At 34.9% G+C, this 1,127,694-nt stretch overlaps 7 protein-coding genes and 1 long non-coding RNA gene across 59 annotated transcripts; 5 read left to right on the top strand and 3 right to left on the bottom strand.

The window, feature by feature from the left end:
* Positions 1-30,693: 30,693 nt before the first annotated feature.
* kto (mediator complex subunit kohtalo) lies at positions 30,694-114,279 on the bottom strand. Of its 2 annotated transcripts, none has more exons than XM_085951464.1 (47): positions 114,172-114,279; positions 110,223-110,436; positions 107,683-107,842; positions 105,090-105,281; positions 104,490-104,603; positions 103,058-103,207; positions 100,567-100,768; positions 99,437-99,669; positions 97,704-97,933; positions 95,236-95,394; positions 93,609-93,696; positions 92,834-93,024; positions 91,787-91,958; positions 91,565-91,675; positions 90,937-91,062; positions 90,404-90,576; positions 87,625-87,761; positions 86,006-86,253; positions 83,506-83,618; positions 83,238-83,420; positions 82,129-82,264; positions 80,660-80,852; positions 76,859-76,953; positions 76,069-76,177; positions 75,723-75,925; positions 74,537-74,692; positions 73,716-73,859; positions 73,156-73,297; positions 71,650-71,691; positions 60,452-60,634; positions 57,960-58,047; positions 55,030-55,229; positions 53,502-53,669; positions 52,126-52,309; positions 50,892-51,076; positions 50,102-50,315; positions 49,371-49,454; positions 48,294-48,409; positions 47,853-47,955; positions 47,664-47,759; positions 46,248-46,680; positions 42,439-42,688; positions 40,819-41,158; positions 39,754-40,032; positions 37,698-37,778; positions 33,714-33,806; positions 30,694-32,702 (listed from the first exon to the last, which is right to left on the bottom strand). In XM_085951464.1, exons 2-47 carry the CDS (start codon positions 110,412-110,414, stop codon positions 32,556-32,558), a joined length of 7,638 nt encoding a protein of 2,545 aa, XP_085807590.1. In that variant the 5' UTR covers positions 110,415-110,436; positions 114,172-114,279; the 3' UTR covers positions 30,694-32,555. The 2 variants fall into 2 exon arrangements, with proteins under 2 accessions (XP_085807590.1, XP_085807591.1); XM_085951465.1 differs by having other exon boundaries at positions 90,404-90,573.
* A 4,642-nt stretch (positions 114,280-118,921) lies between these two features.
* pbl (epithelial cell transforming 2 pebble) lies at positions 118,922-246,037 on the top strand. Of its 2 annotated transcripts, XM_085951091.1 has the most exons (19): positions 118,922-119,314; positions 159,118-159,418; positions 194,506-194,647; positions 196,818-197,030; positions 202,478-202,621; positions 216,738-216,869; positions 218,618-218,915; positions 220,797-220,918; positions 224,079-224,191; positions 225,811-225,981; positions 226,107-226,222; positions 229,559-229,719; positions 231,610-231,750; positions 232,147-232,285; positions 235,473-235,627; positions 235,814-235,924; positions 239,965-240,036; positions 243,943-244,089; positions 244,423-246,037. In XM_085951091.1, the coding sequence occupies exons 1-19, from the start codon at positions 119,233-119,235 to the stop codon at positions 244,543-244,545; spliced, it is 2,883 nt and encodes a 960-aa protein (XP_085807217.1). In that variant the 5' UTR covers positions 118,922-119,232; the 3' UTR covers positions 244,546-246,037. The 2 variants fall into 2 exon arrangements, with proteins under 2 accessions (XP_085807217.1, XP_085807218.1); XM_085951092.1 differs by lacking the exon at positions 239,965-240,036.
* LOC147068879 (uncharacterized) lies at positions 185,348-188,147 on the top strand. Its single transcript, XR_015071227.1, has 3 exons — positions 185,348-185,490; positions 186,077-186,233; positions 186,515-188,147. It is a non-coding gene; the product is annotated as an uncharacterized LOC147068879 (long non-coding RNA).
* A 38,232-nt stretch (positions 246,038-284,269) lies between the features above and the next one.
* On the top strand, positions 284,270-874,351 carry LOC147068877 (cyclic nucleotide-gated channel alpha-3). Its single transcript, XM_085951461.1, has 16 exons — positions 284,270-284,528; positions 479,458-479,814; positions 489,010-489,088; positions 692,813-692,924; positions 696,163-696,270; positions 702,886-703,070; positions 704,801-705,298; positions 742,033-742,176; positions 818,874-819,066; positions 835,250-835,350; positions 836,498-836,647; positions 858,720-858,887; positions 861,426-861,540; positions 862,815-863,020; positions 872,201-872,387; positions 874,232-874,351. The coding sequence occupies exons 2-16, from the start codon at positions 479,731-479,733 to the stop codon at positions 874,317-874,319; spliced, it is 2,418 nt and encodes an 805-aa protein (XP_085807587.1). The 5' UTR covers positions 284,270-284,528; positions 479,458-479,730; the 3' UTR covers positions 874,320-874,351.
* A 44,521-nt stretch (positions 874,352-918,872) lies between these two features.
* Positions 918,873-928,656, bottom strand: LOC147068876 (ankyrin repeat domain-containing protein 13C). The gene is made up of 2 exons (XM_085951463.1): positions 928,521-928,656; positions 918,873-922,704 (listed from the first exon to the last, which is right to left on the bottom strand). Exon 2 carries the CDS (start codon positions 922,612-922,614, stop codon positions 921,283-921,285), a length of 1,332 nt encoding a protein of 443 aa, XP_085807589.1. The 5' UTR covers positions 922,615-922,704; positions 928,521-928,656; the 3' UTR covers positions 918,873-921,282.
* Positions 928,657-930,528: 1,872 nt separating this feature from the next.
* Positions 930,529-950,834, top strand: Tmtc4 (Transmembrane O-mannosyltransferase targeting cadherins 4). Its single transcript, XM_085951462.1, has 10 exons — positions 930,529-930,845; positions 933,365-933,833; positions 935,402-935,752; positions 937,421-937,626; positions 939,138-939,318; positions 940,894-941,210; positions 942,079-942,220; positions 942,904-943,018; positions 945,270-945,458; positions 949,436-950,834. Exons 1-10 carry the CDS (start codon positions 930,616-930,618, stop codon positions 949,558-949,560), a joined length of 2,325 nt encoding a protein of 774 aa, XP_085807588.1. The 5' UTR covers positions 930,529-930,615; the 3' UTR covers positions 949,561-950,834.
* A 23,320-nt stretch (positions 950,835-974,154) lies between these two features.
* Positions 974,155-1,074,190, top strand: LOC147068874 (inter-alpha-trypsin inhibitor heavy chain H4-like). Of its 50 annotated transcripts, XM_085951406.1 has the most exons (26): positions 974,155-974,269; positions 1,000,543-1,000,699; positions 1,006,601-1,006,791; positions 1,008,580-1,008,690; positions 1,010,826-1,011,079; positions 1,014,614-1,014,717; positions 1,017,611-1,017,748; positions 1,020,118-1,020,318; positions 1,021,827-1,022,010; positions 1,023,822-1,023,896; positions 1,024,428-1,024,571; positions 1,025,656-1,025,822; positions 1,027,284-1,027,439; positions 1,029,441-1,029,599; positions 1,030,640-1,030,730; positions 1,031,171-1,031,227; positions 1,032,979-1,033,014; positions 1,044,458-1,044,538; positions 1,048,136-1,048,222; positions 1,049,407-1,049,448; positions 1,051,374-1,051,463; positions 1,052,165-1,052,254; positions 1,061,215-1,061,262; positions 1,070,389-1,070,726; positions 1,072,327-1,072,475; positions 1,073,826-1,074,190. In XM_085951406.1, the coding sequence occupies exons 1-26, from the start codon at positions 974,262-974,264 to the stop codon at positions 1,073,860-1,073,862; spliced, it is 3,195 nt and encodes a 1,064-aa protein (XP_085807532.1). In that variant the 5' UTR covers positions 974,155-974,261; the 3' UTR covers positions 1,073,863-1,074,190. The 50 variants fall into 50 exon arrangements, with proteins under 50 accessions (XP_085807532.1, XP_085807534.1, XP_085807539.1 ...); XM_085951408.1 differs by lacking the exon at positions 1,044,458-1,044,538; XM_085951413.1 differs by lacking the exon at positions 1,051,374-1,051,463 and having other exon boundaries at positions 1,070,458-1,070,726.
* A 5,080-nt stretch (positions 1,074,191-1,079,270) lies between these two features.
* Ccdc39 (Coiled-coil domain containing protein 39) lies at positions 1,079,271-1,121,752 on the bottom strand. Its single transcript, XM_085951118.1, has 22 exons — positions 1,121,411-1,121,752; positions 1,118,589-1,118,697; positions 1,114,638-1,114,785; positions 1,112,458-1,112,615; positions 1,111,902-1,112,021; positions 1,111,159-1,111,260; positions 1,109,383-1,109,574; positions 1,105,451-1,105,576; positions 1,103,145-1,103,234; positions 1,102,177-1,102,303; positions 1,100,761-1,100,849; positions 1,099,661-1,099,888; positions 1,098,573-1,098,767; positions 1,089,141-1,089,356; positions 1,088,364-1,088,523; positions 1,087,357-1,087,522; positions 1,086,789-1,086,936; positions 1,083,598-1,083,731; positions 1,083,360-1,083,424; positions 1,082,395-1,082,513; positions 1,080,113-1,080,161; positions 1,079,271-1,079,535 (listed from the first exon to the last, which is right to left on the bottom strand). Exons 1-22 carry the CDS (start codon positions 1,121,512-1,121,514, stop codon positions 1,079,375-1,079,377), a joined length of 3,006 nt encoding a protein of 1,001 aa, XP_085807244.1. The 5' UTR covers positions 1,121,515-1,121,752; the 3' UTR covers positions 1,079,271-1,079,374.
* Positions 1,121,753-1,127,694: the final 5,942 nt, after the last annotated feature.

Genomic DNA, 1,127,694 nt, shown 5'->3' with positions numbered 1-1,127,694 from the left:
GTATATCTTTCTTTTACCATTTACTACTGCCATATGCTTGGTCGATTGTATAAAAAAGATTTTTTTTAAATACAGCTGAACCACAAAGTTAACTTAAAATATAGATTAATAATTGTAAAATATAATACCCATAAATATTTTAAGGATTTATTTGAGTTAAATTCATAATAAATGAGTTATATTCATTTTAGTAATCGGTGTGCATTTTAAGTGATTATGTAATAACTACCTTGTCTCCAATGAGTTAAGGGAAATTATTGCTATAGTCCATTTTTATAGCATCTCACTTACAGAAACAACTGTTCTATCTCTCGTTTATAATGAGAGGATCTATAAACAATTAAAAACTATAGGTGCTTTCGAATAATATAATATCACATTGTTTACGTCCATAAAATACATAAAACAATCCATGGAGAGAAACGACAAGCCATGTTGTGGGTACTGTAGTACATTAATCAACAATCTTTAGATGTAGACGCACGCTCTCTATCCGTACCTCATCTCATTTCGATTCGACGCCACCGACTGGGCGCCTGGACAACTGGACGTTGCAAAAATTAATGAAATACACAAGTAATAGACCATAATATTTCATATACGCTTATTTTAGAACGTGTCCAGAAGAAATGTCTTCTATGTCTTTATTTTAAGACATATAACTATGTTCCTTTCGATGATTTGTCAAATGATTATTTTCCGACTGCCTTTCTATAATATAATATAGAAAATTCTTATAGAGAAAATGGTTTCCACGACGGTTGGACTGGACACATTCGTGGTATGCACTTGTTGAGTCACCCGGTGCGCGGCACTTGATGTTCAGAAATAGTTTAGGTTGTAAGTGCTTATGCGCGCACGGTTGATGAATGACTAAAGTTTTTATATTAATAATCGGTCGACTACTAACTCGTAACTGCGTTGTGCCTGATCTTGTTACAATATTGAGGATTTGAGGTAGATAGAAGGTAGAAGGGAGGAAAGGAATGAAGGCCACCATAATTGGCCCAACCATTATATTTAAATTAAATAATATTAACTGGGATTATTTCAGCGCTCGAAATGGACAGGAACGCACCGGAGCGCCGTTGTGGTTCGTGGAATTCCAAAATATACCGTTCCGGCTCGTGGATTCATTTAAAATTGCGTTGCGGTTCGTTAAATTGAGATATTTATGTGTGAATGTATCTTTTAAAGTTTTTCTCAAAATTAAAAATTAACGAAGTTATGTCATGCCGGGCGTGCAAGGGTTAAAAATAAAATTTATGACATCCCTAAATTTCTTTCAATTTTTTTTTTTGTGTCGATACATCCGTGTCTAAATGCATTGTCTAAACACTCCAAATAATTGCATACTTACGTAAAAAAGTAACTACAGCTGCAAGCTAGAAAAGAATTGTGCCTTTGCTGACATTGTTTGAAAACCTTTTGTACTTAAATAACTTAAATTCAATAAAAAATAAAGTTGGCACCTACATATTTGTATAATAATTTCTAAAGTATGAAACATCTCAGTACAGTCTCGCTTTTACCTTTGACTGGTATGCATTGCGAATTTACTTACCTACTAATTTATTACTTATATTTTATTGTGAGTGATAAAACTTATTTATTTTCATCGCCATCTAATCGCCGTGTTAATTTTATACCCACGTCTATTTTTGCGGGCAAAATTTTCGGTGGTAAAATTAATATGATAAAGTTTGGTAATTTAAATCGTACAATTCCGCTAAAATCTACTTATTAGTGATAATCGCTTGTTTTTTAAAACATTTTGTATTATTTAAATTTGTTCTCTTAAAATTTGGTTCAAAATCTCAGCAGGCGATACCTTTCTATATATTACATATAAGTATATTTTTTGTCGTTGGTATCCAAACTGATTTAACATATAATGCAGTTGACCAGTGGCCACAAGCAGAATTTTTTCGTTTTGAAAATGATAAATATGAGTGGATATTTATAAATTTTATGAAGGTTTAATTAAGTAGTAGGTACTTCGTGTAAATCTGCTAAAACATTAAGAATTCACTCCGATAAGCATTTAAGATCGACAATACAGTTGAAACAGGGTTTTCTGATTCAATGTCATTTCGACAATTGACTCGACGTTTTAAAAAATATTTATGACGTGTCGTAAACCCTTATTTTTACAATGAATAATAAATAAATGCACCATTATGCCATTTTCCTACAAAAATGTTTTTGGTATGAAACTATTGAATAGCCTACCGTAATTAGTTTATTTTTAAGGGACATTTCTATTGTGTTATAATTACATACGTTGTAACTTGCTACTTTAAAAATAATAGAAATAATAGATACCTACTATGTAGAGAACTTTTAGTTAATTTTTGTTTGTAAATTTGTTTTAAAAAAAAAGGAATATCGTCCAATAAAATTTTATTACTATCATAATAATAAATTATTGTTCTGTATTATCATTATTCATCACCGTGGCAATAATAATGACTTTAATGAGACTAGGTAAGGACAAACATCACAAATTGAATCGTTTAGTTTAAAATACACTCACAAATTAGGTAGGTACGTGTTCAGTGCGGACAACAAATAATTTTAGATGGTAGTCATAGATTAAATAAATACGGTGGTAAGTTCTTTAATCTGAGGTGGTAAGTGTACGTATATTACAATAATGGTAACCAAAGCATCATCATTGTAACATATAGGTCATGTTCTCCACAACGAGGGGCTGAGAGGGCTCTAGCCTGGGAGCCCGTGCTCGGGAGGAGCCCGGCGAGGCGAATCGACCAGATAAGTGAGATAAACACACATCACAAATTTGCTTTAATAGTAAAAAAAAGAATTTTCTTACAATACTATTATTTATAGTTATGTGGTTATACGAAACAATTCTTAATTGTTTATCAATACTCGACATCTCCATAATTCGTATGGATGTTTTAAAATATACAATAAAACACTAAATATACAGATTATTGTTACCCCGTACATACTGCCTTTATTCTTAGCGATAAGAAGGGGGCCCCACCAAAGATCCTAGCCTGGGAGCCAGCTTCACGATGTGGGGCCTATGGTATAGGTATATTCATACACTACAATATTAGTCCTTATAATGTTGAATATAGGTAGGTACCTACTGATTAATGACAATTTTATATTATTCTATAGGAATCGTGTTTAGCAACTCGAGTTGCACATTCCGTCATGTTTTATCTTATATAATTAATGATACTTCTTCTTCTACCCTGTCATGTCCTAATATTGGGGCATAGGGCAAGCATTGGCGCCACTTCCCTCGGTCCATCGCCATGCGCCTCCCGCCATGTCAGACCTGCAGCAAATAGGTCGCTTTTGTAGCACCGCTGCAGGGTGAGGGAGAGGCGGCCACGGCGATGGAACCCTTGAGGCTGTGCCACAAGGGTACGAAGTGCCGCACTCTTTGGCGGCATCCGGAATACGTGTCCCAGCCACGTAAATCGTCTCTTCGTGATAACTAATCACCGAAGGCTGCTGTGCTCACGAACTCGGGTATTTGTAACGCGGTCGTACCAATGTACCCCTAAGATTCGGCGGAGACATCGATTCTCAAAGATCAAAAGCCGATAATTAATGATACACCATTGGTAATTTAAAATGCTATAATTACGTAGTTTTGTGATGATGGCTTGAAGCTTTTCTTAGAAGTAGGTATGGCCTAATGGCCCTTATGGTGGAGAAGGTTCAAAAGAAATCTTTGAGGATCCTTTGTTTGAAGCTGTGTGGATGCCATCCATGGCTTTATCCGATTGATTTATCTTAAGAACGCTTACACACTGTGTTCAACCAAATTGCTTCGGATATTGGTATATTCCTCCTGCGTGAGAACGAGTTTATGTGAACGATTTATAAATTCTTTGTTTTATAACTTCTTAAATAATTAAATGGCGTAGTTAGCTCTATCGGTGTACAGATATGTACTGTATAAATTTTGTATTTACTCGTCTCTGTATAGGTACTTACTATTTTTTCTAATAGTTGCTGCATCTATTTCTTTATTTTTAAACACTATTTGATTTTTTTTTAAATATTCTGTGCTCGTCTTGAATCTATAATCTGTAAAATTTGTTATATGTAAATTAATTTTTAATTTGAGTCTTTATGGTAGGTATGTGGATATGTTGTTTTTTAGGTTTAATTAATTAACAAACTGAACTATCCGAAATGAGACAGTAATATAAGTTATAAGCAGTGTCGAGTGGTGGTAGAAGTAACATGCCTGCTGATTATGGGTGGTAGATAAAGTAAGAGTAAAGAATAATACAATTCTTGACGGTATACTTTGTTGAGACGAGGTTCTTTCCCACTTGCTCAATATACATCCACGTAAGAAGTTCAAAGTTTATTGTTGCATTTATACATCCAACGTACGTACGTATGTAAAGAAAAAAATTAAGCATACCGTTTTTTCGGAAAATTATAGAGCGTTCCTGTTCGTGAAATTTTCCATTTCGAGCACTGGATTATTTAGAAGTATAGATAACCAATAATTACTTACCATTCCTACGATAAATTTCGTTAGTAGGTAGGTATTTACTGAATCTTTTACATGTGTTTTAATAATATTAAGACATTGAAATATTGATAGGTAATGCGTCACTTTTTGCCCAATTGATTTTTTGCTTAAATTTTGTCGAACAAACAATATCGGACTTACGAGGTCTTAATAGTAAGGTGACGATTTATATTTGATACTAGTAGCGCAACGTGGCATGTAAATGTGCATTTTGGGCATAACGCGTAAAGATCACAAAATAAACCAACGGAGAAGGTAACAGACAAGAGTCAGCGATGTGATAGAGATCGCTAAGCATATGAAATGGCAATGAGCTGGACAAATGCCGCCATATAGTGATACCCAAAGGACGCTAAACGCCCACAAAGATGCCTTAAAACCCGCTGGATAAAATGAACTCATAAAGTTCGGTGGATGCACGTGATTACAAAGAACGAGGGACCGAGAAGATTGAAGGGAGTTAGGGAAGGCCTTCATCCAGCTGTAACTATTTTAATATACGTATATATTTATATTTTATATCATTAATATTTGAAACTGCGGACCAGCGGACCTCTTGTCAGTAAGAGATCTTAGCTGGCTCTCACGTCAAAACTCGTCTTGCCTGCAACGTGTCGGATACGTCGATGTGACGTCATCGTTATTCACAAAACACACGTTGCCAAATGGTGCTCCGCAGATTGGTCAAATGCGACTGTTTAGTTTGAAAAAAAAACATCTGCTGTTGCAATCGAGAAGTTGCATGCTACTCGGGCTCCGAGTCGAAGACGCCAGGACACATACAAACACATACGAATTGGTCATTCGCCGTTCTTGGAAGGTTTGATTTATGGCTGTGCGGTGACAAGGCGAGTTTAGATGTGAGAGCTGGCTTGAGATAATAACATATTATGTTGCTGGATCTGTTGAATTTTATTTACCCTCAATACATCACTGGTGAAAAAATAATATTATGGCCCAATGTAATAATATTTTCGATTTATCATTGTTTTTGTTTTTAATTTCACTTTCATAATCAACCGTTTTAGTTGAACCATCGCGTTGCCAATAGTATCTCTGAAAAACTATATTACTTCGACGATTGAAAGTTTTTTATTACTTAACTATTTTTTTATTCAACGAATAATTCACAAGATTTAAGGATGCAACATTCTTTTATTGAACATAGATAAATACAGACGCAATTAATACTTACTTTGATTTAAAATACAATAGCCGATTGCCAATAGTAACTCAATTTGGAAAGCGCTTCGAGAGTATTTTTAGTCAATAGTTAAAATTTGTTGCAATTAGATAAGATACCTATAGCATTATGGTCGATGTACATGGGCGTGAAAACCGAGAGACGCAGGTTCAATTTCAGCTGAGTGTCGTATTTTTCAATGTTTTCAACGAATAATTCACAAGATTTAAGAATGTAACATTCTTTTATTGAACATAAGTAAATAATACTTACTTTGATTTAAAATAAAAAAGCCGATTGTCAATAGTAACTCAATTTAGAAAGCGCTTCAGAGAGTATTGTAAGAGCCATTAGTTAAAATGTATCGCAATAAGATAGGATATATATAATTATTTAGCAATGTGGTCGACATGCGTGGGCGTGAAACCCGAGAGACGCACGTTCGATTCCAGCTGGGTGTCGTATTTTTTTTCAAAAAAGGACTTTTTCTATTGGTTATAATTATATTTTCTCAGAAATGTATGATTATTATTACAATATTCTTCGTATGCAGTGACCAGTGACATCCCGTGGGGGTAGGCAGATTGAGCGTCGCTTGGGGGCGGCAGTTACTCGAAGGGCGGCAGATCGAGGAGAATCATTTGGTATACCTACACTGAAATAGCTACCTAAACTTAATAATAATGGAAATATCTTTCCATTAAAAAAATCAGCTCACTATTTGGAAACAAAATGTATTAGGTAATTATCATACAAGGTTTAACAGGACTGTATTTTTTGTCGGCTTCGCGATGTCTAGTTTATTTCCGATTTCCTTGGAGATCACGTCCTTGATGACCAGCAATGACACGTGTAGATTTTCTAATTATAGGTAGGTACATAGGTACTTACCTTATTTAAAATGTATCCAAGTATTTTTGTCAATCACTCGCGAGTTTTGGAAGTTGTCAGGTGTATTTTGACGCAGATATGGCATTTAAATTAGATTTAGTGATATATATTTTATTAGTAACTCAACAACATATTTCTTAAATATTTTTGTCATGCAAGGATGATAAAAAATATTAAGTATATAAAAAAAATGTGGCGGCATTTTGGCGCTGCCTAGAGGCGGCATTTTGTCTAGGGACGTCACTGGCAGTGACGCCATATTACAAGGCAAAGTGCTACCCTTAAGCTGACAGAATGCCGTTCCCTTACAATTTTAGTTTCAAACTGACTGCAAATTCATTTGTCATCTACCAAAAGCGAAAGATAGAGGTAGGGTGTTAAGATTCGACATTCCAATCTCTTACACACACATAAACAGTACACACTAAACTTTGTCAGTCATACGTATTTGTTTTCATCGAACTAAGACTACAAATTGCAGACAGATAGTATTTGTTAGTTTTTAAAATTCAATTATCAACGGGCCCCGATCTTTCACGTGGTCCAGTGGAAAGTTCTTCTTCTTCCACGGCGCTATATCCCGGGGTGGGATTTGGCCTCCTCCACAATCGCTCTCCACTCACTCCGGTCTCTCGTCACACTTCTCCAGTTACCGGGTCTTCCTATATGAAGCCAGTCCACTTCTACGGCATCAGCCCATCTCCTTCTTGGTCAGCCTCTGGGTCTCTTCCGTTGGGGTAGCCATTTCGTCATGATCCTTGCCGCTCTAACTTCAGGCATTCTCTCCACATGTCCCGCCAATCGTAGTCTTTAGGACTTACAGTATCTTATAATTGTTTACTGTTCAATCAGCTCTTCCAACTCGTGGTTCATTTTTATTCTGTAGTTCCCATTTTCCAACGTGGGTCCAAAGATTTTTCGGAGTATTTTGCGCTCGAAGACAGCTAATTTATTTTCCTCGTTTTGAGTTAAGCACCAAGTCTCACAGCCATAAGTGATCACTGGCCTTATAATTGTTTTATAATATACCTAATAGAAGTTTACTTCTTCGGCCTAAAATTTTCGACCCCATCAGTCGATTGCAGGTATTCCAATGGAAAGTAGATGTCGGTAATAAGATTCGATGGATGTTAATCATCTTCAGTGTTGTTTATTCGTCAATAATTAATCCCAAAGTATAGTAACATGGTATAAATAAGAGGGAAATAACTCATGATAGTTCGATCCGCAGTGAAACAACTCGGTGAGCAGAGCTGAGTTAAGTTTGAATCAGTTCAACGGTATTAGAATCATTTCTTTTTTCTTTCTTTCGACCATGCCCAATCCTAATAGGATCATATAGGCCTCCACAGATTTTATTTTTACGAGAAATGGATGTCAGCCACTTGCTCAACCTATTAGTCCATACTCTGACTCGTACACAATTTGAAAAACAATATGTATACTTGCCACACCCAGGATTCGAACCTGGGATCCTCGACACTATAGACCGGCGCTTAAGCCACGCGGCCATCGTGGGTGTAATTAGAATCATTTACAATGTTATAAATTTGAAATAGTAAGTACCTAAGTAATATTAGTGACTCTTGAGTTCATTTAAAAGGGATTGTATATGTGTAGGGCTCTAGCCTGGGGGCGCGAGCTTAGAGGGGGGCGGCGCGGTGTGTCGACCAGTTGAGTAAGAATAACGCATTGATATACTACTAGATGAGCAGTTCCCATACAAGTGTCATTTTAAAAATGTACCACAAAAGATATAACGAATATCGTCTTATAATATTTCCTTGTAGGTACGAGTATAATGCGTTAAGACCGTTAACATGGATTCCCGAATTTCACCCGTATTGCCCTGGCTGTAAAACTAAATTTGCGTTCTTGGAATAGTGAACCTAAGGGTGGCTGCAACGCAAAACAGACAGAGCAAGTCGTCATGCGCTGACTATTAGTTAGAGTAAGATGCAAGCTAGACCGGGCTTACTCAGTAAGTTTTAACAAAGGCAGACTCGCTGAAAATCGGGCGTCATTTTAAGAAGCATATGATTCATCCAGTAGTATATCAATGGAATAACGCACACTACAAATTTGCTATATTGGTAAAAAAAACTTGACTGCGGCGCTATGTTCCTTAAAGATTATTAACAATAAAATTATCTGACTTTGCGATTTAATTTTATGCGATATGATGTTTGATATAATTACATGATAATTCCCGTGTAGAATTTTATTTTATAATTATTGTAAGTGTGTTTCCTGATTTACAAAATGGCTATTTATCTAATATGGTGGAGGGTTGCATGATATGATACTAAGCTACCACAAAAGGATGTCGTGATCTCATATTATGTCGATAACTCAATAAATCAATTGGATTTATTTAAAAATCGCCAACAATACGCGGAATAGCCTTAACTCTCGAGTTCCGCGAAAAGCATTTGACACTACAGTCGAAAAGCACAATGCGATATGTAGGGGTGCCCGCCATACATCCTGGCCTGGGGGCCAGCTTCAGGATGTCGGGGCCATGGTAGTAACTCAGCTAGATAGGGTGAATACATTGGGGTTGATCAATAGTATACATTGAAATAGACGAAATTATTACACCAATCGATTATTCTTAACAATATGTACTTCAGTGGTTTTAGGGTGTCGGTGAATTAAATAAAAGAAAATTTATTTTCATTGGGGAGATATTATGGAGAGAGGAGTTATGGATACATACCAGTGCTCGAAATGGAAAATTTCACGAACAGGAACGCTGTATAATTTTCCGAAACTAAGTACTTATGCTAATCCTTTCTTTACGTACGTACGTACTTTTGAAACTTTAAACTTCTTACGTGGATCTATATTGGGCAGGTTGGTAAGGATTGTCAGCGCCGCAGGCGAAATAATCTTGTTTTAACAAAGTATACCGTCAAAAATTGTATTATTCTTTATTTTTACTTTATCTACCACTATAACCAGTGCATGATACCTCTACCACCACTCGTCACTGATTATAACTTACTGTCTCATTTGGGATAGATAAGTTTGTAATTAATTAGTCATAACAAACAACATATCCACATAAGTACCTTATAGATTCAAATTAAAAAAATATTTACGTAGTTATAGAAAATTTTACAAATTCCATTTAAATACGAGCACAGAATATCAAACATCAAGAAATAGTATTAAAATAGTGTTTAAAAAATAAAGAAATAGTATTAGAAAAAACAGTAAGTGCCTACCTATACCAAGAATTTATAAAATAGCGTTCACATAAACTCGTTCTCACGCAGGTGGAATATACGATTATCCGAAGCGATTTGGTTGAACATAGTTATTTCCTGCCCAATTATCATTAGCAATTATTGCACCTTGGCAGAACAAACAACTTAGATTATCAAGAAAGTTATAAAATAATATATAATAAAATCAATACTAAGTACCAATAATGGCAGAGTTCTCATTTGTACTGGGTAGATATAAGTTGGAAAAAGTACGTAGCCTAAATACCTAGCTCTCTTTTTAACTTTCAGAATACAGTATGTAAGCATACGTCTTGAGAAATCAATCGGATAAAACCATGGATAGTATCCACTATCCACACAGCTTTAAAGGATTCTCAAAGATTTATTTTGAACCTTTTCCACTATAAGGGGCAGAAGGCCGTACCTACATCTAATAAAAGTTTCAAGTCATCCAAACAACGTAAACATAGCATTATTTGTAATTAAATTACCAATGGTGTGTCATTTTCATTTATATAAGATAAAACATGACGGAAGGTGAAACTCAGGTTGCTAAGCGCGATTCTTATAGAATAATATAAAATTGTCATTAATTAGTACCTACTATATTCAACATTATAAGGACTAATATTGTATTGTATGCATGTTATGTTACAATGGTGATGCTTTGGTTACAATTATTGTAATATACATCTACCACCGTATTTATTTAATAATCTATGACTAACACCACCTAAGATAATTAGATGTCCGCACTGGACACATAGGTACCTAATTTGTTAGTACCTACTTATTCTAAACGATTCAATCTATATTGTTTGTCCTTCCCTACTCACGTTATTATTGCCATGGAAATGATAATAGGTACCTACATACAATACAGATATTATGATAGTCGTACATTTTTATTAAAGGATATTCCTATATTTTTTTTAAACAAATTTACAAACAAAAATTAAGTAAAAGTTCTCTCCACACTACCTATGTATTATTTCTATTATTTTTAAAGTCACAAGCTACAATGCATGTAATAATAATTGTAATACAATAGGAACGTCCCAAATAAATAAACTCTGCAGAAGGCTATTCAATATTTTCTGCCCAAACCATCAATGGCCCAAACACATTTTTGTAGAAAAAATCATTCATTATTCATTGTGAAAATTGGGGTTTACGACTTATCATAAATATTTTTTTAACACAAGTCAAGTTGTTGAGATAATAATAATTATTGAATCACAGAACAGATGTTGCCACTGTATTGTCCACCGGAAAGAATTCCTAATGTTTTAGCAGATTTACACGAAGTACCTACTACGTAATTAAGCCTTCATTATTTTTATAAATATCCACAAAATTATCAAATTGTGCGTGTGGCCAGAATTATCTTAAATCAGTTTGGATACCAGCGACAATAGTATATAGGTATATATGTAATAATATAATTAAGTATGTAAAAATGGCGAATTTGTATCCCACAGGAAAGTACTTATTAAAAACGATAATTGTAAGGGTGATTATCCACTTAGTGTTACGAAGAAAAAGCGAATTTAACATAATAGACTTTTTAAAATATTATATTATAAAGCCTATTATAAGGAAAGTATTCATCCACAGGTAATTAATAAATAAATGTCAAAGGTTAAAAATTCTCCTCCTGTAATAGTATTTTGGTTAATTCGCCATTTTTACAATACACCGACGATATAAAGGTATTCGTATCGCCTGCTGAGAATTTTAACTAACTTTTAAGAGAAAAAATTGTTATTAAAAAATATGTTCAACACAAAGTTAAAATTAAAACACAAAACTTACCAGAAGCAACAAAATTCACTTACAAAAAAGTATACTCATCATGACCTATGGCAAATAAATGAATGAATGTAGTAGTTATATCACAAGATTTATTGTACTATAGTCGCAATTCAACAATAATGTAAATTACAAAACAAATGTAAACATCGTAAAAAGAGGGGTTTACGACACGTCATAAGCTTTTTTTTAACAAAAGTTAATTGTTGAGATGAATACCATCTGTTGCCACTTCAATGGTTATTGGAGTGAATTCCTAATGTAATGTAATGTGGTTTTAGCAGATTTACACGAATTACCTACTACTTTATTATACCTTCATTATTTTTATAAATAACCACTCAATATCATTTTTTAAATGATCAAATTGTGTAGGTATGTGGCCAGCGTTACGTTACCTGCGACAAAATATTTTTCAATAGTTTCGGTTAACACGTTTCGCCTGATGACATTTTTGACCAACTTTTAGAACAATTTTTTATTAAAAAATCAAGTTAAACACACAGTTAAAATTAAAACACAAAACTTACTAGAATGTAGCAAAAAAACACCAAACTAATAATATAAACAATTTTGTTTAGAAACGTATTTATATCTTAAATAATACAAAATATTTTAAAAGGCAACTAATAGGAATATTATAGCGGATTGCACGAGTCAAATTATCAAACTTTTTTGTACTAATTTAACCATCGAAAACACAATTCATTCACCCGAAAATAAATGGCGAAGTAATAATTTTTGTCACTCCGAATAAAATAATATAATAAATTAGTAGGTAAGTAAATTAACAATGCGTAAGTCAAAGGCAAGATTGTATTGAGATTTGAAATGTTTCATCCTTTAGAAATTATTAAACAATGTATACTTTATTTTTCAAGAGTTTTCAAATAGTGTCAGCAAGGCACATTTTTTTGGGTAATAAAGTAATTTACGCTTGCAGCTGGTTGTTTCTTGTTATTTAGACAATGCATTTAGGCATGGACATATCGACACAAAATAAGAAGGTTGAAAGAAATTTAGGGATGTCATAATTTTTATTTTTAACCCTTGCACGCCCGGCATAACATAACTTCGTTAATTTTTAATTTTGAGAAAAACTTTAAAAGATACATTCATATATAATTATCTCAATCTAACGAACCGCAACGCAATTTTAAATGAATCCACGAGCCGGAATGGTATATTTTGGAATTCCACGAACCACAACGGCGCTCCGGTGCGTTCCTGTCCATTCCGAGCGCTGATACATACCAACGTTGATAAACGTAACTAGCTATTGTATGTATTTCTTATGGGACTTTGGATTAAGATTACATGTATTTTTTCATAACTACGTTAGAATATGTTTTGAATAATAAGTAGATATACATTTAGTAGCTAACTTCCTATCGATATTTTCCTTTATCTGTTTGACAGCTCGTGGCCATTGTCGATGAACTCGTCTATTCATAGATAAACATCTTTAACGAGAAGGCCATAATAGATTTATTGTAAAAATATAATATTTTATTTATATTATTGCTTCCATATCATAGACCCTTTGTCTAAGAGAGATACAAGAATTACGATAAGCGCAACGTCGCATGGAAAGGTGCACGTTGGCAATAACGCGGAAATATCACAAAATTACTTATTGCGTCATTCCAAGTCAGGCATCCCATAAATCTGCCGTATACACTCTACAGATAGTATTAAGCGGCGTTCAACGAATTGGCTTGAAGGACAGGCAAGCCAGGTTGAGATTCTCTTCTGGTATCCACAGCAAGTGGCTGAGCCAGGTCGAACTTCACCTCTTCACTCTCAGCATGATGAGAGGCTGCTTGGAGATTGATCAACCCCAATGTATTCACCCTATCTAGCTGTGTTACTACACACATACAAACCCTTGTACACAGTGACATCCCAAGACAAAATTCCGCCTCTAGGCAGCGCCAAAATGCCGCCCCATTTTTTGTACAGTATTTTTTATCATCCCTTCATGACTTCAATATCTTAGAAATGTTTTGCATAGATACATTACTAACAAAATATTTAACACTAAATCTAATTTAAATGCCATCTCTATCTACTTCAATAGACAATATTGCGAGTCCACGGTTTCATATACATTAAAAAATACACCTGACAACTTTCAAAACTCGTGAGTGACTGGCAAAAATATTCGCATAAATTAATTAGATAAGTATTTTCGTACCTTTAATTCAAATATAATTCGCAAATCTGCACGTGTCATTGCTGGTCATCAAGGACGTTACATCCAAGGGCAACTGAAGTAAACTAGACATCGCAAACACGACAAAAAAATACAGTACTACTAAAGCTTTATGTTAATTAATCCATTTTGTTTTCAACCAGTGAGCTGATTTTTTAATGGAAAGATATTTTCGTTATTACTAAGTTCAGGTAGCTATTTCTATATATACCTAATGGTTCACTTCGATTTGCCGCCCTTCGAGTAACTACCGTCCCGAAGCGACGCTGACTTCACTCCAGGTCATCCAGCATACAGTAGCTACGCCATGGCCCCTACATCCTGAAGCAGCCCCCCATACATATCGTTAAGGTTAAGGGAAGCGTGGTGCTCTACCTATACTTTCTTTGTGTGCCATACCGTTATCAGACGTCGGCGATGAATTTGGACATTTGGCCCCTGTCCGTCGCTGCTCTGAATAGGGATGGAGTGCTGAGCTCAAACCAGTCCCTGAGGTTTTTGAGCCAGGACGTTCTTCTTCTACCAGAGCCTCGCTTACCGGAGATCTTCCCTTGAATGATGAGATGTAGAAGGCGATACTTCTCGGGATGCCGCATGATGTGGCCAAAGTATGCCAGTTTCCTGGTTTTCATTAGTTTGACTATTTCTTTGGTCTTTTTCATCCTTGACATCACCTCGACATTTGTAACTTTGTCCTTCCAGCTGATACGAAGCATACGCCTACACACATACTTTAGTGTTCCCTAAATTGTATCCTTAATGGAACCCCAGGGTTTCGCAAGGTAAATTTATGGGCGTTCTGTGTATTTTAAGCGATTTTTTGTACTTTCATATAAACCCAATTGAATTATGGAGTTGTCGCCGCACTCGGCATTCAATAAATTATGATGCATCGCGATTCGCGACCATCTTTTGTGGTAGTCAGGTAACATGAGACCCTTCAATATATTTGATAAATAGCCATTTCAGGAAACACACTAAAAATAATTAAAATAAATTTCTACATTCTACACTCAAATATCAATTAATTATAACAATCATCATATCACATCGAGTTGAATCACATAGCCACATATATGTAAAATCTTTAAGTAAAATAGCGCCGCAGGCTACTTTTTTTACTATCAGAGAAAATTACTGGTGTGTGTTTATCTTACATAACTAGTCATTCTGCCACACCGGGCCACCCTCTATGCCCGGGCCCCCAGGCTAGAGCGCTGATAAGCAGGTATTAAAAGGCCAATTGTTTAAATTTGTCGTAATTAGTATCTCAACCAGTAGCATAGTGGACAATACGCGGACGGGGTGTAAACCCAAAAGATGCAAGTTCGATTCCTGCCGGGTGTCTTACTTTTTTCAAAAAGATTTTTTTCTCTTGGTTATAATATATTTTCTCAGAAGTGTTTTTCAAAATTATGTTTGTTCAATAATTAGAATGGTACATTCTTAAATCTTGTGAATAATTATTCGTTGAATAAAATAAATAGTTAATTAAAAACCATAATAGTTAAATAGCATAGCATATTATATTATTATGGTTATTAAGGCTATACCTCAGTTGCATGGTCTAAAAAGATCGTGGCTAGGCGATGAGCGGATTGCGGGTCGCGGGTGCAAATGACGCATGTCGAACGAAATATAATTTGTCATATAAATCTAACATGCGTCCATTTAATGTTGTTTATTATTCTATTAGTAACAATAATAATATATTCATTGACATGTTTTCTTTTTCAACTAAATGGGTAACGTTTTTAGTCATCTTTACACGATTTAAGAATTAAAACCCCCGTCGCCATCATGAAACAAATTTACGTGTTCCCAGCTCGACGTTTTCTCTTCGAACGCCAGCGAGTCCAAAATTTCGTCGCGCCTATAGTTGAAAATTATTTGCCGTTTCACTCATGTATCGTCTTAATAATTCTAAAAAAAAAAGTGGGCCCAAAGTGTTTCTGTTATAAATAAATCCTATGTAGTTTTACATAAATAAATTGAAAATCATGACTTATCTGTTTCTAAAATTAATATTTCTAATCTAAATCTAAACAATATATTATGTGTTATCAGTTATCACAGAATTGATTCAATGTACCCATTTGGTAACAATTATGACAGTATTGCAGGTAAATACATACTGACATACTTTTTTTTGTTTTACTACCGTGTTTTTAAGATTTTAATAAACAAATAATATAAGATACGATGAAGACAGTTTTGAAAATATCGCTCAATACAGTGGTTTACAAACATTTTACGGTGTCCTTATTAATTATTCACTACACACAAACACGTTATGTGTGAATGAAACGGCCAAAGAAATAATCAGATACGTAAAGTCTAGAAAGATGGCATACTTTGGCTTCATCATGCAATATCCTGAGAGCATGGCCCCCACATCCCCCAGGCTAGGATCTTTGGCGGGCCCCTCTACCTATCTCTAAGGATAAAGGCAGTGTGATACTCTACTGTAGCGTTTTCCAAATGGTGTACGCAGTAAAATTAATGTGTATACTTAGTGTTTTTTTTTTGTATATTTTAATACTTACATCCATTTGAATTATTATGGAGTTGTCGAGTATCCATATCCAATTAAACATTGTGTAAAAATATTACTGAAGGACAATAGCGACTTTTTTACTATTAGAGCAAAATTGTGATATGTGTTTATCTCACTTATCTAGTTAACTCGCTACGCCGGGCCCCCAGGCTAGAGCCCTGTCAGCCCCCCTCCCCCCCCTTGTGGGGGCCATGCCCGAGAGATATAAAAATAAACGTAGGTATTACAAAATGTTTAGTTATACATAATTTACAATTTCAATTGATTTCTTTTTAACATATTGTGGACATTACAAATTATAAGTTTAAGACGTTCACAACTTGACATTTAGAAAAAAAGAAATATAAAACAGTATTACATAAAAAAGAGATAGATCAGTATATAGAGATAGATAGTATGTTATTAAACAGTAGAAATGTGTAAATATAAATTAGATAGGTACAAGGAAGTACGCCGGATGAGTTAAGCAGACCCTATTTTAAGAATTTATAAAACAACGTCCACCTAGACTCATCTTCACGTAGATGGAATATATCAACACACGAAGCAATTTCGTTGAACATAGTTATCGCCCTCCCAATTGGCATTACCAGTGGTAGGTTAGTTCTGCACTTTGGGAGAATAAACAACTGATGCTCTCTATTTCTAAGATAGTTATCAGGGACACACGGGTCAACACTGCCCGTAATTTAGAAACATAACTGTTCAAAAACAAAAATCCTGCATCCATCTGATTCTGACCAATGTGCTTTAGAAATTTAGCCACCTGCACTGGGAGGGGTGGAGGTAGGCTGTTAAGATTCGACACAAATAGTGCGCACCAAACTTTGTCGTCTTCTTCTTATTGTGCCATCCCCTAGCGGAGGTCGGTCACCATCAAGGCGATCTTATCGTTGTCGTCTGCTACCCGGAACAGTTCGGTGGAGCTGCACTCGTACCAATCACGGAGGTTCTTAAGCCACGAAATGCGGCGCCGTCCTCTGCTACGCTTCCCATTGATCTTTCCTTGAATGATAAGTTGGGGAATGCTGTATTTTTGTCCTCTCATAATGTGGCCGAGGTATTGTAGTTTCCTAGTTTTGATACTACGTAGAACTTCTCGGTCCTTCCCCATTCGATTGAGAACTTCAACATTTGTCAGCCGGTCAGTCCAAGGAATTTTGAGGATGCGTCTATATAGCCACATCTCGAAAGCTTCAAGTCTCCGTGACATCTCTTGGTTTAGCGTCCATACTTCCATACCACGGAAAAGAATTGAGAGCACATAACAACGTACCATACGCAGTCTCAGACCTAGGTTAAGATCTCGATTGCTAAGGAGGCGTCCAATGACATTAATATGTCATTGGAGGCGTCTCATTTTGAGAAAGGCGCTCCTTGCGATCTCAATTCTAGTTTTTATTTCAGAAACTTTGTCAGTTGTACTTAATTGTTTTTATTGAACTAAGAATACAATTTGCAGATGGTGTTGGTTAGTTTTTAAAATTAAAAGTAAACCCAGCCTAAACCAAGCCATAATAGTTTATGGGCGATCCGATAAAATTATTGTGAACACTTTTTCAGTCATACTTATTTGTTTTCGTTGAATTAACGGCCCACGTGCTCGTCGTAGGTCGAAATTGAGTTTTTATTGTATTTTCAAACCATGATCCTGGACACTCTCTACTTTAATTATAGTTTGTCAATTTATGGCTACGGCCGTATGTTGTAGCTTAACCACTGGGGAATGACAAAAGAAATGGCGTATTTCAAAAAAACACTACCTTATTCTTAGGTCAATAATTATTATAAAGCAATCATTATTCATAAGATGTTTATCACACTTGAATGGTCAAAGACATAGCTTATAAGTATCTTTAGAATCATCTTCAAATGTATTAATCTTGCCGATTTTTTGAATAATAAAATGCCTAATTCTTGTCAAATTTGGGATCACAGAGATTATCAATATAATTTTTATCGTGAATATTTTACAAAAATTATCTCGTAATAAATTATACTAATGGTTTTATAAATGCGTTTAAAAATTAATAAATGTAAAAAATCTTAACACCACTGCACAGTTATGTACCGAAATATGACTATATTCTAAAACTTTAGAGCGAGAGATTTAAAAGAATACTATTTTATGTAACAAAAATACTTTATGCAGTCATCAAATGTTTAAAATAACTATAAAGGATAATAAGGCTTCAAAATTATATAAATAGATTATCTACAACGTTTAAGGAGTGTCCAGGATCATGGTTTGAAAATACAATAAAAACTCAATTTTGACCTTCGACGAGCATGTAAACCCTTAAGAATACATATTATTACAGATGGTGTAAGTCATGAAGCCCTGCCTAACCAAGCAATAATCGATAAAAAATACTCTTCTGTTTATTGACTATCTAGTATGGCTTGGATTAGGCAGGGTTTAATTGAATTTTAAAAACTAACAAACACTATATACACATAGTAAGCAATGAATTTCAATTAAAACAAATATGTTTGATTAACAAAGTTTAGTGTGGGACTCAGACACCAGGGAACTCAGAAATAATGGGAACTGAAATACCCAACGGGCAAGGCGATAGCAGGTAACCGTCTCGAGTAAGGAAGAACCGGGTTAAACTTACACACGTGTCAACAATACGTTGTACGTCTAATACTGAAAACTGCTCTCGGTTTATGCATTTGCGCTCATTTAATGTTGGTGTATTACACACACTATTGCACGTGCATAATGCTTGTTTCATTTTCGTAAGACACTCACACATTCAAAAATCCTGCTTCAACGTGCTGCATATTGAATATAGCCAATCGGTATTCTATTTATTATCTGTTCTGTGGTGTGCACTATTTATGTCGGATCTTAACAGTCTACCTCCACCCTTCGCCACTGCCTGTACACCACATTACGACGAAATTAGCTGACAGCCGTGCAACTAATCTGAAAATCTGAAAAATCGTTAGATACCTACCTATTTACATATTTATCGTCGGCTATCTAAACATACATAGTACCCCACGATGGCCGCGCAGATTAACCGTCGGCTATATTATAATGTCGTGGGTCCCAGGTTCGAATCCTTTGTCTAACAAGTACACACATTGTTTTTCAATTTGTGTATGAGTCACAATATGGACCTAATAGGTTGAGCAAGTGGCTGACATCCATTTCTCGTAATAACTCGTCTCGGAAAATCGTCACTGTTCTCAAAAGTTGTAATATTGGCATCCGTTTCTTCATTCGCCGCCCCTATGCAACGCCTACCCCCACGGGACGTCAGCGAGGTTACCCCCGTAGCTGGTAACTATTGGCAATGTCTGAGATTATTAAAATGTTGGAATACCTTGTGGCACCCCTGGAATTAATTTGGGATACATGTAAATTGTACGTAAAACATTTTCACCGTGAGCTTTCTCATCGGAAAGAGATGGCCGTATATATATATGTACGGTTTCTAATTGTATTATTTATTTATTTATTTATTTATTTATTTATAAAAACAGTATTACGGCATTACAGCTATTGGCCAATGCGCCATAATACATAATAAATACAAATGTATAAACATATCTTAATTACAAATAACAATAAAAAGACAGCATGTGTAAATATTAATGAAATATGATAATTTATACAATTATAAATTTAGCCTATTTAATACGTCCACAAACATTATATAGTTAATAAAAAACAAATCAACCTTTATGGTGCCATCAAATAAGCTAATTGCACGATACACAGCATCAGTGGCGCACCCAGGGTTTAATATTGGGGGGGGGGCAAGGAGGAGAATGTAAATTAGTCTCATAGGCTCTTTTTCTTCTTCACAGCCTAATTTCTCGTTTATCGGTCTTTTGTCTATTCCACTCGGTGTACCTACACCATGGTCCCCACATCCTGAAACGGGCCATCAGGCGGGCCCACTACCCACCGCTAAGATTAAAGGCAGTGTGAAACACTACATTAACGTTTTTCAAATGGTGTTTTAGTACAAATTAAGGGTACTTATACAGTGAATTATTGGCGATTTTTAATACATCTACTTTAATAATGGAGCTGTCGAGTATCGACACATAATAATCAAAAAATATATTGCACAATTATATAAGTAATTGAAAATGTTCATGGCCGTGATGTATAATAGCGCCGCAGGCGACTTTTTTTACTATTCAAGCTAATTTATGATATGCGACACGCCGGGCCCCCCACAGCCCGGGCCCCCAGGCTAGAGCTCTGTCAGCCCTCCCCAACCATGACATACAGCACTCCGGAATTCGGGTGACACCGAGAATTTTTTGACAGTTCCATTAAGGATTGGGTTTCTAAAAAAACTGACATTAATGTTGTGTTAGTAATCATTCTGATAATTTTCATGTTTGGGGGATGCCAGGGCCCCTTGGCCCACCCCCTGGGTGCGCCACTGCACAGCATCATGAAACATAACATCTGTCCTGCGACGAGGTATCTTGAAGACCGTGGAGTTACGAGTGATATTGGTGGGAACATGAAAATTAATATTTGCCAGTATAAATACGGATTGTAAATGAACGATTGAATATGAATATTAATTCAATTTCAATAGCTGATTTTGACAAAATTCATGAATTCAAGAATGAAAACCTAACCTAACCTAACAAATAATGAATAATAACAGTAAATATCGTATTAATTATACAAATAACCCTTCTGACTGAGATCATAGGATGATAAATATGGTTACATGTAAATTGTACGTATAACATTTCACCGTGAGCTTTCTTATCAGAAAGAGATGACGGTATACTATGCGGTCTCCAATTTTATTAGATTCAATATGAACATTAATTCAATTTTCAAGAATGAAAACCTGACCTAACCTAACAGATAATCCAGTATATCGGCTATTTTTTAAATTCGTTTGCTGCTGGCTTCCTGTAAAGTGTAAAACGACAAGAACCGTGTTTTATTTAGTCATGAATTTTATGTCAGTAAATACTATACGACCCAAAGAGGTCGGACGGTCTTTCTGATACAACATTGTGAAGTGTGATACGGCGATCTGCATAATATGTACTTACTAGTTTCCGGACACGAATTAATCGAGGCACACATTTTGAAAACCTCTAGCGTAATAATATAACAAGTAGCACTTCCATATTAAATTTTAATACTGGTATCATAGTTTATGATATTATAAAATGTCAAAATTTGATATCATTATGCATTTGTAAACAAAGCAATATTTGCTTATAAACGAAATGTATAGTTTCGTCTTTTTTACAGTATGTAGGTGGCAGGCATATCCAACTTCGAATAGGTTATGATCTACTTAATATCCAGTATAAAAACTGGCAGTGATCTATAGTTACATCCCTAGGCAAAGTGCCGCCCTCAAGCAGGCAGAAGTCATGCCCTTTCATGTTTAGTTTCAAATTGAGCGTAGTTATGCAGAAAGCAGACAGTCCATACAAACCACAAACTGAGATAATATAAGCACTTTTATGTTACGTGTGATTTATTAACACTCACGATGGCCGCACGGCTTAAGCGTCGGCCTATAGCGTCGTGGGTCCCAGGTTTGAATCTTGGGTCTGACATGTACATATATTGCTTTTCAATTTGTGTCTGTCAGGGTATGGACCTAAGAGGTTGAGCAAGAGGCCGACACCATTTCTCGTATAAACAAACTCCACTCTGCTGGAGGCCCCTGTGATCTTATTAGGATTGGACATGTTGTAAAAAAAATCACTGCATGTTGGCCATTGGCGTAAAAACCTTAGTTTATTTGCTTGATTTTGATAATCATGCACAACTCCACAGAATTATTAAACTCATTATTTCGTTGTACCTAGTCACCCAAACATTTTGAACATATTAAATTGATTAAAACGAGATATACATAGCTTGCCGGCAACATCGAAATCCCGTTTCATTGAAACTTTTCAGCGATTAGGAATGCAGAAATTATATAAATTGATTTTGTTACGTAGTATTGAAAACCTGTGTTATTAAAAATCTAAACAACATTATTTATAGAGATACGACGATTTCAATAGTAAATGTTATATTTTTCCTGAAAGGCTATAGTTCTATTTATTGCTGTTCGTTTTTGTCACTGTTTTGTTTTGTCCGGTTACCCTCAAAAGTTGTCATATTTATATTCGTTCCTTCGTTCACCGCCGTTTATAATGTGCAGCACATATTCAACGCATGACCTGCCTATCCGCACGGGACGTCTCTGGTGATCTACCACACGCGTTGTCATTCTCTAACTCTAACAGACACCGTATATTTGGCTGAGGACACTGAGAAGTTACAAATCAAATAAAAACACTTACACTTGTCTTCCACCATTAGTCCAGTCCATGGCCCCCACATCCTGAAACGGGCCCCACGTACATATCGCCAGTGACGTCCCGTGGGGGTAGGCAGATTGAGCGTCGCTTGGGGGCGGCAGTTACTCGAAGGGCGGCAAATCGATGAGAATCATTTGGCATACTTAGATATAGCTACCTACCTAAACTTAGTAACAACGAGTCTTTTCATTAAAAATATCAACTCACTGGTTAGAAACAAAAAATGTATTAATTAACATAAAAAGTTTGACAAGGCTGCAATTTTTTTGTCAGGTTTGCGATGTCTAGTATACTTCCATTGGCCTTAGACGTCTGATGTCCTTGGTGACACGTGCGGATTTGTCCGCCGTCGACACTAAATATGCATGCCCCTCCCCCTCTCACAGAGCGTTCCATCTACCGCTCTTGGTCCACGGTTTTAGTATTAGTATAAATAGTAATAACGTCATATTAACGTCAAAAAATCCCCACTTTTGGGAAAAAATATTTATAAATTTAATTTTGTGGTAGGTATGTTTTAGTGATAGGTATATATTTTGTTAATAGGTACCTAATGTATCCATACCAACACATTTCTTAGATGTTGGAGTCATGAAAGGATGATTAAAAAATACTGTATAAAAAAACGGAGCGGCATTTTGGCGCTGCCTAGGGCGGCATTTTGTCTAGGGACGTCACTGCATATCGCTAATGTTAAAAGACAGTGTGACGCTCTACAGTAGTGTTTTCCAAATGGTGTTCTAATTATAAAATATTCAAAAATTACATCGCAGAACCACATTATATTTGTTAAAGATGTTGGGCTTCGTCATGCGTACTTCCCCAGTCTTTTCGGATATTACGGTAGATATTAAAACTTTGTTTAATTCTTTAGTTCGAAGCAGGCTTGAGAGTGGGTCTATTGTTTGGGTACCGCATCAGTTGAAGTATGGCCTTATGGTCGAGAGGGTTCAGAAGAAATTGTTGAGACTCCTTTACTTGAGGTTGTATTTATTACTACCATTGGCTTTATCCAACTGACTTTCTCATAGGTATGCTTACATACTGCAGTCTGTAACTTAGAAGAGATCTTTATTTAGCTACATATTGTTTTCGACATATTATCATCAGGGGCGCGACAACCCGGTGTAGGTCCTGGCCTCCTCCAACAGCTCCCTCCACCTGTCCCTATCCAGTGTGGCCGCTTTCCAATTTGGTACCCCCAGAATACGGCAGTCACTGGCAGCTTCCAACCAGCGAATCTTTGACCTCCCTCTTCTTCTACGTCCTATTGGATTGCTGGACATCACTCTCTTTGCCGGTTCATTGTCATTCATACGGTGCACATGACCTAGCCATCGACATATAGGTACGAGGTATAAATGAGAACTCTGCCATTCTGGGCAGTATTGACATGACGTGTGTCCCTGATAACTATCTTAGAAATAGAGAGCATCAGTTGTTTATTCTCCCAAGGTGCAGAACCAACCTGCCAATTGGGAGGGTGATAACTATGTTCAACCAAATAGTTTCGGGTGTTGATATATTCCACTTACGTGAGGTGAGTTTAGGTGGACACTATTTTATGAATTCTTAAAATAGGGTCTCCTTAGCAAACCCGGTGTACTTCTTTGAACTTATATATGTGTATAATTGTATTTTCACTGCTTTTGTATGTTTATATTATTATGTTCTCTTTTTATATTTTCATTTTTATCGTTTTTATTACCTACTTTTCTTATTTATAATAATGTTTCATGTCATGTTGTGAACGTCTGAAACTTATAATTTTTAATGTCCACAAAATGTTAAAAAAACTATTGAAATTGAATCTGGGCGACCATTGTCTCTTCTTCAAGCTAAATGTTCGAGCCTATATGTCGTTACATGCAAATTGTACGTAAAACATTTCACTGTGGAACAGTTCGCCGTGAGCTTTCTTATTGGAAAGAGATGACCGTATACTATACGGTCTCCAATTTTATTAGATCCAATAAATGAACATAGCTGATTTTGGCAAAATTCATGAATTCAAGAATGAAAAAGTAACCTAACCTAACAAATAATCCAGTGTATCGGCTATTTTCTAAATATTTTACTGCTGACTTCCTGTAAAGTGTAAACCGACAAGAACCGAGTTTTATTTGGGCACGAATTTTATGTCAGTACTGTACGACCCAAATGACGGACTTTAATATACGGCCATATATTTCCGATACAACATTTCACGGTGATATAGGTAATACAGTTACCCCACAGTGGTCGCACGGCTTAAGCGTTGGATTATCACGCCGTGGGTCTCAGTTTCGAATCCTGGGTCTGGCAAGTACACATATTGTTTTTCAATTTGTGTGTGAGTCAGGGTATGGACCTAATAGGTTGAGCAAGTGGCTGACATCCATTTCTCGTAGAAACAAAATCTGTTAAGGTAATACATCAATGAAACGGCAAATAATTTTCAACTATAGGCGCGATGAAATTTTGGACTCGCTGCCATTCGGAGAGAGAACGTCGAGCTGGAAACACGTCAATTTGTTTCGTGATGGCGACGGGCGTATTAATTCTTAAATCGTGTAAAGATGACTAAAAACGATACCCATTTACTTTAAAAAGAAAACATGTCAATGAATATATTATTATTGTTACTGATAGCACAATAAACAGAACATTAAATGGGCACATGTTGGATTTATATGACAAATTATATTTCGTTTGACATGCGTCATTTGCAACCGCGACCCGCAATCCGCGCATCACCTAGCCACGATCTTTTTAGACCGTGCCTCAACTGAGGTATAGCCTTAATACAAACCTCTACTCTGTGGAGGCCCATATGAACCTATTAGGATCGGACATGGTCGAAAAAAAAGAAAAAATATATTTCCAATACAACATTTCACGGTGAAGTGTGATACGGCGAACTGCATACTGTCGTACAAGTTTCCAGACACGATGATACGTATGTATAAAATAAAACAAATCCAGTTATGTTTATTAAAATACTTTAATTATTCATAATTACATTGTTCAACATAATAATAATTAAAAATGATCTCCCTTATTCTAAACATGAGGAATACTTCATTATAATAAATATGAAATAAGGACATTTAATAAATAATTGAGTATAAGAAACATGAAATTTATTCCCGTTTATGCACAAAAGTAATTTAGTACAACAGAAAGTTTATTGGAAAAACTCAATAAAATTTCAATATACTAATGTATTAATTATATTGTCTTCATTTTCATACAAGCAACAGCTTTATTCTGACCTGCCATGAGAGTCAAAGGTTACTTAACCCTTTACTGCATAGTGTCGCAAATTTGCGACATTTCAAACTATTTTGATATGGCCAATGCCATCTGTGTAAATTATCAAATAATATCCTTTTTTGATGCCTAGAAAATTGTTTTACCATAAACATCCTACTTTACCGATTTTATTTGGACATTTCAAGAAATAAAGCATTTCTGCATTATAGTCTCTAAATTTCTGCTTTGACAGTTGACGAATTCGTATGTACGCAAAAATCCGCATTTGTAAATAAATTAAAAAAAATGTACAGAAGATTGAAATTGATTGAATAAAACTATCTACACATCAAATAAGGTGTGTACATTAGTTTTTTATAATTGTTATCATTTGGTTTTGTATTTTGTCGTACTGAAATGTAATATTTCCTAATGTCGTAAATCTGTGACACCACGCAGTAACATACAAAATTTAATGGAATTTTCGAAAAAAAAAAAAAAAAATATTTTTCCTTCATTCACAAGGCATTTTGACACCAAGAAAAAATAAAATATTTCAAAAAAAAAATGCAGTAAAGGGTTAAGAATCCATTAAATTTAATATTAAATAAGATTTTGCCAAGAATTGCATACGTTATTGTAAAATTGACAATGATTTTCATACAATAATAGTAAATATGTTTTAATTATACAAATAACCCTTCAGACTGACATCCTAAGGCAGGGTTGGCGAACCTTTTTATGTACGCGTGCCAAAATTTCCCAAACATTATTTTTCTACTGTCTCGAGTTTTTAATAATTACAAGATAAAAAGAACTTTTTATATACAATGTCTTTAAATTTTCTGTTTAATATAAACTTGACTTGACTAGCTTAAACGATCAAAACAAAATCTGTACTTGACATGTCATATTGATTTCTATAGTAACGCACGTATATATTAATAATTTTGTTGCTAGGACCCCAGACCCCTAGCAACCAATAATGGTGTCGAAATAACTTTTCATACAAAAAAGAATTAACTGAAAATGAATTCAATTCTTCTTAAAGATGGCTAAAAGTATTCAAAAATGCATTGGAATCGTGTTCTGACATATTCTAAAAGTTTCAAATGTCTAGCTAGTCGGGAAGTTAGTTAAAAATCGACTGCAAGATTTGTACCGGACAAATGAGAATACGAGCTAAGAAAAACGTTGTAAAAATTCTATTAAAAAATAGCTACCACTCACAGAACATAGCACACAAAATCGATCAAAATTAGAGGTTCGCGGAGCATTCCTCGCCACCTGATTAGATAAGTGCGATAATATTATATGTGACGTATAAATTCTAAGGACCGACCTACCTATGCAATTTTATTTACATTAAACGTAATGCTTATTCTTGAAGAGTATTTGCCTGCTATTTTTTATTTTTATTTATTTATTTTTATTAGGTATGTTTTCTCTTCAAACGCGTGCTATGCAAAATCATCTCGCGTGCAACTGGTGGCACGCGTGCCATAGGTTCGCCACCACTTTCCCAGGGTGTGAAATATGCAGCAATTATATTACCATATTAAATCATCCGTCAATTGGGATTCGAGTTACCTAGAGTAACCAAAGTTATTAGAATTAGAATTGCAGCACTATGTATTGCACTCAAGGTGGGTATAGGTAAATCATTCTACAGTGGCACCATAGGCGATTCGCGCATGTATTGAATTGCTTGCGACAATGCCTGTTTCAATGCTAGCATACAATACCACTACAACTGCAAGCCGCATTTGCCGTACCCATGGTGCCTCTGTAAAACGATTTACCTATACAAGGAATAAAGCTGCTGGTATGACAAAGATTACCATAAATCATTATCAAAAAATACATATATCTATAATAACACATTTTATTTATTGAATCTTAGTTGGGGAGTGTCAAAAAGCTTTCAATGGTGCTACTTTTAATATATTATAATATATATATATATCGCACCGTGAGTGTAAAACTAAGGCATCTGCAAAAGACATATTTTGGATATAATAGGGTTTGAAGTCTTCGCTTTGTTAGGAGAAATAGAGTTTCAAAAAAAAAACCATAATATCTGGTTTATATCCACATTATATTGCATGTTCTTTCAGTTACTTCACTTTTACATTATCAAGTTCACGACTTTTGCAGTTGTTTTGCATTTAATCTCGAAATCGAAAAATTTTCAAATGCCTTGGTTTTACACTCACGGTGCGATATACTCTTAAAGGATGATTCATGCTACGAGGGGCCTAGCACGAGCCAGGTGTCATCCGGGACATATTAGCAATCGATCATAGCCAAGCTTATACCGAACTCTGTACTGAAGCAGTTTGACCGTCGTTGTATATTGTTACATTGTTACGCAGCCTGTCATAGAATGGATCATCCTTAAGGCGGCCATCATAGGTATGTACTAGAGGTGAGTTGGAAATACTATCACCAGTTTGTGTACTAAAGTTTCGGATGAAACTACCCATACTCAGTATGTGTGGCCCAAAAAACTTGTAATGATATCATCGCGAGTCGATGTTCTGTGCACTCGCCAGTTGGTAGACTTTCAACACTATTGACATCAAATTGCGCGCAAACGATATAGCACTTGAATATAAGTATATTTTAATTTACTAGTCTATTGCGTTCGAATGTATGAATAATAGGTCATAAATTTTGTGTCGCAGCACAGTCGTGAGATGACGCACAGGCTTGTTATATGACCACTCAAAACATGTTTAAAATTACAAAATCACTGTTATTCATTTTTGTTAACAAGAATATTGTAACCTAACAGAAAAAACAACTCATAAATTAAAAATGTGTTTAAAATTTTATAATAAATGGGACTATTCAACAAGCGGAGCTCGGCGTATTTTTAGCGATTCTATTGAAGCCGATACACAGTCTGAGTTCCCTGAGCCGATACGTATTTCAAATACTAATATGGAGTTGGTTTTAGTTTCAGTTGAGTATGAAACTTTTACGCACGCCAAACGCTCTATATAGTATTCCAAATACTAGTAAGTATTTTGGAACAAGTTTCTATACTAAGTATTTTTTTATACTGGTAGTAAGTATACTTAGTCTTCAAAATCAACCAGTTTTCCTATCTCTAGTATATACCAGAGAAAGTTAATTAACAACCCACAACTCAAAATTTTACATAGGTAATATCAAATTTTGTTCTATGCACTTAACAAAATAAAAATATTAGGAAACGATACAAAACTATTTTGAATTGTATCAGTAATTCAAATCAGACAATTTTTTAACTACTTCTATTCTACACATGTTTTTATTTGTCAACTAATTACAAATATAATCTGTCGTCAATTAACGATAAGCTGATAAACATTCATAATTATATTTCAATCTAAAAATACAATACAGTTATTAACAAAATCATTCAATAAACAATGAATTGTTATGAATGATAAAATAGAGACGAACTTTCTGCAGATTTGAGATTGTTAATTATTATTATCAACCGTAAAGTGTCTTCATTTATTGAACATACTTCAGATAGATGACTCATATCTTCGAATATCGTTATTTTAAGGTGATGTCTTTACCTACCAAAGGCACCTAGCGGAAAAATACGAATCTTGCAATTTGAGACATTTTTTTGATAATCTACCATTTCAACTGTGTTAATTAATAAATATGTAATCTGGAAACATTAAATATTTTTGAAGTTATACTTCTTTTGGCGCGTTTGGGAAATGAGATAAGAGATTTTTGGCGTGTGACATGTAACACATAATTTATTTTTTCACAGAAAAAAAAAGCACTCGATTGGATTCGAACCACCGATTCTTCGGTTCAACTGAACGCACTACCTTTACGCCACAGTATGATACTGCAATCGTGACGATTATACAGTATAATATCGTCTCTGTTCTGGCAGAACACACTAACTGGAGAATACTAGTTTTGAGTAATTTGACTTTGAAGTTGTTAAAATGTTTGAAATAATGGTCTATCATGTGAGTTTATTAAGTAATCATAAAAAGGATGACTTTAAAATAAAGACTGTTTATTTATTAAGAAGGTTTCCAGACGGTAAAGTTTGAAATAAGGAACATTTTGGTAACTAACTCAATATGTCATTTTTTCGAATTAGTGTTTTCTGCCAGAACAGTGACGATATTATAGTTTAGAATTGTTTCATTGCCTAGGCAGCAAATTTATTATTGTCGGCCATTTGCAATTCCTTACGTAAACAAACTATTAAACGTCAGTGACAGTTGGTACTTTAAAAATAAAAACAACGAGAAACCATGATATAATTTAGTAATATAAGTTAAAGTGTATAGAAATAAACCAACGGCGTTCCAATAAACGGTCCTTTTTCTTGAATGTGTAATTTAACAAGATAATTATTAAGAGCTAGTCAAAGAATCTAGTTTATCACAAGTTTTGTTTTGTTACGCCAAAGAAGTATAACTTCTAACACGCGTACATAAGTACACACACTGATTTTTTAAATAAATATAAAAATCATTAAAACTATGAATTAGTCAAAAATCTCTTACGCGATGCTTAGAAAACTTAATAAACTAAATTTTAATAATAAATATGACCATTAAATTTACATACAAGCGGTCCGATTCAACAAATTCACATTTTATTACATTCTTTACAATTGTAAGTTTGTCTTTGACTTAAAATAAAAGATATTTTTCTTTTTAATGTTTTCAGATACATATTTATTAATCAATACAGTTGAAATTGTAAATTATCAAAAAAATGTCTGAAACAGCAAGCTTCGTATTTTTCCACTGTGTGCCTATGGTAGATAGAGGTATCGCCTCGAGACACGTTTTTTTACCACTAAATGGAGACAGTAACATTTTTATAAATTTAAACTTTCAACTCGAATGATAAGTAGGAAACTTTTGCACCCTTCGCCACAGACGTATAATAATGTCACAATTTAATAAGTAGAATGTATAAAATCATTGTTGAGGAATTCTAAACTCAGATATGTATAAAAACAACGAAAAAATATCTGTACAAAAAAAAAATGTCACCTGTCACTGTGGCGTGCAACGGTACAAAACTTATCATTATCATTATTATTTAGATACTTGTCATTTACCTGCAGTACATCACCACATTACGAGAGGAAAAAAATCAGCCATAGTAATTGGAGTGCAGCTCCACAAAAATACGTCAGACAGCGGTCAATAAATTGAAGATGTCACAAAAATAAGATGAATCGTTTAACTGTTTACCATCATATCGTCTCTGTTCTGGCAGAACACACTAACTGGAGAATACTTGTTTTGAGTAATTTGACTTTGAAGTTGTAAAAAATGTTTGAAATGGTCTATTATGTGAGTTTATTAAGTAATCGTAAAAAGGATGACTTTAAAATAAAGACTGTTTATTTATGAAGAATGTTTCCAGACGATAAAGTTTGAAATAAGGAACATTTTGGTATAACTAACTCAATATGTAATTTTTTCGAATTAGTGTCTTCTGCCAGAACAGTGACGATATAATACACACTGTTCGCCACAACTCGGTTGTTAAACCACAGGTTCTCCTTGTTGCTTCCAATTTAGATTTTTTTTATCTCAGATTAATTTGGTGTTGGAATTATTGGTGTTGGATTTTGGAGGTTTGTCCGACCTTTACTGCTGTCAGAATTAATTTCATTTTGATACAGATTGTAATTATTATTTACGTGGGGTTACTGCCAAAAGTTGGTAAGTTTCGAAATCATGTTATGGAGTAAATGCAATTTGAAGTTTGACACGCCTTATAAAATCAGGCATAATGCTAATTTCTTTATGCTTTACATGTTCTATACATCGGATGACCTTTCATACATATTTATATTTAGACATATAGGTAATTTGTTGTTAACTCTATGGGGATAAACAACTCAATACGTGTCAGCATATTGATCGGCGATATTAAATACATTACCGCAATTACAAATTCTCTAATAATATCCATTTCCCGTAGTGTCCAATTATTGTAAACTCAGTAAATAGCTTACTGCAGTTATAATTTCCGTAATATCCATTTTTCCACATAGTCAGCTACTGTCAGTCAGTAGTCAGTAGCTGACTCAATTATAATAATTATTTCCTAAATATTCTTTTCAAGATATTATTTCGATTGTAAGTATGTCAATAAATAGCGGATCATAATTAATTGGAGGTGTCACTCGAATATAAGTTACTGGTCTGTTAGTATCTCAGTCTCTGTATCGCTCCGCATGACAACTCATTCTACCGAGACTCGGACCTCGGAACAGTATTGTAAGTATTGTAACATAACTACTGTAACATACTCTTCTACCAACTGTTTACGCTCAAAATAAAACTCGCAATGACCGCACAACCCTAAACAACAAAATTATTGACTTACCAACTTTTGACAGTAACCCGCGATTTATTTTATTAAAAAAAAATTATACGAAGCCGGGTTACTTCAACTAGTTACACGTAATATAAACGGAATACACTCATTTTGTCTCACTCACTTCATACGCGCAGGGAGAGATAGAAATATCTCTATCCCTCGTACTTATCACAATTTTTGTTTTAATATTGGGGCGGTTGGTACTGGCGCGACATCATGAGTCCCGACGGTTGGTTGCCCTGCTGCTGTTGCTGCTGCTGCTGCTGCTGTTGCTGTTGCTGCTGTTGCATGGCGAGCATTTGCTGTCGCAACCGCTGTTGGTTCACTTGCTGTGAAGTCAAAAATTGTTCCAACGTTAGACCGGGACACAGCGTGATACTATTTCGTTAAAAACTTTAAAAAATACAGATTTAATGTAACATTAGTAATGACCACAAAGGCTCTAGGTGTGGATCTTGGCCACCTCACAAAGAGATTTCATAACATTTTTTTATTAGTCACTTGCTTAACCCATTAGGTCCATAATCTGCAACCAAACACAAATTAAAAAACAACATGTGAATTTTGTCACACTCAGGATTCGAACCTGAAACCCTCGACCTACCAAGCGGATATGTTATCACTCGGCCGGCGCATTATATAATTTCATTAGTTTAGGCTGGAAAAAAGAGTGTGATGGTCGCAGTACAAGACAAGGCGATACAACAGGTCTAAACACTGTCATCGATAGCGACCATAGACAATAAACACATTAGCCGTGTCTACTTCCTGCGTATGAGAAGCATCGGATCTGCACACGTATCTGTTATGCGGTACCACTACTTATAGTAATTTTTAGCGCATCAACCGATTCTCAAGCTTATTCAAAAAACTATTACCAACCTACATAGTTTTCTATACCAATCATTTACATCAGAACATGATGCCGGGTCCAGACTATGTGTAATGTAACATGTAATGTAACGCGAATTGTATGGAGGGCACACAATCTCGACGCGAATCCTGTTGTTCGAATTATCGAGCACTGCGAGCGCCTTTGTGTTTGTGTCAAAAACCGGCAGCCGATGGATCAGCGCGATCGTCGCTACGAGCATTACGTGTAAAGATCGTATGGAGGACAAATTCGCGTTACATTACACGTTACATTAAACGCGTCTAGATGCGGCCTGACATAATAACTTTTAGTCGAGCCACAGAATTGTTGCGAGAATCAGTTGTCAGTCATTCGTTCAACTCCAGGCCTAATGTGAATTTAAGCCAGCCGCGGTTTTTTTTCGGAGGTGTTCTGATCACTACTCCACTGAGGGTTTAAAAAAATAGATAAATAGAATATAATTTACCTGCTGGAATTGTTGATTCTGCTGGTTAGGCATGGGCGCCCGAGGATACGGTGGAGCCGGACCTCCCATTCCGCCCATATTTACATTAGCAGCCTATGAGCAGAAAATGAATTCAAAATGTTTATACACATAATTTAACGTGCCAATTTTATATTCCAAGTGTTTTGCATTATAGACTGCATATTGTTGACTAATTCATAGTTGATAATTTTTTATATCTATTTTAAAAAACATTGATTTTCCAAAAATATGAATGTGTATAACTTTAAATCCTTTTTAGGAACATAGAAAACTTAATAAACTAAATTTAAGTAATAAATATGACCATAAAATATATGTAATAATAATTACAAGATAAAAATAACTTTTTATATACAATGTTTTTAAATTTTCTGTTGAATCATATAAACTTGACTTGATTAGCTTAAACGATCAAAAAAATTGGTACTTGATAGAAATACTGAATAAATATAGAATACTGAAATGTCATTTAGACATTGCATATTGATTTCCATAGTAACGCATACGTGTATATTAATAATTTAGTTGCTAGGACCCCAGACCCTAGCAACCAATAATAGTGTTTTACTTTTTACGGATTTCTTCCGAAATAACTTTTCATAAAAAACAGAATTAACTGAAAATAAATTCAATTCTACATAAAGATGGCTAAAAGTATTAAAAGAATGCATTGGCATCGTGTTCTGATATATGAGGCGTCTAATTACAAAAAGTGACAAGTCCACAATTCAATATTTTCGGGAAACAACGTTTTTATGTTTCAAGCTTCAATTCTGTGGCAGAAGCAGATATGTCGATTTTTGGTGTTTTGAGGTTTAAATGCAGATTTGTTCTTCTATGTCTATATTTTTATTTGCCAAAATCAGATATGGCTTATCTCTTCTACTGACTTCATAATCAACGAAACAAGTTTCAGATATGTTTAAAATTAAGCAAGTCATATTTGCCAAAACAAGATATGGCTGCTGTTTTGGTAGTTACTGTTTTTTGTAGGAACAGTTTTTTTATTATAATGTCTTATAATAACTGAAATTGACAACTCTGATATTCTATCCTCAACATGGCGCAGTGAAAATGCAGTACTAGATGAGCAAGCCACAGAACACGCGATTCCAATGTCTGTGTCGCAAGCAGATCATGATATTCAAATTACCGAATCTCAACAAAACTTTGCCTCGTCGGATGACGAACCCCTTGCTCAACAGATTAGAAGAAATTCTGCTAACAGCTCTTATAATCCGTGTACATCTACATCTCGAAGCACGAATTCATCTCAAGAAAAAATCAAGAATAAAAGAAGGTACATGAAGAACTTGAAAGACTGCGGCAAAGAGTATAAAACTCGTGGTGGTGTGGCTAAACCTGAAAAGCTGTTTATTCCATTAGAGTCCTGTTGCCGTTATAAATGTTTTAGCATGCTTAGTGAAAACAATCAGAAGGATATGTTCGCAAAAATTCTGGGAATCAATAGTAAAGACACGGCTGAACAATTCTTCGCAGACAACATTACCATTAATGACAAATTAATAGAGAGGAAAGGAAAAGGCAAAGGTGGTCAAGTAAAAGAACGCATGATTACAGCTATTTATAAAGTAAATTTAGTAAAAGTTCGCAAGAAGATGTTTCAGAATGTTTTTGGCGTATCCCGAAATAAAATTGATGTCGCAATTGTGAAAAAACGCAGCTCGGAAACAGGAATCATAGACGGTGACCAAAGAGGGCGTCACGAACCACACAATAAAAATAGCATTGAAGAAATTGAAGTAACTAATCATATTAACAGGTTTCCGAAATACCAAAGTCACTACTCCCGAAGACATACAAGCAAGCTATATTTATCTCCGCAACTTAATATTGCAAAGGTGTATGATATGTATAAAAATGAACGGACTTCTCAACAGAAAATACGAGTACCTTTTACATATTCTAAATATGCTTCAATTTTTCGTGAACTAGGCTACAAATTTAAAAGTCCTAGTATAGACACTTGTAAAGTATGTGATACATATAACATTCAGATTAAGTGTGCAAATGATTTAGAAAGGAAAGCTGAACTTAATGAAAAAAAAACGAACACTTGGCTAAGGCTGATGAATCATATAAGAAGACAGAACACGACAAATTGTTATCTAAAACTAGTCAGTCCACTCGAATGCTAGTTTTTGATTTGCAACAAGGCCTGCCAAGCCTTCCCTGAATACCAACATAGTGTACTATAAAAGGCAACTGTGGACTTATAATTTTACAATTAGAGATTGTAAAACAGATACCGCAAGCTGTTACATGTGGCATGAAGGGATTGCTGGTCAGGGATCTGATCAAATAGCATCGTGCTTCGTACAGCATTTGCAGAATCTTCAAGAAACAGTAACTAATATAGTAGCCTATTCAGACTCCTGTCCAGGGCAAAACAAAAACATAAACTTTTCTTCAGCATTGTCTTATTTTGTCAGTGAATCTGAACACGTGCATTCTATAGACCACAAATTCTTGGAAGTGGGACACACCAGAATGGAATGCGACACGGATCATGCCCGCATAGAAAAAGCTAAAAAATCTATTGAACTTAACATTAGCATCCCACAAGACTGGTACCAATTTGTACGAACTGTACGAGGCAAACATCCGTTTAATGTGGTGGAAATGTCAGCAGAAACTTTTCTCTCTTATTCAGACTTACTGAAAACCACTTTCATTAAGAAGTTAAAATGTGTTGAAGGGCAACCGATCAATTGGCACAGTATAAAGTGGCTACGGTATGAAAAACAAGTCGGTGATATAAAATTCAAATACTCTCTGAATGATGAGGAGCCCTTCAGAACAATGCAGTTATTAAGGAATACCAGAGGGCGTCCACATATTCCTATAATACCGAGGACTCATATGGCACCTGCCCCAATAAATCCTCAAAAAAAGAAGGACTTACTGAGCATGATGTATTTGATAGATCCCGTGTATCATACTTTCTATAATTTACTTGAAACGCAACCTTCTGTACCCAATTATGGTGATACTGAAACCAGCGAAGACGATTAAAACCTGGATGTTATTTTTAAGCTACCTGTAACTTTAAAATAATAATATGCCTAACCTAGATATGTGTGAGATATGGTACATTATTTTTAAAATTGAATTTGCCAAAACCTGATATGTTCTTTAAAGTGATTTTTAAGAAAAACTGTACTATTTAAATACAAATGCTAATAAGTAATTAAAACTCAGTTCATGTCTTCATAATATTACATTAACTTTCTTTCATAATTAAATGCATAGGATTTATCACAAGACACACAACATTCAAATTGCTCCCCTGAAAAGTAGGTGAAATGGTCATATCTGCTTCTGCCAAATAGCCACAGAATTATTTGTTTGAATGTGAGATTATTTTTTCCGTTGTATTCTATGTCGAAATTAGAACCAAATGGCAATTTGTTTCAGCCGATAAACTCTTAAATGTAATTAATATAGGCAAAATAAAATTGGACGTAGCGCTATTTGTATCTCACTTTTTAATTTACTCCGCATAAGGCACATATTTCTGAGGCACTGTCATGAGTTTACCAGATGCTACAGCATGGGAGACACCCTTTTCAATATTGAACGTTCCCTTATTGGTTGACTTAAACACGTGTGGACTTATCGCTTTTTGGAATTAGACGCCTCATATGTAATAAAATCATAAGATGGGGTCTTTTGACAATTCACATTTTATATTTTTTTACAATTGAAGTTTATCTTTGACTTAAAATAAAAAATATTTTTCTTTTTAATGTTTTCAGATACATCTTTATTAATTATTAATACAGTTGAAAATTGTAAATTATCAAAAAAATGTTTCAAATTGCAAACTTCGTATTTTTCCGCTAGCTGCCTCTGGTAGGTAAAGACACCGCCTAAGTTTGGTCTGTAAGTTTAAAAGGGTAGCCGACGCCTGTGGATAAGATATATAAAAAAAATTCGTACCTGCATGTATTGTGGCCGGGTATTTTGTCGCTGTTGGGCCATATACGCTGCTTCTTGAGCGCCTCGGCCGGCCATTGCATTCTGTCAAAAAAGGATTTGAAAAATAAGAAATCTGTCAGACCTACAAGTTTTCATTTTATTTTTTCTACTACCCTAATAAACACTCTCTAAGTGTAATTAACTAGCCAATGGTGATACCAACAACTGCTCCAACCTAAAGGCCGGTTCGGATTAGTCGAGTAATTTAATCGAGTGGCAAATGATTTATTTACCACTAAATGATTTAGTAACTGAAAAGTGTCCAAACACAGTAAATTAGTGAATGACGTGTCAAAATGAATAGAGCAGTGTTCAGACTTGTCTCGTGGCTTGTTTGGTATTGAGTGAGAGGTGGTGGGAGTGATACTTGACTGAAAAATTAGAATTGTTGTTTTTATTTAATAAAACGCAATTTTTTTGTAGTACTTATTCCACTTTTAATCAATAGATTAGGACCGGTTTCGTCCGCCTCAGAGGGACATTTTCAAGTTTTCAGTTGAAAATGTCCCCCTGAGGCGGACGAAACCGGTCCTAATCTATTGATTAAAAGTGGAATAAGTACTACAAAAAAATTGCATTTTATTAAATAAAAACAATACAATGCAGTTCCACCATGAATTGACAGTTAACAAAATAAAAGAAATTGAAAAACTAGAATAAAATGGATTGACTCGACCAAATCGTCGGTCCCTATTAAAAAAGTCGGATCTGAAATTTTGTCATTTTCGGATTATTATTACGTAAAAGTTATTTAAACACTTTAAACATTTATACCACAATCACAGTTTTTTTTGTTTGTTTGAAAAATTTCGAGATATTCAAGTTAAAAATGACGGATCTACCGAGAGTGTCCGAATAACAATGTCGGTTCTAACCAACCGACATTGTTGGCTGGGCGTGGGTGAGCAAAATGCGTCGGATCTGACAGCTGCTGCTATGTTCACCGGACAGACGGATGTTTTTATAAACGTTTAGAAAAGTTTCTATAACCCGTATTTTTATTCATTATGGCAAGCAATAGGTCACAAAGGATATTTGATGAAACATCTTTGATTGCTCGTACTGAAAAATAGTAAATGATTTTACGAAATTATTTGATTAAATTTGTCTGTTCATACACGTTTAGTTGTTTAGTTACTAAATTACTCGCCACTTGACTAAATTACTCGACTAATCCGAACCGGCCTTAATTGAAATCTGTAATCTGTTCAATTTCTCAGTAGGTATTTTGGCAGCGAATACACCGTGCCCAGTCAACAATTGACTGGTGTGATGGTCAGGAGTCAAACTAACTATTTCCAATCGCCATTGGACATTAGTAAAGATGTCCATGTGGTGGAGAACTACATGATGCAAACTACATCATCTGAGAATGTCCGAGAATATGTTCCGAAAGGGAAGAGATGCTTAAATCGGTCCAGCCGTTGGGCCCATCAGGCCATCCGATTTGATCGCCACAAAGGCCAACTATAACATAGTTTTGTATGTCCGTATTGATTTAGCATACCTACATGTAAATAAATAAGAATCATTTATTTTTGTTATTTATCCGTGCTCCTCTCTTCCATGGGCACTTTGATTGAATTAAGTCTAAGTAAACTCAGTCAAAGCACACTGGACTGCGTGCCGACCTCAGTCTCGGGCATCTGCTCCTGTGACATTCCCAGGCGTAGACAATTGCTAAGCATAGAGTCTCGTGTTACGCTTAATTAGGACCGAGTGTTATCCGGGGCGGGTTGGTTTTGTTGGAACTATTGGGTAGTGGGTATTTTGTACTCACTGTATTTGTTAGTATGTGCATACCTTTGGATTAGTGAACAAATATAATATATCTAGTTTTTACTGAGTTTAAGTTAGACACAAAATCGTCTGCATCTTACCTTTATGGTAGAAAATAATAAATTTAAACTGACTATTCTACGCTGTTGTCAAGATACCCTAATAAAAACAATAGAAGATATTGTTACTTTTACTTTAAAACGTCAAATAAACATGGTTCAATAGTACAGTCAATTACCGGTTGGAAGTTTTGCTGGCTTGGGAATCCCCCCATCCCAGCGGCTTGCCCCTGCGCTCCCATCGGCCCCGCCTGACTCGCCATGGGCCCCATGCCGCCCTGCACCATCTGGCTCACCCCCTGGCCCATCTGCCCCAGGCCTTGCCCCATCTGATTGACGGGCTGACCCATTTGGTTGACGGGCTGGCCTATCTGGTTCACCGACTGCCCCATCTGATTCATCGGCTGTCCCATCTGGTTCACTGACTGCCCCAGCTGGTTCACGTTTTGTCCCATACCCTGGAAAAATGACGACAAATAATAATATAATATATACACACCAGTGGCCAGGGGTGGAGATAGACTGTTAAGATTCGACGTAAGCAGCGCACATTAAACTTTGTTAGTCATACTTATTTGTTTTCATTGAACTAAGAATACAATTTGCAAAAATTTTGTAAAAGTCCATTAAACCCTGCCTAATCCAAACCATAATAGTTCATGCTATGGGTGATTCGACAAAAATAGTGCACACTTTTTCATTGAATTAAGAATACAAATTACAGATGGTGTTGGTTAGTTTTGAAAATTTAAAGCCCTGCCCAACCAAACCATAATCGATAAAAAATATTCTTCTATTCATAAAATATCGAAAATTCTCTATGGTTTAATGGCATTAACTTTAGATATTTTATTGATAAATGAATATTTTTGACTATTACCTACTATGGCTTGGATTGGGCAGGGTTTAATTGAATTTTAAAAATTAACAAACACTAGTATTCTATAGATTGTAGTCTTAGTTCAATGAAAACAACTACGTATGACTGACAAATTTTAGTGTGCACTATTTATGTGGATCCCCTGAGACTAACTCCTACCCCCACCCTTCGCCGCTGTTAAGTGTAGGTATTGTATCTGAAATTATAGTGAAATGTCCATAGTAGAAGTGTAAATTTCATTTCAAATGAACTTGCAATGCGAAGTCACTTGTAGCTGACTTAATCAGTAGACCTAAGGTCCGTGTTTTTGCTTATTGCATATCTTCCTTATTGATGTATAAGGAAGATATGTTTCACAACTAACCTGTCCCATCCCTTGGCTCATCTGTGCCAGTTGTTGCGCCATTGGTCCGCTCTGCTGACCCATCGGAACCTGCTGCGACGTCTGCATCATCTGCTGTCCTGCATAACCAGTGCCACCGTAATTCTGGCCCATCCCGCCGTACTGCTGGTTGCCGAACATCCCCTGGGCACCTTGACCGGTGCCCATTCCGCCCATCTGTCCCATTTGACCGGGGCCCATCTGACCGGGACCCATTTGGCTCGGACCCATTTGACCCATGCCACCCATTTGGCCTGCCATCTGACCCATCTGGCCGCCCATCTGACCACCCATTTGCCCGCCCATCTGTCCCATTTGGCCACTGGAAAATATTAAATATTTAAGATGTTTTATGAAACAAGTAAGTCGACTCTCACATCTAAGCTCGTCTCGTCTGAGACACAGGCATAAATCAAACCTTATAAGAATGTCCCATTCATGTTGCATAGGAGCCTATTGACATTGACGATCGCAACCTCTGGAAACATCAGTCATAAAAAAAACGAAACGTCATTGCACAAAAACTACATCAGACGCCGAAACAGCGATTATCATTTATTGAACGCAGAAATCTTCTGAAGTGGTCTCTCCTTGTATAATCATATATGCACCGATATTTTTCAATCTCTTGGACGAAGTAAATATTGGTGCGGACGTCTTGACATTTTGTAGAAGATACGGCGACTGATGAATTTGACTTGACATTTGAATTAAAATGGCTGACTCGTAACTGCAACACGAATGGCGAAGCAACATGCAGCACGAGTTGCGTGAAATTTATTGATCGTGACACCAGATGTATTTGCACGACGTGTTGCAGTCGAGACGAGTTTAGAAGTGAGAGCCGGCTACCAGTGACAGGGTTGAGTAAATCGGCTTCAAAACTAACTAGGCAATTGTGAATTTTATTGACCTATTTTCAACATTCTATAAAAGAGATCTTCTACAACAGGGGTAGTCAACTTTTTTATACCTACCGCCCACTTTTGTATCTATGTTAGTTGTAAAATTTTCTAACCGCACACCGGTTCCACAGTAATGGTGATTTATAAAGTAGGGAAGTAACTTTACTTCATAAAATTTATAAAGCAGAGTTACAGCAAGTTAAAGCATATAATAATAATTACTTACCAAATACTTTAAGTCAGACTTTCGCTAAGTTTAGCAGAAGAAATCTTTATAAAAACAACTTACTGTAGTTAAATCTATCTTTTTATTTATACTTTGCATGAAGTCTGATGAAATTACATTTAATTAATTAAATTATTAATGAGAACCCTGTGGCTGATGCTGCGAAACTAAATACTGGACGTAACGTGAACTAAACTTATGCGAGGGCGATACAAATGGTAAGTATATTTTCTGAAATTTAAATTGTCAGGGGGAATTTTATGAAAACATAATGAAAATGATTTTAAGAACCCTACCGCTCACCATGAAAGCTGGAACAGCCACTAGTGGGCGGTAGGGACCAGGTTAACTCCCTCTGTTCTACAGGGATTCCACTAATGTTTTTAAAGAGGACAAGTGAAACTAAATCATTCCGGACATATTATCTGTTTCTAGGGTAATAATTATACACAAATAATTTTATTGTTATACCCTTGTTGTCCGGCCATCTGCATATGATGCGGCGGCGGCTGAGTGGGACGCGGTTGTTGTCTGGCGTAGGCGGCCCGATGCTGCGGCCCTCCCCCCAGGCCGGCCAGTCCGGCGCCCCCCTGCCCCACTTGGCCCCCTTGACCGCCCTGCCCGGCCCCCGGGAAAGCACCCCCGAGCGGTTGGCGCTGCCTCAACATATTGGACAGAGCCTGCTTCGACTGGTTGACGGGGGGACGTTCCATACGCCCCACTGGAACAAATTAATTGAATACAAATGTTATTACATTATTTTGTGTTTTAGTGCCTGTCATCATGAGGAGAGTAAAAACCCAGATGAAGAACTGCCACTGAACAATTTCAGTTTTATCAGTGATATAGGTATAGCATCAGTTAACGTTAACTGATAACGCATTTTTTACGAAGGGTGTCTACCTGTTCTCAACGTTATTTCTCCATTTATCATAATGACCCTTCCTTTTCTCTACAGGAACCCGAGAACTTATATGTGATTAGTTGTGTGATTCGTGGGTTTGATTGAATAATTTTTCATAAACTGTTTGGCTTAATATTTTTTTTACTTTGAACACGTAATGTTTGAATAAACTGAAGCGGCGTCGCCAAATACCGTGTTAATGTAATGTCTAAAACATGTACCTATTTCTCTGGCAAAGAGATACCGTCACTCGGTGATTTTCTGCCATCTTCAAGGAGTGCCGTAATGGTGATGTATCCCTATCCAGAGTGCCCACCACTTCTATGCTCCATTGCGTTGCTGAACATTACTCTCTTGGCCAGTTGATGGCCATTTATTCGGTTCACATGACTAACTAGCACAGTCTGCTGATCGTGATTAATCAAACGGCGCTGCAGCAGTCAGAAAGACCATTCTCCAATGTTACCATTTACAACCTGTTCATTTATCAGAGTTATACCCCGTTAACACGTGCATAGATTTACTGTTGACAGTAAGTATTATCGCAACCATAACAAGAAAATGGATGGGTAAACATGTATTATCCTGCAGTTGCAAGCTTGCATGCATGAATCAAAAAAGTTTGGAAGCTTCTGAATTTTCATGCGACAGTAGGGCATTTTTTCGATCTGTGCCTGCGCAGTAGAACGATAGTGGCGATCCTTCCGGCAAAAAAATGCACTATACTCATTTCGAGGTTAACCGATTTTCACTACCTGTCAAATAGTACCATAAAATGACAATATCGCGTCTTGCTTACTCTTGAAGAATGAGATTGGAGAGACGTACGTACGTACTTTTACATGTAAACAGTTATTGTCGCGATAGTTTAAAATACGCACTATTGCTGCCAGTAAATCCATGCACATGTACAGGCGCTATTAACACTAAGGTTTCTGATACATAGGTGAACACTGTCTTGAAAAGCGTGTTTAAGAATATGCAAGATTATAATATTATCTGGGATTACATATTACTCCTCATAACGACATCAGCCAATAAATTAGTAGAAGAATTACACTGGTAAGCAACATTGTTTATAAAGACACTTCACATGAACACTGTATATATAGCACAGTGAACCCCCTGTTGTTTTACGTGTGAAATTAAGAACTTCGTTAGGCAGGCCATGTCTCAAGGATGAAGACGCCGAATCACCCAAGAGGCTCTCTTCAATAGACCAAAAGGAAAGGGAGAGCCAGGAGACTTAGGACTGAGGCAGTGACGTCTCAAGGCATAGTGCCACCTTTCCTGTCCCCTTCATTACCTACCAGTGGCGATGTGGTGGAGGGAGGCTGTTAAAATTCGACATTAATAGTGTACACTAAACTTTGTCAGTCATACTTATTTGTTTTTATTGAATTAAAAATACAAATTGCAGATGGTGCCGGTTAATTTTTAAAATTCAATTAAACAGTCCCTAAACCAAACCATAATAGTTTAGGTATGCAATGAGCGACATGACAAAAAAAGTGCACATCTTTTCAGTCATACTTATTTGTTTTCGTTGAATTAAGAATACATATTATTACAGATGGTGTTTTGTTTGTTTATAAAATTCATAGACCTGCATTACCAAACCATAATCAATAAAAAATATTCTTCTATCTATAAAATATGCATGGTTTTAGATAATATTTTAGATATTTTATAGATAAACGAATATTTTTTGACTATTATAATATACTATGACTTGGATTAGGCAGGGTCTAATTGAATCGTATGGTACGTTGTTATGTTCTCTCAATTCTTTTCTATGGTATGGAAGTATGGACGCTAAACCAAGAGATGTCACGGAGAGTTGAAACTTTCGAGGTGTGGCTGTATAGACGCATCCTCAAAATTCCTTTGACTGACCAGGTGACAAATGTTGAAGTTCTGAGAAGTTCTGCATAGGATCAACGCCATGAAACTACAGTACCTCGGCCACATTATGAGAGGACAAAGGTACAGCATTCCCCAACTTGTCATTCAAGAAAAGATCGATGGTAAGCGTAGCAGAGGATGGCGCCGCATCTTAGTTCATTGACAAAAAATACGTTTAACTGACAAAGTTTAGCGTGTAATATGTAATATTTATGCCGGATCTCCACTGTCTACCTCCATGCTTCGCCACTGATAAATATACAAAGTGCCCGAGAATACCAAAAGGTGAAACCAGGGTCGATAAAACCGATTCATAATTTTATGAAAGTACAAGATTGATATTGCAAAATTACTTATACCGATTTCGACGAGATGTTTATTATTAATTTAACCGCGTTACACATTTACAGATTGTCAAGCGATGTTTTAAAATTAACCACGTTGTGAATGCCATCCGTTGATATAACCTTTAACCTAAATACGAATTGAAACAGGTATAATGTAGTCATGTTTCATTGTGAAAACCGTGAATCAAACGATTGAATCCTGTCGATCAATTAACAACTAAGAAGAAAATCCTTTATATATACAGATGTAGTATTTATATATGAAAATTAAACTAATCATTAACATGTCAACCAGTTAGTGGCAAGACAATATAGACAGATAAAAAAAGTCAGAATTATTGAGATATTCATTTCCACAGAACAGATTAATACGTAAAGGATTATCAAAAATGAAATATGTTGATTATGTCATGAGCGTCATCGCTGAATGAAATAATGGGTCTGTTTCAAGTTGCCCTAAAGCTTAATATGCAAAATTTCGACGGCAAATGGTCATTCGGTTTAAGTTCTCGTGTTAACTGTATTTTATACGGATTCAAATGCAAATCTTTACGAAGACTATTCCATGTGGTGCCAGAAGAAAGTCCAAGTTCTTCAGAACAACATGTAATAATTTTAAATATTTTTTTTATTCAACGAATAATTCACAAGGTTTAAGAATGTAACATTCTTTTTATTGAACTTTATTCAAGGTACGACAAAAAATCTTAGTGAACTGTGATATCGAGGTAATTAATACCTACTTTGATTTAAAATACAAAAGCCAATTGCCAATAGTAACTCAATTTGGAAAATGCTTCAGAGAGTATTGTAAGAGCCATTAGTTAAAATTTATCACAATTGGATGTGGTCGATGTGCATGGAAGCAAATCCCAAGAAACGCAGGTTCGATTCCTGCTGGGTGTCGTATTTTTTTCAAAAAAGAGTTTTTCTATTGGTTATATAAGTGTTATGATTATCAAAATTATGTATGTAATAATTGATTGTTCTGTCCCACGATATAACTCTACCTGTATATAAAAGGTTTTTTTCAACAAAACTTGAAAGCGCACTTATATCAATTTGGCAAAACATCGCTTGGTCCATAAATGAGTAACGCCCTCAAATTAAAAGGCAACACAAACCTTGCTGTCCATAATAACCTTGTTGCGCCTGAGTCTGGGCCTGTTGAGGAAACCACTGCTGCTGCTGGGGCTGCCCTTGCTGGAACTGTCCGCCCATTCCCACTCCGCCGGAATTAACCCCTACTCCACCCGTGTTAACCCCCACGCCGCCCATGGCATTGAAGCCTTGAACACCCATCCCGCCGAGTGGGTTCTGCCGCCCATCTCCTCCCACCATGCCCTGCCCCATCATGTTGGGGTTGCACTGCGGATTGTTGTTCTGACCGCCCGGCACCTGTCCCATCATCGGCATCATCGGGGCGCCGATCGGCGTCGACGATTGGATCCCGCCCGCCATGTTGAGCTGCTGATTCATCGGTCCCATCATTGTGCCCATCGGCGAAATGCTGGGGCCGCCGTACATCTGGTTGGGCATCCCCGGCACGTTGGGTACCTGGAGAAATGCATTCAAATTCAAACAATTTGGACTAATTAAAAAAAATTGTTTATGTATTAAACTATTAGCAAGCGCAAGTATGTTAATATTAAAATTTGGAGAAATCTCACTCAACTGGAAATCAAGGTAAGTACTAATTACTGGTATCTTGATTCAAACCGCAGCCGGCAGTCAATATTAACCGGTTCTATGCATTCAGCGAGTTATCTCGCTCTATGAGGCCGTGATCGACAGTCCGCACATACAAATTTCGTGAGTTATCTCGTCCGACTTTAAGCTCAAATTACCAGCAACTGTCGATTGATTTGCATTATCTAAAAAATTAAATACATAGTGACATCTGTTTTCATTCAACGTTTCAACATTCAACATGTGTCGTTAAAAATATGAAGCCTGTCATATATTGCCATAGTAATATCGTGAGACATAGAAAAAGTTAACAACATTTCGTAAAAGTGCCACAGTTACATGACTATTAGTTCATTTCATCATAATTAGGTGGGTAAAAATTGGTATAGCACATTTTTTCTAGATTTTTTCTATGGTATGTATCTTATTTATTCAGAGAACAGTACATAGTATGGAATTACAGTGATTAAACTTTTTCATTTCACGACGCCATTGGTGCATAAAGATTCTTTCACTGTGTGACCCTTAAAAAATTGTATGTTCTGAATAGTCGATTGAAAATTTTCCCTTCATTACCAGTTTGAGACCTTTTTTCAGCATCTCTGTGCTGCCAATCAAAAGTGTCCCTAACAGAATCACACGCAAGAGATTTTCTCAATGTCAATGGCACAGGACCAATTTGAGTGAAAGCAGCTTGGAGATGCCTTCGTCCAGCAGTGGATTGATTCAGGCTAACGATGATATACAAAATGTTTAACTAAAGGTTGCAACTAATTATTATAGTGACCAACTCGCAACGTCAATTTGTTATTATGCATGTGATCTTACAAAACTATTATTATAAGACTCACTTGTGCGTTGACTTTGTTTTTTCTCGGTCTACGCCCTCGCGCTCTCCCTCTTCCAATGCCACTCGGACTGTGATCCAACGAAGCAGAATCCAAACCCTGGAAATAAATATGTCAGTTTAAAGACAACCAAAAAATATTGGTCCTTACATCACCACGTTCACGAAATAAATTATCGATGATTGTATTTACCGGTTTTTCTGGTGGAGGCTCCAAGTCTTCGGGAGGGAGTGGCAGTGGTTCAAGGTAGTAGCTGGTCGGTTTCACCAGACAATGCGTATGGTATCTTAACAATCTGGAATAATTCGTACAAAATGGTACTTATTCGACATAAATTAATAACCATTACGACTGCTTATTCTGCAAACTGGCTAATTCCATTTGGGCAATTTGGTCAGGAAGGAGAAAAAACTTAATAATTTAACTATAGGGCGGAATTTAACAATTCCAAAAATACACTTGGAAATTATTTTTTTTACAAATAAGCTGCACTATGAATTAATACAATATTTTAGCTTCCTAGTTGTTCCTAGAAGTTGGCTGGTTTGCAGATTAAGTAGTCGATTAGTTGATAATAAGATTTCGGGGATTATAAACTGGGTTTTACTGTAAACATCATTTTACTTTACTCACTTGTGTGTGTGTTCATAGGTGAGAGGTTTCCTGTCCATTTTGGTGGCGCCGAACCATGCCCATGAAAGTGGCGCCGGCACTCGACCACCTTCCACGATCTCCCAAGCTGAAACACGCTGTTTGTCAAACAGGCGTAAGCCCTGTAATCAGTACAAGTAATCAACCTTTCAACAACTCATGCAGGGATTTTTAAGTCCCTGCATCCACACACTATAATACAAAACACGATCAATGAATCAATGAAGCTGATCTTTTCTACTCGGAGTTGTTGATATCAATCAGTCTGGAATCATATGTCGATAATTCACAATTCCTGCCTGGTTAGCACTTTAGCATGTTTCTGTTATTTGCATTGGTCCAAATTAACACGGAAGCCATTCCACACACAAAGTGGTTATCGGGGCGGCTATCAACGATTATCTCAAATAATTTGTAAATTCGTAGTACAGTGGAAATTTAGGTTGGTAGACATGTCCGTCAAATTCGGGTATGGTCGTGCTGGTGTGTCTACCCGAACCTCAAAGTTTTATATTGAAACGTCAAACATATCAACATAACCTACAATTTTATTATGTAGCCATGTCATTACGATTGCAGCATGTAGTAAAACAAATATTATGTTACTACTAGTCACTCGATATTCGACAGCTCGCGGGGATCTATAAATTACGGTGACATAATTATTTTTCAAAACAGTTGCATCTTGCATCTCTACTCTCAATATGTAATTGACATACTCTATCTCGCTCTAAAAGTTAACACAGGCAAGAGAGGAGCTGTTAAAAGATAGCACTTTTTGGCAGTTCAAACAGTTTAACTGTTTGAAACAGTTTGACTGTAAAATTTTGTAGAAAAACCACGACACCATCTAGTGAACAATTATCAAAGTAGTATGCCATTATTGTAAGCGGTGATTCCATGAGAAATCGAATAACAATTTTAAAATATGACATACGTAGCACCATCTATGATCCATAGATGACATAAAAATTCTGTGTTTCCTATCGGATACATTACTTAATCTAATAATAGTAAATGTAAGTGTATATAATAAAAATTAGCATTAGTTTTTATGACCTGTTTTTTGTCTATGCTATCAAATCCGGCGATCTTATTCCCTTTTGTGTCAGTCAAACACCCAATGGAACCGCTAGCAATGACCTGAAAAATTAATTAATCCATTTTCAAAATGACATAAAATACCACCTTTAAATACATTTCAGTACACATAGGGGAGTCACCTAAGCCTTCTCAGTGTTAAGACTTTCATATTACTCATATTTGTTCACAGTGCTCCGTGCCAACCAGTGGCGAAGGGTGGAGGTAGGCTGTCAAGATTCGACATAAATAGTGCACACTAAACTTTGCCAGTCAAGTGTATTTGTTTTCATTGAACTAAGACTACAATGTGTAGATAGTGTTTGTTATTTTTTTAAATTCAATAGGTAACTGAGGACTAGATAAGAGGTATTGTTGTTTTTATTTAATAAAAACAACAATACAATGCAGTTCCACCATGAATTGACAGTTAACAAAATAAAAGAAATTAGATAAGAGGTAACTGAATGTTATCCAATCACAGTCGACTGATGACCCGTGACTGTTGGTCGCCTGGACTTGCGACAATAACTGAGAATTTGAGATAGGAGTGAAATATAGGAATAAAAGCGACCATAATTGGCCCAACTAAATATGCTAATTAATTTTGTAACAAATAGACATGCTTTCCATGTATGGAAACGTACAATGATGTCTCTTCACTTACATTATAAAACAGAAAATTTAGTAAAAAAAAAAGCTCTGCGTACTTCAACAGTAATCTTAGGCAATGGCAGTAGTTGTCGGACACAGTTCATTTCGGGACTCTGTCTCTCTCCGACCTCCTTCTTTAGTTTCTTCATGAGATTCTGATACTGCTTTTTGTTTTCGTCTCCTGATTGGTTGGCTCCCCCGCTGCTGTCGCTCGCCAGGGTCCAGTGCACCAGCGTGCCGAGCATGTCGATCACCGTCGTGAACAGGGACCTAGAAGAACGGACATTTTAAAGATGATGACGGTAAGGGATGAAACTACGAGGGCTTAGGAATACCAGTAGCAAAGCCTCATCGAAAAATTAATCATATTGACAAATATATTAAATTTTCTAAAGAGCCTGCCTTCTCGGAATTGGGTAGCCTCGCTCTAGGCAGGTAATTTTTGTTACAAGTTTTAAGCCAATTTGTACACACAAAAATGAAACTTAATATTAGAGATGTTGCAGCTAACTTCGCTTATTTGGCAGCTGGTTCTAGCTTGTTTTCGGAAGGCGCCCAATATATAGCTTATGACTACTTACATTTGTTTACTGGTCCATTCGTAAACAATGAATTTATATTTTATATATGAATGAAGTAAATACCATACAAATTTTGAGTCGGCAATTATAACTACAATCTGATCAATTATGTAAATGTTAATTGACATCATGAGAAAAGATACTATGTCATAATGACACAAGTATTTTTACCAGCATTTTTTCAGGCTTAGATCCCTAACATACACCGAATTCTTAATTTCCAAACTTCATAGGGCAGGTAGGCCTTTAAATAATGCCAACTTACGCGTTATTGTTGTAATCAATTACGCCGTAGGAGATCAACTGCTCGAGCAGAATGGCCCAGTCGGTAGTTACAGTCATGTTACGCTGCGTGGTGTCGAACATTCCACCCAGAAGAGAGAACCGCAACTGGAGGGCATCCACCATCTGCTCTCTGGTCGGATAGTCTTCGATTGTTCCCATTCTTTCCTGAAACGTTTACACACGTTTTGTTAGTAACAAAGAATCAAAGGAAACATATGAGGCTACTATTTCTAAACCCGGCTCATTCCAATATTGTCGAAAAATGAACCTTGAATGTCATTTTGTAAAGAAAAATACATTTTAAAAGTATTTTTAGGTAGCAATCTCAAACCCGGCTTCATTACATACAAAATATCATTCCAAAATAATGTGAAACTTTCAAATGTGGTTTATTCCACAATCATTTAGTTTCAAAGACGGCCTTAGCACCTTAGCCAATGGGAGCTGAGTTTGGGGTCAGGTGGTTAATAGTGTCCAGTGTCCAGTGTCCGGTACAATTTGTATGACAATTGTGTTGTGACCACTCCTCATAAAGGAGTTTTTTGATTAATTGACGTTACTGTTTTATCTGTTATAGCATTAAAAGCTAGAAAAAGGGAAAGGAAACCAGAAAAATGGCAAAGACATGAAGCCAAAAAACTTCGGAGTATACCTAAATGTCATCAAAATTCAAATTTTATTTTGTTATTTAATTAATTATTTTTCTGATTGACAATCGTTTTGAATAATTGAAACTGGTCATAATTGCTATCCAAACTGCCTGTAACATTTTGGTAGTATGTCATTTGGTTACATACTTTCATAGGCGGATTAATCCAAATTGTTAAGTATCAAAAATGGCTCATTCCAACTGTCACTTTCAAACTCGGCTTGATCCAAACAATAAATGTAAATGATTCTCTATTAATATAGAAATGAACAATTTTCCCATTGTTTTCTATATTAAATATGCTACACTACAAATTAACTCACGGACATGGAAGAAGATGAAGTATAACAGTTTATTGCATTTTGCCGCAAAATATATTTTTGGGAATGAGCCGGGTTTGGAAATAGTAGCCTCATATAGCTGTAATGTTCTCTCAATCCGTTTCTATGGATGCTAAACCAGGAGATATCACGGAGAGTTGAGACTTGTGACTGTATAGTCAAATTCAACCAGACCACCGGGATTCGAGCATATTGATGGAACAGTGTAAAAATTATTAACAAACCTCTTTCGCAGTCTGCAGAAACTGCGACAATTGAGTATGTAAAGAAGTGAGGAGTCCCTCCTTCTGGTCGTCTTGTCCCCGCAGGCAGGTGAGGACAAGGGTCAAGAAGGGCTGGTGGCAAAGACCAGGTCCTGAATTCCCCACCAGCTTCCGAGCACCACCACTCGAATTGTTCGATGAACAACTATAAATATAACAATATTAACCGATGGTTGTAACGAATCATATATAAATTGAATTATTTTTTCTACATAACTGAATACTATAAACCAAAATTGAAGTATTTTTTCATTATTTTGAAAATTTTAAAATAGAACAATTTGAGAAACCTAACAATCATACCCGCACGTGCTAGAAATAATCATACATTCTCTTCATAGAAATTGAAACACATTAGATAGTGTAAAATAACCCAACCTTTTTGTACCCTAGAACACAATATTTAAAAATTTCGGTAGGGCGGCGGGCACCACCTATTTTTTCAAAGCAAATTTATCATACATACAAAGTAAACATTACAGTGAGTCCTTGACTTGATTAATTCGTTCCGAAGATTTTCGTGTAAGTCGTATAAAACTTAAAATCAAGCATTTTTTTAAATAATATATGTTAGTTTCAAAGGATAAGTGAAAATAAAATAGACCTACATACACACATCTTCGACCATGTCCAATCCTAATAGGATCATATGGGCCTCCACAGAGTGGAGGTTTTGTATTAACAGATTTTGTTTTTTACGAGAAATGGATGTCAGCCACTTGCTCAACCTATTAGGTCCATACCCTGACACCCACAAATTGGAAAACAATATGTGTACTTGCCAGACCCAGGATTCGAACCTGGGACCCACGGCGTTATATAGTTCAACGCTTAAGCCGCGCGGCCACCGTGGGCATACATACATTTAAGAATACATTATTGATTGATGACGTGGTTAGATTTTGCAATCCCCAGCAGCATTTCCACCGAGTAAAAGGGTTAGCCTATCTTCAGATACCTTAAAACCTGGCATAGATTTTTCTAGTTGGGATATATAATATGACTGATCTGGCATTTTTCTCTAATAAGCCCAGTTTCGTACACATTAAAAAATTTTTGTGGCAGGTAATCGTCATTTTTATGATTTGTATAATATGTATATTGAAATAAAAGGTATGTAACTACTTCCACCTGCAAAAAACAGGTTTCACAGACATTTGATTTCGCAATGGAAACAGCAATATCAACGGTGGATTCAGCTACAACATGGATATCGAATGTGGTGCACAACATTCTTTCAGTCATATTAATTACCTACCTGATTGATGTCATGTTACATCGACAAACACACGTGGAGATAAACAGAAAACAAAGTCAAAAAATATCAAGACAGTTACCTTTGAGATCCTTTATAACCGGGAGGACTTTGGTTCTTGTCCTGACGGGTTCCCTCCAGCAGCTGACCAGCCACCCTGAGGACACGACCTTGGACCGCGGGAGGAAGACGGGAGACCAACGGTGCGACCAGCCAAATTGAATTACTCCGTTTCTTCTCCAACGCTTGACTGTAATAGGAATGGACAAATAATAGAAACTTTTCTTATATTTGGTTGAGACTGACTTGCAGTACAGTTACATGTAAATTGTACGTAAATTTCACTGTAGCACAGTTCGTCGTAAGCTTTCTTATCGGAAAGAGATGAAAAAAATATGTGTTGTTCGTGGAGCATTGCAGACAATAATGTTCCAAATTTACCTAACCTAACCTAACAAATAATCCAGTATATGGGCTATTTTAAAATTTTGTTTTCTACTGGCTTCCTGTAAAGTGTAAACCGTCAAGAACCGTGTTTTATTTAGGCATGAAATCTATGTCAGTACTATATGACCTAAAGAGGTTGGACGGTCTTTAATATACAACCATATATTGCCGATATAATATTTCACGGTGAAGTATGATACGGCAAACTGCATACGTAAAAATTGCCGGACACGCTTGTAGAACACCTCCCAATCCTGGCCCGGTCGTATCAGATGCCTTGGACGTTGAGCCACTTACGGAGATCACGTAGCTAAAAGAATCTATCACATACGCTTCTGCTGCCCTCCAACTTCCCCTGCATTTTGAGTTGGAGTACATCACACTTCCAATTGCGGAAGATATGGCTAAAGCATGCAACTTCTCTGCATGTGATCAGTCCAGGATATCTTCATGGAACGCCGATACTGCCACATCTCGAAAGCCACCAACTTTTACATAGGTACTGTCAAAAAGACACAACTTTGAGTTTTCCCTTTTTATTGAAATCGGTTCTGTCGGTCAGGCTTTTGTCCTAGAATACCATAGCTTTAGCTCATGCCGCAATATTTCTTCCACAAATCGAAGCTTGACTGATTCATTGGTTTTGGCATTATTCAGATTAAAGACATGCATACACACAGCACTCTTGAATAAGAAGAGTTTTAAACACCACTCGTTGAAGTATTATTGACCTAATTATTGCTTCTTTACAACATTACATTTATTATAATATGATATTTTTTAAATGTCCTATCCTAATAAAATTATAATATGGGCCTCTACAGAGTTGTATTAACAGATTTTTGTTTTTATGAGAAATGAATGTTAGCCACTTGCTCAACCTATTAGGTCCATACTCTGACTCATACACAAATTGAAAAACAATATGTGTACTTGTCAGACCCAAGATTCGAACCTGGGACCCACAACACATTGTGGGACTAATCTATAGTACCAATTTGATAACCTTTTATAAGACTCTTTCTATTTAGAGCCCAAATTCTTTTAGTTTTGCATTTATCATAAAATTTGAAAAGACCACAGATATAACATAGTATTATATTGCTATATACAACATATAGAGCACAAGCGAAGTTAAAATAATGTTTGTGAAAAGGACTCACGTTTCTTTGCTATCGGAAGTCCCCAACCCGCTGCCGTTGGACGAAGGTCCCAGGGGTGTGGTATTGACATGGAACACATCAATGGCGGCCCGGGCCACAGTCTCGAGCCACTGATTCAATTCCGGAGTGCCCGACGTGAACTGTTTAAACATCAACTGCAGATCCAGCCATGACATTCGGAGAGACCACTGCTCTAAATTCTATAAAAAAAACAATGATAAACGATCGGACCACAAATTCAGTGACATATCCGAAAACAGTGAGTCACGGAATGTTACCGTTTGTAAAAACATTCAATTAAATAAAAATGTGAAGACAGAAGTGAAACTACACCCGATCCTCATTCTGCACGGGGGGATACGTTCCAAAGACTACCATGCAAAACAAAACCGTATAAAAAAAGATAAGGTGCCCATACAAAAATGGTAGATAGTTTCCATAACTTAAAATCAACTCAAAATACAAAATTCTTGAACTAAAAAATAATTTATTTATTATTTATACATAAATAATTACAAGATAAAAAGAACTTTTTATATAAGTTTTTAAATTTTCTGTTGAATCATATAAACTTGACTTGACTAGCTTAAACGATCAAAAAAATTGTACTTGATAGAAATACTGAATAATGAAATGTCATTCCATATTGATTTCTAAAGTAACGCACGTATATATTATTAATAATTTAGTTGCTAGGACCCCCTAGCAAACAATAATGGTATCGAAATAACTTTTCATACAAACCAGAATTAACTAAAAATTAATTAAATTCTACTTAAAGATGGCTAAAAGTATTAAAGAAATGCATTGGCATCGTGTTCTGATATATTCTAAAAGTTTCAAATGTCTAGCTAGTCGGGAAGTTAGTTAAACATCGATTGCAAGATTTGTACCGGACAAATAAGAATACAAACTAAGAAAAACGTTGTAAAATACATAGTTTTCGATTTAAATTAAATTTAGCATAGAGAAATATATTCATTCAGTGTCGCTACTTGACAATAAACGTGCCCGTTTACTGTTGTTTTTCGCTGGAAATATTTAATGACGCTGGCGCCGAAGCACGCGGCGCATCTCTCGTATCGCACCTGAAGTGACTTACTAGTGGCGTCATGTATGTACGCATGTATGTCTGGGCGGTATCCGGTGACAACACATGTATGCACCAGTGGCGTGCGGTCCATTGCAATGCAATTTTTTGATAAATATGTACATACATATTATATATTTTTATTCTTTTTAGTTTTTTTTTTTAAACCATGTTAAAGCAAAAAAAATCAGTGTAAATAAAAATTAATCGGTACTTTTTTAAACCGTTATTTCGAAACCGTACAAAAAAAAGCCGTGCAAAAAGAGGATCGGGTGTATTTGTTTTACTCTCAATTTTCATAATATTCAACATCGTCAATGTATGGTACAAAATTCTTGGCATCACTGTAAACCGGGCATGTCCGACGCGTCAATCGCCAGATGGATTTCGGTCGATCACACCACGCTCCATAGGAATGAGGAATTGAGAACTTCCATTCTTATTTTTATTTCCTTAACCCAGAGTACATGAAAGTTATCTTCAAATTAACCACAAGGAAGTCGGCATCACCTCATCGTATCACTTCATTCATATTGCATCACTCACACCCTGCCGTGAGAAAATGAGAAGATGTGAATTTCCGTGCTTTAAACTGAGGAAACTCCTTTTACAGTCGCGCAGTACACTCTTTTCGCAGTAGAGCTACTATTTGCAAAAAGGACTCGTCCCAATATTGTTGAAAAAGTAACTTTGAATGACATTTTGTAAAGAAATAATTACAAGATAAAAAGAACTTTTTATATACAACGTTTTTAAATTTTCTGTTGAATCATATAAACTTGACTTGACTAGCTTAAACGATCAAAAAAAATTGTATTTAATAGAAATAATACTGAAATGTCATTTTGACACTCATATTGATTTCCATAGTAACGCACGTATATATTAATAATTTAGTTGTTAGGACTCTAGCAACTAATAATAGTGGATTGGATTACGGATTTCTTCCGAAATAACTTTTCATACAAAACAGAATTAACTGAAAATGAATTTAATTCTACTTAAAAATGGCTAAAAGTATTAAAAAAATGCATTGGCATCGTGTTCTGATATATTCTAAATGTCTAGCTAGTCGGGAAGTTAGTTAAAAATCGATTGCAAGATTTGTACCGGACAAACAACCACTGGACAAATAAGAATACGACCTAATAAAAATGTTGTAAAATACACTTTAAAGGAATTTTTAGACAGCAGCCACAAAAAAAAATACAAAATAACGCGAAACTTTCAAATGTGGCTTATTACATTTAGTTTCAAAGACGGCTCGTGTCACGTTAGCCAATAGCAGCTCAGCTTTTGAGTATGTGTCTAACATTTTAGAAGTACAGTAGATATAACGGTCTATAATTGAATTTTAAAAGCTAACAAACACTATCTACACCTAGTAGTAGTAGTCTTAGTTCAATGAAAACAAATACATTTGACTGATAAAGTTTAACTGCTGTAAACCATCTCGTCTCCACTTCCACTAACGTTCTCCACAGTCGTAAAGTAACTCAACAGTTAGGTACATAGTCTATGATGTAGGCAGTAGTATCAACTAGAAATTTTCACGAAAGCCGAGTTTACAGCTACGGTTTACACGGTTGGCCGGCTCATTTCGAAATCAAAACAATCCACTTCATCGACCTTCGTCTTCACTTTGTGAAGTGGTTACATGCACTAATAGTTCTTTCAATTTCCCAAGACCTTCATGGTGCATTTGATACCGCTTGGCAATGAAACCAAATGTTTGATCTCAATTTTTTAAATGCTTACATTCGTAATCTGCATTAACGGTGTATTACGAATCATTTTGAGACTAGGACATACTTAAAATTAACAGTTAAAATAAACTAACCTCCAATATTCTCACGATGATTGTTTTCTGGTCCAAGTCCGGTAGAGTATGGCTCGCAGTTTCAGGATAGCATATCATATGAAGTAGCCTGAAAACAAACAAGCATAAAGTCATCCAAAATCAATTTCTCATTAATTTTAATACCCATAATTCGAAATTTCAAGTAATTCATAATTTTCCTTAACTTTTCAAGTTCATTAACCTTCCCTATTTAAGGCTTTCACGGTTGTTTTTTATCATAGTACATTTTTGGGTTTCCACCGTGTGTCCTTCTTCCTTCTTTACTCGACGTTTCGGGCTCGTTTCAGAGGCCATTATCAAGAAAATGTAGTGTAGGTATGTAAATGTAAACATTGCTCTAAGAATGTCAAAAGGAATCCGATTAGCTAAGAGCAAACGTTGCTCAGAGTAATCTGTCAATCGTTACTACCAGGGATACGGCTCGAATATTGGATTTTGCTGATAGTGCTGATAGTGCCGGAAGCCATGACGTTTTTAACCGTAATCCATCATCCCTATAAATATTTTCAGGGTTTCTATGGATTTCAATGGCCTCCTTTACCAATCGTGCGAAATATCATTTATTCCGACCCAATATCTTGGTTTCAAAGTCAAATTTGTGTCCTGTATCCATCGAGTGCTCGGCAATTGCCGACATCGTGTAATGTTTAAGACGGTATGCCCTCTCGTGTTCACTCGATACGCCGCGGGAAATGCCTATTTCGGTAACATAAATATGTCAATAGTGGAACAACTTAATCTTGAAATTGCGCAGATTGCGATTTCTTCTACTTACTGCACACGAATTACAAAGAGTAAATTTAAATATTATTACCGTCATTATTTAGCTCGGCGTCAGGTGAATGAAATCTGAGAGATATTTTATCAATTATATGTATTTATTTACTGGATAATACTATCGATTTTGAAAATAATAACATTTTAATTAGATGTAATATTGATGATTCTAGGAATAGCCGAAATATGAAGATGACAAAGTGCATATTAACTGAAATATTTGTAGTTTAATGGGGTCGGTAACTTCGTGTCCGGAAACTTGTACATCGTCGCCGTAGATGTCAAGGGAGCCAGTCCACACAATCATGTTGCTGAGAAACAGGCACTCAAAGATTTTGTGTGACAAAGAAAAGTAACATTTTTTTATTGAACTTTTTTGAAGATATAACGGTGAAACTTTCAACACAGAATATACTTTGTGGTGTTATCTTTTTATTATTTTGTATAAATAACTAAAAAAAATAGTATCTTAGAAGTTATGTGTGTTTTATCTCTTGACCACTGAATATTGAAATGTACAAAAAATGTAGTCAAAAGAGTTTTGTGGCTTAAATCCATTGACCACTACATCTTTGATGATTTTAAAATGCTTTTGTGTACTTTACTCATTTTCGCCAAATTTGTGGCTTGGCACCCTTGACATATATAGTTCGCCGTATCACACTTCACGGTGAAATATTGTATCGGAAACATATGGCCGTATACATGGGCCCCACATCGTGAAGCGGGCCCTCAGGCTAGGATCTTTGGCGGGCCCTCCTACCTATTGCTAAAGATAAAGGCAGTGTGACGCTCTATAGCAGCGTTTTCCAAATGGTGTACGCGGTAAAATTAATGTGTATATTTTAATAAATCCATTTGAATTATGGAGATATCGAGTATTGATACACAATTAAAAATTGTATCGTACAACCACATAACTTAATACATACATAACATAATATTATTGAAGGAAAATAGCGCCTCGCCGGGCCCCCAGGCTAGTGCCCGGTCAGCCCCCCCCCTCGTGGGGGCTATGGCCGTATATCAAAGACCGTCCAACCTCTTTGGGACATATAGTACTGACATAAAATTCATCTCTAAATAAAACACGGTTCTTGTCGGTTTACACTTTACAGGAAGCCAGCAGCAAACAAATTTAGAAAATAGCGAATATACTGGATTATCTTCAGGTTAGGTTTTCATTCTTGAATTCATGAATTTTGCCAAAATCAGCTACGAAAATTGTATTAATGTCCATATTGAATCTAATAAAATTGGAGACCGTATAGTATACGGTAATCTCTTTCCGATAAGAAAGCTAACAGTGAGCTGTGCCACGTTGAAATGTTTTACGTATAATTTACATGTAACCGGGTAACCTAAGGTGACAATCACAGAACAGATTAATAAATAGAATTCTGATAGGCTATACCCCAATACACTACATTTTGAAGCAGGGCTTTGAATGCATGAGTGTTATGAAAATGAAACAGACATTATAGAAGTGCAATAGTGTGTGTTGCAACCTTCAAATACACCAATATTGAATGAGTGACATTGCGTAAACCGAGAGCAGTTGTCATCTTTTAGAATTGTGATCTTTAGAATATACGACTAGTTAAAGCTGTCGATTTTCTTGATATTCTGTTGGTAATTAAAGAGTAATATGGAACGGTTGAAAATTTTATTAATATAAAAAAAAATCATCAAACCTCTGCGCCTGCTTAGCAGTAAGCATAGAGTCCAACAGCATGTCCGGCTGGCAGAGTTCCTCGGGCGACTGAAGACACTTCTGCATAACCCACTCCTCGCCGCATATCTCCGCCAGGACGTGACGAGCGAACTCACTCAGAGACAACGAGCTGTCCATCGATGCCAGCGAAGATTGGTTTTGCCTGAGGAATTTGCGAAAACCACATCATGGCAGTGATTGAACAGGAAATATATGTTAAAGTTGTCTTGTTACTTTCGCACTCCGAAGGAACGATAATGATATGAGGGTTCAATTTCCAATTACTGATAAGTCCACAAACGGTCAAAATCTAACAAAAAATACGTACATATTCTATGTGCAATTTCACACAATATCTAATGATCTATAACTTTCAAAACCAGCCAAAAGCATACGAAAAAAAATGTAATGACTTATATAAACCAATAAATTGAAAAGATATAAATAAATGCCGATATGTCCAATTTTGTTTGGTTATATTTATAACAATTGGCTAATAAATCTGGAAATACTATTCTAATTTCAAAATACAATATACATAATTCGGCAACACCTCAGAAACAAACCTATTAAAAAACATCTTTCTTTAAAAAACATAGATGTCAGGCGATAAACGACGCAGCATTCATCAGATTCCGGTAAATGTGCTTTACCAATTTATGCACAATACCTAAGTATGACAACTAATAGTTTAGTAGCGTCTGAAGTGATTATCAAATTTTATTTCAGCTTTTGTAGATTGAATCAATGCACCAATAAAAGGTATTAACATAATCAATGTATCAATAAAGGGTAACCTTGACTTCTCGCCTGTGTAATTGTGAGAAAATTTTAATGAAAGTATTTTTTTTATTCAACGAATAATTCACAAGATATAAGAACGGAACATTCTTTATTGAAAAACCATAATTTGAAAACACCTAGATTTGATTTCTCATTTATATTTAAATATAATAAAAGTGAAACAGAGTAATAAAACATATCCTACGTTTTATGCAGTTTCATAAACAATTAACTGATTTGTTGCCTTACTACACTTTCTTCTCCCTTCATTTATGAAGCAATGAAATAGATTTTGGTAGTTTTAGGCCATCCGCTCACGAGAATACTCAAAAAATACGCGACTGAAACTAAAATTCCAGCCAGTATCTAGCTAATGTATTTCAATGGCGGCTCGCTGACAGCAAGACTGGAATCTCTCAGTTTCAAAACGTTCGCGACCGAAACCGAAGTGACGCGACATGCTAGTCTCCCAGTTTCCAGTCACCCATAAAACAGTGGTGCCAATATCAGTAGATTCGATGAAAAATCATATTTTCATACCAAAATTGGTACCTAGCACTGAACAAAAAATAACAAAGCCAAGACGTCAAAAGTAAAAGATGGGCGAACCGATTTTTAGTTTAAAATATGTGGCAGATGTTGAGAAATACTCTTGCCTGTATTACAGGCTGCCAGAATATTCCTGTAAAGATATTACAGAAACAGCTTAGAATGAAGTAGGAAAGACAACGGGTTTGACAGTTTGAAGTTGTGAGATTATTAATGTAAGTGACTTTCAGTAGCGCCGTGTGCGAAATCATTGGCCAGTTTATGAGTCCATCAGCAACCAGTTTGTCGGATTTTAGTTTTTCCATGAGCGAAGGCCCTTAATGATACCATTCTTGAGCAGTTGTTGAACTAATTGGCATTTTAATCTCAAAAATGAAAAAAATGCGATGAACCTGTTTTTGCCCGTATCCGGAAATTTGTACGTAAACAGTTCAACGTAGAACACTTATTCGTGCGCCGCAGTACGTGAAACATGAGTTCGTGCAACATTTAATCAAATGACGAGTTCTTCGTTGAACATTTCACCGTGGAATACATTTCACCATGGAATACGTATTCTACAACATGTGGCGCTAGTTTGCTGTTCCAATTAGATTCAATACGAATTTTATGAGATGTCTTTATTGGTTTTAAATAATTTAATGTTGAAACTACATAAATAATATACCTATACGATGTGATTGTGTTATATTACCTACCTTTTTTTTAATGTGTGTTCCTTGTATTACGATGGTTTTATTACGTATTTTTAAGTGTTTAACGTAATAAAACCATCGTAATACAAGGAACACACATTAAAAAATAGGTAGGTAAGTAGATTATAAATACAATCACATCGTATAGGTATATTATTTATGTAGTTTCAACATTAAATTATTTAAAACCAATAAAGACATCTCATAAAATTCGTATTGAATCTAATTGGAACAGCAAACTAGCGCCACATGTAGTAGAATACGTATTCCACGGTGAAATGTTGAACGAAGAACTCGTCATTTGATTAAATGTTGCACGAACTCATGTTTCACGTACTGCGGCGCACGAATAAGTGTCCCACGAAGAACTGCATACGTACAACTTACATGTAACCGTTTTTGACATGTACCCTTCATATTATGTATATTGAAATCAACTACAAATATGATAAAATGTTTTAAGACGATTCTAATAGATGTCACCTATTTTAAAATTATTTAATTAGACGGAATAATTAGTTACTAATGAGATATATGAGTTATCTTGTCTCTGACGGTGAACACGTTAAAAACAATCATTTACGCATGAAACACAAAAATACAATTGAATTGTGGACTTATCGGTATTTGGAAATAAAAACCTCATATTAATTCTAATATCAAATCTTGAAACGATGTCTAAGTAATGCAATAAAAATACAGGGTCTTGGTGTTAAAGTAACATAGCGAATACGTCATGTGACTTTACCACAGTGGAATAGTAGCAGAGCATCCAACTCTGAAACTTGTGGGTCACGAGTTCAAGCCCAACATCTACCAAAATTTCAATGCATATGTCAGTGGCGAAAAGTGAATCTAGGCTGTTAAGATCCGACATCAATAGTGCACACTAAACTTTGTCCGGCCCACAATGAAGAGCGGCTTAAGCATCGGCTTATAACGTCGTGGGTCCCAGGTTCAAATCCTGGGTCTGGCAAATACACATTGTTTTTCAATTTGTGTTTGAGCCAGAGTATAGACCTAATCAGTTAAGCAAGTGGCTAACATCCATTTCTCATAAAAACAAAAATCTGTTTAAAGAAACCTCCACTCTGTGGAGACCCATATGATTTTATTAGGATTGGACATGATGTCAGTCATACTTATTTGTTTTCATTGAACTAAGAATACAAATTGCAGATGTTGCTGTTTAGTTTTTAAAATTCAATTAAACCCTGCCTGACCAAACCATAATAGTTTAAGTATGCTATGGGCGATACCCATCACACCCACAATGGCCGCACGGCCTAAGTGTCAGCCTATAACGTTGAGGGTCCCAGGTTCAAACCCTTGGTCTGACAAGTACACGTATTGTTTTTTAATTCGTGTATGAATCAGAGTATAGACTTAATAGGTTGTGCAAGTGGCTAACCTCCATTTCTCATAAAAACAAAGTCTGGCAATACAAACCTCCATCTTATGGAGGACATGGTAAAAAAATAAAATGGTCGATCTGACAAAATTAGTGCACACTTTTCAGTCATACTTATTTGTTTGCGTTGAATTAAGAATACATATTACAGATGGCAGTAGCAAAGGTTGCAGGTAGGCTGTTAAGATCCGTAAATATACAGTGCACATAAAACTTTGTCAGTCATACGTATATGTTTTTATTGAACTAATACTACAATTTACAGATGGTATTGGTTAGTTTTTAAAAATCAATTAAACCCTGCCTAAACCAAACCATAATAGTTTTTCTATATTTTGGCGATACGACAAAATTGCGCACACTTTTTCATTCATACTTATTTGTTTTCGTTGGATTGAAAATACATTACACATATTGTCGGTTCATTTTTTTAAATTCATTAAGCCCTGCCTAAGCCAAACTATAAGAGATAAAATTATTATTCTGTCTATAAAATATCCAAAGTTATGTGTGATTTAATCGCATAATTTAAAATATTTTATAGATAGATGAGTATTTTCTGACTATTATGTATTATGGCTTGGTTTCGCAGGTTTATTTGATTGTTAAAAACTAACTAACACCATCTGTAAATTGTAGGCTTATTTCAATGAAAACAAATATGTATGACTGATAAAAGTTTATTGTGCACTATTCATGGCAGATCTTAACAGCCTAACTCCACCCTTCGCCACTGACAAATGGTGTTGGTTAGTTATTTAAAATTCATTAAGCCCTGCCTGTGGTGGTAAAAAACAGGTGCTGTTATTAAATTTGTAACGCATTAACCATCGCCAAATATTATGCATTTGTTCAAGTTGAAGAATCATCAATCAGAAGTTGAAGAATGGAACAGTGTGGTAGATTCACTGCCGGTTTTGATACTGGATGGTAGGTAGATAATAGCCCACTTGGAATTGAACATGCCAAAATAGCGTATAGTGATTCGTGATATTCCATGCATCACAGCCTTAGACTTCTTTTAAGTTTATATTTAGTATTCATTTTTTACTAAGTTTCACTAAACAAAACAAAAATAAACTGATATAAACCGACCACCAAATAACAATAGTCAAATTTTAGTTACATTTTACATTATTTACATTTTGTATCTTGCGTACTATCGGTTCCATGAATAAACAGAACATGAAGAAACAGAACAGTGACAAAACAGAACATGAAAAAACAAAACAGTGACAAAACAGAACAGCGATAAATATAACTACAATAAACTATTTTTTTTTTTCAACGAATAAGACACGAGATTTCAGAATGTAACATTCTATATACTGAATATACATAATTTGAAAACATCTCATGCATATACACACTAGAAAAAATCGTTTTAAAAAAATGGATTCACCCCAGTATGAATCCAGCAGATACAGGTTCAAGTCCCATTGAGTGTCGTATTTTTTTCTACAAAAACGATTTTTTCTGGTGTGTATATGCATGAGACGTTTTCAAATTAAATATAACTATGACCTTTCAGGAAAAATATAACATTTAATATTGAAATTGTCACATCTCTATATTATGTTGTATGTATACATTTTTAATAACACAGGTTTTCAATACGCAGTAAAAAAAAAAATTAAGTTATATAATTTCTACATTCCTAATCACTGGAAAGCCTCAATTAAACGGGACTCAACTCAGAGTTGCCGGCAAACTAGGTGTATCTCGTCTTAATCAATGTAGTATGTTCGAAATTCTTTTTTGACTAGGTATAACGAAATAATGAGTTTAATAATCCTGTGGAGTTGTGCATGATTATCAAAATCAAGCATATAAATTGAGGCTTTTACGCCAATGGCCAACATGAAGTGATTTTTTTTTTACAACATGTCCAATCCTAACAAGATCATATGGGCCTCTATCAGAGTGGAGTTTGTTTATACGAGAAACTGTGTCAGCCTCTTGCACTATTATCAAAATCAAGCAGATAAATTGAGGTTTTTACGACAAATGGCCAACATGCAGTGATTATATCAATGACATTATTAATGGACGACGCACTCAGTACAGTAGCTAGCAAGTAAATTCAAACTTAACATTCGGACGTGCATAGGTAGACGTCACGCAATATCCATTATGCGATATCACGCATCGGGAATTTATAGCAATATCACCTTTATTGTAATGGCGTTAGAACAGTGTTTCTAGTATCAATGTTCGTTTGAGCGAACTCGTTCGAACCGAACCATTCGGCAGACCAGACAAGAAGCATCGAGAATTTATAGCAATATCACCTTTATTGTAATGGCGTTAGAACAGATTATGCCATTCGGCAGACCCGACAAAAAAGTGAGTGTCATTTTTTTTTCCAGATGCTTCGTCCATATTAATGTCATTGGATTATATATATTAAATACAGTATAACGCCTATTTTACGTTTTTTAAGGGACTGAAAAAAAAAAACCTAATTGAAGGGAAAATGTAAAAGGGGGGTATTGAAAAAAGAACATTTAAATTTTATGTTTCTAAACAAATAACGTTTTATTAAAAAACAACATTCAATTAAAATTTTTATTGAAAAATCGTTCGAATGTCACGACCCAATCATTGTCAAGCGCGCGTAACTCGCATATTTTGAATATTTCCGACGTAAATCGCGGGAAAGAAAAACGTAAATGCGGGTATTAAATGTACTGAAATACATCGGGACTGAAAAAAATACACGCAATTGCCGGGAAAACGTGAATTCCGGGCACGTAAAAACGAGGTTATACTGTATTTATATACATTTCGTTTATAAACTTTATAACGTTTAAAAAGTTTTATAAGTATTTAATTGATAAATACATACGACAAAAATGAATGTTCTATTTTTTTCATGTTCTGTTTCTTCATGTTCGGTTTCATCATGTTCTGTTCATGGTGGAAAGTATACATTACATTTTTTTTTTATTTACAAAACAAGTGGTATTTCACAGGCCAAGCATTAAACCACGCCATTACTGTGCCAATGATGTAGTATGTATTTACGAAACCAGCGGTAGTCACCCACCATATAACCATTATTTTTAAGATGAATAATCACGCAAATCACCAATAAATGCGTATGTAAGTTATGCAAACAAAGCGACAGATTTCGAACCAGAACGCAAGTCGCCATTTTGTTTTCGGGGCTAGAAGGAGAAAATGATGAACTTGTTACCAATACAACAAAGTAGAATCGTTTGATTTGAAAATCGAACTGCCTTCAAAATTCATAATACGGAATTCGCGTAAGACTAGAGTAAAAATTCTTTGTAATTTACCAATGATAAACAAAGGTAATTTTGAGAATGTTTTTATCACAGTTTATCTGTGTATTCCATCACTGACAACCTGCCGCCATATATATATATATATATATATATATATAACAGAAAGAATCCAGCTTATAAATTGGCATGTTTTGTAACATAAAAAATAACCTAATTTTGAATATCGTAGATAATTTTCTTCAGCATATTATCTAGTAATAATCGTTTTCGACTTCCAACGGTTTTTATATCTGACAACGGTTGGAAATTCTTTACGACTTATCAATGCACTGCCTTTAGACATTGACACTCAAATATAACGCAAATGCTTTTTACAGAAAAATATTTAAGGTTAAAAACATTGCATTATAAATAATCATTTTTCTATTAATAGATAGATATATAATATAGATGCCTGAAAAAAATACATATTCTTTTTTTAAATATTATAATACAAACTGCCACCATAAAAGACCACGTGCCGTGGGAAATCCAAACACCTTGCGACACTATTTTAATGATTATTAAATAAATGAAAAAATGTACAATAAATAATATTGAAATAGTAAATAATATGCACTCTGATATCAGTCATTCATTTCCAGCATTGTCTCGTGATGGGATGTCTTTGGTGCGCACAGCTGTCAATTGCCGCTCGATAATAAGTATTTACAAGCCGTTGGCGGGTTCGTGATATCGTCAACCAAACTTAAAATCAGAATAATAGGTAGCGATTGTTCAATTACCACAGTTGCCTTGCAAATAATCGATTAGAATTTATTTATTATTTGATATTTAATGTCATATAAAAATTATTTAATACAACACGTATTTCGCTCACATAGTAGGCTTTATCAATGGTTACATGTAAATTGTACGTAAAACATTTCACCGTGGCACAGTTCGCCGTGAGCTTTCTTATTGGAAAAAGATGATCGTATATTATACGGTCTCCAATTTTATTAGATTCAATATGAACGTTAATTCAATTATCATAGCTGATTTTGGCAAAATTCATGAATTCAAGAATGAAAACCTAACCTAACAAATAATTCAGTATATCAGATATTTTCAAAGTTTGTTTGCTGCTGGCTTTCTGTAAAGTGTAAACCGACAAGAACCGTGTTTTATTTAGACATCAATTTTATGTCAGTACTATACGACCGTCTTTAATATACTGTCATATATTTCCGATACAACATTTCACGGTGAAGTGTGATACGGCGAATTGCATACGTACAAGTTTACCAACCACTTGATAATGTTTACTATGTGAACGTAAGTATTTTTATATGATATTACTTGCTGAATTTATTTACGCTAATTATCGTTTTGAATTATTATGGTTAACACAAACAATGACCCGACCCGCACCACACTCGGTCTTAATCGAGTGTGGCCCTACGTTTGGATGAGAAGCATCAGCAGTTTTTTACGCCTGGTAATGTCTGAGGAGCAGATACCCAAGACTGAGGTCGCCACGCTCTCAAGTGAGCTTATAGTCAAGTCAATAGCTATTTTATTTTTTACGCCATTATCAATACTATCTACTGCTAAACTAGTCTTGGCAGTGGCGTTTAAAGTGAAATAACTATCGACCTAGTCTCGACCAATATGTTTGTACACAAACTTTTATAGGAGCACACATGAGAAATTGATTGTCGCATAAAGCTCAATCAAGGCAGCAACCCCATGATATGAACAAATGCTATCGCGGTCTAAAGAAATCATTCATGAGAAACTTCCACGATTCGAAGATGGCTGGAATTTCAGAAGACTCGCGGCAGGATGACATAAAGCTGCTGCAGTTACAAATTATGACTTAAAGCCTTTCGGTTTAGCAATCTCGATAGTACAGTCAAACTTATTAGTGTCATAAAAGGAAGGTTAAGTTAAGAAAGATTTCGAATTACAGGGAATTTCGAATTATGGGTATTTAAATTAATGATACAGTCGAACTCAGTTATTACGATCACGGACATAGCGAGATCTCGGATGTAATGAGGAAACATTCGTTGACATTTTAGTTTATGATTTTCTCCATGCATTTATTCACTTTTATAACGAGCCACTACTCGGGTATACCGAGCAAAACTGTTAATGTGTCGATCGTTTAATAACAACATTTTCGACCCTAAGCATTAAAATCCGACCGGGCAGTTAACTAGATCGATGCCGCCGGGATCGGATTACGTTTATGACACTAGCTAAGTGTCTAAGTACATAATTGGTGTTTTCGCCGTCAACATTGAAAAAGTATTCACGCATATGGATGAAATTGCATGTAAAAAAATCCAAGCTTTGTGAAGTCAGTAGGTACCTATCAGCGCCGGCGGCTCAGCACTTTATTACAGTAAACAACTTCTTTTCAGTTTATGACTGCCATACTTGTTACGGGGATTTTTATGATGGTTTTCAGATTTTTTATGTTCTATACTTAAATAGAACGTGGCGCGAAAAATGTTATATAACGATATAACGAGTAATGCTTATAACGAGCAAATTCAGTCCCATCTTCCTCGTAATAACCAAGATCGACTGTATTACCATATAAAACCTTGACTTTGAATATTCGAGTGACGAATCGGCAACTGACAGACGGCACGCCAATAAAATAATAAACACACACACACCGACGCAATTATCACAGGACAACATAACATTGGCTAACATCGAAAAGTTGCTCAGTTAAGGTAAGAAGGCGCCAAGTCACTAATTAGGTCACTAATTTTAGGGCTAGTGTTGGCAGGGGTAAAAAGATCTTTTAATTTTATTTTTTACAACGATTATCGCAAACACAAAGCGGATGAGGTGGGCTGAAAGCGGTGAACATAGTGTGAAGAAGGTTTAATAATAACATTCGAACTGCGTACTGGACGTAATTCGCAAACATGTATCTTTTGCTTTGCGTATATAAATGAGGGTTACCCGCGCCGGAACAAATCACCGACGAACGTTCAAATTTTACTTTACATATTTTACAAAAATGAATACAAGAATTGATAGATGATGACTCATGAATTCAGCAATTAACTAAAATTTATATGTATATCATTGTCTTCGAATTTATGTGTATTTAAATTTAGTTAAAAGACAAATTCGCTTTGATGTGGAAATTTTGATCTTTCATAGTGTTGGAGCTATCTTAACAGATTCGTGGAAATGACGTCTATAAACATCGTATTTTGTGAGATGTGATATGACAGAACGTCCATTGACGTCCTGTACTGTGGAACGGAATACGACACGACGTTTATAGAAGTCGTATTTTCGATTAAAACAATATGTTCCCTGCTACTCACAGTGCAAACATATTTCCATTAGATAGTGTCATATCTTAGCGCTCACCTCATTTCTATACATCTAAATTGAAAATTTAAAAAATAAAAATTTTAATATCTGTCATATCACCAAAACACGTATTAGCTAACATATTATGTCTGCGAATGTGTTAAGAGATGTTGTTTTATAACGAATGGTTTTCAAGCATACCATCCATTCTCTCTAGATCCTAACACACATTGAAAAAGCAACATGTCAATTTGATATAACTGCGAAAGCGACCAGTCAGTGACCCACTTATTCAGAGACGAGGCACTATGGCCGGATTCAAATTTAATTTAAGGTAAAAAAAAAAATTCTATGCAGAAAAAATTGGAACCATAGACCAATATGTAAGGCACTAGCTTCTGACACCAGGAGTTCCGAGTTAGATTCCAGGTGAACACAAAATACACGTATGTGATATTTTTAAATTTGAATATTTCTGTGATCCGTTTCACTTCTGTAACTGGAGCCCCTGTGATCTGTCGTAATATTAAAAAAATGTAATTTTTCAAATTCACGTGTATTCAAATCCATGTGAATTGAAACTAATTCATAATAATATGCATAACATGTAGACATCATGTGCAGAGTGGTCTTAGCAGATGTTTCTACAAATATTAGTTTTTACGCATTCCCTCCAATGTCCTGGATTCGAATGTACACATTGATTGAAAAGACAATGTGCGATTTTTTATCCAATATTATTTAAATTTAAATCTAATCGAATTTATATGACCACTGAAAGCAATTATTACAAACATGTTTTTATATAATTGTATGAAATTGTTACTGAATTCATTAGTATTCAATATATTTTGTTGTAAATATATTCAGATGACGGCCTCTTTGGTGTATTGCACGGCAACACTCTAAATAATTGGACGAAATATGGACACAGAATATAGTGCCTAATGAATATTGCAATTAAACATTTGAACAATCGGCAACGTGACTTGACATGCAGGTAAATAGGAGATGTTTTTTATGAAATTTCGAGCATAGCCTCGCAGCGGCGATTACGATGAAAGAGAGAGAGAGTAAGATGATATGGAACATTGATTGCATTTGACAGTGATGAAGGATGGGTCCATGTTCTTTTGTTATAAAATAAAATATGACAAACCTAGGCGTTCTACGTTCACTCGACGTTTCCATATCTACCATCCTATAACCAAACCATTTTTCAATTAAAACATCAATAGGATTTTTTCTTCATCTTTTGGACAGCCAATTGAATGTATTTTTGGTTGATCTCTCTTTAATGGTATTAGGGGAGTCGATATGTTTGGCCAATCTTTGCCACCTAAATTTTAGTTGGCCAATAATTGATTCGTCGAAATTGTGGCCAATATTTTCCGAGATTAAAAAATGCTTTTGGCCCACAATTAACATTAACGCCGGTTCAGATTAGTCGAGCAGTTTAGTCGAGTGGCGAGTTATTTAGTTACCACTAAATGATTTAGTAAATGAAGAGTTTCCGAACACAGTACCTTAGTGAGCTACATGTCAAAATGAACAGGGCACAGCAAAAATAAATAATTAATTATTTTTTTTATTCACAAGATTTAAGAATGTATGTTCAAAAAATAAATAAGTTAATAACTTTATTTATAATGGCTATATTAGTAGAATTGGACGAATAAATTCTACGACAACTAATGAACTTAACTAAAGAAAATATGTTAAGACTTGTCTCGTGGTTTGTTTGGTATTTAGTGAGAGGTGGTGGGTGCCGCCTACTCGATTGAAAAAATAGAACAAAATGGATTGACTCGACTAAATGATTTTACTAAATTACTTGACTTAATTTGTCTGTTCATACATACGCGTTTAGTTACTAAATTAATCGCCACTCGACTAAATTACTTGACTAATCCGAACCGGTCTTTACTTTCACTTTAAAAATTGTCTAAATAGGAAAGAAATTAGATAGTTAAAACAATGTTTTCAGTAAAATTACTATGAATTTAAATAAAGATTACAGAATTACGAAAAATACGATGCTATTATTATTGTATTGGCCGATGACTATTTTGCCATTCTCTTGGACTGTCAAAATAATCAATTTTTTCTACAATGTCGTTGTTTTATAATAAGAGTAAATCCTCAGTTTTTGGCCACAGAAAAAATCAATTATTGGCCATTTTACTAAAAAAAAAAAAATGTTTGCCTTAACTGCATGGTAATCGATTAATTTGAAAGGAATCCTTTCGTTGAAATATTGGCCAATAATAATAGATTGTGCTATTTATTGTGATTCAATATCGGTTAAATATCTGAAAAAATGAAGGTTAGCGGTACGCAGTTGTACCACAGTAACAAATTAAAAAAAAAACCAAAACAAAATCTCGGATGTGCGAAGAGGAATGCAACTGAAATAAAAATGACAAATTAAACAGCTTCTTAAAAATTATTCTGAAAAAAAATAACTTACGAATTACGATTTAAAAATTATTCATTTTCAGAATGATTTTAAATATAACATTAATAATTATAACATCAAAACATAATATAATATAGAATAATATATAAATAGAATTTTAATATAATTAAAATATCTTAATTTCTTTTAGATTTATAAAAATATATGAATTATTCAATAAATGGAAAGGTAGAATGTTTAACTTACGACATTAGATCAAGATTAGTGTCGGAGGTGTTGGCATCACTGGTCCCGAGGATGTGCGAGAGTTCGCAGCCGCCCGAGGTAGGCTTCTTGGTGACACTCGATGACGGTTTGCCGCCGTCTCTGGCAGTAGCATCGCCAACAACTGCAAATCAGAATTTAATAAAATATACCACAAACCGATTAAAGGTTCTTTTAGATATCAGTTCTGTTGTCCGTTCAGTCAAGAAAACAAAAATGATCGTTTAAAAGTACCGTAACAGTCATTAATTGAAGTTTGGCAATTCTACGTGGCAGTAAGCAACTAATAACCGAGAAGAGTGGAAGTAGCTTGTGGAGGCCTTTATCTAGCAGTGGATCGACCCTGGCTGATCCGTGCATTTATACCCATAATGTGTAATTGAATGTGTTAAAATGAAATTTAATTGAATATGTATTTCAGACATAAACTGCGAGAAAGATATATGTAAAATTAGGAATTAAATATACTAATATTAAACGGGACTGCAGAAACAGTGCACAAATAGTGGGAAACGTTCCTCTGTATGTATGTCAAAATGTACCTTGTATTGCTTTAAGAGTGGCCAAAAGAGGACCAACGGCAATGTTCTTGTGCGCTGCTGCCAACAGATGGCGGTCACAACTCAGCCGGATCGAGTGCAGTGAGCCAGGGGCGGGGTGAGGGGACGTCGACACCGAATATAGACCTGTAAAAAAACATAATTAAATTTACTATATATTATATAATAAACTATTTCTTTTATTCAACGAATAATTCACAAGATTTGAAAACGAAATATTCTTTGTATTGAATATACATAATTTGAAAACACTTACTAAGCAAAATCATTTATGAAAAAATACAACATCCGACGCGACTTCAACCTGTAACCACTGCTTATCAAAGTATCAATTAAGTGCAGTAGTAAGACACCCACTCGGATCACTTCAAATTTTAGTTATAAAGTCCTTGCACTTGCTAATAATTATTTATTAAACTATTTCTTTTATTCAACGAATAATTCACTAGATTTAAGAATTTAACATTCTTTATATCGATTACACATAATTTGAAAACACCTCAGATATATATGTAGCGGGCAACAACCTCGGCCCTTGTCAACATATTACGACAATGCAAGAATCAGCGAGTCATTCAACTATCACACAATCGCTGCATCTGCGATTAGCATATTCTAGAGGTGTGTCCAACACACAGAGTGAGTATTTTAACCAGATTAGATTAACTATGTTAAAACTGCTCTCCTGCAAAATATTGAATATGTGACTTTCAGCTCTAAGGTACACATGTAATTTTGACTGTCCACATCGAACCATTCACATATTCTAAAGGAAAAAGTAATTATGAAATTTATTTCCATACCAGGTTGTGGTGTTTCGACAGTCTTAAACAGTCTCAGCAGCAAATGACAGGTGAGTCTGGCACCGGCCTCGGCCCTACCATCATTGTTGCAGCCTTTCAGAAGACTTGGGAGTGCAACATTGCAGACAAAGCCTTCTAGTGAGAAGCAGTGGCGAGCTGGAACACAAAAAAACGTCCATCGAAAATGACTCACGCAAAAAACCAATATACATACAAGCGGTCTTCGGCTTCCGTACATAATTGGTTCCTGAAAATCTGTACAAATATTAAATGTACAAAAGTAGAACAATGTAAAAAAAATGTATTTTAACCAGATCTATGGCTTCAGTGAGTTATATTGCTCTATGAGGCCATAATTAATATGCCGCAATACAAATTTTTCCGAGTTATCTCGTAGTTGGTTATATTGTAGTAAGAGCTTTGCTCTACATTCAAGGTGTGTCGTTAAAAATCTCTGGCCTGTCAGATAATGCCATAGTAATATTGTGAGGCATAGAAAAGGTTAAAATATTTTGGGCAATGAGAATATTCAGTTTAAATTTGTCGAACCAACCTTTACTTCGTTGAAATTCCATGTTAGAATCTTCTTTTAATCAAGACTAAGCTCTGAGCGACATCTTTTTCATATTGATCATCAATCCATAATGAAAAAGATGTCTCCGTTTCATTCAAGACTATGCCGTGTCTTTTGGAAACAAACTTTGAATAGGCATACATTTTCATCGTAGATCGGCTTAAGTCATACGAACGACTGATTCAAACAAAAGATTCGGCGCTTTTAGAACGCCTAATTATTTCTATCTTTGTCTCGATCATATGAAGAGAGTCTTTAATTTCTTTTTGTCATTATTAACACTGCAGTTTCTCCCTCATGTTTATAAATTTATATGGGCAAGCGGAGGAAAGGGGAGTGACTGCATAAAAACGTAAAGTTTTTACATATCGACAAAAATAAATTTTAAGAAATGATCGAAATAGCGAATTGTACAAAAGTAAAATATATGAAATAGTGAATTGTACAAAAGTAGAATGTACCAAATAGCGAATTGTACAAAAGTAGAATGTACAAAATAGTGAATTGTACAAAAGTAGAATGTACGAAAGTCGAGGACCGCCTGTATCGATAATCAAAGCAATTTGGTTGAATGCAACTTATTGTTCACTGTGCCGATTCAACTTCACTCACCTATCAATATGCAGGTGAAGACGGCCAAAGAGTTGTGTATGGACAAGTCTTGGATGTCGATTTGCAGAAGGAGGTCGGGGTAGAATGCGGCCTGGTGACAGCTGGAACTGTTGCACAACGCCATGAGCGCACCCAACCACTCCAGCGACAGCCCTCCGCAGCACGCTGTCATCTCTGCGCACGATATCGCTATGTCATTCACCCTGCAATGTTATCAATCGCCTTAGTGAATAAATTTCTAACAATATGGACAACGATGAGCAAAAAAGGAAAAGACATGTAGTTTCTTATTTTTTCCCTCGGCTCTATGACATGTTTTTGATCAAATATTCAGAAAGCTATTCACCTGTCGTTGTCGACTTCTCTGCAAATGGAAAGGATTGCGGAACAGACAAAGCTGTATCGATTGTTCGGTGACTCCGACAATTGGCGCGCCCACGAGACTTCAATTTTACCTAAAACAAAAAAACCATCTTAAGCAGGGCTGGAAATCAGATAAACAGTTCGACCATCAAAAAGGTTAGTGCCTGGACTACATCCCTGCCTCCTCTATACTCCATAAAACTCCAACTTCCTCAAATACAGTCCACTCAAAATTATCGCCAAACTCATTAGAGACAATCAGCGTCAATTTGGTAAAAACGCTCCTAGGTAAAAAAATATTGAAATCAAAACATAATAAAAACACTTTTAGTAAACTCTAGTCAAATTTACTGCAACATTAAATCTGTCTTCAATGGGTTAACAGAGCATACAGAATGCCAAATCAAAAGTGCGTTTGACAATTTTCAACATTACAGGAGAGTCATTTGATATTTGAGTATCGTTTTATTTACACATATATCATTTCTGACTCGACGTCCTAGGGTGAGAAATATGTGGAGATAAAACCGTAGTATATCCGCCATCTGAAAATAGTTAGGTTAAATACTTGCAATACTGCGATTCCCCAATGACATTTCGTATTCTTGATGCACGTTTAAAAAAATTGTAAATAATTTGTTAAACCATAATCAGAGAATCTTCCTGCAATAGATTACGAGAGTACGGATTCGAGTTGTAATAACCACTCACAAATTACAGCACTCGCCGTTGGTACACGAAATAAAGCTATGGTGACACAATAGTCATCTTACCTCCTCTCCTAGGATTTGCGAAGACCTCACTGAGAAATTGAGGGTTGTACACGTAGTTCGAAGGGGCGGGCTGGAGCCCGGCATATAACACTTGCCTGTAAAAGGTAAATAACCAATATTATATTATTATAGTGTGTTTTATCAATATACAATAAAACCTCGTTAATAAGAACATAGATAATTCGAAATTCGCCGTAATTCTAAATTTTCACAAAAAAAGTCCCTTGAACATTATTTTCATATAAAACCATACCTTTAATTCGAATTCCGTAATTCGAAATTATTTCAGAGTCCTGGCATATAAAAATATTCCATCAATCGTAATAAGCTACACTATTTCATGAGCCAGCCATTGAAAATTATGACAGACTTTTCTTAAAACATCATAAATTACTTATTTCAAGAAGGTAATAAAAATAATCCTGACATTTTATGACCCATTAACACACACGGAACCGGAAATCTGGCAAGCACATCTATGATCGTTAACAATATTTATGAAAATCAAAAAAAAAAAAAATTTTTAAATGTAATATTTTTCCCCCACACATTTCATAATTCGTAATTGGAATTCGTATTAACCCTTTCAAAGCGTCAAGAATACCGCTTTAATACAATAGAGCGCGTCATGATTTCAAGTTGTGATAAATCACAATAAATGTCAGTCAAACATGTACAAATACAGTCATCAAAAATATTTTAAGTGTTCAACGGTGATTATGAATAGTCGCAATATTTTTAACGATCTTAAAAATAAACATTTGTGACCTGATTATGATAAAGAATGACGAACAAGCCGCGTTATACAAAAAGCGTGTGACTTACGTTTCAGTCGCCATTTTGTTGACGTGTCGGCTCCGGACAAGTGCGTCGATGACAGAATTATGTTCAAAACTTCAGAGTTAATGCAACCGTAATCCCAGACCACTTAATAAATTATGAGAAATCCTTTTTTACACCCCACTTGATAATATTAATGGTTTATTTTGATAACATGACAATACACTATTCACTAAACAGAACACATAATCCACATAGTTTCAAATGTTATTAATTTATAAATTTCAACATCGTCTGATATGTAGGTAGGTCATTTTAGTATTTTTGAAACACTTAAATATTTTAATAGTTCACCTTTTCATGGTATTCTCTAAAGCACGGATACACGCATAATGGCACGTTACACTCGGAACACATGTATCTGGAATATTTTTTGGTTTTCGGCTTTTTTTTTGTATTCGCACAAAGATGACAAACTCTGCAAGGATTTATCCGTTTATTTGCGGGAGGAATTATGTCCGGCATATGCTTTGCCATCGCTCTAGCTGATAAGCGCAGTGGATGGTCGACGGGTTGCTGTGCGCGGGATGTGGCTGGAACTTGATATTTTTCAAATATTTGCCTGATTACTTTTAACTGAAAATTAGCTAGACCTGTTTTTTTGCCTGTGATAGTACTAAACAGAATATATGAATTTAATAAAAACAGATCTATGATATGGAAAGCCACCTTTTTGTACCATTTTATTGATTTTCGCATACAACTTAGTGTACTTAACATCATATCAGCTTTATCTACAGATCCCATACATTTATTATATTGGATAACACATGTAGGTTTCAGTATAGGCTCTCCGGTCTGCCTATTGAATTTTCCTGTGGGTGTAAATGAATCATTGTGCAATGTAGTCAACATATGGACTTCGCGCCGGTCGTGCCATTTTATAGCCAATAGCGAGCTACTATTTTTTGACTCCACTTCTCCTTTCTTGAGCTTCCTAAATGTTGGCATATTTCTTCGATTTTTTCGGACTGTTCCGCAAGCATTTGTTTTTTTTTCGTGAAGATGTTTAAATAAGTCTGGGCTTGAATACCAGTTGTCAGTCCACATAGTATGACCTTTACCGAAATATTCGTTCATTAATGTCGTTACCACAGCTCCCGAAATGCCAAGTCCCTGCTCATCGACAATATCTGTTCCTTCCCCGCAATATATTATGAAATCTAATATATAACCAGTCATCACATCGCAAAGAACGAACATTTTTATGCCGAAACGGTGGCGTTTTGAAGGAATGTACTGTTTAAACAGCAATCTACCTTTGAAAACAATTATGCTTTCGTCGATACATAAGTTCTCGTGCGGCATCATTGTTTTTTTGAATATTTCTCGGCAATGGTCGATCAGAATTTTAATTTTATGTAATTTATCTCCAGGAATTTGAGTATTGGGATCCGAAAAGTGCAACATCCTCAAAAGCAAAGTATATCTGTCTCTTGGCATTACTTTCCCGAACATTTGGCTGGATAAGAGTGGATCGGTTGACCAATGTTCCTCTATTGTGATGTGACGATTTCTAGTCATCAACATACTTACAGCAAAAAAAATGTACATTTCTGGGACGTCTGTGTTGACCCACTTATGCATTCGTGATTTCGGCGATGGTTCTTGTCTTCTAATGTCTTCTGTATAATAGTTATTTGTTTCGATTACGATTCTGTCCATTATATTTGAATTCAAAAAATGCTCAAAAAATTCTATTTCTTTAGAGCTATCTGATAAATTTGTGTGCGGGCTGACTCCAGAAAAGAAATCATCAAATTCGTGAACAACTGGTATGAAAGGTCCAGTAGTCCACGAAGACAGATCGTCAACATTACGATTTACATTTAAATTAGAGGCGGCGGCAGCAGCACTTTCTGATGGGGCACTGGAAGTATCTGAATCATCGTAGTACTCATTTTCACTCAATTCATAATCTGAATCAGGATCATGAATTGCTTCTCCCATTTCATCGCTCAAATTACCAGGGATATCCATTTTAAAATAATGACAAAATATCGACCACACACAATATGCTATCACAAAATGTTTTTAATTTTTCCGATACAGAAATTTTCAATTGTGTGAAAATGTTTATTTACTTAACATATCTTTTCTTTATAAATGACTGATAACTAAGGTAAATAAACAACTTTTGTCCGTTTTACCTATTAGTATAATCAGAAAATAGTATTTAAAAATGTTAATCAACAATAAACAAAGAGAAATATTGAATCGCGGACTCTTATATTTAAATTACACCTTGTTCAAATTATTTTCCGAAACTATTAACTCGCGGATAATATACTAGCAGGTAGACGAATGAATGCAATCTCAAAAAGCATTCCTTTTGTAAAATGTTTTGTAAATTCACTTTGATCAATGTAACTTTCTCATATTCTATATAACAGTTTATGCACCAAATAGTTTTTCAATCACTAAAAAACAATATAACATATTATATCGCGAATTCGTATCGCTACAAACGCGTCAGTCAAATATCTTCGGCGCACATGCACTAAGAAGCGATAAGACACTAATATACCCGGCAAGTTTGAATTGGCCCGATGACTGATATTTTTTTATCCAAGACACGCTCCCGAAAAATATTTATTTAAATTAGATAGAACAAAAGTTTAGGCTATTCATTGACAGATGTCAAGAGAAGGATGATTTCTGAATAAATTAAATCAATATTAGATTTTTTCGCGCCTGGCCGAAAGCAGTACTAGGCAAACGAAAATCGAAATGACTTTAGTCAGCTGACGCGCGGATGACTTGCGCGTATAGGCTGACTAAAGTCAGTTGCCGCGTTAGAAAGGTTAATGAGGTTTTACTGTAATCAAGATGATAAACCCTCATCATTGTCAAATCATATGGACAAAGCCGTTTTCAATGCTCAATACATATCACACATGCTTGGTTGGTCAATAAATTTCACAATGAAAGCTAATCCAAAGACAACTGTCCGATGCGTACCTTATTTTAGGATAGGCATTGGAGAAGGGCTCGGCCTGGTGATTCTTGGAGCGCAGATGAGAGCAGATGGTGTAGAGGTCGTGTAGATGTGCGAGGATGCAGCGCTCCGCAGAGCTGCAGTCCCCGGGGTTAACCACAGGCTTCACCAGACGACACAGCTGCTCGAAAACGGCTCCAGTTTGTTCAGGCCACACTACAATGGATACGTAATATAGTGAGTTTGAGACCTATATTATTCATACTGGCAATACTTGATTAGCGATTTGTCTACACCAGAGGCGTTACTACCTTTGCAACCTCCAAGACAAGCATTGTCATTCGATACTTTTACTTAATTACTAACGCTAACTACGAACTAGCCTGCCAATGGTGATGCCAATTGGTAAGAAAATAGAAGTGGCGAGAGGTGGAGGTCGACTGTTAAGATCCAACATAAATAGTGCACACTAAACTTTGTCAGTCATACTTATTTGTTTTCGTTGAATTAAGAATACATATAACAGAGGTCAGTGAAACGGCAAATGATTTTCAACTATAGGCACGACGAAATTTTGGACTCGCTGGCATTCGGAGAACGATAGTCGAGGTGTGAATACGTCAATTTGTTTCGTGATGGCGACGGGGGTATTAATTCGTAAATCGTGTAAAGATGACTAAAAACGTTACCCATTTACTTGAAAAAGAAAACAAGTCAATGAATATATTATTATTGTTACTAATAGAACAATAAACAGAACATTAAATGGACGCATGTTGCATTTATATGACAAATTATATTTAAGTCATTTGCACCCGCGACCCGCAATCCGCGCATCGCCTAGCTACGATCTTTTTAGACCATGCCTCAACTGAGGTATAGCCTTAAACCCTGCCTAAACCAAACCATAATAGATAAAAAATATTCTTTAATAATACTTTTATTATACTATATTTTATAGATAAACAAATATTTTTTGACTATTATCTATTATGGCTTCGTTACGCAGGGTTTAATTGAATTTAAAAAATTACCAGACAGTTTTTAGTTCAATGAAAACAAATAAGTAAAACTGACAAAGTTTAGAGTGCAATATTTATGTTAAACCTTAACAACCTAACCCCGTCCACCCTCCGCAACTAGAAGATAGCTGTGTTCAACCAAATTACAGATATTGATATATTCCACTTGTGTGAGAATGAGTTTTGGTGGATGTTGTTTTATATATTTTTTTAAATACAGTGTACTTAGCTCATTCGATATACTTATATGTACTTTTTTATGATGTTTCTGTTTACTCTTCTAATTGCCCCGTTCACTATATTATGTACAGTAAATGAATTTGTATTTGAATTTCATAAAATAGCATCTGTTTAAATCACTCAGTAAACTTCAATCGAAAGAGTTCTCTCAATCGTCATTAAAATTCAAGGCACTAAACAATATCCATTGAATGTGCAGAGCGTACGTTGAAGTTCTCTAGTTTTCTTACATAGTAAGCAGCAGTGGTATCTTCGGAGGACTCCGACGACGTACAATGCCAGAGAGGTGGTGTAACTCCTCAGCAAACCCTGACCTGGACTACGAGACGCCAACACCGATTCCACCTCCAGCAACTCTTTGAGTATCTGTAAATGAAAAGGAAGAAGAGCTTTTAAATAATATTATTATAACAGTGAAGCTTCACACTCAAATCTGACATAGTGCCACTGAGATTAAAACGCCTTACATTAGAGTTACCGTTTAAAAAAAAAAAAAAAAAATTCGGTTACGTACATGTTCAAACACGCGCGGTAACATCATTTTACTCCCTACTTCAATTATAGTTTGTCAATTTATGGCTACGGCCGTATGTTGTAGCTTAACCACTGGGGAATGCCAAAAGAAATGGCGTATTTCAAAAAAACACTACCTTATTCTTACGTCAATAATTATTATAAAGCAATCATTATTCGTAGGATGTTTATCACACTTGAATGGTCAAAGACATAGCTTATAATTAGTATCTTTAGAATTATCTTCAAATGTGTTAATCTTGCCCATTTTTTGAATAATAAAATGCCTAATTCTTGTCAAATTTGGGATCACAGAGATTATCAATATAATTTTGTTATCGTAAATATTTCACTATAATAACATCGATATAAATTATACTGATGGTTTTATAAATGCGTTTAAAAATTAATAAACGTAAAAAATCTTAACATCACTGCACGTTTATGTACTGAAATATGACTATATTCTAAACCATTAGAGCGAGAGGTTTGAAAGAATACTATGTTATGTAACAAAAATACTTTATGCAGTCATCAAATGTTTAAAATAAATATAAAGGATAATAAGGCTTCAAAATTATATAAATAAATTATCTACAACGTTTAAGGTATGTCCAGGATCATGCTTTGAAAATAGAACAAAAGCTCCATTTTGACCTACGCTGAGCATGTCCCCCCTTAAACATCACTGAAAATTAATATCCACAAAGTCTTATTACCAACATACACTTTCCACTAGACGATGTGAAAGAACGAGGCCCGTTCATAAGTATTTCAATACACACCAAATGACTTTCAACTGACAATAGAGAATAAATTAATTTACCTGAATGCAGATGTCTATTAGTCCGTAGACATTGACGGCTAGCTCCATAAGATCAAAGAGAAAGGCGACATGCTCCTGCACGGGAAGGTAACTGGAGGTGCCGAGGGCGAAAGCCTGCAGCATCTCAACCACGGTGCTGCCGCACTGCCACGACACTACGTGCTGGTCAAAATAGTTCATATTCTGGAAACAGAATAGAATTACGGTTTAAAATGACAAGACTATCATAAAAGTTTTAAATGTAAATACATCTTGTGTTATTAATTACCTGAAACTTCTGAGTGACTGCTTCGAAATTGAATTCACTTCTAGAATGCTTTTTTACTTTGCCACCCTCGGCAACGTCTATTGAAAACTTTTTCGAGAACAGCTTACAGATTTCTGAAACAATATACACATAATTAAAACAACTTGTACACGACCGCAGTGCAATCGTTATAAACGTTTCAGAATGAAAGGATTTTAGCTCCTCACTAATGTATGTAAAACATGGTATTCAAAATATTAATTTTTTGAGACTCCTTTATTTGATGTTGTACGGATACTATCCGTGGCTTTATCCAACTGACTTTCTCTTAGGCATGCTTACATACTGCAGTTTGCAATTTAGAAGAAATCTTTATTTGGCTACGTATTTTTTTCGACTTATACGAGGTATAAATGAGAACTCTGCCATTCTGGGCAGTGTCGACCTGTGTGTCCCTGATAACTATCTTAGAAATAGAGAACATCAGTTGTTTATTCTCCCAAGGTGCAGAACTAACCTGCCACTGGTAATGCCAATTGGGAGGGCGATAACTATGTTCAACGAAATTGCTTCGGGTGTTGATATATTCCACCTACGTGAGGATGAGTATAGGTGGACGTTGTTTTATAAATTCTTAAAATAGGGTCTGCTTAAAGGCCATATTCCATTGGCAGACGCACAGACCCAACCCGATCCAACGATCGACGCCAACCGTCGTTGCTAGCTATTTGCAATTACACGCAACGATTCAATCTCGTTGGTCCTTGATTTGATTGGTTAAAATAATACTAGTGTTGCTATTATTAAAAATATAGGTTGAGTGAAAACTAGATATTTCTTAGATTGGTGGCTACACTGAACGCATTCCCGCGCAATTTTACGTCAACAAAACTGAGCTGTCAGCTGTCAAACCTAGCGAGCATCAGATCTGTTAAAATTTATGCGGCCGTTTGACATTTATAGAAAGTTTGTATACTTATTGTTAATTTACATCATGAATAACTGGGCGAGCTTGAATCTCCAAACCAATTGAGTAATTCGAATATCGAAATCGAATAATCCAAAGACTAATATATTGTAGCGAGTATGGCTATATTTCAACTGGCTCAGGCGGTCAGGACTCGCCGTAAACGAAAACACTGGGTCAAAAGTTGGCTAACTGAAGAACAGCGTGATCGCCATTGAATATGGCGGATTTTTTTACGTTCCACACTATATCTTTAGCGTGTATTTATTCGACGAGGACTGTGTCCTCGGTGATACTCCATATATATTTTTTAAGTTTTCGCCATCTTGTAGTTGTTCAGTTGAAATCGACCAGTAGAATGAAATGAACGACCGTTTGCATGACTCAGGCGCATATTCGGCTATTTTCGTACGCTTTCGGCAATCTTCGCTTGATAATGAAAGGATCGCACGACGGATAATAGAAAATTTTCCACTTTCGACCCGATCGCTCACGATCCTTGAAAACCATAGAGAATAGAGTTTGACAGTCGTGGCAGACGATCGGGCCAGACGCAATCTGCCAATGGAATATGGGCTTAACTCATCCGGTGTACTTCCTTGTACCTATCTAATTAAAATTTTTGTATGTACATATTTCTACTGTTTAATAACATACTATCTATCTCTTTTTTTATGTAACACTTACTGTTTTAAGTATACTTCTTTGTTTCTATATGTCATGTTGTGAACGTCTTAAACTTATAATTTGTACACATGTATGTCCACAATATGTTAAAAATAAATTGAAATTGAATAATAAATTTTTATTTAGCATTTTGACTACATATTTCGAAGATACATGCGCATCTTTTCTAATAATAAAATACAGTTTGATTGTTCCGTTATAACTCGAAAACTACCACATCAATGATGAAACATGCATAGCATACGGGGCACCAAAGAGTTGAGGTTACGTTAACAGACTTTTTACAGGAAATATTTGATAGCCATTTGCTAAACCAATTGCAATAGATCAAATACACATTGAAACTTATAGACTATGTACCAGTAGCGAATGGTGGGAGGTATGCTGTTCTAGTTTAGGTATGCTATCGGTGATCTGACATAAATAGTGCGTACTAGTCAGTCAAATGCATTTGTTTTCATTGAACTAGGACTACAATGCGTAGATAGTGTTTGTTAGTTTTTAAATTTCAATTAAACCCTGCCTAATCCAAGCCATAATAGATAATAGTCAAAAATATTTTATAGATAAACGAATATTTTTTATCGATTATGGTTTGGTGGGCAGGGCTTAATGAATTTAAAAAAAAACTAAAAAACACCATCTGTAATATGCATTCTTCATTCAACGAAAACAAATAAGTATGACAGAAAAAGAGAGCAATATTTTTGTCGGATCACCCATAGCATACCTAAACTATTATAATTCAGTTTAGGCAGGGTTCAATTGAATTTTAAAAACTAACCAGCACCATCTGCAAATTGTATTTGAAATCCAATGAAAACAAATAAGTATGACTGACAAAGTTTAGTGTGAAATAAAATATACCTTTGGACATTTTCTTGACCTGGTGTCTAGCCTCGTCTCTGTGCCGTCCGACACCATACAGCAAGACATGTCTCTGATTGGTGTCGTGCGGGGGCGCGCCGCCCTCCCCCTCGTGCCAGGGCAGGGGGAAGTGCGTGGTGTAGAGCAGGTGGCGTGAGGCCGGAAGCCCATTGGGCATGCCCACCCCGCCGACTCCGGGACGACCCAGTACACCAATCATCGGCGTGTCCACACTTCGGTAAATACTCCTAGAAATTCAACAGTATAACATACTCTGTAACTATTGTCATTTGCACTCCTGTCGGTGTTTTCTAGTCTGGCTGTCAAGTTAGTGACCTAGTTTAGAAACTAGGCAGAGAGCTCACAGAAAATGGGGTGACAAACGTGTGGAATTTACTTGACTTGGACGGAAGGTTTAATGCGCACAGAAGTAGATTGCGGACAGCGTTGCCAGATAATTATTTTACCAAATAAGGATTTTTACCATGTGTAATGAAAAAATGGGATTTAGGAGCAAAAAGCGGGACAACCTAAAAAACGAATAAGTAGTTCAATATTTTTAATGTTTATTTCTATAATATCAATCATAAATGACACAACACAAACTACAAAACTCTTTGACTATCAAAATAATAATATTAAACAATATTTTTCCCCAACACTCGCCTATTTGTACTTCGCTGAAGATTTTACTTCCTGAAGAGTTTCTTTCTGCTGCTTAATATATTGGTAAAATTCATCACATGAGTATATCATGTTGAATTGACCAAGTAATTAAATATTATATCAACTCAATAGAACATCTGTTTTTTGCATCATTTTAAATTCGTCTGAGAAAATACCCGTTCGGTATAGCGATTCGATTTGTTGGTAAAAATGAAATTAGTGTGTAAACAAGTGTGCATCACGAACCAATCGCTTTCTTTTATTCAATAATTGTGAATTTAACTGTCCGGCGTGGGACAATCTATTTTATGTCTCGCAAAAATCGGGATATCTGGCAACGCTGAATGCCGACTTCACTATGCAGGTTAGTCGCAATGTCATCATTAGATTAGCTATTTTCTCAAACATTTGCATTTAATCATCTCGGAAAATAGATCAGCGGCATATATTTGAAACCCAACACGAAGAATCAATTAGTGAAGATTTTAGATTGACACCACCAACAGATTTTTGTTGAACACAATTGATAAGCGGCATGAGAGATGCATGCCATTTCATCGAGCCATCAGTCCCTATCTGACTGCACTATAAAGCCCCATTTAGACCAAGCGAGCGAATGTTTGTTCCCCCACTCCAGCGAAATTCTCTTGACGTAAACACTTTTTGTTGAGCGAGCATAAGAATTTCGCTGGAGTGGGGGAAGAACAAACGGTACTGTTCGGTTATCAGGAATACCGCGGAAAACACATTTTGAAAATAGCCGATAAACTGGATTATAGTCTCTGATGATGGCGATAATTGGAGTGATCTCGACTTGGGTACGATGGTGCTGCATACAAAAAACTTTGACGGTATTCTGTTAGGAGAAACACATGCTATACACGCACTGCAAGAGTGACATTAAAAATTGCTCAAGCCTGTGCCGAGGGAAATGACGTAAATTTTGGACATACCCATGTGAGGTGTCACCAGGTTCCTTGGGACTATCGGGGGCATCCATGGAATTCTGCTGGTCCTGTTTGATGTCCTGCAGTAGCTTGTCCAAGTCATCATCTATCTTTGCATCGTCATAGTCCATCCTCACATGATCCTGAGAATAAAATTACAATTATAATTCAATATACAAAAATTCTCCGTTTCTTCCTATGAGAGGTAACCTTTTGATAGACAACAAAGAGCCATGAGACATGATTTTCTTTCAAGAGTGAGGAGTGTTTTTTTTTTTGTTGAAGATTTTTACGTTAAACAGAGATTTTCCTGGCATCCAAACAACAAAATTGGCGTAATTTACATTATTAAAATAAATATACTTTCTAGTTATTATTATAGGTCGCACAGGTAGATATTATGGAACTGTTGTTCGCTGTCGACTGATAAAAAAAGTTTAAGTAGTCAGTTGAGCGTGACTCTGCGATCGGGGAAGCATCTGTTAGTTTTCAGTCGAACCTTACTTGCCCCAAAACCTCACAAAATATAAAATTTAAAATTAGTCAGACTGTTTTGATCAAATACTCCCAAACACAATATCGAGGGTATATTGACAGAAAGCATTAACTCATTAAAACAAGTTCTGAGATAATCGCAAAAAGGACTTTAATTTTTTTTTCAAAGCGTTCTCCCACGTAGATTTTTTTATGATTTAAAAACATTTTTTCTACATTATAAAGACTAACCTTTATGGCAAACACAATATACCAGTGGCGAAGGGTGGAGGTAAGCTGTTAAGATTCGCTATAAATAGTGCACACTAAACTTTGTTAGTCATATGTATTTGTTTTTATTGAACTAAGACTACAATTTACAGATGGTATTAGTTAGTTTTTAAAAATCAATTAAACCCTGCCTAAACGAAACCATAATAGATTTGGTCTAATTTGGGCAATGCGACAAAATTGTGTACAATTTTTCATTCATAGTTATTTGTTTTCGTTGGATTAAAACTACATATTACACATATTTTTGCTTCATTTTTTTGATTCATTAAGCCCTGCGTAAACCAAACTATAATAAATAAAAAATATTATTCTATCTATAAAATACTCAAAGTTATGTATGATTTAATTGCATAATTTTAGATATTTTATAGATAGACATGTATTTTTTGACTAATATCTATTATGGCTTGGTTTCTCAGGGTTTAATTGAATTTTAAAATCTAACCTACACTATCTGTTAATTGTAGTCTTATTTCAATGATAACAAATATGTATGTTTGAAAAAGTTTAATGTGCACTATTTATGGCGGATCTTAACAGCCTACCTCCACCCTTCGCCACTGCAATATACGACATGTTACAAGTCCTGTATTTTGTATACGCAGAACGCATTAGGTCATTATCATGATTTCTATCAGAATAAAAAAATAACAATATGATTTAATAATGTTTCTATTTTCTCACCATTATATCCTATGCCTTTGTGCGTTTTAACAGGACGTATAGCGTAAAATTGGATACATTTTGGCATTTAAAATAGAAAAACAGCAAAAACTGAAATAATGCGTTCTGTCAGTATACCCTCGATATATTGTACATCTTGACGATATTGTACAATTGTGTTAGTAACACTACCTATTCTCATTTATCAGAAAAGGGTTGAAGAATGGCTGATAGGTATTGACAGGATTCGCGTTTGAAGATCGAAAATTAAGAATTTTCAGTGAGTTAGGCGTCTAAGCATGAACAATCCACACATTTTGTAGGAACGATATGTGACATTATGATACCCAATCTTTCCTGCGAATCTATTCTATAAACAAGGCTGCTATCGGCGGCTGTCGAGGGTAGTTGATCATATTTAAGTATTGAGCCAGTTAATTGTTACAATAAGTTGACCGTCTGAACTGTCAAAAGGTGCTATGTTTTAACAGCACATCTCTAGGCTGTGTTAACTTTTAGAACGAGACAGTTTTGACAGCTAACTTATTGTAGCAATTAACCTCTCCATACATAAATATGATAAACTACCTGTGTATAGAATAGATGTGCTGATTATACAATTAATAAAATATATTTAATGATAGCATGTCGTATCGTCGCCGTAGATGTCAAGGGAGCCAAGCCACAAATTTGGCAAAAGAGTAAAGTATACAAAAGCATTTTGCAGTGGTCATAGTTGATGCAGTGATGCAGTGATACATTGATGAAGTGGTCAATGGATTTAAGCCTCAAAACTCTTTTGACTACATTTTTTGTACATTTCAATATTCAGTGGTCAAGAGATATAACACACATAACTTCTAAGATACCATTTTTTTAGTTATTTATACAAAATAATAAAAAGATAACACCACAAAGTATATTCTATGTTGAAAGCTTCACCATTATATCTTTAAAAACAAAAAAATGTTACTTTTATTTGTCACACAAAATCTTTGCACGTCTGTTTCTCGGCATTATGATTTTGTGAACTGGCTCTCTTGACATCTACGGCAACGATATTTTCATCACATTTTATAATATGCGATATAAAAATATTTTCTGTAAAACTTTCAATTAGAGTTTGCAATTGTCTTGTAATTTTGTAAAAATTACAACATTGGCAATTCTATAATATTAATTGTCATGATAAAACATTTATTTTCAAATAAATAATAAACTCATTTAATAAAATTAAAATAATTAAAGGAGATATATTGAAACATTTCAAAGCAAATGTATAAAATTACACATATTCTATAGTAAACCTTATTTTTAGTAATGGTAAGGAAAATGGGTATTAATAAACACAAACCTCTATTTTAGGCTTGAGATCAATCCCAGCGAATATCTCTTCGTCCAGCGTCGGTGTGTGGTGATGGTGCGGCACACTCCTAACTACTCCGTCCATTGAGTTAGAGATGGGAGTGGAGACGCCGCCGACCACCGAGTTAAGATTCATTGGCTCCGTGGTCGGTAGAAGGTCTCCTTAGTTCGGGCAAAAGTACACAATCAAGCAACATATTAAAGACTTTATTCCTAGCAATGGATTATATCCGATAGACATGCTCTATAAAACGTTGTTTCATAACAATGTGTCTAATTTAAAAATTTTGTTCCTCCTTCAAACATTGAAAAACATATCTTGGAATAGTAATGATAGATCATTTCAGAACAAGGCCTCATTTACAGAATGTTAAAAATAGTAGATTATTTAATTCGGTTTCCTCATCACATCCGAGATCTCGCTATATCCGTGATCGTAATAACCGAGTTCGACTGTAGATAGAATTAAATTTGAATCTGAAATATTCCCACGGGCATGCATGCAGAAAAAGATGGTATCACCTCTGGATATGAGAGTGCACATGTAGGCGTCGTGGGAGAAGACATCTCTTCGCACCAGCTCCCCAAAGAGATGCACCAGGTTTGTGAACTGCGCTTTGTTCGCAGGACTGGCTGCCGAGCTTTCTTCTGCAAGCAAAAAAATAATAGTAAACCAATTAGAATTTAAATTCAACATCAAGTACCCTCAGTCGATAGTATTAATTTTCAAAATAACATTGCTATTTATTTACCACATCATTTTTCGTAACACATCCCAACCGGCTTAGGATTCCTGGCTTTCCCTATGACCAAAAGCTTCAGTTTGTGTGTCCCGGTTCTATAATTGTGATGCGGTCCTTGGGCACTTTCCTCTCTAGTACATTACTTTCTTCGCGATGAACGTACGTTTTACGAAGGAGAAGTTTCACAAAATAAACCCGTCTCATCTGCGTTGTATACTTGTACACGGCGGACTACTGAATTTGACAATCAAATACCGGCGAATTATAGAGCTTGATTTTGTGCTTTCAACTACATAGTAAAAATAACGGTGGATTATAGTAGTTGTCGGATAATCGAGCAGTGGATTACTGAGAGTGTACTGTATGTGCATGTCATTGAGGAGTGAATTAAATTAATGAAAATATACCCAATATTGGTGCGTCATTATCCAAGAATCTCATGAGAAGACTTTGGAATATGGGCGGTCCTCCGAAGATGCCGGCTCCAGAGCTGATGGACTCCTTATCATCACATGCTCCTAAAACAGTAATAAAACATTTTGATCTGTTGAAAGCTGGGTTTTTTTAAAATTTAATGAACGCTCCTTGTCACTTGTAACTAAATAATATCAATGCATGTGGTTACTAACCATGGTGATCCTGAGTGGTAGGCGCCGGCTGCGATGAAGGACTGGCCAGCAAATGCTGCTGACGTCTGTCCAGCAAGGCGGCAGCTGCCACCGAACGGTGCTCTCCCCACCGCGCGTTGCACACGGCCCACTCGCAGAGGACCAGTACCACTGAGTAACTGCATGCCCATTCCTGGATAACATAATAGAATCATTGATGATTGGTTATAAAGTGTCCTCCAGGTATCTGTACCGGCCACTCTAACATACTCGTTGACACCGTCCAATCACTGGAGTGTAGGACTGTCCAGTCTGGCATCCAGGGTGCAGGTGTTGGTAGCAGGGCACTATCTATTCTTGCTCGCTCATCGGAGTCTATCAACATTAACAAATAAGGAGATACATTCTTCTGGGTAGAGGTTGTAGAGTCGTAGTCTATATTATGTTGTATATACGATTCTTCTCCTTCAAGTATGCTCCTATATATCTTAATTCAGGATGTTTCTCCCAAATACATCAAGCACACACCCATCATTATTAGTAAATTTAATTTTATTATTACACCGTTTTTATTAGGTCGTATTCTTATTTGTCCAGAGGTTGTTTGTCCGTTGGTTCTTTGTCCGGTACAAATTTTGCAATCGATTTTTAACTAAATTCCCGACTAGCTAGACATTTGAAACTTTTAGAATATATCAGAACACGATGCCAATGCATTTTTTTAATACTTTTAGCCATCTTTAAGTGCAATTGAATTCATTTTCAGTTAATTCTGTTTTGTATGAAAAGTTATTTCGACACCATTATTGGTTGCTAGGGGCTGGGGTCCTAGCAACTAAATTATTAATATATACGTGCGTTACTATGGAAATCAATATGACAATATGTCAAGTACAAATTTTTTTGATCGTTTAAGCTAGTCAAGTCAAGTTTATATGGTTAAACGGTTAACAGAATTTAAAAACGTTGTATATAAAAAGTTTATCTTGTAATTATATTAATTAAAAAGAGATACAATATGACAGACACCTTTAAAATATTGCAACACTAGAATGAAACTCTACTCACAGGATCTCTAGTCTCTGGATTTCCATCCTTGCTGTTTTGGCTGGAAGACGAAGAGGAGGTACTGGTGCCAGAGCTGGCGTTCCCGAAGACCTTATTGTATAGGACGTCCAGGCTATTTCCCGAGTCCACGCGATCAAAAGAATGACGATCGAGGGCCTCCAGAACCGCCAGAACTCGCGTTGTGTTTGTGCCTGAAAAGAGACCAGACCTAAGATGTTGGAGAAAACAGCGAAGATGGAACTGAAAGCAAAATGTCATGATTTATTTTTTTATTTACAATCAATGCCGCCAACGCAAAGAATATATAATTTTTATTGTTAACAAATCAACCATAAATTAAATAAACGGTGTTATATTTGGAATACAAAAAGTTGACAATGACTCCTCTCTAGCTATTAATCCAAACTCTTTTTGTAGGACGTATAGGAATAGTAAAAATAAATATAATTTTGCACTAGAAGCAGTGGAGGTTATATTAACAGATGTCTTTATGAGGAATGGTTGTTGGCCATTTGAACGACCCATTCAAACCTTGCCCCGGATCAAATACATTGAAAAATGAAAGTATTCTTTGCCAGAAACAGGATCCAACTGCATTGGAGAGTGACTACTTTGATAGGGACAGGTGAAAGTGTTTAAAGTAATTCGGATCCACCCGTGGCAACTATCCGCTGACTATAGATTTAGCAGTATAAATTGTCCGCTGAGTAAAGGATTTTCTGTTCTGTCCATTTCGAATTAACGGGGTTTTACTGTAGTATAATTTATTATGTACCTTGTGAACTAGTTTGCCATTTGTCAGCACACCATTTATTTTCAGCTCGCTTACTCCTGACGCTTATCTCCTGCTCAGCCGCGTAAACCTAAGAAAATAATATTACCCGATTAGTACTTTCATGGTAATATGTAAGTATCGCATGCGTGTGTTATGATTGCGTAAGAAATGTTGACACATCAAAAAATTGTTATATTTGATAATATTCACCATGTAGATAAAACACATCTCGAGCGTAATACTACAGGGTGCCAAGTGTTTATTTTTGACAAAACAAACCTAACAATGAAGTAGTATTGTAAGCTGCCTCATTGTTACTTTTATTTCTCCAAAAATAAACATTTAGAACCTTGTAATTCTGCAGTTGTGACATGTCATAATAACAAATTCATGTGTAGTGAAACCAATAAAAAGACTCATCTCAAAGTGCTGATTTTAAGCTGTGTAGAAACCGGGCCAAGAATTCGATGGAAAGAAAAACAACATATTGGCGATATGGTGTCAGCGGAGAATGCTCTACATTCCATGGACGGCCATGTGCATCTTCATATTGAAAAAGCTTAACGTCCAAGAATGTGCCATCTGCCTGCGTGCGTGCAAACAGCCTGGAGAAGTGAGTGTATGCCTTCCACGCAGATGGATCGACATCATTAAGAGAAAAACACGACAATCAATAATTGAAGATACCAGATAAGATGAGGATCAGCGCATCTATTCTACATACAAGACTGTTATCGGCCGCTGAGGTTAGTTTATCATATTTATGTATTGAAGTATTTTATTTGTTACAATAAATTAGTTGTAATTGTTACAATAAGTGATATGTTTCAACAGCACCTCTCTTGGCTGTGTTAATTTTAACAGTGAGATAGACAGTTTTGATAGTTTAGACAGCTAACTTATTGTAACAATTATAATACCATACCTATATATCGTCACTGTTCTGGCAGAAGACACTAATTCGAAAAAATTACATATTGAGTTCTTCTTTCTTTCGACCATGTTCGATCCTAATAGGTTCATATGGGCCTCCAGAGAGTGGAGGTTTGCATTGACAGATTTATTTCTACGAGAAATGGATGTCAGCCACTTGCTCAACCTATTAGGTCCATACTCTGACTCATACACAAATTGAAAAACAATATGTATACTTGCCAGACCCAGGATTCGAACCTGGGACCCTCGACACTATAGACCGGCGCTTAAGCCATGCGGCCATCGTGGGTGTTCATATTGAGTTAGTTATACCAAAATGTTCCTTAATTCAAACTTTACCGTCTGGAAACCTTCTTAATAAATAAACAGTCTTTATTTTAAAGTCATCCTTTTTACGATTACTTAATAAACTCACACGATAGACCATTTCAAACATTTTAAAAACTTCAAAGTCAAATTATTCAAAACTAGTATTCTTCAGTTAGTGTGTTCTGCCAGAACAGAGATGATATATATATATAAATATGATAAACTATCATCGATAGCCGCTGACAGCAGTCTTGTGTATATTTTTACAAGGATATTTTTAGCAAAGCCTTAAATTTCGGTGATCACCATCCTTATTAATGAGGTAAAGAATAAGAAGTGTGGTAAAAGAGCTGAGCAGATAATCGATTAGTATAAAACTAACCTGTTTTCTGTACTTGTCAGTTAAGGGTGAGTCCATGAAGGGCATGGGTAGGGCGCTCGGAGGCATCGGTAAGAGATCCAAGGGGCTGCCGTGGAGGGCTGATCGACCATCCGGTACTCCGGACCACACCAACGCAGTCGGGCACTCCATGCAGATAATCTACAAGATTTCATATGTGATTTATCCATCCAGACAACATTTTAGAAAGGTAAAGTACATTCTGACTGCTACTTTACGGTAGTGAGTCATAGCATCTTACAATGTCTCAAAAAATAGATGCTTGCGTATATGTTACACCGAATGTGCGAAATTGACTATTACATGAAATGGGCAAAATTTAGCCTAAATCATGAAAAATGCAAGCCTGTTGCCTTATTCATGAATTAGGCAAAATATCTGCCAAGTGCGTGAATTCGGTAGTAATTTTTCTGCCTAGTTCATGCATTGGGAAAATTAGATAGTAGCGCTGTGGTGGTGTTTTTTGCAACTATACCAAACGTGTCAAATGCTCATGCATTGGTCAAAATAGATGGTCGCGCGCCGGTGGTGTTTTTTGCAACTAATCAAACTAACCTAATGTGTCAAATGTCATTGATTATATAAAAATATACCAATCAATAACTACAATGACGTTCATATCCATTTACTATGCCCAAAAAAAGAAGATCTAGAAGATCTAGAAAAAAAAGAAAATCTAGAACTATAATATGATAACGGAAGAATTTTATTAAAAGGTATTTTTGCAATATGATTCGTGCAACCGTGCAATGGTCGATTGTTTGTTTGTGATAGTATGATTTGATAGTTTGTTGACACTTGTAAGCTACCTCAAAATGGACATGCAGTTGAATTCAGAATTACAAAACCTAACCTAACCTAACCTAATAATAATAATATTACATTATGTCCAATTATAACTAATATAAACCATCCGTATTAAATTTACTTTTTCTACAGGCATGTTAACAGTTTAAGAATTCCATACCCTGGCGAATTCACGCACTCGACAGATAATTTACCTAATTCATGAATAAGGCAACGGGCTTGACTATTAAATGAATTAGGCAAAATTTTGCCCATTTCATGTAATAGTCAATTTTGCACATTCGGCGTAACATATATAGACACTGAGTACGCACGATTCTAGTGTGCAAGAAGTGGTAAATACCATTCATAAGGTATATACAGTAGAGTTACGATTACATAGTTGATTGTCATGCGCCACAGAGTGTAATTGCTTTAATTTTTGAATTAAGCATGGCGTCTTTATCGAAGAAAGTTTTCAAGCGATTGGACAAAATGACATTAACGAACTAAGTTCATTCGACGCCATCTCAGTTACGATTATTGTTTCATTCCATTGATATTGGAGCATTCCTTTCAATCTCTTTTTCAACATTCAACACAAAGTTGAGCAACAAAAATCGCCTGGAAAAATGCAAATCCATTACTGATGGCAGTACGTATTATCGCGACCATAACAAGAAAACGCACGTATAAACATGCAAGGTGCAAGTTGCGACATTGCATATACATAGATCAAAAAAGTTCAGCGGCTTCTGAATTTTCATGCAGTAAAATGAGTGGCGAATCTGCCAGAAAAATACAAACTACACCGCACAGCGCATTTCCACGTTTACTAACCTTCACAACCTACCAAATAGCACCATACAATGACAACAACGCGTTCCGCTTATGCTTGAAGAATAAGATTGGCGAGACAGTCAGCACTTTTGCATGTACACAGTTATTATCGTGATAGTTTAATTCACACACTATTGGTGCCAGCAAATCTATGCACATGTACAGGTGCTATAAGTCTACTTTTTAGACTGTATAAAATCTCCCCGTAAGGCATTCGTAAGCGTATCCGGTAATTTGTACGTAAACAGTTCACCGCAAGACACTTATTCGTGCTCCTCAGTACTTGAAACATGAGTTTGTGTAACATTTAATCAAATGACGAGTTCTTCGTTAAACATTTCACTGTGGAGTATATTTGTACGTATGCTACAACATGTGGAGATGTCTTTACTAGGTTAGGTTAGGTTAAGGTTAATCTAATTGGAACAGTACTATTTGCAAACTATCGCCGCATTTTGTAAGATACGTACAAATGTATTCCACGGTGAAATGTTCAACGAAGAACTCGTCATTTGATAGAATGTTATACGAACTCATGTTTCACGTACTGCGGCGCACGAATAAGTGTCCCACGACGAACTGCATGCGTACAACTTACATGTAACCATTCGTAAACTGGTACTGAACTTTCACAGTGCCTCTCATTTGCACAGCGGCAGAATGAGACGATGAATCGCCGCTCGCCACCTAACTCTAAGCAAAGTTTTTAGTAATACCACTCTGTGCTTTGTTTTATTCATTCATGAAATCAATCTAATTTAACGTGTTTCAATTTACCAGATACAGGACTCGAAATGGATGAAATAGTGTTTTGTATAATGTACCTGCAATATGGTGCTGAGCTGCAGCAGTACGTCTCTGTGGTGAGGACAAGACAGCAGTTCTCCGAAGGCCAACCGAACGGGACACGTGGTCACGACAGCAGGTGATGGGGTGGCAACAGGTGAAGATTTGCATTGCCGAGTCGTCGTTCCTTCTTCCTTTTTGATGATCGGTTTCACATCTCCATTCACGCCGTCCGATTCCATAGGTGACATGTTTATTGCGTTCGACACTGAAAAATAATGTTATAAGTGGATATTTAACATTCATCTTCATAATGTCTAGAATGTGAAAAGTTTATTTTGGTGTATGACAGATTGGTGTACTAAAATTCCCTCGCACATTTCCCTATTTCTTCTCGAAATCTTCAAAGCATTTGACATATCTTATTTGTGTGTATTGCAAGTCAATACGATGCATTAATAATACAGAAAGTTTTAGAAAATGATTGTAGAATGATTATAATTCGTAATGCGAAGAAGAAAAATGACAAAAAGCGTGTCCAAAAACTTGTACATATGCAGTTCGCCATATCACACTTCACCGTGAAATGTTGTATCGGAAATATATGGCCATAATATATAAAAGATCGTCCCACCTCTTTGGGTCGTATAGTACTGACATAAAATTCATGTCTACAAAAAACATGGTTCTTATTGATTTACAGGAAGCCAGCAGCAAACAAATTTTGAAAATAGCCGATATACTGAATTACTTGTGAGGTTAGGTTTTCATTCTTGAATACGTGAATTTTGCCAAAATCGGCTATGAAAATTGAATTAATTGAATCTAATAAAATTTCCTCTTTCCGATAAGAAAGCTCAAGGCGAACTGTGCCACGGTGAAATGTTTTACGTATAATGTAACCGACAAAAAGAGCATATTCGCCCATAAACAATGTTGCCGAAAGTATCGCGGCAATCACAGGACAAATCATTTGACATTTCAATGTTGCTATATAACTAAAAATATCTCAACCCAATGAGGAAAAAATGCAATAAGTCATTGTATTTTATATTAATTCTGTTTGCATCAAGAAAGTGGGGAATAATATCTTCCAGTACTGGCAATACTCTCACAATACTTCGATAACAACACGATCGCCGCCTTAACCACAAGTTAAACTTGTGGCATTCTACAATGCAATTGCCACGAATAGTATGGACTGATTCATTATTCCAACCGTAAATCATGAAATTACAATTTGAGAATCTAACAGCACGTTTAAATGATACAAATTTTGGGTCTGTAATCATAACTAATATTTGTAAGAAAGATCTGAATATTCGTCGGTTTTTTGTAAAAAGGGCGAATCAACCATTTTGGCGAAATCGAGATTTTAATGAAAAAACAATATGTACCTCACTAGCTTTGTTGTCTAAAAACGGACAGTATTCTTTCAAAGCTTCATTAAAAACCTGTTTACATTTATAATCATCCACAGGTAATTAATAAATAAATGTCAAAAGTTAAAAATCTTCCTCCTGTAAAATAGCATTTTGGATAAATCGCCCTTCTTACAAAACACCGACGATATCCAGTTGAAATTTTCAGGTTAAGCAAAATATGATAAGAAGATACTGCCGAGCGACATCGTTTACCTCTACCCGACAAGCAGTCTTGTAACTGCAAAATGTACAACTAACCTGCCATTGTTGTCTCCGATTACAATCCAATTAATCATTAAGTATCAGTTTTTAAGGTGTAAAAAAGTTCTATAAAATGTAGTACAAACCTTGTTCCTGCATGGAAGGCTCCGCGGTGTCAGTGGCGGGTTTAGGGACGCAAGTATTGGAGGGTGAGCACCTCTCCACCAGACCTGGAGTGTTGAGCTGCTGGATGGAGCTATCATTTAACTGCTGGCAGAGCACAGACATCTTCCTGGCGCACGTGTGGCTCAGCCGCCGCGCCAGCAGTTCGCACTGGGAGAACTCTGACATGTACTGGAGAGTCAGTGGCAGGAATAACCTAGAAATATGACATTTTATGTAAAACTAGTTTAGTACGCAGCGTCTCACGTGGTTGCTTCCTTGATCGATATATGAAAATAACTGTTGCAATACATATTATGTCAAAATGAAAATAATTCTGACCGCAGTAAAAGTTAAACAAAAGAACATCAAAATTAAAATCGAGTCCAAAATGTGTAATATTTAATAAAATCAGAAGATAAGGGAACAGACCATACAGCATCTCAGTGGCGAAGGGTGGAGGTAGGCTATAAGATCTGACATAAATAGTGCACACTAAACTTTGTCAAACGTATTGGTTTTCATTGAACTAAGACTACAATGTGTAGATCTGTAGTGTTTGATAGTTTTTAAAATTCAATTAAACGCTGGCTAATATCGAAGTCATATAAAGTCATAAGTCAAAAAATAATCATTATCTACTTATAAAATAGGAGAATGTACCTAAAATTATGATATTATTTCATTTTGGATATTTTATAGATAGAAGAATATTTTTTATCTATTATGGTTTGGTTAGACAGGACTTAATGAATTTGTGTACGCCATTCCATTTTTGGCTTTAAATATGCTTGTGATGAAGATAGAGTTGGTAGCCCCTGATCTACAGTGTGTATACGGCAGAGCAACAGGATTCTGGCATGACCTAGGAAGGTGCAAGATGACTAGCGAGCAACAGGGACTCTTGGAGGCGCCATGTTGCGTCCATATGCTCTAATTGAATAGTGGATACGGTCAAGGAGAAAGAAAAATATATAATTATCATGAATTGTGAACACTGGACGTCTATAAAAGACTGGAATTAAAACTGATTCAGCATTTAGTAATTATGACATTTAGAATTGGTGAAAATATGTCATTGTAACTATCAATAATTAAGGTAAGGATACAATACCTCAATAGACCATCGTCGGGCGTCCTCTTGTCGAGGAGTTCGATGATCCACGTGAGAAACTCGTGTCTGTCAATGAGCCCCTCTTCGATTAGCCATCGGGCCAACTGAACACAGTACGTCCACTGCTTCAGGGCCTGCTGGCTATCCACTTGTGGATCGTTGGAGCCACATCCGGCACCCGTCGGAGTCACCGATCCAAGAGCTGCCAACGCAAATTGATTCATTACAACTATCGACTTATTTTTAAATTGGCATACAATTGCAAAATTATGAAAACTACACAATATAACATACATTATTTGAAAGCAATTCTGAGAAATACAGTAAAACCTCGTTAATAAGAACACGGATAATTCAAATTTTCCGTAATTTGAAATTTTCGCAAAAAAAAGTCCCTTGAACATTATTTTCATATAAAACCACACCTTTAATTCGAGTGCTGGCCATATAAAAATATTCAACAAATCGTAATAAAGTACACTATTTCATGAGCCAGTCATTGAAAATTGTGACAGATTTTTCATAAAACATAAATTAATTATTTTAAGAAGGTAATATAAATAATCCTGACATTTTATGACCCATTAACACACACGGAATCGGAAATTTCGTAGGCACATCTATGATCGTAAACGAAATTAATAAAAATAAAAAAAAATAAAAAAAAATTTGAAATTTTAATATTTTTCCCACATACATTTGATATTTCGTAATTCGAATTTTTTTTCGATTTTCGATCCCGTGGAATTCGTATTAACGAGGTTTTACTGTATTATAACCACTGGAAAAAATCTCAGGCAACCGAAGTATTTTCCATGTTCCACCCTCTTTACAGGCCTGCCCTCAATGTGCGGTCTGACATCTTCGACTTTTCGGCTGCCTAAAACACAAAGCACATAGAAGGCGACATGGCATGGTGTGTGTAGGCATCAATTTTGTGAGCAGTATAATATGACTCAATCAAAATATGTACAATACTGAAGAGCACACTAGGAGTGGCTCAGCAATTTGAAATCTTCACTAATCAATTTGTCGTGGTTGGTTTCCAGATAGATATAAAAAAAATTGTGACAACGATCTACTTTCTATTATAATTAGAGACAAACACTTCACAATGGCTGCAAAGTGCGGTGGGTGGTCTCTAGCTGTGTGTGTTAAATGTACCATGTAAGGATTCCACTAATTTCACACCCTCACCAAGAGCTGATATACTGCCGATGATACTGTGCTGATTGCTGATAGTTTAAAGAGTTTACATCAACTGGTAGAAAAGGTTAATGAGGTCAGTAATTCTTATGGTTTAAAAATGAACCACAAGAAAACAAAACTATTACTAGTATCAAAAACAGCGACACCAGACACCAACACAAATTTTGTCATTAACAGCGAACCAATCGAACGTGTGACCCATTATAAATATTTAGGTACATGGGTCAATGAGAAATGGGACCAGTCTCAGGAAATAAAAACTAGAATTGAGATCGCAAGGAGCGCCTTTCTCAAAATGAGAGGCCTCCTTAGCAATCAAGATCTTAACCTAGGTCTGAGACTGCGTATGGTACGATGTTATGTGCTCTCAATTCTTTTCTATGGTATGGAAGTATGGACGCTAAACCAAAAGATGTCACGGAGACTTGAAGCTTTCGAGATGTGGCTGTATAGACGCATCCTCAAAATTCCTTGGACTGACCGGGTGACAAATGTTGAAGTTCTCAATGGAATGGGGAAGGACCGAGAAGTTCTACGTAGTATCAAAACCAGGAAACTACAATACCTCGGCCACATTATGAGAGGATAAAAATACAGCATTCCCCAACTTGTCATTCAAGGAAAGATCAATGGGAAGCGTAGCAGAGGACGGCGGCGCATTTCGTGGCTTAAGAACCTCCGTCATTGGTACGAGTCCAGCTCCACCGAACTGTTCCGGGTAGCAGACGACAAAGATAAGATCGCCTTGATGGTGGCCGACCTCCGCTAGGGGATGGCACAATAAGAAGAAGAACCAAGAGCTCTCTGCATAAGGTTTAAATACCTAAAGCCTCAATGACATTGAGCTACTTTACAAGCTGCTTGATGGCGAATTTAAAAGCGGGGCGAGTCAGCTAGTGCCATTGTGATGATGACACACAAAACTTTCCACTTGCTCAGAAGCCAACAAGCTAGCAAGTTGAAACCATCATTTTTGGTACTATTTTGACAGGACGTATTGAGTAGTTCGTTTTTTTACCGGGAGGCCGCTACTATCGCTCTACTGCGCAGACACAGTAAGCCCACACGCCAGCGTGTAGCGTGTAAAGTTGACCGGCTATCAACTTTTCTCGGTAGATTGTTTACAATCTGCTTGTTAGCTCGTTCGATGATGACACTGGGCAAGTTTACAAGCAGATTGTAAATTCGCCAACAAGCAGCTTGTAAAGTAGCTCAATGTCATTGAGGCTTAAGTCTGACTTTGCATCTGGCCCTTAACTGTTTAATACTAAAATATTCTCACCGTTTGGATTACCAGGTGAGTGCATGGAATGTGGGACAGTGTTTCCGGGGGTTCCTCCACCGGCAGATAACGGATTTCCTCCGCTGCCTGTCTGAGATGAGTTTGTACTTCCTTGAGAATTCGTCTGGCTTTGTCCAGGGGTAGTGTTGCCTGAAAATAGTGAAAACTAAAAATCAGTGGGGCATCTTTACAAGAGATTCCACATTTAATTAGCGGTAATTCATGGTCCATATTAGATTTTTGGGTTGTCACCATATGTACTCTTCTTTCCTCAGCGTTTCGGGTTCATTGCAGAGATCATTCTCAAGAGATCCTTAACTGAAGTCTACTGTTAGGTATATGAATGCGAACACTGCTCTAAAGGCCGGTTCGGATTTGTCGAGTAGTTTAGTTGAGTGGCGAGTGATTTAGAAACTGAAAAGTGTCCGAACACAGTAGAATGACGTGTCAAAATGAACAGAGCACAATGTAACAAGGCAAAAATAAATAATTAAGTTTTTTTTTATTCAAAGAATAATTCACAAGATTTAAGAATGTAACATTCTTTTTATTGAACAAACGTAATTTAAAAACACTTCTGAGAAATATTTATAACCAATAGAAGAAGAAAAAATTATAAAATTACGACACCCAGCAGGTTCAAACCTGCGTGATGAACCTAATTCGAAGTGTTTAAAATAATGTATGTTCAAAAAATAAATAAGTTGATAACTTCATTTATAATGAATTAGAATTGGAGGAAGAAATTCTACGACAACTAATGAACTTGACTAAAGATAACGTGTTTAGACTTGTCTTGGGGCTTGTTTAGTATTTAGTGAGAGGTGGTTGGGGTCGCTACTCGACCGAAATAATAGAACAAAATGGATTGACTCGACTAAATGATTTTACTAAATTACTCAACTAAATTTGTATGTTCGTACATGTTTAGTTACTAAATTACAAACCACTCGACTAAATTACTCGACTAATCCGAACCGGACTTCAGTGAGTAAAAAGGGTCTGTTTAGCTAAGACCAAACTAGTCTGAGTAAAAAATGGGGGAAATAAAAGCTTTTGCTGAAAGTGCTGTAAGCCATGATGTTTTTAAACATAGGTCAACGTCCCTATTAATATTGTCAGGGTTCCTATGAATTTCGATAGTCTCCTTTACTAAACGTGAAAAATATTGGTTATTCCGTGCCAATATCTTGTCCTCAAAATCAAATCTGTAGCATGAGCCCATCGAATGTTCGGCAATCGCTGAAATTGTGCAGTATTTTAATCGATATGCCCTCTCGTGTCCAATCACACTTTTTTATCATTCGTGAGGTTTGGCCAATGTATTTCTTCGGACATCCGCAACATCTTATCCGATACACATATGCCGAATCCAAATTTTGCTTTGAGACCAATGAAACACGCCATATGATTTCGTACAAAAATAACATACCTGAAGTGGATGGGGGTGTTTTGTCAGGAACTCCAGTTGTAGGTGGATTTTGATAATGCTCTGCCAATTTGGGTATCTGATCTTTCAAGAATTTAATAAGGGTTGACGTCCATTCTGAAAAGAAATACAAGATTTCATCACACAGAATTTTTAAATCAATCAAAATATGTGTAAAAACAAAATTGGTTCAAAGTCGAAGTCCTGCTCATGGCAACAGGGGATTCGTTTTGGACATAGACACAATAAGTGAAATTTCGTGATCAACAAAACAATTTATAACACCTATATCGGAATTGATATCTGTTAGTCTTGAATGCAACCACCTGACATGATCTAATTCATTGTAGGGCGTGCAGCCACTTAGCATTGTATTTATTAGGAAAACTAGAAAAACCGTTGTTGAATGGGGACTGGGTACTTGCATTAAATACATGAGTTTGTTATAAGTAGTAGTTCGATCTACAATGCTACCTCTAGTGGCCAGTTTTAAAGCTTCATCCTATTTAGTTATTTTGTCCACAGGTGTCGTTATAACATCGTCTTCCGTTGAACGCCGGCGACCAAATTACAGTACATGATAAGAAGAGATAATTAGCTTACCAGTGGTTGGATCAGGCAGTTGCCGCTTCTTGATCTTGGCTTCGGACACCGCAACAGTATACGCAGAGCTTAGTTTTATAAACCAGGCAGCTCTCGCCATGGAAACCTGGTGCTCTGTCAGTGTCATGAATATCTCCTCTTTCTTGTTGAAATTGGGCGCTTTCTTGGCAAGAGAAACCAGAGGCTTGCTTCCTGCAACAACCAATTTAGAAATTTGAAATGGAAAGATGGTACGGATCTAATGCCCTCTCTGAGCCGTTTACTACTGTCCAACAACATGATCTCGTTGATAACCGGAAGTCGCTGTAGTCGCATATGGAAGACTTCTCTAATGGATTCAAGCTCTGTGCTATTCCATTTAAGTCGTTTCTCGCGACCCGGGTTTCGCCTTTCGGCATCTTCAGGCGTCGTGTACACTCACCAAAGGCAAACACACACTGACAACGAACACTCTTAACTCTACCTTATATAGTAAATCAATACAGTGTACACGACGCCTGAAGATGCCGAAAGGCGAAACCCGGGTCGCGAGAAACGACTTAAATGGAATAGTACAGAGCTTGAATCCATTAGAATTAAAATTGAAATTCCATCAAGTACCTTCGGTCGAAAGTATTAATATAGGAAGACTTCTCAGTGACGTACCTGTCATGGCGGCAACGCGTGTTTAAATAAGATGCTTTTTAGATGCGACCCCTTTTCTTCTTAGCAATAAACCAAAAGTTTACTAATAATTATTTTAATATCACTCCTGATCGTTGATGATCCTGATGAAATGATAAACTTAGGGGCGTTCCTCATTTGAAACGGAAGTACAATTAACTGCATAGGAGGGGCTTGTTAGTTCACAGTTTTAACACGTAGACAAGAAATTCTTGTTTGACAATAGTAATGGGAAATGAGTCATTTAAATGTGACCATAAGTCTTTGTGTCAATTAAACGTCATTTATAATTTTGACTTCTTAGGTTATTTGAGTCATGAAGAGCTAAATTTCTCATCGAACGCATCCACAAAGAAAAGACTTCTCTATTCAGAGTGGTCAAAAATTACACTGGTTAAATAGAAACTACGTTTTCAGTCATGTCGTCATGAGTCACTTATGACGTATCCGCATAGAAAATGGTGTACGACTGACTTATAGGCAGCCTTTGATTCATATGTTTCAAGTCAGTCATACATTAACAACGCATGTCAACTGTGCGCATAACTTTTAAGGGAGGGCACATTAGACATTAATTGCTACGCGTAGCTCAATCGAGTTAATATAAGGGTCAATGTGTTGCTTATGAGTATGACTGTCTACATAAAATTGATGAGGAAGTATCTTTCACAGGTATAGCTAAAGTGAAACGTCAAATTGAAATGAAATTTAATTACAATATAATATTCTCCAATCCTACAAATGTAATAATCAAAGTTTATTTTGGCGATATTTGAACATAAAATGTTGTTTGTAATTAGCTAATTGGATGAATCTGAAATTATAGTTGAATGTCATAGTAGAAGCGTGAAGTTCTCTTCAAATGAACCAGCAATAAGAAGTCACCTGTACCTAACTTAGTCATAAGACCAGCGAGGCTATTCTAACATATCACTTTACATCCATTCAGGCAGTTAATTATTACAAAAAGTTAACCATCTGAACAGTCAAAAAATGCTATCTTTTAACAGGCTATTTCCTGATTGTGTTAACTTTTAGAGCGAGATACAGCACCTCAATTACAGATTGAGAATAGAGATGCAAGATGCAACTGTTTTGAAATATAATTACGTCACGGCTGCCGCCTTAATTTATAGGTCAAATATCGAGTGATTAGTAGTAACATAATAGTTGTTTTCATGGCCGCCACATCCTGAAGCGGACCCCTAGGCTAGGATCTTTGGCCTATCCTTTGATCCTATCGTTAATGATAAAGGCAGTGTGACTCTACAGTAGTGTTTTCCAAATGGTGTACGCGGTGTATATTTAGTGTTTTTTTTTTGTATGTTTTAATACATCCGTTTGAATTATGGAGTCGTCGGGTATTGATACACAATTAAAAATTGTATCGTACAATCACATTATTTTAAATAGTAATATTTATATTGGATGGAAAATAGTGCCAACTTTTTACTATTAAAGCAAATTTGTGATATGTGTTTATCTCACTTATCTGGTCGACTCGCCTCGCTGGGCCCCTCCTGAGCCCAGGCCCTCAGGCTAGAGCCCTATCAGCCCCCCTCTTGTGGGGGCCATGGTTGTTTTACTACATGCTGCAATCGCAATGACATGACTAACAACATTGTATTATGTTGATACGTTTTGACGTTGCAATACAAAATTTTGGGGTTCGGATGGATACGCCAACACGAACATACCAGAATTTGACCGACATGTCTACCAACCTAAATTTTCACCGTATTATGTATTTACCAATTATTGTAGATAACCGCCTTATGTATGGAATGCCTTCTGTGTTAATTTGGATCAATGAAAATAACAAAAACGCACAGGTCATTTTTTTGCTTTGATTTCATACATTTAAGCCCCATTTCTATAGACGAAGATTTTTTTAACATCTTTGAGTAAATACTATAAAAATATATATTACCCGCTAAGTCTTTGAACCATGCTTCTATGGCTCCTTTGGTGCGAGCCGTGGCCGGCCAGAAGTTCTCTTTGGGGTTGATCTGCTGCTTCTTTCTACCGCAGTCGGGGAGTGTGCTGAGCTCCTCCTTCCGGGTCAAGATACTTGAAAAGTATGCGCCGACCTAAAAATAAAAAGTATGTTGTACTCTTGCATAAATTCACAGCTCACTTCGACTTCTTCTATAAGCGTCTCAAGACTAGTCCAGACCAAGAACATCTGTAGCAAAGCTTTCGATCTGGGTCGGAAAACAAAAATCCAAGATCACTTGAATCAGAACATATCAAATGCTCCTACTGCAGACCAAGAGTGATAAAAATCAGGTGACACGACGAGGTTATACGAGCTTTCTAGTGGTTACTTTGAAAACAACTTCCGCGTAAGCTAGTTAAAGAAATAAAAATAGGAATGGTTAATGTTAACTAATGTTAAATCAGGCCTCAATTCCTGTGGTGCAATCTAACAAAATCCATCCCACAATCGACATGTCCGGTGCACCCCAGAAAGACTGTAGATGTGGCAGATGATAGAGGGAAAATCTGTGAATATCAGGGATTACATGTAAATTGTACGTAAAACATTTCACCACACCGGCACCGTTCTCCGTGAGGTTTCTTATCAGAAAGAAATAACCGTATACTATACGGTCCCCAATTATATTAGATTCAATATGAACGTTAATTCAATTTTCATAGCTGATTTTGGCAAAATTCATGAATTCAAGAATGAAAATCTAACCTAACCTAACAAATCGAGGGCTTAGTGTCAAACAACACTATCTACAAAAGTGCAACTTTACAGGAGAGCCAAAAATCGTTATTTTAGATTCTTGTAACTCAACAAGGGAAATGTTTATTTAAAACCTAAACTTTACTGACGATTTAATAAGAAATTAGAAAAGATTGACATAACGTTGTTTGACTATCATGTAGCCGTAAATGTAAAATAACGTTATCTCAAAAAAAAAAAAAAAAAAAACACTTTTTTGTAGATAACGTTGTCTGACTTTAAGCACTCGAAATAATCCAGTATATTGGCTATTTTCAAAATTTGTTTGCTGCTGGATTCCTGTAAACCGACAAGAACCGTGATTTATTTAGATATGAATTGTATGTCAGTACTATACGACTCAAAGAGGTTGGACGGTCTTTAACAAAATCGCTGCGTACCTTTTAATTAATTTTTAATTACCGCATTTAAATAACTTGCTAATTAGATCGATCGGCCGTTTAGCGGGGACACGGCAGCCGTGTCATCCGCGTCAAATGAGTTAAGAGCATACATAAGTGAAACGGCAAATAATTTTCAACAATAGGTGGGACGAAATTTCACACTCGTCGCCAATCGGAGAACGGTAGTCGAGGTGTGAGCACGTCAATTTGTTTTGTGATGGCGTCGGAGGAATATATTCGTATATCATGTAAAGATGACTAAAAAACGTTACGCATATACTCGAAAAAGAAAACATGTTAATGAATATATTATTATTATTACTAATATAACCATAATCATAACATTAAATGGACGCATGTTGAATTTTTATGACAAATTATGTTTTCGGTACGCGTCATTTTGTATGCGTTGCATAGTCACAATCTTTTTAGACCATGCCTCAGCTGAAGCCTTAATATACGGCCATATATTTCTGATACAACATTTCACGGTGTAGTGTGACACGGCGAACTGCATACTGCATGGTTCTATGGCAATTCATTGTCGTTCATCATTCATCATAAACCGTACTGGAAGTATCTGTTGACTTTCCCCAGGGCAAACAATACACGGTAACAATTCCACAGCAATATCTCACCTTTAGAGGTGAGTTGGAAATACTATCACCAGTTTGTGCATTCAAGTATCGGATGAAACTACCCATACTCAGTATGTGTGGCCCAATAAACGTGTTCCAAAAAACTTGTGATGATATCATTGCGAGTCGCTGGCTAGTTGGTAGACTTTCAATACTATCGACATTAAATGCGCGCGAGCGAGGTAGAACTTGAATACAATAATTATATTTTAATTTATTAGTCTATGCATGCGACCGACATCATCTTATGTATGAACAAATAGGTCATAAATTTTCTGCAGCAGCATATTATTCCCACGGAAATGTGGTGAGGTGACTGAGGTGACGCAGTTTACAATAAAAAAATCATTGTTATTCATTTTATGTCAACAAGAATATTATAACATAACATAAAAACAACTCATAAATTTAAAATGTGTTTAAAATTTTATAATAAATGGGACATTTCGAAAAGCTGAGCTCAGTGTATTTTTAGCGATTCTATTGAAGCCGATATTTCAAACACTAATATCGAGTTAAGTTTTAGTTCCAGTTTAGTATGAGACTTATGTCACATACGCACGCCAACCGCTCTATATAGTATTCCAAATACTAGTAAGTATTTTGGAACAAGTTTTGATACCAAGTATTTTTTTATACTGGTAGTAAGTATACTTAGTCTTCAAAATCGACCAGTTTTCCCACCTCTACTCACCTTGGATGCAGATATATTACTATTCCTAGCCGAGCCAAACTCATCGCTGAGTTGTGGAGTAGTGGGGAATCCATGCTTGACATTGATCAACGTGAGTTCATCTTCTTTCTGCTTGGGCTCTTGAGGGTATACATCGGGAGGGCCCAATCTAGGCCTCTTGAGAGGCCGCTTCTCGTACATAAGGCCCAGCATTGTGGCGGCTTAGTGCAGCTTACTGAAAATGAAATATACAGTCAATTTTCTTAACTGTTACATACTGTTAATCCAATGAAACAAAAGTTTTGTTATTAACAGCAAACCCTCTGTAAATATTTAGATAAGAAAACATATATATATATATACAGGTATTCCTCGAGTTACGACCTCCTTGACATACGACATTTCGCACTTAGGACTAATGTTCCCCGTAAGGTGTCCGCGTGTGCGCGTGCACACCTACCAAAATCTGTCCGCACACATGTTTTCATCCCGTGCACAGTCCTCACACAAAAATATTGTAAAAGAAAATTTTCTTTGTCAGATTTTAGTTTTGCTCGAATGCACGAAACCATCACAATATGCACAATTCTTCGACTCATTTCTCGGAAAGCGAAGGTCAAGTGCAACTAACGTGTGAATATACAGTCGAACTCGGTTATTACGATCACGGATATAGCGAGATCTTGGATGTAACGAGGAAACATTCGTTGACATTTTAGTTTATGATTTTCTCCATAGATTTATTCAGTTTTATAACGAGCTACTTATCGGGTATACCGAGCTAAAATATTGTCAAAAATTTTCTTAAAACTGTTAATGTGTCGATCGTTTAAAAACATTTTCGACCCTAAGCAATAAAATCTGACCATAGACTGATGCCGCCAGGATCGGATTACATTTATGACTAGGGCCCGGATTTATATGCTAGTGCATGTTTTGTTAGGGTGTATGCACAGCTATGAGAGTTGCACAGAAATCTGTTTTGAAAGACACAGAATCCAAAAATAAAATTTTATTGTGCATATAAATGCATATTTGAGACGTTAGAGCATATTTGAGACATTAGTGCATGTTTCATAAATAAATGCATATTTTAGAGCTTTTGAATTTATAATTTTAGTTTTTTTAATTATTTTTTCGAAATATTACTAAGTTAGGAAGATAGAGAGTTTAGATACACTTGCATTTTTGATGCCATCTCCGAGCTGTGATTTATCAGAAAAAGTTAATTCAACTCGGGCAGTTTTATTTAAAGTTTACCCAATCACCTCTGTGGACGTTGAGAGGTTGTTTTCCGCATATAAACAAAATACTGACAGATATGCGGAAAATTTTAATGCCAGAGCACAATATTGTAACTTTTTATCGGAAAAAAAAAAAACAGTAAATATGTAGTAAGTATTTAGGAATAGTATCTACCTACCTACCTAGTTAAGTGTGTCGTTTTTGTTTTTTAAAGTTGTGTATAGTTTAGGTACATTGCATTTCTTATAAAATTATTTGTACTTGTAAACAAACTATTTTGAAAATTGTAATTGATTAACATTATATTGATTATTTGTGTTTTTTGTTATTGTATTAAATTGATTGAGATTATTAATTTGTTATTCGATTTTTTATCAGAATACTGGATGAAGTGGGTACCTATTTACAATTTTTAACTGCATATTTCTTTGGTTTTTTGTGCATATTTTAATGAATTTAAGTGCATATGTGCATGCATATAATCATGTTTTTTGTTGCATATAAATCCGCTCCCTATTTATGACACTAGTTAAGTGTCTAAGTACCTAATTGGTGTTTTCGCCGACAACATTGAAAAAGTATCCACACATATGGTTGAAACTTCATGTAAAAAATCCAAGCTGAAGTCAGTAGGTACCTACCAGCGTTCATTACAATAAACAGCTTCTTTTGTAATTTATGAATGCCATGCTTGTTTCGGGGAAAAATTCTAATTGTGTATTTTTGTTTGAATTGCGACTTTTTGTGTTATGTGACCGCTCATTTAAAAATACTTATTCTCTGATATAACGAGTAATGCTTATAATGAGCAAATTCATTCGGTCTCATCTTCCTCGTAATAACCAAGTTCGACTGTACAGAAAAGTACCTCGGCCACATTATGAGAGGACAAAAAACACCAATAATATGCGCCCGCCAATTACCTACGTGGTCGCAGCCATGATTTATACTGGATCGGAACCGTTTCCTCGTGTCAAGCCTATCAGGCACCATTAGCGAGGGGTGCAAGATTAGTAAATGCGCTCCGTAAAGACATAGACATTTTCAGTGATGTACTTTGCATTTTGTTTTTGAAACTTTATTTTTCTGTGTAAAATTGTATGGTTTTTGGGTACTGTTCGGTTATCAGGAATACAGCGGAAAACACATTTTGAAAATACCGATATATTGGATTATTTGTTAGTTTGGGTTAGTTTAGGTTAGGTTAAGTTGGGTTAGGTTAGGTTAGGTTTGGTTAGGTTAACCTAACAAATAATCCAGTTTATCGGCTATTTTCAAAATGTGTTTTCCGCTGTATTCGAACAGTACCGTTTTTTGTTTTCAAAATTTTATTTTTCTATATTAAATTGTACTTGTATGTTTCGATTTAATTTGTTTTTCTGTTATTATTATTATTATATTCTATATTGTCTTCTTCTCTCTTGTGAGGATAATATTTGTTATAATGTACGTCTTGAATTTAGATTTGTTATGTCCACAATGTTTTGTATTCTTAAATAAATAAATAAATACCATTCCCCAACTCGTTATCCAAGGAAAGATCAACAGTAAACGTAACAGAGATGACAATGCATTTCGTGGCTTAAGAACCTCCATGACTGATACAAGTGCAACTCTACTGAACAGTGCAGTCGCGGATGCGGCGTCGAAGACCTGGCAGAGAACGTGGAATGAAGGGCCGGCACACATATTTGTTCTTTCCAGATATTAAATGGCGATTGGACATAACCATGTTGACTCCTGACCATCACACCAGTCAATTTTTGACAGTTCACGGTGGGTTTGCTGCCAAGCTCTTTGAGTTTGGACTTGTTACCCGACAGACATTTCCATGTGGCGGAAAAAAACAGGATGCAAACCACATCCTCTGGGAATATCCGAGAATGTGTTCGGAGACGGAAGAGTTACTCGAGTCGGTCCAACCAGCTGTTGGGCCCATGAGGCCGTCCGATATGGTCGCCACAGAGGCCAATTATCTTGCATTTAAAAAATTCGCAGCGTCTCACTGCCGGCGTGAAGATCTCTTCACATAATTTTTGCTGTCCGTATGATTAGCTTCGTTTTTTTGTTATATTTATTAAACTCCTTTCTTTTTTGTTAATTTCCTTGTGCCTTTTCTCTCCCCGGCACTTTGCATTAGAGTAAAATCAGTAAACTCAGCCAAAGCTCACTTGAGAGAGTGGCGACCTCAGTCTCGGGTAACTGCTCCTGAGACATTACCAGGCGTAGACAACTGTATCAATGCTTCACATCAAACGTAGTGCCTCGTGATACACTCGATTAAGACCGAGTGTGGTGTGGGGTGGGTTTGGTTTGGAGGGCGTATTTGTGTTGCTAAATAAATATTGGTGTAATTGTATGGAAATAATATTTTGGAAAGCATCAGAACTCAGTACCGTCAAAACTGTTTTCCCTACTTACACACACTGAAGCTTGTGAACTTTACATAGGTGCCTACCTACGAAATCAAAGAAATAATTAATCTTTTTTATGTAATACGTCACTTACAGATGGTATTATAGATTAAAATACATTGAAATAATCCAAATCATTTACAACATACCCGAACTTTGCATTCCTTTGATTCATATTTTAACAAAACATACAACCTAGAAGAGTGTTACCTACTTATTTTGAGCAATGCCAAATCTTATAAGTAAATCATTTTGAATCATTTAAAGGTCTTTATTTGGAAATAAACATATAAAAATGTAATGGTACTCACATTGTATCAATTAAACATTGTTAAATGTCTTCATTTGTTATTGTTTTAATAAAATCAATAACATTTTGACGTATTTAGAGGGCCGCTGACAGGTCAGTCGAAGTACCATAGACGTTGGCATCGCATATTTTTAGAAGGTGGTTGTTAAAAATTGAAAATTACATTCGATACGGATACTTGGACCAATTTTGTGATGTTTTTATACTAAAATAAATAATAACACGAAATAAATAGTACCTACATAAAAATTACAAGCACAGTAGCTTATTTATGAATGAAAAAAAATAGTTTTCTAGTTTTAAGACTCGAAAATTAATGTTAATTAATTTCCTAGTGTCAGGCTATAACATGACTATAATTATTTTTTTATATATAGGTAACTAAATAATGCCGTTTTCAAAATATAATTATTTGTGAAGCTTTATAGCTGTCATATAAATTCAATAAACTTCTAATAATATTATAGAATTTAAATAAGAAAAGCTGCCACAAGTAGGTGCATACAACATCCATAACCAGGGAACACGAAATTAATGGGAACTGGTTTTCCCTAGTAGCGCTTCCCAAACGAATGGGTCACTGAGGACTGCAGGACTGCAGTCGATTCTGCGGGGGACAGTAAAATCTTTCAGTAGAGCTGCAAGTATTTATTTATGATTTTTTACATTTGTGTATGGGTACCTACATTTATTTTTTTAGCTGTCATAATGCAAACTTTTTATTAAAATATTATTTATATTGACAGAAAATAATACCTACTATCAAAAGAGGAATTGAATGCATGGGAGACAATATTAATAATCTATTAACATTTCAGATTAAATAGATCAAGTTCTTTATATTTTTGCTCTCATGAACCTATTGATATTACAAATCAGATAAAATTTAAAAGTTTTTCTTAGATATCAGTACGTACCTATGACGATTTCTTTTTCAGTCGGAAATGTTTTCGGCAGAGGGGGGCGAGAATTATTTTTTGCAATTAAAATGTTTGTGAATCACTCCTGTAGGATGTGGTAAGAAGCGATAAAGCACACTGCGTGTAACTGTGCGCGCATCGCATGGTTTCTTCCATTGTGCTCCGCCACTAACAGGCTAAGGATCTTAAGTATTGTAACAGATTTTTTATCTTGTCAACAAGTTGGCAAGCGGCTTGATGGTACATAATAATATTACGAAGATCTCATGGAGAAAAAGGAAAATGGTGTAATGGATTGGGATGCCACTGTGGTGGATACATTCGCGGAATTTCACCTGTTTAATCAGTTTAATAGTTAGGAATCATGCTCCGTTGGCTGAGGCGACGAAGACGTAAAAATATGATCGCATGTCATCAAATTATAAATATGTGTACATTGGGTTTTGACATATTTAGACCCTATGAGCCCCATATTTTGAGAAGGTTGAGAACAAGTGAGTGCCGCTCAACTGAGTACCCCAGGCAGCATATGGACATACCTATATTATATTCAATGGTGTACGGTAATGCAATCACTGCTATGCTTAGTATTCACTGGTGGACATTTTGTATATACCTTGTCCACTTCATAGGAAACAACTATAATATTTGGATTTTATAATTAATAAATTTTTATAGATACGTAAGTATTTAAGTAGATAGGTACAGTAGTGCAATGTCGTTGGTACAGTAGGTATATTTTATACAGTATAACCTCGTTTTTACGTGCCCGGTATTCACGTTTTCCCGGCAATTGCGTGTAATTTTTTCGGTTCCGAAGTATTTCAGTACATTTAATTCCCGCATTTACGTTTTTTTCCCGCGATTTACGTCGGAAATATTCAAAATATGCAAGTTACGCGCGCTTCTGAAGAACTGTCTGATGAAGACGAGGTTGATATTACAAAAAAAGAAGAAGCAATGAGGTTCACCGAGGGTTTAAAAACCTACTTTACAAACTTTGCTGATATCCAAGATGACACTTTTACATGTTTATATCTGTACCTCAGAGGCAGACGGATGCAAGTGCCAAATACCCAATTGTTCAGAAAAGCCAAAAAACAAACAAAAACAATTTTTATTTTAAATCAATACTCATAACTTCCAAGAAAATATACATAGAATGATCATTATTTTTGTATTCTAATTCAATTAAAGTACTTCTGGAATATGTAATAAAAGAATAAATATGATACAATTTTATATCTAAAAAAAATAAAATAAAAAACGTAGTATGGATTTGCATCCTTCTGCCTCTAAAGATATTTTGTTATTGTGGACTTGTATCTTATTTACCTAGCCAAAATAAAACAATTTGTAAGTTAAAAAAAACTTATAGGTATAAATATAACAAAGCAAAACACATTTTTTTTTAAATTTTATTATGTCATCATCATCATCAGCCCGAATCCATTCACTGCTGGATGAAGGTCTCGCTAATCTCCAAGCTGATTCTACTTCTCTCGGTCCTGTGCATTGCGTTGCCATGTACTTCCGCAGAACTTTATCATTTCATCAATCCAGCGGCTTCCGGGTCTACCTTGCGGACGTTTTGTACTTCTTGAATACCACTGGATGACTAGATTTGTCCAACGATTGTCCCTTCTTCGAGCTATGTGTCTAGCCCATCTCCATTTAAAGCTTTTAATAAACTCTATTACATCGAAAACCCTTGTCTACTTCCTTATCCACTCATTCCTCTTTTTGTCCTTTCGCGTTATGCCCAGGATTCACCTCTCCATACCACGTTGTGCTACTCTAAGTTTCTGGATCTCTCTTTGATCTCATTTTCTGTGATCACGGGAAGCACACACTGGTTGAAAACTTTGCGCTTTAGGCACAGTGGAAGGTCACTTTTGAAGACATTATTCAGGCGGCCAAAAGCACTCCAGCCTAGCTTGACTCTGCGAACAATTTCATCAAATATACATACATCTATAGACGGTTGTTGTGCCGGATAGATGTAGTTTTTCACTTGTTAGAGCTGAATGGCATTGATGAGGATCTCTTTTTGGCCCGCAAAGTAGTTAAACATGACTTTCTTCTTTGATACATTTATTTTCAAGCCCACTTTGTTGCTTACTTCAGCAAGTTCCTGCATTCTGCTTCGGAGGTTTTCTGAGTCTTGCAAACTACTATGTATTGTCATCGGCAAAGCGCAGATGACTTGCGTATTCTCCATTTATGGGGACCCTTGTCATTCCAGTCAAGTTGCCTGAATAAGTCTTCAAGGGTAGCTGTAAATAGTTTAGGTGAGATCGTATCACCTTGTCGGACTCCTTTGCTGATAGGAAATTCGCGATGGTTTATGGAGATGTTGTTGCGCTACTATATATATTATTGAAAATATTTATAAATCACCCGGGGACTCAATGATTTCTGAGTGCATCGTGTATTGAAAATTTCTTTATGGAATCGAACGCTTTCTCATAATCTATAAAACCCATGGATAGCGCAGCTTGTATTCCTGTTACCGCTCTGATTTCTCTGATGACTTGGATATGGTCCATAGTTCTGTATCTTCTTCTAAAGCCGGCTTCTTCTCCCGGCTGGTTCTCGTTTAGTACATATTGCAGATTATTGGATTTGCATCTTTCTGCTTCTAAGGTGAGTATGGCATTTGCATCTTCATGCTATTCTTTATATCTTTTTTATTATAGCAACGAGGACTTTCATCTCTCTGCCGCTAATAAATAAAGCCTTTAGCATGACGATTCTTAAAAAAGCTCATTTTCCCCAAAAACGGAGTTGCATCCGTCTGCCTCTGAGGTACAGATATAGTCTTGAAAGAGAATTACATAACAAAAAAACAAAAATGCAACAAACTAATATACATATGTACATGATTATTTCAATAAAAATTTCAATTGAATCTTGTTTTTTAATAAAACGTTATTTTTTTAGAAACATAAAATTTTAATGTTCTTTTTTTCAATACCCCCCTTTTACATTTTCCCTCCAATTAGATTTTTTTTCCAGTCCCTTAAAAAACGTAAAATAGGGGTTATACTGTATATATTTTGTGGTACCTACCTATGTATTAAATTAAAAACAAAAAATTATATGCTAAATAAGTGGTTGAATATCGTCAAAAATGTAACCGATAAACTTATTTCAATATTTAAAAAAGTCTATTTAATAGATTCAGTTGATTAGCTCTTTGCGTTCAGTTATTGACCAGGTGTCCAATTACTATAACACTGTACTGTTCCATTACTAAAACAATATTTTTTATTGTGTTTCAGATTCTACAACATGGGTTATTTATAATTTTTGTCATCAAATGTGTTTTATTTTTAAGTGTGAAAAATTTAATTAGGTATGTATTTAGATAATATAGCCTTCAAGATTTATTTTAGGCTAAGACTTTAGGTATCTAAACTAATCTGTAGTTTGATTTAAATGCTGTGTCCCATAACTGTACCACTGGCATCCCATTACTATGTCAAAGGTGTCCCATTACTATGTTTTCGTATTTTTTCCGATTAATATAAATTTCTAATAAATGCTTTTGGTTTTATTATTTTAACATGCATTTTCTTAAAATTCATTCAATTCCGCATCTTTACATATCAGATAAATGTTCCCTAGAGGCTAATATTTTTTGACTTATACACTTTTTGAAAAAGTCATTTCCTTAAATAATGTCCCATTACTATAGCATTCACCCTACACTGAATAAAAATAGACACATCGGGAAATTTTTGAATAGGTAGGAAATTCATTTACCTACCTAGCGATTCAAAAAATATTGTTGAAAAACGTTACAAACTTTTTGTCTATGGCAGAGGCAGATTGTCGATGGTCATTTTAGGCAGACGCTCCGCGATTCCATAGTGCTCAAATTTTTCGAAAGCAAAATTCGGCGAAAACAATTCGTAACTGACTTCCTAGAGCGGGCTGGATTAATTTGTAATTTTGATGGTGATCGTCAAATCAGTGAATTATGTTACCGCTAATGAAGTGTTGTGTCTGTGCAAAAAACCAATGTGTCCGGTTAGTGTTTTGTCCGAGTGTTTCGTGATCTAAATATGGATTTTCGTGAAGTTGAGTATTGGGAAATCCGACATTGATGTGTAACGTAAAGTGTTAATTCGATCAAGATGGACGAAGCGACGGATGGGTCGCCGCAGCCAACGCCGGCGTCTCCCGCTGGGCAATCCGAGGAGTCGCCCAAAACCGACGGTAACGATCAATTTTTTGAGAAATTTCGAGAAAACCTTGAGCTTTTTTTTGCAAAAATACACATGATTTTTTCGCTGGGGTTTCATTGTCAATGTCATTATTGTAATTTGTCGCCTTCGGATTATCCTTTTTATCCAATATCAAGTAAACAAAAGCCCAGCTGGTACTCTTCTGCTTTATTTTGCTGTGGTTTCCGTGGTATTGTGAAAAGAGAATTAATGTTGTCATCTTCAATAACATAACCTTATAAACTTCTCTCGGATTCATTTCAGTTTCATGGATTATCCACTCGGGAATCCGTGGATTAATTTTACTTGTTTCATTTGAAAAGTTTAGAAAGAAAAGTTCGCTTCAACCACTTGTTGATATTATAAAAAGGCTAGTTCATGTCATGCGCGGCGAAGCTCTTTTTTACCAACAAGTAAGAGTACATTGGAGCTGTCAAAAATGTACGCGCTTGTATAAAATGAAAAATAACGTTAAACCAATGATTAATCGCTTATTTTTAAACAAATATTCGATGGAATTTGAATGATAATACTAAATTATTCACATTTTATATTAAAATTGCTTTATTTTACTTGTCAAAGTTACGTTCCAAACTCCAGCTTAGAAATGACATTGAAAAAGTGTCTATTGTATTGAGTATTGACTATGGTCAGTCAATTTATCATCGGCTAATTTGATTATATTTTTGTTTTTCTTTGTATTATCATTCTCGGATTAAAATGGTTTTTATATTTATACTTTTTATACAATGGTACCCTAACACAATACTAATTTGAATGAGTGATGTACATATTAATAAAGAGTTTGTAGACAGGTCCGAATCTGGAAGATTTCACGCAAACGATATTTTCATGTCGTAAAAATATTTAAAAATTCACTTTGAAAGAAGGTTTTTGGCTTGCTAAATTAAATATTTGCCACCATATTATTATCGTACCAACTGAATACGGTTCCAACTGTTACAGTAATGTGCCTAACTGGGTGACCTGAAAATTGCTAATATGTATGACTATATTATCGAAAACATTGAAGAAATCCAATGAAAGATGTGGATGTAGGTATATAACCATTGTTATGTACGCCGTCACAGATTAGGAGGCCATCCATAGACTGAAACCGCGTATGGTTTTGAACCGTGTGCCATATTAAACTTATGATTTCTGTTCATGAAAATAATATGTATTCGCTAACTACATAAGCGTCTGACCATATCCGTTTATATATTATCTTATACACCTACTTAATAAATAAATTTTATTTCCATGAACAGAAATGATAAGTTTTATATGGTACACGATTCAAAACCACATGCAGTTGAATATTTATAATACCTACCTATGTGCAAAAGAACAGTATACCTATCTGAGCTCTAATTATTTTAACAATTTTATTATACCGTTGTACCATATAGGTACCTAACTAAGAATTTTTAGAAACGACACCACCTTTATAGCAGTAATAGTAAAGTTAATCGTTAACTTTGAAATAGTCTGGCGGCTCTTGTGGTGCAGTGGGTAATGCGCTGGTCTTCCGCCCGAGACTTCTGGGTTCCCGATGAGGACACAATGTTTATGTGTTTTTCTCAAAGCCTAGGTGTTTTTGTGATTGTTCAAAATTACTAACAACCACCTTGAACGAAAAAAGCAAGAACATGGTTATTGATAATTATTTTTTTAATAAATTTAGCTATCATTTTTTCTAATACTGAAGTGTATTTCAAAATTTGTCGCCCCCTAAACTTTGGCGCTCTTTGCGGTCGCCCGGCGGCTCGCCCTTACCACGGGTCTTTCTTGTTGGTATACAGAGAGTGTCACCATTGTTGTTTCTGTATAATTCTACCCAATTTAACAAAACCATAAACAAAATATGTTGGACATTTAATAATTGCCTATGAAACGTACATATTGGTACGTCAGCGTACTTTATTTACGTACTTAATTATTTTTAATTTTTATTCGACAGTTCAATATATATTAAATTTCGTTTATGTTTACATGTTATGCATAGTACTTAATACTTGTTAAATAAATATGTTTTACTTACCAATTGCCTATGTAATTTCGTACGCATGTATTGTACAAAATCCATGTACACTTAAAATAAAATAATATTATTCATGTAGATACATATTATTCAGAAAGTCATCAATTGAGTGAGCATATAGGTACTTGGTAGAGTTACATTAGTTCTATAGTTGGTAACAGAGGTGAGGAGTGCCCCGTGGAGGGAAGTAGCCAAAAGGTAACCGAAAAATAGTGCTAGGACAGTCACGCTTGATTTCAAGTTGAGTTTCAGTAGTTTCTTGCTTACAACACAAACACGCCCTCCAAACCAAACCCGCCCCGCACCACACTCGTTCTTAATCGAGCGCATCACGAGGCACTACGTTTGTGTGAAGATCTGTACAGTTGTTTACGCCTGGTAATGTCACAGGAGCAGTTACCCGAGACTGTGGTCGCCACGCTCTCAAGTGACCTTTGTTTCTTGCTTATAATTAATTCTACTTCTTCGGCCATGTCCGCCACTTAGCTGGAGCATGGACACAACACGGCGCCTCCAAGAATCCCTGTCGTTCGCCAGTATTCTTGCGTCATTCCAAGTCATGCTAGCATACACTTGCTAGTATGCATAGCTTGCATACTAGCATGACTCTGTATATAGTATTCAGCGGCCCTCCGGGATGCCGAAATCCGTTAGCTTGAAGAACAGGCAAGTCAGGTTGAAGTTCTCAGGCATCCGCAGCACGTGGCCGTGATGAGAGGCTGCTTGGTTTGCTCTCGTGTCTCATTACTGCTCCGTACACACAGTATCGTCGCAAACATGATATGTTCTTGAAGCTAAGTAAGGTGCCTTGATTCGCTACCGTAAAGCAGCACTGTCAGAATGCTAGCGTCGAATAGGTGACAATTAATTGCTGATATTTTACAAAGAAACAAACGACCAGCCGCGGGATCGAACCTGGACTTACGCCACGGCTCCTTTGGCAGCCTCCTTATTCATTGAGGTACAAAGAGCTTTAAAAACGCACTAAAATACATATGTAGGTATACATAATATAAACTAAATCAAACTAGACTATACAAAAGGCTTGTCCATTAACGCCACGAATTTTGTTGTGACATCATCGCTATATTTGTTTTTGACATGGAACAGTTTTTGTGTTCTCTGTTCAATGCGTCGAAAGGGTTTGATTTCCGTGGATGGGTTAAAGTACACCTTTTCAAAAAAAGAACATACGAGTCATACGACTCTATATCATAGTAAGTTGTAGTGCACACCCTTTGTTACTCCGGTGGAGCGCAGCGATGTCGGGCTTGTCTTATAATTAATGCACTGTAGGTAGTGACACCCCCTTTTTTGACAGGCTTGTATGTACTACTCAAAGGCAACGTCATACTTATTGTAATGCAGGTAAAAATAATTTTAATATAAGTAATAATATCACGATATTTATAATGGTATGTTTTCCATCGCTATGGGTATATTTTTTGCGAAATTCACCGAATCTTCAGTATCGGTGCTTCCGAACCTTTTTGGCTTCACTGTACACTGTTAAAATTATAAAATTTTCGTGGCACACTGAAGAGTATGTGCATATCATAGATGTGTGCATATGCACATATAACTTTTTTCAAATTCTTAAATTAGGATATTAAATTTAATGTATTTCACCAGAATATACCTGCAGATGCAATTTATTATGATACAAAAGGTTATAGAAGTCAAACGTATGTTACATAACAATTAATAAGTTGTGTAAGTAGGGGTTAAATTCAAGTTAATTTTGATTTTTAATTTATTTAAAGAATAATTAAATATAAATGCGGTACTAAGTATAAAGTAGATACACGTAAGTACTCCGAATGAGCTAAGTAGACCCGACCATATTTTAAGAATCAATAAAAACAACGCGCATTTATACTCATCCTCACTTAGGTGGAATATATCAATATCCGAAGCAACCTGGTTGAACAGAGTTATTGCCCTCCCAATTGGCATTACCAACGGAAGGTTGGTTCTCAACCTTGGGAGAGACTGTGGCTCCCGATTTCCAAGATAGTTATCAGGGACACAGGTCAATACTACCAAGAATGGCAGAGTTCTCATTTACACCGCGTATAACTGCTAACTAAAACTAACCAGCACCATCTGTAGTTTGTATTCTTAGTTAAATGAAAACAAATAAGTATGACTAACAAACCTTAGTGTGGACTATTTATGTCGGATCTTAACAGCCTACCTCCACCTTGCGCAACTGCAATTAATAGTGTTATGGTAGAATGTAGATACTTTTAATATAAAGCAATGAATTAATTCAATTTATTTATTTTTTAACATATTGTGGACATTACAAATTATAAGTTTAAGATGTTCACAACATGACATTTAGAAACAAAGAAATATAAAACAGTATTACATAAAAAAAGAGATAGATCAGTATAGAGATAGATAGTATGTTATTAAACAGTAGAAATGTGTAAATACAAAAAATATTAATTAGATAGGTACAAGGAAGTACACCGGATGAGTTAAGCAGACCCTATTTAAAAAAATTATAAAACAACGTCCACCTATACTCATTCTCACGTAGGTGGAATATATCAACACCCGAAACAATTTCGTTGAACATAGTTATCGCCCTCTCAATCGGCATTACCAGTGGCAGGTTGGTTCTGCACCTTGGGAGAATAAACAACTGATGGTCTCTATTTTTAAAAAGTAATTAGACTAGAAACGACGTGAAACATGTATATAGTTTAAATATCGATGTATAATCAAGTCATCATCATCATCAGCCTGAATCTATCCACTGCTGGATGAAGGCCTCTTCAAGTTGCTTCCACTTCTCTCGGTCCTGTGCATTGCGTTGCCACGTACTTCCGCAGAACTTTATCATTTCATCGGTCCAGCGGCCTCTAGGTCTACCTTGTGGACGTTTTGTACTTCTTGGATATCACTGGATGACTAGATTTGTCCAACGATTGTCTCTTCTTCGAGCTATGTGTCCAGTCCATCTCCATTTAAGGCTTTTAATAAACTCTATTACATCGCAAACCCTTGTCTGCTTCCTTATCCACTCATTCCTCTTTTTGTCCTTTCGCGTTATACCCAGCATGCACCTCTCCATACCACGTTGTGCTACTCTTAGTTTCTGGATCTCTCTTTTACTTAGGGTCCATGTTTCACACGCATATGTCATCACGGGAAGCACACACTGGTTGAACACTTTGCGTTTTAGGCACAGTGGAAGGTCACTTTTGAAGATATTATTCAGGCGGCCAAAAGCACTTCAGCCTAGCTTTACTCTGCGAACAATTTCATCAAATATACATCCATCTATAGACACTTGTTGTCCCAGATAGATGTAGCTTTTCACCTGTTCGAGCTGAGTGCCATTGATGAGGATCTCTTTTTGACCTGCAAAGCAGTTGAACATGACTTTCGTCTTTGTCTTCCGTCTTGAACAAGCCGGATTTAGAGGAGGATACAGCACTATGGACCATATCCAAGTCGTCAGAGAAATCATAGAGCGGTACCAGGAATACAAACTGCCACTATGCATGGGTTTTATAGACTATGAGAAGGCGTTTGATTCGATAAAGAAATGTTCAATACTCGACGCACTCAGAAAACAAGGAATCCCTGGGCGCTATATAAATATTTTCAATAATATATACAGTAGCGCAACAGCATCTGTAAATCTCCATAAACCATCGCGCAGATTTCCTATCAGCAAAGGAGTCCGACAAGGTGATACAATCTCACCTAAACTATTTACAGCTACCCTTGAAGACTTATTTGACTGGAATGACAAAGGGATCCCCACAAATGGAGAATACCTGAGTCATCTGCGCTTTGCCGATGACATAGTAATTTTCTCGCAAGACTCAGAAGACCTCCAAAGCAGAATGCAGGAACTCGCTGAAGTAAGCAACAAAGTAGGTTTGAAAATAAATGGATAATCAAGTATTCCAATTAAATACTTTTTACTTTAAAAAACAACACAATTCTTATGGAAATCGATCTTCATAATCGATGGAAACTATTCTTTTACAGTCGTGTTTACGGCACACTTCCCAATCACTCGCGTCGCAACGGTTGAGAAGCTCTGGTCTATATGACTCATTAGGTATTACCTACATCAAGTCATCGCATCATGTTGTTGTTTTTTATGTGTCGTTGTATAATTATTTAATTTTTGCGACTGGTTGGGTCACCTATGACGTCTTATTCACCTTCGACCTCTGATAGTCCTCACTTCTTACCTGTTGTATGACATACATCAAATAATAAGAATTCCAGACTTTACCTACTTTCATGAGTGATGGTTTTTAATCCTGAAGTCCTAAAAAATTGAATCTGGAATACGCCCATCAATTAGGTACCTACGTGGTCGCAGTCGTGACCTCTTCTGGATCAGATATAGTTTTTATCTATTTTACAACGCTTTTCTTAGCTCGTATTCTTATTTGTCCGGTGGTTCTTTGTCCGGTACAAATCTTGGAATCGATTTTTAACTAACTTCCCGACTAGCTAGACATTTGAAACTTTTAGAATATATGAGAACACGATGCCAATGCATTTTTTAATACTTTTAGCCATCTTTAAGTAGAATTGAATTTATTTTCAATTAATTCTGTTTTGTATGAAAAGTTATTTCGACACCATTATTGGTTGTTGGGGTCTGGGGTCCTAGCAACTAAATTATTAATATATACGTGCGTTACTATGGAAATCAATATGACGTGTCAAGTACAATTTTTTTTGATCGTTTAAGCTAGTCAAGTTTATATGGTTCAACAGAAAATTTCAAAACGTTGTATATAAAAAGTTCTTTTTATCTTGTAATTCTTCTTTCGACCATGTCTGATCCTAATAGGATCATATGGGCCTCCACAGAGTGGAGGTTTGTATTGACAGATTTTTGTTTTTACGAGAAATGGATGTCAGCCACTTGCTCAACCTATTAGGTCCATACTCTGACTCATACACAAATTGAAAAACAATATGTGTACTAGCCAGACCCAGGATTCGAACCTGGGACCCTCGACTCTATAGGCCGGCATTTAAGCCACTCGGCCATCGTATTAATTTATTATATAAGTTAGAATTAACTGTATTTGTTGACAGTGTATTTACCTTTTGGTGAGTGCATATAGTGCTTGAAAATGCCGAAAGCCAAAACCCGGGTCGCAAAAAACGACTCAAATGGAATAGTGCAAAACTTAAATCCATAAAAATTTACATATTGATAGTTTAGAGATGAAAATACTCACAGTGAGTAAGTGAAAGTTGTGGGTTCTAGTACCACTCAAGTCATCTTTTTTCCTAGATATTTTAAAGATGTACTATGTTTCTAAAGTTTTAATATGATATTTTTTTCAGTAATTATGTTTTGAAGCCTCTATTTAGCAGTGGCGAAGACTCCATACTAGGCTATTATTTGAAGCCTACCTTCTTAAGAAAAATATTATTTATTTTTCCAACGAGAGATGCCGTATGTCTAGGAATGTATTACACAGATAATAATAAAACAATCTGCAAAGGTTTTAAAAAATATACCACAGCGCGCCATCGTCTTGACGTAAATAAAGGTCGGATTATGTTTCAAATAATTCTCAATTTTTTTCATATGGACTTTACGTCACGTAGCACCGTCCAGTCTATCGAATTGTATGAACTAAGGTAAGCTCCGATCGCAGAGCCTAAAACTGAATAATTAATAATTAGATAATTTAAAAGTTTTAATTTCTATGGTGTTTAATCGAATATTAATAAATATAGACTGTTTTTAAAAATACAAAGAACTTTTATCTAATGATTCTTGATGTGTATAAATGTTTTGAAAAAATACGTAATTTAAACTGATCGCTTAATTTTATGTCGTCGGTGAGTTTTTGAAGTTTCATTAAATTAGTGTGTCGTTGTCGTCATAGTGTGTACCTACCTATTCATTAGTAGTAATATCGTATTATCTTCTTATTTCTCGTAAGTATACCTACCTGACAAGTGTGTTCTTTTTATCAGATCTCCACAGCCTACCTCTTTCCAAAAGTCGCCCTTCGCCACTGCTAGGTAGGGACAAGGCATCAGTAGCCAGCATGGGTAAAATGAAGAGGTACAAGGCTCTGCAGCACTGCATGCTTCTGTCAATAATGTGAAAACTGTTTTCATGTCTTCAAATATATAAATAATATTTTTGCACTCTCTGCATTTACTTAGTACCTGTGTACTTGGCCTAATTGCCATGCCGCACCTTTCGATGTTATCATTTTACCTCCTACTACTCCTGTTTATCACTTTCACAATACGTTAACCTATCTACTTATTTTATTTTGTGTCAATATTTGATAGTCAATATTTCATTTACGATTATTCCCTTCTATTTGTGCAAGGAAGTACTTATTTAGTTCAATGGCGTATAATCATTTTACTAGTAATGTCGATTTAATTCACTCACTTAATATATTAATATTAGGTATCTAATTATCAACTATTTATCTTACTTATCTACCTACTGGTTTTACAAAAAATTCCACAAAATATTCAAAATTTACTTGATCCTTTATTTCGAAGGTAATAAGGTAACCTCATTGTATTAATTTATTACATATACGAGAATTACCTAACTGTATTTAGTGCAGGATCCCATAGACTTTTCGTATACATAATATGCGGAACGCATTCTGACAATTGGAATTAGTTATAGGGGTCACAGAGATAAATAATGTCGATGTTGCCAGATTATATTTGTGATCAATTTTTTTTATTATAACGCACCAAAAACTGTTCTGAGTTCTTCAATAAAACCAAGACCGAATCAGGGATTAATTGAAAATGCAATAATTGTACCATGCCATCGGCATGGTCGTAGAACAGTTTATCCCATTTGAAATAATAAAAATAACTGGTATTGCAATGTGCTCAAAATTATCGATTTTTAGGATCCTCCTTGGCTTAAATTATTTTATTTAGTAGCATGTGTGTGTAGAATCACCCAGATTGCTTTCTTCACCATTTTATATGCATATGACATTAGTTTTAGTATTATGGTTAATTCAGAAACAGTGTAGGTTTGCATCTATAGGTAGGTGAATAAAAGAAATAACGATAACCACACTAAGTACACATTTATTAAAAAAAAGAAACAAGTCAAGTATTCAAACTGCTTTAAGTATCATAATCACAGTTTTTACAAACACTACTTACACATTTGCACATTGATGTACATGTCAAAGCCGATTTCTTATAACTACATGATAATGTACGGCAGTTAGAATTACATTTGCATGGTAACTAAATAATTTGGTAGAGATTCATTCGTCATTTGTCATAGATATAGTAAAGAAACCAATCTGGGTGATTCTAAACAAAAATGCTACTAAATAAGTTAATGTAAGCCAAAGAGGAAAATTGATCATTAATATCGCCCGGCAATATCGACATTATATATCTTTGTGAACCCTAGAACCTATTCCAATTGTCAGAATGCGTTCCGCATATTATGTATACGAAAAGGCGACACTCGGGTCGCAAAAAACACAAATATACTTACCTACTAAGAAAACTTAGTTCAATTAAAATTTGAACTCAAATTACTATTAATATGCTACGTTTTTGTTGTTCGCTGATGACTTGTAACTCTTCTTGGTAGGTGGTCACTTTGGATGATTGTCGACAGCTCCAACTTGATATCATTATTATCAGCCGGAGTTCATCCGCTGCTGGATGAAGGCCTCTCCTTCCACTCTTCTCGGTTCCTAATTCTTCGCTGCTACTTATACCCACTGAACTTTATGAGTTCGTCTGTAGATACCGCGGGTTTTAGGGTGTCATTATGGTAGTTTAGTACCACTTGGGTACTACTGTATCTCAGCACTTGTACTGCGGTTGTCCACTCGCCGAGCGACATGTATCTATCTACAGTCCATTGCCATTTCAACTACTTAGCGACCTCTATCACATCGTACACTCTTGTCTGCCGCCATTAACCATTGTTTTATTTTGTGATCTTTCCGCGCTATTCCCAACATGCACCTTTCCATGCCACGTTGCGCTACTTATAATTTTCGGATTTCTTTTACATATTTTAGAGTCAATGTTTCACCTACATTGGTTGAACGCTTTATGCTTACGACACAATGGGAGATCACCTTTGAAGATACTATTCAGACGCCCAAATACCAAGTTTGGTTCTGTGATCAATCTCGTCATACAAACCACCCTGTCAATTGACATTTCTTGACAATGTTATCAAACTCTTAATTATTATGCGTTTAACCAGCGCCATCTGTAGATTAATAAAGCCTGAGCATATCTTTTTGTACAAGAAACGAGTGGTCCACTGTTCAGCTGCCAAAATCAGATCCCAGATTGCTTGACATATTGATTCGCCCTTTCTCGTTTCAAATTGAATTATCAAATATATTCTCAAATCAGATATATTAACTATCAGTGCTATTTTTTATAAATATTATACATTCCTGTTATTCATTAGTTGTCAAAGTCTAAAGTTGACTAGTCTTTCACACAAAAAACGGTGGTAATACCAATTTCCAAAATATATGTAGCATTGATCTATGCATTACATTATTGTAAAAGGTGTGTTAATGCTAGTGTATTATTTATCATGTAACTTATCTATCCAAATCAAACCTTTACATGCGTGAACACGACAGACGCGTCAGTATGAGCACTCTATAGAACAATGACGGGTTATTCGTAGACAACAACGGGAGGGGAGGAAAAGGTAGGACCACTCGTTGTGAATGTATTGGCTTTCTACTTGAGTCGGCAATGGTTTAACACAATATCAATGGGTCTATTCTATACGCAAGGCTGACATCGAGAGTAGTTTATCATATTTATGTATTGAGGTATTATAACTGTTACGATACGTTAGCCGTCTAAAAAACTGTCAAGCCTTATCAGGCACCATTAGCGACGGGTGCAAGATTAGTAAATGCGCTCCCTAAAGACATAGACATTTTCAATGATGTAGGTACTTTGCATTTTGTTTTTGAAACTTTATTTTTCTGTGTAAAATTGTATGTTTTTTGTTTTCAAAATTTTATTTTTCTGCATTAAACTGTACTTGAAGTATGTTTTGATTTAATCTGTTTTTCTGTTATTATTATTATTATATTCTCTATTGTAATATTTGTTATAATGTAAATCTCATGTTGTGTACGTCTTGAATTTAGATTTGTTATGTCCACAATGTTTTGTATTCTTAAATAAACAAATATATAAACTGTTTATCGCGCTCTAATTTTTTACACAGCCAAGAGAGGGGCTGTTAAAGCCCTCGTTGTCAGTTTAGAGTGTTAACTTATTGTAATAATTAACCGAATCAATATATAAAATATGATAAACTACCGTCGATAGCCGCCTTGTGTAAAGAATGGATCCACAAGTACTTAAAAGTATTTCTGAAGAAAAACTTCACTACTTCACATTGTTATTTTTTCGGCCATGTCCGATCCTAATATGATCATATGGGCCTCCACAGAGTAGAGGTTTGTATTAACAGATTTGTTTTTTACAAGAAATGGATGTCAGCCACTTGTTCAACCTATTAGGTCCATACCAGGGAATTCAGAAATAATGGGAACTGGAATACATAACGGGTAAGGCGATAGCAGGTAACCGACTCGAGTAAGGAAGAATCCGTGTTGAACTTACACACGTATCATGAATACGTTTTACGTCGAATACTGAAAACTGCTCTCGGTTTATGCATTTACGCTCATTTAATGTGGTGTATTACACACACTATTGCACGTGCATAATGCGTGCTTCATTTTCGTAGGACACTCACACATTCAAAACCCTACATCAACATGCGGCGTTTTGATTATAGCCTATCGGTATTCTATTTATTATCTGTTCTGTGGTCCATACCCTGACAGACACAAATTTAAAAACAATATGTGTACTTGCCAGAGCCAGGATTCGAACCTGGGACCCACGGCGTTATAGTCCAACGCTTAAACCGCGCGGCCACCGTGGGTGTTTATAACTATACCTATTTATAACGTATTCGTAACCAAAGTTAAATAATATAGTGCAGTATGGAAACATTCATGGCAGGTTGTCATTGGAAATATTATATTGTGTAAGTATATACTATTATTTCCACCTTTGTTTACCTCCCTCCAACAATGCACACTTCGCCACTGACGTCGGTGCATATTAATTGAGTCAGTAGTAAACAATAATAGACATAGTATCTGAATTCTAAGAGATATCTACCAAGTTTTTATCACATTTATTTTATCATACTTCCTACTTAGTTTTAATCGAATTGATTTAATTTTACGATTTCAATTGATTAGCGTGAGTTTTGCAATAGGTACACTTTTTATCAATCAGTTTCCTGATAATTGTATTACTCACTCATTGATAATACTTAATTGCAATCAATATTTTGTTATTTTATTACAACGTTTTTCTTAGCTCGCATTATTATTTGCCCGGTGGTTCTTTGTCCGGTACAAATCTTGCAATCGATTTTTAACTAACTTCCCGACTAGCTAGACATTTGAAACTTTTAGAATATATCAGAACACGATGTCAATGCATTTTTTAAATACTTTTAGCCGTCTTTAAGTAGAATTGAATTTATTGTCAGTAAGTCATTTCGACACCATTATTGGTTTCTAGGGGTCTGGGGTCCTAGCAACTAAATTATTAATATATACGAGCGTTACTATAGAAATCAATATGACATGTCAAAATGACATTTCAGTATTATTTCTATCAAGCACAATTTTTTTTGATCGCTTAAGCTAGTCAAGTCAAATTTATATGATTCAACAGAAACTTTAAAAACGTTGTATACCTATAAAAAGTTCTTTTTATCTTGTAATTATGTATTGTTTAATTATGTATGTTTCTAGAAGATTTTGAAATGCGTGTAAATACCTACTACTTACATTTTTGTTGATTGTGGACACATGGCCCCCACATCTTGAAGCGGGCCCCTGGCCTATCGCTAAGGTTAAGGGCAGTGTAATGTTCTACAGTAGTTTTTCCCAAATGGTATTCCGCGGAATTCTGGTATTTTTAGATATATCCACTTGAATTATCGGCACTCAGCGTCATGTTATGAAGCACTGATCGTGATTGCTTTTGTGATAGACAGGTAGCATCTTCAATAACTTCACCATATTGTATAAATAGTTATTTTTATTAGTCAGGAAACATACTAAAAGTAATAATAAAATAAAATTCTACTTGTATAAGAGCAAATTTGTGGTCGACTTGCCACGCCGGTCCCCTCCTAAGCCCGGGCCCCAGGGCTAGAGCCCTGTCAGCCCCCCCTTGTGGGGGCCTGACGTACTACTATTCCACGATTTACAAAATCGTTGGGGAAGTGCAGCATCAGATTATAAGAATCCTGTTCATCGCAAATTACTATTGTATAAAAGCCTGTTCATTTTGATATATAGGTAAATCATTCTACAGTGGCACCATAGGCGATTCGCGCGTGTATTGAATTGCTTGCGACAATGCCTGTTTTAATGCTAGTAAACAATACCACTACAACTGCAAGCCGCATTTGCCGTACCCATGGTGCCACTGTAAAACGATTTACCTATACTTACCTATTATAAGTAAGTAGGTGTTTAGAATTCGTACCTGTTTCACTAGGATGGACATCTATATTCTATATACATATTATTACCGTTGTAAAACCTAAATATTTGGAATTTACTTTTTTCACACAATTTTAACTGTACTTACTAAACAACTAACTAACAAGGCGGGCATGCTTACCATTGTTCGCACAATTCGCTAATTACTTATTATTGTAGCTGGCTGACGATGTCTCACACTGATAAATAAATACCTCCACAATTGTATATCAATTACGCGTCACACTTACCTGTTATTAAGTTTGACAAGTGTTTGTTAAATGTAAGTAATACCTGGCGTGTAGCGGTCTCTGTATTTAAAAAACAGGCATTCTTCATCTGTGATAATTTATTTAACAGTGAGAAGGTAACACTATCAGTGGCGAGGGGTGGAGGTAGGCTGTTAAGATAATACATACAATTACAAGATAAAAAGAACTTTTTCTATACCACGTTTTTAAATTTTCTGTTGAATCATATAAACTTAACCATTCTATGTATTAATAAAAACTTTTTATTGTTCTTGATAGAAATACTGAATAAATATTAAAGAATACAGAAATGTCGTTTTGACATTTCATATTGATTTCCATAGTAACGCACGTATATATTAATAATTTAATTGCTAGGACCCACTTAGCAAACAATAATAGTGAGTGGTAAATATTACTTTTAACGATTTTTTCCCGAAACATACAAAACAGAATTAACTGAAAATGAATTCAACAAAAGTATTGAAAGAATGCATTGTCGCCGTGTTCTGATATATACTAAAAATTTCAAATGTCTAGCTAGTCGGGAAGTTAGTTAAAAATCTTGGACAAACAAGAATACGAGCTAATAAAAACGTTGTAAAATAGTGCACATTAAACTTTGTCACTCATACTTATTTGTTTTTATTGTAATACGAGTATTACATCTAGCAGAGTGTGCTGGTTAGTTTTTAAAATAAAATTAAACCTTCCCTATACCAAACCATAATATTCCAATAGTTGCTTGATTTGGAAGAGCGCTGATGAGCAGGTATATATAAAGGCCAATAGTTAAAATTTGTCGTAACCTAGTAGCATAGTGGATAATACGCACGGGGCGTAAACACATGAGATGCAGGCTCGACTCATGCAGGGTGTCTTACTTTTTTCAAAATAGATTTTTTCTATTGGTTATAATATACTTAATATTTTCTCAGAAGTGTTTTTCAAAATGATGTATGTTCAAACTATAATAGTTAACGGCCCACGTGCTCGTCGTAGGTCAAAATTGAGTTTTTATCGTATTTTCAAACCATGATCCTGGACACTCCTTAAACGTTGTAGATAATCTATTTATATAATTTTGAAGACTGCATAAAGACTGCATTTGATGACTGCATAAAGTATTTTTGTTACATAAAATAGTATTCTTTTAAACCTCTCGCTCTAATGTTTTAGAATATAGTCATATTTAGGTACATAACTGTGCAGTGGTGTTAAGATTTTTTACATTTATTAATTTTTAAACGCATTTATAAAACCATTAGTATAATTTATTACGAGATAATTTTTGTAAAATATTCACGATAAAAAATTATATTGATAATCTCTGTGATCCCAAATTTGACAAGAATTAGGCATTTTATTATTCAAAAAATCGGCAAGATTAACACATTTGAAGATGATTCTAAAGATACTCATTATAAGCTATGTCTTTGACCATTCAAGTGTGATAAACATCTTATGAATAATGATTGCTTTATAATAATTATTGACCTAATATTTTTTTGAAATACGCCATTTCTTTTGGCATTCCCCAGTGGTTAAGCTACAACATACGGCCGTAGCCATAAATTGACAAACAATAATTAAAGTAGGGAGTAAAATTATGTTAACGCGCGTGTTTGAACATGTACCTAACCGTATTTTTTTTATTTTTTTTAAACGGTACATGTTCAAACACGCGCGTCAATATCATTTTACTCCCTACTTCAATTATAGTTTGTCAATAAGGCTTCAAAATTATATAAATAGATTATCTACAACGTTTAAGGAGTGTCCAGGATCATGGTTTGAAAATACGATAAAAATTTAATTTTGACCTTCGACGAGCATGTCCCCCCTTAAGGTGATTCATCAGTGAAACGCCAAATAATTTTCTACCATAGGCGCGACGAAATTTTGCACTCGCTCCCATTCTGAGAGAGCATGTAGAGCTGGAAGGACGTCATTTTGCTTCGTGATGGCGACGGCCGTAATAATTCCTAAATCGTGTAAAGATGACTTAAAACGTTACCCATTTACTTTAAAAAGAAAACATGTCAATGAATATATTATTATTGTCACTGATAAAACAATAAACAGAACATTAAATGAACACATGTTGGATTTATAAGACAAATAATATTTGGTTTGACATGCCTCATTTGCACCCGCGACCCGCAAACCGCGCATCGCCTAGCGACGATCTTTTTAGACCGTGTCTCAACTAATGCATGGCCTTAAGGCATGCTATGGGCGATCCGTCAAAAATTAAGTAAAAAGTCATCCTTATTACATTGAATTATTAGTAGGTATATATTATTACAGATGGCCTAAGCCACACCATAGTTGATAAAAAATATTATAAAATAATGTATAATGGTATAATTTTGATATTTTATAGATAAACGAATGTTTTTGATTGTTATCTACTATCTAGTATGGATTGGATTAGGGAGAGTTTTATCAGGGTCAAGATATTTGATTTTCTCAAAGCGCACTACTACACTCATTGGGCCTCGTGACCCGTTGCAGTGTTACAAAGGCCTCCTATATTATATCGAGCGCGACACTTGTGTCCCGTCTGAAACGGGCCTTACTCGCAAGTGCGGGGTGGAATCTTTGAGGGTTCTCCGAACGGATTCCTTCGCTGCAATGGTCTACCGAAAATGTGGAATCCGATAATGGCTTCAACACCCAGTGCTCGATGCACGTGAGCAGCATATTAATCGAGCCGCTTTGGCGGTGGATGGCGGATGGAAACTATACGCGAAGCGTAATAATAAATGCAGAGTGAACTTGAAATGTTACGACATATTGTTATGCAGACGCAATATTGTGATAATTTTATTGCCCGTATCGCCCTGCCAGACCGACGTTTCGGAGGAGCGATCGCTCGGCTATGCGATTTTTTTTTGCGTGTACATAGGGGTCGTCCATAAATGACGTCACATGATTTTCGGTGATCCACCTATCTTCGCATTTGATCGGAAAATCTTTTCCCCCTGTCACGATTAGGTAGTGGTGAAGGGTGGAGGTAGGCTGTTGAGATTCAACATAAATAGTGCGCACTAAACTTTGTCAGTCAAACGTATTTGTTTTCATTGAAATAAGACTACAATTATTTAAAGACATTGTTGGTTAGTTTTTAAAATTCAATGAAATTCTGCGAAACCAAGCCATAATAAATAATAGTCCAAAAATACTAGTATATCTATAAAATATCTGAAATTATGCAATTAAATCATAGTACATAACATAAAATAATATTTTTTATCAATTATAGCTTGGTTTAGGCATGGCTTAAGAGCGTACTTCAGTGTAACGGCAAATAATTTTCAACAGTAGGTGCGACGAAATTTCTCACTAGTCGCCAATCGGAGACAGAAAGTCGAGGTGTCCGCACGTCGATTTGTTTTGTCATGGCGTCGGATGAAAATATTCTTAAATCGTGTAAAGATGACTAAAAAACTTTACTATGTACTTAAAAAAGAAAACATGTCAATGAATATACTATTATTATTAGTAATATAACAATAAATATAACATTAAATGGACGCATGTTGGATTTTTATGACAAATTATATTTCGTTCGGCACGCGTCATTTGCACAATCCGCCCATCTTCTAGCCACGATCTTTTTAGACCATGCCTCAACTGAAGTATAGCCTTAATGAATTAAAAAAAATAACCAACAATAAGTGTAATATAAATTCTTAATCCAACGATTGGTATACATCATGGTGCAGTGCTCAGGGACGATGGTAGATCCGGGATGTTTGACATCCACATCCCTCCAAAACAGTATTTGATTCAAATTGGCATTGCTTTGTTTGAACTTTTGGGGTGACATTGATTATACCCACGAATCTTTAGCACATGAACTCTTCAGCTGCTGGCGACACTTGATGCGATTCGAAAAGCATTTCGATGCTTTGGTCACCACTCCAGTTCTATCTTATCTCTACTATCTTTATTATCTTATCTGCGTGTTTTGCGTTAGTCGAGATTGAAGCCTGAATTGAAAAATATATTTTTTTGCGATGTTCGTTTCGTATTACACGGCAGGTTAGGGGCCATCCATGGACTGAAACCGCATACGGTTTTAAACTGTGTGCCGTACTAAACTTATGATTTCTCTTCGTGGAAATATAAGTGTATAGCAGTGGATCGATCCCGGCTCCCCTAGCTCTCTCCACTCTTCTCAGGGGTAGGGAGTTCTTCGCTGCCAAGTACATCCACCGAACTTTATGAGTTCGTCTATCTAGCGGGCTTTCGGGCGTCCCTTTGGCCATTCAGTGCCCCTTGGGTACCACTGTATGATTGCGTTTATCCAGCGGTTGTCCATTCGCCGAGCGGCATGTTCAGCACATTGCTATTTCACCTCCTTAGCAAACTCCATCACGTCGTGCGCTCTTGTATGCCTCCTTATCCATTGGTTTATTTTGCAGTCTTTTCGCGTATGCCCAACATGCACCCTTCCGTGCCACGTTGCGTTTTATTTATGAATACAAAACTCTGTGGACGTAACAAATCTAAATTCAAGACGTACACAACATGAGATTTACATTACAAGTCAAACATTACCCTCACAAGAGAGAAGAAGAGAATATAGAGAAAAAATATAATGACAATAATAATAATACAAAAAAAATCAAAACATACTACTTAAGTACAATTTAATACAGAAAAATACAGTTTCAAAAACAAAATGCAAATTACATCATTGAAAATGTCTATGTCTTTAGGGAGCGCATTTACTAATCTTGCACCCCTCGCTAATGGTGCCTGATAGGCTTGACACGAGGACACGGTTCTCTTTTATTATTAAGAATCCATGTTTTACAGGCCGCAAATTTTATAAACGCAATAAAATTGGCTTTTGACAGTCCGATGGGTCCAACAGCTGGTTGGACTGATTTGAGCAGCTATTCGTTTTCCGTACACTTTTTAGGATATTCCCAGATGATGTGGTTTGCATCTTGTATTTCTCATGTTGAATGGATAACTAGATCAGGCTCATAGAGCTTGCCAGCGAAGCCGCCACCTCCAGTCGACAATTGACTGGTGGGTCGAGAGTCAACGCGGTTATCTCCATTCGGTATTTGATTCCTAAAAAATACCAATATTGAATGCACGTCTTGTTTACGTGACTAACTTTATTGCATAAAACCTTGTTTTACGATTCTACTGAGTATCGATTATCTACATTCTACAGTAAACACGAACAAAAATGAATGAGGAATCTCTTCTGTGTTTGTATGCATTTGTTGGAATTGTAAACGTTTTAGATTTCGCGGATTAAGTGGGTAAATAATCGATGTAGACTGTAGAGATATGTCAATAATAAACATGAATGAGAATAATGCTAATTATGCAATTGTGGTTTAGTCGTGCTTCATTCGAGTACATAAGTTATTTTGAAATTACTTTATTATTTTCATCTTCGATTAAGTGGTTTTTAAACTCTGAAAAATTGTTACTTTTTAAGAATCTAGCATGTTTATTAATTAACCTTGATATTTAACCCAATGTTGTCCCGGTCATAGTAAAGGTTTATTTTTGTCTTTAGTATTTAAAAGTATTTTCCCTAAGTTATTTAAGCTGTATGTATAATGTTGGTTCTATGATGTAATGTCATTAGGTAAGTATTTTGACACCCACGGTGGCCGCGCGGCTTAAGCGTTGGACTATCACGCCGTGGGTCTCAGGTTCGAATCCTGGGTCTGGCAAGTACACGTATTGTTTTTCAATTTGTGTGTGAGTCAGGGTATGGACCTAATAGGTTGAGCAAGTGGCTGACATCCATTTCTCGTAAAAAACAAAATCTGTCAATACAAACCTCTACTCTGTGGATGCCCATATGATCCTATTAGGATCGGACATGGTCGAAAGAAAAAGAAGAAATTATGCTGTCGATATTATTAACTATTTTCACTGTTAATTCTTGATGGAACGACATGTTATTAGAAATAACAGACATGAGGATATCCGTTAGGGTGAAACCAGTCTTGGGTGTATTACTCTATAGTGGCGAAGAGTGACTTTTCAAAGTACATAGTTCATACTTATGGGACTAGGGATGGTAGGTCAAAATGGAGGTTTTATGGTATTTTCAAAGCATGATCCTGGACATTCATTAAACGTTGTAGATAATCTATTTATATAATCTTAAAGCCTTATTAATCCTTTATAGTTACATTTGATGACTGCATAAAGTATTTTTATTACATAAAATAGTATTCTTTTAAACCTCTCGCTCTAATGTTTTAGAATATAGTCATATTTCAGTACATAAATGTGCAGTGATGTTAAGATTTTTTTTTTGTGCATTTATAAAACCATCAGTATAATTTATGTCGACATTATTATAGTGAAATATTTACGATAAAAAAATATATTAATAATCTCTGTGATCCCAAATTTGACAAGAAATAGGCATTTTATTATTCAAAAAAAGGGCAAGATTTAACACATTTGAAGACAATTCTAAAGATACTCATTATAAGCTATGTCTTTGACCATTCAAGTGTGATAATGATAAACATCCTACGAATAATGATTGCTTTATAATAATTATTGACCTAAGAATAAGGTAGTGTTTTTTTGAAATACGCAATTTCTTTTGGCATTCCCCAGTAGTTAAGCTACAACATACGGCCGTAGCCATAAATTTACAAACTAAAACTGAAGTGGGAGTAAGATCATGTTAACGCGCGAGTTTGAACGTGTACCTAACCGATTTTTTTTTTTGTAAACGGTAAATTTGTAAATGTCATGATTTTCTATACTCTATATCTAAAAAACGTGATGAATTTACGTATGGATTATTACAACCTTTGAACGCAAAACATATTACGTACGACGCAGCGCATCTGTAGGAAATGTATTGCGACAACACTATTGTAATTATGTTACGTATCGATGCCTCTGTTGGTATGTTAGATATTGATAAAATTGGTAGGTATATTAACTATTGCTTTTATTCAACGAATAATTCAAGGGTTTTAAGAATGTATCATTCTAATTATTGAACATACATAATTTCGCAAACACTCATGAGAAAATTTAGCCAATAGATAAAAATCTTTTTTGAAAAAAGTAAGACACCCGGCACGATCGAACCTGCGTCTCTCGCGCCCTGTATGTACCTATGTATGTTCAAATTGGTATATAATTCATATTTTTTTTATTATTAGAGGCTCTATTGTCTATATTCGCCACTGGTGTTTGTAATAAAATAATTGTGGAGTACGTACTAATGATTAGTTATTTTTTAATTGCTGTTTCTGTCGCCGGATGCGCTATCTTCCCAAACGCTCCTCGCTAACTTGAGGTCAATTTTCACAGGTAGGTAAACGCAGGCATTGGTTTGGTTGCATTCGGTTATTGTTTTGTTTTGCAGTCGGTCGTATGCGTCGCTCGCGAGTTTTGCCAGTGCCTTGTGAAGTATAAAATAAAAATCGGTTTTTGTTTTGTTTTGCTTTTGCAAGTGCGTTTTGCGTTGCTTTCGATGTCATGGCTTTGCGAGACGCGTAGCCATAGCCATAGCCATACCGTGACAATTTTTGTGTTTGTTTTGAAGTGACGGTTGTGTATTTTAAATGAATAGTGTGATATTACATGAATACTACATTTTTTTACCTGACTTGTCATAATTTTTCGGTGGGACTTTAAGCTTTTCAGGAATTAAAAAACCGTGTTTTCCAATTTATTACACGCGACAGTTGCCACCATTTACTACCATGTTATATAGTCATCTACTGTATTAATTTGGTTGATAAAAACATAAATATTGTAGGCACCTAAATAGGCCATTTAATTTATTGTACTATATGACATTCTTTTGTGTACAAGAATATTGGGTACAGTTCGATTATGAGGAATACAGCGGAAAACACATTTTTAAAATACCCGATATACTGAATTTTATGTTTGGTTAACCTAACCTAACCTAACCCAACCTAAACTAACAAATAATCCAGTATATTCAAAATATGTTTTCCGCTGTATTCCTCATAACCGAACTGTACCGAATATTGTTTTGTTGAGAATATTTTGCGACACACTAAATATACCAATCGACTCAATTTTGGGTCGCGACCCATAGGTTAAGAAACGCTGAATTTTAGGTTTCCACAGAATATAAGTTGTAACAACAGATTTTTGATTTACGAGAAATGGGTGTTGGTTACTTGCTCAAACTATTACTTATGTTCTCTAAGTCCAAACAAACATAGAAAAAAACGACATGTGAATTTGCCAGACTCAGTAGTCGCACCCGACATATACGACTAAGCATAATATACGTTACTGCTCGGCCATCAGGGGTGTTTGGTTAGGTTAGGTTAGTTAAAACTAATCTGTGATTGAACGTTTATTTTTAAATAATTTAATTCACTAATAATAATCTTGAATATAATGTATACAAACTGGAGAAAAACTGTCTTTTTACTAACGTACAAAACGGAATTACGATTACGTCTTGTCTTGAATTTATTCCTAGGTAAGTACTTAATGAAAAAAATAAATAAAAAAACACAAAAATACGACGTAACGGTTGATGATTTTGGAATCAACCTGATGATTCTGCAGAAAAGAACAGTCTTTGCGCGTGCAATTTATTTTTTTCTGCATTGGATAATACAGACAGAAATGGATGAGATAATACAATTATTTTAAATGAATTCTCTTGATAAAATGGTCTTCAGTCGAAAAAATGTGTTCACCACTGCCGTATGTTTTATACATCGGTGGCGAGGAGTGGAGGTAGGCAACGTTCCCTCTAATTTTTCTATTGTGTGTGCAGATCATCAACGCATCTGAGCAGTGTCACTCGTCACCCAGTGCGGTCAATTTACACCCCCCTCCCCCCACAAACACACACATACAATTTTTTATTTTAACTTATATTTAAGGTGATTCATCAGTGAAACGGCAAATAATTTTCAACCATAGGCGCGACGAAATTTTGCACTCGCTCCCATTCGGAGAGAGAATGTAGAGCTGGAAACACGTCATTTTGCTTTGTGATGGCGACGGCCGTAATAATTCTTAAATCGTATAAAGATGACTTAAAACGTTACCCATTTACTTTAAAAAGAAAACATGTCAATGAATATATTATTATTGTTACTGATAAAACAATAAACAGAACATTAAATGGACACATGTTGGATTTATAAGACAAATTATATTTGGTTTGACATGCCTCATTTGCACCCGCGACCCGCAATCCGCGCATCGCCTAGCGAAGATCTTTTTAGACCGTGTCTCAACTGAGGTATGGCCTTATGGTATTTATTAATTTCGTAATTAACGTACAAAATTAGCATTTTTGCACATATATATCCGTACTTTCATTAACAATATTAATATAATATGAAATCGAGACTTCCGCAATTCGTCAGAAAATTCTTTTTTAATGACTGCATTAATGCATTCGACAAATTCGAACGCATAATTTTTACTTCGCCATCTTTCGGGAATATCTGTGTATTTAGAAAGAAAGCATAGAGGCATTTATTTTTTAGCCAATTATCAATCAACATTATCAATAATTAACACTTCGCAACCAGATTTTATGCGCTCAGCGATCTCCAGTCATATTCTTTCGTTCTTCGGGTGTTTCCGTTATAATTTTCAAAAGTCCACCTCTTCAAATTTTTCAATTTTGATAATAGCATCCCGGTGTACTTTTTGACTTAAATGCATTTTTAAAAGATACAACCTCCATTCAATCCACTTCTTTCCAGACGTAAATTCTCCTTGCATGTTTGCTGCGGAGCATAATATGATGCATTTGACCCAATGACATTATTAATGGACAACGCACTCAGTACAGTAGCTAGCAAGTAAATATAGCGTAGCGCCATTCGCACATGTATAGGTAGACGTCACGAAATTTCCATTATGCGATATCACGCATCGGGAATTTATAGCAATATCACCTTTATTGTAATGGCGTTAGAACAGTATTTCTAGTGTCAGTGTTCATTTGAGCGAACCCGTTCGAACCGAACCATTCGGCAGACCCGACAAAGAGCATCGGGAATTTATAGTAATATCACCTTTATTGTAATGGCGTTAGAACAGATTATACCATTCGGCAGACCCGACATAAAAGTGAGTGTCATTTTTTTGTCTAGATGCTTCGTCCATATTAATGTCATTGATTTGACCCAATCAGCTGTTTCCGAATAAACAAATATATTATCAATTCTTACTTTTTGCGAATGCATTGAAGATGGCATTTCTGTTTCGACGATTTCAGAGAGCCATTCCAATTTAAATTTATCACAGGATTTCTTCTTAATGATCGCATTTGAAATATCACTTCCACTCCTTTTTGACATGTTTAGGGGATAAGTTTTCTAGTTTAGTAATTGTGTCTATATTATTAATAAGTATAATTTGTATCTACTATATATGTAACTGTGCAAGCAATCGTATTCACTTGAATTGTTTGTTACGTTCACTGAACACACCTGTAGTTATTACTAAAATCTGGCGGAGAAAACTTTCTTTTACAATATTTTTGTGTGAGGACTGTGCGGGGGATAAAAACATGTGTGCGGACATATTTTGGTAGGTGTGCGCGCGCACACCTTACAGAGAACGTTGGAGGTAGGCTGTGAAGATTTGACATACACAGTGCACACTAAACTTTGTTTTCATTGAACTAACAACTTGCAGATGTGCTGATTAGTTTTTAAATTTCAGTGAAACCCTGCCTAACCAAATTGTGATAGTTAAGGCATGGGCGATACGACTAAATAGTGCATATTTTTTCTGTCATACTTATTTGTTTTTGTTGAATAAAGAATACATTTAAATTCATTAAGCCCTGCATGTGCCAAATCATAATTATTGATAAAAAAATATTCTTCTATCTATAAAATATCTAAAATGGTGTATGGTTTAATGGTATAATTTTTGAAATTTTATAGATAAACGAATAGTTTTGGATTGTTGTCTACTATGTCTTGGATTAGGTAGGGTTTAATTGAATTTTAAAAACTAAGAAACGTTATCTACACATTGTGAGTCTTAGTTCAATGAAAACAAATACGTTTGACTGACAAAGTATAATGTGCACTAGTTATGTCGGATTTTAGCAGCCCACCTCCACTCTTCGCCACTGTCATACACGGTAAACATCTGTTTTACACAATTTGATGAACACAACTATTGGTTAATCTACTTAATAACAGTGGCGAAGAGTGGAGGTAGGCTGCTAAAATCCGACATAAATAGTGGACACCAAACTTTCTTAGTCAAACGTATTTGTTTTTATTGAACTAAGACTACAATGTATAGATAGTGTTTGTTAGTTTTTAAAATTCAATTAAACCTTGCCCAATCCAAGCCATAGTAAATAATAGTCAAACAATATTCATTCATATATGAAATATCTAAAATTATGCCATTAAACCATACATAATTTTGGATATTTTTTTAGATAAAAGAATCTTTTTATCGACTATGGTTTGGTTTAGGCAAGGCTTAATGAATTTCAGCCAACACTAACACCATAATATGTAATATAATATGTATTCTCAATTCAACGAAAACAGATAAGAATGACTGAAAAAGTATGCACCATTTTTGTCGGATCACCCATAGCATACCTAAACTATTATGGTTTCATTTAGGCAGGGTTTAATTGAATTTTAAAAACTAACTAACACCATCTGCAAATTGTAGTTTCAGTTCAATGGAAACAAATATGTATGACTGACAAAGCTTAGTGTGCACTATTCATGTTGAATCTTAACAGCCTATCTCCACCCCTCGCAACTGTTAAATACAATACTACAAAACAACGCGTTGATCGTCGATGGCACTGTAAGCCGATTAGGAATTGATTCGAGAAAATGTGAAATGCGTGTACCCTACATTCTGTTGTAATGTGATAATGCTATGAACGTGTACCTATGTGTGTATTTTATGACTTTCTGACAAAATCAATGTATGTAATGTTTCCTAATATTGTGAGAACAGCATTTTCATTCTTAGGGTCGTATGCATGAGATTCCCAAATACTTTATAGGCTATATACCGCTCATTTGTATGCATGAGTGCAAATGTAATTCGTTGTTTAGCGACGTCACGATGTGACGTCATAATGTGTCATAGCGTCCAAATAATGGCAAACTTGTAAAATTTCATTCCCCGACCATTAATTTAAAATTTTGAAATTGTAAATGTGTCTGAAAGTGTGCGAACGGTACCATATAAATTTAATAATTAAACATGAATAATTATTATGAACTTTAAATAATTTATCAGTAATTTTATCACATTTATTTTATAATTCTACTGTACGAAAGGATAGAGTATTGGCAGTAAACGTTTCTATTTGGTGGCAATACATACATATTATGACTAACTTCACTTCAATCACTTCTATTAAGAATTGTCAAAACAGAATAAGAATAAATGACAGAAATGCAAATGGATTTAGATAATAATATGTAATGATCTCTGTATAATATTATCATTTATATCAATCTCCGTATGACACTATTGATGTTACCAGTGTAATAATACCTACTGCATTTTGTAAGCGAAATACGAGGCATTGTATCAGTTACCTACTATCTAGATTATAGATTAAAATTATACGTATTTTGTAAACAGCACGACTAGGCACTGTTTTTAAAGTTTGCAAATGTTTTACAGAGTCTACAAAATGAACAAGGGTCTCAAGCAAACGTTTGTTGTAATGAATACATTATTAAAATGACATTTGAAAGTGACAGATGAAGCAGCCATTTTGAATGACGCGTGACGTCAGATTGTTTACGTCACAAACAGTGCTATACGCTATATGGTGGAACATCGGTTAAATAGCTTATAAAGAATTTGGTAATCTCATACATACGGCCCTTAGGCTCTTAGCCCTTTTTTGCTTCATAGATTTTTTTATTATTTGGGGCCCCTTCTAAGCATGGAGTTCTATTTCTGCGCGTATACTGATAACAGTGATAACGTTTTCATTGAGATTGCAGATGATACGTGTTAACCATTCATATTTAGATCGAGTTGAAGATTGACAATCAGCTGATAATGTGATAGGTCACTGCCAATTTTGATACTGGATACTACTTGAAGTTGTATAAGCCTGCTATTAAAGTCATCAATCATCATTATAGATATTTTAAAATTAATTTAATATTATCCTCGGATTCTTTGGGTACTTATTGCTACAAGATTATGTTTCTCTTGACAACATGATCTTGATGCAGGTATCAATTACAGCGCCGTACGGATATATTTATGTTATTTTTCATAATATAATTGCATATTGACATATTAGTAATAGGGGCAGCGTTGCCAACTTGGCGTTTTTCTAAACCTTCTAGACCTAAAATTTTTAAATAGGCATGTAGTGTTAAATGTTAGCCTGATTGATTTTTTTTCAAAGAGCAAAAATTTTAAGTTCTTTAGTAAAATTGCGTCGCACATCTGATTAATCTCACACACGCTTGAACAGTTTATCGGAGTAATGTTTATATTGTAAATTGTCCCGGTATGTGCAATTATTTGTTCTACTGTTTTAGAGTTCGAATTTCAAATTTCGAAGACAAAACTGCTTATTAATAGTTAGCTATTATTACCATATCGACAATGGAAAGATAAAAGGGCGTAATCCACCCAACCAAATTTTACAGGAGGCACAGTAAGGCCCGTTTCAGACGGGACACCGGTGTCGCGCTCGTTATAATATAGGAGGCCTTTATATTCGAATAAAGGGGCCTTTGTATTGTTTATGAACGCCCCAGAGCTGATTAGTCAACGCATAATTTCGCGTTATAAATTAGAACATAAAACTGGCTGCTGTAATAAAAACAAGTGTATCGGCGGCTTGAGAATGTAGCGGCCGACGGAAAAGTGTACCGGACACGCGTTTACTCATTAGCTCTGGGGCGTTCATAAACATACTACAAAGGCCTCCTATATTATATCGAGTGCGACACCGGTGTCCCATCTGAAACGGGCCTAACATTTTTGTTATGGTTTTTGGTCAAAGTTAAAATACAAAATAGACGTGAAATGAATGATAATTAATAATTTGGTTTTTATACCCTTAATCTGATATTAATTATTGCGTTAATTAAAAAAAACACAAAAATTAATGGTTAAGTCGTTTTTCCCATGTCACTTCTTTTTTTTAATTGCCAGATAAATTTCTATAATAAATCGGCATTTGCAGCTTCCATCCTTTGGACTCGATGTGTATTTAGTCGTGTAGAACATCATTATGCAATAAAACCTATTTTGAAAAAAAAACTGAGGGTTACGCCCCTTTTCCTGTCACAGTCGATATCGTCGTTGTTTTGGGAAAAGGGCGAAATGCTAATTTACGGGAAAAGGATTTTAAACTTTTGACATTTCGATGACCCAGTATTAAACAGTAACAACCCAAAAAACGTAGTTTTGAGATAATCATGTTTTAATATTCTACAATATAAATGATTTGACAAGTTTTACAAGGGTATATGTCAGAATTTATCTATTCTAAATTGAATCGTATGGTCAATCGCCAATTTTAAATGGAAACAATTCGAAATGGATCTGTACAAAACTGGTTTTGTTAGAAAGTTTGTAAAATTTCATATGGGTTTTTTGGCTCTCAAGGTATTCAAATTATTTTTTTCGAATTGTTTCTGTACAAAACCGAGAAAAACTCATTTTTACGACTATTTTGATACCAATATCGCGAAATGTTGAATTTTTGACTTGTTACCGTTAAATACTGGGTCATCGATTTATTTATTAATTACCTGTGGATGATTAAAAATGTCTAACTAGTTTATTATAAAGCTTAGAAAGAATACTGTCCGTATTATAATAGGTATTATAATATTTAAAAATGCCTAATATGTCACATTCGATTTTTATTCGTAATACGTACTAAGTGGATATTCGCCCTTACGATTATCGTTTTTAAGTACTTCCCTGTGGAGATACAAATTCGCTGTTTTTACACAACAAAGCTAGTGAGGTACCTACATATTGTTTTTTCATTAATATCTCGATTTCGCCATAATGGTCGATTCGCCCTTTTTATAAAACACCGACGATATGATAGGTATACAAAATAGACGACTTTCGTCAGGAGGGATTTCGATTTCGCGGAAATTACTCCGTTATACATATTTTATTACGCTTAACGTCTGACCAGCGCAACACGACAGAGGTGACCAGGCAACGCGGCAGAGTGTGAGCATCATCACGATTTCGTAGTCTTGACACGAGGAAATTGGACGAAATTAGAATCGGAGCACTATGCCTACGACGACGGACGGTGGGCGTGGATGTTGCATACTTGAATGGGGTACTGGCTCATCTTTCCGGCAGGGGGGGGGGGGGGGGGGGGCGGCGGCGACGCGAGATCCGAAGCGACGGTCGGCTCCTCCGTGAATGAAAACCGGACCGGGCGATCAGCGCCGATTCGAGGTGATCCTTCAGTTGCGGAGGGTTTCTACGAGGGGAAGATATTTAAGCTTTTGTAAATCAGCGGCGTCGTACGGCGCGAGGAGTTTCGTATCCATGATTCAATTTCATTTTTTTTTTAAACATATTGTGGACATTAGAAATTATAAGTTTAAGACGTTCACAACATGACATGAAACATTATTATAACCTGTTGTAGTGTTAAAAACTTTTTTTTTACCATGTCCGATTCTAATAAGATATTAGGTTCATACTCTTGACTGCAAACGCAAATTTACATGACATGAAACATTATTATAAAGAATAAAAGTAATAAAAGCAATAAAAATGAAAATATAAAAAGAGAACCTAATATAAACATACAGAAGCAGTGGAAATACAATTACACATCTACAGAAGTTCAAAGAAGTACACCGAGTTGGCTAATGAGACCGTATTTTAAGAATTTATAAAATAGCGTCCACCTAAACTCACCTCACGCAAGTGGAATATATCAACACCCGAAGCAATTTGGTTGAACATAGTTATCGCCCTCCCAATTGGCATTGCCAGTGGCACGTTGGTTCTGCACCTTGTGAGAATAAACAAACTGATGCTCTATATTTCTAAGATAGTTATCAGGGACACAGGTCAATAGCCGAGCGGTAACGTCTAGGCTTATAATCCGAGTCCGCGTGGGCCCCGTGTTCAAGTCTGTACCCAGAGTATGCACCTATTAGGTTGAGAAAGTGAAGTGGCAAACACAAATTTCGCATAAAAACAAAAATCTGTTAATACAACCCCATTTTGTGGAGACCCATATAATATTAGTAGGGAGCGGATTTATATGCATCAAAAAACATGATTATTTGCATTTAAAATCATTAAAATATGCACTAAAACCAAAGAAATATGCAGTTAAAAATTGACATTTTAAATGGAAAAAAATGTAGATACCCACTTCACCCAATATTACTGATAAAAAATCGATTAACCAATTAATAATCTTAATCAATATACCTATTATAATCACAAAAAATACAAATAATCAATATAATGTTAATCAATTACAATTTTCAAAATGTTTATTTACAAGTACAATTAATAATTGAACAAGAAATGCAATTTAAACTAAACACAACTTTAAAAATAAAAACGACACCTAAGTATTCCTACATACCTACTATTTGCTGTTTTTTTGTCTGAAAAAATAAGTTACAATATTTTTTTCAATAAGTATTGTGTTCTGGCATTATTAAATTATTCCGCATATCTGTCAGTATTTTGTTTAGGTATTTGCGGAAAAAGACCTCTCAACGTCCACAGAGGTGATTGCGCAAAATTTAATAGTGCCCGAGTTGATTTTTTCTGATACTTCCACAGCTCGGGGATGCCGTTAAAAAATGCAAGTGCATCTAAATTCTAAACTATCTAGGTACCTATCTGATTTAGTTATATTTCGATAAAATAATTAAAAAAAAACTAAAATTATAAATGCAAAAGCCCTAAAATATGCATTTATTTATGAAACATGCACTAATGTCTCAAATATGTATTTATATGCACAATAAAATTTTATTTTTGGATTCTGCATTTTTCAAAACATATTTCTGTGCAACTCTCATAGCTGTGCATATACCCTAACAAAATATGCACTAGCATATAAATCCGGGCCCTAAATATTAGGATCCTCTTAGGATCAAATATGGCGATGTAAGATGTATATTGTCACGTTTCAATTAAAGGTTGTTTTTTTAAAGGATTACTTTTTATTGAAGATTTACACAATAATTTTAAGAATGTGACATTGTTTATTTGACATATAGGTAATAGACAATATGAAATGAACGCACTACCATCGCAATCCGGGTGACAAGCTACACCAATTAAGCTATTATCAATGCAGAAACTTCCTAACAATTATTACTATGCATGGAAGTTGTAAACTAGCTGGAAGTTCAAAGTGAAAATGAGGGTATTATGTTTTACTTCAATAATACTGACATAATACATTGTCATCGGTTCGAAAATGCTCGTTTATCGTGTCGTGTCATTGTTGAACTGTATAACTGTTCCTCGGAGTAGGCCTCACGGCGGCCACGCGACGATGAGGCCGTGGCGAGGCAGGCTGCTCGCGCGGCGTTGACGATGCTAAGAGTCGAGGATGTTCTTCGGCGGAGTGTTGGGATACGCGCAGAGGCTGTTCGGCTCCGTCTCCAACCACGACGGGCTGAAATGCAAACTGTGCCAGAATGGTATGCCTACAGGTCCTGTTTATAGTATTTAATTTCTTTAAGATATCGATGGCCTAATGTTAATATCACGAAGTGAATTTTTACAGATTTTTCAAGAAGCTAAAAAAACTAAATATTTAATATCCCGTATCTGACCGTTAATACTTCACACATTTACATAACATGCCAATAACCCGTAACGTAAAAAGTGGTAAAGCAAAGCACATAACGCCTAATATAATGATAACATCCAATAAAGTGTGACATATTTACCTATATACAGATAAACATCCAAATTTGTTATATTACTTACTGTTTTACCTTTTAAATAATTCAAATGTGACATTTTGAAGCTGAATTCAACACACGTCATGCAACACGTTTGACAGCTTAGAGGAAAGATTCGGGGTATTACAGGTTTATTCCTGCTATGTTCAGATACGGGAAATTACTAAAATGGCTGTATCATTTTTCTTAAAATATTACAGATATGGGATTTCGCAGTCGATGGGCAGTATTTTTGTTGTTTTTAGTATATCAAAAAGTCATTTTCGTCATATTATGTCAGATACGGGGTTTTGACATTATACAATCGATGTGTATTTGTGGCTGGTTGGCCAGCCTATACAGTCTTAAATGTCCGAGGAGAAAGGTTTTTTTACTCACTGTGAAAACGTCCATAATTGGGTGGCTGCTGGGCGATAGGCCGTCTCATTGTACGCTGGGTTGAAGACGTGTTCATGTTTGGCGGAATTATTTGGCAACAAAAAACAAGTAACCGCGAAGAGTGGACAAAGCTTTAGGAAGCCTTCATCCACCCGTGGATTGAAATAGACTGACAGCGATGCAGGTGATACAACAAGATTATTTACATTATATTACGAGAAGATGGTTAAACGCTAACATTAGATTCTCACACAGTGATAACACCCGTTAAACTTACTAAAATATCAAGTCGGAATAAGAAAAAAAATCTTGATGTTTCCAGCCCCTCTTGGCGATCAGACTAATTCAAAGCATAGGCACCAAAGCTTTGCTGCCTTTAGCGGCTTCAGCATAATCCGACCGATGGAAATACCACTGGGTTTGATGCTTTCTCTCGTTTGTCTTGTGAATCGAGATGATGAGTTCGGTTAATTTTCCTTCGTACAAGACGATCTGTAACCGTGTGGCAGCGGCGAAGGGTGGAGGTAGGCTGAACGTATCACCACTTAACAACACATGACATTATACTTGTTGAAGAAAAACTGTTTGAATTACATGTTTTTTTATGATTTTTAGAGTTAATAATAAATAATTATATTTATCAGTGGCGAATGTTGGAGGTATGTTGTGGAGTTCGACACTGAACTTTGTCAAAAATACTTGAACTTTATTGAACTAATAATACAAATTGGTGTTGGTTAGTATTTCAATTTCAATTTAACCCCGCCTAAACCAATCTTTGATAGATATTATATTATATAACAAATATTCTTCTGTCTATAAAATATGCCATTAAATCATACATAAATTTAGATATTTTATAGATTGAAGAATATTTTTCATCTAATATCTATGGTTTGGTAGGTAGGGTTTAATTGAATGAACTGTAAGTTTAATGAAAACAAATAAATATTACTGCGCATCTATTCTGTACACAAGACTACTTTCGGCCGCTAAAATAGCTATATAGGGTAGGAAAGTATCAAAATATTAGCACTTATTGTAACAATTACAATACGTTAGTTATAATTGTTACAATAAGTACTATGTTTTAATAACACCTCTCTTGGCTATGATAAATTTCAAAGCGAGATAGTCAGTTTTGACTGTTTAGACAGCTAACTTAGTGTAATTGTTACTACAATAAGTGTTAATATTTCGATACTTTCCTAACCTATTTAGCAGCCGTAGCGGGCTGAAAGCAGTCTTGTGTATAGAATAGATGCGCTGATAAAGTATGCACTATTTTTGTCGAATCTCGTTAGCCTACCTCTACTATTATGGCTTGGTTTAGGCTGGGTGTAATTGAATTTAAAATTTTGTTTTTAAAGTTTAGCGTGCATTGTCTTGTTTTGTCGGATCTTCACAGTCGTGTGATTTAATATTATGTATGGTGTGCGTAGTGTTGGGTTTCGGGTTTTTCCCGACGGGATTTCTCGAGAATTTTTCGAGATTTTCCATCCCGAATCTCGAGAATTGAAATTTTTAATATTTCGGGAAATCCCGGATCTCGAGAATTTTTTCTCGGGATTCGGGATTTCTTTATTATCAAATATTAATTGAAAACAAAACGATTTTCTATATGAAGAAAGTGGACAGAAAACACAAAACTTTGTCAGACGCAGCGATTGACAGTCTGTGTTTTTTGAAATTCTATTTTAATACTTAAGTAATGTTTTGAATTATTTTTGTTTTTCTACTTCTGTTTTGTTTGTCTTACATAAATAAATAAAAATCATATTTTTTTGGAAATGGTCTCTTTTGATTTTAGTATTTTTACAGTTTTTTTTTAAATTTCCCGATTTCTCGGGAATTCTAGAGAATTCTTTTCCGGAAATCCCGAATCTCGAGATTGAGATTTTCTCGGGAAATACCCAACTCTAGGTGTGCGTGAATGGAGTTAAATAGTTTCTGAAAATTAGTTAACTAGGTACCTATACTAATTCTGAGCGTATGGCGAAGTGTTATTGGCGTGTTATGTATTATTGCATTGTTGTAATACACACATCAGATTAGCACCAGTGAGTCGTGATTGGAACCGGTACCTGTCACACTCCGCGAGTCATGGCCGGTGCACCGTGACTGTAAAGTTTGGAGGGACCCTGTTGTTAGTAGGTAGGTATATTGCATCGCGAGGAAGTGGTGTGTTAGTTGCGCATTATGAATATAGTTTAGATTCGAGACTTTTATTTAACCTTTCCTAAGACGTGTCCAAATGCTTATCGAATTGCGCTATTATTGTTAAGCTATATAGTAAGTTCAAGTAGACGTTATAACTAAACTTTTTGGCGAGAGCGGGCGTCCGTTGCTAATTAAGGTAATTAATATTCCTTGATTTGGTATACAAAACCCGATAGTCAATAATAGCGCAATTTGATAAGCATTTAGAGTTGTAGAAGTGATGCCTGAGTGAAAAGATACATTTGAGTCAAACATTATGTCAAGATCTTTCTTCGTTTGGTGCTACAGGTGCTTATATTCTTTTGAAATATGTTTGGCCCAATCTGCGAGGATGATGTCACTATAACCTCGGGGTGTTCTTTGGTGAGCTTGGCGTCATATAAATTAAAAGCCAATGTCTGCAATGGGTCGGGTCCACCCCGGGCTGTAAGTGCCAGAGAAAAGAAGTCTGGGCGAGGCCGTCAGTAAAGCTTTAAGCGTGAAATATATTATGGTGCATGTCACGGACTATCACGTGACGTCACAGTAAAAAAGTGTGTACTGTCGTTTTTCCTGGTGTTTAAAATATACTGATGTTCCCATCCCGTTGCACATGTTGAACCATTAAACGAATATTGTCAGTTCGCAAAATCTGCCGAAATCACCAAAACAACAATGAGGTCACCTCACGTTGAACCGCACTGCATCGACACCTGCATGACGTTTTGGACGGTTTTATCACATTCTAGATGTCCACACTTTTTCGAATTATGTCAAAATCACGTTTTTTGTTTTTAGTGGTTGGCACTATGTATTTTCAATAAGAATGTTGTCTATTATCCTTGGTCTGCAGGTTGGGTTCTGTTAAAAATATTATCTATGGATATAATATTGCAAGTATTTTAACGTACGCGCACGTAGAAACTGTTAAAATTAATTGAACTTAGCATAAATAATTAATAATAATTCAAAATACTAATACATTAGAGTTGGCACTCTCTATAATTGAATTTAGAGAGGTGGTGATCGTTCAAAATGTTCTGCAAAATGACGAAACCATAGACTAAATTTGTCACCGTGACAGCGGGATAGTTTCAATTTGATCACAACTTTATTCGCTGAGGTGTGTATGCTCCGCGGGCCCCGGTTGGTTAGCCCACCTCTCAATGGATGATAATGATATTGTTAGCTAGGTGCGTTAAAAAGAATTCAATTAAGTCTATTTTGCGGCATTACGCGGGCCGACGTCAAAGACAATAGACTAACTACGCTAACTGCCAACGAAGACTTCCTGTTACACAAGTGGGTCAATTGTATGGAGATAGAGATGTGGGGGATACGGTGGAATGAGTAAGCTTTGTGGCTGGTAGTAAAGTACGCTTTTTTATATTTTTTTTCAATACGATGGCGAGAGCTGAGGGGACATGCTTATATGGTCTTTATTCATAATGGTGACATAATTAATTCATTCACCACCTTTGTAGTTCTGTGTCCACTTCAGGTTATCGTTTTACCAGCGTGTTGAACGTGTTTTTTATTACAAGGTTTTTCTTAGCTCGTATTCTTATTTGTCCGGTACAAATCTTGCAATCGATTTTAACTAACTTTCCGACTAGCTAGAGACTTTTAGAATATACCAGAACACGATGCGCATGCATTTTTAAAATACTTTTAGCCATCTTTAAGTAGAATTGAATTCATTTTCAGTTAATTCTGTTTTGTATGAAAAGTTATTTCGACACCATTATTGGTTGCTAAGTGTATGGGGTCCTAGCAACTAAATTATTAATATATACCGACGTGCGTTACTATGGAAATTAATATGACATTTCAGTATTATTTCTATCAAGTACAATTTTATACGATTCAACAGAAAAATTAAAAATGTATATGAAAAGTTCTTTTTATCTTGTAATTATTATATAACTTTATTTCATCATTCGCCGTTCCTAATTATTTACTATTTATACACTAACAAAATTTTCCATTTGCAGTCATAAATGTTTTTTTGTATTTATATAAAAAAATCGCGGTTCATGGAGGCTCAAGCGAAGTCTCCGTACTGGGCGATTATTCAAAGTCTACCTTCTAAGAAAGATAGACTAAATACAACGCAAGAAAATAAGCAGACATATTAAAGTACTGAATTTAGATTTTTTATCAAAAGTAAAGAAATATGGACAGCGTCTTCTGTCTTAAACTATTCTATTTATACGTGATTTTTGTTTATGCATGGAATTCAGATATATTTTGTATGACTGTCAGGTCACGTGAGCACAGCCCCGTGTACCGAAATGTATGGGATACGGTAGGCTTGAAAGACGAAGCCTTAAACCTTTGCGCATAATATTATTCTCTATGACTGCAGCTTTGTCCAAATTAATTAATAATACCACGATTAAAAAAAAAGTATATGGCATTCAATCACTTATAAATATAGATTGTTTTAATAAAATAAAAATAAATGGTAAATAATGATTTTTTATGTATATAAATGTTTAAGGAAATACATAATTTAAAGTTTAAACTCATCGCTCAATTTTATATCGTCAGTGAGCTATTTAAATATCATCGATTTAGTGTGTCGTTGTCATTGGTGTGTTCATCAGTTATAAAATCTTATTATCTTCTTATTTTTCGTAAGTACCTATACCTGACAAATGTGCCCTTTTTCTCTGATCTCCACAGCATAGGTACTTCTTTCCAAAAGTCACTCTTCGCCACTGCATAGAGGTAACCAAATTTGAAACCAATACTCTTAATAAAAATAATATAGCTTTAAACTTTCATCAATATTTTTTATTTCGATGTTACTGTAAAACTCAGTCAAAAGTTTGAATACAAAATACAAATATTATGTATGTACATGTCATTAATCCATGTGTTATTTTTTTTTAAACTAATTATCACCTCAATGTGGTGAAATATTATTTGAGACGTATTCTGGCTATTCACCAAATGCTAAAATATTAATGACTTTCCATCAAAGATTACCAGTAAAACAAAGACAATCGCGTAGGGGCTCATTTCCGGTTTGCAAGAAAAACTCCCCCCTTTGTGATAATATTTATTTTCTTCACTCGCAGCTGTTTACATAATAATGGTAGTGGTAGACGTTTCATTCTATCCTACAATACTCACCTGACCCTCGTGGTTTTACTCATCTCCCCATGTCTTGAAAATGCGTGGAGCCGCCTGTTTACGTATTCCTCACCTGTTCGTTTATTCCGAGGCATGGTAATTTTTACACCTGACGCGGTTATTGTAATATAGTATAGAAGGGTCCCTGCTCTGTCGTGCGGAACGACTCTTGTGTTTAAATGTGCAACGTGAAGGATTTACTTTTACACGTACGCCAGTGATGTTTCCAATAGATTTATTATTCGTAAGTACGGAGATCGAAGAAGTATCGATTTATTTCATTGGAACAGCGTTTCCAAAATTGGTTCCGGTGACCCCTGTGCAGCAGTGGCGAAGGGTGGAGGTAGGCTGTTAAGATCCACCGTAAATGGTGCACACTAAACTTTACCAGTCATAATATGTATTTGTTTTCATTGAACTAAGCTACAATTTACAGATGGTGTTGGTTAGTTTTTAATATTCAATTAAACCCTGCAAAACCAAGCCATAATAATATATAATAGTCAAATAATACTCGTCTATCTATGAAATACCTAAAATTATCCCATTAAATCATCCATAATATCGAATATTTTATAGATAGAATAATATTTTTTATCTATTACAGTTTGGTTAGGCAGGGCTTAATGAATTAAAAAAAATGAACCAACATAATATGTCATTAACCAACATCATCTATAAATTGTAGTTTATTTCAATAAAAACAAATACGCACGACTAACAAAATTTAATGTGCACTATTTCTGGCGGATCTTAATAGCCTACCTCCACCCTTCGCTACTGCTGTGCAATGTTGCTAGCTTTCATTGACAAACATGTCAGAAATGGTAAAACATAAGCTAGTTAATTGGTCGAACACCTGTAAAATTTTCTCAAAATAAAAACATCGGCAGAAACTAGAGTTTCCTAAAAAATACATAAGTATAATCAATTAAGTATGTTGGCTGCAGTGGCGAAGGGTGCTTATTGAGATAGTAGGTAGGCTGTGATAGATGACTGAAAGAAGTATAAAATGAATGTACTTATATATTTTTACAAAAATTACATTGTTGTATGGACCAGATGGCCCATGAGGCTTACGTACCTAATGTCTGTTAGTTAATACGTGTGTAATCGTATGTGTGTGTTGTTTGCGTGAAATGTACCAATTTAGTTGGATGCCTACTTTGGATTGTGTTGGTGACGTTGGTGTAATAGCTGCATATGTATTAGTGCCAATAGCTACAGTCTTGTCCATGCCCTCCCACATCCTGAAGCGGGCCCCCAGGCCAGAATCTTTCGCGGATGCCCCCGTGGTGATATATCGAGGGAAGTGGTGTGACCCTGTGCTTGTTCTATCCTCCGATTCTGGAGCGTAGCAAGGTACACGCAGTAGTTCATTGTACATATACACATTTATTGTAACAAACACTAATGTTAGGCATAATGAGACCACATGCTATGGCTACATCTGTAATTTGTTGACGACAAAAAGTGAAACTCAAATATATTTATTCTACATATTTGTAATGAACATAACATATTATAAATTTAAATCGTTCACGACATGACATAAAATAAGTAATAACAATTTTTCAAATAAAAATACAGAGGAATGTGAGTTAATAATACAAACAATTAATAAAATGAGACATAAAATAAGAAAAGAAATAAAATAACATTAATAAAAGCAGATGGAAGCACACAGAGTGAACTATTGATAGACCCTATCTTAAAAACGTATAAAACAACGTCCACCTAAATTAACCTCACATAAGTGGAATATATCAATATCTGAAGCGATTTCATTAAACATGGTTATTGCCCTCCTAATTGGCATTACTAATGCCAGGTTTGTTCTGCACCTTGGTAGAACAAATAACGGATGCCCTAGATTACTAAGGTAATTATCAGAGACACGCAAGCCAACACCACCAAGAATGGCAGAGTTCACATTTACGCCGCGTATAAATCGGAAGAAATATGTAGCTAAATAAAGATTCATTCTAAATTTTAAGCTACAGTATGTAAGTAGGTAAAGTCAGTCGGATAGAGCCACGGATAATATCCATAAAACCGAAAGTAAAGGAGTCTCAAAAAATTCTTTTGGTCTCCACCATAATGCCGTACTTCAGCTGATAACATAACTTGCTGACAGCAAACGATAGGCCCACTCTCAAGTGCCACAAGGACCACATGCTACGGCTACATAATATTCTGTAATTTGTTGACGACAATTTTTTTTTTTTAATTTTCCACAGACGCGGCGACGCCGGCCGTCTTCGCTTGCGCCCCTCCCCCGCCGCCGCTGCCCGAGGCCCCCGTTCAGCCCCTGCAGTTGCACCTTCCGCGGCTGCTGTGCATGGTGGGCGCTTCGTCGGCGACGGGGGCCGCGGCGGACCTGTGCGAGCGGGCCGTGCAGGCCGCGCCGCTTCTGGGGGCGCGGGTCGTCAACGTGGGCGACGATGGGGAGGGCCCGCAGCCCCAGCCGGCCCTGCCGCACTACGTCCTGCCCGAGTTCGAGGGGAAGGTCTTCAGCGAGCGGTTCGCCAAAGATAGAAGGTAATTATCGTTGATTTTTCAATGCATTTCTTTCTATTATAATTCTTTAATTCGAAGTATAGTTGAGAGTGGGTTGATGGTTTTGGCCATGGATCGTTTCAAGTAAGGCTTTAATAGTGAAGTGGGTGCAAAATAAATTTAGTTATGTGAATACTATCCGTGGCTTTGCCGAGTTACTTCTAATAATATAATGGTTGAGATTTTCACTGCTATGTGTTCTCGTAATGGGTTTTCACCGCGTGTTCTTCCTCCTTCTTTCCTCGATGTTTCTGGCTCGTTGCAGAGGGCATTCCCAAGAGATGATGTGTTGATATGTGTATAGCTGTAGGTGTATGAATACGAACGTCGCCCTAAGAAGGAGGAAGACATGCGATGAAAACCCAAAAATCGGAACGGAATTTGGAAGATCACCCTGTGCTTCAATCAGGGAACAAAGAATTAATGGGAACTGAAATACCTAACGGGTGTGGAAGAATATGGGATAAACTTAAACATGTGTCAAGAATACGTCAATCTATGCTTGTCCTTCGTTCTGACTGAACTGCTCTCGGTCTATGCACTGACTCATTGGTGCATTGTATTTGAAGGTTGCAACACACTATTGTAATAGGTCTATAATGTGTGGTTCATTTTCGTAGGACACTCACACATTCAAAACCCTGCTTCAAAATGTAGTGTATTGGGGTATATCATATCTGAATTCTATTTATTAATCTGTTCTGTGGCTTTAATACATCTTTCAAAGTAATATTTTAATGTGACACATTTATAAATAACCGTGTTTGAGAGATTTGTTAATAATTTCCACCCTATTTGTTAGTCGATTCTAGGGATTGTAATACCGAATGGAAATGTCAATACCGGTTTTTCGGTATTTATTATTGGATACCGGTATTTCTTAAACATTAAAAAACAGAAGTAGATGCTTATCAATAAATATAGCTATTAAAATCTTTTTTAAAAATTACTTCATAGCAAAAACCTACATACCTACATTTATTATGTAAATATGTATTGATAATAATCGTAGAACTAGTGATTTTTTTACAAATAATTTGAATATATTGATAATTTTAACTAAAGCCCTCAAAAGTTCATCAGGTGCAAATAAGTCCGGCTGCAAGCAAAGCTTCTTAAATTCAACGCTTGTACAGTCATCAATAATTATAGAATAATTGAACATTTTTGTCACGAATGTTTTCTATTTCGAAATAATATTATGATAATTCATCGCGACAATTACAATTACTTATATAATATAAAATAAATATATTTGATGAAATTTGTTTTATTATTTTTTCACCTCTGTTGGATTCACTTAATATATTTGCATTTTAGCAGCACATAACTTATAATTCATTTTCAAAAACGTAAACGAGTGTAATACCGAAAATTCCGGTATTGATAAATACTGGAATACCGGTTTTGAAATACCGTTTTTGGAATCCCTAGTCGAGTCTAATAGGGTCAATATCGACACAATTTTTGAATTAATTTTATTACTTTATTTATATCATGCTACGTTATGGGTGTTATAGATTATTTTAGAGGTCCGCAGTATCCATTAATTATTATTGTATTTTTTTTTACGTATTTCCGTCAACTTGTAAAATAAATATTTATATATTTTCAATCGTAAAATAATATTTTACGTAATTATTTTATTATTATATTATGCACACTTCAAAGCCTGCCGACAGTATGAAGGTTAGGATAAAATCAATTATAAAATATAAATGTTATATAATTCGTGTTTTTACCTACGTACTTAAATAAACACATACATAACAGTAAGTAATTTGGTTCAGATAGTTTATTATCTCGCAATGTAGTTAATGTACTGAATCTTATCATTTTTCGCTACTTTGATCGAATAAATATTACGCAGGGTTCTGTCACAGGCTCGTATCTGAAAAAAAAACCATCCTGACACTACAGGTTGTAATTTCTAGATTTTTGAGAATTTATAAAATTTCTGGGAGTTTCTTAGTTTTTCTTCTGACGAAATTCTTTTTTCTTTCTTTTGACCGTGTCCGATCCTACTACGATCACATGGGCTTCCACAGAATGAAGGTTTTTGTATTAACATATTTTCAGCACTTGCTCAACCTATTAGGTCTATACTCTGACTCCAAACACAAATTAAAATAAACAATAAGTATGTGTATTTGCCAGACCCAGGATTCGAACCTGGGACCCACGACATTATAAGCCGCTCGGCCATCGTGGGCGTTTCTGACGAAATACTGTATTATAATCGAGAGTGAACGTTTAGTTACTCGGGTACTTTAAAGATCTTTTTGACTCACGCGGAATATACAAATTAAAAGAATATGATTATTCTATTCGCAACCACTATGGACGAGTGGTAACGTTTTTGTTTATGAAGTCGCGGGTCTCAGGTTCTAATCCCGGCTCTGACAAGTTCACACATTGCTTTTGTTTAATGTTTTGTTTACTTGTTCATTGTTTAATGATACATTTACCTCTGTGTCTCTTAAGGCTATACCTCAGTTGAAGCACGGTCTAAAAAGATCGTGGCTAGGCGACGCGCGGATTGCGGGTCGCGGGTGCTAATGACGCATGCTGACCGAAATATAATTTCTTGTCATATAAATCCAACATGTGTCCATTGAATGTTATTAAGTCTTGGGAATTTTCTCCCAGGACACTCCCAGTCCAATTGTTTCAGATGCTTCACATCACCAATTGAAGGGTCCCGTGATACTCTCGATTAAGGCCGAGGGTGGTACGAGGCGGGTTTGGTGGACGGCTTATAACTTCATTGTTTATTGTTCTATTAGTAACAATAATAGTATATTCATTGACATGTTTTCTTTTTCAAGTAAATGGGTAACGTTTTTTAGTCATCTTTACACGATTTACGAATTAATTCCCCCGACGCCATCACAAAACAAATTGACGTGTTCACAGCTCGACTTTCGCTCTCCGATTGGCAGCGAGTCCGAAATTTCGTCGCACCTATAGTTGAAAATTATTTGCCGTTTCACTGAAGTATGCTCTCAAGTGTACCCAAGTTTTTCAGATACATGCTTGTGTCTGTCGCATCTTGATATTGTCACATCTTTACACTCTCTCGAGGTCTGTTTATTTTCTTTGTTTACTTTGCGTTTTAACGCGTGTACAAAATATATAACATATGCCCAAGCACTTGGACTTCTTACCTAGTTATTTCCTACCTAATATGTATAATTAGATTGGCCACTTTGAAGGGTGATGGCGTAACATATTGTTGTGATACCAGAAACTAAGAACACTCATGTCTAATTCTCTCTAAGTATATTATAATTGTTATCATCGACTACCCGCTTGGGATGTAAAAGTCCGCAGTTGGGTTGTGAACAGAATGCCCGCCTTTGAATCGGGGGATCAAATTAAAATGAGGTTGTTTTTTTAATATGTATTTGCATTCAGAGTGTAGGCTTTCTTTATACTAAAGTTTTCTGTTTTTTTTTGGATCAACACCCCCCTTCACCCTCACCTGCCCTTTGAGCATATTGATTTTGGAAAGGTAAAATGGCGTAATCTACACAATTCAAATTTGACAGGAGGCACAAAAACGTTGTGTTTATGGTTTTAAGCATAGATGTATTTTATGTCAAAGTTAAAATACAAAATAGTGAACCTTGAAGTGCATGATAATTAATAATTTGGTTTTTATATCCCTTATCTGATATTAATTATTGGGTGAATTAAAAAAAAACTCCTATTATACAATAAAACCTATTTTGAAAAAACTGAGACTTACGGCCTTTTTCCATATATCGATATATGTATTGAAAATAAAATTACATTTTTTATTTTCATTAATGTGTATAACCACTTAACCGTTTGAATTTGATGTTTTTTATTTAAGATTTTTAGATGATATACGTAATATATTTTATTTTTAACACTACAACATGCCATGAGGGCCAATGACATTAGTGTAGTTAGTAATTGTAGTGAAACTATCACAAACACCCATACTTTTGAGAAAATCACATAAATATGTTGTGACCTCACTGGGCATCGAACCCGGAATCCATGGATGAAAAGCCATCGTGACTACGAGATTTAGTGAGCTAACGTCGTGACTCCTGATGACTTCGAGACTCATAAAATCATCTATAGTGGTGAAGGTGAGATGTATCGATTAGTAAACACTCATGAGAAAATATAGCTAAAAGAAACAAATCTTTTTTTGAAAAACATTACTTTCGTAACTCAATTTGGAGAGGGCTTATGGGCAGGTATTAACAGGGCCAATAGTTAAAATGTATCGCAATTGAACATGGCAGACGTAGCATAGTGGTAATTCACAGGGCGCGATACCCAAGAGATTCTTGCCGTTTGTCATACTTTTTTCAAATAGGTTTTTTCTATCGGCTACATTTTCTCATGAGTGTTTTCAGAATTATGTATGTTCACATTTAAAGATGTCGAAGGCATCACAAAACGCTAATAAAAACGCCACAAGCTAGATGGGTTATTTTGCAAGTTAAAAAATGTTTGATCTGGCAGGAAAAACTCAAAGTTGGCAACGCTGGTAGCGGCTTGGTGTACTGTAACATAATATGCCAAATTAGGATGTAGTGAGACACATCGTACCAGATCGAGATGATAACTGTTGAAATGCCAAAATACCTATCGTCTCAATCACGGCCAATTTGTAAAATTTTGATTTGAAATATGTATTTGTAACATAATCTCTGTGTACTATCGCCACTTGCGAGGCCGCGAGTGTGTATTTTGAACACGATAAACTTAATGCTGAGCAATTATCTGTCAAGCAAATAAATTTAATTACATAGAAGTCATTTATAATTTATATAATCAACCTCTAAAACGAGAATAAATTTAATAGTAGTGCCTGCATTATTAATATTTTATAAGTAAATGGTTTTGTACTTGGGTATTTTTAGTATTCCGTTGTTACGTATGCCCCACTTTCGATTTTGTTGTGATTAACAGTTTTCTTGAATGTTTTTTTTTAATGCACTCGCAAGGACGCCGGCTCATGCAGGTAACAAAATTGTTGAATATTCATTATTTACTGTTAGAAATAATAATTATATATCTTATCTTTGTGTTGTTTGTTTGATTCTATTTACGGGAGGGTTCTGATTTTAGAACAGCGAGGCTATTCTAACATAATATTTAACACCCAAAAAGAGCTACGTTTGTGATAGATATATCACATTTATCACTTTATGTATTAAGGCAAGTCAGCGGCGAAGGGTGACTTTTGGAAAGAGGTAGGTTGTGGAGTAACCACGCTTGTCAGACATATTTACGGGAAATAAGAAGATAACCGAATATTACTACTGATTAATAGGTACACTAAATCGATGAAATTTGAAAAGCTCAATTAGTTTGAATTATGTGTTTTCCTAAATATTTATAAACGTAACATACGCTCAAAATATATTACCTATCATCTTTGAAAATATCCGTTGTGTATATGTTCCATAACAATTTATAATTTAATCAGTAAAACTAAACATTTTAAAATACTTCTATATTTAAAACACAGACTTAGGTATTGTTGTAGTACTTATTCCACTTTTAATAAATAGATTAGGACCGGTTTCGTCTGCCTCAGAGGGTCATTTTCTAGGGGTTGAAAATGTCCCTCTGAGGCGGACGAAACCGGTCCTAATCTATTTATTAAAAGTGGAATAAGTACTAAAAAAATGCGTTATATTAAATTTAAAAAAACAATACAATGCAGTTCCACCATGAATTGACAATTAACAAAATAAAACAGGCTTAGGTATAAATAACTGATAAAAATCGCGAGATAAATTATTTTATATTTTTAACAACAATCAATATTTATATGTGATTCAATCCCATAGAAAATATTTTTTAAATTATCTTATTAATAATTATTTTTAATGAATGTGCTCTAGCGGATGTAAGCGCTAACTAAACAACCTATGATTTCGGAAATTACATTATTTACTTGAAGATCTATTTTTCTTTAAATAATCGCCTACTATGGAGCCTTCGCCACTGAGACAGTTAATTATTATAAGTTAATCAGTAAGATGACCAATCAAGTAAGACTTGTTAATTGTGCTAAGAATATTTAATTTGACCGCTACGTGTTCCTCTCTCCCACGTGTCATCTTTACTTAGTCGCGTAAATTCTGTTAAAACACATTTGAGTGGATGGCGACCTAAGTCTTGGGTAACTGCTCCTGAGACATTCCCAGTCACAAAAAAATTAACACATACCTATAAGTTAGAATATAATTGTTATATAAGTTAGAATAACTATTTAGAATAATATAAGTTAGATTTAACTGTATTCGTTATCAGTGTGTATTTTGCACACGGTGCCTGAAGATGTCGATAGGCGAAACCCGGGTCGCAAAAAACGACTCAAATGGAAATAGTTCTAAACTTAAATCCATTAGAATTTAAATTCAAATTCCATCAAATATCCTCGAAATATTATATAATTATGTAAGTATGTTGTTGTCGCAAAATTATTAAGCGTCAATTACATTGAGCTACTTTACGAGCTGTTTGTTGGCGAATTTAAAAGCGGGCGATTCAGCTACTTCGATTGTGATGATGACACACAAAACTTTCCATTAGCTGAGAAGCCAGAAGCCAGCGACTATTTTGACAGAACGTAGTTTGTTTTTTTACCGGGAGGTTGCTACTACTCTCTACTGCGCAGACGCAGTAGGCCCACACGCCGGCGTGTAGCGTGTAAAGTTGACCGGCTTTCAACTTTTCTCGGTAGATTGTTTACAATCTGCTTGTTAGCTTGTTCGATGATGACACTGGGCGACTTTACAGGCAGATTGTAAATTCGCCAACAACCAGCTCGTAAAGTAGCTCAATGCAATTGACGCATTACCTGTGGACCAGTGTTGCCATCTTTTTAATGTGTAATTATAGTACAGTGCCTCCAAAATTATAGTATTTGGGGAAAAAATATAGTACGCGTTGTCATCACTGTTGAAAATGTATAGGTCTTTTTGTTTCTGAGAATAAAAAATAACGGAAAATTTGAGAAACTCCGAGACCCCTTTTTATTTAAGTATCTCTTCCGACCAAAAATGCTTATCGAAGAATTCAAGAAATTTCATTTTAAACCAGTCAATGGATTCTTTTACGTTTTTCGAGCATTTCTTTTTCTTCTATTATTGATATTGCGTAATTATAGTACTTTGCATCAATTTATCGAACGTAAATATCGAAATTTTTGTACTTTTTACATATTTTTTCCGATATAAAAATTATAGTATTTTGGGCGTTATACCTGTTTTATATCGTACATAGTACGCGGACCAAAATTATAGTACACATACTATACTTATAGTACGGTTGGCAACACTGCTGTGGACTGTTAGCTCTATTGATTGTGTTGTTACCCCCTTATATCGTAATGTCACATTAAGAGCCGATTGCATGACTACGGTGGATATTGTATAAGTAAATATTTTTTTTATCTTACGTGTACAACTCACTGATAAATTGTACAGAGTGCTTAGGAATAATATATGTATATTTTTATTATTTGATTTGATTCTTGGTGAAATAAAAAAATAATCGTCAAAAATAAACAAATCATTCATCAACTTGAACTCTGCTGGCTTTACAGACCATTCAGGTCCATGGGTGAATGTACAACCGTCTTCCAGGAATCACGTCCCGAGCTCTCTTTCTGCTGTCGTTCACACTCAGCCTCTCTGCGTCCCTCTTGACGTTATCCACCAATACTGGGGACTCTACACAATCCTTGTAAACAGCTATGGAGTCCATCTCTTCCCATGTATTAAAAAAAATCTTGAAAAAAAATTATGCCTTGTGGGACTCTAACCTGAATTAATTCAATTCCGGCCAATGTGGTTTACCAATTTAACCACCTGTACCCTACGTAGCACCGCGACCGAAGCGTTTAAAGTTCGTTAATATTGACTTTTGTGTTATGAATCAAGGTTTCAATAATTGGTAGGTACTTAACTTACCTTGGCTGACGTCCGGATCTCTCCAAATTTTAGTATTAACGTACTCGCACTCGCTAATAATTTAATATATCTGAGTACTATATTTTTATTCAATAAGTCATTCACAAGATTTAAGAATGTAACATTCTTTTAATTAAAATAAGCCGCAATTATTCTTCACTATGTTCAATCCTAAGAGGATCGAACAGGGTGGTGCGCCACGTAAGTCAAAATGGAGCTTTTATGGTATTTTCAGAGCATAAGCCTGGACATTCCTTAAACTTTGTAGATAATCTATTTATATAATTTTGAAGCCTTATTATCCTTTATATTTATTTTAAACATTTGATGACTGAATAAAGTATTTTTATTACATAAATTAGTATTGTTTTAAACCTCTCGATATAATGTTTTAGAATATAGTCATATTTCAGTACATCCATGTGCGGTGGTGTTAAGGTTTTTTAGATTTATTAATTTTTAAACGCATTTATAAAACCATTAGTAAAATTTATGTTGACATTATTACAGTGAAATATTTATCATAAAAAATATATTCATAATCTCTGTTATCCCAAATTTGACAAGAATTAGGCATTTTATTATTCAAAAAATGGGCAAGATTAACACATTTGAAGATAATTCTAAGATACTGATGATAAGGTATGTCTTTGACCATTCAAATGTGATAAAGTACATCCTACGAATAATGATTGTTTTATAATAATTATTGACCTAATAATAAGGTAGTATTTTATTGAAATACGCCATTTCTATTGGCATTTCCCAGTGGTAAAGATACAACATACGGCCGTAGCCATAAATTGACAAACGATAAATGAAGTAGAGAGTAAGATCATGCTAAGAAAAAAAATAAAAAAAACGTTTTTGTTTACTTAGCTATTTTTTTCTATCTTCAAAATAAAACATTCGCGTGCCATGCAAAATCATCTCGCGTGCCATAGGTTCGCCATCATTGTCATAGACATAGAGCCTGCCATCGAAGACACTATGTCCAGTCGAGAATTATTATTGACTGTTGTAATTGTCGTGATAATTAAAAAAATAAAACAATTCACAATATTTCTGATCCACCCTGCACCGAATGTTATCCGAGTGACGTCATATATAAATTCTGTGAATGATAATATGTTATAAATCTATTTTTCGCCGAGTGATCGCATATATATGTAGTTATAATATGCTACGGTAGACAATATATTATTATAATTGTGTATTTTTGGAATGAGATAATTGTATCGAAGCGGGCTGGTGTGCGTGTATAGGAAGCGTGGGCGGCCGGTAGAATCTATTTCGGGCTTGCAAGTAATTTCTCCGAAGAAAGCTATACGGGGTTAATTATTAGGCATTTTATTATGTTTTGATGGGCCGCGCGAAATTGAAATTTATCGTGTTTTCTTTACTACTATTATACTACGGGAGTTGTAAATTTTTGAATGCGATTCTGAAGATCAAACAGGTGTTTTTTTTTTTTTTTTTTTATTAATTTAGGATTTATTATCGTAGTAGATTTTTGGGTTTCCACCGTATGTCCTTCTTCACTCGACGTTTCGGACACAGGCCATTATCAAGACATTTATTTATTATTTATTTTATTTATTAAGGAAACAAACAGTTACATATTAATTTCAAAAATTTAAAATATAATAATGAAAAGTTATTGCAACCAGCAAAGTTTCCATGTATACATTATAATATAGTTAAGCCTAACAAGATAGAGAGTAAGAATAACATAAATATAAATAAATTACATAAGAAAAATGAGGAAGAATAATGAATAATTAAATTATATACAAAAAAGTGATATAAAAAAAATATATATATATCTATTTATACAAAATTTTGGAGATAGCGCGTTTAAATGAAACAGGTGAATTACTAAAAGGATCAACGGTGGAGAAATACATATTATAATTTAAACAAGAGCGCCGAATAAAAGAGTTTTGTGGATAATTAGAACGGCTATGACTGATATGGTACAAAGTTTGGTTTCTCGTAAATCTTGATGGACAATGGAAACTACTTTCGAGTAGGTTTGGCGAGTCAACAAAACCATTGAAAATTTTAAAAAGAAAATATTGATCAGATATGATCAGATAAGACATGATATGTTTTATGATGAACATGTAGTGGAGGTATATGGATGTAAACGTTGCTCTAAGAATGTCAAAAGGAATCCGATTAGCTAAGAGCAAACGTTGCGTCAATCGTTACGACTAGAGATTCCGGCTCGAATATTGAATTTTGCTGATAGTGCCGGAAGCCATGACGTTTTTAACCGTAATCCACCATCCCTATTAACATTTTCAGGGTTTCTATGGATTTCAATGGCCTCCTTTACCAATCGTGCGTAATATCCTTTATTCCGACCCAATATCTTGGTTTCATATACCTCCACTACATTTTCATCATAAAACATAATATCATCTCTTGATAATAGCCTCTGCAACGAGCCCGAAACGTCGAGTGAAGAAGGAAGAAGGACACTGGGTGGAAACCCAAAAATCTACTACGATAAAAAACAACCGTGAAAGCCTCAAACATTATATAGGATTTATTACGTATCGAATATTAAAAATTACATTTAAAATTAAATATCCTCTGGCAAGGATGAGGACTTTCACTTGAGGTATATTCAAATATAATTAAACATGCTCATCAAAAGGCTTCTTTATTTGGAAGTACCTACCTATATTTATGAAAAAATATTTTCTACAATTAGCATTATGTCACTTCCCTCCATTTTCGAAAGTGAATAGCAAGCTGTCACTTTTATTTTTAGTATGGTTTTTCGTCTGGATTTTAGGACTTGAAGGTGGACAATTAACACACCGGAATTATGATGGAAACGACGAGTTTATTTGATGTTAATGTATACTAGATTACTACATTTTATATAATTTATTTTATACGTAGCGCGAGCGAACGGTGTTTTCTGTCTGGTAGCCGACCACGTTCTGACGCGCCAAAAACAAAACAAAAAAGCCGTTCGCGAACCAACACAATGCGGAGTTCCCCTATATGAAATTTCGCCGGGAACCATATACAACGTTGCCGGTTTATTAATATTTATTTTCGTAATCAACCCACTATTTGTTGGTTTGATATCGATTTGGGCCTCTCCAGATTCACAGAAACATCCCCAAATGGGGGACCATTTGGGAATGTAACAATTACTTAATCAAACTTACGATCAAAATTAACAGACAACCATGTCACACCTCTTTTGCGTATTCACATCACAAAAATTTGAGCCTAGATTGGTGGATTTGATTTTGATTAGATATTTCAAACAAACAATTGCATAAATCACGTGGTGAAAAAAAAATATTATTTTGGATAGGTATGTATTTTAATAAGAGCAATAATAATGTATATTTAGTGAAAAATATAAGTTTACACTATGAAATATATTTTTTTCCTTATGTGTTTTAAAAACAAAATATTTACAAAAGAAAAGGCGGCCCGCCAAATAGTTTTGATTTCCAAATTGTCCCTTTGACGAAACAGTTTGTGAACCTCTGGCTTAGTGCAAAGATAATAATAGATTTCTTAGATTATTCTACTTAATGGCATAGTATGGATTCTTTCCTTATGATAATAAAAGAATTTTCCGACCTAATTAAACAAAACGTAATATTTTCTTTCTAGAAAATCTGACGTATTTTCAGTATGGCCACGATACAGAAGATGAAGATTGATTCAATACAATTAAATTGTGTATTTTAAATTAAATACAAAATACCCACATATAATAAAAATGAATATAATGAATTATTCAAGTTACCTACATACTAAAAACTTATGTAACTAAGTACAATATAAATAATATACGATTTAGTTAGATACTAATTAGTAATTTATTACAGTTGGATTTTCGACGAGTGCACATTTTATAACGATTTTTTTTAATAACTAGTTTATTTTTGCTTTTAATATTTTTTTTGAATCCTACGTACGTACCTACATGTTGATTAATAAAAACACTTAATAAAATGTCGTCCAATTAACTTGCAAACTGCTTATCTATATTTTAGCAAAATGTTCAGTAGAGCATAAAAACTGAATAAATTCGGTGTTCAGCAATATTTTTTTTAATGAATTTCACATATTATGTTATGCAAATAACAATATTTATTGATTTCACATTCAAGATTTGACAGCAATTTTGTTTTAACCGTAGGTACATCAAAAAGTTCTAATACGTATTAATCTCATTCTCCTGACAACACGGAGTTTGGAGATACGCAAATCGTCGATGCATTCATTAAGTATACCAGGTCTGGGAAAACTTTTTGGATGAAAGGCCACATTAGGAATATAAAATGGACGGCGGGCCGCAGGTAAAATACTATTTTATTACAACGTTTTTCTTAGCTCGTATTCTTATTTGTCCGTTACAAATCTTGCAATCGATTATTAACTAACTTCCCGACTAGCTAGACATTTGAAACTTTTAGAATATATCAGAACACGATGCCAATGCATTTTTTAATACTTTTAGCCATCTTTAAGTAGAATTGAATTCATTTTCAGTTAATTCTGTTTTGTATGAAAAGTTATTTCGACACTATTATTGGTTGCTAAGCGGATGGTCCTAGCAACTGAATTATTAATATATACGTGCGTTACTATGGAAATCAATATGACATTTCAGTATTATTTCTATTATGTACAATTTTTTTTTGCTAGTCAAGTCAAGTTTATATGATTCAACAGAAAATTTAAAAATGTTGTAAATAAAAAAATCTTGTAATTATTTTAAATACATATTACAATTTTTTTTAAACGGTACCTGTTCAAACACGCGCGTTAATATGATCTTGCTCCCTACTTCAGTAATAGTTTATCAATTTATGGCTACGGCTGTATGTTGTAGCTTAACCACTGGGAAATGCCAAAAGAAATGGCGTATTTAAAAAAAATACTACCTTATTCTTAGTTTAATAATTATTATAAAACAATCATTATTCGTCGAATGTTTATCACACTTGAATGGTGAAAGACATAGCCTATAAGTATCTTTAGAATTACATATCTTCAATTAATGTGTTAATTTTGCCAATTTTTTAAATAATAAAATGCCTAATTCTTGTCAAATTTGGGATTACAGATATTATCAATATAATTTTTATCGTAAATATTTCACTATAATAATGTCAACATAAATTTTACTAATGGTTTTATAAATGCGTTTAAAAATTAATTAATGTAAAAAATCTATCTCCACTGCACATGATGATATTCTAAAACATTAGATCGAGAGGTTTAAAAGAATACTGTTTTCTGTAATAAAAATACTTTAGGGAGTCATCAAATGTTTAAAATAAATATAAAGGATAATAAGGCTTCAAAATTATATAAATATATTATCTAGAACGTTTAAGGAATGTCCAGGATCGTGCTTTGAAAACATCATAAAACCTCCATTTTGACCTACGCGGCGCACTTCCCCCTTAAACGATCAAGAAAAATTGTACATGATAGAAATAATACTGAAATGTCATTTTGACATGTCATATTGATTTCCATAGTAACGCACGTATATATGAATAATTTAGTTGCTAGGACCCCAGACCCTAGCAACCAATAATGGTGTCGAAATAAACAAAAATACAAAACAGAATTAACTGAATAATTACTGAAGAATTATCTTAATGAATTCAAGTCTACTTAAAGACGGCTAAACGTATTAAAAAAGTGCATTGGCATCGTGTTCTGATATATTCTAAAAGTTTCAAATGTCTAGCTAGTCGGGAAGTTAGTTAAAAATCGATTGCTAGATTTGTACCGGACAAAGAACCACCGGACAAATAAGAATACGAGCTAAGAAAAACGTTGTAAAAATGCCGATAGTTTTACTTATTAATCCACGAGTCCACAGTTTCAAATATCAACATTTATTTATTGCATAGCAACTGGGAAATATCACAAACTGACATTTCCTTCAGCTATCTTGTTAATAGAATCAATTATCAAGGCTCTATGTTTTTTTTCGCTACATTTTTGATATCACCCCACTCTGGCAATAATACCCGACTGTGCAGTGGGCCTTGCGTAACACCCAAAGGACATCCCTAATGTCGATTCATTACCTCGTTTAAATTTTAAACACGACTTCTAGAAACGTGTTGCGCGAGGCGGACTTCCGATGGCGGAGTTTTACCTTTTTATCGCCAGTTTGCCGAAATAAATAAACGGAATAAAAAATCGATAAACATGCAAAACCGATAGTTAAATAAACACTCAGCGTATAAATAACGCGGCCACGCCGTGCCGCATGGATTACGCGACGTTACTATCTCGAACCATCAATTATCAGGGACATACGTTCAGATTAGGGAATCCAATCCCGAGCCAAAATTCTGATCCCGGAGTTTCGGGATTACAATTTGACAATCCCGGGATCGGCATTTTTTTCCATTGTTAATATAAAATTTTTATATTTACAAATAACATTGATAAAATCGGTCAAAAATAAATCTAGTATAATTTATACTATTTAAGACATTTATTGTTAATATTGTATACGTTCAATATTGGAAATACATAAGTTTAATGGAGTAAATAATATTGTAATATAAATAATAATGTGAATTTAATATGAGATTGCTGTTTCTGATAGTAAAGACTTAATGAATGGGTTAGCGAGATTTTAAAATAAATAGTAAAGCAAATCATGGTGTACTTATGGCCTTTCCGCTTCATTAATCTAATTAGTCAGCTAAATATGAAACTGCCGTATAACGTATGAGATCATGGTGGAATTACTTTGTTAAAAGTGCGAAGCATTGTTATTTTCCAATCTTTCTCATTTTTATTAATTTATGTGAAAAAATAAAATGAATCGGCAACTTACACATGAGTATAAATCGAACTTCATTCAAACTCAGTTTATTTCTAATGTAGTTATTTGTTATTAAAAGTATTTTTTCTGTTATATTTTCGTTTTTATTTTATTTTCCATAAAACTGGATAAAAAAATCAATCCCGAAAGTTTCGGGATTATGTTTATCAATCCCGAGATTCATAGGTATCGAAAATAGCTCGGGATCCCGGGATTGGAATCCCTAGTCCAGATGTTTAAGTCATACTTAGGCCTCACGAAACCTGACCTATTAAGTTCTGCTCAAATTGAGGTGTATGTCACAGTAAGCTGCCGCTACGGGAAAAGAGTGTGTAATGTCGTTTTTCTTGGTGTTTAAAATGTTATCAGACTGATGCTCCCATCCCGTAGCACATTTTATACCTTTAAGGCTATACCTTAGTTGAGGCATGGTCTAAAAAGATCGTGGCTAGACGATGCGCGGATTGCGGGCGCAAATGACGCATGCCGAACGAAATATAATTTGTCATATAAATCCAACATGCGTCCATTTAATGTTCTGTTTACACCACCGCAGAGATCCGAGGATGTTCCTTACAGGAAGACTGTAAGTGACATTGTGTACAAGACCGCATTTGCGGCAGTGCAGGCTAGGTGGACCGCCTCCCCCAAGGGGCGGCACACTTACCGTGTTTTTCCAGACGTATTCTGCAGGCACCATACTAGAAGACTCCAACCTTCGCACTGGATTAGCCAGCTCCTCACCGGCCATGGCAACTTCGCCGCCAGACTCCACGAGTTTGGCTTGATAGTATATGGGCCGGGTTGTACCTGCGGGCATGACCACCAAGATGTTGAACACATCCTCTGGGATTGCCCACTTATGGAACTCGAACGAGCGGAGCTGTTTGCTAGGGTCCGTCCTCACACGGGTCCAATTGGTCATGGAGATCTGATAGCAACCGAGGCCAACTTTGCGGCATTCGAGAAATTTGCAGCATCGTATGGGGAGCGGGATAATCCCGACTCTTCTGTAGACTCATCCATTTCAATTCGTGACACTCAGTATGCGGGTACACAAAGCGCTTAACGTCAGCGGACCGCAGAGCCAGTCCAAAAAACCAAAAATTTTCTTTCTTAATTTTCTTCTTTAAGCACTACGGTGCATGGTTGCAGCATCAGTCCCGTGCGGCTCCGTCTCGGGACGGAATGAGCACTTAAAATCACTTCTTTCAGACACGTTTAAAGCGTCATAGAAAGCGGCCGTGCATATCCACGGCTGTGCATAATATGACGGGTGGTGGTGGGCACTTTAACGTATGTTCTATTAGTAACAATAATAATATATTCATTGACATGTTTTCTTTTTCAAGTAAATGTGTAACGTTTTTAGTCATCTTTACACGATTTAAGAATTAATACCCCCGTCGCCATCACGAAACAAATTGACGTATTCACACCTCGACGTACGGTCTCCGAGTGCCAGCGAATCCAAAATTTCGTCGCGCCTATAGTTGAAAATTATTTACCGTTTCACTGAAGTATCGCCTTAAACTAACATTGTCAGTTGGCAAAATTTGCCGAAATCACCAAAACAACAATGAGGTCACCTCACGCTGAACTGCACTGCATCGACACCGTCCTGCATGACTCAACGAACGTTTTTATCATCTTCTACATGCCTACACTTTGTCGAATCATGTCAAAATCACGTTTTTTTTTGTTTTTAGCTGTTGGCACTATGTATTTTCTATAAGAATGTTGTCTAATATCTATGGTCTGCAGGATGGGTTCTGTTTAAAATTTTATTTATGGATGTCATGTCGCAAGTAATTTTAACGTACGCAGACGTAGAAACTGATAAAATTAATTGAAATTAGCATGAAATTACTAATACATTATAGTTGGCACTCTTTATCAGTGTCATTCTTCAGTGAATTTACAGAGATGTTGATCGTTCAAAATATTCTGCAAAATGACGAAACCATAGGCTAAATTTGTCGCCGCGAAAGCGTGACAGTGACGTGACATGCACCTTAATTTCAACAGAACTTTAACCCTAATCTGCGAGGCCATTCTAACACAATTACGGTATTCTAAAAATTCTCTATAACTCCTTAGTTAGAAGCAGACTTGAGAGTGGGTCTGTCGTTTGGGCCCCGCATCAGTTGAAGTACGGCCTTATGGTGGAGAGAGTCCAAAAGAAATTTTTACGACTCCTTTACTTTCGGTTGTATGGATATTATCCGTGGCTCTATCCGACTGATTTTCTCTTAGGGATGCTTACATACTGTAGCTTAAAATTTAGAAGGGATCTTTATTTAGCTACATATTTTTTCAGACTTATACGCGGCGTAAATGTGAACTCTGCCATTCTTGGTGGTATTGGCTTGTGTGTCTCTGATAATTACCTTAGGAATCGAGGGCATGCGTTGTTTGTTCTCCCACGGTGCAGAACTAACCTGCCATTAGTAATGCCAATTGGGAGGGCAGTAACCATGCTTAATGAAATCGCTTCGGATATTGATATATTCCACTTACGTGAGGGTGAATTTAGGTGGACGTTGTTTTATAAGTTTTTAAGATAGGGTTTATCAAAGTTCACTCTGTGTGCTTCCATCTACTTTTATTTTGTTACTTATTTAATTTATTTTCTTATTTTATTACTTTTTCTCTGTATTTTTATTTTTTTTTAATTATTAACACTTATTTTATGTCATGTCGTGAACGCTTTGAATTTATAATTTGTTATGTTCATTATATGTAAAATAAATAAATTTGAAAATTTGAAATTTGAAACACTAAATTTGAAACACATCACTTAACACCCAAAAAAGAGCTACATGTGATAAATATAATATCTCTTTACGTATTCAGACAGTTAATTATTACAGTAAGTAACCGTCTGAACTGTCAAAAAGTGCTATATTTTAACAGCCCTCTCTTGGCTGTGCTAACTTTTAGAGCGAGATAGACTACGAAAATTTTACATATTGAGAATTGAGATGCAAGATACGAGTATTTTGAAAAATAATTACGCCACGGCCGCCGCCTTAATATATAGTTCCCTGCGAGCTGTCAAATATCGAGTAGCTAGTGGTAACACAATATTAATTGTTTTACTACATGCTGCAATCGCAATGATAACTAATAACATATGTTGATATGTTTGACGTTTCAATACGATATTTTGGGGTTCGGGTGGATACGCCAGCACGAACATATCCGAAATTGACTGACATATCTACCGACCTAAATTTTCGCCGTATTACGAATTTAACAATTATTCCGAATTGTTAATGGCCAATTAAAATAACGGATACGTGCTAAAGTGCTATCTGTTAGGCATAAAGCCCATTGACGCAGCGAGTGCGGCGCTCGCGCAAAATTTCTACAAGTGGCGCGTAAATCATCAAAAATACAACGTAATCAAATACGCCAGCGCCCACTGGACTTGACGATGCCTTGCGCCCCGCCTGCCGCATGAGTCACCGTTTTTCGCTTCTCGGCGATACGATTTAATGAAAATACAAAGAAGTCCATTCATTGAACACGGCTACCAAAATTACGCTGCTCGAGGCGTCGTCGATCGACGGGCGAAAAGCAATTATTTAATAACAGAGAACCCATTGTTTTATTTTATTCCGTGTCATTATATTTCGCTGGTTGAACAATGTCGTCGTAAATATTAATTACAAGCCCCGAAATAATATAATATTTTTATTGCTTTGTTATGAGAGGCGCTGTAATAATAATTATTTTGTGCTGCTTGGGCCGCTTATTACATAGGTGAAGGGTAATGTGCGGCGAGAGACGTGTGATTATGGTTATGAATAAACACTTCATACGCCGACTTCGCCCGCTCGACGCGTTCTATGGGCACCATCGCTTAGGGTTCAGTATCCCTCGAATAGACATTGCTATAAGGTGTTTGTTGCAGCGACGATTTGGATATGTGACAGGCAAACTAGTTATATTCTGGAGGTCTTTTGGGTCTTTCGCAAGGACCCCAACGTCGTCTGCAAAGTGCATGTGACCGAGGTATCCGCCGTTAATTGGAGTTTAGCTCTCCCGATTGCCATGATCAGTGTTGGCGTTGTGTTTATGTCGCGGTGTCGCCATGGGCGGGCGATGACGCGTGAAAAGCTGCTTAGTATCCCGCAGGGAAAACATGAGAATATAGACAGTTAACAGACAATAGAACCGAGACAAAAGCGAAATAACGCTCGATGTGTCTCCGGACGAGTTGCCAATCATTGCTCGGCGATCGTTGAGGATTTGGAGAAACGGCGCCCGCCCAAATTGGCGCGGCGCCAGGGCGAATTTTCCAGGCCGTCGGCGGAGCTCGCGTCGCGACGCTGGTTTTACAACTCGGGTGCTTGTCCAGAACATCAAATACAATGCTCAATGTGAGTATGTATCAATGGGGAAGGGTGGAGGTGGCCTGTTAAGATCCTCCATAAATAGTGCACGCAAAACTTTGTCAGTCATACGTAGGGAATCCAATCCCGAGCCAAAATTCTGATCCCGGGATTTCGGGATTACAATTTTACAATCCCGGGATCCCGGGACTGGTCCCGGGATTGGCATTTTTTTCCATTATTAATATAAAATTTTTATATTTACAAATAACATTGATAAAATCGGTCAAAAATAAATCTAGTATAATTTGTACTATTTAAGACATTTATTGTTAATATTGTATACGTTCAATCTTGGAAATACACAAGTTTGATGGAGTAAATAATATTGTAATATAAATAATAATGTGAATTTAATATGAGATTGCTGTTTCTGATAGTAAAGAAATAATGAATAGATTAGCGAGATTTAAAATAGTAAAGCAAATAATCATGGCGTACTTATGGCCTTTCCGCTTCATAAATCTAATTAGTCAGCCAAATATGAAACTGCCGTAAAACGTATAATATCATGGTGGAATTACTTTGTTAAAAGTGCGAAGCATTGTTTTTTTTCAATCTTTCTCATATTTAATAATTTATGTGAAAAAATAAAATGAATCGGCAACCTACACATGGGTATAAATCAAACTTCATTCAAACTCAGTTTATTTCTAATGTAGCTATTTTTTATTAAAAGTATTTTTTCTGTTATATTTTCGCTTTTATTTTATTTTCTATAAAACTTGATAAAAAAAATCAATCCCGAAATCCCGGGATTATGTTTATCAATCCCGGGATTCATAGGTATCGAAAATAGTTCGGGATCCCGGGATTGGAATCCCTAGTCATACGTATTTGTTTTCATTGAAAATTGCTGATGGTGTTGGTTAGTTTTTAAAATTCAATTAAACCATGTGAAACCAAGCCATAATAGATAATAGTCAAAAAATACTCGTCTATCTATAAAATATCTAAAATTCATTAAGCCCTGCCTTAACCAAATAATAATAGATAAAATTATATCTATAAAATATCTAAAGTTATGTATGACTATGACGAGCATTTTTTGACTATTAATCTATTATAGCTCGGTTTTCGCAGGGTTTATTTGAATTTTAAAAACTAACGAACACCATCTGTAAATTATAGTCTTATTTCAATGAAAACAAATACGTATGACTTGCAAAGTTTTATGTGCACTATTTATGGCGAATCTTAACAGCCTACCTCCACCCTTCGCCACTGGTAGGTACATATATTATGTCCAATAATAAAAATATTATATGTGCATTTGATATAATCACTATGTGGGGATGTTCCCTACAAACCCCTAAGGTAGAGCCGCCCCCGATTGCATGTGAAGTTACTTTCGCATCTGTACGTCCGAAATCACTCAAAACGCCACGTTTAATAACTACACATTATTATTTAGGTGCATACTGAATCGGAATCGACGAATGTAACATAACACAATGTAATATTGGTTGGCGAGCAGTGCTATAAAAAATATGCATTTTCACCATTTCGGTATTTACTTCATTGGCTTTGTTTCTATATGAATTATATGTGTCTCTCGACCAGTACAGCATCATTCTGGTGAGATGCTGCCAACAAAACTGGCGAACGGCTCCTGTTCTACCCCTCACACCCGTCACCCGCGCTTGTCCGCACATCTAGTTTGCGGACTTGTAGTGAATCTTTGACAGTTGCGTCCGCATTCTGATTTTTATTGGAGGGGTAAAGTAAACATTCTTTACAGACTCCAAAAGCGTTTTACAACATCTTGCCGCAGCTACTCGCTCACATGACAGTAAAAGCATAGATACCACATCCTTGATCAGATCGACGCCAAGAAAAATAGAGGAGGAGATCTATGCCTTCAATGGATCCCATCGCACATGGGTATTGAGGCCAATGAAAGGGCGGATGATCTGGCAAAGGAAGCTGGCCATTCAGGGGTGCCATATCAGTGGATACCAGAAAACCTGGACTGGAATGAGGCTATAAAGAAAATGTGCCAAAGTATGTGAATAGGTTTTCACCATAGGGCATCATTAGAAAAGGGGAAATGGAGTAAGTCTATTCTACCATCACCACGGTTGGTGCCCTGGTTTGTAGAGTCTCCTTTGACGAAGAACGAGCTTAAGTTAATACTGAGGCTAAGAACAGGGCACACAATGAGCAAAAGATTTGATGTCCTCATGGGAAGAAGCGCAACACTGGCCGCCCGTTCTCGGAAGTTTTGATTTATGGCGGTCAGGCACATGAGGCGAGTTGTGATGAGCGAGCCGGCTAACAGTACACTTCAGCCAGAAACGTCGAGGAAAGAAGGAGGAAGTCTCGAAGTCAACAAGCTTGTGGGATCCGCGACGTCATTAGTAATTAAGGAATTAATTGAAACCTGCCTTAATTTATACACAACATTATAACGCAATTCGATAAGAATTTCATGTAACAACTACTAGTTAAAATTGTCGTGATTCAATAAGATTCCCGTAGCTTAATTGGAAAAGCACACTGGCGTGAATCCAGCAGATACAGGTTCAAGTCCCGTCGGGTGTCGCATTTTTTTCTACAAAATGATTTTTTCTATTGTGTATGTGCATGAGATGATTTAAAATTATGTATATTCAGTATATAGAATGTTAAGTACATTCTGAAATCTTGTGTCAAAATCGTTGAATAAAAGAAATAGTTTATTACTATACAGAGTTATTGCAACTAGAGTTGCGTATTTCCCGAGATAATCTAAATCTCGAGATTCGGGATTTCCCGAAATGATGAAATTTTGAATTCTCGAGATATCTGGAAATTTAAAAAAATCCTAAAATCGGTGTAAAAACAGATAGATTCCAAAAAAATATAATATATTTTTTATTTATATAAGAAGACAAACAAAATAGAAGTAGGAAAACAAAAATAATTCAAAACATTACATACTTATTAAAATAGAATTTAAAAAAATACAGACTCAAGCGCTGCTTCTTACAATCGCGTACGCTCTCTAGAATTCCTGAAACCCAACTCTAATTATTGCAACACGAGATCTGCATACAAAGGAAATACACGCAGAGTTGTTACTGTAAAATCAACATTGCAGCATACTTATATTGTTTATTCGCCCCCTTCGGAAAAATCGAAGCACACCACTGCCCGGCAGATACTTTTCGCGGCCGCCGGATTATCAATGAATGAATGGACAGAAAGTTTGCATGCAGTGACGCTAATCGTTGGTCAGCGAGGTAATTTTTGAATTATTAGGCACATGTTATCATTAGAGTGGAAACAGAAATATGAGGCCGTCATCTAGCAGTGGACCATCGCCGGCTGATGGTGATAATGAATGCTGGCCACTGGTTACAATACATTGTCTTGGGATCGTGAGTTTGAGTCTGTCCGATTTTCAGTTAGACCTCGAGTAACAAGTTCTTTATTGAATAGATCTAATGTGGATTGTTGAAAGAAAAGAACACTCTAAAGGATATAGCGCCATAATAAAGGAATGTCCTAAAAATAAAAGACGAATGGTCACAGTAGCGATAAGGGAAGAGCATTTTACAATTTGCACCGAAACATACGAATTTATCATTGTAATGTGTATCAGCGTATTGAATTTAAGATAGTCTGGAATTATTGATTGAATTGGCGTTCACGTGGTACCTATAACTCCACTATAACAGTTTTAAAATCCCCATCTCCAGAACGACAATGTCGAATGTGACAGTGACATTGTCATTCTGAAGTGAGCTTATAGCATGAAAGAGATGTCAACATAAATAATGCAAATATAGTATAATTCCCAAAAAAATGTTTTAAAACCATCAGTCTGGAATTGAATTTGCCAGACACGTTACCGCCCGGCTATTGTGGATGTGTTTATAGCCTAATGGGTTGAGCAAGTGGCTGACATTAATTTTTCGTATAAATAAAGAGGGAAGAGATGCTCAAGTCGGTCCAACCAGCTGCGCTTGGGCCCATCGGGCCGTCCGACTTGGTCGCCACAAAGGCCAATTATCTTGCATATAAAAAATTGCGGTGTCTTACTGCGGGCGTGAAGATCTCTTCACATAATTTTGCTGTCATTATGATTAGTGTCGTTTTTGTATATTTAATAAATTCCTTTCTATTTTGTTAATATCCCTGTGCAGTTTGTCTCCCCGGCACTTTGCATTAGAATCAAATCAGTAAAGTCAGTCAGAGCTCACCAAGACTTGGGTATCTGCTCCTGAGACATTACCGGGCGTAAACAATTGTACAGATGCTTCACATCAAACGTAGTGCCTCGTGATACGCTCGATTAAGACCGAGTGTGGTGCGGGGCGGGTTTGGTTTGGAGGGCGTGTTTTTGTTGTTAATACAACCTCCACCCTGTCTATATGATCCGTTTAGGATAAGTCTGAAAATAGTATATTTTATTAGGGTGTCGCAGCGTACACTTTGAATAAATATCACTTTTTTCAAAAAAGATTGTTTCTATTGGCTATATTTTCTCATGAGTGTTTTCAAAATTATGTATGTTAAATATCACTGCACTTAAGGCTACCTCAGTTGAGGCATGGTCTAACAAAAAGATCGTGGCTGGGCGATGCGCGGATTACGGGTCGGGGGTGCAAATGACGCATGCCCAACGAAATATAATTTGTCATATAAATGCAACACGCGTCCATTTAATGTACTGTTTATTGTTCTATTAGTAACAATAATAATATATTCATTGACATGTTTTCTTTTCAAGTAAATGGGTAACGTTTTTAGTCATCTTTACACGATTTAAGAATTAATACCCCCGTCGCCATCACGAAACAAATTGACGTATGAATACGTCGACGTTCGCTCTCCGAATGCCAGCGAGTCCAAAATTTCGTCGCGCCTATAGTTGAAAATTATTTGCCGTTTCACTGATGTATCGTCTTAACACTTTAAACAATTATGCACCATCTCAGTGTGTCATATATTATGTTGTGATAATATGTGATGGATTTGTTTCCAATCACTGTGCTGACTCATTCCCGAGCCGCGGCGTCTATTTCGGAATGCGAGCGTCGTCGAGCGTCGTTGTCAACCATTATAATGCCGACTTAAATTATTGTACGCGCGAAGGAATCACCGTTTTCCCTGAACACCTTACCACGCCGACAATATAATATAATACATTTACAATTGGGAATTTTCAAGCACCCGCCGCTTGCCTATTGTATGTAGGTGCTGAGTCAGTAGGTGGTTGTGCTGTGAAAAACTTTGCATTTTCTCTTCACGACGAAGTGGATACACGCTGTGTGCTGTGTCCGGTATTAGAGGGAATTTTCATGTGTCACAATTCGGCGCGTAATATACGATCGTGTTTTTGTACTTGGGTTTTATTTTTATTTTCTCCACCGAACTGCATTCCTGTCTTGCTCGGTGGATTCCCGTGTGAAATGTTTCAATTGAGTTTTAAGTGTTTTTTTATTATTAATATTAAATAGTAATAATTGTCATTTAAATATTATATAGACGGTAAACTAATTAATAATAATAATGAAGGAACTGCTAGGCTCTCCACATTTGGTAACTCTGGACTTAGATCCCGTCTTTAAAAAGTGAGTATTACATGCATTGATTTATTGTAAACGGGGAGGTCTTGCTCGGTGTGAAATGTTTCAATTGAGCTTTAAGTGGTTTTCTTATTTATTAAATAATAATTATTTTAGAAGTGTTTGTATTAGTGACGTCCCGTGGGGGTAGGCAGATTGAGCGTCGCTTGGGGCGGCAGATACACCAAGGGCGGCAAATCGAGGAGAATCATTTGGAATATATAGAAATAGCTACCTTAAGGTGATGTCTCTAGGTAAAGTTGTTATCGAAAAATAGCTAGAAAAGTTTATTAATCGGTAAATATATATTCAAAAGTAATGAGAAAAATAAAATAAAAAATTAAGAAGTATCATGGAGTTCTATATATCAAAAATACGTGTCAAATTCGGTACATTTCTATCGGGTGGTAAGAATGAATGACATAAGATTTATTATCAAAATTACGATAAAAATGTACGTAAATCTATTACCCAGGGAAACGCTAAACGAAAATTGGAATTTATTATATCCTTATATCTTGTTTTTCAAATTTAAAAAACATCGATTTAGAGGTTAGAAAGCACGCAATTAAAATCGAAAAACCTCGGCTTAGACGCAATTTATCGCGAAAAACGTTTAGCGTTTCTATTAAAAATATTATTTATTAATTTTTACGGCAGTAATTTGAATTTAATCTTGTATTTTTGTATATTAACGAATCGATAGAAATCGAAACCATAATAATTGCCCAAATTCAACCGATGTTTAGCTGTCCGGTGCTGCCACCGTGGAACTATTTCGAAACAATACACATATACAAAATACACACACATGCAACAACATGACATTGAAAATGAAACTCATACATAGACAAGACAAAATAACATTTTTCTGCTTCATTTTGGCTAGGATCAGTTTGTGGTAAAACTTCGACGCGAAATTGCCATATGAATAAAAATAACTTTATAATTAAAATTACAATATTTACTTAATATACGTAGGAACCTGCCTATATTCAAAATTTGAAACTGCGAATTATTTGCAATTAGTATTTGCTTAAATTACAACTGTTTTTTATCATTATTTATGATAAAAATAATCAACAAAATAAACAAATCTCGCATTTTAACATATGGTAGCATTCGTGCTCTCGATCGAATACATAGATAACAGACATCGAATATCGGGTTTATAACAATTCTTCTTTATTTTTTTGCCATTATTATATTGTTTGAAAACAGGAAGGAATCGACTCATCAGCATAGATAAGATACTTCTCATCAGTAACATTTTTGTCAAGTAAGTAAACTTTTCAGTGTATAATAAATAATATTATTATCGTACATCAAAATGACAAACTATGTCATGCAGTTTTGATTGTCAAACAAACATTCAAAAATTATTTAAAAGAGTTACATATACTGTATTTTCAATCACCATCATGCATTTATCATCAATATATATTATTTTAGGCGTATACTCATCGTTTTCGTAAAATTATAAATACTTTACGTCAGTTTGAGGTTATGTTTATGACAAATGTCATCGAGCCTATCTTGTACGTTTTGTAAATTATCTAATAGATAGTGAATTTCTTTCATTCGCATAATATGATTGTAGAACCGAATTTAATAAAATAAAATTTTAATTTCATTCAAAATTACTGAAACTTGTCTCGAAAATGTATCTCATAATCATCATTATAATTATTCACAATGCTGTACAATGTAACCATATTGATTATAATCAAATATTTTATGTGCTTTCAAACACGTGTCCGTGTTTTTAATACAACATAATCGTAAATTGAAAACGTTATCTACAGTGATAAGTTTAACACGAGTATATGAATATAATGAGGTTATGTTTTTTTGTTTACATATAGATAAATCTTTTAATACTGATGAACTCGACGAAATATTGGACGACAGTGACTGCGAAGTCGGCGACGGTTACGAGTCCGACAACAGCGACGACATTTACATTCGACATTTACAACCTTCGACATCACAATCCAGGGTTCTTCCCTGGCTCACAAAATGGTAGGTTTACAATTTTCTTAATAATATATTTATTGGTTTTATATACCATCCAGTCATACATTAGATTCATTTTCATTACATGCTTTGGCATAAAAACAAGAATTCATTACATCTTGTACACATGATGTAGCGATTGTCTCGAATGAGGAGTTGATGGTTTGAATAGTAAACTTCAATCAAAACATATTATTGCCCATCATTATTTGTATTTTTACTGCTAAATACTTGAATTAATGAGGAAATATGGATTATGTAATAATATTTTTTTCCTATTGTTTCAGTATGCCGAATGCTGGTCCGGAATTGGAGGAAGATTTGTTGGCGAGAGGGCATGTTGCTGACAATGTACTCAGCTCCTTTTTCGAATACTTCAACCTCGCTCTCTTCGAAAAAATAGCTGAGCAGACAAATTTATATTCAGCACAAAAAAGGGACTTGTGGTCGGTGAATACGAATTCGAAATTCGTATTCACCGTCATCCAAATTATGATGGGTACATTAAGGTTTCCGCAGACTCGAATGTACTGGTGTTTATGATCTAAGCATTCCAATCATTAATCAAGCAATGCCCAGAGACGGGTACTTCGAACTGCGGAATCACTTTCATTTTGCAGATAACACTGATAAACTTTGGAAGATTAGTCCCTTTTTAAGTGAGGTTCTAAAAAAATGCCATACTTTGCCCAGACCTGCTCATAACTCCATCGACGAGCAAATGATGCCGTTCACTGGCCGCTGTAGACACAGGCAATTTGTACTTAACAAGCCAAATCCTGTAGGCCTTAAAAATTTTGTTCTCGCGGCCAGAGATGGATTAGTGATAGATTTTCACATATATGTAGGGAAGGGAACGGTATCAGATGGAGATATGAAGCAGTTCGGTCTGGGCGCAAGTGTGGTCAAGTTACTCTGCCGGACTCTCCCCAATCCTCCTGCATTGTCTATACTGATCGTTTTTCACTAGTTTGAATCTCGCCGATTCGTTACTTCAAGACAAAATATTCTTAACTGGAACTGTCAGAAGTAATAGAATCGGCGATGTGATTAAGAAATTAAAAAAACGATAAGGCAATGCAGAGGGGAGATTGGGATGAGAAGGTTCGGTAGGATGACAAAGTCTGTGTAGTCAAGTGGAAAGATAATAAATCCGTGTTATTATTTTACACTGCTGTCGGCAGTACTCCTGTTGGTACTTGCATGCGATGATCGAAGGAAGTAAAGAGGAAGATCAGTGCCACTCAGCCGGCCATTGTAAAGCACTACAATATGTCGATGGGTGGCATTGATCTTTGCGATCGGATAATTGCTTATTACAGGACTGCGATGAAGACATGCAAATGGCCTGTGAGGGTTTTTAACCACTTTGTGGACTTGGCGGTAGTAAACTGTTGGCTAATGTATATGCGGAATTGTAAACTAGAAAATGTACCCCGAAAGGATATTATGGGACTGTTGTCGTACTGAATCAGATTAGCGAAAGCTATGATTCGGTATGAAGATCGGGTAGCCAACATTTTAACACTGCCAGCACGAGGTCGGCCAAGAAACATGTCGACATCGCAGGTAGACACAGAGCCACCAGCTCGCAGGAGAACGGTTTTCCCCCAACCGATCGCTGAGGTACGTTTGGACAGCGTTGGCCACCATTCAGCATCCGTGTGCAGATACCCTGGATGCAAGTCCCGCACCAGTTATATTTGCATAAAATGCAATATATACGTGTGCACAAAATTTTGCTTTGAGCTGTATCACACAGTATAGGATGCAGCTCAAAGCAATTTTAAAGTAGATATTTAGGGTTTTATTTCATAATTTTAACTAATTTTAAGTGTAAATATATTTAATTATCCTATTTATAATGTTTTTGTATTGTTTTTATTGTGTAATGTTCTATTAAAATTGACCATTCCTATGACAAGTTGTTTTCTTTACCTTCCCTAAGTTTATAGAGTAGGTAATATTCATCTGCAGTGTGACCTGGTAGCATATATAGTACATTAGGATCGGACATGGTTGAAACGAAATGAATTGGGATGTCTATATAATATCGACATTGTCATAATTATAACTACAGTCGAACTCGGTTATTACAATCTCGGACATAGCGAGATCTCGGATGTAATGAGGAAACAGTCGTTGACATTTTGTATATGATTTTCTCCATACATTTTTATTCACTGTTATAACGAGATACTTATCGGATATACCGAGCTAAAATACTGGTAATGTGTTGATCGTTTAAAGACATTTCGACCCTAAGCAATAAAATCCGATCGGACAGGATGCCGCCGGGGACAGATTACGTTTATGACACTAGTTAAGTGTCTAATTGTTGTTTTCGCCGACAATAAAAATACCTATTCTCTGATATAACGAGTACCGCTTATAACGAGCAAATTCAGCCGGTCCAACCTTCCTAGTAATAACCAAGTACAACTGTATATTCCTTATTTTGTTTAATAATAATTCGAATGGCATTTGTTTTGCTATTCATTTCATATCATTCTTTTATTCCACCTCTAGTAGAAATTCGATGTAATTGTCAATTGTACAAGATTAAACTCAATCTCATAAACATTACTACTATAAATGAATTTTACTGTAGAAAAATATTTATATTAATTCGTATTGACAACGTAAAAAAATCTGGTTCATTGACTGGACAGGATACCTTGTATTGCCACTGTAAAAAAAACTACGGTAAACAAAATGTAAAAATCATAAACACTTTAAATCAAATCAAATAGACATGTTAGAATTGTAAATATTTTATGGGGGTAATATTAATTGTAAATATTTTTACATAGGTAAGTAAATATATAATAAATTTAAATGCATTTTTAAAAAGCTTATGATTTTTAATATGTGGCGACACACAATATTTTATTTTATATTTTATTGCCATCTGGTTGCGATCGACGAAAGTTTTTAGTAACACATTTTTAGAAATTCATGGTAGATGCCTGTAGATGCCTTTAGATGGCGTTGAAGTCACATTTGATCGTAAATTGAGGCAAAGAATTCGCCTTAACTGAGTACTTAATAACGAACATATCTGTCCTTTAAGTAAATCAGCTTACTGGTTGGAAACAAAATGCATTAATTAACATAAGAGGTTTAACAGGACTGTATTTTTTAGTCGGGTTCACGATGTCTAGTTTACTTCCGTTGCCCTTCGACATCCTTGGTGACCTGAAACGACGCGAACACGGATGATAAAAAATATTATAAACAAAAATGGGGCTGTGTTATGGCACTGCCCAGGGGCGGCATTTTGTCTAGGGACGTCACTGCTTTTAAATATCAGTATATTATATTATATAGAAGGTAAAATAATCAATTATGAAGGAACTGCTAGGCCCTCTCCTCTTTAAAAAGTGAGTGTTACATACATAGATTGATTTATTGTAAACGGTGTTGGTATCTATTATTATTATCGGCTTAATTGAAGTTTGATAACATACCTATATACCAGCGGCGAAGAGTGGAGGAAGGCTGTTAAGATTCGACATAAATAGTGCATACTTACTAAACTTTGTCAGGCAAACGTATTTGTTTTCATTGAACTAAGACTACATACATCTGGAAAAATACAAAATTACATTATAAAAGGTAAATCATTATGTTCACTTTAAGATGTAGCATATTATGATATTGAGTGTATTCGAGGGAAGTTGACGATTGGCAGTGGCGAGGGGTGGAGGTAGGGTGTTAAGATTTGACATAAATAGTGCACACTAAACTTTGTCAGTCATACTTATTTGTTTTAATTAAACTAAGAATACAATTTGCAGATAGTGTTAGTTTGTTTTTAAAATTCAATTAAACGCTGTCTAACCTAAGCCATAATGGATAACAGTCAAAAGATATTCGTTGATCTATAAAATATCTAATATTATGTTATTAAATTATGCATACATTTGGCTATTTTATAGATAATAATATAATATTTTTTATCTATTATGGTTTGGCTTAGGCAGGGCTTAGTGAATTAAAAAAAAGTAACCAACACCATCTGTAATAATTTCTGTATTCTTAAATTCAACGAAAACAAATAACTATGACAGAAAAAGTGTACACTGTTTTTGTCGGATCGCCCATAGCATACCTAAACTATTATGGCTTGGTTTTGGCAGGGTTTAATTGAATTTTAATAATTAACCAGCACCATCTGCAAATTGTATCATTAGTTCAATTAAAACAAATATTTACCTACGCCTGACAAATTTTAGTGTGCACTATTTATGTCGGATATTAACTGCCTACCTCCACCCCTCGCAAGCTGCTATAGATGGATATAAATTGTACAGATATAACCTAGCTTATAACCAACACCATATGTAATATTATATTAAACCTATTCTTAATAATTCAACGAAAACAAATAAGTATGACAGAAAAAGTGTGCACTATTTTTGTCGGATCGTCCATCCATAGCATACCTAAACTATTGCGGTTTGGTTTTGGCAGGGTTTAATTTAAATATAAAAACTGACCAGTACCATCAGCAATTTGTATCATTAGTTCAATTTAAACAAATAAGTATGCCTGACAGAGATTTATGTCGAAGCTCTACAGACTTCATCTCTTCATCTTTCGCCACTGCATAGTATGTATAATACATACTTTCTATATAAATCTCTCTTGATGGGTTGAAATTAATTTGCAGCAAGCACTTATTTTAACAATTTGTAGAAAAGTATTACGTAATGTGTCTTTGTTTTATAAACAGTGTAAATCAGTGGTTTCCAAACTTTATGTTACTACGCCTTCCTTTTAAAAAATCTAATCTTGGCGCCACCCCCCCCATTTATTTCATTAAATAATATAGACACCTTTTTAAATAGACAACAATGTACGAATACAAAAATATTAAAACAAACTCATTATTATATTAATTTTTAAATTAATTTGTTTTTCATGCGACGAACGTGCTTGTTTATTAGCACAATCAATTTCAATAGTAGTCAATCCAAATTCATCATCGTTCATTGACAAATGGATTCTATCATGGGCCCCACATCCTGAAACGGGCCCCCAGGTCAGGATTTTTGGCGGGTCCACCTACCTATAGCAGTGTGGTGCTATTAATAAAATAATGTGAAAAGTGCATTAGCAAACTAACCAAGAACTCAGTAAATAGATATTTGTTTGCTTCAATATGTTATTATATCTGGCGTAGAAATAATTTAAGTGTGGATACATGGCGAACTTATTTTTTTGTAATTTTGATTCCAAAACTCCAAATTTGTCTTTTTAAATCAGTGAATGCATTAGTGGTCCTTGCATTGATTTATTCACTCATTTTTTTTTTAATGTCAACCAATTACAACAAAATTATCGTTCCTGAACAAACTTACATCAAATTTCAACATTATTATTTTTTCACGAGATAGCCAGCGCGCTTCATAATAGTATAGAAGTGAGGTATTATAAAATTAGTCTCCATAGTTTGCAAACAACCTTTTATAGGACTGTTTTTTATGTAGTTTATAACTAGCTGCCGTTTTATAAACTATGCATTTGCAAACTGCAAACCTTTCGTTACATTAATTGTGTTTAACTTTTCGCGCCTCCCTTTGCAACACTTTGCGCCTCCCAGTTTGAAAATCGCTGGTTTAAACCGTTGTGCAGATGGTAAGATTTCTACTTAAAACTTCTCAAATATGTTTTTGTATTGCGGACTGTTATGAAAACGTAAACGCGGCAATCCGTGGAATGATGTTAATAATATTATGTTCTGATGTATGAATGTATTATCTCTAAAGAGAAAACGCTGCTCACATTTTCTCGGAAAATTTCATGGTCGCGAATGCCGAGTACACAATATTATTATCTTGTTGTTTTCGTATTTTTAGATTTTGACCGCGTTCGCGACATCTCCCGATAGTGACGTCCCTAGACAAAATGCCGCCCCTAGGCAGCGCCAAAATGTCACCCCATTTTTTATACAGTATTTTTCATTATCCTTTCATGACTAGAATAGACATTTAAAAATACACAACTTCCGAAACTCGTGAGTGACTGGCAAAAATATTTGGATAAATTTTAAATTAGGCAAGTATGTACCTACCTATAATTCGAAAATCTGCACGTGTCATTGCTGGTCATCAAGGACTGACCTCCAAGGTCAACGGAAGTAAACTAGACATCGCGAACCCGACAAAAAATACAGTCCTGTTAAACCTTGTATGTTAATTAATACATTTTGTTTCCATCCAGTGAAATGCTTTTTTAATGGAAAGATATTTCCATCATTATTAAGTTTAGGTAGCTATTTCTATATATCGTGAGTATACTGCGAATAAGCATTAAGTCAAAAATACTAGTTTTGAGATAATCGAGTTTGAAAGTTTGGACGGTCTTAACTTATTTTATATATATAAAAGGCAAATTCCTTTCTCCGATATTGCTTTGAGTATGACTTAGTGCAGTTTCGCACGCAGAATTTTGTGAATACTTTGCTTACTATTGCCTGAGAATGAGAGAAGCAAATGCACTAAGTCCATTTAGTGCCTTCTCTCTGAATAGATGTATGTCTTTTTGACTTATAACATAAATTATCTTTGGCAGTTTTATAGATATGACTGTGTGTGTTTTTGTAGACTATAGAGCGTACTCTTAATAAGATTACCTCATCATTAAGTCAAAACAGCAAAATTTTGACTTAGTGCTTTTTCGCAGAATACCCACGATACCCTAATGATTCTAATCGATTTGCCGCCCTTCGAGTAGCTGCCGCCCCCAAGTGACGCTCAATCAGCCTACCCCCACGGGACGCCACTGTCTCTCGAAACCGTCATAAAGCAAGCATGCACAAAAGTAAAAAAAAAAAATGATAATATCGACATTGCTTAGCCAAATGGGCGTCAGTGACAAATTGTGACTTTGACAAGAATATTATTGGTTTTGTTATGATTGGGGTGTGTTCAAGATTAAACTAGTACTTGTGACACGTACATGAATTAAATGTGTTACTGCTTAGTTCAGCGTTGGCGAACCTTTTTACATTCGCGTGCCAAATTTTGGCAAATATTATTTTTCGACTATCCGGCGTGCTGAAAACAAAGGTTTTTTATGGAAAATGTTTAAAAATTAAAATTGATTTCTTGAGATTCTATCTCCCACCGTGTTTCTTGCCGAAGGCATATCTTTTGTTCTTTGAATATTTTTTCCTTGTTTTCAAAATTTTCAAAGAGATCGTGGGAGCATTTTTACCACACTTCATTCATAATATTTTTCCCATCACTGAACGGTTTTTAATTTTTAGCGATTGTTTTGCAAAATATCAAGCAATAACAATAATGTCAATGGCAGTGTTGCCAGCTTAAAAATGTATGGGTGTACGGAAAGATGAAATATAAATCAGGAGTCTGGAAATCTTCTTCGGCCATATCCGCCCCTTGATTTGAGAATATGGACACCACGCGTCGCCTCCAAGAGTCCTGTCGCTCCCCAGTCTTCTTGCTTCGTTCCAGGTCAAACCACCATCCCGTAGCTCCACCGTATACACTCTATAAATAGTATTTAGCGGCCTTCCATGACGCCAGAATCCGGTCGGATAGTAGGTTAAATTACCAAATATACATGCAGAACGGTAAACAATGACATATGAGTACGTTGGATTCTTGCCAAAACACACTTGTGACATAAATGAAAGGCGTTTTTATCTCAGTGCGGCCCTAGAAAATAAGGTTACATGTAAGTTGTAAGAGGTTGGACGGTCTGTAGTATACGGCCATATATTTCCGATACAACATTTCACGGTGAAGTGTAATACGGCGAACTATATACGTACAAGTTTCCGGACACGAGAAAATAAATCTATAAACACAGTGTGTCTGATACTTCTTTGATTCTAATTTACTCATTGGATTAAATGTATTAACAGGATAGATCAGTTACGGTGTATGTTGTAAGTGAATCGGGAACCTCCCACGGACAGAGAAGTCGAGCCACGCTCTCCGGTTTACGGGTCTGTACGTCGTTCTAAAAATCGGTGCCATATTATTATCAGATTTGGCTCGTCATTCCAAAACTGCATGAAGAATTTCATTTTCACTTTCGACAAAAAAACATTATTCGCTCGTGTCAACACGGGACGTTTCAGCCAAGAAAATGAATCTACAATATTCGTTACTTTTACTTTTTAACATTATTTTAAATGCACATTTAAAAATTTTGTTATTAAAAGATGTCTTTAGATGGTCGTTTATATGTAAATATTATTGATTGGGTATGTTTGATGACCGTTTTCTCTTTTTATTTGCAGTAGAGTGCTGGGTCCCACGGCCGTCATCCAGCTGTCGATGCAGCCCGAGTGCCAGCTGCCCGACAACCGACGGCCCCTCTACTCCTTATCCATGAGATCCATCGTAGTCTGCTTTACCGGGTTCCGGGTCAAGGAGGAGCTGGTGAGAATATAGTCTTAATCATGATTGATTAAGGTAGAAGAAGAATCAGCTCTGCTGAATTAGTAAATTACACACAGAATCATAGAAATTCACATTAAGTATTTTTTTAGTCTGGTCGTGATGCTATGTTTCTCGCAGTTCTTGGTGTATTTGCATCATACGAGCAGGTAGATTTTTCCAATGCGGTTCATACGTTCCAACATCATCATTTTCTTTCATCCCCAGCTGGTTGTTGAAGGTGGCTCAGCAATTTTATTCCATGTACCCACAGTGAGTGTAATACATCTTGCTGTGATTTGCAGTTATCTCTTTGGTTACTCGAGGCAGCTTGAATCTGTACCGCGGAAATCTAGCTGAGATCCTTTGGATTGAGCTCACTCCATATGTGGCAATTTTGTTTATTAACATTCCCTTTAAGTCGGAAATATGCCTCATCACTGAACGTGATTTTGTGATAAAACAATGTCTATTAGTTTGAGCGAATCGATGACTGATTTTCAAAGTAAATTTTGTAATTTGGTAGCATTGTTCAAGCGTGACTTTGTTAATGACGATTTGCCAGACTATTCTGATCACAAATGTCCAAAAGTAAGCGCAGTATCACAGCTCGGTTTGACAGTTAACCCTTTCGGAAGTTCTACCTAAGCAAAAATATCACCCTATAGAAGTCTATGCATATTAGTCAATCAATTTAGAAAAAAATTGGCTGCCTGAAAGTATTTAGTACAAGTCGAAATTGAAAATTAATCTAATCAAACAGTAATTAGAGAAAATTGAAATTTTGCCGCCATCTTGGTATTTCATAGGTTTTCAATTGCAAAATATCTAAGTTTGACTTTGAATAAGTATTTAGCACCATACAATAGATGTCTAAACCGAATATAAATCAAATCAGATGGTAATTATAGAAAATTTATATTTTCGGTCTTCTGGGTACATTTTGAGGCGGCTCAATATTTAAAAAGTGATCCTTAGGATATTATATTGCATATTCATCATGTCAAAATTCGTGCTTTTATACTAGAGTGCACAATTATTTTATGGTGCTGGACTGAACTATCCTCAAAGGTAATGTATTTGACTTCCCTTTGCACATAAAATTTGACTACACAGAAATATACTTGATTATAAATGACGCTCCCGTAAAAACTTTATTACGGAGATGAAAGTCATGGATTCTTCAGATTGAGTATATATGCGATTTTTTTGAATCACATTTTGACTCAAGAATCGTTGGATCTTTGAGTTTTTCCCGTATGATATTGTTTTTGACAGCGATTGTAAGATGTCGTCAATTATAAGACGCAAAATAGGAAAATCAAAAATTTGTCTTTTAATACATTGGACGCTAAAGACGCGCCCAGCGCGTAACGATTAGGTGGCCATTCGATATAATTAGCATGCTATTTAAATGTGATAGGTAATTAAAAAGTAATTATCTAGTTAGCAGTCAATGTGTTTTAATCGATGCAATATGGTATATAGATATATTTAAAAACAATCACACTTACTTCCGAATAAATTTTAATGACACCACAATGTTAATTTTTAATGCTGGAATCATAATATTTTAGTTGATTGATATAATATCGTCACTGTTCTGGCAGAAGACACTAATTCGAAAAAATGGTAAAACCCAGGTAAAATTCATTAACTTTACTCTTAATATCACTCTATAACTTTTCAGACAGCCTGTATATATCGTCACTGTTCTGGCAGAAGACACTAATTCGAAAAAATGACATATTGAGTTAGTTATACCAAAATGTTCCTTATTTCAAACTTTACCGTCTGGAAACCTTCTTAATAAATAAACAGTCTTTATTTTAAAGTCATCCTTTTTACGATTACTTAATAAACTCACATGATAGACCATTTCAAACATTTTAACAACTTCAAAGTCAAATTACTCAAAACTAGTATTCTCCAGTTAGTGTGTTCTACCAGAACAGAGACGATATATATTGATTGAATTCTTGTTTTTTTTTCAATTATCATTGTTGTATTATCTTTAAAATTATTTAACAAATTAAAAGGCAATCAAGTCAAAATAGCCAAAAACTCTGTTGTGATTCAAGAGTGATTCAAACTACGATGCTTTTGAGTGTCCAATAAGCTTCCTCTCAATAACCGATCACACTTACTTTATAAATATCATTTTATTTTCCAGACTTACCTGATAACGTTGATCCACTATATGGGCGGATCGATACGCAAGGATATGTCGGCGAAAGTGACGCACCTCATCGCCAATGTGGCCAGTGGCGAGAAATATCGGTACGCGGCGGCTTTCCGGGTCCCGGTGGTTGGCCGCAGCTGGGTCGATCACTGTTGGGCGAGACGGCACGATGTGGACTGCAGAGCGAGCGATGACAATATTATTGTAAGCCTTCTTTATTTTATTCATTTGTAAGAAGTGTCGGGTGACTGTACAAGATTGATCAACGATTTCGAGTGAGGGTGAAAAATGGGGTTACATGTAAATTGTACGTAAAACATTTCACCGTGGCACAGTTCGCCGTATGCTTTCTTATCGGAAAGAGATGACCCTTAGACTATAGATACATCTAGACGCCACCCGTTGCATTGCTAAATGAAGCCGCGTGCCTTGCGTTTGGTTTGTGGGCGAGCGAACGCATTCGTCTACAAATGTTCGAGACCATAGACCATTTCGCTAGTGCTCGCCCAAAGTGCTCGCACTAGACGCTCAGAATTAAAATATAATTTTCTATTTTTTTAGGTTATATAGTATTTTTAAGCGGTCAAAATGCAACCATTAGGTAAATATATCCATAATTTAAGTAATTTTAAAGAAACACTAGGTCACTGATATTAAAATATATAATAAAATAAAAATAAATTATCACGAACATGTATCAACTTACCTATGCAACGTAATACCATCTTCTTGCTTATCAGTACGGCTACCACATTTTAAGACAACACACAGAACCATCTTTTCTACTTAATTAACTAAAAATATTTTCCATTGACTTTATGTTTAACACAAAAAATATCTATTTTCTCGAGCTCGCAAGTTATCGACGCTATGTGAAGCGTTCCGCCCCGATTTGAAGGCGATATTTTTGGAAACTAGCTCACAGATATGTAGACCTTTTATCTTACTCTAGCGCGTGTCGCAGAGATTGTAAGGGTGCCAAACACTTTCTCACTCGCACTCATGCATCGTTTTTGTTCAGGCCTTGAGATGACCATATCGTCGGGTTAGTGCCAAAAGTTGGTAAGTCGATAGTTTAGGTATTTTGAGTTAATAACGGATTATATGTCTATATATAAATATGTATGCTAGAAAAAAAAATCAAGGTCATCCGATATATAGAACATAGTTTTTTAGCTATTCATTATTTTAATAAAAATACGTAACTCCCGTTTTTTCGATTATCCAACATCAAAAAAACTGTAAAGATGCTTACAGTATTAATCTAGATACAAATCTAGCCAAATGTCAATGAAACGTGGCAGTCAAATCTTTGTAATGGCACTAACGGATTTATTTTAGTTCAATAGTTGAGCTAAAAGTTAAAACTTCTTCTGAAATAAGTTTGTAATAACATTTACAGTATTCTTTTCAGCCGCAGTCGAGTCAAATTCAATGTACTAGTACTGCCAAATATTTGTAACTTCAGTTACAGCGCGCATTTGCCTATGGTTTCGGCCATTTTGCAGTAACTCTAGCCAGAATTATCATTCTTTCTCCTACAACTGTCAGAGCAGGTTGGTGCGTGTTCGTAATTATTTGTGAAACGTTATTAAGTGTTATTAGAAAATGGATAGTAAACCATTCCCAAAGTGCTTGTCATCTAGAGCTGTGAGGATTTTACAATCAGTTTATAAAAATACAACCGATGGCTGTAAAACAAACTGATGTCCGATGTCATTCTGTTCAGGTACATTTTGTTGATTCATTTGTCTTTACTTTCGTTGTTAATAATTGTTATATTTCTCAATGTTTTGATCATAATGCATATTGATTATGATATTATAATATTACAAAGGTTCACCTGTTTATAAACGTGTAATAAAAATAATAGCTTATAGATTCGTGACGTGTCACAATGCACGGTGCATCAATTTGAAGATCAATAAATAACTTCGTTTTAGTTTTGTTTGTAAGTTGTATTAACTATAATAATAATATAACATATAACTTATCTTATATAACATTAAAAGCCAAGTCCTCTGACCTATTTCTTAACTAATATAGAATCATAATAGCCAAGTTATGGCTTTGTGACGTGTTGCGTTTCAAGAGTACCTAATAATTTAGAATGTCTGCCTAGCTTTAATGTTAGTGGCTCGGTTATCATTCGTTTTTTTTATAATAACAATGATGAATAAGATTTATTAACATAATAATAATTGTTCCAGGATCTAATGCTGTTATCAACTCCTACGGAAGAAATCAAGGATCACCGAAATCATTGCCCATACCGGACATTATACTATTTTTTTATTAGTCATATGAGAGGGCGGTCTGTTACCAATGTGTATAGTGAATTAAAGAATGGATATTATACTAAAATGTTGTGATAACTAAAGAAAAGAAAAGAAAAAATGTGTCGTGCTGGAATAATTCCATAAGAACTAAATTCATGATAAAAAGTACCTACCTACAAGTGCATTATGTAGAAACATTATTCCCGAACCTTCCTTAAGTGATAATGAAATCGAAGAAGACGGTGTAGTGTAGTGTTTATTAAAATAATCGTTGAATTGTGTTAAAAAAGAGCGGAAATAGTGAATAGAATCATGTTAAAACCAATTATTTGTAAATTTAACTCTTTATTCATGCGTCATTTCAATATAAGTTTGTATATTTTTATTATGTCCTCAATTTTTACACTGTAAATTTTTGTAAGTATTATAAATTTCTTTGTACTTACTTATTTTTTTCTAATTAATATCAATATTTTTATATTAAGAGTGTCTTGTATTATGAATGTTTTTAAAATCAACTATTGATTGTCCATTAATAAATTAATTCATTTTATAATTGTATCATAGAAGTTTGTATGCTATTTTGGTGTACCCAGATTAATTAATTCGATTTATTTTAAGTTTTTTCTCTTTATTAGTTCATGAAAGTATTTATTTTATTAAATAAGTTTATGTAATTTTATTATTTTCCTGATTTTTTCACTGTATACTGTTGAAAATAATGTAATTCCTATGACATTTTACTATAATAAATTTCGAAATTTGTATGTTAAGTATTACTTATATTATGTGTATATGTAATATGAACTGCCGTATGTCCATTAAAATATTTATGAATGCATTGAAATTGATCATTGATAATATAAAATTGTTTTCGAATTTATTTCTTTAACCTATAAACCTTCCCTTTCTTCAATCCTAACACAATGCTATGCACAGATAACTGTAAAAAGAGCTGATTCATTTCTGCCAAAGGTTTGTAAGTCCTACCTCACCTTACAAAATGCGATTATTTTGAATGATTAATTTTATTTTACGTTTTTTAATATGCAAGGATAATAGTTCATACTTCAATTCATCTAAATAAATAAAGCACAAAGTAATTATCATTATGCCTGATTTTAGAGGGCATGCCAAACTTTCAAATTGCGATTACTCCATAACATGATTTCGAGACTTACCAACATTTGGCAGTATACCGACGATATACTATAATATGGTCTCCAATTTTATTAGATTCAATATGAACATTAATTCAATATTCATGGCTGAATTTGGCAAAATTCATGAATTCAAGAATGGAAACCTAACCTAACAAATAATCTAGTATATTGGCTATTTTCAAAATTTGTTTGCTGCTGGCTTCCTGTATAGTGTAAACCGACAAGATCCGCGTTTTATTTAGACATGTATTTTATGTCAGTACTATACGAGTCAAAGATGTTGGACGGTCTTCAATATACGGCCATATATTTCCGATACAACATTTCACGGTGAAGTGTGATACGGCGAACTCCCTATTTCCCATTAACCCATTAGAGACATGGTGGATTTTTCAGGATCACTTAAAAAAGACACCGATTACTAAAATTGATATTAGTCATTTGTTATTTATTTATATTTTAAGTTAATTTTGGGTATCAGTGGAATCAAGAAGACATGTCAAATATAGGTATAAACACCCACGGTGGCATCGCGGCTTAAGCGTTGGACTATCACGCCGTGGGTCCCAGGTTCGAATCCTGGGTCTGGCAAGTACACATATTGTTTTTCAATTTGTATCTGAGTCAGGGTATGGACCTAATAGGTTGAGCAAGTGGCTGACATTCATTTCTCGTAAAAAAACAAAATCTGTATGATCCTAATAGGATTGGACATGGTCGGAAAAAAATAGGTTTTTCTGTTTTTTAGCCATTATTCAAAATGACAAAGGTAAAAAGTCTATGATAGAAGTAAATGATAAAATAAATATATACTAAACTGGAGCTAAATATAATACTTTTCAACATATATAGAAGATAGAGGGTCATTAACATTATATGATGTTTTTACTCTCTCAAACACCTCATACCTACCGAACTGATCATTATTTTGACAAATTTAAATAAAAGTATTTTTTATAAATCAAATAAGTAATTCAAAAAAAATATATCGGACTCAATATAACTAACATCATAAAATGATAGCTACATCCAATGACATTAATATGGACGAAGCATCTGGAAAAAAAATGACACTCACTTTTTTGTCGGGTCTGCCGAATGGCATAATCTGTTCTAACGCCATTACAATAAAGGTGATATTGCTATAAATTCCCGATGCTTTTTGTCGGTCTGCCGAATGGCATAATTCATATTTTAATATCAATATCGCTCGCTCAAATGAACATTGACACTAGAAACACTGTTCTAACGCCATTACAATAAAGGTGATATTGCTATAAATTCCCGATGCGTGATATCGCATAATGGAAATTGCGAAATTTTGTCACGTGTCGTCTACCTATCAGTGGCGAAGGGTGGAGGTAGGCTGTTAAGATTCGCTATAAATAGTGCACACTAAAATTTTTTAGTCATATGTATTTGTTTTTATTGAACTAAGACTACAATTTACAGATGGTGTTAGTTAGTTTTTAAAAATCAATTAAACCATGCCTAAACGAAACCATAATAGTTTTGGTCTAATTTGGGGAATACGACAAAATTGTGGATACTTTTTCATTCATAGTTATTTGTTTTCGTTGGATTAAAAATACATATTACACATATTGTTGGTTAATTTTTTTAATTCATTAAGCCCTGACTAAACCAAACTATAATAAATAAAAAATATTATTCTATTTATAAAATATTCAAAGTTATGTATGATTTAATTGTATAATTTTAGATATTTTAAAGATAGACATGTATTTTTTGACTATTATCTATTATGGCTTGGTTTCTCAGGGTTTAATTGAATTTTAAAAATTAACCAACACTATCTGTAAATTGTAGTCTTATTTCAATGAAAACAAATATGTATGTCTGAAAAAGTTGAATGTGCACTATTTATGGCGGATCTTAACAGCCTACCTCCACCCTTCGCCACTGCTACCTATACATGTGCGAATGTCACTATGCGCGAATTTACTTGCTAGATACTGTAGTGAGTGCGTTGTCCATTAATAATGTCATTGGTTATCTATTATTAAGTAATGTCACCTTTAAAAAAATCAAAATATGATTTAAAAAGTTTGTTTTTCACCATGTCCTGCATCCTATCCGGCGCCGATTGTCTCCAATCGGTCTATTGTGCCATCAATTTCTATGTTAAAATTAAATATAAAGCAACTAATACATTGTCTAATGATAATTCATTTTTTTTTAATTCCAGTATGAACACAAACTGAAAATGTTTCTCGGATCGAGGGTCTGCTTCATCGGATTCCCCGAGGATGAGTGCCAGCACATGACAGACATCCTCGTGAAGAACGGCGGAGAGACGGTGGCGCTGGACGACGCTGCCTGCTCCCACGTGGTGAGTTCACACCCTTGTTCTGTCACCGATTATCACATTAGGCTAAGTGTGTCCCGGAGAGAAGCGGTAGAGAAAACTGTTACTCTTAAATACCATGGATGCAACTGCACCATGTTATGCGGTATTAAATCAAGCGATGTAACGTATTTGAAAAAAAAATAGTTCTTTCTTATTAATGAAATAACAACAAATTTATTGAAGTAAGCCTTATAGATGTAGCCTAAATATAGCAAAGTGAAGCTGTTAATAATGAATAGTAATACCCCGTTTACACCGCGCATGGATTTACTGTTGACAGTAAGTATTATCGTGGCCATAAAAGAAAATGCAGTCACCCATTCTATAACCAATTATTCCAAAAAATAGTACTTAAAATGTTATTATAATTCCGTAATGTATAGTTTTAAATTATGATATGCTCCATCTGGTAAAAATTTCTTAAAAAAAATAGCGTAAGACGCCTACTTTTTGAGTGTTGAAATTGAAATAAAATATTCATTATATAATATGTAAGTATTTATATAGTTTTATTTTAAAGAACTGGAATCGAACCCTCGAATTGGGGTTCCGATTTTGGATTTTCGAACCGAACTTCATTCGTTTTTATATTATAGTCCAAACTTTTAGAGTATATCTCAGTTATACGGAAACGTTGCTTGATTTATATGTGCATAACACTGTCCAATTATTATTCTATGTGAGATTGTTTGTTTACGTACTTACGCAAGTTTCTCTGTACGCTTCTTTTTGGTATTTTGCCTCCATTTCGCTCTCTCTCTCTCTGAACTCTTCTATCCTACCCTTGCTGACCTTAACTATTCACGCTTGTTGAATGTTGTTGCGTTGATTTAGTATTAGTGTACATACGTAGCTGCATTTTCACTCACAATGTGTATAGTCCTATTTTCACATGTGTTAAACATTGTAATAGAGAGGTTATTGTCCTACAAACTGTGACATAATATGTCATATTATGAAGTGTCTATTTCCAAAAACCGATGAGTCAAAATGTAACAAACAAAAAAAGTATGTTCGTATTCTATGTATAATTTTCTATATATGTTATAATTTTTATAACTTTCAAAACCTGCCAAAAGCATACAATTTTTTTTAATGAAAAGCTTGATGATTTCGAGGCCATCCATAGACTGAAACTGTATGCGGATTAGAACCGTGTGCCATACTATACTTATGATTTCTGTTCATGGAAATGTATAATTGATTTAACAAAGCCAACCAACACCATCTGTAAATTGTAGTCTTAGTTCAATAAATACCAATACGTATGACTAACAAAAGTTTAACGTGCACTATTTATGGCGGATCTTAACAGCCTACCTCTACTCTGCCCTTCTAAGGAAGAAGGCAGTAACTGATTCTCACACACCTTCGAGATAAATGACATGTGTTTTTTTTCAAACCTTAGTACTGTGAATTAATAAAAAACGGTGATAATTTTTATTAATAGGATGTTAAAATACAAATAAAATAATAGTAAACAAGCAGTAACTGCAATAAATAGGTGCAATTACTGGCTTTTTGCTAAGAAATTTGTATTATTTTAGCAAATGTCTTTGAAATTTTTTCACTAAGGATTATAACGGTATTTTAGTGATAATACTGATTTTAAAATGAACAGAATTATAGCTTTCAAAATTACCTATCGGATGGCATTCATAACTCAATTTCACAATTTTTGTAGGTTACTGTCTTCTTCCTTGGAAGGGCAGTAAACTATTGTAGTTTGGTTCAGGCAAGGTTTAAATGGATTTCAAAAACTAATTGATTCCATTTGCAATTTGTATTCTTAGTTCAATGAAAACAAATAAATATGTCCGACAAAGATTTATGTCGAATCTAAACAGACAACCTCCATCTTTAGCCACTGCTATAGTATGTATAAAAAATACTTTCACTATATATCTCTCTTGATAGGTTGAAATTAATTTGTAGCAAACACTTACATAATTATTAATTAACAATTTGTAGAAAAGTATTACATAATGTGTCTTTCTTATGAAGTGAGGGTTAAGGTTGGCTTAGGGACTTTATCCAAGGAATATTAATTTAAACGTATGTAGTTTTGTTTGAAACCCCAGATCAACAATCTTATAGACACAACAAATTGTGCCTATTACAAGAGTTCGCATTTTTCTCCCTTGCTCTAATGTGTATTATTATTTGACGTCTATACGATTATTGATCTGTGGTTTAACAATATATATATATTATAATTTGCTTAACAGATGTCCATAAATTTCTATTGGGTACATTCTAGTGGCGAAGGGTGGACGTTGCTGTTAAGATCCGACATAAATAATGCACACTAAGCTTTGTCAGTCAAGCGTATTTGTTTTTATTGAACTAAGACTACAATGCTTAGATATTGTTTGGTAATTTTTAAAATTCAATTAAACCCTGCCTAAGCTAAACCATAATAGATTTAGTATATTTTGGGCGAAATGACAAAATTGTGCACACTTTATCATTCATACTTATTTGTTTTTGTTGGATTAAGAATACATTATTACACATTGTTTGTTCATTTTTTTAAAATCTATTAAGCCCTGCCTAAACCAAACTATAATAGATAAATAATAATATTCTATCTATAAAATATCCAAAGTTATGTATGATTTAATTGCATAATTTTAGATATTTTATATATAGATGAATATATTTTGACTATTATCTATTATGGCTTGGTTTCACAGGGTTTTTAATTGAATTTTAAAAACTTACCAACACCATCTGTAAATTGTGGTCTTATTTCAATGAAAACAAATACGTATGACTGACAAAGTTTGGTGTGCACTATTTATGGCAGATCTTAACAGCCTATATCCACCCTTCACCACTGGTTAATACATATTATGTAGATGAGAATTTCATGGTTAAAAATACAGTTGTTACTTGTCCAATGCACGTTTTTCCGTGGGAATAAATTTTGTTAGGGCGAGTGCACATTTAGCAATAACGCTCAAGTAACTTCGAAAGACACGCCTTCTTAAATTTTTTGGCTATCATTAGAGTTAAATTAAATGTACTGTTGTGTTTGATAAAATGGCGGGTTCGAATCCCTTGGCCGTGTCAAATTCACACGATTTTGCAATCAATATGTGTGTTATTATCCGGTGTACCGACTTGATTGTTTGAGTGAATAAAATTACCTCTTTAAAAAGGACAGTCATTGTATATCTATATTGTCTATGGTAAGCCCATATTGTCAGCTATCTTGTAAAACTCATAAATCCCATATTGGTACTAAACGTCTAATTACTTTGATTTAAAATACAAAAGCCGATCGCCAATACTAACTCAATTTGGAAAGCGATTCAAAGACTATTAAGAGCCATTAGTTAAAATTTGTCGCAATTAAGTATGGCGCCTATAACATAGTGGCCCGTGTGCATGGGCGCGAAACCCGAGAGATGTAGGTTCGATTCCTGCTGGGTATTTACTTTTTTCAAAAAGATTTTTCTATTGGTTATATGTAATATATTATTTTCTCAGAAATGTTTTCATTTATTAATTAGAATCGTTTATTTTTGTTAGTTCACCGTGCTCTCTCATGGGCACTTTTATTTAAAAGTCTCTGTAAACTCAGTCAAAGCACATGCTTTAAGTGCATAGCGACCTTAGTCTCGGGTATCTGCCCCTGAGACATTCTCAGATGCTTTACATCCAAACATAGAGTCTCGTGATACATTCAATTAAAGCCAAGTGTGGTGCGGGGCGGGTTGGTTTGGAGGGGTCTATGTTTGTGTTGTCCCTTGATAGAAAAGTTTTCGATTTATGAGGTTTACAAGATAAAACGTTGATATGGTTTGTATTGTAGTAGAATTTGTGATTTGTGGTCTCCAATATCCTGCATATGAAAATCCGTTAAAGGTGTATCGCCTTGAGGTTATCAACTGTACGGACCTCACCTGCTTAGTGTGTACTCGCATTTAGACGTGCTGTTGATTTGACGAAAACGAGATTGCGTAAAAAATTTTGCATGTGCTTGCGTTTTAAACTGCCATGCTGCTTTTCATGATTCATCGCATCGTGGCGCAGATACATGTGAAGCCATCTCCATTCGTTCCCATCGTCGCGAAATTACTCACGTATTCGTACTTACCTTAGGATTTGTTTCAATCATGACAAACCATAATATCGACGGACCGGTGTTGGTCACTTAATAAAGAAATTCTATGCCAAGTATTACATATATTTAAAACGTCAATAAATAATATACTTATTAGAAAAGTTGTCGAAAAAATTTTGGTTTGATAAGATGTGAATACGGATTTTTCATCTGTTGAGTGAGAGTTCTTCAATTAAACTACTGATTCAAATTAATAAAAGAAATTCTGGCGAATAACTTTAAATGAGTATTTATGATGTTCCAAGTGACTATATATATATAAATTTAAGTATTAATGTCATTACTTTGATTTAAATTTCAAACACAGTAGCCATTTCTTGATGGAATTATTTGCATCTTGGATTAGTTACTTAATTTGTTAGAGAACTCACTTGACCAATGAATGATTTGTCATTAAATCCCATTTGGTTCAAGATTATTTTTAGAATAAAGAATGATGTGTCTTTTTAAGTTACATTCTTAAATCTCATGTGTAATCACTCGTAAATAAAAATATATTTAATTATAAAAGCATTCATAAACAAAACACACATAAAAAATTGGTTTCGTTCGATAATATGGTTTGACATGGTCATTGTAAAAGTCCTCATCACTCGCCCTGTAACATCCCCACGTTTAACAGAGCGCCCCCGATCTCCTTGCACCGTGTTTCAGGTGGTCGCCAGCGGAGAGATGTACTCAGACCAATCCTTTTCCACCTCCCACTCCTCGAATCTTGACCACAGATCGCTCACCAATCGGACCCCCTACGCCGTACGCGACGGTGAAGAAACCGTCACCGAAGACTCCATGCCTTCTTTGAGAGGAATGATCAATGCAAACGGCTTGAGGAAGAGGCAGCCGTTGAATATGTCCAAATTTAGCTGCTTCGATATTGATCAGACGCTTTCAAACGATGACGATGACGATTCCGTTGACGATACTCACTACAGTCCGAAACCGAATATTTCCAGTGGGAAATTGAATAAAAGTAGAATTGATAGCGCAGAGGCAAAGTTGAAAAGGCGTCCGATAGATGTTACTGTAGGTAACATAGCGTTTGATGACGTTCTCGGAACCAGTTCGCCGTTTTTCAGTAAACTATTTTCCCCCGACCGACCCGGGACTTCATTCGATCATACGAACGGCAAGAAAAGTAAAAAGGGCAGCAAAAAACGTTCCCGGAATTCTGCTGAATCGAATTTTGAAGTTGAGATTTTGAATAAAGTTACGCTGCAGACGGCTGCAGAAGAAAACAACTGGAAATCGCCTTTCAAAAGGCTGAAGATTAAAGACTCGTTCCGATTCAAAGGCAAAGATCGGCCTTTGATCGTAAACAAAAGAAATAAGGCGAAAAATAGTTATGTGGACGATGATGTATTAAAAGATTTAGACGAGACAGACTATATGACATCGACGCCTTCACCGAAAAAGCATGATGATGATAACATATCGATATGCTCTAATATCAGCAACGTCAAAGATAGATCATTCTTTGCGAGTTCCGGTTTATTTGATATATCGTTTTCTTCATTGAAAGGAGGTAAAGCTTCGAAATCGGTATCTAAATTACGACGGAGTGTCAAATCGTTGACTGCATCGTTTAGGGGCGAACGTAAAAAGAAATACGAAAAGAGAGACAACGATGATTGTGTTGAAGAGATCCACTACGATAATTCGATCCAATTCACTCCTTTATCGACTCCGTTTGACGTATCACCCGTGGCCTACTTGGACACGACCTTCGGCCAAAGCAATCACACCCCGTTGGCCAGGATATCGGAATCGGCCGAGGTGACCGCCGTGTTTAAGACTCCGTCCAATTACGGGAGTAGGGGGTCTCCGGTGATCTTCAAGACTCCCGTCGGCACCGGTAGACGATGCAGGGCGGCGAAGAGGGCTGCCATTTCTCCCACCGCTCCCGTCCCATCCGGGTGCAAACGGCTGGACACCCTATCGGTACTAACACCACATCCATTTTTTGTTCATAGTCATATATTTTAGGCTGTAGATTGTGTTTTATAAAGTGTATGAAAGAGACATATTGTTTTTGAAAGGGACACTTATTCAAAAGGGCCACTCGCCGTAAAATCAAAACTATTAAAATTTCCAACCTGAAATATATTTTTGGCTGTAGTCAGTATTGTATTGTATAAATTGTACAGAGAGGTTCCTTGAGCATGACTTTTGACGTATTTCTGTATATTATATTGTAATATATATTTTTTTATCTATAATTATATTATTTATAATTTATATATACATACTAGTAATATATAATTAAAAATTATGGTAGAACATTGTATATATTCCTGTAAATTTTTCTTTTCTTCATACGTTTATAGTTCTTTGGGCTTTTATCTTAGATTTAAATTTGGTGTCCAGTTTTTTCATTCGTAAGCCTAGTAGTACAGACCTACATACATCTGCCTGGAGACAAATTATACAATAAACTTTTGCTCCATCACAAATGCATATTGCATCGTGCGCTTTAATCATGACAACACTCCAACAGACCATGCATCTCTACTTCCGTTGAACGAATATCAAATTATTTTCCCGCAAACATGTGTTCACTTGCTTTGTATGTCATTACTCATTAGCTTTGCACATGTTTTTCATCTGTTTCCGCTTGTTTATTTGTCTGTGGACAGATGTATGTTGGTCTGTGAGTTATTTTTCTTCTTCTTGCGTTATGTGACTTCGCTCAAAATACTCTCCCCGTTATTACATCTGCATTCCTCCGTCGGTACTGGTGAAAGTATCGATATACCAGTAGTGTATTTGGTAGGACAATCGATTAATTCTTTCAGCGCTGACGGCACAGCTGTTGTGTCCTCATTAGGTTGCCATTAGATATAATAAATGTTCCGCGGTGAAGCAGTTAAGGAATTCTTCACTGTTTCGAGTCGGCCATCGATCTTTCTACTGACAATAAACCTTTCTAAATTTATGCAATAATATAATATACCCGGAGAACTCTCTGATGAGAACCAGCACGATATGTACCGATGGACTAACAATCCTTCACTTTTATTTTATGTATGTATATGCAGACCGCATCTCGAAAAGACGGACACGGCTGGAGATTTGACTAGGTGAATTTAATCGGTTTTAATATGTCGTTGCCTCATATTGATTGAAGACATATATATAATATGCTGACCGCAATTATGTCCGTTTTTCCATATAGTCAGCTAATATCCAATTATCGCAAACTCGATATAAAATAGGTGACTCAATTATAATAGTTATTGTCTAAATATTCTATTCAATATATTATTTTGATTGTGAGTACGTCGATAAATAGCAGATCACAATTGATTGGGAATGCCACTCTAACATAACTTCCCGGTAAAAACACATCTCACCGCATTGTCATTGTATTTTTATTATATTCTACCGATTGCACCCTTGTAATTATTTAGCAGTAAATAAATTCTCTCCTTCATCATCACGAAAAACTACTACCGTCTTTCATCTGCAACACCTCAAACTGGACTATTTTATAGTATATTTTAAGGCGGCCATATTTAAAATGTGCCTTCTGGCTTATTCAGCAAATGTCTGATCCTGCATTTATGGCTGTAACTAACACAGTGACCTTTCGCTCCTTTTTACTCTCGTCATTATTTGGTGTCAGATAAACCGAATACTTTTCGACAGACTTTGAGTAATGTTCTCATTCATACACCCAACAGTACATTTTATCTCTTGAGAATGGTGTCTGTAAAAGGTCTGACATGCTGAGGATAGAAAGAGGAAGAACACACAACAAAGATATTTTCGGCTATGAATCCTTCAGCTTTATTATTATCTTGTATCAAAAATGTCACATCTTGAAGACATCAATATTTTTGCGTTACGTTTCAATATAGAAAACAAGACACCTGATTGAGTGAATTTAGTCCATTTGGCAGAGTGTAGATGACAATGTAAAAATATCCATTAAAAATAAAACCACATTCACCAACGCAAGTATCATTATCAAGAAATAGTTCTCATTAGCGACATGAACGGCATTCGGGTCATGTCAAAAGAGATGTATTTAATCCCTACGTATGTACGTCCGCAGCATAGCATATGACGTTTTGGCCAACGGTTCATTTGCGGGATGGGATTCGTTCACCAGATGGGATTCTTCAACTCCCGTTCACGGCGCCAGACTTTTCCAGGCTAATCATTCGTTTGAAGTAGCTTGCCTCTTGCCATACAGAAAGCCTTTTTCAAGAGATGCTGTTACGGTGATGCTGAAGTTTAGAATCTTAGAAAACCCTTTTATGGTCACTTTAGAGTCGCTGTATCTCTATATTGGTAGGAGTGCTAGGTTCGAAGCGGGCATCCTTTATTCCTCTCCCTATCTATATTTATCATACATAATCATATACTCCATAAATATTAACAATTTCATCTCTTGTATTGCTTTGTTTAACGGTATCATACTTTGAATAGCTGGATAGAATAACGGCTTTATGGCAGAAGTGTTCCAAATCTGAAAACTATGTAGGAAAGATATTTGTGTCATTATGATACACTATCTTTTCTAACCATGTGAATTAACATTAATTGATGATTACATAAAAAAAATAATTTTAAGAATGAATCAATTACGAGTCAATTATAAATGCCAATATCGAATCGATTTTATATTTAATGAATATTAACGGCCCACATGCTCAGCGTACATCAAAATGGAGCTTTTATGCTATTTTCAAAGCATGATCCTGGACATTACTTAAACGTTGTAGATAATCTATTTACATAATTTTGAAGCCTTATTATCCTTTATATTTATTTTAAACATTTGATGACTGCATAAAGTATTTTTATTACATAAAATAGTATTCTTTTAAACCTCTCGCTCCGATGTTTTAGAATATACTCATATTTCAGTACGTCCATGTGAAGTGGTGTTAAGATTTTTTATATTTATTAATTTTTAAAAGCATTTATAAAACCATTAGTATAATTTATGTCGACATTATTATAGTGAAATATTTGCAATAAAAATTTATATTGATAATCTCTGTGATCCCAAATTTGACAAGAATTAGGCATTTTATTATGCAAAAAATGGTCAAGATTTACACATTTAAAGATACTGATTATAAGCTATGTCTTTGACCATTCAAATGTAATAAACATTCTACGAATAATGTTTGCTTTATAATAATTATTGACCTAAGAATAAGGTAGTATTTTTTTCTATTGGCATTTCCCAGTGGTTAAGCTACAACATACGGCCGTAGCCATAAATTGACAAACTATAAATGAAGTAGCGAGTAAGATCATGTTAACGCGCGTGTTTGAACATGTACCTAACCAAAATTTTTTTTTTTTTAAACGGTGATGACTATATTCTAAAACATTAGAGCGAGAAGTTTAAAAGAGTACTAAATTATGTAATAAAAATACTTTATGCAGTCATCGAATGTTTAAAATAAATATGAAGGATAATAAGGCTTCAAAATTATGTAAATAGATTATTTACAACGTTTAAGGAATGTCCAGGATCATGCTTTGAAAATAGCATAAAAGCTCCATTTTTACGTACGCTGACCATGTCCCCCCTTACATTAAATGTATAATGAAGTGTGTTGACGTAATAATAATTTTAAAAAGTACTATAACGTCAGATATGTCAATATATCTCGATGTTAGAATAAATATGTTTGAAATAATACTGCTTTGTGTTATGTGGTTATGCGCCCTCTATGGCCAGGTGGTAACTTATCCGCTTGGTAAGACGAGGGTCTGGCAAAAATTCACATGTTGTTTTACAATGTGTGTTTGGATTCAGACCTAATAGGTTGAGCAAGTGGCCGACATTCATTTCTCGTAAACGAAACCTCTTTGTGAGGCGGCCGAGATCCACACCAGACTGTGGACTCAATTATCATGTGATCATTATTATTATGTATTCATATGATGAGAAAAGACAGGGGATCATAATGTTACAAATAAATTTACCTGAAATTCTTCACTTTTGACCCGTATACGGCGGTAGCGAAGGGTGGAGGTAGGCTATTAAGATCCGCCATAAATAGTGCACATTAAACTTCGTTACTCGTACGTATTTGTTTTTATTGAACCAAATCACAATTTACAGATGGTGTCAGTTAATTTTTGTTAAATCAATTAAACCCTGTCTAAACCAAACCATAATAGTTTTAGTGTACTTTGGGCAATATGACAAAATTGTGCACACTTTTTCATTCATACTTATTTGTTTTCGTTGGATTAAAAATACATATTACACGTTATATTGTTGCTTAATTTTTTTTAAATTCATTAAGCCTGACTAAACCAAACTATAATACATAAATTATTCTATCTATAAAATATTCAAAGTTATGTATGATTTAATTGCATAATTTTAGGTATTTTATAGATAGACGAGTATTTTTTGACTGTTATCTATTATGGCTTAGTATTCGCAGGGTTTAATTGAATTTTAAAAACTAACTAAATTGTAGTCTTATTTCAATGAAGTCAAATACGTATGACTGACAAAGTTTAGTGTGCACTATCTATAGCGGATCTTAACAGCCTACCTCCACCCTTTGCCACTGTCAAATACCTCTCTTTTAAAAACAGTTTAAAAAGTTATATACACCCATGTGTGCATGATTCAATTATATGCTTTTGTTCTATTGAAAATTCCAATTACGCCAAGAGTAGTTTTTATATTATGTATTTTTTTCATGCTTAAATAAATAACTATATATGTATTGACCTACTAACCTAACCTAACTCATTAATTTATATTTATATTTGATTTGTACCCCTTGAGTCTCCAGCCCCACCTGATTATATCGTTGCATATTGCTTACCTACATTATCAGGTTGATATTTTTAACATTGCTATCGTTTCTCGCTTTATTTCTTTATAATATATGTAGTTGTATTTAATTGTTTTCTTAATATTTTATTTATGTCACCAGCATCCCTTGTGTCCCGTCATCGGCCTGTCGATTAAACTTGTTTACGCATTATTAAATTTGTGGTTTTTGGTAAATTTATGATAAGTACATAAGTGATGATACTATTCATTAGAAACTTTTGATTTGGCCATACCATCCTCACAAAAATATGTCTTCACGTCTTTCGATAGTAATCAGTAAATTAAAGGCTTTGCTAACATCCTCCTTCCGTCTGAAGTGTTTTCCGCACCGATCTAGGCGCTTCAGCCAAATGGGATTTGAAATTGCCCATACGGATATAATTTGCTCAGATCCCGCTTTCAGGTTTGAATTAGTTTGCACCTTAGGGCCAAGACACTTGGTGCTGCAAATTGACACTAATCGGATCCAATTCGATCACAGTAATTTATGTGAATTTGCTGCAAATTGTAGCATCGTGTGGCACCCGGTAGCTCCGGGTTCGATTCCCGGAGAGGAATACTTTGTTTCACTACACTATTGCCATTGGGCCTAATGGCCTGTTGTAATGTTAAAATGAATGTATTATATATTAAATACCTTACTAACCAGCGTCAGGATCTCCAAATTTTGGTTATAAGGTACTTGCACTCTAATTTTTTGTAAGATTTTTTCTTGTAGCTATATATCTGAGGTATTTTCAAATTAAGTATGTTCATTAAAGAATGTTAGATTCTTAAATCTCGTGAATTATTCGTTGAATAAAAAAAAACTTTCTTTTTCTTTTGATCATGTCCGATCCTAATAGGATTATATGGGCCTCCACAGAGTGGAGGTTTGTATTAATAGATTTTTGTTTTTACGAGAAATGGGTGTTGGCCACTTGCTCAACCTATTGGGTCCACACTCCGAACACAAATTGAAAGACAATATGTGTATTTGCTGGACCCAGGATTCGAACCTGGGACCCACGACATTATAAGCCGTCGTGTAAAAAAATAATGTATTAAATTATTAGCAAGTGCAAGTATGTTATAACTAAAATTTGAAGAGATCCCGACACCAGTTAGTAATGGAGGCAATTGATATTTTGCTTTTAAACTGCTTCATATCAATGGGCTGACACCTCATAGACTGCATACCGCCTACCGCCAATAAGTTGATTGATGCACAGCTACAATTGAGTCACCAATGGCTATGTATGCATCAAACTTATATGAATTTAGTTAAAATCCTATCCTATATAGTAAATCAATCTTTAGTTCAGTTGCTTTCTTGATAGGATTTTTTTCAACGTCATCAATAATCACCCCCAGGGTCCTTCCCTAGGCTGCTCATGTCTTGAGACTGGTATCATGAAATTACCTGTTTTTAACATTATTATTTAACATTATTATTATTATATTATTATTATTTAACATTAACATATCATAAGTTGACCAAATACCACATTATTATGTTATTAGTTTGACAGTAAATAAATTGAATTTTCTTATTCTAGTTTTAATTAAATTATTGTTTCATGAAATTGTATATAAAATTTTACTTTCATTTATAATATTATTTATACACTTATATTATTAATCCTCAGCATGAAATGTTATTACTTATGTATATTACTAATAAATAATTATGTATTTTCCTTTCAATCTATCCTTCATTGTATTGTAATTACGAATGTTTCTTCTTATTTAATCTGTATATTAAAAGCTTTTTTATTCTTTGTCCTATGTATGTCTTCTTTAAACGCTTTTAGATAAATCTTATTGTCCGTGTCCTGATTGTGGACTTGTGTACATATCGCCGTCATGGAACCAAACTGTAGTATGTCAAAATAGTTTTGAGATAATTGAAACCAATGATTATTGCCTCACTAAATCTAGCCATTAAATAATGAATGGAGTTTTGATAGAGGTAAAAATATTTAGTAAAATAGATACGAATGACGAAGTCTTCGTAGTCCAGTGTGTAACGCGCTGCCCTTTCATCCGAGTTTGATTCTCAGTGACATCACAATATATTTATGTGGTTTTATCAAAGTTTGGCAAAGGGATTGTTTCTCTTCTATTACTAAATACACTAGTCTTTCACTACACTACTGCCATCGGGCCTCATGGCCTGATTTAGTGTTAAAGAGAGAGAATATAAAACACCTGATAATTGTGACAACTAAACGGCTAAACTGTAATAAGTAAATTGCTACAGTCTATTCCAATGCGTACACATACATAATTTTATTAGAAGTAAGATAACTTCAGAATATAATTAATTGTAGATACGACAGTTTTACCGTTGGCAAGAGGGTTGAATAGTGATAAAAATTGTTTATTTAACTCGAAACTACACTTTTTGTTGTGGTTATTGTAGTTTGTTTCCGGGATGGCGATATATATCATTGCATATTACCATTATATAGTCGTGGTCACAGTTGAGTGCCCGTGAACTACCCGCACGTTGATCAAAACTGTGCGAAAGGAAAAATATTAGGATTACAGATCAATAATTTCATACTATTTATAGATCTATAAATTGAATAATAAATCAATTCGCACTATTTGTAGCAATTGTGTTATATCAGTGTATGGTGTGAATATATTGATAAGTCTAAAAACATCAATTCTCAAGGTAGCTATTTGTAAGGTTGGGTTTCTATGGTAAATCAGGAATATATTAAAATTTTAGTTTGTTGAGAGTTAACAAACATTTTACTGAAATTTAAAAACATTCAAAAACATATAATCTGATTTACCACAGAAAGCCAAACGTACAAATAACTGCCTTTAGAATCAATGTTTTTAGACTTATCAACATATTCATGCCATATATAACGGATATTATGTTGAGCAGATTCTCATATTTAAATTAATTTTAACAAGTCAAGATAAACGCTACCAAGTATTAACTGATCTCTGACCGTATCAAATCACTTTGATCTGATTTGGTCAGCACTTGGACGTGTGGGAACAGATTTCCAAACAGGAATTCATGTGCAACAGTTTACGTGTCATGACGAAATCTAAAATCCAATTTTTATTTATTTATTTATTGTAAAAAAACAATTTTCACAATGTTTACTTTATACTGTTTTGTTCTCTGTGATGTATAGGTAGTGGATGAGCACGCCACGCAGTCGTTGCCCGATGCGGGGCCACGTGCGCACGTGGTCAAAGCCGAGTGGTTCTGGGCGTCAGTACAGAATGAGGAGGCGCAGGACGAGAAGGACTTCCTATTCGAAGACGTGAGTTGTTTTCAATTATATTTTCATGTTATAACAGACACAGACTCTGAGAAAAAAGATTATTATATATTTGCTATGGAAGCTTCGTTAAGGAAACGGAGCGGTGAGGGAGAAGAAGACTTTGATGAACTGACTCTCAGCAACTCGGCAAAACCCTCGATAGAGTATGTATATAAATATGTTGTTGGACAAATGAGTGTAGGACAATTGCCATTTAGGGTACTTTACAAGAGGCATTATAATAAAATATATCTTGAATGTTTTGATGTGAAACTACAAAATATCAGCATATTCTGGAATTCAATTACAGTCGAACTCGGTTATTACGAGGAAGATGGGACCGACTGAATTTGCTTGTTATAAGCATTACTCGTTATATAACATTTTTCGCACCACATTCTATTTAAGCATAGGACATAAAAAATCTTAAAACAATCGTAAAAATCCCCGAAACAAGCATGGCGTTCATAAACTACAAAAGAAGTTGTTTATTGTAATGAAATGCTGAGCCGCCGTTGCTGGTAGGTACCTATTGACTTAACAAAGCTTGGATTTTTTACATGCAATTTCAACCATATGCGTGGATACTTTTTCAATGTTGTCAGCGAAAACACCAATTAGGTACATAGACACTTAACTAGTGTCATTAACGTAATCCGATCCCGACGGCATCGATCTAGTTAAATGCCCGGTCGGATTTTATTGCTTAGGGTCGAAAATGTTGTTTTTAAACGATCGACACATTAACAGTTTTGCTCCGTATGCCCGAGAAGTAGCTCGTTATAAAAGTGAATAAATAAATGTATGGAGAAAATCATAAATTAAAACGTCAGCGAATGTTTCCTCATTACATCTGAGATCTCGCTATTGCTGTGATCGTAAGAACCAAGTTCGACTGTATAATTGTTTTGTAATGTTAATAGCGGTTATTAATTTTCTTAAATATCGCTGTGAATAGAAAATATTGCGGTCACCTTATGTTCCGAGTGCCAAACAAAAATATTATGTTGGACATGTTGCTAGATGATCAATGGAAAAATGCCTTCATATGGCTTTACCCAAGAGGCACTAGATTGACTCCTTAAGGGCTCAGACATACAGCTTAACACAGGTCTTTGTACTTGATCCCAAATGCATCCGATTAGAATCTCCAATATGGGATTCAAATAGGATACATTTGGAATCAAGTAAGACCGGCTTCGACGCCGTTCAACTGCAGTGAAGAATTGCATATTCCAATAAAAATCTCCATTTGGATAAAAAATCCAATATGAGATTCAAATAGGATACATTTGGAATCAAGTAAGACCAGCTTCGACACACTGCAGTGCTGTGTTCTGAGCCCTAAAATGTGTGAATTGAAGAATTGCATTTTCTGGTCCAAAAGGACTGGAAGGAGTTATGGGGAGACCAGTGGTATATCGTCCTCGGATATTAGTAAAATCCGAAGTGATTTAAAATTTATCATATTTAATTCAAAATTTTGTCATTTGATAAATATCGTTAGAGTGGACCTAACTACTGCTGGATAAATACCTCTACAAGCTGATTCCATTCTTATTGGCGCTGTACGTTACGCAATCACGTTCTATCGCAGAACTTCACTAATACATCAATCTAGCTGCCTACCTGTTGCACACTTTCTACCTTTTGTGTACTCTTCGAGTTGTATAGTATTTTCATTTACTATTTTATTTCATTTTAGTATGGGGTTTTTGACAGATATAGATTATGTTGTAATTTTCCAGTATTTGGACGCCCAAGTGTGCCAATCTCGGCGATCGTCCCGAGGTTCCTTGTCCAGCGGCGCATCGGGGACCAATCAGGGCATATCGCCGCCCCGCAGCCCCGCCCCGTCAGGCTCCACCCCCTCGTCTACCCTACCTCCAGGTTCAGCACACCGGATAAGGAAGAGAAAGCTGCGTGGGCCCGATGCCGCCCTGCACAAGCGAAGATCGTCGGTGGGAGACGCCGTCCTGCTGAGTTTGAGTGGAAACCTTTTGGATTGTACTCAAAGCCCGGACGGGAAACAGTCTTTACTTGATGGTGAGTGTATTACATTTCTGATATGCCTAGTGCGGTACTTCCAAACTGCTTTTACACACCACCTACGCCATGCTTGTGGATTGAGATAGCCATCTCTTTGTATGATTTCGCAATGAGCAATGTGTCATCTGCATATGTCCGTTGTATTGACACGGATTACAAGATTTATTTGGATTGATTTTTGAAATGATTAGATGTGTTATGGGTGCAAGAATACTACACAAGTGTTCATATTCGATAATACTAATGCTGTATACCAGAGGTAAACTACGGTAAATCCAAAATGACAACTTCACAGGAGAGACGAATTTGTGATTTTTGGAACTTTCAACTTGTGGCATTCGTGAATGGAAATAGATAAAATTTATCTATTTATCAAAACCTTTTTGTTTGTTTAACGCTGTAGTTCGATTATAAGTTTCATCTAAAGAATTGTATGGTTTCTTACTGTTGTTTACCTCTAATAGTTATGGAGTTACAATGACATTTTTAACTTTTATAATAAGAGTAATATGAGTTACAGCTGTTTACCACGTATGCAGGATAAGTAATGAAGTAACAATATAACAATAACTCCATTTCACGATTTTTGGAGTTACAATAGTTTACCTCTGGTATACAGAATGTATTTAATAAAAATAAAATTTTCGATCAGAACGGGATTTACAAGTTTTACAAAAGACAATAAAACTGAACGTAATATCTTGGGGTTACTGCCAAAAGTTGGTAAGTCTCGAAATCATGTTATGGAGTAATTGCAATTTGACGTTAGACTCATGTCCTCTAAAATCAGGCATAATGCTAATTTCTTTGTGTTTTTTGTGCATGTTCTATATCAGTGCTTCTCAAACTTTTTCATACCACGGCCCCCAAAATCAGAAAAAAAATCCAACGCTCCCCAAAAATCTTAGTCGTTTGTGATCAACAGTACTTTATTTACCATTAATTATTATTATAGGTACATTTTTATTAAAAATAATAGAACAATTCATTTAAGTACTTGCTTGTGCTTAAAGCTAAAATTAACTTCAAATTTATTACAGCTACAGCCGACAAAAACAATTTAATGAGAGGGGTGTGATAGCATATTTTTACGCAATAAATCAATCCTGTACAATGTTTGAAATGCCAATTCGCATGGTTTGCTCCAAAGTCTCCGTTGAAAGACGCTTTAAGTCGGCTCGCACATCGGAACTCGTCTCATCTAAAAACATGTCGATGTGACGTCATCGTTGTTTAACGAAACAACATAACACGCGTTGCCAAATGGAGCTTCGCAGATTGATCGAATGCAACTGTTTCGTCTGAAAAAAAACATTGGCTGTTGCATTCGACATATTGCATCCTTCTCGGGCTCCGAGTCGGAGGGTCGAAGTCACAAAGAAACACCTACGAATTGGTCATTCCTATACCGGCTCGCCGATCACCGCATTGAAATATCAATATGTTTCGAAGGCTACGCGCGACATTTGTGCGAGGTTGTGTCATGCAACACTGGCCGCCCGTTCTCGGATGTTTTGATTTATGGCGGTCAGGCACACGAGGAGAGTTGTGATGTGCGAGCTGGCTATGACGCTGAAAGAGATTTTGAGTGATTTGTATCAGGTATCGTCCCGTGATCAAGTTTTTGTGATTTTGCCTCCCAGTTTGAGAAGTACTGTTCTATATAATGGATGACCTTAAATTTTTTTTCTAGCATACATATTTATATATAGACACATCCGTTGTTAACTCTAAATACCTAAATTATCGACATGGCAACCCCATGATATTATGTTATATAAAACCATTTAAACATTTGAAAATTATGTGAAGCTCAATAACTATTGCTCTGCTTTGGAACGATAGTGTAAAATGACTGCTTATATTTCGTATTTTCAGAAGTGGAGTGTGTCTCCGTGAGTGACGCAGCCAGAAAGCTGATGAGCCCGCGGCAGCAGGTGTTTATGGAACTCGTACAAACTGAGTCCAACTATGTCGGCATTCTTCATACCATCGTTATGGTGAGTAACCGTCTATCTATATTAATTGTATAACTATAGCTTCGGGTTAACTGCTGCCAGACAGGAGGGCGATTCACGAATGAAGCAGTATGACTACTTCAACGAAGTATATTAAAAGTCGACCGGTAGTGTCGGGTATAGTATGCAATTGAAGTATACACGCTTTGCCGGTAGAGGCGCTAGCAACTCTCCGTTTGACATATTATTAAACGTCAAAAATTCGTACGTAGTGAACAGGCTGTTATTCTATTTTTTTCTATCCTTTACATAACTATTACCGCTGAAAGTATTAGTTTGTGTTTAAATTCTCACTTAAATATTTATTGTGATTTTGTAATACAGAAACACACATGTTTGTTTGCAAAATACAATGGAAATTCCGTTATATTGGAGACGTAACTAGCTTGTTTAAAGATTAATTGGCTACGTACTTCAACAATGAACGATTCAATCACAATTTAACGGTAAGTACTGATTAAATATGAAGTCATTACCAAAATGGATAAAAATGTTATTTAATTTCCATGAAATTCACAAACGTTCCGTTTTGGCATGTTTACTTTCTATCTTACTCTAACGCATGGACATGAGGTATAAGCATGCTGAATGCTTTCTCACTCGCACGTATCCATTTCGTTCGAAGCTCTATACACACAATATCTCCTGTAAAACTAAAAATTTTACGTGCTTCAGTTAAAGCGGTATTTTTCAGTGCTTCATTCGTGAATTGCCCTTCAGGCAGAAAGCCATGCGGCTGCATTTCAAACAACAAAATAACATTCAGTCAGTGTGTATTTGCCTTTTGGTGAGTGTACACAGTATCTGAAGATGCCGAAAGGCGAAGCCCGGATCGCAAGAACGACTCAAATGGAATAGTACAAAATTTAAATCCATTAGAATTTAAATTCAAATTCCATCAAGTTCGGTCGATAGTACTAATCATAGAGATATTAAATAAAAAGAGGGGCAAGGAATCGGTTTTCTCATACAACCGAATGAAGCAGGACAACAGTAGCTGACAACTTACGAGAAATAGCGATGCGATAAAAAAAAATCAGGGCATCGCGGAGGATTTACTTTGCTCATCATAATGTACCCATATAATATAATGTTAATGTGGAAATTTTGCCGCAACTTGATTACCAGCCCGCCTCACCATACTTTTTCACCATACCAGCCTGCTTCACCATACTTTCATATAACCTGCCGCCCCTAGGTACTAATGTTAAATAATAAGAAAATAATAGTTTAAAACAAAACAAAAACAGGTTTATTTGAGTTTTGGCTGTCTCTAGCTTGCACGATACCCTGTGACTCTTCGACGTTGAAAAGGACTCTTGTGTTGCTTTTCACTCCCTCCTCCCAGCTTGTACATAGTCTCCTAAATGGCTTCCCTGGTTTCAGGGTTTTCCCTTTGTCTCTGGCATGCGCTGGACATGGCCTGCACAATTCGGCCTCAGCGCATCTATTCTGTAAAGACTTCTTTCGGCCGCTACGGCAGCTATCTAGTGTAGGTTTGTATCAAAGTATTAGCACTTATTGTAACAATTACAATAAGTTAGCTGTCTAAACAGTCAAAATTGTTCATCTCGCTTTAAAATTTACCACAGCCAAAAGAGGTGCTGTTAAAACATAGCACTTATTGTAATAATTACAACTAACTTATTGTAATAGTTACAATGAGTGGTACATAATACTTCGATACAAACCAACCCATGATAGTTGCCGTAGCGGCTGAAAGCAGTCATGTGTATAGAATAGATGTGCAAGAGTATTAAGGTGGAGAGTTTTCAATTGTGGTATACATGCAGCGTGACTCATCATTATCCCATGAGTCCGTATATCCACTGTCGAATTTTCATTTGAAAGGTGGCTGCTTTTGCAATTAGTGTTTATACTTTTTTCCATACAGTATCACTGTGCGTATCATTGATGTGTAAATACGAATCATTATTTTTTGTGGATATTTCTGGACTTTATATATTGGCAGTCGATATTTTCTGTTTTACTTCTTCAAGTACCTCGTTTTGTTATGTAATAGGTAGTGTCACCTCCGAAGGTGGGAAGAGAGCTTTAGGCATTCCCTCTCGCTTGGTTTGACCATCTGGTGTATGGCGTCGTCTGTTGTTTGTGTACGTCGGATGATAAAAAAACACGGATGGTGGAGAGAACGACGAGATTTATTTGCAGAATATAGATTACCGCTGTTACATTAATTGATTGTTTACAAAAACGGCCGCGAAACGGAGGTTCATGGAATTAAATCCTTAGGGGGTGACATCTTTTGGCGGTGTTGGTAGGTAAAGCAATCGACAACCTCGAATTTTTCTGGTTTCATTGACTTTTATTTTCACTTATACATATGCCGACCGATCTTTCAGACAACCGATTGGAGATGGTCGAATACCTCATTGACATTGCGTCCATATCACATCTGTCCACATGTATCGGTGACTGCGGTTTTGTTTCATACAAGTGTGGGAGTCATGGTGTTGTGAATGAAAGGGTCGTGATTTGGTGGTTGCTTTGATGGATGGAGGAGCAAGTTTTATTTGCAGCGTAAATAGTCGGTACAAGAGTATGTTACAGTAGTCATGTTCCAATACTTATGATACTGTTCCTACGTCCGAGTCTCGGTAGAATGAGATGTTGTGCGGAGCGATACAGAGACTGAGATACTAACAGACCGGGAACTTATATTCGAGTGACATGTCCAATGAATTATGATCCGCTATTTATTGACGTACTCACAATCGAAATAATATCTTGAAACGAATATTTAGGAAATAAATATTATGATTGAGTCAGCTACTATAATATGGAGTTTGCGTCATCAGATTTTGCTGTCTATGTGGAAAAATGGATATGGGCGGAAATTATCATTGCAGTCAGGTATTTACTGAGTTTGCCATAATTGGACACTACGGGAAATGGATATTTAATATCGCCGATCAATATGCTGATAGGGATTGAGTTGTTTGTCCCCATACAAGTGAATAAATTTATTAATTGAATTATGTTTATGAATCTACATATGAACATTTTCATGAAGTTGTGATATTTGGACGAATATTAAATTTTGGTTTTTTTTTCAATAGGTAGCTGTTTCTGCTTTTATAGCACTGTCAAGATTATAAAACTAGCTATGTTTCTATTTCAGATGTTTAAACAGCCCCTAGAAGAAATGATGATTGATGGAACAAATCCACTCATAAACAATACGGAATTGAAGATCATTTTCGGAAACTTGCCGCCAATCTATGAGATTCACAGGTAAATGTCAACTGAACTAAAACAGCACTAATTACCTCTATGAAATGAAAGAATTATCTCTCTCTTGGTCGAACCTCTCGTTGAAACTCTCTCTTAGTGACCACTAGAGGTGAGAGTTAGAAATACTGTCACCAGTTTGCGTTCTCAAGTCTCGGCATGTACTACCTATACTCAGTATGTGTGGCCCAATAATCTTGTTCCAAGAAACTTGTTCGAAATTCGAACGCATGCGGTGAGATCATCGCCACGACTCGCTAGTTGGTACTGTTAGTAGACTTTCAATACCATTGACATTAAATGCGCGCGAGCGAGATAGCATAATACACGTATGTTTAGCCGTGATATACTCAACTGTCATTGCTCTCCCTCTCTCCCCAGTTGTAAAGTTGGTATAGTGAAGGACAGAAATGGTGTCATGTTCGTTTTTTAGTAATAATATGGAGTTAGTTTTAGTTCCAGTTGAGTATGAGACTTATATCGAATTGACGTCAGTCTCAAGTTCCGGAATAGGTACTAGTGCTCGAGTTGTGTAAGTATTTACGCGTTTATCTGGTTTCGTCACGTCGAGTTTCTCGATTTTTTAGTGTTATAATTGGAACTTATAAACTGAATTCAAATTTTATGCGTGATTGTGTAAATGGATAATAATTATATAAACAATTTGTGTAAAAATGGCTTCTAAAAAGTCAAGTACGCCAAACGTTCTATATAATATCCCAAATACTTGTAAGTTTTTTGGAACAAGTTTCGATACTAAGTATTTTTTTATACTGGTAGTAAGTATAGTTAGAGCCGAGCCAAACCGGGCGACTCTGGTCTCCTCGTGCGATTTACTCGGGCGACTTGCCGGCGACCAGAGAGGCAGCCAATAATATAAATAATAATAAATGTACACGCAAGTATGCAAAAAAATACATTCTCTCCGCAGCGTGGTTGCCGGCTACTTGCAGGCGACCAAGGCAGTCAATAAATAATAATAATGAATGTACGTACCTATGCAAGTATGCAAAAAATAATAAATATAATGACGTGGCTGCCCGCGACTAATCGCCCGTTGTGGCAGCACTCAATACATAGCTATATGTTTTCATACATCGCTACCGGTTGCCCGACCAGAGAGACCGCGAAACCAGACCGAGCGCAAGAACGAGATTTTACTGATCGCCCGACTTTATTGCTTGCGCGACTTCTGGGCGACCAGGTGTGGCATGGTCCATATAACTGCATGCATTGGTTTTGGTCTTGGCGACTGGTCTCGAGACCAGAGTCGCCCGGTGTGGCTCGGCACTTAGTCTTAAAAATCAACCGGTTTTCCCACCTCTAGTGACCACCCTGAAATACAATCATCTGCTGGGCGACCTAAACTAAAGATATTTTAACATCCTGTATTTTGCAGTTTGTAGTTCATGAACTGTGAGACTGGATAGGGTTAAGTATGAATCTTGTTCCAATTGAATCTAGAATGTGATATAACTTGCAGTTAATTTAATCATTAGCCTTTATTCATCATAAATTCATCATTTCCTCTTCTTTCCATTTCATTTTCAAGATCACACATATAGACTTAATATTTGTCAACACTTTGAGTTTGCTGATTGGTAATTTGTCTCTAAAATTAGCCGGATGCTGGAAGAGTTGAAGTGGTCGTCGCACAATTGGAGCGAGGAGACCAGCATCGGACGGATAGTCCTCAAGTACCTGCCCGAACTCATGAAGACGTATCCTCCCTTCGTTAACTTCTTCGAGAATATGAAAGACATGCTGGTGCAATGCGACAGGGAGAACACGAGGTCAGTTGGTTATTTATTTTGGCATATTTTTAGACCTGAAATGACAAAAATCCACTGGCGATAGTCTCTACTGTAACTAGGTTCACTGAAAGAAGTTCTTTTAATTGAGTATTGTTCATTTGCAGATTTCATGCCTTTTTGAAGATTTGTCAGACGAAACCCGAATGCGGCAGACAGAGCCTGCAGGAGTTGCTCATCAGACCTGTTCAGAGATTACCCAGCATCAGTTTACTACTCGACGGTATGTATTAGAAATATAAACTATCGTATACCATTCATTTAGACTCTTTGAGTAAGTAGGTAGGCTGTGGATGTCATCGTGAAGACCATATGTATGGGTATGACGTAAGAATATAATACTAATATATTATTACTACTGATGCTGTACTGAAGTGTGGTCGAAGAGCCAGAAATGCAGATTCCAAGAAGAACACAGCCTCTCATACGGCTCTTTTTGACGAATTTTGCATGAAAATCTTCACCTACACCCATATAATATCCAAATCACAAGAATTAAAGGCAATGGACCACGGGCACCGTCGCAGATTAACTAATTGGGTCTTGGGGAAAAACAGGCAACCAGTGATGAGGCACATTTCACCTCATTGGGTATGCTAATCAATGACATATTAAATGGACAACTCACTTTATACCCGGCGCGCACGAGAAATTGTGCATGAAAGTCATTCACAGATGTATAGGTAGATGTCACGTGACCATATGACGTATCCGTTTCCATTATGCGGTACAAGCTTCGAGAATTTATAGTAATATAACCTTTATTGTAATGGCGTATTAATGTCATGACTCATTGCGTTAGAAACAGATTCTCGGTTACTTACGACTTCTCGGAGATTAGACGCAAGTGAGCCCAGCGAATCACAGGCGACTGACTGTCCAATGGTTCCTGTCATTCAATTGCATTGAATAAACATTCATCAATATCTTAAAATGGCATTTTATAAATAATAAATAATACTAACACATGAAAAGTGATATCCCATCTTTCTTGGAGTGTTTAGAAGATTTTTTTACAATTTTTAAGTAGGCACATTGGCATTTTGTAACACAATAATAACGGTGGAGTCGAAACCTGACAGTCAGAAATTTTGTATGGGCAGACCCAGCGGTGTCGCCAGACCGCTTGCAAGCAGAATGTTCATTTGAGCGTAGGATACCGATATTAAAATATGAATTTCGCCATCCGGCAGACCCGACACAAAGTGAGTGTCATTTTATTTTCTAGATGCTTTGTCCATATTAATGTCATTGATGCTAATAATCAAAACTGCCGTATTTGGAAAATTTTGATTTTGAAAACATGTGGTTTCAACAGGATGGAGCCACATGCAATACAGCTCGTGAAACACTGGCTTTATTGTGTGTAAGAAATGAATTCATACCGGAAGTTAGATAACCCTCGACTATTAACCGGTTCTAAGCCTTCAATGAGTTATTTCGCACTATGAGGCCGTGATCAACCGGTCACACATACAAATTTCGCGTGTTATCTCATCCGACTTTAAATTCAAATTACTAGCCACTGTCGATTGATTTGCGTAATCTAACAAATTAAAACACACAGTGACATCAGTATTACAGCGATTGTAGTAAGAGTGTCGCTCTACATTCAATGTCGTACAGTTGAGAACATTAGTGGTGTTGTTGTTTTTATTTAATAAAACGCAATTTTTTTTTGTAGTACTTATTCCACTTTTAATTAATATATTAGGACCGGTTTCGTCCGCCTCAGTGGGACATTTTCAACTGAATACATTTTTTTAAAACAATATTTATCAAACAAAATTCAAAGTGATAGAAATAATAACAATAGGTACATAAATAATTATCCGTCCAATAATACTTTCCCAATAACAGATTAATTTAAAACTAATGAGGTTATTTAAAATATTAACAAACCACAAAATATGAAACAATCTTCTACACTTACAATAACATTAATATCAACAAATAATTATGATTAGTCAAAATTTACAATAAAATTTTTATAAAAAATAAAATAAACAATATGAATACGTGTATTAATTAAGGCTCTAAGTACCAAAAAGTAGTATTGCCTGTAATTACAAAATACCGAGTCATTGCAGTAAAATTTCATGAAGCAGACCTTTTGAAAAATGTGGTTTTACAGTGTGAGGCAATCACGGCAGCTTCTATAATTTTAGGTATTAAGAACTCGCAAGTGTCAACACACCATCGTCAGCCATTTTATATTGAATGAGGTTGACCACTGTAGTGCTATTTACACCATTATTAATAAAACAGGCCAACGGACTTACAACGTCGACAGGTTTAAATATTTTGCTGTATTGTTTTGACTTGTTTGAGGCACTTAGACCATAGTTGAAGTTATTGGCGTTAGTATGTAGAACACTTTTCTATAAAAATGTCAGCTTTTTTGTTTTTGGTACTTAGCGCCTTAATTAATACACGTATTCATATTATCAATTGAAGTGAGATCGAATAAAAAAAAAAAAAACAAATACAACCAAAATATGAGTCAAAATTAAATAAAAATTAAAATAATAAATAATGTACAATATATAAAGTTATGTTATGACAATCCCAAATATTAAATAGGGTATAATAATGGAGAAGACACAAAATATAATTGATCAGAAGTACTTCAAAAAAAATGCGTTTTATTAAATAAAAACAACAATACAATACAGTTCCACCATGAATTGACAGTTAACAAAATAAAAGAAATTAGTGGTGTTAGTGAATTTTTAAAATTTAATTAAATCATGAACAAAAACCGTAAGAGATAAAATTTCAATTTTATTTTAAAAAATCTTGAAAATTAATTGTGATTTAACAGCTTAGTTAGACAAAACTTTGGTGCAATTTGCCGAAGTCGGGATTCTAGAAAAAACATGATACATTTACGTATGGATTATTTTGAATGCACGAGTATTTATGGTAAGTATACAATGCAACATACTTGTAGGCAGATATCGAGGGTATACTGACAGAACGCATTATTTCAGTTTTTGCTCTTTTTCTGTTTTAAATGCCAAAATGTATACAATTTTACGCTCTACGTCCTGGTAAAACGCACAAAGGCATAGGGTATAATGGTGAGAAAATAGAAACATTATTAAATAATATTGTTATTTTTTTATTCTGATGGAAAGCATGATAATGACCTAATGCGTTCTGCGTATACACAATACAGGACTTGTAACATGTCGTATATTGTGTTTGCCATAAAGGTTAGTCTTTATAATGTAGAAAAAATATTGTTAAATCATAAAAAAATCTACGTGGGAGAACGCTTTGAAAAAAAAATGAAAGTCCTTTTTGCGATTATCTCAGAACTTGTTTTAATGAGTTAATGCTTTCTGTCAGTATACCCTCGATATATTACGATAACTATTCCATTATATTACGTATCAATGTCTCCGTTAGTCTGTTACTGGTAGGCTCTAAATAATCACCTAGTAAGGAGTCTTCGCCACTGGTGAATACAACGATAGCAATGTTCCCGAACATCAAATGTGTCAGTGTTGTCATTCATTTGACTTAGATGATGTTTAAAAATTTGGTATTGCAGATATACTGAAGCACACGAACAAATCGAACCCTGACCACTCGGCGCTGGAGAAGGCGTTGAGCGGGGTGCGGGAGGTGATGGCGCACGTTAACGAAGACAAACGCAAGACGGAGGGCCAGCTGCAGATGTTCGACATCTACAATGACATCGACAACTGCCCCGTACGCATTTTTACAACGTTTTTCTTAGCTCGTATTCTTATTTGTCTGGTGGTTCTTTGTCCGGTTCAAATCTTGCAATCAATTTTTAACTAACTTCCCGACTAGTTAGACATTTGAAACTTTTAGAATATATCAGAATACGATGCCAATGCATTTTTTTTTTATACTTTTAGCCATCTTTAAGTAGAATTGAATTCATTTTCAGTTAATTCTGTTTTGTATGAAAAGTTATTTTGACACCATTATTGGTTGCTAGGGGTCTGGGGCCCTAGCAACAAAATTTTTAATATAAACGTGCGTTGCTATGGAAATCAATGACAGTATTATTTCTATCAAGTACAAAATTTTTTGATCATTTAAGCTAGTCAAGTCAAGTTTATATGGTTCAACGGAATTTAAAAATGTTGTATATAAAAAATTCTTTTTATCTTGTAATTATTATATTTTACTCTTGTTTATATCTGTCGTAACCAAAGGTGTTGAAAAAACCTTAATACAAAGTCTGAAGTTTTATTGATTGAAATTTTAATAAAATTAGCTGCAAGGTATTTGCAGATTAATTTGTGTCAAACTTTACGCTATTATCTTCTTCTTTCACCCTGTCACGACCCATCGTTGGTGCATAGGGCAAGCACAAGTTCGCGGCGAGCCTGTTCACGGTTACCTCCAACCGTTCGATCGTCGAGTCAAACACAACTGCGTCATCTGCATACTCCAAACCGCAGTCTTGGAGTATACACTATTATCTATTCTCCTAAAAACTGCGAGCATTTTAACATCATTTAAAAACCAGTCAAATAGTCAATTCCATAAATATTAATATTGTAAAGCTAATACCGAGATAAGCTCCGAAACTTTTGTATTTGTTACGAATGGTTGCTATTAATTAGTACCATATGTGATGATTTTGTACTTATGATTTGTACTGGACTTGTTTGAACATCGTAGGAACCGAAACATTATTACAACACGCTAAATATTATAATGCGAATGTAGCACGTGGAAAGACAGATCATGTCAATTACTGTGCATAGAAAGGCAGCCAAATACACCGAACTATAATTAAGCCTATTACACCCATGGTCGCCGCGCGGCTTAAGCGTTGGACTATCACGCCGTGGGTCTCAGGTTCGAATTCTGGGTCTGGCAAGTACACATATTGTTTTTCAATTTGTGTGTGAGTCAGGGTATGGACCTAATAGGTTGAGCAAGTGGCTGACATCCATTTCTCGTAAAAACTAAATCTGTCGATACAAACTTCTACTCTGTGAAGGCCCATATGATCCTATTAGGATCGGACATGGTCGGAAATTACAGTAAAACCACGTTAATTCGGAATCAGCGAGACCGAAAATCGAATAAAAATTCGAATTATGAAATACAAAATGTATGGCAAAAAAACTGTTAAAATTGTATATAATTGTTCGAAATCGCTATAAATAGTGATACGTATAGTTTTATGTCGGGACGTCTCACTTTAATTAAAACTACGGGTTCGCGGAAATTAAACATTACGTGTATTTGGCTTTTCACATGAGATATGAGACATAGATATAGATTGAATTAACATAACTTTGGCGTGGAGAAAAAGGGCTGCGAGTTAGGTTAGTTGGACGGTTTCAAGGGATGCTTCTCGACTACCATCTCTCTATCCTTCGGCCTCGCTGCTAATTTTTTTTCACTACTTCATTTCACTTTCTCACTTTGTTTCGTTGTGCGTCTCAGTCTCGTATTCAACGATCGTTTCGTTTAATTTATTTAAAAGTTACAGCACACGAGCTAGATTTAATATTTTTCTTACTAATTCTGTCGATTACAGGACTATTGATGGGGCGGTCTCTCCAAAAATGTTGTGTAATGATGGTATACTGACATATGTTGTTTTGACAGGCTCACTTGGTGTCGTCTCACCGGAGTTTCGTGGCCCGCTGCGAGGTAATGGAGATCACCAAAGACCTGTCGGGGAAGGGAGACCATCTAGTTTTGTTCCTGTTCACTGACACAATGGCGGTCTGCAAGAAACGATCGAAAGTAAGCACTGTTCAACATATTTATACACATTACCATTGTTATCATCATGAGAGTGACAATGTTATGGCATTAAACATGAAAAATGATAAAAATGTGACTTCCGCACTTTCACCTCTAAAGTACAATAATCCGATGTCAAACAATCAATAAGAAACGTAAGGTGTTAAAAAACAGCACCATATTTGCTTTTATCAACAATAATATAGAATTTCTCATTGCGATTTTAAAAAACATAGTAGGCAAAGAGTTAAAGCTAAGAGCACTTATTCGGAAAGTGCATCATGTGAGTTCAAACTCAATCCAACCTTTTCTATTAGGAGTTTCAATGTTATTTTTTTTTACTAAGATTATGCCTTTCGATTGTCTATTTAGTGATTGCCTTTTCTCACTTATCAGGCTTTGAACTCCAAGAGTCCGCCAATCAACGGCCTTCATCATGTCGCGTCGCGGCTGGGCTCCGGCAAGCCATATCGACACATCCAACTGATGCCTCTCAGCACCGTCAAACGAGTCATTGACATTCGGGAGTCAGATGGTGAGCAGCCTTTTCCTATGTTTGTATGTAAGCTAGCCGAAATCAAGACAGCACCTCTTACCTAACAATAATTGAGACAGCAAGGAGTGCCTTTCTCAAAATGAGACATCTCCTTAGTAATCAAGATCTCAAGACTCTCTCTCACAATCTCTGAGACTGCATAATATTGTTCACTGTTATGTCCTTTCAAATCTTTTCTATGGTATGAAGTAGGGATCCCGGGATCCCGACCAATTTTCGATACCTATGAATCCCAGGATTAGTAAACATAATCCAGAAACCTTCGGGATTGATTTTTTTATCAATCACAATCAATTAGTATGTGTACAAAATTATGTTAGTTAAGTGTATGTACCTGCACATGTCACAGGGGGAATCGCCGGATGCTCACGGGTAATAAATAACCATTTTTAGTAGTCATACACAAACCTAAGAACGTCAGAAAAATAATAAATTCGTTGTAATAAATACGACGTCTAATCGCCGGTGTCACGGACGTGCAGGCAGGCATTTATTTCTACGCCAAATTTTATGGATGTTTTCTTTTCTTAAATAAGTAAATAAGAAAAACTGTTTTACTTTCACATTATTATCTATATTACAATATTATTTACTTCATTAAACCCATGTATTTCCAATGTCTTAAATAGTATAAATTATACTAGACATTTTTGACCGATTTTATCAATACTACTTGTTTAAGTACACAAATATTAACTATCGAATAAAACGCCAATCCCGGGACCAGTCCCGGGATCGTCATATTGAAATCCCGGGATCAAAATTTTGGTTCGGGATTGAATTCCCTAGTGTGAAGAAATGGATGCTAAATCAATAATTGAGCCGTTGCCCGGAATAACGTTGTATCCAACAATATTCTTGTTTTGAGAAAAATGGAAAAAACTAAATCAGTTATGTTTTTTTACATTTTATATTTGAAATACAATAAACAAACAATTATTAAGAGTTTTAAAATATAAAATGTGAAGAAAGACAATTAAATTTGAATTTATTACAAAAAAATATAGTGAATTAATGGAATAATGTTGTATATGAAAATTTCACATACAACATTATTCCACAAAATGCTTTTTATTTATTCTACTTCACTCAATAGTGCCTTATAGAAAGCAGCGTGCTCATCTAGCATGAATTCACACATATCATTGAGGTCTTTGAGCTTAGCAGCCTTGATTGGCAGCGGATTGGAGTACATTGGAGTGAGTTCCAAGCTCCCTAACTGCATGAAATTTCTCCGTACGTTAGCCAATCTTCCCCGTCCTCCACGAAGAGGTGGTAGAAGACTGTATGATGTCCATGATTCCAGTTCATTGTGGGAGGTTCGAGCTCTGATTGTCGTGGGATCATCAGCAGAGAGCTGAAGCCAAATGGCACCAGTGATCTTCATTTTTGTTGGTCTCTGCATTGCATTTTCAACATCTGTGAAATTTTTAAAGTCAATGCGATCCATATTCTGTATATGAAATGGGTTGTTTGGACGGCTTTCTTTAATAACCTGATTCCACTGATCCGGCACCATTACCTTCGAAACCCGTTTCCTTTGCTCTATTAAAGCAAATTCACGGTCACAAAGCATAAGTCAATCGGTGAGTGATTATCATAATTAGCACTATCTTCGTCTGCTCTCTGAATACGGCGTCCGACATTCAATTTCTCGATACATGAGACGAGATAATGACTCTGTCCATTATGATTTAGCAACCTGAATGCTGATTGTATTTCTGTCTTAATGTTAAAATCGAGAACACATCCGCGATTCAAACATTTTTCGGCACAAACGCGACCCTGCGAAAAATAGAAAGAAACGATTAAAAAATTTGAAAAGGTATTATATTAAGTAACAATATAAAGAGTAATATAATGCAAGCATTATTATCAAATAACAATATGGATAAATCATTTGAATACAATCGATTAACGTTCGACGAGGAATAATATGTCGAACATAGTAATTTTATTCGTGACATCAATAGAACTGTCAAATCGTATACAACATTATTCCACAAACCTGTTTCGGTGGCTCAATTGCAGGTTTAATAATATTTTTTCTGGATAAATATTCTTTTCCTGCATCCTTCAACTTCTTGGCTTTATTATCTCTCCAGTTTAAAACATTGGATGTCCGTTTTCTTCCTTTATTTACATGAATTAAGCCACGCTCCGTGATATTGACGGACGGCGACGCCATTTTGACAACTGCATAGACAACGTTCTTCCATAAACCAATAACTTTAAAATGCTGCCACAAGCTTAAATATTGTTTCCCGACCATAATACTTACCTTAAAAGATGCATAATAACATACCCAACATTATTCCATCAATAACTCAACATTGACAGTTTTGTTGGATACAACATTATTCCGGGCAACGGCTCAATTATAACGAGTGTTAAGGTCTTTGATAGTGTCTGTATATACTTATCCGGATTGCGGCGTACTGGAAGTCCGCTAAATACTATCCACAGAGAGTATACGGTGGAGCTACAGAATGCTGGGATGTCACAAAAAGACTGGCGAGCAACAGGGATTATTGGTGGCGCCGTGTGGTGTCCGTATGCAACATCTAAAGAGTGGACATGGTAAATGAAGAAGAAAATGGAATGATTCTCAAATTTCCTTGAGACGAATGGGAACAGACTGACCTTCTACATAATATCAAAACCAGAAAACTACTCTTGGCCATATTATGAGAGAACAAAAGCTCATGATCCGAGGAAAGATTAACGGTATATGTAGAGAAGGTCATTTAGTGATTGAAGAACCTCTGTGATTGGTAAGAAGTTCTGGATAGTAGAAAACACAGTGAAGATTGCACTGATTGTTGTCCGACTTCCCATAGGCAATAGTTCAAGAAGAGGAAGTAGACAACGTCAAGAGGTTTTTCTGATATTTAATGGGTGACAGAATTCTATTGCTTGGCAATATATTTACGAGTAAACCGACGTTTGATGGCAATCTAGTAATTGACTGCAGTTGTTGGGGTCTCTCTTGTGTAATTCTAAACTTCCTCCATAATAATTCATAATTTATAATTCATAATATGTCAATTATTTGGACCCTGTGTCAGTGGATTGTTGATTGTGCCACTTCCATTCATATTAGTTTAGCGAAATAGATAATGCCTATTGTATTTTTGAATTTCATATCTAATGTTTTGTGTTTTAGAATGTCACAAGGGCTTCGCTCTGATGTGTCGCAGCAACCAGGAGTTGAAGGAGAAGCTGTACTCGTTCACCATCACCGACGAGATGGTGGACAAAACGCACTTCCTCAAGCAGCTGTGCCGGCAGATGGCCAACACTGTCTGCAAAGCCGATGCTGTATGTCCTGTTTCCTATCTTTATACACTTACCTATTTCAGTTTTAAATTTAATAATATGAATTTTGTAGATTTTTAAAAAGTAGTCAGGCTAGTTGTGTCTAGGCGTTGTAATAGATTTTAGTCTTAGCCGTGATTTGATATGGCAATTTAATGTTTGTATTTTTACATATTTTTTGTGTTACAGGAAAAATTCTTGGCGTGCATGGAGTTTCACCAACTGGACATTGACACCAGCGATCTGGCTCTCGGTACATTATCGAAAGCGATCAAGTTCGCGTCCAAAACCAGAATAAAGGTAGAAGTCAAATCTTAACATTTTTTTTGTCTTGTATATACGTGTATATCTGTTATCAAGTTCGTAAGTGGGTAAAATAAATATTTCCCGCAAAATATCATTCACTTCTTTTAATACAAAATAATGAATGATTTAAATCGTAAATATTATATTTCGTTTGCTTTAATTATAAATTACAAGCAACACCATCTGTTGCTACTAAAGATATTAACAACTAAATAGTGTTCTGGAAATATGACAGATGTCAGTAATAATAAAAGTTTTTCATTTACGGAGTTTGGAATTTCTTCAAACTAGAATGATGTTATAGCAATACTCTCTTTAATTTTAACTCTCCAAGAGTACAGTCCAGTTTATTTAACCTCCTTTAAGAATAAATCGTCTCTGTTCTGGCAGAACACACTAACTGGAGAATACTAGTTTTGAGTAATTTGATTTTGAAGTTGTTAAAAAGTTTGAAATAATGGTCTATCATGTGAGTTTATTAAGTAATCGTAAAAAGGATGACTTTAAAATAAAGACTGTTTATTTATTAAGAAGGTTTCCAGACGGTAAAGTTTGAAATACGGAACATTTTGGTACTAACTCAATATGTCATTTTTTCGAATTAGTATCTTCTGCCAGAACAGTGACGAAATAATGTAGTTTCCAGTTTAATGTCTTGTGTGATTTTGGGACAATTTATTTTACCTTGTTACACTGGATAACACAGATATAGTAGCACCGTTCCTATTGGGCGATACATAGGTGTATGTAGTCCCGTTGAAAGATATTTCATTTGGTCGTCTTTCAGCCGGGATATGTCTGCTTGTTTTGTGGTCAGAATCGTTCTATAGCATTGGAACTTGGCGCCAAGAATGGTGTTTTGTTGATAACAAGTGAATACAATACCGCAGGCAGCTGGGTATTATATAGACACACCATCCCTTTCCTGTTGGCCGATGGACATTTAATTTACTATCAGGGCATGAAAGGGATGGCGCGTTTGCCTTGTAGTGAGTATGTTTAATACAATGTTATGCATTTATAGATTTGCAATAATTTGACATGTTGAGAATTGCAACAAATACAGGTGACCGAGTTAAGTGTCCGGAAAATTGTACGTTTGCAGTTTTACTGATTGTTTTTACCATACATTTTGTATTTCGCAATTTGATTTTTGTTTCTATTTTGTGTCATCGATTTCAAATTAACGAATTTTTAATGTTTTTAGGTTCATCAACTTGGTCTATGAATGCATAACATTTTGAAACAATTTTATGTCAAACACTGTGTGACAATGTTAAAAAAATAAAGACAAATGAATTGTTTGTAATCTTTAAAATCATTGTGCACCCTGTACAAAATTATTAATTTTTATTGTAAAATGCTTTCTATGTAATTCATAATATCTAAATTATATACATATGCACTGGTAAATACAACACTTTCTTAGTACGGAGGCATTAAATATATTGTAGTACAGTAGAACCTCGATATAACGGACAAAATATCCTGTCAAATGTCAAAATTTTTAAAAACATGTTAATGTTGTACATGTTTATATCCAAGTGTCACGGCTTGTTAACAATGTTCTGCGCATGATAATCATATCATACCTCTTGCAAACGAATTCGAGTCATGCTCGTAGACTGAACGTAGCACTGACGTTTGCAACGCTGGCCGATAATTCACACAGCTGCTCAGCAGTTTTAATTTGTTCACTCAATGTGAATGGATGCATTTATTATTCCATTCAATACGTTTACAATGGTTATAAGTGGATGAAGGTGACCCTGGGAACACATCTTGACTGAAAATGAAATAGAAGATGAAGTTATGATCTTGGAAAATGAGGAGGGAAGTCCAAAAACAAAATTATCAGTGACAAGATCACATCTCGATGATCAAATAACATTTATTGACTATTTGTCAGAAATAACGAAATTGTTGATCATAAAAAACAGCAGTCTTTCAAAGTGCAAACAAAACTTGATTTTTTTTTTAAAACAGGATTACCGAAAGCAAGTGAGTCAACATCGAACATTAACGTCACTCCACAATTGGTGTGTCTGGATATATCATCCGAAGACGAATAAACAGGATTTTGTTTGTGTTTTTATATAACGGATTTTCGGCATTAACGGACACCCCCTCACACGCATTTGTCCGTTATATCGAGGTTCTACTGTATTTAAATCACTGCTTTGGTTGTTGTATTTATATTATAGCTTAATACACTTTAATCGATAAAGAAATATGTATTCATGCGTTTAGTTTGGTTATTTGGACAGGTTGGCTGTAATAGTATGACTGAAAAAATGTATTTTGAGCTTTATAGATTAATGTTATGATATAAGTAGAAGAAACAATGAATTTTGGTTGCTTGGCCATGATAATAACATCTATTTCACCTAGAATCCATAGCCAATGACGGCTAATGATACCCTGGTTGCCCAATGATACTCTAAAATGTGAATTTCGAGTCTAAAAAATACTTTTGCATGTCCTATGATTTTTTCAATTGGAATGCATTACTAATTACAGTAAAACCTTGTTAATACACTGATAATTCGAAATTCACCGTAATTCGAAATTTTTGCAAAAAAAGTCCCTTGAACATTATTTTCATAGAAAACAATACCTTTAATTCGAATTTCGTAATTCGAAATTATTTCCTGGCATATAAAAATATTCAATAAATCGTAATAAAGTACACTATTTCATGAGCCAGTTATTGAAAATTGTGACAGATTTTTCTTAAAACATCATAAATTACTTATTTTAAGAAGGTAATATACATAATCCTGACATTTTATGACCCATTAACACACACGGAATAGGAAATTTCGTAGGCACATCTAAATCAAAAATTAATGTAAATCAAAAAATTTTTTTTTTTTTTTTAAATTTTTATATTTTTCCCCCATACATTTCATATTTCGTAATTCGAATTTTTTCGATTTTCGGTCCTGTGGAATTCGTATTAACGAGGTTTACTGTATTGTGTCCAAGGTTACACAGATATTCTTGACAAAATCAGATCTCACCATTCCGTTTATTATATCCAGCTTCAATGATTCATTCACAATCACTTGGAATTCATTACCATTGCTGGCCAAAGTTGTCCAAAGTCACACAATTAATAAAAGTAAAATTCCTACAGTTAATGTTCGTACGGCGTACATTTGTGTTGATATCATAAGTTGCCTTAGTTATTCAAAGATGTTATTGAATTTTGTTCGTTGCGTTGCACGTCACGATTATAGATTTTCTCAGTTAGAATCCATTATCAGTAATGACCAAAATTACAGTAGAGTTGTGATTATATTGAGATGGATGTCGCGTACTATCACGTGACGTCACAGTAAGCTGCCGCTATGGGAAAAAAGTGTCGTGTCATTTTTCTTGGTGTTAAAAATTTTATCAAACTGATGCTCCCATCCCGTAGAACAGTTTGTACCTTTAAATGAACATTGTCAGTTAGCAAAATCTGCCGAAATCACCAGAACAACAATGAGATCATCTCACGTTGTACCGCACTGCATCGTTATCTGCATGACTCAATGAATGATTTTTATCATTTTCTACATGCCTACACATTTTGATTCATGTAAAAATCGCGTGTTTTTTGTTTTTAGCGGTTGGCACTATGTAGTTTCTATAAGAATGTTGTCTATTATCTATGGTCTGCAGGTTAGGTTTTGTTCACAATATTATCTATGGATATAATATCGTAAGTAATTTTAACGTACGCACACGTAGAAACTATTAAAATTAATTGAAATTAACATGAATAATAATTCAAAATACTAATATATTAAAGTCCATCACTGAATTTACAGAGGTGGTGATCATTCAAAATATTCTGCAAAATGACGAAACCATAGACTAAATTTGTCGCCGTGACAACATGATAGTACGCGACGTGCGTCTCAATGTAATCACAACTTAGCCATCCAAAGTCTCCCTAAATGTCCGAAGCTACCTAAAAGAAAGATTTATTTATTTTTGAATGTGTATTGAATGGCCGTTGCCAATGTTTAAAATGATTTTTTCAGCTAGAATCGATTGCCGCAATACCGTGGTTTAGGACGAGCGACCCTGAAAGGCCAAATGTGTTAGAGACATTGGTAGTACAAGCACACTTTATAATCAATGCATCGGCATTTTGTGACCATCTAACAACACTGACATTCGCTTTTATTTATTCGCCTTGGCTTATTTTAGCAGACGCTTTAACCGTATGGCTGAATTTACACATTATATATTATGTACATAACTTTGGCTTTAAGGCCTCTTGCACAGATATTCGAGGTAACCTCAACTTAATCTGAATAAAGTCTACAAAACCGGTTTTCTGATCACAAGATCACAGAGATGTAATTTTATTCATAGTGCTGAATTTGCGAGTGGAGAATTACAAGGTTCTAAGTGTTTGTCCTTGGCGAAACAAAAGTAACAATGAGGCAGCTTAGAATAGTACTTCTTTGTTGGGTTTGTTTTCTCAAGGATGAACACTTAGAACCTTGTAGTATTAGGCTCGCGAATTGTCCAACTCAACTCAGTCTCTTAGTCGCTAAACCTGCTCTGGAGGTTTTTTTTGAGTTTCAAGTAAATGATGAAAAACTGATTTTTGCATTTATGATAATTTTGATGCTATTAGTGGAGTCGTTTGAATAGCGATTAAGAGGCCATCCATGGACTGAAACTGTATGCGGTTTCGATCGGTGTGCCATACTAAACTTATGATTTTTTTCATGAAAATATATTTTCACTAACTTTGTAAAAACGGATGTATAAACGGATACGATCAGATGCTTATAATATACTTAGTGGAAATATATTATTTCCATGACCAGAAAAGATAAGCTTAGTACCTATAGCAGACGGTTCGAAACCGCATACGGTTTCAGTCCATGGATAGTATATTAAACGTATGCTAAATATCATGGTTTGAATCGCGACGTCTGATTGGTCGGCTATTTAGAGCGGATTTGGTAACCTGTTATTTATCCTAGGGCGGGTTTGGCGACTCAAGTCAATATTCACTTAGATTTCTTGACGAAATGGAGAATGCGATATTCAGTACCCTAGCAACACAGCCTCAAGGATTCCGTTGCGGTCTCTGACCCACCTTCATCCTACAAAAGCGAGCTTCGCAGATTGAAATAAGAGGAGATATTCCCTGGAAGCGCAAGTACTCATATTGGGTTTTATTGTCGATTATGACGATGTATGAAAAATACATTATCACAATTGCGACCCAATGGCATTGTCGTTCTGTACCATTTGACAGGTCGTTGGTGGCAAATACAGACGCTGTAGCTGAAAGAGACATACCTAGATATCCAGTCGTTATTCTGACGGAGCTGTTGTCAAAACCTCAAAATCAAAATCATGCTGAGCGTCTTCCAATTTATTGGCATCAGCGGTTTTCATCTACATAGCAATGTCGAGTCAACTGAGTCTGTGTGCGTCAGTACATTAAGTTACATATTGTGTTTTGTGAATTTAAACTAAATGGAATAAGTTTTTCAGTGCAAGGGCGCATAAGTTAACGCAACTGCTGGAATAAGTCATCTACATACTTGCTTCATTCTGTTATTAATTATTACGTGTTGAGTTTCTTTTAACAATTTTAATACTCTGGTGTTGCTATGGCTGTCTTGAAAATATATGAGGCTTTTAAGGTTTTTATTTATGACTATTTTTAATTAATTTAAATTGTCTATGAAGGTCTGGCCACATTTAGTGGAATTGTGGTAGGATTGTATTTATACAGTGTATGTAATACTTGTATTTGTATAGAAAACACCACAATATTGCGTCTTAACATGTGAAGCATTTCTGTCGTTTGCTACATAGTACATAACAGTGGCGAGGGGTGAAGGTAGGCTGTTAAGATCCGACATAAATGGTGTACAATAAACTTTGTTGGTCAAACTAATTTTGTTTTCATTGAACTGCATTTCATTCAATGTGTTGTTGATGGTGTTGGTAAGTTTTTAAAATTCAATTAAACGCTGCCTAATCGAAGCCATGGTAGATAATAGTCCAAAAATATTCGTTTATCTATGAAATATCTAAAATTATTCCATTAAACCATACATGATTTTAAATATTTTATAGATGGAAGAATATTTTTTATTTATTATAGTTTGGTTTAGGCAGGGCTTAAGAACATACATAAGTGAAACGGCAAATAATTTTCAACAGTAGGTGGAACGAAATTTCGCAGTCGTCACCAATCGGAGACTGACTCTGGGTGTGAGCATGTCAATTTGTTTTGTGATGGCATCGGAGGAATATATTCTTAAATCGTGTAAAGATGACTAAAAAACGTTCCGCATGTACTTGAAAAAGAAAACATGTCAATGAATATACTATTATTATTACGAATATAATAATAAACATAACATTAAAAGGACACATGTTGAATTTTTATGACAAATTATATTTCATTCGGCTCACGTCATTTGCACAATCCGCGCATCGCCTAGTTATGATCTTTTTAGACAATGCGTCAGCTGAAGTATAGCCTTAATAAATTTAAAAAAACTAACCAACACCATCTGCAATAATAAGTAAAGTATGGCTGAAAAAGTGTGCCCTATTTTTGTCGGATCGCCCATAGCACACCTGAACTATTATGGTTTGATTTTTAGGTAGGGCTTAATTGAATTTTAAAAACTAACCAGCACCATTTGCAAATTGTATTCTTTGTTCAATGAACACAAATACGTCAACTGAAAATGTTTAGTGTGCACTATTTATGTCGAATCTAAACAGCCTACCTCTACGCCACTGCTACCTAATCATTTTTGAAAGAAACTGAAAAGTATTTAAAACAGGTTCACAAACATTGAGAATTTGAACCGAATCCAAATTCAATGCGCTTGGACTTGTAAATGGTAAATATTACCGGTACAGCTAAGTTTCATCCAATTCTGTTCAGTGTGGCCAGACCTAATAATTTGTGTATTTTCTACTGTTACAATAATATATTTAAAGCATGTATTTATATATCTACTTATTGTTTTTTTTTTTTTTGGTTTTTCCACCGACAGTCACATATACCTTTTTATAATAGAAATTTCATGAAAAAATCGGTGTGTGTACTTATGTACGCGCGTTAGTAGTTATACTTCTTTGGCGTAACAAAACAAAACTTGTGATAAACTAGATTCTTTAACTAGCTCTTAATTATCTTGTTAAATTACACATTCAAGAAAAAGGACCGCTTATTGTAGCGACGTTGGTTTATTTCTATAGACTTTAACTTATATTACTAAATTATATAATGGTTTCCTGTTGTTTTTATTTTTAAAGTACCAATTGTCACTCTGACGTTTAATCGTTTGTTTTTTTTTTACTTGTTGAATTACAAATGACAACAATAAATTCGCTGCCTAGGCAATGGAACAATTCTTAACTATAATGTTATACTGTATAATCGTCACGATTGCAGTATCATACTGTGGCGTAAAGGTAGTGCGTCCGGCTGATAACCGAACAATCGGTGGTTCGAATCCAACCGATGGCGTTTTTTTTTCATGTGAAAAAATAAATTATGTGTTACATGTCACACGCAAAAAATATACTCTGATCTGATTTTCCAAACGCGCCAAAAGAAGTATAACTTCGAAAAAGGACAACAGGCACTAAAATGGATATAACTAAAGTAATGCCCAACCGCGATTCGAACTCAGACTAGAAATAGTGTATGAATTTTTTCACGGTGCCCTAAAGTGAAGTTTAATTATTAAGTTGTGGTATGGTTTGGGAGGGTTTAATTGAATTTTATAAACTGACCAACCCAATCTAAAATTTGTATTCTAATGAAAACAAATAAGTATTACTCACAAAAGGTTAGCGTGCACTGTTTATGTCAGATATCCACAGACTCTCTACCCTATAATTGCGGTAACTTTATTTTATAGAATCGAAAGACTGGTTTCATCTTATTTTATTATCACATTGGTCTATTGGCATTCCATCAAGATATAGCAGTAAATAAAATTAATATGTTTTTACAGGTTGGTCGAGCTTTTTCATTCAACAAAACGCCCTCGAAACTGAAGAGGGCCATGTCTTCGATGATATCGCCGTTCGGCTCAACGTCAAACCTTACCCCTGCGTCGCAGCTCGCTCAGATGCGTCTTGCTAGTTGCAATAACATCAATGTACGTATTGTTTAATTTTTCAATATTCAAATACAGATCACTTTTGTAAAACGCGGCAAAATTTTGATGGATGAAACTGAAGATGTTGGAAAAAAATCTTATATACAGATGGAGCTTTCCATTTAGGTAAACTAGCGAGGATTCACATTTTCTCTTTCTCTCACTCCTGTGGCAAGCCGTGAGTCACGTGGGCTTCGTCATGCGTAATTTCACTTAAACCGGTTATAAAAAAATCTAGAATTGCTGATAAGTCACGTAAAACAAAACTTTTGTGTTACCGAAGTTATGGACAATAGTGAAAACTGACTGTAATCATGTTATATCTCTCCTCAGGAGCTGGGCGTGGGAGGCGGCACCGGAAATCAACCAGACGTCCTCGTGGCTCCTATGTCAGTCCAGCCGACTCGCAAGGCCAAAGCGTCGAGTCTATCAGTGGGGGCGCTGCGCCGCTTGTGACGCCGCCCCCCTCCGTCGCTTCCTGCCATCCGCGACGTTGGCGACGGAGAATCGGGGGACCCCCCTCCCCCGAGCAGCAACAACGGGGCTTCCACCAAGAAGGGGAAGCTGGGGGACGTGGCCAGAATTGCCCGGATGGGGTTCGTCACTCTCCCCCTCACCTGGATCGACAGCTTCGATTGACGTGCCCAAGGGAAACAATTCAATTTGATCTATCACAAAAAGACAATTTGGTACGGTGCTCGTTATTCAGTTTATAGCTGGTGCTGAGAAGTGTGGTGTAGTCGGTATCCCGCTCGCCCGGATGGGACAGTTCCGGGTGATGTGACCAAAGGGACAATTCAATTGACGAGGCCAAAGGGATAATTCGATTTACGTTATCACCGAACGACGGGAGGGATGAAGCTGAGCTGAAGAATTCATTCAGCGAAAGCCGAAAAGTGTGCTGCTGTATTTATAACATAATTAATTATCTGTCAGGCATTATTTTTATTCGGCTTGATTGAATCGACTGTTTCAATCGACGTGGCCGGTTGGACAATTCAATTAAAAATGCTGTTAAATTGTGACTTGTGTGTTTAATATTAATTGTCAATTTCAACACATACAATGTGCTACTTTTAGCATATAGGGATTGTTTTAATATAGTATCACAAGGTTGTAAATATCGATCGGCGATTCCAATATTACTGTGAGGTCTGGCAGTCTAGATATATGTAATAATCGTATCATATATTCAAAGTATATATATCTGATAAATATAAACATGTACAATGGGTTTGTAATTCAATAAAAAACAATTTAATTAATAATTTGCTTGTCTTGTGTTGGGTATTTGATTTTTTTTTTCATGCAACAAGTTTGATATAATATATCCCTGCAGATCTATTCTAAATATATAACTGCGTGACACATATTCATGTATTTCATCCGAAGTTCGAACTTGTGGTTTGTTCGGGTGACGTCGTGCTTGTTCAATGCAATGGCGCTCATGTGTAGTGTGCTATCGCTAACTGAAACGAAAGCTCGAGCAGTTGTCTAATTTACACACCCAGCAGAACTGCCTATATAGATTTATAGAATATTTTGGAGTTGATTGTTATGTTTGAATAGAATATAATATCCTAACCAACTAAAGACAAGTAATATTGAATTGTTTGTATCGAATTACGATCCGATATTGATGTGCGTAAGATGCCGTCAACGATATCTTAGATTTGTAGTGACCAAATTAATATCCTAAGCAGCTTGTTTGTGCAAATTTCAGCATTTACCCAAATGTAACCAAGGTGTAGCGAATTCAATTAACATGACGTGTCGATATATATTTTTCTTTTTCTTTTTGACACATGAAGGGGCAAGATTTGTGCACGAAAAGATGACATTTTAATATACCGATGTGTTTTGTTTATTGAATTTAATTTGCGGTGCTAACTATAGCGCTGTACTATCATATAAACAATAATACGGTACTGAATACACTGTAATATCGAAAAAAAAAACAACGACAATATGTCCCGTAAAACCTTGTTAATTCGAAATTTTAAGAAAATTCGAATTATGAATTACTAAATTTGAATTATTTTTTTTTCTGTGGTTTACTACTTAGGCCATCCACTCATGCAGAAACTAAAATCTGACAAACTGGTTGGTGATGGAACTCATAAACTGGCCAGTGACTGATGATTCGCACACGGCGATACTGAAATCTAATAATCTCATAACCTCAAACTGTCAAACCTATTGTCTTTCCTACTTCATTCTAATGTTTTTCCGTAATATCTTTACGGGAATATTCTGGCAACCTGTAATTATACAGGCAGGAGTATTTCTCAACATTTGCCACATATTTTAAATTTAAAATCGGTTCGTGCATGTTTATCTTTTGACATATTGACTTGTTATTGCTTGTTCAGTTCAGTGCTACCAATTTCGATAAGGAAATATGATGTTTCATCGAATATACTGATATTGGTACCACTGTTTTAGGGGTGACTGGAAACTGAGGGACTGGGAGACTAGCGTCGCGTCTCTTCGGTTTCGGTCGCGAACGTTTTGAAACTGAGAGATTTCAGTCTTGCCGTCAGCGAGCCGCCATTGAAATACATTAGCTAGATAGTGGAGTTTCAGTCTCGTCTTTTTTGAGTATTCACGTGAGCTGATGGCCTTAAATGTACATTGTGTATAATGATGAATATAAATATAATAAAGACAAAATACAAAATTTAAATTGTTTAAAAATTCGAGTTATAGCATAATTCGAATTATGGGTGTTTGAATTAAAAAGGTTTTATTGTAATTTTTCATTATATTACTGTGGAGACACTTGAATACCAGTTTTCGAAAATCATGTCTCGATATTGAAACAGAACATGACGTTAAACCATCGAAGATAAAGTTATGGAAATACGAAATAGCTTATAATAAATAGGTAATTATAAATATTTTATTGTATATTGTAATATTATTTTATCATTGAAATTAAATACATGAACAGCTAATTATAATTTTATTATGTATGTGTCAAGAATTGATTTCGAAACGCATTACGAACAAATATGCCTCTAGTGGTTTTAGAATAAATTAATTAATAGGTAGTTATTGAATATTGTATAAATTTTAAATTTTAATGTTATCATTATTATAAAAAAAAAAACATAAAATGATGTGCTCTTTGGGTCGGAAACAGCTGTGGATAATGTCGTTATGATTTTGTAGTTATTTGGGATATATTCTTTTATAATGTGACATTCAAAATTGAGAGTTGTGAAAAGTTCGTTCTTGTGTTGTTGTAACTATCGTAATAACATTATATTACTTGGTAACATACGAATATATCAGAATGAGTATTCCATCGTCAGGAGTGCGGCAATCAGTGTTGACAAAAACATGCCGGACGGGGTAAGAAAACAAGCTATTTGTAGGGAAAAAACACTAGATTTTGTGAAAATAAAATAAGTAAATTTACTTATTCTACCAAGAATGAAGTCAATACATTTCCTTTCGCATATCGAAAAAAAGTGCAAAAATATCTATACATGTAAAAACCACACATTTTAACAGAAATATATTTTTAAAATGACAACAAATAATACCTATAGTGTCTCAACGGTGTTCAATTTTCGTTTCATGTTTTTCCGATAATTGTCAAACTCACATAAATGACACATACCTAAGTACACATTAAATTATATGATACCATTTCACTATACGGCCATGCTCTTATTGTTTCAACGTGTTAAATTATGTTGTTTTATTTCTCACGCTTCTAAAATAGGTACCGACCTACCTGCATAAGTAGGTATTTAATATTCAGAAATTTGATGCGCATGAAAATAAATAAACTAAATATCTCGCCCATTTTCAGCACATTTAAAGTTGTTGGAAGCATCAAAAAATGGTAGTAAAAACGCTACAAGCCAGATGCGTTTTTTGCAAGCTAGACGCCTAATGAAAAATGCTAGATTTGGGAAGAAAAACGTTAAATTGGCAATGCTGGTGACAATCTGGCTTCCTTCGACTATTTTACCATTTATCCCTGACATTAGTCTTTTTTCTGTTTCATGAGTATTTAATGGAATGCAATTTCTGTTAATATTAATTTAATACTAACCTAACCGTGGAAGTACAGAGTCCTTTCACTTTCTATCTCCCTTTTACGCATTGATAGAAACTGTTTAAAACAGCCAAATTCATACAAATTGCTCTCTTTTCACCGTTTAATACCTACACGAATCTAAATACTGTTCATAGGCATAAGAAATGTCGTATTTTAATGAAGCAATTTCGACTGAACAATTAAACTTCAACCAATATTAGTTCTCAAATATGACGCATTTAATTACAAAAACTGATGTCCACATTTCAATATTATAGTACCCACAACATAGCTTGTCACTTCATGTATTGTTCATTTGTATATGGATTTTCATATAAACATTTGTGAACTTAAAAAATTGGATACTTATTTGAAAGAACTTCATTTTATTATTTATCGATGCTTTTACTGTGAATCAGAAAAAACATTCGTTTCGGCAAGTGACACGCTATAAAATTTTGACTATAGTGGTGAATGACATTTTTGTGCTTTGAAATGTAACCGTTTGGTTTTAAAGTGATTCCTTTTGTATAGTAATATATTTTCAAATTAGAACAACCTATCCATTTCTATTAGCTGATAGACCAGACCCTTTTTTGCAATAAATTATGAAAAATGAAATTGATTTAGTCATGTCAACTTTTTTTTATGTTATCGGTTTCTGGCAGTTATTGTTGAAAATCATCACTACATTTTATGTGAAATTGCATCTAGAAAATGTACTTATTTCTTAGATTTTAACCATTTGTGTGACTTACCAGTTTTTGTTAATAGATGCCTCATATTTTTACATTCACATCTTTGTTAAAAGGAGTTATGTTACAAATAATTCTTCTTAGTATATATTCTGTGGGCGAATGGAAGAGGCTGATAGTCTGAGTCTGAGAAAATGAGTTAAAGATGGCAAATGAACCATAATACACATATACACAAATGAGAAAAAGAATAATCCAAATCAACACCTCTGAATTATTAAATTCCATACAGAAACATTGACGTTCCCATACAAAATGTTCTAAAAATTTATCCTCTTTTGGCTGTCCTGAAAAGTACCAATTTAAGACTTAACGCCTTCTTCCTTTCGCACACAGTATTTTCTCCTAATGGCATATGTGGTCCTCCAGTGGGTCTATTCTATACTTATCGAACACTAAATTGATAAATAGTATCAAACTTAGGGTAGGTTTGTATCAAAATATTAGCACTTATTGTGACAATTACACGAAGCCGGTTTTTATTGTTGCAATAAGTGCGATATTTTAACAGCAGCAAGATAGGTGCTGTTAAAATATAGCACTTATTGCAACAATAAAAACCGGCTTCGTGTAATTGTTACAATAAGTGCTAATATTTTGATACAAACCTACCCTAAGTTTGATAATATTTTTCACTTTATCACTTTAGCGGTCGATAAGCATAGAATAGACCCACAGGAACAACTGTATCTTTCCAATGTTTTCTGCTTTTTCCCTGATTCAGTATTCCTGCAAATTAACGTTAGATAATATTTTCAGTCAGTTTAATAGAATGAAGTTATTAATGATGTCTTATCGTACGCGTTTGTAAAGGTTATTTTCTTTTCTCTTATTTTGCATCTTTCCAAGTGGCACACAGCATCACAATATAACCTGTGAATGGTATTTGATATACCAAAATGCAGACTTTTAATGAGAACGATACAGGGTTTAGATTATTCTGAAGTATATCTTCAAAGAAATGGAATACTCATTCTGAACAACATTTGACGTTTTGAATGTGTGAAGCGTGAAATGTACGAATTAAAATTTAGTTTTTGAAAGTTTTTGTACCTGTTTTGACATTTTTAATTATCAAATGGCAGCGTTTGAAGTATTTTTCTGTTAATATTTTGGGTATATAAGAGATATTCAAAAAAAAAAAAACGTGATCTGCAGTGTACAAAACCGTAATCACACGATACAGACTGCATTGACTGAATGTCGCTCGCTAGAGAGTTCATAAATCTCCCAGCTTTCCATCGGGACTGAAGACAGCTTTCACATGCAATCCCCATGCCTGGGCAGTCCACCTTTTCATTCTAGCAACGAAAATCCGGCATTAAGTTAATTACAATTGTTTACTTTAAATATTCGGTGCATTACGGCAGCAAAAAAGTCATACACGTTTCAAATGAGCAATCTAATTGGCTATTTAGTGCCAAAAGACTCTGTTGTATTGTTTTCATAGATCCCAGTGAGACAGAAAGCGATGAGGTAGTGTCTGAAAGAGACAGCAATATTACATATAGCGGAAGAATTGACCTGTACAATGTATGGTTTAGTTAGTATCTTTTGTATACCCAAAAGTTTAACAGTATTTCTGGTCAATATAATATATCGTAAATATGTAGGTAACTTCACTTTACACTGGTGGTTTTTGTTTTTTCATTATTTTACATACAAACGTAACAATATTATGTAACTGTTCTGAACACGCTGAGATCCACGCTAGTATACAATTTTTAAATGATTCACGCAATGAAATATTATACCGATTGATTGTCAAAGGATTCCAGTGTATTATTTATTTATTGGCTGCTTCCAGTGATAACAAGCAATTAATAAAAGTGATTACAATACTTATCCTGGCGCCTTTGAATTATTTTTGTTGTATTCTATCGATAAGTCGAGCTCAGTTTTGATTCATGAATTCATCCAATTTGTTTAAATTGTCTTTGGTTTAATTGGTTATAATTAATAAATACCTGCTCATCTATTCTATACATAAGACTGCTATCGGCCGCTATCGAGGATAGTTTTTCATATTTTTGTATCGAAGTATTAGCACTTATTGTAACAATTACAATAAATTAGTTGTAATTGTTACAATAAGTGCTATGTTTTAACAGGACCTCTCTTGGCTGCAGTAAATTTTAGAGCGAGATAGACAGTTTTGACTGTTTAGACGGCTAACTTATTGTAACAATTATAATACTTCGATACAAAAATTACTGTCAATAGCTGCCGATAGCAGACTTGTGTATATAACAGATGTGCTGATATCCAATATTAAAATTAATAAATATTGTATAGAAAATCGACACAATCTCAACTTAATCTGACTTCAGAAAAGCCATCAAAATCTCTTTCTTGGTTTTGACACAGGCATATTTTATTTCATGGAGTCAAAATTAAACACTCACGTAGCTGAAAAAGCAGTGATTCTGTCAAATAAGTATGCAGAATTATCATGCGCATTATTCAAGTCAAGATGCAGTTCCATATGACGAGCATCAATAACAATTATTCTTAAATTCCACAAACTGTTCTTTTTCCTTATCGACAATGCTGAATCAAGTCTGTGTGCATCAGTGCATTAGGTTACATCTGTTTTTTGGATATCAACTAAATTATACAAATAAATCCTTTGAAGAGATTCGACGTATACTTTGTGGAAATTTATTATAACTTATAAAGCGAATTTCACCAGGTAAAAAAAAAATATTTATCAAGTACGAGTGCCAAAATTTAATTATGATTGAGTTATAATTGAAGAGTGTTTATGGAAATAGGTATGTGCTAAATTTATTATTCCTAGTAAAAGAAAAAATGGCTTTACTGCCAAAAGTTGGTAAGTCTCGAAATCATGTTATGAAGTACTTGATTGCAATTTAAAAGTTTGATGTCTCCTAAAATTGGTCATAATGCAAATTTCTTTGTGCCTATGTGCACGTTTTATATATCGGATGACCTCATATTTATATATAGACACATAATCCGTTGTTAACTCTAAATACGTAGATTATCGACTTACTTACTTTTGGCAGCATAATATCGTCACTGTTCTGGGAGAAGACACTAATTCGAAAAAATGACATATTGAGTTAGTACCAAAATGTTCCTTATTTCAAACTTTACCGTCTGGAAACCTTCTTAATACATAAACAGTCTTTATTTTAAAGTCATCCTTTTTACGATTACTTAATAAACTCACATGATAGACGATTCTTTCAAACTTTTTAACAACTTCAAAGTCAAATTACTCAAAACTAGTATTCTCCAGTTAGTGTGTTCTGCCAGAACAGAGACGGTACTGTTTAGAAACGAGTGTACTTTTTCAGTGACAACTTATTTTGGTTTTGGCACTTTGACCTATTTTTACAAACGCCCCTCAACAATTATTGTTAATGCTGTGAGGCAGAGAGAGACAATGTAATGAGAGAAAGAGACAGCTTATAAAATTTCCATGTTACATAGTTTTTATGTGGTGAATACATTTTATAAATTATATTCATTAAGCGGACTAGTTGAGGTTGTGTTGAGTTTTTATGTGTGAGGCCACCAACGCACACGTCCATAAAGATGATACATAGGGATTTTATTAAAATTTATATGCTAATTTGTGTCAGGACAGTGATATGTAACTATGTAATATTTTATTGCCTATGTGCCTTTAAAATATGACTTATTCCCTTATTTCGCTCAATATCGAATGAGACCTACTTATGAGAGTATAGTAATTTAATTCTTAATTATAATCGTGTTTTATTTCCTTGTGTCATATTGTTTTTAATTATTTTATCTGTAATTTAACGCTAAAAGAACCTATGTCCAAATTTTGTATTTTATTTAACAACATGCCGATGTTTTGGGGAAATATTGCGCAAACCTGCTGTGTCAAAAATGACTTAAAAGTATCGATCATAAAACGCCAATATCTACCAACTCACAAGTATTAAAAAGCATTGTTTTGGTGTTAAACTACTTCTCGGTTAAAGTTGGTCGTCAACCGTTCTATAATGGTGTCCAAAATAATGTTTTATTCGAATCGCTTATATGTTTTAAAGAAATAAATACAGTGAATCATAAATTGTACCAATGCATAGAAAAAATGAATCTATCAATCTGACCTTCAAGATTACTGAACTGGGTGGGGGAAGACAGGTCTCAATAACTGTGTTCCGGCAGCCATTTTATGCACAACTCTGAGATCTCAACTGATCTGGACTTTTACGTTGTACATTGTAAACCATTCATTCATTCAATGAACAAACAAACTTAAAACATTTTTTCACTAATTTTGCCCAGAACCGCACCGCCCGAATTTTTAATGCCGTGAAATACATAATGTGTTAAAATATAAAAAAAATATTTGTTTTATCTCCCTGTAAATTTTAGTTTTATGTAGTTAGGAGATATTGACAGTTTGGGACGATACTTTAATCTTGTTTTACAAACAGATATGTCCTGAAAACAATGAAATCACTGCAGGCAAAATGCGTTTAACCGATTCTATTACTGATATTAAATAACATCTAGATAAACTCGGCTTACACAAATGGAATATATCGATATCTGAAGCAATCAGCTATTATTACTCTGCAAATATTTTTTTTGTACGATTTTGGCATGTTGTTTAAAATACAATATTAAATATTTGTATGTATTCTTCACTTTGGGATTTAAAAGAAACGTTCTTCTATCTCTCCTCGTACGTTTGTTCATTTGACTGCCATTTTGTTTTTATGTCCACTTCACATTTTCTTTTATTTAAATGTGCTAATCGTTGGACCCCCTCGCTGGAAATCTTTTGATTCTTTGTAAGTGTTAATTGTTGTTTTTTCCCGTATCCACATGTCGGCGGAACTCAAAAATTCCACTTTGCTTCTAACAGGAATATAACACAAATTTTATTTCCTAACCGAAAGCAAAGTGTGTCATTATCATAATGCAATCTGTGATACTGCACAAGTCATCGGTAGCGAGTGCAAACAATAATTTATTGTTTGTATGTCGGACGAGTGAATCCAAATCAGTCATTGTGGATGTATATATTTAATTACTGTCTTTATTAAGAAATGCATGTATACAAAGCTTTTTTAACATCACAGTTGATGTGAAATAATTTTTAATTTTAATTGTTTAGAGCAGTGGTCTTGAAACTTTTATGATCTCGTACCCTTAAGCGATGGTGCCCATAGAACGCGTCGAGCGGGCGAAGTCGGCGTATGAAGTGTTTATTCATAACCATAATCACACGTCTCTCGCCGCGCATTACCCTTCACCTATGTAATAAGCGGCCCAAGCAGCACAAAATAATTATTATTACAGCGCCTCTCATAACAAAGCAATAAAAATATTATATAATTTCGGGGCTTGTAATTAATATTTACGACGACATTATTCAACCAGCGAAATATAGGACACGGAACAAAGAGTTCCCTGTTATTAAATAATTGCTTTTCGCCCGTCGATCGACGACGCCTCGAGCAGCGTAATTTTGGTAGCCGTGTTCAATGAATGGACTTCTTTGTATTTTCATTAAATCGTATCGCCGAGAAGCGAAAAACGGTGACTCATGCGGCAGGCGGGGCGCAAGGCATCGTCAAGTCCAGTGGGCGCTGGCGTATTTGATTACGTTGTATTTTTGATGATTTACGCGCCACTTGTAGAAATTTTGCGCGAGCGCCGCACTCGCTGCGTCAATGGGCTTTATGCCTAAGGCAGATTTTATGCACCTTTTTTTATTGATCGTTTACATACCAACATATTTATTTTTCTCATTATAATTGAAATTGTATGAGATTTGTTTAATAATATCTCAAAATTCTCGTTTGATGCTTTCTGATCCTACTCCGATGCGAATGTCTGGTTCCAAGTTAAATTATTTTCCGTTCTTCGGTTTAATACTCAATTAATATGTGCATATTAGAATACAGTATTTTTAACATAAAAGTTAATATTTGTTATTTTTCAATTAATTTCTTATTTTCTTTCTGTCAATTAAAAACATGTTATTTTGACGGTACCCCAACGGATCTGCCCGTGTACCCCATTTGGCAGTGTCGAAGAGTGGAGGTAGGTCATGAAGATCCGACATAAATAGTGCACACTAAACTTTGTTAGTCAAACTTATTTGTTTTCATTGAAATGATAATACAAATTGCAGATGGTATTGGATAGTTTTGAAAATTTAATTAAACCCTGCGTAAACTAAGCCATAATAGATAATAGTAAAAAAAATATTCGTCTTATCTATTATCGTTTGGTTTAGGCATGGCTTAATGAATTTAAAAAAACTAAAACATCTGTTTTATATATCCTTATTTCAACGAAAGCAAATAAGTATGACTGACAAAGTTTGCACTATTTTTGTCAGGTTGCCCATAGCACATGTAAACTATTATGGTTTGGTTTAGCCAGGGTTTAATTGATTTTTTTAAATTAACTAGCACCATTTGCAATTTGTATTTTTAGTTCAATAAGTACCCTCCACCCTTCGCCATTGCTATTTTGAGACCACATCTGTAGACATCTATATGGAGTATAAATCGTTTTTCACAATCTGGGTTTTACCTATTGGCACCGTCAGGCAAGTGTACAAATGATTAAGAGCACAAGTTACAATCCACTAATAAATCTAATATACATATGCGTTTGACAATTTTAATTCATTGTACAGTTTATAATAAGAGAAATTCACCCAGTAAAAAAAGAAACGCATTAATTTTCACAAACAAAATTTCAAAAGATTTACCAGTTTTGTATTTTTATGTAAAATATTTTAGTTTGTCTTTAAAACAAATTTGTATATTAATTATTATTACTACATACTTATATCTTTACCATACGTTTTTCACTTTTCATAATTGGCAGAAATCATAGGCTTTCAATTTATTTTTTTGCGTTGATGAACGCCTCTCCATTGTTTCTTCTATTCAGTGTTCTCATCTTTAGCTTTTCACGATCCAACTGAGCGGAGCTATTTACCAGGTACTCCTTCTTTAAGCACGGAAGTGCGTGGTTGCTAGAGGTGAGTTGGAAATACTGTCACCAGTTTGTTAACTTAAGTCTCTGATAAAACTACCCATACTTAGTATGTGTGGCCCATTAAACTTGTTCCAAAAAATTTGTAATGATAAATCATACCGAGTCATTCGCCAGTTGGTAGACTTTCAACACTATTGACATTAAATGCGGGCGAGCGAGATAGCACTTGAATATTTGGTATATTTTAAGTCTATTGCATTGGAATGTATGAACAATAGGTCATAAATTTTGTGTCACAGCACAGTGAAAACATGTTTAAAATAAAAAAAATCACTTATTCATTTTTGTTAACAAGAATAATAACCTAACAGAAAAACAACTCGTAAATTTAAAATGTGTTTAAAATTTTATAATAAATGGGACATTTCGTAAAGCAGAGTATTTTTAGAGATTCTATTGAAGCCGATATTTCAAATACTAATATGGAGTTGGTTTTAGTTCCAGTTGAGTATGAGACTTATGTCGCATACGCACGCCAAACGCTCTATATAGTATTCCAAATACTAGTATAAGTATTTTGGAACAAGTTTCGATACTAAGTTTTTTTTTTATACTGATAGTAAGTATACTTAGTCTTCAAAATTGACCAGTTTTCCCACCTCTAGTGGTTGCTATATCAGTCGCGTGCGGCTTAATATTGTCTTATATTTTATTACTTATAATGATGTAATCAAAATAATGTTCGTGCCCAGTAAATTTTGTCACATGTCGTTTGAAAGTAAAAATGATTGGTAAATAATATGTATGTAATAATTCATAATTTTGTAATTTTATTAAATTAATTTTTGTGATATTCTGTGTAAATTTTTATAACGTTGTAATTATTAATGTTACATCTTTTCTATTCTTTCCAAACTGTCTTTAAAATGGTGTTCAAACTTCTTTGTTCTATGAATATAATAAAATATAATACAGTAATATCATTGGAGTGCTTTGTACGATTGAATATAAATAATATTGCTTCAGATCCACGGTTATTAATCATCTTTGTTGGCATTTGGATTAGCGCTATGTGATTTTTTTGTTCCTAACCTAACCGTAACATTTTCCGAATCACATTTCCTCATGGAGTGTTTGCATTCACACTACGTTTACCAGTGGCGAAGGGTCTTCTAAGCTGTTAAGATCGGACATAAATAGAGCACACTAAATTTTGTCAGTCAAACATATTTGTTTTCATTGTTCTCAGACGACAATTTACAGATAGTGTTGGTTAGTTTTTAAAATCCAATTAAACCCTGCCTAAACCGAACCATAATGGTTTTAGTATGCTGTGGGTGATTCGTCAAAAATAGTGCACAGTTTTTCAGTCATACTTATTTGTTTTCATTGATTTAAGAATACGTAGTACAGATGGTGTTAGTTAGTTTTTTAAAATTCATATCTAATGGCCAACTGCTCCAAACGCACCAGTCGCGGTGTTGCCTTATCTAAATCAAACCATAATTTAATGGCATAATTTTAGATATTTTATAGATAGATAAATATTTTTGGCTTGATTACGTATAGTTTAATTGGTTTTCAAAAACTAACTAACACTATCTGCAATTTGTAGTTTCAGTTCAATGGAAACAAATACGTATGAGTGAAAAAGTTTAGTGTCCACTATTTAAGTCAGATCTCAACAGCCTACCTCCACCTTTCGCCACTAATGTATACTTCACCGTATAATCTCTTGAGAGTGTCTTCTGCAATGAACCCGAAATGTTGAAGAAAAAACACATGCCGACAATCCAGATAGCAACAGACAGGATAGTAATAGAATGTGCTTATTACACGGTAGCTAAAAATGAAGTAAATGTCCGTTTATACTTCTCAGTACCAGATCATTATAATCGTAGTCCAATGCGTAAGGTACTGGCCACTCACAATACGTCTATGTGATTTTTTAAAAGTCTATGTTTACACTAATACATATTTTAATTTTCACACATAATAATGCGTTAACGATTCCTAACTCTCAAATTTTCATTCTAAATAAAGAAAAATTTTTTTTTTTTCATTCTTTATTAAAATTGACAAAAACTGAACTGAACAAAAAGACTGATCTGGTATTGAATTGTGTGAAAGGATGTTTATCAAAAAAATTTTATGGTAGCTAAAAATGATATAGAAATTAATTGCATCAAATAAACCCTAAATACCATGTATATCTTTATTAAGAATGTCCGCCTATGCAAAATGAAAAAAAAAATATAACAATTCTGTCCGGTTTTTGGGAAAATACATCCCTAGTGATATTTCTTGGAGTGATAGCAATGTATGTAATGTACGTTTGATTGGACGGCAATTTGAAAAAAAATGCATTGTGAATGACAATTACTGAATCATCAAATTAAATTCTTAACTTGTTGACCGCGGAGCATTTAATTACCACATTTAAATAACATGCTAATTATATCGAATGCCCAATTAATGAGGGCACAGCAGGTGTGCTGTTTGCAGATTAAAATACAGATTGCTTTACACAATCACTGCTGAACTTTTAATTACCACATTTAAATAACACATTAATTATATGAAATGGCCAAATACTCCAAATGCGCTTTAAATGAGTTTTAAAATACTTTGAGAGAGGTTCGAATGAATCGCAATTTCGCCGATTGGACACGTATTTGAGAAAATATTAATTACATAACTATGTTTAATTGATAGCAAGTGCAAATAATAATTTATTAGTAAAAAAAAAAAAATATTGTCATTCATGAATAGTACCACCGTTTAAGATCAGGGTTTTCTGCAATATTTATATTATCCAATATCTCCTTATAGCGATGAAGGATTAAAAGGTCTTCGATTGTAGTGTATACTGCCGTCTTTGGCAAGAAATTAGGGTCTTCAAAAAGATCGTAAACATTTTAACTAAAAGGTGGCAACTACAAGGTATATACCATTTTTATTCATCTATTTAAATAAAAATATTGAAATTTTGCATTATTTATGTTGTTATTTTTTAGCCGGTTCTATGCCTTTAGCGAGTATTCTCACAGGCCGCACAGTTTTCTCATCCGACTTAAAACTCAATTTACTACTCAGTGTCAATTGATTTGCATAATCTAAAAAAATTAAACACACTGACATCTGTTTGAATAATTATGAAATACTAAGCCACAAATTATCGGTATTACAGCGATTGTAGTAAGAGCTTCGCTCTACACTCAATGTGTCCTTAAAAATCTGCGGCCTGTCAGATACTCCCATAGTAATATCGTGAGGCATAGGAAAGGTTAAAAACTACAAGGAAATCTTCATTTTTGGGTCCCTTACTGTTAAGGATTGTGACTCCTTCAAAAGTTCTAGTTATGTCTCTATTGATTCCTGCATTCCATTATTGGCTTAGCTGAAGGTATTAAAACGTCTGTTGCCCATCCTTCACTTGTTTAGACCATCGCATATCTCTCCGTCTTCTTTGTTGTCGAGGAAAGATCACACGTTGATTATTTTTGTTTGTATTATATTAGTATTGTACAATGGGATACATGAAACACAGATAACTCATTTTACGAAGGAATAGAGGTGCCAATTTCTGTATAAGTTCACGACTATTTTATATTTTATTTGTATATGCTCTCCTAATGTATGTGTATTTTCGATATTGACAAAGCAGTGCCTTCTTCCGTATTTATTAAATAATTTTAACGTTACATCACTGTATCTTTAACGAAATTTATTGCTGTAAATACTAGGTATACATAGTTATTTTTAACGTTACAACCAGCTCAATTATTATTGGAAATCAATCGTAAACATTGTAAAAAACCAATTTTTGATAATAAAAAAGTACATTTGCTTTTAAATTACCTGTTTTGTGTTTTATTTATGTTTTATTTTTATTATCAACTTTAGCCAAGTGGCGCCCAACGTGGGGCCAACATTGAGTTAGGTTACTGTATAGCGCCCAGTAGCGAAGGGTGGAGATAAGCTGCTAAGATCCGTCATAAATAGTGCACATTAAACTGTTTGTCATTTGTATTTGTTTTTATTGAACTAATACTACAATTTACAGATTTAATTGGTTAGTTTTTAATAATCAATTAAACCCTGTCTAAACCAAACCATAGTAGTTTTGGTATATTTTGTCCGATACGACAAAATTGTGCACACTTTTCAGTCATACTTATTTGTTTTCGTTGAATTAAAAATACATAATATGTATTACACATATTGTTGGTTCATTTTTTAAATTCATTAAGCCCTGCCTAAACCAAAGGATAATAGATAAAAAATATTATTCCATCTATAAAATATTCAAAGTTATATAATTTAATTGCATAATTTTAGATATTTTATTGATAGATGAGTATTTTTTGACTATTGTCTATTCTGCCGTACTAAGCACAGAGGCCGTATCTGCATTTTAGGCAAGTGGGAGATCTGAGCTTTCATATTATTTTACTTTTCCTGCTAATACTGGGGAACTTTTTATTTATTTTATTTGCCTATAATAGTTAATTTTGGTTTAAGATTTGTTTACATACCTTGAAAATTTGATTTATGTTATTATTATTATTATTATTATGTATTGATATTAGCCATATATATGTCAGATACGGCTAATATGCCTTAGTAAATGATAGTTACAACCAAATCGCTTAGTATTTATCGAGTTTATTTCTCAAACTCCGTAGATACGGCTATTAAAACCCTTGATTTCTCCGTAACTATAGCAGTTACGGCTTGGATTTATTCACCGATCTTATACAAAAACTCTGCAGAATCCAAATATCTAAAAACATGAAAATACCTAAATACGTCAGTTACGGCCTCTGTGCTTAGTACGGCAGTATTATGGCTAATAAGATAATAACTGTTCCACCCAAAAGTGCTGACCGTCTCTCTAATCTCATTCTTCAAGCTTAAGCGAGATGTGATGTCATTGTATGGTGCTATTTGACAGGTTCGGACAGGATCTTAGATTATCGGTAAACGTCAAAATGTTCTGTGCGGTGTAGTTTACATTTCTTCCGGCAGGTTCGCCACGTTTTACTGCATGTGCATTTTCTTGTTATGGCTGCGATAATACGTACTGTCAGCAGTAAATCCACGCACGTGTAAACGGGGTTTTAGTTCCTGGTCAATAAAGCCACGGGTATGTATGTCAAGATTATTAAGCCAAAAGAAGACAAGTGACAAACGGCAGCATTACGGGAGATCAATTTGTAAAAAGTAATTAGTTTTGTCATTTACCCACGATGGCCAAGTGGCTAACGTGCCAGTTTATAATGTAGTAGGTCTCAGGTTCAAATCCTGGGTCTGGCAAATACACATTGATTTTTAATGTGTTTAAAGTCAGAGTGTGGACCACAGAACAGATTAATAAATAGAATTCTGATAGGCTATATTCTAATACACTACATTTTGACACGGGGTTTTGAATGTGTGTCCTACGAAAATCAACCTCGCATTATGGACGTGCAATAGTGTGTGTTGCAATCTTCAATACACCAATGTTAAATGAGCGTCAATGCATAAACTGAGAGCAGTTGTCAGTATTCGACGTATGACGTATTCTTGACACGGGTTTAAATTTATTTCATTCTTTCACAATCGAGATTGGTTGCCTGCTTCCCCACACCCGTAAGCTATTTCAGTTCCCATTATTTATGAATTCCCTGGTATGGATCCCTAATAGGTTAAACAAATGGCTGACATTCATATCTCGTAAAAACAAAAATCTGTTAATACAAAGCTCTACTCTGGAGGCCCATATGATCTTCGGATTGGACATGGTCAAAAAAAAATGTTTGGTAGCCACCCTAAGTGCGGCTCTGGAACCTGCGTTAACGCATTCAGACCCCATGTGCAGAATTATGCACACTTATTTTAAACCTTCATAAAATATTCATTTTTCGTTTATTAAAACTTCACCATCTATGTGATTTTCGATCAATTAATACTCTTTGTTATAAATGGAACAATTAACTCCATCTATGAATGATAAACTGACAATGATCGAATATGAAACCTATTCTGCACTGACATTGAACAGCGTTCGAGGTTAGTACATTTTATTATGATAAACTCAAGTTGAGGCATCGTTAAGCATTAGATATCAATTAATACATGGAATAATATATATAAACGACATGTTGAAAACATAAAATAAACAAAATATCAGTAAAAGAATATTTCACAGACTTTTGAATTTACATGTGCATAATTATGCACAATTGGTCTCAACGTCACTATATAATATGCCGAATGCAGAAGTGTTATATATTTTTATATCGGTATAAAACACCGTATTTCAGCAAAAATGTATGATCCGACCAATGAAGATGATATGGAGAAGCTTTTGGAGATGTTGGACAAAAGTTTTTCTTCTTCGGCCATATCCGCCCCTTAGTTGGAGCAAATGGACACCACGCGGTGCCATATATACACTCTATAGATGGTATTTAGCGGCCTTCCAGGATGCCGGAATCCGGTCGGTTTGGAGAACAGGCAAGTCAGGTTGAGGTTCTCTTCTGGCATCCGCAGCACGTAGCCGAGCCAGGTCCAACGTCGCCTCTTCACTCTCGGTGTGATGAGAGACTGCTTGATTTGTCTGATGATGAACTGGCAGATATCCCAACACCTGTGGTACTGTCGAGAAGTCGTATACAAACCGATAGAGTTTTCAAGGTTTGGCCGATATATAATGCCATTAGAAAACGATGGCGAAGATGAGATGGATTTGTACCGCTTCCGCATGAGGCTATCAGGGTCAATGGTAAAGGCCAATAAAACTATAAATAAAAAAAACCTGGCCGCCCTAGTGATATTAGTTATAGTGAGCCTCGAAAAAAGGCTAGGAAACCAAACGAAGAGGTAAAACCGATTCCTGAAGTCCAGTATGACCGCATTGATCATATGCCACATCTGGACCAGAGTAAAGAAGCGAAAAGATGTAAAAATAATATACCTATGTAATAGAAAAAAAAACACATTTTTACTATGATAAGAGTAATATTCATTTATGCATAAAGAAGGAGAGAAATTGTTTAGAAACATATCACAGAAAAACATAATTAATTGTCAACATTTATGTCTCTAGATCTTAAATTTCAATAAAATATAATATGTTAAGTATTTACTGTACTTTTTATTTCTTGAATATATTAATAAATAGCCTTAAAATTAACAAAACAGGCAAAATTTTAATTGGTGTTGCAATACTTTCGAGTACCAATTTTGCAACGCTTGAGACCAAATGTGCATAATTATGCTCATGCTGGAAAACTAGGAAAATTCAACGAAAAAAATAAAATAAAAATATTTTTGTCTTATTTGGGTCCATATCACACGGAATCAACATAGAGATAATTTTTTTACCTCTCAGAATTAATTCAGGTCTGAACGGGTTAAGTTCGACAAAAAATGGCGAACATTCAAAACAATTATTACACTGTTCAATATGTGGATTCTGAATTATTTCGTGTCCGGAAATTTGTACGGATGCAGTTCGCCGTATCACACTTCACCGTGATAATAATATCATATTACATATTATTATGTTGTATCGGAAATAATATATCGTCTCTGTTCTGGCAGAACACACTAACTGGAGAATACTAGTTTTGAGTAATTTGACTTTGAAGTTGTTAAAATGTTTGAAATGGTCTATCATGTGAGTTTATTAAGTAATCGTAAAAAGGATGACTTTAAAATAAAGATTGTTTATTTATTAAGGTTTCCAGACGGTAAAGTTTGAAATAAGGAACATTTTGGTATAACTAACTCAATATGTCATTTTTTCGAATTAGTGTCTTCTGCCAGAACAGTGACGATATTATGGTCGTATATTAAAGACCGCCCAACCTCTTTGGGTCGTACCTATAGTAAAAATTCATGTCTAAGTAAAACACGGTTCTTTTTGGTAGTTGGTTGGACAAATCGAAGATCGCCTTGATGGTGGCCGACCTCCGCTAGGGGATGGCACAATAAGAAGGTTTTCATTCTTGAATTCATGAATTTTGACAAAATCAGGTATGTAATTAGATTAGAAATACAAAACAACGCGTATTTTTTTCACCTCGGTGCTGTAGAGGTGACCGTATAGTAAGGGTGGAGGTAGGCTGTTAAGATCCGCCATAAATAGTGCACATTAAACTTTGTTAGTCATACATATTAATTTGTTATTGAACGACTACAATTTTACAGATGGTGTTAGTTTTGGTTTACTTTGGGCGATAAAACAAAATTGTGCACACTTTTTTATTCATACTTATTATTGTTTTAGTTGGAATAAGGCTATTAATTAATTATACTTCAGCTGAGGCATGGTCTAAAAAGATCGTGACTAGGCCATGCGCGGATTGTGCAAATGACGCGAGCCGAACAAAATATAATCTGTCATAAAAATTCAACATGCGTCCTTTTAATGTTATGTTTATTATTATATTCGTAATAATAATAGTATATTCATTGACATGTTTTCTTTTTCAAGTACATGTGGAACGTTTTGTAGTCATCTTTACACGATTTAAGAATATATTCCTACGACGCCATCACAAAACAAATTGACGTGCTCTCACCTCGACTGTCAGTCTCCGATTAGCGACGACTGTGAAATTTCGTTCAACCTACTGTTGAAAATTATTTGCCGTTTCACTTATGTATGCTCTTAATAATACATATTACACACATTGTTGGTTAATTTTTTTTTAATTCATGAACCCCTGCCTAACCAAACTATAATAGATAAAAAAAGATGTATGATTTAATTGCATAATTTTAGATATTTTATAGACAGACGAGTATTTTTCGACTATTATAATATAATAGCCATATTATGGGTTAGTTTTCGCAGGGCTTAATTGAATTTTAAAAACTAATCAACACCATCTGTAAATTGTAGTCTTATTTCAATGAAAACAAAAACGTATAGCTGACAAAGTTTAGTGTGCACTATTTATGGTGGATTTAACAGCCTACCTCCAGCCTTCGCCAGTGGTATACGGCAATCTCTTTCCGATAAGAAAGCTCACGGCGAACTGTGCTATGGTGAAATGTTATACGTACAATTTACATGTAACCGATAAGACACCCACGGTGGCCGCGCGGCTTAAGCGTTGGACTATCACGCCGTGGTTCCCAGGTTCGAATCCTGGGTCTGGCAAGTATACATATTGTTTTTCAATTTTGTGTATGAGTCAGAGTATGGACCTAGCAAGTGGCTGACATCCATTTCTCGTAAAAACAAAATCTGTTAATACAAAACCTCCACTCTGCGGAAAAGGCCCATATTATGATCTTATTAGGATCGGACATGGCTTAAAAAAATATGGTGGATCTTAACAGCCTACCTCCACCCTTCGCTACTGGTATACGGTAACAGTGACATCCCGTGGGTAGGCAGATTGAGCATCGCTTGGGAGCGGCAGTCACTCGAAGGGCGGCAAATCGTGGACAATCATTTGGTATAATATACAGAAATAGGCACCTAAACTTAGCAATAACGAAAATATCTTTCCACTAAAAAAATCAGCTAAGTGGTTGGCAACAAAATGTATTAATTAACATACAAGGTTTAACAGTTGTCAGGTGTATCTTTTAAGGACCTCAGACTCTGGTGATTTGTGTAAGTGTCTTACTTAGTTATATTATATTTATGCGCTTTTTATATCTAAATTTAATTTTGTATGTTTTAGTGGTATTATTAATGAAGAGTGACATTCCAAACCGGCCTAAGTCTAAAAATCTGATTTTGAGATAATCATATTTTTGTGATTTGCAATTTACCTCTTAATTTTTCGGTACTATAATGTTTGGCAATTTTATAGAAAATTCAAAGACTCAAAAACATAGTATATAAATAACATTAAAAAGTATAGTAAAACTTCAAAAAAATTCATTCAAAAACTGACTTTTTTTTCAAAATGGCCCTAAGTCTGTACTAAGTACAGTTTGGGACACAATAAAATAAAGTTGAGTGTCTTTTGTGTATACAATTATGATTGTGTAATAGAATGTGGTCATGGACAGTTCTGTTGGGATGATTAAGGTGACGCATCAGTGAAACGCCAAATAATGTTCAACTGTACGCGCGACGAAAATTTGTACTTGCTTCGCATTCATTGAGAGAACGTGGAGTCGGACGCACGTCACTTTGCTGCGTGATGGCGACGGGCCAATTAATTCTAAAATCGTGTAAAGATGACTAAAAACTTTACCCATTTACTTTAAAAAGCAAACATGTCAATGAATATATTATTATTGATACTAATAGAATAATAAACAGAACATAAAATGGACGTATGTTGGATTTATATGAGAAATAATATTTCGTTTGACAGGCGTCATTTTCACCCGCGACCCGCAATCCGCACATCGCCTAGCAACGATCTTTTTAGACCGTGCCTCAACTAATGCATGGCCTTAATGAATAAAAATAATATAAAATTTCTTTCACTTTGATGCATTTTTTGATAAAAAGGTAAACATTGTAACTTTTACAGCATAATAATATATTATATAATAATACTACAATGTAGGATCAGTTTCAATAAAAAAATAGTTTACTGATGTGCACATGAACTTATAAAACACAAATTCTCTAATATTTCGTCTGACATTTCTAATCTGACGTGTTACAATATTATATTATGGCCGCTTGGAGCGTAAATGAAGCAAAAAGAGTTCAACTGCGCATGCGCATATATCCTTAGGCCAGTTTGGAAAGAATCAACCGTTACCTTAGTGCTGTTTTGAGAAAAAAAGGCACATTTCGACATCAAATTTAAGAGACTTAGGATTTTTTGTAAAATATAAGTTTTAGTGAGAATATAGATCTCAGCACACTCTATCGGATTCCATCAAAACATGAAAATTTGTAATTTTGGACTAAGGCCGGTTTGGAATGTCACTCTTCATTTTGTTAGTAATGTATACATACAACACATTTTTTTAAATATTGGAGTCATGAATGTATGGTAAAAAATACTGCATAAAAAATGGGGCGGAATTTTGGCGCTGCCTAGGGGCGGCGTTTTGTCTAGGGACGTCACTGTACGGTAATATCTTTCTGATAAGAAAGCTCACGGCGAATTGTACTACGAGTACCATGAAATTATAATGGAAATGTAGTTGGAAAATAGTAATCTAGCAAATTATCACGGTCCTGGGTTGTGGAAAATTTCGTAATTTTTGATAATATGGTATAAATAGATAATTTGTGACAGTATATTTCCTTATCTGATGATACTGCCAATCTCTCTAAATGGCAATAGAATCTTTGTTCAACTAATGACAAAGTTGACAAAGTAAATAACTAAGTTATGGGCAGAAACTCCAAAGAAGGCGTCGTGGTGAGAATGTTGAATTTGGCGGGTGGCACGAAACGGAAACGTTGGCCGCACTACCTAGTTTAACAGCGAAGCCTTGAAATATTCGACTATAATTATCTCAGAAAGTATATTGAAAGCATTTTTTTTACATTTATTTACGACCACGACGAATCGTTTGTTAAATATTTCAGATCGATTAAGCATGTTACCATTTGTAGTTGTTCAATTACGAAGTGTAATTTTTGGATACAAAACAGTATGAATAATAGACATAACTGTTTTTATCAGTAGCGAAGGGTTGAGCCATGGCCCCCACAAGGGAGGGGGGTGGGGTGACAGGGCTCTAGCCTAGGGGGCCCGACTTGACTGGTCGACCAGATAAATGAGATAAATACACATCTTAAATTTCCTCTAATAGCAAAAAAAAGTCACTTGCGGCGCTAGTTTACTTCGGAGTAATTACCATTTTAAAAAAATATGGTTGTTGGGAGGTGTTGAGTAATGCTCGACAACTCCATAATTCGATGTGTTAACAAATCGCTAAATTACACTGAATTTTATTTGACCTCGAACACCATTTGAAAAACAATACTGGAGAGCGTCAGACTGCCTTTAGGGCTTGCGCAGACAGGGAGCGGTCAGGCGGTCTGCGTTCCGCGTTCGGAGTTCGGCGTTCTTTGTACTGTACGGACTTCATACTATATGGGCACACAGCCAGCGGTCAGACCGCGCCGGTCAATTGGAACGCTAGCGTTCTAGAGTTCTATTACCGCAATTACAAAGAACTCCGTACCTCTCAACCGTTGCAATGTCTGGATCAGAAAAATGAATCGATATAGAGAAGATTGATACTTGATTTAAGTGACGCAAATTATATAAATCGTTTTTAATACTAACATATTATTTTTAAATCAACACTTGATTGATTTACGTGCATAAATACTTGATAATTTGGCGAGATTTATAGTTTTCATAGTTCAATAATAGAATAAATTTGACATGTGAGGTTATGGGTAAAATTAAAAGGTTAGAATCGAAATGTCAAATATTATAGATAGAGGTAGGTACACAAACAAATAAGTTTATATGTCACTTCGTTTAAAATCATCGATATTAAGTTTTTCAATAACCGGTTTGATAAAATGCATTGATTACAGCAGTAATTTTAGTACCTAGATTATATTTAGTTTTCAAGTCAATGTCAAATGTAATCAAATTATATAATTCATCGAAGCTTTGTATGGAAATGCGAAAGTAAATAAAAATTTTGAATGGAATTTGAGGAGCAACAGCGGTGCTTTCTCACTTCCACTCGCAGTCGGAATATAGCGGTCTCGCATTATGCAGCGCCTGTGTCACTAAAACGTTTGTATACAAATGGAACGCATATTGTTGACCGCCACCTGTCTGCTGTCCCTGAACGCTAGCGGTCAACGGTCGGTTGAACGCAGAACTCCGACCGCTCTCTGTCTGCGCAAGCCCTTAACCATAGCGATAGGTAGCCCCCCCCCAAGATCCTGGCCTGGGGGCCCGCTTCAAGATGTGGGGGCCATGGGTTGAGCAGTAGGCTGTTTAGATCCGCGATAAATAGTGCACATTAAACTTTGTTAGTCATGTGTTTGTTGTTATTGAAATAAGTTTACAAATGGTGTAGGTTAGTTTTAAAAAATCAGTTATAACCAAAGAGATTGGACTACTCAGTCTTTCAATCTCTTTGGTTATAACCTGACCATAATAATTTTGGTATACTTTGGGCGATTCGTCAAAATTGTACACACTTTTTCATTAATACTTACTTATTACAGTTTTCGTCGGATTAAGAATACATATTACACATAATGTTGATTTAATTTTTTAAATTCATTAAACCCTGCCTAAACAACCTATAATACGAGATAAAAAATATTTTTTATCTATAAAATATCCAACGTTATGTATGATTTAATTGCATAAAATTAGATATTTTATAGATAGACGAGTATATTTTATGACTATTATTTATTATGGCTTGGTTTCGTAGGGTTTAATAATTGAATTTTAAAAACTAATCATCACCATCTGTAAATTGTAGTCTTATTTCAATGAAAACAAATACGTATGTCTGAAAAAGTTTAGTGTGCACTGTTTATGGCGAATCTTAATAGCCTACCTCCACCCTTGGCCACTGGTGCCTGGCGTCCTAACCTACCCCCCACCATCCACATCCATCATCACAATCATTACGTCAAAAAATTACAGTCTACTATGAAAAACGCAACCAATATATTGCTTTCGCACGCCCTTGGATGGATTTTCCAATTAGTTTTAAAGCATTACAGTGGGAACTGATTTCTGCAGTTAGAGTAGATACGCAATTGGGAAACACTGTTGATATTGTAAACATCTCACATAATTATTGTTCTCAAACATTTCCGAGGGGGGAAGGGGGTAGATGTCGACAACAAACTTTTCCCTTTAAGAAAATGACGTCAGATGGCTAATTATTATTTCACAAACTTGGCTCGAAAAAGTTTCCCCATTATATCAAGCCACTTTGTTTGGTGCCCGGGATTAAGTTACAAGTAATATCTATACAAGCTTTTAACTGTCACACTCGGAAAGTTTGGGCACCTTTTCGCCCTCCCCCCACCCGGGTTATTATTGTATTATCATTGGAAAGTTGTTGTGGTAATTAACATTTTAAATTGAATTACATTAATTGAAAATTGCCAGCAGTGGAGTAGTGCGTAGAACACCCGTCTCTTATATATATTTTTTAAGTAACACTTTTTAAACCTCGGTAGTATCATAGTAACATCTATTGTGAAAACTCTAAACTAAAACTCGCAGTCGATAATACAGTTCACTGCAGAAAAGACTCACTGAGTTAACATAGTAAATTTAGGCCGTTCGCTCATGGAGAAACTAAAATCCGACAAACTGGTTGCTGATGGAACTCATAAACTGGACAATGACTTAGGCCCTCCTCCCACGGAGCAACTGAAATCCGACGGAACTGAAACTAATTCCAACCAGTATCTAGCTAATGTATTTGCTGTCTGGAATCTCTCAGTTTCAAAACGGTCGCGAAGAGACTCGACATCCTAGTCGCGCGGTCTTTCAAGTTTCCAGTCACCGTAAAAAAGTGGTACCAATTTTAGTAGATTCGGTGAAAAATCATATTTTCTTACCAAAATTGGTAGCACTGCGTAATATAAGCGTCATTCTATAAAAACCATAACAACCCAAGACGTCAAAAGTACAAGATAAGCAAAATTGAAATAACCTAATCGTATTCGAGTAAATGCAGCAGCATGCGTGTTGTCAGTTTCTGTACAAAACAGCTGATGGTCCAGTTTGACAATTTCAGGTTATGTGATTATTATTTCAAGCGGGTTTCAGTAGCGCCGTGTGCGAAGCATGACATTGGCCAGTTTATGAGTTCCATCACCAACCCATTCCGTCAGATTTCAGTTGCGCCGTGGGAGGAGGGCCTGATGCTTCGCACACGACGCTACTGAAATCCACTTGCAATACTCATAACCTCAAACTGTCAAACCCATTGTCTTTCCTACTTCATTCTAAGCCTTTTCCGTAATGTCTCTACGGGGATATTCTGACAGCCTGCCATTATACAGGCAGGAGTATTTCTCAACTTCTGCACAAATTTTTAATTAAAAATCAGTTCGCCCATCTTTAACTTTCACGTCATGACTTGTTATTGCTTGTTCGGTTCAGTTCAGTGCTACCAATTTTGGTAAGAAAATATGATTTTTCATCGAATCTACTGATATTGGTACCACTGTTGTTTAATGGGTGACTGGAAACCGGAAAGTCCGGGAGACTAGCATGTCGCGTCTCTTCGATTTCGGTCGCGAACGTTTTGAAACTGAGAGATTCCAGTCTTGCCGTCAGCGAGCCGCCATTGAAATACTAGATACTGTCCTGAATTTTAGTTTCTGTCTCGTCTTCTTTTAGTATTCTCGTGAGCGGAAGGCCTTACTCATATTTTAACAGTAGGTATCCATCAATGAATATCAATAAAAACAGTTATATGTATTAAATCAATCAATTCTGACTGAAGGTCAAAATGGAGTTTTATGGTATTTTCAAACCATTAGCCTGAACTTTCCTTAAACGTTGTAGATAATCTATTTACAAAATTTTGAAGCCTTATTATCTTTTATATTTATTTTAAACATTTGATAACTGCATAAAGTATTTTTATTACATAAACTAGTATTATTTTAAACCTCTCGATCTAATGTTTTAGAATATAGTCATATTTCTGTAAGTAGTTACATCCATGTGCAGTGGTGTTAAGATTTTTTAGATTTATTATTTTTTAAACGCATTTATAAAACCATTCGTAAAATTTATGTTGACATTATTATAGTGAAATATTTACGATAAAAAATATATTTATAATCTCTGTGATCCCAAATTTGACAAGAATTAGGCATTTTATTATTCAAAAATGGGCAAGATTAACACATTTGAAGATAATTCTAAAGATACTAATTATAAGCTATGTCTTTGATCATTCAAGTGTGATAAACATCCTACGAATAATGATTGCTTTATAATAATTATTGTCCTACGAATAAGGTAGTATTTTTGTGAAATACGCAATTTCTATTGACATTTCCCAGTGGTTAAGCTAGAACATACGGCCGTAGCCATAAATTGACAAACTATAACTGAAGTAGGGAGTAAGATCACGTTAACGCGCGTGTTTGAACATGTACAGTTTAAAAAAAATGTTTTTTTTTCGATGAGGATACGTGAACTCTGCCATTCTGGGCAGTATTGACCTGTGTGTCCACGATAACTATCTTAGAAATAGAGTTATATCAGTTGTTTGTTCTCCCAAGGTGCAGAACCAACCTGCCACTCGTAATGCCAATTGGGAGGGCGATAAATATGTTCAACCAAATTGCTTCGGGTGTAGATATATTTCACTTGCGTGAGGTTGAGTTTAGGTGGACACTATTTTATAAATTCTTAAAATTGGGTCACATTAGCACACTCGGTGTTCTTCTTTGAACTTATATATATATTATGTATAATTGTATTTTCACTGCTTTTGTACGTTTATATTATGTTCTCTTTTTTTATTTTCATTTTAATTACTTTTCTCTTTATAGTAGTGTTTCATGTCATGTTGTGAACGTCTTAAACTTATAATTTGAAATGTACACAATGTGTAAAAATAAATATATTGAAATTGAAAATTAATTGCGACAAATTGCAGGTGTCTTACTTTTTTGAAAAAGATTTTTTCTCTTGGTTATAATATATTTGGTTATAATATATAGTGTTTTCAAAATTATGCATGTTCAATAATAATTATAATGTTACATTCTTTAATCTTGTGAATTATTAAATAGTTAATTAAACATTTATTTTGAATGTACCTATTTCTAACTGTATTGGTTACTGTTTAAAAAAATGTCCATCTTGTAATGTGGCGTCTTTATCTCTACCAATTTCCGGTGTAAAATTCATTCTAATGTTTTCAACCTATTAGAGCCTGCGCCAGAAAAGTTCTTTCGGCGGTCTGGCAATTGCTTTGCGGCGAACACGTCGTACATAAGTGAGCTTCTACCGCAAGTTATTGTTGACCGCTCCCTAACGTGTTGACTCTTCCAAATTTAATCTCATTTCTAACACCTTCTAGAAGAGAAATACTGTCTACCGTCTGCTACTGAAAAAGGCATTTTTGAATTTAATGAAAAACTGACTAGGGAAAACACAACATGTAGTACTAATTCCACATAAATTCTAATGTAATTAAATTTTGTACTTTTCCATTTGAGTCGTTTTTTGCGACCTGGGTTTCACCTTTCGGCATCTTCAAGCACTGTATAGACTCATCAAAAGCCAAATAAACACTGACACCGAATACTATTAACTCGAACTTATATAACAATCATCAATACAATACGACAAAGTAGGTAAAAACTTACTTACCAATGTTTACGGGCCGCACAAAATTGTGTTTTTGCTAATTACTTTTCAAATGCAAATTAATACGTTAATTACAAAATTAATTAAAAGGGCCCGTAAGCACTGGGTTAAAATGCTTGTAAAAAACCACTTACCTTATAAATAATAATACACTCGATAAGTGTATAAAAATCGTCAAAACCAAATAATAAATCATTAGTAATTATAAACAATAACAATACTACACTCAAGAGGTGTAAAATCGTCAATTCTGGGAACAATGGTAACTGATAGAGTTAACTAATGAGATATATCTATGATATCAGTCTTTAAAAGTTGTTAGTAAAACAATTAATATTCAATAATATTCTTACATGATACCTTTTTTATAATATTATTTTTAAAATATAACAAATCCACAAATAAACTCACCTAATATATATGTATTTATATACTCACGTATACATACCTACATCTACATCCAAACATCCTCATACATTATGTTACGCCGAATGTGCGAAATTGACTATTACATGAAATGGGCAAAATTTTTCCTAATTCATTTAATAGTCAAGCCCGTTGCCTTATCCATGAATTAAGTAAATTATCTGCGGAGTGCGTGAATTCACCAGGGTATGGAATTCTTAAACTGTCAACATGACAGTAGAAAAAGTAAATTTAATACGGATGGTTTTATTAGTTATAATTGAACATAATATAATATTATTATTGTTAGGTTAGGTTAGGTCAGGTTTTGTAATTCTGAATTCAACTGAATGTCCATTTTGAGGTTAGCTAACAAGTGTCAACAAACTATCAAATCATACTATCACAAACAAACAATCGACCATTGCACGATTGATACCCAAGCACGAATCAAATCGCGAAAATACCTCTTAATAAAATTCTTCCGTTATCATATTATAGTTCTAGATTTTTTCGCGCATAGTAAATGGATATGAACGTCATTGTAATTATTGATTGGTATTTTTTTTATATAATCAATGACATTTGACACATTTGGTTAGTTTGATTAGTTGCAAAAAACACCACCGGAGCGCGACCATCTATTTTGACCAATGCATGATCATTTGACACATTTGATTTAGTTGCAAGCCACCGTAGCGCTACTATCTAATTTGCCCAATGCATGAACTAGGCAGAAAAATTACTGCCGAATTCACGCACTTAGCAGATATTTTGCCTAATTCATGAATAAGGCAACGGGCTTGCATTTTTCACGATTTAGGCAAAATTTTGCCCATTTCATGTAATAGTCAATTTCGCACATTCGGCGTAACATATATAAATCCAATAGAATTGAAATTGAAATTCCATCAAGTACCTTCGCTCAATAGTATTAATAATTTCACATAGTTTAATAATTAATAGAACTGCTTCAAGAAATATCAATTATTAATTTCTTCTTCTTCATGTTGGAAACTTCGACTGCTACAAGACGTCACTTCAGAAGTTGGCAAAATCCCCCGGGTTTCCTCAGCATATTATAACAGTGGCGAAGGGTGGAGGTAGGCTGTAAAAATCCGCAATAAATGGTGCACATTAAACTTTGTCAGACGTATTTGTTTCATTTAAATAAGACTACAATTTACAAAATGGTGTTGTTTAGTTTTTCAAATTAAATTAAACCCTGCGAAAACCATGCAATAATGGATAAGAGTAAAAAAATACGCATATATCTATAAAATATGTATAATTATGCAATTAAATCACATATAACTTTGGATATTTTATAGATAGAATAATATTTTTGTTTATTATAGTTTGATTAGGCAGGGCTTAATGAAAAAAAAACAATATGTGTAATATGTATACTTAATCTAACGAAAAAAATACGTATGAATGAAAAAGTGTGCACAATTTTATCTTATCGCCTAAAATAGTATTCTACAAAACCTAGTATGGATTGGTTTAGGCAGGGTTTCATTGATTTAAAAAAAATAACTAACATCATCTGTAAATTGGAGTCTTAGTTAAATAAAAATAAATACGTATGACTAACAACGTGTAATATGCACTATTCATGACGGATCTCAATAGCCTACCTCCGCCCTTCACTATTGGTGTCTGGCATCCTGTTTAAATCCCCCTCTAGAGTCGTAATCCATAAGCATGTTCAAATTACAGGCCACTGCAAAAACAGCGACCAACGTACTTACGTTTGTTAATAATTAAAAAAAAATTAAAATAATTAATAAAAATTATTTCTTTTTTTATGTTAATTGATCATGTGTAGGAAATCCAGCTAGAGCCAAACGTCGGTTACAATTAACTAAGTAATTCCATTCACCTTAATTGATAACAAAGCCGATCGCCTTTCGATTGGCGAAATTTGAAGTATCTCAGATAAAACAAAGTTATCAGAAATAATTCACATAAATCATAGATGGACTCTAGTTCGAGTTCCACTCGGTCCAATTTTTTTTCTAGAATATTTTTCGCTTATAAATTAGATTAGCGATACCAATTTTAGCGTAAAATTTAATTAATTTCAATTTTAGATATTATCTTATGAGAAATTTATCAAAAATTATGCACTTGCAACTGGAGAATCCAATCCCGAGCCAAAATTCTGATCCCGGGATTTCGGTATTACAATTTGACAATCCCGGGATTGGCATTTTTTTCCATTGTTAATATAAAAATTTTATATTTACAAATAACATTGATAAAATCGGTCAAAAATAAATCTAGTATAATTTATACTATTTAAGACATTTATTGTTAATATTGTATACGTTCAATGTTGGAAATACGTGGAGTAAATAATATTGTAACATAAATAATAATGTGAATTTAATATGAGATTGCTGTTTCTGATAGTAAAGACTTAATGATTGGGTTAGCGAGATTTAAAATAGTAAAGAAAATCATGGCCTTTCCGCTTCATAAATCTAATTAGTCAGCCAAATATGAAACTGCCGTAAAACGTATGAGATCATGGTGGAATTACTTTGTTAATAGTGCGAAGCATTGTTTTTTTCCAATCTTTCTCATTTATGTGAAAAAATAAAATGAATCGGCAACTTACACATGGGTATAAATCAAACTTCATTCAAACTCAGTTTATTTCTAATGTAGTTATTTGTTGTTAAAAGTATTTTTTCTGTTATATTTTTGATTTTATTTTATTTTCCATAAAAAATGATAAAAAAATCAATCCCGGGATTCATAGGTATCGAAAATAGCTCGGGATCCCGGGATTGGAATCCCTAATCATGTGTATTCATTATTTTAATAATGTATCACAGTTAATGTAATAAGATGTATCTATATTAACCCAAATTCACCAGGTTTCTTTCCGTAGATAGTAAGACATTCTACGTTGTCGTAGGCCGTAGAAGCGTAGAGGTTATACGCTACAGTTATAGCTTAGCTGTAGTAAATCTGACAGCTATATCAAGAATCAAACTTTTATTAGTTTAACGTACAGTTTCTATGTTTCTTGTCGAAAACTTTTTGCGGGGGTTTTGAGTTGGAAAAATTGAAACGAAAATTCATCCAGGTGCAAGCGAAAACTTGCAACGTATGCGAAAAAAGACATTTCTTTCTCTCTCGCAGCGTCTATGTCACAGAATAGATTAATATGATATTGATAGGAAAACTAGTCGCCATAATTTTTGTTAACAACTTAATGATTCAATTTCAATTCAATTTTAATTTATTTTTTACATATTGTGGACATTACAAATTATAAGTTTAAGACGTTCACAACATGGCATTTAGAAACAAAGAAATATTATTAAAACAGTATTATGTAATACTGTAATTATGCAATATTAAGTTTTTCTACAGTACAAATGTGTAAATACAAAAAATATGAAGTATATAGGTACAAGGAAGTACACCGGATGAGTTAAGCAGACCCTATTTTAAGAATTTATTAAATAACGTCCACCTATACTCATTCTCACGTAGATGGAATATATCAACATCCGAAGCAATTTGGTTGAACAGAGTTATTGCCCTCCCAATTGGCATCACCAATGGCAGGTTAGTTCTGCTCCTCGGGAGAACAAACAACTGATGCTCCCGATTTCTAAGATAGTTATCAGGGACATACAAGTCATTATTACCAAGAATGGCAGAGATCTCATTCACACCACGTATTAGTCGAAAAAAATACGTGGCCAAATATTGATATCTTCTAGCACTTAAACTACAGTATGTAAGCATACCTAAGAGAAAGTCAGTTGGATAAAGCCACGGATAATAGGTATCCATATAACCTCAAATAAAGGAGTCTCAAAAATTTCTTTTGAACTCGCTCCACCATATGGTCATATTTCAACTGATGCGGGGCCCAAACAATCGACCCACTCTCAAGCCGGCTTCTCACTAAGGAATTATAAAGAATTTTTAATACAGTAACATCCGAAAAGACCCGGGAAGTACGCAAGACGAAGCCCAACATTTGTAGCGCCTTTTTACAAATGATAGCTATATGATGGTTAGGTTAGGTTAGGTTAGGTTAGGTATAATGTCATCCAGTAGCGAAGGGTGGAGGTAGGCTGTTAAGATCCGCCATAATTAGTGCACATTAAACATTGTTAGTCACGTGTATTTGTTTTCATTGAACTAAGACTATAATTTGCAGATGGTGTTGGTTAGTTTTTAAAAATCTATTAAACCCTGCCCAAACCAAACCGTAATAGTTTCGGTTTATTTTTGGGCGATACGACAAAATTGTGCACACGTTTGCAGTCATACTTGTTTGTTTTCGTTGGATTAAGAATACATAATAATATCGTGTATTACACATATTGTTGGTTATTTTTTTAAAATTCATTAAGCCCTGCCTAAACCAAACTATAATAGAAAAAAATATTGTTCTATCTATAAAATATCCAAAGTTATGTATGATTTACTTGCATAATTTTAGATATTACATAGATAGACGAACATTTTTTGACTATTATCTACGAGTATTATGGCTTGGTTTTCGAAGGGTTTAATTCAATTTTCTTATGAAGTCTTATTTAAATGGAAACAAATACGTGTGACTGACAAAGTTTATTGTGCACTATTTATGGCGGATCTTAACAGCTTACCTCTACCCTTCGCCACTGATGTTCTCACATATTACAATATTGAATGCGTACTCCATTTATGTGACAAACCTGAATACGCATATTTAACATACATAATTTTGAAAACACAGAGATTATCAATATACTTTTTTTATCGTAAATATTTCATTATAATACTGTCGACATAAATAATACTGATGGTTTTATAAATGCGTTTAAAAATTAATATATGTAAAAAACACCACTGCACATTTATGTACTGAAATATGACTATATTCTAAAACATTTATTAGAGCGAGAGGTTTAAAAGAATACTATTTTATGTAATAAAAATACTTTATGCGGTCATCAAATGTTTAAAATAAATATAAAGGATAATAAGGCTTCAAAATTATATAAAAAGATGCCCAGGATCATGCTTTGAAAATAGAATAAAAGCTCCATTTTGACCTACGCTGACCATTTCCCTATTAAGCCGCGTGACCATCGTGGCCATCTATTTCATCTGTTATATGGCCTTTACTGAGCCTTTTTCAAAGAGGCAGCTGGCGGAAAAAATACGAATCTTGCAATTTGAGACATTTACAATTTCAAATGTATTAATTAATAAATATGTATCTGAAAACATTAAAATGATTTTTTATTTTAAGCGAAAGATAAACCTACAATTTCAGAAAAATGTTATGAAATATGAAATTTGTTTACGTCCCCATCTTATTATAACATATACTTTATGGTCATATTTATAATTAAAATTTAGTTTATTAAATTATAAAGATAATTAAAAAGAGATTTTTGACTAATTCATAGTATTAATATTTTTACATTAATTTAAAAAAACATCTATTTTTATAAAAATATAAATGTGTATACATAACTTGAAATTCTATGGTTACAATATTGAAGCTTGATTTGATACAAATAAAAAGAATTTCAAGTTATACACATTTATATTTTTATAAAGATCGATGTTTTTTAAAATTAATATAAAAAAATATAAATAATCGATAATATGCATTCATTGAAATAAGTATAATATATGTACTCTATGGATCGGATTAAGTGAACAAAACGTAAGCACGTAGACTTTGATTTACCAGGGTCTACGGTGATATTATAATTTATATATTAAAAAAAGGATTTTATATTATTGAATAGTTTTTATTATCACTCCATGACCGGTGTCATCTTTCGATATATTTGTAATCTAATATCAAAGCTTCTCAATGTTTGAAAATCGTTTTTAACGTTTATGGATTATTTAAATTTAAAGCAATGACATTACTGTTATGTTTTCGGCAACGGCAATTCTTACCAATGGGCCTCGATCCTTCACGTGGTCCAGTGGAAGGTATATGTCAGTAATAAGACTCGATGGATGTTAATCTTCAGTGATGTTTATTCGTCAATTCTCAATTTACAATTACATGGTATATAAATAAAAAGGAGAGAACTCAGCAGAGTTCGATCCGCAGTGAAACAACTCGGTTAGCAGAGCTGAATTAAGTTTGAACAAGTTGAATGGTTCGAGTTGAATGATATCACAATCATTTCTTCTTCTTCCATGTCCGCCCCTTAGTCGGAGCATATGGACACCACGCGGCGTCTCCAAGCATTCCTGTCCCTTATAAGTCTTCTTGCTTCGTTCCAGGTCAAACCAGCATCTCGTAGCTCCGCCGTATATATTCTATTGATAGTATTTAGCGGCATTTACAATATAACAATATTTATAATTTATTTACAATAGATATGAAATAGTAAGTGAGTGATATAAGCATGGCCCTCACATCTTGAAGCGGGCCCCCAGACCAGGATCTTGGGCGGGCCCCCCTACCCATCGCAATGGTTAAAGGCAGTCTGACGCTCTCCAGTATTGTTTTTCAAATGGTGTTCGGGGTTAAATAAAATTCAGTGTAATTTAGCTAGGTATTTTTGAGCACATCGAATTATGGATGGTATTGTCGAGTATCACTCAACACGCTACAACAACCATATATTTTAAAATGGTTATAACTCCGAAGTAAAATAGCGCCGCAGTCGACTTTTTTTGCTATTAGAGCAAATTTAAGATGTGTGTTTGTCTCATTTATCTGGTCGACCCGTCACACCGGGCCCCTACAGCCCGGGCCCCTAGGCTAAAGCCCTGTCAGCCCCCCCCTTGTGGGGGCCATAGATATAAGCGACGCTTAGTTCCTGTACAAGGGTTTATATGTGTGTAGTATCACAGCTAGATGGGGTGGATAAATTATGGAGGTTGATCAATAATATAATATTGAATAAGTACATTGCAATAGTCGAAATCACACCGATCGAATATTCTTAACGATGGTATATATAAAGAGGTCAGCATACAGCGGCTCGCGAGCCGCATGTGGCTCTTTGGGCATTGGCGTGCGGCTCTTTTCCAAATTCCCAATTTCCAATTTTTACAAAAACTTTTGCAAAATTCACAATTTTTATTTTTTGTCGTTGATTTGTGCACTTATTATATTATATAATGACATTAATCGCGAGCCTAATTTTTTCTTCGTGATGGTTGATGCAAAAATGTGTGATTGTTGTTGTTTTAAATCCGCCCATTGCAAAAGTCGACAAATTAAAATTTTTTCCATTTGTTAATGACACGAGCACTATTAAAATACAATTTTATTGGTGGATTTAACAAGCAAAGAGTTATGGAGCTCAAAATTTGTAGGTCTTGCCACCAAAATTGAGGATTTGGAGAGAGAAAAATGCAATTTAATTTCACAACACAAGTGGAGCTCTCTAAAAGATCTACATAAGGTAGATACTACGATTTTTAACATATTCGAGTTTACATAATAATATGTATGTAAACAATCATTTTCAAACATGAACAATATAAATAGCATTTAAAGAAGCCAAATAACCGATTAGAATTTGGAGTCGCGCTTAAAATTAAAAACTACAAGTTACATACCAAACATACAGAAAATCAGCAAAGAGATGCAAGGAAGGTCATTGTTTACATTAGTTTTATGGAATGCATGAAAATTGTGTGTAATTCATATCCTGTAAAAAATATATTTATAATTTCAACAATAAAAACATAAATTTACGTTAGTTTTATTCGGGAAATCTTCAACACTTAATAAATAAACAAATATAAAATGTAATTAATTCATTTAAGTAAATCATATTTATAAAAATATACGTATGGCTCTCGATTTTTTTTTACCCGTTCTGCCACTCATATTTGGCTCCTTTGATCCAAGAGTTTGCCGACGCCTGGTATATAATAAGTAACTTACGGTATCGATGAATCAAACAAAAGACAATTTATTGTCATTGGGAAGATATCATAGAGAGAGGAGTTACAGATCCATAACATTGCGATAGAATCTCATCCAAGAAAATTAAAACATTTAAAAAAAATACTAATAGCTCTATGTTGGAAGTAAGATATCATTTCTGGGAAACTATAGAGAAGTTCTTTATAGTACTAAAACCATAAAATTACAACTGTACAACTTGTCATACAAAGAAAGATTAAGAGAACACTTCAGTGAAACGGTAAATAATTTTCAGCAATAGGTGGGGCGTAATTTCGCAAGCGTTGCCAATCGGAGAGCGATAGTAGACTTGTGGGCACGTCAATTTGTTTTGTGATGGCGTCGGAGAAATTAATTCTTAAATCGTGTAAAGATGACTAAAAAACGTTAGGTATTTACTCGAAAAACAAAACATGTCAATGGATATTTATATTATTCATCATCATCATCAGCCGGGGTCAATCCACTGCTGGATGAAGGCCTCCCCAAGCTTCTTCCAACTGTCCTGTGTCGTTCGCTGCCACGTATTTCCGCCGAACTTTATCAGTTCGTCAATCCAGTGGATTTTAGGGCGACCCTGTGGCCGTTTCGTGCCCCTTGGGTACTATTGGATGACGGCATTTATTATTATTACTATTACTTATTATGTTTTGAACGGCACGCGTCGTTTGCACAATCTGCGCGTCGCGTAGTCACGATCGTTTTAGACCACGCCTCAGCTGAAGAATACTGCCCCCATATGCAAAAAGGAAATTTTTTTGCCAAAGTCACATTTTGAGATAATGAGACATTAACGTTTTTTCAACTTTTCTTAATAAATTTTTAAATAATGTGGATGAATCATTGGATATATGGTATAAGCAAAAACCAGCATATTTTTAATCGACGCTGTGTTTTTGCTTATGAAACTCGTTATAATGTCTTTTTGTTTAGAATATCTACCGTTTTTGTGAAAAACACCGAAAAACAATATGTCGATTATTATATTGAAATAAATTTTATACCGCTTTTGACTTTATGTCAAATGGTTCAGAATGTCACGTACACCAATGATATTAATATGGACGAATCATCTGGAAAAGAAAATGACACTCACTTTATTGTCGGGTCTGCCGAATGGCATAATATGCTCTAACGCAATTACAATAAAGGTGATATTGCTATAAATTCCTGATGCTTTTTGTTGGGTCTGCCGAATGATTTGGTTTGAACGGGTTCGCTCAAATGAACATTGACATTAGAAACACTGCTCTAACGCCATTACAATAACGGTCATATTGCTATAAATTCCCGATGCGTGACATCGCATAATGGAAATTGCGTGACGTCTACCTTATTACCTATACATGCGAATGCGCGAATTTACTTGCTAGCTACTGTATTGAGTGCGTCGTCCATTAATAATGTCATTGCTGTACACTAACTCAATTTATTTTTGTCGAAAAGCCGCCCTTTCCTTATGAGGGTAGTATAGCCTTAATGGTAAGCAAAGCAGAGGACGACGCCGTATATTATGGTTTAATACACTCCGTGATTGGCAAGAGTGCAGCTTCTACCTAACTGCTCTGGGTAGCAAATGATAGAGCAAATATTACCCTGGTGGTAGCTGACCACCGTTAGGGGATGGTATTATAGTAAAGCTTTAAGCGCACTTACGATCATGGAATAACATAACTAGGCATGTCGACCTTTCATTATCTTAAAGCTCGTAGGTCACTTTTGCTCTTAAAGCATTTTCTTTGCTATCACGTGGTATAGTTTCCAATACTGATATTCTGGAAATATTAAATTATCTGCATTCGTCAAGGTCTCGTTTGGATGAAAACTATTTCCTCGTGTCAGGTTTATCAGGCACCAATAGCGAAGGCTGTGCTGCTGGTCAATGCACTCCCTAGAGCCGTAGCTATGTTGAATTGATGAAATTATATAATATCGACCGTGTTTAGGAAAAAGGGCGTAACACTTACAGATCAAATTTTACAGGAGGGGCAAAAAACGTTTTTTGAATGATTTTAGTTTAATATTTAAAAAAAAAATAGGCAGTCATTGGGTGCATGGTGATTGATGATTTGGTGTAATTTATTTTCGATTTAATAATAATTAAAGAAGTTACTACAGAAAAATCAATAAAATTGAGGGTAAATGCTTTTTTGCTTAAATTAAAACTTAATTAAAGCTCAATTGAAACCTGAATTAATAAGATAATAATTCAGAATTTGCGGTTTAATTCCTTTTTATAGAATGTGTATTTTTAGTTGTATACATTATTAATATTAAATAAAAGCACTTTTCGAAAAATCGAGGGTTACTCCCTTTTTCATAAACATAGTTGAATGTTCACAAAACTTGGATTGTAAAAACAAGAAAAAGTATACTGTACAAATTTTATGTGTGTTGTTTTAATGCTGATTGTGGGTGTTGCAAGTTTCTTTGATAATATCTACAATCACAAACGAGTCCATTTGTTTTAAATTACGTATTAACGCTTGTAATCTGATGTTGTATTATAGTATAGAATCACTCTGATATATTCGCAGAGTTATTTATATCTGCGATGTTTGCAGTTATTGTTTTATTGAATCACCCCCCCAGCGGAGCGCACAGGGTGTATCGACCTGCCGGCTGAATCCGCATAAGTAAACCACCCCGCTACGCCACCCCCGGGCGGCGCGTGGGGCCCGCGGGGTTGGGGGTAGCGAAACGCAGACTCCGGCCCTGCATCTGTATCCCGCGCAGACGTACAGCATCTCTCGGGCGAGAAGCCCCCCTCCGAACAGCCCCCCGAAAAGCCCGAAATGCCAGTGCGGTTCCGTATGCCGACCGGCGCGGAGGTCAGTCCCCTCTCGCTGCCCTCGACAACCCGCGGCCATCAGTACCTAAACGCCGTCATTGGCACAATAATTATTTAAGTATACACCACAAACTGAGGTCCTGAATATATTGGATAGATATCTTCTATCGACTGACGTATTAATTATTGACTATTCCCGTTGATGTACTTACCCGCCACGAGAAAACATGGCGTGTACTTAGTAGTGTGTGTTATGCGTTAGATTTGTGTGAGTGATTTCACTGTATGTGCAATTTTCTACAGGTGTGACCGAATGGATTTTTTTTCACTGTTTGGCAAAATCGTCTAGCAGTCTCTCAAACGAGGTAAGTCAGACAATTAACAAAACACCTTTAAACTTGAAACTATGTTCTTGTCTACATTCTATGCAAAAGAAAACACAATTCTAACGGACCTTTACACATACAATATGCACACTATTCAATTCATTTAAACCGATAAAAATCATTGTTAATAATACACACAGAAACACATAATATAATTAAATTCAAACACACTTAAAAAAAAAACAAACAAAACGTATTAATAATATAAAACAAATCTGCATTGTTTTTCGTAAATACCCACAGTTTCATTGTTATCCGTATAGGTTAAGTGCTCATAATTTAAAATGAAGTCTTATCATTTAGGCAAAAGTTAAAACGTGTATATAAAATAACAACAATATTAAATTTTTGATTGTAAGTTTATATAAAATCAACGTACGTACGTACAAAAGTATTTCATCTGTCATATTGCAGTGGTATTTTTAGCGTGCGTGTGTATAAGACATGGGAAAATTCTGAGAGGAAAATTTGGACCGTTTTTCGAACAACTGTTTATGATTTCAAAAAAATACAGTACTTATTTACTAACTTACTTAATAAAATATATTAATTACTTTGAAATATTAGAAATTTTTACGTTATTATAATTTAGCAGTTAATTTTATTTTACCACGTTTTTCTTAGCTGGTATTTTTATTTGTCCGGTGGTTGTTTATCCAGTGCAAATCTTGTAATCAATTTTTAACTGACTTCCCGGCTAGATAGACATTTGAAACTTTTAGAATATATCAGAACACGATGCCAATGCATTCTTTTAATACTTTTAGCCATATTTAATTAGAATTGAATTCATTTTCAGTTAATTCTGTTTTGTATGAAAAGTTATTTCGGAAGAAATCCGTAATCCGATCCACTATTAGTGGTTGCTAAGGGGGTGGTCCTAGAAACTAAATTATTAATATATACGTGCGTTACTATGGAAATCAAAATGACATTTCATTATTCTATATTTGTTTGTTTGTTGCAAAATAGCAAAAAAAAAATGATTTGTTGACAATTGCCTTATTTGTCCTAAATTATTAATACATAGAATTGTCAAGCTTATGTGATTCAACAGAAAATTTAAAAACGTGGTATACAAAAAGTTATTTTTATCTTGTAATTATTTTTCTTTTTAACACTATAACAAGCCACGAGGCCTAATGAAAGCAGTGCAAACACATAAATATAATATTTTTAATAAACAATTTTTTTATTCAACGCATATTTCACATGATATAAGAATGTGACATTCTAATTATTGAACATACATAATTTTGAAAACACTTCTGAGAAAATATATTACTTATAACCATATTAAATATGTATGACGTCTATAGCATAGTGGTCTATGTATATGGGCACGTAAACCGAGATGTATAGGTTCGATTCCTGCTGGATGGTTTACTTTTTCAAATTGATTTTTAGATTTTTTCTATTGGTTACAAAATTATGTATGTACATAAATATATTGTGACCTCACCGGGAATCGAATACTGTCTCTAAGGGCAAATAATGCGTTGTTTAGTTAATCACCAGAAGCATATTTTACTTAATTCATTTATTTACATATTTCATTCATAATATGTAAAACAATAAATTAATATTAATGAATATTAAAAAAAAGAACTACAAATACGCTGAAAGAACTAAATATGTACGATATATGTTCTTTCAGCTATACATTTAATATACCCATCACGTCATAAGCGTGAAGTTCGATAGTTTTGACGGAAAACATGACGTAGTCAGAGCGACGCCGAGTGAGACAAAACGATGCAATAGGCTTTATATAAGAGCAGTCGGAAATAATAATAAAATGTACTCTAAGTAATTCGTGTGCAGTAGACGAAATCGCAATCTGCGCAATTTTAAAGTTTAGTTGTCCCACTATAATTCTAATTAAAAAAATATATAATATAATACTTATTTCACATCCGTTTTTCCAATTGGCTTCCTCTTAAGCATGTGTAGCTGTCAGTATATTAGCGAGCAAATATCTATTTATTAATGTATCAAATTATTCGACCGCAATAATAATTTCTCAGCGACTCATATAACGGTAAACGAGTCTACTGTTTAGCTGGATCAGCAGATTGATTGGCGATGTGAAATACGGTATCGCAATGGAAAATTAGTCGAATAATCCTTTTCCATAGTATCATATTATATTATGACTGTAATAATAAATAAAATTCACAGCTACTCGTATTTAAACCGCTGACTCGTAAAATATAATTATGTACTAGAATATAATGTTTATGTATTACTTTTGACTGTATAAATAACGAATAATGATTTATCAAAATGTCACTCGAATCTAAGTACCTGGCTCGTAACTATCTCAGTAGATAATATGTACTGTCATTGTATTTATACTATTGTACCGACTGTTACATTGCTAATAAAACTCGCTCCTGCACACATCTTCGACTTCTTCATCATCATCCTCAACACCATAACCCACACATCGAACACCACAGTGGTGAGACCAAAACATGCTTACATACTGTAGTTTAAATGCTAGAAGATATCAATATTCGGCCATATATTTTTTTCGACTTATGCGTGGTGTAAATGAGAACTCTGCCATTGTTGTAGTATTGACTTGTGTGTCCCTGATAACTATCTTAGAAATCGGGAGCATCAGTTGTTTGTTTTCCCAAGGAGCAGAACTAACCTGCCATGGGTGATGCCACTTGGGAAGGCAATAACTCTGTTCAACCAAATCGCTTCGGATGTTGATATATTCCACCTACGTGAGAATGAGTATTGGTGGACGTTGTTTTATAAATTCTGAAAATAGTGTCAAATTAACTCATTCGGCGTGCTTCCATGCTTCATAATTTATATTTTTTATAATTTCTGTACCCTTTACTGTACTTTTCATACAGTTTTTGTGATACTGCATATAATATTTATTTCTTCTTTATTCTGTTTAATACTATTTCTTTATTGAACATACATAATTTTGAAAAACACTTTCTGAGAAAATATATTATAACCAATAGAAAAAATCCTTTTTGCAAAAAGTAAGCCACCCCGGCATGGAATCGAACCCTGCATCTCTTGGGTTTACGCACCGTCCGTCTCATTTACCTCTATGCTACAAGGCGACGTACTAATTGCGACAAATTTTAACTATTGGAGTTTTTAATACCTACTCATCAGCGTTCATGTAAATCAAGCTACTTTGGCAATTGGTTTTTGTTTTATTAAATCAAAGTAGATGCATATTACTTCAATTACTTTATAATTAACTATTTCTTTAATTCAACGAATAATTCACAAGATTCAAAAATGTACCATTCTGATTATTGAACATACATAATTTTGAAAAACACTTTCTGAGAAAATATATTATAAACAATAGAAAAAATCCTTTTTGAAAAAAGTAAGCCACCCCGGCGGGGAATTGAACCCTTCATCTCCTGGAACTATTTCTTTGTTTTTTAAATGTCATGTTGTGAACGTCTTAAATTTATATTCTGTAATGTTCACCATATGTAAAAATAAATAAATTTGAATTTGAATAATAATTTAAAAAGATCGGGATTTATTTCGTTCGTTTTAATACAACAAAAATACACTCTTACATATCTTTATATAATAAGTAAGTATATTATATCCTTACAGATAGTAACAAAGATAAAAAAATAATTATTGAAGCCCAAAGTACATAAATTAATTCATTTACAATAAGATGGAGTCAATCCACCGCTGGATGAGAGCCTTCCCTATTTAATTTTACTTTTCTCAGTTGCTTTTCTGCCACATCCATCCACCAGACTTGACCAGACGTGTCCAGCTCATTGTCGTTTCATCTACCAAGCGACCTCTATCACATCGCTTACTCTTGTCTGCTTCCTTATCAATTGGTTTATTTTGTGATCTTTATGTGTGCTATGCCCAAAGTACCCCTTTCCATGCCAAATTGCGTTACTCGTATTTTTTGGATTTCTCTTGCATTGAGAGTTCACGCATTGTGCACGTGCAATAGTGTGTATTACATCAATATTAAATCAATATTAAATGAGCGTACCCATGGTGGCCGCGTGGCTTAAGCGTTGGACTATCACGCCTTGGGTCCCAGGTTCGAATCCTGGGTCTGGCGAGTACTTATACATATTATTTTTCAATTTGTGTGTAAGTCAGGGTATGGACCTAATAGATTGAGCAAGTGGCTGACATCGATTTCTCGTAAAAAACAAAATCTGTCAGTACAAACCTCTACTCTGTGGAGGCCCATATGATCCTATTAGGATCGGACATGGTCAAAAAAAGAAATTAGCGTCATTGCATAAACCGAGAGCAGTTGTCATTATTCGACGTATGACGTATTCGTGACACGTGTTTAAGTTTATCCCGGATTATTCCTTACTCGAGATCGGTTGCCTGCTTCTCCTTACCTATTAGGTATTTCAATTCCCATTATTTCTGACTTCCCTGCTGTCATGTCAATTTTGTCATCTGCACGTTTTTTCCCAGCAATATTAAATGAGCGTCAATGCATAAACCGAGAGCAGTTGTCATTATTCGACGTATGACGTATTCGTGACACGTGTTTAAGTTTATCCCGGATTATTCCTTACTCGAGACCGGTTGCCTGCTTCTCCTTACCTATTAGGTATTTCAATTCCCATTATTTCTGACTTCCCTGCTGTCATGTCAATTTTGTCATCTGCACGTTTTTTCCCAGCAATATTAAATGAGCGTCAATGCATAAACCGAGAGCAGTTGTCATTATTCGACGTATGACGTATTCGTGACACGTGTTTAAGTTTATCCCGGATTATTCCTTACTCGAGACCGGTTGCCTGCTTCTCCTTACCTATTAGGTATTTCAATTCCCATTATTTCTGACTTCCCTGCTGTCATGTCAATTTTGTCATCTGCACGTTTTTTCCCAGCAATATTAAATGAGCGTCAATGCATAAACCGAGAGCAGTTGTCATTATTCGACGTATGACGTATTCTTGACACGTGTTTAAGTTTATCCCGGATTATTCCTTACTCGAGATCGGTTACCTGCTACTCCTTACCCGTAAGGTATTTCAGTTCCCTGATATGGACCTAATAGGTTGAGCAAGTGGCTAACATCCATTTCTCATGAAAAGAAGAAACAACATGTTAAAGCACACCTCTACTCTTCGCTGTGAAGGTATTTCAGTTCTCATTATTTCTGAGTTCCCTGGTCACAGGTTACTGATTTATACGTCTTTTTTGTAATGTGTAACTCCAACTGAAATTTAAAAAAAATGTTTCAAGGGTTCCCCCAATTACAAACGGTTGAAAATCACTGCTCTACCCTTAAATTTTATTTTTATTTTATTTTATTTATTAAGGAAAACAAACAGTTACATATTGATTACAGAAATTTAAAATATAATAATAAAAAAGTTATTGCAACCAGCAAAGTTTCCATATATACATTATAATATAGTTAAGCCTAACAAGATAAAGAGTACGAATAACATAAATATAAAGAAATTACCTTACAAGATTACATGAGAAAAATGAGGTAGAATAATGAATATTTAAATGATATACAAACGAAAAAAAAGGAAAATAAAAAGTAACATACAAAATAAAAGAATATATATATATATATATGTATAAGTAAATACATTATATATCTATTTATACAAAATTTTGGAGATAGCATGTTTAAATTGCAAATACTTTTAAATGTGGTGAAAACCGTTTGAAATAAGAATTTTATCAATTAATTACAATGTTTACCAGTGTTTCATATAATATGTATGTAGATCCTTCTAATTTGGGCACGAACGCGTCAATGAGTATTAGATACAAGCTTTTGATAATATATCTATGTGTTTCTAAATTTAATTAAAACTCCATGTACGAATATCCACGACAGATGAGTAAAGGGAGAGGAGGGGTATGTGGTGAGTTCATTAAATCTCTTGATATTGCGGTCGGTACAGAACATTAAACTCAATTGTGTTACTGTTTGCACACTTCGCGAGCAAATATCAGACAAGCGGGCTTCCTATATATATATAAGTATATTATATACGCATATATATGTATAATACAATGGATATCAAACAATTTAGACTTGGCTAGAAGGAGTTTTAAGCGCGACGCAAATTGAGGTGCATGACGCGTACTGTCACGGGCTACCGCTACGGGAAAAAATGTGTAATATCGTTGGTCTTGGTGTTTAAATGTAATCAGACTAGTGCTCCCATCCCGTAGCACATTTTAAACCTTTAAACGAACATTGTCAGTTGGAAAAATCTGCCGTAATCACTAAAACAATAATGAGGTCACCTCACGTTGAACTGCACTGCATCGACTCCTGCATGACGTTTTGAACGTTTTTATCATATTCCACATGCCTACGCTTTTCGAATGTCATGTCAAAATCACGATTTTTTGTTTTTAGCGGATAGCACTATGTACCTATTTGCGATAAAAATGTTGTCTATTATCTATAGTCTGCAGGTTGGGGTTTGTTCAAAATATTATCTATGGATGTCGTGCCACAAGTATTTTAACGTGCGCAATGCATTAATTGAAATTAGCATGAATAATTAGTAATAATTCAAATTACTAATACATTATAGTAAGGAGTCTTCATCAGTGTCATTCTTTAGAGAATTTACGGATATGGTGCACGTTCAAAATATTCTGCAAAATGATGAAAACATAGATTAAATTTTCGCCGCGACATTGTGACGGTAGGCGACATGCACCTTAGATTGGGTCGTGCTTTAAGTTGTGATTATATTGAGATGCATGTCGCGTACTGTCACGCTGTCACGGCGACAAATTTAGTCTATGGTTTCGCCATTTTGCAGATTAACGATCTCTGTAAATTCAATGATGGAGTAACCTAGTAACGAGTCTATAAATTCAGTACAGACCTACAAACTTATCTAAAACTATCCAATTAAGACTTGCAGCTGGACAGAATCTGACATTCAAATGACGTTTTCAAAATGGTGTCCATATCGTAGTTCGTAGTTCCATTTTTTTGCCGTTATTTAGATAAGTTTGTGGTCAATAATCACGCTCTCTCTTGTAAACAAAGGCTTGGGACAGTCAAAAATTTTTGTATGTAGTTTGTTACTATTTGTCCTTGAGACCTTAGCGCGGTCTGCTTCATTATGTGAAATGACTCATGCTTCCAAATACTGCGTCTACATTTGCGCGTATTGTGTAATGGCTATATTATTTTACGAACAGTGGTTTAAGTCCGAGTGTTCTACTGATAAGAAGGTCAACTAATGAAGCCGTAGACTTTTTTGTGGAAGTTGGTCATCAGTATTTTTGTAAATAGTGAATTTTGTCTTTTTTTCTTCTTCTCATTGTGCCATCCCCTAGCGGAGGTCGGCCACCATCAAAACGATCTTATCTTTGACGTTTGCTACCCGGAACAGTTCAGTGGAGCTGCACTCGTACCAATCACGGAGATTCTTAAGCCACGAACTTCAACATTTTTGTCACTCGGTCAGTCCATACAGCCACATCTCGAAAGTTTCAAGTCTCCGTGACATCTCTTGGTTTTGCGTCCATACTTCCATACCATAGAAAAGAATTGAGAGGACATAACAACGTACCATACGCAGTCTCAGACCTAGGTTAAGATCTCGATGACTAAGAAGGCGTCTCATTTTGAGAAAGGCGCTCCTTGCGATCTCAATTCTAGTTTTTATTTTCTGAGACTGATCCTTTAAGTACTGAAAAAATACTGAAAATAAAAGAAAATTATGATTTAACTTCCGTAAATATGGCTGCTCTAGCATATTTTTTTCAGCTACCTACTACAGTCTACATTCTTTCAACAAGCTCCCTTCGCCGTTGCTATAGAAACTTTTGTTGTTTTATTAGATGGACGTGGTGGCAGACTTGCTATAGTTGTCTTTAGGTTATCCAATTGGTTTATCATGACCTTTGTCTTCGAGACATACAATTTATCTTCAAATATATTTGAAGGAGTTTTTTCTACTAATTCTTGTATCTCATTTTAGGGTCATTCTGATCTCTGTAAAGTCGACAATATTATCCACAAAGTGTAGGTGATTTGGATATTTGCCATTAATGCGAACAGCTACTACAAAATATGTGGCCAGTGACGTCCCTAGATAAAATGCAACCCCATTGTTTATACAGTATTTTTATCATCCTTTCGTGACTGAAATGTGTTTATGTACATTATTAACAAAATATATACCACTAAATCTAATTTAAATGCCTGCTTCAATAGACAACATTGCGAGTCCACGGTTTAAAATACATTTTAAAATACACCTGACAACTTTCAAAACTCGCGAGTGACTGACAGAAATATTTGGATAAATTTTAAATTAGGTGAGTATGTACCTACCTATAATTCGCAAATCTTCACGTGTCATTGCTTATCTTCAAGAACGTGATATCCAAGGACAACGGATGTAAGCTAGACATCGTGAACCCGACAAAAAATACAGTCATGTTAATTACCTAATACAATGTTTCCAACCAGTGAGCTGATTTTTTCAATGGAAGGATATTTCCGTTATTACTAAGTTGAGGTAGCTATTTATAAATATACCTTTCCTCGATTTGCCGCCCTTCGAGTAACTGCCGCCCCCAAGTGACGCTCAATCTGCCTACCCCCACGGGACGTCACTGTATGTGGCGCCGAGCTTTCGAGTATACTTCAGTTTTGCGCCTCTACGAAAAATTGTGACCCATTTCACGTTGATTTTTATTAATCAAACTTTTAAATGCATTCTTTTTAATAGTAAGGATTCACACACTTTCCAATAGTTCAATTGTTAACATGTTCAATACGGCGCACAAGCCGTGCAGTAAATGAACTTTTTTATTCTGTACTGTAGTTGTTTATAATTTATGGCATTACGCTAAGAGGAAGGATTATAAGAAGAGAGTCGCAAATACGGCCTCCTTATTAATAGGAATAAGACCAAGTTAATGGTTGTTGATCGGGCCGACCTTCTACCAACACCAAGTACACTCCAAAACCTCGAAACAGTCGACGAGTTTATATATCTTGGATCGACCATCAGTGGAAAGGGTGGATGCGAAGCGGAAATAAGAAGGCGCACACAGATTGCAAAAAATGCGATGACACGCCTTACCACTATATGGAAGGATCGGGGAATTTCGATTGCCACAAAAAATGATGCTTGTGCAAACATTAGTGTTCTAGATATTTCTATACGGAGTCGAGTTGTGGACCCTGAAGGCAAGAGAACGGAAGGCAATTGATGCCTTTGAGATGTGGTGTTGGCGCCGAATGCTTCGCATTTCTTGGACGGAGCACAGGACGAACCAGTCAATCACCCAGAGACTGAAGATAAAGGAACGGCTCTCGACGATATGTCTGAGAAGAAATCTGTAGTTTTTTGGACATATTGTCAGGCGCGGACCGGACAACTTGGAGAGACTGGTAGTTTTGGGTAGCCTCCAGGGAAGGCGAAGTAGAGGAAGAGCGTCTGCGCAATGGAGCGACCAAGTGAAAGAGCAGACTGGGGACACCATCCATTCTGCCCTGAGAGAAGCGGAAGATCGAGAAGGATGGAAAGTCTTGGTCGCTCAAAGGATGGCGAAATTTAAATGTGGTCACGATCCTCAGCCATGAGTGCACGACCAAGAAGAAGACGATATATTATTTTTAACTGTAATTTTATAAAATACTGAAATGAATTGTGTTAGTTTTATTTCATTGAAGATAGACAAAGTCTGTTTGTATCAACTATTTGATGACGAATGACTTTTATTATCAAAGGAAGCAGTTAGTTTTTATTTTCTCCGATAGATGTTACTATGGTACTATGGTTACTTGTCTTCTATATAAATGTTTTATTCAATACTGAATATAATAGACTTTTACATAACGAAAGGGTTATCAAATAAGAGATATACCTATATACTGAACTATTCTCTCAATAAGTTGACTTACATGTTACATCATCTCAGTGATGTCCCTAGACAAAATGCCGCCCCTAGGCAGCGTCAAAATCCCACCCCATTATACAGTATGTTTTATTATCCTTTCATGACTTCAATATCTAAGAAATACATTATTATACAAAATATATACCACAAAATTTAATTTAAATGTCATCTCTACTTCAATAGACAATATTTCGAGTCCACGGTTTCGGATACATTTAAAAATACACCTGACAACTTTCAAAACTCGCGAATGACTGACAAAAATATTTGGATAAATTAATTAGGTACTTACCTAAGTATGTACTTACCTATAATTCAAATATAATTCTAAAATCCGCACGTGCCATTGCTGGTCATCAAGGAGTGATGTCCAAAGACAACGGAAGTAAACTAGACATCGCGAACCCGATGAAAAAAATACAGTCTTGTTCATCCTTTTATGCTAATTAATACATTTTGTTTCCAAGGAGTGAGCTGAATTTTTTAATGAAAATATATTTCCGTTATTACTAAGTTTAGGTACCTATTCCTATATATATTTAATGATTCTCTAATTTCTTTTATTTTGTTAACTGTCAATTCATGGTGGAACTGCATTGTATTGTTGTTTTTATTTAATAAAACGCAATTTTTTTATAGTACTTATTCCACTTTAATTAATATATTAGGACCGGTTTCGTCCGCCTCAGTGGGACATTTTCAACAGTTCAGTTAAAAATGTCCTACTGAGGCGGACGAAACCGGTCCTAATATATTAATTAAAGTGGAAAAAGTACTATAAAAAATTGCGATTTATTAAATAAAAACAACAATTAATGATTCTCCTCGATTTGCCGCCATTCGAGTAACTGCCGCCCCCAAGCGACGCTCAATCTGCCTATCCCCACGGAACGTCACTGCATTATCTTGTTGGAACTGCATATTATCATCCAGATCAAAATCATCGAATTAATGCCACAAATTTGCCATTTTAATTTTCATAAAAATACGGCCAAAATACACTTACAAACTATAAACCACACCAAACTTAATTTGTGTCGATGTAAATGCGTTTCAAGAATAGTATATAGGTTTTAATTACTCTAAATGTGATAATTCTGCATATTTACGTAGCCATTTAACCAAAAATGAGCCTCATCGCTCTACGATGATTTTCTCATAAAATAATGGGACTGTTTCAAGTTGCTCTAAAGCCCAATAAGCAAAATTTCGACGCACCAAATGGTTATTTTCGGTTTAAGTTCTCGTGTTAACTGTATTTTATACGCATTAAGATGCAAATCGTTATGAAGAATATTCCATGTAGTGACAAAAATGAAAGTTTAAGTTAAGTTTTTGAGAATGGCATGTAATTGACTGTTCTGGATTTTCACCTACACTTTGATTCATTTCATCGACATTTTCAGCAGTACGTTCACGTTTTTGACGGTTTCGATTCTTGACATCACAAAAATTACTATTTAACTAAAATTGTTGGTACTGTTCGGTTATCAGGAAAACAGCGGAAAACACATTTTGACAATACCCGATATACTGGATTATTTATTAGTTTGGGTTAGTTTAGGTTAGGTTTGGTTTGGTTAGGTTAACCTAACAAATAATCCAGTTTATCGGCTATTTTCAAAATGTGTTTTCCGCTGTATTCCTGATAACCGAACAGTACCGAATTTTTCAATTGAATAACGAATTGTAAGCTCTGTATGTCGATTATTTTGAACATAGATTTCACGTAATGCTCGAAATACGTTTCTCGAATATTGTTGTAATAAATTTAAACAATTTTTAAACATTTTACAACTATGTAACTTTCCATGATGATTTTCAAAACTAAGGGCACACGAAAAAAACAAGAAATGTCACATAAAATTGTAAAGTATCTTAATTATGGTAAAACTTAAATATCCACGTGTATTTTCAAATCATAGTCTTCCGAAAATATTGATTTCTCAATAACACGTACTGTTCCAAAAGTGAGAAGGTCCCATGACGTATAATAATATAAAACAAAAGAAATGTCAAACATCAATTTTTATTTCATGTTTTTGGCAGTTGGTATTTTGTATTGTGTATTTTCGAAGTGTGTCGAGTTTTTAATTTGCCGAGATAGATAAAAAAAAAACTGCAATACAAAAATAAATATTGCGAAAGATATAAAATAAGCACATCTTTTTCACAGCAATAAAAAAACTAGTGCCAGTCCAGTGTGTTCAAAAATTAAATTCTTAATTACGAAACTCCTTGTCCTTTGTCCTTAGACTATAGATACATCTAGACGCCACTCGTTGCATTGCTAAATGAAGCCGCGTGCCATGTGTTTGGTTTGTGAACGAGCGAACGCATTCGTCTACAAATGTTCGAGACCATAGACCATTTCGGTAGTGCTCGCCCAAAGTGCTCGCACTAGACGCTCAGAATTAAAATATAATTTTCTATTTTTTTTACGTTATATAGTATTTTTATTTTTTAGAGTAAAGCTAGGCTGGAGTGCTTTTGGCCGCCTGAATAATGTCTTCAAAAGTGACCTTCCACTGTGCCTAAAGCGCAAAGTGTTCAACCAGTGTGTGCTTCCCGTGATGACATATGCGTGTGAAACATGGACCCTAAGTAAAAGAGAGATCCAGAAACTTAGAGTAGCACAACGTGGTATGGAGAGGTGCATGCTGGGCATAACGCGAAAGGACAAAAAGAGGAATGAGTGGATAAGGAAGCAGACAAGGGTTTGCGATGTAATAGAGTTTATTAAAAGCCATAAATGGAGATGGGCTGGACACATAGCTCGAAGAAGAGACAATCGTTGGACAAATCTAGTCATCCAGTGGTATCCAAGAAGTACAAAACGTCCACAAGGTAGACCTAGAGGCCGCTGGATCGATGAAATGATAAAGTTCTGCGGAAGTACGTGGCAACGCAATGCACAGGACCGAGAGAAGTGGAAGCAACTTAAAGAGGCCTTCATCCAGCAGTGGATAGACTCAGGCTGATGATGATGATGATGATGATAGTATTTTTAAGCGGTCAAAATGCAACCATTAGGTAAAGATATCCATAATTTAAGTTATTTTAAAGAAACACTAGGTCACTGATATTAAAATATATAATAAAATACAAATAAATTATCACGAACATGTATCAACTTACATATGAAACGTAATACCATCTTCTTGCTTATCAGTACGGCTACCGCATTTTAAGACAACACACAAAACCATCTTTTCTACTTAATTAACTAAAAATATTTACCATTGACTTAATGTTTAACACAAGAAATAGCAATTTTAGCAACACGAGCTCGCAAGTTATCGACGCTATGTGAAGCGTTTCGCCCCGATTTGATGGCGATACTTTTGGAAACTAGCTCACACATAAATGTAGATCTTTTATCTTACTCTAGCGCGTGTCGCAGAGATTGTAAGGGTGCCGAATACTATCTCACTCGCGCTCATGCATCGTTTTTGTTCAGGCCTTGGTTTTGTCACATTTCTACTTTTGTCCGTGGTACTTCATATAACACTGAACAAAAATGACAATTTTATTGAGAATCAGACAACAATGGCTGCTATGACGTTTTAAAAATCTGTAGAAGTAATTATTAGGGTTTGCAATATTTGAAAACCGGTATTCTAGTATTTTTAAAAATCAGACAATACCGATATATTCGGTATTGAAAATGGAGAACAATGTATTAATTAGCATAACATTTTAAATAGGACTGTACATTTTTTGTCGGATTACACGATGTTTGGTTTACTTCCGTTGCTCTTCGACGTCCTTGGTGACCAGCAATGACACGTGCAGATTTGCGTAATACGTTATTGTAGGTACTTGTCTAAATTTAAATTTATCCTAATGTTTTCGCCAGTCGCTTGCGGGTTTTAGAAGATGTCAGGTACAACGTTCCCTCTAATTTTTTTATTGTTTGTGCACATGATTTTACACCTACGGTGGCCGCGCGGCTTAAGCGTTGGACTATCACGCCGTAGGTCCTTGGTACGATTCCTGTGCCTGGAAAAGTACACATATTGTTTTTCAATTTGTGTGTGAGTCAGAGTATGGACCTAATGGGTTGAGCAAGTGGCTGCCATCCATTTCTCGTAAAAAACAAAATCTGTTAATACAAACCTCTACTCTGTGGAAGCCCATATGATCCTATTAGGATCGGACATGGTCGGAAAAAAGTGTACATCATCAACACATCTGAGCACTGGCGTAACTAGAGTTGGTGTCACTCGGTGCAGTAAATTTACACCCCCCCCCCCTCCTACAAACACTTATATTTTTAAGGTATTTATTAATTTCAGTGATTTTATAAATAATAATAACACTTACAAAGATAATTTTTGAAATAAATAAAAATAATTACAAGATAAAAATAACTTTTTAAATACAACGTTTTTAAATTTTCTGTTCCATATAAACTTGACTTGACTAGTCGATCAAAAAAATTTGTACTTGACATGTCATATTGATTTCCATAGTAACGCACGTATATATTAATAATTTAGTTGCTAGGACCCCAGACCCCTAGCAACCAATTATGGTGTCGAAATAACTTTTCATACAAAACAAAATTAACTGAAAATGAATTTAATTCTACTTAAAGATGGCTAAAAGTATTAAAAAAATGCATTGTCTAGCCAGTCGGGAAGTTAGTTAAAAATCGATTGCAAGATTTGTACCGGAGAAAGAACCACCGGACAAATAAGAATACGAGCTAAGAAAAACGTTGTAAAATAGGAAATAAAGACAATAATGATATGTTTATACAATGAACATGTTTAAATAATTTACTTATTTAGATTTTTTCAATAATTATTTATTCTATCTCCGGTCCATTCTATCGATCGAATATTTATAAACCACATTTAAGTCAACATTTTCCCTAGATAAAATGTGTGACTTTATTCGTAATAACCATTCTAAATGTTTTTTTTTCGACCATGTCCGATCCTAATAGGATCATATGGGCCTCCACAGGGTAGAGTTTTGTATTAACAGATTTTGTTTTTTACGAGAAATGGATGTCAGCCACTTGATCAATTTATTAGGTCCATACCCTGACTCACACGCAAATTGAAAAACAATATGTGTACTTGCCAGACCCAGGATTCAAACCTGAGACCCACGGCGTGATAGTCCAACGCATAAGCCGCGCGGCCACCGTGGGTGTTGTTACTAATTTAATTCTATTTCTTGATTTTGATTTAATCGCCTTCATCAATACCTAAATCTTGTGTAGGTATATTCAGTATTGAGTAAAATAACAATAATTTCATTACATATTCTCAAGTAGAAAAAAAAGGCAACAGTGAAAGATGGCTACAGCCAAACGTCGGTTACAATTAACTAAGTAATTCCATTCATTAATTGATAACAAAGCCGATCGCCTTTCGGTTGGCGAACTTTGAAGTATCTCAGATAAAACAAAGTTATCAGAAATAGTTCACATAAATCATAGATGGACTCTAGTTCGAGTTCCACTCGGTCCATTTTTTTTTCTAGAATATTTTTCACTTATAAATTAGATTAGCGATACCAATTTAGTAAAATTTAATTAATTTCAATCTAAGATATTATCTTATGAGAAATTTATCAAAAATGATGCACTTGCAACTAGAGAATCCAATCCCCAGCCAAAATTCTGATCCCGGGATTTCGGGATTACAATTTGACAATCCCGGGATTGGCATTTTTTCCATTGTTTTTTAACATTGATAAAATCTGTCAAAAATAAATCTAGTATAATTTATACTATTTAAGACATTTATTGTTAATATTGTATACGTTCAATCTTGGAAATACATAAGTTTAATGGAGTAAATAATATTGTAATATAAATAATAGTGTGAATTTAATATGAGATTGCTGTTTCTAATAGTAAAGACTTAATGAAAGGGTTAGCGAGATTTAAAATAGTAAAGCAAATCATAGCCTTTCCGCTTCATAAATCTAATTAGTCAGCCAAATATGAAACTGCCGTAAAACGTATAAGATCATTGTAGAATTACTTTCTTAACGCTTTCGCTGCTGAAGAGATAATGAGATTTTAATTTCCCCCTTTAAAATGCACGTTAATTACATCGATCGGCCGCCTGGTCATTACGCACCGTGTGCGTCTTCCGCGTCCAAAGTATAGTGCGAAGCATTGTTTTTTTCCAATCTTTCTCATTTTGATTAATTTATGTGAAAAAATAAAATGAATCGGCAACTTACACATGGGTATAAATCAAACTTCATTCAAACTCAGTTTATTTCTAATGTAGTTATTTGTTATTAAAAGTATTTTTTCTGTTATATTTTCGATTTTATTTTATTTTCCATAAAAAATGATAAAAAAAATCAATTCCGAAAGTTTTCGGATTATGTTTATCAATCCCGGGATTCATAGGTATCGAAAATAGCTCGGGATCCCGGGATTGGAATCCCTACTTGCAACAATATGAATTGAGGCGCACGTTTGGAAACCAAGTCTGTGTTATGAACATTCATAATTTTGAAATCACTTCTGAGAAAATATAATATTATAACCAATAGAAAAAATCTTTTTGAAAAAAGTAAGACGCCCTGCAGGAATCGAACCTGCATCTATCGGGTTTCGCGCCCACGCACATATACCACTGTGAGAAAGGCGCCATACTTAATTTCGACAAATTTTAACTATTGGCCTTTTAATACTCACTGAAGTGATTCCCAAATTGAGCTACTATTGGCCGTCTGCTTTTGCATTTTAAATCAAAATAGGTATTACTTTAATTACAAACCGACGTCACGGATCACTCCAAGATTTTTTGTTGTAACTTATTTGAACTTGCTTATAATTTTTGATTAACTATTTTTTTGTTTAACGAATAATTCAGAAAATTTAAGAATATAACATTCAAATCATTGAACATACATAATTTTGAAAACACTTCTGATTTCCAAATACGAGTATATTATAACCCATAGAATTTTTTTTACAGTTATATTATATTTTATCCACTAGTAACCCACGCTGGCTGAGTGGCTTAAATGCCGGCCTATAGAGTCGAGGGTCCCAGGTTCGAATCCTGGGTCTGGCAAGTAAACATATTGTTTTTCAATTTGTGTATGAGTCAGAGTATGGACCTAATAGGTTGAGCAAGTGGCTGACATCCATTTCTCGTAAAAACAAAAATCTGTTAATACAAACCTCCACTCTGTGGAGGCCCATATGATCCTATTAGGATCGGACATGGTCGAAAGAAGAAGAAAGAAGTAATAACATATTATTATAATCACACAATAGTTTTATGCAGTAAGAAGTAGGAATTGTATATATATATTGGTACTGTTCGGTTATGAGAAATACAGCGGAAAACACAATTTGAAAATAGCCGATATACTGGATTATTTATTAGGTTAACCTAACCAAACCTAACCTAAACTAACCCAAACTAACAAATAATCCAGTATATCGGGTATTTTAAACATGTGTTTTCCGCTGTATTCCTCATAACCGAACAGTACCTATATATTTTCATTAGATCACATCCAATCCTAATAAGATCAACGTGGGTGCCAAAAGTTGGTAAGTCGATAATTTAGGTATTTAGAGTTAACAAAGGATTATGTGTCTATATATTATTGAAAATAATTTAAATCAAATTTTATTTATTATGCATACAGTGAACATTACAAACTATCACTTCAAGACGTTTACAACATAATATTTAAAAATAAAGAAAAATTATTAAAACAGTATAGGTATAAAAAAAATCAGTATTAAGTTATTAAATAGAAAAAAGTGTAAATACAAAAATTATAAATAAGCTACAAGGAAGTACACGGAATGAGTAAAGTAGACCATATTTTAAGAATTTACAAAACAATGTCCACCTATGTCCTATCCTAATAGGATCATATAGGCCTTCACAGACCTGCTCCTTTTGTTTTACTTGAAATGGAGACACTTATTAGGTCCATACTCGACTCAAAACATAAAAACAATATGTGTATTTGCCAGACCCAGGATTCGAACTTGGGACCGTTCGGCCATCGTGGGCGTACAAGGGAATACAAGTAAGAATAGAATATTCCAAACACAAGTTATTGTTAAAATGTTTAGGACAATAGTGACGCTGCTTTGGTCGGCTTTGCAAGTTTGCTTCATAGTACTATAAAGGTTTTGCGATAGGGTTTAAATAATTCAGTATAATTCTGTCTAGTCAGTCGACAGTGTGATACAGACAATAAAATTTCAATTGTTTTAGATTATTTATGATTGTTTTGAATATACATAACAAATGTCTCAATAATTTACATAATTACAAGATAAAAAGAACTTTTTATATACCACGTTTTTAAATTTTCTGTTGAATCATATAAACTTGACAATTCTATGTATTAATAAAAATTATAGATTACTGAAATGTCATTTTGACATTTCATATTGATTTCCATAGTAACGCACGTATATATTAATAATTTTGTTGCTGGGACCCACTTAGCAACCAATAATAGTGAGTGGTAAATATTACTTTTAACGATTTTTTTCCGAAACATACAAAACAGAATTAACTGAAAATGGATTCAATTCTGCTTAAAGATGGCAACAAGTATTAAAAAAATGCATTTCCGTCGTGTTCTGATATATTCTAAAAGTTTCAAATGTCTAGCTATTCGGGAAGTTAGTTAAAAATCTTGGACAAACAAGAAAAAATCTATACGGGACAAACAAGAATACGAGCTAATAAAAACATGGTAAAAAAGTAAGGGGTAGCACAGCTATTCTTAACAGTTAACACTTGAGCATGTTTCCGTACACGATGATTGGTAAATTAATAATAGGTACGGGAAAAATTTAAGTTGGTAAAAATGTCGTGTGAAATAAATGTTTCTTATTTTTTGCGGACCTCGGTCAAATTTGGATAATATGTTCGTGTTGACGTATCTATGGTTTTTCCATCCGAACCTCGAAATGCTCGAAATTTCGTATTGAAACGTCAAACAAGAATTGAACATAACCTACGATTTTATTAGTCACATCATTGTAGTATTTATTAAAAAAAATGTATAGCTACTCTCCACTTCATATTTGACAGCTCGCTCGGAACTATAAATTGAGACAGCTACCGTCACACTTGACGTTGATTATTTTACAAAATACTCGGATCTCGCATCTCATTTTTCAATATGCAATTTACGTACTCTATCTCGCTCTAAAAGTTAACACAGCCAAGAGAGGTGTTGATAAAAGATAGTACTTTTGGCAGTTATTCTGCAATTAAATTATGATCACATCACGTACTGTCACGTGCTAGTACGGTGACAAATTTAGTATATGGTTTCGTCATTGCGCAGAATATTTTGAATGATCACTATCTCTATAAGTTCAATGATAGAGAGTGCCTACTATAATGACGCTATTAGTTTTTTGAACTATTATTCATTATTCATGCTAATTACAATTAATTTTAACAGTTTCTACGTGTGCGTATGCTAAAATTACTTGCGATTTGCACCCGTAAATAATATTTTGATCAAACTCCAACCAACAGACCATAGATAATAGATGCAAACACCAGACATAGATAATAAGTTAAAAGAAAATTCATAGAGAAAACAAATAAAATCCAAGAGCATGCGTTTTCACATGAATCGAAAATGTAAACTCAAACTGCAGACCATATTCTCATAGAAAATACATAGTTCTAACCACTAAAAATAAAAAAAACACGTGAGCCGAAAATGTGTAGGCAAATATAAAATGATAAAAACGTGTCCATATAGCGCGGTATGCATGAGGTGACCTCATTATTGTTTTGGTAATTTCGGCAGTTTTAACTAACAGAAAATGTTCGTTTAAAGGTTCAATCAGTCTGATTGAACATTTTAAATAGCAATAAAAACGACATTACATGCATTTTTCCCGTAGCGACAGCTTTCTGTGACAGCACGTGACAGCACATAAGTGATCATAATGTATTTGAAGCTTTAATTTCTTGTGACAATAAACTGCCTGAATACATAAAGTGATAAATGTGATGTATTTAACACATTTATCACTTTTTGGGCGTTAAGTGGTATTATGTTATAATAACCTCACAGAATAGTATAAATGCGTTGGTTTAGTGTATTTAGATCGGCATAACTAGGGATTGCAATACCGAATGAAAATGTTAATACCGGTATTTCTTAAACATTAAAAAAAACAGAAGTAGGTGGTTATCAATAAATATAGCTATTAAAATCTTTTTAAAATATTGTTTTATAGCATAAACCTACATAATATGTATTGATCATAATTGCAGAACTATTGATTTTTTACAAATAATTTGAATATATTGATAATTTTAACTAAAGCCCTCAAAAGTTCATCAAGTACAAATAAGTCCGGCTGTAGGAAAAGCTTCTTAAATTCAACGCTTGTACAGTCATCAATAATTATAGAATAATTGAACATTTTTGTCACGAATGTTTTCTATTTCAAAATAATATTAGGATAATTCATCGCGACAATTACTTATATAAATAGATTTGATGAAATTCGTTTTATTATTTTTTCACCTTTGGTGGATTCACTCAATATATTTGCATTTTAGCAGCATGTAACTTATAATTCATTTTCAAAAACGTAAACGAGTGTGCTCTCTTAATACCAAAAATTCCGGTATTTTGGATTTTCAAAACCGGTATTAATAAATACTGGAATACCGGTTTTGAAATACCGGTATTGAAATCCCCATGCACAACGCACCAAATGCGTGGCGTCGAAAATAGGTCTCCGCGGGATCGCAAATATTTATTATAATTATTTGGCAAACATTCAACGATTCCATATATGGATTTGACGGTTCATCGGCAGAATGCTAATAGCCTATTCCGAAGCGATGCAACGCCTCACACATTAAAGCAGTAGTTCTCAACCTATTCCACGTCACGACACAGAGTTCAAATTATTAAATCGTGTCACAAAATGCAATTATAATATAAATACTATCGACTGAGGGTACTTGATGGAATTTGAATTTAAATTCTAATGGATTCAAGCTCTGTACTATTACATTTAAGTTGTTTTTTGCGACCCGGGTTTCTTCAGGCGTCGTGTACACTCACCAAAGGTAAACACACACTGACAACGAACTCTCTTTACTCTAGCTTATATAAGAAATCAATACAATAAAGTAGGTAAAAACTCCATTACTTATCTATCAAGTCAAAAGTTACAAAAAATACAATAAACAAATTATGAATAGGTAGTTGAAGTGTCAGTAAAAAACCTAATTTGTAAAAACCCTATATTATTAATAACAATACACTGGATAGCATATTATATTAAATCGTCAAAACATAAAGAGAGTTCGTTGTCGTTTACCTTTGGTGAGTGTACACAACGCCTGAAGATGCCGAAAGGCAAAACCCGGGTCGCAAAAAACGACTTAAATAGAATAATACAGAGCTTGAATCCTTTAGAATTTAAATGCAATTATTTTTAAATTACGTTTTTCATAATAATCTATAATAACAACGCACATCCTAGGGTGGCTCCTGAACTTTCTCCACCTATTTTCATCCAGTGTGGCTCATATCCGGAAACTTGTACGTATGCAGTTCGCCGTATCACACTTCGCCGTGAAATGTTTTATCGGACATAATATGTCCATATATTATATGACCGTATATTAAAGACCGTATAGTACTGACATAAAATTCATGTCTAAATAAAACACGGTTCTTGTCGATTTACACTTTACAGAAAGCCAGCAGCAAATAAATTTTGAAAATAGCCGATTATACTGGACTATTTATCAGGTTAGGTTAAGTTTTCATTCTTGAATTCATGAATTTTGCCATAATCAGCAATGAAAATTTAATTAATGTTCATATTGAATCTAATAAAATTGGAGACCGTATAGTATGCAACCATCTCTTTCCGTGAGATCACAGACTACTTAAATTTGGAAATGCCTGCACTAGACATTCAATCATATTATAAGGTGTGTATTTTCAAAGTGAACTTATTCTACTTCAACAATTTTTTCGCAAAAATCAAAAAACTGTTTACGGCAGCGATTTCCAAACTGGGAGGCGCGAAAAGTTTAACACTATTAATGTGGCCACGGGTTTGCAGTTTGCAAATGCATAGTTTACAAAACGGCCGATAGTTATAAACTGCATAAAAAAGTCCTATAAAAGGTTGTTTGCAAACCTGTCTGAAAATATGGAGACTAATTTTATAATACATCACTTCAATACTATTGTGAAGCGCGCTGGCTATCTCGTGAAAAAATGAAATAAAAGGGTCAAGCCATAATGTTGAAATTTGATGCAAATTTGTTGCAAACAATAATTTTACTGTTAAACTTGTCTATTTGGTTGAAATTAAAAAAAAAGAGTGAATAAATCAATGCAAGGACCACTAATGCAATCACTGATTTAAAAAAAACAAAGTGAAGGCATTCATAAAAAATTGGAGCTTTAGAAAAAATAATTTCGCCATGTTTCCACTTTTAAATGATTTCTGCGCCAGATATATTGAAGCAAACAAATATCTATTTACTGAGTTCTTGGTTAGTATGCTAATGCAATTTTGACAATATTTCATTAAAAGTCAAAAATGTCGCCTGCGGCGCTGCTTTGTTTCAAAACTATTAGATATTTTAAATATGTGGTTGTGCGTTGCAATTTGGCGTGATATCTATAAATGATGATTGATATAATTAAATGATAGCTCCCGTGTATAAGTTAGGAAACACTGTATTAGAGCACTACACTGCCCTTAACCTCAGTAATAGGTAGGTGGGCCCGCCAAAGATGCCAGCCTGGGGGCTCGCTTCAGGATGTGGGGCCCATGATAGAATTCCATTTGTCAATGAACGATGATGAATTTGGATTAACTACTATTGAAATTGAATGTGCTAATAAACAAGCTGAATAAGTAGAAAAACCTTGTTTACTTTTATATTTTTTTTTTCATTTTTGTATTAGTACATTGTTGACTATTTAAAAATGTGTTTGTATTATTCAATGAAATAAAGGGGGGCCAAGATCAAATTTTTTTTAAAGGGAGGCGTAGTAACATAAAGTTTGGAAACCACTGATTTACGGTGTTGACGTTACATAATATAATATTATGTTTTTTGTATTGGAATAAGTTGCATTTGCAACTAACACCGATTTTGAAGTTGATTTTCTACTAGATTGAATGCTATTAGGTACTTCCATACAATTTTTTTTCCGACCATGTCCGATCCAAATAAGATCAGATTGGCATCCATAGAGTGGAGGTTTGTATTAACAGATTTTGTTTTTACGAGAAATGGATGCCAGCCACTTGATTAATCCTATTAGTTCCATACTCTGACTCATACACAAATTGAAAAACAATATCTGTACTTGTCAGGCCCAGGATTCGAACCTAGGACACACGACGCTATAGGCCGACGTTTAAGCCGCGCGGCCATCGTGGGAGTGATGCAAAAAATACTAATTCACAATTTTATCCTTTAAATTCTGGCATTCATAACCAACGTTCCCTCTAATTTTTATATTGTGTGTGCGTATCATCAACGCATCTGTGCAGGGTTGGTTTCATCAGGTGCGGTAAATATACACATAGGTATAATTTCTTTTTTAATGCCAAAGTTTAAATTTTAAGTCAAAGTTCGACGAATTCGAACGCATACTTGGGAATATCTGTGTATTTAGATACATGATTATGAATATCTTGTCAGAGAGCCATTCCAATTTAAATGTATCGCAGGATTTCTTCTTAATGATCGCATTTGAAATATCAAATCCACTCCTTTTTGACATTTTTAGCGGATAAGTTTTCTATAATAATTAATAAGTATAATAATTTTACTATGTATTATGTAACTGTGGAAGCAATTGTATTGTTCACTTGCACTGTTTGTTACGTACACTGAACACACCTGTAGTTATTTATCACAAAAATTGATTGTTAGTTTTGTATTATAAATTTTTTAAGTAAAAAACACTGCTGTTTGGCACGAACACTTTTACCGTTTAAAAAATATTGCAAGAACTGTGATGTTTTCACAATAAAGACTACTGTGAGACTGTACAGACAATATTTCTTCCAAGTTGAAACATGTCAAAGACAAAGAAATGTAGAGGACCCGGCACATATTATGTGGTAATTGCTTCTTCTTCTTATTGTGCCATCCCCTAGCGGAGGTCGACCACCATCAAGGCGATCTTATCTCTGTCGTCTGCTACCCGGAACAGTTCGGCGGAGCTGCACTCGTACCAATCACGGAGGTTCTTAAGCCACAAAATGCGACGCCGTCCTCTGGTACGCTTCCCATTGATCTTTCCTTGAATGACAAGTTGGGGAATGCTGTATTTTCGTCCTCTCATAATGTGGCCGAGGTATTGTAGTTTCCTGATTTTGATACTACGTAGAACTTCTCGGTCCTTCCCCATTCGGTTGAGAACTTCAACATTTGTCACCCGGTCAGTCCAAGGAATTTTGAGGGTGCGTCTATACAGCCACATCTCGAAAGCTTCAAGTCTCCGTGACATCTCTTGGTTTAGCGTCCATAATTCCATACCATAGAAAAGAATTGAGAGCACATAACATCGTACCATACGCAGTCTCAGACCTAGGTTAAGATCTCGATTGCTAAGGAGGCGTCTCATTTTGAGAAAGGCGCTCCTTGCGATTTCAATTCTAGTTTTTATTTCCTGAGACTGGTCCCATTTCTCATTGACCCATGTACCTAAATATTTATAATGTGTCACACGTTCGATTGTTATTGCTAAACACTAAAATACGTATCTTTTTTCGTATACTTTGGCATGCAATAGAACGGGACGGATATGGTGATCCCTTCTTGAAACTTTCTTTTACAATATTTTTGCGTGAGGACTGAGCGGGGGATGAAAACATTGTGTGCGGACATATTTTGGTAGGTGTGCGCGCGCAAACTCGCACACCTTAGAGCAAGGGGGGGGGGGGGGTATTTTTTTGCGGCCCGCCATCATTAATTGTACTTCTGATTACGAATAACTTTTTTATAATTTTTTAAAAAAATATTGACAATAGATTAAAATTTGTGATCGCGATCCATTTTCAATATATATTGATAGTGTACCGACAGAGCTATAACTTGAGATTATTGATCTGCAGTGTGACACTGATTTAAGAGAATTGCATCGTCGTGAAGAAATTTCCAAATTTTACAATGTCCTTAATTCAGACAAATTCAACCAACTTAAAGATTATGCAAGAAAAATGTTCGTTATTTTTGGATCAACCTATATATGTGTACGAAAAGTGAGCAACAAGTTGCAAATGATCTCGAGTACTCCACGCTGTGCAAAACTCTACGTTAAAACGTACGAGAAGATCTTCGTAAGTTCAATATGAACCTTGTAGAATCAATTGTTGCGTCAGGAAGGAGCTTACATAAGAACAAGCAGCATCTGTCAATAGGGAGACGGCAGATCACGACACTAAAAGCGCAAGATGGAAGTATCGTGCATAACTGGGATCATATACTGGACACTGTTGTAGAGTTTTACAGCGCTCTATACAAAGATGACACTGACATCAATTCAGATCTTCCGGTGAACGGAGAATATGGTGATCCTCTTCCCGAGGTTACTACCACAGAGGTGGAATATGCTATAATGTGCATGAAGAGTGGGAAAGCCCCGGGAGAAGATGGGCTGACTATCGATGTTCTCAAACGGGCCGGGAGGACGGTGAGCGAAGTGCTCGCACGTCTGTTCACGTCTTGTCTGCACGAAGAGAACATCCCAGAGTCATGGAAAAATGCCTCCATTATTATTCTCCATAAGAAAGGAGACACTGAAGATCTGAAAAACTATCGACCTATTGGTCTACTGCCAATTCTGTATAAGGTTTTCACGATAATACTCTCAAACCGTCTCGAAACAATTCTAGACGAGAACCAACCAAGAGAGCAAGCCGGATTCAGAAGAGGCTACAGTACTATGGATCATATACAGGTCGTCAGGGAAATCATAGAGCGCTACCAGGAATTCAAACTGCCATTATATCTTGGTTTTATAGACTATGAAAAGGCGTTTGATTCCATCAAAAAATTCTCAATTATAGACGCCCTTAGCAACCAAGGAATTTCCAGACGCTACATAAACATATTGAACAGTATATACAGTGATGCCATAGCATGCGTGAAACTCCACAAACGGTCGTGTAAATTCCCCATTAACAAAGGTGTCCGGCAAGGTGATACCATTTCACCTAAACTATTCACCGCTACTCTTGAGGACTTATTTAGGAAACTTGATTGGGAGGAAAAAGGTGTTCCAATTAACGGAGAGCACCTCAGTTACCTGCGCTTTGCAGATGATATTGTTATACTTTCACAAGACCCGAAAGACCTCCAAGGTAGAATGCAATAACTCGTGGATGTCAGTCAAACGGTCGGTCTAAAGATAAATGTCTCAAAGACAAAAGTGATGTGGAACTGTTTTTCGGACCCTGCGATTATCTGTATTTCTGGCACCCAACTCGAGAAAGTCAGCAGCTACATCTATCTTGGACAGCAGGTGTCCATAGACGGAAGCATGCACGATGAAATTGCTCGAAGAACAAAGCTGGGATGGAGTGCTTTCGGACGTCTGAATAGTATCTTCAAGAGTGACCTACCATTATGTCTTAAGCGTAGGGTGTTCAACCAATGTGTGCTACTCGTGCTCACGTATGACTGCGAGACGTGGACCCTCAACACGAAAGATGTCCAAAGGCTAAGAGTCACACAGCGAGGCATGGAGAGGTACATGTTGGGCATCACGCGAAAGGACCGTAAGAGAAACGAATGAGTTATGAAGCTGACAAGAGTACGAAATGTAATAGACGTTGCCAAACAGCTGAAATGGAGATGGGCGGGGCACATTGCTCGCCGAAAGGACGGCCGCTGGACAAATGCCGTCATCCAATGGTACCCAAGGGGTACGAAACGGCCACAGGGTCGCCCTAAAAGCCGCTGGATTGACGAACTGGTAAAGTTCGGTGGAAATACGTGGTAGCGAACGACATAGGACCGAGAGAGTTGGAGAAAGCTTGGGGAGGCCTTCATCCAGCAGTGGATTGACCCCGGCTGATGATGATGATATATGTGAACAAACATTTTCGATCGTGAACCTCAATAAAAATTCTTTACGATCAAATATCTCCGATGCCCATTTACAAGTAGTTTTGAGAATATCAATTACAAATTTAGCACCTGAATTTAAAAAAAATGTACAACAGTTTCATTCTTCTCATTAATTATTTTGTAATGTTTATTTTTCGTGATAATAAATAGTGTATATCTAAAACTAGTATTTTACTTGCGGGCCGCCGCTCATTTTGAATTCTTGAATTTGGCCCTCCATCCAAAAAGTTTGCCCCCCCATGCCTTAGAGAGAACATTGTTCATAACTCATTTTCGTCAAGTAGTGGAATAAGTGAAATACTTGGGTGCCACGGTTGCCGGTGATGGTGGTATTTCTAGTGAGCTTGGAATCCGCATGGGTGTGGCGGGCTCTGCATTCAACCAACTTGGAATCGCATGGGGGTCAAGGCTGTATTCCGTGAGGACCAAATGTCGTTTGTTTAACGCGTGCTTGCCACCTGTGCTACTGTATGGCTGTGAGACATGGCATCTTACTAAGCTTCAAGAGTCTCGGCTTTTGAGCTTTGAGAATCGATGTCTCCGGCGAATCTTAGGGGTACATTGGTACGACCGCGTTACAAACACCCGAGTTCGTGAGCAGACACAACAGCCTTTGGTGATTGAAGTTATCACGAAGAGACGATTTACGTGGCTGGGACACGTATTCCGGATGCCGCCAAATAGTGCGGCACTTCGTACCCTTGTGGCACAGCCTCAAGGGTTCCGTCGCCGTGGCCGGCCCTCCCTCACCCTGCAGCGATGCTACAAAAGCGACCTGCGTGCTGCAGGTCTGACATGGCGGTAGGCGCAGGAGTTGGTGATGGACCGAGGGAAGTGGCGCCAACTTGTGCTTGCCCTATGCCCCAATGTTGGGACGTGACAGGGTGTAAGAAGAAGTGGAATAAGTTCACTTTGAAAATACACTCCTCATATTATACAACAATCAAAAGTAACAGTTTGAAAAATACGTCCAAGGGTGTATTCTGACAAATCAAACATTACATTATCAGACCCAGATTAAACAGTTTGCAAGGGATTTGGTTGGTAAATCCACTTCCAAATGATTAGCGATTGCCGATAGCAGTTTTGTGCCTCCCCCCCCCCGCTCCCCGGGCAAACATTTACCTATCGCCCACCACAAACTTTGCCGGGCAAAACTTTCGCTCCTGCTAATCGAATTTGCGCGTCGATTGATTAATTGTTTGGGAAACGAATTCACTTGCTGGCAAGTATGTACATATTGTGTATATGCCGGCTCGTTAATTGTTGTTTGTGTACATACATACGCGCCTAACTTGCCTGGAAGTTGCAATTGCCAATATGTAAGACAATACCCGAGGGGGGTCGTTATAGAAGCTGGGGGATTTGGGAGTTGGTTGATTGTTAATGTAGGGTGGATAATATTTTGTTGGCGCGTGTTGCAAAGTTATATATAATTGAGAGAGGTTATACATAGCGTATGTATGTACATCACAAACTACATCTGAAATACCATGTCGTTAGACCGATGGCGATCTAAACCAGGGACCAGCCACGCCCCGTGGGGGTAGGCAGATTGAGCATCGCTTGGGGGCGGCAGTTACTCGAAGGGCGGCAAATCGAGGAGAATCATTTGTAAAGCGCAGGTGACTGAGGTGCTCCCCATTAATTGGAACACCTTTTTCCTTCCAATCAAGTTTCCTAAATAAGTCCTCAAGAGTAGCGGTGAATAGTTTAGGTGAAATGATATCACCTTGCCGGACACCTTTGTTAATGGGGAATTTACACGACCGTTTGTGGAGTTTCACGCATGCTGTAGCATCACTGTATATACTGTTCACGTGGACCCTCAACACGAGAGATGTCCAAAGGCTAAGAGTCGCACAGCGAGGCATGGAGAGGTGTATGTTGGGCATCACGCGAAAATACAGTAAGAGAAACGAATGGGTTAGGAAGCAGACAGGAGTACGCGATGTAATAGACGTTGCCAATCAGCTGAAATGGAGATGGGCGGGGCACATTACTCGTCGAAAGGACGGCCGCTGGAAAAATGCCGTCATCCAGTGGTATCCAAGCGCCGGTCGCCCTAAGAGCCGCTGGATTGATAAACTGGTAAAGTTCGGCGGAAATACGTGGCAGCGAATGACACAGGACCGAGAGAGCTGGAAAAAGCTTGGGGAGGCCTTCATCCAGCTGTGGATTGACCCCGGCTGATGATGATGATATCTGTTTAGTCCTATTATGTGGCATGGGGTCGAGGGTGAAAAAACAAAGTATAATCAGAGAAATAAAAACTAAAAGTCAAAATACATTGACCACATTATGCAGCCAGTGACGCCTCGTGGGAGCAGGCAGCATTGGCAAGAGGTGGAAGAAAGCTATTAAAAATCGACATACATAGTGCACACCTCACAGTAACACTATAAAGAGTATATGTTAAAAATATCACTAATTAAACCCACAATAATATAATATTAACGTATTCAAATATGTAATGAGTCGTAAAGTGTAGTTGGTTAAGCTGGACAACACTAATATTTAAAAAAAATCGGTGTGTGTACTTATGTACGCGCATTAGAAGTTATACTTCTTTGGCGTAACAAAACAAAAACAAAACTTGTGATAAACTAAAATTCTTTGACTAGCTCTTAATTATCTTGTTCAATTACACACTCAAGAAAAAGGACCGCTTATTGGAACGCCGTTGGTTTATTTCTATACACTTTAACTTATATTATTAAATTATATAATGGTTTCTCGTTGTTTTTATTTTTAAAGTATCAAATGTCTGGCGTTTAATCGTTTGTTTGCGTTAGGAATTGCAAATGGCCGACAATAATACATTCGCTGCCTAGGCAACGGAACGATTCAAAACTATAATATTATATTGTATAATCGTCACGATTGTAGTATCGTACTGTGACGTAAAGGTAGTACGTTCGGCTGATAGCTGAAGAATCGGTGGTTCGAATGCAATCGAGTGCGTATTTTTCGTGTGAAAAAATAAATTATGTGTTACATGTCACACGCCAAAAATATACTCTGATCTGATTTTTCAAACGCGCCAAAAGAAGTATAACTTCAAAAAGGATAAAGCAATCCATTGACCAATCACGTAGTAAAGGGGGTAATAACCGTATAACAACTTCTCAGCGCCATTTGGTCCGAGTATTGGACAGGCTAATTCCAAATGATTGTTTTGTACGGTGATTTCTTGGACATTTATTGAAAAAATATCTCTGTTTCTAATGAAAAATATAATATTTTTTAATGATTTCGATGCGTTTATACAAAAGAAAATGAACTGCATTAAAAAGTAAATTTCGCTAACAATGGAGCATCACCAAACAAATACTAATGCGACGATATATCAATGTCTGCATCTAATAATTCAAAGGGAGATCTCCGAAAAGGGAAACCCTGAAAGAAAAAGAATGGTCTGGTTCAAAAACTCCAGAGATTCAAACTTCACTGTTTACTGAATTACTATCAATTCAAAAGTATATTTTTCACATTCCATCGATTAACCTCTCCCAGTTGTCGCCACTATGAATTTTCGCCGTTTGGAGGTTAAACCGTAAATGTCACTCCGGCTAATTTGTCTGCTGGCAACACCAAATGACGTTTGAATTCGTAATGGCCGCCCTTTGACAGCTGTTGTTGTTTTTTTGACACTTCCCTCGGCGTAATATGGAAACTTGAAAATGTTTTGATTTATTTTGCATACATTTGCATTAAACTCGTATTTGTAATCAGGGAGGTTTTGCGAATGTATTCACTCCTAACTGACAAATTATACTCGAGCTAAATTTATGACGTCAAAGCGTTTAAATTAACATCATTTTTACATAACCTCAAATTAATGAATACCTATTCAACTGTTATTTCAGTTCTAACATTAAATTACATAAATAAACATAATACAATCGTCTTTGCTTACACAACCAACCTTCTCAAGGGTAAACTCCAATCTCGATATCCATTCGTAGCGGTAGCGAAGGGTGGAGGTAGGCTGTTAAGATCCGCCATAAATAGCGCACACTAAACATTGTCAGTCATACGTATTTGCTTTTAATAGACTAAGACTACAATTTACAGATGGTATTGGTTAGTTTTTAAAAATCAATTAAACCCTGCGAAAACAAGCCATAATAAATAATAGTCAAACAATACTCGTATTTTTATAAAATATCTAAAATTATGAAATTAAATCCTACATAACAATGGATATTTTATAGATACAATACTATTTATTATTAATTAATATTTTGGTTTAGGCAGGGCTTAATAATTAAAAAAAAATGAACCAACAATATGTGTAATATGTATTCTTAATCCAACAAAAACAAATAAGTATGAATAAAAAAGTATCCACATGTCTGTCGTATCGCCAAAAGTACACCAAAACTATTATGGTTTTGGTTTGAGCAGGGTTTATTTGATTTTTAAAAACCAACCAACACCATCTGTAAATTGTAGTCATAGTTTAATAACAAAATATGTTTGATTAACAAAGTTTAATGTGCACTAATTATGTGCGGATCTTAACAGTCTACCTCCACCCTTCGCTACTGATATATAGTTAACATAGACACGTAATATTAGTCGCTACAGACAGCAGTTCTGGTTTATAACCCAAGCACCTAATATTATAAGCCTCTCTGGGTATCTACAAGTGTTGCCAGTTTTCTTATTGTCTGTTTAATTTACATCCAGGATTTGACTCCGTTGCCCAGTACGGGAAGTAATGAATTAAAAATATTTAAATCTGTTTTCTTCCACTGTAGAATATTATTCTCTTCTAGAATTTAACATTTTGTATTATAATATTATGTTCACTGCTCGATAATTACAAATAAGAAATCAATTTTCTCGAATTCGACAGTTTCCGTTATTTGAAATGAATATTATATTTTATACTTAAAGTATTCGATTTGTAAGCAACGTCATCTTGGATTTCGCTAAAATTGGCTGAATCCGGAGCTGTTTAAAATGAGTGTTTTGCGATATTTCTTTCGAAAGTGGTCATAAAAACCCGAAATATTTAGCTCGCTAGCGGAAGTACAGCAATTAAGGGATTATAAAAATTGGATTCCATGGTAGGGTAGGGTTTTAATGTTGTATAAGCACCCAAATCGTTATACAAAATGAGAAAAATAAAAGTATTATATTATTTTTTCCGCATCTATTTGGATGCAGAACTGAAACAAAAACCATTAATCAAATAACTATTTACATATACGTACAGAGAAGTTAAAGTCCCTCCACCAAACCCGCCCCGTACCACCCTCGGTCTTAATCGAGAGTATCACGGGACCCATCAATTGGTGATGTGAAGCATCTAAGAATTGGCCTGGGAGTGTACTGGGAGAAGATGCCCAAGACTTAGATTGCTACGCTCAAAGTGAGCTCTGACTGAGTTTACTGAGTTTACTCTAATGCAAAGTGCCAGGGAGAGAAAAAGCACATGGAAATTACTAAAAAGAAAATGAACCTACTTGTTTATTAAATTAAAGAACGAAGCTAATCATACAGGCAGCAAAATTTATGTGAAGAGATCTTCACGCCCGTAGTAAGACGCCGCAAATTTTTTGAAAGCAAGATAATTGGCCTTAGTAGCAACCAGGTCGGACGGGCCGATGGGTCCAACAGCTGGTTGGACCGATCTGAGCATTTCCTCCCGTTCGGAGCACATACTCAGACACTCCCATAGGATGTGGTTGGCATCCTGTATTTCCCCTCCGCATGGACATGTCGGACGGCTTGCCAGCGAATTCACCATGACCAGTCACAAATTGACTGGTGTAATGGTCTGGAGTCAGGTATTTGGTTATCTCCATTCGCCACTGTATGTCTGGAAAAAACGTATATGTGTGCCGGCCCTTGGTCGATTCGTTCCACTTTCGCTGCCAGGTCTTAAAGGCCGCATCGAGCGAAATGAGTCTAATTCTGCGCCTCAATAATGCTACTCCTTCGCCAGCTAGCCGAGGGGGGGGGACGAGGTGAAAATCACCAACGTCGGCCTCCTCGCCCTTGAGGAGCAATATTGAAGCGCCGCTGACCTGAATGTGCAGGTCAAGTGGAAGAATGCCGGCCAGGACCGGGAGCGCGTCAGTTGAGGTAGTACGGTAGGCCTTGGTAATGGACAGGAGCGCGATGCGCTGTCCTCTTAAAAAAGAGATTCTAAGTTTGACACTTTTGGGAATGCGCGGGCACCAAGCACTGGCGGCATAAGCCGCGATTCCCATAAAAATGGCGCCGTAGGCGATCTTGAGCGCCCTTACTTTTAAGCCCCATCCTTCACCAGCCATGCGGCCGATCCTCTGGAAGGCCACCCCAGCCTTGTGGACTTGGGTTTCTGCATGGTGTAGGAAATTTAAAATTGTGTCCATTTTGACGCCTAGATAAGTGACGATCTTCGACACTTTCACTCTCGTGTCACCGAATCGGACTGTGGGTAGTCTCGAACAGCTAAGACGTCTCGGTCCTTTGAGGACAATGGCTTCTGTCTTGGAATGTGCGAATGATAGTCTAGTTAATCTACCCCATGCTTCAATTGATGCTAAGGCTTCGCCAACGGTGCTCTCAATCTTCGCCCTGCTGTCGGCCTGGACCAGCAGCAGCGCATCGTCTGCGTAAGCGATGACAGTACAGTCGGTTGGAAGCGGAATTCTAAGGAGATCGTCGAAGAGTACGTTCCAGAGAAGGGGCCCGAGGACTGAGCCCTGGGGACATCCCATGCTGGTGTTCCTCTCTATTGTGGTTGATCCAACTCGAAACTCGATCGATCTATTTTTGAAATAACTTTGAATTGACGCGAACAAATTTCCTGGTAGTCTCTTCAGCCGGAGCTTTTGAAGTATAAGAGGCCAGGATGCACTATCAAACGCACCTGCAATGTCCAGGAAAACTCCTAGGACGTATTTACGGCGGGAATTTTCAGCAATGGCAATCACATTCCTTATGGCGTCGACTGTTGATTTGCCTCTTCTGAATCCAAATTGTTTATCGGAAAGCGGCGAGTGTGTCTCCAGGTGTCCGTACATTTTAATACGTACAATTAAATTTTATAACAATAGTGTTTTTAATTTTTTTTAATTTTATTGATTTTATTATAAAAACCAGTGACGTACCGTGAGGGTAGGCAGATTGAGCGTCGATTGGGGTGGCTGTTATTTGCAGGGCGGAAAATCGAGGAGAGTTTTTAGGTTTTTTATAGAAATAGGTACCTAAACTTAGTAATAACGGAAATATCTTTCGATTAACAAATTAAGCTCAGTGGTTGGAAACAAAATGTATTAATTAACATAAAAGGTTTAACAGGGCTGTAACTTTTGTCGGGTTTGCGATGTCTAGTTTGCTTCCCAGTTTATTTATTTATTTAAGAAAACCTAACATTGTGGACATAACAAATCTATATTCAAGACGTACACAACATGAGATTTACATTATAACAAATGATACCCTTACAAGAAGAAATAATAATAACAAAAACAAAATCAAAACATACTTAACTACAATTTAATACAGAAAAATAAAAATTTTCTTACACTAAACAAACCTTGTCCTTGGACGAATTATATTTGGTTTATAGTGTTGTGAGTCCCAAGTTCGAATGGTTCTAATCAGAGGGTTGGAGCGGACCCTTTTTTGAGTTGCTCCGCTCCGAGATCTAATACTTGCTCTAGCTCCGCTCCAGGTAAAAAAATTTACTAGCCAGTTATAAAAATGTTAAAAAAAAAAAAAAATAAGTAGTTTTAAAATAAGGTTATTTATTCGTCATTTTCAGTATTAATTCTATAAATAAACAAAACCGACAGCAAATCGTCGTTCTTTATCTTCCTCTTCTCACTTAGAATTATTATTATAAATTCAAATACTTAATTACACTGTTACTAAGTGTCAAATATCATAGTTTCATTGGAGTTTAGGACGAAAATTTAATAATAAAAAAACATCCGGGGCAGTAGAGCACTACACATTTTCAGTGTTCCGGCTCTGCTCTTGCTCCGGATAAAACCCCATTGCTCCACTGCTCCTACTCCGAGCTCCGCTCCACTGCTCGGTTTCGTAGTCTGTTGATTTTTTGATTGTCGATCTGATTACAATACATATATGTAATTATCTCAAAGCCTATTTGTTTCTCTGTGATTATTGCATTACTACACTACTGTGATTACTTATTTACTATTTAAAGCTAGTGCTACAGAGCATCCAGGTTAATAGCCGACTGCATAAGCGTCCTCTAGGAATCTTTACACCAAGCTTGATATCGATCCACTGATTATAAATGTTAAGGATGTACTTTATAAACTATCCATTCTTTCAATAAACATAACAAAACAATTTTTAAAAAACATTTAACAATAAGTAAACACCCACGGTGGACGAACGGCTTACGCGTCGACTTATAATGTCGTGGGTCCTAGGCTCGAATCCTTGGGTCTGGGAAATATGAGTCGCGTAAAGCCATAACTCGCATTTTGCAATTGAATTAATCTGTATAAAGAAAAATAGTTGGCTATCAAAGGTCACTTTAAACCATATGAAAATCGTTGACAAAATTGACTGTTGGTATCATAACTCATATTTTTCAATGAATAATGTGAGTTCTGTCATCAAGGCCTTTCTAATCAATAAAGGAGCTCTATTTCTCATATTGTGCTGTGTGTATGTAGACTTAGAAGTATTATAATATATATTTAAAGGTTAAATAATGTAAATCGACTCAGTCACTCACGACTAATTCCAAAAACAGTGCTCTGGTATTTTTTTGCGATTATTTCGATTTTTAGAATATGTGAGTTATGATTTTAGGCAACTTTCACATTGTTTTTAAATTTGAGTATGTAGTCGGAGTATGAACTAATAGGTTGAGCAAGTGGCTAACATCTATTTCTCGTAAAAATAAAAATAAAATAATATGTTAATACAAACCTTCACCCTGTGAAGTTCCATATTATGAATTTATTAGGATCTGACATGGTCAAAAGAAAAGAAAATAAGAAATATAATTGTCGGTTGTACACCGTTATTCTCAGTTACCCATCGTTTACCTCCCTACAATAGGCAGTCTTCACTGCCACCATGTAAGTACCTACAACAAAATGGAATCCTTTGCAACCCCAAACAGACATCGAGTACTTTTTACACGGGCTGTAGGTAATGCTAACCCTCGACATTTGTAGGTCAACCCTCTCGGAAATGGGGTGGAGTACACCCATGTCATTTCAACACTCCACAGATAACTTAAATAACAAAAGGATGGGGCCGCCTTCACTCCCCGGCCTCGTATGAAAGGGTTTCATGAAATCATAAGTGCACTTACCTGTTTTTTCCCGTATTGTATTATAAATAATTTGTCGAATAAAGCGTAAAATATGGGTATCTACGTAAAATAAATATTATTCAATAGCTGCTTACTACACGCCTTGTTAAATTTTAGTATTAAGATACTCTTGATTATGGATCCCGAGCTATTTTCGATACCTATGAATCCCGGGATTGATAAACATAATTCCGAAACTTTTGGGATTGATTTTTTTATCAATTTTTATGGAAAATAAAATAAACACGAAAATATAACAGATAAAAACTTTTAATAACAAATAACTACATTAGAAATAAACTGAGTTTTATTGAAGTTTGATTTATACCCATGTGTAAGTTGCCGATTCATTTTATTTTTTCACATAAATTAATAAAAATGAGAAAGCCTAGAAAAAAACAATGCTTCGCACTTTTAACAAAGTAATTCCACCATGATCTCACACGTTTTATGGCAGTTTCATATTTGGCTGACTAATTAGATTTATAAAGCGGAAAGGCCATAAGAACAACATGATTTGCTTTACTATTTTAAATCTCGCAAACCGATTTATTAAGTCTTTACTATCAGAAACAGCAATCTCATATTAAGTTTACATTATTATTTATATTACAATATTATTTACTCCATTAAACTTATGTATTTCAAAGATTGAACGTATACAATATTAGCAATAAATGTCTTAAATAGTATAAATTATACTAGATTGATTTTTAACCGATTTTATCAATGTTATTTGTAAATATAAAATTTTATATAAAAAATGGAAAAAAATGCCAATCCCGGGACCAGTCCTGGGATCCCAGGATTGTCAAAATGTAATCCCGAAATCTCGGGATCAGAATTTTGGCTCGGGATTGGATTCCCTACTCTTGATGGCATTTATGGAACGTTTATAACCTTCCCTTCACGATACTAATACATTCCGTCCATTCCAGTAATGTCAACTGAGATTACCGTAAATGATTGATACTATTGCTGTAAGTAAACTGATAATGCCTATTTTGGCAACATAAATAAGTCTTATAAAGTGGTTTGGCCAATTATAGAGGCCCTTCTACAATATAAATGTCTTACCAACCTAACACCATTATCCTTGCCATGGCTACTATTAGCAGGCAGCAGGGTGATGGTAGGCTGTTAAGACATACTAAACTTTGCCAAGTATACGTATTTGTTTTCACTGAACTAAGACTACAATTCACAGATGGTGTAAGTTTTTAAAATTCAATTATACCCTGCGAAAATCAAGCCATAATAGATAATAGTCAAAAAATACTCGTCTATCTATAAAATATCTATAATAATTATGACATTAAATCATACTTAATTTTGGATATTGCGTTGCGTTGCCCATTAGGTGACCATTAGATATAATTAGCATGTTATTTAAATGTGGTAATTAAATATTAATTAAAAGGTCCGCAGCGAATGGGATAATAATATTTTTCTATATGTCTTGTTTTAAGCAGGGTTTTAATGAATTTTAAAAAACTGACCAGCAACATATTGTGTAATATATATTTTTAATTCAACGAAAACATATAAGCATGAATGAAAAAGTGTGCTCGTCGTGTTGAGAGATATTTTGACCCCTAGTGAATACGAGGCTTATTAATAAAAATAGTTACAAGATAAAAAAACTTTTTATATACAACGTTTTTAAATTTTCTGTTGAATCATATAAACTTGACTTGACTAACTTAAACGATCAAAAAAATTTGTACTTGATAGAAATAATACTGAAATGTCATATTGATTTCCATAGTAACGCAAGTATATATTAATATTGTTAATAATTTAGTTGCCAGGACCCACTTAGCAACCAATAATAGTTTTACTTTTTACGGATTTCTTCCGAAATAAATTTTCATACAAAACAGAATTAACTGCAAATGAAATCATTTCTACTTAAAGATGGCTAAAAGTATTAAAAAAATTCATTGGCATCGTGTTCTGATATATTATAAAAGTTTCAAATGTCTAGCTAGTCGGAAAGTTAGTTAAAAATCGATTGCAAGATTTGTACCGGACAAATAAGAATACGAGCTAAGAAAAACTTTCTAATAAAATACTATAGCCTCATGATATTGAGCTACTTTACAAGCTTGTCGGCGAATTTAAAAACGGGCGAGTCTGCTAGTGCGATTGTAATGATGACACACAAAACTTTCCTCTCGCTCAGAAGCCAACAAGCTAGCGAGTTGAAACCGTCATTTTTGGTACTATTTTGACAGGACGTATTTAGTAGTTCGTTTTTTTACCGGGAGGTCGCCACTATCGCTCTACTGCGCAGACGCAGTTCGGCTCATACGCCAGCGTGTGATATATAAAGTAGCCCGGCTTTCAACTTTTATCGGTAGATTGTTTACAATCTGTTTGTTAGCTAGTTCGATGATGACACTGGGCAAGTTTAGAAGCAGATTGTAAATTCGCTGACTTGTAGCTTGTAAAGTAGCTCAATGTCATCGAGCTATAATATGACAGTTTCAGTGAACGTTTTTGTGTACTTATTTTGATCATACAGGAACAACGGGATGTCATCCCCTCATCACAAGCTCTTTCTTAAAACAATGAATTAACGAATTGCCGATAAATATTATTATCAAATAATTTCCGTTTGTGATGGTAATTAACAATTCGTTTGCGAAATGGTGAAAAACGTATCAAACTGTAGCCCCCGTAGTACTAATGTCTACGACGTAGAAGCGTAGAGGCGTAGGCATTATATAAAGCTAAACTGATATTATGTGTAAATTAGTGTAGTTCACTTTATCAAAAATATAGTTTCATTTAAAATAATAATATGAATAAGGCAATTCTTTGTCTATGACTGCTTATTAGGTGAAGAGCTTAGACGAGGGGTCTGCAAACTTTTGAGACAGAACTGCCAACTTTCCGTAATAGAACGAATTATTTTACTACTTTTTTTATTAAACGATTTATTGAAAACATTTAAGAATATAACACTCTTCTATTGAATATACATCATTTGGAAATACTGTACGTATCCTATCTAATTGCATTGAAGTTAACTAATGTTTTTACAATGCTCTCTGACGCGCTTTCTAAATTGTTTATTATTCGTCCTTTTCAGTATTAATTCTAGTAAACAAAATTACCGACAGCAAATCGTCTTTCATTACCTGCCTCTTCTTTTAAAAAAAGTGAGGTTATTTATCACCCTGCAGTGTTGCCATATTTCAAATAATCAAATGCAAAGTGTCAAATATATTATTTTAATTGGGTTTTAGGACGAAAATTTAATAATAAAAAAACATCCGAGCGGTAGAGCACTACAAATTTTCGGTGCTCCGGCTCCGTTTCTGACCCTGGTAAAACACAATTGAGTCGCCTAGAATCATAACTCACATATTCCAAAAATCGAGTTTTGAGATAATCGCAAAAAACCACCAGAGCACTATTTTTAGTAATTAGAAGAAAAATATTGAACACCATTAAATATTAATGAGTGAGTGAGTCGATTGACATAATTTTTTTTATATATATAATACTCCTAAGGTTACGGGAAGTATTTCAAATTTTTATAATGTGAGTTTTGACACCAACTTTGTGAATATGTGAGTTATGATCCCAATGTGTAGGAATAATGTGAGTTTTGATACCAAGCTACATAAATATTAATACTTGTAGATTGTAGATGCATCATGTTTTTATACAAATTTGGTAGGAATGATTGGAATTTTGAAAAAAAACTAATTATTGTAGGACATTCTGTCATATTTTATTTTGTTCTTACGTAATTATTAGCAGTAATTATAAATTGTTTTTTGAATAATATTAGATCATCTTCCTAATGTGACTCCAGACACTGAATTTTATTGATATTACATTTTTTTTATGATCAAATTCTTGCATTCTTATGATTGATAACGATTTGCAAAGATTAGCTCCTTTCTGATGTGTACATAAGGGATATTATAGACATTCCACTTGCCTTGTATCTGAAACCAAAATAAAACAAACCAACTTAATAAACCCTTGGAAGTATTTGCCCTATATTGTGGAACAAAAGGAATACGTAGATACCTAGTAAAATATTATTAGGTCTTGGAAAAAATAAGTCCACTCATTGTAAAGTTTATTTTGATAACTCAATGGAATCTTTTATAGGTATTCATGGCTATATATAATATATCAATAAAGCACTGAGCTGAATTTATTTGATAGTGTCATTGTGCAAAGTAATAAAATAACTAATAATACATACCAAATTATTTTAACATAATATTATAACTTCATTCAATGTGTATACTAGTTGAAAACAACTTTTACAAACTCATGTGAGTAATGTCATGTCAAACAATAGAGCCTATAGATCCAGAGCAAATTGACTGGCAACAGCCAATGACAAATTCTTTAAAAGGCTTAATTAAGTTACTGAGACTGCTAAGAATAATTATTAAACATTATATTTTATACAGAAGGTATAAGTAATGACAATGACAAAATACAAGTTATTATCAATGGAAATTCAATATCACATTTTGGTACTGACCTGTCAGTCTTGGATTTATTTTTCTTCCAGTTTTCATGTACTTTCCTCACTTTCTTACGACTCCACCTGTGACTGTGGATACACTTATATCCATATTGAATAATTCTATATTATTTTTAGTCAATTTTTAACAAACAACGCCGAAATTATCAAACACAATGACTACACAAGTGAACAGCAACTTCTTATTGAGATGCGAAATCCGCCATGACACTTTGAGGAATAGAGCTCTCTGATTGGTTAGAAAGGCCTTGGAGTCAAAACTCACATTATTCTTTGAATTATGTGAGTTTTGACTCCAACAGTGAACTTTGTCAACGATTTTCACATAGATTTAAGTGTTTTTTGATACCCAACTATTTTCTGTATATAGATTACTGCATTTAGAATCACTTGGCATATTTAACTCAAAAACGACAAAATTGCAAAATGTGAGTTATGATTCTAAGCGACTCAATTGCTCCACTACTTTGTGCCCTGCTCCGAGCTCCGCTCCAACGCTCTGCATTATATATTTGAACATACATAATTTTAAAACACTTCTGAGAAATATATAATCACTAGACTGCTCCTCCCGTGCACATGTTCCTGACCACTAAGCTATACGTGTAATGGCGATGTAGTTAACAAATGGTTATCACAAATCACAATACTCGCTGACGCGCTTTCTAAATTGTGCTACTTTTCTACTTTAAATCAAAGTATTATAATAATCTTAATTACTATCCAGTGTCAGAATCACTCTAAATGTTTGTTATAATAATATACTTGCACTTGTTAATAATTATTTAATAAATTATTTTTTTATTCAACGACAGTGTTGCCATCTTTTTCTATGCTGATTATAGTACAAAGGCGTATAAATTATAGTATTTCTGAAACATATATAGTACAGATCATTTTTCGTCTTGAATCCCTTAAAATTATAGTATTTTACATTTTTCGCAGAATTAAAATTACAGTATTGTACTATAATTATAGTACGGTTGGAATCACTGTTCAACGAATAATTCACGTGATTATTGAGAATGTAACATTATTCTATTGAATTGCCAATAAGTAACGCAATTTAGAAAATGCTTTAAAGAGTATTGTAGAAGCTATTAGATCATCACAATTAGATAGGACACGTATGGCTTAGTGGTCAGAGCACATGAGAGCGAATCCCGAGGGGTGCAGATTCGAATCCTGCTGGATATCTTAAATTACATATGATTTAATGGCATCATTTTAGATATTCTGTAGATAGACGAATATTTTTTGACTATTAACTATTATGAAATGGCTTAGGCGGGGTTTTAATTGAATTTTAAAAACCAACCAACACCATCTGCAATTAGTATTATTAGTTCAATGAAAACAAATATGTATGACTGACAAAGTTTAGTGTGCACTATTTATGTCTCTTCAGGTTAACCGGTCCACGTCGAACAATATGTCAAAAAAAAACTGCAGAATACGTCTCAGTCAATGGTCAAAAGCCGTTCCTTTATCTGTAGTTTCTTGATGATTGACTGATTTGTCCTGTGCTCTGTCCACAAAATATAATGCATTCGGTGCCAACACCATATTTCGAAGGCATTAATTGCCTTCCGTTTCCTTACGTGATTTAAGGGGACATAAATACTCAACTTGTACATAAAAAAAATAGGTGTATGACTTATGTACGCGCGTTAGAAGTTGTACTTCTTTGGCGTAAAAAACTTGTGATAAACTATATTCTTTGATTAGCTCTTAATTATCTTGTTAAATTACACACTCAACAAAAAGGACCGCTTATTGGAACGCCGTTGGTTTATTTCAATGCAATTTAAATTACTAACTGACGTTTAATCATTTATTTACGCAAGTAATTGCAAATGGCCGACAATAATAAATTCGCTGCCTAGGCAACGAAAAAATTCTAAACTATAATATTATACTGTATAATCGTCACGATTGTATTATCATACTGTGGCGTAAAGTTAGTGCGTTCGGCTGACAAGCGAACAATCGGTGCGTTTTTTTTCGTGTGAAAAAATAAATTATGTGTTGCTACATGTAAGATGTCAAAAATACACTATGATCTGATTTCCCGAACGCGCCAAAAGAAGTATAACTTCAAAAATGAACTACACTGTTATGTATCATCGCTGTATTCGTCAATAATAATATTTTTAGTTACGAGAAACGATCCTGGGAAAGAGATATTACACGAAATTAATACTTGGCACCTTTATGGGTTTTATTTTATCGTTTAATGTCGGAGACCTCAAAATTAGCCAGTCCCTTGGGCAACCAACCCCCTAAACCTGCCACTGATAAAAACTGCAATTAAAACTGTTTTCATAATTTAAAAAAAAGCATGTTTTTTGGATTTAATACGGGGGTGGGTGCATCCCTTGGGGCAGGTCTGTATATAATGTGTCTATATTTAGAAACACCTTCGTGCGTGGTAAATATAACATATGTATCGTTCCATTAAGTAAGAGCCCAAAGCGATCTTTCCTCTTAGCCGTTATAGATAAATTGTCCCGTCACTGTAAGTTGTATAGTATAGTATAGCAGGATAAAGAAACTACAATATTCCCCTTTTAATAGAATTCCCTTTGCTCTGTATTTTTTAAATCTTCTTTGGGATTCCCCGGACTAGAATGTTGTCAGTTCACTAAATTATTATCGTAACCCAACCATACAAATAAATTAAATACACTTGGGGAAAAATTGGTGAATAGAAAATATTTTTTTTTTGCTTTTGAAGATTGGTATTGAAACTTCGATGACAATTGAGCCTCTGGCGGATTATAATATGTTCCAGTGGGAAAGGCGCTGGATTTTCATCCGGGTGCTTTTTCTTTTCCGCATGTGGTCATTTTCTTAAAGTTTCTCTGACAGAACATGGGCCGGAATGCACATGCGGGCATGACCATCGAGCAGTAGCGAAGGCTGGAGGTAAACTGTTAAGATCTGCCATTTCCTATTTTTCCGACCATTTCCGATCCTAATAAGATCATATGGGCCTCTACAGAGTAGAGGTTTGTATTAACAGATTTTGTTTTTTTTACGAGAAATTGATGTCAGCCACTTGCTCAACCTATTAGGTCCATACCCTGACTCACACACATATTGAAAAACAATATGTGTACTTGCCAGACCCAGGATTCGAACCTGGGACCCACTGCGTGATAGTCCAACGCTTAAGCCGCGCGGCCACCGTGGGTGTAAAGATCTGCAATAGTGCATATTAAACTTGGTCGTTATACGTATTTGTTTTTATTGAATTAAGACTACAATTTATAGATCGTGTTGGTTAGTTTTAAAAATCAATTAAACCCTGCCTAAACCAAACCATAATAGTTTTGGTATATTTTGGGTGATACGACAAAATTATACACACTTTTCTATTTATACTTATTTTTATTCGTTTGATTAAGGCGAAGTCTTCACTGAGCCTTTTTTAAAGAGGCACCTAGCGGAAAAATACGAAGCTTGCAATTTGAGACATTTTTTTGATAATTTACAATTTCAACTGTATTAATGAATAAATATGTATCTGAAAACATTAAAAATAAAAATATTTTTTATTTTAAGTCAAAGACAAACTTACAATTGTAAAAAATGTAATAAAATGTGAATTTGTTCTATCGGACCGCACCCTATTATTACATAAATTTTATGGTCATATTTATTATTTAAATTTAGTTTATTAAGTTTTCTAAGCATCACGTTAGCGATTTTTGACTAATTCATAGTTTTAATATTTTTTATATCTATTTTAAAAAACATCGATTTTTATAAAAAATATAAATGTGTATAACTTGAAATCCTTTTTATTTATATCAAATCAATTATTTTTATAAATATAAATAAAATATTTATATTTAACAAAGTCAAGGTAAATATTATAATAAGTTAAAATAATTATTTGATATTCACTCTTCGCCACTGGCCAGTTTTGACATTTTTGTTTCTCTATTCACGTCCAATGCAAACCAACAGGTAAATAATAAATTTCTCATACAAGTTTGAAGGTGTATTTTACTTTTCCAGTTGTATGATTAAATTCAGAATAGTTTGTGTACGCCCGCTCACCTATGCCACGTTTCAATTTAATGCGGCCATCTTGGAATACCTAACCCTTCCCGCGGTAGGTACTTAGGTACAGTTTCAAAAAAGTTTTCCTTGTTTAGGTACACTTCAAAATAGGAAAGGTTTGAGCATACCATTCAATATTGACACGTACGTATTAAGAATGGAACGTCAATGTATGAACAATACCGGTGTACCAAAAATCAGGGTTGTGCCTAAATCGGATATTGATAATTCAATATAATATTCATAATATAACCCTTGGTTTCTTGAAAGTATTAAATAAATATAAAAGTTTTGTCCGTTTCAGTTGGATGTTTTTTGAAGTTATACTTCTTTTGGGGTGTTTGGTAGAGAGTGAAATTAAGAGCTGCGCGCGCACACCGTTACGAAAGTGCGCGACAGTATGAATTTAACTGTGAATCAGTTAGCTGTATACAAAGCAAGCTTGATAGTAGAATTGAATTTATAATTGTCGGCCATTTGTAATTCCTTACGTAAACAAACGATTAAACGTCAAAGTGACAGTTGTTACTTTAAAAATAAAAACAACGAGAAATAATTATATAATTTAGTAATACAAGTTAAAGTGTATAGAAATAAACCAATGGCGCTCCAATGAGCGGCCCTTTTTCTTGAGTGTGCAATTTAACAAGATAAATCAGACCTAGTCGAAGAATCTAGGTTAGCGCAAGTTTTGTTTTTGTTTTGTTACGCCAAAGAAGTATAACTTCTAACGCGCGTACATAAGTACACGCACCGTTTTTTTTTTTTTGAATTATTAATAACCATGTCCTTGTTTTTTCGTACAAGGTGGTTGTTAGTTGTTTTGAACAATTACAAACACCCAGACTTTGAGAAAAATAAAGTCTTCACGGGGAATTGAACCCAGAACTCTGGGATGGAAGGCACCGGTCTTACGCACTGCACCACGAGAGCCGCTCAATTGGATATTCTCAACTAATATGGCCAATACATTATTATATATTTTGAACATAGATAATTTGAAAAAAATGTCACCCAGCAGGATTCGAACCTGTTTCTCCAGGAATTCTCGCACATGTGCTCTGACCACTTAGCTATACGTGTCCTATCTAATTGCGACGAAGTTACCAAAGATAACCAATTGTTTTTTATAATACTCTCTGCAAAGCTATTCTATTTACACGGCGCCTATCGACGGTATCATATTTATGTATTGAGGCGGTTAACTTTTACAATAAGTTAACCGTCTAAACTGTCAAAAAGATGCTATGTTTGAACAGCACCTTTCTTGGCTGTGTTAACTTTTAGAGCGAGATAGACAGTTTTGACGCTTAACTTTTGTAACAATTAACTTCCTCAATACATAAATATGATAAAGAGATAATATGTATCACGTGTAGAATAGACTCACTGAAAAACTTTCTAAATTGCTTTACTTATTGGCAATCGACTTTTATATTTCTAAATCAAGGTATTATAATTATTTTAATTATTAATCGGTATCAGGATCACTCCAAGATTTTTTGTTGTAACTTACTTGAACTTGCCAATAATGAATTATTGAATTTTTGAAAATACTTCTGAGAAAATATATTTTTGGACCATGTCCGATCCTAATAAGATCATATGAATCTCCACAAAGTGGATGTTTGTTTTAAGAGATTTTGTTTTTTTTACTAGAAATGGATATCAGCCACTTTCTCAACCTATTAGGTCCATACTCTGTCTCATTTTTTCCGACCATGTCCAATCCTAATAGGATCATATGGGCCTCCACAGAGTAGAGGTTTGTATTAACAGATTTTGTTTTTTACGAGAAACGGATGTCAGCCACTTGTTCAACCTATTAGGTCCATACCCCGACTCACACACAAATTGAAAAACAATATGTGTACCTGCCATACCCAGGATTCGAAACTGGGACCCACGGCGTGATAGTGCAAAGTTTAACCTGTGAACCACTACGCTATTATAGCGTAGTGGTTCTATAATAGCGTAGTGGCCTATAATAGGCCGACGCTTAAGCCGCGCTGCCATCGTGAAAATATATAAAAATAGGAAAAATATTTTTTGACACTCAGCAGGAATCGAACCTGCGTTTCTTGGAATTCGCGCCCACGCACATCAACCACAATGCTATAGGCAATGACATTAATATGGACGAAGCATCTGGAAAAAAAAATGACACTCACTTTTTTGTTGGGTCCGCCGAATGGCATAATCTGTTCTAACGCCATTATAATAAAGGTGATATTGCTATAAATTCTCGATCCTTTTTGTCGGGTCTGCCGAATGGTTCGGTTCGAACGGGTTCGCTCAAATGCACATTGACACTAGAAACACTGTTCTAACGCCATTACAATAAAGGTGATATTGCTATAAATTCCCGATACGTGATATCGCATAATGGAAATTGCGTGACGTCTACCTATACATATGCAAATTTCGCTATGCATGAATCTACTTGCTAGCTACTGTATAGAGTGCGTTGTCTATTAATAATGTCATTGGCTATAGGCATCAATTTTTTTTTCAAAAAATGTTCAAGTTATTTGTTTTATGGCCACTAGATGTAATTCCATCAAAAACAGTAATAAAACGCGCCGCTCGGAAAATATAGTACGTTTGGCAACCCTAAAATGAAGAGAATGGATCCACAGTTAAGCTATAGTGCCTACGTACCCTTATTGCACTGACCGAAATATTTTTTTTCCTAGTTATGGGCTCCCTAAAATGATAGGCGTATTTTTTTCATTACATTGAGTGCACGAAGTTTTTTCCTTCATAATGTTATTATTAAATTATAAAGAAATACGAGTATATTATTTTCTTATAGAAGTTTTATATGAGAATGTTTATATGACAGTGACATAGAAATTTGACATTACTTATAATATTGTTAAGTAATTTTGAGTCGTATCAGTGACGAAGGGTGGAGGTAGGCTGTTAAGATCCGCCATAAATAGTGCATATCAGTGGCGAAGGGTGACTTTTGGAAAGAGGTAAGCTGTGGAGATCAGAGAAAAAGAGCACACTTGTCAGGTAACTTACGGGAAATAAGAAGATAATACTTACGATATTACTACTGATGAATATGTGCACACTAATGACAACGACACACTGGTCATAGGTTTCACCGCTGAATTTGTCAAATTATTTAAATCACTTATGGCAGTAGAATTCCACGCATACGTTTCTTTACCAAACAATACGCATCGCCAACAAAAAAGTTTGTTTAATGTATAACTGCCAGTTAAAAACAAATATTTATCAAATAAATTGTTGTGAAAATGTCTAATATAAGTTTTTTTGCTGTATTCAAATCTAAATGAACCCTTGGAAGATCAAGCTTTGATAATTTTTAATTTTTGAAGAAACGTCAATCTCGGGAATGATTTTTTTTAAATGCAATCGTTCGCACATTTTCTATCGGGACATTATACAATTTAATAAATACTTATCTATTTAAAGCACTGGCGAATGATTTCGGTACAATATGAGATAATTTATCCACATTCAAAACACAGTAACACACTGAATTTTGTATTATAAAATAAACCTTTATCACCGCTTTGAAATGTCAAAATGACATGAACTGTGAATAGCATGTTATGTTTGCTTATGACTGAAGTAACCTAAATAATAATCGCGAATTAATACAATATTTATTTTTAATAACAATTTATAAATTATATGTGATCGAACACAATAGTTATTATTTTTTTAAATTATTATTATTATTTATTATTTGCTTTTAAAGATAAGCATAGACAATAAACAAATCAACATAGCGCATAAGCTTGTCCTGTTTACGCTTCCGAGTCGGGAACAAAAACGCAGACATGCATGAAGTTGGCAACTGAATTGCGGTAGAAAATTCGGCTTGGATTATCGTTGAAATAATTCTAAAAATAGCACTCATGTTGTGACGTTCCGTCATTTATTTTTGATTCGAAACTTGACTAAATTAAACGCTCTACTTATAAATAACGACGATAGATGACAATCAATATTTTTATTATAACCTACAATATAGATATTTATTTATTTTAATTAAATACTTGAAAATAGAAGGTAAGCTTTAAATAATCGCTTAGCATGGAGCCTTCGCCACTGGTGCATATTAAACTTTGTTAGTAATACGTATTTGTTTTCATTAAAATCAGACTACAATTTACATGTGGTGTTGGTTAGTTTTTAAAATTCAATTGAACACTGCGAAAACCAAGCCATAATAGATAATAGTCAAAAAATACTCGTCAATCAATAAAATATTTAAAATTATTCAATTACGTCATACATCTTTTCTTCTTTTTTTCGACCATGTCCAATCCTAATAGGATCATATGGGCCCCCACAGAGTGGAGGTTTGTTTTAACAGATTTTATTTTTACGAGAAATGGATGTCAGCCACTTGCTCACCCTATTAGGTCCATACTCTGACTCATACACAAATTGAAAAACAATATGTGTACTTGCCAGCACCTTTGCACCCACGATAGCCGCGTGGATTAAGCGCCGGTCTATAGTGTCGAGGGTCCCAGGTTCGACATCATACATAATCTTGGATATTTTATGGATAGAATAATATTGTTTTATCTAAAATAGTTTGGTTAGAATTTAAGATAAGATAAGTTTAGTTTGACACCCACGGTGGCTGCGCGGCTTAAGCGTTGGACTATGACGCCGTGGGTCCCAGGTTCGAATCCTGGGGCTGGCAAGTACGCATATTGTTTTTCAATTTGTGTGTGTCAGGGTATGGACTTAATAGGTTGAGCAAGTGGCTGACATCCATTTCTCGTAAAAAAAAAAACAAAATCTGTTAACACAATGCTTACGGGCCCTTTTAATTTATTTTGTAATTAACGTGTTAATTTGCATTTGAAAAGTAATTAGCAAAAACACAATTTTGTGCGGCCCGTAAGCTATGGGTTTTAATACAAACCTCTACTCTGTAGAGGCCCATATGATCCTATTAGGATTGGACATGGTCGAAAGGAAGAAGTTTAATTTAAGAATTTAAAAAAAATGAACCGATAATATGTGTAATATGTATTCTTAATTCAACAAAAACAAGTGAGTATGACTGAAAAAGTGTGTACAATTTTGTCGTATCGCCCAAAATAATGGTTTGGTTTAGGCAGGGTTAAATTGATTTTTAAAAACTTACCAAATCCATCTGTAAAATATAGTCTTTGTCTTATTGAACACGCATTGCCAATTCGTTATGGACGTGGTATACCTAACTAAGAACCGAGAGTATTCTTAATATTGATGCAAAGTAGATAATATGTCGTAAAAAGGTTTACGACTGGTTTTCCATCACTTTCTATGGCGATAATAAAACACCGTAGATGAGGTAATAATAATATAAAAGTCAATTGTTGTCAAACTTTTTGAATTGACGATCCGTCATTATAATTATTTATTAAGATGTAAAATTGATGGCTTTGAAGTGTGGTGTTAGAGGCGTACGCTATGGATTCCATGAACGGAACAGATAATGAATATGTAAGATAATAAGACGCCACTGTTGCGGAGTGAAGATCTCTTCACGTTTTTTGTATCTTATATATCATTAAATTCCTAAATTCTCCGTGCCTTTCTCTCCCATGGCACTTTTTATTAAATTGCGTCTATCAGTAAACTCAGTCAAAGCTCACTTGACTCACAAAGACTTGGGCATCTGCTCCTGAGACATTCCCAAGCGTAAATAACTGCTGATGCTTCACATCCAAACGTAGAGCCTCATGATACGCTCGATTAAGACCGAGTGTCGAGGTTTTGAGGGGTCTATGTTTGTGTTGCACAATCAATGAAGTTTAAGAGCGTACTTCAGTAAAACGGCAAATAATTTTCAACAGTAGGTGCGACGATATTTCTCACTAGTCGCCAATCGGAGACAGACAGTCGAGGTGTCCGCACCCCGATTTGTTTTGTCATGGCGTCGGATGAAAATATTCTTAAATCGTGTAAAGATGACTAAAAATGTCTTCACATGTCAATGAATATACTATTATTATTAGTAATATAACAATAAACATAACATTAAATGGACGCATGTTGGATTTTTATGACAAATTATATTTCGTTCGGCACGCGTCATTTGCACAATCCGCGCAACGCCTAGCCACGATCTTTTTAGACCATGTCTCAACTGAAGTATAGCCTTAATTTGTTTTATTTAGAAATTAGTTTTAATGATTGAAACACAAATAACCTATCTATAGAGTGACTGCTTAACTCCTAGTATCTGCTTCAAGATGACAAACTCGTAGAATAGGTGCTTGCCCTTTTTATTAATGTGTCGATATATACCTATATATTGTATAATCATCTCACAGGTAGACTTGACCTTATGTGAGGAACGAGTGAGCAATAATTTTAAATACTTCAGCTCAAGCAAAAATCATTCCGGTAGCTGGGAGAAGGAAATTGGGTGAATAATTGCAGTTTATTATAATTTACTCTAAAGAACAAAATATATTGAGGTGCATGTCGCGTACTATCACGTGACGTCACAGTAAGCTGCCGCTACGGGGAAAAAGTGTGTTATGTCATTTTTATTGGTGTTAGAAATGTTATCAGACTGATGCTCCCTTCCCGTAGCACATTTTGAACCTTTAAACGAACATTGTCAGTCAAATCTCCCGAAATCAGAACAGCAATGAGAACACCTCACGCGTACCACACTGTATCGAAACCTGCATGACTCAATGAACGTTATTTTATTATTTTCTACATGTCTACACATTTTTGATTCCTGTCAAAATAGCGTGTTTTTCATTTTTAGCGGTTGGCACTATGTATTTTCTATAAGAATGTTGTCTATTATCTATAATCGGCAGGTTGGGTTCTGTTCAAAATATTATCTATGGATATAATATCGTAAGTAATTTTAACGTAAACACACGTAAAAACTATTAACATTAATTGAAATTAGCATGAATAATGAAAAATAATGAAAATAATAATTAGAGTTGGTACTCTCCATAATTGAATTTACAGAGGTGGTGATCGTTGAAAATATTCTGCAAAAAGATGAAACCATAGACTTAATGTGTCGCAGTGACAGCGTGACAGCGTGACAGTGACGTGACATGCATCTCAATTTGATCACAACTGTATAGTCTTGCTTAATAAGTAACGCCTTAGTGTGCTCAGCTAAATATAATACTTAGTAGCTTGATTTCGAAGAGCGCTGATGAGCAGGTATTAAAAAGGCCAATAGTTAAAATTTGTCGCAATTCGTAAGTCGCCTTGTAGCATAAAGGATAATGCGCGGACGGGGCGGGGCGTAAACCCAAGAGATGCTGGCTCAATTCCAGCCGGGTGGCTTACTTTTTTCAAAAAGGATTTTTCTATTGGTTATAATATATTTTCTCAGAAGTGTTTTTCAAAATTATCTATGGGTAATATAACACGTTTGTTTAAGTTAGAGGATGACAATGGGAGGCTATAGAACAGAGGTTTAGATACTTGATGGTAGCCACACTCTGAAACGGGACCCCATATTTTACTAAATTTGTCGCCTTGACAGCGTGACAGTACGCGACGTGCATCTCAATATAATCACAGCTTAACCGGTATATTTTTCGTGAAATAATACTTCCGAAAATATTTTCTGTTGCACTCACACTCCACTTATGTTCAGGTCTTGTTCGGACCCCAGTTTGAGAGGCGTTCGTGCGGGTATTATATTAGGAAGTCATAACCATAAAAGCCATCAAAATGACGTCAGACTAAATTGGAATCTTGCTGTCAGATTGCAGATGATTGAGTATCCATAATTTAATGACTATACTGTTCTTATGATATTACCTTCAGAGAGAAGAGAAATACTAACATTATAATCATCAGCAAAACAACATAATGCCACCAGGTCAAATGAATTCATTTCCTTCTGTGTACCACAAGCAGGCTTGAGAGTGGGTCTATTGTTTGGGCACCGCCTTATGGTGGTGAGGGTCCAGAAGAAATTCTTGAGACTTCTTTATAGAGGTGAGTTGGAAACACTGTCATCAGTTTGTGTACTCAAGTTTCGAATGAAACTACCCATACTCAGTATGTGTGGCCAATAAACTTGTGATGATGTCATCGCGAGTCGCTGTTCTGTGCACTCGCTAGTTGGTAGACTTTCAACACTATTGACATTAAATGCGCGCGAACGAAATAGCACTTGAATATAGGTATATTTTAATTTATTAGTCTATTGCGTTCGAATGTTTGAATAATAGGTCATACATTTTGTGTCGCAGTACAGTGGTGAGATGACGCACAGGCTTAGGCTTGTTATGCGACCGCTCAAAACATGTTTAAAATTTAAAAAAAATCACTGTTATTCATTTTTGTTAACAAAAATATTGTAACCTAACAGAAAAACAACTAAATTAAACATATTTTAAATTTACTTTTTTAAATTTTATTTACAAGTTTAAGAGAAGTTCAGAGCTCAGCGTATTTTTAGCGATTCTATTGAAGCCGATACACAGTCTGAGTTTACTGAGCCGATACGTATTTCAAATACTAATATGGAGTTGGTTTTAGTTTCAGTTGAGTATGAAACTTTTGTCGCATACGCACGCCAAACGCTCTATATAGTATTCCAAATACTAGTACGTATTTTGGAACAAGTTTCTATACTGAGTATTTTTTTATACTGGTAGTAAGTTTACTTAGTCTTCAAAATCGACCAGTTTTCCCATCTCTACTCCTTTACATGAAGTTGTATGGATACTATCCGTGGCTTTATCCAACTGACTTTCTCTTAGGTATGCTTACATACTGCAGTCTGCAATTTAGATGAGATTTTTATTTAGCTACGTATTTTTTTCAACTCATACGAGGTATAAATGAGAACTCTGCCTTTCTGGGCAGTGTTAACCTGTGTGTCCCTGATAACTATCTTAGAAATAGGGAGCATCAGTTGTTTATTCTCCCAAGGTGCAGAACTAACCTGCCACTGGTAATGCCAATTGGGAGGGCGATAACTATGTTCAACCAAATTGCTTCGGGTGTTGATATATTCCACTTGTGAGGGTGAGTTTAGGTGGATGCTATTTTATAACTTATTTAAATAGTCTCTTTAGCTAACTCGGTGTACTTCTTTGAAATACTACAAATGTATAATTGTATTTTCACTGCGTTTGTATGTTTATATTATGTTCTCTTTTTGTATTTTCATTTTTATCCCTTTTATTACTTTTCTTTTGTTGTTGATCATGTTGTGAACGTCTTAAACTTATAATTTGTAATGTCTACAATATGTATAATAAATAAATTGAATTGAATTTAATAAGATAGTAAGCGATTCTCTTGAATATTATGCAATCTCCTTAATTGGTTTAATGTCTAAGGTGTTAGGAATATGGTATGACTATGGATAGGGAGGTGTATTGAAAGTTAGTAGCTAACCATTGATAAAAGACGACACCAAAAGAAAGTGGGTCTAAGGCCCGTTTCAGACGGGATACCGGTGTCGCGCTCGATATAACATAGAAGGCCTTTGTATTCGAATAAAGGTTCATTAGTATTAGGTTTATGAGACCCAGAGTTAATGAGTCAACGCATAATTTTGCGTTATAAATTAGAACATAAAACTGACTGCGGTAATAAAAACAAGTGTATCGGCGGCTTCAGAATGTAGCGCCCGACGGAAAAGTGTACCGGATACTCGTTGACTCATAATGCCGGCGCTCCATTGGCACGGAAGTCAGACGATTTACAGACTTCGAACTTTTTTTTCGCGTGGAGTACCCCAGATCTGCGGAATTCTTAATCCGCAGACCAGGCTTGTTGGATTTCAAACATGTTTGATATTTAGCTCTCCGAGTTGCCAGACGTCGTCCGTCGATCACTATGCAAATTCGATTTGACAATAATACGGAATCAGTCGGACCGAAAAAAAATCTGTAATAGTTTTAAACATTTTCATTGATTAATTTGTTAATTTACACATTAGAAAATGAGAAATTTGGCAATTATATTTTTATTTGTATTTATGAAATTCATAAAAGAAAACGTAAAACTTGTGTTGTTTTCACTGCTATATTATTTTTTGCAAGTTTAAATATAAATAACACAAAATTATAGGATTATCGGAAGACATTACGAGAATCGCAACTTTTTAGACTTTTTTATTCGTTCGTTGATCAGTAGCTGAGCATAGACAAATCGGACGATTTATTGTCCTCGGACTTTTGGCTCGCCAATGGAGCGCTGGCATTAGCTCTGAGGCGTTCATAAACATAATACAAAGCCCCCTTTATTCGAATACAAAGGCCTACTTATTATATACGAGCGCGACACTGGTGTCCCGTCTGAAACGGGCCTAAGGAATGATAAAGAATGTTGATCAAAGAATCGTTGTCGACTCGTCTTGATAACATAATGTCTTTTTCCAAAGTAAGTTTGTCAATTAATTAGCGAGAAAACAAAAACCTGACGTAGATACCTACACCAAACAAGATGCAACAACATGATATGTTTACCAGCTAATTAATTGGCGGGGACCAGTAGCGTCCGGATACTTTGTAGAGAAAAGGATAATAATGAAATTATCACACTAATTTGTTAACGAGTGTGTTAAATGATATAACTGCCGTGTAGTGGCGGGGGTGGAGATAGGCTTTTAAGATTCGACATAAATAGTGCACACTAAACTTTGTCAGTAATACGTATTTGCTAACATTTAACTAAAACTATACATTATTGGTTAGTTTTTAAAATTGAATTAAACCCTGCGTGAACCAAACCATAAGATATAATATCGATGGTGTAGATCACAAACCTCCTTAGTCAAAAAATACGATTTTACAGGGGAAGGTTAAAACTGATTTATATGCAGCATAATACGATGAATTTGACATAGGAGTTTTAATTAAAAGATCAATAAACTCGGCTATTTTTCTCTTTGACATAGGAGGTAAAGTTCAATAGATCCGTTAATTTTTTGTTGATTTTTTGATACCATAAAGCCAAACTCATAAAATTTGACATAGAAGGTTTGTGATCTGCAACTTCGATATGTTATATAAAAAATATAAATCATACATAATTTGTTTTCATATTAATACTATCGACCGAGAGTACTTGATGTAATTTGAATATAAATTCTAACGAATTTAATTTTGTACTATTCCATTTGAGTTGTTTTTTGCGACCCGGGTTTCGCCTTTCAGTAACTTTATGGACGATGGATTTGCTGCTAAGCTCTTTGAGTTTGGACCAACATGTCCATGTGGCGGAGAACTACAGGATGCAAACCGCATCCTCTGTGAATGTCCGTGAATGTGCTCTGAAAGGGAATAGATTCTCAAGTCAGTCCAACCTGCTATTGGGCTCATCGGACCGTCCTATCTAGTCGCCACAAAGGCCAACTATAATTCTTTATAAAAAAGAATGCTGCGTCTTATTGTGGACGTGAAGATTTCTTTACATAGTTTATTATGTCCTTATTGTTTTAACTTTATTTTTACATATTATATTATGTTAATTAATTATAATCGGTTATTTTTGTTAATTATACATGCGCTTCTTTCCCATGGGCGCGTTTTTTATTATTAAATTAAGCACACTTGAGTACGTGGCAACTCCAGTACTTAGACATCTGCTCCCGAGACATCCACAGACGTACGATATGCAGGGTGGGTTGGTTTGAAGGGAACTATTAGATAGTATTTCATAGCCTACTTGAAGTTGGACATGCTTTATATATATAATATGTATTTAATATATTTCAGGATTGTCCGCGCATGTAATTATCTATCGTGGTATTCTCAAGATGTTTTTAATGCATATTTTACATATCCTTTCTTTTAAATACCATTATGTACAGCAGCTAGAACATTAAAATAATGTGAACCTAGATGGAGAGTAAAAAAAAACTTTATCATGCACAGCACTGGTTCGACCTGCGTGCTTTGAAACGATGATACAGCGCTAATTAGTTTCGAACATTAGCGCACTGCTAATGCATTGCGAGGGGGGCAATTATGGAGCACAAAAACTCCAAGTTCTCGCCACCCCCGTGCTTAAAATAACAATATAAATAAAATATATTTAACTGTGTGGAATCATGAAAAAGAGAGAAGCAGCAGACAGAAGCGAAGGATGGAGATAGGCTGTTAAGATCCGCAATAAATAGTACACATTAAACTTTGTTAGTCATACGTATCTGTTTTTATTGAATTAAGACTACAATATATATAGACTAAAAGGCGCGAAAATTAACGTCACTGCAATACGATGACACATATAAAATAAGTCTGAAGGCTGGAACTGACTTGATTCTACTTCGGTGATGAATGGGGACTTAGCTTAAAACTAATATTATAGTATGTTATTTTAACACCCACGGTGGCCGCGCGGCTTAAGCGTTGGACTATCACGCCCTGGGTCCCAGGTTCGAATCCTGGGTCTGGCAAGTACACATATTGTTTTTCAATTTGTGTGCGAGTCAGGGTATGTACCTAATAGGTTGAGCAAGTGGCTGACATCCGTTTCTCGTAAAAAACAAAACCTGTTAACACAAACCTCTACTCTGTGGAGGCCCATATGATCCTATTAGGATCGGACATGGTCGGAAAAAATATATATGTACAAATGGTATATATTAGTTTTTGAAAATCAATTGAACCCTGCCTAACCCAAACCATAATAGTTTTGGTATATTTTTGGCTATACGACAAAATTATGCATACTTTTTCATTCGTAGGTACTTATTTGTTTTCGTTGGATAAAAAATACATAATATTAAACATATTGTTGGTTCATTTTTTTAAATTCATTAAGCCTTGCCTAAACCAAACTATAATAGATAAAAAAATATTATTCTATCTATAAAATATTCAAAGTTATATATGATTTAATTGCATGATTTTAGATATTTTATATATAGGCGAGTATTTTTTTTACTATTTTCTATTATGGCTTAGTTTTCGCAGGGTTTAAGTGAATTTCAAAAACTAACCAACACCATCTGTAAATTGTAGTCTTATTTCAATGAAAACAAATACGTATGACTGACAAAGTTTAATGTGCACTATTTATGGCAGATCTTAAGAGCCTACCTCCACCTTTCGCCACTGCCAGCAGACTATGTACCGATTTCATTTTAAAGCTTAGTAAGTACTAATATCACCCGAAGTTGTACTGATGAATTGTCTAAATCAACCATCTAAAGAAAATCACGGGAAACTTCGTAGAGATTGTGTTGAACGGTCCGACGGGCCTAATAGCTGGTTGAATCGACTTGAGCTGTTCTTTCCTTTCCATACACATTTTAGGACATCTTCAGAGAATGTGGTTTGTGTCATGTGTTTCTCCGCTTCATGGGCATATAGAACAGATAATAAAACCAGGCCCATAGAGCCTGCCAGCTTTATCACCATGTCCCAATGACATTAATATGTACGAAGCATCTAGAAAATAACATGACACTCACTTTGTGTCGGGTCTGCCGGATGGCGAAATTCATATTTTAATATCGGTATCCTACGCTCAAATGAACATTCTGCTTGCAAGCGTCTGGCGACACCGCTGGGTCTGCCCATACAAAATTTCTGACTGTCAGGTTTCGACTCCACCGTTATTATTGTGTTACAAAATGCCAATGTGCCTAGTTAAAAATTGTAAAAAAATCTACTAAACACTCCAAGAAAGATGGGATATCACTTTGCATGTATTAGTATTATTTATTATTTATAAAATGCCATTTTAAGATATTGATGAATGTTTATTCAATGCAATTGAATGACAGGAACCATTGGACAGTCAGTCGCCTGTGATTCGCTGGGCTCACTTGCGTCTAATCTCCGAGAAGTCGTAAGTAACCGAGAATCTGTTTCTAACGCAATGAGTCATGACACTAATACACCATTACAATAAAGGTTATATTACTATAAATTCTCGAAGCTTGTATCGCATAATGGAAACGGATACGTCAATGGTCATCTACTTATACATCTGTGAATGACTTTCATGCACAATTTCTCGTGCGCGCCGGGTATGAAGTGAGTCGTCCATTTAATATGTCATTGCCATGTCCAGTCAAGAATTGACTGGTGTAATGTTTCAGAGCCAAAGCGGTTATCTCCATTTGCTATTTGATATTAATTGTCTTAATCTGCAAACCAGCTAACTGCACTTTTGACCAAAAATGAGATTTTTATGTCATTTTGTTATAAAGAATGTTTCCTATGCTCATACAAAATTTCAAACTCCTAAACCTATAGATAAATGCGTTATCGCTCTTTTCACACAAAACAGCTAACTGCAGGTGCCAAATTTCCAATATCATAAATGGAACAACTCCGCTCTTTATATATAAAAGGGAAGCTAAAATAGTGTATTAATTCATAGTGCAGCTTATTAAATTTGTAAAAAAACATTAAATGTATTTTTGGAAAGGTTAAATTCCGCTTGATAGTTAAATTATTAAGTTTTTTCTCCTTCCTGAACAATTTGCCCAAATGGAGTTATTCGGTTTGCGGATTAAGCAGTCGATTCGGAAAAAAAATATTTGTGTGCTTGATTTTGGTGGAGGTATCAGGTCTTTAACGTCGCGCCCAGCATCATTCTCTTTCTCATGAATAGTTTCACAGACTTCTTTCCCAACAAAGAGTTGACGGCCAAATTTATCCGAATATATTGTTTTCTCTCTCTCATTTGTATTTAAATGAAACCTTATGTGATCTGGGAGGCTAACCTCAGTTTCTAAGCTAATTCGTTTTCTAGGGTTGGGTCTTTAAACTACATTATTTCCCATTCCCACATATAATCTAGCAAATATTACTCAGTTTATATTTAACTTTGCTTTATAGTAAAATCTTTTGCAGAGTGAAGAAAAACCCTCAACCAAATAATGCCATGATGGCTGCAACAATTAAACTTGGCAGTAATTTTGAGTGGACTGTATTTGCGGAGAATAGTGAACGCAGTCCAAACACTAATCTTTTGATGGTCGAACTGCTGGCCTTCTGTAGCGCTCCAGCTGGATCCCGTGTCACAAACTTGTACACTTGGTTATTGTTCTATTTATCATTCTCACGACGAGTCACCCTGTACTTGTTTCTGCTAATGATTTTATGATTGAGTTATGGTAGTGTACGTATTAGCTTGTTGTCGATCGAATTGTAACTAAATAATTAGTGATGGACATTTTGGAATACATGATTGGAAGGGTTGGGAATGTTTGGTTGGAGTTTTGTAACAATATTGGCGCAAATCCTATACTGTTCGGAACAAGGCCTGAAAAAAAACGATGCATAAGTGCGAGTGAGAAAGTATTCGGCACCCTTATATAATATTATGTAAGATAAAAGGTTTACAGATGTGTGAGATGATTTGCTGTGGTGTCGCCGCCAAATCTTAGTTTGTTGCATAGCTTAGATAAGCGTCAATAACCTGCGAGTGAGTGTTGCTAAAATTGCTATTTTTGTGTTAACCATAAAGTCAGTGGTAAATATTTTTAGTTAATTAAGTAGAAAAGATGGTTCTGTGTGTTGTATTAAAATGTGGTAGCCGTACTGATAAGCAAGGAGATGGTATTACGTTTCATAGGTAAGTTGGTCATGTTCGTGATAATTTATTTGTATATTATTATATATTTTAATATAAGTGACCTAGTGTTTCTTTAAAATAACTTAAATTATGGATATCTTTACGTAATGGTTGCATTTTGACCGCTTAAAAATACTATATAACATAAAAAAAAAATATATATTTTAATCTTGAGCGTTTAGTGCGAGCACTTTGGACGAGCACTAGCGAAATGGTCTATAGTCTCAAACATTTGTGTACGAATGCGTTCGCTCGCACACAAACCAAACGCACGCCACACAGCTTCATTTAGCAATGCAATGGGTGGCGTCTAGATGTATCTATAGTCTAAGGTTCGGAATGTTTTTGTGATTTTGTTTAGATCAATAAGGTAATAATATCAAAGATTTTTGTCCAGTCCCTGCTACCAAAGCTTTTATCTATCCATATTATTTTCGATTGGGCGCCGGGACAACTGGACACCACGCAGTCGAATAAAATCTGAAAATAAATAGACGTTCGTGAATTATAGGTACTTTTAAAATATATATTTACAATTATTATTTATATTAAAATTATTATATTATTATTATTATTTAATACTTAGCGAGAATTTAAATATGCATAACACGTAAATAATGATTTAATTTTAAATTAGGTTTAAGTTCCAAAGAGAAGAGAGTTCTTTAATTTTCATGTAAAGCCTCAAGCATGATAATTCTCAATCCGTAAGAAAAAACATTAACGCAAAATAAATTAAAACTACTAAGTAGTAGATAGAAACTGATTTAATATTCCTCGTCTACTTTCTGTATATAATCGTAACGAACATATATTTATTTCTTTCGATAGTGCATCGTCCAATTGTCCTGGCGCCCAGTTGTTCCATTCTCATATTTTCTACGAAGAAATCTGCTTTCGAAGTCCAAATCTAATACGAACATTATTATTATTATGGAAAGCTATCTTAATGCTTCTAAATATACTTTTAACTCTTCCATGATGCCCTGAAAGGTGTTTTGTATGATGAGTGTACTGTCGCTAGTATCACTGTGGAGATGATACCTACTGTAAAATGAGAATATAGATTATGAGGAATATATTACAAGGGTATGGAAAAGATGATTATTTAGAGCATACTTTTATAAACATATTAAGTAAAGCAAATATTAATTACTAAGTGTATTTGATATTATTTTATTCATTTATAAAATCGTTTGACTGAATCTAAAACTGTGTGTAGTTATAATAAATAATAACATAAATCTTGCTGTAAGTTAATGTAGAAAAGAAAATGAATTGTAGTTAATTTAATCATTACCCTTTTGCAGGCCACTTTAAAATTATATTATATAGGCTCTAACTATTTATATATCGCTACCTGAAAGCAACAGTGTATTAAGTACAAAATACTAGTTTCGTTATAATTTAAGTTTAATGTTTGTGTCATACATTAATAAAATAGTTATCTAACTATATTATATATGTTACGCCGAATGTGCGAAATTGAATATTACATGTAATGGGCAAAATTTTGCCTAAATTATGAAAAATGCAAGCCCGTTGCCTTATTCATGAATTAGATAAAATATCTGGAGAGTGCATGAATTTGGCAGTAATTTTTCTGCCTAGTTCATGTATTGGAAAAATTAGATAGTAGCGCTACGGTGGTATTTTTTGCAACTAAACTAAATGTATCAAAATGCTCATGCATTGGTCAAAATGTACATATATTATCTATGGTCAAAATAGATGTTCGCGCTCCGGTGGTATTTTTTGCAACTAATCAAACTAAACAAATGTGTCAAATGTCATTGATTATAATATAAAAATATACCAATCAATAACTGCAATGACGTTCATATCCATTTACTATGCGCAAAAAAATCTAGAACTATAATATGATAACGGAAGAATGTAACGTGCAATGGTCGATTGTATGTTTGTGATAGTTTGTTGACACTTGATAGCTAACCTCAAAATGGACATTCAGTTGAATAATTTAATTCAGAATTACAAAAACCTAACCTAACCTAACCTAACCTAATAATAATAATATTATATTATGTCCAATTATAACTAATAAAACCATCCGTATAAAATTTACTTTTTCTTCTGTCAGGTTGACAGTCCAAGAATTCCATACCCTGACGAATTCATGTACTCAGCAGAAAATTTACCTAATTCATGAATAAGGCAACAGGCTTGACTATTACATGTATTAGCCAAAATTTTTCCCATTTCATGTAATAATCAATTTCGCACATTCGGTGTAACATATATATATAGTTTTTTTCTGCGGTTTATAATAGATGATAATAGTAAGTTTTTTTGTATTACACTATTAACAATGAGATAGTTCGGTCTTCCACTGTTGCTATGAAGTTCTTCAGACAGGTCCACCCTTTAGCTGGAGCACATTATGAATACCACGCGCCTCCAAGAATCCCTGTGACTCGTCAGTCTTCTTGTGCCATTCCAAGTCATACTAGGATCCATTAGCTCCGGCGTAAACAGTCTATAGATAGTATTAATCGGCTTTCCAGGACGCCAGAATTTGGTTGTCTTGAAGAACAGGCAAGCCAGGTTGAAGTTATCTTCGGGCATACGTAGCTTGCGACAGAGCTAGGTAGAACGTCACCTCTTTACCCTCAGCGTGATAAGAGGCTCCTTGGACCCTTTAAAAAAAATAAAAAAGTCATACACCTAGTATCCGTCACAAACATCTGTTCTCGAGGTTGCTCTGAGCCTTCGTAAAGTGCTATGCATAGGTGGAATTTGATTTTAAAGTCCCAGACACTTCGAATCAAGTTGAATGTTGAGACAGGTATTAATTCCCATTCGGATAGCGATCTCTCTTTTCAAAATGCCATCTCTCGCGACGTGTACCTACAGTAGAGGTGATCTGGAAGTACTGTAAGCAGTTTGTGTACTCAAGTATCGGATGAAACTACCCATACTCAGTACGTGTGGCCCAATAAACTTGTTCCAAAAAAACTTGTGATGGTATCATCGTGAGTTTCGCTGGCTAGTTGGTTGACTTTCAATACTATTGACATTATATTCGCGCGAGCGAGATAGCACTTGAATACAATTATATTTTAATTTATTAGTCTATGCATGCGAATGACATCATCTTATGTATGAACAATAGGTCATAAATTTTCTATAGCAGCATATTATTCCCTCGGAAATGTGGTGAGGTGACTGAGGTGACGCAGTTTACAATAAAAAAAATCATTGTTATTCATTTTATGTTAACAAGAATAATATAACATAACATAAAAACAACACATAAATTTAAAATTTGTTTAAAATTTTATAATAAATGGGACATTTCGAAAAGCCCAGCTCAGTGTATTTTTAGCGATTCTATTGAAGCCGATATTTCAAATACTAATATGGAGTTAAGTTTTAGTTAAAGTTTAGTAGGTATGAGACTTATCTCGCATACGCACACCAAACGCTCTATTTAGTATTCCAAATACTAGTAAGTATTTTGGACCAATTTTTGATACTAAGTATTTTTTTATACTGGTAGTAAGTATACTTAGTCTTCAAAATTGACCAGTTTTCCCACCTCTAACCTCCAGGTATTTGAAGCTGTCGACACTCTTGATGCTTTCCTCGTCGTTAATCAAAAAAAAAAAAATCATACATAACCTCAATTATTGACTGCCAAAGATAGTGTTCTCCTATTGGAAAATCGTATTTATTTCTCTCTATAAATTTAAACATTAAATTATTTCCACCGTGTTATTTGCTATTACATAATTTAACAGTCCGGATTTAAAATATACATAAAACAATCTATTAATAGAGTTAACATTAATGGATATAAATTTAATAGGCCAAAGTTAATTGAATCCGAGTCACCAGTGTTGTCACATTCGTGCAATTATAAATAATTTAATTGGGTAATTCAGCCTTCACACATGCATCTGTAGGGGCCATAAAACTGTCTATTCGACGATAGCATTACTCAATTAAATGGCAAAGGGTTGCCTCTCTATTCCGTGTCTAATTATATAATATATTTATTATAGTTGTTGATTATTCTTAGTATTTCTTCAAATAAAATAGAGCATATTAAAGTGAGTTGAAAAATATTACTAAAGCTTTCTGGCTGCGCTTTTGTGGACTGTATATAGAGGGGTTGAAGATTTGGATGTTGGTGAGGGACAGCGGAAGCAGAGGTGTGCCAGGCACTAACCTTTGATGTTAACCTGATCCGGACTGCTGGATCTTGGGGCACTCCCGGATTCTGCACGCATACACTTATTATAAAAAAAAAAAGTTTTTTTTAATTTTTTACAAACAAAAGTAAATGACAGCAAAATGACTATATCTAATGAATATATATATAGCCTATGAATATGTCTATTATATATACATATATATATATATATATATATATATATATGGTTGTATTATCTACTTATTTTCTAGTTTATATAATATTAATTATTATTTTTTTTTATATTTTTTGTATAATACATAGGATATATCTCAGTGGCGAAGGGTGGAGGTAGGCTGTTAAGATTTGCTATAAATAGTGCACACTAAACTTTTTTAGTGATATGTATTTGTTTTTATTGAAATAAGACTACAATTTACAGATGGTATTAGTTGGTTTTTAAAAATCAATTAAACCATGCCTAAACGAAACCATAATAGTTTTGGTCTAATTTGGGCAATACGACAAAATTGTGCACACTTTTTCATTCATAGTTATTTGTTTTCATTGGATTAAAAATACATATTGCACATATTGTTGGTTAATTGTTTTTAATTAATTTAGCCCTGACTTAACCAAACTATAGTAAATAAAAAATATTATTCTATTTATAAAATATTCAAAGTTATGTATGATTTAATTGCATAATTTTAGATATTTTATAGATAGACATGTATTTTTGGACTATTATCTATTATGGCTTGGTTTCTCAGGGTTTAATTGAATTTTAACAACTAACCAACACTATCTGTAAATTGTAGTCTTATTTCAACGAAAACAAATATTTATGTCTGAAAAAGTTTAATGTGCATTGTTTATGGCGGATCTTAGCAGCCTACCTCCACCCTTCGCCACTGGGATATATATATATTAAGATTTTTTATTTTTGTATATAATACTATTAGATAATGTTTATAAATTGAACAATGGTATGTAATTTGTTTGGTTTGTAAGAACCCCTCTTCGGGTGAAGGCCTCCTCCAAAGTGTTAATCTCTGACCTCTCTGGTTTCTTTCTCCATACCCGTTTGATTTCGTAGCTAAGTATTCGTCTTGTCTGGGTTGGCCTATTTTTGCATTTAAGTCGCCCATTATTATAACAGTTTTATGTGCTTGGTTAATAGCTTTGTTTACATTTGTATAAAAAGTATCAATTTCTTCTTCTTTCGCTATTTCTGTGGGTGCGTATACTTGTATGAGAGATAATTCGTTTCCTTGTATTTTTAAATTCAATAGTGCTACTCTATCTGTTATACCTATGAAGTTTTATATGTTGTTCTCTTGAGTTTTTATGTATTAAGAATCCGACGCCATATTTTCCGGGTGTAAGTTCTATGTGACATAGAATATGATTGTCATATTCCTCTATCTTTGTTCCTTGACGTCTCACTTCAGATATTCCGATTATGACGATTTTTTAAAATCTTTTATTGCCTCTCTCAATTCTGTTAAGCGTTCGTACTGTTATGTCCCGGATTACGGAAAATACAATAAAGAACAGGTCTTGTTTATTATCTCAACCATAAACTTGACAAAGTCAATCCGTAGCATAATATAAGTGAAATAACTTTATGTATGCTTGGTTGAAAACAATCAAGATCAGTATAATATTATATCAATCTCGAAAGGAGGGTAGTTCCGTCAGGTAAACTACCCGATAAGGATTTTACAGGTGATTTAATTCGAAACACAGCAAGAACTTTTTAGATATAAGATTTATTTAGGTAGAAAAGCAATACAAGTAAGCACTTACTAGCTAGTTACACAAGGTAATGACAAATTATGCATTGATACATTCGTCTTTTATATTAGAAGAAACCGCAATTATTTAATTTGTTAACATAATATATTTTTATTAACATTTCCAAATAGTTCTAGAATTATAATTTTGAATCAATAGGCGGATGTTTTGTTTTGTACCATTTAATATTTCTAGAATTGTGGTTTTGAATTGTTAGGCGGATGTTTTTGTTTTGCACCATTTAATTCATTTAATTATTACTTATTGACATTTTAAGAAGAGAGAGGATATTGTGGTTACCTGTATTGATAAAGTCAACTAGATTGACACGTATAACAGTACGATGACAGTGATCTTATTTTGATCTTATTCTTAGAGCTTGGTTAGTGAGATAGATATAAGGTTTGTTAGCGTCGTTGTATTTTTCTTTGGAGGGTTTTACACACTCATTACTGATTGTTATGTATAGCACTCTCACTTTCACATGAATCAACCGAAACTTTCTTTATATGGATGGTGAAACTTAGTGAGTAATGCATTTATGGTGGGGTGAATTACGGTAATTGACGCAGTGGTCGAACCGTAACTCGTAACTAAATGATTGCTGTGATACTGCGTGGAAGTCTTCATACAACACGGTTGAACGGTCACTTATGAGTCACCCTGTATGCGTTTACGATTAATTACCAAGATTCGGTATCACAGCTTGCTAGGAATTTAATCGATGGAGTTCGCAATGTGACTCGCGAATTGAATTACGGCGTTCACGACAGTCAAATTGTATCAAGTCTTCACTCGTTCGTTGTCTTGATGTAACTAATTATTTATCAATCAACTAGTGACTCCGTAATTGAGTTGAGCGCCTGGATGGCGACAATACTATGGATTATAGGTAGAAGGGAAATAGTGGGATGAGGGCGACCATAATTGGCTCAACCACTTTTAGCACGGTTTAACCAGTTTGTCATACCTTATACAAAATTAGTAATAAGTAACGATATTATCTTATTAAAATACTTTATTGGATTCAATTAATTAACAATTGAAAATCGGGTATTTAACATAACTTAGCGCTATGGAGTCTGGTACAAAAGTCCTGTACGGTTGAATACCCTACCAAATAGCATGATTTAACATACTTAAATACTTAGTTATTAATCACAATGTAAATTGCAACTTGGTATTTGTTTAAGATTTGTCTATGGTTGAATAATCTACCTAGACATTAGCATAATATAAATTGCAACTTAAGGGCCCACATGCTCAGCGTAGGTCAAAATGAAGCTTTTATGGTATTTTCAGAGCATAACCCTGGACATTCCTTAAACGTTGTAGATAATCTATGTATATAATTTTGAAGCCTTATTATCTTTTATATTTATTTTAAACATTTGATGACTGCATAAAGTATTTTTATTACATAAAATAGTATTCTTTTAAACCTCTCGATCTAATGTTTTAGAATATAGTCATATTTCAGTACATCCATGTGCAGTGGCGCATTTCTAAACCATTAGTAAAATTGTTGTTAACATTATTATAGTGAAATATTTACGATAAAAAAATATTTTTATAATCTCTGTGATCCAAGATTTGACAGGAATTAGGCAGTTTATTATTCAAAAAATGGGCAAGATTAACACATTTGAAGATAATTCTAAAGATACTGATTATAAGCTATGTCTTTGACCATTCAAATGTGATGAAACATCCTACAAATATGGAATAGAAATGGCGTATTTCAAAAAAATACTACCTTATTCATATCTTAGGTCAATAATTATTATATTTCGTAATTCATTCATTCATTATTTCAGTCAGTATTCAGTCATTATTCGTAAACATAAAGGATAATAAGGCTTAGATTATCTACAACGTTTAAGGAATGTCCAGGCGTATGCTCTGAAAATACCATAAAATTTCCGTTTTGACCTTCGTTGGGCATGTGGGCCGTTAATATAGATTTAAAAGCGTGAAACAATAAGCAATTATGAAACACAATTGCTTAAATTATACGTGAACTTTACTATGCTTTACTGTTTTGATAGATGCATGATGGTGTCACTTGCTAGTTACGTTAATTGAACCGCGTAATCTATGCATCTGGACTATACTAATAGATGCTCACCATTCTTGTCCAGATTCCCGGGTTTATTTATATTATCGTATCGTATTTATATCATCATAGTAATTATATTTCTTCGTCGTCAAAAATGTTTTAATGAGAAATGTAGATATGGAAATACAATATAAAAGCAACCGTTATAATGGTGATAGAGAAAGGTTCCTTTAATTAAAAAAGAAATGGTCGTTCGCAATGAAAACAGTCTGTTATTTTTTTTAGAATCCTTATCAACTGAGAGCCAAGGGTCATTTAAAAATGCGGGCCCGTTTTTATTTGGCGGCCATTATGTTTAATTTATGAAAACATTCAATACGCAATTATTATTTCTCTTGACAACAGCGGCACTGACAGAACAGCGCCGGCCGAGCAATAAAATTATCATTCCGCCATTTTGTTTTAGCGTGTTCTTAATTTAAAATAAACTCGCTAAATGGTCCCGGCGGCTAAGAAATGACAATTCGACATAAACTGCCGCCAAATTTGGCCGCCGCGGGGCAGTGGCGCTGGCGTCTAACGCGAATCCTTCTTCTGATATTAATTTATTTTATTTTGTGGCAGAAATCTTTACAATAATGAAGCGAAAGTTTGTTGAAGATTTTCATGCTTCTAAAGTTCTGAGCTAAATGTATTTTAGGATGCTAATTTCTATTCAGATACTTGAAATCAAGGCCCCTCTGAAAGAAAACCAAAATAAACAATCTTCACTAAACAAAGCTGTCATTATCTGTCTAAAGCCTCAATTAGATTGAGCTTCTTTACGAGCTGTTTATTGGCGAATTTACAATCTGCCTGTAAAGTCGCCCAGTGTAATCATCGAATAAGCTAATAAGCAGGTTGTAAACACTCTACCGAGAAAAGTTGAAAGCCGGTCAACTTTACACGCTACACGCCGGCGTGTGGGCCTACTGCGTCTGCGCAGTAGAGCGCAGTACCAACCTCCCGGTAAAAAAACGAACTACGTTCCGTCAAAATAGTCGCTGGCTTGTGGCTTCTCTGCGAATGGAAAGTTTTGTGTGTAATCATCAAATCGCAGTAGCTGAATCGCCCGCTTTTAAATTCGCCAATAAACAGCTCGTAAAGAAGCTCAATGTAATTGAGCCTTAAAGCTAAGTCCACATCTATTCACTTCATCTCCTACTTTCCTTGCAACTTTTAAATTCTGGTTTTACATCGACAAGTTTTGTGCATGCGTCAAGGAGAGCATTCATTTTAGCTGTCTAAGCTGTCTACATCTGTTCATCAAACTCTTCACTTCGTCAGGTCTAATCTATGGTTAAATCATAGATATTACACGTAAATGTAGAGTATACGTTTTATAACTTGGCACTTTTTACTACACTTGCCTGATCCATCATCATCATCAGGGGCGCGACAACCCGGTGTGGGTCTTGGCCTCATTAAACAGTTCCCTCCACCTGTCCCTATCCAGTGTGGCCGCTTTCCAATTCGACACTTGCCTGATTACCTCGCATAAAATTAGATAATAATTAAATAAATAGATAATAAGTATATCTAAAAAAAAGTGTTGTATATGTCGGTTATGGGGAAGCCAGCGGTAAACACGTTTTGAAAATAGCCGATATACTGGATTATTTGTTAGGTTGGGTTAGTTTAGGTTAGGGTAAATTAGGTTAGGGTAAATTAGGTTAGGTTAGGTTTTCATTCTTGAAATTAATGAATTTGCCAAAATCGGATATGACAGTTAGCGCGGTTCCCGCCTGGCTTCCCCATAAATGGTTTGCACCAATTTTTAGAATAATATTACATCATTTTCATCCTAGAACCGGAGTGTAAAGTTATAAGTTGAAGTATGGCCTTATGGCGGAGAGGGTACAGAAGAAATTCTTGAGACTCCTTTACTTGAGGTTGTATGGATACTATCCGTGGCTATCCAACTGACTTTCTCTTAGGCATGCTTACATACTGCAGTCTGCAATTTAGAATAAATCTTTATTTAGTTACGTATGTTTTTCGACTTATACGGGGTATAAATGAGAACTCTGCCATTCTGGGCAGTGTTGACTTGTGTGTCCCTGATAACTATCTTAGAAATAGAGACCATCGGTTGTGTATTCTCCCAAGGTGCAGAACCAACCTGTAACTGGTATTGCCAATTGGGAGGGTGATAACTATGTACAACAAAATTGCTTCGGGTATTGATATATTCCACCTACGTGAAAATGAGTTTAGGTGGACGTTGTTTTATAAATTCTAAAAATAGGCTCTGCTTAACTTCATCTGGTGTACTTCCTTGTACCTATCTAATTTATCTACAGATCTATCTCTTTTTTAATGTAATACTGTTTTATATTTCTTTGTTTCTAAATGTCACGTTGTGAACGTCTTAAACTTATAATTTGTAATGTACACAATATTTAAAAAAATAAATAAATTGAAAATTGAAACACTACTTTGCATTACACGAATTATATATATTTGGCGTTCTTATATGAATTAATAAACGTCATCGCTCAAAATATATACTGATTATTTTGGAAAAATATAACAGCAAACTGTTGATTTTGTGTTTAACACCTAGTACTGCAATGTCGTACTTATTGGTCAAAACTGCACATTCATAATTTCTTTTTAATTTATTTGTATAATCCAATCGGTTATTTCAGTTATTTGTATAATCTCGCTACGCAATTCATAAATAATAATCAAACTATCCGATCTCATGACTATTATCATAGACTAAAATAAATATTGTGAATACCAGAGACTAATAACTGCACGAACCACCCGAACCTTCACGAATAAATACGAAGTTGGTGGAGTGTTGAACAGAAATCCAGAGGGGTCGGATCTTCTTGCGATAGTACTTTCTTTCATCACAAATAGCAGCCATTTTGCAACGTAGAAAATGTTAAAATTAATTGATTAGCATGGATAATAATTCGAAATAATAATATATTATAATACGTATTAATGAATAATTATACTAATACAAACTTATGTATGTTCAATAATCAGAATGGTACATTCTTAAATCTTGTGAATTATTCGTTGAATAAAAGAAATAGTTAATTATAAATTATTAGCAAGTTCAAGTAAGTTCCATCATAAAAATATTGGAGAAATCCACGAAGTCGGCTAGTAATTGAAGTAATAGGTATCTACTTTCATTTAATAAAACAAAAACCGATTGTCAAAGTAGCTTGATTTTGAAGAACGCTGATGAGTAGGTATTAAAAAGGTCAATAGTTAAAATTTTTCGCAATTAGTACGTCGCCTTGTACGAGGGTAGTCCCAGAAGTACCCGATCTAACAAAGAAAACAGAAAAAAATTGGGAAAAAATATTTTTATTTCTCTACGTAGTCTCCTTTTAGGTCGATAAACTTTTTCCAGCGATGTTCAATAGCTTTGATACACTGTTTATAGTGAGAATCGTCAAGCTCATCAAAATAGCCATTAACCGCTGACTCCACCTCTTCATTGTTGGCAAATCTTTTACCACCGAGCCATTTTTTCAAGTTTGGAAACAGAAAATAATCCGAGGGGGCTAAATCTGGCGAATAGGGTGCGTGAGAAAGCAATTCGAAATTTAACTCATTGATTTTGGCCATCGCGATAACGGAAGTGTGAACTGATGAATTGTCCTGATGAAACGAAACTATCTTTTTTTTCTCGCCGATTCTCCCCTTTCAGTCGATTGTTTTGACTGTTATTTCGTCTCAGGTGTAAAGTGATGGACCCATGTTTCATCCATGGTTATAAATAAACGCAAAAACTCTGCTTTATTGCTGTGAAACTTCGCCAAACACTCGATTGAAACATTCTCACGATGCCGTTTTTGTTCCATTGTGAGTAATCACGGTACCCACCTTGCGCACAGCATTCTCATGTCCAATTTTTCAGTCAATATGTGATGTACAGCACTTTTTGAAATGCCTATCATGTCTACTAGCTCGCGCAATTTCAGTCGACGTTCATACAATTCCATTTTGTGGATTTTCGTCACCATTTCTGGCATGGTCACCTCATTTGGTCGACCACTGCGATGTTCGTCTTGGCAGCTCGTACAGCCTCGTTTAAACTCAGCCACCCAATATATTACTGTTGTAAACAAAGGAGCAGAGACCCCTAGAGTAGAATCTAGCGCCGCTTTGATATTGGTTGGATTGAAGCCTTTCAATTGAAAGTATTGTATCACATAAATATGACCAATTTTTTCCATGTTTACAAATTCACTGAGAGCGTTCACTGTTGATGACTGACAAATAATTACTGAACAGCGTAGCGTCGTCAAACTTCAACCTTAGGCTTTATAATGTTGATACTTTCTATCATGGTCATTATTTTCAAACAACAACTGCTATCTATACGTCAGATCGGGTACTTCTGGGACTACCGGTAGCATAGAGGTAAATGCAACGGACGGGGCGTAAGCCCAGGAGATGCAGGGTTCGATTTCCTGCCGGGGTGGCTTACTTTTTTCAAAAAGATTTTTTCTATTGGTTATAATATATTTTGGCAGAAAGTGTTTTTCAAAATTATGTATGTTTAATACAATAGAGTTGGCACTCTCCATCATTGAATTTACAGAGATTGTCATCGTTCAAAATATTCTGCAAAATGACGAAATCATAAACTAAATTTGTCGCCGTGACATCGTGACAGTACGCGACGTGCATTTCAATATAATTATAACTTTATTCTCCTCAGAGAAGGTTGAAGAGTTCTAGATTATCTTGTTTGAACCATTCGTCTTCTTATTATATATTGGTTCATGTATCCTCTGCAGTATTTTAAATATACCAAGCGCACGCTTGTCGGTCTTGGCAAAGGTCCAACTCTCTGACACATAAGTCAAAACTAGTCAGATCAGCGTCTAGTAGGCACATCGATAATTTAAAAGTTCAGAAGACAAAAATAATAGGGGTTGGAAAAGCGTTATAAAAATAGACACATCACCTGTTGGAAGAAGTGTAAATACAATAATTTTTTGGCAAACCAAAGATAATGGAGAATTTTCTTGAGTTTGGCAAGATCTGGTGGTATGTAGTTCTGATGAGAAAAAAGTTAACTCAGAACTGTCGAAGAAAGCATGAATATGAAGCTGAAAAAAGGTTGATAAAACTAATAATGATATTAGTCACAAGTCATTTCGCATTTATTACGAGCATACCATACTTGTATATTGTTTGAATACTAGATCTTTTAAGAACATGCCTCAACTGAGGTATAGCCTTAAAGGACCCGTAAAGAATTTGTAATTAGGAGTTTTCCATAAATGACGTTATAGGATTTACAGTTTTCTATTCATAAAAAAATAGGTATGAATTATTTTTAACACTACAACACGATATCAGGCCCAATGACTTTAGTGTAGTGAAACAGTAGAGTGACTGAGAAAATAGCATAAATATATGATTCTGACCTCACCGGGAATCGAATCCGGAGCTAACACATTACGCTCTGGAATACGACCCCCCCCTCGTCGTTATACACCATTATATAACAATTTATTTATTCCCTGCATAAATTGCGTCACATTTTTGAGTGCCTCCCACATCAGTTAACAAAACATTCATTAAAAGTGATTTCAATTTCAATTTATTTTCAATTTATTTATTTATTTTTAACATATTGTGTACATTACAAATTATAAGTTTAAGACGTTCACAACATGACATTTAGAAACAAAGAAATATAAAACAGTTAGTGTTACATAAAAAAAGAGATAGATAGTATGTTATTAAACAGTAGAAATATGTACATATAAAAATATTAATTAGATAGGTACAAGGAAGTACACCGGATGAGTTAAGCAGACCCTATTTTAAGAATTTATAAAACAACGTCCACCTATACTCATCCTCACGTAGGTGGAATATATCAACACCCGTTCACCCGATCAACCACTAAGATTCACCAGAAGAATAGATTGATGTTTTGTTGGTTTTGTAAAGTCTACTGAACAACACAAACACACACCCTTTCAAACCAACTCGCCTCGCACCACACTCGGTATCAGTCGGGCGTATCACGAAGCCCTACGTTTGGATGTGAAGCATCAGCAGTTTTTCGCACTGGTAATGTCACAGGAGCAGATACCCAAGACCGAGGTTGACTGTGACTGATTCTAATGATTTCACTCTAATACAAAGTGCCGTGGTAGAGAAAGGCATGTCGAATTAACAAAAACAGATTTATACTATTATATAGAATATAGATGGTAAAGTCAGTCTCCCAAGGGCCAAGGTTTTGAAGCCCATTTACGGTTTACGATTTAATAACTGCCAGGCCATAAAACGTAATAAACATAAATCCCGCCCGAGAATCCTTTAATATTACCAATATTGAATGCACGTTTCGTTAAAGCAATTAGCATTATGCCTGATTTTAGAGTGTATGTGAAACTTAAAATTGCAATTACTCCATAACATGATGCCTATACTGCCCCCATAAGCAAAAGGGCAGCTTTTTGCCAAAGTCACATTTTGAGATAATGAGACATTAACGTTTTTTCAACTTCTCTTAATAAATTTTTAAATAATGTGGATGAAGCATTTGATATATGGTATAAGCAAAAACTAGCATATTTTCAATCGATGCTGTGTTTTTGCTTATGAAACTCGTTATAAAGTCTTTTTGTTTAGAATAACTACTGTTTTTGTGAAAAAAAAACGAAAGACAAAGTGTCGATTATTATACTGAAATAAATTTTATACCGCTCTTGACTTTATGTCAAATGGTTCAGAATTTCACGTAGAGCATCTGTACTAGAGGTGATTGGAAATACTGTCACCAGTTGAAACTACCCATCATACTCAGTATGTGTGGCCCAATAATCTTGTGATGATATCATCGCAAGTCGCTCGCCAGTTGGTAGACTTTCAACACTAATTGACTTTAAATCCGCAAGAGCGAGATAGCACTTGAATACAAGTATATTTTAATTTATTAGTCTATGGCCTATGCATTCGAATGACATAATTGGTCATAAATTTTATGTCGCAGCACGGTGAGATGACGCTAAAAACATGTTTAAAATAAAAAAAAAACATTGTTATTCATTTTGTGTTAACAAGAATATTAAAAACTAGAAAACAACTCATAAATTTAAAATGTGTTTAAAATTTTATTATAAGTGGGACATTTCGAAAAGTCGAGTATTTTTAGCGATTATATTGAAGCCGATATTTCAAATACTAATATGGAGTTGGTTTTAGTTCCAGTTAAGTATGAGACTTATGTCGCATACGCACGCCATACGCTCTATATACCTAGTAAAAAAATACTAGTAAGTATTTTGGAACAAGTTTCGATACTAAGAATTTTTTTTATAATGGTAGTTAGTATACTAGTCTTCAAAATCGACCAGTTTTCCCATCTCTAATCTGTACACTAACTCAATTTGTGATGTTTGACGAAAAGCTGCCCTTTCCCTTATGAGGGTAGTATACTTTACCAACTTTTGGCAGTAACCCCACGTATAACCTTGAAAGTAGGTATTTAATATATACTTTTTAAATAAAATAATAAAGCTATGGTTTTCCACGATTTTTGCAACGGTACTAAGGTAGGTTTTACTCAATTACGGAACTGGAAATAAAAAAAATTCATGCTTCCATTTCCGCGTGTCTTTTATTTTTTTATTCTTTTTCATTTTTGCGTCCCTCAAGAGCAGCGACGAAACGACGAACCGACGAAAACCCCCACCCCCACTCGAGAAGCGCTTGCGAAAACAAAAAAATGAGTGCAAAGGGGAGAGCGGCACAAATCTGAGCCATTAGTTTGTTTCTAACCTCGCAAATTAGATAATAATGCACAAACAAGATCCAAATGAGTAATGGCAGATATATTTTATGTCCGCAAACCTGGCAACACCTGAGACGCTTTGACACAATGAAAATGGCGCGAAAATTAACGTCACTGCAATACGATGACGCATGTAAAATAAGTCTTAGGCATAAAGCCCACCAAAAAAGCGTTTGGTGCGCTCACTACTGAGTAGGCCCCCTCCCACCCGCGCATAACCCTTCACCTATGTAATAAGGGGCTCAAGGAGCACAAAATAATTATTATTATCAGCGTCTCTCATAACAAAGCAATAAAAATATTATTAAATTTTTCGGGGCTTGTAATTAATATCAGACACGCAATAATTAAACAAAGAGTTCACTGTTCTTAAATAATGGCTTCTCGCCCGTCTTATCGACGACGCTTCGAGGAGCGTGATTTTGCTTGCCGTGTTCAATGAATGGACTACGTTGTATTTTCGTTAATTCGTATCGCCGAGAAGCCAAAAACGGTGACTCATGGGGCAGGCGGGCACAGTGTGTCGTCAAATCCAGTGTGCGCTGGCGTATTTGATTACGTTGTATTTTCGATGATTCACATAGAAAATGCGCGAGCGCCCCGTAAGCCTACTTTAGTGGACTTTATGCCTTAAGCCTGTAGTAAAACATACTGATTCTACTTCGGTGAATAGGCTAAATTGACTTCGGTGATCTTATAATGGGGACTTAGCTTAAAATTAATATTATAGTATGTTATTTATATACAGAAAAGTGTTTGCGATGTAATATAGTTTATTAAAAGCCTTAAATGGAGATGGGCTGGACACATAGCTCGAAGAAGAGACAATCGTTGGACAAATCTAGTCATCTAGTGGTATCCAAGAAGTACAAAACGTCCGCAAGGTCAGGACCTAGAGGCCGCTGGATCGATGGAATGATAAAGTACGTGGCAACGCAATGCACAGGACCTAGAGAAGTGGAAGCAGCTTGAACCCAGCAGTGGATAATTCAGGCTGATGATGATGTTATATTATTTATAAAATTTATTTGTATTTATTCAGAGATTAATCAACAATAACATAGAATACGAGAATACACGAAAACAGATTAACAAGATAAGATAAGATTTTTTATAAATTTAGGCAGTAAGGTACGCAGGGTTTCCTGCACGAAGAACGGATACAATGTTGCTAATAAAATATTCTATAATTCGATGAAGACAGAAAAAAAATTCAACAACTGTACCGCAGTGATGGTAGACACTTTGAAAATATGGCGGAGTTTTTGTAGAAATGGTCTAAATGTCAATTTGAAGAATAAATTGTTTCTTATGTTCTACATTTCTTATGTTTTATTCGCGGGGTTTTGAATATTTCATCTTTATTTCGCTTTAAGCAAGTGGGTTTGTACTTTATCATATCAGATGGCTGAAAAACTTTTTTATTAAACAATACAGCAACCTCGTAACAAAACATACTTAATATAACGGGTTTATACAAGTTATTTTAAAGACATTTTATATTATAATAATTGTACGTACATTCTAACATTTCATGTAATTGAGGAGAGAATAGAAACATATGCATCAAATATATTGAGCAGTGGCGAAGGGTGACTTTTGGAAAGAGGTAGGCTGTGGAGATAAGAGAAAAAGAACACATTTGTCAGGTCATCATCATCGTAATCAGCCTGAATCTATCCACTGCTGAATGAAAGCTGCTTCCACTTCTTTCGATCCCGTGCGTTGCGTTGCCACGTACTTGCGCGGAACTTTATCATTTCATCGATTTAGCGGCCTCTAGCTCTACCTTGGGGACGTTTTGTACCTCTTGGATACCACTGGATGACTAAATTTGCCCAACGATCTCTTCTTCGAGCTACGTGTCCAGCCCATCTTCATTTGAGGCGTTTAATAAACTCTATTACATCGCAAACCCTTGTCTGCTTTCTTATCTACTCATTCCTCTTTTTGTCCTTTCGCGTTGTGCCCAGCATGCACCCCTCCATACTACGTTGTGCTACTCTAAGTTTCTGAACATGTGCTGTATTACAAAGGAACCGCTGATGGACGCCCGAGCGGTGTTGGATTTATTTTTAAGAGCGTACTTCAGTGAAACAGGAAATAATTTTCAACAGTAGGTGCTATCGCCATCACGAAACAAATTAACGTATTCACACCTCGACGTTCGCTCTCCGACTGCCAGCGAGTCCAAAATTTCGTCGCGCCTATAGTTGAAAATTATTTGCCGTTTCACTGAAGTATCGTCTTAAGGCTATAAATACTTCAGTTGAGGCATGGTCTAAAAATATCGTGGCTAGGCGATGCGCGGATTGTGCAAATGACGCATGCTGAACGAAGTATAATTTGTCATATAAATCCAACATGCGTCCATTTAATGTTCTGTTTATGGTTCTATTAGTAACAATAATAATAATATATTCATTGACATGTTTTCTTTTTCAAGTAAATTGGTAACGTTTTTTAGTCATCTTTACACGATTTAAGAATTAATACCACCATCGCCATCGCGAAACAAATTGCTGTGTTCACAGCTCGACTTTCGCTCCCCGATTGCCAGCGAGTCCAAAATTTCGTCGCGCCTACAGTTGAAAATTATTTGCCGTTTCACTGATGTATGTTCTTAAGAGGGTAGGCTTTAAATAATCGCCTAATATGGAGGCTTCGCCACTGATATTGAAGTGCCTTCAGAGTACATGGCGAGTTTTGGCAAACAAAAGAGATTAGGGGTTTTATGGGGGCCATTTTGACTAATTTAATTTTAAATAATATAAAATTAATTATATAAATCATTATCATTCGCAACAGACAGCTGTAGATTCTGGTCTCCTTTGTCCAATCTCGTGCATTATGGGTCTCACAAAACTCTTGGCTCTAAACATGGCTACAATTCACCCATTTGTTGAACATAACCAGTTGATTTTAGTCGAGATATTCTAATGGGTTCCCCAAATTCATTCTTTGTTCCAAAATCTTTCATTCGAAACTCAGAACATCGTTACTAGACTTGTTGCTGGTCTGGTGACCCAACATTCTGTAACACGTTTCCGTTATTTTTATTGCTCTACAATAACACGGATATCACTCGGAACAATTCCATAAATAAGGCGATTATCTATAATAAATGTTAGCACAATTAACACGATTCTAATGGAATGGATTCGGAATCAAGAAAGACGTGTTAACTGTGATATTCAATGACAATTGACAGCTTGCTGTTAATGCAGTCACGTTAAAAAATACACACCTGACATCCCGGGATATAAAATTAACTGCCTGAATATTACTATATATTATTTATTGCTTTTTGGAGTTAAGTGTTATGTTAGAATACTGCTGGAGTGTTTTGTATATATGGATTTCAGATGTTTATTGATTCCAAATTCCATTCTGGGCAGTGTTCACTTGTATGTCCCTGATAACTATCTCAGAAATAGAGAGTATAAGTTGTTTATTCTCCCAAGGTGCAGAACAAAGCTGTTCACTGGTAATGCCAATTGGGAGGGCGATAACTATGTTCGACCAAATTGGTTCGGGTGTCGATATATTCCACTTGCGTGATGGTGAGTTTAGGTGGGCGCTATTTTATAAATTCTTAAAATAGGGTCACCTAAAGAAACTCGGTGTACTTATTTGAACTTCTATATATTTATAATTGTATTATCAGTATTGTCACTGCTTTTGTGTGCTAATATTATGTTCTCTTTTTATATTTTCATTTGTATCGCTTTTATTACCTTTTTTCTTCTTTAAAATAATGTTTCTTGCCATGTTGTGAACGTCTTAAACTTATAATTTGTAATATCAACAATATGCTAAAAATAAATAAATTTAAATTAAAATTGAACTAATCTTTGGCTATATGTATTTGTCGTCTATTTCTGTTTTCATATCATTGCTAGAGGAACCTAGATAATATGTAAATTGGTTAATTTTCTTGATTGAGTAATTTCGAATGGTTATATTTCCATGTGACTGCATCGGGTTTAATATTACATAATACGCATATTAATATGTATTAACAATGCTCGTATCTTGTATTATTCAGATGTGATGGAGAGTTGACGCTTTCCAGATGTGGCAGTACCTATTTATAGACATTTTATTATTTTTTTGACATTTTGAATGACAGGGTAATGTATAAATGTTGACATCCTTTAACGAATGAGAAAAAAGTGATGTTATACATAGACCCAGTACCAGAAAACCATATAACAATATGTTTGTGTAGTATTCAATATCTAATGTAAAATCCTTTCTTTAATTTGTTTAAGTATTTAAATTAGGCATCGCAATACCGGTATTTCAAAACCGGTATTCCAGTATTTATCAATACCGAAATACCGGTTTTTAAAATCCAAAATACCGGAATTTTCGGTATTAAGAAAGCACACTCGAAATGAATTTTATAAGTTATGTGCTGCTAAAATGTAAATATATTGAGTGAATCCAACAGAGGTGAAAAAATAGTAAAACAAATTTCATCAGATATATTTATATAAGTAATTGTCGCGATGAATTATCATAATATTATTTCGAAATAGTAAACATCCGTTACAAAAATGTTCAATTATTCTATAATTATTGATGATTGTACAAGCGTTGAATTTAAGAAGCTTTTCCTGCAGTCGGGCTTAATTTCACATGATGAACTTTTGAGGGCTTTAGTTAAAATTATCAAATCATTTGTAAAAAATCACTAGTTCTACAATGTCAACATAATAATTGTATGTATGTATGTAGGTTTTTGCTATAAAATAATATGTTAAAAAGATTTTAATAGCTATATTTATTGATAAGCAGCTACTGCTGTTTTTTTTAATGTTTAAGAAATACCGGTATTAATACCGGTATTCAATAAGAAATACCAAAAAACCAGTATTGATATTTTTATTCAGTATTGCAATCCCTAATTTAAATACTTCAAACCTCTTTTAAAAAATCACGCTCTATCGCCTTCTTTATCCCGTTTTTATTAGTCATTAGGTTGATAAATTACAATACTTTTAAGTGTAAATTTATAATAGTACATAAATATTTCTATCACTAGATATCAGTGACTAAGGGTGGAGGTAGGCTGTTAAGATCTGATATAAATAGTGCAAAATAAAGTTTGTCAGATATGTGTATTTATTTTGTTTTCATTGAACTAAGATTATACATTGCATATTATACAATTAGTTAGTTTTTAAAATTAAATTAAACCCTACGTAAACCATATAAGCATACATAGGTGAAACGGCAAATAATTTTCAACAGTATGTGGAACGAAATTTCGCAGTCGTCGCCAATCGGAGACTGACAGAGAAATGTGAGCACGTCAATTTGTTTTGTGATGGCGTCTAATGACGAATATATTATTAAATCGTGTAAAGATGACTAAAAAACGTTCTGTACTTGAAAAAGAAAATATTTAATAAATATACTATTATTATTACGAATATAATAATAAACATAACATTAAAAGGACGCATGTTGAATTTTTATGACAAATTAAATTTTGTTCGGCTCGCGTCATTTGCTCAATCCGCGCATCACCTTGTCAAGATCTTTTTAGACCATGCCTTAGATGAAGTATAGCCTTAATAAATAATATTTTATAGAAACATATTCGTCTATTATTTATCTATTATGGTTTGGTTAGGCAGGGCTTAATGAAATAAAAGAGATAAATTATTAAAAAATATTGACAAGTTCTAGACGTAATACATAACGTAATAACGCAATTTGATAAGCATTTCACGTAAGATCTACTAGTTTAAATTATTTTAATGAAGTAGGAAGCCTGTAAATTAATTGGAAAAAGCATATTGCCGCGATAGCATTGGATATACGGGTTCAAACCCCGTCAGGCGTCGTATTTTTTTCAAATGTGATTTTTCTAGTTGCTATATATCTGAGGTGTTTAAGGTTATGTTATTGTATGTTCAATATTATGGTTTAGACAGGGTTTAATTGATATAAAAACTAACCAACGCCATCTGATATTTGTAGTCTTAGTTCAATGATTACCGACTTCTAAAATTTGTAGTCTTAGTTGAAAATTAAATGAAAACAAATAAGTATGAATGAAAAAGTTTAGTGTGCACTATTTATATTGGATTTTAACAGCCTACCTCTACTGCTAGATGTTGTTAGTAATTATAGTAAGACCCCCTTAAGAGAATTTAGGCATCCAGGTATGACAATGTCTACCGATTGAATCAGATAAATTCGTCACTTTTTTCGTTTTTTTTGTACACGACTCAATTTATATTCACTGAACGGAATAAAAAAAATAATCGAAACGTACCCTCTGATACAGTGTATCAACGTAACACGATTTAAAATAACCCGGCTGTACTGCGAAGAAAGACTTATCCAAGAATGCCGTATTAGACGACACGACTCAAATCGACTCAATCGTTGTAATTGGAATTGCATTGCACAATCGTGGTTAAAAATATAGCCATATCCAGCAGCTATGGCCCCCACATCGTGAAGCGGGCCCTAAAGCTAGGGTCTTTGTCGGGCCTACCTACCTATTGCCAAGGTTAAAGGCAGTGTGACGATCTACAGAAGCGTTTCCCAAATGGTGTTCACGGTAAAATTAAGGGTATTTGGTGTTTTTTTAATACATACATCCACTTGAATATTGGGATAATCAAGTAATGGCAAAACTAAAAATTACATTGTACAACCACATATTTAAAAATATATAACCACTTCTTCTTCTTCTTTCACCCTGTCACGTCCCAACATTGGGGCATAGGGCAAGCACAAGTTGGTGCCACTTCCCTCGGTCCATCGCCAACTCCTGCGCCTCCCGCCTTGTCAGACATGCAGCACGTAAGTCGCTTTTGTAGCATCGCTGCAGGGTGAGGGAGGGCCGGCCACGGCGACGGAACCCTTGAGGCTGTGCCACAAGGGTACGAAGTGCCGCACTCTTTGGCGGCATCCGGAATACATGTCCACTAGTCTACTCTATAACGCCTATAGACTATGTCTACGTCTCATAACCACTAATAAAGGAAAATAGCGCCGCAGGCAACTTTTTTACTATTAAAGCAAATTTGTGATGTGTGTTTATCTCACTTATTTGGTCGACTCGCCACGTCGGGCCCCCAGGCTAGAGGTTCCCAAGTCCCCCACTCCCCACCTGCGGGCATGACCACCAAGATGTTGAACACATCCTCTGGGATTACCCGCTTATGAAACTCGAACGAGCGGACCTATTTGCCAGGGTCCGTCCTCACACGGACCCAATTGGACATGGAGATCTGATAGCAACCGAGGCCAACTTTGCGGCATTCGAGAAATTTGCAGCATCGTATGAGGAGCGGGATAGTCCCGACTTCTCTGCAGATTCATCCACTTCAATTCGTGATACTCAGTATCTCAGCAGAGCCAGTCCAAAAACAAAAAAAAAATCTTTCTTAACTTTCTTCTTTAAGCACTACGGTGCATGGTTGCAGCATCAGTCCCGTGCGGCTCCGTCTCGGGACGGAATGCGTACTTAAAATCACTTCTTTCAGACACGTTTAAAACGTCATGGAAAGCGGCCGTGCATATCCACGGCTGTGCATATATGACGGGTGGTGGTGGGAACTAATAAGATCACTATCGGTCAGAATTGCGTCTCTCTATGTAATACGGGCAAGAAACGCAGCCAGAGAGAGAGAGAAACCCGTACCGATTTCCCGGTTCAGAATTCTCTATCGAATTATCCGGCGCGTGTTTGGAATCCGATCAAGACGGACTAATCCAGACACGGCTCTCCCCTCGACCCCCGCCTGGGCAGAGGCCTATCATTAAAAAAACGGGGAATTGAAATTTTAAACCGGAATTTGCATAATCGGGCCGGAGACTTGATGGAAATAATTAATTGTTGACTTCGGGGCAACAGGCTCGCTTGATATCTTAACAGGACACAACGAATAAGTCTATACAGAAGTTACTAGTTAAAATGGATATCTATTTAACATACTTACATAATTTCTCTGAGAAAATATATTACAATCAATAGAAAAAAGTAAGACATCCAGCAGGAATCGAACCTGCATCTCTCGGGTATCGCGCCCGCCGCGCATATACCACTATGCTAAAGCTGGATTGTATATATTATAAGAAATTAAAATATAATTAACATTAAATTCTACAGGTTTTTAAAAGGTTTGTCGATAGCTATTTCGGTTGTAACACCATTATCAAGACCATTCAGATAGGCCGTTTGCCTTTGCTTAAATACTATACGTGTATAGATAGAGACATAATACATTTTCTTATTCGTTCCCACAATATTATGAATTTGTACACTTATTATTAGGTAATTGTAATGTTATTAATACTTTGAAAACCCTAAGTGGGTTTTTTAATGGATAACAAAATTTACAAAATTTATCAAACTTACAGTGTTCCAGTACTTTGGTTATTTATTGACATTATTAATCAATTAAAATATTAATAGTATAATTATTGTCTTAATCGTGTGTTTAAATTATATTTAATAGTGGCGACGAATGCATTACCAAATTTTCATTAATTATGTGATTACTTTTGGATAATTCGCGATTAATTTCCAACTGTTCGAGTAAATGTAATTTTAGTCCTTTATTACATATATGCAAACATTCTGGCGTTATATTATTACTGATGCTATACGAATTTGATATCAAATGTTTAGCAAACTGAGAATCTGTTTTACCATTCCTGATAGACCGGAGGTGTTCTTCGAAACGAGTTTTTATTGGCCTGCCAGATTGACCAATATAGCCACATGTTATTTTATAAACTCCGCTTTTCTCCAGTTTGTTGATTTTATCTTTACTTTTTTTTTTTTTTTAAGTTTAATCCTAGATTATTATTAGCTATCTATACACGTATAAGCAAAGGCAAACGGCCTATCTGAATGGTCTTGATAATGGTGTTACAACCGAAATAACTATCGAAAAACCTTTTAAAAACCTGTAGAATTTAATATTAATTATATTTTCATTTCTTGTAAAATGGAATTCTACCAAGTAAATGCTAACTCAATTAATGTATATATTATGATATTATCTATCAATAATTGTGTATATTATTGATATGCATTCGTAGTATTCCCTATGGTTATCCATTTGGCCACGCTCAATAAATTCTGCGGAGACTGCGGCGCTGATATAATTAGTGTTGTGTCAGGCAGTTAATGGGGTAGTGGCCCTCTGTTAAATCTGTATGCAAAACGGTCCAAGATCCTAATTGATACTGCTGCAACGGAAGTTAGGCTTTGAACGGACCTGCGGGCGTATCAAAGTTTGCAGCCAGTGGTTAACTGTGTTACTATTGAACTCGCGACAGTCGAGTGGTTTCAGTAAATAATTCACTAACATATTATCGTTAGGTATCTCATCTCTGAGAACTAACTGATGAAGAGTTTGTGTTTTATATATAATGGGTTATTTATTTTGTATCTGGCATATATAATATTAAAAAAAACTTGAAAAAGACACATCTTTCGCTCACTTCCAATTAGTGTGACCGGGTCTACATCGGAAAAACAACACAATTTGGTCGTTCCCTTGTGGTTGATGATAGTGACCACTCTGAAATGCAGTCATCTTCCAACTGACCAAGACTCCCGTTTTTCTTATACATAGGCATAGTGAACATTACAAATTATTAATTTAAGACGTTAAAAACATGACATTTGGATACAAAGAAATATTATTAAAACAATATTATAATTATAATGTTATTAAACAGTAGAAAAGTGTAAATACAAAAAAATATATATATTAGATAAATACAATAAAGTACACCAAATGAGCTAAGCAGACCCTATTTTAGGAATTTATAAAACAATACCCACCTATTTTTTTTTATTTTACCACGTTTTTATTAGCTCGTATTCTTGTTTGTCCGGTACAGATTTTTTCTTGTTTGTCCAAGATTTTAAACTAACTTCCCGACTAGCTAGACATTTGAAACTTTTAGAATATATCAGAACACGACGACAATGCATTCTTTTAATACTTTTGGCCATCTTTAAGCAGAATTGAATTAATTTTCAGTTAATTCTGCTTTTTATGTTTCGGAAAAAATTCGTTAAAAGTAATCTTTACTACTCACTATTATTGGTTGCTAAGTGGGTCCTATCAACTAAATTATTAATATATACGTGCGTTACTATGGAAATCAATATGAAATATCAAAATGACATTTCTGTATTCTATAATATCTATTCAGTATTTCTATCAAGTACAATAAAAAGTTTTTATTAATACATAGAATTGTCAAGTTTATATGATTCAACAGAAAATTTAAAAACGTGGTATATAAAAAGCTCTTTTTATCTTGTAATTATTTATTTTATTTATTAAGAAAACAAAAAGTTACATCTGGATTGCAAAAATATGCTTAAAAATAGAATACTGAAAAGTTATTGCAACCAGCAAAGTTTCCATAATATATAAATTAATAATATAGTTAAGCATAACAAGTAAGAAGAACATAAATATAAAGAAATTACATAAGAAAAATGAGGAAGAATAATGAATATAAACAAAAAAGTAGCATTTTTTTAAATGTATACCTAAGTATATTTAAATATACATCCACGATGGCCGCGCGGCTTAAGCGTTGGCCTATGCCCTATTGAGTCGTGGGTCCTAAGTTCGAATCCTGGGTCTGACAACTACACATATTATTTTCAATTTGTGTATGAGTCAGAGTATGGACATAATAGGTTGAGCAAGTGGCTGACATCCATTTCTCGTAAAAACAAAATCTGTCAATACAAACCTCCACTCTGTGGAGGCCCGTATGATCCTATTAGGATTCGACATGGTCAGAATGAAATATAGGGTCTAGGACGATTCGGCACCGGGACAACTGAACGCCACGGAATTCGAAAATAAATAGACGTTAGATACTTATAGGTAAATTAAAAAAAATATTTAATATTATTATTTATATTTAAATGATTATATTATGATTTAATAGTTGGTGAGAATGTAAATATGCAGACGTAAATAATGATTTAATCGTGCATATGTTTAAGTTCCAACGAAAAAAGAGTTTTTTATTTTATAGCCTTAGGCATGATAATTCTCAATCCGCAATAAAGAATACATTATGTTAAGAGTAAAATTAACTAAAACTACTAAGTAGTAGATAGAAACTGATTAAAATACCTCGTCTACGTTCTGTATACGTGTCTAAGACAGTGCGGCGTACAATTGTCCGGAGTCCAGTCGTCCCATTCCCGAAATATATATATATAGTATATGTGTGTTAAGAATTATTGAAAATTATACATAATATGGGTGATCTAAGATATAACAGAAAAAGTGGTCTATGTACGTGGGCGCGATACCCGAGCAGGTTCGATTCCTGCGGAGTGTCTTACTTTTGTCAAAGAGACTTTTTTATTATTATATTTTCTCCGAAGTGTTTTCAAAATTATGTACTTATGTTAATCAATTGAAAGACTTTATAGGTATAACGGAAACTATTTTTATAGCTATACCATTTTTATTACGATGTAGAATAGCTCACTTTTTGTAAATAAAACACTTTGTGAAAGTAAGTTAAGATTAACCGGATGGGGTAGTCCTTATAAAAACACAATTAGTAGCGTTATCCCATTTCAGAGATGGTTAAAGTTGGAGTCACGTATCTTGGAAATTATAACTCTCATTAACACAATTCACTGCTAACTTAAATGGGGTTGTTTTTATAATTATTATCAGAAACAGATTGTTTTTGTTTATTATTCTATGGTTGACTTTTCCTGCAAGATTCTGGCGATCAAGCAACTTTTGTTTGCCGATTTAATTATGTTAACTGTTGGTTGAGCTTGTTAAGTGGACTGTAATGATTTTTAAGGGAAGTCGGATCTAGTGGTGGGGGCGATGGAACAGAGTGCCAGACACTGACCTTTGTGATGATGTATGATGGCTCCGTGATCTGCTTTCAACTTTCGCTCGCGCGGTATTGTTGTTTTGGGTCACCCGGTTTGTACAATCCCAGTGCCATTGATGAGAATTGGTTCAGCAAAGCAGCTGATGATTACTTTTGCCTACGATACATAGGAGTTACATGTAAGTTGTACGTATGCAGTTCATCGTGGGACACTTATTCGTGCGCTACAGTACGTGAAACGTGAGTTCACCGTGGAATACATTTGTACGTATCTTACAAAATGCGGCGACAGTTTGCAAATAGTACTGTTCCAATTAGATTAACCCTAACCTAACCTAACCTAACATAACCTAGTAAAGACATCTCAAAAATATACTCCACAGTGAAATGTTCAACGAAGAACTCGTCATTTGATTAAATGATACACGAACTCATGTTTCACGTACTGCGGCGCACGAATAAGTGTCCTGCGGTAAACTGTTTACGTACAAATTTCCGGATACGAGACATAGGCCAATGTATAGTATGTAGCAGTGGCGAAGTGTGACTTTTGGAAACAGGTAGGCTATAGAGATCTGAGAAAAAGAGCACACTAATAATTCTCAGGTATACTTACGGGAAATAAGAAGATACTCATAGAATACAGCCTTGACCTCCATGCGAGTCCAAGTTGTCTGAATACAGATCCACCACACCCATGTAGATTCCAAATTTACAGATCGCTATCGTCGGTAACTGTGGAAACTGTTTTAATCTGGTCACCAGCCCGACGAGCAGACCGGAAATCCGCAGAGGATTGTCGGTGTCAATGCATGCAGGATTGCACATGGATTTGGTCTCTGCTGCATTCAGATGAAGATCTAAATAAACAATACGTCCTCTGGAACTTCTCGCTGTTGGGATCAGAGCGAGCGGAGCTGTTTGCCAGGGTCCGTCCACATACGGGCCCGATTGGCTACGCCGACTTGATATAAACCAAGGCCAACTTTGAGGCATTTGAAAAATTTGCTGCGTCATAATATGGATGACGGAAAAATTCCGATCCCTCCTTAGATTCATCACTTTCAACTCCTGACTCCTCTGTTTCGGCAGAGTTTCAGTACATGGGTACAGAGGACACTTCATGTCATTAAAGATAAATGACGGCAGAGCAAGTCAAGATTCTTTTTATTTTCTTAAACTCTTTCTCTGTTGACTAGCTAATTTCCACGACTCGGTCACTGCTAAAGATACGCCTGGCGTGTAGCAATTAGCATGATAATTAAATGTGGTAGTTAAGTCGTCAGCAGTGAACACATTAGATCTAATAGCCACTTAGGCTCTTTAGCGGTGAACGACTTACTAAGGTGCATGGTTGCTACATCAGTCCCGTGCAGCATCGCTTCGGGACAAGGAAGTGTGGCACTAAAATCTTTTCATTTTGAAACGTTTATAGCGTCATGGAAGGCGGCCGTGTATAAACCGCGGCTGCATATACATGGCGCGTGGAGATGGGGCAACTCAAATCATTTCCTTCTCGATATTATAAATTGCCAAGTTTATTTTCGAATATCGAATTCATAACGACTATCTATATCATATTTCAAAACATTTTCCCTCTTATCAGGCGGTGTATGAATAAAAAATAAGAAAATGTTGGGAAAAGGGAGCTTCTATTATTTTCCTTTGTCTAGTTTTTAATACGGAAAATCTTTCGAGAAAATTCTCAGCGCTATGAAATGGGAAACACGTTAAATTCGACGACCGGAAAAATTTCTTTATTTTTATGCATGGCTGCTCCGCGAGCTGCTTATTTCGTAGTATTCACAGGGAAGATATTGTTACGTGGTTGTATTGAACATAGAACGTGCGTAATATTCCTAAATATTAATATCTATTGATAGCATTTTTCTTAAGGGGGATGCTATATTATTGTGTTTAATACTGTAATCTGATAATTTACATTTTAAAGTTAGAGAAACGATTGAACGTCACTATAAATATTTAGAAACATATCAGTCTGTCACTGGTCAACTGGTTGTGTACACTATGAGAAGTTAGCGACATCTATAATTGAGTGTTGTTATAAGCAAAGCAGCTATTGCACACCAACCTCAATCAGAGATAGAAGCACTTTTATATAAAGTGTGTTTCTTTAAATGCACAAAGCCTGTGTATACTGTTTATACATTTTGAATGATAAATATTATGTATATATATATATATGATTTAGTGTAACTTTTCAAAAGATAAAAGCATAGAATATATGTAATTATGGTGTTTTAGCAGTCCAGGCAGTTTTGGTGCAAAACCGTTTTTTTAATGAATGTTCATTCTGGAATGCAGCCAACGCTTATTTTTGTAAGAAAAATCTTTATTTTTGCAACTATTTTCTTTAAAAAAACCCTTTAAGTTACTAAGATATTATGGGAATTTCAAAGTTCTGAAAATAGTTCGAAAAACTTGTGAATTATTAATTAATATTTAGCTGCCTGGCACTAATTTTTACATGAAAAATCTATATATTAAATTATATTATATATAATAAAATGAATGTAATTGAGAAGATAATGTTTATTAATTGAATGTAGAAAAACACACCTTACAAAATTAGGATTTTAATAATTAGGTACATAATAATATTATCATATGGTTGCTTTATGCAGGTCGAAAATGGCATATTTTTAAAACGCATTTATATGACATGTTTTGTATGACAGCAGCTTAGTTGCTTTATGTAGATCGAAAAAGTCATATTCTGCGATTTGTAAAATCTTTAAAACGCATTTAAGTATATGAGATTTTTGTATGACAGCAGTTTGGCTGATTTGCACAGAACTTAAAACAAACGTGTGAGATTATGGAAATCACAATAACTATTTTTTTTAAAAGTGTGGCTTGGCTGCTTTGTGTATACTACGCTCAATTAGTATTTAATTATTGTTTTGATAATTCTAACTAAAATGTGCATGGAAATTACTATCGCCACGCTGTGGGGATATACGATGGCATTTTGACAAGACTAACTGAATATATTCTATCCTGACCGAAATAGTGCAGATTACTTGTTGTTACTATCGAATGTAAAATATAATACAGCATATCACTCTTATTGTGTATTCTTTTATTGTGTTAACTGTCAATTCATGGTGGAACTGCTTTGTATTATTGATTAATTTAATAAAACGCAAACTTTTTTAGTACTTAAGGGGGGACATGCTCAGCGTAGGTCAAAATGGAGCTTTTGTTCTATATTCAAAGCATGATCCTGGACATACCTTAAACGATGTAGATAATCTATTTATATAATTTTGAAGCCTTATTATCTTTTATATTTATTTTAAACATTTGATGACTGCATAAAGTATTTTTATTACATAAAATAGTATTCTTTTAAACCTCTCGCTCTAATGTTTTAGAATATAGTCATATTTCGGTACATAACTGTGCAGTGGTGTTAAGATTTTTTACATTTATTAATTTTTAAACGCATTTATAAAACCATCAGTATAATTTATATCGTCATTATTATAGTGAAATATTTACGATAAAAAATTATATTGATAATCTCTGTGATCCCAAATTTGACAAGAATTGGGCATTTTATTATTCAAAAAATGGACAAGATTAACACATTTGAAGATAATTCTAAAGATATTAATTAAAAGGTACGTCTTTGAACATTCAAGTCTGATAAACATCCTACGAATAATGATTGCTTTATAATAATTATAGATCTAAGAATAAGGTAGTGTTTTTTTTAAAATACGCCATTTCTTTTGGCATTTCCCAGTAGTTAAGCTACCACATACGGCCGTAGCCATAAATTGACAAACTATAATTGAAGTAGGGAGTAAAATGATGTTAACGTGCGTGTTTGTATGTTTCAACTGTTCATAATTTGTTTATTGTATTTTTGTGACCTCTGACTAGATAGGTAGGTAATGGAGTTTTTAACTACTTTATTGTATTGATTTACTATATAAGGTAGAGTTAAGAGTGTTCGTTGTCAGCAGTGTTGCCATGTCTACTGAAATTGCAGTAGATCTACTGAAATTTTGGTCAGGAAAAGAAGAAATTATGATATTTGTGATGAATAAAAGTCACTTTTTACATAATTTTTTAAAAGACACTTGTGAGATTATGTCAATATGCACGCTTTCACCATACACAATCGTTGAATTTCATGCATTTTTGTCAATCTATTGATATTTTGAAGAAAAAATCAAAAAATCTACTGAATTTTGAAAATTTTAGTTGGCAACACTGGTCGTCACTGTGTGTTTACATTTGTGAGTGTACACGACGTCTGAAGATGCCAAAAGGCGAAACTCGGGTCGCAAAAAACGGCTTAAATGGAATAAGACAGAGCTTGATTCCATTAGAATTAAAATTAAAATTCCATCAAGTACCTTTGGTCGATAGTATTAATATAATCAATAATTATTGTGTATTTTGTTGTTCTTTTCGTTGACTAATCGTTTGTCTTCTTTCAACAGGTAATTTTCTGCTATAAACTACAAAAAACGCGTCTACTTGCGGCTGTCTTTGATCGACCGCAGTGTTTCCACGTCTCCTAGCTAAAAAATCGCCAGACGGGGTAAGAAAATAAGCTACTTATCGTGTATCAGCGGGAAGGAAATTCCCTGATGGAAAAAAGATGAGACATTTTATTAGAGCTTCCGAATAACCATCGACTGTGCGGTCAAATTATGTTTGATAAAATTTATGTCTAAATAAAACACGGTTCTTGTAAGTTTACACTTTACAGAAAGCCAGCAGCAAACACATTGTGAAAATAGCTGATATTCTGGATTATTTGTTAGGCTAGGTTAGGTTTACATTCTTAAATTCATGAATTTTGCCAAAATCAGCTATGAAAATTGAATTAATATTCATATGGAATCTAATAAAATTGGAGAGCGTATAGTATACGGTCGTCTCTTTTCGATAGAAAACTCATGGTGGACTGTGCTACGGTGATTTTTTTACGTATAATTTACATGTAACCATTGCATACACCTATGTATTTATACATAAAAAATATATAGGGTGAAATTAATAATAACAGTATAAAGTTATTAATGACTTAATGTATGAATACATCACTGATATTATGGTACCTACTAAAACGTATATATCTACCTGTATATCCAGCATGAAAAATCACACTATCTTTTATTTAACTTTTTATTACAACGTTTTTCTTAGCTCGTATTCTTATTTGTCCGGTGGTTGTTTATCCAGTACAAATCTTGCAAACGATTTTTAACTAACTGCCCGACTAGCTACACATTTGAAACTTTTAGAATATATCAGAACACAATGTATTCTTTTAATACTTTTAGCCATTTTTAAGTAGAATTGAATTCATTTTCAGTTAATTCTGTTTTGTATGAAAAGTTATTTCGGAAGAAATCCGTAATCAAATCCACTATTATTGGTTGCTAAGGGGTCTGGGGTCCTAGCAACTAAATTATTAATATACACGTGCGTTACTATGGAAATCAATATGAAATGTCAAAATGACATTTCAGTATTATTTCTATCAAGTACACATTTTGTTGATCGTTTAAGCTAGTCAATTAAAGTTTATATGGTTCAACAGAAAATTTAAAAACGTTGTATATAAAAAGTTCTTTTTATCTTGTAATTATTTCTTATTAGAACGCTGACAAAATCCTAAAATTTACAAAAAAAACTGATAATAAATTGGTGATTTTTTTATTTAAACATTAACGTTTTTATTAAAACTTTAAAGCTAGTTGCGAAAGGAAAAAAAAACGATAAATATGACGTCACATATCAGACGTGATTTTTTAATGGTAGATTTTTATTTATTTAAGAATTGTGGACATAACAAAAAATATCTACATTCGAGATGTACACAATATGAGATTTACATTATAAGTTAACCAATACCCTCACAAGAGAGACGAAGAGAATATAGAAACAAATATAATAACAATAATAATAATAACAAAAAAAATAAACATACTTAACGGCCCACATGCTCAGCGTACGCCAAAATGAAGATTTTATGCTATTTTCAGAGCATAACCCTGGACATTCCTTAAACGTTGTAGATAATCTATTTATATAATTTTGAAGCCTTATTATCCTTTATATTTATTTTAAACATTTGATGACTGCATAAAGTATTTTTATTACATAAAATAGTATTATTTTAAACCTCTCGCTCTAATGTTTTAGAATATAGTCATATTTCAGTACGTCCATGTGAAGTAGTGTTAAGATTTTTCATATTTATTAATTTTTAAAAGCATTTATAAAACCATTAGTAAAATTTATGTCGACATAATTAAAGCGAGACGTTTAAAAGAATACTATTTTATGTAATAAAAGTACTTTATGCAGTCATCAAATGTTTAAAATAAATATAAAAGATAATAAGGCTTCAAAATTATATACATAGATTATCTACAACGTTTAAAGAATGTCCAGGGTTATCCTCTGAAAATAGCATAAAATCTTCATTTTGACGTACTCTGAGCATGTCCCCCTATTCAATTTTATACAGAAACAGTTTCAAAAACAAAATGCAAAGTACATCATTGAAAATGTCTGTCTTTAGGGAGTGCATTTACTAATCTTGCACCCCTCGCCAATGGTGCCTGATAGGCTTGACACGTGGAAACGGTTCCGATCCAGAATAAATCATGGCTGCGACCACGTAGGTAATTGACAGGCGCATGTAAATTCAAATTCATTAGGACACCAGGATTGGAAACCATCCCTCGCGATAACAGGCAAAAGTGTTTCAAGAACAGAAGAGACCGACTAGATTCAAGAGAGTGAAAGGCAAGCGTGCCCTGTAGAAAGGCAGTCGGAAAATAATCATCTGACGAATTATCGAAAGGAAAATAGTTTAAAAATTAAAAAAAGATGGATGACTAGTGAAACATATTACTGTCCGTTAACAAGATCTCGTCGACAACCGGAAGTCGCTGCAGCCGCATATGAAAGACTTCTCAGTGACGTGCCTGTCATGGTGGCAACGCGTGCTTAAAAAATAATGTATTGACTCCCTTTTTAGATGTTACTCCTCTTCTTCTAAAAAAAAACCATTTTTTTTTTTCACGGAAGCGTAAAATGTAATGATAAATTTAGGGATGTTCTCATTTGAAACGGAAGTGAAATTGACTGCAAAGGGGGGCTTATTAGTTCACAGTTTTAACTCGTGGACAAGAAGTCCTTATTCGACAATAGACCGGCGCATCTATTCTATACACAAGACTGCTATTGGCGGCTATCGGCGGCTATCGAGAGTAGTTTATCATATTTATGTATTTAGGTATTATAATTGTTACAAAGCCGTTTAAACTGTTTATCTAGCTCTAAAATTTAGCACAGCCAAGAAAGGTGCTGTTAAAATATAGCTCTTTTCAACAGTTCAGACCATAAACTATAGATACATCTAGACGCCACCCGTTGCATTGCTAAATGAAGCCGCGTGCCGTGCGTTTGGTTTGTAGGCGAGCGAACGCATTCGTCTACAAATGTTCGAGACCATAGACCATTTCGCTAGTGCTCGCCCAAAGTGCTCGCACTAGACGCTCAGAATTAAAATATAATTTTCTATTTTTTATGTTATATAGTATTTTTAAGCGGTCAAAATGCAACCATTAGGTAAAGATATCCATAATTTAAGTTATTTTAAAGAAACACTAGGTCACTGATATTAATATTCGAGACCATAGACCATTTCGCTAGTGCTCGCCCAAAGTGCTCGCACTAGACGCTCAGAATTAAAATATAATTTTCTATTTTTTTACGTTATATAGTATTTTTAAGCGGTCGAAATGCAACCATTAGGTAAAGATATCCATAATTTAAGTTATTTTAAAGAAACACTAGGTCACTGATATAAAATATATAAAAATATACAAATAAATTATCACGAACATGTATCAACTTACCTATGAAACGTAATACCATCTTCTCGCTTATCAGTACGGCTACCATATTTTAATAAAACACACAAAACCATCGTTTCTACTTAATTAACTAAAAATATTCACCACTGACTTTATGTTTAACACAAAAAATAGCAATTTTAGCAACACGGTTATCGACGCTTAGTTATACAATAAGCTAAGATTTGCCGGCTACATCGTAGCAAACAATCTTCCAGATCTGTAAACCTTTTATCTTACTCTAGCGCGTGTCGCAGAGATTATAAGGGTACCGAATACTTTCTCACTCGCACTTATGCATCGTTTTGTTCAGGCCTTGGTTCAGACGGTTAACTTATTGTAACAATTAACCACCTCAATACATACATATGATAAACTATTCTCGATAGCCGCCACCTATATAAGCCTTGTGTATAATAATGGGTCTAGGACGATTTGGCACCGGGACAACTGGACGCCACGGAATTCGTAATTAAATAGACGTTAGGTACCTACTTATAGGTACTTTAAAAACATTTAATATTATTATTTATATTTAAATGATTATATTATGATGTAATAGTTGGTAAGAATATAAATATGCAGACGTAAATAATGATTTAATCGTGCGTATGTTTAATTTCCAACGAAAAAAGAGTTTTTTATTTTATATAAAGCCTTAGGCATGGTAATTCTCAACCCACAATAAAGAATACATTATGTTAAGAGTAAAATGAATTAAAACTACTAAGTAGTAGATAGAAACTGATAAAAATACCTCATCTACGTTCTGTATACGTGTCTACGACAGTGCGGCGTCCAATTGTCCGGAGCCCAGTTGTCCCATTCCCATAATAGATGCGAAGGCAAGAAAAACGATACTCGGTATGTATACTCGACCGCAGATGGCTCTCTTTTTTGTGGTTGTTGACAGTTATGGGTCAACGTTTAATAAGAGAAGTGTATCATTAATATATATGGTGTTTTATAGTATATGCGTTTAGTTACGACATACTTTTACGATCATATTTTATATACTACATGCATATAATATATGGGAGGATTTTCTCACCAACGTCGACCAAAGGAAAAATTATGACGTTGTTGAAGTGTTAAAACCTCGAATGTGATAAAATTGATTTTTACATGAGAGGAAAAAAACTGCTGAAAGTAGACTTTTTTTTTTGTCTCTCAACAACTGAGCTTAGCAATCGAGATCTTAACCTAGGTCTGAGAATGCGTATGGTAGGTTGTTATGTTCTCTCAATTATTTTCTATGGTATGGAAGTATGGTCGCTAAGCCAAGAGATGTCACGGAGAGTTGAAGCTTTCGAAATGTTTCGAGAGTGGGTATATAGACGACCGGGTGACAAATGTTGAAGCTCTCAATCGAATGGGGAAGGACCGAGAAGTTCTACGTAGTATCAAAACCAGGAAACTACAGTACCTCGGCCACATTATGAGAGGACAAAATACAGCATTCCCCAACTCGTCATTCAAGGAAAGATCAATGGGAAGCGTAGCAGAGGACGGCGCCTCATTTCGTGGCTTAAGAACCTCCGTGATTGGTACGAGTTAAGCTCCACTGAATTGTTCCTGGTATTATTGATTTAGATTAATAAAACCTAAAAAATATTGTACTTATACCACTTTTTTATTTAATAAATTTGGACCGGTTTCATCCGCCTCAAAGGGACATTTTCAACTGACAAATAAAACAGGTATTTACCACAACGAAATCATAAAGGCGACACAAATAATGTACTAATACATCGCATTATCCGTCCAATAGTGCTTTGTCACTAACAATTAAATTAACATCAATTCAATTAATCAATAAGTGATCACTGAAAGTTCAGGGTTCGTCAATAATCTCGTTCTACATAGAGCGATTCTGCACTGATCATGATCAGTTATTGTTGATTCAGTCACTTTTTGATGGTGTCACTTTATTTCGAAGGCGCACACTCTCGCAATCGCCTCACTACGACGCCACCAGAGATCACTCTTTTCTCATGAAGTTTCTGAGAGACATTCTTTGATGCCATCCAGCAACACATCTTGAAGACGTTAATCTTATTCAGAAACTTCAAAATCCAACACCGTATAGATTTTTTTTAAATGTTAGCATTTTAATGGGTCTTTTATGGTTTTTCGTGATATTATAATGAAACGACTCATAGCATTATGGTTTCTATAAGTAATTATATTGTAATTTAGCACATTGATGGTTTTACCAAACTAAGTGATCCAGTTGCGAAGAGTGGAAGTAAGCTGTTAAGATCCGACATAAATAGTGCAAACTAAAGTTAGTCAGTCAAACGTATTTCCATTATAATTTGGTATATGAAGAGTTTAATTGAATTTTAAAAACTAACCAGCACCATTTGTAAAATTGTATTGTTAGTTCAATAAAACCAAATATGTATGACTGACAAAGTTTAGTGTGAACTATTTATGTCGAATCTTAACAGCCTACCTTCATCCCTCGCGACTAATATATTATTATACTTGATATGCTACCTATTATTGCACTGGAAGCATCTGTTAAACTATTACAAGAATATTCTATAATTTGTTTTCTGTCACGACCCGAATCAAATAAACGTTTCCTTTATTTGCGTGTCAGTTTATTTTTAAAATTTATAATTCGTGTATATGTGTATGTTTAATACGTCTTCTCTCTGTCGCGCTCTCTCTTTCACATATCTTCATATATTTTCTCTCTTGCGTTACAGATAAATCCTGACAAATATAATATAAGGTAATTCAAAATAATCTTGAATGAACTACCTTTGCGACAATCACATACATAGTTAATATTTAATATAAATGATCAGAAGACTAGTTTAACAAAATTGTCACATCAGTGGTTTTAAAAGACAAGAAATTCTGCTATAGTAAAAGGTATTCACAATTGGGTTCTTATAAACATCTTTCTGGGACATTCCCAGCACGACTTTGATGAGCGCTTCTTGTGTGTTACTTCACAGTATACATTCAAAGCAGCATAAAGACATATTATAGCTTAGAGTATACAATAAAATATCATAGGTACCTAAATAACAGTGGCGAAGACTCCATACTAGGCGATTATTTAAAGCCTACATTCTTAAGAAAAATATTTTTTAATTTTATATTGACATATTAAATAATATAATCACATAATAATATATTCAATATGCCCAACGATATCTGTCGTATAATTGTCATAATAATTTTACGATCTTTTCCACTATTTCAATAAGCACCATTTATGGCATGTCTCGAAGGTTTAAAAAAATAAGCGACATCTCGTTTCGCTTCACATATTGTATGGATTATGTTCGCGTGAATCGAACACTTTTTTTATATGAAGTTTGTTTCTCATAATTTCAAGACGTCTGCGGCGGCCCATATAAATTGGTAAGCTATTTAAGGAGTGCTTACATTTTACGTAAGTACACATTTATTCAAAATAATTTATAAGAAAATTTAAAAAAATAATTTCTATGGGATTCAATCACATATAAATATTGATTGTTGTTAAAAATAATAAATAATTTATCTCGTGATTTTTATTTGTCAGTTAGTTTATTCATAGCTAAGACAATTTATTCAGCCAATTATGTCAGTTGAAATCTGATATTGTATCTAAGTCTGTGTTTTAAATATATAAGTATTTTAAAATGTCTAGTTTACCGGTTAAATTATAAATTGTTATGGAACAGATTCACAACAACGGATATTTTCAATATATTTTGAGCGTATCTTGCGTTTATATTTAAGAAAATACATAATTCAAATTAATTGCTTAATTTTATACCATTAGTGAGCTGTTAAAATTTCATCGGTTTTTGTGTACCTACCTATTCATCAGTAGTTATGTCGGATTATCTTCTTATTTCCCTAAATACATCTACCAAGTGTGCTTTCTCCACAGCCTACCTGTTTCCAAAAGTCACCCTTAGCCACTGCTAAATAACGAATTTAGGTAGAACGGGAGACTATTGCCTAGGGACATCCTTATTTAAGGTGTTGGGTACCGCACAAAGTAAGTAAACATATATAAGTAACGTAGATAGTGCAGTTATTAACTAGATACACACTAAAGATAATCTAGTAACGATTTTGAATATCAATATTTTCTCTCAATAGCAGCATATCTCATAAATGTCTACCGTATTAGACGATGGAAGGCTGAAAAATTCGCCGCCTCAAAAAAATAAGACTATACTTCAGCTGAGGCATGGTCTAAAAAGATCGTGACTACGCGACGCGTAGATTGTGCAAACGACGCGTGCGGAACAAAACATAATTTGTAATAAAAATTCAACATGCGTTCATTTAGTGTTATGTTTATTGTTATAATAGTAATAATACTAATAATATATTCTTTGACATATTTTCTTTTTCGAGTACATGCATGACGTTTTTCGTCATCTTTACACGATATAAGAATATATTCCTCCGACGCCATCACAAAACAAATCTAAAAATTTCTTCTGGACTTGCTCTAAAATAAGCTTGTAGGAAACTTCATATCTTGAACTCCTTTATGATATTACCAGTAGTCATAAAAAAGATTCAAATTATCGATAAACAATTACAAGATAAAAAGAACTTTTTATATACAACGTTTTTAAATTTTCTGTTGAATTATTAGGCACAATATGCTTAAACTTGTACTTGATATGAAATAAATAAAAAACAAACAAACAAATATAGAATACTGAAATGTCATTTTGACATGTCATTTTGATTTTCATAGTAATGCATGTATATATTAATAATTTAGTTGCTAGGACCACCCCACTTAGCAACCAATAATAGTCTTTTACTTTTTACGGATTTTTCTGAAATAACCTTAAAGTATAATACCAAGGCATCTGCAAATTTTTCAATTTTGAGATTAAATGCAAAACAACTGCAAAAGTCGTAAACTTGATAATGTAGAAGTGAAGTAACTGAAAGAACGTGCAATATAATGTAGATATAAACCAAATATTATGGTTTTTTTAGACACTCCACTTGTCCTAACAAAACGAAGACTTAAACCCCTAATATATCCAAAACATGTCTTTTGCACATGCCTTGGTTTTACACTCACGCTGCGAAATATAGAATACTGAAATGTCATTTTGACATTTCATTTTGATTTCCATAGTAACTCACGTATATATTAATAATTTAGTTGCTAGGACCCACTTAGCAACCAATAATAGTGAGTAGTAAATATTACTTTTAACGATTTTTTTCCGAAACATACAACACAGAATTAACTGAAAATGAATTCAATTCTGCTTAAAGATGGCCAAAAGTATTAAAAGAATGCATTGTCGTCGTGTTCTGATATATTATAAGAGTTTCAAATGTCTAGCTAGTCGGGAAGTTAGCTAAAAATCGATTGCAAGGTTTGTACTGGACAAACAACCACCGGACAAACAAGAATACGAGCTAATAAAAACGTTGTAAAATAGTACATTGACACTGGCTAAAAAGTATTTATTTCTTCGAAGCTGAGAACTTTTCAGCCTACCGGTGGAGTTTAGCTTTTGTATATTAACATAAGTATTATGGCTTAGTATTTAGGTTTGGTTATTATCTGGAATCACCTGCAACGTATTTTATGATGTACGTGTATTATGACACTTGTACATAACGGTTCCGTATATTTATATATGGGCGTATTATTTGAGTACAGTGTGTGAATATTAATAAGTCGGTTATTCAATTCAATCAGATTCATCAAGGGCGCGACAACCCGGTGTGGGTCTTGGCTCCCTCCACCTGTCCCTATCCAGTGTGGCCGCTTTCCAATTCGGTACCCCCAGAATACGGCAGTCACTGGCAGCTACATCCAACCAGCGAATCTTAGGCCTGCCAATTCTTCTACGCCCTATTGGATTGCTGGACATCACTCTTTTTGCCGGTTCATTGTCATTCATACGGTGCACATGACCTAGCCATCGCAGTCTCCCAATCTTAATTAATTGAACTGCGCTGCAATCTTCGTACAGCCCGTAGAGACAGCATTATATCTTCTCCTCCATTTGGTGCCGTCGCTGATTGGTCCATATATACGGCGGAGAATTTTCCTTTCAAAAATGTTCAGGGCTCGTTCATTTCGCAGAGTTAATGTCCAGGTTTCTGATGCGTAGGTGAGCATAGGCTTTACAAGTGTCTTGTAAGGAGTGCTTTTAGTTCGGCGAGATAGTATGCAGGACTTAAAATGTCTTAACAGGCCAAAGTAGCATTTATTCGCAGACATGATTCTCTTGTTGATTTCTTCTGTAATATCATTATGTCGAGTTACAAGAGAACCAAGGTATATGAAACTGTCGATTGTACTCAATTCAATAGTGTCACAATTAAAAAAAAATATTAAACTTCATTATTTTTCTTCTATTGTGCCTATGTACGTGAGATGTGCCTGGGACATAGATTGAAAATAAAGACATATACGAAGTTCGATGATAGTGTCGATTTTGTTTACTCACGTCGGGTTCACCATTTTGGGGATCATGAGAAGTGACGTCCTGTGGGGGTAGGCAGATTGAGCGTTGCTTGGGGGTGGTAGTTATTCGAAGGGCGGCAAATCGAGGAAAATTTGGAATTTATAGAAATAGCTACATAAACTTAGTATGTAATAACGAAAATATCTTAACATAGAAAAATTGAACTCACTGGTTTCGTCGGGTTCGCGATATCTAGTTTACTTCCGTTGCCTTTCTACGTCCTTGGTGACCAGAAACGACACGTGCAAATTTGCAAATAATTAGTCTGATATTTTGTTAGTAATGTATCCATAAATTCATGAATTCAAGAATGAAAACCTAACCTAACCTAACAAATAATCCAGTATATCGCCTATTTTCAAAATTTATTTGCTGCTGACTTCCTGTGAAGTGTAAAGTGTAAACCGGAAAGAACCGTGTTCTATTTAGACATAAATTTTATGTCAGTACTATACAACCCAAAGAGGTTGGACGGTCTTTAATATACGGCTATATTATATATCCGATACAGCATTTCTCGGTAAAGTGTGATACGGCGAACTGCATACGTATAAGTTTCCGGACACGGTTTTGATTTTTTTTTTAATATTAAATATGTATATATAAGTATATGTAGTTCGTTTAAAATTTTATTAATAAATAAATTCCACAAAAATTAATGTTTCATTTTTTCCCTGGCTGTTCTGTTTTGTCACTGTTCTGTTTTATCATGTTCTGTTTTGTCATGTTCTGTTTTATCGTGTTCTGTTTTGTCATGGAACCACAATTAACATACAAAATGACAACCATTCCATGAGTAAGTCAATCAGTATGGGAATTGAGCAATGTTGTACATTCATCATGCGTTTACTAAACATTTTATATTTTCATAGTAGAAGTAATGTATAAAGCTCCATCTATTTATTGTCAAAATTTTTGGCTTAAACATATAAGCCAGTGTTGGCGAACCTTTTTACGTACGCGTGCCAAAATTTCCCAAATATTATTTTTCAACTGTCTGACGTGCCGCGCAGTTATGGAGAATTCTATTAAAAACATTCCAGATACCACTCACAGAACATTGTAAACATATAGCTTTCTCATTTTTTTCAATTATGCCATACATTTTGGTCCACCAATTTTGAAACTGCCAGAATTACTACTAATAGCTTCACCAAGTTTTGGTTTCTTATTTGGTGCCGTAATTTTTTGTGGGTGTAGTTTGGTTACTACACCACAATTGCTTCGATAAGATAAGGCATTATCTCGCTATAGTGGTCTCAGGCATTGTGAATCGATCAAAATTAGAGGTTCGCGGCACGGTATTCCCCGCTGCCTAATGAGGTAAGTGTGATAATATTATATGTGACGCACAAGTCTAAAGACCGATCTATGCAATAATATATTTACATTAACACAATCACGGCTAACCTTTTAATTACCACATTTAAATAACATGTTAATTATATCTAATGACCAACGACTCCAAAAGCGCCAGTCGCGGTGTTACCACTAAATGAGCAAGTAATGTTTATTCTTGTAGAATATTTGCCTGCTATTTTATATACAATGAGATCTGTCATTTATTATTATTATGGGTTTTCTCTCTCTTCAATTGCGTGCCATTGGTGGTACGCTTGTCATAAGTTCGCCACCACCTGTATAAGCGAAAGTGATCAAATGAAGATTTACCGATTTTATTATGTGTTTGAATTCTATTTTTATTCTGTTAGCAATAATCTGCCGCCACATGAGTGAATGTGTTTATAGATAACAGTACACGAAGGGTGAAAAAAAATAATTAATCGACTTTTGCTACGTTGCTTAATGTACTTGACGTATACATAAATATTTATAAGTCTGTGCGTCGCCGTCTTGCGCTAGAGTATAGCGAACGTTTCGCTAAAACCGCCGCTCAGTGGGAACAAATTGAATTTAGGCGGATTATTTTTGATGCTGAATTATTATTATATTTCTCGCCGCGAGCCGAGCGAGAAAGACCGCAGTGAAATTTGTAACGCAAACACCGAGGCTGGATTCGTACAACAAACAGTGTGTATACAAAGACGCAGAGTCGTGAATTCATTGTGCTACACGGTGCCCCAGAGATAGTGTCATGTAACGTTAGAGGAAGAAATATTTTCAATTAAATATCTGGTTGTATTTACACATGGACTATGAATTGTAATGTAATGCTCTAATTTCATGGGACTAACAAAACTTGACAATAAAATTCAAACCAATCGTCGTAAGCAATTGTCAACCTTAAATAACTATTAGACACAACGATTCGGATACTAATTCGCTTGTATATTGATTATTATTTAAGTGCTAGAAAATATCAATATTTGGCCACGTATTTTTTTCGTCTTATACGTGGTGTGAATGACAACTCCGCCATTCTTGGTAGTACTGACTTGTGTGTCCCTGATAACTATCTTAGAAATCGGGAGCATCAGTTGTTTGTTCGCCCGAGGAGCAGAACTAACCTGCCATTGGTGATGCCAATTGGGAGGGCAATAACTCTGTTCAACCAACGGATGTTGATATATTACATCTACGTGAGGATGAGTATAGGTGGACGTTGTTTTATAAATTTTTAAAATAGGGTCTGCTTAACTCATCCGGTGTACTTCCTTGTACCTATATACTTTATATATATATTTTTTTGTATTTAAGTACATATTTCTACTGTATAATAAGTTAATACTAACCTATCTCTTTTTTTATGTACCTAATACTGTTATAATAATATTTCTTTGTTTCTAAATGTCATGTTGTGAACGTCTTAAACTTATAATTTGTAATGTCCACAATATGTAAAATAAATAAATTGAAATTGAAATTGAAAAATTGAAAATTATACTTGAGTCGCCTATAATCATAACACTCATAACTCACATTGTTCAATTTTGTCATTTTTGAGTTAAATATACCAAGTGATTCTGAAGGCATTAATCTATTTAAATAACAATAGTTGTATATCAAAAGTCACTTTAAACCATAAAAGCGTACATAAGTGAAACGGCAAATAATTTTCAACTATAGATGCGACGAAATTTCGGACTGGCTGCCAATCGGAGAGCAAAAGTCGAGCTGTGAACACGTTAATTTGTTTTGTGATGGGGTCGGGGCAATTAATTCTTAAATCATGTAAAGATGACTAAAAAAACGTTACCCATGTACTTGAAAAAGAAAATATGTCAATGAATATATTATTATTGTTACTAATATAACAATAAACAGAACATTAAATGGACGCATGTTGGATTTATATGACAAGTTATATTTCGTTCGACACGCGTCATTTGCACAATCCGCGCATCGCGTAGCCACGGTCTTTTTAGACCATGCCTCAACTGAGATGCCTTAATATTTCCATGATGAATAGTTAATAGGAATCTCAAACAAACAATCCTAAATGATAACATACAAAAATAAAACCATGGACATTGTAATGAACGATTTAATCAATATTTAATAACATGATATAATTTAGACAAAAAATAATGAATTTATAAATTTATATTAAAAATATATTATTATCATCAAATAGAGCCTGTAGACTTTCTATGGATTTCAGTGGTGAAGGATACAATAAGTGCTAATATTTCGATAAAAAAAATAAAAAACTATCCTCGATAGCTGCCGATAGGGGCCAATATTGACAATTTTATGATATACATAAAATTTACTGCGGACAGTTGCCAACTGACATGGTTACACAATATAGTTCACAACATCGCAGTAAGTCGCAGTAATTGAATAAAAATTGAATTGAACTTCTGTTGGCATGGGTTTTTATTATATTCTGTACCTTTGAGTCATTTTCTCGAGATATTGCGTTACCTATGTACAATATAATATTTTTAGGATCGAGAACAAAATTTGTCAAGTTAATACATTATTAAAAATACAAACAAATACAAAAATACAAAAAATTTTATGACAAACTATGTCACTCTGATTTGATTGTCAAAAAAACATTCGAAAAATATTTAAATGAGTTAAATATCGTTAAACATACTGTATTTTCAATCAATATCATAAGCATTTATCATCAATAAATGTTATTTTAGGCGAAGACACAACGTTTTCGTAAAATTATATACCTATACTGTTTACAAAAGTTTGAGGTTGTATCTATGAAAAAGCTTTTCGTAACTATCACTAAATTCACCTTAAATAAAACACGTTGTTTGAATGAAATATGTTTAAAGTTAAGTAGGTAAAATAATTTATTGAAGTTATAGGTACTGGGATATAGTGGAAATGAAGTCAGCCGCCGCGTGATCGAGGTATACTAGCATACCAATATAACAGTCATTGTCGGCAATTCGCAATACTTTCCAACCAACATAAATATTGCATACTAAACTTTGTCAGTAGAACATACGTAATTCTGAAAACACTTCTGAGAAAATAATATATTATAATCAATAAAAAAAATCTTTTTGAAGAAAGGAATCGAACATGCATCTCTCAGGTATTGCGCCCACGCACATATACCACTATGCTAAAGGAGTCTTACTTAATTACGACAAATTTTGACTAATTGTTTTTAATACTCACTGAAGCACTTTCCAAATTGAGCTACTATTGGCGGTCGGCTTTTGTATTTTAAATCAAAGTAGGTATTATTTTAATTACTAACCGACGTCACGGATCACTCCAAGATTATTTGTTGTAACTTACTTGAACTTGCTAATAATTTTTAATTAACTAATTTTTTATTCAACGAATAATTCACAAGATTTAAGAATGTAACATTATAATTATTGAACATACATAATTTTGAAAACACAATTTTTAAGTAAGACACGTAAGGAATCGAACCTGCATCTCTCGGTTATCGAGCCCACGCACACAGAGCACTATGCTAAAAAAATATTTTAAAATTGGAATATCCGGCGTGTCAAAAAGAAAACATACATATACAAATAGGTATCTAGATCTACCCCATGATGATCTACCCCTTATGGTTTTAATATATGTATTTAATTGATTCTACAATCATATTAAGTTATATTTCTTAAAACAATGTCTCCTTTGTTATATTTAACCCTTGAGGGTAAGTAAAAATAATACCATTTCTGTACCATTTCATCCCAAAAATAGATGAATAACTAACAAAATATTTCGGGCCGAGCAACGTAATTGAGTTATTCCGAGCAATTAACGTGTTATTTCGAACGTTTTGACTAATTCATTGGAGGGTGGGCACCCTCCAAACTATGAAGGGATGTACCTATTTAAAATACTAACTTCTCTTAGCGGAACGTTCCGGCGCCGAGGCTAAGGTCACAAATTGATATTACAAGTTGCAATTTGTTTTTATTCGATATTGTCTAACGATGACAACAGGGAACTCTGAAATAATGGGAACTGAAATACCTTACGGGTAAGGAGAAGCAGGTAACCGATCTCGAGTAAGGAACAATACGGGATAAGTTTAAACACGTGTCAAGAATACGTCATACGTCGAATACTGACAATTGTTCTCGGTTTAAGCATTGACGCTCATTTAATATTGGTGTATTACAGACACTATTTCACGTCTATAATGCATGGTTAATTTTCATAGAACACTCACACATTCAAAACCCTGCATACAAATTTAATCTCTTGGTATATAGCCTATCTGAATTCTATTTATTATCTGCTGTGTGGATGACAACTTTTGGCAAATCAAAGTTGACAAAATATCCATATCAGTGACGTCCCTAGACAGAATGCCACCCTAGGCAGCGCCAAAATACCGTTTCATTCTTTATACAGTATTTTTTATTATCCTTCCATGACTCAAATATTTAAGAAATGTGTTGGATACATTACTAACAAAATATAGACTGTAATTATTCGGACGCCGAAAGGCAACGGAAGTAAACTAGACATCGCGAACCCAACAGAAAAGTTACAGTCCTGTTAAACCTTTTATGTTAATTAATACATTATGTTTCCAACCAGTAAGCTGAATTTGTAATGGAAAGATATTTTCGTTATTACTTAGTTTAGATAGGTAGCATTTCTCCTCGATTTGGCGCCCTTCGAGTAACTGCCGCCCCCAAGCGACGCTCAATCTGCCTACCCCCATGGGATGTCACTGATGCATATACGTTGATGTCCTGATTTTCTCTTTTCGGTCATACCCTCATGGCCGAAGATTGTGACTAACCTGGAATGCAGTCATCTTTTGTAGGGTCGTCCGAGTGCTAGCCTAAAATGTCGCCCCATCAATATATATAAATTTTGAAAATGAAAAATATCAAAGTTAAAACAATTTTTTATGACATCAAATTTTTCTTACTTTTTTTACCATCTCCGATCCTAATATGATCATATGGGCCTCCATACAGTGGAGGTTTGTATTAACAGATTTTTGTTTTTACGAGAAATGGATGTTAGCCACTTGCTTAATCTATTAGGTCCATACTGTGACTCAAAACACAAATTGAAAAACGATAAAACTGATTATGGTGCGGGGTGGGTTGATTGGAGGGATCTTTGTTTATCGAGAGAATAGGGGTGGAAAGTTTTGGTCGCCAGAAGATTACTGTATTTCAGGAAAGTCACAATCCTCAACCATGTGGACACGACCAAGAAGATGAGAGACTTAATATTATATTGTCAAAAAGCAGTCTGATGAAGATTCAGGTAACAGTGTGGGGGGTGGTGTGTTTTGTATATAGAATATCACAAAATCCAATATGTCAGACTTGAAAATGCTTTTCGTGCTCCCAGTTAGCCACAGGGTGGAAGTCACACGTCAGTTTGTTGCAGTGACGCCATTTTGCGGTCAGCTGTGTTGGTGACATCGGCGACGTCTGACGGTGCTGAACTGAACTAAATATTGTTAATTTGAGAATATTATTACAGTTTGAAATCTATGGCAGCGTTTGTAAAACTGTTTTTATTGTCGTCGGTAAACAAAAGGTCGAGAATTAATGTCTACATGTAAAAAGTGCGCAACATGTGAATTACCTTAGATGCAGTATATAATTATTAATTAAAAAAAACAAAAACATTGTGGACATAACAAATTTAAATTCAAGACGTACACAACATGAGATTTACGTTATAACAAATATTACCCTCACAAGAGAGAAGAAGAGAATATAATAATAATAATGAAATAATATAAAAAAAGTACAATTTTATACAGAAAAATAAAATTTCGAATACAAAATACATAGCACGTCACCGAAAATGTATACGTCTTTGGGGAGCGCATTTACTGGTCTTGCAGCCTTCGCTAATGGTACCTGATGGGCTTGACACGAGGAAACGGTTCCGATCCAGAATAAATCATGGCTGTGATCATGTAGGTAAATTCACCACCATTCACATGTAAATTCAAATTCATTAGGACACCTTTTCTTCTATCTATAAAATATCTAAAATTATGTAAGTATGATTTTTGACTATTATCTACTATAGATTGGATTGTGCTGAGATTAATTGCATTTTTTTCGACCATGTCCGATCTTAATAGGATCATATTTACCTCCACAGAGTAGAGGTTTGTATTAACAGATTTTGTTTTTACGAGAAATGGATGTCAGCCACTTGCTCAACCTATTAGGTCCATACTCTGACTCACACACAAATTGAAAAACAATATGTATACTTGCCAGACCCAGGATTCGAACTTGAGACCCACGGCGTGATAGTCCAACGTTTAAGCCGCGCGACCACCGGCCAACTAACAAACACTATTTACATATTGTAGTCTTATTTAAATGAAAACAAATATATTTGATTGACTAAGTTTAGTGTGCACTATTTATATCGGATCTTAACAGCCTACCTCCACCCTTCGCCACGGTTATAAGGCTAGTAAAAAACACAACAACTAACAAGCGATAAAAACAGCGTGTTTATGATTTATTTTCTCGATCTATCGTGATACGGGTTCATACATAACTTCAGTGTCAAGCGAGAGCATGTATTGAATACCGCCCGAGATGGCCTTTTTATATGAATTTCCAATATCGTGAAAGATTTCCCAGAAAATCCTTTGATATAATGTCGGACACATGTCAATAAAACGAACCCTCGTGATGATTTCAATACTTAAACCCTAACCCATCGTTAAAGACCATTTTCTTCTGCCCATTTGCTCGGGCAAGTAGATTTTTAAAATTTCCATCGAGATTTTTATTATGCCAATTTTTTTATTATTATTATTAACGGCCCACATACCCAACGTAGGTAAAAATGGAGATTTTATGGTATTTTTCGAGCGTAAGCCTGGAAATTCCTTAAACTATGTAGATAATCTATTTATATAATTTTGAAGCCTCATTGTCTTTTATATTTATTTTAAACTTGATGACTGCATAAAGTATTTTTATTACATAAAATAGTATTCTTTTAAACCTCTCGATCTAATGTTTTAGAATATATATTTCAGTACATCCATATGCAGTGGTGTTAAGATTTTTTAGATTTAATAATTTTTAAACGCATTTATAAGACCATTAGTAAAATTTATGTTGACATTAATATAGTGAAATATTTACGATAAAAAAATATATTTATAATCTCTGTGATCCCAAATTTGACAAGAATTATATATTTTATTATTCAAAAATGGGCACGATTAACACATTTGAAGATAATTCTAAACATACCGATTATAAGCTATGTTTTTGACTATTCAAATATGATAAAACACCATACGAATAACGATTGTTTTATAAAAATTATTGACCTAATAATAAGGTAGTATTTTTTTGAAATACGCTATTTGTTTTGCTGGAATGAAAAACCACTGAACTGTTCCGGGTCGCAGATGACAAATCTAAGATCGCCTTGATAGTGGCCGACCTCCATTAGGGGATGGCACAATAAGAAGAAGAACTCCGTGGCGTGGGTAAATTATTTATCACTAAAACATACAGTAGACAACAGTGGAAAAGGGTGACTTTTGGAAAGAGGTAGACTGTGGAGAAAGCACACTTGTTAGATATATTTACGGGAAATAAGAAGATAATCCGACATTACTACATACTGATGAATAGGTACACAAAAATCGATGAAATTTCAAAAGCTCACTGATGGTATAAAATCTTAATTTGAATTATCTATTTTCCTAAACATTTATAAACGCAAGATACCAATTTATAATTTAACCAGTAAAACTAGACACTTTAAAATACTTCTATATTTAAAACACAGACTTATGTACAATATCAGATTTCAACTGACATAGTTGACTGAATAAATTATCTTAGTCTATGAATTAACTAACTGATAAACAAAAATCACGAGATAAATTATTTTATATTTTTAACAATAATCAATATTTATATGTGATTGAATCCCATAGAATTTTTTTAAATATATCTTATTAATTATTTTGAAAAAATGTGCACTTACGTAATATGTAAGCGCTCCATAAATAGCTTACCGATTTGTATGGGCCGCCGCAGATGTCTTGGAATTATAAGAAACAAACTTCATACGATAGATGTCGTTGGGCATATTTAATATATTGTTATGTGATTATATTATTTAATATGTCAATATAAAATAAAAAAAATTATCTTTCTTAGGAAGGTAGGCTTTAAATAATCTCCTAGTATGGAGTCTTCGCCACTCACTGGTAGACAATAGAATTAGTTAAAATACTATTTGTGAAATTATAAAAAAATAGATCAACAGAATGGATGCATATAAACTGTAATGTATTCCACGAAATATCTATCGGCCCTTGCGTATAGTGACTAAACAGTACATTTTTTATGGTTGCCGAAGGGTTTCGGGTCAAACATTTAGTCCCTGAGGGCAAGTGAACAGAGGTTGAAGGGATTGGCTTCCATCTTGTTTATTTCAGTTTTATAATGCCATCATCAGCACTGTCGTACGGCGCGGTCAGTTGGCTAGAGAAGTGACTCACAACCTTTATATTATTATGCCTTAAATTGGAGATAGTTAAAAAAAATTGAGACTACTTTTCTTTTATCTATGGCTTAATCTAACTGATTTTCTCTTAGGTATGATTATGTATCAATGAGTGAAAAGAGGCAATGGACTTTCGGAACTTTGTGTAGGCAACGTAATCATAAAATTCGGGCTGCAAAATCTCATGAAATACTAAACAACAAAACAGCACAATAAAACTACACACCATTTTTAATTCTGGTCATAAAGAAAATATAACAAACTGCATACTTCACCTAAAAAATGTAATCGAGCAAATTGTTCAAAACTGACTTGATTTAACTGAATTTATCTTAGGTATGATTAGGTACCAATGAGCGAAAAGGAGTGATGGATTTTCGGAACTCTATCTGTGTAGACAACATAATCATAAAATTGACACTGAAATACCTCACGAAATAGTAAACAACACAAGAATATTAATACTATCGATCGAAGGTACTTGATGGAATTTGAATTTAAATTCTAATGGATTCAAGCTCTGTACGATTCCATTTAAGTCGTTTTTTGTGACCCGGGTTTCGCCTTTCGGCATCTTCAGGTGTCGTATGTTGAATTTATTGACACAAAATTTATATATGTAGGTATGTATGAGATTGTATGGATGTGGATTTATGTATGTATAGGTACACACATATACATATTATATATTATATTAGGTGAGTTATATATATTATATCAAGCGAGTTTATATGTTTAATTTTTTTTAAAATAATTTTATAAAAGTAGGTACCATCTAAGAGTATTATTAAAGACTAATATCTCATTAGCTAACTCCATTAATTATTTTTCTTAGAATTGACGATTTACACCTCTTGAGTGTAGTATTTTTATTGTTTATAAAAAATAATGATCTATTATTAGGTTTTGACGATTTATTATAATAATATGCTAACGAGGGTATTGTTATTAATAAGATAGGGTTTTTACTAATTAGGTTTTTTACTGACACTTCAACTATTCATAATTTTTTTATTGTATTTTTTGTGACCTCTGACTAGATAGGTTGGTAATGGAGTTTTTACCTATTTTATTGTATTGATTTACTATACAAGGTAGAGTTACGAGTGTTCGTTGTCAGTGTGTGTTTACCTTTGGTGAGTGTACACGACGCCTGAAGATGCCGAAAGGCGAAACACGGGTCGCGAAAAACGACTTAAATGGAATAGTACAGAGCTTGAATCCATTAGAATTTAAACACAAGAATACTTCATAAAATATTTAATTCTGGTTATAAAGAAAATATAATAAACTGCACACTTCAACAGCTTCCCATAACTACGAATAATATATTTTGCACAAAATAACAAGGGCATGGTTATTAAAAAAATAGCTACCGAGGCAATGTGGTGAGTTTATGTACGCAAAGGCCTGAGGAGCTGAATAATTTTTAGGTCCCTACGATAAAAAATATAATAAATAGTATAAATTTCAAGTTATCTAAGTAATCAATATTTCACTCCGCTTTTAACTTGATCGTGTAACTGTCACTCCATATCAGTCACTCAGTATCGCTGAGCCTTGCCCTAACATATTTCACTCATTTTTGTATCTTATATTATTATTGTCTTTATTGTACCTATGTAAACTGTACTTATCAATCCAGTGGCGCACCCAGGATTTAATATTGGGGGAGGGGCAAGGAGGAGAATGTAAATTAGTCCCATAGGATCTTTTTCTTCTTCACAGCCTAATTTGCCTTTTGTCTATTGCACTTGTCTATTATCGGTGTACCTACACCATTGTCCCCACATCTTGAAACGGGCCCTCAGGCTAGGATATTTGGCGGGCCCCCTACCTACCGCTAAGATAAAAAGCAGTGTGAAACACTACATTAACGTTTTTCAAATTGTGTTTTAGTTCAAATTAAGGGTACTCATACAGTGAATTATAGGCGATTTTTAATACATCTACTAATGACATTAATATGGACGAATCATCTGGAAAAGAAAATGACACTCACTTTATTGTCGAGTCTGCCGAATGGCATAATCTGTTCTAACGCCATTACAATAATGGTGATATTGCTATAAATTCCTGATGCTTTTTGTTGGTTCTGCCGAATGGTTCGGTTCGAACGGGTTCGCTCAAATGAACATTGGCATTAGAAACACTGCTCTAACGCCATTACAATAAAGGTCATATTGCTATAAATTCCCGATGCGTGATATCGCATAATGGAAATTGCGTGACGTCCACCTATACATGCGATTTTACTTACTAGCTACTGTATTGAGTGCGTCGTCCATTAATAATGCCATTGCATCTACTTTAATGATGGAGCTGTCGAGTATCGACACATAATAATCAAAAAATATATTGCACAATTATATAATTGAAAATGTTCATGGCCATGAAGTATAATAGCCCCGCAGGCGACTTTTTTTACTATTAAAGCTAATTTATGATGTGTGGTTATCTCACTTATCTGGTCAACCCGACACGCTGGGCCCCCCAGCCCGGGCCCTCAGGTAAGAGCCCTGTCAGCCCTCCCCCCTTATGGGGGCCATGAGGTCACCTCATGTTGAACTACACTGCATCGACACCTGCATGATTTTTTGAACGTTTTTATCATATTCCACATGCCTACACTTTTCGAACTTCATGTAGTTTTTAGCGGTTGGCACAATGTATTTTCCATAAGAATGTTGTATATTACCTATGGTTTGCAGATTGGATTCTGTTCAAAATGTCGCAAGTAATTTTAACGTACACACACGTATAAACTGTTAAAATTAATTGAAATTAGCATGAATCAATAATTCAAATTACTAATACATCATAGTTGACACTCTTCATCAGTGTCATTCTTCAGTGAATTGACAGAGATCGTTCAAAATTTTCTGCAAAATGATGAAACCATAGACTAAATTTGTCGCTGTGACAGCGTGACAGTGCTTTATAGTTGCGGTTGATTCGCTCTTTTTAGCGCATGTACACGTGCATGGAATTACTGTCGGCAATATTGCTTATTTCAAAATATCGTGACAACAACGGTTTACACGTAACAGTGCTGACTGCCTCTCCAATCTCATTCTTCAAGAGTAAGCGAGACGCGATGTTATCATTTTATAGTACTGTTTTGACAGAATGTATTGAAAATAGGTTAACCTCAAATGAGTAGTTCGTTTTTTTACCGGCAGTTTCGCCATTATCGTTCTACTGCGCAGGTCATATTAGAACAATTCAGAAGCTTTCAAACTTGTTTGATTCATGCACGTAATCTTGCCAACTACAGGATAATACATGTTTTCCCATATATTTTCTTACTGTGCACAGTAAATCCTTGCATGTGTAAACGGGGTATTACTCACCAATGTGTGACAATTCAAAAAGAAAATACAATTTGAACGTATGTAATACATATAAAAAAAAAACTCTTGCACAAACTGAGTGCTCGTCCGATGTATAGTTGACAAGTTTGCGTGTTTGTCGGAAAACAATCCTTCTTTATTATTTCCAGAGTCACTTAGCGGGTGGACAGAGGGATAAAGTTGTCGTAGGGGCGTCCGCACCCCTTCCTTGTCGCGCGAGTCGACGCAACTTTTCAGTCGCAAACTTTCCGGTCGCTCTGACTTGTCGCTGGAAGGAAGGGTGAAGTTTTCGCCAACCCTCGCACCCCCGGGCCCCGTGGACAGTTGCTCGTGTGTTCGACGCTCAGTTTTGTTATTATGTGTTTACATTGTTGTTTCGAAATGTTTCCATTTGTGGAGGAAACGAGCAAATCATTTATTCAGAGCGAAATTTCGACATGCATCAGTTAGCGACGGGACAACTCTGGCAACACTGAAATTTAACGTCAGTGACGCGTGCGAACGATTGTATTTATAATTTTAATACCACCGAAGGAAGGAATTTGAATTTAAATTCTAATGGATTTAAGTTTTGTAGTCATTTGAGTCGTTTTTTGCAACCCGATACGTTACCATTGTTCCCAGAATGGACGATTTTACACCTCTTGAGTGTAGTATTTTTATTGTTTATAAAAACTAATGATCTATTATTAGGTTTAGACGATTTATGCTTATCAAGTGCATTATTATTGATAAGGTAGGGGTTTTTTTACAAAAACTATTCATAATTTGTTTGTTATATATTTTTTTATTGTGATCCTTGACTTAATAGGTAGGTGATAAAGTTTTTACCTAATTTATTGTATTGATTTGTTATAAAAGTTAGGATTACGTTTCTTGTATTCGTTGTCAGTATATATTTGCCCTTTGGTGAGTGTACATAGTGCCTGAAGATGCCGAGAGGCGAAACCCGAGTCGCAAAAAAAAAAACGACTCAAATGGAATCGTACAAAACTTAACTCGATTAGGATTGCATTTATTTATTCATTTGACACAGAGATTTCCAAATTTATTTAACCCACTACCATCTGTTTAGAAAAAAAAATACTCAACCCCGCTTTGAAAAGATACCATATTTTAGCGAAAAAACAAAAAGATGCAATGCCAAATTTACGTAATTTTATATATATATATTAATTCTAAATACGGAACTTTTCAGAAAGCGTCGTAGTTAAATTATAAAATTGTTATTTATGTCTTAAAATAAAAACATCGAATAATTTTTTCTGGACACGCTCTAAAATAAGCTTGTAGGAAACTTAATAAAGACTCCAGATAATAGACCTATATTCAAAAATTTTACGCACTTACGAGACGTAGAATGAGACATTTTGATCTATTAGTTATTTCAATTTAACGTAATTCACTATTCTGTGCATCTCGAACTTTTGACAAAACATAATATTATTATAAGGGATAAAGTCATATTATATTTTCAGACGCCACTGTGACGACAAAAGGTTTGAATTATAAATACATTGGTAGGTACTAGTTATTATTACTTTGGTGAAAATGAATTTTAAATTAGTTTTTAGTTAATCAACTAGGCATTTCATTTAATCAGTGTTGCACTTTCATCCCTTGAATAAATAAATAACCTGAATAAACTTTAATTATTTATTCCGGAACGTAATATTATCTTTTATTAATATTAAACATGTTTAATTAAATTAAATAAAAAAATACAAGATAAATAAAACTTTTTATATACTTAAAATGTTTTTAAATTTTCTGTTGAATCATATAAACTTGACTTGACTAGATTAAACGATTAAAAAAAATTTTTCTTGATAGAAATAATACTGAAATGTTATTTTGACAAGTCATATTGATTTCCATAGTGACCCCAGACCCCTAGCAACCAATAATGATGTCGAAATAACTTTTCATACAAAACTGAATTAAGATACAAGAAAACACAGACAAACAGAATTAAAATTAATTTAATTCTAATTAAAGATGGCTAAAAGTATTAAAAAAATGCATGGGCATCGTGTTCTGATATATTCTAAAAGTTTCAAATGTCTAGCTAGTCGGGAAGTTAGTTAAAAATCGATTGCAAGATTTGTAACGGACAAATGAGAATACGAGCTAAGAAAAACGTTGTAATAAAAAGTTAAATAAAAGATAGTGTGATTTTTCATTCTGGATATACAGGTAGATAGTCACGTTTCAGTGGGTACCATAACAGTAATGTATTCATACATCAAGTCATTTTTTATGTGTAATACAAAGGTGTATGCCATGGTTACATGTAAATTGTACGTAAAACATTTCACCGTAGCACAGTCCAGTATTAGATTCAATATGAATATTAATTCAATTTTCACAGCTCATTTTGGCAAAATTCATGAATTTAAGAATGAAAACCTAACCTAACCTAACAAATAATGCAGAATATCGGCTATTTTCACAATGTGTTTGCTGCTGGCTTCCTGTAAAGTGTAAACTTACAAGAACCGTGTTTTATTTAGACATAAATTTTGTCTACGATCCTATCCAAATAGGTTGGACGGTCTTTAATATACGGCCATATATATCCAATACAACATTTCACGGTGAAGAGTAATACGGCGAACTGCATACGTAGAAGTTTACTACTTACGAATATTTCCGATACAACATTTCACAGTGAAGTGTGATACGGTGAACTACATATGTAAAATTTTTCGGAAACGGTATGTCATTACATTGGCGCCCAACGTGGGGGCCGTCATACCAATAAAATAAAGACTCCACATAATCCCTGCTGACCTCTTAATTATTATTTAATTACCACATTTAAATATCATGTTAATCATATCTAATGGCCAAGTAAAGTGTATAATTGAATTTCATAAACTTACCCAAACCACGTAAATTGTAATCTTATTTCAATGAATGAAATACGTATGACTGATAGGGTTGCAGTTTTAAATGTGCACTATTTATGGCGGATATTAACAGCCTACCTTCACCCTTCGCCACGATATGGACATTATTAAGTTTTACATTTGTTGTGCGTAAAGACCACATATTTTATAAAAATATTATATTCGTCACTGAAAATCTATAAAATAACTAAGTATCGAGTTTTTGAATGGCGCGCTATTTCAATGAAAGTGCACAGAGAGCTTTATTTAGCTAGGAAATGGGAATCGGCCATATAATGGGACGTGTGGAGTTTAGCGCACCGTTAAAAAGATTCGTTAAAGTGTCAGTCAGTGAAAATAAAATTAATGTATTCCGTAGCATTTTACGAACACGCCAAATGCCGCTTTAGCCGGTAACTTCAGGGATCGACAATATTTCCAATAGAATATATTATTATAATGTTTGAGGCTTTCACGGTTGTTTTTTATCGTAGTAGATTTTTGGGTTTCCACCGTGTGTCCTTCTTCCTTCTTTACTTGACGTTTTGGGCTCGTTGTAGAGGCCATTATCAAGAAATGATATGTTTTATGATGAAAATGTTGTGTAGGTATATGAATGTAAACGTTGCGCAAAGAATGTCAAAAGGAATCCGATTAGCTAAAAGCAAACGTTGCTCAGAGTAATCTGTCAATCGTTACGACCAGAGATACTGGCTCGAATATTGGATTTTGCTGATAGTGCCGGAAGCCATGATGTTTTTAACCGTAATCCATCATCTTTTTTCAGGGTTTCTATGAATTTCAATGGCCTCCTTTACCAATCGTGCGAAATATTCTTTATTCCGACCCAGTATCTTGGTTTCAAAGTCAAATTTTTGTCCTGTATCCATCGAGTGCTCGGCAATTGCTGACATCGTGTAATGTTTAAGTCGGTATGCCCTATCGTGTTCACTCACACGTTTCTTTATTGCTCTAGAAGTTTGGCCTATATACTTTTTTGGGCATCGGCGACAGCTTAACTGGTATACACCTGCCGAGTCCAAAGGTTGTGAGTCCTTTACTGGTCTTAAAATATTTCGGACCTTTGTTGATGTTGAGAATATTCTTTCGATTTCATGTTTCCGGAAGAAGGACACATGGTGGAAACCCAAAAATCTACTACGATAATATATTATTATTTATGTATACTTAAGAGCATACATTAGTGAAACGGCAAATAATTTTCAACAATAGGTGGGACGAAATTTCGCATTCGTCGCCAGTCGCCGAGCGGCATTCGAGGTGGGAGCATGTCGATTTTTTTTGTGATGGCGTCATAAGAATATATTCTTATATTGTGTAAAGATGACTAAAAACGTTATGCTTGTATTCGAAAAAGAAAACATGTTAATGAATATATTATTATTATTACTAATATAATAATAAAATAACACTGAATGGACGTATCTTGAACTTTTATGACAAATTATGTTCCGTTCGGCACGCGTCATTAGCACAATCTGCGCGTCGCATGGTTACGATCTTTTTAGACCATACCTCAACTGAGGCATAACACTAATGAAGTTTTTGATATTGTGTTATATTCAAAATTTTGAGTAAGTAATTTTTTTTACGACCTAATAGGAACATATGGGCCTCCACAGAGTAGAGGTTTGTATTAACAGATTTTGTCTTTTACGAGAAATTGATGTCAGCCACTTGCTCAACCTATTAGGTTCATACCCTGACTCATACACAAATTGAAAAACAATATGTGTACTTGCCAGATCCAGGAATCGAATCTGAGACCCACGGCGTGATAGTCGAACGCTTAAGCCCCGCGGCCACCGTGGGTGTCGAATAATAAAATTTAATATATTTATGACGGTAAACAACTCATTACCCGTGTCAGCAGATTAATCAGTGATAATAAATACTGTATCGCATTGACAAATTATTTTAATGTCCATTCCCATAGTATCAAATTATATGACCGCAATAATAAATTCCCAGCTACTCGGATGTCCATTGACGCAATAATGCCATTTAGTCGCTGACATGATCAATATAATTATTTACTAAGTTAAAACGAAAAGAATATTATTTTGACTGTATAAATAGTGAATAATATTTCATCGAAAATGTCACTCGAAAATAAGTTCCCTGTCTGTTAGAATCTCATTCTCCGTATAGTCCCGCACAACGGACTTCAGATACGTATCATAAATATTGTAGCAGAACTACTGTAACAATATACTATTGTACCGACCATTACGCTGCAAATATTATCATCATCATCACCATCAGCCTGAATCTATCCACTGCCGGATGAAGGTATCTTAAAGCTTATTCCACTTCTTTCGGTTCTGTGCGTTGTGTTGCCACGTACTTCAGCAGAACTCACTTATATTTCATAAGCGTCGGCGTATAGCGCCGTAGGTCCCAGGTTCAAATTCTGGGTCTGGCAACTGCACATATTGTTTTTTTCAATTAGTGTATGAGACCGAGTATGTACCTAATAGGTTGAGCAAGTGACTGACACCCATTTCTCGTAAAAATAAAATCTGTTAATACAAACCTCCACTCTGTGGAGGCCCATAAAATGAAAAAAATCTCACATTCCTTTATTTTACACGATTTTTTTTACAATTTTTACATAACTGTGGATGCAATTTTACTTAAACAATGAATTGAACAATGCTCCAAAAAAACAGTTTGTCGACACCTGCTGTACACTGTTCGATTATGTCAAAGCGCAAATTCAATTTGCGATTTTCCGCACTGAGTACAATAACGAATGTTCACAGTCTCGCGGGTATTTCCCGCCCTATTTTATCCTATTGCCATTTTGCAAGAAAACAATATTTAGGATTTAAAAAATAATATATAATTTTTATTCTTCTTACAAGGTGAATCGTTGGGTGTTATGGTTAATGGCAAACATATTAACAATATACGATATGCCGATGATACTGTGCTGATTGCTGATAGTTTAAAGAGTTTACATCAACTGGTAGAAAAGGTTAATGAGGTCAGTAATTCTTATGGTTTAAAAATGAACCTCAAGAAAACAAAACTATTACTAGTATCAAAAATAGCGACACCAACACAAATTTTGTCATTAACAGCGAACCAATCGAACCACCCATTATAAATATTTAGGTACATGGGTCAATGAGAAATGGGACCAGTCTCAAGAAATAAAAACTAGAATTGTGATCGCAAGGAGCGCCTTACTCAAAATGAGACGCCTCCTTAGCAATCGACATTTTAACCTAGGTCTGAGACTGAGTATGGTACGTTGTTATATTCGCTCAATTCTTTTCTATGGTATGGAAGTATGGACGCTAAACCAAGAAATGTCACGGAGACTTGAAACTTTCGAGATGTGGCTGTATAGACGCATCCTCAAAATTCCTTGGACTGACCGGGTGACAAATGAAGTTCTCAATCAAATGGGGAAGGACAGAGAAGTTCTACGTAGTATCAAAACCAAGAAACTACAATACCTCAGCCACATTATGAGAGGACAAAAATACAGCATTCCCCAACTTGTTATTCAATGAAAGATCAATGGGAAGCGTAGCAGAGGACGGCGCCGCATTTCGTGGCTTAAGAACCTCCGTGATTGGTACGAGTGCAGCTCCTCTGAACTGTTCCGGGTAGCAGACGACAAAGATAAGATCGCCTTGATAGTTGCCCACCTCCGCTAGGGGATGGCACAATAAGAAGAAGAATTCTTCTTTCGGTGTCGCTAAATGTCAGATTCGGTTCAGTCAGTTCAATACTTTGCAGCCCCTTTCCAGAGATCGATGTTGAGAATGGCCCTTCACGATCTCAGCACATCCATTGACTTCTTCCTTCAAGGTTCTCAACGACGATCATTTTTGATACTTGGTCTCTGGCATACCCTTAGTTCAGCTTTGAGAACTATAAATCATGGTACAAGTCATTATTTCATCCGATTCTCCTAAAAGGGGAGTAGTGATTATTTGATTGGTCAACTACCCCTGTTATTATTAATATATTAAGAGGGTTTCTTTTGTATGTGAGATGTGATATTGTATAGGCAGTATTCAAGGAAAACACGCGTTGGTTTTCATATAGTTTTGTCTTTTATTTATATGTCACAAATACACTTATGGTATTACACGGCAAGATAGCATGAAATTATATTAAACTATGTTTTAAGAGTAAATGTTTATCATGATCCTTTTAACTTGATATTTTGGAAAAGGCTCAGTGCCCTTGTAACCTCTACATATATTGAATGTCTCTGAACAACTGTTATTTCCGACTCGCTATTGTCTATGCTCTAAACATGAGCATATGTGTCAGTTGTAGAGTTGGCTAAAACTTCTACACTCCATCCTCACCGACAGATCTGGATAACTACTTCAGAATATTCTTCTAAAACGGTGACGACCACTTTTGCTGCTTTCTCAATCACCGTCCTTGATTTGCTCCCATTTACTATCACTCTGTTTATAATGTATAATATTATTAATATAGTGATTAACGTAACCAGAGGACTTATTTTAGCAGGTACTTCTAAAAAATAATAATTGTAACTTCTCGAGATAGACAGTTTTGACAGCTTAGATCAGGGGTAGTCAACCTTTTTATACCTAACGCCCACTTCTGTATCTCTGTAAGTAGTAAAATTTTAAAACCGTCCACCGGTTCCACAGTAATGGTGATTTATAAAGTAGGGAAGTAACTTTACTTATATTTTATAAAGCAGAGTTACATAAAGTTAAAGCATTTGAAAATAATTACTTACCAAATACTTTTTGTCAGACTTTCGCTAAGTTTGGCAGAATAAATCTTTATAAAACAACTAACTGTAGTTAAATCTATCTTTTTATTTATACTTTGCATACATATAAGCATGAAATCTGATGAAATAATATTTAATTAATTAAATTATTAATGAGATCCCTGAGAGCTGGTGCTGTTTTTAAAACCCCTACCGCCCACCATGAAAGCTGGAACGCCCACTAGTGGGCGGTATGGACTAGGTTGACTACACCTGGTTTAGACGGTTAAGTTATTGTAACAATAAACACCTTAATACATAAACATGATAAACTACCGTCGATAGCCGCTGAAAGCCGCCTTGTGTATGGGATATACCTATAAATGGTATCTCATTTATACGTTTTGAAATTTTAAGTTTGGTATAAACAACAGAATGCAGCGAATTCCTCTAAGTATATCGTTGATCTTTTCTAGGATAACGAGCCGGGGAATTTCTGTGCAATTGTCTTCTCGTAATGTGGCCATCATAATGTAGAAGTTGTTTCTACAGTTGGTACAATTGATTCAGGAACTACGCCAATCCCATAAAACGGCAGGAAATCCGTCAAAGGAGGTTAGGTTAGTCGGCGCGACATCGCGAACACGCAATTACACGCCTCGCCCATCGCCCAATAGGAGTAAATTCCAATTTCGAAATAGAAACGCCATGTTGTTAGTTTACGCGCGCGAAATTAATACATTATTACAATTATTCACACCGCACTGCACGCCAAGTGAATTTATGAACACGTTATAATTTACTGAGTATGTTAACAACATTACTCATGTTCGTAATTGTCTTTTAAATGCTTTTGTTCATTTGAATATTAATTTTAGAATTGAATAAAATTAAGCTACTAGAAGAAACTCTAATAAATTAAAAAATAATAGCTGTATACTTCTTCTTCTTTTGCCATATCCGCCCTTTAACTGGAGCATATGCACACCACGCGGCGCCTCCAAGAATCCCTGTCGCTTGCCAGTCTTCTTGCTTCGTTCCAGGTCAAACCAGCATCCCGTAACTCCGCCGTATATACTTTGTAGATTGTATTTAGTGGCCTTCCAGGACGCCAGAATCCGGTCGGCTTGAAGAACAGGCAAGCCAGGTTGAAGTTCTCTTCTGGCATCCGCGGCACGTGGCCAAGCCAGGTCCAACGTCGCCTCTTAACTTTCAGCATGATGAGAGGCTGCTTGGTGCGTTCTCTTATCTCCTCGTTGCTCCTAAAGTCACACCACCGCACACCCAGTATTCGTTGCAAACATCTGTTTTCGAAGCTCAGTATACGGTTGCTCTGAGCCTTCGTAAAGTGCCATGATTCGCTACCGTAAAGCAGCACCGTCAGAATGCAAGCCTCGAATAGGTGGCATTTGGTTTGACCGAGTACAATCGTGAGTCCCAGACATTCTGCATCGAGTTGAATGTTGCTCCAGCCATTCCCATTCGAATAGCGAGCTCTTTCTGCAAAATGCCATCTCCCGTGATGTGTACCCTCAGGTACATGAAGCTGTCGACGCTCTCGATGTTTTGTCCGTCGCTAATCAGAGGGAAGTCTGGATCAGAACAGGTGCTTTTGCACAAGACGTTGGTTTTATTCGCGTTGATTTTCAAACCAACGCGAGAGGAGTTGTTATGCAACCAGTCGATTGTCTCTTGAATGCCCTCATTGAGTTGTCGAATCGGACAGCGCCATAGGCGTATTCCAGGTCGCATAGCTTCACCGTGGGGGTAACAGGTATGCCTCGGTCGGGTGGTATTGATTTCCGTAGTATGAAGTCAAAGTGAATGATGAAGAGAAACGCTGCAAGAACACGACCCTGTCTGACTCCGGTCATGACATATGCTATATACTTACCTTCCCTTTACGATGCTAAAATATTTGACGTCACCTTGGGTTATCGTTTGAGATTGATATAATATTATAGTAAGTTAAGCGATATATATATTTCAATAACAATAACGATAACACTATTGATTTTGGAAACAATAACATTTTAATTAGATATAATATTGGTGATTCTAGAAATAGCCGAAATGTGAAGATGCCGAAATGCATTTTAATTGAAATATTTTCAGTTTAATGGGCTGGGTAACCTAAGGTGGCAATACAGTAACAGGAGTGTTAAAAACAGTCAACCATACAAATAATAAAATTAAAACCTTTAAAGCATACAAATTATAAAATTTATAGATAACAGTTGGTTCGGGTACGATTCGAGTTATGACATTAAATTTAGTTTTGAACAAAACATTAAAATAAAATTTTGGTTGCCTTTTATTGGAGAAATTTGAAATACATATTATTATAGAGTAGACTAAAATAATAGTTATTATTAGCAATTTGTATCAATAATAGACAGATGGGTAGTTTAATGGATAAAACACTCCATAAAAGAATTGGATTTGACCCCTGTATATACCATGATCATTCTTTATAATGGGAAACGAAATATTATCATAGCAACTTTTAGGCTCTCCGGGTTTGATCCCGGTGAGGTCACAATAATATATTTTATGTGATTTTTCTCAAAGCCTGATTGTTTCAGTTCTGTTACTAAATAGGTACAATACTGTTTCAGTACACTACTGCCATTGGGCCTCTTAGTCTGTATAATATATACTAAAAGAATATTTATATATACTTATATGTATAACATTAGTATTTATTTATTTTGAAAAAGAGTATTACGGCATTACAGCGATTGGCCAATGCGCCATAATACATAATAAATATAAATTATAAAAATGTCTTAATTACAAATAACATCTAATATAACAAGAAAGTAGAAAAGATAGCATGTGTTTATGTAAATATTAAAGAAACATGGTATCTACAATTATAAATTTAACACGTCAACAAACATTATATAGTTAATAAAAAATAAATCAACCTTTATGGTGCCATAAAATAGTTAATCGCACGATACACAGCATCATGAAACATAACACCTGTTCTGCGACGAAGTATCATGAAGACCGCAGAGTTACGAGTGATATTAGTGGGAACATGAAAATTAATATTTGCCAGTATATACGGATTGTAAATGAACCCACGAAGCAGTAAAAAGAAATGCTTTAAAAATTATACATGTTAAATTTGAGAATGTATGATACCTACGTTGATTTAACATACAAAAATGAAATTTGGTAAGCATTTCATGTAAGAACTACTAATTAAATTCGTTGTAATTAAGTAGGATGTCTGTACCTTAATTGAAAAGTACACTGGCGCAAATCCAGCGATATATATTTTTTTAATCTTTATTATTAAATTGGTACGCCATTCTTTGATTTTAAACATCTGCAATATCATTATAAAATTTAAAAAAAACTAAGAAGAGATAATGGGACAATAAAAAAACAAAATTAAACCAATTAAGACTGTCATTTTTTCCGAAGACAAAAACCCCTAGAGGTGCATTTTAAATTTCGCCCGACGCTAATCAATCAAGCGTCGATCTGTAGTGCGAGGGGGCTGAAAACGGAGGGTGGGGGCGGTTTGAGACTCCTCCAAAACAAAAGGAGGCTCTAGCGACACGAAAACAAAGACGCCGCGATAAAATGTTTGATGGCCTTTGACATTTCCACTTGAGCCGAGACACTATCGTTGCGCGTTGAGTGCCGCTGGCACACTGGTGTATTATAACTTGGATGATACAGAGGATAATAAAAAATGCCGTTTTGGTAATGCAGTAAAGAAAATTTGTGCACTCGTATGGCTGTAGGTTGTTGATGACATACTTAAACGTTTTTATAAAATATTTTTTTATTTAACATACTATTATTATCGCTGGCGAGAAAGTTTAATAATCGAGAATTCAACAGAGAGGTATATTTTTCAAATAACGGTTAAAGCGTAGTACAGATATTATTCTATAAATCATGAAAATTGATGATCGGGAATAAAAATCAAGCGCCCCGCCCCGGAAAGGGTAAGGTTAGACTGCCGAACTTTCGTTGGTTTTTGGGACCATGTAAATTTCATCTGAGAAGGTAGTCGGTTTGGTAGTGATGAAGGGTAGAAATAGGATATTAAGATCCGACATAAATAGTGAACACTAAACTTTGTCAGTCAAACGTATTTATTTTTTATTAAGCTAAGTCAACAATGAGTAGAGACTGTTTGTTGTTTTGAAAATTCAATTAAATCTTGAATAATCCAAGACATAGTAGATAATTGTCAAAAAATATTCATTTATATGGTTTAATGGCATAACTTTAGATACTATTTTATAGATAGATGAATAGTTTTTGACTATTATCTACAACGGCTTGTTTTACACCGGGTTTAATCGAATTTTAAAAAACTAACCAACCTCATCTACAAATTGTATTCTTAGATCAATAAAAACTAATAAGTATGACGGAAAAAGTATAGGGTACACTATTTATGTTGAATCTTAACAGCCTACCACCATCCATCACCACTGTGTGACAGTACCTACTTATTTTACCTACTTATTTATTAAATATTGACTAGTGTTGAATTTCTAAAATTGAATAAAGCTGATACATTATGTTGTGTTACAATAGTTTTATGTTTTTTATTGATTGTGAAATAATTTCACTACGAGGGGGGTACTGTTTCACTTGTGTTATTCTGTATCGATGTCGTTAGCACGTTTACTTGTAAAAGATTATATATTATTAAAACATTCAACCCCTCTGATGTTGTAATTTATACCTACAATTACAGTGTATTCTATATCTCTGTGTTTTTTTTACTTTTACATTAAAATTTTATGATGTTAATCGATCTTGTACTGTGTGAATTAAATTTCACTGCTCACTGCCGTCACTCGAAATACTTATTTAATTTTTCAGATACGAGTTTGTGCTGGAGCAACGGGGATATCTGACGTTTAATCTGTAGAAACGTAAAATTATTTAAATGTATGGACATTAAAAAGGACGTGGGTGTGTTTGGTCTGAAGTGCTCTGTGAGTTTACGTCAATCGTAAAAGAAAATTCCTACGTGAGACGTGTGTTCATGAATGGTAAACAGTTTACAGTGGCGAATACAAAGTTGGACGAAAATAAACGGTTATGACAATTGCAACGGCTGGTGGCGCTTTTGCAGTGGACTGTAATTTGAGGAATGCTGGTGGATTACGAATCTAGGAGGGGGGGAGGAGTAACAGGATGCCAGACACTGACCTTTATGTTGAAGGGGCTGGCGCGCGCTGGAGCCGCTTCGGTGTTCACGCACTCATGCACTGGTAAATGGACAGTACACTTTTGGTGGATGATATATGATGTTGATGAATGATAATGATGTTTGTACGAATGATAAGATACACTATCTATTGGTATCACGGCTTGCCAGGTATTCAAAAGTATCGCTTGGAGTGGCGCACCCAGGAGGGGGGCCAAGGGGCCTTGCCCCCCCCCAAAAACATTGAAATTGAAAGCCAATAGATTAGACAAATAAAAACACGGCAAAAAAATGATTTCAAATTCTCCAGCACCCTCTAGAAAAATTTCTTAGATTTTAATATCTAACACAAAAATTTCGAAACACTAATGTCAGGTTTTTTTAGAAACCCAATCCCTAATGGAACTGTCAAAAAAATCTCGGTGTCCACCCGAATTCCGGAGTGGTGTAGGTCATGGCTGGGGAGTACTGACAGGGCTCTAGCCTGGGGGCCCGGGCTGTGGGGGGTCCGGTGTGTCGGGTTGACCAAATAAGTGAGATAAACACACATCATAAGTTAGCTTTAATAGTAAAAAAAGTCGCCTGCGGCGCTAAATGTAAAATCGCCAATAATTCACAGTATAAGTACCCTTAATTTGAACTAAAACACAATTTGAAAAACGTTAATGTAGTATTTCACACTGCCTTTCATCTTAGCGGTAGGTAGGGGGGCCGCCAAATATCCTAGCCTGAGGGCCCGTTTCAGGATGTGGCGACCATGGTGTAGGTACACCGAGTGCCATAGACAAAAGGGCGATAAACGAGAAATTAGGCTGTGAAGAAGAAAAAGAGCCTATGGGACTAATTTTCATTCTCCTCCTTGGACCCCCCCAATATTAAAATCTGGGTGCGCCACTGGCTTGGACGACGGTCACACTATATCAAGCTGACCTGGCCGTGGCCCACGACCCACTTCTGAATCAGTCTGTATAATTAAATTCAAATCACAAATGACATAAAATAAGTGTTAATAATTTAAAAAAATTAAAATACCGAGAAGTGTGAGTTAATAAAACAATAGAAATAAAATAAAATAACAAAGTAAAAGTAGATTGAAGCACACATAGTGAACTTTGATAGACCCTATCTTTAAAACTTATAAGACAACGTCCACCTAAATTCTCCCTCACTTTAGTGGAATATATCAATATCCGAAGCGATTTCATTAAACATGGTTATTGCCCTCCCAATTGGCATTACTAATGGCAGGTTAGTTCTGCACCGTGGGAGAACAAACAACGGATGGTACAGCAATAAACGGTGGTTTAGCGGTAACAGGCCTATACGAACGCGTTGTCTTGAAGTAACTAAACTTAACTTTGATCACGGTCGATCATGATCCGTGGCTGGCGGTCTTGTGACAATAATTTGGGATTTAAGGTTGGTGGAAAGAAATGATGAATGCGAATATTGGCCGTAGACGTATGAATTTTCATTGATGTGAGTTTTAATCAAAAAAATGTTTAAAAAAACCTTCTTCTATAAAGATTGAATGTTCGAAATTTAAAAAAAAAATGGAAATTGACTCTTGTCTACTGATTAAGTTAGCGACGTGTGATTTGGCATTGCAGGTTTTAACTTTATTTAAAGCGAATTTCACACTTTGTTTATTTATTTATTTAAGAAAACAAAACATTGTTTGCAAAACATTGAATCTAAATTCAAGACGTGTACAACATGAGAATTACATTATAACAAATATTACCTTCACACGAGAGAAGAAGAGAATATATAAAATAATAATAATAAAAAATATTAAAAAAACATACTTACAGACCTACAAACTTATCTGAAGAATGGGACGGGGGAGCCACTGTCGAAAACTGCCCAATCGAGACTCGTAACTGGACAAAATCTAACATTCGAATGATATTTTCAAAATGGCGTCCTATGGTAGTTCGTAGTTCTATTTTCGCCATTCTTTAGATAAGTTTGTAAGTCTGCAAGTACAATTTTATACAGAAGACAAAATACATAGCATGTCACCTATAATGTCCTCGTCTTTGAGGAGAGCATCGACTAGTCTTGAACCATTCAATTTAAATTCATTAGGACTCACAATAACAGGAAAAAGTGTTTTAAGAACAGAAGAGACCTAAGGCAGTCTGAAAATAACCTCTTGACGAATTATCAAAATGAAAATAGTTATATTATGTCTTAAAATAAAGACATCAAAGAAATTTCTTTTGGACGCGTTCTAAAATAAGCTTATAGGAAACCTCATAAGGACACCAGATAATCGACCCATATTCAAGAATGCTACGCACTAATGAGACGTAGAGCATCCGTAAGACATTTGGATTCTTGAATGGTTTGGATTGTCGCATGATGAATTCTAGAAGCTTACTCACCCGTATAGCTGTTTAAGTTATATGTGAGTGAAAAGCTGATAATGCTAAAATTATTCCAAGATCTTTCTCGTCAGATTGACGCTTTAATGTACTTTTTGATGCTTATTGTAGCGAAGGGTGGAGGTAGGCTGTCAATATCCATTATAAATAGTGCACATTAAACTTTGTTGGTCATACGTATTTGTTTTTATTGAATAGATACTACAATTTACAGATGGTGTTGGTTAGTTTTAAAAATCAATTAAAACCTGCTTAAACCGACACATAACAGTATTGGAATATTTTGGGCGATATGACAATTTATTGTGCACACTTTTTCATTCATTCTTATTTGTTTTCGTTGAATTAAGAATACATATAACACATATTATTGGTTGATTTTTTTTAAGTCATTAAGCCCTGCCTAACCAAACTATAATATATAAAAAATATTATTTTATCTATAAAATATACAAAGTTATGTGTGATTTTAACTCAAAGACAAAAGTGATGAGGAACCGTTTTTCGGACCCTGAAATTATCTGTATTTCTGGCACCCAACTCGAGTAAGTCAGCAGCTACGTCTATCTCGGACAGCAGGTGTCCATAGACGGAAGCATGCACGATGAAATTGCTCGAAGAACAAAGCTGGGATGGAGTGCTTTCGGACGTCTGAATATTATCTTCAAGAGTGACCTACCATTATGTCTTAAGCGTAGGGTGTTCAACCAATGTGTGCTACCCATGCTCACGTATGGCTGCGAGACGTGGACCCTCAACACGAGAGATGTCCAAAGGCTAAGAGTCACACAGCGAGGCATGGAGAGGTGCATGTTGGGCATCACGCGAAAGGACCGTAAGAGGAACGAATGGGTTAGGAAGCAGACAAGAGTACGCGATATAATAGACGTTGCCAAACAGCTGAAATGGAGATGGGCGGGGCACTTTGCTCGCCGAAAGGACGGCCGCTGGACAAATGCCGTCATCCAGTGGTACCCAAGGGGTACGAAACGGCCACAGGGTCGCCCTAAAAGCCGCTGGATTGACGAACTGGTAAAGTTCGGCGGAAATACGTGGCAGCAAACGACACAGGACCGAGAGAGTTGGAGAAAGCTTGGGGAGGCCATCATCCAGCAGTGGATTGACCCCGGCTGATGATGATGATGATGTGTGATTTAATTGCATAATTTTGGACATAATATTGATAGATGAGTATTTATTTAATATTATCTATTATGGCTTGGCGTCTCAGGGCTTATATAATTTGAAAAACTAACCAATACCATCTGTAAATTGTAGTCTTATTTCAATGAAAACAAATACGCATACCTGACAAAGTTTAATGTACCCTTCGCCACTAGATGCTAAATACTAAACGTTTGAAATTATTGATATTGTAGGTTTATTTAAATATTATTTCACACTTCTTATATAACGTGCTAGTATAATTTCAGATTCACCCAATAAGTTAATTACACACACGATTAATATATGTGAAGATATATTTATTTACTATTATTTTAAAGTGACGTAAAACACCGAGAAATTCATACATTCTTTGATGTCTTTATTTTAAAATATATAACTATTTACCTTTTGATAATTCGTCATCGATTACTTTCTGACTGCCTTTCTACAAGGAATTCTCACTTTTCACTCTCTTGAATCTCGTATGGCACTTCTGCTCTTAAAACTTTTTTACCTGTCTTCTCGAGAAATGTTTTCCAATCCTGGCGTCCTAAAGAATTTAAATTTATATGCGCCTGTCAATTACCTACGTGATCGCACCCATGACATATTCTGGGTCAGAACTGTTTCCTCGAGTCAAGCCTATCAGGCGCCATTAGCGAGGGCTTCAAGACAAGTAAATGCACTCCCTAAAGACATAGACATTTTCAATGATGCACTTTGCATTTTGTTTTTGAAACTTTATTTTAATGTATATAGTTGTTTATGTTTTCTTTTTTTATATAGAGTAAATCTCATGTTGTGAACGTCCTGAATTTTGATTTGTTATGTCCACAACGTTTCGTTTTCTTAAATAAATACGTAGGCTATGTAAATAACGCAACAGAATTCAAACCAGAACGCGCGCATCGCCATTTTGTTTTCGGTGCTGCCAATGGAAGAATAAAAATAATGATTAACTTACCAATATATGGCGTAAATACAAAGGTTTCACAGAAATATTCAATAAATTACTATCTAACAATGAAGAAGATTCCTTACTAGGTAATTATTTGGGTCCCACTTTAAAAACACCAAAATAAAAATATTTTTTAATTATTTGTATGTAATGGGAATGACTCGATAGGAAACGATTATTTAACATTTATTGTTTACTTTGACTTGTGAAGAAATCATTTATTTGTAGAGTGGTAGAAGAGATAATATTTAAGTGTAATTAGGCCGTAAATTCTTAATTATCGCAGCAATTCCATGCTTTTAACATGGAACACAACACTGCGTCCAAATCAAATAGCTGAATCCAGGTAAATGTAAAATAATCGGTTGGTATAGATTCTACACCACTGACCGTTTGACAATCGCTGCTTATCAAGTAAAATTTTTATGTTTTTGTCAATTCACTGAATTTTGAAAATTCCATCTGGCAACACATACAGTGACGTCCCTAGACAAAGTGCCGCCCCTAGACAGTGCCAAAATGGCCTCACTATTTTTTATACAGTACTTTTTATCATTTTTTCATGACTCCAATATCTAAGAAATGTGTTGATGGATACATTACTAACAAGATATAGATGTATTATAATACCATTAGATCTAATTTAAATGCCATTTCTGCTTCAGTAGACAATATTACAAGTCTACGGTTTCAGATAGGTTTAGATAGTTTCAGATAGTTTAAGATATATTTAAAAATAGACCTGACAACTTCCAAAACTCCCGAGTGACTGGCAAACATATTTGGATAAATTTCAAATTGAGTAAGTACGAGTATGTACCTACCTATAATTCAAATATAATTCGAAAATCTCCACGTGTCATTGCTGTTCACCAAGAATGTGACGTCCAAGAACAACGGAAGTAAACTAGACATCGCGAACCCAACAAAAAATAAAGTCCTGTTGAAACTTTTATACCACCTAATTAATACATTTCGTTTTCAACCAGTGAGCTGATTTTTTTAATGGAAAAATATTTCTCTTGTCACTAAGTTTAGGTAGCTATTACTATATATATATACCTAATGATTCTCCTCGATTTGCCGCCCTTTGGGTAACTGCCGCCTCCAAGCGACGCTCAATCTGCCTACCCCCACGGGATGTTACTGACTCTATAAAATACTGTACCATAACAGGCTTTCGCGGTTGTTTTTTTTATCGTAGTAGATTTTTGGGTTTCCACCGTAAGTCCTTCTTCCTCCTTTACTCGACGTTTCGGGCTCGTTGTAAAAAGTGTATAGGTCAAACTTTTAGAACAGTAAAGAAGCGTGTGAGTGAACACGAGAGGGCATACCGACTTAAACATTACACGATGTCGGCAATTGCCGAGCACTCGATGGATACAGGACACAAATTTTACTTTGAAACCAAGATATTGGGTCGGAATAAAGGATATTTCGCACGATTGGTAAAGGAGGCCATTGAAATCCATAAAAATTTTAATATGGATGATGGATTATAGTTAAAAACGTCATGGCTTCTGGCACTATCAGCAAAATCCAATATTCGAGCCGGTATCCTTGGTCGTAACGATTGACAGATTACTCTGAGCAACGTTTGCTCTTAGCTAATCGGATTCCTTTTGTCATTCTTAGAGCAACGTTTACATTCAAATACCTACACTACATTTTCATCATAAAACATAATACGAGTATCGTATCATCTCTTGATAATAGCCTCTGCAACGAGCCCGAAACGTCGAGTGAAGAAGGAGGAAGGACACACGGTGGAAACCCAAAAATCTACTACGAATGTACCATAGACTTATCGTGAAATGTACCTACTATCGTTTTATTACAATTGTATAAAATATGTTCGTACTACAAGATTTGTGTAACAAATCTTTTATAGTCTAATATTGGCCTTATAGAGCCGCGAAGCAAACAATATTTTTTCAAATCAAATTTATTTATTTTACATATAATGAACATAACAAATTATAAATTCAAAGCGTTCACGACATGACATAAAATAAGTGTTAATAATTTAAAAAAATAAAAATACAGAGAAGTGTGAGTTATTAAAGCCTCAATTACATTGAGCTTCTTTACGAGCTGTGTGTTGGCGAATTTATAATCTGCCTGTAAAGTCGCCAACACACAGATCGTAAAGAAGCTCAATGTAATTGAGGCTTAATACACTAAGTAATAAAATAAGAAAATAAATAACAAAATAAAAATAGATGGAAGCACACAGAGTGAACCCTAGATAGACCCTATCTTAAAAACTTATAAAACAACGTCCACCTAAATTCACCCGCACGTAATTGGAATATATCAATATCCGAAGCGATTTCATTAAACATGGTTACTATCCTCCCAATTGGCATTACTAATGGCAGGTTAGTTCTGCACCGTGGGAGAACAAACAACGGATGTCCTCGATTCTTAAGGTAATTATCAGAGACACACAAGCAAACACCACCAAGAATGACAGAGTTCACATTTACGCCGCGTTATAAGTCTGAAAAAAAATATGTAGCTAAATAAAGATAAATTTAAACTAAAATATTTAAGCATCCCTAAGAGAAAATCAGTCGGATAGAGCCACGGATAATATCCATACAGCCGAAAGTAAAAGAGTCTTAAAATTTTTATTTGGAATCTCTTCACCATAAGGCCGTACTTCAACTGATGCGGGGCCCAAACGATAGACCCACTCTCAAGTCTGCCTCTAACTAAGGAGTAATATAAATGTAAAGGAGTAATATAATATAAATGTAAATATTGAAAACCTCTGAGACGAGTACGTAATACAAACAATAATAACACACTACTGGTAGATGTAGACAACAATTCATTTGATGTACTCACAAGGTGTTAATAATGTGTTATGTATGGTGAGGTGTTACTAACAGTTAGTCAGGTAGTGATGCGAATTCCATATTTCCGCTCCCTGAGGCGTAGATGCTCTATGCCACATACACTCTACGTCGTAGACAGTGTGCTACGGTGCGCTACGCCGGATGGTAAATTTGTTAAATCTTCCCTATAAGTACGTAGCGCTTACAACTATTGGTATGTCATATTGCCTGAAGTTGTTAAAGGAAACACTACATGTATGGAGCTTAACTGTGCAGTATTTTACAATTTTATTACGATAATAACACATGCAAAGGACAATTGAAGTTAAATTCCCTCCACCAAACCCGCCCCGCACCACACTCGGTCTTAATCGAGAGTATCACGGGACCCGTCAATTGGTGATGTGAAGCATATAAGAATTGGCCTGGGAGTGTCCTGGGAGAAGATGCCCAAGACTTAGGTTGCTACGCTCAAAGTGAGCTCTGACTGAGTTTACTCTAATGCAAAGTATATGAAGGGGTGGATAAGTTCACGTATCTCGGATCCAGCCCATAATAAGATAGCAGAGGAGATAAACATCCACCTTATCTCCGGGAATAAATGCTGGCATGCCTGCAAACGACTGGTGGGGTCGAAAATTCTAGGCCGAAGAAGTAAACTTCTAATATATGAAACAATTATAAGGCCAGTGGTCACTTATGGCTAAGAGACTTGGTGCTTAACTCAAAACGAAGAAAACAAATTAGCTGTCTTCGAGCGCAAAATACTCCGAAAAATCTTTGGACCCACGTTGGAAAATGGGAACTACAGAATAAAAATGAACCACGAGTTAGAAGAGCTGATTGAACAGCAAACAATCATAAGATACTGTAAGTCCCAAAGACTACGATGGGCGGGACATGTGGAAAAAATGGCTAAAATTAGAGCGCCAAGGATCATGACAAAGTGGCTACCCCAACGGAAGAGTCCCAGAGGCCGTCCGAGAAGGAGATAGGCTGACGCCGTAGAAGTGGACTGGCTTCATGTAGGAAGACCCGGTAACTGGAGAAGTGTGGCGAGAGACCGGAGTGAGTGGAGAGCGGTTGTGGAGGAGGCCAAATCCCACCCCGGGATGTAGCGCCGTGGAAGAAGAAGAAGAAGAAGAATAACACATACACAGATCCCTCGAAACCAAGCCACCTTGCATCGCATTCGGTTTTAATAACGCGTATGACGAGACCATACTCTTTGATGTGAAGTATCAATAGTTGTTTTCGCCTGGTAATGTCTCAGGGGCAGATACTTAAGACTGAGGTCGCCACGCTTTCAAGTGCAATTTTAGTGCGTTTACATTGACTTAACCTTTTCTATACCTCACGATATTACTATAGCAGTATCTGACAAGCCGTAAATTTTTAACGACACACGTTGAATGTAGAAAGAAGCTTTTGCTACAATCGCTGTAATACCGCTAAGTATTTCATAATTATTCAAACAGATGTCACTGTATATTTAATATTGTAGATTATGCAAATCAATCGGTATGGATCCCGAAGTTAGAATCGGTAAACATTCACAAGTTATTTTTCAATGTGTGCTTGGAAGTCACCTTACAAAGGCTTAAAGTAACCATATACTGTACCACCGTATATCCAGTATCCATAAGTAGCGGAAGGTGGAAGCAGGCTGTTAAGATCTGCAATAATTAGTGCACATTAAACTTTGTTAGCAATTCGTATTTGTTTTTATTTAACTAAAACTGCAATATACAGATGGTATTGGTAAGTTTATAAAAATCAATGAAACCCTGCCTAAACCAAACCATAACAATTTTGGCATACTTTGGGCGATACTAAAAAATTGAGCACACCTTTTCATTCACACTATTTTGTTTCACACATTTTTTTAAATTCATTAAGCCCTGCCTAAACCAATCTAAAATAGATAAAACATATTATTCTAACTATAAAATATTCAAAGTTATATTTGATTTAATTGCATAACTTTAGATATTTTATAGACAGACGAGTATTTTTTTTTACTATTATCTATTATGGCTTTGTTTTCCCAGGGTTTAATTGAAATATAAAAACTACCCAACACGATCTGTAAATTGTGTTATTTCAATAAAAACTAATACATGTTTTGAAGAGGTGATGATAGACCTGGCTTGGTCATCTACTTCGGTTGCCAGAAGAGAACCTCAACCTGGCTTGCATATTCTTCTAGTCAATCAGATTCCGGTGTCATAGAAAGCCGCTATATACGTTGAATAGAGTATTATACGGCGGAGATAAGGGACGGTGGTGGTCAGTGGCGGCCGGTGGTCTTTAGAATAGCATTTTCTGGTAGTGCGCAATGGTTTACCTTATATAAAGAGAAGATCTTCTTCTTTCACCCTGTCACGACCCAGCATTGGAGCATAGGGTAAGCACAAGTTTGCGCCACTTCCCTCGGTCCATCGCCAACTCTTGCGCCTCCCGCCATGTCAGACCTGCAGCACGTAGGTCGCTTTTGTGGCACTGCAGCAGGATGAGGGAGGGCCGGCCATGGCGACGGAACTCTTGAGGCTGTGCCATAAGGGTACGAAGTGTCACACTCTTTGGCGGCATCCGGAACACGTGTCATAACCACGTAAAGTTGTAAAGCGTCTTTTCATGATTACCTCAATCACCGAAGGCTGCCGTGTTCTCTTACTGACTTCTCAGAAGGTAAATTAAATATGTTTTTGTTTATTTATACTATTTCTTAAAAAAGTTTTTGAACATCTAGAATGATTTAATATCAATAAAGAAATATAAATGTCACATTTTATGGCTATACGCTGCGAGAGAACAATGCTTCAGCCAACTAAATAACCGCTGGTATGTTCTTTTATTATTTTGAGTGGTTTAGAAATAAACGCGACAGTTTGTATTTTCGTAAAAAGTTGGCGATTCATTAAATATGTTAACTGTAAAATTTCTTTTATTTTGTTAACTGTCAATTCATGGTGGAACTGCATTGTATTGTTGTTTTTATTTAATAAAAAGCATTTTTTTATAGTACTTATTCCACTTTTAATTAATATATTAGGACCGGTTTCGTCCGCCTCAGTGGGACATTTTCAACTGAAAATGTCCCACTGAGGCGGACAAAACCGGTCCTAATATATTAATTAAAAGTGGAATAAGTACTATAAAAAAATGCGTTTTATTAAATAAAAACAACAATAAACTGTAAAATTGTTAAAAATTAACTCGCCAACTTTGTTATAAACTAGCGTTTTTGTTTTTAGAGTCCTTCGTTTCATGCGCCGATCTAAAAGTGTATAAAAAATATACACAAAACGCCATTACAGGAACATTCTGCCACCGTTTAAGTAGTATACAATGACCCCATTGTAATCCTGTGAAAACTGAAAATCTATTTGGACGCAATCGCTTTGCGCTCATGAACGGAGTATTGTTCATAATACTGCTACATGTTCTACTTCGCGAAGTGAGTGATACACGTATGAATAACAATGAAAATTTGAGCGATGTCTTTAAAAATGTAGGCAGTGCGTAGCAATTGCATGGTATTAGAGGAGCCACCGCTGGTGATGGGTATGACGTCTTGTAAGAACGCAAGAATATTGGTTACTGATAAGGATTCTTGGAAGTACCGTGTGGTGTTCATTTGCTCCGGCTAACAGACGAACATGGCCGAAGAAGTAAATAGCACAAATATTAATTTATTTAAATACCTACGACAGCCAACATAACTGTGACTTTTCTGTTACGTTGTGTATACAATGTTCTTTTTGGTATCGAAACATTGGCCTCTACGAACTGCAGTTTCGCTACTGGTAACTATCTCCAGCTAATAATTGATTGGAAACGTGGAAGCAGTAAGTAATTATGAAATCTATTGGTGCGAATGTGTACGGTCTACGGCGTAGAGACAGACTGCTACGAAGCGCTACGCTGAACTTTTAATATATATTTTATATCATTGTTCCGTTTATAATTGGAATGGAAAAAATGGATATGCATATCGTCGGTGTTTTGTAAAAAGGACGAATCAACCATTTTGGCGAAATCGAGATTTTAATGAAAATAAAATATGTACCCCACTAGCTTTGTTATGGAAAAACGGCGAATTTTTATCTCTACAGGAAAGTACTTAAAAACGATAATCGACTAAAATTAAATTAATTAAAATTACGAAATAAAAAGCAAATGTGACATGGCCTTTTGAAATATTATATAATAATACCTATTATAATGACAGTATTCTTTCTAAGCTTTATTATAAATTTGTAAGATATCTACACGTAAAAAACAAATAAATGTCAAAAGTTAAAAATCCTTCTCCTGTAAAGTAGCATTTTGGTTAATTCGCACTTTTTACAAAATAACGACGATATATTATTGAAATATTTTATTATATAGTTTACATAGTCTTCCAACTTTTAAATACATTGTCTTTAAATGCATTTTATTTAAATAATACGACGTATCGAAATTACTGTGTAGCTATGAAATAAAGCTGGCAAATATGGTGTCTTTTCAGTTCTATAATAGGTACGAGTATATCAAGAAAGCCAAAAGTGATGAGGAATTGTTTTTCGGACCATGCGATTATCTGTATTAATGGCACCCAACTCGAGCAAGCCAGCAGCTACGTCTATCTCGGTCAGCAGGTGTCCATAGACACAAGCATGTACGATGAAATCTCGAAATGTTTAAAAAATCTTTTTTGAAAAAAGTAAGCCACCCCGGCCGGGCATCGAACCCTGCATCTCCCGGGCTTACGCCCCGCTCCGTCCGTCGCATTTACCAATATGCTACGTAGTTAATACGCTACGTTTATTAATAAAACATACATATTATAGTAGATACAAGCTTAGTACAAAAATACTAATTTTATGAAGGTATTAACTATTTCTTTTATTCAACGAATAATTCACAATATTTAAGAATGTATCATTCTAATTATTGAACATACATAATTTAATTTAATTTAAATTATGTAAGTTCAATAATTAGAATGATACATTCTTAAATCTTGTGAATTATTCATTGAATAAAAGAAATAGTTAATTATAAATTATTAGGAAGTTCAAGTAAATTACATCATAAAAAATATTGGAGAAATCCACGACATCGGTTAGTAATCGAAGTAATAGGTACCTACTTTGATTTAAGAAACAAAAATCGATTGCCAAAGTAGCTTGATTTGGAAGAGCGCTGATGAGTGGGTATAAAAGTGACCAATAGTTAAAATTTGTCGCAATTAGTATGTCACTGCGTAGCATAGAGGTTATGCGCGAATGGGGCGTAAACCCGGGAGATGCAGGGTTCGATTCCCTGCCGGGGTGGCTTACTTTTTTTAAAAAAAGATTTTTTATATTGGTTATAATATATTCTCTCAGAAAGTGTTTTTCAAAATTATGTATGTTATGTAGGTATATTAAAAATGTACAACGTGGTATAGATAGGTGCATGCTGGGCATAACGCGAAGGACAAAAAGAGGAATGAGTGGATAAGGAAGCAGACAAGGGTTTGCGATGTAATAGAGTTTATTAAAAGCCTTAAATGGAGATGGGCTGGATACATAGCTCGAAGAAGAGACAATCGCTGGACAAATCTAGTCATCCAGTGGTATCCAAGAAGTACAAAACGTGCACAAGGTAAACCTAGAGGCCGCTAGATCGGTGAAATGATAAAGTTCTGCGGAAGTAAGTGGCAACGCAATGCAATGGAGGACCGAGAGAAGTGGAAGCAGCTTGAAGAGGCCTTCATCCAGCAGTGGATAGATTCAGGCTGTTGATGATGATGATGAATTATTGAACATACATAATTTTGAAAACACTTCTGAGAAAATATATTATAACCGCCAATAGTAGCTCGATTTGGAAAGCACTTCAGTGAGTACTAAAATCCATTAGTTAAAATTTGCTTTTAAATAAGCATAGTGGTTTATGTGCGTGGGTGCGATATCCGAGAAATGCAGGTTCGATTTCTGCAGGGTTCTTACTTTTTCTGAACCTTTCTATTGGTTATAATATATTTTCTCAGAAGTGTTTTCAAAATTATGTATGTTAAATATGTGTATTCAGGTTTGTCACGTAAATGGAATACGCATTCAATATTGTTATATGTGAGGACATCAGTGGCGAAGGGCGGAGGTCGGCTGTTAAGATCCGTCATAAATAGTGCACAATAAACTTTGGATAGATTCAGGCTGATGATGATGATGATATTAAAAATATAAATATATAAAATGGCGGCAGTGACGCTCTCTCGATAGGTACCGCCTTTCGCTTCTGATTTCACGGCGATCGTAAAAAGCGAGTTATTATTTTCCGTGCTGAGGCGTAAAATATAAAACGTTAATGGAAAATCATAATAAAAATAATGCAAAAAGAGAAAATATATATATAGAACGGGATAACAAAAAAAAATGGCGGTGGACGTCGGATTAATTAAGGGGTAGATAGAGTTTTTTTTAAAATCCGGTGGCGCATTACAGGTTATGTTGCGACTCTAACCGGATCCGGAACAATAATTATAATAATATTATGGTGGACAATTTTTGTTCCAAAACACGAAAATGAGTAAAATCCTTTTGAATTTACTTTGGTTATGATTACTAGGTTTAGGATTTTTAGGTGCTAAAAAATGAATAATAGGTACCTAAAATGTCGCTTGTGCATAAATTGAGTTTTGAGAAAAACGCATTTTAAGTGCTTTTGTAGTGAAAAAAAATCGTGGAGAGGTTATAACTTATTATTTTGAAATGAAATTTGGAACACATGTGACCTAATTACTCAAAATTGAAATGCATTTTTTTTTATACTTTGTCAATTTTTGATTTTTAAGAGATTTTAAGTCACATGTTACTTTTTTCCTATATGCATTTATGAATAGCTTTATCTTCATCTTTTGATTTGCGAGCGTCCACTTTACGCTTATTGTGATCTTCCAATATATTTGTTTGGGCCTCTTTGTCCGCTGCCAACATGTTTTTAAAATTTTCACAAATTTCACAAGTACCCTTTTTCTGCAATGAAATTATTTTTTTTTGTACAAAGGCCCTTACTCACTTTTAAATAATTACACTTGTTACCTTTTTCCTATATTATTTTTGTAAACATTTGCACATAGGTAGTTCCTAAAATCGTGTACATGTTACCTTTTTCCTATACATTAAATGAAGATCAGTTTACAAATACACAAGTAACCTTTATTTTCTTTGCTCAATTGTGAATTCATGGGATTTGCTTCACAAATGCCGTTTTGCCATAATGTAGAGAAAAAATTACGAAGAAAACTCCATTCATAACTCAAAACCGTCAAAATTGCAATGTGCCCTTTTGCTTTTGGTGCGACGATATGTAGTTATAATTAGAAAATATGTTTTTAAATTTCATAATTAGGTGCTAAAATACAAAAATAGGTGCTAAATATTTAAGTGAGTATTACAATAAATCATATATATTTCAACAGTTTATTCGCAAACAGAAAATGAGTCGCTTAGAATCATAACTCACATATTCCAAAAATCAAGTTTTGAGATAATTGCTAAAAACCAACAGAGCACTATTTTTTGTAATTAGAAGAACAGTATTGAACTCCCTAGAATATTAATGAGTGAGAGAGTCGAATAACTTTTTTTTTTTTTTTTTTAAATATATATACCTAATACTCCTAACGTTGCAGACATACAGCATACTATGAGAAATAGAGCTCCCCGATTGGTTAGGAAGGCGTTGGTGACAAAACTCTATTCTTTGAAATATACGACATATTACACCAACAATGAACTTTGTCAACGATTTTCACATGGTTTAAATTGACTTTTAATACTCAACTATTTTTCGGTATATAGATTAATTCATTTAGAATCACTTGACATATTTAACTAAAAACCGACAAAATTGCAATATGTGAGTTATGATTCTAAGCGACTCAAATGCTTTATTACAATAAATAATAAAATATGCTTCAATTTTTCGAAAGTGAATCTTTGACGATTTGATCTTAGCAAATTTTTATACATGGATAAACTTCTTTCCATGTTATTGTTGCGTATAAAAATGAAACTATTTCTGAAATAGAAAAAATTGAAACAGATGTTTCAATTTTCTTAATTCTTCTTTCTTCAGCCACATTCAAAAGAAAATTTTGTTTGGAAAGGTTTTCATCCACATCCAAAATACCAATGATAACATTGGTAATGTATCGTCCTTTAATGTCTGTTGTTTCGTCAATTGATATCCATAGATTCCTGTTTTAGACAGATTTTTTTTTATTTCAGAGATTTGCAAATCATACAAACTTCTCGTATATTTTTTCCAAAAACGAAACGAAATGTTTGTTACACAGTTTTGCTATAGGGATATCAGCCACAACGAATGCCAAGCATAAATGTGTCGCTACATTTCAAAATCAGCTAAGTCCACCTTTAGGTATTTTTGATTTTTTTGTGAATTGCTGAAGAACTACTGCTTTCTAATATTTCTGCATTATCAAAATGTTGAATTTATTAATTTTAAATATTCTATACTCGAAATAATATAAACTTTCACCCTTCTGACTGTGTATTTGATAAAACAAAAAGCTGTTTTTCTCTTATTCATCTATTATGGATTTGGCTGATTTTGAAATCTAGCGACACAAATCTTCACAAAATTTGGAAGAATTAGGTTCACATAAACGCGGAGAGGCTGAGTCAAAGATTAAAATTTTTGTGTTTTGAAATAGAAATTTCGTATTTATGTGAAAATAATTATGTGATTAAACCTTGAATATGTAAAAATATGCAATTATCCAAAAATATGTAAAGATAAGTGCTAATAAATAGGGCTTAAATGTTTCAAAATTGTCTGAAACAGATAGATATTTTTGATACCTATCTTACCTATATTTAAATACCTAAGAATCCTAAGCCTAATGATTACTTATCAAATAAGAAAATATTATAATACTTATATTATTTTTAATTTTACGCTCAATAAGTTGATTGTGTCACGAGCTGTACGGAATATTGCACCATCGTGTTGGAACCACATACATTCCAGATTAAAATTAATTGTTATGACGTTTTAAAAATCTATATTACTAATATGATAACCCTTTATATGAGATTTCATTTGCATGAGTCATAGTATGGTTGAAAGCTCAGGCGATAGAACAGTTACTCGAGTAATGAAAAGATGCGACGATTGACTCCCACTTGGCCAAACTTATGAAGTTATTGTAAGGAAATACTAAAAATCAATGAACGGACATAATAAGTATATTGTTTGACAAGAGATATTTCAGACGTTTAATAAAGTTCTGTATTTTTAATGAGTTTTAATCTGTTTTGAATAAAAACAAAACAATTGAATTACTAATAAGGTATTATTTAAAAACAATATTATATATTTACAGCGATAGAATTTGAAACTTCTTTGCTTCAACGGTTTAAATAACGTGTAGGTAAGACAAAGTAGATAAAAACAAAAATATTAATAAGAGGTCAGTGACCGGAAATATTATTTTAACGACGCAATTAATCCATAGAATCTGATAAAAGAACAAACTGTAATATTTTACGGGAACGTGTATACGTAATATTGTGTATTTACTTAAATAGTTTGCAACGTGGCGGTAGCAAAACAGAAAAAAAGCGAACGAACCGAGCGGCCATTTTAAAATTCGAAGCGTCGGCGGCCATTTTGTCGATGCGGCTTTTGGCGGGAGAAGACTATCATTGTTTGAACAATCCGCATCGGCGAACGTGCTATATTTAGAGTTATACGATTTTAATGGAAAATGCACTTAGTTATTGTATTTTGCCGCGCAAAAAGTGCAATTGAAGTTTTTACCCAAGAGTGCCGTTAAAATCGTAGAAAAAGATACAGAAACTATCATCTATCTATATATAATTAAATTTATAGTAACTTATATGTCATCATTATCAGGGGCGCGACAACCCGGTGTGGGTCTTGGCTTCTTCCAACAGCTCCCTCCATTCACCTGTCCCTATCCAGTGTGGCCGCTTTCCAATTCGGATTCCTGGATTCTCCGGATTACTGTCAGCTCCATCCAACCAGCGAATCTTTGGCCTGCCTCTTCTTCTACGCCCTATTGGATTGCTGGACATCACTCTCTTTGCCGGTTCATTATCATTCATACGGTGCACATGACCTAGCCATCGCAGTTTCCCAATTTTAATTGATTGAACTGCGCTGCAATCTTCGTACAGCCCATAGAGCTCAGCATTATATTATCTTCTCCTCCAATTGGTGCCCTGATCGGTCCATATATACGGCGGAGAATTTTTCTTTCAAAAATGTTCAGGGCTCGTTCATTTCGCAAAGTAAATGTCCAGGTTTCCGATACGTAGGTGAGCACTGGCTTTAAAAGTGTCTTGTAAAGAGTGCTTTTAGTTCGGCGAGATAGTATGCGGGACTTAAAATGTCTTAACAGGCCAAAGTAGCATTTATTCGCTAGTATAGTAACTTATATGTAACCATTCCAAATTGAAAACACGTGGTATATGAAAATGCAGTGATTGCGCTGGACCGGCCACGTGCATTTAATGCCGGAGAATATACCAGTAAGGCGGGCTATGTACACAACCTCTAAAGGCAAGAGAATACCTGGACGGCCGAAGTTAAGATGGCTGGACTGTCGTGAAGTTCGTCCAAGATGGAGGAAATGGAAGGAGACCATGACCCGTTTAGGGTTGTAATGCCATGAATGATGATAACTCATTTCTTTTCTTCTTGGTCGTTCACTCATGGCTGAGGATCGTGATCACATTTAAATTTCTCCATCCTTTGAGCGACCAAGACTTTCCATCCTTCTCGATCTTCCGCTTCTCTCAGGGCAGAATGGATGGTGCCCCCAGTCAGCTCATTTACTTGGTCGCTCCATCGCGCAGACGCTCTTCCTCTACTTCGCCTTCCCTGGAGGCTACCCAAAACTACCAGTCTCTCCAGGTTGTCCGGTCCGCGCCTGACAATATGTCAAAAAAACTGCAGAATTCTACTCAGACATATCGTCGAGAGCCGTTCCTTTATCTCCAGTCTCTGGATGATTGACTGATTAGTCCTGTGCTCCGTCCAAGAAATGCGAAGCATTCGGCGCCAAGACCACATCTCAAAGGCATCAATATGTATATAATAATAATATAATATATATAATAATAACTCATTTATGTAAGATTAAAAAAAAATAAAAGAATGTGGCAATTACTGACACTCCAGTCATCTGACAAAAGATTAAAAAAAAAACGAATACCTATTCCATCACTTGCATACAAACTTCGTTTATATAAAAAAATATTCTCTAATGTCAGAAAGTGTCATTTTTTCAGAAAGATTTCTCTACTTAAAGACATACGAATTCTTCCTTATGATAATGATAATACAATGAATTTTCTGACTCGTTTTCTTCTGGGTATGCTATCAATGCAATCCCTGTCGACCCGAAGAGTGATTGCTCTTTTAAAGCACTTATTTGTGGGTTCATTTACAATCCGTGTAGGTATACTGGCAAATATTAATTTTCATGTTCCCACCGATACCACTCATAACTGGTACGGTTTTCATGATACCTCGTCGCAGGACGGATGTAAAGTTTCATGATGCTGTGTATGGTGCGATTATCTAATTTGATGGCACCATAAAAAGGTTGATTTATTTTTTATTAACAATATCATGTTTGTGGGCGTGTGAAATAGATTAAATTTATAATTGTATTTATCATTTTACTTTAATATCTACATAAGCACATACTTTCTTTTCTACTTTCTTGTTATATCGGTTGTTATTTGTAATTAAGTCATTTTTATAATTTGTATTTATTATATATTATATCTGAGACAACAATTAGTGTCTATAGATAGATGTATATTTGATGAAATTGTTCGCAGAGTAAAGCTAGGCTGGCTAGGTCTTCAAAAAAAGCGCAAAGTGTTCAACCAGTGTGTGCTTCCTATGATCACATATGCGTGTGAAACATGGACCCTAAGTAAAAGAGAGATCCAGAAACTTAAAGTAGCACAACGTGGTATGAAGAGGTACATGCTGGGCATAACGTGAAAGGACAAAAAGAGGAATAAGTGGATAAGGAAGCAGACAAGGATTTGCGATGTGATAGAGTTCATTAAAAGCCTTAAATGGAGATGTGCTGGACACATAGCTCGACGGAGAGACAATCGTTGGATAAATTTAGTCATCCAGTGGTATCCTAGAGGTACAAAACGTCCGCAAGACCTAGAAGCGGCTGGATTGATGAAATGATAAAGTTCTGCGGAAGTACGTGGCAATGCAACGCACAGGACGGAGAGAAGTGGAATCAGTTTGGAGAGGCCTTCATCCAGCAGTGGATAGATTCAGGCTAATGATTATGATGATGATGATATATTATGGTGCATTGGCCAATCATTGCAATGCTATTATATTCATTTTCTAAATAAATAAATATTTCAAAATAATGTCGAATGAACGACCATTGCGACAATCGCATACGTATTAAAAAAATCGGTGTGGGTACTTGTGTACTCGCGTTAGAAGTTATACTTCTTTGTCGTAACAAAACTTGTGATAAGCTCTTAATTATCTTGTTAAATTACACACTCAAGAAAAAGGGCCGCTTATTGGAGCGCCGATGGTTTATTTATATACACTTTAACTTATATTACTACATTATATATTTATTTTTCGTTGTTTTTATTTTTAAAGTAGCAACTGTCACTCTGACGTTTAATCGTTTGTTTACGTAAGGAATTGCAAATGGTCGACAATAATAAATTCGTTTCCTAGGCAACGGAACAATTCTACTATCAAACTTGCGTTTATATACAGCTGACTGATTTGCAGCTAACTTCATACTGTCACGCACTTTCGTAACGGTGTGCGCGCAGCTCTCAATTTCTTAGCTCTCAATTCTCTAACAAACGCCCTAAAACAAAATAAATATAACTTCAAAAATAGTTAATTATAATTCTTGTTTACGTGTATATTTAGTACATCTTCTCCCTGTCTCTCTCTCTCTCTTATATTTTTTTCATATATGTTTATCTCATGCGTTACAGATAAATCAAGATAAATATAATATTATAAGGTAATTCAAAATAATGTTGAATGAACGACCATTGCGACAATCGCTTACATATTAAAAAAAACACATTCAATTGAATAGTATATCCCATTATATCAATTCTATACATTGTGTGATCCAATTACTTTATGGATCATGATGCGTGTTCAATTCCGAGTGAATTATTATTACTCAGAAGCGACAAAAATAGGTTTATCTGCAAGGAGACGGCCGTTTCTTTCATTTTTCTTATAACGATCCGTTTCTGAGAAGTTTCCATTTGCATATAAATAGACTTCATAGTATGGTAAACGTCCTTTATTTATGTTTTACTGACTTTCATATTAATTTATTCCCTCAAGCCAAAACGGAAAACCTACAACGTATATAGATGCCCGTCGTGACCATTAGAGTTTCTTTTATAAATTCAAATTATATTTATTTTTACATATAAGGAACTGTCAGTCACGGAACAGTCACTGCGTAGCATAGTGGTAATACACGGATGGGGCGTAAACCCGGGAGATGCAGAGTTCGATTCTCCGCCGGGGTGGCTTACTTTTTTCAAAAAAAAGATTTTTTCTATTGGTTACAATATATTCTCTCAGAAAGTGTTTTTCTCAAAATTATGTATCTTCAATAATTATAATGATACATTCCTTAATATTGTGAATTATTCGTTGAATAAGAGAAATAGTTAATTATAAATTGTTAGCAAGTGCAAGTAAGTTACATCATAAAAAAAATTGGAGAAATCCACGACGTCGGCTAGTAATCAAAGTAATAGGTACCTACTTTGATTTAAGAAACAAAAATAGATTGCCAAAGTAGCTTGATTTGGAAGAGCGCTGATGAGTAGGTATTAAAAGTGACCAATAGTTAAAATTTGTCGAAATTAGTATGTCACTGCGTAGCATAGTGGTAATGCACGGATGGGGCGTAAACCCGGGAGATGCAGGGTTCGATTCCCCACCGGGGTGGGGTGGCTTACTTTAAAAAAAAAAAAAAGATTTTTTATATTGGTTATGATATATTCTCTCAGAAAGTGTTTTTAAAAATTATGTATGTTATATATAAGGAAGATTACAAATTATTAATTTAAGACGTTCATGACATTTCATCATCAGCCGGGGTCAATCCACTGCTGGATGAAGGCCTCCCCAAGTTTCCTCCAACTCTCTCGGTCCTGTGTCGTTCGCTGCACGTATTTTATGATGACCTACCGGAAACTTAGAAGATGCAGACGTTGTTAATTTGATCAAAGTTTTCTAACTTTGTTATATGATTATATTTTTGGGCCTTTTTAGCCAATACGGAATGCCTGAATACCCAAATTTTGAATGCTTCAAGATTTATGAAGACTGATTATTTGAGTGTCCACGCTTTCTTGATATCACCATCATCATCAGCCGGGATCAATTCACTGCTGGATGAAGGCCTCCCCAAGCTTACTCTAACTCTCTCGGTCCGGTGTCGTTCGCTGCCACGTATTTCCGCCAAACTTTATCAGTTCGTCAATCCAGCGGCTTTGAGGACGTAGCCGTTTCGTGTCCTCTGGGTACCACTGGATGACGGCATTTTGTCCAGCGGTAGTCCTTTCGACGGGCAATGCCCCGCTCATCTCCATTTTAGCTATTTGGCAACGTATATTACATCGCGTACTCCTGTCTGCTTCCTAACCCATTCGTTTCTCCTACGGTCTTTTCGCGTGATGCCCAACATACACCTCTCCATGCTTCGCTGTGCGACTCTTAGCCTTTGGTTATCTCTCGTGTTGAGGATCCACGTCTCGCAGCCATACGTGAGCACGGGCAGCACACATTGGTTGAACACCCTACGCTTAAGACATAATGGTAGGTCATTCTTGAAGATACTATTTAGACGTCCGAAAGCACTCCATCCCAGCTTTGTTCTTCGAGCAATTTCATCGTGCATGCTTCCGTCTAGGGCACCTGCTGTCCGAGATAGATGTAGCTGCTGACTTGCTCGAGTTGGGTGCCATTAATACAGATAATCGCAGGGTCCGAAAAGCAGTTCTTCATCACTTTTGTCTTTGAGACATTTATCTTTAGGCCGACCGTTTGACTAACATCCGCGAGTTCTTGCATTCTACCTACATGATATTTAGAAACATAGAAATATTAAAATTCTAATGGATTTAAGTTTTATACTATTCCATTTGTTTTTGCGACCCGGGTTTCGCCTTTCGGCATCTTCAGGCGATGTGTACACTCACCAAAAGGCAAACACACACTGACAACGAACACTATTAACTCTGACTTATATAACAAATCAATACAATACATTAAGTAATTAACCTAGCAAGGATCAATGATCCAATAAAACAAAACTAAAAATATAACAAAAAAATTATGAATAGTTGAAGTGTTTACAAAAAACCGCACACACATCAATAATAATACACTCGATAAGCGTTTAATAAATCATCAAAACCTAATAATAGACCATTACTAATTATACACAATAAATAATTGTTAAAAGATACAAAGAACTTTTTATATACCACGTTTTTAAATTTTCTGTTGAATCATATATACTTGACAATTCTATGTAATAATAATTTATGACAAATAAGGCAATTGTGAACAAATCATTTTATTGCTATTTTGCAACAAACAAACAAACATATATAGAATACTGAAATGTCATTTTGATTTCCATAGTAACGCACGTATTTATTAATAATTTAGTTGCTACGACCACCCCCTTAGCAACAAATAATAGTGGATTGGATGACGGATTTCTTCCGAAATAACTTTTCATACAAAACAGAATAAACTGAAAATTAATTCAATTCTGCTTAAAGATGGCTAAAAGTATTAAAATAATGCATTGGCATCGTGTTCTGATATATTCTAAATGTTAAAAATGTCTAGCTAAACGGGAAGTTAGTTAAAAATCGATTGCAAGATTAGTACCGGACAAAGAACCACCGGAGAAATAAGAATACGAGCTAAGAAAAACGTTGTAAAATTATGAATTAGATATAAGGAAGAACACTGAATGAGCTAAACAGACCGTATTTTAAGAATTTATAAAACAATGGCCACCTATGGCATCTCCCGTGTTGTGCACCACCATGTCTAAATTTAAAACTATTGACACCCTTGATGTTTTGCCTTGGATATCTTTGTATTGATTTTTAAAACAACGTTAGATGAATTATTATGCAGCCTGTCAATTATTGTCTATTGAGTGGTCTTGATTTAGTAGTCAAATAGGACAGCATCATTGACATATTATAGATCACAGCTTTACTGAGTGGAGGTGACAGTTGTCGATCGGGTGATATTAATTTTCGTTGTGTGAAGAGATTTTTTATCCGATTTTTATTACGAGCATATTATATAATTTCTATAATTAAAACATAAAGATATATATGCCTATATAATATCGTCTCTGTTCTGGCAGAACACACTAACTGGAGAATACTAGTTTTGAGTAATTTGACTTTGAAGTTGTTAAAATGTTTGAAATGGTCTATCATGTGAGTTTATTAAGTAATTGTAAAAAGGATGACTTTAAAATAAAGACTGTTTATTTATTAAGAAGGTTTCCAGACGGTAAAGTTTGAAATAAGGAACATTTTGGTATAACTAACTCAATATGTAATTTTTTCGAATTAGTGTCTTCTGCCAGAACAGTGAAATTGACTATTGCATGAAATGGGCAAAATTTTGCCTACACCATGAAAAATGCAAGCCCGTTGCCTTATTCATGAATTAGGCAAAATATATGCCGAGTGCATAAATTCAGCAGTAATTTTTCTGCCTAGTTAATGCATCATGGCAAATTAGATAGTAGTGCTGCGGTGGTGTTTTTTGCAACTAAACCAAATGTGTCAAATGCTCTTGCATTGGTTAAAATAGATGGTCGCGCTCCAGTGGTGTTTTTTGCAACTAATCAAACTAACCAAGTGTGTCAAAATGTCATTGATTATATAAAATATACCAATCAATAACTACAATGACGTTCATATCCATTTACTATGCCCAAAACAAATCTAGAACTATAATAATATTATAACGGAAGAATTTTATTAAGAGGTATTTTCGCGATTTGATTCGTGCTTGGGTATCAATCGTGCAATGGTCGATTGTTTGTTTGTGATAGTATGATTTGATAGTTTAACACTTATTGCTAACCTTAAAATGGACATTCAGTTGAATTCAGAATTACAAAACCTAACCTAACCTAATCTAACAGTGGCGCACCCAGGGGGTGGGCCAGGGGGCCCTGGCACCCCCCAAAATAAAAATTATCAGAATGTAATTCACCAGCACATTTATAGAAAAATTTCTTGGATTTTAATTTCTAATACAAAAATTTCGAAAATGTCGGGTTTTTTTAGAAACCCAATCCCTAATGCAACTGTCAAAAAATTCTCGGTGTCCACTCGAATTCCGGACTGGTGTACACCGAGTACAATAGACAAAAGACCGATCAACGAGAAATTAGGCTGTATTGTGTTGTAGCTCTTGAGTCTAGACCAGTGCTTCTCAAACTTTTTCATACCACGGGCCCCCGAAATCAGAAAATAAAAATTCAAGGCTCACCTCCCCAAAAATTTTAGTCTTTAGTGACCAATAGTCAGTGGCGCACCCAGGGGGGGGGGAAGGGGCCCTGGCACCCCCATTTCAAAACATTTTAAACTTTTACCAAACTTTAACAAACCCCCGTTTTAAACATTGAAATTGAAAGCCAATAAACTATACCTTTGGGCTTAGACAAATAAAAATTTCTTAGATTTTAATTTCTAACACAAAATTTCGAAATACTTATGTCGGGTTTTTTTAGAAACCCAATCCCTAATGGAACTGTCAAAAATTCTCCGTGTCCACCCGAATTCCGGAGTGGTGTAGGTCCTAGCTTGGGAGGGCTGACAGGGCTCTAGCCTGGGGGCCCGGGTTATGGGGGGGCCGGCGTGTCGGGTTGACCAGACAAGTGAGATAAGCACACATCATAAATTAACTTTGATAGTATAAAAAGTCGCCTGCGGCGCTATTATTCTTCATGGCCATGACCATTTTCAATTACTTATATAATTGTGCTATATATTTTTTGATTATTATGTGTCGATACTCGACAGCTCCATTATGAAAGTAGATGTATTAAAAATCGCCAATAATTTACCGTATAAGTACCTTTAATTTGAACTAAAACACAATTTGGAAAACGTTAATTTAGTGTTTCACACTGCCTTTAATCTTAGCGGTAGGTATGGGGGCCACCAAATATCCTAGCTTGAGGGCCCGTTTCAGGATGTTAGGACCACGGTGTAGGTAGACCGAGTGCAATAGACAAAAGACCGATAAACGAGAAATTAGGCTGTGAAGAAGAAAAAGAGCCTATGGGACTAATTTACATTCTCCTCCTTGCCCCCCCCCAATATTATATCCTGGGTGCGCCACTGTAACCTAATAATAATAATAATATATTATGTCCAATTATAACTAATAAAACCATCCGTATTAAATTTACTTTTTCTACTGTCATGTTGACAGTTTAAGAATTCCATACCCTGGCGAATTCACGCACTCGGCAGATAATTTACCTAATTCATGAATAAGCCAACGGGCTTGACTATTACACGAATTAGACAAAATTTTGCCCATTTCATGTAATAGTCAATTTCGCACATTCAGCGTTACATATACATATATATTATTTTTAATACTACAGCAAGCTGTGAGGCCCAATGAGAGAAGTGCAGCGAAACACTTGTGTAGTTAGTAGTAGAAGTGAAACGACCAAATAAATACCCAGGCTTAGTAAAAATTAATTACAAGATAAAAAGAGCTTTTTATAATATACAACGTTTTTAAATTTTCTGTTGAATTATTATGCTCAATATGCTCAAAGTTGTACTTGATATGAAGTAAATAAAAAACAAACAAATATAGAATACGGAAATGTCATTTTGACATTTCATTTTGATTTCTATAGTAACGCACGTATATATTAATAATTTAGTTGCTAGAACCACCCCTTAGCAACCAATAATAGTCTTTTACATTTTACGGATTTTTCTGAAATAACTTTCCATACAAAACAGAATTAACTGAAAATGAATTCAATTCTGGCAAAAAGTATTAAAAGAATTCTTTGGGATCGTGTTCTGATATATTCTAAAAGTTTCAATTGTCTAGCTAGTCGGGAACTTCATTAAAGATCGATTGCAAGATTTGTACTGGACAAACAAGAATACGAGCTAATAAAAACATTGTAAAATACATAAATGTTTTGTGACTTCACCATGATCGATCCTGGAACCCCCAGATGAGTAACCAATGTTATAGCCAATAGTCTATTTCTAATAGAGGGCCTTCGGTAGCAGACCCTTAATAGTCCAGTGCATAAGGCGGTGTCCTGTCATCCGGAGGCCTCGAGCTCGATTTTCTGTGAGGTCACAATATTATAATAATTATGAGATTTTCTCAAAGCTTGAGCGTTGTTTGTGATTGTTTCTTTTATATTACTAATACTTAATAACTGACCGCAATTATTCTTTAATATCCATTTTCCTTAGTGTCCAATTATGGCAAACTCAGTAAATAGCTTTCTGCAATTATGATTTCCGCAACATCCGTTTTTCCACATAGTCAGCTATATCCGATGACACAAACTCCATAATAGTAGCTGACTCAATTGTAATAATTATTTCCTAAATATTCTTTTCAAGATATTATTTTGATTGTGAGTACGTCGACATGTCACTCGAATATACGTTCCCGGTCTGTTAGTATCTAAGAGCGCGATGCTCAATCGTCTGTCATAATTACAACAAAACACTATCCAGAAAGCCTTTCATAGTTATGATCGAGTTGTCTATGGTCCACCAAATCTGCAATAGCTTTGTTCTGTTTTTCTATTTAAAATATTACCATATATAAAAATTCTCTTTTTCATAATTTAGGTAAATTATTTTGTAATTGTTAAACGATGACAAAAATATGAAAAATATACAAAATAAATTCAATAATTATAAATACACAATTAATATTTAATTAAAATGATTAAATGTCTCCGCAATTAGTGAATAATATGAGTTATTTTTTGACCCATGTTTTTCCCGATACGGTAACACTTGCCGTTGAAATGTCAGATTTTGTCATTTACAATTAATACAAATATGCCATGATGTGAATGATTATATAGAGTGCTTAAAACTAATATTACCATGTTGGTGTGTAGGTAACTAAGTACTTATATATTTCAACTACCTATCTATTGGTTTAATATTAGATAAGTATCTAAATCTGAATAAGAAAAGTTAATTCATAATTCATTGACACTGACATTTCAATTCAATAATCGGTTTTACTAAATTAAGACATGTACAGAATCAAGAAAGTAAAGGAAAATATGTCGTATTAAATGTCACGGATATTTAATAGTTGTTCAATACCCATATTGAGATCAATTGTTAAATGAATTTGAGTGTATTGGCCGTTTTAAAGACACGTAAATTTATTTTGACAGCAGCTGTCAGTGGTAAATGGAATTACAGAAGGGGGGCAAGGGGGCGAGTTCATAACAAAAGTAGTCTATGGTTAAGGACTCCTTATCTCTATAATCTATAGTTAACAGATGGATTTCGGCTATTTACCAATTTTACTGTAAGTTTGTGGTAACTACGAATTGAGCATTACGCTCTAAGTCTCTATAATATCGCTCCACATAACATCTCATTCTACTGAGACTCGGACCTCAGAACCGTATCATAAGTATTGTAACATAACTACTATAACATACTCTTGTACCGACTGTTTTCGCTGCAAATAAAACTCGCTCCTCCATACATAAGAGCAACCACAAAATTCCAACCTCTTCATCCATACAATCCATGACTACCTATAGATTACAAGAAGGCTTTCAACTGTCCGGACTCCGGACTATCTCTATCTCTAGATGCTACTGGGAGCCTACAGGATTCTTTCCAAGATCGTGACCACAATTAAATCCCTGCATAAAATAGCGAATGCTGTATCACAATTAGTGACACTGTCACGGAATGGTTTGGGGTTACCACCGGAATCAGACAAGGTTATGGCATTGCTTCGTTTCTTTTCGGAATGTCTTTAGGTTGTAGCGGTCAAAGATTTCGGACCTTGTCAGCATTGTTTCGACAGTGTAAGAATTAGCAAGTCATTTAAACTATCGCACAATCAGCAGCATACTCGTGACATGGGATCAAAACGTTTGAAGTGCAATAATGCAGAGGCCAGCAGGTTTCTCAATTAAAAACTTCAACAACAATGACTCGAAATATATCGAATATTTATGCATATAATTAGCAGGTTGATGAGTTAGTCAGTCTAAATACCTATAGGGATTGATCTTTATCTCGGTCCGATCAGTAAGTTTTGTGCCAGTGACTCCGCATCACATTCTATTCCACCGAACTCGAACTTCGGAACAGTATCATAAGTATTGTAACATAACGCTCTTATAACACACTTTTGTACCGACTATTTACACTGCAAATAAAACTCGCTCCTCCATCCATCAGAGTAACCACCAAATGTCTACTTCTCATCTCTCTTCCTGACGACACTCAATCTACATCTCCTAGTCATCCCCCATCACAGCGATCTTCATCCACAACCACGAGACCCGCAAAATTTTATTTAAATCTATTTGTCTTTAGAAGGTAAGCTTTAAAATAATCGCCTTATTTGAAGTCTTCATTACTGACATACAAAGATATTATATTGTAAAATCCACCACCAGCTTTTATTTTAAGAAGATGAATTGAGTTACACTAGATATTATAATATTATATTCATTGTATAAGTTCGTGCCATATTGGAATAATGTTTGTTTTATTCTACATTACATACTTATACATTTCGAAAAGACGTTAAAATTCCTGAGCTTAGATTGTCTTTAAAAATACATATCCATTGGTCGCCTTTTGCATAAATCCACTCGATAAATCACAACACAGCGTAAATCTTCTCTTTATTAGTATCAATTGAATGATTTAGTGCAAGAATAAACTATCCCACAAAACCAAAATGTTGTGATAATAGATTTTAACAAAAAAAACTTGGTTATTTACAATGACATTAATATGGACGAAGCATCTGGAAAAAAAATGACACTCACTTTTTTTGTCGGGTCTGCCGAATGGCGTAATCTGTTCTAACGCCATTACAATAAAGGTGATATTGCTATAAATTCCCGAAACTTTTTGTCGGGTCTGCCGAATGGATCGGTTCTAACAGGTTCGCTCAAACGAACATTGATACTAGAAACACTGTTCTAACGCCGTTACAATAAAGGTGATATTGCTATAAATTCCCGATGCCTGCTATCGCATAATGGATATTGCGTGACGTCTACCTATGCACGTGCGAATGTCACTATGGGCGAATTTACTTGCTAGCTACTGTACTGAGTGCATCGTCCATTAATAATGTCATTGGTTATTTCTTGAAATTAACCATGTATAGCATACATCACTTGAAAATACCTCACAGATATATACCCACTAGAAAAAATCATAATATGAAAAAAAATACGATGCTCAACGAGATTTGAACTCGTATAACTACTGGTATCACCAACTGTACATTAACCAATTATACTACAAGCCTCCTATCTAATTGCGACAATTTAAACTAGTGGGTGATACACGGTTATTATTGACTATCGGTTTTTGTGTATTAAATGAAGGAATATTAATTTAATTAATTATTACTAACCGACGCCCGGCTCTCGCCACATATTTTAGTTATAACGTCTACTTGAACTTGCTTACAATTATTAATAAACCATTTTTTATTCAACAATTAAATTCACAGGATTTTGGAAATGTAACACAGTGGCGCACCCAGGATTTAATATTGGGGGGGCCCAAGGAGGAGAATGTAAATTAGTTCCATAGGCTCTTTTTCTTCTTCACAGCCTAATTTCTCGTTTATCGTTCGTTTGTCTATTGCACTCGGTGTACCTACACCATGGTCCCCACATCCTGAAACGTGCCCTAAGGCTAGGATATTTGGCGGTCCCCCTACCTAACGCTAAGATTAAAGGCAGGGTGAAACACTACATTAACGTTTTTCAAAATGTGTTTTAGTTCAAATTAAGGGTACTTATACAGTGAATTATTGGCGATTTTTAATACATCTACTTTAATAATGCAGCTGTCGAGTATCGACACATAATAATCAAAAAATATATTGCACAATTATATAATTTTTACTATTAAAGCTAATAGTAAAGTAGTATTTATCTCACTTATCTGATCAACCCGACACGCCGGGCTCCCCACAGCCCGGGCCCCCAGGCTAGAGCCCTCTCAGCCCTTCCCAGCCATGACCTACACCACTCCGAAATTCGGGTCGACACCGAGAATTTATTGACAGTTCCATTAGGGATTGGGTTTCTAAAAAACCTGACATTAGTGTTTCGAAATTTTTGTGTTAGAAATTAAAATCTAAGAAGTTTTTCTAAAAAGGTGCTGGAGAATTACAAATCATTTTTTTGCCGTGTTATTTGTCTAAGCCCAATGTATAGTTTATTGGCTTTCAATTTCCATGTTTAAAATCATTCTGAGAATTTTCATGTTTGGGGGGTGCCAGGGCCCCTTGGTCCCCCCCCTGGCTGCGCCACTGATGTAACATTCCATAATTGAACACACATAACTTGAATACACCTCAGAAAGTGAATCTGGTAAACATACTACAAAGACTGGTGATAAAACTTGCTGGAAGTCATTTTCAATTGCAAAATTATTTCACAACTTGACACGATTATCTCTCGTGTCTGCATTTTGAAGCATTTTAAAAGTATTGTTGTTTTAATTTAATAAAACGCATTTTTTCCACTTTTAATCAATAGATTAGGACCGGTTTCGTCTGCCTCAGAGGGACATCTTCAACTCGGCACTTCAACTGAGTTGAAATGTCCCTCCGAGGCGGACGAAACCGGTCATAATCTATTGATTAAAAGTGGAATAAGTACTACAAAAAAAAAATACGTTTTATTAAATTAAAACAACAATACAATGCAGTTCCACCGTGAATTGACAGTTAACAAAATAATAGAAATTTTAAAAGTAAGTTTAGTTTTACGTGGTCAAGTTATTAAATTCGTGGGGTGGCACCTTTTTACTTAATGCTGACCAATTGAAAAATGCGCTTAACCGCCCTAATCCACAAGGCAATGCTCACTTAATACCAACCATCCATAGATAGTTCATACAATCCCACGGTTCATCCGTACAATACGTCTTGTATCTTTTTGGCTCCATTCCCGAACTCCCTCAAACCTCACACCCTTGGACGCCCCCGCCAGCTCGCCGCACAGTTTGTTTACCCCTTTCTTGATCGCGACCACCCCCGTCTCCTGGCCGCGCCTCGTGGCTATCTGCCAACAAGATTCTCTGGGAGCGAACGAAGTAGGCCGAAGCGGTGAAGGAAAGCGATTTCATGACTGGTCGTTCGAATTAATGAAATTGATATAGTGGAACCATTTAGCCAATGTTTGTTACAACAACTCACGGTAATTTAACAGTGTTTCCCAAAATATAAATTGAATACTATAACGGCAGAGGAAAATAAACGAAACTATTACAAGTTATATATGAAAAAACTAGATGTTAAAGTATCTATAATTCTATAATATATTATGTAGTGACATACTCCTGGAATTCTTGTCTTCAATGGGGAGCCGGAATAAAGTTTTGTAGGCCTAAGTTTGCATCTTGGTCACATAGTCAATTAACAAAATATGAAAGGCTTATGACGTATCACTTGGCTATCTGGATAAAAAGAAATAGTTTGTAATAATATGTAAGATTTTGTTTTTTAAGTTTGGAAAAGATGGGCGTAAAGGATGAATGAGTGGAAGAGAGTTAGTATGAAAGTTCCTTTTGTAGCGACTGTACCACTCACTTAATTGTCAAGAGAGATTTTTTTCTTTTATTTAAAGGCAGTCGAAAAAAATACGAGTGGCGAGCGGACGCAAATTAAGTTTGCAAACTCGCACGCCAAAAGCAATAAAACTAATGTCGGCCATTAAAAAAAACTAGAATATAAGTGATACTATGATATAGTTAATTAAAGAACTATGTTTAAGGAACTATAGAAACGATAATAATAAATATCTATGTCATGGTTTAACATAAGTTTCTTTCTTGTAAAAAACAAAATAATCATAGAAAAATACAAAACCACGTGCTTACCAAAAAAAAAAAAAAGACTTTATTTAATTAATTTTTGTGAATCCTGAGTTCGATACAGTTCTGAGCTAGACTGGAACTCGGGATATCTCAGTAGAAATATTTTTTTCCCCGACTATGTCCGATCCTAATAGGATCATATCGGTCTCCACAGGGTGGAGGTTTGTATTAACAGATTTTTTTTTTTACAAAAAATGGATATCTGCCATTTGCTCAACCTGTTAGGTCTATACTCTGACTCATGCACAAAATGAAGAACGATATGTGTACTTTTCCAGACCCAGGATTCGAATCTTGGACCCACGACGCTATAGGCCAACAAAAAAATTGTATTCTCTTCTTTGGTCTGCATTGGATCTCGTGTGACAGACCTGTGAAAAATGGTGGAGGTAGGCGGTTAAGATCCGACATAAATAGTGCACACTAAATTTTGTCTGTAAAACGTATTTATTTTATTTGAACGAAAATTACAATGCATAGATAGTGTTTGTTAATTTTTTTAAATCTACTATGGCCTGCCTAATATATGCCATTTACAATATATAATTTTAGATATTTTATAGATGGAAGAATGTTTTTATCAATGATAAAGCTTAGTCTCTCGTTGTCTACTTATAACACTACCTGTTATTAAATCACGGTCTACTGATGACCCGTGATTGTTAAGTGCCTGGTAGACAATAATAATAAGGATGGTAGGTGTGACATTTTTTTGCGGTTTTAAGGATGTGATTGCGATCATAATCGGCCCAAATATGAATCAATCGAATATCTTATTTATATACGTATAACTTATCTTATTTGATGGCACTATAAAGGTTGATTTATTTTTTATTAACTATATAATGTTTGCGGACGTTTTAAATAGGTTAAATTTGTAATTTATATATTATCATGTTTCTTTAATATTTGCATATACACATGCTGTCATTTCTACTTTCTTGTTATATTAGTTGTTATTTGTAATTAAGATATTTTTATAATTTTGAATTTATTATGTATTATGGTGTATTGGCCAATCGCTATAATGCCATAATACTATTTTTCTAAATAAATAAATCTTTCAACAACGTTTATCTTAGCTCATATTCTTATTTGTCCGGTGGTTATTTGTCCGGTACAAATCTTGCAATCGATTTTTAACTAACTTTCCGACTAGCTAGACATTTGAAACTTTTAGAATATATCAGAACACGATGCCAATGTATTTTTTATTACTTTTAGCCATCTTTAAGTAGAATTGAATTATTCATTTTCAGTTAATTCTGTTTTGTATGAAAAGTTATTTCGACACCATTGTTGGTTGCTAGGGGTCTGGGGTCCTAGCAAATAAATTATTAATATATACTTGCGTTACTATGGAAATCAATATGACATCTCAAAATGACATTTCAGTATTATTTATATCAAGTACCTACATTTTTTTTGACCGTTTAATCTAGTCAAGTCAAGTTTATTTGATTTAACAGAAAATTTAAAAAACTTGTAATTATTTATATACATATCGTGGTGGTGATTAGACGCTGGCGCGGAAATCTCTCACACTCGCCGCGTCGCCTCACTTTGTGCGCTCCCTTATTCCCGGTGGGAGGGAATATTTTTTCCGCTAAAATTTGACGGCACCCTCTTGTGAGGCGTTTTAATACAATGTCAGAGGGTGTGTCGTTTTATTTATTACTTTATTTTATAACGGACGAAATTACGCGCCGTGTTATGACGGCCAATAAAAAATACTAGGAATTAATAACCACTCACTGTTTTCCTATTTTGTTATGTCGCGATTACTTGAAATAGTAATCCACTTAAAATAATTCGTCTCTGTTCTGGCAGAACACAGTAACTGGAGAATACTAGTTTTGAGGAATTTGACTTTGAAGTTGTTAAAATGTTAGAAATGGTCTATCATGTGAGTTTATTAAGTAATCGTAAAAAGGATGGCTTTAAAATAAAGACTGTTTATTTATTCAGAAGGTTTCTAGACTGTTAAGTTTGAAATAAGGAACATTTTGGTATCACTAACTCAATATGTATTTTTTTAGAATTAGTGTCTTCTGCTAGAACAGTGACGAATTATTATTACCAATAGACGTGTCGGTTGTATATAGTGAATCCAATCCCGAGCCAAAATCTTGATCCCGGGATTTCGGGATTACGATTTGACGATCCCGGGATCCCGGGACTGGTCCCGAGTTTGGCATTTTTTCAATAATTAAAATGAAATTTATATATATACAAATAACGTTGATAAAATCGGTCAAAAATAAATTTTGTATAATTTATTTAAGACATTTATTGTTAATATTGTGTACGTTCAATCTTGGAAATACATAGGTTTAATGGAGTAAATAATATTGTAATATATGTAATAATGTGAAAGTAAAACAGTTTTATTTGTTTATTAAAAAATAACAAATACAAGTTTAATTAAAATAAAAAAATGACAAACGCATTAAAAAAACATGGTGAAATCACTTTGTTAAAAGTGCAAAGCATTGTTTTTTCCAATCTTTCTCATTTTTATTAATTAATGTGAAAAAATAAAATGAATTGGCACACATGGGTAATTAATCAAACTTCATTCAAACTCAGTTTATTTTTAATGTATTTGTATGTTATTAAAAGTATTTTTTCTGTAATATTTTCATTTTTATTTTATTTTCCATAAAAATTGATAAAAAACTCAATCCCGAAAGTTTCGGGATTATGTGTACCAATCCCGGGATTCATAGGTATCGAAAATAGTTCGGGGTCCCGGGTTTGGAATCCCTAGTTGTATATATTGTAAGATGCCAGTGGTGAAAACAACAAACTTGGGGCTGATTATTTCAAAGCGTACCTTCTTAATAAAAAGTAATTTTTACTAAGTAAGTAGCGGCATGACTTCGAAGGGAGACCCACAGATTGCGATGCTCATTTACTGGATGTCGCAAGCATTATGTAGACCAGTGTTTTCCAAAGTGTGGTACGCGTACCCCCTGGGGTACGGGAAGAGTTTGGTGGGGGTACGCGCTGCACCGGGCTTTGGCTGCGCCTGGTGCAACAAGCATATATATGACATCAATACAACATCCACGCTAGAAGGTTTATCGCATGCGGAAGAAGAGCATTTATTGTTGGCATTAGGTTCAGATGGATTCTTGAAAAATAACTATAAGCAGTGTACTTTAACATCATTCCGGTGAAATGTTCAACGAAGAAATCGTCATTTGATTAAATGTTACACGAACTCATGTTTCTCGTACTACGGCGCACGAATAAGTTAGTGTCCTGCGGTGAACTGTTTATGTACAAATTTCCGGATACGCTTTTTTTCGATGCGAAACGGTCCCTTCAAGAACTTTCTATGAGCAACCGTACCAGTAGAATTTTCTAGCCCGAGTTCGAATCACAGTTGGGCATTACTTAATTCAAACAATTTGAGTAACTTCCAAAAAATAATTCTTGTGGACGTGCGTGACCGTTAGTATTAAACATCTCAGTGACATCTCGAGAGATACGTTTCGCCGACATTTTAGTGCCGAAGGGATCAGGCATCTAGCAACTAGTATTGTTGCAAATTTAATGTGAATAGTTATTCATGTTTCTCGACTTTTGGACTGTTTCGTTGTTGGCCCATTTTGTACGCATCTGTTTTAGTATTATGGCCCATTTTATCGTCCGACCCTTACGTGCGTAGATTACTCCGCGATGGTGGAGTGCTGTACACAATAGAATCATATAATTTTTATTATAGCAAAAATTGTTATACCTGCAGAATTGGCCATAAGATGTGGGTCTATTCCTCTATTCTATACATAAAGCGGCTATCGACAGTAGTTTATCATGTTTATGAATTGAGAGGTTAATAATACTACAATTTTTAATATTGCCTCTACGTGCTGTCACCAGACGAAAAACCCCTGGTCCACAGTTTCAAATCACACATCCACAACCTAATCAAACGCCTTCGAATAAGGGTTCACCACCCCTGATTTACGAAATAACATCGTCACGGGACATTTCAACAGCGGCAAAAAGGGCGAGTACCTAAGCCCAGCTACTAGGAAATGGTAACTTGCCGAGAGACAAACAAAAATTTACCGTAATTTTGTTTCATCCCTTTGCTCCTCCCTCCTGTCTCATCACCCATAGATCCGTCGTAGATAATTGCGGGCAGTACAAATTCTCCCGGGAGAGTGGTAGGTGTCTAGGAGCACGCGCTCAGCGTGGCGTGGCCGACCCCCCTCAACGCGAAGTGCAAAGCCGCGCTTGCCCCAATACGATAAATTAGTGAATCTCTCTCCCCGTTACTGTGTTAAGAATAATCCCTATAACCACCCTTAAAACGAATCCCGTACCCGATAAAGTGTTTCGGTGTTAATCCCGGCAAAAATGCCCAAATATACTGACCCACCTCAGTGTTTACTTCGAATAAATAGAAAGTGTTGCGGCAATGGCCGGTAATAATAACGTGTCTTCTCTGTTGTAATCTACAATGTAACCTATAATGTAATATCCGTCGATGTCTGTATAACTCAATGTGTAAATAAATCTCGCCCGCGCGGGCCGTTAAATTAAAAATACGTGTTATCAATAATTACGCCCTATGATGTCCACACATGACCTGCAACCCGAAGTGATACCGGATCAGGACATCTTCCCAGAAGACATGTGAGTTTCTAAACTTTCCCCCCGGTATCAGTGCTCATCTCTCCTGTGGGTACCTTAACTTAAAGTCATGTAAATTCAGTCTTGGGTAACTGCTCCTGACACATTTCTAGTCATCAAAAAATGATGCTTTACACCAAACGTAGGGTGCCGTGATAAGCACGATTAATACCAAGTGTGGTGCGGGGTGGGTGTGGTTTGGTAACTTAAATAATTAGAATGAGTGAATCGTCTAAATATTCAAAACTGTCTATCTTGCTCTAAAAGTTAACATAGCCAAGGGAGGAGCTGTTAACTTTTAGAGCGAGATAGACAGTTTTGAAAGACAGACTTGCATACAATAATATAGCATAGAAAACAACACAAGTTTTACGTTTTCTTTTTTGAATTTCATAAATACAAATAAAAAAATAATTGATAAATCTCTCATTTTCTAATGTGTAAATTAACAAATTAATTAATGAAAATGTTTAAAATAATTACAGATTTTTTTCGTTCCAAATGATCGCGTATTAATGTCAAATCGAATTTCCATAGTGATCGGTGGACGAAGTCTGGCAACTCGGAGAGTAAAATATCAAACATATTTGAAATCCAACGAGACTGGTCTGCGGATTAAAAAGTCAGCAGATCTGGGGTGCTCCACGCGAAAAAAAAGTCCGAAGACTGTAAATCGTCTGACTTGCTAATACTTTGATACAAACCCACCCTAAATTTGACAATTTTTATCACTAAAGCGGACGATAAGTATAGAATAGACCCACAGGATATCGTAATTAGATATTTTCAGACATGTGTTTTAGATTTTTTAAACGAAAAGTGTATACTTATTACGTTCTAGTTTTGTGAGTTAAGCTATGCTCGCGCATTTAATATGCCGTGTTACATACATGTCATAGTAGGAGCAAAGTACGGCGAAATTCCGAGAAATTGTTCTTTTATTGTTATGTTTAATTAATTACTGTTTTCTTTTAGGCATAACTTCGGGTTAGTGCTGTATATGACCACACCCGTTAAAGATTACATAATATAACATAATATTATATAATAATAATATCATACTCTACTTGCTTTTCCCTCCACCATCCGCCACGTCTCCACACTCGTTATGCAGGCGTATACCGTGGCGTAACGAACGATAGGCACTGTTAAAATTTGTGCCGAAAGTGTCCCAGGAGCAATTTCCCAAGACATTGGTTGGCGTGCACTAGAGTGTGCGTAATCCCTACTTCCATATAATGTATTACGGTCAATTCTCGATGAAAAAAAACCTTCTCGCTCGCCGTATATTGCCGCAAACTTTTTAAAAGCTGATAAATTTTCCCTCGTAGATACCAAGTCGCAATGGCCGACCAGTCCAACTGAGGGTCGGACCGACTTGAGAAACTCTTCCCTTTCAACCGACATATGGGGACACTCCCGGAGGATGTGATCGGCATCCTGCAATTCACCACATAAGCAAGTCGGAGATTCTATTAGGCCAAGCTGACAGAGCTTGGAGGCAAAACCACCGTGTCCGGTTAAGAACTGAGAAGTCCAATGGTCTGGAGTCAATCTGGTTATCTCCATGCGCCACTTTATAATAGGAAAAAACAAATGCGTTTGTCTGCCCTTGGAAGAAGTGGTCCATCGCCCCTGCCACGCACGCAGCGCTGTGTTATACGCCAGGTCGCGTACAATAACTTTTCGAGCGCACCGGCTCATGGATCCAAGACCTAAAGGCGGCGATATAAAGATACCGCCAACCTCCGCCCCCAGACCTCCGAGCAATGCGGTCGTGGCACCACGGATTTGAATGTGCAGGTCTAACGGAAGCACTCCAGCAAGGACAGGCAACGCGTCGGTAGAAGTAGTCTTATAAGCCTTAGTGAGGGCAAGTAATGTTAAGCGTTGACCGCTGAGGTCACTACCGCTGTGGTACTATCATACTCTACTGAAAAACATGTGTAAAACATTGTAAGTCATCAAGCAGTTCTTTTATAAAGCACGGTGTCAGGCAAGGTGATGCAATCGCACCAAAACTATTTACGAATATAACATTACTAAAGCCTAGTTTTCATTAGAAGAGTATTCTTCTGACTTCTAAAGACTGTATATATTATCAAATAATATGGCGATGGCTCGCATGTTATTTGGCCACCAAAAGGGGCGCGATCAGTGCTTCATAGCATTACTATGATGACAAGTGCTGACAATTCAAGTGAATTTATTTAAAAATACCAAAAATCGCTAAACATACACGGAATACCCACACTTTATTTTTACACATAACCTTGGAATTCCGCGTAATATAATTTACTGTAGACGACTGTAGAAAATTATATTGCAATTAACCTTAACTATATGTTGGGGGGGGGGGGGGGGGAGGCACCAAGCACCGTAGCCTGGGGGGCCGTTTCAGGATGTAAGGCCCATGATAACGTGTTCTCCTAAAATAATCTTTAATATATTTTGATTGGTTTATCTGTTAAGAAGTACCGCCACTCAGGCTTCTCTTGTATTCTCCAAATAGTCTAGAGCTGAAGCTGAAGTTGGAGCTGAGATGAATCATTATAAAATGCTGCAATATTAAACATTCCTAAAACTGGCATATCCATATATTCCACGTGTGATTGAATATGGAAAATAGAATCATTTTCACCCTCCAGCATTTGAAAATTCGAGCCTGAATATTATTATTTGTAAGCGATGTATCTTATACCTGCTATAGATGGAATTGAAATTCGAAAATTCCATTTTAAACCAGTTTAAATTGAAATATGTGAAAGTTTTGATATCGCACGATGGAAATATACAAATCTTCGAAATACGTATTGTATATTTTGAAAATAATCCTGCCAATATATTATTATGTAGATATGCGAGACGAAATTTACTTTGGAAAGTAGAATTATGATGTGTGATACAAGAAGTTTTATCGAAACTTGGCAAACAGGGGAAAAATAATTAAGAAAGCACTTTCAAAATCTTATACATATGCAGTGACGTCCCGTGCGTATCGGAAATTTGTACGTAAACAGTTCACCGCGGGACACTTATTCGTGCGCCGCAGTACGTGGAAACACGAGTTCGTGTAACATTAATTTAATCAAATGACGAGTTCTTCGTTGATCATTTCACCGTGGAGTATATTTGTACGTATGCTACAACATGTGGAGATGTCTTTACTAGGTTAGGTTAGGTTAGGTTAGTTGAGGTTAGAGCTAATCTAATTGGAACAGTACTATTTGCAAACTATCGCCGCATTTTGTAAGATACGTACAAATGTATTCCACGGTGAAATGTTCAACGAAGAACTCGTCATTTGATAAAATGTTATACGAACTCATGTTTCTCGTACAGCGTACATACGTACAACTAACATGTAACCTATCCCGTGGGGATAGACAGATTGAGCATCGCTTGGTAGCGGTAATTATTTGAAGGGCGGCAAATCGAGGAGAATCATTAGGTGTATGTAGAAATAGGTGCCTTAACTTAGTAATAAAGGAAATATTTTTCTATTAAAAGATTGAGCTCACTAATTGGAAACAAAATGTATTAGGTAATTAACATAAAAGTTGTAACAGGCCTGATTTTTTTAATCGGGTTTCGCGATGTCTAGTTTAGTTCCATTATCCTTGAACGTTACATCCTTGATGACTAGCAATGACACGTACATATTTGCGAATTATATTTGAATTATAGGTATGTACAGTAAAAACGAAACAATAATGTGGTTCGTCGATTGTGTATGTACGTATACGTACGAATATGCGGTCATCGGCTGGCAGGCATTTATCACGGCTCCCCATACGCATGCACACTATCAACCGACCGCATTATTGTTTCGTTTTTACAATACATACTGACCTAATTAATTTATCCAAATATGTTTGTCAGTTATTCGCGAGTTTTGAAAGTTGTCAGGTGTATATTTAAATGTATCTGAAAAATTAGAGTCATGAAAGGATGATAAAAAATGGGGCGGCATTTTGGCGCTGCTTAGGAGCGGCATTTTGACTAGAGACGTCACTGTACATACGTAGCAAGAATAACAATTAAATCAAAGATGTCGAAGACAACTTTCTCTGTGAAAATGGAGCATTAATTCGTGGAAGTGAAGTTTCTCCTTCAGTCATAATTGAGCAACAGATGTGCTTAAAATTATCCTGTTCACACCTTGGCTAATATAATTATTAATAGTTGCTAAGGCGCGAAATATATTATGGTGCATGTCGCGTACTACGTGTCCGGAAACTTGTACGTATGCAGTTCGACGTATCACACTTCACCGTGAAATATTGTATCGGAAATATATGACCGTATATTAAAGCCCGTCCAACCTCCTTGGGTCGTATAGTACTGACATAAAATCCATGTGTAAATAAAACACGGTTCTTATCGGTTTACACTTTACAGGAAGCCAGTAAGAAAAAAAATGGAAATAGTCGATATACTGGATTATTTGTTAGATTAGGTTAGGTTTTCATTGTTGAATTCATGAATTTTGCCGAAATCAGCTATGAAAATTGAATTAATGTTCATCTTGAAACTAATAAAATTAGAGACCATGTAGTATACGGTCATCTCTTTCTGATAGAAAGCTCACGGCAAACTGTGCCACGGTGAAATGTTTTACGTACAATGTACATGTAACCGCGTACTATCATGTGACGTCACAGTAAGCTGCCGCTACGAGAAAAAAGTGTGTAATGTCGTTTTTCTTTGTGTTTAAAATGTTATCAGACTGATGCTCCCATCCCGTAGCACATTTTAAACCTTGAAACGAACATTGTCAGTTAGCAAAATCTGCCGAAATCACCAGAACAATAATGAGGTCACCTCAGGTTGTACTTCACAGCATCGATACCAGCATGACTCAATGAACGTTGTTTTATCATTTTCTACATCTCTACGCATTTTAGAATCATGCCAAATCACGTTATTTTGTTTTCTGCGGGTGGCACTATGTATTTTCTATAAGAATGTTGTCTATTATCTATGGTTCGTAGATTATGTAGGTTCAAAAACAAATACGTATGACGGTATGACAAACAATGTTTAATGTGCACTATTTATGGCGGATCTTAACAGCCTACCTCTACCCTTCGCTACTGTAATTTAGATAGGTACGTTAGGGCTATGGTTAGAGTTCAGACACCGACAGTCAAAAGTCGACGCAGAACACGTGCGAATGAATATGACAGACACGTGAGATGTATTTCAATTGATTCAATTTGCTAGCGCGGTGCGAGGCAGATAAATACTGAATGGAAGTCTGATTTCTGTAATAATTCACTTTTGAGAAATATTATATTGTCGATGATTTTTTTTCAAGTATGCCTATTTCGGGAAATTTCCGTGGGCAAATATTGTTGTCTATGTACGCCTATGTCCATACTTTCACGAAGTGTATAATCGAACATACATAATTTGAAAACATCTCATGCATATACTAGGGAAAAATCTAATTTAGAAAAAAAATATGACACCCCGATGAAACTTGTGCCTATAGCCGCTGGACTCGCGCCAGAATGGTTTTCCAATTAAGCTACGGGCATATTACGTAATTTTGACGATTTTAAATAGTTGTTATTATTATTATACAAAAATAATGAAAGCAATGATTGTAAATTATGTAATAACATAATGATGATCATGTGGTATTAACATAATTGATTAAATTAAATACGCCCTATTTCACGGTGGCACCTAAGTGTAAATAAAATTAAGGCTATACTTCAGTTGAGGCATGGTCTAAAAAGATCGTGGTTAGGCGATGCGCGGATTGTGCAAATGACGCGTGCCGAACGAAATATAATTTGTCATAAAAATCCAACATGCCTCCGTTTAATGTTACGTTTATTGTTATATTACTAATAATAATAGTATATTCATTGACATATTGTTTTCTTTTTTAAGTAAATACGTAAAGTTTTTTAGTCATCTTTACACGATTTAAGAATATTTTCGTCCGACGCCATGACAAAACAAATCGACGTGCGGACATCTCGACTGCCGGTCTCCGATTGGCGACTAGTGAGAAATTTCGTCGCACCTACTGTTGAAAATGTTTTGCCGTTTTACTGAAGTACGCTCTTAAGAAAGCTATGGCGTCTATTTTTCGATGACCGGGGTCACTCAGTCCCATTCCATCGCCGCGGTACAAATCTCGTTCTACAAACAAAGGATGTGATACATCCGCGTTAGTATAGGAACACTGGGGAGCTACTCAAATAACCCCTAAGTGAGTAAAAATGCTCGCTGTATGTCATTGTTCAAAACTGATAATGGTAAGTCTATAATAATTATTATTAAGTTAATATTTTTATGCATGCTTTTTAGATGTGATCAAGTAACGACTCAGATGATTATATTATTTATTCTGAAAAATTACCCATTTCCTCATTAATAAAATCATATTATTATAAGTAGCAAGGTACTAATGTATAATATGAGAAAGTAGATAGGTAAGTCATCATCATCAGCCTGAATCTATCCACTGCTGGATGAAGGCCTCTTCAATCTGCTTCCACTTCTATAGGTCCTGTGCATTGCGTTGCCACGTACTTCCGCAGAACTTTATCATTTCATCGATCCAGCGGCTTCTAGGTCTACCTTGCGGACGTTTTGTACTTCTTGGATACCACTGGATGACTAGACTGTCTCTTCTTAGAGCTATGTGTCCTGCCCATCTTCATTTAAGGTTTTTAATAAACTCTATTACATTGCAAACTCTTGTCTGCTTCCTTATCCACTTATTCTTCTTTTTGTCCTTTCGCGTTATGCCCAGCATGCAGCTCTCCATACCACGTTGGGCTACTCTAAGTTTATGGATCTCTCTTTTACTTAGAGTACATGTTTCACACGCATATGTGATCACGGGAAGCACACACTGGTTGAACACTTTGCGCTTTAGGCACAGTGGAAGGTCACTTTTGAAGACATTATTCAGGCGGCCAAAAGCACTCCAGCCTAGCTTTACTCTGCGAACAATTTCATCAAATATAGATCCATTTATAGACACTTGTTGTCCCAAATAGATGTAGCTTTTCACCTGTTCGAGCTGAGTGCCATTCATGAAGATCTCTTTTTGGTCCGCGAAGCAGTTGATGACTTTCGTCTTTGTTACATTTATTATGTATGTTTAATAATTAATGAACCCACCACATAAGAAATCGTCCGGTCGCCACTGCTCCTATATTTCCATGTCAACGCAGCATTGGATTTAATCTGTAAGAATATCTACACACTTTTGTTAAATATATTATATTAAGTCTCTTGGAAAACAGATCAAGTCGTAAAAGGAAAGAAAATTGCCTTTGACCTATGCAAATAATAAAATTTGTAATACAGATAAAATTATGCACTCTATACTTAATATTATTTTTAGCATTTTTTTATAGCGGTACCAGACCGGGTATTTAAATCAGCCTTCACCAACCATTTTATTTTTAAAGTAATGAAAACAGTATTTTAAATACGTATTTAGTAATTATATTGTTACGCTAAATCGAAATAATGATGGAATATTATGAAAATGGAATGACAGAAGAGAGATTTTTTTATAACAAAATCAATTTTTGCCAATTTTAGAGTTCCGACTGCCCGGCTGTTTGCCAGGGTCAGGTGCCAGTTTGTTTGTTGCTAGTGACGCCCCGTGGGGGTAGGCAGGTTGAGCGTCGCTTGGGGCGGCAGTTACTCGAAGGGCAGCAAACCGAGGAGAATCATTAGATAAAATACGTAGAAATAGGTAACTAAACTTAGTACGAGAATGGAAATATCTTTCCATCACAAAATTTAGCCTACTGCTTGGAAACAAATTGTATTATTTAACATATTAAGAGGTTTAACAGGACTGTACCTAATTTTTTTTTGTTGGGTTCGCAATGTCTAGTTTACTTCCGTTATCCTTGGAGGTCACGTCCTTGATGACCAGCAATGACACGTGCAGATTTGCGAATTATACTTCAATTATATGTAGGTACATAAGTACTTACTAATTAATTTATCTACATATTTTTGCCAGTCATTCGCGAGTTTAGAAAGCTTTCAGGTGTATTTTTAAATGTATCTGAAACCGTGGACTCGCAATATTGTCTATTGAAGTAGAGATGGCATTCGAATTAAATTTAGTGGTATGAATTTTGTTGGTAATGTAGCCATACAACACATTTCTTAGATATTTGAGTCATGAAAGGGTGATAAAAATACTTTATAAAAAATGGGGCGGCATTTTGTCTAGGGACGTCACTGTTTGTTGCATCATATGGAGGACGGAATAATTCTGATCCTTCCTTAAATTCATCACTTTCAACTCCTGACCACTCTGTTTCGGCAGAGTTTCAGTGCATGGGTACAGAATAATTCTGGACATCTTGATATCACTAAAGATAAATGACGGCAGAACAAGTCAAGATTCTTTTCTTATTTTCAAAAATCCTTCTTTAAGCATCACGGTGCATGGTTGCTACGTCATTCCCGTGCAGCTTCGTTTCGGGACAAGGAAGTGTGGCAATATTTTTTTTTCATTCCGACACGTTTATAGCGTCATGGAAGGCGGCCGTGCACAAATCGCGACTAAATATACATGGCCGGTGGACATGGAGTCACTCAAATCATTGCCAGATGATTATTAAAATATATTTTAATTGAATATAAAGATAAAAATTTGAAAACCGGACAATATAAATTGCATAATTATAAATTACTTAATACTAAATAATATAAACTCTAAACACCCTAATGTTTGCTTTATCAGTTAATATACCTGTAGTGTCTTAATCTTTCGTATATTTTTTATTGACATGGCAATCATATTATTAGGTGTTATTAAGATGACGTCTGTTGCCATTATTAATATAATGTAAATTTTGTGTTCAAACATGAGTAGATACTATTATAGTAAGATGTACTTAAAACTATTAGTCTTTTGTGTTTGCGTAGATAATTCGTACTGAAAATAGTTTAGCTTCGATTTATAGAATTGTTATGAGAGCCGTCAGATTTGTTTCACTATTTAAGCAAAGCGTAAGTTTTAATAAGTAATAATGATAATATTATTCAGGCGGCCAAAAGCACTCCAGCCTAGCTTTACTCTGCGAACAATTTCATCAAATATACATCCATCTATAGATACTTGTTGTCCCAGATAGATGTAGCTTTTCACCTGTTCGAGCTGAGTGCCATTGATGAGGATCTCTTTTTGGCCTGCAAAGCAGTTGAACATGACTTTCGTCTTTGTTACATTTATTTTCAAACCTACTTTGTTGCTTACTTCAGCGAGTTCCTGCATTCTGCTTGGCCGCCTGAATAATGTCTTCAAAAGTGACCTTCCACTGTGCCTAAAGCGCAAAGTGTTCAACCAGTGTGTGCTTCCCGTGATGACTTATGCGTGTGAAACATGGACCCTAAGTAAAAGAGAGATCCAGAAACTTAGAGTAGCACAATGTGGTATAGAGAGGTGCATGCTGGGCATAACGCGAAAGGACAAAAAGAGGAATGAGTGGATAAGGAAGCAGACAAGGGTTTGCGATGTAATAGAGTTTATTAAAAGCCTTAAATGGAGATGGGCTGGACACATAGCTCGAAGAAGAGACAATCGTTGGACAAATCTAGTCATCCAGTGGTATCCAAGAAGTACAAAACGTCCACAAGGTAGACCTAGAGGCCGCTGGATCGATGAAATGATAAAGTTCTGCGGAAGTACGTGGCAACGCAATTCACAGGACCGAGAGAAGTGGAAGCAACTTGAAGAGGCCTTCATCCAGCAGTGGATGGATTCAGGCTGATGATGATGATGAATGATAATATGGGAGTTTCCTGATAGTCAAGTCTGCAAGCACAGGAAAATGCAAATAGTGGAACACATATTCCCCTCTGAAATGCAATTGTAATGGGATTTTATTAAGCTGAAGAAAATTGTGTTGCTTTCGCTAACCTCTGGAGCGGTAGCCTATAGCCATTGAAGCCCTAACACAATAGGGAGTGATAACTGATTTGCATGAAGTTTTTACAGTGAGTAAAAGCTACCCAAATGTTTATTATCCCACCCGAAACAAACTGTATAGGTGTTTGGCACACTTTGCATACAGTACAAACATAAAAACAGCTGTAAATACGTCATTCGTTGAACATATTGTATAAAACTATCAATAGCCTCGAACAATGTATGCTTAGCATCCAGTTTCCGGTAAGATGGCGACATTCTGAGCGGAATGGCGTCGATAAAAAAGGTTCGCCGTTTCTGCGCCATGCTTTATGGCGCGGAACAAAGTGTACGGGCATGTTTAGCGCGCGAATTTCGAATTTGGAATTAACATTCAAAATGCCGGCCCGCTCGTCACAAAATGGCGACGGTGGGATTTTCCCGCATAAATTTGACGCCAGATATAACAAACTGAATTATTTGGGGTCAAATGCCTATATATTCGATTACTCTTAGTTTAGCATTACACCCCGTTTACACATGCATGGATTTACTGTTGACAGTAAGTATTATCGCGGCCGTAACAAGAAAATGTATGAGTAAACATGTATTATCCTGCATTTGCAAGCTTGCATGCATGAATCAAAAAAGTTTGGAAGTTTCTGAATTTTCATGCGGCAGTATGATTTTTTCGATCTGCGCCTGCGCAGTAGAACGAAAGTGGGGAACCTGCCGGCAAAAAAGCGAACTTTGAACGAATTTTGAAGTTAACCGATTTTCATTACCTGGAAAATAGTAGTAATAGTACCATAAAATGACAATATCGCGTCTCGCTCACTCTTGAAGAATGATATTGGAGAGACAGTGAGAACTTTTACGTGTAGACAGTTATTGTCCCGATAGTTTAAAATACTCACTATTGCTGTCAGTAAATCCATGCACGTGTACAGGCGGTATTAGTAAAGTTGGAGAAAGAATTTATTTTCAGACGGTATGGACCAATGTCAGGTCGTGACTTCGAATGCAATATGGTAAACTGTTTGTAGAAAATGATGATTTTTGCATTTTTTAATAAAAGGTAATAATTATAATGAAATATGCATTACGAAAATCTGTATTTATTAAGGGGAGGTCATTGCATTCGAAGATAGTCGATAACAGCACTACTTTTCAATTTAGTACCACGGCCTGAATATCGTCTGTCTTGGTTTAGTTTTTATGTAGAGGGGATCATATGAACTTCTTAAATGAATACACTCCACAGCGATTCATCAACGGATATGATGTACGTGCAAAATGATGAAACATCAAAAGAACCGAAACGTTTAGAATAGGATAGAGATGCAAACAACACTAATTTATTAATTTCGTAGTAATTATATAGGACCAATGTAGCTTAGTTGGTAGAATAAATTGGCGCGTATCCATTGAGCGCGGGTTCAAATCCAGCTAGGCGTCGTAATATTTTATAGTGGTTATATAGGTACCTATTATGTACGTTTAATAAAAGAATGTTACATTCTTAAATCTTGTGAATTATGTATTGAATAAAAAAATAGTTTATTAAAAAAAAGAAACATATAAAACAAATAGCAAATAATGAGTCTTATTACTTATATTGTCAAAATAGGCATTTCCATTTTAGCCATTGTAATATTGAATATACATAATTTGTAAACATCTCATGCATATACACACTAGAAAAATATCGATTTTTTCGATAAGCATTTCATTTCACAACAACTACTAGTTGAAATCGTCGTAATTATCTAAGTCGCTCGTATTTGAATTGGTAAAACATACTGGCGCGAATCCAACAGGTTCAAGTCCCGTCGAGTGTCGTATTTTTTTCTACAAAAACGATTTTTTCTAGTGTGTATATATACTATATAGAATGTTCTATCTTGAAATCCTGTGTCTTATTCGTTGAATAATTTTTTTTATTAAAATTATTGTAATATTGTCAATTTTGTACGGTAACCTTAGGTGACATCATCGGGGCGGACGGAATTTATTGGCATCGTAAAGGGAAAGTTAAAAACGCATAAATGAGAGCGAATATTTTATTTGAAGTTTGAATTAAGAACAAAAGCGTAATATAGAAAAGGTTTTCTTCGTTGAGTTTGGTTGTGTCCCCCTGAATAAGACTGACAGATGCGTGCCTAAATGACTCTGCCATTTTAAATCGTCCAAGACGGCTCGCATTTTGATGCGATTTCACGGACCATGTAAGTCGCGTTAATTTTAAGGGAACTCCCCCTTTGTTTGCGTGAGTTTTCGGATTTCTTTCAAACGTAAAGCGGGAAAGATTTGTACTCATTTATCACTGAAAATTTCTGAAATAAATATTCACTTAGGAAGAGAGAATTTTCATTACAACTAATTGACATTTTATTTAAATTCTAATAGATTTATGTTGTGTATTTCAGTCGTTTTTTGCGAATTCAGTTTCGCCTTTAGATATCTTTAGGCATACGCCAGCGGGGAGTGGTGGAGGTAGACTGGATTCGGACTTCTTTACTTTCGGCTGTATGGATATTATCCGTGGCTCTATCCGACTGATTTTCTCTTAGGGATGCTTACATACTGTAGCTTAAAATTTAGAAGGGATCTTTATTTAGCTACATATTTTTTCAGACTTATACGCGGCGTAAATGTGAACTCTGCCATTCTTGGTGGTGTTGGCTTGTGTGTCTCTGATAATTACCTTAGGAATCGAGGGCATCCGTTGTTTGTTCTCCCACGGTGCAGAACTAACCTGCCATTAGTAATGCCAATTGGGAGGGCAATAACCATGTTTAATGAAATCGCTTCGGATATTGATATATTCCACTTACGTGAGGGTGAATTTAGGTGGACGTTGTTTTTTAAATTCTTAAAATAGGGTCTGCTTAACTCATCCGGTGTACTTCCTTGTACCTATATACTTAATATTTTTTGTATTTACACATTTATACTGTAGAATAACTTAATACTGATCTAGCTCTTGTGTTATGTACATAAAACTGTTTTAATAATATTTCTTTGTTTCAAAATGTCATGTTGTGAACGTCTTAAACTTATAATTTGTAATGTCCACAATATGTAAAATAAATCAATTGAAAAATTGAAATTGAAAATAAATAGTGCACACTAAACTTTGTCACTGACACTTCAGTCAGTTTTCATTGAACGAATAATTTAATTTTATGTTTTATACTATTCCATTTAAGTTGTTTTTGGAGACTTTGGTGTCGCCATTCGATATCTTCAGGCAATAGACGCCAGCGGCGAGAAGTGGAAGTATACATGCTGTTAATATTCGACATAAATAGTGCACGTCAGTCATACTTATTTTTCATTTAACTAAGAATACAATTTGCAGATGGTGCTGGTTATTTTTTATAATTCAATTAAACCCTGCCTAAACCAAACCAATAAAATTTAGGTATGCTATGGGCGATCGGACAAAAATAGTGCACATTTTTCAGTCATACATATTTCTTTATTAATTTATTATTAAGAATACAGAATAATATGGTGTTATTAGTTTTCGTTTCCTTGATTCTTAGGTACCACATCACTCACAACCTACCCCAGGAATACGAGAAAGAGATGATTTGAAAACACGCGCTTCAAACGAATGTACCTTACCAATACCCCACTGTCTTGCACTGTACTCTTTGCACACCAGTGGCAAGGAGTGGAGGTAGGCTGTTAAAATTACATTATAAACTTAATTACTTATAAACTCAGATATACTTATTTGTTTTCATTTAACTAACACTACAATTTACAGATGGTGTTATCTAAAATATACAATTATATTATTGTTAATTAATAAGTCAATTAAACCCTGCCTAAACCAAGCCATAATCGTTTTAGAATACTTTGGGCGAAACGACAAAATTGTGCACACTTTTTCATTCAAATGTATTTGTTTTCGTTGGATTAAGAACACAATATATTACACATACTTACCTATTGTTGGTTATTTTTTTTTAAATAATTCATTAAGCTCTGCCTAAACCAAACTATAATAGATAAAAATATTGTTATACGAGTATCTATAAAATATCCAGAGTTATGTATAATTTAATTGCACAATTTCAGATATTTTATAGATAGACGAGTGTTTTTTGACTATTATCAATTATGACTTGGCTCTCGCAAGGTTAATTTAACTAACGAACTTATTCTGTAAATTGTATCTTATTTATTAAAAACAATAACGTATAACTAACAAAGTTTAATGTGCACTATTTATGGCGGATCATAACAGCCTACTTCCACCCTTTGCTATTGATAAATTAATATAGGTAATATCACAAGTTATATTCCAAGCTTTTAGTAACAAACTATTGCTGAATTATTTAACGAGCTATTTGAATACATTTTATTGAAGTTTCTTGATACGATTCAATAAAATAACATGGACAATCGATAGAGTCGTCCATATTAGAGCCAGTGTGTTTGGATAAAGAAATGTCACAGGGGCGGTACGAGAGTATTTTTACTATAAAAGAATAAACCAACTTAGTTTTGCAGTAAAACTTTTAATAAAGCCGAAACTTTTACCGCAGTATATTCAATATTCTCCCCAGACAGTGATTCTGTAACTTTTGCGTCGGGATCACCCGTGTGCCGCATTTTATTATTGTATACGCTTTACACAGGTATTTTTTTTTCTTTTCTTCGCGTGACATTCGGCGGTCGGTGACGTTAAAGTTGTGATTATATTATGCTGCACGTCGCGTACTATCACGTGACGTCACAGTAAGCTGCCGCTACGGGAAAAAAGTGTGTAATGTTGTTTCTTGGTGTTTAAAATTTAATGTTTTTTTTTTTTTTTAGAATTATTAATAACCATGTCCTTGCTTTTTCGTACAAGGTGGTTGTTAGTAGGGATTCCAAGCTATTTTCGATACCTATGAATCCCGGGATTGATTAACATAATCCCGGGATTTCGGGATTGATTTTTTTATCAATTTTTATGGAAAATAAAATAAAAGCGAAAATATAACAGAAAAAATACTTTTAATAAAAAATAACTATATACTATAACTACTAACCCATGTGTAGGTTGCCGATTCATTTTATTTTTTCACAAAAATTACTAAAAATGGAAAGATTGGAAAAAAACAATGCTTCGAATTTTTAACAAAGTAATTCCACCATGAGATCATACGTTTTACGGCAGCTTCATATTTGGCTGACTAATTAGATTTATGAAGCGGAAAGGCAATAAGTACGCCATGATTATTTGCTTTACTATTTTAAATCTTGCTAATCCATCCATTAAGTCTTTACTATCAGAAAAAGCAATCTCCTATTAAATTACCATTATTATTTATATTACAATATTATTTACTCCATTAAACTTGTGTATTTCCAAGATTGAACGTATACAATATTAACAATAAATGTCTTAAATAGTATAAATTATACTAGATTTATTTTAGACCGATTTTATGAATGTTATTTGTAAATATAAAAATTTTATATTAACAATGGAAAAAATGCCAATCCCGGGACCAGTCCCGGGATCCCGGGATTGTCAAATTGTAATCCCGAAATCCCGGGATCAGAATTTTGGCTCGGGATTGGATTCCCTAGTTGTTAGTAATTTTGAACAATCACAAACACCCAGGCTTTGAGAAAAACACTGTTTTTGTCATGACCGGGAGTCGAACCCAGAACTCTCGGGTGGAAGGCCAGCGCCTTACCCACTGCACCACAATGTTATCAGACTAATGCTCCCATCCCATATTTAACATTAGGTCCTAGCTATTTATTAGTTATGAAACAATAAACTATTTTTCAATCTTAAGTAATGTTCATAAAAATAAAATATATTATTTTTTTAAACATTGGTCTATAAACATTTTTTTTAAATTTCAGGTAACGTAGGATTTTTTCTGCCAACTAGCTTATTTTACAACGTTTTTCTTAGCTCGTATTCTTATTTGTCCGGTACAAGTCTTGCAATCGATTTTTAATTAACTTCTTGACTAGCTAGACATTTGAAACTTTTAGAATATATCAGAACACGATGCCAGTGCATTTTTTTATTACTTTTAGCCATCTTTAAGTAGAATTAAATTCATTTTTAGTTAATTCTGTTTTGTATGAAAAGTTATTTCGAAAGAAATCCGTAATCCAATCCACTATTATTGGTTGCTAGGAAATTATTAATATATACGTGCGTTACTATGGAAATCAATATGACATGTCAAGATGACATTTCAGTATTATTTCTATCAAGTACATTTTTTTTGATCGTTTTAGCTAGTCAAGTCAAGTTTATATGATTCAACAGAAAATTTAAAAACGTTATGTATAAAAAGTTCTTTTTATCTTGTAATTATTATATATTTTTATAGTAGTATAATATACATTAGCTAGTTTTGTATTATTCCATTTTAATACTCTTAGCAGACAGGGCACTGTATGTAATCATAATTATCATCAGCCGGGGTCCATCCACTGCTGGATGAAAGCCTCTCCTAGCTCAGACTACTTGTCTCGGTCCTTAGTTCTTTGGTGCCACTACATCCACTGAACTTTATGAGTCCATATATCCAGTGGATTTTAAGGCGTCCCTGTTAGCGTTGAATGTCCCTTGGGTACCACTGTATGACTGGTTCTTTATCCGTTGGTTTATTTTCTGATCTTTACGCGTTATGCCCAACATGCACTTTTCCATGCCACGTTGTGTTACTCGTAATTTTTGAATTTATTTTACATTATTTATTTATTTAAGAAAACAAAACATTGTGGAGATGACAAATCTAAATTCAAAACATTCAAAACATGAGATGTTATATATAATAATAAAAAAACAGTACAATTTTATACACAAAAATAAAATTTGGAAAACAGAACACACAGCACGGCACGTCACTGAACATGTCAATGTCTTAGGGGAGCGCATTGACTAGTCTTGCATCCCTCGCTAATGGTGCCTGATAAGCTTGACTCGAGGAAACGGTTCCGATCCAGAATAAATCATGGCTGCGACCACGTTGGTAATTGCGCATGTAAATTCAAATTCATTATGACACCAGGATTGGAAACCATCCCTCGCGATAACAGGCAAAAGTGTTTCAACAGCAGAAGACACCGACGAGATTCAAGAGAGTGAAAAGTAAGCATGCCTTGTAGAAAGGCAGTCGGAAAATAATCATTTGACGAATTATCGAAAGGAAAATAGTTATAGGTATTATGTCTTAAAATAAAGACATCGAAGAAATTTCTTTCCGACCTAGAATATGCATATTGCTTCACATGCAGACGTGAGCGTTGGTAGGACACTTTGGGTGAATACATAACGCTTAAGAGCATACTTCAGTGAAACGGCAAATAATTTTCAACTGTAGGTGCGACGAAATTTTGGACTCGCTGGCAATCGGAGAGCGAAAGTCGAGCTGTGAACACGTCAATTTGTTTCGTGATGGCGACGGGCGTATTAATTCTTAAATCGTGTAAATATGACTAAAAAACGTTACCCATTTACTTGAATCAATGTCAATGAATATGTTATTATTGTTACTAATCGAACAATAAACATAAAATAAGAAGAACGCATGTTGAATTTTTATGACAAATTATATTTCGTTCGGCTCGTGTCATTTGCACAATCCGCGTATAGCCTAGTCACGATATTTTTAGACCATGCCTCAACTGAGGTATAGCCTTAAGGCTCAGTTGAGGCATTGTCTAAAAAGATCGTGACTAGGCGATGCGCAGATTGCGGGTCGCGGGTGCAAATGACACATGCCAAACGAAATATAATTTGTCATATAAATCCAAAATGCGTCCATTTAATGTTCTGTTTATTGTTCTAAAGCGGCCGTGCATATCCACGGTTGTGCATATATGACGGGTGGTGGTGGGCACTTTAACGTATGTTCTATTAGTAAAATTTTCTTTCTTAACTTTCTTCTTTAAGCACTACGGTGCATGGTTGCAGCATCAGTCCCGTGCGGCTCCGTCTCGGGACGGAGTGATCACTTAAAATCACTTCTTTCAGACACGTTTAAAGCGTCATAGAAAGCGGCCGTGCATATCCACGGTTGTGCATATATGACGGGTGGTGGTAGGCACTTTAACGTATGTTCTATTAGTAACATTAATAATATATTCATTCACATGTTTTCTTTTTAAAGAAAATGGGTAACGTGTTTAGTCATCTTTATACTATTTAAGAATTAATACCCCCGTTGCCATCACGAAACAAATTGACGTGTTCCCAACTCGACGTTCTCTCTCCGAATGGCAGCGAGTCCAAAATTTCGTCGCGCCTATAGTTGAAAATTATTTGCCGTTTCACTAATGTATCGCTTTAAAACACAACGATAGTTCACTTTTGAAGATGTGTATCTAATTTAAATATAATATAATACACGCACCATAGTTTGATGAGCGCAACGTCAAGTTATTGTATAATAAAATGACTATTTTTAAAGAAAATCCTCTTCGGGATATTTTCTGGATACTTTAAAGGCTTTTCATATACTTTGGAAAACTATCTTCAAACACAATTTACAACAAATCAATTGCTGAGAACCCTAATAATATGCATAACTTTCAATAATCCACTGCTACTGGGTTTTCTTTGTCAATTTTGTGCGAGGTAGTATTTTAAGAAATTGGCACAAGTTTCCTTTGATAAAAAAAAAACTTTCTTTTATTTTTATTTCGCACATTCATTGAATGATAAATAGTATACTTAACTATTAACAATTCATCCGCGCGAAATAACGAACATATCATCATCATCAGCCTGAATCTATCCACTGCTGGATGAAGATCTCTCCAAGGCCCACTTCTCTCGGTCCTGTGAATTGCGTTGCCACGTACTTCCGCAGAACTTTATCATTTCATCAATCAAGCGGCCTCTAAGTCTACCTTGCGGACGTTTTGTACCTCTCGGATACCACTGGATGACTAAATTTGTTTTTTCTTCGAGCAATGTGGCCAGCCCATCTCAATTTGAGGCTTTTAATGAATTCTTTTACATCGCAAACCCTTGTCTGCTTCCTTACTCATTCTTCTTTTGTCCTTTCGCGTTATGCCCAGCATGCACATCTCCATACCATGCTGTGCTACTCTAAGTTTCTAGATCTCTCTTTTACTTAGAGTACATATTATTATTGTTTCACACGCATATGTAATTACGGGAAGCACACACACTGGTTGATCATTTTGCGCTTTAGGCACAGTGGACGGTCACTTTTGAAAACATTATTCAGGCGGCCAAAAGCACTCCAGCCTAGCTTAACCCTGCGAACAATTATTGTATCAAATATACGTCATCCATCTATAGACACTTGTCCCAGATATATTTAGTTTTTCCCCTGTTCGAGCTGAGTGCCATTGATGAGGATCTCTTTTTGGCCCGTAAAGCAGTTGAATATGACATTCGTCTTTGTTACATTTATTTCAAGCCTACTTTGTTGCTTACTTCAGCGAGTTCCTGCATTCTGCTTTGGAAGTCTTCGGAGTCGCGAACAATTAAATACATTATAATTAATGTTCATTTTACTATAAAATTGCTATATGCCGTTTAGGATTCCAACTGAAGATTATAACCTATTTCCTTTTCCGAGTTTATGGCGCGAAATTTTCCTTTCGATCATCGAATATTCTTCCCGCGTTTTTTTAATGAAAAAATACAAGAAGAAGCTATTGGCAATATCGCCCAATTCTTTATTATGAAATATGCTATCCGCCGTATTAAAGCGTAATAAAAAATAATGTCAGGCTAAACCGTGCAACGGACTTGGCAGGTTTTTTGGTGGGCGAAAAAATAAAATATTATTGATGGTGTAAAATTTTTGAAAACGCCACCTGAGCTTGGCCTCGCACGATGCGTTTGTCCAATATCCGCTTTTGACAAAAATATGAAAATCACTTTATCTGTAGATATACATTTTTTTAGAAATAACAAATACCCTAATATGTGAAGTTATATTTTATTGGATACTGTTCGGTTATCAGGAATATAGCGGAAAACACATTTTGAAAATACCCGATAAACTGGATTATTTGTTAGGTTAACGGTTAACCTAACCAAACCTAACCTAATCTAACCTCTAACCCAATGACGCACACTTGTGGGGGGCGCTCCTATAAGGAGTAGTGCCTCCCAACCGCTCGGTCTGATCCTGGTAGTCAATGTACCACCGGTTAGATGATTTCGACCCTCGACAAAGCAGAACAATATTTAATACATGTAGAAGTCCCGCAGTTTGCTCTGGCAAGTCCCACCACTTCTCAGAGTGAACTGTGGAAGAGATAAGTCGGTCACAGACCATGTACATAGAGGTAATAAGATAATAGGATTAAATTTTGATTAAATATAATATGCTTAGGTAAAGGGTTAATTAAGATAGATTAAATATAAAATATGATTTGGTTGTAAGATAATTGGTAATGTATAATTGTAATATAATGGTTAATGAAATGTAATATGCAATAAGTTAGCGAAATAATAAAGTGGGACATATAGACGGGCGTTAATAGTATATGGTAATTAATGTAATTAAAGCAATATTAATATTAATCATATTATGTACATCGATATCACTATATGTTTGGTTGATAGACTGACATCCGTCAACCATATATAAATGTGTAGCATATTGCGGTATCGGTTTGAATGGGTAAGAAATACGACCACCCCTAACGGATAAAAAGGCAAGATTCTAAAATCTGATCATCAGTCTGCTTTTGGATTCCGGGGGGCGTCTCTGTGACGCTTTGTTGCCTCGGGACCCACGCGATCTCGTCTGCATAACTAATTAGAAATAATTAAGTTAATGTTAAATAATTAGTTAATGATAATCAAGTTAATTTTTAAATAATTAATTAATAATATTCGAATTAATTTTTAATTAATCAGTTATAAATGTGGTTATTTTTGTGGACTTCGAGATATAAATAAATCGGACGTTTTCAAATGTTTTTTTTTATTTTCGAGATTTAAATAAATGACTTTTCATAATTTACTTGTGAATTTCGGATGCGAACAATTCAGACCTTTTCCTTTTGGATAATTGTGGCTTGTAGACGTTAAATAATTTGGACATTCGACTTATTGTGATTGTTTAACGAGAATCTAGTTACATATAAACATTATTTCATTGACATTTGATTATAAACTTTTGAATAAAGGGTGACCTTAAGTTAAATTGTGTAACAACATTGATAATATACCAGTTATGAAGTTTAACCAGTGTTTTCTTGAGTTATCGACTTTCTTTCTCTACCGTAACTTCTTGGTTACTCCACGTCTATGAGATTCCTGCCTGTTCCTCCACATTAATGAACCTCCACTTCCAAGTGCCTGAGCTAGTCAGGAAGTCGGAGGCCTTCACCAAACTAACAAATAATCCAGTATATCGGGTATTTTCAAAGTTATAGTGATAGGACTACAATTTAGAGATTGTTTTGGCTAGTTTTTAAAATCAATTGCACCCTGCCTAAGCCAAACCATAATAGTTATTGTATACTTTGAGCGATACGACGAAATCGTGCACAATTTTCATTCATACTTTTTGTTTTCGTTGTATTAAGAATACGTATTACACATATTATTTGTTGGTTCATTTTTACAACGTTTTTCTTAGCTCGTATTCTTATTTGTCCGGTGGTTGTTTGTCCGGTACAAATCTTGCAATCGATTTTTAACTAACTTCCCGACTAGCTAGATATTTGAAACTTTTAGAATATATTATCAGAACACGATGCCAATGCATTTTTTAATACTTTTAGCCATCTTTAAGTAGAATTGAATTTATTTTCAGTTAATTCTGTTTTGTATGAAAAGTTTTTTCGACACCATTATTGGTTGTTAGGGCTCTGGGGTCCTTAAAACTAAATTATTAATATATACGTGCGTTACTATGGAAATCAATATGATATGTCAAGTACAATTTTTTTTGATCGTTTAATCTAGTCAAGTCAAGTTTATATGGTTCAACAGAAAATTTAAAAACGTTGTATATAAAGAGTTCTTTTTATCTTGTAATTATTTTAAATTCACTAAGCCCTGCCTAAACCAAATTATAATAGATAAAAAATATTATTCTTTCTATAAAATATCCAAAGTTATGTATGATTTAATTGCATAATTTTAGATAATTTATATATAGACGAGTATTTTTTTTACTATTATCTATAATGGCATGAATTATACAGGGTTTATTTGAATTTAAAAATAAACAAATATTTTACACGTTGTAGTCATAGTTCAATGAAAACAAAAACGTCTGACTGACAAAGTTTAGTGTGCACTATTTATGTCGGATCTTAACAGTCTACCTCTGCTCTTCGCCACTGACATCTACCGAACCCGGCGGCCATCAAAGTCCAGTGTATATAGTGACGTCCCTAGACAAAATGCCGCCCCATTTTTGTGTACAGTATTTGTTATCATCCGTGAATGTGTCGTTTTATATGGATATATTATGTCGGTCACCAAAGACGTCGAAGGGCAACGGAAGTAAACTAGACATCGTGAACTCGACAAATAATTACTCCTGTTAAAACTTTTATGTCAATTAATACACTTTGTTTCCAACCAGTGAGCTGATTTATTTAATGGGAAGATATTTTCGTTATTAATAAGTTTAGGTTGCTATTTATATATTATATACCAAACGATTCTCATCGATTTGCCGCCCTTCGAGTACCTGCCGCCCCAAGCGACGCTCAATCTGCCTACCCCTACGGGACGTCACTGAGTGCATAAGACGCTGACCTTTCATCCGGGATCTCCGGATGGCTTGGTTTCGCATGGTTTAATTAAATTTTAAAAACTTACCAATACCGTTTGTAAATTATAGTCTTATTTCAATGAAAAAAAATACGTATGACTGACAAAGTTTAGTATGCACTATTATTTATGGCGGATCTTAATAGCCTACCCTCATCCTTCGTCACTGCTTGATATAATATATTATACTTCATTGGACAGTCGGTAATATATGACACGACAGACGCGAGGTGTCCTTTTTATAATAGATATTGGTCGGATATCGAGCATACCGATCGAGAAGCGCGGCGCGGCGTTCTGAAATGAGACATAGTGAGATGAGAAAGGACGAAGTGTTCATTACGCGCGAGAAATATATTTTTTCGCGCCCAAAGAAAGCAAACGGTGGAAGAGAGAGAGAGAGAGAGAGCGACGTCTTGAAATTTAAATGGCGTGTTTAATTTTGCGCCAATCACTGCCGCTCGCGCCGCTGTGACGTCACGGGTGAAATTTAAATTCGACAAAGCGCGAAGGGAGACGTTATGTAAAAATGCTCATCTAGCGGTTATAATTCCTTACACACGGCAGTACCATATTCAAGTAGGATTAATTTATTTAGGAAAAAAAACATTGTGGACATAACAAATCAAAATTCAGGACGATCACAGCATGAGATTTACAATTATTATAACAAAATATTACCCTTACAAGAGAAGAAGAAAACTCAGCGCTTTGCGCCTCGCGGGGGGGGCTCTGTCCCCCTGGGTCCCTCAGATGACGGTTACTTAAACCCTGACTGCTAAAATTATTAAACGTGGAACATACTTGGCTTACTGATTCTCTGAATGCTGGTTGTCCAAATTCGAAAGAAAATTTATTTGCCAAAGTAACCGAATCCAAAGGATTCAAACAATTTTACTCTCTGAAAATTTAAATTTATGAATTCATAATATAATATAATGTTGGTGCCTTACTATGAATAAAGAAATTACTTAATGTTATATGGTTTTTATTTGTTTATTTATTTATTTATTTAAGGATACAAAACATTGTGGACATAATAAATCTAAATTCAAGACGTACACAACATGAGCTTTACATTATAGCAAATATTACAATATAGAATATAATAATAATAATAACAGAAAAACAAATTAAATCAAAACATAGTTAAGTAAGTACAATTTAATAGAGAAAAATAAAATTTTTAAAACAAAAAAAGTACAATTTTACACAGAAAAATAAAGTTTCATAAACAAAATGCAAAGTAGATCACTGAAATAATGTATGTCTTTAGGGAGCGCATTTACTAATCTTGCACCCCTTGCTAATGGTGCCTGATAGGCTTGACACGAGGAAACGGTTCCGATCCAGAATAAATCATGGCTGCGACCACGTAGTCAATGGGAGGCGCATGTAAATTCAAATTTATTAAGAAGCCAGGATTGGAAACCATCCCTCGCGCTAACAAGCAAAAGTGTTTCAAGAGAAGAAGAGACCGACGAGATTCAAGAGAGTGAAAAGTAAGCATGCCTTGTAGAAAGGCAGTCGGAAAATAATCATTTATTTTGTCGAATTATTGAAAGGAAAATAGTTAAATGTCTTAAAACAAAGACATAGAAGAAATTTCTTCTGGACGCATTCTAAAATAAGCTTATAGGAAACCTCATAAGGACACCAGATAATCGACCCATATTCAAGAATGCTACCCACTAATGAGACGTAGCGTGTACGTAATACGTTTGGATTCTTGAATGGTTTTGATTGTCGCATGATGAATCCTAGAAGCTTACTCTCACGTAGAGCCGTATAAGTTATATGCGAGTGAAAAGATAATGAAGAATCAAAAATTATCCCAAGATCTTTCGCCTCAGATTGACGCTTTAATGATCTTTTTGACATATTTATTTTATTATTTATTTATATTTAATCGGGGTTCTCGACCTAGAAAAAGTAATACAAAAACATTTGTCCCTATTAAATTCTTATTAATTCTTTATTGACCAACTTTCAAGTGAACAGAGATTTCGCTGTAATATGCAACAGTCCAACTCATTGCGAATTGGTGGTGCATATAATTTCAAATCGTCTGCAAAAAGTAAAAATTCTACTCCATCCATGGCTTTCACTATACCATTGATAAATATGAGGACATAATTGGTCCAAGATTTGATCCTTGTGGAACGCCTGCAAGAGTTTGAAAGACTTCAGATGAACACCCAGCGTACTAGACATATTGAAAACGATGCGAAAAATAAGATTTGAAAAAAAAAAATATTTTTACATCACATAATCGTGAGAAGTAATGGGCATGGGTTTATGATAGCTGAAATAAGTTATTTAATTACAATAATAAAACTAAAGAAGTAATAATAACAGACGAACATTACGTCGTACAGAATGTAGGCTACTGAATGTAAAATTAAAATAATCGGCACGCGTAAGTAATCAGGACGGAGCGCGGGGCGCGGGCGGGCTGCGCGTCTATAGTTATTCTACGTCTATTTTTTGTAACGATTTTGCGTCGGAGATCATGAGTAAAACATGTTCCATGTTAAAATTTAATAAAACTTTACACGGTAAAATAAAGTTTCAAAAACAAAATACATAGCACATCACTTAAAATGTATATTATGTCTTTAGGGAACACATTGACTACTGCCAATACAACAAAATCTCGCGGATAACAGGAAGTCGCTGTGTTCGCATTTATAGAAGACTTCTCAGTTACGTACCTGTCATGGCGGCAACGCGCGTTTAAAAAATAATGTATTGGCTCACTTTTTAGATGCGATTCCATATCTTTTTTGCAATAAACCAAAAGTTTACTAATAATAATTCTCTCATTACTTATGATCGTTTTAGACATATTTTTATTATAAAAGCATCAAATTACGTAAATCGATATATCAATAAACCACGGAAGCATAAAATGAAATAAGTACATAATAGACTTACGGGCGTTCCTCATTTGCAAAATCGAAGTGTGATTAACTACATAGAAGGAGCTTGTTAGTTCACAGTTTTAACACGTTGACAAGAAGTTTTTGTTCGACAATAGTCTTGCACCCTTCGCTAATGGTGCCTGATAGGCTTGACTCGAGGAAATAGCGAACAATTTAACACAATCATGTAGCCACAGGTTTGTAGTTTGTAAGTGCATAGTTCATAAAACGGCAGCTAGTTATAAACTACATAAAAAAAACAGTCTTATAAAAGTTAGGTTGTTTGCAAACCTGTATGAAGATAATATGGAGACTAATAATTGTATTATACCTCATTTCTATACTATTGTGCATGGCCCCAAGAGGGGGCCCGGCGTTGCGGAACGACCAGTTAAGTAAGATAAACACACACACCATAAATTCGTCCTATTAATAAAAAAAGTCGCCTGTGTGCGCTGTTTCGGTTACAGAATATTAACAATTTTTAATATATGTGTCTGTGTGATACAATTTGATAATAATTCACATGTAGAATTTTATTTTATAGTTATTTGTATTTCCTGACTAATAAATATGCCTACATGGAAACAAAAACCTTTGTTCAATTTTCGAATCGAACTGAAGAATAATATAATACTTTGTCAAGAAAAGCAATGCAAGTAGGTACTATTACTAATATCATATTTATGCGAAACGGAATTTTCTGCATTAGATGCAATGAAATCCATATATCGAGCCCGTTTATTAGAAAAAGCACTTTTTGTAAAATGTATTTGATGAAATAAAGGGGGGGGGGAGGAGTCAAGATGATGTTTTTTTTAAAGGGAGGCGTAGTAGCGTAAAGTTTGGAAACCACTGACGTCGGTAATTGACAGGCACATATAAATTTAAATTCTTTAGAACACCAGGATTGCAAACCATGCCTCGGGATAGCAAGCAAAATTTTCTCAAGAGCAGAAGTCACCTACGAGATTTAAGAGAGTGAAAAGTGAGCATGTCTTATATAAAAAGGTAGTCGGAAGTAATCGTTAAACGAATTATTGAAATGAAAATAATAATAATATATAATAATTAATTAAAATAAAGACATCGAAGAAATCTCTTCTGGACGCACTCTGATCCTGTGGTGTGATGTAGAGGCCCGATGCATTGACTGATTTTGAGACCCAAACAATAAAAAACAACAATATTATTCGGGCAATGAAAGGTCGGATGATCTGGCAAAGGAAGCTGGCCATTCAGGGGTACCATATCAGTGGATACCAGAAAACCTGGACTGGAATGAGGCTATAAAGAAAATGGCCCAAAGTATGTGGATAAATTTTAACCATAGGGCGTTATTAGAAAAGGGGAAATGGAGTATGTCTATTCTACCATCAGCACGAGAGGTGCCCTGGTTTGTAGAGTCTCCTTTGACGAAGAATGAGCTTAAGTTAATACTGAGGCTAAGAACAGGGCACACAGTGGGCAAAAGCTTTGATGTCATGTTTTAGAGGACATTGTACATTTAGCACTATAATGCCCTAAATATGAACTTCACAGAGTACAGCTTCGAATTGCAGATATCTATGAGAATGTCGACGAATTGAAAGGTGTCGTGGCGGTGGGTAAGAGGGAAGAGCTAGGCAAAATTGTAAAGTTATTTAACAGAATAGGAGTGAGGACCTGATCGACGGATCCCCTTATAGAAGAGAAGAGGCGATATGACAGCGAGTCGCAGTCAAAGCCTCGGTAAAATCACAAAAAAAACAATATTATTCTCATTTTCCATATATATCTATGCATTCAAAGAATTCATTGTTTTTAAAAATGAATTTATTTAAAACAGAAATATAACGGAAGTAGGTGAATTACAAAAATAAAGGTACATTTAATATAATATCATGAAAAAAAAATATAATAACATTATTATAAGTTAATCCCTCCAAACCAAACCCGCCACGCACCACACCCGGTCTTAATCGAGCATATCACGTGGCCCTACATTGGCGATGTGAAGCATCTAGTTCAGTTTTAGGCCGGGAATACCCTAGGAGAAGATACCCAGGACTAAGGTTGCTATGCTCAAATTGAGCTCTGACTGAGTTTAAAGTTACTTTCTAATGCAAAGTGCCGGGGAGAGAAGAGCACAAGGAAATTATATATATAAAAAATGATTCTAGTGTATATATAACAAAATAATGAAGCTAATCATACGGACAGCAAAAATTATGCGAAGAGATCTTCACGCCCGCAGTAAGACGTCGTAATTTTTTTAAATGTAAGATAATTGGCCTTAGTAGCAACCAAGTCGGCGATGGGCCCAAAAGCTGGTTGGACCGACCTGAGCATCTCCTCCCGTTCGGAGCACATTCTAAGACATTTCCAGAGGATGTGGTTAGCATCCTGAATTTCCTCTCCGCATGGACATGTCGGACGGCTTACAAGTCCAAGCTCAAAGAGCTTGCCAGTGATCCCACCGTGTCCAGTCACACATTGACTGGTGTGATGGTATCGATACGATATACGATACAATCATGCAATATTTATAATATATTTTTAGTAAGGGATGGTTCCTAGTAAGAGGGTGTAGTCCTCAAAAGGTGCAGTTTTTTTCCTCATTCGTGCGAATCCACTGGAGGAAAGAGAAAACCCGAGCGGGACGGGGAGACATTTTACAACTGCGAGCACTTGGCTATAAAATAAATATCGTTATCCGCAATAAGTTGTTGATTATTGGACCCTTATCATATTGTCATAATTTAAAAATCTTATAATATTTACATACTTATTTTTATCATAATATAAAATATACTAACAGGTTTTTTTTCTTCTTTTTCAGAGAGAAAAATCAACACTAAAAACATCATTTACTTCTCTTTAGAAGAGAACATCTATACGGGACAAGCCACAGTACAAGTGGGCTAAAAAAGAAATTAAATTTTTCGTATTTAATATTATTATTGGTTAAACTTTCTTTTCAAAATGTTATAACCTCAATACAATAAGAGATATATTTGTGATACATTTTGTGCAGAATGCCTATTTTATGATTCATAATTTTTTCATCTTATTTTGTTGATTTAATAATAAAATTTTATCAGCTCTTAAATCGTGTGTTATTTAGTACACTGTTAAAACGTCACAAACAACAAAAGCTGTCAATCGTTAATTGTTTTAGTTTATCTGAGATAGTTGAGTGTTGAACTGTGGGGTTAACATCTGTCACATTAATTATTAATGAAAGGTGCCAAATTTTTTAAACTGTGGGGTGAAATTGTACCACTTTAAAAAATTGTTGTTGATTGAAGCTGTAGGTATATATTGTAGGAATAAAATAAAGACAGACTTTGGTGTCGAGCTCTGGCAAAAGACAGTCAAGAATGTTGGATGATTCTGGAGTTTTCTGAAGAGGAATCTGTGACCGAAAATCCTGGCCAATGCGAGAGGATCGGTGATCGGACGCTGCGAGTGTTGTGTGACAGTGTGCCGTGCAGAGAAGTATCGCGATGGGGGTGTCAGGTCCGCGCTGATTCCCTCGGGCGCGGGTGGAGTGGGGGGCTGGGGGGCTGGGCGGGGGGCGCATGTCCCAGGCCAGACGTCTGCTGCAGGCGCTGAGGGGCCGCGCCTCCTGCGCGAGCCTCTTCAACGCCTCCTCGGACAGGCAGGTGAGCCATGTTTATTCACACTATAATATAAGCATTGCCATAGCGTTAACGTGCTATTAGTTTATAATATCGTGGGTCTGACAAATTTTTTTTTCTATGTGTGTTTGAACCTAATATGTTGAGTAAGTGGCTACCACCCTTTTCTTTCAAAAAAAACTGTTAGCAACCTCTTCATGAGATTGTAGATCTAATGAGAAATAATTTTAATAATCTCAGAAACATACGTATTGGAAAATTAGTTGTGCTGAATGGAATTGAACCCTATATCTATTGCGATCTGTCAACTATAGAATAGTAATATGTAGTTTTAAGTAGCGTTAATATTGGTGACAATATTTTATAATTTTGAATCCAGCGCTCGAAATGGAAAATTTTCTGAAAATATTAACATATTTATGTAATAATTTTATCTATTAAATAAGTGTATTAGATTTTTTTGATCATACACTTGCCAAGCTCAGATGATCAAAATAAGTCAAAGGATAACAGTCTTATGGCATGCAAGATTTGGCGATAATGTTTAAAATGTTAAATTAAATTATTGAGGTTTACGCCACGCCATAAATATTATTTTTAATATAATTCCAGTAAAATTATAGTTTAGTAAAAAATAGATTTAAAGTAATTTCTTTTATTTTGTTAACTGTCCATTCATGGTGGAACTGCATTGTATTGTTGTTTTAATTTAATAAAACGCATTTTTTTTTGTAGTACTTATTTCACTTTTAATCAATAAATTAGGACCGTTTTCAACTGAACTGAGTTGAAAATGTCCATCTGAGGCGGACGAAACTGGTCCTAATTTATTGATTAAAAGTGGAATAAGTACTTCAAAAAATGCGTTTTATTAAAATAAAACAACAATAGATTTAAGTAAATAAATATATTAAGTAGTTTTTAATAATTCACGAATCAGAATTCAAAATTTCATTTTTACACAAGACTACAAATCTCAGGGATTTCGCGAACATGAGCCGCGCTCCGGTGCGTTCCGCTCCATTTCGAGTGCTGTTTGAATCAATATGCCCACGATAATATGTTCAATAATAAATAATGATCCATTCTTAAATTGTGTGTATTGTTTGTTAAATAAGTACCTACTTAGTAGAGGTGAATTGGAAATCCTGTACTACGGATGAAACTACCGATACTAATTATTTGTGGCCCAATAAACTTATTCCAAAAAACTTGTGATGATATCATAGCGAGTCGCTGTTCTGTGCACTCGCCAGTTGGTAGACTTTCAACACTATTGACATTAAATGCGCACGAACGAAATAGCACTTGAATATAGGTATATTTTAATTTATTAGTCTATTGCGTTCGAATGTATGAATAATAATAGGTCATAAATTTTGTGTCGCAATACAGTGGTGAGATGACGCACATACTTAGGCTTGTTATATACCGCTCAAAACATGTTTAAAATTAAAAAAAAATCACTGTTTTTCATTTTTGTTAACAATAATATTGTAACCTAACAGAAAAACAACTCATAAATTTATTATTTTATAATAAATGGGACTTTTCGACAAACGGAGCTCAGCGTATTTTTAGCGATTATATTAAAGCCGATACACAGTCTGAGTTCCCTGAGCCGATACGTATTTTAAAATACTAGTATTTTGGAACAAGTTTATATATTAATTATTTTTTATACTGGTAGTAAGTATACTTAGTCTTCAAAATCGACCAGTTTTCCCATCTCTAGTACTTAGTTACTTTTAAATTGAAGATTCCAAAAGGCGAAACCCGGTTCGCAAAAAATGACTCAAATGAAATAGTACAAAACTTAAATTAAGTGGTATTTATTCTTTCATTATTTTGTATATATTTATTTTGTTTTATATGAATAACTATAGCGTATGCCATAATTATTACGTATAGCAGTGCCAAAGGGTGGAAGTAGGAATACAATTTGCAGATAGTGTTTGTAAGTTTTTAAAATTCAATTAATCCCTACCTAAACTAAACTATAATAGTTTAGGTATGATATGGATGATCTGACAAAAATAGTGTAATAGTAATTTTTCAGTCATACTGTACCGTTTAAAAAAAAAATAATTCGGTTAGGTACATGTTTAAACACGCGCGTTAACATCATTTTACTCCCTACTTCAATTATAGTTTGTCAATTTATGGCTACGGCCGTATGCTGTAGCTTAACCACTGGGGAATGCCAAAAGAAATGGCGTATTTCAAAAAAACACTACCTTATTCTTAGGTCAATAATTATTATAAAGCAATCATTATTCGTAGAATGTTTATCACACTTAAATGGTCAAAGACATAGCTTATAATTAGTATCTTTAGAATTATCTTCAAATGTGTAAATCTTGCCCATTTTTTGAATAATAAAATGCCTAATTCTTGTCAAATTTGGGATCACAGAGATTATCAATATAATTTTATATCGTAAATAATTCACTATAATAATGTCGATATAAATTATACTGATGGTTTTATAAATGCGTTTAAAAGTTGTTAAATGTAAAAAACCTTAACACCACTGCACATTTATGTACTGAAAAATGACTATATTCTAAAACATTAGAGCGAGAGGTTTAAAAGAATACTATTTTATGTAATAAAAATACTTTATGCAGTCATCAAATGTTTAAAATAAATATAATGGATAATAAGGCTTCAAAATTATATAAATAGATTATCTACAACGCTTAAGGAATGTCCAGGATCATGCTTTGAAAATAGAAAAAAAGCTCCATTTTGACCCACGCTGAGCACGTCCGCCCTTAAGTCCTGCCCAACCAATTCATAATCGATAAAAAATAATTATTCTTCTATCTATTAAATATTTAAAATGATAATATTATGGTTTTTTTTATTGTGATTTTACCGAGGCTTTGACTGCGACTCGCTGTCATTTCGCCTCTCCTCTTCTAGAAGGGGATCCGTCGATCAGGTCCTCACTCCTATTTTGTTAAATAACTTTACAATTTTGCCTAGCTCTTCCGTCTTACCCACCCCCAGGACACCCTTCAATTCATCGACATTCTCATAGATATTCGCAATTCGCAGCTGTACTCTGTGAAGTTCATATTTAGGGCATTGTAGTGCTATATGTACTCGTACAATGTTCTCTAAAACATGACATTCATCGCAGAGCTGCGATTCGCTTCTTCCCATGAGGACATCAAATCTTTTGCCTATTGTGTGCCCTGTTCATAGCCTCAGTATTAACTTAAGCTCATTCCTCGTCAAAGAAGACTCTACAAACCAGGGCACCTCTCGTGGTGATGGTAGAATAGACTTACTCCATTTTCCCATTTGATGATGCCCTATGATGAAAATCTATCGACATACTTTGGCCCATTTTCTTTATAGCCTCATTCCAGCCCAGGTTTTCTGGTATCAATATTATGGTTAAATGGCATAATTTTAGATATTTTATAGATAAACGAATATTTTTTCGCTAATAACATGGCATGGATTAGGCAGAGTTTAATTGAATTATAAAAATAACAGATACTATCAACACCATGGCCCCTACAAGGGGGGGCTGACAGGGCTCTAGCCTGGAGGCCCGGGCTTAGGAGGGGCTTGGCGTGGCGGGTCGATCATTTAAGTGACATAAAGACACACTTCAAATCGCGCTAATAGTAAAAAAGTCGACTGCGGAGCTATTTCACGAGTGGAATATTATTTTATAATTATTTTTAGTGTGTTTCCTGGCTACAAACGACTATTAATCCAATACGGCGAAATGCCGCATGTTACTTGGCTATCACAAAAGGGGGTCGCGATCATTGCTTTATAATATTATGATACCGTGCCGACAATTCAATTAGATTTATTTTAAAGTGTCAAAAATCTCAGAAAACCCTTTATTTTACACAGAACCCTGCAGTTCCGCAGAATACCATTTGGTGATCACTATTGTAGAACATTACGCGGCTCTTAACCTCGGCGATAGGTAGAGGGGCCTGCTTCAAGATATGGAGGCCATGATCAATACATTATAGTCTCAGTTCAATGAAAATGTATACCTACGTTTGACTGAGAAAGTTTAGTGTGCACTATTTATGTCTGATTTTAACTGCCTACCTCCACCCTTCGCCACTGCTATAGCCTCAAGTTTTGATATTGCGTGCGTGTATTTTTTAAAGTTTACAAAATTAAATTAACCCTGCCTAATCCGAACCATAATATTTCAGGTAAGTACATATGCTATGGGCGGTCCAATAAAAATAATGCACACCTTTTCAGTCATGCTTATTTGTTTTCGTTGAATTAAGAGTAAGTACCTACGTGTTGTTTAGTTTTTTTTTTTTAATTTATTCATTCAAGTCCTGTTTAAGCCAAACCATAATCGATATTTTCTTCTATCTATGAAATATCTTGAACGATGTAAGTATGGTTTAATGGCATAATTTTAGAAATTTTATAGATAAATCAATATTTTTTCACTACTATATTATAATATGGCTTGATTTAGACAGAGTTTAATTAAATTATTAATAATCACAAGATAAAAAGAACTTTTTATATATTTACAACGTTTTTAAATGTTCTGTTGAATTATTATGCTCAATATGCTCAAACTTGTACTTGATATGAAGTAAATAAAAAATAAACAGACAAACAAAAAATATAGAATACTGAAATGTCATTTTGATTTCCATAGTAACGCACGTATATATTAATGACTTAGTTGCTAGGACCACCCCCTTAGCAACCAATAATAGTCTTTTACTTTTTACGGATTTTTCCAAAATAACTTTCCATACAAAACAAAATTGACTGAAAATGCATTCAATTCTGCTTAAAGATGGCTAAAAGTATTAAAAGAATGCATTGGCATCGTATTCTGACATATATTCTAAAAGTTTCAAATGTCTAGATAGTCGGGAAGTTAGTTAAAAATCGATTGCGTGATTTGTACTGGATAAACAACCACCGGACAAACAAGAATACGAGCTAATAAAAACGTTGTAAAATAACAAACACTATCTACACATTATAGTCTAAGCTCAATTTAGCAAGCGCTTCAGAAAGCACTATAAGTGCCATTAAATATGGTACCTTTAGCATAGTAGTCTATGTGCATAGGTGCGATACCCGAGAGATGCAGGTTCGATCCTGCGGCTTACTTTTTTTTAAAAAGATTTTTTCTATTGGTTATAATATATTTTGTGTAAGTGTTTTCAAAATTATGTATGTGCACTATTTATGTCGGATCGTAACAGCCTACCTCTACCTTTCGCCACTGACAGATGGTAGATGTACACTATCTTGTTTGTTTATAATTTCACGTCTGTTTTCATTAGTCAAGCAATCAAATCGCAATTATCATAATTGAATTGGGTTAACTCGATATAACATAGGCATTATGCTTGTTTACTTGAGTTAATCGAAGCAGATACATTGGTCGATATATCTATAGCTAATTAGAGTTGATAATTACTGCAAATTTGCAATGCTGTGTGTAATCCCACCCTTATTAGCCAGAAGTAATATGTGGCTTAAGCAATTAACTTGCAATTATGTTAATTGGCGCACTGCAGGGTTGAATGGTTGGCGATTCGAAACTTTTACCATAATCAAATAGTGATCGGAAATGAAATCAAACTCGCCAACATTTTGGGATATCTATTGTGGCAAAAGTACATTGTGGTTTCGTGCTCTATGAGTTTGGTCATTGCCGACTCAGGTAGAAAGCCGATACATTCACAAGGGTCTAGGACGATTTGCCAGCGGGATAACTGGACGCCACGGAATCCCAAAATAAATAGATGTTAGGTACTTATAGGTACTTATTTAAATGATTATATTATGATTTAATAGTTTATGAGAATGTAAATATGCAGACGTAAATAATGATTTAATCGTGCATATGTTTAAGTTCCAACGAAAGAAGAGTTTTTTATTTTATATAAAGCATTTGGCATGGTAATTCTCAATCCGCAATAAAGAATACATTATGAGTAAAATGAATTAAAACTACTAAGTAGTAGATAGAAACTGATTAAAATACCTAGTCTACGTTTTGTATACGTGTCTACGACAGTGCGGCGTCCAATTGTCCAGAGTCCAGTTGTCCCATTCCAATTATTCACAACGACTGGTCATACTTTTTCCGCCCCTCCCGTTGTTGTCTATGGTGTGAACTGCCGTTGCCTGTCATTGTTCTACAGAGTGCTCATACTGATGTGGCTGTCGTGTTCACAGAGGGAATGGTTTGATTTGAATGGATAAGTTACATGATAATTAATAATACACTAGCATTAACACACCTTCTACAATCGTCGGTGTTTTGTAAAAAGGTCGAATTAATCATTTTGGCGAAATTGAGATTTTAATGAAAATAGAATATTTACCCCACTATCTTTGTTGTGTAAAAACGGCGAATTTGTATCTCCACAGGAAAGTACTTAAAAACGATAATCGAATGTGACATATTAAGCCTTTTCAAATATTATATAATAATGCTTATTATAATGACAATATTCTTTCTAAGCTTTATTATAAACTTTTTAAATATTTATAATCATCCACAGGTAATTAACAAATAAATGGCAAAAGTTAAAAATCCTCCTCCTGTAAAATAGCATTTTGGTTAACACCGACACCAAAACACCGACGAAATGTAATGCATAGATCAATGCTATATATTTTTTGGAAATCGATATTACCACCGGTTTTTGTGTGAAGGACTATTCTGACTTTAACAGCTGATGAATAACAGGAATGTATATTATTTATTAATAACACTGTTAGTTAATATATTTGATTTGAGAATTTTTTTATAATTCAATTTGAAACGAGAAAGGGCGAATCAATATGTCAAGCAATCTGGGATCTGATTTTGACAACTGAAAAGTGGACCACTCATTGGTTGTGCAAAAAGTTATGCTCAAAGTTTATTAATCTAAAGATGGCGGTGGCTTGGACATGTAAATTGTACGTAAATTATTTCACCGTGGCACAGTTCGCCGTGAGCTTTCTATCGGAAAGAGATCAAATTTCAAATATTTGTTTTTTATACATATTATAGTGAACATTACAAATTACTAATTTAAGACGTCCACAATATGACATTTAGAAACAAAGAAATATTAGTAAAACAGTACTATTACATAAAAAAGAGATATATCAGTATTAATAATTTATGTTCAACCTATTTGCTGCGGACCTTTTATATAATATTTAATTACCACATTTAAATAAAATGCTAATTATATCTAATGGTCACGTGATGGGAAACGCACCACGTGTAAATACTTTAATTATATAGGTTCAAGGAAGTACACCGGATGGGTTAAGCTGACCCTATTTTAAGAATTTATAAAACAACGTCCACCTAAGCTCATCATTACGTAGGTGGAATATATCAACACCCGAAGCAATTTGGTTGAACCAATGACATTCATATGGATGAAGCATCTGGAAAAAAAATGACACTCACTTTTTTGTCGGGTCTGCCGAATAGCATAATCTGTTCTAACGGCAAGTACAATAAAGGTGATATTGCTATAAATTCCCGATGCTTTTTGTCGGGTCTAGCGAATGGTTCAGTTCGAACGGGTTTGCTTAAATGAACATTGACACTAGAAACACTGTTCTAACGCCATTACAATATAAGTGATATTGCTATAAATTCCCGATGCGTGATATCGTATAATGGAAATTGCGTGATGTCTACCTATACATGTGCGAATGTCGCTATGCGCGAATTTATTTGCTAGCTACTACTGTACTGAGTGCGTTGTCCATTAATAATGTAATTGACCGTGGTACAGTTTGCAGTGAGCTTTCTATCGGAAAGAGATCAAATTTCAAATATTTTTTTAAGCATATAGTGAAGATTACAAATTACTAATTTAAGACGTCCACAACATGACATTTAGAAACAAAGAAATATTAGTAAAACATAAAAAAGAGATATATCAGTATTAATAATTATCCCATTTGCTGCAAACCTTTTAATTAATATTTAATTACCACATTTAAATAAGATGCTAATTATATCTAATGGCCACCTGATGGGCAACGCACCACGTGTAAATACAAAAAATATAAATACTTAAATTATATAGGCTCAAGGAAGTACACCGGATGAGTTAAGCAGACCCTATTTTAAGAATTTATAAAACAACGTCCACCTAAAGTCATCACGTAGGTGGAATATATCAACATCCGAAGCAATTTGGTTGAACATTGTTATCGTCCTCTCAATTGGCATTACCAGTGACAGGTTGGTTCTGCACCTTGGGAGAATAAACAACTGATGCTCTCTATTTCTAAGATAGTTTATCAGGGACACACAGTTCAACACTGACCGTATAGTATACGGTCTCCAATTTTATTAGATTCATTATGAACATTAATTTAATTGTCATAGATGATTTTGGCAAAATTTATGAATTCAAGAATGAAAACCTAACCTAACCTAACCTAACAGATAATCCAGCATATCGGCTATTTTCAAAATTTGCTTGCTGCTGGCTTCCTGTAAAATGTAAACTGTAAGCCGACAATAACCGTGTTTTATTTAGACAGGAATTTCATGTCAGTACTATACGACCAAAAGAGGTTGGACGGTCTTTAATGGGAACTGTATTATTTTGTATTTAAAAATATTTTTTTTTTTCGACCATGTCCGATCCTAATAAGATCATATGGGCCTCCACAGAGTAGAGGTTTGTATTAACAGACCTTTTTTTACGAGAAACGAATGTCAGCCACTTGCTCAACCTATTAGGTCCATACCATGATAGACACACATTGAAAAACAATATGTGTACTTGCTAGACCCAGGATTACTAACCTGGGACCCACGGCGTTATAGTCCAACGCTTAAGCCGCGCGGCCACCGTTTGTGTCAAATATTAGTTAACTATAAAACCATAACTACATTAAATAAATAAAATAATATATCTACAATATTTTTTCATACAATTGAACATTATTTAATTGTTCCCAATTAGACAAGCACAATTTTCCATTTTTAATTTAAATGATAATTATAGCCTAGATTTATGTTTATCAAGTAAAAAGCCAACAATGACCAAATCAGAGTTATCTAGTTGTAGTATTAAGGTGACGAATTATATATATATAGGTATATGTTGTTAACTCTAAATATCTCATTTATCGACTTACCAACTTTTGACAGCAACACAACGATAATAATAATTGACAGAATTTTTAAATTATGGATTTGATGGTTTTCAGGGATCCCACGAGCTGGAGGAGATTTCGGTAGTAAGCGGAGCTGTGAGTGCTGCGACCAACGGGCCTGGATTCACATCTGGTGAGTCATTCTGATAATAAGCATTTTTTAAGTGAAACCTTTTTTTACGAGTGATACATAAAACTTGTCTGTAAAATCAGTCTCACTGATATGTGGCGAAATAACGTGTAGCGGTCTAGATCAAACCCGAGACCTTTTGATTAGAAAGTCTTCAAATTAACCACGAAAAAGCCATTAACCTCGTGACATATAGATGACTCCCCGCGCTTTAAACTGAGGCGTAATTTCCAAATACCGACGCGCATTATATCTCATGGATGGTCCGCCGTGGCGAATCGACCAAATGATTGGGATAAACAGACATAAAAAATTTGCTCTAATAATAAAACAAATCGCCTGCGGCACTATTTTCATTTCTTAGCGGTTATATTTTAAAATATGTGGTCGAGCGATGTAATTTTTAATTGTGCCGTTACTTGATAATGCCATAATTCAAGTGGATGTAACAGTGACGTCCCGTGGGGGTAGGCAGATTGAGCGTCGCTTGGGGGCGGCAGTTACTCGAAGGGCGGCAAATCGATGAGAATCATATGGAATATATAGAAATAGCTATTACTTGGTAATAACGAAAATATCTTTCCATTAAAAAATCAGCTCACTGGTTTTATCGATTTCGCGATATCTAGTTTACTTCCGTTGCCCTTCAAAGTCCCTGGTGACCAGAAAAGACACGTGTAGATTTGCGAATAATTAGTCTGATATTTTGTTAGTAAAGTATCCATACAATACATTTCTTGGATATTGGACTCATGAAAGGATAATAAAAATACTGTATAATGAGGCAGCATTTTGGCGCTAGCTAGGGGCGAAATTTTATTTTGGGACGTCACTGGGATGCAAGTATTACAAATACACTAAGTACCCTTAATTTTACCGTGAACACCTTTTAGGAAACGCTACTGTAGAGCGTCACACTGCCATTAATCTTGGCGATAGGTAGTGGGCCCGACAAAGACCCTAGCCTTGGGGCCCGCTTCAGGAAGTTGAGGCTATGCGCATTGACGTCCCTAGACAAAATGCCGCCCAATTTTTATACGGTATTTGTTATCATCCATTCATGACTCCAATATCTTACTTCATAAATACACACACTATTAATTAATAGTGTATTTATCAACCATTAAAATAAAAAAAGTAAATATGTCATCAAAATCTAATTTAAATGCAATCTCTGTTTCAATAGACAATATTGTGAGTCCACGGTCACAGATATATTTAAAAATACACCTGATAACTTCCAAAACTCTAAATTGACTGGCAAAAATATGTGGTTAAATTTTAAATTAGATAATCATGTACAACCTATAATTCAAATATAATTCGCAAATCTGCACGTGTCATTTCTAGTTTCCAAGGACGTGACATCCAAGGTAAATCGAAGTAAACTACACATCGCGAACCCGACAAAAAATAACTGGCCTGTTACACCTTTTATGTTATTTAATACATTTTGCTTCCAACCAGTGAGCTGATTTTTTAATGGAAAGTTAAAGTCCCTCCACCAAACCCGCCCCGTACCACCCTCGGTCTTAATCGAGAGTATCACGGGACCCGTCAATTGGTGATGTGAAGCATCTAAGAATTGGCCTGGGAGTGTCCTGGGAGAAGATGCCCAAGACTTAGATTGCTACGCTCAAAATGAGCTCTGACTGAGTTTACTGAGTTTACTCTAATGCAAAGTGCCAGGGAGAGAAAAAGCACATGGAAATTACTAAAAAGAAAATGAATCTACTTGTTTATTAAATTAAAGAACGAAGCTAATCATACAGGCAGCAAAAATTATGTGAATAGATCTTCACGCCCGTAGTAAGACGCCGCAAATTTTTTGAAAGCAAGATAATTGGCCTTAGTAGCAACCAGGTCGGACGGGCCGATGGGTCCAACAGCTGGTTGGACCGACCTGAGCATTTCCTCCCGTTCGGAGCACATACTCAGACACTCCCATAGGATGTGGTTGGCATCCTGTATTTCCCCTCCGCATGGACATGTCGGACGGCTTGCAAGTCCAAGCTCGAAGAGCTTGCCAGCGAATCCACCATGACCAGTCACAAATTGACTAGTGTAATGGTCTGGAGTCAGGTATTATATAAATGGAAAGATATTTTCCGTTATTAGTAAGTTTAGGTAGCCATTTCTATATATATATGCCTAATGATTCTCCTCGATTTTCCGGCCTTCAAGTAACTGCCGCCCCAAGCCACGTTTAATCTGCCTACCCCACGGGACGTCACTGGCCATGCGCAGTGTACTCTTTCTAGTAGGAGAATAATATTTAATGACGAATGCAACGGTTGCGCAAAATAAGACTAAAACTCTATAGCTGGTAATCTCAATATTCCGCCATTTTGAGATAATCGCAAAGAAGTCGTTAAGCACGTTTGGGATTTCAAAATAAATAATATAATATTTTCTTTTTGGAAACATATTGGTAAAAAAATATTTATATCATATATTATAGACTTGAGTGCCACTGCTAGTGTTTTACCACGTTTTTCTTAGCTCGTATTCTTGTTTGTCCGGTGGTTGTTTATCCAGTACAAATCTTGCAATTGATTTTAAACCAGCTTCCCGTATATACGTGCGATACTATGGAAATCAAAATGACATTTCAGTATTCTATATTTGTTTATAAATTATTTATATTTATTATAGTAGTAAAATAGTAAAAGAATGATTTGTTGACAATTGCCTCACTTGTTCTAAATTATTATTACATAGAATTGTTTATATGATTCAAAAGAAAATTTAAAAACGTGGTGTATAAAAAGTTCTTTTTATCTTATAATCATTATATATTGGAGATGCCTGCCATATGTACTAATAATTTGTGATAATCCGTTTAATATTATGTTTCTAAGGACTTTATAATAAATAATATGCTTTTTCAAAAACCATTTAATTAAAAGATCATTCACTCGCTATATCTACTGTTCAGAAAGTTTTAGGTTCGGTGCTGCAAAAGCCGACAAGATGAAGACGCCATTAAAATATTCGACGGTAATGTAATGATATTATAACGTCAGATAAGACCGTCGCTGCGGAAATCATGGCTTTCGCGCGCGTTTTAATCTCGGAACCCTTCCACCGGATGTGCCAATTTAGCCTCGAACCCCTTCGCTCAGCTGTCAAACTGACAATACTCCTTTATTTTTAATAATTCCGACGGAAACAGCCGCTCTCTGAACTGCGTAATCTTTCCAGATGGATTTATTCGAGTGAGTCCGAGAATTGATTGATTTATTTCTCACGTTATTATCGACGCAATTCGGGATAAAAAATAGGGAATCCAATTAGTGCTGTCATGGCTACGTTTTAACATCGCGCACGTATTATATAGGTACCTAATGTTATTTATATGGTTCACAGCCGGGCTATTCTAACATGGTTACATGTAAGTTGTCCGTATGCAGTTAATCGTGGGACACTTATTCGTGCGTCGCAGTACGTGAAACATGAGTTCGTATAATATTGTATCAAATGACGAGTTTTTCGTTGAACATTTCACCGTGGAATACATTTGTACGTATCTTACAAAATGCGCCAATAGTTTGCAAATAGTACTGTTCCAATTGGATTAACCCTTATCTAACCTAACCTTACCTAGTAAAGACATCTCCAGTCGGAAGCCAACAGCGGTGGAGTGAGGTTGTACAACTTTGCTTGCGTATTCGGGACGCTATTCGCCTGGTTACTCGCGAACGGTTATAAATACGGGATACAACAAAAATAATATTGTTTGTAAATGAATTTGACAATAAACTCAACATGTGTGGTCCCATGTGATTTTGACAATCAGTGCCAGTGCTTGAGAAAAAGTGAAAAATATTTATTGTTGCACGGATAGTGCACTTTGTGCGGGGAGTGCGTCAAACGCTGTGAAGCGAGGGGTTGTCCACACTGTTTTTTGTTCACACTATTGCGCGAATTCCAAGACCGCGTGAACGGCAAAAGCAATAAAATGGAAAACACCACGATGGAAGTGAATGAAACCAAAAAAACGAAGAAGAAAAGAAACGATGATGAAGAGGAAGTGGTTGGAGAAAAAGAAGAAGAATGGCAGACGGTGACCTCTGGAAAAAAACCCAGAAGAGACTCTGGGGTCACTCCAAAGGGAAACCAAAACATCGTCATGATAGCGACGGGAAGTAAAATTCCATTAAAATTGAAAATAGCGCAGATGCTGCATAAGGCAGGAGTAAAAGTACAGAAAATTTACAATAAAAATTTAAAGACGTACATCCAAGTAGAAGACGAAAAAGAAGCAGATAAAGTGAAACAAGCTGGAGAACTCAAAGATCTCGGTTTTGTGACCAAAGAGAATGACTCCTGCTCTTATGGAGTAATAAGAAAAGTCGATATTGATATGGACCTCCAAGAACTGCAAATGGAAATCAAAAGTGATGCAAAAGTAATCAACCTTAAGAGGTTGACAAGAAAAGGTGATACAGGAGAGCTGACAAAGACCTCGTCAGTCAGTATTAAATTTGGGGAGAAAATATTGCCGAGAACAATTTACATATATGGAGTCTCTTTTGCTGTAGAACCGTATGTATTCAGGGTTATGCAATGCTACAAATGCTGGCGATATGGGCATATCGCGAACAATTGCGGACGTACAGTAGAAACGTGCCCTAAGTGTGGTGAAAACCACAAAACCTGCGGAAAAAATGAGGAAATTACGTGCATCAATTGCAAAGGTAACCACGCGGCAAACAGCCAAAAATGCCCAAAGTGGCAAGAGGAAAAGAATTGCAAAGAAGCAATGAAAAAAATGAACATACCTTTCAAGGAAGCAAAAAAAAATATGTTAAATAATAGCTATGCTGACATATTAAAACAAAAAAAAATCGTAGGAAGAGATGAAAGCGAAACAATTCAAAAAACTAAGGAAAACAAAAAGAAAGAAGAAGCGGTGGTAGAAGCTTCAGGCTCAACAATAATATCTACAGGTAGTAGCGTAAAGCCTACAAAAAATAAGAAAAATTCAAAGGGGAAGACAGAGGTTAACGCGATGGGAGAAATTATGAAAGTCTTGCTGAAAGGGGGAGACTGGCAGCAGATCATTAAACAACTAATAATTAAAGCAGTGGACTGGGTATGCAAACAATTCAAAGAAGGACACTTAAAGGAAATTCTAGGGGAGGTTCTGGAGCAAAATGGATAAGAAAAAACAAATTAGGATTTTACAATGGAATGCCAGAAGTATGAAGCAAAAAAAGGATGATATAGAACTCTACTTAATAAGACAAAAAATTTCAATAGCATTAATCTCAGAGACTTGGCTGAGGTCTGAATTAGACTATCTGAAATTCAATGATTACACGATGTATCGAAAATACAGAAGGGATGGATACGGAGGAGAGCGATTCTGGTGCATAAAACACTGGCGTCTAAAGAAGAAAGAAAGAAAGACGGAAGAGCTAGACAAAATAAATATAAAGCCATTTAACAGAATAGGAGTGAGGACCTGATCGAAGGATCCCCTTCTAGAAGAGAAGAGGCGATATGACAGCGAGTCGCAGTCAAAGCCTCGGTAAAATCACAAAAAAAAAAAAAAAAAAAAGACATCTCATAAAATTCGCCACATGCTGTAGCATACGTACAAATATACTCTACGGTGAAATGTTAGAATCTCATTCTCCGTATCGTCCCGCACAACATCTCATTGTACCGAGATGCGGACCTCGGATCCGTATCATAAGTTTAGTATTGTAACATAACTACTGTAGCATACTGTTGTATCGACCATTACGCCGTAAATAAAATTCGCTCCTGCATCCATCTTCGACTACTTCATCATCATCCTTAACACCATAACCAACGACACCTCGGATCACTCCCCCCACCCCCACAGTGGTATCATAAATTTGAGTCCCCACACATATAATTAACAGACAGATTTATAAAAGTATGATTCAATTCAATTTCAATTCAATTTATTTATTTTTAACATATTGTGGACATTATAAATTATAAGTTTAAGACGTTCACAACATGACATTTAGAAACAAAGAAATATAAAATAGTATTACATAAAAAAAGAGATAGATCAATATATAGAGTTAGATAGTAAGTTATTAAACAGTAGAAATGTGTACATACAAAAAATATAAATTAGATAGGTACAAGGAAATACACCGGATGAGTTAAGTAGACCCTATTTTTAGAATTTATAAAACAACGTCCACCTATACTCATCCTCACGTAGGTAGAATATATCAACACCCGAAGCAATTTCGTTGAACATTGTTATCGCCCTCCCAATTGGCATTACCAGTGGCAGGTTGGTTCTGCACCTTGGTAGAATAAACAACTGGTGTTCTCTATTTCTAAGATAGTTATCAGGGACACACAGGTCAACACTGCCCAGAATGGCAGTGTTCCCATTTATACCTCGTATAAGTCGAAAGAAATACGTAGCTAAATAAAAATTTCTTCTAAATTGCAGACTGCAGTATGTAAGCATGCCTAAGAGAAAGTCAGTTGGATAAAGCCATGATGGCGGTGGTTAATCAAAATGTTTTTTGTTGCAAAACTAAACCACACCTAAAATTTTGACAGCTGGTGGTACGACCATCTTGTATTTTTTTTAGTATAGAAATAATTAAAAAATTATAAAATTTAAAAAAATTCTGCCTTCAAATGTTGCCTTCAAATTGCGTACATTTAAATGATACGGTTTCGATAAAAGTTAATATTTTTTTGTATTCAAAATGGTGAATAAAAAAATACTATCAATTCATAGAAAATTTGAGTTTAATGGTTTATCTTAGTAATGCTGTCTCCTGGGCTTCAAGAAGAAACACCACTGTATCCATGTGCTAGGAAAATGTATGTTATTTCCATCATAATGTTTATCATCTATATATTACTGTGTAGAGATTGCCAGCTGTCGATATTTGGGTCTTGTAACGGAAGTACTCCTGTCATTCAGGGTGTGTGAATTTGGCGCGAAATTTAGGCGGGAATCTTGCGCCATTTTGCGTTAGGAAACGTCAAAATGGAGGTAAACATATGTTGGGAGTCTGCTAGACGGAAGTGTGTTCCAATAATGACTAATCGATATTGTTATTATATTAATTGGGTTAGAATATACTTACAGCAATTTGTGATAATATAATTAAATCGCATTATAATATATATATATATATATATTATCATCAGCCTGAATCTATCCACTGCTAGATGAAGGCCTCTCCAAGCTGATTCCACGTCTCTCGGTCTTGTGCGTTGCGTTGCTACGTACTTCCATAGAACTTTATCATGTCATCGATCCAGGGTCCTCTAGGTCTACGTTGTGAAATATAATTATAATTATTCTACAACACAAACAATAACCCCTCTAAACAAACCCGACCGTACCATGCTCGGTCTTAATCGAGCGTATCGCGAAACTCTAAATTTGGATATGAAAATCATCATTTTTTTACGCTTGGTAATGTCTCAGGAGCAGATACCCAAGACTGGTGTCGCCACACTCTCAAGTGAGCTTTGACTGAATTTACTGATTGACGACGTAATTTAATAAAACTGCGATGGGAGTGAAAATTATGGAGAATTTGTAACATAAATAAATGAATTATAAATATATACAATAAAAAATACAAAGCTAAAACGATACGGACATATAAAAACTATGTGAAGACATCTTCAAGTCCACAGTAAGATGGCACATTTTATTTAAAAAGGTATGAAATTGGCCTTTGTGGCTACTAGGTCAGACGGCCCGATGTGCCCAACAGCTGGTTGGACAGACTTGAGCATCTTTTCCCTCTCGGAGCACATTCTCGGTCAATCCCGAATCGAATCCACCATGGCCTGATTTGAGTTTCCCCATCTCCACCCGCCATGTATATGCAGCCGCGGTTTGTGCACGACCGCCTTCCATGACGCTATAAACGTGTCAGAATGAAAAGATTTTTGTGCCACACTTCCTTTTCCCGAAACGATGCTGCACGGGACTGATGTAGCAACCATGTACCTTAGTGCTTAAAGAAAGAGTTTTAGAAAATAAAAAGAATTTTGACTTGCTCTGCCGTCATTTATCTTTAATATCATGAAGTATCCTCTGTACCCGTGTACTGAAACTCTACCGAAAGAGAGGAGTCAGGAGTTGAAAGTGATGAATCTAAGGAGAGATCGGAATTATTCCGTCCTACATATTATGACGCAGCAAATTTATCGAATGACTCAAAGTTGGCCTTGGTCGATATCAAGTCGGCGTGGCCAATCGGGCCCGTGTGTTGACGGATCCTGGCAAACAGCTCCGCTCGGTCGGATCCTATCAACGGGTAGTCCGTCAGAAACTGGCTGGTGTGGTGATCAAGAGTATATTTCGCTATATCAAATCGCCATTTAAAAAAAATGCGGCGTCTTACTGCGGGCATGTAGATCTCTTCACATAATTTTTGCTTCGTTTTATTTGCTGTATACACAACGTAACTTCATATTCTTTTCGTAATTTTTATGTGCTTTTTTCTTCCTGGCACTTTGCATTAAAATAAACTCATTAAACTCAGTCAAAGCCCACTTTGAGCGTAGCAACGTAAGTCTTGGGAGTCTCCCAGGACACTCACAGTCCAATTGTTTCAGATGCTTCGATGAGTATGGTGTGGGACGGGTTTCGGAGGAGGGTGCTTAACTTCAATGTACATTAGGGAAAAACCTGCCCTTGGTAGAAACATTCCACTTTCGCTGCCAGGTCTAAATCTACAAAAAAATATCAAGTTTACCTATTGATATTATGTCATACAGTTGTACCCAAGGAGCACCGAACGATCACAGGGATGCCTTAAAACCTGCTGGATAGACGAGCTAACAAAGTTCGGTGGATGTAAGTGGCAGCAAAAAACTACGAACCGAGAAGAGTGAAGGAAGCTATAGGGAGACCTTCATCCAGCTGTCGACCAACCCCGGTTGATGATGATGATTTAACTGAAATAAAAAAAGATTTTGGAGATTATTACTATCATAGCACCCACATCTTTAAACGGGCCCTCAGGCTAGGATCTTTGGCGGGCCCCCCTACCCACCGCTAGGGTTAAAGACAGTTTAAAAACAGACGCTCTACACTTCTACAGAATAGTTTTCTAAATGTTGTTTCATGTAAAATTAAGGGTATTCGATGTATTTTCAGCGATTTTTTTTTGTAATGATGAATAAATCTACATGAATAATTATGGAGTTGTCGAATATCGACACACAATAATCAAAAATTGCATCACAAAACTAGATATTTCAAAAGCGCCGCAGACGACTTTTTTCCCATTAGAGCAAATTTGTGATGTATTTTTATCTAACTTATCAGGTCGACCCGCCATGTCGGGCCCCCCAGAGCCCAGGCCTTCAGGCTAGAGCCCTGTAAAGCCCCCTTGTGGGGGCCATGATTACTATTTTATGACAATCTTTCGGGTCGGATTGTCTATCATGCAGAGACCTGGCAAGTGTTATAAGTCTCAAAATATAAAAATTAGAATCTGATTAACATCTTGGAACTTTTCGATATGAAGTGAGTCCCTCTTATGATTCAAAGAAAAACCCGCCACTGGTTGTATTAATTTTCAACGAATTTAACTAAGATAATTCAATCAAATTCAATCCGACACGTTGTAACTGGATTTAGCACGCCCGGGAAATCTTAACTGTAATAATATTGTCTGCCCGATGACAGGTGGGTATGGAAGTTTGACAGGTGACAGCTGCTTGCTTGCAAGTGCTATGAATTTATGTGGAGAGGTGTTATACATACAGCGCTTAGTGTGGCAATGTCCCGACACACGGCGTTCGGCCGCCGAGGCATATTAACATTATCATAAAGTTATCACGTGTCACCATTGATTCTGAAATAGGCTATTCATTGGTTGTCTTCGATCAATAACACAAATAAATACATTTACCCATTATTAATCAAAATATAACATAATAATATCGATGGTTGCTGCCAAAAGTTGATAAGTCGACATTTTAGGTACCTAGGTATTCTTAATTAATTATATCTAAAAAAAAAATTGGACCTGATTCGATCATGGGAAGTAGGTAGGTATTGACAAAATTCTATTTACTTTCAGTGTTGTACAATTCAATTTGAGTTGTTTTGTACGACCCGGGTTTCGCCTTCGGCATCTTCATGCACTATTCAAATTTATTTTAATACAAAAAAAAAAAATTGCAATGAACATTACAAATTATAAATTTTAGACGTTCACAACATGATATTTAAACAAATAAATGGTATTAAAACAGTGTGAAGAATAAAGAAATATATTATGCTGTATAAAAAGTAAATAGGTAGAAAAATTATAAAATTTATAAAGCATGGAAGGACGCCTAATGAGATAAGTGGAGTATCCGGTTTTTGGTTATTTAAGAAAAGTGTGGTTTTTCTGTTAAGGGCCCACATACCCAACGTAGGTCAAAATGGAGATTTTATGGTATTTTCAAAGCATTAGCCTGAACATTCTTTAAACGTTGTAGATAATCTATTTATATAATTTTGAAGCCTTATTATCCTTTATATTTTATTTTAAATCTTTGATGACTGCATAAAGTATTTTTGTTACATAAAATAGTATTCTTTTAAAACTCTCGATCTAATGTTTTAGAATATAGTCATATTTCAGTACATCCATGTGCAGTGGTGTTAAGATTTTTTAGATTTATTAATTTTTAAACGCATTTATGAACCCATTAGTAAAAAATATGAATAGGTCCACACTCTGACTCATACACAAATTAAAAAACAATATGTGTACTTGCCAGACCCAGGATTCAAACCTGGGACCCACGATGCTATAGACCGACCCGCGCGGCCATCGTGTGATCAAATGATGGTGACTTATAAATAAACTTTAATAACGTAACATAAGAAAAGACCCGAAGAGTATGTAAAACAAATTCAAATAGTTGTAGTGTAATAGTTTGTCATTCGGCTGGCCTGTGACGCTTAATAACAATGAAGTTTGATGTGTCCATTAATATCCAGCCGAGCGAACGCACTACTGCTGGTCGCAACTGGACAAAGCAAATTCATTAATGCCCTCACGAGCAATTACGTCCTACGCGCAAGCCATCATCACCACAAAAGACAAGATTACGTGCAGACACTATTTCTCAAAATGTGTGCCACCCATCAAAGGTTCTCAAATTTACTACAGTTAATAATATATATTTTTTGTATTTAATTCATTAAATTTAAGATTCAACAAGAATTATTCTTAGTATTATTAACAACGACAGTATTTTATTGTTCACGATTTTACCACGTTTTTCTTAGCTCATATTCTTGTTTGTTCGGTGGTTGTTTATCCAGTGCAAATTTTGCAATCGATTTTTAACTAGCTTCCCGACTAGCTAGACATTTGAAACTTTTAGAATATATCAGAACACGCTGCCAATGCATTATTTTAATACTTTTAGCCATCTTTAAGTAGAATTGAATTTATTTTCAGTTGATTCTGTTTTGTATGAAAAGTTATTTCGGAAGAAATCCGTAATCCAATCCACTATTATTGGTTGCTAAGGGGGTGGTCCTAGCAACTAAATTATTAATATGTAGCTGCAGAATAATAGCATATATCTATTGTTTATAAAAATATCAAATTACTTTGCAGTAATATATTCCCAGCGAATCCGTTTCCAGACCAGCAAGTCGATTGGCAAAATTAGAGACGGTGTATTATTACATCATATCACAACACATTATACCATTACGGTGTATTAGCTGAATAATCATTTTTCATAGTATTTTCTTACAACTGTAATAACAAATAATATTTCATTTCGCTACTCAATTTCAAACGCTGACTCTATAATTAGTTTAATATGATTATGTTACAGAATTTAATGTTAATGTACTACATTTTATTGTATAAATAACGAAGAACAATTTATCTAAATGTCACTCGAATCAGAGTACTAACTAGTAACTATCATGTATAATATACTATTGTACTGATACGTTGCTAATAAATCTCACCCTGCTATATCGTAGACTTCGGCATTATCATCATCCTCAACCTACACATCGAACACCACACCTAGAGTGACCCAACAAATAATACGTGCGTTACTATGGAAATCAAAATGACATTTCAGTATTCTATATTTGTTTGTTAGTTGCAAAATAGTAAAAAAAATGATTTGTTTATAATTGCCTTATTTGTCCTAAATTATTAATACATGGAATTGTCAAATTTATATGATTCAACAGAAAATTTAAAAACGTTGTATAAAAAGTTCTTTATATCTTTTATATTTTATAAATTACATAACATTGGTTATTAAAAATGCTGTATTTTTATTGTTCGCTGATGACTTGAAACTCTTCATGGTAGTTGTCACCTTGGACGATTATCGTCAAGTCCAACTTGATATAGATAATATATTAAATTGGGGCAGGTGTAACAAACTGGACTTCACTATTGATAAATGCAATGTTTTATCATTTACTAAAGCCTCACAAGTATTGTTTTTCCCGAATTCGATGCATGGCAGAGTTCTCTCACGAAAATCATCTGTAAGGGATCTTGGCATTACGTTTGACAGCAAACTGACGTTAAGTGTCCCTATGAATACCATTTGTAAAAAGGCGCTAAACATGTTGGGCTTTGTCTTTCGTACTTCCCGGGTCTTTTCGGATGTTACGGTACTAAAAATTCTTTATAACTCCTTAGTTAGAAGCAGACTTGAGATTGGGTCTATCATTTGGGCCCCGCATCAGTTGAAGTATGGCCTTATGGTAGAGAGGGTCCAGAAGGGTGCAGTATGCTTGCATACTGCAGTCTGCAATTTAGAAGAGATCCTTATTTAGCTAGGTACGTATTTTTTTTCGATTTATACCAAGTATAAACGAGAATTCTACTATTATGAGCAGTGTTGACCTGTGTGTCCCTAATAACTATCTTAGAAATAGAGAGCATCAGTTGTTTATTCTCCCAAGGTGGAGAACCAACCAGCCACTTATAATGCCAATTGGGAGGGCGATAACTACGTTAAACCAAATTACTTCGGGTGCTGATATATTCCACTTGCGTGAGAGTGAGTTTAGGTGAACGCTATTTTATAAATTCTTAAAATAAGGCCTCCTTAGCAAACTCGGTGAATTTCTTTGAACTTATATTGATGTATAATTGTATTTTCACTGCTTTTGTATATTCATATTATGTTCTCTTTTTACAACGTTTTTCTTAGCTCGTATTCTTATTTGTCCGGTACAAATCTTGCAATCGATTTTAACTAACTTCCCGACTAGCTAGACATTTGAAACTTTTAGAATATACCATAACACGATGCCAATGCATTTTTTAATACTTTTAGCCATCTTTAAGTAGAATTGAATAACTCATTTTCAGTTAATTCTGTTTTGTATGAAAAGTTATTTCGGCACCATTATTGGTTGCTAGGGGTCTGGGGTCCTAGCAACTAAATTATTAATATATACGTGCGTTACTATGGAAATCAACATGACATGTTAAGTACAATTTATTTTGATCGTTTAAGTTAGTCAGGTCAAGTTAATAATATAGTTCAACAGAAAATTTAAAAACATTGTATATAAAAAGTTCTTTTTATCTTGTAATTATTATATTTTCATTTTTTCGCTTTTATTACTTTTTTTCTTCTTTATAATAAATGTTTTATGTCATGTTGTGAACGACTTAAACTTATAATTATTTGTAATGTCTTCAATACGTATGTTAAAAATAAATAAATTGAATTGAAAATAAAGAAGTAGGAAAACGTAAATTGACAACTTTTCTTGAGGAGGCAATAAAACAAAACAGTTTTATTAGATAACCATGATTATTCATGTTTCTATGAGATATTTGAAAGCATCGCAGACGCCATAACAGATTCGGTTAGGTATTATTAGTAATGAATTGGGTATCTAGGGACGATATCATTTACTTATGATATCACACTGTTCTTGAGTAAATAAGTGAATAAATTGGGCCGACGTCGTTGATTGGATGAGGCGTCGTTTCCTAACGAGCGTCCCGACGCCGCTAAACAATAACGGCCGTTGTTATGTACTAATGCAACGGCCGTTACACCGCGGGAATCGTCTTGACGTTTGACGTTTAACGTATAACCATAAGCGATTACTGCGTTGAATAATAGGTATTATAGTTATTGTTTTAGTATATATTATATCATAATATCTGAGACTGCGTATGGTACGTTGTTATTTTCTCTCAATTCTTTTATATGGTATGGAAGTATGGACGCTAAGCCAAGAGATGTCACGGAGCTTTCGAGATGTGGCTGTATAGACGCATCCTCAAAATTCCTTGAACTGACCGGGTGACAAATGTTGAAGTTTATTTATTTATTTTATTTATTTATTTATTTATTTATAAAAAGAGTATTACGGCATTACAGCTATTGGCCAATGCACCATAATACATATTAAATACAAATGTATAAAAATATCTTAATTACAAATAACAATAAAAAGACAGCATGTGTAAATATTAATGAAATATGATAATTTATACAATTATAAATTTAACCTATTTAATACGTCCACAAACATTATATAGTTAATAAAAAAAATCAACCTTTATGGTGCCATCAAATGAGCTAAATGTTGAAGTTCTCAATCGAATGGGGAAGGACCGAGAAGTTCTACGTAGTATTAAAACCAGGAAACTACAGTACTTACCTCGGCTACATTATGAGGACAAAAATACAGCATTCCCCAACTTGTCATTCAAGGAAAGATCAATGGAAAGCGTAGCAGAGGACGGCGCCGCATCTCATGGCTTAAGAACCTTCGTGATTGGTACTAGTGCAGCTCCACTGAACTGTTCCGGGTAGCAGATGACAAATACGATGGCACAATAAGAAGAAGATATCATAATAAGATTCAACCTTCATCGCTTTATATGTTTATAAAACATTATTAATGAAAAATTATATCTACATTTAATCTACACCGTCCGAAAATAAGCCAGAGCCGGCGTTTGGCGGGCGAAAACGCAACGTTAAGGCGATACTTCAGTGAAACGGCAAATAATTTTCAACTATAGGCGCGACGAAATTTCGGACTCGCTGGCAGTCTGAGAGCGAACGTCGAGGTGTAAATACGTCAATTTGTTTCGTGATGGCGACGGGGGTATTCATTCTTAAATCATGTAAAGATGACTAAAAACGTTACCCATTTACTTTAAAAAGAAAACATGTCAATGAATATATAATTATTGTTACTAATAGAACAATAAACAGAACATTAAATGGACGCATGTTGGATTTATATGACAAATTATATTTCGTTCGGCATGCGTCATTTGCACACGCGACCCGCAATCCGCGCATCGCTTAGTCACGATCTTTTTAGACCATGCCTCAACTGAGGTATAGCCTTAACTGAAACAACACTAAAGTTAGGATTTAGTTAGGTTCCTAACCGTTTTTTTTTAAACGGTACATTTTCAAACACGCGCGTTAACATCATTTTACTCCCTACTTCAATTATAGTTTGTTAATTTATGGCTACGGCCGTATGTTGTAGCTTAACCACTGGGGAATGCCAAAAGAAATGGCGTATTTCAAAAAAACACATTTATAATGAGTATCTTTAGAATTATCTTCAAATGTGTTAATCTTGCCCTTTTTCTGAATAATAAAATGCCTAATTCTTGTCAAATTTGGGATCACAGAGATTATCAATATATTTTTTTATCGTAAATATTTTACTATAATAATGTCGATATAAATTATACTGATGGTTTTATAAATGCGTTTAAAAATTAATAAATGTAAAAAATCTTAACACCACTGCACAGTTATGTACTGAAATATGACTATATTCTAAAACATTAGAGCGAGAGGTTTAAAAGAATACAATTTTATGTAATAAAAATATTTTATGCAGTCATCAAATGTTTAAAATAAATATAAAGGATAATAAGGCTTCAAAATTATATAAATAGATTATCTACAACGTTTAAGGTATGTCCAGGATCATGCTTTGAAAATAGAACAAAAGCTCCATTTTGACCTACGCTAAGCATGTCCCCCCTTTAGGTAAATTAGTAATACCTTGGTTGACAAAAGCCGATCGCCAATACAATACAGTAAATAATGCAATATAAAATATGTAGCACTGCAGTGAAAATTATAAGAACTGTTAGTTAATTTCACTATACTTAGATAGGACATACATAGCTTAGCGATCAAAGTAAATGAGTGCGTACCAGAGAACTCAGAAATAGTGGGAACTGAAATACCTAACGGGTAAGGAGTAGCAGGTAAACGATCTCGAATAAGGAAGAATACGGGATAAACTTAAACTCACCGTGTCAAGAATACGTCATAGGTAGAATACTGACAACTGCTCTCAGTTTTATGCATTGACTCTCATTTTATATTGGTGTATTACACACACTATTGCACGTGCATAATGCGTAGCCTATCGGAATTCTATTTATTATCTGTTCTGTGGTGCGTACATTTTTCAAAAATATTTTTTAATGGTTATATTATATTTCACATAGATTTTTTTAAATTATGCACCTAAAAATATATTGTGAGCTCACCGGGAATCGAGCCCAGAGACCCCGGATGAAAGACCAGTGCTTTACGCAATGGACCACAAGGGCTGACTGAGATAGCAAACGTCACATGGCAGGTTACATGTTTATAAAATTAAAATAAGTGAAAAACATTTTAAATGAGAGATCGGCTGAGTGTTGCCATAAACGCGAAGCCGAAACGACATCGTATACTTTTTATGCCACCGTCTCCCTACTATCTGATTGTTTTTCGTAGCTGGTAACACCAGGGCTGATATTAAAAACTTACTTCAGTATTATATCCATATTATTTCAATTGAATGCCAACTCGATTAAAGTCCAAAATCTATAATAAAAGTGGTAGATAATTATTGATTAATTTAATATAACACAATTTTTTTAGTACTTATTCCACTTTTATTATTTAATAAATTTGGACCGGTTTCGTCCGCCTCAAAGGTTGTTTATTTTTATACTTAAATGAATTGTTAATTAAATATAATAAATGATTCTCCTCGATTTGCCGCCCTTCGAGTAACTGCCGCCCACAAACGACGCTCAATCTGCTTACCCCCACGAGACTTCACTGTTAATAATATTAAAAATGAGGTTTTACTGTGCGTATACGCAAGAAATACGGCTTCATTTTGCGGAACAATAACTACTCTCATTATATGATTACCTACTCTGAGGATGGTAAGTATTTATGTATGTGGCATAATTTTTTTAAAAGTTTCTGCCAATTTGCAATGGATATGGGTTCATATTATTTGGTCCAATTTTTATCCAAGATTTTTATGCGTATATCTGTGATTGTTCCCAATTATTTACATAATAGTTTTAAGCTTAGACGTATCAGAAAATGTTGTATGGTAGTTTTTTCCCACACATTGATAGCAAAACAGTGCAAAATGAAAATGGATATTGTTTATAATACAGTGGCGAAGGCTCCATTGTAGGCAATTATTTAAAGCATACGTTCTAATAAAAATAGTTCTTCAAGACTTCAAGTAACTAACTTAATTTAAAATATAAATAAAAACACAAAAAAATCCATCCAATTGAGAGTCATCTACCGTCATAATTTAGAAGTTTTATTTTATTTTATTTAATAAGGTTTATAACCATATACCCATACTAGCGCCGCCTGGATTCAACTATATTATGAATTAATTTGACCCCTTTAACAGATCTGTTTTGTATGACTTCAGTCTCATGGCGCCAATCACTGTCTGGCTTTTTATTCCGAAATCATAAGCTGTTTAGTTTGCGCTTACATCTCTAGGGCACATTTATTCAAAATAATTATTAATAAGATAATTTAAAAAATAATTTCTATGGGATTCAATCACATATAAATATTAATTGTTAAAAATATAAAATAATTTATCTCGCGATTTTTATTTATCAGTTATTTATACCAAAGTATGTGTTTTAAATATAGAAGTATTTTAAAATGACTAGTTTTACGGGTTAAATTATAAATTGTTATGGAACATATTATACACAACGGGTATTTTCAAAGATAATAGGTAGTATATTTTGAGCGTAGGTATGTTACGTTTATACTAATTATATCAAACTAATTGAGCTTTTGAAATTTCATCGATTTAGTGTACCTATTCATCAGTAGCAATATTCTGTTAACTTCTTATTTCCCGTAAATATTTCTGACAAGCGTGGTTACTCCACAACCTACCTCTTTCCAAAAGTCACCCTTCGCCACTGTTACAATATTACAAAATTGACATGTTAGTAGTTTTATGTACCTTATATTGATTTTTTGCAAATGGTAACCCTGCACAACATTGTGTTGAAAACAAGATGGCGGAGTGCATTTTAATGGCCAACCTGACAGGTATTAATGGATCGTAAAACGCGCCAATTTCTCAAAATTTTCTATTCTACAATGTGTGCTATTTCACTTTCCACAATAGTACTGGACGAATTTAATGGCTTTACGGATAAAATAACAATATGTATTGTATTTATTTTGTAACAAAGTATCGCATAGTTTAGTGTCGTAATCAAAGACGTCGATTTGATATATACGGAGTTTAAATATAAGAAAGCCAAACTGGAATAAAACGGTAATAAAAAAAGAGTGGGGGGCCAAAGTGGATTCGCCCCAGGGAGCCTTAAATTATAGTGAGTCGGCTACCTCGTGGGTGAAGCTACAATTCTCTAGTGTGGAGAAATATAGGATAAACTTTAACACGTGTTAAATATTATGTTAATTTTAATAGTTTTAATAATATTATAGTAAAGTTTGTCATGTAAATAAAACGTGCATTTAATTTTGGTAATATTTGAAGACATTACGGAGTCTTTGTATTTCTTGAATTAACGGTCTTACAGTGTTAACAAAGCTTCGATCTATGGTAACTGGCTTTTTGATTAATGTGTTCTGTAAAAAAAATAAAAAGAATACTAAATACACTGAATTAAAATATTAATACCATCGACTGAAGGTACTTGATGGAATTTGAATTTAAATTCTAATCTAATGGATTCAAGCTCTGTACTATTCCATTTAGGTCGTTTTTTGAGACCCGGGTTTCGCCTTTTGGCATCTTCAGGCGCCGTGTACACTCACCAAAGGTAAACACATATTCACACACACGTCAGTGTGTGTTTACCTTTGGTGAATGTACATGGCGCCTGAAGATGCGGAAAGGCGAAACCCGGGTCGCAAAAAACGACTTAAATGGAAGAGTACAGAGCTGGAATCCATTAGAACACTGAATTATACTTATGGGTATAAACAATTCAATCCTTGTCAGCATATTAAATTCCCCTATATCCATTTCCCGTAGTGTCCAATTATCGAAAACTCAGTAAATAGCTTACTGCAATTATAATTTCTGCAATATCCATTTTTCCACATAGTCAGCTAACTCCATATAGAGTAGCTGACTAAATTATAATAATTATTTCCTAAATATTCTTTTCAAGATATTATTTTGAATGTTCAATAAATAGAGGATCATAATTCAATGGGGATGTCACTGGAATATAAGTTCCCGGTCTGTTAGTATCTCAGTCTCTGTATCGCTTTGCACAACATCTAATTCTACCGAGACTCGGAACAGTATCCTAAATGTTGTAACATAACTACTGTAACATACTCTTGTACCGACTGTTTACGCTGCAAATAAAACTCGCTCCTCCATCCATCGGAGGAACCACCAAATATCGAGTTATTCATCTATAACACACCATGACTTCCACATATTTATTTAGACATGTGCCTACATCACATCAGTCGGGGTTGATCCAATGCTGGATGAAATCCTCCCACAGCTTCTTCCACTCTTCTCGGTCCCTAGTATTTGCTGCCACGTACCTACACCGAACTTTATGAGTTTGTCTATCCAGCGGATGTTAGGGCATCCCCGTGGGCGGTTCGCATATACGCATGTTCAAGCATAAATTTATTGTTTCACTATAACAATTTTATTTTTCTGTGGATAGCATTTATTCTACTATGCAAAAAACCTTCCAAATATATTATTATCGAGTGCTGTATTACTACAAATTCATTTCAATTTCAATTGTTTTTTTTTTAACATATTGTGGACATTATAAATTATAAGTTTAAGACGTTTACAACAGGTCATGCAAATTATTATAAAGAAGAAAGAAAAAGTAATAAAAACGATAAAAATGAAAATATAAAAGGAGTGAAAATAATATTATACATCTATAGAAGTTCAAATAAGTACACCTAGTTTGCTAAGGAGACCCTATTTTAAGAATTTATAAAAGAGCGTCCTCCAAAACTCACCTCACGCAAGTGGAATATATCAACATCCGAAGCAATTTGGTTGACGATGGTTGTTGTCCTCCCAATTGGCATTACCAGCGGCAGGTTGGTTCTGCACCTTGGAAGAATAAGCAACTGACTAAGATAGTTATCAAGGACACACATGTCAATACTGCCTAAACTGACTAAACCTGACTAAATAAAGATCTCTTCTAAATTATGATTATCTCTAACTTCATATTAAGGTACAAGCCATATGCGTTTGACAATATTACAGGGCGACTTTTATATCAAGACTTCTACGTCACCACGGTCGTTTCTGGAACTAAAATATACCCCAGTATTGACTTTTCCTGCGACTACATTCTCCGCGCCCATAATTCAGTGTCCATTAATTTATTATCGCGTGCAGTTTTATGCCTAAACCTTTGCAGAAGCAAACGAAGGGCATTATTTCGCATGTAGTGAAGTATTGTGAGGAAAATAAACAGAAAACAAAGCTTTTAATTCTTTTCAATAGTGCCAGAGATATAATATGACAAGTCGACATGCAATGATAACGTGACGTATTTTGTATCATCGTGCAAAAACCATGTAAAACAATGTCAAATCATGCAGCGCTGTGACGTAGAACTGTAAGAATCAAATCCCGAACCAAAATTTGATCCCGGGATTTCGGGATTACAATTTGACGATCCCAGGACTGGTCCCTTAGTTAATAATATTTTTTTTATTTGATACAAATAACATTGATAAAATCGGTCAAAAATAAATCTAGTATAATTTATACTATTTAAGACATTTAATATTAATATTGTGTGCGTTCAGTCTTGGAAATACATGAGTTTAATGGAGTAAATAATATAGTAATATAGATATTAATTTGAAAATAAAATAGTTTTTGAAGTTATACATCTTTAGGCGCGTTTGGGAAAACAGATCAGAGTGTATTTTTGGCGTGGGATGAAGTTGCGCGCGCAAATGTAACGCATTAATTTGGCGTGGGACGGAAGTTTTGCCAGCCGATGTAGCATAATTTATTTTGCGCGGCGACGTTCGGGTGCTCTTAATGATGGAGGTTTTTTGTTTTGTTACGCCAAAGAAGTATAACTTCTAACGTTTGTACATAAGTACACACACCGATTTTTTTAAAAATTTATTTAAGAAAAGATAACATTCATAAAATTCGGCATAGAAACAAGTGCATGCCTGCACGTCAGTGGCGTCTAGCTGGTTAAATGAACGAAATTATTATTTTTCTGATGTTCTTATGACAACGAAAATTGGTTATTTATTGTCCGTAAGCATCCGGCGATACCCCTGTGACATGTTCAGGTACATACACTTCACTAACATAATTTTGTAGACATACTAATTGAGTGTGATTGATAAAAAAATTAATCCCGAAGGTTTCGGGATTATGTTTACTAATCCCGTGATTAATAGGTATTGAAAATTGTCCGGGATTGGATTTCCTACGTAGAAGACTTGATATTGATGTTAGACTATACATTTGAAATTAGATTAGTGTCAATTATTCCAGGATAAATTGAGATATGTACTGAGATGTTAAATGATTGAATTCTATGTTTCGCCTAAATAGTTGTTTTGTGATGTGTAATCTGCTCCTACCTCGTTTTTTAATTATATTGCACAAATTGCACTCGTTTAATACTAAGCACTCTAATTCATAATGAGTTTAACTTTAATCTCAGGTTTGTGTGGTCATCCTTAAAGTGCAGCGCATTTTTTCGCCACAGGAGTGGTTTGTTGTAGAACGTACTTAACATAATCCACTGCAGGGAGAACAAACTCGGTTAATGCATCATTAAAACAGGCAAACACTCGTCGGCCAACTCTGCTATCTCGTGGTGGTGCACAGTTTTGGAAACTGTGGAAAAAATTAAAAATTTGTTTAATAATTATTTGTTACTGTAAATAACAATAAACATTTAATAAGTATATTAAATTTATGAGGGATATTTTCCGATATACCTGTATAATATGTCAGTAGTGAAGGGTAGAGGTAGGCTGTTAAGATCCACCATAAATAGTGCGCATTAAACTTTGTTAGTCATATGTATTTGTTTTTATTGAACTAAGACTACAATTTACGGATATTATTGGTTAGTTTTTTTTAAATCAATTAAGCCTTGTTTAAACCAAACCATAATAATTTTGGTATATTATGGGCTATACGACAAAATTGTGCACACTTTTACATTCATACTTATTAATTGTTTTCGTTGGATTAAGAATACATATTACACAATATATTGTTGGTTTATTTTTTTTAAATTCATTAAGCCCTGCCTAAACTGCCCTGCTCTGATAAAAATATTCTTCTATGTATAAAATATGCAAAGTTATGTATGATTTCATTGCATAATTTTGGATATTTTATTAATAATCTAGTATTTTTTTACTATTATCTGTTATGGTTTGGTTTTCACAGGTTTTAATAGAATTTTAAAAACTAACCAACACCATTAAATTTGTAAATTATCGAAGTCGTATTTCAATGAAAACAAATACGTATCACTAACAAAGTTTAGTGTGCACTAACAGCCTACCTCTACCCTTCGCCACTGGTATAATATGTCACCATTCCAAATTCATAACGCATTATTCTGATATCCACTCATTTTATAGAATATATTATGACATTGTTTTCTCTGATGTCAGAGAGTGTCATTTTAAAATGTATGTTTGTTACTGATTGGTACAAATTTGAAATATATGTGAACGACTTGGATGCTTTGAGGATTTTTAAAATGTATTTTCTCTGTCTACTTATGATAAATTTCAATTCAGTTTTTTCGAGTTTACTTTCATAATAATATATCTGCTAATTTGATTTATAAGCTGGTCTATTAAAGAAATTCAAATGCAGTACATCAGAATAATAATAAGTAATTATATTGAAGTGATTAGACCTACGTGCATGGATGTGATTGGTTCAGTAAAATAACTAAGATGCCCTCAGAAATTTTTAATTGTATTAATTTTTCTGTCAATTAGATATATTTACTTTTATTTAGTTTTTCGGCTACTATCTAAGAATTGCCATTTAACAAAAATGCATGTGAAATGGGTAATATAACGAGAAAGTATGTGTTTATGTAGATATTAAAGTAAAATGATAAATACAATTATAAATTTAACCTATTTAACACGTCAACACACATGATATAGTTAATAAAACATAAATTAACCTTTATGGAGGCATCAAATAAATTAATCACACCATACACAGCATTGTAAAACATCACATTCGTCCTGCAACGGGGTATTATGAAGACCGTAGAGTTATTAGTGATATTGGTGAGAACATGAAAAATTATATTTGCCAGTATATACGGATTGTAAATGAACCCACGAAGAAGTAAAAAGAAATACTTTAAAAGGGCAATCACTCTTCGGGTGGACACGGATTGCATTGATAGCAAACCCAGAAGAAAACGAGTCGGAAAAATTATCATAAGAAGGAAAGAATCCGTATGTCTCTAAGTAGAGAAATCTAAGAAATCTATTGTGGACTCGATCCAACTTAATTGTGTCATTAAATAAACATTAAATAAGCAAACATGTCGTTAAATAAACGATTTGAATTTGATTGAGTGGTATATAGGTACAGTTTTACAAGCATTGGTCTTTGCATATAAGCCCTCATCCGCATAATGTGAGATAGAATCCTCGTTTCCACTCGACTATAGTGCTCCTCAATTTAAATAATGTGAATCACCTCTTTGTCAGGCCAAACACTAGAAGATCGGATGAGAGATAAGTCGCTGATTAAAATTTCAACGTAATTAGCTATATATATAAGCACTCACACTGGCCTAGGTGGTACAGCGGTAGTTTTTATATAAATACGAAACTGTAAGTCACTAAGCCAAAAACGAATTTTCAAAAATCTACTATTGTTTAATGCGTCAATGATATTGAGTTACTTTACAAGCTGTTTGTTGGCGAATTTAAAAGCGGGCGATTCAGCTACTGCGATTGTGATGATGACACACAAAACTTTCCATTCGCTGAGAAGCCAACAAGTTAGCGACTATTTTGACAAAACGTAGTTCTTCTTTTTACCGGGAGGTCGCTACTACGCTCACGCCGGCGTGTAGCGTGTAAAGTTGACCGGCTTTCAACTTTTCTGCTTGTTAGCTTGTTCGATGATGACACTGAGCGACTTTAGAAGCAGCTCGTAAAGTAGCTCAATGTAATTGACGCTTTATTAAGTATTTTTTATATTCAACGAATAATTCACAAGATTTATGAATGTAAAATTCTAAGTATTGAATTATAATTATAACCAATAGAAAAAAATCTTTTTTAATAAAGTAAGACACCCCGCAGGAATCGAACCTGCACCTCTTAGGTTTCGCGCCCGTGCACATTGACCACAATGCTAGAGGCGCCGTAATTAATTGCGACAATTTTTAACTAATGGCGCTAATAATACTCTCTGAAGCGATATTAGTGAATGTGTACGGTCAATAATTCTAAGTGTATTTTTGGAACTGGTAAATTCCACTCGATAGTTAAATTTATATTTAGATAGTTAGTTTTTTCTATTTCCTGAACAATTTGCTCAAATGGACTTCGTGTTCAGAAATTTGTACGTATGCAGTTCGCCGTATCACACTTCACAGTGAAATATTGTATCGGAAACAAATGGTCGTACATTAAATGACAGTCCAACCTCTTTGGGTCGTATAGTACTGAGATAAAATTCATATCTAAATAAAACACGATTCTTGTCGGTTTACAGGAAGCCAGCGGCAAACAATTTTTGAAAATAGCCGATATACTGGATTATTTGTTAGGTTTTCATTCTTGAATTCATGAATTTTGCCAAAATCAACTATGAAAATTGAATCAATGTTCATATTGAATCTAATAAAATTGGAGACCGTATAGTGGTGTATAGTACACAGTCATCTCTTTCCGATAAGATAGCTCACAACGAAGTGTGCCACGGTGAAATGGTTTAAGTACAATTTACCCGTAACCAAATTTCCAATATCATAAATGGAACAACTCCGCTCTTCATATAAATTTTCTTAATATTATATAAAAGGGAAGGTACAATCGTGTATTAATTCTTAGTCATCATCATCAGGAGCGCGACAACCCGGTGTGGGTCCTGGCCTCCTCCAACAGCTCCCTCCACCTGTCCCTATCCAGTGTGGCCACTTTCCAATTTGGTACCCCCAGAATACGGCAGTCACTGGCAGCTCCATCTAACCAGCGAATCGTTGGCCTCCCTCTTCTTCTACGTCCTATTGGATTGCTGGACATCACTCTCTTTGCCGGTTCATTGTCATTCATACGGTGCACATGACCTAGCCATCGCAGTCTCCCAATCTTAATTGATTGAACTGCGCTGCAATCTTCGTACAGCCCGTAGAGCTCAGCATTATATCTTCTCCTCCAATTGGTGCCATCCCTGATCGGTCCATATATACGGCGGAGAATTTTTATTTCAAAGATGTTCAGGACTCGTTCATTTCGCTGAGTTAATGTCCAGGTTTCCGATGCGTAGGTGAGCACTGGCTTTACAAGTGTCTTGTAAAGAGTGATTTTAGTTCGACGAGATAGTAAGCGGGACTTAAAATGTCTTAACAGACCAAAGTAGCATTTATTCGCAGACATGATTCTCTTGTTGATTTCTTCTGTAATATCATTATGTCGAGTTACAAGAGATCCAAGTTATATGAAACTGTCGACCTTATTAATTCTTAGTGCAACTTATTAAACAAAAATTCCAAGTATATTTTTGGAATTGGCTCGATAGTTAAATTATTCAGTTTTTTCTCCTTCCTGAACAATTTGCCTAAACGGAGTTAGCCGGTTTTCAGATTAAGTAGTCGATATTAATCATTTATTACACATTACGCATACTAATTACTTTATATTAATAAATTGTATTTTATGTCAATTAAAGTAAGCAATAAATTTATTATATTATTCGGTTGATGACGCAATTATTTTTTTGTTTGTTTTACGGATTAGTTCAGGCAATTATTTTGCACATGGACAAATAAACACACAATGCGATTAATTTGCACTTTGCGCAAATTTTAATTAATTGGTAATAAAATAACACAGTTTTGTGATAAATAAATAAATTATTTACGTATTCATTTGTTTAACTAGATGTGGTTGAGTATACGGAGAATTTAAATATTATTTCATGCCGTCAGTAGCGAGTTAGGCTGTTACGGTCTGCCATAAAAAGTACACATCAAACTTTGTTAATCATACGTATTTGTTTTTATTGAACTAAGACTAAAATTTTCAGATGGTATTCGTTGGTTTTTTTTTAATTAATTAAACCCTGGCTGAACCAAACCACCCACGGTGGCCGCGCTGCTTAAGCGTTGGACTATCACGCCGCGGGTCCCAGGTTCGAATCCTGGGTCTGGCAAGTACACATATTGTTTTTCAATTTGTGTGTGAGTCAGGGTATGGACTTAATAGGTTGAGCAAGTGGCTGACATCCATTTCTCGTAAAAAACAAAAATCTGTTAGAACAAACCTCTACTCTGTGGAGGCCCATATGATCCTATTAGGATCGGACATGGTCGGAAATGAACCATAATAGTTTTGGTATACTTTGGGAGATACGACAAAAATAGTGCACACTTTTTCAGTTATACGTTTCTAAAATTCAATGAAATCTTGTGAAAACCAAGCCATAATAGATAATATTCCAAAAATACTAGTCTATCTATAAATTTTAGAATTATGCAATTTAATCATAAATAGGTTTGAATATTTTATAGATATAATAATATTTCTAAACTATTATAGTTTGGTTTAGGCAGGACTTAATGAATTTAAAAAAATAACTGTTATTTTGAAAATAACGCATTTTTTATATATAAAATATAATATAAAATTGTATAATGCAATCACTGCATGTCAGCCATTCGGCGTAAAAACCTCAATCTATCTGTTTGATTTTGATAATCATGCACGACTATTGCCACTCGATTACTAAGGAAGGGTCACATACTTTTTCTTTATAACTTCAAGATGAGCTGTATGAGCATTGGCTATAAAATAATACCTGCTAGAAAGCTATTAACGAATGCATTATTTTCATAATAACGGTTTTGTAAAAAAAATGTATATATTATATACCTAAATAACAGAAAATGATTTCACTTAAAATTGAAAAATATTAAATATTCTTACATATTTCGTTTACAAGATTACGTTACAATTGATAAATAGATTCCACGAAAATGAATGTTTTATTTTTCCCCTGGCTGTTCTGTTTTGTCACTGTTCTATATTTTTGTCATGTTCTGTTTTGTCATGGAACCAAATTGTCGTAATTAGATACGAGGCTCGTAGCATAGTTGGTTAATCCCGGTTCCCGTCGAGCATCGTATTTTTCAAATATATTTTTTTCTAGTGGGTATAGGTATATCTGAAGTGTTTTCAAGTTATGTATTTTCAATAGAAATAAAAGAGATGAAATAATATTCCAATACGCCTTATGTGGTGAGTTTTAAGGGTGCAACTATAGTATAGTTTGAGCGGTTAAAGTTATTATTACCTACATAAGCGGCGTCTTAATAATAATGCCTATGTAGCAATATGTGACGTCATCTAATGGTCGTCTGGGAGGCTTTCAATCAGGCTTCGACGCTCGCCGGCTTTTGGCGTCGCCCCGGGCGTCGGGGCGGCACACAATTTAGATAACTGCTGACAGTCGCAACTCGACAGTAGTTAAGGAAAACTTCTTGACGCAAAAATAACTCGACTGTCCTAGAAAGAGTTTCAAATCAGATGGAATTTAGACATATATAGTAATATTTTATTTATATCTTCATTTGTCGATTGAGTTTTCTACTTGCGAATATGTTTTTTTTATATAATATAGAGTGTGTTTTTTTTACTAAGCTATGTGCGTCTAATTGAGATGAAATTAACTAGAAGTATTTATAAGGGGTGGAAGTCTTCTCTTCTTCCTTCCCTCTTATTTATAAATTAAAAGTCGTGCGCTCGACGAAGTGTGTTCTAGAGGTGAGTTGAAAATACTGTCACCAGTTTGTGTACTCAAGTCTCGGCATGAAACTACCCATACTCAACTACGTGTAGCCCAATAATTTTTTTTCCAAGAAACTTGTTCGAATGTATACCTACGATGAGATCATCACGACTCGCTAGTTGGTAGACTTTTAATACTATTGACATTAAATGCGCGCGAGCGAGATAGCATAATACACGTATGTCGAGCTGTGATATATTCAACTGTCATTGCCGTCATTTCTCTCCCTTTCTCCACAGTTGTAAAGTTGATATAGAGATGGACAGAAATGGTGACAAGTTCGTTTTATAGTAATAATATGGAGTTAGTTTTAGTTCCAGTTGAGTATGAGAGTGGTAAGTATTTACGCGTCTATCTGGTTTTATCACATCGAGTTTTTCAATTTTTAGTGGTATAATTGCAACTTATAAACTGAATTCAAATTTTATGCGTGATTGTGTAAATGGATATTAATTATATAAACAATAATCTGTATAAAAATGGCTTCTAAAAAGCACTGACACGCCAAACGCTCTATATAATATCCCAAATACTAGTAAGTATTTTGGAACAAGTTTCGATACTTAGTATTTTTTAATACTGGTAGTAAGTATACTTAGTCTTCAAAATCGACCAGTTCTCCCACCTCTAGTGTGTACGGTATATTTTAGTGGCGAAAAGTGGAGGTAGAATTCGACATAAATAGTGCATACTAAACTTGTCAGTTATACGTATTTGTTTTCATTGAACTAAGAATGCAATTATTTGCAGATGGTGCTGGTTAATTTTTAAAATTCAATTAAAGTCTGTCTAAATAAAACCATAATAGTTTAGCTATACATATGCTATGTGCGATCTGGACAAAAATAGTGCACACTTTTTCAGTCATACTTATTTGTTTTCGTTGAATTGAGAATACATATTACAGGTTACAAGTGGTGTTGCTTAGCTTTCTCAACTTTATTAAGCCCGTAATCGATAAAAATATTCTTCTATCTATAAAATATCTAAAATCATGTATGGTTTAATGGTATAATTTTAGATATTTTATAGATAAGCGAATATTCCCATATCCTCAAGGATACTTTTTCAGCATCAAAGTTTGGGTGTGGGGCCATACCACCAACAACACCATAACCACCAACAACAGTTTTCTCACCTTTGAGAAGGTGAGAAAAGCACGCACACGAGCTTGTACGAAAAAGCAAGGGTATGGTTTATAATGAAGTAATAGAATAAAGAAAAAAATCGGTGTGTGTGTACTTATGTACGCGCGTTAGAAGTTATACTTCTTTGGCGTAACAAAATAAAAACAAAACTTGTGATAGCCTAGATTCTTCGATTCTTAGCTCTTAATTATCTTGTTAAATTACACATTCAAGAAAAAGAACAGCTTTTTGGAACACCGTTGGTTTATTTCTATACACTTTAACTTATATAACTAAATTATATATTTATTTAACGTTGTTTTTATTTTTAAAGTAACAACTGCTACTATGACGTATAGTTTGTTTATGTAAGGAATTGCAAATGGCCGACAAAAATAAATTCGTTGCCTAGGCAACGGAATAATTCTAAACTTTAATATTATGCTGTATAATCGTCACAATTGGAGTAGTATACTGTGGCGTAATGGTAGTGCATTCGGCTGATAACCGAACAATCGGTGGTTCGAATCCAATCGAGTGTGTTTATTTTTGTTTGAAAAAATTAATTATGTGTTAGAATATGTCATACGTCAAAAATACGCCAAATTCAAAACGTGCTTAAAGAAGTATAACTTCAAAAAATACATATTTATAATCATTTTTGCTGATAATGATGAATTATTAATTATAATAGATTATCGAGCCCGGTCCATTATTCTCAAATAATAAAAAAAGTTTTAACGAATTAAGAAATCTAGATTAGAAAAAGGTTATCATTAAAAAGTCGTTAGGTGTAGTCGAAATCTAGTCTGTTTATAATTGCTCTATATTATAATAATAAAAAAACTTTAAAAAAATTACTTTGTAAATAATTGATAAGCAGTTTTTTTATGCGGGTCCTTGGCTTAGTTTGTGCTTTACGACAAAGTAGGCTGAAAAACTTTTAATTTCATTGGAGGATATATATATTAAAATTACCAAAGTGTTGTTAAGGCTTTAAAAGTCCTTGTTTCAACGCAGTACAGGAGGATTGAAAATATCAGCTTTTAAAGACTTCCTTTTTAGTTGTTTTTGTGATGCTGAAATTTTTTCCGTAAAACGACTTATGCCGTTATTGGACATCGCAATCTTTCGCCTAATTTTCATATCACAGGTAGTGGAGTCATTAACGCTAATCTGATACATTATGAAGGGGTACGTATATTCGAGTAACATTTCCGATGAATTATTATTCGCTATTTATACAATCAAAATAATAGGTATTTTTTTATTGAAATAATCGATTCAGCTATTATCTGGCGTTTGCCTCTGTTGGGTCACTCTAGTGTGTGGTGTTCGATGTGTAGGTAGAGGATGATGATGTAGCAGAGTGAGATTTATTAGCAGCGTATCGGTACAATAGTATATTATACATGCTAGTTACTAGCTAAGTACTCTGATTCGAGTGACATTGAGATAAATTGTTCTTCGTTATTTATACAATAATAGGTAGTACATTAACATTAAATTCTGTTACATAATCATATTAAGCTAAATATAGAATCAGCGTTTTAAATTGAGTGGCGAAATGAAATATTATTTGTTATTATTAGAGTTGTAAGAAAATACTATGAAAAATGATTATTCAGCTAATACACCGTAATGGTATAATGTGCTGTGATATGATGTAATATTACACCGTCTCTAATTTAGCCAATCGACTTGCTGGTCTAGCTGAATTGTTTACTGGAAATGGATTCGCTGGGAATATATTACTGCAAAGTAATTTGATATTTTTATAAACAATAGATATTCGATCGCTTATTATTCTGCAGCTACACCTCAATGGATAACTGACTAAGTGAAAAACGGATATGCGGAATTTATTATTGCGGTCAGCTCCTTACCGATAATTTGACACTACGGAAAATATTTAATTTGTAATTCTATATCTCTATGATTATTATGTTTCAGCCAGGTGACAATTCGATGACACCCACGACGGCCGCGAGGCTTAGTCATCGGCCTATAGCGTCGTGGGTCCCAGGTTCGAATCCTGAGTCTGGCAAGTACACATATTGTTTTTCAATTTGTGTATGAGTCAGAGTATGGATCTAATAGGTTGAGCAAGTGGCTGACACCCATTTCTCGTAAAAACCAAATCTGTTAATACAAACCACTCTGTGGTGATACACATATGATCCTATTAGTAATAAGTCGAAAGAAAAGAAAATAACATAATAATATAATATTCATGTATAAATAAAAAACTTATAGATACGTAATAAAGCCATCGGAATACAAGAAAAAGACAGAAAAAATAGGTCATTCTTCTTTTACTCCGTCACGACCCAACATTGGGGTATAAGACAAGCACAGATTCGCGGCACTTCCCGCGATCCATCAAGTCTTGCGCGTCCCGCCATCCCTTTTTTGTAATAGCGCTGCAGGGTAAAGGAGGGCCGGCCAAGACGACGAACCCTTGAGAATGTGTGTCGCACTCTTTGGCGGCATCCGGAATACATGTCCCAGCCATGTAAAACGTATCGTCGTGATTAACTCAATCTCTGAAGGCTGCCGTGTCTGCTCACAAACTCGGGTGTTTATAACGCGGTAGTAACAATGTACCCCTAAGATTCGGTAGAGACATCGATTCTCACAGCTCAAAAACCGAGACCCTTGAAGCTTAATAAGATGCCATATTTCACAGCCATATAGGAGCACAGGTAGCACGCACGCGTTGAAAAAACGACATTTGGTCCTTACAGAATAAAGCTTTGACCTCTATGCGACTCAAGTTGGCTGAATGCAGCCCGCCATACCCATGCGGATTCCAAGCTCACTATAAATACCACCATCAAAAGATTGAAGTAGAAGGAGAAAATAGGTAGGTAAGTAAATTAGAATTACAATCATTGAGTATGTTTTTATGTAGTTTCAACATTAAATTATTTAAAATCAATAAAGACATCTCATAAAATTCTTATTGAATCCAATTGGAACATTCTTTGCAAACTAGCACTGCATTTTGTAACATACGTACAAATATACTTTACGGTGAAATGTTCAACAAACAACTCGTCATTTGAACAAATGTTATACGAACACATGTTTCAACTACAACGGCTCCCGAATAGGGATTCCAATCCCGGGATCCCGAGCTATTTTCGATACCTATGAATCCTGGAATTGATAAACATAATCCCGAAACTTTCGGGATTGATTTTTTATCAATTTTAATGGAAAATAAAATAAAAACTAAAATATAACAGAAAAATTACTTTTAATAACAAATAACTACATTAGAAATAAACTAAGTTTGAATAAAGTTTGATTTATACCCATGTGTAAATTGCCGATACATTTTATTTTTTCACATAAATTAATAAAAATGAGAAAGATTGGAAAATAACAATGCTTCGCACTATTAACAAAGTAATTTCACCATGATCTCACATGTTTTACGGCAGTTTCATATTTGGCTGACTAATTAGATTTATGAAGCGGAAAGTCCATAAGTATTAAGTACACCATGATTTGCTTTACTATTTTAAATCTCACTAACCCATTAATTAAGTCTTTACTATCAGAAACAGCAATCTGATATTAAATTTAGAATATTATTTATATTAAAATATTATTTACTACATTAAACTTATGTATTTCCAAGATTGAACGTATACAATATTAACAATAAATGTCTTAAATGGTATAAATTATACTAGATTTATTTTTGACCGATTTTATCAATGTTATTAATTGTAAATATAAAATTTTTATATTAACAATGGAAAAAAATGCCAATCCCGGGATTGTCAAATTGTATTCCCGAAATCCCGGGATCAGAATTTTGGCTCGGGATTGGATTTCCTACTCACGAAGAAATGTCTTACTATGAACTGCATACGTACAAATTTCCAGACACGATTGCAAGACAATGATATGCCACAGAAACATTGTTTGGAGATATGAGCAATTTGATGACAATGTTCTTGTTCGTTGTTCACATATTCTTGATCAACATCACTATTGTAATAGTAAAAATCACTATCCTCATTTAGTTCGATATATCGCGCAAATAATTATTTTCTTTGGAGCAACAAAAAACTGTGTCAAAATATAGTGTATTGGGATATAGCCTATCGGAGTTCTATTTTTTAATCGGTTACGTCATGTAAATTGTACTTATTATATTTCACCCTAGGACATTTCACTGCGAGCTTTTTTATTGGAAATAGATGACTGTATACTATACTTAAATATAAATCATGCAAAATTCATGGATTCAAGAATGAAAACCTAACCTAACCTAACCTAAAAAATAATCCAGTATATCGGCTATTTTCAAAATTTATTTGCCGCTGGCATCCTGTCAACCTACAAGAACCGTGTTTTATTTAGACATGAATTTTATCTTAGTAGGTACTATTTGATGCAAAGAGGATGGACAGCCTTTAATATACGACCATATTAGGTTCTTATCATCTCAGGTTCGAATCCTGGGTCTAGCAAGTACACATATTGTTTTACAATTTGTGTGTGAGTCAGGGTATGGACCTAATAGGTTGAGCAAGTGGCTGACATGCATTTTTCGTAAAAAAACAAAATCTGTTAATACAAACCTCTACTCTGTGGAGGCCCATATGATCCTATTAGGATCGGACATGGTCGGAATTATTATATTTACGATACAACACTTTACGGTAAAGTGTGATACGGCAAACCACATATGTACAAATTTCTGGACACGCTATTAATTTTTTCTGTGGGGTAGGCTTAAGCATGAGATATATTCAAACTATGTATGTCAATATATATAATTGCCTAGTAAGGAGTTTTCGCCACTGACACGCGGTAGTATAGACAATCTTCTTCTTATTGTGCCATCCCCTAGCGGAGGTCAGTGGACCTAACAGTTCAGTGGCGCTGCACTCGTACCAATCACGGAAGTTCTTAAGCCACGAAATGCGGCGCCGTCCTCTGCTATGCTTTCCATTGATCTTTCCTTGAATGACAAGTTGGGGAATGCTGTATTTTTGTCCTCTCATAATGTGGCCGAGGTACTGTAGTTTCCTGGTTTTGATGCTACGTAGAACTTCTCGGTCCTTCCCCATTCGATTGAGAACTTCAACATTTGTCACCCGGTCAGTCCAAGGAATTTTGAGGATCCGCCTGTACAGCCACATCTCGAAAGCTTCAAGTCTCCGTGACATCTCTTGGTTTAGCGTCCATACTTCCATACCATAGAAAAGAATTGGGAGAACATAACAACGTACCATACGCAGTCTCAGACCTAAGTTAAGATCTCGATTGCTAAGGAGGCGTCTCATTTTGAGAATGGCGCTCCTTGCGATCTCAATTCTAGTTTTTATTTCCTGAGACTGGTCCCATTTGTCATTGACCCATGTACCTAAATATTTATAATGGGTCACACGTTCGATTGGTTCGCTGTTAATGACAAAATTTGTGTTGATGTCTGGTGTCGCTATTTTTGATACTAGTGATAGTTTTGTTTTTTTGAGGGAACCATAAGAATTACTGACCTCATTAACCTTTTCTACCAGTTGATGTAAACTTTTTAAGCTATCAGCAATCAGCACAGTATCATCGGCATATATTATCGTATATTGTTAATATTATAGACAATAATTATAACATTAAGTTTAATAAACTCAAATGTCAATTTCCGTACTGATTCTAAATTATATTACGTTATATCAAGTGTGCGAAACACGTGTCGTAAATCAATTTTTGTGTGATGTGATGAATACCAAGTTATAAACTTATTTTGAAAATCGGTAAAAATTCATTTTATTTTCAACTGTAATTATGGGTTTCCTCCCCCCGTATTGGCCTTTGCAATATTAAATTAATTTACAAAACTTTTCGTATATTCTGTCAAAAAATACTCCGTGACGTGAATGATCCCAATTTTATGAGATCTTCATTTAAATTGTTAGCCAAGTTGAGCATGGCGGGCAACAGGCGTGTGATAGGAAAACTTTCGCGCGCTTTTTCAACAAGATGGCGCCCGGGCAGACGTTTTTTTCCCGCGCAAAAAAAGCTCGCGGCTTATAAATAAAGTTGTATTGCTTCGCAGGTGGTGACGGTATAATTAAATGGATAATTACCATCTATATTGATCGATTGGAAGTTAAATCAATGATCAATGATGATGTGGCACAGTTCGCCTTGAGCTTTCTATGGGAAAGCGATGACCATACATTAATTCAATTTTCATAGCTGATTTTGGCAAAATTAATGAATTCAATAATGAAAACCTAACATAACCTTACACATAATCCAATATATCGGCTATTTTCAAAATTTGTTTGCTGCTGGTTTCCTGTAAAGTGTAAACCGACAAGAACCGTGTCTTATTTAGACATGAATTGTACGTCAGTAAGTACTGTACGACCCAAAAGGGTTGGACTGTCTTTAATATACGGCTATATAATATATCCGATACAACATTTCACGGCGAACTGCATACGTCCAAGTTTCCGAATCCGATAAAATGTTGTCAATAAGTTGTCACGAGCTGTATGGCATGTTGCGCCATCTTGCAGTGGTGACGGGTGAAGGTAGGCTCTTGAGATCTGACATATATAGTGAATACTAAACTTTGTCAGTTACGCGTATTTTTTTTCATTAAATTAAGACTACGAATTAAAAATAGTGTTTGTTACTTTTTAAAATTAAATTAAATCCTGCGTAAACCAAGCCATAATAGATAATAGCCTAAAAATATTCGTGGTGAAATCAAACTTTTTTATATTTTATAGATAAAAGAATATTTATTACCAATTTATTGTGGTTTGGTTTAGGTAAGGCTTAATGAATTAAAAAAACTAACCAAAACCATCTGTAATAATATGTATTCTTAATTCAACGAAAACAAATAAGTATGACTGAAAAAGTGTGTACTATTTTTGCCAGATTGTCCATAGCATAGCTAAATAATTATGGTTTTGTTTAGGCAGGGTTTAATTGTATTTTAAAAACTAACAAGCACCATCTGCAATTTTGTATTCTTAGTTCAATAAAAACAATAAGTTAGTATGCCTGACAAAGTTTAGTGTGCAATGTTTATGTCAGATTTTAACAGCCTCGCGAATGAGTAAGAGAGAATGATTTGAATGGTATTTTGAAAATCAAAATAAAAAAAACAAACATTGAACTGACTTTGGAAAATATCAAATCAAATTATTAAAAATGAAAAATATCACTACAAAATTTTAAATTGCAGTTTTAAAATTCATGCTAAATATACGTCAGGAGTGCCACTGCTACGTTATCTTAAAAAACAAGCTTTTTCGATTATAAAATAAGTTTTCGGATAAATACATGCTAATGTATTCCTACGATAACGACACCCAGCGGTTGGCGAAAAAGTTAGGGGTCAATTATTTAATTTGAAATGGTGTTTTACAAAAGGGAAGCGGGGAGAAACTTTATTTTTTGAAATCCTCCAATCCAGAATCTCCACCTCTCCCCAAAAAGACTGGAGCGAGCAACGTCAGAAACTTTCGCGACACCCAAACCGGAGTTTTAAATAAAAAATAAAATATAATTCGAGAAAATTTATAATATTATTTGGAAAGGTGTATTAGTAAAGTTGACCTACTTAACTCACGGTGAATGGACGTGTTTAATATTAAATGACTTATCATAATCCTCTAAAACTTATTTCACTAATCTGATGCGATTGTTTTTTCTTCTCTTCGACCATGTCCGATCCTAATAGGATCATATGGGCCTTCACAGAGTAGAAGTTTGTATCGATAGATTTAGTTTTTACGAGAAATGGATGTCAGCCACTTGCTCAAACTATTAGGTCCATACTCTGACTCATACACAAATTGAAAAACAATATGTGTACTTGCCAGACACAGGATTCGAACCTAGGACCCACGACGCTACATGCCGATGTTTAAGCCTCGCGGCCATCGTGGGTGTCATCGGATTGTCACCTGGCTGAAACATAATAATCATAGAGATATGGAATTACAAATTAAATATCTATTTTCCGTAGTGTCAAATTATAGTAAACTTGCTAAGGAGCTGACCGCATATCCGTTTTTCACTTAGTCAGTCATCCATTGACGCAAACGCCAGATATAGCTGACTCGATTATTTCAATAAAAAAAGACCTATTATTTTGATTGTATAAATAGCGAATAATAATTCATCGGAAGTGTTACTCGAATATACGTACCCCTTCATAATATATCAGATTATCGTTAATGACTCCACTACCTGTGAAATGGAAATTAGGCGAAACAGTACACTCTCAGTAATCCGACGCTCGATTGTCCGACAACTACTATAATCCGCCGTTATTATAAGGTTTTTCTTAGCTCGTATTCTTATTTGTCCGGTGGTTGTTTGGTTTCGTTAATCTTGCAATCGATTTTTAATTAACTTCCCGACTAGCTAGACATTTCACTAGAATTTCTATCAATATCGGAGGATGATTTATCGCATCATTTTGAAATTTCTTTATCGAAGAAAACTGTTTCAACAAAAAGAAGATGTATTTACCTGTCAAGTGATGATAAATTATGTAATCATCAACATCAGTTGTGGTTGATTTTATGCACGATGAAAGCCTCCCCAACGTATCATCATCTTCATACAACGTTTTTATTAGCTCGTATTCTTGTTTGTCCAGTACAAATCTTGCAATCAATTTTTAACTAACTTTCCGATTAGCTAGACATTTGAAACTTTTACAATATATCAGAACACGATTCCAATGCATTTGTTTAATACGTTTAGCCATCTTTAAGTAGAATTGAATTCATTTTCAGTTATATCTGTTTTGTATGAAAAGTTATTTCGACACCATTATTGGTTGCTAGGGGTCTGGGGTCAAAGCAACTAAATTATTAATATATACGTGCGTTACTATGGAAATCAACATGCCATGTCAAGTACAATTTTTATTTTGATCGTTTAAGCTAGTCAAGTCAAGTTTATATGGTTCAACAGAAAATTTAAAAACGTTGTATATAAAAAGTTCTTTTTAAAAATCTTATAAATATTTTTGAATTGAAATCTCATGTTGTGAAAGTCATGAATTCTGTTATGCCCACAATATTTTGTTTTTTGTTTTAAATAAATAAATGAATGATAAATAAAAATAAGAAATGAGAGGTAAATTTTAAAATCAAGGACGCAAAGGAAAAATCACGAAATAATCCAGCCATCGGTAATGCCAATTAGAAGTGCAATTACTCAGTTCAACCAAATTGCTTCGGATGTTGATATATTCCACCTACGTGAGGATGAGTATAGATGGCCGTTGTTTTATAAATTCTTAAAATAGGGTCCACTTAGCTCATTTGGTGTGCTTCCATGCTTTATAATTTTTATATTTTCTATAATTTTTATAACTTTTACTTTACTTTTATACTGTTTTATATTATGAGTCGCCTAGATTCATAACTCACATTTCGCAATTTTTAAATATACCAAGTGATTCTCAAGACATTAATATATTATAAAGAAAAATAGTTGGCTACCAAAGGTCACTTTAAACCATGTGAAAATCGTTGACAAAGTTGACTGTTGGTGTCATAACTCAGATGTTTTAATGAATAATGCAAGTTCTGTCATCAAGGCCTTTCTAACCAATCTCAGAGCTCTATTTCTCATAGTGTACTATGTTTCTACAGCCTTATGAGTATTATAAATATTTTTAAAAATAATGTAAATCAACTCACTGAGTCATTACTATTCAAGGGAGTTCAATTAATAGCTTTCATCTAATTACAAAAACCAGTTTTCTTGTAGTTTTTTACGATTATCTCAAAACTCGATTTTTTGAATATATGAGTTATGGCTCTATCTAGGCAACTAATAATATATATTATATTTCTTCTTTATACTGTTTTAGTACTATTTATTTGTTTTTAAATGTCATGTTGTAAACGCCTTATATTTATAGGGTCGTATGCACGAGATTCCCAAAAACCTTATAGGCTATATACTGCACGTTTGTATGCATGAGTACAAACGTAATTCGTTGTTTAGTGACGTCACAAATGTGACGTCATCATGTGTCATGGTGTCCGTATAATGGCAATCTTGTAAAATTTCATTACCCGATCAATAATTCAAAATTTTGAAATTGTAATCATTTATACCAATCACCGTATGACACTTATGATGTATCCAGTGTATTTGAGAGCTGTGCCTTGTTTATTACAGTTATCTTACAATAATTAACTAGGTAGGTAGGTACCATAATATTTTTAAGAATGCAAAATGCTTCCAATTGCATATTTTATTGCCAGATACAGCAGTAGGTACCTATTTTTGCGGTCATTTAGCGGAGATATTTTATCGTAATCTTACGTAAATCCATCTTATCTCTCCATGAGAAACATTGCGCTTTGTAAGCGAAATAGGTACGAGGCATTGTATCAGTTACCTACTAAAATGACATTTAAAAGTGAGAGATGAAGCAGCCATTTTGAATAGCGTGTGACGTCAGATTGCTTACGTCACAAACAGTCCTATACGCAATATGATGGAAAATCGGTTAAATAGCTTATAAAGAATTCGGGAATCTCATACATACGGCCCATAATTTGTAATGTTTGTAATAGTCTGTAAATAGTATGTAAACAATATAAAATGCGAAGGGTGAGTTTTGGAAAGAGGTATGTTGTGAAGATCTCATAAAAAGAACACACTTGTCAGGTATATTTACGATAAATAAGAAGAAAATACGATATTACTTGATATATTAATATTTTGTAGTTGTGATCCTTATCGTCACAACTACAAAATAAAAGAGAAAAGAAGGCTCTCTAGATGGGATGGAATATACTCGTAGTATAAAGTTAAAAAGAGCAGAGCATGAGACAAAGGCAAAGGCCATGGGTTACGTGCATCCTTTTCAAGCTGAACAATAATTACTTCCGTAACCTTGCAACTGACAACTGTAAAAATTAAATTAGAATACAAAAATGAATTGCACGGCTGAAGGCACGTGCAATCTCTGATTAAAGATGTACTTATTAAAGTCCTGGACGCCACACGGTCTTGATACCGTGAAAGATTATAATTATATAGCAGTGTGGAATAAAGGGGAAATAATAAATGAAAGAGCAATTTATGTACTTGACCGAAACTATATTATAGCAAAAAAAAAGAATATTACATTAAAAGGTTATTAAGGAAATACTATAATAAAGGCAAGCAGCTAAGTTTTAAAAGAAACATTGGAAGATAAGTGAATCAAATAGTAATAGTTTTAAAATACCAAACTTGGAACGACACAGAGGCTTGAAGCACTGCGGCTGCAATCGTGCTGCTTTAAGTGACGTCCATTATAAGTTTTGGGTAAAACCAAAGCAGATCACGACTATCCTGGATGACAGACAGAATCAAAAAGCCCTGTTGCTTCTTTCACACCTCGCGACGTCCGTTGCGGCCGGAAATTCTGACAGCGACATCTGTTATTAATCGCGTTGCCCCATCGACGTTACCATAGATAATCGTCGGGGTTACCAGAGGTATGAATAATGGTTATGTTCATTTTGAACATAACAATATCCCCGTCCTTGGAAAAGAGAAGGTCCAGCCATAATGCGAGCTTCGTCTTGAGGCGTCCCGGATGTCTTCAGAGTAGGAGTGAACTTCCCGGGGCTCGTGCACAAGGGCAGCAAACGGGAGGAGATGTAAAAGCAACATAATTTTCAATCATCAGCTTCATCGGACGGCATCCTGGTGGTAGCTTTCCGGTTTTGGGTGACCCTTCCAGGAGGCGTACGACGTGGGCTGGTACGTTTCAATAATAATGCTTCGATAGATGTTATGAAAAAAAACGACGAGAAATGGGTGTAAAGCTCGCCTCCGATGGTTGACGTCGGAGGGAAGTAATCTTGAAATTGTGTGTGGTGGTCCAACGGGAGGGTGTTCCACGGGGTAGTGAAGGTCTAGGAGCCATCGTAGAAGTTTTCCCTACCTAACGATGTTCCACCACGAAGATTGATTTCAAATAACTAAATTGTTTTTATAAAAAAAAAATATGAAACAGAAGCATCTACAAAACAAGACAAAATACATTCATAAACAACCCAGATAAATTGTGAAATAAAGTCAATAAGTTTTAGTAAGTAAGCAATAGTAATAAGACGCTAAGCGTAAAATAAATTGTATATATAAAAATGATTATTTATAATACAGATTTTAAATTACTGATTTTCACAGAAGGTACTCTAAAAAATCAGCGCAAGTGTAATGATGCTGATAGTTGATGGAAGCTATGCAATACGTCAAGAAAAAAACCAGTATGGCAATAATAGATGAACTGTCGACGGGTCATCGTACAGTATTAAATACAGTATTGCAATAAAAAAGAGAAAGTCACTCCACAACTTGATCGATTACTGAATTAAAAGAAATATAATGAGTACAGAAAATATGGTAAATAGCTACTTTTGAATTGGCGTGCGTATGAGGCTAACGGTATAATGTATCGACGACAAACGTCAATCCGTATATTTAATAAATTAAGCAAAATTAAACTACAACAATATAGTACAGACTACCAAATCTGACTAATTCAACAGCGGGTTAACAACCAATCGCAGTACCTTGGATTCCCTGAATGCATAAATGAATAAAAGTAACGTGAGCTGATAATCTAAGCTGTCTACTGAATTACGCGTAGATTTCCTATTAATTACAAAAACAAGGGAACGAAAAAAAAACGAGAAAAGCTCCGCGATAACTAAATTTAACTACGTTAAAGGTCTACGATTGCGGTACGAGACTGTCATAAACTTCAACAAACACGGTTCATTCTTCAAAGTTACTCTACCTTAACTAACTTAACCTAAAATATAATTACCACACCGTGAATGCTAAAATCAACTTGATCCCGCAACACAAGAGACTATCCTCAACCACGACCCGCGTCTCCATCCGGAAGGAAAATCCCCCCACAAAGCTTCCTCAAACTCCAGGCTGGGACCCATCAAAAGACGCGGACGTGAAAGTGAATAAAGAAATAAAGCAAACGAAAAAGCCATGCGGAAAACAGACAACTGCAAAGGCATCAGTAACACGTCGGAAGTTAAATGTAATTAATAAACCAATATAGGTTATAGCGCGTCTCACATTCAAGTGAGGGCTATAAAAAAATGAAATATGCTAACATGCAACAGGTTCCGTATGAATAACGGCCAAGAAGAATTTAAGCAAAAGAATGGTTCCTCACAATCCAATTCAGGCAATACTTATTAAAAATTGACCCAAAGTCAGTAAAGTGCGATGGAATTCCGACGTTCAAGGCGAATTCCATGGCTGCAGATGTGACGAAAAGGCAAGCGAACAGCCCTCCTTTCCGTACAGAGTTTGACTGCTAGAAAAAAGACACCTGCCTTAGGAACCGTCTTCCGCACCCAAGGTCTTTAGAGAGAGACGTCACGGGTCCACCTTCAGTTCCCGTGAACGCAGAGAAAAAGCTAGCAGTCAAAAAAAATATTAAAATCTCCAAAATCTTCCATCAATAAAAAACTCCTCCTGAATTGAACTCTGTGAGCTAAGTGAGCTAAAATACCATCTTAGACGATGAAAAGAAAATAAGTTATAAAAATAAAACGAAAGAAAACCACACGCGAAGACAAATATAATAGCAAACCTTATTAGAATTTGATGCAAAATTGGCAAGACGATATAAATTTGTAAAATTGTACTATAGAAATATGAAAGCAAAAATGACTCCTCGAAGCGTCTCCAACTACTCCGCCCAAGAGTGAAACCCGCCTCTCGAAGCGGGAACCCCTAGCATCGATTGGTTAAAATTAAATGCCGCACTTGGGCCAATATCTGCTATAGCGGATAGGGTATACCTCTGCTCCGAGAGACTGCAAAACACGGTATTCACTTGGCTGGTTATGGCAGTTGAAAAGCCACGATCAAAATACGGTCAGCGCACAGTCATCTGAAACCACGATATGAGATTAAAGTACAATGTAGAAAGGTGTAAAATGCCAAAAAATAAGAAAGGAAAAAAATGCAAAAATTATTCAGATTCAAGAAATAAACACAAGCGGTTTATTATGAGATAAATTAAGCTGTATAGAGGCAAAAAAAAAACTAATTAAAATCTGGGGTGTTTATCAACGTTAACAAATAATATATAAATATAACAAAGACAAAAGAATATCAAACGCAATTTGTAATGCGTGCATAGTAACTTCAAAAAAATGAAGAATTACTTTAATGAAACACTAATAACAATGACACATTAATTTAATGAAACTTAAAAAACTCACTGACGACATAAAATTAATGCGTTCAGTATTAATTACGTATTTTTTTCAAAACATTTAATTATACACATCAAAAATCATTACATAAAAGTTCTTTTTATTTTTGAAAAGTCTATATTTATTAATATTTCATTAAACACCATATAAATTTTTTTTTTTACTTATCTAATTTTTTATAATTTAGTTTTAGGCTCTGCGATCGGAGCTTACCTTAGTTCATACAATTCGATAGACTGGGCGGGGCTACGTGACGTAAAGTCCATATGAAAATTATTTGAAACATAATCCGATGTGCTATATTTTTAAAAACCTTTGCAGATTGTTTTGTAATTATCTGTGTAATACATACCTACACATACGGCATCTCTTGTTGGCAAACTAAATTATTTTATAGAATATATAATCAAGAGATTATATAAATAAGTCAATATGCAATTAAAAAATATTTTTCTTAAGAAGGTAGGCTTCAAATAATCGCCTAGTATGGAATCTTCGCCACTAATAGCTATAGTGTTATTAGAGTACTCGTCTTGTAAGCGAAGTATGTTTAGTTCGATCGGAGTGTTATTCAGTATTATAGTACGCACCCGAAGTAAATCACATATTTTCAGTTGAATATACTTAACATGATTTTGCTTGTGACTATCTTTTCAGTATAAATACGTTTTCCTTTATTACGTGATCTATATTTTAGGTATAGGTATATACAGTATATACATACCTAGTTATATTAGAAAATATTGTATCATGTGTGTAGTGTTTCTGTATATTTTGTTTATGGCAACATCGTTCGCGCGCGGGCGTGTGTGTGTGTGTTTACTGCTATGACGTCAGACGTGCTCTGATGCAATCCTTTTCTCAAGGGGTGGATTAAGATCGAATCTGTCTTGCCATAAAACTCAGAAAATATTCGTGTTTAAATACATGATCGAAATTTGCTTCATTACTTATAATATATGACAAACAGATAGTGACTTGTGTAATTTTAGTAGGCCGACGCTTAAGCCGCGCAGCCATCGTTGGTATCATGATCTCTCACTCTTCAAATAATGGAATAATTCACACTAGTAGGTGCCAGTGACGAAGGGTGGTGGTAGGCTGTTAAGATCCCACATAAATAGTGTACACTAAACTTTGTCAGTTATAAATATTTATTTTCATTGAACTAAGACTAAAATTATTTGCAGATAGTGTTGGTTTGTTTTTAGAATTCGATTAAATCTTGCCTAATCCACGTTATAATAGATAATGGTCAAAAAATATTCGTCTAAGTATCTATAAAATATTATCTAAAAGTGTGTCATTAAATCATACATTATTTCATATATTTTATAGATAGAAGAATCTTTTTTATCGATTATGGTTTGGATTAGGCAGGGCTTAAAGGCCCACATGCTCAGCGTAGGTCAAAATGGAGATTATCTATTTTCAAATCACGATCCTGGACATTCCTTAAACGTTAAAGATAATCTATTTATATAATTTTGAAGCCTTATTATCCTTTATATTTATTTTAAGCAGTTGATGACTGAATAAAGTATTTTTATTACATGAAATAGTATTCTTTTAAACCTCTCGATCTAGTGTTTTAGAATATAGTCATATTTCGGTACATCCATGTGCAGTGATGTTAATATTTTTTACATAAATACATAAACGGTACATGTTCAAACACGCGCGTTAACATGATCTTACTCCCTACTTCATTTATCGTTTGTAAATTTATGGCTACGGCCGTATGTTGTAGCTTAGCCACTGGGAAATGCCAATAGAAATGGCGTATTTCAAAAAAATACTACCTTATTCTTAGGTCAATAATTATTATAAAGCAAACAATATTCGTAGAATGTTTATCACATTTGAATGGTCAAAGACGTAGCTTATAATCAGTATCTTTAGAATTATCTTCAAATGTGTAAATCTTGCCCATTTTTTGAATAATAAAATACCTAATTCTTGTCAAATTTGGGATCACAAAGATTATAAAATATATTTTTTTATCGTAAATATGTCACTACGTAATGATAACATTAATTTTACTAATGGTTTTGTAAATTCGTTTAAAAATTAATAAATCTAAAAAATATTAACACCACTGCACATGGATGTACCGAAATATGACTATATTCTAAAACATCAGAGCGAGAGTTTTAAAAGAATACTATTTTATGAAATAACAATACTTTATCCAGTCATCAAATGTTTAAAATAAATATTTATGATAATAAGGCTTCAAAATTATATAAATAGATTATTTACAACGTTTAAGAAATATCCAGGATCATGCTTTGAAAATAGTATAAAATCTTCATTTTGACCCACGCGGCGCACGTCCCCCATTAAAAAAAACAACTAACACCATCTGTAATATTATTATGTATTCGTAATTTAACGAAAACAAATAAGTATGACTGAAAAAGTGTGTACTATTTTTATCGGATCTCTCATAGCATACCAAAAATATTATGGTTCGGTTTAGGGAGGGTTTAAATGATTTTTAAAGGCTAACCGGCACCATCTGCAGTTTTTAAGTTTAGTATGCACTATTTATGTCGGATCTTAACAGCCTATCTTCACCCTTCACCAATGGCACCTACTTTGAAGATTGAGAGATCATGATACCAACGACGGCTGATTGGCTTAAGCGTCGGCCTATAACGTCGTGGGTCTCAGGCTCGAATCGTGGGTCTGGCAAGTACACGTCATATTGTTTTAGGCTTTCACGGTTGTTTTTTTATCGTAGTATATTCTTGGGTTTTCACCGTGTCTCCTTCTTCCTTCTTTACTCGACGTTTCGGGCTCGTTGCAGAGGCCATTATCAAGAGATATATATGATAATTGATAATTGATAATGGCCTCTGCAATGAGCCCGAAACGTCGAGTAAAGAAGGAAGAAAGAGACACTGTGAAAACCCAAGAATATACTACGATAACACGTCATATTGTTTTTCAATTGGTGTATGAGACAGAGTACGGACCTAATAGCTTGAGCAAGTGGCCGACATCCATTTCTAGTAAAAATCAATTCTGTTAACACAAACCTCTACTCTATGGAGGCCCATATTATGATCTTATTTGGATCGGACTTGGTCGGAAAAAAAACATTTGGTAAAAATTAGTTACTTGTGGGGCTTTTGTATGGTTTTAGTAAATATTGTATATATTATATTATACCGTGTTCGATCCTAATAAGATCATAATATTATAGGCCTTGAGTAGAGGTCTGTATTAACAGATTTTTGTTTTTTTTTTTACGAAATGGATGTTAGCCACTTGCTTCACCTTTTAGGTCCATGCTACAAATTGAAAGATAATATGTGTATTTTCCAAACCTTTGATTTGAACGTGGGACCCACAATATACTGTATACGAAACCGAAAAATTATTATTTTTTGTTTTTTGATTTTGATTTTTAGAAACTAACCAACACCGATTTGTAAATTTATTTCAATGAAAACAAATGAGTATTACCGACAATGTTTAGTATGCACTATTTATGGAGAATCTTAACAGCTTACATCCACTCTTCGACACTGATAGTATCAATAGACCGCACGTCACTGGTAGGTAGTTACATAATATTATATAAGTGATAACTAAACTTGAGAAAACAACATTTTATATAATTATTATACTTACTATTAAAACTAAAAGAATTTTTACAAAATATTTTCTCTATTCCCGCCGATGACGTGAAAATGTAAGCCCCACGTTGGGCGCCAAGCGTCGCTAAACATGTTTTTAGTACAAAGCCAATGCGCGGTGCGGCGTTGCTGTGTACATTTTTTGCAACAAAACGCAAGCTTTTCAACGAAAATTTAAATCATATTTAATACATGTCGTGAATTTAAAGGTATGTGAATATATTGTGTAATAGTTCGAAAGAGGTGAACGGTTGCTTTTGTATATATTAGTACTAGTAACATTCATAATATGCAAGAGACATTCGACTTATATTGAAAACAAAACAGATTAAGACCGAAGACGAAATCAGTGGAGAGTAAGGATTCCAATCCCGGGATCCCGAACTATTTTCGATACCTATAAATCCCGGGATTGTTAAACATAATCCCGAAACTTTCGGGATTTTTATCAATTTTTATGGAAAATAAAATGAAACTGAAAATATAACAAGAAAAAAACTTTTAATAACATATAACTACATTAGAAATGAACTGAGTTTGAATGAAGTTTGATATATTACCCATGTGTTGCCAATAATTCATTTTTTTTTTTCACATAAATTAATAAAAATGAGAAAGATTGGAAAAAACAATATTTCGCACTTTTAAAAAAGTGATTCCACCATGATCTCATACGTTTTACGACAGTTTCATATTTGGCTGACTAATTAGAGTTATGGAGTCGAAGGGCCATAAACCATGATTTACTTTACTATTTTCAATCTCGCTAACCCATTCATTCAGTCTTTACTAACAGAAACAGCAATCTCATATAATAAATGTAAACAATAGGTAAACACAATACTGATTCTAATAAATTTTATGAAAATCGTTTAGATTTGTAAATAGTTTAATAGAATTAAAAATTCCACATAATATGTACGATTATGGTGACATACGTGCTATGAATTTGAGAAATAGAATAAATAAATCAAGAAACATTTAGTTAGACGTTTCTACCAGAAAATCCTACTAATGTTACAGGGGAATCACCGGATAATAAATAACCATTTTTTGCTGTCTTACGCAATCGTAACAACATCAGAAAAAAATACAAAAACTAACATTTTATGCTTTGGTATTACTTATAGCATATTATTCAGAATGTTTTAGTTACTTAATTACTTCGCAGTTTACGACAGGAGTGTATATTGTCACCTCTGATATTGTTAACCTATACTCGGAAGCTATTTTTTAGAAGCAAGGATCTTTATGTGGCTGGTGAATATACCCCGGATATAGCATTCTAAATCAGTCTACAGATTCCATCATCGTGGATAATTTTTGCTTATTTTACAAGTGCTATAAGAGTGATCTACACTCTAAAAGGCTTTGATAGTAAGCGACATATGACCGGATACTAAAGTGAGGTAAATGGAAACACTTTGTTCAAAATCTCAATGGAATTATAATATTATATTAAAACTCAACGATTTTTACATTTTCACGACACAGCTCTTATAGGCATACGGTGTGATCGGTTAATGTGCCTACATTCCTACAACAACGGTTGGATGTAAGCGCACGTTCCTCTATCTGCATTTCACTTCATCTCTTTAGTGCTGACCACTTCATCCACTCGTATCCCGATTCATTGTGAATTGTTGCATTTACAAGAAATTTTATTTTTTAAATTCGTAACTTTTGAGATGCCAAGATGAAACCACGAAAAGTTGAAAGCTAGAGAATAGACAGATTCTTCTGGAATTTTGGTCACGATGAAATCACTTTGAAACAATGTCAGTGTCATTAATTGAAACTAACGATACTGTGGTATTCGATGTGTGGGTTAAGGTGTTGAGGATGATGATGAAGAAGTCGAAGATGTATGCAGGAGCGAGTTTTCTTTGCAGCGTAACGATTGATACGATAGTATAAATACAATGACAGTACACATTATGTACCTACTGAGATAGTTACGAGCCAGGTACTTAGATTCGAGTGACATTTTGATAAATCAGTATTCGTAATTTATACAGTCGAAAGTAATAACTAAACATTATATTCTAGTACATAATTATATTGAACTAGTCAGCGGTTTAAATACGAGTAGCTGTGAATTTTAATTATTATTACAGTCATAATATAATATGATACTATGGGAATGGATATTAGACTAATTTTCCATTGCGATACCGTATTTAATATCGCTGCTGAGACAAGTAAAAAGTTGTTTACCGGTATATGAGTCGCTGGAAATTTATTATTGCGGTCGAATAATTTGATACATTAAAAATAGATATTTGATCAATAATATACTGACAGCTACAACCAATACATAAATGAGTCAGTTTCACCGCCAGAAGATTCTAAAACCTAAAACTAATAATGTAGTCTATAAACTGTATACGTTTCATCAGTGTTAGTTATGTAGTTTTTGAGTTATAATAGAACAAACGGACAGATAAAAAAAAACTATTTTTTATGTATTGGTCATCACTCAATTGTTTCGAATCTTTCTATATTACGTTGCTGTGTGCTTTTTGAATTTTAAACAGCGTTACCATTATTCCTGCAATTTTGACACTTTACGAAAAACAACAATAAATTATCGAAAACACATAAATTTTATAATAAAAACGCAACTGGAATGGGGCGTTAAAATAAAACTATCGTAAAAAAATGATACCTATGTAATTAAAAAGAATTAAAAAAAATCCTAAATTATAAGGAAATCGCCAAAAGACCAATAGTCTCCGATCCTTCACATGGTCTAGTACAGGGGTCGGCAAACTCTTGGACCAAAAGAGCCAAATATGAGTATAGCAACGGTTAAAAAATTTTTCGAGAGCCATAAATATATTTTTATAAATATGATTTATTTCAGTGAATGTTATTGTTTATTTATCAAGTGAAGAAGATTTTGCGAATAAAACTAACGCACAAATAAGTTTTTTTATTGTTGACATTATAAATATAATTTTTACAGAAAATGAGTTAAATACAATTTTCACGCATTCCTTAAAACTAAAAACTAACCTTCCTTGCATTTCTTTGGAGAGTGTCTGTATGTTTAGTATGTAACTTGTAGTTTTCAATTTTAGGCGTGACTCCAAATTTTCATCGGTTATTTAGCTTCTCTAAATGCTATTTATATTGTTCATCGTAATATTTACCTTATTATGTAGATCTTTTAGTATTTCTTGTTAGTGTTTTAGCTGTGTTGTGAAATTAAATTGCATTTTTCTCTCTTCAAATCCTCAATTTTGGTGGCAAGACCTACAAATTTGGAGCTACATAACTCTTTTCTTGTTAAATCCACAAAAGTGCTCGTGGCAGTATGAAATGGAGAAAAATTTAATTTGTCGACTATTGCAATGGGCGGATTTAAAACGACAATAATTATACCTTTTTGTAAAAAATGTGAATTGGGAATTTGGCAAAGAGCCGCACGCCAATACCCAAAGAGCCACATGTGGCTCGCGAGCCGCGGTTTGCCGATCCCTGGTATAGTAAAAGGTGTACCTCAGTAATAAGACTCGGTGGATGTCAATTTTTGGTGTTGTTTATTCATCAATGAATTTCAAAGCATAGTTACATGGTGTAAACCTGCACACTGTAAATAAAAGGGAAAGAACTGTAAAACAAATTGGAGAATAGAGCTGAGTTAAGTTTGAACAAGTTAAATGATCCGAGATGAATGGTATAAGAATCATTTACAATGTTTTAAATATGAAAAAGTAAGTGAGTAATGTTAGTGATGCTTAGTTCAAGTACAAGAATGTTTATATGTGTGTAGTAACACAGCTAAATTCATTCATTCATTCCGACCATGTCCGATCCTAATAGGATCATATGGGCACCCACAGAGTAGAGGTTTGTATTAACAGATTTTGTTTTTACGAGAAATGGATGTCAGCCACTTGCTCAACCTATTAGGTCCATACCCTGACTCGACTCACACACAAATTGAAAAAAAATATGTGTACTTGTCAGGCCCAGGATTTGAACCTGGTACCCATGACGTTATAGGCCGCGCAGCCATCGTTGGTGTCATGATCTCTCACTCTTCAAATAATGCAGTAATTTACACTAGTAGGTGCCAGTGGTGAAGGGTGGAGGTAGGCTGTTAAGATCCGATATAATACTAAACTTAAAACTATACAAACTGCAGATGGTGCCGGTTACTTTTTAAAAATCAGTTAAACCCTGCCTAAACCAAACCATAATAGTTTAGGTATCTTATGGGCGATCTGGTAAAAATAGTGCACACTTTTTCAGTCATACTTATTTGTTTTCGTTGAATTAAGAATACAAAATATATTACAGATGGTGTTAGTTAGTTAGGATTTGAACACAGCTAGATAAGGTGGATAAATTGGGGTTGATCAATAATATAATATTGAGTACAACATTGCAATCAGTGAACACAGAATTAATGGTAACTGAAATAACTATCGCGTGTGGAGTAACAGGCAACCGATATCGAGTGTGGAAGAATATGGGATAAACATAAACACGTATTAATACGTCATACGACGAATACTGACAACTGCTCTCAGTTTATGGACTGGCTCTCATTCAATATTGGTGTATTGAAGGTTGCAACACACACTATTGCACGACTAAAATACGTGTTTTATTTTCGTAGGACACAAATTAAAAACCCTGCGTCAAAATGTAATGTATTAGGGTAAAACCTATCTGAATTAGGTATATTTATTAATCTGTTCTGTGATTGCCATAGTCAAAATCACACCAATCGTATATTCTTAACAATATGTAGTTAATTAGTTATGTAGGGTGTCTTTGGGGAAATATCATAAAGATGGGAGTTATGGATAAATAACAAGATTATAATATAGCACCAAAACAGTCTGTTTATGTATTAACGTACTGAATATTTGTTTTTATTTGGTTACGCTCACACAAAGAAAAACTATGTACAATAATTGCCACTGAGTATTGCTATGTGTTTGGGCCAATAAAATATGGTAAGTAGCGCTGATCCCATACAAATTCCTTACCTACCTCATGTTATAAACAATTCAGTTATCTTCAGACCACCAAAGCATCAAGACTTGCACTAGTTTAACGGCCCTAGCGACATCAAAAATAAGTAATTCAATTACAAGTTACGGTTCGACCAATGCCGCGTCAATCACCGTAATTCATAAACAATCATAACCTCATTATCCACCCATCCGTCACGAGTACAGCGTTACCGCGCGAGAGTGATTGTACTAGTTGTGTGAGTACGGGAACACAGAACATCATCACCATCAAAGGTTAGTGCCTGGATTGTAACCCTGTGTAACCGCCCTCGTATTCAAATCACCCCTTTCCTACAGTCTACTAAAAAGCGCCGCCGTTATATAAAACGTTCGTATGATTCCTTTTAGTTAGACAGTTTCCGACTGCCTTTCTACAAGGCATGCTTACTTTGCCCTCACTCAAATTTCGTACATCTATTCTACTCTTGAAACACCTTCAGCTGTTATCGTGAGGGATGATTTCCAATCATAGTGTCCTAATGAATTTGAATTTACATGCGCCTGTCAATTACCTACGTGGTCGCAGCTATGATGTATTCTGGATTGGAACCGGTTCCTCGTGTTAAGCCTATCAGGCAGCATAAACGAGGGGTGCAAAACTAGTCAATACGCTCCCCAAAGACGTAGACATTTTTGGTGACGTGCTATGTATTTTGTATTCGAAATTTTATTTTTCTGTATAAAATTGTATGTTTTTTGTTTTCTAACTAGCTCGTAACGATTAGGTGGCCAATCGATATAATTAGCATGCTATTTAAATGTGGTAATTAGAAAGTAATTATCTAGTCAGCAGTCAAATTTTATTTATTATTGTTATTACTCATTATTTTATATATTCTCTTCTCTCTTGTGGGGGGGGTAATATATTTGTTATAATGTAAATCTCATGCTGTGCACGTCTTGAATTAATTTAGATTTGTTATGTTCATAGTGTTTTGTTTTCTTAAATTAAAAAAAATACAAAATAAAAAAATATCTAAGCAGTCCTATGGTCTGTGTATTTGTATATTATCTTCATTCATTGTAGTCATGCCGCATATTATTAAAAATTACACTAGGGAAAAATAGAAATAATTATTCTATATTCTGTTAATGTACGTCACTGTCATGCAGTGGCAGAGTAGGTATATTATGTACTTTCAATTTTAATTAACCTTACTTTTTAATTAGTCTGTTTACTGTTATGAGTACTTAGAATGTTTTATGAATTAGAATTAATGCATTGGGTGTGGTCCTGTTAAAAATATTAAAATACGTTCCATTCATTAAAGTTTCTTTGTGTTTATTGTGACCCACGAAGGCGTCATAGGTTATCAACCAATAGCCAACTAGAGTGATATATTAGAGGTAACTGGTGTGGCTTACCCCTTGGGAGACATAAACATTGAACATGCTCTGGTTTTCTGTAGCGCTTATCCTCAACGTAGATCAGGGTACATGGCATATTTCAGCATATTGGAAGCAGTCCAACCAAGCCGAATACCTACTTAATAAGAATAAAGTTGAATTTGATAGTGACAAATTTAATGTTTCTGTATTAATTACATTTTCTAGGTGAAGATTACCAATTAAATATAAGTATATACCTATGGGAATAAACAACTCAATCCGTGTCAGCATATTGATGCGCGATATTAAACATCCATTTCTTGTAGTGTCCAATTATGGCAAACTCGGTAAATAGCTTACTGCAGTTATTATTTCCACGATATACATTTTTCCACATAGTTAGCTATATCCGATGACGCAAACTCCATATAGAGTAGCTGATTTAATTATAATAATTATTTCCTAAATATTCTTTTCATGATATTATTTTGATTGTGAGTGAGTCAATAAATAGCGGATCATAATTCATTGGACATGTCACTCGAATATAAGTTCCCGGTCTGTTAGTATCTCAGTCTCTGTATCGCTCCGCACAACATCTCATTCTACCGAGACTCGGACCTCGGAACAGTATCATAATTATTGTAACATACTCTCGTACCGACTGTTTACGCTGCAAATAAAACTCGCTCCTTCATCCATCGGAGCAACCTCCAAATCACGACTTCTTCATGTACCACACCATGGCTCCCACAGTGGTGACCCCGACGTAGTCCTATGGGAATAAACAACTCAATCCGTGTTTCCCGTAGTGTCCAATTATGGAAAACTCAGTACTCCAGTACTCAGAACTCCCACAGTGATGACTCCCACATACTTAAATATCAAGATTCACAGTGTTCTCATTTACACTTGTTTATCCCTCCACCAACCGTCACGTTTCCATACCCGTTATACAGGCGTATACCGTGGTGTGATGAACGTAATACGCTATTCAAAATTGTGCCGAAAGTGTCCCAAGAGCAACTTCCCAAGATCTTGATTGGCGCGCACTAGAGTGTGCGTGATTCCTATTTCGATATAATGTATTACGATCAATTCTCGTTGATAAAAGTCCTTGTCGTACAAATGCCGTAAACTATTTAAAGGCTGAGAAATTTTCCCTCGTAGATACTAAGTCGCAATGACTGACCGGTCCAACTGAGGGTCGGATCGACTTGAGAAGTTCTTCCCTTTCAACCGACATATGGAGACACTCCCAGAGGATATGATTGGCATTCTGCAATTCGCCACATACACAAGCCGGAGATTCTGTTAGGCCAAGCTAACAGAGATTGGAGGCAAAACCATCGTGTCCGGTTAAGAACTGAGAATTCCAATGGTCTGGAGTCAATCTAGTTATCTCCATGCGTTATCTTTATATTTGTACGGCGTATAAGTCGGAAAAAATACATGGCCAAATATAGACAGTAATATCTTCTAACGTTTGAACTAGGAACTAGAACTATACCCAAGAGAAAGCCACGGTTAATAATATTCATACAACCTAAAACAAAGAGTCCCAAAAATTCCTTTGAACTCGCTCTACCTTAAGGTTGTATTTCAACTGATGTGGAGCCCAAACAATCGACCCACTTTCCAGCCGGCTTCTCACTAAAGAATTATAAAGCGTTTTAAATACCTACAGTAACACTCGAAAAGATCCGGGAAGTATGTAAGACGAAGCGCAACATTTATAGCGCCCTTTTTTCAAATGATAGCCATATGCCCACTAAACGACAATTTTAACGACTAAACGACCGTTTTAAAAAAAAATATTTTTTTCAGTTAGGTACATGTTCAAACACGCGCGTTATCATGATCTTACTCCCTACTTTAGTTTTAGTTTGTCAATTTATGGCTACGGCCGTATGTTGTAGCTTAACCACTGGGGAATGCCAAAAGAAATGGCGTATTTCAAAAAATCACTACCTTATTCTTAGGTCAATAATTATTATAAAGCAATCATTATTCGTAGGATGTTTATCACATTTGAATGGTCAAAGACAAAGCTGGTAATCAGTATCTTTAGAATTATCTTCAAATGTGTTAATCTTAACAATTCTTTGAATAATAAAATGCCTAATTCTTGTTAAATTTGGGATCATAGAGATTATCAATATAATTTTTTATCGTCAATATTTCACTATAATAATGTCAAGATGAATTTTACTAATGGTTTTATAAATGCTTTTAAATATTAATAAATGTAAAAAATCTTACCACTGCACATGTATGTACTGAAATATGACTATATTATAAAACATTAGAGCGAGAATACTATTTTATGTAATAAAAATATTTTATGCAGTCATCAACTGTTTAAAATAAATATAAAGGGTATTAAGGCTTCAAAGTTATATAAATAAATTATCTACAACGTTTAAGGGATGTCCAGAGTTATGCTCTGAAAATATCATAAAACCTCCATTATGACCCACGCTGAGCATGTGGGCCGTTAAATATGGTATTTTATAAGATTATTAGTGATGGTTTTGTGCGATTGAATTATTATTTATGACATTGCACAAACGGGGACACAAACAATCAACCCACTCTAAAGCCTGCTCGAACTAGTTTTAACATTGTAACGTCCAAAAGGTAGCGTTTGTAACTTCGTAACAGTTTAGTATTAAACGTAATGCCAAGATCTCTATCAGACGTTATTTGTAATATAATTAATTAAATATTGGAAATACAATATTCTTGAACCTTTAATACAGGGGTTTCCAAGTTCTTCTAAGAAGTAACATTTATATTAAATATAATATTAAACCAGACATGTCCAATTTAAAGTAGGATATTATGATCTACAATCCAGCAGTAGCGAGGGTTAGAGGTAGGCTGTTATGCATACTAAAATTTGTCAGTCGTACTTATTTGTCTTCACTGAACTAATATTACAATTATTTACATATGTTATTAATTCAGTTAAACTTTGTCCACACCATACCATAATAGCTTAAATATAATATGGGAGATCCGACAAAAACAGTGGACACATTGTATTCTATGGCGGAAAGGTCGTCAGGCGAGCATGGGGTCGAACACAGCGCATGGTGGTTCATGTTTGCAGACAGCCTGTCTTGTAATTTCAGTGCTCTAACCGCTTATTTATTAATGAACTATTTTTTTTTCAACGAATAATTCACAAGAATTAAGAATGTAACATTCTTTTTATAAATAGGATTTTTTTTTAAAATACGATACCCAGCAATAATCGAGCCTACGTCCACAATGCTATAGGCAACCTATCTAATTGCGACACATTTTAACTAGGTAATGGCTCTTACTATACTCTCTGAAGCGCTTTCTAAATTTAGTTACTATTGGCAATCGGCTTTGTATATTAAATCAAAGTAGGTATTAATTATAAAAGATTCTCATCAATGGCACTCAGCTCGAACAAGTTAAAAACTACGTATATCTGGGACAACAAGACAAGTGTCTATAGATGTATGTATAATTGATGAAATTGTAAAGTTGGTCTGGAGTGCTTTTGGCCGCCTGAATAATGTCTTCAAAAATGACCTCCCACTGTGCCTAAAACGCAAAGTGTTCAACCAGTGTGTGCTTACCGTAATCACATATGCGCATGAAACATGGACCCTAAGTAAAAGAGAGAACCAGAGTAGCACAACGAGACATGGAAAGGTGCATGCTGGGCATAACGCAGAATGATTGGATAATAAAACAGACAAGGTTTTGCGATGTAATAGAGTTTGCTAAAAACCTCAAATAGAAATGGGCTGGACACATAGCTCGAAGAAGGGACAATCGCAAATCTGTTCATCTAGTGGTACCCAAGATGTACAAAACGTCCGCAAGGTAGACCTAGAGGCCGCTGGATCGATGAGTTGGTTAAGTTTTGCGGAAGAATCTGGAAACGCAACGCACCGGACCGAGAAAAGTGGAATCTGCTTTGAGATACTTTCATCTAGCAGTGAATAGATTGAGGCTGGTGGTGATGGCATTTTATATTATGTAGCACTTCTGTCAGTTATGGTATACATTTTACCCTAGTGTTGCACTCTCAGAAATTCCATCTAGCACTTCTTAGGGATGCGGGAATCATGTTGGGAATCCCTGCTTCAACAAAACATTAAAAAATATATATGGCGCTGTATAATATGTGGCACATTGTCCAACAACCAGTCTGCTACAATAATACCGATGAATAATATTATATTATAAATTCGGCATAGAATTTAAAGCCAAGCCCAGACGTTCCCTGATTAAGTGGAAGCTGTCTTTCTTGGAGTCAGTTTTCTTCAGTGGATTAATCATTCCTTAATGATCAGCCCGAATCTGTCAACCTACCCTTTCTAGACGCCCTCCCATGATAACCAGCGGTCGCCAATTAGCCGCTCGAGATGTATTTCGACTCGAGTTAAAGTAATGTTAATAAATCACCTATCAAGGAGGATTTGCTATTTTACCTGTGGGTAGATGGGAGATTTAAGAGGTTTTCAAACCTTTTTTTATTTGATTTACTCTCTGTTAATGAGGTAATCGAAGCATTGGGTCAAATGTTAGATTTGTCGGAGAGATATTGAAACCATTTTGACTTATAATCAATTGATTTATAATATTATGTAGGGTACGACACTGAATCCGCGTATTACTCAGCGGTCGAAATGGAAAATTTTACGAACCAGTGCGCTCGTTAATAGTTATCTAATTTTCTGTGTATTTTATACAAAAAATATGTTCGATTCTTTGCTAGCTCAAACTTTTCAACGAGACGGGCCGATAATTTTGATGATTATACGAACCGGAACGGCGCTGCGGTACGCTCCGGTCCATTTCGAGCCTTGGCTATTACTATTTTATTCTAATAGATTTAAGTTTTGTACTATTCCATTTGAGTAGTTTTTTTGCGACCCAGGTTTCGTCTTTCGGCATCTTCAGGCACTGTGTACACTCACCAAAAGGCAAATACACACTGACAACGAATACAATTAATATATACGTATATAGCAAATTAATCAATCAATCAAATTTATTAATTTTACATACAATAAACATAACAAATTATAAATTCAAAGCGTTCACGACATGACATAAAATAAGTGTTAATAATTTTTTAAAATAAAAATACAGAGAAGTGTAAGTTAATAATACAATAAGTAATAAAATAAGAAAAGAAATAAAGTAAATAACAAAAATAACAAAATAAAAGTATATGGAAGCACACAAAGTGAACATTGATAGACCCTATCTTAAAAACTTATAAAACAACGTCCACCTAAATTCACCCTCACGTAAGTTGAATATATCAATATTCTAAGCGATTTCATTAAACATGGTTATTGCCCTCCCTTAATATAATAAAGTAGGTAAAAACTTTATCACCTACCAATTAATTCAAGGATCACAATAAAAAATATAACAAATAAATTATGAATAGTTGAAGTGTTTGTTAAAAACCTCCTACTTAAGCAATAATAATACACTCGATAAGCGTATATAAATCGTCAAAACCTAATAATAGATCATTAGTAATACATTAGTAATTAATAGTAGTAGGTACCTTCGGTTACGGTCTTACGCTTTACGTGGCTGGAATACGTGTTCCGCATGCCGCCAAAGAGTCCGACACTTTGTACCCTTGTGGCACAGCCTCAAGCGCTCCGTAGTAGTGGCCGGCCCTCCCTCACCCTGCAGTGGTGCTATAAAAGCGACCTACGTGATGTAGGTCTGACATGGAGTTTGCGATGGGCCGAGGGAAGTGGCGCGAACTTGTACCTGCCATATGCCTCAATGTTGGGTCGTAACAGGGCGGAAGAAGAAGAAGAATACATTATAAACAATAAAAATAGTACACTCAAGAGTTGTAAAATCGTCCATTCTGGGAACAATGGTAACATATTGGGAACTAATGAAGTTTTTTATGGAGACGATTTATATACGCTGTTGTTAAATGTTGTCTCTATATGCTATCATTTACCCCTCTTTCAAAAACAGTACATAACACCATTTAAATGTTAAAGTTTTTTTAATTTAGCAAAAAATCAATTGACCTACAAATATATTATCATAATAATTATGTCAAATGACATCTGTCTATTACATATTTTTCTGATTATTATAAATTATTTCAGTTCTGACATATGTTGTTTTTGTAAGCCACCCTTCAAATTACCACCATTTTTAGTAGGTGGGCATAATTATTTGACTAGTTCATTTATCTACGCAAAAATGTGAATAATTGTTCATACAAATACCTATTTATTTTCTACAAAATGTACTGCACAGGTCCATTTATGACTGCACACATTATGGAAAAATGGTTAAAAGATAAAAAGAACTTTTTATATACCACGTTTTTAAATTTTCTGTTGAATCATATAAACTTGACAATTCTATGTTTTAATAATTTAGGACAAATAAGGCAATTGTCAACAAATCATTTTTTCGCTATTTTGCAACAAACAAACAAACATAGAATACTGAAATGTCATTTTGATTTCCATAGTAACGCACGTATATATTATTAATTTAGTTGCTACGACAACCCCCTTAGCAACCAATAATAGTGGATTGGATTACGGATTTATTCCGAAATAACTTTTCACACAAAACAGAATTAACTGAAAATGAATTCAATTCTACTTAAAGATTGCTAAAAGTATTAAAAGAATGCATTGGCATCGTGTTCTGACATATTCTAAAAGTTTCAAATGTCTAACTAGTCGGGAAGTTAGTTAAAAATCGATTGCAAGATTTGTACTGGATAAACAACCACCGGACAAACAAGAATACGAGCTAAGAATAGCGTGATAATTAGAGGGAACTTTGATATATACAACATGATTTTAGAATCCTCGTTTGAAATTCTTAAAGACAACACTGCTTTTTTTTCTTACCGCCTGACAATGATAAGACAGTGTCTTGCATGTGATATTTTTTCTTCGTTCTGGAGGGTAGTTCTATAAGAATGGTATTATCCACTTTTTACTTACGCGACAATAGACAAGGCTTTATTCACAGCACAACTCACATCCGCTATTTATATAGGTAGTTAGGTGTATAAGTAGTAATGCTATTGTTACTATCTACACGTACCTGTATAATATAATGTATAAAGGACCACCGGTCCATGTCTGAATTAAGCTACAAGTCAATCTCGCATTTTTTCCAAATATGGCCGTACTCATACATAAAAAGCGCATGTTTTGCCAACGTTCTGTAAGCCTAAATGAAGTTTTATTAATACCCTTTCAGGTTTCATACAACTCTCTATTATTATTAATTTAGTATATTAAAAAAATAGTTCCTGTTGAAAAACCATGACTGGAAATTAATAAAAATACCTTTTCGAAAGATGCCATTCACAAGCAATACAATATGGTCTAAAGATTAGAGAATAAAATAATAACATACTTTTTAGAGTCAAGTATCCAAATAAAACGTATTTGGGTGTATTTAAAAAAAATGCAAATTATTTGAAAGGAAAGTTCTGTTTTAAATTTCAGTTACGTACATAACGTCTAAAGCGTCAATGACATTGAGCTACTTTACAAGCTGTTTGTTGGCGAATTTAAAAGCGGGCGATTCAAATACTGCGATTGTGATGATGACACACAAAACTTTCCATTCGCTGAGAAGCCAATAAGCTAGCGACTATTTTGACAGAACGTAGTTCGTTTTTTACCGGGAGGTCGCTACTACGCTCTACTGCGCAGACGGCCGTGCGTGTATCGTGTAAAGTTGACCGGCTTTCAACTTTTCTCGGTAGATTATTTACAATTTGCTTATTAGCTTGTTCGATAATGACACTGGGCGACTTTACAGGCATATTGTAAATTCGCCAATAAGCAGCTCGGAAAGTAGCTCAATGTCATTGACGCTTAACGCGCGTACACGCAACAATTTTTTTTTGTACCTTTTACTTTACTATTCATACTTTCTTTGTTTTTAAATGTCATGCTGTGAAGTCTTAAATTTATAATTTGTAATGTTCACCGATGTAAAAAAAAAATTGAATTCTATGTATTATTCTGCATAAATACCGTATATTATACGTATGTACACAAAAGATAATCTTTTTCTTCAAACCCTGTGATGTTGTGAGTATGACCCTCTCGAGACAGCAGTGACGGCAGGCTCCTTCATATAAGCGGGGTGACGGGGGCGACGAGAGGAAAAACAATACACAAGTAGCGCCCCCACCATGAGTGGCGGGTGGGGGCACCTTCACATTGCAGTGTCTGGGTGCTCCGCCCGTACGAAATATAATGAATTTCTATCAATATCGGAGGATGATTTATCGCATCATTTTGAAATTTGTTTATCGAAGAAAACTGTTTCAACAAAAAGAAGATGTATTTACCTGTCAAGTGATGATAAATTATGTAATCATCAACATCAGTTGTGGTTGATTTTCTGCACGATGAAAGCTTCCCCAACGTATCATCCTCTTATTTTCACAACGTTTTTATAAGCTCGTATTCTTGTTTGTCCAGTACAAATCTTGCAATCAATTTTTAACTAACTTCCCGACTAACTAGACATTTGAAACTTTTAGAATATATCAAAACACGATGCCAATGCATTCTTTTAATACTTTTAGCCATCTTTGAGTAGAATTGAATTCATTTTCAGTTAATTCTGTTTTGTATGAAAAGTTACTTCGGAAGAAATCCGTAATCCAATCCACTATTATTGGTTGCTAAGTGGGTGGTCCTAGCAACTAAATTATTAACATATACGTGCGTTACTATGGAAATCAAAATGACATTTCAGTATTCTATATTTGTTTGTTTTTTTATTTACTTCATATCAAGTACAAGTTTGAGCATATTGAGCATAATAATTCAACAGAAAATTTAAAAACGTTGTATATACAAAGTTCTTTTTATCTTGTAATTATTAGTACTTAACTTTCCGCGGTTATGTATCTGTTTTGTCGATCAAAAGAGTTTTAGCGTAGCCTCTTTGGTGGTTATATGTAAATTATACGGATTCAGTTAGTCGTGTCATAGTTCTTCGTAATGGAAACAGGAGAGCTCATGGAGCATTTTACTGTAGAAATAGTGCGATTTATAATATAGGATTTAGGATTTTTGTATATCGTTAATAACATCCCACTGTTTCTTTGAAGTTACAAGACCTAATAATAAAATGTATAGGGACGTGAATAAGAACGAGGGTAGGTAAGATTACAATGAAAAGACTCAGATAGGATAGCGTATGATTGAGAAAAATATCCAGTTTATTCCCCAATAAATATAAATATTATTATAATGTCAAATTTACTATAATCGACGATAGTGAATCAAAAAATTACAACAGATAATAAAATACTATGGTCGTAGTAAGTTAATATTTGTCGTAATAAAGTATAGTACCTTTAGCATAGCGGTCTATGTGCGTGGGCGCGAAACCCGAGAGATGCAGGTTCGATCCTGCAGGGGGGTGTCTTACTTTTTTCAAGAATATCGTCTGTTCTGGCAGAACACACTAACTGGAGAATACTAGTTTTGAGTGATTTGTTAAAATGTTTGAAATGGTCTATCATGTGAGTTTATTAAGTATTCGTAAAAAGGATGACTTTAAAATAAAGACTGTTTATTTATTAAGAAGGTTTCCAGACGGTAAAGTTTAAAATAAGGAACATTTTGGTATAACTAACTCAATATGTAATTTTTTCGAATTAGTGTCTTCTGCCAGAACAAGGACGATATTTTTTCTATTGTTTATACTTAATATATCAGAAACGTTTTCAAAAATTATATAAGTATGTTAAATTTAGTATGCTTAGATTAACCAATTATTTAGTTAGCTGTAATATCATGATAATATTAGGTATTGATTAGAATACTTATTTCAAAATAGACTTTTTTCGCTTTATATCAGTGTTGCTTTCAGGCAGCGATTTGTAAATTTTCAAAATTTCGCCCTATGACCCAAAAGCTTTCGATATATTTTAGGAGTATTTCAAAATAATTTATTTTTAATCCGTTAAATTGGGTATGCATGATTATGGGGTGTCAATGCGCTTCTGTTTTACGAGATCTCCATCCGCCATTCCCGATGAGAGGCTGAGACGAGAGAGACAACGCAAAGTGGGGTGTAGTATTCTCGAGTGATGTCACGCGACGGTTATCGCCGGTGAAGTGGCTCATAAATATGATTTCGTCTGCCGATATACGCCGAAAAAAGACGAACGCTTTTGTGTGTGCTTTATCAGAGAAATCGCATAATGTTTGATCAATTTTGACAGTATATTGAAGTGGTATTTATGGGAAATTATTATTTGATCCATACTGTATACTCGTGCCGTTTAATATGATTTTATTAAAATTTATCTGAATCTCTCGCAAGCTTCCGCATTGAGAATTTTTCTACGAGCCGGATTTTGACTACATATCCGTATCATATTATTTAAATACGGACAACTTTTGGCTTTATTGTTATTTTGTTTTGTACGGAAAGCTATGTCTTCATCAATGGGGGGACATGCTCAGCGTAGGTCAAAATGGAGCTTTTGTTCTATTTCCAAAGCATGATCCTGGACATACCTTAAACGTTGTAGATAATCTATTTATGTAATTTTGAAGTCTAATTATCCTTTATATTTATTTTAAACATTTAATGATTTAAAACGTTTGAAAAAAATAAAAAAAAATCGGTTAGGTACATGTTCAAACACGCGCGTTAACATCATTTTACTCCCTACTTTAATTGTAGTTTGTCAATGTATGGCTACGGCTGTATGTTGTAGCTTAACCACTGGGGAATGCCAAAAGAAGTGGCGTATTTCAAAAAAACACTACCTTATTCTTAGGTCAATAATTATTATAAAGCAATAATTATTCGTAGGATGTTTATCACACTTGAATTTTCAAAGATATAACTTATAATTAGTATCTTTAGAAATATCTTCAAATGTGTTAATCTTGCCCATTTTTTGAATAATAAAATGCCTAATTCTTGTCAAATTTGGGATCACAGAAATTATCAATATAATTTTTTATCGTAAATATTTCACTATAATAATGTCGATATAAATTATACTGATGGTTTTATAAATGCGTTTAAAAATTAATAAACGTAAAAAAATTTAACACTACTGCACATTTATTTACCGAAATATGACTATATTCTAAAACATTAGAGCGAGACGTTTAAAAGAATACTATTTTATGTAAAAAAAATACTTTATGCAGTCACCAAATGTTTAAAATAAATATAAAGGATAATAAGGCTTCAAAATTATATAAATAGATTATCTACAACGTTTAAAGTATGTCCAGGATCATGCTTTGAAAATAGAAAAAAAGCTCAATTTTGACCCACGCTGAGCACGTCCGCCCTTGGAAACAAACAGTTACGTATTATTATTACAAAATATATATTACAAAAATTTAGAATAATGAACACTTAATTAAATTATATACAAAAAAATATATATATTTATATCCGACCACATTTAGCGGCTCATGTGTGAATAGACGACCTTCGTCGATCACTATTTCACATGTCATATATAATGACATGGATGAGGTAGCAACTTGCTGTCTTTTTCGTTATATTTAAAACATGGTCAGCTATCACTTAACTATAAATATTATGTTTATACCCAAAAAAATATCATCTATTTTTAATGTCTCTACATTGATCATTTTGATCAACACACTTGTTCGTTCATGCAACGTTGCCAAATTATCTTGAATTCAGAACACACAGAATTGAGAGCTAGCTTAGTTCAACTAATGTTTACAGCTGTTGTATTGTTATGATGAGAGTTTTTAAGACCATTTTATATTTGAATGTAAATTACAAGATAATAATATTAGAAAAATAAATAAAATTTAATTTTGTGTACTAACATTATATTGTATTTTGACAATTACAAAAAAAATCAAGTTGATATATTATTTTGGAATGAGTTTGTTGCTTTGAAAAATGAAATTTGACTATCGATAAGAAAAATATCTGTTTAGTCGGTATCTTGATAAAATCATGAATAAAAGTATTTAGAAATGATTAAGACGATAGGTATTGTACCTAAATGAATGATTTACATGTGTGGTGTACGGTGTGGTGTACCTTAATTATTAAGGTAAGTAGGTACATGCAAAAAAATAATTCGTCCACACCAGGGATATGTACATACTATTGGAGAAGACAGATGAAGGTGTGAACTGTAATAAATCTAATTAGTTTTTCGGCAATTATAAATTTGTCTCCAGTGCCAGTGGCACCCATACTACTAAATAATATTTTGTATGAATAAAATTATCTTGTGAAGTGCATGTAAAAACAATACATAGCATTATGACCACTGTACTGCTTGGGCTTATTTTTTTTCCACTAAACAATGGCTACCTTTTTTTGTTTACTAATAATTGAAAAATTACTCATTTTACGAGATTCTCATTTTATGCCGTGTTTATTCATAAAAACTTTTTAGATTTTAGAACTGTATTAAATTTTATATTTGGCGTTTTTTAAATCATTCTGTTATTATGCCTACTGTTAATCTTTTCGATGCACCCCAACTATTTTATAACTTATTAATATAAATTCTCCACCTAAAAGGTACATATTAATAAAATAACCATACAATTTGAATTTGTGAAATGATACCATCTTATTATTAATTTTTATTTTATGGTTATGTTTTTCACCCTTTGATTATTGGTTTTTCTCTTGTGCAGCACAAATTCAAATGATTTTGAATAATTCATTTTTTTGATTTTTTAGATAAATAAAAATGTGTATAACGCGAAATCCAAATCTGTACCTTAGCGTCAACTTGACCCAAGATTTTATAATATTTGTATGTATGTGATGCAATTTTATGTGATATAATAAATTATCTAAATTTGATGATAATTCACATTTGGAATTTTATTTTATAGTTATCTGTAGTGTGTTTCCTGACTAATATAAATGGCTATTTATCCAATACGTAGAAGGGTCGCATGTTACTATGTTACCATGAAAGGGGGTCGCGATCAATGGTTCATAATAAGCCAACAACTCAATAATTCAAGTGGATTTATTTGAAAATTACAAAAAATACACAGAATACCATTCATTTTACCTCGCCAAACCCAGGGATTCTACGGAATATCATTTGGGGATAATATGGGGAATACTACTGTAGAACATCATACTGCCCTTAACCTCAGTGATAGGTAAAGGGGCACGCCAAACATCCTGGCATGGGGCCCCGGTTCGGGATGTGGGGACCATGGCCAAAGCATAATAAAGCAAAAAAAAAAAAACTGTCTACGATGAGAATTTTCACATTCAATGACTGGTGTAATTTTGTCAAAGAATGCGGAAATTCATTGTATCAATGACGTTTCAGGTTTTTAAATCATTCGCATCTAAATATGATAACCCAACGCACCATTTAATTTATATTACAAAAAAACATTGTGTGGTAAAATAGTTCCCATATACAATATGGCGTGGTTTCACGTTTGAAGAGATGATTTTGAGAGACTCTTTTTATATAAACATCATTTGAAGAAAATGATTTTATGGTAGTTGGTTAACGACGAAATATAGAAAGAATTCCTGTTATTGTTCCAGATATACCTATAATAATTAAGAATCCAAAGAAATCATATTTCTAAATTAAAATATCGTGATTTAGTGACAACGCTAAATACATACCAGAGGAATACCAAGAGTATTTTCGTGGGCTTTCCAGACAGTGAAGATTATGCCTGTTTTGTACTATTATTTTGTTGATAAATGCAAACCTAAAAAACAACGAAGATCTTAATGTTATCTAGCTTATGTATCTACCTACAGAACCCAAATCATTAAAAAACAAGAAATTATAATATTATTTATCAATAGTTATATTTTTTGTTATTTTAACCAATATGCAATATTTGAAAAAACATGAGAGCCAAAATTTCTTAAAAACCCTAAATACAGTCAAATTTACAGGTACCAAAACAAAACATTTTTCACATAATTTTTCAATAGTGGACGAACTGTAAAATTTTTGTTTTTTCAAGTGAAAAACAAAATACCTTTTTGGTGATGCGTGTGTGTAAGTAAAGTGATTGGTATTATTTTGATTACATATATGTAATTATTTTCGTCGGAAATAATTTTCGAAATTTCCATGTCGCGCCAAGTTGCATTAAATCCATTAACCAATGGTTATACGGGTTCAAATCTCGTCGAGTTTCGTATTTGTTTTCAAATATGATTTTTTCTGGTGGGTATATATCTGAGGTGTTTTCAAGTTATGTATGTTCAATATATGGAATGTTACATTCTCAAAATCTTGTGAATTATTCATTGAATAAAAGAAATAATTCAAAGATGTTTATTTATTGAGTGTATTTATGTATTCATATTGGATCAATACAAGCAAGCAAAAAATAAAACATCTGGTAGGTCGTGCCATTTATTTCAACTTTAATAGTATGCTTATAGTTAAGCACATATCTACTAAAATGTAGTCTATACAATTATTACGCACTTTTTTTGCTATTCAAATCATTTGACGACCTCCGTGGACGAACGGTTAAGATTCTCGTCTACGAATCCGGAGATCGCGTGTTCGAACGCGGCGTGCTAAGTCAATTTTATTTGATTCATATGTGTTATTTTACGTTTAATTACTATAAAATATTATAGTATAGTATACTTGCGGCAAGTTCCGGAGCGGTGGATACTCTCAATATCGTGAAAGACAACAATTCAGAATCGAAACGTTGCTTGAAATGACTTCTAGTCCAAATACTAAACAAAAAAGTATCAAAATACTAAAAGTATTTTGATATCCATTAAAAACCCACTTAGGGTTTTCAAAGTATTTATAATATTACAATTAATAATAAGTATACAAAGTCATAATATTGTTTCAACGAATAAGAAAATGTATTCTGTCTTCATCTACCTATACGTATAGTATTTAAGCAAAGGCAAACGGCCTATCTGAATAGTCTTGATAATGGTGTCACTTTATTCAGGTGTAAACAATGGACCCGTCTCCAGCACCTGTACCTACAGTAAAAAATATTTCTTATGCAGTTTACGCAAAGGATATTTTCGCATATCATTGAAATTATAAAATTTCACGCACCGTTCCCTCACCTCCCTCGTCTCACCTTCCTATCACCTCTTCCTTTGCAGTGGCAACGTCGCACTCTCTGATCAGCTAAAGGCGATTAATAATGAACGGAAATAATCAACGAAGTCACGTTCTATATTCAGGGATAAAAAAGTATATGGGAGCCTATTTACTGCCTTCGAAATTATCACTTACCTTATCAAATTGAGTTATAGGTACCTACGGTACCAGCTCGTCGAGCTGGTCACAACTGCATATAAATCTATACCTGACAATGATCAAGTAAGTGACAAATGAGCCAATAAGTCGAAATGATCAGGTAACTCCGGTAATTTGTGGACGGTTTGATTCACCAACTGCCCTTAGACATACTTATATATATATATATATATATATATAAGTATGTCTAAGGGCAGTTAGTGAATCAAACCGTCCACAAATTACCGGAGTTACCTGATCATTTCGACTTATTGGCTCATTTGTCACTTACTTGATCATTGTCAGGTATAGATTTATATGCAGTTGTGACCAGCTCGACGAGCTGGTACCGTAGGTACCTATAACTCAATTTGATAAGGTAAGTGATAATTCCGAAGGCAGTAAATAGGCTCCTATATACTTTTTTATCCCTGAATATAGAACGTGACTTCGTTGATTATTTCCGTTCATTATTAATCGCCTTTAGCTGATCGGAGAGTGCGACGTTGCCACTGCAAGGAAGAGGTGATAGGAAGGTGAGACGGGACGGGAACGGTGCGTGAAATTTTATAATTTCAATGATATGCGAAAATATCCTTTGCGTAAACTGCATAAGAAATATTTTTTACTGTAGGTACAGGTGCTGGAGACGGGTCCATTGTTTACACCTGAATAAAGTGACACCATTATCAAGACTATTCAGATAGGCCGTTTGCCTTTGCTTAAATACTATACGTATAGATGAAGACAGAATACATTTTCTTATTCGGTGAAACAATATTATGACTTTGTATACTTATTATTAATTGTAATATTATAAATACTTTGAAAACCCTAAGTGGGTTTTTAATGGATATCAAAATACTTTTAGTATTTTGATACTTTTTTGTTTAGTATTTGGACTAGAAGTCATTTCAAGCAACGTTTCGATTCTGAATTGTTGTCTTTCACGATATTGAGAGTATCCACCGCTCCGGAACTTGCCGCAAGTATACTATACTATAATATTTTATAGTAATTAAACGTAAAATAACACATATGAATCAAATAAAATTGACTTAGCACGCCGCGTTCGAACACGCGATCTCCGGATTCGTAGACGAGAATCTTAACCGTTCGTCCACGGAGGTCGTCAAATGATTTGAATAGCAAAAAAAGTGCGTAATAATTGTATAGACTACATTTTAGTAGATATGTGCTTAACTATAAGCATACTATTAAAGTTGAAATAAATGGCACGACCTACCAGATGTTTTATTTTTTGCTTGCTTGTATTGATCCAATATGAATACATAAATACACTCAATAAATCTTTGAATTAACCATTTCTTTTATTCAATGAATAATTCACAAGATTTTGAGAATGTAACATTCCATATATTGAACATACATAACTTGAAAACACCTCAGATATAAACCCACCAGAAAAAATCATATTTGAAAACAAATACGAAACTCGACGAGATTTGAACCCGTATAACCATTGGTTAATGGATTTAATGCAACTTGGCGCGACATGGAAATTTGGAAAATTATTTCCGACGAAAATAATTACATATATGTAATCAAAATAATACCAATCACTTTACTTACACACACGCATCACCAAAAAGGTATTTTGTTTTTCACTTGAAAAAACAAAAATTTTACAGTTCGTCCACTATTGAAAAATGATGTGAAAAATGTTTTGTTTTGGTACCTGTAAATTTGACTGTATTTAGGGTTTTTAAGAAATTTTGGCTCTCATGTTTTTTCAAATATTGCATATTGGTTAAAATAACAAAAAATATAACTATTGATAAATAATATTATAATCTCTTGTTTTTTAATGATTTGGGTTCTTTAGGTAGATACATAAGCTAGATAACATTAAGATCTTCGTTGTTTTTTAGGTTTGCATTTATCAACAAAATAATAGTACAAAACAGGCATAATCTTCACTGTCTGGAAAGCCCACGAAAATACTCTTGGTATTCCTCTGGTATGTATTTAGCGTTGTCACTAAATCACGATATTTTAATTTAGAAATCAGTGCTCGAAATGGAAAATTTAACGAACAGGAACGCTAATAATTTTTCAAAAATGTGCAATATTAGATATAATATCTGTAATATAAAAAATCTTAGTTTTACATAATGTACTTTATAAAACATTTCCATCATCACCTTCACCCGAATCAGTTGTTGGTAACATAAAAAATATATAATAATATAAGTTTACGAAATCGTTTACTCAAAAATTAAAAAAAAATCATTTATAATAATAATAATTATACAAATACCTAATTGTAAGTATATGAATCTAATTGGAGTAGGAAACATAAAAATACATGAAATAATGGACAAACCAATACAATTTTCCATTTTTTTCCTCAGTAGTTTGAATAAAAACATGTAACTAAGTGTAGATGGAAACATGAGTGAAGATACCTTATCGTTATTGATTTTTTGGGTTTTCACCACGTATACTTCTTCCTTCTTTCCTCGATATCATATAATATCTCTTAATAATGGCCACTGCAACAAGCCCGAAACGTCGAGGAAAGAAGAAAGAATTACACACGGCGAAAACCCAAAAATCAATTACCATGACAAACAACCGTGAAAGTCTCAAGCAGAAGATAGGTACATTGGTTAAACCAAGATACATGCTACTTCATTTTTAAAGCTCTGATTTTTAGTACCTAAATTGGAAATATTTTGATTTCACTATTTTTTAATCACATCAAAATCCACCATGTACGAAAAGGCAAGAGCTTATATATCATAATAAATTAATTTAATAATATTATATACTTAATAAATACACAAGTTTTACGAATGTAGCATTCTTTATTAAATATGTATAATTTTAAACAACCTCAGACTTGTAGATATTAGAAAAAAAAAATTTAAATATTTACATCATGTGGGCATGTGGGATAATTTATTCTAATAGATTTCTGATGTTATTGAAATTATTAATTATTATATAAGTAAATATTTTTCCAATTGGATTGTGATGATTTTATTTAAATGTATTTTACCTATTTTATTTCGTGAGTTTTCGCAATGTACCTATTATTTGCTCAATGCAATCTATATGTTATATTATATTATAATATATGGTTACATATTTTCTGAGATTATATGAATTGAAATTAGAAAATAATATACCTGCAATACTCTCAGTCATGGAACACGAGAAGATGGTAGCAAAACACCCGATGATGTTCTTAAATAAAATGCTGCCCCAATTTTTCTACAGTATTTTGAATCTCCATATAACGACTCAAATACCTCTGTAATAAGGAATCGGTTCTATGAGTATATAACAAAAAAGACCTTTACGATAATAGGTATATGAAATTAAATTAAAAAAAAAAGCTAATACATAATATTTATTCGCTTTTTAATTTGTTACTACAATATAGAGTTTAGAGTGCTTAGACACTTATCCAAATCACCAGAGTGTAAGGTCCTATTCGATACCCAACTTCTATAGAGAAACAACTCAAAATACCTTGTTCTGAGATTTCGTCGTTACCACTTGGCAATACCTACACAGTTTTAATATTTTATACTCATTTGTACTTTGCTATTATTGTACAGTAGGTACCTATAAAAATCCTTAGTATGTTCGTGGTTTGCATAGTATGCAACATGTTTCCCCAATCACAAGACAAACAATTCAAAACACCAACAAAAACTCACAATCAAGACACCATAATTATTATGGTACTTACTTGATTTAGATAAGTATGCACTTTTTTATAAATACTATGGTTTTATAAATGAGTCGCTTAGAATCATAACTCACATATTCCAAAAATCAAGTTTTGAGATAATCGCTAAAAACCAAGAGAGCACTATTTTTGTAATTAGAAGAACAGTATTGAACTCCCTAGAATATTAATGAGTGAGAAAGTCGAATAACTTTTTTTTTTTTTTAAATATATATACCTAATACTCCTAACGTTGCAGACATACAGCATACTATGAAAAATAGAGCTCCCCGATTGGTTAAGAAGGCGTTGGTGACAAAACTCTATTCTTTGAAATATACGACATATTACACCAACAATGAACTTTGTCAACGATTTTCACATGGTTTAAATTGACTTTTAATACTCAACTATTTTTTGGTATATAGATTAATTCATTTAGAATCACTTGGCATATTTAACTAAAAAACGACAAAATTGCAATATGTGAGTTATGATTCTAAGCGACTCAAATAAATACTACGACGATGTAAACGACCTCTAGATACTCCAGGATTGTTGGTTAAACTAACATTTTAGTACAAAGTAAAAAATTTAGTAGTAAAAAGTACATGTGCTATTTTTATTAGCTATTGTTTATAAAACCTTTTTTGAGACAAAAAAATCTCTTCCTTATGCAACAGTTTTGTGAATTTGAGAGCACCGACAATATTTTTTTCAATGCACAGTAGATAGGATTTATTGTATTATTATGGAATGGTAAACAGCTTTGCTACGCAGAAGTTTTGTGAAACAAAAAATATGAACTAAGTAGGTACCTACCTATATTGATTTATTTCAAAGGACCGCATTACTGCGGTTATTTTAATATCCTCAACAATATATTTTTCCATTAGCTTTATTTTCTGTATAACATGAAGGGATACATATAGATAGAGTTTAGGAAGGTACCTACCTACGCGTATTTTTTTTAAGTATTTCTGCCGAACTAAAATCGAAATTAAAAATAAAAGTAGCTCGGCATGATATGGGTCTATGAACGTTTAAATTTGTTCGTTATCTCTGATGAAGATGCCCATAGACGCAAAAATTTTACAGAGACCACTGATATTTTAATTTACTTGCACAATAGCGATATAAAACCTCCTCGGATGTATATCGCTCCATACCAATGGGAAGACGCCTCGTTGGTTGCATACCATCTAATATCAACAGGTCGACTAATGAACGGCCTCGATTGTCTTATGATGTATTGTCAAAACTATGAACGCGTCAAGCCTACATAATATGTAAAGTTAGCTATCATATATGCTATATTTTACGCAATCGTCAATCGGACAGTTACATATGGTTTAGTTTTTACCATTCATTTCTCTCCCGTTTCATTCCATAAAATATTGTGACTACCACTCCCGTATTGAATACAAATATACTCAAAATGATAACTATTTAGGAACCCGCGATTTACACTCTTAACCAAGTCAATTGCTCTGTGATTCATACCAAAGGGTCGAAAATCCAAGCCTTGGTAGATACCTACTCGGAGGTAGTTTATTTATTTATAAAACATTAATTAACAAATGAATTATTTTTGACAATGTGTAGATATTTCATGTGTTTCAATTGAAAATCAAATACTTTAAACAAAATCAAAAAAGGTACGTAATAATTTTAAGTTATTATCGTTATTAGTAGTAGGTAGTAGGTACCTACCCTAAATAAATTATGTATTTTGTGATATTGTCTGCAAGCAAAAAAACTTGTTGAATAGTACTAAATAATATACTATTATCTCATATTGTCTTAAAGAAAACCGAAGAGAGCAATAAATGTAAGGGTGCTTTCTTCAATAAAAGCTGTATTTTTTATTATCAGACAGACACATGGGTTGTCTAGAAATGCATTGTTAGGAAAAAATATACCTAGATGCATTTCTAAGAAGAAATTTGGCTAACTGTGGCACGCAATTGTATCGACATTTACGAATTATTAAAAATCAGGAGTCGTCAACAAGTAAAATCATTGTTTAATAGAAAGATTTTTTTTTAAATATATTATACTAATTCATATTCCTCAATTTCAACACATTCTGAACCGGAACGCCATATTAAATAGTCTGATGAGGCTCGAGAATTTTACGAGACATCTCGCTATCAGGATTCCACGAGAAGGAACGGTAGATTCGAGGATTCCACGAGACGGAACGGAATTGTCGAGGAATTCACGAACCGGAACGGCGCTCCGGGGCGTTTCGCTCCATTCCGAGCGCTGTTAGAAATATGATTTCTTTGGATTCTTAATTATTATAGGTATATCTGGAACAATAACAGGAATTCTTTCTATATTTCGTCGTTAACCAACTACCATAAAATCATTTTCTTCAAATGATGTTTATATAAAAAGAGTCTCTCAAAATCATCTCTTCAAACGTGAAACCACGCCATATTGTACATGGGAACTATTTTACCACACAATGTTTTTTTGTAATATAAATTAAATGGTGCGTTGGGTTATCATATTTAGATGCGAATGATTTAAAAACCTGAAACGTCATTGATACAATGAATTTCCGCATTCTTTGACAAAATTACACCAGTCATTGAATGTGAAAATTCTCATCGTAGACAGTTTTTTTTTTGCTTTATTATGCTTTGGCCATGGTTCCCACATCCCGAACCGGGGCCCCATGCCAGGATGTTTGGCGTGCCCCTTTACCTATCACTGAGGTTAAGGGCAGTATGATGTTCTACAGTAGTATTCCCCATATTATCCCCAAATGATATTCCGTAGAATCCCTGGGTTTGGCGAGGTAAAATGAATGGTATTCTGTGTATTTTTTGTAATTTTCAAATAAATCCACTTGAATTATTGAGTTGTTGGCTTATTATGAACCATTGATCGCGACCCTCTTTCATGGTAACATAGTAACATGCGACCCTTCTACGTATTGGATAAATAGCCATTTATATTAGTCAGGAAACACACTACAGATAACTATAAAATAAAATTCCAAATGTGAATTATCATCAAATTTAGATAATTTATTATATCACATAAAATTGCATCACATCCATACAAATATTATAAAATCTTGGGTCAAGTTGACGCTAAGGTACAGATTTGGATTTCGCGTTATACACATTTTTATTTATCTAAAAAATCAAAAAAATGAATTATTCAAAATCATTTGAATTTGTGCTGCACAAGAGAAAAACCAATAATCATAGGGTGAAAAACATAACCATAAAATAAAAATTAATAATAAGATGGTATCATTTCACAAATTCAAATTGTATGGTTATTTTCTTAATATGTACCTTTTAGGTGGAGAATTTATATTAATAAGTTATAAAATAGTTGGGGTGCATCGAAAAGATTAACAGTAGGCATAATAACAGAATGATTTAAAAAACGCCAAATATAAAATTTAATACAGTTCTAAAATCTAAAAAGTTTTTATGAATAAACACGGCATAAAATGAGAATCTCGTAAAATGAGTAATTTTTCAATTATTAGTAAACAAAAAAAGGTAGCCATTGTTTAGTGGAAAAAAAATAAGCCCAAGCAGTACAGTGGTCATAATGCTATGTATTGTTTTTACATGCACTTCACAAGATAATTTTATTCATACAAAATATTATTTAGTAGTATGGGTGCCACTGGCACTGGAGACATATTTATAATTGCCGAAAAACTAATTAGAATTATTACAGTTCACACCTTCATCTGTCTTCTCCAATAGTATGTACATATCCCTGGTGTGGACGAATTATTTTTTTGCATGTACCTACTTACCTTAATAATTAAGGTACACCACACCGTACACCACACATGTAAATCATTCATTTAGGTACAATACCTATCGTCTTAATCATTTCTAAATACTTTTATTCATGATTTTATCAAGATACCGACTAAACAGATATTTTTCTTATCGATAGTCAAATTTCATTTTTCAAAGCAACAAACTCATTCCAAAATAATATATCAACTTGATTTTTTTTTGTAATTGTCAAAATACAATATAATGTTAGTACACAAAATTTAATTTTATTTATTTTTCTGATATTATTATCTTGTAATTTACATTCAAATATAAAATGGTCTTAAAAACTCTCATAATAACAATACAACAGCTGTAAACATTAGTTGAACTAAGCTAGCTCTCAGTTCTGTGTGTTCTGAATTCAAGATAATTTGGCAACGTTGCATGAACGAACAAGTGTGTTGATCAAAATGATCAATGTAGAGACATTAAAAATAGATGATATTTTTTTGGGTATAAACATAATATTTATAGTTAAGTGATAGCTGACCATGTTTTAAATATAACGAAAAAGACAGCAAGTTGCTACCTCATCCATGTCATTATATATGACATGTGAAATAGTGATCGACGAAAGTCGTCTATTCACACATGAGCCGCTAAATGTGGTCGGATATAAATATATATATATATATATATATATATATATATATATATATTATATATATATTTATACAAAATTTTGGATATAGCGCGTTTAAATGAAACAGGTGAATTATTAAAAGGATCAATGGTGGAGAAATACATATTATAATTTAAACAATAGCGCCGAATAAAAGAGTTTTGTGCATAATTTGAACCGCTACGACTGATATGGTATAAAGTTTGGTTTCGCATAAATCTTGATGGACAATGGAAACCCACCCTTTCGAGTAGGTTTGGCGAGTCAACAAAACCATTGATAATTTTAAAAAGAAAATATTGATCAGATATAGAACATCGAATTTCCAAAGATGGTACCATAAAAGCTACAGTGGTCGAAATAGAATTGGATACATCATAAATCGAATATAATCTATCAGTGACGAAGGGTGGATGTAGGCTGTCTTTTTCTTCTTCGTCGTGTCGGGTATTCAATAGTTACAATGTTTTGCTCCAGAAGTTGGCGAAGGCAATGCCATTTTCCTCGGCTTGTATGATCTCGTCGAAATTGCAGCTTACTGGGCAAGTCTTGTATGAAAAATGGTGCTTCATGCTTTGCATTTCACCGCACTCGTAGGTTTGGTCTTCGGAGAACCCTCACTTCACCATGTTGTCTCGAGTGCGCCCTACCATGGTTCTCAGTCTGTATAGGACTTTCCATGTACGGTACCCGAGACTGGCTCCGGATGGCAGATGCTCTGCTGGTTTTACCCTATATGTAGGCTGTTAAAATTCGACATAAATATTGCATACTAAACTTTGTCAGTCAAACGTATTTGTTTTCATTGAACTAAGATAGATGTATAGATAGTGTTTATTTGTTTTTAAAATTCAATTGAACCCTGCCTAATCCAAGCCATAGTAGATGGTTGGGCCATTTGTAGTCCCATTCCACTCCTTATCTCTTCACCCACCTCCTAATCCCCAGTGTTATTGTTACAAGACAATCAAATAAGCAATTAGGGGTCATGAGAGACGGTGTTACAAAGAACATTCAGTTGTATCTAGACAGCGGACGCGTGCGAGCTTCTAATAGTTTACCGTCGCTAAGTGATTTACTCAATAGATACACTCATTTATAATCCATCATCATCATATCATTCACCATCATAATCGTCCATAAAACTGTGTCACAAAGTGCGGGAGTGTACGAACCGGGTGACCCAAAACAACAATACCGCGGGAGCGAAAGTTGAAACCAGACCACGGAGCCATCATACATCATCACAAAGGTCAGTGTCTGGCACTCTGTTCCATCTCCCCCACTCCTAGATCCGACGTCCTCATCTCCCCATAAAATATTTACAGTCCACTTAAAAATCTCAAGCAGTAGATAATAGTAAAAATATTCCTTTATCGATAAAATATCTAAAAATTTATTATTGTGAAAGATTCAAACGGCTTATATGATATTATCTCATTTTAGAATCTGTATGACACAATGTAATTTTGATTTAGGAAGTATGAAAATTTCCAATCAGCAATTTTCCACATAACAAGATTTCCGCGTACGAAATTTTCATTTTGTATATTGGATTTGTAACTTCATTTTTCAATCGCATAATATGAATGTCATATTCTGTTAAGTCATTGATGGCCTGATTTTGATTGGATAAACATCAAACGCTTATTAATATTTTATTACTGTAACACTAAGAGCATACTTCAGTGAAACGGCAAATAATTTTCAACTATAAGTGCGACAAAATTTTGACCTCGCTGGCAATCGGAGAGCAAAATTCGAGCTGTGAACACGTCAGTTTGTTTCGTGATGGCGACGGGGGTATTAATTCTTAAATCGTGTAAAGATGACTAAAAAAACGTGACCCATTTACTTGAAAAAGAAAACATGTCAATGAATATATTATTATTGTTACTAACAGAACAATAAACAGAACATTAAATGTACTTCTCTTTGTGTGCTATATCCGTTATCAGACGTCGGCGATGAATTTGGCCATTTGGCCCCTGTCCGTCGCTGCTCTGATTAGGGATGGAGTGCTGAGCTCAAACCAGTCCCTGAGGTTTTTGAACCAGGACGTTCTTCTTCTACCAGGGCCTCGCTTACCGGAGATCTTCCCTTGGATGATGAGATGTAGAAGACGATACTTCTCTGGATGCCGCATGATGTGGCCAAAGTATGCCAGTTTCCTGGTTTTTATTAGTTTGACTATTTCTTTGGTCTTTTTCATCCTTGACATCACCTCGACATTTGTAACTTTGTCCTTCCAGCTGATACGAAGCATGCGCCTATACACCCACATTTCAAAAGCTTCAAGTTTTTTGAGAATCGTTTCTGTGAGTGTCCAAGCCTCTACTTCATATAAGAGGACCGAGAAGACGTAGCATCTCACCATTCTAGTTCTGATTCCCAGGTGTATATCATGGCTACATAATACTTTTTTAAATGTACGCAAGTTTGATTTATATGACAAATTATATTTCGTTCGGCACGCGTCATTTGCACAATCCGCGCATGGCCTAGCCCAGAGACCCATTAGACCATGCCTCAACTGAGGTATAGCCTTAAGGATTTATAACTACATTTCACTGTTTGGTAGAGAGCCATGAGGTAGGATTTCAATTTGAGATTAGGTGTATTTAAAGGTGATCATAATGGCCATGCAAATGATTTTAAAAACTTCATAACATTGTATATACCTATTACATAATTTTGAAGACACTTCTGAGAAAATATATTATAACTAATAGAAAAAATGTGTTTGAAAAAAGTAAGACACCCCGCAGCAATCGAACCTGCATCTCTCGGGTATCGCGCCCACGCACATAGACAACTATGGAGTGGAGTGGAGAACTACAAGGTTCTAACTGTTTGTCCTTGGAGAAACAAAAGTAACAATGAGGTAGCTTAGAATACTACTTCTTTGTTGGGTTTGTTTTTTCAAGGACGAACACTTAGGACCTTGTAGTATTAGGCTCACGTAATGGCTTTTAATATTCACCGAAGCGGTATACACCGTGGCGTAATGAACGTTAGGCGCCCTTCAAATTTGTGCCGAAAGTATCCCAGGAGCAACTTTCCAAGACCTCGGTTGGCGTGCACTAGAGTGTGTGTGATTCCTACTTTGATATAGGTAATGTATTATGGTCAATTCTCGACGAGAAAAGACCTTATCGCTCGCCGTAAAATGCCGCAAACTTTTTAAAGGCTGAAAAAACAAGTAAGTACCAAGCCGTAATGGCCGACCAGTCAAACTGAGGGTCGCACTGACTTGAGAAACGGGACCATCAGCTTAGCGTCTCCATTTGACAAATGAACGAGTGCTGCGATGGCGTGCTCGGCAAAGTCATGATACTTTAGCTGGCTCTCACATCAAAACTCACCCGCCTGCAACGTCTCGAATATGTCGATGTGACGTCATCGTTATTCACAAAACACACGTTGCCAAATGGAGCTCCGCAGATTGGTCGAATGCGACTGTTTAGTTTAAAAAAAAACATCCGCTGTTCCAATCGACCAGTTGCATGCTCCTCGGGTTCTGGGTCGAAGACGTTAGAACGCAGACAAATACCTACGAATTGGTCATTCCTATACCGGCTTGTCGATCGCCGCATCCATATATCAATACGTTTCGAAGGTTACGTGCAACTGTCGCTAGGAAGATCTGTGCGGTCTTCGTATACAACACCGGATCGCCGTCCTTGGAAGGTTTTATTTATGGCTATGCGGCAGACGAGGCGAGTTTAGATGTGAGAGCCGGTTTACAAAGACTCGGCCAGGCTGATGCAGCAAATTTAGTAATAGTTGAGTCAGAAACACCAGAACAATTACTACAGTAAGACAGAACATGAGACAATAAACATAAGAGAGAGAGAGGAAGACAGGTAGAAAACTGACAGATACTGCCATCTGGTTATATGAGGCGTCTAATTCCAAAAAGCGATTTAAAATTCGAAGATTTCGAGATTCGAAAATTTCGATTTCGAAAGCAAAGTCCACATTTGGTCAAAATCGAGAGAAAAACACGTATTTTTTGTATAATTCTACACAATATGTATTGATCTATAAATTCCAAAACGCGATATAACCTTACGAAAAAGAATATTTTAAGTCTCGATGTATTACAAAAAGCGCCAAGTCCATGTTTCATATTTAAAGCTTGGTTGATTTCACACGTGTTTAAGTCAACCAATAAGAGAACGTTCAATGCATGACAGTACCACGGAAATATGTGCCTTATGCGGAATAAATTAAAAAGCGAGGTACAAGTAGCGCTATGTTCAATTTTATTTTGCCTTTATTTAGTACATTTAAAAGTTTATCGGCTGAAACAAATTGCCATTTGGTTCTAATTTCGACATAGAATACAACGGAAAAAATAATCTCACGCTAAAACAAATAATTGAAGCTTGAAACATAAAAACGTTGTTTCCCGAAAATATTCAATTGTGGACTTGTCGCTTTTTCTAGTTAGACACCTCATATTTGATTCCTTCCTTCTAAAACAGTAAATAATATTGTACACATTGGGGTAGGTTAGATTAATAAATACATTAGTGTAAAGTGCTTGATAGACTGAAGGGTTTTGAATTTCTGCGAGGAATTCGGTTTGAATATAATATTGTAATACCTACCCCATATTACATTATATTAATTTAATACTATTAAGATCTAAATGTTATGGGAGATATGTATTAATTATGTGTAATACGATTTAAGGGTGTATTCCATCTACGTCATCATCATGAGCTTAAATCAATCCACTGCTGGATAGATCAAAGCCTTCTCAATGTGCTTTTTTTATATCCTGTGCATATATTATATACACAAGGCTGTTATCGGTGCTTATAGGCGGATATCGAGGGTAGTTTATCATATTTGTGTATCGAGGTATTATAATTATTACAATAAGTTAGCCGTCTAAACACTCTAAACTGTCAAAACTGTATATCTCCCTCTAAAAGCTAATACAACCTAGAGACGTGCTGTTAAAACATGGCATTTTTGGACTTTTTAACTTATTGTAATAATTAACCGCCTCGATACATAAATATGATAAACTACCATCCATGGCGGCTCTCGTGGTGCAGTGGGTAAGGCGCTGGCCTTCCACCGGAGAGTTCTGGGTTCGATTCCCGGTCATGATAAAAACATTAATGCGTTTTCCTCAAAGCCTGGGTGTTTGTGATTTTTCAAAATTACTAACAACCACCTTGTACTAAAAAGCGAGGACATGGTTATTAATAATTCTTTAAAAAAAAAAAAAAAAAAAAAAACTACCATCCATAGTATCCGATAGCCGCCGATAGCATTCGTATGTATAGAATAGATGCGCAGCAAGCATTTCTCACTGATTGTGAACAACGATATATTGTTGCGAATCATTCAAAGAATTTTTTTTTTTTTTTGTTTCAGGTAAGATTTCAACAGTAATCCATGAACTCATTTACACAGCTTCGTTTCTACAAAATCTATATACGTATATGGGTATGTTATCTAACATAAAATTTAATATGATATAGGTACTTATTTCAAATTAAAATTTATTTATTTACATAGTGGATAAATTCGAGACGTCCACAATATTATATTACAAATAAGGAAATAGTATTAAAACATCTTAAAAGTAGCTTTACTTTTAATATGTTTGCGCTCAAAATGGAAAAAAAATACTGACATTTTTCTGAAGATATTCACATAGGTATTAAATATTATGTATATTTTATAAAAATAAGTGTAATAGATTTTTTTGTTATAATATGGCTGGCCTATCTAGCTCAGACGGTCAAATTATTTTTCCGAGATGGAGCGATAATGTTATCGATTTCACGAGCGGGAACTGCGGAATTTCGAGCCCTGGCACTTAAGGCGATACATCGGTGAAAAAAATAATTTTCAACTATAGGCGCGACAAAATTTTGGACTCACTTACTACTCGTTGGTGTTATGAGGGAGAACGTCGAGCTGGGCACACGTCAATTTGTTTCGTGATGGCGACGGGCGTATTAATTCATTAATCGTGTAAAGATTACTAAAAACGTTACCCATTTACTTTAAAAAGAAAACATGTCAATGGATATATTATTATTGTTACTAATATAACAATAAACAGAACATTAAATGGATGCATGTTGGATTTATATGACAAATTATATTTCGTTTGACATGCGTCATTTTCACCCGCGACCAGCAATCCGCGCATCGCCTAGCCACGATATTTTTAGACCGTGCCTCAACTGAGGTATGGGCCTTAATCTACGAGTGGCACGTATCTCAATTCAACCCCACATAAATGTGTCTCAAAGTGAGCCATTTTGTCTTTGGCTTGTCCTGTCCTTATTACCAGAAGGAGTGAAAAGTACACATAACATAAAACACTATTATTATTATTTATTTATTTAAGAAAACAAAACATTGTGAACATAACAAATCTAAATTCAAGACGTACACAACATGAGATTTACATTATAGAGAGAAGAAGAGAATATATTATAAAATAATGATTTACTTACCAGGAATGCCGCCGCACGTTTTAACATTGAAAATTGGCGTGCCTATCATTCTTCTCCGAAACATAAATCCACCACGATATTGCAACGGTACCAGACTTTCAGTGAAAAATATGACAAAGAATATCATCGAAGCTACAATTTTAAATTGAATATTTAAAGCAGAAGATGTACTTGCTTTTCCCTCCACCACCCGCCACGTCTCCACACCCGTTATGCAGGCGTATACCGTGGCGTAACGAACGATAGGCGCTGTTCAAATTTGTGCTGAAAGTGTCCCAGGAGCAACTTCCCAAGACCTTGGTTGGCGTGCACTAGAGTGTGCGTGATCCCTAATTCCATATAATGTATTACGGTCAATTCTCGATGAGAAAAGACCTTCTCGCTTGCCGTATAATGCCGCAAACTTTTTAAAAACTGAGAAATTTTCCCTCGTAGATACCAAATTGCAATGGCCGACCGGTCCAACTGAGGGTCGGACCGACTTGAGAAGCCATGCATCTCAATGGTTCCGACAGTTATGCCAGTCGAATTCAAACGTCTGCAGTTTCCGGTGCGACTCGCATTTGCAATGACCATCAACAAAGCACAAGAACTATCGCTACAAGTGTGTGGACTACATTTGGAAAATCCATGCTTCTCACATAGACAGCTGTATGTGGTCTGCTCACGCGTTGGAATACCTTCTGATTTATTCGTGTACGCACCAGATGGAAAAACAAAAAATAGTGTGTATTTAAAAGCACTTCAATGAATAGACAAACACTTTCTTTCTTCGGGTGGCATTGCAACGCATGATGGGTCATGCTAGTAATAATAATAAAAATAAAATAAAAATAAAAATATTTACAATTTTATAAAGGAAAATAAAAATTTGAAAACAAAAAAACATTCAATTTTATACAGAAATAATTACAAGATAAAAAGAAATTTTTATATACAACGTTTTTAAATTTTCTGATGAATCATATAAACTTGACTTGACTAGCTTAAGGGGGGACATGCTCGTCGAAGGTCAAAATTGAGTTTTTATTGTATTTTCAAACCATGATCATGGACACTCCTTAAATGTAAAAAATCTTAACACCACTGCACAGTTATGTACCGAAAAATGACTATATTCTAAAACATTAGAGCGAGAGGTTTAAAAGAATACTATTTTATGTAACAAAAATACTTTATGCAGTCATCAAATGTTTAAAATAACTATAAAGGATAATAAGGCTTCAAAATTATATAAATAGATTATCTACAACGTTTAAGGAGTGTCCAGGATCATGGTTTGAAAATACGATAAAAACTCAATTTTGACCTACGACGAGCACGTGGGCCGTTAAACGATAAAAAAAATGTATTTGATAGAAATAATACTGAAATGTCATTTTGGCACTCATATTGATTTCCATAGTAACGCACGTCTATATTAATAATTACTTAGCAATCAATAACAGTGGATTGGATTACGGATTTCTTCCGAAATAACTTTTCATACAAAACATAATTAACTGAAAATGAATTTAATTCTACTTAAAGATGGCTAAAAGTATTTAAAAAATGCATTGGCACCGTGTTCTGATATATTCTAAAAGTTTCAAATGTCTAGCTAGTCGGGAAGTTAATTAAAAATCAATTGCAAGATTTGTACCGGACAAACAACCACCGGACAAATAAGAATACGACCTAATAAAAACGTTGTAAAATAAAATTTAGAATACAAAATACATAGCACGTCACGAAAAATATCTACGTCTTTGGGAAGCGCATTGACTAGTTTTGCACTCATCGCTAATGGTGCTGATAGGCTCGGAACGAGGAATATTGTGTCACCCTGTCACTAGGGAAGATATACATTACAATTTTTACTATGTACGCACGTTTGTAATTAATTAATTTAGGTATGGTTGTTTATTTTATTTTATCATTGGAGGTCTCAAAATCAATCAGTGCCTCGGGTTTTCATGTATCTTAACCTGCCATTTGTAATGAGGTAAATAAAATGAAGAGAATGCTTCAAAAAAATACGTAGCCAAATAAAAATCTCATTTAACCTTTAAACTACTGTATATATTATTATGTAAATATATCTAAGAGAAAGTCACTTAGATAAAGCCACGAGAGGTACACATACAGTATCAAGACGTAAAGAAGAATTTCTTTTGAACCCTCTCCAACATAAGGTTGCGCTTGAAATGATGCGAGGCCTAAACAATAGTAAATAGACCCACTCTAAGGGCTGCTTCGAACTAATGAATTATAAAGAGGCTTTAATACTGTAACATCCGAAAATACCCCGAAAGTACGTAAAATAATGCCATAGGTCTGTCTATCGTGTAACTATTATTAATGGTAAATATATGGGTGGCAAACGTCAGTTTACTTTTAATGATACATATATTTGAATATAAATAATTTCGTCACTGTACTGGCAGAAGACACTAATTCGAAAAAATGACATATTGAGTTAGTTATACCAAAATGTTCCTTATTTCAAACTTTACCGTCTGGAAACCTTCTTAATAAATAAACAGTCTTTATTTTAAAGTCATCCTTTTTACGATTACTTAATAAACTCACATGATAAACCATTTTAAACATTTTAACAACTTCAAAGTCAAATTACTCAAAACTAGTATTCTCCAGTTAGTGTGTTCTGCCAGAACAGAGATGATTTGAAAACATCTCATGCATAATATACACCATGGGCAATTACGTACATAGACAAAATGCCGCTTCTAGGCATTTCGAAAAAACGTTTTTCTTAGGTCGTATTCTTATTTGTCCGGTGGTTGTTTATCCGGTACAAATCTTGCAATCGATTTTTAACTAACTTCCTGACTAGCTAGACATTTGAAACTTTTAGAATGTATCAGAACACGATGTCAATGCAGTTTTTAAATACTTTTAGCCATTTTTAAGTAGAATTAAATTCATTTTCAGTTAATTCTGTTTTGTATGAAAAGTTATTTCGGAAGAAATCCGTAAGTCCTTACAACTAAATTATTAATATATACGTGCGTAACTATGGAAATCAATATGAGTGTCAAAATGACATTTCAGTATTATTTCTATCAAATACAATTTTTTTGATCGTTAAAGCTAGTGAAGTCAAGTTTATATGATTCAACAGAAAATTTAAAAACGTTGTATATAAAGAGTTCTTTTTATCTTTTAATTATTATACAATATTTTTAATCATCTTTTCATGACTAAAATATCTTAGAAATGTGTTTTATAGATACATTACTAACAAAATTTATACCACTTAATAAATTAAATGGCATCTCTGTTTCAATAGAAAATATTGCGAGTCAACGGTTTCAGATATTTACATTTAAAAATTTTCTAGGTCAAGAACCCCGATTAAATATAAATATATTATGTCAAAATATTCTTTAAAACGTCAATCTGAGGCGAAAGATCTTGGGATAATTTTTGATTCTTCATTATCCTTTCACTCGCATATAACTTCCACGGCTCTACGTGCGAATAAGCTTCTAGAATTCATCATGCGACAATCCAAACCGTTCAAGAATCCTAATGTATTACGTACACTCTACGTCTCATTAGTGCGTAGCATTCTTGAATATGGGTTGATTATCTGGTGTCCTTATGAGGTTTCCTATAAGCTTATTTTAGAACGCGTCCAGAAGAAATTTCTTCGATGTCTTTATTTTAAAACATTTAACTATTTTCCTTTCGATAATTCGTCAGATGATTATTTTCCGACTGCCTTTCTACAAGGCATGCTTACTTTTCACTCTCTTGAATCTCGTCGGTCTCTTCTGCTGTTGAAACACTTTTGCCTGTTATCGCGAGGGATAATTTCCAATCCTGGTGTCCTAATGAATTTGAATTTCCATGCGCCTGTCAATTACTTACGTGGTCGCAGCCATGATTTATTCTGGATTGGAACCGTTTCCTTGTGTCAAGCCTCAGGCACCATAAGCTAGGGGTGCAAGACTAGTAAATGCGCTCCCTAAAGACATAGACATTTTCAGTGATGTACTTTGCATTTTGTTTTTGAAACTGTATTTTTCTGTATAAAATTGTATGTTTTTCGTTCTCAAAAATTATATTTTTCTGTATTAAATTGTACTTAAGTATGTTTTTTTTTTTTTTTTTTTGTTACGAGGGTGGGTCAATAAGTCCTTAGAAAAGCCGACAGGTGGCGCGACTAGTACTGCAAGCGGTTTGTTTTCATGCAGCGGCACTACCGATTCAGTATGCTGCGAAGTTTTAATCGGATTGGTCGGGTTGTTGTGTGTTTCTCGTACATTTAAAAAAAAAATTTGCTTGTGGAAAATGGAAAAATGGAAAATGGAGAAAATTGAGTTTAGAGTTGTTATTAAACATTTTAATATAAAAGGGTTAACAGCAAAGGAAATAAAAAATGAGTTGGATTTAGTTCACGGCATATCTGCTCCTTCACTTGCAACTATTTATAACTGGTTAAATGAATTTAAACGTGGTCGTACATCAACAAAGGATGAACCACGCTCAGGACGTCCTGTAGAGGTGACTACACCAGAAATGATCAATAAAATCCACGATATGGTGTTAAGTGACCGAAGATTAAAGTTGAGTGAGATAATTGAGGTTACAGGGATCTCAAAAGGTAGCGTCATTTCTATTTTACATGACAAATTGGGCATGAAAAATATTTCTGCAAGATGGCTGCCGCGTTTGCTCACAGTGGACAATAAACGCAGTAGGGTGGTGGCCTCTAAAGCCCTGTTGTCGCTCATGCAACGCAATCCGGATGAATTTTTTCGTCGCTTTGCGACTGTAGATGAAACATGGATACACCACTATACTCCCGAGACGAAAGAACAGTCAAAGCAGTGGATTGCAAAGGCAAACCATGTCCAAAGAAGGCGAAAACCGTAAAATCAGCTGGTAAGGTTATGGCTACTGTATTTTGGGATGCACGTGAAATTATTTTCGTTGACTATTTGGAAAAAGGAAAAACAATAACAGGGGATTATTATGCATCTTTATTGGACCAGCTAAAAAACAAAATTGAAGAAAAACGGCCTCATTTAAACAGGAAAAAAATCCTCTTTCATCAGGACAATGCCCGTGTTCACACATGTTTACGATCAATGGCTAAAATTGAAGAATTGAAGTTCGAATTGGTCGACCACCCACCGTATTCGCCAGATTTAGCCCCCAGTGACTTTTTCCTTTTCCCAAACTTAAAAAAATGGCTAAGTGGACAACGGTTTTTTTCAAATGAAGAAGTCATCGATCGGACAAATGCTTATTTTGAGGACCTTCCGAAAACTTATTTTTCTGACGGTTTAAAAAAAATTGAGAAACGTCTAACCAAGTGTATTGAGCTCCAAGGAAATTATGTTGAGAAATAAAAAAAAAATACAAAAATAAAACCTGTTTTAATGCTTTTTTCTAAGGAATTATTGACCCACCCTCGTATTATTATTGTTATTATATATATATATATATATATTTCTTTTTCTATATTCTCTTCTCTCTTGTGAGGGAAATGTTTGAATTATAATGTAAATTTCATGTTGTGTACGTCTTGTATTTAGATTTGTTATGTCCACAATGTTTTGTATTCTTAAATAAATAAATAAATAAAAATATACCTGACGACTTCCAAAACTCGCGAGTGACTGGCACATATATTTGGATACATTTTAAATTAGCTATGTATGTACCTACCTATAATTTTAAAATCTGCAGATGCCATTTCTGGTCGTCAAGGACGTGACCTCCAAGGACAATGGAAGTAAACAAGACATCGCAAACCCGACAAAAAGCAGTCCGGTTAAACCTTGTATGTTAAGTAATACATTTTGTTTCCAACCAGAGAGCTGATTCACCAGCCTCAGAGATCTCATTAATAATTTAATTAATTAAATGTAATTTCATAAGACTTCATGCTTCTAGGTATGCAAAGTATAAATAAAAAGATATATTTAACTGCAGTAAGTTGTATTCTGACGGTGCTGCTTTACGGTAGCGAATCATGGCACCTTACGAAGGCTCAGAGCAACCGTATACTGAGCTTCGAAAACAGATGTTTGCGACGAATACTGGGTGTGCAGTGGTATGACTTTAGGAGCAACGAGGATATAAGAGAACGCACCAAGCAGCCTCTCATCACGCTGAAAGTGAAGAGGCGACGTTGGACCTGGCTCGGCCACGTGTTGCGGATGCCAAAAGAGAACTTCAACCTGGCTTGCCTGTTCTTCAAGCCTATCGGATTCCGGCATCCTGGATGGCCGCTAAATACAATCTACAGAGTGTATACGGCGGAACCACGGGATGCTGGTTTGACCTGGAACGAAGCAAGGAGACTGGCGCCGCGTGGTGTCCATATGCTCCAGTTAAGGGGCGGATATGGCAAAAGAAGAAGTTGTTTTATAAAGATTTATTCTGCCAAACTTGGTAACTAAGTCTGACATAAAGTATTTGGTAAATAATAATTATTATATAACTTGGTGTAACTCTGCTTTATAAATTTTATAAAGTAAAGTTACTTCCCTACTTTATAAATCACCATTACCTACTGTGGAACCGGTGGGCGATTAGAAAATTTTATTACTAACATAGACACAAAAGTGGGCGGTAGGTATAAAAAGGTTGACTTCCTTTGATATACACACTAGAAAAAATCGTTTTGTAGAAAAACACCCAACGGGACACGGGTTACTTTCTGAAATCTTGTGCCTTATTCGTTGAATAAAACAAATAGTTTATTAAATTATTGGCAAAGTCTAAGTACGCTATAAAAACGAAATAATGGAGTAATCTGCGACGTCGGTTAGTAATTAAGGAATCAATTAATACCTACCTTAATTTAATATAGGTACTAAAACTGATAGCCAACATTATAACGCAATTCGATAAGTATTTTATGTAACAACTACTAGTTAAAATCGTCGTAGTTCACTAAGATGCCCGTAGCTTAATTGGAAAAGCATACTGGCGCGAATCAAGCATATTATATAGGTGCATGTCCTGTCGGGTGTCGTATTTTTCTACAAAATGATTTTTTCTAGTGAGTATATGCATGAGATGTTTTCAAATTGTGTAAATTCAGTATATATAATGCTACAATCTCAAAGCTTGTGAATTATTCGTTGACTAAAAAAATAGTTTATTAAATTATTTGCAATATAGAGGTATATTTTTTTACGTGAGAGCATTAAGCAGAAGTCAATCATTTTTATCAAATTCATTTATTAACACACCCCCGACCATGTCCGATCCTAATAAGATCATTTGGGTCTCCACAGAGTAGAGGTTTGTAATAACCGATTTTGCTTTTACGAGCAATGGATGTTAGCCACTTGCTCAATCTATAAAGTCCATACTCTGACTCGTACACAAATTGAAAAATAAAATCTGTACTTGCCAGACCCAGTATTTGGACCTTGGACCCACGACGTTATAGGCCGACGCTTCAGCCGCACGGGCATCGTGAGTGTAGTAACAAATAGGGGGGAGTTAAAAATAAACAGAAATTGATGACTGCGTAAATTAGTTTGTGGGCATCTCCTTACCAAAGCATCGTGAACTGTCTCAGACTTATTTATTGACTGCCTAACCATCAGCTTTAATAAACTATAGGTGCTTTTGACCGCCTGAATAATGTCGTCAAAAATGACTTTCCACTGTGCCTAAACCGCAAAGTGTTCAACCAGTCTGTGCTTCCCGTGATCACATATGCGTGTGAAACATGGACCCTAAGTAAAAGAGAGATCCAGAAACTTAGAGTAGCACAACGTGGTATGGAGAGATGCATGCTGGGCATAACGCGAAAGGAAAAAAAGAAAAATGAGTGGATTAGCAAGCAGACAAGGGTTTGCGATGTAATAGAGTTTATTAAAAGCCATATATGGAGATGGGCTGGGCACATAGTTCGAAGAAGAAACAATCGTTGGAAAAATCTAGTCATCCAGTGGTATCCAAGAAGTACAAAACGTCCGCAAGATAGACCTAGAGGCCGCTGGATCGATTAAATGATAAAGTTCTGCGGAAGTACGAGGCAATGCAATGCACAGGACCGAGAGAAGTGGAAGCAGCTTGAAGAGGCCTTCATCCAGCAGTGGATAGATTCGGGCTGATGTTGATGATGAAGAGATGCCTCCAATGTATTAACGGATTTTAGATAGTAATAATTACAAGATAAAAAGAACTTTTTATATACAACGTTTTTAAATTTTTTGTTGAAACATATAAACTTGACTTGACTAGCTTAAACGATCAAAAAATTTGTAGGTACTTGATAGAAATACTGAATAAAAATATAGAATACTGAAATGTCATTTTGACATTTCATATTGATTTCCATAGTAACGCACGTATATATTAATAATTTAGTTGCTAGGACCCCAGACCCCTAGCAACCAATACTAGTTTATACTTTTAACGGATTTCTTCCGAAATAACTTTTCATACAAAACAGAATTAACTGAAAATGAATTCAATTCTACTTAAAGATGGCTAAAAGTATTAAAAAATGCATCGGCATCGTCTTCTGATATAGTCTAAAAGTTTCAAATATCTAGCTAGTCGGGAAGTTAGTTAAAAATCGATTGCAAGATTTTGGATAAACAATCACCGGACAAACAAGAATACGAGCTAAGAAAAACGTGGTAAAATAGCAAACATGACAGCTAGAGGCAGATTAAATCCTGACAAGGTATCGTAAAACGCAGATAATTTGAAAAACGAACCCGAGATTTTTGATAAAGCAGGAAATATTTTTCGCTTTTCTTCCTTCACAATTTCCTGCAAGCATTGCGCACACTTCCTGTCCATTGCCGTGGTATCCGGTTACGCCAGAATATCGCGCTATTTTGAGTTCATTAAAGGGACCAATTTGAAAAGTCTACGTCTGTGTTGAACGTTGATAAATAAATTGAAAGAAACGTTCACACATATCAATTTATGTCGAATCGATCGTCGTAACCAAGATGGCGTTGATCGAATTTGTTAAGGCGATACTTTAGTGAAACGGAAAATAATTTTCAACTATAGGCGCGACGAAATTTTGGACTGGCTGGCAGTCTGAGAGCGAACGTCAAGGTGTAAATACGTCATTTTTTTTCGTGATGGCGACGGGGGTATTAATTCTTAAATCGTGTAAAGATGACTAAAAACGTTACCCATTTACTTTAAAAAGAAAACATGTCAATGAATATATTATTATTGTTACTAATAGAACAATAAACAGAACAGAAAATAATAAACAACATAATAATAAACATAAAATTAAATGGGCGCATGTTGGATTTATGTGACAAACCCACAATCCGCGCATCGCCTAGCCACGATCTTTTTAGACTATGCTGAGGCAAGGTCTAAAAAGATCGCCACTAGGCGATGTGCTGATTGTGCAAATGACGCGAGCCGAACGAAGTATAATTTGTCATAAAAATTCAACATGAGTCGTTTTAATGTTATGTTTATTATTATATTCCTAATAATAATAGTATATTCGTTGACATGTTTTCTTTTTCAAGTACATGTGGAACGTTTTTTAGTCATCTTTACATGATTTAAGAATATATTCTTCCAACGCCATCACAAACAAATTGACGTTCTCACACCTCGACTGTCAGTCTCCGATTGGCGACGACTACGAAATTTCGTTCCACATACTGTTGAAAATTATTTGCCGTTTCACTTATGTATGCTCTTAAGTCATTTCATTTGACCACTTTAAATGTTAGTATCTCCTGACGATGGTTAACACCCACGTTGGCCGCGTGGCTTAAGCGTTGGCCTATAGCGTCGTGGGTCCCGGGTTCAAATCCTGGGTCTGACAAGTACACATATTATTTTTCAATTTGTGTATGAGTCAGAGTATGCACCTAATAGGTTGAGCAAGTGGCTGACATCCATTTCTCGTAAAAACAAAAATCTGTTAATACAAACCTCCGCTCTGTGGAGGCCCATATGAATTAGGATTGGACATGGCCGAAGAAGAAAAAGAAGACGATGATTATGAATCAAAATAAGTAGGTACCTATTATTAGTACCTTGATTCAAGTCACAAAAACCAATTGACAAGAAAAATCAATTTATAATACATTTTCAGATTTGTGAATACTATGTAATGTAGTGGTAATTAGGTAGGACGCAGGTGACTCAATGGTAACGCACATTAGCGTGAATCCGATGGATGCGGCTTTGATTCCTGCAAGACGTCGTGTTTTATAACGTTTTTATTAGCTCGTATTCTTATTTGTCCGGTGGTTGTTTGTCTGGTACAAATCTTGCAATCGATTTTTAACTAACTTCCCGACTAACTAGACATTTGAAACTTTTGGAATATATCAGAACATGATGCCAATGCATTCTTTTAATACTTGATAATTGTGTGAAAAGTTATTTCGGAATAAATCCGTAATCCAATCCACTATTATCGGTTGCTAAGGGGGTGGTCCTAGCAACTAAATTATTAATATATACGTCCGTTACTATGTAGTATCCATCTTTAAGTAGAATTGAATTCATTTTCAGTTAATTCTGTTTTGTATGAAAAGTTATATCGGAAGAAATTCGTAATCCAATCCGCTATTATTGGTTTCTAAGTGGGTGGTCCTAGCAACTAAATTATTAATATATACGTGCGTTACTATGGAAATCAAAATGACATTTCAGTATTCTATATTCGTTTGTTTGTTTGTTTTTTATTTACTTCATATCAAGTACAAGTTTGAGCATATTGAGCATAATCATTCAACAGAAAATTTAAAAATGTTGTATATAAAAAGTTCTTTTTATCTTATAATTATTTCTAGTATGTATAATATATCCACGAAGATAAACGACTCAGTGTCAGCATATTGATCGGCGATATTAAATACATTATCGCAATTACAAATTCTTTAATATCCATTTCCAGTAGTGTCCAATTATGGCAAACTCAGAAAATAGCTTATTAAATTATTTATATTAATTAAGCCAGCAGTAAACAATTTTTGAAAATACCCGATATACTGGATTATTTGTTAGGTTAGGTTAAGTTTTCATTCTTGAATTAATGAATTTTGCCGAAATCAGCTATGAAAATTGAATTAATGTTCATATATAATCTAATCAAATTGGAGACCGTATAGTATACAATGTTTGAGGCTTTCACGGTTGTTTTTTATCGTAGTAGATTTTTGGGTTTCCACCGTGTGTCCTTCTTCCTTCTTTATTCGACGTTTCGGGCTCGTTGCAGAGGCCATTATCAAGAGATGATATGTTTTATGATTGTGAATTTAATCATTGAATGTAGATTGTTTAAATGGGCCAAAAACTCATTTAGAGCTTCTATACCGTGAGGCCATATTAAGAAGCTATCATCAACATACCGTAATCAGCACGAAGGTTTTAATCTGCACGTGTCAAAAGCTGTCTGTTCAAAATTTTCCATGAAAAAATTCGCAACCAAGGGAGATAGAGGAGACCCCATATGGATGCCCAAAAAGTATGTAGGCCAAACTTCTAGAACAGTAAAGAAATTTGTGAGTGAACACGAGAGGGCATACTGACTTAAACATTACACGATGTCGGCAATTGCCGAGCACTCGATGGATACAGCATACAAATTTGACTTTGAAACCAAGATATTGGTTCGGAATAAAGGATATTTCGCAATATTGGTAAAGGAGGCCATTGAAGTCCATAGAAACCCTGAAAATATTAATAGGGATGATGGAATATGGTTAAAAACGTCATGGCTTCCGGCACTATCAGCAAAATCCAATATTCGAGCCGGTATCCCTGGTCGTAACAATTGACAGATTACTCTGAGCAACGTTTACATTCACATACCTACGCTACATTTTCATCATAAAATATATCATCTCTTGATAATGGCCTCTGCAACGAGTCCGAAATGTCGAGTAAAGAAGGAAGAAAGACACACGGTGGAAACCCAAAAATCCACTACGTATAGTATACGTTCATCTCTTTCCGATAAAAAGCTCACGGCGAATTATGCCATAGTGAAATGTTTTACGTACAAATAACCGTTTAGAGACTGTCAAAGCAATCTAATATTTTTTCATATTATAAGACAAAAAGTAGTTTAAAACTTAGGTTATCTGACTTTACTAAAACCAAAACATAGTCTTTTTACTTAGTAAGGTAGTAATAGTGAAAAAGTAGTATAATAGCAGACGTGAAAAGATCACATAAATATATTGTGACCAGTGACGTTCCTAGACAAAATGCCTCCCCTAAACAGCGCCAATATGCCGCCCTATTTTTTATTACAACGTTTTTCTTAGGTCATATTTTTATTTGTCCGGTACAAATCTTGCAATAGATTTTAACTAACTTCCCTACTACCTACACATTCGAAACTTTTACAATATATCAGAACACGATGCCAATACATTTTTTAATACTTTTCGCCATCTTTAAGTAGAATTGAATTTATTTTCAGTTAATTCTGTTTTGTATGAAAAGTTATTTCGACACAATTATTGGTTGCTGGGGGGTCTGGGGTCCTAGCAACTAAATTAATATATACGTGCGTTACAATGGAAATCAATATGACATGTCAAGTACAAATTTTTTCGATTGTTTAAGCTAGTCAAGTTTAGTTTATATGGTTCAACAGAATTTAAAAACGTTGTATATAAAAAGTTCGTTTTATCTTGTAATTATTATACGATATTTTTATCATCCTTTCATGACTCCAATATCTAAGAAATGTGTTGTATGAATACTTCACCTTTTGTATGGATACAACTTTCAAAACTCGCGAGTGACCGGAAAAAATATATGGATAAATTTATTAGGTTATTATGTACCTACCAATAATTACAATATAATTCGAAAATCTGCACGTGTCATTGCTGGTCATCAAGGATGTGACGTCCAAGAACAACGGAAGTAAACTCGACAAAAAAATACATTCCTTTCATGTTAATTAATACATTTTGTTTCCAACCAGTGAGCACAATTTTTTAAAGTTTAGGTACCTATTTCTATATATTATATACCTAATGATTATCCTCGATCTGCCGCCCTTCAAGTAGCTGCCGTTCCCAAGCGACGCTCAATCTGCTTACCCCCACGGGACGTCACTGATTGTGACCTCACCGGGAATCGAACCTAGACCACAAGAGCCACCATCAACGATGGACATAAATAAGGACAATTGATAGGTAGTAAGGGTATGTTATTATCGATAAAAAAACATCCAATTCTTGTTCAAAACAAATTCAATTTACCTTCTTTCAGAAGAATGAAATAAAAACAACATTCCGAATAACACTAATGATATCTAGCATCGACAAATTGAAGCTCCACATTTCTGGCAACGGTTGACAAATTTTCTCTAATTGTGGATTCTGTCTGTTTTCCTAAGCCCCCAGCTTCCCCAGGGGATGAGCCGAAATCGCATGTGGGAAAAAAAATCTAAGCATATATGAATGCACGCTACCCGTATAGCCTGATATATGTTAATATTTTTTTGACTACGTATATTTATTTATTCTATTTGCTCGTGTCGTTATTTTTATTTTTGATCACAAACTGAGTTTTTTTTTTTTTTAATTGAAGGTCTATCAGTGTTTCTCAAACTTTCGACATCTGTGTACCCCTTATACCCCCTATAACAAATGAGTATCATTGATAAAGTTTCTTGTGCACTATTTATGTTGGATCTTATCAGCCTACCTCCACCTTTCGCCACCTTCACCGCAGGTACCAAATTTGCAATATTGTAAATGGAACCACTCCGCCCTTTATATTAATTTTCTTTATATATAAAAGGGAAGCTAAAATAATGTATTTGTTGGGTCACTACTGTGGTATTCGATGTGTGGGTTGAGGATGATGATAATGAAGTCTACGATGTAGCAGGGTGAGATTTATTAGCAGCGTATCGGTACAATAGTATATTATACAATGATAGTACATAATTATAATCTACTGAGATAGTTACGAGCTAGGTACTTGGATCCGAGTGACATTTAGATAAATTATCCTTCGATATTTATACAATAAAAAGTAAGACATTGGACTAATTATAGAGTCAGCGTTTTAAATCGAGTAGTTTGTGAAATATTATTTATTATTACAGTCGTAAGAAAATATGATACCATGAAAAATGATTATTCGGCTAATACACCGTAATGATATAATGTGCTGTGATATGATGTAATAATATACCGTATCTAATGTCGCCAATTGACTTGCTGATCTAGCTAAGAGTTGTTTGCTGGAAATTGATTCGCTGGGAATATATAATTGCAGAATAATTTGATACATTAAACAATAGATATTTAATCGCTATTACACTACAGCTACATATTATTTTATTTATAGTGCAGCTTATTTATAGAAAAAAGGTGTATTTTTGGAATTGTTAAATTCCGCTCGATAGTTAAATTATTAAGTTTTTTCTCCTTCCTGAACAATTTGCCCAAATGGAGTTAGCCGGTTTGCATTTTTGCAATACTCTCTAAATTATTGCATTACTTGTTGATCAATGAGAATGGTAGAGTGTAGTAAATCATTTCCTGTTTTAATACTGAATAACCTAGTCGACATTGGATATGCCTGTTGTATATTTATAGTGAAATTCCCGGGATTTGCATGCATATTTCACTATTCAACCTTCGGGTAGGTACCGAGCAAAAACTCCTATACACAAAGTAAAAAAAACAACGAAAAGAAAACATACATTTTTAATGAAACACTTTAGTACCTAGATTTCGGAGACGGAGGTATAGCGATTTTTATGGACAGGTAGACAGGGATACATTTTTACATATTATATACTTATGAAAATACTGTATATTTAGATATTGAATTTTGAAATGGAGGGTTGGTATTGCTGAGTAGGGTTGCTAGTTTTGTTGCATATTTTAATGTCATACCTTCATTATATACATACACTAATGTAACCGGTTACAAATGTAAGTTGTACGTATGCAGTTCATCGTGGGACACTTATTCGTGCGCCGCAGTACGTGAAACATGAGTTAGAATAACATTTTATCAAATGACGAGTTCTTCGTTGAACATTTCACCGTGGAATACATTTGTAGGTATCTTACAAAATGCGGCAATAGTTTGCAAATAGTATTGTTCCAATTAGATTAACCCTAACCTAACCTAACCTAACCTAAACTAGTAAAGATATCTCCACATGTTGTAGCATACATACAAATATACTCCACGGTGAAATGTTCAACGAAGAACTCGTCATTTGATTAATTGTTACACGGAATCATGTTTCACGTACTGCGGCGCACGAATAAGTGTCCTGCGGTGAACTGTTTACGTACAAATTTCCGGATACGAATCTAACCATAGCCAAGGTAACCTTGATTATTAATTAATTTTTTTCTATTCAACGAATAATTCACAAGATTTAAGAATGTAACATTTTAATTATTGAACATACAATTTTGACACTTATGCGTAAATATATTATAATGTGTGTTCAAGTAAGTTACAACAAATAATCTCGGAGCGATCCGTGACGTCGGTTAGTAATTAAAGTAATACCTACTTTGGTTGAAAATACAAAATCTGATCACCAATAGTAGCTCAATTTAGAAAGCGCTTCAGTGAGTATTAAAAGCGATTAGTTAAAAATTTTCGTAATTAAATTTGACTCCTTTAGCATTGTGGTTAATGTGCATGGGCGTGATACCCGAAAGATGCAGGTTCGATTTCTTCGGGGTGTATTAAAAAACATGGTTAATTAAATAATTTTATTAACAAGTTCCAGTAAGTTACAACAAAAAATCTTGGAATAATCTGTGACGTCGGTTCGTAATTAATGTAATACTGACTTTGATTTAAAATACAAAAGCCGAACGCCAATGTAGCTCAATTTAGAAAGCGCTGCAGTGAGTTTAAGAAGCCATTAGTTAAAATTTGTCGTAATTAAATTAATTGATTCCTTTAGCATTGTGGTCAATGTGCGTGGGCGTAATACCCGATAAATGCAGGTTAGATTTCTGCGGGGTGACTTACTTTTTTCAAAAACATTTTTTGTATTAGTTATAATATATTTTCTCAGAAGTGTCTTCAAAATTATGTATTTTTAATTATTTGTTTCATTTGACTCCATGTTGATTATGATTATTGGTTCAATTTAATCGATACGTGGGAATATTTTTGTTATATATTATTATATTCAACAGACAGTTGAACGGTGAACAATCGCAAAACGTGAGAGCGCAGCATGACGAATTTTTTAAAAAGAAATATAGATTTCTGTTATGAATAGACTCAAAGTGTGAGATAAAAAAAACTGTACTTAGCTCACATTTCAGCAAAATTTGAATAAGATACTCTGGCCCTAGGACGTCTTTGGGTTTCACATACTACTAAAGATGTAGTCACCATTGTGTGAATATAGCTCCAATCTCTGAAGGGAGAAGACAGCCCGTCGCTGTTACTCTGGCATCAAATAGAGAAATTGTATATTTTTGCATAAGTAATATGAAAAATGGGATCCAGCGACATACGTAACACTGTGTACATAAACAACTTCCATCTACAGTGGCGTACATAGTTATACAGTCGAACTTGGTTATTACGAGGAAGATGGGACCGACTGAATTTTCTCGTTATATCGTTCTCTTCTTTGTGTGCCATATCCGTTATCAGACGTCGGCGATGAATTTGGCCATTTGGCACCTGTCCGTCGCTGCTCTGAATAGGGCTGGAGTGCTGAGCTCAAACCAGTCCCTGAGGTTTTTGAGCCAGGACGTTCTTCTTCTACCAGGGCCTCGCTTATAAAATTTTTCGCGCCACGTTTTATTTAAGCATAGAACATAAAAATCTGAAAACCATCGTAAAAATCCCCGAAACAAGCATGGCATTCATAAACTACAAAAGAAGTTGTTTATTGTAATGAAGTGCTGAGCCGCCGGCGCCGGTAGGTACTTACTGACTTCACAAAGCTTGGATATTTTACATGTAATTTCAACCATATGCGTTGATATTTTTTCAATGTTGTCGGCGAAAACACCAATTAGGTACTTATACACTAAATAGTGTTATAAACGTAATCTGAACCCGGCGGCATCGGTCTAGTTAACTGCCCGGTCGGATTTTATCGCTTAAAGTCGAAAATGTTGTTTTTAAACGATCGGCACATTAACAGTTTTGCTCGGTATACCCGAAAACTAGCTCGTTATAAAAGTGAATAAATATATAGAGAAAATTATAAACTAAAGTGTTGTTGGGTCACCATTGTTGGTGTCGTCGCTTTGGTGTTCGATGTGCGGTCGATGGTGTTGAGAATCACGTCGGGGTCGCCACTGTTGGGTCACTACTGTTGGTGTCACCACTGTGGTGTTCGATGTGTGGATTGAGGATGATGATGAAGAAGTGGAAGATGTAGCAGGAGCGAGTTTTATTTGCAGCGTAACGATCGGTCAATAGTATAAATACAATGACAGTATATTATATTATCTACTGAGTACTGAGATAGTTACGAGCCAGGTACTTAGATTCGAGTGACATTTTGATAAATCATTATTCGTTATTTATACAGTCAAAAGTAATACATAAACATTATATTCTAGTACATAATTATATTGAACGGGTCAGCGGTTTAAATCGAGTAGCTTGTGAAATTTTATTTATTATTACAGTCATAAGATAATATGATGCTATGGGAAATGATTATTCGACTAATTTTCCATTGCGATACCGTATTTAATATCGCCAATCAATCTGCTGATCCAGCTAAAAGTTGTTTACTGGAGTATGATTGCGGTCGAATAATTTGATACATTAAAAAATAGATATTTGATCACTAATATACGCATTAAATCCGAGATCTCGCTATTTCCGTGATCGTTATAACCAAGTTCGACTGTATTTTCTTATAAGGTATAGTAATAATAGTTTTAATAATTACCTACTACCTTCCCGGAAGAAGATTTCTACTGAAGCAAATGTGGGGCAATTGATAATGAAAAATACCGGCAGTCCCAGAAGTACCCGACCTGACACATATATGGCAGTTGTTGTTTGAAAAAATGACCATGCTAGAAAGTACCAACCTTATAAGGCTTAGGTTTGAAGTTTTACGATGCTACATTTTTCAGTAATTGTTTGTCAGCCATCAACAGTGAACGCTATCAGTGAATTTGTAAACAAGGAAAAAATTGGTCATAGTTATGTGATACAATACTTTCATTTGAAAGGCCTCAATCCAACCAATATCAAAGTGGCGCTAGATGCTACTCTGAGGGTATCTGTTCCTTTATTTCCAACAGTAAAATATTGGATGGCCGAGTTTAAATGGGGCCGGACAAGCTGCCAATACGAACATCGCAGTGGTCGACCAAATGAGGTGACCACGCCAGAAATGGTGACGAAAATCCACAAAATGGTATTGGATGAACGTCGACTGAAATTTCGCGAGCTAGCAGACATGGTAGGCATTTCAAAAAGTGCTGTACATCACATATTGACTGAACATTTGCACATGAGAAAGCCGTCCGCAAGATGGGTGCCGCGATTACTCATAATGGAACAAAACAGCATCGTGAGGATGTTTCAATGGAGTGTTTGGCAAAATTTTACAGCAATAAAGCAGAGTTTTTGCATCTATTCATAACCATGGATAAAACATGGATCCATCACTTTACACCTGAGACGAAGGAACAGTCAAAACAATGGACTGAAAGGGGAGAATCGGCTCCAAAGAAGGTGAAGACAGTTCCATCTGCAGGCAAGATCGTGGCGTCAGTTTTTTGGGATGCGCGTGGGTGGGCGTTTCATTGATTATCTTCAGAAAGGAAAATCAATCAACGGTGTGTATTATGAAAAATTATTGCAGCGTTTGAGTGATAAAATCAAGAAAAAACAACCGCATTTGGTGAAAAAGAAAGTTTTGTTTGATCAGGACAATGCACCAGTTTACACATCCGTTATTGGGATGACCAAAATCAATGAGTTAAAATTCGAATTTCTTCCTCACGCACCCTATTCGCCAGATTTAGCCCCCTCGGATTATTTTCTGTTTCCAAACTTGAAAAAATGGCTCGGTGGTAAAAGATTTGCCAACAATGAAGAGGTGGAGTCAGCGGTTGATGGCTATTTTGAGGAGCTCGACGATTCTGACTATACACAGGGTATCGAAGCAATTAAACATCGCTGGGAAAAGTGTATCGACTTAAAAGGAGACTAGGTAGAGAAATAAAGATATTTTTTTCCAAATTTTTTGTGTTTTCTTTATTAGGTCGGGTACTTCTGGGACTATCCCCGTATAATTTTTTATTATAGTAGAAATTTCAAGTTTTCCTTTTAATATTACATTGGTATGTATTACGTAGGCCAGTTCTGCTCTTAAAGCATTTTTCCCTGCTCCCACGTGATTATAGTATCCAATCCCGATATTCTAGAAAATTTTAATTTATATTCACGCGTCAATTACGTGATTGCAATTACGCCTATTTTGGGTGAAAGCTGTTTCCTCATGTCAGGTTTACTAGGCACCAATAGCGAGGGCTGTGCAGCTGGTCAATGCACACCCTAGAGATGTAGACATTTTTAGCGCTGTTTTTTAAATTCTATTTTATTATTTTTTTTTTTTTAATTTATTTTCTATAAAATTATTTTTTACTTTATTTTTTTTCTCTACCTCCTTGTTTTTTTCTCTAGTTGATTTACTTGTACTTTTTATTCAAAATGTCATGTTGTGAACGTCTTGAAATTAATAATTTGTTACGTGCTCAATATGTCTTTTTTTAAAATAAATAAATATCTGCCTAAATAAATAAATAATAGTGAAATAATATTATAGAGGTGTATAAATGAGTAACGTTAAAGTATGCCCACTTCTTATGTATTTTTTAATTGGATGGCAATTCTTAGATCTATAATGGCCAAAAAAAATGAATAAAAATGTTTCGTATTAAGTTGACATTAAGTAACATTTTGATACCTTGCCCATTTTGTGGATAAGCAAATTTTTTCTTAGATGTGACTAAGCTTGGAAAAAAAAATAATGATTATTTTCATTGATCGCAATAGAACAACATAGATCACAATCAAAAATTCCCGACCTAATTAATCTTGATATTTACTTGTAAAAATGGAGTAAGCGATTGTGCCCACAGAACGCGTCGGGCGCGCGAAGTCCGCGTGTGCAGTGTTTATTCATAACCATAATCACACGTCTCTTCCCGCGCATTACCCTTCACCTATGTTATAAGCGGCCCAAGCAGCACAAAATAAATAATATTACAGCGCCTCTCATAACAAAGCAATAAAAATATTATATTATTTCGGGGCTTGTAATTAAAATTTACGATGACATTATTCAACCAGCGATAAACTGAACACGCAATAAAATAAAACAATGACTTCTCTGTAATTAAATAATTGCTTTCCGCCCGTCGATCGACGATGCCTCGCGCGGCGTGTTTTTACTCGCTGTGTTCAATGAATGGACTCCATTGTATTTTCTTTCATTCGTATCGCCGAGAAGCGGTGATTCGCGAAAAAACGATGATTCATGCGGCGCGCGCGTAAAATGCGTCGTCAAATCCAGTGGGCGCTGGCGTATTTGATTACGTTGTATTTTCGTTGATTTACGCGCCACTTGTAGAAATTTTGCGCGAGCGCCGCACTCGCTGCGTCAATGGGCTTTATGCCTAAGAGTGTCTGTCAAACTGTGTACCGCAAGAAGTATCAGGTATGCCGCGAACAAAAGAAAATATGAATACTATCGAACTAATAATACTATGAGGGCACTCTTGATAGAATTTGAATTTATGAATTTCTAATGGATTCAAGTTTTGTACTTTTCCGTTCGAGTCGTTTTTTTGCGACCCGGGTTTCGCCTTTCGGCATCTTCAGGCACTATGTGCACTCATAAATTGTAAATATACAATGACAATTAATACAGTTAATTCTAACTTTACTCGGAAAATATTAAAATATCAAAACACACGAGCGTACTTCAGTGAAACGGCAAATAATTTTGAACTATAGATGTAACGAAGTTTCGGATTGGCTGCCAATCGGAGAGCGAAAGTCGAGCTGTGAACACGTCAATTGTTTTGTGGTGGCGTCGGGGGAATTAATTTTTAAATCGTCTTAAGATGACTAAAAAACGTTACCCATGCCGAACGCATGCCGAACGAAATATAATTTGTCATATAAATCCAACATGCGTCCATTTAATATTCTGTTTATTGTTCTATTAGTAACAATACTAATATATTCATTGACATGTTTTCTTTTTCAAGTAAATGGGTAACGTTTTTAGTCATCTTTGCACGATTTAAGAATTAATACCCCCGTCGCCATCACGAAACAAATTCAATTCAATTTTTTTTTTTTAACATATTGTGGACATTACAAATTATAAGTTTAAGACGTTCACAACATGACATTTAGAAACAAAGATATATAAAACAGTATTACATAAAAAAAAGATAGATCAGTAGATAAATTAGATAGGTACAAAGAAGTACACCGTATGAGTTAAGCAGACCCTATTTTATGAATTTATAAAACAACGTCCACCTAAACTCATTCTCACGTAGGTGGAATATATCAACACCCGAAGCAATTTCGTTGAACATAGTTATCGCCCTCCCAATTGGCATTACAAGTGGCAGGTTGGTTCTGCACCTTGGGAGAATAAACAACTTACTGGTGGTCTCTATTTCTAAGATAGTTATCAGGGACACACAGGTCAACACTGCCCAGAATGGCAGAGTTCTCATTTATACCTCGTATAAGTCGAAAAAAATACGTAGCTAAATAAAGATTTCTTCTTAATTGCAGACTGCAGTATGTAAGCATGGCTAAGAGAAAGTCAGTTGGATAAAGCCACGGATAGTATCCATACAACCTCAAGTAAAGGAGTGTCAAGAATTTCTTCTGTACCCTCTCCACCATAAGGCCATACTTCAACTGATGCGGTGCCCAAACAATAGACCCACTCTCAAGTCTGCTTCGAACTAAAGAATTAAATAAATGTTTTAATACCGTATCATCTAAAAATATCCGGGAAGTACGCATGACGAAGCCCAACATTTTAAGCACCTTGTTACAAATGGTAACTATATGGCTAACAATTGACGTGTTCACAGCTCGACGTTCGCTCTCCGATTGCCAGCGAGTCCAAAATTTCGTCGCACCTATAGTTGAAAATTATTTGCCTTTTCACTGAAGTACCGTCTTAACAAAATATGTTAAACGTAAAAACTTTCCAAATATAAATTAGAGATAATATCTTAGAACGATCGATTTCAATGTTGGAGACAGGCAACGTCCATTTAATAATTGCCACCTTTTATTTCCCCCCCCCCCCATTTCATTAGGAAGACAACTGCGAGATGAATCATTTTAATATTAATAATTGCCCCTCTTTGGTGATTCATCAAAGTGGGACGCCACTGCGACTGGGTGCGGTCGAGTCATGTAGTTGATTAGGTTGCCCAACCCTAGAACGGACAAGCCTCGCCATTTATTATAGATAAGTTATTTTTATAAATTTCATATTATGTAGCGTGGAAAATAACCGCAGACAATCTATTTTTGAAGGTACGAGTATCTTATGGTTGGTTATAGAATCAGTATTATTAATAATAATAATTGCGTTCGCAATGTGATAGAGTTCGTTAAAAGCCTCAAATGGTGATGGTCTGGACACATAGCTCGAAGAAGGGACAATCGTTGGACAAATTTAGTCATCCAGTGGTACACAAGAGTTACAAAACGTCCGCAAGGTAGAACTAGAGGCCGCTGTATCGATGAAATCATAAAGTTCTGCGGAAGTACGTGGCAACGCAACGCACAGGACCGAGATAAGTGCAATCAGCTTGGAGAGGCCTTCATCTAGCAGTGGATAGATTCAGGCTGATGATGATACCAGCTACTACCAGGAACTACACACTATGGGAGAAAATGTAGTCTGGTGTGAGATTTGATATTTAATAGTATATTAACTATAATTATACTATAGAACAGGCAATTGATGCCTTTGAGATGTGGTGATGGCGCCGAATGCTTCGCATTTCTTGGACGGAGCACAGGACGAACCAGTCAATCATTCAGAGACTGAAGATAAAGGAACGGCTCTCGACGATATGTCTGAGAAGAATTCTGCAGTTTTTTGGACACATTGTCAGGCTCAGACCGGACAACCTGGAGAGACCGGTAGTTTTGGGTAGCCTCCAGGGAAGGCGAAGCAGAGGAAGAGCGTCTGCGCGATGGAGCGACCAAGTGAAAGAGCTGACTGGGGGCACCATCCATTCTGCCCTGAGAGAAGCGGAAGATCGAGAAGGATTGAAAGTCTTGGTCGCTCAAAGGATGGCAAAATTTAAATGTGGTCACGATCCTCAGCCATGAGTGCACGACCAAGAAGAGAGAACAGAAAGTTTGTTATAATTTTTTGTTATTTAAAAAAATCCAAAATGTTAGCAAAATTAGGATCAACGCACGTATTTTGAGCTTTTTGTGTGGTACATTCATGATACATAAATATTTGAAGTCTCCCATAAATCATCAAAATTTCAATGCATGTAAGTACCTATATACTTTCACTGCATTTTATAATCCTTTTCTAATCGGTAACCTTGGGAACGGAATAACAAAAATATCTGAAGACATTATTCGAGGTCAAAATATTTCGATTTGGATTCAGAATTCACAAAATTCATATATTTTTTATGTAAGGTAAAAATTTATTTATTTCAGAAAACAAAATATTGTGGATATAACAATAAAATTTAGAATACAAATACAAAGAATGTCACCGAAAATGCCTACGTCTTTGGGGAGCGCATTTATTAGTCTTGCACCCCTCGCTAAAATAGTGACTGATAGGATGATATCAAAATTTGTAGAACAAAGGAACTGAAAAAGCTAAGAAAACGTTCCTAAATTTTTGAAGGGATGTATTGACTTGGATTTTGACGCAATTTGATAAAAATATCATGTAAGAACTACTAGTTAAATCCATGGTAATTAAATAGGATACTTGTAGCTCAATTTGAAAAGCACACTGGCGTGAATTCAGCGGTTACAGGTTACAGTCCTGTCAAGTGTCGGATTATTATATTATTATGGATTTACATAGTTCTCTTGAGCGTCTCTTGAGTATCGCGCCCTGTGCATTACCACTATGCTACGACTGCCATGCTTAATTGTGACAAATTTTAACTATTGGCTCATAAGCGCTCTCCAAGTTGAGTTGCGGTAGGCGATCGGTTTTTGTATTCTAAATTTTAGTATTTATTACTTTAATTACTAACCGACGTCACGGATCACTCCAATATTTTCTGTTGTAGCTTACTTGAACTTGCTAATAATTTTAATTAACTATTTCTTTTATTCAACGAATAATTCACAAGATTTTAAGAATGTACTATTCTAATTAATTATTGAACACACTCCGACCCCATCTCAAATCAGATATGGCCACAAGTTTGAATGTATGAATAATTATTCTAATGATAGATCATTTTTGAATAAAATACTGAACATTTTAATATATTATAATAAACATTTCAGAATATTCTCGCATGGCAATGTCTGTCTGCTTTGATCAGGCGCGCAGAAGGACGTCTCGGCAATTGCTTCCTTTTCAATTTCCTCTCGGCTAAATGAAAATCAACTGCCCAGCGTTCGTTCAGTCAGCTTCGCCTCGCTATCCGAGTGATTTCATAGTGCCCGGATACTTTTAGATGAGTATCGCATTTATTGCATTGAAGGTCTTTCCATTCATGATTCAATCCATTCATTATCAGAAACTTAGGCAGTATCTTTTCTACATCTTCGTTTTTTTTTTGTAAAGCTGTTCCTAGTTTTTTGTTTTCATTAAAGTTTCTCAACCGTTATAAATATAATTCCAAGTATTCACTCTAGTTGATTGCTTACGTTAATAAATACAATATATTTTAATACAAATATATTTTTAATATTGTCACATTTTTACCTCATTAAGGGCGGATATGCTCAGCGTAGGTCAAAATGGAGCTTTTATTGCATTTTCAAAGCATGATCCTGGACACTATAATTAAAGTTGAGAGTAAAATGATGTTAACGCGCGTGTTTGAACATGTACCTAACCGATTTTTTTTAAACGGTACATGTTCAAACACTCGTGTTAACATCATTTTACTCCCTTCTTCAATTATAGTTTGTCAATTTATGGCTACGGCCGTATGTTGTAGCTTAACCACTGGGGAATGACAAAAGAAATGGCGTATTTCAAAAAAACACTACCTTATTCTTAGGTCAATAACTATTATAAAGAAATCATTATTAATAGAATGTTTATCACATTTTAATGTTTAAAGACATAGCTTATAATTAGTATCTCTAGAATTATCTTCAAATGTATTAATCTTGCCCATTTTTTGAATAATATAATGCCTAAGTCTTGTCAAATTTGGAATCACAGAGATTATCAATATATTTTTTTATCGTAAATATTTCACTATAATAATGTCGACATAAATTATACTGATGGTTTTATAAATGCGTTTATAATGCAAAATAAATGTAAAAAATCTTAACACATGCATGTACTGAAATATGACTATATTCTAAAACACTAGAGCGAGAGATTTAAAAGAATACTATTTTATGTAATAAAAATACTTTATGCAGTCATCAAATGTTTAAAATAAATATAAAGGATAATCAGGCTTCAAAATTATATAAATAGATTATCTACAACATTTAAGGAATGTCCAGGATCATGCTTTGAAAATGAAATAATAGCTCTATTTTGACCTACGCTGAGTATGTCCCCCCTTAAAAAGATAATTTATTGAAAATTATCGAAATTTACCTCACAGAATATTTAATTCTCAATTATTGTTGATTTTATACCATAATTTGTCACATTATATCAAGTCTCACTCCCCACTTAGGACATGATTATTATATAGACGACTCCATTAGTATGTAGCAAACTGTGTGTAGTATGTGTGCACAGAATTAATAGTAACAGACAACCGATCGCGAGTGTGAAGGAATATGGGATACACTTAAACACGTGTCACTTTTCCTTCGTTCTGACACTGCTCAACACAAACTTCTTCCTCTTCTTCGGCCATATCCGCCCCTTAGTTGAAGCATATGGACACCACGCGGCGCTTCCAAGAATCCCTGTCGCTCGCCAGTGTTCTTGCTTCGTTCCAGGTCAAACCAGCATCCCGTGGTTCCGCCGTATACACTCTATAGATAATATTTAGCGGCCTTCCAGGACGCCGGAATCCGGTCGGCTTGAAGAACAGGCAAGCCAGGTTGAAGTTGAGTACTTACGTAAAAAGCAAATAAATTGAATATTAATACTTTCGACCGAAGGTACTTGATGGAATTTGAATTTAAATTCTAATGGATTCAAGCTCTGTACTATTCCATTTACGTCGTTTTTTGCGACCCGAGTTTCGTCTTTCGGCATCTTCAGGCGTCGTGTACACTCACCAAAGGCAAACACACACTGACAACTTTTACTTTTAATGGAGTTTTTACCTACTTTATTTTATTGATTTATGAAATTTGAATGTTTAATTCTCAGATATTGTTGATTTTATGACATTTTATACCGAAATTTGTCACATTACATCAGATCTCAGTCCCTCCTTCGGTAATAATGTCATATAGCTACATATCACTCCATTGGTATGGAGCAAACTGTGGCCAAAAGGGAACACAGAATTATAGTAACAGGCAACCGATCTCGAGTGTGAAGGAAAATGGGATAAACATAAACACGTGTCAAGAATACGTCATTCTAATTTTTTCCTTCGTTCTAAAAACTGCTATCGGCTTATGCACTGACGCTCAATTGTCTATTTGAAGGTTTCAACACACACTTTTACACGTCTATAATGTGTGCTTCATTTTCGTATGACAACACAAACATAGACCCCTCCAAACCAACCCGCCCCCCATCACAATCGGTCTTAATCGAGCGTATCACAAGGCCCTACGTTTGGTTGTGAAGCATCAGCAGTTTTTTATGCCTGGGAATGCCTCAGGAGCAGATACCCAAGTCTTTCCCCACGCTGTCAAGTGAGCTTTGACTGAGTTTACTGAAAGACGTAATTTAATAAAAAGTCAGACAAGTGTATCTAATGATAGAGATATAGAAATAAATGAATTTATGATAGACAAGATACAAAAATCAAAGCTAAATACGGACAAACAAAATTATGTGAGGAGATCTTCACGTCCGCAATAAGATGCCGCAAAATTTTTAAATGCAATATAATTGGCCTTTGTGGCGACCAGGTCGGACGGCTCGATGGGCTCACACGTTCAGAACCCTGCTTTAAAATGTAATTTGAGTATAGTCTATCTGAATTATATTTATTAATCTGTTCTATGGTGGCCAATAAGGTTTTATATCGCGAAAGTGTAAGTATATGTTTTAACTAGGCTCTGTGCGATTTTTGGGTGTGAGTGTTTTTTCATCAGCGCAGCAAGACAAAATAAAGATCCTACGTGTCGATATTATCATTATCATCAGCTTAAATAAATCCCACGATGGCCGAGCGGCTACTGCGTTGGCTTATAATGTTGTGGGTACCGGGTCTGGAAAATTCAAATTCACATGTTTTTATTTTCAATGTGTTACCCAGAGCATGGACCGAAATAACCTAAATCACTTTCGCCTAAAATAAATATATTTTGAATGTTTTAGTGATTATTTCACTTTTCTCGGATGATTCGGTAATTTGAAATATACCTGGTTGGGCCAAATATGATAGCCCTCATTCTTTCTTCCCACCTACCCTCGAAACCTCATTTATTATTGTCAGCAGACTAGGGCAACCGGAAGTTACGGGTCATGAGTAGACCGTGATTGCAATTTACATTCAGTTAGCTCAATAAAACTGGTGCTTGTAGGCCTGTTACCACTAAATCACAGTTTATTGATTATTTCAATTAAACAGACTGCTTCAAAAGTTAGCTCGAGTGACACCAAGGAAGCGGTTGCGGTCGCGTTGCGGGCTTGTGATAGCTTAGCCGTCGTTAACTACCGAGTGACTCAAAACGCATATGTTTAACCTTCGTTGCGCTAAATCTGATACGGTTTGAGCGAACGTCGCGTCTATATCATCATTCATAAACCTCATCTATCATAAATCAAAAGTGTACCGTCCGTTTACCATTGCGTGAACACCGAACCAGCCCCAGCACGCGCCAGTCCTCTCAACGTAAAGGTCATTGTCTGGCGTCCTGTGTAAACTTCCTTCCTCCCTAGATCCGTAACATCAACCAGCGTCACTCTCAAGTTACAGTCCACTGCTAAAAGCACCACCAATATTTTTTTTTTCTGATTTATTCATACAAATATTTTGTATGTTTAAAACCGGTTTAACGGTATTGATGATTACCGTTTTCGCGTTTTTTTTAATACCGCTATTGCAATCCCTAGCCTTGGCGCAAGAATCTCAGAGACTGATTTGTGTTCAGCACTTCATTCCTATTTAAAGCAGTGAAAAACGGGAGAAAATAAAGTTCCGAAAACGGATATGGCACAAAAAGAAGAAATTAGGTACTTATTATTTTAAATTCTAAATAATTTTGTTCTGAACTCAAATATCCAAAAGTTAGTATATAAGATATAAAATATATTATTTTAAATATAAATACGAAGGTTGCCTACTTTATCTTATTTATAATATAATATATCGATCAAAGGTTCTCAATTTTTTTTCTTTATTATACTCGTGTTTGTGTTTATTGTGTTAGTATAAAATTCTCTAAGATCATTTTTTTTATTAATCGTGCCGTCACCTAACAGAGGTCAGTCACCATTTGATTTGAACGACATTTTGAATGGGAAGTATTACACATTGCTGATTTTATGTTTTTAACCAGCTTACATAAAAGTCATTTTCAAACCACGAGGAAGCTCACGTGACCTTGTCATATCGCTTAATTCGAATTGAATCACTCACGACCTGCCGCAGAAGTGAAAAAAAGAGAAGATTTCTCATGGTGATATAACTGAGATTAAGCTGAGTTGTTGTTTAATAATGTAAAGTAATGCTGAGCTCTACGGGCTGTACGAAGATTGCAGCGCAGTTCAATCAATTAAGATTGGGAGACTGCGATGGCTAGGTCATGTGCACCGTATGAATTACAATGAACCGGCAAAAAGAGTGATTTCCAGCAATCCAATAGGACGTAGAAGAAGAGGGAGGCCAAAGATTTGCTGGTTAGATGGAGCTGCCGCTGACTGCCGTATTCTGGGAGTACCAAATTGGAAAGCGGTCACACTGGATTGTATTGGAGGGAGCTTTTGGAGGATGCCAGGACCCACACCGGGTTGTCACACCCCTGATGATGATGACGATGTGAACATTAAAAATTACAAATTCAAGACGTTCACAACATAACATTAAAAAAAAGAAACAGTGTAAAGAACAAATAAATATATTATGCAGTATCACAAAAACAGGATTAAAAGTAAAGTAAAAGGTACAAAATTATAAAAAAATATATATTAACCGTCACGCAGTAGGCTCTTTTCACAGTGCCAGAATAATCTGACAGTGACTAAAATGAGTCCCTAATAGACGATCAAAACTCGATTAATAGTAGGTATAGTAATATCACTGATAGTTTTGATACTTGGACCTTAATAAAATGGCTGACGACTGTCACATAATATATATAAAAAGCATACATAAACATAAATATCAATTCAGTCAATTACCTACGTGATCGTAGCCATGACTTATTATGGATAGGAACCGTTTCCGCGTGTCAAACCTATCAGGCACATTAGCGAGGGGTGCAAGATTAGTAAATGCGCTCCTTAAACACATAGACATTTTCAATGATGTACTTTGCATTTTGTTTTTGAAACTGTATTTTTCTGATTTCTTATATTTTGTTAACTGTCGATTCATGGTGGAACTGCATTGTATTGTTGTTTAATTTAATGAAACGCATTTTTTGTAGTACTTATTCCACTTTTAATCAATAAATTAGGATCGGTTTCGTCCGCCTCAGAGGAACATTTTCAACTGAAAACTTTAACTTTGAAAATGTCCCTCTGAGGTAGACGAAACCGGTTCTAATTTATTGATTAAAAGTGGAATAAGTACTCGTATTACAAAAAATGTGCGTTTTATAAAAATTAAACAACAATGTTTTTTTCTGTATACAATTGTATGTTTTTTGTTATCAAAAATTTTATTTTTCTGTATTAAATTGTACTTATTATTTTGTATTTCTATTGTATCTTCTATTTATTATTATTATTATTGTATATATTTTTTTTCTATATTCTCTTCTTCTCTCATGTGAGGGTAATGTTTGACTTATAATGTAAATCTCATGTTGTGTACGTCTTGAATTTAGATTTTGTTATGTCCACAATGTTTTATATTCTTAAATAAATACCTAAATAAAAATAAATAAATGAAGATAAATTGGTATTATAAATTTATTGCCTAAGTGTGAAGGACTGGGAAAGGTTATGAAGGGTTGCAAGTTTGAGAAGCGGCGGTCTAAAATATTTCAAATATACTAAACTTAATCTACAGTAAGATTTCTTTGTTCCAAATCGCTATTGGATTTTAAAAGATTGGAAGAAAAGAAGTTTAGCAAATAATGAGATCAAAGGCTAAATATTTAAAGGAAAATTGTATGCGAGGCAGGATTCCAGAGAAAATGTTTAATATAGAAACAGAATTGAATGGGATGAAAAAAAAGTTCGATTTTTATAAATATAATCACATTGAACATCAGTGCTTTCGAATTATATCTATTTTTATAGAATTTATAAGCTTTCAAACATACTTTTCTATAAAGTATTTATGGTTATTGTATTCTTTTGTCATGGCTACAGGATAAAGCTCAACTTTAGCGATATGTGCTTTATCATCATCATCATCAGCCGGGGTCAATCCACTGCTGGATGAAGGCCTCCCCGAGCTTTTTCCAACTCTCTCGGGCCTGTGTCGTTCGCTGCCACGTATTTCCGCCGAACTTTATCAGTTCGTCCATCCAGCGGCTTTTAGGGGGACCCTGTGGCCGTTTCGTGCCCCTTGGGTACCATTGGATGACTGCATTTGTCCAGCGTCCGTCCTTTCGGGGGATAAATGTGCCCCGCCCATCTCCATTTCAGCTGTTTAGCAACGTCTATTACATCGCGTACTCCTGACTGCTTCCTAACCCATTCGTTTCTCTTACGGTCCTTTCGCGTGATGCCCAACATACACCTCTCCATACCTCGCTGTACGACTCTCAGCTTTTGGACATCTCTCGTGTTGAGGGTCCACGTCTCGCAGCCATACGTGAGCACGGGCAGCACACGTTGGTTGAACACCCTACGCTTAAGACATACTGGTAGGTCATTCTTGAAGATACTATTCAGACGTCCGATGTGGTTTATAGCCCACACCAATCACGGAAGTTCTTAATCCTCAAAATGTAGCGTCATTCTCTGCTACGTTTTCTGTTAGCTCAATCGCACATTGAAAATTGCCTCAACTGGGATAATAGTCCAAAACTGATCGCAACATGCAACTTTCTAATGTGCGTACAGCAAGGCCATGCAAAATGCGAAGACATTGACGTCACTCGGCAAGCCAAAATGAATGCCGAAGTGCGACAATTCGGAATTATACCTGCGCTGCATGTTGGGTGAAAACAGTTGCATGTGCCTCAAGATGTTTTTGTCAAACTAAAATGTTTTATTCCAGCAGTGTGCGAAGGTCCTTTGTTTACCCACCACCACCCGTCATGTATGTATAGTCATGGATATGCACGGCCGCCTTCCATGACGCTATAAACGTATCTGAAAGAAGTGATTTTAAGCGCTCATTTCGTCCCGAAACGGAGCCGCACGGGACTGATGCTACAACCATGCACCGTAGTGCTTTAAGATAACGTGTATTTTGTGAAAAACGATGACATCACATCGACGCGGGAGCGCTGTACTTCTATTCTCTAATGTGTTTCTAAAAATACTATACAGAACTTCTCAGTTATTTCCAATTGGTTTTACTTGTTCAACATTTGACACCCTGTGAAATTGTGAAGAATTTTCCAGGGTTTTTGGATAGTTTCAGAGACCCTGGCCGAATTCAAATAAGCAATACCCGATGAGGTTAGACGAATTGTTTTTAATAAGGTATTTTTCTCAGCCGGTATAAATTTTTCTTTTGACTTAGCATCAAGTAGAATAGTTTGCGTATCGTTTACGTTCTTAAAGAGACGTCGATAGTAAATACTAGGTATCCATAAATGCATCTAGGAATATATATAATAAATTGTAAAAAAAAACCACAGAAAATTAAAAAATGATTCTTACATAATACCCTTGTCTGTCTGTTTCGTCCTTTTCACTCATTCCTCCTTTTGTCCAGCATGCACGTCTCCATACCACGTTGTGCTACTCTAAGTTTCTGAATCTCTCTTTTACGTAGGGTCCATGTTTCACACGCATATGTGATTACGGGAAGCACATACTGGTTGAATATTTTTCGCCTTAGGCACAGCCTTCATCCAGCAGTGGATAGATTCAGACTGATGATGATGACTTACATAATAATATACGAGTTTGTAATTAATCAAAGACTTTTTTTAATACATCAGTAATGTTTGTCTAAGTACTCATAGTTTACCTCCGTCCAATATGTACTCTTCGCAACTGCCTTCCAAAATACAAAACCAGCTTCTCACGTCTTCTAAGCCAGTTCCCACCAACCGTACTTCTAACTGTGTAATATCCAGGCAAGACGGTTTGATTAGGGGATGGGGTTGTGTGTTGACCGTTAAAATATTCCCACTGAAGTCAATCTCCCCACGCGTGTTGATGGGTTTGGGAGTTAGGGGGCTGCAAACCCCTTTCAAACCACCGACAAGGGTAGTCCCCGAGTGCCTGGCTCGTCTGCGTTTTGCCTTGACTATGCTCTTTAACACAAATGATATCGTCATAAATGCGTCAAAGGGCCAGCGAATCAGAATGTCACTATCATCATCAGAAGCTCCACAACTCGTGGTGACTCTGTAGTGGAATTTTATAGTAATTGCGACATCCGATTAAATAAAACAATAAATAAGTAACTATTTTTTTATTCAACGAATAATTCACCAGATTTGAGAATGTAACATTATAATTATTGAACCATAATGTTGAATAATACTTAATACTTATTATTTAATTAACTATTTTTTTATTCAACGAATAATTCAAAAGATTTAAGAATGTAACATTCTAATTGTTGAACATACATTATTTTGAAAACACATCTGAGAAAATATATTATAACCAATAGCACCCACGCACATAGTCCAATATGGTAAAGGAGTCATACTTAATACTTTGGACGCGGAAGACGGACACGGCGCGTAATGACCAGGCGGTCGATCGATGTAATTAACGTGCATTTTAAAGGAGGCAATTAAAATCTCATTATCTATTCAGCAGCGAAAGCGTTAAATACTGTGGGTGCCATTGAAGGTATGTATTCATTTTAATATTACAACAGGCCTACAGGTCCAATAATAGTATATTTAAGACTAGTATTGTATGCTATTAAATATTATGCCCACGGTGGCCGCGCGGCTTAAGCGTTGGACTATAACGCCGTGGGTCCCAGGTTCGAATTCTGGGTCTGGAAAGTACACATATTGTTTTTCAACTTGTGTGTCAGGGTATGGACCTAATAGGTTGAGCAAGTGGCTGAGATCCATTTCTCGTAAAAAACAAAATCTGTCAATACAAACCTCTACTCTGTGGAGGCCCATATTAGGATTATATTAGGATCGGACATGGTCGAAAGAAGAAAAAGAGTATAAGTGACACATCACAAAACACCCAGGCTTTGAGAAAATCTCATATATATTTATTGTGTCCTTACCGGAATCGAACTTGTTAAGCATTTCGTGTAGGACCAACTAGTTTAAATTGTCACGATTAGATGGGAGGGTCGTAGCATAATTGGTTAATGCACAGTGGCGCGATACCAGTGGTTACGGGTTCAAATCCAGCATCGTATTTTTTTCAAATATGATTTTTTCTAGTGGGTATAATATACCCACTAGAAAAAATCATATTTATATCTGAGGTGTTTTCAAGTTATGTATGTTCTATGGAATATGTATTAAGACGGTACTTCAGTGAAACGGCAAATAATTTTATAGGTGCGACGAAATGTTGGACTCGCTGGCAATCGGAGAGCGAACGTCAAGCTGTGAACACGTCAATTTGTTTCGTGATGGCGACGGGGGTATTAATTCTTAAATCGTGTAAAGATGACTAAAAACGTTACCCATTTACTTGAAAAAGAAAACATGTCAATGAATATATTATTATTGTTACTAATAGAACAATAAACAGAACATTAAATAGACGCATGTTGGATTTATATGACAAATTATATTTCATTCGGCACTCGTCATTTGCACAATCCACGCATCGCCTAGCCACGATCTTTTTAGACCATGCCTCAATTAAGATATAGCCTTAAGTGTTAGGCCATTTCTGTGGGGCGGTCCGGATCCGAAATCGCCCCACCCCTTGCGTCTGCTAAAATAAATATTTACTGCTGATATTTTATAAAATCTTTCTTCATAAAATCGAACCATTTTGAGAGACCTATTAAAATTCTCATTGCCATTGCAATTGTAGAATAATACGTGAAATAAAGACACAGATGAATTTACCTATTAGGCAGTGTATTTTTTTTACAACGTTTTTCTTAGCTCATATTCTTATTTGTCCGGTGGCTCTTGGTTCAGGACAAATCTTGCAATCGATTTTTAACCAACTTTCCGACTAGCTAGACATTTGAAACTTTTAGAATATATTAGAACACGATGCCAATGCATTTTTTTTAAATACTTTTAGCCATCTTTAAGTAGAATTGAATTCATTTTCAGTTAATTCTGCTTTGTATGAAAAGTTATTTCGACACCATTGTTGGTTGGCGGTCTGGGGTCCTAGCAACTAAATTATTAATATATACATGCGTTACTATGGAAATCAATATGACATGTCAAAATGACATTATAATTTCTATCAGTACAAATTTTTTTGATCGTTTAAGATAGTCTAGTCAAGTTTATATGATTCAACAGAAAATTTAAAAACGTTGTATATAAAAAGTTATTTTTAACTTGTAATTATTACTATCTAAAAGCCGTTAATAGATTGGAGGCATCACATCATCATCGTCATCATCAGCCTGAATCTATCCAATGCTGGATGAAGGCCTCTTCAAGCTGCTTCCACTTCTCTCGGTCCTGTGCATTGCGTTGCCACGTACTTCCGCAGAACTTTATCATTTCATCGATCCAGCGGCCTCTAGGTCTACTTTGCTGACGTTTTGTACTTGTTGGATACCACTGGATGATTCGATTTGTCCAACGATTGTCTCTTCTTCGAACTATATGACCAGCCCACCTCCATTTAAGGCTCTCAATAAACTCTATTACATCGCAAACCCTTGTCTGCTTTCTTATCCACTCAGTTCTCTTTTTGTTCGTTCGCGCTATGCCCAGCATGCATCTCTCCATACCACGTTGTGCTACTCTAAGTTTCTGGATCTCTCTTTTACTTAGGGTCCATGTTCCCACGCATATGTGATCACGGGAAGCACACACTGGTTGAACACTTTGCGCTTTAGGCACAGTGGAAGGTCACTTTTTGAAGACATTATTCAGGCGCCGAAAGCACATATAGCTTATTAAATCTAATGGTTCGGCAGTCAATAAATAAGTACCAGACAGTTCACAATGCTTTGGTTAGGGGACGCCCAAATCTAAAAAGCTATTTTTATCTTGTAATTATTTTGCTTAATTTTTATTAAAAAATAATGTTTTATCCTTAAGTAATTCCTCTAAAGGAAGGTCTTCCTATTTTCATTTGTTAATTTTCTATGATGACGGCAATTGCACAGCATGTAAAAGTGTTGAATTTTATTGCTACTTTACATAATTTATGCAAAGTCTCTCTCTTTTAGGAGAATTATGTCCACGTCAAGGGACATTTCTATCTAATATGACTGGATTTTATATAAAGCTCATTTGTACATACTCGTGCAAAAATTAAACATAACAATGTTTAATTATTAACAAGTCTAAGTAATTATAAAAACTAAATAATGGAGTGATCTGTGACGTCGGTAAATAAATAAGGATATATAATATGATACCTACCTTAATTTAATATACAAAAATTGATTATGTCAACATTGTAACGCAGATACGTATGCATTTCATGTAATAACTACTGCCCGACAACAAAAAATCGGCGATAACAGGAGGTCACTATAGTCGCATAATATAGAAGACTTCTCAGTGACGTACCTGTCATGGCGGCAACACGCGCTAGAGGCGTATTGAAATAATATGTTGGGTCACTTGTGTGGTGTTCGATGTGAAGGTAGAGGATGATGATAACGAAGTCTTCGATGTAGCAGGGTGAGATTTATTAGCAGCGTATCGGTACAATAGTATATTATACAATGATAGTTACGAGCTAAGTACTTGGATTCGAGTGACATCTAGATAAATTATTCTTCGTTATTTATACACTAAAAGGTAATACATTAACATTAAATTCTGTTACATAATCATATTGAACTAAATATAGAGTCAGCGTTTTAAATTGAGTAGCGAAATGAAATATTATTTGTTATTACAGTTGTACGAAAATATAATATACTATAAAAATGATTATTCAGCTAATACTTCGTAATGATTTATAATGTGCTGTGATATGTAATAATAAACCGTATTTAATGTCGCCAAACAACTTGCTGATTTAGCTAAGATTGTCTGCTGGAAATGGATTCGCTGGGAATATATTACTGCAGAGCAATTTGATATAATAGATATTTGATCGCTTATTATTCTGCAGCTACAAATATAATAGGACTATTTTTAGATGCGATTATTTTTCTTCTTACCAATAAACCAAAAATTTACTAATAATAATTCTAACTTCACTCTTGATCGTTTTAGACATATTTTTATTACAAAAAAGCATCAAATTACGTAAATTGATAGATCCGTACACCACAGGAGCGTAAAATGAAATGATAAATATGGAGGCGTTACTTTTGAAAACGGAAGTGTGATTAGCTTTACTGGAGGGGATTGTTAGTTCATAGTTTTAACACGTGGACAAGAAGTTCTTGTTCGACTGTACTAGTTAGGATCGTCGTAATTAAATAGGATGCCCGTAGTTTATTTGGAAAAGCATCCTGGCGCGAAACCAGCGGTTATATGTTAAAATCCTTTCGGGTTACAATGTCGTGGGTCTACGTTCGAATCCTGAGTCCGGCAAATATACGTCATATTGTTTTTCAATTTATGTTTAAAGTCAGAGTATCGACCTAATATGTTTAACAAAATATGGTTAACATCAATTTCTCGTAAAAAAAAAACTATAATCTGGAATTTAATACCTTCACGGTGTGCAGGCCTATATGATCATATTAAGTTCGGACATTATCAAAAGAAAAAAAAAGAATCCAAGTTATAACAGTCAAAAAATATATAGTCTATATTATAATAATTGTAAAATATCTAAAATTATGCCACCGGTCGCCACTGACTATATTTAACATATGTGCCTATAAACATTTTAATATTACAATATGTTAGATATGTTGTCGTCTTATTTGGTCGCCAAATGCTGGTTCTGGCTTATTTTTGGAAGGCGTCCAAAATAGGAGGTATTAGTAGATAGAATCTCTCTTCCCTTCTTGGTCGTGCACTCATGGCTGAGGATCGTGACCACATTTAAATTTCGCCATCCTTTGAGCGACCAAAACTTTCCATCCTTCTCGATCTTCCGCTTCTCTCAGGGCAGAATGGATGGTGCCCCCCCCCCCAGTCAGCTCTTTCACTTGGTCGCTCCATCGCTCTTCCTCTGCTTCGCTTTCCCTGGAGGCTACCCAATACTACCAGTCTCTCCAGGTTGTCCGGTTCGCGCCTGACAATATGTCCAAAAAACTGCAGAATTCTTCTCAGACATATCGTCGAGAGCCGTTCCTTTATCTTCAGTCTCTGGATGATTGACTGGTTCGTCCTGTGCTCCGTCCAAGAAATGCAAAGCATTCGGTGCCAACACCACATCTCAAAGGCATCAATTGCCTTCCGTTCTCTTGCCTTCAGGATCCACGACTCGACTCCGTATAGAAATATCGAGAACACTAATGTTTGCAAGTATAGAATAAGAATAGAATAAAAGTCTATAAATAGGTATGATTGTGAATACTATTAAAAAGTAGCAGTGTCCTATCTTCTCTCATTCACAAAAAATATAATGCGTTCTCATTTCCACGTTTAAAGTTTTCATAATCTGGTAACAAAAAAAATCACGATAAATAAATACCGAAAAAAGTTGCCCGAGGAAATTCGCAATGGGGAGACGGGGCGAGATAATTTATTTTGGGCAAAAATTTATGAACATTTGTTTTCTTTTGTGAAAAACCCCCGCGACCACATTATCCCCTCTCTCTCATTCTCCCCCTTAATTTACACTTACTTTAGTTTCCTTTTTACCCGTTCACTCCCGTGGGTGTGTTTAACACCTCGCGCCGGATCAGTTGTGGTTTGCCTAAGACATGCGTGCTAAATGGTAGAGTTTAGTAGACGTCTTAATTCAAAGGTCGGTTTCATCATCATCATTGTCTCTTCTAGGTACAGCCATAGATAACAGACGCATATATATATATATAGATTCGTAAGTTCCATACAAGAAGATGCCCTCTATAATTGCCACCATCTATTGGCGTGACTAAAAGTTTTGACTATGACAGAACCATAGATCCGAACCCAAAAACGTATTAAATACTTTTATTATTACTGAAAATAATTTAATACAATTTCGTTTATATAATTATAAATTTTATAATTATAAAAACGAAATTGTGACAAAAATGAATAAAAGTCGATATTTCAATTCGGATAGGTATATTTTATTGCAATGATAATCATATTGACAAATTATGAATAATAACATAAATTTATGACATAATTGTGCAATAATAATAATAGTAACGCACTCCCACCATGGAAATTATTTGTCAGCACTTCCTGTCAGATTGATGACTTCATTAATTATTTCATTTTGTGTTTCATTATAAATTTTCATCGCTTGCTGCTATTCTCGCAGTCAAAACCTCAACGATCGACAACATATTGATGTAGATTCTGAAACAATAATTTTAAAATGTACATAAATATAAAATGACAATGGTCGCCATTTTGTAAGAATGTGCAAATATAATATAGATTATGTTATATAGGGAGGTACGTAATTTACTCAAACATAATCTTCTTTATATACCTATCTATTTTTTATATTTGCGTTGGTAGATTTGCAAACGTGAAAATTACAATAGGTAGGTACTATCATTATTTCGATGCCACGACTGCAAAGAAATTTCAAGGGGCATACAAGCGTATAATACCTATAAACATAATATAATAAAAGTAGACTTACCCATTAACTTATTTTATCAGCCATCGGATTGTAAAGCCTTTTTTTATCAATATGGTTTAAAAACGCCGAACAGCAATATTATTCTGACACTTGACATTATGTCAACTCGAAAAATATTGCACGACTGCTTTTGTTTTGAAAATATTATTGTAGAATTGACATGAAATTTGAAAAGACTGATCGAAAGCTCGAATGTTGATAGGCTAGACCATGGGTGAGCTCTGATTGGTCATTGAAATGGCCTTGTGTCATGCGACTTCGTGTGTGACCGTGCTACCATCTATTCTGAAAACTGAGTATTTCTGATGTATTATGTGATCCCGTTCGCTGTATGGAACTTTCACCCCCCTGGGTACAGCAGAGTATAGAATCTAAACTCTGCTGTACCCTGAATATCTGATATTGGTCGCTTCTAAGGAACATCATCAATGCCTTTCTTTTTCTGTCTTGGGTTTTCTTTAAATTGTATATCGGGCAGACACTCAATAAATGAACAAATTTCATCATCAGCTTGAATCTATCCACTACTAGATGAAGGCCTCTCCAATCTGATTCTTCTATGTCCTGTGCGTTGCGTTGCCACGTACTTCGGCAGAACTGTATCTTTTCATCGATCCAGCGGCCTACCTTGCGAACGTTTTGTACCTCTTGGGTACCACCACGGGCCCCACATCCTGAAGCGGGCCCTCAGGCTAGGATCATTGGCGGGCCCGCCTACCTATCGCTAAGGATAAAGGCAGTGTGATGCTCTACAGTAGTGTTTTCCAAATGGTGAACGCGGTAAAATTAATGTGTATATTGTAATACACCCTTTTGAATTATGGAGTTGTCGAGTATCGATACACAATTAAAATTGTATCTTTTCATTGATCCAGCAACCTACCTTGCGGACGTTTTGTACCTCTTGGGTACCACCATGGGCCCCACATCCTGAAGCGGGCCCCCAGGCTAGAGCCCTGTCAGCCCCCTCTTGTGGGGACCATGGGTACCACTGGATGACTAGATTTGTCCAAAGATTGTCCCTTCTTAGACCTATGTGTTCAGCCAATTTCTATTTGAAGCCTTTAGCGAACTCTATTACATCGCATACCCTTGTCGGTGTCCTTATCCACATTCCTCTTTTTGTCCTTTTGCGTTAAGCCCAGCATGCACCTCTCCATACCACGTTGTGCTACTCAAAGTTTCTGGATCTTTCTTTTACTTAGGGTCCATGTTTCACACGCATATGTGATAACGGGAAGCACACACTGGTAAAACACTTTGCACTTTAGGCACAGTGAGAGGTAACTTTTGAAGACATTATTCAGGCGGCCAAAAGTACTACAGCCGAGCTTTACTCTGCGAACAATTTCATCAAATATACATCCATCTATAGACACTTGTTGTCCCAGATAGATGTAGTTTTTCACCTGTTCGAGTTGAGTGCCATTGATGAGGATCTCTTTTTGGCCCGCAAAGCAGTTGAACACGACTTTCGTCTTTGTTACATTTATTTTCAATGTAATATATAAATTTAATAGTATAAAAAGAAATAGTTTACAAAATTATTATCGAGTCAAGTACGTTATAAAAACTAAATATTGGAGTGATCAGTGACGTCGGTTAGTAATAATTAAGGAATTAATTGCTCCCTACGTTAATTAAATAAACAAACCGATACCGAACATTGTAACGCAATTTGATAAGCATTTCATATAAGAAATACTAGTTAAAATTGTCGTAATTAAATAGGATGTCCGTAGTTTAATTGGAAAAGTATACTGGCGCGAATCCAGCGGTTATAGATTCAAGTCTCGTCAGGTGTCTAGTGGGTATATGTATGATTTGTTTTAAAATTATGTATGTTCAATATATACCAGTAATTAAGTAAAAATCATCAATCATTTGCTACTCCTGCCATATAAAAAATATGTAAATAGGTAGTGCTAATTTTCTACAACGTTCTTATTAGCTAGTATTCTTATTTGTCCGGTGGTTGTTTATCCAGTACAAATCTTGCAATCGATTTTTAACTAACTTCCCGACTAGCTAGACATTTGAAACTTTTAGAATATATCAGAACACGATGTCAATGCATTCTTTTAATACTTTTAGCTATTTTTAAGTAGAATTGAATTCATTTTCAGTTAATTCTGTTTTGTAGTTAAAAGTTATTTCGGAAGAAATCCGTAATCCAATCCACTATTATTGGTTGCTAATGGGGTGGTCCTAGCAACTAAATTATTAATATATACGTCCGTTACTATGGAAATCAAAATGACATTTCAGTATTCTATATTTTGTTTGTCTTTTATTTACTTCATATGTAGTACAAGTTTGAGCATATTGAGCATAATAATTCAAAACAGAAAATTTAAAAACGTTGTATATAAAAAGTTATTTTTATCTTGTTATTATTTACATCGGTTTATTTAAGTATTTTGTCACGTCAACTACTCTACTTGATGCTAAGTCAAAGATAAATTATGCAGACTGTGATAAATGCCTTTTATTAAAAACAAATCGTCTATCCGCATCGGGTATTGGTGATTTGGATTTTGGGCCTATGAAACTGCATTACAAAAACCAAAGAAAATTCTTTGTACCACCAGGTGGTGGTGATTCTGGTGAATATTTTGTCGTATTCATTGGGAAATGAGAACTGTTTTTAAACTGCGACTTTTAAGCCGCATTGTGTGTAGTTTTTTTTTCCGTTGAAGAAATGTAGCATAGATCTGAACTTCTTCATATTATATGATGATGCAGAATTAAGATGTTGGTTATCCTAACTTATATGAGTGTAAACTGTAAGCAATGGATCTGTAGAATAATTTTATTCTTTGGTGTGGTGGAGAATAGGTATTGCATATGAGATACGATAATAGCTTCTCATGATTATGGAGGAGGCGGGAAGGAGCTATTTTTTCGTAAATAGATGGCCATATAGTATTGAGATTAAATTTATGTCTAAATAAACTACTTAAAAATGTGTCATAAAAACCACCAAAATATAATGGAAAGACCTAAAATATACGTACCTAGTTAGGTAAATTAGAAATACAATAATATCGTATTTTACGTCGTCGTCATGGAGGTTCGAATCCTGAGTCTGGAAAATACACATATTATTATTTTTGGTTCCATGACAAAACATAACAGTGACAAAACAGAGCTAGAACTAGGGCAAGTGTCAAAAACTATGGAGGTTAGGTTCGCGGAGATATTACACAGGGGTATTGTTTCAATTAGTTTTAGGTAGGGTATACTTGAACGATGATACACGAATAATTTTACCTTGAATTTATTATGGCTATAATTGTTTGTACTAGAAACAAATTGACATAAAATACACACCAATGACGTTGGTAAAATAAATCATGATTTCGCTAGTGGATTGTGTATTTTATCGATTCACCGAAACAATATTATACACATTCGTGTAAATATAAAATATAATCTTTTCTTTTGAATAAATTATTCCCTTTAATGGACAGTATTAATTAAGTAAGAAAATGGTAATATTTATAAAGGTATTGATTTTATATACAATAAATTTAAACATGCCACAAAATTATATTTACATCAATCATCAGTATAATAATTAATTACTATGATATTATTAAAATATACAGGTACCTACTTAAATTTTATTTAGATTTAGCGACATTGTCATTCACAATTATGTATATTAATTTTTGTTGTGAACGTCTTAAATTAATAATTTGTAATATTCACTACATACAATGAATAAAATTTGAGTACTGAGTAAAGTAAAGCACAATAACTTTCATTTTAACATTTATATTATATTGTATAAAATAATATGTTTACATAAATAACTATTACTTTGTTTTACTCTCGTAAAAATAAATAAAATATAATATTTGCGATCTCGGCATACATAATATTACTTATTACATTTTTAATAATAAATGAATTTGTATTTTATAACAAGCAACACCAGCCGAAGTTGTATCGCGCGGTATATTCTACTTTACGTTACCAACATCTAACGTCACCCGAAAACTTTCGGCTAGTTGAAATTCCAACAGTTTTACAAAAACACGGGAGTAGGGGGTCGCTGGCAGTTTGAACATGGCACACATCTGACAGGTCGAAAAGTGTCCGTCTATGGGCGCAGCAGATTATCTACCAAAGATAACTGTATGGCCGCCATTACGTATTAACTGGCATGTTCAACCTCTTACGAAAACTGTACGTTTATGGCCGTCTAATGTCTGCATTCCTAATCGCTAGAACGCCTCAAATAAACGAGACTTTGCCGGCAAGCTTAGGATATCTCATCTTAATCAATATAATATGTTAAAAATGATTGGGTGAATAGGTACAACGAAATAATGACCTAACCTAACATAATTTAACATAACATAACCTAACCTAACCTAAATAGAATTCACAAAAATTAATGTTTCATTTTTCCCCTGACTGTTCTGTTTTGTCATGTTCTGTTTTATCCGGTCGCCATTATTTTTCAATGTGTGTTTGGAGTCAAAGTAAGTACCTTATAGGTTGAGCAAGTGGCTAAAATCCATTTTTCGTAAAAACAAAATCTTTTAATACAATAACCTCCACGCTGTGGAGGCCTATATATGTATCGCTAGATTTCAAAATCAGCCAAGTCCATAATAGATGAATAGGAGAAAAACAGCTTTTTGTTTTCTCAAATACACAGTCACAAGGGTGAAAGTTTATATTGTTTCGAGAATAGAATATTTAAAATTAATAAATTCCACATTTTGATAATGCAGAAATGTTATAAAGCAGTAGTTCTTCAGCAATTCACAAAAAAGTCAAAAATACTTAAAGGTGGACTTGGCTGATTTTGAAATGTAGCGACACATATGATCATTTTAGGATCGGGCATGGTCGGAATATTGAACCGGTTGGAGTACATACAATATATCCGTCTTGCTGTTAGTAAGTTTACAATACATTCCTATATATAGGTATACGACAGGTGTCGTTGGAAAATTAAATTATTTAGTTATTATTTAAATACGTTATATGCAATTAATTTTTATTACAAAGGTAAAATAAAATAATCGTCTAGTATGGAGTCTTTGCCACTGCTATTAGGTGCCAACGGGTTGTGAGAATTTTCGATACGATAAATAATTAATTAAATTAAGACTTTGGGACGCAAAGAAGCCATTTTCTTCAAAATGGCGTAGATAATAGTATTTTCCCAGGTAGGTTATCAAATTGCAGTAGGTAAGTAATAATTTACACATTTTGGTCCGCTGTCAGCGCTCTAAACGGTCACTCGTAGATATAATCAAACAAATTGACCCTTTCAGGCCGGAATTTTGTGCTGGATCAACATGAATACTAATTAAAAAAGCCGCCCGGGCCCGAGGGGTCGTCTTAGGAGAGGGTGGTAGCGCTTAACGAGCTGTTACAGATGAGCGCTACAATAATATAATACATATTTTGCGGATCTTGTTGTTGAGGGAGGACGACCGAGGTGTAGATGGAGAGTCCTCAGGAGTAGTTGATGAGAAGCCGAGATTTGGTGGCGGTTGCTCCGATGGATGCAGGAGCGAGTTTTATTTGCAGCGTAAACTGTTGGTAGAAGAGTATATTACAAGAGCGTTATGTTACAATACTTATGATAATGTTTCGAGGTCCGAACTCGGTAGAATCGAATGCTGAGCGGGGCGACTGACACGAAGCTTACTTATCGGACGGAGATTATTATTGATACTAATAGGTATTTAGACTGACTAACTCATCAACTATGGACCTGCTAATTATATGCATGAATATTCGGTAAATTGCGAGTCGTTGTTGATGAAGTTTGCAATTGAGAAATCTGCTGGCCTCTGCATTATTGCACTTTGAACGTTTCGATCCAATCGAATAATGTCATTCGTGTAGAATATGCTGATTGTAGATACAACGATTGTGCGATAGTTTAAATGTCTTGCTAATTCTTACACTATTAAAATAATGATGACAAGGCCCGAAGTCGTTGGCCACTACACGTATGTGTATAGATAATTTGGAGTCACCACAGAAAATAAATTATACCGAATGGTACATGAACTTATATGAGGATGGTAAGTTTTATTCTTCTGAGACGTTTCCTTATGGCTGCGGAATGTGACCACTTAGACCCGTTTCACACGGGACACCAGTATCTAGACAGCGAAGTATCCAGCCACTCGATGCTGCAGTGGCTAATGCAGCCACCAAATAGTTAATTTGTCTCTGGCGTCAAAGTTAAAATTATATGTCCACGGTTTTGCACGTGTCTCAGTGACCAATGAGTCATATTTTGGGTCATAAATTATAAATAGAAACAATGGAGACATAAAAACTGTCTGTGGTGATAAAAAAGTGTTTCGGCGGCTCGATAATGAAGACGCCGATGGCACGGTGTAACGTGGCACGACACATAAGTTTTCCCGTCTGTATAAATGCAGCCGCTCGACACACCTCGGTTTTGACCAGGGCTCGAAATGGACCGGAACGCACCGGAGCGCCGTTCCGGTTCATAAAATCTCCAAAATTATCGCTCCGTCTCGTGGAAATATTAATTTGACCGCTTGAGCTAGATATGTCATAATAAAAAAATCTAACAGACTTATTTTTATAAAATACATATAGGTACAATTTGATAACAACGTTAATATTTTCATAAAATTATCGAGCGCTCCGGTTCGTAAAATTTTCCATTCCGAGCGCTGGGTTTGACACAGATGTCCCGTGTGAAATGGCTCTAGTTGATCCAGCGCGCCGATGCTCTTCTTCTACTCGCTTTCCTGGAGGTTACCCAAAACCACCAGTATCTTTAGGTTGCACGGTCCGTGCCGAATGATATATCATCATGTCAAAAATGGTCATCTTAAAACAGGTTTGATGCTGACAATGCGCAGGCTATGCATGCACAGCGATGCGTTCATCTACTACAGCGCTAAAGACATTTGCCATTGAATTTAATAACCCCATAAAACCACACTCGGTCTTAATTGGGCGTATCATGGGACTCTACGTTTGATGTGAAGCATCAGTATTTTTATTACTGGGAATGTCTAAGGAGCAGTTACAGTTAAGTGTGCTTTGGCTGAATATACATGACTTTAAATTAAACATACCCCTGAAAGAGAGGAGCACACTTTAGCACGCAAACTACTCTACTTGATGCTAGTCAAATGAAAATTGTGCCGGCTGAGAGAATATGTCTTATTGAAAACTATTCTTCTACCCGCATCGGGTGTTGCTAATTTGAATTCGGCCAGGGCCTATGAAACCGCCTTGCAAAAACATTGGAAAATTCTTTGTAGCGCAAGGCGGTGGTGATTCTGATGAATATTTAGTCGTATTTATTTGGAACTGAGGACTGTGATTTGTAGCCGAGTTTTTTCCCGTGGTAAAAGAAATGTCGCATAGGATTGATATTCTGAGCATATACTTATCCTATCTTATATGACTGTAGTCACTGGATCTGAAAGGCATGAATCATCATTACATGTCACCATTTATTGTATGTATGTCTTCCGGCCTCGTTTGCCATGGTCCCCGGAAGGTCTTGAATGTCCGCATCTGCCATCTGTAATAAAAAGTTCAGGTTGTGCCACTCCTTGCTAAAGATGTGACAATCTAGGAGTAAATGTAGGATGTCTTGGTCCCTTCCGTCATCGCATGGACACTTTCCATCAGATGTTATTTTAAACCGGTGCAGATATGCTCGCATGACTCCGTGACCTGTAAGAATCTGAGTCATCTCAAAACATAGCCCCTTATGCACCCTGACGTCTCGTGCTGCTGAAATTAAAGGTAAAAACTTTCGGGTCAACTCCCCTGTCGATGAGTTTATGTATCGTGAGTTCCATTCGTTTTTCACCATATCTGAAATTGTAATTTTAGCGTAGCTAAGAGGAAATTTGTCATAAGCTATCGCGGTCTTGGGTTCAGAGGCACCATGCCGAGCCAATGTGTCGGCTCTTTCATTTGAGAAGAGCACATTACAAATTGTAGTAAATAACAAAAGTTAATACAAAAATTTTGCGAACAATCCAAGTAAAGAGATCATCATGTTTTTTGTATGATACCGTAAATTTTCTACATTTACATTTTTTTATTTATTAAAGAGTTAAGCTTCATATTAGAATAGAGCCGATAGAGGTTTTAATAACTTTTATCAAAGTTTGAGGTAGATCCAAAGAATATTTATTAAAATTTTTCAGCCAATGAATGAACTAGTTAACGCGTGTTAATTAGCTATCACGTTTCCATTATTTATCTTGATACAAAATAATACGGATATCACTATCAATGCATTAATCTACAAAAATTGGTAACACAGTTGGTATGCATGTCATGTGAACCGAATCAGCTGTTTTTTTTTTGCAGAGGTTGACCAACTTCGCTCAAACTCGTGTGGAGAGCACAACTTCGTGTGTGCGTGGCCATGGTGATGAATTAAGGCGGCGACCGTAGCGCTAGTGTCGGAAATTAGTAATAACTTAAAAAATCACCGTATCTCTATTCTCAATAATATGTAACTTTCGTATTCTCTCTCGCTTTAAACCAGTTAACGCGGTCATCTCGGCTCGCGTTGCCTGACAGTTCATATCCCGGGATAATTAACTCTCGGAATACGACATAGCATATTTTATCAGTTTTATGTTAATTTTGGAGTTATGTTATATTCTATTAAAATAGCCCTGCACACGTGATTGTTCCTTTCCTTTCTTTAAAGTATTTTTGTCATATGTATAGATACAGCACTCACCTTAGTAACGTTTCTTTGGGATTAGGGTGAGTCCAAAGTAAAGTGTTTATAAAGTCCCATATTATCTGACAGGGACGTACACTCTGCGGTCAAATTATGTATTAAAACATGTACAAGTACGATCTTGTACAGCTGTAAATTATTCAGTAAATCTGCGTATATTTTATTACTTAAAAAATAAACAAATTGAGTGAAAATGTTTGTTTTATCAAAAATAAAGTATCTGGGGTTTGCTTTTTAAAATATTTTTAATTCTACGTCTTCCGCCATGTCCACTACTTAGCTGGATCATATGGACACTACATGGCGCTTCCAAGAATCCCTGTCTTCGTGCGTTATTCCAGGTCATACCAGCATCTCGTATATCCAAAGTATACACTCTGCAGTTAGTATTTAGTGGCTTTTTAGGATGCCGGAATCTTGTTGACTTTAAGGACAGGTAATCCAGGTTGAAGTTATATTCTGACATCCACAGCACATGGTCGAGTCACGCCCAACGTCGCCTCTTCACCAGTGGAGGAGGGTGGAGGTAGACTGTTAAGATCCAACATAAATAGTGGCCCCTAAACTTTGTCAGTCAAACGTGTATTTTGTTTTCATTGAACTAATAATGTGTAGATAGTGTTAGTTAGTTTTTAAAATTTCAATTTAACCTGCCTTATACAAGGAGTATATAGTTTAGTAGATCCGCCATAAATAGTGCACACTAAACCTTGTCAGTCATACGTATTTGTTTTCATTTAAATAAGACAACAATTTATAGACGGTGTTGGTTATGTATGTACACTATTTATGGCGGATCTTGACAGCTTACCTCCACTCTTCGCTACTGGATGATGATGATATGGGTTTATTTACATTGATATCGGGTATTTTTTAATATAGATAATAGTTATAATAATAGTAATAATAATAGAAACTATATTTATTTTTATTGGCTCACTCAGCTCAGCGTACGTCAAAATGGAGCTTTTATGCTATTTTCGAAGCATGATCCTAGACATTCTTTAAACGTTGTAGATAATCTACTTACATAATTTTGAAGCCTTATTATCCTTTATATTTATTTTAAACATTTGATGACTGCATAAAGTATTTCTATTACATAAAATAGTATTCTTTATACCTCTCGCTCTAATGTTTTAGAATATAGTCATATTTCAGTACAGGGTTAAGATTTTTTATAATTAATAATTTTTAAAAGCTTTTATAAAACTATTAGTAAAATTTATGTCGATATTATTATAGTGAAATATTTACGAAAAAAAATTATATTGATAATCTCTGTGATCCCAAATTTGACAAGAATTAGGCATTTTATTATTCAAAAAATGGACAAGATTTACACATTTAAAGATACTTTTAAAGATATTGATTATAAGCTATGTTTTTGACTATTTAAATGTGATAAACAGTCTACGAATAATGTTTGCTTTATAATAATTATTGACCTAAGAATAAGGTAGTATTTTTTTGAAATATAACATTTCTATTGGCATTTCCCAGTGGCTAAGCTACAATATACGGCCGTAGCCATAAATTGACAAACGATAAATGAAGTAAGGAGTAGAATCATGGTAATGCGCGTGTTTGAATATGTACCGTTAAAAAAAATTGGTTAGGTATCTGTTAATAGTTAATTTAACAGATATTGTAAACCAATTAATATTTTGGCCAGCCTCTGTATGCCACCGAATCTCGTAAGTAACCTGGTATAGTTGGGTATTACCCGTTCCATATTAGGTTAAACGCTTGAAGAAAGAAGGGGCATACCTACATATATTATACCATGCTCCCTTTTTGGATGGGTATTCACAAATATTGCCATTTGTAATGAATTCGGTTATGTTATCTATGTATCTTTCGTGGAATAAAGGAATCATTCATACCTATAAAATGATATACATGATATCATTAATTGAAAGCAGTCATGTATACTTAAATTACATCTTTCCTATCGAAACCAGGATAATTTATTTAAATATCCGGTTCCATTGTTCGCTGGGATTTATGAAATAATTGATTATCTCTGAACTAGGGATTGCAATACTGGTTGGTGGCGCTTTTAGCAATGGACTGTAATAGGGGATGGTGGATCTAGGGGAGAGTGAAATTTAACAGGATGCCAGACACTGACCTTTTATGATGTTTATGATAGCTCACTGTTGATGGATTATATGAGGTTGATAAATGATGAGATCCGGTATCACGGCTTACCAGGTATTCAGAAGTATCGCTTGACGACGGTCACACTATATCAAGCTAACGCGGCCGTGGCCCACGAACTACTTTTGAATCTGTCTGTATAATCGAGTTCTCGAGACAAATGCTCGTCAATAACATTCTCCAGAAGTATGAACCCCATCAGCACAGAATACAAACTAGGAGTCGAACCCTTGAAACGCAGCTCAAAAATACGTGACCTGGGTGTCATAATGGATAATAAGATGAATTTTAACGCACATATCAAATATAAAATATTTTTGTGTGGTCATAGGTTCTAATTCTAAATGCAAGACTGTCACATTTACAAAAGCGACTTCATAAGTGCGTCAATTTTAAAGCTTACTGTTATGATTTATCTAATTTTTTTTCGACTACTGCAACTTTTATGGTACCATCTTTGGAAAGTCTATATTTGATCAATATTTTCTTTTTAAAATTATCAATCGTTTTGTTGACTCGCCAAACCTACTCGAAAGGGTGGGTTTCCATGTCCATCAAGATTTACGCGAAACCAAACTTTGTACTATATCAGTCGTAACGGTTCTAATTATGCACAAAACTCTTTTATTCGGCGCTCTTGTATAAATTATAATATGTATTTCTCCACCGTTGATCCTTTTAATAATTCACCTGTTTCATTTAAACGCGCTATCTCCAAAATTTTGTGTAAATAGATGTATATATATATATTTTTTTTTATGTTACTTTTTTGTATATAATTTAATTATTCATTTTTCTTCCTCATTTTTCTCATGTAATTTTCTTATGTAATTTCTTTATATTTATGTTATTCTTACTCTATCTTGTTAGGCTTAATTATATTATAATATATACATGGAGACTTTGCTGGTTGCATTAGATTTTCATTATTATATTTTAAATTTTTGTATCTTTAATGTATTTTCAATATGTAACTGTTTGTTTCCTTAATAAAAAAAACAATAAACTGTGGATTAGCGGTAACAGGTGTACGTACCAGTTGTCTCGAGCTAACTCAATGTTATTCCCAACCACGATCGTCTTATGACCCATAATTTTTTTGTGATAAACTGTAATAAACTTGTGACAATAATAAATAAGGATGTGAGGTAGGTAGGGGAATAAGAAATGACGCGAATATAAATGGCCCAAGCACCGGTTTTAAAAATCAGACAATACCGATATAAATACGGTATTGACAGTGGAAACAAAATGTATTAATTATTAACATAAAAGCCTTAACAGAACTGTATTTTTTGTCAGATTATGCGATGTCTGGTTTACTTCCGTGGCTCTTCATCGTCCTTGGTGACCAGCAATGACACATTCTCTAAAATATTAATGCTATAAATTAATATTTATTGTTATGTAGGTACTCTGTACTCTGAGGTAGCCTGTTAAGATCCGCCATAAAAAGTGCACATTAAACGTAGTCATATCTATATTTTGTTTTCATTGAACTGGTGAACTAAGACTACAATACTTTACAGATGGTATTGGTTTGTTTTTAAAAATCAATTAAACCCTGCCGACCCAAACTATAATAGATATTAGATAAAAATATTTTTCTATCTATAAAATATCTAATATTATGTTATTAAAGCTTACATCAAATTTGTTATTCTATCGATAGAAGAATATTTTATTGTATATTATTAGGTTTAGTAAGACAGGGTTTCATTCAAATTTAAAAACTAACCAACCCATCTGCAATAAAATGTGTATTCTTTGATTATATTAAATGAAAAAAAAAAAATATGACTGACAAAGTGTGCATTATTTTTTTAGGATCTCCACAGCCTACCTCCACCTTTCGCTAGTGATATACGTCGTATGCAAAAAAATCATTATATTTCTTCAATCAATTTTTCGTAGCTAGGAATGTATGTGGATATTGCTATTACTAATTTAGATTCGAGACATTGTTTATGCTCATTGTCGAAAATAATACACATGAATATCAGTGGGCAACTCTAATGAGCGGAGCTGTTTGCCAGGGTCCGTCCTCACATGGGCCCAATTGGACATGGAGATCTGATAGCAACCGAGGCCAACTTTGCGGCATTCGAGAAATTTGCAGCGTCGTATGGGGAGCGGGATAGTCCCGACTCCTCTGTAGACTCATCTATTTCAATTCGTGATACTCAGTATGCGGGTACACAGGGCGCTTAACGTCAGCGGACAGCAGAGCCAGTCCAAAAAACAATAAAAAATCTTTCTTAACTTTCTTCTTTAAGCACTACGGTGCATGGTTGCAGCATCAGTCTCGTGCGGCTCCGTCTTGGGACGGAATGAGCACTTAAAATCACTTCTTTCAGACACGTTTAAAGCATCATGGAAAGCGGCCGTGCATATCCACGGCTGTGCATATATTACGGGTGGTGGTGTGAACGTATGCCTTTCTACAAGGCATGCTCACTTTTCACTGTCTTGAATCTCGTAGTTCACTTCTGCTCATGAAACATTTTTGCCTGCTATCAAGAGGGATGGTTTCCAATCCTGACGTCCTAAAGAATTTTAATTTATATGCGCCTGTCAATTACCTACGTGGTCGCAGCCATGACCTTATTCTGTGTCAGAATAATTGTTTCCTCGAGTCAAGCATATCGGACACCATTAGCGAGGGGTGCAAGATTAGTAAATGCGCTCCCTTATGACATAGACATTTTCAATGATGAACTTGCATTCTGTTTTTGAAACTTTATTTGATTGTAAACAGATTGCAAACAGATGTTTGCGACGAATACTGGGTGTGCGGTGGTATGACTTTAGGAGCAACGAGGAGATAAGAGAACGTACCAAGCAGCCTCTCATCACGCTGAAAGTGAAGAGGCGACGTTGGACCTGGCTCGGCCACGTGCTGCGGATGCCAGAAGAGAACTTTAACCTGGCTTGCCTGTTCTTCAAGCCGACCGGATTCCGGCGTCCTGGAAGGCCGCTAAATACAATCTACAGAGTGTATACGGCGGAGCTACGGGATGCTGGTTTGACCTGGAACGAAGCAAGAAGACTGGCGAGCGACAGGGATTCTTGGAGGCGCCGCGTGGTGTCCATATGCTCCAGTTAAGGGGCGGATATGGGCAAAGAAGAAGAAGATAAAATTTTACTTATGTTTTTATGATTCCATGACAAAACAGAACAAACGATAAATAAAACTATGACCTTTCAGGAAAAATATAAATTTAATATTGGAAATTTCCTATCTTTATGTTGATAGATTTTTAATAGCACAGATTTTCAATACGCTATAATAAATCAAATTATATACCTAACTTCTGCATTCCTAATCGCTAGAAAGCCTCAAATAAAGGGGACTTAGCTTGGTGTCGTCGGCAAGCTTAGGATATCTCATCTTAATCAATATAATATGTTCAAAATGATTGGGTGACTAGGTACAACGAAATAATGACCTAACCTAACCTAACCTAAATAGATTCCACAAAAATGAATGTTTCATTTTTCCCCTGGCTGTTCTGTTTTGTCATTTTCTGATTTGTCAATTTCTGTTTTGTCATGTTCTGGTTTGTCCGGTTACCGTTTTTATTTGTTATTATTATTATTATCATTAAAATTTTAAAATTTTTATTATTTTCTCTTGTGTAATATTTGTTATAATGTAAATGTCATGTTGTGAACGTCCTGAATTTGTTATGTCCACAATGTTTTGTTTTCTTAAATAAATAAATAAATAAAGTGCTCGAAGACGCACCAGCGCCCTTGGGCACAGGGTTGATAATCTCTGCTTTAATTCTATTGATGGTCACGATCTTCAGCCACGAGGAAAAGATCAAGAAGAGAGTAAAAATAAATTTATTGTACGCATTTTTCATTGTCGAAGGTATTTTTTTTGTATAAAAAAGGCGTGTATTAATGTAGTATAAGTACGATAGGTAGATATCTATCGGAAAATTCGGCTCACTGAACACGTCCGGAAAACGGAAAAGAAAATCTGACGCGCTTTCTATAGATCCATTCACCGTTCGCCTTTATGCAAATATGATACTTTTATACCATGCACGCATCGGCTATTTTTAGCTGAGGAAATCTTATAGATATGAAATATTGATGAAAAAAAAAATATTTGACGTCTGAAGACAAAATCAATTATAAAATTAATTTTGAAAATATAATTTTGATAACATATGATATATTACATCTGCGCTTTGCCGGCGACATAGTAATTTCATCGCAAGACTCAGAAGACCTCCAAAGCAGAATGCAGGAACTCGCTGAAGTAAGCAACAAAGTAGGTTTGAAAATAAATGTAACAAAGACGAAAGTCATGTTCAACTGCTTTGCGGCCCAAAAAGAGATCCTCATCAAGGGCACTCAGCTCGAACAGGTGAAAAGCTACATCTATCTGGGACAACAAGTGTCTATAGATGGATGTATATTTGATGAAATTGTTCGCAAAGTAATGCTAGGCTGGAGTGCTTTTGGCCGCCTGAATAATATCTTCAAAAATGACCTTCCACTGTGCCTAAAGCGCAAAGTGTTCAACCAGTGTGTGCTTCCCGTGATCACATATGCGTGTGAAACATGGACCCTAAGTAAAAGAGAGATCCAGAAACTTAGAGTAGCACAACGTGGTATGGAGAGGTGCATGCTGGGCATAACGCGAAAGGACAAGAAGAGGAATGAGTGGATAAGGAAGCAGACAAGGGTTTGCGATGTAATAGAGTTTATTAAAAGCCTTAAATGGAGATGGGCTGGACACATAGCTCGAAGAAGAGACAATCGTTGGACAAATCTGGAAATCCAGTGGTATCCAATAAGTACAAAACGTCCGCAAGGTAGACCTAGAGGCCGCTGGATCGATGAAATGATAAAGTACTGCGGAACTACGTGGCAACGCAATGCACAGGACCGAGAGAAGTGGAAGCAGCTTGAAGAGGCCTTCATCCAGCAGTGGATAGATTCAGGCCGATGATGATGATGATGATATATTACAAAAAAAATGGACACGTATGGGATGGATACAATATCACCTACGTTACAGTTCAACAACAAGAAATCGGCGATTCGAGTTTTATGAAAATATAAATGTCTATAACTTGAAATCCTTTTTATTTATATGAAATTTTATTTAGGTATGGTCCCAATATTGAAGCTCGATTTGATATAATTAAAAAGGATTTCAAGTTATACACATTTTATTATTTTTATAAAAATCTATGTTTTTTAAAATAGATATAAAAAATATTAAAACTATGAATTAGTCAAAAATCTAAAAGGAGATGCTTAGAAAATTTAATAAACTAAATTTTAATATGACCATAAAATATATGTAATAATAAGATGGGCTCCTGCGACCAATTCACATTTTTTTACAATTGTAAGTTTATCTTTGACTTTAAAATATTTTCAGATACATATTTATCATTTCTTTTATTTTGTTAACTGTCAATTCATGGTGGAACTGCATTGTATTGTTGTTTTAATTTAATAAAATGCAATTTTTTGTAGTACTTATTCCACTTTTAATCAATAAATTAGGACCGGTTGCGTCCGCCTCAGAGGGACATTTTCAACTGTCCCAAAAAAACTGTTTAAAATGTCCCTCTGAGGCGGACGAAACTGGTCCTAATTTATTGATTAAAAGTGGAATAAGTACTACAAAAAAATGCGTTTTATTAAAGTAAAATAACAATCATATTTATCAATTAACACAGTTGAAATTGTAAATTAACAAAAAAATGTTTCAAATTGCAAGCTTCGTATTTTTACGCTAGGTGAAGACATCGCCTTAAGAGCAAAATGAATTATAATAATAACTGATTAAAATTCCGCATCTACTTTCTGTATTAAATCGTAACGGACGTCAATTTATTTCATTCGAAAATACGCGCCCAATTGTCCTGGCGCCTAGTTGTCCCATTCCCTTTATAACACCATGGAAGGTGATCATGCACAATATGCAATTGAATATTATAAATGACGTTGGAGATATAGTAACTCAAATCATTTGGTCGTTTGTAAATTAATAGTACCTAGAGAAAAGAAAACTGATTTATTGTTTTAGTTCAAAAATAATTACAAGATAAAAAAAACTTTTTATATACCACGTTTTTAAATTTTCTGTTGAATCTTATAAACTTGACAATTCTATGTATTAATAATTTAGGACAAACAAGGCAATTGTCAACAAAACATTTTTTTGCTATTTTGCAACAAACAAACAAATATAGAATACTGAAATGTCATTTTGATTTCCATATTAACGCACGGATATATTAATAATTTAGTTGCTAGCACCACCCCCTTAGCAATCAATAATTAATAGTGGATTGGATCACGGATTTCTTCCGAAATAACTTTTCATACAAAACAGAATTAACTGGAAATGAATTCAATTCTACTTAAAGATGGCTAAAAGTATTAAAAGAATACATTGGCATCGTGTTTTCATATATTCTAAAAGTTTCAAATGTCTAGCAGCTAGTCGGGAAATTTGTTAAAAATCGATTGCAAGATTTGTATTGGATAAACGACCACCGGACAAACAAGAATACGAGCTAAGAAAAACGTGGTAATATGTAGTAATTAATTAATAATATATTATATCTAATTACTTCCGTTTTCCTTGGACGTTAGATAAATCGTTCAGGAAGTAATTATTAGCAAAGGGTAGTCGATTGATAATATTATTTTAGCCCTTTAGCGGGAATTAGATTAGAAGAGGCCGCCCAAGATGGACCTGAAACGTAATTATTCTAACATACCCCGTATCTATTCGAGCTACCCCTAAGCACGGTTAGGACAAATATCACATCAATTTATCATCGTTTTAAGGGTTGCTATATTGTAAAAGTAGCCGGAAAGATTTGATGGGATTATCAAGTTTGAGCTCGGTGGCACATTAGGGTGGAAAAGTTTATATAACTACATAAAGATTCAATCAAATAGTTTTTACTGTCTACTGAAACACCATGAAGTAAATCTTCTCTACCGCATTTGAGTAGAACGCCCGTGTCGACTAGAAAGTAAAATTGTTGTTACCAGAATTTAATACAAATAAGTGAAGTCTGAAAGAAAGAATATTAGGTGAAAACAGACAGCCGAGATTTACAGTGTATATATTATTTAGTGCATACATACTGCACAAATTAATATATTATTAATATTAACAGTGAGCAAGAGTGAATAGTAATTATTGTTACACGGGAGCAATTAGTGCGCCAAAAATGAAGCGAGGGGTTATCCACACTGTTATTTGTTCACATTGTTACGCGATTTCAAAGTCCGCGTGAAAGGGAAAAATATTAAAATGAATAACATTACTGTGGACGTGAATGAAACCAAAAAAACGAAGAAGAAAAGAAACGATGAGGAAGAGGAAGTAATTGGAGAAAAAGAAGAAGAATGGCAGACTGTGACCTCTGGAAAAAAACCCAGAAGAGACTCTGGGGTCGCTTCAAAGAGAAACGAAAACATCGTCATGATAGCGACGGGAAGTAAAATACCATTAAAGTTGAAAATAGCGCAGATGCTCCATAAGGCAGGAGTTAAAGTACAGAAAATTTACAACAAAAATTTAAAGACCTAAATCCAAGTAGAAGACGAAAAAGAAGCAGATAAAGTGAAACAAGCTGGAGAACTCAAAGATCTCGATTTTGTGATTAAAGAGAATGACTCCTGCTCTTATGGAGTAATAAGAAAAGTCGACATTGATATGGACCTCCAAGAACTGCAAATGGAAATCAAAAGTGATGCAAAAGTGACCAACCTTAAGAGGTTGACAAGAAAAAGTGACACAGGAGAGCTTACGAAGACCTCGCCAGTCAGTATTAAATTTGGGGAGAAAATATTGCCGAGAACAATTCACATATATGACGTCTCGTTTGCTGTAGAACCGTATGTGTTCAGGGTAATGCAATGCTACAAATGTTGGCAATATGGGCACATTGCGAACAATTGCGGCAGTAAAGTAGAAACGTGCCCCAAGTGCGGTGAAAACCACAAAACTTGCGAAAAAAATGAGGAAATTACGTGCATCAATTGCAAAGGTAACCACGCGGCAAACAGCCAAAAATTCCCAAAGTGGCAAGAAGAAAAGAATTGCAAAGAAGCAATGATAAAAATAAACATACCTTTCAAGGAAGCAAAAAAAAATATGTTAAGTAACAGCTATGCTGACATATTAAAACAAAAAAAAATCGTGGGAAGAGATGAAAGTGAAATAATTCAAAAAATAAAGGAAAACAAAAAGACAGAAGAAGTGGTGGTAGAAGGTTCAAGCTCAACAATAACAGCTACAGGTAGTAGCGTAAAGCCTACAAAAAATAAGAAAAAATCAAAGGGGAAGAAGGTTAATGGGATGGGAGAAATTATGAAAGTCTTGCTGAAAGGGGTAGACTGGCAGCAGATCATTAAACAACTAATAATTAAAGCAGTGGACTGGGTATGCAAAAACTTCAAAGAAGGAAATTTAGGAGAAATTCTAGGGCAGGTTCTGCAACAAAATGGATAAGAAAAACAAATTAGGATTTTACAATGGAATGCCAGAAGTATGAAGCAAAAAAGATTGATATAGAACTTTACTAAATAAAACAAAAATAACAATAACATTAATCTCAGAGACTTGGCTGAGATCTGAATTAGACTATCTAAAATTCAATTATTACACGATGTATCGAAAATACAGAGGGGATGGATACGGAGGAGAACGATTCTGGTGCATAAAACACTGGCGTCTAAAGAAGAAATAAAAAAGACGGAAGAGCTAGGCAAAATAATTATGAAGCTATTTAACAGAATAGGAGTGAGGGCCTGATCGACGGATCCCCTTCTGGAAGAGAAGAGGCGATATGACAGCGAGTCGCAGTCAAAGCCTCGGTAAATCACAAAAAAAAATCTTTTCTACTAGTTGGAACATAAACGTAAGAAAAACACAGAACACTGGTAAGCAGGGGTCTATAATAAGTTTTTTTTAAGGCGGTGGGTGGGGAACAAAATACAGCAAGCGTGTCCGGAAATTTGTACGTATGCAGTTCGCCGTATCACACTTCACCGTGAAATGTTGTATAGGAAAGAAATATATGGTCGTATAATAAGGCTATACCTCAGTTGAGGCATGGTCTAAAAAGATCGTGGCCAGGCGATGCGCGGATTGCGGGTCGCGGGTGCAAATGACGCATGCCGAACGAAATATAATTTGTCATATAAATCCAACATGCGTCCATTTAATATTCTGTTTATTATTCTATTAGTAACAATACTAATGTGTTCATTGATATGTTTTCTTTTTTAAGTAAATGGGTAACGTTTTTAGTCATCTTTACAAGATTTAAGAAATAATACCCCCGTCGCCAACACGAAACAAATTGACGTATTCACACCTCGACGTTCACTCTCCGAATGTCTGATCATCTGATGAGATGTATCGTCTTAAAGACCGTGCAATCTCTTTGGGTCGTATAGTACTGACATAAAATTCATGTATAAATAAAACACGGTTCTTGTCGGTTTACACTTTACAGAAAGCCAGCAGCAAACAAATTTTGAAAATAACCGATATACTGAATTATTTGTTAGGTTAGGTTGAATTCTTGAATTTTGCCAAAATCAGCTATGAGAATTGAATTAATGTTCATATTTAATCTAATAAAATTGGAGACCGTATAGTATACGGTCATCTTTTTCTGATAAGAAAGCTCACGGTGAAATGTTTTACGTACAACTTACATGTAATCTATAACAAGTGGCATTTAGATACGCATTTAACCCACGTTTTGGTAAGCCCAAATAACTATTATTACTACCTACGTTAAATATTTTTAACAATTTGCCAACTTAACTAACAATGCAAAAGTGTTCTCCTTCCAAATGCGTCACTTATGTATCCAATTTTTTTTAAAGTTTGTGTTTCATTTCAGATTTTATATAAAAATTAGCTCCTTATTCCATCATTTTAGACTAAACATCAACTCTATAAAAAAGGGTTTAATCTTTGACGATATGCCTTTATATATTATGTTATATAGTAAGTTCTCATGGATTTAAGTTTTGTACTATTCCATTTGAGTCGTTTTTTGCGACCCGGGTTTCGCTTTTCGGCATCTTCAGGCACTGTGTACACTCACCAAAAGGCAAAGACATACTGACAACGAATACTATTAACTCTAACTTATATAACAAATCAATACAATAAAGTAGGTAAAAACTTATCACCTACTTACCAATTAAATCAAGGGTAACAATAAAAAATATAACAAATAAATTATGAATAGTTGTGCTTGTAAAAAACCCCCTACCTTATCAATAATAATAAGCGTATAATAAATCCTTAAAACCTAATAATAGATTGTAGGGAAGGTTAATACCCTACCATCCGCATGACTTAATTTATAATTACAATGTATCTTGCAACACAATACTGTTGAAATAGCAAAACAAGCGATTTATGTGAATCAATCATTTTTTAACAGAAAGCTAATTTAGCAAAAATAATTCAATAATTATATTAATCAATTATTTATAATTTACAAAACGATTTATCATGATATGCAAAAAAAATGTTTATATGAAAATCAATCTTGCCTTATTATTAAAAACTGCTTAATTGTTCAAATTAAAATCAATTATTTATAAACGAGCCATGCATTACACAACAAAGCATGATTATCAAAATATTCAAGTAGTGATAGTAGCATTTTCTATTGTATCGAATCACTATAAAAACACTAAGTACATGAAAACAATATGTCAATCAGTCATCAAAGATTTAACCGTAAGGTTATCGTTCAGCTTCGCCCGATCGACTTCGCAATCGTCAGAACGCATAACCGTGATTTCACCCATCGAAATTATAATCTGTAAACGTACCTGTAATAATTAAATTAATACTTATTTGGAAGGAGATAATAAAACCAGGGTTTATTTCATTCACGCACCAAATTCTGAGTTATTCATTTTGGAGTCAACCTACCCTGCCTGTTCCTTATTTCATCTCCTAACGAAAAGATCATTAGTAATTATAAACAATAAAAATACTACACTCAATAGATGTAAAATCGTCCATTCTGGGAACAATGGTAACGTATTGGGAATTAATGGAGTTAGTTAATGAGATAAATATCTATGATATCAGTTTTTAAAAATTATTAGTTAAACAATTAATATTCAATGATATTCTTACACGATACCTACTTTTTAAAAATATAATATTGTTTTAATATTATATAGTAAGCTTATGATCTTGTTCTTATTGTGCCATCCCCTAGCGGAGATCGGCCACCATCAAGGCAATCTTATCTCTGTCGTCTGCTACCCGGAACAATTCAGTGGAGCTGCACTCGTACCAACCACGGAGGTTCTTAAGCCACTAAATGCGGCGCCGTCCTCTGCTACGCTTCCCATTGATCTTTTCTTAAATGACAAGTTGGGGAATGCTGTATTTTTGTCCTCTCATAATGTGGCCGAGGTACTGTAGTTTCCTGGTTTTGATACTACGTAGAGCTTATGATAACACTGACAAAACCAGTATATTATTAAAAGCCGACGGTAAAAATTGTAGGTACGTATATACTTCGATAGATAATGCCTATATGATATATAAGAAAATTGACGATGTCTCAAACAAAAAAAAAAAACAATTTTCCTAGAGGCGCCAATAGGGTTTCTTTAGCTCAGGGATTTCGCTTAGAAAAAGCTGTATAATGTCACGTCCAAAGTGAAGAGACGCTGCAAAGGAAAGCGATTTTTTCGTAAGCGGTAACATGTAAAGTTGATTAGGTTATTATTTTTCTTCATCCCTTATCGCTCAATTTTAGGACAATCTTCAATATCATCTGCTACTCGGCCGTCTTGGTGTGGTGAACGAAAGACAGCTAGTCTTAAAGAATTACTCCCAGATACGTAACCCTTTCGGAGAACGGCACTTCTATTTATATAAAATTCTAAAACTCTTTCTTTAAGGGCGGACGTGCACCGTTTAAAAAAAATATTTTTTTTTCGGTTAGGTACATGTTCAAACACGCGTGTTAACATAATTTTACTCCCTACTTCAATTATCGTTTGTTAATTTATGGCTACGGCCATATGTTGTAGCTTAACCACTGGGGAATGCCAAAAGAAATGGTGTATTTCAAAAAAACACTACCTTATTCTTAGGTCAATAATTATTATAAAGCAATCATTATTCGTAGGATGTTTATCACACTTGAATGGCCAAAGACATAGGTTATAATGAATATCTTTAGAATTATCTTCAAATGTGTGAATCTTGCCCATTTTTTGAATAATAAAATGCCTAATTCTTGTCAAATTTGAGATCACAGAGATTATCAATATAATTTTTTATCGTTAATATTTCACTATAATAATGTCGATAGAAATTATACTGATGGTTTTATATATGCGTTTAAAAATTAATAAATGTAAAAAATCTTAACACCACTGCACATTTATTTACTGAAATATGACTATATTCTAAAACATTAGAGCGAGAGGTTTAAAAGAATACTATTTTATGTAATAAAAATACTTTATGCAGTCATCAAATGTTTAAAATAAATAATATTTATATTAATAAAAAAATAAGGATAATAAAGCTTCAAAATTATATAAATAGATTATCTAAAACGTTTAAGGTACGTCCAGGATCATGCTTTGAAAATAGAAAAAAAAAATCCATTTTGACATACGCTGAGCATATCCCCCCTTAAGCACTAAGGTGCATGGTTGCTACATCAGTCCCGTGCAGCATTGCTTTGGGACGCGGAAGGCGGCCGTGCACAAACCGCGGCTGCATATACATGGCAGGTGGAGATGGAGAAACTCAAATCATTGGCCAAAACGAACCGTGGGCGGAGCCCCGGTGGTCTTCCTATGAATCAGGCTGGGGCACAGGTCATAGGTTATCTCCCTATTTCTAAAGTAGCTTTGAACCATGGCAAAGAAGCCCCCGGAAATCTGTCTCAGCAGAAGGTTTGCCAGAACCAAGGGCCACCACGCGGTGTGAAACGCGTCCGCGATGTCGAAAAGATCCCGGCAACGAGGTCCATGGTCGATCTTCGACTTTCCAACATTTATTTCAGATACAGTAGATCACGGTCAACTCTGTATAATACGGTCCACTGCATACGTATACATCTCCAGATAGTCTGAGGGTTACCAGAATTGTTTTAAACTGTATGTGACTGATAGAGGCCATGCCTTATCTTTTGTTACTTTATTCCAGCCAAGCTTAATTTTTGAATATGTATAACATAGAGGTATTAAATGAAAAGAGGGGTAAGGAATCGGCTTTCTCATACAACTAAATGAAGCAGGCCAACAATAGCCGACAACTTAGGATAAATAGCGACACAATAAAAAAAAATGCAAAGCGTCACGGAGGACTTACTTTGGCCTTTTGACCGTCATTATAACATAACGTATCAATATAATATAATAATGTTAACGTGGAAATTTTGCAGCAACTTGATTACCAGCCTGTCTCACCATACTTTTATATAACCTGCCTGCTTCACCATACTTTCATTATAACCTGCCACCTTTACTATACGAATACGTCTTGGCTAGGTGTTTAAACTGTGAACTAACATGCTCTGCCCATTTTTAACCGCAATTCCATTATAAGCTCCTCTCATTTAGTAAACAACAGCGCCTGGAAATGCAGCCAAGAAGATGTTTTCGTACAGTAGATGTATAATGATGGCAAAGGCAAATCGCTGTAGCTTCCGTTCGCCGCGTCACTCCACTATGAACACACGCTGTGTATACAAGCAAACGATATTCCTTTATCTATATATGTTTATGTTGCTTAGATTCTGTTAGCTTCTGTAAATATATCACAAAAAGGTTTTCCTATGCAGCATTAGTTATGAATATCACTTACTTTTTTGTTCAGTATTAGAACAATGATAACATGACCGTAAGACGTCTAAAATGTTTTTGGAGTATGCTGATGTGGAGGAAATGGTAGATCGCTGTTGCTTAGTTGTTGAGCAATGACAGTTTATTTAAATGAAACTAATTTGTAATTAACAATTTCTTTTATCACAAGATTTAAGAATATACCATTCTAATTATTGAACATACATAATTTTGAAAGACACAAGAAAATATATTATAACCATAGCAAGTTCAAGTAAGTTACATCATAAAAATATTGGAGAAATCCATGACGTCGGTTAGTAATTGAAGTAGTAGGTACCTACTTCGATTTAATAAACAAAAACCGATTGCCAAAGTAGCTTGATTTAGAAGAGCGCTGATGAGCAGGTATTAAGAGTCCGATAGTTAAAATTTGTCGCAATTAGTATGTCACATCGTAGCATAGAAGATAATGCGAGAACGGGGCGTAAACCCAAGAGATGCAGGTTCGATTCCTACCGGGTGGCTTACTTTTTTCAAAAAGTTTTTTTCTATTGGTTATAATATATTTTCTCAGAAGTGTTTTTCAAAATTATGTAGGTATGTTCAGGAACTAATTTGGTTATAATTTATTTAATACTAGCCAGTTCTCGATATGTGTTGCAATGCCACTCAAAGAAAGAAAGTGTTTTAATTCTGTTTATTAAAGTGCTTTTGGATATATGCACTGAGCCACTGACGATTTTTGTAATTGGTTGAGCTTTTTAAGTGGACTGTAATTATTTTAAGGGAAGATGAGGAGGTCGGATCAAGGGGTGGGGGCGATGGAACAGACACTGACCTTTGTGATGATGTATGGTGGCTCCGTGGTCTGGTTTCAACTTTCGCTCGAGCGGAATAGTTGTTTTGGGTCACCCGGTTCGTACACTCCCGCACTTTATGACACAGTTTTATGGATTATATGTGAGGATGTATGAATGATGATGATAGATTATGAATAAGTCTGTACATATCTATTGAGTCAATCACTTAAGCGACGGAAAGCTATTAGAAGCCCGCACGCGTCCGCTGTCGAGATGCCACTGAATGTCTCTTTGCAATTACCAGTATTACCAGTAACACTGGGGATTAGGAAGTGGGGAAATATAAAAGACTGGAATGGGAATATAAATGGCCTAACCAGTAATTATGTGCGATATTTGGAAACACTTTTTAAATCAATTAATCTGTGGTTGCTGTGATTTTATAGAAGTTTGTTGGCAATGTGAGACATTGTGTAGATTTATCGATTGCCATTTTCTCATTCCCAATATCCAACAATTGTTTTGCGAAACATTCAGCGGATACACGTTGTTGTAGTTAGTTGTACACGCATATTGGTTTTCAAATTAAATTTTTGTACTTGTCGCCATAAAACTGATGATTTGACACATGCAGTAAGTTCATCAGTGGCTATTGAATGTAGTATAATTGGTAGAGTTTGTCGAAAATCACCAGACAGAATAAAACGAGTGCGCCACTGAAGAGCTGTTCATTTCCTCTCAAATCTTTTAGTGTACGATGAAGCGCTTCCAATATTTTTTTTGCACCATAGTATATTCATTCCATATAATGAGATGACGTGATTGGAGTACTTTTCCCATTCCAGAATTTTAGATTTTTTTTCAGTAACCTTCGTTGCAATGAAACTCAAAGAAAAAAAGTGTTTGTGTTTTAATTCTGTTTATTGAAGTGCTTTTGGATACATAATATCTTTTGTTGTTTCGTTCGAGTACGTACTAACGTCCGTTCGTCTGAAACAGGTGAGCCATGGGAAGCAACCGCTTTTTAGATTTATTTTAAACTTTAGTTTTTTTTAATTTTTAGATTTTTTCGTTCGGAAACCATCGCGGGTATTTGTAGAGGTTCACTCAACTCTACAACCGAAGTATTATTGTCTATGTTCATTTATATAACATAGACAATAATACTAAGCGGAAATGACAGACAACATATCAGTCGCATATTCGGCCTTGATCTGTTCAGTCAAATATTTACATAATGTAAATTTTACGTAACAAAACCTTCAATATCAATGTGACAGTTTCCTTTAATGCCGTGTAAAATCTAAAATGTAGTGCCACAATATAAACCCAAGAAAATACATCACTGTGTCTTATTTCTATTGCGCCCCGAACACTATCACACCCAACGTAATCTTATAATACAATTAATAGATGTTGGATTCACACACCGAACAACTCAAGATCATACATCTATAAGTGGTGACCCCGACAACAACTCACCAAAGTTGTTTCATTGCAATCGAATGAATGGTACACGAGACAAACAAACAAACAAACATTCATTTTTATATATATATATAATACTTTGATTGATTACATACTTAGGTAAGTATATTAAAATATTTTCAATATATATTTGGGTCTCCACGTGACGTAGATGTGCTGTAGATGTCAAAAATTAAACACCGAATATCTTACCATATTTATTCCATATACCCAAGGCTCATCAATGTATAGAAATTTCGACATCTTAAGCCATACACCTTAATTTAAATATCATAAACTGCGCCCACCGTGCGTAGCAAACGCTGCGGTAGCGGTATCCAAACGCAAACACCAGACCGACGCCGGCGCCCGAAACCGACGCTGAAACCGACGCCAACAACGCGTCCAGGACCACGTGTAAATATGTACATACAGTAACCCATATATTTCGGCGAAAACTCACATAGCTAATGCCTGAAATCTACCTACAGCCACATACCAATGTGGGGTATATGTTATATCCGCATTATGCATCAAAGGGATTTGTGTTTTGAGTTACGGTTGGAGTATATTATTTGTTTTTAAACCCACAGTCTCAGCTCGAGATGCATAAAATGGTTATATTATGTAAATTGTGAGAAACTGTTTTACTGGAAAGAGGAGGTCGTATAGTATTGAGAACAAAAAATAACGTATTGTTCATGGAGCATTCATTGCAGACAGCAATGATCCAATTTTAATAAATTCAATAAGAATATTAATTTGATTTTGATTGGTTTCAAATGAATACGTGTATTAAATAAGGCTCTAAGTACCAAAAAGTAGTATTACCTGTAGTTACAAAATACCGAGTCATTGCAGTAAAATTTCATGAAGCAGACCTTTTGAAAAGTGTAGTTTTACAGTGTGAATCAACCACAAAAGCTTCTATAATTTTAGGTATTAAGAACTCGCAAGTGTCAACACACCATCGTCAGCTATTTTATATTGAATGCCGTTGACCACTGCAGTGCTACTTACACCATTATAAATAAAACACGCCAACAGACTTACAACGTTGACAGGTTTAATTATTTTGCTGTATTTTTTTGACTTGCTTGAGGCATTTAGACTATAGTTGAAGTTATTGGCGTTGGTATGTAGAACATTTTTCTATAAAAATATCAGTTTTTATGTTTTTGGTACTTAGCGCCTTAATTAATACACGTATTCAAATGGTTTATAGTAATACTGTCATTATTATCAGATATTTGTGTCGCTAGATTTCAAAATCAGCCAAGTCCACCTTTAGGTATTTTTGACTTTTTTGTGAATTGCTGAAGAACTACTACTTTCTAACATTACTGCATCATTGGAATGTGGAACTTATTAATTTTAAATAATCTGTACTGGCAAAAATATAATTTTTCACCCTTGTGACTGTGTACTTGAGGAAACAAAAAGCTGTTTTTCTCCTATTCATTTATTATGGACGATTTTGAAATTTAGTGACACGTTTGAAAGGTATGACTTGATACTTATGGACACCTACCAGAATTGTATATAAATAATAACAATTAACAAGTCGATAGTTTAAATACTCAAGGTTATCTGATATATTATAGAACATGTACATAAAGCACAAAGAAATCACCATTATGCCTGATTTTAGATGACATGCCAAACTTTCAAATTGCAATTCGGTACTCCATAATATCATGACTTCGAGACTTACCAACTTTTGGCAGCAGTAACCTCGCGATTATTGATTGATTTCTAACTTATTTTATTTTTTATTAAAATCCATATTACCACTGCTTAAACCAAACCATACTCGATAAAAAATACTCTTATATCTATAAAATATCTAAAATTATGTATGTTTTAAGACGATACATCGGTGAAACGGCAAATAATTTTCAACTATAGGCGCGACGAAATTTTGGACTCGCTGGCATTCGGAGAGCAAACGTCTAGGTGTGAATACCACAATTTGTTTCGTGATGGCGACGGGAGTATTAATTCTCAAATCGTATAAAGATGACTAAAAACGTTACCGATTTACTTGAAAAACAAAACATGTCAATGAATATATTATTATTGTTACTAATAGAACATTAAATGGACGCATGTTGGATTTATATGACAAACTATATTTCGTTCGGCATGCGTCATTTGCACTCGCCACCCGCAATCCGCGCATCGCCTAGCCACGATCTTTTTAGACCATGCCTCAACTGAGGTATAGCCTTAATGTTATAATTTAAAAAAAAAATATAGATAAACGTATGTTTTTTTTACTATTATCTACTAAAGCTTGGATTAGGCTGGGTATAATTAAATTTTAAAAACTAACAAATACTATCTACACATTGTAATCTTAGTTCAATGAAAATAAATACGTTTAACTGACAAAGTTAAGTGTGCACTATTTATGTCGGATGTTAACAGCTTACCTCCATACTTCGCCACTGCCCAATGTATAGCAGATTTTCTTACTAAGTCTTCTATATTAAACATACATAATTTTGAAAGCACTTCTGAGAAAATGTATTACCTACAAACCAATAGAAAAAATCATTTTGAAAAAAGTAAGACACCCCGCAGAAATTGAACCTGCATCTCTTGGGTTTCGCGCCCGTGAGAATTGACCACATTACTAAAGCGCCGTATTTAATTAAGACAAATTTTAACTAATGGCTCTTATAATACTATATCTAATAATTAGCAATCTGTTTTTGTACTTTAGATCAAAGTATGTATTACTTTGATTACTAACCGACGTCACGGATTACTCCACGATATTTTGTGTTGTAACTTGTTAATAATTTTTTTAATCAACTTTTTTTTTCAAGTTATACTTTTTTAGGCGGTTAGTGTATTTTTGGCGTGTGACATGTAACACATAATTTACTTTTTCAAACAAAAATAAACGCACTTACGCCACAGTATGATACTCCAATCGTGGCGATTATAATTATACAGTATAATATTATAGTTTAGAAATGTTCCGTTGTCTAGGCAACGAATTTATTATTGTCGGCCATTTGCAATTCTTTACGTAAACAAACTATTAATCGTCATAGTGGCAGTTGTTACTTTAAAAATAAAAACAACGATAAATAATTATATAATTTAGTAATATAAGTTAAACTGTATAGAAATAAACCAACGGCGTTCCAATAAGCGGTCCTTTTTCTTGAGTGTGTAATTTAACAAGATGATTAAGAGCTAGTCGAAGAATTTAGGTTATCACAAGTTTTCTTTTTGTTTTGTTACGCCAAAGAAGTATAACTTATAACGCGCGTATATACCTAAATAAGTGCACACACTGATTTTTTTTATTCAAAGAATAATTCACAAGATTTAAGAATGTCTAAGAAGAAATTCTATATTAATTTTACTTTCTCTTTAACACTGTATATTGTTAAGAAAAAAAGTATAAAATATTATAACTCACGTTTGTCATTTTAGGCATGCTATACATAATAATATAACATACCTATCTACTTAACTGTTTCCTCTCCGTATTATATTTTTTCCGTAATATGTTTATGCTGTATATCGAATTAAGTTTTGTTTTTTTATGTTCACCATCCTGCGTTATCGCTAATCCAGGATGCCTCTTAAAGAATATTCGTAAAAGCATTTTAAACAGAGACGGGGCCGGATTAAGAATTGTGTATATACAAAATAGATCACACATACAGTATACTTTCGCAAAATTTAATAATATTTGACTATTTAAAAAAATCATTTATTGACTTCTTTCTTTCGACCATGTCCGATCCTAATAGGATCATATGGGCCTCCACAGGTTTGTATTGACAGATTTTGTTTTTTACGCGAAATGGATGTCAGCCATTTTCTCAACCTATTAGGTCCATACCCTGACACACACAAATTGAAAAACAATATGTGTACTTGCCAGACCCAGGATTCGAACCTGGGACCCATGGCGTTATAGTCCAACATGAAAAACCAACAACACAGTATAAATAATATTTTAATGGATTTAAGTTTTGTACTATTCTATTTGAGTCGTTTTTTGCGACCCGGGTTTCGCCTTTCGACATCTTCAGGCGCTATGTATACTCACCAAAAGGCAAACGCCAACTAGTTTTTATTTACTTACCAAATCAATATATTAAAAACTCATGTAAATCGAAACAAATTATCGAAGAGCTTTGAGCGCGAATTATATTATGGTGCATGTCGCTGACTATCACGTGACATCACAGTAAGCTGTTGCTATGAGAAAAAAGTGTGTAATTTCGTTTTTCTTGGTGTTTACAATGTTATCAGACTGATGCTCCCATCCCGTAGCACATTTTGAACTTTTAAACTAACATTGTCAGTTGGCAAAATCTACCGAAATCACTAGAACAATAATGAGGTTACCACACATTGAACTGCACTGCATTGACACCTGCATGACTCGTTTTTATCATCTTCTTACTTGCCAACACTTTTCGACTATCATATATTATCAAAATCACGTTTTTTTTGTTTTTAGCGGTTGGCACTATGTATTTTCTATAAAAATGGTGTTTATTATCTATAGTCTGCAGGTTGGGTTCTGTTCAAAATATTATCTATGGGTTTCATGTCACAAGTAATTTTAACGTACGCACACGTAGAAACTGTTAAAAGTAATTGAAATTATCATGAATAATTATTAATAAAATACATTAGAGTTGGCACTCTTCGTCAGTATCATTCTTTAGTGAATTTACAGAGATGGTAATCGTTCAAAATAGCAAAACCATAGACTTAATTTGTCACCGCGACAGCGTGATAGTGGGCGACATGCACCTCAATTTGATTCGCGCTTTACCATCACGAATTTCCAGTTTTTATATTTAAAAAACTCCACAGACTAAATCTTCCAATCTTCCAATGACAATAATAATTCGTCTATAAGAGTTTCCTGAATCCAAATCATAGACAATAAATTATATTAATGTGAATACCTCTATATATTATCTTTTTTGTTCTATTGCCTAGGTAGGATGTGGCGCGACGGAAATCTTTCTCCGCTAATGACCGCAGTCGTTTCCCAATCCGCCCCTTTTTTACGGATCTGTTATATTTTTTGCGGATGCCACTTTGATGCTACAGTATCTTGAGCGTATATATTTCGTCAAATAAATTGTAACTACATAATAATGTAACGTTATTTAGTAGGAGAAAACCTTGTTTGAGTTTCTTTTTGGGAAGGTATGTCAATATGTGGTTTTTATTTACGTCATTTATCTGTATTGAACGATGAACGTTGTGTATTAAAAAGGTTGGTTAGGCCAATTAGGACGACCCTAATACAATATAAAATTCCTGCCCACCTGACATCATTATCTTTGCCAGGCCGACTATTAACAGTTAGTCATTCACTAAGGTGGCTTTACCTTAAGGGTTTGTAGGGACCATCCCCACATCGTTATAATATGTAAAAAATACACGTCTGATATTTATATAATTGTCATAATAATATTTTTTTTTCGACCATGTCCGATCCTAATAGGATCATATGGGCCTCCACAAAGTAGAGGTTTGTATTATTAACAGTTTATTTTTTTACGAGAAATGGATGTCAGCCACTTGCTCAACCTATTAGGTCCATACCCTGACTAACACACATATTGAAAAACAATATGTGTACTTGCCAGACCCAGGATTAGAACCTGGGACCCACGGCATGGAGTCCAACGCTTATGCCGCGCGGCCACCGTGGGCGTACCTACTCAATTACATGATTAAACACGTTATGATTACTAATCTCGTTTTATAAAGTATGTGAATGCATTAGCGTTAGTCTACGCATTTTGGGGAGAGAATCAATAAAATTAATAACCCTAAGGTGATTAAAAACGCTCGCTGTAAGTCGTCGTTCAAAACTGATAATGTTAAGTGTATAATATTTATTATTATTAATTAAGTTAATATTTTTAAGCACGCTTTTTAGATGTGATTAAGTAACGACTCAGATAATAATTATTTACTAGCTGAGCCAGCTGGCTCTCGCCAGTCTGTCTCGCTAGGTCTTGCAGACGGCTTGGCGGTGTTGGATATTAATATAATATAAATATAAATATAGTTTTCCCTTCGGGATGGGTTTTCATTCACCTCAGATAGTATGACATTTCGCCGATTTGTCAGTTTCACGATTTGCAAGTCGTCACTGCCAATATAAATTTGGGGTCATATGCGTAGTCTATTCTGGAGTCTGGCCTTCACAATATCGTCTGACACCACTTCAGACTGATAGGCCTAGCAGAACAGCTGGCAATCGCGGATTGCTGCCACTGATATTTTAATAGAATATAATATGTTTATATATTGCACTTTTTAATTCATTCTTATTTGTTTTCGTTGAACTAAGAACATACATTACACGTCATGTTGTTGGTTAGTTTTTTTATAATTCATTAAATCCTGCCTAAACCAAACAAAAGTAGTTAAAATATTATTCTATCTATTAAATATCTAAAATGATGTATGATTTAATAGCATAATTTTAAATATTTTATGGACAGATACGTATTAGGGCTTGGTTTTCCCAGGGTTAATTTGAATTTTAAAAACTAACCAACACCATCTGTAAATTGTAGTCTTAATTCAATGTAAACAAATACGTATAACTGACAAAGTTTAGTCTGTACTATCTATGGTGGATCCACCCTACGTCCACTCATCGCCACTACAGGATAGTCTAATATTTCATACATTTAGATTATTGCGTTATAATACGTTTTATTTATTCAATGGGGGAAGATCCCATTAGATTGAATAAATGTAAAAACTATTTCTCATAATGTCTTTTAAGATACTCGTAATTACTACCCTGAAGCGGTGTGTCCATATGCTTTGCTTAGAAACAAACATGGTATTTTATTTTAAAATTCTTTAAAGTACTTAATATACTAATGATTAAATTCCAACATGCTAAATTTATTATTTAACAAATTATCTGGTGGTTAATAAAAAGTATTATTTTTATAATGTACAAAAGCGGAAAAAGTAGCAGGTATCTACTTACATATTGTACCTAATTGTGTAATAAAAATGTCATAATTGACTATATATCACTATAAGTAGGTATATTATATTTCACTTATAAGTGATGATTGATAAAATAGCAAACAACATGCATAATATCATTATCAAAAGAAACATTATTGCAATTTAATTTTTATTAATATTCATAGTTACTAATGATATAAAAGAAGAAGAAAGGTTACTGTAATTTTATATACAATAATTATTATTATAAAATATATAAAAATCATTAATTTTTAATAACCTGCTTGTATTAAACGTCATATCAATTTCATTTACCTGCCTTAATGTAAAAATAATACAATTATTATTGAATCACGATAATTACCTATCTATTTTATATGGAAGTATGTGGATACTTCGACGTTGATCTGACATTAGTACCTTTCTGACATTTATAGTCAATTTTTCAGGGGCTCAAAAAACTGTTTTTGTCGGTATCAGTATTATTTTTATTTTTCAAGTGAAATGATTTCATATTAGTACTAAAACAGTCATTTAAAGATGTATGGAAATTGGAATGTTATAATAAATTAAATCAAGCAGATAGACAATATTTCTTTTTAGTTTATAGACACTTCGATGCAGATAGACACCATTTTCCACGTCAAATTTGAGCATTTTAGGATTTTTTTCTTAGAACAACAATATTTCCATTCGATCCGTCACCATTTTGTACAAAATACACCAATAACCTAGAATTCGCCATAAGTGCAGATAGATACTATTGTCAGATCACCGTCGACTTACTATAATATTGAGAAGAGCGTAATATGTACCTATATAATGTAGTTTTTCATTTATTAAGTCTGAAATTATTCAATTTATTGATGAAAGTATTAAAATTATGTTCATCTTACAATAAATGTCTTGATTGAAATTGATTATTTATGGGTGCTAATAGAAATGTCACATTTTTTCGATTATTCCTGCAAATTCTAAATTTGAATTCTGACAAGTCAAATGAACTTGTTTTAGGTGGCTCGCGAAAGAAAACAAACGACAATCATTAGTCTATTAGTTTGACAGATAAAAAGCAGTGACATGGTTTTAGATTATATTTTCGTATTAATTAGTGAGGAAATATTCATTTATTTCTTGTCAAAACTGGTAGCACGCCAATGTCCCGCTTACAGATTTGAATAGTTTTGTGGAATATTAATTCAGATTTCTGAAATTTCGATTATATAGAAAGAATTAAGTGACATTATAATCGATTTGCGGTAGACGAAAGGCAAGATGCGAAAATGTATGGTGACGGATATAAAACGCGATTTAAAAACGATATTATCTGTGATTGTGTCGAGTTTTATCATATTGTGCCGGATTCAAATGGAAGTAGATTCGGGACTCCAAAAATTGAAGTGAATTCCTTTAATAATCAACAAAATGGTATTTAAATAAAAAAGTTGGTGCGTTTTCCAAAATCTCTTAGGATAATAATATATAGGAGATTCTGAAAAATTACTCAATTCCTCATTAATGAAATCATATCACTATAAGTAGCTTGTATAATATGAGATAGTAGGTAGGTATATATATTTAATAATTAATGGCTATACCCACCACCTAGAAAGTCATCGAGCCGCCACTGGTCATTCATCAACCGTGTGTTTGCAAACACCTATAACCTAAAACATTTTTGACCGTCAAGTGCCGCGACTCAATAAACAGTAACGCTAGATTGGTAGTGCGACCAGGAGTGACAACCAGACCATGGAACCAGCTCGGCATCCTTGACGTAACTCTCCCCCCATTATCCAAATCATTCCGTCAAATATACAGTCCACTGAAAAGTGCAGTCAGCGGTGAATATAAAAATTCTCAGTAATTATAGACGCCTTGTACATATCGATGGTTTAATGTTAATACCCTGTGTGTGACGTATATGATGAAAATGACTTTTTGATGTAATAAAAACAACAAAAATACTGCCCATTGACTACGAAATTCCTTTATCTGTAGTTATTTTAACAAAAATGATACAGCCAATTTAGTAATTTTCCGCATCTGAACATCGCATGAATAAACCTGTAATATCCTGTATCTTGCATCTATGCTGTCAAGCGTGTTGCATGAAGTGTGTTGAATTCATCCTCAAAATGTCACTTTCGAATTATTTAAAAGGTAAAATAGTAAGTAATATAACAAACTTGGATGTTTATCATTATATTAGGCATTATGTGCTTTGCTTTACCACTTTTTGCGTCACAGCATGACGTGAACTATTAACAGTCAGATACGGGATATTAAATATTTTGTCTTTTTAGCTTCCTGCACAATTTGTAAAAAATCATTTGCGGGATATTAAACATTAGGCCATCGATATTATATTAAAATATCCTAAATAAAATATTAATTAGTATGATGCCCGTAGCTTTGAATAAGCACATTGGCGCGAATCCAACAGTTATAGGTTCAAGTCCCGTCGAGTGTCATATTTTAAACTATTTTTTTTCTAGTGGGTGCATGTGACGTTTTAAAATTATGTATGTTTAATATATTTGGTCTGGTATGTGATGAAAATTGTATTATTGAGGTTTTATATGGCAGTATGACGTGTACTGGTAACAGTTGCGGCTCGTGGATAAGATATCTGGGGGTGCTGCGCTTGATTAAAAATAAAAATAAATGTTTATTTGGGTTATATTTTACTATTAACATCAAAATTAAATATAAATAATTAATTATATTAATAAGTAATTAAAATAAAGAACTTTGCATAAATTGCTTGCAAAAATAAATTTTAACAATTTTAATAAATCATTGAAGCTATATTTCTTTCTTCCGCACGCGCGCGGGCTCACGTACGAACGCAGATACGGCGATACACTGTCGAGCCTGGAGTACCGATCAAGCTCCCAGCTGCATGTCCCGCTCCCCGCATCTCTCCTGCGCCTATTTGAACATATTCATACCGTGGTATATGCTAATTATTGGATGCATCGGTGCGCGGGCAAGCTTCATTCACGCTTAAATAATATTGATATTTTCATATAATATACATAAATTTATGTTACTGTAATTTAAGTTAATATTACATTTTCTCAATTTGCTTGGGGGTGCTGCAGTTCCGCAGTGCATATGGACGAGCCGCCACTGACTGGTAAGTCAATGGGTTACCCCTTGTGAAAAACATACTTTTATATTATAACAAGTTCATGCCAGCCTATAATAAGGTACCTGAAAAGACTCCTTAAAATGGTTCAAATAGGCATAATAATATAAGTGCACATTTGCCGTTTTTATTGCGAAGGAAAATGCGCAAACATTTGGTGAGCTTAGGCACTTACGCCGCTGTGCTAACGTTTTGAATAAAATTATCTTATAGTGTGCGGTGTGGTATAATGTCATTGTTACATTTCCATAAGGCGGTAATGGCCAATAAAACACATTCTTATAAAAACGCGACTACTCTACTGCTTTTGTATGTTATTATTATTTTATTTATTTATTTAAAATAGGTACATAATAAAACAGCTTACGTCATGATTAGGGATTCCAATCCCGGGATCCTGAGCTATCTTCGATACCTATGAATCCCGATTGATAAACATAATCCCGAAACATTCGGGATTGATTTTTTTATCAATTTTTATGGAAAATAAAATAAAAACGAAAATATAACAGAAAAAATATTTTTAATAACAAATAATTTAGAAATAAGCTGAGTTTGAATGAAGTTTGATTTATACCCATGTGTAAGTTGCCGTTTCATTTTATTTTTCACATAGATTAATAAAAATGAGAAAGATAGAAAAAAACAATGCTTCGCACTATTAACAAAGTAATTCCACCATGATCTCATACGTTTTACGGCAGTTTCATATTTGGCTGACTAATTAGATTTATAAAACAGAAAGGCTATAAGTACACCATGATTTGATTTACAATTTTGAATCACGCTAACTCATTAATTAAGTCTTTACTATCAGAAACAGCAATCTCATACTAAATTCACATTTTTATTTATATTACAATATTATATTACAAATAACAATAAATGTCTTAAATAGTACCTATAAATTATACTAGATTTATTTTTGACCGATTTTATCAATGTTATTTGAAAATATAAAAAATTATACTAACAATGGAAAAAAATGCCAATCCTGGGACCAGTCCCGGGATTCCGGGATTTTCAAGTGGTAATCCCGAAATCCCGGGATCAGAATTGTGGCTCGGGATTTGATTCCCTAGTCAAGATGACATACATGTTGTAATACAAATAATAATTTAGTTTACATACTTTGAAAACACCTCAGAGATGAAATAATATAACCACTAAAAAAAATCCCAGTGTAGAAAAATTTACTCACCTAACCATTAAGCTATGTGTGTCCTATCTAATTGTCAACAAGTTTTTTTTTTAAGTAATTATTAAATTTTAGCAGTCGGCTTTCATATTTTAAATCAAAGTATTAATAATACGCCCCCGGTGGCTGCGCGGCTTAAGCGTTGGACTATAACGCCGTGGGTCCCAGGTTCGAATCCTGGGTCTGGCAAGTACACATATTGTTTTTCAATTTGTGTGTGTCAAGGTATGGACCTAATAGGTTGAGCAAGTGGCTGACATCAATTTGAAAACCCATAATGATCCTATTAGGATCGGACATGATCGAAAGAATTAATAATTACCCCAATTACTTACCGGCGTCAGGATCTCTCCAAATTTTTGTTATAACGTACTTGCACTTGCTAATGATTTAATTAACTATTTTTTTTATTCAATGAATAATTTACAAGATTTAAGAATTTAACATTCTTTATTGAACATACATCTTCTTCTACCTTGTCCGCCCCTTAGCTGGATCAGTGGGTCTATTCTATACTTATCGACCGCTAAAGTGATAAAGTGATAGATATTATCAAACTTAGGGTAGGTTTGTATCGAAGTATTAGCACTTATTGTAACAATTACAATAAGTTGGTTGTATTATTGCAATAAGTGCTGTATTTTAACAGCGGCAAGAGAGGCGCTGTTAAAATGTAACGCTTATTGCAACAATTACAACCAACGTATTGTAATTGTTACAATAAGTGCTAATACTTTGATACAAACCTACCCTAAGTTTTGATCTCACCCTGCAGCAGTGCTACAAAAGCGACCTACGTGCTGCAGGTCTGACATGGCGGGAGGCGCAGGAGTTGGCGATGGACCGAGGGAAGTGGCGCCAACTTGTGCTTGCCCTATGCCCCAATGTTGGGAAGTGACAAGGTGGAAGAAGAAGAAGATTCTACTGAAGCGTTTATTACATATCACATTGGAGACCGACTTTTCTTGTTCGAATCATGGTAGCAATCATAGGTAATCAATTGATAACTTAATAGTTCCCGTTGGCCTGCGCAACAAAATAATGGTTATGCTTGCTAATTTTTTTATGAGATAAGTTATAAGAGATGGCGTACGGCGGACTGAATTTCAGGTAACTGTGAAAAACTACGTACATCCTTTGTATGGAAACTTTTTCGCGGCTTTGCGTTCTGTTTCACTATGTGTTTCAAGATTACATGTAAATTGTACGTAAAACACTTCACTGTCGCACAGCTCGCCGTGAGCTTTCTTATCGGAAAGAGATGACCGTGTACTATAATATCATCACCATCATCATCAGCCTGAATCTATCCACTGATGGATGAAGGCCTCTTCAAGCTGCTTCCACTTCTCTCGGTCATGTGCATTGCGTTGCCACGTACTTCCGCAAAACTTTATCATTTCATCGACCCAGCGGCCTCTAGGTCTACCTTGCGGACGTTTTATGGCCTCCAATTTTATTAGATTCAAAATGAACATTAATTCAATTTTCATAGCTGATTTTGGCAAAATTCATCAATTCAAGAATGAAAACCTAACCTAACCTAACAAATAATCCAGTATATCATGAATTTTACGTCAGTACTAACGACGCAAATAGGTTGGACAGTCTTTAATATACGGTCGTATTTTTCCAACACAATATTTCCCGTTGAAGTGTGATACGGCAAACTGCATACGTACAAGTTTCCGAATACGGTGTTGCAAATGGCCAAAATACAATTTTATGAAATTAACATGGCTTCTTTAACGGCCCACGTGCTCGTCGTAGGTCAAAATTGAGTTTTTATTGTATTTTCAAACCATGATCCTGGACACTCCTTAAACGTTGTAGATAATCTATTTATATAATTTTGAAGCCTTATTATCCTTTATAGTTATTTTATATACAAACACGCGCGTTAACATAATTTTACTCCCTACTTTAATTATAGTTTGTCAATTTATGGCTACGGCCGTATGTTGTAGCTTAACCACTGGGGAATGCCAAAAGAAATGGCGTGTTTCAAAAAAACACTACCTTATTCTTAGGTCAATAATTATTATAAAGCAATCATTATTCATAAGATGTTTATCACACTTGAATGGTCAACGACAGAGCTTATAATACGCATCTTTAGAATTATCTTCAAATGTGTTAATCTTGCCGATTTTTTGAATAATAAAATGCCTAATTCTTGTCAAATTTGGGATCACAGAGATTATCAATATAATTTTTTATCGTGAATATTTTACAAAAATTATCTCGTAATAAATTATACTAATGGTTTCATAAATGCGTTTAAAAATTAATAAACGAAAAAAATCTTGACACCACTGCACAGTTATGTACCGAAATATGACTATATTCTAAAACATTAGAGCGAGAGGTTTAAAAGAATACTATTTTATGTAACAAAAATACTTTATGCAGTCATCAAATGTTTAAAATAACTATAAAAGATAATAAGGCTTCAAAATTATGTAAATAGATTATCTACAACGTTTAAGGAATGTCCAGGATCATGGTTTGAAAATACAATAAAAACTCAATTTTGACCTTCGATGAGCATGTCCCCCCTTAAATCAATTAAAATTTAAATAATGAATATGTTTTTTTTTTAGAATTATTAATAACCATGTCCTTGCTTTTTTGTACAAGGAGGTTGTTAGTAATTTTGAACAATCACAAACACCCAGGCTTTGAGAAAAACACATTAATGTTTTTGTCATGACCGGGAATCGAACCCAGAACTCTCGGGTGGAAGGCCAGCGCCTTACCCACTGCACCACGAGAGCCGCCTGGGTCACTACTGTGGTGTTCGATGTGTGGGTTATGGTGTTGAGGATGATGATGAAGAAGAAGTCGAAGATGTATGCAGGAGCGAGTTTTATTAGCAGCGTAACGATCGATGCAATAGTATAAATACAATGACAGTACATATAATCTACTGAGATAGTTACGAGCCAGGTACTTAGATTCGAGTGACATTTTGATAAATCATTATTCGTTATTTATACAGTCAAAAGTAATACATAAACATTATATTCTAGTACATAATTATCTTGAACGAGTCAGCGGTTTAAATTCGAGTAGCTTGTGAAATTTAATTTATTATTACAGTCATAAGAAAATATGATACTATGGGAAATGATTATTTGGTTAATTTTCCATTGCGATACCGTATTTAATATCGCCAATCAATCTGATGATCCAGCTAAAAGTTGTTTACTGGAATATGATTCGCTGCGAATATATTATTGCAGTCGAATAATTTGATAGATTTAAAAATAGATATTTGATCGTTTATATACTACAGCTACAAATAATTGGCTTATAAGCCGTGCTGTGGTGACAATATTCATATGCTTTGTCTGTAGTAGTGACGTAAATAAAGATAACATTCGCTTTATCGATAACAAAATGACTTCTTATACATAAAAGCTCTTTTGAAGACAAACAATCAACCTCCACTCTTTGGAATATTATTTCAATATTGAATTTCAATCCGAAACCAATCAGTTGTAAAATAATATATCAAAGACTATAAGAAGTAGTCGCGATAGCGTCCCCAAAAAAGAATATCGTGGCCGAACTCAAGATTGCTTTAAAATACAGGGTGACAGTAAACAATATATTGATTCGATATTAAGATAAGTTGAATTTCGGGGTACAATTAGACGACCGCGTTTCAAACACACGAGAGCAAAACAACGGCTTTTAAAAGTGAAAATGCAAAGTAGATAATATTCAAACTGCGTGTAGGTATGCATGGGACCACAGAACAGAATAATAAAATATAAATGAAAAATAAAATCGTTGTAGACCAAGGCTTTGAAGCCAGAATCGATTTATCACTTTATGATGGTCCTGAAATATTATTACCAATAGTGAATGCGCGTTTTGTTTACGTGGCAAACTTTAACGCACATTAATGCTAACAAAATTCAAATTTGAACTCAACAAATTATAAATTTAAAACGTTCACAACATGACATTAAAAAAAAACAAAAAAACAGTATTATAACAGTTTAAAGAGTAAATAGGTACAAAATTATAAATAATTACATATATGGAAGTACACCGAATGAGCTATGTGGACCTATTTTAAGAATTTATAAAACAATGCCCACCTATACTCACCTCACGTAGGTGGAATATATCAACATCCGAAGCGATTTGATTAAACATAGTTATTGCCCTGCCAATTGGCATTACTAATGTCAGGTTAGTTCTACACCTTGGGAGAGCAAACAACGGATGCCCTCAATTTCTAAGATAGTTATCATGGACACACATGTCAATACTACCAAGAATGGCAGAGTATCCATTTACGCCGCGTATAAGTCGGAAAAAATATATTGTAGCTAAATTAAGATCCCTTCTACACTTTTAGCTACAGTTTGTAAGCATGCCTAAGAAAAAGTCAGTCCGATAGACCCACTGATAATATCCACACAGCCGAAAGTAAAGAGTCTCAAAAATTTATTCTGGACCCTCTCTACCATAAGGCCGTACTTTAACTGTTGCTGGGCTCAAACAATAGACCCACTCTCAAGTCTCAAGTAATTTATAGTGTCTCTTTTTTTTTTTTCAATAATTGGCGTTTTATTAACTATTTCTTTTATTCAACGAATAATTCACGAGATTTAAGAATGTAATATTCTAAGTATTGAACATACATAATTTATCTTGGAGCAATCCGTGACGTCGGTTAGTAATCAAAGTAATACCTACTTTGATTTAAAGTAAGTACAAAAGCCGATAGCCAATATACTTCGATCAATTTTCAAAATCGCTTCAGAGTATTATCGCAGAGAGCCATTACTTAAAATTTGTCGCAATTAAGTACGGCGCCTTTAGAATTGTGGTCAATGTGCACGGGCGCGAAATCCGAAAGATGCAAGTTCGATTCCTGCGGGGTGTCTTACTTTTATCAAAAAGATTTTTTCTATTGGTAATTGAGCTTTTTTAAGTGGACTGTAATTATTTTAAGGGTATATATTATATATAATGAGTTGCATCTCGACAGCGGACGTGTGTGGGCTTCTAATGGCTCTCCGTCGCTTAAGTGATTGACTCAATATATACAGACTCATTCAGAATCTATCATCATCATTCATACACTCTCACATCATCATCATCATCAGCCGGGGTCAATCCACTGCTAGATGAAGGCCTCCCCAAACTTCTTCCAACTCTTTTGGTCCTGTGTCGTTCGCTGCCACGTATTTCCGCCGAAATTTACCAGTCTGTCAATCCAGCGGCTTTTAGGGCGACCCTGTGGCCGTTTCGTGCCCCTTGGGTACCACTGGATGACGGCATTTGTCCAGCGGCCGTCCTTTCGGCGAGAAATGTGCCCCGCCCATCTCCATTTCAGCTATTTGGCAACGTCTATTACATCGCATACTCCTGTCTGCTTCCTAACCCATTCATTTCTCTTACGGTCCTTTCGCGTGATGCCCAACATACACCTCTCCATGCCTCGCTGTGCGACACCCTCACATATAATCCATAAAACTGTGTCACAAAGTGCGTGAGTGTACGAACCGGGTGACCAAAAACAACAATACCGATACTCGAGTGAAAGTTGCAACCAGACTACGGAGCCATCATACATCATCACAAAGGTCAGTGTCTGGGACCTTGTTCCATCGCCCCCACCCCTAGATCCGACCTCCTCATTTTCCCTTAAAATAATTACAGTCCACTTAAAAAGCTCAACCAATTGGTTATAATAAATTTTCTCAGAAGTGTTTTCAAAAGTATGTACCTATATTCAATTGGCTTTTTTTTAATACGTCAATAAATATCTGTGTAGTTTTATAAACTCCCTGTATGCCTATAATATCTTGATGGATTGTAAAACGGTGAATTTTCTCTTTGAGTGAAAGAAATACGTTTTCCAGGTATTTTCCCAAAGCGAACGGCGAACTGAAAAGTTCATGGCAGGTAGCAATGCTGCAGTTTTACTTTCATGAAACTTTCAGAAGTTTACTCTTTTGAATTTATTACAAATATGTATAATATGATTACTTTGGAAACTGCCTTTTTAATAGTGGCGAAGGCTCCATACTAGACAACTATTTAAAGCCTACCTTCTAAGAAATAATTACAATATAAAAAGAACTTTTTATATACAACGTTTTTAAATTTTCTGTTGAATCATATAAACTTGAATTGACTAGCTTAAACGATCAAATAAAATTATACTTGATAGAAATAATACTGTCATATTGATTTCCATAGTAACGCACGTATACATTAATAATTTAGTTGCTAGGAACCCAGGCCTCTTGCAACCAATAATGGTGTCGAAATAACTTTTCATACAAAACAGAATTAACTGAAAATGAATTCAATTCTACTTAAAGATGGCTAAAAGTATTGTGCATTGGCATCGTGTTCTGATATATTCTAAAAGTTTCAATTATCTAGCTAGTCGGGAAGTTAGTTAAAAATCGATTGCAAGATTAATAACGGACAAAGAACCACCGGAAAAATAAGAATACGACCTAAGAAAAACGTTGTAAAAATAAACAGACCCATCTGTAGTCAGAATTTTCAAGTATTGAATTTAGAATTCGTACAAAAGGGTAAAAAAAATATGCGACAGCGTCATTTTGTCTTCAACTACTCTATTTATACGATTATTTTGTTAGGGATTCAGATTTTTTTTGTATGACTGTTAGGTCATATGACCTCAACTCCGTCTACTAAAATATATGCAATACATTAGGCTCGAAAGGCAAAGCCTAAAGGCTTACGACTGTAGATTTGTCTAAAATAATTAATAAGAAGATAATTGAAAAAATAATCTATGGCATTCAATCACATAATATTATAAATATAGATTATTTTTAAAAATAAAAACTATTATATATTATAATATAATGATTTTTGATGTGAATAAATGTTTAGGAAAATCATAATTTAAGCTCATCGCTCATTTTTATATCGTCAGTGAGTTATTACAATGTAATCAATTTAGTGTCTCGTTGTCAATAGTTGTATCGTATGATCGTTTTATTTCCTGTAGTAGTAAATAAACCTGACAAGTGTGCTCTTTTTCTCTGATCTCCACAGCCTAAGTCTATCCAAAAGTTACCATTCGCCACTGCTTTTTAATATCATATTATTTCATTACATTACATCATTATGATTGATGGAAATAGGATTATTTGGGATTCCAGAAACTAAAAGGTGTATTAGCAGATTTACTAGATTTAGTCAGTTACTCGCTGACATCCCATGGGGTAGGTAGGTCGTGCGTTGCATATGGGTTGCACATTGTAAAGGGATGGAGATATAGCGAATGAAGGGATGTATATAAATATTACAGCCTTTGAGAGCATTGGCGGTTTTCCATAAAGCAAACAATCTGTCTCTACATTGTAAAATATCTGTTGGGCCCATCGGGCCGTCCGATTTGGTCGCCACAAAGGTCAGCTATAATATTATTTGATTGAAGATTTAAGAATGTAACATTCTAATTATTGAACATACATCATTTTGAAAACACTTCTGAAAAAATATAATAACCAATAGAAAAAATCTTTTTGAAAGAAGTAAGACACCCTACAGGAATCGAGCCTGTATCTCTTGGGTATACGCCCACGCACATTGTCCACTATGCTAAAGGATTCATAATTATTGTTGTTTGATTTAATAAAACGCATTTTTTGTAGTACTTATTCCACTTTTAATCAATAAATTAGGACCGGTTTCATCCGCCTCAGAGGGACATTTTCAAAGTTAAAGTTTTCAGTTGAAAATGTTCCTCTGAGGCGGACAAAACCTGTCCTAATTTATTGATTAGAAGTGGAATAAGTACTACAAAAAAAAGTGTTATTAAGTCAAACAACAATACAATGCAGTTCCACCATGAATTGACAGTTAATAAAATAATAAAAAAGAGTCATACTCAATTTCGACAAATTTTAACTAATGGCTTTAATGTTCACTGACGCGCTTTCCAAATTGAGCTACTATTGGCGATCGGCTTTTGTAATTTAAAATTGAATGTGATCGTGATCAAAAATTGGTGTTCCAGAATCGACTTTTTAAGAAAATCTAGAGGCGGTCATTCATATGAAATCATTTGTAAATGTTTACGCCATGAGTTAATCTTCAAAATAAAAAAATATATCACATTGATATTTGGTTAGGAGATGAAATAAGGAACAGGCAGGGTAGGTTGGTTTGACTCCCAAATGAATAACTTAGAATTTGGTGCGTGAATGAAATGAACTCTGGCTTTATTATCTCCTTCCAAATACATATCAATTTAATTATTACAGGTATCTAAGTTTACAGATTATAATTTAGATGGGTGAAAATATGATTATGCGTTCTGATGGATTACGAGTTCGGCCGGACGAAGCGAAGCGATAACCTCACAATTGATTTTTTGATAACTGAATGACAATGTTGCTTCTTCTACTGAGTGTTTTATACTGATTCGATACAATAGAAAATGATGCTATCAACTACTTGAGTATTTTTGATAAGCATGCTTATGAGGTTTATTGTGCAATGCATGATTCGTTTCGTAAATTATAAACAATTGATTTTAATTTGAACAATTATGCAGTTTTAATAATTGAGCAAGATTGATTTTCATACAAACAACTTTTGTGCATACCATCGTAAACCTATATAGCAGTATTTATTAATTTGCGATATTATTTATTAATTGAATTATTATATTATTTTGCTAAATTAGCTTTCTGTTGAAATTTTGATTGACTCACATAAATTGCTTGTTTTGCAATTTTAACAATATTATGTTGCAAGATATATTGTAGTTATAAAATTATGCTTTCCTGCCAAGTCATGCTGGATGGTAGGGTATTCACCCTACAGATATCTTTTATAATTTTGTTTTTATTTTAAATTAAAATAGATATTTCTTATTTGATAACCTTTCACCGGTTAACAACGATAAATGCTTACCGGTGCGATCTAGTTTAAAACCCTTTCAAACGTGTTTACATTAAGTTTATTTTGTAATAGTGGCCCGACACAATCAGCTTATGAAAAATTGACACAGCACGAAGTAGAAGAATAAGAAAAAAACGAAATAAGGATACAAAAAGAAGTATTTTTCTTTTAACAGCTTACAGATAAGTCGCCTTGTATGATCGTCTGTCCTGAAAAAGGACAATTTATTTTCAAAGGGCACAAACGGCTGTGGTTTGTATTGGACCGACGAGGATATACTTGTGTAAGTAATTCTAGGGCATGTCACCTTCAATATGTTTTATCCGTCTTAAGGAATCTATCTCAGAGACTGTCTCACAGGGTGAAAGGTGAAATGTACGTGTCTCATTTTATTTAAGACTAAACATAATAATTACAAGATAAAAAGAACTTTTTATATACAACGTCTTTAAATTTTCTGTTGAATCATATAAACTTGACTTGACTAGCTTAAACGATCAAAAAAATTGTATTTGATGGAAATAATACTGAAATGTCATTTTGAGACTCATATTGATTTCCTTAGTAACACACGTATATGTTAATAATTTAGTTGTTAGTACCCTAGCAACCAATAATAGTGGATTGGATTACGGATTTCTTCCGAAATAACTTTTCATACAAAACAGAATTCACTGAAAATGAATTTAATTCTACTTAAAAATAGCTAAAAGTATTAAAAAAATGCATTGGCATCGTGTTCTGATATATTCTAAGAGTTTCAAAATGTCTAGCTAGTCAGGAAGTAGTTAAAAATCGATTGCAAGATTTATACCGGACAAAAAACCACCGGACAAATAAGAATACGACCTAATAAAAACGTTGTGAAATTATGTGAACATACATAACTTGAAAACATCTCAGATACATACACACTAGAAAAAATCATATTTTGAAAAAATACGATGCTCGACGGTATTTGAACCCGTATAACCGCTGGTATCGTGCCAACTGTGCATTAACCAATTATGCTACGAGCCAATTTAAAATAGTAGGTCATACATGAAATACTTATCATAATTGCGTTATTATTGACTATCGGTTTTTGTGTATTAAATCAAGGAATATTATTTACCTTAATTATCAACCGACTCCCGGTTCTCGTCAAATATTTTAGTTATAACGTCTCTTGAACTTGCTAACAATTTTTAATATACCATTTCTTTTATTCAACGAATAATTCACAAGATTTTAAAAATGTAACATTCCATATATTGACCATACATGACTTGAACTATTCACCGAACAATTCACAATATTTAAGAATGTAACATTCTTTTATTGAAGATAAATAATTATTTTAAAATACTTCTAAGAAATAATATAACCACTAGGAAAAAATACGACACCCAACTACGAGCCTACGCCCTTCGGGAATCGCGCCCACATGCACTGATCAGTGTGTCCACTATGTTTTAGGTATCTTATCCAATTGCGACAATTTTTAACTATTGGCTTATCTTAATATCATGTTATGTTGTCAAGTGTCAAACAAAATTGAGGTTATGAAACAAAAAAGTTTTTCATACAAATACATACCTTCTTTATCTATGAAGTACCTTTTTGCCAATTCCATTATCCGACGAGTTCGGTTTGAATACATGTTGTATGTTTTAACTTCTTTACAGTGTTTTCACACAAAAGAAAGCAATATTAAAGCATTAACAGTGACAACAGTTCCGTTGACAACTCTGCAATGTTCACACTGATTCAAACTTTTCACAAAAAGTGCGAGTTGCCAGAAGTTGATAAGTATACATATCGAGTATTGCCACCACATAGTATGAATAATGATGCTGTACTTGTGTAATGCCAAACAAAGATATGTAACATAACATTTTTTGGCTTCTCATCCTTTTTAATAAATTGATAATATATCAAGATTGTTCAAACGCTATATCTTTTGCATGGATAATGACTGACATACCAAATTTTGCCACCACATGCCGGGGAATATTTTCTATAAATTATCTTTATCTATAAAGTTTCGAATCGGAATTTGAAAGTTTGATATAATGCATGCAAAAAAATAGGCATAATCAGGGATCTCATTTATTATCTGTTCTGTGGGCATAATGCTAATTTATTTGTGCTTTATGTGCATGTTCTATATATCAGATGACTGATTTTTTTCTAGCATATTATGTATTTATAATAATATATAGATACATAATCCGATGCTAACTCTAATTACTTAAATATTATTGACTTACCAACTTTTGGCAGCAACCCCACGAATTATAATATTTCTCAGAAGTGTATTTTTTTTCATTATTAAATTTTCGCAAATTTTACAAACTCGACAACGTATTTTTTCCACGCCGTGTCGTGTAATACGATCGCCTCCTGATTACTGCCGCAGGTAGAGATTTATGAACGATCTCGAGTTTCACCCGGACTCTCGGATCCTTTTTGGCTGCAATTTTCTTCGCTTGAAATATGGCTAAGCCGGCAGAGAGACCGGGAGTAGCCGGTAAAATGTCAAATTGTCCGACGGAGAAACACCCAGCCCGGTAAAATGTCAAATCGTGCGCAGGAGGAGCCCGGTAAAATGTCAAATTGCTCCGGAAAAGGCGGATTTTTTTTTCACCCCCAGACACTACGCCAGTGGTGGCGAACCTATGCCACGCGTTTGAACAGAAAAATTGTGTCGCTAGATTTCAAAATCAGCCAAGTCCATAATAGATGAATAGGAGAAAAACAGCTTTTTGTTTTCTCAAATACACAGTCACAAGGGTGACAGTTTATATTATTTCGAGTATAGGATATGTAAAATTAATAAATTCCACATTTTGATAATGCAGAAATGTTAGAAAGCAGTAGTTCTTCAGCAATTCACAAAAAAGTCAAAAATACCTAAACGTGGACGCTGATTTTGAAATGTAGCGACACAAATATACCTATATAGGTTATTGATTAATTTAATAAAACGCATTTTTTTGTACTTATTCTACTTTTTTATTTAATAAATTTGGATCATTTATATTTAAATAATAATTATTCCTTTAATATAACTAAAAATTTTTAAATCCCACATTAGAATGAAAAATCGTAAAAATTGGATAAACAGGAAATCCTAAAGGTCAATAGATATAAATTTTTGGTACAAATCGGTTCTCCTGGATACAGCGGCAAACACATTTTGAAAATAGCCGATATACTGGATTATTTGTTAGCATAACCTAACCTAACCTAAACTAACCCAAACTAACAAATAATTCAGTATATCGGCTATTTTCAAAATGTGTTTGCCGCTGTATCCAGGATAAACGTACAGAACCAAATTTTTACATAATTATATTCTGCTAAATGATCAATTAAATTTTGTGTCATCTCCGTTGTTATATCCTATTAATATTAAATTTATTGGTTGGACATAACTTTATACATTGTACTTATTTATTGTTATTGAAAATTTTGACTCATATTTTTTCGTTTGTATTGGTATATCCATCAATTAGTGATAATATTATTTATTAAATTTTTATTTTATTAAATATTGACTAATTTTCAATTCAATTTCAATTTATTTATTTAACATATTGTGGACATTACAAATTATAAGTTTAAGACGTTCACAACATGACATTTAGAAACAAAGAAATATTATTAAAACAGTTGTATGTACATAACACAATGTGTAAATACAAAAAATATTAAGTATATAGGTACAAGGAAGTACACCGGATGAGTTAAGCAGACCCTATTTTAAGAATTTAAAAAACAACGTCCACCTAAATTCCTCCACCTTCACGTGAGTGGAATATATCAATATCCGATGCGATTTCATTAAACATGGTTACTGCCCTCCCAATTGGCATTACTAATGGCAGGTTAGTTCTGCACCGTGGGAGAACAAACAACGGATGCCCTCGATTCCTAAGGTAATTATCAGAGACACACAACCCAACACCACCAAGAATGGCAGAGTTCACATTTACGCCGCGTATTAGTCTGATAAAATATGTAGCTAAATAAAGATCCCTTCTAAATTTTAAGCTACAGTATGTAAGCATCCCTAAGAGAAAATCAGTTGGATAGAGCCACGGATAATATCCATACAGCCGAAAGTAAAGGAGTCTCAAAAATTTCTTTTGGACTCTCTCCACCATAAGGCCGTACTTCAACTGATGCGGGGCCCAAACGATAGACCCACTCTCAAGTCTGCTTCTAACTAAGGAGTTATAGATATAGTATATATATAGAGTTATATATAGTTATTTGTTACAATTAAATTAGTTAGTAATAGTAGTAGTTAGTAACACACTAACTGGAGAATACTAGTTTTGAGTAATTTGACTTTGAAGTTGTTAAAATGTTTGAAATGGTCTATCATTTGAGTTTATTAAGTAATCGTAAAAAGGATGACTTTAAAATAAAGACTGTTTATTTATTAAGAAGGTTTCCAGACGGTACAGTTTGAAATAAGGAACATTTTGGTATAACTAACTCAATATGTCATTTTTTCGAATTAGTGTTTTCTGCCAGAACAGTGACGATTTTATACCCTTATGTACTATGATCAACATAGAAAAAGATGGCAACATTGTTACTACCCACAAAAATGGCTGTACCAAATAAGAGACAAAAATTTGGTGCAGCTAGTAAGTAGTAGTAATTCTGGCAGACAGTTTCAAAATTGATCGACCAAAATGTATGGCGTAATTGAAAAAAATGATAAAGCTATGTTATGTGAATGATATCTAGAAAATCATCATTTTTAAATAGAATTCTTAACGGCCCACATGCTCAGTGTACGTCAAAATGGAGCTTTTATGCTATTTTCAAAGCATGATTCTGGACATTCCTTAAACGTTGTAGATAATCTATTTATATAATTTTGAAGCCTTATTATCTTTTGATGACTGCATAAAGTATTTTTATTACATAAAATAGTATTCTTTTAAACCTCTCGCTCTAATGTTTTAGAATATAGTCATATTTCAGTACGTCCATGTGAAGTGGTGTTAAGATTTTTAATATTTATTAATTTTTAAAAGCATTTATAAAACCATTCGTACAATATATGTCGACATTATTATAGTGAAATATTTACAATAAAAAATTATATTGATAATCTTTGTGATCCCAAATTTGATAAGAATTAGGCATTTTATTATTCAAAAAATGGGCAAGATTTACACGTTTAAAGATAATTTTAAAGATTCTGATTATAAGCTATGTTTTTGTCCATTCAAATGTGATAAACATTCGACGAATATGTTTGCTTTATAATAATTATTGACCTAAGCATAAGGTAGTGTTTTTTTTGAAATACGCCATTTCTATTGGCATTTCCTAGTGGCTAAGCTACAACATACGGCCGTAACCATAAATTGACAAACGATAAATGAAGTAGGGAGTAAGATCATGTTAACGCGCGTGTTTGAACATGTACCTAACCGATTTTTTTTTTAACGGTACATGTTCAAACAAACGCGTTTCTAAAATTTTGTGCATGCGTATATAAAAAGGTTCGCCAGCACTGCTCTACGCGGTACGTACCGCTGTGAACATCTTCTTTATGGTTTTTATTTTTCACTATGTGCCGTGCGGCAAGAGGCATAAATTCGTTTTATTGAAACGTGTGAGTTAATTAAATTCTGTAAATACTGTTGTATGCTTATAAAGAAAAGGATTTATATTAGACTTCTGTTTACTAATCTAGAATAGCGGTGGCAAACCTACGGCATGCGCAGTAATTTTCTGGCACGCGAAAGAATGTTAGATGAAATCAATTTTATGCATTTTTTACAAAAGAATTTTGGCTATTCTTCTGTAGTTCTCCAGGAAATACAGAGAGAACTACAGGATGCAAGCCACACCCTATGGGAATGTCCAAGAATGTGCTCCGAGAGAGAAGAGATGCTTAAATCGGTCTTACCAGCTGTTGGGCCCATCAGGCGACCCGACCTAATCACCACAAAGGCCAAGTATATTTCAAGTAAAAAATTTGCGGCGTGAAGATCTCTTCACATAATTTTATTTGTCCGTATTTAGATTTGTTTTTTTTTTCTTATATATCAATAAATTCATTTATTTCTGTTTAGTCTCCGTGCCTTTCTCTCCCATGGCACTTTTTATTAAATTACGTCTTTCAGTAAACTCAGTCAAAGTTCACTTGAGAGCGTGCCTCCTGAGACATTCCCAGGCGTAAAGAACTGCTGATGCTTCACATCCAAACGTAGAGCCTCTTGACACGCTCGATTACGACCGAGTGTGGTGTGGGGTGGGTTGGTTTGGAGCGGTCTATGTTTGTGCTGGCTATTCTTCATCACACTTGCAATATTGCACTTGAGTCGGCCAGGCGGCTGTCATTGCAATCATATGAACAAGCATTTGGCTTAAATTTGTCACCAATAAATATTTTTGTGTGGTCATAGGTTCTAATTCTAAATGCAAGACTGTCACATTTACAAAAGCGACTTCATAAGTGCGTCAATTTTAAAGCTTACTGTTATGATTTATCTAATTTTTTTTCGACTACTGCAACTTTTATGGTACCATCTTTGGAAAGTCTATATTTGATCAATATTTTCTTTTTAAAATTATCAATGGTTTTGTTGACTCGCCAAACCTACTCGAAAGGGTGGGTTTCCAATGTCCATCAAGATTTACGCAAAACCAAACTTTGTACCATATCAGTCGTAGCGGTTCTAATTATGCACAAAACTCTTTTATTCGGCGCTCTTGTTTAAATTATAATATGTATTTCTCCACCGTTGATCATTTTAATAATTCACCTGTTGCATTTAAACGCGCTATCTCCAAAATTTTGTATAAATAGATATATATCCCTTCACTGCATGATTTTTTTTTTTGAAAATTTTTATTTTTTCTTAGTGTCAAAATGCCTTGTGAATGAAGGAAAAATAATATTTTTTTTTTCTCGAAAATTACATTAAATTTTGTATGTTACTGCGTGGTGTCGCAGATTTACGACATTAGGAAATCTTACACTTCAGTATGACAAAATAAAAAACCGATGTACACACCTTATTTGATGTGTAGATATTTTTATTTAACCAATTTCAATCTTCTATACATTTTTTTTATTTATTTACAAATGCGGATTTTCGCGTACATACGAATTCGTCAACTGTCAAAGCAGAAATGCATAGACTATAATGCAGAAATGCTTTATGCAGGATGCTTATGGTAAAACAATTTACTAGGTATCGAAAAAGGATATTATTTCATAAATTACACAGATGGCATTGGCTATATCGAAATAGTTTGAAATGTCGCAAATTTGCGACACTATGCAGTAAAGGGACATGTTACTTGTTTGTATATAATTTAATTATTCATTTTTCTTCCTCATTTTTCTTATATAATTTCTTTATATTTATGTTATTCTTAATCTCTATCTTGTTAGGCTTAACTATATTATAATGTATATATGGAAACTTTGCTGGTTGTAATAACTTTTCATTATTAGATTTTAAATTTTTGTAATCAATATGTAACTGTTTGTTTCCTTAATAAAATATAAATAAAAAAAATAGATTTTCACTTGACCGTTTTTATGTTGTTATATTTGTAATAAAATAAAACAGTATCTGATTTAAATCTGTTTTCTCGACAGCATGGAGTTTTTGGGTGGTTATACCTTCTCTTTATAAATTCAGAAATATCGTATTTGTTGCCGTTTTTCTAATGAATATGTGTGTTTAACTGGTCAAATCTTCTGCTTGTATAAGAACAAACATCGCATTTAATTGAGGTTTCACGAATATGTGTCATAATATCATTGCATAATAACAAAAATCCTATTTAATTTTCACTGTATGGAGATGGCAGGGCGGATATTCTATTTCCGTAAATTTATAATAAATAATTAATACCTACCACTAATACGCACATAATACAGTTCTTATTGTATAATCTACCCCCATATTAACCATTGGAATGACACTCATTATTTCGAATATTTTGGCACGTAAACATATTAAAAAGATTCGCAATCGCTGCCATAGGCCATCATCATCATCATCGGATCGATCCACTGCTGGAGGAAGACCTCCTCTAGCTTTCTCCACTCTTCTCGGTCCCTAGTTCTTTGCTGCCACGTACATCCACAAAATTTTATGAGCTCTTCTATACAGAGGCTTTTAAGGCTTTTACTGTATGACGGCAATTGTCCAGCGGTTGTCTAACTCGCCGAACGACATGTCCAGCCCGTTGCCATTTCACCTGCTTAGCGAACTTTATCACATCGCGTACTCTTGTCTGCTTCCTTATACATTGGTCTCTTTTGTGATCTTCATGCGTTATGCCCAACGTGCACCTCTACATGCCACATTGTGCTACTCGTAATTTTTTATTCAACGTATACTAATGTTTCACATGCATACGTGAACGTTGGTAGCACACATTACGTGAGCCTAATACTACAAGGTTCTAAGTGTTCGTCCTTGAAAAAACAAACCCAACAAAGAAGTAGTATTCTAAGCTGCCTCATTGTTACTTTTGTTTCTCCAAGGACAAACACTTATAACTTTATAGTTCTCGCCCACTCGCGATTAGTTGAACACTTTACGCTTAAGACACAATGGGATGTCACTTTTGATGACACTAATCAGGCACCCAAGTGCACTCCATACCAGTTTGGTTCCATCGTCATCTTATCTAATTGCGATGAATTTAACTAACGTTTTTTACAATAAGCGCTTTATAAATTGCGTTAATAATTGGCAATCGGTTGTATTTTAAATAAAAGTATTAAATTACCTTAATTACTAACCGGTGTCTAAGAATTTCTCCAATTTTTGGTTTTAGCGTACTTGCACTTATGGTTAAGTATGAATTTGTTTTGTGTTTTCAAATTATGTATCCTATTTTGTTTTGTAAATATTATAATATTAATACTATCGACCGAAGGTACTTGATAGAATTTGAATTTAAATTATAATGGAATTTAGTTTTGTACTATTCCATATGAGTCGTTTTCTGCGACCCGGGTTTCGCCTTTCAGCATCTTCAGGCACTATATGCACTCACCAAAAGGCAAATACACACTGACAACGAAGACAGTTAACTCTAATTTATATAAAAAATATAATGAAGTAGGTAAAAATTGTATTACCAATCTATTAAGGCAATGATCACAATAAAAATATAACAAACAAATTATGAATAGTTGAAATGTTTGTAAAAAACCCCTACCTTATTACTAATAATAAACTCGATAAGCGTATAAATCATCAAAACCTAATAATAGATCATTCTTCTTTTTATTGTGCCATCTCCTAGCGGAGGTCGGCCACCATCAAGGCGATCTTATCTTTGTCGTCTGCTACCCGGAACAGTTCAGTGGAGCTGCACTCGTACCAATAACGGAGGTTCTTAAGCCACAAAATGCGGCGCCGTCCTCTGCTACGCTTCCCATTCATCTTTCCTTGAATGACAAGTTGGGGAATGCTGTATTTTTGTCCTCTCATAATGTGGCCGAGGTACTGCAGTTTCCTAGTTTTGATACTACGTAGAACTTCTCGGTCCTTCCCCATTCGATTGAGAACTTCAACATTTGTCACCCGGTCAGTCCAAGGAATTTTGAGGATGCGTCTATACAGCCACATCTCGAAAGCTTCAAGTCTCCGTGACATCTCTTGTCTATTATCTATTATCTCATAGTTAAGTAGGTATAAATGTGTTTTATTTTAATTAAAAAATAACATCAATTTTCTAAAAATCAAAATTATTTATTTCAAATCCTCATTTGTTGAAAACAGTTAATATGCCAAATTGATAATTGCATATTTAACATAGAAGTCGATTTTCTCAACTTCGTCACCGGTGCACGTTTTTTTTCGCACATTTAGGATGAAGGCTAGTTGTCATTCGATTTCACTGTTTAATTTTCTTGAGCTCTGCGTTGCACATTTAATGGACTACGTCAAGGAAATGCACTGTCTCGTCTGTTATCCAATGTTTTAGTAATCTTTTCTACATCCACATCTCGGAAGCTTCAAGTCTAATAGATAATTAGTAATTATAAATAATAGAAATAGTGAGTGCACACAGTACCTGAAGATGCCGAAAGGCGAAACCCGGCTTTTAAAAAACGACTCAAAGAGAATAGTATAAAACTTAAATCCATTAGAATTTTATATTATTGTTTAACATTTGCGTGAATTTTCACCTATAAGAAACTATGTTCAAAGTAAAGTATGCTAACTTGTGCTCTACGGAGGCGTCAATATAATTAACGTTTATGGGTGTATATACAGATATTCTCTGCGTATGCCTCATCGACATACATCTTTCTTTGACAAGCATTGTGTTATAATCGCTCTATCGATTACATTTTCAATGACACCTCTACAGCGATTAGTGCAAAATTTGGGGCGTTAATTTCTCAAAGCGCCCCTCGGAGTTTTAGGGCGGCATTAAATCCACCCCGGCAACTTTAACTAATCCAGCCCTGCCTCATTTATTACTGCGACTTCAGATGCAGTGTTGTACTAAGTGCTTACCTAGATCCGAGTACATACTGTGAAAATTCTACCTTTGTATGCTTCGAAATGGAGGTTTAAAAGAATACTATTATATGTAATAAAAATACTTTATGCAGTCATCAAATGTTTAAAATAAATATAAAGGATAATAAGGCTTCAAAATTATGTAAATAGATTATCTACAACGTTTAAGGAATGTCCATGATTATGCTCTGAAAATACCATAAAAGCTCCATTTTGACCTACGCTGAGCATGTGGGCCTTTAAGGAATTCGAAATAATTGCGGTCAGCTATTTAATATCGCCACATATAAACCAATACAATAATAATTATAAAACTATTGATATGGTACTAGATTTCCCCAAGTATAACAAAATACCTCATCCAGTCTCCTAGATACATCAATACTAATATAAACAGCGACTGCATTACCTCTTTGGATTTATATTCTTATTCGCTGTCTCATGTACTCTGTTGAACGGCACTCACCTATTCTGTGAGTTTTTTTTAAATTATTAATAATCATGTCCTTGTTTTTTCGTACAAGGTGGTTGTTAGTAACTTTGAACAGTTACAAACACCCAGACTTTGAGAAAAACACATAAATGTTGTGTCCTGACCGGAAATCGAACCTAGAACTCTCGGGTGGAAGGCAATCGTCTTACGCACTGCACCACGAGAGCCGCCTATTTTATCAGTTAAGCGACGACTGATTTCAGCAACTACCTTCAAAGCACTGTCTCCAGTGTCCAAATGTCTTGAAACCCAAGTGAAAATATAATTACGAGACAAATAAACGTATCTTTTGGTTTTATTAGACTAGACTGAACCTGACGATTGACAAAGACTGTTTATAACATATCAGTGGTTAACTTTCAAAACTGGACATGTCCCATATATGCCGAAAATGAGTTATTATTGGAATATGGCCTTATGGTGGAGAGGGTTCAGAAGAAATTCTTGACACTCCTTTACTTGAGGTTGTATGGATACTATCCGTGGCTTTATCCAACTGACTTTCTCTTGGGCATGCTTACATACTGCAGTCTGCAATTTAGAAGAAATCTTTATTTAGCTACATATTTTTTTACGATATATATACGAGATATAAATGAGAATTCTGCCATTATGGGCAGTGTTAACCTGTGTGTCCCTGATAACTATCTTAGAAATAGGTACCATCAGTTGTTTATTCTCCCAAGGTGCAGAACCAACCTGCCACTGGTAATGCCAATTGGGAGGGCGATAACTCTATTCAACGAAATTGCTTCGGGTGTTGATATATTCCACCTACGTGAGGATGAGTTAAGGTGGACGTTGTTTTATAAATTCTTAAAATAGGGTCTGCTTAACTCATCCGGTGTACTTCCTTGTACCTATCTAATTTATATTTTTTATGTTTACACATTTCTATTGTTTGATAACATACTATCGATCTCTATACTGATCTATCTCTTTTTATGTAATACTGCTTTATATTTCTTTGCTTCTAAACGTCTTAAACTTATAATTTGTAATGTCCCCAATATGTTATAAAATAAATTAATTGAAATACACACTTTGTTGACTCTCAAAAATAGCCACAAACACCAATTTCATATTGAAGAGAGGTTTTAAAAAGTAGGTTGACATTCAAATAGGATAGACACGTCCAACGTTGTTAACATTCGAAATGAGACAAGTCACTTTCAGCTAATGGCGGGACTGTATTGAGTCACGTGACCAAGTATATTGTTATACAATCTGACAGTTTGGTTTTTGTCGCGTGCGTGTTTTCGCTCTGTGTTTTTATTTGAAAAGTTCATTTATCTCTGAGGAGTGAATAGTGGACATGTCCAGTTTTGAAAAATAACCATTGATATTGTAAGTGTAAATATATTATAAGGTATATAAACGGAAACGGGCAGATACTTATAAATAAGTACTTTATTTATTTCCATTACTAACCGACGTCACGTATCTCTCCAATATTTTCTATTGGATTTATTGATTGAGAATACAAAAATCGATTGCCTATCATAACTGAATTTAGAGAGTGCTTATGAGCAGGTATTAATAAGGCCAATAGTTAAAATATGTCGCAATTAAGCATGGCAGTCGTATCATAGGGGTAATGCACAGGGCGCGAAACCCAAAAGACGTAGGTTCGATCCTGTCGGGTGTCTTACTTTTCTTTTACTGTCTTACTTACGAAAAAGATTTTTCTATTGGCTATAATTATGTTCTCATGAGTGTTTTCAGAAGTATGTATGTAAAATAACAACATTTCAAAACTAAGGCGTAAAACCCACTTAACGCAGCAAGTGTGGCTCTCGCGCAAAAGTGGCGCGTAAATCAACGAAAATACAACGTAATCAAATACGCCAACGCCTACTGGATTTGACGACGCATTATGCGCGCCCGCCCCATGAGTCATCGTTTTTTGGCTTCTCGGCGATACGAATGAACGAAAATACAATGCAGTCCATTCATTGAACGGGACGAGCAAAATCACGCTCTGGAAGCGTCGTCGATCGACGGGCGAGAAGCCATTATTTAATAACAGAGAACTCATTGCTTAATTTTATTGCGTGTCCGATTTTAATTACAAGCCCCGAGAAATTTAATAATATTTTTATTGCTTTGTTATGACTGTTATGAGAGACGCTGATAATATAATTATTTTGTGCTGCTTGAGCCCTTTATTACATAGGTGAAGGGTAATGCGCGGGTGGGAGGGGGCCTACTCAGTAGTGAGCGCGTCGAGCGTTTATTTGGTGGGCTTTATGCCTTAGGCTCGCATTGGATTGAACCGCCAGCAAAAGAAGAAGAAACATAATATTAAGCTCATAAAAAATGTACCCAGATATAGTTCAAACTACTTAAGCCTTGTCACCTCTGACGTAAGATGTTCTGTTTCCATTTCTGACGAATCATTCGGTATTTAATTCAGAGCATATTCCAGGGGTAATATGACGTATTGTTTAAATATACCGCCCGAGATGCGCCCGAATAAGGGAATTTCAAACAAGTGGTGGGTCACATTGTATTCCGTGCATTATTAACTCAAGACAATGTGGAACTGGTTTATACCCGGTAGCTTATTCCGGGGCATAACGCAACGGGAGACGGTGAAATATTGTACAAGATTTTGGAGCAATATTCTGGTTTACCTGCAATAATAATTATAACATATTATATATTTCTTATAACTTGAAATCCTTTTCATTTTTTTTCAATTCAAGCTTGGTATTAATATTGCGTATAAAATAATAAAAATATAATAAAATTGGAACTGAAATACCTAAAGGATATGGAGTAGCAGGTAGCAGGTAACCGTTCTCGAGTAAGGAAAAACGTTCTGTTACGATACTTTTCCGATAGATATGACGATATTCTATACAAAAACATGATACATTTACGTACAGATTATTACAGCTTAAATCAGGGGCTTCCAACATTTTGAGGGCGGCGGCACCACCTATTTTTTCAAAGCAAATTTATATATTTGTGGTGTTCGATGTGTGGGTTATGGTGTTGAGGATGATGATGATGAAGTCGAAGATGTATGCAGGAGCGAGTTTTATATTTGCAGCGTAACAGTCGGTACGATAGTATAAATACAATGACAGTACATTATTATGTACTGAGATAATTACGAGTCAGGTACTTAGATTCGAGTGACATTTTGATAATTCAGTATTCGTAATTTAAACAGTCAAAAGTAATACCTAAACATTATATTCTAGTACATAATTGTATTGAACGAGTCAGCGGTTTAAATACGAGTAGCTGTGAATTTTATTTATTATTACAGTTATAATATAATATGATACTATGGGAATGGATATTAGACTAATTTTCCATTGCGATACCGTATTGTATATCGCCAATCAATCTGCTGATACAAGTAAAAAGTTGTTTACTGGAATATGAGTCCTTGGGAATTTATTATTGCGGTCGAATAATTTAATACATTAAAAATAGATATTTGATCAATAATATACTGACAGCTACATATTCCTATATAGTAGAATATATTATATTGTAATAATAAATAATACACAAAAAAATTATTTCGTAAATAATAAAAATACCTAACGGTCAAGGCAACCGTTTTCGAGTAAGGAAGAAACCGGGATAAACTTAAACATGTCTCAAGAATACGTCATACGTCGAATACTGACAACTGGTCTCGGCTTATGCATTGAAGCTCATTTAATATTGGTGTATTACATACACTATTGCAAGTGCATAATGCGTGTTTAATTTTCGTAGGACACATTCAAAACTCTGCAACAAAATGTAACGTATTGAATATAGCCTATCGCAGTGGTCGGCAAATCGTGGCTCGCGAGCCGCACGTGGCTCTTTGGCTCCTTGAATGTGGCTCTATTTGAAATGATCAATTGAAAAAACTAGCATGTGCTGTTCTTTCCCTTTTCGGTTCTACATATTTACATCAACAATATTTTTCAAGCATGAACCTTATCAAGAGTAAATTGAGAAGTCGTCTTATTGATGAGAATCTGGAATCGTGACTAAAATTAAAAACAACAATATACAAACCTGACTTATCCAAACTTTCCAAGGAGATGCAAGGCTATTGTTCATATTAAGTGTTTGACAGTCATTGTCATGATTCAATTTTATGGATAACTTACGTACAATTTAATTTATATCAATAAATAAGATCGTTATTAAGTATGATATCAAGTTTTATTCAGTATACCTATAGTTTAATTAAGCCTTATAAACAGTGTATGTAACTAACTACACATAGTTTAAATTTAAGAAATTTGGCTCTCAAAAGAAACCTCAATTTTGTACTGTTGATATTTGGCTCTGTTGACTAATGAGTTTGCCGACCACTGGCCTATCGGAATATTATTTATTATCTGTTCTGTGGTTAAAACTGTAACTATTCAAAAACCTTTATAATATTTGTTTAACTAACTACAGTTTAATGATACCCACATTTGAAAGTTTCACATGTCCTTGAAAATCAGGCACAACGCTAATTTCTTTTTTGCTTTAAGTGCATGTTCTATATATGACCTTGATTTTTTATATAGCATACATATTTATAATATTATATAGACACATAATCCGTTGTTTACTCTAAATATTTAAACTATCGACTTACCAACTTTTGGCAGTAAACTCACGTTATATACAATTCCAGTAGGTGCTCGTAAGTCTCAAGTTGTGGTCATCAAATAATATCAGATAATAATGAAAGTGTTATTATCAAACTTTTGATAATAATCAAAATCAAATAAATGTTCTTATTGAATTTAATAAAATTGCATCATTGCTGTCTACAATGGTTCACGAAGAATGCTTAATTTTGTAATTAAAAACAAATTAATTTTAGTGTTAAAGTTAAAGTTTATTGTATTTTTGTAACCTTTCACTTGGTAGGTAGGTAATGGAGTTTTTACCTACTTTATTGTATTGATTTATTATATAACTAGAGTAAATAGAGTTTGTTGTCGGTGTGTGTTTACCTTTGGTGAGTGTACACGACGCCTGAAGATGCCGATAGGCGAAACCCGGGTCGCAAAAAACGACTTAAATGGAATAGTACAGAGCTTGAATCCATTTGAATTTAAATTCAAATTCCATCAAGTACCTTCGATCGATAGTATTAATAGAACAAATTTGAATTTGGAGTATTTTAATTGACTGCTCCATAATAGGCGCAATATTGCAACGCATCTACTGTATCCTGTAACGTCTCAAGTTTCATAAAAGGCGTCATATTCTCACTTTGCTGCGGAAAAGCTTTGATTTATTTATTCTAGAGGCGCTTTGAAGTCTCCGTTTTGTTATTATTTTACAAGGATGATATCGCGATTTTTTTTATTAAATGTAAATTTTTAATTAAAATGTTAGCCGGTCAGTAAATTTTACAGCCTTTATTATTTTAACGCCGAAATTGTGTTTTCGTATTATTAAGTTTTAATTAGGTATATCAATACACAAAGAAACAAGGTTTAATTAATTAATTGAACATACATAATTTAAAAACGTCTCATTTCATATATTATTATATATATATACAAAGCGTCATGCAGGGCTCAAAATGGACCGAAAATAAATAAAATTCCCAAAAATATCGCTCTGTATCGTGGAAAAATAACCTTTTTTTGGACAATACCAATGACATTAATATGGACGAAGCATCTGGAAAAAAATCACACTCGCTTTTTGGTGAGGTCTGCCGAATGGCATAATCTGTTCTAACGCCATTACAATAAAGGTGATATTGCTGTAAATTCCCGATGCTTTTTGTCGGGTCTGCCGAATGGCATAATTCATATTTTAATATCAATATCGCTCGCTCAAATGAACACTGACGCTAGAAACACTGTTCTAACGCCATTACAATAAAGGTGCTATTGCTATAAATACCCGATGCGTGATATCGCATAATGGAAATTGCAAAATTTTGTCTCGTGACGTCTACCTATACATGTGCAAATGTCGCTGTGCGCGAATTTACTTGCTAAAGATCTACCATCGTAAGTTGGCAGCCGGTCGAATTTGAAACTAAAATTGTCTATCGAGGATAAATTTGTTACAAATGCCATTTAATTTTACAACATGTTTCTCGAATTATGGATTGCATAATATTTGTACAGAAATCTACTACCAATTAAAAAATATAAATTACCATTTTTTTGTTAGTTATGGTAATATTCTCAATGTCATACTAGCGCCCTCGCTGAAATGCCAATTTATGATGGTAGATCGTACTGAGTGCGTTGTCCATTAATAATGTCATTGGAAAATACACATAAAATTAGATAACTATGTTAATATTTTCGTAAAATTATCAAGCGCTCCGGTTGGTAAAATTTCCCGTGTCGAGTGCTGGCGACATGTCCAGCCCATTGCTATTTCATCTGCTTAGCGACCTCTATTACATCGCGTACTCTTGCCTGCTTCCGTATCCATTGATTTCTTTTGTGATCTTTACCCGTTATGCCTATTGCCAGCCACAGACGGACAGTTCTCGTAACAGGTTGAACATGCCAGTTAATAACTATACAGTTATCTTTGGTAGATAATCTGCTGCGCCCATAGACGGACACTTTTCGACCTTTCAGATGTGTGCCATGTTCAAACTGCCAGCGACCCCCTACTCCCGTGTTTTTGTAAAACTGTTGGAATTTCAACTAGCCGAAAGTTTTCGGGTGACGTTAGATGTTGGTAACGTAAAGTAGAATATACCGCGCGATACAACTTCGGCTGGTGTTGCTTGTTATAAAATACAAATTCATTTATTATTAAAAATGTAATAATATTATGTACGCGGAGATCGCAAATATTATATTTTATTTATTTTTACGAAAGTAAAACAAAGTAATAGTTATTTATGTAAACATATTATTTTATACAATATAATATAAATGTTAAAATGAAAGTTATTGTGAAAATATAGACTAATAACTCAGTACTCAAATTTTGTTTATTGTATGTAGTGAATATTAAAACTTATTAATTTAAGACGTTCACAACATAAATTAATATACCTAATTGTGAATGACAATCTCGGTAAATCTAAATAAAATTTAAGTATATATTTTAATAATATTAAGTAATTAATTATTATACTGATAATTGATGTAAATATAATTTTGTGGCATGTTTAAATTTATTGTAGGTATATAAAATCAATACCTTTATAAATATTACCGTTTTCTATTACAATATAATATAAATGTTAAAATTTTAGAGAGCATTATAAATATTAAGTTATTGTGAAAATATAGACTAATAACTCAGTACTCAAATTTTATTTATTGTATGTAGTGAATATTAAAAATTATTAGTTTAAGACGTTCACAACATAAATTAATATACCTAATTGTGAATGACAATGTCGCTAAATCTAAATAAAATTTAAGTACCTATATATTTTAATAATATCATAGTAATTATATAATACTGATGATTGATGTAAAAATAATGTTGTGGCATGTTTAAATTTATTGTATATAAAATCAATACCTTTATAAATATTACCGTTTTCTTACTTAATTAATACTGTCCATTAAAGGGAATAATTTATTCAAAAGAAAAGATTACATTTTATATTTACACGAATGTGTATAATATTGTTTCGGTGAATCGATAAAATACACAATCCACTAGCGAAATCATGATTTATTTTACCAACGTCATAGGTGTGTATTTTATGTCAATTTGTTTCTAATAAAAACAATTATAACCATAATAAATTCAAAGTAAAATTATTCGTGTATCATCGTTCAAGTATACCCTACCTACAACTAATTGAAACAATACCCCTGTGTAATATCTCCGCGAACCTAACCGCCATAGTTTTTGACACTTGCTCTGCCACAGACAATAACTGTACGTATATGGGCACGTCTGTTGACAGTTCGACAGATTTAAATGGGGTAGTTAAACTGATCTGTGGTGTGGCCACTAACGTACAGTTATTGAACAGTTATTTGTCTGTGCCATGTTCAACCTGTTACGAGAACTGTCCGTCTATGGCCGCCTTATTTATGCGGAATTGTTGAATTTCTCTTACATTTCGAGTCTGTTCGAGTCGAGATGTTTGACATGCATACCTGAGGGTTGGTAGTACACAATGGTTGAATACTTTACGCTTAAGACACAATGAGAGGTTATTTTTAAAGATACTATTCGGGCGCACAAATACACTCTATGCTAGTTTGGTTCTGCGAGAAATCACGTCAAATATACCGCCGTCGATTAACATTATTGTTGTTCAAAACCGACTGCCAAAAGGCGGTAAAGTCTATAATTTAGGTATTTAGAGTTAACAACAGATTAAATGTGTTTATACATATAAAAATATGCATCGAACATGCATATAAAGCACAAAGAAATTAGAACTATGTCTAAAGTACCTAATAGATTCTTGTGTTCCCACTGCTCGTTGCTGGGGCCATTATCAAGAGATATGTGTTATAATGAAGTGTAGTGTAGGTGTGTGAAAGCAAACATTGCTCTAAGCGATGGTGCCCACAGAACGCGTCGGGCGCCGCACTCGCGCAAAATTTCTACAAGTGGCGCATAAATCATTGAAAATACAACGTAATCAAATACGCCAGCGCCCACTGGATATGGCGACGCATTATACGCGCGCGCCGCATGAATCATCGTTTTTTCGCGAATCACCGCTTCTCGGCGATACGAATGAAAGAAAATACAATGGAGTCCATTCATTGAACACAGCGAGCAAAAACACGCTGCGCGAGGCATCGTCGATCGACGGGCGGAAAGCAATTATTTAATTACAGAGAAGTCATTGTTTTATTTTATTGCGTGTTCAGTTTATCGCTGGTTGAATAATGTCGTCGTAAATTTGAATTATAAGCCCCGAAATAATATAATATTTTTATTGCTTTGTTATGAGAGGCGCTGTAATAATATTTATTTTGTGCTGCTTGGGCCGCTTACTACATAGGTGAAGGGTAATGCGCGGCGAGAGACGTGTGATAATGGTTATGAATAAACACTGCATACGCGGACTTCGCGCGCCCGACGCGTTCTGTGGGCACCATCGCTAAGGAACAAAGCCCAACAAACGAGGCGGATCGTGGCGCTCACTAGGTAGTAGGCCCGTGAAGCGTGAATACAACCGAAATGACACCCCTTCTACCCGCGCATTACCATTCACCTATGTAATAAGGAGCGCGAGAAGCACAAAGTATTTATTAATATCAGCGCCTCTCATAACAAAGCAATAAAAATATTATTTTATTTCTCGGTGGCTTGTAATTCATATTCAGGATGACATAATTCTATTAGCAATATACCGCATACCCAGCAACTAAACAATGACTTGTTATTAAAAGAATGCCAAGGCGCCCGTCTATTGACAACGCGTCCAGAAGCAGATAAATGAAAAAGCGCGCGGCTCTTGTCGCCGCTTTGACATATTTGAATATGTAGTATTTTCGTTAATTCGTTCCGCTGAGAAGCCAAACAACGAGTGCGCCTCTACATATGTGCTGTGAATTATGGGACAGGCGGGCGCAGCGCTTTGTCTAAACCAATATACTCTGCCGTATTTGATTACGTTGTATTTCGATGATTCATGCGGCACTTGTAAAATTTTGCGCGAGCGCCCCACTCGCTGCGTTATGTGGGTTTCACGTCTAAGAATGCCAAAAATTTAGATAATGACCAAAGACCGAAACGTCTAGGAAATAAGTAGAAGTACACGTGGTGGAAACCCGAGAATCTATTACGTAAAAAATAACCGTGAAAGTCTCAAACATTAGAGAACTGTGTCTCATTTTAGAGACCATGTAAAATTTTCAAAATGCAATAACTCCATAACATGATTTCGAGACTTAACAATTTTTGGCAGTAACCCACGATATATATATAAATAATGACACAGTAAAAGTTTTCATTTTTACATTCACGGTGGCCGCGCGGCTATATTGGACTATCACGCCATGGGTCCCAGGTTCGAATCCTAGGTCTGGCAAGTACACGCATTGTTTTTTAATTTGTGTTTGAGTCAGGGTATAGACCTAATAGGTTGAGCAAGTGGCTGACATCCATTTCTCGTAAAAAACAAAATCTGTTAATACAAACCTCTACTCTGTGGAGGCCCATATGATCCTATTAGGATCGGACATGGTCGAAAAATAAAAGATTTTATAAAATATTATATAATATAACAAGTATTATTATAATTATTAATATTAGAATAGAAAAGAAAGATATACCTACCAGATATTATAGTAGGTACTGTTTGCTTTTTCATATTATTTCATCCATTCAGTATGTAAACCATACAAAAACTATGCCAAAGTCCATGCAAATGGCGGATTCATTCTTACCTCAAACCTCCGCCCCGACAATGACTGGGCCGGGCCTGTACAATGTACATTGAATATTTAGGCCAAAGTCTCCCAGTTGTCTAATTCGGCCCTTTTCTCTCCGTTCAAAGATTTTCGACGAACCTTTTTACTACTCCAACAATGCAGGGATACAAAGTTTTCTTTTGGATATAAATAAGCACAAGGTTTTGGTCGGAAAATTTATTTAAACCCATATTATTAATACTTCACATTTATTCATACAATTTCTCTTTCCGATGATAAGTTCTACCAATTTGAATGCATATATTTTTTTACTTTTATTATTTCATTGCAAACAAACAGTTTTCTACGATATTTATAGTATTAGGTACATTGCATCAATTATTGTATGTAATTAAATGTTTTATTCATTCGGTTTGCTACTTGCAACCAAATAAAAAAAAAAATCCAGTTGTGTACCAGTGGCGATGGGTGGACGTGGGCTGTTGGCGTCCGACTTAAATAGTGCACACTAAAATTTGCCAGTCATAAGTATTTTGCATAAGAATTAAACTACAACTACAAATTATTGCAGATGGTGTTGGGTATTTTTTTAAATTAAAATATACCCTGCATAAACTATAATATAACGTATCTATAAAAATTTTAAAGTTATGGCATTTTATAGATAGAAGAATATTTTGTATTTATTATAGCTTAGTTTAGGCATGAATAAACGTGATTTTTTAAAACTAATCTTTAATCTGTATTATTAGTTCAATGAAAACAACCTTATACCAACCTTCTACTAACATCAAGTACACTCCAAAACCTCGAAATAGTCGACGAGTTTGTATATCTTGGATCGACCATCAGTGGAAAGAGCGGATGCGAAGCGGAAATAAAAAAGCACACACAGATTGCAAAAAATACGATGACACGCCCTACCACTATATGGAAGGATCGGGGAATTTCGATTGCCACAAAAATGATGCTTGTGCAAACATTAGTGTTCTCGATATTTCTATACGGAGTCGAGTCGTAGACCCTGAAGGCAAGAGAATGGAAGGCAATTGATGCCTTTGAGATGTGGCGTTGGCGCCGAATGCTTCGCATTTCTTGGACGGAGCACAGGACGAACCAGTCAATCATCCAGAGACTGAAGATAAAGGAACGGCTCTCGACGATATGTCTGAGAAGAATTCTGCAGTTTTTTGGACATATTGTCAGAGGCGGACCGGACAACCTGGAGAGACTGGTAGTTTTTGGTAGCCTCCAGGGAAGGCGAAGCAGAGGAAGAGCGTCTGCGCAATAGAGCGACCAAGTGAAAGAGCTGACTGGGGGGGGGGGGGGGGGGCACCATCCATTCTGCCCTGAAAGAAGCGGAAGATCGAGAAGGATGGAAAGTCTTGGTCGCTCAAAGGATGGCAAAATTTAAATGTGGTCACGATCCTCAGCCATGAGTGCACGACCAAGAAGAAGAAAACAAAATAAATATTACTGACTAAGTTTAACATTCATAGATCTTAACAGCATAATCCACCCTTAATAATAATATAAACCAATAAACTTATATATTTTGTGAAACTATTAATATTCTATATTTCCCCAAGTATATAGAAGACCTCCTCCAGTGTCCTGGATACCCTCAAGAGTACTTAAAACAATGACAGCATTACCTCTTTGGATTTATATGAATGCTGATTCGCTGTCTCATGTACTCAGCTGTACACAGTCACCTGTTTTATCAGTCAAGTGACGACCAACGACCGACGCCGTATTCAAAGCAGAGAGTCCAGATGTCTCGAAATCTAGGGGACAGACGATATAATTTCGTGACATATATTCGTATTTTTAGCTTTGTTGAACTCAGCTAAAAGAGCTGCTGCTAAACTTGACGATGAAACTGATATATTCAGTTCCACTACAGTTGCATCCCAAACCATACATTTCATTTCCCCCATGGAATCATCGTGATACCACCAGGGTGGCCCTATATTAGAACTTGCGAGTGAAAGCCGCCCGGTCGACATGACGTCATATGACATCATTGTGACGTACTACCGGAGTGATAATAGCACTCGAGAAAATAACGCTGGTCAGACAGTGGCGTTATTCATTGTCACCATACACATATAGGTGTTTCATCATAATAATATCTATGGTGAGCACTGTGTGCTGGGCGGCATGCCTCGAGCGTGTATTGGCTGACGTCACAATTACGTCATGTCGTCGGCTGACACCCGAGTCGATAGTTAGGAAATCGCGGTGCAGGTCGTTTGCCATATTGTCGACATACACCAAGAGGCTCCCGCCTTGACGGAAGTCCCGACAAAACCAAAGATCGAAATTTCACATCATTAATGGTAGGAATTTTATGTAATCAAATCGCTTTGGATATTGATATAATACAAATACTAAAAAAAATCTTTCCTAATGGTCTATATTATAAGTAATTCTTCTAAGTCCAGCCTGCTCGCAGGGCTGGTTCCATTTTACCATGGTCTCTAGACGGTTGAGAAGTATTTCTGTGAAAATCTCATAACCGTATACCGGGCAGAAGCAAAACACATAAAGCAAGGACTCACCGAACAAATAGGCGCCTCGCTGTAACAATACGAAATCCCCTTTTATAAGCTAGGTGTAACCATCCGTAACTTAGTATCAAATATTCATTCGCAACGCTGGCAGCACTGTTTTGAAACAAACAAAAATGTTTTCCCGCGCGAAGTTGGCTGCACTAGAAGTTTCCCGGTTTTTGTAAATATTTTAATACACTTATGCGATCTGTTCCCTGCGAAATAATCCTTTTCTAGGGAAATAACGGATGTAAAATAATACTTTTCACATACTATGTATGATAACGTATAGGTGTAGGGTTGCCACGATTATTTGACCTAAATTAGTAGTGAAAATGTGATAATTTGCAGGGCGTATAAAAGACAATCCGTTACAATGGTGGCGCTTTTAGCAATGGACTGTATAATTTGAAGGTGATGTTGGATGGTGGATCTAGGGAGGGGTGATTTAACAAGATGCCAGACACTGACTTTTTATGATGTTGATGATGGCTCCGTAGTCTGGTTGCGCTATCACTCGCGCGGTATTGTTTGTTTAGGTTACCCGGTGCGTGGCACTTGACGGTACACTGATGATTGATGATATATGAGGTTGATGAATGATGATGATAGGTTGTATGATTGATGGACGCGACGTTCACTCAAACCGTAACAGATTTAGTGCAACGAAGGTCGAACAGATATGTTCTGAATCACTCGGTAGTTTGCGCGGTGCGGCAACACGCACCCGTAGTATCGTTGAGCTGACTGAATGTCCTTCACGAATTGGAATCGTGTCCGGAAACTTGTACGTATGCAGTTCGCCGTATCACACTTAATCGTGAAATGTTGTATCTCAAATATATGGCTGTATATTAAAGACCCTCCAATCTCTTTGGGTCGTATAGTACTAAATAAAATTCATGTCTAAATAAAACACGGTTCTTGTCGTTTATACTTTTCAGGAAGCTAACTGCAAAAAAATATTGAAAATAGCGAATATATTGGATTATTTGTTAGGTTGGGTTAGGTTTGGTTTTCATTCTTGAATTCATGAATTTTGCCAAAATCAGCTATGAAAATAGAATTAATATTCACATTGAATCTAATAAAATTGGATACCGTATAGTATACTGTCATCTCTTTCCAATTTCTATCGGAAATCACGGATCACAGTGAAATGTTTACATACAATTTACATGTAACCATTTTAATCGGGTTACGCGATGTCTGGTTTACTTCCATTGCCCTTCAACGTCCTTGGTAATCAGAAATGACACGCGCATATTGTGAAATACATTTTCATTATAGGTAGGTTCCTACTTCCCATATATTTCACGAATATCGGTATTGGTATATACATTCCCTATTGCAATCACTGATCATAGAGCCTAATATGGCGTTCGTGACTTGAGCTTAGCGCTTTTTGATTTGCAAATATTTATCAAATGTTAGATGTTCATATAAGGTTATAGCACCTTTGCATGGATTTACTGGCAGCAATGGTGTGTATTTTAAACTATCGTGACAATAACTGTCTACACGTAAAAGTGCTGACTTTCTCTCCAATCTCATTCTTCAAGAGTAAGTGAGACGCGATGTTGTCATATTATGGTACTATTTGACAGGTAGTGAAAATCGGTTAACCTCAAAATGAGTATAGCTAATTTTTTTGCCGGCAGGTTCGACGCTATCGTTCAACTGCGCTGGCGCAGATCGAAAAAATCCTTACTGTCGCATGAAAATTCAGAAACTTCCCAACTTTTTTGATGTATGCAAGCAAGTGCAGGATAATAGATGTTCACCTATACATTTTCTTGTTATGGCCGCGATAATACTTACTGTCAACAGTAAATAAATGCACGTGTAAACGGGGTATTAGGCCTAAACCGAAAAGAAGATTAATCGTCTTTTCATATGTGACCTACTAACTATGGTTACATGTAAGTTGTACGTATGCAGTTCATCGTGGGACACTTATTCGTGCGCCGCAGTACGTGAAACATGAGTTCGTATAACATGTTATCAATGACGTATTCTACGTTGAACATTTCACCGTGGAATACATTTGTACGTATCTTACAAAATGCGGCGATAGTAAAGTTTGCAAATAGTACTGTTCCAATTAGATTAACCCTAACCTAACCTAACCTAACCTAACCTAGTAAAGATATCTCATAAAATTTGCCACATGTTGTAGCATACGTACAAATACAATCCACGGTAAAATGTTCAACGAAGAACTCGTCATTTGATAAAATTTTACACGAACTTATGTTTCACGTACTACGGCGCACGAATAAGTGTACTGCGGTGAACTGTTTACGTACAAATTTCCGGATACGGACCTACTAACAGGGCTCGAAATGGACCGGAACGCACCGGAGCGCCGTTCCGGTACATACAATCCCCAAAATTATCCCTCCGTCTCGTGTAAATATTAATTTGACCGTCTGAGCGAGATATGTCATATTATAAAAAAATCAACAAAATCATACATACATAATTATATGTATAGAATTAGATAAGTAACAGTGTTAATATTTTCGTAAAATTATCAAGCGCTCCGGTTCGTAAAATTTTCCATTTCGAGCGCTGCCTACTATAATATATAATACGTACTATGCAGATCGCAAACTTTCTGTCATAACTAGAGCAGTACATACTTTTGGGTATTACGATATTTTCCAACAACATTTTCGCCTTCTAAGAATAAAATTTATGTTATATTTTACCTGATAAATATTTCAACATATTCACGAGGTGTAGGTAAAAATTCCGCGAATTTTGATAAAGTTTTGAACGGTTTATATCATATAACGTATATGACAGAATAGGTATGCTAAAGTTCACACATGCAATTCAAACTTCATCATTTTTTACCTCGCAATTTCCAGGAAACGGAAATTTAACATTCTCGGTTGCCTATAAATCAGTGTGTAATATGATTAATATTCCGTGGAGAATTTTCCTATGAGTTTTTCTATAGCATTATTGCTATTAGAGTTTCTCACATCGAACCTAAATTTGACAAGCATTCACGATTTTTCCTCAAAGCAATTAACCCAATATACACCTTTAGCAGCGTAATACTACATTGATGAAACTTGTAAACCAATGCATTAATTATTACGAAGGCGACAGCTTCAAATACCTGTGGGTACACATCACGGGAGATGGCATTTTGTAGAGAGAGCTCGCTATCCGAATGGAAATGGCTGGAGCAACATTCAACTCGATGCGGAGTGTCTGGGACTCATGATTGTACTCGGTCAAAACTAAATGCCACCTATTCGACGCTTGCATTCTGACGGTTCTGCTTTACAGTAGTGAATTATGGCACCTTACAAAGGCCAAGAGCAATTGTTTACTGAGCTTCGAAAACAGATGGTTGCGATGTATACTGGATGTGCGGATGACTTTAGGAGCAACCAGGAGATAAGAGAACGCACCAAGCAGTAAAAAGGCGACGCTGGACCTGGCTTGCTTATTTTTCAAACCAATTGGATTCCGGCGTCCTGAAAGGCCACTAAATACGATCTATAGAGTATATACGGCGGAGCTATGGGATGCTGGTTTGACCTGAAAGGATGCAAGAAGTCTGGCGAGCGACAGGGATTCTCGGAGGCGCCTCGTGGTGTCCATATGCTCCAATTAAGGTGCGGATATGGCAGAAGAAGAAGAAGATTTTACTTAAATAAACAGGCAGACAGTTATCTTACAATAATTAACTAGGTAGGTAGGTACCATAATATTTTGAAGAATGCAGAATGCTTCCAATTGCATATTTTAATGCCAGATACAGCAGTAGGTACATATTTTTGCGGTCGTTTAGCGGAGATACTTTATCATAATATTACATAAGTCCATCTTATCTCTCCAATATAAATATTGTAAGCGAAATAGGTACAAGGCATTGTATCAGTTACCTACTATCTAGATTATAGACTAGGAATCAAAATTATAAGTATTTTGTAAACAGCACTACTAGGAACTGTTTTTAAAGTTCGCAAATGTTTTACAGAGTCTACAAAATGAACAAAGGCCTCAATCAAACGTTTGTTGTAATGCATGAAAAATTAAAATGACATTTGAAAGTGACAGCAGATGAAGCAGCCATTTTGAATGGCGCGTGACGTCAGATTCCTTACGTCACAAACAGTGCTATATGCTATATGATGGAAAATTGGTTAAATAGCTAATAAAGAATTTGGGAATCTCATACATACGGCCCTATAAGTCCACAAAGATACAGTGAGTCGGCGTTAAATCGGGCGATACAAGCCCCCGGCCTTTTGGCTGTCTACGTGAAATCAATCAACAAAATGGACATTTTTAATAAATCGTTATCATTACCATCAGTTACGGTATCAAAACTTTTGTTTAATTCTTTAGTTCGAAGCAGGCTTGTGAGTGAAGTATGGCCTTATGGTCGAGAGTAGGGAATCCAATCCCGAGCTAAAATTCTGATCCCGGGATTTCGGGATTACAATTTGACAATCCCGGGATTGGCATTTTTTTCCATTGTTAATATAAAAATTTTATATTTACAAATAGCAAAATCGGTCAACAATAAATCTAGTATAATTTATACTATTTAAGACATTTCTTGTTAATATTGTATACGTTCAATCTTGAAAATACACAAGTTTAATGGAGTGAATAAAATTGTAATATAAATAATAATGTAAATTGCTGTTTCTGATAGTAAAGACATAATGAATGGATTAGCGAGATTTCAAATAGTAAAGCAAATAATCATGGCGTACTTATGGCCTTTCCGCTTCATAAATCTAATTAGTCAGCCAAATATGAAACTGCCGTAAAACGTATGATATCGTGGTGGAATTACTTTGTTAAAAGTGCGAAGCATTGTTATTTTCCAATCTTTCTCATTTTTAATAATTTATGTGAAAAAATTAAATGAATCGGCAACCTACACATGGGTATAAATCAAATCTCATTCAAACTCAGTTTATTTCTTATGTAGGTATTTTTTATTAAAAGTATTTTTTCTGTTATATGTTCGCTTTTATTTTATTTTCCATAAAAATTGATAAAAAAACAATCCCGAAATCCCGGGATTATGTTTATCAATCGCGGGATTCATAGGTATTGAAAATAGCTCGGGACTCCGGGATTGGAATCCCTAGTCGAGAGTGTTCAGATTAAATTCTTGAGACTCTTCTTGATCCAACTGATTTTTTCTTAGGTACCTATGCTTACATACTGCAGTCTGCAATTTATAAGAGGTCTTTATTTAGCTACTACGTATTTTTTTCGACTTATACGAGGTATTTATGAGAACTCTGCTATTTTGGGCAGTGTTAAAACTGTGTACTTAACGGCCCACATGCTCAGCGTACGTCAAAATGGATCTTTTATGCTATTTTCAAAGCATGATCCTGGACATTCCTTAAACGTTGTAGATAATATATTTACATAATTTTGAAGCCTTATTATCCTTTATATTTATTTTAAACATTTGATGACTGAATAAAGTATGTTTATTAGATAAAATAGTATTCTTTTAAACCTCTCGCTCTAATGTTTTAGAATATAGTCATATTGTTAAGATTTTTTTATATTTATTAATTTTTAAAACCATTAGTAAAATTTATGTCGACATTATTATAGTGAAATATTTACAATAAAATATTATATTGATAATCTCTGTGATCCCAAATTTGACAAGAATTAGGCATTTTATTATTCAAAAAATGGGCAAGATTTACACATTTAAAGATACTGATTATAAGCTATGTTCTTGACCATTCAAATGTGATAAACATTCTACGAATAATATTTGCTATATAATAATTAATTATTGACCTAAGAATAAGGTGGTAATTTTTTGAAATACGCCATTTCTATTGGCATTTCCCAGTGGCTAAGCTACAGCATACGGTCGTAGCCATAAATTGACAAACGATAAATGAAGTAGGGAGTAAGATCATGTTAACGCGCGTGTTTGAACATGTACCTTTTTTTAATTTTACATGTTCAAACACGCGCTGAATTATTGACATCTTGTAAGAAAAACGAAGACTTCTCTTCTTATATAAACAGCGTACGTTATCACTACGCCAGGGAACTAATAATTTAAGGGTAGAATATTTGATAGGTATAGTTCCGATAGTTGCAAGGGTTGTTATCTGTGCGCAATGCTACATTATTGATCAACCCTAACTTAACTCCCTTATCAAGCGGTTTTGCTATACACATGCAACTTCGCTGTAAATAAAGTGTCATACATATTATTTGAGTGGGAGTTGAACTTGAACATACGAATACTTAACCAATAATCACAGAACCATGAGAATTCTGGCAATATGACTACGATCCTTCTGATTTCATCATCATTAGCCTGAATCTATCCACTGCTGGATGAAGGCCTCTTCAAGCTGCTTCCACTTCTCTCAGTCCTGTGCATGGCGTTGCCACGTACTTCCGCAGAACTTTATCATTTCATCGATCCAGCGGCCTTTAGTCTACCTTGCGGACGTCCTAGACTAGATAGACCAGAATTGTCCAACGATTGTCTCTTCTTCGAGCTATGTGTCCAGCCCATCTCCATTTAAGGCTTTAAATAAACTCTATTACATGTCAAACCCTTGTCTGCTTCCTTATCCACTCATTCCTATTTTTGTACTTTCGCGTTATGCCCAGCATGCGCCTCTCCATACCACGTTGTGCTACTCTAATTTTCTGGATCTCTCTTTTACTTTGGGTCCATGTTTCACACGCATATGTGATCACGGGAAGCACACACTGGCTGAACACTTTGCGCTTTAGGCACAGTGGAAGGTCACTTTTGAAGATATTATTCAGGCGGCCAAAAGCACTCCAGCCTAGCTTTACTCTGCGAACAATTTCATCAAATATACTCGTACATCCATCTATAGAGACACTTGTTGTCCCAGATAGATGTAGCTTTTCACCTGTTCGAGCTGAGTGCAATTGACGAGGATCTCTTTTTTGCCCGCAAAGCAGTTGAACATGACTTTCGTCTTTGCTACATTTATTTTCAAACCTACTTTGTTGCTTACTTCAGCGAGTTCCTGCATTCTGCTTTGGAGGTCTTCTGAGTCTTGCGAGAAAATTACTATGTCATCGGCAAAGATGACTCAGGTATTCTCCATTTATGGGGATCCCTTTGTTACTCTATTGTAATAACAAAACTGTTACTACGAGTACCTTGTTGGCTATGGCTTCATAATTCATTTGATTTATTAAGATATTTCCGTGTTATACCTAACATGCACATGTACCTACATGCTACGTTGCGCTACTTGTAATTTTTGGGTACGTAAACGTTGGTAGCATACGTTAGTTGAACACTTTACGATTAAGACAGAATGGAAGGTCACTGTTGAAGATACCCAAAAGAAGGCACCCAAATGCACTTATGCATGACAGTTTGGTTCTGCGAGCAAATAATACATGTGTTCTATAAATACCCGTGTTTGGTTTGTGTAGGCTTTGCGATTTAATATAGTTCGCTAATAACCTCAAATGGAAATGGGCTGGACACATAGCTCGAATAAGGGACAATCGAGAGGTCGATAAAATGATTAAGTTCTGCGGATGTATGTGGCAACGCAACTCACAGGACCGAGATAAGTGAATTAGCTTGTAAAGGCCTTCATCCAGCATTGGATAGATTCAGGTTGATGATGATGATGACCTGTGTAAAGATATTCCCTCGTCAATGTTATGTAGCTTTAAAAAGCAATATATTGATTATTACAATGTTTTTATTAGGTCGTGTTCTTATTTGTCCGGTACAAATCTTGCAATCGATTTTTAACTAACTTCCCGACTAGTTAGACATTTGAAACATTTATAATATATCAGAACACGATGCCAATGCATTTTTTTAATACTTTTAGCCATTTTTAAGTAGAATTAAATTCATTTTCTGTTAATTCTGTTTTGTATGAAAAGTTATTTCGGAAGAAGTACGTAATCCAATCCACTATTATTGGTTGCTAGGGTCCTAACAACTAAATTATTAATATATACTGTGTTACTATGGAAATCAATATGAGTGTCAAAATGACATTTCAGTATTATTTCTATCAAATACATTTTTTTTGATCGTTTAAGCTAGTCAAGTCAAATTTATATGATTCAACAGAAAATTTTAAAACTTTGTATATAAAAGGTTCTTTTTATATTGTAATTATTTTTAAGTATAATATTCACGTAAAACGCTAAGAAATGTGTATGTAAACAAAGCAACACACTTTAAACCAAAATACGAAACACCATTTTGTTTTCAAGGCTAGCAATACAAGAAAACAAATAATAAACTTTTACCAATACAATCACGCGTACAACCATTTTCAATCATTTGAAAATCGAACAAAATTCTCTATCTAGAGACTTAATAATTAATTAACTGGTTTCATCGGATACTATATATAATTGTTAGCTAAATTATAATATTACAGTCATGTACCTATTTAATGTTCACACGCCACTGAGCACTGATGACAAAATCGGTCCGACACGAGATCGTCAATATAAATGTGTGAAGTTTATGCTCCGTTGTGTTTATATTTAAACATAACTAACTTAACCCTTTTGACGCTAAATGACTGAAACTGCTACAGAATATATTAACCCTTTCTCACCCCACAAAATGTCATTATGCGTCAGACGCATCTTTATTCCATAGAAATTTGCACCATTTACATAAAACTTGTATCATTAGACTGTGAAACTTGACAGTTACATAACCATCTAGCGATTATAAAAAATAACATTTTGTACGTATTACATTTAACCGTGAGTTTTGTTACCGAAAATAGATGACCGTATAGCAGTAAGATCAAAAAAATTACGCAACGTTCGAGGATTTTTGCAGACAGAAATATTGTTCCAATTTTATTAAATTCAATAAGTTAATATTTTATACGTTCAACTGGATACATCATCATCATCATCAGCTTGAATCTATCTACTGCTGGATGAAGGCCTCTTCAAGCTGCTTCCACTTCTCTCGGTCCTGTGAATTGCGCTGCCACGTACTTCCGCAGAACTGTATCATTTCATCGATCTAGCGGCCTCTAGGTCTACCTTGCGGACGTTTTGTATTTCTCGGATACCACTAGATTTGTCCAACGATTGTCTCTTCTTCAAGCTATGTGTCCAGCCCATCTCCATTTAAGGCTTTTAATAAACTCTATTACATCTCTATTACATTTTTACGATGGATTCCAGATTTTTTAAATAGAACTTGGCGCGAAAAATGTTATATAACGATATAACGAGTAATGCTTATAACGAGAAAATTCCGTCGGTCCCATTTTCCTCGTTTTAACCAAGTTCGACTGTAATTAGATTTGCAGTTTTCTGATCCGTGACCTGGGATATCAACAGAGACAAAAAAAATATTGACAAAGAAGCAATATCCTGATTGTTTTTCTTTCTGTTTTGTCCGCAGAGTTGGTATCCTTGAAGCAGCGCAGCCAGAACCATCTGTCGCGGTCGAGGGCCTCGCTAGGATCTGAGTTGGACTTATCGAGGAGGGCAAGACGACGAGACCTTAGGGGCAGGTATGCATCACATATCTTCTTATTATACCTGTTAGGTAAACTGGTAATTAGTGTAGATGTCAATCATACTGTTCGTAACGTCCATTATCACTATAGTCATGATCGTTCATGGTACAACAGCCCGGGGTGGATCCTGGCCTTCTTCAGTATTGTATTCCCCAGTCTGGTCAATCTTTCTCCAATCGCTCGTGCATAGCTACCGCAATCTGTATCTCCCAACACTCCTCCGTCCAGATAGGTTTGCATATAAAACGTTAGGTTCATTTTAGATGGGAATTTTTTGATGGTTTGGATTATGTTGGGTTCTTCAAATTCCTCGCACACTTTGGAATTATGACGTATTTCGTATGTTGTACCACATGTTATCTTCATTCTTTGCTCTATACATTGCTTTCAGGATCTTTCGTTGCAAAGTCAGAGGACAGATTTTAGACTTGTTGGCTGATGACTCAACATTGTGATCTAAACTGGCCTCAGCAGTGTTTTGTATTTCTGGAATTTGTGTTGCGAGATAGCAATTTGGTTTTCAGATGTTCCACAGATTCCAAATCAATACTGATTATTGGGCATCTATATTCCTCTTCTGATTTGTATTTTCATATCGTTGCTAGCGGTGATAACAGATCCCAGATATGAGAGTGTTTGGTTTTTTCGAAAGAGTTATTCCGAATGATTATATTTCCATATAGCTGCATCGGGTTTCTGGGTTTGAATGATGTATTTAGTAGTTTTTAGATCAACTCTTTCTGCTTTATATACCAGTTTTGCAAAATAATTCCTAATTTCCACGTTCGATAGACCTATTGTTAGGTCCATGATAGAAAAGATTACGGCAACATTGGATAACAGACGAGACAGCGCATCTCCTTGACGTAGTTCATTAAATGTGCAACGCAGAGCTCAAGAAAATTAAACAGTGAAATCGAATGACAACCAGCCTTCATCCTAAATGAGAAGGTTGAACAAAATAGACGTGCACCGGTGACGAAGTTGAGAAAATCGACTTTTATGTTAAATATGCAATTATCAATTTGGCATATTAACATTTAATATGCCAAATTGATAATTGCATATTTAACATAGACCAGTTACTGTTTTCAACAAATGAGGATTTGAAATAAATAATTTTGATTTTTATAAAATTGATGTTCTTTTTTAATTAAAATAAACCACAATTATACCTACTTAAATATGAGATAATGGATAATAGACAAGAGATGTCACGGAGACTTGAAGCTTTCGAGATGTGGCTGTATAGACACATCCTCAAAATTCCTTGGACTGACCGGGTGACAAATGTTGAAGTTCTCAATCGAATGGGGAAGGACCGAGAAGTTCTATGTAATATCAAAACCAGGAAACTACAATACCTCGGCCACATTATGAGAAGACAAAAATGCAGCATTCCCTAACTCGTCATTCAAGGAAAGATCAATGGGAAGCGTAGCAGAGGACGGCGCCGCATTTCGTGGCTTAAGAACCTCCGTGATTTGTACGAATGCAGCTCCACTGAACTGTTCCGGGTAGCAGACGACAAAGATAAGATCGCCTTGATGGTGGCCGACCTCCGCTAGGGGATGGCACAATAAGAAGAAGAACTATGAACAATACAAAAATATTTTGTACACATTAAATTAAATTAATTAAACTAAAATGTATTAATACTATCGACCGAAGGTACTTGATAGAATTTGAATTTAAATCCATTAGAATTCAAACTAAATTGTATTGATAAATATAACCATAGATTAATATGTAGTTTATAACTATCTAACTAAGGATCTTAGACTATAGATACATTTAGACGCCACCCATTGCATTGCTAAATGAAGCAGCGTGCCGTGCGTTTGGTTTGTGGGTGAGCGAACGCATTCGTACACAAATGTTTGAGACCATAGACCATTTCGCTAGTGCTCGCCCATAGTGCTTGCACTAGACGCTCAGAATTAAAATATAATTTTCTATTTTTTTTTACGATATATAGTATTTTTAAGCGGTCAAAATGCAACCATTAGGTAAAGATATTCATAATTTAAGTTATTTAAAAAAAAACACTAGGTCACTGATAATAAAATATATAATAATATACAAATAAATTATCACGAACATGTATCAACTTACCTATGAAACGTAATACCATCTTCTTGCTTATCAGTACGGCTACCACATTTTAATACAACACACAAAACTATCTTTTCTACTTGATTAACTAAAAATATTTACCATAGACTTGTAGGTAAGGGAAATGACGTAAGGTTGGTTTATTGAATGCTTGGCCAACAAAGATTCAATCTTGGGTACGAATTGACAGAAGGGTTTTGATGCGTGATAAAGTAGCCCAAATTTATTATCCCTTAACAAACAAAAAAATACAAGTTCAATTACAGATCGTACAATGAGAAGTTTACAAATAATATTTACGAAGATTGTGTTTGCAATGAAAATTATTTAACGTCGAAGCGAGAAGCGTGTAATTAGTTTGAACGATTTGAAGGTACTAGGTACTGTTGTATTGCGACATTGATTCTTATAGCAAAAGTAGACAAAGGAATATCAGAAACGGCGTGGTTGACTGACCGTTGTTTGTTCCCACACCGTGGATTATTTCTTAGAAATTTGTCTGCGAAATTTGACTATGACACAAATGTTATCAACTAAATAATGGATTTCTCACTACAATGTAGCAGAAATGCACCATTTACTTGTTAATTCTTGTAATACGACAGATGAAACCTGACACGTAAACATTCCTTCGGACTGCGGGAAATGTTTATGCATCGGTTCGCACGCACGAGTTTACTGAACGTAAAAAATATATTGCTGTAAATTGAGGTTTGAAATACGCTTTCGCTGCTGAAGAGATAATGAGATTTTAATTGCCCCCTTTAAAATGCACGTTAATTACATCGATCGGCCGCCTGGTCATTACGCACCGTGTGCGTCTTCCGCGTCCAAAGTATTAAGATTAGTTATATGATGTGCATATTTCTAGGTTTTTTTAACTGACGTAATGCTATTGACACGTTCCACGTTGTCTGCGGAACCTTCTTCCACCCACAGACTTTATGTTTAACACAAAAAATGCATGGGATCCTTTTTCACTGTTCATTAATAATTGTGTTTTTTTCGCTATAATACCTCGAGTAGTCAGAGCATTCACTCGAATATTATATTAATAATATTGTGAAGTTGTCATTTCAATATTTTAATAAAAATAATATTTTTTGTTTTGTTCCAGATTGAAACTGGCGACTAGCTTAGCACTGGCGAGCAGCGGAGAGGCACCACTGCTGGGGGCGCCGGCCCCCACACCCGCCAATCACCTGCCACCACTGCCTATCGATAGGTAAGAGAATTACTAAGAATACGGCTGTGCATTAGTCATGAAGTGATTCAGCGATGCAAATATACAACTCGTGTTCTATTGGTCATAATATTATACTCTCTCAGAAAGTGTTTTTCTAAATTATATATGTTCAATAATCAGAATGATATATTCTTAAATCTTGTGAATTATTCGTTTGAATAAAAGAAAGAGTTAATTCTAAATTATTAGCAAGTGCAAGTAGCTACATATAAAAAAAAATATTGGAGAAATTCCACGACGTCGGTTAGTAATCGAAGTAATAGTAAATAGTTACCTAATTTGGTTAAAAAAACAAAAATCGATTGCCAAAGTAGCTTGATTTCGAAGAGCGCTGATGAGTAGGTATTAAAAAGTGACCAATAGTTAAAATTTGTCGCAATTAGTATGTTACGCCGTAGCATATTGGATAAATGCGACGTTTGGGGCGTTTACCCGTGGAGATGCAGGGTTCGATTCTCGGCCGGGGTGGCTTACTTTTTTCAAAAAGATTTTTTCTATTGGTTATAATATACTCTCTCAGAAAGTGTTTTTCTAAATTATATATGTTAAATACACAACTATTTTATTTTGACTGAAGCCTACCTCTCTAGGCTTTTCCTCTACTTCGATTTCCCTTGAGGTTACCCAAAACCATAAGTCACTCCAGGTTATCCTGTCCACGCTGCCTGTGTCCAAAAACTGCAGAATGCCTATCATATAATATAATTGTCGAGAACAGTTCCTTTGTCTGTAGTCTTGGATCCATTTGCCGGTGTGCTCGAAAAGTTATTGTACGCGATCTGGCGTATGACACCGCGCTACGTGCATGGCAGGGGCGATATACTACCTCTTCTAAGGGCAGACAAACGCATTTGTTTTTTCCTAATATAAAGTGGCGCATGGAGACAACCAGATTGACTCCAGACGATTGGATTTCTCAGTTCTTAGCCAGACACGGCGGTTTTGCATCCAAGCTCTGTCACCTTGGCCTAATAGAATCTCTGACTTGTAGTTGTCCACTTAATCTTCTTAATATCGCCGCCTTCAGTTATTGGATCCATGGACTGGTTCCAAGAACAGACAAACGCATTTTTTTTTCAAATATAAATTGGTGCATGGAGACAACCAGATTGTCTACAGACCATTGGACTTATCAGTTCTTGACCGGACACCCTTGGCCTAATAGAATCTCCGACTTGCTTATATGGCGAATTGCAGAATGCCGATCACATCCTCTGGGAGTGTCCCCATAATATTATGTCGGCTGAAAAAGAAGAGCTTCTCAAGACGGTCCGACCCTCAGTTGGACCGGTTGGCCATTGCAACTTGATAACTACGACGGAAAATTTCTCAGTTTTTAAAAAATTTGCCGCATTTCACGGCAAGCGAGAATTGATCATCGAGAATTGTCCGTAATACATTATACCGGGGTATGAATCACGCACACTCTAATGCACGCCAACCAAGGTATTGGGAAGTTGCTCCTGGGACACTTTATGCGCAAGTTTTAAGAGCGCCTATCGTTTGTTGCGCCACGGTATACGCCTGCATAACGAATGTTTTAATTTGAAGAGAAAAAAATACGTATAATAATTTAAAAAAATACGAAATAGTTTTAGAAATAAATGTACCTATATATAATATTAAAAAATAATGACGACATAGCCATGTGTATTTTTTTTGGTTCACTTATTTTTACCAATAATATTTAACGGCCCACGTGCTCATCGTAGGTCAAAATTGAGTTTTTATTGTATTTTCAAACCATGATCCTGGACACTCCTTAAACGTTGTAGATAATCTATTTATATAATTTTGAAGCCTTATTATCTTTTATAGTTATTTTAAACATTTGATAACTGCAATAATAAGGCTTCAAAATTATATAAATAGATTATCTACAACGTTTAAGGAGTGTCCAGAATCATGGTTTGAAAATACAATAAAAACTCAATTTTGACCTTCGACGAGCATGTCCCCCCTTTGGAAACGACGAAATTCATGCATAAATGCATAAATGATGGATCTCATTCTATAAAAAAATAGCAAGCAAATACTCTTCTAAAATAATTATAAGCATCAGGTGTAATTATTAATGAAAATATATAATTGCATAAGTCAGTCCTTAGGCTTTATGCGTCACATAATATTATCGCACTGATCTCATCAGGCGACGGGGGCAGCTGTGCCGCGACACTCAGATTTTTATCGATTTACAATGATTGAGTCCAATCGGATAATTAAAAATAAAAATAGTCAACTAATAAACCTGATTAAATTTATATGAATATATATAATATTATATAATATAAACAGCTGCTCGTTATTTTGCATCAAACATAATCGCTGAAAATGGAAAACCGTTCAGTGATAAAGAATATAAGACATAAGATTAGTTAAAATGCTTCCATGATCTCTTTGAAAATTTTGAAAACAAGGAAAAAATATTCAAAGAATAAAAGATATGCCTTTAGCTAGAAACGCGATGAAAACTAGAACTCAATTGTAAATTTTAAACTGTTTTAATAGGATTCTTAAAAACAATTTATTCATTTTTTTCCGCACGAAAAACTTCTAGGTACCTACGTCACACAGTCGAAAAATAATATTTGGGAAATTTTGGCACACGCACGTAAAAATGTTTGCCAACCCTATCCTAGACCCATACCTCATGGCCCCACATCCTGAAGCGGGGCCCCAGGCTAGGATCTTTGGCGCCCCCCCTACCTATCGCTAAGAATAAAGGCAGTGTGGCTCTCTACAGTGGCTATATAGCATATTTTAATACATCCATTTGAATTATTGAGTTGTCGGGTATAGATACACAATTAAAAGTCCAACCACATAATTTTAAATAATAACATTGAAGATTGAAGAAATTGACTTTTTTTTTTACTATTACAGCAAATTTGTGATGTGTGTTTATCTCATTTATTTGGCCGACTTGCCACGCCGGGCCCTCAGGCTAGAGCCCTGTCAGCCCCCCCGCCTCTTGTGGGGGCCATGCCATACCTTCAATATTATACTAGTTTGTACTCGGTCGTGGTAAAATACAATGTACAGAATTTAAAATACAGATAAAATTTAAAATAAAAATTTTCTCATGAAAACAATATTAACCACGCAAAGTATGTAAAAGTCCTGATATAAATAAATTGTAATTCAAATATATACGCTAAGTAAAATTTCATGTTCCTAAGCCGCGAGTTACTTGGATTTTCCATTGTATTAAGTAAGCATATTATAAACATTTTTTTTATTCTTGGAGCGCTGAAAATGGCAAAGTCCACAAGCCTGGTTGTGTGTTTAGGCGGTTATTTAAAATGGCCGTGAGTCTAAAATTCTTATTCCTTCTAAATTATTTATTCAACTTTTCCAAGGAGCCATTCCCGGAATATTACTGCGGCAGGGTAATTTTTAAAATAAGATGAGATTTCGAATCGTCTATAAACACCAGCCGCAATGAAAGAGTTAATTTAAGTATCATACTATTCTCAAAGGGTTATCGTTGTCTTGTTAAAGAAGGTGTTATCAACTTTTAACCAGAGCGTTGGAGCGGACCCTTTTTTGAGTTGCTCCACCCTAGCTCCAGCTCCGCTCCGGGACCTAATACTTGCTCCGGCTCCGCTCCGGGTAAAATTTTTTGGTACAGTTCGGTTATGAGGAATACAGCGGAAAACACATTTTGAAAGTACCCGATATACTGGATTGTTTTGTTAGGTTAACCTAACCAAATCTAACCTAACCTAACCCAACCTAACCCAACCTAAACTAATCCAAACTAACAAATAATCCAGTATATCGGGTATTTTCAAAATGTGTTTTCTGCTGTATTCCTCATAACCGAGCTGTAACAAAAATTTTAATAAGTATTATACTTATGTAGGTATACAAATGTTAGAAAATAAGTAGTTTTAAAATGATCGTCATTTTCATTATTAATTCTATTAAACAAAACCGACAGCAAATCGTCTCTCATTATTTGCCTCTTCTGACAGAAGAGAGATGTTATTTATCACTCGGCAGTATTGCCGTATTTCAAATAACTACAGTCTTGCAAAGTGTCAAAATATACTATTTTCATTGGATTTTAGAACGAAAATTTAATACCTAATAAAAAAAAATACGGAGTAGTGGAGCACTACAAATTTTCGATGCTCCGTGTAAAATCCCAGGGCTCCATGCTCCGGCTCCGAGCTCCATTCCAACACTCTGCTTTTAACAGCTATCGTATTATAATTTTGTCAAAAAAAGAACTTGAATGGAATACTGACAAATATGTCTGTATTAGGTGCTCTAAATCAAGATTTATAATTATTATACACTACTACGATATATTAATATGTCAAACGGCTTACTGAAGCGCCAGATAAAAGATCTATATATATTGTTTGACTCAAGAAATTTATTTTTACTCACACATCCCCAACTCTGCATGCAAGCTTGAGCCATTCAAGAATCCAAATGTTTTAATATTAATATTAATACTTTCGACCGAAGGTACTTGATGGAATTTGAATTTAAATTCTAATGGATTCAAGCTCTGTACTATTCCATTTAAGTCGTTTTTTGCGACCCGGGTTTCGCCTTTAGGCATCTTCAGGCGTCGTGTACACTCGACTTAAATGGAATAGTACAGAGCTTGAATCCATTAGAATCCAAATGTTTTACGTATACTGTTGGGATAGTAGTAAATTGGCAGGGCAGGGCTATTATCTATATTCTGACTATTATCTACTATGGATTGAATTAGGCAGGGTTTAATTGAATTTTAAAAACTAATAAACACTATTTACCCACTGTAGTATAAGTTCAATGAAAACAAATACGTTTGACTGACAAAGTTAAGCGTGCATTGTTGTCGGATCGTAACAGCCTACCTCCACTCTTCGCCACTGGGACATACTCCAGTTCGTGTGACAGCTGAAATCTATCGCTAGTCCTACGTGGAGGTTCTTACATGCAACATTTTTTACGCTGTCCATTAAACAGCTGATAAACGTCAAAATACTATTCATGACCAGTGGCGGCTCGTCCATATGCACTGCGGTACTGCAGCACCCCCAAGCAAATTGAGACAAATGTAATATTATACTATACATAAATTTATGTATATTATATTAAAATATCAATATTATTAAGCGTGTAATCAGCTCGCCCGCGCATCGATACATCCAATGAATGTCCAATAATATTAGCATACACCGCGGTAGGTGCTTGATTTTACACAGTACCCATTTCAATAGAATATTCTTGAGTGGGCGAAGGAGGGCGCTGGTAGCGGTGCTCGCGAATGAAAGTCTAATTCTTTATTTTAATTATTAATATAAATATTTATTTATATTTAATTTTGATGTTAATAGTAAAATATGATCCAAATAAACATTTATTTTTATTTTTAATCAACCGCAATATCCCCAAATATCTTATCCACGAGCCGCCACTGTTCATGACATGCATTTTGGTGTAAAACGCGAATACTTAAAACAATCTAGAAATAAAAAAAAAATTGAAAGCGAGCATTTGTCGACCGCCATTGCTGATTTGGAGCGCCTATTTTACAACACCTGCAACGCGGCACGCGACTCCTTCGGGAGCCACAAGTAGGAATATTTAAATCGCCCCAGATGAATACACGGCCGCATTTTATACCCCCTGCCTTTGGTGTTAAAAGACAGTGATCTTCAACGCAACGCTTAATAGTAAAAGTATTTTCATGAAAAACATTTTTTTTCTGTGAAAAATTAAATGGGAACGGCGGACAAAGATTCTACACATTTCAACCATGTATTTCGTTTGAGGAAAACTTAGTTCGGATAGACGGTGATTTGATATTATATTTTACCTTTGCGCTTTTTGCAGTGGACTGTATAATTTAAAGGATGATGGTGGATGGTGGATTCCGGATCTAGGGGTAGGGGCAATTTAAAAAAATGCGAGACACTGACCTTACGGATGATCTATGATGACTCCGTGGTCTGGTTGCAATGTCACTCGCGCGGTATTATTTGTTTGGGTTACCCGGTGCGCGGCACTTGACGGTACACTTTTTATGGATGATCACAGTGACGTCACTTGGGGGCGGCAGTTACTCGAAGGGCGGCAAATCGAGGAGAATCATTTGAAATATATATAATTAGCTACCTAAACTTAGTAATAACGAAAACACCATTAAAAAAATCAGCTCACTAGTTTTGTCGGGTTCGCAATATCTAGTTCACTTCCGTTGCCCTTCGACGTCCATAGTGACTAGAAACGACACGTGCAGATTTGCGAATATTTAAAATCTGATATTTTGTTAGTAATGTATCCATACAACACATTTCTTATAATCTTAGATTTTGGACTCATGACAGGATGATAAAAATACTGTATTAAAAATGGGGCGGAATTTTGGCGCTGCCTAAGGGCGGCATTTTATCTAGGGACGTCCCTGGATGATAATGAGGTTGATGAATGATGATGAGTTGGATGATTGATGAGGATAGGTATGTCTGTAGGATTGAATTTATCAATAACTGTGGTTTGAGATTTATTGACAATTTTTCGGTTTTAGGACCGACTCTTAAAAAAGGACAAAAAAATAATGTGTGTTACTTGTTTTCTGTTGTGCAGGAATTGCATGCGCCGCCGCTCTACGTACGCTAGCGGGCGCCTGCCTCGCGCCGGGGCCCCCGGATGGTCGTTCGTCTTCGATCCCGCCGGCAGGCTCTGCTACTACTGGTCTATGGTTGTCTCTCTCGCCTTCCTCTACAACTTTTGGGTCATCATATACCGGTTCGCCTTCCAAGAGATCAACGGTAAGCAAATAAAAAAAAAATATGTCCCTTTAATATTAACAAAGCGTCGCTATAGATTGATTTCCCGAATATCCGTTTTTGTCGAAATCGACCTTTTAATGCAGAATGTTTTTTTGTATCTAATTGGACTAGAACCATCCCTCTCTTTAAATTACTTTGTAATGGTAATGATTACACCATTCATATGCTGTACAAATAACAATTTTAAATATCTCCATGTATTTAAATATAGGATTATGAAATTTGTTGTTCGTCTCCTGAACATTTGGTCTATTCGGGAAACCAATCCTACAGCGACGAAAGGTCAATGCGATCAGCAACTCTTAGCAGGCTCTCACACCGAAACTCGTCTCGTCTGCAATGTCTCAAATACGTGGATCTGACGTCATCGTTATTCACAAAACACACGTTATCTTATAGACCTTCGCACACTGCTGGAATAAAAAAATTAGTTTGAAGAAAAAATCACTGGAGGCACATGCAACTATTTTCACCCGGCATGCAGTGCAGATATGATCCCGACATCCCTATAAATGTCGCACTTCGGCATTCATTTTGGTTTCCCGAGTGACGTAACTGTCCTCGCACGGCCTTGCTGTACGCACATAAGAAAGTTGCATATTGCGCTCAGTTTTGATTTACGACTATTATCCCAGTCGAGACGATTTTCAATGTGCAACTGAGCTTATGGTTTAAAAATTAAACTTAAAAAAATGAAATTACTGACAACATCAAAAATAGCAATACCAAACACAAACACAGGTTTTGTTATTAACAGTAAACCAATTGAACGTGTGACCCAATATAGATATTTAGCATCATGGGTTATTGAGGTTAATGGTCCTTCCAAACCGCACTAGGTCTCAATCAGGTGTATTACGGGACCCTACGTTTTGTATGAAGCATCATTTTTATGGCTGGGAATGTCTCAGGAGATTACAAAATAAATGTTGACGTCCCCAAGCGAATTTAAATGGAACAAGAAGTAAATGCAATTTATGAAGCGCTTCAATATGAAAACTATTAGTTAATATCATCGCAATTAGATAGGACATACATGCCTCAATTGGTGAAGCACATTAGCGCGAGTCTATTTTTTTAGTATGTATGGGAATAAACAACTCAATCCGTGTCATCATATTGATCGGCGATATTAATATCCATTTCCCGTAGTGTCCAATTATGGCACACTCAGTAAATAGCTGACTGCAATGATTATTTCCGCAATATCCATTTTTCCACTTAGTCAGCTATATCCAATGACGCAAACTCCATATAGTAGCCGATTCAATTATAATAATTATTTCCTAAATATTCTTTTAAAGATATTATTTTGATTGTGAGTACGTCAACAAATAGCGGATCATAATTCCTTGGACATCAATTACTCCGCATAACATATCATTCTACCGAGATTCGGACCTCGGAACAGTATCATATGTATTGTAACATAACTACTGTAACATACTCCTGCACCGACTGTTTACGCTGCAAATAAAACTCGCTCCACCATCCATCGGAACAATCACCAAAATCACGGCTTCTTCATCCACAACGCCATGACTCCCATAGTGATGACACTCAACAGTGGTGACTCTGACGTTCTACTCAACCTTCTACCGGCAAGCTTAGCAAGGTGCAAACGGGATACGAGAACCTATCACATATGTAATATATCTGAGGTGTTTTCAAATTATGTATGTTCAAAAATATTTTTATTTTTCTTTCAGGGGAAACACTAATCGTCTGGTTCTGCCTGGACTACTTATCGGACTTCCTCTACCTGGCAGACATAGTATTCCACTTTCGGACCGGCTACTTAGAAGACGGCGTCCTCCAGACAGATTCAGGGAAACTCAGAAACCACTACATGAACTCCACCACTTTCTACATAGACTGTCTCTGCCTGCTACCGCTGGACTTCCTCTACTTGTCCATCGGCTTCAATTCGATCTTACGCTCCTTCAGGCTGGTGAAGATCTACAGATTCTGGGCGTTTATGGACAGGACTGAAAGACACACCAATTACCCAAATCTCTTCAGATCGACCAGCCTAATTCACTACCTTCTCGTCATCTTTCATTGGAATGGGTGCCTGTATCATATTATTTATAAGAACAATGGGTTTGGGAGCAAGAATTGGGTCTATCATGATTCAGAGTCGGCTGATGTCGTGAAGCAGTATTTGCAAAGCTACTATTGGTGCACTCTCGCTTTGACCACAATAGGTGAGTGATCTTTGTCTTAATTTTTTTTCTGTCATATCCTTTCAAAACTTTTCCAATTCACACCTTCATTACTCTATACTCTAATTTCATGATTTCCAACCTTTTTTATTAAGTGGAACTCATTTTTGTAAAAAAAAATCGGATGTCAATTTGAGGTAGAAAGGTATCCGTGACGTCAGTTAGTAATTAAAGTAATACCTACTTTGATTTAAAATACAAAAACTGATTACCAATAGTAGCTCAATTTGGAAAGCACTTAAATGAACATTAAAAAAGGCCAATAGTTAAAGTTTGTCGTAATTAAGTATGACTCATTTAACATAGTGGACTATGTACGTGAGCGCGATACGTGAGAGCAGGTTCGATTCCTGCGGGGGACTTACTTTTTTCAAAAAGTTTTTTTATATTGGTTTTCATATATTTTCTCAGAATATTGTTTTCAAAATTATGTAAGTGTGTAGAAGGGTATGAGAAAACTTGATTCCGATAAAAGTGACGTATCTGTCATGGCTGCAACGCGTGTTTAAATAGTGTATAGGCTCTCTTTTTAGATGTGCCTCCTTTTCTTCTTCACAATAAACCAAATGTTTACTAATAATAATTTCAATATCACTCCTGATCGTTTTATATATATTTTTATTATAAAAATCATCAACTTACGTAAATTGATAGATCCTTACACTACGAAAGCGTAAATTGTAATGATAAATTTAGGGCCGTTCCTCATTTGAAAAGGAAGTGCAATTGACTTTAAAGGATCAGTGACGTCCCGTGGGGGTAGGCAGTTACTCGAAGGGCGGAAAATCGAGTAGAATCATTAGACTAGGAATTGGTAGGTAGACAAACTTAGTAATAACGAATCTTTCCATTAAAACAAATCAGCTCATTGGTTGGAAACAAAATGTATATTCATTTACATAAAAGGTTTAACAGGATTGTATTTTTTGTGGGATTCGCGATGTCTAGTTTACTTCCGTTGTCCTTGGACGTCACGTCCTTGATGACCAACAATGACACGTGCAGATTTTCGAACTATATTTGATTTATAGGTAGGTACATACTTACCTAATAAATGTATCCAAATATTTTTACCAGTGATTCGCGAGTTTTGAAAGTTGTCATGTGTATTTTTAAATTTATCTGAAACCGTGGACTCACAATATTATCTATTGAAGTAGAAATTGCATTTAAATTAGATTTTGTGGTATATATTTTGTTGGTAATGTATCCATACAACACATTTCTTAGAAATTGGAGTCATGAAAGGATGATAAAAATACTGTATAAATAATTACAAGATAAAAAGAACTTTTTACAGACTTACAACTTTTTTAAATTTTCTGTTGAATCATATAAACTTCACTTGACTAGCTTAAACGATCAAAAAAAATTGTACTTGACATGTCATAATATTTATTTCCATAGTAACGCACGTACATATTAATAATTTAGTTGCTAGGACCCCAGACCCCTTAGCAGCCGATAATGGTGTCGAAATAACTTTTCATAAAAAACAGAATTAACTGAAAACGAATTCAATTCTACTTAAAGATGGCTAAAAGTATTAAAAAAATGGATTGGCATCGTGTTCTGATATATTCTAAGAGTTTTTGTATTTGGAAAATTGTATTTGATAGAAATAATACTGAAATGTCATTTTGACACTCATATTGATTTCCATAGTAACGCAGGTATATATTAATAATTTAGCTGTTAGGACCCTTGCAACCAATAATAGTGGATTGGATTACGGATTTCTTCCGAATTAACTTTTCATATAAAACAGAATTAACTGAAAATGAATTTAATTCTACTTAAAAATAATTTAGTATATATTAATAAAAGTATTTAAAAAATGCATTGGCATCGTGTTCTGATATATTCTAAAAGTTTCAAATGTCTAGCTAGTCGGGAAGTTAGTTAAAAATCGATTGCAAGATTTGTACCGGACAAAGAACCACCGGACAAATGAGAATACGAGCTAAGAAAAACGTTGTAAAATGGGGTAGCATTTTGTCTAGGGACGTCGCTGCAAAAGAGGGCTTATTAGTTCACAGTTTTAACACGTTTACCTTAGATATGTTTACATTATGTTTTAATTATTTGTGTAAAATGTTGACATTGATACAATTACAAAAAAGGAAATAATCTGCCACGATCATGTATTGAATACACCACTGCGGGTTTCTTCGTAAATTATGGATTTAGAAATAATGTCATATTTATTATTCTTTCTTTACGGGTTTTCCCCATGATAATTTTCTTATATATAGGCGCGGGCAACACTGTCCCACCGAAGTCTTAGGGTATTACGTAAGACGCCGTAATGGGGGAATACCAGAAAAGATTATTGCCGCGTATTTCTTTTTATACCCTCGTAAAATGACCTTTTTCCACCTTTAAGCGTCACAAAAATGGACCGGAGCTTTGTTGACATGATTTTTATTTGCTGGAAGAAGCATTTTTCGCTTTGAGTGATACGGATTTCTTTAAACAAAAATAATATTAAATTTCTGCGATATTTTTTTAACCTTTCGGGTTTTACAGGTGAATACGTTTAATAGGTATAACCAGCTGTCGTCTGATTAAAATAGTGTTTACCTACACAAGAATTAAATTCTGTAAGGAACCTTTCTTTTATATTTAAAAAAAAATAGTTTACTCGAAAAATAATTAGAAAAATTGAATAATCCCGAGCGAATTTTGTTTAAAGCATCAATTACATTGAGATTCTTTACGAGCTGTTTGTTGGCGAATTTATAATCTGCCTGTAAAGTCGCCCAGTGTAATCATTGAACAATCTAACAAGCATGTTGTCAACACTCTACCGAGAAAAGTTGAAAGCCGGTCAACTTTACACGCTACACGCCGGCGTGTGGACCTACTGCGTCGGCAACCTCCCGGTAAAAAAACGAATTACGTTCTGTCAAAATAGTCGCTGGCTTGTGGTTTCTCAGCGAATGGAAAGTTTTGTGTGTAATCATCAAATCGCAGTAGCTGAATCGCCCGCTTTTAAATTCGCCAACAAACAGCTCATAAAGAAGCTCAATGTAATTGACGCTTAACTCGCGGCTAGATCTCGATTTCTCGAGAATCAATATTATTCTTGAATTCGATAATATTTCTCGAAATTTAGTAAGTAGTCGAAATGGATCTCGGCAGCGTCAAGACGGGGTGTTTTAAGAGTTGTTTTTAAGGGAAATAGATGTTAGCTACTTATTTAATTTATTAGGTACGTATTTTGGGTTCAATCAAGCACTGAAAAACAATATCTGAATATTTTTTTAGACCCGGGATTCGATCCCGAGATCACAGGCCGTAACACAAATAGTTAGTTTAATTAGCGACATCTAGAATGGAGATGATATACTTACGATAAAGTTTATATTATTACTATGATTAATTATTAGCAGTGGCGAAGGTTGGAGGTAGGCTGTTAAGATCTGACATAAATAGTGAATACTAAACTTTATCAGTCAAACGTATTTGTTTTCATTGAACTAATACTGCAATGTTTAGATAGTGTTTATTATTTTTTTAAATTCAATTAAATCCTGCTTAAGTACATAATAGTAAAAAAATATTCGTTGACCTATAAAATATCTAAAATATTGCCTTTAAACTATACATAATTGTAGATATTTTAGGTTAGGCAGGGCTTAATGAATTGTAAAGGATTACTAACCAACACCATCTGTAATATATTTTATTAATTCAACGAAAACAAATTGTATGACTGAAAAAGTGTACGCTATTTTGTCGTATCGCCCATAGCATACCTAAATTATTATGGTTTGAATTAGGCAGGGTGTAATAATTGAATCAATGAAAAGAAACTAACCAGCAGTATCTGTAAATTGTATTCTTAGTTCATTGAACACAAATAAGTATATCTGACGTGAAGAATCTGAAGTTTATTGTGCACTATTATTATGACACCCACGGTGGCCACGCGGCTTAAGCGTTGGACTATCACGCCGTGGGTCTCAGGTTCTAATCCTGGGTCTTTCAAGTACACATATTGTTTTTAAATTTGTGTGTGAGTCAGGGTATGGACCTACTGGGTTGAGCAAGTGGCTGACATCCATTTCTCGTAAAAAAACAAAATCTGTTAATACAAACCTCTACTCTGTGGATTCCCATATGATCCTATTAGGATCGGGCATGGTCGGGGGTAAAAAATATGTTGTATATTAACAGCTTATCTCCACCCCTCGCTACTGTTAATAACTAAGTCGCTCAGAGTCACAACTTACAATTTGTTATTTTGTCATTTATGTCAAGTAATTCAAAAGGCATTAATATATCTATAAAGAAAAATAGTTGAGTATCAAAAGTCACTTTAAACCATGTGAAAATCGTTGACTGTTGGTGTCATAATTCACATTTTTCAATAAATAGTGTGAGTTCTGTCACCGCCTAACCTAACCTAACCTATCAGGGAGCTATATTTCTCATAGTGTGTTGTGTGTCTGCAGTAGATGTGAATTGGAAAAACTGTCACCTGTTTGTGTACTCAAGTTTCGGATGAAACTACCCATACTCAGTACGTGTGGTCCAATAAACTTATTCCAAAAAACTTGTGATGATATCATCGCGAGTCGCTGTTCTGTGCACTCGCCAGTTGGTAGACTTTCAACACTATTGACATTAAATGCGCACGATCGAGATAGCACTTGAATATAGGTATATTTTAATTTATTAGTCTATTGCGTTCGAATGTATGAATAATAGGTCATAAAGTTTGTGTCGCAGCACAGTGGTGAGATGACGCACAGGCTTAGGCTTGTAATATGACCGGTCAAAACATATTTAAGATTTTAAAAAATCATTGTTATTCATTTTTTTAAAGAATATTGTAACCTAACAGAAAAACGACTCATAAATTTAAAATGAGTTTAAAATGTTATAATAAATGGACTTTTCGACAAGCGGAGCTCAGCGTATTTTTAACGATTGTATTGAAGCCGATACACAGTCTGAGTTCCCTGAGCCGATACGTATTTCAAATACTAATATGGAGTTAGTTTTAGTTTCAGTTGAGTATGAAACTTTTATCGCATATGCACGTCAAACGCTCTGTATAGTATTCCAAACACTAGTAAGTATTTTGGAACAAGTTTATATACTAAGTATTTTTTATACTGGTAGTAAGTATACTTAGTCTTCAAAATCGACCAGTTTTCCATCTCTAGTCTGCAAATAATGTAAGTAAATCGACTCAACTCACTCATTGATATTCAAGGGAGTTCAATTATGAATACTTTTCTTTTAATTACAAAAAAAACACTGCTCTGGTCTTAGACAATAGATACAGCTCTGGTGTTTTTTTGCGATTATCTCAAAACTTGATTTTTTGAATATGTGTGTTATGATTCAAGGCAACTCAATTACTAGTAATATTAAGATAGGTGTTGTGAAAAGAATAATATATATTTTAAAACTCTTAACTTCTTAACTCTTAAAAAAAATAATTATTAATCTATACTTAGTTGGTAAATGGGTAGTTTGTTAAAAAATGATAGTAATTAATTTTAAATATTATATGTGAATGCTGTTATACTTTACGGGATAATAATTATTCTTTGTAAAACACCTACACTATTATTCTAATTCCATGGTGAGTAATTTTAAACTTTAGTTCCTTTGTTTTTACGATGATTTTACTTAAATTCGGCGCATTATTACTCCTTTCCATTGAGATATTTCAAACGCGGGCAACACATTAATTTGAATAAGGAATGCGCCGCCATTTTAAATGACAAACATAAACAAGATGGCCGCCCGGCCTATCATCGGATAATTAACGATGGTGACACAATGGACGCCGCCAAAACAACAGAAAGCTATTTTTAAACATTGAAATGTTTATCGATTTTTTACGTTACCTGCTAAATAATATATGTTTAGGTATAATGTTTGAATTTTTCACGGATGTTTGTAATCGTACCTAAAAGATTTTTGGGTTTTCATCGCGTATTATTTATCCTCCATTACTCGAAGTTTTGGGCTCATTGGAAAAGCCATTCGAAATAATGTGATGACAAGCACTCGATGGACACAGGATACAAATTTGATTTTAAAACCAAGATACGTTTATTGAAGTTATAAGTATTTCTTTTGGCGCGTTTGAAAAATCAGATCAGAGTGTATTTTTGGCGTGTGACATGTAATACATAATTTATTTTTTCACACGAAAAAACGCACTCGATTGGATTCGAACCATCGATTGTTCAGTTATCAGCCGAACGCACTGCCTTTACGCCACAGTATGGTACTGCAATCGTGACGATTATACAGTATAATATTATAGTTTAGAATTGTACCGTTGCCTAGGCAGCGAATTTATTATATTCGGCCATTTGGAATTCCTTACGTAAACAAACGATTGAACGTCAGAGTGACAGTTGGTACTTTAAAAATAAAAACAACGACAAACCAGTATATAATTTAGTAATATAAGTTAAAGTGTATACAAACAAACCAATGGCGTTGCTTTTTCTTGAATGTGTAATTTAACAAGATAATTAAGAGCTAGTCAAAGAATCTAGTTCATCACAAGTTTTGGTTTTGTTTTGTTACGCCAAAGAAGTATAACTTCTAACGCGCGTACATAAGTACACACACCGTTGTATTTATTTATTTAGAAAGAGTACATATTACGGCATTACAGCGATTGGCCAATGCGCCATAATACATAATTAATACAAATTTATAAAAATGACTTAATTACAAAATAATAACCAGTAAAACAAGAAAGTAGAAAAGACCGTATATGCTTATGTAGATATTAGAGTAAAATGATAAATACAATTATAAATTTAACCTATTTAACACGTCCAGAACATGATATAGGTAGTTAATAAAAAAACAAATCAACCTCTGTTGATTTTGCCATCAAATAAGTTAATCGCACGATACACAGCATCATGAAACATCACATCTGTTCTGCGACGATGTATCATGAATACCGTAGTGTTACGAGTGATATTGGTGGGAACATGAAAATTAATATTTGCCAGTATATACGAATACGGATTGTAAATGAACCCACGAAGAAGTAAAAATAAATGCTTTAAAAGAGCAATCACTCTTTGGGTGGACAGGGATTGCATTGATAACGTACCATTGGGTCGGAATAACAGATATTTCTCACGATTGGTATAGGAGGCCATCGAAATCTATAGGAACCCTGATAATATTAATAGGGATGATGGGTTATGGTTTCAAACGTCATAACTTCCGGTACTGTCAGTGAAATCCAATATTCGATCTGGCATATCCGGTCGTCACAACTGACACAGTACACTATCACACTATTTTACTCAGAGCAACGTTTGATCTCAATTAATCGGATGCCTTTTGACATACTCAGAGAAAAAACATCCATAATATTTTTGTTATTGATTTTTAAAGCAGTGGGAGGAGAGGGGGTTCACTGACGTCCACATTTACTCCGCCTGCTGCTAACGTATAGCTTCTCATCACTTCATCATTGGAATAACGCACTTTTCCAGATACATTCCCCATACCCATCTAGCGATAAACATCTGGCATGCAGGTATAATAAATTAAGAGTGTTTACTTACGAGTTATTTCAAGCCGTCTAATCCACAAGTGGTTATCTCAAAGAACACATAGTCTCTGTTCTGGCAGAACACACTAACTGGAGAATACTAGTTTTGAGTAATTTGACTTTGAAGCTGTTAAAATGTTTGAAATAATGGTCTATCGTGTGAGTTTATTAAGTAATCGTAAAAAGGATGACTTTAAAATAAAGACTGTTTATTTATTAAGAAGGTTTTCAGACGGTAAAGTTTGAAATAAGGAACATTTTGGTACTAACTCAATATGTCATGAATTAGTGTCTTCTGCCAGAACAGTGACGAGATAATAAATAGAATTCCGGTAGGCCATATTCAATACGTTACATTTTTATACCTACAGGCTTTTGAATTTGAGAGTAGCCTACAAAAATGAAACACGCATTATGCACGTGCAATAGTGTGTGCAATACACCAATATTAAATGAGCGTCAATGCATAAACCGAGAGCAGTTGTCAGTATTCCAAGCATGACGTATTCTTGTCACGTGCTAAGTTTATCCCATATTCTTCCATACTCGAGATCTGTTACCTGGTTCACCTTACCCGTTAGGTATGTCAGTTTCCATTATTTCTGAGTTGCCCGGGTAATCTAATGCACGTGGCTTAACGGTCATAATAATTAGGATCCTTCCTGTCCGTTGTCTTTTAGAAATGCCGCATCGGACTATTAAAGATAACATTGGATGCCACAGATAGTTCCACCAATTTATGAGTGTCACCAGTTTTCCAGTGGCTACAGTTCTTGCGTGTCGTAGAATGCCGAGAGGAGTGAGGTTAACCCGTTCATAGGCCTTATTTTGACAGCCGAATCATGAAGATCGCGATCCTTAGTCATAAGGTCCTGACGAAGAGTAATATATCGGGGGGATGAAGGTAGTTAATGTTGCAGGTTAATGTTCGTATCGTAGAAGGTTGCTTTCTGTGTAATGCGTGATATGGTATATTCGGGACACACATGAATAATACACGGGGTTGGTATTTTCATGGTTTTATGTTGTAGAATAAAATTTGAATAAACACGGCACTAATAAAGACTATCACATTGGTTTTATGTTGAGTTGGAAGGTTTACATTATAATTTGAATGTTACTTGGAGTTGCGCGCGTAAATTGACTATATTCTTTAAAGGCCAAAATTCAGCTGTTTTATCGACTGTCATTTTTTCCTGTTCGTATTATTGTCTATGCTATATAAATTAGCATAGACAATAATACGACAGTTGTGGAGTTGAGTGAACCTCTACAAATATTTCATTTACTTTAATAATTTGTATTTTACCACGTTTTTATTAGCTCGTATTCTTGTTTGTCCGGTAAGTACAGATTTTTTCTTGTGTTTCCAGTACAAATTTTTTCTTGTTTGTCCAAGATTTGTATTGGACGATTGAAGATTTTTAACTAACTTTCCGACTAGCTAGACATTTGAAACTTTTAGAATATATCAGAACACGACGACAATGCATTCTTTGAATACGTTTGGCCATCTTTAAGCAGAATTGAATTAATTTAATTTAATTTTCAGTTAATTCTATTTTGTATGTTTCGGAAAAAATTTGTTAAAAGTAAAACATTATTATTGGTTGCTAAGGGGGTGGTCCTAGCAACTAAATTATTAATATATACGTGCGTTACTTTGGAAATCAATATGAAATATCAAAATTACATTTAAGTATTCTATATTTATTCAGTATTTCTCTCAAGTACAAAAAAGAGTATTTATTAATACATAGAATTGTCAGGTTTATAGTATGATTCAACAGAAAATTTAAAAATGTGGTAGGTATATAAAAAGTTGTTTTTATCTTGTAATTATTTACCCCTTTGTATGTGCATTGAATTTGGCTCCATATCTATTATAAAAGACGATTTTTTCAACATTTCGACAGTGTTTAGGAAAAAGGGCGTAACCCTCAATTTTTCGAAAAGTGCTTTTATTAGATATTAACAATGTATACAACTAAATACACATTCTATATAAAGAAAGTAAGCCACAAATGCCGAATTATAATCTAAATTCAGGTTTTAATTGAGATTAATTAATTTTTAATTTATGGAAAAAAGCATTTATCCGCAATTTTAATGATTTTTCTGTAATAACTTCTTTAATTATTATTAGATCGAAAAGATATTACACCAAATCATCAATCATCATGCACCAAATGTATATGGCTATTTTAAAAAAAATATTAAACTAAAAACTCTCAAAAAACGTTTTTTGCCTCTCCTGTAAAATTTGTTCAGTGAGGGTTACGTCCTTTTTCCTAAACACGGTCGATTTATTTGCTTTTAATTCAATTATACAGGTAGGTATCACGTATGTGAGATAAATCCTCAGTCAGTCAATTGGATTTTAAAATAATCAAATGAATTTATTTTGAACAATAGGCATGGGTATAGATTATTCATAGGTTTTTTTTTATTGTTGGAATATAATCAAAATCGTCCGGTAGAAAAAAACGCGAACAATGGAAATATTCGTGCAAATGAGTTGAAATTCGAATAAATTCAAACGATGCCTTTGGCGCGGATTCAGTAACACGGCAACACTCTTCACCGGTCAATTGTTTATGTACCTGCTTCGTTCGTTTTTCTCTTTTTTTTTATTTCGTGTGCTCAGTGGATCGTTCTGTTTCCTATCTCCCCTAATACAAAGAGAATTTATTAGCACCCTCTCTGTGATTGGTTGCAAACGTGTGGTTTGCGAATTATTTTGTCTTTAAAGCATAGACAATTAAAATAATATTTGGCAACGTATCAGTAGCGAAGGGTGGAGGTAAGCTATTAAGATTCACCATTTATAGTGCACATTAAACTTTGTTAGTCATATGTATTTGTTTTTATTGAACTAAGACTACAATTTACAGATGACGTTGGTTAGTTTTTAAAAGTCAATTTAACCCTGCCTAAACCAAACCATAATAGTTTTGGTATATTTTGGGCGACACAACAAAATTGTGCACACCTTTTCAATAATACTTTCGTATGATTAATGTTTTCGTTGGTTTAAGAATACACAATATTACACATATTTTTGGATCATTTTTTTTATTTCATTAAGCCCTGCCTAATCCAAACTATAATAGATACAAGATATTGTTCTATCTATAAAATATCCAAAGTTATTTATGATTTAATTGCATAGATTAAGATAAGTATTATATTACGAATATTTTTTGACTATTATCTATTGTGGCTTGGTTTTCGCAAGGTTTAATTTGAATTTTAAAAACTAACCAATACCATCTATAAATTGTAGTCTTATTTTCAATGATAACAAATACGTAAGACTGACAAAGTTTAGTATGCACTATTTATGGCGGATCTTAACAGCCTACCTTTACTCTTCGCCACTGCATTGTATAGTAGGATCAATGGAAATTTAAAAACATCCCCCAATTAACACCAAAATCAAAGTTTGTCATTCTCCATAATATTAATAACAGTGATCTTATTGTTTCGTCCCTATCGGTGGTATGTAGGTATATTATCTGTGGCTTTCTCTTGCATCTTATCGCATCTTATTCATATATCATCATCATCATCAGCCTGAATCTATCTACTGCTGGATGAAGGCCTCTTCAAGCTGCTTACACTTCTCTCAGCCCTGTGCGCAACTTTATCATTTCATCGACCCAGCGGCCTCTAGGTCTACCTTTCGGACGTTTTGTATTTCTTGGATACTACTGGATGACTAGATTTGTCCAACGATTGTCTTTTCTTCGAGCTATGTGTCCAGCCCATCTCCATTTAAGGCTTTTAATAAACTCTATTACATCGCAAACCCTTGTCTGTTTCCTTATCCACTCATTCCTCTTCTTGTCCTTTCACGTTATGCTCAGCATGCACCTCTCCATACCACGTTGTGCTACTCTAAGTTTCTGGATCTCTTTTTTACTTAGGTTCCATGTTTCACACGCATATGTGATCACAGGAAGCACACACTGGTTGAACACTTTGCGATTTAGGCACAGTGGAAGGTCACCTTTGAAGACATTATTTAGGCGGCCAAAAGCACTCCAGCCTAGGTTTATTCTGCGAATATGCATATATACTGTAGTTTAAACACTAGAAGACATCTATATAATAGTTAGCCACGATTTTTTTTCCGACTTACGAGGCGTAAATAAGAACTCTGCCATTCTTGGTAGTATTGATTTGTGTGTCTCTGCTAATTATATTAGAAATCGGGGGAATCCGTTGTTTGTTCTCCCAAGGTACAGAACTAACCATTAGTATTACCAATTGGGAGGGCAATAGCTGTGTTCAATAAGATCTCTTCGGATATTTATATATTCCACTTACGCTAGAGTGAGTTTATGTGGATGTTATTTTAAGATAGGATATATCAACCTAGTTCATTTTGTGCTTCCATGTAATTTTATCTTTATTATTTACTCATATTACCCTGTATTTTACAACGTTTTTATTATGTCGTATTCTTATTTGTCCGGTGGTTCTTTGTCCGGTACAAATCTTGCAATCGATTATTAACAAACTTCCCGACTAGCTAGACATTTGAAACTTTTAGAATATATCAGAACTCGATGCCAATGCATTTTTAATACGTTTAAGTAGAATTGAATTCATTTTCAGTTAATTCTGTTTTGTATGCAAAGTTATTTCTACACCATTATTGGTTGTTAGGGGTCTGGGGTCCTAGCAACTAAATTATTAATATATACGTGCGTTACTATGAAAATCAAAATGAAATGTCAATATGACAATTCAGTATTCTATGATCGTTTAAGCTAGTCAAGTCAAGTTTATATGATTCAACAGAAAATTTAAAAACGTTGTATATAAAAAGTTCTTTTTATCTTGTTATTATTATAAATTAAGCTCTCCAACTTAACTCCATCTGTAAATTATTTATTGTCATAGTTCAATAAAAACAAATACGTATGACTATATAATTTAATTTTGCACTATGTATGTGAAGTCGTAACAGCCTACCTCCACCCTTCGCCACTGAGTAATTAAAACAGCGTCGATAATACTGACAGTATTCTAGTGGCGAAGGGTGGATGTAGGTTGACATAAAAAAGTGCATACTAAAATTTTTCAGTCAAACGTATTTGTTTTTGCACCATAGTAAAGTTGTTGTATTAAAAATAAATGAGTGATTTTACCCTTCGTTAAAAATGCTCTACGTTCCGTAGCTCGGATTTCGTAGCGCTACGATCCGGCCAAAAAGCGTAGAGGCAAATATTGTTTTACCTACCCATTTTCAGCGGGTGGCCAATTATAAGCGGTATTATATTTTTAATTCTTTGTTTTCCTGCGTAACCATTGCGGCAGTAGCAGGCTTACTGTGATTTTAAGTGAAATTCTGATCTATGCTTTAACACTCCTTTACTGTAATGCAGTAGTCTCCAAACTAAGTAAGGATGTGAGCCACTTTCAGAAATTGAAATTGTCTGGTGAGCTACTTATAGGTACATATTCTTTCGTCCTTTATCACAGTGCTCCGCAACCTTTTCTCACACACGACACACCAAAGGTCTTCCCAGAATTCCACGGCACACCACACGTAAAACAATGTATACACTAAAACATGGACCCCACATCCTGAAGGGGGTCCCCCAGGCTAGGGTCTTTGCTACCTATTGCTAAGGTTAAAGACAGTGTGATACTCTAAAATAGCGTTTTTAAAATGGTGTTCGAGGTAAAATTAATAGTATTGATTGTACGTTTAGCAATTTTTTGTATTTATTAATACATCCACTTGAATTATGGTCAGTTGTCGGGTTAAGAATAATTATTTTTCGAGTATTGACATAATAATTAGACTAAATTTTATCTACAATCTACAGCATAGTAAAATAGCACCGCAGGCGACTTTTTTCACTATTAGAGCAAATGTGTAATTTGTGTTTATCTCATTTATCTGGTTGACCTGCAACGCCGTCCCCCCTGAGCCTGGGTCCTCAGGCTAGAGCCCAGAACTAAATGTGCATATTTCCATGTATTTGTATTATCAATATAATGACTAATTAATGTGATAATTGAGCTTGTTTCAATGAACGTAAAAGTTTTATATATTTTGACTTGATATTTGAAAGAGCAACCCGAAGTTCTCGTTCAAGACCCTTCATGCAAGACTGCTTATTATTTTTAATTATAACTTAAGTTGAAAACTTTGCTCACCTAGATATGTCGTAGAAAATGGGAGCTGAACTGCGATAGCCTTGTCGGAAATCCGAGGATATTTTTTTATTTACCGAACTCCAGAAAATAGCCAATGGAACTTCGGCGAAGTTCAGTTTTAGCGTCCCGTCGTTTCTCAATTCAACCAATTCCTCTCAAATTTATAGGGTAAGCGCTTCTATAGAATTTTCGGCATTGGTTGCAAAAGGGTTTTGAATCCAGTCGTATTGATTAAAATTTCTCTTCCAGCAAAGTTAAATGATTTTGTGACGTATCCTGGGTCTGTCGGGTCTGATAGATCCTTTGGTACATGTTGTAGAGATTCTTGTCTTAACTCCTAATTTATCAGAGCACGTCAATATATTTTTATTCCGACCTTGCATTATTTTATTAAGCAGATGCTCAAATATATTATCAGCCATGTACGCAAATTCGGCTATTAAGGGGGAAAGGCACGCCAGCAGAGAACCTAGCGGAAAAATACGAACCTTGCAATTTGAGATTTTTTTTGATAATTTACAATTTCAACTGTATTAATTAATAAATATGTATCTGAGAACATTAAAAAGATTTTTTTTTTTTTAATTAAAAGATAAACTTACAATTGTAAAAAAATGTAATAAAATTTGAATTCGTGGCAGGGTCACATCTTATTATCACATTATATTTTATGGTCATAATTGTTATTAAAATTTAGTTTATTAAGTTTTCAATTTTTGTTTAGATTTTTGACTAATTCATCGTTTTAATATTGTTTATATTTATTTTAAAAAACATCGATTTTTATAAAAATATAAATGTGTATAACTAGAAATCCTTTTTCGAGCTTCGATATTGGGACCATACCTAAATAAGATTTGATATAAATAAAAAGGATTTCAAGTTATACACATTTATATTTTTATAAAAATCGATGTTTTTTTAAAATGAAAATAAAAAATATTAAAACTATGAATTTCTCAAAAACTCTACTCTTACAAAATAGAAAACTTAATAAACTAAATTTAATAATAAATATGACTATAAAATAATATGTAATAATAACGTGAGACCCTGCACCAAATTCACATTTTATAACATTTTTCGTAAATTGTAGGTTTATCTTTGACTTTCTTTTTAACGTTTTTAGATACATATTTATTAATTATTACAGTTGAAATTGTAAATTATCAAAAAAATATCTCAAACTGGAAGCTTCATATTTTTTCGCTAGGTGCCTCTTTAAAAAAGGCTCAGTAAAGGCATCACCTTAAGCAAGTATCGATAATAAACCAAACTACCTATTTGTGTTTTTTTAGCAATGCACCGCGGCACACCTAGCATCGTCTCTCGGCACACCGGTTGCGGAGCACTGCTTTATCGTACCATTATTAAGTATATTACTTACAATAAATTAGGACACCGGACTTGAAATAAAACATAAACTGCGTACTTTAATTATTTATTGATATACATAATAATAATTGAAAAATATCTTGAATAGGTGTGAGAAAAAGTAAAAATAATTAGTGAAAAGATGGGCACTCACTTTCCTCCACATTTTTTTCAATTCTCAGTGAATACCTTGTCACTCCCACCTGAATGCAATTATCAAGATGTTCATCTCTGAGTCTGTTTCTAAATTCATCATCACCAATCACCTTCATAGTGGAAAACGTTCATTCACATAAGTAGGTAGAACAAAATAATGCCTTCATTTTGAGCACAATTTGAACTAAAATTAGATACTTTTCTGTCGGGAAGAAATGCCATACAGATTCTACAGTTGAGGCAACACTCTTAACCGACAACTCACATTGAAATTCTATCAATTGTATTCTAGTTCTGATGAAGGGCCATCTTCTTTTGACGATACAGCTGGATAGTTTTTTTGAGACAAATTTATAAATGTGATAAAATATCCTACGCGAGCAACCGTTTGGCGATCACTGCTGTAATGTCACCTTAGGTTACTCGGTTACATGTAAATTGTACGTAAAACATTTCACCGTGTCACAGTTCGCCGTGAGCTTTCTATCGGAAAGAGATGTATACGGTATAGACGTACGGTCTCCAATTTTATTAGATTCAATATGAACAATAATTATTCATAAATTCAAGAAAGAAAACCTAACCTAACCTAACAAATAATCCAGTATATCGCCTATTTTTTAAATTTTGTTTACTGCTGGCTTCCTGTAAAGTGTAAACTGACAAGAACCGTGTTTTATTTAGACATGAATTTTATGACAGTAGTATACGACCAAAAGAGGTTGGACGGTCTTTAATATACGGCCATATTATTCCGATACAATATTTCACGGTGTGTTACGGGCGAAGGGTGTCTCTTCATTAAGCATATCATTCATTAAAAGTGTACCATGCGAGTGTCTACTAGGACATGAGGGCATGCAGCAGGGACCAGCTTCAGCCAGACCGCTGAACATCAATAAAAAAATAAATCCTGGACTAACTCCCGTATAACCGCCCCCCTCCCCCCCCTCCCAAGCATCCACATTATGACAATCATTCTGTCGAAATCAATTACAGTCCACTATAAAAATCGCAATCAGATAGTACCGATTTAAGTATTATATTGTCTTCTTAGCGAGAGAATGCGCTACTTTAAGTGATTTTGTAGACCAAAGTAACATCCGTTCGTTAATATGAATCCCCTTTTTATTTCCTCCCCCAATGGACGCGAATATATCCGATCCGAAAAGGATCATATTATGGGCCTCCACAGAGTAGAGGTTTGTATTAACAGATTTTGTTTTTTACGAGAAATGGATTTCCGCCACTTGCTCAACCTATTAGGTCAATATCCTAACTCACACTTAAATTAAAAAAACAATATGTGTACTTACCAGACCCATGATTTGAACCTGGGACCCACGGCGTGATAGTTCAACGCTTAAGCCGCGCGGCCACCGTGGGCGTTAATAATACCCTTGTTAAACAGTGGTGAGATTGTACACTACTCCACTGTCGACGTTTTACATGTTATATTACGACAATAAAAAATTATATCAATTTCGTAAATTGACATGTAAAAATAATCTTGATCACTGTGGAAACGTCTTAGTCGCTTTGTTATGTGTCGTAAATATAAATTTCTATCCTCTTCCTCCGCGAGAGGGAAAAACATCATTTTTCTTTGTGATTTTCCACATTTTAGTAATGGCGTGCTCTGGGTGCAGAGTAGAAGAGAGGATACGTATCGCCGCTAGTTGTGGGGAACTGTTTTCAATTTGAATGCCGCTGTGATTTATACTTCTTTTGGCGCCGTTTTGATATACGCGACAGGGGCGGACGCAATATTGAACTAATAATTTAATAATTCAAAAAAAAAATGTTTTTAATTAATTTATAGTGGTCAATGACTTCGCGCTTTTCAGTATTATTTCGAAAGTCTAAGTATTAGCAAGTCATTTAAACTATCGAACAAACGTCGCATCTACAGTCAGCATACTCGTGACTAGGGATTCCAATCCCGGGATCCCGAGCTATTTTCGATACCTATGAATCCCGGGATTGATAAACATAATCCCGAAACTTTCGGGATTGACTTTGTTATCAATTTTTATGGAAAATAAAATAAAAACAAAAATATAACAGAAAAAATACTTTTAATAACAAATAACTACATAAATAAACTGAGTTTCAATTAAGTTTGATTTATACCCATGTGTTAGTTGCCGATTCATTTTATTTTTTCACATAAATTTAAAAAAATGAGAAAGATTGGAAAACACAATGCTTCGCACTATTAAAAAAGTAATTCCACCATGATCTCATACGTTTTACGGCAGTTTTATATTTGGCTGACTAATTAGATTTATGAAGCGGAAAGGCCATACACCACGATCTTTACTATTTTAAATCTCGCTAACCCATTCATTAAGTCTTTACTATCAGAAACAGTAATCTCATATTAAATTCACATTATTATTTATATTACAATATTATTTACTGCATTAAACGTATGTATTTGCAAGATTGAACGCATACAATAACAATAACAATAAATGATCAATAAAAATAACATTAACAATAAATGTCTTAAATAGTATAAATTATTATACTAGATTTATTTTTGACCGATTTTATCAATGTTATTTGTAAATATAAAAATTTTATATTAAAAATGGAAAAAATGCCAATCGCGGGACCAGTCCGGGATCCCGGGCTTGATAATTTGTAATCCCGAAATTCCGGGATCAGAATTTTGGCTCGGGATTGGGTTCCCTGGAGGGGATTCCGGGGGGAGTAGGGACTCGTGACATTATTCGATGGGATCGAAACGTTCGAAGTGCAATAACGCAGAGGCCAGCAGATTTCTCAATCAGGATCATCAACAATGACCCGCTATTTACCGAATATTCATGCATGGTCATAGGTCACCAGGTCATAGTTGATGAGTTAGTCAGTCTAAATACCTATTAGTATCAATCATAATCTCCGTCCAATCAGTAAGTTTAGTGTCAGTCGCCCCGCACAGCATTCTATTCCACTGAGATCGGACCTCGGATCAGTACCATAATTCAATTCAATTTATTTATTTTTTACATATTGTGGACATTACTAATTATAAGTTTAAGACGTTCACAACATGACATGAAACGTTATATAAATAATATAAACTTAAGAGATAAAAGGGATACAAATAAAAATGTAAAACGAGAACATAATATAAACATGCAAAAGCAGTGAAAATACAATTATACATTTATATAAGTGCAAAGAAGTACACCGAGTGGTGTCTAGGACGATTTGGCACCGGACAACTGGACGCCACGGAATTCAAAAATAAATAGACGTTAGGTACTTATCGGTACTTTAAAAAAAATATTCAATATTATTATTTATACTTTAATGATTATGTTATGATTTAATAGTTGGTAAGAATGTAAATATGCAGACATAAACAATGATTTAATCCTGCATATGTTTAAGTTCCAACGAAAAAAGAGTTTTTTATTTTATATAAAGCCTTAGGCATGGTAATTTTCAATCCGCGATAAAGAACACTTACACACAGTACAGAACACACAATAAAGAACAATTATACTGATGGTTTTATAAATGCGTCTGAAAATTAATAAATGTAAAAAATCTTAACACCACTGCACATTTATGTACTGAAATATGACTATATTCTAAAACATTAGAGCGAGAGGTTTAAAAGGATACTATTTTATGTAATAAAAATACTTTATGCAGTCATCAAATGTTTAAAATAAATATAAAGGATAATAAGGCTTCAAAATTATATTAATAGATTATCTACAACGTTTAAGGAATGTCCAGGAGCATGCTTTGAAAATAGAAAAAAAAACTTCATTTTGACCCAGGCTGAGCACGTCCGCCCTTAAGCCCCTCCTACCTAACCAAACTATAATAGATAAAAAATATTACTATCTATAAAATATCTAAAGTTATGTAATATGAATTAATTGCATAATTTTAGATATTTTATAGATATAAGAGTATTTGTTGACTAGTTTCTATTATGGGTTGGTTTTCGTAGGGTTTAATTGAATTAAAAAAAAAATAACCAACATCATCTGTAAATAATTGTAGTCTTATTTCAATGAAAACAAATACGTATGATTGATAAAGTTTAGTGTGCATTATTTATTGTGGATCTTAACAGTTTTTCTCCACCCTTCATCACTACTTTATATTAATACATATTGGCATAAAATAGAACTAACGATCTCAGTAAATAATGAAGTACTCGTCACAAAGAACTTGATAGATTATGAGTAGGTAGTCGATATCAAACCTTTCAATCAAGAAGTTCACAATTAATAATCTCCCAATTGAATAATCATTCTTCGCATACTGTGTTTATCCGCAATAGACATAAAACTACCGAAATAATAAAGCCATACTATTATATAATATTAAAGTAGACATGAAACAATACCTAAAGAACCATACAAACGGTTCTGTGTTTGTTAATCAAATACATAATATATAAAAAAATCTAAACTTAATAGCTGGAAGTGATACCAAATGTGAAACAATAGTGTAGTAATAGAAGTGAATCGATCACATAAACTCCTAAGCCTTGTGAAAAAATTACATAAATGTATTGTGAGCTCACCATGAATCGAACCTGGAGCCAATGTCTTACGCAATAGTCTATGGGGGCCATCGGTAACAGACCCTCATAGTCCAGTACATAAGGCACTGTCTTGTCATCCGGAGGCCTTGAGCTCGATTCTCGATGAGGTCACAATATATTTATGCGATTTTCTCAAAGCCTGGGTGTTTGTGATTTTTTTCCTATTACTAAATACACTACCTGTCATTGGATTTGATGGCCTGTTAAGTTGTAAAAAAGAATATATTTATATATTATAAATTAATATTGAATATTGAAGTCATCGATACGTAATTTATAATGTTATAGTTATAATAATCTAGGCCAGAGATTCCCAACCCAGTGGCCATTGCACTCGTTGACCGATTTGTGTGCGCCCGCCACTATTCAATCGTGAAAATTTATTTTTATTTTGACCACAGAACAGATTAATAAATAGAATACCGATAGGCTATATTCAATACTTTACATTTTAACTCAGTGTTTTGAATGTGTGACTGTCCAATGAAAATGAACCACGCATTACGGACGAACTAAGGTGTGTGTAATACACCAATATTAAATAAACGTCAATACATAAACCGAGAGCAGTTGTCAGTATTCGACGTATGACGTATTCTTGATACGTGTGTTGGGGTCACTCTAGTGTGGTGTTCGATGTGTAGGTAGAGGATGATGATAATGACGAAGTCTACGATGTTGCAGGGCGAGATTTATTAGCAGCGTATCGGTACAATAGTATATTATACATGATAGTTACTAGCTAAGTACTCTGATTCGAGTGACATTGAGATAAATTGTTCTTCGTTATTTATACAATAAAAGGTAGTACATTAACATTAAATTCTGTTACATAATCATATTAAACTAAATATAGAATCAGCGTTTTAAATTGAGTAGCGAAAAGAAATATTATTTGTTAATACAGTTGTAAGAAAATACTATGAGAAATGTTAATTCAGCTCATACACCGTAATGGTATAGTGCTGTGATATGATGTAATAATACACCGTCTCTTATTTCGCCTAATCGACTTGCTGGTCTTGCTGAGTTGTTTACTGGAAATGGATTGGGAATATTTTACTGCAAAGTAATTTGATATTTTTATAAACAATAGATATCTGATCGCTTATTATTCTGCAGCTACACGTGTTTAAGTATATCCCGTTTTATTCCGCACTCGAGACCAGTTGCCTGCTACTCCTTACCCGTTATGTATTTTTATTATTTACGAAATAATTTTTTTGTGTATTATTTATTACATAATATATCATACTATATTTTTTTTTTAAAAATAGGTGGCCCCGCCGCCCTGCCGATATTTTAAAATAAGCTCTAGAGTACGAAAATGTTGAAAACCCCTGATTTAAGCTACAATAATATGTACGTAAATGTATCCGTCTGTATATATATATATATGAACACCCACGGTGGCCGCACGGTTTAATCGTTGGACTATCACGCCGTGGGTCTCAGGTTCGAATCCTGGGTCTGGCAAGTACACATATTGTTTTTCAATTTGTGTGTCAGTCAGGGTATGGACCTAATAGGTTGAGCAAATGGCTGACATCCATTTCTCGTAAAAAATAAAATCTGTCAATACAAACCTCTACCCTATATGATCCTATTAGGATCGGACAAAATTGATAAAACCGGTCAAAAATAAATCCAGTATAATTTACATTATTTAAGACATTTATTGTTAATATTATATACGTTCAGTCTTGGAAATACATAAGTTTAATGGAGTAAATAATATTGTAATATAAATAATAATGTGAATTTAATATGAGATTGCTGTTTCTGATAGTAAAAACTTGATGAATGGGTTAGCGAGATTTAAAATAGTTAAGCAAATCATGGCCTTTCTTATAATCATGGGCTTATTGGTACGCCGTTGGTTTATTTTTATACACTTTAACTTATATTACAAAATTATATAATAGGTTCTCGTTGTTTTTCATGTTTTTGTATAGAATATCGTCATTTCTATCGGAAAATTATCGAAACAGAACCTTTAGATAAGTAAGTCTTTTCATTTCTTTCTATTCTTATTCATTATAATTCTACGTTAATATTTTACATTGACATCAGTGTGTATCCATCAGTAGTGGGTGCTATCATAATATTATTACCATTACCTTCTTAAGTCCCGGAAGCAAGCGCCCTCGCAAAGGGATGGGGCATGGCGGTTGGGAGTTCGGGACGTACCTACTAGCTGACCCACTCAATTTAAGTGCCACTGGTGAGGATTGTTTTTGGTTCAGCAAAGTTATCTATTCAGGTGACTTGACTGGGAGAACAGTATAATTGCCATTAACGGAGAATGCCTCAGTTACTTGCGTTTTCAGATGATATCAGAACAGGATGCAGCTAGGATATTAAAGTAGGTTTAAAGATAAATGTCACGCAGACAATAATTCATAAATAAGACTCACTTGAGTATGGGTCCATTATCTGGAGTCCTTATGAGGATTCCTATAAGGTGGTTTTAGAGCGTATTCAGAAAAAAAATCTTCGACATCTTTATTTTAATGTACTCGTATAATGTATTTTCCTTTTGACAGTTTCTCAAACGAGTATTTTCCAACCAACTTTCTTCAAGGCATGCTCGCCTTTCATTCTCTTGAAGCTCGTAGGTCACTTCTGCTCTTAAAGCATTTTTCTCTGCTCTCACGTGGTATAGTTTCCAATCCCGATATTCTAGAAAATTTGAATTTTTATCCACCCGTCAATTACATGATTGCGTGGACGCAGCCATGACCTATTTTGGATGAAAGCTGTTTCCTCGTGACGTCAGGCTTACCAGGCACCAATAGCAAGGGATGTGAGGCTGGTCAATGCACTCCCTAGAGATATAGACATTTTTAGCGATGTATTATTTGTTTTGTTTTCAAAATTCTATTTTACAACGTGTCCGGTGGTTGTTTGTCCAGTAAAAATCTTGCAATCGATTTTTAACTAACTTTCCGACTAGCTAGACATTTGAAACTTTTAGAATATATCAGAACACGATGCCATCTTTAAGCAGAATTGAATTCATTTTCAGTTAATTCTGTTTTGTATGGAAAGTTATTTCAGAAAAAACCGTAAAAAAGTAAAAGACTATTATTGGTTGCTAAGGGGGTGATCCTAGCAACTAAATTATTAATATATACGTGCGTTACTATGTAAATCAAAATGAAATGTCAAAATGACATTTCAGTATTCTATATTTGTTTGTTTGTTTTTATTTACTTCATATCAAGTACAAGTTTGATCATATTGAGCATAATAATTCAACAGAAAATTTAAAAACGTTGTATATAAAAAGTTCTTTTTATCTTGCAATTATTATTGTTTAGTTTGCATTTTTTTAATTATTGTTGTTTGTTTACATTTCATTTCTATAAAATTATTTTTTGGTTTGTTTTCTTTCTCGACTAAGTTGATTTACCTGTACTTTTTATACTCAATGTCATGTTGTGAACGTCTTGAATTAATAATTTGTAATGTACTCAGTGTTTCTTTTTTAAATAAATAATTATGTTTGCAAAAAAATGTCGCTTCACCCCAGAACTTACAGTATGTTCAAAAAAAAAACTCACATATCCGGATTCATATTTAATTCAATATAGACGGATTTATGCCTATGTCGAAATCACACTTCAACAGTAAAACATGGCAGATTTTAAGGATAGCATATTTGACAACGTTTTTCTTAGCTCGTATTCTTATTTGTCCGGTAGTTCTTTGTCCGGTACAAATCTTGCAATCAATTTTTAACTATCTTCCCGACTAGCTAGACATTTGAAACTTTTTGAATATATCAGAACACGATGCCAACATTTTTTTTAACACTTTTAGCCATCTTTAAGTAGAATTGAATTAATTTTCAGTTAATTCTATTTTGTATGAAAAGTTATTTCGACACCATTATTGGTTGCAGGGGTCTGGGGTCCTAGCAACTAAATTATTAATATATACGTGCTTTACTACGGAAATCAATATGACATGACAAGTAGAATTTTTTTTGATCGTTTAAGCTAGTCAAGTCAAGTTTATGTGGTTCAACAGAAAATTTAAAAACGTTGCATATAAAAAGTTCTTTTTATCTTGTAATTATTTTTCATATAGGTTTTAGGCGGACTAAATATATAAAAATATATATTTCGTCAATCCAACGTACCTTGGGGCGACTTTTTGCTGGGCTTATATTCCTCGGATATACTCCACTGGATCCAGCGGCCATCTTGTCTGTGAGCTATGTGTCTGACCCTTCTCCATTTAAAGGTTTTGGCAAACTTTGTGCGGGATTATGTGGTAACAAAGAGGCCTTATAATCCGTTATGGATCTTAGCCACCTCACGAAGAGGGTTCTTAACAGATTTTATGATAGTCACTTGTTCAAATTATTAGGTCCATGCTCTGTATTCATGCAAACACGATTAAATATTTCTTTTGTTGTGTTAGCTGTCAATTTCTTGGTAGAAATGTATTGTATTAAAAATAGCTGACTAAATGTGGGCTATCAAATCAAATCAAATTTATTTATTTTACATATAATGAAAATAACAAATTATAAATTCAAATCGTTCACAACATGACATAAAATAAGTGTTTATAATTATTAAAAATAAAAACACAGAGAATAAGTAATAAAATAAGAAAATAAATAAAATAAGTAACAAAATAAAAAAGATGGCACCACACTGAGTGAACTTTGATAGACCCTATCTTAAAAACTTATAAAACAACGTCCATCTAATTTCACTCTCACGTAAGTGGAATATATCAATATCCGAAGCGATTTCATTAAACATGGTTACTGCCCTCCCAATTGGCATTACTAATGGCAGGTTAGTTCTGCACCGTGGGAGAACAAACAACGGATGCCCTCGATTCCTAAGGTAATTATCATAGACTATAGAAGCTATAATGAACGCATGTCCATTTTATGGGTTCAAAATTCAACCACAGGATGTCGAGGATAATGTCTTATATGTAAGGGCTTATAATGTCGTGGGTCCCAGGCTCGATTCCAGGATCTGGCAAATATGCATATTGTTTTCCAATGTGTGGTTGGACTTAATAGGTTGAGCAAATAGCTAACATCAATTTCTCGTAAAAAATTAAAAAATGTGAATAAATAAACCTCCGCTCGGACATAGTCAAAAGAAGAAGAAAAAAAGAAAAAATGAGATTATAATAATGTTTTCTGATAAGCTAGAAAAATTTATTTGACTTATTTTTGAACAGAGAAATACCTATTTAAATAAATTATTACGTATTTATAAATTTGTTAGTATAAATATCTATATTATACTATATTCTTTGCCAGTTGAGAATGTTCCTTGGAAGTGGACGAAACCGGTCCTGATTAATATTTAACTAAGTGGAATAAATATATTTATAATATAATATATTGATCATATCCGATCCAAAGAATATCACATGGGCCTCCACAGGGTGGAGGTTTGTATTCACATAATTTTGTTTTTCCGATAAATGGATGTTAGACACTTACTCAAAGTATTAGGTCCGAATTCTGACTCTAAATACCTACACATTGAAAAACAATATGCATGTTTGCAAGACCCTGGATTAGAGCCTGGGATCCACGACATTTTAAGCCGACGTGGTAGCTCCTCGACCACTGTGTGCTTGAATTTTGAACCCATAAAATGGACATGAATTCGTTTTAGCTATACATCAGAACTACTCAAGGAGAATTGTGTACACAATAATTTGGACTGCTTATGTAGACCAAGGTCCTCAATGGTATGGTAAGAAGTCAGAAGAATTCGTGTTTCGCAATTCTGTCAATAGATGTCTCAAATACATATTACATCTCATTACATAAGCAGACAACATTATCAGTTTCAATTTAACTTTGTAATTTTATGTGTATAAAATTAATTAGACGAGCACACAGTCAATTATTCCCATGTAAAATTTTGCGCGCATTTTTGCAAGCCAGTGAACATTCAAATAGATTTCCCGCTTTTTCAAAACGGAAATTCCTTTTCGTTTGGCAGTCAGTTCTGCCAACATTCTGTTTTTCTTTTGTTGCCACTATGTACTTGCATAATGAAGCGTTCACACGATGCAATCTACCCAATTCGGATATTCCATAGGGCTCACATGCCATGTATTTTCAGATCATAAGACTGGACATTGACATGGACATGACCCCTACCAAACTACATCTGGTCTATGTGGCATACCCTCAATGACATTGTTAATGGACACTCAGTACAGTAACTGGCAAGTAAATTTGCGCATAGCGACATTCGCACATGTATAGGTAGACGTCACGTGACAAAATTTCGCAATTTCCATTATGCGATATCACGCATCGGGAATTTATATAGCAATATCACCATTATTATAATTGCGTTAGAACAGATTATGCCATTCGGCAGACCTGACAAAAAAGTGATTGTCATTTTTTTTCCAGATGCTTCGTCCATATTAATGTCATTGCATACCCTACGTTTAGATGTAAAACATTGGTTCCATGACAAAACAGAACATGACAAAATAAAACAGTGACAAAACAGTACAGCCAGGGGAAAAATAAAACCTTCATTTTTGTGGAATTTAATTAAATACGTCTTATAAAACCTAAGTTTATAAACGAAATACAAGTATATAGAGTTATAACGAGATCACGTGCTAGAACCACCATTACCAGAATATTCAATAAAAAAACTGACACCCACGAAACACTGTGTAAATAAATGTCATTTGTAGCCCTCACCCCTTCCAAATCACTAAATACTGAGATACGTGAAAGCACGTGACTCGAAAATGTGTACATTTTCAAAAACAGCAAACGTTATATCATGCGTAAGGTTGCTGTTATGGCGTGATTTGCGTGACGTGACCTTAGTGTGATTCTAATACATTTTGGCAGAATTCGCTTTCGGCTCAAAATGTACTACGAAATGGGAGCACCTATCTGATAACATTTTAAATAGGTACAAAGCAATACAACATTGCATATTTTTCGCTGTGGCGCAAGCTTAAAGTAAGCTCACGAAAACTTGACTAGTTGAACAATTATATTGTGTAAATGTTGTCTAATAATGATGCAATATTGCGTACATCTGGACAAGGAAATCTCAAGCGTTTGCCAGAAGTCTGTTCACAAAAGAGCGAGTCCAACCAATCGAAAACTGCTAACGAATACGTTCATAAAAGGAACACCAGCTTAACTTTTTTGTTCTAAATTCGAATTCAAAGTTTTTTTTATTCTTATTATTATGGCCTCCGCGTGTTCTCGCTGTGCAGCCAGAAAGAATTTAAATTGTTTTCAATTGAATAAAAAGTGTTTTTTTACGCTAATAATATTGTTGGCGTCCTTTTGAATATTGTTTAATCAACATTTATCTTGTTATTTCTAATGTGATACTGGATTTATAGGTTTAACACGTTTTGTAGGCATTACTAATAAAAATAAATTATGATTAAATATTTGAAATTGGAGCATAATATTATATTCTCTGTTCATAGATACTGTAACCTCCCGCCTTTTGCATCACCTATCACTAATTTCCAGGCAGAAATTCAAAATGACACTAAATGCATAAAAATTGGTAACCAATAATATTTATTTTGGCATGTCAAAAATAAATATAATTTTAATGAAATAATATTATATATACATAGGTGCACACACGCATATATACAAACATCCACATGCATATTATAAATGGGCAATTATTGCATTGTATTTATATAAAAGGTTCAAAATTACTTCACAATCATGCGGGTGATTATAAATTATTCTACCAAGATTATATTAAATAGCCTACCTATCCTGAATGATCAACTTAGCTTTCCTAATAACCCATTGCTATAATATCCTATAATATTGTTGTTTTCTAAGTGAGACTATAATATTATGGTGTAATGGTATTGATATAAAGCATTTATATCTGTGTATGTGAATGTATGTATATGTGTGTGTACCTATATAATATATTATTTTCGGCGCTACAATAGGCCATGAGGCCCAATTACAAGTGTGTAGTGAAACAATTATAAACACTAAGGCTTTGAGAAAATCACATAAATATATTGTAACCTCACCGGTAACCCTAACCCAGGCATGCCCAACCCGCGGCCCAAATGAAAACTTTTTGCGGCCCAAGGTCCAACTGAAGTTTTCAACTTTCTATATTTTGCATTTTTTTTATTCATACAATAAAAAAAAATCTCGTAAATTTACCACATTTATATTATATTTTGTGAAATTAGAACTTTCTTACCGTGCTGCGTGCTAGTACATGTTCTTATACTTATGCCGGCTGCATACACTCCGTACTTAATGACCATAAAGATTTTTTTTAAATATTCTAATGAAGTCACAAAATTAATTAAAGAATTCGATATCAGATTGGCATTGTTCAAAATATTCTTAACTCCATTTAACGTATAGGTGGAATCAGCGCCTCCAAATTTACAAATGGAGCTAATATAACTGCAATCAAGCATATAGTTAAAGTGCATATTCGAAGGGAATAAGTTTGAGTTTTATCAGAAATATACTATATTCCTATTAGGATCCCATTAGGATCCTCGAAGATAAATTTCCAAAATCAAAACGAATGACAATGTACATTACAGCAGCATTTGGGACCACATAATATCGCTGTGAATCGTTCTTTTCGAAATTAAATGTAGTAAAAACGAAGTGTCGCAGCAGGTTGCTCGATGAAAACACGATCAATTAACTGCGATGCGCATCGGCTAAATTACCAGTCAATGTGAAACAGATATCAAACAATATACAAAAACAAGTGTCACATTAATTATAAGTTAATAAAATATTTTGAATAAGTTCCTTATTTTTTTATGTGTGGCCCACCCTAGCTCAGTAATATTGTTTTTGACCCATTAAACGATTTGGGTTGGGTACCCCTGCGGCCTAACCTAACCGGAACGCTATTTTCTGTGAATCAATGTGCTTCGGTTCATTCCGAGCGCTGAGCTAAGATTAATCTAAAATTGTAAATTTTCGACCCACACATAAGCTCTTCAATAAAGAAGTGTCGCCAATTTATTATTTTATTATTTTATGATTAAAATATCTTGTATTATTGACAATTAATCTCCAATGCGACTAATCTAATTATACAGTGAGGTACATTCTCTTTATGAGTGGAAGGGTATATACCCCGCAGCTATTATCATGACAGCCGGTTGTGAAAAAGCACAAAAAATTAATTATTACCATTTTCCTTGCCCACAAAAATGCGGCACAAAGCGTAATTAACATCTGTGCCATTAATTTATACGAAATATTCTTCAAAAAATTATTTGCTTGTCACATTTTTCTATCGCAGTTCAAACGAGTGAAATAATTTCTAATTTGAAAAATACAATTTCACAGAGAGGAGAAAAAAATATACGTTAATGTACCCAAGGAGTTAAGGATACAACTTGAGAATGCTTCAAAGACCTGTAATATTAGAAAAAACATTTTAATAGTATTTTTACTTAGCAATCTAATGAATAAACTTAAACTTTTTCATCATCATCATCAGCCGGGGTCAATCTACTGCTGGATGAAGTATCTACCTCCCCAAGCTTCTTCCAACTCTCACGGTCCTGTGTCATTCGCTGCCACGTATTTCCGCCTAACTTTACCAGTTCGTCAATCCAGCGGCTCTTAAGGCGACCCTATGGCCGTTTCGTGCCCCTTGGGTACCACTGGATGACGGCATTTGTCCAGCGGCCGTCCTTTTGGCGAGAAATGTGCCCCGACCATCTCCATTTCAGCTGTTTGCCAACGTCTATTAATTACATCGCGTACTCCTGTCTGTTTCCTAACCCATTCGTTTCTCTTACGGTCCTTCTGCGTGATGATAAGAGTGACCTACCATTATGTCTTAAGCGTAGGGTGTTCAACCAATGTGTGCTGCCCGTGCTCACGTATGGCTGCGAGACGTGGACTCTCAACACGAGAGATGTCCAAAGGCTATGAGTCGCACAGCGAGGCATGGAGAGGTGTAAACTATTTAATATACTATTATCATTTTTTTAATAAACCGTTTCTTTTATTCAAATAAATAATTCACAAGATTTTGAGAATGTAACATTCTATATATTGAACAAATATAACTTGAAAACACCTCAGATATATTATACCCACTATAAAAAATATATTTTAATAAAAAATACGAAACTCGACGGGATTTGAACACGTATAACCATTGGTACGGCGCCAGTCTGTGCATTAACCAATTATGCTACGAGCCTCCTATCTAATGACGACAAATTAAACTAGTAGGTCAATTGCAAATTGCGTTATTATTGACAATCGATTTTTGTGTATTAAATCAAGGAATATTAATTACTGTAATTACTAACCGATGCCAGGTTCCGTTATAACGTCTACTTAAACTTGCTAACAATTTTTAATAAACCATTTCTTTTATTCAAATGGATAATTCATAAGATTTGGAGAATGTAACATACATAACTTGAAAACACCTCAGATATAAATACCGACTAGAAAAAATATGTTTGAAAAAAAATACGAAACTCAACGGAATTGAACCCGGATAACCATTGGTGTCGCGCCAATCTATCATTAACCAATTATGCTACGAGCCTTCTGTCAGATGGTTATACGGGTTGAAATCTTGTCAAGTTTCGTATTTTTATTCAAATATATTTTTTTCTAGTGGGTATATATCTGAGGGTTATGTATGTTTATTATCCTTTTCATAATTTCTCCGACGAATATTTTCCAACTAGCTTTCTTCAAGGCAAGCTCGCCTTTCATTTTCTTGAAGCTCGTAGGTAACTTCTGCTCTTAAAGCATTTTTCCCTGCTCTCACGTGGTATAGTTTCCAATTATGATATTCTTGAAAATTTGATTTTTTATGCACCTGTCAATATTACATGCGTGATCGCAGTCATGACTTCCTTTGGATGAAAACTATTTCCTCGTGTCAGGCTTATCAGACACCAATCGCGGGGGCTGTACGGCTGGTTAATGCACTCCTTAGAGACGTAAACATTTTTAATGATGCACTATGTATTTTGTTTTTAAAAGTCTACTTTACTTATTATTTTTGTTTAGAAAATTGTCGTTTTTTTATGATTTTATCGAGGCTTTGACAACGACTCGCTGTCATATCGCCTATTCTCTTCTAGAAAGGGAATCGCTGATCAGGTCCTCGCTCCAATTATGTTAAAGAACTTTATAATTTTTCCAAGTTCTTCCGGCTTACCCACCGCCAGAGCACCTTTCAATTCGTCGACATTCTCAAAGATATCCGCAATTCGCAGCTGTACTCTGTCGTTCACATTTAGGGCATTGAATTGCTATATGTCCAATGTCCTACAAAACATCACATTCATCGCAGAGCTGCGAATCGCTTCTTCCCATGAGGACATCAAATCTTTGGTGATCGGACAAAACAGAACAGAACAAAACAGAACATGACAAAACAGAACAGTGACAAAACAGAACAGCCAGGGGAAAAATGAAACATTAATTTATGTGGAATCTATTTAGGTTAGGTGAGGTTAGGTTAGGTCATTATTTCACCCAATCATTTTGAACATATTATATTGATTAAGATGAGATATCCTAAGCTTGCCGAGTCCCGTTTATTTGAGGCTTTCTAGCGATTAGGAATACAAAAATTTGGTATATAATTTGATTTATTATGGCGTATTGAAAATCTCTGCTATTAAAAATCTATCAACATAATAGAGATAGGACAATTTCAATATTAAATTTATATTTTTCCTGAAAGGTCATAGTTATATTTATTGTTGTTCTGTTTTATCACTGTTCTGTTTTGTCATGGAACCGCCGACAATAAATGGTTGGTGAATGAATGGTGACAACATATTGAGCACATAGCAAAATATTAATTCAAGACGTTCATAATATGGCATTTTGAAGAGCAAGATTGATGAAAGGCGTAGAGAAAGTCACACAATAGGTAAAAGATTTGGTTCCATGACAAAACAGAACATAAACATAAATACATAAATTTATCATGTTATAAACATTATACGATTATGTTGTCTCCAATTGACAAAATACTCTCATTAATTTAAGGGGTTTTTCACATTACTATTATTCCATGCGTGTGGCCGTAATATTTCATCTCGTGTAAGCGTCGCACGGCCTTACAATTGACAACATAACCTCAAAATTTTAATGTGTGCATTAGTATCCGTCGGGCATTTTGATTTATGAACCACGGCCATTTCCTGTGTACAATAATAATAATAATAACGATGATAATTTTGAATCGCCGATTCCCGCCTTTTTCGGAAGGCCTTGGGCGCCAGGCACCAGTAATTTTGACAAATTGTCGACGCGGGAGATATATTTCAAGTTGTGTTTGTGTCGAATTCAGAGTCAAAGCGCGGTAACTCATCCCGGAAATTGTAAAACCAATATATACTGCTACTTTTAAGAATTCCATAAAACAAAAATTCTGTTTCAATATTTAAAAATCTGGGTACACTTCTCAAAACGACATAAGCCAAGAATTGAGGCCCAGTCCAGGAAACCAGTTCGATACCTCCTGTATTTTTTTTAAAGATACGATTCTGGAGTGAGGATAAATATAGAAGAAATTTTATCACATATTTTTGAAGTTATACTTCTTTTGGAGCGTTTGAGAAATCAGATCAGAGTGTATTTTTGGGTGTGACAGGTAACACACAATTTATTTTTTCACACAAAAATAAACTGTAATAAAATAAAATTGGCCTTTGCGGTGACCAGGTCGGACGGTCCGATGGGCCCAACAGCTGGTTGAACCGACTTGAGTAGCTCTTCCCTTTTCAATACCTCTGAAGAAGCGTCCGCATCGTGTACTTTATAGAAAACCGTCACTGCTCTCAAGAGTTGTATTACTTAAGTCATTTCTTCATTCGCCGCCTTTTATATTATGCCACCTCTATGCAACGTATGACCTGCCTACCCCCACTGATATATCACAGACTATTTGAAGTTGACGTGTCTGCTTTAGGCGATTTTGTGCTACCGAAGTATCTACGCTGCGCTTGAGAAGTAAGTTCCCATTATTTGAGCAGACATTTTCGCAGAAAGTTCAAAAATATATTATTGAAGTTATACTTCTTTTGGCGCGTTTGGGAAATCAGATCGGAGTGTATTTTTGGAGCGTGACATGTAACACATAATTTATTTTTTCACACTAAAATAAACGCACTCGATTGGATTCGATCCACCGATTGTTCGGTTATCAGCCGAACGCACTACCTTTACGCCACAGTATGGTACTGCAATCGTGACGATTATACAGTATAACATTATAGTTAAGAATTGTTCCGTTGCCTAGGCAGCGAATTTATTATTGTCGGCCATTTGCAATTCCTTGCGTAAACAAACGATTAAACGTCAGAGTGACAGTTGGTACTTTAAAAATAAAAACAACGAGAAACTATTTTATAATTTAGTAATATAAGTTAAAGTGTATAGAAACAAACTAACGGGATTCCAATAAGCGGTCCTTTTTCTTGAGTGTGTAATTTAACAAGATTATTAAGAGCTAGTCAAAGAATCTAGTTTATCACAAGTTTTGTTTTTGTTTTATTACGCCAAAGAAGTATAATTTCCAACGCGCGTACATAAGTACACACACCGATTTTTTTAAATTTATTTAGAAAGAGAACCTATTACGCCATGGTCACTTTTGGTCACTGTCACATTCAGAAGTGTTTTTTCAAAATTATGCATGTAAAATTATTTTGAATTGAAATACTAATTTGTTGCCCATAAATAATTATCATTGATATAATTATGATTTTTGCAGTACCTATTTCACCATTTAAAGTCCAGCCATTAATTAATTTCTTGTCAATTTACATTACTTAAACGCACACAGTGTTAGAACTTGTGAACTTGGCTGAATTAATAAAATTCGACATCGCTAATTCGATCCATCAGCGATATTCTTGGCGAATTTTATTTTGAGAGAGAAAAAAAAACTTTTCCTGGATTTTTTCATTAAAAAACTTTGAATCCGTAAAAATAGAAGGATCAGGGGAATTCCGGAATCAGTTTAAAGGGGTCACTCATAAGTTTTTTTGCAAGTTTCAGAATCTTTCTTGTTAAAAATAGCTTTACGTTTAAAGATGCTATCTGTGCCACTGCTAAGTAGCTTTATTTTCTGTTACCCACTCAGTTTTTTTTTTGAAAGTCAACCTTCTTCATGTACATACTGTCTTTCGAAACAAAGTTCTGGGTCTTATTAATAATAATTGGATAGCAGTGGCGAAGGGTACTTGTTTTATGTAGTTAGGCTAAGGGTGGAGGTAGGCTGTTGAAATCCGACATAAATAGTGCATACTAAACTTTTTCAGTCAAACGTATTTCATCATCACCCTGAATCTATCCACTGCTGGATGAAGGCCTCTTCAAGCTGCTTCCATTTCTCTCGGTTCTGTGCATTGCGTTGCCACGTACTTCCGCAAAACTTTATCATTTCATCGATACAGCGGCCTCTAGGTCTACCTTGCGGACGTTTTGTACTTCTTGGATACCACTGCATGACTAGATTTGTCTAAAGATTGTCTCTTCTTCTGGCTATGTGTCCAGCCCATCTCAAATTAAGGCTTTTAATAAATTCTATTACATCGCAAACCTTTGTCTGCTTCCTTAACCACTCATTCCTCTTTTTGTCCTTTCGCGTTATGCCCAGCATGCACCTCTCCATACCACATTGTGCTACTCTAAGTTTCTGGACCTCTCTTTTACCTAGGGTCCATGTTTCACACGCATATGTGATCACGGGAAGCACATACTGGTTGAACACTTTGCGTTTTAGGCACAGTGGAAGGTCACTTTTGAAGACATTATTCAAGCGGCCAAAGCACTCCAGCCTAGCGTTACTCTGCGAACAATTTCATCAAATATACATCCATCTATAGACACTTGTTGTCCCAGATAAATGTAGCTTTTCACCTGTTCGAGCTGAGTGCCATTCATGAGGATCTCTTTTTGGCCCGCAAAGCAGTTGAACATGACTTTTTCTTTGTTACATTTATTTTAAAACCTACTCTGTTGCTTACTTCAGCGAGTTCCTGCATTCTGCTTTGGAGGTCTTCTGAGTCTTTTGAGATTTATTTATGTATTTATTTCCATTCAACTAAAACTACAATGTGTAGATAGTGTTGAGTCATGAAATGCAAAGTATTTAAAAGGAAACAACCGCCTTTAGGATCTATCACCATCGTACAAAAATATTGAAAATTATCGTTCTTTCATTACATTGGTAAGTAGGGAATCCAATCCCGAGCCAAAATTTTGATCCCTGGATTTCGGGATTACAATTTAACGATCCCGGGATTGACGTTTTTTTCGATAGTTAATATTTTTATTTATACATACAGTATTGATAAAATCGGTCAAAAATGTCTGTTATATTTACACTAATTAAAACATTCAATGATAATATTGTGTACGTTCAATCTTGGAAATACATGGGTTTAATGGAGTAAATAATTTCTTTTATTTTGTTTACTGTCAATTCATGGTGGAACTGCATTGTATTGTTGTTTTTAATTTAATAAAACGCATTTTTTGTAGTACTTATTCCACTTTTAATCAATAGATTAAGACCGGTTTCGTCCGCCTCAGAGGGACATTTTTAGAAGTTGAAAATGTCCATCTGAGGCGTACATACACTTCACTTATATAATTTTGTACACGTAAGTACTAATTGATTGTGATTGATAAAAAATATATCCCGAAGGTTTCGGGATTATGTTTACCCGAGATTCATAGGTATTGAGAATTGTCCTGGATCCCGGGATTATATTCCCTAGTGCAGGGGTCAGCAAACTTTTAGACCAAAGGAGCCAAATATGAGTGGCACGACGTTAAAAAAAATTCGAAAGCCATACGTATATTTTTATAAATTTAATTTATTTAAATGAATTAATTACATTTTATAATTGTTTAATTATTAAGCGAAGAAGATTTCCCAAAAACTAACGTAAATATATGTTTTTATTATTGAAATTATAAATATATTTTTTACAGAATATGAATTACATACAATGTTCACTCAATGTGAACAATGACCTACCTTCCTTACATTTATTAGGAGAGTTTCTGTATGTTTGGTATGTAACTTGTAGTTTTTAATTTCAGGTGCGACTCCAAATTCTCATCGATTATTTGGCTTCTCTAAATGCTATTTATATTGTTCATTTTTGAAAAAGATTGTTCACATACATATTATGTAGACTCGAATATGAGTTAGGAAAGCTATTTCATGTATTAAAAATCGTAGTATCTACCTTATGTCGATCTTTTAGAGCGCTCCACTTGTGTTGTGAAATTAAATTGCATTTTTCTCTCTCCAAATCCTCAATGTTGGTGGCACGACCTACAAATTTGGAGCTCCATAACTCTTTGCTTGTTAAATCCACCAATAAAATTGTATTTCAAAAATGCTCGTGTCAATATCAAATGGAGAAATTTATTTGTCGACGTTTACAATGGGCGGATTTAAAACAACAAAAATCATACCTTTTTGCATCAACCATGACGGAGAAAAAATTAGGTTCGCGATAATGGCATTATAAATAATATAATAACTGTACAAATCCGTGATAAAAAATTTTAATTGTGAATTTTGTAAAAATTGTGAATTAGGAATTTGGCAAAGAGCCGCACACCAATACCCAAAGAGCCGCATGTGGCTCGCGAGCCGCGGTTTGCCGACCCCTGCTAGTGGTAAGACGTATCAGCGCATTTTTTGCAATCTGTGTGTACCTTCCTATTTCTTCTACACATCCACCTTTTCCACTAATGGTTGATCCCAGATATACAAACTCATCCACTATTTCAAGTTTTTAGATTGTCAGCGTATGACTAATTTGTGTTTTTGTTTTCAGGTGATCTTCCGAGACCTCGTAGTAAAGGTGAATACCTGTTCGTGATAGCACAGCTTCTGTTTGGGCTCATGCTGTTCGCGACAGTCCTCGGACATGTGGCGAACATCGTGACGTCGGTCAGCACAGCGAGGAAAGAGTTCCAAGGTAAGAAGCTAAAACAAGTTAATAATATATTTTGGAACTTTCTGCGAAAATGTCTGCTCAAATGGGAACTTACTTCTCTACCGCACCGTGGGTACTTCGGTAGTACAAAATCGCCTAAATCAGACATGTCTAAGTACTCATGCTGTGATTTAGCACATTCTCTAATAATTATTGTCATTCACTAGTTTAAACAAACGTATTATATTTGGCCAAAGATACTGAAGTATTCTAAATTAAACAAACATACTTGTCTTTCATTGTCAAAAAGAAATAATCAATTTTCCATTTGTCGTGAAATGATACATTTTTGGTACTTACTGCATGCATCCTGATACTTACACATTATCATTAGTGACGAAGCCCACCAAAAGTGGTAGCATTTAGCCAGCAACTAAACAATGACTTCATTGTTATTAAAATAATGCCAATGCGCCGTTTATCGACAACGCGTCCAGAAGCGGATAACATAAAATAGCGCGCGCCCCTTTTTCTTGCTGTGTTCAATAGGCTTTGACATATTTTGACAACGTAGTATTTTCGTTAATTTGTCCCACTGAGTAGCCAAGTAACGCGTGAATTATGGGGCGAGCGGGCACAACGCTTCGCCAAAATCAGTGTGCAGTTGTATTTTCGATGATTCACATTCAATATGCGCGAGCGCCCCGTTCGCTTGATTCAATGTGCCCGGCGCCTTAGAGATGGGAAAACTAGTCGATTTTGAAGACTAAGTATACTTACTACCAGCATAAAAAAATACTTAGTATAGAAACTTGTTCTAAAATACTTACTAGTTTTTGGAATACTATATAGAGCGTTTGGCGTGCGTAAAAGTTTCATACTCAACTGAAACTAAAACCAACTTCATGTTAGTATTTGAAATACGTATCTGCTCAGGGAACTCAGACTTTGTATCGGCTTCAATAGAATCGCTAAAAATATGCTGAGCTCTGCTTGTTGAATAGTCCCATGTATTATAAAAATTTAAACACATTTTAAATTTATGAGTTGTTTTTCTGTTAGGTTATAATATTCTTGTTAACAAAAATTAATAACAATATTTTTTTTAATTTTAAACATGTTTTGAGCGGTCATATAACAATCCTAAGTCTATGCGTCATCTCACCACTGTGCTGCGATACAAAATTTATGACCTATTGTTCATACATTCAAATGCAATAGACTAATAAATTAAAATATACCTATATTCAAGTGCTATTTCGTTCGCGCGCATTTAATGTCAATAGTGTTGAAAGTGTACCAACTGGCGAGTGCACAGAACAGCGACTCGCGATGATATCATCACAAGTTTTTTGGAATAAATTTATCGGGCCACACATACTGAGTATGGGTAGTTTCATCCGAAACTTGAGTACACAAACTGGTGACGGTATTTCCAACTCACCTCTAATTCTCATACTTTTCAATGAGTCTACTACGCGTCGATAAGAGAACTACGCCTCAGTTTAAAGCGTGGGAGTCCACAAAAAGTATATTTCATCCACTTCTTATATGGGTTTTCTCGTGGTTAATTTGAAAATGACTTTCACATTTATTAGCCGATAAAAGAAATAAAAATTGGAATAGTATATGCTTCAAAACCTCAATAAAATCATATTATACTACAATTAAATGTGTAGAATCTTTTTTAATTTCCTGACTGAATTCGACGCGTTGGATATGCCTGGCCTAAAGGAAAGTAATTTAACACCAAAATTATCTATATACTAGGAACTAGGGATTCCAATCCCGGGATCCCGAGCTATTTTCGATACCTATGAATCCCGGGATTGATAAACATAATCCCGAAACTTTCGGAATTGATTTTTTCTATCAATTTTTATGGAAAATAAAATAAAAATGAAAATATAACAGAAAAAATACTTTTAATAACAAATAACTACATAAGAAATAAACTGAGTTTGAATGAAGTTTGATTTCTACCCAAGTGTAGGTAGCCGATTCATTTTATCTTTTCACATAAATTAATAAAAATGAGAAAAATTGGAAAAAACAATGCTTCGCACTTTTAACAAAGTAATTCCACCATGATCTCATATTATGTGTTACGGCAGTTTCATATTTAGCTGACTAATTAGATTAATGAAGCGGAAAGGCCATAAGTACACCATGATTATTTGCCTTTCTATTTTAAATCTCGCTAATCCATTCATTAAGTCTTTACTATCAGAAACAGCAATCTCATATTAATTCACATTATTATTTATATTACAATATTATTTATTCCATTAAACTTATGTATTTCTAAGATTGAACGTAGATATACAATATTAACAAAAAATGTCTTAAATAGTATAAATTAGATGATTATACTAGATTTATTTTTGACCGATTTTATCAATGTTATTTGTAAATATAAAAATTTTATATTAACAATGGAAAAAAATGCCAATACCGGGATTGTCAAATTGTAATCCCGAAATCCTGGGATCAAAATTTTGACTCAGGATTGGATTCCCTACTAAGTACCACAATGTCTCAGGGTAGTATAATAAGCTATGAGTTATTCAAAGCAAATAAACTAATGATACTTACAGTTTTTTACTCAATGGACACATGTGGACTAATCTTTGGTATGATAATTACCCGCTATTAACTTTTATAAATGATAGTTTATAACAAATTTACTTTATAAAATATAAATTTTTACACCTAATAAATGTAGATAATAGACAAAAAAAAATCGTAGAAAATATCTAAAATTATTATGCCATTAAACCATACATCATTTTAGATATTTTATAGACAGAAGTATATTTTTTATAGATTATGGTTTGGTTAGGCAGGGCTTAATGAATCAAAAAAAACTAAGTAACCAATAACGTATGTGATATGTATTCTAAATTCAACAAAAACAAATAAGTTTTTCTTTTCGACCGTGTCCGATCCTAATAGGATCATAATATGGGCCTCCACAGAGCAGAGGTTTGTATTAACAGATTTTTGTTTTTTTACAAGAAATGGATGTCAGCCACTTGCTCAACCTATCAGGTCCATACCCTGACTCACACACAAATTGAAAAACAATATGTGTACTTGCCAGACCCAGGATTCGAACCTGAGACCCACGGCGTGATAGTCCAACGCTTAAGCCGCGCGACCACCGTGGGTGTAGGTACGGCTTAAATGTGTGTACTATTTCGTTTATCGAATATTGTCGAATATCCTTAAAATATTATGGTTTGATTTGGGCAGGTTTTAAATGAATGTCCAAAACGAACCATCACTATCTGCAAATTATTGTATTCTTAATTCAATGATAATAAATAACTATGACTGACAAAGTTTAGTGTGCACTATTTATGTCGAATCTTAAGGTTATACTGGTCTAAAAAGATAGTGACTAGGCGATGCGCGGATTGCGGATCGCGGGTGCAAATGACGAAAGCCGGACGAAATATAATCTGTCATAAAAGTTCAACATACGTCCTTTTTATGTTATGTTTATTATTATATTCGTAATAATAATAGTATATTCATTGACATGTTTTCTTTTTTAAGTACATACGTAAAGTTTTTTAGTCATCTTAACACGATTTAAGAATATTTTCATCCGACGCCATGACAAAACGAATCGACGTCCAGACGCTGCGATTATCGCTCTCCGAATGGCAACGCGGCCGTAATTTCGTTCTACATACAGTTGAAAATTATTTGCCGTTTCACTTATGTACGCTCTTAACAGTTTACCTCCAACCCTCACCACTATAAATATATAATAGAATAGATCAGAATTATTGTTCTTCTGCATGGCACATGACAGAGACGCATTTGCCAAAGTATTCAACAACATCGGCCGAGGCTGACTTGAAATGTAAAACAGAGGAAGTCGGCGTATACAATTTTATAAAGACGTTAGTTTTAAAAGATTTGGAATAATGTACCTATTTAACTTCTAAAACAAACTTCTTAAAAATTCATTCTCATTGGAAAATTATAATAAATTTACGGGAAAAGGGAGGCTCCATTAATTAAAAAGGCTTGTTCAAAACTGAAAGCCGAGTTTGATGGATGCTAAATAATTTTCCGGAAGGCTATTTATCAGGATCCGTTATCTTAGAAAATTCTCGTTAATATTATGAAAAGCTAGGACAATCGCTGTTAATAAAAGATAAAAGGTATGTACATGGAAAACTCAAAAATATACCTGCGATTTATACACATATTTATCTTAATGTGGTCCAAATTAAAAGGGAATAACATATAATACATATTCACACTTAAATTAACATACGTAATTATTCTGAAAACACACATCACTGTGTAGACATTGATCAAAATTGGTGTGGAGTGGATTCGGACATCTAAATATAATTTTCAAGAGCAACCTCCAACTGTGTCTTAAGTTTCGAGTATTTAATCAATGTTTCATCATCAATCAAAGTGGGACTGGGACAACTGGACGCCAGGACAATTGGACGCCGCACTGTAGAATGAAATAAATAGACGTTCTTTACGATTTCATGTAGAAAGTAGGGAATGAGTCACGAGGAATTTATATACAACGAAACTTAGTAGTTTCATTAACTATTTCTTTTATTCAACGAATAATTCACAAGAATTAAGAATGTACAATTCTAATTATTGAACATACATAATTCTTAAAACACTCATGAGAAAATAATATATCCAATAGAAAAAATCTTTTTCAAAAAAAGTAAGACACCCGGCAGGAATCGAACCTGCGTATCTTGGGCATCGCATCCTGCTATAACTGCCATGTTTAATTACGGCAATTTTAACTATTGGCCTTATAATACCTGCTCACAAGCGCCGATAGCTCAATTTGAAGAGCGTATGATTGATCAGAGATGGAGTAAAATCTTTAAACTCAGTCAGAGGCGGCTCTCGTGGTGCAGTGCGTACAACTGTGTACCCGGTCAAGACACACAATATTTATGTGTTTTTCTCAAAGCCTGGGTGCTTGTGAGTGTTCAAAATTACTAACAACCACCTTGTACGAAAAAGCAAGGACATGGTAATTATTAATTCTAAATAAAAAACTCAGTCAGAGCTCACTTTGAGCGTAGCATCCTCAGTCTATTTTAGGGTATTTTCTCCCAGGGCATTCCCAGACAAAATTAAAATAGATGCTTCACACGCCACTGTAGGGTTCCGTGATACGCTCGATTAAGACCGAGTGTGGTGCAGGGCTGGTTTTGGTTTTGAGGGTTTAACTTCAATGATCAGAGATTATGTACCTATTCTAAATTCAACGAAAACAAAAAACTAACCAGCACCACCTGCACATTGTTTTCTTAGTTCAATGAAAACAAATAATTAGTATGACTGACAAAATTTACTGTACACTATGTATGTTGGATCTCCACACCTTACCTCCACCCTTCGCCTATACATACTTGTAGTTGCAGAGTGATAGCGATCAAATATCTATTGTTTAAAGGTTTCAAATTACTCTGCAGTAATATATTCCCAGCGAATCCATTTCCAGTAAACAACTGAGCTAGATCAGCAAGTCAGTTGGCAAAATTAGAGACGGTGTATTATTACATCATATCACAGCACATTATACCACTACGGTGTATTAGCCGAATAATCATTTTTCATAGTATCATATTTTCTGACAACTGTAATAATAAATAACATTTCATTTCGCTACTCGATTTAAAACGCTGATTCTATAATTAGTCTAATATGATTATGTACCAGAATTTTATGTTAATGTGTTACTTTTCATTGTATAAATAACGAAGAATAATTTATCTAGATGTCACTCGAATCCAAGTACTTAGCTCGTAACTATCATGTATAATATACTATTGTACCGATACGCTGCTAATAAATCTCACCCTGCTACATCGTAGACTTCATTATCATCATCCTCAACCTACACATCAAACACCACACTAGTGACCCAACATACTAATATAAAAGATAACTATTTTGGAAATGAATATTCCTATAAAGAAGACAGTTATTTAGCTGAGTAGACTCTAGCTAGACGGCCATAGTATGTGCTTAGTTTTGATTTTATAACTAACATTCAAGTTTCCAAGATGTCTGCCAACTTTGAATGATGTGGGGCTTTGTTTGGATTCGCAAAGTTTGCTATACTACGTAAGAACTGCTGCAGCTCTTCAAACATCCGTATAATAATATTACTCGCCCACTTACTTTGTATACGAACGTAACATAGATATAACTTACTAATTAATTTACCACGTTTTTATTAGCTCGTATTCTTGTTTGTCCGATACAGATTTTTTCTTGTGTGTCCAGTATAAATTTTTTCTTGTTTGTCCAAGATTTGTGTTGGACGATTGAAGATTTTTAACTAACCAATTAGCTAGATATTTGAAACTTTTAGAATATATCAGAACACGGCGACAATGCATTATTTTAATACTTTTAGCCATTTTTAAGCAGAATTGAATTCATTTTCAGTTGATTCTGTTTTGTATGGAAAGTTATTATTGTTGGTTGCTAAATGGGTCCTAGCAACAAAATTATTAATATATACGTGCGTTACTATGGAAATCAATATGAAATGTCAAAATGACATTTCAGTATTCTATAGTTATTCAGTATTTCTATCAAGTACAATAAAAAGTTTTTATTAATACATAGAATTGTCAAGTGTATATCATTCAACAGAAAATTTAAAAAACGTGGCATATAAAAAGTTCTTTTTATCTTATTTTTACTTCCTTATAATAATCTAACTATCTGACAGTTCCCTCCAAACCAAACCACCCCGCACTACACTCGATCTTAATCAAACGTATCACGACTAATGTCCCCTGTAAGGTGTGCTTGTGTGCGCGCGCACACCTACCAAAGTGTGTCCGCACACATGTTTTCATCCCCCGCACAGTCTTCACACAAAAATATTATAAAAGAAAGTTTCCTTTACCAGATTTCAGTTTTGCTCGAATGTACGAAACCAATTCTTCAACTCATTTTTCGAAAGGCGAAGGTCTTTAGTTTTTTTTATTTACTTTTATTTTATAAATTATCGTCGTTAGTTTTATTATTTTATACAAAATCACTGAAATTAATAAATACCTTACAAATATAAATTTTAATGAGTGTGTGTTTGTGGGTTGGTGGTGTAAATTTACCGCACCGGGTGACACCAACCCTAGTTACGCCACTGCTCAGATGCGTTATATAATAAAATAATTAGAGGGAACTTTGATCACGAGTACCTTACGTTTGAATGTGAAATATCACCAGTTTTTTACACTTGGGAATATCTCAAGAGCAAATACCCAAGACTGATAAATTAACAAGAATAAATAATTATAAAAAATTTACATAGTCTCAAAAACATATTATATATTTATGGCCATTTTAAAGTTTGACAATTTTTCTATATAATCAGTCTTGAGTCTTGTTAAGATCAAAATGAATTGAAACTAGTAAATTAGTTGTAGATAAATTTCTCGTCTACTTTCTATATAAAATCGTAACGAACGACTATTTATTTCATTTGACAGTGCAGCGTCCAATTGTCCTGGCGTCCGGTTGTCCCAGTCCCGCTATGAGTACTGGAACCAAATATTGATTAAATACTTGAGACACAGTGAGAGGTTGTTCTTGAAAATTACATTTAGATGTCCGAATCCACTCCACACCAATGTTGATCAACGTCTAAATTCGTCATACACACCACTAGGGATTCCAATCCCGGGATCCTAAGCTATTTTCGATACCTATAAATCCCGGGATTGATAACCATAATCCCGAAACTTTCGGGATTGATTTTTTTATCAATTTTTATGGTAAATAAAATAAAAACGAAAATATAACAGAAAAAATACTTTTAATAACAAATAACTACATTAGAAATAAACTGAGTTTGAATGAAGTTTGATTTATACCGATATGTAAGTTACCGATTCATTTTATTTTTTCATATAAATTAATAAAAATGAAAAAAAACAATGGTTCGCACTAATAACAAAGTAATTCCAACTTGATCTCATAAGTTTTACGGCAGTTTCATAGTTGGCTAATTAGATTTATGAAGCGGAAAGGCCATAAGTACACCATGATTTGCTTTACTATTTCAAATCTCGCTAACCCATTCAGTAAGTCTTTACCATCAGAAACAGCAATCTCATATTAAATTCACATTATTATTTATATTACAATATTATTTACTCCATTAAACTTATGTACTTATTTCCAAGATTGAACGTATACAATAATAACAATAAAATGTCTTAAATAGTTTAAATTATACTAGATTTATTTTTGACCGATTTTATCAATGTTATTTGTAAATATAAAATTTTTATATTAACAATGGAAAAAAATGCCAATCCCGGGACCAGTCCCGGGTTCCCCGGATTGTCAAATTGTAATCCCGAAATCCCGGGATCAGAATTTTGGCTCGGGATTGGATTCCCTACACACTACCATCGGACACTACTTGATATCATGTAACTAATGGACTTGATAATGATATTGAATTAACTTTTTATCCTGCCATTTAGAATATCAACGTGACACTGGACCCGTTGTATAAATAGAATGAAATGGAATCTTTTAAGGGTTGAAGAAACTGCACAAAAGAGAAAATAAAACTAAGGGAAGGAAACACGGGGTAGGTACATACAATATTTACTCTTTATCTTCGAGAAAGAAATACAACCCGAGACGAAGATAGAGTCAGAGCACACTGTCTCGTTTTTAATGCGGTATTTTTTGTTGGATTATCGTTAAAATTTTGTGGGTTATTATATTACATCCCCATGGGTATTTAGACATAGTACACCAAGTTGTTTTAGAGGGTTGGTATAATATGGTTTCTATTAAGGGGGGACATGCTCAGCGTACGTCAAAATGAAGGTTTTATGCTATTTTCAGAGCATAATCCTGGACATTTCTTAAACGTTGTAGATAATCTATTTATATAATTTTGAAGCTTTATTATCCTTTATATTTATTTTAAACATTTAATGACTGCATAAAGTATTTTTATTACATAAAACAGTATTCTTTAAAACCTCTCGCTCTAATTTTTTAGAATATAGTAATATTTCAGTACGTCCATGTGAAGTGGTGCTAAGATTTTTTGTATTTATTAATTTTTAAAAGTATTTATAAAACTACTAGTAAAATTTATGTCGACATTATTATAGTGAAATATTTACGATAAAAAATTATATTGATAATCTCTGTGATCCCAAATTTGACAAGAATTAGGCATTTTATTATTCAAAAAATGGGCAATATTTACACATTTTAAGATAATTCTAAAGATACTGATTATAAGCTATGTTTTTGACCATTCAAATGTGATAAAAATTCTACGAATAATATTTGCTATATAATAATTATTGACCTAAGAATAAGGAAGTATTTTTTTGAAATACGCCATTTCTATTGGCATTTCCCAGTGGCTAAGCTACAACATACGGCCGTAGCCATAAATTGACAAACGACAAATAAAGTAGGGAATAAGATCATGGTAACGCGCGTCTTTGAACATGTACCGTTTTTAAAAAATATATATAGATTATCTACAACGTTTAAGGAATGTCCAGGGTTGTGCTCTGAAAATAGCATAAAATCTTCATTTTGACGTACGCTGAGCATGTGGGCCGTTAAGGTTTTCCTTAGACAAATATCTCTCGTTTCGAAGCATACAAATAAAAGCCTCGACGTAGGTTTAAAAGATTAATGTCTCATAGACAAAAATAATGATAAACTGCCTTGCTGAACTAAAAGTGAGATTAGTCAATGGCAGCAATCTCGTTATACATACCACCATCAATTATTAACATTGTGTTATCCAAGATAGACGTAGTTAATAAACCATACATACTGCAGTCCGCAATTTATAAGAGATCTTTATTTAGCTACGTATTTTTTTCGACTTATACGAGGTATACATGAGAACTCTGCCATTCTGGACTCTTTTGACCTGTGCGTCCCTGATAACTATCGTATAAATAGAGAACATAAGTAGTTTATTCTCCCAATGAGCAGAACCAACCTGTTGGGTAATGCCAATTGGGAGGGGATAACTATGTTCAACCAAATTGCTTCGGGTGTTGATATATTGCACTTACGTGAGACGAGTTTAGGGGGACGCTGCTTTATAATTTTTTAAAATAGGGTCTCCTTAGAAAACTCGGTGTACTTCTTTGAACTTATATAGATGTATAAATGTATTTTCACTGCTTTTGTATGTTTATATTATGTTCTTTTTATATTTTCATTTTTATCGTTTTTAATAATTTTCTTCTTTATAATAATGTTTCATGTCATGTTTTGAACGTCTTAAACTTATAATTTGTAATGTCCACAATATGTTAAAAAAAAATTGAAATTTCCTATATTCAACAATTAATTCACAAGATTTGAGAATGTAACATTCTATATATTGAACTTACATAACTTGAAATATTATATAGATATATAGCAACTAGAAAAATTACGACCCTCGGCGGGTTTGAACCCGTACATTTCATGTAGGACCTACTAATTAAAATTATAGTTCAAATCCGGTCGGGCGTCGTACTATTTTCAAATGTGATTTTTATCTAGTGGGTATATCATGCCCCCCACATCCTGAAGCGGGCCCCCAGGCTAGGATCTTTAGCGCGCCCCCCCCTACCTATCGCTAAGGAAAAAGGCAGTGTAACGCTCCACAGTAGCGTTTTCCAAATGGTGTACGCGGTAGAATTAATGTGTATCTATATTTTTAGTGTTTTTTTTTTTACATATTTTAATACATCTTTTTGAATTATGGAGTTGTCGAGTATCGATACACAAATAAAAATTGTATCACAAATACATAATTTTAAATAATAACATTAGTGAAGTAAAATACCGCCGCAGGCGATTTTTTTTACTATTAGAGAGAAATTGTTATGTGTATTTATATCACTTATCTGGTCGACTCGCCATGCAGGGCCCTTCCTGAGTCCGGGCCCCCAGGTTAGAGCCCTGTCAGCCCCCCTTTGTGGGGGCTTTGGGGTATATTATATCTGAGGTGTTTTCAAGTTACCTATGTATATTCAATAGGGGTAGTTTTTAACCCGTTCCATTCGAGTGCCATTGGTGAGGATTGCTTTTGGATCAGCAAATCAGTTTAAAATTACTTTTGTCTTTGAGACATGTTATCTTTAAACGAACTTTGCGGCCTTCATTTGCTAACTGCATCCTGTTCTGATCTGGGTAGTTTGCAAAGACAACAACACGACTTTTCGTACGTTTCACGAATTAAACACAGGGCATGCGTCGTCTGCCCTCAAATCGGTTTGAAAATGGCCGCCATTTTGTGATGAAAATACTAGCGCACTGCTATCCGACCGGCTTGGATTTCTGTTCAACACCCCAGGAGGCCAATCCCCGAATGAAGCACTGAAAAACACGTCACTGAACCGCTTCAACTGAAGCACGTAAAATTTTTAGTTTTACAGGAAATATTGTGTGTGGAATGGATAAACGAAATATAAGTGCGAGTGAGAAAGCATTCAGCATGCTTATATCTCATGTCCATGCGTTAGAGTAAGATAGAAAGTAAACATGTCATGACGGAACTCTTGTCAATTTCATGGAAATTAAATAACATTTTTATCCATTTTGGTAATGACTTCATATTATTTAATCAGTAGGTACTTACCGTTAACGTTGCATGATTAAACCATTCATTGTTGAAGTACGTAGCCAATTAATCTTTAAACAAGCTAGTTACATCTCCAATATAACAATATTACAACACGGAATTTCCGTTGTATTTTGCAAACAAACACATGTCGTTCTTTCTGTATTACAAAATCACAATAAATATTTAAATGAGAATTTAAACACAAAATAATACTTTCAGCGGTAATAGTTATGTAAAAGATAGAAAAAAATAGATTAGAGAAGCCCTCTTCAATACTACGTACGAATTTCTGAAGTTTAATAATATGTCAAACGGAGAATTGCTAGCGCCTCTACCGCCAAAGCATGTGTAGTTCAATGCCGTACTGCAGTCGACACTACCGGTTGAGTTTTAATATACTTCGTTGAAGTAGGCTTGCGCTTCTGTTGCGCAACCGGTCATAGTGCTTCATTCGGGAATTGGTATCCTGAGCTTCGTATTTATTCAGTAAGATTCGGGTGATTTGTGCAGTTGCTTGTCAATAAATATATTTATTTGAGTCTATTGGTAGTCGATGTTAAGAATATTTAATCATATTGGATGTATATTAGTATTAAAATATTACGATTTTTTTGCAAAATGTCGACTGAAATGATGACAATGAATTTTATTGAGGAGTATAGAGCACATTGCGCATTATGGGATATAACCCATAAAGATTATACGAGGTATATTATCTGACTTCACGAAATGAAAGCTGTGATGAACAAATGTAGACACTAAAATGGATTCATCTCCTCTGCGCATGCACTAAGCTTCTCAGTGCAAAACCAGAATTTAAAAGTTGAAGAAGAATTGGGTGATGAAGTGACTAAATGTGGACTTAGCTAATGACAATTAGACTGTTCACCCAGTCAAGGCACCTGAGTAGATACCCAGCTTTGCTGAACCAAAAGAAAACATCATCAATGGCACTTAAATTGTGCATGTCAGCAAACACGTCTATCTCGAGCAACAAATTTATTTCAATTGACTGTGGTATGTATGAAGAGGTTGCTCGGCTGCTCGCATGGAGTACCAACTGGCATGGAGTACTTTTGGGTGCCTAAATAGTAGGTATCTTCAAAGGTAACCTTACATTGTTTCTAGGATTTTTTTTAATATTATATTTTCCAAAAAGCTTGTGATGCTTTCTGCGTGTCGATTATGGTTCACCTTTGATTGTACAACCTTTCAATGGCTGAACATTAATAAAAATAGACCGTGTGCATTCGGCCTAAGTTGGTCCCTTTTTCGTATTGACTTGTAAAAGATAATTTTCATCCCTACACTGTTAAATAAAAAGGGTAGATTCGATTACACGCTTTCCTTTATAACGATATCTTTTTTAAATTAAATATTCATTGCCCACCCTACAGGAAGTACAACGTCATATTTTATTCACATAACGTAGAAAAACTTTTAGATTTTCTTAATATAATTTTATTCTTTTTTCTTTTTTTTTTAGTCCATGCCCGTTTCTTTACCCCACGATAGCCACGCGGCTTAAGCGTCCATATATAGCGTCGTGGGTCTCAGGTCTGAATCCTGGGTCCGGCAAGTACACATATTGTTTTTCAATTTGTGTATGAGTCAGAGTATGCACCTAATAGGTTACAGTGGCGAATGGTGGAGGTAGGCTGTTAAGATCCGCCAAAAACAGTGCACATTTAACTTTTTCAAACATACATATTTGTTTTCATTGAAATAAGACTACAATTTACAGATAGTGTTGGTTAGTTTTTAAAATTCAATTAAACCCTGAGAAACCAAACCATAATAGATAATAGTCAAAAAATACATGTCTATCTATAAAATATCTAAAATTATGCAATTAAATCATACATAACTTTGAACATTTTATAAATAGAATAATATTTTTTATTTATTATAGTTTGGCTTAGTCAGGGCTTATTGAAATAAAAAAAAATAACCAACAATATGTGTAATATGTATTTTTAATCCAACGAAAATGAATAACTATGAATGAAAAAGTGTGCACAATTTTGTCGTATTGCCCAAATTAGACCAAAACTATAATGGTTTCGTTTAAGCATGGTTTAATTGATTTTTAAAAACTAACTAACACCATCTGTAAATTGTAGTCTTAGGCATAAAGCCCATTGACGCAGCGAGTGCGGCGCTCGCGCAAAATTTCTACAAGTGGCGCGTAAATCATCAAAAATACAACGTAATCAAATACGCCAGCGCCCACTGGACTTCACGATGCCTTGCGCCCCGCGTGCCGCATGAGTCACCGTTTTTCGCTTCTCGGCGATACGATTTAATGAAAATACAAAGAAGTCCATTCATTGAACACGGCTACCAAAATTACGCTGCTTGAGGCCTCGTCGATCGACGGGCGAAAAGCAATTATTAAATTACAGAGAAGTCATTGTTTAATTTTATTGCGTGTTCAGTTTATCGCTGGTTGAATAATGTCGTCGTAAATATTAATGACAAGCCCCGAAATAATATAATATTTTTATTGCTTTGTTATGAGAGGCGCTGTAATAAAAATTATGTTGTGCTGCTTGGGCCGCTTATTACATATGTGAAGGGTAATGCGCGGGAAGAGACGTGTGATTATGGTTATGAATAAACACTGCATACGCGGACTTCGCCCGCTCGTCGCGTTCTATGGGCACCATCGCTTAGTTCAATAAAAACAAATACATATGACTAAAAAAGTTTGGTGTGCACTATTTATTATATAGCAAATCTTAACAGCCTACCTCCAACCTTCGCCACTGATAGGTTGAGCAAGTGGCTGACATCCATTTATCGTAAAAACAAAATCTGTTAATACAATCCTCCACTCTGAGGAGGCCCATATGATCTTATTATATTTTAAATGTCCGCTTCTTATGTGTAGCATGCAGCCACCACATGTAAATCTTAAAATTTATACTATCGAGCAAGGGTAACTACTTGATCGAAGATAAATTGAAAATTCTAATTCATTTAAATGTTGTACTAATCAAATCTATTTGACTAGTTTTTTTGCGACCCGTGTTTTCCTTTCAGCATCTTCAGGCACTATGCGCATTCATCAATGGTAATTGCACACTGATATATTATAGTAGGTATAATAATATATACGTATAATATGAAACACCATGGCCAATCAGCCTTTTATCCTCGGCATATGTAATACTCACGATTGTATACGTATTAACGAAGAGTTCATGGGACTACATCGTGGGTTTGAAGAGAAAAAATGATAAGGGGAAATAGGGGTAATAAAACAAACGTTAAGATACTCTCACAATAGTTTGACAGAAACCTACAGTAGAGTTCTAACAGATCTAGTGCCTATATAGAAAGAATTAAACGACATTACGGTTGACGGTAAGGTAGAAAGAAGCATGATTTCGGATAGGAAACAAGATTTAAAAAATGATATATCTCTGAAAATATGAAAAGATGCACATAATAGCCGAGCGGCATAAACGTCGGCTTATAATTTCGTAGGTCCTAGGTCCGAATACTGGGTCTAGCAAATATACATATTGTTTTTCAATTTGTGTTTGGAGTCAGAATATGGACCTATTAGATAGAGCAAGTGGATAACATCCATTTCTCGTAAACAAAAATCTGTCCACTCTGTGGAGGTCCATATGAGTCGATTCCTGCGGGGTGTCTTACTTTTTTCAAAAAGATTTTTTCTATTGGTTATAATATATTTTCTCAGAGTGTTTTAAAAATTATATATCTTCAATAATTAGAATGTTACATTCTTAAATCTTGTGAATTATTCGTTGAATAAAGAAAATAGTTACTTAATTAAAAATTATCAGCATATTCAAGTTACAAACAAAAAATCTTGAAGTGATCCGTGACGTCGGTTAGTAATTAAAGTAATATCTACTATGATTTAAAATACTAAAGCCGATCGCCAATAAGTAGCTCAATTCGGGAAGCGCTTCAGTGAGTATTAAAAAGCCAATAGTTAAAATTTGTCTTAATTAAGTACGACTCCTTTAGCATAATGGACTATGTGCGTGGGCGCGATACCCGGGAGATGCAGGCTCGATTCCTGCGGGTTGCCTTACTTTTTCAAAAAGATTTTTTTCTATCGGTTATAATATATTTTTTCAGAAGTTTTTTCAAAATTATATATGTTGAAGTACAAAAATCTTAACACGTTTCATTGCCATCTAGTATGTTTTCTAGTTTAATAATAGTATTCGAATGGGTAAGAATAAGGAAAAAAAATACGCGGTGAAAAATCCGCAAAGGGCCGATCTATCAAAAACGGCTGCCGAAAAGACGTTACCAATCTCGGGACCACTGAAGCGTTAATGTTATCTAACTACTTACTTCCTCTCGGCGCATTGGAAATTACACTTCATTTGCGATCCCGGGTTTATTTTTTCTTTATTTTTTTACAGACCTAAATAAACTAATTTTTGCCTTCATTCTATGTCTACTACCCAGTGTGGGTCTTAGCTAAGCTGATTTTTTTTTTTTGAATTATTAATAACCATGTCCTTGCTTTTTCCTACAAGTTGGTTGTTAGTAATTTTGAACAATCACAAACACCCAGGCTTTGAAAAAAACATATAAATATGGGGATAAACCACTCAACCCGTATCAGTATATTGATCGGCGATAATAAATATCCATTCACGTAGTGTCCAACTATAGCAAACTCAGTAAATAGTTGACTGCAATGATAATTTCCGCAATATCCATTTTATCACATAGTCAGCTATATCCAATGACGCAAACTCCATATAGTAGCTAGAGTTGGGTTTCGAGAATTTCCCGACGGGAATTCTCGAGAAATTTTCGAGATTTTGCATCCCGAATCTGGAGAATTGAAATTTTTAACATTTCGGGAAATCCCGGATCTCGAGAATCTTTTCTCGGGATTCGAGATTTATTTATTATCAAATATTAATTGAAAAAACGATTTTTTATATGAAAAAAGTGGACAGAAAGCACAAAACGTTCATAGACTGATCGCGCATTTAACACAATTAAGCCAACATCAACTCAAAATAAAGCGCAATTTTTGCAACATCAGGGAATTTTGTCTCAAAAGCGTACGCGATTGTCAGATGCAGCGATTGATAGACAGAAATTCCATATTAATAAGTAATCTTTTAAAATATTTTTGTTTTCCTACTTCTATTTTGTTTGTCTTTTTACATAAACAAAAAAAATCATATTTTTTTTGAATTCGTCTTTTTTTACAATGATTTCAAAATTTTTACAGGTTTTTTAAAATTTCCCGATTCTCGAGAATTCTTTTCTGGAAATCCCGAATCTCGAGAATTCAAAATTTCATCATTTCGGGAAATCCCGAATCTCGAGATTGAGATTTTCTCAGGAAATACCCAACTCTAATAGTAGCTGACTCAATTATAATAATTATTTCCTAAATATTCTTTACAAGATATTATTTTGATTGTGAGTACATCAATAAAAATAGCGGGTCACAATTTATTGGACATGTCACTCGAATATAAGTTTCTGGTCTGTTAGAAACTGTATCGCTCCGCACAACATCTCATTCTACCGAGATTCGGACCTCGAAACCGTAACGTAAGTATTGTAACATAACTACTGTAACATATTCTTGTACCGACTGTTTAGTGTTTACGCTGCAAATGAAACTCGCTCCTCCGTCCATCGGAGCAACCACTAAATCACAATCATCCATCCACAACACCTTCTGCTCTTCAAGCATTTTCCCTACTCTCACGTGGTATAGCTTCTAATCCCGATATTCTGGTAAATTTAAAGTTTTATGCACCCGTAAATTACATGCGTGGTCGCAGCCATTTGCGTGAAAGCTGTTTCCTCATATCAGGCTCACCAGGCACCAATAGCGAGGCCTGTGCGGCTGGTCAATGCACTTCATAGAGATGTAGACATATTAGCGATGCATTATGCATTCTGTTTTTAAAATTCTATTTTATTGTTTAATTTGTATTTTTTTTTATTATTGTGCTGTTTTCTTTTTCTATAAAATTATTTTTTTCTGTTATTTTTTTTCTTTCTTCCCTCATACCCTCGACGAAGGGCCACGAGCTCTTCGTTAATAGATATACAAATGCAAGTTAGTACTAAATACAGATGACGAGGATAAAAGACCGTTTGGTCTTGGTGCGTCATATTATCCCTAGAATAGCTGATACAAGAGTAGCGTTTACATAAACTTTACACTACACTTCAACATTTTATCTCTCAAGAATGGTTTCTGCAACGAGTTCGAAACTTCAATGAAAAAAGGAGAAAGAACACGCGGTGGATACCCAAAGATCTATCACAATATTAAAGGAATTTTATAATCAGATCAATGAATTAATTATAACATAATAATATCCTTATACCCCGTTTACACGTGCGTGGATTTACTGTTCACAGTAAGTAAATGTATAGGGTAACATGTATTATCCTGCAGTTGGCAAGATTACGTGCATAAATCAACACGATTGGAAGACTCCAAATTGTGATGATTTATTGCGCGCAAGTAAGATTATTTTTGATCTGCGCCTGCGCATTAGAGCGATAGAGAACATGCCGGTAAAAAAACGAACTACTCATTTTGAGCTCTGATTTTCAATACGATTTGTCAAATAGTAGTATAAAATGACAACTTCGCGTCTAGCTTACTCTTGAAGAATGAGATTGGAGATACAGTCAGCACTTTTACGTGTAAACAGCTATTGTCATGACAGTTTAAAATAAGCACAATTGCCGACAGTCATTCCATGCATGTGTACAGGTGCTATTTTCCTGCAGTTGGCAAGATTGCGTGCATGAATCAAACAAGTTTGGAAGCTTCTGAATTTTAACGCGCAAGTAAGATCTGCGCCTGCGCAGTAGAATAATAATAGCGAGCCTGCGGTAAAAAAACGAACTACTCATTTCGAGGTTAAACGATTTTCAACACGTCCTGTCAAATAGTACTATAAAATGACAACATCGCGCCTCGCTTACTCTTGAAAAATGAGATTGGAGAGACAGTCAGAACTTTTGCGTGTAAACAGTTATTGTCATGATAGTTTAAAATAAGCACTATTGCCGATAGTAAATCCATGCACGTATACAGGCGCTATTATACTATTATCTATTGTTGTAAATTTTCTTCGGTGCGGAAAGAAAACAAAAGAATATTATTTGTACGTTTGAATTTAAATTGTGTTCTTTTTATAAATACATTTCAAAGAGTTGTTTTAGTTATAGTAGGTATTTTAATAGCCATTATAAAGTTTTATCCAATATTATTGTCATAAAATGTGAAGCATAATACTTATCCAAATAGTTTTACGACCGCTTTTCTAGATTATAATTCAAGCTCTGTGTTGCCAAGCAAGTTTAACCGATTTTATTACAGTTGCCATTCTAATAAAGATATTTTCCTCACAATTCATTAGGCATACTTGATATTCTATTTTTATAAAACGATATTATTAATGGCCTTTCTGGTGATTAATACACGCGGTACCTAAATGTAATCAGTGTTTTATTAGAGAAATAATCATTAGGAAGAAAGGTCGTTAGCAACATTCGGAGGTAAAAGAGAGAGGCAAAATGAATAGCGCGCTCACCTTGAGAGGAGTGTAGAAATTCTATTTTTACCCTGGCAGGTACTTATACTGTTACATAGTATTGGACTCTAGAGATATAGTGTTATATCTGACGATAATATTATTATTTTTTTCTTTAGGCGCGTTTGGGAAAACAGATCAGAGTATATTTTTGGCGTGTGACGCGCGCAAATGTAACGCATTAATTTGGCGTGGGACGTGGGACGGAAGTTTTGCCCAGCGATGGAACATAATTTATTTTGCGCGGCGACGTTTGGGTGTTCCTAATAATGTTGCAACTTGTATTATGATTATTCATTAAGATTTGAGGTTATATTTATGTCAGTATTATTTACGAGTAAAATTATATATCAATAAATAAATAAATTTTGTGAATCTTGATTTGGTAAATAATTCAAACAATGGTATTTTATTTTTATTTTATTTATTAAGGAAACAAACAGTTACATTATGATTACAAAAATTTTAAATATGTAGCTGCAGAATAATAGCGATCAGATATATATTGTTTAATGTATCAAATTACTCTGCAGTAATATATTCCCAGCGAATCAATTTCCAGCAAACAACTCTTAGCTAGATCAGCAAGTCAATTGGCGACATTAGATACGGTATATTATTACATCATTGCACAGCACATTATATCATTACGGTGTATTAGCCGAATAATCATTTTTCATGGTATCATATTTTCTTACGACGGTAATAATAAATAATATTTCACAAACTACTTGATTTAAAACGCTGACTCTATAATTAGTCCAATATGATTATGTATCAGAATTTAATGTTAACATATTACTTTTTATTTTATAAATAACGAAGAATAATTTATCTAAATGTCAATCGAAGTACCTAGCTCGTAACTATCTCAGTAGATTATAATATGTACTATCATGTATAATATACTATTGTACCGATACGCTGCTAATAAATCTCACCCTGCTACATCGTAGACTTTGTCATTATCATCATCCTCAACCCACACATCGAATACCACAGTAGTGACCCAACAAATAATAATGAAAAGTTATTGCAACATTTAGACAATATACAATATTTAGATACTTCATACACAAAAATACATATTTTTACAGTTTTTACAATATTTTTTGTTACATATCCCATGTCAATTTATTTATTAGCGGTTTATAATAATTGAAGACAATAATAAATTATTATTGTTAACGAAAATAGTTGTACAGTCATCTGTTTAAACAAAGATGGTCGAAATAGTGCTTTGCTAAATTTTGAATAAACATAGGTTTTGAGATTTTTTTTCTTCCAAAGTAGGTACATTCTGCAATAATATATTTTTTTCGCATACATAATATTATTGCTGACGGTACCTATATCGACAAAATACCCTTGATACCGAAATGAATATAATCATAATAACACGCCAATAAAATTTTATTTTTTATTAATTCATCGTGGGCACTTCTGGATCGATTATAACCGCCGTATGGTAAAGATGAGTTTTTTGTTTTGTTACGCCAAAGAAGTATAACACCGATTTTTTTGTAGATGCCTTTATGGATACCCCGCATTACTCTCGAGGTTTCTTTAAGGACTTTGGCACGCAAACTACTCTACTTGATGCTAGTCAAATGAAATGTGTGCCAGCTAAGAAATATGCCTTATTGAAAACTGCTCTTCTACCTGCATCAGGTATTGCTAATTTGAATTCAGCCAGGGCCTATGAAAAATAATATTATATTGTTAAATTAAATTAATGAATAATTATTGCTGACGATTGAACAAATACAAGTACATCGGTGAGCAAATTAAGTCGAGTCCGGAAACTTAAACTTATGCAGTTCGCCGTATCACACTTCACCTTGAAATATTATATCGGAAATATATGGCCGTATATTAAAGACCGTCAAACCTCTTTAGGTCATATAGTACTGACATAAAATTCATGTCTAAGTAAAACACAGTTCTTGTCGGCTTACATTTTATAAGAAGGCAGCAGTTAACAAATTTTGGTACAGTTCGGCTATGAGGAATACAGTGGCAAACACATTTTGAAAATAGCCGATATACTGGATTATTTGTTAGGTTAACCTAACCAAACCTAACCCAAACTAACAAATAATCCAGTATATCGGGTATTTTCAAAATGTGTTCTCCGCTGTATTCCGCATAACCGAACAGTACCCAAATTTTGAACATAGACGATATTATACTGGATTATTTGTTAGGTTAGGTTAGGTTTTCATTCTTGAATTCATAAATTTTGCCAAAATCAGCTATGAAAATTGAATTAATGTTCATATTGAATCTAATAAAATATGAGACCGTATAGTATAAATAAAGGTCATCTCTTTCCGATAGAAAGCTCACGGAGAACTGTACCATGGTGAAATGTTTTATGTAAGTACAATTTTCATGTAACTCTAAGTCAACTTTGCGGTTGCAGGTTCTACGCAGGTATTTAACCTTTTTAAAATCCTGTAAATGTCCTCTAATGCTTCTTTTGTTAACCTTTTCTATGCCTCACGATATTACTATGGCAAAATTAATATGCTACGGTAGGCGAAGTCTAAAACCTTTTCGCATAATATTATTGTCTATGATTGCAGCTTTGTCCGAAATAATTATTAATAAGATAACTTAAAAATGCATGTATATGGAATTCAATCACATATAAATAATATAGATTGTTTTTAAAAATAAAAATAATTTTATCTTATGATTTTTGTTGTTTAGGAAATGTTTAGGACATAGCTCAATTTTATATCGTCAGTGGGTTATTGAAAGTTCGTCAATTTAGTGTATCGTTATTCATCAGTGTGTACTTATTCATCAGTAATGATATTGTATCATCGTATTATTTCCTGTAAGCAGCGCTCGAAATGGAAAAGTTTACGAACCGGAGCGCTCGACAGTTTTCTGAAGATATTTACATATTTATCAAATTTTATGTGTATTTCAAAAAAATAAGTGTGTCGATATTCTATTAAGTATATGGCATATCTAGCTCAGACGGGCAATTTTTTTTCCACGAGACGGAGCGAGAATTTTACTGATTTAACGAATAGGAACGGCGCTCCGGTGCGCTCCGGTCCATTTCGAGCCCTGCCTGTAAATATACCTGTGAAGTGTGCTCTTCTCTGATCTCTACAACCAACCTCTTTCCAAAAGTCACCATTCGCCACTGCTAAACATAATATTGTATTTCAAAAAATGTGCAAAAAGTTTTTAACTATAATTAAAGTGTTTTTAAGTTAAATGCTATTTTACAACGTTTTTCTTAGCTCGTATTCTTATTTGTCCGGTGGTTTTTTGTCGGTACAAATCTTGCAATCGATTTTTAACTAACTTCCCGACTAGCTAGACATTTGAAACTTTTAGAATATATCAGAACACGATGCCAATGCGTTGTTTTAATACTTTTAGCCATCTTTAATACTTTGGACGCTGAAGACGCCCCAGACGCGTAATGACCAGGCGGCCTATCGATGTAATTAACGTGCATTTTAAAGGTGGTAATTAAAAATCATTATCTAGTCAACGTTGAATGAGTAGAATTGAATTCATTTTCAGTTAATTCTGTTTTGTATGAAAGGTTATTTCGATACCATTATTGGTTGCTAGGGTCTGGGGTCCTAGCAACAAAATTATTAATATATACGTGAGTTAATATGGAAATCAATATGACATGTCAAAATGACATTTCAGTATTATTTCTATCAAGTACATTTTTTTTGATCGAGAAAGCTATTGGATAACACAATGACCCACTTCGGGTTGTCGTGATTAGGGATCGCAATACCGGTATTTCAAAACCGGTATCCCAGTATTTTTCGTTCCCGTAATACCGGTTTTTAAAATCGGACAATACCGATATATTCGGTATTGAAAGTGGAAACAAACTGTATTAATAATTAACATAAATTGTTTAACATGACTGTATTTTCGTCGAGTTACGCGATGTCTGGTTTACTTCCGTTACCTTTCAACGCTCTTGGAGACTAGCAATGTTACGCGCTATAAAATATCAATATTTTAAAGAGCTGTATATACGTCTGGGATTCGATTTGAGTTACTATGTGAGTCGTAGGTCATAGTGTTGTGGATGGTGATGAAGAAGTCAAAGATGGATGCTGGAGCGAGTTTTATTTGCGGCGTTAACAGTCGGTACAATAGTATGTTACAGTAGTTATGTTACAATACTTATGATAATGTTCCAAGGTCCGAGTCTCGGTACAATGAGATGTTGTGCGAAGCGATAATATAGAGTCTGAGATAGTAACGGACCAGGTACTTAGATTTGAGAGACATTTCCGATGAATTATTATTCGCTATTTATATAATCAAAATAATATTCTTTTTATTGAAATAATCGAGTCAGCTATTATGGCGTTTTCGTAAATGGATAACTGACTAAATTAAAAATGGATATACATAATTTATTATTGAGGTCAGTTCCTTACCGAGTTTGCTATAATTTGACACTACGAAAAATAGATATTTAAATTATAATTATTCTATATCTCTATATACTTAAGTATATATATATATTGTGATTTTACCGAGGCTTTGACTGCAACTCGCTGTCATATCGCCTCTTCTCTTCTAGAAGGGGATCCGTTGATCAGGTCCTCACTCCTATTTTGTTAAAAAAAACTTTACAATTTTGCCTAGCTCTTCCGTCTTACCCACCACAAGGACACCCTTCAATTCGTCGATATTCTCATAGATATCCGTAATTCGCAGCTGTACTCTGTGAAGTTCATATCTAGGGCATTATAGTGCTATATGTACAATGTCCTCTAAAACATGACATTCATCGCAGAGTTACGATTCGCTTCTTCCCATGAGGACATCAAATCTTTTGCCCATTGTGTGCCCTGTTCTTAGCCTCAGTATTAACTTAAGCTCATTCCTCGTCAAAGGAGACTCAACAAACCAGGGCACCTCTCGTGGTGATGGTAGAATAAACTTACTCCATTTCCCCTTTTCTAATGATGCCCTATGGTGAAAATCTATCCACATACTTTGGCCCATTTTCTTTATAGCCTCATTCTAGTTCAGGATATATTTATTTATTAGTTGATACTTCTATTTTCCATATATTTCAAAATACCGGTATTCAATAGGAAATACCGGTATCAGTATTTTCATTCGGTATTGCAATCCCTAGTCGCGATCCTCATGAAGCCTTTAATTGCGTTTGTTGTAATTTCATTACTAAATGTCTCTAATGCTTGTTTCACTTTCCGTCGAGAATAAATGCGGTTGCGACATCTTACCTCTCGTGCACAGTATTATTTACGTACCTTCTTGACAAAGGTGTGTTGAAGAGTTTTCTTAATTGCAAACTTACCTGCTCCGTTTTATTTCCAGGTAAAAAACACGAGTTTTGCACTTGCAAGATATTGTATTTTAACAAAATTTTTAGGGAAAAACTTCCATTATATATATTTATCAATAACATAATTTTATTTAAGTATTGCATTTTGCAGAGATGTTGAATAAAAATAATTATATAGACCAGTCGTCTCCAATGGGGTGCCCGATTCGGTTAAAGTTGTTTATTTTCTATAGCTTCATAATCATGGCCCTCACATCCTGAAGCGGGCCCCCAAACTAGGATCTTTGGCAGGCCCCCCTACCTATCGCTAAGGATAAAGGCAGTGTGACGCTATACAGTAGTGTTTTCCAAATGGTGTACGCGGTAAAATTAGTGTTTAAATTTTTAGTGTTTTTTTTATATTTTAATCCATCCATTTGAAATATGGAATTGTCGAGTATCGATACACAAATAAAAATTGTATCGTACAAAGACATAATTTTAAATGATAGCATTATTGAAGGAAAATAGCGCCGCAGGCGACTTTTTTACCATTAGAAAGAATTTTTGATGTGTATTTATATCACTTATCTGGTCGACTCGCCACGCCGGGCCCTTCCTGAGCCCTGTCAACCCCCCGGGGGCCATGTTCATATTACTACCTATCAAAAATTCAAATAAAAATACATATTAAACGCATTGACGCAACTGCGTCGACATGACCTGCGGTTGTTGACTGCCACATAGTTAATACATCACCACGCATCTATTAAATAAGTCACTTGCTTCCTTTAAACGCGCCATTTCCAATATTACATATAATCAACCCTGATAGATCAAAATTAGAATGTATATTTTTTCCTTCTCTATGAGATGATTGAGATGGACTGGACACATAGCTCGAAGAAGGGACAATCGTTGGACAAATTTAGTCATCTAGTGGTATTCAAGAGGTATAAAATGTCCCCAAGGAAGACCTAGAGGCCGCTGGATTGATGAAATGATAAAGTTCTGCGGAAGTACGTGGCAGCACAACGCACAGGGCCGAGAGAAGTGGAATCACCTTACAGAGGCCTTCATCCAGCAGTGGATAGATTCAGGCCAATTGTGATGATGATGATAAAGTGTATGATATAAACTGATACGATCAGATGCTTATAATATACTTTGTAAAAATATATTTCCATGAACAGAAATCATAAGTTTAGTACGACACACGTTTCTAAACCGCATACGGTTTCATTCTATGGATGGCCTTTTAGTCGTTTGCAAAGACAACAAATTCGTCTGCAAAACGCATGTGACTGCAGTTCGCAGTTAATGGCGGTTCCACTGTTCTCCCAGTCGAGGCGCCTGAATAGTTATACGTTGTGTTTTATAATATCTAGGGCCCGGATTTATATGGTAGTGCATGTTTTGTTAGGGTGTATGCACAGCTATGAGAGTTGCACAGAAATCTGTTGACACAGAATCCAAAAATAAAATTTTATTGTGCATATAAATGCATATTTGAGACGTTTGAGCATATTTGACACATTAGTGCATATTTCATAAATAAATGCATATTTTAGAGCTTTCGAATTTATTATTTTAGTTTTTTTAAATTATTTTATCGAAATATAGTTATGAAGGTAGATAGTTTAGTTGCACTTACATTTTTAATGCCATCTCCGAGCTGTGGATTTATCAGAAAAAGTCAAGTCAACTCGGGCACTTTTATTTAAAGTTATCCCAATCACTTATGTGGACGTTGAGAGGTCGTTTTTCGCATAATATATACACAAAATACTGACAGATACATATGCGGAAAAATTTAATGCCAGAGCATAATATTGAAAAAAATATTGTAATATTTTTTGCGGGCAAAAAACAGAAAATAGTACTTATTTAGGAATAGTTAAGTGTGTCGTTTTTGTTTTTTAAGTTATGTTTGGTTTATATTGCATTTATTATTCATTTTTTTGTAATTGTGAACAAAACTATTTTGAAAATTGTAATTGATTAACTTAATATTCATTGTTTGTGTTTTTTTTTGTTCTGATATCGTATTATGTTGAAAAATTATTAACTAGTTATTCAATTTTTTTGTAAATTTATTTGTGTAAAGTGGGTAATTACAATTTTTTCCCACAAAAATGACAATTTTTAACTGCATATTTCTTCATTTTTAGTGCATATTTTATTGATTTTCAGTGCATGCGTGCATGTAAATAATCATGTTTTTTGTTGCATATAAATCCGCTCCCTAAATATAACTAACTATAGTTAACTAAACGTGGCCTTCAGATCTAGATCTTTAAAGACGACATACATATTTATATTAATAATTGTGACTGCGTATTGCAGGATGCTAACCAATTAATTATCTTATAATGTCCTTAAATGTATACTTAAACAGAATAACTGTTTCCATCCATTTTGTTGTTATGTTCTGACCCATCAACCGATACGATGTGATTATCAAAACTCCTATAACGTTGTGAAAAAATGCGGCGCCATAATATGTCGCTTGACTTAGTTGACTTGACCTATTTTGCATTCTCTCTTCTTGCAATTTCTTCATTAATTAACATAGTGAAATACGCCCGAAAATTTTAATATATTCAGTAAGCCCACTAAACTGCGTGGTGGCTTAAATTTTGGGTAGAGGGTCTTGAGAATTTACTAAACACAAAACTGCATGCCCCTCTCGATTAGGCGACACTGTTTCGCGTAGCAAACATCATGAATAAACCGCAGAATGGTTCCTTTAAAAGATGAATGTATTTTTATGAATATAAATAATTAATTCGTTTCAAATCTGGTTTAATAATGTATCATTGCTGTATTTGCATTGAATACTGCAATTCAGTATAGAACCCTCCCTAGATTATCAAATTTCAAATCAAATCAAATCAATTTTTTTTTTTTTTTTACATATAATGAACATAACAAATTACAAATTCAAAGCGTTCACGACATGCCATAAAATAAAAATACAGAGAGATGTGACTTAATAATACAATAAGTAATAACATAAGAAACAAAATAAGAAAAGAAATAAAAGCAAGCAACAAAAATAAAAGTAGATTGAAGCACACAGGTTGAACTATCGATAGACCCTATCTTAAAAAATTATAAAACAACGTCCACTTAAATTCACCTTCACGTAAGTGGAATATATCAATATCCGAAGCGATTTCATTAAACATGGTTATTGCCCTCCCAATTGACATCACTAATGGCAGGTTAGTTCTGCACCTTGGCAGAACAAACAACGCATGCCCTCGATTCCTAAGGTGATTATCAGAGACACACAAGCCAAGACCACCAAGAATGGCAGAGTTTATTATCTTTTTCCTGTTTTTTTTTCTATTTTACTTATGATTGCTACTTATATGTATTTTTCTTTCATAATCATTTTCAACAACTCTCCAATATATTTTTTATAACTGTATAGCAGTAGCGAAGGGTGAAGGTAGGCTGTTAAGATCCAACATAAATATTCCACACAAATATGTAGATAGTGTTTGTTAGTTATTAAAATTCAATTATACTCTGCCAAATCCAAGACATATTAGATAATAGTCAAAACATATTCGTTTAACTATGAAATAATCTAAAATTGTGCGATTAAACCTTACATAATTATTTTAGATGTTTTATAGATGGAAGAATATTTGTATTCGATTATGGTTTAATACTATCTACCAAACGTACGTGATGAAATTTGAATTTAAATTATAATGGATTTAAGTTTTGTACTATTCCATAAGATTATGGTTTGGATAAGCAAGGTTTAATGAATTAAAAAAAAACTTAACCAAAACCATCCGTAATATTATGCATTATTTATTAATTCAACGAAAACAAATAAGTATGACTAAGAAAGTGTGCACTATTTTTGTCGGATCGCCCATAGCATGCCTATACTATTATGGATTGGTTAGGCAGGTTTTGATTGAATTTAAAAAAAATGAACCAGCCTTATCTGCAAATTGTATCCTTAGTTCAATGAAAACAAATAAGTTTGACTGACAAAGTTAAGTGTGTCAAATATTTATGTGAAATCTAGCCTCTTTACACCCCTTGCCACTGCTGTATTTAGTATTTGAGTCATAACTCACATTTTGCAATGTTGTCAATTTTGAGTTAAATATACCATTATACCTAAAGGCATTAATATATATAAAGAAAAATAGTTGGGTATCAAAAGTCACTTTAAATCATGTGAAAATCGTTGACAAAAGTTGACTGTTGGTGTCATAACTCACATTTTTTTCAATGAATAATGTGAGTTCTGTCACCATGGTCTTTTTAACTAATCATGGAGCTCTATTTCTGATAGTGTGTCTGCGGCTTTAGAAGTATTATATAATATATTTTAAAAGAATAATTTGAATCGACTCATTAATATGCTAGGAAGTTCAATACTTGTCTTCTAATTACACAAAACAGTGCTCTGGTGGTTTTTTGCGATTATCTCAAAACTTGATTTTTTGAATAAGTGAGTTAGGGTAAGTGCGGCATAGAAATCGATTAGATGAACTTTAAGTGGATGGTGATTCTTAACGGATTGTAATATCTCTTTGAAATTTTTGACTTCTAAACAATTTATCCCTTTTTCAATCACTATAATCATTACATTAAAATATTTAATGGTTAATCATAATTCAAACGTTTCAGAATAGATATAATCAGAATGATATATTCTTAAATCTTGTGAATTATTCGTTTGAATAAAAGAAATAGTTAATTAAAGATTTAAGTTTTGTACTATTCCATTTTGAGTCGTTTTTTGCGACCCGGGTTTCGCCTTTCGGCATCTTCAGGCACTGTGTGCACTCACCAAAAGCTAAATACACACTGACAACGAATACAATTAATTCTAACTTATACCTATAATAAATTCATACAATAAAGTAGGTAAAAACTTTCTCACCTACCATTAGATAAACTTAAACACCTGTCAAAAATACGTCATTCTAAGCTTGAACTACGTTCTGAAAACTGCTCTTGATTTATGCACTGACGCTCATTCAATATTGGTGTATTAGAAGGTTGCAACACACACTAATGCACGTGTATAATGTGTGATTCCTTTTCTTAAGACACTCGCACATTCAAAACCCTTCGTCAATCAATCCAGCGGCCTCTAGGTCTACCTTGCGGACGTTTTATACGTCTTGGGTACCACTGGATGACTAGATTTGTCCAACGATTGTCCCTTCTTCGAGCTATGTGTCCTGCCTATCTCCACTTGACGTTTTTAGCGAACTTTTCTTGTTTCCTTATCCACTCATTCCTATTTTTGTCTTTTCGCGTCTCGAGTCCCGTCGGGTGTCGTATTTTTTCTACAAAATGATTTTTTTCTAGTGTTTATATGCATGAGATGTTTTCAAATTATGTATATTCAGCACTTATATAGAATGTTACATTCTGAAATCTTGTGTCTCATTTGTTGAATAAAAGAAATAGTTTATTAAAAAAAAGAAAGCTCTCATGTTTATTTTGGGTGATATTTGGTAATGGGTAAAAAACCCTGTCAATTTCGGTTACTAGATGGAATTTTGTTTGATTTTGTGCAGAAAAGTTGATTACACTAAAAATAATTACAAGATAAAAAGAACTATTTATATACAACTTTTTTAAATTCTCTGTTGAATCATATAAACTTGACTTGACTAGCTTAAGGGCGTACGTGCTCAGCGTGGGTCAAAATGGAGCTTTTTTCTATTTTCAAAGCATGATCCTGGACATACCTTAAACGTTGTAGATAATCTATTTATATAATTTTGAAGCCTTATTATCATACATATTTATTTTAAACATTTTATGACTGCATAAAGTATTTTTATTATATAAAATAGTATTCTTTTAAACCTCTCGCTCTAATGTTTTAGAATATAGTCATATTTCAGTACATAACTGTGCAGTGGTGTTAAGATTTTTTATATTTATTAATTTTTAAACGCATTTATAAAACCAGCAGTATAATTTATATCGACATTATTATAGTGAAATATTTACGATAAAAAAATATATTATTAAATTCTGTGATCCCAAATTTGACAAGAATTAGACATTTTATTATTCAAAAAATGGGCAAGATTAACACATTTGAGATAATTCTAAAGATATCCATTACAAGCTATGTCTTTGACCATTCAAGTGTGATAAACATCCTACGAATAATGGTTGCTTTATAATAATTATTGACCTAAGAATAAGGTAGTGTTTTTTTGAAATACGCCATTTCTTTTGGCATTCCCCAGTGGTTAAACTACAACATACGGCCGTAGCCATAAATTGACAAACTATAATTGAAGTAGGGAGTAAAATGATGTTAACGCGCGTGTTTGAAAATGTACCGTTAAAAAAAATCGTACATATTCAAACAAGATATGAGCAGAGAAAAACGTTGTAAAAATCAGAGCGCCTTGAAAGAATTGTCTTGATGTGTTTAATATCGCTACTCAGAAGACCTGACAGAATGCAGGAATTTGCTGAAGTAAGCAACAAAGTAGGCTTTAAAATAAAAATGTAACAAAGACGAAAGACATATTCAACTGCTTTGAGGGCCAAAAAGAGATCCTCATCAATAGCACTCAGCTTGAACAGGTTAAAAACTACATCTATCTGGGACAACAAAAATGTCTATAGATGGATGTATATTTGATGAAATTGTTCACAGAGTAAAGCTAAGCTGAAGTGCTTTTGGCCGCCTGAATAATGTCTTCAAAAGTATAAAACAAAAACGAAAGTCATGTTCAACACATTTGCGGGCCAAAAAGAGATCTTCATCAAGGGCACTCAGCTCGAAACTATATCTATATGGGACAAGACGTGTCTATAGATGGATCGATGGATGTGTATTTGATGAAATTGTTCGCAGAATAAAGCTAGGTTGGAGTACTTTTGGCCGCCTGAATAATTTCCTTAAAAGTGACATCCCACTGTCTCTAAAGCGCAAAGTGTTCAACCAGTGTGTGCTTCCCGTAATCACATATGCGTGAGAAATATAGATCATAAGTAAAAGAGAGATACAGAAACTTAGAGTAGCACAACGCGGTATGGAGAGGTGGATTCTGGGCATAACGCGAAAGGACAAAAAGAGGAAGGAGGAATTTTTGCGATGTTATAGAGTTTACTCGAAGAAGGGACAATCGTTGAACAAATCTATTCATCCAGTGGTACCCAAGACGTACAAAACGTCCGCAAGGTAGACCTTGAGGCCGCTGGATCGATGAAATGATAAAAGTTCTGCGGAAATACCAACGTGGCAACGAAACGCACGGGACCGAGAGAAGTGAAATCAGCTTGGAGAAGCCTTCATCCAGCAGCGGATTGATTCAGGCTGATGATGAATATGTCATATCGAATAACCGGTATAATATATATTGTCATTCGGTGTTGCTGTCCCTACTTTGGAGTATTGCTGTATGTCAGGGTTTCCCAAACTTTTTCTGCAATGGAACACTTTGCGAACCCGGAAATTTTAACGGAACACTCAGCTTAATTTTTAGATTGATTCCTAATAGTTAAAATTTAAAAAAATAAAAAACATTATTTATTTAGTAATTACATATTTTTAAATATACAAATATATAATATAATATATATTATAATATATTATAAACATAAAATTATGAATAAATAAAGCACTTAGGTAATGACTTTGATAATTTTTAGTCCTTTTTCTAATATCTGGTGTGGCGTCGAGCTTGTTCCTGCACTTTGACTTCGTTGCAGCATAAATAGAAAATCATGCTTCGGATAAATAGTTAAAGAAAACGGAAGTAAAACAATCATGCCCCCCACATCGTGAAGCGGGCCCTCAGGCTAAGATCTTTGGCGGGCCACCTACCTATCTCTAATGTTAAAGGCACATCACATTAACATTTGTCAAATTTTGTTACAGCTCAAATTCAGTGAGTCATGAAGTATACCTAATAGACTTTTTTTAGCTATTAAAGCAAATTTGTGATGTGTGTTTATCTTACTTATCTGATCAACCCGCCACGCCGGGCCCATCCAGAGCCCATGCCCCCAGGCTAAAGCTCTCCCCTTGTGGGGGGAATGAAAACAATAATAGCTTGTTTTGATAAATTGGGGTACTCTTCTGACAAACACGCCCAGAAATCATTTAAAGGCTGATCTTCAAATCAGAGTCACTAATTAAATCAATAAGATTTTCATAGTCACTTGCGCTTAAGCCTACTGGTTTAGCTGTCAGGGAAAATGGATTCTGAAACCCGGGAATCGTCCTTACTAGTTTTCAGAAAATATTGCAAAAGTGTATAAAACCTTTCCAAATTGTCGCGGAACACCTATTCAGGTTCGGCGGAACATAGTTTGGGAAACCCTGCTGTATGTAATGACAAAAGAAAATACATTCTTTCGCGTAGCTACTTTGCACTACTAACTGTACTGTCATTTTAAAAATTCTATTTCCGTTTGTTATTTGCATTTTCCTACTGAAATTGTTTTTTTTTCTTTCAAGTTTTTGTTTTTACTTCCCCGAGCGCCGCTTCGCACAGTGTGATGTAAAAAACTGTTAATTGACAGAAAACTAAAACCGGGTGTCCATTGCGCAAAATGTGCAAACAAATAATTGGACTCGAGTGAGGGCTTTTTTTATCTTTGCGTCACTATTCCCCTTTTCCTTTTTTTTATTATTATTAACATTTTCAATATACCTCTACCGAAAAAAGCTTAAATTTCTTATAAAAAGGTAGAATTATATAGTTTTATACATTTAATAAGTAATCTAACATACAATATTTTATTGAATATACATAATTTTGAAAACAGTTTTGAGAAAATATATTATAGCCAATAGAAAAATCTTTTTGAAAAAAGTAAGACACCCAGCAGGAATCGAACCTGCGTTTCTCGGGGTTTGTGCCCATGCACATATACCACTATGATATAGGCAACATATATAATTGCGAATAACCAATGGCTCTTAATACTCTCTGAAGCGTTTTCCAAATTTAGCTACTATATTGGGATCGGCTTTTCTATTTTCAATCAAAATAGGTATTACTGTAATTATTAACCAACTAACCGATGTCACGGATCACTCCAAGATTTTTTGTTTGTAACTTATTTGAACTTGCTAATATTTTTTTAATTAACTATTTTTATGAATGTTACAATTAATTACAATATTTATGTTCACGAAAATTTGTATCTACCTGATTTTTTTTGTATGAATTGTTTCCTAGTTGTTTAATTCATTTAAGGAGTTAACATTTTTAGTTGTTCAACTAGGTACTGATTTAGTTTTTATTACAACGTTTTTATTAGGTCGTATTCTTATTTGTCCGGTACAAATCTTGCAATCGATTTTTAATTAACTTCCCGACTAGCTAGACATTTGAAACTTTTAGAATATATCAGAACACGATGCCAATGCATTTTTTAAATACTTTTAGCCATCTTTAAGTAGAATTAAATTCATTTTCAGTTAATTCTGTTTTGTATGAAAAGTTATTTCGGAAGAAATCCGTATTCCAATCCACTATTATTAGTTGCTAGGAAATTATTTATATATACGTGCGTTATTATGGAAGTAAATATGAGTGTCAAAATGACATTTCAGTATTATTTCTATCAAATACAATTTTTTTTGATCGCTTAAGCTAGTCAAGTCAAGTTTATATGATTCAACAGAAAATTTAAAAACATTGCATGTAAAAAGTTCTTTTTATCTTGTAATTATTAATATGTCGATACATAATTGATTGATAGATATAACTGTTTATAATGTTTATTTATCAGATGCACTTGTACGCTTGTACCTACACTGTATTACATTCTTAGAATGTATAAATTTAGATAGTATTAATTTAGGTGTATGTGAATTTAGTATTTAATAGTTTTATGTCATTCTAAGAATAATAAATAGATGCAAGGAACGACTATTAAATTTAAATGTTAATAATTATGAACTGCTGTACAACTGTATATCTGTCCATGATGATTTACTAAACAATACCGAACACAAATGTCAATTTTGGTGGGGACCACGGTGAAATGTTTTACGTACAACACGTGTTTACGTGTAACCCTATTTTACCACGTTTTTATTAGCTCGTATTCTTGTTTTTCCAGTACAAATTTTTTCTTGTTTGTCCAATACAAATCTTGTTTTAACTAACTTCCCGACTAGCTAGACATTCGAAACTTTAAGAATATATCAGAACACGATGACAATGCATTCTTTTAATACTTTTAGCCATCTTTAAGCAGAATTGAATTCATTTTCAGTTAATTCTGTTTTGTATGGAAAGTTATTTCGGAAAAAAAATCCGTAATCCAATCCACTATTATTGGTTGCTAAGATGGTGGTCCTAGCAACTAAATTATTAATATATACGTGCGTTACTATGGAAATCAAAATGACATTTCAGTATTCTATATTTGTTTGTCGCAAAATAGCAAAAAAATGATTTGTTGACAATTGCCTTATTTGTCCTAAATTATTAATACATAGAATTGTCTGATTCAACAGAAAATTTAAAAACGTGGTATTTAAAAGCTCTTTTTATCTTGTAATTATTTATTATCTGGTTACAGAAACTAACTGAGAATTTAATAAATGAAAACTAAAAATTCCACAACAAGATTAAAAAATCAAACACAAAGCAACATCGAATTTTCTCACTTTGATTGCTTCGTCCTTCCAATCGCAGAGCAAACAAAACTAAATTATTGTCCAGCCGACCGTCAACTTTGTTCACACCTTCCTGGCCCAGAACAAAAACAATCCATTTTGAGGGGTGACAATGTATCCCTATATATAGAACAATGTGCACTGCCACACTCTCCGCGACGTAGGTTGCGCATTATCCTTTAGTGTTGCCGTCAGAAAGATTTTCCCCACCAATTAATATATTTATTATACAAATAGTCTCTAGACAATATTATATTATTAATTATTTTAGCGGAATTTTAGTGTTACTAGTGACATATTATTAATATTATGTACCTTGATTTGATTTACAAATATTTTAGCCATATCTTGACGGAATTTGAAACGCTTCAAATAGGGTATTTAATCAATTGGAATAATATACAAAAAAATTAAGTACAACACTTCTTGCCAATAATTCTTAATCAGTAGCTTAAATGGTTAAAATTACTCACGTAAAAGTTAGCGCATTATACATGAAATTAACGGCCCACATGCTCAGCATAGGTCAAAATGGAGCTTTTATGGTATTTTCAGAGCATAACCCTGGACATTCCTTAAACGTTGTAAACCTAACCAATTTTTTTTTTTTAAAACGGTACATGTTCAAACACGCGCGTTACCATGATCTTACTCCTTACTTCATTTATCGTTTGTCAATTTATGGCTACGGATGTATGTTGTAGCTTTACCACTGGGAAATGCCAATAGAAATGGCATATTTCAAAAAAATACTACCTCATTCATAGGTCAATAATTGTTATAAAGCAATCATTATTCGTAGGATGTGTATCACATTTCAATGATCAAAGACATAGCTTATAATCAGTATCTTTATAATTATCTTCAGATGTGTTAATCGTGCCCATTTTTTAAATAATAAAATGCCTAATTCTTGTCAAATTTGGGATCACAAAGATTATAAAATATAATTTTTGATCGTAAATATGTCACTATAATATAATGTTAACATTAATTTTACTAATGGTTTTGTAAATGCGTTTGAAAATTAATAAATCTAAAAAATCTTAACACCACTGCACGTGGATGTACTGAAATATGACTATATTTTAAAACGTTAGAGCGAGAGGTTTAAAAGAATATTATTTTATATAATAAAAATAATTTATGCAGTCATCAAATATTTAAAATACATACAAAGGATAACAAGGTTTCATAATTATATAAATAGATTATCTACAACGTTTAAGGAATGTCCAGGCTAATGCTTTGAAAATACCATAAAAGCTCCATTTTTATCTACGCTGAGCATGTGGGCCCTTAATATCCACTATTTTAGCAGCTTATATAACATAGCGTTAATATACGTACTATGACATACGATGTTTGTGATTACTCATCTATATATTCCAAATAATTTGTTTAGCTTGCGTGTTTGGCTGCATTTCTATCAACAATAATGTGATTGTCTTGAATAAAAAACTATTTTCACCAACTGCCATATCTTTGGGTGTATGCTGTGGCGCAACGCACGCTGAGCGCACTAACAAAATCTTGATCGGCGTGAAATATTCTGATATTATAGTACATCATGACTAACTTGTATGAGAAAAGACCTCCGCGCTAGCTGTAGGTTAAACATCGAAGACTTTTTTTAAAATATATATATATCACTTACATATATTAAATCCCACATAATAGATTAATAAATATAAATGTGAAGCTGGTTACTGTTGACCAAGAATTTGAAGCGAGATTTGTTTTACGAGGGTGGGTCAATAAGTCCTTAGGAAAGCCGACAGGTGGCGCGACTAGTACTGTAAGCGTTTTGTTTTCATGCAGCGGCACTACCGATTCAGTATGCTGCGAAGTTTCAATCAGATTGGTCGGGTTGTTGTGTGTTTCTCGTACATTTAAAAAAAAATTTTGCTTGTGGAAAATGGAAAAATGGAAAATGGAGAAAATTGAGTTTAGAGCTGTTATTAAACATTTTAATATAAAAGGGTTAACAGCAAAGGAAATAAAAAATGAGTTGGATTTAGTTCACGGCATATCTGCTCCTTCACTTGCAACTATTTATAACTGGTTAAATGAATTTAAACGTGGTCGTACATCAACAAAGGATGAACCACGCTCAGGACGTCCTGTAGAGGTGACTACACCAGAAATGATCAATAAAATCCACGATATGGTGTTAAGTGACCGAAGATTAAAGTTGAGTGAGATAATTGAGGTTACAGGGATCTCAAAAGGTAGCGTCATTTCTATTTTACATGACAAATTGGGCATGAAAAAAGTTTCTGCAAGATGGGTGCCGCGTTTGCTCACAGTCGACAATAAACGCAATAGGGTGGTGGCCTCTAAAGCCCTGTTGTCGCTCATGCAACGCAATCCGGATGAATTTTTTCGTCGCTTTGTGACTGTAGATGAAACATGGATACACCACTATACTCCCGAGACGAAAGAACAGTCAAAGCAGTGGATTGCGAAGCAAACCATGTCCAAAGAAGGCGAAAACCGTAAAATCAGCTGGTAAGGTTATGGCTACTGTATTTTGGGATGCACGTGAAATTATTTTCGTTGACTATTTGGAAAAAGGAAAAACAATAACAGGGGATTATTATGCATCTTTATTGGACCAGCTAAAAAACAAAATTGAAGAAAAACGGCCTCATTTAAACAGGAAAAAAATCCTCTTTCATCAGGACAATGCCCGTGTTCACACATGTTTACGATCAATGGCTAAAATTGAAGAATTGAAGTTCGAATTGGTCGACCACCCATCGTATTCGCCAGATTTAGCCCCCAGTGACTTTTTCCTTTTCCCAAACTTAAAAAAATGGCTAAGTGGACAACGTTTTTTTTCAAATGAAGAAGTCATCGATCGGACAAATGCTTATTTTGAGGACCTTCCGAAAACTTATTTTTCTGACGGTTTAAAAAAAATTGAGAAACGTCTTACCAAGTGTATTGAGCTCCAAGGAGATTATGTTGAGAAATAAAAAAAAAATACAAAAATCAAAACTGTTTTAATGCTTTTTTCTAAGGAATTATTGACCCACCCTCGTATGACGTCTTAATAATGGCCAATTACCAATATTGAATGTGAGTCTTGTTTACCCGACAAACATTAATACTCGTTATATAATATTTGAGACTTTCACGGTTATTTTTAATCGTAATAGATTTTTGGGTTTCCACCGTGTGTACTTCCTACTGCTTTCCGGGAATGGGACGATTGGCCTCCGGACAATTGGACGCCGCACTGTTGTAGACACGTGTAGACGAGGTATTTCAATCATTTTCTATCTACTACCTAGTACTTTGAATTCATTTTACTCTTAACATAATGTATTCTTTATCGCGGATTGAGAATTACCATGTCTAAGGCTTTATATAAAATAAAAAACTCTTTTTTCGTTGGAACTTAAGCATATGCACGATTAAATCATTGTTTACGTCTGCATATTTACATTCTCACCAACTATTAAATCATAATATAATCATTGAAATATAAATAATAATACTGAATATATTTTTTTTAAATACATATAAGTCCCTAACGTCTATTTATTTTCGAATTCCGTGGCATCCAGGTGTCCGGTGTCAAATCGTCCTAGACCCTGCTTTCCTCGACATTTCGGGTTCGTTGCAGATGCCATTACCAAGAGATTGATATCATGTTTTATGATGAATTGTAGTGTAGCTATATGAATGCAAACGTCACTCTAAGAATGCCAAAATCCCAAAAATCTATTACGATTAGTACACTTCCCTTCTAAGGAAAAAGGCAGTAACTGACTCTGACACACTTTCGAGATAAATGACATAATGTGTTTTTTCTCAAACCTTAGTACCTACTATGAATTTTAAAAAACGGTGCTAATTTTTATTAGTAAGATGTTAAAATACAAACAAAGTAATAATAAAAAAGCAGTAACTGCAACGAATGGGTGCAATTACTGCCTTTTTTCTAAAAAAATGTATTACCTATTTTAGAAGATGTCTATTTTTTGACTAAGGATTTTAACGGTATTTTAGTGATAATACTGATTTTTAAATGAACAGAATATATAGCTTTCAAAATTACCTAACGGATGGCATTTATAACTCAATTTCACAAATTTTGCGAGTAAGGAAGTTTTCGAAGAGCAGTACACGTGTTATTTTTCACATATTTATCCACACACGAGAATTAAATCATGTTTCAGCCGCTCCTAAAAAGCGACCCTTTTCGCATTATTTTTGTTTTCTCTGATTAAACCTCTTTCGTGGAAAAAAGTATATTCACTACACGGCAACACTGTATGTAAAATTTTCCAAAATGGCGCCGCATATACATAATAATATGATTACGTCAAAATAGCGTGAAAATAGCACCACCATAATGAAGTGCAACGGCAAAGGAGAACGGTACACGCGGCCGTTCTAAAAATAGCCCGCTATGCCGCATGCTAACGATCAATATGGGCATGGCCCATTCTAAATATAGCCAGAGTGGCCTAGTGACCCCGGAGCACGTGGGTTCCAGCTTGTATCCACGGGAATTGCATTCCAAGGTTTGGCGCGAAAATGCCCGCCATTTTACTGCAGACGTTTCCGGTGCTTGAATTAAGAACGCGACGATAGCGCCACCTCGACAAATTTTGCCCATTCATCTTGCATATTATAATATTATATTTAACAGCGCAATGACTGATAATAAATTATTCTAGATATCGCGCTGTGTTTAAAGTTATGGTTTAATTTAAATCATCCATTTTGAGTAATAATATCTCCTTTGTTCATATCTGTTTCTAGGGTGGAGCATATACCTGTGGAGGTAGGCTGTTAAGATCCGACATAAATAGTACACACTAAAATTCGTCAGTCAAATGTATTTGTGTTCATTGAATTAAGACTACAATGTGTAAATAGTGGTTGTTGATTTTTAAAATTCAATTAAATCCTGCCTAATTCAAGCCATAGTAGATAATAATAGTAAAAAATATTCGTTTATCTCACAGAACAGATAATAAATAGAATACCGATAGGCTATATTCAATACGCCGCATGTTGATGCAGTGTTTTGAATGTGTGAGTGTCCTACGAAAAATGAAGCACACATTATGCACGTGCAATAATGTGTGTAATACACCAACATTAAATGAGCGTAAATGCATAAACCGTAGGCAGTTTTCAGTATTCGACATAAAACGTATTCTTGACACGTATGTAAGTTTAACCCGGATTCTTCCTTACTCGAGTCGGTTACCTGCTATCGCCTTACCCATTATGTATTTCAGTTCCCATTATTTCTGAGTTCCCTGGTTTATCTATAAAATATCTAAAATTAGCATACCTAATCTATTACAGTTTAGTTTAGGCAAGGCTTGAATTTTTAAACTAACCAGTACCATCTGCAAATTGTATTCTTAGTTCAATAAAAACAAATAAGTTTGACTAACAAAGTTTATTGTTCACTATGTAGGTATGTCGAATCCTAACACAATGTTTACGGGCCGCACAAAATTGTGTTTTTGCTAATTACTTTTCAAATGCAAATTAACACGTTAATTACAAAATTAATTAAAAGGGCCCGTAAGCATTGGGTTAACAGCCTACCTCCACCCCTCGCCAATAGATATAGACACCACAGCGCTCCCCTAAAAATACATGACACATCGGGTCTCTACGACAAAATTCTACCATACTGTAACATTGCCATATACAACTTATGCAGTCGCAGCGACCCAGGACTTTTTTAGGACATACCGAGCTCCGGCGTTTCTTGAAACAGTTGTCATCAATATTATGTTAGGATTATTAGGTACACGTCTATGATGGCCGAATGGTTTAAGCGTCCGCTTATAACGTCTTGGGTCCCAAGTTTGCAGTGGCGAAGGGTGGAGGTAGGTTGTTAAGATTCGCTATACATAGTGCACACTAAACTTTTTTAGTCATATGTATTTGTTTTTATTGAACTAAGACTACAATTTACAGATGGTGTTACTTAGTTTTTAAAAATCAATTAAACCCTGCCTAAACGAAACCATAATAGTTTTGGTCTAATTTGGGCAATACGATAAAATTGTGCACACTTTTTCATTCATAGTTATTTGTTTTCGTTGGATTAAAAATACATATTACACATATTGTTGGTTATTTTTTTTAATTCATTAAGCCCTGCATAAACCATACTATAATAAATAAAACATTCTATTCTACTTATAAAATATTCAAAGTTATGTATGATTTAATTGCATATTTTTAGATATTTTATAGATAGACAAGTATTTTTTGACTATTATCTATTATGGCTTGGTTTCTCAGGGTTTAATTGAATTTTAAAAACTAACCAACACTATCTGTAAATTGTAGTCTTATATCAATGAAAACAAATATGTATGTCTGAAAAAGTTTAATGTGCACTGTTTATGGCGGATCTTAACAGCCTACCTCCACCCTTCGCCACTGCAAGTTTGAATCCTGCGTCTGGAAAATACACATATTGTTTTTCAATTTGTGTTTGGAGTCAGTGTATGGACCTAATAGGTTGAGCAAAACATAGCTAATATCAATTATTTTCTCGTAAAAACAAAAATCTACAAGATCTTATTAGGATCGCACATAGTTAAAAGAAAGAATTTATGTAGAAACAATTAATTGAATCACTTGTATATGACGTATAAACAAAATTATGTTGTGGTCTAAAAATCTAGAAGTAACTTCAACTTTATGTTAAATGCGATTTGTCAGTCCACTCCAAAATTTACCTTTTTACTATTTGTTTAAAATTTTAACTGCCATGCAACATGTAGGTATAATTTAGTAATATTCAGTCAATTAAGTCAATTACGTGAATAATATGTTGACGCATTGCAAATATACCAATAATCATTATAAAAAGACACAAGATTGCTTTTCTCTTTTCCACCAACTGCAACGCTGCAGCCGAAGCGAACGGCTTTAGATTTCTTTGACTCAGTCACTTTAACCTTGAATTTACAGATGTACGGATCTCTTTTATAAACCCTTTATCTTTGCAGTTGCTGCTCGGACGGCATCTAACTTTAAATTCAATACAATACCTAGCTTCATTTGGAACTTTAATATAATTAGTTGATATGAAAATTCCTTTCTACTCGGTCACTTTAATCTTGACTTCACAGATGGACGGATTTCTTTGATATACAATTTACTTTCACGGTTACCGCTCGGACGGCATCCTACTTTAAATTCAGTACAATACGTAGTTTCATTTGGAACTTTAATAGAATTAGTGAATATGAAATTACGAAAGACGTACAGATGAGTACTATAATGTTTATATATATTAATAATGTTTTTCACAAGTTTCCATTGTTATAAAATACCTTGTCTCTACTTTTTCATTTGTTTTAATGGGATTCATTAATGTGTGTTTATCTTTGAATATAGATAATTGTAAACTATTTAAAGTATAGTGTTTTCTTTTCAATATTTTCTCATGTACATATTATTTATGTCAGACTTGTCGCCCTAAATACTAATATATACGTACACTTACAAGGCTTTCATATTATTTAACATCTTTTATATTATTCAACCAATATCTATTTTTATAATATACCTATCCTACAGATTCAAGTTTCACTGATAGTCAAATCAACGTGACAGCCCGATCACAAGCCCCGATATTAAAAGTCAATTAATTAATCTAAATTTACCGCTGAGCATTGGAAATACTTTTCTAAATTTAACATTTTATGACTGACATTAATTCTTTCATCTCTATACCAACATGAACTTACAACTGTCACTATGGCAACATCTAAATTCGTATCTTGTGAATCTAAAAATGGCTGCTGTCATTTTTTGTAAAATCTGAGTTATAATTGAGAATAAAACCATTTTGGGGGTAGATAAATCAGATGTCCGTATCTATAACAAGATTAACAAAATTATTATTGTGATATTCAGAAAACTTTCAATTGGTTTTACAATAATTGCCTCGTGTTTTTTGGAAAAATTGATTCTGTTTCAAAGTCAGTAACCTCGATATTTTAAGATAATTTCGGTTAATGCATATTTAGAGGTTTTTTTTCTCTTAAAAATTGTGAAATAGTGAATAGCGTAATAAAATTTCATTAAAAATAATTCAAATTAAAAAAAAAATATGTTTAAAATTAGTCGTAAACTATTTAAAAAAAAAATGCCGGCTGATGAATATAAAATAATGACTTTGCAAGAAATCTCCAATTTGGAGGTTTGATATTTTAGGAATATACTATACTTATGTGTCTGCCCTTGGGCAGACTTGGAAAACCACCCCCTTTCATATTTTGTAGTCTCAAATTGTTTGAAAATATGTTAGGTACCTACCGATCTATTTTATTTTATTTTATCTACTTAGGATTAGAGCATTTCCACAAAACATGTTATCAAACAGTGGTATTTTTAAAAACGTGAGGCGCTGACAAGCTTGGAGGTACTCTTCAATAAACCGCTATACAATACCACCAATGTTCCCTGTAAGGTGTGCGCGCGCACACCTACCAAAATGTGTCCGCACACATGTTTCCATCTCCCGCACAGTCCTCACACAAAAATATTGTAAAAGAAAATTTCCTTTGTCAGATTTTAGTTTTGCTCGAATGCACAAAACCATCACATGCACAATTCTTCGACTCATAAAAAATGTCAAAAATGATAGGATGTGATATTTCAAATACGATCATTAAGAAGAAATCCTGAGATAAATTTAAATTGGAATGGCTCTCTGAAATCGTCGAAACAGAAATGCCATCTTCAATGCGTTCGCAAAAAGTAAGAATTGGTGATATATTTGTTTATTCGGAAACAGATGATTGTGTCAAATGCATCAGAATATGCTCCGCAGCAAATATGCAAGGATAATTCATGTCTGGAAAGAAGTGGAAAGATATAAGTGGTTCAAATTGTTGATTATTGATAATATGTACTATTGGCTATAAAAATAAATGCTTCTATGTTTTCTGTACAAGATATTCATATCAATTATCTAAATACACAGATATTCCCGAAAGCTGGCGAAGTAAAAATTATGCGTTCGAATTTCTTATGCATTAATGCAGGTTTTTAAAAAGATTGACGAATTACGGAAGTCTCGGTTTTATACATTAATTGTTGATGAAAGTACGGATATATCTGTGCAACAAATGCTAATTTTGTACGTCAAATATCGATATGGGATAAATTATTAGACTATTTTTCGTTGTTAGTGTTAAAATTATATAAAATTACTAAAAACTTAAAAAAATAAGTTTTAATGAAAAATTGTATATGTGTGTTCGTGGGGGGGGGGGGGTGTTACCAGGATTTTTATGGCTTTCGTTATTTTTTAAACTAAGAAGTCGGAACTTTCTAAAAAATCAACGGCATCGTCTGTTTAATGAAAAACCGCCATAGCTCTCCGAAAGTGTAATATTAATCGTGTTCGTTCTTTCATTTGCCACCATTTGAATTGTGCCGTCCGACCTGGTTGCCACAAAGGCCAATCTTATTGCATTTAGAAAATTTGCGGCGTCACACTGTAAACGTGAAGATCTCTTCACTTAGAATGTTCGGCAGTTTTGTATTAGCTTTAATTTGTTACTTACTACAATTTTTTATATTAATTGCCTCTAGGTGCTCATCTATCCCATGTGTACCTTAACTTAAAGTCATTTAAATTCAGTCAAAGCACATTTGACTGCATGGCGACCTTGGTCTTGGGTAACTGCTCCTGAGACATTCCCAATCATAAAAATAAAAATGATGCTTCACATCCAAACGTAGGTTTCTGTGATACGCCTGATTAAGACTGGGTGTGGTGCGGGGCGCGTGTGGTTTGGTGGGGCCATTAACTTCAATGTGCCGTCCCTAAGCAATGCGTGACCTGCTTACCCCCGCGGTATGTCACTGATTGATAGTATAGATAAAGGGGGGGGTGCAAAAAGAATTATTTTTAATTGAAGATACCTACTACTGTTTGACAAGATCTCGTCGATAACAAGAAGTCGCTGTAGTCGCATATAGAAGACTTCTCAGTGACGAACCTATCATGACCGCAACGCGTGCTTAAATAATATATCGGTTTTCTTTTTAGCAATAAATCAAAAGTTTACTAATAATAATTCTTACATCACTCCTGATCGTTTTAGACATATTTTTTTTTATTATAAAAAGCATTAAATTACGTAAATTGATTAATTCGTGCACCACGAAAGCGTGAAATTAAATGATCAATTTGGGGGCGTTCCTCATTTGAAAACGGAAGTGCGATTAACTGCATAGAAGGGGCTTGTTGGTTCACAGTTTTAACATTTGGACAAGAAGTTCTTGTTCGACAATAACGTAGGAACTTTTTAATTTTAATGGAATTTAACAATGTAAAGAAGGGTTACATGAAATGTTACATACGATAAGCTTACATAGAATAAATGGCACGAGACTACAAATACCTACCCCTTATCAAAAGGCCTACGTTAACCCGTAAATGACTAGCTCACTGTAAAAAATCTCGCAAAAATACTTAAGCGTGTGAAGTTTCAGATTTAAATTCAAATTCACTTATTTTATACATTATTATAATGAACATGACAAATTACAAATTCAATACGTTCACGAACGACATGACATAAAAAATAAATGTTAAATAATAACAATTTGTAGTTAAATAAAAATACAGGAAACCGAGCACACCGAGTGAAATTAGTAGACTCTATATTAAAAACTTTTAAAACAACGTTTCCTAAACTCACTCTCGCGTAAGTGGAAAATATCAATATCTGAAGAGATTTCATTGAACATAGTTATTCAAATTCAAATTTATTTATTTTAGATATAATGAACATGACAAATTATAAATTATAAAGTGTTAACAATTTTCAAATAAAAATACCGGGTAGTGTGAGTAATAATACAATAGTTATTGCCCTCCCAATTGGTACTGTCAATGATAGATTAGTTCTACCACACTCGTAAAGTGGGAACTATTTTAAAGTCCGCGTAGGCATCATATTATAGGCACTTGTAATTATTCTCAGACCGGGTTCCGATTAAAATTCAAAACGTTTACAACGTGACACAAAACAACAAAATAAATAGAGATACAATTATATATATCCCTATTTCTATAATTTATTCTTTATTATCCAACGCGAATTGGTGTAAGTACTTGTATAATTTTACATCATCTGCAAAAAATAAAAATTCAATTTCATCCATGGCTTTCACTACATCATTGACAAAAATGAGGAACATAATTTGTCCACCTGAAAGAGTTTGAAAGACTTCGAATGCATAATCGACATAATTGACAACGATGCGAAAAATAAGATTTGAAAAAAATTACAGAATTAATAGATCCTCCTACTGCGCTCAGTTTAGTAAAAAGAATATTATGATCAACTCGATCAAAAGCCTTTGACATATCCGTATAAATTGCATCAACTTGACAATGATTGTCTAGTGAACGAGATATGTATTCAGTGTACTCCATGAGGTTGGTAACTGTTGATCGAGTAGATCGAAAACCATGTTGAGCGTCAGTCAGCTGACCATCCACATGTTTATATTATATGTTTATGTAAAATGGACTCGAATAGTTTGACCGGTGCAGATAGAACAGCCTCTGGGCGAAAGTTAGTTATTTCAGACACCGAGCAATTTTTATGCACCGGTCTTATACGAGTTATGCTCCAACAATCAGGAAAAGTATATAATATATACAGATCTTTTTTTTTTGAATTATTAATAACCATTTCCTTGCTTTTTCGTACAAGGGGGTTGTTAGTAATTTTGAAGAATCACAAACACCCAGGTTTTGAGAAAAACACATAAATATTGTGTGTCCTAACCGGGATCGAACCCAGGAACTCTCGGGTGGAAGGCAAGCACCTTACGCACTGCACCACAAGAGCCGCCTGGTATATACAGATCATTGACATAATTTAATACAGATAGATAGCCAGCTGATGATTATGAATATAACTGATATATTATTATGATTATGGATCTAAATAAAATTTAAAGTACCTATTAGTATACATAGTATAACATAATATAAAGTATTATAAGAAATGTGTGTAGTATCATTAAGCTTTTACAATTTGTACGTTGTTCTTCAATGCAACATACATTCATTTTTGCAAGGTTTAAACCGGTTTACCGATTATTTCTCCCCGGGTAACCGGGTAGTATTTTTCCCTGACTTATTATTGGGAGCCCTAGTTCCAACACTTCTGATTAGGGATTGCAATACCGAATGAAAATATCAATACTGGTTTTTCGGTACTTCTTATTGAATACCGGTATTAATACCGGTATTCGTTAAAACAGTACGGATTACTTATTGGTAAGTAAAGCTATTACAATCTCTTTAAATACGTCATTTTATAGAAAACAAATCTACCTATCTACATTTATTATGGTGACATTTAAAAATATGTATTAATCACAATATTGTAGAATTATTGGTGATTTTAACAAATAATTTGAATATATTAATAATTTCAACTAATGCCCTCAAAAAGGCTAGTTAGTAACTAAGACTAAGTGTAAATAAGCACGGCTTTAGGAAAAGCTTCTTCAATTTCAACACGAAACTTGTACAATCATCAATAATGATATCATAGAATGATTGAACCTTTATCATGGATGTTTTTTATTTCAAGATATTATCAGTATGTAAATTTATATTTAATGAATTGTGCTTTGTTATGAGAGTTTAAAAACCATTCGAAAACGTCCGAGTGCTACGTACATTATACGTATCATTTGTGTTGAGTATTCTTGAATATGCCAGCATTATTTGGAGTCCCAATAGGTCCATCCACATAATTAAGTTGAATCGAGTCCACAATAGATTTCTTAGAATTTTCTACTTACGAACATACGGGTTCTTTCCTTATGACAATCATAATAAAATGATTTTCCCGACTCTTTTTCTTCTGGGTATGCTATCAATGCAATCCCTGTCCACCCAAAGAGTGAGTGTTCTTTTAAAGCATTTCTTTTTACTTATTCGTGGGTTCATTTACAATCCGTATATTCTACTGGCAAATATTAATTTTCATGTTCCCACCAATATCACTCGTATCTCTACGGTCTTCAATATACCTCGTCGCAGGACAGATGTTATGTTTCATGATGCTGTGTATCGTACGATTAACTTATTTGATGGCACCATAAAGGTTGATTTATTTTTTATTAACTATATAATGTTTGTGGCCTGTTAAATAGGTTAAAGTTATAATTGTATATTATCATGTTTCTTTAATATTTGCATATACACGTCATGCTGTCTTGTCTACTTTCTTGTTACGAGTATATTAGTTGTTATTTGTAATTAGGATATTTTTATATTTTTATAATTTTGTATTTATTATGTATTATGGCGCATTGGCCAATCGCTGTAATGCCGTTATACTCTAAATAAATAAATAAATAAATTATTTCACCTATGTTGGATTCAATCAATATTTTGCATTTTATCAGCACATACACTCAATTGAATAGAAAACACAGTACAAACTAATGAAGCAATAACATTAAATTCATCGTCAAAAACGTAAACGAGTGTGGTTGCTTAATACCGAAAATTTCGGTATTTTGGATTTTTATAACCGGTATTTCAGTATTACGTTAAAGTTCCCACCACCACCCGTCATATACGCACAGCCGTATTCCATTGCGCTTTAAACGTGTCTGAAAGAAGTGCTCATTCCGTCCCGAGACGGAGCCGCATGGGATTGATGCTGCAACCATGCACCGTAGTGCTTAAAGAATAAAGTTAAGAAAGATTTTTTTTTTGTTTTTTGGACTGGCTCTGCTGTCCGCTGGCGTTAAGCGCTTTGTGTACCCGCATACTGAGTGTCAAGAATTGAAATGGATGAGTCTACAGAAGAGTCGGGACTATCCCGCTCCTCATACAACGCTGCAAATTTCTCGAATGCGGTTGCTATCAGATCTCCATGACCAATTGGGCCCGTGTGAGGACGAACCCTGGCAAACAGCTCCGCTCGTTCGAGTTCCATAAGCGGGCAAAGGATGTGTTCAACATCTTAGTGGTCATGCCCGCAGGTTCAACCCGGCCCATCTACTATCAAGCCAAACTCGTGGAGTATGGCGGTGAAGTTGCCATGGCCGGTGAAGAACTGGCAATACTGGAATACCGGTTTTGAAATACCAGTATTGCAATCCCTACTTCTGATAACAGGAACATGGGGTGTAGCACTATCTCGCGGTAGGAATACCGCAGAAATATTTCTGTTCAGCCAACCACCGATTGCCGAAAACATAATCACGGATAAAATCCTTTCCGGCAGTGTCCCTTCGCCAAAAGTACCCTGCAAGAAAACCAATTATAATTGTCCACCGGACCACCCGAATCACACCTACCCTAACCATTATTTGGAATAATTACCTACCCTGGCACTTGCGATACGATACACACGGTGCCCGCTCGCTATCGCAATGCGGTCTCATATATTATGCAGAGCGTCGCTTTATGTAGTGCGATACAATGTGCGAGAGAATAGCTCTGTTCGTAACACGGTTGCTATGATCGGCTAAAACTCGGGCGAAACGAAATCTATCGCAATAAACGTCGAGCTATAAATATAATATAATATATTATATATCGTCCAGTGGCAAAGGGTGGCTTTTGGAAAGAGGTAGGGCGCGTAGGCTATAGACATTAGAGAAATAGAGTACATTATTTTTGTCAGTAGAGATGGGAAAACTGGTCGATTTTGAAGACTAAGTATACTTACTACTAGTATAAAAAAATACTTAGTATAGAAACTTGTTCCAAACTACTTACTTGTATTTGAAATACTATATAGAGCGTTTGGCGTGCGTAAAAGTTTCATACTCAACTGAAACTAAAACCAACTCCATATTAGTATTTGAAATACGTATCGGCTCAGGAAACTCAGACTGTGTATCGGCTTCAATAGAATCGCTAAAAATACGCTGAGCTCCGCTTGTCGAATAGTCCCATTTATTTTAAAACTTTAAACACATTTTAAATTTATGAGTTATTTTTCTGTTAGGTTACAATATTCTTGTTAACAAAAATGAATAACAGTGATTTTTTTTATTTTAATCATGTTTTGAACGGTCATATAACAAGCCTAAGCCTGTGCGTCATCTCACCACTGTGCTGCGACAGAAAAATTATGACCTATTAGTGGTACATTCGAACGCGATAGACTAATAAATTAAAATATACTTATATTCAAGTGCTATTTCGTTCGCGCGCATTTAATGTCAATAGTGTTGAAAGTCTACAAACTGGCGAGTGCACAGAACAGTGACTGATGATATCATCACAAGTTTTTTGGAATAAGTTTATTGGGCCACACATACTGAGTATGGGTAGTTTCATCCGAAACTTGAGTACACAAACTGGTGACAGTATTTCCAACTCACCTCTATTTGTCAGGTATACATACTTACGGGAAATAAGACGATAATACGATATTACTACTGATAAATAGGTGCACACTAATGACAACGACACACTAATTTGATGAAAATTCAATAGGTCATTGAGGATATAAAATTGAGCTATGAATTTAAATTATGTATTTTTGTAAACAAATACACATCATATAAATAAACCATAAAAAAACAAAAAGTATGTATTTCACTGATATGTTTCTTTTGAACTGTTTAAAAGGTTTGATATCGACTGATTAATTCAAATTGTTTTTTTTTTACATATTGAGTACATTACACATTATTAATTTGAGACGTTCACAACATGACATTTAGAAACAAAGAAATATTATTAAACAGTAGAAAGGTGTAAATACAAAAAAAATATAAATTAGATTCAAGGAAGTACACCGCATGTGCTTGGCAGACCCTATTTTAAGAATTTATAAATCACCGTCCAATACTCATCCTTACGTAGGTGGAATATATATCAATATTAGAAACGATTTGGTTGAACCTAGTTATTGCCCTCCCAATTGGCATCATCAATAGCAGGTTAGTTCTGCTCCTTGGGAGAACAAACAACTGATGCTCCCAATTTCTAAGATAGTTATCCAGGACACACAAGTCAACACTACCAAGAATGGCAGTGTTCTCATTTACACCACGTATTGAAAAAAATACGTGGCCAAATATTGATATCTTCTAGCATACCTAAGAGAAAGTCAGTTAGATAAAACCACGGATAGTATCCGTATAACCTCAAATAAAGGAGTCTCAAAAATTTCTATGATTGATAATATGAATAATTTATAATTAACCTTATCACTGCCAGCCAATTTTTACTAGGTGGACACTTGTAGACCAGCTATTTTCGGAATAAAATAAATCCTTTAAAAAATATGAAATAGGAACGGAATGATAAATATTTGTGAAAACTTAGCAACACAACATATTTATCAAGTTTATCGTGAATATTTTCACACTAAAATGATAAATATTGTTTAGAAAATATACACAGAATGTTTATTCAGAAGTTATGACGTTTACAAGAACCCGCGAATATATTCGTCCGTGGCCTGACGCGACGTACATGCTTTGGCGAGTTAATTCGTCCGTAGCACGGATCAGGTTAAAAATCTATATTAATATTCTTTCGTTGATTTTTTGGTAAATACATTAATTAATTCCAGATTTAATTAATAATGATCGAAATAGATTATAATATTATTCACTCAGTATTTTAATTACATTGTCGTATTTATGTTAAATTAAAAAAAACAGTGGTTTTATAATTATTCTGAATAGGATATTTTAACATATAAAAATTGTATTAATATTAGTAGTTTGGTACATATTGTATAATATCAATATGTGTAGATAGTATTTAATAATTAATGGCTAAACGCCACAACCTAGAACATCATATAGCCGTCACTGCATGCTACTCAGTAAAACATATATATATATATATATATATATATAAACAAACTCAATAACTTGCCAGCACCATTTTTAAAATAATATTATTAAAGCGTCACTCATTTTTCTCGAATCACGTCGCGCAGGTAGGCAAACAGAACCGCCTAATTTTACACGTGCAGACAACATTAAAACCTAAAGCAAACAGCGTTACAGAACCACTGATTTAAATAAATACACGTTTGGTATAACAGCAATGATAATTGTTTTTATTTAAATGGTCATTATAAAAACATTGTATTTGTAGTAGAACACTGAACCCCAAACGTTTTATTTACTTTATTATACTGGCTTGGGCTTTAAAATAAATATTATGGATATCATATTATATGTATATAAATGCCGCCTTCTCTACAAACGATAATAATCATTAAAATGGTCTTAACCTTTGAAGCGCTGACAGAAACAACAACGTTGTAAACTTATAAATCTATTACAATACCTACTAATTGGTCGCGCTTTTTAGTGGACTGTAAATTGGGATATTTGAGGATGTGGATACTGGAGGGTGGCGGTTTAAACGAGAGTCGATCCAGGATATAACCTTGATGTTGTTCGGTTTTATGGGTGGAGCAGGTCCCAGGTCATGCACTCACGCGCTAGAAAGAGAAATTAGTCGATAAGGAAACAGACAAGGGTCACCGATGTAATAGAGTATGCCAAAAAAATTAAATGGAAATGTGCTGGGCACATAGCTTGAAGAAGAGGTAATCGTTGGACAAAGTTAGTCATCTAGTGGTATCCAAGAGGTACAAAACGTCCGCAAGGTAGACCTAGAGGCCGGTGGATCGATGAAATGATAAAGTTTTGCGGAAGTACGTGGCAACGCAGCGCACAGTACCGAGAAAAGTGGACTCAGCTTGAAGAGGCCTTCATCCATTTATTTTGTAACGTATTGTGAACATTACAAATTATAAGTTTTAGACGTTCACAGCATGATATTATGAAACATTATTATAAAGAAGAAATAAAAATAAAAGTAATAAAAGGAAAAAAAAATGAAAAAATAAAAAGAGAACATAATAATATAAAAGCAAAAGCAATGAAAATACAATTACACATCACAAGTTCAAAGAAGTACACCGAGTTTGCTAAGGAGACCCTATTTTAAGAATTTATAAATTAGAGTCCACTAAACTCACTCTCACGCAAGTGGAATATATCAGCATAACACCCGAAGCAGTTTGGTTGAACATAGTTATCGCCATTCCAATTGGCATTACCAGTGGCAGTTTGGTTCTGCACCTTGGGAGAATAAACAACTGATTGATGAACCTATTTTTAAGAGCCTATTTCTATAGGCCCAATGACAGTAGTGTAGTTTAATAGTAATGTATTTAGTAATAAAAGTGAAACATTCACAAATACCCTGACTTTTAGAAAATCACATAAATATATCGTGTCCTCACCGGATCGAACCCGGAGCTCCCGGATGAAAGACCAGCGCCTTACGCACTTACTTACTTTATAACCCATACTTACAACTATAATGAACTTAAATAAAAATATATCACTAGTGATCATGTTTTTCAGTTGGTGACCTACATAAACAATCCCGCGAATCAAGATAATTCATCCAAATATAATGAAAACACGAACAAGAAAAAAATAAAATTGTTGGCTAACAAACGCGTCAGTTCCAATCTGTCAAATTTGGCAGTCGGATCGTTAAACGCATAGTAAAGAAGCACTCGGTATCAGTTGCGAAGGGTGGCGGTAGGTTTTTTTTTTTTTTATAGAATTATTAATAACCATGTCCTTGCTTTTTCGTACAAGGTGGTTGTTAGTAATTTTGAACAATCACAAACACCCAGGCTTTGAGAAAAACACATAAATGTTTTTGTCATGACCGGGAATCGAACCCAGGAACTCTCGGGTGGAAGGCGAGCGCCTTACCCACTGCACCACGAGAGCCGCCATATTATTAAGATCCGAATAGAAATAGCGCACACTAAACTTTGTTAGTCTTACGTATTTTTTTTCATTGAGCTAAGACTAAAAATAGCGGATAGTGTTAGTAAGTTTTTAAAATGAAATTTAACCCTCTGTAAATCAAACCATAATAGATAATAGTCATAAAATATTCATCTTTTTATAAAATATATAAAATAATTATGCCATTAAATCATACATTTTAGATATTTTAAAGATAGAAAAACATTTTTTTATTTATTATGGTTGGATTTAGGCAGGGCTTAAAAAAGTAACCAATACCATCAAAAACAAATAAGTATAACTGAAAAACTGTGCACTATTTTTGTCGAATCACCCATAGCATACCTATTGTTTGGTTTAGGCAGGTTTTAATTGATTAAACAAAAAACTAACTAGTACCACCTGCAATTTGTATTCTTGGTTCAATGAAAACAAATAATTATGACTGACAAAGTATTGTGTGCTCTATTTATGTCGGTTTCTTAACAGCCTACCTCCACCCTTTGCCACTGCTCGGTATACGGCCACGATCATAATATGCTTATGTACTAAATTTCATAACATAATATAAATATCACTAGGGATTGCAATACCGGTATTTCAAAACCGGTATTCAACTATTTATCGATACTGAAATACCGGTTTCAAAAATCCAAAATACCAGTATTTTTGGTATTAAGAAAGCACACACGTGTATGTTTTTCAAAAATTAATTTAATGTTATCTTATCATTACTTACTACTGTATTGAATCTATATTAAATTATGTGTATAAGTTTTATGCTTACAAAATACAAATATGTAGATATTAACCGAAACCAACAAAGGTTAAATAATATTAAAACAAAATCCCTCAAATATACTTATAGAATTAACATATTTCGAAAAAGAAAACATTCGTTTCAAATATTTCCAATTATTCTAATAATTATTGATCCAACGTTGATAGTTCTCGTACATCCAACAAACTTTGAATTTCAGAGAGATTATTCTGTACCCGGATAAATTATTCCTAAAAATTAGCAGTTCTAAAATATTCTGATCTACTGTCCAACAAGAAGATTTAGGCACGAGCCAAAGGCGCTGTAGGCGACTAAATGGGGGGAGCTTGTTAGTTTATAATGAAAGTGTGGTTAAAAATGGGATGAGTTTATTAGTTCACAGTTTTAACACGTAGCCAAGAAGTTCTTGTTGAGGAGATCTATGCCTTCAATGGATCCCATCGCACATGGGTATTGAGGGCAATAAAAGGGCGGATGATCTGGCAAAGGAAGCTGGCCATTCAAGGGTATCATATCAGTGGATACCAAAAAACCTGGACTGGAATGAGGCTATAAAGAAAATGGGCCAAAGTATGTGGATAGATTTTCACCATAGGGCATCATTAGAAAAGGGAAAATGGAGTAAGTCTATTCTACCATCACCACGAGAGGTGCCCTGGTTTATATAGTCTCCTTTGACGAGGAATGAGCTTAAGTTAATACTGAGGCTAGTAACAGGGCACACAATTGGCAAAAGATTTGATGTCGTCATGGGAAGAAGCGAATCGCAACTTTGCGATGAATGTCATGTTTTAGAGAACATTGTACATATAGCACTACAATGCCCTAAATATGAACTTCACAGAGTACAGCTGCGAATTGCGGATATCTATGAGAATGTCAACGAATTGAAAGGTGTCCTGGCTGTGGGTGGGTAAGACGGAAGAGCTAGGCAAAATTGTAAAGTTATTTAACAGAATAGGAGTGAGGACCTGATCGACGGATCCCCTTCTAGAAGAGAAGAGGCGATATGACAGCGAGTCGCAGTCAAAGCCTTGGTAAAATCACACAAAAAAAAAATTTTGTTGGACAGTATACATATTTACAAATGTCAACATAATAAATGTAGGTTCTCTAGATTTCTATACAATAGTGTTTTAACAACTAAAGAAATGACTAAAATGACTGAAATGACAAAAAAAATGACTAAAGTTGAAAAAGACTAAACGATGTGAGAATACTCGATCGTTTATATTTAACGATACTACGACATCGCAATTTAGCGAGGAGGTGAATCGTAAAATGGCATCACTATACGTAAACCCCAGCGAGAATGTCGAAACAACATGGAATAAGTTGAAGGAAGCCACCTTATGCGCGATGGAGGAAGTTCAGAAACTCAATAACAGTAAGGAACATCCGAAACGTCGCAAGATCTGGATATCTGATGAAACATGGGAGGCCATACAAACAAGAGCCGATCTTAGAAATAAGGGACTTAATTCAACTATACAACATGCAAGGTACTCTGAACAAAACAGAGTTGTTCAGCGACTCTGTCGGCGGGACAAGAATCTTTTCCTCAGAAATAAGTGTGAAGACATCGAAACCCATGCTGTCAGAGTAGAAACTCGCGATCTTTTCCAAAAAGTGAAAGAAATCACAGGGGATTTCAAGAAAATGAACTAGGTCATCGAGGAAGAGGACGGCACACTACTTGTGGAGTTGGATAGGGTCACGGCAAGGTGGAAAACATATTATGAAGCCCTATACAGAGATACAGAAGAGGATGATGAGGTGGTTGACGTACGTATCAATGAACAAGAACCTGAAATACTTTTTAGTGAAGTGATAGAGGCGATAAAGAGACTAAAAACCCACAAGTCACCAGGTGGCGATGGCATATCTGCAGAAGCCATAAAAAGGTCAATAATGAAGGAAAAAGAATCATACATCAATTATGCAACATGATCTGGAAAAGTGGTGTATAGCCCAAGGACTGGACAGAATCAATTTTGATCCCCCTGCACAAAAAAGGTTCCTCACGTAAATGTGAAAACTATCGAACAATCTCACTTGTTCCACATGCAAGCAAGATCTTATTACATATAATCAGCAGACGTCTGAAGCATTTCATCGACCGACAAATACCCAAGGAACAAGCAGGTTTTGTTATGGGCAAGGGAACTCGAGAGCAAATTTGAACATCAGACAACTAATTGAAAAATGCAGAGAGTTTAATACCCCTATGATGTTATGCTTTATTGACTATCAGAAGGCATTCGACTGCGTAAGATGGAACTGTATGTGGAAGGTACTTCTCGAAATGGGAATTCCATCACACCTTACCTGTCTCATCAAAAACTTATATAACAATAGCCACACAAAGGTAAGAGTAAATAGTGCGTTTTCTGAGAGTTTCCGAACCGAGAAAGGAGTTCGTCAGAGATGTGTTTTATCTCCCCAGTTATTCAATATATATACTCGTATTATGGAGAGCATAATATAATGCGAAGAGCCCTAGATCATTGGCAAGGCGGAATAACAATTGGTGGCCAGAAAATAAACAACTTAATATTCGCAGATGATACCATACTAATCGTTGCTGATGAAAGAGAACTCACAGAGCTGCTACACCGGGTAGAGGAAGAGAGTCGCAAATACGGCCTCCTTATTAATAGGAATAAGACCAAGTTAATGGTTGTTGATCGGGCCAACCTTCTACCAACACCAAATACACTCCAAAACCTCGAAACAGTCGACGAGTTTGTATATCTTGGATCGACCATCAGTGGAAAAGGCGGATGCGAAGCGGAAATAAAAAGGCGCACACAGATTTTAAAAAATGCGATGACACGCCTTACCACTATATGGAAGGATCGGGGAATTTCGATTTACACAAAAATGATGCTTGTGCAAACATTAGTGTTCTCGATATTTCTATGCGGAGTCGAGTCGTGGACCCTAAAGGCAAGAGAACGGAAGGCAATTGATGCCTTTGAGATGTGGTGTTGGCGCCGAATGCTTCGCATTTCTTGGACGGAGCACAGGACGAACCAGTCAATCATCCAGAGACTGAAGATAAAGGAACGGCTCTCGACAATATGTCTGAGAAGAATTCTGCAGTTTTTTGGACATATTGTCAGGCGCGGACCGGACAACCTGGAGAGACTGGTAGTTTTGGGTAGCCTCCAGGGAAGGCGAAGCAGAGTAAGAGCGTCTGCGCGATGGAGCGACCAAGTGAAAGAGCTGACTGGGGGGGCACCATCCATCGAGATGGTCTTGGTCGCTCAAAGGATGGCGAAATTTAAATGTGGTCACGATCCTCAGCCATGAGTGCACGACCAAGAAGAAGAGAGTGTTTTAATGGTTGTGTTTATTGATAGGTATTTTTTTATAACATATTTTTACGAATACCGGTATTCAATAAGAAATACCGGTATTGATATATTATTCATTCGGTATTGCAATCCATAAATATCACGATATAAGTATGCAGGTATAAACGTACTATAAGGGTATGTATATATATAATATACAGCCCGCGAAAATATTGTAGTAGCAACACTGAAAGTACATTTTGATATTGCCATACGTATTAATTATTGTTTGGTTTGGCTTACTTGCTTAGAGGTAGTTTATTGAAATATTTATTAGCCGATAGAGGCGTCGTATTTTTTCTGGTTTAGGAGTAATAATACCCAGCGAACGGGTTGTTTTCATTTATTACGACCGTGTGTGTAAGGGTTATTATGATATAAAAGTAATGTATTTTTTATCAAAAGTAATAATTTATAACCTATAATAATGAAATATATTTTTCTTCAAAAAACGCTCTCAGTGATACCAACAAAACAATAGCAATCTTAAATTTAATGTAAGTATAATAATTATGCATTTTCCATGATATTGTTTTATATATTTGTATGTATCTTTATATATTTATGCAGTCTTTAAAAATTAAGGCTATACCTCAGCTGAGGCATGGTCTAAAAAGATCGTGACTAGGCGATGCGCGGATTGCGGGTCGCGGGTGCAAATGACGGAAGCCGAACGAAATATAATTTGTCATAAAAGTTCAACATGCGTCCTTTTTATGTTATGTTTATTATTATATTCGTAATAATAATAGTATATTCATTGACATGTTTTCTTTTTTAAGTACATACGTAAAGTTTTTTAGTCATCTTTACACGATTTAAGAATATTCTCATCCGAAGCCATGACAAAACGAATCGACGTGCAGACGCCTTGACTATCGCTCTCCAAATGGCAACCCGGCCGTAATTTCGTTCTACATACAGTTGAAAATTATTTGCCGTTTCACTTATGTACGCTCTTAAACCGATGTACCCACCTTTATTTCTAGTCCAAACCAAGATACATAATGTGTGTGAACAATTTATACACCTAGAAACCAATAAATATTAAGAACCACATTTTCGCATATTTTTTTTGCACAAACGCTTTTAAAAAAATACATAAAAAGTTTAACTTTTTGTTTAAGCCAGTCGAGATCGTTCCACTTGTAGAGAAAGGCCTCCTCCAAATCCTTCTACTCTTCTCGATCCCTATTCTTTTACCACCACGTATCTATCAAACTTTATTCTTCTTCCTTTTTTCTTATTATTCATTTTTCAACCCTACAACAGGCCATAAGGTCCAATGACAGTACCATTGCTAGTAGCAGAAATGAAACAATCACAAACATCGTCGTAGCATTTGATTCGTATTACCATTATCAGTTTCAACAACGAGCGTTTTTACTCACCTAGGGGTTATTTGATTCGCTCCTCAGTATGCGTATGAAGTAAGGGATGGTGTATGCTGATTTATTGAATGCTTGACCACCAAAGATTCAACTTTAGGTACAAATTGACAGAAGAGACTCGAGTGAATTGCAATCTAGTGCAGTTCGTACCAATGAGACGTTTACAAATTTAGATTTACGAAGATTGTGCTTGTAATGAAAATTATCTTTACGTCGAAGCGAGAAGCGTGTTATTCGTTTGAACGATTTGAAGAGACTAGTTCCTTGTCGTATTGTGTCATTGGTTTAAATAGCAAAGGTAGACAAAGGAATATCAAACACGGCGTCGGTTGATTGACCGCTGTCAGTTTCCCACACCGTGGATTGTTTCTTAGAATTTTGTCTGCGAAATTTGACTATTACACAATTTAAATAATGGATTTCTCACGACAAAGTAGCAGAAATGCCCCATTAACTTGTTAATTCCTGCGATACGCCAAATGAAACCCGACACGTAAGCATTTCTTCGGCCTGCGGGGAAATGCTCATATGTCGGTTCGCACGGCCGAGTTTTACTGATTGTAAAATATTTATATTGTTGTAAATTTTAGGTTTGCAATGCACTTTAAGATTAGTTATTAAGATGTACTTATTTCTAGGTTTTCTTAACTGTAACTTAACTACTATTGACATATTGCACTTGTCTGCGGACTTCCTTCCACCCTCACGTATACTAACGCTAATGCGTGCACATCCTCTGTAGAACGAGATTTGTACCACGGCAATGGGATGGGACTGAGTGATCCCGATCAGTGAAAAATAAACGCCATAGTTTTCTTTATTTGTACATAGATGGCACCATGAAATAGGGCGTATTTAATTTAATTAATTATTTTAATACCGCGGTTTCATCGTTACCTATGTTATTACAAAATTTACATTCATTGCTTTATTTATTTGTAAAATAACAATAATTAATATCTCAATACAATTGCGACAGGTTTAGATGGTTAAAATATATTAATAAATCATTTAATCATGTAATTAAGTACTAGGTATATTATGACAATGATAAAAATATCTGACTTGTATTTTTGAGATGATAACGATGTGGAGATGGTCTCTACTAAGCCCCCAATCAGTGCCACGGACGAGGTAACTCGCCAAAGCATGTATGTCGCATCAGGCCATGGACGAGTTAACTCGTGGGTTCTTGTAAACGTTATAACTTCTGAATAAACTATTTTTGTACATTTTCTAAACAATATTTATCAATTTTAGTGTGAAAATATTCACGATATAGTCAAGAAACATGTTGATTTGGTAATTTTTCACAAATATTTGTCATACTGTTCCTATTTCATATTTTTAAGGGATTTATTTTATTCCAAAAATAGCTGGCCTGCAAGTGTCCACCTAGTGAAAATTGGCTGACAGTGAGAAGGTTAAGGTAGAACCGCCCCTACATGGTTCCAACAAGATGATGGTGCAACATGCCATACAATTCGTGACATAATAAACTTATTGAGAGAATAAATTAGTATATTATATTATATCTGTCATTTTATCTTCTTCTTATTATGCCATCCCCTAGCGGAGGTCGGCCACCATCAAGGCGATCTTATCTTTGTCGTCTGCTACCCAGAACAGTTCAGTGGAACTGCACTCGTACCAATCACGGAGGTTCTTAAGCCACGAAATGTGGCGCCGTCCTCTGCTACGCTTCCCATTGACCTTTCCTTGAATGACAAGTTGGGGAATGCTGTATTTTTGTCCTCTCATAATGTGGCCGAGGTACTGTAGTTTCTTGGTTTTGATACTACGTAGAACTTCACGGTCCTTCTCCATTCGATTGAGAACTTCAACATTTGTCACTCGGTCAGTCCAAGGAATTTTGAGGATGCGCCTATACAGCCACATCTCGAAAGCTTCCGTGACATCTCTTGGTTTAGCGTCCATACTTCCATACTATAGAAAAGAATTGAGAGAACATAACCATACGCAGTCTCAGACCTAAGTTAAGATCTCGATTGCTAAGGAGGAGTCTCATTTTGAGAAAGGCGCTCCTTGCGATCTCAATTCTAGTTTTTATTTCCCGAGTCTGGTCCCATTTCTCATTGACCCATGTACCTAAATATTTATAATGGGTCACACGTTCGATTGGTTTGCTGTTAATGACAAAATTTGTGTTGGTGTCTGGTGTCGATATTTTTGATACTAGTAATTGTGTCATTTTATAACACTTTATAATAATGTTTGTTTAAATTGAAGATTGATTGATGCTAGGTAGATTATAGCCTTCTTGATGTTGGACATATCCTGCGTTGGCGAATTAGATTTATGTGCAAATCGATTATACTATTCAGTTTGCAAGCCTTTGATATTTTTCCTATTTCTGAAATCCAGTGGCGTACGACACGAGCGGACAGAGTGCGTGGTAGGGGCGTCGTTAAACATTTACGATAGAACGGAGGGGGGCTCAAAAGGGTGAATTGAAATCGCTACACTGCTCCGATATACTGCACTTCGTTGCCCCAATTTTCTTATAGGGGCGACGAAATCGCGCGCTGAATTTTAATGTAATTAAAAGAACTACATTATATGTTAATAGACACTAGAGTACTAAAATGAATACATTGACTGTGATAGCCGTTTAAACATTTATTTATTTATTTAAGAATACAAAACATTGTGGTCATAACAAATCTAAATTCAAGACGTACACAACATGAGATTTACATTATAACAAATATTACCCTCACAAGAGAGAAGAAGAGAATATAGAATATAATAATAACAGAAAGACAAATTAAATCAAAACATACTTAAGTACAATTTAATACAGAAAAATAAAATTTTCAAAACAAAAAACATACAATTTTACACAGAAAAATAAAGTTTCAAAAACAAAATGCAAAGTACATCACTGAAAATGTATATGTCTTTTTTGTGATTTTACCGATTCTTTGACTGCGACCCGCTGTCATATCGCCTCTTCTCTTCTAGAAGGGGATCCGTCGATCAGGTCCTCACTCCTATTCTGTTAAATAACTTTACAATTTTGCCTAGCTCTTCTGTTTTACCCACCGCCAGGACACCCTTCAATTCGTCGACATTCTCATAGATATCCGCAATTCGCAGCTGTACTCTGTGTAGTTCATAATATTTAGGGCATTGTAGTGCTATATATACAATGTCCTCTAAAACATGACATTCATCGCAGAGTTGCGATTCGCTTCTTCCCATGACGACATCAAATCTTTTGCCCATTGTGTGCCCTGTTCTTAGCCTCAGTATTAACTTAAGCTCATTCCTCGTCAAAGAAGACTCCACAAACCAGGGCACCTCTCGTGGTGATGGTAGAATAGACTTACTCCATTTCCCCATTTCTAATGATGCCCTATGGTGAAAATCTATTCACATACTTTGGCCCATTTTCTTTATAGCCTCATTCCAGTCCAGGTTTTCTGGTATCAACTGATATGGTACCTCTGAATGGCCAGCAATTCAAAGTACAAAGTACATCACTGAAAATGTCTATGTCTTTAGGGAGCGCATTTACTAATCTTGCACCCGTCGCTAATAGTGCCTGATAGGCTTGACACGAGGAAACGGTTCCGATCAAGATTAATTCATGGCTGCGACCACGTAGGTAATTGGCAGGCGCATGTAAATTCAAATTTATTAAGACGCCAGGATTGGAAACCATCCCTCGCGCTAACAAGCAAAAGTGTTTCAAGAGAAGAAGAGACCGACGAGATTCAAGAGAGTGAAAAGTAAGCATGCCTTGTAGAAAGGCAGTCGGAAAATAATCATTTGACGAATTATTGAAAGGAAAATAGTTAAATGTCTTAAAATAAAGACATCGAAGAAATTTCTTCTGGACGCGTTCTAAAATAAGCTTATAGGAAACATCATAAGGAGTAAGGACACCAGATAATCGACCCATATTCAAGAATGCCACGCACTAATGAGAGACGAGAGTGTACGTAATACATTTGGATTCTTGAATGGCTTGGATTGTCGCATGATGAATCTTAGAAGCTTACTCGCCCGTAGAGCTGTATAAGTTATATGCGAGTGAAAAGATAATAAAGAATCAAAAATTATCCCAAGATCTTTCGCCTCAGATTGACACTTTAATGAACTTTTTGACACAATATAATTATATTTAATCGGGGTTCTCGACCCAGAAAAAGTGATACAAAAACATTTGTCAGTATTCAATTCTAATTTACTATTTATTGACCAACTTTCAAGTGAATATAAATTTCGCTGCAATATGCAACAGTCCAACTCATTGCAAATTGGTCCACGAGGCGGAGAAATACAAGTTTATTTATTTAGAAAAAGAGTATTATGGCATTACAGCGATTGGCCAATGCGCCATAATACATAATAAATATAAAATTATAAAAATGTCTTACTTACAAAATAAATAACAACTAATATAACAAGAAAGTAGAAAAGACAGCATGTGTTTATGTAAATATTAAAGAAACATGATAATATAATATACAATTAAAAATTTATCCTATTTAACACGTCCACAACATTATATAGTCAATAAAAAATAAATCAACCTTTATGGTGCCATCAAATAAGTTAATCGCACGATACACAGCATCATTAAACATAACATCTGTCCTGCGACGAGTTATCTTGAAGACCGTTACGAGTGATATTGGTGGGAACATGAAAATTAATATTTGCCAGTATATACGGATTGTAAACGAACCCACGAAGAAGTAAAAAGAAATGCTTTAAAAGAGCAATCACTCTTCGGGTGGACAGGGCAAAGTCCTCTGAGAATGTGCTAAAATGTCTACTGAAAGGTTATATCTGAGTCAAGCAGCTTTTGGGCACATCGGACCGTCCGACCCGGTCACTGGTCACTAGAAAGGCAACTTTTTGCATTTTAAAAAGTTTTCGCGTCATACTGCCAGCGTGACATTGGCAAAGGGTGGAGGTACGCTGTTAAAATCCGACATGCACATTAAATTTTGTTAGTCATACGTATTTGTTTTTCTTGAACTCAGCTACAATTTACAGATGGTGTTGGTTAGTTTTTAAAAATCAAGTAAACCCTGCCAAAACCAAACCATACTAGTTTTGGTATATTTTGGGAAATAGGATAAAATTGTGCACACTTTTTCATTAATAACTATTTATTTTCGTTGAATTATAAATACATATTATTACACGTCATGTTATTGGCTATTTTTTTTAATTGATTAAGTCATGCCTAAGCCAAATAATGATAGATAAAAAATATTATTCATAAAATATCCTAAATTATCGATGATTTAATGACATAAGTTTAGATATTTTATATATAGACGAGTATTTTTTGACTAATAAAATAAATATCTATTATGGCTTGGTATTTGCAGAGTTTAATTGAATTTTAAAAACTTACCCACACCATCTGTAAATTGCAGTCGTATCTCAATGAAAACAAAAACGTATGACTAACAAAGTTTAATGTGCACTATTTATGGTGGATCTTAACAGACTACCTCCACCTTCGCCACTGGATATCAGTAGTTGGGGCGCGTAAGTGTGATCTAAATATTCTATACAATACTGTAGGTGTAAATAAAACACTATAATTCAGAGAGTTAACAAACTGTTTATTATAAAGCATAAACACAATATGTTAATCTAATTAAAATAAATGAAAAATGAAGACATAGTATTCACTAACAATGGAGACTCGTGATCAATGTTTACAAAGACAGAAAAATTATAAAAATATTACATAATACGTCCTTTGATATTCACTGATTCTATAAAAAAAAATTAAAATGAAGCTACTATTCACAATGAGTTTAAAATCGGATGCCGGCCGAGCGGCAACCGTGGGCGGACTGTTTTTCAGAGAGATCCGTCCATTTGTGCTTCCAAGGCTTAGTTAAAGCAGAGCGTTGAAGCAGACCCTTTTTTGAGTTGCTCCGCTCCAGGAACTAATACTTCCTCCGCCTCCGCTCCGGGTAAAAAGCTTTAATACATATTTTTTGTAAGTAAGTATATAAATGTTAAAAAAATCGTCATTTTCATTACCTTTTAATTCTATTGAACAAACTGTCAACAAATCGTCTCTCATTATTTGCCTCTTCTGTCAAAAAAGTGAGGTTATATATCACTCGGCAGTGTTGTCATATTTCAAATAATTTCAGTGCTGCAAAGTGTCAAAATATACTATTTGCATTGGATTTTATGACGAAAATTTACACGAGTGACCGAATATAAGCCCCATCTTTTCTGCCGCAGCGTTGCAGTTGTTGTAAAAGAGAAAACCAGTCTTGCGTCCTTTTCTACTTGTTCATCTCTATGCTTATTTTGAGATTAGGTATATTTTGCAACGTGAAATCTGTGAAACTGTATTATTATAGTGTATATATTATTATTTAATCGGCAATGTTTAACTAGATGGTTTCTAGTACCGGATAAGTAGAATTATTATTAGACATTTTTTTTATAAATAAACGAATTGTTCCGTCACAGAGATCCACTTTCGCGTGCCTCAAAACACGGAGAGAGCTCTGTTAAAAATGAAATAAAATGGAGGCCATAAAAGAGGCATCGTGAGTCACGTCGTAAAGGAGATATTAAAGAGGCAAGCTGGGGAAACAACATTTTAGTGCCTCTTCTAAATGTATGACATCTGCATAACCCGGGACCTCGCGTATCTATATTGGCATGACCGTGAACTGTTGAATTTAAAAGTTAAAATAAGACGTCATATTGTTTTAACTAAAGCACCATGATAACCAGATTTTTAATAGGTATTATAGCAGACCACGAGGCGTGCCTATAACACTGGCGAAACCTCCATGGTAGGAGATTATTTGAACACTACCTTCTAAGAAAAATAGATCTTCTAGCATTTAAATTTAAATAAATAAAAAATGTGCGGGAACCATCACTGTCGTCAGAATAATTAATTAATATTTAAAAAATTAAAAAATGAGAGCCATCTATCGTCAGAATTTAGAATTAATAAAAAATAAGTGAAAAGCGCCACGTGTTTTCTATCGAGTATTGAAATAGTGATTCCTTCGAGAGGATTTCGGCGTGCGTTTTGTATGAACTGCATGTCACGTGACGTCGGGGTAGTCTGGCTTTTTTCATACGAATCTATAAGCATTTTATTAATAATGCCATAATTTAAAAAAAAATATTTCTATGGGTTCAATCGCGTTATATAAAGATAGAATATTTTTAAAAATAAATAATAATTTTATCTCGTGATTTTTATTTATCAGTTAATTCAGTCATAGACTAACTTAGTTATATTTTTTTTTGTTTAGTTGTTTGTCATTTTTGTCAGTGAGCTATTGAAATTGTTTCGATTTAGTGTGACATTGATTGATATTAGTGTGTATCTATTCATCAGTATCGTATTATCGTCTTATTTCCCATAAGTATACCTGACATGTGTGCTCTTTTTCTCTAATCTACATAGCCTACCTCATTCCAAAAGTCACCCTTCACCACAGTAATAGGGAAACATTCCCAGAAACACGTATGCTAAAAAAATACATTTTTTTAATGAGATCTCATTGGGAATTTAACATGGAAACCCCGGTATAAGAAGGCAGTGCTTTGTCGTTGACTAGCTTGTGGGGGCCATGATCCATGTATACAGTCCACTCAATTCACAACCGTTATTATTTGAAAAACAAATTCTTTTTTCAAATAACTCTTCTGTTAGTCTGCAATAATTTATAAATTATCACGAACGCCGTTTTTAGTATGCAAAATGGATAATATCAACTCTTAAGTAATATAATATGCGTGCTTAATGGTAATCCAATGACAATTGCGTTGAAAGGGTGTTTAGTATAGATGCATTGCCGAATCAAGTAGAAAGCCGATACACTCACAACGACTGGTCCTACTTTTTCCGCCCCTCCCATTGTTGTCTATGGCAGCGATTTCCGAACTGGGAGGGGCGAAAAGTTTAACATAATTATTAATGTAGCCATATGTAGCCATTTCTGCGCCAGATATATTGAAGTTGTTGGTTAGTTTTCTAATGCACTTTTCACATAATTTTATTAATAGCTGCTTTCATTGGAGGCTATTAAATATTTAGAATATATGGTTGTGCGTTGAAATTTGATGTGATACCTATATGATGATTGATATACTTAAATGATAACTCCCGTGTATAATTTAGGAAACACTACATTAGAGAAACACACTGCCCTTAACCTCATAGGTAGGTGGGCCCGCTTCAGGATGTGGGTCCCATGATAGAATCCATTTCTCAATGAACGATGATGAATTTGGATTGACTACTATTGAAATTGATTGTGCTATTAAAAAATCACATTCATTGCATGAAAAACAAATTAATTTATAAGTAGTAAAACCTTGCTAGTTTTTATAATTATTTGTTTTCATTTTTGTATTATTACATTGTTTACTCTTTAAAAGGGTGTCTGTATTATTTAATGAAATAAAGGGGAGGAGGCGCCAAGATTAGATTTTTTTTAAAGATATGCGTAGTAAGTAGTAACATAAAGTTTGGAAACCACTGGTCTACGGTGTGAACTATCATTGCCTGTCATTGTTCTATAGAATGCTCATACTGACGTGTCTGTCATGTTCACACAGGAAATGGTTTGATTTGGATAGATGAGTTACATGATAAATAATACACTAGCATTAACACACCTTCTACAAATGTAATGCATAGATCAATGCTACATATTTTTTGGAAATCGATATTACCACCGGTTTTTGTGTGAAGGACTATTCTGACTTTAACAGCTGATGAATAACAGGAATGTATATTATTTATTAATAATACTGATAGTTAATATATTTGATTTGATTTTTTTTTATAATTCAATTTGAAACGAGAAAGGGCGAATCAATATGCCAAGCACTCTGGGATCTGATTTTGACAGCTGAAAAGTGGACCAATCGTTGCTTGTGTAAAAAGTTATGCTCAGGCTTTATTAATCTAAGGACGGCGGTGGTGATAGGTGCCATAAAATAACAGGTAATTACGCCAGTTAATAGACCATGATAATATTAAGGAATAAATCGTTGGCGCGTGGCGTGGTGGTGTTAATGCGGAAATTGATTTATCCATATGGCGGACTCGCTTTTATGACGCGAAGGACCATTACGGGGGTTTTTTATGAGGCTCCACAGAGGTCCGGATAAACGGGGAAGGCCAGCCAAAGACTGCTCATGTCAGGTACTTAATAATTATTACGTATTATTACGCCAGGACTTGGCTGAACTATTGAACTGGAATGAAAGAATAGTTTTATAAGAATCTCGTTTCTCCTTGGGTAGTTTTTAACCCTAGATGAAAATGCATTAGATGCTATAGCGAAGCTGCGTTGCTAGACGATATTAACAATTAATATTCTTGTTGAAGCCTTTACTGAGCCGTTTTTAAAGAGGCACCTAACGGAAAATTACGAAGCTTGCAATTTGAGATTTTTTTTTTGTTGATAATTTACAATTTCAATTGTATTAATTAATAAATATGTATCTGAAAACATTAAAAAGAAAAATATTTTTTATTTTAAGTCAAAGGTAAACTTACAATTGAAAAAAGTGTAATAAAATGTGAATTTGTTGAATCGGACCGCATCTTATTATTACATATATTTTATGGTCATATTTATTATTAAAAATTAGTTTATTAAGTTTCCTAAGCATGGCCTAAGAGATTTTTGACTAATTCATAGATTTAATATTTTTTATATCTATTTTTTGTAGTACTTATTCCACTTATTCCACAAGAGTCACACAGCGAGGCATGGAGAGGTGCATGTTGTGCATCACGCGAAAGGACCGTAAGAGGAACGAATGGGTTAGGAAGCAGACAAGAGTACGCGATGTAATAGACGTTGCCAAACAGCTGAAATGGAGATGGGCGGGGCACATTGCTCGCCGAAAGGACGGCCGCTGGACAAATGCTGTCATCCAGTGGTACCCAAGGGGTACGAAACGGCCACAGGGTCGCCCTAAAAGCCGCTGGATTGACGAACTGGTAAAGTTCGGCGGAAATACGTGGCAGCGAACGACACAGGACCGAGAGAGTTGGAGAAAGCTTGGGGAGGCCTTCATCCAGCAGTGGATTGACCCCGGCTGATGATGATGATGATTCCACTTTTAATCAAAATAAAAGTGGAATAAGTACTACAAAAAAAATGCGTTTTATTAAATTAAACAACAATAAATTAAAATAACAATATATATATTTCGGTAATAGCTAAGGTAAGGCTTACGTGTCGACTTATAATGTCGTGGGTCCCAGGTTTGAATTCTGGGTCTGGAAAATACGCATATTGTTTTTAATTTGTGTTTAGAGTCAGAGTATGGACCGAATAGGCTAAGTAAGTGGTTAACAACCATTTCTCATAAAAACAAAAATCTGTTAATGCAAACCTCCACTTTGTGGAGGACCATATTATTATGATCATATTTTGAACGGACATGGTATTTATTCATTTAGAAAAGAGTATTATGGCATTAGAGCGATTGGCCAATGCGCCATAAAACATAATAAATACAAATTATAAAAATTACTTAATTACAAATAACAACCAATATAACAAGAAAGTATGTGCTTATGTAGATGTTAAAGTAAAATGATAAATACAATTATAAATATGTTAATGTATTTAACACGTCCACAAATATGATATAGAAATCTAACCTAATCTAATTGAACAAGCTAACAAGCAGATTGTAAACAATCTACTGAGAAAAGTTGAAAGCCGGTCAACTTTACACGCTACACGCGTGTGGGCCTACTGCGTCTGCGCAGTAGAGCGCAGTAGCGACCTCCCTGTAAAAACGAACTACGTTTTGTCAAACTAGTCGCTAGCTTGTTGGCTTCTCAGCGAACGGAAAGTTTTGTGTGTCATAATAACAATCGCAGCAGCTGAATCGCCCGCTTTTAAATTCGCCAACAAACAGCTCGTAAAGTAGCTCAATGTAATTGACGCATAAGAAGAGAAATCTGAGAAATGTATTGTAGACTCGATGGTCAAAAGAAAGAATAATTTCAAGATAAAAAGAACTTTTTATATACCACGTTTTTAAATTTTCTGTTGAATCATAGGTACATATAAACTTGACAATTCTATGTATTAATAAAAACTTTGTATTGTACTTGATAGAAATACTGAATAAATATTATAGAATACAGAAATGTCATATTGAAATTTCGGTACTGTTCGGTTATACCGGAGCCAGCGGAAAACGCATTTTGAAAATAGTCGATAAACTGGATTATTTGTTAGTTTGGGTTAGTTTAGGTTCGGTTAGGTTGGGTTAGGTTAGGTTAGGTTAGGTTAGGTTAGGTTTGGTTAGGTTAACCTAACAAATAATCCAGTTTATCGGCTATTTTCAAAATGCGTTTTCCGCTGGCTCCGGTATAACCGAACAGTACCGAAATTTCATATTGATTTCCATAGTAACGCACGTATATATTAATCATTTAGTTGCTAGGACCCACTTAGCAACCAATAATAGTGAGTAGTAAATATTACTTTTAACGATTTTTTTCCGAAACATACAAAACAGAGTTAACTGAAAATGAATTAAATTTTGCTTAAAGATGGCCAAAAGTATTAAAAGAATGCATTGTCGTCGTGTTCTGGTATATTCTAAAAGTTTCAAATGTCTGGCTAGTCGGGAAGTTTGTACTGCACAAGAAAAAATCTGTACCGGACAAACAAGAATACGAGCTAATAAAAACGTGGTAATTATAATAAAAAAATAACAGATATAATAACGGAGAAGGAATGATAATTGTTGTTTTCACGTCGTGGTTTATTCAGTTATTAAAATTCAAATTCCGAATACTATAATCAGTTTATTCAGGTAAAGGTAACATTTAGTTACGTAAAGACATTATACATAATATTAAATTTATGCCAAATTGAGCGTAGTTATACACAAAGCAGCCAAGCCAAAATTTTGAAAAAAAATGAATTATTGTGATTTCCATAATCTCACACGTTTGTTTTACGTTCTGTACAAATCAGCCAAGCTGCTGTCATACAAAAATCTCATATAAATGCGTTTTAAAGATTTTACAAATCGCAGAATATGACTTTTTCGATCTGCATAAAGCAACCAAGCTGCTGTCGTACAAAAAATGTCATGTAAATGCGTTTTAAAAATATGCCATTTTCGATCTGCATAAATCAAACATATGAATTCGTGTATTAATTAAATAAAAACTGACATTTTTATAGAAAAATGTTCTACATACCAACGCCAATAACTATGGTCTTAGTGCCTCAAGTAAGTCATATTTAAACCTGTCGACGTTGTAAGTCCGTTGGCGTGTTTTATTTATAATTGTGTAAGTAGCACTGCAGTGGCCAATGGCATTCAATATAAAATGGCTGACGATGGTGTGTTGACACTTGCGAATTCTTTATACCTAAAATTATAGAAGCTGCCGTGATTGCTTCACACGGTAAAACCACATTTTTCAGAACGTCTGGTTCATGAAATTTTCTGCAATGACTCGGTATTTTGTAACTACAGGCAATACTACTTTTTGGTACTTAGAGCCTTATGACAATATTATGTACCTAATTATTAAAATCCTAATTGCGGAAGGTGTGTTTTTTTACATTCGATTAATAAAAATTATTTTCTCAATTACATTATATGGTTTTCATTTTATTATATATAAAATATATAATATAATTTAATATATAGATTTTTTATGTAAAAATTAGTGCCAGGCAGCTAAATATTAATTTATAATTTACAAGTTTTTCGAATTATTTTCAGAACTTTGAAATTCCCATAATACTTGAGTAACTTAGAAGGTTTTTTTTATAGAAAATAGTTGCAAAAATAAAGATTTTTCTTACAAAAATACCTATAATTAAGTTGAAGTTAAAATGAACATTCATTAAAAAACGGTTTTGCACAAAACAGCCTGGACTGCTAAAACACCACAATTTCATAGATTCTATGCTTTTATCTTTTGAAAAGTTACACAAAATCATATATATATAATATCTATCATTAAAAATGTATGACACAAGCTTTGTGGATTTAAAGAAACACACTTATATAAAAGTGCTTCTATCTCTGATTGAGGTTGGTGTGGAATGGCTGCTTTGCGTATAACTACACACAATTCTGAGTGTCAGACCGCCAACTGTATAATAATATATTATAATTTGAATGAAAGTTATGTTTCTATAATGTCGTCACTTTGTGTTAAAGTGAATCCGGTTCACCATTGTGGAAATCAATTGAGAGTTAACTCCCAGTGTCTCGCCACGAATTATACCAAATTAATAACCTAATAACTGATTCATATATCTATCTTGCCGCCCCCAGAGAATCACAGCATTCCACGGCTTTCAAAACCATACCAATTGCGGTATCTTTATGGGTTTAATTTTGAAGAAACTTCCTCACCTTTTCTACGCGTGAATAATCATACAGCTTAAAACGTTTACGGTGAACCATCAATGTATTTTTAATAACCTTTTTCTTCTTCATTTTATGCCATCAAAAGTGTGTTCAACAGACGTTGAATTTAAGAAGCTTTTCCTGCAGACGGTCTTATTTGCACTTGATGATGAACTTTGAGGGCTTTAGTTAAAATTATCAATATATTCAAATTATTTGTAAAAAAATCACTTGTTCTACAATTATGATCAATGCATATTTTATTACAACGTTTTTCTTAGCTCGTATTCTTATTTGTCCGGTACAAATCTTGCAATCGATTTTTAACTAACTTCCCGACTAGCTAGACATTTTAAACTTTTAGAATATATCAGAACACGATGCCAATGCATTTTTAATACTTTTAGCCATCTTTAAGTAGAATTGAATTCATTTTCAGCTATTTCTGTTTTGTATGAAAAGTTATTTCGACATTATTATTGGTTGCTAGGGGTCTGGGGTCCTAGCAACTAAATTATTAATATATACGTGCGTTCCTATGGAAATCAATATGACATTCCGTGGCTTTATCCAACTGACTTTCTCTTAGGCATGCTTACATTCTGCAGTCTGCAATTTAGAAGAAATCTTTATTTAGCTACGTATTTTTTTCGACTTATACAAGGTATAAATGAGCTGGCAGTGTTGACCTGTGTGTCCCTGATAACTATCTTAGAAATAGAGACCATCAGTTGTTTATTCTCCCAAGGTGCAGAACCAACCTGCCACTGGTAATGCCAATTGGGAGAGTGATAACTATGTTCAACGAAATTGCTTCAGGTGTTGATATATTCCACCTACGTGAGAATGAGTTTAGGTGAATGTTGTTTTATAAATTCTTAAAATATGGTCTGCTTAACTCATCCGGTGTACTTACTTGTACCTATCTAATTCATCTACTGATATATCTCTTTTTTTATGTAATACTGTTATATTTATATATCTCTGTTTCTAAATGTCATGTTGTGAACGTCTTAAACTTATAATTTGTAAAGTCCACAATATATTAAAAAAAAAATTAATTGAAATGAAATTGAAATGAAATTTCTGTATTATTTCTATCAAATACACATTTTTTGATCGTTTAAGCTAGTCAAGTCAAGTTTATATGATTCAACAGAAAATTTAAAAACGTTGTATATAAAAAGTTCTTTTTATCTTGTAATTATAATGTAAACATAATAAATGTAGGTATGTCAGTTTTTGCTATAAAATAATATTAAAAAAAAAATTAATAGCTATATTTATTGATAAGCACATACTTCTTTTTTTTACTGTTTAATAAATACCGGTAATCAATAAGAAATACCGAAAAACAGATATTGACATTTTCATTCGGTATTGCAATCCTTGCGAACGTAGAGTGAGTTGTCAATTTAATTAACATTCACTGGAATAAATGTTTTAAAGATTTCTAAGCAAACCTAACCAACCCTTATCAATTAAAGACAACCATCCTAGTCCCCCAGATCATTAATTATTCATTTTGAGTGAGACTAAACGGATATTTCTGAAAATTAAATCGAAGAAAATTTCAGAGTGAGCAGTGTGAAACTCGAATTGATATTAATATTCTCGCGGCGCATCTGACGGTCTGAGTTGCTAAGTCAATTATCTTCACTTTTAGAAGTGAAACTTTTTCACGCGCGTACGGTAATTCGGTCGGTAGAGTGAACCCGCATATTGTAAAATATCACGGTTTCCTCTACATCAGGGGAGGGCAAACTGCGGCCCGCGGGCCGCATGTGGCCCGTCGGGTATTTTTTTGCGGCCCGCTATCATTAATTGTAATTGTGATTACGAATAACTTTTTTATAATTTTTTAAAAAATATTGACAATAGATCAAAATTTGAAGAATTTGTTGTTTCGTAAATGTATTATCTCAGTACGTCTTCCTTGCGTCTCATCTCACACTATGTAACCACTATTTTCTACGTTGAACATCGATTTCAATAGATATTGATAGTGTACCGACAGAGCTACAACTTGAGATTATTGACCTGCAGTGTGACATTGATTTAAGAGAATTGCATCGTCGTGAAGAAATCTCCAAATTTTACAATGCCCTTAATTCAGACAAATTCGACCAACTTAAAGATTATGCAAGAAAAATGTTCGTTATTTTTGGATCAACCTATATATTATGTGAACAAACATTTTCGATCATGAAAATAAAAATTCTTTACGATCAAATATCTCCAATGCCCATTTACAAGCAATTTTGAGAATATCAACTGCAAAATAAACACCTAAGTTTAAAAAAATGTTCAAAAATGTCCAACAGTTTCATTCTTCTCATTATTTTTTTTGTAATGTTTATTTTTCGTGATAATAAATAGTGTATATCTAAAAATGGTATTTTACTTGCGGCCCGCCGCTCATTTTGAATTCTTGAATTTGGCCCTCCATTCAAAAAGTTTGCCCCCCCCCTGCTCTACATGGATCTCTGACCATGAGATCAAGATCAAAGTTGACTGTTATCGCGAGGGATGGTTTCCAATCATGGTGCCCTAATGAATTTGAATTTACATGGGCCTGTCAATTCACCCACGTGGTCGCAGCCATGATTTATTCTGAATCGGTATTGTTATTATGGTTGGAGTTATTAAAAGATATTATTAATTATATTTAATGTTGTCCTTTATTTCCACTTTATAACATAAAATCACATAACATATTTTTACTAGTATACTAATATAAAGTTTGAATATTACTAGGTACAATATGTGTTTCTGGTTAGGTTAGGACTCAAAATCCTCAAAGTTATTAAGGGCTTTATTTATTCATATTTTTATGTTTATGAGGAAGTGAGATGGAATAAGGAACCGGAGGGTAGGTTGATTCCAAAATGAATAACTCAGAATTTGGTGCGTGAATGAAATGAACCCTGGTTTTATTATCTCCTTCCAAATAAATATCAATTTAATTATTACAGATAAGTTTACAGATTTATAATTTAGCTAAGTGAAATCACGTGTGTGAGTTCTGGTGAATTGCGAAGTCGACTGGGCGAAGTTGAACGATAACCTTACGGTTAAATCTTTGATAACTGGCTGACAATTGATTTCATGTAATTAGTATTTTTATAGTGATTCGATACAATAGAAAATGCTGCTATCACTATTTGAATATTTTGATAATCATGCTTTGTTGTGTACGCATGATTGTTTTGTAAATTATAAATAATTTATTTTAATTTTGGACAATTAAGCATTTTTTTAATTATTAGGCACGATTGATTTTCATATAAACAAATGTGTGCATATCATGATAAATCGTTTGGTACATTATAAATAATTGAATAATATAATTATATTATTATTTTGCCAAATAAGCTTTCTGTTAAAAATTGATTAATTCACATAAATCGCTTGTTCTGCTATTTCAACATTATTATGTTGCAAGATACATTGTAATTATAAATTATTGGTTTCCTGCCAAGTCATGTAGGTGGTAGGGTATTGACCTCACCACATTTATATTATATTATAAAAATAATTACCAAAGAAATAATGTGATTTAATAACATTTTTTTTAATTTTTACTAGTAGGAATTACCCAACCTAAAAAATAAGCTAAGTGTTCCGTTAAAATTTCCGGGTTTGCGAAGTGTTCCATTGCAATTTTTTGTGCGACCTTCTATCGAAGGTTGGCTACCAAATTCCTGGACGGCGGCTCTTACAGTCTGTTTTTGTGATGTTAATGAAATAATACTTGATGGTAATCGCTCGTTTCCTTTGTTCGCAGCCAAGTTGGATGGGGTGAAGACATACATGAGAATGCGAAGGGTTCCATCTCATCTCCAGGTGAAGGTCATCAAGTGGTTCGACTATCTGTGGCTGACGCAGAAGTGCTCCGATGAAGAGAGAGCTGTCAGTTGCTTGCCGGATAAACTGAAAGCAGAAATTGCCATCAATGTGCATCTGGACACACTCAAAAGGTATACTTATAACAATTTTTAATTAACAATTTTTTTTATTCAACGAATAATTATTCACCAGATTTAAGAATATTAGTTAAAAATTATTAGCAAGTTCAATTAAGTTACAACAAAAAATCTTGAAGTGATCCGTGACGTCGGTTAGTAATTAAAGTAATACCTATTTTGATTTAAAATACAAAAGCCGATCGCCAATAGTAGCTCAATTTGGAAAGCGCTTCAGTGCGTATTAAAAAAGACAAATGTTAAAATTTGTCGCAATTAAGTATGACTCCTTTAGCTTAGTGGTCTGTGTGCGAGGGCGCGACACCCGAAATATGCAGGTTGTATTCCTGCGGGATGTCTTACTTTTTCAAAAATATTTTTTTCTATTGTGGCTATTTACCATCTACAATAGTTTTTATGACTGAAAATGTCGCAGGAGTAATTACTCAAGACTGAGGTCACCGTGCACTCAAATGAGCTTTAATTGAATTGCATCATCATCAGCCTGAATCTATCCACTGCTGGATGAAGGCCTCTTCAAGCTGCTTCCACTGTGCATTGCATTGCCACGTACTTCTGCAGAACTGTATCATTTCATCGATCCAGCGGCCTCTAGGTCTACCTTGCGGACGTTTTGTACTTCTTGGATACCACTGGATGACTAGATTTGTCCAACGATTGTCTCTTCTTCGAGCTATGTGTCCAGCCCATCTCCATTTAAGGCTTTTAATAAACTATATTACATCGCAAACCCTTGTCTGCTTCCTTATCCACTCATTCCTTTTCTTGTCATTTCGCGTTATGCCCAGCATGCACCCCTCTATACCACGTTGTGCTACTCTAAGTTTCTGGATCTCTCTTTTACTTAGGGTCCATGTTTCACACGCATATGTGATCACGGGAAGCACACACTGGTTGAACACTTTGCGCTTTTGGCATAGTGGAAGGTCACTTTTGAAGACATTATTCAGGTGGCCAAAAGCACTCCAGCCCAGCTTTACTTTGCGAACAATTTCATCAAATATACATTCGTCTATTATAGACACTTGTTGTCCCAGATAGATGTAGCTTTTCACCTGTTCGAGCTGAGTGCCATTGACGAGGATCTCTTCTTGGCCCGCAAAGCAGTTGGACATGACTTTCGTCTTTGTTACATTTATTTTCAAACCTGCTTTGTTGCTTACTTCAGCGAGTTCCTGCATTCGTTCAATTGAATTTATATGACTTTAATTTAAGAAAGAGAGGGCCACATAAAACCAAACTTAGAAATTTTAGTAAATACAAAAAAAGTATGTAAAACTGCCGATCAATCAAAGTAAAAAGATCTCCAAGTTGACAATATGACTCGGCAAATTTTCTAAATGCAACAACATTGACCTTTGTGGCGACCAGGTCCGACGGGCCCAACGGCTGGACCGACTAGAGTACCTCTACCCTTTAGGAGCATGTTCTCGACACAGCCAGAGGATATGGTTTGTATCCTGTAGCTCTCAGCAACATGGATATGATGGTCGGGTGACAGCGAAGCCACAGTGGCCGTGGAAAACCAAAACGACTATAATATATAAAACTCTCCTGCGCCCAGTGTTAGCGTATGGATTGCTCAGAATGCTGCCCACTTAGTAAACATGACGAAAGAAATACGGATTTCTTTGAGAGGATAATATTGAGAAGTATCTTCGGGGTTGTTCAAGAAGATAGATAGCATTTGGAGGTGATATAATAATATAATGATCATGTGGAATATCGGAGGAGATACTAGCACGGCTGGCTAAGTATGATACCCCTAAGGGTAGGAAATGACGTGGACGGCCGAAACTAAGATAGCTGTACTGCACCAACAGAGATTTAAGAATGCTCAGTCAGAATAGAGGAAGTTTTTGAAGGAGGCCAAGACCTGCCGAAGATCTACAAAGGCCAATTATCTTGCTTTTAAAAAATTGCAACGTCTTACTGCGGGCGTGAAGATCTCTTCATATAAATTTTGCTGCCCGTATGATTAGCTTCTTTCTTTTTGATTTTTACCCAACGTAACTTCATTTTCTTTTTCGTAATTCCCATGTGCTTTTTCTCTCCCTGGCACTTTGCATTAAAGTAAACTCAGTAAACTCAGTCAGAGCTCACTCTGAACGTAGCAAATTAAGTCTTGGGCATCTTCTCCCAGGACACTTCCAGTTCAATTGATTTCAGTTGCTTCACATCACCAATTGATGGGTCACGTTATACGCTCAATTGGTGGTCCAAGTTGGTGGAGGGCACTTAACTTCATTGCCAAAGATTGTAGTGCCATAAAAGGTTATGATGAAAAATTTGCCTTCATGTTCTTGACATATTTTGCTAACGAATCTACTTTAATATTAAGAGCAGAAATATTATGTGTATGACTAGGTTGTCTTCCACTAGAGACAAAACAAGTAATTAAGATTTCAAAACAAATAGATATTTTCTTCTCTTCATTGGCTCTGCAAATCCAATTTTGTAAAAAAAGCTAACAAAAGCATAGAAAAATGTATTCACCAGTGGTAAAAAAATTGGAGAGGGTGAGAAATCAACCCCTCACCTCGCTTTCCTCTAGCGTACCGTAATTATTATAGGTGAGTTGCTCTGTGTAACCTTGAAGTAATCAATGAACCTTTAAGTATATATAGAAACACCTTTGACTATATTTAAAAATAACGTAGCCTTTTTAACAGTTTATTTTCTATTATATTATTAATATATAATATAGTAGCAGCGCTATGCTAATAGGTCATCGTGGGCATTAAAATAAATAAAGTGTGATACTTGGGAATATGATTATTTACGGTGAATGGCAGTAAAATAATTTTAATTCGTGGCCAGTGACGTCTCGTGGGGGTAGGCAGATTTTGCGTCACTTTGGGGTGGCAGTTATTCAAAGGGCGGCCAATCGAGGAGACTTATTTAATATAATAGAAATAGCTACCGAGACTTAGTAATAACAAAAATATCTTTCCATTAAAAATATCAGGTCACTGGTTAAATCCTAATCTGTCTACATAGCGCTTGCGACATCTAGTTAATGGGCAGCGCCATGTATGCGCCTCTTTTCTAAATCACGCCGCTACAACGGGAGTTTCTCACGCCCTATCCTAGATAGTCACGTCGCCATACATCCTTCAACAATTCTCGCTTTTTGATCATAAAATCAGTTAATAATAATTATTACGTTTGTCTTTGTGACAATTATTTGTTTTATATGTTTATATATAGGGTCTTTCAATAAGGACGTTCGATTTTTAAATTTTAATAAAACAAGTTGTGTGTGTGAGATATCCAAAGGGGGGACATGCTCAGCGTAGGTCAAAATGGAGCTTTTATTGTATTTTCAAAGCATGATCCTGGACATTCCTTAAACGTTGTAGATAATATATTTATATAATTTTGAAGCCTTATTATCCTTTATATTTACTTAAACATTTGATGACTGCATAAAGTGTTTTTATTACATAAAAATAGTATTCTTTTAAACCTCTCGCTCTAATGTTTTAGAATATAGTCATATTTCAGTACATGCATGTGTAGTGGTGTTAAGATTTTTTACATTCATTAATTTTTAAACGCATTTATAAAACCATTAGTATAATTTATGTCGACATTATTATAGTGAAATATTTACGATAAAAAAATATATTGATAATCTCTGTGATCCCAAATTTGACAAGAATTGGGCATTTTATTATACAAAAAATGGGCAAGATTAAGACATTTGAAGATAATTCTAAAGCTATTAATTATAAGCTATGTCTTTGGCCATTCAAGTGTGATAAATATCCTACGAATAATGAAACAATACCTTATTCTTAGGTCAATAATTATTATAAAGCAATCATTATTCGAAGGATGTTTATGACACTTGAATGGTCAAAGACATAGCTTATAATTAGTATCTTAGAATTATCTTCAAATGTGTTAATCTTGCCCATTTTTTGAATAATAAAATGCCTAATTCTTGTCAAATTTAGGATCACAGAGATTATCAATATATTTTTTTATCGTAAATATTTCACCATAATAATGTCGACATAAATTATACTAATGGTTTTATAAATGCGTTTAAAAAATAATAAATGTTAATGAAATAGATTATCTACAACGTTTAAGGAATGTCCATGATCATGCTTTGAAAATGCAATAAAAGCTCCATTTTGACCTACGCTGAGCATGTCCGCCCTTAAGTATGGAATATAACGTCGCTCAAACGTCCACCGCGGCTTTGCTCGGTGGCACTTATTCGGAAGGTCCAATTTTCGTTCTTTGTCGCATAAATATGGCTGAATTTGCTGTATGGCGTTTGTTATATTGACTTTGAGGACATCAATTATGTGCGGCTTATTCGCATAGACATGGGATTTAAGATAGCCCCAAAGGAAGACGTCTAAAGGCGTTAAGTCGCATGATCTCGGTGGCCAGTTCACGTCGCCGCCGCGCGAGATAACCATGCCCTCAAATCGCTCATGCAGAACGTCCATCGTAGCATGCGCTGTGTGGCATGTAGCGCCGTTATGTTGGAACAGCATGTTATCGGTATCCATATTATCCAGTTTAGGCCACAAGAACTTGCTTTTCATCGATCTGTAGCACTCGCCGTTGACGGTTATGACCATGGACCACACATCCTGAAGCGGGCCCTCAGGCTAGGATGTTTGGCAGGCCCCCCTACCTATCGCTAAGGGTAAAGGCAGCGTGACGCACTGCAGTAGCGTTTTCCAAATGACGTACGCGGTAAAATTGATGTATATTTTAGCGATTTCTTGTAGTTTTAATATGTACATCCATTTGAATTACCTATGGAGTTGTCGAGTATCGGCACACAGTTAAAGTTGCATCGTAAAATCATTTTTTTTATTATTAATATTATTGAAGTAAAATAGCGACTTTTTTTACTATTAGAGCAAATTTGTGATCTGTGTTTATCTCAGTTATCTGGTCGACTCGTCACGCCGGGCCCTTCCTGAGCCCGGGCCCCCAGGCTAGAGCCCTGTCAGCCCCCCTTTGTGGGGGCCATGGTTATGACAATGCCAGTTTCGTTTTGGAAGAATTATTACGGACCGATGATTCCGCCAGACCGAAATCCGCACCAGACAGTGACTTCCTCCGGATGCATTTGGTGCTGGTGTATCTCGTGTGGATTGGTATCGCCCCAAATTCGACAATTTTGATTTTTGACAACGTCGAATAGTCGACTCGCCAGGACAGTTGTGGCGAGGCTAAAAATCATGTATTGCGCGGAACATTTCTCAAACGAAGCACTGATTTTGATAACTAAATTCGATGATTTTCACACGTTGTTCAACGCTATAACCTTCCATGATGATTTGCCATACACTAATAAACAATTCACAATAAATTTTACAGATTTCACTTTGACAACATGGCCGCTATAACCTAAAACAAATTGAGCTTCCTTATTGAAAGACCCTTTATATAACATATTTTTTTACTTTCATTTGCAAGTTCCTGCACCCGGTCATGAAGGTATTGTGGAGACAATAATATCTTCTATAATTGATAATTTGTAATGGAATGAAATGATTTTTTTATAATCAATGAAACCAAGATAGAGTAGATGTATATATAATATCACTCAGTAAGTAATATATTCCCTTTCAACCTTTATATTACCTATTGCGCTGTAACTTAATATTATAAAATCATTTCAAAAACGCACCCCACTGGATGAAGTGAAGCTTTGACTTAAAATAAATCCAATAAAGGTGCAAGTTAACCAGAAAAAATGCATAATTGAAGAATTGCATAAAGAAATAAATTGGATTTATAAATTCTTTTTTGCGCTCCGTCTCAATTGTACGCAGAGCAAAAGTTATAATTAATTGTCCGATGATTTTTCTCAGTCTAGTATTTCTTTATGCTTACTTCACTTAAATTATTCAGTTTTTGTTTTATTTTTCGCTTTTTCATTTTTTTCTTCGGCTCTGTTCATCCGCAGCTTAAGGCAGTGGAGTCAAACCTTTTCTTCTGAAGTTTTATAATATATAACCGTGTGGCTGTCATCGGTTTGCTGTAACCCAGACCTCAATTTTAATATTATTTATTAAACATATATATATCAGTATGTATAACTCAGTAGCAAAGGGTGGAGGTAGGCTGTTAAGATCTGTCATAAATAGTGCAAATTAAATATCATACGCATTTGTTTTTATTGAACTAAGACTACAATAATTTACAGAATGATGGTATTGGTTAGTTTTTAAAAATCAATTAAACCCTGCCTAAGCCAAACTATAATAGATAAAAAATATCCAAAGTTACATTATGATTTAAGTACATAATTTTAGATAATTTATAGTTAGACGAGTATTTTTTGATTATTCTATTATGGCTTAGTATTCGCAGGGCTTAATTTAATTTTGAAAACTAACCATCACTATCTATAAATTTATTGTAGTCTTATTTTAATAAAAACCAATACGTACGACTGACAAAGTTTAGCATGCATTATTTATGTCGGATCTTAACAGCCTACATCCACCCTTCGCCACTTCTTCTTCCACGGCGCTACATCCCGGTGTGGAATTTAGCCTCCTCCACAACCGCTCTCCACTCACTTCAGTCTCTCGCCACACTTCTCCAGTTACCGGGTCTTCCTATATGAAGCCAGTCCACTTCTGCGGCGTCAGCCCAGCTCTTTCTTGGACGGCCTCTGGTTCTCTTCCGTTGGGGTAGCCACTTCGCCACTGATATATATAATTTATGATTTCTTAATGTTATGAGATAGCAGATCTGCAAGTTCATAACCTAGGGGCGGCTTATGAAAGTATGGTGAAGCAGGCTAGTATGGTGAGGCGGGCTGGTAATCAAGTTGCGGCAAAATTTCCACGTTAACATTATATTATATGGGTACATTATAATAACCAAAGTAAATCCTTCATGATGCCCTGATTTTTTTTTATCGCGTCGCTATTTCTCGTAAGTTGTCTGCTATTGCTGGCTGCTTCATTCAGTTGTATGAGAAAGCCGATTCCTTTCCCTGTTTTTATTTAATACTTCTATGTTCATAACATTACGAATTAATAATGATTTCATAATCCACTGTAGTATTCTGGTTCGGCGGAGGACATGTATTGTAGATGAAAGACGGTAGTGTTCATGGTGATGGAGGAGGCTAGAATTTATTTACTGTTTCAAATAACTACAATGGTAAAATCGATGCAATATAATAAATATAATGGTAAAATCAAATCAAATTTATTTATTTTACATATAATGAATATAACAAATTTTAAATTTAAAGCGTTCACGACATGACATAAAATAAGTGTTAACAATTTTTAAAATAAGAATACAGATAAATCTAAGTTAATAATACAATAAGTAATAAAATAAGAACAAAAATAACAAAAAAAAGTAGATGAAAGCACACAGAGTGAACTTTGATAGACCTTATCTTAAAAAAATATAAAACAACGTCCACCTAAATTCACCCTCACGTAAGTAGAATATATCAATATCCGAAGCAATTTAATTAAACATAGTTAAACGAAGACACAATAGAGCTATGGAACCACAGATACACAACATCCGCCACAGGATCAATAACGCAGAAATTTATTCCAAACATAAACTGTGCCATCACTCTTGCCAGGAACTTAAAAATATCACACGAACTCACACAGATATTAACAGGCCACGGAGCGGTGCGAGCTTATCTAAAAAGATTTAAATTGAGGGATGATGACTGTTGTCCATGTGACGGCAACACATCTCAAACTGTGTGGCATGTCATCAACGACTGCCCTATACTAGAAAGGGAGCGATGGACTCTCAGGGTTCGATGTAGACAGCATAATTATGAAATTGACCTCCAAAAGCCTCACGAAGTACTAAGCAATAGAACAACTCAAGAGCACTACACAAAATATTTAATCCTGGCCATAAAGAAAATTAAAGATATAAATGGAGGAACCTAATTAGCTCCACATCAGTCTAACTAACCCACCCAACCACCTTGTACGAAAAAACAAGGGCATGGTTATTAATATTAAAAAAAAAAAACATGGTTATTACCCTCTCAATTGGCATTACTAATGGCAGGTTAGTTCTGCACCTTGGGAGAATAAACAACGGATGCCCTCGATTTTCTAAGGCAATTATCAGAGACACACAAGCCAACACCACCAAGAATGGCAGTGTTCACATTTACGCCGCGTATAAGTCTGAAAAAATACGTAGCTAAATAAAGATCCCTTCTAAATTTTAAGCTACAGTATGTAAGCATACCTAAGAGAAAGTCAGTCAGATAGAGCCACGGATAATATCTATACAGCCGAAAGTAAAGGAGTCTCAAAAAATTCTTTTGGACTCTCTCCACCATAAGGCCGTACTTCAACTGATGCGGAGCCCAAACGATAGACCCACTCTCAAGTATGCTTCTAACTAAGGAGTAATAGAGAATTTTTAGTACCGTAACATCCGAAAAGACCAGGTAAAAACGCAAGACAAAGCCCAACATCTTTAGCGCCTTTTTACAAATGGTATCTATGTGACCACTAAACGTCAGTTTACTGTCAAACGTAATCCTAAGATCTCTTACAGATGATAGGTATTCGCGAGAGAACTCTGCCATGCATCGAATACTGGAAAAACAATACTCGTGAAGCTTTAGTAAACGATAAAACATTGCATTTATCAATATTGAAGTCCAGTTTGTTACGACTGCCCCAATCTAATATATTATCTATATCAAGTTGGAGTTGACGACAATCGTCCAAGGTGACAACTTCCATGAAGAGTTTCAACATAAAATAAAACTATTTAGATATAGTAATTCGGTGCGATGTGTCGAAACCGGGACCCACGGCAATATAAGCCAGCGCGTTAGCCTCTCAGCCATCGTAGCATAATACATAATATATTAAATATATTATATTATATACTATGATACGTATTTAATGTAAATTCATCCAATGGATCACCGTGGATCTTGGATCCTTTTATGTGTCTGGTTCTCGTGCCGCTGTTTAGTCACCTCTGCCCAAGAACACTACAGACGCCTTGACTTGTGGAAAATATAAAAAACGTAAATGGGAATTATTTATTCTATTAAAAGTTCTTTGAAGAACTTTTGCAACTCCTTTGTATTGTTTTATATTATTCTCAGCATCAAACCATTAAGGTAACAGCGAACTGTGAAGGTAGATAGTAGTGTTATATAAAAGGCATTGAACTACTTTTAATAAAGGCTCATTATTAACTTTTTGTATTTCAACGCTGTTAAGGTGACGCATCAATGAAACGCCAAATAATTTTCAACTGTATGCGCGACGAAATTTTGGACTCGCTCGCATTCATTGAGACAACGTCGAGCCAGAAACACGTCGCTTTGCTGCGTGATGGCGACGGGCCAATTAATTCTAAAATCGTGTAAAGATGACTAAAAACGTTACCCATTTACTTTAAAAAGAAAACATGTCAATGAATATATTATTATTCTAACTAATAGAACATGGTGTGTAAAATTCCCACCTCCGCTCCCGTTATGTATATGCAGCCACGTCATACGCGGCCGGCTAACATAACCCTTACGTGTGCCAGATCAAAGAATTTAAGCCCTCATTTTGTCCCGAGCAGAGCCGCACGAGACTGGTGATGCAACCTTGCACCGAAGTGCGAATGCATGATGTTAATTTATATGGCAACTATCAGAGTGACTTTAGTTTGAAGAGTCGCAAGGGGAGTCGAGAGTGTCCCGCCCCCCGTACGCTCTGGCGAATTTAGTAAAGGCCGCAAAATTGGCCTCGGTTGCCACCATGTCCGCGTGTCCTATTGGGCCCGAATGGGGTCGGACCCGGGCAAACAACTCCGCTCGTTCGGGGCCCATAAGTGGACAGTCCCACAGGACGTGCTCTGCGTCCTGCTGGTCGTGTCCACATGAGCAACCCGACCCATGTCCTGCCAAACCAAACCCCTGCAGTTTGGCCGCAAAGTTTCCATGGCCAGTCATGAATTGACTAGTCCAGTGGGTAGGCACCAGTCTCCTCGTCATGTGTCTCACCGAGACATCTGGAAAGTATAGAAAAGTCTGGCGGCCCTTAGAGGAGGCCACCCATCTCGCCTGCCATGCCGCATATGCGGTCTTGTAGACCAGCTCAGATACAGTTTTTCTGTAGCTCACGCCCTCCACTCTCGATGGCGGTGTCAGAGGGACACCGGCGAGAGTTGTATTGATCCTCCTCATAAGGAGAGTGATCGATCCTCTAATTTGAACGTGCAAGTCGAGGGGAAAGACCCCCGCAAGGACCGCCAGGGCATCCGAAGATGTGGTCCTATAGGCCTTAGTAAGGCCAATCAGAGCAGCCCTCTGTCCGCTAAGCAGAGCCCTCTTCACAATTGTCAGCGAGGCTTTGGTGTGCCACACGCTGGAGGCATAGCCAGCGATGCCCATGAATATAGCCTCGTAGGCGATTCTCAGGGCCCGAGGCTTTAGGCCCCAATTGTTGCCCGCCAGGCGAGCAACCTTCTGATAGGCTGAGTTGGCCTTAGCCACAATTACTTTAGCATGCTTCAAAAAGGTCTGCTTCTCGTCCAGAACGACCCCCAAGTAGGTCACCTCTCGAGAAAACCTTATAGCAGAGTCGCCGAAGCGCACTGCGGGTGATCGCTTATTTATGTTTATCCTTGAGCTGCCCTTTAGGAGGATAGCTTCCGTTTTGCCAGGTGCAAATGCAAGCTTATTAAGCTTACCCCAGTTAAGGATTCTCGATAATGCGTCCTTAGCTACGCGCTCGAGTGTCGGACGGCTCGACGAGCCAACTAGTAAAAGAAGGTCATCAGCGTACGCGACGAGCGCGCAGCCCGGTGGCAGAGGTAACGTCAAAACATCGTCAAAAAGTATATTCCATAGCAAGGGGCCAAGCACGGAACCCTGCGGACACCCCATGGTGGTCTCCCTGTAAATCAATTCAGTGCTAGAGTCGTATATAACTTCCCTTTTATTAAAATAGCTTTGCACTAGGGCAAAGAGGTCCCCCGGGATTTGTCGGAGCCGAAGCTTAGATAGAATTAATGGCCACCATGCGGTGTCGAAGGCACCGGCTATGTCCAAAAAGAAGCCTGCCACAATAACTCCTTCTGAGTCCTCAACAAATTTCTGTGCAAATCTGATAGCGTCCTCAGTAGACTTGCCGGGTCTAAAGCCAAATTGCCTCTCCGAGATAGGGTAGATTCTCTCAAGGTGGTCCTCCAGTCTTCTGCTGATTAACCGCTCCAATATCTTACCCAGCACTGGCAGAAGAGTGATTGGACGGTACGCTTTTGGGTCATGCGGTGGTCGTGTGCTCATCTTAGGTATAATCCTAAGGAGACCCTTCTTCCAACAGTCCGGAAAGATGCCCCTGCTCATGCAGTCAGCATACAGCCCGACTATCTCATGAGGTGCTCGAAGCCACGCCCTTCTGGCAATCACATTGCTGATCCCATCAGGTCCGGGGGCTTTGCCCGCCCTGAGGCCATCAAAAATTAATCCCACCTCCGACTGGGTAAGCTCAGGAGAATGGTGAGTTTCCAACGGCAAGATTGCAGATAGTCTTAGTTGACAGGTTCTGTCATCTTCATGTGCCGTAGGTATGTCCTGTGGAATTAGAGCTTCCAGCAGTATGGATGCAGACTCTGCGCTGTCCATCGCAAAGGTGCCATCGGGGCGCCGCATAGCCGCCATGACTTTACCAGGCCTTGAGCCCAGCTTTATCACGCGGAAAGGCGGTCCCCACGGATCATAGCCCCCCATTTCAGAGACAAAATCCCGCCAGTGCTTTTTCTTGGCTTTATTTAACTCTTTTTTGAATTTTGCCCTTGCGGATTTATAAGCAATCTCCGTAGGTTCGTCATTTCTGGGTAAGTCGTTCTGAGATCTTCTAGCTCTTTGCAATTTTCTTTGGGCAAGTCTCATGGTCCTTCTCAAAGACGTCAATTTTGGTATCCACCATGGCGCAAGGTTGGGTGGCCTCAGAGAGGTTCTACCCAGCGTGGACTCCGCAGTTTGAGTAATGAACGCAGTCAAGTCATTGGCTCTTTGGTGGAGATCGTCAGCCGACATGGCAGAGGCCAGTCCACCAATTTTGACGTCAAAAGCATCCCAATTGACACCGCTCGTCCGAAAGCGCCTGGGAAGTAGTAGGCTCTCGGTTTGGCTCAATGGGGCCGCATCTCCCGCAACTCTGAAAGAAAATGTGATCAGACGGTGATCGCTAGCCACCGCGTCCGTGTGGACCTGCCAGTCCACGGCGCGTCTGGCAACGCCACTGGATGTCAGAGTGACATCAATATGTGACTCACCATTTCTGGTGGAGAAAGTGGCCGGCCCGTTAGGGTCATTTAGCACCGTCAAATCAAAGGCGGCCAAGAGCTCCTCGAGTGGCTCAGGTTTGTCCTTGTTACGTCTGGGCCCAGAGGGGGCCCAGAGCAAGGACTGGACGTTAACGTCCGCCCCAACAATTATCTGCTTGCCTCTGCAAGCATATAAGATTTTCTCCAGTTGTTTTGTGCAATACAGGGTAGAAGAACTGTACTGAAAATACGCAGATATAACTACAATGGAGAGCCCCCTGTTATTAGCAATCTCCGCCACCGCGAAGAGCTCATTGGATAGATGCGAGAGATGCAACACAGTCAGTGCGGTGTCAATTACAAATATGCAAGCTAGAGATTTTGGGGTAGCTTGTATGATACGGCCACCGCTTAGGCCCCGATTGGGACCAAAGGCGTATGGCTCTTGTATCATAATTATGTCCGTATTCTGATCCCGAGCAACCTCAAGCAGCTCGGCAGATGTGGCTCGACCTCTGCCCACGTTTATCTGAGCGAAGGAGATCATTGCGGACAGTAATCAGTGCGGCTTCTTTCCTCCTCAATAGCGTGTAGGCGCGCGGGACAGTCGGGATCGGTGGCCAAGTGGCTGTTCGGCTTCTTGTAGCGCGTGCACGCAGGGCACTTTCCCGGTTCGTCAGCGGTGGGGCAGTCTGCTCTGTCATGCCCTTCTTTAGTGCAGTGGCCGCACGTTGTAACCTTAGCGTTGCAACCCTTAGCCATGTGTCCGTATAAGTGGCACTTTGCACACTTGACAACTCCGCAAAAGTCACGCACAGGGAACGAATTCCACCCCATGAAAAGTCTGCCATCATTAAGCAGCGCCTCTCGAGCCTTTCCAGGGATCGACATTATCATATGACAACGTTTGGTCTTCGGTCCCGCCTTGTGGCTCAGTTTAGTTCCAGCGTAACCCTCAGATGCAAGGCCAGACGCCTCCTGGGTATTGTTTATGATTGCCTCCTTGAGCTGCTCTTCTGTCGTCTCAATGGGTACATTAAAAATTATGACGCGGGGAAGCTTTCTCCCCGCGACTTGGGCCTTTAAGCCGGCCTCAGTCAGCCCAGGGGCAGCCATGAGCCGCTTAGCCTCGTCGTCACTTTTGGGATGCACGATGATCCCGCCTCCCCGGATCTTGCGTACCCCGGTGATGTGCACTCCCAAAGTTTCAGGCACAATAGTTTTCATGACCGCTTCCTTTGTGGCAGTCGATTCTTGGCCCTCCTTAGTCGGATAAAACATCACCCCCGGCCTGGCGACAGTTTTCGGAGGAACTGGTGACCATTCGGAGACTCTAGTTGGTTGAGCCTCTCTACGGGTTACGTCACTCCAAAGAACCCTGGGAGGAGCATTAGAAGGAGCCTGGATGATGGCTCTCGTTAAGGAGGCACGATCCTTTACAATTGCCTTGTGTGCCTCCAGCTCTATCGCCATGGCCCACGTTTCAGTGATTGCCATCTCAAGCTGCTCGGCAACTGCGTTCACGGTTGCTCTGGCAATACGACTGTCCTTCTCGAGGGTGGCAAGCGCCCTTTTGATGGCAATCGTCGCCCTGGACGCACTCTCCTGAGACTCAGAGAGAATACTCAAAGCCACGGGACTGATCTCCTCGCAAGATGCTGAGGTTGAACCAGCCCTTGACTTAACGCCCTTGCCCTTTGAAGTGGTGGAAGCGCTCTGCTTGTCTTTCTCTTTTTCTTTCTCAGGCCTTTTATCCTTGACCTTGGGGGCCTGCTTTGGGTCACCAATACCCTCAGCCACGTCCGACTTCCGCTTCCTAGTGGACATTCCTTCCACTTGCATGGGGTCCCCTTTGTGGTTGACCATGGCGCTAGGTAACACTCGTCACACGTCACTCACTCAACCACAATTTATCGCACAATAAATATTATTGTTACAATAATTACGTAACTATTATTAAACGAATTAAAAGTCACAATTCCCGGGAAAGTCCAAGGGGAAAACACACAAAAGTTTCACAAATCGTATTCCAAGGGCAGGCGAAGGTATTAGTATAGAAACGGGATCAAAAACTTGTGAATAGCAGGGTCAAAATTGAAGATAACGAAAGCGAAATAATAGCGATGCAAAAACACGTCCGCACGGCTCGACAGTTCAGTCGCAACTCGAAACTAATAGAACAATAAACAGAACATAAAATGGACGTATGTTGGATTTATATGACAAATAATATTTCGTTTGACAGGCGTCATTTGCACCCGCGACCCGCAATCCGCGCATCGCCTAGCAACGATCTTTTTAGACCGTGCCTCAACTAATGAACGGCCTTAATATTTTCTGAGTGCATTGTATGTATTAAAAAAAAAAAAAAAAAAAAAAAAAAAAAAATAGCACTGTGGACATCACAGGACGTTCACAACATGAGATTTAAATATAAAAAGGTGGCCAAATAAAAATACACACTTGTATAAATATATAGCAAATGTTGCAACTGACATTATTAATGGATAACGCACTCAATACAGTAGCTAGCAAGTAAATTCGTGCACAGCGACATTCGCACATGCATAGGTAGACGTCACGCAATTTCCATTATGCGTTATTACGCATCGGGAATTTATAGCAATATCACCTTTATTGTAATGGCGTTAGAACAGTGTTTCTAGTGTCAATGTTTACTTGAGCGAACCTACCATTCGGCAGACTCGACAAAAAGCATCGGGAATTTATAGCAATATCACCTTTATTATGATGACATTAGAACAGATTATGCCATTCGGCAGACCCGATAAAAAAGTGAGTGTCATTTTTTTTTCCACTTGCTTCGTCCATATTAATGTCATTGTTGTAACCGGACAAAACAGAACATGATATAAAAGAACATGAAGAAACAGAACTGTGACAAAACAGAACATTTTTGGGTGATTTTTTTTTTTGGTGTGCCACTAAACAAATTCCTTTCCCCAGTATCGTGTCCGGAAACTTGCACGTATGCAGTTCGTCGTATCACACTTCACCATGAAATTTTGTAGCGGAAATATATGGTCGTCATAGAGGTATTAAATAAATGCCGTATATTAAAGACCGTCCAACCTCTTCGGGTCGTATAGTACTGACATCAAATTCATGCCTAAATAAAACACGGTTTTTGTCGGTTTACACTTTACAGAAAGCCATAGCAGCAAACAAATTTTAAAAATCTTCTTCTTCTTCTTTGGCCATATCCGCCCCTTAGCTGGAGCATATGGACACCACGCGGCGCCTCCAAGAATCCCTCGCTCGCCAGTCTTCTTGCTTCGTTCAAAGAACAGGCAAGCCAGGTTAAAGTTCTCTTCTGGCATCCGCAGCACGTTGCCGAGCCAGGTCCAACGTCGCCTCTTCACTTTCAGCGTGATGAGAGGCTGCTTGGTGCGTTCTCTTATCTCCTCGTTGCTCCTAAAGTCATACCCACCGCACACCCAGTATACGTCGCAAACATCTGTTTTCGAAGCTCAGTATACGGTTGCTCTGAGCCTTCGTAAGGTGCCATGATTAGCTACCGTAAAGCAGCACTGTCAGAATGCAAGCGTCGAATAGGCGGCATTTTAAAAATAGTCGATTTATACTAGATTATTTGTTAGGTTAGGTTGGGTTTTCATTGTTGAATTCATGGATTTTGCCAAAATCAGCTATGAAAATTGAATAAATGTTCATATTGAATCTAATAAAATTGAAGATAAGGAAGCTCACGGCGAACTGTGTCACAGTGAAATGTTTTATGTACAATTTACATGTAACCCCCCAGTATGCCGTAAGGTAAACTAGTTTGGCAGACTGCTTTATATTGCCAGTGTTTCAAAACCTTGCATTTAACTTTTTAAAATGTTGATTTCTCAAAAAATGTTTTTTTTTACAGAGTGGAAATCTTTCAAAACACCGAAGCGGGGTTTCTGTGCGAACTGGTTCTCAAACTGCGGCCCGTTCTGTTCTCACCCGGTGACTATATTTGTAGAAAAGGTGAGTATTATAAAAAACATAATAATAATGTTTTACTCTTTATTTTCATTTTCATTAGATATACAGCGGTGATTATCTTTAACGCAAATGATGCAATCAATTCATAATATTATTTAAAATAGGGCCTTGAAACAGTTCAAACCAATCATGAAATAATTGAATCATATACAATTCTTAAATAAATCCGTATTTCTCACAAAATTGGTATACTTGCTTTTCCCTCCACCACCCGCCACGTCTCCACACCCGTTATGCAGGCGTATACCGTGGCGTAACGAACGATAGGCGCTGTTAAAATTTGTGCCGAAAGTGTCCCAGGAGCAACTTCCCAAGACCTTTGTTGGCGTGCACTAGAGTGTGCGTGATCCCTACTTCCATATAATGTATTACGGTCAATTCTCGATGAGAAAAGACCTTCTTGCTCGCCGTATAATGCCGCAAACTTTTTAAAAGCTGAGAAATTTTCCCTCGTAGATACCAAGTCGCAATGGCCGACCGGTCCAACTGAGGGTCGGACCGACTTGAGAAGCTCTTCCCTTTCAACCGACATATGGGGACACTCCTAGAGGATGTGATGGGCATCCTGCAATTCGCCACATAAACAAGTCGGGGATTCTATTAGGCCAAGCTGACAGAGCTTGGAGGCAAAACCACCGTGTTTGGTTAAGAACTGAGAAGTCCAATGGTCTGGAGTCAATCTGGTTATCTCCATGCGCCACTTTATATTAGGAAAAAAACAAATGCGTTTATCTGCCCTCGGAAGAAGTGGTCCATCGCCCCTGCCACGCACGCAGCGCCGTGTCATACGCCAGGTCGCGTACAATAACTTTTCGATCGAAATTGGTATACTTACAATATTACCGAATGCACATTAAATCATTGCAACTTACATCAAACGGGCGTACAGGTTATAATATAACCTACAACCACCCTTCACCACTGGCTTACACGTTCATTTTTTTCTACAAAATCACCGGATTGTTAACTTTCTCAAAGATATCCAAATTTCATAATTTTTAATCATCACCAACACGGCACAACAGCCGTTGATTAGTTTTCTGAATTGTAAGTGCTGCTGTTATACTTTTTCATGTGTTTCGTTTTCGCGTTAGCTATGCGATTTTATTTAATTCTTATAAATTTCCAGGTGAGGTCGGCAAGGAGATGTACATCGTGAATCGCGGCCGGCTGCAGGTGGTGGCTGACAACGGGAAGACAGTCCTCGCGACACTCAAAGCCGGTTCATATTTTGGAGAGATTTCAATTCTTAACATGGGCACGGCAGGTAAACAGCTTGGTAAATATCCACAGCGAGAGACCAGCGCCATTGCAAACCATATCAGACAGTCAGATAAATAAAACAATAATATTACTTTTATATTTTTTTCTGTTGGCAACACTCGCTTGGTAATTTTTTCGACCACTTCAATATCGATTTCTCTGTCTTTTCTATTTTATTTGATTATTGTACCCCTTTGAGTAATAGTCACATGTGAATGCTAATTAGTTTATTTATTTTATATATTATTTTTAATTTAACGGCGAATATCTTTAACCATTCGAACTCCCCTATTTAATAAATGGTCCTAGAAAACGTATAGTATCATCTATCGGCAGAAAATAAAACTATCTGTTTCGGTCAATAATACAAGCAGACGTTATCCATCCGAAAAGATGTAAAACTAACAAAAAAATCATTTCATTAGATCAACTTTTAAAATACAAAAGGACTTAACCCACACAAACCAAATTTTACAGGACGCACAAACAACGTTTGTACTAGGATTTTCGATCAGTCTTAATATAAATTATACATAAATTTAAAGTACATTATGATTAATAATTTGGTGTTGCATTTTCTCAAAATTATACTTATTAACGAGACGAAAGAAAGACAAATAAAAATTATGGTTAGGTCTTTTTTCCTACTGCAGTTCCTTCATTATTAAAATTACAAACTCAAATTAGAGAATAATTCTGCATTTTCAGCCTACATTCTTTACACACAACGTGTATTTTATCATGTACAATGTTATTATTCAATAAACCAATTTTGAAATAACTGAGGGTTAAATCCTTTTGTCTTTCTACAGTCGATATTATAAAATAACAGTTAAATACCGTAATATCGTCTATCTATAACACCAAGTGAACAATAAAATTAATATCTATAACTAATCTAATAACTAATCGGATTCCTTTTGACATTCTTAGAGCAACGTTTACATTCATATACCTACACTACATTTTCATCATAAAACATATCATCTCTTGATAATGGCCTCTGCAACGACCCCGAAACGTCGAGTAAAAAAGGAAGAAGAATACACGGTGAAAACCCAAAAATCTACTACAATTCTAAAATAAAGTGTATAGATAATAATTATCGGCAATGATCTGCTATAAACAAATTAAATCATAGCAATTATCCAGGTAAACAAAGGTAACATGACTTGCTTCATTGATTACCGGAATATATCGATGGTGTTTGAACGCAGTGCATTCAGAAAGATCCTTCGACTTGATCACGAACTGCACAAAGTTTGCGATCAGCTGGATATCGTAAAATGTATACAGACCCAACAGCGTCGAAGCACTTACCGTTAACAAAATCCAGAAAGACAATCGACGTGCTGGGAGATTACGGCTCCAGTGAATAGATCCAAGAAGCAAAGAGAGGAGTATCATCACTGATACCATCGAAGGGAGGAAATTACAGAGGTATGTGGCTTCCAAATTGAATAACATCATCACAAAAGCGACTGAATTAACGAAATCAGCGCCAGATCATAAAACATAAATCCCCCATAGGCTCCAGCCCTATTTATGGTAACACAGTATTTTTTCAAGGTTATTGATTCCATCCCAAACCAAGTGTAATTTTTTAAATATATATTATGGTTGGGCTTTTTCATTGTGGACTGTAATTGAATGGTGTGTTACAGATAGAATACCAGGCACTGACCTTTCATAATGTTTCCACGACGGTTGCACTGGACACGTTCGTGGTATGTACTTGTTGTCAGCCGGTATGCGGCACTTGATATCATCATCAGCCTGAATCTATTCACTGCTGGATGAAGACCTCTCCAAGCTGATTCCACTTCTCTCGATCCTGTGCGTTGCGTTGCCACGTACTTCCGCAGAAATTTATCATTTCATCGATCCAGCTGCCTCTAGACCTAACTGGAGGACGTTTTGTGCCTCTTGGATACAACTAGATGACTAAATTTGTCCAATGATTGTCACTTCTTCGAGCTATGTGTCCAGCCCATTTCCATTTGAGGCACTTGGTATATCATCATCATCATCAGCCGAGGTCAATCCACTGCTGGATGAAGGCCTCCCCAAGCTTCTTCCAACTCTCTCGGTCCTGTGTCGTTCGCTGCCACGTATTTCCGCCGAACTTTATCAGTCCGTCAATCCAACGGCTTTTAGGGCGACCCTGTGGCCGTTTCGTGCCCCTTGGGTACCATTAGATGATGGCATTTGTCCAGCGGCCGTCCTTTCGGCGAGCAATGTGCTCCGCCCATCTCCATTTCAGCTGTTTGGCAACGTCCATTACATCGCGTACTCCTGTCTGCTTGACTTGATATATACTATCAGAAATAGTTTGGATTATAAGTGTTTGTACGTGCGCGGTTGATGAATGACTAACGTTTTTATACACAGAACAGATACTAAATAGAATATCGATAGGCTATATTCAATACGCCACATGTTGATGCAGTAATTTGAATGTGTAAGTGTCCTACGAAAAATGAAGCACGCATTATGCACGTGCAATAGTGTGTGTAATACACCAACATTAAATGAGCGTAAATGCATAAACCGAGAGCAGTTTTCAGTATTTGAGGTAAAACGTATTCTTGACACGTGTGTAAGTTTAGCCCGGATTCTTCCTTACTCGGAGTCGGTTACCTGCTTCGCCTTACCCGTTATGTATTTCAGTTCCCATTATTTCTGAGTTCCCTGTTTTTATATTAATAATCGCTCGATTAATAACTCGTTGCCTATGTTGCGCCTGGTCTTCCAACAATACTGAGTATCATTTGAGGTAGAAGGGAAGAAAGAAATCAAGGCCACCATAATTGGCTCAACCATATACATATTACTAAAATGTACAAATCACTGGATGCCTCACAATCTGTTTTTGTGTTATTTTGAGATACTTAACTACTTTGTGAAACTTTCAAATAATAATATATTGAAGTTTCTGGGATAAAATATCTGCTGTCCGTCATTATAAGGAAACATTGAAAACGCATTTTTACGATAAGCTTATATTATAATACAAAATCTACACCAGTGATTCCAAACCTCTAGATTAGTCAGAGGCTTCACGATAATTAAGAAAAGCTCACCCAACGGGTAGGTAAATTTTAGGCGAAAAGTAAGGCATAATATGGAGGCTATGGAGCTATATGAATTAACAATAACTGTGGAATTCAGTTTTAATAAAAACTGTTTTATAATTTTTTTAATGCATAGTTAGATACTTGCTTTTCCCTCCACCACCCACCACGTCTCCACACCTGTTATGCAGGTATATACCGTGATGTAACGAACGATAGGCGCTGTTAAAATGTGTGCCGAAAGTATCCTAAAGCAACTTCCCAAAACCTTGGTTGGCGTGCACTAGAGTGTGCGTAATCCCTACTTCCATTTAATGTATTACGGTCAATTCTCGATGAGAAAAGACCTTATCGCTCGTCGTATAATGCCGCAAGCTTTTTAAAAGCTGAGAAATTTTCCCTCGTACCAACCGGTCCAACGGAGGGTCGGACCGACTTGAGAAGCTCTTCCCTTTCAACCGACTTATGGGTACACTCCCAGAGGATGTGATCGGCATCCTGCAATTCGCCACATAAGCAAGTCGGAGATTCTATTAGGCCAAGCTGACAGAGCTTGGAGGCAAAACCAAAGTGTCCGGTTAAAAACTGAGAAGTCCAATGGTCTGGAGTCAATCTGGTTACCATGCGCTACTTTATATAAGGAAAAAACAAATGCGTTTGTCTGCCCTTGGAAGAAGTGGTCCATCGCCCCTGCCACGCACGCAGCGCCGTGTCATACACCAGGTCGCGTACAATAACTTTTCGAGCGCACCGGCTCATGGATCCAAGACCTAAAGGCGGCAATATAAAGATACCGCCAACCTCCGCCCTCAGACCTCCGAGCAAAGCGGTCGTGGCTAGGTAGATACTAATGTGTTCTACTACTTGTTTACCAACCCTACAGGAAGTGACATATTCGTACTATGCCGGTCAGTAGCGAAGGGTGGAGGTAGGCTGTTTAGATCCGACATAAATAGTGCACATTAAACTTTTTCAGTCATTCGTATTTGTTTTTATTGAACTAAGACTACAATTTACAGGTGGTGATGGTTAGTTCTTAAAAATCATTCAAACCTTGCTTAAACCAAACCATAATAGTATTAGTATGTTATGGGCGATTCCACAAAATGTTGCACACTTTTTCATTCATACTTATTTGTTTTCGTTGAATTGAGAATATATATTCTTTTTAAATTCATTAAGCCCTGCCTTACCAAACCATAGTAGATAAAAATAATATTCTATCTATAAAATATAAAAAGAACTTTTTATATGCAATGTTTTTAAATTTTCTGTTTAATCATATAAACTTGACTTGACTAGCTTAAACGATCAAAAAATAATTGTATTTGAAATGTCATTTTGACACTCATATTGATTTTCATAGTAACGCACGTATATATTAATAATTTCCTAGCAACCAATAATAGTGGATTGGATTACGGATTTCTTGCGAAATAATTTTTCATACAAAACAGAATTAACTGAAAATGAATTTAATTCTACTTAAAAATGGCTAAAAGTATTTTTAAAAAAATGCATTGGCATCATGTTCTGGTATATTCTAAAAGTTTCAAATGTCTAGCTAGTCGGGAAGTTAATTAAAAATCGATTGCAAGATTTGTACCGGACAAACAACCACCGGACAAATAAGAATACGATCTAATAAAAACGTTGTAATAACTAACAATATATTATGCTTTCATGGTATAATTTTAAATATTTTATGGATAAACGAATATTTTTTGTCTGTTATCTATTTTAACTTATATTAGGCTGGGTGTAATTGAATTTTAAAACTCACAAACACTATCTACATATTGTAGTATCAGTTAAATGAAAACAAATATGTTTTACCGAGAAATTTTAGTGTACACTATTTATGTCGGATCTTAACGGCCTACCTCCACCCTTCGCCACTAGTCTCGACCAAGTAGGGGATCGTCGAGATTTATTACAACGTTTTTATTAGCTCGTATTCTCATTTGTCCGGTACAAATCTTGCAACCGATTTTTAACTAACTTCCCGACTAGCTATACATTTGAAACTTTTAGAATATATCAGAACACGATGCCAATGCATTCTTTTAATACTTTTTGCCATCTTTAAGTAGAATTGAATTCATTTTCAGTTAAATCTGTTTTGTATGGAAAGTTATTTCAGAAAAATCCGTAAAAAGTAAAAGGATATTATTGGTTGCTAAAGGGGTAGTCCTAGCAACTACAATATTAATATATACGAGCGTTACTATGGAAATCAAAATGAAATGTCAAAATGACATTTCAGTATTCTATATTTGTTTCTTTTTTATTTACTTCATATCAAGTACAAGTTTGAGCATATTGAGCATAATAATTCAACAGAAAATTTAAAAACGTTGTATATAAAAAATTCTTATTATCTTGTAATTATTTTATAAAAAAATCTCAAGGATTCCGCCAAATAAACAAAGGTTGGGAATCACTGCTCTGCACTGCGCTAAACCACAGTATTATCGTCATAAATCAAAACTTTTGTTCGGAAGCTATTTTCGTGATTGATAGTTAGTCAGACGAATATTAATCTCTTGATAATTCTGTATAGTGGATGTTAAGTATACTTGTGCAGTTTCTCGTGGAGGAATTCCAAATGAAGACTTGGAGCACGCTTCCACCTCAGCATTTCTCAACGTAGTTAATTCACGGTTGTTTCAAATATCTCTGATGTTAAAACCAGTGACGTTCTCATAAATTGTCTACAATACCAATACAAAAAAGCTAATCTAGATCTTTAAATAACTATTTTTGAAGTTATACTTCTTAAGGCGCGTTTGGAAAATCAGATCAGAGTGTATTTTTGGCGTGTGACACGTAACACATAATTCATTTTTTCACACGAAAAAAATCGCACTCGATTGGATTCGAACACGATTGTTCGGTTATCAGCCGAACGAACTACCTTTACGCCACAATATGATAATGCAATCGTGACGATTATACAGTATAATATTATAGTTTAGAATTGTTCCGTTGCCTAGGCAGCGAATTTATTATTGTCGGCCATTTGCAATTCCTTACGTAAACAAACTATTAAACGTCATAGTGGCAGTTGTTACTTTGAAAATAAAAACAACGATAAATAATTATATTATTTAGTAATATAAGTTAAAGTGTATAGAAATAAACCAACGGCATTCCAATAAGCGGTCCTTTTTCTTGAGTGTCTAATTTAACAAGATAATTTAGAGCTAGTCGAAGAATCTAGGTTATCATAAGTTTTGTTTTTGTTTTGTTACGCCAAAGAAGTATAACTTCTGACTATTAAGACCGAGAGCGTTTGAGGTGGGTTGGTTTGGTATTCAATGTTTGTATTGTCAGTTTTATCTGTCCCGCTCAGGTCTGATCAGATCAGAATTGACTGTAATACATTATATTATCGAAATAGGAATCACGCACACTCTAGTGCACGCCAACTATGGTCTTGGGAAGTTGCTCCTGGGACACTTTTGGCACAAATTTGAAGAGCGCCTTACGTTCGTTACGCCACGGTAAACGTCCGCATAACGGGGGTGGAGCCATGGCGGCTGGTGGAGGGAAAACCCATTTAACAGAAGAGGAAGCTTAAAGCCAGGAAACTCGTCCAGTGGATCTTAAATTATGAGGAAGTTCTTCATGCCCGATGTTTTCGGTCGCATCTTCAGACATCGTCGTACTTGCTTTCAGGCCTTTTCCTGCCATCCAGGAAAGATTGCTCGAGCGAAGACGTTTATTCTGAAACTACGCTATATTAATATCCCACGTGAAGATAATAATATAAGCGCGCCACTGCTTTTAATATGACTTAGTTTGTTTGCATCGACGCCCAGCGCGCGAAGTTGAAAGCGTGCCGGAGGCCATTTTGTAGATTGACAGAGTGCTAACTATTCAACCGGAACTGATCTCAGTTCGGAAACTTCACAATAATTATAACGGCGATAGATCTTCGACGAAGTTTTCAATTCACGGTTTCTATCATCCAGCGAATGTAATTGATATCTGTCGATTATTAATAATAGACGTCTTTGAGAGGAAGGTAAATTTAATAATAGCTATGTCAGATTATTCATCTTTTCAAATGATGGGATATCAAATTCTGTATATTGTTTACTGTTAATTGGTTAATACACAGGTTTTCCATGTGTGCGCCTCTGCGCCTTGAAGTGTGTGGTGGTCAACGACTTCGGGCCTTTTCAGCATTATTTCGACAGTATAAGAATTAGCCGTTTATACTCTGTGAATGGTATTTAGCAGCTTTCCAGGACACCGAAATCCAGTTGGCCAGTTGAACATGCAAGACCGGTTGAATTGTCTTCAGGGATCCACAGCACGTGGCTGAACCAGAACCAACGTCGCCTCTTCACTATAAGTGAGATGAAACGATGCGTTGTTTCGGTTTAGCCGACGATAGTGTAGCTGTAGTATAATAGCGATTAAATATCTATTGTTTAATGTATCAAATTATTATGCAATAATATATTCCCAGCGAATCAATTTCCAGCAAACAACTCTTAGCTAGATCAGCAAGTTGATTGGCGATATTAGATACGGTATATTATTACATCATACCACAGCACATTATATCATTACAGTGTATTAGCCGAATAATCATTTTTCATGGTACGAGTATCATATTTTCTTACGACTGTAATAATAAATAATATTTCACAAGCTACCCGATTTAAAACGCTGACTCTATAATTAGTCCAATATGATTATGTACCAGAATTTTATGTTAATGTATTACTTTTTATTGTATAAATAACGAAGAATAATCTATCTAAATGTCACTCGAATCCAAGTACCTAGCTCGTAACTATCTCAGTAGATTATAATATATGTACTATCATTGTATAATATACTATTGTACCGATACGCTGCTAATAAATCTCACCCTGCTACATCGTAGACTTCATTATCATCATCCTCAACCCACACATCGAATACCACAGTAGTCACCCAATAATAGTGAGAAAATAGAGAAACCTATTAACAATATACGGTATGCTGATGACACTGTGCTGATGGCTTAAAGAGTTTACATCAATTAGTAGAAAGGGTTAATGAGGTCAGCAACGTTTATGGTTCACAAATGAACCTCAAAAAACAAAACTTGTCTAGTATCAAAATAAATATAGTAACACCAAACACCAACACAAGTTTTGTCATTAACAACAAACCAATTTTATTGAAAGTGTGACCCATTATAAATATATAGGTACATGGGTCAGTGAGAAATGGGACCAGTCTCAGGAAATAAAAATTAGAATTGAGATCGCAAAGAGTGCATTTCTCAAGATGAAACGTCTCCTCAGCAATCGAGACCTTAACCTAGGTCTGATGCTGCGTATGATACGTTGTTATATTCTCTCAATTCTTTTCTACGGTATGGAAGTATGGACGCTAAACCAAGAGTTGTCACGTAGAGTTGAAGCTTTGAAGATGTGGCTGTATAGACGCATAAAATTTCTTGGACTGATCGGGTGACAAATGTTGAAGTTCTCAATCGAATGGTAAAGGACTGAGAAGTTTTGCTTACTGTCAAAACCAGGAAACTACAGTACCTCGGCTACATTATGAGAGGACAAAAGTACAGCATTCGCCAACTTTCGTTCAAGGAAAAATCAATGGTAAACATAGCAGAGGACGTCACTGGAGGAGAGGACGTCCACTAAACTGTTCCGGATGCAGATGACAAAGCTAAGTTAGTTTTGATGGTGACCGAACGTCGATGGGTGATGGCACTATAAAAAAATCCCAATAATTCATTTCATCATCAGCCTGAATCTATACACTGCCGAATGAAGGCCTCTCCAAGCTGATTCCACATCTCTCGGTCCTGTGCATTGCGTTGTCACTTACTTCCGCAGGATAAGGACAGAACCAGCGGTCTCTATGTCTACTTTACGGACGTTTTGTACCTCTTGGATACCACTGGATGACTAAATTTGTCCAACAAATCTCCCTTCTTCCAGCTATTCGTCCAGCCCATTTTCATTTGAGGTTTTTAGCAAACTCTATTACATCGCCAAACCCTTGTATGTTCCCTTATCTACTCATTCCTTTTTTTTGTCCTTTCACATTATTCAAAACATGCACCTCTCCATACCACGTTGTGCTACTCTAAGTTCCTGGATCTCTCTTTTACTTAGGGTCCATGTTGCCCAGGCATATGTGATTACGAGAAGCACACACTGGTTGAACATTTTGCGCTTTAGGCACAGTGGGAGGTCACTTATAAGGACATTATTCAGGCGGCCAAAAGTACTCCAGCCTAGCTTTACTCTGCGAACAATTTCATCAAATATACATCCATCTATAGACACTTGTCCCAAATAGATGTAGTTTCGAGCTGAGTGCCATTGATGAGGATCTCTTTTTGGCCCGCAAAGCTGTTGAACATGACTTTCGTTTTTGTTATATTTATTTTCATTTAATTTCTCCCATTTATTATATTATTTATTTTTCTTTGTTTAGTAGGCATTTAGTTGTGGCTTTAAAAACAGTATTTTTGACTTAATTACTTATAAATACGTGGTTGCATATTTTAACCCCTCTGTCTGAAAATCTGTAGATATTTTTTTGTACGAATAACGTTTTGGATCCCAGTTTTTTGATGAATTGATATTTTTTTATGAGAGCTTTTTTCGAATTCCTTTTTGATTGAGAATTATTAACGAGCTTTTGCATTTTGTAACCTGGCGTGACGTCATCTTGCATGGTATTACCATGGTCATTTATTTCTATGTACTAAAATTATTATTAATGTTATGCAATATATATTATTATTTATTTGTGGTAACGTACACAGTGAAGCGAAGCGGCAAAGGAATGCGACAAACGACAAAGCGATGTGCGATGCCATTTGTCTTTAATATGCCAGCAGTGGAATAATATTGAATAACTGACCTAATAATAATATTTATAACTGGCGCGATGTCCGCCTCTAAAAACAACAGCAACGCATAATATATTCTATACACAAGACCGCTTTCGTCCGCTACGGCAGCTATCTATGGTAGATTTGTATCAAAGTATTAGCACTTATTGTAACAATTATTATAACAAGTTAGCTATATAAACAGTCAAAACTGTAATCACTCTAAAATTTACCACAGCCAATAGAGGTGCTGTTAAAACATAGCACGTGTTGTAACAATTATAACTAGCCGCCGCATAGCACAAGTGGGGGTGGGGCTGATAGGGCCTGGGCTCATGGGGAGCCAGACGTGGTGAGTCGACCAAATAAGTAAGATAAACACACATCATAAATTTTCTCGAATAGTAAAAAAGCCGCCTGCGGCGTTATTTTCCTTTAATAATGATTATATTTTGAAATATCTGATTGTGCGATGTAATTTTGAATTGTGTCATTACTTGATAATTAATACATAAGTAGAGTGGATACATATTAAAAATACCCTTAATTTTACCGTGAACACCATTTGAAAAACACTACTGTAGAGCATCACACTGCCTTTATCCTTTGCGATAGGTAGGGGCGCGACAAAGATCCTAGCCTTGGGGCCCGCTTCAAGATGTGGGGGCCATACAATTAACTTATTGTAATTGTTACAATAAGTGCTAATACTTTGATACAAACCTATCCTAGATAACTGCCATAGCAGCCGAAAGCAGTTTTGTGTATAGAATAGATACGCTGGAACAGATTCACCAAATGTAAGTCCTAAACATAGAATCAATAGACTAAGCGAGTAACTAATTTTATAGTCTTGGACAATTTGTCCAATGGAGAGCTTTCTTCACGTCTTGATCACACTCGGCATTGTCCGTTCTCGATTTGATTCGTCCATTTGAAGGAGCTTCTTCTGCAGTATTTATTGATTACTGCAGCAAGAAAATCGTGTTGATTAACTGGTGTGACATCTTTGATTTTACATTACTGAGAAATATCTCAAACCCACACTGGTGACATAAATGTTAACCACATTACGTTTACTTAATACATGAACTTTGTCGCTTTATTTTACCGCTCCGCTTCAGTTTGTATGTCTCCTTACAGTTTTTTCATTGAGACAGCCAAAGTTTGCATATCGTTATGACGTCAGTGATATCAAACCACTCCTTAACATAATTTAAATAAAATTATGTGGAATTCATCTGTCTCAATGATTAAAGTGTAGTAATGAATATTTGTATTTTAAAACCCTGTAAAAATAACAATACGTAACTTATTTAATTTGAGTTTTCTACTAAATCGGTTCAAGACAATGAATACGTTGAATCTTTCAGGCAGATAACGTGTTATGTCACTATACGTTGACAAAACCGATTAACTTCGCAGCGTACCTATTGTCTTGAGTGGCTTTACCACGTTATTACTTGCGATTTTCATTTTTATTATGGTTACATGTAAGTTGTACGTATGCAGTTCATTGTGGAACACTTATCCGTGCGCTGCAGTAGGTGAAACATGAGTTCGTATAACATTTTATCAAATGACAAGTTCTTCGTTGAACATTTCACCGTGGAATACATTTGTACGTATCTTACAAAATGTGGCGATAGTATGCAAATAGTACTGTTCCAATTAGATTAACCGTAAACTTACCTAACCTAACCTAACCTAACCTAACCTAGTAAAGACATCTCATAAAATTCGCCACATGTTGTAGCATACATACAAATATACTCCACAGTGAAATGTTCAACGAAGAACTCGTCATTTGATTAAATGTTACACGAACTCATGTTTCACTTACTGCGGTGCACGAATAAGTGTCCTGCGGTGAACTGTTTACATACAAATTTCCGGATACCTGTTATTATAACTCATTTTGCAGTATTCATTTTGTACAAGATTTCGCGTATTGTACATACGTTTGCGTTGTAAACACTCGTAGCTAAAATGCGTTAAACGCAACAGCGAATTTTTTACTAATTCCGCATTATCGTTATAAAACGTTGTGAAATATAATACAAAATCGCTAGATTAACATTAGTAGAAAACCCAATGACTAAGACAGTGGAATAATATTTTTTAGTGAAATCTCACGTAATGTAAGTAATTGTTTGGGCCAATTATGGTGGCGCTAATCCCATACAAATTCCTTACCCACCTCCCTCAATGATTGTTGTCATCCAGGCATTTTAATCAATAATAATTAACAAATGACTGTACGACCGTGTTTGTAAAAGTTCAGTTATCTTCAGACCATCAAAGCGTAAAGACTTGCACTAGTTTGAACCATAGCGCCATTAAAAAAGTACTTCAATTATGATTTACGATTCGTCCAATGCCGCATCAATCACCGTAATTCATAAACAATCACAAACTAATTGGTTACATGTAAATTGTACGTAAAACATTTCACCGTGGCACAGTTCGCCGTGAGCTTTCTTATCTCAAATTTTATTAGATTGAATATGAAAGTTAAGGTACAGTTCGGTTATCAGGAATACAGCGGAAAACACATTTCGAAAATAGCCGATATACTGGATTATTTGTTAGGTTAACCTAACCAAACCTAACCTAACCTAACCTTACCTAACCTAACCCAACCTAACTTAACCTAAACTAACCCAAACTAACAAATAATCCAGTATATCGGCTATTTTCAAAATGTGTTTTCCGCTGTATTCCTCATAGCCGAACTGTACCAAAATTAATTCAATTTTCATAGCTGATTTTGGCAGAATTCCTGAATTCAAAAATGGAAACCTAACCTAACCTAACATAACAAAGAATCCAGTATATCGGCTATTTTCAAAATTTGTTTGCTGCTAACTTCCTGTAAAGTGTAAACCGACAAGAACCGTATTTTATTTAAACATGAATTTTATGTCAGTACTATACGACCCAAAGAGGTTGGACGGCGAACTGCATACGTACAAGTTTACGGACACAAAACTAATTACCCACCCATCCGTTACAAGTACAGTGTAACTATGAGGGTTGTCGTACTAGTTGTGTGTGTGGGAACACGGTGCCAGCCCAGCGTGCCCACTAGATCAACAGCAAAGGTTAGTGCCTGTATTGAATCCCTGTATATCCCTCTCCCCCCAGCATCCAAAACATCCCCTTTCCTACAGTCTACTAAAAAGCGCCGCCAGTAATATTTATTTCCAAGCATTAAATTTAAATCGTATGTTTGATATTCATTAAGTGAGCAATTTCGCATAAAAAAATATTCCACATAATTTACCGACCGTGTAAAATATTTTTTTTATTAAAATAATAAATAATTGAAAATTAATTGATTTCTTTCCCACTTTTATACATTAAAAATATCAACACCTTCTTCTCTTTTCTTACAGTACTTTTTGAAATTCGGCTTATTTTTTCCACGTTAATTTCTTTTTATAAGTGCTTATGAAGCCAGTTTTTACTTATTAATATTTTTATAATAATTCTAATACGTCTTTTTGATATCGAATTTATATTATTTTCTTTCGTAAACACACCGAATCTGTCAGAAAATTAAGTTGTGTACAGGTAGATAGGATAATAATATATTGGCTGCAACCAGGCTGTTAAAGTGCTTTATTAGCTTTTGCATTTTACAATAGTTATACTTAATAATTAAAATAAATAACAAGTAGATTGTAACTAGATTGTAAAATATCACACATGTCCCCTTAAGCACTGAAAAACTTACTTTTACACTCGGTTACATAAAATTTTATATGTTACCAAAAACACATTTATGTAAAAAAAAATATTAACAAACCTCTTAATTTTCTGGCTGATTGTGATTATGGTATCTATATAATGAAAGTGAATGAATAATAATTTTAAAAAAAGAACACCAAGAACATCTATCCCATAACAAGTATTGTCGGTACTAATTTTATTATAACGTTTTGTAAGAGGTAAAACACACTATGTGCAATATTTTAACTAAGCATTTAATGAGTTTTACCTTTTATGATAAAAAATAGTTATTTCAGAATGTTAATTGACAATAATTCATAATTTTTCGCGCGAAAATATTTTTTCTAGTGTTTTCAAATTATGTATGTCCAATGAAATATTGTTACATTCTTAAATCACGTGAATTATTCGTTGAATAAAGCAAATAGTTTAATAAATTAATTTTCAAGCACTAAACTCTTAGACTCAAAAAGTCAGTGTAAGGCCTTATCCAGATGGTGTGATTTGACTCGCGCGTAAAAACACGTATTACACGCAAGTACATGTGACCTCATTGAGCCGTCCACATTTTTATACTCGCAACGTATCACCTCTCACACGCGGTCGAGTCACAGATGACTTTCATTGACCCATCCACGTGCACTCGTGTCGATACACGCGTCATCTGGGCAAGCTCTAACAGAAAAATTGTAAAATATAATAAAAAAAAAAATATGTAGAATTTTCTTAAATGTTTGGAACCACAATTTAATAAATTAAGTATTATAATAATGGTTTATTGGATAATACACTAGTATATTTTTTTTAATTAGAATCGACTACTTGTTTTGTGATATATTTAAAAGTATTTCTAATAACGAGTGCTTAAGTCAGACAACGTTATCTACAAAAAGTGTTTTTTTTTTTTTGAGATAACGTTATTTTACATTTACGGCTACATGATAGTCAAACAACGTTATGTCAATCTTTTCTAATTTCTTATTAAATCGTCCGTAAAGTTTAACGCTAATTACATAAGTTACCCTTGTTTTCATATATTTTTAAAACTATCTCTATAAATTTTAACATCATCATAAGCAAGATAAATGTACAATACACAATAAATTATAAAATATTAACATTAGGTTTTAAATAAACATTTCCCTTGTTAAGTTACAAGAATCTAAAATAACGATTTTTGGCTCTCCTGTAAAGTTGCACTTTTGTAGATAGTGTTGTTTGACACTAAGTCCTCGATAAGTACTACAATACAATAATGATACATTTCTGCTTAAATCTGTCTTTCACGTTTTTTAGATCTTACCCTGTTTTTCCCTATCAACTGCTCTGTAGTGTCATTGTTACAAAGAAACTTCTTACTTATAAATAATACTAATTGACTGCTAATAATAAAAAGGGAATGGTACTTAGAAACTATTGTATTCCGTGAGTTTATATCGATTTAAGGTGTTATTATGCTAATATTATTTGTGTATTAGATTAGTACCTACATATCTATTAATACAGTTTTACAAGATAAAAGGACATAAGTTACAATAAATTTAGATATAAATATTATTTAAAAATCGAACTCTTTTATAAAATATCATTGCATATTGCATTTTAAAAATAGAACACGAAATTCTTTTGAGTTCAGGAAAAGGGACACAAGCCATAGGTACTTTGATTCAATTTAAAAAAACGGAGAAAAGTGATATTATCTTAGTATCTATAATAAATTGTTCTTTTTATTTAATAAAACGCCTTTTTTTGCAGTACTTATTCCACTTTTAATCAATAGATTAGGACCGGTTTCGTCCACCTCAGAGGGACATTTTGAGACAATTGAAAATGTCCCTCTGAGGCGGACGAAACCGGTCCTAATCTATTGATTAAAAGTGGAATAAGTACTACAAAAAATGCGTTTTATTAAATAAAAACAACAATACAATGCATTTCCACCATGAATTGACAGTTAACAAAATAAAAGAAATGTATAATAAATATTGTAAAATAATGGTGACCTTCCTCCCTTATTTATATTACAGCAGGGCTATTTTAAATAGTTAACACGGTAGCACGTTTCCGTTATTTTTATTGCTCCAAATTAATACGGATATCACTCGAAACAATCCTTTAAAAAAGCGATTATCTACAATAATAATTGTTAACACTCGGCACTGAATATTACTTGATTTAAAATTCATCCTATTAAAATCAAGTAAGACGTGTTAACTGTGCTACTGAATGACATTTGACAGCTCGCGGTTAACGCGGTCATGAGCGGCCGTGTTAAAAAATATCACGCCTGACAGTTAACTTCCCGGGATAATTTTATTATTAACTGCCTGAATACGACATATCGTATTTATCACTTTTTTATTTGTTTTGGAGTTAAAATTAAAAATCGTTTAATGATATTATGTTAGAATCAATAGCCATGCTATGAGTTAGTTGTTATTTTGACTCGTTTCCCTTCTCCGCACTACATTAATAATGATAAATAATAAGTTATGTCAACATGTCTCCTTTTATCTTGCTGTTATATTCCTACTGTTTAAGTAATATTTTAAGTAATTTCTATATTGAATGAAAGGTAGTAAATGAATTATTATAAATACACACGTAAAAGAATTTAAAACAAAAACATCAAAGTATTTTCTCTATAGACATAATATTCCATTCTCAATTTATATCGTCTATTTTGTGACAGTTAAAAATATTTTAATAATTCAGATGGCACTAAAGATCGCAGTCTGGGGGTTGCTTCAGGATGTTGGAGTCATTAAGTACCTGCACATATTAAGTCTATCATTTAATTTCGACAAAAACACGGTATTTTTGAGAGCAGATCAGGTGCAAAAAAAAATATTATGTTTTTTTTTTAATTCTCGTACGTTTTCATTCATGTCGAATTTACTGCCAAAAAATATCCGCAACGCGTCAAAATCTGCGGATGGCGCTCGAGAGCGAAATAGCATGCAGAATAATTAAAGAGGGAGATGCAAGGCGTGCCGAAACAATAATGGCAGGTGAAATGTTAATTATTCATTTTTATTGCATACACTTTGCAGGTTTAAATGCCCCCCTCATGCCAAAGCTCGCTTCGAATCTGACGTACGCCTTTCGCTGAGGGGGCTTCGAGATTAAACACATAAAAAAACCTTTTTTTTTTAATTAACGTAGAATTGTATTTGGTTCGTATGATCAAGTAACAAAAATCCAGCATGATTTTTGATGCTGTAAATACTATTTTAGACCCGTCGTAATAAAATACACATATATGTAGAATTAATCAAATTAATATAAAATATATAAATAGATATTTTCATTAAAATCATTCATCTGTACCAGTCAGTGGTGGCGAATCAATAGTATACGTGCCACGTTAACCCAGAAGCGACCAAAGGCTTCATTGAAGCCAGAAATCATATTTTACAATGTTTTTCTTAGCTCGTATTCTTATTTGTCCGGTGGTTCATTGTCCGGTACAAATCTTGCAATCGATTTTTAACTAACTTCCCGACTAGCTAGACATTTGAAAATATTTCAAAACACGATGCCAATGCATTTTTTTAATACTTTTAGCCATCTTTAAGTAGAATTAAATTCATTTTCAGTTAATTCTGTTTTGTATTAAAAGTAATTTCGACACCATTATTGGTTGTTAGGGGGTCTGGGGTCCTAGCAACTAAATTATTTATATATACGTGCGTTACTATGGAAATCAATATGACATATTGTCAAGTACAAATTTTTTTGATCGTTTAAGCTATTCAAGTCAAGTTTATATGGTTCAACCAACGACATTATTAATGAACAACGCACTCAGTACAGTAGCTAGCAAGTAAATTCGCGCATAGCGACATTCGCACATGTCTAGGTAGACGTCACGTGACCAAATTTCTCAATTTCTATTATGCGATATCACGCATCGGGAATTTTTAGCAATATCACCTTTATTGTAATGGCATTAGAACAGTGTTTCTAGTATCAATGTTCATTTGAGCGAGCGATATTGATATTAAAATATGAATTATACCATTCGGCAGACCCGACAAAAAGCATCAGGAATTTACAGCAATATCACCTTTATTGTAATGGCATTAGAACAGAATATGCTATTCGGCAGACCCGACAAAAAGTGAGTGTCATTTTTTTCCAGATGCTTCGTCCATATTAATGTCATTGGGTTCAACAGAATTTAAAAACGTTGTATATAAAAAGTTCGTTTTATCTTGTTATTATTTATAATCTATTTTTTTAATTGTTGTTTTAGTTTTTGGCACGTGAGTATAAAAAGGGACTTATCTGATATAATCTATGCAGATATAGCTTTTTTATGAGAGATATGAAAGTCAAAAGAGTTGACTAGAGTCATAACTCACCTACTCCAATCGAGTTTCGAGATAATCTCAAAAAATCACCAGAGCACTGTTTTTTGTAATTAGAAGAAAGGTATTGAACGCCCTTGAATATTAATGATGAGTCGATTTACATTATTTTTTTTAAATATATATATATATATATATATATATATATATATATATATATATATAATTCTTCTAAGGTTGCAGACACACAGCACACTTTGAGAAATAGAGCTCCCTGATTAGTTAGAAAGGCGTTGATTACAGAACTCACGTTATTCATTGAAAAATGTGACTTTTTTCACATGGTTTAAAGTGACTTTTGATAGCCAACTATTTTTCTTTATATAGATTAATTAATGCATTTAAATCACTTGATAGATTTAACTCAAATATGACAAAATGTGAGTTATGACTCTAGGCGACTCGTAGATCATGACTTAGTTGCTGTAAGTCATTTTACATTCCAGATTCAGGTGTAATAAGTTTCACACCTGTGTGCTAAGATTAATTTTCTAATACTGTAGTGACCATAACAGTATAAACCAGAAACCCAAATTTTCTATAGTTACCCAGTTACCGTTCTTGAATCGCTAGAAGTGTTGTAATAAACAAATTCCGTAAAAATAAATAACAATACGATAATATTATTATTTTAGTAATGGCCGGGTCTATATTTGGAACAAATGCATGGACCTAAAAGGTTCGGAAAGTGGCTATAGATAGATTCACCAGTATAAGTTGTCCACTAAGTGAGGGCGCCACATGCTAACATTTGACAAATCATTTCATACATTTTATACAGTGGTGAGCTTAGTTCTAAAAAATTCAAACACCTGACGATTGATGATGGTGGGCATCCATTTTCGTCAAAAAACTGTTTAAGTTTAACTAATATTTATATCGTTCAATGAAAAATGAAACCGATATAGTTATTTTATAAATGTGTAAAAGTTACCATATATGAATATAAGCATTTAGCAAACATAATAACCAAGTTTATATTTCTTTTGACACTTATGACGTATTTCCAATAAGAAATAACAGTAAAGAAAATTAATAAAAAGTTATGTACTATCACACCCTCTATTAATTTTGGTTCGAAATATATATCGATAGATGAGATTCATTTAATTTTCCCACATGTTGTCGTTTTTTTTTTTGTTGTATTGGATAATACCACAGCTGCATTTCGGCTTCCTCCTTCGCGCCCACAACAAAGTTATTAATTTTTTGCACTGGCAATCTCGTGGGAAATTTATTTTCCACGTATTGGCAAGCTGAGAATATCGCAGGCCATCGGGTAAATCCCTTGAATAAAATAATAGCAAGTCTTGCCAGTGATGATACAATGATTAAATAATAAATTACGATACGATGCATCAATACTGCAGTGCTAGAAACATCCGCATTACGTAAAATAAGTTTGTATCAAACATACACTATAACCATCTAATTCTAGATCAACGACGGCGAACCTTTTCATGCTTACATGTCAAAATATTCTTATGGCATGTCAATGTCTAATATCGGGGGTAAATTGTAAATTAGAAATGTGCCTATTAGCAATATTATTTAATTATTATAAATTTGGAAATGGGTACATATCGAGGGTATACTGACAGAACGCATTAACTCAATTTTTGCTGTTTTCTGTTTTAAATGCCAAAATGTATACAATTTTACGCTCTACGTCCTGGTAAAACGCATAAGAGCATGGGATATAATGGTGAGAAAATAGAAACATTATTAAATCTTATTGCTATTTTTTTATTCTGATAGAAAGCATGATAATGACCTAATGAGTTCTGCGTATACAAAATACAGGACTTGTAACATGTCGTATATTGTGTTTACCATAAAGGTTAGTCTTTATAATGTAGAAAAAATGTTTTTAAATCATAAAAAATCTACGTGGGAGAACGCTTTGAAAAAAAAAATAATGTCCTTTTTGCGATTATCTCAGAACTTGTTTTAATGACTTAATGCTTTCTGTCAGTATACCCTCGATATTTTTTATTTCCACCCTGATGTCCCCATAAAGTAAAAATGTTACAATTTTAAAAGTGATATTTGTGCTTATACAATTAAAAAATTTTACCGGTTAAACACGCAAATTTATTATTAATTTAATTTAATAAAACATATTTTTTTATAGTATCTACTTTTTCCACTTTTAATAACTAAATCTGGACTGGTTTCATCCACCTCAGAGGAACATTTTCAACTAAATATTTTTCCCTCTGAGGCAGACGAAACTGGTCCAGATTTATTTATTAAAAGTGGAAAAAGTACCTACCTACTATAAAAATGTTGCGTTATATTAAATTATATTAATAATACAATGGATTTCCACCAAGAATTATTGACAGTTAACACAATAAAAGAGATGCATATTTATTAGAAAAACCACAATAAATACTATATTTCTGAATTCACAAGTATAAATTATTATAACCACCCAAAAATACCATGTTGGCGAAAAAACTGATGACGAACGATTTACATCCTACTGTCATGCATTTACAACTAGAACCAATAACCACCCAAAACCATTTACTGGTGACAAACCATTTAAACCAAATCGACTGTGTTTAGGAAAAAGGATGTAACCCTCGATTTTTCGAAAAGTGCTTTTATTAGATATTAACAATGTATACAACTAAATACACGTTCTGTAAAAATGTAAGCCGCAAATTCTGAACTTTTATCTAAATTCTGGTTTTAATTGAGCTTTAATTAAGTTCTGATTTAAGGAAAAAAGCATTTACCCTCAATTTTAATGATTTTTCTGTAATAATTTCTTTAATTATTATTAGATCAAAAAGATATTACACCAAATCATCAATCATCTTGCACCCAATCTCTGTGCCTATTTTTTTTTATTAATATTAAACCAAAAAATTTTTTTGCGTCTCCTGTAAAAATTGTTCTGTGAGGGTTACGCCCTTCTTCCTAAACACGGTCGAAATACTTGTTCATATTAGGTATTATAATGACGACCGTCCTGCCAACATAAGCGAAATATTGCTTAGGGATATTCGATAGGTGAACTTATGCTACATCTGGAATGAATATCTTGAAAAAACATTACTCCTAACATACGCCTTGCATCTTCTTCTTTAATATTTATTCTTGACGCATGTACCAATTCTATTAAGCTGCAGATAGACATGTACCGAAAAGCGATAAACTATACCAGAACAAACCAATAGCATTATTTAATTCTAATATGGCTTAGGGCTACGATACACGCGATGTAATTCGCAACAAATTAGCGCAAACTGTTAGGAATTAAGCAAGTCTGCGTCGATTTGAACCGCCTCATATTTTGGCTCTTAGATACTCGACAACCTGGAGGAAAAGTTGTGATTATATTCAGGTGCACGTCGCGTACTGTCACGGCGACAAATTTAGTCTATGGTTTCGTCATTTTGCAGAATATTTTGAACGATTACCACCTCTGTAAATTCAATAATGGAGAGTGCCGAGTCGAATGTATTAGTATTTTGAATCATTATTCATTATTCATTCTAATTTCAATTAGTAATTATAATAGTTTCTACGTGTGCGTATGTTAAAATTACTTGCGATATTATATCCATAGATAATATTATGAACAGAACCCAACCAGCATACTATAGATAATAGACAACATTCTTATATAAAATACATAGTGCCAACCTCTAAAAATAAAAAACACGCAATTTTTACATGAATCGAAAAAGCGTCCATTGACTCATGCAGTGCAGTACAACGCGAGGTGACCTCATTGTTGTACTGGTGATTTCGGCAGATTTTGCTAACTGACACTGTTCGTTTAAAGGTTCAACGGTGCTACGGGATAGCATCAGTCTGATTTTTCCCTTATCGGCAGCTTACTGTGACGTCACGTGATAGTACGCGACGTGCATCTCAATATAATCACATCTTTGTTATGTTACCTACGTTGTTCGGCTCACGTCTATCTGCAGTTTGAAACTGAATGGAATAATGACACCAAATAAGGTTATTCGCTGATATAGCCATTGTAAAATGTTGATTTGTGTAATACAGGAAATAGGCGTACCGCATCTGTTCGGTCGGTGGGGTACTCTGACCTATTTGTGCTCAGCAAAAAGGATATGTGGGACGTGCTTAAGGAGTATCCTGCAGCGAGGGTACGTCTGGAAGCCATAGCCGTTAAGAGGCTGGAGAAATACAAAAAGGCGCCGCTCGAAAAAGGTAAGATAGTCCATGTCATTTCATTCATTCACATTGATGCTATTTTGGTCTCGACATTCAAAATAGGTTTTAAAAAACAACCAAGAGTACCAACTGCATGCTCATTCATAAACTAAGTGGAAAACCCATCCAAGGATGTACGAAAAGTTGATAGGTAGATACCTAATTTCACCATGATTTTTTACGACTACAAATGAAAATGTTGTAGTATCATTTCTACAATAAAAAAATCATTCAAAATGTCTTCTAAAACCTACCAATAAACCTAGTGCGTGCGTTACACAATGTTACCAATAATTTTAAGCCGTTTCGCACATCTAAACTCGTCTGCGACACGTCGAAAATGTCGATGTAATTTTTTGTTGGTCTTCATAACACAATATAATTTAATCGAACGGACCTCAGCACACTGCTGGAATGCGATATTTTAGTTTGAAAAAAAAACACATGCGAAGCTATTCTACACACAAGGTGTCTATCGACGGTAATTGATGTATCATTTTTATGTATTAAGGAGGTTAATTATTGTTAGGTACAATAAGTTAACTGTCTAAACCAGTGGTCTCCAAACTCAACTACGTAAGCTACTTTCAGAAATTGAAATTGTCTAGTGAGCTACTTATACATATTCCTTCTTTATAATTATTTATCATCGTCCTTTATCGTACCATACATAATATTATTATATTACTTAAAATAAATTAGGGCTTCGGACTTCCAATAAAACATGAAATGCGTTCTTTAATTATTTATTTATAAACATAATCATAATTAAAAAATATTTTGCAATAAGTGAGATTAAAAGTAAAAATAATTAGTGAAAAGACAATTTTTTCAATTATTCTCGGTGAGTATCTTGTCACCCCCACCCGAATGCAATTATCAAGATGTAGGCGGCTCTCATGATGCAGTGCGTAAAGCGCTGGCCTTCCACCCGAGAGTTCTGGGTTCGATACCCGGTGAGGACACAATATTTATATGTTATTCTCAGAGCCTGGGTGTTTGTGATTGTTCAAAATTACTAACAAACACATTGTACGAAAAATCAAGGAGATGGTTATTAATAATTCAAAAAAAAACCTAACCTAACAAATAATCCAGTATATTTTTCAAAAAAATTTTGCCACTGGTTTCCTTTAAACCGACAACAACCGTGTTTTATTTAGACATGAATTTTATCTCAGTACTACACGACTCAAAGAGGTTGGACGGTCTTTAATATACAACCATAATATATTCCCGATAGAAAATTTCACGGTGAAGTGTGATACAGCGAACTGCATGCGTACAAATTTCTGGACACTAGAACTTACAATCAGTTTCCACGTTATCATTGCATATTAGTTTAAAAAAATATTTCATAGTGTGAACATAATATTACGTTTGTATCAACCGTTCAATTCAGTTCGTGTATGCCAGGCATGGCCCCACATCTAGAAGCGGGCCCCCAGGCCTTGATCTTTGGCGGGGTCCCTACCTACCACTAAGGTTAAAGGCAGTCTGCTGCTTCTAAATGGTGAATAAAAATTCAGTGTATTTTTAGCGATTTTAAATACATTATGGAGAACACACAATAACCGCAGGCGACTTTTTTACTATTAGAGAAAATTTAAGATATCAATTATGTTATCGACCCGCTACGCTGGGCCCCTGGGCTAGAGCCCTGTCAGCCCCCTCCCCCCTTGTGGGGGCCATGTTGCCAGGCCTTATACGTAGAAATATTTGATGAATTATACCGGTAAAAATATAAAAAAAAAAAAAACAGTATTAGATATAGATACATCTAGACGCCACCCATTGCATTGCTAAATGAAGCTGCGTGCTGTGGGTTTGGTTTGTGGGCGAGCGAACGCATTCGTACACAAATGTTTGAGACCATAGACCATTTCGCTAGTGCTCGCACTACACGCTCAGAATTAAAATATAATTTTCTATTTCTTTTGGTAGGTATATAGTATTTTTAAGCAGTCAAAATGCAACCATTAGGTGGTCACTGATATTAAAATATATAATAATATACAAATAAATTATAACGAACATGACCAACTTACCTATGACACGTAATACCATCTTCTTGCTTATCAGTATGGTTACCACATTTAAAAACAATACACGGAACCATCTTTTCTACTTAATTAACTAAAAATATTTACCACTGACTTTATGTTTAACACAAAAAATATCAATTTTAGCAACACGCGCTCGCAGGTTATCGACGCTTAGCTATGCAACAAACTAATATTTGGCGGCGACACCACAGCAAATCATCTCACACATCTGTAAACCTTTTATCTTACTCTAGCGCGTGTCGCAGAGATTATAAGGGGTCCGAATACTTTCTCACTCGCACTTATGCATCGTTTTTGTTCAGGCCTTGATATTTACTGCCTGTCCTTGTGTTTCACAAGTATAAAATTTAATACAAAGGTGATGTTAACCCTGATTTTAAAGATGCAATATTTTGGGATAAACGAAAAAAGTGTGCACGTTTTCCTATATCCTATTATACGTCTTGGTAAAATACTATTTTGTTTCCAGTCGCCATGGGAAGATGTCAGTCGACACCAGGTCTGGTGGAGTCGTTAGGGAGGGTCCCTCTTGAGGAGATGTTCGTAGCCCCAGGAGTACCATATAGAGAACACTCCCTTTTCAGGTAGGCCATATTAAGCATCTAATAAGATCAAACGTGTTGGGTATGTTGATCAAAATTGATGTACTCCTGGTCAGTTTATTTTTTCCACGGTAATTATTTTGAAACAAAGTTTTTGTCAATAATTGTGTTGACAGCGAGCTATGGGCTACAAACCCTTCTTCATGAAGAACCTAAGTTAAATATTATCCAATATAAGTCACATTAATTCTCGAAACTACTCCTGTAATGTATTGTTTACCTTAACGAATTAAAAGTTTCAATTAAATAAAGACCCAAATGCCAAAAGATCCAAAACTCAATTATGTATGAAGTCAACAATATTTATTTGGGAACTAACTAATACGTTCTAACAGTATATAGGTACTGTGGTCATAAATACAGGCATATGTATTTTGTCTCAAGACAGGGGTCTAATAATGCCCTAGTTTTCTTATAGAGTTATCAGTGATACGCAGATCAACAAGAGTAATAATTCATAGCCAACAGGTCTATTCCAACTACATAACACCATAACATCGTTACCGCTATCCGAGATAACACAAATATGTTACAGACGTTTGCTAGTTTACAAAACGGTGATCTAAAAGGCGAATCTTTGAGTTAGTATCTACCCGTGTTTCGCCCGTTCGAACACAGAATAACATGATTTCACACTAAACGCGTAGAATAGATCATAGCACTTTTATCACAATTCTGTATGACTTTGGAATAAAGTGTTATGTTAGAATAGACTTGCAGGATTATCATATTATACAGTCCATTGATGAGCAACCATTTTTTACGAGGACCAAATTAAATACCAAAATCTATAGGCATATACATATATTTTGCATAATTTTCTATTATAGAAATCGGATGTTTTGTATGCCTAGGGTTACGTAAACAAGTCAAAAAATATTCTCCTGAACCCTCTCCACCATAAGGCCGTACTTCAACTGATACGGGTCCCAAATAGCTGACCCACTTTCAAGCTTGCTTTGATCTAATTAATGAATTAAATATATAAGTCAGGTTGCATGTATAAAGTTACAACGTCATGTAAAACGTAGTAATAAAGCTTGTCAAGATAAAAAAAAAATCGTCTGAACCCAATCCACCATAAGGCCGTACATCAGCTGATGTACATTGCCTGAATAATCGACCCCCTCTCAAGTTTGCTACGAACGAATGAATTATAAAATCATATTGCATGCATAAATTCTAAATGTAAAAAGTAGTACCATAGATTGCTGTGTAGTATTAGTTTCCATTTGTACTGGCTGGTCGCGTTGCAGTGACCCTGGAAGTCCCGTATGTCCCAGCAGGGGTCTTGCGGTTCACAGCAGCGGCCCTACGATGATGTCCAGTTCCGGCCTCGGGACGGGCGTCTGCTCCAACGCCGGGGTCCGCTCGCCAGGGTCACCCATGTCTGCAGCGTCCAGCGCGAGGTCCTCGAGGGCTCCCTCTCATCACAGTAGTGCGGGAAATGCCACCAGAACTGGTAAGATTTTTTCATTCAGGGACTGATTTTTTTTTTGTATTTCTAACGAAAACTTGACGATTTACTTACTTTGATTGGATATACTATAGAGATATAGATTTACAAATTAAATATCTATTTTCCATAGTGTCAAATTATAGCAAACTCGGTAAGGAGCTGACTGCAATAATAAATTCCACATATCCGTTTTTCACTTAGTCAGTAGTCATCCATTGACGCAAACGCCAGATAATAGCTGACTCGATTATTTCAATAAAAAGAATATTATTTTGATTGTATAAATAGCGAATAATAATTTATCGGAAATGTCACTCGAATATAAGTTCCCGGTCTGTTAGAATCTCAATCTCCCTATCGTCCCGCACAACATCTCATTATACTGAGATTCGGACCTCGGAACATTATCATAAGTATTGTAACATAACTACTGTAGTATACTATTGTACCGACCGTTACGCCGCAAATAAAACTCGCTCCTGCATCCATCTTTGACTTCCCCATCATCATCCCCAACACCATGACCTACGACACTTCGACGACTCCCACGGTGGTAACTCACATCGAACCCCACAGATAGCTTAATTTTATTTTTTGAGCTTCATCAAAACCGTTTTGTTTATCGCTAGGCTTAAAGCGTGGAGTGTCTGAGTATGGGGAATGTACATGGAAAAGTTCGTTACTCCGCAGTCGAAGCGCCGAAAAGCTGTAAATAATAGGCGGATAAATGGGTGGTTCACAATAATTATGGATCAAGTCCATCAAAATGGATCCTGAGATATTTGAACCTAAAGTTAAAACTACTTTTGTAAAATTCAGGAATGTTTTCATTGTATATACTTACCATATTTTGATAGTACATGGATCAATTTAAATAAACAGTCGAAACGTAAAGTATATTCAGGCTTTATTAATATTATCAAATTAATGTTAGCAAATACCTCTTTATACTGCTGAAGAAACTGTCAAAATGGACATGATTCACATTATATTTGATGTCTTATCAATACTAGTATTGTCATTTATGCGGAAAATTGTAGAGCTACGATTGTGATATTAACACAGAATATAGAAATCTGTTTTATCTAGCCACTAAAGGATTAAAATTGAATTTTATGAAAATTGGACTTGAACCATAATTATTGTGAACCACTCAAATTTGGATGTCAGCGGCTCCTTTTGGATTATCTGCCGGATTAAAATTTAAATTCAATAAAAAATAAAAGTTTTTTTTCAAAATTCCCATCTCTCTCTAAATCATTTTTCTGTGTGCGCGCGTGTGCCATTTTCTATTTGAATTTTTAATGACTCAATATTTTCGCATCGGAGTAAGAGAAAAATGTGAATGAAACAAAAACACAGGTTTCTTCTACTGGCAAACAAAAATGTATGTCGTTTTTCCCCTCAGTCACTGATCCTAAATCAACATTTGTCCAACAAATGATATGTTTTTATTGTTGGTACCCTTGAACAAATATGCAAACTTTCACTCTGGGAAATTCCCCTAGAAAAAACATTCGGGGTTAGAACTTGCTAATAAAAATATCGTAGCTATGAAGTACGTGATCTTTTTATACATAAAGCGTATGTTTTTATTGTAACAAGAAAATAAGAGGATATGACATTGATACCAGATGGAAATCTCCCACAGGAGACTACCTCAAAGGGCGGACCGAACCATCATATTTCCCAAAATACCACAGCCTACGTCCACTCTTCGCGGTGATCGCAACCCTCGGCCGAGCGGAACCCGTCTCCTTGAAATTCAAATTCGTCAAATTCCCGCCAAAACAGACGCGGTCTATCAAAAACGGCCGCTCGCGCCGCCACTAGTCAATCCGTCGGTAAAACAGGGAGCTTCCCGACCGACGGATAAAACAGGACGCCGCGAATCTGGCAGTTGGATCTGGATGGGCGCGAAAGCTCTCTCTTGCCTGATACGTCGACCAGCCAGCATCTCTCTTACGTCAACCGCCGAACCAGCAGCATCGACCGCGAAATCTCTTCTCGCCTTCGCTCGCCTCGGACGCGAAGCCAAGCCAGCATTCCGGACAGCCCGCCAAAAAAGACCACATCTGACATCGGCAGATCGCCACGCCGCAAGCACTGACTCGCCTCGGATGCCAAGCAATCAATCAGCAGCCCAGCCGCGACACCACGTTGCAGCCCGCCAATTACCAACCGACCGCCAACGACGACAATAACCTGTATCGTATCTGTAACGACTACCCTGCAATACGATGAAATAAACCAGCCTTGACCAAATACCCCGTGCGTTTCTGTCCCCCACCCCCGCTTTGACCTTGACGTTATCACGGCCTGCCATCTCCGCTTCAGAGCGCGCAGAAGGCCGGTGATAAGTTGATCGCCGTCAACGTGGGGCTTGTGGGCAGGATTGTGTCCACCGGAGCCAGCATCGACCCTGAGATACGCCAGCAGAGTGAGTACAACTGTGAACTTCCTCAAACAGTGACATTTGCGAGTACTCACTCTACCGGGGGAGAAACACACGGCCGGTAGTCACAATGTCAAATTGACCTTGTTTCGCGCTTGCAATCGCGACATCGAGACACGAGGCGATGCGTTTCTCGCAGCGGAAATGACGCACGAGATCGCGCGGAACGTACTCCCGCGAGTTCATTCGATGTAGAAAGCCTAGCCAGACACTGCTGGGGGGCCGCGCAAAAAACCGCGTGGTCCCGAAACCTGGAATTCAGCACACCAGTGGCGCCTGACAGAAGCAACAGCCTGGATAGCAAATCAGCATGGACATCGGCTCCATCGCAAGACGTGACAGCAGCATCGTTATGTTCCTCCGACCAGCGGTATCATCCGTCGACCCTGGCCCACGGAGGAATACGTAAGATGTCATGGCCAACGGCGTCGCGACGCTACACGGAGATGCCCCGGCTACCGACGCCGACGCTCTTCGTGACCGACGTCACCCAGCACAGCGAGGTGCCAGCCAACGGCGCTCGTACCTCAAACCCAGGCGAAACATCTGCCACCAGCGCGGATGTCTCGCCTAGCATAACCACTAGCCTTATCAAGCCTAGCGAGTCTTAACGCACTGGAAGACGACACTCCTCGCAAAGACCCAAGGTCAAGCTTCAGTACCAAACCCCATAACCAGCCGCTTACCATTTGGCACCGGCGTTATCACGGAGTGCCCCGGCGCGACGCCCGGCACCTTCGTGATATACCTTACGGCAGACCGAGGTTGGTCGCCTGGTCTCTGGTTGCCCAACCGGCGGTGACCAGCAGATACATCAGACACCGCCTCAATCGCCGACGGCCCAAGGCCACATCGGATCTGCAACCTGAGGGACCAAGAAGACTGAAGCGGAAGCCAAGATTCCAGGGACACAGCAAGACCCCCAGCATTAATCGACAAACATCCGACGCCAGCGAGGATGTCACGCCCGCCTTAAAACTACGACACCTATGGCCAAACCGCTTCGACGCCTTGGACGTGCGAGAAGACGACGCTCAAGAACTCAAGGTCCCACTTCCAACACCAGACCCCATCACCAGACGTCTATTCTTGGAACCGGCGCTATCACGGAGTGTCCCTGACTGACATGTCTGACACCTCCGCGAAAACCTCACGAGGAAGCTGAGATTGGTGCCCTGGTCTCTAGTCACACAATGGCGGCGACTAGCAGGCGCAACAGGTCCCACCTCACTCTTCGACGGCCCAAGGATGCGATGAGCTGGTCGATTCGAGGGAACCACCATGTGGAAGTGGAAACCTCAGCAGTTTTGACACGAAAGAGCCTCAAGCACGCCAAGACCATCGGACGCGTCAAAGCCGCACAGAGGTGAACCGGCCCCCAAGGACAAGCGACGGTAGGCTGATGGAAAAGACGACGGTTCGGTCGTTTCCCGGAGAGGTCGTTTGATACCAGATGGAAATCTCCCACAGGAGACTACCTCAAAGGGCGGACCGAACCATCATATTTCCCAAAATACCACAGCCTACGTCCACTCTTCGCGGTGATCGCAACCCTCGGCCGAGCGGAACCCGTCTCCTTGAAATTCAAATTCGTCAAATTCCCGCCAAAACAGACGCGGTCTATCAAAAACGGCCGCTCGCGCCGCCACTAGTCAATCCGTCGGTAAAACAGGGAGCTTCCCGACCGACGGATAAAACAGGACGCCGCGAATCTGGCAGTTGGATCTGGATGGGCGCGAAAGCTCTCTCTTGCCTGATACGTCGACCAGCCAGCATCTCTCTTACGTCAACCGCCGAACCAGCAGCATCGACCGCGAAATCTCTTCTCGCCTTCGCTCGCCTCGGACGCGAAGCCAAGCCAGCATTCCGGACAGCCCGCCAAAAAAGACCACATCTGACATCGGCAGATCGCCACGCCGCAAGCACTGACTCGCCTCGGATGCCAAGCAATCAATCAGCAGCCCAGCCGCGACACCACGTTGCAGCCCGCCAATTACCAACCGACCGCCAACGACGACAATAACCTGTATCGTATCTGTAACGACTACCCTGCAATACGATGAAATAAACCAGCCTTGACCAAATACCCCGTGCGTTTCTGTCCCCCACCCCCGCTTTGACCTTGACGTTATCACGGCCTGCCATCTCCGCTTCAGAGCGCGCAGAAGGCCGGTGATAACATGCTGTACATAAAAACATCTTGTCCTGACTCCAGCCCTTGCCAAGCGGGGGTATTGGTGTGGAGAACACGATGATTAAAGTTCTGATCAAATTTAAGTTCATGTCGCCTACTGTCACGCTGTCGTGGCGACATATTTAGTCTATGGTTTCGTCATTATGCAAAATATTTTGAACGATCACCATCTCTGTAAATTCACTGAATGAAGAGTGCCAAGTATAATGTATTAGTAAGTTTCACTTAATTTTAACAGTTTCTACGTGTGCGTACATTAAAATTACTTGCGATATGCCATCCATTGATAATATTATTTTTAACAGAACCCAACTTGCAGACCATAGATAATAGACAACATTTTTATAGAAAATACAAAGTTTATAGAAAAATATAAATTGCATCAATTCTCTTTAAATTCTATATAAAATTTAATTATTTCTTTTTTTTTAAAGCGGTAAACAATGAAATTTAAACTAAAGACCAAATCTACCTATAACTGATGAATAAAATATTTAAAAATTTTCAATTTTTAAGTGAAATCATCAACTATTTATTAGATCTATATACATTTTTTTACATAACCATTACTTTGAGAATTTGTGGATGAGCATTTTTTTTATCTTCGATCCATCGCCAACTCTTGCGCCTCCCGCCATCCCAGGCCTGCAGAGCATAGGTCGCTTTTGTAGCACCGCTGCAGGGTGAGGGAGGGCCGGCCACGACGACGGAAACCTTGAGGCTGTGCCACAAGAGTACGGAGTGTCGCACTCTCTGTTGGCATCCGGAACACATATCCCAGCCACGTAAAACGTCTCTTCGTGATTACCTCAATCACTGAAGGCTGCTGTGTTTGCTCACAAACTCGGGTGTCTGTAACGCGGTCGTACCAATGTACCCTAGGCGACTTAAATATTATTATAGATATTGTCGCAATTAACAAATCATAACAGACCCTACTGATCTAGTTATGATTGAGGAAATGCTGACAATTATTATCGCTCTATTGTTTTGTTTTGACAACAAAATATACATTTTAAAGTGTGTCACTCATTTAATGGTGATTGATATTATGATTTATACATTAATTATTGTTAATAATATGTCAAGGTAAGAGGAGGTTTTAATCAAATATAATATTGAATGAAATTAATTGTTTTTACTGATAGATGTAGCTAGTATGTAGAAATAATATTTAGAGTAATGAATAGTTGTGAGTTTTGAGTAATATTTAATTTTATAAATATTTTATACAAGGTGAGGTTTTCCCCAAATATTGCATCGTAAAATCAGGTATCTACCCCTATATAATGCAGGCGCACCATTGACGAGTCAAAAGTCCGAAGACAACAAATCATCCGACTTGTCTATGCTCTGCTACTGACCAATGGACGATCAACGAACTGTTATACAAACTCCCAAGTTTCAGAGTATATTAAACCGTTATACCTACCAAACTTTGCAATTTAATAAGGGTTAATAAACAATAGGCATGTAATATAACAGTAGCAAAGGGTAGGCTGTTAAGATCCACCATAAATAGTGCACACTAAGCTTTGTCAGTCATATGTATTTGTTTTCATTGCAATAAGACTACAATTTACAGATGGTATTGGTTAGTTTTTAAAAATCAATTAAACTCTGCCTAAACCAAACCATAATAGTTTTGGTATATTTTGGGCGATACGACAAAATTGTGCACACTTTTTTATTCATACTTATTTGTTTTCGTTGGATTAAGAATACATATTTACACATATTGTTGGTTCATTTTTTTTTAATTCTTCAAGTCCTGCCTTAAATAAACTATAATAGATGAAAAGTATTATTATATATATAAAATATTTAAGGTTATGTATGATTTATAAGTAACTTTAGATATTTTATAGATAGACGAGTATTTCTTGACTATTATTTATTATGGCTTGGTTTTCGCATGGTTTAATTGAATTTTAAAAACTAACTAACACTATCTGTAAATTGTAGTCAAATTTTAATGAAAACAAATACGTATGACTGACAAAGTTTAGTGTGCACGATTTATGGCGGATCTTAACAGCCTAGTACCTTTACCCTTCACCACTGTAATAATATGATAACCTACATATTTACTCTAAAGCCGGTTTCAGACTGGACACCGGTGTCGCGCTTGTATATAATAAGGAGACCTTTGTATTCGAATAAAAGGGTCTTTGTATTATGTTTATGAACGCCCCGAGCTAATGAGTCAAAGCGTGTATGGTACACTTTCCCGTCGGCCGCTACATTCTCAAGCCGCCGATACACATGTTTTTATGACCGCAGCCAGTTTTATGTTCTAATTTATATCGCAAAATTATGCGTTGACTCATTAGCTCTGGGCGTTCCTGGCCCCTTTATTCGAATACAAAGGACTCCTTATTATATACGAGCGCGACACCGGTGTCCCGTCTGAAACGGGGGTTACTTGATAAACACAATTTTGGGGCATCAGACGGTCATAGTACTAAGGACCGACACCGGATATCACACACAAGACGTCAATAAACTAATTAAAATGATAGGTATCACACAAAAATGTATAAAAAGGGACACGCACCTCGCGCCCTTCGTATATTATTTTTAAATCATTGTAACGCGTATATCGTCACTGTTCTGGAAGAAGACACTAATTCGAAAAAATGACATATTCAGTTAGTTATACCAAAATGTTCCTTATTTCAAACTTTACCGTCTGGAAACCTTCTTATTAAATAAACAGTCTTTATTTTAAAGTCATCCTTTTTACGATTACTTAATAAACTCACATGATAGACCATTTCAAACATTTTAACAACTTCAAAGTCAAATTACTCAAAACTAGTATTCTCCAGTTAGTGTGTTCTGCCAGAACAGAGACGATATCTTGTCCACTATATTATAATATATACTTGCATTTCCGTTGAATAAACTTTATTGCTTTAACTTTCGTGAAAGCTTATTGTTTCCCGATCATCTTCTCGCCATCTAGTCTAAATATATCCTTGAAGGTAAATCACCTAAGAATTACCTTCAAGACGACGATCTTTAAACGTAACAGCTGTGAATACTACTCAGGAGTTGCAGAGAAGTCCAGTCTTTGGTAAGGAGACGAAGAAAGTATCAAACCACATCAGGTTCCTGTCAACCCAACTGATTCCTTTGCCTTCTTCCCTGAGGGATATAACAGAACGAGCAGTGACATCCCTAGACAAAATGCCGCCACATTTTTTTACACTGTACTTTATATCATCCTTTCATGACTCCAAGATCTAAGAAATCTGTTATATGGATACATTACTAACAATATATATATAGCACTAAATCTAATTTAAATGCCATCTCTTCTTCAATAGACAATATTGCGAGTCTACGGTTTCAGAGAGGTACATTTAAAAATATACTTGCCAACTTCCAAAACTCGTGAGAAACTGGCAAACATATTTGGATACATTTTGAATTAGGTTTGCACGTGTCATTACTGTTCACCAAGAACGTGACGTCCAATGACAACGGAAGTAAACTAGACATCGCAAACCCGACAAGAAAATCTCTCTTATGTCTATTATTACTAAGTATAATATGTAGCATGGCCCCCACACCTTGAAGCGGGCCCCCAGACCAGGATCTTGGGCGGGGCCCCCTCGCTATCGCTATGGTTAAAGGCAGTCTGACGCTCTACGGTGTTGTTTTTCAACTGGTGTTCGTGGTCAAATAAAATTCTGTGTAATTTTAGCGATTTTTAACACATCGAATTATTGAGTTGTCGAGTATCACTCAATACGTCACAACAACCATATTATATTTTTAAATGGTAATAACCCCGAAGTAAAATAGCGCCGCAGGCGACTTTTTTACTATTAGATCAAATTTAAGATGTGTGTTTATCTCATTTATCTGGTAGACCCATCACGCCGGGCCCCCCCTGAGCCCGGGCCCCTAGGCTAGAGCCCTGTCAGCCCCCCCCCCCCCCCTTGTGGGGGCCATGATATGTAGCTATTTCTATATATACCGAGTAATTCTTCTCGAATTGCCACCCTTTGGGCAACTGCCGCCCCCAAGCGACACTCAATCTGCCTCAATCTGAGAACGAGTAAAAAGTCGAACTTTGACAGTTGTTATAAGTAGTTAAAAATATTATAATATCTTCCGAATCCCAAAATGTTGTGTTATTTACATGCAGATCTGCATAAGAGTGAAAACAACATAATTTGCAATGTTTTCTTTGAGAGTTTCATAAAGTTTTTCAAAAAGATTTTTTCTATTGGTTATAATAAGTATTATATTTTCTCAGAACTGTTTTCAAAATTATGCATATTCAACTATAATATCATACTGCAATATACTTACATAAATCTATATTTTATCTGTTTATCAAATATTGTATGCGCAGACCCACATTATGTCTATGAGTTGGACCGTTTCCGAGGACACGTTTTATTTTTTACCTATTGCACCATTACTTGGTAAATCAAAGCTGTTTCTATAGTTCAAAGTCTTTAGCTGGACCATATTTTACATGCATTCTTAATGGTAACACTTTACATGATAATTACAGGTAACTATTCGGCACAAGGAGATTCAATGTGTCACCTGGAGGGATCCGGAGAGACACCCCTGCTCGGCTCTCATGAGGCGCTGGAATCGGAGATCAAACGGCTAAGGGAGCGGCTTCACACGGTAGAGACAGAAAACGCTGCTATGTCGGTGAAGCTGAACCAGCAGCAATGGGAAGTCGAGCATAGGTATGTATTCTTCAGCTTTTTTAACACATCAGAAGGACATACGGATTCTTTCATTATGATAATGACAATCAAAAGAATTTACCGACTCATCTTCATCTGGGTATGCTATCAATGCAATCCGTGTTCACCCGAAGAGCGATTTCTTTTTAATTCTTCGTGGGTTCATTTACAATCAGGTGCGGCTCTACCTTAAGGGTTCCTTACACGTCCGATATTTTCATCATTGTCATAATATACCTACTTAATTACATTATTAAATGGACTATTTAATTTATTTTCTCCATTTAAACCCGTCACAATTTTATGGATGTATTTATTATTATTATACAAATAAATAAAGCAATGATTGGAAATTATGTAATAACATAATGATGATTATGCGGTATTAAAATAATTAATTAAATTAAATACGCCCTATTTCACGGTGACACCTATGTACAAATGATAAAAGCTGTGGCGTCTATTTTTTTCTGACGGGGGTGGGGTCACTCAGCCCAATCCCGTTGCCACGGTACAAGTCTCGTTCTACAGAGGAAGTGAATACATTAGCATTAGTATACGCATACTGGGGAGCGAATTAAATGACCCGATAGGTTAGTAAAAATGCTCGCTGTATGTCATAATAAGTATAATATAATATAATAAATAAGTAAGTTAACATTTTAAGCACACCTTTTAGATGTGATTAAGCAACGATAGAGGTAATCATATTATTATGTCCGGCCACCAGAAGATTTTGCTGCGGCCACCAGCGCTTTACAGAATAATATTTCAAAAAATTATTTATAGAATAATGAAATTGGTTGAATACACATGACTTGTCTTAAATTTTCCTGCCACGCCCCAATCATCCATAATGTGTTTTTGTGATGAGATCATGTGTGAAATAGTCCGTTTCTGAGAATAAAGTCAATTCAAAGAATTGGCAACAATAATTATTGCTTTATTAATATTGTCGATTTTTTCTACTACTGTATACTGTGAAATATCATTCAGCGTAATGCACTTCATAAAAAACAAATATCGAAGCGACTTGACAGATGCAAACTTAGAGGCAGCCATGCGGCTCACATTGGAAAAAAGGAGTATTGAGGAATTTCCATTTGCATTATTTTTAAATAAATAGATATGTACTAAAATGTTCAAATGTCTTTAATTAAATGGACTTGTCTATAAATAAATTGATCCTTTTTTTTAGTAAATATAATTTAGCTTTAATTTTCTCAATCACAACAAAAGTAAAATTTAGTGCGGCCACCAGACGTTTCCATAGAACTGTCAATGTCAATAATTGTGCGGCCACAGCTAAATTTCACGTGAGAACCATTGCTATAGAACAATAGACCATGGCCTCCACATCCCAAAGTGGGTAAGGGGTACCTATTGCGATATTCCAATTGGTGTTCGAGGTAAAAATAAGGGTATTTTTAGCTATTTTTTTGTATTTTTAATACATCCATTTTTGTGTTGCTATGCACAATTCATTGACTTGTCGAATATCGACAATAATCAAAAATGCATCGCATAACCACATTTTATTATAATATGTTATCATACTAGAAGTGAAACAGCGCCGCAGGTGACATTTCTTTACTGTAAGTGCAATTTTGTGTTTATCTCACTTGGCTGGTCGATCTGCCACGCCGGGCCCCCCTTAAGGCCGGGCCCTCAGGCTAGAGCCCTGTCAGACCCCCCTCCCCCCCTTGTGGGGGCCATACAATACACTACCCTTAACCTCAGTGATAGGTTAGACCCCTGCCAAATGTTTGGCAGACCTTCAGGACGTAGGGGCCGTGAATTTGGTACTATAATAAAACTAAAATGTCCGTTCGAATATGTTCCAGGTTGGCTGAGATCGAGATGCAGATATGCGGAGCGAGTTCGGCCAGTTCCTTAGAGGAAAATGAACGTAACAGAGAGAGCATCATTTAACAGCGGAGCTCCATTCCCTCGGCGCCGGCCTACCTTCACTACTGCGTGGTGTAGACGCGGCTGACCCGCACTATCGCGTGTTGTAGACGCGGTTCGCTCGCAACAGTGCACGGTATAGACGCGGCTGACCCGCACGACTTCGTGGTGCAAGGTCCGGCACGCCAAGGGACGCAACTCGGAACACTGCGCTAAATACGTTTTGTTTTTGTGTGAAGAGAGACCTTGCAGTATGCGGCGTTGATAAAAAAAAATATTTAAAGCTCGAAGTGTATATGCCATCTTTTTAATTTTCACGACAGTAGTACATAATTGATACACTCGTGTGGCGGTCAAAATACGCACATAATCACATTACATCACCATGCTCAATCCTAATGGTTAAATAATACTTGTACATTATATTACATTTCACCATAGCACAGTTCGCCGTGAGCTTTCTTAATGGAAAGAGATTACGCATTGTTCGTGGAGCATTGCAAGCAATAATGTTCCTTCAAGAATGAAAACCTAACCTAACATAACCCAACCTAACATAACTTAACCTAACCTAAATTAACCTAACCTAAAAATAATCCGGTGTATATCGGCTATTTGAAATGTTTGAAAAAATTTGTTTGCCGCTGGTTTCGTAGTAAGTAAATCAACAAGAACCGTATTTTATTTAGACATGAATTTTATCTAATACGACCCAAAGAGGTTGGACGGTCTTTAATATACGACCATATATTTCCGAAACAACATTTCACAGTGAAGTGTGATACGGCGAACTGCATACGTATAAATTTCCGGACACGGATCCTAATAGGACAGAGTGGAGGTTAATTAACATTTTTTTCTTTTTACGAGAAATGGATGTTAGCCACTTGCTCAATCTACTAAGTCCATACTCTGAGTCCAAACACACATTGAAAATAAACAACATGTGAATTTTCCAGACCCGGGATTCGAACCTGTATCACACCGTATTAGTTTATCCTCGTTCACCTTACAGAGCGTAGGTGCATCACCGCTGACTCACCGCCGTGAATACATCGCGCCGTGAGGGTAAAACCATGGCATATTCAAAAGACATATTTTGGATATATTAGGGTTTGAAGTCTTCGTTTTGTTAGGAGAAATAGAGTTTCTAAAAAAAAAACCATAAGATTTGGTTTATATCTACATTATACGAGGGTGGGTCAATAATTCCTTAGAAAAAAGCATTAAAACAGTTTTTATTTTTGTATTTTTTTTTTATTTCTCAACATAATCTCCTTGGAGCTCAATACACTTGGTTAGACGTTTCTCAATTTTTTTTAAGCCATCAGAAAAATAAGTTTTCGGAAGGTCCTCAAAATAAGCATTTGTCCGATCGATGACTTCTTCATTTGAAAAAAAACGTTTTCCACTTAGCCATTTTTTTAAGTTTGGGAAAAGGAAAAAGTCACTGGGGGCTAAATCTGGCGAATACGGTGGGTGGTCGACCAATTCGAACTTCAATTCTTCAATTTTAGCCATTGATCGTAAACATGTGTGAACACGGGCATTGTCCTGATGAAAGAGGATTTTTTTCCTGTTTAAATGAGGCCGTTTTTCTTCAATTTTGTTTTTTAGCTGGTCCAATAAAGATGCATAATAATCCCCTGTTATTGTTTTTCCTTTTTCCAAATAGTCAACGAAAATAATTTCACGTGCATCCCAAAATACAGTAGCCATAACCTAACCAGCTGATTTTACGGTTTTCGCCTTCTTTGGACATGGTTTGCCTTCGCAATCCACTGCTTTGACTGTTCTTTCGTCTCGGGAGTATAGTGGTGTATCCATGTTTCATCTACAGTCAGAAAGCGACGAAAAAATTCATCCGGATTGCGTTGCATGAGCGACAACAGGGCTTTAGAGGCCACCACCCTATTGCGTTTATTGTCGACTGTAAGCAAACGCGGCACCCATCTTGCAGAAATATTTTTCATGCCCAATTTGTCATGTAAAATAGAAATGACGCTACCTTTTGAGATCCCTGTAACCTCAATTATCTCACTCAACTTTAATCTTCGGTCACTTAACACCATATCGTGGATTTTATTGATCATTTCTGGTGTAGTCACCTCTACAGGACGTCCTGAGCGTGGTTCATCCTTTGTTGATGTACGACCACGTTTAAATTCATTTAACCAGTTATAAATAGTTGCAAGTGAAGGAGCAGATATGCCGTGAACTAAATCCAACTCATTTTTTATTTCCTTTGCTGTTAACCCTTTTATATTAAAATGTTTAATAACAGCTCTAAACTCAATTTTCTCCATTTTCCATTTTCCACAAGCAAATTTTTTTTTAAATGTACGAGAAACACACAACAACCCGACCAATCTGATTGAAACTTCGCAGCATACTGAATCGGTAGTGCCGCTGCATGAAAACAAACCGCTTACAGTACTAGTCGCGCCACCTGTCGGCTTTTCTAAGGACTTATTGACCCACCCTCGTATTGCATGTTATTTCAGTTACTTCACTTATAAGTTTAAGTAAGTTCACGACTTTTGCAGTTGTTTTGCTTTTAATCTCGAAATTGAAAAATTTGCAGATGCCTTGGTTTTACACTCACGGTGCGACATAGTGATTGTTTATAGTCGAATTATTTTTAAGTTATAGCCATATAGTGAATAGGTACAATAATTTCCAAACAAATATAAATAATCAACAATATTATGTCATATACATTATAATATTACACTTAATGCGACCATCCAATTCAACGGCTCGGCGATTAAGAAAGAATCCATCATCAACATGATTTTTTCATCATTTACCCTTGTAGTATCTAAAATGCATAAGATCCATTTCGAGACAATATCCATCTTATTCTTCTTCGCCCATATTCGCCCCTTAGTTGGAGAATATGGACACCACGCGGCGCCTCCAAGAATCCCTGTCGCTTGCCAGTCTTCTTGCTTCGATCCAGGTCAAACTAGCATCCTGAAGCTCCGCCGTATACACTCTATTGATAGTATTTAGCCGCCTTCCACGACTCCGGAATCCGGTCGGCTTCAAGAACAGGCAACCGAGGATGAATTTCTCTTCTGATATCCGCAGCACGTAGCCGAACCAGGTCCAACGTCGCCTCTTCACTTTCAGCGTGATGAGAGGCTGCTTGGTGTCTATAATAGTTTATTATTGTTTGTTTTGAAGCGGCTGGAGGGTTTTTAAAATCTAGCAGGTGTCACTGACTTCCGCATTTACCCCACCGACTACTACTTATAGCTTCTCGTCACTTCAACCGCAGACCACCCCATTTTTCCGGGTATATTCCCCATACCCAGACACTCCACACTTTGAGTCTAACGATAAACACCCAGCCTGAAGCTATAAATACGACTGCTCACATACGAGTAATTATGACCTGTATGATCTATGAGTGGCTATCGAATGTGCATGGCCTAACAGTCATAATTATTAGGATCATTAGTGTCCATTTATATCGTGTGCCCTGTTTTGTCTTTTATAAATGCCGCATCAGACTATTAAAGCAAATATTGGATGCCTCAGATGGTTTCACTAATTCATAAGTACCGCTGAAGCAGCGTTGCATGTTATAGAATGCCGATAAAAGGGAGTCCAACCCGTTGAGAAAGGCTATTCAAAACCCAAATCATCCTAGTCTCGAACCTCAGTCATGAGATCCTGACGAAGAATAATACGAAGTGATATTCCATTCACTTAAATAATTTGTATTTTTTTCGTTTCTATGAACGAAAACACCACCTTGTATGCACACCTACACGGGTTTATTATGAGAAATGAATGTAAGCTTGTTCAACATGTTGGGTCTGTACTTTGGGTCCAAGCACACATTGAATAAACAACATGAAAAGGTACTGTTCGGTTATACGGAATACAGCGGAAAACATATTTTGAAAATAACCGATAAACTGGATTATTTGTTAGGTTAACCTAACCAAACCTAACCTAACCTAACCTAACCTAACCTAACCTAACCTAACCTAACCTAACCTAACCTAACCCAACCTAACCTAACCTAAACTAACCCAAACTAACAAATAATCCAGTATATCGGGTATTTTCAAAATGTGTTTTCCGCTGTATTCCGTATAACCGAACAGTACCCATGAAAATTTTCCAGACCCGGAATTCGAACCCCGGAACCACGATATTATAAGCTGACACATTACATCTTGGCCATCGTGGACATTTTACCAAAATTGACATAATATATTGTATACTATGTACCTATTTGCTGATACCTATTGATAGATTATTATATTATTAGTGTATTATTATATTATGTTCACTAGATGTCTATAGACAATTTATAATTATTATGAATTCGATTATAAATAACTACTACGAGAATATATTATTTTTGAAAGTTGTGAAAAGTAAAAAGATGCAATTAAGAATACACATTTATGTTATTTGTCTCAAAATTTTACAGTAATTACTGCCAAAAGTTGTTAAGTCTCGAAATCAGTTATGGAGTAATTATTGCAATTTGAAGTTTGACTTGCCCTCTAAAATCAGGCAACCTAATGCTAATTTCTTTGTGCTTTTTGTACATGTTCTCTATATCGGATGACTTAATATCAATTTATATATAGACACATAATCCGTTGTTTACTCTAAATACCTAAATTATCGAAGTAACAACTTTTGGCAGTAACACCAATAATTATTATTATTATTATTGTTATCAACGTCCGCCTGCGTCATCTGTCTTCAAGTTCGGGGGACCCTCGGCAGAATAACACGCCATCTTTAATGTCAACGAGCTGTTATTCTAAAAAAGACAATAATAATGTTATAGTTATATGGCCCCTAAAATGGTGCGTTTCAGATTAATTTAACTTGATGTGAATGAAGTATAATCGTTAATTGTGTCAATCTTATTTGATTCATTATTATTTGTTAACGAACTGTATTATAATTGATTTATAATTTACTGATGCCTGAAGATTGCATAATCTTCGGTAGCAGAATCAGAGCCGGCTTTAGACTCTTTACCGCTCAGGGCAGATTTTGTCATTTATAGTGCCTCAATTACACGAATAGTCATGAAAACTCGAAAACTTAATCCAATCGTCAGTTCTAAATAACAACTGTTACCTACCATACATTGTAAACTACTGTTTTATTATTAAAAATCTCACAAAAAACTAATAGTGATTGTGTTACAAGACGTGTAATAATTTACCTATTAATTGGATTTCTAATATTATTTTGTTTTGCGGCAATTATGTATTGTCAGTTAAAAAAATAATAACACTCAGATCTACATTGTGATTACAAATTATTAGAATTTCTAATTGATTTGAATTTTGTACTATTCCATTTGAGTCATATTTGGCAACCCAGGTTTCGACTTTTGGCATCTTCGGGCACTATGCGCACTCACCAATGGTAAATACACACTGACAACGAATACAGATAATTAATGTTTATATATCAATTTAATAAAATAAAAGAAAAACCTTATTAGGTACCTAGCTGTAAAGGGTCTGGTATAAAAACAATTTTTTAATATTTTGAGTTGTCAATACATGGGGATAAACAACTCAACCGGTGTCAGCATATTGATCAGCGATATTAAATAACTGACCGCAAATTCCTTAATATCCATTTCCCGTAGTGTTCAATTATGGCAAACTCAGTAAATAGCTTACTGCAATTATAATTTCTGCAATATCCCATTTTATCACGTGCATGGATTTACTGCTGACAGTAGGTATTATCGCGGCCATAACAAGAAAAAAACAAGGGTACAATGACGTGTAAACACGTATTATCGTGCAAGTTGCAAGATTGCATGCATGGATCAAAAAAGTTGAAATTTGTGAAAAATCTGCGCCTGTGCAGTAAAATGATAGTGGTGAACCTGCTGGAAAAAAATCAACTTCACCGTGCAAAAAATTTTTGGCGTTTACCAATTTTCACAATGGGTCAAATAGCACCATACAATAACAACAACACGTCTCGCTTACGCTTGAAGAATGAGATTGGCAAGAGTCAGCACTATAATGTCGTGTAAACATTTATTATCGCGATAGTGTAAACTACACACTATATTGGTGCCAGTAAATCCAAGCACGTGTACAGGCGCTATAATTTTATAATTATGGTGCGATCGATGCATTGGACATGCCTGTTGTAGACATCTCATCAACCATTTGCAATCACAGTGTCGGAATAATGAATCCAAAAGGCAATAATATGACAGATCACATGGCAGTGTTGCCATAGTTGTATTCTGCAATCCATGATAACATATTCACGAGTATTCGATATTTAAATGAACATTTTTATAGCACAGATAATAAAATTGAGCCATATGGTTGGCTATGATCATTTCTGTTCGTGTAATTTGCGCATATTCATAATGCCTTTATCTGCGTGCAACGCTACTTATTTACGTTGCTCTAATGCCAACCAGTGTAGTCAACATAATAAAACTTGGATAATTATTTAATAACGCAACACCACAGTGGATGAAAAAATAAAGTGTTCATTGATTCTTATAATATCTATAAAATAATAGAAATTGTACTTATATAAAATAACCAAATATAAATAAACAAGTCAATATGAATGAATTTATCAAATAATTTACATTATTTTAAATCCATTTATTGATTTGAATAATAACTGTTTAAAATAAAATATTAGCATGGCGATCCATAAAAATTGGATTAGATTATTACAAGAAATAGGGGATATTGTAAAAACTGTATTTTTTTAAATACACACCAATTTATTCACTCGTTGATGGCGTAATCGTATCATTAACACAACCCCAACGTTTAAATAATTTTACTAAAATGATAATTTGTGGACTTGTTACCATTGTCTTCTTGACTCCTCGAATAATATAAACTATACGTCGGCTCTCCCATCTATACTCGCCTCGTGTACCGCACAGCCATAAATCAAACCTTCCGAGAACGGCGATCCAGTGTTGCTTGTGAAGACCACGTACATCTAACTAGGGTCAGTCGCACGTAGCCTTCAAAACGTATAGATATTTGAATGTGGCGATCGGCTAGCCGGTATAGGAATGACCAATTCGTAGGGTGTTTGTATGCGACCTGGTGTCTTCGACTCGGAGCCCGAGAAGCATGCAACTGGTTGATTGCAACAGCAGATGTTTTTTTTCAAATGACACAGTCACATTCGATCAATCTGCCAAGCTCCATTTGGCAACGTGTGTTTTGGGAATAACGATGATGTCACATCGACGTATTCGACACATTGTAGGCGGATGAGTTTTGTTGTGAGAGCCGGCTAAAGCAACGCGCAGACACGATAAATAATTTTCATTGTGGAATAAATTTTAATTTTCTGTACTATTTATATTCAAGACGTTTGCACACACTCTCACTCGTCGATATATAGTCGAGTGTCGTGTCTGCGTCAAGCCTATTTGACAGTGTCATTTCTGAATCAGTGAGACTATAATTGTTATTAAACCGCTGTTTAAAAAGTGTTTCACTCGGGAGAACACAATTCTAAAACCAAAATAAAAAAACGGGTTGTGAATCGGATCAACCATTTTTTCGTAATAAATATAAATAGTTTTAATGACGTAATCGAAAATTTGAACTTTACAGCCCATAATTAATAAATAAAAATGATTTAAATCATCATAATAATAATTTTATTGAAAATAATAAATAAATAATATAAAATATTCTTTAAAAATGTCATAAAGAACCATTTTTCATTATAGTACCATTCACTGATATGTAAATTGATTCTAAATTTATATAGTAAAAAAAGGATCCTTACAATCCATAGAAACAAACGAGTTAAATTCTTAACTAAACAAATAATTTTAATAATATCATAAATTTAACCAAATATAATTCATTGTACATAACAATGCGCACTCATTTTTTTCCATAAAATACGTTTTTAATTGAATATGTATTTCATTAAACATTCATTTGAATATTTACATAAATATGTACAATATAAATCAGTGGCGAAGACCCCACCCCGTACTAACCAATTATAAAAATAGATTTGAATCAACTAAAGACAATGTAAAAAAAATCCAATAGAGCCATCTGTCTCGAAGTATTCTAACTTAATTGAATTTGAAATTAACCTACACTGCCAAGACTTGGTAAGTCTCGAAATCATGTTATGCAGTATAGGTCGCGCAATGAAAATTGAGACGAAAGATTGTGCGTATTGGTGCATTTCTGAGTCAACGGGCATTGCACAACGTCAACAAGAAACACCTGTTTGTCTTGCTTACGCCTACTTAATGAGCTTATAGCTAAAAAAGGACAACATACGTGATGTCGATTTAAAAATTTGAAACATCCTGTTTGTAAACAATGCATCTGTGTGAGTGTTGCTTTGCCTCAACTCTTGTTAACACATATATAATTGCAATTTGAAGTTTGACATGCCCTCCAAAATCAGGCATAATGCTAATTTCTTTGAGCTTTAAATGCATATTCTATAAATATCGAATGACTTCATATTTATATTTATAGACATTGTTAACTCTAAATACATAAATTATCGACATACTAACTTTTGGCAGCAACCCCACAAGTCTATAAAATCTTCTACTAATACACACAAACAAAAGCTTATGAGAATCCAGAGTTTTGTTTTATATAGTTTGACATGAATCGTCTTTAAGATTACTGTATTATTAATAAGTGACACGCGGTGTATTGGATTAGAAGGTCTACTAATGAGACTGTAGATTTTTTTAGCTCAAGTTCGAAAATATTTATTACATTATTATAATGTAATATTTTATGTTCATTAAACTACTATCAGTAAGAAACAAAATTAAAATGCAATAAATATGGCTGTTTCAAGACTTTTTTTTTTCAATTACGTACCACAGCCTACGTTCCTTCAACAGGGGCACCCTTCGCCACTGATATATATACTTATTTATTAAAAATATTGCCTCGCTCATCAAAAACATAGACGTTAAACTCGAGCAATTCCCAGAATCTGCTAGTACTCCAAAGAAGAATATCTGAAGAGTTCGTTACAATCATGAGCTCGATAACCTTTTGATAAATAAATCTCAACGCCTGCGGTGGATCAGACATCTGCACGTTTGCATGGATAAACACTGTCTAAAATTCACAAGCCATGCGATGTGAACTGCGATTTTTATAATGTTTTTATGTGAAGTTTGCGTACACAACGTTACTGCGTCGAACACGTGCGACTCGCTGCGGTAGTAGTTAATTACTGCCAGTTATTGCACAGCAATCCAACAGCGTAGGCTAAATATCATATTATATTTGATGACTTAAGAGAGTCTGCGAGTACTAGTTGTGGATAATAGAGATACACAGACGATCTTATTAACAATGTTCAAGCTATGAATACGTTTTCCTCTCTCTTTTACTGTGAAACATTTACATATTGTAAAAGCATTGAATTATTTGTATATGTGTATAAACCTAAAAATCAACATGGAAATTTTCTCTAATATATCCTCAATAGTTTTGAATATCATATTATTAGAATTGACCCGAACGACTACATTTCGCGGTCAGTATCTCGAGGAAATATGGTCAATGTACTCCCTGAGGAAGGACGTTTGCTAGGCCACACTAATATTGTACCTACAATAAATAGTTAGAGCCGTTTCACACGGGACACATGTGTCCAGCCACCGGTGTCTCGAGCGGCTGCGTTTATAAATAAATGGGCGCATTCAGACGAAGACACATGAGTGTCGCGTTCATTTATATGTAAATGCAGCATCTCGATACACCGGTGGCTGGACACAGGTGAACCGTGTGAAACGGCTCTTATTGTGGTAGCAAACCGAATTCCGTATGCGGTGGGCCTCATAAAATACACTATACAGGCAGGCAGTTATTCTTTTCTAAATACAACATATCGTCACTGTTCTGGCAAAAGACATTAATTCGAAAAAACGACATATTGAGTTAGTTATACCAAAATGTTCTTTATTTCAAACTTTACCGTCTGGAAACCTTCTTAATAAATAAACAGTCTTTATTTTAAAGTCATCCTTTTTACGATTACTTAATAAACTCACATGATAGACCATTTAAAACATTTTTACAACTTCAAAGTCAAATTACTCAAAACTAGTATTCTTCAGTTAGTGTGTTCTGCCAGAAAAGAGACAATATTATAAATTATTTTATTTAAATGGAATATGCGGGTAAAATACAACATAATTTAAATGACATTTTTTTTAATCAAACTGTCAAATCATTTTAATACACTAAGCTATAAAAATAAGCATCATATCTAAATATCTGGATTAATTAATTCACATTATATAGCATGTAAATAAATTGTTTTTCCTTCTGTAGTACAACTGGTGAATAATATTGAATTTATGAAATCTTAATTTTATTAATTCTCATTTTTGAGAGTTGCGATCCTTTAAAATGGGTTTGATAATATCTCTTCAGCGACGTTAACTGACAGTATTGATAGACCAGTAGTTCCACCCTCGAGTATCCGCTGACGATGAGGCTCTCCGATTAGTCGTTTTTCTTTCTGGCTACACGTCCATAGAACTACAGATGTTTTACAGCAAATTATAAATTAGTAATAGACGACTCAAATTTAATTGGATTATTTTAACATAACGGGTTAACTCAACATAATACTAATTCTGCTTAGTAAAATTAAAGATTTAACAATAATATTCAGAGATAAAACGTTACATTTTAACACACTTAAATAATAATATGTAAAAATAGAAAAAAAAACTTTTTAATATACTTTATTAATTAACGTAAAATTTTTACTTACGTAAAATTTTAATTTATACTTGATTTAAATACTTTTTTTAAAATATGTTTTAACATTGACTTCAAATTAAAAATGAATCCGTACAATTTGCTTCCAAGTGTTGCCAAACTGTGAATCAAAAATGAATGCTTCCCGATGTTGCCAAAAATAAAAATTGAACTGGATTTTTTTTACGGAATACTTACGTCGTATTGTCACCTAAATACAACGAGGAAAATTTTGTTATGGTGTTGTTGGGAAATTTACATGGAAACCTAACGCAATGCATTATTATAACTGCATTGAATTCAGTCACTTAAAGCTTCTTAAAAAGTGGAAAATTACATAATGTCAAAATACTTATCCTGGTGTCAATAGATTATTGTAGATTCCTAGTTGTAGAATGAAGCTATCTACTTTTTTCAAAGCATTATACCTATGTGTTGATTTGAATATATAAACAATAAAATAATGAATTAAAGCCGAAGCCCATGATAACACAACGTGTATACACCACGCAACGCAGACTTCACCGAATTGCTCATTCAATCGATACGGCGAAAAGGTGAACAAGTTAGTGATCAGGTTGAGCCGAATGCAATGATTCTTCATACTTCCTCGGAATCGTTGAATTCAACCCCCCTGTGCTTTACACAGTGTACAGAGAAAGAAAAGTTACTGAAATATGATGTGGTTATTTATCATGGGCAAAGAACATTAGAGTCAGTAAAATTCTTTAAAAACAGCATAACTCAAGTTATCTCGTTGTATTTATTATAAAGGTGACAATATGTTTTTTTAAAGAAACACTAATTTACAGCGAATAATTGATATTTTTTGATCGTCTGTAATTTTTTATAAAACATTATTACGGCTTGTAAATAATATATATTATACTTAATGAATTATTTATAATATCTTAATTAAGGTTAATTATATTATTTGTAATAATATTTTTAGTACGAATTTTGTCTTCGCATTTGGAAATGCATGTGCTTTAAATGAAGTTGTCATATAATTAATTATTATATAACATTTTTTATATGGCTGTGGTCAAAGGTTGTATGGTTTGCTAAGTTTGAAAGAGAACAGTGCACACGTAAAAGGGTATACTATACATGCGTATCAAAATGGCAACATCAAAATGTGTTAACAACAAATCTTTTTACGTATCTATGGAAAACAACAAAGAAAAAAGAGCCTTTAATATAACCATAATAGGGTTACTGCCAAAAGTTATTAAGTCACAAAATCTTGTTATGGATTAATTGCAATTTGAAGTTTGACATGCACTATAAAATCAGGCATAATATTAATTTATTTGTGCTTTATGTCCATGTTCTATATATCGGATGACTTCATATTTATATAATATTGACACATAATCCGTTAAATTCTCTAAATATCTAAACTATCGACTTACCAACTTTTGGCAGCAACCCCACAATATATTATAATATCAAAATCATGATACTTATGTGTTTTTAGGGAATAACTTGGATGTTAAATAAAAATCCTATATAACCAAAGAATTTTTAAGGCAGTTTGATTTTCGAATCAAACGATTGTACGTATGGTTGTATTGGTAACAAATTTATTATTATTTTCCTTCTTCTATTGGCAGCCCCAAAACAAAATGGTTACAAATCCGTTGCTTGATTTACATAACCAACGTAGTAATTTCTTATTATTTTACGTGATTATTATATCTAGTGCCCACGGTGGCCGCGCGGCTTAAGCGTTGGACTATCACGCCGTGGGTCCCAGATTCGAATCCTGGGTCTGGCAAGTACACATATTGTTTTTCAATTTGTGCCTGAGTTTATGGACCTAATAGGTTGAGCAAGTGGCTGACATCCATTTCTCGTAAAAAACAAAATCTGTTAATACAAACCTCTACTCTGTGGAGGCCCATATGATCCTATTAGAATCGGACATGATTGGAAAATTAATCTTAAAAATAAAGGTCAATGAATTGGTTTTGGCTGCCTACATAATACGCAATGTGTGAGATGCATGAAATGTCAAAATGAAGTCGAATTTAATTACACGAGGCTTATTTTTACAACATCTGCACATATAATCATGTAGTTAATTAATTAATTGAGTGAATCTGATACTATAGTAGAATGTCATAGCAGAAGTGTAAAATTCCCTTCAAATAAACCTGCAAAACAATATTTTCACGTGTAGTTAACTTAATCAGTAGACAGAGGACCTTTCTTTTGCTCCATTTTTTATATATTTAGGCTCCATTTCTATAGAAGAAGATTTTTTGAACATCTTTGTAAGTATATACCCTTCTACATGTGCATGTTTCAGTTAAATATTATATTTACTAATTAATTAGAAATATGTCATATTGTGATCAGCGTTGCTTGAAAGTTATGTTATAATAATTATTATTGGCGCTAGGACTATATTATTTATTATTAGGACACCAAATATATAAGCTTATTTTAATGCGATTATATTATAAATTATATTACATATATGTATGTATGCTTATGTGATGATATTGTAAACTGACAGATTTACAATGAGAATAATCCAATACAATTAATAGTAAATGTTAATATTATGGTTGGCTTTTGTATATTATTAGCATATTGAAAGATGACAGCTGTAAGCTATTGTGTATAGCCGCCATCTTTGGCAGTTATTTTGAAGTTTTCGTGACGCACGTACAGTTTACACTATTTTTGTGATTATTCATCAAAATATTCTACGTATTGATAATCAAAAACATTGAACAAAGCATTGAATGGATTGGTTGATATCCAATTTAATATTATCTAGTCTGAGATATAGTCATAAATCAAAATTGGGCACAATGTTGCAACTGTCTGCAACATAGGCGAGGCCATCCCGAGACAGTGAATCACGCGGCAGGCCAAAACGCATGAAAAAGCTACTTCTACACATGACGTGCCAGTGTGACATTTTAGAATTATACCTTGTGTCCCATGTCCAGTGAAATTTGGTGCTTGTGATACCAGCTATAAACTAAAATGTCACATTCATGCAGTGTATGGAAGTACTTAAGATATATTAGGTTACATGTGTTTTGTAAATACCAATAAAATCACATCGACATATTCAATGTGTTGCAGTCGAGACGAGTTTAGATGTGCAACCCGTCTTACTGTTAATTGCAATTTCACTGTATTGCTTTAAATATTTATATTTTAATATTTCATTGTTACGTCATCTCTCTCCTATGGGATATTATGAACGTAAAGTAATGTAAACTCAATTGAATCACACTTGAGTGCATAGTGACCTCATTCTTGGGCAACTGCTTCTAAGATATTCTCAGCCATAAACAACTGATAAAGGCCGATGTACATAAAAGGCGGGATGGTTTGAAATCATCTTTGTTTGTATTGAAGATATACAAAGCCGTCTATGATACAATTCGTTTTAGACAGTTGTAAGTAATTTCACATCAGGCAATCATCTCAATTCAAAAGGGAAGTATTTATTACATACGTCATAATAATATGTTTGTGATATATATTGTAATTGTTATCTGTCCATTTACAATGTCTCATGAATGTCAAAATATGGTGTCATTGTGTGTGAAATATTCTGAAATTTGTGGCATAATACGAATTGTACCCGACAAGTCAGTTTCACTGAGATTCAGAGAGTATTCCCTATTCAGTCATGCAATAAAAAGGTGTGTTAAATTGATGTTATTTTTTAAGCAAATCAGTGTTTTGTGATTCATTTCATTACGTTTGATTTGTTATATAAGATATTTATTTTAATTATCGGACAAATTGTGCGCAACTACCATTTGCAATGTCAGTTAACTCCATAAACTTATATACAGAGATATGCATATAAAACCGTATATATTATGTATATCTACTGCAGATTGAAAATTATTCAACAATATGAATAAGAACCTTAAAAATTTGTAATTCTTAGAGAACTATACATATTTGGTAACGTTTGTTTATGGATGAAACCGATATGACAAATTTGCAAGTATCCAATGAACCTGAAAGTAACAGTGAAATAAGTCAAAAACATATATGCGTTGAATATTTTCAAGATTTAACCTTGACACTCGTTTCATATTAATTAAGGCCTCTTACGCACTGTCGACGGGTTTCCTGCAACCATGCTTGCCAGAAACTCTGGCCGGTTGCCGCAACAACGTGCGTTAAATGCTGGTTTTCTTTCTCATGCTTCGTGGTTGTTGTCAACCTGATTGGCAACAACTGGTTGACAGTGTGTAGTAGGTCTTATAGTTGAAGGCTGAAGAATTAAAATTAACTATTTAATAATATGTATGAAACAAACATTTTTGTTGAACTATCTTAATAGCAGTATTACTTTCTTATTTGTCTCATTGTTGCTTTTAGGTATTGATATGTAAAAAACCAAACTCAGTGATGGTAACTCAATGTGCTAGTAATTCCATTTTATCCGCAATCCAGCAGTAATTTGTGACAACTCAAAATATTCAGCAAATTTAGCTCAGAATTTTTTCCAATATAACTTTGATAATTAAACAGAAAATTGTATAGACACATCATTGCATATTATTTTTAGTGATTAACTCATTTTATTGCCTTTTTAAATTGTCTTTAGGGCTTTATTAAAAAAATATGCATATATTATCATAGTTACCAATTATATAAGTAAAACATCAGTTGTTCTTTCCAGTCATTACAAAAATATGAAATACTTTTTAAAATTTAATATTTTAAATCTTTTAACATTCATTGTGAATTATAAAGTTTATCTGATTTAAATATTGAAATATTTATACATCGTTTGAGGCATTGAATGTAAAAGTGGTGTAACTCACAAAAATTAATTAGTTATTAAATTAACAATTCTTGAATGTAGACATAATCTGTTCTTAAAAATACACTCACAATAATATTTACTGTGATTTTTTTTGATTTATTTTGAATATCATAATGATTTCATATAGATAAATCGTTCATTGATAATTGCAAGACTATCATTATTATAATGTGCTACTTTTTCATGAAGAGTATGTTAAGAATCGTCAATTTAATTAATGTACATTGACTTTTATGTTAAAAAAAGTCTTTTATCCCAATGTATACATCATTATTTTGAAATGTGATAGTCTTGCATACGGATTGACATATCGTTGCTTTAGGATTGGTTTGTTGTATAGACCAAATGTTAAATGTTCTGTTAAATTTAAATACATGAAGGTATTTAAATACAAAATAATTTAATGAAAAGGATGGTTCTGGTTCATTGAGATATAAAAAATCATTCTTCATTAAAAGGTCGATTTCCACAAAACCGGATATTCGACAAACCAATCCTATAGCGACGATATGTCGTAAAAACATTTAAAAAATATATTCCTGCTGACAGTGAGTTATATCACAATGGTAATGATGTGTGAAAATAAACATATTATCACAGAAATGCCTATAACTAAAATATTAAAACCAGATATCTCAACTTATGCCACTTTTGCACTCGACAAATTAATTATGTAAAATAGTCATAAATTAAAATAAGTTTAAAACCTCTTTTACAACGGTTTTGTAAAATAAATCACAATGATTAAAAAAATGTATGATAATTAATAAATTGAAGCATGGCTGATAGGGTAGATTGATAGAGTTAGTATATTACTATTATATTATAATATTACGACAAATCCACGTTTTACGTTTTATTAATAAATTATTATCCTCATTAAAATTAAACTAATATAATGTTATGTAATTGTTAATATGTAAATATGTTCAATTATCGGCCATGCCGTGACCATGTATAAAATTAAATTAACTTTGTAACTTACAATATTACTCTTAAACTGTACAAATAATTAATTACTTAATTAAAAAGAAGAAGAAAAACGGTACGTGAATTCGCAGTAAGGGACCAAAACACAAAATCTTCTAACCAAAATAACTGTCAAGTGCAGAGAGAATGACAATTCGGGGATATTAGAGATAATACAACACTGTTATAAATGGTGGAACAACTTAACCTTGAAATTGCGCAGATTGCGATTTCTTCTACTGCGCACGAATTACATAGAGTAAATTAATTTTATTATTATTACCATTATTATTTCCGACTGATTTAGACCAAGCGAGCGAATGTTCGTTCTCCCCCCACTCCAGCGAAATTCAATCAATGTAAACGCTTTTTGGCGAGGAGTGGGGGATGGCTTGGTTTAAACCATTATTATTTCTGACTGCTCTTACATGAAGCCTATTCTATAGTCGCTCTAACTACGTAATATTTTCCGTAAAAACTATCAAACCACACGCTTAGAGCTTGTCCAGATGACGCGTATCTCGCTGCGAGTGCATGTAGATGACTCAATGAAGTCACATGTACCTCGACCATGCGCGAGAGGTGATTCGTTGCGAGTGCAAGTGGACAGCTCAATGAGGTCACATGTACCTGGAATGCGCGCAAATCAAATCGCGCCATCTGGACAAGGCCTAATGTGGTATGTTTATAATTTAATCATATCTAACATAGGTACTTAATTTAAAACACCTCAGAAACATACCTAGTATTCCGGCCAATGCGCTTTACCAATTGACTCACCTGCATTATATTTAATTACGACGAAATTAACAAGTAGTCTATCCAGTGCTTCACAAACTTTTCATACCCTCTTAAAATCTGAAACCAGCCCCCCCTGCCGAAAAATAAATTATTTTAGTTTAGCCAATAAGTACTTACCTTTATTCATAACCGACGTCCGGATCACTCCAAATTTTTAGTTTTTAACGTACTTTCACTTGCTAATAATTTAATAAACTATTATTGAATTGAATTGATTAAAATTGTAGATTTTTTTGCAACAGTTTAATATCCCTATTCTGATAATACTATCGCAAACGGCAAAAAAAAAACTAAATGTCAGATTTTTTGATAAAACGTGGTTATAGAACTTATATATTGGAAACAAAATTAAAATAACCGAAAAATGATCAATCGCATGTGAAATAATACACATCAATGAAATATTCCGAGCGCGCGCGTTCAACACTAAAAATATGGGCAGAATGGCGGCCGATAGTTTGGGATTTCCCAATTTTGGCAGCCCTAATTTCGTAGAATTGAAATATGTCTGTAGTCACGGTTTTACCCAAGATTTGAATCAATTTTTGTTTCGAATTATTTCAATAGATGTCACTAGCAACACCAAAATTGAGAAAAAGTCGATTTGACATTTAAAAAGGCGCGAAAATATGAATGCGTATTTCGTACGTCACGGGCGTGTATCGCGCGATCTACTATGACGCTCGTCGTACGTCACGGGCCGCTATAAGGTTAACATAACAAACTCAGAATACTGTTCATATATACATTCAGTTATATGGATTAATTACATTAAAAAGAAAAATCTAGCAGTTAGATACATATATAAATAATAGTATATTATATGCAAATTTTATTGACAACCGTAAATCTATTATCTGTCCTAATTGCACCCTCTCTGCACAGCTTCATTCAGCGTTTCACAAGAACCCCCCTCCCTTATAATATGTCATCCAAGGGGTAAAAATATATTTATAAAATATACCTACCTACTATAACTTTTTTTTACTTAATTGAAATCTTTTTGAATACACGTAGTGAAAAAAAAACAGAACTCAGAACTGTATTTTAGTGTCGAAAAAATAACTCCTAGATAGGTTTCATAAAATTAAGTATAATCAAAAAAAAAAATTACTGCCAAATTTCTTCCTTACCGAAAATATTAATATTGAAATACGAAGTCAATGTTTGCATTTTAATACGAATCGTATTAAATACGGAAAATCGTTTTGTATATTATTAATTATTATCAATGTGGCAAATATTAATGTATTATCACAATGTGTTTTACGAAAATTTTCTCTTCCCTTTAGTGTAATAATTTTATTATTACTACTTGTCATAAAAATGGAACCTTTTTTCTACTTATATTATATTGTATAGATAATATTATGTTTCTGCAATTTCATTTTAATTTATTGTTTTAATGCTTCTTACATATCGTGGTGTTACTGCTAAAAGTTGGTAAGTCTCAAAATCATGTTATGGAGTATAATTATTTAAATTTAAAAGTTTGACATGCACTCTAAAATCAGGTATAATACTAATTTATCTATGCTTTGTGTTCATGTTCTATATTGAATAACCACATAATGTCACCTTACTATTAAGACCTCGTAAGTCCGGTATTATGGAAATTGAAGTTTGTTCGACAAAATTTAAACAAAAAAACATTTTAAATCATATCAAAACCTCAGTTCTCTAGGCTAGTATGCTGTTCAGATCGACAAGATAGTTATCGACAAATTTTATGAACTCGTAGGTCTACATGGAATTAAAACCTCGTATTTCACAACCAGTGTTAGCAGATTAATCGATTAGAGAGGTGTTTGAAACATTGTTTTTAGTACGTTTTTTCCTTCCCCTCAACATTCTTCTCAAACAGACTTACAAGGTTTTAATAGTAAGGTGACGATATGTATATATATATATACACATAATCTGTTAACTCTAAATTATCGACTTACCAACTTTTGGCAGCACATTTTTTTAAATGTTAATGATGCAATTCGTCTTTTTAGCACGCTGGAAACTTCCATAAAAACATAAGTTAAAGAACGTGAATAAGTGGAGTATTATAAAACACTACTTTCATATATTCGTTCTACATTAACCATAACTTACTTACAGTCGACTCAAAATTGAGCAAATAACCTGGGTACTCTCTCAACTGCACTAACCTCACATTGGAATAGCGGTATTTTGTGGTTGTTGCGGCTTCAAAATCACAAACGTGTGCGACATGCCTAAATAAGTGAAGTTAAAAATCGAAAATATTACAAGAAGATTAAAAGTAATCAATCAAATTAAAGATAAATTGACTTAACCTCCAGTTGCTAAGAAGACGTTTGTGTAAAATATTATTCAACCGGCACTAAATTTCAATAGAAATCTTTTATAAAAAAATTTATAAAACATTGTTTAAAAATATACTTACCTAAATATGTTCTGTAATGATTTTTAAATAATAGAACATAAACTAATCATATGTTATTTTAAAAGACAGTTCTCCATAGATTCAGTCCTCGTTACTTTTACATGAAATTTGATCATTCCTGTAATAATCTAATATACTTACCTAATATATTTAAAACCAGATTGTAACTGAATTATTTATACATACATACAAATGAATGCTTTGTCAATTAACCAGAGAAATTATTAACATTACAAATTGTTTTACTCATAACCAGAATTAATTATATATTTATCGATACATTGTTGTATATTTGTTAGTATAGCTCCACCACTTAGTAAAGAAGGTACGCAGATCCGCTATATCTGACGTCAACAGTAGCAAATTCCGTTTTACATTGATTCCCAATATAATATCTATCATATTTATTTATTGATGTTACTGTCATTTCAGAGATCAGAGTCAAATGGGAGACATGTTTTAAAAATTAAAGAAAGACTTAAATATACCAAGTTAACGATAATGCATATTATAATATGCATAAATGAGAAATTGGACGAGTCCAATCAACGATTCTGAACTAAATAATAAAATATGAAGTGATTCAAAGGCCAATTTTCTTCTAAAAAATCATCGGTAATTTTAGACTTGTCCCCTTTTTATTTCTCACACAGATACTGTACTTAAATTCACAAATTTGAATAACGTTTGCAATCGGTTTATCATTCAAACACGTGATGTATTATTACATAAACATCATTCATCGTTTATTTGTTAATAATATAACTACCAAAAGTCTCAAATATATGTTATGGTGTAATTACCATTTGAAAATTTGACATTCCCTCTAATACCAGAGATAATGCTAATTTATTTGTGCTTTATGTGCATATTCTATATATCAGATGACCTCATATTTACATATAGACATTATAAACTGTTATTAACTCTATATACCTAAATTATCGACTTACCAACTTTCGGCAGCAACCCCACAATATAATATAGATTATGTTACTATGAGAATACATGTACTACGGGATTGTCTTATGAGTCGCTTTACTGAGTTCAGCATTGTGGAAATATGAAGTCTTCTTTACTCATTGGTGGAGTGTTCATAGTGGTTTATTTTTAATGTATAATTTACCTGAATGAGTTTCTAAAAAGATATTAACTAAATGTCTATTAATAATAATAGTACGTTTGTTCCCGTTATAAATCGTAAACTGATTTAAGTTTACCTATCATTTTTGTGCACAAATTCAAAATTATATGATGTTGTTTTAATAACTTCGCACTTTTATAAACTTCCCTGCATCCACCTCTAAGCATTAACAAAACAATGATCTTTTGGACAAAGTTTACTAAGTATGGGTTGTATTAAGTATTTGTTTTAGATAATATTGGATTCCTACACATGAATATTCTCAGTCATTTAAAAATTACCACACCATTCCAAATCGGTCAGCAATCGGGCTGTGAAAACAGACATTTCAACAGCTGTAAGAATTAACAACATTAGCCGGAACAAACTCTATTATTTTTATAGTTCATTAAGTAACAATGAATCGAAATGAAAATTTAATATTTATAATACACTGAACTAATGATATTATTATTGAATGTTTATCATTTTGTTGACACAACTGTACAGTTAACATATTTACATAAGAGTTTTATTAATATTGCCAAAGTATTGTTAAAAAATTTAATGATTTACACTTGTAAATAAATTTTAACTTTATTGTCATGATTTCGTAACATTATGTTTACATGCTATTACAAAACACATTAATTTGTTAAACGTCATACATTGTGCTGAGAATTAAACTAATGTGAGTGAATATGCGATTTTAAATGCTCCATAATTGTCTTCAACACTCTGTAAATGAAGTATTGTCCTCAAACGATCCATTATTACAAGTCTAACAAAAACATTTATGTATGTTTATTATCATATTAGTGGTTATAATATGAAATTAATAATCTTTAACAGACATGAAGTTAGGACAAAAAATTTTCATACAAAATGCATGTCACTTGTATTTGTTTAATCCTCGGCACTTAATTATCTATATATATAATATTATTGACATGTTTTCATTTGATTCCTTGAGATATATATCATATATTGTAAAATTGCTTTCGTTCCATTGTAATGATACTAATAATATTATTATGTTAATTTTATTATCGAAGAATTTATGAAATATGTTGTTTCAAACGCTTGAAGATTTGAAAGTTTAATTTATATCTGTCACTAATAAAATTATTTATCATGACCTCTATTACGAACGAGTCATATTCATGTCTGATTGTAAATAATATTTAAATGATATTAAAAATAAAAACCGCTAAATATCAAATATGCTGTTTTTTTATTGTTATTTTATATCTCCAGTCTGTCCCTCGAGCTGGTGACCAGGTTCAAATATCCGCTCAAAGTGGTTAAAATTATCCCGTTCACACTATGTGCCACTTTTATGATTAGATACTTAGTTTCAACACAAATCGTCGCTATAGGATTGGTTTGTCAAATATCCGTTTTTGTCGAAATCGACCTTCTAATTCAGAATGATGTTTTTGTATCTAAATGGACCAGAGCCATCCTTTTCTTTAAATTACTTTGTAATAAATACAGTATTCATATGCTGTAAAAACAACAATTTAAATACTTCCATGTATTTTAATATAGGATAATGAAATTTGTTTTTTGTCTCCTGAATATTTGACATTTGGTCTATTCAACAAACCAATCCAACAGCGACTATATGTCAAGCAGACAAACAAATGTTTGCAGACACGCCTTATTTATTATACTACGATGATACTGACCCATCCTATTGAGACTTTGATTGAATGCTTTTCGGTGGTTCTGGACACGACTGCTTGCCGTAAGAAATCCGCTCCGTCAATCAAATCGAACACCTCCTCGCACATTATTAATTCTGATACTTTTTGATTTGATTTCAATATATCAGATCAGGCGGTCGGAATTATCAAAGAGGTAATAATTGTACCAAAAAACATGAAGGAAATATTATCAGTGTTTGCCGTTAGAGCTCCGTCAATCAAATCGAATACCTCTTCGCATATTATTATCTCCGATACTTTTTTATTTGGTTTCAACATATTCGAAGCTCAGGAATATTAAGGAGATAAAATGTGCCAATGAAGGTTTAACTTAGTTGATAATTCATAATTTTTTAATTAAGTTTTTTTGACAAAATAAGTGATATTTCAGATGATCATTAATTCCATTTCTATTTGTAGCGGATTAACCGTTCGGTATGACGATAAAAGGGAGCGAAGAATATAATGGCATATTACAAAAAAAAAATACTACTAACTTTATTCTCTGAAAATACCATAAACCCTATTTTGACCTACATGGCACATGTGGACCTTTTTTTGCAATAGCGTAGCAGGATGCATCAATGGAATAATTATTGTCATTAGACTGACAAAATTTGAACATTGCAGCCCAGCCCAGGGATCCTTAAGTGTACGTCCAGCACTGTGTCCACTGCTGGTGTGAAAGTAGAAAGTTGCCAGGGATTCATGGAAACGTCGTGCCATAACCCTCCAAAGGAAAATACAACAAACCTTGCATCTATCCCAGAGTCCAGTGGGATTTCTTTCTTTGGAGGAGGCCTTCACCCGAAGAGGGGTTCTTACAATATCAGCACATGGTAATAGATATTATAATGTAAATGAAAAATACCATCATAAATCGAAGTTCATTTTATTTCATAGAAACTCATAGTCACATTAATATATTATGAAAACACAAAAGAAATTTGAATTCGAGGTAGGAAGGTACACTAGGTTATACAGTAATAAGAAATCAATGTGAGGGTCGCTAATAAAAACATAAAACAGATATAGTTTTATAGTTAAAACGATATTATAGAAAACAGAAGTTATATAAAATGAAAACAGATGCAAAAGTAGATTAAATATACATTGATACATCGATACACAATTGTTATTATCAGTAAATTGGACACATTGAAAAGTATTGTTACATTTATTAACGTAGTACATAATATCAATTGAATTAGAATTTATTTATTTGGAAGAATTACTTTTTACAATAGTTAAATAATTATATGCTTCAATTGGAGTGTTTTGCATTTGCGGGTGTCATTGTAGTCAGTTACTTACGTCAAATTGTTTCTTTTTTTACATTCAAGACTACAAATTGTAAAATCAGTTATCTCCGTAAACTTGCATTCTGAGATATTTAGAAAAAATGCCTGTCGAAACATATTATTTAAAAAAAAAAAAACTGCTATATGCTCATGACATAAAGCAATATCAGAACAGTTCAAAGTATGTTGCGTTGATCTGGAAATTTCGCCCAAACGACGGACAAATTTAATATGTCAAACTTTTAAATTTACAGAATTGATTTACTATAATAGCAACTAGCTTTATTTGAAAGGGTAGAATGCTGTCCAATGATAATTCTAAAAAATAAGTCGATAGCTATTCCAGATTTTACAATAAGACGATCCTAATAATGAAATAAACACTGAAATAGATATAGACAAACTTTACTATAAATACATCGGAGTAATTATTTAACTATTGTAATAAATGTTATCTATTACAGTTCAAATTACTTGACAAATTTAGGTCATTATTTCGTATGGCGGTAGATTGTCGACAATAGAAGAAAAGTTGTAAATACATACTACTCAATATGATTGCACTTTCTTCGAGTCAACCATCTTCTTGTACCATGTAAAGCTGCTTTACACCTTTCACAGGTGTACGCAGAATGCTGATATGACCTCGGAAGAGCAGGGGTTCATATAAGTGACCAGGAGCTGTCCATACACTCCACCCGAGGAGTCTATCTTATAAAATATTATTTGACTTTACCTGTATTTAGTCCATGCCTATTATAATAATATTGTTTGTCAAATAATTTGAACATAATGTGGACAGATTGGACATACGGTCAAAAAAATGGTGTAATGCAATGTTGTCTTGGTGTTGTACAAACCCATTTAAAGCAAAACAAAAAATTAGTAGAATTTCTCGGGTCTAGGACGATTTGGCACCGGACAACTGGATGCCACGGAATTCGAAAATAAATAGTTAGGTACTTATAGGTACTTTAAAAAAAAATATTCAATATTATTATTTATACTTCAATGATTATATTATGATTTAATAGTTGGTAAGAATGTAAATATGCAGACGTAAACAATGATTTAATCGTGCATATGTTTAAGTTCCAACTTTTATTAATTATTTTATATAAAGCCTTAGGCATGGTAATTTTCAATCCGCGATAAAGAATACATTATGTTAAGAGTAAAATGAATTCAAACTACTAAGTAGTAGATAGAAACTGATTTAAATACCTCGTCTACATGTGTCGACGACAGTGCGGCGTCCAATTGTCCGAAGGCCAGTCGTCCCATTCCCAATTTCTCCGCTAGAATGACTCAAAGAACGGTTCAGCTGTAGTAGTTTTATTATTCAAAACTGTGTTACATATACAGAAAGAAATCTGTATGAAATTGTGGTACAGGCAGTCCTTGACTTTTGTACATAATTGATTCCTGAACATGTGTACAAATGTTGAATGTCCAAGTCTATTTTAAAATATTTTGGACAATGTGGAAATAAATTCATTTGGAACATCTTTATCCGCACTAGCAGCTTCTCCAGTGAATTTAATATTATGTAAAGAATACCTCAGTTTGAATTTGTCGAATCAGCCTTCACTTGGTTGAAATTCCATGTTAGAAACTTCTTTAAATAGTCTTCCAATCTTCGTGCTGACTAAGAGCTTCAGCTTGAATAACTGAAAAACACCAAGGGACATCTTTTGGATGTTGATCATCAATCAATGATGATCAATGATGTTTGATTTTTACACTGCGCTTAATGGAAACGCCTTTACAAATGAAAATCGTACATTGCCCACTTTCAATTTGGGCAACCCTGCATCGTAACGATATAAAATCTAGTTGGTTGAAAACCATTCCATACTAATCAGTCGATACCTCATTGGCTGCATACCGTTTAATACCAATACGCCGACCAATGAATGCTTTACGGACTCTCAGAAATTGTGTACGCATCAATCTTACTTACGTCGTACGAACGGCCGATTGAAGCAAAAGATTCGCCGCTTTCAGAACACCTATTGCTCCTTTACGGTAGCGAATCATGGCACCTCACGAAGGCTCAGAGCAACCGTATACTGCGCTTCGATAACAGATGTTTGCGACGGATACTGGGTGTGCGGTAGTATGACTTTAGGAGCAATGAGGAGATAAGAGAACGCACCAAGCAACCTCTCATTACGCTGAGAGTGAAGAGGCGACGTTGGACCTGGCTCGGCCACGTGCTGAGCATGCCAGAAGAGAACCTCAACCTGGCTTGCCTGTTCTTCAAGTTGACCGGATTCCGGCATCCTGGAAGGCCGCTAAATACTATCTATAGAGTGTATACGGCGGAGCTACGGGATGCTAGTTTGACCTGAAACGAAGCAAGAAGACTGGCGAGCGACAGGGATTCTTGGAGGCGCCGCGTGGTGTCCATATGCTCCAACTAAGGGGCGGATATGGCCAAAGACTTATTTCTATTTTCGTCTCGATCGTATGAAGAGTCGTAAATTTTTTTTTGTCGGTATCAACACTGTAGTTTCTCCGTCTGTCACACATGTTTATAAATTTACAAAAGCGAAATACTTTGGAGAGTGGAGGAGAGGGAAGCGACTGGTAAATTTTAATAATCGTACGAATGTCGAGGACCGCTGCTTGTGAGTGCAAAAGTCAAAGATATTGAATAAAATCTTCCTCTATAGAGATGGAACTTAAACACAACATGAAAATCAAATATAAAGGACCTCCATACACACTCTGAAATGAGAGAGTACTCATACACTTTCTTTTTAATTCAAAAATGGTACTTATTCTAGACTGTAAACGAATACTCCATCTGGAAATAGATTTAACACCTTTGCTACGTATCTTTAATTTAGTGTATAATAATCCTTAATCAATTCTATGCCGGGAATGTACTAACAACCATATTTGTGTGAGTTAATTCATTGACTTACACCATTTTAAATTACATTAACATTTCATTCCGCAACCTGTATATTTCAAACTCTTGCTGTAAGTTGAACCATTGAGATGCTGAGGAATAAACAAGTACAAGTGACATATAGGTAAAAATTAGTTGAGAGTAGTTTTCACATTACCACATACCGGTGGCGAAAGGTGGAGATAGGCTGTCGAGATCCAACATAAATAGTGCACACTAACTTTGTCAGTCATACATATTTTTTTCATTGAACTAAGAAAACAAATTGCAGATGGTGTCTGTTAGTTTTTAAAATTTAACTAAACCCTGCCTAAACCAAACCATCACAGTGGAGGTAGGCTGTGGAAATCTGACAAAAATAGTATACACTCATGTCATAATATGTATCTGCTTTCATTGAATAATTAAGAGTACAAATTGCAGATGGTTTTAGTTTTTTTTTAATTTATTTAAAACCATAATAGATAAAAAATATTTTAGACTATAATCTATCACATGGTGTGGTTTACACTAACACCATCTGCAATTTGATTTATTTGAATTTTGAACGGAGCTATGGGGAGGCCTTCATCGTGTAGTGGATCGACCCCGGCTAATGATGATAGTCAATGTCTTCAGGACGCAAAGACTCAGATGGGCCGACCGGGATCTAGAGCTATCCATAAAATTTATGAAAGAAGTCAAAAGGGACACTGAGAGATAGCTCGGGATAGAAATTCCTAAAGGACAGTTGTGCAGTCGACCAGCTCATGTCGATTTACTCAGATCGGTTACTAGTGCACTTGTTCAATCCTCAGCACCTCGATTATGGAAACTCAACTCTTGAAAAATAATTCATTCTCAACCTAGTCCAAAAATAATCGCAAATTCATTAGACATTATTATTTCATAATTAGTTTTCACATACAATCTGACAATATAATTCTGATTTATCAATATGACTGTTTATCTTAAATATTAAGTTGTTTACAACATGTAACAATAAAGTTAACATTTTTGACATGTAATCAATTACAACAATAATAATTTAAAACATTTAACGTTGTCCACTGATCGAATCAGTACAAATATTAATTAATTTTAATAAAATTCTTAAACATTTTTTTTGAAAGCCGTAGAATGGAAAAACATATTTTTTTTAATAATAACAATTAACAAAACGATTCTGAGGATTAAATGAGTTCAAGTGGGATATTATAACTTTGGTTAGCATACAGTCTTGTATAAACACATATTTAATCAAATATGGTAGCCAAGTGACAAGGTGTCTGAACACGACACGAAAATTGTGCTTGCCGTGAAAATGGTATCAAAGCTTTGTTTGTAAAATAAAAGTCTACAGATCAATTGATTCGTTTGTAAAACAGTTATGTAGAATAAAATTTACAATCATTTGAGGTTGATATACTCAACTGGGTCACTTGTATCCATTCAATCCACAGAATGGCAATGTACTAGTGGTTACAAAATATAACACTATAATTTGGAGTGCCTATTTCAAGTCAAACAACACTATCTGTAGATTAAAACAGTTTTCTTTAAAAACATGACAATTGGTGTCTGGGAACAAAGACATATACATGAATTTGCAATAATCACCCGTATTTAAATATAAATAAAGTTAATTTTAACGACTACATACAAATGTTTTTTTTACGTGTAAGTGGCAATATTTAAGCAAACACCTTTTAGCTGGGTTAGCAGAATAGGACAATGCTGTAGACATGAACGCAAATTTGTAATAACAACTGTTATTACAATGTAGGTACAGTTCATGTTTAGCGGAACCATGTGTCAATGAGCAGTATCGTTAGTTTTACACATACCACATCCACAGTGCAGCGCCCATCTTCTTTGAGAATGGTGGCAGAAATGGTTTTTTGGTCGGCCGAGAGAATATATTAGTGAAAGTCAATTACTTGAGTCAACAAATTTCACTTCAGATTATTTTTATGATAGATCATGTCGGATGGTTGAAGGGGTTAGAAAATTTGAACATTAGCTAATGTCATGCCTATCTTTGGGACCTTTTACTATCATCAAGACATTAAAGAGACTTATCTTAAGTTGTTTTGTTTTGTAGATAGTGTTGTTTGACGCGAGAACACATGGTATATTTTTGAATAAATAAACAAAAAATATTCAAAAAATAAGAAGTATACTTTAATATTTTGACATTGTTACAATCACGTTTGGAGAGTAAAATCTCTAAAATAATAATAAAATCAAAAATGTTGAAAAAACCTTCCCTATAGAGATGGAGCCAAAATACATGGAAGGGAAGCTGTAAACCTGACCCCAGCAGGGCTATTCCAAATAGTTAACACGATAACACCATTCCGTTATTTCTTCTGTTCCGAAATAACATGGATAACTCTCAGATCAATTCTGTATATAAAGCGGTTATCTAAATTACAAGTTAACACTTAACATTGGCGTGCACCATACTTTGTTAATATACCAACTTGACGTGTGGTTAACGTAAAATAATGAGTGGAATTATGTATGTGCTATATCTCAGTAATTAATTTTTGTTGTATTATATATGGCGTTTATAATATATATTACATTGTACAAACGTACATTGGTGGCGTTAGTATCGCAATACTTAAATAATAAAAATGTTCTCCTCTATCTCTCTCAATCCAATTAATGTGGCAGATGGTCCACATTAAAAAAAAATACATCCGACAGTTCATACCTCGAGCTAATAATTAACTCTTGGAATACAACATAGCACATTTATCACTTTTTTATTTATTTTGGAGTTAAGTGTTATGTTGGAATAGCCCTCCTGGTCTCCTAATTTTCATACAAACGTATGGCGAAACCACAGAAGGCAGAAGAAGAGTTTCAACAACATTGTTGGATAAATTACCATATTTTAAATATATTTAAAAAAAAAAAAAAAAAAAAAACTCAATATATTTTGAATCTATAAACTTCTACAAAATAAAAGACAATCGAAAAAAAAACACTAGTGCAATAAAAATCAAAAATAAAACATCAATCAATTAGGTATACAATAAAAAATAATATATTTAAAACAATGGTAAAAATTAAATATTATACATTAACCAAACGCGGATCCATAGACAATAATTTGGCAGCACAACGCAAGAAGGAACCATCCCACAAAAGCAAGTTTATATGTTGAGAAGTGTTTGTAGAAAAAGGTTCAATGTGCCAATTCTTTTACTAAATTCATTCTATGTGTTGATTTCCTAGTTATAATAAATTTGGCACTTATACCCATTTCTAGTAACACTATTCAATTTTTTTTTACATAGGAAATGGCACTCCACAGTGTGGAGATACCTTGAAAAACTTTACTACGTACAAGGATTTGTTGTTGGCCGTTCACTAAACACATTGCTGGATTCGCTGGATCAAATGTATAATATAGAATACCACGATTTTGTTTTAAAAAAATAACACAAACGTTTGATTAATAATATAGTATCACAATATCGTAGTGAAAACAAAACAAATTCATTACATTAAATTTATCAAATATTACGCAAATACATTTTTACAACAGTTTGAAACCAGTCAAAATATAATTAATATGTTTTGATAACTATTACAAATATTATTAGAATATACAATATTAATTATAAGACCTATTTATGCAAAAAGGAACCAACGAACAATTTGACTGTCTTTTGCATTAACAGTTCAAGTGAAAAACTAGAGGTACAATACACAATGTGTAATTTTTTAAATTAGTCGTCGGAAACAAACTGAGAAAATGTAGTTAATACATTATTAATAGTGAGCATCATTTTTTATCCCTCCTGTAAAATTCTTTACTTAACTAAAAGATTTATTTTAAAGCTATCAACCGTGTACTTATTTATTTTGCTATGAACTCTTCGTATCAAAAAAGCAGTTATAAAAACGTCGATAGCTAGTAAATTAAGGCAGCCAAAAATTTTGACTTACGATCATTCATAATTAAGTTATTATTTTATTTTGTGGGATGGTTGCTTTCTGCATAAATGTATCTAATTATGTATCGTATTACACTCATTCCAAATTAAATATAAATTCATTAATTTTTCATTGTACATAAGTTCAAACTAAACATTTGACAGATGTCATTTTAAAAATAACAAAAAAAAATATACAATTAAACGTAGAATAACCAAAATGATCTAGCAATATAAATTTTAATATATTATGTTAGCAAAAATTTAATTACTCTCAATTCGTAAAAGATAATATTTGTCCAAATATCTTTTGTATACAAATCAAAAGAACGTTAACAATTTTCTAGCAGAACACCCGGCAATAGCAGGTTGTTCCTGCAAGTAAAATTATGAATTATATAAAAAAAAATTATTGGATCAAGTAGGTGTAACACATATTATAATATTTCATTATTTTTTAATCAAATTGACAGTTAAACATTTAACACTGTTGTATTCTAAACATTTAAAGGAATATACAAGACGTGACCAAATTTTAGATTATCATATTATATTATATTTAAAAAAAAAAACTGTAATACATAGTAATGGCTATCGCCCATTATGATGGTTAGACACAACCATAAATCGCAGGAAGTAAAGTCCATGTAAACATTTCTTAAATGGTTCGGACAGGGTGACTCATGCAAAATCATCAAAATTTACATGAAAACAGTTATCATAGTGAATGTTTAGGGATATGCCGTCAATACGACAAAATTGTAGAAGTACTTACACTGATTACAATTAATTATATTGTATACAATATACAGACACGTAGTAATTGTTTGGCCACGTCTTTAATCACATAAATTACATAATAATAACACTAAACGCGTCCCCAGACGGTACGTGGATTCGTACACATATCGAAAGAGTATTAATAATTATAAGTCCTCGATAAATATGACGTCAGTACGTATCCACATTTCAGGACATATAAATAAAAATAAGTATTAACTTATTTTTTAAATCAGTAAATCATTAAAAACTACTATGTTGTAGATGTCAAAATGATCATATTTCTTTAATACAGTAGAACCTTGATATAACGGACTAACGTGTGGTAAGGTGTCCGTTAAAGCTGAAAGTACGTTGTATAAAAACACAAACATAATCCTGTTATTGATTTTCGGATGATGTATCCAGACACACCTGTTGTGGAGTGACATTAAAGTTCGATATCGACGCGCTTGCTTTCGGTAATCAAGAACGTAAAGATGAAACAAATTTTGTTTGCACTTCTGAAGTCTCTCTAAAATTACGAAAATACGTATAATATAGTTAAATTTCGTTATCTGATGAATATTCAATAAACGTTATTAGATCGTCGAGATGCGATCTTATCACTGATAACTTTGATTTGGGCGTGTTGCTTCTTCTTCCTCGCTATCTTTACTTTCATTCTCATTTTCAAAGATCATAAATGCATCCATTCACTTCGAAAAAACAAATTAAACTGCGGTGCAGCTGTGTGAAATAACAGCCAGCATTGCAAACGTCAGTACTACTTTCAGTCTACGAGCAGAACGGCATTATGACTCAAATTCGAATGTGAGAGATATGACGTAATTATCACGCACAGAACAATGTTTACAAGCAGTGACACTTGGATTTAAACATATATAACATTAACGGAATATTTTTAACAATTTTCACATTTGACCGGATTTTTTTGTCGATTATATCAAGGTTCTACTGTATATTAATAAAGAGTAAAATAATTATTTAGTTAGAAATACTTCGTTTTATGTACTTGATCTATTGTCTGGAGATGTATAATTTTTATGACGGAGTTTGTTTGAGTCCAGTCGCACATTGAAAATCGTCTCAACTGGGCGCAATGTTGCAACTTTCTTCCGTGCGCATAGGTGAGACCATGCCGGTATTTCCCATTCGACCAACTGTCATTTTTTTCAAACGAATGTCGCATTCGAGCTGTGTGTACATGTGTTTTGTGAATCACTGACATAATTGACGAGTTGCAGTCGAGACGAGTTTAGATGTGCAACCCGGCTTACGATGAAGAAATGAACACAAAAATAAGTATTTATACTATCCATAGTGGTTTGCAAGTATTTGCTGTAGAAATATTAAGTAAATACTTATTTTTATTCACTTTGAACACAAAATGCTAAGGATTATCTAACACTGCCTGTGGTCAGGGTTAAATCGCGGTGCTTGTGACATCTTTCGATGGTGCACTAATTCGTGACCTTCATACATATTTACGTGATATATAGAATTTAGAATATGGTGGATATTATCTTTTTGTTGCTAAAAATCACAGAACAAGAATAGCCAAGAACGTTTTCTATACCACTGTTCAATTCATGATTAGGAAGTAACTTGGAGATATAAGATACTAGCATTTTAAATTAAGGCCTAATTCCACTAGCAGACTAGCAGACTCAACAACGATTGTTGACTTTAAATAGCAATAACAAGGAACGATTCAGCTACCAACTCAATCGTATTAACGCTTGATTTGATTGGTTTATAATATACGCTCAGTTACTAGTGTGAACAATTGTAATTGTAGTGCTTAAGAGCGTACATAAGTGAAATGGCAAATAATTTTGAACAGTGTGTGGAATGAAATTTCGCAGTACTCGCCAATCGGAGACCGACCGTCGATTTGTTTTGTCACGGCGTCAGATGAAAAATCGTGTAAAGATGACTAAAAAACTTTACGTATGTACTTAAAAAAGAAAACATCTCAATGAATATACTATTATTATTAGTATTATAACAATATAAATGGACGCATGTTGAATTTTTATGACAAATTATATTTCATTCGGCTCGCGTCATTTGCGCAATCTGTGCATCGCCTAGTCACGATCTTTTTAGACCATGCCTCAGCTGAGGTATAGCCTTAAAAGCAAAGCAAAAATATCTAATAAACTATTTCTTTTATTCAACGAATAATTCATAAGATTTGAGAATGTAACATTCTATATATTATTGAACATACATAACTTGAAAACACCTCAGATATACACCTACTGTCCGACAACAACATATCGGCAATAACAGGAAGTCGCTGTAGTTGCGTGTAGAAGATTTTTCAGTGTTGCCATTTTAAAAAAATTATTAATTAAATACTTAGGAGAACGCAAATTATGTCTAAATAAGTAGACATAGGGGCTTGTTTAAATATTGTATTGGCTCACCTTTTAGATGTGACTCATTTTATTCTTCACAATAAACAAAAAGTTTACTTTTAATAATTCTAGCATCACTCCTGGCGGTTTTAGAGATATTTTTATCATAAAAAACTTCAAATTGAAATACAAAAAAAATAGATCCGTACGACAAGGAAGCGTGAAATGAAATGATTAATTTGAGGGCATTCCTCATTTGAAAACGGAAGTAGGATTAGCTGTACTGGAGGGCATTGTTACTTCACAATTTTAACACATAGACAAGAAGTTTTTGTTCGACCTGAAAAATTCACATTTTTGAAAAAGATAACCGTAATTAAGGCAATTAATAATTCCTTAATTTAAAACACAAAATCCGATAGTCAAAAATAGTATAGAGGTGTTTTGAAGTTATATATGTTCAAAAAATATATATCGATCAGCTTGGTGGCGGCAACACTAAACAATGAAAACTATGGGAGATGACATTTAGCAAAGACCTTGTATTTCATTTAGACAAGTAACAAGTTGCTGATTGTATTTAATAGTATAGTATTTCTATCTGTTAAAATAATGAATTCAGTCAGACAGCCTTCATTATGTAAATGTCAAATTTGTGTTGTTATGTCAAACACAAGACAGGACACACTGAGTGTGACAATACTTAGAAGCTCAAGGTACTTGGATATTTTCATATGTTTTCGGTAATTTTCAGGTGAATCCTGGCCAAAAAATAAGAATTGTTTCAAATTGGTCATGACTCAAAAGTGTCTTTTCACGATCGTGGCAGACGGTCGGTCTGAGAATTTGCGAATGTAATTTGAGCTTTATGGAGATAGCATATTTGTTAGATTGTTACATAGTGCAAGTAGAGTGCGTGACTAGTATTGCAATTGTTCTATCTTACTGTCTCTTTTACATCTCTTTCTCAAGTTTTTACTTTTACAAATTCATACACTATTAGGGGTTTATTACAATATATCAATATTGCAGGAATTCTGGCAATATGAGACATCTAATAACAAAAACCGTTAAGTTCACGTCACAAATGTTTGCAAACCCAAATGATTTACAGAAATTGATTATTAGAAGTGATATCAATAGAAGTTGACACGTCCGATTTAATTTTTCACAGATTTATTGCATAAAAGGGTTAAATGCACCATACTTTGAAAAGGTTCTAATTGCACTTGATAGTGTTTTGAGCTATGAGCGTTTGAAATTTGGAATGGTCATATTTTCAATATAAAAAAGACATGTAGATAGAACTCCAGCATATTGCTAATTCCCATATTTGACAATAGATGACTCTGAAATGAACATATATATGATAGAAAATGGCTAATGGAACGTTTTCACACCAAGAAGTCATTTTAGGCCAATATGTCAGTTGGAACCTTTTCAAAGTAAGGTAACGATATGTTGGCATAATGACAAAATTTAAATCGGTAGGGTCCGAACTTGAAACCCCTCTCCCCCTACCAGTGTGCCACTAATGCTCATGTATGCATACGAAACAAGGACCTTTAATGTAAGAGAGGCATGAAACAAACGGATAAGGAGGCAGATAAGAGTATGTGACAACCACTGAACAAATGCAAATGTGGTGCCCACAGAACAGATTAACAAGATAGAAATGCGAAAGTCAGTCGTCATATACTAAGACCATGAAGGCAGTTTTGGTTTATGACCTAATGACGGTCAGACTCTTGATAATAATAAAATGTCCTCAAATATTACCGAATTGAATTTGTTTTTAGTTAATCCCATATTTCTACATGCTCGAGAATCGTACCTTCTTAAAACCACACTACCTTTATTTTTGTGTACTGGATTTCCCAACGATACAGTGATGATAGAAAAATTCTGCCGTTCTTCGTTCTGTGCCTTAAAAAGTGATTAGAAGAATAGTAATATATTATATTTATCATTTTTTTGTACAATTTTTTTTTTATTTTATTGTATAGGTACAATTACAGAATTAAACCACTGTAAAGAGAATATTAAATTTGTACAAAATTTAATAAGTACATAAAACGAAAGCGTAGGTACGCAATTTAAATACTGTACAAAAGTAATTCTTCTATTACGCGAAACGCGTATTTTTACGTTGATTTAATTCTTGAAACAACTGTCGAATATGCAGAGTAAACGCAACATTTGACATGCGTTTACAACATTCAATGGAAGGACAGGACTTATGACCATACAGGCGTTAACAAATTTCATAAATAAACGAACGCATATTTTTTTTTAGGAATACATAATAGCACATGTACACGTGCATGGATTTACTGACACCAATAATGTATAAATTAAACTATCGCGATAATAACTGTTTACACGCAAAAGTGTTAACTGTATTGGCAATATCATTCTTCAAACGTATATCGTCACTGTTCTGGCAGAAGACACTAATTCTAAAAAATGATATATTGAGTTAGTACCAAAATGTTCCTTATTTCAAACTTTACCGTCTGGAAACCTTCTTAATAAATAAACAGTCTTTATTTTAAAGTCATCCTTTTTACGATTACTTAATAAACTCAAATGATAGACCATTATTTCAAACATTTTAACAACTTCAAAGTCAAATTACTCAAAACTAGTATTCTCCAGTTAGTGTGTTCTGCCAGAACAGAGACGATATTTTCCGTTAGGTTAGCTTACCTGCACCATGCAATATCGTAATAGATTTTTGGGTTTTCACTGCGTTTCGGACTCGTTGAAGAGGCCATTATCAAGAGATTATATGTTTTCTGATGAAGTGTAGTGTAGGTGTATGAATACAAACATCGCTCTAAGAATGTCAAAAGGAATCCGATTAGCTAAGAGCAAACGTTGAAAACATATCATCTCTTGACAATGGCCTCTGCAACGAGCCTGAAACGTCGAGAAAAGAAGGAAGAAGTACACACTGTGGAAACCCAAAAATGTATTACGTCACAAAACAACCGTGAAAGTCTCACACAAGTTGCAGTTATCGCGGAAAAATTCAGAAGCCGCTGAACTTATTTGATTTTGCATGCGGTCTTGCAATTTGCATAATACATGTTCACACTCGTTTTCTTATTATTGTCGCGATAATACATACCGTCAGCAGTAAATCCGTGCACGTGTAAACGGGCTTTAATTAAATATATCTACATAACAATAATCGAAAAGAAAAAAAAATACACAAGACATTTTCCGCTACGTTTATAATAATAAATTAGTTTTCTAGCTGCAAGAAAAATAATTAATTTTAAAATTAAAAACATTTTACAATTTTTTCTCTATGATAGTTACTATAAATAAATGAATTTTTATTTTGATTTTAATAAAGATTTTATTTTATAGAATATTCGATATTAATCTAAAATAATATTACATATTTTGACTTGTGGAGAGTTATTCAAAACCTATAGACATTTCACTTTAGTTATTGTATTTAGTTTATACGTTGTAACTGTTTCTATCAGTGGCGAAGGGTGGAGGTAGGCTGTTAAGATCCGCCATAAATAGTGCACACAAAACATTGTAAATCACACATTACTAATAATATTTTATAGAGAGAATATTTATTTTCTATTATAATTTGGTTTAGGCAGGGCTTAATGAATTTTAAAAAATGAACCAACAATATTTGTGTAATATGTATTCTTAAGACGATACATCAGTGAAACGGCAAATAATTTTCAACTATAGGCGCGACGAAATTTTGGACTCGGTGGCATTCGGAAAGAGAACGTCGAGCTGGGAACACATCAATTTGTTTCGTGATGGCGACGGGGGTATTAATTCTTAAATCGTGTAAAGATGACTAAAAATGTTACCCATTTACTTGAAAAAGAAAACATGTCAATGAATATATTATTATTGTTACTAATAGAACAATAAACAGAACATTAAATGGACGCATGTTGGATTTATGACAAATTATATTTCGTTTGGCATGTGTCATTTGCACCCGCGATCCGCAATCCGCGCATCGCCTAGCCACGATCTTTTTAGACCGTGCCTCATCTGAGGTATAGCCTTAATCCGACGAAAACAAAAAAGTATGAATGAAAAAGTATGCACAATTTTGTCGTATCGCCCAAAATATACCAAAACTATTATGGTTTGGTTTAGGCAGGGTTAAATTGATTTTTAAAAACTTACCAATACCATATCGCACCGTGAGTGTAAAACCAAGGCAACTGCAAAAAACATATTTTGGATATATTCGGGTTTGAAGTCTTCGTTTTGTTAAGAGAAATAGAGTTTCTAAAAAAAACCATAATATTTGGTTTATATCTACATTATATTGCATGTTCTTTCAGTCACTTCACTTTTACATTATCAGGTTTACGACTTTTGCAACTGTTTTGCATTTAATTTCGATATTGAAAAATTTGCAGATGCGTTGGTTTTACACTCACGGTGCGATATGTAAATTGTAGTCTTAGTTCAATAAAAACAAATACGTATGACTGAGAGTTTAATGTGTACTTTTTATGGTGAATCGTAACAGCCTACCTCCACCCTTCGCTACTGGTTTCTATTATACACGTATGGTCTATTATACACAGTACACGTGACCACCTCATTATATCTTGAGGAATGCTTCTACAATGATGGACCAAAAACTAAATAACAATAACCCTTGAAAGTCTCGATCAATATATTATAATATAGTTAGATTAACGAAACAGTCCGATAGTCTATGGTCGATTATGTACCGAATAATGAAACGTGTCCGGAAACTTGTACGTATGCATTCCTCAGTATCACACTTCACCGTGAAATGTTGTATCGGAAATATATGTCCGTATATTTAAGACTCTCCAATCTCTTTGGGTCGTATAGTACTGACATAAAATTCATATCTAAATAAAACACGGTTCTTGAGGGTTTACACTTCACAGGAAACCAGCAGCAAACAAATTTTGAAAATAGCCGCCGATATACTGGATTATTTGTTAGGTTAGGTTAGGTTTTCATTCTTGTATTTTGCCAAAATCAGCTATGAAAATTGAATTAATGTTCATATTGAATCTAATAAAATTGGAGACCATATAGTACGAGTATATGGTTATCTCTTTCCGATATAAGAAAGCTCACGGCGAACTGTGCCATGGTGAAATGTTTTACGTACAATTCACATGTAACCATAATGAGAAACACGTGTCTGGAAATTTGTATGTATGCAGTTGGCCGTATCACAGTTCACAGTATAGTCATAGTTCAAAATAGATGGCCGAATGGTATTCAGATCTTCATCAATAAATACTTAGTAATAAAAAATCCACCAGAATATAAGGGAAAGACAACACAAACATGGATCCCTCTAAATAAAACCGTCCCGCACTCATGTCTCAATCGAGAGTATCCCGATGCCCTACTTTTGGATGTGAAGCATCAGCAGTTGTTTACGCCTGGAAATGTCTCAGGAGCAGATACATATAACCATGAATTTAAGAGTAACGTGGAGACAAGAAGGCGTTGACATAAAAGATATTGAAAGTAAAAAAATAAAGTTGGACTTGGCTCGTTCATGTGTAACGGATGCCTGAAGAGTTTCAACCTGCTTGCCTTTCCTTCAAGCCGACAGGATTCTGGTGTCCTGGATTTGCAGAGTAACAAAATATAAACAACGCATCATTTTTTAAACTCAATTCTACATGTCTCTTTCCGGTATGACAACTCACGGTGAACTGTGATACCGCGAATATAATACGTACAATGTAACCTGAGAAACAAACTAACGTTATTTCACTGCGGCTCAGTTACAACTTTAGAATCGATTCCCGGCGTTTTAACGGCAGTTCAATCAATCCATTGAATATACACGTGTTGTTTCACGAAGTCGAACAAGTTATATATATTATGCAAATATATATAATATTTAAAATATGATTCACTTAACACCTAGAATAAATAAATAAAAGAATATTATAATACATGATACTAAATAATTTTAACAGATCAAAAATATTTAACATATAAATGACTTTTAAAAAACAACAAGGGTAACTATATTGTAAAAAATAAAACCGAAGCCTACCAAAGACAAAACATTAGTGTAATTCATTATGGGTTATGCAGTGTTGCCACACATGGCAATTTTTGTTGTTCCAACTGTAGTTGAATAACAGTTGAAAGTGAGACACATATTTCAACAAAATTGATCAACTGGTAAAATGAGTTCCGTTCTACTTTTAGTCGAGCATCATTCAGGTAAAATGGTTGTGTACAGTGACCAACATGATAACATCGGCCTGTCAAACGTGTTTCGATTCACATTTAAATACAAAATCGTTCGTTGAGTGGTATTATTTTAGTTTCTAAATTAAGTATGGCGTCGTCATTCAAAAAAGTTTAAAATGACAAATTCACTCAACGCCGTCTTGGTTACGACTATCGGATTCAACTTAAATTGATAATAAGTGGAAACCAGTGATGAAGGATGGAGGTAAGCTGTGAAGATCCGACATAAAAAATGCACACTAAACTTTGACAGACAAACAAAGGTATGCATTATGATACCTTCAGACTCGTCTGCGAGATCTACAAGATATCAAAATAAGGTATGTCTATAATAATAGGTTGGGAGAAAAAGCAGTGTCAATATTATGTTATATGTCCATTTTTTTGATGACATTCGAATTTTAAAATTGCTCTCCTGAACAATTTATAAAAACGGATGTATCGTGTTTTGCCATCTTACTACAGAATTGCAGATGGTATTGGTTAGTTTTTAAAATTCAATTAAATCCTGTCTAAAGCAAACCGTAACAGATATTAAATAAAAAATATTCTTCTATCTGTAAAATATCTAAAATTATGCCATTAAATCGTACATAAATTCAAATACTTTATATCTAATTAGTTTAGGCATGGTTTAATAAATTCTAAAAACGATCTACAATTTGTACTGTATTTATACCATGTCCGATCCTAATAAGATCATATGGGCCTCACGGAGTGGAGGTTTTGTATTAACAGATTTTGTTTTTACGAGAGTTTTACTTGCTCACCTATTAGGTTCATACTCTGACTCATACACAAATTCATAAACAATATGTGTACTTGCAAGTCCCAGGATTTTAAACTGGGTCCCACGACATTATAGGCCAACGCTTAAGCCGCGCGGCCATCAGATTCTATACTTAGTTCAATGAAAACAAATAAATATGACTGACAAAGTGTGCATTATTCTTGTCGGATCTCCACAGCCTACCTCCACCCTTCGCCACTGGTGGGAACATTCCTTTCAATTTATTTTTCAACATTCAACAAATTCAAAGTTGAGCAACAAAAATCGCCGCATGAGAATGCGGCATTAATAGCCCTGCGCATCTATTCTGTACACAAGACTGCTATCGGTGGCTATTGAGAGTAGTTTATCATATTTATATATTGAGGTATTATAATTGTTACAATAAGTTAGCCGTCTAAGCTGTCAAAACTGTCTATCTCGCTCTAAAAGTTAACACAGACAAGAGAGGTGCTGTTAAAACATAGAACTTATTGTAACAATCATAATACCTACCTCTATACATAAATATGACAAACTACCCTAGATAGCCGCCGATAGCAGCATTGTGTATAGAATAGACGCGCTGTTCTGTATGGTAGACTTCATCGCAAAATTTAACAAACGATATTATAAATCAATCTAATAAACATTTTTCTTTTTAAATTAAGTTATTTTGAGTTTTCTCTCCACATAGACAAAACAGTTGAAAAATAATCGGAAACATTACGTCTATTTTGTAAAAAATAACTCTCTGGTATAAAATTAGTGTAGACCTATTAGGTATTAAAGCCCAGGAATCTCATAGAACCATTGTAAACATACGATGATGATAATTACTGATATCCGCAAGTGTGTACAGAATGTTAATCCAATAGAAGTTGAATATTGATAACCTCGAGTCAGGATATAATATCACAAATGAATGCTACTCCGATCTATCAGCCAAGACCATGGCGTCCCGAAGGAAACACTGGAGCGATCGGGGCGATGTTTCTGGCAAAGGGGCACGACTTTCGTAATTAAATCTATACTTTAGAGCTGAAAGTCTGGAAGTCACATATTCAATATTAATGCATGAGAGCAGTTATAACTAATCTAGTTAAAACACTCAACTCGCATTCGAACTAAAACTCTGTAATATGTTGGACTTCTGCACTTTTGCGATTAATCTTTTTGCTATAGCATAAAGAAAAAATGACTTAAATTGGACATCCACTCTTTTAGCTCTAAATAATTGGACTACAGTTGTTTTAGAAGTTAGTACTTTGAAAAAAACCATGTAACATTGGACTCCTATATTTTCAGCATTAAGAGAATGTGAATACACATTTAAATCTGCATACTTAACTAAAAATTACATATTATACATGCTAGTTCTCCACAGTGCCAATACAAATAACCAACAATAATAGTAGTTTTATCGTTGGCAATGATACCTTTGAAACTGTGGTAATGCCCTAAAGAAAATCAAAATATCTCTCCTGTACCCAGTATTGCCTGGATGAGAGAAATATGGACATCTTTGAGAGGCTCTCCCCTTGCGACGAATCTTTGCTAAGACGACATTTGGAGGTAGAGGTATAAAGAGGAACTGCACATATTGTATATGGGCGAATAAATCATGAGGCATATGAATATGCAGCTGAGACTGGACTGCGCCACGGGAGATTTAAGAATTGGGCGCCGAATCGTCCATGATGGAAGAAGTTTTTGAAGATAATACCTGACTCAAGACAACCGATATTTAAATTTCTTCTATAGAACCGTAACAACCCATAACACTCCTACATAGATGATATTATTATGGAATATTAAGAACTAAATGATTTGTATATTCCGCTAGAAATCAAAATTAATCTTATTACTATTGGGAATAAAAGTGACTATTGGACGTAACCGCATGACGTATTCATAGATCAAATGACTTTTTACGATACGGATATGTAACGTCTTATATATATGCATCAATACAATAAAATTCCATATAATTCCAAATCTCTCTCAAAGTAATGACAATCAATATTAGGGATTGCAATAGCGGTATTTCAAAACCGGTATACCAGTAATTTTCGATACCGAAATACCGGTTTTATAAATCGGATAATACCGATATATTCGGTATTGAAAGTGGAAACAAAATGTATTAATTAACATAAAAAGGTTAAATATTACTGTATTTTTTGTCGGGTTACGCGATGTCTGGTTCACTTCCGTTGCCCTTCAATGCCATTGGAGACCAGCAATGGCATATGCTATAAAATATTATTATTTTAAAGGCCTTTTTATATAAAATAATATATATATTTATTAGTAGATAGTTCTGTTTTTCCCATATATTTCAAGGATACCGGTATTCAATAGGAAATACCGGTATTAGTATTTTCTTTCGGTATTGCAATCCCTAATCGATATACTGTACGACTGTAATTTTCAACTAAATTACTTGGGATATCGATATATTCCGCCTGTGTGAGAAGAGTTTAGGTGAATATAAATTCTTAGAATAGGGTTTACTTTCTTGTATACCGTCTTATTATTAGTATTTTATGTGTTGTACTGACCGCGGTATGTATGTATGAAGAAATTCCCGTAGAAGTAAACTGGTACGAAGCACATTTGGGCGACTGAATAGTGCATGTGAAACATGGACCCTTATTGTAAGAGAAGTCGAAAAATTACAAGTAGAGCAATGTGGCAATGGAAAGGTACATGTTGGACATAACGCGAAAAAACCACAAAAGATACCAATGAATAGAATAAGAGGTACGCGAGAAATGAAAAATGCAATCGTACAGTGGTAATATGTAATGTTCACTGATGTTAATCAATGAATTTGTATGTTAAAGATTCCCCATAGAATTTTTACGAGCAGACGGCATTGATTGATAATTCACTGTTTATTTCGTCGGCATTTTGTCACTTGATCTGTAAATACATCACGCTGTCAACTGTAAGATAACATAACCATCGAATTCGGACATTCTCTCGCTCAATCACTATTTTATTTAAAATATTGTATGAGTAAATGCGCTCTTCCGTTTCACGTTACGGTTGGCGTTTATCCCATACAAATTGATCAAAATGATGAAGGAGCGAGACGGTGTTGCACAGTACGGTTTCGATGGATGAATTCGTGTAATTGAGGATCTGGGTAGAAGAAATGCGTAATTAATAGGTGACAGTATTTTCAGAACTCTCGATATTCATGTTTAGTACTTACGCCATTCATCTACCCATCTTCTAAATTGTAAAATGATACACAAGTGTGAATGTATCAGAATGTGCTACGATAATTGATATCAAGGTTATACGTTAGACTCACGTTCGTTTTGTCAGTGTTGCATATAAAATTTTTGCCGATAGATGTCACCTGTGCTATTTACACGTAAAAGTGCTGACCATCTCTCCAATTCATTCTATAAGAGTGAATGAGACGTGATGTTGTCATTTTATGTTACTATTTCGTACTATTTGACATGTATTGAAAATCAGACAACCAGAAAATTCGTTCGTAGTCCATTTTTTGCCAGCAGGTTCACCACCATCGTTCTACAGCGCAGGCGCAGATCGAAAAAATCCTACTGTCGCATGGAAATTCAGAAGCTTCCAAACTTTTTTGATTCATGCATGCAATCTTGCAAGCTGCAGGATAATACATGTTTACCCATATATTATTATCTTGTTATTGTCGCGATAATACTTACTGTCAACAGTAAATCCATGCATGTATAAACGGGGTATAATATATTATAATTCAATCTTTAAACTTGATTAACGGAGCAACGATTTGTCATATACAGTCAATATAAAATGGATTTTCTTTACATGTATAGTGAAATTCTACCAGTACAAAACTGACCAAACGAACTTGCGAGTATTTTTCCGTTCAAGTAAATTTAGTGATATGGTAATACATGACGTTACATCAACGTAAATAATACAATTTGTTTTGTACTAGAAAATACAGAATGAATAAGAAATATACAAATCAGTGAGTTCTATCCCGTCCACCATAACAGTCTATTCACACGCCTCAGTATCAGTCGAGTCCGTACTTATTCGTCGTTGTACAGTTTAGTATTTATTACGATTTAATTCGAAAATTTATTTCATAGAAGAGGTTGCGGAACACACTGTATTGCACAATCTATATTGTGTAATTTAAATAGGGAAAAAGGTATCAACCCTCGAATAATAACTAAGAATTTTCACCCGTCGTGACTGTGTAGGGATGGGAAAGAGTCCAAGGTAAACCTACACTAGTGGAAGGCAAAAACATTAACACTTTACCTATCGATATCGCCAATGTGGTGTCTTTAGATAATTAGTGCAACTGTGCCATACAAATTAAATACAATATACAATTAGCCATAGAATAAATATAAGTTTCGAATTTTTTTCATAGATGCCACTCATGTCATTTCTAAAAATGTGTAACTCAGTTTTAATCAAAAAATTACTTTGAATGCCATCTAGTGGCCGTTGCTAATATCTACCCATCTTGAAAATTGAAACATTGTTAAATCATGGATGATCTAACTCCATAACCATATATTTGTATACGAAACAACAATGTTTTTTATCTCTCCTGTAAAGTAGCGTTTTTGGAGTTTCGAAATCTCATTCGCGTGTGGAGCGATATTTCAGAATGTATATAGACACCCGAAATACGGAGCACAGACTCTTTAAATTTAGGCGTCTACCAGAGACTTGATGGTGAAGTAATTGATGCACCGAGGGACAGTCACCAGTTGCCGGGTGAAACTTTTGAGAAGGGCAGTGTAGATAGATGCGTGCATTTTCAACGTCAATCAAAATTTACAATGATTTTAAAGATAAGATATGAATGGAATTTATGCATTTAAAACCGATCGCAATCTATTAATACTTCAGGATACGCCAAATATGATATGATAATGGTTGATACAAGCAAATACGATTGCAAAATTATATAAGTTTTGACCCTACTTAAAAATAAAACAAGCCCAATGCATGGACGTAATGACATTTTTTAGTATTATTTACAACCCTCTTAACTTGCACTTCAGAATATCAATAGTACATCTTGCATACGTATAAACACAATGCAGTGACGCATTGCAGGTTCATATGGTTAAAAATACGTATGGATGAGTGAACCAACCTTATGCGAGAAAAGAAAATATCTTCAAAGTAAAAATTGCATATCGAATTTATTTTGTATAGCAAAGTATCATGTGTCTAAGCACAGAGTAGTTAGAAACGCTTGGCTACTATAGCACGCCACGTTGGCAATAGTGGTAAGTAAAGAATTCTATTTGAGAAACCACGGTTGTTAATATTGTCATATCTTCTGTTTTTAATTGTAGTCCTGACAACTAACTCTTCTCGGGTAATTCGAATGAGGATTGAACAAATAGAAGTGACATATTAATTAGGAGCAGTTTTCATATCAGATTTATGCGATTCAAACGTAATATAATTAATTCTTCGTATAAAAAATTATACGCATTTCATTCCTTGCAATGAATTATATCCCAAAATGTTGTTTTAATGGATCATTTGAGAATAAGCCATGGTTTAAAACAGTGATGTAGAATTTACAATTGCATATTCAACATTGAATGTCGATTTACTCAACTCCGTCACCGGTGCAATTGTATTAATTCAATCCTCAGGATACCGAATTCCCACATTGGTATCAAGGGATGAAAAATATTGGAAATGGTAATCGGTGTTGATAACAGTACATTTACAAACAGAATACGGATACTGAGATGTGCAAATCGATTGTAAGAAGTGGACGGGTGTCCGAAGACCAGACTCGAGTGAAGTGTAACCCCCGGTTCCTTCACTCGACATACAGCACGCAATGACTGGAATAAGAGCTGCCGAGTCCGAAGAGCATCGGAAATTCGATGGAGACGGTCCGCCCGTTCGATAAAGGGTGCGCCCGATATATCTTCTTCTTCGCGTGGCGAATCCTCAAAGCTTCCAGCCGCCATCTTTGCCGTTCGCCGGCTTCAAACAAGGTCAGAATATCAAAGCGTCATAAGTCAGGGAACCTCAGCGGGTCTTCCACGTAGTCGGCGGGTATTTCAAACATCTCCTTCGGTATCCCTTCTCTAAATTCGAACTGCTGGAACGTTATCTTCGCTGTGACCGTCGGGAGAATCGGGATATCGATCTTGACCGGAAATCCGCTCGGCAATTTTAAAGCGACGAATTCCCGCAACTTCGAGAAGTGTTTAAACGGAGCTATAACTTCTAACACATTCAGTAACATATCGACGCTCAGAGGAAAATCGTCACTCATTGCTACTGTAGCACGGAAATTTTTTGAAGATACTTTAAAGACGAGCTCGCGACCCAAGCCGACATACCTTCCGGCCGGTGCATTGATATAATCCACCCAAGACGTAGCACACTCCGGCGGAGGATTTAAAGAACTCCTTCTGACCGGTTCTCCGTTTGAATCAAGACCTTGAGTGTTTCCTTTCGTAAAACTCTCCATCAGAGCTTTATTCTTTTGCAAATCGTCAGTCGACAGATGCTCACGCCTCTTTCTAGACTCTAAAACCAATCCGTTGATGCAATATAGATCACTTTGAAACTGTCCAGCCACGTTTTCTCGTCGGTCTTCTCTAAAAATCCAACCGGAGCGGGCGCGGGTGAAGGATATACTCTTCGTAGACATCTGCGCCGCCAAAATATCACTTGACATCAATATATCAACCTCGTCTTCGATTTCGAGCTCCGTCTCTTCGTACCTTACCCGCTGAAACACTTGAAACTTATTATCCAACACTGTTAATGATTTACTCGGCGTTTCATCTCCTCTGAAGATGAACGATATATCTCCTCGTTCCCATTTCATATCAGAGAAATCTACCAGCGTCGTATCCAGCCGCATGCTGGAGCCCGATTTGTATATTTTGCAGACATCAGACGGTAGCATGCATGATATTAAAGGAAGCCACGATTGAAAGTCCCACTTTAATTCCATATAGAAGTCTTTTATTTGATGTAACGCGTCAACTAAATTCGGCCTTCTCTCTTCCATCTGTTCCCTAGCCTGCTGCTTGAGCTTCCGAAGTAACGACGATATCGTTTGTCGGTCTCCATAGCTTATCGCTTCGGCTAGCGGTGACCAGCCGAGCAGGTTTTTAATCTTGACAGGTGCCCCGTGAGCGAGGAGTATCTGCGCGCATTCTTTTCTGCCGAGCATGACGGCCAAATGTAAAGCGGTATTGCCGTGTTTGTCGCGTTTCGTTACGTCGTTTTTACGCAGCAATGCCGACAGCTTTCGGATATCCCCGCTGAATACGCACTCGTGTAGCGGGTAGCTGTCACCGTCTTCGTTCTTGGCGGTTTCCGCCATTGTGTCGCTGTGTCGTTTATGTCACTCAGTTGACATTGCGTTTCGACGGACGCATTTCTTCTCTATTGGTGCTGAATAGGTCTGCAATATCTGTAAGGTAAACAGAAAAAGGTTTCAGAGGAGACTTCACCGGAACGCAAAAAATACTAAGTGTTGAAACAATTTTACGCATGGCACATTTGCCATACATATTTTACGCAATTTTAGGCATGGCAAATGTCTAATAAATAAAACAAAATATGATTATTTTTAAAGATACAATATATTTCCATGTGTTGTACCTATTTGAATAATTTTTCAAACTGTAATTGATGAAAATGCATCAGAAATATGTACACGATTAGTAATTGCAATATATATATTATGTAAATACATTAGTAAAACACACTGGCTGGAATGCGTTGCATGCAACATTCAGTGCAGATATTTTTCTACAATTTATATTGAAATAAAATCGGTAATCATATTGTTGTTTTACTTAAAATATTAAACTATTTATACTATCAGACCTCAGAGTAATATGTAGAGAGCGCCTATTGTTCAGCGAAATGAAGCCGTGTCTCTTGCATATAACGCACAGTAGAACCTCGATTTTATTATTACCAACTTAACTATGAAACGTTATACCATCGTCTTGCTTTTCAGTACGGCTACCAAATTTAAACACAACATAGTTAACAATATGTTCTACTCAAATAACTAAAAAAAATTACCACTAACTTTATATTTAACAAAAACAATAAATTTCAGCAACACGTGATCGCAGTTTTTAAATGAGTGTAATCAGTCTAATCGATATTTACCGGCGACGTTTCCAAAAAATATTAAATTCTGCTGTAGAAATTCTATCTTGCGGAGATATATAAGTGTGCCAAACGCTTACTCACTTGCACTTTTTGCTCAGGCTTTGCATAAGACCCATCCTGGCCTATGGCTCAGAAGGTCGGGTACCCATCAAAAATTATGAGGACCCTTGAAGGTTTTAAGAAGTATTTACGTAGACATAGTATAGACGTATGATAATTGTGGAGCGTAGAATAATGCAATTTGTACATGTGGGACGCTTACAGTGGGTAGGTCATATTGCAATGATTGACGAAACACAATCCCAATTCAAATCACAGCAAATCTGGATGGAAGAAAAACAATTGGAAGACTCACACTGAAATGGATTAACTGCGATAATAAAATATTAGGATAGGCAGACGTGAAGAGAGATCCATAAAGGATTGTAGAGCCAATGATGATGCTTGAATATTTCGTTTTTTAATTCACTTAGAAGTTAGATACATGAATTCTTGCAATTTGCTGATGAACAATTGGACAATAAAATTCTGTTATGTTTTTTAAAATACTTTAACAATTTTAAACGATCATATTTCCGTTAACCATGGAGTTTTATTACTCACCAGAATATCGATGGTGGCTATAGATACCATTGCTAGATACTGCATATTAAAAAACATGAAAAGATACACTCTGATTTCCAGATTCTCCGAAAGAATGTTGTGCTAATGCTGCATTTAATCACAGGATTTTTAAAAATGCAAAGGAATTTGTTTGTAATGGATATTAACAGTGTTTCAAATTTCACACAATATGGTATTCACAGCTTGCGTGTTTCTCGTGAACTGACATAATGACAACACAAATAAAATTAACAAGAGAATAATGTCAGTGAAAAAATGCTGCTAAAGTCTGTGCTCGACCAACTGGGCATTAACGTTGTGAAATGAACAAGCGCATAATCAGGGACGGCAACAATTGGTGGAGAAGAAAAAATGTTGAGGCCTATAGTCTGTAAAAAATTGCAGCACAGTTTGAGCAACTAAGATTGGGGGACTGCGTCGGCTAGGTCATGTACACCGGATGAACAACAATGAACTGGCAAAGAAAGTTATATCGAGCAATCCAATATACTCCCCTAGTGCTTTCCACTTTTCTCGGTCACTAGTTTTTCACTGCTACACATATCCACCACCCATGAGTTCCAGCAGGTTTTAGAGCATCCCTGTGGTCGTTAAGTGCCCCTTATGAAGCACTGTTGCGGTTCAATTGTATGTTTTTTTTTTTTTAATTATTAATAACTATGTCAAATGAGAATTGGAAGTCAACTGATAAGTGGGAGCCATGGGATAGTTGATCGACTTGTAAGGTAAATTGAACGAAGTTGAGGTCCTTTCAACTTTCAGTCGATTCAACAGTGAATCGTCATTCGAGTCAACTGGTTGCCTTCAGTAACCAAGGTGATAACAACTCGCATCAGCATGTGATCTTTGGTGCAAATGTGTTTTGACTTGCATGCGATTACATATTTGATAGATCGGGTGACTGTCATTGTTTTAGTTTCTCAATTAAGTATGGCGACCCATCCAAAATAGTTTAAAAGGGTTGGATGAAAATTAACGAAGTAACAAATTCACTTGACTTGACATCATCTTGATTAAGATTACCAATTCAACTTAAATTGATATGTGGGAACATTACTTTTAATTTCATTTTCAATATTCAACACAAAGTTGAGTAACAAAAATTGCCACATGAGAACGCTGCATATTACTGCACTTGTCCAACGGTTGTCCACTCGCCGAGAGACACGTCCAACAATTGCCATTTTATCTGCTTTTTCAATCTTTATCACATAGCATACTCTTGTCTGCCTCCTTATTCATCGTTGTCTTTGTGCATTATGCCCGACATGCCACGTTTTGCTACTCGTAGTTTTTGATTGTTTATTATTACATTATTTCACATGGTTTCAGATGGCATTCATAACTTATTTTTCACAAAAAACCTTGGTAATGATTTTCGAATCGAACGATTATACAAGTAGTCGTATTGGTAACAAGTTCATTATTTTCTACTTTCTATTGGCAGCCCTAAAAACAAAATGGCAACTTGCATTCTGATTTGAAGTCGGTTGCTTTGTTTACATAACCTGTGTACACAATTCTCGGTGTTTTACGTGATTATTTATCTTAAAAATAATGGTCAATATTGCTTGCTTACATACAATTGACGGAGGAATATCTTTCCACAAGTATTTACAGCTAAATTATACATTCAACTGTCTGCTTCGAAATAGAAATATGTGAGATACTGAAATGGCAAATTGAAGTCGTACTTAATTATATTCTATTCAATTTTATGAATAAACGTATTCAAAAATTATTTACGCAATCATGTATGCAATAAAATAAATGGGTAAATATGCCGCAGATGCCCATATAAGCTTTTATAATTTTATTTTACGAAAACAGTTTATTCCATGTACACAATTAGGATATTAAATACCATTTTCTGTCGGCGCAGCGAAAAGCATTAGATCCAATAATCGTTAATTTTAAATTTTCATACATTCCGATGCATCATTCATACTAAGATTATATTAGGTTATATAGGTAACCGTTCATCACGACCAATCTGATGAATCTGATGTGGATGAGACGGAGCTCTATTGGAAACGAATACCAACACGTACGTTGTATTTCCATAGAGGAGAAGACTGCTTCTGGATTTAAAGCATCCAGGGATCGTCTAACTCTTCTTCTCTCAACTCATTGAAGAAACTGATGGAGGTGATAGAGATGCCATGCGGGTTTGGTGGAAAGAATTTAATATTATGAAAACTATCAGAAACATCGACAAAGCGTCGAATGAACCCAGTCGTTTATGAAGGGTGTTTGGAAAAGGTTGTTGAGTGAAATTGTTGAAGTTCACTGCAATTATGAAAACGATATTCAAAATATCATCGAAGAGGTTAGTCTTATAGACATATCCGGGGGCATCGAATGTGTTGATGTAGATGATATTCAGACTTTGTTAAAATCACACGGCGAACCCTTAACTAATGAAGAGCTGCAGGAAATGGGACTGCCATACGTCCCTAGAAAATGACATCTCTGAACCTGTTGCCATGCTAAAGTTGTGTTAAAACCATTGAAAAGGCCCTTTCTCTTCACAATCAATACATGGAGTTGTTAGAAGAAAACGACAAAGATTACGAGAAAGTGAGTGGTGTAAAACGTGGCTGTAATCCATTACTTGACAGTATATAATTGAGGCGTCTAATTCCAAAAAGCGATAAGTCCACATTTGGTCAAAATCGAGAAAAAAATACGCACGTATTCTTTGTATAATTTTACACAATATGTTTTGATTTATAAATTCCAAAACGCGACATAACCCTACGAAAAAAATATTTTAAGTCTCGATTTATTACAAAAAGCGCCAAGTCCGTTTTTCATATTATTTAAAGCCTGGTTGATTTCACGCGTGTTTAAGTCAACCAATAAGGGAACGTTCAATATTGAAAAGGGCGTCTCCCATGCTGTAGCATCTGGTAAACTTATGACAGTGCCACGGAAATATGTGCCTTATGCGGGATAAATTAAAAAGTGAAGTACAAGTGGCGCTAAGTCCAATTTTATTTGGCCTATATTTATTACATTTAAGAGTTCATCGGCTGAAACAAATTGCCATTTGATTCTGATATCGATATAGAATACAACAGGAAAAAAATCTCACGTTAAAACAAATAATTGAAGCTAGAAACATAAAAATGTTGTTTCTTGAAAATATTGAATTGTGGACTTGTCGCTTTTTGTAATTAGACGCCTCAATTGCAAATTTTGCACAATAAACGCAGAGGCCAAACAAGGGAATCCCCTGTTGATTGCGAAATTTCACTTATGGCAACCATGACCAGAACGTATCCCTGGCGATGAATGGGTTACCTGTATTAGGTTGGGTTTGGTCTAAAAAGAAAGTTATAAAAGCTGATGTGGGCATCTGCGGCACATTTACCAATAAATGGGTGAATCTGAAATTATAGTAGAATATCATTGTTCTTTTCAAATGGACCTCCAATATGAAGTCACTTGCAGTCAACTTAATCAATAGACCAGTGGGTCTATTCTATGCTTATCGACCGCTAAAGTGATAAAGTGAAAAATATTATCACACTTAGGGTAGGTTTGTATCAAAATATTAGCACTTATTGTAACAATTACACGAAGCCGGTTTTTATTGTTGCAATAAGTGCTATATTTTAACAGCACCTATCTTGCTGCTGTTAAAATATCGCACTTATTGCAACAATAAAAACCGGCTTCGTGTAATTGTTACAATAAGTGCTAATATTTTGATACAAACCTACCCTAAGTTTGATACTATTTATCAATTTAGTGTTCGATAAGTATAGAATAGACCCACAGAGGTACTTTTTTGCTTATATTTAATACATTTAGGCTCCATCTCTATAGAAAGTTTTTTCTATATCTTCGACCCTCCTACTCTTTAATCCTACCTTAAGTTAAATAATAATTAATTGCACAACAGAAGGAACATTTAATTTCTCTCAGACACAATAATTTTGGTAGCGTATGTTTTTTCACTGTATTTGACGCGTCAAAATGCACATTATATTAATTGTCACAATATTATTAAAATATTACATCGATTTATAGATGACCATCGGCTTTAGTTTTTCAAAATCTCTAAACAAACAGTCAAAACACTCTAAAAGCAAAAAATCAAAGGTCGCACGGCAGATCAAAAGAGGCCAAATTTTAATTAAATAACGTAAATATATACACAATCATTAATACACCTACATAATTAAATGGAAACACGACACTCGATTGCGTTTCGTAATCGGTCACGTTGGTCATTATTATGGCGAAATTGTATCGATTTAAACACCTACGTGCTCACAATTAATTAGTACCCGGAATTCTAGCGTAACATTGCATTGGTATATCCCAGATTAATCTTTTTATTAAAGAATAAGCACTATAGATAGATGTAGATAAGGGCAAGTTCACTGTCTGGTAGACATTATTTGAACGGTTTAACAACAACAAACCGTTACGACAACTTAAAAACGATTGAATTTTAATACTGACCTAAGATTGGAGCACTGCATATTATAAGTATTTTCGGAAATACTACTCATTTTAATTTCCTCTAGCTATTCAACTTTTGTATATAAATATCAATCTCAATACATCCATAAACGAATATGTCAATGCCATAAACTATAGAGTAAAGCGTCACTCAAAAAAGTAATGCCACAAGTAAAAAATAGCCGGTGAACCCATCAAAAGCTATAATCACACACATTAATATTAACGTATTTTACTGTGTATTTGTTACAATAATAATTAATTGATTATAAGTTCAATTATTAGTATGTCATCATCATCATCATCATCAGCCTGAATCTATCCACTGCTGGATGAAGGCCTCTTCAAGTTGCTTCCACTTCTCTCGGTCCTGTGCATTGCGTTGCCACGTACTTCCGCAGAACTTTATCATTTCATCGATCCAGCGGCCTCTAGGTCTACCTTGTGGACGTTTTGTACTTCTTGGATACCACTGGATGACTAGATTTGTCCAACGATTGTCTCTTCTTCGAGCTATGTGTCCAGCCCATCTCCATTTAAGGCTTTTAATAAACTCTATTACATCGCAAACCCTTGTCTGCTTCCTTATCCACTCATTCCTCTTTTTGTCCTTTCGCGTTATGCCCAGCATGCACCTCTCCATACCACGTTGTGCTACTCTAAGTTTCTGGATCTCTCTTTTACTTAGGGTCCATGTTTCACACGCATATGTCATCACGGGAAGCACACACTGGTTGAACACTTTGCGCTTTAGGCACAGTGGAAGGTCACTTTTGAAGACATTATTCAGGCGGCCAAAAGCACTCCAGCCTAGCTTTACTCTGCGAACAATTTCATCAAATATACATCCATCTATAGATACTTGTTGTCCCAGATAGATGTAGCTTTTCACCTGTTCGAGCTGAGTGCCATTGATGAGGATCTCTTTTTGTCCTGCAAAGCAGTTGAACATGACTTTCGTCTTTGTTACATTTATTTTCAAACCTACTTTGTTGCTTACTTCAGCGAGTTCCTGCATTCTGCTTTGGAGGTCTTCTGAGTCTTGCGAGAAAATTACTATGTCATCGGCAAAGCGCAGATGACTCAGGTATTCTCCATTTATGGGGATCCCTTTGTCATTCCAGTCAAGTTGCCTGAATAAGTCTTCAAGGGTAGCTGTAAATAGTTTAGGTGAGATTGTATCACCTTGTCGGACTCCTTTGCTGATAGGAAATCTGCGCGATGGTTTATGGAGATTTACAGATGCTGTTGCGCTACTGTATATATTATTGAAAATATTTATATAGCGTCCAGGGATTCCTTGTTTTCTGAGTGCGTCGAGTGTTGAACATTTCTTTATCGAATCAAACGCCTTCTCATAGTCTATAAAACCCATGCATAGTGGCAGTTTGTATTCCTGGTACCGCTCTATGATTTCTCTGACGACTTGGATATGGTCCATAGTGCTGTATCCTCCTCTAAATCCGGCTTGTTCTCTCGGTTGGTTCTCGTCTAGTACATTTTGCAGACGGTTTGAGAGAATTTTTGTGAACGTCTTGTAGAGAATAGGGAGTAGACTTATTGGACGATAATTTGCTAGGTCTTCTCTGTCACCTTTTTTGTGAAGAATGACAATGCTGGCATTTTTCCATACCTCCGGGACATCCTCTTTGCATATGCAGGCTGTGAACAATTGTGCAAGTAGTATTAGTATGTATTCATATGAAAAACATCCTTAAAATTCCGTCAAATGTGTTTCTAAAATATTCTCGCTCAAATTGTAGGACTTTATTGGTTACTTTAGCTGAGGCTTTTTTAAATTATCTGTTATTTTTTTTAATTGATGGTAAGCACTATAATTCTGACTACTAGGTACATATTTAAATTTAAATATTTTTTGATTCTAATGTTAAACGGTTAAAATAATTATATTATTCAGTAATTAATTAAAACACTTCATTGGTTATTTTCATGTTGTACTTTTGTCTATGATAGGTTGAAATTTATGTTTTTGACAGATAGATAAACAACTTACAATTTTTACGGTTATGTTCCGTAGTTGACAATAATAGAATTTAATTATGCCACCGTTGAAGTATCGTAAAGTTATCTTATAATGATGATTATTGTTAAAATATTACTCCTTGCGTGTTTCTCCATCTTTATTTATGTGTTTTCCTTGGATGGAGAGTTTGTTTTTGACGATTCCGAGGCAGTCGTCAAAAATATCGACTTGAATTTGGACTCAAATATCTCAGTTTTGTTTAGCCATGACTTCTGGGGCGCCGACATCAAAAGCAAACTCAGTCACAAGTCGTACAGACCGCTCACAATCTTGTCTTTCAGGTAAAATCACCATACTATGGCAGTATTTTAATTTACGTATATCGGCTAAGCCGGTCGTCGCTTTTAGTAGCAAGCAGAGGGTTATGGATTGAGGTTTAAACTCAGGATCAAACAGAGAACGTTCCTATATTATACGAAACAGACATAGCAGCCAAATCATTAAAACTAACAAAATGCTGAAAATGAATTTAGGCTAAATTCTATGTTGCTGGTTAGGTATATCTCTAGAAATGCAGAATAGTCGAAAATTTGCTCAATACGGGATACTCTATCTTCAGACGCGCACAAAAAATGGAAAACATTAATTTATTTAGGTAGATAAAATCGTCTTTGTTCTGGCAGAACACACTGGAGAATACTAGTTTTGAGTAATTTGACTTTGAAGTTGTTAAAATGTTTGAAATGGTCTATCATGTGAGTTTATTAAGTAATCGTAAAAAGGATTACTTTAAAATAAAGACTGTATATTTATTAAGAAGGTTTCCAGTCGGTAAAGTTTGAAATAAGGAACATTTTGGTATAACTAACTCGATGTCATTTTTTCGAATTAGTGTCTTCTGCCAGAACAGTGACGAAATATTACTTCATATTATTCTTCATCCAGACCTCATGACTGTGGATCGTGACCCAGATGATTTGGCTATCGAACAGCCGTCTAAACGGGATGGGCACATTATTCTTAGCGTTAAATGACACGCAAGGACTATGGTCACTGGAAGACCCATGACACTCATAGATTGGTGCAATTACCTGTGGCATCCAATGTTTGCTTTAAAATTCTGATACAGCATGTCTAAAAGACAAGACAACTTATTTAACATACTAATAATTATGACTGGTATGCCACACGCATTCGATTACCACTTGTGGATGCGACATCTCACAATTACTCGTAGGTGAACACCCATATACCTCAGTGGCGAAGGGTGGAGATAGGCTGTTAACCCTTATCATACCGGACCCGGAATTTCCGGTTTTTTTCCGGGCCGTAAGTAATTAATCTAATATTTTCAGCCATCTATTGACTTTTTCCAAAAACTTTTGATGCAGTCAAGTAAGCAAAAATTCAAACCACTCTTCTGCATCGTTTGTTAGTAGATACTACTACTATCGACTGGAAAACTTGCCATAACGTATTTGTTTTTATTGAACTAAGACTACAATGTTTGATTGTGTTTGTTAGTTGTTAAAATTCAATTATACCCTGCCTAATTCAAGTCATAGAGATAATAGTCAAAAAACATGTGTTTATCTATATATAGAAGAATTGTTATTGATTATGGTTTGGTATACGCCGGGCTTAACACGTTGATCGCCATGGGGGTCACCGGTGACCGGCAAAGAAGACCTAAGTACCTTAGAGTTGTTCTAGAGCGCCGGCGGGCATGCACGCAGTGAATTTTTTGATACGCGGTGACCGGCATGGCCCTTCTGTATAGTACTGCCACATGACCTGAGAATATTCCTTCAAAGTAAAGGAAGATAGGCTCACTAATGTAAAGAATGTACATAATGAAAAAAAAAGTTTTCCTTTTAAATCGTAAATGTGTTTTTATTGATAAAAAAATAAAAATTAAATAGATTATAAAAATGTAAGTTATAAAAATTATGTAATTAATAAAAAAATAGAATTACAAAAATGATTATAATGTATGTATACGTATATTTCCAGTTTATGTGTATCCAGGTATTAAACTACTCAATTTGAAAACTTTAATTCTGTATTTGTGCCTTTTCTGTTTATTATACTTTCTAAATATAATTCAACCTCGAAATGGCACCATGCTCTCGTCAACACATATTCTGGACAGGTGACCGGCGAAATGGCCGGCCCGGCGCAATATAATAAATTAACTTGTTGGCGCCGCGACGGACACATGAGGTCGTCACATCATAAAAACCAATATTTACGTAAAAAAATCATCAAAATGAAAAAAACATTATATTCTTTCATAACCTATCAAATGATACCTTAGAAACAAATAATCATTTTTTAACTATTTTATGTAAAACTAGTTGGCGATCAATGTGTCAATAAATTTAAAAAAAACTAACCAACATCATCAACAAAAAAGTATGACTGAAAAAATGTGCACTATTTTTGTTGGGTTGCCCATAGCATACCTAAACTATTATGGTTTGGTTTATGCAGGGCTTAATGAATTTTAGAAAACTAAAAACACCATCTGTAATAATTATGTATTATTAACTCAACGAATTAAATACGTATGACTGAAAAAGAGTGCACTATTTTTGTTGGGTCACCCATAGCATACTTAAACTATTATGGTTTGATTTAGGTAGGATTTCATTGAATTTTAAGGACTTACCAGCCCCATCTGCAAACTGTATTCTTGTATGACTGACAAAGTTTAGTGTGCACTATTTATATCGAATCTTAACAGCCTACCTCCACCCCTCGCCACTGCTGATCGCCCACTTCCCTCGAATAGGCACTCAATTCCATAGTACGCCACATCTTGAAGTGAAAATAGTGATTTTTTTTTGTATTTTTCCAGGTTCAACAAATTTATAAGCGGTAACAAACTAATACCATACCACTTCAAAATAACAAATGTTATAATTCACACATTGGTAACACTGGCAGTTTACACGTTCCTGCGTAAAGTATTTTACGAACAGAGCTTCAATAAAAGAAGAAGAAAGACTTATTATAGTGAAACAAACAAATCTAATATTAACAGTTTTTGGGGTGACGATGCATTTTTATCATCTTGTTTATTTGCCGTACATCCGATTCACGTTGAAGCCGTTGCTGGCATCGTTGGAAGGGCGGACATCTTGTGCGGTATCTTTTTTTTTGCAGCCATTTTGCTCTACGATAAATCTGCATCAAAGACAGACAAGACTGAAGGATATTATTGGCGAGTTATTAACCCAAAATTTAAACAATGTATATTTTTTCTTGCAACAATACTGTGCGCTGGTATATCTATGCTATCCAAAGAGCTTGGCATTACGTGTTTGGTAAGTTATTTAAAAATTCCATTCTAAATAATTCAAATTAACATTAAAATTCCAAATTATGCACAATATCGTCGGTGTATATGGTACATGATGATACAGGAGAAGGATTTTTAACGTTTACATTTATTTATTATTTATTATTACCTGTGGATATAAATGTCTAACAAGTTTATAATAAAGCTTAGAAACAATACTGTCTTTATAATAGGCTTTATAATATAATATTTTAAAAGGCCTAAAATGTCACATTCGCTTTTTATTTCTAATACTTAATGGATATTCGCCCTTACGATTATCATTATTAAGTACTTAGGTACCTAGTTAAATTTTTAACAAAAGCGTATTAAGTAGAATATCATTATCATATTATCATCAGCCAGGGTTGATCCACTGTTGAAATGCCTCTCGTAGCTCCTTCCACTCTTCTCGGTCCATAGTTCTTTGCTGCCACATAAATGTACCAAACTTTATGAGTTTGTCTATCCAGAAAGTTTTATGTTATGCCCAACATGCACCTTTATATGGCACATTCTCTTCAGTGCTACTCTAGGTTAAATAAATAAATAAATGAACAACTTACTTTACGGTGAAATGCTTCACAAACAACGTGCCATCCAACACAAAAGCTCACGGTGACCAGTACTAACCGACGACGCGGATCACCCCATTATTTAGTTTTTATAACGTACTTAGACTTGCTAATAATAATTTAATAAAATATTTTTTTTATTCAACAAATAAGAGACAAGATTTGACGAATTCAGGAATTAATTGATATCTACCTTAATTTAATATACTAAAACCGAAAGCCAACATTATAGCGCAATTCGATAAGCATTTCATGTAACAACTACTAGATAAAATCGTCGTAGTTCAATAAGGTGCCCATAGCTTTATTTCAAAAGGCATACTGGCGCGAATCCAGCAGTTACAGGTTCAAGTCCCGTCGGGTGTCGTATTTTTTCTACAAAATGATTTTTTCTGGTGAGTATATGCATTAGATGTTTTCAAATTATATATATTCAATATAGAATGTTAAGATCCTTTTTAACATCAGTTCTATTGTCCGTTCAATTGAGGTGTCCGTTTTGGTCCTTTCAGCTTTAAAACGGCGGTATATTTAGACGATCAGTAGTTGTCTGTTCAGTCGAGGTTTCAGTTGCCAGGTCAGTTCGGAATCGGCGGTGTATATTTACGTATTTTTTATCCACTAAAAATAAATAATATTTTTATAATTACTTTCTAAACATATTGATTGGTGTAATGTAATACCTATAATTAAAGAAATTATAATATTTCAATCCAAATTAGAAAAGTAGTATTAATAAGATGGCAATATACTTATTTACATGTCAATTTAACTGGCAACTCTAAAAACGGATACAATAACTGATAGAGAATCCATCCTGTCTCGTCTCCATATTGGTTTCAGTCGGCCGCTTCAGTTTTGCATTTACGGACAGAGACTGATTGGATAGCAAAACTGATTGTTTAAAAGCACCCTCAAATCTTGTGTTTTATTCGTTGAAAATAAAATAGTTTATTATTGTGTTATTGTAATTTTCTAGGGAATATGCAGTGTATACGATATTTTAATGATTCAAGAAATATCTGTAAAAGGTATTAAAAATACTTTCCGAGACTTGACAAACTCCAAAATGCTCAACAACACAACAATCATTGCTCACAACAACGGAGAAACACCAAAGATATCACAAAGAAAAAGTTTTGTTGATAATTTGGCAAATATCATTGTAAGACTTGTTGTGAACCACAAGGAGTTTATTATTAGACAAATTCTTCTGGCGCTTTCCGTTGCTGTGATGATATATTCAAGATGGGCAGTCATGGATTTTCGAGGACCCGTCTTCCAGGAAACCGACAACCCGGCATTGTTCAGCAAAAGTATTACTACTCGTGTGTGTATGTTTTTGACTAAAACTTTTACAATATCAACTGAAGGTACTTGTGTTTTAGTTCAACACAGGCTTGAGAGTGGGTCGATTGTTTGGGCCCCGCATCAGTTGAAATATGACCTTATGGTGGAGTCCAAAAGAAATTTTTGAGACTCCTTCATTTGAGGTTATATGGATCCTATCCGTGGCTTTATCCAACTGACTTACTCTTAGGTATACTTACATATTGTAGTTTAAATGCTAGAAGATAACAGTATTTGACCTCGTATTTTTTTCGACTCATACATGGTGTAAATGAGAACTCTGCCATTCTTAGTAGTATTGACTTGTGTGTCCCTGATAACTATCTTAGAAATCGGGAGCATGAATTGTTTGTTCTCCCGAGAAGCAGAACTAACCTGCCATTGGTGATGCCAATTGGGAGGGCAATAACTCTGTTCAACCAAATCGCTTCAGATGTTGATATATTCCACATACGTGAGAATGAGTATAAGTGGACGTTGTTTTATAAATTCTTAAAATAGGGTCCACTTGGCTCATTCGGTGTGCTTCCATGCTTTATAAGTTATATATTTTATATTTTTTTTTTTATAGTTTTTGTACCTTTTACTTTACTTTTAATACTGTTTTTGTGATACTGCATGTATTTATTTCTTCTATACACTGTTTTAAATGTCATGTTGTGAACGTCTTAAATTTATAATTTGTAATGTTTAAAGTATGTAAAAAAATTTGAAAATAACTACTTACCATGTTTCAAAGAACCAACTTACAGAATATATTTTTTCTATGGCAACCAATTCAATCACACTAAAAACAGTCGAAACTTTTTCGCAATCAAATTTCATATAATACATATTGATTTTTGTCTATAATACCCAATGACATTATTAATGGACGACGCACTCAATACAGTAGCTAGCTAGTAAATTTGCGCATTCGCATATATAGGTAGACGTCACGCAATTTCATTATGCGATATCACGCATCGGGAATTTATAGCAATATGACCTTTATTGTAATGGTGTTAGAACAGTGTTTCTAATGTCAATGTTCATTTGAGCAAACCCGTTCGAACCGAACCATTCGGCAGACCCAACAAAAAGCATCAGGAATTTATAGCAATATCACCTTTATTGTAATGGCGTTAGAACATATTATGCCATTCGGCAGACCCGACAATCAAGTGAGTGTCATTTTCTTTTCCAGATGATTCGTCCATATTAATGTCATTGATAATACCCCGTTTACACGTGCATAGATTTACTGAGAACCGTAACAAAATGTATGGGAAAACATGTATTATCCTGCAGTTGGCAAGATTGCGTACATGAATCAAACAAGTTTGGAAGGTTCCGAATTCAACACGAGTAAGATTATTTTCGATCTCCGCCTGCGCAGTAGAGCGATAGGTGCTAACATGCCAGTAAAAAAACAAACTACTCATTTTGAGCTTAACCGATTTTCAATACAACCTGTCAGATGACAACATCGCGCCTCGCTTACTCTTGAAGAATGAGATTGGAGAGACAGTCAGCACTTTTACGTGTAAACAATTATTGTCATGACAGTTTAAAATAAGCACAATTGCCGACAGTAATTCCATGCACGTGTACAGGCGCTTTAACATCGTGTAATACTAATAAATTTATTTTTATTTTTGTTTTTTAGTGGTCTACATACAACTATCTCTATTTCGTGAATTTTTTATTGTTCATTTGGCCACAGTGGCTCTGCTTTGATTGGTCGATGGGATGCGTTCCAATTTTGAATGGCTTATGCGACCCGAGAGCCATTTTTATATTCGTATTCTGGTGTTTTATCACTGGACTGCTGTACAGAATATGTGGCAACAAGGTTAATGGATCCCAAAAGAGGTAATCTTATATTGAAAATATTTTTTTAAACATCATTATCCTGGGTTGGTCCACTGCTAGCACCTTCCACTCTTCTCTGTCCTTAACATTTACCACCATGTATTTTTGCCAAACTTAATGATAATAAAATAATTACAAGATAAAAAGAACTTTTTATATACCACGTTTTTAAATGTTCTGTTGAATCATATAAACTTGACAATTCTATGTATTAATAAATACTTTTTTTTGTACTTGATAGAAATGGGTACTGAATAAATATTATAGATTACTGAAATGTCATTTTGACATTTCATATTGATTTCAATAGTAACGCACATATATATTAATAATTTAGTTGCTAGGACCATCCCCTTAGCAACCAATAATAGTATTTTACTTTTTACGTATTTCTTTCGAAATAACTTTTCATACAAAACAGAATTAACTAAAATTGAAATCAATTCTACTTAAAGATGGCTAAAAATATTAAAAGAATGCATTGGCATCGTGTTCTGATATATTTTAAAAGTTTCAAATGTCTAGCTAGTCGGGAAGTTAGTTAAAAATCGATTACAAGATTTGTACTGGATAAACAACCACCGGACAAACAAGAATATGAGCTAAGAAAAACGTGGTAAAATGAAACATCTGCCTTCTGAATTTTTTCTTTCTTTTGACCATGTTCGATCCTAATAGGATCATATGGACCTCTACAGAGTGCAGGTTTGTATTGACAGATACTTGTTTTTGGAAGAAATGGATGTTAGTCAGTTGCTTAACCTATTAGGTCGTTACATACATTGTTTTTTATTATTATTATTAACCATGCCCTTGCTTTTTCGTACAAGGTGGTTTTTTGTTAGTAATTTTAAACAATCCCAAACACCCAGGTTTTGAGAAAATCACATAAATATTTTGTGTCCTCACCGGAAATCGAACCCAGAACTCCCGGATGGAAGGCCAGCGCCTTATGCACTGCTCCACGAGAGCCGCCTGGGTCCATACATAGTCCAAACACAGATTGAAAAACGATATGTATATTTGCCAGACCCAGGATTCGAATCTAGGACCCACGATATTATGAGACGACGCGTTAGCTGCTCGGTCCCCATTTTCATTTTCAAATTCACATATTTAGGCCCTATTTTCATCAGTGGCCGGTTTAGATATGTTAGACGCCTAGTGCATTGACAGACTTGGAGAACCCCTTGCGACGATTTGGTACGTGTGATTAAATGTCATTGGATATTTAAAAAATGTACCGATCCCTAGGTATGTTTCTAGATTCTTTTTAATCTTTGATTAGTTCTATTTTACTGATATTGTGAGAAATACATATCTTTTAAAGATGTTGATACTTTCTGACAAAGCGACCGCTTCCTCTGCACCATGGAAAAATGACACTTATTCTACTTTGTGACTTTAAAACGTTTTCTTCAATATCAACATGATAAAAAAACCCACCGAAAAATAACCAGTGATTGTAAAGTCGCTTTACAAAATATAACGTAATTGTTTTTATATTTCAGGATTTATCTGATGTCCCTTTCGCTCATTGTAATACCATTCCTGCCAGCAAGCAATCTGTTCATTCCCGTGGGATTTGTGATCGCTGAAAGGATTCTCTACATCCCTTCTGCCGGTTTTTGTATGCTTGTCGTGATTGGCTACAGAAATTTGGTTAGCAGCGTCAATTCAAAATGCCAAAAGGTATATATAACAAACAAATTATGCATAGTTGAAGTGTTTGTAAAAAACCCCTACCTTATCACTAATGATATAATCAATAGGCGTATAAATTGTCAAAACCTTAAGGGGGGACATGCTCAGCGAAGGTCAAAATGGATCTTTTGTTCTATTTTCAAAGCATGATCCTGGACATACCTTAAACGTTGTAGATAATCTATTTATATAATTTTGAAGCCTTATTATCTTTTATATTTATTTTAAACATTTGATGACTGCATAAAACATTCAAACACGCGCGTTAACATCATTTTACTCCCTACTTCAATTATAGTTTGTCAATATATGGCTACGGCCGTATGTTGTAGCTTAACCACTGGGGAATACCAAAAGAAATGGCGTATTTCAAAAAAACACTACCTTGTTCTTAGGTCAATAATTATTATAAAGCAATCATTATTCGTAGGATGTTTATCACACTTGAATGGTCAAAGACATAGCTTATAATGAGTATCTTTAGAATTATCTTCAAATGTGTTAATCTTGCCCATTTTTTGAATAATAAAATGCCTAATTCTTGTCAAATTTGGGATCACAGAGATTACCAATATAATTTTTTATCGTAAATATTTCACTATAATAATGTCGATATAAATTATACTTATGGTTTTATAAATGCGTTTAAAAATTAATAAATGTAAAAAATCTTAACACCACTGCACATTTCATTTATGTACTGAAATATGACTATATTCTAAAACATTAGAGTGAGAGGTTTAAAAGAATACTATTTTATGCAATAAAAATACTTTATGCAGTCATCAAATGTTTAAAATAAATATAAAGGATAATAAGGCTTCAAAATTATATAAATAGATTATCTACAACGTTTAAGGTATGTCCAGGATCATGCTTTGAAAATAGAAAAAAAGCTCCATTTTGACCATGCTGAGCACGTCCACCCTCAATAATAGATAATTGGATAAAATACTACATTCAAGAGGTGTAAAATCATCAATACTAGGAAAACGATGGCAACATATTGGTAATTTAATGAAGTTAACTAATGAGATATAATATCAATATGTGTCCAGAAACTTTTACGTATGCAGTTTGCTGTATCACACTTCACCGTGAAATGTTGTATCGAAAATATATGGCCGTATATTAAAGACCGTCCAACCTCTTTGGGTCGTATAGTATTGACATAAAATGCATACCTAAATAAAACACGGTTCTTGTACACTTTACAGGAACCCAGCAGCAAACAGATTTTGAAAATAGCCAATATACTGGATTATTTGTTAGGTTAGGTTAGGTTTTTATTCTTGAATTCATGTATTTTGCCAAAATCAGCTATGAAAATTGAATTAACGTTCATATTGAATCTAATAAAATTGGAGACCGTATAGTGTGAGTATATGGTCATCTCTTTCCGATAAAAAGCTCACGGCGAACTGTGCCACGGTGAAATGTTATACGTATAATTTACTTGTAACCATATCAATAATATCAGTCTTTAACAAGTTATATTAGCTAACCAAATATTCTTACACGCTACTTTTTTTTTGTTGTTTCAAACATCTCACTTTGTTTCAGTTACTACAGTTTTCATTCTTGATGCTACTCATCATCATGGCTGTGAGATCCATTGAACGGAGTGGCGAGTGGCTGAATGAGAGGTCACTCTTCAATTCGGCGCTGTATGTGTGCCCGTTGAACGCCAAGGTCCACTACAACGTTGGCAAGAACGCTGGTGACCGGAACGAGCTTAAAACCGCCGAGGATGAGTATAGAGTCGCTATTAAATTGAACTCTAAGTACTATCAAGCAATGAATAATCTGGCCAATCTGTTGAAAGACCAATCAAGATATGTGGAAGCAGAGAAATTGCTCAAAGAGGCTCTGGCTATCAAGTAAGTATATTAATCAGTGGCAAAGAACGGAGGCAGATTCTGGAGATCCAACGTAAATAGTGCAAATTAAACTTTATCAGTTATACTTATTTGTTTTTTTATTGAACTACGAATACAAATTGTAGATGGTGTTGGTTAGTTTTTAAAATTCAATTAAAACTATAAAATATCTAAATTTATGCCATGTTTGTAACACACACACAATGTAACATACATAATTTTAGATATTTTATAGATAAGAACATATTTTTAATCTATTATGGTGTGGTTTTCTTTTTTTTTACCATGTCCGATCCTAATAAGATCATATGGGCTTTTTTTTTCGACCATGTCCGATCCTAATACGATCATATGGGCCTCCACAGGGTAGAGGTTTGTATTAACAGATTTTGTTTTTTACGAGAAATGGATGTCTGCCACTTGCTCAACCTGTTAGGTCCATACCCTGACTCACACACAAATTGAAAAACAATATGTGTACTTGCCAGACCCAGGATTCGAACCTGAGACCCACAGCGTGATAGTCGAACGCTTAAGCCGCGTGGCCACCATGGGTGTACATATGGGCTTAGTTCAATGAAAACAAATAAGTATGACTGACATAGTTAAGTTGTACTCCACAGTCTACCTTCATCCTTCACCACTGATATTAATAGATTTTTCAGTGGTCATCGCGTGTTTTTCCTTCACCTTTCCTCTACGTTTCGGGCTCATTTCAGAGGTCTTTCTCAAGAGATAATGTATTAAAGTGTATTGTCAGCTACCTATATGAATGCAAACGCCGCTCTGTGTCGAAAAGGGGTCAGCAAAATCAAGTACCTTCCAGCTTTACAGATAAGTTACATATTTCATTCATCTTTGTCTTCAGGGATGACTTCCCAGCGGCGTGGATGAATCTCGGCATAGTGCTGGCCAATTTAAAGCAGCTTGGAAGTGCCGAAAACGCGTACATGAAAGCCTTAAGCTACCGAAAGAACTACGCGGACTGTTACTATAACCTAGGAAACTTGGTAAACCTATTCAATTTTTTATATATTTTTTCCATAATATCATATTGTATCAAACTTCCGGTATTCAAATTTAGAACTAAGCTCACCACAGTATAAACTGTATTGAATGCTATGTAAAATGTTGGCATGTGGCACCCTCACTCAGCAGACAATTTATACTGGTGGATCAGCTTATCATGTGTTAAATGTAATGACTCGAAACAAAAAATGATCAGTCCAAATAAAAACTGTCCTAAATGCAATTCATTAGATTGACACCTGTCGTATATTAAGTGTACATCCTGAGTGGCAGCGTTGAGCGTTTTGCATAACTCAAACGTATAACCGTGTGTGAAAATGTTCGTAGACAATGTCTTTTTTTGGTTATACATTTATACGTTTGAATTGCGCATAACGCTCAACGCTGTGCCGAACGCTGGCACTGAGGCCTCACATTTAGATTATGATATTACTCACTCATCACTGCTTGTGAAGTGTTACATTGGTTTCAAGTCCGGAGCATAGATCGATTGAATTGGCAGAGTCGTAGGACGTACTTTCCATTATGAAAAACTACCACAGACGTATTCAGCATTTTTGATTCTCGGAAATGGCTCAAATTCCTGACAAACTTTTGTATTTCTGTAGAGACACTCCATCTATTTTAATTTAATCCAAGATTGTTTCATCGGTTTTAATTTCAGTATTTGGAACAAAACAACCATGAATTGGCACTACAGGCATGGTCTGAAGCAACGAGGATCAATCCAAAACACGTAGTTGCGTGGAGCAACACCTTGGCTCTATTAGATAATACAGGTAACCGATAAATCACTTAAATACAGTGAATTAGAAGTCTTCTTGTTACCGCCTAAAGCACGGCATCCTCAGAGGATCCAATTTCATGAGGCCAGAACGATTATCGGGCTGATTCACAGATATGAGCAGGTCGATTACGATACAGAAATTTCTAGCCGTAAGCAATATCGTTATTTTGTAAAAATATGTCAAATCATGCATCGAATCAATATGGCGTCACCTGCGCAGTCGAATCTATTTCTGGGGTGCGCAATGACAGATGGTTCAGTCAGCACGCGCCGACGCATGCGCAATGGACCGGTCGGTCGCTTCGAGCGAGATTGCCAGACAGATTGATTTGGTTTTTGGTCTCTCGCGTGGAACCGACGCACCTCCGCGAATTATTTATTTTTTAAATATGCTTTATATGCTGTAACTTTACTGTAAATGTATTCCGAACAATAAAAACCCCTGTTTCCGCCGTAAATCCGCGTTGTCAATCAAACACGCATGTCCCAGAAAGAAGAAGCCAGCAGACGATACCTTGACATTACATCATCCCGGAGGGGTCCAGCGCTTCCTACGCCCCCCCCTCCTTTCGGAGGTGACATTCTTATTCTACAACCCTATGTGGTTCTTAGCCTAGTCCAGCATCTGCCTCCTTCCAGGTCTGTCCAAATCCACTTCCCTCTAATTGAGGACACCTAAGTTCTTTAAATCCAATTCAACACAATCCTTCCATCTTGTACGATGTCGACGAGGTCTTCGTTTGTTTTCCAGCTTCCCGAATGTCATTTTCTTTGTCTATTTTGGAAGTACGGCCTTATGGTGAAGAGGGCTCAGAAGAAATTTTTGAGAATGGCTGTACGGATATTATCCGTGGCTCTATCCAACTGACTTTCTCTTAGGTATGCTTACATACTGTCGCTTAAAGTTTAGAAGGGATCTTTACTTAGCTATATATTTTCTCCAACTTATACGCAGCGTAAATGACAACTCTGCCATTCTTGGTAGTATGGTAATTATCTTAGAAATCGGGAGCATCCGTTGTTTGTTCTCCAAGCTACAGAACTAACCTGTCATTAATAATGCCAATTGGGAGGGCAGTAACTATGTTCAATCAAATCTCTTCTGATATTGATGTATTCCACTTACGTGAGATTTACGCGGACATTGTTTTTTACCTTTTCAGATAGAGTCTGCTTAGTTCACTCATACATGTACTTTTATTTTTATTATTTTATTATTTACTCATATTAACCTGTATTTTATTTTAATATTAAGACTTATTACAACGTTTTTCTTAGCTCGTATTCTTATTTGTCCGGTGGTTGTTTGTCTGGTACAAATCTTGCAATCGATTTTTAACTAACTTCCCGACTAGCTAGACATTTTAAACTTTTAGAATATATCAGTACACAATGCCAATACATTTTCTAAATACTTTTAGCCATCTTTAAGTAGAATTGAATTCATTTTCAGTTAATTCTGTTTTGTATGAAAAGTTATTTCGACACCATTATTGGTTACACCCACAATGGCCGCATGGCTTAAGCGCCGGTCTATGGTGTCGAGGGTCCCAGGTTCGAATCCTGGGTCTGGCAAGTACACGTCATATTGTTTTTCAATTTGTGTATGAGTCAGAGTATGGACCTAATAGGTTGAGCAAGTGGCTGACATCCATTTCTCATAAAAATAAAACTCTGTCACCTACCCAGCTCTTCAATTTTGGCCACACAATAAAGGTTAACGGTAAATTACATATACATATCGTCGGTGTTTTGTAAAAAGGGCGAATCAACCATTTTGGCGAAATCGAGATTTTAATGAAAATACAATATGTACCCCACTAGCTTTGTTGTGTAAAAACGGCGAATTTGTATCTCCACAGGAAAGTACTTAAAATTGATAATCGACTTAAATTAAATTAATTAAAATTACGAATAAAAAGCGAATGTGACATATTTGGCCTTTTAAAATATAATATTATAATGACAGTATTCTTTCTAAGCTTTATTATAAACTTGTTCGATATTTATAATCATCCACAGGTCATAAACAAATAAATGTCAATAGTTAAAAATCCTCTTTCTGTAAAATAGCATTTTGGTTAATTCGCCCTTTTTACAAAACACCGACGATATGAGCTGAACAGCGTAGACTAACGTTTGTGAGAATGAAACGAATGTTCAAATCACTAATTATCTGCGATTGCTGCCTATAGATACACTTGAGGATGTTGAATATTAAAAATAATCACATTACTTTACAGGTCAGATAAAGCAGGCATTAAAACTTTCCAGTGTAGCATTGTCAATGTTGCCGGAAGTCCCTGCGATTCACTTCAATGTCGCCAACCTTATGGGAAAAAGCGGTGACTTTAAGGCTGCCGAAGAACACTTCAAACATGCGATACGTTTGAAAGGACAGGCTACACCGGCCATCTATTATGCCAACTTAGGTAAGTAATTGTCAATTTTTTTAAAGACATGACATCGGATCCATATTTGAAGATGGCACATACAGAGAAAGGTACATCTATAAAATGTATGTGCTTTTAACAGTGATTTTTCTATTATCTCCCATGTGAAAGTGAGACAACTCCAATAGGCAGGCCATGTCTCAAGGATGGAAGACAGCAAAAATTGAATAGTAAATATTTAGAAAAATAATACTATCGACCGAGGATACTTGATGGAATTTGAATTTAAATTCTAATTGATTTGAGTTTTATACATATTACATTTGATTAATTTCTTACGACCCAGGTTTCGTCTTTCTACATCTTCAGGCACTATGTGTACTCACCAATGGCAAATACACTGACAATAAATACAGTTACCCCACGATGGCGGCGTGGCTTAAGCTTCGGCCTATAGTGTTGTGGGTCCCAGGTTCGAATCCTGGGTCTGGAAAGTACACATATTGTTTTTCAATTTGTGTATGAGTCAGAGTATGTACCTAATAGGTTGAGCAAGTGGTTGACATCCATTTCTCGTAAAAACAAGATCTGTTAATACAAACCACTCTGTGGAGGCCCATAACATGATCTTCTTAGGATCGGACATATGTAAAAACCTTATTACCTTAGTAAAGGATCAGATGTAAATCTTGACATATTGTCAAAAGTCGTTCTTTTATCTGGATTTTCTGGATGATTGACTGCTCTGTCCAAGAAATACCAAGCATTTGGCGCCAACACAGCATTTTGAAGGCATCAATTGCCTTCCGCTCAGGGTCCATTACTCGACGCAGTACAATAATGTTCGCACAAGCGTCATTTTCTTGGCAATTGAAATTCATCGATACTTCCATATAGTCGTGAGATGTGTCATAGAATTTTTCTCAATCTGTGTGCCTTCTTATTTCTGCTTCACATCCGCCTTTTCCACTAATGATCAATTGTCCACTGTTTCTAGATTTCGGAGTATATTTCCTACCCCATCTAGCAACTTTGTTTGTTCTCTTTCATCAGCAGCAATTAGCGTAGTCTCATCTGTGAATCTTGAGATATTGTTTACACCGATTCAAATGTCTCAGGTCAGTCCCTTCCAAATGTCAAATCAGAGTTTCTTTGTACATCGAACTCGTCGTTTAATGACAGCATAACACCTATATTTTTGTCCGTGAAATTTATTTGTTTTGTACGATTCGGATAGTTGAGGTTCTACTGTAGTAGTGACGAAGGGTGAAGGCTGTTAAGATCTGACATAAATAGTGCACACTAAACTTTGTCACTCAAATGTATTAATATTAATACTATCGACCGAAAGTACTCGATGAAATTTGAATTTAAATTCTAATGGATTTAAGTCGTTTGAGTCGTTATTTTGCGACCCGGGTTTCGCCTTTCGGCATCTTCAGGCACTGTGTACACACTGGCAAATACACACTAACAACGAACACTCTAACTTATATAACAAATCAGTAGAATATAGTAGGTAAAAACTAATTTATCACCTACCTATTAAGTCAAGGATCCAATAAAAAAATATAACAAACAAATTATGAATAGTAAGTTGAAGTGTTTGTAAAAACCCCCTACCTTATCAATAATAATACACTCGATAAGTGTATAATAAATCCTCAAAACCTAATAATAGATCATTAGTATAAACAATAAAATTACTACACTCAAGAGGTTTAAAATCGTCCATTCTGGGAACAATGGTAACGTATTGGGAATTAATGGAGTTATTTTAATTGAATTAACGCATTCGCTGCTGAAGAGATAATGAGATTTTATTTGCCCACTTTAAAATGCACGTTAATTACATCGATCGGCTGCCTGGTCATTACGCGCCGTGTGCGTCTTCCGCGTCCAAAGTATTAAGACTACAGTATGTAGACAGTGCATTAAAATCAGTTTAATATAAATCGGCCCCTATTTCAAAAATTCAGGAAAACAAAAGAAGTATCGTCAATATTCTATAGAAAATTTAAAATTGAATTTTATTCTTTCTACAAAACATTTGAAAAGTGTAATACTGTCAGTGATATTTTTAAGAAAATTTCAAGTCAGAAAGATAAAGGACTATTTTATGAAATATCACAAATGATTGCAAAATCTGGTGCACCACATATAAGCGGCGAAGAGTGGAGGTAGCCTGTTAAAATCTGACATAAATAGTGCACTAAATTCTATCTATTTCTAAATTCTGTCAGTTCTGTTGTCCGTTCAGTCGCGGTTTCCGTTTTGGTCCGTTCAATTTTGAAACGGCGGTGTGTTTAGACAATCAGTTGTCCGTTCAGTCAAGGTTACAGTTGCCAGGTTAGTTCGGAATCTGTGGTGTATATTTACGTAATTTTTATCCACTAAAAATGAATATTATTCTTATAATTACTTTCTAAACATATTGGTCGGTGTAATGCAGTACCTATATTTAAAGAAATTATAATATTTCAATCCAAATTACAAAAGTAGTGTTGGCAACATGCTAATTTACACATCAATTTAACTGGCAACTCTAAAAACGGATTCGATAACTGATAGAAAATCCATCTTGTCTCGTCTCCATTTTGGTTTCATTCAGCTGCTTCAGTTTTGCATTTACACGTCAGTTTAACGGACAGCTCGACGGATACGGAGACTGATTGGAAAGCAAAACTGATTGTTTAAAAGCATCTTTATAGCACTACAACCCTTGGCAGGTCTTGACTTCCTTCTACAACTTCCTCCATCCTGGATGATCCAGCAACGACATTCTCCAGTTGCTTTCACAGAGTATTTTTAAATCTCCTGTGACGCAATCCAGCATGTCAATTTCGGCCGTCCAGGTCCTCTCTTGCCCTCAGGGGTTGCGTACTTAGCCCACCTTGCTGGTATATCCTCAGACATTCAATGCATGTCACCAATCCAGTGCAGTCTCTGCATCATATGCCACGTGATCTTCTCTAAGAAGAGATTGATTGATTAAACCCTATCGAAAGCAACCCACAATAAAAAAAGGTAATTGTGCCGCAGATGCCCGCATGAGCTTTTATAAATTTTTTTTAACGAAAACAGTTTATTCTATGTAGACAATTATATTAAATACCTTTATCTATCGGCGCAGATGCTTTTCGATCTAATAATAATTTGTCAATTTGAAGTTTGAATTTTTCATATATTTTAATGTATCATTATCACACACTAAGATTATATTGGTTACATGTAAGTTGTACGTATGCAGTTCATCGTGGGACACTTATCCGTGCGCCGCAGTACGTGAAACGTGAGTTCGTATAACATTTTATCAAATGACGAGTTATTCGTTGAACATTTCACCGTGGAATATATTTTTACGTATCTTACAAAATGCGGCGATAGTTTGCAAATGGTACTGTTCCAATTAGATTAACCCTAACCTAACCTAGTAAAGACATCTCATAAAATTCGCCACATGTTGTAGCATACGTACAAATATACTCCACGGTGAAATGTTCAACGAAGAACTTGTCATTTGATTAAATGTTACACAAACTCATGTTTCACGTACTGCGGCGCAAGAATAAGTGTCCTGCAGTGAACTGTTTACGTACAAATTTCCGGATACGGATTATATTAGGTCGGGGTTAGATTAGGTTTGGTTTGGTCTAAAAATAAAGTTATAAAATCTCATTCGGACATCTGCGGCATATTTACCGAAAAAAAATATTCTTTTCTACAAAATATCTTAAATTACCTATGGTTTAAAGGCATAGTTTTAAATATTTTATAGATAGACAAATATTTTCTGACTATTATCAATAAAATTATTTGGATTAGGGAGGGTTTAATTGAGTTTTAAAAGCTAAGCAGCACCATCTGCAAATTGTATTCTTAGTTCAATGAAAACAAATATGTATGACTGACAAAGTTTAGTGCGCACTATTTATATCGAAGCTTAGCCTACCTCCACCCCTCGCCACTGTACTGTAGGTATCTATTTTAATTCTTTGTTGTTTTTATTATTTCAGGAGTTCTCTACCATCGATGGAAGAAACCAGAAAAAGCAATTTTAATGTACGAAAAGGCGCTTACAATCGATCCAACACTCAAAAGTGCCAAAAGCAATATGAATATTCTTAAAAGAAACGAATAATGTAGTTATTTATAATATTGATTGAGGTAAAGATCCAATTACAACAGCAGACTTACAGATCCACGCCAATCGGTGACCCCTTCTCTAACGTTTTATATGATAATGTTTGCTGCGTGCTGTAGTGGCCTAGACGGTGCTGTAGTTATGCGGCATCGAGGGCAATAACCATGTTGAAGGCTATACTTCAGCTGAGGCATGGTCTAAAAAGATCTTGACTAGGCGATGCGCGGATTGTGCAAATGACGCGAGCTGAACGAAATATAATTTGTCATAAAAAATCAACATGAGTCCTTTTAATGTTATGTTTATTGTTATATTCGTAATAATAATAGTATATTCATTGACATGTTTTCTTTTTCAAGTACATGCGGAACGTTTTTTAGTCATCTTTTCACAATTTAAGAATATATTCCTCCGACGCCATCACAAAACAAATTGACGTGCTAACAGGTCGACTATCGCTCTCCGACTGGCAACGCGGCCGAAATTACGTCCCACATAGTGTTTAAAATTATTTTCCGTTTCACTTATGTACGCTGTTAATGAAATCTCTTCAGATATTGATATATTCCACTTACGTGAGGTGAATTTAGGTGGACGTTGTTTTATGAGTTTTTAAGATAGGGTCTATCAATAGTTCACACTGTGTGCTTCCATCTACTTTTATTTTTGTTATTTTATTTTATTTCTTATTTTATTACTTATTGTATTATTAACTCACATTGCTCTGTATTTGTATTTGAAAAATTGTTAACACTTATTTTATGTCATGTCGTGAACGCTTTAAATTCATAATTTGTCATGTTCGTTATATGTAAAATAAATAAATTTGAATTTGAATTTGAATCCGGACGAGTGAAGAAGAAAGTATTCAATGGCTCCCACGTGGCGCTATAATGTTATTCAATTGATACAAAGTTATGTTACTTTATTTTATTTACAAAGTGTTCTTATATTTAAAATTGGTTTGTTTTTCTAATCCTCGTTGATCGCGAAATTCCGCTTATAGTGGTTACCTGTAATAAATATAGCCTTCCTTATGTACATGTCATATTTGCGTTATGTTAAAAGCAAGGCAGGACACGCCACGTGCAACCCAAAGGTATGTGAATCTGGCAATGTAATTTGATCTTAATGATGTTTAATTTGCTTTGCAAGTAAAGTAACTAATTGCTAGACAAATACCATTTAGATGCCAAGATTTATCCCAGCTAATACGCATAGTAGATAGTGTGTATGTTTTACACACTTATAATAAAAAAACTTATTTATACATATATAAATAGATTGTGTTTTAATCAAATCCCTATCATAGTGTAGACTAGGAAACACTAAAATAAGGGTTACCTTCTGGGTGTGTTTCTAAGAAGGTTTATTCTCGAGTGTAGAGAAATATCATATAAACTTAAACACGTCTTAAAGAATATGCCATTTTCAATATTCACGTCAGTATCTTATGTATGTATTTTTAGGGAACGGCTTCATTGGGAAACCTTATCCCAACACTGCAATACAAAGGTGGAGGGAGCAATAATAAACTCACAATCACACGGCTCCATCCTGTTTAACTGGACTTGTTACTCGGCCAACATGTCCATGTGGTGGAGGATGCAAACCACATCCTCTGGGAATGTCTGAGAATGTGCTCCGAAAGGGAAGAGATGCTTAAGTCGGTCCAACCAGTTGTTGGGCCCATCGAGCTATCCGACCTGATCGCCATGAAGGCTAATTATATTGCATTTTAAAAGTTTGCGGCGTCTTAAGCCTCAATTACATTGAGCTTCTTTACGAGCTGTTTATTGGCGAATTTACAATCTGCCTGTAAAGTCGCCCAGTGTAATCATCGAATAAGCTAATAAGCAGGTTGTAAACACTCTACCGAGAAAGTTGAAAGCCGGTCAACTTTACACGCTACACGCCAGCGTGTGGGCCTACTGCGTCTGCGCAGTAGAGCGCAGTACCAACCTTCCGGTAAAAAAATGAACTACGTTCTGTCAAAACAGTCACTGGCTTGTGGCTTCTCAGCGAATGGAAAGTTTTGTGTGTAATCATCAAATTGCAGTAGCTGAATCAGCTGAACAGCTCGTAAAGAAGCTCAATGTAATTGAGGCTTTATTGCGGACGTGAAGATCTCTTCACATAGTTTTGTTTGTCCGTATTGTTTTGACTTTGTTTTTTGTATCCATGCCTTTTTCTCCTATTTTATTATATTGAGTATTTCATTAAACTCAGTCAAAGGTCACTTGATAGCGTGGCGATCTCAGTTTGGGTTGCTCCTGAGAGATTGCCAGGCATAAACAACTGCTAATGCTTCACACCAAACGTAGGCCCTTGTGATACACTGGATTAAGACCGAGCGTGGTGCAGGGTGGATTGGTTTGGATTCAATCAGTGCTTCATAAAACGATGCCGCGCTCTAACAGCTCAATAATTCAAGTGGATTTATTTAAAAATACAAAAAATCACTAAAAATACAAAGAAAACCCTTAAGTTTACCTCGCAGACGCCTGGAATTCCACAGAATATTATTTGGTGAACACTAATGTAGAACATACCCTTAACCCTAGTGATAAATTGGGGGGCCCGTTTTTAAGTGTGATGGCCATGATCGTGACATTTAATTTTAGATATTTTTAAAAATAAAATTTTAATTTTATCTCTTATGGTTTTTGTCCAGTAATTAATGAAATTTTAAAAACTCACTTCTTAATTCTACGATATTATTCAACGTTGACATTATTATGTAACTATTCATCAGTAAGTAATATATTATTATCTTCTTAAGTCTCGTAAGTATGACTGATGAGTACCTACCTTTGCATTATGATCCCCATAGACTACCTACTTCCAAAAGTCACTCTTTGCCACTGATATACAGATAGAAAAGGCAAATTGCGGCACTAAAAACACAAGTTGGCAGGATTGTGACGAGCTGGGAGTAGAGTGGTGGAATTCTACAGCACCTTCTATACTGACAGAACTGATGAAGGAACCCCTATTTACTACTTCTGAGTTAGAACATTCAATAGCATACATAAAAAGTGGGAATACTCCAGCTACCAATAATAGGTTCAACGGTAACAAAGAATAATTCATGCCTTTCAGATCCAGCGAATGCAGTTATAAGTTAGGATAGGTATATTAAACCTTAATTCTGCAGCATTTCCACAGGAAAACTACTAAAAATGCGGCTACAAAACGCAGTTCTTATTTCCCAATGAATACGACAAAATACTATTCATCAGATTTACCACCGTCTCAGCTTCAAAGAATTTTCCAAGGTGATTTTATAGACCCTGGCCGAATTCAAATTAGCATTACCTGATGCGGGTAGTTTCAATAAAGCAGTTTTCTCAGCTTCTACAAATTCCCTTTGACTTGGCATCAAATGGAGTAGTTTGCGTGCCAAGTAAATGCAAGGTATCTAGGGGGGGAAAAATAGACACTCAAGAGAACCGGCAAAATTATTGTGAACGTAATATCCTAGGAAAAGGCCCCAATCATCTTCCATAAGAATAGAGACCCTGAGGGTTTGATAAATTATCTACAAAGCTTTCACAAAAATACTCTTCAACCACCTGGAAGATATGCTAGACGAAAACCAACGGAGAGACCAAGCTGGATTCAGAAGAGGCTACAATACAATGGATCATACATATTATATATACAGGCTGTCTGAAAAGTTATAGAGTAATCGCGAGTCTAATACTACAAGGTTCTAAGTGTTCGTCCTTGAAAAAACAAACTCAACAATGAAGTAGTATTCTAAGCTGCCACATTGTTACTTTTGTTTCGTCAAGGACAAACACTTAGAACCATGTAGTTCTCCACTCGCGTAATATTAAGAATTAATAGAATTTTACCTGGGTTTCATTGATTAAACAAAACTATCATCCTCAACAATTATAGGTATATGCCTTGTATAACCAAGGAATCTCCAGATACTGCATCTTGAACAACATTTACAGTGATAAATCAGTTTAGCGTAAAAAAAATTAAGGCCGTTTTGATGATTTCCTATTGGCAAGGATATCCGGCAAGGCGATACGATCTCCCCCAAACTAGGTATTCACCGCTATTCTGAGAGATCTATTCAGGTGATTTGACTGGGAGAGCAGAGGAATCGCCATTAACGGCTCAAAGAGCCTCCACGACAGGATGCAGGACCTTCTAAAATAAAGACATTCGTGGTCTCATTGTAAAGGGATGAGAACCACTTAGGGGTGACAGATGTAGAGATGAAAAGAGACTGGTTGGAGGTTGCTTAGCTTGGTACAAGATTAAATGATACAGGAGCTATGTTAGCGGTCCGAGGCTTGGTGGATGTGATGCTTGAGTCACAGGCACGGTGAGAGAATACTTTTGGGTGTGGCTCAACGAGAGAGTGTGCTGGTCCGAGGCTCGGTAGAAGTGAATACTGTGCAGTGTGATACTGAATCTGATCTGAGGTACTGGACAGATTGAGATAACCCATCAACTATGACTCGCTATTTATATTCTTGAATATTTATGGCATTACAAATTATTAGTTTAAGACGTTCTCAACATGACATGAAACATTATTATAAAGAAAAAAGCGATAAAAATGAAAATATAAAAAGAGAACACAATATAAACACACAAAACCAATGAAAATACAATTATACATCTCTAGAAGTTCAATGAAGTAGTTCTCGAGTTTGCTGAGGAGACCCTATTTTAAGGATTTATAAAATAGCGTCCATCTAAACTTACACTCACGCAAGTGGAATATATCAACACCCGAAGCAATTTGGTTAAACATAGTTATCGCCCTCCCAATTATTGGCATTACCAGTGGCAGGTTTGTTCTGTACCTTGGGAGAATAAACAACTGATAGGTACTCCCTATTTCTAAGATAGTTATCAGTGACACACAGGTCAACACTGCCAAGAATGGCAGAGTTCTCATTTATACCTCGTATAAATCGAAAAAAATACGTAGCTAAATAAAGATTTCTTCTAAATTACAGAGTGCAGTAAGCATACCTAAGAGAAAGTCAGTTACATAAAGCCACGGATAATATCCATACAGCCAAAAGTGAAGGAGTCTCAAAAATTTCTTCTGGACCCTCTCCACCATAAGGCCATACCTCAACTGATGCAGGTCCCAAATGATAGACCCACTTTCAAGTCTGCTTCTAACTAAGGAGTTATAAAGAATTTTTAGTACCGTAACATCCGAAAAGACCCGGGAAGTACGAAAGACAAAGCCCAGGTATAAGTAAAAAAAAATACATAGCTAAATAAAGATTTCTTCTAAATTGCAGACTGCAGTATGTAAGCATACCTAATAGAAAGTTAGTTGGATAAAACCTCGGCTAGTATCCATACAACCACAAGAATTTCTTCTGAACCCTCTCGACCATAATAATGTAAAATAATATGATCATCTGTCTCCCTATTGATAAAAAGGTTGTGTAGCACTGGCATACAATTTACTACAATTTCGTCGTCTTTTAATAATATTTCATAGAAGTATGAATATGTACCGAATAAAAATTTTCCATGCTAATGATGGTTTCTTGGTATACAGAGATATCACGACATGTTACAATATTGTTACAGGTTTCACGACAATTTTAATGTTTGCGATAACAGATAACTTTAGCGGAATAACCCATATTAACATTGTTTACGTTTTCATCTTAATGTGGAAAGATAAGTTTATTACTTAGTAATTTTAGCGTGAGCCCAATAATTCATCAGTAATATTATTGGTGACCCCGAATGATCAAAACATAATTGAATATTCTATAGTGAATCCAGAGTTGTCAAATTTTCTTGCCGGATTCGAAACATTTTGGAATCGTGTCCGGCCACACTTAACCGTGAAATATTGTATCGGAAATATATGGCCGTATATTATATAGAGTAGCACAACATAGTATAGAGAGGTGCATGCTAGGCATAACGCGAAAGGACAAAAAGAGGAATGAGTGGATAAGTAAGCAGACAAGGGTTTGCGATGTGATAAAGTTCATAAAAGCCTCAAACAGAGATGGGCTGGACACATAGCTCTAAGAAGAGACAATCGTTGGACAAATTTAATCATCCAGTGGTATCCAAGTGATACAAAACGTCCGCAGGGTCGCTGGATCGATGAAATGATAAAGTTCTGTGAGAGTACGTGACAATGCAACGCACAGGACTGAGAGAAGTGTAATCAGCTTGGAGAGGCCTTCATCCAGAAGTGGATTACCTGTAGTCAGGCTGATGATGATGATAATGATATTAAAGACCGTCCAACCTCTTTGGGTTGTATATTACTGAGATAAAATTCATGTCTAAATCACGGTACTTGTCGGTTTACACTTTACAGGAAGCCAGCAGCATACAAAATTTGAAAATAGCCGATATACTAGAATATTTGTTAGGTTTTCATTCTTGAATTCATGAATTTTGCGAATAAATGTTCATATTGAATCTAATAAAATTGGAGACCGTATAGTATACGGTCATCTCTTTCTGATAAGAAAACTCACGGTGAACTGTGCCACGGTGAAATGTTTTACGTACAATTTACATGCAACCTTTTAAGACGCCCAGTCATTAATAAGCCTGACACGTGGAAAGAGGTCTGATTCAGGATTCATGGATTGACGGACGCATATAAATTGAAGTTATTTAGGACGTCAGGATTGGAAATCACCCCTCGTGAGAGCAGGCAAATTTGTGCAGAAGTGACCTACGAGCTTCAAGAGGGTTAAAAGCAAGCATGTCTTGAAAAAAGGCAGTCGGAAAATAATCGTTTAACTAACTGCCGAAAGGAGAATAGTTATATGTGTTAGGTCACCGCCATCTTTAGATTAATAAAGCCTGAGCATAACTTTTTTCACAAGCAATGAGTGGTCCACTTTTCAGCTGTCAAAATCAGATCCCAGATTGCTTGACATATTGATTCGACCTTTCTCGTTTCAAATTGAATTATAAAAAAATTTCACATCAGTGATATTTATAAATAATATACATTCCTGTTATTCATCAGCTGTCAAAGTCAGACTAGTCCTTCACACAGAAACCTGTAGTAATATCGATTTCCAAAAAATATGTAGCATTGGTTTATGCATTACATTTGTAGAAGGTGTGTTAATGCTAGTGTATTATTTATCATGGAACTCATCTATCCAAATCAAACCATCCCCTGCGTGAACACGACAGACGCATCAGTATGAGCACTCAAAATAATGACAGGTCATCCTTAGACAACAACGAGAGGGGCCGAAAAGTAGGACCAGTCGTTGTGAAAGTATCGGCTTTCTACGTGAGTCGGCAATGGTTAGGTAGGTATAACAAAGCCATCGAAGAAATTTCTTCTGGACGTGCTCTAAAAAAATAAGTTTGTAAGTTCGTCTGTAGTTTCTTGATATAGCCAAATTGTAAAGAATGTATTAGACCCAGTGACGTCCCGTGTGGGTAGGCGGATTCAGCGTCGCTTGGGGGCGGCAGTTACTCGAAGGGCGGCAAATCGAGAAGAATCATTAGGTATATATAGAAATATGTAGGTACCTAACTTAGTAATTACGGAAATATCTCTCCATTAAAAAATACAGCTAACTGGCTGGAAACAAAATGTATTAATTGATATGGAATGTTTAACCGGAGTGTATTTTTTGTCGGGTTTGCGATGTCTAGTTTACTTCCGTTGTCTTTGGACGTCACATCCTTAATGACGAGCAATGACACGTGCAGATTTGAGAATGATATTTGAATTATAGGTAGGTACATACTCGTACTTCTAAAAATATCTTCTTGGCTACGTGTTAAAACTGCGAACTACAAGCTCCTCCCATTTTTAACCGCAATTCTATTATAAACTAACTAGCTCCTCCCATTGAGTCGACAACAGCGCCTTCCGCCTTTTGCCTAAATCTTCTTGTTGGAGAGTACCCAATTAATTTATCCAAATATTTTTGCCAGTCACTCAAGAGTTTTGAAAGTTGTCAGGTGTATATTGAATTGTACTTATCTGAAAACCGTGGATTCACGATATTGTCTTATGAAGTAGAGATGGCATTTAAATTAGACCTATATATTTTGTTTGTATTGTATCCATACTACACATTTCTTAGATATTGAAGTCATGGAAGGATGATAAAAAACATTGTATAAAAAATGGGGCATTTTAGCCCTGCCTAGGGGCGGCATTTTGTCTAGGGACGTCACTGATTAGACCAGTGGTTCTTAACCTGGTTCGATCGAACCCCAGGGGTTCGGTGAGTCAGTCTCAGGGATTCCGCGGAGGTCAAGACACACACCCGACTCATATGATTCGTGATAACACGCCCGTTTTGGTGTCAACAAATGGTAACGTACCCTGTTATTGCTAAGAAAGCTCTGGAGATTTTCATACCGTTTGTTACAACATATCTTTGCGAGCAATCCTTTTCGAGGATGCTGGACATAAAAACGAAGAAAAGGAGCAGACTTTGTTGCAAAAATGACATGAGAGTGGCACTTGCCAAGGTGAAGTCGCGCATTTCTGAACTGGTCTCTGAAAGGCAACAGCAGAAGTCACACTAATTTGCAGTAAATATTCATTATTATGTTTTTGTGTGAAAATCGTGTTTTAATGGTTTTGTTCTTTGAACACAGTGATGTTGATGCACGGTTCATTTTGTGCACCAGTAAAATATATACCTATGTTTTGAATTTGAAAAAAAATCATATTTTATTTTTCCAATTAAGAAGGGTTCGGTGAATGCGCATATGAAACTGGTGGGGGTCAGTACCTCCAACAAGGTTAAGAACCACTGTATTAGATGGAGACACCTGAGAATAGCGAGTTTTCATTTTATTAAACCTATAATTGTCACATTGAGATGTCACGGAGATTTGAAGCTTTCGAGATGTGGCTGTATAGACGCATCCTCAAAATTCCTTGGACTGACCGGGTGACAAAATAAATGTTGATGTTCTCAATCGAATGGAGAAGGACCGAGAAGTTCTACGTAGTATCAAAACCAGGAAACTACAGTACATCGGCTACATTATGAGAGGACAAAAATACAGCATTCCCCAACTTGTCATTCAAGGAACGGTAAGCGTAGCAGAGGAAGGCGCCGCATTTCGGGGCTTAAGAACCTCCGTGATCGGTACGAGTACAGCTCCACTGAACTGTTCCGGGTAGCAGACGACAAAGATAAGATCGCCTTGATGGTGGCCGACCTCTGCTAGGGGATGGCACAATAAGAAGAAGAGACCTATAATTAATGATCATTTCAAAACAAAAGATATTTTGTTATTTTAATCACCCAATAAAGATATCACTGTTTATAAATTGGAAATTAATTTTCTGATAAGTTGCTAGTGTTAATAAATAATGTTATTCATAGCTGAATCTGTTAAATAACTGTAATATAACGAATAAACACCGGTTTTCTATTATACTATAGCAACATTTGTTATGGATACCGGTTTTTGATTGTTTCTAATATTAGTTCGACAAAGGTAAACGATTATAATAGGTACATCTATTAAGAGCGTACATATGTGAAACAGCAAATAATTTTCAATAGTACGTGGAACGAAATTTCGCAATCGTCGCCAATCGGAGACTGACAGTCGAGGTGTGAGCACGTCAATCTGTTTTCTGATGGCGTCGGAGGAATATATTCTTAAATCGTGTAAAGATGACTAAAAAACGTTCCGCATGCACTTGAAAAAGAAAACATGTCAATGAATATACTATTATTATTACGAATATAATAATAAACATAACATTAAAAGGACGCATGTTGAATTTTTATGACAAATTATATTTCGTTCGGCTCGCGTCATTTGCACAATCCGCGCATCGCCTAGTCACGATCTTTTTAGACCATGCCTCAGTTGAAGTATAGCCTTAAAAAAATAACGATACAATCCACAGTTTACCTGTGGTATTGATCATGCCCCGCACTAGAGCGTGTCCACAGTTATAGGAAATATATTATGACCGTATATTAGAGACCGTCCAACCTCTTTGGGTCGTATAGAACTGACATAAATAAAACACGGTTCTTGCTGGCTTACACTGACAGGAAGCCAGCAGCAAACAAATTTTGAAACTAACCGATATACTAGATTGTTAGTTAGGTTAGGTTTTTATTCTTGAATTATTCATGAATTTTGCCAAAATCAGCTATGAAAATTGAATTAATGTTCATATTATTGAATCTAATAAAATTGGAGACCGTGTAGTATACGGTCATCTCTTTCCGATAAAGAAAGCTCACGGCGAACTGTGTCACGGTTAAATGTTTTACGTACAATTGAAATGTAATCTCTTTTTATTACACCAATAAAGGCCATGCAAAAAACTACACGGTGTTAAAACCATGATTGAAATGTTGAATTGAAGTGGAAGATGAAGTGATCAAATGTAGACATAGAAGTATCATATTATTTTGAAATCACTGACAAGCATTTCAATTCTATTATTAGTATAGAAACGGGTAACCAGCACTATAAAAAAATCTGATATCGTCTTTTTCTGTAACGCCAGCAATGTAACGAATATCGATCTTCAACAACAGAAATAAAGAAAAGACGTCATGTAAACTATTAAAATTATTACAGATAATAATACAACACGTTTTTGAAATAACAATTCCATAGTTTTAATGTTGAAAAAAATAACTACCTACATATTGATGACAGGTTTTCCTCAAGGAGTTTAAAAGAATAAATAAGGTGTTTTTTTTTTAAATCTTCGATTTTCCCCAACTCCAAAATAAGTACGGCGTGACTTCTAAAAGTGACCCATAGATGGCGCGGCCCATTGACTGGACGCCGCAAGCGTTATGTAGACAGATTAGGATTTAACTCTATATATAGCGGCGTGACTTCGAAAAGAGACCCATGGATGGGGCTGTCCATTGACTGGACGCCGCAAGCACTATGTAGACAGATTAGATTAGGATGTAACTCTATTTTAACTCCGTAATTAATATCTCTCACAGTCTTACAGCCAGTCAGTTTAATCTGATTAGCCCTGACCCTTTTGATCATACACGTCCTCTATTTTGAGACTATGCATCTTTTTTTTTTCGACCATGTCCGATCCTGATAGGATCATATGGGCATCCACAGAGTGGAGGTTTGTATTGACAGAATTTGTTTTTTTACGAGAAATGGATGTCAGCCACTTGCTCAACCTATTAGGTCCATACCCTGACACACACAAATTGAAAAACAATATGTGTACTTGCCAGACCCAGGATTCGAACCTGGGACCCACGGCTTTATAGTCCAACGCTTACTCCGCGCGGCCACCGTGGGCATCTTACACTATCGAAATTCATTTCTAGTGATAAGTGTGGTTTCTAGTTGTCAAATGTAATACCTACCTGAACTGAACTAATTCTTTAACAAGTTTGTTTCGTTATTTGGTGGAGCGAGTCATCTTATCTTGTTAATCTGTTTTCGTGCCTATATTCTCCGTCATTGTTGAAAATATCGGTGAACTCTGAATAAATACTAAAACCGGAAGTGTTTCTATTTTATAAATACTATAACTGGCGACCAACGTGGGCCAAAGTGTTTCTATGTTATAAATAAATAAAAAACCATCCTATAGTAGAAATTTAGTTTTAAATTCAATGTATTAAAATCAGTTGTAAAATATATTAGTGATCAGTGATCGCATAATACATAATATACCCAGTGACATCCCTAGAGGAAGTCCCGCCCTCAAGAAAATTTAGAATGTGTCCCCTCTTTAATTTTTAATCTCAAATTATATACAAATTTGTTAGGTTAGGTTTTATTATTTATTTTATACAGACATCATCATCATCATCATCAGGGCGCGACAACCCGGTGTGGGTCTTGGCCTCCTCCAACAGCTCCCTCCACCTGTCCCTATCCAGTGTGGCCGCTTTCCAATTCGGTACCCCTGTCACTGGCAGCTCCATCCAACCAGCGAATCTTTGGCCTGCCTCTTCATTGTCATTCATACGGTGCACATGACCTAACCATCGCAGTCTCCCAATTTTAATTGATTGAACTGCGCTGCAATCTTCGTACAGCCCGTAGAGCTCAGCATCATAATATCTTCTCCTCCAATTGGTCCCGTCCCTGACCGGTCCATATATACGGCGGAGAATTTTTCTTTTAAAAATGTTCAAGGCTTGTTCATTTCGCAGAGTTAATGCCCAGGTTTCCGATGCACTGCCTTTACAAGTGTCTTGTAAAGAGTGCTTTTAGTTCGGCGAGATAGTATGCGGGACTTAAAATGTCTTAACAGGCCAAAGTAGCATTTATTCGCAGACATGATTCTCTTGTTTATTTCTTCTGTAATATCATTATGTCTAGTTACAAGAGAACCAACGTATATGAAACTGTCGACCGTATCAAACTTGTATGCACCAATATCTAACTTTGGTGCGACTTCTCGTGGTGTGACATAGACAGGCATTATTTAGTTTTTGCCTCGTTTATGTGTAAACCCATTCTTTTGGCAGAGGCTTCTAGTGCTGTGAATGCCGTTTTCAGCGCCAATTCTGATATGGCAATGATGTCGATATCTAGCTTTGGTATGCCTTCTCGTGGTGTGACATAGACAGGCATGTAGAGACAATACAGACAAGTACAACAAAAATATTTTTAAAGAAATATATCTTTTGAGGAATTGATAATATCCACGAAACACCTCTGAATCAGCGTGGTTTTTAGTTAAGCGGAGGTCTGAGGCACTGACACTGTTAAAGCCCCCCTTGTGAAGATATTATCTGTGCGATAAACTGCCATTGAGTAAGTACAAAAATAATTACAAGATAAAAAGAACTTTTTATATTACAACGTTTTTAAATTTTCTGTTGAATTATAATGCACAATATGCTCAAACTTGTACTTGATACGAAGTAAATAAAAAACAAGCAAACAAACAAATATAGAATACTGAAATGTCATTTTGACATTTCATTTTGATTTCCATAGTAACGCACGTATATATTAATAATTTAGTTGTTAGGACCACCCCCTTAGCAACCAATAATAGTCTTTTACTTTTTACGGATTTTTCTGAAATAACTTTCCATACAAAACAGAATGAAAATGAATTCAATCCTACTTAAAGTTGGCTAAAAGTATTAAAAGAAGGCATTGGCAACGTGTTCTGATATATTCTAAAGGTTGCAAATGTCTAGCTAGTCGGTAAGTTAGTTAAAAATCGATTGCAAGATTTGTAGTAGACAAACAACCACCGGACAAACAAGAACACCAGCTAATAAAAACATTGTAAAATAATATGGGTTGTCGTGATTTTTTAGATGTCGGCACTTCGTAACGAAGCGACCGCATCGTCAGCTTCGTGGAAAATCACTGCTTTCAACAGTTGTAATATTCGTATTCATTTTCCGCCCTTCATGATGTGCCACCCTAAAGTAACCGCCCTCTCCAAATAAAATAAAATATTAATTTATTTAGTGGAAATATAAAACAATTATTATATTGACATCAGAAATAATATATCATTCTGAATTTTAAGAATTTAAATAACCTGAAATCGATTTACATGTACTATCACAAATTATAAAGTATTGTTTTTGCATCTAGACTCCATCTCTATAGAAGGTTTTTTTCATTGTCTTTGGTTTGGGTTTGGAATGACACGTGATGGTGATCGTTTTTTAAATATTTTTCTGAAATTCTTCGCAGCCAATTCAGCGCCAGAGTTTCAACGCAGGCTTTCACCGCCGTTAAACCAGCGCCGATTTTTAACCTCTGGAATTCATTATAACAAAATACTTTGACGTCATTTCTAACATGAACTTTTAAATAATATTATGCCATTGTGTCTAATGAATGATCGAGGAAAAAATATATTCTTGGAAATAAAATACTAAAGAATCTTTTTGCATTCAAATTCTAAGAGATCAATTGTAATATAATATTAGGTACGTTGTATTAGATTGTAAACAACGTTTTTTTATATATCTTCTATCAATGCAATAATAACATAACATAAATAATAAGTTGTAAAAATAAATTAATTAAAAAACTAGTTTCCAAAAAGACAAACTTTCATGGACACCAGGAAATCAGAAAGTTAACAGTAGGTACCTATCTAAACTAAAAGTTATCTTTGTTCTTTGAATCGATGGATGGATGCTTATACCAGCAAAGGCACCTAGCGGAAAAATACGAAGCTTTCTATTTGAGACATTTTTTTTGATAGTTTATAATTTCAACTGTATTAAATTAATAAATATGTATCTGAAAACTTTAAAAATAAAAATATTTTTTTTAAAGTCAAAGATAAACTTACAATTGTAAAAATCTAATATAATTTTTTATCGTACATATTTCACTATAATAATGTCGATATAAATTATACTGATGGTTTTATAAATGCGTTTAAAAATTAATAAATGTAAAAAATCTTAACACCACTGCACATTTATGTACTGAAATATGACTATATTCTAAAACATTAGAGGGAGAGGTTTAAAAGAATACTATTTTATATAATAAAAATACTTTATGCAGTCATCAAATGTTTAAAATAAATATAAAGGATAATCAGGCTTCAAAATTACATAAATAGATTATCTACAACGTTTAAGGTATGTCCAGGATCATGCTTTGAAAATAGAAAAAAAGCTCCATTTTGACCCACGCTGAGCACTGTTTTGACATAGAGATTGACATAGTTTTAATATTTTTTAGATTTATTTTAAAAAACATCGATTTTTATAAAAGTATCTTCTTCTTATTGTGCCATCCCCTAGCGGAGGTCGGCCACCATCAAGGCGATCTTATCTCTGTCGTCCGCTACCCGGAACAATTCAGTGGAGCTGCACTCGTACCAATCACGGAGGTTCTTAAACCACGAAATGCGGCGCCGTCCTCTGCTATGCTTCCCATTGATCTTTCCTTGAATGACAAGTTGAGGAATGCCGTATTTTTGTCCTCTCATAATGTGGCGGAGGTACTGTACTTTTCTGGTTTTGATACTACGTAGAACTTCTCGGTCCTTCCCCATTCGATTGAGAACTTCAACATTTGTTACCCGGTCAGTCTAAGGAATTTTGAAGATGCGTCTATACAGCCACATCTCGAAAGCTTCAAGTCTCCGTGACATCTCTTAGTTTAGCGTCCATACTTCCATACCATATAAAAGAATTGAGAGCACATAACAACGTACCATACGCAGTCTCAGACCTAGGTTAAGATCTCGATTGCTAAGGAGGCGTCTCATTTTGAGAAAGGCGCTCCTTGCGATCTCAATTCTAGTTTTTATTTCCTGAGACTGGTCCCATTTCTCATTGACCCAAGTAAGTAAAGTATAAATGTGTAGGTATAACTTGAAATCCTGTTTATTTATATTTATTACATAATTAACCGTCAGTGTGATAAATGTGATATATTTATCATAACTAGCTCTTTAAGTGATATGTTAGAATAAGCCTGCGGTACAGGTACCCTAGGTTGAATAACGCTGCCTTACGGTACTTCACTTGAAAAAACATGTAGTAGTGGGGAGATCTTGATATTTTTGGAATACATCAACATTGTCATAAATTGATTAAGTAAACAATTATAAATTATCGACACAATTATTGTAACACTTAATAATAATTATGACCTTAAACAAAAATAAATGTTAATAAATTATTCACACTTAAAGAAAATAACCACCGCCATCTTTCATTAACAAAACCTGAGCATAACTTTTTGCGCAAGCAACGAGTGGTCCACTGCCATACTATTTATTGGTAACGTACTTGCAAGCAGAGTTTGGTATTCTATAACGACTGAAGAGTATAAATAAGTTATTGGTTATTGTCGTTTAGAATCGACTGTCAAATTGGCAAACGTCCTAGTGTATTATGATATTATTATACACAGAAGAAGTTACTTACTTTGTAAGTAACTTACTTTGATCGTCACTTCCAATTATTAATAACACATAACCACTAAATCAGATGAACTCCAAGGTCTCCAAGATACGTTAAAATAATCTGAAAGAAATCTGAAACTAAGAATACTCCGGCAAGTGAACACGACAGACGCGTCAGTATGAGAACTATATAGACAATGACAGGTCATCCATAGACAACGGGGGGGGGGGGGGGCGAAAAGTAGGACCAGTCGTGTAATGTATCGGCTTCCGTCTTCAGTAGGCAATGAAATAACAGCTTGTTATTAGGTTTTATGGAATTAGAACCTTTTCGACCAGAAATAAATAAATGAATATCAAAAACAAAAAAATCTACAATAATTAAGGTACTAGGTATCTAGAAATGATGTAGTTATACTAATATAAGATAAGGGCAGGAGCTTGCAAATGAACGCCCCAAAGTAATGGGGAAGGTAGGCTGTTAAGATTCGACATAAACCGTACACACTAAACTTTGTCAGTCATACTTATTTGTTTTCATTAAGCTAAGAATACAATTTGCAGATGGTGCTGGTTAGTTTTTACAATTCAACTAAGCCCTGCCTAAACCAAACCATTGATAGTTAGGTCTGCTATGGGCGATCCGACAATAATAGTGCACACTTTTTGTACGCATGTATGATTTAATGTTATAATTTTAGATTTTTTACAGACAAAAGATTTTTTTACTATTACCATAGTACGCTTGGATTCGGTAGGGTTTAAATGGGTTAAAACCAAACACTATCTATATAATAAATTATATTATTGTACTCTTAGGTCATAATATAATATAGGTACTAATCACGTCGAGAGCGGATTGATATAAAACAAAAAACATGATTACTTATATGCATGCACATATGCACTTAAAATCATTAAAATATGCACTAAAAACGAAAAAATATGCAGTTAAAAATTGAGTTTATATGGAAAAATGTAGTTAGGCACTTCGCCTAATATTAATGAGAAAAATCGAAAAATGAATTATAATTTTAATCATTATAATACAATAACAAAAGAAAACACAAATCTAAATAATCAATATAAAGTTAAATTAGGTACTATTTTCGTTTTTTTATAAGTGCAAATAATTAAATAAGAAATAAAATATAAACCAAACACAACTTTAATAATTACAAGATAAAAAGAACTTTTTATGTACAACGTTTTTAAATTTTCTGTTCAATCATATAAACTTGACTTGACTAGCTTAAATGATCAAAAAAAATTGTACTTGATAGAAATAATACTGAAATGTCATTTTGATTTCCATAGTAACGCACGTATACATTAATAACTTAATTGCTAGGACCATCCGCTTAGCAACCAATAATGATGTCGAAATAACTTTTCATACAAAACAGAATTGACTGAAAATGAATTCAATTCTACTTAAAGATGGCTAAAAGTATTTAAAAAATGCATTGGTATCGTGTTCTGATATATTCTTAAAGTTTCAAATGTCTAGCTAGTCGGGAAGTTAGTTAAAAATCGATTGCAAGATTTGTACCGAACAAATAAGAATACGATCTAAAAAAAACGTTGTAAAAACAAAAATGACACACTTAGGTAACTATTCTTAAATACTATTTTGTCCGATACAAAAAGTTACAATATTTTTTTTAATGTGTTTTGGCATTTAATTTTTCCGCATATCTGCCAGTATTTGTTTATATGCGGAAAACTACCTCTCAACGTCCACAGAGATGATTGGGTAAAAATTAAGTAAAGGTGCCAGATTTTCACTTTTCTGATAAATCCACACCTGTTCAGTTATGTCAACATCATGTTTCTTAATGATTCTCTAAATCTGTATTTCTGGATAAAATATTAGCGAATTTTTCGTATTTGTCTCCCACCACACCTGGAATGGAAGAAAATATTTTTCTAACACCTTTCACCATGTGCAGTGACCATGGCCCCACATCCTAAAGCGGGCCCCCCGGCCAGGATTTTTGGCGGGCCCCCCTACCTATCGCTAAGTTTGATGGCATGTATGACGCACAACAGAAGCATTTTCAAAATTGTGTTAGAGGTAGAAGTATTCTTCTGCAATATCATCTTGGCTACGTGAAGGAAGCGCTGTTGACGGCTAAATGGGAGGAGCTTGTTAGTTTATAACGGAAGTGCGGTTAAAAATGGAAGGAGCATGTTAGTTCACAGTTTTAACACGGAGCCAAAAAGATGTTGTCGTACTATAAGGGCTTTCAGTTTATGTTTAGCTATTTTTGTAGATTTTATACATCTACTTGATTTATGGGGGTTTTTTTATTACGTTAAAGTTCCCACCACCACCACCCGTCATATATGCACAACCGTGGATATGCACGGCCGCTTTCCATGACGCTTTAAACGTGTCTGAAAGAAGTGATTTTAAGTGCTCATTCCATCCCGAGACGGAGCCGCACGGGACTGATGCTGCAACCATGCACCGTAGTGCTTAAAAAGAAAGTTAAGAAAGATTTTTTTTTTGTTTTTGGACTGGCTCTGCTATCCGCTGACGTTAAGCGCCCTGTGTACCCGCATACTGAGTGTCACGAATAGAAATGGATGAGTCTACAGAGGAGTCGGGACTATCCCGTTCCCCATACGACGCTGCAAATTTCTCGAATGCCGCAAAGTTGGCCTCGGATGCTGCCTGATCTCCATGTCCAATTGGGCCCGTGTGAGGACTGACCCTGGCAAACAGCTCCGCTCATTCGAGTTCCATAAGCGGGCAATCCCAGAGGATGTGTTCAACATCTTGGTGGTCATGCCCGCAGGTACAACCCGGCCCATCTACTATCAAGCCAAACTCGTCTATCAAAGAGTCTGGCGGCGAAGTTGCCATGGCCGGTGAGGAACTGGCTAATCCAGTGCGAAGGTTGGAGTCTTCTGTAGTCGAGTATCAACACAATACAATAAAAAATTGCATCTTACAAACTCATATTTAAAATATTAATAACCCCCTCGTGAAGTAGCGACTTTTTTTACTTGTGATGTGTGATTATCTTACATATCTGATAGACAAACCACTCCGGGCCTCTAGACTAGAGCCCTGTCAGTCCCCCCCTTGTGAGGGCCATGGCAGTGACTGTTAAACTAAATCTTCGTGTCTTTTCCAGTTTTTAGAGTACTTCGGGTTAAAAGAAAATGATTCTCGATCACAGCTATCGCCGGACAATCTACGATGTTTTATAAATAAGAGCAAACGCCCATGAATATGCATTTATTTATGAAATATGCACTAATGTCTCAATAATGCTCTAACGCAGTGACTGCCAAACTGTGTGTGGCGAAGGAAAACGCCTCAAAAATGTTCATTTTAAATAATGCCTATTCGTTTAAATTTTCTTCAATTTTAAATAAATCCAACAATATGTTTAGTTGAACATACATAATTTTGAAAAATACTTTCTGAGAAAATATATTATAACCAATAGAAAAAATCTTTTGAAAAAATTCTTTGAATTTTTCGTTGAATAAAATAAATAGTTAATTATAAATTATTAGCAAGTTCAAGTAAGTTACGTCATAAAAAATATTGGAGAAATTTACGACGTCGGTTAGTAATTGAAACAGTAGGTATCTACTTTGATTTAATAAAACAAAAACCGATTGCCAAAGTAGCTTGATTTAGAAGAACGCTGATGAGTAGGCATTAAAAAGGCCAATAGTTAAAAATGTGTCGCAATTAGTACGTCGCCTTGTAGCATAGAGGTAAATGCGACGGGTGGGGCGTAAACCCAGGAGATGAAGGGTTCGATTCCCTGCCGGGGTTGCTCACTTTTTTCAAAAAGATTTTTTCTATTGGTTATAATATATTTTCTCAGAAAGTGTTTTTCAAAACTATGTATGTTCAATAATCAGAATGGTACATTCTTAAAATCTTGTGAATTATTCGTTGAATAAAAGAAATAGTTAATTATACATGTTTAGTTGTTTAGTAGATCACTGTCCATTTTGCCAATATAATAAATAAGCATAGAAATATTATATCGTCTTCTGCATTAATAAAGTTAAACCAGTTTCTCAATAAAAAAAACACTTTAAAAGGGGATGGACAAATTCTTAGTCAAAATTTGTCACCTACACGATGATTTACTTTATTCATATTGATAAGTTAGGTACATTTCATTTTTTAATGCATTTTTATTTGGTGTGCCGTGGAACAAATCCCATTCACCAGTGTGCCGTGAAGTAAAAAAAGTTTGGAAGACACTGCTCTAACGTCTCAAATATGCATGTATATGCACAATATTTTTTTTTTTTTGATTCTACGTGTCTCAAAATGGATTTCTGTGCAACAATCATAACTGTGCATATACCCTAACAAAACATGCACTAGCATATAAATCCAGTCCCCAATTTCCTATGTAATTATTGCAAAAGTTATTTTTAATTTTGATTTTCACATAATGAATAATTTTGTTTTTAATGCACAAAATTATTGAGAAAAATGTTTGAATGTACTCAATTTAACCAGTAAAAGAATCAAAGAAAAACTTAATTCAATCTGGCATGACTTTGGTAAGCTATGTAGCCATGTTAGGAAAATGCGAAATTGACTTGTAGCTAACCTAATCTGTAAACAATGAGTCTGTTTTTCAGCTTTACTTCCATAGTATATATTTTCTGTTTCGTATATATATTAACATTTTAAACGTAGTGTGTGAAACTTGCTTCCGTGTAAATGAAGAAGACATTACTAGTTATGTCATGATGGATCTGCATTTACATAACTTTGGTCAGCCGCTAGACACAACTGCTACCTACGTCTTTACCTTCTATTTCGGTGGTTGTTATTATGTATTTTTAAGTGTTTTATTTAGACATGAATTTTATCTCAATACTATACGTACATATTTCCGGACAAGAGCGATTTGGCCCTAATTATAGGTACCTACTACGTATAGGGTGAAATCCTCCCTTGACTGAAAGAAATTTCGCAATCGTATGATGTAATGCAATAATAGCATGGTAGGGTGAAATAAAGTGATTACCATAATAAAATAAATAACTATTATCTACTTCTGGCATCTTACCACCCAGATGCCGAATTTTGTTTACGTTTTTAGTGCCGCGAAACTTGAAAAAGACGAATTGCTAATCTTAGGGAAAAAAACTGACCAAGTCCACGAAATGCTATCTTCAAAAACAATAACAAATTTTAATTAGTAATACGAATAAATAAGAAACCTGGTTTTCCTAGTATCCAACTGTGATGTAATAATATTAATACGAATTAAATAAAAATAATTGACCGACCCTGTATTGCCGCCGTCCGAGTTAAATGCATTGGCGGTACGTGAATAATAATATAATTACATACATACAATTTTTATTTATTCTGCACATTGTTTTTCGTGTTCCGCGTTGTTGACCATTATAATGTATATTTAAATAACTATTATAAACACACCACATAAGTGTTACGTTTACATAAAGATTTTTGTTTTTATTTAATAAAACGCAATTTTTATGTAGTACTTATTCCACTTTTAATCAAGAGATTAGGACCGGTTTCGTCCGCATCAGAGGGATATTTTCAACGGTTTTCAATTTGAGTTGAAAATGTCCCTCTGAGGCGGACGAAACCGGTCCTAATCTCTTGATTAAAAGTGGAATAAGTACTACATAAAAATTGCGTTTTATTAAATAAAAACAACAATACAATGCAGTTCCACCATGAATTGACAGTTAACAAAATAAAAGAAATTTACATAAAGACACTTGAATACGTGTATTAATTAAGGCGCTAAGTACCAAAAACAAAAAAACTGACATTTTTATAGAAAAGTGTTCTACATACTAATGCTAATAACTTCAACTATGATCTAAGTGCCTCAAGCAAAGTGCAAGTCAAAAAAATACAGCAAAATATTTAAACCTGTCGACATTGTAAGTCCGTTGGCCTGTTTTATTTATAATGGTGTAAATAGCACTACAGTGGTCAACCTCATTCAATATAAAATGACTGACGATGGTGTGTTGACACTTGCGAATTCTTAATACCTAAAATTATAGAAGCTGCCGTGATTGCTTCACACTGTAAAACCACATTTTTCAAAAGGTCTGCTTCATGAAATTTTACTGCAATGACTCGGTATTTTGTAACTACAGGCAATACTACTTTTTGGTACTTAGAGCCTTAATTAATACACGTATTCACCTATATCGTAATATATGAGTTTTGTGTCTGACATTAAATTTCACAAACTGTTTACACCTACATGTGGGTCTATTCTATACTTATCGACCGCTAAAGTGATAAAGTGATAGATATTATCAAACTTAGGGTAGGTTTGTATCAAAGTATTAGCACTTATTGTAACAATTGCAATACGTTGGTTGTATTGTTGCAATAAGTGCTATATTTTAACAGCAGCAAGAGAGGCGCTGTTAAAATGTAACGCTTTCTGCAACAATTACAACCAACTTATTGTAATTGTTACAATAAGTGTTAATACTTTGATACACACCTACCCTAAGTTTGGTAATATCTATCACTTTAGCGGTCGATAAGTACAGAATAGACCCACTGGTGTCTGACATAAATTCACATAATATACTTCTTTCACGACTCAGTCTGTACATATCTAAAGGTAACGATTGCGATAAATGTATGTGGTGCTTAGATGAATGTCAATTATTTCCACACTTATCTCGTAATACTTACCATACGTGGTGTCACAATAAAACACAATGTCGCCACTATTCTGGCAGAAGACACTAATTCGAAAAAATGACATATTGAGTTAGTTATACCAAAATGTTCCTTATTTCAAACTTTACCGTCTGGAAACCTTCTTAATAAATAAACAGTCTTTATTTTAAAGTCATCCTTTTTACGATTACTTAATAAACTCACATGATAGACCATTTCAAACTTTTTAACAACTTCAAAGTCAAATTACTCAAAACTAGTATTCTCCAGTTAGTGTGTTCTGCCAGAACAGAGACGATATTATATACCTATCTACATAGTGCATATTTCACATAACTTCATAATAATCATCACTGGGTCTATTCTATACGAATCGACCGCTAAAGTGATAAAGTGATAAATATTATCAAACTTAGGGTAGGTTTGTATCAAAGTATTAGCACTTATTGTAACAATTACAATAAGTTGGTTGTAATTGTTGCAATAAGCGTTACATTTTAACAGCGCCTCTCTTGCTGCTGTTAAAATATAGCACTTATTGCAACAATACAACCAACGGATTGTAATTGTTACAATAAGTGCTAATACTTTGATAAAAAACCTACCTTAAGTTTGATAATATCTATCAGTTTAGCGGTCGATAAGTATAGAATAGACCCACAGGACCGGTTTTCTTCGCTTCAGTTGTGTTTAATTATTTATTGTTCATACCTTAAATAAATAATTATCCCTTTAACATTATTTTGTTGGTACCTATAAATAAATCTGTGAGATTGTGTATTTTGTATCATTTGACATCCCATGGAAGCTGATCAAAACGGTTTTAGTGATTATTAAAATTATTACTAGGTACTTATATATTGTTTTTTTGTAATGACTTACGATTTTTTTTAACATATCTTTACACAGTTGTATGTAATCATACATAGAGAATATAGAAATGCAAAATGAAAAAAAGTGGACATTTGATGTTTTTATGTCAAGGTCTTCAATTTTATTTCAAGTGAAAAGCTGTGACGTATTATGGGGATAGATAAAACGTTCACTGCTTATAAGTGGCAGATAAAGGAAGGAAAAATAATGCCATTTTTGACAGCATATTTCTTATTAGTAGTAAGAAGTGTGTATCAGATGTCTAAAGCATATAATTTCTCCATCTAAGGTTGCTAGATATGTAGGTATATAACAAAAAATTCGTACACTTATATTTTTGGAAAATTATCGAGCGATAGCGATGAGCGAGACACCCACGATGGCCGCGCGGCTTAAGCGTTGGCCTATTGCGTCGCGGGTCCCAGTTTCGAATCCAGGATCTGGCAAGTACACAATGTCGTATTGTTCTTCAATTTGTGTATGAGTCAGAGTATGGACCTAATAGGTTGAGCAAGTGGCTGACATCCATTTCTCGTAAAAACAAAATCTGTCAATACAAACCTCCTCTCTGTGGAGGTCCATATGATCCTATTAGGATCGGACATGGTCGGAAAAAATTATATGTCCCTTATTTAGTACGCCAATGCACAGGTACATCTATGAGTGTGTATACTGTACCTATATAAATTGAAATTGAAGTCGCTTTGAATCAGCGCATGATACGGTACAAGAGAAGACAAACCGGCGACAGTTTCTCTCAGTCGGCCGCGAACCTCACGTCGCACACCCTGGCCTTAATACTAAAAAAAACACACATACAATTTAATAATAAAAATTAATTAAGAGTACCTAGCCGCTACGTTGTTCGGTTTGACAGCCATAAAAAAGACTTATCCGGATTCGAAATTCGAATTCTCGCAAACGGACGATTTGACGTTTGATTTTCCAATATAAAAACAAAAGACATACGCGATTTTTGACGTTTGATTTGCAATTATAAAAACAAAAGACATTCGCGGGATTATAGATACCGAGTTTAGTCATAGTGTGTTCGTTTATTGCTGTCTCTATTACTTCACGAGCCGTGCCGTGGTTGGAATTATACATAAGTGTGTTGTGTCGTATTATTTTCTTAGTTGTTTGTTTGACCTCGGGTCAGCAGTCAGCTAGTCATCTGTGCCGGACAGATAGTGAGCCGTGAACCTCCGGCTGTGTTTCAGCCATTTGTTATATGTGTGCAGTATTGGCGTCTTTCGAGTTACATCCGTCAAATTGTGCGCTATCGAACGATACACGATGATTAGGTATGTATGATTTTATTGAGTAACATCATAGTCGTAACCACGTTTAATCATTACCTGCAATTATTCTATACGTGGATGTCTCACAGTCATAGACACATTAATCATTGTTATAAAATCTAGCGTCAGATAATGTAACCATAAGTCAAATTGTTGTAAGTCCAAACTAAGTCATATTTTTTTTTTAATTTTGTGGGATAAATCCTTCTTGAATATCTTCCTAGGTATTAACAAAATTAGATAATATTTAGTAGGCAAAATTATATAAAAAATACGTATCTTCCAGTGATAAATTATTTATTTTTCGAGAAAATATGAAATTTGTATGATATCCGTGAAAAAAAGCGTTGATTTTAATCCTGTAGTGTCCTCATTAGGGGGCCATTTTAGATATAATTAGCATGCTATTTAAAAGTGGTAAATAGTAATTAAATGCTCCGCAGTGAAGAAAGTAATCAAATAGTTTAATAATTGTTACAACTTCCTATTCAATATTTTTTCTTGGCAATAATCTCACTATGATTCGTTTGATAATGTTATTTTAAAAGACTACACATTACAGGCATTTTTTTTATATCATCCGAATTTTATTTTCATGTCCTCCGAGAAGTAATTTCATAAAATATCAAATTTTGTATGATATCTGTAAATTATAATACACACGGTTGATTTTAATAAAATAGTTTAATTGTTACAACGTCTTATTCAATATTTTTTAGTAATAATCCCACTTTGATTCATTTGTTAATGTTTTTTTTAAAGTCTACACATTACAGGCATTTATTATATCACCCTAATAAGTAATAATGGTCACAGTTCAGTCAAATTTATAATAAAATTTAATATATTCTATTGAGATTATACATTGCAAATATTTAATTATTATCATCTGCCTTGGTGATAGACTAAGTTAAATCTCCGTAAAGCCAAAATAATTACTAAGTAAATTAATTAAATCAATTTTAATCAATTTAACTTAAAAGAATTCAAATCTAATAAGTCTCATTTTCTTTCCAATGTTGAGTTACGTCTTATTGTGAAGGAAGGTTAGGTACCTATATTCCATATTTAAATTTTCCACGTATCATTGTTATCAATATCATTGAATTACTAATGAAGATACGTTAAATTTTTAATGAGGTTGTTATCAAATCACGTAAGTACTACATACCTACTTTATAACTTCTTAAGTAATAATTAACAAAATAATCATTAAGTATATTACGTCAACCAATAATTATAAAATTGTGTTCATTATTTCAGGAAAATGTTACAATTTTTTGACGATTGCGCGCTCATTAGTGTTTTAGAAATTAATAAATAATTTGATTCAATCCACTTGGTGCAACTAGTGTTCTCACAATATGTAGGTATGCCATTTAAATCGTGGTAGTATTATTTATTATTTATTTTCTATTTCTAAGGGAAGGTTGACTGAAATGGTTGTATACTGTATATATGCTTTTTTTATATACCAATATAAGTAATAGCAAATATTACCGACTGGCAGTACCACCTGTCAATATCAGTGGCGAAGGTAGGAGGTAGGCTATTAAGATCAGCCGTAAATAATAATGGACACCAATATGTATTTCTTTTCATTGAAATAATACTACAATTTACAGATGGTTTTGGTTAGTTTTTAAAATTCAATTTAACCCTGCGAAAACCAAGTCATAATAGATAATAGTCAAAAAATACTCGTCCATCTAAAAAATATCTAAAATTATGCAATTAAATCATACATAACTTTGAATATTCTATAGGTATAATAATATTTTTTATCTATTATAGTTTGGTTTAAGCGGAGCTTAATGAATTTAAAAAAAATAACCAACAATATGTGTAATATGTATTCTTAATCCAACGAAAACAAATAAGTACGAATGAAAAAGTGTGCACAATTCTATCGTATCACCCAAAATATACCAAAACTATTATGGTTTGGCTTAGGGAAAGTTTAATTGATTAAAAAAAAAACTAACCGATACCATCTGTAAATTATAGTCTTAGTTCAATAAAAACAAATACGTATGACTAACAAAGTTTAATGTGCACTATTTATGGCGGATCTTAACAGCCTACCTCCACCCTTCGCTACTGGCCAACATTCTCACACATTTACGTGTCTTTGGTCTGGTGTTTCAAACTCAATTATTCGTATGTGAGCTGCTGCATCAGCCAGGCGGAGTTTTTCCAAGCGCGCCATTGCTGAATTCATTTGTCAACTGGAGACGCTTAGCTGACGGTTCTTCCTCATCCATAAATCTTCAATTTTTTTGTTGATTGTGTATGTTGCCTGAGATTACAGTAGGCTACAGCAGTGCTCCACAACCGGTGTGCCGCGAGACGATGCTAGGTGTGCCGCGGCGCATTGTGTCAAAAAATGCAAATAATATTGTATATTATACAATACTTACTTAATGGCCAAATTTGCGTGCATGGCTGGTAATATATTTGAGCACTTAATTAATAATTAATATTTTTTATTAATTAATAAAATTAATAAAAAAAATGCAAGGTCAGAATGAAAATATATTGATATGCTACCATAGGGATAATAAATAAATTAACTACCATTGAAAACAAGCAATGAATTTTGGGTCCGGTCCAAAAACTTATGACTTTGCTGCAAAAGAAATTTGTAGTTCACCATTACTTTCATACAATCAATACGACCGGATTCGAAACCCTTTTGCAACCAATGCCGGAAATTCTATAGAAGCACTATAATTATATTCGTGAGGAATTTTGTTGAATTGAGGAACGACGTGACGCTAAAAATGAATTTCGCCGATGTTCCATTGGGTATTTTCTGGATTTCGCTTAATAAAGAATATCCTCGGATTTCCGACAAGGCTATCGCAGTTCAGCTCCCATTTTATACGACGTATTCCTATGAGAGCAACTTTTTTCAACTCAAGCTATAATTAAAAATGATAAGTATAGTGTGTTCGTATATGTACCTAACCGAATTTTTTTTAAACGGTAAATGTTCAAACACGCGCGTTAACATCATTTTACTCCCTAATTCAATTATAGTTTGACAATTTATGGCTACGGCCGTATGGTGTAGCTTAACCACTGGGGAATGCCAAAAGAAATGTCGTATTTCAAAAAAAACACTACCTTATTCTTAGGTCAATAATTATTATAAAGCAATCATTATTCGTAGGATGTTTATCACACTTGAATGATCAAAGACATAGCTTATAATGAGTATCTTTAGAATTATCTTCAAATGTGTTAAACTTGCCCATTTTTTGAATAATAAAATGCCCAATTCCTGTCAAATTTGGGATCACAGAAATTATCAATATAATTTTTAATCGTAAATATTTCACTATAATAATGTCGATATAAATTATACTGATGGTTTTATAAATGCGTTTAAAAATTAATAGATGTAAAAAATCTTAACACCACTGCACATTTATGTACTGAAATATGACTATATTCTAAAACATTAGAGCGAGAGGTTTATAAGAATACTATTTTATGTAATAAAAATACTTTATGCAGTCATCAAATGTTTAAAATAAATATCAAGGATAATAAGGCTTCAAAATTATATAAATAGATTATCTATAACGTTTAAGGTATGTCCAGGATCATGCTTTTAAAATAAAACAAAAGCTCCATTTTGACCTACGCTGAGCAATGTCCCCCCTTAACAATTATTTATCCCTAGGTCAGATATAATTATAAAATATTTTTTTTCCTTCTGGCTAACGTCATTTCGGAATTACCTCGTGTTTTTCCTCTATACATAATTATTATATCAATCAGTATAATTATTATGTTATTTGGTTAGTGTTTTCGCCATATTTATAAATGTTTGGCTTACAATTATTCAGTTTTTTATACTGCATTCAACTTAGTTCCAAATTCAAACAATGAACTACGTATATTGGTATATTATAATAAGCATATCTATAGCTTATATTATTATATTGTATGGACAAAGTTTTTTGTTCTATTGAAAAGGTCCATGATGTGAGTTACTCCATCTCCACCCGCCATGTATATGAAGACGCGCCTTTCATGACTCTATAAACGTGTCAGAATGAAAAGATTTTAGTGCCACACTTCCTTGTTCTGGAACGAAGCTACACGGGATTGATGTAGCAAACAGGCACCACAGTCCAGAAAGGGTTTTGAAAATAAAAAAAAAAAATCTTGACTTGTCTTGACTTTCGTTTTCTCTATCTTTAGTGACATGTCCTCCGTACCATATCTAGTTAATAAAAAAAGTGATTTTTCAAGTAGACAAAGTACTTAAGAGCGTACTTCAGTGAAACGGCAAATAATTTTCAACGGTAGGTGTGACGAAATTTCTCACTCGTCGCCTGGACTCGCCAATCGGAGGCCGATAGTCGAAGTGTGCGCACGTCGATTTGTTTTGTCATAGCGTCGGATGAAAATATTCTTAAATTGTGTAAAGATAACTGAAAAAACTTTACGTATGTACTTAAAAAAGAAAACATGTCAATGAATATACTAGTATTATTAGTAATATAACAATAAACATAACATTAAATGGACGCATGTTGGATTTTTATGACAAATTTTATTTCGTTCGGCACGCATCATTTGCAAAATCCGCGCATCGCCTAGCCACGATCTTTTTAGACTATGCCTCAACTGAAGTATAACCTTAACGATAATCAAAAAAAATCTAATTCGTAGTTAGTATCATACAGAATACACAATTTTTTTAAACTCTATTATAGGGAAATTGCACCTCAGGAACAATTTTACAGGAAAAATGTATGAAAAGGTCACTTTTCATCGTAATTTAGAGCATTTATAAAGGAAATCGATTAACATCTTAAAAATGTTAAATAAACTATCGTTAAAATCGTCGTAGTTAAGTAAGGTGCCCGTAGCTAAATTGGAAAAGCACAATGGCGCAAATCCAGCGGGTACAGGTTCAAGTGTCGGGTCTCGATTTTTTTTCTGCAAAAAGATTTTTTAGTGTATGCATGAGATTTTGTTAAAATATTTTTTTTTCGACCAGGTCCGATCCTAATAGAATCATATGGGCCTCCACAGAGTAGAGGTTTGTATTAACAGATTTTTTTTTTACGAGAAATGGATGTCAGCCACTTGCTCAACCTATTAGGTCCATACCCTGACGCACACAAATTGAAAAACAATATGTGTACTTGCCAGACCCAGGATTCGAACCTGAGACCCACGGCGTGATAGTCCAACGCTTAAGCCGCGCGGCCACCGTGGGTGTCAAATTGTATATGTTTAAAAATGTTTGTAATATTCATGATTTGGTAATAATATTATGATGATGAATATTTCGTTTTTCTGCTGTTTGCTCCTAAATTTTCCAAAGAATGCTGCACGCGCCAGGCAAGTGAAAACCGTTTACTCGTTTTTTGATGTCTTGACTAAAGAGTATACTCTCCCAGCAAGATTAACACTAAACAATACATATTAAATACTATAGGTGAAACTGTTTAAAATTTATTTGTAATATTACAATTTATACCAGGCCTGGGCGAACTGCGGCGCGCCAAGTATTTCTGTGGGGCCCGCGAGCTTTAATCGTATTTCCGAAAAAGTTTACTTTTTTCTACATTGTTACGCCTTATTAAAAATAAAATTTGAATGTTCATGAATCGACAGATCGGCGAGAAGAGATCGGCAAATTTTACAACACTCTTAATTCGGACAAATTCGAATAACTTAAGACGGTACCTACTTCAGTGAAACGGCAAATAATTTTCAACTATAGATGCGACGAAATTTTGAACTCGCTGGCAATCGGAGAGCGAACGTTGAGCTGTGAACACGTCAATTTGTTTCGTGATGGCGACGGGGGTATTAATTCTTAAATCGTGTAAACGTGACTAAAAAACGTTACCCATTTACTTGAAAAAGAAAACATATCAATAAAAATATTATTATTGTTACTAATATAACAATACACAGAACATTAAATGGCCGCATGTTGGATTTACATGACAAATTATATTTCGTTCGGCACGCGTCATTTGCACAATCCGCGCATCGCCTAGCCACGATCATTTTAGGCCATGCCTCAACTGAGGTAGGTATAGCCTTAAGATTCTGCTCGAAAAAATTTGGTTATTTTTTGATCAACCTTGTTATGTGAACAGACATTTTCAACAATTATAAATATCAATAAAAACTCTTTACGATCTAGCATCACCGTTCAGCAGTTTTAAAAATCTTAAGGGGGGATATGCTCAGCGTAGGTCAAAATGAAGCTTTTGTTCTATTTTCAAAGCATGATCCTGGACATACCTTAAATGTTGTAGATAATCTATTTATATAATTTTGAAGCCTTATTATCCTTTATATTTATTTTAAACATTTGATGACTGCATAAAGTATTTTTATTACATAAAATAGTATTCTTTTAAACCTCTCGCTCCAATGTTTTAGAATATAGTCATATTTCAGTACATAAATGTGCAGTGGTGTTAAGATTTTGTACATGTATTAATTCAAAGAGTGTACACTATTTACGTGTAGAGTCAAAAATATCAGATTATAATAATTTATTATTATCATCGCATCGTTGAACCGATCGCAGAAATTCTTCATCGCCAGTTGTATAATGACATCTCAACAACTTGCAGACCACGAGATAACATAATATTATAATATGTTTCTCGTTGTGGAGAAAAACGAGTTTTGCCAGCGATGACGTATGTTGGCATTACAACAAAAAATGTCGAATAGAATCCAACCAGTATAACCAGTCCGGTGAACGTTTAATAGTAATAATTTAAAGACGATAAACTTGCTGTCAATCAACGGCGGGTGGACTCGTCCAGTACGAAATCCCGACGGCCAAATGCACTGCAGATATTCATTTTCATAAATATGTCGCAACTCAGAATTATTCAACGTGGTCAAATTAGCATATTTGACATACGATATTTCTCACTGACACTATCTTTAGAGTTTCTATAGATAGTTTTGATTAATAAGCACATCACCCATGTGTTTGCACGTCCAATTAAAGTTCTGATCAAATTGAGGTGTATGTCACCTACTATCACGTGACGTACAGTAAGCTGCCGCTACGGGGGGAAAAGTGTGTAATGTCGTTTTTATTGGTGTTTAAAATGTTATCATACTGATGCTCAAATATAGCACATTTTGAACCTTTAAACGAACATTGTCAGTTGGAAAAATCTGCCGAAATCACCCTGCACTGCATCTTTACCTGCATGACTCAATCGTTTTTTTATCATTTTTAACATGTCTGCATATTTTCGACTCATGTCAAAATCACGTTTTTTTGTTTTACGTGGTTGGCAGTATGTATTTTCTATCAGAATATTGTCTATTATCCTTGGTCTGCAGGTTGGGCTCTGTTCAAAATATATATATGGATATAATATCGCAAGTAATTTTAAGGTACGCACACGTAGAAACTGTTATAATTAATTATTGAAATTAGCATGAATTTAATGATAATTTAAAATACTAATGCGTTAGAGTTGGCACTCCCTATAATTAAATTCAGAGAGATGGTGATCGTTCAAAATATTCTGCAAAATGACGAAACCATAGACTAAATTTGTCGCCGTGACAGTGACGTGACATGCATCTCAATTTGATCACAATTTTAAGGTGTTTTGTCGATACTCGAAAGTCTATGTCGATTGTCTATGATATTTTTGTGGACAAGAATAGACTGATTCACAGACGACATTGTATCATGTTGATATTGAAGATAACGCTCTAATGCCACGAAGTAGAATCAGTGCCGTTTTTCCATGATGCAGAGGAAGCGGTCGCTTCGTCAGAAAGTACCAACGTATTTTTCACAATCTCAGTAAAATCAAAGAATAAATAATAAAGAATCTAGAAACATGATACCTATCTGTGACTAGATACCTGTATAGTTAAATATCCAATCCCGATTCATCACAAATTAATACCCAATCTTCGCAAAGTTCTCCAAATATGTGAACGCCTCGGGCGTTCACATATCTGAAGCAGCCGCTGATGAAGTTCTAAATGGGGTACTAATCATATGACTAAATAAGCTGAAATACTATATTTCCACTATATTTCAGCGCTCGAAATGGAAAAGTTTACGAACCGGAGAGCTCGACAATTTTCTAAAGATATTTACATAGTTATCAAATTTTATGTGTATTTTATAAAAATAAGTGTATTCGATTTTCTATTAAGTATATATTCTAGCTCAAACGATCAAAATATTTTTTCCACAAGACGGAGCGATAATGTTACCGATTTCACGATTTCCAAGATATATCCTAACATATGAATGCGTTATGAATGTATGGTTATGTTTAATTAATTCAGTGGTTATTTTTCAAAACTGGACATGTCCACTATTCACTCCTCAGAGATAAATGAACTTTTCAAATAAAAACACAGAACGAAAACACGCGCGCGACAAGAACCAAACTGTCAGATTGTATGACAACATACTTGGTCACGTGACTCAATACAGTCCGCCATTAGCTAAAAGTGACATGTCTCATTTCGAATGTCAACAACGTGGGACGTGTCCCTATTTGAATGTCAACCTACTTTTTGAAACCTCTTTTCAATATGAAATTGGTTTTCGTGGCTATTTCTGAAAGTCAACAAAGTGTGTATAATGTTATAGAATAATATTCCGATAATGACTCATTTTCTGCATATATGGGACATGTCCAGTTTTGAAAGTTAACCACTGAATTGCTACATACATTGACCAGTTAAAATGTGTTCGACTTTTCCGAAACCGAAGCATTCGCATTGTAGTGTAATGTAAATGCTTGATGAAATACTTACCGCGAAAATAAGTTTATAGTAGTATATAGATAGACAGCCAGTAACACCGGACGTTAAATACTTCGATTGTTTAAATGAACAATCACGTAAAATCAATACCTACGTATATACCAATATAAAATTTATTTACCAGGGCCATACTGAGATTTTAAAAAATTCATTGAATGAATGTTAGAAGTGTAAAACAAATTGTTTATATATTATTATTCAATAATTATATTATTTTTAATATTACAATAGGCCATGAGGCCCAATAACATTTTAGTGCAGTTAGTAGTAGATGTGAAACAATCAAAAACATACGGGCTTGAATCATTTGATTGGAATCATTGGAATTGGAATGGTAGAATGTAAATTTACAAAATGATAATATAAAATAAATATTCAATTGTTCGTGTTGTTTAAGTAGATAGCTATTTCCGTTGTAACACCATTATCAAAACTACATTGGTTAGCCTTACAAACGAAATAGTTTAAAAAATGACCCGTCATAATTATTTAGACTGATTGTATTATGAACATCCTTAAACAATGTAAATATTAGAACAAAACGTCAACAAGAATTTGTAATGATGGTCAATTACTGCCACACTAAAAACGTTATGGAGTCGCTACAAAGTATTGTAATATTAATAACAGTCAAAGGTTTTAACACCCATCATACTCAAATGCGTGAGACACTTTACCGTCACTATTAAAGTCATTTAATAATGGGAACTGAATTGAATTATTTGACCGTAAGTAATTGATTTTCGTAAAGCTTGAGTTTTGTTACGAAGAATTTTATATCTTGATAACATTCTGTAATTAGTTTATTTTCACCTTGTAGCTTCTGATTTAATTCATTTAATTTCATTGTTATATCTGTCAGACAACATAAATTCAGAAGCCATTGATCATTATAAAATTCACATATATATATTGCCACTTTTGTTCATAAAAATTCGAATTGAATTCAAAACCTTAAGGGGGAACATGCTCAGCGTAGGTCAAAATGGAGCTACCTAACCGATTTTTTAATTAAACGGTACATGTTCAAACACGCGCGTTAACATAATTTTACTCCCTACTTCAATTATAGTTTGTCAATTTATGGCTACGGCCGTATGTTATATCTTAACCACTGGGGAATGCCAAAAGAATTGGCGTATTTCAAAAAAACACTACCTTATTCTTAGGTCAATAATTATTATAAAGCAATCATTATTCATATGATGTTTATCACACTTGAATGGTCAAAAATATAGCTTATAATTAGTATCTTTAGAATTATCTTCAAATGTGTTAATCTTGACCATTTTTTGAATAATAAAATGCCTAATTCTTGTCAAATTTGGGATCACAGAGATTATCAATATAATTTTTATCGTAAATATTTCACTATAATAATGTCGACATAAATTATACTGATAGTTTTATAAATGCGTTTAAAAATTAATAAATGTAAAAAATCTTAACACCACTGCACATTTATGTATTGAAATATAACTATATTCTAAAACATTAGAGCGAGAGGTTTAAAAGAATACTATTTTATGTAATAAAAATACTTGATGCAGTCATAAAATGTTTAATATAAATATAAAGGATAATAAGGCTTCAAAAGTATATAAATAGATTATCTACAACATTTAAGGAATGTCCAGGATCATGCTTTGAAAATAGAAAAAAAGCTCCATTTTGACCCACGCTGAGCACGTCCACCCTTAATAAACAGTTTGCACGACTCAGCCGTTGAATTTTGGTACAAAATATAACATAAATGTGGTAAATTTACAAGAACGATTTTTTTTGTATGAATACCAAAATGCAAAACATAGAAAGCTGAAAACTTCAATTGGGCCGCAAAACGTCTTTATTTGGGCCGCGGGTTGGGCATGCCTGATCTAAATATTGATTTTTTTTCTTTTCTGGGAGGGGTCCGGACCCGATAATACCTATTGTGCGCGCCCTTACTACTTGTTTTTCATACCGGAGATTCCGGGTTCGATTTCCAGTAAAGTTACAAGACATATGCGCGGTTTTCTCAAGCTTTCATATTAGCGTGGTTTGTTCCACTGGATAGTGTATTTTAGACCTCATGACATGTTACAGGTTACAGTGTTAAAAAAATAATATAAATTCATTAGAATTTTTTCACAAAAACAATCGGGGCCCGCAAAATGTCTTAAGCCGCCACAGAACACAGATGCCCCGCAGCGCAAGGCTATCAACAAAACCATGACTATAAATAAACACATTCGTGGCAATCAATGGACACATAATAATTAATGACCATGACTGAATTCTGTTGTGATACGTATAGAGACTGTACCTGTACATACATTGTATTTTTATGTTCAATGTACCTGAAAACATAATATTGAGTGATTCATTTAGAATAATAAGTTGCTGAGACCCAGTTTTTCCCAACCTTTTTACACCTGCGGACCGGTAAAAGTAGCAGACTTTTGGTCGGTAAAAATAACAACATTCGGCTGTTTCCTCCCCTTTGCTGGAGCATACGGACACCACACGGCGTCTCCAAGAATCCCTGTCGCTCGCCAGTCTTCTTGTGTCATACCAGTATCTCGTAGCTCGGCCGTGTACACCAGTGGCGAATAGTGGAGGTGGGCTGTTAAGATCCGACATAAATAGTGAATACTGAACTTTGTCAGTCGAACATATTTGTTTTCATTGATCTAAGGCTACAATGTGTATATAATGTTTATTAGTTTTAATTCAATTAAACCCTGCTTAATCCAAGCCATTGTAGATAATAGTCAAAATATATTTGTTTATCTTTAAAATATCTAAAATTATGCCATTAAATCATATATAATTTTAGATATTTTATAGAAGGAAGAATATTTTATCGATTATGGTTTGGTTAGGCAGGGCTTAATCTAATATATAAAAATTAATATTTGTGTGTTTGTTTGTTCGTATTTAATGCGCAGCCATACCGTTCATCCGATTGCGATAAAACTTTGTAAACTTATTGCTTGCACTTGCGGGAAGAGTATAGGCTATACTAATATATAAAAATGAATGTCTGTCTGTCTGTATGTCTGTGTGTCTGTCCCTTATGCGTTCCTATACCATTCATCCGATTGCAATGAAATTTTGGTAAGTGGTTGTATGCACACCCATGAAGGTTTCTGAATTAGAAAAATCATCATCTTCTTCTTCTTCTTCATTATATTTTCTTTTATTCGTATGGTTCCTATACCATTCATCTGATTGCAATGAAATTTTGGTAAGTGGTTGTATGCACACCCATGAAGGTTTCTGAATTAGAAAAATCATCACCTTCTTCTTCTTCTTCATTATATTTTTTTTTATTCGTATGGTTCCTATACCATTCATCCGATTGCAATGAAATTTTGGTAAGTGGTTGTATGCACACCCATGAAGGTTTCTGAATTAGAAAAATCGTCATCCTCTTCTTCTTCTTCATTCTATCTTCTTTTATTCGTATGGTCCCTATACCATTCATCCGATTGCAATGAAACCTTCGTCAGTTGTTGTGGTAACACCCGCAATGGTTTTTGAATTAATACAACCATCTTCTTCTTCTATTCTATATTCTTCTATTCGTATGCGTTCCTATTCCATTCATCCGATTGCAATAAAATTTTCGTCAGTAATTGTGCCAACACCCGCGAAGGTTTCTGAATTAGCACAACCATCTTCTTCTTCTTCTTGATTTTATCTTCTTTTATTCGTATGGTCCCTATACCATTCATCCGATTGCGATGAAACCTTCGTCAGTTGTTGTGGTAACACCCGCAATGGTTTTTGAATTAGTACAACTATCTTCTTCTTCTTCTATTCTATATTCTTCTATTCGTATTCGTTTCTATTCTATTCATCCGATTCCAATAAAATTTTCATCAGTAATTGTGCCAACACCCGTGAAGGTTTCTGATTTAGTATAACCATCTTCTTCTTCTATTCTATCTTCTATTCGTATGCGTTCCTATACCATTCATCCGATTGCAATGAAATTTTGATCAAGTGTTGTGCTCACGCCGCAAAGGTTTCTGAATTGTTACAACTATTTTCTTTTTCTTCTATTCTATCTTCTTCTATTTGTATGCGTTCTTATACCATTCATCCGATTGCGATGAAATTTTGACCAGTTGTTGTGAGCACGCCCGTAAAGAGTTCTGAATTAATACAACCATCTTCTTCTTCTTCTATTCGTATGCGTTCCTATACCATTCATCCGATTGCAATGAAAATATGATTAAGTGTTGTGTTCACGCCCGCAAAGGTTTCTGAATTGATACAACCATTTTCTTCTTCTTTTTCTTCTATTCTATCTTCTTCTATTCGTATGAGTTCTTATACCATTCATCCAATTGCGATGAAATTTTGACCAGTTGTTGTGAGCAAGCCCGCGAAGGTTTCTAAATTAGTACAAAAATCTTCTTCTTCTTCTATTCATATGCGTTCCTATACCATTCATCCGATTGCAATGAAACTTTGGTGAGTTGTTGTGCGCACGCCTGCGAAGGTTTCTGAATTAGTACAACCATCATCTTATTCTTCTATTCGAATGCGTTCTTATGCCATTCATCCGATTGCGATGAAATTTTGACCAGTTGTTGTGCGCACGCCCGCAAAGGTTTCTGAATTAGTACAACCATCTTTTTCTTCTTCTATTTGTATGCGTTCTTATGCCATTCATCCGATTGTGATGAAATTTTGACCAGTTGTTGTGCGCACGCCCGCAAAGGTTTTTGAATTAGTACAACCATCTTCTTCTTCTTCTATTCGTATGCGTTCCTATACCATTAATCCGATTGCAATGAAACTTTGGTGAGTTGTCATGCGCATGCCCACGAAGATTTCAGAATTAGAAAATCATCTTCTTCTACTATTCGTATGCGTTCCTATACCATTCATCCGATTGCGATGAAACTTTTGTCAGTTGTGTGCGCACACCTGCGAAGGTTTCTAAATTATTATTATATAACATACAAAGTTTGTTGTTTGTTTGTTCCATCCAATTTTGATTTTTTTTTTACTACATATTAATAACATTAATAACGTTTTCATATTTTGGATTCGATTTTAACTTAGTGTTCCTATGTTTGACCTTTACTCCTATTAGAATTATTTTCATATTGCCATATTGTATAACACAGATATTTTAATATTAAAAAAATAATTTCCTCTTATTATTTTTCAAATATCTAAGATAAATATAACCACGAAGCGACCCTGTGCGAAGCCGGGTACTTCAGCTAGTGAATTATAAAAAACTAACCAACACTATCTATATTATGTATTCTTAATTCAACGAAAACAAATACTATTGACCACTATATTTGTCGGATCGCCCGTTTCATACCTAAACTATTTTGTGTTGGCTTATGCGGGGCTTAATTGAATTTTAAAAACTAATTTAAATAACTAAAAATTGTATTCTTAGTTCTACGAAAACAAATAAGTATGACTGGCAAAGTTTAGTATACATTACACTGTTTATGCCCAATCTTAACAGCCTACCTCAACCTCTCGCCACTGCTATATTATATATGCCATATGGTATTTAGCATAGCAATTTTCGTCCGTTTTCTCGGTTTACTGTGCACAAAGGTCCGAAATTAATTAACCAATCAACAGAAAATTACAAAGTTAGTTTTATTGCATTTAATTAATTTGCTTGAACAAATCTATGTATGTATTAACACCCTCTTTTTATGACGGCACCTCTCTGGAACCGTCTTCCGACTGCGCGATCTTGTAAAAGCTCATTGGTCACACATTTCGGTTAACGATTCCATTCGTCGTAATTTTTGTACTGAATAATGTTTGAATTTAGTTACGGCTTGTCGGCATGCCAATTTTTTTTTCTCAAAAAATCAAACAAACATTATACTCCTCTTTGTAAGTTCTATCATGCCTCAATAAATCAGTTCACCAAAACAGTGTGACTCCTGAAAAAACCACTCCCACACTAAAACATTTTCCCTCTCGCATACGATTCCTCCCTGCATTCGCCCAGAGCTATAGGGCGGTTTGTTAATACGTATAGGGATTGCAATACCGAATGAAAATGTAAATACCGGTTTTTTCCTTATTTATTATTGAATATCGGTATTCGTTAAATCATTAAAATACAGAAGTACTTATGAAAAAATTATGTTATAGCAAAAACCTTCCTACATGTTGACATTTAAAAAAATGTATTGTAGAACTGGTGAATTTTACAAATAATTTAAACACATTGATAATTTTAATTAAAGCCTTCAATTTAAATGTAAATTGGCTGTATAATTATAGAATAATTGAACATTTGTCACGGATGTTTCTATTTCGAATATTATTATGATATTTTGTTTTATTATTATTTCACCTCTGTTGGATTCTGTCAATATTTTCATTTTAGCAGCACATAACTTAAAACCATATTTTTTTTGAAAAACGTAAACGAGTGTGCTTTCTTAATCCCAAAAATTTCGGTATTTTGGATTTTTAAAACTGGTATTTCGGTATTTATAAATACTGGAATACTGGTTTTAAAATACCGGTATTGCAATCCCTAAATATGTATCTCTTTCATGTTGTATTTTCTTCGTGATTCACGATAGGTTTGAAGGCCTCCATATAATATTTTACGTGTAGAATAAGCCGCCATTGAGTGTTATAAATACGAGTGCAGTAGATAATAGAATAATTATTGTACTGCAATATTTTTCACACCTCTTGCACTTCGAAGACAGACTATTTGTAGTTGTTCAGCTACAAAGTTTAATTTTTTATATATGAATAGACAATTTTGATTCATATATATAACTGTTTATAATGTTTATTTATTTTATGCACTTGTACACTGTATTACATTTTGAGGATGTATATATTAGATAATATTAATTTAGTTATCTATGTGAATTAAGAGCAGAATGCAGAAACATTTGTCATAACTAAAATGTCCTTAGCTGAAAACACTATGCAGAAACATTGTCCTTAGTTCAGATCATTTCTATTGAAAATACTACCATATTTAAAAATTCTCTTTCCTATAGTTTAGGTAAATTATTTTATAATTGTTAAACGATGACAAAAATATGACAACTGCATTTTATAAATGCAATAACTATAAATACATATTAATATTTAATTATAATACTCTTATGTTTCCGTTATAAGTCATTATATGTGATTCCACAGGCACCGCAAGATATTTTTTTAACATGGTAACACTAGCGTCAAGTGTCATTCTTTCATCTGGCATCTTGTATTACATACTGCGGGCTGGCGTATAAAAGTAAAATAATATTCTGCAAGTACATGCCAAACGAATTAACACTATCAATATCTATATTGAGATACATTTTTAAATTAATTTGAGTGTATGGACTGTTTTATAGACATGCGAATTTATTTTGACAGCAGCTGTCAGTGGTAAATGGTAATACAGAAGGGGGCGTGTTCATAACAAAAGTAGTATATGGTTAAGGATTCCTTAACTCTATGCTCAGGATTGTCTATAGTTAAGTCATGCTTTTCGGCAACTTATCCTTAGGATCGAAATCTTGGATTCTGCATAGGGCCCTTAGTGTTTAATAGTTTTATGTAATATAAGGACAAACACAGTATGCGTGGAACGACTATTTAATTGAGGAGTTAATTTTAAACTGCTTGATTAAAAGGTTTGATACCAACTGAATATTATAAGATGTTCGAGTGAAGAGTAATTAATTATCGTCTAAGATCGTAAATTGATTATATTTTCTGTTGATATGTTACTATACAGATGAGTTTAGTTTAGATAAACGGACCCAACTAACGTTTTTATGTATTTTCAGCAATGAATGTGAACTATGCCAAAGGGTACCAAGTTAAATTCGGCGTAGTTCTCATTTTATTTACATTATTTTCCTTTTGTTTACCGGACAAAAATATTCTATACGACAAAATTTCTGTTAATGATATAAAAATGAACCAACTGTAAAGTATCATAAGAGGCAAGAGGTCAAGGTTTTTTTGATGATATGGAGTCCTCTATGTTTACCTAAGTTATTTTTTTTAGATTATTGAAGATATACAAATAAATTAATATATATTTGCACTTGGTTGTTTTGTCATAAATAATTAGTTTACAACTTCTAAAGTAATATGGAGTAATGAAAAAGAGAATCACCTGCTGTTCCCTTTATGCTAAATGGCTGCAAGTAATGGTTTGTACGGAAAATATCATAAAGTGAAAAGGAACCAACTGAATTATTGATTAATATTATAAGATATATTACTGCATTTTATATTCTCTATCTGGTAATAGCGATATATGAATAATAGTCGTTAAACTCAAATTGAAGCGTGTCTGGGTATTGGGAATTTACCCGGAAAATGCGTGGGGGAGGGGGTACGCGGTTAAAGCGTAGTGAGAAGCTATAAGTTGTACGCGGGGTAAATGTGAAAATCTGTGGCACATTCTTAATTTTATTAATAAAATTGGAACTTCATCATCAATACCCAATGCTATACGGCCATATCTTTAGATTTTTTCATTATTTTTTCTTTATATCTTTATTTTTCAGAGGACAAACTACCGATACCAACTCGCGATTTATTATATCTACCTACTAGTTCAGGTGGTGTCATTACGAGTAAAATAGGAACTCTAAATAAAAAAATATATTTTCTTGTCAGTCGTTCGAGGAGTAGGTGTATCAAAGAAATGGTGAGAGCTATCATTATAGTGTCCACTCCGTTAAATGAACTTCATTTAAAAAAAAAATAGTTTATAAAGTTTGAAAACCGCTTTAAGTGTGAGATATTTGTCATTCTTGTCACGTTTTAAATGTATAGATTTTCTCCATGGACGTCCTACCGTCAATGTATAAATACGCTGGAAATGTTTTCAAGCATTTTACTTTCGCTCAAAATGTAACTCAAAAATATTGTCTCTTGTCATCCAATAATAAATAACAACCTCTAATTAAAACGCTATATCTATATGACATACTGATACTAAGACTGTCTTTTAGATGAAGGTAAACGATTCGTATCCAACAAGAACAACAGGTACACCTATGACTTGGACAGTAAAGTTTTACTTATAAAATTTAAGTATAATGGTATCAGATTCTTGTAACAGTGCAGACGACTCGTCTAGGTTTTGATATCGTTACATTCAAATAAAACTAACACTGTTCCAAAGTGATTTCGTCATGTACGCAATACAAGAAGAATTACTGTCTTTCCTCTACCTAACTGTTCACATATTATATATTACTATTGTACGACCAGGGAACACGGAATTAATGGAAACTGAAATACCTATCGGGTGTGGAGTAATAGGAAACCGATTTCGAGTGTGGAAGAATATGGGATAAACTTAAATACGTGTGAAGAATACATCATTCTAAGCTTGTCCTTCGTTCTGACAACTGTTCTCAGTTTATGCACTGACGCTCATTCAATATTGATATATTGTAAGGTTGTTAAAATTGACAAATTATTATCAGAAGAGAGAAGAAAAAATAAAAATGTATACACAGCACTGAAAAATATATATGTATTTGGGGAGAGCATTTTATTATGCTCTAGACTAGAATCTACAGCCATACACTGAACAAATGACATATTTTCTTATCGTTGTGCTGGATTCTATAAAAAGGTTGGCCACCAACTTTCAGTACACCTCCCCAATCTGGGCCAGTCGTATCAGATCCCTAACGCCTTCTACCTACCTCGTGCCATTTACGGAGGTTGCGATGCCAGGAGAATCTCCTTTAACCTACCCTTCTGCTGCCCTTCTACCTTCCTGCATCATGATTTGGAGTAAATCACACTTCTCACTGCGAAAAGTGTGGCTTATTGGCTCGTCTTAGAGACAGAAACATTATACAGAATAATATAAGTGTGCATTGTGTTTATAGTTCTTTTCGACACTTTTTTTTCAAAAAATAAATACAGTAAATAGTAATTGTTGTTGTTTACACGCCGCTGGTTTTTTGAATTGAACAATGCAGTGATTCCGCGAATTAACTAACCACACTATAAACAATGTCCTAATCAGTACCGCCATCATTACATTTGCACTTCTGCACTTCCCTGTGTACAATGGTATTTTACTATAATTCTCAAACTGCAGGTCGCAACAGATTCTATACATTTTATTTTCCTTCTTTCTATAGTTATTGTTTGAACCGACCAATTGGTGGCCCTTGTAGTCCAATGCGTAAGGTACTTGATCCTCATCCTTGAGCACCGTGTTTGATTCCTGGTGAGGTCACAATACTTCATCTACTTAAGTGACTATTATTTCGTTGCTAATACCTACTAGAGGGGAGTTGGAAATACTGTCACCAGTTTGTGTACTCAAGTTTCGGATGAAACTGCCCATACTCAGTATGTGTGGCCCAATAAACTTATTCCAAAAAACTTGTGATGATATCATCGCAAGTCGCTGTTCTGTGCACTCGCCACTTGGTAGACTTTCAACACTATTACCATTAAATGCGCGCGAACGAGATAGCACTTGAATATAGGTATATTTTAATTTATTAGTCTATTGCGTTCGAATGTATGAATAATAGGTCATAAATTTTGTGTCGCAGCACAGTGGTGAGATTGAGATGACGCACAGGCTTGGGCTTGTTATATGACCACTCAAAACATGTTTAAAATTTTTTTAAAAAATCACTGTTATTCATTTTTGTCAAAAAGAATATTGTAACTTAACCGAAAATCAACTCATAAATTTAAAATGTGTTTAAAATTTTATAATAAATGGGACGTTTCGATAAGCGAAGCTCAGCTCGCCAAACGCTCAAAATAGTATTCCAAATACTAGTAAGTATTTTGGAACAAGTTTCTATACTAAGTATTTTTTTATACTGGTACTTAGTCTTCAAAATCGACCAGTTTTCCCATAATTCGACGAGAGTCATAACTCACATTTTGCAATTTTGTCATTTTTTAGGTAAATATATAGTGATTCTAAAAGCATCAATCTATATAGGTAAAGAAAAATAGTTGGCCATCAAAAGTCACTTTAAGCCACGTGAAAATTGTTGACAAAGTTGTCTGTTTGTATCATAACTCACATTAAAATTTGCTAATGAATGATGTGAGTTCTGTCATCAAAGCCTTTCTAACCAATCACGGTGCTCTATTTCGAACAGTTTATTGTGTGTCTGCAGCATTGAGCGTATTATATGTATTTAAAAAAAATAGTAATGTAAATGAACTCATCCAGTCATTATTAATATTCAAGGGAGTTCAATACTTTTTTTTCTAATTACAAAAAAACAGTGTAAAGGTTTTTTGCGATTATCTCAAAACTCGATTTTTGGAATATGAGAGTTGTTGTGACTCTACCTAAGCTACTCAAATGTTGTATTACTACAACACTGCTGTCATTGGCCCCTTGGCCTGTTGTAGTGTTAAAAGGAAAATTTAAGAAAAAACATACAAAAATATTCTGCATACAGAGAATCTCGACAACCAGGCTCGCACTATATGTGATAATGTAATGCATTGACCAATATTAAAATATTCAAAAGTATGTTACGTACATCCACCGAACTTTACGAGTTCGTCTATCTAGCAGGTTTTAGGGCGTACCTGTGGTCATTTAATTTCCCTTTGGTACCACTGTATGAAGGCATCTGTCCAGCGGTAGTTCACTCGCCGAGCAACATATCTACCCCACTGCAATTTCATCTGCTCAGCGACCTCTATCGCATCTCATACTCTTGGCTGCTTCCTAATCCATTAGTTTCTTTTGTAGTCCTTCAACGTCATGCCCAAAATGCACCTTTCTGCGCCACGTTGGGCTATTTATATTTTTTTGATTTATTTTACATTAACGATTTATGCACACGTATACTTGAGCACTATCTGGGACAACAAGTGTCTATAGATGGATGTATATTTGATGAAATTTTTCGCAGAGCAAAGCTAGGCTGGAGTGCTTTTGGCCGCCTGAATAATGTCTTCAAAAGTGACCTTCCACTGTGCATAAAGCGCAAACTGTTCAACCAGTGTGTGCTTCCCGTGATCACATATGCGTGTGAAACATGGACCCTAAGTAAAAGAGAGATCCAGAAACTTAGAGCAGCACAACGTGGTATGGAGAGGTGCATGCTGGGCATAACGCGAAAGGACAAAAAGAGGAATGAGTGGATAAGGAAGCAGACAAGGGTTTTCGATGTAATAGAGTTTCTTAAAAGCCTTAAATGGAGATGGGCTGGACATATAGCTCGAAGAAGAAAAAATCGTTGGACAAATCTAGTCATCCAGTGGTATACAAGAAGTACAAAACGTCCTCAAGGTAGACCTAGAGGCCGCTGGATCGATGAAATGATAAAGTTCTGCGGAAGTATGTGGCAACGCAATGCACAGGACCGATAGCAGTAGAAGCAGCTTGAAGAGGCCTTCATCCAGCAGTGGATAGATTCAGGCTGATGATGATGATGATGATACTTGAGCACTGGTAGCACACATTGGTTGGACACGTTACGCTTAAGATGCAGTGGGAGGTCAGTTTTTAAAGATACCATTCAGGTGTTCAAATGTACCGTTGCCAGTTTGATTCTGTGAGCAGTCTCAAACAAGTAAAGATGGAGGCGACTTATTAATTGGATTCTGCACAGGGGCAGCCGAATTGCTTGAGGCGGACCTGTCGTTAATTTACTAAATTAATTTTTACCCGATCTCGCATGCATACGTGATTTATTTCATAGAGTCAAAACATCAATATTGACTCTATTTTCAAACACCGAAACCTGCTTGTCATTTTTTTTAAATGTCATCGAAAAACCGTGATTTGGTATATTTGATTAGAAATAATAAAAAAGTGGACATAAATAATGGGTGCGTCCATAGAGTAATACATAAGACTCGAGAGAGGGTTTTGTGGGGTCGCTTGTACATGCGACCGTTTTCTATAATTTCATATTAACACAATTTTAAACACATAACATGGCGCACTTTAGTACCCCAATCGCCATGTCCACGCTTTGTTCGCTTTCATCTTCAACTTCTCTTCAATTCAGTTTAGCGCGTTCCTTAAATTGAATATGTTGGTCGCATTCCTTAATCTATCTATTCACATGTGCGTCAAATCGTTTTCTTTTTTTCCACCTGTGTAGTAGACGTAAAGCAGTGTTTTTCATCAGTGGTAAATGCACACTGTTGATGAGTGCGCATAGTGCTTGAAGATGCTGAAAGGCGAAACCCTTATCACAAAAAATGACTTAAATGGAACAGTACAAAACGTAAATCCATCAGAATATAAATTCAGATTCCATCAAGTACCCTCGGTCGATAGTACTAATATTATAAACATCCTAGCTAGGATTGTTGGTTGTTTATTAAGAGCGTACATAAGTGAAACGGAAAATAATTTTCAACAGTATGTGGAACGATATTTCGCAGTCGTCGCCAATCGGAGACTGACAGTCGAGGTGAGAGCACGTTTTGTGATGGCGTCGGAGGAATATATTCTTAAATCGTGTAAAGATAACTAAAAAACGTTCCGCATGTACTTGAAAAAGGAAACATATCAATGAATATACTATTATTATTACGAATATAATAATAAACATAACATTCAAAGGACGCATGTTGAATTTTTATGACAAATTATATTTCGATCGGCTCGCGTCATTTGCACAATCCGCGCATCGCCTAGTCACGATCTTTTTAGACCATGCCTCAGCTGAAGTATAGCATTAAGATCAATCCAAGTTATAAATAATATATTGTAGGAAAGACGTACTGACGCATTCAAATTTACCATACCTTAGACTTCAGTGCATATTCTATTCTATACACAAGACTGGTATCCGCAGCTATCGAGGGTGGTTTTTCATGTTTGTATCGAAGTATTATAATTGTTACAAAAAGTTAGCTGTCAAAACTGTCTATCTCGCTCTAAAATTTAGCACACCCAAGAGAGGATGTAACTATTGTAATTGTTACAATAAGTGCTAATAATTCGATACAAAACACCCTCGATAGCTGCCGATAGTAGTCTTGTGTATAGAATAGATGCGCTGGAGCAATTAAGGTGCTGAGGATTAAACGAGTACAAGAAATATATATTTAAAAAAGAATTAGGAGCAGTTTTCAAAATCACCACGTCATACCAGCGGTTTATACGTTAAATGTAATTCAAACATTTGTATGAAATGATATAACTTTTTTATTTCTAACATTGCAGTAGGTATATCTCATGGTCATTTTTGTGTTCAAAACAACCGTAGGTATATTATAATTTAAATATTTATTTGACTTGTCCTTCAAACACTAAAAAACATCAATAACATAAGTAATTAGCAGTATTTATTCATGAAATAATAATTATGGACTATTTTTAGAACGAGACGTCATTTACATGATGTTGATTTTCCTTCGAATACATGTTTGTACAGTGAAATTATGCAACATTATTTGAAAAAAAAGGTGTACGGCCCCCTTTACAAAAAAGCATACTCACATATGCAAACATCATAATATTATCTCTTACATATTATTATGGTCACCAGACGACTGAAGCATTTCATCGACAGACATGAATACCTACGGAACAAGCAGGTTTTGTTACGGGCAAGGGAACTCGCGAACAAATTTTTAACATCATTGATTTACATTATAGAGAGTTCAATACCCCTCTGATTTTATGCTTCATTGTCTATCAGTAGGCATTTGATTGTATTAGAAGGAATATGTGGAAAGTTTGATGAAACTGTTCGCAGAGTGAAGTTAGGCCGGAGTGCTTTTGGCCGCCTGAATAATGTCTTTAAAAGTGACCTCTCACTGTGCCCAAAGCGCAAAGTGTTCAACCTGTGTGTGCTTCCCGTAATCACATATGAATATGAAGTATGGACCCTAAGTAAAAGAGAGATCTAGAAACTTTGAGTAGCATAACGTGGTATGGAGAGATGCATTAGCATTATTAGGTAGGAGCTATCTGGGGGCAGTCTTCACTCTGCCCTGAGAGAAACATCGGACCGAGAGTGGTGGAGAATTTTGTTCGCTCATAATTGACTGAATTGTGAGGTGGATACGAGCCTCGTTCATAAATTAATGACCAAAAGGAGAGAGAAATATTCATACCACAGCCACTACATCCTAAAGCGGAGCCTCCAACCTATCGCTAATTTTAAGAGTAGTGTAATATCTCCGAGGTAATTCCGCGATGTAATCTTAAGGGTATTCCGTGTATGTTTAACAATTTTTTTTTGTATTTTAAAATAAATCCACTTGGGTTATTGAGCTGTTAGCACTCGACATCATTATTACGAAGCACTGATCGCGACCTCACGTTGTGGTAGCCAAGTAACATGCAACCCTACGCCATATTGGATAAACAATCATTTTTATTTGTCAAGAAATACACTAAAAATAATTCCAAAATAAAATTTTACACGTGAATTATCATTCAATTGCATCGCATAGACACATATTTTAAAATGTCAACGTGGTTCAAGAGAAATGGCGACTTTTTTTGCTATTTGAGCAAATTCGTGGTGTGTGTTTATGACCCTCAGGCTAGAGCCCTGTCAGCCCGCCCTTATGGGTCCCAAGCACAGAACAGATAATTCCGATAGGCTATATACCAATACAGTAAATTTTGACGCAGGGTTTTGAATGTGTGAGTGTCATACGGAATGAACTACGCGTTATAGACGTGCAATAGTGTGTGTAATACACCAATTTTAAATGAGCGTCAATGCATAAAACGAGAGCAGTTGTCAGTATTCGACGTATGGCGTATTCTTGACACATGTTTAAATTTATCCTTACTCGAGATCGGTTGCCTGCTTCTCCTTACCCGTTAGGTATTTCAGTTCCCAGTATTTCTGAGTTCCCTGGGCCCAATCACGATATAACCAAATCGTAATTTCAAACAATATTTGGCTGACGTTATAATTTCTAATGGATAATCTATTATTTTAATACGCAGAACTGACAAACTAGTATGACCTTAACAAATTTAGCTATTATACTACTAATATTATTGGCCTTTGTGTTTTTCGCAATCCTGAATAATTGTGGAAACAACATAATAATATATTACCTAACCTAACAGACTTTCCCGTGCACCGTGATAGGCTATCATTATCAACGTAACCTTTTAACATTTGACATTGCGATAAAAATTTTCGACACATATACCGAAAAGAAATACATATTTAGGTGAATTAGAACTTTTAATTATAAGCAAACAATTTCTTGTTAGCTCAGTGCCGTCTCCTCTGTGAAGGATGGCATTATTTTTTCTGTGGCTACAGCCCGGAATGGAGCAGAGCACCTCTCTCTTTAGATTAATCAAGCCTGAGCATATCTTTTTGCACAAGCAACGAATGGTTCATTTTTCAGCTGTCAAAATCAGATCCCAGATTGCTTGACATATTAATCGCCCTTTTTCGTTTCAAATTGAATTATAAAAAAATCTCAAATCGAATATATTAACTATCAGTGTTATTTATAAAAAATATACATTCCTGTTATTCATCAGCTGTCAAAGACAGACTAGTCCTTCACACAAAAACCGGTGGTAATATCGATTTTAAAAAAATATGTAGAATTGATATATATACATTACATTTGTAAAAGGTGTATTAATGTTAGTGTGATCTGAAACTAAGTGTACACGACAGACGCGTCAGTATGAGCACTCTATAGACAATGACAGGTCATCCATAGACAACGGGAGTGAGAGTGAATGTATCGGCTTTCTCTTCGGTCGGCAATGAGGAGAGTCGATTTTCCACAGCCACTGAAACTGATTTTTCTAACACCTTATTTTCGTTCTGGTCCTTTAAAGGTGAAGTCGTCAATAGGCTTGGTGAATGGCGTTAATCTCGTAAAAGAATGTAAAGAGCTCATGATCGCAGTGACGTCGCAATCTTCGCAGATGGAGATATGAGTAGTTTTAAGTTGTTTACGGTGTCAAAAAATGCTAGATTTAACGCCTTTCGGCAGAAGCGAATGCTAAATCTGGAAAGAGAAATGCTAAGTTAGCAGCTCTGGATAGGGGGTGAAGCAAAAACATTGCAGAGTCTAATTTCTTTGGGGTGAAGGTAGTAGAAAATTTTACGTCACGAGACCAACGAAATATTGTGTCTGAGAAGAATGCCGTTGTCAATTGCCGGTTCAATAAGACAATAATATACTGAAGCTGGCACTACAGACCATTCAAGTACATGACTTCTCTATCCCGAGCTCTCTATCTCTCTCCAGTCGGTCTTCCGGGGACGGCCCAGGGGTTCCTAAAAAAATTGTAGAAAGCTCTAGTTCCGTGGCATCTAACAACATGACCGGCCGCGTATGTAGAATAATATATCAATATCCGAAGCTATTTATTCTAACACAGTTGGCCCAATTGGCATTACCAGCGGAAGGTTAGTTCTGCACCTTGGCACAACAAATAACTGATGCTCTCGATTTGTAAGATAGTTATCGTTTAATACAGTTAGTTTGTATCTATCTAATGTTGTGTTTTCCTTTTCTTTCAGATGCAAGAGTGCTTTGGCACTCGCGGCCCTGGTGGTGACCCTATTCTGCGCCCACGTGACGGGGGCCCCCGGCGCTACGGTCACCCCATCCTTAGTTGTATCTAATGTACCTGCCACATCCGACGTCAAAGATGCGCCAAAACCGGAAAAGTCAGAGGTGAGTTGTTAGTTAGTTTACTCATTGGCATACTAGGTATACTTTAACCGTCATTTACGTGAATCAGAATATACGCCCACGATGGCCGAGCGGCTTACGCTTCGGCTTATAACGTAGTGGGATCGAATCCTGGGCCTGTCATATTGTTTTTTAATGTGTGTTTGAGTTGTTGACAAAGTTAACTGTCATAATTTACATTTTTCAATGAATAATGTGAGTTTTGTCACACCTTTCTAACCAATCAGGGACCTCTATTTCTGTGTACATGTATATTGTATAGTGTGCTGTATCTGCAACCTTATGAATATTATATATTTAAAAAAAAAAAAACGTAAATCGACTCACTCACTCATTACTACTCAAAGGAGTTCAATACTTTTTTCTAATTACAAAACAGTGCTCTGCTGTTTTTTTGCGATTATCTCAAAACTCGATTTTTGGAATATGTGAGTTATGTATCTAGTGATACCAAGTATCATAATGCCTAAATCTTTATCTGTTTCTGGGCGGATGAAGGATTGAGTGTAGGTACGGTCAGTCGGTGACCTACCCTTGGGCCTTGAACGTCGCCTCTAAATACAATTTGCCACCTTCTCGCGCCAAAGCGTGCGTTTACAAAATAATGTTGCTAATAATTAATTGTTACTTGTCAATCGAAATATACTTACGTAATACTTAATGTCTTAAGTAGAAACGTATAAATCAACACCCTACGTAAACCCATACCTTATCACTAGGTAACTCAAATAATGATTTAATTGTGCATATCGATACCCTATTTCAATAAAGAAACAACTCAAAATTTCAAGGTTATGAGTTAATAATTCCATTCGACGTAGAGAGGTCTTCTCTTTATAATTCTGCAAAAAAAGAGTCAAAAATTTCTTCAAAAATCGGATAACCCTTTCTGAGATTAATCATTAATTCAATTATTACTGAAATGTCTGGGTTAATTTCTTTATAAATTGTAAAGTTTCTATGCACATTGCTGAATTACATTAAACTAAATTTAAAAAAAACATACATTTCCCTCAAAATTAAGGTTTTAAAATTAAATTGAGATTTTGAGCAAAAAAATCGAATGTCATCTTAGAACAAGCATTTTTGAGATGTTTCCCTTTTGAACTATGGTATCGATATGTTTAAATTCTAACGAGAAAGGAGTTCTTTTATTACAACGTTTTATTAGCTCGTATTCTTATATTTTGTCCAGTGGTTCTTTGTCCGGTACAAATCTTGCAATCGATTTTTAACTAACTTCCCGACTAGCTAGACATTTGAAACTTTTAGAATATATCAGAACACGACGCCAATGCAGTCTTTAATATTTTTAGCCATCTTTAAGTAGAATTGAATTCATTTTCAGTTAATTCTATTTTGTATGAAAAGTTATTTCGACACCATTATTGGTTGCTAGGGTCTGGGGTCCTAGCAACTAGATTATTAATAATATATACGTGCGTTACTATGGAAATCAATATGACATTTCAGTATTATTTCTATCAAGTGCGAATTTATTTGATCGTTTAAGCTAGTCGAGTCAAGTTTATATGATTCAACAGAAAATTTAAAAACGTTGTATATAAAAAGTTCTTTTTATTTTGCAATTATTTTTATATAGCTTCAGACATGATAAATCTCCGTATTCGGAAATGTGTACGTAAACAGTTCACCGCAGGACACTTATTCGTGCGCCGCAGTACTTGCGTGAAACATGAGTTCGTGTAACATTTAATCAAATGACGAGTTCTTCGTTGAACATTTCAGCGTGGAGTATATTTGTACGTCTGCTACAACATGTGGAGATGTCTTTATTATCTTAGGTTAGGTTAGGGTTAATCTAATTGGAACAGTACTATTTGCAAACTATCGCCGCATTTTGTAAGATACGTACAAATGTATTCCACGGTGAAATTTTCAACGAAGAAGTCGTCATTTGATAAAATGTTATACGAACTTATTTTTCACGTACTGCGGCGCACGAATAAGTGTCCCACGATAAACTGCATACTTACGTACAACTTACAATCTCAATCCTCAATAAAAAAATTAAAAAATATGTTAGGAGCAAAATTTTAACTACCAAGTAGTAGATAGATATTTGTTAAAATTCCTCGTCTACTCTATGTATAGAATCATTTCATTCAAATGGGACAATAATTAATTTCCCTAGCGTCCAGTTGTTCCATTCCCATCGTGGCTGTACGTACAATTGAATGTCGTGCTGTTTACATACAGTTAATAATAGGGTTTGCAATGCTGATATTTCAAAACCGGTATTCAATTATTTATCAATACCGAAATACCGGCTTCGAAAATCCGAAATACCGGTATTTTTGCTTTTATGGAAGCATACACGTATATGTTTTCTAAAATGATTTTTTTTCATTATTTACTACTATATTATACAGTGTATAAATTGTATGCTGCCAAAACGCAAATATATTGACTGAAAACAACAAAAGTTACAAAATATTAAAACAAAATCCCTCAAATTGTCGCGATGAATTAAAGTATTTCGAAAAAGAAAACATTCGTGGCAAATGTCTCCAAATTTTCTATAACTATTGATCCAATGTTGATAATACATCCAACAAACGTAGTATTTTAGAGAGATTTTCCTATACCCGGACTAGTATTTTGTAAAAATTAACATTTCTAAAATATTATCATCTATACCTACATATTTATAAAGGTTAACATAATAAATGTAGATAGATTGCATGAAAATAGATTTTAATAGTTATATTTATTGATAGGTAGTTCTTTTTTATTACAACGTTTTTCTTAACTGGTATTCTTATTTTTCCGGTGGTTGTTTGTCCGGTACAAGTCTTGCAATCAATTTTTAACTAACTTCCCGACTAGCTAGACATTTTAAACTTTTATAATATATCAGAACACGATGCCAATCCATTCTTTTAATACTTTTAGCCGTCTTTAAGTAGAATTGATTTCATTTTCAGTTAATTCTGTTTTGTATGAAAAGTTATTTCGGAAGAAATCCTTAAAAAGTAAAACTATTATTGGTTGCTAAGTGAGTCCTAGCAACTAAATTATTACTATTACTATATACGTGCGTTACTATGGAAATCAATGACATTTCAATACTATTTCTATCAAGTACAATTTTTTTGATCGTTTAAGCTAGTCAAGACAAGTTTATATGATTCATCAGAAAATTTAAAAATGTTGTATATAAAAAGTTCTTTTTATCTTGTAATTGTTCTATAATAAGTTTTGACGAATACCGGTATTTAATAAGAAATACCGAAATATCGGTATTGATATATTCATTCGGTATTGCAATCCCTAGTTAATAATAAGGAAAATATAATAATATTAATAAAATTTGCTTCGTCTAACCTCCTATTATAATCATAATAATATGGCAACAATTATCATGACATGACATTTCAAAAACAACTGATAGGTACAATAAAATTGTAATAATATTTATTATATAATAAATATAATTATATCATAATTAGATATTATTATGCACTAAAAAAATATGTTTGTATAATATTTATATCCGGCAGGATTCTAAAAAGAATTATTATAAAGTACATTGAGACAACAATTATCTTTTTCTCTAGATCGGTGATTCTCAAACATTTTTGCTTTGCGGAACCGTTGAAACATTTTGTAAAAAATGTCAAGGAACTCCTACATGATTGACAGTCATGAAGGTGCAGAGGGGTAAATTGCAATACATTCAAATAAAACAGTAGTAAGTGATATGCCTGCCTAATTAAAATGCAACACTGAAGCAAACATGGCTATCTTTACTAGGTAGTTATAATCATGGCCCCCACAAGGGGGGGAGGGGCTGACAGGGCTCTAGCCTGGGGTCCCGGGCTTAAAGGGGGCCCGGCGTGGTGATTCGACCAGTTGTTTAGTGCGCTCACCGCGCCTGGCCCAAGGCCATTAGAAGTCATTAGCATGTTATCCAATTGGTCGTAATTAAGGGGTAATTAGTAGCTCAGCAGTAAATATATTAAATAAGATAACCATACACCATACATTTAATGTAATATTGAAAAAAGTCGCCTGCGGCGCGGGGCTATTTTACTTTATTAACATTTAAAATGACTGTGCCATGCAATTAAGTGTAGGTAATAATATGATGATTGATATAATTAAATGACAATTTAAAAATAGAATTTTATTTTCTAGTTATTTTTAGTGTATTTCCTGACTAATGACATTGACTATTTATCCAATATGATGAAGGTTTGCAAGTTAGTTGACTACAACAAAAGGGGGTCGCGATCAGTGTTTCATAATATGATGCCAAGTAGTGCTGACAACTCAATTCTTGATTTATTTAAAAATACAAAGTATCGCAAAATAGACGAAATACCCCTAATCCACGGAATACCAGTTGGGGAACACTACTGTAGAACATCACACTGCCCTTAACCTCAGCGATAGGTAGGGGGCACGCCAAACATCTTGGCCTGGGGGCCCGCTTCAGGATGTAGGGGTCATGGTTATAATACAAAACCTACATAACTAGAGTGTACGTTTTATAACTTTGCACTTTTTTTACACTTTTTACTACACTGATACGCCTCTTTGCCTGATTACCTCGCATAAAATTAGATCAAATGATATTGACTTATATTAATGTAATATGTAGTAATAAATAAATAAACTGATAATATTATAATATGTAAAAAAATATTTTTAGAATATATTACATAATTTCCATCCTAGAGCCGGAGTACAATGTTATGAAGCATAATATGCTCTACCTTGGCTAACCTTATTTATACGCGTCGAATGCGAATACATGCAGAGAAAATGTTTGAAATTCTGATATAGTTACCTACATCATTACCAATATCAGCCGTAGTCGATCAACTGCTGGATAAATGCCTCGGCTAGTTCCCTCTATTCTTCTCGGTATTTAGTTCTTCACTGCCACGCATGCCACATATATCCACCAAATTGCGTCCCAGTTGACGTTCAGTGCCTCTTAGGTACCACTGTATGACGCTTTTTGTGACCCCTATATCTACATTACTATCTATCCCGATCTTAATAAGATTATATGACCCTCCACGGAGTGGAGGTTTGTATTAACAGGTTTTGTTGTTACGAGAAATGGGTGTCAGCCACTTGCTCAACCTATTAGGTCCATACTCTGACTCACATACAAATTAAAAAACAATATGTGTACTTGCCAGACTCAGGATTCGAACCTGGGACCCTCAACACCGGCCAGCGCTTAAGGCTATACTTCAGCTGCGGCACGGTCTAAAACGATCGTGACTACGCGACGCGAAGATTGTGCAAATGACGCGTGCAGAACAAAACACATAATTTGTAATAAAAATTCAACAAGCGTCCATTTAATGTTATGTTTATTGTTCTATTAGTAATAATAATATATTCATTGACATAATCTCTTTTTCAAGTAAATGGGTAACGTTTTTTAGTCATCTTTACACGATTTAAGAATTAATTCCCCCGTCGCCATCACAAAACAAATCGACGTGTTCACAGCTCGACTTTCGCTCTCCGATTGTCAGCCAGTCCAAAATTTCGTCGCACCTATAGTTGAAAATTATTAGCTGTTTCACTGAAGTATGCTCTTAAAACCAATGGTTAATGCATAGATTGGCGCGACACCAATGGTTATACGCGTTCAAATCCGTATTTTTCGTATTTTTTTCAAACATGATTTTTCTAGTGGGTATAATATATCTGAGGTGTTTTCAAGTTATGAATGTTCAATTTAAATATAACTCTATTGCACACTGCCTCATTCATACAAATGTTCTGAGAAATGTACGGCCCGATTATCTTAACTGGAAACGTCATGAAATTAATTAAAAAGGTCTGCAAATCAATGGATATCACCCAATAATATTTTAATTTGTTATATTCCAGGCGAGGGTACAGGAAGACGAGACGTTCCATCTGAAACCGAGAATTTCGTCCATGCACGTGGAGTGCAACGTGTCCTCGAGATATGCCACCACACTGGTCACCAGTAAGGTTGCCAACCCGGCCTCCAAGGCCAACGAGGTCACCTTCAGCATGGTCATTCCTGAGACTGCCTTCATCACCAGCTTTAGCATGTAAGTAAACATAACTTTTCTAATATTATGCTACTCAGGCCTCACGACGGTCGCGGGATATATTTTGGTCGATAAGAATAGGTAGATTTTGAAGAGGAAGTATTAGTTATTCCTATTTTTATTTCATTACCTAGCTTAAATGAAAGTCCTTTTCAAATCAACCACGAGGAAGGCCACGTGGTTTCGTAGTTTCACTCGGTTCGCATTGTATCACTCGCGGCCTACCGTATTAACGATAGCATGATAAGATGTGAATCCCCGCACTTAAAACTGAGGCGTAGTCTTACCGTCATGTAGTAATCTCTTTGCACAGCAGTAGGATAATAGTTTCACAATGAGTCCTATGAGTGCCCAAAAGACGAAGAAAGTTCAATCATTTTCATGACGTAATGTAGGAAATTGATTGTTTCTTTGTTATGGCAAAAGACGTGTAAGTTTGTTTAATAATTACCCTCAGCCAAATATAATACAATATACTATATTAGGTACGTTTGTTATAGTTGAATAATGAATTTGTTGAGTGTGATAGATGATAGATTGCAGCATACCTACTGTTACACCCCCGAATGGTCCCCATTTGGGGATGTCTCTATGTATCTGGAGAGGCCCGAGTCGGTATCAAATCCAACAAATAGTAAAGCGCTGATTACGAAAATAAATAATAAAAATAGAGCCGAGCCGGCAATGCCGTAGATTATGACCGTTGAAAATACTGCAACGTCGCCGTTTTTCGACAACGGCTCTCGTTAAAAGCGAAACACAAGATGGCGGGTAATATGTTGCAAAACAACCAAACAGTAAACACGCGCATTTCGTTCTCCGTAAAATAAATTATTAAAAATGTAACTATTATATAGTATTAACTTAAATATACCTTGCCGTTTCCAAAACGATTCCGGTGTGTTATTTGTTCACCTCCACATCCCGAATCCAGACGAAAAACCACACTAAGAATAAAAGTGACAGCTTGTTTTTTCACTTTCCAAAATGGAGGGAAATGATACTACTTGTTGTTGGCCATATCTGTGATCCAAATATGTTGAAGAGAAACTTCTTGTTAGATCGGAAAGATGAAGCTTAAACGTCTGAAAGTGGTGGCCAAAATGGATAACTGAAAACACCCAACAGAAATATTTTTATTGGACATACACTATTGTATATACAGTAAACTCATTCAAAGCTCACCAAGCTTGCCAATCTCCTGAGACATTCGCAGGCTTAAAAAACCGCTGATGCTTCACACCAAACGTAGAGCCTCGTGATACGCTCGATTAAGACCGAGTGTGGGACGGGTTGGCTTGGAGGGGTCTATGTTTATATTGTTGTCTATCTCGCTCTAAAAGTTAACACAGTCAAGAGAGGTGCTGTTAAAACATAGCACTTATTGTAACAATTGTAATAATTCAATACAAAATTATGAAAAACTACCCTCGACCGCAGCCGATAACGGCCGATACCAGTATTGTGTATAGAATAGATGCGGAAGTAGCGATTTGATTAGTCGCCGCTTGGGTAAGGTCTTTACGATTTACTGATCGCGCAAGGATAGCGGTACCGTCAGCATATTGGGCGACGATGAACTGGTAGCCAAAACTGGATTCAGGAATTGAGATGTCGTGGGTATACAAATAATACAAGAGTGGCCCGAGCACTGAACCTTGTGGAACACCAGCTTATTTTTACTTTAAATTATTTTCTGTCACTATGGAAATAGTTTAGATACCTTCTTACTATCATCGTATTGTTTTTACACTACTTTATTATAATATTTTGTTTATTTGTTTGCAGGGAGATTGACGGAACAGTTTATGATGCCTACGTCAAAGAGAAGGAAGAAGCCAAGAAAGTCTACCAGACCGCTGTCAGCAGTGGATTGGCGGCTGCACATGTTGCAGTGCAGTGAGTCATCTTTCTTATTCGCATGGTTTCAGGTTGACGATGACAAAAAAAACGAGGACACTGTGACAAGAATAAATGTTTGTTTACTGTCGCAGTGCAAGTAATACGAATAAATCAACTAATATTAGTAATCTCCATTCAATTTCACTCATAATTATATAATCTAAAAGTGTTATCTACGCAGAAGAAAGTTGTTCTTAGACATCATTAAATGCTTGCTTTGTTAAAAAAGTTTAACTTAATTGTTTTTTAGCACTACTTACACTATCTAACTGTCTAACCACAAGTCACAGTCTAAATTATATTACAGTCAAACTAAATCATTTTCACGGATTCAATCGTAACGAATTCTGTACTATTAAAATCATGAGCATTTCACTACATACACATTTTTAGATTCATTCGAGTTGGTATACAATTCCCAAATATTCTTAAATGTGCAGATATTGCCAAAATAGGCACACATATAGACTCCTCCAAACCATCCAGCCCCGCACGCCACTCTGCGATGGAGTCGGATTGCTAATGTCTACGAAACCTTACATTTATGTATGAAAACAAAACGTTGTGGACATAACAAATCTAAATTCAAGACGTTCACAACATGAGATTATATTATAACAAATATATATTTAAAAAATCGGTGTATAAAATGTATGTAAAAAATACTTCTTTGGCGTAACAAAACAAATACAAAACTTGTGATAAACTAGATTCTTTGACTAGCTCTTAATTATCTTGTTAAATTACACACTCAAGAAAAAGGACCGCTTATTGGAACGCCGTTGGTTTATTTCTATACACTTTAACTTATATTACTAAATTATATAATTGTGTTTCGTTGTTTTTATTTTTAAAGTACCAACTGACACTATGACGTTTAATCGTTTGTTTACATAAGGAATTGCAAATTGCCGACAATAATGAATTCGCTGCTTAGACAACGGAACAATTCTTAACTATAATATTATACTATTTAATCGTCACGATTGCATTATCATACTGTTGCGTAAAGGTAGTGCGTTCGGCAGATAACCGAACAATCGGTGGTTCGAATCGAAAAAATAAATTATGTGTTACATCTCACACGCCAAAAATACACTCTGATTTGATTTCCCAAACGCGCCAAAAGAAGTATAACTTCAATAATAAAAAAAAAACATAATTACAATTTTATACAGAAAAATAAAATTTCTAATATAAAATACATAGCACGTCACTGAAAATGTCTACGTCTTTGGGGAGCGCATTGACTAGTCTTGCACCCCTTGCCAATGGTGCCTAATAGGGTTGACACGAGGAAACGGTTCTGATCCAGAATAAATCATGGCTGCGACCACGTAGGTAATTGACAGGCGCTTGTAAATTCAAATTCTTTAGAATTGGAAACCACCCCTCGCGATAACAGGCAAAACTGTTTCAAGAGAAGTGACCTTCAAGTTTCAAGAGAGTGAAAAGTGAGCATGCCTTGTAGGACATGTGCCTCACAAGCTGGGAATCTACTCCGAACGCTTATTCTGGGCTACATTTTAACGTTAACTGTGATTTAATTTGGTTCCGGTCGAAATGTTCATGTACCTTTGTAGTAAAAAAATAAAAGAATGCTATCCATTCCTAACGAGAAGAGACGTTCTAGTCGATCCAACCGAATGCTGTGCCCACCAGGCCGTCCGGTTTAGTCGCCGCAAAAGCTAATTTTGTTACATTAAAAGAAATCGGACGTAAAGATCTCTCCACGTAGTTTTGTATGTCAGTATTGTTTGAGTTTTATTTTTTGCACTTTATATTTATTTATTTAAATCATTTGTTTTTATTAGTTCACTATACTGCTCTCTCACTTGGAAACTTTTTTATTGGAAAGTTTCCGTAAACTCAGTCAATGCATATTATGCTAGTCTGTGGGGTCTTGAGTATCTATCTGCTCCTGAGACATTCCCAGGTGTAAAAACTACTGATGCTTCATACCAAATGTTAGGCCTCATGATACACTCAATGAAGACATTTGTGCTCTTTTGTGGTTTCAAGAAACAATCTCGCCATCTTCCAATACGTCAACCGGACGCCTTTACTGACAGAAAATCTTCACTACAATTTTGTAGTATTACAACTGACTAATGGTTTATTTTTCTTCTCAGGGCCCGCGACTCGAATCACTTCACAGTGTCGGTGAACGTGGAGCCACGCACCAAGGCGATCTTCAGACTGACTTACGAAGAGTTCCTGACGAGGCGGCTCGGAGTGTACAACCTGGTGACGAATCTGAACCCCGGCCAAATCGTCGAGGACCTCTCAGTGGACGTGAACATCGCCGAGAGCAGTCCAATTACTTCACTGCTTGTTCCCGAGCTGAGAACCGGAAATGAGATCGACGCACAGCCTACTGATACTCGTAAGGAATCTTTTTCTTCCGATGAGTGGCAGGTTTAGAGACGTAGATGCCCGAGGCACTGACTGATTTTGAGGCCCCATAATAATAAAAAAAATTAAAATCCGAACTATTAAAGAACCTAATAAGATGGCAGTTATGACACAGTTCGTACATAATATTAGTGTTTTATTGAATGGTTATATTATAGGCCCTCTTGGTGTTAGCTGCAGAGATTTTCATGCTTTGATTATTATTTTATCTACCCAATTAGTGAGATATTCTCCTTCTTTCACCCTATCACGGCCCAACATCGGGGCATAGGGCAAGCGCAAGTTCGCGCCACTTACCTCGATCCATCACCAACTCTTGCGCCTCCCGCCATGCCAGACCTGCAGCGCGTAGATCGCTTTTGTAGCACCACTGCAGGGTGAGGGAGGGCTGGCCACGATGACGAAACCCTTGAGGCTTTGCCATAAGGGTACGAAGTGTCGCACTCTTTGGCGGCATCCGGAACACATATTCCAGCCATGTAAAACGTGTCTTCGTGATTACGTCAATCACCGAAGGCTGTTGTGTCCCCCTTTAAATCTCCTGACAAATCGATCGCGTCATCTGCATTAAAGAAGATTGCTGCTGCTTAAGATATTTGATATATTATTATCTTATATTCGTTGTCATAATCACAAATAATTCAAGCGATAAGTAAATCACCTTATCAATCTCGCCAACCGGTGCTAATTTTTCCCACAATACATACTTAAGGGCGGACGTGCTCGGTGTGGGTCAAAATGAAGCTTTTGTTTTATTTTAAAAGCATGATCCTGGACATACCTTAAACGTTGTAGATAATCTATTTATATAATTTTGAAGCCTTATTATCCTTTATATTTATTTTAAACATTTGATGACTGTATAAAGTATTTGTATTACATAAAATAGTATTCTTTTAAACCTCTCGCTCTGATGTTTTAGAATATAGTCATATTTCAGTACATAAATGTGCAGTGGTGTTAAGATTACATTTATTAATTTTTAAACGCATTTATAAAACCATCAGTATAATTTATGTCGACATTATTATAGTGAAATATTTACGATAAACAATTATATTGATAATCTCTGTGATCCCAAATTTGACAAGAATTAGGCATTTTATTATTCAAAAAAATTGCAAGATTAACACATTTGAAGATAATTCTAAAGATACTCATTATAAGCTATGTCTTTGACCATTCAAGTGTGATAAACATCCTACGAATAATGATTGCTTTATAATAATTATTGACCTAAGAATAAGGTAGTGTTTTTTTGAAATACGCCATTTCTTTTGGCATTCCCCAGTGGTTAAGCTACAACATACGGCCGTAGCCATAAATTGACAAACTATAATTGAATTAGGGAGTAAAATGATGTTAACGCGCGTATTTGAACATGTACCGTTTAAAAAATCGGTTAGGTACGGTCAATAATTATTATAAAGCAATCATTATTCATAGGATGTTTATCACTATTATCTCTTGGCGTTATCTGCCCATCTCCTCTGGGGGCGCCCCAGGTGTCGAGTACCTACAGGGGTTCCTTCATAAACTTTATGAAGAGTTCTAGCTCCGTTGCATCTAACAACCGGCCCAGCTGAGTTTTCTCGCCCTCAATACATTGACTATGACTTTTTGGGTCAATAGCTTTTGAAAATCAAGAACACAATTCTCCATAAAACTCTCTTGCGCCAAATATTAATCATGGGGTCAAAAAGCTGAGAACTCAGCAATCAGGAAAGGGGAAAGATGGATATCTTTAAAAGGTGTGTCCTGAGGAGAATCTTTGGGGCTGATAAAGAATAAGACATATTTAAATTGACCAGCTATACCTACTCACATTATGGGGGAGGGGTATTTTTATGATTTTACCGAGGCGTTCACTGCGACTCGCTGTCATATCGCCTCTTCTCTTCTAGAAGGGGATCCGCAGATCAGGTCCTCACTCCAATTCTGTTAAAAAACTTTACAATTCTGCCAGGCTCTTCCGTTCTACCCATCGCCAGGGCACCTTTCAATTCGTCGAAATTCTCAAAGATATCCGTAATTCGCAGCTGTACTCTTTGTCGATGGTAGAGGAATTAATATTTTAGATTTGAATCAACGCTGGAAATAGAAAATTTTACGAACCGGAGCGCTCAATAATTTTCCAAATTAACTTATAAAAATAAGTGTGATAGATTTTTTTATTATATGCCTATCTAATGCAGACGGTTAATTTAATTTTTCCGTGAGACGCAGTGATAATTTTGCCAATTTCATAATCCCGAAAAGCGCTTCGGTGCACTCCGGTCCATTTCGACCACTGTGCAGAGATGGATCGACCACTGAATAGTGAACCGTAGGGTTCACAATACATAATATAGGTATATTATGATTTTCACAATCCAGCGCATCTATTCTATACACAAGATTGTTTTCGGCCGCTACGGCAGCTATCTAGGATAGATTTGTATCGAAGTATTTATTGTAACAATTACAATAAGTTAGCCGTCTACACAGTCAAAACTGTCTATCTCACTCCAAAATTTTGCATAGCCAAGAGAGGTGCTGTTAAAACATAGCAGTTATTGTAACAATTACAACTACCTTATTGTAATCGTTACAATAAGTGCTAATACTTTGATACCAACCTACCCTAGATAGCTGCCGTAGCGGCCTTAGATCTGGTAGCCTGTTGTAGTGTTAAAAATGAAAGAAGGCTTGCAGGCTCTATATGCATCCTCTATCTATAATTAAATGGCGATAGTAAAAAAAAGTATCTAATACATATTGTTAAAAAATATTTAATTAATAAAAATCACAAACAGGACTAGTCGTACAGTAGGTCACAGTGAAAATCGGCAAGGCAATTCACGCAATAGTTTTCGGTTTGGCCTGGTGTATGGCTGAAACTCTCCAGGGGAAGGCATACATGTTACAAAACTCCACGATGTGCTCCGTGGTCTGAATTTCACTATAGTCCCAAAGTAGGGTCTCTTTCAAGCCATACTTATTATGCATCCTCTGAAAGCAAGTAAATACCAAGACAGCCAAAACTGAGATAGCTCGAGTAGGGTTTAATTATACACATTCAAATAAATTGGAAATCGAAAGTAGTTTGTGCTGAAACCGTGACCGGCAAAGGGTTTTAGTAGTAAAAGTGATGATGATATGTCAGGTTTACTGTTGTGAATGTTGAAGTCCTCAATCAAACGGGGACAGACCGAGAAGTTCTACGTAGTATCAAAACCAGGAAACTACAGTACCTCGGCCACATTATGAGAAGACAAAAGTACAGCATTCCCCAACTTGCCATTCAAGGAATGGTAAGCGTAGCAGAGGACGGCGCCGCATTTCGTGGCTTAAGAACCTCCGTGATTGGTACGAGTGTAGGTCCACTGAACTGTTTCGGGTAGCAGACGACAAATCTAAGCTCGCCTCGCGCTAGGGGTTGGCACAATAAGAAGAAGACTGCTGTGAAAAGGTGGTGGATAAAGCCACTATATTATTATTAAACGTGTGTTATTTTATTTTATAGCTAACCCCTTCTCAACGCAACACCTGAGCGACGACAAACTTACCGCCAAGGTGCATTTCGCGCCTGACTCCACACAACAGTTGGAGCTGATGCAGAAGTTCAAGGTAAATATAACTGTCTTAGAAATCGGGAGCACCAGTAACTGTTGTTTGTTCTCACAAGGTAACCTGACTAACCTGGCATTAGTTTGGGAGGCCAATAGCGGTGTTCAAGCAAATTACTTCAGATTTAAATACATTTAACTTACATGACGGTGAATTTAGATAGGTAGTTATAATAAAACTAGCTGACCCGGCAAACGTTGTTCTGCCATATAAATTATTTCTAGTGAATATTTTGGTTGTTAAATAAAAAATAACGAATGTATCGTAAGTGTGTGGGGATGGGATCTATGACAGAAAGATGAATAGAGCGCTGTAGACGATAACCGCCGATAAAAACAAAAAAACATCAACCATTCATTTTCTCAATTCAAAATGAGTAATGATGTTCATAATGAATGAATTACCTGTGACAGGATCTCGTTGTTTACTGTTTATGCAATATCCGTCTTGTCCCTTCCAGAAAATTAGCGGATATTGGAGAGCGTCGTATGAACGGTGTGTGTCAGCGATGAACTCCAGATTATTGTTTCTTCTTCGAATCACGATTTCTCGCGTCGATGTGCGGTCGCCAACCATGATTCCAGCAATGTCGTCAACAACAGTCGCATTGAATCGACGCACGTGCTCTCCAGCTAGTGTTTTATCAGGATTGATGACAATAGCGTGATTGTCAATTTGCAATTCGTGCATGTGTGCTTTGAAGAATTTCAATAATTCATTGTGCTCATTCAACAGGGCGTCCAATTTGCTGACGATGCGCCTGGCATTAGGCGAATTGAGGCTATATTGTAGCCGCAACATGATTGGTGTCCTCACCGTCGCCGCGCCCATGGAGTAGATTTGTAAAAATGTATGTGGTTCGTTTAGCATTGGCAGCAATGAGCCTACTTTGTGGTATACTTGGCCTTTGATTTTGAACGTATAATGGAATTGTTGACCATTTGCCGCAGTATTGTGAACTATTTCTGTTGCTCCGGACGAAGTCATTTGGAAGCATGAATTGAATGTGCGAATGGACTTCAGGAACAGGTTTGAATCTGGAACCGTGCCGATGAGCAAGCCGTTCAATGGTTCTGGTGGTATCTCAATTTCTGGTAGTTGCACTTTTCCTGATGCGCAACACATCCCGGCTGACTCATGTTTGAATTTGAGCGCATGACACCACATTCTTTGTCCATAGCACCAATCAGCACTTTCGGATGAGCGGAATATTCAATATCTGGCTCATACTCAAATGCGAGACGAAGGAACGAAGCGGATGTAAATGCTCGATGTACTTGTTGGCGTTGTCGGTCATTTGCTCTGCGTGTGTTAACTACGAACCGGCGCGCTTGGTTCCGTTCCAATTGTTGTTGTTGATTTCGTTCAGCTCGTGCCTCTTGTGATTGAGATGCACGCAATTGCGACATGCTTACACGCACGTTTTTGTTATTATGTTGGATTTGTTCGTCTGTTCTTTCTGCTCTACTATTTCCCATGTTTGTTGCTTTATTTGTTCGACGGCCCAAATGGCCCCCCTTGCGTCTTGCTGGCATTGTGCACTGTAATACACGCACATAAAAATAGATAAATTAAAATAAATCGTACAAAATTTTGCACGCACTGCGTTGTGATATGCCGAATGAAATGTCAAAATGACGCGACGCTTCTCTTGAATTCTTCTCGGACGTAGTGCCATCTGTCATTCAACAACATAAATAATTTCGTTCTGTTTGAAATACGAACGACGGTTAAATTTGTTCATACAAAAATAATAAAATCGCGATTAAAAAATGGGAGGGTGGGGGTAGTAGGGTGAAAATTTGGCGTTAAAGGTATTTTTTATGCCAAATAATAAAAAAAATATTTTAAAAAAATTGTCAAAAAAATAAAAGAAAAATTTTCTGGATAGAGATACCCTAATCACCTAGCGGTATGAAATATACTTGTTGACCTATTCTCATACCTAACAAATATACATAAAAAAATTCATAAAAATCGGTCGAGCCATTTCGGGGGAGTTCGACCACAAACATCGTGACACGAGATTTATATATATATAGAGATTATGATGTTTTATAATTTCGTATACTTAAAACTAAATGTCGCGTTGTAATATACATTTTTTTTTTATTCAACGAATGTTTCAAACACGGCACAAGGCACGATTGACAATATTAATGCAATTTTAAAAGTGCTGCAGATGTATGAATAAGTACTAGCTAATTTCGTCGTAATTAAGTAAGACGCAGGTGTGTGAATTGGTCATTGGCACATTGGCCGAAACCCAATGAAATCAGGTTCGTGTCTCACCCAGTGTTATAATAATATAATATCTGAGTTCTTAATATTTAATAGATATACCTATATGTAAATATGTCAAACCCGCATCCATTGGATTCCAGCTATTTTACAACGTTTTTCTTAGCTCGTATTCTTATTTGTCCGGTACAAATCTTGCAATCGATTTTTAACCAACTTCCCGACTAGCTAGACATTTTAAACTTTTAGAATATATCAGAACACGACGCCAATGCATTCTTTTAATACTTTTAGCCATATTTAAGCAGAATTGAATTCATTTTCAGTTAATTCTATTTTGTATGGAAAGTTTTTTTAGAAAAAATCCGTAAAAAGTAAAACTATTATTGGTTGCTAAGGGGGTGGTCCTAGCAACTAAATTATTAATATATACGTGCGTTACTATGGAAATCAAAATGACATTTCAGTATTCTATGTTTGTTTGTTTGTTTTTTATTTACTTGAGCATATTGAGCATAATAATTCAACAGAAAATTTAAAAACGTTGTATATAAAAAGTTTTTTTTATCTTATAATTATTTCTTTACCAATTGATACTATAACAATTGATACTATACCTTACTATAACACCGATTTTCTGTTTGTTTTGCAGGAGAGGGAAGCGGCCACGACAGCACCACCACGTTTTGGCTTCTTCGATTCCAAACCTGAGAAGAGCGACCCCGAGGGAGTCATGGGACAATTTGTGGTCCAGTACGATGTCAACAGAGACGTCAAAGGAGAAGTCCTGGTAAGTTAATAGTTTAAAATATTAATCTGTATTCATTCACATAGCCAAGCAGTTGCGAATGGTGGAGGTAGACTGCGGAGATTCTTTGTTTTAATTTTAAATTGTGGTAATCGATGGTATTGGTTAACTTCAAAAACTTATCAATTCTAAACTACCCTTAATGCCAAACCATAAAATGTGCAGGAAAGTCGAATTTTAAAAATAACAATACTATACTTAATTTGATTTTAGTTCTGTAATATCGGAATATTAAAAATACTTTTTGTGTGTTTCAAATTACATTTAATTTTGGGGATTTTTTTCCAATTTCAAATTTATGAAAAATTAAATATATTGGGAAATAATGTCACTTGGGATACTTAAGAAGTGACATGAAAATAATTATTTCTTTAATTCAATATAATCCTATGCATTTAGGTTTATACAGAATTTTTGGAAATTTCAGAGAGAATCGATTGAAAACGTGTTTCGGAAAATTTGTTTCTATTTTATTAGTATTTCTAAGTTCAATTGTAACAGATAAGTGTGACTAACAAAGTTTAGTTTGCACTATTTATGTCGGATTTCCACAGTCTACCTCCACTCTTCGCCACTGGTACCAAGACACCTGACTTAATTACTTACTACCGAGATTATCTCCTTCGTAGTATGTCAATTTTATCTACCATTATCCAATGGGTTTGTGACGAGGTCGTACCAGTGTACAGTGAGCACACGTTGAGTGACTGACATTTGGGATACGGCGGCGACTAAGGTGGCTGAAATGAACGCTGACCTGACCATGCCAATACTGATGGTCACTCGAAAAATTACGATCATCGGTATACCTACGTAGGCACCGTGACAGGCAGACTATCTGAACATGAACACGTTTTGACCCTACCGAAATTTCGTTAGATATGAATAAAAGGGATTTCAAGTTAAACTCATTTTAATTTTCGTGGACATTTAATTTAACCCTTTACTGCATGATTTTTTTTTTTGAAAATTTTTATTTTTTCTTGGTGTCAAAATGCCTTGTGAATGAAGTAAAAATAATAAAAAAAATATTTTTCGAAAATTTCATTAAATTTTGTATGTTACTGCTTGGTGTCCCAGATTTACGACATTTGGAAATCTTACATTTCAGTATGACAAAATACAAAACCAAATGAAAACAATTATAAAAAACTATTGCACACACCTTATTTGATGTGTAGATATTTTTATTCAACCAATTTCAATCTTCTGTATATTTTTTTTTATTTATTTACAAATGCGGATTTTCGCGTTCACACGAATTCGTCAACTGTCAAAGCAGAAATGCAGAGACTATAATGCAGAAATGCTTTATTTCTTGAAATGTCGAAACAAAATCGGTAAAGTAGTATGTTTATGGTAAAACAGTTTTCTAGGCATCGAAAAAGGATATTATTTGATAATTTACACAGATGGCATTGGCTATATCGAAATAGTTTGAAATGTCGCAAATTTGCGACACTATGCAGTAAAGGATAAAAAATATAGTAAAACAATGAATTGTTCAAAAATATTTTCGTAGAGAAAACTTCGTGGAAATAATTAAGTATTTAAAAAATGTGTAAAATATTGTATACCACGAGGTTGCTCGCAGAACCAAACTGGCATGGGGTGCATTTGGGCGCCTGAATAGTACCTTCAAAGGTGACCTCCCATTCTGTATGAAGCGTAAAGTATTCAACCAATGTGTGCTAACAGGGCGCACGTATGCGTGTGAAATGTGGACTTTTAATGTAAGAGAAATCAAAAAATTACAACACACTCGATGTGGCATGGAAAGGTGCATATTTGGCATAACGCGAAAAGACAATAAAGTAATCCAATGGATAAGGAAGCAGGGAATAGTACGCGATGTGATAGTGGTCGCTAAGCAGAGTTTGTTTTTTTTATTATTTGTACATACTTGACTTATACGAGGTATAAATGAGAACTCTGCCATTCTGGGCAGTGTTGACCTATGTGTCCTTGATAACTATTTAGAAATAGGGAGCATCAGTTGTTTCAATGGACGCTATTTTATGAATTCTTAAAATAGGGTTTCCTTGGCAAACTCGGTGTACTTCTTTGAACTTATATTGATGTATAATTGTATTTTCACTGCTTTTGTATGTTTATGTTGTGTTCTCTTTTATATTTTTTATTTTTATCGTTTTTATTACTTTTTTTCTCTATAATAATGGTTCACGTCATGTTGTGAGCGTCTTAAGTTTATAATTTGTAATGTCCACAATATGTTAAAAGAAATTGAAGTTAAATAAATTGAATTTGTTTCGCCTTAAAAAGAAGAAGATAAAATATACTGGTTACTAGACAATTTATATTTTGTATTTATTATTTTTTTATTCTGTCAGGTGAACGATGGCTACTTCGTGCACTTCTTCGCCCCCGGAGACCTGAAGCCACTGAGCAAGCACGTGATTTTCGTTCTGGACGTATCTGGTTCCATGGTGGGTCGCAAGATCAACCAGCTGAAGGAGGCCATGAACTCTATTCTTCAGGACCTCAACCACGGAGACTATTTCAACATCATTGACTTCAGCTATAGCGCCAACGTAAGTATTCAAGAAATAATTTAAATAATCAGTGACGTCCCGTGGGGGTAGGCAGAATGAGCGTCGCTTGGGGGCGGCAGTTACTCGAAGGGCGGCAAATCGAGGAAAATCATTTGGTATATAATATAAAAATACCTAAAACTATTTTCTTTACCTGTTGTACAAGTAATATAGTAAAAATTGTGTGAAAATAATAATTCTGTGTACCTATTGCTAAATGGAACAAACCAAATGTCAGAAGTATCAACCAAATTGAACCTCAGACTCTTGTGAATTCGCTTTTTATATCTAAATTTAATTATGTATGTTTTATTGGTAAGTGTAGGTATATTTTGTTAGTAATGTATCCATATAACACATTTCTTAGATATTAGTGTCATGAAAGGATGATAAAAAATACTGTATAAAAAAAATTGGGTGGCATTTTGGCGTTGCCTAGGGGCGGCATTTTGTCAAGGGGCGTCACTGTAAATAATATTCATCCCTATAACAATTCCTACTCTAAAAATTGTATAAAGCCTCAACTACATTGAGCTTCTTTACGAGCTGTTTGTTGGCGAATTTATAATCTGCCTGTAAAGTCGCCCAGTGTAATCATCGAACATGTTACCTTGTTCGATGATTACACTGGGCGACTTTACAGGCAGATTATAAATTCGCCAACACACAGCTCGTAAAGAAGCTCAATGTAATTGAGGCTTAACACACTAATTTCTTATTGAAACCCTACTTTGTTGATTTGTTAACAATTTCACTTCAATTTTTACACTCTCGAAATCTCTACAGGTTGAATCGAGCATATTGTCTCCATCCACTAATCCAATTAATAGATTCTTGCTCCATTGAAAAAACATATTGTACTTATTAGGTACCTACAATGGCGAAGGGTGGAGATAGGCTGTTAAGATCCGACATTAATAGTCCACAATAAACTTTGTCAGTCATACGTATCTATTTTAATTAAGTATACAATTTACAGATGGTGTAGGTTAGTTTTTTTTTAAATTCAATTAAACACTGCGAAAACCAAGCCATAATAGATGACAGTCAAAAATTAATCGTCCATCTATAAAATATCTAAAATTATGTCATTAAAAGATACATTATTTTGGATATTTAGGCAGGGCTTAATGAATTTTAAAAAAACTAACCAACAATATGTATAGGTAATATGTATTACTATTTCAACGAAAACAAATACCTAAGTATGGATGATAAAGTGCACTATTTTGTCGAATCGCCCATAACACACCAAAACTATTATGGTTTGCTTTAGGCAAGTTTTAATTGATTGTTAAAAATTCAACACCATATATCTGTAAATTGTAGTATTAGTTAAATAAAAACAAATACGAACGACTGACAAAGTTCAATGTGCATTATTTATGTCGGATCTTAACAGCCTACCTCCACTCTTCGCCACTGGTACCGTCTACCCATTTGGTGGAAGCTGTAATGAAAAAACCAATAACTTTATAAAACTAATGATTTTGTTTCTGATTCAATAGGTGTACAACTTGGATGACTCGAAGAAAAATGCGCAATATCGTTCAAATCACTACAACAACTTCTACGGGGACGAAAACAATCAGCCTCTCACCGAACCCGAGGTTCCTCCACCACCCAAGAAGGCCACCCCCGACAACATCGCAAAGGCGAAGAACATCATTGACCAGCTCCAGGCTATGGGAGGTGAGAACTTACATTTTAAAAAAAATGAGTTTATTAGGAGTAAAATCACAGGCAACCAACTAAATACAATACTTTGGCTATTGATTATTCGATGTCAGATTTATTACCATGTTTTTATTAGCTCGTATTCTTGTTTGTCCCGTGCAGATTATTTCTTGTTTGTCCAAGATTTTTAACTAACTTCCCGACTAGCTAGACATTTGAAACTTTTAGAATATATCAGAACACGACGACAATGCATTCTTTTTATACTTTTGGCAATCTTTAAGCAGAATTGAATTCATTTTCAGTTAATTCTGTTTTGTATGTTTCGTAAAAAAATCGTTAAAAGTAATATTTACTACTCACTATTATTGGTTGCTAAGGGGGTCCTAGCAACTAAATTATTAATATATACATGCGTTACTATGGAAATCAATATGAAATGTCAAAATGACATTGATTTGAATGAATTGTCAAGTTTATATGATTCAACAGAAAATTTAAAAACGTGGTATATAAAAAGTTCTTTTTATCTTCTTATTATTTAATTGTATTTCGTCTCTGTTCTGGCAGAACACACTAACTGGAGAATACTAGTTTTGAGTAATTTGACTTTGAAGTTGTTAAAATGTTTATCTTGTAATTATTTTTTAATATTTCACAAGTGTAAAATAAATTGTTCCAAAACTCTAAACTCTTAAAGACTGATATCATAGATAGATATACCCCATTAGTTTACTCCATTACTTACCAACACGTTACTATTGTTCCCAGAAAGAACGATTTTAAACCTCTTGAGTCTATTATTAGGTTTTGACGATTTCTATGTGTTTATCGAATGTATTATTATTGATAAGTTAGGGGTTTTTTTACAAAAATTATTCATAGTTTGTTTGTTATATATTTTTTTATTGTGATCCTTGACTTAATAGGTATGTGATAAAGTTTTTACCTACTTTATTGTATGTGATTTGTTATATAAGTCATAGTCAATTGTATATTTGCCTTTTGGTGAGTGTACAAAGTGCCTGAAGATGCCGAAAGGCGAAACCCGGCTCGCAAAAAACGACTCAAATGGAATAGTACAAAACTTAAATCCATTAGAATTTAAATTCAAATTCCATCAAGTACATTCGGCCGATAGTATTAATTTTCCAAACTCCTGCTCCACACTGACACGTAAATTCCGGTTAAAAATAATAAATCTTTTATGGATCACAGGAGAGAAGGCTAGTTTAAAATAGATTATAGGCCTGAACTGCATATGATGCAGATTGCGGATATACCCTGTGGAATAAATCATTTGTGTGAGTGCGGAGAAGTCTAAACCACCGAGCATGACGTAGAGACCTTTATTGTGTATACCTGTCCTGTGGGACTTTCTGCGATGCACCAAGCTGACGAAAGTACGCCGGTATGGATTGAGGCAAAACCGGTGCATTTTTAGAGAAGACTTGATGATATGATTTTATGTTATTTGACTGTGGTTGTCGTGTACCTACATCCTGACATCGTGTGAATGAATGAATGTCCAGAATATTTTTGTTCAAGTTCCTTGATTATTCACTATTTTGAAGGTATCCATTATCCCAGGCTGTGGTGAAAATTAGCAGTGTTCTATTTTTATTTTGCAAATAATTTTAAATGCCATAACAGAAATTGTAAAAGGCTCAACTATTCGACCAAAATCCATTCCGCGATCGATCGATGTGTTAGACATCCTGTATTACCCCTTTTTATTTTTTATTATTAATCCATAGTTAGCCTGTGTTGCCAGATTAATCAGTTGAATATTGCTAGCATTAAATATCTTCTTTTTTTCCTTCCAGGAACCAACATCCACGATGCTCTCACGACAGCTATAAAGATTGCCAACTTCGGAATCGAGGCCGCTGCTTCATCAAGTGAGTACTTGTAACAATAATGTATTATACCACATAATATTAAGACCGTGGGTCTGACAGGGCTCTAGCCTGGGGGGCCGGGCTCAGGAGGGGCCCGGCGAGGCGAGTCCACCAGATAAGTGAGATAAACTCACATCACTAATATGCTTTAATAGTAAAAAAAAAAGTCGCCTGCTTCCATCAATAATTAAATTTAAACTCAATGATTCAAATGGATGTATTAAAATATGCAAAAAACACAAAATAATATACAGATTAATTTTACCGCGTACACCATTTTGAAACTGCTACTGTAGAGCATCACACAACCTTTATCTTTAGCGATAGATAGGGGGGCCCGCCAAAGATCTTAGCCTGGGAGCCTGTTTCAGGATGTGGACTTGGATATGTGGATTAAGACAATTAGGCGATTTTTTCTGTTGCTATAAATGTTAAAATAAATGTCAATCACTCGTCGGTACTACTATAATTCTCATCTCTCAATTATTGTTCAAATAATATCGCTAAATGTATTATTTCTCAATTTTTAAGGTAACAAGAAACCCAAACCGGAGCCCATGATCATCTTCCTGACAGACGGAGACCCGACCGTTGGTGAGACTGACCCTGAAAAAATCCTCTCCGCCGTCTCCAAACTGAACAACAAGAAGACAGCAATCTTTTCACTTGCCTTCGGTAAATAATGGATAATTTATTACAAAATAATATGTTTACTTAAACTGTTTCTATTCCATTCTCTTAAGGGGGGAAATGCTCAACGTAGGTCATACCTTAAACGTTGTAGATAATCTATTTATATAATTTTGAAGCCTTATTATCCTTTAAACGTTTGATGACTGCATAAAGTATTTTTATTACATAAAATAGTATTCTTTTAAACCTCTCGCTCTAATGTTTTAGAATACCTATACGTCATATACCTAACCGATTTTTTTTTAACGGTACATGTTCAAACACGCGCGAACATCATTTTACTACCTACTTCAATTATAGTTTGTCAATTTATGGCTACGGCCGTATGTTGTAGCTTAACCACTGGGGAATGCCAAAAGAAATGGCGTATTTCAAAAAAACACTACCTTTTTCTTAGGTCAATAATTATTATAAAGCAATCATTATTCGTAGGATGTTAATCACACTTGAATGGTCAAAGACATAGCTTATAATGAGTATTTTTAGAATTATATTAATGTTTTATTCTTGCCCATTTTTTAAATAATAAAATTCCTAATTCTTGTCAAATTTGGGATCACAGAGATTATCAATATAATTTTTTATCGTGAATATTTTACAAAAATTATCTCGTAATAAATTATACTAATGGTTTTACAAATGCGTTTAAAAATTAATAAATGTAAAAAATCTTAACACCATTGCACATTTATGTACTGAAATATGACTATATTCTAAAACATTAGAGCGAGAGGTTTAAAATAATACTATTTTATGTAATAAAAATACTTTATGCAGTTATCAAATGTTTAAAATAAATATGAAGGATAATAAGGCTTCAAAATAATATAAATAGATTACCTGGTATGTCCAGAATCATGCTTTGAAAATAGAAAAAAGCTCAATTTTGACCCACGCTGAGCACGTCCGCCCTTAATTGCCCGCTAGATGCTCATGCTTTACCACAAGCTTACCTGCGCAAACCGGTTTGTATCGGGAAGCCCGTGCGTATGGACGGGAAAACTATAGCTCGCGCAAGCCGAAAAGTGTTTGTGAACAAATGTTAATATGTATTTTCATTGTTCAGGCGAAGACGCTGACCGCACCTTCCTCCGCAAAGTATCCCTGCAGAATTCTGGCTTCATGAGGCACATTTACGAAGCAGCTGATGCGGCCCAACAGCTTAGGCATTTCTACAGACAGGTGGCGTCACCTCTGCTAACCAACGTCACATACACTTACCCACAGGAACAGGTAATTTTGTTTCAGACTCAATTTGAATAGTTTTAATTAAAACTGGGATCCAGTGGGTCTATTCTATACTTATCAACAACTAAATAAATATTATCAAACTTAGGGTTGGTTGTAAGTGTTGACTGACTTTTGATAGTCCTCGGTTATGGGGCACCTGGGCTAATCCCGCATCCCCTTCATCTATAATTTTATCTGTAGGTATGATGGTTGAGGTTGGTAGGAATTTACGTGTGTGATTTTATTGTTTTTTTACCTCGGTTCTTGAGTAGGGCCGGGAGAGATTTTTTTGCCTCCAATTTGCAAGGGTTATAAGTTATTAGCTTCGTTTTTCTTTTCTCATTATTGTGTGATTCTAGGTTAATTTCTCGTTCTCGAGCCATCCTCGCGAGTAGCACCACATCGAACGTGTCTCCATGTTCGTTCTCATCATGATCTTCTTGTCACCCTCGCGAGCCCTTTATGATTCATGTTGTAATTGTTGCAACAAGTGCTATATTTTAACAGCAACTCTCTTGGCTGTGATAAAATTTAGAGCGAGATAGACAGTTTTGACTGTTTAGACGGCTACATCAAACGTAGGGCCTCGCGAGACGCTTGGTTAACGTCGAGTGCGGTGCGGGAAAAATTGGTTTCGAGGAACTATTAGATCCAAATAGAGATTGGTGATCATTAGAGAATGATGATAATTGATAATACTAAGAATTCTTGTAGTAGTTGTTTTCTAGTATCTGTCTGGTAATAAGCCACTCCAATATCGGTCATCGGTTACGGCAAATCTACCAAAATGTGTCCGCACACATGTTTTCGTCCCCCGCACAGTCCTCACACAAAAATATTGTAAAAAAAGTCTCCTTTACCAGATTTTAGTTTTGCTCGAATGCACGAAACCATCACATGCACAATAATTCTTCGACTTATTTCTCAGAAAGCGAAGGTCAAGTGCGACTACCACGAGCACGCAAGTGAAAATAAAAGAGAATTTTTCGATGAATTACAGAATTCTCGGTTTAATACATAATTGTTGATGTACGGATATATGCAAAAAATGCTAATTATCGTTGTTAGTGTTATTATTATATACAATCACTGAAATTAATAAATACCTTAAAAATATAAGTTTTAATGAAAAGTTTTACGTGTATTTGTGGGGGGGGGGTTAAATTTACCGTGCCGGGTGACGGCCCGTCACTGACGGGTGACACCAACCCTAGTTACGCCACTGCTCAGATGCGTTGATGATCCGCACACACATATAAAAATTAGAGGGAAAGTAGGTTACTGCCTCTCTACTCTCGAAAGGGTGATGCGCGGCGGATGCTTAAAGGTTGGGATTACTAATCCAGTTAGCAGTGCCGTAGTGATATTTTGTAAAATTGACCACTGGTGATCTGCCCTCAATACCTGCGAATGGGCTTTTAAGTTTTACACGTGGATAATATTTTCGTTTGATTATTTAAACAGATCGACGAGGCTTCCTTGACGAAAAAAGACTTCCACTACTTCTTCCTTGGCTCAGAGTTGGTGGTGGCCGGAAAGCTAAAGAAGGAAGTCACTGGAAATCCTTTCAAGATTGTCGCCGACGGCTTCGACGGTCCTTTGGACTACATCCCATTAGTGGTGAGTAACGAAAGTTTCAAATATATTATTTAATAATGCATAGAAATAGTGGGCTGCTAATAGCATACCTGACGTCTCGGGAACGTTGCTACCATCGTCTCCAAATATTGTCAAGAGTAGGGAATCCAATCCCGAGCCAACATTCTGATCCCGGGATTTCGGGATTACAATTTGACAATCCCGGGATCCCGGGACTGGTCCCGGGATTGACATTTTTTTCCATTGTTTATATAAAAAAATTATATTTACAAATAACATTGATAAAATCGATCAAAAATAAATCTAGTATAATTTATTCTATTTAAGACATTTATTGTTAATATTGTATACGTTCAATCTTGGAAATACACAAGTTTAATGGAGTAAATAATATTGTAATATAAATAATAATGTGAATTTAATATGAGTTGCTGTTTCTGATAGTAAAGACATAATGAATGGATTAGCGAGATTTAAAATAGTAAAGCAAATAATCATGGCGTACTGATGGCCTTTCCGCTTCATAAATCTAATTAGTCAGCCAAATATGAAACTGCCGTAAAACGTATGATATCATGGTAGAATTACTTTGTAAAAAGTGCGAAGCATTGTTTTTTTCCAATCTTTCTCATTTTTAATAATTTATGTGAAAAAATAAAATGAATCGGCTACCTACACATGGGTATAAATCAAACTTCATTCAAACTCAGTTTATTTCTAATCTAGTTATTTTTTATTGAAAGTATTTTTTTTCTGTTATATTTTCGCTTTTATTTTATTTTCCATAAAAATTGATAAAAAAATCAATCCCGAAATCCCGGGATTATGTTTATCAATCCCGGGATTCATAGGTATCGAAAATAGCTCGGGATCTCGGGATCCCGGGATTCAGGATCCCGGGATTGGAATCCCTAGTCAAGAGTCACTCATTATACCGCATTAACATCGTCTTATAAATTGAGAATTGGAATCTAAGAAAATTGGTTAATTAATTTAGATTCAGAGCTGGAACTCTTTAAGATTGTAGAGATTCAAAAACAATGGATGTTTCTTGTAATATTTTGTAAGTGAATGATGTTGTCCATTCATTATCCTCAAACGAGTATTTTACCAAATTTCTTCAAGGCATGCTCGCCTTTTCTCTTGAAGCTCTTAGGTCACGTCTGCTCTTGAAGCATTTTCTCCTGCTCTCACGTGGTATAGTTTCCAATCTTGATATTCTGGAAATACAATGGGTGAAAGCTGTTCCCTCGTGTCAGGCTCACCAGACACCAATGGCGAGGGCAGTGCGGCTGATCAATGCGGTTACATGTACGTTGTACGTATGCAGTTCATCGTGGGACACTTATTCGTGCGCCGCAGTACGTGAAACATGAGTTCGTATAACATTCTATCAAATGACGAGTTCTTCGTTGAACATTTCACCGTGGAATACATTTGTACGTATCATACAAAATACGGCGATAGTTTGCAAATAGTACTGTTCCAATTAGATTAACCTTAACCTAACCTAGTAAAGACATCTACACATGTTGTAGGATACGTACAAATATACTCCACGGTGAAATGTTCAACGAAGATCTCGTCATTTGATTAAATGTTACACGAACTCATGTTTCACGTACTGCGGCGCACGAATAAGTGTCCTGCGGTGAACTGTTTGCGTACAAATTTCCAGATACGGGTCAATTCACTCCCTAGAGATGTAGACATTTTTAATGATGCATTATGTATTTCGATTTTAAAATTCTATTTTATTGTTTAATTTGTATTTTTCTTGAGTTATTTTTTTTCTTTTTCTTTGTTTTTTCTTTTCGTTACTAAGTTGATTTTACTTATACTTTTTATTCTAAATTTCATGTTGTGAACGTCTTGAATTAATAATTTGTTATCTGCTCAATGTCTCTTTTTTAAATAAATAAATTATAGATAGTAGGTGACGTAATAGCCAATAAAATCGATTGTTTGATGCGTCTTTTGACTGATTTCATATCGCTTGATTAACTTTATGTAATTTTGTAGCCCTTGATCGAGAAGAGGACAAAGTTCTGGCCGCTGGAGAGAGTATGGGCGTACCTGACCATCAAGCAACTGCTGGACGACAAGGACTCCTTGAGCAACCGCGTGGAAGACAATCTCTCCAAGGAACCATCCAAGAAAGCCCTTGAGCTTGCACTTAAGGTACCTATATAATATAATTCATTATTCATATTGCTAACACATTAAGTTCAATAAAGGAATAACATTTCAAAACAGATTTAGTCCAAAATCACACAGTTTCATGTTTTGAAGAAATCTACTAAAGAATTTTGAATCAATTTTGTTGAAGTAATTTAAATGTTTGCTTTGATAAATGACAATGAAATGTTGAATTGAATTCAAATTTTATTACACACTATCCAAGTGTCTAAATTTAAGTAAAAGCTTATTTTGGCTAATTGGGTGAATTATAGTAAAAATGTGAAATTCTCTTTAAATGAATCTGTGGGTCTATTCTATACTTATCGACCGCTAAAGTGATAAAGTGATTTGCTTTTTATGACGCTTTAAACGTGTCTGAAAGAAGTGATTTTAAGTGCTCATTCCGTCCCGAAACGGAGCCGCACGGGACTGATGCTGCAACCATGCACCGCAGTGCTTAAAGAAGAAAGTTAAGAAAGATTTTTTTTTGTTTTTTGGACTGGCTCTGCTGTCCGCTGACGTTAAGCGCCCTGTGTACAGCATACTGAGTGTCACGAATTGAAATGGATGAGTCTACAGAGGAGTCGGGACTATCTTGCTCCCGTACGACGCTGCAAATTTCTCGAATGCCGCAAAGTTGGCCTCGGTTGCTATCAGATCTCCATGACCAATTGGGCCCGTGTGAGGACGGACCAAACAGCAAACAGCTCCACTCGTTCGAGTTCCATCAAAGTATTAGCACTTATTGTAACAATTGCAATAAGTAGGTTATATTTGTTGCAATACGTGCTATATTTTGACAGCAGCAAGAGAGGTGCTGTTAAAACATAGCACAATTACAACTAACTTATTGTAATTGTTACAATAAGTGCTAATATTTCGATACTTTCCTACCATAGATAGGTGCCGTAGCCGAAAGCAGTCTTGTGTATAGAATAGATGCGCAGATGTCCTTTTCTACTTCAATTTCATACAATATTTGTATTAAATCGACATTTTTTCGACATCTTCGCTAAAATTGTATTTTTATTACGTTCCAGTATTCGTTTGTGACACCCCTGACATCACTCGTGGTTGTAAAGCCAAACTCGACGTCTGCCGTTGACGCCGAGTCCATCCCTGCAGGCGGTCGTAAGTAGCACTGAACTATTCAATTCCAACATGGTTTAATAATTTTACTATCAATATTTTAAATGATTGATAATATTATAACTTTAATAATATTATCTAAAAGATAACCGTGGGCCACACCGCTCAAAAAAATCAAACGTTTCGGTTGCTATTATTATATATCACGCTTTCTCTTTCTCACGCGTTTCGAGAGCCATTCGGCGAATTACTATCAACCCGGCCTCGTTATGTGGAGATACTGCCTTATTCTAAAATATTGCATTATGTAATTTTCTTTTTTGTTTATTGCATACATCAAAATAACTTTTTTTTGAATTGCAAATTGCATGTATTTATAAGTCTTCGAGTGTACCTACTTTACTGCATATGCACTAGAGATTGTCTTACTATAATCTATACAGTACTGCATGGCATTTTCGACATTCTCTTTTTCACCACAGATGGCATTGCTCTACCGCTGTCAAGCTTCTCGTCTCCCCTTCTTGCAGGAGGATCCGGTAAGTACTTCCACTGCTGACCTCACCTTTTCAACGTAAAACAGTGCAGCTTCTATTCTGTGGCCGACACGTCGTTGCGGCCATCTAGTGAACTAAAAATCCCCCATCAATTACCCCAAAATTCAATTCTTATTAAATTTATTTATTTTGCAGAAAGTGGACATTACAAATTATTAATTTATGACGTTCACAAGATGACATGAAAAAATATATAAAATATGTAATGGTATTAATCACAAGTCATCAAAAAAACTACATGGAAGTACACTGAGTGAGCTAAGATATATACTCTATTTAAATAATATATAAAACATCCTCCATCTAAGCTCACTCTCACATAAGTGGAAGTATTCGTCAGACGTGTCCACGCTATTATCTTTGAAATCGCAAACAGCAGTTTGTTGTTTGTTCCCATTGGTAATGCCAATTATTGGAATGACAATAATTGCGTTCAACTACATACATCACTTTAGATATTGATATATTCCACTTGTATCGGAGTGAGTTTAGGCAGAAATTTGTTCTATGAATTCTTAGTCTACTTAGCTAATTACTATGTGTTTGTACTATCTTGAACCTACTTTTTATGATAGTGTATACATTTTATTCTTATTGGGTACTCTGTTTTTTCTTTAAACCTTGTTATTGACGTGTTTTCTTTCATGTCATGTTGTGAACGTCTTTAATTTATAATTTGTAATATAAATAGATAGATTTGATTAACAGCACTTTGACATGTCGGCCACAGTGTAATATAAAGTCGCACACTGTTACACCGCCTCACTTTTTCAACACTAAATATTATTATTTTGGTTTTATATTCGAATGCATAGGTACATAGTTAAGAGAAACCGTGTGCCATACTAAACTTATGATTTCTGTTCATGAAAATATATTTTCACAAAGTTTGTAAGTGTAAGTAAGTGTATGGTATAAATAAACGGACGCGATCAGATGCTTATCACATATTTTGTGAAAATATATTTCCATGAACAGAATTAATCATAAGTTTAGTGGCACACGGCTCTAAACGGCATACGGCTTCAGTCTATAGATGGCCTCTTAAAGCGTCAATTACATTGAACTACTTTACGAGCTGCTTGTTGGCGAATTTTCAATCTGCCTGTAAAGTCGCCCAGTGTCATCATCGAACAAGCTAATAAGCAGATTGTGAACAATCGAACAACGAACAAAGTCGAAAGCTTTACACAACTTTACACGCTACAGGCCGGCGTGATGGCCTACTGCGTCTGCGCAATAGAGCGTAGTAGTGACCTCCCGGTAAAAAACGAACTATGTTCTGTCAAAATAGTCGCTAGCTTGTTGGCTTCTCAGCGAATGAAAAGTTTTGTGTGTCATCATCACAATTGCAGTAGCTGAATCGCCCGCTTTTAAATTCGCCAACAAACAGCTCGTAAAGTAGCTCAATCTAATTGACGCATAAGTAACTATTTAATAGATATAATGTATTTTCCTTCTGCATAACACGTATGTACAAATTGACGAAATGTTACAAGATATTTTATGCCATTTCGATACTCGTAATAAAAATCATCGAGGTGCCAAAGGTTTAGTATCGCTGCTATAAAATAATACGCTTTTTGAAGACCTATGTGTAAATATCTAAGGAATATTTTTAGTAAATTTGGATTGGTTTTGTTATTCTTTTTCTTTTCATTGTACTGTTTTATTTTTCTTTTCCAATTACTTAATATGTATTTTCTTTCTGTTTTCCTTCAATCTCCCCACAGGCTACAATTACGCGTTGCCTGCAGCATACATGCCAGGTAAATTATATATTTATTCGTGTTATAAGATTACATATGTACTTACTTAATTAATATGTTGTTTACTTAATTCCAAGGTTATAAAAATCTCGCTACTTTACCATACTTAAAAAAAAAACATATATACATTATATGGGTTTAGGACGATTCGGCGCCGGGACAACTGGGCGCCACGCAATCGAATTAAATTCTAAAATAAATAGACGTTCATGAATATTTATAGGTATATATTTAAAATGTATATTCAAATTATTATATTACAATTTAATACTTGGTGAGAATTTACATGTTTAAGTTCCAACAGTAAGAGAGTTCTTTTATTACAACGTTTTTCTTAGCTCGTATTCTTATTTGTCCGGTAGTTTTTTGTCCGGTATGAATCTTGCAATCGATTTTTAACTAACTTCCCGACTAGCTAGACATTTGAAACTTTTATAATATATCAGAACACGATGCCAATGCATTTTTTTAATACTTTTAGCCATCTTTAAGTATAATTGAATTCATTTTCAGTTAATTCGGTTTTGTATGAAAAGTTATTTCGATACCATTATTGTTTGCTAGGGGGTTCTAGCAACTAAATTATTAAATAATATATATGTGTTTTACTATGGAAATCAATATGAAATGACATTTCAATATTCAGTATTTCTATCAAGTACAAATTTTTTTGATCGTTTAAGCTAGTCAAGTCAAGTTTATATGATTCAACAGAAAATTTAAAAATCTTGTATGTTAAAAGTTCTTTTTATCTTGTAATTATTTTTTTATAAAGCCTCAGGCATGATATTTCTCAATCCGCAATAAAAAAAAACATTATGTTAAGAGCAAAATTAATTAAAACTACTAAGTAGTAGTTAGAAACTGATTAAAATTCCTCGTATAATTTATGTATAAAATCGTAACGAACGTATATTTATGTCATTCGACAGTGCGGCGCCCAATTGGCCTAGCGCCCAGTTGTCCCATTCCTACATTGTTTATGTACTCTGTTGTAAATACGTAAAACATAAATTCTATTTTTTAACTACTAGATAATAATTATGTTATGTCATACCTTTTTAAAAAGGCATCTTTTTGTTATCTTTTATTGTTTTTTTTATGTATTGCTCTAAGAAAGACGTTTTTCACTAGCCTCTGTAATATACGATTATATAATCACAGAAATAATCAATTATATTTTTAATACATTATATTATGTACATGGGTTAGTCAACATTCGATAATGTTCTCGAATGTAAGTACAGCTTTTTACTGAAATTGTTTTAAATAACAAAAAACACCTTTATACTGTAAAAAGTCAAAAATGGATACACTTTGACATGTTATTATCGAATTGAAATACACAATAATACATAGTATGTCCACTTCGTTTTCGATTTTCAAATTAAGTATGATTGTCTCAAACCATAGATTTAACGGGGGACATGCTCAGCGTAGGTCAAAATGGAGATTTTATTGCATTTTCAAAGCATGATCCTGGATATTCCTTAAACGTTGTAGATAATCTATTTATATAATTTAATTTTTTTTATAGCTTATAATTAGTATCTTTAGAATTATCTTCAAATGTATTAATCTTGCCCATTTTTTGAATAATAAAATGCCTAATTCTTGTCAAATTTGGGATCACAGAGATTATCAATATAATTTTTTTTCGTAAATATATCACTATAATAATGTCGACATAAATTAGACTAATGGTTTTGTAAATGCGTTTAAAAATTAATAAATCTAAAAAATCTTAACACCACTACACATTCATGTACTGAAATATTACAATATTCTGAAACATTAGAGCGAAAGGTTTAAAAGAATACTATTTTATGTAATAAAAATACTTTATGCAGTCATCAAATGTTTAAAATAAATATGAAGGATAATAAGGCTTCAAAATTATATAAATAGATTATCTACAACGTTTAAGGAATGTCTAGGATCATGCTTTGAAAATGCAATAAAAGCTCCATTTTGACCTACGCCGAGTATGTCCGCCCTTAATATTTCGATATTATTTTACTGCAAGCACTGAGTGAATAGAGAATAGCTCTCGAAGAGTCATACAAAGTCATCTCATTCACACCGATAAAAAGAGGTTAATGCACAATATACAGTTTTCGTTGATTCTGTACACCAGTGGCTTTAAATCATTGGTATTTTTTTTAAATCATAATAATATTAAGATCAATTACACATTCAATCGTAAATCATTAATTTGTAAGTTTCAAAATGAGATCACTATGTAAATGATTTGCTTAGACAATTATCATTGAGGTCCTCCGGATTAACTGGATCCAAGTGCATAGATAACCCTATGTTAAGTAAACTAACTACAAAGCTAAATGTGCTATTATAATTAACTCCGCATAACGGCTTCCAACACTCTGTGAATGAGGTATGGTTCTGAAATGATCTAGTATTTGAAAAGGTAAAAGTTAGACCAAAACATTCAAATCAAATAGCTACGTTGTTATGAAAACACCCACGAATGGCGCGTGGCTTATGGGGGATGCTTCTACCTACCAGAGGCACCTATCGGAAAAATACGAAGCTTGCAATTTGAGACATACTTTTGATAATTTACAATTTCAACTATATTAATTAATAAATATCTGTCTGAAAACATTAAAAAAATATGTTTTTTATTTTAGTCAAAGATAAACTTACAATTGTAAAAAAATGTGAATTTGTCACAGGACCGCATCTTATTATTAAGTACATTATATTTTATGGTAATATTTATTATTAAAATTTTGTTAGTTTAAAATTTTTCAACGTAAAGATTTTTGAGTAAATCATAATTTTAATATTTTTCATATTTATTTTAAAAAACATCGATTTTTATAAAAATATAAATGTGTATAACTTGAAATCCTTTTTATTACACATATTACGAGGGTGGGTCAATAAGTCCTTAGAAAAGCCGACAGGTGGCGCGACTAGTACTGCAAGCGGTTTGTTTTCATGCAGCGGCACTACCGATTCAGTATGCTGCGAAGTTTCAATCAGATTGGTCGGGTTGTTGTGTGTTTCTCGTACATTTAAAAAAAAAATTTGCTTGTGGAAAATGGAAAAATGGAAAATGGAGAAAATTGAGTTTAGAGTTGTTATTAAACATTTTAATATAAAAGGGTTAACAGCAAAGGAAATAAAAAATGAGTTGGATTTAGTTCACGGCATATCTGCTCCTTCACTTGCAACTATTTATAACTGGTTAAATGAATTTAAACGTGGTCGTAGATCAACAAAGGATGAACCACGCTCAGGACGTCCTGTAGAGGTGACTACACCAGAAATGATCAATAAAATCCACGATATGGTGTTAAGTGACCGAAGATTAAAGTTGAGTGAGATAATTGAGGTTACAGGGATCTCAAAAGGTAGCGTCATTTCTATTTTACATGACAAATTGGGCATGAAAAATATTTCTGCAAGATGGGTGCCGCGTTTGCTCACAGTCGACAATAAACGCAATAGGGTGGTGGCCTCTAAAGCCCTGTTGTCGCTCATTCAACGCAATCCGGATGAATTTTTTCGTCGCTTTGTGACTGTAGATGAAACATGGATACACCACTATACTCCCGAGACGAAAGAACAGTCAAAGCAGTGGATTGCGAAGGCAAACCATGTCCAAAGAAGGCGAAAACCGTAAAATCAGCTGGTAAGGTTATGGCTACTGTATTTTGGGATGCACGTGAAATTATTTTCGTTGACTATTTGGAAAAAGGAAAAACAATAACAGGGGATTATTATGCATCTTTATTGGACCAGCTAAAAAACAAAATTGAAGAAAAACGGCCTTATTTAAACAGGAAAAAAATCCTCTTTCATCAGGACAATGCCCGTGTTCACACATGTTTACGATCAATGGCTAAAATTGAAGAATTGAAGTTCGAATTGGTCGACCACCCACCGTATTCGCCAGATTTAGCCCCCAGTGACTTTTTCCTTTTCCCAAACTTAAAAAAATGGCTAAGTGGACAACGTTTTTTTTCAAATGAAGAAGTCATCGATCGGACAAATGCTTATTTTGAGGACCTTCCGAAAACTTATTTTTCTGACGGTTTAAAAAAAAATGAGAAACGTCTAACCAAGTGTATTGAGCTCCAAGGAAATTATGTTGAGAAATAAAAAAAAAATACAAAAATAAAACCTGTTTTAATGCTTTTTTCTAAGGAATTATTGACCCACCCTCGTATTATCTACACTACTGTCATTAAACCTCATTTATGGCTTCTTAGAATAAGAAGAATAATGTGATTTGAAAACTGTTCCTAACTCATAATTTTATTTCTAAATCATTTGAACTCATTTAATCCTCAGAACCTCAATTATGTTATAATATTATGTAGGCATCGTTTTATTTGGTAGTATTATAGGTTCACGATAATAATTTCAGTAAATTACGGGACCGAAGATTGCTAAATTTCGCTGTTTTTGCAGTGTAAACAGAAATACTCTAGTGTAAAAAGTAAACAACCTGACAATGATAGTATGGTAAACAATAGCATCAAGATTGACCAGTGGCGCACTCAGGATTTAATATTGGGGGGAGCCCAAGGAGAGCCCAATTGAAAATGGACACAAAAAAGTATTATTGCAGTTAACTTATAAACAAACCTACTTAACACATTAACACAGCCTAATTTCTCGTTTATCGGTCTTTTGTCTATTGCACTCGGTGTACCTACACCATGGCCCCCACATCCTGAAACGGGCCCTCAGGCTAAGATATTTGGCGGGCCCCCTACCTACCGCTAAGATTAAAACTTTCAAATTGTGTTTTAGTTCAAATTAAGGGTACTTATACAGTGAAGTATTGGCGATTTTTAATACATCTACTTTAATAATGGAGCTGTTGAGTATCGACACATAATAATTAAAAATTATATCGTATAATTTAAAATGTTCATGGCCATGAAGTATAATAGCGCCGCAGGCGACTTTTTTACTATTAAAGCTAATTTATGATGTGTGTTTATCTCACTTATCTGGTCAACCCGACACGCCGGGCCGTGTTTCGAAATTTTTGTGTTAGAAATTAAAATCTAAGAAATTTTTCAAGAAATTGTGCTGGAGAAGTACAAATTGTTTTTTGTCGTGTTTTTATTTGTCTAAGCCCAAAGTATAGTTTATTGCCTTTAATTTTCGATGTCTAAAATCATTCTGATAATTTTCATGTTTGGGGGGTGCCAGGGCCTCTTGCCACCTCCCCCCCCCCCCTGGGTGTGCCACTGATATTGACTGGTGTATTTTTGTGGGTCACAGTGTTGTCACCGTTGTCTGTCTGTTTCTTTTGTCAACAACACGCTGCAGTCATACGGATAAATAAATAAAACTGCATTGTTTTGCGCAGATTCTTCCGACGATATCGTTGATTTCCGTCTCTCGTATGACATGGACACCCAAGACTCACCCGAGGCATCAAACCAAAGTGGTACTGAATTTCTATAAGACACAACTATTTTCATAGTTTGCACCATTGAGTATTAAATACTTAGAACTTACCAACATAAATTCACGCAATTGTAATGAAGTGATGAATCATTTGAGATGAGGAGCTCATTTACATAATATTGCAGTGGCGAAGACTCCATACTAAACGATTATTTAAAGCCTACTTTCTTATTGACGTACTTATATAATCACAAATAATAATACATTCAATACGCCCAAAGACATCTATCATATAATTGTCATAATTTTACGATCTTTTCCCATATTTCAATAAGCACCATCGATGGCATCTCTTGAAAGTTTAAAAAAATGAAACACACCGCGTTTCGCTTCACATGTATACGATTATTTTGGCGTGAATCGTCGGGTTTTTCAATGTGAAGTTATTTTCTCATAATTTCAAAATGTCTGGCGTCCCGTATACAAATCTACAAGTTGTTTCGTTAGCGCTTACATCGCTAGAGCACATTTATTCAAAATAATTAATAAGAAGATAATTTAAAAAATAATTTCTATGGGATTGAATCACTTATATAATGTATTGATTATTGTTAAAAATATAAAATATTTTTTCTCGTGATTTTTATTTATCTATTAGTTCACTCACTAGACAATTTATATATCTGATATTCTACCTACCTAAGTCTGTGTTTTAAATATATAAGTATTTTAAAATGTCTAGTTTTACAGGTTAAATTATAAATTGTTATGGAACATAATAAATACACATCAACGGATATTTTCAAAGATGATAGGTAATTTATTTTGAGCGTATGTTACGTTTATAAATGTTTAGGAAAATACATAAGTAATTCAAACTTTTTTATAAACTAATTATAATAAACCAATTAAGCTTTTGAATTTTCATCGATTTAGCGTACCTATTCATCAGTAATATTGGGCTATCTTCTTATTTCCCGTAAATATATCTGACAAACATGGTTACTCCCACAGCCTACCTCTTTCAAAAAGTCACCCTTCGTCACTGGAATATTGTAATCACTAATCAGTCATGCAGTTTTTACTAACCACATATATGTTTTAATTACTTTGAAGTCGATTTATTAAACTTGGTCACTGGTGCACTTGAATTGGTTGACTCCTCACCTGTTTAATTACGCTTTATAATATAATTTATATTTATATCTAAAACGTATTTACATCTTTCGTTATAAAATTGAACTGAACGTTTTCGTCACACGACAGTTGAATTTAAATTTAATCAAATTATAGGTCAAACAACCTAAAAAAGATCGTGATGCTTAATGAAAGATTGAGAACTACTAAGTAGAGTATTTGTTTTACTGTATTATAATACATTATAAGTATTTCCTCGATCCATCTCCCAGAAAAAAAAAATCACGTAATTTATGTAGACGTATTTGAACTTTCGGAAATTTTTAGATGCATTATTAGTGAATATTATCAATTGCATGTTATTATTTTTTGTACTGTAGCCGTATTGTTTCTGTCATAATTCAAAACTAATTTTTATTTCCACAGCACAGATAATAAATATAATTCCGATAGGCTGTATTACAATACTGTAAATTTTGACGCAGGGTTTTGAATGTGTTAGTGTCCTACGAAAATAAACCACGCATTATATACGTGCATTATAGTGTGTATAATACACCAATATTAAATGAACTTCAATAAAATAAAACGGGGGCAGTTGTGAGTATTCGACGTATGACGTATTCTTGACACGTGTTTAAATGTATCCCGTATTCTTCCTTCCTTGAGATCGGTTGCCTGCTTCTCCTTAGCTTTTAGGTATTTCAGTTCCCATTATTTCTGAGTTCCCTGTTTATTTAAATTATTGGTCAGTGCAGAGATGTTGAACCAATGTCCAGTTCTGTGCGTTTAAAAGATTCGAATCTAATGAAAATCAAAGGCGAAGTGAACATACCTAATTATAATGTTTTTTTTTCAAGAAATTCGATGAATGAATTTTTGTTTATGTAATGCTATAAGTATTGCGAATGTTGTGTGGTGGGGGTAGAAAGGGAACTATGTAACATGCGAAAGGGATAACTAGTTGATTAAACACTTATATTATTACAACATAACAAATTATAATATAAGATCAATTGTAGTTCTTGTCATTCTTGATAAAAAAACTGACCATGCGAGCGAAACACGTATCGACGTATCGTAGAGCAAGTTATATGTATCGGACAAACACGTTTTATGTAATAATCGTGAGGTATTTGAATGAGATAATAGTATATTCTTAGGTATAACATGTGTATTTTGTATAAAAACTCAATTTCAGTAAACACTGTACGTTCAATAAAAACATAATTATGTACTAACCCAGGGGTCGGCAAACTCTTGGACCAAAGGAGCCAAATATGAGTGGTACAACGGTTAAAAAAAATTCGAGAGCCATACGTATATTTTTATAAATATGGTTTATTTAAATGAATTAGTTACATTTTATAATTGTTTATTTATTAAGTGAAAAAGATTTCCCGAAAAAAAATAACGTAAATAAATGTTTTTATTGATGAAATTATAAATATAATTTTTACAGAATATGAATTACATACAATTTCCACGGATTCCTTAAAATTAATGTGAACAATGACATTCCTTGCATTTCTTTGGAGGTTCTGTATGTAACGTGTAGTTTTTAATATCAGGCGCGACTCCGAATTCTCATCGGTTATTTGGCTTCTCTAAATGCTATAATTGTTCATGTTTGAAAATGATTGTTCACATAGATATTATTATGTAGACTCGAATATGAGTTCGGAACATTATTCCATGTATTAAAAACCGTAGTATTTACCTTATGTAAATCTTTTAGAACACTCCACTTGTGTTGTGAAATTAAATTGCATTTTTCTCTCTCCAAGTCTTTTTTCCATAATTTTTGTATCAACCGTCACGGAGGAAAAATTAGGCTCGCGATAATGTCATTATATAATATAATAAGTGTATAAATCAATGAGAAAAAATTAAAATTGTGAATTTTGAAAAGTTTTTGTAAAAATTGGAAATTGGGAATTTACCAAAGAGCCGCACGCCAATGCCCAAAGAGCCGTAGTTTGCCGACCTCTGTACTAACCCATCGAGCCGTAATCAACTCATAATATAAGGTGTTTTAACGTGGGAATTGTATCTTGGCAACGCATTACCCATTGGTATAGATAGGGTTATCAAATAAGAGATAATTCAACCTTGTTTAGGAAAAAGGGCGTAACCCACACAGATCAAATTTTACAGGAGAAAACGTTTTTTGAATGATTTTGGTTCAATATCATTAAAATTGAGGGTAAATGCTTTTTTCCTTAAATTAAAACACAATTAAAGCTCAATTAAAACCTGAATTTAGATAATAAATCGGCATTTGTGGCTTACTACCTTTTTACAGAACGTGTATTTAATTGTATAAATTGTTAATATATAATAAAAACACTTTTAGAAAAATCGAGGGTTACGCCCTTTTTCCTAAACACAGTCGAATAATATATTCACTGAACTTTTCTCTCAATAAGTTACTTTGTGTCACGAGCTGTATGTTGCACCATCTCGTTGGAACCATATACCTATCGTCCAGATCAAAATGATCTTATTCATTCCAGAAAAAATCAGTAATCATGTTTCTGTAGCATTATTCATTGACAGTAACCGCATTGTCATTTTCGTTAATAAAAAAAATACGTCCAATTATACCTCCAGACCATAAACCACACCAAACTTTTAATTTTTGTGGATGTGAAGCATGTAGGTTTTCATTACTCCAAATGTGACAATTTTGTTTATGTACTAAGCCAATTAACCGAAAATAAGCTTCATGGTTGAAGATGATTATTTCATGAAATAATGGATCTGTTTTAAGTTGCTCTAAAGCCCAATCAGAAAAATTTCGACGCACTAAATGGTATTTCGGCTTAAGTTCTCGTTTTAACTGTATTTTATGGTTACATGCAAGGTACGTATGCAGTTCATCGTGGGACACTTATTCGTGCTCCGCAGTACGTGAAAAATAAGTTCGTATAACATTTTATCAAATGACGAGTTCTTCGTTGAACATTGCACCGTGTAATACATTTGTACGTATCTTACAAAATGCGGCGATAGATTGCAAATAGTACTGTTCCAATTAGATAAACCCTAACCTAACCTAGTAAAGACATCGCATTAAATTTGCCACATGTTATAGCATACGTACAAATATACTCAACGGTGAAATGTTCAACGAAGAACTCGTCATTTGATTAAATGTTACACGAACTCATGTTTCACGTACTGCGGCGCACGAACAAGTGTCCTGCGGTGAATCGTTTACGTACAAATTTCCGAATACGGTATTTTATACGCCTTCAAATGCAAATATTTATAAAGACCATAAGAAATTTCAAGTTCTCAATAACCACGTGTGTTTGATTGTTCCGGATTTTCTTCCATACTTTGATTCACAACATCTATATTTGCAGCAGTACGTTTACATTTCGACGGATTGGACTCTTAACATCAGAAAAAATACCATTTGACTCGAATTTTCTGATTAAATTATGAATAGTAAGCTCTGTAGGTCGATTATTTTGACCATACATTTCCCGTAATGCCGAAACGTAGCTCGAATAGATTAAAAATACTCTTGTAATCTTAGACTATAGATACAATTAGATAGATAGAGAAGATACAATTTTTGACAATTTATATACGCTGTATATAATGTGTATCTTTTCACGATAAATTTCCAAACAATACTGAACACAGTATATTATGTTAATTTTGGTGGGAATTAGAAAAAATGGCTGCTATGATGTTTTAAAAATATATAGTAGGTACTAATTTGATAACCCTATATATATAGATATATACCTATATCCACCACTTAGCAATGTTGAAAACGCTATACTTCTAGTCCGGCCGGTGGGTGAATCGATTCGCATTTACCTTTTGTTAATTTGGTATTAAACAGTAAAATTGGTTATAAATTTGACATAAAGCGCCGGCTAGACGCTTTATATCGGGAAGCCCGTGTGTATGGACGGGAAAACTGAAGCTCGCGCAAACCGTAAAGCTGTAAAATAACTACACCGCGCAGGCAAGTCGCTGTCGTCTAGCCGGCGGAAAACGTTATTAAAATAATTTCATCGTCATTGGTATTTTATAATAAATGCACTATTGGTAATTTCGTGTTACATGTTATATTGCATATTAATAACTATAAACACATATTGACATCAGTTGCGATGGGTGGAGGTAGGCTGTTAAGATCCGATATAAATAGTGCTCACTAAACTTTGTCTGTTATACGTATTTGTTTTCATTGAACTAAGACTACGATTTACAGGTGTTGGTTAGTTTTTAAATTTCAATTAAACCCTGAGAAAACCAAGCCATAATAGATAATAATCAAAAAATACTCGTCTATCTATAAAATATCTAAAATTTTGCCATTAAACCATCAATAGTTTTAGATATTTTGTAGATATAAGAATATTTTTATCGATTGTTGTTTGGTATAAGCAGGGCTTAATAAATTTTAAAAAACTTACCTACAACATGAGTAACATGTATTCTTAATTCAACGAAAACAAATAAGTATGAATGGTGCACAATTTTATTGTATCGCCCAAAGCATACCAAAATTATTATGGTTTGGTTTATGCAGGATTTAATTGATTTTTTTAATTAGCCAACTTAGTCTTAGTTCAATAAAAACAAATACATATGACTGACAAAGTTTAATATACACTATGTTATATTGGATATTAACAGCCTACCTCCACCCTTCTCCACTGATTGGCATACAGCATGTGAATTTGCCAAACGTAAGAATCGATACGTTTATATTTTAATATTTAGAAATAAAATAAATTGTTTTTAATATCCAATAGGCAAAGTAGGTAACTTGTGTGTCGATTTTTTTTTTTGGTGGGTTCCAAAACTATTCCTTTAGTACAACGTAGTTTTGTCTAATATATTGTATAACACTTGTGTCCATATTATATTTATCACACAGCACCTACTCGACCAATTTCCTCGTATCATCGTATGTCAGCAATGGTACTTCCCCCACAACAACCACCACCACCAAATTTTGGTTAGTTCAATTATTATAGTATTTAACTAATTACCATAAATTAACTACTTGTCAATTTTGCACTAACTAATAAATTACTAACGGATTTTCATTCATTATAATACATCATACATGATAATTATTTCCAAACTAAAGGCTTAATTACATTGGCGGACTCGCAAATCCAACCGGATCCAATGATCCACGCCGATCGTCGTGACCTCAGAGTAATGATATTACGATATATAGAGACGGCCTATTTTTCGGCAAAACGAAACTGTGTTTCCAGCGTACAACGCACAGTTGAACAACGATTTTGTTATTTTTAACTTAACTATGAAACGTTATACCATCGTGTTTCTTCTCAGTACGACTACCAAATTTAAACATGGCATAGTTAACCATCTGTTCTATTAAAATGACTGAAAATAATTACCACTAACTTTATATTTAACACAAAAACAATAAATTTCAGCAACACGTGCTCGTAGTTTATAAATCATTTTTTTTCCGGCGACGTTTTCAATTTTTTTTTTAAATTCAGCCGTAGAAAGTCTATCTTACTCTAACGCATAGAGCGTGCCGAATGCATAATCACTCGCACTTATGGTTCGTTTTTGTTCAAGCCTGGTCGTGACTAGAGTTAGGTATTTCCCGAGAAAATCCCAATCACGAGATTCGGGATTTCCCGAAACGATGAAATTTTGAATTCTCGAGATTCGGGATTTCCAGAAAAGAAATCTCGGTAATTCTCGAGATATCGGGAAATTAAAAAAAAAACTTGTAAAAATCATAAAATCAGTGTAAAAACAGACAAATTTCAAAAAAATATGATTTTTTTTATTTATGTACTCGTAAGAAGACAAACAAAATAGAAGTAGAAAAACAATCGCTGCGTCTGACAATCGCGTACGCTTTTGAGACACTCCCTGAGAATTCCCCGATGTTGCAAAAATTGCGCTCATTTTGAGTCAACGTTGGCTTATTGTGTTAAATGCCTCGATCGGTCTTTAAACGTTTTGTGTTTTCTGTCCACTTTTTTCGTATAGAAAATCGTTTTCCAATTAATATTTGATAATAAAGAAATCCCGAATCCAGAGAAATGATTCTCGAGATCCGGGATTTCCCGAAATTTTAAAAATTTCAATTCTCGAGATTCGGGATCGAAAATCTCGAGAATTCTCGTCGGGAAATTCCCGAAACCCAACTCTAGTCGTGAATGACGTCTTTAGACTATAAGCAATTACATGCAACGATTCGATTGCGTTGGTCCTTGCTTTTGATTGGTTTAAAATAAACATAGTGCTACTATTACTAAAAATATACGTTGACCGAAAACTATTTCTTCGTTAGATAGGTGGCTACACTGCACAGTTTTCTCTCGCAATTTTACTTTAAAATTCAACTGTCAAAACTAACCTCGCAAGCGGGCTGCAGCTTCGGAAATTTTCGTAAGTTCTCGGCAATCTTCGCTTGAATCTTCTTGAATCGTGGCTGAGATAGGATTGGTTCTAATTTGCTCGGGCCAGACGCAATCTGCCAATGTAATTTCAGCATATCAGCATTCAACAATCCACTAGATTATTTTTTTAAAACTTAAATTATCATGTAGGTAACTGGAAAATATCGATAGTAATTTGGTTGAATTTTCTCTTCCAATTGGCATCACCAATAGCAGATTAGTTGTACACCTTGGGATAACAGGCAAATTGCCTGTTTAATCTGCAAACCGGCTAACTCCATTTGGGCAAATTGTTCAGGAAGCAGAAAAGACTTAATAATAACTTAACTAGGTATCGAGCGGAATTTAACAAATCCAAAAATACACATTTTTTACAAATAATCTGCACTATGAATTAATACACTATTTTAGCTTACCTTTTATATTTAAAGAACGGAGTTGTTCCATTTATGATATTGGAAATTTGGCACCTGCAGTTGGGTGTTTTGTGTGAAGAACGATATAGTATGTATTTATTGGTTTAGGAGTTTAAAAATTTATGTGAGCATAGAAAACATGATAATATAATATTAATATATTTATAACAAAATACCACCAAAATCTCATTTTTGGTCAAAATTGCAGTTGGCTGGTTTGCAGACTAAGCAGTCGAAATGATGGTTCTCAATTTTTTACATGCTAATAATAATGCCAGAGTTCTCATGGGATCGTTCATAAATAATTGCGTCACACAATGTTCTGTATTTTGTCACCATACTAATATTTTATAAAACCTTTTAATCCCCCTGTCTAAATTTCGTCACTAATATTCCAATCTTTAAAGGATTTCGTTGAAAACGATCGGTTTCTACACGAAAAGGTTTAGAGGCCATCCATAGACTGAAACCGGAAGACTGGAACCGTGTGGCATACTAAACTTAATATTAATTCTGTTCAATGAAATATATTTTCACATATAGGAATCTGATCGTATCCGTTTATACCATACACTCACACTCACAATCTTGGTGAAAATATATTTCCATGAATAAAATTCATATATTTTGTCACACGGTTCTAAGCCGCATACGGTTTCAGGCAATGTTACAAAAAAATGAGTTTAAATTTTGCGCGTGGAGAACTACAAGGTTCTAAGTGTTTTTCCTTGGAGAAACAAAAGTAACAATGAGGCAGCTTAGAATACTACGTCTTTGTTGGGTTTGTTTTTCAAGGACGAACACTTAGAACCTTGTAGTATTAGGCTCACGATTTTGTTTATGTTGGTTACAGTTGGTTTTGTGATGTCACATTATATTATACCTCCTTTCTTGTGGCGTGAAGTCATATATGGACGACCCATATATCGGGAAAATGTTATCATAAATTAAATCATTTTCCCTGCTCTCACGTGATATAGTTTCCAATCCCGATATTCTAGAAATTTTGAATTTTTATGCACCCGTCAATTACATGCGTGCTGGGTGAAAGCTGTCTCCACACCAGGCACCAAGAGCGAGGGCTGTGCGGCTGGTCAATGCACTCCCTAAAGATATGGACATTTTTAGCGATGCATTATGTATTCTGTTTTAAATTTCTATTTTATTGTTTAATTTGTATTTTTTTAATTATTGTAGTTTTTTCATTTATTTTTTTTCTATGCAATTATTTTTTGCTCTGTTTTTTTTCTGTATCTCGTTTTTTCTCTAGTTGATTCATTTGTACTTTTTATTCTAAATGTCATATTGTGAACGTCTTGAATTAATAATTTGTTATGTGCTCAATGTGTCTTTTTAAATAAATCTTCTTCTACCATGTCCGATCCTAATAGGATCAAATGGGCCTCCACAGAATGGAGGTCTGTATTGACATATTTTGTTTTTACGAGAAATGGATGTCAGCCACTTGCTCAACCTATTAGGTCCATACTCTGACTCATACACAAATTTAAAAACAATATATTGTGTACTTGCCAGACCCAGGATTCGAACCTGGGACCCACGACGCTATAGACCGATGCTTAAGCCGTGCGGCCATCTCCAAATAAATAAATCATATAAAGATCTCTAAAAAAAATGTTATTATGACTAACCGAATATTTTCCATTTCTTATATACCTAACCTAACCTAACTTATATTTCTTTCTAGTAAATTATCTGTTAATATTATGTTCTATATAGGATTCGCTGGTCCCCCTTCGTATCCGTCTGGTGGAAACGTCTTGTCTTCGCCAATGCATACCTATCAGGTGCCCTCTTTTAGCAGCGGTTAGTTAAATTAAATTTACTAATTTTTTTTTATTAATAACCATGCTCTTGCTTTTTCGTCCAAGGTGATTGGGTGGGTTAGTTGCATTGATGTGGGGCTAATTAGGTTCCTCCATTCATATCTTTAATTTTCTTTGAGGCCATGATTAAATATTTTGTGTAGTGTTTTTGTGTTGTTCTATTGCTTAGTACTTCGTGAGGCTTTTGGAGGTCAATTTCATGATTATGCTGCCTACAGCGAGTCCTGAGAGTCCATCGCTCCCTTTCTAGTATAGGGTAGTCGTTGATGACATGTCACACAGTTTGAGATGTGTTGCCGTCACATGGACAACAATCATAATCCCTTCATTTAAATCTTTTTTTTTTAATTAAAATTAAAATTACTAATAATTATGTATTTGAGGTGTTGGAGCAATAGGAATAGAACATGCTGTTTCTTTGAAAATATTAACTTAATTAAACGGAGAGGGTAAAATATTTTCTTTGCTATGTTTACTATATAAATTTATAAAAAAAAATATATTTTACATACCTAATGAAAATGTGTAGGCATTCTATTTAAAAACAATTTCACCGTGTGCTGGTGTGATTATCACTGAACAAGTTGCTTTAACGGTTATTTGTCATTATATCTCCTGTACACGTCCATGGATTTACTTGCAGCAATAGTGTGTATTTTAAACTATCGCAACAATAACTGTTTACACCTAAAATTCCTGACTGTCTCTCTAATCTCATTCTTCAAGAGTAAGCGAGACGCGATTTTTTCATTTTATAGTACTGTTTGATAGGTCGTAAAAATCGGTTAACCTCAAAATGAGTCTCTGCGCGGTGTAGTTCGACTTTTTGCCGGCAGGGTCGCCACTATCGCTCTTCTGCGCAGGCGGAGATCGAAAAATTCCCAAACTGTTTCCGAATTGTTTGATTCATGTATTGTATAAGGATAATACGTGTACAATTATTACAAACTTTTCCTCTTAGTCACATGCCCTAAAATACCATCTCGCACCCCTCTGGGGGTGTGGATACCAGGCCTGGAGTCCCTACACTAGATATACACAATTATTACTATACTTCTTTAATTAAATTTATCTTCTGATGATTTTTTTAGTTACTAAGTATATCTTTTATAGAACATTTAATAAGTATAAAATTCTAATATTTTTTATGTTATTAATCTTTAGGTCCACCAATGTCAGGCTACTATGGTGGTTCCATTGGAATGGGTTAGTTATACCATCCTACATTATTTTAATATACTTTTTAATTAATTTTCTTAAGTAGGTACAGTACACACAAAGCAACATATTGTTGATCAACTACTATTTTTCAACCGTAAATTACCGTATTCTGTTCGGTATTGATTCATTGACTTATTATGTATCAAACATAATAGCGATGGGTTAACTCATTTAGTACTAACTACGCGACTGGCGCGTTTGGATTACCGGGCCATTGGATATAATTAACATGATATTTAAATGTGGTAATTAAATATTAATTAACAGGTCAGCAGTGATTGTGTTAATGCACAAATAGGGTTTTTGAGAATATGAGATAAGCTCAGTACGATTAAAATTAAATTTAGCAGAGATAAATATATTCATTCAGCAATCGCTACTTGACAACAAACGTGCCCGTATTCCGCTGTTTTTCGCTGGCGAAAAATCACTCATCGCTGATAATATTTAATGACGCTAACGCCGAAGCACGTGGCGCGTCTCTCGTATCGAACCCGAAGTGACTGATTAGTGGCGCCATGTATGTACGTATGTATGTCTGGGCGGCATGCGGTGACAACACAGGTATGCACCAGTGACGTGCGGTCCATTGCAACGCAATTTTTTGATAAATATGTACATACATACGTATTTGTATTCTTTTTAGTTTTTTAAACCGTGTTAAAGCAAAAAAAAAAACAGTGTAAATAAAAGATAATAAAAAGTAATCGGTACTTTTTTGTTAACCGTGCAAATAAAAGCCGTGCAAAAAGAGGATCGGGTGTAATTTACAACTCATGTAATGGTGAGATTTTACTTATGCGATGGTCGCAGTGGTGTTTTCGCTTATGCGATGATCGCACTTGTTTTTACATAATATTATATTGTCCATTTTAGTGGGCATTTTATCGATTTTTTGAATGAGGCCAATGTAATTATAATTAACTTTATTTATGTAATCTTTAAAAAGAATAACTGATATTAAAACTCATTTATTTTCATTCCATATCATATTTACACGTACTTAAATACTTATCGTTGCTTCCATGACAAAAACCTCTCATACGATGAGGATATATCTTGTTTGTTTTGTGAGGTCACATTTACTACAATGCCTCCCCCCCATATTCCTTTCATCATAAGGGTTTGCCATACGGACGGTCGATCCTATGTCAGACGAAATGTGTTGCCAAATAGAATATTTAAAAAAACGTTCAGTTTATCAATGCTCTAACATTGACACCTCGTATTTGACATTCAATATTTTCGATAGGTAATAAAATAAACTAAAGTATTTTTGCAATAAGCGTATTTTATTACAACGTTTTTATTAGCTCGTATTTGTCCGGTGGTTGTTTGTCCAGTACAAATCTTTCAATAGATTTTTAACTAACTTCCCGACTAACTAGACATTTGAAACTTTTAGAATATATCAGAACACGATGCCAATGCATTTTTTAATACTTTTAGCCATCTTTAAGCAGAATTGAATTCATTTGCAATTAATTCTGTTTTGTATGAAAAGTTATTTCGGAAGAAATCCGTAATCCAATCTACTATTATTGGTTGCTAAGGGGGTGGTCCTAGCAACTAAATTATTAATATATACGTACGTTACTATGGAAATCAAAATGACATTTCAGTATTCTATATTTGCTTGTTTGTTTGTTTTTTTATTTACTTCATATCAAGTACACGTTTGAGCATATTGAGCATAATAATTCAACAGAAAATTTAAAAACGTTGTATATGAAAAGTTCTTTTTATCTTGTAATTATTTGTTTTTATTTAATTATATTTATTAGTTTTTGTATAACATTTTAACTCTATCAATTGTAACTTTATAAAATATTGAATTGCAGATACGAGTTGTCAATGTTAGACTTACTAGTCATTATTTATTTTATTAAGTTTATATTGTATACCAATAGGTTCGTCTGGTCCCATTTCGTACCAACCCACAGGATATTACATGTCGTCTTTGTCAACGAAAAGCAGTCCGGCGGCGTCATATAGCATGGGTTAGTTCACCATAATTACACCATAAATAAGTTTTGGGCATTTTAATTGATATTATTTGAGATGTGTCCATCATAAAACGTATATGTGAAGAAACTAGTCATAAAATTGTTTTAGACAAAAAATAGATGTAGTGACCAGTGGCGAAGATGACTTTAAGGCCCGTTTCAGACGGGACACCGGTGTCGCGCTCGATATAATATAGGAGACCTTTGTCTTCGAATAAAGGGGCCTTTGTATTATGTTTATGAACGTCCCATAGTTAATGAGTCAACGCATAATTTCGCGTTATAAATTAGTACATAAAACTGGCTACGGTAATAAAAACAAGTGTATCGCCGGCTTGAGAATGTATCGGCTGACTGAAAAGTGTACCGGATACGCGTTGACTCATTAGCTCTGGGGCGTTCATAAACATAATACAAAGGCCCCTTTATTCGAATACAAAGGCCTTCTATATTATATCGAGCGCGACACCGGTGTCCCGTCTGAAACGGGCTTAAGAAGGAGGTAATATACTGAGGCGATCAAAAAAATAGTGCACACTAACTCATTGTCAGTCATACTTACGGGAATTAAAACGATAAGCATTTCATGTAACAACTACTAGTACTTGTGCAAATTCAGCAGATAAAGGTTCAAGCCCGTCGGGTGTCGTATTTTTTCTGCAACATCATTTACTGATATTATTATTAATCTTTAGGTATGGCAGGTATGCCAGGATTGCCAGGTATGCCAGGTATGCCAGGATTGCCAGGTATATCGGGCTCCTATGATTCTTACAGTGGTTCGGGTAATTTCTAATATCTTACATTTTTTTAAATATTTCTAACTGAATGCAACAGTGAAATAAATCAAAAAATATTAATTTTGAAATAATTTTACATTAATCTTTGTTTCATACAAAATGCCGTTTATAATAGATGTATAGATGATAATGATAAGATTTGTTGTATAACATTATTAACAGTGGGTTATTTCAGTTATCACACTATTGATTTGAAGTAACATTTTTTAATAAATGCAACATTGGCATTTTTCTTTTAAATGAAATATTACATTTTTCAATTCGGTATGTAGGTATAACTTTTAACAATCACTTGGCATACTTATCTCAAAATCGATTTTTTTTGTTCACTTTATTTCACTGTTGCTTTCAGGTAGCGATAATAATATTATAGTATATAACACACTAAGCAACGTATTGTTGAATGTTGATCCACTATTACTTCTCTACTGTTCCACTATTCTTTCTGATGATTGACTTTATATTATGTGTTAAACATTAAAAAAAATACATCATTATTGAGTAACTGAAGATTAAAAGAAAACAAGTGTTGTAGATTGACCTCAAATTTAAATAGGTGATTGTAAATGCTTTATAATTGTTATCAACATTCTGTAAATGAGGTTTTTTTCTCAAATTATCCACTATTATTTTTCTAAGAAAAAATATGTATATTTCTTAATGTTTATGTTAAGTCAGATCAAAACAATCATATTAGACACATTGCTATCATAACTATAATGCTCTTTTACATACCTTTATTGTAATGTACCCACCGCGAGTGAAATATATCATGTCCAGATTATCTGATATGTTGCCTAGATTCTGGAGTAACCAAAGTAATAACAATTAAATAACCTCGCAGCTATATATCACACTCGCGGTGGGTATACTGTAATAAAGACGCTGGTACACGGATTATACCTACTCCAATGTTGGGAATAGATTGGTTTTATTTTTCATACAAAGCAGTTGCATGAATCATGTTTTACACGTAAATTAGTGACATGAAAACTGCTCTAATCTGTTTACATATTTTTTACTTGTACTACTTTAATCCTCAAATAATACAATGGTATTCAGTAAACGTTGCTTAGTGTGAACACTAACTTAACTACTAACCGATATATTATGATTTATTATATTTCTAATCTCATTAAAATAGTGTTTATTTATACTCGTCGTTCGTAAATAGTTTTACACAACAATGCCAATGCCTTATAACAGCGGCTCTCAACCGGTGCAACGCACTCATGAATATTTTGGAAACCACTGCCTTATTATATTATATGTCATTATGTTGATGTTATTAATAACAGATACCAAGTCATTCCGACACTTAGGTATACCTATTCATTTTATCATAATGACAATTCTGTACATCAGAAATAAAAGGTCACGTGTTTTTTTATATATTTTTTTTACGAAAATGAGTATTTTAATGTACGTGGTAGGTATGGTCATTCATTTGTTTTTTTGTCAACGCGTCGATCGATCGCGGGATATATTTTGTTCGATCACAATATCTCTTCTTGGTCGTGCACTCATGGCTGAGGATCGTGACCACATTTAAATTTCGCCATCCTTTGAGCGACCAAGACTTTCCATCCTTCTCGATCTTCCGCTTCTCTCAGGGCAGAATGGACGGTGCCCCCAGTCAGCTCTTTCACTTGGTCGCTCCATCGCGCAGACGCTCTTCCTCTGCTTCGCCTTCCCTGGAGGCTACCCAAAACTACCAGTCTCTCCAGGTTGTCCGGTCCGCGCCTGACAATATGTCCAAAAAACTGAATGTAAAAACCGTATACATTCAGTTGAAATTATATTGAAATTTTGAAAGGGATATTGATAATATTGAATATAGGATTACATTGAAATTTTATATTAACTATTCCTAGTTTTATTTCCGTAATTGGCTTAAATTTTTGGCCCCTTGAATGCGGCTCTGTTTCATAATATGATCGGTTGAAAAACTATAATTTGCTGTTCTTTCCCTTTTCGGTTCTACATATTCATTCGAACAATCTTTTTCAAACATGAACCTTATCAAGAGTAAATTGAGAAGTCGTCTTATTGATGAAAATCTAGAATCGTGCCTAAAATTAAAAACAACAATATACAAACCTAACTTACCCAAACTTTCCAATGAAATGCAAGGTCTTATTATGTGTTTTTCAGTCATTTTCATGATTTAATTTGATATATACCTTACTTACAATTTATTTTTTATCAATAAATCATTACCAAGTACGATATCAAGTTTTATTCAGTGTAGCTATAGTTTAATTGAGACTTAAACTTTAATTATAGTTTATTAAGTTAATGTACAGTGTACCTACCTATAGATATAGTTTAAGTTAAATTAAATTTAATTTGTCTCTCAAAAGAAATCTCAATCTTGTACTGCTGATATTTGGCTCTGTTGAATAATGAGTTTGCCGATCACTAGCTTAAGGTCGGACGTGCTCAGCATAGGCCAAAATGGAGCTTTTATTGTATTTTCAAAGCTTGATCCTGGACATTCCTTAAACGTTGTAGATAATTTATTTATATAATTTTGAAGCCTTATTATCCTTTATATTTATTTCAAACATTTGATGACTGCATAAAGTATTTTTATTACATAAAATAGTATTCTTTTAAACCTCTCGCTCTACTGTTTTAGAGTATAGTCATATGAAGTACATGCATGTGCAGTGGTGTTAAGATTTTTTACGTTTATTAATTTTTAAACGCATTTATAAAAACATTAGTATAATTTATGTCGACATTATTATAGTGAAATATTTACGATAAAAAATATATTGATAATCTCTGTGATCCCAAATTTGACAAGAATTAGGCATTTTATTATTCAAAAAATGGGCAAGATTAACACATTTGAAGATAGTTCTAAAGATACTAATTATAAGCTATATTTTCGACTATTCAAGTGTGATAAACATCCTACGAATAATGATTGCTTTATAATAATTATTGACCTAAGAATAAGGTAGTGTTTTTTTGAAATACGCCATTTCTTTTGGCATTCCCCAGTGGTTAAGCTACAACATACGGCCGTAGCCATAAATTAACAAACTATAATTGAAGTAGGGAGTAAAATGATGTTAACGCGCGTGTTTGAACATGTACCGTTAAAAAAATCGGTTAGGTATATGTATAGGTATTCTAAAACATTAGAGCGAGAGGTTTTAAAGAATACTATTTTATGTAATAAAAATACTTCATGCAGTCATCAAATGTTTAAAATAAATATAAAGGATAATAAGGCTTCAAAATTATATAAATAGATTATCTACAACGTTTAAGGTATGTCCAGGATCATGCTTTGAAAATAGAACAAAAGCTCCATTTTGACCTACGCTGAGCATGTCCCCCCTTAAGTGAAAGTTATTTTTAAATTAACCTGATGAAGCACCCTTGACCTCGTCGTATCACTTGATTCCTATTGCATCACTCACGGCCTGCTGCGTGAGTGAGAGAAAGAGATTATTCAAATACATTTTTTATTTTTATTTATTTTTACGCAATATAGTGAAATTTACAAATTATAAATCTAAGACGTTCATAACATGACATTCTAAGTACAAATAAAGATATTTCAAATATCCGATCACAGTCGATTCATACATCATTTTGCACAAGTTTGCACGCAAGCGAGCGTTCGTTCATTTTTCGATTTCGCTCTCCCATAAGATATAACATGCATGAGACGCCCTGTAGCATATTATATATATATATATATATATATAATTAATATATTCTAATATGATATATTATATTATACTCTGTAATTGCAATAGGCTTGAGTGAAAACGGAATTCTTAAAATGCATATCAATCAAAATATAATGACACATAAGGATAGCCAGGAGTCATGTTATTTTAGAATTCTGTTATTAGTAGTATAGTATTATACTAAGGGCCGTATGTATGAGATTCCGAAATTCTTTACAAGCTATTTAACCGATTTTCCACCATATAGCGTATAGCACTGTTTGTGACGTAAGCAATCTGACGTCACACGTCATTCAAAATGGCTGCTTCATCTGTCACTTTCAAATGTCATTTTAATAATACATTCATTACAACGAACGTTTGCTTGAGGCCCTCGTTCATTTTGTAGACTCTGTAAAACATTTGCGAACTTTAAAAACAGTTCCTAGTCGTGCTGTTTATTCATTTCATTCATTCATTTATTCTTATTCCGTTTTGACATCTCATAATAGAAGTGATTGAAGTGAAATTAGTCATAATATAACTATCTACTGCCACCAAATGGAAATGTTTACTGGGAATACTTTATCCTTTCGTACAGTAGAATTATCAAATAAATGTGATAAAATAACTGATAAATTATTTAAAGTTCATAATAATTATTCAATTATAATTATTAAATGTATATGGTACCGTTCGCACACTTTCAGGCACATTTACAATTTCAAAATTTTAAATTAATAATCGGGGAATGAAATTTTATAAGTTTGCTATTATATGGACGCCATGACACAGTATGGCGTCACATCGTGACGTCGCTTACCAACGGATTACATTTTCACCCATGCATACAAATGAGCAGTACTTAGCGTATAAAGTATTTGGGAACTCATGCATACGACCCTTAGTATTATTGTTTATATTGTATCCAATATTTGAAATCAAATTTTGGTACTTTATTACCCAACTATTCCAGATTTATATTTTCTTTTTAGCATATCTAAAATGACTCATATTTTATATATTTACAGCAGTGGCAACAGCCTACCTCCACCCCTCGCCACTGATTTACAGTATCTTTCTATATCTTTTAATAATATTCTAATCTGTTTCATCTAACCATAATATGTAATTTTCTCTTCTATGTGCCTTTCTGCTAAAGTTTCCAATCGCGCTCTGATTGTGCCACGTGCCAGACCTGGTGATTAGTCCAAAATAATACAATAATTAACCTAAGTATACCTATTATTATATTTTTACTCACATGAATATCTTCCATAATGGAGTACCTACACCTGATATTATTTGACTCACAACTAAATATTGAAGATTAGTGTAAAAGGTGGTAATTAAATAGTTTTGCATTTTTAATTATTATTTCAGTAATTAATCAAAATGTAGATTATTAATTTAAGTGATGATTAATTCCAAATATCTTTTAGATCAGGGATGGTGATGATCATTGTTATGTGACACGTTGTCAATGTTCGAAGTTTGTATATAAAGTTGTGTAGGTTTTTATGCTTATAATGGTAATGGGACAACTGGGTGGCAGGACGATTGGGCGCCGCACTGTCGAATGAAATAAATAGACATTCATTACGATTTGATTCAGAAAGTAGACGAGGAATCTTAATCAGTTTCTATCTACTAATTAGTAGTTTTAATTCATTTTGCTCTTAACATAACGTTTTTTTTATTAGGTATTGAGAATTATCGTGCCTAAGGCTTTATATAAAAATAAAAGATCTCTCTTCTCGTAAGAACTTAAACAAATTTTGCATTAATCATTATTTACGTGTGCATAATTAAACTCCCACCAAGTATTAAATAATAATATAAGTAACAATTTAAATATAATATGTAAATAATAATATTAAGTAAATACATATTTTAAAAGTACCAATAATTTACGAACGTCTATTTATTTTCGAATTTCATTCGATTGCGTGGCGCCCAGTTGTCCCGGCGCTGAATCGTCCTAGACCCCTTATAATATCTAATATATAAAATTTCATCCGAAATACTGCACTATTCAGTAACAGTCCACAGTGTAAAAACATATATTTGATTGACGCGTGACTTTTTCTTTATTTTTTTTTCATGCTTTGATACACGTCTTGCAGAAAAGGGTTCACCATCCCTGTCGTAGATTGTAATTAATAACATACGATACTAATTAAGGTATGCCTACTTTCAAAACTAACCTAACCTAACCCAACTTTTATAGGTCGGAGGCAATTTTCTTCCAATTCTCGCTATGGATACAGGGCGTCTCTTGGTTAGTTTAAATTTGTGTTTATTAATTATCTACTCGTAAATGGACCGCATCATGCATTTGTAATCAAGCAAAAATCCATATAATATATAAATTACAAACAGAAATATAGGAACGTGTTCTCTTCAAATAGAGAAAACAACACAGACGCGCCAATTTTGCATAAATATTTAAAACAAAAGACATTCAAATTCAGTTATCGTAATTTGTTTAAAACTTTGTTTGGTATGTAAATATACTACATGGTCAAATTATCATTCTAAGATTATAGTATTCATAATACATATTAAATAACTTCTTATCAATAATATATTATGTTAAAACCTCCTATGTGACAATTGCATCAAAATGTTTTTTTTTATATTATCTTCTATTCGTTATCTAGACCGTACAGTTTAATAAAACTATCAGTGTTCTATATCAATAATACCAAAATTAAAACATAATTAATTGTTAAAACGTTCTTTGTGACATGTCTTATTTTATTAGGATCGTAATGCCTCTAATGTGCGTAATCACATCGGAACTATTGCAAAAACTGTGTACCTGTAAAAAAGCCTTCAGTTTTTCGCCTCTTCTGTAACATTTATAAATGTTGTCACTTCGGAGGTTTTAGCAACTCAACGTAAAAATCTGCGCTTATTACTTAACTCTTTGTTGAATTATTTTAACAATAACCGTTCTCAGTGGGAATATTTTGCAGAAACAATGTACACGCCAAAACAGGCGAGATATTACTACATGATTATAATTTCCCCACTATTCCCTCCCCTTTTTTACGTCTTATAGCTTTATATCTAGCTATCATTAATGTATTTATTTTTATATTCTTAAATATTTATTTCTTCTTCACTATAGGATCTCACTCGGCAACTTCTCATGGTTTACGACGAGGTGATGGTTAGTCAAGAATTAACAATTGTATTTTTATAAAATAATTCTTTTTCTTGAATCTTTAATATTGATTATTATATTATATTGTATACATTTTTTTTTCATTTTCTTAGCCGTAGAATCTCTCCGCACTGGTTTTCATAGTATTCCACGCGACCATCTCTCCTAGTCAATAATCAACTCAATAAAACATTTCATCACTACGTTTCAACTAGAGTGGGGATTCGATGACCCATCTGTTATTCTCAAAATCAATTGAAACCACACTACGAAAATAATATTGTATCGTTGGTGATTAATTAACTCCACATAAACACTAAGTCACTCCACTTTTCAGTCACTAAGTCACTCCACCTTTTAACTCCACATAAACACTAAGTCACAGGAATATATATCAAAATAAGTGTTATCAATTATAATATTATATCGACCTTGTTTAGGAAAAGGGCGTAACCCACACAGATAAAATTTTACAGGAGAAGCAAATAAGTTTTTTGAATGGTTTTGGTTCAATATTAATAAAAAAAAATAGGCACAGACATTGGGTGCATGATTGATAATTAGGTGTAATATATTTTCGATCTACTAATAATTGAAGAAGTTATTACAGAAAAATCATTAAAATTGAGGGTAAATGCTTTTTTCCTTAAATTAAAACTTAATTAAAGCTCAGTTTAAGCCTGAATTTAGATAATAAATCGGCATTTGTGGCTTACTTCCTTTTTACAGAACGTGTATTTAGTTGTATACATTATTAATATCTAATAAAAGCACTTTTAGAAAAAATCGAGGGTTACGCCGTTTTCCTAAACACAGTCGATATATATATATATATATTACTTGAGTTTATTATTTCCAGTACACATTTATTGGTTATATTCACCATTAGTAACCTGGTCCTGTTTAAAAAAAACTCATATTCTCACCTAAATAGGTTTATAGGTATAATATAAAAAGGCAGTTTCACAATTTAATATTGCAGGCATTGGCATTGAGTATTTTCTATTTATTTCTCGAGATAATATTGTATTAATATCGTTACCCTAATACTGCAACTAAATAACTTTGATTTTTACATTTTTGTGAAATTAAATTTAATACGTTGATATGTATATACCTAATAATGTTTTTCGGCCATTATGCCGTGGGCGTTCTCCTACAAGAGCATAATGACATAACATTAAACCTTCTAACAAGCAAAATCCATTACAACGATGTATAGATTTGCAAGTCGCTAATCAAAATCAAGTTAAAATCGTTTAGTCGATCATAATACGAGTATTATCTACAATGCAATCATAAAACTGACACAGTTTATCGTTACCGCGCTGTGTCCCGGTCGACCGGTGGAGAGATGATTGCTGAGTGCTTTTTAATTATTTATTACATATATTATGCGTACACGCATTTTAACAATTTATTTACGTATTTTTGTAATGCGCGTGCGCACTAAAGAACACGACATGTCATTTGGTAATTTCAGTATTGTGAATATTATGTATCTGACTATTGTCCTGTTCGATTTTAGCTGATCAATCTGGAAACAAACAACGCAATTTATATTTTAAAATATTAAACATATATTTTTATTCTAATAAAGTACCTACTTAATTCGTCTTATTATATATTATTTTTATAAATAAAACGTGGGTCAACAATGTGTATAATTGGGCATCCTTTTTATTTATATCGGATCGGGCTTCGATACTGTGACCATTTATGGTAAATAATGTATAGATGCTTAGTTGTTGCAGATGCATGAGATATTATGATATAAAATGTGTTTAAATACATGTTTTATTAACAGTTGTAATAAACACTATTTTAATTATTTTTTTACATTAACACTTACTAAATTAAGTAAATAACTTCCATGTATAGTAGGAATATCTTGACAACTCTCTTCATTTTATTAAAACGTTTCTCTTGTTTGGTTAAATTTGTGTACTGTATGATATCTACAAAATGTTAATGATTGTTGAATTATCAATATATTCCCGCTATGCAAGGTCGAAAAAAATACTCTCTTCTTAACAATCTTTCTTATTACTAATCAATATATTCTTCCTTCCAAACTTTAGAGGCCGTTGCAGCCTCTTTGCCAATGCGAGTAGTTCACCGGCCGATGGGTTAGTTATATTGTAGTAATCTATCTATTACTTGCAAAGATGTCGAATGTATCGAGGTGGAGCCGAAGTATTGTGAACATGAAACAAAAACAAGCTCTGGGAATACTGTACTAATGTTCATGTAAACTCTCAGGATTATCCTATTTGGCACTTACGTCAAACTGTAATTGCCTTCAGTGAATTTTGTAGGAAACAACACAAGGCTCTATCCTGGAAGAAGTTCAACATCTTTCGTTAAAACTAATTAAGTGTAATAGTTTAAAATTGCATTTAATGAGTTTTACATCTAAGTGGCGGAGCACACTGCAATACGATGTACGCAAAACAAATCCTTTTTACACTTCTCGTGCCTTTCATGTATCGGACGGCTTCTTTCAGTGTACTCCGCCATTTACAACCCTGAAGTTGTAGTGAAGCACTATAATGAATCGTTTCAACAATGATTCTAAAAGTTTGCAACCTAAATTACATTAATTTTGCAGAGACTCCATCTGCGATTAACACCTTCAATTATGGTATATGGTGTTTAATTTGTGGTTATGCACGATGTGCATTGCATTGTATATGCAAAAACCGACCTAGCATCCGCGTCGACGCGGCAATTTGCAGCGTATTAGACAATATTTTCGAAAAACACAATATTGTAGTTTTTTAATGCCACTAAATTTGATTGTTATGTAAACTTACTAACTTCTTTTGGTGGTGGAATTATAAATCTTATTCGTTCTTGGTGATGGTGTATATATTATTATAACCCACACTATTATGTCAAATCTATGCAATTGCCTAATTAGTGTAATTCAAAAACTCAATACTAGAATACAAATTAAATATCGTTGTTTTTAGTGTCACTGTCTACTGTTTGATCGTATTAGCCGCATCAAATGATTCAATATTATCCATATTTGATTTACACAAATTAGGAGTTTCATTTGTTATTTCAGACGTAAAAGTCATGAAGTACAATAGTTTATCATCGTACTTAATGACTTTTATCTGATATACTACTTATTGGGCACACCTACTTCAGAAACTATATTATATTAACTATACATAAATCTTATATATCCCTTAATACTTATAGTGTATTTTACATCTTTTTCTACTGAAACTATTTTTCTATGACCTTACCAAAACTTAACCAGATCAAAAAGTATTTTAAATATTCCACCGGTCCTAGATAATAATGCAAATATTGTATAAGACATTTTTGACAAAATCACTTTCGTTCATTTTAAATAATATATATATACATAGTGCGAGGTGAAACGAACATTTTACAGTGTTTTATTTGTTGTAACTTGGTGATTTCTTCACTTACCTAAATACTTTCTTTATATTCTGTACTTTTTAATATATAATATCTATTTCTTTCAGCTTCTTATTTCTCTTCATTTACAATATGTATATTTTATATTTTACTAAATAATTCTGATATTATTTTCAGCATTACCAATCCAATAAATGCAATTGTATATTTTTTTTGACATGTTTATTATTTCAATTTATACTATAAATACTGACTTAGGACAATATTCAACCTTGCATAATTATAATAAAGCTCCATTCTACAGTGAATATTACCAAAGAAATGTATGGATTACCTATATAGACAATGATTCCAATTTATATGCATGATATCTTTACATACACAATGTATATACGTTGGAACCCAGGTTTTACGTGCTCAAAATTCAGGTTTATACGGTATTTGCGCGTAGTTTCATTTTAGTGCATCAATTCCCAGCTTTACATTTTTATTTCCCGCAATTTACGCAAAAAATTAATACCAATATATGTACGTTTTCCCTTTAATTAAGTACATTTTTGTCACTCGCGTCAAGAACGTAAAATCGGGGTTTTACTGTATAGGTATATAATATGATGCATGTTATATACTGTAGGTATATAGATTTCAAACAGTGTATACGTCACGAGTAGAGCTGGGTATTTCCCAAGAAAATCTCAATCTCGAGATTCGGGATATTCCGAAATGAATTCTTGAGAATCCTCGAGATATCGGGAAATTTAAAAAAAACCTGTAAAAATTCTAAAATCAGTGTAAAAACAGACAAATTCCAAAAAAATATGATTTTTTTTTATTGAAATACAAACAAAATTGAAGTAGGAAAACAAAAATAATTCAAAATATTACTTATTAAAATATAATTTCAAAAACCACAGACTGTCAACCGCTGCGTCTGACAATCGCATACGCTTTTGAGACACAAAACTCCCTGATGTTGCAAAAATTGCGCTCATTTTGAGTCGACGTTGGCATGCACCGATCAGTCTTTGAACGTTTTGTGTTTTCTGTCTAATTATTTTATATAGAAAATCGTTTTTTCAATTAATATTTGATAGTAAAGAAATCCCGAGAAAAGATTCGGGATTTCCCGAAATGTTAAAAATTTCAATTCTCGAGATTCGGGATGGAAAACCTCGAAAATTTCTCGAGAATTCCCGTCGGGAAATTCCCGGAACCCAACTCTAGTCATGAGTTTGTACACTTTGAGAATATTGTCCATCTTGTAGTGGGGTAGGATTAATTCCTCATTATAAATTTTGCTAAGTTATTATTATGTAATGAATGTTACAATTTTAAATCATAATTATTTGTTGAATAAAAAAAATAGTTTATTAAAATATTATCAAGTACAAGAACTTTATAACAAAAATTTAGAGTGATCCTGACATACTTTGATTTAAAATACAAAAGCCGATTGTCAATAAATAATACAATTTAGAAAGCGCTTCAGTGAGAATTGTAAGAACCGTTAGTTAATTTCGACACAATTAGATACTTAGGGTTTACGTAGCTCAGCGGTCAGAGCACATGGGAGCCGGATTGAATCTCGCTGGGTCTCGTGTTTTTTTTCAAAAAGATTTTTTTCCAGTGTTTGAATATTATTATTATGACTTTAAATCCATGAACGAATGTAAACAATATGTATTACTATAATTGTGATGTTATATAATATTGTAATGCTTTGTTTACAGCTATTTTTGATGTCAATTTTTTTATTTTATTTACAGCAGAATGCGGCACCGTTATCAATCAATAATTGTGTATTCTTGTTTATGGCATCTTGTTATCCCGCTTGTCTACTTGCCTTGTCTTCTTCTATGCTTTTAGTTTCTCTCATAGGTGTTGGCTTTTGTAGATTTCTTCCATTTTGCTTTGTCACTTTTCTCTCTTCTGGTGCATTTTGCAGAATGTAATCTCTTTCTCTCTCTCTCTCTCTCTCTCTCTCTCTCTCTCTCTCTCTTACTTACTGTAATGAAAATCTTAAATGAGATATTCTTATTGTTATATTGGGAATGCAAAATATCTTACATGTTTTGTCAAGATATGCACGGTTATACCTATACCTAATATTATTAATCAGGACATTAAGAATGATATTGAACAAATCAAGCTGGCAATCATTCTTCGAATGGGGAAATCCCCAATGCCAAGATTCGTTCAAATTTCATTATGTTGGGTGTGGACACACTATAATAAAAGGCGATGTCTTTACCTACCAGAGGCCCCTGGCGGGAAAATACGAAGCTTGCAATTTGAGACATTATATTTTTTGATAATTTACAATTTCAACTCTATTAATTATTAATAAATATGTATCTGAAAATATTAAAAATAAAAATGTAGTCTGAGATAAACTTACAATAAACTGTAAAAAAATGTTATAAAATGTAAATTTGTCAAAGGACCCCATCTTATTATTAAATATATTTTATGGTCATAATTATTATTAAAAATTAGTTTATTAAGTTTTCTGTGCTGTACCTAAGAGATTTTGACTAATTCATAGTTTTAATATTTTTTATATTTATTTTAAAAAACATCGATTTTTATAAAAGTATAAATGCGTATAACTTGAAATCCTTTTTATTTATATGAAATTTTATTTAGGTATGGTCCCAATACTCCCAATATTGAGCTCAGTTCATATTTTATAACATTTTTTTTACAATAATTGTAAGTTTATCTTTGACTTAAACAAAAAATATTTTACTTTTTAATGTGTTCAGAAACATATTTATCAATTAATACAGTTAAAATTGTAAATTATTATCAAAAAAAATCTCAAATTGCAAGCTTCGTATTTTTACGCTAGGTGTCTCTGGTAAGTAGACATCGCCTTAATAGACGAATTTTGTACATTAATAAATTGGTTTTAAATTGTAGGACTGATTTGTTGTTTACGATACAAAAGTATTTATTATGGCGTCCATTTTTTAAATAACGGACTTCGTTGGTCGATTGGTATGTGTGATACAAATCTATGACCACATCGCTTGTTTTAAAAAAAGATAGAACAGCGCTTCTCAAAGTGTAACGGTCGATGAGTCTGTCACGGCGTATGGTTGTTCCAGCGGCAGCACTTCCCGGCATGCCCCAACCGTTGTGGCTGTCTCCGGCGGCTGCGGTTGGCATCAGGGGCCCCAGCGGATTCGGCGCATCAGGGGGTGCCGGTGGACCCGGCGGACCCGGCGGCCCCGGGGGCCCTCCTGGACCGTCTCTACAGCAGGGTGGTTACGCGGCACTGCCTTATGGCCACAGCAGTATGTCTATAGATCGATTTGATACCGGTTCGTTAGAATATTTTCATTATCACAGTTCCCTAGTTTGACAATCTCTGCAAACCACCAATTACTGTGCATGGCGATTTCACTTCTAAGGCCTTCAGTGTAGGTAAATAGCAGTGGTGAAAGGTCGAGGTAGGCTGTTAAGTTTCATCATAAATAGTGCACACAAAATTTTGTCAGTCATACGTATTTGTTTTCATTTAACTAAGACTACAATTTACAGATGGTGTTGTTTAGTTTTTAAAATCCAATTAATTTCTTTTATTTTGTTAACCGTCAATTCATGGTGGAACTGCATTGTATTGTTGTTTTAATTTAATAAAAATACTGACTTAGTTGACAACTGACTTAGTTGAAAATGTCCCTCTGAGGCGGACGAAACCGGACCTAATCTATTTATTAAAAGTGGAATAAGTAGGTACTACAAAAAATTGCGTTTTATTGAATTAAAACAACAATAAAATCCAATTAAACCCTGCAAAAACTAAACCATAATAGATAATAGTCAAAAAATACTCGTCTATCTATGAAATATCTAAAATTATACCATTAAATCATCCATAATTTTGGATATTTTATAGATAGAATAATATTTTTATCTATTATCGTTTGGTTTAGGCAGGGTTTAATGAATATTTATTTCTAAGCATATAAGTATGAATGAAAAAGTGTGCACAATTTTGTCGTATCGCCCAAAATATACCAAAATTATTATGGTTTGGTTCTGGAAGGGTTTAATTGATTTTTAAAAACTAAGCGACACCATTTGTAAATTATAGTCTTAGTTCAATAAAAACAAATACGTATGACTAGATACCAAAGTTTAATATGCACTATTTGTGTCGGATCTTAACAGCCTACCTCCACCCTTCGCCATTGGTAAATAGGTTGATGATGATGTACGGTTTGTTCCAGTTAGCATCGTAGACTCTGGCATATGACGCTCGAACGTTCTTTAAGATCCATTCGTAGGTACTCGAACTGGTTTCAAATTACACGAAATCTTAACAACCAATGGTCAAAGTTGTTTAAGTTAACCAAAAATATAAATGTTAATGTACTCGTACAATTAACTAATAGTAAGTACACACGCACGTTCTTGTTCGATGGTTTTATGCTCATTCCAACATGTCTCAATGTGTGTACCATCTGGCTCGATGGTTTTGCGCTATCCTAAAAAGATTGAAGGTCCGTAATTCTTGCTCGATGTAATTTGAGTGAGGGAGTGAGGACGCACCGGCAAGGCTCGTGTGGCCTCGCTCTCACTCGTGGTCGAAGTCGTGGCGGTGCGACGATGGCCTCACAGCGTCTTGTGTCGAGTTGCTCGACTGTGTGGACCAAGGCCTGAACAAAAACGATGCATGAGTGCGAGTGAGAAAGTATTCGGCACCCTTACGATCTCTTTGACACGCGCTAGAGTAAGATAAAAGGTCTACATTTGTGTAAGCTATTTTCCAAAAATATCGCCATCAAATCGGGGCAAAACGCTTCACACAGCGTCGATAACTTGCGAGCTCGTGTTGCTAAAATTGATATTTTTGTGTTAAACATAAAGTCAGTGGTAAATATTTTTAGTTAATTAAGTAGAACAGATGGTTCTGTGTGTTGTCTTAAAATGTGGTAGCCGTACTGATAAGCAAGAAGATGGTATAACGTTTCATAGGTAAGTTGATACATGTTCGTGATAATTTATTTGTATTTTATTATATATTTTAATATCAGTGACCTAGTGTTTTTTTGAAATAACTTAAATTATAGATATCTTTATCTAATGGTTGCATTTTGACCGCTTAAAAATACTATATAACGTAAAAAAATAGAAAATTATATTTTAATTCTGAGCGTCTAGTGCGAGCACTTTGGGCGAGCACTAGCGAAATGGTCTATGGTCTCGAACATTTGTAGACGAATGCGTTTGCTCGCTCACAAACCAAACGCAAGGCAAGCGGCTTCATTTAGCAATGCAACGGGTGGCGTCTAGATGTATCTATAGTCTAAGGTGTGGACGCAACGACGAGCATGCTTCCAAGTCAACATGCTCGATCGAGCAAGAACGTACGTGGGTACTAGGCTTAAGATTGTGACCATGGAATAGAACAAAACTGCCATCAATTATAAACGGCGTAAGCACCGATTACATGAGCAGGACTCTATGACTTATGCCGATTGTCGTGAACAATTTATTGTCAAACTTAATTCAGGTACTTGGTGTTTTTTGGCTACTTCAAATGTCACGGCAAACTATTGGAAATTGCATTTGGACAAGCAACAAGTTACTTGCATAATATTTTTATTGTCTGTTAAAATAATGAATACAGTCAGGCGACTATCATTATAAAAGCTAACGTCGTACTGACAGACTTGAAAGAGCGTCATGCAATGCCTTCGAGCCGTCAGCTATCGTCCGGAAACTTATACGTATGCAGTTCGCCGTATCACCGTGAAAATGTTGTATCGGAAATATATGGCCGTATATTAAAGACCGTCCAACCTCTTCGGGTCGTATAGTACAGACATAAAATTCATGTCTAAATAAAACACGGTTCTTGTCGGTTTACACTTTACAGGAAGCCAGCAGCAAACAAATTTTGAAAATAGCCGATATACTGGATTATTTGTTACGTTAGGTTTCCATTCTTAATTCATGAATTTTGCCAAAATCAGCTATGAAAATTGAATTAATGTTCATAATAAATCTAATAAAATTGGAGACCGTATAATATATGGTCATCTCTTTCCTATCGGAAAGCTCGCGGCAAACTGTGCCACAGTGAAATGTTTTACGTACAATTTACATGTAACCGTTGGACCAGGCTATAATATTTCTATTTCGTTATTTCTAATTTGGTTATTACTAATGTATAGAAGGCATCCATAATTGAGGCTATTAGAAGCAAATGCAATAAAGTCCCACTTTACTATTTTTTTAATAACTTTCAGTATTATATTTTCTAACTTTTTCTAGCTGGAATTAACAAAGTTGTTTACTCGCTATTTAGTAAAATATCATTAATCTAATAACTCAAATTGTTGGTATATTTATACTAAACCAATAATCCGGGACTCTAAATTAATTTTTCATTCAGTTGAATTTGTGTCTTCTTCCATCATAATAACATTATGTTATAAACACATAGAAAGCATAAAGAAATCGCTGTCTTCCTGAAAACATATTTGCAATGGTTTTGGAGTTTGTTGGATTTGCTTCTAGTACCTACCTAATACATATGTTTTAATATTTCAAATGATCTGTTAACACACAATACCATAGAATTACTTTTCAGCGTCATATGGAGGGCGACCAGACACTGTTTTTGATTGTATTATTTGTCACGGAGATTTGCACCGTTCCAAGCGAACATTTGAAACAAAGTTACTGGATGTTATTATGAATTTTAAAAATGTAAAATACGAATGTCACAATAGAATTTAAATTATATACTTTTTGATCTGGTTAAGTAAGCAAGCTCGCACACAGAACTCAATGCAACTGCAATCAATTTTATCTGTGTTGATTTCCACAAAACACATGCAATTCAAATTATTAATTACTATAGACCTTCATATTATATACAATATTCAAAGACAACTTGACCTTATGTTTAGGTCATTTTAACAATGTTATTTTAAAAATTTAAACGAAAGAAATTGTCTATTTTTTTATTCAACGAATTATTCATGTATGTTTAATAAAAATAATGTTACATTCTTAAACCTTTTGAATTATTCGCTGAATAAAAAAGTAGGTAATTAAATTATTAACAAGTTCAAGTAAGTTACAACAAAATATCTTGAAGCGATCCATGACGTCGGTTAGTAATTAAAGTAATTAATGCCTACTTTGATTTAAAATACAAAAGCCGATTGCCAATATAGTAACTCAATTTGGAAAGCGCTTCAGAGAGTATATTGTAAGAGCCATTAGATAAAATTTGTCGCAATTAGATAGGTTACCTATAACATTGTGGTCGATGTGCGTGGGAGCGAATTCCGAGAGACGCGGGTTCGACTCCTGCTGGATGTCGTTTTTTTTCTATTGGTTATAATTTATAATATATTTTCTCAGAAGTGTTTTCAAAATTATGTATGTTCGAAAGAAATTGTTCTGATAATTTTATTTTAATTAATAATTTGACAGTTAAAATGCATTGAAAACTTTAAAATGTTGGTAGATCAGTCTCAGTGATGAGGATATAAAGTTTTTTAAGGGATCCATTTGCAGGGGTAGCCAACGAGTTGAATAAATCGACTTCAAACTTACATAATGCAATTAAATATTATAATATAATACATGCAGAAGTTCATGGAACTTAGTGTAATGTTTGTTTGAATCGTTTTTCATACACAAAAATTTTGGTGGAAATTTGCGTTGAGTGTGTGTTGATTTTCTGTGTGCGAACTACATAGGGCAATATTGAAATATTCGATTTTGAAGAGAAGTAAATTCAAAAGAGGATTGCTTCCACTAAATGCACCACATTTGCATATTTCGTATAGCATCAGACAAACTCAAATCTCGATTCGGCGATGCAGGTGTGTCCTTCCAGGAATCTGCCGTGGCCGAATCAGACGACTTCAGCGTGGACTCTGACTCTGTTCCAGCGCCACTCACGACGACCCCGCGGCCCTATCATCACACCTCAGTGGCCCCACCGCGCCCGACCCTGACAACAGCGGCCACGACGCCCGCTCAGACCGACGAGGCCAAGGTGGCCACGGTGACCAATGCCACGGTGACGGCGAGGTTGGCGCTGTACGGCCTGGAGGCGTACGCTTGGCTGGAGCCATACCTGGACTCTGAGGAAGACTCCTTCACTGTGCCAATGTCGGCCACCGGCTCTAAGCTTTCGTACAAGCTCAAGGCTAAGAAGGTGATACTATGATGATATCGTCGTTGTTTTGTAAAAAGGGCGAATTAACCGAAATGCTATTTTACAGGAGGAGGATTTTTAACTTTTGACATTCTGTGGATTATTATAAATGTCTAACAAGTTTATAATAGAGGTTAGAGAGAATGCCTACTGTTCTTATAATAATAACGACAGCAAAAATATCTGTCAACAGCATTTTCATCATTACTGGTAATAAAAAAATCGGTGTGTGTACATATGTACGCACGAATGAAGTTATACTTCTTTGGCGTAACATAACAAAAACAAAACTTGTGATAACCTAGATTCTTCGACTAGCTCTTAATTATTATCTTGTTAAATTACACACTCAAGAAAAGGGACCGCTTATTGGAACGCCGTTGGTTTATTTCTATACACTTAAACTTATATTACTAAATAATATAATTATTTATCGTTGTTTTTATTTTTAATAAAGTAACAACTGCCACTATGACGTTTAATGGTTTGTTTACATAAGGAATTGCAAATGGCTGACAATAATAAATTCGCTGCCTAGGCAACGGAACAATTCTAAACTATAATATTATACTGTATAATCGTTACGATTTCAGTATCATACTGCGGCGTAAAGGCAGTGCGTTCGGCTGATAACCGAACAATCGGTGGTTCGAATCCAATCGAGTGCGTTTATTTTTGTGTGAAAAAATAAATTATGTGTTACATGTCACACGCCAAAAATACACTCTGATCTGATTTTCCAAACGCGCCAAAAGAAGTATAACTTCAAAAATAAACAGGTCGTGTATTTCAATGGAGACTTTGGAGCAAACCCTGCGAATTAGTATTTCAAACATTTTACGGGATATTGATTTATTATGATAAATCTCAATTAAATTGTTTTTGTAGGCTGTAGCTGTAATACATTTGAAGTTAGTTTTTTTTTAATATTTGCTTTACATGCAAGTAAATGAAATGTTTTATTATTTTTAATAAAAATCCACCTACCTATATATAATAAATGGTAAGTAAAGTACTGTTGGTCACTAAAGAAACTAAAATTAAGGGAATGGGACGACTGGACTCCGGACAATTGGACGCCGCACTGTCATAGACACGTGTATACAGAACATAGACGAGGTATTTTAATCAGTTTCTATCTACTACTTAGTAGTTTTAATTCATTTTACTCTTAACATAATGTATTTTTTATTGCGGATTGAGAATTACCATTCCTAAGGCTTTATATAAAATAAAAAACTCTTTTTTCGTTGGAACTTAAAGATATGCACGATTAAATCATTATTTACGTCTGCATATTTACATTCTCACCAACTATTAAATCATAATAATATAATCATTTAAATATAACTAATAATATTAAATATTTTTTTTAAAGTACCTATAAGTAGGTACCTAACGTCTATTTATTTTCGAATTCCGTGGCGTCCAGTTGTCCCGGTGCCAAATCGTCCTAGACCCAAAATTAATGGGGAGGGGAGCCGTGGATTTTTTTTTCTAATTTCATGGGTCCGTGGTATGAAAAAGTTTGAGAAGCACTGTATATAGAGGATAAAATATAATAATATGTACTTAATTTTGTTTTTTTTATGTGTTCAAGAATGAATACCCCGTGTCGGAGGCAAAGGTCTGTGCAAACAGCATTGGAGGTGGCAGCGGTAACTGCCAGTACCTCACCGACTGCAAGGAGTTGCACGACGGATTCAAAGACCTCGCCACATATCTTAATCACTTCTGTGACAGCAATGGGTAAATATCTGACTTTGCTATCATCTCTGTATCCTAGGTTAATATATATCATCACTGTGCTGGTAACAGTCACTGTCACTGATTTTAATCCAATACGCTTAATTTTACCTTGTGGAACCCTGGGGTCCCGCGGAATACCTTTTGAGGAAAATTCAGTGCTCAAAATGGACTGGAACGCACCGGAGCGCAGCTCCTGTTCGTGAAATTCTCGAGATTATCGCTCCGTCTCGTGGAAAAATAAAAGTTGCATTACAATAATTCGTGAATTATTAAAAAGTAATGAATAAAGTAATTATTTACATTTTTTTAAATATAGTTTTTTAAGTTTACACGAAACTTATCAGAATCATATTAAAAAATAATATTTATGACGAGACGTAAACCTCAATTATTGTCATCTACTTTGCCGATTATGCCCAAATCTCGCATGACATAAAACTGGCCCGTTAAGCTGTCTAATCTTGCCAGGTATATAACAAAAAATCGAATACATACACTATTTTTATATAATACTTTCATAAAATTATTACATAAATATGATATTTTCGGAAAATTATCGAGCGCTCCGGTTCGTAAAATTGTCCATTTCGAACGCTGGGAAAATTACTGTAAAACATCGCACTGCCCCCCTTAGCGATAGGTAAGGGGGGGGCGCCAAACATCCTAGTCTGTGGGCCCACTTTATATGTATTTGTTTTCATTGAATTAAAACTATACATTGCAGATAGTGTTGGTTAGTTTTTAACATTCAACTAAACCCTGCGGAAACCAAACATCCAATGCCATTAAATCACACATAATTTTAGATATTTTATAGATTGAAGAATATTTTTTATCTATTATGGTTTGGTTTAGGCAGGGGGTAACATGAATTTTACAAAACTAACCACCGTCATCTGCAATTTGTATTCTTAGTTCAATGAAAACAGATAAGTATGATTGACAAAGTATAATGTACACTATTTGTGTTGTACAATGGCCCAAACAGTGTTTGGTCGATGGCCGAACGGCTTAAGCGTCGGCCTATAACGTCGTGGGTTCCAGGTTCGAATCCTGGGTCTGGCATGGCAAACACACATATTGTTTTTCAACGTGTGGTTGGAGTCAAGAGTATGGACCCAATATGTTGTGCAAGTGGCTAACATCCATTTATTGTAAAAACAAAAATCTCTTTCAAATTTCCCGTCTGTGGAGGCCCATATTATGATCTCGAAAAAAAAATTGGATCTAAAGTGTGTATGGTTTATCTCTATCAAACAGCAGAAAGAAATAATGATATTAAATTCCATCAAATACCTTCGGTCGATAGTATTAATATTATGATATTAATTTTAAAATGTCTCCTTTTAGCTTTGCGGGTGTTTGCTGCAAGGCAGAGCTGCCATGATGATCACCAACAGGAGGAAACACAATAAATTAAATAATAATAATTCAGTGGGAGATTTGTGATACATTTTTTACTCTTTTGGTTCCTTTTGATAAAAGATAACTCGGATATACAAAAATAGATGTATATTTTTAGACAAACATTTTGACAACTTAGTTTTAAGTACAATAAGGCATTGATGTAAATTTGTCCAACTGCTCATTTTCCAAGTAGATTTGATTTAAATCTCGAAACAAATATTGCAATTCACTGACTCGATGATGATTTTTATTATTCATAGACAATATTATTATATAGGATTCTCTTTATAATAAATACTTAAAACGATTGTGTTATTTTATTCCTGAATACCAATAAATATTTCCTGAAAGAAGTGAGACCAGGTCTTCGTTTGCCTTTCAGGATGTGTGGGCCCCCGTACAAAACGTACCGCTCATAATTGTATCTACGTCACCTGCATAGCACGCTCCGCACAAATGAGCCCAACACTTTTTTAGTCATGCACCAGGTCCAGCATACATGACAACTGGCATGTCGCATACTATCACGTGACGTCACAGTAAGTTGCCGCTACGGGAAAAATATGTGTAATGTCGTGACATGATGTCAGACTGATGCTCCCATCCCGTAGCACATTTTGAACCTTCAAACGAACATTTAGCAAAATCTGCCGAAATCATCAGAACAACAATGAGGTCACCTCACGTTGTACCGCACTGCATCGATACTTGCATGACTCAATGAACGCTTTTTATCATTTTCTACATGCCTACACATTTTCGACATGTCAAAATCATGTGTTTTTAGCAGGTGGCACTATGTATTTTCTATAAGAATATTGTCTATTATCTATGGTCTGCAGGTTGGGTTCTGTTCAAAATATTATGTATGGATGCAATATTGTAAGTAATTTTAACATACGCACACGTAAAAACTGTTGAAATGAATTGAAATTAGCATGAATAATGGCACTCTCCATCATTGAATTTACAGAGATAGTGATATAGACTATAGACCATAGACTAAATTTGTCGCTGTAACAGCATGACAGTACGCGATGTGCATCATAATGTAATTGAAGCATTAGTATTTTGTTGTACAAAATACCAAGTTTTGGTTCAATGTCTTGGAACGTAGCACTTTCATTAGACTGAAGCAACATTTGTTACCTAACACAATTCTTCTTTTAATTTCGATTTCTCGGCTACTGTTACTTTAACAGAAGACCTCAGTTATGTGAAATTGCTGGCACTCTCAAAACCATTGTTGTGCACCCCAAAAGTTTTTTTTTTTTATTAAGGAAATAAACAGTTACATATTGATTACAAAAATTTAAAATTTAATAATGAAAACTTATATAGTTATAATATAGTTAAGCCTAACAAGATAGAGAGTAAGAATAACATAAATATAAAGAAATTACATGAGAAAAATGAGGAAGAATAATGAATAATTAAATTACAGTATAACCCCTATTTTACGTTTTTTAAGGGACTGGGGAAAAAAAACCTAATTGGAGGGAAAATGTAAAATGTTTCTAAAAAAATAACGTTTTATTAAAAAACAACATTCAATTAAAATTTTTATTAAAAAAATCATATATGTATACTAGTTTGTTGCATTTTTGTTTTTTCTTTCGAAATTCTCTTTCTACTATATAAACATGCAAAAGTGTCATCTTGGATATCAGCAAAGTTTGTAAAGTAGGTTTTTAAACCCTCGGTGAACCTCATTGCTTCTTCTTTTGTTGGAATATCAACCTCGTCTTCATCAGACAGTTCTTCAGAAGCGCGCGTAACTCGCATATTTTTAATATTTCCGACGTAAATCGCGGGAAATAAAAACGTAAATGCGGGTATTAAATGTACTGAAATACATCGGGACCAAAAAAATTACACGCAATTGCCGGGAAAATGTGAATACCGGGCACGTAAAAACGAGGTTATACTGTATATACAAAAAAAAAGTAACAAAAAAAAATATATATTTATACAAAATTTTGGAGATAGCGCATTTAAATGAAACAGGTGAATTATTAAAAGGATCAACAGTGGAGAAATAGATATTATAATTTAAACAAGAGCGCCGAATAAAAGAGTTTTGTGCATAATTAGAACCGCTACGACTGACATGGTACAAAGTTTGGTTTCGCGTAAATCTTGATGGACAATGGAAACCCACCCTTTCGAGTAGGTGTGGCGAGTCAACAAAACCATTGATAATTTTAAAAAGAAAATATTGATCAGATATAGAACGTCGACTTTCCAAAGATGGTACCATAAAAGTTGCAGTGGTCGAAATAGAATTAGATAAATCATAATAGTAAGCTTTAAAATTGACGTGCTTACGAAATCACAAGATCTGTCAAGCTATCCGGATACAACTATATATTTGGTTTTCTTCACATTGAGTCGTAGTGTGTAGACTAGAAGTGAGTTAGAAATACTGTCACCAGTTTGCGTACTCAAGTCTCGGCATGTACTACCCATACTCGGGATGTGTGGCCCAATAAACTTGTTCCAAGAAACTGGTTCGATGTTCGAACACACGCGATGATATCATCGCTGCGACTCGCTAGTTGGTACTGTTGGTAGACTTTCAGTCTAGCCGTAATATACTCAACTGTCATTGCTCTCCCTTTCTCCCCAGTTGTAACGTTAGTATAGTGAAGGACAGAAACGGTGACATGTTCGTTTTATAGTAATAATATGGAGTTAGTTTTAGTTCCAGTTGAGTATGAGACTCTAGAGAGTCTATAAGCCCACGGTGGCCGCGCGGCATAAGCGTTGGACTATAAAGCCGTGGGTCCCAGGTTCGAATCCTGGGTCTGGCAAGTACACATATTGTTTTTCAATTTGTGTGTGTCAGGGTATGGACCTAATAGGTTGAGCAAGTGGCTGACATCCATTTCTCGTAAAAAACAAAATCTGTCAATACAAACCTCCACTCTGTGGAGGCCCATATGATCCTATCAGGATCGGACATGGTCGGATGAGACTTATATTGAGTTGATGTCAGTCTCAAGTCCCGGAATAAGTACTAGGTACAAGTTCTGATAAGTATTTACGCGTTTAACTGGTTTCATCACGTTGAGTTTCTCGATTTTTTAGTGTTATAATTGGAACTTATAAACTGAATTCAAATTTTATGCGTAATTGTGTAAATGGATAATAATTATATAAACAATTTGTGTAAAAATGGCTTCTAAAAAGTCAAGTAGGTACGTCAAACGCTCTATAATATCCCAAATACCAGTTAGTATTTTGGAATAAGATTCTATACTAAGTATTTTTTTATACTGGTAGTAAGTATACTTAGTCTTAAAAATCAACCAGTTTTCCCACCTATAGTGTAAACAGTATTCTTGTTCTATAATGTCAGTGTTGTCCATATATGCTAATATCTGAAGCCATGGGTTTATTGAGATTGATGTTGATCATTCTAACTGACTTTTCCAATGCTTATTGAAAAGCAATATGGCCAGTGGATCTCCTGGCCTTAGGCCTGGTAGTGTTTCAAATGTCGTCGACGTCTTTAGGGCGTTTAGTTAATCTCACAACCTTTGAAAGGAGCTCTATTACATTCCCCCGTTTACACATACATGGATTTACCACTGACAGTACGTATTATCGTGTTCATGACCAGTGGCGGCCGGTGGTTTCCAAAATTGCTTTCATTGGGGTGCACTAAAAATTTTCTTACCTTATTTAAAAAGCATATCAATTCAGCGTTGTTTCTGTTTAGCGAACACCTCAATCACTTCTCATTAAAGTCTGGAACTGTTTGTAAAAGTTTTTTCTCAATGCTTAACACAGGCAGACAGTTAAGTCTGTCCTGATTCATGGTAAGTATTTCTTAAAGACGATTTAATTCTTTTAATGGTTGAAAAACACTTTCCACAGATGTCATCGGACCATGCTTTTTTTTTTATTCTGATTCTTATTATTATTATTGATAAAGTCTACGTTTACCGACATCATATTAAAACACACATATACTTCACTGTTTAAACTATAATTATATGTATTATTATGAATCTTTTATTCAAAATTTATTTTTATGAACAAAATTATCGAAATAACGTGACAAAACACCTAAAAAAGCCGACTATAGATCGCAACGACAGAAAACATACTGAATTGTATTGTAAGTAAATAAATATTTGAAGAAAATATTTCAAAAAAAAAAAATGTATAACTGTAGATTGTTTTGAATAGGTAGGTACAAGGTGATAAGGCGTCAGTTACTTTGTCTACAAAATGCAAAAAAACTCCGCGCGTCATTTTTAAAAATATGACATCTGTTATAATAATTCACTCACTTTGAGAAAGCACATGGTAACTAAGATATTATTTTTTTATAAATTATATTCAAATATTTGCAAATATAGAACGATTTAAGGATTGTATCCATAATATTTATGTTGATAATCAATTATCAGCCTATTTTCAATGAATTTATATGAAATTTAATTAAAGAAATATATTTTTTTAACAATCGCTAAATCTCAGTTACTACATTTTTCGGGTGTTTTTTTTTCCCAAAAGGCCATAAAATTTTGTGTATTTATGAGTTGTTTATGGGTTTCACGTGTCGGGTTGAACTGTTATTACACAGTGTAATATGAATGGCAAACCAAGATTGATATTAGGGCGCTCATCGCAGCTTTCGATGACTGTTCAATAGGTGCACTCTTATGGTAATTTACATGGATTAAATTGCGATAAACGAGTGATGACTTATGAATAGCATTGTTGCACATTGAGAGATGTTTAGGAAAAAGGAGTTCAGCGCACATGCATGGTGTTAGAGAAGCCGCCACTGGTCATGACAACAAAATGAATGTGTAAACACATATTGTCATGCAAGTTACAAGATTGCATGCATGAATCAAAAAAGTTCGGAAGCTTCTGAATTTTCATGCGACAATTGGGATTTTTATGATCTGTGCCTGAGCAGTAGAACGACAGTGGCGAACCTGCCGGAAAAAAAACGAACTACACTGCGGAGAGACTCATATTGAGGTTAACCAATTTTTATGACCTGTCAAATAGTACCATAAAATGACAACATCGCATCTCGCTTACACTTGAAGAATGAGATTGGAGAGACAGTCAGCACTTTTACGTGTAAACAGTTATTATCACGATAGTTTAAGATACACACTATTACTGCCAGTAAATCCATGCACATATACAGGCGCTATTACGCTAGCATATGCTATTTTAAAGTCTATAAATAAGTGGTAGGAATCAATGTCAAATGCATGACATTTCTCTAGAAACTATCGTGTACTACACAATTGGTCAGTTTTTGATCGTGAGTTTCGGAACCCACGTTGATATTACCTTCCACTGACATATATATACACACATACCGTCTGCTCTTATAATAAGACCAGTTTTTTTAGGAAAAAGCCATTTTATTAAACAATTGTTTATAAATACAGTCATTAAATTTAAATTAAAAAAAGAAAAAAAAATACAGGCTTTGGTTTAAATGAATTGATATATTATTGCATGGAGGAATATGACTTTTTTGATGTTACAGAGATGGACGATTCCGCCTTTCCGCGAATTCCTGACAATGGATATTTCTTCGAAGACACTTCTTTGGTGGGTGTGGTGTCCAGACACAATGTCACCACACTCACGGGCAACGATGAATGTACACCTGAAATAATGTTCCCATTATTAATAATTATCAAACTACTTACTACAAAAGTAGGCAATTTAATGTATTACGCCGCATAACAGCTGTATTGGGCTGGTTTTGATTCATTTCGATTATAAGCTCTACGCTGCTATCATTACAGTGTCACCAGTTCTGCAAATAATCTCGTCATACTTACATAAACGTAGTTATTGCAGTCAACAGTTACTTTTGTCTTCGCGACATTTATCATTAAACCTACTTTGTGGCTTTCATTTACAAGTTTTTGAATGTCTTCTACACATCAATATCGTCAGCTAAGTGCAGTTGACTGAGGTATTCACCATTAATGGTGATTCCACTGTTTTCTTTTGACAAGTCGCCTGAATAGATCTTCCAGAGTAGCAGTGAATAAAGTGGGTGCGATAATGTCGCCTTGGTGGACACCCTGTGTCAAATGTAATGTATCATATTGTATAAAATATGCTCAATTCCCATACCACACTAAGCCACTCTTTGGAAACCATGATTTATGCCTCAAATAGATGATCACTTTAGAAAAGAGAAATATTACGATACAAATGAATATATATCTTACTCTGTCTACTAGTACGTATAGAATCACTGCGGATGCTGCTCCCTTCGTCCTGAAATATAAAAAATAAATCAAAATCAGTATATATATTATGCCGAATGTGCGAAATTGACTATTACATGAAATGGGCAAAATTTTGCCTAATTCATGTCATAGTCAAGCCCATTCATGAATTAGGTAAATTATCTGCCGAGTGCGTGAATTCGCCAGGGTATGGAATTCTTAAACTGTCAACACGACAGTAGAAAAAGTAAATTTAATACGGATGGTTTTATTAGTTATAATTGGACATAATATAATATTATTATTATTAGGTTAGGTTATGTAATTCTGAATTCAACTGAGTATCCATTTTGAGGTTAGCTAACAAGTGTCAACAAACTATCAAATCATACTATCAGAAACAAATAATTATGTTACGCCGAATGTGCGAAATTGACTATTATGTACATGAAATGGGCAAAATTTTGCCTAAATCATGAAAAATGCAAGCCCGTTGCCTTATTCATGAATTAGGCAAAATATCTGCCAAGTGCGTGAATTCGGCAGTAATTTTTCTGCCTAGTTCATGCATTGGTCAAAATAGATGGTCGCGCTCCGGTGGTCTTTTTTGCAACTAATCATATACATAATGGTCAAAATCTAACAAAAAAACATGAATCGGTATATTGAAACCCCGATTTCACTTTTTTAACCGGTTCTATGCCTTCAGCGAGTTATCTCGCTCTATGAGGCCGTGATCGACAGGCCGCATAAATACAAAATTCACGAGTTATCTTGTTCGACTATAAAATCAAATGACTAGCCACTGTCGATTGATTTGCATAATCTAAAAAATTAAACACAGTGACATCTGTTTGAATAATAATTATGAAATACTAAGCCAAAAATTAACAGTATTACAGGGATTGTAGCAAGAGCTTTGCTCTACATTCAACGTGTGTCGTTAAGAATCTGCAACCTGTCAGATACTGCCATAGTAATATCGTGACGTATATAAGAGGTTAAAGAGACTGACAAAAAATATGTTAAATCAAAAAATCATAAAAATTGGTTTGGTGCATATTATGCACATGCTCTTTCACCTTTTCGAGAATATTTCTTTTCTCTTGATCTGACAATGTTTTTATTTGCTGCGACATTATTTGAACTTGTAACAAACAAAATGTAAAAAAATATATAAATTTTGAATAAAAAATGTCAGCGACGTGTGAACGTAACATTCGAGCCAAAAACGCAGAATGATAGACAATGATCACCCCTAATTGGTTAAAATTACTGCAGGTGCATTACTACAGGCACTGCAGACGTATCTTTAAATAGAAACACACACGTATGTCCGCAATTTATTTCAATGAATTTCAAAATAAATTGAATTTTTCAGACTAAGAGGCCATCCGTAGACTGAAACCGTATGCAGTTTAGAACCCTGTGCCATAATAAACTTATGATTTCTGTTCATGGAAATATATTTTCACAAAGTATATTACAGTAAAACCTCGTTAATAAGAACACGGATAATTCGAAATTCGCCGTAATTCGAAATTTTCGCAAAAAAAAAATCCCTTGAACATTATTTTTATATAAAACCATACCTTTAATTCGAATTTCGTAATTCGAAATTATTTCAGAGTCCTGGCATACAAAAATATTCAATAAATCGTAATATAGTACTCTATTTCATGAGCCAGTCATTGAAAATTGTGACAGATTTTTCTTAAAACATCATAAATTACTTATTTTAAGAAGGTAATATGAATAATCCTGACATTTTATGACCCATTAACACACACGGAATCGAAAATTTCATATGCACATATATGATCGTAAAAGAAATTAATGAAAATCAAAAAAAAAAACTCTAATTTTTATATTTTTCCCCCATACTTTTCGTAATTCGATTTTTTTTTCGATTTTCGGTCCCATGGAATTTGTATTAACGAGGTTTTACTGTATAAGCAGCTGATCGTATTCGTTTATACCATACACTTACAAACTTAATGAAAATATATTTTCATGAACAGAAATCATAAGTTTAGTATGGCACACGGTTCTAAACCGCATACGGTTTCAGTCTACGGATGGCCTCTAAGTTGCGGGAAATGAAAAGGTAAAACCTGGAATGAAATGTAATAACATGAAACGGGACTGCAGAAACTACATATACCTAAATAGCAAGAAAACGTGAATTGCGGGCACGTAACATTGGGGTTCTGAATGAAAAAAATGTTTAATAATCGAATGACAACAATACCTATAAATTAAAATGACTGTCAAATAATTACCTGGCTGTCAGAGAGTGGTGTTCTTTGTTGGCGAAGTGCCTTCAGCTGCTCCAACCTTTCGGTAGAATCCGCGGTGAACAGAGATTTTTCTGACGGTGTCAAGTAATCAACCAATGATCCTAAATGGTAAAAAAAACAAAAGAATGAATAATTGAAAGTATGTGCTGTGTTGCAAGTCTATTTAGTCAGTTTTGACTCTCTGTTAATCGTAGAAAGCTTTGATTGAGTGAGTTCAAAACAAAACAATTATGTTCTTACACCATTGGTTATAACACTTTGAAGCACAGAATGGAGGGGCAGAAAAGATAGGGTTGTTTTAGCAATCCTGTATAACATATTATACGATGAGAAATTTCATTTTGTGCTCTAGAAACATGTAGATTCTCAGAGAAAAATTGGGAAACATTGGTGTAGTGTAGACCATCGTGTGTGTCAACAACACTATCGCAAACCGTCGTAGCAAATTCATCCAATATAAAATCCATTACTTCGACTGATGTAGACCTTTTGGCAATGAAAGTAGCCTCTATTCACTGAAGCCTCTGCAGTCGAGATCTATTATCACCTTTCAGCGGTAAAGCCTTCTTATAGCATAGCGGTAAAGTGAGGATTCCCGGCATGGTTATAGTGAATACCCGATAATGCCTTTAAATTTCTCCATGAACCAGACTCGTGCAACTTGGAGTTAGTATACAAATTAGTTATTAAATTATACAACAAATTAGTTATTAAGGCCACTTTTTATTAGGACAGGCTATCGGCATCTATCTGAATTCAAGTGAAACTCTTTTTCAGAATAAAATTTTAAATCGAATGCGATGCCTCTTGGTCGAGTTAAGTCCCAATCGTAATAATACATTGGTTAACAAGCCTTACCGATGCATCATTATAATGGTGACAATGGCGAAGCATGTTGCAAATGTTAAAAGCATTCTTATGCGTGATTTTTTAAATTATGTACCTACCTTGTTCTGACATCGCACTCATTCTTTCCGAAGACATTCCGGCTGCCTTGGATCGGGTCGGAGCACTGAAACAGTCACAAATGCCAAATTTAGCAATTGCATTGTAACCGAGTCGATTTTTCGTTTATCATAATCAAAATTCTTTGGCCATCTGCGTAAAATTGTATGGCAAAAGGAAATCTCATGGAAATGGTTCCATTTCAGCACGGCATCAGAGGAGAAATACAACGTAACATACCTGGGGACCTGTGATAGATTGACTCCGTGCTGCATGGCTCGTTTGTCTAAGTCGGCGATGGCTGAGGTCAACGTTCGTAGTTGACTCCCGGCAGAGCGATTTGCATCAGATATCAAGCGGGTTTGAATATCTCTCTGAAAATATTTAGTACAGATTCTTATGCTAGAAATAGATTACGATTACATCACGTGAGTACATATTATGTGCGCAATGTCGTTGGTACGAGGGTTGTCCGTAAAATAAGGTCTCCAAGGCGCTGGAGTCGTGAGAAACGTTTTAATGCAAGATCCAGCAGCACTGGCGTGTAGCTTGGTTCCCCGCCTACAAATCCCCACCACTCCGAGCTGTCTACGACGCTAAATCTTGGTTTGGTAGCCGTTCGCGATGGAGCTTGCACTCACCGCTACCGCCAGGTGTGAGTTACGTTCTGTTTTTCGTTTTTTGTGTGCCAAGGACACTATGCCTACAGAAATTTATCGACAGTTATGTGAAGCGTACGGATTTCAAAAACGTGCGAAAATAGTGCAGAGAGTTTAAAAACAGACGTCCATGATGAACAGCGTACCGGACGGCCATCGGTTTCAGACGAAATGGTTGCAAAAGTGGAGGGTAATGCTTGAAGATCGACGGGTGATGATTCGGGAGCTGTGCAAATTGATCCCTGATGTCAGTAAGATTACTATTGACAAGATTTTGACAGAACACTTGCATTTTCACAAGGTGTGTGCAAGGTGGGTCTCCAAAATGCTCACCGAAGATCACCAACGGCAACGAGTTGAAGCGGCTCGACCTCATCAACCAATTTGGATGGGATAACGTCACACACCCCCCTACAGCCCGGACCTAGCACCAAGTGATTATCATCTCTTTCAAGTCAGACCTGGGTGGGATAAATTTCAGGACCGACGAGGAGTTGAAAGAAGAAGTTGTACACTACCTGCACGCCGCGGCGGGAGAGTTCTATGACACGGGTATACGAAAAATGCTATACCGCATGCAAAAATGCATCGATCGCAACGGGGATTATGTAGAAAAATAGTAGAAAGCCCAGGCTTTCCAACAATGTATAATTTATTGCAAATAAATGTGGTTTTTTTTGTGAAAAAAAATGGAGACCTTATTGACCGAGGGACCACCCTCGTGTTAAAAATTTTATCAGACAAATACTCCCATCCAATCGTAATGTGTTTCTAGCATTATTGATCGTAAAACTGATCGTGCCAACATACAGTTACACCGTTGTGCTGAAACACAAAATCGTCTGTGATAACAATACAAATTGACTTAAATGTTACAGTCATGAGTGGTACTAATACCCTTCCAAGACTCCATAATACGGTTGCCATAAAGAAAAGGGAGACAGGCTTGACATTTTCTGAAGACATTCGTACTGAGCTAGCGCCTTTATTCCAACCTGCCACGTTCTAAAATATGATCGTAACTGCGACAAATAATATCTTTATTAAATCCATCTTCAAATCGTAGTCTTTTCCCGACCTCTGTAGCCCACGATATCATTAAATTTGTATAATAATACCCTGTTCACACGTACATGGATTTACGGCTGGCAGTACGTATTATCGCAGCTATAACAAGAAAATGTATCTTTGTGTAAACATGTATTATCCTGTAAATTACAAGATTGCATGTATGAATCAAGAAAGTTCGGAAACTTCTGAATTTTCACGTGACAGTTGGAATTTGTTCGATATCTGCGCCTGAGCAGTAGGACGATAATGGCGAACCTGCCGGAAAAAAAATCAACTACACAGCGCAGAGACTTATTTTGTTAATGACCACATTTAATTATAATGTTAATTGCAACGCGCCAGGTGCGGTTTGCGGATTAAACGACTTAACCGATTTTTACAAATGTCAAATAGTACCATAAAATGACAACATCGCGTCTCGCTTACTCTTGAAGAATGAGATTGGCGAGACAGTCAGCACTTTTATGTGTAAACAATTATTATCGCGATAGTTTAAAATACACACTATCAGTGCAGTGCATGTATACAGGCGCTATTATGTACATCTTACCGTCAAATAGGGTAAATGGAAATTGTATTAACTACATTGTGAATATGTTTAAAAGTTATGATTCCATACAATTTATTTTATAAAGGTTTCAACTAGAATTGCGTAGTTTAGGTAATTTTACATTGGTTTTAAAATGAACAATGACTTTTTCTTATAATATCTAATGTCAAGAGGTCAAGCCAAGTTCTGTGGTTTTCCCACAATAATAGTATTGTTCTAACTTTTATATAAATATCCTTTCTGACTGACATCATAGGATGAGAAATATTGTGATATTATTAATATTAAAATCCGTCATCTGCAACTCCATTGTCATTTTATAATTTGAAGCAAATGGTTAGGTACATATATGCAATAAAGTAGAACCTCGATATAACAGACCTCATATATTATAATATAATCGAATGGCGATAGTAAAAAAAAACCAATTTGTTGAAAAAGAAAATTAGATTAGTCACAATATCACCGGCAAGCCATCAATCCACACAATGAAACTCTTCCGGGGAAAATATACATGCTACATGACTACACGATCTTCTCCGCAATCTGAATCTCACCACACTCGCAAACGATTCTTTCAAGCCGGAATAATGTATCACATAAGCACATCTGTGGGTCTATTCTATGCTTATCGACCGCTAAAGTGATAAAGTGAAAAATATTATCAAACTTAGGGTAGGTTTGTATCAAAATATTAGCACTTATTGTAACAATTACACGAAGCCGGTTTTTATTGTTGTTATAAGTGCTATATTTTAACAGCACCTATCTTGCTGCTGTTAAAATATCGCACTTATTGCAACAATAAAAACCGGCTTCGTGTAATTGTTACAATAAGTGCTAATATTTTGATACAAACCTACCCTAAGTTTGATACTATTTATAAATTTAGTGTTCGATAAGTATAGAATAGACCCACTGGAATGCCCACGCCGGATTCGGTTCAGACATATGCCAAAGTTGCATAAAACCTAAAGCCAGGAAAATTGTTCAGCGGATCCACAATTAGAAAGGATTTCCTTATTCCCGATGCTAGCCAGGACCCTCCGACTCGCTCTCAGTCTAAACCGGCTCCTCTTAAGGATTGCTCGAGCAAAGACACTTCTTTGGTGGAGACGTTATGTCAGTGTAGAGCGGGAGTTTAAGCAAACCTCATGTATGTTCCATATCACAGTGTCTTTGATTTTCTTTCTAGCGTTGACTCCAGACTTTTTCTTGTAGGTGAGGGCACGGCTAATCTTCTCCGCCTGCCCTTTTATGTCCTTGTGAAGCTTGAGCAGTTCATCTTTCAAATCGTCTCTGGAAAGATTAAAAAATGTTAACTTTCCCAGTTGGCAACCCTTGTTCCACTAACAGCCACGTCAGGATAATGAAATTATGTATTATTGCAGTGGTTTTAAATGATTTTCATTTCACAGCATCCATCGTTTATAAAAAAAATCACCACGGCAATCAAGCAATGTGATTTTTTCATTTTACGTTTCAGAATTTCAAAATATAATATTACTTACAAAACTATAAAGTACTGATATGCAATTAGTTAATACTTTTGGCATACTATAATATAGGCACGTCACATAGGCGATCTACTATCGTATGGCAACATGTCCAACTTCAAGTAGGCTGTGATAATATATCCAGTATCGAAAATGGCGAAAGTGATCTATTATACTCTCAGATACCCTGCCACCATAATATGAAAACATCATATTGAGTCACCTTCTAGTTTGCACCTCTTCCATGCGCGGCTCCAGGTTAGAAATGTCGTCTCGCAACGTCTTAACCGAGTCGGACAGCTGTCTACTCTGCATGGTGATCTGTGATCGGGCCGAACGCGCGTTGTCATAAGCCTTCTTCAAGCTCTCCAGTTCCAGCACGTCAGGATCTTAAATAATAACAAAAACAATTAACATGGCGATATTTACCCCCCTGTAAATTATAATCATCAGCCTGAATCTATCCACTGCTGGATGAAGGCCTCTTCAAGCTGCTTCCACTTCTCTCGGTCCTGTGCATTGCGTTGCCACATACTTCTGCAGAACTTTATCATTTCATCTATCTAGCAGCCTCTAGGTCTACCTTGCGGACGTTTTGTACTTCTTGGATACCACTAGATGACTAGATTTGTCCAACGATTGTCTCTTCTTTGAGCTATACGCCAGCCCATCTACATTTAAGGCTTTTAATAAACTCTATTGCATCGCAAGTCTGCTTCCTTATCCACTCATTCCTCTTTTTGTCCTTTCGCGTTATGCCCAGCATACACCTCTCCATACCACGTTGTGCTACTCTAAGTTTCTGGATCTCTCTTTTACTTAGGGTCCATGTTTCACACGCATAAATTAAATTATATTTATATATATTTCATTAGCCCTGTGTACACATTCAGGCATATTTTTTCGTTTGGTAAATGAACGCATCGCAATGCATGCATTGCCTGTCTCAAAACATTTTCAAAATGGCCGTTTTTCGTGATGAAAGTATCATCGATGAATTTCACAAAGTCACGGCAGTGTTGCCAACCAAATGATCCCGCAAAAAATATATAATAGTAAATTATCCTATAATTTTATGCATAAGCCAAAAATTGTATCACCAACAAAAAACAAATAAAATGACACAATCTCGATTTAGGTAATCACACTTATTGCCCTCCCAATTGGTATTGGTTAGTTCTGCACTCCAAACGCTGAAATTAATATCTCGTCAGGTATTTATGAGCTTACCATCATCTTTAATTGGGTTCAAGCTCTTGACGAACCTCCGATTGGCTGCATCAACGACCAGCAAAGTGGCTTCCAGCGACGCAATCTCCTGCTCTTCTATCCTGATCCGCGCGTCCAACATGTCTCCCTTTTCCTGAAGCTCTGCCTTTTCTTGGGCATGCTGGAAAATCAAAAGTTTCTCTATCGATTAGTTTCTGTTGAAAAGTCATGTTCAATAATTCACAAGAGTAACTGGGCCAACTAATTTGGACTGTAAAAGCTATGTGCTTTTAGTATTACAGCAAGCTATTCTACAACGATTTTAGTATAATTAAATTGGTAGCCATAGAAATTTTTTTATTTTTTGTCACATTAAAACATGCTACCGTCTTTAGACCAACATTTTGGGCAATAGCACCTGTCCCGAATCCGAATGGGAATGGCTGAAGCAACATTCAACTCAATGCAGAATGTCTTGGATTCATGACTGCACTCGGTTAAAACCAAATGGTGCACTTTCATTCTGACAGTGCTGCTTTATGGTAGTCAGTCATGGCACGTTACGAAGGCTAGGAGCAACCATATACTGAGCTGCAAGAATAGATGCTTTCAAGGAGGTACGAAGGCGGACCAAGCGGCCTCTTGTCAGTTAGAAAGTAAAAAAGCGACATTACTCCTGGTTCAGCCACATGATATGGATGTTGTGTTTCAACTGGTCCGCCTGTTCTTTACGCCAACCACATTCAGGCATCCTGGAATATATAGAAGAAGGTTTTCATCAATGTCTTCGGTACATACCTTAACTTTGAAATAAGCGATTGACAAAGCTTCTCCCTTGTTGTCTTTGCCGAGCGACGCGGCATGTATCTCATACCTCTTCATGACCTGCTCTACCTTGTGCTGCTGCGCCTTGAGGGTGGCTACCAGACTCCCTTTCTGGTCCTGCAGAGTGCGGCGCTGCTTGACAAACACCATGCGGTGCTCGTTCACCTCGGCCATCCTCTCACTCACGGCCTATAACGTAAACCATGGAAACCCATCAAAGACTTAAGCCAGACTCTTTCCGTCGGTTATTAAGAGTGTTCAATGTTTCAAGAGTGAACATTCGGCCTTGCAATTTTCCACTACTACACATTCAAACATACAAAACCAATAGCAGTTAATATAATATAGGAATAGCACAATTTTGAAAAACCTCAGAAACATAATTCTAGAAAAAAAGTTGACCAGAATGGAATTCGAACTCATGTCTCTCACTTTCCAGGTAAGTGCTTTGGTCTTTAAGTTATCGATCCGTGTATGATTCATGTATTAAATGCAGAATACACAATCAGGGTGGAGGACAAATTGCAGATGCTGCTGGTTAGTTTTTAACCCAATCACTCCCAGATATGAGAAATCTCGTCAAATGGTTCAAGTTCCCTACACCAGATACGAGATATCTCGGTTGTACTAATAATTCGGTCGAAAGGAATAATTTCAAAATGGGACACATACTGACATCTATCGGAACGTCCCTAAAACATTTTACCATATTAGTTAATGATTTTAACATTGATTTACTTTGAATTTTGTCAAGTGTTACAACTGAGATTTTAGAGATGTCGTAGTTTTTCACATTATATTTGGCCTGTTGGATACTGCCAAGGCTTTTTTTATGGCAGCCAAAAGGTTAAATATCAATTAAACCCTACCTAAACCAAACCATAACAGTTTAGGTATGCTATGGGCGATCTGACAAAAATAGCGCACACTTTTTCAGTCATACTTATTTGTTTTCGTTGAGTTAAGAATGCATAATATTAATACAGATGGTGTTAGTTAGTTTTTTAAATTCATTATGCAGTGCCTAAGCCAGACCATAATAGATAAAAAATATTCTTCCATCTATAAAATATCTAAAACTATGTATGATTTAATTGCATAATTTTAGATACTTTATAGATAGATGAATATTTTTTGACTATTATCTATTATGGCTTGGTTTACAGAGGGTTTAATTGAATTCCAAAAACTAACCAACACTATCTGCAATTCAATGAAAACAAATGCGTTTGAATGACAAAGTTTATTGTGCACTATTTATGTCGGATCTTAACAGCCTACCTCCACCACTCGCCACTGCAATGACATAAATATAACTTGGAGAATGATTCATCATGATAATTTATTACCTATGTGATTGGACATTTATAATCTTCAAACCCTCAATTCATCGCAAACAAATTGACAAACTATAAGATATACATTATTATAAAAGAAGCCGTTTTCTCGATATTTTTGATTCTTTATACCAGGCATGGCCAACGCGTCGATTTTGGTCGATCGCACCATAATAGGATTTACGTTGTGAAAATGTAAAAAGCGTAAATATTCAGTTGTGATATAATAAGTGCGGCTTAAGCGTCGGCTTATAATGTAGTGGTTCCCAGGTTCGAATCCTGGGTCTGGCAAATACACATAATGTTTTTCAATTTGTGTTTAGAGTCAGAGTATGGACCTAATAATATGTTGACCAAATGGACCATTTCTAATAAAAAAAACAAAAATCTGTTAATAGAAATCTCCACTCTGTGGAGGCCCATATGATCCTATTAAGATCAGATATGGTTAAAGGAAGGACTAAGCCAGCGTAACCTCGTTGTATCACTTGATTCATATCGCATCACGGCCTACAGCAGAAGTGAAAGAAAGAGAAGATATGAATCTCCATACTTAAAACTGAAGTTTAGTTTTCTCTTACAGTTTCGCAATAATAGAACATTTTAATGATGAGCGCTGTCATGTTATTTTATAACATAACACACTAAGTCAAGGAAGTCTTTACGAGGGCAACACTACGCATAAGTACGACCGGATCGCGCCTGCGCACGGGATAGTTTGTACGGAGTTCGTGACACTATTTCCGGCGCTATCGGAGCTAGCGGGCTTTTGACACGTAGGCGAAGCGAGAGTCGTTCTCTCAGTCTTGATCGTTCGAAGGAAGCAGACGTCTTGGCCAGTTCCGAGCCTCGGACCCTGGGCTCAGGGCTTTCGATTTCCTGACGTTTTGGAGACGAGGACGATGGCCATCTGAAGGACGTCCCCCCCACGCCAGGAGATCGGAGGAACTCCACGGTCCACACACGTTCGAAGACGCACTCCTCGATTCCGTCCTGGAAGGAATCGAGGGCAGCGAATAGGCTGGAGAGCCTTTTGTTTTAATTGGTATTTATTGTTCATTTATGTTACGGTCCACCGAAGTAGTCTTTGTTTCGAATTAGCTTTTGGGTTTTTGTTCTAATTTATTTAAATATTGTATCGCATTAGGTGCTCGTGAATCACTTAATAATTATACATTTTTATACACTGTAGCCCGAAAGTTATCTTATTTATTAATATACAATTGTTGAAATTTCTCTACTTGCTTTTCATTTAATTATCCTTCACTATTGTCTCTATGCATCATCATAGAGTGGCGCTCAATCCGAGATATTTATATTTATCCCATTTATTATGCCTTTTTATTAATCTAGGAACCTACACGAATGAGTATAGTAACCGGACAGGTAACTGAGGTCTTAGAGGTAATAAGTCAAACCACCCACGACCCTTCATCCCATTTCCCCGAGTCTCATGCTTATTCCTATATCCCCAAACCTATCCCTATCCTATATCCCGTTCCTGATCCCATCCTTCCTAAACCCCCATGTCAAACCATTATATGACATTGGCACCCAACAAGCATCGTGTTTCTTGTTGAATATTTCTTTTCCAAAACACGATGACTTACCTCCTAAAGACTACAGTTATTTGTTTCGGATTATGTACTCGTTCGTTATTTTGTCCTAATTTTCTAAATTTTATTTGTTCCGATTATAAAACCTTAAATTTTGCTAATCACGATTTCATACAATAATTGTTACCGTAACGGTATTTTGTTTTCAGAGTCATTAGTTCTAATTACACTGATTTTTGCCGGCTCACTTTTGGAATTTTTTGGTTTACCGTCGTGGAGTTGCAAACGAATCCGTATCGGGCGTGATTTTAGACGCACTTTGATAATTATTCTATTTCTTATAACTTATTAAACTTGTAAATTAATTAATGACAAATTAAAACGTATTATTTGCGTTATATTTTTCTTAAAATTTTCTGGTTCGGTGGTCGTAACTATGTGTGTTATATTTTTCTTATATTTATATAGTCTTTTATTGACTTACGCGGTACTTGCAAGAGACGTCGGACTAGTCTATGCGGTATGCGCAGCATGGCGATCTAAATGATAGAGACCAATACGTCAATTTTATCATTGTCCTTGTGGAATTTATTTAATTTTGTGTTGTAAGTTACAATTATTCCTTCGCAAATTAATATTAAGAGTGTTATATATGGTTTACACCTAATTTTGAAATACAATTTGCACATTTATCATCAATACATACTTCTTCTATAATTTATGTGATACCCACATTATTGGTATGGAAATGTCAATATTTGGGCATCGGAATTTGTGTTAACCATTGATTGTTTCAGCAAAAAGTTTGTTTAATGTTTAGTATGGTGCTATAAGTGATTTAATAAAGTTCCAAAGGAGAAGGAAGGATGTTAAACTAGGACGAGATCGACATGAACATTTATATACCTACTGGATGACAAGAGTTATTAACCTCAAATTTGATAGAACCATTGGATTGAAACATACTATGTGGATGTAACATCAAATCAATTGGACAGCTGGATGAACCTTATTATGGAATGGAGTTTACAAAAGGTCCTTTCGTTCCATTTCTATATTGTGAATAATTAATAATTTCTATACCTCGAATAAAATCATTATCGGGTCTTTCATTTTAGTCGGCAGTCGCGCTGTCATCGATTATTTGAGTGATTTATTTTCATTCTTGTTAAAATTTGACACTAAATTATTCTGAATTCATTTCTTCTTAATTATTAACTTTCTATTCATTTTATTTTGCTATTACAATTAATTATTTGCGTCGGTAGAATACATTTATTTCGGATAATATGTTTTTACATTGTTTTTTCTTACTTGTTTGACAGTTCGATATTAGTTTTTTCAAATCTGTTCTTTTTATAATGTAGACAATTGAAATTATTAATTTCGCGTCCATTATTGATAAAATTGAAATAACCTTTCGTTCATTGAAATAAATTTAGTCATTTTTAATTCCTATTCAATTATTCATATTCCAAATTGATTTCTGGGTAAAACTTTAAACGTCAAGCGCGCTTACATTTGCAGTCGATAGATGACACCTTCATAGAATTTATTTGAAATATTTAATTTCAAGATTCTGTTCTTTCGTAAGAATGATTATTTATTATACATAAATAATTATTTTTACAGGTGAATATTTTTAATAAAATTTTCCTTCTTAATTCCTATATAAAAACTTCCGTCTACATATTTTTTTTTGAATCAATTTAATTTTTTCTCTCCTGTCAATCCTTTCTAATTTAAAGACATATTTTTTTTAAAGCTTTTTGATTTCATTCTAGATGCTTTCACTCAACTATATGCAACTTTCCGTCCTCTCCTAATTTTTTAAAAAAGCATATAAGCTAACATTAATTAATATCTTTAAATTCTTTTTTTCTCTTTTCAAATCCTAGCAATCAGCTATTTATTATTCATAAACATTCAATTTACTTTCACTTAAATTATTAATTACATTCTTTTTGATTTTGCAATTTTTTTTGGATAAATAAAAAAAAAAAATTACTATTTAAAAATTTTCTATATACGTGTTGCATACATGTTAATTTTGAATTTGGTAAAATATTTCCATTCATGTATAGTTGTTAAATGATATAATTAAATTTTTCTTTGAGTATTAAAATATTTTTCTTTCAAATACAATCTTGAATGGATATTTAATTACATTTACATTTGAACTAACTAAATTATTTTTTCTTTCAATTTAACTTGAATTTAATAATTGATTATTTTTTTTTGCTTGTTCACCATGCTTATTTCAATGGGCAAATTTTTCTTTAAAAATGCTGATATTTTAATTTATTATCAACTATGTTTGAAACCTTTAGGAGTTGTCAAACCTTCATTCATTATGACACACACTCTGTCAAATATCTTTTCTTTTATTATTATGGAAAGGTGTGTTTCCGTGCTAATGACACTCAACAAATTATTTTGAATTTTGTCAGGGCCGCATTTTAATAATGCCTATTTATTAATATTCAATTTTTTCGTGAAGGAATTTTGTACTGTTTGGTCTTTTGTCTATTACACACCTCAGATATTTATAAATTATAATTATTATTTTTGCTCTTTTACAAGCTTCTTTTTTGGATTGATTTTTTATCGAATTAATTATCGCAAATTTTATACATATATTATGTCATTGAGTAATATTTTCTATTATAAAATTCTATATTTCTTTATTTCAATTTCTTTGTGAATTTTTACTCACCTATGGTAAACTATTTCAGTTACTGACTTCTTTCCTGCACATGGCAATACACCCTTGTTCCGGTGAACGTCCATCGCAAAGGTGGTGGTTGCAGACCTTTCGGGAAGGAGGCCTACTCAACTCATACCACACAAACAGCATCTGGACCAACTTTTGGTAAACAAGCATAGTTCTAAATACTACCATAGTGCCAGGATGAGAGTTATGGTGTTCCCGGAAGACGCAACCGCTGTCTTAGCGTTTCGAAGGGCCTGTCAGTTTAGCTACCTAGTGATAAAATATCTATATTTAAAATTTCTTACAATTGTCTAATTAAGTACATCGCGCTGGGGATCATGTGATCTTTATTTATACCAGTTGCCTTTGTACTTGTTTTTGCGTGACGGTTTTGTTTGCTATTTGTATTATATATTTTTTTTATTGATTGTAGTGATTGGTTATACTTGTTCTGTCAATGTATCTTTGTCGGTACAGGCTGCGGGGAGATTTTATTATTATTTGTTGGCTGCTAGCTCCTTGGAAGTCGTGGGAACTGAAGGTGTCTCACTACTGTCCGGTGTGTTTTAGTGATCCGGGGTGCCGAAGATGTTCCTCGGACGCGTCTGATTTTTTTTCTCTAGCAGTCAACCCTCTTGGTATTTGGGTTGAACTATCGGTGCTGAAGACGGTCCCGTTAGTCCCCTCTCTTTTTGGCGTTGGAATCTGCCGCTGATTGTGTGGATTCCACCGCACTCTGATGTTTATGGTGGTGAGTTGGCAGGCGTGATGCGAATAATAGAAGCGATCGTCTGTCGACACTGATGATGTTGTGCAGCGGCCTGGACTGTATGAAGGAAATCAACCTACTTATCAAAATTCCTTGAGGGAAGAAAGTGGACGTTATTATACGATCTCTTTAGCCTTTCATTTTTTATTTTTGCAGCCCCAACTTGAATGTCGGACCAGTTGCGAACCATGTTGTTCTTTAATTACATTTAGCTTCCGATGTGTTCATGGTTTCCTCGTCGTTGCCTGGTTTTCGTGTGGTGCTTCCTTAACTTCGTTTTCTAGCTCATCCGGATCAGTTCTCTTCTTGATGGAGCTCTAACAGCAAGGAGGGAGTTGTCTCGAGATGGCGTCTCGGGTTTGGCGGGATTGAGTTGGTCCAGAATCTGCGGCGGAGTATTTTAAGTAGTTAGCTTTAAGTGTGTATGAAAGGGATATGGCTAGTTTTGCTATCGCGAGGTTTTAGAGTAGTTTGAAGCAGAGCCGTATATTCTGGAACGGACGATATCTTGCTACACCATTGTAGACTTTAACGTAGTATACTAAAATCGATGATTAATTTTAATGTTATATTTTGTACTAGGAATTCTTTTCTAGCTTAGTTTCCTCCTTGTTCGCGTTATTTTATTTGTGGGAGCGCTGCTTGGGATCCGGACCATGGCTTGGAAGTCCATCACACGTCATTTGTTCTTTCAGGCTTAACAGAGAATCCACATCACAGCTGTTGGTTGTTAGCCACACTGTTATTTTTATTCAGATTAGACATCTGAAAGTAGTATATTTTAGTAATGTTCTTTTTAAATATTCGGACGGTGCTTGACGCACAGTATTTATTACTTTCCGACAGATACGCCCTCACGCAAAAGCAAACTGGCACTCATTGTTTATTAATTAGTATGTTATTTGTTCGAACCAAGTTGGTGAATTTATTGTATTTATTATTTTTTATTATGTATACTTGCCAAAAACTACGGCATATACGATTGAGGATTTATATATTTTTTGCTTTGTGCACTTTATAACTTTTGCCAACTATTAAAGGTTCATCTTTTTTTCAATAACTTAATATCAGTTGAAATCAATTTATTAAATCATTCACTGATCTATTATTATTTTCAACTTAATTACTCAATGCTTATATACTTACTCAAATTATGGAAGCAATTTTAATTTCTATTAATTACTTTATTATATTATACTATCTCTGCAATTTTATCAATTTAATGAATTGAATTAAATTTCTTGAACCAAAATATTAATTCATTTATATACAATATATTAATTTATTATACCATTTCATATATTATTATTATCTGAGGTGCATTTATGTAAATTTTTTGGCTATTATTTCAATTTTTTATACTGATATCAAATCTTTTCAAACTAATAATTATTATACAACTCTTCATATCTTTTTGGAAGCTTTATCTAAATCAATTTTAATACATTCTAAATATTGCAGTTTTACACTGCTGGGTTGAATCCCCACTATTTGTTATGATGTGAATTATCTGTGATAAATTATTATATTTTATTTATTTATTTCTATATACACGAGCTTAGGTGTTTTTATATTTATTAGATCTTTTTCAAAATTTATAAATTATTGGTGGACCGGTTAGGTAGGGTAAATCTACGAGACCTCTCCCAGCTCTTCACTCTTCAGCAAATAATCTTCTTCGTTTTTTGGATTCTTCATAAGCCTCTCCCTCTGTCACCAAATAACAGAGTGGAAATTTCATCTATATGTCTCCTTCGCTTCGCCTGTAGCCGCGCTATCTCTAAGCATGCCGTCCATGATGCCCAACCCCTGGGAGGATTGATGCTATCAGAAGACCCCCCCGAGAAGTTGACAGTCGAAGTCCTCGCTATGGCTTGTCCTTCTCTTACCGAGGTTGGAGGTAATGTCATGTTATTTTATAACATAACACACTAAGTCAAGGAAGTCTTTACGAGGGCAACACTACGCATAAGTACGACCGGATCGCGCCTGCGCACGGGATAGTTTGTACGGAGTTCGTGACACTATTTCCGGCGCTATCGGAGCTAGCGGGCTTTTGACACGTAGGCGAAGCGAGAGTCGTTCTCTCAGTCTTGATCGTTCGAAGGAAGCAGACGTCTTGGCCAGTTCCGAGCCTCGGACCCTGGGCTCAGGGCTTTCGATTTCCTGACGTTTTGGAGACGAGGACGATGGCCATCTGAAGGACGTCCCCCCCACGCCAGGAGATCGGAGGAACTCCACGGTCCACACACGTTCGAAGACGCACTCCTCGATTCCGTCCTGGAAGGAATCGAGGGCAGCGAATAGGCTGGAGAGCCTTTTGTTTTAATTGGTATTTATTGTTCATTTATGTTACGGTCCACCGAAGTAGTCTTTGTTTCGAATTAGCTTTTGGGTTTTTGTTCTAATTTATTTAAATATTGTATCGCATTAGGTGCTCGTGAATCACTTAATAATTATACATTTTTATACACTGTAGCCCGAAAGTTATCTTATTTATTAATATACAATTGTTGAAATTTCTCTACTTGCTTTTCATTTAATTATCCTTCACTATTGTCTCTATGCATCATCATAGAGTGGCGCTCAATCCGAGATATTTATATTTATCCCATTTATTATGCCTTTTTATTAATCTAGGAACCTACACGAATGAGTATAGTAACCGGACAGGTAACTGAGGTCTTAGAGGTAATAAGTCAAACCACCCACGACCCTTCATCCCATTTCCCCGAGTCTCATGCTTATTCCTATATCCCCAAACCTATCCCTATCCTATATCCCGTTCCTGATCCCATCCTTCCTAAACCCCCATGTCAAACCATTATATGACAGCGCGTACAAAAGAAGACCAAAACTTGTATGTTGTTTATTTTGTAATATCTCAGTAACCTCAGCCAAATTAAAGAATGACAACGTGAGAGTGTGTTAGATTACTGCCAGTTTTAATACCGGATAGTAAGTAGATCACAGTATATTAATTATACAGGTGGACATGCCTGATTTATACAACAACATCAATGGACTCACCGCATCCAAATCCAGTCGCCCCTTCTCCACGTTATAGCCCCTCTCCGCGATGCGTTTGACGGCCCGCTGTGCGTGCGCCGCGCGGAGACGCAGGGCACATTCTTCAGCCCGCTTGGCGCGGCCCATCTCCCTTGACTCCCGGCACACTCTGATGTTTCCCGCCGCACGCGATTCTTCCCTGTTCAGCTTCGCATACTGGCGAAGACAAAACAAACGTTAGAAAAAGACAAACATGCATTTATTCATCAAGCAAATGTCAGTTTGTCATATTTTCCAGTTGCACCTGCATGACTCAATGAACGTTTTTTATTATTTTCTACATGCCTACACATTTTCGATCATGTCAAAATCGCATGTTTTTGGTTTTAGCGGTTGGCACAATGTATTTTCTATAAGAATGTTGTCTGTTCTCTATGGTTTGCAGGTTGGGTTCTGGTCAAAATATTATTAAATTTACAGAGACTCGTTACTAGGTTACGCCATCATAGAGATTGTGTTCGTTCAAAACATTCTGCAAAATGACGAATTTTGTTTTTAGCGGTTGGCACATCTATTTTCTATATCTATAGTCTGCAGGTTGGGTTCTGTTCAAAATATTATCTATGGATATAATATAGCAAGTAATTTTAACTTATGCACACGTAGAAACTGTTAACATTAATTGAAATTAGCATGAATAATGAATAATAATTCAAAATACTAATACATTAGAGTTGGCACTCTCCATCATTGAATTTACAGAGGTGGTGATTGTTCAAAATATTCTGCAAAATTATGATACCATAGACTAAATTTGTCGCCGTGACAGCGTGACAGTACGCGACGTGCATCTCAATATAATCACAACTTTAGTGGCAGGGACAAACTCATGTTTTAATGGACAAATCTATCACCATGTCTTATAAAGAAACAAATTGTAGTAATAAGTCACGTAAGAACTTTGACTATGAATTCATTTTATACACAATTACAAAAAAGATCGTGACCATTTCTTGCAATTTTTTCGCAATCTTTCCAGAATTCTCACAGAGCAGCGGTTGAAAATTCAGCATATTCATTCAAGGTGAATCATTATAAAAAATACATACCAAAACTTCTTTTTCCTTGCGCCCGATATCGAGATTTTTAGTGAGGCACCTGTAGTCAGCCCCCACGCGGGTGAGCTGGTTAGCAAGTGTAGCGACCACTTTGGCCCGCTCCTGCGCCATCACTGTCAGCTGCCGCACTCGCTCCATGTCAACGCTGTCACTCGCCAGCTCACGCACGTCGCCCTCCAGAAGGTCCATCCGCGACACCGCCAATTGTACGCGGATCTCCTGGTATTTAATTCAATATTACATTCACATCGCCTATATGAATCGTCTACTGTTCAAATTTGCAACTAAATTCATCACAGTACAAAAAGTACTGAATGATCAACAACAACTTATACTCATGGTTGGTAGACCTATAGACAACTTCGATTTTGACATTGTTTAGAAATTAAATTCTGCACAAAAAGGAAGTCAGATGAACTTTTTATACGGCAACACTTGACAGCAATTCCAAAATACTTTTAATATAATAATCTCTAAACCTTTTCTATGTCTCACGATATTACTATGGCAGTATCTGACAAGCCGCAGATTTTTTAGCAAAAATCAAACCTAATTACTAAAATCGCTGTAATACTGACTGACACATAATTTCGAATATTGATCACGGCCTCATAGAGCGAAAAAACTCGCTGAAGGCATAGAACCCGATAATACTCATCAATGGCAAACACACACGGATAACGAATACAGTTATTTCTTTAGTGTATAAGATAACTGAATTTCAGGATGGTTACGATCCACAGCAATGAGGGAACAACCAAGAAGAATAATATGCTAATATTGCTAATATTGCCAATATTAACGAAATTTGATAATACTTCCAGTCGCATAGCTGTTAGTTAATTTCATCGCATATATGTTTTGCCGTGTCCCCGTTAAACGGCCATTAGATGCTATTAGCATGTTATTTAAATGTGGTAATTAAAAATTAATGAAAAGGTACGCAGAGATTGTGTTAATTGGTAAAAAATATCGGCCAGAACCCGATGGATGCGGGTTCGAGTTCCACGCAGTACAAATATTTTTCTAATAACTATGTTTCTAAAGTGTTTTCAATTGATGTATATTCACTTAAGCTAAAACATACTTACCACATTGTACAGCATCTCCTGGTGCATCATCAGATCTTTTTGAAGTTTCAATTCCTTTGCCTCCAAATGACTGGCGGATATCTTATAACCTGAAAAATTTTAAATATAATATTTCACACATTTCTTATTCTGCTATAAATCAAACTTTAACTTTTTTTACCTATTTCATCATATCCTGGATCCTGGATCGTATTTTAAAGTTAAAAAAACAACACGGACTTACTTATGAAACTTCCCGCAGACTTTTCTCTCCAGAATTTATACACTGATATGCTGAATATTAATTAGCGCGGTTAACCATTCTGTCAATCTTGGAAACTGTCGTTAACCTGACAAGCTTGTCAGCCGATCAGGTAAAAACAATATACCCCATCTCTTCCATGCGCACGGTGTGAGAATAGATGTCCTTCGCCTAGATAGATAGGTTCCTAGATACTTGACGTCATAAACATCAGTGGAGATTGATCATCACTCGCCTTTCAATATGAAGTAGATTCTTTAATTATTTTAGTTTTACTTATTTTACTTCTACTTAGTAAAAGATCTTTAAATGTGATGCAGTGTATAAAACCTTTCCAAATGGTCGCGGAAGACCTACTCAGGTTCAACGGAACACTGGTGTTTGGCGGTACATAGTTTGGGACATAGTTTGAACAAGTTGATATTGTCAATCGCATGAAATTATTGTACAGTACCTAACTGGAATTAAATTTTGTATGAAAATTCATGACACCACCTAGCGGGCAATTTGCAAAGCCAACATTCAATGTACCTAAGTTTTTAGTATACTTATAATGGGGCAAGGATTATAAATTGTTTTGGCGGTAATGTCTGTGCGGTTTTGGTTTGGGCGGTTTTGTCGGGACCCCGTTCCCAACCCGTGGGTCCCGTGATTTCTAGCGAACCATCAGCTACTCTTAAACTATGTTGGAAAGTTAACATTTTCATACATTACTAATTTATTCCATGAATAGTAATAAAAGTATGCAGCTGCGCTACGTGTTGGTAGGTACTATATTGTATTCTTCAATTTTTGATTATATTATAGTCCCTAGGGTTCCGCGGAATACCAGTTGGGAACCGCTGCTGTAGAAATTACACTGACTTTAGCGATTGGTAAGGGGCCCACCAAAGATCTTGGCCTGGGGGCCATGGTGCTTTATCATCTAAACATTCTAAATAATGATAACCAATTAATTATATAAAAACTATTGCGAGGTAATTTTTATGTCAGAAACCTCGAAACACATATTAAATCTTATATTTACAAAATGACTTGCTGCAAATTAGCTTTAGTAAACCTTTTTTCAGCTGGACATTCATACATTTAGGCTTTGTCTCTATATCTTCAACATCTTTAGTCTTCTGACGGCTCACTGCGGTAAAAATTTAATATTGAAAATCTGTCAAATTTACCTTTAGACTGCATCTTGGATACACTGCCCTCGTCTTTGAGATCGAGGACTTGTTTGTTTGTTGAGTACAGGCAATGCTGCAGTCTCTCCTGCTCCGTTACCAGCTGGCGGATATATTTCTGCTCGCTCTACAAAATTTGATTATACTTTGAAGTTTTATAAATTGGTATTCATCAAATACAGAGGAACCCTGATTTCACGTGCCAGAAATTAATATTTTTCTCATTTAAATTTAGTACATTTTCCCAGTTTTAAATTTTTAATTCCCACAATTCAATTTTAAATATTCAAAATTCAATTCGATGCATAGAAATCATTCAAACGAATTTCAGACAAGCCTGCATTTCCGGGAGCTCTCCTGGTCCTGTGCGTAAGGCGCTGGCTTTCATCCGGACGCCCAGAATTCGATTCTCGGTGAGGTCACAATATATTATTTATGTGATTCTATCAAAGCCTAGGTGTGATTGTTTCTCTTCTATTAGTAAATACACTATTGTTTGACTATACTATCATTGGGTAATTGGGCCTCATGGCATGTTGTGTTGAATGCAGTGGCGATGCGCCCTTGAGAGGGTTAGAGCGCTGAACACCCACTCAATTTATGCGAAAAGATTTTTTTTTTAAATATTTCATTTATATTTGATTTATTAAAAGTGTTCTGATCTATTACCGTAGTCAATAATTCATATACAAAAACTGTATACAATGTTCATGGGAGCGCATCCCCAGAGCGCCCAAGTAATCATGCCATGTAATGAGAATGAGTGCGACAGCAATAATGTTCGTCTGTAGCCGATAGCGTGAAATAGCAATACTTCTTTCGGTGAATTTGTTTTCTTGGAGCGCCGCTCAAACCTCCCGAAAATTTATTAATATAAACCTCTACTCTGTGCAGACTCATATGATCCTATTAGGATCGGACATGGTCAAAAATTGTTGACATCAAATATTCAAACATTTATTGCTGACCTTTAGCATATCTTCAAGTTGTCTGATCCGCTGGGCTGCCGTTTTCGATCCATCCGATACTGTGCTAAGCTTTTCATTATATTTCGCTATCTGAAAAACAATAAGATAATGATAACACTTTCGTATGGCAAGAGGTAGACAAGACAAATTAAACAACAACACTCTTGTCTTCCATCATAAAGAAATACTCAATTTCCTCTTCGTCGTGAAAATTGTTAGTTTTCACTCAATGCACTCATCGTCAATTAATATTCTTCCACTTAGCCTAATGCGCAACAGTAAGGGAAAACGGTACAGTTCGGTAATGCGGAATACAGCGACAAACACATTTTGAAAATAGCCGATATACTAGATTATTTGTTAGCTTAACCCAGGGGTCGGCAAACTCTTGAACCAAAAGAGCCAAATATGAGTGGCACAGCGGTTAGAAAAAAATTCGAGAGCCATACGTATATTTTTATAAATATGATTTATTTAAATGAATTAATTACATTTTATAATTGTTTATTTATTAAGTGAAGAAGATTTCCCGAATAAAACTAACGTAAATACTTCATATTATATGTTTTTATTGTTGATATTATAAATATAATTTTTACAGAATATGAATTACACACAATTTTTACGCATTCCTTAAAACTAATGTGAACAAAGACCTTCCTTGCATTTCTCTGGAGAGTGTGTATGTTTGGTATGTAGCTTGTAGTTTTTAATTTCAGGCGCGACTCCAAAAAATTCTCATCAGTTATTGGGCTTCTCTAAATCCTATTTATATTGTTCATATTTGAAAATGATTGTTCACATACATATTATTATGTAGAATCGAATATGAGTTCGGAAAGCTATTCCATAATATTATGTATTAAAAATCGTAGTATCTACTTTATGTAGATCTTTTAGAGCGCCCCACTTGTATTGTGAAATTAAATTGCATTTTTCTCTCTCCAAATCCTCAATTTTGGTGGCAAGACCTACAAATTTTGAGCTTTTTTTGGTAAAAATTTTTGTTAAATTTGCTTATTAAATCCACTAATAAAATTGTATTTCAAAAGTGCTCGTGTCAATATCAAATGGAGAAAAATTTGATTTGTCGACTTTTGCAATGGGCGGATTTAAAACAACAACAATCATACCTTTTGGCATGAACCATCACGGAGTCAAAATTAGGCTGGCGATAATGTCATTATATAATATAGTAAGTGTACAAATCAATGACAAAAAATAAAAATTGTGAATTTTGCAAAAGTTTTTGTAAAAATTGGGAATTTGGCAAAGAGCCGCACGCCAATACCCAAAGAGCCACATGCGGCTCGCGAGTCGCGGTTTGCCGACCCCTGGGTTAACCTAACCAAACCTAACCTAACCCAACCTAAACTAACAAATAATCTAGTATATTGGGTATTTTCAAAATGTGTTTTCCGCTGTATTCCTCATAACCAAAATGTACCGGGAAAACTATGCCCTAGTTTAAAGCGTGAGGATTCATACCTTCTCTTTCTCTCACTCCTGCGGTAGGCTGTGAGTGATGTAATATGAATAAGTCATGCGGGCTTTTCTCATGGTTAATTTAAAAATGACAGAAACATCACCTTCAAAATCTTAATGAAATTATATTTAGTTTCAACTTTTTACATTTTCATTATCTATTCAATTTGTACGATGCGAAATTACATTCGTCTCACTCAGTGGTGAAGGGTGGAGGTAGGCTGTTAGGATATGACATAAATAGTGCAGACTAAACTTTGTCAGTCAAACGTAATTGTTTTCATAGAACTAAGACCATAAATTGCAGATAGTGTATATTAGTTTTTAAAATTCAATTAAACCCTGCGTAAAACAAGCCATAATAGATAATAGTTAAAAAATATTCATCTATCTATAAAATATCTAAAATTATGTCATTAAATTATACATAATTTTAGATATTTTGTAGATAGAAGAATATTTTTTAACTATTATCTATTATGGCTTGTTTTACGCAGGGTTTAATTGAATTTTAAAAACTAATATACACTATCTATAATATGTATTCTTAATTCAACGAAAACAAATAAGTAGGTATGACTGACAAGTTTCAGTGTGCCCTATTTATGTCTGATCTTAACAGCCTACCTCCACCCCTCGCTGCTGGTCTCACTCAGCGGTAAGCCACTGACATGATGAGTTCTATTTATTTAAAATTACTCTGGATTAGTAATTTGGTAGCCATCTTCAAATCTGAAAAACACCCCACCAATTCTGACATTTATGTCACTATACATAACAGTTGAAATGCTGAGTCTTGACGTCTAGGATTTCTCTCTCACCTGCTCTTTCAGTTGTTGAATGGACTCCAATTTATTCTGCTTGTCTTTGGCAAGTCTTTTATTGTCCATTCTTGTATTGGTCAGTTCGTTTGAGGTGTTTACCAATTCACGCTTCGAACAGATCATCTAGAAAATAAAATGTCACGATTAACTATCATTCAACATTGTTCGAATCAGTGACGTCCCAAGAAAGTAGGCAGGTCATACGGTGCTTAGGGCTTGTCCAGATGGTGCGATTTAATTCGCACGTATTTCAGGTACATGTGACCTCATTGAGACATGCACATGCACTCAACGCATGACGTCTGTCGCGCAACAAGCGCAAGCGATCGCCGGACTCTCGACAACGTAGCATTTTTATGGCCATTCCAAAATGAATTACCACTAGAAATAGTGCAAGATACTTTTAAACATAATAATATATGTTAGGCAGGTCATTTTGAGATGGTCTCAATATACATTAAGGGGGTACATGCTCGTCGAAGGTCAAAATTGAGTTTATATTGTATTTTCAAACCATGATCCTGGACACTCCTTAACCCTTTATAGGACAACTTTTTTTTTTAAAGATATGTGCTTAATTATTTTTTTTATGTATTCTATATTCATTTTGATGAACAGAAAAAATATTTATTTTTTTGAAATGTATATAGTTTTTTCGTAATTATCGATTTCCCAGCAGTCAGTTTTCTGACCGGTGTCCATTTAGGTAAAAAAAATATTTGTTCACAAAAATTTTTTTTAATAATTTTTTTTAGGAAAAAATTATAATTTCATTTATTTCTGTAACAATAATAATTACTTTATCAATTTTATAGAAATTTCTCAAAATAATAAACGTTTCTAAGGCCTTGTTGGCTTTTTCTTTTGTTCAGACAATTGATACGGCATAAAACACGGTATGCAAAGGGATACTTTGCAATTTGTTACTGAGCTTCGTATCACTTTCAGCATAGTGCTGCAATAACCACATCTACAAAGTGTACATTTTTCTGGATAATGATTTGAATTGATATCGTCAGGAAATGGAGGTCGACCAACCCTTTTTCGTGAAGTAAAAGATCCTATCAGCTGATCAGCCAACTTGTTTCTAAAGTGAAGATGTGTAATAGGTTTTTTTTTCATTATCCAACATACATTGGTATTCTGTAATTCCTTCAAATAATCTCATGAATGCGTCTTTACCCATGTCTTCAAGGTCTTTCGCACTAAAACCTCCGCTTCTCCCATTTTCCATCCTCAGACAATAAAAACAAAATTTTGTTCGGCAATATAGGCTTCTACTTATACATATAACATTCCATAACTATTTTATTTCATTCTGAGATATGTATTTCAAAAAATTATTACAGTTTGAATGAAAACAAAAACAATTATTTTTACCCGCGATTTTTATGGAAAACATTTTTTCAAAGAATGACACATATCATCAAATAACTCGATAGCGACTAATTATCCACAAAAACTAACTAGTAATTGTAAAAGTTCACTATATTTTTATATGAAATTAGATGTATTGTGGTTTAGAAATTATTTTTAGTGTTTATATTATGTAAATCAAAAAGGATCCAAATTATACAATTTGAGGTTAGATTTTCGACATGCCACTCAATAATTTGATATTATTTTACTATAACACATACAATTTATAGGTGAAATACAAAAAACTATATATTTGTATGTATAGTATAAATGTGCATACTTTGTTTTCAGTAAACAAGTCACAATTTTCAAAAAACAAGAACTTAAAAACACTGTTGTTGAAAAACTGGCAGCTATCATGTCGCTAAATGGACACCGGTCAGATAACTGACCGGGACACATTTTTCGTAATATACTCAATATGTGCAAACTTCAGGGCGATTGGTCAGATTCAAGACCTCTGTGCATTATCTGAGAATGATTAAAACCCATAAGGGTGTTTATAACTTGTAAAATTATAGAAATATAGACCTTAATGTTGCCGGTCTCAAAACTATCCGTTTTTCGCTTATGACCTATAAAGGGTTAAACGTTGTAGATAATCTATTTATATAATTTTGAAGCCTTATTATCCTTTATAGTTATTTTAAACATTTGATGACTGCATAAAGTATTTTTGTTACATAAAATAGTATTCTTTTAAACCTCTCGCTCTAATGTTTTAGAATATAGTCATATTTCGGTACATAACTGTGCAGTGGTGTTAAGATTTTTTACATTTATTAATTTTTAAACGCATTTATAAAACCATTAGTATAATTTATTACGAGATAATTTTTGTAAAATATTCACGATAAAAAATTATATTGATAATCTCTGTGATCCCAAATTTGACAAGAATTAGGCATTTTATTATTAAAAAAATCGGCAAGATTAACACATTTGAAGATGATTCTAAAGATACTTATTATAAGCTATGTCTTTGACCATTCAAGTGTGTAAACATCTTATGAATAATGATTGCTTTATAATAATTATTGACCTAAGAATAAGGTAGTGTTTTTTTTAAATACGCCATTTCTTTTGGCATTCCCCAGTGGTTAAGCTACAACATACGGCCGTAGCCATAAATTGACAAACTATAATTAAAGTAGGGAATAAAATTATGTTAACGCGCGTGTTTGAACATGTACCTAACCGAATTTTTTTTTTTTTTTTTAACGGTACATGTTCAAACACGCGCGTCAATATCATTTTACTCCCTACTTCAATTATAGTTTGTCAATTTATGGCTACGGCCGTATGTTGTAGTTTAACCACTGGGGAATGACAAAAGAAATGGCGTATTTCAAAAAAACACTACCTTATTCTTAGGTCAATAATTATTATAAAGCAATCATTATTCATAAGATGTTTACACACTTGAATGGTCAAAGACATAGCTTATAATAAGTATCTTTAGAATCATCTTCAAATGTGTTAATCTTGCCGATTTTTTTAATAATAAAATGCCTAATTCTTGTCAAATTTGGGATCACAGAGATTATCAATATAATTTTTTATCGTGAATATTTTACAAAAATTATCTCGTAATAAATTATACTAATGGTTTTATAAATGCGTTTAAAAATTAATAAATGTAAAAAATCTTAACACCACTGCACAGTTATGTACCGAAATATGACTATATTCTAAAACATTAGAGCGAGAGGTTTAAAAGAATACTATTTTATGTAACAAAAATACTTTATGCAGTCATCAAATGTTTAAAATAACTATAAAGGATAATAAGGCTTCAAAATTATATAAATAGATTATCTACAACGTTTAAGGAGTGTCCAGGATCATGGTTTGAAAATACGATAAAAACTCAATTTTGACCTACGACGAGCACGTGGCTGTTAAAAACACAAAATAACATTGCAAGCTTTGGCACATTTTCTGAAACTGGATTTAGTAGATAATTTTTTTTTTTTTAATATTAATAACCATGCCCTTGCTTTTTCGTACAAGGTGGTTGGGTGGGTTAGATGCATTGATGTGGAGCTAATTAGGTTCCTCCATTTATGTCTTTAATTTTCTTTATGGCCAGGATTAAATATTTTGTGTAGTGTTCTTGAGTTATTCTATTGCTTAGTACTTCGTGAGACTTTCGGAAGTCAATTTCATAATTATGCTGTCTACATCGAGCCCTGAGAGTCCATCGCTCCCTTTCTAGTATAGGGCAGTCATTGATGACATGCCACACAGTTTGAGATGTGTTGCCGTCACATGGACAACAGTCATCATCCCTCAATTTAAATCTTTTTAGATAAGCTCGCACCGCTCCGTGGCCTGTTAGTATCTGTGTGAGTTCGTGTGATATTTTTAAGTTCCTGGCAAGAGTGATGGCACAGTTTATGTTTGGAATAAATTTCTGCGTTATTGATCCTGTGGCGGATGTTGTGTATCTGTGGTTCCATAGCATAGCTTATTTAGAAGATAATTAACTTTAAGACAGTCAGACTAACTTCGCTGTCCATGGCTTTGGTGGTCTCCTCCAAGCTGACGATTCTCTGTCGCTCGCGGGTCAGCTCCGCCTTGGCATCCACCAGGTCTTGCTCCACCTCTGCATTGTTTGCAATGTGAGTCTTCAGAAAGTCTTGCCTCTCTTTCGAATATTCAGCTCTCTTCTTCGCCAACTCCCGGAGCACGTCTAACTCCTGGAAACATCGATAATATCATTAATATCATAAATCCCTTCCATGAATTATTTTGACAGGGCTATATGCAGTGTAGTGCAGTGATTTAAAATCTAAGGGACAATGTGCAGCTGAAAGACTTTTGAAGGAGCTTATATACATCAGGAATTTCCAAGACAATTTGATTTTTAAATTGAACGATTCTACATAATATGATTGTTTAATAACAGGTACCTCCATCTAATTGAATTTTAAAAACTAACAAATACTGTCTGCAATTCGTATTCTTAGTTCAATTAATATTACATTGGCAGTATCTGATAGGCTGCAGATTTTTAGCGACACACGTCGAATGTAGAGCGAAGCTATTATTACATCGCTGTAATAATGATAATTTGTGGCTTAGTATTTCATAATTATTCAAACAGATCTCACTGTGTGTTTATTATTTTAGATTATGCAAATCAATCGAGAGTGGCTAGTAATTTTAGTTTAAATTCGGACGAGATAACTCGCGAAATTTGTATATGCGGTCTGTCGATCACGGCCTCAAGGCATAGAACCGGTTAAAATAAATAAGTATGACTGACAAAGTTTAGTTTTCACTATTTATGACGGATCTCCGTAGTCTACCTTCATCCTTTGCTACTGACCTACGTATTACTAGGTGTTTTATGTGATTATTAATCTTAAAGATAATAGTCAATGTATCGCTTTTGGCTGCCTACATAAAATTGACAAGGGAGTATCTCTTCCCGCAGGTATTTATAGCTAAATTTTATATTAAAATGTTTGCTTTGACACGGTAGCAGGTAGACCATAGACCAGTAATCATACTATTACTAAGTAAAGGATCAATAAACCAGAGGTTTTTTATTTGCTTCAATTTTATGGTTCCATGACAAAACAGAACAGTGACAAAACAGAAAATGACAAAACAGAACATGACAAAACAGAACAGTGACAAAACAGAACAACGATAAATATAACTATGACCTTTCAGGAAAAATATAAATTTAATATTGAAATTGTTCTATCTCTATTATGTTGATTGATTTTCAATAGCACAGATTTTCAATACGCCATAATAAATCAAATTATATACCTAATTTCTGCATTCCTAATCTCATCTCTATCTAATTCAAAATGATTGGGTGACTAGGTACAATGAAATAATGACCTAACCTAACCTAACCTAATGTTCTGTTTTGCCCGGTTACCAATTTTATATATTTATGGTCCATCTATTACATATATTTGAAGGTATTTTTCAACACCTTTAACACAGCTCGTTATAATGTTTAAATAATTTTATATAATATACTACCAGTAAAAGTAAACAAGGCTTTCGAGATGCGGCTGTACTGACATACTATGATTTAAGATGAGTCAAGAGTAAGGCTGCATACTTCGGCCATAGTTTCCGCAATGAAAAGTATTATGTACTCCAGCTTATAATTGAAAGCAGGAGATTCTCTTAGAAGTGGCCCGATATCCATGGCATTGGGGATCTGACACGACTTGCTCAGGATAGGGAGGTTTACTACAATTCGGTCGCCAACCTTTGTCAGATGACGGCACCAAAAGAAGAAGTGGCTACTTAACCCCCTTCATGTAGGCGATGTCTTTGTCTCTCTGCCTGAAGTTCTCCAGTGCTCCGGACCATGTCGCTACCGTGCTCCTTCTCTGCGTAAGCGCATCGGCTATCTGAAACATATAATAATGTATAAAGAACTAACATTTCAACTTCATCACATTGCCTTTGAATATATCTGCCTACTACCTACTCGTAAAACATCTGTGATCCCCTGTCATATATATATATACTGTTTGGGGCATGTCCATTATAAGCGTCGGCCTATGGCGTCGTGGGTCCCAGGTTCGAATCCTGGGTCTGGCGAGTACTTTTCAATTTGTGTATGAGCCAGAGTATGGACCTAACAGGTTGAGCAAGTGCCTGACATCCATTTCTCGTAAAAAAAAAATATGTTAATACAAACCTCCACCCCGTGGAGGCCCATAAGATCCTATTAAGATCGGACATGGTCGGAAAAAACCAAAAAAAAAATGCACATCACCTGGCGCTCCAAAAATCACTCTCACTCATCAATCGCATCTTCCCAGATCATATGACGTTCAAGGATGCCGGAATCCGGTTGTCTTGAAGAAAAAACAACCTAGATTAAAACTTTTTAAGTAGTGCAAGACCAAGCCAGAACATTAGATGTTTTATATTCATAAAGTGCTCTGAAAATATTGAATTTTTTATGTTTCACAAGAACTTATTCCTAAAGCCAAAGACTCCCGAAAATATATATTGAGCAACGATGCGAGTGGTCTTTCGATACCTGACGAGATATAGTCTCGGCGTAATTCTCTTCAGCCAACAGGTCCTTGCAGAGCTGCGTCAGCAATTCGTGCTTCTTGTCATGCTCCACCTTCAAACGCTGACGCCTTCTCTCCAATTCCTACAAACAAAATAATCAAATGATTAACTGTCCGGTACTACATCCCATGGAAGCAAGTGTGGCGTGGTGCGAGATTTGCTATTTGATGGTGAAAATAAAAATTATTATATTGAAAATTTTTACCGTTGGTTTTAATAATACATAAAGGTGAAATATTATAAAAACTAAGGATCGGACATGGTCGAAAGAAGAAAAAAGAAAAAGTGTGCACTATTTTTTCGAATCGCCCAAGCATACCTATTCGATTTAATTTAGGCAGAGTCTCAACATCAGCAATTTGTATTCTTAGTTCAGTCAGAACAAATAAGTATGACTGACCAGGTTTAATGTGCACTATTTATGTTGAATCTTCACAGCCTACCTCCACCCCCTCGCCGCTGATAAATAGAAGGTTTATTTCATCGTCTTTGATTTTAAAGGCGCGTTCACCACTTACGGCAATGTTTGCATTGTCCTCCTTGCTAAATTTATTGAGGGCATCGATATCGGCCTCTCGGTGCTGCAAGGCACTGCTCCATTCGTCCAGAGCGCCTCTTTCGCTGCCCACACTCCCTCGGAGAACTTCTAGTCTTCGCAGCACCCTGCCAATGTCACCTATTCAACAAACAGTCATTAAAATTATAATGGAATGTCATCGTAGAAGTGTGAAATTCTCTTCAAATGATCCTGAAATACAGTCTAAATCTGACATGATCTCTATAGAAAAAGGTTTTTTCAACATCTTTGGATAGAGTGCTTCTGATAACTAGGTTACTACGATGGATGAAACGCGGAAAAGAAAAAAAATTCTACGACGCAACTTGAAATGTCTGGACTGGGCTAAATAAAGGAATCTTGAAAACCACAACACACAATATGTAGGTGTAGAGATAATATCCAGAAAGCGGCTTAGATCCAATGATGATGTTCATAGTGGTACTGCTTCAGGATTAAAATGTACAGATTTCTTCTTGTCTACAGGAAGTAAGCAGGGCTAATACTCCATTTACACCTGTATAGATTTACTGCTGATAGTACATATTATCGCAACCATAACAAGAAAATGTACGGGTAAACACGTAATGCCATACAAGATTGCATGCATGAATCAAAAAAGTTCGGAAGCTTCTGAATTTTCATGCGACAGTTTGGTTTTTTCGATCTGCACCTGCGCAGTAGACCGATAGTGGCGAACCTGCCGGCAAAAAAACGAACTACACTGCAGAGAGACTCATTTTGAGGTTAACTGATTTTTAAGACCTGTCAAATAGTACCATAAAATGTCTCGCTTACTCTTGAAGAATGAAATTGGAAAGACAGTCAGGACTTTTACGTGTAAACAGTTATTGCCACGATAGTTTAAAATACACATTGCTGCCAGTAAATCCATATATGTGTATAGGTGCTATAATGTGTTTATTGTCTATGGACACTACCGTCGCCAATGACATTAATATGGACGAAGCATCTAGAAAATAAAATGACACTCACTTTGTGTCGGGTCTGCCGGATGGCGAAATTCATATTTTATTATCGGTATCCTATGCTCAAATGAACATTCTGCTTGCATGCGGTCTGGCGACACCGCTGGGTCTGCCCATACAAAATTTCTGACCGTCAGGTTTCGACTCCACCGTTATTATTGTGTTACAAAATGCCAATGTGCCTAGTTAAAAATTGTAAAAAAAATCTACTAAACACTCCAAGAAAGATGGGATATCACTTTTCATGTGTATTATTTATTATTTATAAAATGCCATTTTAAGATAATGTTTATTCAATGCAATTGAATGACAGAAACCATTGGACAGTCGCCTGTGATGTGTTGGGCTCACTTGCGTCTAATCTCCGAAAAGTCGTAAGTAACCGAGAATCTGTTTCTAACGCAATGAGTCATGACACTAATACGCCATTACAATAAAGGTTATATTACTATAAATTCTCGAAGCTTGTATCGCATAATGGAAATGGATACGTCATAAGGTCACGTGACATCTACCTATACATCTGTGAATGACTTTCATGCACAATTTCTCGTGCGCGCCGGTATGAAGTGAGTTGTCCATTTAATATGTCATTGACCGTCGCTGACAATGTTAACACCTATTGTATCACCGTGTCTCGCTAGGAGCCCCTCCCACTCCATCTTACTTATAATGTTGTACATTAAAAATATTTCACAGACTTTGGGAGGCATCCCCTGGATTGGACCAGCCCGTTCACACGGTCACGTATCATCTTTTTTTCAGGATCGTGATTTATAACGAATCGTTAATTTTTTTTAGTGTCGTAAGAACTCCTAAGAGCGAGTTCACATGCGCCTACGGCTTTACGAATCGTGAAAAATGATGTATCTGTCTGAACGCGACATACGGTTTTGTCAACACATCACGAATGCGGATGCGGATAAAAAGACGGATCCGTCGTTGAAAACATATGAACGAGTTCACACTATATTCGTTTTTTTTGACGGATGGTTTTTTTGCGATTCGCCTTACGTCTCGATCTCATAGAATCACGATCTGGTACGAAACGCCGTGTGAACATTATATTCACTATTGACGTATCGTGATTAATTACGATCTGTCAAGGGTGGACCGCCGTGTGAACGTACTGTAAGAATTGACAATTTTATACCTTGAATTCTTTCACCGCGTTGATCGATTTCCTTATATTTCTTCTCGGCGGCTTCTATGTCCTTGGAGAATCTGGAGACTTCACCGGTCACCACTTTGCTCAAGTGATCTTCGTTGTCTGCCTGCGTCTTGTAAACGGCCAGCAGATGCTAAAAAATAACAAATAATTGAAGAAATTAAACTTCTATACCAGACAGAGTAATATGAAATTTTGTATTACACAATGTGTACCTACACAGAAGTTCTCAGACTGAAAGCGCACACGCGTCCCAACCGCGAAATCTGTGAGCTAGAAATACTAAAATTTAAGATGAATTGGTCATCTACAATGAAAGGACTTGAATCGACCAGTCTGGAAATTTTTTGACGTAAGCCGGCTGGTCAGAGGAGGTTTGGGAGACCCAAATTTCGTTGATTGGATGATGTCTCTAGGATGCGCGAACATAGGAATTTCAGATTTGAGAAGGATTATCGACGATAGACCGAACCGGGGGTGATGATTTGAGGAAATACAAAAGTATAAGTGAGTCGTATAGAATCATATGTAGAACTGTGCACTATTCATCGTTTCGAGAAAATGACGAAAAACGCTTTGTTGGATTTTTGAGTTTTATAAAAGCATAAAATATTTTTCTACTTTTAGAAATTAAAAATACACAACAGAATTTACGTATGTCAGAATTCTGATTGTTGTAAATAATGAAATATAGATGTTTTAAAAGTGAAGAGTGCTACATTTGATACTCACATAGTATACAGTTCTGTCTTTGTTACCAAGGTTGTGTAACGTTCTGTATTTGATCCCAAACAATTGTGGATGACGTCACTAAGAAGTAGTTCAAATTTACCAGTGCAGTACATCATTATAATAAAAATAACGTATTTTTTTATTTATTGATTTCAATTTTAATAGGTACCTACATAAAATTTATAGTACTTTAATTTTAAATTGATTAAATATTGTGGGTATTAAGAAAATAACATGAAACCATAAACATACAGGGAGACAGAGATATTATTGTATGACATATTTTATAATAAAGAAAATAGGACATATTTTCCAATGTGTATACTATAAGTTCATTTAGAATGTCATCTTGTATTTCACCTAAGTTCACGTCCCCCGAATCTCGTAAATTATTCCGGGAGTTATTTTCATCAAATGATTTTTTTTATCGAATTGGAGAGTACCTATGTAAAGTTTACCATTGTGGCCCATAATGCTTAGTTAATAATTTATTCAAAAACTTCTTTCACTTGGCAAACTTTTTGCAACTGTAAATGGACGAATCGTATCAATGTTATTATTTTTCTTATATAATATTATTTAGTTTCCCGTAGTTTGATCGATATAAATTCTCTACCTGGACTAAAACATTCCCCTAGCGTTTTGAACGCTTCATATTTTTTTTGGACTCAGAAAACTTAATATGTCATCGATAAGAAAAAAGGAATGAAATAAGCAATTCACAGAAAATAAATAAAAGATTTAAGAACACAAACAAAAATTGAACAAAAACAATCCAAATAATTGTAGAAACTATTCTTGTTGGTGGAGAGGGGGGACATTGTTTTAATCTAGTTTTAATAATATAAATAAAATTTCATAAAAACAATTGTACTAAAATCCACTTTATTTAATGAATCAGGAGTGGTTTATCCTTATAGGAAAATTTTCAACTGAGGTTTCATTCGTCCGAGGATGAAAAAGAATTAGCACTATATTTTTGAAATAGTTTAAGCTTGGATAAATAAAATAAAATTAAAATATTTAATAAGTAATATTTTCAAAACATTTGATGTAGATACGCCTATGGATTTTACACGCACTGACCTGCCAACTTTCTCGATTTTTGCCTGTCATTTTTCAGAATTTATGCTACTCTTGCGACCTTTGTTTATTATTACTGGTGTTGGTTGGTACTCCATGAGGGGACTAGCCATCAGTATTTATATGTTTTGGTAAAAAAAAACCATAAAAAACTCAACTTTAAACACGGCATGTCAACAGTCACAACTGAACGATATGTATGAGCGGGCATATTGTGACGTCACTTAGGGCAACTCTGTGATTGGTCGAAACCGAACAGTTCTACTTGTGTTTCCAAAGACGTGAACAGTTCTAACTTTGATACCAAGCCCTATTTTCTTTCACGATTTTATACCACACAGATATGATTTTAATTCGAATATTATATTGCTAGTCATACATTATGATCCGAAGAATAATGTGGCATACTTAGTTCAATTTCGACATATATGCGACAGTTCTACTTTTGATACTATACGACTCAAGTATCACTTATTCCTTCCCATACACTTCAACAGAAGTCATAATATAGTCAGGTTATGTCACTATACAAAACTCAGAGTAATAATATAAAGAGAGTGTGTATTGTTCAGCTATATAAAGCCGTGTTTCTTGCGTATAACGCACAGTAGAACCTCAATTTTATTATTATTAACTTAACCATGAAACGTTATAGTACCATCATGTTGCTTCTCAGTACGGCTACCAAATTTAAACACACCATAGTTAACCATATGTTCTACTAAAATAACTAAAAATAATTACCACTAACTTTATATTTAAAACCAAAACAATAAATCTCAGCAATACGTGCTCGCAGTTTTTGAATGACAGGAGTCATCCAAACCAATATTTACCGGCGACGTGTACAAAAAATATTTATTTCAGCCGTAGCCTTACTCTAACGCACATTGTGGAGAATATAAACATACTGAATGCTTTCTCATTCGCACCTATGGTTAATATTTGTTCAGGCCTTGATACAGAAGTACCATCTAAGCCAGATAGTGATTCATAAAAATATTGTACCTATGTAGGGAGTTGCCACGATAAGTTTTAGCGAATTCTGAATAGTGTGAACCTGTTACTTTCAAAAGCATAGTGACTTGAAAGGTTTTTCTCTACATTATAGGCAAAATCACATTTGTGGAGCTAAATCCATGAAATCACAATCTACGAAAGAAAATAAAGGTCACTTGTGTATTTATAAACTAATCTTCAATTAACGTATAATAAAAACGTAACATGTACATGATTTTGCCAGTATATGTGGAGTGGATACAAAAATAATACAAAAAAGGGTACTATGTGTAATTATTTTAAAATGTGTAAAGGCCTTTGTACAAAAAAAAAAAGATTTTGTTGCAGAAAAAAGGTCCTCGTGATGAGAATCTTCACAAAATATAGAAAAATAAAAACAAATTATAAATTGCATTTCAATCTTTGAGTATAATAATTCACCTGTGCTCTGAATTTCATTTCAAAATATTAGGAAATAACCTCCACACGATTTCTTTTCAATCAAAAAAAACTTAAAATGTGTTTTTCTCAAAACTCTATTTTTGCACAAGTGCCCATTTGCTTTTCAGGCGACGATATTATGTTAAAAAATTGTGATTTAATTAATAGTTAAAAACCCCTGCGCATCTATTTTATACACAAGACTGCTTTCGGCCCGCTACCGCAGCTAACTAGGGTAGGAAAGGATCGAAATATTAACACTTATTGTAACAGTTACACTAAGTTCAGCGTCTAAACAGTCAAAACTGACTATCTCACTCTGAAATTTATCATAGCCAAGAGAGGTGCTGTTAAAACATAGCACTTATTGTAACAATTACAACTACGTATTGTAATTGTTACAATAAGTGCTAATATTTTGATACTTTCCTACCCTAGATAGCTGTTCTAGTGGCCGAAAGCAGTCTTGTGTATAGAATAGATGCGCTGATCTAGTAGGACAGTGGGTGAAGCATATAGCCACCCAGTACTGACTTCTCACCTCATTTTATACAGTGTTTTCTACCATCTTCCTCATGTTTAATACCTAACGATTGATATAAACAACTGTGAAGCCTTGTCGGCAGGGAATAATGATTAATATTTACAACTTGGATTACCAAAGTCAAGTAAAAGACCAACCATATTCTCCTGGTGCTCCCACTGAAGATTCTTCTTATGTTGACTGAATTCCTTTTGTTTGACATCTTGAACACTGGTCTCTGATCGGAGTTTTTCTAAATCCTTAGTTCTGAATGATAAAAAAAAACAGATTAATGATTGAATATACTGAATCCTGAGAACACGAAACGTTGAGGTTGTTTAGGACATTACTACTGACCAGTGACGAAGAGTGACTATTGGAAGTAGGTAAGCTTTGTGGATCATGGTCATGGCCCCTACAAAGGGGGGGCTGACAGGGCTCCAGCCTAGGGGCCCATGCTCAGGGGGGGGGGGCCCGGCGTGGCAGGTTGACCAGGTAAATGAGATAAACACACATCTTAAATTTGCTCTAATAGTAAAAAAAGTCGCCTGCGCGCTATTGAAGTCATTACCATTTTAAAATATATGGTTATGCAATGCAATTTTTGGTTGTTATATGTTGATAGTTGATAACTTCATTATTCAATGTGTTAAAATACACTGAATTTTATTTGGAAAACGCCACTGTAGAATGTCAGACCGCCTTTAACCTTAGCGAAAGATCCTGGCCTGGGGGCCCGCTTCAGAATGTGGGGGCCATGATCATAGTGCAGAGGTAACAGTGGCGAAGGGTGGAGATAGGCTGGATACGACATAAATAGTGCAAACTTAGCTTTGTCAGTCATACTTATATATTTTCATTGACAATTACAAATTGCATAATAGTTTAGGTATGCTACGGGCGATCCAACAAAAATACTTATTTGTTTTTGATGAATTAAGAATACGTATTATAACAAATTGTGTTGGTTAGTTTTTTTAAATTCATTTAGAAATGCCTAAACCAAACATATTATAATAAATAAAAAATATTCTTGTATCAATAAAATATCTAAAATTATACTTATATTATGATTTGATGACCTCCACCCTGTGCCACTGCTATTAACTCATACAGCGCTGACGACACGGCTGCCGTGTCGGCATTATATATAATTAGTATGTTATTTAAATGTGGTAATTAAGTTTAAATATGTTTTTTTTATATTTATTTAGTTGTAATATGTAAGTTATTAAGTTAACTCAGTGACGTCCCAAGACAAAATGCCGCCCCATTTTTTATACCGTATTTTTTATCATCCTTTCGTGACACCAATATCTAAGAAATGTGTTGCATGGATACATTACTAACAAGTCCTATACCACTAAATCTTCATCATTTATCATACCTATATGATTATATAAATCACTTAAATGCCATCTCTGCTTCAATAGACAAATATTGCGAGTCCACAGTTTCCGATAGGTTCATTTTAAAATACATGTAACAACTTCCAAAACTCACGAGTGACGGGCAAAAATATTTGGATAAATTTTAAATTAGGTAAGTATGTACCATCTATAATTCAAAGGCAATTCGCAAATCTACGCATGGCATTGTTGCTCACCAAGGACGCCACGTCCAAGGACAACGGAAGTAAACTATACATCGCAAACCTGACAAAAAATTAAAGACCTGTTAAATCTTTTATAGTAATTAATACACTTTGTTTCTAACCAGTGAACTAATTTTTAAAATGAAAAGATATTTCCGTTATTACTAAGTTTGGGTAGCTATTTCTATATATACCTAATGATTCTCCTCGATTTGCCGCTCTTCAGGTAACTGCCGCCCCCAAGTGACGCTCAATCTGCCTACCCCCACGGGACGTCACTGAATTAACTGGTCCGCAGTGAATGAGTTAATTAACACTCTCAACAAAATTCAATTAAACCCTGTCTAATCCAAACCATCATTGTGGATGTAGACTGTGGAAATCCGACAAAAGTTGTGTACACTTTGTCAGTCAAACTTAATTGTTTATGTTAAGCCAATGACATTATTAATGGACAACTCACTCAATAGTCAATACAGTAGCTAGCAAGTCAATTCGGGCATAGCGATATTCGCACATGTATAACTAGACGTCACGCAATTTCCATTATGCGATACCACGCATCGGGAATTTATAGCAATATCACCTTTATTGTAATGGCGTTAGAACAGTGTTTCTAGTGTCAATGTTCATTTAAGCGAACCCGTTCGAACCGAACCATTCGGCAGACCCGACAAAGGGCATCGGGAATTTATAGCAATATCACCTTTATTGTAATGGCGTTAGAACAGATTATGCCATTCGGCAGACCCGACATAAAAGTGAGTGTCATTTTTTTTCCCAGATGGTTCGTCCATATTAATGTCATTGTGTTAAACGAAGAATATAAATTGCAAATGATTTTTAAAATTCAATTAAACCCTGCCTACCAAACCATAATAGATAAAATAATATATTGTATGATCTAATGGCATAATTTTATATATTTTATAGATAGGAAGAAGAATATTTTTAGGCAGGGTCTAATTGAAATTTAAAAACTAAACCAATACCATCTGCAATAATTGTATTCTTAGTTCAATGAAAACAAATGTGACTGACAATGTTTAATTTGCACTATTTATGTCGAATCTCCAGAGCCTACATCCAGCCTTCGCCACTGGTAGACAGACATATTTCTTCTTTTCAATTCCAATATTGAGTTGCGTATGGAGATGGATGAGACACTAATGACAAATAAAAACTGTCATTAAGGAAGCCAGAAGGCAAACGAAAAGCTGGTCAAACCCGTACTTAATGGATGGGGCCCTTTATAGCTCAAAACTGGAAGAAAACTTCTTTTGACAGATCTAGATGGAGGCGGATAATGGATATACAAAATACCACATAGCTTTGCAGCGACAGGAAGAACGGAAGAAGAGAATAAACTTGAATATTAACACGAACCTGGCATGTAATAATATTTGAAGTGTTTTGTTTTCTTCATTAGCGACAGGTAAGAATGTTCCGTCGCCCCATCCTCTTTTTTCCAACATTTCGCTGAAAGACATATTGTTTACTTTTTATTTTTTGAAACGTCAACTTATCGCAGAATATTTTGTTCAATGTTCCTAATTTTATTCAAAAACTTGTGCAGAAATTATATAACAGGAAAGTTTGACACATTCTATAGATTATTTATAAAAAAATGTTTCGTCGGAGGTATTGAATTGTGTTATAAATCAACAATAAAAATATTTTATCAATCAAAATAAACTACTGTAACCATGGTAACATATGTGATTGATCAACAACAGGGCTGCCATGTGAAAAATAGTAGTGTCACCATGTATGACAATACAGCGGCCTTCGTTTTTTTTTTTATAAGTGGGGATACAATAAAAAAATTAATATATTAATAATTACGTAGCAAATAAACAGTATTTATATTTATTTATTATTATTATTTATATGGTCGAAATACTGTATTATTTATGAATGTTTGTAAGTTGTTTTAAGACAAAGAATTTGGACATTAAAATTGAAGGAGTCTTTGAAGCCGCATTGACACGGTTCTAGTACGATCCAAGTCCACTTGGACCGAGCGCACTCGTATGAGACATCTTCATACTAATTTATTATACATCTATGTTCCTATCCAAGCTAGCTTGGATGAGTAGGACGCGGTCCAAGTAAAACTCAAACGTATAACCCTGTGTATTATGCCCCAAAAAAGACACTGTCTACGAACATTTTACACACGGTTATAAGTTTGAGTTTTACAAGACGCCGTCGCGCCGCCCCCGCGCGATCACTACGTTCATGCACTTGGAAATTTTGAAGGCTGCCCAATATTCGAATCGAACGATTATACGTGTGATTTATTTGGTAGGTAACAAGTTGATTATTTTCTTCTTCTATTGTCAGCCCCGTAAATAAAATGGCGGCTCGCTTTCCTGTTTGGAGTCTAGATAGGTACAGACCTAAAAACTTATGTAAAGAATGGATGGGGGAGCCACAGTCGAAAACTATCCAATCAAGACTCGCAACTGGACAGAATCTGACATTCGAACGACATTTTCAAAATGGCCTCCATATAGTATTATTCGTAGTTCCATTTTGGCTGTTCTTTAGATAAGTTTATTGGACTGTACCTATCGCTTTCTTGACAGTTACTTACGCATTTCATTCTAGCAAAAAAAAAATATGGTCAATATATTGCTTTTGGCTGCCTACATAAATTTGACGAGGAAGTACCTATCTCTTCACTGGTATTTATAGTTAACATTGATATTCATAATATGGCATCATTTATATCTTTGAAATTAAATAATTATAATTGGGCGTATCTACCTAACTATCTAAAATGACGTCATATGTAGTACCTAGCTAAGTGTGCAATTCTCTTCAAATGAACCTGCAATGCGAAGTCACGTTCTGTAGCTAATTTAATAAGAAGGCTAGAGGTCCTCTTTCGCTTATATTTCATACATTTGGACTCTATCTCTATACCTAGAAGATATTTTTCAACACCTTTGTTATACCTAATGCCAGCGCTCCATTGGCGAGCCAAAAGTCCGAGGACAATAAGTCTTCAGATTTTTCTACATTCTGCTACTGGCTAACAGACGTTCAACGAAACGAGGTATATTATTAATTTGACGAGTAAAACCGTCGACTTTGACAGCATAGATAATATACGTAAATTTGACAGTTAAATCGTGATGGCGTTAAATGATACCGACGTTTTGTGTTTTTTGGGTTATTGGGTGGCAGATAATCTAATAACGAAGCAAAGGGTACACAAATACTGGGTGAAACAATGGTTAAGGAAACGAACGACATTATCCCACACAAATTTAATATGAGAATTGCGTTTGCAACCGAGCGATTTCCGCAATTATTTGCGAATGTCGGAGGATGTATACACAGAACTGTATAATTTGGTCTCCCCATTTATTAAAAAAAAATACTATTATGAGGGAAGCTATTTCTCCTCATGATAGATTATGTGCAACCCTGCGATTTTTGACTGCCGGCGGAACGTTCACTGACTTGCATTATAGAACTGCGATTGGAAGACAAACTCTGGGCAAGACAATTCCCGAAACTTGCCAAGTCATTATTGACGTTTTGAAAGGAGAATATTTCAAGGTGTGTATTATATTATACGTCATCTAATAAAGTTGGGCAAATTTACAAATATATAATTAACAAGTAGACGTCGGTTGGTCTTATAAAGTGAACGTTTAGTGGATTGTTTTACCTATATAACTCATAGACGGCAACAGCATAAGAATGACAGACAAGATGCATTTGAGATAGGTATATATATATAGTCACAAATAAGGCCATCGTTGACATGCTAAATATTCAATAGACCGTTAGAATTCTGTACCTAGCCAGGACTCTCCATATAGGCTGTAAGCAAGCTACTTAATTATTCCTGTTGAATGTATTGTAATACTAGTCATATTCTTCGAAAAGCAAGCATGGAATTTGATTTCTAAATGAGGCCACATAATAATATAGGTATGCTAACATAACTCAAATACTTACCATTTGTTGTATCGCTTAAGCCTTAAGGTTTATAGGCATAAAAAACAAACAAAAAAACAAATATTTTACAAGATATTTATTCACACAAAAAACATTAATTTATTATACCGGCTTTTGTACATTTTTGCTTAATATACGATAAACTGGTTGAGTATGAACAGCAGTTGCTGGCATTATTTTGTCAGTTTGTCCCATAAAGGCAACTTCATGCATCAGCTTCTCGGCCAGCAATCTTTGTCCCTGTGACATCGATCGTAGTTTCATGGCCATCATTTTGCCAAAAACATCAAATTCATCTTCAGTCTTGCTTAGTTTGTCGGTGATTAATTCTAACACTTTGTTGGCGCTATCATTCGATTTTTTTTGTTTGAACGATGGGGGTTCTGGTGCTCTATTAAGATTCGACCTTGGAGTAGTCGACAACGTTGATGTTGAAGGCGAATATTCTATCTGTAAATAAAATATTGATTATTTTTTGTTGCAGTTCCCTGATACGCACGAAGAAATGGAGACGATTGCAGAAGAATTTAATAGTAAATGGCAATTTCCAAATTGCCTGGGCGCAGTTGATGGGAAACACATTGCAATGTGCCACCTGCAGGCGCCGGCTCCCACTTTTATAATTACAAACATTTCCACAGCATTGTTTTGATGGCGATTGCAAATGCTAATTATGAATTTATTTATGTTGATGTTGGAACAAATGGACGTATTTCTGATGGAGGCGTACTGAGAAAATCTATTTATTTCAAACGTTTAGACGAAGGCAGATTAAAAATACCTGCACAAAAAAAACCTACTGCTAATTCTGATGCACTGCCATTGGCGATGAAGCCTTTGCATTACGTAACGATTTCTTAAAGCCGTATTCACAAAGGCAATTAAATCACAGTAAAATAATATATAATTATCGGACATGCAGAGCCAGGCGAATTATAGAAAATGTTTTTGGCATTTTAGCTGCTAGATTCCGCATTTTTCAAGCTCCAATAAACATGAAAATTGAAAATATCAATACAGTTGTATTAGCTTGCTGTGTGCTGCACAACTTTCTTCGTCGCAAATCAACACATTCTTATACTCCTTCTCATGAACTTGATAGGGAAAATCCTGAGACAGGTTTAATAGAGCTCGGACTGAGGTTACAGGACACCTTAGCGCCTTTGGAAGCAACGACTAATCGGAACTCGACTGCCAATGCTAAGAAAGCGCGAGGAGATTTTGAAAAATATTTTAATACTACCGGGGCTGTCACATGGCAAGAAAGTATGATAAGCAATAGATAAATTAAACCAATGTAACAGTTTAGTTAAAATGTTTTACCTCAATACAATCTTCGTTGTTTAACGAGTTGGAGTAACTCTCATCAGGAGACATGTTTTCCAAATCGTCCACCATGCTGGATATTGAGCTCGATTCTGTAAAACAAAATGTAAATTGTTAAAATACAACATAATACTCAAACTTGTTTTTTATTATCTCTCCCCTAAGTACCCATTCCTTCATACGGTTAATATTGATATGATTATTTATATTGGTATAATTGGTGTAATCCAGTATATCAGGTATTTTCAAAATGTGTTTTCCGCTGTATTCCTCATAACCAAACTGTACCATTAATTTTGATTGATGATTGACGATTTATTGATTGTCTCTGAAGGAACCTAACTCGAGCGATTTTTGATTTCATGATTATTTCTTTTCTTCTTCTTTCGACCATGTCCGATCATAATATGGACCTCCACGGAGTGGAAGTTTGTATTGACAGATTTTGTTTTTACGAGAAATGGATGTCAGCCACTTGCTCAACATATTAGGTCCATACTCTGACTCATACACAAATTGAAATTCAATGTGTACTTGTCAGACCCAGGATTTGAACCTGGGACCCAACCACGACTCAATAAGCCAACGCTTAAGCCGCGCTTCCACCGCCATGATCGTACCTATATATTATTATTTCTTACCTACCTCAGCAAAGAATAAGTAATTTTATTGTGACTAGAAATGATTCATAGCTGTATGTTTTAATTGCTTAATAGTTGCTAATCTAATGCGATGTCACTTTCAGAGCTACGACAATGTCATAGTCTGCACGTGTATAATAAATAGCTTTAAAGCATTCCCTCGTACCTATATATTATTATTATTTATTACCTACCTCAGCAAAGAATAAGTAATTTTATTGTGACTAGAAATGATTCATAGCTGTATGTTTTAATTGCTTAATAGTAGCTAATCTAATGCGATGTCACTTTCAGAGCTAGCTACGACAATTTCATAATCTGCACGTGAATAATAAATAGCTTTAAAGCATTCCCACGTACCTTCCATTTGGTCGTTCAAGAACTCCAAATTTTTATAGTACCACAGTTTGGGTAGATATACTGCGTCTGTGCCGGCTCCGCTTCGATATGATGTCCTTACTTTATTTCTCTCCTTTCTGTAACCCGACCTCAATGTCTGTATTTTCTTTTTGACATCGTTGACCGTTGCCTGCGGCTCCACCTTGATTAATATTTCCAAAAGTTCCGCATACGCCAAGGACTTGGCATCACGATTCTTGTCGTCTTCCACAACGACGGGTTGTCTTTAAAACAACTAATAAAATCTTCCAAGAAACTTTTCGAATGCACTCGTAGATCTACCATTGTTGTTTTCGATGTCCGAACACTTTGGATGACAGTAAATAATGATGGCGCTCATAGACTAATATATGGCGCTGTCGTTCGTCGGCATAGATATAAATAATGTGACGGTAAAGCGTGGTGAACGTACGAATTTCAGCGGCTCGGCGAGTAAAATATCAAACATGTTTGAAATCCAACGAGCCTGGTCTGCGGATTAAAAAGTCCGCAGACCTGGGGTGCTCCACGCGAAAAAAAAGTCCGAAGACTGTAAATCGTCTGACTTGCGTGCCAATGGAGCGCCGGCATAACAGTAGAGTTTTTGTATATTCGCATTAATATTTTTTATAGACCGGAAAGAGATTGAACTTTCAACATTTTTGCTTCAGCTATGTGCTATTTTTAAGTCATTTTGAAGCTTTAAAAAACCCATCGATAAATTCATTAGACGTATCTCTTATTAAAAAACAGAACGAGTTGAAAGTCTTTTTTATATTTTTATTTTACTTTACACCTTCAATCTCTTTGGTTTAATCGTTTTTATCAATAATTATTGTTATTGAAATGTGGATTAAGGGCAACATTATTAGAACGATTGTGTTTATTTTAAAAATGAAGATCTTGTATCACATTGGGAATTAATATTAGTATAGTATAATGTATATTAGTATATTATGAGTAGAAAAAATTGAAAAAAATAAAACAAACACACTAGCCAATAATATTTTTCTTAGGCATCGAAAAGGTGCATGATTGTACCGCATTGAAACTTGAATCTCGCGCGGGACAGTGATTCAAACTTTGCTACGATGGTAGATATACTCAGTTTATTTTAGAGAATCTATTTTGGGATTTCTCAATGTTTGAGTTTTCTTTAAATCTCATGGTGAAGTCAATTTTAATATATTTCATAATAATATTTGTACAAGATGTGCATTGCATATACGCGCACTAAAGTATTATAACCCAGTGGTTTCCAGTTCCCTAAAAACACATTTAAAATACTTTGTGGAATCAGTTACTCAACTACGTGACCATTGTTGATTATTTTCGTGAAAATGTGCG

The sequence above is a fragment of the Rhyacophila brunnea genome, unplaced genomic scaffold, assembly GCF_057557595.1.
Source record: "Rhyacophila brunnea isolate RB1 unplaced genomic scaffold, BYU_Rbru_1.0 scaffold_24, whole genome shotgun sequence".
In the NCBI taxonomy this organism is placed as follows: domain Eukaryota; kingdom Metazoa; phylum Arthropoda; class Insecta; order Trichoptera; family Rhyacophilidae; genus Rhyacophila; species Rhyacophila brunnea.
This window is presented reverse-complemented; position numbering and strand designations above follow the sequence as displayed.

What these genes read in the sequence shown, in the direction of transcription:
- kto (XM_085951464.1), bottom strand. Translation starts at nt 110,414, where the DNA reads ATGCTGGGCCTTATGTACGAGAAGCGGCCTCTCAAGAGGCCTAGATTG. An exon ending in CTGACAAGTACAGAAAACAG is followed by an intron (nt 93,697 to 95,235) that starts GTTAGTTTTATA and finishes TTATTTTCTTAG; the next exon opens with GTTTACGCGGCTGAGCAGGA. An exon ending in TCATCGTGAGAATATTGGAG is followed by an intron (nt 55,230 to 57,959) that starts GTTAGTTTATTT and finishes TTTTTTTTATAG; the next exon opens with AATTTAGAGCAGTGGTCTCT.
- pbl (XM_085951091.1), top strand. Translation starts at nt 119,233, where the DNA reads ATGGACGAAGCGACGGATGGGTCGCCGCAGCCAACGCCGGCGTCTCCC. An exon ending in GGAGTCGCCCAAAACCGACG is followed by an intron (nt 119,315 to 159,117) that starts GTAACGATCAAT and finishes AATTTTCCACAG; the next exon opens with ACGCGGCGACGCCGGCCGTC. An exon ending in GAAACAGTCTTTACTTGATG is followed by an intron (nt 218,916 to 220,796) that starts GTGAGTGTATTA and finishes TCGTATTTTCAG; the next exon opens with AAGTGGAGTGTGTCTCCGTG.
- LOC147068877 (XM_085951461.1), top strand. Translation starts at nt 479,731, where the DNA reads ATGTCCCAGGCCAGACGTCTGCTGCAGGCGCTGAGGGGCCGCGCCTCC. An exon ending in CGACGAGACCTTAGGGGCAG is followed by an intron (nt 692,925 to 696,162) that starts GTATGCATCACA and finishes GTTTTGTTCCAG; the next exon opens with ATTGAAACTGGCGACTAGCT. An exon ending in AGAGAACACTCCCTTTTCAG is followed by an intron (nt 861,541 to 862,814) that starts GTAGGCCATATT and finishes GTCGCGTTGCAG; the next exon opens with TGACCCTGGAAGTCCCGTAT.
- LOC147068876 (XM_085951463.1), bottom strand. Translation starts at nt 922,614, where the DNA reads ATGGCGGAAACCGCCAAGAACGAAGACGGTGACAGCTACCCGCTACAC.
- Tmtc4 (XM_085951462.1), top strand. Translation starts at nt 930,616, where the DNA reads ATGATGATTATTGTTAAAATATTACTCCTTGCGTGTTTCTCCATCTTT. An exon ending in TCAATTCAAAATGCCAAAAG is followed by an intron (nt 939,319 to 940,893) that starts GTATATATAACA and finishes ACTTTGTTTCAG; the next exon opens with TTACTACAGTTTTCATTCTT. An exon ending in AAAGAGGCTCTGGCTATCAA is followed by an intron (nt 941,211 to 942,078) that starts GTAAGTATATTA and finishes CTTTGTCTTCAG; the next exon opens with GGATGACTTCCCAGCGGCGT.
- LOC147068874 (XM_085951406.1), top strand. An exon ending in CGCACAGCCTACTGATACTC is followed by an intron (nt 1,011,080 to 1,014,613) that starts GTAAGGAATCTT and finishes TTTATTTTATAG; the next exon opens with CTAACCCCTTCTCAACGCAA. An exon ending in ACAAGCTCAAGGCTAAGAAG is followed by an intron (nt 1,070,727 to 1,072,326) that starts GTGATACTATGA and finishes TATGTGTTCAAG; the next exon opens with AATGAATACCCCGTGTCGGA.
- Ccdc39 (XM_085951118.1), bottom strand. Translation starts at nt 1,121,514, where the DNA reads ATGTCTTTCAGCGAAATGTTGGAAAAAAGAGGATGGGGCGACGGAACA. An exon ending in CCGAGACTATATCTCGTCAG is followed by an intron (nt 1,111,261 to 1,111,901) that starts GTATCGAAAGAC and finishes TATATGTTTCAG; the next exon opens with ATAGCCGATGCGCTTACGCA. An exon ending in GAAGAGGTGCAAACTAGAAG is followed by an intron (nt 1,086,937 to 1,087,356) that starts GTGACTCAATAT and finishes TAATCTTTCCAG; the next exon opens with AGACGATTTGAAAGATGAAC.